This window comes from Ambystoma mexicanum, chromosome 12 (genome assembly GCF_040938575.1).
Source record: "Ambystoma mexicanum isolate Mex_15411 chromosome 12, UKY_AmexF1_1, whole genome shotgun sequence".
NCBI lineage: Eukaryota > Metazoa > Chordata > Amphibia > Caudata > Ambystomatidae > Ambystoma > Ambystoma mexicanum.
The window spans coordinates 564,601,334-565,754,766 of NC_090936.1; positions in this window are offsets into that span (position 1 = coordinate 564,601,334).

A 1,153,433-nucleotide genomic window follows, 5' to 3' on the forward strand; every position below is an offset into this window, starting at 1 on the left:
AGATTGTACCTGACCGGGGACAGAATGGCGGATCTGTTAGCCACGTGTCAGATGTTTGGGCAGTCGGAGAGCATGCCGGCCTGGTGGTTCCAGAGGTTTCTGGGCCTCATGGCCTCTTGCGTGCTGGCTTTTCCTCTTGCTCGTCTCAAGATGAGATGGACCCAGATGGCTCTTCGGAGTTCTTGGCGTCAGGCTGTGGACCCGGATTCCAAGCGAATAATGATTCCGGATTCCATGAGAGTGGACCTGGACTGGTGGTCATCTCTCAATAACCTGTCGGTGAGTGCGGGGTTTCAGGACCCAGCCCCCACAGTGACGATCACGACGGACTCCTCCCTTCTGGGGTGGGGTGCAACGTTAGATCTTCTTCAGGTTTCGGACCTCTGGTCGCCTCAGAAAAAGCTCCTGCACATAAATCATTTGGAGCTTCTGACCATCTTTCTGGCGCTCAAGGTGTTCAGACCGCTCATTGCCAACAAGGTGGTCCGCATACGCACGGACAATGTGTTGTCGATGTATTAAATCAACAAGCAAGGGGGAACGAAGTCTCCCCCCCTCATGGACCTGTCTATCCAGATATGGGAGTGGGCCGTGCTTCATGGTGTCTGACTGCTTGCAGTACACATCCCGGGCCAGCTGAATGTCACAGCGGATGCCCTCAGCCGGCGGACAGTGGTCAGCTATGAGTGGGAGTTGAAGGCGGAGGTCCTCTCATGGATTTTCTCACGTTGGGGCACACCGGAGGTGGACCTCTTCGCTAAGGCGGTAAACAAGAAGCTTCCCCATTATGCCTCCAGAGGGGGCTGGGAGCCTCCTCTCTGGGGGATGCTCTCGAGATTCCATGGCACAACATGAGAGCTTACGCCTTCCCGCCTCTGTCTCTAGTTCACCGGGCAATTTGGAAGTTGAAGAATTCAGTGAACTGTTCCCTTCTACTCATAGCCCCGTGGTGGCCAGCCAGGTTTTGGTTCTCAGAGCTTCAACACCTGTCGGTGTATCCGCCGATGGTTACCAGTAACTCCCGATCTTCTTCACCAAGGGGAACAGCAGATGTGGCACCCCTCGCCTCAATCGCTCAGCGTGGCGGCATGGTGCCTGAGTTCAAGTCTTTAGAGCATCTGAATTTGTCTACGGATAACATGCTTATTATCCAGGCAGCCAGGAAACCCTCGACCAGATCTCAGTGCAAGAGTAAATGGCTCAGGTTCTGTCATTGGTGTTTGGAGAAGAAGTTGGATCCAAGGGTGGCCACGGTTGACACGGTGCTGTCCTTCGTGTCCTCCGTAGCAGAGTCAGGGGTTCATGTTCTGTCATGCAGGACTTATCTCTCAGCGGTTTCCGCTTATCTTTCTACAGACCAGTGTTCTTATTCCCTGACTAACCCAGTGGTGAAGAGGCATTTTGCTGGCTTGACACGCCTCTACCCTCCTGTTCGTAATTCGCACCCGCCGTGGGACCTAAATGTGGTCCTGACGGCACTGTGCCATAAACCCTTTGAACCAATGGCTACTGTGGACCTCAAGTACTTGTCCTGGAAAGTGTCCTTTTTGGTCGCTGTTACGTCGGTAAGGAGAGTGAGTGAGCTCCAGGCATTGTCGGTGGAGCATCCTTTCTTGGTCTTTCACAAGGACAAGGTAGTCCTTCGGACAAACCCGGCCTTTCTGCCGAAGGTTGTGACCGAATTCCATCTGAATCAGTCAATTTCCCTACCGGTCTTTTTTCCGAACCCTGCCTCTGAGGCTGAGAGGGTTCTACACTGTCTTGATGTCCGAAGAGCTCTTAAGTTCTACCTGGACAGGACTTCCGAGCTTAGGAGTTCTTCTCAACTTTTTGTGAACTTCGGTAACCCTCAGGGCAAGCAGGCGTCTAAGACAACTATTTCTCAGTGGATTGCCGCCTGCATCACGGAGTCTTTCACCGTCCAAGGGCTGAAACCTCCTAAGGGTATTCATGCACACCTGGTGCGGGGTAAGGCAGCTGTGGTTGCCTTTCAGAAGTATGTCCCCTGGGAGTCCATCGCTATGGCAGCTACTTGGGCCTCCACATCTGCTTTCTGTAAGCATTATTGTCTCGAGCTCAAGGGCCGACGCTCAGTCTGGTCAGGCTATGCTGAAGAACCTGTTTCAGTGAGGGGTATTTCCATCCACCCATAGTTTCCTGTAAGGAGTGCTTGGGAATCTCCCATAACTATGGAGGAAAGGGGGCGGGACGTAGGAGTATTACCAGGTTATTCACCGTAGAGACCACCTTACTCCTAGTCCATAGTCCCCTTTCCTCCATACGCCCGCCCGCCGTCCCCTCTAATAAGGTTCCTCTGTTATTGCTAATGGGTCTTTGACCTGGCGATAGAAAAGGACTGATGGGCGATGCGCGGGGCGGAGCCAAGATGGGTGAGGTTACGGCCGCGTGCTGGGCCCCGCGCAAGAAAGAGAGGAAGGACACATTTTGGGAAAACATTTGGATGCTTTTTACAAAGTGCTCCGGTCCTGTCCCACAGGACGGAGTGATGTCCCATAAGTATGGAGGAAAGGGGACTATGACTAGGAGAGATGTGCTCATTTCGGTTAGTAACCTGGTAAATTTTGACCTGAGTCACAAATATTCCCTTACTGCATTTACTTGGTACACTATCCCTTTTTTTGCATGCTCCCCAGTCTGAGCATCCGTCTACTCCTTTTCTGTTCCATCTTAGATCAGTTTCATTTTGTCAATGCCCTTGCCTTTTCTTTATGTATTCCACCTGCAAGCCCCTCCTTTCCCTTCCCTCCAACAATTATGAAACTCAAAAGGCTCCAAAAATAGCAGCATAAATAAAATCTTAAATACCAAAAGGTAAGATACTGATCTACCCAAACACTTCTACCATACCCATCAACGATTATTTTTTTAAATGTATTTTTATTCTGTATAGTGCATTTGGTTAAATGATAAACTTTAAGGACATAGGCAATTATACAGACAACAAAAGGCTCAACCAGATAAAAGTACTCATGCGCACATTAATCAAAATTAGAAATACATTTCGTCTTCTCGCCCTGTGATGCCTATAATTACTGAAAACAGTAAGGATGACTTTAGGATGAGTACAAAATTTCTTATAAGCAAGTGGTGCGAATTAGTCACTCTTAAAATTACAGCTTTTTACGTAGTATCTCTCTCTATATGTAATATGCGGCTGCTGCATATATAATAGGTCCTGCACCATATATGCAGCTCCAGAATTAGCCAGTTGTGACGTTATCCAAACTGGAGACAAGGGTAGCATAGCCTTTATAGCATATAGATCGAGAAGCCTGGGATAGCAGGTAAATAAGTGGCGAGGGGTCTCAACTTTTCCCACACAAAATTGACAAAGCTTTTATTCGTGAGGCACACCTGTCCAGCCTCCCATGACCTGTCTCGTGGGCAGAATATTAAACCGCACATATATAATAAATCTCCAAATTTGAATGGTGCATGCTTTAATGAGATAACTATGGGGAGTGTCAGGAATAAAATCCTGTCTTGAAAATTCGATAAGACTTATCTTATTATGTAACCTACTGAGATTATGATTTGCATCCCACACAGCAGTATTTCCCTTCAGTTTCTTAATGTCCACTGTGGAATCAATCAAATCATTAATGTTTACATGAATCTCGTTCGAGAATTTTAGTGTGGTTTCACGGAGATCTTGTAAATAAAAATTGGAGGCCGCCCGAGAATAATGCCCTGCAATGAGGCCTTTCAGGGAATTTGAATCAAGGTTAGGGGAAAGGAGACAGATCACAAATGTACAATGTTGAAGCGTCCAGATAGTTCTCAGGGACCTCAGACCAAGCTTCAATCATGACCGAGATCGGGACTCCCAAGATTGAGCATAAGATCTTTGCTTCCAAGGTCTCTAGCCACCTCACTGTAGGCTCTGTAATAGCCACAGTGTCGTATTAAATCCCAGGCACAATGCTAGTTCTATACACCAAAATCAATCCCTCGAGGTTGCATCCCCCCTTATTACTTACACATTTCTTAAGGGTCATCAATTTTTTTAGTACCTTAAACACAATAAAATATCCATAATAAGCATTAATAGGGTGATCTTTAACAGGGATACCAAGATATGGGTAGCTCTAAACTACTTCAATGGCCACACTAGCCAACTTCCAGGTATAGCAGTTTGCTTTTTTCCTTGCGACTAATACAAAAGGTTACAATTTTGGTTTTACCAATGTTAATGGCAAGGTTATTTTCCTGGGCATACGATGCAAGAGCATTAATAGAACATTGGAGGCCTGTTGGGGTGCGATCCAGCAACAAAGGGTCTTCAGCATATCCAAGTCAAGGCCCTGGATCATACCCGGTGCAGGAGGGAAGTTTCTCACTGCACCAATGGCCAGAGCCATATCAGATGTATATACATTAAAGAACAAGGGTGCAAGAATGCATCTTTGCTTCAGTCCATGATTTGTGCTTATAGATTTGGACACTAATCCACTTAGATTCATTCGCACCACAATGGTAGTATTGGAATAGAGCTCTCTAATAAGATACAACAGTCTAGAATCCATCCCCCAGCCAATCACCTTGGACCACAATCGATCACGTGGCACCGTATCAAATGCCTTGGAGAAATCCACAAAGGATGAGGGTTGCAAAGATGTTTTGGCTAGTGTCTAGCATGGCCAACAGTCGATAATTAAGGGGGTCTGTCTTATCTCCCTTCTTAATGACCGGGACAGACTGTCGCCAACTGTCAGGTATTTCACCTGAATCAATAATACCACGAAAAAGTCGCGATAAGGTATGTACCCAGAAAGATGGGTTTGCTTTGATTATCGCGTTAGCAATTCCATCAGGGCCCGGTACCATGGAGTTCTTCAAGCCCTTAATGATGCACAGAATGTCATCTACATCAAAATGTAGGAATCCTTCCAAAAGTGGACGAGGAATGAATATGATGTTATTATATCGCTCATTGTAGTATAAAGATTTTATGGCAGCAATTCAATGTGACTCAGAGATACAGTTGTTCTGTAAGGAGATAGCACCCGTTGTATGCATTCTAATCATGGACCAACACTTCTTGTTATCATTGGTATGCAACAGGTTAAGGAGACGCATCCAATCGGCACTGCGCAAAGAGGCCTTGTAAGCCTTAATCCAGTTTTTGTAACGGGCATGTATGTTCTTTTTAAGTCTGTCCTTCTCGATAATAGTTAGGACATGATTCTTTTGTATCTGAGCACAGGCCAACCGGCGCTCCCTTTTCCTATTGTGGATCAACACATCAAAAGACAGCCCCCCACGCCCAAAGTTACCTGACTTCCCACCTATACACTAAAACTTGTCCCTCATGGAGTCCAACATGAATTTGAAGTCCCAGTTATTATTAGGTAGCCATTTAGATAAGGCCCGCTCATTATTTTGAACAGTGTTGTTCATGATATCAATATTATTCTCGGTCCAAATGAGACGGTTACCCCGGGAGTTTATATGGCTCTTGAGTTTATATAATGTAAGTCTAGAGGAGAGTCTACTGTCAGTGACCATTTCAGTATAACATGATCACTAAGGCTAGTGTGTTGAACCCGGAGAGCCCACCCTTCTTTTTGTCCCTAGGTCCATAACAACATAGTCCAAATGAGAGTGGGAAACTCCATTTGACCATGTGGGGCCTGCAAGTGAATCAGCTGAAGTTCCTGAGTATAGACATGGGAGGTCATGTGTGTCCATCAGCACCGCCCATTTAAACTTCTAGGTGTGTGTTTGTTGTTTACACCAATTGCCATCGAATTGTGTTCATTTTCATTCACCAGCACCAGACAGTCCATTAGCGTTGGTGAGTTAAAGTCACCAGCAAGGATAACTTTCCCACAGTGGTTGAATTCAGACCATGAAGTTAGTAGCTCATCGACTGCACTCTGCAGATCATGGGTGCCTGAACCCTCTGGTGGATTGTAAACATGAATTATTAAGATCTGCGTACGTAGGCTCTTAGGGTCACTAACCACACCCGAGAGTACATATGAGGAAACACAGCCAATATCATAAGGTATGAGACTAAATTACACCCGTGCACCAATAGTAAGGCCCCCTCCATAGGCCTACCTCTCAACCCACCAGTCGCATGATGGCATAGAATGTGATAGCCTTCAATGTTGAAATCTTCCTTCAACCAGGTTTCCCGCAAAATGAAGATGTGTGAGACACCCAAGGGCTGAACAAGAAAGGAACGGTAGCCACTGCTGTTTCAACACAGCCATGACAGATCCATCCTAGTCTGCGCTGGTCACTTGTTCCTGTTAACACTTAAAGTTTCCGACACCCAATTCACCACTTGTTGCTGCCCCTTGCACCCAATTAGCTTATTACCATGTATCACCGCTCGCTAGCTTGCACTCTCGGACGCAGATTTTCCTGTGAGATAGCATCAATCGATACACAGATGTCGAATTGGTGTCCAGTGATACAGGCCGTTACATACTTTCTACAGACCGTAAGCAAATAACCCAATCTATATAGCTCCGATGTACATGTGCTCAAGAGGGCCACTACAGCTGGGGAAATCAATTCAACAAGCGCCCAGTTTGTACATCTATCAACCATAGGTAACTCTCTATGGGTCATATCTTCAGAACACATATTCATCAGACCAGGTATTCTAGACCACAAATCAAGTATAAAAGTGCCGTTCATAAAGGGACTGTCTATGCCCGGGTTGAGTGCCTCGATTTTGGCCCATTTCCCAAATGGGACCAACTGTTATTGCTTGCTATAGTGTTGATTACTTAGAGACAGGGTTATGGGGGCATTAGAAACTATGTTGTTTGCAACATGTGCAAAGCTAACAACAGTATTAGGGCACGGATTACATCCCCTTCAGGTACCTGGAGCCATAGTTGGTTTGCTAAAACCAACTGGGGTAGTCTGAGGTTCTAGGAAGTGTCCAGTTGCCCACTGAGTCAACCTATGGTTTTCATGTGTCAAATTGGGCACTGTCCAAAGAGGGACCATAACCTCTTGTTGCAAATGGGGATCTTTCCATGCATAGTAATGATGGAATGCAGGAAACTTAAATGTAGGAATGGTCTGAGGGGCTGGCTGGACAGAAATAATAGATCCGAGGTAGGGTGTGGCCACATGCGGGGGGTAGACCTCCTGTGAATGGGGGGCCGGAGCCTTTAGTGTCACACCATCATCACAATAGTGTACCTGTCTCCCGTTAATACCCATGCTCACCTGCGAGTGTCCCTGTGGCTCATCAGAGTGAGCCTCTGCATTCACAGTGAACTGAGTGCTCGGGCGAACCCAAGCATCAAGGTGGCCTTGCATGTGCACCCTTCTAATTGTGCCATCTCCCTGTTCTCTAGTGACATTCCTAGGAACCTCAGTCGTGGGATTGGATATGACTAGTATGCAGTCTTGTTGGTCAGCACCCAGGGTAGTGTTGCTCACAACAGTACATGCCACTTGTTTGGAGGTATTTTTCAATGAACGTTTAGTTTGCCTGTGTCTGGTAGGTCTAGGTGGGCATGTGGAAACCACCAGGGACATTCCTAACCTCACCTCACGGGACAATACCTCTACAAGAACAGGGAGAATCCAGCAAGGGAGAAAGAGGGGGACTATTCAGCTGTGGGCCCTATGGTTCCAAATCCATAGGAGTCAGAACTGGAAGAAGCGGGGGGTCAGGGAATTTCAAGAGGTACAGAGTTAATAGGTAAAACATCACTATCACAATCAACACTGTTCATCAGGATCACATCTACTACTTTTGCCAGAATAAACTGGAGCTCCCGCTGCTCTGCTGCGATGTTAGAACACAGAGACATCAGGGACTGGTTGTAGATGGGATGTGAGTCTCAACATCTTCTATATAGGAGGAAGCCTGGGATGTGATTGTGCTCTCTGGTTCGCTGGTGGAATCAAAGTAAGAGGAGTCTGAAGAAGAGAGCAGTCTTTGAAGGTCCGGCGTGGCAGACAGCTGAGTACCTACCACATTGTCCAGTCTCAAGGCCGTTGAGATTTGTTGCTGGGTGCCTCCCAAAGAATGTCTCTGCAGGCCAATACACATTTTTAGTAGTGAGTTGTCATTATGGATGGGGGGCAAATCAGTCAATGATTTCTCATTAGAAGACAACTGTATTGGAGAATTAGAAGCATGAGTACTTGTTCCCATTACTGGTACAATATTGGTACTATGGTATAAAAAAAAGCCTGGGATCTTGGATTGCCTCCCTGAGCCCTGTTTATCTTTTTTCATAAGGATGGGAAGGGGCCGCTGACTCTTTCATAGTGGGCGGGCTATGTTATGTTATGTTAAAGGTACTTATATAGCGCACTGTCACCAACGGAATTGGTCCCAAGGCGCTCTGGCGGATCTGTAAATGGGAAGGACGAGTAGGGTTAGTTGGGAGTAGGGGAGCAGGAGAGTGGGAGAAGTGATGTGCTGTTGGCAGCTTCAGCTCGGTATACACCGAGTGCTGGGCTTTGGTGCTAGTTTTGCATGCGGCAAGACCTCGAGTGCTGTAGGTGATGATTATGTGTTGTTGATGCGGTGTGGTAAAGTGTGTGCTGATTGCTGGGAGAAAGATGGTTGTGTGGCTTTGTGTGATTTAAGTATGCAGAAGATTGAGGGTTGGGTTAGTAGGGTCTGTATCCTGAATCAGGTTTCTCTGATTCCATTAGAGTTGTGTCCCTGTGGGTTGGGTTGATGCTGGTTCCTTGTGGGCAGACTAGCTTTGTTGGAGCTCCGCTGACCCCGCTGTTTCATGGTGAGTATTGTTTGGATTTGATTTTCTTCGGGTGTGGGACAGGGATGGTAATATCTATTCTCTTGTTATTTAGTGTGACACTGGTCAGTTGAGGTTTTGAGTGGGTAAGGGTCGGAGTGGTGTTTGTGTGGTGTTCTAGTGCTTCCGTTTCGGTGAGCCTGTGTATTCGGTCGTTCGTTTCCTCCTGTCATGACTGTCTTTCCGTTGGTTCTTTGGTTTCTGTGGGGTGAACATCCTTGGGGCTGTTTAGTTGTAGTTTGTGTGATGGGGCGTTGAGTTTCCCGGTGTGTAGTTGTTGGACAGTGTGTAATGATGAAACATTTAGTTTCTCACCCACTGAAATGGGGCTCCTGGTGTGGTGCTTCAATTCCTATCTGTAGTGCTTGGGTCTGTTGGGAATGACTGTAGTTTAAGGTCATGGTCCTCTTGATGATTCGTCCTAGTGTTTCTGCTATGTGTTCTTTTGCCCATCTGTCATGTTGCACTTTGTAGTGCGTCCTTCCGTTGTTGAGTTGTTTTCATAGTTGAAAGGACCAAAGTGCAAGTGACTAAATTGAAAGTTAGAAATAAAAAATGTGTGTAAAAATGTGTAAACAGTCTGTAGAGCTAAGGCCCTAAAGCGGATGGCAGGGGGAATTGGCAAAAAGTATAGGTAAAAAAGACAGAGGTTAAGGGCTATGCTACTGTTGTCAGGACACACACTCCCTATAGCTCGTAGTACGCACCGTACAGAAGAGGAATCAGTTTGTGCGCATCAGATTTGCCAGCTTCAATGTACGGTGGAGTAAACGAAAGAAAAAGAAAAAGGGCTATGCGCCTCTGTCAGGACACACACTCCCAATAACTAGTGGTAAGTCGCATTCGGACACAGAGACAGTTCATGCGCAACAAGCGTGCAGGTTGTAAGACAGTGAACACAGTATGAAGGTGTGGAACGGAGGTAAGGGTCTATGCGCCTGCTATCAGGACACACACTCCCAATAGCTCATAGTTAGTTGCATTCAGAGAGGGTATAAGTTCACACGCCCCCGTAGAGCAAGTATGTGCTACTCACCACCACTCCCAAAAATAAGGCGGCAGTGCTTCCAACCGCTGAACACCGCTCACCAAAACACAGTGCCACGCACCACCATCAAAGATTAAATGTAGTAGCTTACCAATTATGACTCAAAGCCATCCTGCCCCAACCTTCCAACATCTGCCTGCCTTTTCTCCCCCTGATGTTTTATATCTCCAGAAGCAACATTCTATGCCTACCAACTTGACATTCATTGTTTTTTGAGTAAGACATTTATCAATTAAATCAAATAAGAAGTGTATATCATGATTCCCCCTTCTTCCTCCATGTCATTTCATCGCCTGTCATTTCATCCCCTGTCATTTTAACGTGCACATTCCATCGATAATGCTCATCGTTTTTTTTGGGGGGGGATGCCCCCCAAACCCTCCTCCCATACCTATTTTTGGCTATTGCCTACCCGCCCCAAACCCTTAACTGCCCTTTCCCACCCCCCCTAAAAAATTCAATGAGCATTTTTGATGGAATGTGCACGTTAAAATGCCTCAGGATGAAAATGCAGGCGATGAAAGGACGTTGTACCCTTCTTCCTCCCTCCCTTACCATGGGTCCCTCCTTTTCACCCTCCATTTTCTTGCCACCGTTAGAGTAAAGCACAGTACACTTGTGCTGGTAAATTAAGTCATCCCTTCTCCTCCAGGACAAGGGGAGAGTCGGCCAATATTCCACCAGCTCTTTTTTAGGGACACTCCATATGAGGCATGTCGTGATTCCCTCCAAAGGTTGATGCACATATGGGTTTTCATGGAAGGCGGTGCCCAAGTTCAAATGGCAGTGCAGAAGGCCCTGGGAATGGCAGCTCATGCTTGGATATAAGGATGGGTTCCTTCACTGCCAAAGCAGCTAAGTCTCTCACCAGGCCAGCATCACCGTCTGATGCCCTTTTGCGACCTCACAGTCATCCTCTACAAAGGTGTCATTGCCATTGTCGCAGCATGGTCACCCAGTCATCACCAGTAATTTCAGATTCTATGGGCCTCATTCCGAGTAGGGCGCAAAGGGATACTGGGCACCGTTAAGGACATCAGTGCTGGTAATCCCTTTGCGCCCTTCTATGAGTTCCCTTAGCGGGTTCCGTCCTTAACGCCTGGTTTTACCAGGCGTTAAGGACGGAACCCGCTAGGGGAAATCAGAGCCAATAACGGTACCCCAAATTGCGGTACCATTATTAGCTACTTCCTCCTTCCCATTGAGCCCTATGGGGGCTCAAATGGGAATGGGGAATGGTTTGGTGAATGGGGACTTACCGGTCCTGCCAAGGTCGGACTTGACCGGTAAGTCCCCATCTCACCAAATCAGACACGGTACCGGTATGGGAGGTAGTCATGGCGCAAATCTTCATAAATAACTAGATCCCATTCCGCTGTCCACTTTCCATGGCCACAGAACAAAGCCAGTGGCCACTGCAGAAACGAGGTGCCACTTGGGGATGAGTAAGCTAGGCCCACTGGGCAGTAATCACTACAGGCCACTTTGGGGATTGGATGCATGATTGAAGGCAATGTCCCAACCCAAGTAACCACTGGCCAGGTCAGTAGGCCCCAGCAAGGGGGCTTTTTGGGGTGCTTTACCGATTCCGCGCATGGCTGTGGCCATGCTCCGGCCACACTGCCACAACCAATGGCCAATTAGGGGGAACGTGTCAATTATGTGTCATTTTAGGGTGTCCAGAGCAGGGCCAATTGCCCAGCCCCATGCAAAATGCCCACTGAGCATGGCTGCATGGTTCCAAGGGCTGGCTTGGGTGAGGAGGGCGGGGGGTATTTCAGTGGATTGGGCATTCCTGCGTAAGGGCCAACGGCCTGAGTCGCATTTCCATTGGGCATGCTGTAGTTCCTTGCAAGTCAGCCTATCGTGTGGCTCTGGGACTCTCAGGGAGCTCTGGTGGACATTTTCCATAGAGAATAGCCTCAGGTCAGGGTGGGAGACAATATCTAGTGGGTCCATTGTGTGGTCCAGGCAGTGAAGGGGAAGACTAAAGGCCCTGTCCTAGTTAAAGGAGCCACTGAGTAAGGCTTTAGGCATTGCCATGTGTGTCAATTGAATGGATGGTTCATGGGGAAGGACAGAATGCTCTGCCCTGTTCAAAGTAGACACTGGGGTATGGCCACAACCATGCCTATTGGACCCATTAGTCAAATCAGGATGCCCAGAGCGTTTTGGCAGGATTATACTGCATTACATTAATGAACTTTAGAAATTCACTGAAAAACGTTGGTTAAATGTTATGGCTAAGTTTTCCTGCAAATATTTGTAATGGTACGTTATCATTGCAAATCCAACTAAGCCCCACTCCCAAATAAAACACCATTTACTCTTTCTAAAGGCACCATAATTGTGCCACCTCCATCTTAAAGTGACTAACTCGGCCTCCACCATGCACTGCTCATGACACCAAACTGGTTAGGGTTGTTTTAGATGTAATGTTTGGAATAGCACACATAACATATATAAACACATATAAAATGCACCCTGACAACTGTGAATATTAAATTGAAGACCTGATTTCACACCTAGAGACATAATGAGCTGTGCATAGCAATGATGGAGTTATGGTGGCTTTGCTGAGGTCACAAGGGAGTCATTCTGTCCTCCCTAACACTGTGTTGGTCAGCCTCTCTGACCTGTGTAGTCTGTGTCCCTTTTTTTTTTTCGATATTTTTTTTCCGGTCTTTTCACTATAAACCGTTTCTAGTCTAGTATAAGTCCGATCTATGAAAGTCTCGTCAAAACAGGTTCAACCCTGTTCCTCCAATACCATCAAGGACCACATTGACACCCTGGCTCCTGCTCTGGCTGATTTCTGCAACCACTCCTTCTCCACCAGAGTCTTCCCCTCCTAACCCTCTGCCAACCTTTCCTGCCCGGCTAACTATCGCCCAATTTCCATCGCTCCTTTCCTGGGCAAACTCCTGGAAGAGCTGGCTATCTCCCAACTTAATCTTCACACTGATTCTGTTGGTTGTCTCCATGACCATCAGTCTGGCTTCAGAGCTGCCAGAAGCACGGAAACTGCTCTCCTGAACATCCGTGAAGACCTGCTCTCTAACCTCGATTCCAACACCCCCTGTGTCCTCATCTTACTTGATCTCTCCTCTGCCTTAGACACGGTCAACCATGCCATCCTGCTCAACAGCCTCCGTGATAACCTGGGTATCACCGCTCAGGCCCTGGCCTGGCTGACTTCTTTCCTCTCTGACCGACCCTCCCAGGTCCAACTTGGGTCCTTCCTCTCCTCTATCTCTATCACTACCGGTTCCATGTCTTAAAATCGCGGCAAAAACGGCCGTGAATACAAAATATCACGGCAAAAATGCTGTGGTTTCTTTGTGCCACAATCATGTAAAGGATGCGGGGGACACCCCCGCAACCTCCAGACCCATTATACCATTTAAGGGGAGCGGAGGACACCCCTGCAACCCCTGCTCTCCTGAAATAGTATAATTGGATACACCTTTACCGGGCAAAACCGCAGCAATTTTATTTTACTGGTGACTTTTTTGCCGCAATTTTATTACCTGATACCTCTCTACCTGTGTTGTTCCCCAGGGGTCTAACCTCTCGGTCTGGCTGTTCAACCAATACCTGGCACTTCTTGCCCACTGCATTGCTGCTCTCTAACCCAACTTTCAGTGCTATGCGGATGACACTCAACTCATTTTCAGGCTCCCTTCTGCCACCTCTTCTCCTTCTCTCATCTCTGACTGTCTGTCCGACATCCTGGAGTGGGCGCCGCCAATGATCTCTATCTTAATGCCATTAAGACCGAGATTCTCCTCATCGGCACACCTGCTCCCTCCTTTCCTGTCACTCTCTGGCCGGCCTCTCTTGCCCCTCTTCCTGCTCCCACCTGTGAGGCTAAAAACCTTGGGTCATCTTCGACTCCACACTTTCTTCTCTCCTCACATCTCTGACGTCTCCAAGAAGTCACACTACCAGCTGCACCTCCTCAGAGGTATTCTTTCCTTCCTCTCCTTCCCCCAGAAGCTCACTGTCTCCAGAGCTCTGGTTCTCTCTAGAGTGGACTACTGCAACAGCCTCTTTCTAAATTTGCCTGCCTCTACTCTCCGCCCTCTGCAACTTATCCAAAATAGGACTGCAAGACTTGTCCTTGGCCTCAAGCCAACAGATTGTATCTCTCCAGCATTGAAATCTCAAACCCTCTGCATTGTCCACAAGGCCTTCTGGGCCCTGGGACCTCAATAACTTCAACTCTCTCTTCCTAAATATCTTCCTTCTCAGGCTCTTTGCTCATCCGCCTCCAACTCCCTCAGGATTAGTCGCTTCTCCAAGCAGCGATTTGGTGGTAGCTCTTTCTCTTCTGCTGGGGCCTCCCTCTGGAATTTGAGGAGAACCATCTCCGGTTCCGGAAGCACCTCAAGACCTTCCTCTTTGCTTCTGCTTTCTCTCCTCCTCTTCCCTGCTGATCTCCTGGCTGAATCTGAACTTGCACTGGTTACCTGGCTACCCTCTGATCTTGGGCCCAGGTCCCCTCCCCACCAGTTGCACACCTGCAATGCCCCCTGGCATCCCTGGCACTCAGGGACTGTTTCTGTATCCCTACAGCCCCTACTAGCACTTGACACCTCATGTCTGCACTTACCCATGCACTGGCCACCTGCTGGTGGCCCTTTTATTTATTGTTTGATTCATTGTTTAAAGTATTATTGCCTTACTTATTTTACTATTTATCTATGTACTCCACTGCACCCTCCCCTTTCCCCCTTGCACTTGTCCCCTTCGCCCCTCCCCTACATTTGTGTGATCTCAATGTCACCTGGCCTAGTAGGATCATTGTCTCTGTCTTCCCTCTGTTTCCACTCCCTTGCCTTGTCACGCCTTGAAACACTTTGTATAGGCGCGTTATAAATGCCATATCTTATCATATCATTAGAGGTTCAGTCCCTCTCGTGAGCATCTTATACACAATCCCAACTACTGACATAGTGCCGAGCACTGTTTGTAATATAAAAGGGCAAGAATCAGCTTGGTAACCCAGCTAAATTAATTTGTGCGTTTCATTTTCCCATTGGTCTCTCTTTGTCTTTACATTCCTCTGCTTTTCTTTCTAACACAACCTCTTTCTCGCTGCTTCTCTCAGTTTCTGTTTTGCCGCTATTTGAATGCTCCTTCTTCTCTTAGTGTCCCTCACTTTTCTATTCCGCTCTCTCGTATTCTGTCCATTTACCACTAATTCAATCAATCGCTCTCTTTTCTGCGCTAGCTCTCATTTGGCCTTCTCCTTTTCCATGCCTGCGACCCTTTGCCATATCCTAGTACTAGTTACATGTCTTGCACTGCCCTTCTATGGTGGAGAGGCGGGTTTGCAGAAAAGACACCTTTCTACGGCTCCCTGAAAAGGCTTCTGCTTTCAGTTATTAGCGTTTTTGTTCTGCTTAGAATTATAGAGAAAGAAGTACCTTTCCCAAAACATGTTCTCACGCACTCATCAGATTGTATATCATCTTCAGGCTGGGGAGCTGAATGCTAGAGATTGCTTCTGTCACTTTTCGGATTGTGTCAACCCCCAATTCTGATGCACCCATTTGCACTGGCCCTTTACTTCCCCATCCTTTCTACTGAATGAAATAAATTATATCACATACTTTTCTTTTTTAATTTTCTAGGACAACTTCGGTTCAGCCAAGATCTGACCCAGGTGATAGTGGTGGTGAAATTGCAAAGAGCGACCTGAAAGGTAAGTAAAGATTGCTATGGTGCCCAAACCCATTGCCAATGGCCCCCATTGTCTCCACTCACCCCACTCCAAACTTCAAAACTATTTAATTGTCATTTTGGTGATAACATTGCTATTCAGTGTCTGTTTTCCTTATGTGTGACACATTTCTGGAGCATGTAATGCTCAAAACTATATAGGAAGAATCCCCCATAACCTCCCACCACTACAGCACCGCATATCTGGACATTCACAGCCCACCCCACTCCACCTCAACCCTGACCCCGACCACAAAAGTAACAGAATAAGGGACATAAGCTCAAAATTACTATTGTGGCGGCCACTCACCTCTGTAACTTCACCCCTGGCATTCCCTGATTTTGGTGTTGTGGTACAATAATGTCCCCACCCCCCTGGTTCCCCATCTTCCAATGATCTCACTATTCAAGAAAACATTCAAATGGACATTAGACTGAGGGACAATCAGCACAACTACTAACAGCTATGATTTACATTTCTGCTGCTCGGGCTATCTATTTTGAACTCCTTACACAGCTGAAAACAATTCCCTGTTATGCCAGCAGCACTCTTCTGATCATTAACACGGCTTGTCTCAAAATAATCATGCATCTTGGTGGACTTGGTCACCCTCTTCCTCTCAACATCCCTTCTCTCACGTTACATTGACGGGCGATTTTAATAAATGCTATGTTTCTGTAATTGTCTTGGGAGGATAGCTCGGGTGCAACATGTTCGCTTGGAAGCAAGACGGCACAGAGCTCCACGGGTTTGATTCCCGGCTCCGCGCTTAGAAATCTCTGGGTATTAAAGGAATAGTTCACTCAAAAATGTTATTGGCTCACAAGATGGGCCATGATAAAAAATATATATTAAAAATATTTATTAAGAAAGTTCCTATGTAAACTTGTGAGCAAATGAGGCTCAAAGTCACACATTTCAAGCACTAAGAGGCATCCATTTTGTGAAATGGATGAGCCTCCTGTGCTTGTGTTAATCTCTTCCCTTGCGACACTAATGAAGCAAAAACCAGTCAGCTGTAATAAACAAAAGCTACCAGCAGGTGGCTTTTGCTTCATTATTGCCGGAGAGCAGAGATTAACACAAGCTGCTGCTGGTAAGTGCCTTAAATTTAATTCTTTTTTCAAAGCACTGCAAAATAAATGCTGCGGTTTTCTTTCTAACTTAGAAAGAAAACTGCAGCATGTATAACATTGTATTTATGTTTGCCGTGGCTTCAGCTTTAAGTCTCCTGGGCTCCCCCGACCCGGGGGAGCCCAGGAGACTTAAAGCTGAAGCCACGGCAAACATAAATACAACGTTGTTGTATTTATAAATGCTGCAGTTTTCTTTCTACGTTTCCGGGAAACGTAGAAAGAAAACCGCAGCATTTACAAATACAACAACGTTGTATTTATGACTGTGCCGGCTTTCTCTTTGAGTCTCCTGGGCTCCCCTGAACCGGGGGAGCCCAGGAGACTCAAAGCAAAAGCCGCTGCAGTCAGAAATACAACATTGTTGTATTTATGATTTCTGTGGTTTTCTAACCACAGCAATCACAAATACAACAATGTTGTATTTATCATTGCTGCGCCTTGTCTTTTTTTACCTTTTCATTTTTATGCTTTCTGGGCTTGGGGAGCAGCAAAAACATAAAATGAAAGTGAAGGCAGCCTCCTCCATGTACAGCTTTGCTCTAGCTTCAGTAAGAAAAAGCTCCCAGTAGGGGGCTTTTGCAGCTTGTTTAGTGCTGCCAAGGCAAAGCTTAACATGAGCTGAGGAGGCTGCCTGAAATGACAAAATGGATGCTCCCATGTAAACACTTTCAGCCTCGTTTGCTCAAAAGTTTACATAGGAACTTTCTTTAAAAAGTAGTTTAATGTATGTTTTTGATTATTGCCCATCTTTTGGGACAATAATATTTTTGAGCGCACTATTCCGTTAAGCGCATTATAAATAACCTCAACTATATTATATCATATCATTGGACAGGCATGAATGGCTCACTTGAGCAGTTTCTTGCAGTTTGCAACAGCTTCCATTTGTTCATTGAAGCCTCTATTTGTAAAAAAGAATGTACAACTCTCTTGTCCATATTATATCATCAGCGTGTTCAATATATGCCTCAGGCATCTGTATTCAGATTGAAGGTCACCAGTTCATATCCCAGTAAGGCAGATTGGGACTCTGAGGAGGATACACTGATTTTCATTATATTGGTTAAACGAAGAAGCCTGCAAAGTGCTTAGAAGTAGGGAGAGTCAAGTGTGAACCTCTGTGTAAACAGGTGATCATATTATAATTATAATTAATTAATTATTAGACAATAATGCTTCATTCCAAGGACGTAAATGGCCATTGGCCCAAGTTTAACAAGGGCCAAGGGACATTACCACTACGTAATGGACCAAGGTCAGAGGCATTATTGCTATTAGAACATCCCTCACCACAAAACAAGGAAAGACAAATGAGAAACATTGGAATATTGTATCAGAAGCTTCTAACAGTCATTTGTGTCCTCAGCCTCTGTACTGTAAGCTATCAAACTGCCAACATTCTAATGTTCTAATGAGGCATTCCAACCCTTTGAGGAGGCATATAACAGGTGTTTTATGTCTACACCCGAGTTATGGGCTGAGACACAGCAGAAGGTGCATAATGAGGGTAAGGGACGATAGTACGTGTTACAACCCTCTCCCCCAGGGCTATAGTGCAATTATAATTTGACTAAATCACAAACACAAGTTGAAATCATGTTAAAAAAAAAGGGAGAAGATTATCAAAACAATCCAGTGGTGAAAGGTTGCTTTAGGGAGACACTGAGCAAAGAGGTAGAATGTGGGAGTGAATCATTAAGCATTGTAACAATTATTATGTCCCCCGGCAGAGCCATTGTCCACAATGACCAAACAATATACCAATATTATAATTAGTATTATTGAATTTACTTTCAGTCATTCATAAAACATATAAATATACACAATAACATACAAAACTTCCTTTTACTGTGCACACAATTCATTAATTACATAAGAATAACTGTGGTATTTCAATCTGCCTTTCATATTTCTGTAAAAACAGTCAAACATTTCATTTGTTTCATTTGTACAAATCGCAATGCATACAGAAATGGAAGTTGCCCACATTAATTTTATCAGGGCATAGTCAGGGTGTGAAATAGCCTGCTCCCCTTACTAAGGGACAAAGACACAATTCTTGTTCTATCTTCATAAACATACATTAGCGTAAAGGGTGGTTTGAATAATCAACGTTTTTTAACCATAGATTGCATTGCGGGTATTTCTCACTTTGTGCTACAAACCTAAATATGTTATACTGATTTCATACATACCTGATTAAACCTAAATTTCGTAAAACATCTTCTCGAGGTATGTGATAGAAATTCTTCTTCATATTTTTGCAATATATCATGAGGAGAAAAACACAAATGATGTTTGTGGTTTTTGACCCAGGACTTCAACGTCACTCTCCCTCGACCAAGCGTTAATATTCTGCTTCAACGAATGTATTTTTTGCAAATGACGACAGGAACAAATAAATGTGATGTAGGAGCTTTGCAAACATGTGACCTATCATATTCAGAAAAACAGCGGTAAAGCATCACGTTTTTCGGCATATGTGTTGGCTAGTGTATGGATGGGTGTCTTGTCAAGTAAATGATGCACTCTTTTCTGTAGAGAGTACAGAACGCGTGTAGTTAGGCTCCTCCACACCGTGGGCCTGCACAGAATACACATAGGCCCTTGCAAGGATTGCCTGTAAACGAATGGAGGAGTATTATTTTTTTGGACTGTTTTCTTTTGCACATCCCCATGGACAAGGTCAAAGTTTGAGCTTCTATAAGTTATCTTCGTTACAGTGTTAATGACAGGTGATACTATAACCAATCTAAATTGTACTCAATCAACTTCCTCAGGAAGATAAGTGCAAAGCACCTGGTCAGTATTAGGAAACATGAATGCAGGTTGCACAAGGATCAAAGATTGTTGATGAAAATGAGCCCACAGAAGAGCTAGCAACTGGAACAGTTCATTATGTTGCAATGCAATAAGAAACAAACTACTAGCATATGTCCCCATATAAACTTCCAGCAGCAACCTAGACGCACATTCTTTTGTAGAAAATGTATGCAGTGATTAAAAAGAATCTTAAGTCAAATAGGTCATTTCACATTAACTTGTACAGTCCTGGGAACGGTGTCTCTTGCCTGCTTAAGTCACAAATCCTGCAAAGTCCTTCTTCTGTTTCTTAATTAGTCCGTCATCCCTCTCAGATGCACTTGCAGTATCCGAATCTTCCTCGAAGTGTCCTTACATTGGCTGTAGCCTTGAGGGAACTGGTCGCTCTCGTTTCCTGCACAGTTGAGTCTTTAGTTTTCTACTGCCTCACATCCTTCAAGATTCCTCGGTTGTATGGAAGTCTGTTTCACGCGCCTCCTCCCAACGACAAAGCCCTACTGCAATGTCACCAGTTTATTGTGCCCTCAACCTAACATTGCTTGTCCTTATAGCAATGTATTTAGTAACTGTGGTCTCATGAAAATGTGCCAGACACTGTGTAATTAAAGTAGATTCATAATATTGTTTAATTGCAGATTATTTCTGTGTTAAATATTCATGCTGAAAAGAAAGGATGACACATGAAAACAGTTGAATAAAGAAACATAAATAAATGGCATATTATATTCTGAAAGGGAGGAAACACTGAACAAACTAATCAAATTATGCCACCATAATCCCTCCGTTAGCACTTCATGTGCAACCACTTTCTTTATTATAATCACTTTACTGCCCTGTTACAAGAAATAAGGTTTTATCGGAACTGGGTAAAGCGCACTGACCTTCATTAATCCCTACACATATTTGCTAACCACGCCATCAATATGCTACTTAGATACATCATTGTTCTCGTTATTGTTTTTAAGATAATAAATAATGCGATACTCGGGTATCTCAGGTGTTCTGGTCATGTACATACTTACAGATTTCTATTAATATCAATTACAAAAACACATTACCTGTTCAGGCAATGAGAAATACCGTTAAAGCAACTCTCAAGGAGTCCAAAGTGTTTGCCTTTATCATACTTTCACTGGCTACACATAACAAATATAAAGGAGTGTGCAAGGTGGAATATCAGTGTGAGGTTTGAAAAGCGCTTTTCTGACCAGCAAATATGATCTCTTTGAGATGTGTTTGCACACTTATTTTAGAGACTCACTGAACTTGGGGAAGGATTTCTGACAGATTGAGGAAACAATGGGATATGGGAGTTGACCAGGGATATTTTATCTACTGTTAAAATTAAATAAGTCCATCACTTCTCAAAAGAAACCCTAAAACTGGCCCTCCGTTCAAATTTTACTTCCGACCGTAACAATCTGGCCTGCTTCTAACTTTCTGGCACATTGCAGCTGATGTGGTACTGTGGGTCACAATTGCTAGTTTGTTCCCAGACCAATCGAGAACAAATTAGTTCTGTGCAATGGAATTAAGTTAAGGAAAGGATAAAATGCAAGCATAATCAGTGTAAAAACTTTACAGATTTTTGCACCTGGGTGGAATTAGTGGACAAGCTGGCACTGCAGTAACGTCCTGACAAGACAGATCATTTCTGTAAAACTGACGAGAATCCAGAGATGGTAAATCAGAGCTTTCAAATCACCCAGAATGAAATCACTAGCCTGGTGCCTGTAAGTGAAATTCAATCTTTGCAAGATGGCAAGGGCAAGGGCATTTCGGGCACTAGGGATAATTCCTGTCAGACAGTTCTAGATGGGCTGACTATGGCTCAACTTCTGGAGGAAACATTTGCAAAATTGTAAGAAACTATACCAAACCCCCAAGCTATGACTCCAGCTATGCTCTGTGATGTCGGAGAGCGAATAGAGTCATTGACATCTACATTGCCAGTTGTTGCTGGAGAGCTAATTCAAGCATCTTGGCATTTTTCTCAATATGATAACACCAAAACTAAACCAAGGTATCATCAGGAGTTTGTGTATCGGCAAATTACATATGCCTCCGATTACGGATAAGATCTTATGAGGGACCGTTATGGACCAAAGAAATGTTATCGTTACTGATGTAGAGACACCGGCAGGGTACAGACCTAAGGAAGCCCTTAGAAATTAAATATTGGCCTGGCTACGCCATAATAAAGGGTCAGGGGTTGCAAGAACCTCAAACGTTCAGGTCCTTCGAGGATTAAAATTGATCAGTGCTGCACACAGAACAATAGGGATTGTGTTCTTGTGGGATGTTGTGGTTGTAACCTTCCACGCTTCTTATACATCTGTAATGATTTCCCTAAAGCTTTGTCCAATTTGAAACTGATAGTAGACCATGTGTGGGACATATAGTACAGTCTCAAATGTAGAATCCAGAATATTTGTCATGCCCTTGGATGCAAAGTCTGTTTTGTTTTTTTATCCTTGGTTTACAGTTCGAGCTGATCCCTTTGGGTTTTCTGTTCTTTATGTTTTCGTCATATGATTTTGCCTGATGAGTCATTTGTTAATTTTGGTTTGTGTTGTTTGTACCTCTTGTTTGCACTCTAAGGCCATTCATACAAACATTTGCCAAATGCTTCATCTAAACTGAAACCAGTGCTTGATAATATTATGAACTCATGGATGTTATGCTGATGTTGCAATATTGATATCTCTTTCTATTGTGCCTTATCATGCCTTCTGCTTTACTTTCATTTGTTCTTAATATTTCAATAGTTAGATTGTGTTTTATACAATGCTGTATGTTTTGGTATTATTTTATGTGTGTTCCTTTTGTTTAACTTATTTATTGTTTGTAATGTTTTAGTTATTTCTTTTAGCGCCCTGACGCCCATTGGCTAGTTTTCGCGCTATATATAATAAAACATAAACATAAACATAAGTCACTGTGGGGACATCACATGATCGCGGGAGCGTGTTCTCGCGAGATCTCGTGAGACGGGATCTCGCGAGCCCACGCTCCGCGGGAAAACGTTCCCGCTTCAGAGTTGGCGCTCGGCCAGCTGAAGCGGTCACACAGGAGCGCTGCTCCTGATTACAGGATAAAAGGCAGTGAGTGACAGAACTCACACCACAGCTTCTAGGGCGTAACACCACAGCCACAGGAGGCTTCATGGGGGCCCTAGAAGTCTACAGCGTGCCACCGGTGAGCACAACCTTTCCACAGTGAATCAACTGGGAAGGCACAGGACTTGATGGCAATGAACTGTGAGTAAGTGCCCAGAATCACCAGGCCACCTTAGAGCCTTTCTCCCTGTTGTCAGTCAATAAAGACTGTTAGAAACCCTACAGCGTCCTGTCATCTATTTAGGCCACAACATAACTGGCGACAAGGATGGGATAAGCCCCAAGAAGAACCTCATGGAGGCCATTACAGAAGCACCGGCGCCGATGTCCAAAGAGGAACTACGCTCATTCTTGGGCCTAGCCGAGTACTATGCCAAATTCGTCCCCAGGTTCTCTGAGACCACGTCTCCCATGAGGGAGCTCCTGAAGAAGGGGGCAGCGTAATCTTGGGGCCCAGAAAAGGATGAGGCTTTCGGCGAAATCAAGAAAAGGATTCTACACGCACCGTGTCTTAAACCATACAACCCTGAATGGGACACCTACATCACCACTGACGCCAGCGCATACGGCCTAGGGACCACCTTGACCCAGAAGAAGGGCGACACTGAGAACATTGTGGCGTTTGCATCCAAGGCACTATCCTCATCCGAGAAGAATTACTCTACGGTAGAGAAAGAGATGTTGGCATGCGCCTGGGCTGTCGACTATTTCAGATCATACGTATGGGGGACAAGATTCAAGTTGTTCACCGATCACAAACCCCTAATCCACATGTTGAGCCTGGGCGGCACCAAGACGGCCACCCCCAGACTGGCCAGGATCGCCGCAAAGCTCCAAGAGTACACATATGAGATACAACACATTGCGGGCTGGAAAAACGCACAAGCGGACTGCATGTCCAGGCTCCTGAACCAAAGCGCCCCCGGCACCACATTCCTGGAAGACGAATGTGTCGTTGCTTCCATCGGCGACTTGAGGAACGTCGAGTACATGGAAATGAGCGAGCGCCACTGGCAGGAAGAGTTGGATCAGGACTACGCCCTAAGGCACGTAAGCACCTGGGTTCGAAATGGATGGCCCAACGAGAGAGCGATCCCCGAAGGCCTTCGTCCCTACTGGAAGGTGAACGAGGAAATCACTGCCATGAACGGTCTCATTCTCAGAGGTGATCAAGTCATCCCACCCAGCGGAATCCGCAAAGTCATACTGTGCAGAGCACACTCGGGCCATTTAGGGTGCAACATGACCAGACGAAGAATACGCGATGCATACTGGTGGCCCGCATGGACCAGGACGTACGGCAGATGGTCGATAGGTGCCATGAATGCTCAAACAGCGACAAGCGCCTAGCCGTGAGGCAAGCCCCCATGCTGCCCACCGAAGTCCCCAAAGGGGTGTGGCGAAAACTGGGGTTGGATTTCATAGGGCCGCTAGACAACATGCCCCCAGAGCACAGGTACGGGATAGTCATGGTCGACTATTTTTCCAAATGGGTGGAAACTGATTTCACCCCAGACATCACCACAGGAACAGTCATTGAAACACTCACCGCCATATTCCAGCGGGAGGGCCTACCCGAAGAACTCGTCATGGACAACGGAGTCCAGCTAGTCTCCAGAGAAATGGAAACATTTCTCAAGCTCAACAACATCAAACAGCGAAAAGCAAGTCTATACCACCCACAGGCAAATGGCCTAGTCAAGCGGGCAAACCGCTTCATCAAGGGGGCGCTACAACTGGCTCACGCCTCGGGCATGGACCCATACAAGACAGTCAAAGAAGCCGTAGCGGCCCACCGTCTCACCCCCAACGCCGTCACAGGTGTTTCACCTTTCCATCTGCTGATGGGGAGAAGGGCAGCATCCTCACTGGTACCACCATGGCTTCAGCAAGTGAGGGCCGACAAAGACGTTGACATGGATGACATAACGTGCCGCATGCAGCGCAACAAAGAAGCAATGAGAGCACAGGGGGATTTGCGCCGAGCCGCTCGACACACACAAGTCAACAAAGGGGATCTGGTGAAGATACGACTTCCCCACAAGGACACCTCCACTGGGTCCAGATACAGCAGTCCCATAGAAGTCATGGAGAGAGGGGCAAACCACATCTGCACCAGCAATGGCAGGAGATGGAATCTAGAAAGGGTAGCCATGTACCGCAGGAAAGAAGACACTGTACACTCGCAAGGAGACACTGGAGGAGATCAAGTCTGCCAAGAGTCATACGAGAACCATCACCTCCCGAGTAGAGATACCATAGAGCCGCACCATCACAACGACTTCGCAAGCCCCATTTCCCCAACAACACCCAGGGAATCACAGCAAAGAGCTGGACAAAGAGAACCTGAATCACCAGCACCCTCCCAAAGACACTTCATCGATCCAGCTCCGTACCCCGATCCTGGCAGGCCCCAGAGAGAGAGAAGGAAACCCAGGAAATATGCAGACTTCATCATGGAGTGACCACCCATCCTTTTTCCCAGCAAAGGAGGTGTGTGGGGACATCACATGATCGCGGGAGCGTGTTCTCGCGAAATCTCGCGAGACGGGATCTCGCGAGCCCACGCTCCGCGGGAAAACGTTGTGGGATGTTTTTATCCACGCATCCAAGCCCTACCTCAAAACTGTGCAGTACTGACATGGAAAACATCATGATGGCCAGAGCTTCCCAGAAAATGCCCAGGGAAGTGCATGAAGAATAGGCTGCCACCCATTTTGCCGATGTTATGGGCACAGAAGGGCACTGCCTAAAAGCGCCATTGGACTACCCACACAGTAGCCTGAAACCATTGGGAATGGCAATGCTGATTGCCAAAAGCAACCTACAATTGTGGGGAATTCATTTTCTTAAATCCCAAAAATGGTTGCATTACCAGTACTCACCACTATCAGAAAGCCGGCGGTTTAAAACAACACCAGACTTTTTTCTTTTTTTGTGTAAAACTGAATAAATGAACCCAAGGCAGGCCAAAGAAAGACTTACTGAGAGGTGGATACAATCTAAAGTTATATTCTGAAGTGACTTGAAGGTTTATAACAAGACTGGCTGAGCTGTGGATTTCAGCAGTTTAAGTAAATTTGGACTGAAAGACACTAAAAATCTAAATGTTTAAAAGAAATGAGTGACCTACTTTTGAGTGTCACATAGGTTGCAATTGTTTTAATGTCATAGTTTTAAACTTAGAATCAGCATTCTAGCTGCATATGTAAAAATGGTTAATTTTATTTGAATGCAGAAAACTGGGTAACTAAAAGTGACATTAGCTGGGGCCTGGCTTAAGGAACTGAATTCTGCCCAAAAGCTACCCCCGACAGGAGATGAGACTTGCACAACAGCTGTGTTCCCAGGCCTATCTGCCTTTTGCTGCTCCCACCAAAAGAGATATGACACTTCCCTGATTGAATTACCTGGCCTCTGCAGGAAATTGAACAAAGCCCTGTCCTGACTCAGGCAAATGTTTTATTATGGGGGCCGTAAAAAGTGTCTTCCTCCTGGAAGGAAAGGGGAGGAGCACTGCCTGTGAGAGCAAGCTGGCTAGGCAGAACTGGAAAAACCAGAAATTCAACCTTGTGCTGGGGGGAAACCACACCCCTGTAGCCAGAATATGGTTTTAGAAAAAGATGAATAACTCATAGTACGGACTTGTCATAATTATTTAAATGATACCATAATTCTTGTGATTTTTCTGCCCACATTTTAAGAGGTTTTTAGAACCGGTGGCATGATCTGGGGGCAAACTAGCAGTTAAGAGGGTATTACTTAAAATGTATGCATGTTAAAAGTCTGATACTTCATCAATTAATGCCTGCGTGCCTTGCACACATTTGGGTAAATTTGAGTAAGAATCTGATATTGGTAACCTGACCAAAAAGTAAAATATGTTGCCATTTCTGAATGCAAGCTCCCAGGAAGAGCAGATTTGGACAGGGTATACCTCCTGTGATATGTGATGGGTGCATGTAATTTTAAACAAATGTGTACCTGTGCAAATATGTCTTTTGGGTCAAAATATAGATTGTGTGTAATTTGACAGGGGTGGGTTCTCTGTACCATAAACAGACCTCATCATGATGACACTTCATTTCATTCCCCCAATCAAGGGGAAGAGGATGAAGTGGCCAATGACAAGTGGAGAGGGGTAGAGCCTAGTGATGCTGCACACACACCCATTTTCAAAACACATAAAAGCAGACAGTCAGGACAGATAGGGACAGTCAATTCCGTTTGCTGCAACGCGCTTTGCCGGACCATACCACATCCAGAGATCCAGACTTCAAATCCATCAATCTCCAGGGAAAGCTGTGCAGAAAGATCCAGAGAGAGCAGAGCTGACCCAGACCACTGTTAGCAGAACCAGAGGGATGACCCAGATCACTGTGAAGTGCCGAGACCAGACCAGAGTCCAGTCTAAAACCTGACCAGATCCGTGGCGAGGCCCATTTATTTCAAAAATATATTGTGAGTACCTAGCAGACTGTGCAGAACCAATCTCTTAGTTAAAATAATATAATTCAATCTATTTTAATCTAAGTAGAACTGCCTCCTAACTGTCACCTGTCATTTTGCTAGCTGCCACTTGTCATTTCTAGTTGCTAGCTGTCACTTGTCTTTTTGAACTTTAAAATTTCAAATCTGAAAAACGACCTTTACCATATCGCTCATATCTCCGTGACCGTTCGTCTTAGAGACTTGCAGTAACTTTCCTCTGAAAGCTTAGAATCTTAGCTTTCCTACGAACCTAGAACCGCATTCCTACCCCCGTGACTTTTGCCGCAATCGCGAAAAATGCACTCACGAATTTGCCGCGATTTGCAAATTTCTCCACGTGTGAAAACAGCAGTTTCCTTGCTAAAAATTCATTTGCCTCTTAAGAACCATCCCTGAATCATTGCTAGAGTGAGCCGGGACTAATATTAACTAGATACCACTCACCCTGAACCTCTAGAGGGAATTAAAAGCATTTTAGCATATTTTTCACTTCATTGCCAGCACATATAAAAGCATTTTGGGCCTGTGTTTCCAACTTCTGTAGTCTAAGCTTGCTGGGGTGAACTGAATTACATTTGATTGCATTTCTGAGAACTTGCATTTCCTTCCATTTCCTTGCATTGCATAAAGGGGGGAGGGGATTGCCAGAGAAAAGTGATTACATTGTTTTGTTGAAATCATATTGAGTATTTTCTGTATTGCATTTTCATTCAACATTACATCCATCTGAACTTATATAAAGCATTCTCTACCACCTTATTTTTCTGTTCCTATTCACAAGTGTGCTAGTGCCGGACTATCCATCATTGATTACTGCTCAGATTCAGTTTGATATTCAATTATTAATTTATTATAAAGCGTGATATATATATATATTGTTTAAATTATCAAATAAACCTTTAAACTTGCAAAACAGAACTACTTCTTGGCTCAGTGGGGTCAGGGGGATTCCAAGAGAGGGGTGTTATATAGGGGTAGTCATCCAGAACGCATGAACTGGACATAAGGATATATTAATAAGGGTTTCCATTCAGTATCCCAGACTAGGCATTGACTTAGCTGTAGTGTTGAATTGAATCCTCTTACAAATTGGGGGCTCGAGCGGGACGTTTGGGTTAGATCTACCATTTGTGCAGATTAATACAGCGTACCAGCTGACCAGATACACATATCCGGTCGGATCACCACGCTGTGTTACGCTGTAAAGCACTCCTCAAAGGAACGCTCTAAGGAAAAGGTCTGTTTTGCAAAAATAAAATACAAACTTCTGTAAGTCAGGAAGGAACTCAAATTCCAGAATGACGACCTTAGTAGACATGAAAATAGCCAGAGAGCACTTCTTACATAAGTTATTTGTGAGAGGTGAGTGGACTCACCAGGACCGCATGGTCTGGTTGCAGGCCATCACGCAACAGGTCACTGAAACAGGGTCAGATACATGGAGAGATCAGGGTCCCTTACATGTGGCCCTGAGTGAACTATGCATGGCTCCTAAAGCTAAGGATGAACAAGACAAGATGGTTAGGATAGCGGCATACCTGTACCTATATATGGGAGACATGCAGGATAAATGTACTGAAAGCCAAGATCTGGCGAATAAGCGACAGATGGCGTTAGAGAAGGTCCAATCTGACCTGGTCTCTTCTGAGCAGAGGCTGCAGGGGAGCCAGGAGGCAGAGAATGAGAGTAGACAGCACATCATTAAAATAAAGAGGGATATGGACATCCTGCAACAGGAAAAGGCTGACCAGGATACCAGATTTCTGGCCTTGCAGAAGGAGTACCAAGAAGGTTTGGACTCCCTACTGCAGAGCCAGAAAAAGCTGGAGCAACAGTTAGACTTCAATAGGGCATGTGCTGAGCAGGTAGTCACCCTGCAAAGCCACCTAGATAGGGAGAAGGCAGAGAGCAATAAACTGATTTTGAAAGACCTGGATACCCAGGAAGAGTTTGACCAGGAGCGCCAGAAAGCGGGTGCCTTCCAAAGGCAAAGGGACGACCTGGCGGCACAGATGCAGGCTCTTAGTCAGGAAAGGGATACCTTAGGCCAGGAAGTCTGCCACTTAAAAAGGAAAATGGAAGAAAATCACCTGGCCCTCCAGGGACTGGGTGACCTCCAAAAAGAACACCATAACTTGTTAGAGCACACCAGGAAGGTGAAGGATGCTCTGGCAAGAAAGGAGCAGGCCAATAGGGACACAGCTCAGGAGATAACCCTCCTGCAGCAAAGACTGGCCCAGTGCTCCAGGACCAATCAGGAAATGCAGAGAGAGAATGAGGCTCTCTGCCAGCACAATGATAGGCTCCAACAACAGGTAGCGATGCAGGAGAGACTGATAGAGTCTAGTAAGGCCTTAACTGAGGAACTGAAGGCGCAGGCTCTTGCATTGCAACAGGGAGCAGGGGCGGATAGAGATGAGGTTCGCTGGGAAAGAGAAACTCCTGAGCATAACCCCAGGAGCCCTAGTACCAGAGGCCTTTATCTCTCTCAGTCCCTGGACTCTGCCACCCCCATGTCCCCTGGCGCACATGAGCACAGGGCCACAGGGATGGGAGATTACTATCCAGCCAGAAGCATGGGGCTCATAGGCCAGTACCACCCAGGAAGGGAGGGGCGGGCATCCGGGTATGGGCACCCAAGCACAGTGCAATTTGATGGGGAACCCCAGGAGAGTAGGCCCATTAAGGGCATCCTGAAAACCTCTGCCCAGTTAGGTCAGTGGGGGGGGTACCCATCAAATCCTGGCAGCAAGGAGGGATCTGAAGACTCCTCTGAGCGGTACAGGACACAGGAGACCAGGTCCCCACATTCTGCCAGCCATTCCCAGGCTCGCAGAATCCGGGAAAACCTGGAAGAACAGACGGGAACCTCTGGGAGCAGTGCCTCTGAGTCAGAAGATGAATGGACCAGGGTTACCCGGACCAAAAAGGCCAATAAGGCAAAAAAGGGCCTTGATTAAGGACCCTTTGAAACAGATTAAGGCAATCAGGAGTGTCATCATGCCTTATCATAAGAACGCCAAGTATTCTGTTTGGGAGCACTTAGAGTTGTTTGAGCAAATGATGGAGACTTTCCATTTGAAGGACAGCCAAAGCTGTATTCAATATGTAAAGTGGACCTTCTCCCCGGAATACTCCAGTTTCTTTGCAGGGCTGGAGGACCAAAATCATCTAAGATGGTCCACCTATAAGGCGGCCATCTTGAAACATTTTTCTACTCATAGAAATCCTCAAGAGGCTCGCAAGGCAGCCTACAATTTACAATGTGGGGAGGATCAGGCCCCACAAGAATTTGTGCAGGAGTTAAAGCGTGCTTTTGCACAGACCACAAGAAGGGTGCGCACGGATAGCAGAGAATTTATTAATACATTTTTCCATGCCTTGCCCAAATACATAATGACCCAGCTCGTGAGGGATTTTCACGAGAAAAGATCTTTAGACTGGGTCATTGAACAGGCGACCCGGATCTATGAGGTGCAGAAGCCAATAGAAAATAAAAATAATGCGCCCAAAAACCCCAAAGCCAACAACACCCCTGCTGCTGTCAAGGTGGCAGAGGTAAAGGTCACCCCCGTTTTAGAGTTGGAGATGGGGGGGCCTAAAAACCTACCTGCACCTAATAATGCTAGGCCCAGAAGGTCCTCGGGCCAGTCACAAACAGGGAGTCAAGGAGGTAGTCCCACAAATGGGGTCCCTCGCTCTCCTGATTATGTAAGCCCCCGTTACAAGGGAAACAGACCCATCCTGGGTTATGTGTGGACTCCTCCAGCCCAAGGGGGGGTATCCAGCCAAGCACCTAACCCAGAGAACTTCCCTCCTAACTTCCCACCGGAGGGCAGAAATTCTCCATATCCTGGGCAGAACTTCTTCCCCAGGTATCCACCCAACTTCCAGCCCCAAAATCCTCCACCCTTCTTTCCCCAATTCCCTGAGCCCAGACAACCGAATGGGGAGGCCAAGGGTGGAGGGGTACCAAAATCTTCCCAACCAGGGGTACTACCAGAGAAGGGATAGCTACCCTTCCCGGGATCAGCCCAGGGGAGAAAACAGGGCCCCGTATCAGCCTGAGCGGGTTTCCCAGTTAGAGCGCCAGGTCCAAAATATGGCACGGGATCTGGGTCAAATACTGAGGGTGCAGCAGAACCCTCAGATGGGCATGCCGGCGCAGAACGCACCCAACTCTGGACCTGGTGCTCCAGAACAATGACGGGGGCAGCACCCCGATAACTCACCGGTTCCCAGGGAGGAGGCACAAAGGGAAGGGGGGTATAAAGCCTTGGAGGAAGCTTCCTTCCTCACTTGTAAACAGCCCCTGGAAACCCAGGAACCGGAAACAAAATCTCTTGCCCCTGAAAGTCTGCCTCCTAAGGAGCAGAGGGGGGGTAGGAGAAACAAAAGACCCAAACAGACTCAGTTTGAGGAGGAGGTACAGATCTTCCAATTTGAGGGAGAGGGATCCTCAGAAGATCCTGGGAAAAAGAATCTTCTCCTTCAGAGAGGGGGGAACTCCTCCCAAAGAAAAATGGGTCCCTAGGGATGCAAATCCAGAATGGGGAGATGTGGAGACTGAGCTACCGCCGCCCACCATCTCATCCCAGAACCAACAGCAAGAAAATCCCCTGGTTCAAGCCCATCCTGGTGACTGCCTCCAAAAAGGGGGGGGGCCGGAACCGGAGCCAGGGGAACCCACAATGGCTCTGATCTCCAGTTGCCAATTTTTTCTTTCAGATTCCCAAGGCTCTCCACAGAATTCTGCCCAAATCTCTTGGCTAGCGATGTCCAAAACCAGAAAGTTAGCCCACCAGTTGTCCAAAAATGTGCATTATCTGTGCCCCCTTGAGGAGAAGGAGGGAAGATACTATGCCCCGGTACAAGTACAGGGACAGGGTACAATTTTGGCACTGGTGGACACGGGATCTCAAGCTACCCTTCTGTCCAGAAGGGCCTTTGATGAACTGAATGCAGGAAGGGGAGGGAATTACCAAATTCCTCTCACCTCACTTCCTGGACAACTCCAGAACTTTGACGGGAAGGAAATTCCCGTCGAGGGGACGGCAGACTTGGACATTAAAATTGGGCGACACAAGTTGAAACACCCAGTCATAGTTGTGACTCCAGAGGGCACCCCTTGTTTACTGGGGAATGACCTCCTGAGGAGGTTGTCACCCTTAATAGAATGCGTAAACAAGGTCCTCTGGACCCAGACTAGCCGACCAATAAAATTAAAACAGAGTGTCAACCATGTTAGTTTAAACGGCACCTGCCACATGGTTGAACAAAAATCTGACCAAGTAGAATTTCACTTCCAGAATAGCCAAATTCCAGACGTGACAGTAATAGCAGTAGGACAACAGACTGGTGATGGAGGGTCCTCTCTATTTCTGAAAATCAACCTTCCTTCCAGTCTAAAGTGGTACTCCACGCTGGAAGGAAACACTCTGAGATTCTATACTAATCCACAATCAGAAACTCCCACTCCTATAGTCCAGAAAGATGTGAAATCAGCTCAGAGCCTGGCTGATATTCAGCAAATTGGAGAGCAGTTGTTCATCCCTGTCCAGTTAAATGATGGGAAGGACTCTGTTCTCGCCCGAGTGTGTGTGAGCAACGGTAAGAGCTTCATCAGCGAAGCCATGTTCCACCAACTCCCAAAAGATCCAGCCATTCCCACATTCAAACTGATAGACAAATGGGAAATGGACCTGGAAGCACCTAATTCCAAACATCTCCTGCCAAGCAGGTGTATGCTCAAAATCTCCATTGGCAACAAGAGCATAGTCCATAATTGTTGGGTCGTGCGAGACGTTACTGCCGCCTTTTACTTAGGCAGTGACATTCTCAATCGCTTTGCCATTAGTTTGGACCTAATAAACTTCAAAGCTTGGTCCCGATTAGCGGATAACCCCATGGGCTTTGATGATCCAGAAAAAGCATTTAGGTCAGCTCAATTGCTACCTTATGCAGTTGAAATTCAGATCAAAGAGGAAGTCACCATCCCAGAAAGGACCCGACAATTCTCCCTGGAAGTGAAAGTTAAAAGAGGACAATATTTGCAAAACCCTGATGCTTACATACATCTAAACGCTTCTCTCCAACAGCAAGGGTTGGGGGTAAACCCAACTCCATTAGTCAACATAGAACATGACACCATTCTAATAGAGGTGGATAACAGCGACTTGAAGAGTATTACTCTAGCCGCAGGCACCATTATTGGAATGGCGGTTGATGAGCAACATTTTTCCATCGATTTAGGTAATGAACTGTTAGGACCAATCCCCAAGGACTGTTTTGACAGTGACAGTGAGGACAACACAACACCAGACAGGATATTTACCCGGCATGGGGGGAGCTTCCTGGTGTACTCTTTTTGCCCTTATGGTAAGGAAGATGTGACTTGTGACTTCAGAGGGGATGAGGTGATTTTCCAGGTCCATGAGGGCTGCCTTTCCCACCTGAAGCCTCCAGTCCAAATCAGCACTCTGACCAGGGACTTCTCCACCCAGCTGGAGGAGGCCGCTGAAATAGCCAAACCAGAAGTCTTTCCAGGCTTCAGGCAGATGGTAGAGTAGAGAGTCAACCTAGCTGATGCCTGTGTGGCTCTGGAACAAAAGCAAAAGTTGAAACAAGTTTTCTTGGATTTCCAAGATCTCTTTGCGGTAGACTCATATGACTGTGGTCGCACTGACATCCACACAACAACAATCCCCACGGACCCTGGCATGACTCCTGTGTTTGTGAAGCAAGATCGCTTGCCTCTCGCATCAATGGAGTCCCTTACTGAAATAATTAAGAACCTTGAGTCCCGGGGAATAATCCGTCCAGTCCACAGCACCTTCAATAATCCGGTGCTGGGAATATTGAAGCCAAACGGCCAGTGGAGACTCTGTGCCGACCTCAGGGAGCTCAACAAACGGGTCCATACTTCCCGATGGCCTCTGCCCTACATTGACCAAGGGCTGGCCCAGATCCAGGGGTCACAGGTATTCACTGCAATAGACCTGACCAATGGATACTGGACTGTGCCTGTCAGTAGGGAGGACCAATACAAGCTGGCTTTTACCTTTGGGGGCCAGGAATACACATGGACCCGGACTCCCTTCGGATACCTCAACTCCGGCAATGAATTCAACATTTTCCTACATAAGGCCATGCCCGACCTGGGTGCGAGGGGTAACCTGGATTATGTAGATGATGTCCTCATCAAAAGTTCATCTGTGGAGGAACACATAGCGGAGATCCGTTATGTTCTGACGCAGTTGAGGGCCGCCGGAGCAAAACTTTCCTTTCAGAAAGCACAGTGGTGTAGAACCCGTGTTAATTTCTTGGGGCATGAGATTACTCCTCAGGGTCTCTGTCCCCAGGAAAAGAAAGTGGAAGCACTTCAGAAACTGAAAGACCCCACAACTCTGCAGGAACTAAGGAGCCTCCTTGGACTGACTAATTACAGCAGAAAGTTCATTGAGGGCTACGCAGAGATCACCAGACCCCTGATTCATCTCCTGAAGGAGGGGGTCAAGTGGGAATGGGGTACAGAACAAGCTGAGGCAGTAAAACAACTCAAGAGAAGCCTCTCACAAGCGCCTTGCCTAGCTTACCCTGTCAGAAACAAGGAGTTCTTCCTGGAGACAGGGTTCTCTAATACGTGCTTGACAGCAGTATTATACCAAAAGCATGACAAGGTCAATAAAGTAATCTCCTATGCGAGCAAAACTTTATCCTCTGTGGAGGAAAAATTCAACGATTGTGAGAAGGCACTCCTGGCAATGGTGTGGGCATTGAAGAATTACCGCCCGTTTATCCAAGGGGAACACATCATAGTGGATACTCCACACCCACCTCTGCAATATCTCCAAAGTGACAGAATCCGGGCCGGAAATGTGAGTAATTCCCGAATTACTTCCTGGATTCTGTCAATACAAGGCTTTCCTGTGGAGGTCAGATATGGCCAAAACAAGAAGAGTCCCCTCGCGCAAGGTCTGGCTGACTTGCATGATTGTGCCAGAGAAAACTGTCTCGAGGACGAAAGTCTAAAAATAAAGGACAACATGGAGGCATACCTTAATTCTCCACACAAAGTCTTTGAAGAGGACAAGTGTGAGGGAATGCCCACTGTATATGTGGATGGATGCTCTTACCATGTTGACAACGACGGGGTGAAAGAACTGGTAGCCGGCGTAGGGAATGCATGGGTGAAGGAGTTCCCAGAACCCTCCGCTGGATACAAAATTGGTCCCCGAAGTAGTCAGGTGGCAGAATTGATGGCTGTGCATCAGGCCATCCTCACTGCTGTCCAGCATCAACTCCACGAACTGGTCATAATCACAGATTCGGATTATGTACGGAACGGGTTCGTGGAGCACCTGGTTAATTGGAAAACCAGAGGCATGTTATGTGCTAACAACAAACCCTTGAAACATGGGAAGTTGATCCAAAACATTGATGATCTGGTCACCTCGAAGGGAATGACCATCTATTGGAAGAAGATCAAGGGTCATTCCAAAGTAGAGGGACCAGACAAAACTGGAAATGACTTAGCTGATCAGCTGGCCAAAACCGGGGCCATCCAAGGGGATCCAATTGAGATTGAGACCCTGTTGGGGGAAATCCAGGTCACTGCTATCACTAGGTCCCAGACAAATGCTCACAACGACCTTTCAATTGCACAATGGAGTAAGGAGACCCCTGATGCTGATTTGATTACCGCTCAGAAGGGGGATCCAATTATTGGTAAGTTTTACCAACACCTTGAGGACCCTGAGAACTTTCCCCTGACGGATACCGATTACATTGGGAAAGAGGACCTAAGAGTGTTGATGAAATGTCCAAAAATGTTCCGAATCCAAGACGGTTTGCTGGTAAGGAAATCCAAAGCTGGCCACGATCAGTGGGTGGTTCCTACCTCATTCCGAAGCCTGATGTTAAGTCACGCCCATGATGCGGCCACCGCCGGTCATAGGGGGTTTCACACAACACTGGAAATCTTAAGAGAGGTTGCATACTGGCCACACATGGGGCAGGACCTTGACCAATACTTGAAGGGGTGTCTTGTGTGTGCGCAATTTCAGCCGACGTCCCTCACACACCGCGCGCCTCTCCAAAAGCGGGGGATGACACTGCCATGGTCAGATTTACAAATCGACTTTGTAGGCCCTGTGATTCGCTCTGCTAGGGGGAATAAGTACATGTTGACTGTGACATGCTTGTTTACCAAGTGGGTGGAATGTCTCCCAGCCCCAAATTGCAAGGCAGAAACTGCTGCTGCCCTGATGATTAACCACATCTTTTCCCGTTTCGGTCTACCTCAAAGGATTGAGTCAGACAGAGGTAGCCACTTCACCAGTGAAGTGATGACAAAGATGTGGGAGATACTGGGGGTCAAAAGGAAGTTGCATATTGCTTACCGGCCAGCTTCTTCTGGGGCAGTCGAGAGATATAACCGAACCATTGTGAGCATATTAAAAAAGTTTGTGGCAGATTCTGGACCAAGTTGGGATATCCGATTACCTCTGGTCCTAATGGCCATCAGATCTACCCCTTCATCTGCAACCAAAATGTCACCATTTGAGTTGATGACTGGGCGCAAGATGGTGCTTCCTCAGCATTTGCTCTACAGGACCCAAGAGCAGACACTGATAAATGCCTCCACAACTCATGAGTATGTGGAGAATTTAAGGAAACACCTTCAACATGCTTATGCTCAGCGGAATCTAGAAAGATCAGCTGATAGCATGAAGACCCACTATGACCTGAAGACTTCCAGGAAGGAATATCAGGTGGGGGACCGGGTCTATCTATACAATTTCCAAAGGAACCAGGCAAAACAGCGAAAATTTTTGCCTACATGGAAGGGACCCTTTGAGATTATAGACAGAATCTCCCCTGTGGCCTACAAGATCCGCATCCCCAAAGGCGGTTTGGCAGAGGGGGAAGACAAGTGGGTCCACATTAACCAGTTGAAGTGTTGCCATCCCAGGCACACTCTGCAACAACTGGAGGAATCCTCTGGAACCCTAGAGGGTACTGTTTCAGATTAATTCAGTTCTAACTTAAAATATCCTACATATCGCCTATCAAATTCTGAGTTTCTCAATGTGAGTGTTTTTGAATGCAAAAAGAAATGTGCATGTCCATATGTTTTGACTATAAATTTATATGCCACCCCAATATATCAATGGTGGGGGAAAAATGTCCATGAATAGGTATTGCCGCTCTTCCTTTGTCGTCCTAGGAGAAAGAAAACCTGGAGACGGGCCAAGGAGGATGATCCGGAGACCGGGAGCAGAGACGCAAGGGGCCCAGTGTACCGCCCAATACTCCCATCAGGACCGGCGCGGAGAACCGATCGATCCGACCGGATGGAGGAAAAGATGCTGAACTGTGCCATCTATTGGAAGAAGATGAGGAAACATCCCAGGTCTTGCGAGTCCCATCAGTGAAACAGAATGGCCATCGCAAGAGGGGGGCTTGTGGGATGTTTTTATCCACGCATCCAAGCCCTACCTCAAAACTGTTCAGTACTGACATGGAAAACATCATGATGGCCAGAGCTTCCCAGAAAATGCCCAGGGAAGTGCATGAAGAATAGGCTGCCACCCATTTTGCCGATGTTATGGGCACAGAAGGGCACTGCCTAAAACCACCATTGGACTAGCCACACAGTAGCCTGAAACCATTGGGAATGGCAATGCTGATTGCCAAAAGCAACCTAGAATTGTGGGGAATTCATTTTCTTAAATCCCAAAAATGGTTGCATTACCAGTACTCACCACTATCAGAAAGCCGGCGGTTTAAAACAACACCAGACTTTTTTCTTTTTTGTGTAAAACTGAATAAATGAACCCAAGGCATGCTAAAGAAAGACTTACTGAGAGGTGGATACAATCTAAAGTTATATTCTGAAGTGACTTGAAGGTTTATAACAAGACTGGCTGAGCTGTGGATTTCAGCAGTTTAAGTAAATTTGGACTGAAAGACACTAAAAATCTAAATGTTTAAAAGAAATGAGTGACCTACTTTTGAGTGTCACATAGGTTGCAATTGTTTTAATGTCATAGTTTTAAACTTAGAATCAGCATTCTAGCTGCATATGTAAAAATGGTTAATTTTATTTGAATGCAGAAAACTGGGTAACTAAAAGTGACATTAGCTGGGGCCTGGCTTAAGGAACTGAATTCTGCCCACCAGCTACCCCCGACAGGAGATGAGACTTGCACAACAGCTGTGTTCCCAGGCCTATCTGCCTTTTGCTGCTCCCACCAAAAGGGATATGACACTTCCCTGATTGAATTACCTGGGCTCTGCAGGAAATTGAACAAAGCCCTGTCCTGACTCAGGCAAATGTTTTATTATGGGGGCCGTAAAAAGTGGCTTCCTCCTGGAAGGAAAGGGGAGGAGCACTGCCTGTGAGAGCAAGCTGGCTTGGCAGAACTGGAAAAACCAGAAATTCAACCTTGTGCTGGGGGGAAACCACACCCCTGTAGCTAGAATATGGTTTTAGAAAAAGATGAATAACTCATAGTACGGACTTGTCATAATTATTTAAATGATACCATAATTCTTGCGATTTTTCTGCCCACATTTTAAGAGGTTTTTAGAACCGGTGGCATGATCTGGGGGCAAACTAGCAGTTAAGAGGGTATTACTTAAAATGTATGCATGTTAAAAGTCTGATACTTCATCAATTAATGCCTGCATGTCTTGCACACATTTGGGTAAATTTGAGTAAGAATCTGATATTGGTAACCTGACCAAAAAGTGAAATATGTTGCCATTTCTGAATGCAAGCTCCCAGGAAGAGCAGATTTGGACAGGGTATACCTCCTGTGATATGTGATGGGTGCATGTAATTTTAAACAAATGTGTACCTGTGCAAATATGTCTTTTGGGTCAAAATATAGATTGTGTGTAATTTGACAGGGGTGGGTTCTCTGTACCATAAACAGACCTCATCATGATGACACTTCATTTCATTCCCCCAATCAAGGGGAAGAGGATGAAGTGGCCAATGACAAGTGGAGAGGGGTAGAGCCTAGTGATGCTGCACACACACCCATTTTCAAAACACATAAAAGCAGACAGTCAGGACAGATAGGGACAGTCAATTCCGTTTGCTGCAACGCGCTTTGCCGGACCATACCACATCCAGAGATCCAGACTTCAAATCCATCAATCTCCAGGGAAAGCTGTGCAGAAAGATCCAGAGAGAGCAGAGCTGACCCAGACCACTGTTAGCAGAACCAGAGGGATGACCCAGATCACTGTGAAGTGCCGAGACCAGACCAGAGTCCAGTCTAAAACCTGACCAGATCCGTGGCGAGGCCCATTTATTTCAAAAATATATTGTGAGTACCTAGCAGACTGTGCAGAACCAATCTCTTAGTTAAAATAATATAATTCAATCTATTTTAATCTAAGTAGAACTGCCTCCTAACTGTCACCTGTCATTTTGCTAGCTGCCACTTGTCATTTCTAGTTGCTAGCTGTCACTTGTCTTTTTGAACTTTAAAATTTCAAATCTGAAAAACGACCTTTACCATATCGCTCATATCTCCGTGACCGTTCGTCTTAGAGACTTGCAGTAACTTTCCTCTGAAAGCTTAGAATCTTAGCTTTCCTACGAACCTAGAACCGCATTCCTACCCCCGTGACTTTTGCCGCAATCGCGAAAAATGCACTCACGAATTTGCCGCGATTTGCAAATTTCTCCACGTGTGAAAACAGCAGTTTCCTTGCTAAAAATTCATTTGCCTCTTAAGAACCATCCCTGAATCATTGCTAGAGTGAGCCGGGACTAATATTAACTAGATACCACTCACCCTGAACCTCTAGAGGGAATTAAAAGCATTTTAGCATATTTTTCACTTCATTGCCAGCACATATAAAAGCATTTTGGGCCTGTGTTTCCAACTTCTGTAGTCTAAGCTTGCTGGGGTGAACTGAATTACATTTGATTGCATTTCTGAGAACTTGCATTTCCTTCCATTTCCTTGCATTGCATAAAGGGGGGAGGGGATTGCCAGAGAAAAGTGATTACATTGTTTTGTTGAAATCATATTGAGTATTTTCTGTATTGCATTTTCATTCAACATTACATCCATCTGAACTTATATAAAGCATTCTCTACCACCTTATTTTTCTGTTCCTATTCACAAGTGTGCTAGTGCCGGACTATCCATCATTGATTACTGCTCAGATTCAGTTTGATATTCAATTATTAATTTATTATAAAGCGTGATATATATATATATTGTTTAAATTATCAAATAAACCTTTAAACTTGCAAAACAGAACTACTTCTTGGCTCAGTGGGGTCAGGGGGATTCCAAGAGAGGGGTGTTATATAGGGGTAGTCATCCAGAACGCATGAACTGGACATAAGGATATATTAATAAGGGTTTCCATTCAGTATCCCAGACTAGGCATTGACTTAGCTGTAGTGTTGAATTGAATCCTCTTACAAATTGGGGGCTCGAGCGGGACGTTTGGGTTAGATCTACCATTTGTGCAGATTAATACAGCGTACCAGCTGACCAGATACACATATCCGGTCGGATCACCACGCTGTGTTACGCTGTAAAGCACTCCTCAAAGGAACGCTCTAAGGAAAAGGTCTGTTTTGCAAAAATAAAATACAAACTTCTGTAAGTCAGGAAGGAACTCAAATTCCAGAATGACGACCTTAGTAGACATGAAAATAGCCAGAGAGCACTTCTTACATAAGTTATTTGTGAGAGGTGAGTGGACTCACCAGGACCGCATGGTCTGGTTGCAGGCCATCACGCAACAGGTCACTGAAACAGGGTCAGATACATGGAGAGATCAGGGTCCCTTACATGTGGCCCTGAGTGAACTATGCATGGCTCCTAAAGCTAAGGATGAACAAGACAAGATGGTTAGGATAGCGGCATACCTGTACCTATATATGGGAGACATGCAGGATAAATGTACTGAAAGCCAAGATCTGGCGAATAAGCGACAGATGGCGTTAGAGAAGGTCCAATCTGACCTGGTCTCTTCTGAGCAGAGGCTGCAGGGGAGCCAGGAGGCAGAGAATGAGAGTAGACAGCACATCATTAAAATAAAGAGGGATATGGACATCCTGCAACAGGAAAAGGCTGACCAGGATACCAGATTTCTGGCCTTGCAGAAGGAGTACCAAGAAGGTTTGGACTCCCTACTGCAGAGCCAGAAAAAGCTGGAGCAACAGTTAGACTTCAATAGGGCATGTGCTGAGCAGGTAGTCACCCTGCAAAGCCACCTAGATAGGGAGAAGGCAGAGAGCAATAAACTGATTTTGAAAGACCTGGATACCCAGGAAGAGTTTGACCAGGAGCGCCAGAAAGCGGGTGCCTTCCAAAGGCAAAGGGACGACCTGGCGGCACAGATGCAGGCTCTTAGTCAGGAAAGGGATACCTTAGGCCAGGAAGTCTGCCACTTAAAAAGGAAAATGGAAGAAAATCACCTGGCCCTCCAGGGACTGGGTGACCTCCAAAAAGAACACCATAACTTGTTAGAGCACACCAGGAAGGTGAAGGATGCTCTGGCAAGAAAGGAGCAGGCCAATAGGGACACAGCTCAGGAGATAACCCTCCTGCAGCAAAGACTGGCCCAGTGCTCCAGGACCAATCAGGAAATGCAGAGAGAGAATGAGGCTCTCTGCCAGCACAATGATAGGCTCCAACAACAGGTAGCGATGCAGGAGAGACTGATAGAGTCTAGTAAGGCCTTAACTGAGGAACTGAAGGCGCAGGCTCTTGCATTGCAACAGGGAGCAGGGGCGGATAGAGATGAGGTTCGCTGGGAAAGAGAAACTCCTGAGCATAACCCCAGGAGCCCTAGTACCAGAGGCCTTTATCTCTCTCAGTCCCTGGACTCTGCCACCCCCATGTCCCCTGGCGCACATGAGCACAGGGCCACAGGGATGGGAGATTACTATCCAGCCAGAAGCATGGGGCTCATAGGCCAGTACCACCCAGGAAGGGAGGGGCGGGCATCCGGGTATGGGCACCCAAGCACAGTGCAATTTGATGGGGAACCCCAGGAGAGTAGGCCCATTAAGGGCATCCTGAAAACCTCTGCCCAGTTAGGTCAGTGGGGGGGGTACCCATCAAATCCTGGCAGCAAGGAGGGATCTGAAGACTCCTCTGAGCGGTACAGGACACAGGAGACCAGGTCCCCACATTCTGCCAGCCATTCCCAGGCTCGCAGAATCCGGGAAAACCTGGAAGAACAGACGGGAACCTCTGGGAGCAGTGCCTCTGAGTCAGAAGATGAATGGACCAGGGTTACCCGGACCAAAAAGGCCAATAAGGCAAAAAAGGGCCTTGATTAAGGACCCTTTGAAACAGATTAAGGCAATCAGGAGTGTCATCATGCCTTATCATAAGAACGCCAAGTATTCTGTTTGGGAGCACTTAGAGTTGTTTGAGCAAATGATGGAGACTTTCCATTTGAAGGACAGCCAAAGCTGTATTCAATATGTAAAGTGGACCTTCTCCCCGGAATACTCCAGTTTCTTTGCAGGGCTGGAGGACCAAAATCATCTAAGATGGTCCACCTATAAGGCGGCCATCTTGAAACATTTTTCTACTCATAGAAATCCTCAAGAGGCTCGCAAGGCAGCCTACAATTTACAATGTGGGGAGGATCAGGCCCCACAAGAATTTGTGCAGGAGTTAAAGCGTGCTTTTGCACAGACCACAAGAAGGGTGCGCACGGATAGCAGAGAATTTATTAATACATTTTTCCATGCCTTGCCCAAATACATAATGACCCAGCTCGTGAGGGATTTTCACGAGAAAAGATCTTTAGACTGGGTCATTGAACAGGCGACCCGGATCTATGAGGTGCAGAAGCCAATAGAAAATAAAAATAATGCGCCCAAAAACCCCAAAGCCAACAACACCCCTGCTGCTGTCAAGGTGGCAGAGGTAAAGGTCACCCCCGTTTTAGAGTTGGAGATGGGGGGGCCTAAAAACCTACCTGCACCTAATAATGCTAGGCCCAGAAGGTCCTCGGGCCAGTCACAAACAGGGAGTCAAGGAGGTAGTCCCACAAATGGGGTCCCTCGCTCTCCTGATTATGTAAGCCCCCGTTACAAGGGAAACAGACCCATCCTGGGTTATGTGTGGACTCCTCCAGCCCAAGGGGGGGTATCCAGCCAAGCACCTAACCCAGAGAACTTCCCTCCTAACTTCCCACCGGAGGGCAGAAATTCTCCATATCCTGGGCAGAACTTCTTCCCCAGGTATCCACCCAACTTCCAGCCCCAAAATCCTCCACCCTTCTTTCCCCAATTCCCTGAGCCCAGACAACCGAATGGGGAGGCCAAGGGTGGAGGGGTACCAAAATCTTCCCAACCAGGGGTACTACCAGAGAAGGGATAGCTACCCTTCCCGGGATCAGCCCAGGGGAGAAAACAGGGCCCCGTATCAGCCTGAGCGGGTTTCCCAGTTAGAGCGCCAGGTCCAAAATATGGCACGGGATCTGGGTCAAATACTGAGGGTGCAGCAGAACCCTCAGATGGGCATGCCGGCGCAGAACGCACCCAACTCTGGACCTGGTGCTCCAGAACAATGACGGGGGCAGCACCCCGATAACTCACCGGTTCCCAGGGAGGAGGCACAAAGGGAAGGGGGGTATAAAGCCTTGGAGGAAGCTTCCTTCCTCACTTGTAAACAGCCCCTGGAAACCCAGGAACCGGAAACAAAATCTCTTGCCCCTGAAAGTCTGCCTCCTAAGGAGCAGAGGGGGGGTAGGAGAAACAAAAGACCCAAACAGACTCAGTTTGAGGAGGAGGTACAGATCTTCCAATTTGAGGGAGAGGGATCCTCAGAAGATCCTGGGAAAAAGAATCTTCTCCTTCAGAGAGGGGGGAACTCCTCCCAAAGAAAAATGGGTCCCTAGGGATGCAAATCCAGAATGGGGAGATGTGGAGACTGAGCTACCGCCGCCCACCATCTCATCCCAGAACCAACAGCAAGAAAATCCCCTGGTTCAAGCCCATCCTGGTGACTGCCTCCAAAAAGGGGGGGGGCCGGAACCGGAGCCAGGGGAACCCACAATGGCTCTGATCTCCAGTTGCCAATTTTTTCTTTCAGATTCCCAAGGCTCTCCACAGAATTCTGCCCAAATCTCTTGGCTAGCGATGTCCAAAACCAGAAAGTTAGCCCACCAGTTGTCCAAAAATGTGCATTATCTGTGCCCCCTTGAGGAGAAGGAGGGAAGATACTATGCCCCGGTACAAGTACAGGGACAGGGTACAATTTTGGCACTGGTGGACACGGGATCTCAAGCTACCCTTCTGTCCAGAAGGGCCTTTGATGAACTGAATGCAGGAAGGGGAGGGAATTACCAAATTCCTCTCACCTCACTTCCTGGACAACTCCAGAACTTTGACGGGAAGGAAATTCCCGTCGAGGGGACGGCAGACTTGGACATTAAAATTGGGCGACACAAGTTGAAACACCCAGTCATAGTTGTGACTCCAGAGGGCACCCCTTGTTTACTGGGGAATGACCTCCTGAGGAGGTTGTCACCCTTAATAGAATGCGTAAACAAGGTCCTCTGGACCCAGACTAGCCGACCAATAAAATTAAAACAGAGTGTCAACCATGTTAGTTTAAACGGCACCTGCCACATGGTTGAACAAAAATCTGACCAAGTAGAATTTCACTTCCAGAATAGCCAAATTCCAGACGTGACAGTAATAGCAGTAGGACAACAGACTGGTGATGGAGGGTCCTCTCTATTTCTGAAAATCAACCTTCCTTCCAGTCTAAAGTGGTACTCCACGCTGGAAGGAAACACTCTGAGATTCTATACTAATCCACAATCAGAAACTCCCACTCCTATAGTCCAGAAAGATGTGAAATCAGCTCAGAGCCTGGCTGATATTCAGCAAATTGGAGAGCAGTTGTTCATCCCTGTCCAGTTAAATGATGGGAAGGACTCTGTTCTCGCCCGAGTGTGTGTGAGCAACGGTAAGAGCTTCATCAGCGAAGCCATGTTCCACCAACTCCCAAAAGATCCAGCCATTCCCACATTCAAACTGATAGACAAATGGGAAATGGACCTGGAAGCACCTAATTCCAAACATCTCCTGCCAAGCAGGTGTATGCTCAAAATCTCCATTGGCAACAAGAGCATAGTCCATAATTGTTGGGTCGTGCGAGACGTTACTGCCGCCTTTTACTTAGGCAGTGACATTCTCAATCGCTTTGCCATTAGTTTGGACCTAATAAACTTCAAAGCTTGGTCCCGATTAGCGGATAACCCCATGGGCTTTGATGATCCAGAAAAAGCATTTAGGTCAGCTCAATTGCTACCTTATGCAGTTGAAATTCAGATCAAAGAGGAAGTCACCATCCCAGAAAGGACCCGACAATTCTCCCTGGAAGTGAAAGTTAAAAGAGGACAATATTTGCAAAACCCTGATGCTTACATACATCTAAACGCTTCTCTCCAACAGCAAGGGTTGGGGGTAAACCCAACTCCATTAGTCAACATAGAACATGACACCATTCTAATAGAGGTGGATAACAGCGACTTGAAGAGTATTACTCTAGCCGCAGGCACCATTATTGGAATGGCGGTTGATGAGCAACATTTTTCCATCGATTTAGGTAATGAACTGTTAGGACCAATCCCCAAGGACTGTTTTGACAGTGACAGTGAGGACAACACAACACCAGACAGGATATTTACCCGGCATGGGGGGAGCTTCCTGGTGTACTCTTTTTGCCCTTATGGTAAGGAAGATGTGACTTGTGACTTCAGAGGGGATGAGGTGATTTTCCAGGTCCATGAGGGCTGCCTTTCCCACCTGAAGCCTCCAGTCCAAATCAGCACTCTGACCAGGGACTTCTCCACCCAGCTGGAGGAGGCCGCTGAAATAGCCAAACCAGAAGTCTTTCCAGGCTTCAGGCAGATGGTAGAGTAGAGAGTCAACCTAGCTGATGCCTGTGTGGCTCTGGAACAAAAGCAAAAGTTGAAACAAGTTTTCTTGGATTTCCAAGATCTCTTTGCGGTAGACTCATATGACTGTGGTCGCACTGACATCCACACAACAACAATCCCCACGGACCCTGGCATGACTCCTGTGTTTGTGAAGCAAGATCGCTTGCCTCTCGCATCAATGGAGTCCCTTACTGAAATAATTAAGAACCTTGAGTCCCGGGGAATAATCCGTCCAGTCCACAGCACCTTCAATAATCCGGTGCTGGGAATATTGAAGCCAAACGGCCAGTGGAGACTCTGTGCCGACCTCAGGGAGCTCAACAAACGGGTCCATACTTCCCGATGGCCTCTGCCCTACATTGACCAAGGGCTGGCCCAGATCCAGGGGTCACAGGTATTCACTGCAATAGACCTGACCAATGGATACTGGACTGTGCCTGTCAGTAGGGAGGACCAATACAAGCTGGCTTTTACCTTTGGGGGCCAGGAATACACATGGACCCGGACTCCCTTCGGATACCTCAACTCCGGCAATGAATTCAACATTTTCCTACATAAGGCCATGCCCGACCTGGGTGCGAGGGGTAACCTGGATTATGTAGATGATGTCCTCATCAAAAGTTCATCTGTGGAGGAACACATAGCGGAGATCCGTTATGTTCTGACGCAGTTGAGGGCCGCCGGAGCAAAACTTTCCTTTCAGAAAGCACAGTGGTGTAGAACCCGTGTTAATTTCTTGGGGCATGAGATTACTCCTCAGGGTCTCTGTCCCCAGGAAAAGAAAGTGGAAGCACTTCAGAAACTGAAAGACCCCACAACTCTGCAGGAACTAAGGAGCCTCCTTGGACTGACTAATTACAGCAGAAAGTTCATTGAGGGCTACGCAGAGATCACCAGACCCCTGATTCATCTCCTGAAGGAGGGGGTCAAGTGGGAATGGGGTACAGAACAAGCTGAGGCAGTAAAACAACTCAAGAGAAGCCTCTCACAAGCGCCTTGCCTAGCTTACCCTGTCAGAAACAAGGAGTTCTTCCTGGAGACAGGGTTCTCTAATACGTGCTTGACAGCAGTATTATACCAAAAGCATGACAAGGTCAATAAAGTAATCTCCTATGCGAGCAAAACTTTATCCTCTGTGGAGGAAAAATTCAACGATTGTGAGAAGGCACTCCTGGCAATGGTGTGGGCATTGAAGAATTACCGCCCGTTTATCCAAGGGGAACACATCATAGTGGATACTCCACACCCACCTCTGCAATATCTCCAAAGTGACAGAATCCGGGCCGGAAATGTGAGTAATTCCCGAATTACTTCCTGGATTCTGTCAATACAAGGCTTTCCTGTGGAGGTCAGATATGGCCAAAACAAGAAGAGTCCCCTCGCGCAAGGTCTGGCTGACTTGCATGATTGTGCCAGAGAAAACTGTCTCGAGGACGAAAGTCTAAAAATAAAGGACAACATGGAGGCATACCTTAATTCTCCACACAAAGTCTTTGAAGAGGACAAGTGTGAGGGAATGCCCACTGTATATGTGGATGGATGCTCTTACCATGTTGACAACGACGGGGTGAAAGAACTGGTAGCCGGCGTAGGGAATGCATGGGTGAAGGAGTTCCCAGAACCCTCCGCTGGATACAAAATTGGTCCCCGAAGTAGTCAGGTGGCAGAATTGATGGCTGTGCATCAGGCCATCCTCACTGCTGTCCAGCATCAACTCCACGAACTGGTCATAATCACAGATTCGGATTATGTACGGAACGGGTTCGTGGAGCACCTGGTTAATTGGAAAACCAGAGGCATGTTATGTGCTAACAACAAACCCTTGAAACATGGGAAGTTGATCCAAAACATTGATGATCTGGTCACCTCGAAGGGAATGACCATCTATTGGAAGAAGATCAAGGGTCATTCCAAAGTAGAGGGACCAGACAAAACTGGAAATGACTTAGCTGATCAGCTGGCCAAAACCGGGGCCATCCAAGGGGATCCAATTGAGATTGAGACCCTGTTGGGGGAAATCCAGGTCACTGCTATCACTAGGTCCCAGACAAATGCTCACAACGACCTTTCAATTGCACAATGGAGTAAGGAGACCCCTGATGCTGATTTGATTACCGCTCAGAAGGGGGATCCAATTATTGGTAAGTTTTACCAACACCTTGAGGACCCTGAGAACTTTCCCCTGACGGATACCGATTACATTGGGAAAGAGGACCTAAGAGTGTTGATGAAATGTCCAAAAATGTTCCGAATCCAAGACGGTTTGCTGGTAAGGAAATCCAAAGCTGGCCACGATCAGTGGGTGGTTCCTACCTCATTCCGAAGCCTGATGTTAAGTCACGCCCATGATGCGGCCACCGCCGGTCATAGGGGGTTTCACACAACACTGGAAATCTTAAGAGAGGTTGCATACTGGCCACACATGGGGCAGGACCTTGACCAATACTTGAAGGGGTGTCTTGTGTGTGCGCAATTTCAGCCGACGTCCCTCACACACCGCGCGCCTCTCCAAAAGCGGGGGATGACACTGCCATGGTCAGATTTACAAATCGACTTTGTAGGCCCTGTGATTCGCTCTGCTAGGGGGAATAAGTACATGTTGACTGTGACATGCTTGTTTACCAAGTGGGTGGAATGTCTCCCAGCCCCAAATTGCAAGGCAGAAACTGCTGCTGCCCTGATGATTAACCACATCTTTTCCCGTTTCGGTCTACCTCAAAGGATTGAGTCAGACAGAGGTAGCCACTTCACCAGTGAAGTGATGACAAAGATGTGGGAGATACTGGGGGTCAAAAGGAAGTTGCATATTGCTTACCGGCCAGCTTCTTCTGGGGCAGTCGAGAGATATAACCGAACCATTGTGAGCATATTAAAAAAGTTTGTGGCAGATTCTGGACCAAGTTGGGATATCCGATTACCTCTGGTCCTAATGGCCATCAGATCTACCCCTTCATCTGCAACCAAAATGTCACCATTTGAGTTGATGACTGGGCGCAAGATGGTGCTTCCTCAGCATTTGCTCTACAGGACCCAAGAGCAGACACTGATAAATGCCTCCACAACTCATGAGTATGTGGAGAATTTAAGGAAACACCTTCAACATGCTTATGCTCAGCGGAATCTAGAAAGATCAGCTGATAGCATGAAGACCCACTATGACCTGAAGACTTCCAGGAAGGAATATCAGGTGGGGGACCGGGTCTATCTATACAATTTCCAAAGGAACCAGGCAAAACAGCGAAAATTTTTGCCTACATGGAAGGGACCCTTTGAGATTATAGACAGAATCTCCCCTGTGGCCTACAAGATCCGCATCCCCAAAGGCGGTTTGGCAGAGGGGGAAGACAAGTGGGTCCACATTAACCAGTTGAAGTGTTGCCATCCCAGGCACACTCTGCAACAACTGGAGGAATCCTCTGGAATCCTAGAGGGTACTGTTTCAGATTAATTCAGTTCTAACTTAAAATATCCTACATATCGCCTATCAAATTCTGAGTTTCTCAATGTGAGTGTTTTTGAATGCAAAAAGAAATGTGCATGTCCATATGTTTTGACTATAAATTTATATGCCACCCCAATATATCAATGGTGGGGGAAAAATGTCCATGAATAGGTATTGCCGCTCTTCCTTTGTCGTCCTAGGAGAAAGAAAACCTGGAGACGGGCCAAGGAGGATGATCCGGAGACCGGGAGCAGAGACGCAAGGGGCCCAGTGTACCGCCCAATACTCCCATCAGGACCGGCGCGGAGAACCGATCGATCCGACCGGATGGAGGAAAAGATGCTGAACTGTGCCATCTATTGGAAGAAGATGAGGAAACATCCCAGGTCTTGCGAGTCCCATCAGTGAAACAGAATGGCCATCGCAAGAGGGGGGCTTGTGGGATGTTTTTATCCACGCATCCAAGCCCTACCTCAAAACTGTTCAGTACTGACATGGAAAACATCATGATGGCCAGAGCTTCCCAGAAAATGCCCAGGGAAGTGCATGAAGAATAGGCTGCCACCCATTTTGCCGATGTTATGGGCACAGAAGGGCACTGCCTAAAACCACCATTGGACTAGCCACACAGTAGCCTGAAACCATTGGGAATGGCAATGCTGATTGCCAAAAGCAACCTAGAATTGTGGGGAATTCATTTTCTTAAATCCCAAAAATGGTTGCATTACCAGTACTCACCACTATCAGAAAGCCGGCGGTTTAAAACAACACCAGACTTTTTTCTTTTTTGTGTAAAACTGAATAAATGAACCCAAGGCATGCTAAAGAAAGACTTACTGAGAGGTGGATACAATCTAAAGTTATATTCTGAAGTGACTTGAAGGTTTATAACAAGACTGGCTGAGCTGTGGATTTCAGCAGTTTAAGTAAATTTGGACTGAAAGACACTAAAAATCTAAATGTTTAAAAGAAATGAGTGACCTACTTTTGAGTGTCACATAGGTTGCAATTGTTTTAATGTCATAGTTTTAAACTTAGAATCAGCATTCTAGCTGCATATGTAAAAATGGTTAATTTTATTTGAATGCAGAAAACTGGGTAACTAAAAGTGACATTAGCTGGGGCCTGGCTTAAGGAACTGAATTCTGCCCACCAGCTACCCCCGACAGGAGATGAGACTTGCACAACAGCTGTGTTCCCAGGCCTATCTGCCTTTTGCTGCTCCCACCAAAAGGGATATGACACTTCCCTGATTGAATTACCTGGGCTCTGCAGGAAATTGAACAAAGCCCTGTCCTGACTCAGGCAAATGTTTTATTATGGGGGCCGTAAAAAGTGGCTTCCTCCTGGAAGGAAAGGGGAGGAGCACTGCCTGTGAGAGCAAGCTGGCTTGGCAGAACTGGAAAAACCAGAAATTCAACCTTGTGCTGGGGGGAAACCACACCCCTGTAGCTAGAATATGGTTTTAGAAAAAGATGAATAACTCATAGTACGGACTTGTCATAATTATTTAAATGATACCATAATTCTTGCGATTTTTCTGCCCACATTTTAAGAGGTTTTTAGAACCGGTGGCATGATCTGGGGGCAAACTAGCAGTTAAGAGGGTATTACTTAAAATGTATGCATGTTAAAAGTCTGATACTTCATCAATTAATGCCTGCATGTCTTGCACACATTTGGGTAAATTTGAGTAAGAATCTGATATTGGTAACCTGACCAAAAAGTGAAATATGTTGCCATTTCTGAATGCAAGCTCCCAGGAAGAGCAGATTTGGACAGGGTATACCTCCTGTGATATGTGATGGGTGCATGTAATTTTAAACAAATGTGTACCTGTGCAAATATGTCTTTTGGGTCAAAATATAGATTGTGTGTAATTTGACAGGGGTGGGTTCTCTGTACCATAAACAGACCTCATCATGATGACACTTCATTTCATTCCCCCAATCAAGGGGAAGAGGATGAAGTGGCCAATGACAAGTGGAGAGGGGTAGAGCCTAGTGATGCTGCACACACACCCATTTTCAAAACACATAAAAGCAGACAGTCAGGACAGATAGGGACAGTCAATTCCATTTGCTGCAACGCGCTTTGCCGGACCATACCACATCCAGAGATCCAGACTTCAAATCCATCAATTTCCAGGGAAAGCTGTGCAGAAAGATCCAGAGAGAGCAGAGCTGACCCGGACCACTGTTAGCAGAACCAGAGGGCTGACCCAGATCACTGTGAAGTGCCGAGACCAGACCAGAGTCCAGTCTAAAACCTGACCAGATCCGTGGCGAGGCCCATTTATTTCAAAAATATATTGTGAGTACCTAGCAGACTGTGCAGAACCAATCTCTTAGTTAAAATAATATAATTCAATCTATTTTAATCTAAGTAGAACTGCCTCCTAACTGTCACCTGTCATTTTGCTAGCTGTCACTTGTCATTTCTAGTTGCTAGCTGTCACTTGTCTTTTTGAACTTTAAAATTTCAAATCTGAAAAACGACCTTTACCATATCGCTCATATCTCCGTGACCGTTTGTCTTAGAGACTTGCAGTAACTTTCCTCTGAAAGCTTAGAATCTTAGCTTTCCTACGAACCGAGAACCGCATTCCTACCCCCGATACTTTTGCCGCAATCCAGCAGTTTCCTTGCTAAAAATTCGTTTGCCTCTTAAGAACCATCCCTGAATCATTGCTAGAGTGAGCCGGGACTAGTATTAACTAGATACCACTCACCCTGAACCTCTAGAGGGAATTAAAAGCATTTTAGCATATTTTTCACTTCATTGCCAGCACATATAAAAGCATTTTGGGCCTGTGTTTCCAACTTCTGTAGTCTAAGCTTGCTGGGGTGAACTGAATTACATTTGATTGCATTTCTGAGAACTGTGTGCTTTCCTTCCATTTCCTTGCATTGCATAAAGGGGGGAGGGGATTGCCAGAGAAAAGTGATTACATTGTTTTGTTGAAATCATATTGAGTATTTTCTGTATTGCATTTTCATTCAACATTACATCCATCTGAACTTATATAAAGCATTCTCTACCACCTTATTTTTCTGTTCCTATTCACAAGTGTGCTAGTGCCGGACTATCCATTATTGATTACTGCTCAGATTCAGTGTGATATTCAATTATTAATTTATTATAAAGCGTGATATATATATATATATATTGTTTAAATTATCAAATAAACCTTTAAACTTGCAAAACAGAACTACTTCTTGGCTCAGTGGAGTCAGGGGGATTCCAAGAGAGGGGTGTTATATAGGGGTAGTCATCCAGAACGCATGAACTGGACATAAGGATATATTAATAAGGGTTTCCATTCAGTATCCCAGACTAGGCATTGACTTAGCTGTAGTGTTGAATTGAATCCTCTTACAACGTTCCCGCTTCAGAGTTGGTGCTCGGCCAGCTGAAGCCGTCACACAGGAGCGCTGCTCCTGATTACAGGATAAAAGGCAGTGAGTGACAGAACTCACACCACAGCTTCTAGGGCGTAACACCACAGCCACAGGAGGCTTCATGGGGGCCCTAGAAGTCTACAGCGTGCCACCGGTGAGCACAACCTTTCCACAGTGAATCAACTGGGAAGGCACAGGACTTGATGGCAATGAACTGTGAGTAAGCGCCCAGAATCACCAGGCCACCTCAGAGCCTTTCTCCCTGTTGTCAGTCAATAAAGACTGTTAGAAACCCTACAGCGTCCTGTCATCTATTTAGGCCACAACAGTCACGAACCTGCTTTGTTTTTTTCAGTAATGCCTCCTTTGCCAGTATATGAATAGACTTCATAGAGGAAATTACCTTTTTGCAATAATTCAGTAACATGTCATCAGTGGGCAGCATGCTAGAGAAGTCATATTTCAAAACTGGTGTAGAGGGCCACAACCTAGGGAATACCGTTAGGATATTGTGGTCCAGTTCTCCTGCTTACTGTTCTCTGAACACTGAAAAAGGCTAGAGGCAGTAGGCCGGATGCTCAAAAATAAGCGCAAATGAAAAAAGTGCAGAGCATGCCCTTCTTTCATTTGCGATAATTTCTGAAATGTACAAGTCTCTGTATTCTCAAAGGGCACCTGCACCTTTCAGGACGGGTCAGACAATGACTCAAATATGTTCTGTCCAACCCCTTTTGCATGCATTAGTGTCGGAAGCATGCTCCTCACACTAATGAATGACGGGCTCCCAGCAACTACATGGTTGCTGGGAGTGCATTTCACAGAGACAGGTCCTTAAAAGCACTAAAAGACGCGCTCATTCAGATTCCCTTTTGGAATTGTGGTGCTCCTATTTTAGGTGCAAGTGAGGAGGTGCCCATGCTCATCTCCTCAATTGTGCCCATAACGTTTTGAGAATCTGGCCCATAGCATCCAACCACTTCAGACCTGTGTCAGCACACACAATAGTTAATTTCGTCTTAATATTGGATTTCTGTCTCCCCACTGACTGAGGGTGAGTCAGGCAACAAAGGCTCCATTGCATCCGTACAATTTGGCTATAGCCACTGCGATACTTAGCTCCATTACATAAGTATTAAACCCAAATTAATCATTGTTGCAGCATAAACACACAATAACGCAAAATGTTGCCCTTTCTTTTGACTCTCACCCTCCCCAGACACTCTTTCATCCTCAAAATAACCAGAAATGTATTTTTCAAAGCTTTTTTATATTGACATGTCCACGGACTATGAGTGCAGTACGCAAATCCAACATGACGTCCATTTTTTAAAACCTTTGATGCTCCTCACGTTGTTCAATTGACCAATTCTCGTCCACATACGATGCAGAGACGTAATTTCACCAAAATGCCAAGGTTAGCGGAAGTGACATCACACGACCCTTGACCTCTGATGACATCACAGGAAGTGATGTAATTTGGCCCCGCCCCAAGTGACATCCTTGCAAGTGATGGCACACAAGCTTTCACCCCTTGACAAAACGGGAAGTGGCATCACATATCATTTTTCCTCAGTACACTTAGAAAAATATGTGTCATATAATATACGGTTCTTACAGGAATGGATCACAATATGCAGCATTAATATCAGTATGTATAGGCCCATATTACCAAATGACTATGAATGTGCGCAGACGTCCAACACAACAACCTGTTCTATTTATTGTACATCACCGAGCTAAACTGTAAAGAGGCAGAGCATCTCAAAGAGGCCTAAATCCCAAACCACGGACATCCAGTGCCTGCCAAGTGTCTGGCCAGGGACTGGAAAGAGCAAATGACCAACACAAGTCCAACCAGAAAAAACATGGTCTGCAGGGTTGTCCAGAGCTATGCCAGATGTTCTGAATGATTTGAAAACTTCCAGCCATCACCTTTCTATTTTGCTTATTTGGTAATGAACACACAGTGGGCTTCATTATAAGTTTGCTGGTCCAGTACTAACAGCGTGTTAGGGAGAATTCTCCAGAATGGCTAATTTCTGTTACCTACTGAGTCCCTGAACAGCTTTGCTGGATTTCTAGGATTTATTTTTTTCACCTGGTAAGAGTGTGAGCCTTTTTTTCCACTCTTACATGTGTTTTGCTGTGTGTGTTTTACATGTTTGTGTTTTCTTGGACTGTGGAGCCTCACCTACTCCATAGGCATCATCTTTTTTACTGTGTGTTACACAGCACCTTCAGTGCAGTGACACAGGGTTGTCCTTTAGACTTCCCAACTCAGACTCCATTTTCTGGGACTGACTACTGTCTTCCAGAACAGGTAAAGTTGGCATTAACTTTATTTAGTCTCTTTAATCCACAGACCCAGTATACCCCATTTTACATAGAGTTTTGGAAAGGGTTAATACTATCCCTTTTTATCTGTTTCTCTTGGAGCCCTGTTTCGTTCCCTTTTCATCAAGACTTGGCTGGTGGTAGTGGTAACTACCCTATTTTCTGTACCGCGGTTATCTTAAATAACCTTGGTATTGTTTTAGGCTATCTTGGTAGCCTCGAACTTTAACCCGCTAGATCATATATGTTTTTATACGGTCCCGCATGGGTTTTGTCGCCATTTCTTTTTGAAAATGTCTTTCTCGTGTTTTACTCTGCGCGCCAAACCAGGTTTGTTTCATTGTTTGCCGTCCTTTCACAGGCTTCTACACAGAAGCCCTCCTTAGGCTCCTGAAATTCTGGATAGGCAGGATGTGAGGGAGGGGTTTTAGGACCCCTGCCATGGTTTCCCTTGGTAACCAAAGTCGCACTCCTGTTTGGTTGGCTAGGTGACTGTCCCGCCAGGACAGCCACCCTGCTGTGTGATTGACAGGCAGGCTGTGTGAATGGCGGAAAACTGCATAAAAAGCAGGTCTCTGGGATTGTAAACGCTGAGTCGCTACTGGAACGAAATAACCGACGAGGAGCTGACAGAAGGGGAACCCTACAGCGACTGAACCGCCCAGTGAAGCCCTGCTGCAGGTCTGAATCTTCAGACTTCAACGACAGAGAAGATCCTCCAGGAATCTTCTTCCCTTGAGCTGGTGGAACCAACCAGTTCGCCCAAACTGCAAGCCAGGACTCCCTCCTCTGGTCGAATTTGCTGTACAGAGCTACAGTGGGCTGGATAGCCAGAAGGTTGGACCCTGCTTGGGTTTTAAGGAGCGCACCTTTTATTCGTTGCTTTGCTCTGCTTCTGGTTTCTTCCCTGGGCAGTGCAGGACCCTCCAGTCTTCCTACTCCGTGTCAGTCCGACAGTCGCTTCAGGAAACGTGAGCCTGCAGGAACTACCAGGGACGTCCAACTCAGCTACAGCTTCTTCTCCATTTAAAGGTACTGTGCAAATCCGGTTGTGCATTTCGTTCAGCCGCGGTGAAGGTGTGTGCAACCTTTCGCCAATCCGAGGACTTGTCCTTCTCTTCTCTTTAAACAAACTGTACTACTGATCAACTTCGTCCAGAACTCTTGGCAAAGACTTAACCGCGAACTACCCTGAACTGTGTGATCTTGAGCAAACGACTTTTGTCCTATTGACTTTGGCCCTAAGTCTTTTTGATTTGATTTCATCACTGTAGTTCCTCTTTCTAGATTGCCCTGCTTAATTACATGTTGGTGCTGCTCAATTTTAGTCTAACTTTGTTTTACCCTCCCTTTTTCAAATAGCTGGAATGCCATTTTGCTCACATTTCATTTTGAGTTTAAACTTATCCAGAATCTATTGGGAGTGGTGTGGTGTATTGGCAACATGATTTTTCAACTGCTTTACTTTAGTGAAATGTTTTATAATGGATGTGTAAATAAATGTATAGTCTTTTACTCAGAAACCTTGAGTTAGTGTTTGTTTGAATCATAGTTTTTGCTGTCCTTTGTGTAACTATTGATACTGCTCACTTACTCTTGAGATAAGTCTGGATGCTCAGCCATCGCTACCACTTTACTGTGTAGTGCAGGCTTGTACCAAAGGTGAACTTGTACTGTCACTTATAGCCTTAATTGTGTGTGGTGTTCCCAAAGGGTACTGCATATAATTCTGCCTAACACTGGTGTACAGCCGTGAGGATAAAGTATAGTAATTACACTTAGAGTGCTGCTATTACCTTGGATCAACTAACCACAAGGCTAAACATCACTAAAAAGCAATTTATGGAAAACTACAGTCAGGAGACCCTCCTTAGTTACACTGTGGATTATTTAAAAAATCTGTGTAGAGAAAGGAATCTCTCTGTTAAGGGCAACAAGTCTGAATTCATTGAAAGGTTGTTAGAGAAACAAAGTCTGGAGGGTGGGTCTGAAATACATGACCCCTCAGCAAATGTGGAAAATAATGAGGATGATAATGTGTCCATTATTGATGAGTTAGAGGAAGAAGATGTATCTCATAATGTAGGCCTCACCGCTCCCTTACCTGCTCAGCAACCTTAACCTTTGTCCACTGGGACCACACCAGGTCCTACGCTTAATCCTGAATTCATTGCTCTAGAAAAGATGAGGCTTGAACTGGAATTCAAAGGTTTAAATGCTCAAACTGAACAAAAACACCAAGAACTTAAGCTCAGAGAAATGGAGTTCAATCATGAACTAGAAATGAAAAGGTTATCCCTTGAAAATGCTTCTCTCCCAGAGTCTTCTAGGATTTCCAGTCCTAGGAGACCCTGTATGCCTAAAGAAATTGTAGGTATGTATGAGGTTAATTTTGATATTGTGGATTGGTTGGCATAGTTTGAATATAACCATGGTATTCAAGGTCTCACAGGGAATCAGTTGCTTCCATGGCTGTTCTCTAGGCTACCAACGGTTACATCTGATGTTGTGATGGAGTTGGGGGAGGTGGATAGGATGAATTATGAGTGTGTGAAGCTAGCTTTAATTTCTAGATTTGGGAAGACCCCTTCCCAGTACCTTAAGAGGTTTAGGACCCTCAAAAAGCATGATGGCACCCCTTGGGCTACCTGGGTATGTGAATGTTTGAAAAACTTAGATGGTTGGGTCAAGGGTTACAGAGTAAACACTTATGAAGGCATGAGGAATCTTGTTATGTTGGAGTCAATTTGTGATGCCTGCTCTCCTGAGCTCAGACAGCACTTGGCTGATTCTAAGGAGATAGATCCAAAGAAGTTAGCTAAGGCTGCTGACTTGTGGGTTGCCAACAGGGCTACTCACAAGGATTCTGGGGCAACTCGGAAGAAGGATGAGGAAAAGCAGCCAAAGAAAGATAACAAGGAAAATTCTAATATCTCCAATCCAAAAGAGGGCCACAAACAGCAACATAAGGGTAAACCACAGGGAAAACCGAATCAGGTTAGTGCACCATCTGGACCCAAACCAGATGGAGGTCAGAACAAACCCCCATTCATCAAAACATTTGGCAAATGTTATGGTTGTGGGTGAACTGACCATGTGAAAGGGGATCCCAGATGTAAGTGTAAACCTTCTGGGGTCCACACTGTCTCCTTAGCCTTCTCCCCAGAGGAAGAAGTACCTATGACAAGTGGAAACATTCACTAGCATGAGAGTCTCAGCTAGTGTTTCTTTAGTGTCCCTGGGCTTGTGGGAACAACATAATTTAGATGTATATAATTCCATCCCAGATAATACTAAAGAGTATTATTAAGATAGTGTTCTTGTGAATGGACAGGAGGCCCTGCCATCAGAGACACTGGAGCCAGCATAAGTGTGGTGGATGAATCATTTTTCAAGGTGGAAGATGTTGCTAAGGCACCCAAACGCCTCACCAAGTTAGCTGGAGGCCCTGTGCAAATGCTTCTCCAGTTACCAGCTCTCATCAGTATAATGATATGACTGTCAAAATACCTGTTAGTGTGCAGAGTGAAGTGCCTGGGAGAGTCCTGCTGGGTAATGACCTGAACACTCTTGGAGTTGTGTCCAGCACCCCCAGAACTCCCAGTAAGAGGAAACAGGAGCTCACTAGGTCTGCAAGGGAGAGGACCTTAAGAGGCTCTCCAGAGGAGCTGATAGAGGAAACTATCACTCCCACTCCACAGGAGTTGCTCACTGCTATTTCTAGAAAGACAGAGGCAAGGGGAAAACCCAAGACCTCAAGGAAAAAGTCAGACAGTACCCCTGTGCTACCAGCAAGGACATCCTCAAGATTGTCCAAGATCACACCTGTGATCCCTTCACCTGCTGAGGCAGAGTGTGATGTGCAACCTTGTGTGGTTGAGCCAGTTTCTGAAGAATCAGATCTGGAAGAAGACACTGTTTTAGTTGGAGATCTTGACCCTGTTGACCATCCTGAGCTGCAGTCTTTACTGGCAGAAGGTGGACCCAGCAGGGCAGACTTCAGCAGAGGACAAAGAGAGTGTCCTACTCTCGAGAGTCTTCGACAACAGGCTGCTAACCAACTTGATGGGAAAGAAGTTGTAAAGCATAGGTCAAGCTGGGAAGATGGCCTCTTCTACAGTGAACCGACTGAGTCTACCCCTGGGGACTGCAAAAGAATTGTAGTGCCCCTTGCTAACAGACTCCAGTTCCTACAGTTCGCCCATGAGATACCTTTGGCTGGTTATTTGAGTTTCAAAAAGACCAAGGAAAGGCTCTCCTTATACTTCTACTGGCATAAAATGGGTTCAGAAGTTGACAAATTATGTAGGAGCTGTCAAACTTGCCAAACCTCTGGCAAGAGTGGAGCCAAGAATGTGGCACCCCTGGTGCCTCTCCCAGTGGTGGGAGTTCCTTTTGAGAGGGTGGGCATTGACATTGTCTGTCCCCTTGACCCTCCCACATCTTCAGGGAACAGGTTTATCCTGGTTGTAGTAGACCATGCTACAAGATACCCAGAAGCTATACCTATGAGAACTGTTACGGCTCAGGCTCTACTTGGTATTTTTACCAGAGTAGGGTTTCCTAAGGAAGTGATATCCGACAGGGGATCCAATTTTATGTCCCACAACATGCAAGCCATGTGGAAAAACTGTGGTGTCACTTACAAGTTCTCTACCGCCTACCATCCACAGACAAATGGACTGGTAGCGAGGTTTAATCGTACTATGAAGAGCATGATAGGTATTTTAGAAGAACCCCTTAGGAGAAAGTGGGACCTTCTAATGCCATGCATTCTCTTTGCATATAGAGAAGTCCCTCAGGAGGGAGTTGATCACAGTCCCTTTGAGATTCTCTATGGCCATCCAGTCAGAGGTCCATTGGCTCTGATTAAGGAGGGGTTGGAGAGTGCTCCTTCCCGGAAGCCAGTCAGAGTGACTGACTATGTGATAGGTCTCCGGAGGAGAATGTCCCACATGATGGCAGAAGCAAGTGATAACTTAAAAGCAGGTCAGGCTCTGGTCAAACATTGGCATGACCAGAAGGCCAGCATGGTTGAGTTTACTCAAGACCAGGTTGTATTAGTTAATGTGCCAACAAGGCCGAGGGCCTTGCAGGACAAATGGATAGGACCCTTCAAGGTGTGGGCAAACTTGGAGAGGTGAACTATTTGGTGGACTTAGGCAGACCTAAGCAGACTCCCAGAGTCTTTCACACCAACCGTTTGAAGGCATATTTCCCGAGACCAGAAGTGGGAGCTTTGCTTCTAGCTTCAGCTCAAGAGGAGGAGGAGTGTGAACCTCTGCCTGACCTCCTCAGAGGCCAACCTTTGGAGGAGAAAATAGAAGGAGTCAATCTCTCTTCTTAACTGACTTCTGAACAACAGGAGGAGTGCAAAATTCTGTTAACTCAGTTTGTCTCCTTGTTTTCACTTTCACCAGGCCTGACCCCTTGGGGCCTGCATGATATTCTCACTGGTGACTGTTTACCTGTGAAAAGCAGAGGTTACAGAATGTCAGAACATGTGAGATCCCACATCAAAGGAGAGGTCAACAAGATGCTTGATCTCGGGGTTAGAGAGCTCTCTACCAGTCCATGGTCTAGTCCAGTTGTTCTAGTACCAAAGGCAGGATCCAAGGAGTTGAGATTCTGTGTGGACTATAGAGCTCTAAATGCAGTCACCAAGACCGATGGCCATCCTTTGCCAAGGATAGATGAATTGGTGGATAGACTTGGCTCAGCCAAGTACCTCAGTACATTTGATCTGATGTCCGGCTATTGGCAAATAGCCCTGGCAGACCATGCCAATGAGAAAACTGCATTTTCCACCCCAGATGGCCTCTACCAGTTTTAGGTTATGCCTTTTGGATTAAAGAATGCACCTGCTACATTCCAAAGAATGGTCAATCAAGTTCTGAACGGGTTGGAGGACTTCTGCATGGCATACTTGTATGACATTGCAGTGTTCAGCCCTACATGGAAAGGACATATTGATCACCTAGGGTATGTTTTGCAGGCTCTTGAGCAGGCCCATCTGACCATAAAGACAAGCAAGTGTCAAATTGTTCAGAGCAAAGTGGTCTACCTTGGTCATGAGGTAGGAGGAGGTGAAATAAGGCCATTGCCTAGCAAAGTACAAGCTGTACAAAACTGGGCCACCCCTCATACTCAAACCCAAGTCAGAGCTTTCCTAGGTGTCACTGGGTACTACAGGAATTACATAGAGAACTATGGGACCATAGCTTCTCCTTTGAATGTAGTCTCCTCTCCAAAATTCCCTAAAAAGGTTAGATGGAATGAGGAGTGCACTAAAGCCTTTGAAAACCTGAAGAAGGCCCTTTGTCAAGCTCCAGTCCTAAGAGCTCCTGATTATCACCAACCCTTCATTGTGCAGACAGATGCCTCCAATATAGGTATAGGTGCAGTCCATAGTCAACTGGATGAGAAAGGTAGGGAGCACGTCATTGGCTTCATCAGTAGGAAACTGAAGGAACCAGAAACAAGGTGGGCAACCATAGAGCGTGAATGTTTTGCCATTGTGTGGGCTTTGAAGAAGTTTAGACCATACTTGTATGGATCTACTTTTGTGATTCAAACTGACCACCAACCCTTGAGATGGTTAATGCAAATGAAAGGGTAGAACCCAAAACTTCTAAGATGGTCAATCTGCCTGCAAGGGTTTGATTTCACCATTGAGCACAGAGCAGGATGTCACCACCAAAATGCTGATGGTCTCTATAGGATGTTTCTAACTGACTAGAGGTAGACATTCATCCAGGAGTGGATTAAATCCTCCTGTCCCTTAGTCTAGGGGAGGGGGGGGCGAGTGTTAGGGAGAATTCTCCAAAATAGCTAATTTCTCTTACTGTTTATCAAAAAGGCACCTGGTTGATGCCTTGCTCTACCCAGGTGGGTAGTCACGTATTAAAGAGCAAAAATTAGCAAGGTCATGGGATACCTGGCTGATGAACGAAGGGTGAACACACAACTATGGGGGTTATACCTTGGTAAGTGTGTACACGTTACTGTAAATGAATTCTGACAAAAATGTATCAGGACAATTCTGAGTACTGCAGTCAGATTCTTAATAAAACTGCAGTTTACGTGTTAGTAGATACACTTAACTAGGAGTTACACAAGATACAACAGTATTTACACATTTTTTTCAGGTACAGTTACCAGTTTGTAAGTGACAGATTTCAAATATTTGTAGCGGCTTTCCAATGCTTACACATCCACTGAGGGGTCCTTGGGAAGGAGATCAGTGGATTTAGTGAGGTGATTTCATGTAATAATCAGCACATATACATCATATCAATGTAGGGTTGAACAAGGACAATGCAGGCAATATAACAGTCAACACAACAGTGTTTCGGCCAGAAGGTGAGCAAGGATGAGCTCTGATGGTGTGGCAGGACGAGATATTCCAAAGTGGGAAGTATCTTGTGAGATCTGTTGAGATAAACAGACGAGGTGTTATAGGAGTGGGCACATTCGTGGGTATCTAGCACAGGTAGAGGTATCAATACATGAAGGACCGGTGCTTACCGGAACTTGGGGGCGCAGTGGCTCAGGGAGTATCAGTGTCAGGACTACACTGGAGGATTTTCGAGGTCCTATAACTGCCATTCCTGTGGAAGTAGGAAGGACATGGAGGCTGTGTTAAGCCATAAAGAGTGGGGGAGAAACTAAGGGTTAAGAAAAAGGATAAGAGCAAAGCTTACCTTAAGGAGGCCTGTAACTGCACAAATTATGGGTGGAACAGGCTGGCGTGATGAATACGCAAAGTCAAACGCAAGCGTGAGGGGCTGGGGAAAAAAGGACACACGGGGCTCAGATTGCGGGCCTCGGAGTGTAATAAGTGTCATGGTGCACGTGAGGGCTGGTGAGGCGTGCAGGTCACAGATGGCCACGGATGAGGTGTGGCGGATAAAATCACAAGTGGGTAACATAACATGTGTGTCCCACGAGGAAGTGGGTCTGAGCAGGACTTATAAATGGACAGAAGTATGAATCGTTGTGTTCGCGGTGATGCTAAAAAGGGAGTAATTACAACCTTCAAAACCCAGGCGGAGGATTAGCGGGATTGCCAGTACAGGATGTCATTCTGGGGTGAAGAAGGTCTAAAATGGAGGCTTAGCTCCCGTTCTTAAGTGAGACATGCAGCCGAGAATTAGGTGCAAGGGATCACATAGCTGCAGTGGTTGCATGCGCTTGTATTCACCTAGGGTTAAAGGAAGGATGAGTGCTGCAGAGCAAGCTGTCAGCAGTCGGGGTCCCTGGCTGCGCATGGAGTGAGCTGGGGAGCTGACTGTGATTAAATGGGGTGAGCGGCCATGATGAGGTGCGCGAGGCCGGGGTGCCCGTGAGGGTGCCTGACCGGAAATGGCGCTTGGTTCCAAAGGCAAGGTAAAAAACACACTCAGCCAAGGGGGAGCATAATGGTGTGTACGCATACGCATGAAAAGATGCCTGGCTCAGGTAGGTTGTCCATGTGCAGGCAGGCGGGCGGAGGACGCCTCGCTGCCAGGCTAGGATTCTGATTGGTCGGCGTCAAGGGTGTAGTGGTAATGGTGCCCAGAGCTGCTAAAGAGGGGTAAAGAAATGGAATGGATGATGTGAGCATAACAACATGTTTTGGTGACACATATCATGATACATATTTACAGGAAATGCCTCATTTTAGATGGTGGTTATGTTTAGCAGTGACACAGGAAAGGCACATATTAACCAAATAGGGTGGCGTTTACAAAGTCCAGCGGTGCCACATGCTGTCAAATAGGAGTGGATGCATTGTCTCAATTACAGGAAGTGTTTCCACTCTACGCAGATGTTTAAACCTGACCGGACAGAATTTAATTTGTGCACCCATTTCTGTTCTAAACGGGTTAAGATTCTGTCGACATCTCCCCCTCTGATGGTGGCAGTAACTTTCTGTATTACCACCCATTTGAGGTCCATATTGGTGTGATTTTTCTTGACAAAATGATCTACAAGGGGTTTATCAGGTATTTTGTTTTTTATGCACGAGCGGTGCTCGCAATTCCTGGTCTTGACTGGTCTCATGGTTTTGCCCACGTAAATGAGTCCACAAGGGCAAGTTATAACATATATGACCTGTTTCGTATTGCAATTGGTATGGTCCTGCAGAGTCCAATTAATGTCATTATGTTGGAATATTTTGGTAGTCTCCATGATTTGGCAGACAGTACATTTGCCACACTGGTAATGGCCTTGTACGGATAGGAGATTCCATAGAGTGCTGGTAGACTTGGTGGGTTCGATGAAGGTGTGTACCAAGGATTCACTTATGTTCTGGATTTTCTTGAAGGCAAACAGTGGGACTTTTTGTAGTGATCCCACGTTTCAGATGATGGGCCAGTGTAGTTTGATGGTCTTTTTTTTTTTTTTTTTTTTTTTTAAACTTTTGTTTATTCAGCTTGGTAAAACAGGCACAGGTGAGTTACAGTAAAGCATATAAAATCAACAGAAATACAAAGGGGATCGTGTTCATCACAGATCAATGTGGTACAATTAAAGAAATTACATAAGGCAACAAAGGGAACACCGTACACCCATGGGGGACACATGCGAGGACAGAACAAAGACAGTTGGGAAAGAATCAAGAGTCATCTGGAGCTGAGGCAAGAGAAGGATCTGGGGACGCAGGGTCCGAGTCGGTGACGGTGAGAGACATGTATGAGCGGAATTTTTGCCATATGTCTCTAGGTCTGGAGTGGACGGACTGTTGCATCGCCCAGGACTCCTCGGTGTCACAGGCCCACGTGACTGCCCTGAGCCACTGTGCGTGAGTAGGGGTATTCGGCCGAAGCCAGCAAAGTAGGATTGTACGCACAGCTAGTAGCATACAGAGGCTAGCCAGTCTCCTGGAATCATGGTGAAGTTCGGGGATGTCATGAAATAGACACTGCATTGGGGATGGGGAGATGGGGCACTCGAGAATGGATGAGATAGTGGAGCATACTGAGGTCCAAAATTGGGTGAGTCGGGAGCAAGACCAGATCATGTGTATATACCCCGCTTCTTCATCGCCACATCTAGGGCACCTAGGGGAAGAGTCACTCGACATACGGTGTAACCTAGCCGGGGTGTAATGATATCTGTGGAGCACCTTAAATTGAATTCATTTGAATCGGGAGTTAAAGGAGATCAACTGGGTGCGTGCACACATATGGGTCCAACGCTCGTCAGATATTTCGGAGCCGAGATCTGACTCCCAGGCACGCCTCAGTTTGGAGAATGTGGGGGGTGATCTGGTTTGAAGCAGGGTGTATAGCCTGGAGATTTTTCCCCTCATAGGGGAAGGTGAGGATAGTTCGGTAATTGCAGGTTCATCAGGTGGCAATGCCGGAAAACTTATGTACTTGTGTTTGAGTACCCCACGGAGAGATGAGTATTGAAGCCAAACGGAGGGTCTCCGTCTAAGGGAGGCCGGGAGGTCAGGCTATTCTATAAAGTTTCCCTGTTTGAATATGTCGCGTAGTAGTTCGTATCCCGCCTCAGCCCATGTATGGACGACCGAGGGAGGGACATGTGGGACTTCTGGGAGGAAATTCCAAATCGGAAAGTTACCGTGAAAGGGATGAATGGTACCCAGTATTTGCCAAGATTTATGTAAGGCTAGGGATGTGCAAGCGTAGGTTCCAGCGAATCCGACACTACCGGCATGGGCGTGACCACCAGGAATCGGATATCACGGTTACTGACCGATAACCTTTCCAATCTGACATGGGGGGGGGATCCGACACATTAAACCAGTGTGCAGTGTGTTGGAGTTGTGCCGCCAGCCAGTAATTAAGGAAGTCCGGAGCTCCAAATCCTCCAGCCTCCATGGGGGTGGCAAGGGTCTTGAGCTTTAGATGGACCGCACCTGAGTGCCAAAGGAAGGAATTGAGAATACGTGTCAATGTTTGAAAGAATTCAGTTACCGGCCATAGCGGGACATTCGCAAATCTATACAGGAGTTGGGGAAGTACCACCATCTTCAGTACCCCTATCCTGCCCGCCAGTGAAATCGGCAGCTTGGCCCAGCCCTGTATTTTTGTGATGAGGTTTGTGAGGTATATCTGATAATTCTCCTCACGGACCCGTTCGGTGTGACGAGCCACCACTATACCTAGGTAAGTAATTTTCGATTGGGCCCATGCGAACCCCATGTATCAGGGGGGGGGAAGTGTGCTGGGAGTAAGCGGAAAGAGGGTTGATTTAGAGCAGTTTACCGTAATACCAGAGATGCGCCCGAAGAGAGCAACATCCTTCAGTATTGGGGCCAGGTTGGTCTCGGGGGAACGGATGAAAAGAAGAGCATCATCAGCATATAGGGAAACTATGTCCGAGATACCGGCAGTACGTAGACCCCTATGCGCATGGTTTTGGCGAAGCATGTCCGCAAATGGCTCCATTGCTACTGCAAATATTAAGGGAGAGAAGGGGCATCCCTGTCTAGTGCCCCTAGCTATATGGAAAAGAGGGGAGCAACGGTCCTCTGTGCGGACTCTGGCAACAGGGTTGGAATAAAGTAGTCTGACCCAGGAGACAAAGGTGGGACCGAATTTACACCTGTCGAGCACCCGCCAGAGATATCTCCACGACACCGAATCAAATGCCTTTTGCATGTCGAGTGTTGCGGCTACTGCATGTACAGTCGGGCTCACTCTACTTATAATGTTGAATAGACGTCTCAAATTCAAGGATGTGGAGCGGCCTGGGATGAACCCAGCTTGGTCTGGGTGAATAATATGTGGCATGAAGGGGACAAGTCGAAGAGCGAGTATTTTGGCATAGATCTTGGCATCGCAATAGATCAATGAAAGTGAACGGTAAGAGCCGAATTGAGTAGGGGGTTTATTGGGCTTTAGTAGGACTGTTATGGTGGCTACACACAACGAGGGGGGGAATTGGCCTAGTTCCACCGATTCGTCCCACAGCGCAGCTAGACGAGGGAGTAGGAGTGATTTGAAGTGTTTATAGAACTCGACAGGTATACCGTCTGATCCCGGGGATTTGCCTGAAGAGAGGGAGTCTATAGCCTCCGAGAACTCCTCAGGAGTGAATGGATTCTCAAGGGATCCGGCGGTCTCAGGAGAGAGAGCCGAGAGGAGAAGATTATCGAGATAGGTATCGATTTCTGCCGCAGTGGCTTTATCTGATTGTGTATATAGGGATTGATAGAAGGAGAGGAATTCAGAATTGACATCTCCCGGCGAAGTGGCCAGGGAGCCATCAGGTCTCTCAATACCAGGAATGGGTGGGGCACCAAACTCACGGCGGAGAAGTCTAGCCAGGAGGCGGCTTGGGCGTTCACCCTCCCCATATCTCCTCGCATGCCCAGGGTTATCAAGAAACCTCAGCTCACGGTCCGCGAGCGAGCGGAAGGTATCCAGCTCCGAGCCAATTGACGCAAGGATTTCTTGGGTTTGGTCTAACGTGTATTGGGTCTCCAACGCCGATAATTTGGCCTCACTCGCTGCAATCTCCCTCCGAATAGCTTTAAGGATACCATTTTCCTTGGAAAGGGCAATGCCTCTGATGTAGACCTTAAAGGATTCCCAGAGGGTGGCTTGGGAGGAAACGGAGTTGGTGTTAATTTCGAAGAACTCCTCGATGGCCGACTCCAACTCCGAGCTGAAGACCGGGTCGAGGAGAGAGAGTGGTTTCATCCTCCAGTGTCTGGTTCGGCCACCATCCGGGCCCCAGAGTAGGGTAACTGTCACCGGGGAATGATCGGAAAGGGTCCTGGGGAGGATAGTCAACCCAGACACGCTCCTCATCAGCACACCAGACACCAGCCACCTGTCTATTCGAGAGAAGGAGTCGTGAACCGAGGAACAGAAGGAGTAAGATCGGGAGTTAGGGTAAAGAAACCTCCATGCGTCATATAGTGCCAATCGAGGAAGGGAGGACAGTGCAGCATATGCCGCTCTGGAGAGCTGACGGGGTCTGAATCCCGATCTATCGAGGTCCACGTCGAATATCGTATTAAAATCGCCTCCCCAGAGAATCGGTATCAGCGGGAAGCCTTCCAAGAGGGTCACCAGTTGTACATAGAATTCGGGATCATCGATGTTGGGACCGTAAATGTTTAGCAGGAACACCTCCCTATTCTGCAGGACGCCATGGAGTAGAACATATCTGCCCAGGGGATCAATTAACGTAGCAATGGGGTTGAATTTGAGGGTTCTGTGGATCAGGGTCATAACTCCGCGGCTCTGGGTAGAGTAGGTGGTGAAGTACCTTTGAGGGCCCCATGATTTCGCAAACTTTTCACAATACTCAGAACATGCATGTGTCTCCTGAAGAAATAGGATTTTAGTCCCATGTCTCTCGGCCTGAAGCTGTAATAGTCTCATTTTTTTGTGATTACCCAGCCCTCGCACATTCCAACTCATGAATGTCAATGCCTCCTCACCCCGCCCTCCAGAGGTGGCCATAGAGGAATATGGGTGGATGGAAATGTGCTCCCCATGGATGGTGACCAATATGGTCAGGTCCCTGATGCCCCTGGGGCCATAGTGTTCTGAACTCTACCTTTCCTGCAGTCTCCAAGCCTTTTTTAACATTAAACCCCTTTCCCCCCTCCCCCTCCCACATCCCTCCCCCAACCAGAGGGATGAAAACCCTATAACCAAACAACCAGAACCAAAACAGTGGCATCGGCTCCTGGGGGGTCTGCGAGTTGGCCCGGCGGCAATGCTCCGAACCGTGAGGCAATTTTAGGATAAACATGATGCCCGACATTAATGTCGTTTCCCATCCAGGGGAGGTCCCGTGGAGGGGAAGGGAAGAGGCGGGCATGGTCAGCAGATAATGAACCAATGAAACGGGGGCTGCAAAACGTGGATTCCCGATCAACTGGACCGGAGTGGTGTATGCACCCGGCCACTGATACCCTGGGGGTGCCATAGTAACAAGGAGGGGCCGGGACGTGAGCCCAAGAGGGAGCGAGAAGGAAGGGGCAAGATCCAACCACCCAACAGGAGTCTGTCGAGTGTACGTCACAGTCGCCCGAAGGGGCAACAATAGTGTTCAATCGGTTAACGGGGTCTAGCTGTCCAGAAGGATCCCCCAGAGAAAAAGTGATCGCACGCAAGCCCATGACTTGAACAAACCAACAGTGGAGGACAGTTAGCATTCAGGGTAGTGCTGTCCAATACCAACAGGTCGTGGTGGAATCCAGGGGGTTATCCCGGGACTCCCGGGCGACCAAGAAAGCAGAGAATATGTGTGGCGAGTCTCTGGGGTGTAACGGTGGGAGAGCAGACCACAGCACAGCCTGCCCAAAAACCCAACCAATTCCTGCCATATCAGTGCGTCCCCGAACAAAGCAATAATAAAGAACGATAAGGACAACCGCACAATCTGTCATAAGTGTGGCCTGGACGCCTCAAAAAAAGGCCCCCTCAAGTACTGGGAGAATGTCATAGGACACAACGGTATCCATTCAACGATTTGTCAATGCTGTGGCTAGCCAGTGTCACATCACGTGATCCGATGTGCTGGGGGGGGTTGCCCACAGCAGTGCCTGATGAAGGTACAGTTCAGCCGGGAAAATGTTCATCTATGAACCTGGAGGCCTCCTCAGGCAGCGTGAAAAAGTAGACTCGGTTTGCATGTTCAATCCGCAGTTTGGCGGGGTATAGCATGGCATATTTGACCTGATGGTTGTGTAGTCTCCTCTTGACTGCCAGAAAGGTCTTGCGATCTCGTTGTACCGCCACCGAGAAGTCGGATATAGGTGGATCCTAGCTGCGCCCAGGAGAAGGTCCCCTTTGAGCCTTGCCGCGCTGAGGAGGGCATCTCGGTCGCGAAAATTTAAGACCCTTGCTATAATGGGGCGTGGGGGTGCCCCAGGTTTGGGCTTCGCCGTGAGCGCACGGTGGGCCCTTTCAATCGCGAACTGAGGAGAGAGTTTAGGGGAGTCCAGGATTTGGTTCAGTAGGCCCTCCACGTATTCCTCCATAGACTCGTGTATCCCATCCTCCGGTACCCCAATAATGCGGAGATTATTACGCCTCGAGCGAGACTCAAGGTCCTCGTTTTTCTTCTCCACCTCAGTGACACGGGCGGATAGTGTGGAAACCTCCGCCCGGAGGGAGCTCAGGCCGTCCTCAGTGGTGCTCACACGCGTCTCAATCTCAGCCACACGACCATCAGTTCTCTCCATATGCGCCTTAATAGAGGATATCGTGCCATTCATGTCATCCAATTTACAATGAATTGTGGTGAATCCCTCCCGGATGAACTCCATCATTTTCTGAGGGTCAAATGGCTCCAGCGCCAATGGGGCAGAAGGCTCCTGTGTGGATGTCTCCGGTCCATTGCTTCCAGAGGGCTTGGTGAACATATTGATAAAGGATTGTTTCTTGCCAGTGTGTGTCGACATGATGCCGATGGAAGGATGAACTTAAGATCAGAAGATCCAGCAAGGAAGTGGGTGAAGTCAGAAGGGAAGGCACCAGGATCGACTGAGGCTCACAGGTGAAGGTCGAACCGCGTGCCAGGAGGGCACACAACGACTCCGTTCCAAACGGGAGGACCCAGAGAGGGGCGCCGCTGGCCAGGCAATATATGCAGGGTCCAGTGAGCAGCAATCGGACCCAAGAATATCCATTAAGGGGGATCAACCCAGTATGAGGAGTGAAGTGATCAACACTTGATCCGAATGGCGAAGGACGTTGAAGGAGGTGGAGGGGAGCGAAGCCCCGGAGCAAGAACGGCCAAGGATCAGGAATACGGGTGGTCCAGAAGGAGTAGGCAGTTCAGGTAGCCCCCATACTAGTTATCAGGGTATGTAGGGTGGCTGTATCGCCCTCCGCAGTTAGGTCCAGGAAGGAGCTGATCGAAGGGTCTCAGTAGGGTTCCCTGTTGGGCTCAAAATATAGATGGTGGGCGCCACGGCCAAAGAAGAGAGCCCACGGGGGGCGAGCCAGCCCTCCAGCGCCAGCCGTCCCCAATGGAAGGGCAGCAGGATTACCAAGACCAGACAGATCCGTACGCGGCGCCTCTAGCCATCCAGGAGGGCAGAGGGTTAATGTGGAGAGCGGAGCACACCCAGGCTCCACCGTGTGTCCAAGAAGCCAAACGTCTCACAAGGGTGGAGGAGTCCAGCAATTGATGGACAGGGTCCGCCACCGTGGGACGGCCGTGAAGGTGGTCGGGGTCAGGATCACTCACCGCGCGGGAGTCGGGTCCATGTCTCCTTACATGTGGTCAGCACACCGCCCAGGACGGGGCAGCGGAGCTTGGTGCTCTGGGGTCCAGTGCAGGTCCTAGCACTCGTGGCGCAGGAAGAGGGCGGCGCAGAGGAGAACTGAGCTAGGGCCACCCGCCATCCGGGGCCGGGTAAGTATCCACTAGAGAGTGGTCAGCACGCCGCCGAGGACAGGGCAGCGGAGCAGGTCGCTCTGGAGTCCCTCGTAGTGAAAGAAAAGGAGATTGGGGGCCAGGGCCGACCCGCCCTGAAGGTCCGCAGTGTCTGCAAAAATTCTGGTGGAGCCGCCGAGGTGAGGCGGTTCCAGGAAGCTCGCCGCGCGGCGTCGGGTTGGCCTGAACAGCATACCGCCCAGAACGGGGCAGCGGAGCAATCCGCTCTGGGATCCCGAGTTCGCTGTGATGGCCAAGGCGGAGTGAGAAGGAGTAGTGTAGGCAGGCCCTTCGACACAGCGCAGGTGAAGGCCGCCGCGCCAGCTGGGCGGAACGCCCCTCCCCCACAGTGGGCCAAGAGCCGCGGGGCTCAGGCAAGATCGACTGGAATGGGAGCTGGGTCGGGAAGGCACCCGCTCCCGCTTCACACCCAGCGGGGTGTAGCTCGGTCACAGGGGCGGCTCGGAAGGCGGCACTCGGCCCACAGGCGCCCGGTCCCGTCAGCAGTCTGCACAGTCGGTCCGCAGTGTATGATGCCGGAGGCAACCAGAGAATTTAGGAGATAGAATGCCTCACGGGACGGAGCTGGGACTCAGGCGGCCATCTTTCCCAAGCGCAACAGCGCCCCCCCGTTTGATGGTCTTTTTAATGAGGTCACTGAGTGGGCTAAACGTGGTGACGCATACCAGTCTTTCAAGTTCCTTTTTGGTTGTGTGGCATTCATGTATGGTGCTGGTGCATCCGACCTCCCCATTCCCATTGAGCCCTATTGGGCTCAAATGGGAATGGGGAGTAATGAATACCGGCATCCGGCAATGAGGACGGACCGAGTCCGCCGGGGCCAGAAGGCCCCCGTACGTCCACATTGCTGGGTGCCAGTAATTTCACAAGTGTTTTGGTTACATGGTAGCTAGAGGGGAAGGATGTGTTGCAGGTCACAGTAATTGCAGGTCTTTTTAATTTTAAAACGAAAACAGCAGCAGCAGCAGCTCCATGACATTGCCCCTAGAAAAGCCTGCTGGACCAACAGACCTAGGCTACTCTTAACGGATGACGCCCAACAAGACTGAATCATGTCTGGGGATGCTTGTGTGGTCTTGTGCAAAAGAGGTGTGACCTAGCAGTTCGGGCTGGACTGCCTCTTTTGGGCTGGGACTTGCATATGGTCTTACCCCTCCTGTATTGGCTTGGCAGGCTGAAAAACGATTGCCTGTGCAAGTGGTTATGAATGATTTGAAACCTTCCAGCTATCACCTTTCTGTTTTGCTTATATGGTAAGTAACCCAGATTACTCCTACGTCCCGTCCCCTTTCCTCCATACTTATGGGACATCTCTCCGTCCTGTGGGACGGGACCGGAGCACTTTTGTAAAAAGCATCCACATTTTTTCAGAAATGTGTCCCTCCTCTCTTTCCTGCGCGGGGCCTGGCACGCGGCCGTAACCCCGCCTACCTTGGCTCTGCCCCGCGCATCGCCCATCAGTCCTTTTCTCCGCACGATCGGGGCCGGACGCACTTGCATCCTCAGAAGATTTTCTTCCCGTTTTTCCCTCTCTGGCTCTCGCTAGCGTTCGTTTACTAGTCTGTCTATGTCTTTTAAACTAGATTTTCCAGACTGTTCATCGTGTCACAGTCGCTTCGTGAGGGCGGATCCCCATCCTCTTTGTTTAGAGTGTTTGGGTCCGGAACACCGTTGGGACTCCTGTTTTTACTGTGACTCCCTTTTGGTCCGGGCTCTTCAACGTCGGTTGGAGCGGTGGGAGGGGGTGTTCGGACGGACTCCTCCTTCGCATTTTCAGGCGTTCATCGACGAGAAGAAAAAATGGCAGGTAAGTTCTTTGATTTTCAGAGCACCCCGGCCAGGGGATACCTTCCCGGGTTCCTCTCGAGCCGGGAGGGGCGTTGATCGCTCTGTTACCGGGGTTCGCCCTGAGGTGCCTGTCGGGCCTAATAATTCTACCAGAGTTTTCTCCGAGGGTCTCCGTAAGGGGCCTGTGAGCACCGGAGTACACTCCGAGGCCCCTCCTGTGGGGGCTGTGTGTAGCCCCAGTTCTACTGAGTCGTGGGGTACCGGAGCTTGCTCTGAGGCTGTTCGTTCGGTTTCCCTCAAAAACAAAACCGGGGTACGCCCAGAGGTCTTGGCTGGGCTTGAGGTTACCGAACGCATGTTCGAGGCCCGTGCCGATAAGGCTTCTACCGGGCCTAGGTCCGAGGTCCTGCGTACAGAGGCTAAGGCTACCAACAGTTCTGAGGGGCCGGGCAAGGCCCTGTCGGTGACAGCGCACCGTTCCCACTCTTGTGGTGACACCAGATCTGTTGAGGGGGCAAAGAATAAAGTTTCTTCTTTTACCGGCAGTGCCGAAGCTCTTCCTTCGAAGGCTCAGTTGGCCGTTGGTATGTCGCAGAAACATTCCAGGCCTCATAGTACCGGCTCTGCCGAGGTTCCTTACGTTAAGGCTAAAATTAAGACCCCTGATCCATCGACGGGGACCCCTGCCTCACTTCCTCACGTGCCGCAGTTCCCCTCAGATGAGGACTAAATGGCGCCAGTTCCCGCCACGACCACAGCGGCCATTTTAGGTACTACCGCTACAACTACGCCATCGGCCCCTGGTGTAGGATTCGGTCCTTCGGGTGAACCTAAGGTCCCTTGTGCGCATCCTTACCGGACGGTTTATCATTGGAACGCCGGATGCCTCTTCCGCACAATGTTTTGTTGCTCGCGGGGGCGGCTCCCTTGATTTATGTGGATATGTCGGCTGAGGGGCCTGTGTGGCACCCTTCCCCGTTGCGTCCCTGGATTTGTCCACCTCATGAGAGGCCTCCTCAGGTTCCGAAACAATCTCCTGAGGACGCCTTTTTCGGTAAATTTCAAGCGCTTATGCGCACCGACCCCATGAGGGAATATTTCAAGGGGTTTTTCAAGGAGATATGTCCACCCGCGCCTCCGGCTCAACCAGTCCCGTCGGTGGTTCCGCCGGCGCCTCCCTTGCCCGTGGTGCCTCCCCCTGCACTTCCGCCTGTGCCACCATTGTCCTCAGTGGACAAGGCAGTGCCTGACTCAGCTCAGCAGGAGCCGGACCTGTCAGATGACCCTCAAGACGATCAGGACAACGAGGACCTACCCCGCTCTACCAGAGCTTTCTATGACCGGGTACCGGACATGATGAGCTTCGTAGATGTTCCGGTGCCTGAGGCACCTGCTGTGCAGGAGGGCGTGCTGTCTGGGGCGTACACCTTGTCTCCTTTGGAGCGTACCGGCCTGTTCTTGCAGAAGGACGTTCTGGCCGAGGTCCGAAGAGTTTGGGAAAAGCCACACTCGGGACTTTTTGTAAATAAAAAGATTGACGTGAGGTACAGGCTACATTCCTCGAAAGAAGTGGCCTTGTCGTCTTGTCTGCCTCCCTCCTCCACAGTGGTGGTTGCGGCCACATTGCAATCCAGTCCTGCAGCTTCCTCCTCCGCGACGGCGACTCAGGTCTTGGGAAAGGAGGACAAGCTCCTGGACTCCCTAGGGAGGAAAATCTTTGCCAATTCGGCCTTGCAGCTCCGGCAGGCCAATGCAGAATTGATTTTGGTGGGAGCTAACATGCGGATGTGGAGAGGTCTGTCGGAGTCTGAGGAGCACATCCCGGTCGAGAAGCTGGAGGATTTCAGAGGAGGCCTTTCCGATGCCAGGGTCTTGGCCCAGGATCTCCTGGAGGCTGCAGCTCATCACGTAGACACCTCGGCTCGGGGTCTGATGTTAGGGGTTGATACCTCGCGGCAAGCATGGCTGCATGCCACTAAGTTCTCGAAGGAGGTGCAAGACAAGGTTCTGGGCCTTCCATTTGATGGTAAGGAGCTTTTTCACTCTTCTACTGATGTAGAGCTCACCAAAACCAAAGACAGCACTCAGACGGCCAAGGTCGACCTTCCTCTGGTTTTAGGGGCTTCCTTGGCCGCAAAAATCGCAGAGTGGATACTCCTGTGGGGAATAACCGCCATAGACAACAGCGTATGATGTATTTCTCCCGCTCCTCAGCCTCCTCATCAGGTTCAGGTGGCACCGCCACCGATAAACCTGCCAAATGAGGGTTTTCTACGCTCGCACGAGACCCTGGTGGGAAGATGCATTGCGTCTCATTGGGAGGCGTGGCAGACCATCACAGAAGACAGATGGGTCTTGTCAGTCGCTCGAGCGGGCTTACGCTTACCTTTACCCCTTACCCCACCCCTCAACCCTCCTTTTCAGCTGTCGGGCTCACCCTCCCTCAAGGCCGAGGTTCAGAAACTTCTGCTCCTCAGAGCTGTGGAACCCGTTCCCCTTGGAGAGCGAGGGGAGGGCTTTACTCCCGGCTGTTTACGGTACCCAAACCCAACCAGGCTGGCCTGCGCACCATCCTAGACCTTTCCCAGTTCAATCTGTCCCTACCCCAAGAGAAATTCAAGATGATCACGCCTGGCCAGATTCGCTCCTCGTTGCAGGCGGTCGATTGGCTCAGCGTGGTGGATCTTCAGGATGCGTACATGCATATCCTGATTTGGAACCCACACAGGAGATACCTCCGTTTCTCTCTGGGAGAGGAGCACTTCCAGTTTCGGGTGCTTCCTTTTGGCCTCAGTTCGGCGCAGCGTGTCTTCACGAAGATGATGTCAGTGATTGCGGCCCATCTTCGTCTCCAGGGTATCCATGTGTATCCCTATTTGGACGACTGCCTCCTACGCAGCCCTTGCCTGTTGGCAGCAGCGGGCAACCTCCAGTCTCTCCTTCAGCTCCTGTTCCATCTTGGGCTGTCGGTGAACTGGCGGAAATCCTCCATGACGGTCTCACAGGACCTGACTTTCCTGGGTTTTCGTTGGAACACGATAGACTGCCGAGTGTATCTGACCGGGGACGGAATGGCGGATCTGTTGGCCATGTGTCAGATGTTTACGCTGTCGGCCTGGTGGTTCCAGAGGCTTCTGTCCTCATGGCCTCGTGTGTGCTGGCTCTTCCTCTTGCTCGTCTCAAAATGAGACGGACCCAGATGGCTCTTCGGAGTTCCTGGCGTCAGGCTGTGGACCCGGATTCCAAACGGATAATGATTCCGGATTCCATGAGAGTGGACCTGGACTGGTGGTCTTCTCTCAGTAACCTGTCAGTGGGTGTCGGGTTCCAGGACCCAAGCCCCATGGTGACGATCACGACAGACTCCTCCCTTTTCGGTTGGGGTGCGACGTTAGATCTTCTTCAGGTCTCAGACCTCTGGTCACCTCAGGACAAGCTCATGCACATAATTCAATTGGAGCTTCTGGCGATTTTCTGGTGCTCAAGGCGTTCAGACCTCTCATTGTCAACAAGGTGGTCCGCATAAGAACAGACAATGCGGTGTCAATGTACTACATAAACAAGCAAGCGGGAATGAAGTTTCCCCCTCTCGTGGATTTGTCCATCCAGATTTGTGAGTGGGCCGTGCTTCATGGGGTCTGGCTGCTTGCAGTGCACATCCCGGGCCGACTGAATGTCACCGCAGATGCCCTCAGCCGGCGGACAGTGGTCAGCCACGAGTGGGAGTTGAAGGCGGAGATCATATCATGGATTTTCTCACGTTGGGGCACACCGGAGGTGGACCTCTTCGCCACGGCAGTAAACAAGAAGCTTCCTCAGTACACCTCCAGAGGGGGGCTGGGAGCCTCCTCTCTGGGGGACGCACTCGAGATCCCATGGCACAACATGAGAGCTTACGCCTTCCCGCCTCTTTCTCTGGTTCATCGAGCAATTTGAAAGTTGAAGAGTTCTGTCAACTGTTCTCTTCTACTGATCGCTCCGTGGTGGCCGGCCAGGTTTTGGTTCTCAGAACTTCAACACCTGTCGGTGTGTCCGCCGATCAGGTTACCAGTAACTCCCGATCTTCTTCACCAAGGGGAACAGCAGATGTGGCACACCGCGCCACAATCGCTCAACTTGGCGGCATGGTGCCTGAGTTCACGGCTCTAGAGCCTTTGGGTTTGTCTGCGGATAACATGCGCATTATCCAGGCAGCCAGGAAACCCTCGACCAGATCCCAATACAAGAGTAAATGGCTCAGGTTCTGTCATTGGTGTTTGAAGAAAGAATTGGACCCGAGGGTGGCGACGATTGACACGGTGCTGTCCTTTGTCTCCTCCCTAGCAGAGTCAGGGGTTCATGTCTTGTCCTGCAGGACTTATCTATTGGCGATTTCCGCCTACCTCTCTACAGAGCGGTGTTATTATTCGTTATCTAACCTGGTGGTGAAGAGACATTTTGCTGGTTTGACACGCATTTACCCTCCGGTTCGTAGTCTGCACCCGCCCTGGGACTTAAACGTAGTCCTGACGGCGCTGTGCTATAAACCTTTCGAGCCAATGGCTACGGTTTACCTCAAGTACGTGTCCTGGAAAGTGTCCTTTCTGGTCGCCGTTAAGTCAGCGAGGAGAGTGAGCTCCAGGCATTGTCGGTGGAGCATCCTTTCTTGGTCTTTCACAAGGACAAGGTAGTCCTTCGGACGAACCCAGCTTTCCTACCAAACGTAGTGACCGAATTCCATCTGAATCAGTCAATTTCCCTTCCGGTCTTTTTTCCGAACCCTGCCTCGGAGGCAGAAAGGATTCTACACTGCCTGGATGTCCGAAGAGCTCTTAGGTTCTACCTGGACAGGACTGCCGAGCTTCGGAGCTCTTCCCAACTGTTTGTGACCTTCGGTAAACCCCAGGGCAGGCCGGCGTCTAAGGCATCCATTTCCGGATGGATTGCTGCCTATATCACGGAATCTTTCACCATCCAAAAGCTGAAACCTCCTAAGGGTATCCATGCACATCCGGTGCGAGGCAAGGCAGCTGCGGTTGATTTTCAGAAGTATGTTCCCTGGGAGTCCATCGCTAGAGCGGCTACCTGGGCCTCCCCATCTGCTTTCTGTAAGCATTACTGCCTCGATATGAGCTCTAGGGCTGACGCTCAGTTCGGCCAGGCTGTGCTGAAGAACCTGTTTCAGTAAGGGGTATTTCCATCCACCCATAGTTCCTGTAAGGAGTGCTTGGGAATCTCCCATAAGTATGGAGGAAAGGGGACGGGACGTAGGAGTATTACCAGGTTACTCACCGTAGTGACCACCTTACTCCTAGTCCATAGTCCCCTTTCCTCCATACGCTCGCCCGCTGCCCCCTCTAGTAAGGGTCCTCTGTTATTGCTAATGGGTCTTGGACCCTGCGATAGAAAAGAACTGATGGGCGATGCGCGGGGCGGAGCCAAGGTGGGCGGGGTTACGGCCGCCTCCCGGACCCCGCGCAGGAAAGAGAGGAGGGACACATTTTTGAAAAAAATGTGGATGCTTTTTACAAAAGTGCTCCGGTCCCGTCCCACAGGACGGAGAGATGTCCCATAAGTATGGAGGAAAGGGGACTATGGACTAGGAGGAAGGTGGTCACTACGGTGAGTAACCTGGTAATTATTTTTGTTGAATGGGATACAGAGGATCGCAGGGTTTCTTATTTTAAAATGTAAGTAGAAGCTCCACATCACCCCTAGAAAAGCCTGCTGTGCCTAAAGACCTAGGCTACTCTGCACTCATTTATTTATTTTTTTATGCATTTATTTGTTGGACATTTGTATGGCACCTATACTCAGGTGTTTCCGGGCGCCACAAGACAAGAAGGGTGGGGGGAACTTGGGAATCAGAATACAATAACAGAGAACAAAGACAGGGTTATGTTGCCTTTTGACAATCCTACCGTGCAAGTGCATGACAAGGTGATAAGTGCAAGTGGGTGAGGGAGTAGAGGGAGAAGTGCAAGAGTGGGGTACCCCCTACCGTGCAAGTGCATGACAAGGTGATAAGTGCAAGGGGGTGGGGGAGTAGAGGGAGAAGTGCAAGAGTGAGGGACCCCCGTGGGTGGAGGTGAGCAAGTGCTGGTCAGGCCAAGGCGGCAAGTGCCAAGGGAAAGAGGGGGGAAAGGGAAGAAGAGTGCAGTGGACAGGAGGACTGGGTTGGGAAAGTCTGGGAAATGGAGCCCAAGGGCAAGTGCTGGAAAAGAATGCTGGGAGGGACTGGTGGGAGGGTGGCCTGTTCCCTGTATAACTCTCAAGGGACCAGGCCCCAGTCGCAGCGGTAGGTGGAGAGTTTAGCAAGGGAGGGGGAGAGCAAAGGAAGTGGAGAAAAGGAAGTTCTTGAGAAGTTTCCGGAACTTGAGAAGATCTGGCTCAAGTCTGAGAGGGGTAGGGAGACTGTTCCAGAAGAAGGTGCCAGCCGAGGAGAGGGATCTAACTCCCACTCTCTGCTTGGAGAAATGTTTGACCTGCAGAGAGTTGGAGCCAGAAGACCGAAGGATTCTGTCTCAGAGGTATTTCGGGTGAGAAAGCTGGATGCAGGGAGGTCCTAGGCCCCAGACAGCCTTGTGGATGATGCAAAGGGTTTTTGAATTTGATCCTTACACACACGGGAGCCCGTGGAGAAATTTAAGCGCTGGAAAGATGCAGTCCCTGGGCTTGAGGCCAAGGATATGTCTTGCAGTCCTGTTCTGGATAAATTGATGGATCATGACTCCCAATGAGGCTGGAACATGTCTGGGGATGTTTGTTGTCTTGTGCAGAAGGGATGTGACCTAGCAGTTCAAGGCTGGACTGCCCCATTTGTGGTGGGAACAAGCATGATTTGCATATGGTCTTTCCCCTCCTGTAGTGGCTTGGCAGGCTGACACACAATGGTCTAGAGAGTTGCCCAGAGCTGTGCCAGTGGTCATAAATGATTTGAAACTTTCCAGCCATCCCCTTTCTGTTTTGCTTATTTGGTAACTAACCCACAGTTTTTAGGTGGGAGATAGAGGGGAAGAATGCGTTGCAGCTCACAGTAATTGCAGGTCTTTTAAATTTTAAAATGTAAACAGTAGCAGCACCTCTGGCATCACCCCTAGAAAAGGCCCATTGTATTGTTCTTTTTGGTCCTTTATGTCTTGCTTAATGCCAGCCTCCTCCAGATTCTAAGCACTGCATCCTCTTGTTCCCAAAGCAAGTGCATTGCCCTTGAACAATCCTTACAAATGTATATTTTATTGCATGTGGAAGCAACAGATGGTTTATTTAAAATGCAGAGGGCAACTTCATGTAAATTAATGATCTCACCTTGTGTCTATCTACAATGTGACTGTGATGCAGGTCGGGCAGATTTGGGCCAGGTCACACAGTGCTCAGGCAGGATTGGTGGCAGAGCCACTGGGGCATACCCCTCTCATCACAGGCAAAGTGGTTCACTGGATGTGCAAAGCAGACAACGAGAAACACTGAGTAGATTTGCGTTCATGCTGTGCTGTACTACAGGCTGCTCTTCCCCATTCGCAGCTAGCTAGACCTAGCCCCCATATCCTTCCAGTTGCTACAGTACTGGGTATGAGCTGCACAGACAGCCCCACCTCTGAACCCAACCATTCAGGCATTCTTCACTAATGGACTACCAACCTGTTAGTAATGGTGGCTTCATGGTTTTTCGCGCACCCCTGTTATTTTTCCAGCTAACGAGATCTAGATTTCAGGTGAAAAAAGTAGTGGCACGTTCAGCTGCTTTTTCAGGTCCAACACATATATCTGCTCTTGGCACTGCCTCTTAGTCCAGTGTCCCAGGGGTAGCATGGACAGGCCTAGGGGTAGCAGAGGGGGACTCAGGGGTAGCAGTTGCTACCCTTGGCAACTCCCAAATGACATACCTGATACGATATCTGCAAATGTCAAGTGACTCCCTGATTGATCCACAGGTGTCAGTGGACACCGAACCAGGAACTCAGCCCGCGGTCCGGACAGAGAAACCACACTTTTTTTAACCTAATTTTTGGCCATGTTTAAAAAATGTACTGGATGGATTAACACAGAATTTACAAAAGCATGCTTTCGGGCTAGCCCGCTGCTCCAGGCACAAGTTTGTTGCAAATCTGTCCAGTGGTTTAAGCTGTAGCTAGAAAAAGAAAATTCTGTTCATGTTTATCAAGTGATCATGCACTTGTTATACTTTGTGCTTTATTTGTCTGTCACTGCAGTCCGCAACAGGACCCAGAGAGACTAGCAGCCCCACTGCTAGCACCGGAGCCTCGGGACAACAGGAGAAGTGGAGTGCATCCTGCCGCGGGGTGCAGAGAGCGGCTTAACCCTGGCCACCCAATGCCTGAGGACACGGCTAAGGGATGCACAGAACCAAGGGATGCCGGATCAACTCCAACAATGGCATGGCTCCAGCAGACTGTGTCTACTGGAGCCCGCACCCACAATAAAGGCCTCCCGGAAGGCCTCTACCCCACTAAACCACCAGAAATTGTATTATATTGAAAGGCCCCATGGAGGCCTTTCACATCCAATGTCCTTGGACCTCATCAGGGTCCATGTTGGAAAGGGGCTATCCTTACAAGCCCTTTTGAAGCCTCCCAAGCACTGCCCATAACACACATCCTGGAGCCAGGTAATCTATTGGTTAAGATAAGTGGCCAATCCTGGGAGCGGGTGGGATATTTAAGAAGGTGTGTGTGGATGATTCAGTGTGTTTAGTAGGGTGAGGACAGGAGGTGGTGAAGGAGGCGTCCGAGAGACCACAGGAGGCGAGAGTGATTGGAGTGCAGAAGCTATTTGTAACGCTTACCTCTGGTGCCCTGCAGAAATGCCTGGTCCGGACTGTCGATGTGTAGTACTTGACTCTGTGCTGCTTATTCCAAACCGCTCTCTCCCCTCTGTTGCGCAGTAGGATTAGATGCACAGCGGACAGTATGGTCCAGAGTGATTTGGTAGGGTACTTGGAATGCTGAGATGGGTATTGGACCCCTCTGGATGAACCTAAGGATGGATAATAAAATGGCATCAACAACTGTGTAGCTACAGGGGCTTTGTCTAATATAACCTTGGTCTACCACAATGCACAGTGTGGCACATAGGCACGGAGACAAGCCAATACTACACATTAGTACCCGGCAATGGACAATCAGATTGTTACATGCAATCTGATTGGCCCTCGCTGGGACATTACCCGACCAGGAATCCCTCGCCCGGGATTCCTTTCCTTTGTTCCTGGCGGGGGGCGTGGCAGCCCCTCAGCCAATGAGGAGGCTTGAAACAGGGCAATCCCTGCTCCGAGCCTCCACACGGCTGGAGGCTGCCTTCCTCCCGTGCCGGGAATTTAGGTAAGTGTTTTATCACTAACCCACCACCCCACCCTCCAAACTATCCCCTCCCAACCCCACTTAACTTCTTTTTGGTCCTTTTTCAGGAGCGAACGCGCTGGGAACACTTCTGTCCCCAGCGCGTCCACTTCCGATCTGCAACAGGCCGTCATGGAAAGGAAGAAGGGCTACGTGTAGTCCATTCTCCCTGTTCCATGACGGCCATTTTGTTTGTTTACTTTTTTTTTAACTAACTTCAATGGCCACTACTCGTAGTCCCTTCTCCCCTTCCATGGCGGCCATTTTCTTTGTTTAGTATGGCCACCACGGAAATAGAAAACGGACTATGTTTTCTGTCCATTGTGGCCATTTTTTTGTTACATTCTTTTCTTTTTTTTTTCAGCTGCGAAACACAACGTGTCTTGCAGCTGGGAAAAAAAAACATTAGTACCCCGGTCTAACGGGCCGGGGTACTAATGGCAATAAGCTCCTCAACGGCGGGCCAACACTGCCCACGGTAATGCCCCGTGTAACTATGGACCCGGGGGCATTACCTTGGGCGCTATTGGCCCGCCGTCTCTGGGCTTATTGCCTCAACATGATCTGTGGAGCCACAATATTGAGCCACAGTGATTCCCATTAGAGAAAGAGAAGCCCTAGGGAGGAGGGGCCAGCAGTTTGTGAAGGTTTGGAGGGGAAGAAGGTGGTTTGAATAGTTATAAATGTAAAAGGCAAACAAAATGATGCAGAGCAGGAGGAAGTGAGCTGGAGAGGGGCTGGAATGAAACGAGGGAGACAGTAGGTGGAAAATAGAAATGAGACAATTGTGAAAGACAGGAGTAGAGAGTAGGTGAAATGTATTTAAGAGATGGTTGGAGAAGATCTCAGGAGAGAGGTGGTGGATGAGGAGAGAATTATGGTGGCAGTTGGATGAATACCAGGAAGGAGGTTAGATGAGATAAGGAAAAGGAGGAAGTGAGGGGGAATAGCAGATACAAAGTTGGAGAGGAGACGGAACAAGCATTCTGGAAGCTTAAAGAAAAGTGTGTTAAGAAGGGGTGGTGGTACAAGCACATTGTGAGGCATCAATGACATACAAAAAGAAGTGAAGCAGAGGCAGAATGAAGAGGGCAGAAGGAGCAAAAGATGCTGCCTTAAGAGTTAAGAGACCGTTGTGTCTCATCAAGGAGGTAACCCAAGGTGGGACAGGTGAACTGAAGACAGGGCCCTGAGCAGGGGTGGACTGGCCTATAGGGAACTCTGGAGATTTCCCGGTAGGCCTCTGCACCATGGGCCTCTTTTGTGTGGTATTTCCAAATTTTCCCATAGGAAAAGGGTTGTGCTGGCTGAAAATGTGTAATATGGGGCCACTTTGAAAACTAGTTCCAGAGCCTCTTTTGGTTCCCATTCCACCCCTGGCCCTGAGGCAGGGAGGCGGCAAAGATCTGTCAGTCAAGTCTGGTAAGAATGTAAAATTACACAGCTTCTGGTGACTGCTCTGGGGTTCCATCCATTAATGTTTGACCCCAGGAACATATGTAGTCTGTCCTACTATGCAAACACTCATAGGAATCTCGAGAGCTAAGGAATGGGATCACCCAAGATGAGGATGTGCCACAAGGCCCTGAATCTACAGCCGTAGATACATGAAGAAGTGAAAGGGGAGCTTCAAAAACTGTGAGTAACTTAAGAAAATCCTCCACAAAAAGGATTGTTCCAATCAATGCTGCCTTCTCTGCAGACTTCTGTGGGCCAGGAGACCAGAGCATGTGATGCTGCTGCAGGACCTAAGCTAGGCACTGGTTGCTTCAACTACAATCCTCAATGGGCTCCACTGACCACATATTAGACAAACTTGCGGCCAAGATAGACTCATGTCATCACAGACTTCAGCAACTGTGTGGCAGGATTAGGACCACTGAACAGGCCTGAGTGCCAATGTGGACTCTCTTAACATGATGAAGACATGAATGTCAGCCCTGAAAAATGAGGTGGCAGTAGGTAAAGTGAAAAACAATGATCTCGAAAAACTGCTTCAGTCTGAACAATATTCACATTTTCGGCCTCCTGAAGATGACACCCCTACTGTCCCTGGGTACATTCTTGGAACAGATTTCACCCGATTTGTTAGGGAAACCCATACTCTCACCACAATTCCAAATGGAGAGAGAAAGCTATTCAACAGATTCCAGACAAGACATCTACCTTCCTCCTAGCCCAATAATTTCCCAGGTCTATAACTACACAGACTGAAAACACATTCTGAAAGCTGCTAGAGATGATGGTGACTTACAGTTTTCATCATTGAAAAGTTTTTTTTTTTTACTATAGCCATCAGTTCAATCCATCCGCACAGCCTCTGACAACATCAGTAAACATCTCTATCATAAAAGTATACTCTACTTTATGCTGTTGTCTGCCAACTAAAGATAAGACGTATCAGAAACTCCCACCGCATAACTTTCCCTGTTGACGTTTCCACATACATTGAGCCCCCTTCAAGGCCTCAAACCATTATGCTGACATTGCCATTCCTACTACGCATACAATAGTTACCATCGATGTTCATGACTGATGTATCCAAAAAGATTTGTGTCTATTCCCCTTACAATCTTGTGTAGATTATTGAAAAATCTTCTGTTTGGTACACAGGTATTGCAGAGAGCTACCAGATGACCCTAGACAGAGGCACATACTGAACTACCCTCAAACATAGTCAGACACAGGTATCTTTATTAATGTTCACGATTTGATGGATTGGAAGTCATGAGAATCATGCAAGCCCCACGTTGCTCTCTTTATCCCCCAACCCTTAGTGAGTTTTTCAATACTCAACCTTGTTTTGTTCTAATATTGAATTTTGGTTTAGGTTGTTGGGCACCATTCACTGGCAATTTGGGGGCTGCCACTGTGTGAGTGGCAATGGAGTGGAAGAGCTATTTGGTTCTTTTGTTATATTATGAATGGAGACAGTTGTGCAATAGACGTGAATAAGCCCTTGCAATGATCCAATCTCATACTATACTGTGTATTACCATCAGGCCTACCAATCCATCTATTTCTCCTTTCATGTAGTCCTTGTTAAGGTTTCAAAACCGAATAACATTCAAAGTGTGATGTGAAATATGCAAAGACTTATCAACCCAGTCAAAGCCAGCACGGTGCTTCCATATTTAGTTTGGCTTTATGTAAATGCTACTTTCCTACAAGGGACTCATCAATCCAATGCTAGTCATGGTTATGCAGCCACTTGCCAGTTTACTACGGGAACTCCATGATGCAAGAGTATTACCCTTTTACAAACAGCCTGAACTTGTGTCTCTTCATGTTGACCATTTTACTCTATATGCGAAAGTTCAGCCCGGCTCGCATAGTGGCTAAGCTGAGCGGGTCTGATTATTGGAGAAAGAAAGAAAATTCAACTTGGGAATCCTCCCGTTCCCTGCACAGTATCAGGTGTTGGCACAAAGCCAAGTACTGTGAAATTTTTACAAAATTCAAATGTAATGAATGTTTTATATGAAAATAATTACATCACACAAGGAGATTTTAAAGAAGAAACAATGTATTTATTTTGTTTCAAAACAATGAAGACATAGGGCCTCATTATGAGGTGGGCGGTAAGGGATTACCAGCACCGGTAAGGGCACCGATACCGGTAAACCCTTACCGCCCTACTACGAGTTTCCTTTGCGGTTCCTTCCTTAACGCCTGGTTTTTCCAGGCTTTAAGGACGGGACCCGCAAAGGGACTCTGGAGCTAATAACGGTACCGCAATTTGCGGTACCGTTATTAGCGCCTTCCCCATTCCCATTGAGCCCTATAGGAGCTCAAATGGGAATGGGGAAGGGCCCTGGTGAATGGGGAATTACCACCCCCGCCAACCTTGGAATGGGGTGGTAATAGCTCCATTCACCAGGGCGGAGTCACAAAAGGATTTGGAGGCAGCCATAGTTACCTCCAAACTCCTAATGAGGCCCATAATATATGTACATAACATAGAAAATTGTACAGAGAAGAAAACCAAGGTAGGTCAGTTTTTTAGGGCGACGCGTTTCGAGGACTGGTTCCCCTTATTCAAATGGCCTAAACGGACTGTGAAAGAAACAAAGTTCATAGTATTACACTCCAAAAAATGAATGAAAGGTACATATTCAATGTTTAACATAAAATTCAGAATATAAACAGCATTTTTCAAAATTCCTAAAACCTAATATTGAACTAGGTACCACTCTGGGGCCCAGTGGAACTTATTAACTCACACTAGATTGTTCCAGATATTGTAAAGTAGCATGTAGAAACAAGGTTTGCTTATTATTTATAGATTAAACATTTACAATTTAATTTATCTCATAAGGGTATCTAGTACAGAATCTAATATAAGACCAAATATTCTCAAAGGTACTCATGTAACATGAAAATTGGAGTGCGAGGAACAGAGTCTAATTACATTAATTGGAACACACATTAATTCTAGACAGAGTTCTAGCAAAGTGGTTTTATGGATCAAAGAGATGACATACTCTCAACTAGACCATGTGTAGCGTGGAATGGAAGCAACTTCACCCTTAGTGTAGAATAAGGTAGAGATAGAGAAGTCAAGGGGTTAAGTATCCTGTGGGTAAGATAAGATGGTGAAATGCTGAATGTTGTACTATACATACCTGGTAAGGTTCATAGAATAGGAATGCTCAAGATAGAGCCTGACCATAGAAAATATAATCCTTCAAAGCGCTCAAATCCAGAGACGGAGTGCTGTGACAAGTTCTTCTGAGTACTGATAGCATAGCTAGATCTAGAAAAAACATGAAAGATATGAAGGATGGAGGAAGAATGGAAGAAACAATTAAATGACTAAATCATGAGCACATCTCTGTGCAGCTATATAGCTAAAGAAACTTATGAGTTATGGGTCAGTAAAAGACATAGGGATGCATGGCAAACTTGTAAAGGGGAGAAATCTTCGATTGAGGAAAGAGAATAAAAGGAGGGACCTACCCCACTAGAGATGCCAAAGACTTTCAAAGGGTGATGTTTCTTTCCAGTTCAAGTTGCATGTGAATCCCTTCAGGCGGCCGCCTGTACAATGGTAAGTATTGGAAGTTAAGACAACAACCTAAAACAGGAGAATAAAGTAAAGTTAAACAGGATGAACATAGTCTAGTCTAATTAAACATTCAAGGCGCTAATCCGATACTCCAGTGACCAGAAAATAAGGTAACGTACCTCCGTTGAGGTCATGGATTGTTTACTCCCAGTGTAAAGTCAGAATATAATGATGCAGTCGCTATCAGTATAGTATGAGAATGGCTCCCTGTTGCGGTGCCGCTATGTTTCCAAAGCCGCTGCAGAATAATGAGAAGAGAACAAAAATCAAAAAAGGGGAGGTTTAGAGATGGTCCCTAGGACTATAAAGGACGGGTCTGATCATTTTCACCTGCAAAAGCTGACAAACTGCATGATTTAATCAGAGGGAAGAATATATGGAAGCGGTTACAATGTAGATGGCATAAAGAATCAAAGACGGGGAGAAGGAATGTGGTTTTTCAGTTAGAACACCATGCTGATAGAGTTGTGATAGGCTCACCTGAAGAGGTTTCAAGTGGTGAAGAATCCCCACATGCAGCAAGTGCTGTCATTAAGATGACACAAAAGAAGCACAAAAAAGATTCACCTAAAGAGAAAGCGCAAGAAGACATCACGGTTTTTAGGAAGCTGGCCCAATCGAAGGTTAAACAACAAAACAATGTAAATGACTCTGTGATGAGGCTGTGTTGGAGGATCGTAGGGATCCAGGGTCAGGACTGGACCAATATACTGGACTGTGTTTTACACAGTTGTGGAAATTGAACGTAAAAGTACGACAGTGGTCGAAATGTACGAAAAGAAGTAGTGGAACTATATTCCCTGCTGGCCTGTCCCTACTCCCCACAAACCCCATCGCCATGTCCCCTCCCACGCACTATACAAACCCCTAAACGAATGCGCCTGCTGTTTAAGGGAACATTCAGTGAATTGCACTGAAGGGAAAGTTTCAACTTCTTCCTATACTTTTTGTTTTAAAACGAAACCATTACGGAACAGTTTCTTTTTCAAATAAAAGTATCAAATAAAAGTATAGGAACAGTCAAACTTAATTTTTAAAAAAGTAGAGGAGCACCGCTCCCATCGGCTTCAACCACTGATGTACGATTAACACTTAGATTTGCGAGAGCTAAACTGTTCATAACTAAAAAGCCTCTTTCATTGTAGTTAATAACAAGCGGAAAGTTAATCCTATATGTTTTGAACCATACTGTAGCTGAGAGAAATTATGTTATGAGGAATTGGTCAAAGATTTTATCTTTGTTTATGGAAATTTAGATATTACTTGTCTTCAATTCATCAGAAGTCGAGTGGGTGGAATTTGCGGATGGTAATGTGTTGGGATCTGTGGTTGTTCATTTGAAAAATAGGATTATAACATAGTTGATACTCTCTGATCTATTGTTTTGATGTTCTGACAATTACTCTGCCAGAATGAAGGCTGAAGTCTAAGAGGGATTGGGAGAATCTAGATTTCAATAGAAATGACAAAAAGGAAGAGCTAGGAGGACGCACACCGTAGAGGCTATAAATGGTTAAACCATGAAAATAAACACCACAAATGTGTTAGGTCCAAGACTGGAAGTCCTGTTGGTTATAGGGAAGAGTTGTTAATATACTAGCCTTGGCTACTGAGTATATTACCTATGACCTCTGGGTCTTGTCTCTAATGATAATCAGTCTAGCCGGACTGCAGATAATTATCTTTCAATCCTCTAATGTAATTCTGGAGGATTTAAAAGTTTCCTGAAGGTTTTGAGATTATCAACACATTGAAGAGGATTTAAAATTATATGTATTCGAGAGGCATGGTTGAAAGATTACTTATTTGTTGATGGATATGTCAGGTATTTGAACCCAGCTTTACCAGGACCAAAAGGATGATCTTCTGGGGGCTTGGTTATGTTGATCAAATATTTTTGAAGCTCCAAACTAAGTTGTTTCCAGTGAAAATGAAGGGAAACCTAGGGGTTGTGTTGTCTAGGAAGAAGGGAGTTTGCTTATTGTTAGTCTGTATAATCCACCCAAATATGTACAGTCCTCTAGGAAACAATGGAGGCTTTTGAAAATAATAGAGGCACATTTTATGTAATATTTCTAGGTGATTTCAACATTGAATGTCCTGATCTACAGAGTTTTAAAGGGGCTGCTCGTTTTACCATAGTCCCCTGAAGGTGGAGAAGTGTAAGCTGTTTCCCAACCAAGCAATAAGAAAGGTAAAGACTGGGCAGATGTATTCCTAGCATGGGAAATGATAATGTTGAATGGGATATTACATGTTCTTGGATCTGCACAAGAGGTATTATTAAGTGCACATTGGATTACATTTTTGTTTCCTCATTTGTTTGTGGAAATATAGAAGAGCTAAACATTACCAGTTGACTGATCGTAAACAGTTTAGCTAAACAATTTGTTTGGGTTAGGGAAACAGCTAAACTAGGAAGATATAGGGGAATTCTGGAAGTCAATGAAGGAAGAAATTTGCTTAAGTGGCCGACACATAATGTTTCAAAACTTAATTTTCCGATGGATGTTCTAGCACAACAGATACATAGTGAGTTCTTTGGAAACTAACTAACACAAACTATTTTACAAAAATGTTGGCTAAGGAGATAGAAATGTTTAGCTACTCAGATGGGGCTGTTAAATGTTTTCCTGAAAGGGATGTAAATGAAATAAGATATTTTGATAGGCTACTTTGGACTAAGAAAAAGATTATGAGGAAGGAATTATAAGATCTGGCAATGCATGACCACTTTGGACACCCTAAACATAAAAATGATGTAAATGGTTAATTTTGCTATCCTGTAAAAACAGACTGATTGCCCATAAATGTGCAATCATGGATCTCTTGAGGATAATGCAAAAAACAATTCCAAATTAGTCTGGCAAACTGTTTCTGATAGTTTAGGGGGGATAGTATTTGCAAATTATGCCCACTGTGGAGAATTGGTGGGTGGATTATTTCAAAGGGAAGTTTTGGTTAAATGGGAGTACATTGTGAGCAATTGGATATACACAGCCTGACCAGTCTGGAGAAGACATTTATGGAAGAGGACCTAAGTAGTGCAATTGAATATTTTAATAATTTTAGGATGACCGGCCCACATGGGCTTGCCCCTTGGATTGTTAAAGCTAATAGTGAAAGCTGGACCATTGTTCTACATACTCTTTTCTATAACTATATTAGATACATGGTACCAGAGTCTTGGTAGTTGAGTATAATAGTTCCAATCCATACAAAGGGTTCTAGAAAGGAGACACATAATTACAGACCAATTTCATTACTTGTTACTCTGGAGAAATGTTTTGCTTATTGTTTGTTACAATGTTTAAAATAATGACAAACTAAAACATTTAAGATCTTCCAAATGGGGTTTAGGAAGGAAATAGGTACCCATTCTTGTGGATTTATTCTGAACTGCCTGATTGAAGAACATTGTAAATGCAGGAAGAACCCTTTGTTTGTGGCTTTCCTGGAATTCAAGTCTGCTTTTTATTCTGTGTGACTTATTAAAATTACTTATGCTATTTCACAAAGTAAATATAGCCCAAATAAGATTGAATGGGCAAGGGTTTCTCTCAAAAGGCATTCCTCTTGTTAGAAGGGTCAAACAGGAGTCTATTCTGGCACCATTGCTATTTAACGATGATATTTCCATCTCACGGAGAATGTCGATTTATTGGGTAATTCCTCTCTAAGGCTGGGGCCCCTTCGTATTCCGTGATTAGCATATGCTGACAATGTGATTTTATTAAATAAATTCCCTTTTTGGTCAGCAACAAAGCCTGGAATCTGTGAGTAAATATGCACAGGAGAATTCACTTGAATTGAATATTGAAAAAAACAAAGTTATGGTTATGCATAATACGAGATGTAAATTAAAATCCTTTGGGTTGGTAAATGGTAACAAACTGTAAGTTATTGACAAGTTTATTTATCTGGGTTTCCGATAAAACGTGAACCCTAGCAGAAAACATACCTTGAAAAGTGTTAAACAATTTTTTTTTCGGTATTGTCAAAGATCAAACATTTTGAAAACAATCACAGTAAATGTTCATGGCTGCCATTATTGAATCTATATTGTGTAAAAATTCCTATTTTAACCTATGGTTTGGAAACTGAGATCAAGATGGACTGGGATTCGTTGAAGGTTTTGCACTGAGCTATCTGTGGGGGCTCCTCTACGGTACTCCCGTACAAACAATTGGATTGGAACTATCACTATACTCATTGGGCCTCATTACAAGGTTTTAGGTATCCATGGCGCTATTAGCGACATGGCTGCCTCCAAACTCGTTCCGACTCCGCCCTGGTGAATGCAGCAATTACCGGTCCATTCCAAGGTTGGCGGGACCGGTAATTCCCCATTCATCAGGGCCCTTCCCCATTCCCATTTGAGCTCCCATAGGCCTCAACGGGAATGGGGAGGGCGCTAATAACGGTACCGCAAATTGTGGTACCGTTATTAGTTCCAGAGTCCCTTTGCGGGTCCCGTCTTCAACGCCTGGAAAACCCAGGCGTTAAGGGAGGACCCACAAAGGGAACTCGTAGTAGGGCGCAAAGGGATTACCAGCACCGGTGCCCTTACCGGTGCCGGTAATCCCTTAGCGCCCACCTCGTAATGATGCCCATTGTCGGTTTATGTGATGAAAAAGAGATTTTTGGCCCTCATTACGAGTTTGCCGGTTCGGAAACAATGGTGCGCGGTAAGCTTACAGGCACCGTTGTTTCCAGACCGGCAAATTACGGGTCTGTGGGCGGATTGCCTTCCTGGCCTGCCCTGGCAGACGCAACGGCACCCGCCCGCAGACTTTCACTGTAACACCGGCACCATCATTGACGGTGCCAGTGTTTCAGTGGTCCCCATTCCCATAGAATCATATCGGACTCTATGGGAATGGGGAACAACACAGTTACCGGCGCCTGACTTACCGGCAGCCGGGGTTGTAATACCCCGTGTTACCGGCAAGCCAGGCACTAGTAACTGTTTACGGGTCTGGTGGCAACCTGCCGGTTTTACCGGTACGGCTACCGCCAGACTCATAATGAGCCCCTCTTTTCATAGATCAGGTAGCTGTTGTGGATTGGGAGCCTCATTACTATATTTTTTACCATACTGTAATACAGTACTGAAGTGAAAAGAAATGTATGTAACCGGCCGCAATGGAACCAAAAGAAGCTCTTCAAAGCAACTCTGACCAGATCTCCTGTTTGTTCCCAGTAGAGGAAGATTGAGAAATGCTGGGGCTAAGGAATGTGATGTTATGGAGATCATTGAGGATGGGAAGTGTAGCTCTCTCAGGACTGTGGCTGGCCAAAGCCAGATTGGTAGGGGTTGGGAAGGTGTATTGTGGTGATGTGTTGTGTTGTGACAGTCTTCCATGATTTTGGTGATGTATGGCAGGATAGTGATGGGGCAGTAGTTTTCGGGGAGTGTTGAGTTGAGGAATTATTTTTTGATGGGGGATTTATTATAATTGTCATTTTATAACATGCTTAAAACCAACATGTGGTTTCTAAGTACAGGATCAGAATTTGAACCTATGTTGCGCTGTGTTGTCTGTCTTAAAAGACAAACGTGTTGCCCCTGAGCTATCCTTCCTCCCCTTTTATCCAGTTTTGAGTGCAGAAGGAATAGTACCATGTGAGGGACTGAGTTTGATGATGTTGAGCCAGTGAGGAGCCAGGGTGATGATGCAGTTGGATGCGGCTTAAGGTGTGCATGCATCATCCAAGAAAGTGTGCAGATTTAATTTTGGCTGTGAGGGTGTTTCTGTTGGTGGGGTACAAAGTGTCCCATGTGCTGGAACATTTGGTAGTGGGAGTTGGATAGCAGATGGGATAGCTTGTCTGAGGATGTGTATTTTAGAGTTGAAATAGTCAATGAGGGAGCTGCATACTGAAGTGGATGGGGTGTGGAAGGTGTGGGTAGTGATTTGGAGAGTTATTCAACAATGGTGAAACATTTGTATGTATGATTGGTGGCAGATTCGAGTTCCTGGAGGTGTCTGGCATTAGGTATGGCTGTTTTTAATTTGCTGCAGCAGTGCTTGAGGGGTGTCCTGGTGGTGGGGCATGGGTTATTTTGCCATGTATATTCTAGGCATCTGACTTCCTGCTTGATGAATTGAAGGGAAATGTTTAATCATGGTTTACGGTGGTGGTTGCACAGTTTATGTGATTTGACTATGACTATTTTGTCGGGCGCTTAGGTGCTGACGATGTTGTAATTGCTAAGGAGAATGCAGGGATGTGTGTGTGGGGAAGAGGAGGGTTGCATGAGTAGTGCTAAGCTGTCTCTGTAATGTGTTTGATTTGCCTGGCTGGTGGCAGAGGGAATGTGTGGCAGGTGGGGGGATTTTGCATGGCAGAGTGAGCAGGAAAGGGATTACAAAGTGGTCAGACCACAAAACTCAGATTGTATTTTCCACAGAGATGTGATTTTTGCTTGAAATCAGAAGGTCGAGGGTGTTGCAAGCTATGTGAATAGGGTAGCTGATCAGCTGAGTGAGGTCAAAGGGGGTGAGTGGAGTGAGGATACATTTTAGTATAGGTTTTGTTTCTGAATGGGAACTAACAGGGTTGAAATCACCAAAGTAGATTTTGATGCAGGCAGAGATGTCGTGTTTAGTAGTGGAGTCATTCCAGTCAGTATGGAAGTTGGTATATTGTGTTGGGGGTGGTAAATGTGGTGGGCACATTTGGGGTGTGCGTGTGATGGAGGGTAGCATGTAAGAGAGAGAGCTGCAAAGGTAGTATATGTGGCATGTGTGGCTATGTGCTTATTGAGAGTGTTTCTTTGTAAATGATTGCAATGCAACCACCTTGTCTGTATGGGCCGCCTCTGTGGTGGATGAGTGTGGACGGAACATGTCCCGGATGATGGGTGTGTGGTGGTGTTTTAGCCATGTTTCTGTTAGAAAGAGTATACCTGGGAAGTGTGTGCTAATTAACTCATGGATTTCATGTCTGTGTGTCAAAGCAGAGTCACAGTTGGGCTGAAGGCAGGTGCATGTGATTAGTTGTTTCAGTAAAGTGTTCTGTTGCAATTTTATTTGAATGTTGTTCGTGATCTTTCTTTGTGTCATGTGTCAAGTCAGTGGCACAAAGAGGATAACAGGGGACAAGGAATGAAACAGAGAAAGATATTAGCACAAAGCCGTAGCTCTGTCTGTCGTTCATAGGAGCAGCAGGGGACAAAGAATTAAATAGATTGTCTAAATAAGCCAAAGAAAATGAGGAGGGAGGATCTTTACTCAAGAATAGCAGGTACTACTATAATAATGATCTTATATCCTATAATAATGATCTTATAATCGATAAGGAGAACATTATGTATAAAATAAATAGATTGAAATCATCCAGGGCGCTTGGACCTAATGGTCTTGCCAATGTCGTCCTAAAGCAGATCCAGAAATATGGGCTAAAATATTAAGTATACTGTATGATAAAGTTTTGAAAAGGGTCAGATTCCTCACTCATGACAGTCAGCGATATTGATCCCGGTGCATAAGAAAGGTGACATATTAGATCCAGGGAGTTATAGGCTCTTATCAATGTTGAACATCACAGGGTAGATATTTGCATCTTTTCTGTTGCAAAGAATGCAGGGCTGGGTGGCACAAACTGGCATCCTGGATAGATTTCAGGCAGGATTCCGGGCTGGGTGTTCCACGGTGGACAACTTGAGGACGATGGACATGTTAACTGAGAGAGCACGTGTAAAATATAGCCCTGATCTATACGCCTAGAAGGGAGAGAAAGGACTTGTTGGCCACCCAACACACAACCATCCAAGACAAGTGGCTGGACAGAGTGGAGGCTTTGAGGCCCAAAAACCTGACCAAGAAGAACAAAGGGCTGGACGTGAAGGTGTTCAAGGACGTGGTTCACGTTACATTTGTGGAGTTAAAACCAACGGCCAAAAGCCCTTTTTTGAAACGCACATGGCTTTTGGAGCTCCTACACTTGATCCCAGATTTACTGAACATTTCATACAGGGATAGTCTTATATTGGAATTACCATCTGTGGAGAGTGCAAACATTTGGTCCTTGGTAACTTTCCTTTCCCCGGTAGTGGTAGAGCGTATTTGTAAACACGTTGAAGCTCTGCATCACCTGGGATTTGAAATGAGAGCATTCCATCCAGTAAGGTAAAATCTCCAACATAGGTTTGACTCTCAAGGGGATTTCAAACAGATCTCAGGAGGTATACATCTCAGGAGCGGCAGTGGGGGATATTAGACTCAGGGGTGTCACCATGGAGGACTGCCCTGGCAGAGTTTGAGTTATCGTCCTTGGAAACCAAAGAGGGCGGAAAGGAGCACATGTAGTCGAATGGCCACTATGGTAGCCACATCGACTTCATTCTCACAAACCCTAATTTGGCCATCCGAGCCCCCAAATTATTGTTGAAGTCCACGGTGCCCAGTGACCATGTTATGCTCCTTCTGAGCTGTGAGGGCACACCTAGGCTACCAGTAGTCAGACTAATGTGTAACCCCTCTGTAAACATCCAGGGGAACAGGCTGCATTGGTCAGCAAGCAGCATTAAAAAATGTGATGCTGCCCAGGGTTGACCTGGCCATGATGAATGGGAAAGTTTGGTGAAATGTAAGGGAAAGCTGGGGGAGGTAGAGTCCATTTTTTGCCCTGAAGATCTTGCAGATTTCCTTAAGCATAACCAACAGAGCCGGCCAGAGAGTGTTTTTGATTCCGGCATTTGTAAAAGGAAAAAAGTACTTATTGGGGTGGTGAGAAGGATAAAAGGGACAGCCTGTTTTGTGTATATGATGTATTGAGAACACATATAATATGTTCAGCAACATTGTTTCTCCTTAGACTGTGATAGTGTGTTAACAAGGATAAAAAGAAGCCGTTGTCTGACCGGGAGTGAGAAAGCTCAATACATCTCAGCAGCTAGGGCTATTTATAAGAACTGGCTGAAAAGGTGTAGATTTTCATTGAATAACAAAGGTAGGAAATGTATAAACTGCCTCATAAAAACTCACAACTCAAAAAAATTCAGGAACCTCATTCAGAGCTGTGGGGTTGGGGTGGAGGCTAGGGAGTTGGTGGATATTTCAGAGAAAGAATGGGCCCAGCATATAGAAAAGCTCTACCCGCAGGAGAATCCATGGCAGATTCCCTGGTAAGCAGAGATATTAGGAGGGCAGACCTAATGACCAGCATAATGAGGTCCAAGGCCCCGATGGGTTGTGTAACTTGGTCTTAAAGGGGGACCCGCAATGGTAGATGGCACTTCTTTCTATACTATTCAAGCAGGTTTGTGACTCAGGGATTATACCTCCCTCATGGAAACCATCCATTCTCATCCTTGTTCAGAAGAAGGGGCCGCGGAATTCCCCATCCACCTTTAGAGTCCTTGCAATGCTGGACTGCAGCTCCAAGCTTTTTGCCACCCCGTTATTGGAGCTGCTGTCGGTTTGGGTCTGGGAGAAGGGCCTACTGAGTTATCAGCAGACAGGTTTCAGAAAAGGTTGCAGGACTTCTCATTCAATATGGACCTTGTTAACCCTTATATGAGACACACAATGCTATCCGGGAGTGGTGATATACCTATGATTCTGTGACTATTCTGCAGCTTTGAACAGCGTAATTAGATCAAAATTCTGGGGAAAGCTGGAAGCCTGGGGTATAGACCCATCACTCCTGTACTTCATCAAAGCACTGTATAGTGACACCCAGGTTAGGGTGAGACTGTCTCAAGAAGGGGTCTTGTCGGGTTCGCTCAGGACCGTGCAGGGGTTGAAACAGGGATGCCCTTTGGCCCCTTTATTGTATAATCTGTATACATCTGAGCTCCCTACAGTGCTTAGAGCAATTGAGTACCATCCACCATGATATGGAATGGAACCCCTTCCTTGCCTGCTTTATGCAGACAATACGGTAATGTTAGACCGTCTACCGCTCAGTCTGCAGCAGTCACTCAATGCCCTACATACTTTCACACGCAACCACAGCCTCAATCCTAATGCATCCAAAACTAAAGTAATGATCTGTGGGAAAGGAGCATATGGAGCTCCTTCCTTTAGATGGAGGCGATGGGATGTGAAGTTTTAGCAGGTTGTAGAGTATAGGTACCTGGGAGTCCCCATCAGGCCACGTTTATCACCAGTACACTTGTATTTGTATTTGCATTTGTATTTATTTAGTTTATATAGCGCTTTACTCCAAAACGACACTTGCGGTGGGGATCTCTAACAGGGCCTGGTATAAATGGCTGTCTCTAAAAAGAATCATTGATACCCAGGGTTGTCCGTCAATCGAGACTAAAATGATCACCTACAGAGTCTCAATTATCCATGGCATACTTCTTACACTGTAGGTATTCCCTCTAAAAGCAGTGGTGTGGCTTTCTATGCTTGAAGCAAACATTCTGCTGTCCTTACTGGGAGTACCAGGGAGGGTTATTGTGGAGGCAATCAGGTTGTAACTGGACCTTCCTTCTTTATTGACGCTCTGGAAAACGGCAGCCAGCAAGTCCTGGGCCAAGATGCTCTGTGGCTATCCAGGCCCGATGCCCTCCTGGGCAGGGTGGTGGGGCACTCCAAGAGATTTTCGAAGAGTGTTTGGTATTGTGACCTGGAGAGGTCAGTGAAATTCCATATATCTGTAAAAATGTATTTGATTACTATCTATGGGGTTACTACAATAAAACGATTTGTCTTTTTGTCTTTTTGTCCTTTTCACTTTTTCACTTTTTCACTTTCCAAATAAATACAATACATAAACCAATAAATACAATGCATAGAGGTTACATAATGCAACAAGAATATGATCTCATTCTAAAAGAGTAATGGAGGTTCCCCATTTCCCACTTTCATTTCTCTATGAAAAGATGTAGGAGTTATGTAGGACAATCTAAACAGATTATTGGGGATGATAGGATGATCGCCTGCATTTCTCTTTGTTGCCTCCAGGCTGCTTACTTCACAGGAAGGCGTATCTGCCTCTGGCAATCACACATTTCTTTAACTATTTCATTGCTGGATAGAAAGTCACACAATGATACAAGTGTATATTAACTAAAAAGCATGTTACAGAATTTGAAAATGTGCTTTATTTGCTCTACTTGACATGCTTAACTGTGTAACTCTGTAACTAGTACATTTGTTGGGATGCACATACAGCGTCCCATCCAGGCAAAAAGGTTCAGTCTCAGAAAATTTTATTAGCACGTACTATCATGGAAGCAGACTGAGCTTTGCACAGCAGAAGGCGCATGTACGTTTTTCGGTAGGTCTGACACATATTAGATCCCCACATATAGCAATACAGAAGGAGCACCAAATGTACTGATATTGTGGTTGCAGAGGTAGTATTATAGGCTGGATGTTTATTTGTAGTATTCATAGTTATGGTCTGCAGTGAGGTGTGCAGAAAGAGTTGAACTAGGTGGAAGATGGAGTCAGAAGGGTAGTGTGGTAGAAACAAGGTCAGTGAGTTAACATGGCAAGAGTGTCGCCATATTGGATGTTAAGGCTTAGTCCAGTACGAACAAAATGTAATGCAGGCCCTGATGTGGAGATGCGGCTTGGTTTAATTTAGTTTGAAAAACAAATCCCTTTGTCCGTTCCCCGGTGAGAAGCTGGGGTCAGAGGCACCCGCGGTGCAGGATAAACGCTAATTGTATCCAGCTGAAGGGATGAGCATGGTGGAAACAGAATGTTAGTTGTTGGAAAATTGGTATGGATGCATACTTTAAAGGATAAATTCACGGAAACAAGGCATAAGGTTTTGTGATGCCAACGAGCAAAGAGAAGAATCAGCACAATACCGCCCTCACCCCAAACTGGTAATTCCATTTGAATTACAAGCACACTAATAACAGAGGCAAATAAATCCTGAGAATTAAGACTCAAGAGGGGTGTACTAGTCACGTCATTACTGGGAACCAGAGGTTCAAAGAAAATAAGGGGGAAGCGTCTTGTGCGTGCTGCAGTGTCTCGTATAATGAGAAGACCTATTGTCGAGTCAAAGCAGGGTTGACCTTGTCAGTTCACTTTGATCAGGCTTAGACCGGAGGGGTTCCCATTACGTGACAGTTACAAGCTACCAAACTATTGATGGGGGAAAATGACCAATCCCGTACCTGGGCTCCATAGGGACGATGTAGTAGACCACGTGTATAGGGGAATGGGCTTAGATAAGATGTGGCCAATCAGTCCAAGGACTATAAGGGGACATTTTCATGTATATAGGTGGTAGCCAATGAAGGTGGTGGGATCATGCTGTAACTCATAAATATGTTAGTATTGTAAAGGATGGCTTATCAGCCTATAAAAGATGTATCCCATTGAACATCTTTAAGCTCTGTGGAAGACTATGCATAGCAATGTGTTTAAATATTTGGACTTGAAAACTAGGCAAACACATATTACACATGAGGGTTTAAGGACATTGACTGACTGTTATGTTTACCAGAAAATGCATAATGCATTTTTGATGGTTTTCATTGAAACACGAATAATGGTGTTTTTATGTGGAGGATTAGGTGTAAATGCCGTCAATCATCCCATCATCCCAATAATCCTTTTAGAACATCATATTTATATTTATATGGGCATTTAAAGTTTGTCACTTATATTTGGTGCTGTGAAATGTCTTTTACTTTAGCCATAAACTGGCTCATGAAAGTTGCTCTCTGGTCAGCTAGGATTTCTTTAGGGAAACCTATTTGGAACAGGAAGGGAAGCAGGTGTTTTGTTGTGTAATGTTAGATCTCATAGGGAAAGCCTCTGGATATGTAGTGATGTAGTCCAATACAACTAGGATATACATGTTTCCCAGTTTGGAAGGTACCAGAGGACCAACAATTTCCATTCTCATCATTGCAAAGGGTATGTCAATAATGTGAAGTGGCTGAAAGGGAAATGGTGGGGGAGTATGAACACTTGTCTTCTGACAGAGTGGATACGTCAGAACAAATGTTTAACCTCTGCATACACCCCATGCCAGAAAAAGCGGTGTAGTATATGTGCCTGGGTTTTAGCAAGGCCTAGAATTCTGGTGTTGAGATGGGCTTGTGCAATTTCTAACACCATTCTCTTATGGCTACGTCGTACAACAATTTGGGAGCAGGGAGTCCCATCTGGTCTAACATTACCCCTATACAGTAAGCCATATTTAAGAAAAAAAATGGGCCCTCTTTATTTCTTCCCTCTGCCTCGCGAAGGACTTTGATGAAGGCCTCTGCTAACACTGTGTCATTATGCTGTGCAAAGTCCAGGGGGATGATTTTTGTGTCATCTTCACCAGGGGGAACATTTCTCAACTCAGAGGTACTGTCTGGTTCTATATCTGCCTCCCTGAAACTCCTCGATCAGTATCTTCTAGTTCGATCTTTTCTACCACCTTGGGGAATAGGTCTTTCTGCAAAATACCATGAGCTATGTTGCCCCTGGCTTGATGTGATAGGGTTGTTTACCAGTGTTTTGTCATAGTATTTTGACATCACCTCAAAAATCTGGCTCTATCACCCCGTCATTACATATATGCCATACTTCCAAGCCAGACCAGACTTTACATCCAACTTGATGTAAATCCCATAGAGGGGAATCAATACTAGGCCTGTTGGTATTAGTTGTCTTTTGCCGGGTTCTAGGACTGCTTCCCTACTACTGGAGAGATCAACTCCTATTGTCTCCTTAGTGGCGACCGAGGAAGGAAAAGCCCACTCACTAAGCTTGGTATAAGTAAGGTTCCCCAAGTTTCTATCAACCAGGTCTGATCCCACTGCTGACACCATATAAGAGGGTGCAGAATTAAGGCTCGGGCACAATGGTGGCATGTTTTTGGGCAGTAACTTTTATTATATGAAAAAAGGTTTGGAAAATGCCTATCTGTCCCTAAAACTAAGAGGGGCTTCCATGCCTCTAAGAAAACTAAGGACATTGTCAGAAAGGCCTACCTCTGTCCCTAACACTAATAACTTAAACCAACTGTGCAGGGATGATCTCTTCACAGAGTAAAGTGTTCTTTGTAGATCCAACCACAGAAAGGTTCCCAGTCTCTTGGGTAATCAAAACTGATTAAAAAAAAAATGTTCACAAATGTAGGACTCCAAGGTTAGGGTCATAGTCATTTCTCATAGATTCCTTCTTGTAGTATTTCTCTCCTTCTAGGTCCTCTGAGGCCTGTATTTTCTTATACAATGGTCAGTAGGCAGTTCACAAGAATATGCTCCTTGTATTTCTACTGTGTATCCCACTAGCTTGGCACACTCCTTTTACAAAGTGTAGGATTAATTTCATTATATATATTCCATGCCAAGATCCCAGTTCCTCCCCCGCATCTAAAATCATTGAACTAATTTCTACTTTAAAAATCTTGATGTTCTTATCTAATTAATCCCACTAGGTGTGCACATCTGCCTTTGTTCACTATATATATTCCTTACTTATTTTGTTTGTGGGTCCCAGACTCGCAGTATTCAGAATGACTTAGTTTACTCCCCTGCCAAGCAATTTTCCTCTCATAGACTATCGGGGTGTGAGTCCCAGACTCACAATTGTTATAACTGCTTGGTTCACTGTCCTGCCAAGCTGTTATACTGTCATGGTCATTTGGGTTTGAGTCCCAGTTTCACAATATTCAAACCAGCTTGGTATATTCTTTTGCCAAGTCTTCATCATTTCATTGACTGTCCGTCTTTGGGTGTGAGTCCCAGACTCGTAATATTCTAATTGGCTTTGTGTCTGTTTCTCATATGGGTGCGGGTCCCAGTCTCGCAATATTCTGATCGGAATGTGTTTCTCTTTGTCATATGGGTGTGGGTCTCAGAATCACTCTTTGTTCCCACGGTCCCAGACCATCTTGTTCCAGCTTCTGCCTTCACCCACTTGCTCTCCCAGACCTCGAGCACCTCTCGGGTAACCCACACACCTGTTTGGTTCTTCCTGGCAGGTACTGGCATTTCCCAAGCAGCTGCTGCATCTGTTGATGCTCCGGTAGCGTTCAGGGCTCAGTCACAGTCTGCAGCGGCTCTGCGGACATCTGTTTCTCCCTGGCAGTAGGTCCTCTCTCATGGACGCTTCGCCGGTGCTCTGGAGGCCTGTGGGTTCTTCTTATCAGAATGCCCGAGCAGTCCTTCCTTCCTGGACCGCCTTCAGGTTCTTCTCTTCTGCTTGCGGCTTCCCTCCTACTGGCTCTCATCTGCTTTCCTGATGCAAGGCTCTCAGGCCTCCTCCTTGGAGAACAGGTCTCTCTCTGCATCTCAGCTGTGGTATATTTAAACTCCCGCTTTGGAAAATGGAATTGCTTTGGGCCAATCACATTCGTTGAGAATCTAGAGAACTCACTCTGCTTCACCAGAGTGATCCTTGGACTCCTGGTCATCTTCTTCTGAGTAAATAAAATAAAGTCAAATGTAGCATACTTTGCGTTCCCTAATGTTTCAGTCGCTTGAAGTAGATTACGTTTCTCAATACTTGAAATAGAGTTATTTGCAGCATACCTTGATGTTTTGATCCTGTCAAGTATATGAGGTTGGCTAACTTGACAACAGCAGACATTGGCCCTATCAAAAGAAGGGGAAGCAGAATTTAGCATTGGGGAAGGGTTTAGGTGTACTAACGCAGGGAGATACTGTGTTCTCTGAACATGGTCTTCCCTAATCCCATAAGGGAGTTCCTTCCCTGTGTGAGCCTCCCTCGGTGCACCACCTCCAGGGGGACAGGTGTAATGTGGACACACCACAATGGCCCCATGGTAAAGATCTCCCCCTAGGGGGGAAGGGAAGACATCCTCAGATTCATCACAGTATATACAGGTTCCCTCTAGGTATAGTCAGAGGACAGTATTTAAATATTTGATTGAGTAGATCACAGTAGATCGCAGCATTTGATTTATTAGATCACAGCAAATTGTGCCAAACCCTAGCAAATAATTTCCACTTCTCCAAGGAAGCCAGCATGTGGATCAAATCTTTCCTTTCAGACCGCACATCAAGAGTAGCCATACGCGATACAGTAGCTGATCCTATTTCAGTGTCACTGGAGTTTCCCAAGGATCTTGTCTCTCCCCAACACTCTATAATGCATATGCTAAATTACTCTTTGCAGCCTTAGAAGCAATGGGAGTAATCTACACTAACTGTGCCGCCGATACACAAATACTTATCCCTATCTCAGGCAACCTATAACAGGACACCATTTGCGTGAACAAAATATAAGCCATCATCCAGAACTGGATGGCAGCCAACAGTTTATGCCTAAACAGAGAAAAAACAGAGATCCTCATAGTAGGATCTCCCGCCCGATTAGCCAAGCTCCCCCACAATATAAAACCATGGTCATTGACAAAACCCCTATCCTAATCTCAAATCAAGTAAAAACTCTAGGGGTCTATTTAGATTTGAGTCTCTCCATGTGTAAACATGTCAGCGCCCTGGCTTCAAACACAGCCTATACCACCAAACTTATCACGCTAAGTCACCGTTTCCTTACTCAACAAAATTGAATCACAATAGCAAGAGCCCTCATCTTAACCAAACTTGATTACTGTAACGTACTCTTACTAGGTACCTCGAAAATAAATATCAACAAAATGCAGTTACTCCAGAACAAAGCACTAAGATCAGCCTTAGGCATAAGAAAAAGAGACCACATATCGCACCATAGGAGAGAGGCACATTGGTTACCTATCCAAGCAAGGATAATCCACAAAACGCTCTCACTCACACACAAATGTGTTACAGATGATGCCCCCATCTACCTTAACAAATGTTTAAACTGCAAAGTTATAACCAGAACCCTTAGATCCAATGCAAACCTACATCTACGCGTACCGCGTTTCAATAATGTTGGAACAGGTAGCTCCAGCTTCACTGTAGCAGCCTCTAGAATTTGGAACTCACTCCCTGTCAATATTAGCAATGAGCCTTCCCTGTACAATTAAAAGAAACTCCTAAAAACATGGCTCTTCAACAAATACTAAGCACCACTGTCCTCTACTCAATGTAAATATTCTGTACCTCTGTAACCATTGTATATGTAACAATCAAAGCTAAGTATTTGTGTAAATTGTATACGTAACCACTAAGTCTAAGCCTTCCTGTAACTACGCTGTGATACCCTTGGGTTTGGGCGTACAACAAATGCAATAAATACAAATAAATAAATAAACAGTACCAGGTATACTTCGGTTTAAACAGCCCTAACCCCTCTTCATTCAATATGGATGTCAAAATTCCATCCATAAACATCTAGAGTACAGTGCCATGTTTATGTAAAAACCTATAAGCACACAACATATCCCATATGTTATTTGATATATCAATGGTCCAATGAGATAGACGTAGATAACAGTTCACATTTATGTAAGATGTAAGAGCCTTTAAACATCCATAAGCTTCCATAGATTAATGAGGTATATTAATATTCCCACCAGATACATTAAGAGTGAAGTACTAGGTATATGTTAGAAACTTTAAACCCTGATAATACCCACACAGATGAAATAGGTGCCTCTATGTTCCCACCACATTTGTATATCCAGAGTACTCTGTCACTGATGTGTAAGAGACTTTAAACACTCTTACTCCACAATATATTAAAAGGTTTTGTCAATGGTCTCACTAAATACAACTAAAGTACAGTGCCAGGAAGCATTAAATGCTTATATTAATCTAAACAGGATGTTCTAAAAGGAGTATTGGACATGATGCGATGAACACCTGCATTTATGCCTCAACCTTCATACAAAAACATCAGTCTTCATGTTTCAGTGGCAAACATTTGTAATACATTTTCTGGTAGACCTAATAGTCAGTGAACATCCTTCAACCCTCATGTGTAATATGTGTATGCCTAATTCAGATCACCTGCCCCTCAAAGTGACATCATTAGATGCTCACCATAAGCTACACCTATTTTAATGATGTTAGTGGGCAGCATAGCCAAACGTACCCTGTCATCACCAACATCATAACGTTATCTAACGCAGAACTAGGAACATAAACATCCATATCCACAAATAGATGCAAATGTATTGTTTCTTTTTACAAATATGATAAAAAACGGTTTATTTTGAAGAAAACAGCAATAGTCGGGGGCGTAACAAGCTCTTTTAATTTTGACATAACGCATGAAAAGAGGTAATTAAGCCCACGAAATCATGTGTAACTTTTTCAACAGAGGATATAGCTATCGAACATCGCATGGTTCTCATCTTTTGTTTAACTGTGAACGGTGATCTTATAATGCTGATTCCGTTCATCGATCGATTAATCCCAGTATTTGCATTCTTCACAGAAAGCTATTATCTTCCAACACCGATTTCTGATTGATGCACATGGCATTCCATTACAGAGATGAAATGAGTGGTTTAAATTTCAACATCCACATGTTTTCAGAACCTATGGGCTGCCATGTTTTCCTTATCACTACAAAAGGACAGAGTGTTGTCTGACAATTGTCCCAGATAATGGTTATCACAGATGCGTTGTTGAGGATTATTTTCCAATTGCCGTTGAAGAAGCCGTCGACCGGTAAACTGTACACATGACAGGCGCACATCGGTATAACATTGGTATAACATAGCATGTAAAATCGAGAATGCAAACATATATTTCAGCACCCAATTTATAATTGTATATACACAGTACATATTTATGTTAGCAATCAATTTAAGTTAATTAATATATACAATGTCTATTAATCGCTTCAAATTGAACATTCATCCATCACAACGTAAATCATGTAGCATACAGCACATTTGCCATCCTCACTTGCATAAATATTATTTTAAACTTTGCTTACATTTTGTCTTATGTTTGAAAAAACAAATCTCAGTAATAGAAACTTAATATTCATACGTAAGCTTTCAATATAGTGAATCTTATCACTTCTTTGTGGATATTTGACATATTTTGGCCTTCAAATTGTTAGCGTGGAGGATTCAAGGACACATACCAATGTGACCCTTCATCCAGCATTCACAGCGTGTTGGAGGGAGTTTCGTTTTGGGAACACATGCCACAAAATTGAACAATATTAAGTGCAAGCTGTGCAGTGAAAAACAACGAAATATTTAAAGTATCCCACATATCAAAATATGTATTTCCATTTTAACATTTTCAGTGTGCCTGGTCCTGCAAGATGTACATATTCTTTCAAAGATGATCCTAGGCAAGGTACAGACAGGCTCGAATTTCCCTATACTTCAATAGGGCAATGCCTAAAAAAGAAATACTGTGGGGCAGTTTTTTTGGCCAAAGTGGGCCACTTCTTTTCTGAAATAAAGAGAATTCAAATACAAAACGGTGGGCTAATAAATAGAGACGGCACAGACGAACCAGGCGGGGTGTACTGTTGCAGCCATGGCAACATGTGCAATGAGGAACAATAAAAAAATAAATGTACATCACTAAAATTCCAGCATGCCTCGAATGAGTGCAGTTTTGAAAGGCTTACTGGCTTCTGTGTACATTTATTCCTGCAATCATATTGATTTATGCATTGATGCATGCACGCCTGATTTTCATCCACATGTGGGCCTCCACAGTAAGATGTAAATGTGCAAAGGCCATAGGCACATGTTCATAGTGCACATTGGAAAGACGCATTCCTTTGTTCGTTATTTCAATGTTGGCTAAGACTGTGGGACATAAACCTTTGGTCTATTGCTATCTGCAGCCACTTATCATGATTCCTTCTTTCCAGCAAGGTTGGACTTCATTTATTTAATTTATGTATTCGTTATTTGTAAAGCGCCTATGCACAAAATGGTGTTTCAAGGTGCCACAAGACAAAAAAGTGGGGGGCAGGGAAGAAAAAAACAATAACAGTCCTACTAGGTCTTGTGTCATTTGGATCATGCAAGAGCAGTAACATGAATGGCAGGGGGAAGGAATGGGGAGGGGAGAAGGTCTATGTCGGGGAGAAGGGAAAATGCTAGGGTGGGAGGGAGGTGCGGGTCAAGAGGAGGTATACAAGTGCAGGGGGGGAGGAGGAGGAGGGTAAGAAGACAGCTAATAGGGCTAGGCAAGTGTTATGCGGAGGCTAGGTGGGCAAGTGCCAGGAGAAGCAGGGGGTGAGGACCACATGCAAAGCACAATGACAGTCGCTGTCAGGGGAAAGGGGCCCAGAAGGGCAAGTGCAGGTTGTGGTGGGAATTAAGAAATGGTGCTGGGCTATACTGGGCATGGAGGGCCTGGTGCCCTGTGAAGCTCAGAAGGGACCAGGCAGCCAGTCGGTGTGACAGAGGGGGGCATTAGCAGGGGCGGAGTGGGAATGAAGAAGAGAAAAGTTAGGTCTTGAGAATATTCTGGAACTTAAGGAGATCAGCGAGATGCCTGAGAGGGGCAGGGAGGCCATTACAAAGGGATGCTCCTGCCTAGGAAAAAGAACTACCCCAATCTATCTGCTCGGAATAGCGTCTGACCTGCAGATAATTGCAGCTAGATGACCGAAGGTCTCTAAGAGGTAGGTATTTGGGGAAAGTGTCAGATCTAGTGGGGTCCCTGGCCCCAGAAAGCCTTTTGAATGATGCAGAGGGTCTTCAACTTGATCCTTGCAGCCACCGGGAACCAGTGGCAATATATTTGGATTTGAGAGATGCGGTCCGTGGGCTTTATAACAAGGATAAGACTTGCAGTCCTATTCTGGATTAGTTGAAGGGGCGAAGGGATTATTTAGGCAGATTGAGTAAGGGGCTGTTGCAACTGTCCAGCCTTGAGAGGACCAGATCTCTGGAGACATTAACTTTCTGTATGTTGGCTGCTGTTTAGATCTTTCACAAATTCAAAATCCATCTGCTGTAAGATTGGCTTTGCCACCCACTGTTTGCTTCTCTTGGTAAACTCCATGTTGTAACTAGGCATCCTGAAATTTCCTGCAGCTTTTGCTTGTTCCCTTCCGATGTTCTCGTTGTGTGCAAGCACAGCCAGTCTTGTTCTGTCCTCCATACTGGCTATGCCAAAATGCAACCTTTCAGGCCTGTAGTTTAGGCATATATTATGGGACACCTCCAAATTTCCAGTGTGGCAGAACTCGGAGAGTACCCTCATGTTTCTTGAAAGTGTTTTGTCGTACACAATCTTGTCAAGTGCTGTGTGAGAAGGGGAGCCTGGAACTAACCACCTTTTCATACACTCCTGCTCCTTGCTCAATGGCCCATGTGCACATTCATGGACATTTTCATTTTCTGTTCAAGAGGCTATGTTAGAACAATGGTGCATCAATGAACACCATTTTTCAATCAGAATATCTACAGACCCATCACATGTTTTTGAGCTCCACCAAAGATGGTTACTGATAGACTGTGAACAATTTAAAATGTTTTCTGTAGCCTTTTTTTCCAGCAGCTGTAATTTTGTTCAAAAATTATTTTGCGATGTGCCACACATCATATGAATGCTTTATGTCTGGAAAATGCTCTTGCATGTCCTTGGTTATTGAAACGTGCATGTCAGTGGCTACCAGGTCTGTCTGCATCCCTATGTATTGCAGAAGTTGAATGGATATAATGAAACCATATTTTTTCATGGCAACAGATGATGTACATTGAGATACTTGCACGATGACTAAACTCACTGTTTTTGGGTTTCCATGTCTTGGAATTGTTAATTGCAGTATTAAGCAGAAAAACCTGGACTGTCACACTGTCCATCATCAGCAAGCCAGAGCCTTTTATCAGCGAGAGCATTGTCCATTGACATCTGTTCGAGTGTCCATGCCTGGCTAATAGCGGGGATCAAGAAATCTTTCTGATATTTGTAGTACTGTGTTTTTTAAAGGAACTCGAGTTCCACAAAGTTAGGAAAAGTTGAAATTGTACTGTACGTTGATCTGCTAAACAAAAAAGCAAATGAACAAAGTATATTTCCAGCAGGCACTTTTCCAAGTATAGGTTGAGCAGCCCATCAAAATTAGCTATGGTGGTGTACACAGCTACCGTTGATCTTCAGGTTGGTGCCTTTGACTACACGAGTAAACTTCACCAATGGCTCCCCACAAATCCTCCTACGCAATTTATGATCACATTTAATTATTTGCATAATCTCTATCAGGCAGCAGTCGACCACAATCTATTTTGGTTCCTTTAATAGCCAATCACCCAGAACCCAGAAGTACAGTGGTTTGCGATTACATGGTGGTCCTCAACACTAGAAAGAGTGAAGTCCACATCACAAGCACAATCGTCAATCAATAGCAAAGATGCTTATGTTATTTCTGTGTGTGATATTTCCAATTTGTCCACATGTATTGCGGAAAAAGGTAACATTTTCTATTTCTTAGATAGCATTTTCTACGACGTTGTGGGCTGTGTGAGTGGTTCTACAAGCAATTCTGAAACATCTTATGCGTTGTCTGTTTCTTCTGGGTGACGTTGTGTGATGTGACAATGATCCAGGATTACTTTCCATGGGTCACTGCTGACATTCAATTCAAATTCCGGTCACTGGACATCTACATCATGACACTGATTCTTGCGAGGACCATACTGAGCCCCAAAATGTAGCTGCTCCCAAGTGACAATGGTTTGGCAAGTGACATTATTCGTTTGTGTAGTTGTCTGAGTCTTTATGCTCCTCTTCTGCTTAGGCCTCAAATCAAAGAGAATAAAAACATGCTTAATTTATAGCACACATACAGAATATATGAATTACAACATGAACATGTAATATCAATTAAATAACTGATAAACCACTTATTCTTTTAAAAATCCTTTCTGTTACGTACCCTTGTTTTCCGAATTGTCCTTGAAACAGTCAAATTGGATTTGCCTACCAACAGGCCAAGCTGAAAAACAGCATTTTGAAATTATATAAACCTTGAAATTTGGTCTTCCGCTCAAAGAATCATATATACATATATACATATATAACAAAATGTCACTATGGAAACCATTAAACCATATTAAATATTACATCACAGTCAAAGTGGATGATAACTGATATTTTACAATATCTTATGTATACCTCTTATCCACGTGTCCTCAATTTTGACCGCTTCAGTAGTACATTCCTTGTACACAACACATTCAAAGAACATTGATTACTTTGTTAAACAATCTAATGTTAAAATCTTTGATCTCAAAAAGTACATCTTGAGAAAGTTGATTTATTGATTGTCGACCTTACAATATCAGTTAAACTATGTAAAATGATATGGTTAATCATCTGATTAAAATGTTTAAATTAGTATTGACATAAAATCGAACACTGTGTACATGTAGGATTTTAAAAAGACATATTTGAAAACGGTACCTGATAACCTTCAGAGATGTCACAGGGAGTTGGTGAGAGATCATCCCGCAAAACATATTGATTAAATTGTGGCCCCTTTAATGCGTTTTAATGTGATTTTGTTTCACGGATTCCATTTTTTGCTAGGCAGCTAAAAGTTTATAAACAAAAACATGAAGGTTTACTTTCATTGTTGCATTTGTTTCTGCGCTAAATACATCAAGGTTGTTGATCTAATGGTTTCAATTTGCTGATAGTATTCCAAATTATCAAAAAAATCAGTTATCTTACATGTAAAAAGAGATTGTTAATCAATAACTACTAGTATACATCATAAAATGATTACTTATCATACCTCATCCTCCAGAGTGGTTGCAGTAGAACAATAGTAAGTTGTTGAAGTTCCATGCTCCACCTATATAACAGTAATTGAAATAATAAAGATGCAACATCAACAAAATAAAATGACATGTAAAAGATGGTCGATATTGACAAGGATGCCTACAAGCCAGTTTCTATCAAAAGCTAATATTATACGTAACAATAATCCATATGTTTTAAGTTGAACTTGAACAAATACATATTTTGTGTAGTCGTATCTGAAGGAATATTCTAAAAAAATGACTTGAATGGTGAGTGAGGTTGCAGTTGACCCTGGAATAGAGGTTGATGTTGCATCACAGTCCTTTAATGCATGTATATATATATATATGTATTCAGTGAAAAAACTTTGTTAAAGGGACGTTATGGTTAAGTTGCGCTACTAAAAACCTATGAGATTCAGTGAAAAAACGTTGTCAAAGGGATGTTATGATTCCAAGTAAAACCGAAAAACCCTTGAAATTCGCCAGTTATGGTAAACTAAGCAACCATAACTCCGCCACCACCATGCACTGCTAAGACTAACACTCAGGACATCAAAGATGACATCACAAATGTCATTGATGACATCACTATAATGGTCTAAAGTGTTTGATATTGTAGCAGGATCTAGGAGCTCAAATTGACCAGCTTCTTGTGTCCGTTCGAGTGTGCACATTTTCTTAGACCATTATACAATTCATCCATTGCACTCTAATGACACCATAGAAGATGCACTGGAAACATACCAAATGTGTCAAACAAAAGGATCACCAATCAGCATATGGGAAAAAAGTATAGAAGCACATGCTTTTCCTCTACTCTTTCCTAATGGCAAAGGAGGAAGATACGATGATAGACCTATTCAAATATCAGCATCAGAATATCGCTCATTACGAATGTATTCTGAAGATCCCAGATTTTGACAAAATGTGGAATACATATTCCACCTACTCTTTGAAAGTGAACTAGCAACTTTATGTTACAGATTTGCACACATATTAAAATCAGGATCACACTTTCAAAATATGACAGCTACACAATTATTACAAAAAGTTCAACAAAAAGATGAGGTTTTACAAGCAAATCTTACAAATCTATTAGCAAATATGTGTGGTACTAAAGAGTAATGGTTTTGACGTCATGGAGATGTACGTTGTATGATCAGAAACCTTGGCCCACCCACTTGGTTTCTTACATTAAGTTGCGCAGAATATGCATGGGAAGATTTACATGCTTTCCTACGCATATCAAACGAAAACAAAACAAACATAGATATACTAACACCTGGAGAACTTTGTTCACAGGATCCTGTTAATGTTTCATGATATTTTCACCACCGCTTCATTGCTATGCTACATTTTATTTGTAACAAAACTGTTCCTCCCCTTGAAGAAGTGCAACACTTCTTTTGGAGAAAAGAATACCAAGCCAGAGGAGCACCACATATCCACATGCTTTTATGGATTAAAGATGCTCCTAAATTTGGTCAAGACAGTGATGCCACTGTTTTACAGTTTATTGAAAAATATGTCACTTGTGAAATTCCATCAGAATCCACAAATAGTGATCTTCATGCAAAGATTTTACAATTCCAAAGACACAAATGTGGCAAATATTGTTGTCGCAAATACAAAAACAAAGGGAAATACTACACCAAATGCTGATTTGGTTTCCCTAGACCAGTCACAAATACAGGTCAAGTGAAGAACCTCATGTCTTCAGTTAGACATAGTGTTAAAGGTAAGTCACCTAAAAATACATATTGCATAAAAAGAAAAGAAGAAGAAAAATATATCAATGATTACAATGCAATCATTGCCTAATTATGGAATGCAAACATAGACGTGCAGTACATTGCAGACAATTCTACTGCAGTTGCACGATATGTCACAGCATACTTAACCAAATCAGAAAAGACAGAGCTCCAAGACTTCTGGAATGACCTGTCATCGGATAAAACAGTGTCTCAGAAATTATACAGCTTGGGCATAAAAATGCTGTCCCATAGAGAATGTGGATCCTATGAAGCAGCTGATCGATTAACTGGTACTGCATTGTATGGTAAATCTGCAAATATACTATGGCTAAGTCTTGGTCCAGCTAAATCTAGAAAAAGAGTTCTAAAATCATACGAAGATATAGAAACAATAGCCAAACATGATCCCAACAGCCAAGACATTTTAAAAAACAATTTATTGGACACATACTACCCAAACAGGAGTACCACTTTGGAAACCATGAGTCTATACCACATAGCCCAAAACTACACGTACAAAAATAATATAAAACCTGATGAACAAAATCGTAAATACAAAGTGACAAACTGTGAAGGCAGCTTAGTAAAACTCATCAAACCAAATTTAATTAATAATATCAAATTGTCATTAAAGACTCCTCAACATAAAGAAGTATATTACATGTCCCTGCTACAACTCTTTAAACCATGGAGAAAAGAAGAAGAAATACTAAACAACTATGACTCATATGAAGACGCTTTCAAAACAAATGAAAGCAGTATAACTGATGTAAACAGCAACACGAAGAAGAACACCAGGCCCAACTAGATAAGGACACTCCTGACAGTAGTCAACCATCTGTCACAGGAAGCCAAGAACCACTGGGAGACCCACTAATAACAAATGAGGCAGAATTAGCTATGATAGAAGTACAAAACACCATGTGTCAGTATGAAGATAAAGAAGACTTAACTATACTAGAATCAAAGCTAAACAATGAGCAACGTAGCATTTTTCAAGAAGTAACAAAAGAAATTGCACATGGTGTACAACATGAAAACAAAGAATGCACCTGTCAAAATTACAAACCTATACTATCGTATGTCAGTGGTGAAGCTGGTTCTGGCAAAACATTCCTAATCAAAATCATCAGTAAGTTCCTTCAACAATTCACAAGCAACAAACTGTCAGCTATTGTCACTACCCCCACAGGTTTAGCTGCCTAAAACATAGGTGGTCTCACTTTACACCGATGACTACTTCTGCCAGTAGAACACCAAAACAAATTAGATTATTACAAACTTTCTGCAGAATCTGCAATGGAACTACGCAGAGTATTCAAACAAATGAAAATGCTACTAATAGATGAAGTGAGCATGGTGTCCAACCTAATGTTGGCTTTGATTCACCTCAGATTACAGGAAGTACTCAAAACAAACTATGAAGAGCTCTTTGCAGGAAAACACATTATTGTTTTCAGAGATCTTCTTCAATTGACACCTGTAAAAGGTGAGCCTATTTTTAAAACATTAGGACACAAACTCTGTCGTAAAACTGTTGGCAGCATTGGAAATGTCAACCTTTGGCAACATTTCCAATACAGAGAATTAACACAAAACATGCGCCAATCTGCAGATCTCACTTATGCCAACATCTTAAAAAGTATAACAGTTGGTATACTTTCTAGAGAAGCAGAAGCAATATTGAAAACCCGGCATATTCATGCACTTTATGGTGATAATACGTGTGCTACAGATGTTATGGAACAATTAGCCCACAACAATGTCAATTGTATGGCCTTAATGCCAACTCTTGCAAGCTGTTTCAAATTCAATGAAATCATGTTAAGTAAAGAAATGCAACCAATAATGGAAATTAGCGCCACAGACAAACTAGATGTACATGGAATGACACTACCCATGTGTGACCAATCCACAGAAAGACTAAACAGTTTAGAAAAATCAATCTCAAACACAGCAGGCTTGGAAAAAATATTAAAATGATCCTTAAACTGCAGAGTAATGCTGAAACGTAACCTTGACGTAGACCAAGGACTAGTTAATGGAGCACTGGGTACAGTTGTTGGCTTTCAAACATACCCACATGACAACAAAATTCAGTTTGTCAATATTCTCTTTGACAAACTTTCAGAAGTTAAAAGAATAGGGCGCTCAACAGCTCGATTCCTTCTCTTCAAAGACATGTATGTATGCAGAGAACAATTTTCTCTAACTCTTGCATACGCAGTCACCATTCATAAATCACAAGGTCTTACCTTAGACAAAGCAATGATAGACATTGGTAACACAGTCTTTAAAGAAGGCATGAGCTACGTAGCACTATCACGCTTACGTACACTGATGGTCTATTTCTAATCAACTTTGATGCAAGTAAAATAAACGCTGATATTCCTTGCATTTTAGAATACAATAGACTTCATTCACTATACACCCCCCATCTACAAACATATCCTGTTCCACAAAAAGGAAAATGTTTTAAAAGAAAACTAAATCAAACAGAAATGCAACAGTATGTCACTGCAAATCCTCCAAAAAGAGTAAAAGAAACTAAAACCTCATCTAGTACCACAATCAAAAAAGAATCAATTAGGGAAAGTAAACCAGGTACTTCTTCAAAGAAGGAAGACAAACTCCAAAAAAGCAGTCAGATACAGAACTACATGGTCCATTTAAACTCTCAAATATAGTTGGTGTAAGTTGCTACGCAAATGTAGCAATGAATATTCTATTTCAATTACCACCAATTGTTGAGAACATTTACTTACACAGTGCAGACCCAATGTGTTTGCAAATGTTAGTACTTCACAGAAATGCAGCAAACAATCCTGACAACACGTATAGTGTTTATGGAATAAGACAACAATTGGATTACTGTGCTGGAATGGTGAAATTCACTATAAACTCACAGGAAGATCCACAAGAATTTCTAATGTACTTACTACAAGTACTGGAAAACAAAAACATACCTATAAATGAAATCTTCCAGATTTCATACATGTGGAAACATACATGCACTCTCTGCAACAATGTGACACAAGAACAAATCCCCAATGAGCGCTTTGTGTATATATCAATACCTAATTGTGAATCCGTTCCATTTCAGCAACTTGTACAAAATGCAAACCACGGTAGATTATGTTCCATCTGCAATTCAGATAATCGCTCCACGTTAGTAATACAAACAAATAGTAAATACGTAATGCTAATGTGTCTACGTTACAATGCAGATGGTACCAACAACAACTGCAAGCTGACTGGATTCACACATTGTCAAACATCACTTGGTAGGAAAATCTTCACAACAATAGGTATCATCTACCACGCAGGAGCCACAACCAACTCAGGACAGTACACTGCATATATAAAAAAGAAATGTGGATGGTTTGAATGTAATGATAGTACCATTACTCAAAAGCAGAGATTACCAGCAAATTCTTACAAACGCTTATTTGATGTTCTTAAAACCAAAATTTGATAACTAAACTGTACTTAAACCTTAAGTACACTTGTAGTAAAAAAATATAAAATGTCATAATATTCCAAAAACTATCTAACTGCCCAAAGATGCTACAACAACTAAACAGATAAATTAGGACTACTCAAATAAATCAAAAAATAAACAGTTAGAATACGCCAATTGGTATCTAACTGTCCCAAAATTTAGAAATATTCAAACAGATAAATCAATACCACGAAATTGTATCAAAAATAAACAGTTAGAATACGCCTACTGGTATCTAACTGCTCCAAACTGTACAATATCCAAACAAATACCTAATATCTTACTGCTCCCAAAAACTGGAACAATCCAATGTATAAAGCATTAGCCAGAAACAAGTAAACACTGAAAACAAACAAACAAATAAACTGTAGCATAACAGAAAAATGTTTTTTTTAAATCCAACATGGATTTTTTTTCTGCCACAGACCCAAAGATTTTAGCAACAAACACAGAAACTGAGCAAATTGCACAGTACTCTCGTTTGTCATCGACTAAATATGAGGGTCAAAAAAAAAAGAAAAAATGTTGATTGTACAATGTAATAACTCTTTATAAAATACTAATACCAACATGCTATTTTCTTTTATCACAGAAATGAACAAGAAAAACATGGACTCCCGTTACTAAACCAAATAGTAATACAACCATCGCAGCATATCACATCCATACTGGCTTATAACATTGTTCCTTATAAATTTGTTTTTGACCCAAAGTTATAAGCCACTCTGAGTGTGATATGCTGCGGTGCTTCTGGCCAGAGCATACACTATTGGGTGCATGGCATATGACTGTGATATGCTGCAGAGCTTCTGGCCAGGGCATAGACTCTTGGGTGCATGGCATATGACTATGTCACACCCATAAATTCAAGCATTGCAACCATTTAAATGTCCGCGGACACAAGGAAGGTCCTAGAACACATTCAACTTGCCAGAGGACAATACGGACAGCGTCCTCAGGACACCCCCATTTTCTTTGTGTATGAACATTTCAGGACACCGCGACTGTTCTTAGAACACTTTCAGCTTGCCAACGAACAATACAGACAACGTCTCCAGGACACCCCCTGCGAACATTCCAACACCCCACGAGTGTTCTTAGCCACTATGAGTGTGATATGCTGCTATACTTGTGGCCAGGGCATAGACTCTTGGGTGCATGACATATGACTGTGATATGCTACGATACTTCTAGCCAGGGCATAGACTCTTGGGTGAATGGAATATGACTGTGATATGCAGCGGTGATTGTGGCCAGGCCATAGATTGTTGGGTACATGGCCAAATGACCATGCACCCAACATTCTATACCCTGGCCACAACCACCGCAGCATATCACACCCATAGATTCAAGCATTGCAACCATTTTAATGTCCTCGGACACAAGGAAGGTCCTAGAACACATTCAACCTGCCAGAGGACAATACGGACAGCGTCCGCAAGACACCCCCATTTTCTTTGTGTACGTAAACACCACGAGTGTTCTTAGAACACTTTCAGCTTGCCAAATAACAATATACAACGTCTCCAGGACACCCCCTGCTAACATTACAAGACCCCACAAGTGTTCTTAGAACACTTTCAACTTGACACCAAATCCATTCTGTTTATTTACGAACATTCCAAAACAGCCGTGTTGTCCGCAGACAACTCGAACACAACAAAAGCATCTAGCACATAAAAAAATTCAACATTGAACCTATCTCATACTCCCCCACCCTCCCCAAACACTCTTACACACCAACATACGCCACTAAATACAATTTTTAATTCAAGTTTCACCGCGCTGTCCGAGGTCGGCGGCGAATGCAAGATGGGGCCGCGACAGAAAATCTGACGCGCATCACGCACCACAACGCCCAATCAGCGAACACGTCGCATGTCCGCGGACATGACACAAGCCCATGGGCCAATCGGGGTGCTGTCCGCGGAGCGAACAGGGAAGTCTGTCCGAGAAGCGAACACAGATATCACACATTTTTTTGCCTTACATTTTGGTCATTTTATAAAAAACTACTGGACGGATTTACACCAAATTTGCAAAAGCACGCTTTCTGGACCAAGCCGCCACTCCTGCCGCAAATTTGGAGTAAATCCGTCCTGCGGTTCGCGCTATAGCCGTGTGCAAAGTTTTTTCCCATTATGTCTATAGGAAAAAACTAAAGTTTTGGGACCCCCCCTATAACTTTGTCCCCCCTGCACCAAACCTCTCCAAACTTTGCAAAGAAAATTCAGAGTGGGCCATATACTTATTTTGCAAAGTTTGGTGAGGATTCGTCTAGAGGGAGCGAAGTTATAAGCCACCCAAAAAGTGCTCTTCCTATGGAAACACCAACTTAGCCATAACTACATGGACGCTACCGCGTCCATGTAATATATGCATACCATTGTTCAACAGAAAATTGACATTAATATAATAATTTAGACCACAAAAAAAGATTTTAAAAAGTTTGTGTGCAAGTTGCTTGGCCTCACCGATAGGATGTAGTACATGTCTGTGGTTTCCTCTATGGTAACGGTAATGGTCTGTAACTCCATCAGTGCGGTCTATGTAAAGACAGACATGGTAATTTAAAACAAAATATCTATTTTTAAAGGACACAATGTGAGTGTGTGTTTGGAAAGGCTCCCATTGCACAGAACTATTCGAATATATCTAAAGTAGGGATATACAAACTAATCTTAAAGGAATGGTCTAGTAAAATTTTTTATTGTCCCTACGGGTCGGCCATGTTTTTTTAAGCCTAAGTGGCTCCATTTTAGAAAACTTTCCTATGGACCTTACCCGAGTTTTCGTCCATTAAACGCACGTGAAAACAAGCACCAGGGAGCCGCCATTTTCTGATAATCCTATCTTTTCCCCAATCGCCCTGGCTGACCTGCTTTTGCGGCACTAAATCAATTTCCCCGCCCCTGAGCCTGTCATCAGCAGACTTGTACCGGCCATTTCCCAACACCAAAGCACGTCTCGTGTCAACATTCGCTGCGCTTCAGCTAATGACGTGTCGCCATGGAAATGGCAGGACGCCTCTTTCCTCAATAAGTATAAACAGACCGTTTCACAACACACAGCAGCAGATTTTCGATTCCATTCCTCTCTATGTGTTACTTTGAGTATTCTGTGACTCGTTTCAGTGCTCTGGTCAGCTACCTTCGCCGCTTGTAGCCCATGTGAACAGATACCAGTACCACCGCTATAAATTATTTTAGTTTGTTTAACACACAATGGCTACAATAATGCCCTACATGTACGAGCCCGAGTATACCGAGGAGGAACTACTGGAAAGGGAAGCACGCGAAAACGATGGGGATTTGGACGGCAGTTGGCAGGACAAATCAACAGATGAAGAGCCTGGGCCTAGTCGAATGGACGGCGTCTCCACCTGGTGCACATGCAATCGGTGCAAGCTAATGCCAACTGAGGACGAGAACTGCTGCTGCCGAGAAAACTCGGGATGCCTCGCCTACATTTCGGAAGGCGAGCCACGACCGCAATGCATCACCGAGCTGCCAGACTTCAGGGCAGCCTGCCTCACACGGGCCGTGTTGAGAATAATGATGGTGCTTATGCACGAACTTCGAGCAACTGTTCGTCCTCGTAATCCGAGTAATGAGTAAGTATACTCTGCTTGTCATGCCACTCCTATTTCATGTTCTTCTACTATATCCAAAATTACATCTACATATCATTGTAACGCATGTAAGTCGTTCAATAGTGTGCATTGTCTAGATAGCATTTGTCCGTGTAAAATGCCATTAGTTACAAGAATTGTCATTGACAACAAACGTTTATTAAACTTATCTTGGTCATTTAAAAACAGTTTGTTTCATTCCTTTTCACAGGTGGTACAGGCTGGTGGCCTATCGTTCCTTTACATGGTGGCTTCACGGGAGGCTTGGACACCGCGTTCGAAGAGTGATACCCGCCTGTGCCGTTCGTGCCATTAGAGAAACGTTCCCGAGTGACAGCGGTCAGTACAGGGGATTTTCTCTCACTGTGCTGCAACCTGACCTGTATAATCTTTAAAGTCTTGTATTTTTGTGTCATGAAAATAAGATACAAAATAAAACACCACATATATTTTAACAACGGTTGTCTCGATTTTTTAAATGAATCAAGTGTGTCTCCATTCAAGGATGGACGTCAGACATCTGTGCTCCTAATGGGTGAAGGTCTGGTCGCTGTGAAGCAGGGTGGTCACTATCTATCTAAGCTAACATAACATATTCTCGATAATGCATGCACTAAATAACACTTGTTCAAAGTCTTTCAGTAGGTTATGTCTCTATAAAAGTCACACATATATCTATACTAACAATTACCATTGGATTATACAGGCCTTAGGGTCTTGACCACTATAATACACTGGTTGAAGTGTGGGTCTGTGCTCACAAGAATCTCCGGTATGTGGCATTTGTTATTGATAAGCAAGGATATACTATCATTGATATAAAGGCGATATACTGTATATTGATATAAAGGCGGTTCGCGCCGGTGGATGCGCGCTGGCATGGGGGGCTGTCAGGGGCGCGAAAGGCCAAGGTGCCAAACTACATGTACACTTCAAAAGGTGTCACACGCCAAGGGGCCATTGTTCACATGGTCTCCTCAGACCCCGTGTCTCCAGGCAGACCTCCCCTGAGGCAGGCCGCCCCCCTGCAATCCACATAAGTGTGTCTCCATTCAGCAGTCTTCCTGTGCCTTATCTGCACGCCCCAGGCCCATCCATCCCACCCCCCTGTATCAAAGGCGGTTCGCGCCGGTGGATGCGCGCTGGCATGGGGGGCTGTGACGGGCGCAAACGGCCAAGGTGCCAAACTACATGTACACTTCAAAAGGTGTCCCTCACCCAGGGGCCATCGGTCACATGGCCTCCTCAGACCCCGTGTCTCCAGACAGGCCTCCCCTGAGGCAGACCGCCCCCCTGTAATCCACATGAGTGTGTCTCCATTCACCAGTCTTCCTGTGCCTTATCTGCACGCCCCAGGCCCATCCATCCCACCCCCCTGTATCAAAGGCGGTTCGCGCCGGTGGATGCGCGCTGGCATGGGGGGCTGTGACGGGCGCAAACGGCCAAGGTGCCAAACTACATGTACACTTCAAAAGGTGTCCCACGCCCAGGGGCCATCGGTCACATGGCCTCCTCAGACCCCGTGTCTCCAGCCAGGCCTCCCCTTGAAGCAGGCCGTCCCTTAAGACCACGACATACATACGTCATTCATTCACAAACACACCCCTGTTTCTAATACTTTATAAACCACTTGATATGTCTCGTGAGACCATCTTTGTGCTTTGCAAGTCAACTCCTGAACGTGTTACCTGGCAACCACTGAGATCTACGCTAATCTGCTCATCGTCGTGCTATCCGTGAACTTCTGTGACTGCTTAGAGCAAACCCATCAGTGTGCTACCCGTGGCCACCCACCTATTCTCCTGCAACATACTGCTCTACTTGCTGAATCCAACTGTTTGTTGGTCAAGGTAAGGCCATGTATCCTAGTCATATTTCACAGATTTTTAAATTTCTATCTATTTACGATTTGAGTACACAATAGTGCTAGGTTCATTGGTCTCATTGCTATTGACTTGAGTTTCCATTGCTATGCTATCAATAGATCTATTTATTTTCATCTGTGTCTATTGTCATCAAATTGCTCCCTTCAGGGGTCCAGTCTATAATGTAAGCATGTTTCCTTCTCGTGCAATACAGAACATCCAAGGGATGAGTCACATGTTCAGTTTTTAGTCACATCATTTATACATTTCTGCAACTTATGCAAATACTAAGCCGCACATAATGAACTGGTATAGTTCCTGCGACCAAAACAAACCTTGCATTGATCATTGTATGAATCATTAACTTTTGTATCAAATCCTTATTCTTGAAGATTGTATAATAATGTCGATATTTACTTTTCAGATTTATCAACAATGCCTGCCTGTTCGATTAGCGGTTGCCCTTCGAAGACCCATGCGAAATCTGAAGGCACTACAATACATGTATTCCCGAAAACTGTTGATCGAATAAGAGAATGGGTCAGACATTGCGGATATCCACTGGATGAGCTGGAAAGTAGAGTCCAACAAGTCTTACAGGACAAGAGGGGTGATCGATACCGCATCTGCAGCCGGCACTTTTCCTTGGACATGTACGCAACTTCTTGGGTAACAAAGAATAAACGGCGAACGACACGGAAATTGTGCGAAAATGCTATTCCCACTCTTCGTCCACATTCCGCCACCGGTGAGTCAAGTGTCCGGATTTAGCTTTAGGCCTTGCGGTAGTGTGTAGGTAGCCGAATGGATTAATTGATATTGTAGGTGTTCTATCCCTTGTAATAATTTCGATATTGATATGAGTGTATAGTTTTTTGAATAATGACATTTATCAATATATTCTTTTTCGATTTCATAACCCACAAACGCAATGTATATATATATGGGGACAGGGAACTGTGCTGTATTGAGCAATGTTCAAGTATTTTGTCGGTTTACATGGCTATTTTTAATATTGGCATTTCATTATCAATCATTAATTGACCTTTACAACTTCTTGACTATCCCTTCAATCTGAAGCAAGAACATTCTACATACTTGACGTGGTCGCAGTTATCAACCACTTCTAGCGCGTACCAGGTAATCTTACTAGGTTAATCCGCTACATACTTGTTTTCTGCATGTCAAGTAATAGTTTTATTCTATTGTGTAATTACTTTACCGAATGTTTGGTTACTGCTTTCCAATTGATATACACCTTAGTTATCGTCCACTGGTGTTTGTTTTCAGTTCTAATTAGTGTTATCCATACTAATGCAAGTACTGTCTTTCAGGGAGATGCTGAAGCGTCTGCCACATCTACAACATTTCTAGATGTTCTTCAACAGCAGGAGGTATGGATACTGACAGCTCCATCGAGCGTCATCATCAGAGCTGGAATTCTTGTCGTTTGATTGTTCTACACAATGTTTAATTCGTGGTTAGCCATTGATATGTAGCTGTGCTGTCGACCCCAGGTGTGTGTTATGTTTTCACAATTGTAATCCTCACTAATGCAAGTACTATGTTTCAGGCAGTTGATGGAGCGTCAACCCCTGCACTTGATGCAGAGCCTGACATTCAAGTATACGAATCGGCGCAAGAGCTTTCGGAAGTGCACACTACATTTGCAACATCCATAGATATTCTTCAGCAGCACGAGGTATGGATAATGACAGCTCCATCATGCGTGATCATATAACGTGATTCCATTTGCTATACTTTCTTCCCTATTAACGCAAGTGCTGTGTTTCAGGGAGACGACGGAGCTTCCACCACAATCACAACATCTCATTTAGATGATGCAGATGTAAAGGAATCGTTGAAATAAGTCGATGAAATGTGATCATATTTGGATTTTCCTTGATTCTTTTGGACAATGCATCATTTGTGGTTATCTCTTTATATGTACCTGTGCCGTAGACCCCAAGTGTGTGTTGTGTTTCCAATATTGAAAAGCATACTAATGCAGGTACTGTGTTTCAGGGAGATGCGGATGCCTCCTCTCCAATACAACCATTCATGGCAGTCCATGCAGAGCCAGAGGTATCACTGGTCGAATACTTGTCGTTTGATTGTTGCACACAATGTTTAAATCGTGTTTGGCTATTGAAATGTACCTGTGTGTTCGTCCTCACGTGTGTTTTATGCTAACAATATTTTGATACATAGTAATGAAAGTACTATGTTTCAGGGAGACGATGGAGCCTCATTCCGTGCTGTCTATGCGGATACAGCAAATATAGTCGCTGCAGCGCAAGAGGAAGGGAGGACATGCGGAAACGAATTGGAGCTACAGCGTGCAGATGTTGAAGGTCGAGTCAAAAAAGTTGCAAAGAAAAAAAAACAAAAAAAGGTTAGTTACAAACAGTTCATAACTTTAAAAAAATGTTTGTGCTGGGGACTATTTTATGTTTTTTTCCAGTCAATTCTACTACACTCCATCTTGTGTTTAAACTGAACATCCCTTTTCCAATCTCTCCTCCAGTTACCCGTGGGTGTCAGAACTATACACACACAGACAGTGAAGCGAATGAGAGATGTGGCTTGCCAGACCGTGTACACTATAGAGGAACTATTAATTGAGGCGAGGCGTGTTCAGGCTCGAGATGCTCATGTCCAATGGCCAGAACATGAATTAACTGTGTTTGGAGACTACAGCAAAGTTGCATTGGACCATAGCTACAGTGCGACCGCACCACCACAAGAAGATGTTATTTAATGTATTGAAGATAGCTCTGAAGTAGTTGCAGATCAATTCACACAATCTACACCCACCAGAAATTTGCCACCCAAAAACCTGTCGACATTGTTGTGTTCTCCCATCAATGTTGAAGTAATAGATGTCGAAATGACAGAGAATGAACCAGCCGCAGCATCCATAGACGCATCAGAACTTGATATCAGCGATATTACTTTCCAATGTGTTGAAATCTCCACAACATCACAGGCCGAAACAACGTTGACGCAGGATGACAGTCTAATGAAAGAGAGCAAATACATTGTATTCGACAGTTGTTTGATGGAAATTATAAGTTTGCTGAAATGTGTGCATTCCATTAGAGGGAAAGTATGTGGGAAGCCATTGATTAATGTGACTCGTCAAATAAAAGGCAGTAACGTCAAAATAAATGCCGCCTGTAGATTAAATCATAGGTTCTCATGGTCTGCACAACCGATGCTGGGGAAACTGCCAGCAGGCAATCTACTGTGTGCAGCTGCATCACTTTTTAATGGCTCCAGTTTTAGAAAGTTAGAGGCTTTCTTTCAGTTTGTGGGACTCCATTTCATTTCTAAAGCGCTGTACTACATATACCAACGTGATTATCTGTTTCCGGCCATTAGTGATGCTTGGAAAATTGAATAATTGTCTCTAGCAAGTACATTCGAAGGCAAACGATTCAGGCTAGCCGGTGATGGACAGTGTGACAGCCCTGGATTTTCTGCCAAGTACTGCACCTACCACTTTCAGGACATGGATAGTAAGAAAATTGTGAGTTCGGTGGTCGTGCAGGTAACAAAATGTACATCCATGGAGAAACTAGGTTTTATAAAATCAGTGGAATATCTACAATCGAGGGGAATGCACATCGACCTCATAGCCACGGATAGACACGTTTCAATTGCCAATACAATGAGAGAGCAGTTCCCACATATTAAACATCAATTTGACGTATGGTATCTTGCTAAATCAATCAATAAGAAAATCTCGGCTGCAGGGAAAAAAAAAAGGTTTTGAAAGTATTTTGCAGTGGTCACATTCTATCACCAACCATCTTTGGTGGAGCTCAAAAACTTGTGAGGGGTCAGTGGAAATACTACTTGAAAAATGGCGGTCACTGATGCACCACTGTACCAACGTTCACCGCTGGACAGCAAATGAACATTTCCACCAATGTGAACATGGCCCTTTGTCCCCAGAGGAAGCACGGATGAAGAAGTGGTTGATTCCATCTTCACCGACACACAAAGCCATTGAGAAGATTGTTTTCGACAAAACTCTATCAAGAGATTTGAGAGGACTGACAGAATTCTGTCACACAGGAGATTTGGAGGTGTTCCACAACATGTGCCTAAAGTACAGGCCAAAGCGCTTGCATTTTAGCTTTCGGGGCATGAAACATTGCACTCTACTAGCGGTCTTGGCCCATAACAGCAATGTCGGACGTGAACAATCTAGGACTAGGGGTAAAGTAAGGATGCCTCGCTACACTAAGGTGTTTTCAAAACGAAGTAAGCAATGGGTGATCAAACCAGTCTATGATGAAATGCAGTTCGACTTTGTGAAAGGCCTTATTGTTGCTGTGTTAGAGAAGCACAGATATGGAATTTTGGACGTTTCTGTGCAGGGCAGTGATCCATTGCCACCGAACATTGCGGCTTTGCCATGCCCACCCGAAGCACATTGTGAAGTACAAATCCCGGTTTAAATAATTGCAATACGATTGTCTTTTTGTTAATAAATGTTATTGTACAGTGTACCTGTAAACCTAACCTCTACCTTCACCATCATGGGTGGCGAACAAGCTGGGTGTCATCTTTGAATTCTCTCTATTCACCTCACATATGTGTATGTATATATTTTTCTCATGTCTCATCTCATGTAAATGTAAATGCTGCGCACTGTTAACGGAGGGGAAGCTAGCCTATTGCAAATAATAAAACAAACAAACAAACAATAAATCTCACTTTTAACTCAACTTCTGTGGTACTTTATACTTTCCCTGACCTTCTGCCAAAAATTAAATGTCTCAATTTGGGCTGAAAAGCTCGCAGACAACGGGTACAAAATTGGGGCACTTAGAACGTGTCAAGCGGGCCGTGGCATTTGGGAGAGAAGCCAGTTCGCATTTGCACATTGAGGCGCACTACATAGACGGATTCTAAACTTCAAGTTCTCACAGATGCCTATACTACGTGATGTTGCAAATAAAGAATGCGAAGGACAGCGCCCAGATGAGGCCCACAAGTCGCACTGGAAGTATAAGGGTCTATTGTTTTTTGACCTTGAGACAGGGACCATGCCGAAAGAACTACATTTGAAGGGAGTGCGCAATAACGTAAGAGACGATAAGGCAGAAAATTCAGAATCTAGACCGAGTTTCATTTTAGTTCAGTATACGAAAAATCGTTGTCAAGAGCACGGTCCGTTTTACAGACTGCATTACGAAGAGACACAATGGAAATTTCAAATATAATGTAAGTAAATCTTTACACACTTTTATACCGGAATGAAGATTTAATGAATGGATGCATGAATAAATGAATGAATGAAGAGCTAGGAAAAGCAAGTAAAACGTGTTCGTAGTGGGCACATGGGCATGCAGGTCCACTGGTCTCACCGATCTCGGTCCTTGGCCCAGCCACTTTTCCCTGCACTGCCTACATGCACTACGGGACTGTCTCTGTATCCTTCAGCCCCTTCTCCCGGCATTTACCTAGCACTTGCCACCAACTGGCCCTATTATTTAATTTGAATTCAATTAACCATGTACAGCCCTTCCCCATGCGCGATCAGAAAGACACCTGACCTAGTAGGATTGTTGTCTGTCTGCCTTTGTTCCCCACCTGCCTCGTCACGCCTAGAAACACTTGAGTATAGGCGCGTTACAAATGTCATATCATATATCATATCATTCCTCACGCATGTAGACTAACTGTCGTTTATCATTGTGTGTTTGCCTCGATTTATCTTGTTACTTTTCGCATTGATTTTAGAGACGAACATACTCCATTGAACTATCCTTGCAAGCAAATAGTTTCTGATCAGCCGTAATAAATAAAATGAGTAATATTAATGAAGTTCGGCTAGCGAGACTAATTATCATTTTTTTGTTTCCATAACAGGTATTTGATCCCTTTCTGCCACTGCCATCTGTTTGAGACACCGGCGGATGGATTCTTCAGCAGACACCTGCAGCTTCGTGTCAACAACTGGAGCACGATCACCATATTATGGGACGATCGCCAAGGGCCCACATGCCCTTACGCTGTACTAGTGGCTAGAAGCAACATACCCTTACGCTGTACTAGTGGCTAGAAGCAACATATCAACCTTTAGGCTGGACTAGTGCCTAGTTGATGGAACAGCCTTGCGGTTCACCGTGCTTCCAAAGTGATTCTTTTTACGAAAATTAACACCCTGTGTACCATAAAGGAACAGCGTGTGACTCAAGATGAAACGGAACAGTTATTGCGGATACAGATAAAAGAAAATAAATGGCTTCCGGAGTTCATATGGCAATTGCTGAATATTCTCTAAACATTTAATGTCAAATAAATGTACTTTACCAAATGTACCGTGTTGCTGTTTCATTTTAAAGTACAGTTTCATATTCCGAATTGTGGCGCGCTGTGTTGTGAGTTGATCTGTGTTGGTTTCCGGGTTCTGTGTGGAGTCGCGCAGAAGACGACTGGGCGCGTTTGCCTACGCAGCACAGTAACGTCACCGGGAGAGGTGGGGAATATGAATGTTTTGATAATGTCAGGCTCACGGGCGGGGGAATTTATTTAGTGCCGCAAAAGCAGGTCAGCCTGGGCGATCGGGGAAAAGATAGGATGATCAGAAAATGGCGGCTCCCTGGTGCTTGTTTTCGCGTGCGTTTAATGGACGAAAACTCGGGTAAGGTCCATAGGAAAGTTTTCTAAAATCGAGCCACTCAGGCTTAAAAAAACATGGCCGACCCGTAGGGACAATAAACATTTTTACTAGACCATGCCTTTAAGTTTAAAATGAACAAACCACAGTACATCGTGTCACAAAGGAAACATGTGTAGTAAAATATCAATGTTAATATTCCCCAAAAACTGAAAACTGTTCATTATGTTAACTGTTCACAGACTATTTCAATATATTGAGTGGTCATTTATAAGACATATTATACATGCACATTTATAAAATGGTAAAATACTTTAAAAAAATCACTGCCCACTACTTAGCTGTGTCAGCGTGTGCTGAAATTCACTTGGAAATGCATTAGGGAGTACTTTGCGAAGGAGTTTCGGGCGACGCTTTTTATTGTACTGTGATTGTTAGTACATATCTTCTGAGAAGTGCATGCTGCTGATGCAGAATCGATTGCCCCTCACATCAACCAAGAAATCCTTGGCTCTGCTTTCAAGTTTGGACACTGGAAATCTGCAGCTCCAGAGCTATTTTCTTATTAAATTTAAATCCTTTGGAAATACATGCAGGACTCTACTATGACATTTAGCATGGCTGTTATTAATGCAACCCAAACCGATACAAGAAGGCATTGTTGGATTGTCCCTATGATCTGTTAAAGAAATATTACTATTGAAAAAGTATCAAAGAGTAAATCAAACATCATATTGCTTTGATAATAAAAAAATATATACATTATAAAAAATGGCACCTAAAGCGAACATGCATTGAAAACATGCACTAGGAAAGATCACAATTGGAAATAATACTCTGTAATGTTATGTGCTAATTACAGAGATAAAAATGCATAGGACAGTTCATAATGGTGTAGACTTTTTGAATAAAATAAAATGAAAATGGGGTGTACATTGAGTATAAAGCAATAGAAAGTGGACCAGCAGAGAACGTTTACACTACAGAAAACAATAGTAAAAGCTGACTAACCATTCCTTAGAAGAACAGATAAGCCGACTCAGCAAGCAAGGTAAAAAGTGGAGAGCAGGTGGTATCCGTTGTCGATCTCACAGATGTTTTCTTGTTAACCACCACATTGTTTATAAAGGATTACAGAAGTGGGTGTGTATGTGAATGTATGACATGTTCGTTCCCACCCTCAAGGCCTCTAAGACAATGTTTGACCACCTCAATCTCGACAGTTCAGCCCCCTTGCGAGCGCACACCCACAGGTGCAAACTCTCATTGATAGGGGAGGGGGATGGATGTGGATGAGGTGAGCGCAATAGGCCCGAAGCACAGTCAAAGGACACAAACATATGTTGATTGCAGGGACGGGGTCTTCAAAGAGGAGTCTGGAGACAAAGGGTCTCGGGTGGCCATGTTGATATGGGTGCCCATGCAAAAGAACCCTTTGTGATGTACATGGTATTCAGCACCATGAGCGTTCCCATCCTCCCAGCCCCCTTGCGAGTGCACGCTTACTGGTGTGAACTGTCATTGATAGCGCAGTGGGATGAATGTGGATGAGACAAGCGCAATAGGCCCGTAGCACAGTCGAAGGACACAGACATATGTTGATTGCAGGGACAGGGTCTTCAAAGGGGAGTCTTGAGACACCGGGTCTGGGGTGGCCAGGTGGATATCGGTGCACATGAAAAAGAACCCTTTGTGGTCTACATGGTATTCGCCACCTTGAGCGTTCTTACCGTCCCAGCCCCCTTGCGAGCACGCACCCACAGGTGCAAACAGCCACTGATAGTGGAGGGAAGATGGATGTGCATGAGGCAAGCACAATAGGCCCGGAACACAGTCAAAGAACACAGACATATGTTGATTGCAGGGACGGGGTCTTGAAAGGGGAGTCTGGAGATACCGGGTCTGGGGTGGCCATGTGGATAAGGGTGCCCATGTGGAAGAAACCTTTGTGGTGTACATGGTATTCAGCACCTTCAGCGTTCCCATCCCCCCAGCCCCCAGGTGAGCGCATGCCGACAGGTGCAAACTGTCATTGATAGCGGAGGGGGGATGGATGTGGATGAGGGGAGTGTGATAGGCCAGTAAACTTGTTAAAGCTTACCAATCCTTTACGATACTCTTAGATGTTTGGACGTGTTGTGAACAAATAAATGTCTAACACCTGTTCAGATTAACTCATTTTTTATTCTTTTTATTTAGTTTGGTAAAGTGGATGGCAATGACACTACAAATCATACTGCTGTGGGCGAGGTATTGACTGTATAAATCCACGGTATTGTCTGTGGTCACTGGGGAATTAATCACATATGGCGCGAACCACAGAGGCAGGTATAACTCATCAAACTCGAAATCCCAGTCTTCCATGAATCCACCATGTAAAGGCTTGATATGCCACAAGTCTGTACCACCTGTGTAAGAGATACAGAAATAGTTTACTTGAATGAACCCAATAAATGCATTTTTTTGTTTGCACTACCTTGTAAAATGTAACAGATTGTTATGTTTTAAAGGGTACCATTTTGTGCATAGTACTGACAGTACTCGAGATTTCAAGTAGGGATCAATTAGAAATGTGAATGCACATTCCAGCAAAAACTGTTTGAGAGATAGTTCCAAGTGAAAGAAACGTAATTGTTCAGATTATAAATCTAAAAATGAACACTTTTGTTTCAGATTAGAATGAGTAATGTATTTAATTTACAGAAAAATGATTTTGTTAGTGATCCATCTGAGTTATATTGATGTAGGGGAACAACATATAATGTTAACTGTCCCAGTTGTCAAACACACAACATTTATAGAGTGAACTTACTTGTTACTTGGATTACAAGGGCGAACAGTAGCTCGAAGTTCATGCATAAGGGCCATCATCATTCCCAACACGGATCTTGTAAGGCAGGCGGCCCTGAAGTCATGCAGCTCGGTAAGGCAAAGCGGTGGTCTGTCGTCTTTGGCAATGTTGGCCAAGCAGCCATAGTTTTCAATGCAACAGCAGTTCTCCACCAGAGTAGGCATAAGTTCACAATGATGGCACGTACACCAGGTGGAAACGTGTTCTATGCAACTGGATTCAGGCTCCGTTGATTGATATTCATGACTTTCATCGCATTCCACATCGTCTCGAGTTTTTTTTCTTTCAACGATTTCCTCTTCTGAATATTCGGCTTGTACAGATAGGGCTGAATTGTTGCCATTGTTCCTGAATAGTGAAGAAGCACAGAATCAACAGTGAGGTAAATAAAGATGTTTTTGTTTGTATACAGTAAAGAAAAGAAGATTCCCATTGGCACTGAATGTTAAAGAAAAACAAGCAAAGAAACAGCCATGTTACAAAAATACATTGTGAAAAGACAAGATTAATAGGCTCAAGCTTCAAAATCTTGCAAGGACACATGTTTAAATATGGTTTGGTAAAGACATTTGCGCATAATATAAGAAATGATTAAATAAAAAGCGACTGGGTTTTATGCAGTATAAATACTGCTTCTCAGTGTGTCGTACTTGACAGATAGCAGAACAGAGCAGAAACAAGTCAGGAAGCTCGAAATGAAATGCACTGACACGAAGGAAAAAGAAGCTCCAACCTTGTGTGATCAGAAAGGGGTTGTTAACACTTGTCGAGGAACAAGGTGTTTTGCCATTTCCATGGAGACACATCAATAAATTGCGCACAGAGGACGTTGCCTTGAGACCTACATTGGCGTTGTGAAAAGGGGCGTGAGCATCTAGTAATATCAGCTTAAGGGGGGTGATCTGAATTAGTGCCACGAGGGCACATCAAGTTAGGGCGATGGATAAGATTAGCACAAGATGGCAGTACCCGACCCGTCGTTTTCGCATTTGTTAAAGTGAGAAAAACGTGGGTACTTTGCATTGGAATTATTTTTTTATATCGATTAATGTGTGCTCTAAAATACATGCCTGATCGAGTGGGCCATTACAATTTCTGACCGAACTACCCCTTTAAACCTCTGTACTTACAAAAGTGCATTGCATAACCCTGCCACCTTGAGTCAACAAAGAGAAATGCAGGTTATCATCCCATCGTTCCATCATCTCCAATTAGCCTTTTTAGATGGGCTTGTAACATTTCCATATATTCTCATTTGTGTCCACTCCAATCATGTAGGTCACTCAGTCCATTGGTGCAAGCCTGTTAGACCTTCTATTTAATCCTCCACAGTGAGTTTGTGTTTTTCCAAATTCAAAGGAATGTCATTTGGCCCACTCCCAAGGTTTTCTTATCCACCATTTGTTGTACATAGCATTTATTTTATTTGGGAGGTGGTTGTAAAGTATCAGTTCAAAACAAGTCTGTAGTTTCAAACCACAGCACAGAGTTATCTGTTCTATAATCCCATGCCAAAACAATGTCATTTTTGCGATTTACCATCTGATGGGTTAAAAGTACCTCCCCATTTCAACAGGAGTTGTCATTTATCAGCAAAAGCATATTCATTTGGGATGGGAAACAATATCTTAGAAACATATGTGGTGTGGTGGATTTATCTTCATCCAAGCCTCCACCCCTGTCCTCTGGGGTCCACCCATTTTATGACTGAGTGGTGGGCCATTTCTCATTTTGTGCGTGGCCATAGTGCCCTGTCCTTGATAACTCTGCCATCCTATTAAGACACATTGTGGTTTCTCTCTTTTGTTTCTGGTCACTCTGTTTTTCACAGGGGTACAACATGGTGTTGCTGTTGTCACCCCCATTAATTGGGTGTCTTTGGGCCTCTTTTTCAGCGACACGATAGTGGTGCTAGGATCAGTCTTGTTTGCTTCAAGTGGTTGCTGGGTCTTTCCTTGGATGGTTCCTGTTCTCATCTTTCTGACCATTTCTCTGCGTTTCCTAATGAGTAAAGAAAGTTGTGCGTAAATGGATCTGCATAAGTGGGTGTTCTCACCCCCAATTTGCAGGAATCCTGTCACCTTGTTCCATTGGCCAAGGTGGAAAGGACAAACATGGGTCTCTCGTGGCTGCTCAGACGAATTCCACTGCCTGACCACATTGATTGATGGTGTGGTTCCCAAGGGGTCCAGGTGCCACTACAAGTGACTTGACACTGGGCCCGGAGTGGCATAGAGTGGATCCCTTTTCTACTCCCACCATGCCAAACATAGAAAGGGGGCTTGTCACAGTCTAACTTTACATGCTCCTGCCTGTTTAGGGGAATCAAGGGACGGCAGTCACCCAGAGTCGGCAATGCCTGCATGCTTGTCTCCCCTCGAGAGCGCATACATGAACTGCTCCTAAATCCACCAAGAAAAAGAGAGGTACCTGAGCTAGGCCAGGAAAGTCAAGAGGTAGCTAGCCAGTCCTCCCACAATTCCTCCAATCTCATTTTTTTAAGAACAAATAGCCCAAAGGAGTCCACTCCAAGGTCAGGGGCAGATTGTGACAACCAGAGAGAGGGCTTCCCAATGGGATGGACTAACCAGCCCCACATCCCACCTCACAATTGGAAGCCATCCTCAGTGGTGGGATCCACCATTAATTCCCTATATAATTAACCTAAAGAGGAAGAGGGAGTTGGGTATGCCAAGATGACGGACAAGGGTCTTGAAATTGAGGTCAGGCAAACACTAAAGGCCCACCTAGACCCAGAGAACTATGACTCCCAAGGTCCCCATTCCAAGATTGCACACATGGGTTCCTATGCCCCAGGGCAGCTATAGTGTGGCAGGCACAAATTGAACAACCAGAAGGGAGTGACGAGCCAATACCAAAAACCACGACACCGCTGTAAGTGACCCCAGGAGCATAGCCCAACAGCTGATCCCCATCGTAGAGGGGAAAGAGGCTGTGAGGGGGGCACTAACAGACAATAAAATCCCAAGACTCAGTAAGCTGGTGCTGGAGTTAGGCAAAAGAGCTCATTTGGATCCAGCTGCAGAGGTGAACAGTTGGAGCCAGTGAAGGAGCTGACACATGAGCAAAAGCTGGAGATACGAGACTAGAAGGGAGTCTGCAGAAACTGGGAAAAAGGAGGCTGCAACAGAAGTTCAGAAGGGTGGTGTAAGGTGGAGACAAAAGGGGATGCCCAGGAGGAAAGGGAAGTGCAGAACCTGGAGATGGAAAATGTAGACACCAATCGGGCTGGAAGGAGAAAGATCAGAGGGCTGGGGAGAGAAAATCTATGGAATGTTGGGGGATTGACTCAGCAGGCGCGGAGGAGCAAGATTCAAATGGCTGGGGAAAGAGAAATGTCGGGCAAGTTGGGAGGTGTTTGACCGAGATGGCTGAGAGAAGATAAACCCAAAAGGCTGGCAGATGGAAGACCCGTAAGGGTGGCAATAGAAAGACCTAGAGGAGGGATAGGCTGGTTGTATCCAAAGAGCTGAACAATCTGGGAACGATGGCCAAACAATAGAGACCCCTGATTGTTACAGTAGAGGTGAAAAAAGGGGAGAAGAAGGTGCCAAAAGGGAAGAAGAGGGTGCCCAAAGGGGTGAAGGAGATGGGAAGAGATGAGAAGAAGAGAAGACAGCTTGTGCAAGAAATCACTGATGACAGGTGGTTACGAAACATACAGAAGATAAGAGGTCCCTAAAGAGGTGAAGAAGGTGCCCAAATGGGTGAGGAAGGTGGGAGAGTTAGAAGAGAGTGGAAGGAACAAGATTGAGTCAAGACACCAGGGAAGGGAAGAGAGTGAGCTTGTGGGATGTGACTGGAGATCCACAACCCTGGGAGAGAGGAAGATAGGGAGGGGCACAGTGAGAACCCTCTCTAAGCTTTTGATCACCTGCTATCCTGTGGCTCTGATTCTTTCTGGATGGCCTGCCTCTCACGACCCCAATTACAGAGTCCACTCACATGCGTCAAGTCTGCACCTGAAACCTGGGAAAACCTTGCATCTGTGGGAAAAGAGTTCAGGAACCCCTTAGAAATGCACAAAGAAACAGACTAGAAGAAGGGTTGCATAACCACTTAGAAACCTGCAACAGTACTGACTTGGAAGAAGGGTTCAGGAAACCCCTAATGCCCAGAGCAGACTACCCACTTTTTGATATTGATGTTAAGTAACCGGGAGAGATGTGTCCCCATAGTTATTGAAAACAAACCATCTTTGGACACTCTTTACTTCCAAGAGAGACATTTTCTTTAATTAAGCTGTCATGAAACACTATTCACATTCTGGAGATTAGACTTTAGTATTAATTCAGACCCTACTAGTTTGCTATTTTGGTCCACCCTGTTGTAAAAGATGGCTTCAAGAATTCAAGGAATCAGTTATGGCGTAGAGGTATTTTATTTATAGATCTCACATATTTTCTGATGATGGACTGTAGGAAGGTGAGATTAAGGGAAGTTCCTGTACGAGCCCGCAACCTCCTGTGGGTTCCTTCTACCACCTTCCCTCTATCCTATCCCAGGATTCTCTGGCTTCCCTGTTCTACAGCATGTTGCAATGCATGGCTATTGATAAATGAACCCCTACTGTCTGATTTTATTATGGGCTACTGGTGGGAGCCTAAAGGCCATAGCCTTATGTACTGTACTCCCTCTGGGAATTTCTAAATAATCCCTGCCCTGATGATGTCGTACGATATGACATACGATCAGTGGTCGAAGTGGGCGGGAGCGGTTGGGAGCGTTGCTCCTCTACTTAAAAAAAACGTTTTAATGTTCCTATACTTTTATTTTTAAAATAATAAATTGGGTTCTTTTGAAAATAAAAGAATAAGAAGAAGTTGAAACTTGCACTTCAGTGCACTGCACTGACCATTCCCTTAAACATCAGGTGTGTTTGTTCGGGGGTTTGGATTGTGCGTGGGAATGGGCGTGGTGATGGGGTTTGTGGGAAGCGGGGGCAGGCCAGCCAGGAACATAGTTCCACTACTTCTTTTCGTACACTTCGACCCCTGCATACGATATTTGAGAGGATGCCTTCTCCCCTTCATACTCTCTCTCCTCACCCTAATCTTTCCTTTATCTCCTCTCTCTCTCACTCTTTCTCTCTTGCTCTCTCTCTGTCTCCCCATTCTCTGCCTACTTTCTCTCCATCTCAGACCTTGCCCCTCATCTCTCCTCCTACTACTCTCTCCCACTCCTCCTCTCTGTCCCTCTGGCCTTACTCCCCCTTTTCCTTCCCTCTCACCCTACTCTTTCTCCCATCTCTCTCTGCCTCTCTGTCCCTCCGGTCTTCCATGAACTCTGCATACTATCTCTCTCCCTCCCAATCCTCTCTCCTGTACTTCTACTTCCCCCTTTACACATGTTTCTGCTCCCTCACTGCCCCCTTTCAATAACAGTGGTTCTCTCTCTTTCACTCCTATCTGTACCAATATCACCCCCCACTATCTACCTTTACCCTCTACTCTCACTCTCTCCTATTTACCACATCCTCGATTCCTCTACTACCATACTCTCATCATAACTAGTCCACTCGCTCAAGCTTGTTACCACTCTCTCTCACACACACTGCCTTAGGTGCCCTCTCATTTAAAACTTCCAGCAACTCCTTACCACTCTGATCCAACTTCTGTCCTCCATCTGGTCTCTCAGTCCACTAACTCTCCTCCTGCCCCACCTGAACATCCCTCATCCACGCTTTTGACAACAGTTCTTGTATACTCGGGCTTCCCTTGTTCTCTCCCCCTTCTTATTGGCCCCTGGCAATACCTGAATGATCTGGACAATCACTCTCTCAGGGGGCCAGGATACAATAGCACACAGCATTAATTAAAAAAATCTTTGTCCCTGCCCCTTTTTTGCTCATGTCCATTCGTGATGAGTCAGTTGGCTAGCCTGGTTGGCGTCCTTATACGCATCTCCTCCCTTCAGCTTGGGGAACTCAGTGTTCCTGACGGCAATCTGGATGTTGGTTGATGATAGAGACTTGTGACCTGCATCTCTTCTCTTCTGCTACTTATGGTCATTTAAGTCACAAGAAAGAACACTGGCAAGAAGTGAAGTGAGAAGGCATGATGCCATAGACAGTGGTACCAATATTGGGAGCATACAAGGCATAATCAGGGGATTCAGGGACTGGGCCTCTAGCCAAATCACTCATCGTAACCATGGGGTGGGTCAACTTTGGCATATGCCCTGGTAGGCCACCCATGCCAGGGAGGGGCCCTGTTCCCCCATTACAGGGTCAAGCCACTGACCCTGTCACACTATACACATGTGAGTGACCTAAACTCTGATCCAAAAATGCTTTGTCAAGGAAACTTGCCTCAAGGTATGCAAACCTACTTAATCCCAAGATGACCATGCGCAGTGTACAGAGCATACACCTCATACATGATGATTGTTAAGATGGATTTCTGAACTCTGTCCTGGTGGCGCAGAAGTTCAGAAGGCCAACCTAATTACTTGGAACAGGGTAACCTCTGGACGAGCCAGACCAATCAAGGTAGCGATCACGGCGGTCAAGACTAGGTCTCAAGAGGGGTGAGGGTGACTGAAAGCCCGCAATGAGCACACAAAGCAAGAGCGCTTACAAACTACTCCAAACAGTTGTTATATCAAAAATATATACACATTTATTTTAAGGCCTTTAAAATAATGACCGTAGCGAGAAAATCACAATATCACAATATTAAGCCAACACATACCATATCAACACAATATATATACAAATACGACACTCGCAAGCGTTATATGCACGAAATGTGTAGTCCACCTGAAAGGGAAGGAAAACAGGCAGTGCGATAATGCTTTAGACTCAGTTCGCCTTCTGAGGCACCTAACTAGATGGAAGTCCGAGCCCTGCGAAGAGTGGAGCCTTGTGCTCAAAGTACCTGCACACGCTGGTGCCAACGGGCAAAAGGAGAAGCTCTTCGGAGGAAGTCAGGCAGTTCAGGTTAGTGCACAACAGAAGAAGAACAGGTTCCGCGACTCAAGCGCAGCCTCCACAGTGAGCAGAAGCAGAGCGCGAGTACGGACAAAAGGGTGCTGTTTTTACACAGCGGGGAAAAGCAATGGGCTACTGCAGGAGGGCGACCAGATCCTAGCTATACTACTCACCGGTCCCCGATGCAAGCAGACCCAGGCTTCTCCACGTTAGTTTCAGCAGCTGGCAGGTTCAGAAGAGCCGGGAATGCCTCGTCGTCGTGTAGAGAAAAAAGACGTCCCAATCGAAGAAACCTGCACAGTTTTGTCACCACAGCAGGGCAACGGAGCGGCCGTGTGTATCTGAGCCAAATGTACACTACTCACTTCAGACTTGGGAACGCCAAGTGTACGAAGCGTGTGAGAGTGACCAGGACTCGAAATACAACACAACCTGGCGGCAGTTACAGAGCAAGAATCCCTTGTAAGCTGGTCAGTCAACTGGATGGCCCAGAGACGCTTCCGAAGGCTTACTGGCAGGAGATGATGAAGTCGCCGAGAATAGCTGTTCCTGCTATTCCAAAGGTCGAAGCACCAGTACAGGCCTTCTGGTTCGATCAAAGGAGGAAAGGGTTTCACAGGACGACAGCAGTGCAAAGGAGGAGTCCTTCAGCGGGTCACCAGCGATTCCTCGGTCCAGCCTCTTGGTTGCAGGATACTTGGCTCCTGTATTCCTTCGTTCGTGAGAACTCAGGAGATCGACATGGTAGTGGTGTTTCCAGCCCCCTCTTATCCACGGTCCCCTTCACGCCAAAACGGAGGGGAGCCAATGGGAGATCCGCTCATCAACACACACACCATACGTGGACCAATCACGGACCACGGTGGTCCCAGGCATTCACACCACCCTAGACTCTCTGGCACCCAGGATATGTATTGGGACCAGACATCCCAGCCCACACCCTGGAGGCACACAAAAGACATGTAGAAGCCCGCGAAAGCAACCAGGTTTCGCGGGAAAGTACATGCCCAAATAAGGAAGGCCCCGGGTCGCTCGACCTGGGGAAGGTGAAGGGAGCAAGACTGTCAGTGGACAGGACAAAGGAGCCTCGTGGTCTGGCCATTTTGGGAGCCAGGCCACCATTTTGGGTTCAGCGCGAAAAACGCTCTTAGAACGCCAAAAGGAGCTCAAAATACACAAAACGATCGCTGCCACCATTCCAGTCCCTGAATGACTTGCACCGATCAAATACAATCCTAAACGAGTATCTAGGGCCTGTAGAAGGCTAGAGACCCAAGAGAGCTGTAACTTAGCTTACAGTGCCCTCTTGTGTCATGTTGCACTAAAGCCGCAACATGATAAAAGAAACTACGGGAAACAGCGTTCCCCGGTACTGACTGTCTTAAGGGCATGTCAGTTTCCCCATAAGAAAAGGAGCGAAAGCCCAGGCAAAGTCAAGAACAAGGTGAAAAACAACAGCAAAAAGTTTAGGGGTTGCCACATGGAAGGAAAATTCCCTACAATTACGAAATCTTTCCTAACAATGATCACTGTTGAATGACAAGAAGACACCTATTGGTGAAATGGTAGATAGTGCATCAGTTGGGGGCGGGCTGTATCAGCCGCATGTCATGGATATTTTAGGGATAATTTAGTAGAAATGTCTTGATGAAACAATTGTTTTTGCTGAGAGAAAAGAGTGATATGGTCAAAAGTCACTTTGATACGCAGTACCATGATCTGCCTTTGATGCTGTGTAAAATGTTTCCTGTTCCAAGTGGGTTTCTCGGATATCTGTACAGCGTCTGGGGCTATGATACAGCACTACAGGAAATGTCTGACTCTTACCAGTAATGTATGGCAACGTATTTTATTTAATCTGTAACACAGCAGAAATGGTGTATTTCATTCGAACTGAACTGACTATTAAGCGTAATGATGTAGTGCATATAACATACCTGAGATGATGCATCTCTATCTTGCTGGGCTTTGGCCACCTGGCCATCTTTGCAGCAAGTCTCCCTCCCATGTGTATCTTGCTGTTTGCCCCTGTGATAATTCAAAATGTGTTTTTTCACCAGGGCAAAGTTTGCCCTAGTGCTAATACCATTCCATATTACCACTAGGGCAAACTTTGTTCTGTTGCAATAATGTAGCAACAATGCATCTTTTTTGCCCATGGGCTATTTTTGCCCTGGTGCTTATACCTTGCCAAACTGCACTTGCCATGGTCCAATAGTTTTCTAATATGTCCCGGTGTTTTAGAAAATAAGGCAAACGTTGCCCTAGTGCTAATACCGTGCAAGTTTGCACTTGCACCGGTGCAACATTTCTGTAATCTGGCCCTGTTTGTGTTTTTTTCTTTCTCTTTCAAACAAAAAAATAAAATACATCAGCTGAATGTTTTAACTTTGTTAGTCAGTTACAAGTTCCATAATGAAGAGCATGATCACGTTCCAAAAGAGTAACAAGGGCCACACATTTCCCACTTTTATAATTCCAAGATGTAGAAGTTATGTGGATAGGTCCAGGTATCTTTTCCATATATTCTCAAAGGTGTCCACTCTGTCTCTAGTCATGTATGTCATTGCCTCTATTGCAACCCCCCTCAGTTTTGTTGTGCTTTTGTAACATTTAAGGAATATCATGTTGTCCATTCCAAATGCCTTTTGTATCCGCTGCTTGTTGTACAGAGTGATCTATTTATTTGGGAGTAGGTTGAAGAGTTTCATTCCATGATTAGGCTGTAGGTTCAACCACAGCACAGAGCTTGACTTGTGAGCATGACACAGAGAATGATACCATCATGTCTCGGCGCAGTTGTCAGACTGCTCAGTTCACCCACGTCAGGTCGCACAACCACCCCTGTCCCTTGTGCTCTTCACCTATCTGCTTATGCAGCTCTGCTGTAGGCTGGGTTAGGTGGTCTCAGTGCAGTTGTCAGACTGGACGGTCCACCCACTACAGGTCATGCCACCATCTTCCCCTCTCTCCACTTCTGCTGTTCCGGTTTCCCATCGACTAGCAAAAGGCTTCTTGGGCATCCCAGCCTTCGGCTCAGTAACTATGGAGACCTGCCTCGCTGCAATCTCCCAGAGCCCACGTTCAGTTTTACTAGTTTTTGCTCACCGTGTTCTCTTCCCGGATTCGCACTGGCTCTCATCAAACCACAAACGCATGGACTACAGCCGGGCAGGGAACAAAACAACGAGGAACTCCTTCTTCCAATCTCGATCTCTGGCGGCAAAGAACACTGCCCTTCTTTGCTGTTTAGTTTAAATAGCGGGGACGGTCCCAGCATAACCGCAGTCCAATTGACCACAGCTGCTTGAGCGTTCTTCCCTCTTGACTGTAGCATTTTCAGGCTCATCTTCTTCCCGGTACTTGTCGAATCATGGTTGTCAGATATATTACAATAACACCTGGTTTCCGACCTAAGCCTATATACAGAAGACTTGGGCACTGGTATCATCCTTTGGGGTTTGGTGTTAAAGGGGCCTTGTCCCAGACTCACATCCTTATCCCCAGAAGGGTGGTTCCTATCTGTCAGATCCTCCTGCATGTTTCCACCCCTAGGGGGACTATTGGTTAGCGGCTGCATCTCTCTAGCCTCTTGGAAAGGGGCTCCCCGCAGGGGAGAAGTGAAGCAATCTGATGGATCGTCACATGCCCTTCCTCTAAAGCCTTTGGTTTCCCCATCCAATACCATTGGAAACTGAGACAAGAAATGAAGTTTTCCCTGTCCCTTCCCCTTCCTATGTTCTACATGGAAACAGAATGCCTGTACGTCCAACAAATAGCGCCTAATGTGGGGATTTGTGTCTTTATATAGACTAAGCGATGTTAGGGGGAGTGGTCTGTCACCAATCGGAACTTAAGACCAGTAAGGTAATATCACATATGTCCTACGGCCCACTTAATGGCAAGGGTCTCGAACTCTATGGTTCCATAATTTTTTACTGGACTGGCTGTTCAACCTCATAAGAGATTTGTCAAAGAACTACCGCAAGGCACACTTTCGAAGCATCCATCTGAAGAATTAATTCTTTATTAAAATGAGGTAACTTGAGTACCAGTACATTGCAGAGCATGTGCTTAAGTTTATTGAAACTAGCCTAGTCCTGTTTATCCCAACTGATCTTCGGAAGCTCAGCATTCTTTAACTTATCGGTTAGGCAAGATGTTATACTAGAATAATTCGGTATAAACCACATATAATAGCCTGTGAGGCCCAAGAATGCTCTTAAATCCATTTTATTCTTAGACGGAGGTGTTTCACTAACAGCCAGTAACGTTCTCGGCCTGAGGGATCACCAAGCTGTTCCCCACAAAGAAACCCAAATATTTTATGACCGACTGAGCCAAGTGGCACTTCTATGATTTAGCTGTTGGGCTTGTCTGTCTCAGGGTTCTTACAATTTCATATGAATGGCATAGATGTTCCTCCTAGGTTTGACTATGGATTACAATATCATCATGATATACGCCACAAAAGCTGGAATAGGGTTGCAATATCTTATCCATAAATCGCATGAACGTCGCTGGGGCCCCATGGAGTCGGAACAGAAATAATCCCCTAAGAGTGAAGAAGACCGTTTTTTCTTTTAAGAGCACCTGCCAATAGCCAATAGTTTTTTCTTTTAATAGCACTTTCCAATAGCCTTTGGTCAGATCAATAGTGGAAACATAAACCGCTGTTCCCAGTCTGTCAATAAGATCGTCGATCCGAAGCATCAGGTAATTGTCAAACTGGAATATTATGTTATGTTTTTGGAAATCTATACAAAATCTCCATGATTTATCTGGTTTTACGACTAGGACTATTAGCACGGACCACATGGCTTTCTGATGGTTCTATAATTTCTGCTTCCAACATTTTCTCCACTTCCTTGACGATTATCTCCTTCCTAGACTCCGGGATTCTATACTGACGCATGTAAACTACCTTTAGGGGGGGGAGTTTGAATATGATGTTAGAACTTCTTAACTCTCCCTGGTTCCTCATTAAATACTTCAGGAAACTGATTGAACAGGTCTTGGATATCCTGTTGTTTCTCTGACGGTAAGTCAAGAGCTATTAGACTATGCTCAAGGGTACCTTTAGACAAAAATAGCATCCATAACCACTGAGGTTTTTTCAACAGGATTCTCCTACCACTCTTTTAATAGATGTACATGGTAAATCTGAGTTTCCGATCCGGTTGTGACACATGATAGTTATGTACTGCGGGTTGCCTTCAAAACTCACCAATAAAATCACAAAAGTAATCCAAAAAGGAGTGTACTCTAGGCAAGAAGTAATGCAGTTTATTCAGGGCCTCAGGCGCAGCTGGGAAAGCAAGATTCACACAGAACGTGGAACAGAACTGCATGAAAGGTGCTGTCAAAGATACACCCTTTCACTAAAGCTTTTATAACCATGCAAACTAATTAACATAGAAACGCATTGAAACATTTGATCAGTTCCCTGAAAGTGAGTTGTTGGTAAGAACATGTCATTCCCTTATAGTGGGACATACATTATCCTAAAATTATGGGGTCTCAAAAATCTTACCACATCACCCTCAAGCCCTTCTGTGACGTCACAGTCAAACACACAATTCCCACAACATGGTGCCAGAACATTGAGACATTTGAGATGATCAGCAGATCTTTATTCATCTGCTGCCGATCATCTCCATCTGTTTCCCATGCAAACACTACCCATCCTGACACTGACAAAGCCCTGAACTGCTGATGAATTACTGCTCTAATGTTGCATTTTAAGAACACTTCAAACCGTTTCCCAAGATGAGTTGTGCTAAGGGGCCATTTTAAACTGCTCTGGAACACTTTGAAACTGCCAATAGACCAGTTTGATGAATCAATACACCAAATTATAAAATTATGTCGCATTGACTGCCTTTCCCTGGCAGCCGTGAGCTTGGCTTCCTGACCACAAAAGTATCAAAAGCGTTCATTCATTCCTTTCCGTATAATCCTGGGAACATGTACTTTTGCACTGTGCTTTCAGCCCCTGTGGCTGTTAAGAAAATTAAACATGTGAGTTCATTTCTAATAAAATTGCATGCTTTGAGGCCTGTTTATAGCACCCTGATCTAATGTTACACCCCTCTTACATACCTGAAACCTATCTTGATCACCTTTATGTTGTTTGCTTAAAACTCAATTATTTAGGGCAATCTCTAGCCTAGTGCATAGAACTGAGTGGCTATGAATTAGTCCCCCCTCCCTTCTTAACAGGTTACTCTCGCAGCTGGTAAATTCCTGCTTCTTTACCGCGCTGAGCTTGCATTTCCACCACATTATTCCCCCCTTTTATTGATTTATCATTAACTAACTTTCTTCCCACCCCAAATCCTCAGTCTGCTACTGTCCTTTTAGGAATCCCTACCTTTCTTAGTCTAGTCTAGTCTAGTCATGTCACCCCCATCTTCCTCAGAGTCCTCCAAGGATACATGTATATGCCATAACCCTTATCACAGTAGACTCAATATTCCTCGTAATTTTCTATATCTCAAGTCTGTGTTGTAACTGAATCAACTACATTACCCTTGGTTTATTTGTTATTACCTTTCTATTTTTCATTTGTCGCATCAACATTCAGGGGCAACATACATTTCCCTCTTTGTTTGTTAGTATGAAGTCTTAAAATACTTTTACCAATGCAGCGAGCATGAGGACCAACATGGAGACAATCACTCTAAATACTCCTGAGAGCCAACTAGGCACCAAGGTAAAAATGGTGTCCAACCAGGCGCTCGATTGCACTCCATTTGCTTCATTTGTCATCCTTTCATGGAGTGTCTGTATCTCATTAATAGCTGCTCGCAAAGTTCCGTTTGATGCGTCTCCATCGGGCACTATCGTACAGCAACTGCTTCCGATCTTAGCACACACTCCTCCGTCCATGGCACTAAGTAAGTCTAACACATGCCGGTTTTGAAGTGCCAACAAATGCAGTGTCCTCTGTTCTTCTTTTACTGCATTTAGGCCTTTTGCTGTTGATGAGTCACAGCAATTCATACCACGTTACCTACAACCATTTTGCATTGGCTGCAGCTTGCACTCCAGGTAGCAATAAGGAAACAAAGAAAGTGGTTGCTTTTGAAAATAACCGGTATTCTGCTGGAATCGCTGCCAGACTTTCTGCTCTCTTTTCAGACCAATAATTATTAGCTTGTCTTTTTCTACTAAGCACTCCTCAGGTTGCTTTTTCCTTATCATGCAGCACCACTTTTTCCTTCATTTCAATTGGCTCCTCTTTCAATGAAAGCCCCATATACGGTTGTTGCTGCTGCTTTGGGGCACCACTAGGGCAGGGCTGTGCAGTGTGATGATTGCACAAATTCTGATCCAATCAGGAGGAAACTGAACATAGGCCTTTGAACCACAGGACCACCACAGGTCCATGATGACAGCTTTCCCCTGTGTCACTACAGCACTTCTTATCACCCTGGCACAGCCGGTGTTAGTTCACAAATGAATGGACCCACTGGACCTGAAAAACACAGAAGAAATTGGATATGTAAACTGGTTGATGAGTTTCACTTAACCAGGTCAATGCATGTACGTATCTCCCCCAAACTGCTTTGTTGCTGTTATTTACCGTGGACACCACATTTTGCTCAAACTCCACTAAGCCTTTAGCACAACATTGCATTATTCCCCTCCTATTGGCCACCATACCACACTGCCCCTTTCATTTTCATTAATGGTCTTGTGTGACACCAGAGAATGCTATGCCCTTCTTTATTTATAAACTGCATTCGTTTGTGTTCACCAAGCATTTGCTCCCCCCTTTTAGAGCCTTCTGTTATATATTTTAGTATCATCTTTTTTGTATCTCTTTTTTGGGCAATGCGATCCATTTGCACATAGTTGTTAGCATAAACCTCCTCCCCGTCATCCATCCATTGGACTGAGATGCTTGTCCCTTGGAAAAGACCCCTAGTTTTGCAGAAGGATAGGTGCATTAGGCATCCTGCTTCCTTGTATGATACAGTTTGAGGTAGGAAAAGCTTGGGTGCTTCTACTACGTGTGGGATTAGCGAGCAAGCATAGCATGTGCAATTTGCTTTTTTTCTTCCCAGATGTAACATTTCATCATACCAGACATTTCCCGATGCTATCACTTGCCCATTTCCAGTATCATGATGGAATTCTTCTTCATTTAAAATGCTTCTTTTGTTTCCTTTTACTCTACTGTTTGAAAACACATCATTCTTTTCTTTCAGCAAAAAACATAACCGTATTACCCCTATACTAATGCATACTAACATTTTAATACTCCAAAAAGCACAAATCTTTTGTTGTTTGTTTAAAAAAACATTGTCTTGAAAAACACCCTCTCCTTCTCCCCTTGTGGGTCTTCTATAGAACCTTATTGCTGAGAAAAAGGTTAATGAAAGCTGGTGTATACTCCTCATCAAGTTGCGCTTAGCCCCTCTTCTCTACGGGAGTTGGTGCCCTCGTCCTTCCATACATCGTTGATGTGGACTCATCCCCGGCATCCGACGACCTTGACTGCAGTTGGTGTTATATACGTCACTGTGTGGGGTCCAGTAAAATGCTCTTCTTTCCACTTCCTGACATGATTCTTTATACAATCTTGATCTTCTGGGGAGAGAGGTGCTGCTTGTGGAAAGTTTCTTGCCTGTTCAGGTGCTTGCTCAGTTGTTATCCTTGTGCCTGTTTGTTGGGACACATATGCAAGTGATTTTTTAAGTTCTGTGAGGTACATGTGGAACTCCTCCCCCAAAATGTTAGAAGAAGAATTTGCGTCTGAAATTGTACATGCCAGAGATATAGGCCCATGTATTCTCTGACCATTGACAATTTCTTGTGAAGTGAGATTATGATCTCCTCCAGGTGAGTTGCACAAAGCAAAAAATAGTAAGAGGCAAGCAATACAACCAAGACTTGCCAAGCATTGATGTTAGCTTAGCCAAGTGCTCCTTTAGTAAGCCATTAATTCCCTCAGCCATACCGTTGGCTTGCAGGTGATAAATAGTACATCATGTGTACCTTATTCCGAGAAGAACAGTTATTTCCCTAATCAAATCATTAGCAAAGTGTTGACCATTAGCTGAACAAATTTAATCTGGGGTCCCCCATCTTGGAAAACCTTCCCTCAGTAAGAATGTGGTCACTGAGCAGGCGTTATTGCAGACATAAGGACCAACCTCAATCCAATGTGAAAACGGACATACCACAGTAAGCATATTTCATTAATGGGTACATCTGTCTTGCATATTGACATAGTCGATATGCAAGTGCCAGAAGGGCCTCTACGGTCGCGGAAAACTTCCTTTCACCACTTTTGTTATGTGACCACATGAGAAATTTTGACATATCATACAGCTATTTAAACATTCTGACACATATTCAAACAAATTTGGCACAAAACAATCTCCACTTATCCCTGCTGCCACATGCTCTTTCGATATGTGGGCAGGGTAGTGAAGTTGTACCAAAGCCACATTTAATAGTTTTCTTGGCATCACTACCTTGCTGGTGCTGTCTTGCTCCCAAATTAGATCTGTTGGAGAAAGAGAGCACACCCTTTTCCTCCAGAGCTCTTTTTCACCATCTGGTGCCTCTCCTTGTATTTGTAGTATATGTATTAGTTGTGTCACATTAAAGCCTTCTGGCAATACAGTTTGTTCTTTGTTTGTTTTCATTAATGCTATAAGTGGTATATTTTCGTTTTCACCAGGGAACAGCACATGTGACCCTTCTGGCAAATATGCTGCTTCTTTTGCTGCTTTGTCTGCTCTTTCATTACCTTGCAATATAAAATCTTGCTCTTCAGTATGGGCTTTGAACTTTAGTATTGCTAACTCCACTGGAAGTGGCTTCATTTCCAATAATTTGCTTAATGGTTCTGCATGTTGAACCTGTGTGCCATCACTGTCTTGAACCTCCTCCTTTCCCTTCTCGCTAATCCTGAATGTACTGTTGATGTTACGTACGCAGAGTCTGAAAATATATTTACTACTTGTCCTTCTGACATGTTTAGCGCATCAATTAATGCCACCAATTCTGCCATTTGTGCGAAGTAATGTGCTGGCAGCCCTGTTTGTGAAAAAGCTATGAATTCCCATTCCTCATCTATTCTTTGTTTGTGCCCAACTACTGCTGAATCAGAATGTCTATGCCCCAAACTTGGGTCCTTACTGGATGACCCATAAATGAAGATCATATCCCTCCCTCTTCTTCTTTTACCAGGGGGTTCCCTTCATTGCTGTCTATACATGCCACACAATCATTTATATAATCTCCTTCTATTGGCTCCTCTACAATTAATTCTGCTGGGTTAACTGTCCTGCACCTGACAATTTCTATTGGAGGATTTGTCAATATAATTTTGTTTCCTGATTCTCTCTGAGTTGCAAGTGTTTATTTAGACCTTTCAAGCATTGCAAATAATGCTTGCTCCATGTGCAAAACTACTGGGCACCCCATTACTATTGTTGATGCTTTTTTAATTACGAATGCGTCAGCAGCAAGTGCTTGTTCACAAAGAAAGTGTCCTTGCATTACTGCATCCAGTGGCCCACTGTAATATGCCAGTGGTTTGTGACCCTGTCCCTTCTTTTGCATCAGTACAGCAGTAATAACTTGACCGTCTGAGTAAGAAAACAAGTGAAACTTCTCCTTGTAATTAGGTGTCGCTAACACTGGTGCATGTGCCAGCTCATTCTTGAACTCATCAACATTTTCATTCATTTCAGCTGTCCATTTTATATTACTATTGCTTTTTTTAGCTTCCTTGAGTGCCTAGAGGAGTGGCCTGATGTACGTAGAGTAATTGAAAACCCATGCTCTACAGTAATGACATAGACCCACATATTGTTGCATTTATTTTGCTGTCTTTGATTGGGGTGTTTTGTGTATTGCTCCAACTCTCTCTGGTGTTATTTTCCTTCCGTCTGCTGAGACAACCTGCCCCTAAACCACTTCTGATTTACAATACTGCAGTTTTTCTTTGTCCACTTTGTACCCCTTGTCAGCTAATAATGTTAGTAAGGTCGCTGAATCCTTCCTACACTGTTGTGATACACACCAAAAGGTCATCCACATATTGTAGCACTGTGCTTGCTTCTTGTAAATTGCTCAAATCCATTTGTATTACTCTGTTGAATATACTAGGTCCATCCCAGTACCCTGTGGTATTCTTGTGTGTTCAGATCTGGTCCAGCGATATGTAAACGCAGTGAGATATCTGGAGTCTGGATGCAGGGCAATGGAGAAGAAAGCATTCTTCAAATCCACTACTTTAAAGTAGCGTGCTTCTGCTGGGATGCTGCAGAAGATTCTCGTCTCGCTGATTTGAAACAAATGGGAATTCTGCTTCAATCACGAGGTTAAGAGGGCAGAGATCCTGTATAAAAAGCCACACCCCACTCTTTGATTCTTTTAATTGGGTATATGTCTGTATTAGATGGTGTTGTTGATTCATGTATGATACTTTGCTGCCATAAAGCATGCAGTGTTTCGTATATGCCCTCATCTAATTTTCATGAGGGGGGTATCGCTTTACCCACGGCAGCAGTACTCCTTCCTTACCTTTAATGCACACTGCCCCATCCCATTCAATATTCCCTCGTCATAGGGTCTTGTTGTGCATACATCCTTTGGAACTTTTTCTAAATTGTCCTGCATGTATTTTCCCTCTTTTTTCACCAATTGTGTCATCTGGGGTACTGTCCTTTCCCTTATCTCCACTGGACATCGTATGTTCAATTGAAAAATGATCTCCCCTTCCTCCTAATCTTTTGTAGCAAACAGCTCTTTGTCTGTCACCCCTGTCAGTGTAAATGTGGGATCTATACAAAGTATTGATCGGCACTTCATGTCATCGTCATCTGTTGCAACCAGTATAATCATGTCTTTTCTCACCACTACTTCTTCAATGTACAACTGTGTGTGTGTGCCTGGTGTAACTGTTGAAGAGCACTGTGGTCTGAATATGAACTCATTTGATTGTCGAAAAACCTTCCCCTGTATCCCTGGGACCAATCCTAGCAGCACTTGGACCCCATACAGAAATACCTCTGTGTGTATAGGTACCCCTCACACTGTGCTGTGTGCATAGTACGCCTGTATCAGTAGTGCCACCCTAGCTGCATATATTCCAGGTGTGTTGCACATCATCCTTTTTTCTGAAAATGGAATAGTGGTATTCAATTTACTTAGCAAGTCTCTTCCTAATATATTTATAGGTGAATCTTTTGAATACAATAATGGTGCTACAATGTGTTGCGTCCCTATTGTCAATGCTAAATCTTTTGTCAGAGGAACCGGTTCGATGGTCTCTGAGAAGCCTTGTGTGTCCAATTTCTTGTTTGATAGTGGGAATCTCCCTTCTTTTATATAGAATTTAATTGCTTCAGGATCTATGAGAAAGGAAAAGTCCCTCCACCTTATCTGAATTGCTACCTCGGGGTCCTCTTTGGGCTCTACACTTAATGCTAGGACATGACACATTCGTACTTCCCATGGGCACCCCTATTGTGAAAGTGTGTTGATGGAAGATGTTAATGGATTTCCAACTACCACTGTGACCCCTGCAAACTGGGGTACTTCCTACTGCCCCAAGATTGTACCCCTTTCTTGTGCGTGTGTGTGTACTGGTGCCTGCAGAACATTCACTGTTCCCTGTGACCCACCTATCACTCCCCCTTGATCTGGCCCCTGTCCTTGTGTTGGTATGAACTGTGTCTGTGTTGGCTGCATTTGCACCTGTTGCTGTGGCACTATTTGTGCCTGTTGAGGTTGTGTGTACGTCTGTATATATTGCTGCTGTGGCTGCACTCCTCCTTGCTGAATGAGTAGGCATGTTCAGACATAGTGGTCAAACTTTCTGCAGACAAAACACTGTCCTCCAAATCGAGGCCCCATTCCCCTGTTTTCATACCCCCCTATCCTTGGATAATATCCTCTTCCTTTTGAATATTACCCCATGTACACATTCACCCTCCCCCCCCCTCCTTGCACATACCCAGGCTGCTGTGCATTTATAAATCTGGGCTGTTGCCTCTGTTGTATTCCCCATTGTGAGTTATATGGTGTCTGTGTTTATCCCTCTTGCTGTACTACTGCAGTCACTGGAAGCCCCCCTGTTGAGTGGGTGGACCACTAACTGGTCCTGTGACCACTGCCCTTTCCATGATTGTTTTCGCCAATGAATTCTGTGCTAATTTATTTTCTGCCTTTGCTGCATTGTTTAATGCTTCCTTCTCTTTCTCCTGTTCTCTTTTACAATAATGTACAATAGTCACTTGTATTTCAGGCAATCCCTTTGCTTCTATCCCTACTATTTTCTCCAGAGAAGCCTGCACATCTGTAGGTAGCCCTGTAACTAGAATATGATAGAATAGAGGTATTTTATTGTCCCATGATTGTTTATTCTCGTATATCCACATCTCCTGTATTGTTCGTATGTATTCAGCACAGTCCTCGTCTGCCTTCATTTTACGTGCTAATGTTGATCCCATATCTGATGTGTCTGGATACAGTTCTCTCCAGGCCTTCCACATGTGTGCTTGATAATTATTAAAAGGTGCACCATCATGTATGTTAGTGCTTAATTGTACTCCTGTGTACCCTGCTTGGTGCCAAATTTTAGCAGCCTTTCTTTGAAACTAGCACTTTTCACATTATGCACTTTATTAGTGTTATATAGTTGTATGTCATATCTATGTATGAGCTTTAAACCATTTAATAACTTTTTTAATGTTTTTGATTAAATAAATAAACTTAGTATTTTACAACCCTGTTGTGATCTGCAGTGTTGACTGGGGGACTTTTTCTTACATTGCTGATGGGACTGTGCCTTTTTGAGTGAACCAAGTTCTATACCCGCTGGCTTGATCTTTGTTTATTATTGTTAGTTGCTCTCCCTTTTGCCAGGAAGTAGGGGATACCCATCTATTGTATTGCTGGTGCCAAATGTTGTCACTTAGTTCCCCTACAAAACTGCCAATAAACTCTTACAGGTCAATTCATAGAAATCAGCACAGAAGTAGCGTACGCACCTGGCACAGAGAGGGAGCGTGCACCAGGCGCAGCACAAAACAGCATTTTGGCGTACCATGTATTCATGGATTTCCCGAGCCATTTGCAGCTGTGGTGCAGCAAAAATCCAGCAGCGCCAGTAACGCCCCCAAGAACTCCCCTTGCACCAGAAAAAGCCATAGCAATCCCCAATACGGCGCAAAGGGCCGTGCTAACCCTGGACCTGCATACAGCCCCCTACACCGTAATCGTGTGGAAAACTGTGCGTACCCCACTCGCGGCATCCAAAACGGGTGATAATCTACTCACGCACCCCCTTGAATACGCATACCCTGCTCGCGCCAGCTAAAATGCATGAAAATCTCCCCACACACCCCCTTGAATACGGATAACCCGCTCGCACCAGCCAAAATGTGTGAAAATCTCCCCGCGCACCCCCTTGAAAACACGTACCCTGCTCATGCCAGCCAAAACGCCTGAAAATCTCCCTGCGCACCCCCTTGAATACGCTTACCCCGTTTGCACCAGCCAAAACATGTGAAAATCTCCCCACGCACCCTGCGTGGAACGGGCTGCGCGTGTGGTGACAGGTGTTGGGGGGTCCCCCCTGTGGCGTGGGCTGCCTGCGATGCATGGCCAGGGGTGATGGGCTACATGCGGGGCATGGTCAGTGGTGTAGGGGGGTCCACTGTGGTGTGGGCTGCCTACGGGGCATGGTCAGAGGTGTAGGGGGGTCCCCTGTCATGTGGGCTGCTGCGGGGCATGGTCACGGGTGATGGGCTGCCTGCGGGGCATGGTCAGGGGTGATGAACTGCCTGCAGGGCATGGTCAGGGGTGATGGGCTGCCTGCGGGGCATGGCCAGAGGTGTAGGGGGTCCCCTCTGGCAGGGGCTGCCTGCGGGGCATGGTCACGGGTGATGGGCTGCCTGCGAAGCATGGTCAGGGGTGATGGGCTGCCTGCGGGTATGGTCATGGGTTTAGGGGGGTCCCCTGTGGCGTGGGCTGCCTGCAGGGCATGGTCAAGGGTGATGGGCTGCCTGCGGGGCATGGTCACGGTGATGCGCTGCCTACGGGGCATGGTCACGGGTGTAGGGGGTCCCCTGTGTAGTGGGCTGCCTGCGGAGCATTGTCACTGGTGTAGGGGGTTCCCCTGTGGCGTGGGCTGCCTGCGGGCATGGTCAGTGGTCTAGGGGGGGTCCCCTGTGGTGTGGGCTGCCTGCAGGGGGTGCACATGGCTGATTGCAGCACGCAAGGGCCTCACCACGCGGGTGCTTGATTCCACGGGTTATGCAAGTGCGCTAATCACACAATTTTGCTTGTGCGAGCGGGGTACGTGTATTTAGGGGTACGCGAGTGCGCTTATCACGCGATTTGGCTGGCGCGAGCGGGGTACGTGTATTCAGGGGTACGCAAGTGCGCTTATCACGAGATTTGGCTTGTGCGAGCGGGGTCCATGTTTTCAGGGGTACGCGAGTGCGCTTATCAGGCGATTTGGCTGGCGCGAGCGGGGTATGTGTATTCCGGGGTACGCAAGGGCACTTATCACGCGATTTGGCTGGTGCAAGCGGGGTTCGTGTATTCCGGGGTACGCGAGAGCGCTTATCACGCGATTTGGCTGGTGCAAGCGAGGTACGTGTATTCCGGGGTACGCAAGTGCGTTTTACATGCAATTTGGCTGAGGGCTGGCCCCTCAACCCTGACCATGCCCCACAGGCAGCCCACACCACAGGGGACCCCCTACACCCGTGACCATGCCCCACAGGCAGCCCATGCCACAGCGGACCCCCCTACACCCATGACCATGCCCCACAGGCAGCCCATCACCCCTGAACATGCCCTGCAGGCAGCCCCCACCACGGGGGAGCCCCCCTACACCCGTGACCATGCCCCACAAGCAGCCCACGTCACAGGGGACCCCCTTACACCCATGACCATGCCCCGCAGGCAGCCCATCACCCGTGACCATGCCCTGCAGTCAGCCCACGCCACAGGGGCCCACCCAACACCCGTGACTATGCCCGAAGGCAGCCCACGCCACAGGGGAGCCCCCCTACACCCGTGACCATGCCCTGCAGGCAGCCCATCACCCGTGACCATGCTCCGCAGGCAGCCCATCACCCCTGACCATGCCCTGCAGGCAGCCCATCATCCGTGACCATGCCCCGCAGGCATCCCATGCCACAGGGGACCCCCCTGCACCCTGACCATGCCCTGCAGGCAGCCCATCACCCGTGACCAAGCCCCGCAGGCAGCCCACGCCACAGGGGACCCTCCTACAATCTTGAGCATGCCCCGCAGGCAACCCATCACCCGTGACCATGCCCCTCAGGCAGCCCATGCCACAGGGGACCACCCAACACCCGTGACCATGCCCCGCAGGCAGCCCACGCCACAGGCGAGCCTCCCTACACCAGTGACCATGCCCGCAGGCAGCCTATCACCCCTGACCATGCCCCGCAGGCAGCCCATCACCCGTGACCATGCCCCACAGGCAGCCCATGCCACAGCGGACCCCCCTACACCCATGACCATGCCCCACAGGCAGCCCATCACCCCTGAACATGCCCTGCAGGCAGCCCCCACCACGGGGGAGCCCCCCTACACCCGTGACCATGCCCCACAGGCAGCCCACGTCACAGGGGACCCCCTTACACCCATGACCATGCCCCGCAGGCAGCCCATCACCCGTGACCATTCCCCGCAGTCAGCCCACGCCACAGGGGCCCACCCAACACCCCTGGCCATGACCCGCAGGCAGCCCATCACCCCAGACCATGCCCCACAGGCAGCCCATGCCACAGGGGAGCCCCCCTACACCCGTGACCATGCCCTGCAAGCAGACCATGCCACAGGGGACCCCCCTACACCTGTGACTAGGCCCCACAGGCAGCCCACACCACAGGGGACCACCCAACACCCGTGACCATGGTCGCAGGCAGCCTACATGGCACCATACACAGCATTGCAGGCCCCGACTCATGACCCCCACCAGTGATGGCAACCTGCAAGCAGGCCCCGACTCATGACCCCCACCAGTGACAGGCACCTGCAAGCAGGCCCCGAATCATGACCCCCACCGGTGACGGCAACCTGCAAGCAGGCCCCGACTCATGACCCCCACCAGTGACGGCAACCTGCAAGCAGGCCCTGACTCATGACCCCCACCAGTGACGGGCGCCTGCAAGCAGGCCCAGACACATGTCCCACCAACCAACACATTGGGCCTCATTCCGAGTTTGGAGGCAGCCAGGGTGCTATTAGCACCCTGGCTGCCTCCAAACTGGGGTCCGGGATGCCTGAATGGCGACTTACCAGGTCATTCCAACCTTGGAGGACCGGTATTTCCCCATTCAGGGAAGCCATCCCCATTCCCATTCGAGCCCCCATAGGACTCAATGGGAATGGGGAGGGAGCTAATAACGGTCCCGTTAATAACAGGCCTGTTATTAGCTCCCTGGTCCCCTAGCGGGACCCGCTAAGGATGTCTGGTCTGACTTGATGTTCTGAGCGGGTCCCACTAGGGAACCTGATAATAGGGCAGGAAGGGGTTAACGGCACCGGCATCCTTACGGGCGCCGTTAACCCCTTACCGCCAGGGTCGGAATGAGGCCCATTGTTACAACATACATTCATGTAGCAAATGTCCACCCAAATGTCACCCCACACTGCCCCCCACAGTGCAACTCCACACCCATCCATTGTCCCCACTTCCCAGTACAGGCCCCATGGCATGTCATTGACAAAAGCACACATGCATGCACCCAAAGACATGCCCAACATGGCTACACAGCAGTGACACATGACTTAGCCAATGACCCCTGACACATGCACCAAACAAATGAGAGCAGACAACAGAAATATATGACTGCATGGAAATGTATTAATAAAAATGAAAATGACCAAAGGAAAAGCAAAGATGACAATGAAAAATAAATGAATGTAAATTGAAATGAAATGCAAAATCCAAAGGAACTTGAAATCCAAAAAAAGTGCATATCCTTAAACTGGTCCTTTTCCAAAGTCAAATAATCCACATCCAAACGGTAAACCAAAAAAACCCATTCCTCCATGGGTAAAAAAACAAAACACAAAATCCCCAATACTATGTACAAGGAAAGTTTGAAGGGTCCATGATCCCAACACAAAATGAAACTTCCAAAAAAAACCTATAAAAATACAACTATATACAAAAAGTGGAGCAATGTCCATGGACTCCAAAGAAAAAAGAAAAAGAAAGGAAACCTAACCCTAAAGAACTATTTACAATGGCGACGGGCTAGTCCTACGGCTCACCATTCTTACCAAGTGTTTTGGCCAGGGCATCATCGAACTCAGTGTCTATGGCCCGGAGGCGGGACTGTGCTCTATCCTTGAGGGCTTGCAGGGACGCTGCCATGTTCACCACCAACTCCCTGCGAGTCTCTTCGTGGAACCCCGCCCACCTCTCTGCCCGCTGCATGGAGCTCTCCGCCCTGACCATGGTGAGCCGTGCCCTCTCTGCCCGCCGCCGCTCTGCACCTATCTGCCGGCCCATCCGCTGCCACACGGAAGACACACTTTGTCCAGGGTCCTCCTGCCCATTGGCCGATGCCTGCCCCTGTGATGTATTTGGCCCTGAATCCTGACGCCTCCCACGTCGAGCCTGCTGCTGCCTTTTATCTATCTGCCTGTGCCACCATGACTGCCTCCGGGAGGATGGCAACCCCCGGGCCATCGTGCACATGCCCTGCTGGAAAGTGCCTGCAAAACCTCCATTGCCAGTGGTCCTGTTACTGGGGTGACCACCTCTGCCGAACCTCCGACTCCCGACTGTGGCAGGGATGTGATCTCTACCAGCCTGGCCGCGGTAGCTGGGGCAGGTCCACAGGGGGCCCTTCTGGCATCTGGGCCGGAAGACGGCATGGAGGACGACTGGCGCCTAGTGGGTGAAGATGAGGAGGGGGTCGCAAGAGCGCCCATCATATGGAAGAAACCCCCGACAATGAGACGTCCTAGCCAGTTCAGGATGGCACACACCTGTACGTGATGACGTGCGTGGTCCTGCATGGAATCACGCACATCATCATGAATCACACGTGTGCGCATAGCGACACCAACTAGGATGGGCTCACCCCTGTCACGGATTGCTACGTCCGCAGGTAGAGGAATGTCAGATGACGTGGACTGCTCCCCTACCTGTGAACGGGCCTGGGCTGAGGCATGCGTGCCGGTGCACGTTGATGCAGTCTCAGTTTCAGGGACAGGATAAGGCACAGGCCCCTCCGTGGCGACCTGCTCTGCCTCCTGCCCCTGGTCTGCACCACTTGCACCGGTGACATTACCCCCTCTAGGCCCCATGTGTGGGACTGATGCGGTCTGCTCCTCCTCATCCACCCCCGACCTGGATGCCTCCACACCGTCTTCTGCACTTTCCTGTCCATGTGGGGGCTCACCTGCCCCTTCTGCTGCTGAGGAGCCAGCTTCCAACCTCGCCTTCTTGGGCATCCCCTCGACAGCTGCGGCTGTAGTGGTGGACGCGGCACCAGTCCCCTCGCTCCCGGAAGATGACCTGTCCTGGGAGGGTGACTGGGACTTGCGTCTTCGGTTGGTGGAGGCATCCCTGCCGCTCTGCTCCACGGCGCCGTCTCTGGCCTCTTCCTCAATCGCTGCTGTAGATAGGGAGACATTGAACACAGGCAGAGTACTGTACAAGGGTCTGCTAGACACAAAGCAAATGCACATGAGTGGCACTGTGAAACGTCGCAACCAACATCACCGTCCACAACACACAGGTCAGTGCAAGCAACACACATGCAAAAACAAGCATGACACGTGCAACAGACATTTGCATCCATGTCCAAGGCACTGTTGGAACATCAGAAGGGGGGCTGAATGTCACATGCATCATGGGACATGCCGATCACATGCACACACACCACCGGACAGTCATGCATCTGGTCATGTTTACCTCCTGCCACAGAGCACACATTGGTAACTGTGCCGCATCAGTCAATCAGGCGTCAAGGTGGCCATGCGGCATGCATCCATGGCGATTCCCAGTCACACACACACCACTCAGACACAACCACATGTACACTGTGCACTACCATGAAGGTGACATAAGCATCCATGTATCACACCACAAACATGGCCCAGTACACACACATGCATGCAGACATGTGTGCGTCATCACATGCTGGTGCACATCATGCATTGCAACACAGTCACCGTTGATGTGGTAAACGCTTGACTGGACTCACATGCAGCACCGTCACGTCCCTGCAAACAGACAACCATACATGGGGCATGCCAGACATACGGCTGAGGTTCACACTCCTGCCACACCTCAACATGCAGTACGCTGGACAAGAACACATGGACACTTACCACTCAACTCCAGACGGGTCAGCAACTTGAGGACCTGGTGGTGAAGCGCTGGTTTTGTGCGCTCCAGGACCCGCATCTGGATGTTACTGAACCGGTCCCGGCGCCCCACTTCTCCACAAGCTTCAACGAGGCACCGGACCTTGCTGTGGGTCCTGGACCTGAAGTCCTCCCAGCGCTTCAGTACTCGTTGGTAGTCACGGGATGCCACCCCCACCACGTTGATGGCATCCACGATGTCCGACCAGATCCTCCTCTGTCCTTCCTTGTCAAGGCGTGATGACGAGAAGAAGGCATCATAATGCCCCAGGACTTGCTCCACCAAGATGCCAACTTCATTGTCACTGAAGCTGGCAGTCCTCTGCCTCTCTGACTTGGGTTTGCCACTAGCCCCAGATGTTGCTTGGTCCGACATAGCAACCCGAGAGGCAGGTGTGGGTGGGCAACTGGGTCCTGGGGCTGGGCTGTAGAGCGATGGTACAGCAGTAGGGAGTCTTCTGTATCAGCAGAGGTGGTCGCAGCAAGGGGACCTCTGGCAATGTCTTCTGTGCAGGCACCAAATAGCAGGGCAGGTTGGCAGCAGGCTGGCTGGCAGCAGCAGATGGCTCGTAGGAGGCTGCTCAGGGCTTTGGGGGGCAGGTAAATGGCCTTCTGGGCAGGAGCGTGGTCTTCCGTGTGTAGTCGCATGGCCAGCTTGATGCAGAGTGACTCAGCACGTGAAAAAGTAGCGCGTTAGCGTGAAATTCGAGGAAAGGACCTTAGAGCGTAAGCGCATAAGTGATGTGAAATGCGCGGGTGTTGCCTTCGGCAGGGGTTAAAGGTCCATGCCACACAGCAGTTCGCTGTACATGCTTTTCGTGGAGTCCGATGCGTGTGTTTCTAATACTTGTGGATTCACACACGACATCTTCACAGCGCTCAAAGTTCGTACTTCTTGTTTTGGTGGGGGAGTTGCCTACGCGCACACGCGTGTGTGTTTTTCTTTTCCACGCAAGGCAGACGGTTAATCGCGCACGCTTATTTTTCCCACTGTGGTTCCCCATGTGTGTCGCGTACCCCGTTTTCGAGGTCAGAGTAGCCTGCGTGTTCCACGCGTATGCTTTTTTGTGTCCCTGAGTGCCACAGCGTACTGCAGGAGGTTTATTTTCACGCACGTCTGAGCGTTGCGTGATCCGTCTTTATTCACCAGGGGTCACATACAGCCTCGCAAGAGGTGCGTCTAACATCACGTACCCTGCCCCCTTCACCCCAATTGCCCAGGACAATTGTTGTGTGCACCTCCCATTGGCAATAGTCCATCTGTGCCATGGTTGGGAGGCCACCAAAAGGGAAGGGCGGCAAAGCTGGGCGAACTCCCAGGGCTGGGTGTGGTGGGGCACGTGGCCAGGGTGGCCAGGGAGTCCAGCGAGGCCAAGGTGGACATGATGGGGGCGTGGACAGGGTGTTCCGCAGGGGCAGGATGTCCAGCCACATGCTGGGACAGCCATGCCACCCCTCCCAGCGGCTCAGGGAGCTGCTACAGTCAACCCTGGCGCACATCTGACCCCACAGCCAGTGTCATCTGCTGGCACGGGCCACCAGGTAGTGGAAGCTGCAGGTGCAGCTGTGGCAACCATCACCCATGCTCGTGGTCAGCCAGCGCAGGCTGCCTTGGCACAGGATGACTCCCAAGCAGAGTTTCAGGTGAGGAAGGCCAAGCCATGTGTGCCTAAGGTAGCTGTGACCAAGGCAAATGTATCTGGGGTACTGGTAACATCTGCTACCACGAGCAGCCAGGTGGTGGGAGCTGCAGGGGCAGATGCAGCCAACACCAGCCCGGCAGTGAGTCTGCCAGCCAGGACTGTGTTGGTCACAGCCCTTGGCACTGAGGCAGTTGTGCCGCTGGGTCGTGGCAACAGCACCAAGCAGCCAATTACACAATCCAGGCCTTCCGTCCTCATGCCTATTACTACTCCCATTGGCCAGTCCACCATCGCCACTGCCCCTACTGACCAGAGCAGCATTAGCCATTCAGGGTCCACACAACCGGCCACGAGTAGGAAGTGTGCTTCTGCGCACTAGGCTGGGATCGCAGACACGGCTCCGGCCTCCGGCACGACAAGGAAGAAGCCTTTCAATAAACAGGAACTGGACTTCCTTGTGGAATACGTGTCGGCACACGGTCGCGATATGCTGGTGGGCTCAGGTTGCTATACTACGCCTGCCCAGCATCAGGTCCACTGGCAGTTCATTGCCGAAAGTGTCAGTGCCATGGGATATGAGAGGCACACAGCTCAGGATTGATACAAGTGTTGGACTAACCTCTGACGCTGTGCAAAACAAAAGCGGGTCTCTAATTACTCCCTGACTCTGGTGGCTGGCAGTGGGCCACCACCAGAGGAGGATGAACTCACTCTGCACGTGGAAATCGCTGCGGAGGTCATCGATCAGGGACTTATCCAGGGAGTGGGAGAGACCATGCAGGCCCTGTGCTGCAAACGGGGGCAGTCCTCATCAGCACACATGCACCCTACTTACATGCAAGTCACTCGTCGGCCTCTTCTGTCCATGTTCATGCTCACTGACATGTTAGAATATAGCCTGTGGTGTAGTTCCACTCAACACTCGGCCTATGTCGTCACATGACTGACGGCTACGTGAGGTCACCCTGCAAGCTGCTCCTCCTCACGGGCATGCTTCCTTGCCTCTCCATCACCCTGCAGCTCACTGTCTCCATGTTACTGGTGATTTCCGTGTTGGACTACTGCAATGGGCTGTTCCCCATTCCTGTGTACATGCACACTTCCCTCTTCAACCCTGCCAAACTTGTACTGTGTGGTACATCCTTTGTCCTTGATGCAGGGTGTCTCACTTGGACCGTGCAGATGGCACAGGCTCAGCGTGGACATGAGTGTTCATTCATGGACCATTTGCATTCCCTGCAAACCCCTATGGGTCCGTGGCAGGCTACTCATTGTACTACATCTCCGGTATTTTATCCATCTCATGGTATTTGCTCATCCATATCATGCTCACTCAGGGTCACTCCCTCATCACGCACGTGTTTAGAGTGTCCTTGTCTGTGTCTAGCACAGCCCTCCCTCTGTTACAGCCACCCTGCCTCTAGGCAACTGGTGTTGTGGCTTCTGCGTGTACAGATGTACTTGTGATGGTTCCTCATGTGTCCTGCTTAATGCCCCCCTCTCACTTGCTGTAGTCTCAGTTGACTGAGATGATGCAATTGACACCTGCCAACATTGTCTGCAACTTCACAGTACTCTGGTCAGCCATTCAGATACATGCACTGCCTTCCTGCCATTCCCCGGGGGGGCGGAGGGGGTTCCCTGCAACCCTGTGCCAACACTTTGCACATGGTGACTGCATTTGCCCTTACAGTGCCGTCATGTCACGAAATTGACATCACTACGTTTCTGGTTCTGTTGATAGTTGAGGACGTACACATGTGCTGCACTGCACCCACGCACTTCTGAGCCATGTTTCACCCTTCAACATGCCTGTTCACTTGTGCGATGTCAAAGTGACCTGGCATTTATGTATCCATGTGCCTCCTTCACTGTATTTCAATGCACTTGCGTTGTTTCATCTTGTGACACGTGTACTTTTGTGGATATTTATTTTCTTGCAGTTCATTTTGACATGCATTTTACATGTGTCATGGACAGTTCTATTTGACTTACTGCTGTGGCTATTTGGGAATTGTGCCATGGCTATGCTACGTGCCATCTCTTTGTTGACATCTGTCATTTTTACCTAAGATCTATGCCTGCCAGAAGGTTGTGTGTGATGCAGGGGATGTGCAACATGCAGTACATGTGTCGGTTTTGCATTTGACACGCATCCATGTCTGCTTTCAGGGTCCACTTCCATTTCATTGCCACTGCATGCATGCCAGAGTTTGTGTTGTGTGTGACATGGCTGCCTCATGTGTTGGCCCTCAATATTGTGTTGTCTATGTGTGTCGTATGTGCTGCTGACATATGTGCTCATGTATTTTTTTTATTTTGTTACAGGTGATGATGCAACGGAAGCAGAAGAGGAGGAGATGGCAGACAGGGTGGAGTGTTCAGGTCAACAACCATGCACCAGTGGTGGCCGTGGGGCGGTATGCCGCGAACATCCATTGGTTCTCCAGGCCATCCCGTCCAGGCCTTCCTCTGGGTATGGCTCTGAGGAACTCTTTGACTCTGATGTTGAATCGGATGCTCATCAATCCGTGCCGTCGACGGTGGGTGATTCTGCAGTGGACGCTGTTCTGTCCGCCACACCTGCAGTGGATGTTGAGCCCTCAAGGGTCCAGTCAGTGTTGGAATGTCCGCCTGTGGTGGTTACGGGTGCAGGGTCATGCTCCACACCAGTTGCTCCTGTTCCTGGGGCAGCAGATCGACAGAGGAATGCAGTCCTACAGCCACAGGCAGTGCCGGCACAGCAAGGACCACGTCTCCTTGGGCCCAACAGGTGTGGTGTCCAGCAACGCGGTGGCCATGCACCAACTGGGAACTCTGGGTGGGATCAAGCAATGTATGCCATAGCACAGCAACAGGGGGGAGCGATTGAGATAATGGCTCAAGGTATGGAACGTGTGGCCGATTCCATTCTCCTCCCTGATAGGCGGGTGGAGCTCCAGCAGCAGGCAATGCAGTCCACGTGCTGCACACTCAGGCTCGGCAGGGCGGCCTCCAACATGGCCCGCCGGGCTGAACTGGTGGCTCTGCACTCAGCTATTGCTGTTGAGGGACAGGCCCACAAGGGAAGCCCTGAGGGAAGATAACACCTCCCTCAGAAGTACTCTGGCTGCACTCATTATGAAAAACAGAAAGGTGATGGCTGGAAGGTTTTGAATTAATCACAACCACGGGCAAAGCTCTGGGCAACCCTCCAGACCATCGTTTTTCAGCCTGCCAAGCCATTACAGAAGGAAAAAAACCATATGTAAATCAGGCTTGATCCTACCACAAAAGGGGCAGTCCAGCCCAAACTGCTAGGTCACATCCCTTCTGCACGAGACCACAAGCATCCCCAGACATGTTTCAGCCTTGTTGGGCATCATCAGTGAGGTGTAGCTTGGGTCTCTAGGCCCGGCAGACTCGGGACCCACGTCTGGGCATACCCGTCCCACTCGGGGTGACTTTAGCAAAACAGAAAGGTGATGGCTAGAAGGTTTTGAATTAATCATAACCACGGGCAAAGCTCTGGCAACCCTCCAGGCCATCGTTTTTCAGCCTGCCAAGCCATTACAGAAGAGGACAAACAATATGTAAATCAGGCTTGGTCCTACCCCAAAAGGGGCAGTCCAGCTCGAACTGCTAGGTCACATCCCTTCTGCACGAGACCACGAGCATCCCCAAACATGTTTCAGCCTTGTTGGGCGTCATCAGTGAGGAGTAGCTTGGGTCTCTAGGCCCGGCAGACTCGGGACCCACGTCTGGGAATATCCGTCCCACTCGAGGTGACTTTAGCAAAACAGAAAGGTGATGGCTGGAAGCGTTTGAATTAATCATAACCACGGGCAAAGCTCTGGGCAACCCTCCAGACCATCGTTTTTCAGCCTGCCAAGCCATTACAGAAGGGAAAAACCATATGTAAATCAGGCTTGGTCCTACCCCAAAAGGGGCAGTCCAGCCCGAACTGCTAGGTCACATCCCTTCTGCACGAGACCACAAGCCTCCTCAGACATGTTTCAGCCTTGTTGGGCGTCATCAGTGAGGAGTAGCTTGGGTCTCTGCTTTGCTTTGTCACCCCGAGTGGGACGGGCATGCCCAGGCGTGGGTCCCGTGCCTGCTGGGCCTAGAGACCCAAGCCATACAGGCTTGTCTTGTGTTTGTGTTTGTGGCTTGGGGTCCGGACACATATGCCACTCCTGCCTCCCCTTTCCATGGGCTCGCAAGGATGGCACCGAGTGACAGTAACTTACAAAGAGGCATTGGACTTCCGTCATGTCTGTTGCCAGTCTGAAGTCCAACTTGTGTATACATCACTAGTGGGGATTCATGATGGCTTCTCCAGTGCATGGTTGGACTACATTTTGGTTAGTATATTGTTGACTCTGCATGATTTCATTTTGCTTATTCATGTATTGCCTTGACTGTATACATTGTTGTTTTTTTTTTAAAACACATTTTATTACATTTTATGCTATAGTACAACAACTTTCAAACTACAACCATAAGAGTTTGCATACAGGTGGCGGAGCAGTACGAGTAGACATATTTGGATATATTTAGACATAGCTCTCAACCATTTGTGTCGCAAAGGCGGGTGAAATCACCCGATTTTGTTTTTGGCGGGTGAGACGCCCATTGGAATGAATAGGCGTCCAGGAGGCTTGGCGGGTGAGTCAGCCCTTTACAAGGCAGGTGACACCCGCCAAAAGCGTGTGAGTTGAGAGCTATGTATTTAGATATAAGCAACCATAGAGACATACGCGCTGTAAGGTATATTAGTAGTGAAGACAGCGGGTAGTTTGGGATACTGATGTTACTCAATTCGCCCCAAAGACTGATATTGACACATGCAGTTTAGCAGAAATACGTGACAATGCACAATATCCATATAGCAGCAGAATTATAGTGTCTGTTCCAATTTTCCCCAGATCTTATCTGCTTTGCCCGGACATCATCTAGCTTGATAGACTCGGCGTTCCATTAGGATGACAGTATCTACGTCCGATACTCAATGGTCATATTTCGGGGTGTTTTCTGAGCCCCACAACTGCGCAATGTTCCTTTTGGCAATTCCTGTGGCAGTCGAGACAAGTAGTTTTTCAAAGCGCGACAGTTCTACTGTGTCTTCAATGCCCAAAAGGAGGAGTTTGGGGTCTGTCGGGATTGGGCGACATATAACTTTGGAGAGTCTCGCGCTACATTTATGCCAGAAGCGTTGTATACGTGTACACTGCCAGAGGATGTGGTAAAAGGATCCTTCTTCTTGCTTGCAACGTAGGCATTTGGGGTCGGTCGTACAGGGCTATTCGGGGATAATATATCCTATGTAGTATCTTGAGCTGGACAAGTCTAATTCAAGCCGAGATTGCGCAGTCTCTCGGATACATCAGGGTCATAATCCAATCTTCAGGTTCTATAGGACCAATATCACTTTCCCATTTCGTCTTTAGAGACAGTTGCTCCTTCGTGGCAAATGAGGAGATAGCATTGTACATGGTAGACGTGACCTTATTAGTTACACTGTCAATAACTATGTTCCTTTCTGTAGGCGTGCATTCCGGCATGTCCGCCAGTTGGGCCCTATGCACAGTAATTGCGTGCTGTAACTGTCTGTAGTGATAGTGTTCAGACTCAGGGAGGTTGTGTGCTGCAACAAGCTCTGGGAACTGTATCAGTCGATCGTTCACGATTATCTGCTGAATTAGCTGTATCCCAGCTGTAGCCCAGTTTGGCCACTTCGGGAGGTTACTTAGGTTTGGGAAATGAGCATTGTTCCAAATGGGTTGGACTGGGGTAATTTTGTTGTCCCAGCCTAGGTGTTTGTGTGCTTGATTCCATACCAGGGCTGTGTGTGCTGCTATCGTGCATACAGACGGGCGAGTCTGTTTACAATAGAGGCTTTCAATCGGGGACATTCCATGTCTCGTCGCTAGTTCAGCTCTTTTATGAGGAATGGTCGGGTCTCCGTGCAATATGTCGTTAACTGTTGCCATCTGTGTTGCCCAGTAGTAGATCTGGATGTTCGGGAGTCCTATTCCCCCCTCGCAAACTGAGCGGTGGAGGGTTTTGAAGGCAATTCTCGGACGTTTCCCACCCCACAGGAGTGTACGTGTTGTGCCATCTATTCTGTGAAACTCTGCGGTGGGGAACTGTATACATTGTTGATGCACTTAATGCTGTATGCGGTCCCATGCCCCCTTTAGCTGTCGAAGCCACTGTCATGATTGTAGGGGTGGCAATGTCACATTGAGGCACTTGTGCTATGGTGTTTCCTCACTGTCTGACATTGTCACTGTTGGGTCCTGTGTTCATGATATGTTATGCTGGTAAATTGATAGTCCTGTGTTGGTTTTGCTTATGATGTGTCACAGGATCGGCAATATGTTTCCGTTGCAGATGTGTCCAGAATGGAGTGGTGAACATGGGAAATGTATGCAACACTGAAGGTTCATGCATTTCCCATGCTAACATGCATTGGGTAGCCATGCAAACACACCCCCACAACACACCCCCACCCCAACATCCACCCATCCATGCACACACTACTTGTTGTCTGAGACATGCTGTGTCCCTGCTGCACAAGTTCACATTGACTTTCGCGATCGTGAACTGGCGCCTCAGGCTAAATTCTTCGCTTAGTTTTTTTATGCAGCTGCAGGGGTTTACAGGCCGCAAACACCACTCACTGTACTGTGTTGTGAGTGGGGTGTTGTGGGGAACACCCCCGCAGCACCTGCATTTTCTTTTCTTTTTTGGGATTCCCTGGAATGCATGCCAACAAAGGTTCGAGGTTTTGGTGTTCACACCTTTGGTGGAATGCATTTACGTGCTTTTGGTATAGGTTGGATTTTTTTGCTCACTCTTTTCTTCAGAGTCTGTGTCTGAGGGGATGTAGCCTGTTTCCATTTGTGACGGTGCACTTTGTGACAGTTGTGTCATGTGTGTTGATATTTTTATCGTAGTTTTCACATTGCATGCCATGGCATGGTGTGTGGGGTGGGTGACATGGGGTTGAGGGAGGTTTACGTGACATACCAGCCTTTGGATATAATATTTTGCATGGGTGGGTTGAATCTGTAGCTTGTATGTGTGCCTTTTGGTCACACAGGATTGTGTTTGTTTAAGTGGCTAGGGATGCACTCAATGCTGCAATTCCAAGGACATATTCTCAGGGTGTTAAGGTTGTGACAGTTGACTGTCCCTTTGTCATCATCGATTGTCACCTGGAATGTGCCAGGCTGTGTGCACTCCGCAGGGGGGGGAGTTTAGGTGAAAGATTTAGCCACAAGCTGGGTACGGGCTGCCTCGCCACGTGCCCTTTCCCCTCCCATGCGCAGCGGCCGTGCGTGTGGTTGAGGATGTGGGGGCACCACCATATCCACTGGTATGCCCCACCGGGTTGCAACGTTGTGCAGGACACATGCTGCCACAATGATCCTGCACACTGCTGGGGGTGCATATAGTAGTTGCCCACCAGAGTGGTCAAGGGAGCAGAAACGTGACCTGAGCACTCGGAATGTGCGCTCCACTATGCCCGTGTTGCAATATGGGCTGCATTGTATCTTACCTGCGGTGGTGTGGTGGGGTTCCATATTGGCGTCATCATGTAGGTGCTCAGAGGGTAGGCACTGTCCCCTCGGGAGGTGATAATGGTTGTCATTAGTTGGGTTTGTGTATTTGTCTGTGTGTGACATGCATGCATGTGCACAAGCATTTGTACTCACCAATGAGCCATGTGTTGCCATGCCTCCCAGCTTCCAGGTCCCGGTGTAGGGCTGACATTCTGAATATGAAACTGTCATGGGTGGCCCCAGGATAGTTTGCATAGACAGAGGTGATGATTCCCTTGCCATCACATACAACCTGCACGTTGATGGAATGCCAGTGCTTGCGGTTGCGATAGATGTTCTCAGTGGCCCTAGGTGGACGTAGGGCCACATGGGTGCAATCAATGGCACCAAGCACTTTGGAGAAGTGGGCCACCCCTTGAAAGTCCTGGACCACGGCCTGCCTTTCTGCGGTGTTCTGGCCATGTATATGTGCCTGCGGACTGAGGGGCGTGCAGTCATGATTGCCAATACCTGGTGTAGGCAGCATGTCTGCATGGCCTGTGAGACGTCCCCAACTATGCCAGTTGTCCGCTGAAATGACCCAGTGGGCAAAAAAAGCAGGACATTGAGCACCTTTTCCAAAGGGCTCAGTGCTTGGAAGCACAAGGTGGGTGATGTGAGGTCATCCTCCCACTCAGTGACCAGGTCTAGGATGATATGAGGTAGAAACCTATACCTGCCATAGACCTGGTCATCAGGCATCCCAAAAAGGCTGATCCTGTGTAAGAAAATGTGGGGCCTGGCTATCCACCTCTTCCTGCGGTGTCCCACGATCACTGCTGCGAGAAATGGGACATTCATCGTAGCTGTATGTGCTTGTTTGTTGTTTGCGCGCACTTTTATGCTGTGCGGGGGCGCTTCCGCCTGCTTTCGCGTGGCAGACGTGTTTCCGGCTTTGCACGTCTTTTGGGCGTGCGCGGGTTTGCCCAGTTCAATTCCATGAATACGTGTTGTTAGCACACGTGTGGGCATTGCAAGGATTTTGCTGTTGTACTTCCCCTGTTACGCCCACATTTTCACTTGTTGTACCCCATTCTGCGTGTTCCACCCCCTTTTTAGGTGTGTGCACTGGACGTTGTGCGCCTTCACTGGACGACTCGCGCACAGCTTTTCGGATGTCGCAGTGATGTGTGCACCACACGCGGATTCAGCGCAGGTCCCAGGTAAGCCTTTTTTCATGCTTGCCCCACATATTTCGGCACACAATCATTCCATGAATCACCCCATTAATGTCCTCATAGCCAGTGGCATCCGTGCCGTCTCCTTTTCAAATACATATACATACACTTACTGGCCCCTGCCATTAGTGAAGGTAAACTATAGACCAAATTATCCCTGTCCATTGTTTATCAGGGTACATACTGCACTTCCCCTTTTGCCTCCTGTAGAAGGAGCAACTGAGTTTGTGCTCCACGCTTACCCACCCCTCTATGGTTTCCTTGATATTGCCATTCTTGCTTTCCTACTTCAGAGCCTATTTCCCCAGTCGGCAGTCTGTTTTTCTCTGTCTTCCCCTTGTTTTCTCCTCCTTCCTCTGTCCACACGCATTAAATCGCAATAGTCAAATTCATGATCCATACTGTCATTGTCACTACTATCCTCCCAGTCTGATGCTGTATTGTCACCTTCTGTTGTGTCTGGCTCATCTTCCATGTCCTGTCCCTAAATGTCTATTTTAAATTGTATGCGTCCTGCTGTCCACCCTTTCTGATCTTCCCCTTTTCCTTGCTTCTTTCCTTTCTTCTCTATTTCCCTCTCTTATTACCTTTTCCTCTTCTCTAAACATTGTATCCAGCTGCTGTTGTGTGCTTTCCTTAATGTCTGCTAAATATGTTTTACTCCCCTTCTCTTGTTTACTCTTGAATGAGATTCTTGCTTTGCCTCAATACATATTGTCAATTATATCTTTTTGAAAAGTTCCCTCACCGGGCTATTCCTGATAACACTTCAGTTAGTACAAAAATTGCCCTCTCCACAGGCCCACCACCTTAACAATAATGCCCTATGTTAATATGCAGAGAGTTTGGTTGCTCCTCCCTTCATCCAACCGTGCCCCTGCACGTGCTACTCAGCTCCTTCAATGTTTAAATGTTAGTTCGGCTCTGGCCCGTCTGTGATTTCTAGAGCCACAAGAAACAAAGAATCCACAATCTCCTCTTCCCCATGCCAAAATTGCTACTATTCAATCAAGACACTAGTGCATATGCCTCTTCCCCTTCTTGTCACAACTTCAATACCCCATAACCTGAAAAATAAAAATGATGCAACTATACCAGTTGCCTGCACTACGTGCATCTCTTGTCTAGCAAGATTCGCCACTTCCTACGCAACCCTCTGCTCTAATGCAGATGTGCCACCACCCACTTAGTCCAGTGGCGTAACACAACATTTGGGGCAGGGGGTATGGGAGCCCTGTTATGCCAGTGACTTACTCCCTATCAAGTACATGGACCTAAAATCTATGACTACTATGGCCTATCGCCCTCCACCTGTTGAGGGTGCCTCCTATACACCATAAAATAATCCTTCCCCGCAGCGCATTCATGCATGGGTACACTCACGTATCCTTCTTTGGAAATTTTTGAGTCCTCTCGACCCCAGTGTCTTCCTTAAAAGGCCAGTGCCCCCTTCTTAGCACAGGGAAGCGTCTTAGACCAGGCAGACCTTTGCAAACTCAGCATGTGCACAGCCTTCTCGGTGTAGAGCTCTTTGGGACTGGTCTGGGAACAGCGCCCTGCACTGCTGCAGGAGCATGGCTGGAATTCCCACGTTTGGTCATGAAAGCTGGAATCCCCATATTGGCCACCAAATATGTACTGCAGCTTGCCTTCAAAACTCATCAATAAAATAACAAAGTAATCCAAAAAGGAGTGTACACCAGGCAAGAAGTAACACAGTTTATTCTGGGCCCCAGGCGCAGCTGGGAAAGCAAGATTCACACAGAACGCGGAACAGAACTACATGAAAGACGCTGTCAAAGATACGCCCTTTCACTAAAGCTTTTATAACTATGCAAACTGATTAACATAAAAACACATTGAAACATTGGACCGGTCCCCTGAAAGTGAGTCATTGGTAAGAACATGTAATTCCCCTATACTGGGACGTACATTATCCTAAAATGATTGGGCCTCGAAAAATCTTACCATATCGTCCTCAACCCCTTCTGTGTTGTCACAGTCCAACCCACAATTCCCACATCATGGTGCCATAACATTGAGACATTTGAAATGATCAGTGGATATTTATTCATCTGCCGCCGATCATCTCCATCTGTTTCACATGCGTATACTACCATCATGAAACTGACAAAGCCTTGAACTGTTGATGAATTACCGCTATAATTTTGCATCTTAAGAACACTTCAAACAGTTTCCCAGGATGAGTTGTGCCAAGGGGTAATTTGAGACCGCCATGGGACACTTTGAAACTGCCAATAGACCAGTTTCATAAATTAATATGCCGAATTATAAAATGATGTCACATTGACTGCCTTTTCCCGGGACCCGTGAGCTTGGCTTCCTGACCTCGAAAGTATCAAAAGCTGTTCATTTATTCTTTTCCGTATTAACCTGGGAACGTGTACTTTAGCAATGTGCTTTCAGCCCCAGTGGCTGCTAAGCAAATTAAACATGTGAGTTAATTTTTAATAAAACGGCATGCTTTGAGGCCTGTTTAGAGTACCCTGATATAATGTTTCCCTCTGCTTACTTACCTGTAACCTATCTTTATCGCCTATGTGTTGTTTGCTTAAAACTCAATTATTAAGGGCATTCTCCACCCCAGTGCATAGAACTGAGTAGCTATCAATGAGTCCCCCCTACCATCTTAACAGGTTACTCTTGCAGCTGGTAAGTTCACGCCCCTTTACCGCACTGAGCTTGCATTTCCACCACAGTTAAATAGTGCCGTTTGTTCTAAAATATCATACAGGGCGTGCCACCTGGAAGTCATTTTGTTTTCAGAGGTTTGCAACAAAACAAATATCTTTTGGCCTATAGAGAAGGAAATTCTTTACAGCCTTCTGATCATAATATGTCTTCTGGTTTCCTTGTGCCCTTACTAGATGCTTATGTACCACGTCTCGGACCACTGTCATGTGTTCCTTCAATCATTGTGCGTTTTGTGATAATAGAAGGACAACCTCTTCGTACCAAGTTTCTCTGAGCATATCTAGGACATCCCTTGGGTCATAAGCATAAGAATTTGAAAGGGGAAAAACCCCAAAGAAGGATGGGGGGATATGCGAATGGTGAAAAGGGCCTAGGGTACCATTAAGTTCCAATTTCACCCTCTTCCCGCTTCTTAATAATGTTCTTTACAGTTTGATTAAATCGCTCCACTAACAGATCTGTCTATGGATGATATACAGAGGTACATAGTGTGTGTTGTAATGCATGGCCAGCTCCCCTGTCCCCCCAAGCGGTTTAGACTGAGAGCAATACGTTAAGAGTGCATGCACCTAAGGGCTAGCAGTGGCAGGGGGAGGGGGCGGTGTATAGGAGGGATATTAGAGCTTGCAGGAAATGTAGAGGTTGTAGATGTTAGGTCTTCTAAGTGGCAAAGGCATACTGAATCACTGCCATTTTTTGAAGTTAGGACCTGCACGGCCAGAACCTAGTACGAGAGAATAATAAATGTAGGCCTCTATCTATCTATCTATCTATCTATCTATCTATCTATCTATCTATCTATCTATCTATCTATCTATATCTATCTATATTGGTTTTTATATAGCGCAAAATCATCCGAAGGCCCCAGAGTGCTCACAAAGACAGACATTACATGGAACAGATAGCAGGAGACAGGACATGGAACCAGAAAACAGGCAACATGAATTACTCAGTGCCACCATCAAACAACCATGTCTTAAGTTGTTTTTTGAATATACTGATGGATACAGAGTGTTTTAGTGACAAAGGCAGCGAGTTCCAAATCTTTGGAGCCCAAAAGATAAACCTGGTACTACCAGTTCTTTTGAGAGTTTGGCGGTGTTGTAACAACTCAAAGTTACTGTTGGAATGCAATTGTCTCCTGATAGGTGCTTTCTGTATTTTATCCGAGAGGTATTTCAGAGCCATCCCGGACAAGCACTTGAAAACAGTTACAAAACTTTTAAATTTGATTTGTTGTCCGACAGGCAACCAGTGTAGGTTTCTCCTGGCTGCTGGTACCTTGGAGTGTTTACTTAATCCATTGACTGCTCTAACAGCTCAATTTTGGATGGTCTGCAATTTGCTTATATTGGACTTAGAAGTACCCATCATCAGGCTGTTGCAATAGTCGAGTTTAGAGTTAACGATTGCACCAGCTATTACAGCCAAGTTAGGCTTGGATAGGTACGGGCAAATTTGCCAGAGAAGGTTAGAGAAGAATGCACATGTAGATTTATGATAACATGTGTGTCTTTTGTAAGAGAGATGAGAGTATATGTAGACCCCAAGGGTCTTTACATGATCAGAAACCTTGATAATACAATTGTTGATTTTGAAGTTCAGATACTTGCCATCAAGAGGTTTAAGTCTCTGAGGGGTAACAACAATCATTAACTCTGTCTTGGTTTCATTGAGAGCAAATGAGTTAGATGCCATCCAGGTTTGTATCGCTGAAAAGACATCTCTTACTCTGCACGCATCTTGTTCATAGTTTCCAGACAGTGTGAACACCAGCTGGGTGTCATCAGCGTAGTTAGTAAAACTGACACCCATAGAGCGCAGCATGTCACATAGAAGTTTGGAGAAAATATTAAATAGAAGAGGCGACAAACAGGAGCCTTGTGGGACGCCACATAAGAGTGGGATAATTAAGGAGGAGAAGTTCCCCTTGACGACAGATGCTGATATAGGGCCTAAAAAGGATTTGAACCAGTCTGTTGCAGCCTGTGAGCATATACCTACTGAGATAAGTCTTTTGGCCAGGAGGTCATTGGTTGATCAGGTCAAATGCCGAAGAATGATCCAGCAAAAGAAGGAGAGCCAGATTACTATTCTCTAAAATGGACGCAATGTTATTCTGAAGGTCCAAGAGGGCTGTTTCGGTGCCATGATGTGCTCGGAACTCAGACTGTTCCGCTGCAAGAATATTATTGCTTTCTACAAAGGTCTGATATTGTTCATAGGCAATCTTGTCAATGAACTTCAATAGGAACAGTACATTAGTAATGGGTATGAAATTACCCGGGATCGCCGTATCAAGATTCTCTTTTTTTAGTAAGGGAGTAATCCAGGCCTCTTTGATGTTGTTAGGGATGTACGATTCTTCAAAAGACTGATTGACTAAGTGTGTGACCCATGGAGCTATGGTGGCGGCAAAATCTTTGAAGAGATTAGCGGGGAAGGCATTGCCTTTTTTAGCTCCTCTAGGATAGAGAAAATGTCTTTACTATGGGATTTAGCCTGATGAATTCTGTCGTCTCAGCAAGAATATCCACCACCATCCCTGCTCCCATCCAAGGCGATAGCGTAGAAGGTTATTTTATCAATTAAAAACAGAGCCCTTTCTTGTCTCACACTATAGGCCCATGTAATCCAAAAGGAATTTGCACAGCGAAGAGCAGGTAGGGTTGTGCCTAGTTTTGAAGCACGATCTCATGAGAAGCAGGGTAGAGGTCTGAAGCTGACAAAACATGGATCCCAGATTAAGAGGACCCACGTCCCCAAACCCCCAGCCTTTTACTTTGAACTACCAGAACCTCACTATCCAAACTCCTTAATCCCTCAACTGTCTATTGATTAGTCTGTCCGCAACAGGCAATGCAGGGAGGGGGCAGATGCCAAGGGGGAAGCCCAAATAGAATGTCCTGTGATTTGTACTGTGAGGTGCATGGGGTGAGGATAGCAAATTCAGGCCAAAAATGGGGAGGCATGGCAGGGGTGCCAGAGCGCCTGGGATCGAATGAAGCTTCTCGCATTTCTGAGGGCTATCTTGACCTCTAGAGTATACACTGAGCTCATGTCTAAATTACCAGGTGCACATCACATGGTCGAAATGTGGAAAGAAAGGTCTGTTCATCTAATGAACCAATTGTGTTGCTACGGTGTGAACATATCAAGGCCAAGGTCCACATGGAAGAAGATTGACACAAGTGGCTTCAACCAATTATCTGGGGGTCAATAAGGGGCCAGCTGTATGTACATAGGGGCCCCACCAATGATAATGAAGAGATGATAGTGTATACTGTTTTGTCACGAGTGACGTTTTTGTGCCTTTAAAAGCCTTGGCTGCTTTTGAAATGACGGTGCGCTCTGTGGCAGTAGGGTTTAAATTCCCCTGCTGACGTATTTTTCCTTTTGGAAGTAAAACTTTTTTATTCTTGCAAAAGGTGTGCCAAACTTTTTTCCCTATAGTGTTATTTATTCTGTGTCTGGTTCTCAGGAGGCCTGCCACCCATATTTGATGACCCTGAGGTGATCCCAGAATTTTCCACAGAGACAGAGGCTTCCTGGCTGAACATCTGTAGGGGCTGCGCCCACCTGCAGTGACCAGTCCCTTATGCACAAATTGGAGTGGTTTACAGGAGCCGTTTGCCAGAATTCCTGGGGCGCAGCTCCCAGATGTTGCAGGCCATTGATGGGACCCTGTGATGGAGGAACTCGGGAGAACTAACAGATGTAAGTGCACCTTTTTGGGGAGAAAACAACATGGAAGGGGGAGAGAGAAAGAGGGAACATGGACATGTGTGGTTGTGGTCATTGAAGAGAGCGGAAGAGCAATGTGTGTGGTGTATTTGAGTGGGTAAAAAGAACAGTTGGCCATTTGTTTTTTATTATTATTATTACTATGGAATACAAGGGTAAAGTAGATGAGCGTGAAGATATTCTTTCAAGACTTCTTTCTCGTTGGCTGATAGGATATACATGCGGCCGAATGGTAATGGACAATGGGAGGATAAGGAAAGGAGAAAGGGTAGAAGCTCCATATATTTAGAAGGCCTGGGATTTCCACACCCGATATAAAGGGAGTGTTGGAACGATACATAGTAGTTGTTTGTGTTTTATTGATTCTGCTGTTGGTTTGTGTTTTTTTGATGTTATTGTTGGTTTTGATTGGACCAAGGAGGGGTCCATGGTGTTGGTGGTGCAGTGTAAGGTGTGCGGGATGGAGGTGTGAGTGGTGAATGATGTAGATGGCGCCGATTGTATTGATATGAAGAGTGAGAGTGGGGAAAAAAGGAGGGTGGAATGAAGGAGAACAGACAATTGTATTGACAGGGCATGTAGGGCAGCGGGCGACAGGGAGGTACGAGGAAGTTGCTAGGGCAGCTCTCTGACAGACAAATACATTCTTTAAGCATCAAATGAATAAGAGGGGCGGCAACGCAGATGGTGCTGATTACCCCATTAGAATATGTGTATGCTGCTTTGCCTATGTATAAAGACAAGATTTTGAAATACCATAAGCAGTGGGTGACCGAGACACAGGGATGGTTGTTTTAATAATGGCCTGAGCCAGGCATGCATATTAAAGAGATATTAGGACACATGTACATGTTTTTGGCATTTAAATATAATGGTAAAAAGCTTCAGAAGAGGAAGTAGGCGTTAGAATTGTGTAAGATGGTGGAAGACTTATAGGAGGCCACCCGCACCCCCAGTCAGGTGAAATCACTTGAAAGAGTGCCCACGATAGAAAGAAAAACTGTCCCCACAGCACCCCCAGGACCTGTTTGCTGCACCCCATCAAGACCATCTATGGAGAATGAGAAGACAACTACCAAACCTCAGTCTTGGCTAACGTGCTACCCCACCTGTGCTGCCTTAGGATACACCAACCCCATGTATGTTCCCCCTCCTGCCCGACCGTAAAGGGAATGACGGGGCAGGGCTTTCTCTCAGTTACCGGTTCCCTACTTATGGAGTCATCCCCCCTTTCTACTCCCATGGAGAACACCATGATCGCTCTTGAGATATCTTTAGCTTGGGATAACATAAGGCTAGAGAAAGTGCCCGCATTGATAGACAGTGGTGCAGCAGGTAATTTTATTGATGATTCCTGGGCCAGAAATCATGGGCTACCTAGAGAAGCTAAACCTATAGAAATTCCAGTGGAAAGCGTGAATGGTAGCCCATTAATATCTGGTCCCATTAAAGAACAGACTTGCTCCCTTGGTCTAAATATCTCTGCTCATCAGGAGACAGTAGTCCTAGATATAATCCGAACTGCACATTATCCGATCATACTCGGATTACCTTGGTTGAGGAGACACAATCCCTATATCAACTGGTCTGCGAGAGCTCTCTTTTTGGGTGCGAGAACATTGTGTTCACCAATGTCTAGGACATACGAAAGGGCATCCGAATGACAGCATCGCCAGCAGAATACTCAATCAGGTATCTTCGGTGCCTCCAGAATATCAGAAGTATCAGTCAGTCTTCTCCCAGTCAGAATACTCATCACTCCCACCTCATCGAAGAGATGATTGCGCAATAGAATTGGCTCCTGATTGTCCATTACCATTCGGCCGCATGTATATCCTATCAGCCAACGAGAAAGAAGTCTTGAAAGAATATCTTCATGCTCATCTAGAGAAGGGCCTGATTACGGAATCAACCTCACCAGCGGCTGCATCATTGTTCTTTATACCAAAGAAGAACACAACGGAACTTCGTTCGTTTATTGATTATAGGGGACTGAACAAAATCACGGTGCCAGACAAGTATCCCATGCCCCTCATTCCGGACATCTTTGAGGCGATCAGAGGAGCTCAAGTGTACACTAAGCTTGATTTACGGGGATCTTATCATCTGATATGATATGGCATTTGTAGCGCGCCTATACACAAGTGTTTCAAGGCACGAATCTGATTTGTATACGAGCGGGAGATGAATGGAAGACAGCGTTTCGAACGCCCTTTGGACATTTTCAATATCTTGTCATGCCGTTTGGCATAGCAAATGCCCCGACAGTCTTTCAAAGATTTATGGACCATATTTTTTCAGACATTTCCCTTCATTATGTTATTATTTACCTCGACGATATACTGTTTTTTTCTCAATCACTACCTGAACACATTCAACATGTGCTTGAAGTCCTACATAGACTGCAACAAAACCGGTTATTGTGCAAATTGGAGAAATGCGAGTTTCATAAAACAACAGTCGCATACCTGGGATATATACTATCTCCACAGGGTATTGCTATGTACCCGGGCAAAGGTGTCGGCTATCACTGAATGGCCCTCACCAAGATCGGTTAAAGACATTCAGAGATTTTTAGGGTTCGCTAATTTTTATAGGCACTTTATACCCCGTTTTTCTAGGCTTACTATGCCTTTGACTCACCTATTAAAAAAGGGAGTTACCTTCAATTAGACACTGAAGACACAGAAATCTTTCGAAGACCTAAAAGGGCTATTTATAGAAGCTCCCATCTTGTCGGTTCCTGACCAAAGGAGGCGTTTCATAGTGGAATTGAATGCATCACATCACGCCATAGGCGCCATTCTTTTACAACCAGACCATAGAAACAATGAGAAACCCATCGCCTATCTATCCAAAACTCTGACCACGGCACAAATTAACTACACGGTCCTCGAAAAAAGGAGCTTTTGGCAATCAAACGTGCCTTTGAGGAATGGCGTCATCTCCTCTTAGGAGAACAACATCCCGTAGAGGTGAGAACGGACCATCAAAACCTCCGTACTCTACAATACGCCCAAACATGCAACAGCAGACAAACACGATGGGCACATTTCTTTTCTCCATTTCGCATCATTTTCACCTTCATTCATAATAATAAATAATAATAAACATTCCAGGAAGGACTAATTTGAAGGCGGACGCACTGTCCTGAAGGGATCCCTGGGAAAAGACGGCGTTTCAACAGGAGCCTTTGTTTCCCAAAGCACTGTACATTCCATTCGTACATAATTTCCTGCAAAAAATGGAAAACAGAAGCAGAATTTGGGCCCTTTCTAATCCAGATGTTATCACGCAACATAATTTCACCCTTAGTAGAGGGTTGCTGTTTAAGGAGGAAAGAATGTTTCTTCCTGGAGAAACACTGCAAAGAGAAGTATTACAACTGTGCATGACTCCCAAGCTGCTGGACACAGAGGACGTGCAAATACAATGGAATTGATCCAAAGACATTTCTGGTGGCCATCTCTTCAAAAGGATGTCCAACTATACATCAGTTCCTGCCAAGTCTGTATACCAACCAAATCATCACGCAAACCCCCCCATTGGGGAATTGACTCAAATGGCACTTTGTACTAAACCGTGGCAGACAATCTCTACTGATTTTATAGTGGATCTTCCCCTATCAGAAGGTTGTACCACGATTATGGTCACAGTAGACTCCCTAACCAAAATGGCACATTTTATTCCACTGCCATCTGTACCTTCAGCAAGCGCGATGGCTCGAATTTTCTTGGATGGATCTTCTCACTACACGGGTTACCTGAAACTATCATCTCGGACCGTGGTCCACAATACACCTCCAGTTACTTGCGCCATCTTTGTAGCACTTTAGGGATCTCTCGAGCTCTTAGTTCGGGCTACCACCCACAAAGGAATGGGCAGACGGAACGTCTTAACCAGACCCTAGAGGGATATCTCAGATGTTATGTATCTTCAGCCCAGGACAACTGGAAAGATTTGTTACAGTTAGCTGAATTCGCGTATAATAACGCAAATCATTCAGCTACTCGCTCCAGTCCATTCTTTTGTACATATGGATTTCATCCATCAGTTTTTTTTTGCTTCCATGCCTCAAACCTCACCTTTCCCCAATTTGGAGAGACTTGTTGATGGGATCCAACAGGGACACCATAAGGCAATTGAAGCACTACAGGCTGCCCAAGAGGCGAGCAAGAGGCAGGCGGACAAACACCGGACCCCCGATCCGCTCATACAAATCAGGGATAGGGTCTGGTTGGCAAGCATATTCTTACCCAGAAGACTAGTCCCTTCCAAGTTATCTCCGAAATTCTATGGGCCATTCACCGTAATGGAAAAAAAAGGTTCTGTGGCTTATAGATTACAGCTTCCGCAGTCCTGGAGTTGCAGTCACCCTACTTTTCATGTATCTCAAATGAAACTGGATGTGAGAAGTCGTTTTCATCCGAAACACTCTGGAACGCCTCCCCCTATTTTGACGGATTCTGGCCCAGAATACGAGGTTTTAGGTATTTGTGACGCTCGCTACCAACGGGGGTTCCTTCAGTTCTTGGTTGACTGGAAGGGTTATTCGACTGCAGATCGCTCGTGGGAACCCGCTTCTGCAGTGTACGCCCCACGCCTGGTTTGCTCGTTTTACCGGTGTCATCCGGGTAAACCGGGTACGCCTCCCTTGGAAGGGGGCATACTGTTATGAATAGCCGGCGGACCTGGCCGATTTGGCATCGCTGGCATCACATTTCATCAGTATATCGGAGTACACCCAAGATGGCGTATCATACTCCCAAGATGGCACATCATACCGAGGGTTTCACTCCAGACCTGCAGGACGGAATATGGGAGGCACCTCCCTCATACCCGGAAACAGTATATCTGAACCAGAAGCCAGGACAGCAGTGCGTTGCTACTGCTTATTGTAGTTACGCTATGTGAGTAATCGAAGAATAGTTTATGAATATTCTACTGAATCCTTACCCTTCTTGCTGACCTCTTTCGTTCCTCACGTCCTTTCCTATTGTATTTCCAGCCAAATCCCTTCTATGCGCCTGCCGAGCGCGGACGCAAACCTTGCCGTTCCTAAGAGAACGCGGACCCCCTTTCAGAACGTAGGTTCCGTTCCTTATCAGGTATCTAAGTTGTGTCTTGCTGGTATCCCGCATTCAGTAGTTTCTTCACTCTTGTGTTAGCTTCCTTTGCTTCAACCGAAGACTCGTGGATACAAGACTACAGTACCCATAATTCTTTCCGCTCACGCTGCAGACATTATCATTAGCGCTTTTGGTAAGCGGAAGTTCTTAACAGATTAGTTATCGTGTCAAGCTCTCTACCTGCTTTCAAAACCTATCCTTTCCCTTTTCCTGTTCTTAAAGGAATCAAGCGTGTTTATCAACAGCAAGACTTCCTGCAATTCTACACTCTTTTTCATCAGATCCGTATCCTGGAAAGGTACTTTCGTTTCTCTTTCCCTTCTGACCGTCCCATACTGGAAACACCCCATTAACTCTCATTTTCTTATTCAAGTTACATCCATGAGAAGTAGAAAGTACCTAATCCAACATACTTACAATCCAAGGGGGAAATCAACGGTCACTAGCGACGATCCCTAGTTCCTCCAGACCAGCGCACTCAAACCACACAGGGTTTTTTCCCTTTCGAGGGTTTCCCTGCCGTGGTCTCTGGGTGCTTTATTTGTGAGCATGAGGAGAGTGTGGCAGGTGAACCTCTCATCTCTTCTAGCAGTTCTGAAGACAAGGTAAGCTACACTTTGATTTGTACCATCTATCTGCCAACACTGAGAGTGAGGAGTAATTTGACAGTAGAAGTTGAAATTGGATAGTATAACACACGGTCCCAAAGTGGCCCAGTACAGAGCACAACAACTTCCTGCCCAAGCAGCCTCGCCCGTTTTTCCCACAGCTGCATGCTCCCGGCACTAACAGTCAAGCGGCATATGGGGCACACCCTGCCCCTCTGCAGGTACCCCAGATACCAAACAGTAATGTGGTCCCCAATTGTATGGTTACACATAACCAGAGAGCGAGAGTGCTAGGGGGCAACCCTTTTGATTTTCCAAGAACGAACACCTATCCAGATTAGGAAAGCCCACAGAGTGTTCATACATGCCCAGTCCTGTCCGTCACAGCCGACCCAGAAGAGGATCCCTTGGTGGGCATGGAGATAGGCGACACACCCTTTATTTTCATAGTGGATGGACACCGGTGCCACCAAATTATTCATCAAGGAAGGACGCTTACCTTTACCCGGCAAAATCATGGGCACGCAGTGCTTCTGTGGGGCAGTGAAATTGGTTCTTTTTAAGGAAGAATTGGCTATCAAGGTGGGGGCAAAACAGTGCTAGCTCCTCTGTTGGTTTCGGAAACCTCCCCTGTCAAGCTATTGGGACAAGATGTGCTCAGTAAATTCAATATGATGATCTTATTTACCGAAAGAGGGATAGTGTGTTCCAGACTAGGGATGTGTCCCATAAGAGCTATGGTAATTATTCATGCATTAGGAAGTGAGCTGGCAGCCCAGGGAGTACCGACACACCCAGACCTGTCCATCTGCATTGTGACAGTGTTGTTGCACAAAATCCCAAGTACAGGGAATGGGAATGGGTGGTGGAGAATACCTTCCGACTTTACCCTTAGACCTGCAGTACCACAATAGCACTTTGTAGGGATGATCATCATGTTAGATCAGTGGTCTTCAAACTCTTTTGGCCTGGAACTCCCTGTGCAAAATGTGGGCAGGCCGGGCCCTCCAAAAAGGCCAAATGGACAGTAAGTCCATATGGCTATGAACTATCAAGGGTAAAAAGCCAAACAGTGTGCATGGCCAGACACGGAGTTCCGAGGAGGGCACTGGGTGAAGAGAAGAGCAGGTGTGGAGCTCGTTGAGGCCACAGCGGCAGACTAGTCCATACTCTGGTACAAGTGTGGGAGAAAGGAGAGTGAGCTGTGCCTACTCGGGGACACAGAGCATGTTGCTGAGTGGCCTCTGAATGCTAACAGTACCACCCTCCCTTCACCACTGTATACTTGTACACCTTAATTTACTTGTATGGCACCTGTTTGATGAAATCATTAGCCACCTTGAAAAAACACCCACACTAATGCCAGTTGCTCCCGGTTCTATATGCCCCAACAGTTAGGCACAACAACTTGTCTTTTCCATTTCCTACCCTAAACAATCCCACACTTTCCCCTTTCAGATCAAAGTGTGTACCTGAAGACATTGCACATTGATAAATCACACACATACATGTAAAGTGGGATTCAAGACAGTTGACATGTATGTGTGTGAATTATCCTCTGGCTGCTGTATCATACAGGAGAGGTCTTTATCTACCGTTTGTCACATTTGATAGTCAAAAGACCCCCTCAACATTCACAATCTATGAGTAATTTTACTAGCGTGCTGCCCAGACTCACTCTAATACACCCCACCTCTGATCGCTATTACCAAAGGATCAGATTTCTGGTAGTATTGTTCTCGTTCCCTTTGCAGACACTGGAGTGCTCTGTGATTCTAGCACTCACACTGACAATTACACCTCATTACAGACACAAGGAATTGCTGCCCCCTCACACTTCAAACCCTTCATTCCAATGGGCACTACCAATGGTCCTCTATTTTGCCTGTAGAACCTCTTACATTTCACCTTTTCTGGGGTCTGGAGGTGGAGAATAGACACCAGGGCCCCCTTTCATGGTATATTGTAAACTTCCATGCATAATGCACTGCTGACAGGTCTTTCTAGTGAGCGTTGCAGGGACAGAAATTGTACCAAGTTACACATGTTAATTAATCTTTTATTACGCACTTATCCATCAAAGAAATGAAGGACTCAAATAATATATATATATATCTTTTTTACATTTAATTTGCAGAGTGGGTGTGAGAACCCCTGGACAGGAGGCCGCAGCACCCAGGGGGTTGCGACCCACAGTTTGAATAACGCTGTGTTAGATATTGAGTGTTAGTGTCAAATACTAAAATTGTTTAGATCCTGGTAGACCCAGACAGCACCCAATGGTGTACAGTGGTATGCATTGATCCAACAAAGCCATTGAAGGAAATGACTGATACTGAGCTATTTGAAGACGTTGGGTGGGGGGGTGAAGGAGTGATTGTTATGGCAGTATGCATCTCCTGTGAGATTATGGTTTAATATCGCCTGGTTCCATGGCCCATTCTGGTAGCAGTAAGTGTTCCTTCATTTGGTCAGAGAGATCTGGCCCACGTTCTGTGGACAACTAACCCCCATTATGTAGGCCTTCTTTGAAATGTTGCCCTGATACATATCACCCTCAAACCCGGGTTAAGCAATATCCACTGTCAAAGAAGGCGGAGGAAAGGATAAATGACACCATACCTGCACTCTTACACCAAGGGATCATTGTACCTTCCAATTCGCCCTGGAACATGGCCATTTAACCTATTAAAATATCAAAAGTCTCCAGTTGGAGGATGATCCCTGATTTGCGCCTTCTGAATAACATAGTACAGGCAGAATTTCCAGTTTTCCCGAACCCTGCCAGGATAGTGTGTAACATACCTACAGCAGCTACCCACGTCACTGTTATCAATCTAAAAAATGCAATTTTCTTTGTGCTATTGCACCCAGATTCTCAATATCTTACTGTGTTTACTCATGGCGGAAGGAGATTCCAACATACAAGGCTTCCCCAGGGGTAATGTGAGTCACCCAGCATTTTCAAAAGTGTGCTGCATGCAGAACTGGGCAACATGCATGTTTCCAGTACCATTATACAGTACGTGGACGATTTGTTAGTGTGCAGTACAAGTGAGCAGCAGTGCAGAGCAGATTCTACTACCCTATTCCAATTACTAGCTGACAAGAGTTACGAGGTGGACAGGGCAGAATTGCACTATTGTCAGGAAGAGGTTTTATACCTAGGTAAATCATTTCTGTCCACGGAAAATGAATAACACCTGACTGCGCCACAGCTGTGCGTAATACACTGCAGCCAAATGCAGTAAAAGAGTTGCAGACCTTTCTGGGATTATGTAACTATTGCAGGGCCTGGATTTTTGATTGCACCACATATATCCAACCATTGTTGCAGGCGCACAAGAATGCCCAGACGACAAAAACGATTATCTAATGGATAAATTAGATGCTTTCTAGCTTCTATGAGCTGAAGGAAGTGATTGCCACAGAACAATTGTTAGCAACCCCTGATTACACACAAGCCTCTTACCTTTTTTCACACTCTGATGGTCAAATGATGACATCTGTGTTAACACAGAAGAGCAAAATTGGCCACAAACCCATGCATATTACCGCAGTATACTCAACTCTGTCATGCAGGATTAGTTCCTATGTGAGGAAGTTCTTTCTGCCGCTGCCTTTGTTATAGAGAAGTCTGCAATGATTACCATGGGGTGTTCAGAACTTTGTGCATGTAACACATACTATTTGCTTTCTTGGAAAGGTCTAAAACCACACTCATTACACAGCGAGCCTCCGCCTATGAGATTATGTTGCCAAACCTCATCATCCACATAGTATGACGAACAAAACCGTGAATCCCACAACCTTTTTGACTGACCCTATCACTGATGATGATGAAGATCATGACTGTGCCACCTATGAAGGGCCAGACAACGACATTCCCAAAGCATTATGCCCTGGATGAAGGAGAGGTGTTTTTTGTTGACGGGTCAGCCACCATTGGTCAATAGACAGGCCAAAGACACACTAGCGTGGCTGTGGTCCACTTAGTAGATGGAGATTATAAACCTTAGTATAGAAAAGGTTACCCATGCATTATTTGGCAAAGGCAGGGGAACTGATAGTGCTGATAGAAGCACTCAAAGCATCTCAGGGGTGTAGGGGTGCAGGGGTTTAGAGTGACCATATAATCAGATTCAGCGTATGTCACCAGCACAGTGCATTCTGGTTTAGTGCGATGGAAAAGGAGGGGATTTCAAAGAGCAGATGGGTCCCCCTTGCTGCATGCCGCCCTACTGAACAGATCAATATACACCCTGTCCTTACCTACGTTAGTAGCGGTGGTGAAGTGCTCTGCCCATACTAACAATATGGACAAAACTTCTCCCGTAAATGCCACAGTGGACACAGTGGCCAAACATGCAGCATATCTTCCAATACCTGAGATAGCTGAGTATCCACAGGTTGCAAGTATGCAAGTACAATTGTCACCACCGCATACGTCCTTACCAACCATTGAGATAGGAGGAGAAATTGGTGTGGCAAAAGAGAGGGTGTGAGGAATCCCAAACTGACTTAATGTGGAGGCAAAGTATTACAGAAAAGGTGGTTATGCTACATAAATTGATGGTTGTTGCATTTAAGCATTTATCCTTCTCATGTGTCAAAACAACATATTGCTGCAGACATTCAGGAGGACTGGTTTGTCCCCAAACTACAAGAAATGCTGAATGTGTTTATTGTTAACTGCACTGTGTGCCAAACCTATAATACTGGGCAAACACTCCAGACAATACGAGGCACTCTGCCCTGCCCTACTGGGCCATTTCGGGAGCTCCATATCAACTACGCTGACATGGGGGAACAGTGCAACACACATCGGTATCTTATCATAGTGGTTTGCCCCTTCTCCTAATGGGTCGAGGCTGGTCCTTGTACACATCCAGATACTAAATCGGCCACCAAGTTCTTGGTGAGGGAAGTATTTTGCCGATGGGGTGTTAATGAGACTTTAAGATCAGATAGTGGTTTGCACTTCTTTAATGAGCTGTTTAAGGAAATAACAGCACTATTGGGCATAAAGCATAAGATGTGTTCAATCTACCACCCTCAAGCCAATAGCATGGTGGAATGGATAAATGGCCTTGTGAAGGCCAAACTTTCCAAATGGTATGTTACCCTCAGGAAAACGGGGTCCATTGTTTGCCCTAGGCCCTGTTTGGCATGCAAACGCAGCCCTGTAAGGATCCCCACCTATTGTCCCACAAAATAGTAATTGGCTGGTGTATGCATACGCCTGTATCACCAATCAATCAGAAGTGCCTCTGATGCTCACAGGACTGCATCAAATCTGGGAAATGAGCTAAAACAGTATCGATCAGTTTTTATGTGCTCATTCAAACTTATCTCTCAACACATAGCACATTGACGGGCAAAATAAGAAACCAGAGGTTGACATTGGGACCTGCAAAACCGATGTCTTTTGGAACTAAGGCCCCTTGACATACAGACCATGCAGGAGACACCAGAGATGGTAGAACCATACTTAGGATTACCAGTGTTCAATCTTTCAGGGCATGAACTCTCAAAAGAAGAGATGCTAGTCCTAGGAAAAGGTCTTTCTTTTGTGCCTCCAAACGTAACGAGTTGGTATTTGACAGATTTTTTCAGAATTATAAGACTAAAAGTGTATTTTAAAAATCAGGAAGAGAACGTAAATCTAGAATACACAGGCCTATGCAAAAAATCGACCTTCACACCAACCGAAAAGCAAATGCCAGAGGACAATCTCACTAACTTGCAGCAAAATGCTTTAAAAGAGTAAGCGCCAATATGGATCTAACAATTAAAGCAGTAGATAAGGGAGGGGGAATTGTGGCACAAACAAATGAGCAATATTTGTCAATGTGATGGAACCCCTCAGACATCAGGGAAATTCGAAACTTCTAGATAGGGACCCAACACCCAACAGCAAACAAGAAATATTTAAAAGACAGAATTCAGCCTAATGAGAAATTGGATCTCAGAACAAGAATTCAACTTCCCTAACCGTCCGGAAAGGCAGAAAACCCCCCTGTTCTATACAATACCAAAAATTCATAGAAATTCTGAAAACCCACCAGGACGATCAATAGTCTCAGGTTGCGGCTCGATATTAGAACCCATCAACTCATATATTGATTACTTTCTAAAACCAATCAGTATGTTAGCAACATCGTATCTACGTGATATGACAACTACCATCACTTGTTTTGAAGGGGTGTGCTTGAATCCCACAGAGGAAATACTGGTTACTATGGACATCACTGCACTATATACAAGTATCCCATAAGAACGGGCTTTAGAGTATGCACAAGTGCAACGAACAACTTATGACTTACAACAAAGAGTCCCTAACAAGTTCATTATTGACATGCTTCACACAGCACTCACTAAAGACTTTTTTTAAGTGTGAAAATAGATTTGACCAATAAGTGAATTCCACAACGATGGGGTGACTTTTGCCCCATGCTTGGCCATTATTTACATGGCAAGCTTTGAGGAAAATGACATCTACTTGGAAGAGAATACCTTCAAACAGAAGATTTATAAGTGGAGATTCATTAACAATATAATTTTATATGGAAAGGCAATGAGAGCGAGCTAAACAACTTGTGGCTATGTGTAAATGAAAGAGACCCCCACATCAAATTCACCATGAATCACAGCAGAGAAGAAATGTACTTCCTTGATTTAAACATTTTATAGGAAGGTTACCGACAGAAATACCTTGCTAGAATATAATATTCAACGCCTCTCAAACAAAATCTTTCCAATGGACATTATTTAAGAAGACATTGGAACTATACAACTGTCAATGATTGTCAATATTGCAAGCTAAATTACTAACCAAAAGATTGAAAGCCAAGGGGTATCCACTAAAACTATTAAACCACTCTGAGAAAAGAGCAAGATTCACTCCACGAGAAACCCTGCTGATCCCTAAATACAGGCTGCAGATAGAAGAACACTCCATAATGACATGTGTCACCACATATGATCACAACACACCAAAACCAAGAAGTCTTGGTGAAATTAGCATTACCAATGGCACCCCTGCCAAGAATGACCTCAAGAGACGGAAAATCTCAAGGAATAGTTGACACATGCGCAATTCCATTAAAAATCGACAAAAGCTACCCTGTGGAACCTAAGGCAAATCAGAGGCCATCATCCAGGTGGGAACTGCACTGTGTGCAGATTCACACGGAAAATGATGTCCTTCACAGTACAAGGTTTACCATGGGAAATAAAGCAATTCACGACTTGCAAAATATCTGGTGCAATTTATTGCATGGAATGTCCCTGTGTGAAAAAATGTGTGGGACAGACAAGCAGACCGGTACATAAAAGGATTGGGGAGTACCGGTCCCGCATAAGGTGTAAGACCCACACTGCGTCATTGGTGGAACATTTGATTTCTCAGCAACACTCACCATATCACTTAATATGGTGGGTACTAGAGACGGTCAAACATTCTGCCAATAATGAAAGTGAACTTCTAATAAAAGAATCATGGTGGATACACACATTGAGTACCCGTATTATGGGCCTCAATAAGGAACTACTGTTCCCATAAAGCATTGCAAGATATGGCCACGCCTTTCAGCACTTGTGTCCCCAGCAGTAGGTCTCAAAATAACAACATATGGGACCTAGCACTTCATAGCGTAGGAGAGTACAGCATGACATAGGGGCCCATAGTTGCTGCGAAGCTAGCCGTAGGTATCTACTGCCAGCAATGGGAATGAAATCGAAGTAATCCAACCACTTTACTAGTGGGGATTCTTCTAAACGCGTGTGAAGGAGAAGACAAAGGAGAGACAGAACCTGCACTGCAAAATCTTCAGTATCAACTACACCTTAAAACACATATGATTGTTTCATACAGTGTTCTGCAACAATTTGCACACACAAGAGTGTACTCTGGCACTTTTTGCAGTGTATTCTGTGAACTAGATGGAATTATAAGTAAAACATCTCAGGCCAAATAAACGGACAAACTCAAGGAAGATAGTAAAATACTGCTTTAATCTCAATTAAACAAAGCAGGGAGCTGCAACAGCTATCAAAACCGATGTCTGTCTAGTCACACATATTATTAGCACAAAGCTTATATACTGTTACATACGTCATTTATGACATCATCCTATGTGGCATTTTGCAAAACCTATGGTTGTAAGGGATTGGATTAGGGGAACATGTCTTCTTCTAGAACATATACGTTTTTAACAACTTATTGGCGGTCCCTTGTCTGTAGGACACGCCCTGAGCTACTTCTACACACGTCATATGCTGATTATAGCAGAGAACATGTCAGCAAACTACTAAATGCTACATTGTATAAAAAAGTGTGTGGCAGGGTTTTTAGATTGGTTAGCAACCCCTCCAACCTTCAGAATGACGCCTGGACGTAAGTGGCATTCCACAGCACTGAGAGCTGAGGGAGAAACCGAAGCTGAAAGGCCAGGCGCTGCACAAAAGAAAAAAGAAGGTAAGCAGCCAAGCTTGGACACGCTCAGATTGACTAGGGCATACAACATTCAGGGTCACAAAATAAATAATATAGACCCATCGTTGCAGAAAGCATACGTAGAAAGCACTGTGCCAGCTGCATGCAGCAGTGACAATGCACCTGCTACGCATGAATCTTCGGAAACGAGAGAGAAACGCTATTCGAGCCCTATTAGAACAACTTTGCCAGGCGACAACAAAGACACGGAGCATCAGACAACTAAATGACCGATATAAAATAGAGAAATAGAGAAACAAAGAGCCTTGAGGAGATATTCACCTACACATAGGGGAAGAAAAGAGGAAATAGATTGCAATTCATTAACAGATAATACAGGTCCCCACTACGTGGCGGGGCACAGCACCCCGGGATATGGGGACCTACAGTCATCGACATAGTAATGAGCCAGAGGGGTCACAAGACAACCACAGTGCTATGTATATAGGCGCCACTAACACTATTCTATATGCAATAAACTCGGTTCTTCACTGTGCATTCTGACCACATTAAGGGCTTCCCACAGCCAGCCCAGGTTGCAGGGGCAGGTTCACTCCAGGAAATACAAGTCCAAACACAGGAAGCACGTGCCTGAAAATAGCAATAATGCAGCGAACCATCGTAAGCATTAGGCAGACGTAGGTTCCCACAAATGAATGCAATCTCCACACAGAGATTGCAGATGCAGTTGCAGATTCAGAAGCATTAGATTAATTTGAATGATACCTGTAGAAGGAAAGGAGAGAGCAAAATAATAAAATATATAAATATACAAGGTTAGTCATTTTTACATATCCACTACACATAAAGAACTCAAGACTTTTTGAGCCTAATCAGCTTTAAAACAGTTTTAAATGTTAATTATAGTCCTGAGGAAGGTGGTCAAATACATATTGTACCGAAACCTCCAGTTAAAAAACAGGGGACACAGTATCCTCCCCGCTTCCAGAAATAACTCATGGATGCAACAGCAATTCATTAACTGGGAGACCTAGACCCCGATCAAAAAGGAATTGTGAATTTATACACACGTGGGTGTTAAGTGGAAATCACATCACGTGGTGCAAAGAAGAAATGGTTTGTTTTTTAATATATGTAAAAATGATGTTGTGTTGGAGTTGAGATGTTTTAATCATCGGAAACATTAGAAAGTTAAAAATAGTATGCAATAATTGATTTATTAAGCAAGACAAATAAAAATGACAGGGAAAAAGAAAAAATAACATTAAGAAATAGTTGTGCTTGTCTCACAAGAAATACATATATTGGTCTTAAGCAAGAGAAAAGGAGAAGAGAAAATATTGGAAAATAATCCAACTAACAAGGAATACTGGAGGGAAAGTGAGAAAGCTTATAAGAACAGCATCAGAGAAGCAAAGAAAAACCACTTTAATGAGCAGGTTTCCACCACTGCAAATGTGTCTAGCAAATTGTTTGACATACTGAAATCTATTGAGAAGGTGGGCTCACTGGCGCCGCCATGTGTGCCCTCCCAAATTCAGTGTAATAACACCCAAACAGCATTCACAAATAAGATTGTGAAAGCTAGGGAATTAATAAGGAACACGTTAACTAAAAGGATAGTTACAACCCACCCATTGAGACTAATGTCAACAGTGGAGTACCCTTTAATTTTAAAGATATATCTACAGAGGACATGGTGAAAGTGTTACCGTCAATAAAGCCCACCTCATGCACTCAGAATATCTTGCCTCCTAAGATAATTCTGGATCATATTGACATCTTTGCGCCCATGCTAACGAAGATAATAAACTCACCCTTTTGTGACCAAGTTGTTCCCAGTAGTATAAAAAAGTTAACCATTACACCTCTGGTCAAAACGCCCAACCTTGATCAAAGAGAGCCCAACAACTTAAGGCCCATAACAAACTGCAATTTTATATTGAAAGTTATGGACAAAGTAGCCACATTGCAACTACAGGCACACGTCAAAGCCTCTGAGTCATTACACGAGCAACAATCAGGCTTTCGCACAGCTCACAGTACAGAGACCGCTATGCTCGATCTCCAGGCTAAAATGCAGAGCATAATGGACAAGGGGAACACAGGTCTCCCCATTCTTCTAGATACGATCTTCTAAAAAAGGCCTTGGAGACAACAGCCAACTGTGCTGAGGAGGCAATTGGCTGGATAACCTCCTTTCTATCTAACAGGAAATCAAGAGTGCATTGGGGTGACACATTTTCCTTTGAAAAAGACATTGTCTGTGGAGTCCCTCAAGGAGCTAGCATGTCACTGTTACTCTTCAATCTTTATTTAAGGTTCCTCTGCCTAGTCCTTGATCCCATTAACATCTTTTTCACCAACTATGCTGACGACACTCAGCTAGTGGTGGAATTAAGCGGGGACGATAAGAAGGACAGTGAAACCGTAACAATCGTATACAACACAGTAGAATCCTGGATGGACCATAACTGGATGTGTTTAAATAGCAAGAAAACCGAGCTGATGGTATTCGGATCAAATCAAGTCAGGGCTAAACTTAACTCGAATTATGAGTCCTTCCTGATCAATGATACTCACATCCAGGCACCGGGCAAGGTTAAAACCCTTGGATGATACTGGAAGCCTCTATGAGCACTGATGCTCAAGCGCATTACCTTAGCAAAAATGGTTCCTACTACCTCCGATTGTTGAAAGCTATGAAACCCTACTTGAGTGAAGATAACTGTGCCACAATAGCAAGAGCAACTATCTTGTCACGTCTAGATTACGGCAAGGCACTTTTGTTGGGAGCCAACAAACAATGCGTTGATAGATACCAACATATTCAGAAAAATGCAGTTAGGATAATCAAACAAATATCCAAAACAGAGCACATCAGCAGCGCCAGAAGAGAACTACACTGGTTGAGAGTAGAGGATAGAGTACAGTTCAAGGCTCTCACGTTACTGTATCTACGGGAAAGAGCCAGCTTACCTCAAATCCAAGATCAATCTTTATGTACCAAGCTGAGCATTAAGTTCAGCCACTTTGGGCTCGGTAGCCATCAAACCTCATAAACGCTGAAATGGTCTAGGGAAAGCCTTCCCCACAGTTGCAGCTGGCAAATGGAATAGACTGCCAGTAAATCTGAGACTGGAATGAAGATACTTAATATTTTGCAAAAAACTGAAAACTCACTTGTTTACGTGAGTATAACACTCTTTTTCAGTCAGACATTCATCCGCCCCTGGGTGGTATCACCACTAGTCTTGTGTGTCTTTTGTACATTCCTTTTGTTGTAACGTGTTCATGTAAATGCACCCGATGCTTGCAAGCTTACGGCGCTATACAAATAAATAAAAAATAAATGTACAGTTCCGAAGAATGTTTTGCATTAAGTGCTTGCAGAAATTTAACAGAATAGATATTGAAAGAAAATTGTTGAGCACACACTGTGAAAGACAAAGAAAACAGTGGTGCATCAGACCACGCAAGCTCGCTGTGCCTTTGGCTGTCACCTGGAGATTCCATATATGTTAGTAACTTGTTTCACAGGTGGCGCAAGCCCAGATGTAGCGGTCCCTTCACGGTCATGTATGCAACTCCATTTGCATTCAAGTAAAAGGAGCTGTGCTATTTGGTGCACCTATCAGACGTCTGACGTGCCCCCTGTAAGAAACTCATGATGGCAACAGTTAAGACAGACACAAGTGATTATGATTCATGGGTGTTTATTTAAACAGTATGCAGGTTGGAGAAATGCCTAATCTAACCTAGATCTAAGATGGGCGTAAGCTTCAAACATCAAATGAAAAATAAGGCAGTCCTTGTGGCGTCTGGTCAAAGTAAAAGGGCCTATACTAAAAAAAAACTATTGCCAGTCCTAAAAACTAATATAGAAAGAGTGTGGGATAAGATGTACAATAAAGGAAAGAAGGGTTCACAAAAAATAAGTCAGGATGTGCTAGCGAGGGGTCCTCCTGCCCCACATTTTGAGCACGGGACAAGGTGGCACTTCTGAGCACAGCACACGCTTGAGCTTTCCCAGCACAAGTTGACAGTTCTGCTTTCAATTATCAGGCTCTTCAACGGTTAAGTGTCTTTGCACAAAAAAGTCTGTTTCCTTCGAAGGCCTGATGTATCACTCAACAATTTAAAGATCCTTTGATACAGTAATTAGGGTGATAGTGGTCCCCCTGGTGCCCCTCTAATGGGCGCATACCCCTCTTGATTCTCAGCCTCCCTCAGTCGGGTTCACTATGGCTCTTGTTCAAACGTTTTCTCCTTTAATATTTACCAGTCTTTGGGTGACAACTTTTCACCTTAGGACCCCCCTCTGCCGGGCTCAGACCCTTCTTGGCTGATCGCCTCCCTTGTCGGGTTCACCACGGCATCTCACAACCACACTTGGTCCTGTTGTATTCACAGGTCTCAATGTCTTTTTAAACAACTTCCTGTGGACAATTCTCAGCCTCCCTCAGTCGGATTCACTACGGCTAATCACACAGAGTCCTTTATACATTGCCACTACTTTGCTGGGCAAAGACTTTCGACTGTACAGAGGATTTTATAAGACCTGTGTATGGCGACATTGACCTTTTCGGTGAATGCCCTTGTTAGGCAGAATTCTGTGCAGTGCCCTTAGGGACCACTACACACAATTAAGACTACAGGTGGCAATACAAGTTTTACCTTTGGTACAAGCCTGTACTACTATGTTAAAGTGGTAGTAGTAGCGGCACAGCCAGACTCAAGAGTATATGAGCAGTAGAAGAGATTACACAAAGGGACCACAATTACTGTGACTCAAGCAAACACTGACTCAAGGTTTCAGGTAGAAAAATATAAGTACATTTATTTTTAAACCATTCGTTATCAACACAACACTTCTATTAAATTTAAAACCACACGTTAAATACACTACAACTGACCAATTCACTTTGTACGGTAGGAATCAGGGCAAGTACCCTGTGTTTGAGAGAACCGGTATTATGGAACAATACACGTTACCGTGAATACGATTGCGATCACTTTTTGACAGTTCAGTCTACTAAATAAACGCGTATCCGTGGCAAGAAATGCTACCGGGGCAAAAACACACTTAGCACCTGAGATACCCAGAGGGAGTTGGGGGCAAAAATCATAGGCAATATGTTAGTTAGGCAAACAGAATCGAAGAACACTCATGGACAGAAATGCAAGAGTCAAGAGGCCGGAGCCAGTGTCAAGCGTAATCGGGTTCCTGTGTCGAGGATCACACGTCGGATAGTTCGCGATTCAAAGTTGCCAAGAGTACTTTAGATATTGTCAAATGTTCGGAAGCAAAAGTTATAAGAAGGAGGGAAAAAATAAGGGCAAGCCTTATAAGCGAGAAATAGGGATTTCACCCAAGATTCCTCAAGCAGGACACAGTACCTTTTCAAAGAAGAAGCTGGTGCCATGGCAGTTGTTCCTGGTAGTTTCCTGTAGACCCACGATTCCTGGCTTTGGCACGAAGAAGGACGATGAAGGGGGTCTACACCACACAGGGATGAGGCCAGCAGCAGCGACGATGAATAAAAGGTGCGCTCCTTAAAAACAGGAGGGGCTCTTCAGGTGGCTATCCAGACCACTACAGCAGTGTGCAGGGATTTCAACCACGAAGGGGACCTCTGGCTGAAGAAGATGAGCTGGTTATCCCTACCACGCTCAAGGGAAGAAGACTCCGGGCTGGATCTTCTCTTAGTCGTTGAAGGATAGATAGCTCAAGGCTGCAGCAGGGCTTCACCGGGACGGGATAGTTGCAGCAGTCGACCTCTCCTCCGGTTCTCTTCAGTTCCTTGTAGTTCCAGTGGCGACTCTCTGACGTCCAGCCCAAGAGACCTGCCTTTTATGCGCAAATCCCCCATTCACACAGCCTGGCTGTTAATCCCCCAGCAGGGGGGTTGTCCAACCTGGACAACCATCTCTGCCAATCATGAACAAGTGCGACCTGGGTTTCCTAGGATACCCTGTACAGTGGGTGACTACACCCCTCCCTCACATTCAGCCCACCTAGACACCCAGGCGCCTTGAGGAGGGCTTCTTGGCAGAAGCCTGCCAAAAGACAGTGAAAAAAGAAGGCAAACCAGGTTTGCTGCGCAAAGTAAAACACAAGAAGGAGTTTAACAAAAAGAAATGGTGAATAAACTGCACCGGAGCCAAAAGAAAAAGCATTTTATCGAGCGGGTTTAAGTTAGAGGCTAACACCATAGCCTACAATATTACCACAGTTATATAAGATAACCGCGGTAGAAAATTAGGGTAGATACCACTGCCACCAGCCATGTCTAAATGTTAAAAGAGCGAAACAATGCTCTAGGAGGTACAGATTAAAAAGGACTAAGGAGTAACCCTTTCCAGCACTCCATGGAAGATGGGGTGTACTGGATCTGTGGTTAATTTGACTAAGTAAAGTTAATGGTAACTTTACCCTTTTCTGGGGGACAGTAGTCAGCCTCAGAAATGGAGTCGGTGGGAAGTCTGAATGACAACCCTGTGTCACTGCACGGAAGGTGCTGTGTGACACACGAAGGAAGGGGGCTACTGCAGTGGTGTACTCCAGAGTCCACAATCACCAGAAAAAGGTAAAAACACATAGCAAAACACAAGTAAGAGGGGGGGAAAAGCTCAACTCTTACCAAGTGGAAAGAAATAACTCCAGAGATCCAGCAAAGCTGCTGAGGGACTCACTAGGTAAGGGAAATTAGCCATGAAATGAGAATTCTCCCTAACAGCCCTCCCAAGGCCTTCTGGTATCAGTAGTTCCAAAATGCGGGATTCACCAGAGTGGTTTTGAGTGTGCACCCATGTGGTGCCGACCCCTCTGCAGCTGGCTTTCCCTTAACATAAACAGTTCTTTGAACTTCCCTTCATTTTCTACTTTGCAACTTTCATTCAACACAGTTCGGTGGCTTATCGGCTCTCCCCTCGACTCACCAACTGTGATACACTGTGGTTTTGCCTGTATCTGGAGTCAAGGATGGTACCACGGTAGCAGGTGTCTCTCTCTGTCCTGCTTATCAGCGTAGGCATGCTGCGTGTACCATTGACATCTGCCGCTACACACGTTAACTATTGTTAGTCCGCAATCACCAAAAACAGGTAAAAACACATAGCAAAACACATGTAAGAGTGGAGGAAAAGCTCACACTCTTACCAAGTGGAAAGAAATAACTCCAGAGATCCAGCAAAGCAGTTGAGAGACTCACTAGGTAAAGGCCCAAAATTAGCCGAACAAATATGCACACAGCCCGGAGTCGCGAAAAGGGCAGAGGCAAAGTCTGTTGGGAGTCTGTGGAGCTGTGACCCCTGTGCCATTCCTGTGCTTTACCTGCGTGTGCTCGTGGTGCAGGTTGAGGGACTGGAAGTGAGGCGAGCTGCATCTACGCTGCATCTACGTTTTTAGGATTGGACTAGGGCTCTGTCCCTTTAAACCATCGTATCCTGAGCCTTTCAGCTGCGTATCCCTTTGCAGCTGATCTTGTTTTGAAAGACCAGCGGGACACGTGACTGATCACGTGATCTGACCAGCTGGATAAGAAGCTGGCCGCGGCACCCTTGCAGCGATAAGCCCGGAGTCGCGAAAAGGGCGGAGGCAAAGTCTGTTGGGAGTCTGTGGAGCTGTGACCCCTGTGCCATTCCTGTGCTTTACCTGCGTGTGCTCGTGGTGCAGGTTGAGGGACTGGAAGTGAGGCGAGCTGCATCTACCCTGCATCTACGTTTTAAGGATTGGACTAGGGCTCTGTCCCTTTAAACCATCGTATCCTGAGCCTTTCAGCTGCGTATCCTTTTACAGCTGATCTTGTTTTGGAAAGACCAGCAGGACACGTGACTGATCACGTGATCTGACCAGCTGGATAAGAAGCTGGCCGCGGCACCCTAGCGGCGATAAGCCCGGAGTCGCGAAAAGGGCGGAGGAAAAGTCTGTTGGGAGTCTGTGGAGCTGTGACCCCTGTGCCATTCCTGTGCTTTACCTGCGTGTGCTCGTGGTGCAGGTTGAGGGACTGGAAGTGAGGCGAGCTGCATCTACGCTGCATCTACGTTTTAAGGATTGGACTAGGGCTCTGTCCCTTTAAACCATCGTATCCTGAGCCTTTCAGCTGCGTATCCCTTTGCAGCTGATCTTCTTTTGGAAAGACCAGCGGGACACGTGACTGATCACGTGATCTGACCAGCTGGATAAGAAGCTGGCCGCGGCACCCTTGCGGCGATAAGCCCGGAGTCGCGAAAAGGGCAGAGGCAAAGTCTGTTGGGAGTCTGTTTGGAGTTGTGGGGCTGCTTGTGGCAACCCTGTGTCACTGCACGGAAGGTGCTGTGTGACACACGAAGGAAGGGGGCTACTGCAGTGGTGTACTCCAGAGTCCACAATCACCAGAAAAAGGTAAAAACACATAGCAAAACACAAGTAAGAGGGGGGGAAAAGCTCAACTCTTACCAAGTGGAAAGAAATAACTCCAGAGATCCAGCAAAGCTGCTGAGGGACTCACTAGGTAAGGGAAATTAGCCATGAAATGAGAATTCTCCCTAACAGCCCTCCCAAGGCCTTCTGGTATCAGTAGTTCCAAAATGCGGGATTCACCAGAGTGGTTTTGAGTGTGCACCCATGTGGTGCCGACCCCTCTGCAGCTGGCTTTCCCTTAACATAAACAGTTCTTTGAACTTCCCTTCATTTTCTACTTTGCAACTTTCATTCAACACAGTTCGGTGGCTTATCGGCTCTCCCCTCGACTCACCAACTGTGATGCACTGTGGTTTTGCCTGTATCTGGAGTCAAGGATGGTACCACGGTAGCAGGCGTCTCTCTCTGTCCTGCTTATCAGCGTAGGCATGCTGCGTGTACCATTGACATCTGCCGCTACACACGTTAACTATTGTTAGTCCGCAATCACCAAAAACAGGTAAAAACACATAGCAAAACACATGTAAGAGTGGAGGAAAAGCTCACACTCTTACCAAGTGGAAAGAAATAACTCCAGAGATCCAGCAAAGCAGTTGAGAGACTCACTAGGTAAAGGCCCAAAATTAGCCGAACAAATATGCACACAGCCCGGAGTCGCGAAAAGGGCAGAGGCAAAGTCTGTTGGGAGTCTGTGGAGCTGTGACCCCTGTGCCATTCCTGTGCTTTACCTGCGTGTGCTCGTGGTGCAGGTTGAGGGACTGGAAGTGAGGCGAGCTGCATCTACGCTGCATCTACGTTTTTAGGATTGGACTAGGGCTCTGTCCCTTTAAACCATCGTATCCTGAGCCTTTCAGCTGCGTATCCCTTTGCAGCTGATCTTGTTTTGAAAGACCAGCGGGACACGTGACTGATCACGTGATCTGACCAGCTGGATAAGAAGCTGGCCGCGGCACCCTTGCAGCGATAAGCCCGGAGTCGCGAAAAGGGCGGAGGCAAAGTCTGTTGGGAGTCTGTGGAGCTGTGACCCCTGTGCCATTCCTGTGCTTTACCTGCATGTGCTCGTGGTGCAGGTTGAGGGACTGGAAGTGAGGCGAGCTGCATCTACCCTGCATCTACGTTTTAAGGATTGGACTAGGGCTCTGTCCCTTTAAACCATCGTATCCTGAGCCTTTCAGCTGCGTATCCTTTTGCAGCTGATCTTGTTTTGGAAAGACCAGCAGGACACGTGACTGATCACGTGATCTGACCAGCTGGATAAGAAGCTGGCCGCGGCACCCTTGCGGCGATAAGCCCGGAGTCGCGAAAAGGGCGGAGGCAAAGTCTGTTGGGAGTCTGTGGAGCTGTGACCCCTGTGCCATTCCTGTGCTTTACCTGCGTGTGCTCGTGGTGCAGGTTGAGGGACTGGAAGTGAGGCGAGCTGCATCTACGCTGCATCTACGTTTTAAGGATTGGACTAGGGCTCTGTCCCTTTAAACCATCGTATCCTGAGCCTTTCAGCTGCGTATCCCTTTGCAGCTGATCTTGTTTTGGAAAGACCAGCGGGACACGTGACTGATCACGTGATCTGACCAGCTGGATAAGAAGCTGGCCGCGGCACCCTTGCGGCGATAAGCCCGGAGTCGCGAAAAGGGCAGAGGCAAAGTCTGTTGGGAGTCTGTTTGGAGTTGTGGGGCTGCTTGTGGCTCAAGGCAGCAGGAGGTAAGGATGGGCCCCGCTTCACCAAAGGAGACGGTGAACCCACTACATATCCCAAGATGCAAATCAGGAGCTGACCGAGAGGTGGGCGCGCTCTCGGAAATGGACACGCTCAAACGTTTGGAAGGTAAGAAATTAAAGGAGAAGGAGGTTCCGGGAGGGGCTGAAGACGGGGTCCCCGAAAAGGAAGAAGTAGGGATCCTTATTCCCTCTGAATTAATACCCTGCGAGAACATGGAGGAAGGTAGGGTTTCTCTGCTGCCTCTACACCCTCCATCCCCCATCCCCTATGATGCCGTTTCCACACATTTGCCAGTTGACATGTCTCTGCTACAGGTGACTGTACAGTGTCCAAGTGGGGGGAGCGGAGACATGCTGGAGGGGAAATCGAAAAGGGTGATGAGACACTCGAAGGCCCTGACGAGGGACTTGACACAGTCCAAAATAAAATGGACTACTGCGAAGAGAGGGGAGACCTCGTGGCCCGCGAGGAAAGTAGAATCCATACTGGGGCAGCTGGAAAAAGAAGGGGGGAGAGTGGGAAATCAGGGGCCCTTACTCAGGAGCGCCCTGAAGGGCACCTCCGGAATAGGACCAACGGAATTCAGGGATAAGGAGAAGGCCATCCACGGGGGAGTTCCTTCTGGTGACGCCCATATAGGGGTCAAGCATGTGGAACACCTAGTCAATGAAGGGTCAATCCCACGCATGGCGAGAGATGCTGAAAAGGCAAGAGCTATCCTAAATACTGACTTAGCAACTGAGGCGGAACCAATCTTTTCAATAGAGGAAATAACAATGGAAGCAAGAGCAGAGAGGATTGAAGAGCCTCAGATGACACAGGATGTGGAGACTATGTGCAAAGGCCTGATTGAAATAAGGCAAAAAATACAGCTTGAGGAGGTGGAGGGAGAGGACAATGTGGCTGAAGTATACATAGAAAACCCAGCTAAATTGCAAATACCAGATGAGGAAACCTTGGAAAAAGGTAACATATTGATCTCGCCTGTAAAAGACGACAACCCTTCAGAGCAAATCCAGATACCAAATCAAAATGTGGAAATCATAGTGGAATTGCACTCAACTCCTAGGCAAATCCCAATCGGCAAGATACAAATTCCAAGTAAAACAACGGCAATCACGGATGAGTCATTAGAAGAAATAACATCGATATATGACGCTTTTAACATTGATGACATCGCTGCAACTCCAAATGCGGCCTTATATGATCGTCTGTATCAACTTCTGAACAGCAAGATGGATGAATCGTTAGATACAAATACAATAACTGACAAAACGTCTGGAGAGAAAAATTTAAGTGGAGGAGCCGAAACGATGCATGAAATAGAGACAGGATCAGATAAGGAGGATAATTCCAAGAAATGTGAGTCGGCAGATCAAGTAAGAACGAAGTCCACATCAGTGGAAAGCGGAAAAGGTGGTAGATTGAAGCAGGGAAAGAAATCTCAAAAACAACAGTATTGCAAATTACTGATTAATCCACCTAAATTTAAAGGCCCAAAAAAAAAGTCTGCCTATAAAACGACTTTGCTAAATCTGACAAAGGCAGATTGTATAAAAAGCTACTTTGGCCTTAGAGAACTTAAGGAAAAGCATACAGAAGAAGAAATATCTTACGCAGATTTACTAAATAGTGTATTACAGACGGACTACTGTGATACCACGTCAGTTACAGAGAGAGAGGATATTAAAGGGGAAAAAGCGAAGGAAGTTAATAACGCCCCGGTTAGATGGCATTTCAAGAAACCGGCCATTAGACACAGACTACCCAGTGGAAAACCGATCTTATCTACCATGCCTTTATTGCAAACGCAGGCGATCGAGACCCTTAGGCCCGAAACATCAGCTACTAGCACCCAGACCACCCTGCTTTTAACAGAACCAATGGCAACAAAAAAAGTGTCAGTTACAACGCAGACAACAGTTTTAATACGTGAAGCAAATTCTTTGGAAAAAGTGACAGCCGGGATACAAAATGAATTAAACCTTAGTAAAAATGATGAAAAGGACGGACCGGCAATAAAATTAAACAGAAACATAAGATCTCCACAAACTAAAACGCCTGTACAAAACAAAACAATAATTACAAGCAGAAGAGGTAGTGAAGAACCTTCAACTTCAAGTATCGTCTCAACACAAAAAATAGACTTAATGTCTATAATGTCGACTTTAACCATAGCTTTAGCACCCTTCACAAAGCTATATGAGGCTTTAAATGATACAGCAAGGGACCAGACTTCTTTGATCGCCCTCATGAACACGAAATTAAGATATATGGAAGGATATGTAGTAGCAAAAGACAGGTTATTGAAAATACAAGAAGGCGGGCGGATAGAGAAAGAGAACGGAGGAATTTTACCGACGAACTCAGATCTGGAGAAGAAGAATGTGATAGAGGGTGGGAAAAGAGTGTCTTCAAAAGAACCAAATGGAAACATTAAAATTGTAGGAAAGGAGACCCAAGAGGGGTTGGAAATAAAGAATAAGCAGACAAAACATCAGAAAGAAAAAGTGGTTATAACCCAGAAGGGGAAAGAGAAAGAGACAGGAACCAAAACAAATTTCACATTTGGAATATTCACCAACCAAAAATCAATTGTGAGCAATCCTCAATCGTTAATAAGTACAGCAAACTATAATGGCCAGTCTAAACACATAAGAAAAAAAATGTGCACGGAAAAAAATGCCAATAAGACAACAAATAAAATTATCACTAACTGTAGCCAACCAGCTGATGAGACAATAGACTCAGGAACTGACATAAGTGAATGGAGTGTATATACAGTGGACGAATACGAAACAGAAAATAATGCATCTCCAAGATTTAAAAGAAAAGCAGTCAAATTGGACCTCTCTAATATGGAAATGGAACCTAAGAAGAAGGTTCGTATAATAGGAGGGAAAGAAAAATCTGGAGAGGCTGAAAAGGTTGTAAACAATCAAAAAGAAAATCAAGACGAGAGGTTGTTTACAATAGGGAAAGGAAATTTAACCTTAGAGGAAGGCAAGCGGACACAGAAATGCACAGCAGGCCGGAAAGAAGTTCAAAGAAAGAAATACGAGCAGAAGAAGGAAATAGAGGTTACTCCACCTAGAAATATATCCAGGAACATCATGGATAGAAATTCTTCCCCGGCAAGCCGGAAACGAAGGTGGAGTAACGAGCAGAGGCAAAATACACCAAAAAAAGGCCAAACTGAAAAATCATACCCGTCTAGAATACAAAGCTCTTGTATATTTCGCTTGGAACGGAAAAAAAGGTCTAAAGACAATTTGATTCTAAACAGAAATACAATTATCAACCTATTCAAACAGATTCCAAGATTACGATGCGTCCAAAATCAAGATTTATGGATGGTAGAACCTTGTGAAACTGGGAGAAAAGACTGTTCATATTTACATATTAAGTCAGAAGTTATCAAAACGATGCTTCAGAATGAAACAGCAAACTTTGATATCCTGGGATATGATCTAAGTAAATCATGGACTAAAACGTCAAGACAAGAGGACGAGATAAATGAAATTCCTCATAAAAATTCAGGAAAAACTCAGTGGGGAAACCTAAAAGCAAGGGAAAGGATGGGTGGAGTCGAACAAAATCAAAAACACACAGCAAATGAGAAAAAGGAAAAGGAAAACCAACATGGATTAAGAGGAAGTAAAGATTCGGCCCATGAGAGTAACCATGGGTCGGAACAGCAAAGAATATACCAAGATCGTTCTAAGGACAAAACGGGTATAAGGTTAAAAGAAAAGCGAGGAGATGGATCTTCTCCACCTAGGGACAACTATAACAGGGATTTGGATGACAAACTATCACATAAAGAAAGAAAGGAGGCTAAATCAGAAAAGGGAAAAGACAATGCTTGCAATCGCACAGCGGAAATTGTGAGGAGATCACCGCCAAACTGGTCATGGAAATCGACGGACATACATATAAAGAAACACAACTAGCAACCAGAAAACTCGATCGGGATCCTCCAGGTTGACCAACTGGCAAAAGCATGTTCCTTAGTGACACAGGGACTTTTTTTTATAGATATGGCCTCTTGGAACACACGAGGGTTCAGTCACCTTACTGCAAAGAGTGACGTGAATCTGGGGTAATGGGATATACTATGTCTACAGGAGACATGGTTAACACAGAAAGCAGAAATGGATGGATATTCAACATTCGCCATACCCGCAAAACAGGGCTTAAAGGGTCGTCCCACAGCCGGTTTATTTACAGCAATAAGATCAGGTAGTGGGTTGGAGGCGATAGAACAAAAAGACTCTTGCGATCAATTTCAAGTTCTAACAATATCCTGGAAATATATAGACAGCAGTAGTAGAGAAAAGGAAGAGCGCATACTACTAATTAACACATACTGGAACCCAGAGTCAAGTAGCGACGAGCTATATCTGGAAAACCTCATAAGCATTCTAGATGATGATGCGGAAAACCAAGCGTGTAACCATACAATAATCACAGGGGATTTCAATGCTATATGCAAGAATATTGGAAACCAACGACCACATTTACCAAAATCTGCGCCAATCTTGAAAAGAGGTGAGCACCTCGAAAGAATATTGAGATCAAGAGACCTGCATAACCTGCATTGGGTACTATCAGATAAAAATCTGGAGATCCCTTCTTGGCAAAGAATGGAACAATCAGGGACATTAGACCATACATTTTTGTCCAAGTAGCTGCTGGGAATGACGGTCAGTTTTGCGATGGTAAGGACTTTAAACAGTGATCATAATTTACAGCATATAAGATGGGCGAACCTACAGAAACCCCAACAGCTCTTTAACCAAGATATAGATGTGAACATCAAGGGATCCAGGTTAAAACTGACGGAGAATGCAATTAAGCAGATTTCTGAAAAATACTCCATGATAATGGATGGGGAAGTTAATACAAAAAAAAGTCAGAGAAGATGATGGATTATACACTTCTGTTAAAAAAATACATGAAGACGACAAATAAAATCAAAGAGACCCCAATGAACCATCTTCATGCCTATAACCAGGAATTAGTACCAAGAAGAAGAAATCTACGAAAACTAAAACGGATGGCGATCAGATCCGGTACACAAGTGGCGCATGAAAGTTGGAAGAGCGCCAATAGGAACTACAAATCCTGGATAATACAAAAAAGGCATTCCTTTTACCAGGCAGACTCGGAGCTAATGTTAAAAACATTATGCGGGAAAAAATCAAGAGACTTTTGGACCCTTATAAAGGGCACTATGATGTCTTGTACCACCGCATTACAAAATACCGTGGGAGAAGGGAGGTGGATCTCCCACTTTACCAACCTATATGCACCACTGCCCGCCATGGAGAGCGCCTGCTTGCGAAAAAGGAAAAAGGGGACTGAGTCCCCGTGGGAGACCACAACAAAGGAAGAAGATATCCTGGCAAAAATCAAAAAACTTAACAACTCAAGGGCCCCGGGGCCTGATGGGATCACAAATAGTGACCTAAAACAACATCAAGAAATATGGGCTCCCTTGATTAGTAACATCTTTAAAACCTGCAACCAGGAGCAAAATATACCAGCTTCATGGAGAAAAGCGATAGTGGTCCCAATCTTTAAACGAGGAAATCGAGAAGATCCATGCCACTATCGCCCAATATCCTTGTTGGATGTCATTGGGAAAATATACGGCGGGCTCGCCTTGGAAGCATTTCAAGCCTGGCTCAAAGCTGAAAACGGGGGAGATCCATTCCAGACAGGATTTGTAAAAAACGCAGGAACATCGATCAATATATTGATGTTAACAACAATCAAGGCCAAGGCTATGCAGACCGGTCAACCCGTATATATGGCATTTGTTGACCTGGTACAGGCGTTTGACCAGGTCAACAGGGACACACTATGGGAAAAGCTGGACGCTATGAAATGCCCTCCAGCTATTATGGGCCCGATTCAAACATTGTACCAGGATACATCTATTAAAGTAAGGCTTGGGCAAGATGGACTACTGTCGAGGGAAATTCCGACCTTCCGGGGGGTGAAACAAGGCTGCCCCCTGGCCCCTGCATTATATAACGCATATATCGCTGATTATGCTGAGTATGAGAAGGAAATAAGATGCTTCCCTCCAGCTATTGGTGGTGAAAAAATATCGCGCTTGTAATATGCAGATGATATTATCCTGTTGGATAACACGCCAATAGGTCTGCAAAGACAGTTGACGAACCTGATCACATATTTGAAGCAGAATAACCTAAAGCGGAATCCAGAAAAAAACAAAATAATGGCTTGGGAAGGCAAGAAAAAGAAGAAACAAAGCAAACAGAACTGGTTCGCGGAGGGGCTAAAATTGGAAAAAGTAAAAGACTTCAAGTATCTGGGAGTCACAATGTCAATCAATGAGTCCGAAATAACAATGCAAAATCTGCTATGGACAAAGATAAAAACGTTAACAATACAAGCAAGGATGATTGACAAAAAATACGGGAAATTTTCATTATTGGCAGTAATCAACTTTTATAAAGCAAAGGTGGTCCCTGCAATCCTTTATGGAGCGGAGGCAATGTTCCTAATACCTGAAGTACTGTGGATCAAATTAGAGAGCTATTTCTGGAAGAAAGTGCTTAATTTGGCACAATCTACACCGATGCCACTGTTAAGGAGAGAGCTATGTCTCGTGTCACTAAAAGCGATCCAGGAGAGAAACATGCTAATGCTATATCGAAAACTCCAACTGGAGAATAAACCAAAACCTTTGGAGCTGGTGAAGAACGAGATGACAATGGACAAGATCCATGCACTAAAAGATTGGAAGCTGAGAAATATGATGTTATTGAAAGATCTAGATGTCTCGGAAGAGACACTTGAAACAAACCCAGCCAAAATATCAACAAAAACTATTTGAAGCAGATTGGATCAGGACAGAGGACATAGCGCAATCATATAAGCTGATGAAAGACTTCCCAACGGTCCCGAAAAAACTATACGACACAAGAGGTTATCTGAAAAAGTTCCCGGACAAAAGGCTGGCCAGAACATACTTGAGATTTCGATTAAACCAACTACAAACTAACGAAATCCAATTCATAAGGAAATTGTCATCAGATAATAAATGTAGATACTGCAAATCAGAGGAGACAGTAGAAACTAGTCGACATCTTTTACTCGAATGTGAAGGTATCAGTACATCGAGAGCAGCCTATCTAGGGAAAACCAAGGTAAGATCTTCTTCTAGATCTCATTCCTCAGTACCTAGTTTGACCATACAGGGTTGAACCTCACACTCAGCCTCAGCTGGTGTTGGAGTCACAGATGTGACTTTGGACAGTCTTGGAGATGTCCTTCTGGGCACAGGAGTGCTTGCTGATTTCTTGCTGGCAGATTTGGGTTTCCCCTTGGTCTCTTTCTGACCTGCAATAGCAGTAAGTAAGTCCTGTGGACTTCGGGTGATAGTTTCCTATATCATGTCCCCAGGAGAGCCTCTCAAGCTTCTCTCCCTTGCAGACCTTGTGAGCTCCTGTTTCCTTCTGCTGGGGGGGGGCTAGGGGTACTAGTCACACCTCCAAGAGTTCTAAGGTCATTACCCAGTAGTACCCTCCCAGGTACGTTATTTTGTACACTTACAGGTATTCTGACAGTCATGTCATTACACTGGATGAGAGCTGGCAACTGGGGAACCATTTGCACAGGGCCTCCAGCTAACTTGGTTAAGTGTTTTGGTGCCTTAGCAACAGCCTCCACGTAGAAAAAACATTCATCAACCACAGTTATGCTGGCTCCAGTGTCTCTGATGGCAGGGGATTCCTGACCATTCACAAGAACACTATCTTTGTAATACTCTTCAGTATTATCTGGGATTGAGTTAGAGACATCTAAGTTCTGTTGTTCCCAAAGACCCAAGGACACTAAAGAAACACTAGCTGAGACCCTCATGGGCTCATCAGCTAGTAACTGAAAGTTTGCACTGGTCATAGATACTTCATCCACCTGGGAGAAGGCTAAGGGGACAGTGTTGACCCCTGAAGGTTTACCCTTACATCTGGGATCTCCTTTCACATGGTCAGGTAGCCCACAAACAAAGCATTTTCCAAATGCTCTCTGGAATGGGGGTTTACTCTGACCTCCATCTGGTTTGGGACCAGATGGTACACTAGCCTGATTCGGTTTTCCTGGTGGTTTACCCTGGTTATGTTTGGGGCCCTCTTTTGGATGGGAATTATTGGAATTCTCTTTGTTGTCTTTCTTTGGCTGCTTTCCCTCATCCTTCTTCTGAGTTGCCCCAGAATCCTTGTCAGTGGCCCTGTTGGCAACCCACAAGTCAGCAGCCTTAGCTAGTTTCTTAGGATCTATCTCCTTTGAATCAACCAAGTGTTGTCTAAGCTCAGGGGAGCAGACATCAAACATAGACTCAAACATTACAAGATTCCTCAAACCTTCATAAGTGTTTACTTTGTAACCCTTAAGCCAACCATCTACATTTTTCAAACATTCACAAACCCAGGTAGCCCAAGGGGTACCATCATGCTTTTTGAGGGTTCTAAACCTCTTAAGATACTGGGAAGGGGTCTTCCCAAATTTAGCTATTAATGCTAGTTTCACACACTCATAATCCTTCTTATCGTCCTCCCCCAACTCCATTACAGCATCACTTGCAACAGGGGGAAGCCTAGAGAAAAGCCAGGGAATCAGCTGATTCCCTGAGATACCTTGAATCCCATGATTGTACTCAAACATTGCTAACCAATCCAAAACATCAAGTTTAGTCTCATACATACCAATCAATTCCGTTGGCATAAGGGGTCTCTTAGGGCTGGCAGACCTAGAAGACTCTGGGAGAGAAGCAGTTTCTACAGACAATTTCTTCATCTCTAGTTCATGATTCAGCTCCATTTCTCTGAGCCTTAACTCTTGATGTTTCATGGCAGTTTGTGCATCAATACGTTTTACTTCCAATTCAAGTCTCATTTTCTCAAGTGCAATAAATTCAGGAGTAAGTGTAGGACCTGCGGGGGTCCCAGTGGACAGAGGTTGTGCTTTCTGAGCAGGCAAAGGAGTTGTAGGGTTACCTAACAAGGACTCATCTACTTCTTCCAAATCAACACTTCCAGAATCAGAAACATCAGTATCCACATTTGCTGGAGGGGCAGGCCCTTCTGACCCACTCTCCAGACTTTGTTTTCCTATTAACTTTGCCATCAATTCAGATTTCTTTCTTTTACCAGAGAGACTCCTCTCTCTACACATGGTTCTCAAACCCTCAGCAGTGTAGTTCAAGAGACTCTCTTCAGTGTAGCTTTCCATATTTGACATGATTTCTCAGTACAATAGAATTAGTGGTGTTAGCCTTGTGGTTAGTTGAACCCAAGCAACAGCAGCACTAAGTGTAATCACTCTACTTCCAAATCCCACTCTGCCACCAGTGTTAGGCAGAATTCTGTGCAGTGCCTTTAGGGACCACTACACACAATTAAGACTACAGGTGGCAATACAAGTTTTACTTTTGGTACAAGCCTGTACTACTATGTTAAAGTGGTAGCAGTAGCGGAGCAGCCAGGCCTATCTCAAGAGTATATATCATATCATATCATTCATTCATATGAGCAGTAGAAGAGATTACACAAAGGGACCACAATTACCGTGACTCAAGCAAACACTGACTCAAGGTTTCAGGTAGAAAAATATAAGTACATTTATATTTAAAACATTCGTTATCAACACAACACTTCTATTAAATTTAAAACCACACGTTAAATACACTACAACTGACCAATTCACTTTGTACGGTAGGAATCAGGGTAAGTACCCTGTGTTTGAGAGAACCGGTATTATGGAACAATACATGTTACCGTGAATACGATTGCGATCACTTTTTGACAGTTCGCTCTACTAAATAAATGCATATCCGCGGCAAGAAATGGTACCGGGGCAAAAACACACTTAGCACCTGAGATATCCAGAGAGAGTTGAGGCAAAAATCATAGGAAATATGTTAGTTAGGCAAACAGAATCGAAGAACACTCATGGACAGAAATGCAAGAGTCAAGAGGCCGGAGCCAGTGTCAAGTGGAACCGGGTTCTTGTGTAGAGGATCACACGTCGGATAGTTCGCGATTCAAAGTTGCCAAGAGTACTTTAGATATTGTCAAATGTTTGGAAGCAAAAGTTATAAGAAGGAGGGAAAAAATAAGGGCAAGCCTTATAAGCGAGAAATAGGGATTTCACCCAAGATTCCTCAAGCAGGGCACAGTACCTTTTCAAAGAAGAAGCTGGTGCCACGGCAGTTGTTCCTGGTAGTTTCCTGTAGACCCACGATTCCTGGCTTCGGCATGAAGAAGGACGATGAAGGGGGTCTACACCGCACAGGGATGAGGCCGGCAGCAGTGACGATTAATAAAAGGTGCGCTCCTTAAAAACAGGAGAGGCTCTTCATGTGGCTATCCTGACCACTACAGCAGTGTGCAGCTATTTCGACCACGAAGGGGACCTCTGGCTGAAGAAGATGAGCTGGTTATCCCCACCAGGCTCAAGGGAAGAAGACTCCAGACTGGATCTTCTTTTAGTCGTTGAAGGGTAGATAGCTCAGGACTGCAGCAGGGCTTCACCGGGAGGGGATAGTTGCAGAAGTCGACCTCTCCTCTGCTTCTCTTTGGTTCCTTGTAGTTCCAGTGGCGACTCTCTGACTTCCAGCCCAAGAGACCTGCCTTTTATGCGAAAATCCCCCATTCACACAGCCTGGCTGTCAATCCCCCAGCAGGGTGGTATAACTCCCATTACAACTGTTATAGGATTACAGATAATTTAAAGAGAAATTGACACCAGAATAAAATATGACAAATGCAGAGGCCTTGATTTAGATATGTTATGTTATGTTACGTTATTTGGCATTTATATAGTGCTCTATATATCATTGGTAGGACCTCAAAGCGCATGTGGATTGAACGCCCGCAGGGACGTAGTCCAGGCCAGTAGAGAGAGTAGTGTATTATAGGGTGCTTGGGTGCACTCAATATGTGAGCAGCTGATGCGATTGCCTGATCTATCTATATTGGTTTTTGTATAGCGCTAAATCGCCCAAGGGCCTCAGAGCGCTCACAAGGACAGGGACAGACAAAAAACATGAAGGGCAGACAGCTGGAGCATCGGAGGACCAGAGCATGAGACTAGAAGGCAAGAGAAGGAAAAGTTTACTGATGGTAGCTGCATCCTAACATTAGGTTTTGTGGTATTGAGAGATCAGTTGAATGTGTGCAGTCTGGTGATCTGACTCCGAGATTGCATTCTGGCGGCCTTAGGCCTGTGTAGGACACTTATGTGAGCAGCTAGGCCGATTTATCCGTGGAGCATAGCTGCGTTATAGCAGGGTGTTGAGGTGTTCATTGAGTGCTGTTCGTATATGAGCAGCTAGGCTGAAATTGATTGAGGGGTGTAGCTGCGCTCTATTGTGTGTTGTGTTGAGCAGAGAGTGAGCATAGTGATAGGAGAGGTGAGAGGAGTGGATGTTATATTCTTACCAGCCCATTGTTCCGGGATACATTCATGCATTTCGCGATAGCTGCACTGAGAGGGAGATGGCACAGGAGGCTGCTAGGTATGTGTAGTAGACTGACATTGACATTGAAGTCTTGATCCATGGTGTGGGGTTTCAGCGGCCCTTGATGGTCTTTATCAGGATGGGATGGAAAAAACACTTTGAAATGGGGAATTGACACGTGTAAACTTGTGAATTTTGCAAATTTGCGGAAAACCTGTACTATGCGATATTGTACTATGTACTATGGGATATTGAAGACAAACGGGTCAAATACACTATTCTATCTTTTAAACTGAAGGAGTTATAGAGGTTTTAGTAAGAGGCGTTTTTGCAAAATAGGCGCGAAAATGAAAACAGAAATACGCTTGTGAAATAACAGATGGGTTTGATTACACTATATTATGACTATGAAAAAGAGAATGCCACATATGGATCTTACAGTCACATGATCAGCGTAACCCCTCCCGTTGAGGATACTCTACTTCTTCCTGGGATTTACTTTAGCTATTCAGAATCACTAGGGAGTCATGGTTTTGGAACACAGGTGAGGCAATCAGCGCAAGAAGGATTCTAACAATACTGGACTTCTGAATTACAGATGGGATGGGTTAGAGATTGGGTTCATACAATGCAGATATATTATGGGTCACTGTTCTTCCTATTAATACTTACAGAATAAATTATTAAATTGGACCATCAGCTCTGGTTAATGAATTGGATCTGGTCTACCGGCAGCAGTGCACCTCTAGCGGGATTGGATCAGCAAGGCAGTTCTGGTCAATTTGAACCGCACCTCAGACTGAATTTGGATGGGCCCCTTCTGGTTACTGGACACGGTAGATAGCAGGATGCAAGTTTTCAGCGGGCAAGCCTTAATGGTAGCAAGCGAAGCTGAATCAGAATTAAATCCCTTCAAATTTGGGAGTTTGCTATTGGGTCAGGCTAGCAATAATTTTGCAATGCTAGAGTCTGGGTTCTGCAAAGAAATCTGGATCTTGCAAAGAATTCTGGAGTCAGCTACAAGATGAAGAGTTCTGGGATATAGTGCTGCGCGGACATCTGGATCGGTTCTGGAAGCAGTGTGTTCTGGAAGCAGTGTGTTCTGGAAGCAGTGTGTGTATGTGTAGTGAAACTCCCATATTTATCCATTACAACGTTTATGGCATGGGCAGAACTTCAAAACACACTCCAATGGTTGTGAGTGGCTACAGGCATGTGCTTGGTTTGGTTGTCAGCCTGAACAGAGCTGTCATTTTATGACAGGATTTAGGAACTCCCACCTGGATTTTTAACCAAAACATACTTTTGCACAAATGTAGATTTCTACCATTATGTATCCTCATCAAATTGGACACATATACTTTATATTTGATTGTCTACATTTACATTCACTCCCCATCTTTGTGAGAGCTGTATTGGTCATTCTATGGATTTTTTATCAATTTTACCCATAACACTTTGGATTAATCGTTTCTAATTTGATACATTTCTGGGCGCTTATCAGTGGATCGTGTACATACAATTGTACGTTTGCAACATTAATAGTTTTGCCACAATCAGACATTTTTCATAACTTTGGTTCCTTAAATGGTATGAATGTCCTCAATGTCTTCAAATCACCAGGCTGAAATTAGTTTAATGTCTACCAAGTTTCAGATGTATCCCTTTTTAGGTTGCTCTATTAAAGAGTTTTAAACTTTAATCAAAAATAAGGATTTCACACCAAAGTCCTCTTGTGTAACCTCCCCTTTTCAGGCAGCAGCTGTCCAGTCATTTGAAGTTCACTGAGAAACCTCCTCCACATCCTGCCCCTCCTTGCAGAGGTCATTGCTCAGCCAGTACTTTGTTCTTTGGTCAGCCAGCAGACTAATGTCTAATGCGGCCCCATTGTGGCTCGTTGGCATTATGCGGGAACCATTACCAGCCATTGGCCTTCCTGTTCTCAAGGGAGTGTCAAGCGGAGATGTCAGTTTTCCCGGGCCAGGCTGTCAGATCACAATTACATAGTGGATTGGCCCCAGACTGGGCTCTTTTCATTTCAAATAATAAGCACAGTTTATAATGGATTTAAACATTTTAAACAAATTAGCCCTTCACAACATGCTTGAAATTGTGGATTTTGCAGTTTTTCAGGAAAAAGACAATATATTTAAACTGGGTTTGACAGCCAATTTCCTTAGGCAGCTGTCAGGCAGTGATGCCTGGATTCCATGGTTTCAGAACACTTTCCTTTCCATAATTCTCTGGAAAAGTGCCAGAATTCTTAAGGGCATTTTCGGATTAGGCTCTTCTGTGGTCTTGTTTCCGATGACAGATGACTGCAGTGATTCCTGCTTTTACACCACTTTGCCTGTGTGTGTGGCAGGGTGTGCAGCTCTTTTGTGGGTTGTGAACCATGCGCAATCTTTCAGATTTAGTGCGCACAGGGGTTATTGCCTCCATGTTTGGCAGTTTTCTTTCCTCATTGGCAAAGGGGTGCAGTGTGGGGCATTGGCGTGGATAAAAATACTCCACAGGTTGTTGGGTAAACAGGATCTGGCAGGGTAGGTGAGGGGCATGGGATGAGGGTAGAGAGTTTGCTGTTAAGGGCTGCCGTCCTGTCGAGTGCAGTGTTGTAGAAATATAGCGAGAGGGAATCGCAGAGAGTTTGTGTTGAAGTGGTTTGGGCAAAGGTGCAAGTAGGTTTCCACAAATTCAGAGATGATCTTGTGGAGTTCTTTGCTGCTGCTGCCACAGTTCAGAATTAGTTTATTGTAGTGGGCATTTTTGGCCTTTCGGATCTCGGATTGTCAAAATAGTCGCAACAACCTCATCTTTACGTATAATGCATTTTCTCAAGATGTTAAGTGCACTAGGCCAACTGTGTTAATTGTAAATCAGAGCTCAGATGACAGACTTGTGATAGACTTTTTGCTTTGGGGTGAAGGGACACATATAGGACAAGTTTCTCTTGATGCCAACAAGGCATTACCAGTATCTATTCGATATATACCCGAAACAAGCATTGTTTGGTATTTGGTAAAATGTTAGGGCTAATATTTAAAGAAAATGTTAGGGGGGGAGGGGACAAGAGTGCTATACTAGCCCAATCAAAATAACTAGTGGCATGTGGTCAAAATGCCCCTCACCACTTGATTTAGGCTTTGGCCCTTAAACCTAGCCACAAACTATTAGGAAAACATTCAGTGAGAAGATTGCTCAGGTACCTCCCATAAACTAGCACTATGTCTATGACATGATCCTCTTTTTTGAGGAATGCCAGCATATCGCTCCTGTAGGTAGTGTCAGTCCTTGACCATATTTTACAAGGTCTCTGGGAATACAATTAACTATACCAAACCTGTGAGTAACCGTTAATCTACAGGAGTTCTACCCATTCAAATCGTCTACAGATTGGCTAGTATACTCAGGGCTTAATTTAACATTTTCAAAAGATCTCCTTTACATGGAAAATATTCCTGACCTCCCAAAAGAAACTGGAGCAATGAGATATACAGGAGATTTTGTAGTTTGGCAGCGTAAAGCAGACTCCCCTTCCAAGACTTATGTATGCATTTCCATCCAACGTTTGAAATTGAGGGGCGTTAGGAGCCATTTAGCGCCTGCTTATACCCTAGAAGAGCCTGGTTAGCCAACAGTTACCACAAGCTTCCTTTGGCTCACCAGGCCAACTGATGCTGAACAAACACACCAGTTTAACTCTGTGTTTGGAACAATCTATAAATAAACGTTAGGACACATCTAGAAGACCTTTAAAGAATAATGGGTCAAATGATGTACATAATTATAATTATATTTTTGCAATATATTTGGAAGTTAAATTTGTGTAACGTTATGTACTAGTTCCCTGCCGTGGTAGTTCCTGGCCATTAGATCATGCTGAATACCAAGGAGCTTCTTCTAGCTCCTGCTTATCCAATCTTAATTTCGATCCCTTCACTCTCTTGTGACCCCGTCACTCCTTCCCCCAGCCTTGGTACTTCTGCACCTGAAAGGGTAACATTTCATTTAGGCTAACAAGATTTCCAGCGTTCAATGCAGGATCCTACTCCGACCAGCACTTCTATGGGTTTAGGTGCATCGGGAGATGCCTTACTGCCTTCCAAACTGGACCCATATTGGACTGGTCACTTGTCACTGGGTTTGAGCTGGCAAGATGTGGAGCAATGTGAACCTTGGTTGCTGGTATCCAATTTGCCCTTTTGCTCCATTGATGCTAAAAGAGAGTTGGGTGCTTTATTAGCCCCACTAAAAGGGAAGCATCATATAGGGATCAAGATACCAGCTATGTGGGATCACTCTGGTTTTCATCGTAAACAACCCAGATTTTACTCCAGGTATGCATATAGGAAAGTTTAAAGCCAGGGAAGCACAACGTTACCTCACATTGGGCAACAATATGACAGAGGCATCCCCCACTCACCTTTAAGGAATGTAAAGCGAGGTTCACCATCGGAAGCAGAGCATGTCAGTTATATGAGTCTACGACACTGGAACTCTCTCAAAGAAGTTTCCTCAGCTGGATCCAGGAAACCGAGGAATCTGGAGCTTTCAGAGGAGGGCATGTAACATGGCCATATTTTCCAGTATTACAGGCTCTAAAATGGCTCATCCCAATCAGATAAAGTACCTTATAAAGCCAGCTTGGAAGTGGAGCTTGGGGTTTCAATTTCAGATGACACATGGTATAGTACAGAACAATGAATCACAAATTACAATGCGAACATCAACATAGCTCTAGCCAAAAACACTACAACTAACCCATTCTAAGCAGGAGGACATCAGTAGCGTCAGATCAAAGACAACAAAAAGCACTGATAGGAAAAGGAAACAAAAATCACTCAAAAAAAGGGCTCCTGACAAAGAAAATTGCTGCCCGAAAAAAATTGCCATCCAGGAGAAGTGGCGTGGCCTGTCAGGAGATCACAGCAGAGTTGATCTCCTTTACTCCAGGAACCATTTGCAGATGTTTAGCACTTTGTGTACCCCACTGCAGAACACATATCCGGGGATAGCCCGGTTGCCACCAAAGACCTCCAGGACTAAACGAGAAGTTTAGTTTAGTTTAGTTTAGTTAGTTTATTTATAGAGCGTGACCGAACCCTCGGGTAGCTGGGCGCATAATCGTATGGTCAACATAGTTACATATCGTTGCGCACAGCGAGAAAAGTACAAATACAAATACAAGAAGGTACATTCAATGGTACAGACAGAAGGTGAAGTAAAAAATAAGCAAAAAATACAAAAGATAATAGCGGACCGGGTTACATAGTGATCCATTTCAGGTATAGTTAAGACTTAGCGTGCACGAGTAGGTAGCATGGTGTTAGGCAGAGAGCCTGGATTTCACCATGGCTCTGAATGGCCAAAATGAAGCTTCTGATCTAATTGCAAGGGGGAGGGTGTTCCAACATTGAGCTGCAAGAACCAGGAAGCTGGAACCTCCTGCTGTTTTTAGATTGAATTTAGGGACCTTGAGTTGGTGCAAGTAGGGAGTTCTGGTGGGCCTAGAAGTGCTGCGTCTAGCGAATTTGTCAGATAGGTATCGCGGGGCAGTCAATGACAGGCACTTGGTTGTAATGACAAGAGTTCTTAGCTTGATTCTGTCTCGAATTGGGAGCCAGTGGACATCTTTGCTAGCCATGGAGATGTGTGCCTTGCGCGGGAGGTTGAGAGCGCATCTTAAGGCATTGTTTTGGAGGATCTGGAGTCTGTCTAGATTTTTGGTGTTGGTGCTTAGGAAGAGTGTGTTACAATAGTCTAATTTAGACAAAATCAGTGCTCTGGATAAGGTGAGGCAGCTGGAGGATGATAGAAACGGTCTACAGGCATTGATACGTTTGTTTGTTTATGTGGTTGATGAGATGGTGGCATTTGTTTGCTTTTTTAACGATAGAGTAGAGTCGAGGTATACACCTAGTGTTTTGACCTCTTTGGAGACTTTTATGATGTTGCCATCAATGGTGAAGGATTTGTACCTAGAATCTAATTTATTGAGGTGGGCCTGGGAGCCTACGATAAGCAGTTCTGTCTTATCGTCATTAAGGCAGAGACTGTGTGTGGCCATCCAGGCTTGGATTTCTAGGTAGATTTCATTAAGCTTTGCAACATCTTCTTCGTAGCAGCCGGTGAGTGTGATGAGGACCTGGGTGTCGTCTGCATAATTAGTGTAGCTGACACCCAGTTCGTCAGGATGGTCGAAGAGAAGCTTCGTGAAGATGTTGTAGAGTGTGGGAGAGATGCAGGAACCTTGGGGAACTCCGCATGGATTGGGATGGGGTCAGCAGCCGCTGTGGGGGCGAAGACCCTAGTCGATCTATCAGTCAGAAACGATTGAATCCACTTAGTGGCATTCTGTGAGAATGCAGCAGCCGAGGAAAGGTGTTGTGTAAGGATCTGGTGGTCAACCAGGTCAAAGGCCGCAGAGAGATCCAACAGGAGCAGGATGGCCAAGTTGCCCTTGTCTTTGGCTTCATCCATTTGGATTTTTAGATCCAGGAGGGCGGTTTCAGTCCCGTGCCTGGGTCTAAAGCCGGATTGTCGCAGGCCTAGGAGGTTATTGTCTTCCAAATGTTGCTGTATTTGGAGGTAGGCGACTCTGTCTAGTATTTTGAGGAGGAAAGGGACCGTGGTGATGGGTCTGTAATTCGTAGGGGTGTTAAGAGCTGAATAATTATCTTAGGCAGAAACCTGGTGTGAACGGCGATAAGAGGAGGGATCTGCTGGACAGAGCAACATGCAAGGTCTTATATAGTGCCCTTCTGCCAATGTTTAGTTGCACGTGGCTCAGTAAAAAAAGCAGATGGGGATGTTTGTGGGATATAAGGAAAGGCAGGTATGAAAACCTATGGTGTTGAGTGCAGAGCAGTAACACCTATTACTGTTGGGAAGGTTAACCATAAGGGTGAGTGAGGGTTGAGAAAGCAGAAATGAGTGCGTAGTTAGAAAATGAACAGGTTAGGAGTCAGTTTAGTATGCTAGAGCTGGTGTGTAGTCTGATGAGGAATGGGTGTGTTGAAATGTCGAGGGATATTAGTATTGAGGAGTTAGCGAAGGTGGAGCAAAGTGGGAAGGAGGCCTAGGGTCAGGGCTCAAAGTTTAGTGGAAGAGTCCTACCTGGGTTGCAGAGATTCTAATAGAGGTTAGAGCGCCTATACTTGTTAATATTTTGATTTGTCGGTTATAGCGCCTATTCATCCAAACGCTGATGGGAAAAGGTGAAATTCTTGTTTCTTGGTTACACAGGATTGTGGTTCCCTAAGCAGGTGGTACAGCTGATCATCCTACTTTACAATGTGTTTTTTGTTTGGCAGTCTTGGTGCTTGGTTCCTATACGAGGGGAGGTGCAAGGATTGTGTAATTAGGGTTCCATGTCATTTCATTGCGGGATTTTTTTTGCTTGTTTTTTTTACCGCGATCGAAAAAACCCATCAAATTTTTTGGGGGGCGGGGGGTTTACCCCCCTCCCCAAGCCCCCCATTTTCTAAAAAATTCAAAGGTTTTTTTCGAAAAAAAATTTGCAGTAAAAAACCCCACTAAAAAGCATCCCACGACGAAAGGACGTTGTACCGTAATTTCTTGCTGCAATAGTCTTGGTTATTTGCCATTTATCATTTCGCTTAGTTGAAGAGTCATTTATTGAGCAGCTTTCTGAACATGAGGTGGTTATCTTCAATGCAGACGTGCTTCAGTAGGGAGTTGAAGTTGGTTATCAAGTAGGGAGAATGTGGTCCCTTCTTGCCTTTTGCTGTTGAAGTTGAGAACTAAGACTAGTATGTCGTTATTGGACCTTTGTGTCCTGGACAGTGTATAATGATGGACTTTCCTTGAAAAGGAATCTGGACCCTTTACATGGGGGGGGGGGTGCAGAGTTTTAAAATTTTATATTTTTATGACAGGAGTCAGTGGAGGCGCAGTGCAAAGCACAAGTTCAATTTTGGTAGGACTGAGCTTTTGTCACTTTGCAGTCATTCATGTTTCCACTTGTGCAAGGCATGTTTTTAGGTCTGGTGAGTTTGTTGAAACTTCTTTCTTCTAGTTTTAGGTTGTGTGTGGTCTGCATAGTTATATGCAGGTGAAACCAGAAAGACTGTTTATTTCCAGTAGGGGTGGCTGATACTTTTTTGGAATAGCTTACTGGTGGATCTCTGCAAAATTCCTGACTATCTGGTGTTTTTCTAAACACTGAAAGCATGGTTAAGGAATTCTGTATTTTGAATGGAACTGGAACTTTATATTTTAAAAGGTTTTCAACTTGTTTTAAATAGTTTTACCTGTTTTCAGAATGTTATTTGTAATATTGTGTATGTGATGTTATTATGATTGTAAACATTAATATATGTGTATTTGTGAAGCGCTCTGATTCCTGGTTCGTACTATAGAACATTTTTTAAATGAACTTTAAAAGCAATGGCATGGATAAAAAAGAGTTGTGTCCGTTCCAGATGTTTTGTGATGGTTTAGTGTAAATTAGGGTGCCACAGATCTTCCAGATATCTGGCTGGGATGCAGGAGTCTATTGAAGTAAGTAGTACCTGTGCAGAAAAGAGGTGGAATGAGGTTGGAGAAGGGTGGTTGACACCGCAGGTGATGGACCATTGGTATAGTAGGAATGTGCTGGTCCTTCACTATCCAGGTATTCTTGGTTTTGAAAGATCTTTTGCTCAAGTGGGCAGCAATCAGGACACAAAGTATTTGAGTAGGAGATGGGCTTGTGTTACAAGCTGCCTGGTCATTGACGATCTTAAGGAGCTGTTTGGCCAATTCGAATTATAGGAAGTAGTGCGCTTTCTTGGCTTTGGTGACTAATACCCTGTAGAAACATAGCTGTTTATCCGAAGCAAATTTGTCTGCTATCTAGTTGTTTTAATTCCAGATTTTCTTTAGTTATGTGATTTAATTTGGGAGTGGACCGATTTAGCAAGTTTCTTCCTCAGAAATGTTACATTTATTTTCATGGTGCAATGCTATCTAAGGCAGAGTTAGACCTTTATAGGTGGTGGAGTCATCCAGAGTACTTTCTGGATCAACTGTAATGATACCTATATGGTATTTAGACCTGTTTCTTTCCAGAGTCCGATTATGGTCTTGGGTCCTCAGCATGATCCTACGAGTGGTGGTGCCTCTGAAGATTGTGACTGGAATGGATAGGTTGTGTCCCCCGGAAGAGTGAACTGGAAAAAAGAAAACCTGTTTTCATTACAAACAATGCCGTTAATAAATCAGAGTGTTGAGAGACTGTACAATTGAGGACAGAGGGAAAAGGTGGAAAGAGATGGACAGAGCAGTGGTGGGGGCGGACCTAGACAAGGTCCTATGGCTCTCCCAGGAAGACAGGACCCACAATATGTAGTGCAGTGAGATCGAGGCCTTGGTGGGTCATACATGGGATGATCTGGTAAAACACTCTAAGATAACCACTTTCTCCTCACCGCTAACCCCGATCTTTAGAAACCCTCAAATCACACCAGGGTGGCAGAGGAAGGGCTTTGTCAAGTGGCAGGAAGGGGGCTGTAGGAAGCTAAAGGATTTGTTCGCAGATGAAGAGATAAAATCCTTCCCCCAATGGTAAAAGCGACTTCGGGCTAGACAAAGGGGAGAGATTTCATTACACCCAGCTGAGACATTGGGCCCTAAACCCTAAGATAAGGAAAGCTGCGTCACGAGAACTAACCACATTGGAAAAGTATGTGACCTCCAACTCAGGAGATAAACACTTGGTGGGGATCTCTATAGGCTGATCAAAGAGGGGGAAATCCCCGGGGAGAGATGGTTTATGACCAACTGGGGGAAGGAAGTAGAACAGGGGATAGAGCAGGAACAATGGGAAAGCTTATGGGCTAATATTCCCAAGCTGGCGCATTCACTACAAATCCAAGAAATCTGGATTAAAATGATGCACATTTGGCCCCTTACTCCCACTAGGCTGTCGAAAATACATCGATCAACACCCAATTTGTGTTGGAGGGCATGGGGGGAAGAAGGAACCTCGGGGCACATCTGATGGCAATGCCCAGTAATTGAACAGTTTTGGGAAATGAAACAGGGGGAAATAAGGAGCATATTGGGGACAGAAAAGTCACAGAGCATGGGACTATTTATTTTGGGGCTAGATGGAGAGCTGGAAAAATTGAACACTAAGGCCCAGCCTAAAATATACATGATTTTGGTGATGGCAGGGGCCCTCCTGGTAGCCAGCAAGTGGAAAGCTAAAGAGGCGCCCACTGAGCACGAATGGGTGGGCAAAATAGGGAGCCTGGTTGCCATGGAAAAAGTAACATATGCGATCAGGGGGCAACATCAAAAGTTCCTAATGGACTGGGACATAGTTCTGCGATTTCTCAAGTGTGACGCATGGAAAGTAGGATGCAGCTCTTGGGCCTGGTCTGAGGGTCATCCCATTCAGGACTCAGGGAGACGCATCCATGAGCAACTCTGAGGAACAATGGGAAAGGAGGCTTGGCTCGATATGCAGGAAAGGGGTATGGACTACCGAAGACCTGGTGAGAAGAGGGAGCAGGAATTTGGGGGGCAAAGGGGGTGAAGTTCAAGTTCATGTTTGAATATAAATGCCGATAAAAATGAATATGGAAAAAAATGCCATCCATCGTGTGAACAGCTATGTGTGTGGGAGCTTTACGTTTTGAGATGTAAAGCAGTAAAATCAGCTGTGGGGAATCTCACAGCGGGATTTTTTTCTCTCTCAAGCCAGATGTTTAAGTATTTGATTATTGTCAGATATTTACGATCCACAGACAGGTTGGCAGCTGCATCTTCAAGTTTGTTGGCGAAGTTTGTTTGAGCTGTAGTATGGTGGTCTGTATATGAAGAGGAAACTTTGTGTTGAGGTATGAGAGCTGGTGCAGATAAGAGCAAGCGATTCATAGTCAGGGATGTTGTCTATGACAGGTGTTTAGACTAGGTCTCTGTGGACCAGCGCTATCATTCCACCTCTCCAATAGGCAGGATTTTCACATTTGATCTTGTTGCCTGCCTGATACTTTCATGGATAACTGATGATTGGTCACAGTTATGACAGCCACGTGGTAGTCGGCATGCCTTTATCTTCTTCACTGGATGTTGGAGTCCAAAGGAGCCCCTTGTCGATTTACACTACGGGTGTTGTGCAAAGGTGCCTGAATGAGGAACAATAACAGCAGAGGGCAGGCTGGCTGGAGGAGAAACCTCTGTGTTCCAGAGCTGTAGAGAAGCAGGCGCAAAGGCCTATGTTATTGCTTTGTTACGTGGTGGCCTGGCCACGTTTGAGTGGTCGGAACAAGCAGCTGGACTGGTGGCAATCTCCTCCCTGGGCACAGTGTTGTAGATGCTTTATCAAGAAAGTCAACCTAGGTACGTTTGAAGGCATAGCTCTCCTTCAACTCCCACTGTAGCTGAAACCCTGGGGTGGACTTCGATCCTGGCAGGCTTCCATATGGGTTTTTTTTTAATTCACAATTCATAAAAATTCAAACAATACATAGAAATCATTTACAAACAGCAATAATTCTAACCCCCCCCCACAAAAAATATACATCCTCAAGTCCCCCACCACGTGCCCCACTGAAAATATCTAGAGCTGAACATTCTTTTGAAATTTCACGTGTTAATCTCCTGCTCCATTCTTCCAATAGTAATCTGTTATCCTTTGACCTGGACACGATCAGCTTATAACATCTACTCGCATCTACTTGCCAGCCTACCACCACCCACTTTGTTACTAGTGTTTAAAGCTACAAAATCAGTACTGTTCTTAGATTCAATTTCTCAAATAGCCTTTTTAAGTCTCTTGTAATCACATTGAGTGCAATTTGGTACTTCCCACATATCTTTAACTTCATTTAGGGTCAGCCATCTGCCATCATGTCTCAGATCCTCAATCCATTGTATTCCACCCAAGAACCAATCTGGCCAAAAAATAGTTTTTCAGTTTTCCTTTATTTTTGGATTGAACCATATCGATGAGTCAAGACTCTTAAATGCATTTTCGCCTAGTAGATTCACAAGCTCCAAGAGCTCCTCAGAAATTGTGTTGTGGGTTCCACTTCACTTCCCGTTCTAGATGTAGTAGACAAGATAGCCCTCGGCATAGGAGGTCCTAATAGACAAGCTTCTGCTTTGGGCCACTTATTTGGTTCTTTCTCCAAGTACGGGGTGTAGAATCGTGCCATGAATGCCAGATGATATGCGTAAAAATTCGGCACTCCTAAACCATCCTCCTCCAGAGGTAATTGCAATTTCCGTAATTTCATCCTCTGCGGTTTGTTGTCCCATAGAAAGTTCGGTATAAGAACATCACATTCCTTCCAATATCTTCTCCCATTGAAAGGTAACATGCTTAAAACATATGTTTTGAGTTCATTTTTAGTGCATTGACCTTACCCCACAAAGATAAATTCAGTAATGTTCACCTTTCAAAATCCTGTTTCAATCCATCGCTCAATACCTTCATATTCTCATGAACCATTTCTTCTAATTTTTGGTCACCTAGACACCCAAGTATCTGGTAGACGTCTTTCAGGACACTTTCATATTCATGGGCTTTGAACAGGTGAGTTGGGGAGTCATAGGCTCTGTGAAATGAATGGAGACCGGTTCAACTGAACAACGTCTATTGTTGCAAACAATTCTCCTAATCTTTCTGGATTAGTGCACACCAAATCAATTACTCTCCTTTTGAAACTAGCTTGCAGCCATGTCCCAGCATCACCGCTCACAGTTTTCTCTGTCTGGAGCTATATTTGCATATGTTTTAAAAGGCTCTATAGGAACTCACATACACTGTGTATGATATATGCCATGCCTTTAAGCATTATAATGAATAATCTGGCATATGACAGCCCCAGCACCACAGAACAATGCTTCACACTTAAAAACTGTAGCGGCCACCACAGTCTGTAGTGCTGGCTGGGGGCTCAATACTACTACCTATAGTGCTCCATGATTGGAGCATTGGCAGAGGTACCGCCCTAGATGCATACCCCCTTGTGATAACAAAGCAGTGGAAAACGTGGTTCCTTGAGCCCCCTTGCGAGGTGTTCATTTGTTAAGACATTCCCAAGCCACCTGTTGCAGAGGGGCCCCCAGACATACCATCAGCCCCTGGCAGGGGCTACAATCCAGAAATGCCAATTGATAAATCAGAAAAGCCAATATCCATTGCCGGACTGTCCCGTTCGTTCACCCGTGTTGAAGCACTGTTAGTAAGGGAGACTTTTAATTTCTGTGCCAATTCCCTTTAACCTTAGAGACCCACAGCTCTTTTGCTGGACTCAGGGCTTTTTAATGTTTAATCCTGAGTGAGTGGGACCTTTTTCACACTCACTCATGTGTTTTCCTGACTCTGATTTTCTTTGTTCCTTGATGTTTTATGGAGTCTGGTAAACTCGTTAGACATCTCTGGGTACCATTTAAATCCAAGAGAAGTAATCCACAGTTTATCATAATTCATTGTTAACAGCAAAGCTTCCGACTTTGCCCGGTTGATCGTATAGCCTGAGCATCTATTAAAATCTTTAATAATCTCCATTAGAGTCGGTAACGAATTTCCTAGGTCTCAGCATCAGTAACAGGTCACCAGCATATAGCCATAATTTCTGTCCTTCTCCCCCATAGCCTATTCCTTGTATTTTCTCTTCTTGTCTGATGGCAGCCGCCAGCAGTTCAATTGGGATTCCAATAAAAACTGGGAAAAGGACACCCAGCCTAGTCCCCCGCTGTAGTTTAAAATGTGCAGATCGCAGGCCATTGGATCCTATATTTGAAGTCGGGCTGGAGTATAATAGTTTAGCCCAATTTAGAAAGCCTTCTCCAAAACCCAGTCTTTCCAGCACATCGTACAAGTAACTCCAATTCGGCCGATCGAAAGCTTTCTCAGCATCCAGAGAGAAGATTGCTGTATCGTCACATTTATCCGCTGTTTGGGTAATGGTTTGCAAGAGCCTTCTCATATTACTAGTTGTGTGTCTACCTTTCATAAATCCAGATTGGTTTTCATGTATCAATTTTGTCAACAACACTTCCAATCTTCGAGGCAAGGTCTTTGACAACATTTTGTTGTCTGTATTCAATAGGCTTATTGGGCAATAGGTTGCTGGCAAAGCCTGGTCCCTATCCTTTTTAATTAATGAAATTGTAGCATGGCGCGTTGATTGGGGTAACATTGCCTCAGTTAGAGAAGACACAAACATGGCCCTTAATAGATTAAGAACAGATTCTGGCATCATTTTATAAAATTCAGCAGGTAGACCATCAGGTCCTGGTGATTTCCCAGAATTCAATGATGTAATAGAATTCAGATAAGCCCTGGCGATATTGCAGGCTCACACCTGCAATTTTCTGTGAGCCCGGAGAGAGCCGTGTCCATTTCTCCCATCGCCAGATGAAAATCGGAAAAAGAGGAATAATATCAATTAACACAGAGGCACCGTGTCTTGGATTCATATTTACTGCAATTTACACTTCCTCCATTGCCAGACACAAGGAGGAGCAGAGGAAAAAATGGCTGCCATGGTTTTTGCCTGGCCTTCAGCACCCACGGGTACCTAGGTGCCTGGACTGCATGCGGATTGGATACTACAGCCACTATAGCCTATCCCACCTTGTCGGCAGGCGAGCGCCGGCCCACACCCCAAGGCTCTGCCTGTCCCGAGCCTGTCAGAGCCAGCAGGGTTGGAGGGCTGCCCTATGGCATCCCCGCGCTACCCCTCTCTCGCCATCCAGCCACTCCTGAACGGACCATATCCACTGTACCATCCGTGTGACTCATACATGTGGTAAGGCATTGTCTATCCCCCGAGCAATCCCCTATACCACGTTGCTAATTAACATTTACCTGATTTACGACCATTGCACTTAAATTGTTCATTTACTGATTGCACCTCCATGTCATTGCCTGTTGATTCCATGAAATGCGTACTGTTGTACCATCTCTGCATAGTAACGTTTAATATCTAGCATAGCTTTTATCCCAAACCACCCTGTAGCAGCATGCAGAATAAGTTCTTCTAGCGTAACGCCACAGCTGCTCTCTAACCACCACTGTCACCAGTGCTACCACTGAATCCACACAGAACTTGCCTACATCAGCATGCGTTGCATCGTGTTATTAATTTGTCATTGTATACATGCACAATCTGCACAATGTCTTATATGAGCACGCCGCCCACCGTGCAGAGTTGATTCCCAACCCCGATCTAAACTGCCAAATTGTACTTAATTACTAATCAAAATCTGCGTGTAAACACTAGCATGACGTCCCCACATATGCTATCTCAATTGTCATTTTGCTTGATAAAGTCAATGTTCTGTAAACATCGGTTTATTAGCCAACTGCTACCATTCCAAATGTATGACTTAGATTATCTGTGCCACGCATTCGCTAACCAATGATGCCATAGTGTGTGATAGCAAAACGACAATCTGCTCACTTGTGCTGCCTCCTTTGCATTACTGCCTATGATTATCTATCCACAGAATGCAATTTGTCCCATTCTATATAGCATTTGATCTTCAAGAACAGCTTTGGCCAAAATGTATCCTAGCGTATAATGTGATCTCCAGGACTATAATAGGCATCCTCCTAATGACACCCACCAGATAGCACAACCCACAGCACCGAAAGTCCCAAATAGTATATTGTTCCAAGTGCATGCCTTGCATCACCTCTTGGGGCATGCTACTAGGCACCAGTATTGCACTGCATATTGTGCCCACACTGCACGTCCCGCTATAAGAGCTAGCCAAAACCACTACTCACCCTTCATCCGCTAATACCGGCCTAATGCATACTAGGTTTTGTAACCAAACAGGCGCAACGTTAGGCACATTGGCGACTTTGCTAATACTAATGATGCCTGTCCATCAACAACCCTATCAGTATCTCCGCCCACTCACCCTCCCCAACACAATGGTCCATAATACCACTGACATCACCCTATGGTCCAGAAGCTCATACATCCAACTAGGCATAGGACCAGCGCGATTACACTGCCCTAGAGACCACCCCCTTCCTTGCCCTACCCCATTCTTGTCAAACATACCAGCCTTCGCTACCGTGACCCCCATGGCACCCCCCACCACGCCTATCCTAGGCACATCAGGCCACGGTCAGACTTTCATCCAGAACACACAGCTCCCTTGTACTCACTAAACCCATACTAGGTACTATGAGAAAAGCAAGACTCTCTTCCAGAACATCCAAGATCCTCTCCCGCCCAAACGCCTCCAACAACTCAGACAGACACCAAGCCATCAGCAATCACAAAACCACTAGCACTTGTACGCTGACATCGCCGAAACTGAATTTCAAACAATACAAAACCCATAGCAGCACTGCACCCTCTCCACCAACACCTATAGTTAAAAAACCTCTACCCGCCATACACATTGCACCCTTAAAAGGAGCCCTGCACAATGTAAGATCGCTACGAGCACATACCATCGATATACACAACCTTATCCTAGAACACAAATTGGATTTCCTAGTCCTAACGGAAACTTGGCTCCACACAGCATCAGGCCCATTAATCACCATTACCATACCTCTAGAATACACACTATTAAGAGCAGATTGCCATGATACTACAGGTGGAGGAGTAGCTATCATCTCCAAAACCTCTCGTCAATTCAGAGAATGCAAAACGGAAACAATACCGGGGTATGAACTCCTACCTCTCAAACTAGCCACAGATCCCAAAACCACTATTAACTTCCTAATAGTATATAAATCCCCTAGCTCAACCAGACACTGAACTACCACTCCTCATTACTCCCCACTTAAAGCCCAACACCAAATTCACACTCCTAGGAGACATCAACTTAGGGTACAACGATATCTCTGACCATAAAGCCACCGCTTTCCACAATGCTTTCTCAGAAATGTAATTCTCACAAATTGTCAACTCCCCCACCCATTCTAAAGGGCGAATCCTAGATTGGATTCTTACACTAAATACCACAGTCCATTTAGAAGAGATCCTAGAGATGTCCTGGACAGATCACTTCCTCATTAAATTCAACATCATTCTAACCAAGGTCCCCAGTCCACTCACTACCCCACCCGTACCCATCCTAGTGAGAAATGCACGAAAACTCACACCAGAAAATCTTTTCCCTGCACTAAATAAGTTACTTAATGTGCACCCCCCAGTGGACACCAACCCAGACAGCATTGCTCTACACTACCACACCTGTCTTGAATCAGCTATAGAGGAATTAGCTCCTCTCAGACCCAAACTCTCCAAGCTCAAACGCAGCAATTCCTGGTTCAATGATGACCTCATCAAACTTAGAAGGAAAAAAGGGCACTAGAACACCTCTTCAGGAAAAACCCTACCAGCGAGTCCAAAAAAGAACTTCAGCAAATTTCCATAGCCTACAAATTGGAAGTATCTACCCAGAAAGCCAGCTCACTGAACTCACACATCACTAATGCTACCTCAAACAGCAAAGAGTTATTCTCCATCATCAGATAATTAGCAAACACCCATCCCCCCTCCTATCCTAGCTAATGTGAGCAAGGAATGGTGTACCACCATCCAGGATGCACTAGCCTCTAAGATAAACACACTCCAAAATAAAATAGCGACGCATAGAAAACTTTTAACACCCACTACTGAGCCAAACACTTTAGACTCGACTCATACCACAACTAACATCCCTGAATTCCACTTGTTGCCAATGAACACAGACCTGGTGCTCAAAACTATAGCCTCTCTCAAACCCTCAAACTGCAAGGGAGACAGTTTCCCCGCCAAACTAGTCAAGGACTGCGCCCCCATACTTGCACCCAGTATCACCAACTTCGTCAATGACTCATTTAACTCTACCACCATACCAGCCAACATCAAAGAAGCCTGGGTCAAGCCACTCCTCAAAAAATCTTCATTAGACCCCACTACTCCCACCAATTATGGGCCCATCACCACAGTCCCCTTTTTACTCAAAACAATAGATAAAATTGCATATACACAAGTCCAATCCCATTTCGAAAACAACCAGTTGCTAGGGGAAAGACAATCAGGCTTCCGACCGAGACATAGTACAGAGACAGCACTACTGGATCTAAAAAAACAAATGGACGCTATCAGGGACTCAGGGAAACTTTGTATCCTACTTTTACTTGACTTATCTGCAGCCTTCCACTTAGTAGACCACAATAAACTCTGTCTGATGTTAGCGAATAACTTCCAATTCTCAAAGGACACTACCGCCTGGATCAAGTAATTTCTTGCAGACCGCACATTCAGATTAGCGATAGGCGATGTAGCAGCAGACCCAATAACAGTCCTACTGGGAGTCTCCCAAGGATCCTGCCTTTCCCTGACACTCTACAACGCGTACACAAAACTACTATTTGCAGCATTAGATGCTATGGGAGTAATATACACCAACTTCGCCGATGATACACAAATACTCATTCCCATCACAGGCAACCTCGAGCAGGATACCATTGCTGTCAATAAAATGTACTCCAGGGGAGCAGAGCTCAGCGGCAACGTGCTCGCTTTGGAAGCAAGATGACACGGAGAACACAGGTTCGATCCCCATGTTCACGCTTCGAAACCTCTAGGTATTAAACGCGTTATAAATAACCTATCATGCCATATCATATCCATCATCCAGAACTGGATGGCGACCAATAGTCTCTGCCTCAACGGAGAAAAAACGGAGATTCTGATAGTAGGATCCCCAGATCGACTAAGCAAGCTTCACCCACAATATTCTGCCATAGTCATTGACGGCACCCCAATCAACATCTCCAACCAAGTCAAAACACTAGGGGTTTACTTGGATTCCAGCCTTTCCATGTGCAAACACATTAGCGCAATCTCCTCATCTACAGCATACACGGCTAAACTCATAGCCCTAAGTAGACCCTTCCTCACACCCCAAAACTGCATCACAATTGCCAGAGCCCTCATCCTGGCTAAGATCGACTACTGCAACATTCTCCTTCTAGGGACCTAAAAAAAAACATAAATAAAATGCAACTACTCAAGAACAAAGCACTCAGACCAGCGTTAGGCATAAAAAAGAGAGAGCATATTTCACAATATAAGAAAGAGGCCCATTGGCTTCCCATTCAAGCTAGGATACTACATAAAACCCTCACCATAGCACATAAATGTGTATCGGGCACTGCACTCAGTTACCTCAATCAATGCATAACATGCAAAATCACAACCAGAACATTCAGATCTAACTCAGACACCCACCTATGCATCCCCCGCTTCAAGAATGTGAGAACAGGTAACACCAGCTTCCCAGTAGCAGCCCCTAGAATTTGGAACTCTCTACCAGCTAATATCTGTAATGAGCTTTCCCTCCAAAAATGTAAGAAAATCCTCAAAACCTGGCTCTTTAATACATTCTAAATAACCACAAGACCGCCATTATAACAATCAACTGTGACTGTAAATATTTGACTGTAAAATTGTAAAGTTGTATTACTATGTAACCATTGACTGTAATTTCTAGACTTGCAAGTTGTAATCCTGCATCACCATGTAACCGCACATAACTCTGTATGTATGCTAAACTGATAATATGTAAAGACTAAGTATCCAAGTAATCTTGTAACCTACGCTGTGATACCTCAGAGTCTGGGCGTATAACCAAATGCAATAAATAAATTAATGAATAAATAAATTCCTTATTTCGTCAACCGATAATTCATTTTCTAGATGGATTCTATCTTCCATAGATAATGTTGGCAACTCTAGACCTGCCGAGAAATTTCTTAAGTCTCCAGTTATAGTATTTTCATTAGAGTATAGATGTTCATTTCTTTATTTATTTATTTATTTATTTATTTATTAGTCTTTGCATACCCCATTCCTCTCTGTAGGATTAAATCTAATTGACCCGTCCGGTCTAGCAGTTGATGGTATCGCCCTATCTGCCTCCTCGTTCCTTAGACGGTGAGCTAACTAGCGGTCACATTTCTCTGCTTTTTCAAAATATGTGCATTTAATACGAAACAATATTCATTCTGCCCATTCAGACACTTTTTTGTTAAATTCATTCTTTAAAATCCGTAATACCTTAACTTTTCCGGCAGTAGGATCACGTAACACTTCTTCTGTCAGGACTTTGATCCGCTTGTCCAGAGCCAAGACATCTATGTCTTGCTTTTTTTTTCGACCACTCCATAAACTTATCAATAGGCCCCTCATGGTGCATTTAAATGCTTTCTAGACTATTCTTGCATCCAGCTTCCCAATATGGTTTTCTTCAATTAAATGGTTTGCCTCATTGACAATCTTCTCAGCAAATTTCTCTTCATTCAGTAGTAAAGTTTTCTACTTCCAATAATTTGTCCTTTTTATTTCAGCGCATAGGCCCAGACACAGTTCCAAAGGTGCATGATCAGACAAATGTACATTCCCGATCATCCCTTTCCTGTAGTTCTCTGCATCTCTTCCTGACACTAGTATCATGTCCAATCTAGAGTATGTGTTATGATGACTATAATCTCTGGTCGATAGGTGTTCTAATCTCCATGCGTCTACCAGATTGTGTTCATCATTTAAGGCATGTAATGACATAGAATGGTTATTCCTTGTTCGTTCACTACACAATTGCTTTTATCCATCAAGGGGTCAAGTACCTCCTCCTAGCAATTTATTCGAAGTATTCACATCATGTAATGTCTGGGCATTATATCTGTAGAATGATCCATCATCTACTGTGGGCACATATATGTTACACATCGCTATTAATAATTCCCCCTGGATATTCACTAGCAGAGCAATCCTTTTCCTCTCTTTATCAAAGTATTCTTTCAGAATTTGAATTGGAGGGGTTTTACGTAAAAATATTGCCACTCCCTGTGATCTTGACTCATATGAGGAGCCAAATACACTCCTTACCCATCCTTTTTTAGTCTGTTCAATTCTTCTTTTAATAAATGTGTTTCTTGTAGTAAACATATATCTGATTTTTAAATCATTAAAATGGTTAAAAAGTTTTCTTGTTTAACTGATTATTAATGCCACTCACATTCCATGAAACTAAAAACGATTTGTCTCCAGCCTTAGTCACCATTCCTTCCTTGGATATGTCATTCAACCTGGACTGCACTAGCCCCAACAATAAAATATAAAAAGTAACAAATAAAACCCACCCTCTTAAGGTAATACTAGTTAGAAAATACAAGTGCTTCCTTCTACAAAAAATCATTAAAAAAATCCCATACCCCGATCCCCCATCCCCAAACTGAACACCTTAATTTTCATAATATGAAAGCGAAACGCTCAGTGCAGTATAATGCCTACTCTCTCTCTCACCCTCTGGTGCACATTCAATATCTTAACTAAAATTATTCAAAATACCTCCATCTTGATTTAGCAACCTGTCAAGAAAGTAATTATTAACACAATATTTGTAATTGAAATTCCAGCAAAGTAAGCACAGTTTGTGTATTCCCCTTAGATATATTGCGCAAAATGTTTGTAATTCGCAGGCATCACTCCATCCAGCACAACCCCTCATTCATCTAGAATAACAAAGTTACTCACGGTAGTGACTATCTTACTCCAAGTCCATAGTCCCCTTTCCTACATACTTGCGGGACACCCCGTCCCACAGGACGGGCCCGGAGCCCCCCTGTCAAAAAGCATCAAAAATGCAATTCCTGTCCTCCCTCCATCTCCACGCAGGGCCACAGCATGTGGCTGCAACCCTGCCCTCCCGAGCTCCGCCCACATACCGCCCCTCAGTCCTCCTCTATCGCCAAGTCTGAGACCATTTTAGCAACATTAGAGGATACTTTTTAGAGGGGACGGCGAGCGGGTGGCATATGGAGGAAAGGGGACTATGAACTAGGAGTAAGATAGTCACTACGGTGAGTAAGTTTGTTATACTCCTACGTCCCGTCCCCTTTCCTCCATACTTGTGGGAGATTCCCAAGCACAACGAGAGGTAGTACAGGTGGATGGAAAATCCCTTCAATGAAAGGTTCTTAGGGACAGCCTGGCCAAATTGGGCATCAGCCCTGGAGCTCAGGTCTAAGCAGTAATACTTGCAGAAAGCCGATGGGGAGGCCCACGTAGCTGCCTTGGCGATGGACTCCCAAGGAGCATACTTTTGGAAGGCAACAGCAGCCGCTTTGCCACGGACTATATGAACAAGTTACTTACCCATGGTAACGTTCTTTTGACTGGATGTTTCTCCACGTATTCCCCACCCTCGACACCTCCAATACCCAGCCTGCCGCTGCCTTGGAACTCCTCCCTCAGCATGATGGAGGATGTGCACCATCAAGCATTTAGTAATATGTGGTACAACAACATGCGCTCAGTGAGGAAAGAGAGGGCAAATGGGCGCTGCTATGTGTGCTCCCTGATCCCCCAGGCATCAGGGGCACCCAAAGTGTTAGTACCCCAAGAAATGTCATCATTGGATGTGCAGTGCTTAGTGCATCTTGCATTATGCAGAGTGCAATGTTTGTTCCAGGCGCATAAAATACAACTCGTGTTGGTGGATAAAGACAATGAAAATTGTGCAGAGAACAGTAAAAACCTGCAGTGTATGCCATGTCCGCTCATAAAGATTTATGGTGTACTGTTTGTATCTAGCAGATGGGAAGGAGCAGTGGTTAGCTGCACAGCTGGATGCCTGGTGGGGTTTGAGAAAGAGGCCATATGGAAAGTAAACAACTTGTGTCAAGAGATATGGATAGCAAACAATTCCAAGCTAACCTGGATCAAAGTGAAAGAAGCTCCATGGAAGGTGCAGGCACAAGAAGAATACCAAGTGTGCTTTTTAAGGAGTTAGAACTGTTGCTGTAGGGAATAATAACAAGTGTAGCAAGACTTTGTATATTCCAGATCTCATAAAGTGTACCACAGCACTCATGGACATGTAATACGTGTATGGCCAGCAGTGAATTTGCACCTCCCACCATCATGGAGGGACACATGTTCGTTGGCCACCCTGCATTCAGCGATCCTTGTGGTTCCTGAGGCACATCTTGGGACATTGCCAAACAATGGAGCAAAGCAACGAGGGTACCCCACAGACCAGTCCCCACAACCAAGAAGAAATAAGCAATCACTCATATGGCAGAAGAGGCGTTCGAACTACGTGTCTGTGGACTTGATAAGTATCGGCTATACAAAAAAGCTTAACTATTCTTCGTGTCAATACTGCTACCAGGAGTGAAGGTAGCCACAAACACAAAAAGACTGCAAATATTGAGGTGGGAAGTGATTCAGTTGGCCAACAATACAGAGCAAGATCTAAATGTGATCAAGAGTGAAATGAGAGCGATTAGGTTGATGACATTCCAGAACCGCTACATCTTCGACCTGCTCACTGCCATGGAAAGGGGAGGGGGTTTGTAGGACAATTGGACTATCTTGCTGTACCTACATACCCCCAAATGATGCAGAAAAAGGGTCCTGGCACATATTATAGGGGCCCTAAACAAGCTAAAGAAAAATATGCAAACAGTAGGTGAGATTGATGCAGACGATTGGTTCAATAACATGTTCTCATGGGCACCATCCTGGATGGGAGCACTGATGAAGATATTGGTCCCTATAATAGTGCTCCTGTTGGTGATGTTCTGCATGTGCCAGATGATGCTTCGATGCTGCATAAAGACACTCCCGAATAGTGCCATGATGATGGTTACAACTGGGGTAAATAGCGCTCCTTATGGTACAAAAGATAGGCAGCCCCAAACAGATGAAACAGCCAAACAAGTGTTTGTGAGGATTGAGAGGCCCATAGATCTCCCAGGAACTGTGACCACACCCACACCAGATCCTGAGAACTACACTGAACACTTGGTACACCTATCTGGGGATGGAGGATGTATCTATCTAACGTGTACTCCTGAACAATATGCCCAGGCTGGGGAAAGTTTGAAAGATGTGTGCAGGGTTTGGGTACGAAAGGAAGGACATGGAGGTATTAGGAAGCACAGAAAATGACAGCAGAGTTAGTTAATGTAGAATTAACTAACGAGGGTAATGTTGGGATGCATGCACATCTCTCCTGACCCCCAAGCAGTTTAGACTGAGAGAAATACGTTAACAGTACATGCACCTAAGGGCTAGCATTGAAAAGGGGCACGGGGGGAGTATAGGAGGTATATTAGAGCCTGACGGAAATGTCAAGGTTGTAGATGTTAGGTCTTGCAGCCAGAACACAATACTTGGGAATAATAACTGTAGTCATCAGCAAGAATATCCACCCCCATTCCTGCTCCCATCCCAGGTTAACGTAAAAGGTTATTCAAGCAATTAAGAACAGAGCCCTTTCTCGTCTCACACTGTAGGCCCATGTAATCCGAAAGGAATGTGCACAGCGATGCACGGATATGTTTGTGCCTGGTTTTGAAGGACGATCTCACGAGAAACAGGACAGAGTTCTGGAGCTGCCAAAATATTGATCCCAGATTTAGAGCACCCACATACCCAAACCCCCAGCCTCTCTGCTTGAACTACGAGAGGCTCACTATCCAAACCGCTAGATGCCGTGGGGGGGAGCCCAAATAGAATGTCCTGTGATTTATGCTCCAAGGTGGGCAGGGTGAGTATAAAAAATGTAGGCCAACAGTGGGGAGGCATGGCAGGGGCGCCAGAGCGTCTGGGATAGAACAAACCTTCCTGCATTTCTGAGGGCTGTCTTGACCTCGAGAGTATCCACTGAGCTCATGTCTAAATTACCAGGTGCACATCATGTGGTTGAAATGTGGAAAGAAAGGTCTATTCATCAAATTAACTAGTTGTGCTGCTAAGGTGTGAACTTATCGAGGCCAAGGTCCATGTGGAAGAAGATTGACACAAGCAGCGGCAGCCAATCATCTGGGGGTCAATAAGGGGCTGACTGTATTTAGAAAGGGGCCCCACCAATGATAATGAAGAGATGATACGATATACTGTTTTCATCATGAGTGACATTGTTATACCTTAAAATGCCTTGTCTGCTTTTGAACGAACCAGTGTGCTCCATGGCAGTAGGTTTTGAATGCCCCTGCTGACATGTATTTTTCTTTTTGGAAGTAAAACTTTGTAATCCTTGCAAAAGGTGTGCCGAGCTTTTTTTCCCTAGAGGGTTGCCTTTGTTCTATGCCTGGTTGTCAGGAGGTCTGCCACGCATGTGGTAATGTGGAGGATTTCTTTCACTTGAGCCATGTGCTTTGACATGAACGTACTCCCTTGGTTGTTTAGTATTTCTTTGGGAAAACCAACTCTTGATTTATTTTTAACATTATTTTTATTATTTCAAACAACAATAAACTAGACAGCTTCCAGACATCACCAGAACAAAGACAATGCAGCAGCATAATGTTACAGCACATTACATGTTACTAAAAGCTTCATATTCAGAGTCCAATAACTCAGATGCGGGCCTTTGCCATGTCATCAAGTACTGCTTATATGGGCTCCAAATATCACCGGGTCTGGTATTTCATGCATGATGAGCCTATAGTCGGCTTACATATCAAAGCAATTAGCTATGTCTTTCAAACACTGATCCCTTGTGGGACCGGCCTTCCTTCCCTATACAATGGATACTCGTCTTTTTGCCAGGGCCAGCATTAGACAAGCAATCCCAGAATGCACCTCGAAAGCTGTCATGCCGTGGATCACTGGCAGAGAGCTTTTGGCACCTTTTCATTAATTTCCAAAGAGTGTTTATTTATTTTGGACATACTTGCAGATACTTATTTTATAAACGCTATCAGCGTGTCTTGGCCATGACCGCTCCTGTCAAAACTCTTAAAATCACCCAGGTGCGCGCATCTGCGCGCGAGCATCACGGAGTGTACCTCGAGTGCTGTTACGCTGTGGATCACTGGCAGAGAGCTTTTGGCACCTTTTCATTCATTCCCAAATGTACGGTGGATGGATCCAACTCGTGACGGATATTGACACAACTATATTCTCTGACTCAAATCTTACCAATTTTTCATTGTTTGTTGCAGAGTGTTTATTTATTTTGGACATACTTGGACATGGTTATTTAGTAAACGCTATTATTGTGTCTTGACCACACCCACTTCCACCAAAACGTTTAAAATCACCCAGCCATGATTCCGCACACGCACATCCCAGAGTGCACCTCTAGTGCTGTTATACTTTTAAGCGTTTGAGGGTTGGAGGCCCATTCAGAATGTTCATTGTTTTTTTTATTTTTGCTATTCCTTTACATTCCTGACCAAATCCTGCAGATTTAAAGTCTTTCTTGGTAGACACACATAATTGTTAGGTTGCTTCAACAGGGTTTTACCTTGTTTAGATCATTATCTCGGATTTAAGCGAGGTAACTCAATTCTTGATATTGGAACTTGAATGGCATAAGGCTAACAATGTCGTATGCATATGCACTAACATCGGACATGCCAAAAAAACGAATCCAGAGCAGCAGGTTATACTTCCATCTAACCCTCTAACTAGACTGAGGGAAATGTAAGATACTCAATTTCCAATTGGTTCAAGTCTGATGGCAGCCAGACAGCGATCCAAAGCAATACCCTTGTATATTAGAGGTCATCTTATTAAAAACAATCAAAGGTCGCAACAACAAATAAGCCCAAACCAGTTACGGGATGCATTGAAACTTCCAGTGGATTTACCGGGGGGTAATCCCCCTATCTGTTGATGTACTTTGATGACATTCCAGATTCTGCCATAATGACGGAAATCCTGTATATTGACCAAAGGGGTGGATGTTGGGAGGAGAACAAGGGGCCTATTGTAATTACAGGAACTAATGATAATGACTCAGCACAAAGGGTCTTAACAGGACATGAATTGGGAGAACCTGTTGTTCCTGTTCCCTCGACGATAATAAAAGCCCAGATTCATAAACATGAAAGTTTGGGTACGACTCCCTTTCATGTACTTGGGTGGAAGGATCTAACCTTAAAAAAGGAAATGTCCCCATGGAAGCTGTAAAGCTGTCCTCTTTGGCCTGTGCCTCCCTTCCTAGGGCCAATCCACCAATGGTATTGTGTGCCTGGTACTCCCCTGGGTAACGGTACCATCAGTGGATGATTGTGTTTTCGTGCAAGAAATCCAGACATTAACTGTACCCCATCCTAACCCATTGAATTCATCATGCTCTCAAATACTCTACCCAGACTCCCTATATTCATCCTCCAGGTCCTCATTATCATTTTCTAATCCCACCCCAAGAAGGTAATTTGGAACAAAAACATTGCCCGCTCCCATAATGGAGGTCACCCTCTCTGCCATGAATACAGACCTGATGGCATCAGCCAAATTATATTAGTCATTAGATGGCAAAGCGGTTGACCAAGCCTTGTTGTTGAAATCCATCCTAAATAAAGTCTCAATCATTGATGACTATATTTTGCGATGGGGGGATGAACGTGACTTGTCAAATGAAAATGGCATTGATGTGCCCACCCACCATAGAACTTAGCAACAGGTGGAGCAGACACCGTTTTGGGAGGCTCTGAATAATGAGCTTATGTTAGCTGAAAAACTGGAGAATCTCACTATCAACAAAGTGAAAGTTCAATGAATCATGAACAGATTTACAAAATTATACAAATAATAGAAGGTTCGACTCCTCCAATATCTAAAATCTTTTCTTTTTTTTAAAAAGGTGGACAAAAATTATCACAGGGGGGAGAAAAACAAAAAATCAAAGATCTCTCAAGATCCACTTTATATAGATCCCGAAATTTCCTGTGGACTTTATCCACCCCCTTACCTCCTGCGGGAAACCCAACATCAAAGATCATTGAGTAACGATAATAAGCCTAGAAAAAGGAAAAAGCAAAAAAGAGTTATGCTCCCTAATGAAACCACAATGGTTAATACAAGTCGGATTCAACATCCGGAAAAAGATTAAAGAGAGATCTCACCTGCATATATAGAACCCAGGGATCAAACTATGCACACAGAGATTGGAACCCTCATGTATAGGGCAGGTAAAAACCTTATCTCAAGCTACACAGAAAAAGATTTGACATCAAAGGAGTTCTACCAGGGCACCTAAAACAGTTTGATATAATAATCCCTCCTCTCCCAAGATATTTTTTAGATTGGAACAGACAAGAAACGTTTTGATAAAAGACCAGGAACAGTCAAATCATGGTATAAGGGAAGGAACTAACCCTAGGCACGAGGGAGGACCTTGAAGGGTGTTCTATCGTGCCAGGGGGGAGGACTCTGAATACCAAGATGATGTGGGGGACATGGGGTGAAAATAAAGAAGATGGAACAATCAGAATGGGGGAAGGTCTACAAGCATCAGGAGGGAAATAATGGTAGGGGATGAACAGAAAGAGGGGGTTATGAGCAATCTTATTCCAGAACTCCTCATTTTACCAACCGACACACAAATAAAAGAGGGCATGTAATCTATGCTTTATTCCTAGAAGCTAGAGATGGTTTTGAGGAGGAGCCCGTTTTGAATAGATGAAACATATTGGCTTTGCATACTGAAATTCAGGGATTGGACGGGATTCAGTCATCGGACATCGGTCAAGTGGAGTTCTTGACTGTCTCTGACTTAGATAGTGTCAGACTCTTAATACATCTCAGTTAGAAATGCATTAATAGGAGAAAGAAATCAATTTTTTACTTCCAATTCTTTTTCACTGCAAAGGCAAAAATCACACAGCTATGGAGAACCTGGGGAACCATCGAATAATAAAAGGGATGCTGATTGGTCTTGGTTACCAGGTGTTTTAGCAGTTAACAAGTAAACCAGCTCAAATGAACTGCCTGGTAACACTGAACCAGATATCTGGAAAATGGCAGTGTGGAATACAAGAGGGTTTAAGCATTTACTTGCAAAAAACGATAACCCCTTGGGTGGCCTGGATGTTATGCTGCAAGAGACATGGTTTTTGGTACCTCCAGTACGGGATGGTTATGTTGTTTCTTTGGTCCATGCTGTGAAGGATTCCAAGGGTCATTCTTCCTCAGGACAACTAACAGCCTGTAAGGTGAGACCCCGGAATATCCCTGGAACGGTGTACATCTTCGAATCATTTTACACAATTAACACATTTGGGCTGCTCCAGGGGTCTGTTTGCTCTTTTGAATGTATATTGGAATGCAATCGCAATTTCAGACAATGAGTTTCTTGATGGTGTATCAAATATGTTGGATTTAGCATCCTCAGAATCAAATATAACTACAATAATAGTGGGGGATCTAAATGTACAGTGTTTGCACATAGAACCTGCTCCTCTCACTAAGAGAACAAAGACAAAGAAATGGTTAGCAATGATGGACACTAGGGATTTTGTCATGATCAATGGCTCTCTCAAGGGTGATGCCCCCTTAATCCAACCTGGAGACGGGTGGATCAATTAGCCATTCTAGATCATGTTTTTGTGGAGATTATGGATTTTATGAACATTCAAGACTTTCAAGTAGTATCATAACAGCAAAGTGACCATGAGCTATTAGTGGTCACTTGGCATCACATTAACATTCCCAAGCAACTGTTTTATTATTATTCTAAAGTGGAAGTTAGGGGAGGGAGAAACAGGCTAACCTGGTCAAATGACCTGTCTAAATTGAATGCTTGTATAAGAAATGAGGGTCAAAACCTAGATGCAGATAAGCTAGAGCAGAGGGACATTTTGTAGCAGTGCTTTTATTATTTAGGGAATGGGAGTTGACAGGTTTTAGGCCAAAATGTAGGCACATACATAATTTTGATATTGACGTAAAAACTAAAAACACAGAGTTAAGAAAAAATCTAAGTGCTCTGGGGCAATTGGATCCAGCCTCTAGATTACTAACGATTCAAAAGTTAAAGCTGAGCTATACAAATTGGCTCAAATGTCAATGTGCATTAATGTTTCAAAAGGATGGGGAAAATATGATGAGGATGATAGCTACGAGAAATGGTGTGCAAATTTGGGCCTTATTAAGAATGGGTAACGGTGAACCGCAACTTCCCTTACAGACAAATCCAATTCAGGAGCAAGTCTGGATTCAATATTTCCTAAATGCATATGCCCTGATAACCCCAGGGGCTGATAATGGGATTTATGATGTGAATTTTGATGATACTATTGAATTGAATTGGATGATATTATAACTCTAATAAAAAAGCTTAGTTCATCCAGCGCGCCGGGCCCTGACGGGCTAACACATTTTATTTTAAAAACACATCCTGGGGCATGGGCAAGGGTACTTTATGCTATTTTTACTTAAGTAATTCAGTCAAAAATAATTCCTCGAACTTGGAGAAGGTCGGTAATTATACCTGTATTTAAAAAGGGAGATAGAGAACTACCACACAATTATAGACCCTTAGCCCTTTGGGCGCCCCGGGTAAGATTTTTGCACATCTATTATTATGAGACATGAAGTGATGGATGGATCGAGCAGCTTTGACTGATAGGCATCAATCAGGTTTTGTGTTGGCGCTGGGTACTTCAATAAATCTGTTGGCCCTGACCTTGGTCAAAAAAATATTTATTCATTCTGGACAACCAGTTTATCTTGCTTGTATTGATTTTAAAATGACATTTGACTTGCTGCCCAGAGAATTGCTATTCTGGAAAATGAAAAGAGTAAATTGTCCAGCATACATTCATTCATTTGTCTCTCAGTAATATACCGACACTTAGATCCAGATTAGCCTAAACTAGCAGGGACTCTCATCTCAACAAATACCTACTTATAGAGCCCCTTAAGCAGGAGTGTTTCTTGGCCCCATCCCAATTAAATCTATTTTTAGCCGATTTTGGAAACCATTTGGGAATAGTCTAGTGTCTGACCCACTGAAATTGGGTAAAATAGCTCTTCCTTATTTGTTGTAAGCAGACAATCTGGTGCTTTTAGCTAAAATAGTGATGGGCCTACAGCGATCCTTACAGGCCCAAGCAAACTATGCACATTGCAATCAATTAATTGTTAATGTGGAGAAATCTAACATTATTAGGATTACACCAAAAAGGTGGAGTAATAAGAAGCAACATTTTAACTTTTTTAACTGGAAGTTGTGTAAAAGTCCTTTGGCTGTAGTTCATGATTATCAGTATCTCAACATGAACACAAATAATAGTGCGGAAGAGGCACCAGGAATAGCAGAAATCAAACGAAAGACAGCGGTAAGTCAGGGGAGAATTATCCATAGGAGATATGGGCAGTTCTCTTGTCACCCACTTATTACCTTTTATGAAGAAAAAGTAGTACAGATTTTAATTTAATTCCCCCAAGTTTGGTTATACATTTAATTCACTATGGGTTGGGGCAACTATAATTGAATATTATGTATAAGTGGTGAATGTTGACTATGCTGAGAAAATGCTTTTTACATTGAGAAAATGTAACATCAATAATTCTGTCAATATTCAATTTTTTGGAACCCCATTCAGATACCTCCATACAGTCATGCAGAAAAGCTTGTTTTGACATAATGTTCGAAGCTGACATCACCCTAGATCTCCTGTTAACAAACCCAGATGGAGCAAAAAGTAAATTATGGCATTACGACTGGAGAATTACTTGGAAAACCTGTTTGAGATGTAAGGTTTTTAAGGTGGGCCATTTTGAAATAAAACCGCTTTATCAGATCCCATTGTATCTGTGCAAATTTCCCAGCCCGAAGTATAGAACTCTCTTTTTAATACGTTGGTTCAACTTATGGCTGACGAGAGATGTAATGGGATCAAGGTCAAAGTGGCCAAAGGATCAGCAAGGAGGTTGGTTTTGTAACAATGAAAAGGAGTTAGAAACTTTAAAACACATAGTGGTTGCATGTCCTGATTTGATAACGAAAAGAAAATTATTTTTAGAACATCGTGTTAAGGATAATAGATCTCTCACTGCCCATAATTTGTGGGAAATGATTTTTTTTTTTTAAAGGGCGTTATGTTTCTACACTTTTAGCTGTCATAAATGTTTGATTATCCTTGGACATATTATTGCTGGATATAGAAAAATGATATTTCCGAATAGGTTAATTTAAATTGATGGGATATTTAATATATCTGTTTTTAACATTTCTTGAAGCTGGTCCGGGATTTATTGTATATAAAGTATTTTCTTTCATTTTCAATAATCGTTTAATAATTGTGTTTTTGAAAGGAACTGTTCTTTCAACCATAACAATAAAAATAAAAAATAAAAATAAAGATAAATTAGACAAGCAAGACACCTTGCTTGTCCAGGGGCACTTGTATATCCCAACAGTGCCACAACAGGCCTGGGTTCCATCTGATCCCCTACAACATCTCCAAGAATTTGGAATAGCTCAATGCCAAACTTCCTCAGATATCGGTTCATCTAGTGTTTCCTCCCACTTCAGATTTGCTGTTTCTGAGCACTTCACCTTTTTTTTAATAACTCTGGCATAAATATCAGATACTACCCTCCCTGTCGCAGCAGCTTCTATGGCAAAGTGAATTAGGGTGTCTCTGAGACGGATGTACTCAAAAATGTCTAGAGGGGTGGTGCCCCCTAGTTCCTTGAATCCCTCCAGTGTAATACAATACCCCTATTAAAATAGATCTTGAAATTTACACAGCCCGTTTTTTCTTACAATCCATATATAATCGCTCACTGGTGAAGGAAATCTCAGGCATGTGCCTTATGGGTAGCCGCTGAGAATTAAAAAAAAACTCCCTCATTTTCTGCCCAAGTCTCGAAAATGCAGTGCATGAACACTGCACTACATTAGCTGTCCCTTCTGTGCTGAAATCTTGTAATGTTGGAGTCTATGTTTGATGTCTGTCTCTCTAACGCAAGTCGCACTCCTGTTTGATTGGCTGGGTTACTGTCCTTGCCAGGACAGCCACCCTGCTGTGTGATTGACAGCCAGGCTGGGTGAATGGGGGAAAACTGCATAAAAAGCAGATCTCTGGGACTGAAAAGGCAGAGTCGAAACTGGAATGAAAGAACCATCGAGGAGCTGATGGAAGAGGATCCCTACCATGACTGAACCGCCCGGTGAAGCCCTGTTGCAGCTCTGAATCTTCAGAATCCGACGACAGAGAAGATCCTCCAGGAAACTTCTTCCCTTGAGCTGGTGGGACCAACCAGTTCGCCCAAACTGCAAGCCAGGACCCCTCCTCTCGTCGAATTCGCTGTACAGAGCTACAGTAAGCCGGATAGCCAGGAAGGTCGGACCCTGCTTGGGTTTTAAGGAGCGCACCTTTTATTTGTTGCTTTGCTCTGCTGCTGGTTTATTCCCTGGGTAGCGCAGGACCCTCCAGTCTTCCTACTTCTTGTCAGTCCGACAGTCGCTTCAGGAACCGTGAGCCTGCAGGAACTACCAGGAACGTCCGCCTCAGCTACAGCTTCTTCTCCGTTTTAAGGTACTGTGCAAATCCGGATGTTCCTTCCATTCAACCGTGGTGAAAGCGTCCAAACTCTTTCTCCAATGCGAGGGCTTGTCCTTCTGTTCTCTTTGTACTAATTTTTCTGCCAACCAACCTCGTCCGGAATCCGAGGCACAAACTTTACCGTGAACTCCCCTGAACTGTGTGATCTTGAGCAAAAGACTTTTGACCAAGTGACTTTGGCCCTAAGCCTTTTTAACCTGATTCTATCATTGAAGTTCCTCTTGTTCAATTGCCCTGAGTACTTACCTGTTGGTTTGGTTCCTTTTCTATTACCTTTGTCTTTCCCTCCCTTTTAAAAGTTGCTGGAGTGCCATTTTGCTCCCACTTCATATTGTGAGCTTAACTTGTCTGGAACTTATTGGGAGTGGTGTAGTGTATTAAGATTGTGATTTTTGAACTGCTATAATAGTGAAATGTTATATAACTGAAGAGTAAAATAAATGTATATTCTTTTATCTGAAAACCTTGAGTCAGTGTTTGCTTGAATCATAGGAATTGCTGTCCTTTGTGTAACTATCTGATACTGCTCACTTGCTCTTGAGATAAGTGTTAGGCAGAAACCTGTGCAGTTCCCTTGGGGAACACTGCAAAATATTTAAGACTACAGGTATAGCAGTAAACCCACTTGGTAGCAGTCTGCACCACCCAGATTTACCTGGTAGCTGTGGCTGAGCAGTCAGACTTCCCTCAAGAAGAGTTAGGCAGTATGCAAAGTATACACAATATGTACTCAGGCACAATAGCACAAGCAAACACTGACCAGAGCTTGGTTTCAAAAGTATATAGTTATTTATTTTTAAGAACACACAAATTGAAAACACTCTAGCAAAATATAATAAAACACTCCAAACACAGTTATATGGAAGGCAGTCCCAATCCTTATTCCTATCTAGACAACTCTAGGTTAACACCACATAATTAAAACAGAGGTGAGCGCTTAACGTTAGATGACACTCTAGTAGGTTAAAGAAGGGAGGGAAAAAGAGCAGAATTAGGATAAACACACCACTCTAAGGTCAAGAACACTTTTGGTAAGCTCAAAGAAGCACAAAGTCACAGGTGAGCAAAAGTCACTAAGCAGGGCCCACTCTTAGAGCAGACAGAGCGAAAACGTGCCCAAGATCACACAGTTGGTAGGGATTCAGAGTCTTGCAAAAGAGTTCGGAAAAGAGTTAGAGAGGCTCAGAAAGTTTAGCCAAAGTGTCCCAGGCAATCCCAGGATCGAAAGCCGAGGGCTAAAACTACCTCGTACAGTCGGTGGCAAGGGAAGCCAGGCGGAACACGGTACCTTAACGGAAAGGATCCTCCAGCGGGGGCAGTTGTTCCAGGCAGTGGCAGCAAGGCTCGACGTCGGTCAGGGGAGAAGAAGATCTCGCTGAAGAGCAGAAGAAGAAGGTCGTTGCACTGCCCGGGAAGAAACCAGCCGCGGAGTCCTCCGGTTAAAGGGTTGTACCGACTTTCGCGGTTGGGGTAAAAGTGGTGGGGTTCCGGTTGCCGGGGTGCTTGGCACTGGCAAGGCGGCCACGGGATACCTTGAAGCACGGAAAGAAGGTGAAAACTGGTTGTCCCCACCAGTCAAGGGAAGGAGCCACTCCGTTAAGAGTTCTCCTCGGTCGTCGGGAAAAGTGGTGAGATGGTTCAGCAGGGCTCCACCGGCGGTGTCGTCGTAGCAGATCAGCTCAGCTCGTCCCTCGTTGGATTCTTAGGTCCTGTGGCGACTTCTGAAGTTCCAGTCCCCAAAGCCCTGCTTTTATGCAGCAAACCCCCATTCACCCAGCCTAGCTGTCACTCAACCATGCTAAGTGGTGAGCCGGCCGGCTCACCACTTGGGCCAATCAGGACGGAGTGCGACTTGAGTTACTTAGGTAACTCAGTCCAGGGTGCCTAAATCCCCCTCCACCCCTCCTAAGTACCCCAGACAGAGTGGCACCACTTTGGAGGGCTTCTGTGGAGAAGCCCGCCAAAAGTGGGACAAAGGGCTCCACTTTGGGTCAGAGTTACAGAGGCCAACGCCAACGCCATTTTAGTATCAAGTTTTGGCAAAAAATCCCAACCGGAGTTATAATAATAAATATATAAACCGGCGGTATGTTTAAGGCTACCGTAAATAAATAATTAAATGTGTTAGCCTAAAACAATGGGAAATCCCATAGGAAAATATTCGCGGTCGAATATAAAAAGTAGTTTCCACTGCCACCAGCCAAAACTCGATCAGGGGGGACGGAGACGTGCCCCCTCGACTAACAGACCCTGGGGCAATCGAATTGCCCCAGCCAGTACGTCCACAATACGATGGTTTGTACTGGTTCTGTTCAGGATTTAAGACTAGTAAAGTCTTTGGTGACTTTACATGCCCTGGGAGACAGTAGTCAGTCCCAGGGTATGGAGTCTATGTTGGGGAGTCCCTAGGACACCCCTGGGTTACGGCACAGAGGGTGCTGTGTAACCCACATCCAAAAAATACATGAGGCCCTATGGAGTAAAAGACCCCATAGCCCATTCAACACAAGGTTTAACCAAGAAAACACACTTCAACATGCCCAAGAGTGAGGGTAAAAGAGTCTCACTCTTGGCAGGAGAAAAAAATAAACCCCAGAAATCCAGCAAAGCTGCTGGGGGACTCACTAGGTAGGGAAATTCAGCCTAAACAGAGAATTCTCCCTAACACTCGCCCCCCCCAGACTAAGGGACAGGAGGATTTAATCCACTCCTGGATGAACCTCATACCTCTAGTCGATGATATACATCCTAGAGAGTCCATCAGCATTTTGATGGTGACACCCTGACCTGTGCTCAATGGTGAAATCAAACCCTTGCAGGCAGATTGACCATCTCAATAGTTTTGGATTTTCCCCTTTCATTTGCATTAACCATCTCAAGGGTTGGTGGTCAGTCTGAATAACAAAAGTAGAACCATACAAGTATGGCCTAAACTTCTTCAGTGCCCACACAATAGCAAAGCATTCTCTTTCGATAGTTGCCCACCTTGTCTCAGGATCCTTCAGTTTCCTACTGATGAAGCAAATGGGGTGCTCCCTACCCTTCTCATCCAGTTGGCTTAGAACTGCACCTATACCTACATTGGAAGCATCAGTTTGTACAATGAAAGTTTGGTGGTAGTCAGGAGCTCTTAACACTGGAGCTTGGCAAAGAGCTCTCTTCAGTTTTTCAAAGGCCTGATTGCACTCCTCATTCCATTTTACCTTTTTAGGGAATTTGGGAGAGGAGATTACATTCAGTGGAAAAGCTATGGTCCCATAGTTCTCAATGAAATTCCTGTAATACCCAGTGAGGCCTAGGAAAGCTCTCACTTGGGTTTGAGTAGTTGGTGTTGTCCAATTTTGCACAGCTTCAATCTTGCTGAGCAAAGGCCTTATTTCTCCACCTCCTACCTCATGTCCAAGGTAGACCACCTTACTTTGACCAATCTGGCACTTACTGGCTTTGATTGTCAAATGGGCCTGTTCAAGGGCCTGCAACACATGTCCTAGGTGGTTCACATGCTCCTCCCAGGAGTGGCTGAAGACTGCAATGTCATCCAAGTATGCCATGCAGAAATCTTCCATCCCAGCTAGAACTTGGTTCACCATCCTTTGGAATGTGGCAGGTGCATTTTTTAGTCCAAAAGGCATGACCTTAAACTGGTACAAGCCAACTGGGGTTGAAAATGCAGTTTTCTCCTTGGCATGGTCTGTCAGGGCTATTTGCCAATAGCCTGACGTCAGGTCAAATGTGCTGAGGTACTTGGCGGCACCAAGTTTATCCACCAACTCATCTGTCCTGGGCAAAGGGTGGTCATCAGTCTTGGTGACTGCATTTAGAGCTCTATAGTCCACACAGAATCTCAAGTCTTTGGATCCTGCCTTTGGTACTAACACAACTGGGCTAGACCATGGACTAGTAGAGGGCTCTATTACCCCGAGATCAAGCATCTTCTTGACCTCTCCTTTGATGTGGGTTCTGATATGTTCTGACATTCTGTATCCTCTGCTTTTGACTGGCAGACAGTCACCAGTGAGTATCTCATGCTGGCCCCAAGGGGTCAAGCCTGGTGACAGTGAGAACAGGGAGGCAAACTGATTTAACATAGATTTGCACTCCTCTTGTTGCTCAGGTGTCAGGTCTGAAGAGAGATTGACTCCTTCAACTTTTTCATCTAAAGGCACACCTCTGAGGAGATCAGGGAGAGATTCACTCTCTTCTTCCTCTGCAGCTGAAGCTAGAAGCAAGGCTCCTACATCAGGTCTGGAGATGTATGCTTTTAGTCGGTTGGTGTGGAAGACTCTAGGAGCTTCCCTGGGTCTGCCCAGATCCACCAGATAGTTGACCTCTCCAAGTTTTCCCACAATCTTGAAGGGTCCCATCCATTTGTCTTGCAAGGCCCTCTGCCTTGTTGGGAGCATAACTAGAACTAGCTGGTCTTGAGTAAACTCAACCATGTTAGCCTTCTGGTCATGCCAATGTTTGACCAGAGCTTGACTAGCTTTCAAGTTGTCACTTGCTTCTGCCATCATGTGTGACATTCTCCTCCGGAGACCTATCACATAGTCAGTCACTCTGACTGGCTTGAGGGGAGGAGCACCTTCCAATCCCTCCTTAATCAGGGCCAATGGACCTCTGACTGGATGGCCATAGAGAAGCTCAAAGGGAGAATAACCTACTCCCTCCTGAGGGACTTCTCTATAAGCAAAGAGAAGGCATGGCAGTAGAAGGTCCCACTTTTTCTTAAGGGGTTCTTCTAAAGCACCTATCATGCTCTTCATGGTTCTGTTAAACCTTTCAACCAACCCGTTTGTCTGAGGGTGGTATGCGGTTGAGAACTTGTAGGTAACTCCACAGGTTTTCCACATGGCTTTCATGTAGTGGGACATAAAGTTTGACCCCCTGTCAGAGATTACCTCCTTAGGAAACCCAACCCTGGTAAAAATACCAAGGAGGGCCTTAGCCACAGCCGGAGCTGTAACAGTCCTCATAGGAATTGCCTCAGGGTACCTAGTAGCATGGTCTACTACAACAAGGATAAACCTGTTGCCTGAGGAGGTTGGGGGATCAAGGGGACCAACAATGTCAATCCCTACCCTCTCAAATGGGACTCCCACAACTGGGAGAGGCACTAAAGGTGCCACATTCTTGGAACCAACCTTACCAGGAGTCTGGCAGGTGTGGCAGCTCTTACAATATCTGTCTACTTCAGCCCCCATCTTTGGCCAATAAAAGTAGAGAGAGAGCCTTTCCTTGGTCTTCTTGAAACTCAAGTGACCAGCCAAAGGTATCTCATGGGCTAGTTGTATGAACTGTTGTCTGTTCTCTTGTGGGACTACAAGGCGTTTGTAGTCTCCAGGTTCAGACTCAGTTGGTTCACTGTAGAAGAGGCCATCTTCCCAGTGTAACCTATACTTCCCAGGCTCTTGCCCATCAGCCTGAGAAGCTGCCTGGTGGCGGAGACCGTCCAGAGTTGGACATTCTCTTTGCCCCTTACGAAAAGCTGCCCTGCTAGGCCCACCTTCTGCCAGTAAAGACTGCAGCTCAGGATGGTCCTCAGGGTCCAAATCTCCAATAAGGTTTGGGCCTCCTTCTAGCTCTTCCTCAGAGTCTAGCTCAACCACACAGGGTTGTACCTCCCTCTCAGCCTCAGCTGGAGGTGGAGTTACAGGTGTAACTTTGGACAACCTAGGGGAAGTCCTTGTTGGAAGCACTGGAGTGCTTGCTGCTGGCTTTTTCCTAGGAGTCTTGGGTTGCCCCTTTGCTCCTGATCTGGTAGTTACTGCAGTAAGTTGCTCCAGTGGGAGAAGAGTGATTTCTGTCATCATCTCCTGAGATAACCCTCGCAGGGTTTTCTCTCTTGCAGGTTTTGTGAGCTCCTGTAACCTTTTGCTAGGTGGTCTGGGGGTATGTGACACAACTCCAAGAGCCTTGAGGTCATTACCCAACAGAACCCTACCTGGCACTTCACATTGTACACTGACAGGTATTTTTACAGCCATATCATTACATTGGATGAGAAATGGTAACTGGGGACACATCTGCACAGGCCCACCAGCTAACTTGGTGAGGCATTTGGGTGCCTTAGCAACATCCTCTGCCTTGAAAAATGATTCATCCACCACAGTTATGCTGGCTCCAGTGTCCCTAATGGCAGGAGTCTCCTGACCATTCACCTGGACACTGTCCTTATAATACTCTTTAGTATTATCTGGGATGGAGTTATAGACATCTAAATTCTGTTGTTCCCACAACCCCAGAGAGACTAAAGAAACACTAGCTGAGACTCCAGTGGGTTCATCAGCTAGTAATAGAAAGTTTCCACTTGCCATATGTACTTCCTCTTCTGGAGCGAAGGCTAAGGAGGCAAGCTGGACCCCTGAAGGTTTACCCTTACATCTGGGATCTCCTTTCACATGGTCAGTAGCCTTACAAACAAAGCATGAGCCAAAGGCTCGCTGGAATGGAGGCTTGTTCTGACCTCCTTCTGGTCTGGGACCAGAAGGTACACTAGCCTGATTCGGTTTCCCTGGTGGCTTACCCTTATAGTTTTGTTTGGGGCCCTCTTTGGAATTTGTAGTATTAGAATTCTCTTTGGAGTCCTTTTTAGGCTGTTTCTCCCCATCCCTCTTCTGAGTTACCCCAGAGTCCTTGTGAGTGGCCCTGTTGGCAACCCACAAGTCAGCAGCCTTAGCTAGCTTCCGGGAATCTAATTCCTTGGAATCAGCCAAGTGTTGTCTGAGCTCAGGAGAGCAGGCATCATAAATAGTCTCCAACATAAACAAATTCTTCATACCTTCATAAGTGTTCACCTTGTAACCCTTAATCCATCCCTCTAAGTTTTTCAACCCTTCACTCACCCAGGTAGCCCAAGGGGTACCATCATGCTTTTTAAGGCTCCTAAACCTCTTAAGATACTGGGAAGGGGTCTTCCCAAATCTAGCTATCAAAGCTGCTTCACACATTCATAGTCCTTCTTATCCTCCTCCCCCATCTCCATTACCACATCAGTTGCAACAGGGGGAAGCCTAGAGAACAACCAGGTGAGTAAGTCATTTCCTGTGATGTTCTGGAGCCCATGATTATATTCAAACAGAGACAACCAATCCAACACATCCAACTTAGGCTCATACATACCAACCAATTCTTTAGGCATCCGGGGTCTTTTAGGACTGGAACTTCTAGATGAGCCAGAGAGAGAAGCATTTTCAACAGATAATTTCTTCATTTCTAAGTCATACTTGAGCTCCATTTCCCTTAGCCTTAGTTCTTTGTCAGTTTGAGCATTAAGTTTCTTATACTCCAATTCTAGTTTCATTTTCTCCAGTTCAAAGTACTGAGGGCTAAATGTGGGACCTGGTAAAGGTCCAGTAGGTACAGCAGGTAGAGCAGGCAGAGGCCTAGGGGGGACAGTCACAACAGCCTCACCCTCCTCTTCTGACTCTTCCTCAGAATCATCAACATTTTGCTCCATGTTAATTTCAATACTGTCATCTACAGTTGCTGGAGTGGTAGGTTCCTCCGAACCATCACCCAGACTTTGGTTAGCTAACAATCTTTCAATCAGCTCCATTTTCTTGCCCTTAGTCAGGAGATCCTTATGTTTACAGAGCACTCTTAAACAATCAGCAGTTTTGGCTGCAAGGGACTCTTGACTATAGCTTTCTATAACTGACATGTTAGAGGATTACTTTTACAGTGCTAAGCTTTGTGGTTAGTTGCACTAAGGTATCTAGAGCACAATAAAATGTATACTCAATACAAATCCCACCGCTGTACACCAGTGTTAGGCAGAAACCTGTGCAGTTCCCTTGGGGAACACTGCAAAATATTTAAGACCACAGGTATAGCAGTAAACCCACTTGGTAGCAGTCTGCACCACCCAGATTTACCTGGTAGCTGTGGCTGAGCAGTCAGACTTCCCTCAAGAAGAGTTAGGCAGTATGCAAAGTATACACAATATGTACTCAGGCACAATAGCACAAGCAAACACTGACCAGAGCTTGGTTTCAAAAGTATATAGTTATTTATTTTTAAGAACACACAAATTGAAAACACTCTAGCAAAATATAATAAAACACTCCAAACACAGTTATATGGAAGGCAGTCCCAATCCTTATTCCTATCTAGACAACTCTAGGTTAACACCACATAATTAAAACAGAGGTGAGCGCTTAACGTTAGATGACACTCTAGTAGGTTAAAGAAGGGAGGGAAAAAGAGCAGAATTAGGATAAACACACCACTCTAAGGTCAAGAACACTTTTGGTAAGCTCAAAGAAGCACAAAGTCACAGGTGAGCAAAAGTCACTAAGCAGGGCCCACTCTTAGAGCAGACAGAGCGAAAACATGCCCAAGATCACACAGTTGGTAGGGATTCAGAGTCTTGCAAAAGAGTTCGGAAAAGAGTTAGAGAGGCTCAGAAAGTTTAGCCAAAGTGTCCCAGGCAATCCCAGGATCGAAAGCCGAGGGCTAAAACTACCTCGTACAGTCGGTGGCAAGGGAAGCCAGGCGGAACACGGTACCTTAACGGAAAGGATCCTCCAGCGGGGGCAGTTGTTCCAGGCAGTGGCAGCAAGGCTCGACGTCGGTCAGGGGAGAAGAAGATCTCGCTGAAGAGCAGAAGAAGAAGGCCGTTGCACTGCCCGGGAAGAAACCAGCCGCGGAGTCCTCCGGTTAAAGGGTTGTACCGACTTTCGCGGTTGGGGTAAAAGTGGTGGGGTTCTGGTTGCCGGGGTGCTTGGCACTGGCAAGGCGGCCACGGGATACCTTGAAGCACGGAAAGAAGGTGAAAACTGGTTGTCCCCACCAGTCAAGGGAAGGAGCCACTCCGTTAAGAGTTCTCCTCGGTCGTCGGGAAAAGTGGTGAGATGGTTCAGCAGGGCTCCACCGGCGGTGTCGTCGTAGCAGATCAGCTCAGCTCGTCCCTCGTTGGATTCTTAGGTCCTGTGGCGACTTCTGAAGTTCCAGTCCCCAAAGCCCTGCTTTTATGCAGCAAACCCCCATTCACCCAGCCTAGCTGTCACTCAACCATGCTAAGTGGTGAGCCGGCCGGCTCACCACTTGGGCCAATCAGGACGGAGTGCGACTTGAGTTACCTAGGTAACTCAGTCCAGGGTGCCTAAATCCCCCTCCACCCCTCCTAAGTACCCCAGACAGAGTGGCACCACTTTGGAGGGCTTCTGTGGAGAAGCCCGCCAAAAGTGGGACAAAGGGCTCCACTTTGGGTCAGAGTTACAGAGGCGAACGCCAACGCCATTTTAGTATCAAGTTTTGGCAAAAAATCCCAACCGGAGTTATAATAATAAATATATAAACCGGCGGTATGTTTAAGGCTACCGTAAATAAATAATTAAATGTGTTAGCCTAAAACAATGGGAAATCCAATAGGAAAATATTCGCGGTCGAATATAAAAAGTAGTTTCCACTGCCACCAGCCAAAACTCGATCAGGGGGGACGGAGACGTACCCCCTCGACTAACAGACCCTGGGGCAATCGAATTGCCCCAGCCAGTACGTCCACAATACGATGGTTTGTACTGGTTCTGTTCAGGATTTAAGACTAGTAAAGTCTTTGGTGACTTTACATGCCCTGGGAGACAGTAGTCAGTCCCAGGGTATGGAGTCTATGTTGGGGAGTCCCTAGGACACCCCTGGGTTACGGCACAGAGGGTGCTGTGTAACCCACATCCAAAAAATACATGAGGCCCTATGGAGTAAAAGACCCCATAGCCCATTCAACACAAGGTTTAACCAAGAAAACACTCTTCAACATGCCCAAGAGTGAGGGTAAAAGAGTCTCACTCTTGGCAGGAGAAAAAAATAAACCCCAGAAATCCAGCAAAGCTGCTGGGGGACTCACTAGGTAGGGAAATTCAGCCTAAACAGAGAATTCTCCCTAACAATAAGTCTGGCTGCTCAGCCACTGCTACCACTTTAACTGTGTGGTACAGGCTTGTACCAAAGGTCAATTTGTACTGTCATTTGTAGTCTTAATTGTGTGTGGTGTTCCCAAAGGGTTCTGCATATAATTCTGCCTAACAACCACCAAGATTGGTATCACGGGTTTGCATAGGGGAGGTTTTAAAGAGTTGTCCATCTCTCTTTCTCTTTGGATCTTTCTTTCCCTTTCTTGGGGGTCCTTTAATTCCTCCTCTATCCTTTCTGGGCAGATTTCCCTGCGAAGGCATGTTTGCAACTGTGAGGTCCCCCCTTATTCTGGGTGCTGACCATTTACATAGCGTATTTCAAAATATATCACAGTTCCTTTATCAATCAACTTTGGGTATAGCTTCACCCCTAGATCTCCCTCAGTCAGGCTCGGACCCCTCTTGCCTTTAGCGGGATTCAGTTCCCTTTGTTTCTCAGTGTTTACTCTCACTGTGGGATTCACTTCCCCTTCTCTCACACTGCTTTTAGATCAAAGTCTTTCGATTTTACAGGGATTTTGCTTGACCCTCTGTATGACCACTTTGACCTATTTTACCTGTCTTCCTGCGGCATTCTGGTTTCTGTAGTCTCTCTCATATGGGGCTCGACCAGAGTCTCATGAGTTAGCATCCATGTGGTGCCGGTTTCCCTCTGCAGCTGGTCTCCCCTTCCCCTGTCCTAGGATATCACAGTTCTAAAACCAATTCACTCCCCTCTTCGTTACCAAAACATAATCTCTATGGGATGCTGAACCATGAATCGCTGATCTAAACGTGAATTCCAATTCCCCTTTGTGTCGAACCTTTCAGATATCTATTCATTTGTTTAATGTGTTAAGCTGCAGAATTTCTTTCGTGGTTCTGAGATCCACCCTTTGCACCCCACTCATCCTATCTGCGTCTTGTTCCAGCACTGCATTAAAATCTACCGCCCACACTATTAGTTTATCAGTATACTTCAAAAGCTGGTGTTCTATCCACTCTAGCATATCAGTGGAGTCCAAATTAGGGCCATAATAATTTACCAGTGTCATCGTACAGTTCTGAATAACCCCTGTTACAATTAGAGCCCTGCCTGTTGACTCTCTCACCACTTACAGGAAGCGAAATCCCAGGGTGTTGTGAATCATTGTACACACACCCCTAGAGAAGACTGAATATGAATCGAAGCAACTGTGGCACCCCCATGTCTTTGCAAATTTGGACTCGTTAATTGGGACCACGTGGGTTTCCTGCAGGAATACGATCCCCAAGGGCTATCTGGCCATGTACATTAAGACTTGCCTCGCTTTTGATGGACAATTGAGGCCCCTGATATTCCAGGACATAAAGCGTATCCCTCTATCCATGAGTAAGCCTCTTCACCTGCAACCCTGTAACTAATCTCCTCTTCTGAAGCCTGCCTCGCAGCCTCAGTACATTCAACCTCATGTGTCAGTGCATAACATCCTGACCATGTTCTGCCTACCTCTGGTGCTGTCTCATGCCAATATGAAACATTAAAAAAAAAAACTCAAGCACGATCGCAACTCCCCCCACCAACCTCCCTTATCCACCAGCAACCGCTACATGCCATTAATTACCCCAGACGCAAACCGCTGAAATTCCACAAAGGTATTCACCTTGGGGGCTGTACAGTTCTCAGCCGACCCACTTAAGAGCATGTCTTGTTATTAGACGCAAGACTGCCTTTTATTGTGCTTCATAGTGAAGAGACTGACAAAATCATTCAACCCTTGCCCTGGGTGTTCGGAATGGTGGGTCTTCCTTCCCCCTCTCCGGAGGATGACCCGTGTTGCAACAAGTCTAGAAATTCCTTCACTTCCTCGCCGAAGTGAAAAACTGAGCTCTCCCTTTATGTTCCACCCAGAGCTTTGCAGAGAACAGAATGGCATATTTCATCCCTTTGTCTCTCAAGCGATGATTTTCCTCCAAGTAGGATCTTCTGGAAGCTTGAACTTTATTAGAGAAGTCCAGAAATATCCTGATCTGATCATCTTTGTAGAATCGTTGACCTCTTGTCTTAGTGTGAAATCCGTATCTCTATAGTTCGACAGACGAGCAATTATTGGCCTTGCTTTCTCTCCAGGGATAGATCTCTTTCCAGGAATTCGGTGTTTGTGATCCACAATATAGGCTGAGGAAAAGCCATCCGGCCCCAGTGCCTCTCACAAGATAGACTCCACTAGTGTTTCCATTGGACCCCCCTCCTTCGACCCAGGAATACCAATTATTTGCAGCTTATTCTGTCTTAACCTTGACTCCAGATCCTCCTGCATTTCTGCTAATTCTCTCAGTTCCTTTTTCACCTGAACCATGCCACTGGACACCTTCATGGTCTCATCCTCCACACCCAAAATCCTAGTTTCAGCATCATCTAGATGATTGCCATGCTTGTCTAGACTTACTTTCATGTGATCCACCTTGCATGCCAACGTGTCCAGCTTATTATCCAGTGATTGTGTGCTTGCTTGCAATTGTATGAACATGTCTTTAATTTCATTCACTCCCATTGAAGGGACCTCTTATGTTCCTGTCCGTTGTTCAAGGGATAGTGCTTCCATTGAGCTCCCCTTTTTGCTAGTGACGGGCTTCTCAAAGGGAAGGGAAGCCTGGTTTTGTGCTTAGCTGTCTTCCCCATGGTTCTCCAGGAGCACAGTTTTACCACGGGCCACCAGCAGGGCACACCCAAAGATATACATTCATCTCCTCTGGAATCAGGTCATGGTGCCCCCTTTGCTACCTGCAGCAAGCTACGCACCTCACTCCTCCATTCAGCCATGCACACTCTGGGTGAATTTGACGGCTCAATTGCACCAGTCTCCACTCTTAGGTTAGGCCGCTGTTGCTTATTTCATGGGCTTCCCCTCACTCTCACAAGGTTTTCACCAAGGGTGTTCCCTTGTTCAGTGGTAAACACATCCTGATTTCTAATGGAAGGAAAGACCCCCATAAAAGCGCACACCAGAACAATGAGTGACCCCTCTCCATGGCAGGTAGTGGCAGCCATCTCCTCATCGTGCCTCTCCAGGCCTCTTGTTCCCTCCTGCCTTTCCATCTCAGGGTTGATTCCTGCAGCCAGGGCCCTCCTGCTTCAGGGGTATGTTGCTCCTCCATTTCATCTGTTTAAGGCACTATCTGTCCTTGCTCGGCACCTCTCTGGGAGAGCTAGCCTCGGGTTACCGCCGGCCCCTTCACAGCTTTATTCACAAATTCTCTTTTTTTCGTTTGGGCTGCTCCACGGCAAGTATCAAGGTAGCCGTCCCCATAACGTCCTTACTTGGATCCAGTTTGTGCAAGCCGTCAATTGCATGGGCCTCTCCAGAGATCGTGTCGCCTATCCCTGAGCCGGGCCTATCAACATGGGGGTAGATCTCTGCCTTCGGCTGTGGCCTCCCTCTGGAACAGCCTCCATGCCACTCTAAAACTTGAGGAGAACCATCTCTGGTTCCGGAAGCACCTCAAGACATGCCTCTTTTCTTCTGCCTTCGCTCGCCCTCTCCCCTGCTGATCTGTTCTCTCTTGGCACCGTGCACCTGGCCACCCTCTGTCCTCCGGGCCCAGGTACCTGCTCACCATGCCACCCTCCCGCACTGCCTCTGGGCCACCCCTTGCACTGGGGTCTGTATCTGTACCCATACAGCCCCCCCTTTTTCTTCCTGCACTCATCAGACCTACCCTGTCTGTGCATTAAACCTAGCACTTGCAAATTGCTGGCTGCTTTACCAATGTCTGTTGCCTATATTATTTATTTATGTATTATTATGTATCTGTTTCTCCTTTGCTTCGCACTTTCCACTTCTCCCCCCTTCCATGTACTTTTCCCCTCTCCCTCTCCCATGCACTTGCGCGTTCTCAATGTCACTGGGCCTAGTAAGATCGCTGTGTTGTTCTCCCCTGTTCCCCTCCCTTGCATTGTCGCACTCTGAAACACTTGTGTACGAGCGCGGTAGAAATAAAATATCAATATCAATATCAATAACCCTTGCCACGATCTGGTCTTCACCGTCTGCTGCGGAGGGTCCAGCCCAATGCTCGCAGTGTGCAGCAGATCTGGCGCACCTCGCGTCTTTAGGCTTCAATGCTTCGCATGCTGCCTCTAGCGCCTGAATGGGTCCCTGCTCCCCGCACTTTTGCTTGACGGGTTGCAACATCTGATCTCTGCTGCACGGATCTGTTTCTGCTCTCCGAATGCAGCACCAAGATCGCCAGTCCCTTCTGGGGATTTTGGCCATGCGACAGTCACACTAATTTATCATACTGTGTCCTATAAACAAATAAATGCTAAGAAAGGTACCAAGTATTTCAGTATTTGTTTTACTCTACATGGGAAACGCTTCTGGGTAATGGGTTGCATAATAAATAATTACTAGAATATAGTTGTTTCCTAATCAAGATTGTTCCAAAGGGCTGACAATAGCCCTCCCTATTCTCAAGAATTGAACTTCTATAATTGGAAGGGTTTGTAGCGGGGCGGTGGTATATTGCCATGGGCAGTTTTCTGGCACAGGCTGCATGTGGAAGCAAAGTTTTTAATATTCCCATGTACACCCGGCCAGTAAAAACTTCGTAGTTCTTGGGTCTTGGTCTTGGTAGTGTGGGCATCTGCCCTCTCCAAAACAATGCAGAGATGATTTTTAGGAACCCCCAACAGAGTTTTTGAGAACCCCTATGATGTTATATCTCCTCTATAAAGAGGACCTTTTATTATAAACAAAAAAGTGGCCTCAGTTTTCTCTACCTTCTGTGAGAAACCTGAGGGTGTCCTCACCTCTTTTCCCCCTGCATCCACTGCTCAGGTGGCCAGGGAAAGGACATAGCTTTTCTTTGTTTTTTTTTCTTTTATTGTTGTTTTGGCTATAGAAAAATACATTTTTCCAACCTTTCAACATTACATTTTCATTTTTGTGCTATTATACATTTGAAAAGGAGGTTTAACAAGGAACTTAAAAAGGATAATAACAATCCTGAGCTTAAAAAGGAGTTATGTTAAAATAAACAAAACAAAACAATTCACTTTCAAAAAAAGTCAAAGGAGGAAAAGGAACAAAAGATTGCCCTAGCAAACAGTCTTCAATGTTACCTTAGGTCCAGCAATTAAGAACTCCAGCAATCAAGAGCAGATTGGGTACATGTAACCTAGAGGAGACATTCTAGAGTTTAACAGTTTTCAAGAAGTTGATTATTGCATATTGTATTGACTTCTTGCTCTTGTGAAACAGTGTATACCATAGTTGTTCGTGCGTCACATTGATGTGACCTTCAAAAAAAGGTTTAAACAATTTACCTCTTAAGTCTGACAAGTGCTCACAGTCAACCAATAAGTAGCGCAAAGTCTCCGGCAGATGTTGGCAAAACCTACATTTGTTTTCATCCTTAGATAGTATATTACGTTTACAGAGAAGGTCTGCCGTGGGGCACAGTAGAAGTCTAAAGCGCAAAAAAGCCTGACGATGCTGAGGATTAGGGGATACCCGCAAATATCGGGCAGTTTGACCATACTTTTTTAATACAAATGCATTGGGCCTCATTACGCGGTAGGCGGTAAGGGTTTACCGGTACCGGTAAGGGCACCGGTACCGGTAAACCCTTACCGCCTTACTACGAGGTCCCTTTGCGGGTCCTCCCTTAACGCCTGGTTTTTCCAGGCGTTAAGGACGGGACCCGCAAAGGGACCTCGGAGCTAATTACGGTACCGCAATTTGCGGTACCGTAATTAGCACCTTCCCCATTCCCATTATGCCCTATGGGGGCAAAAATGGGAATGGGGAAGGGCCTTGGTGAATGGGGAATTACCGTCCCCGCTCACCTTGGAGTAGGGCGGTAATTCCGCCATCCACCAAGGCGGACTCGGTACGGTACCGGCGGCAACCATGGTGCTAATAGCGCCATGGTTACCGCCTACCGTGTAATGAGGCCCATTCTCTTGGAATTTCTTATATCGTGCACATTGCGTGTTTGTAAGGATCCAATCATGTTGCCACATCTTCTCTTTGGCTTTGCAAGGATTATTAATTAACAGATGTGTAGATATATCAGCATCATCAAGCAGCTTTAGCGCTCTGAACCTCCATGTTCTCATGAAGTCATCATGGGTTTCTTCTGCAGCATAGCTTGCCATGAATCGAGCTAAGCCATTTTGCAGATTGCCCATTATGAATTTGCGGTACAGAGAACACCACAGCCAATTGTATCTGCCATGCAAGGATATTAATCCCAACTCATATCGAATTAACGGCAGAGGTTCGGAGTTGGGTAGCTACTTGGGTAGGTATTTTCCTCCAATATGCTCCTTCCATTCTGGCCCAATAAGTATACGGCCACCATTGTTTGGTTTCCGTTCCATATAGCAATACAGGTGACATCCTCTGTTTGTAATATACTATGAGGGGGCATATCGAAAATTTACAAAATTTCTTCCTGATGATTCTGGCTTGTGATATGGCATTGTGGAGTTTAGCCTTTTTAACTTCCTCATAGGGTAAATCAGATGGATGATTAGTTATTAGAATGCCCAAATAAGAGTATGTTGTGACAACGCTTAAGGTGCTATTTTGCAGTATCCATGAATAAGTTCTGCATCTCTGCCTGGAATTCTCAAATTGTATAATTTGGGTTTTAGTGGCATTGATTGTTATGCAGTTGGATTGAGCATAGTCATCAAGTGCCTTCAACATGCTTTTGAGTCCCTGAGGTGTCTTAGACATGAGCACCATGTCATAAGCGTAAAGAAGCCAATTTATGGGTACGCCCCTGAGTCGTGGTGCATCAGTCTTCAGATCCTTGAAGACGTGACCTATGTCCGAGATAAAGAAATTAAAAACTGCGGATGCTAGGAGGCACCCCTGCTTTAAGCCCCGCTCTGTTTTGATGTCATTGGATAACAGACCATCGCTGCTGAGGCGAACTTGGATAGTTGTATCAGAGTGTAGCTGAATTATCCATCGCAAGACAGACCAGGGGCAGCCCTTATTCAGAAGCTTCTTGAATAATAGCTCACGGGGTACACCGTCAAACGCAGTTCGGAAATCAATAAAGGCCACAAAAATGGGCTGTTTCCGTTGTTTGTGTGCATCTATTAAGGAGTTTGGGGTGATCAGATTTATAGAGGTGCCAAGCCCAGCTACGAAACCTGTTTGGAAGTCGTCCCTGAGATGATTTGTAGTTAGCCATGTATTAAATGCGGCTAACAATAGGCGCGCAAAGATTTTACCAGGGCAATCCAAAAGTGCGATCGGTCGATATGACCTTGGATCACGCCTCTGGCCTTTTTTATTTATGGAAACTATTATGGACTTCTTCCAAGAATTGGGAACTTTGCCGGTCTGCAGTGAGTGTTGAAAGATGTTATATAATATTCCTGCCCATCTTGTTCGATTCTGTCTTATTGTCAGATTATTGATGCCATCTGGCCCAGCTGCACGAGACCTGCTTAATTTGGAGAGGCAATGCAGGATATCATCCATATCGAAATGAAAATGAGAATTCATTCTTAGAAGTGTCCAGTCTACTTTAGTTTGTGCAAAAGGGGAACGATAGAGGCCAGTATAGTAGTCAGTCCATATTGATTCTGAAATTGGGTTAGTTTGCAGGGCACTTTGCGGCGCACATACAGCCTTGTTAAGCAGAGACCATATGCCACCAGTTGATTTAGTGATGATCTGTGACAGCATTCTTTCTCCATCTTTTTGGTATTGCATGGCTCACCGCGACCTGCACCAATTCTTGTAAAGTTGTTTTAGAGTCTTTATCAGATTGATATTCTTTGGTGTCAGATCAAGTGATAAATGCCGTACATCTTTACGTAGTTGGGCTTTCCTTATTTTAAGCTCTGGGTCAAAAGCATGTAAGTGTCTGACATCATGCTGGCGTCCACTGGGCCCGCTTGTGCTAAACATTTGCATGGAATGAATATAGCATCCTACTTCCTTGTTATGTGATATCCCCAGCTCGGATTCCAGGGCCTTGCTCAACAGCATGAGCTTGTGGTCTGACCATTTAATCCGATTCCTTGCTTGATTAATCTCAATGGACCGCAGTTCTTGTTGTACATTTAATTTGGAGAGATGAGACCATTGCGACCACTTCCATGTTAAATATAATTGGTTATGATCGCTTGCGTCATTCTCACACACTGTCAAGGAGATTGAGGCATCCATTAGGACGATATTCGCATAAATGTAATCCAAATGTGCTATAGACAATTCCCTATTCCATGTTGCCTTTGCCGGTATATCCCCATTTGCGGAGCCATTTAGCATCATAAAGTTTCTGTCCTTCATAAGTTGTGTCCATTGCGACTCATGAGACAGATTTTTGGGCTTGAATGGAAGAAGGTGTAGATTTAGGTCACCCAGAAGAATTGTGTATTTTATAGTGGGATCCATGATTAGGAAGTCAAGTACATTGGAGACATGTGCAAGGAATAACTCAGCTGATAGTTGTTTTTTGCCACAATATATATTAACTATTGCAGTTGTAACATTCAGCCTTGATAGTTTGACTACCTGAATGTAGGGTGACAGAGATTTGCAGGGAGTAATGCACAAGTTCAAGGATTTCTTTATGGCAATGCCTATGGCCACGTGTGTTCCAGGTGATTAATATAATATGTTTATCTGACCTGCACTGTTATGAATTGTGTTGATGAAAGTCCGAACCCCTAGGTACGTTGGCATAGTTGGATTGCAAGGAATTCAGAGTATTGGGATAGTTCCTTAGGACTGGCATGACTGTAGAAGCTGACATCTCTTGAGCTAAATCTTGTGTGATGAGAAATCCCAGAGTGTAAATTTCAGCTCTAGCTTGCCAGAGGGCGTTCAAAGTGATTCCTGAACGCATGAATAATCTGACCCTGGATAAGTAATTATGATTAATGAATTCCACCAGGTCAATGTCCGTGCTCGACAGATCTTGAAGAGTGGATATTTCAGCACAGATATCCAGAATGCTCATGCAATTTAAGTCGTACTTGACAAATGGATGAGGACGACAAGACAATATCAGCCGATGGCAATGGGAATAGGCTCCCTGAGCCAGTGTTTGTTTGCCAAGGCCCATTGCTTCTGGGTTTGCATGATCAAAGGCTTGTCTGCTAGGTCCTATGAGTTCTAAGCCAACAGATGTTTTTAATGTTTGAGAATTTGATGTTATTGGTGCCATTTCATTTTGTTTGATCATTGGGCCTTTTAAGAGACGGGATATGTCCGGCACTGCTGCCAGCGGCTGCTGCGGCGTTACCAGAGAACCCAAGGGGTCTGTAGATTGGTAGATGTATTGAGCTATTGCAGCTCTAATTTCTTTGCGCAAGTCCTGGCGATTGGAAGTTTCCCTCGTCGTGTTCTCTTGTGCTTTTTTATCCATAAATTGGATAGCTGTATCTTTTTCTTAAGAGACAAGGGGCCCTGCCAACGCTGCCAAGTGCTGTGAAAATGCCTCTTTAACTCCCTGTCAAACCTCTTCTGAGGAGGGGTAAGTCATGGAGTTGACTTGGGTCTGAATAGGCTGGGGCAGGTGAACATTGGCACTTGATTTTGAGCTATTCATTGCTTCCTTAGCTTCCTGAGGAATTGAGGCAGGAGGTGTAGGGGCTTGAGCAAAATGAAGAGCTATCGTCTTTGTAATTTCTTGCTGTATTTCTTCCAATGAGGGGCTGGGGTGAGAGTTGTCACCTTGGTGAACCTTTTGAGACACCATGGTGATGTCTTGTACAATAGGGTCAGGTAATAAGGCCACCAACCTATTCAAAGGCTCATGCTCTTGGGGACAGATCATCTTTGTGTTTTGGGCGACATTAGGCTGACTCACTTGCATTATAGTTGGGGGCGATGGTTCAATTACCTCACGAACAATTGGTTTGATACAAGCCCTCTTCATTGGAGGGGGCGTCAGGGATTTGCATTTATTGGGCATCCCTGGTTTTTTCCTTTTTCCTTGAGGGATCATCGCTGTCTTCCCCATCAAGGAAAAAGGATTGGTCAACTTGAGGGGGAGATGTTGTTCTGCAGGTAGAGTTTTTTTGAGAAGGGACTGTTCCGTAGTGATAAGTGAACCCACCTCACCCGTCTCTCTCACTGAAGGGGACGCTGAGAGAAAGACAAACAGCTGGAAGATGCTCTGAAGTGTACTTTGGAACACTATTTATTTTGCTGCTGACATCCCACCTTAGCATAGGGCAAGTTTGGCCTTACTCCATCCTGACATTTAAAGTAAATAAAGTATTCTTAGAAAGTTGAATCTGTTTACTGTTTCTTACTTCATGATGTCTTTGCAGATGTTGTCAGAAATGGGATGCGGCTCAACCGATACAAGTTGGGGAACCCTAACATTTGAAAAGTTAAGTCTTCAGACCCCTCAGTAGCCACCAAGAGCTATATTGGGTTTGATATTTGTAGCAGTGGGGCTGTAACAATTCCCCGAGGCGGAAGAAGATTGACACCCACTGATTTGATTCTAATTCCACCACCTGATACTTACATTATATTGGCACCCAAATCCGTATTAGCACAGAGATTCAGAATTGATGTGTTACCTGCAGTCATAGATCCAGACTTTAGATGTGACATCACAGTATTATTACAGCATCATGGAAAGGATCCGTTCTAAATCCATCGAGAGGATAAAATTGTACAAAGGGTGGTCAAGAGAGCAGAGTTCCCTAGGGTCAAGGAAGAGGCCGGGGAGGAGAGGACAGAGTGGCGTACTCGAGGCTTCAGGGAGGCAGATGATATACCCGATGCCCCTAAAGAGCCTGAACCCAGAAGGGTCAGAGAAGAAGAAACTGAAATGCCCCCCAACCTAGTCTTTGTCCAAATGAATGACCCATTGTAGGCTGAAGATTTTTTGTAGTTTACATCTGAACAAAAGGGTCGTGAGAAAGGAGGGCCTTTTTTCTTTTTGAGGCATGGGTTTATGTACCAGGGAGACATCACCTCAGAAGGCTTAGTAAAGACCCAACTAATTGTTCCTAAAAGCCATGAACAAGTGGTCCTAGAGATAGCTCATCCCCATCTGATAGGAGGCCATTTAGGACAGATTGCGACTCCAGCCCAAAGTATCAATACATTTTATTGGCCAGGAATTCATACTGACATTAAAAACTTTGTCCAGTCCTGTTAAATCTTCCAAAAGACTAGTAGTAATATACCACCACTTGTTCCCTTGAATCCAATACCAGTCATTGAAATTCCATTCTCAAGAATTGGTATGGATGTTGTGGGACCACTGGACACATCAAAGTTAGGGAACAAGTATATTTTGGTAATTGTGGATTATGCTACGCAATATCTAGAGGCCTTTCCCCTGAGAGTAAATAACACCCTGCAAATATTGAAGCACTTGCTCCCTTTCTTTTTAGGAGTGGGGTTTCCAAAGGAAATACTGACTGATCAAGTCTCTGCATTTATGAGAAAGCTCATGGGAGAAGTCAAACAATTATTGCATACTAGCAGTACTTTCCCGGCGTTGTCAGGGTCCGTAGCTGACAAGCACGTGGGGGACTGCTATAGCCTTGTGTATGGTATATTGTGTCCTAACCTCCTATATTTGAAAAATCGCAAAATCATCAATCTCCCAAAATCACCTATACTGATAGCACACGGCCGTACCGCACTGCACCTGTGTTCAGGGCGCATGGGTGGGGTTGGTCAAATTTCACTATCGCCAGTATACCCCAGACTGGTATGCTGAACTTGTGTCTTGAATTTCTATTCTTGAAAAAGTTACAAAATCAGCAATCTCCCGAAATCGCTTATACTGATAGCACAGGGCCGGGCTCCGCACTATGCAGGGCAAATGGGTGGGGTTGGACTGATTTCACTATCGCCAGTACACCCCAGACTGGTATGCCAACCTCAGGCCAACACATCAGCCCACCAAATATTATGGGGCTGGAGCCAACAATTGCAACATCGGCATTCTCCCGGAATCGCCCATACTGATAGCACAGGGCCAGACCCTGCCCTGTACAGGTCAATGGGTGGGGTTGGTAAAAATTCACTATTGTCAGTACACCCCAGACTGGTATGCCGACATTGGGCCAAAATTCCAGCCCACCAATTAATATGGGGATGAAGCCAACCCCAAACATACAAACACACTTTCACAAATATATATGTAGATTACCACTTTAATGACGTCTGTATATCACCCACAGACAGATGACCTTGTTGAAATAATTAATAAGACATTGAAGACCATACTATGGAAGTTGATTGAACAGGATTGCAGAAATTGGGATCAGAGGATTCCATGGGCACTATATGCGGTTAGGAAGACCTCTCAGGCTTCTCCAGGATTCTTCCTGTTTGAATTACTTTATGGATGGGAGCACTGAGATATCCTAGATATGTTGAAAGAAACCTGGGACGAAAGAGAAGATACCCCAATACCACTCTCCCAAACTGCACACCGTCTTAAAGAACACATGGCGGTAGTTAGGTCTTTGTTGCAAACCCATATGGCTAAGGCAAAAAAACAAAAGAAACCTGCATGTGACAAAAAAGTTTCTTTATGATCTTTTTCAATAGACCAAAATATATTAGTATTGTTACGCACTTCTGAGAACAAACTATTATCTAAGTGCCATGGGCCATATAAGGTGTTAGAACAGATGGGACCTTGTAACTATACAATTTCCCAACCTGATTGCATGCTCAAAACAAAAGTCTACCACATTAACCTTTTATAGGAGTGGAAGGAAAATCCTTCAGAGTCTAGTGCCACTATTTTGTCTTGCATGTTACCAGAGGATTTGGATAACATAGCCCTAGTTTCACCCGAACTTAGTAACAACCAAAAACAAGATTTGTATGATCTCGTAAGGCAATTCATTGATATTTAGAGAGGAGCCAGGATCTTTCATCACATCCGCACTCCAGAAGGTAAAGTTGTACATCTAAAACCATACCGATTACCTGAGTACTGAAAAAACACCATTATTCAGGAAGTCAAGCTGATGCTTGAGGCAAAGATAGTTTAACCATCTGCTAGTCCCTGGTCCTCCCTCATCGTGTTGGTGGCAAAACATGATGGGAGTTGGAGGTTTTTTTATGGACTTTAGAAAGGTAAATGCCATATTTGCCTTCAACGCTTATCCAATCTCACATATTGACGCCCTTATTGACCAGCTGGGTAATGCTGTCTATCTCTCTACTATAGACCTCATGAAGGGCTATTGGCAGGTCCTGTTTAACAGACCTGACAAAGAGAAAACTACCTTTTCCACTCCTGTAGGTCTCTTTCAATTTAAAGTATTACCATTCGTCTTACATGGGGCTCCTGCAACATTTCAGAGATTAATGGACACAATTCAAGAACCCTACTCTGACTTCTGCAGGGCCTAAATAGACGATATTGTGATACACAGTAAAACTTGGGAAGATCATTTATATCACCTTTACATATTCATGCGAGTGTTGAGAAAAGCAGGTTTAACCGCTAATCCAAGAAAATGTAAGTTTGCTCAATCCGCAGTCAAATACCTGGGTTTTTTGTGGGTAATGGCACTGTCCAACCACAATAGGACAAAGGTACACCTGTGCCTGATACCCCCACACCAAAAACAAAACAAAATCTTAGAGCCATGTTGGGGCTGTTAGGGGAGTTTTCCTAAAGTCCTACAGGCAGTAAGACTTTAGTAAGCTATCCTAGTGCTATGTAGATCCCCAACTCTTAGTATCAGTATGTACTATCTCAGGACCTTGGTAGTGTGGCAGAACAGTCAGGCTTATCTTAAGAGGAAGATGTGAGCTGCAGATAAGTACTCTGAATCTTAGCTAGACAGGCACAACAAAGAAGCACTTACACTTATATTTTTATAAAAGATATATATTTATTGTATTTACACCAGAATCACTTTAAATACTTCTGACGTGTACAGTAGAACACTCAGGAATACTAGATAATACACTTAAAAGGGCACGTTTGTGTTTGTTCGCGGTTACATTTGTAGAAACGTTAGACACGGAAAAGACAAGGTTATCATATTATCGTTAATTGCACACTCATGTGCTTTTCAACAGGTCATACAGTAATGCATTTAATCTGCAAATCCATATAGGAAAGTCACTTAAAGGGAGGAAAATAAGTGGTTGTTGCAAAATGAGCCTAGTTCAAGGTTCAAGATACGGTTTCTTCACCTAGCAAGTCTTTTAAGTCCAAAAACGCAACCCTAGCTAAAGGCAGTTCGGAGAGGGCTTGAAATCTTGAGAAACAGCGAATAATGAAGAGTTCCTGCAGATTTCTTCCAGTGTCTAAAGTTATTGAAGCAGCAAGTTAGCAACTAACAAAGGAGACCGGAAAACGGACTCGAGAAAGGGACACAAAAGCAGCTTAGGTCAGAGGTAAGAGGGGGTTGCCCTGGATACCTCTACATACCCTCCAATGCTCTGGAGTGACCTCTTGGAATCAGGTAAGCAATACCTGTTTCCCCACAGTACCTTTGGTTTGAAGAAAGTGTTTGTGTTGGCTCCTCCGCGATGTGGCAGCTCTGGACCCGACCTCCGGATTCCTTGGTCTGGTGACGAAAGGCAAGACAACAGACAGTCTCTCAGCAGCAGTCTCGAGGTAGGACCTGTGGCATGACTGTTAGCAACTGCTTGGTTCATTCTGCGGTTTTGGCGCCTTGTCAGCAGCACCAACAAAGGACACAGATCGCCCAGTCATTCTTCTTTGCTTCCTTCAATCCCACAGGCTGGTGAGTGGTATGAGCAAGATGGATCGGATCTCTGTAATGTCCTTACGGTTTCAGCAAAGATTTGGACGGATTCCGCGTTTCTATGAAAATGCACTCGAAATGGGCAGCAGGTCTCCTGGTATTGGGGTTCTGCAGCTCTGGCAGCTCCTAGGATGTCGGGAGATGGCTTGTTTCAAAGTTTGTCTTGGGACTGGTTGTTCCCATCAGTGAAAAGGAAGGAGTCATCCTCTTTGGAGCTCCTCTGTCACATAGAAAACAGGGGCAGGACAGCAGAGGTCGCTTCACGCTCTTGCAAAGGATCTGCAGGCGTCTCTGGTTGTCTTCTTCTTCGGTTAATTCTGTTTCCTGTGGTCGACTTGCTTTACACTGCAGAAGCCTCACCTTTTATACAGTTCCAGCACACACTCCTCTGCAATCTCTATCAACATTTTTCTGAAAGGGGCGTTTGGCTGTCCAATCAGGACAGCCAGACCCCCGTGGGAGCTGGACCTTTTCAGGCACTCTGGCAGACAAAGGACAGGGGTGTGGAAGACTCCTACCCCACTTCCTGCCTGCCCAGACACACTGGAGCCTAGGCGGGGATACCTACTGGTTTCCGCCAAAGGCAAAACACACAAACAGACCTCCCCTCCAAGAATGGTAGAAGAAGGGCTAACAAAGAACAATCACACTAGTGATGGCAAAAAAAGAAGGGAGGCCACAAGTTGGTATTTGGGTGCCCCTATTGTGCACTACTGAGGCTATGGACGTAGCCTGCGGTATAAAAAATACACAATAGTTGGTAGAAAACATCCACTGCCACCAGCCATAACCAGGTGATTGTCTATGTGACTAAAAAGTCACAGGAGCAGAGAGAAGGGGTATACTAAGTATCCCTTTAGCACTCCACTGTCGGTGGTGTTTGCCAATCTCTCAGACTATAGAGTTTTGGGAGAGATACTAAGTATCTCTCTATCCTTAAGAACTTTATTTACTTGAGGATATAGAAAAAGAATCTTAAAGGAGGAACCTAAGGGTCCCCAGCAACACTGCCCCTAAGAAGCTGTGTGCTGCAGTTGTAAAACACAGATGCCTTTAAGAGCTATAGAGCAGACAGACTCCATAGTACAGGTAGGATACTAAGACTAGAGTTCCAAAAGAGAGAGCCCACAAGAATGAATGAGTGGAAAAAGGCTCCACTCATACAGAATTGAAAGAAAAAGGCCCAGAAGTCCAGCAAAAGGTGCTGGGGGTCTCACTAGGAGAGTTGATGAAGCGCAATAATGATAAATCTCCATAATAAGGGCTAATCGGCTACTAACTCTGATTTATCCCAGACTTTTCAAGTAAAACCACACGGCTCACAGACAAGTTGAAAAATGCTGAGCCCCATAAAATCAGATGGGATTGATTGATTGATTGATTGATGTTTATTTGTATAGTGCCTATAGACAATGTGTTTCAAAGCGCTTCAAGGAGGGAGGGAACGGGAGAATACAGTTACATTTGTATAGGTCCTTGAAACAAATTCAAATGTATAAAATAGAACTATCATAATCATCCACGCAAAAGTTCTGATAGTGCAAGTGTAAGAACAGTTACGGAGAGAAAGGGAAGGGAAGGAGACAAACGAGAAGTAACATTACTATGCCTGACGATAATTGTTGTAGTGCATGAGTTACAGGAGAAGGGGGAGGGAGGGAGGAGGGGGAGTGGAGAGAGTGAAAAGTAGAGGAAACAGACACAAGACTATCACAGAAGGTCAGACGACGATTCAGAGTAGTCTAGGGGGGGGGGGCGGAGAGGACCAGGAGGGAGAAGGGGGACAGACGAGCTGCTATCAGAGGTCATGAGACAACTGATAGGTGTAAGAGCTATAAAAGGGAAAAAAGGTGGCTGCAAGACAGGAGGAGGGGGTGAAGGAGAGGGAAGGGGAGAAGGGGGGAAGTGGCTGTAAAGACGGGCTGCTATGATTACTATGCCTGACGGCAATTGGGGTAATGCCACACTTTGACAGGAGATGGGAAAAGGGGGGCAGAGGAGGGGAAAAGGTGGGGGGTCTGTAATAGGCAGGCAGCTACGATTACTATGCCTGACGGCAATTGGGGTATTGCCAGACTTAGACAGGAGGAGGGGAAACGATCAGGGGACTAAGGGGCAACCAAAACAATGACAGGGGGTGGGGGAGTAGGGCAGGGGCAGAGAGACCATTTGGGGTGAAGGGGGGTGGGAGGGGGAACTTATTACACAGGGGGCAAGGAGGTAGGCATGGGGCACTTTCAGATACGAGGATGGAGGAGGGGGGCACATTAACACACAAGGGGGGGCAGGGGGTGGGTGGGGGTCACCACTTTGAAACACACAGTAGGCAAGGGGGTTCAAGGGGACACTTACAAACACACAGGGGGCAAGGTGGGGATGAAGAGGATGAGATTTGTTACACCAAAGTTAAACCGACCCTGTATCAGAGCCCCCTTCTGAAGGTAGCTGATTTCTCCAAGGAATTTATTTTACAAACTGTTGCTTCCTTAATGGGACTAGAAGCAGTCCACTCCCAAAACCACGATGGATTGGAACACCCTATTTTATACATCACTAGGAAGCGGTTTCCCAGGGAGAAGAATTTCTCAGTTATCGAGCTTGAGGCTTTAGCCATCACAGAGGTTCACCGTTGTTACTGTTGTCAAAATATTGAAGGTAGCAACTGGAAGGATTGATAGAGAACTTGAGATACAGAAGAGCCTCCTTGACCCTTGGGAAAAATAGTTTAAAAAAGGGGAGTCTAGAGGGCTTCCCCACCCACTCAGTGTCTCCATTAGGTTCGTAATCTTAGGTCTATGAGTTTCCCACACCCTGTAAGGACAATATTGGTTGCCCTCATTCCTTGAGATTCAAATTCAGGCTGTAGGATTGCCCACACCCTGTGACTAATTCCTCTATTTTCCATTCTCTCTGTAATTCTCAAACTTCGGCTTAATGGTTTTCCTGCAATGCCCTTCTATCCATCTCTTAAACTTTAGCTTTTGTTTTTTGTGCACGTGGAATGATTTTGTGATTTTCTCTCAAATTTGGGCTTAAATAATTCCTTGGGTAATCTTTTGATCATCTCTCAGATTCGGGTTTATGGGTTTCGTGAACCTCTCTGTCTCCTGAGCAAATATCCGACTCAGGCTTAAGGGGTTTCCTCACATCTCGCAAAGATGTATTCCAAGTGGGGTATTGTGCAAGTTTCCCTGTCACTCAGGGTCCAGGCTTCTACATTTAGCCCTTCCACCTTGCTATTTCTGCTATTTTCATATTACTTCTCTTGGCCACCCTAAATGCTCATTTCTCCTCCCACTGTGGGCTCAGGACCTTCAGATCAGGGCTCCTCTACTACTCAATGCCTAGGGAAAGCATGCACAAACTTACTTTCCTGGCCTTTCCAGCAAATTTATTTGGTGTCCCTTCCTGATGTTCACTGATATCCTCCTGTTGTTTCCTTCCATTTTGCCTCTCAATCCCCTCCAACCTCAGTGTGCTGGTGTTTCTCCTCCCATTGTAGTCTCCTCCAATTGCCTTCTCCTCCTCACATTGATCTGCAACCCCCTTCTGTTGTTATTCCTCCTCCACTTCTTCTTAGTCCTCGGAACACCACCTTCAGGTTTTATATCTACCCTACATCAGCCTCCTGATTTTAATTGCTCCCAAATCCCATTAATGTCTATCGCCAGCCACCTCCAATCTCTGTCCTTCTCCAATTAGCCTCAAACTCTGTCCTCCTCCAACCAGTTCCAAGTGCTGTCCCCCTTCAAACAGCGCCAATCTCCATCTTCCTGCAACCAGCACCAAACCATGTCTTTCACTCACTCCAACACCTACTTAAAACTCCAACACCAGTTGAATGAGAACCTGTGCCTATATAGCCATGTATTTTAACCCCAAACCCCCTCTGTTGGACTCCCTATAAGGGCGTTCCACCATTTTGTATTTTGTATTTAAAAATGATTCTACTGGCACCCACAGGATATGACGTTCCCTGCTTGAATCCTGTAGGTCCTTTTTTTTGGTTGTGAGTGTTCATCTTAATGGTAAGTGTGGAGAGAATCCTTTGTAAGCACAGATAATGCTAACATGAACCACCCGAATGACCAACCTCTCTCTTTTGCTGGCCTCTAGGGAAGGTGAGAAGGAATGTGGGGATAGATAAGATGCTCAAGTGAGACAATAATAGAATGTCAGTAAGGCCAACAGCACCCCAATCCGTACACACTAGTGTACATCATATACCTGATACAAAATGCACATTCTGGTCTATACGTCTATATTGAAATTGGCAGTTTTTCATGGACAGCGATAACTGGACCACATTTCCTACTCTTTGTCTTCTGTTAGTTTGTAAAATATCTGATCAAGATGCAAATTGTTCTAATGACAATCATCATCATCATTAAATATTACTTTATTTTGGATTGTAGCAAATCATGAAAGCACAAATAAATCTAACACACACACAAAGCGTACAACTTGTTGAATGTACTAACATACAAGTATATAAACAATACTTCACACAATTACATTATTGTAATGAATTTCTCTTCTCCTTCATGCAGAGGGTAAATATGCTCCAACTGCAGGACAAGTAAATTGACCAGCCATTGCTAACACGAAATAATGAAAGTCTTTATTAATTTGAGACTTCTTCTCCCCTGGCACTGCTGTTTTGCTCTTACGCAGGAAGTGCAAAAGAGATTCACATTTGTGTCTACAAAGACATAGATTTTCCTGTATTCCACTCACATCACTGTGACCCCCAATTAAGTACTTGAATCCTTAAAGGCAGCAGTCCCAACCTGAACGGTGTGAGAGCAGATCTGTGGTAATTTGAAGTTACCAAGGCATTCTCTTTTCAAACGAGCATTAACATACATCATTGAACAACTCCTTCATGAGCATGGATGGCATCAAGTTGATGCCATATGTTTTGGCCAAAACAAAAATGGCTGCATGCAAATCAGATCACTTACAAATTCCTTTACCAGTTCTGTGTACACATTGAATGTGGCCTAAGGGATTGAGTGGTAACCGTCTGAAAATTAGTTAAGTACTGTTCATTTCCCTAAGTATTCTGATCCCATCAAAAGAGATCACTCACAAATCACGTTTTTTTTATTATTGTTTTTTATAACTTGGTCCCTGAAGACGGTCATTTGGACCGAAATGCATTGGACAACCCAGGCAAGCCTATGTCTCTTTAAACAAATAGATTTTGTGTATTATACTACTATGTTTCTGGAAAAATATTCATTTGGTTAGTAGAAAGAAAATGAATTTTGGAATATGTATGTAATGAATATGCCAACAAAATATAGGTATACAAAAATGAACCTTTGGTGAAAAGTTCACACAGGTTCTACCAGATGTTTGGGACATCTCAACCCAAACAACATTCCTGTATACACATTGACTGTCGTCACATTAGATGGAAGACCCAGAATGGTACACAAGAATGTATTATATTTGCACTTTCCCCACCTCTGCGCATTTTCAAATTACTCCACCATATAACCCTATCTATACAATCTTCGACTTATAAATCTTCAAAATTGGATCAATGAGCCTATGGTTAAAGTTTTTTTTGAAAACATAGAATTGCTGACCGCGTCTTCATGGGGAGCTCCACTACTGTTATTTTGTGCCAGCCCAATTTACGATAAATCCATGAAGATCGATTTGATTTGGTGCCTATGTTTCTTGAAAAAGTAACGTATCGTAATCACTTAAGAATTTGAATAGCTTGCTGTCCTCTATCTTCTGCACTAACCTACCGATATTCCATAATAGTATTTTAATCACACTGTTTATGCTCTGAATAACTCTCAGAATGGCATTATTCTTTTTTGAAACTTATGTATCATGCCAGAACCAATAATCTGTGAGTTTTGATTAACATATGTTGGTATCTTTTGTTTAACGGCCATTAACTGCACACTGAGCCTCATTACGAGTTAGGGGGCAATTCTGTGATAAATCCACCGAAAACAAATTACCATTACCGCCCCTGGTCAGGCAGAAAATGCGGTGGCGGTGTAAATCCCCATTTATTTTGAGTCCATTGGACCAAATGTGGCTTTTTAGTGGAATTACTGCCCTGGAATTACTGCCGTGGTAATTCCACCAAATCTGCTGATTTTTGGACGTTGAGTGGGATGATTTACCTCCATGGTTTTGCCGGAGGTAAATCCTCCACTGAAAACCAAAAGTCATAATTGGGCGTAGTGATAAAAATGGCGGTAAAAGAGTTACCACCAATTTGACCACTTACTGCCATATTTGTTATGAGGCCCAATATTATCTTCAGTGTCTCAATCCATTTCCTCTAGATCTGGCTGTGCTGAATATCTATTATACACATGGATACATCTGGGGTCTGCCCTTTGCATCATTCAATCTTCCCCATTTGGACTCTTTGTTACTTTATACATTATGTATCCTTGTTCCCTCAGCAACCTTCATCCATATTTATTTATTTATTTATTTATTCACATTTGTTGAGCGCACAGCAGACCAAAGACATCGTAGCGCTAGTTACAGTGTTGCTTATACTTAGTTACATACAGTTCATGTCCGTACGGTTACATTGGACGAAATATACTTTTTTTACAGATATGCAAGAGCAGCAGGAGCACCTGAGAACGGGGTTAGTTGAATATGGCAGTTTTGAGTTTTTTTCGGAAGGAGAAGGGAGATACATTAGCTCTGAGGTCAGTAGGTAGGGAATTCCAGAGTTTAGGTGGGAGGAAGGGGAAGCCTATGCCTCCTGCTTTAGTTCTGTTAATGCAAGGTATTGCTAGTTGATTTGTGTATTGTGCTCTTCTCGGTTTCGTGGATTGATATCTACCTATCGTGTCAGATAAATAAGAGGGAGCTGTGAGGTTGATGCATTTATGGATGGTTGTGAGAATTTTGAAGGAGATACAGTCTTTGACTGGGAGCCAATGAGCTGCCTTTCTGGCTTGTGTGATGTGTTCTCTTTTTGGTATGCTGAGGGCTGCTCTGAGAGCGTTGTTTTGGGTTGTTTGGAGCATAGATACGTTTTTTTTGGAGGTGCCGGCTAGGAATGCATTACAATAGTCTAGTTTGGCTCCTATAGTTGCTTGGGTGATGGAGAGGCAGTTATCCTTGGTTAGGAATGGTTTTATTGCGTTATTGAGTTTAGTACTCAGTGCTGAGGCCGAGACTATGGCGTTGACTTGTTTGTCCATGGATAGCGTGGCGTCTATGTGAACTCCAGTGTTTTGACTGAGGATCGGACTGGGATGATACAATTGTCTATGTTGAAATTGATGTACAGTGGGTTGAGGTTGGAGAGGGTAGATTTCTGTCCTAGAATGAGGATTTCGGTCTTGTCCCCGTTCAAGCAGGGGCGGTTAGTAGCCATCCAAGCTTGTATGTTAGAGTAGATTTGCTGTAGGGTAGAGGCGTCTTGGTAATAATTCCCTGTCAGGGGGTGGAGAACCTGCGTGTCGTCGGTGTAATTTGTGTAGGTGATCCCCAGCGCGTCTAGTTTATCAAATAGTGGGTTGGTAAAAAAGATTATAGAGCGTGGGCGCAGTACAGGAACCTTGTGGCACACCACAGTGGATGATGGAGGGTGCTGCATGTGCTGTGTTAGAGAACACTTTCATAGCTCTACCCTCTAAGAATGATGTTACCCAGGATGCTGTGTCATTTGAGAAGTGTGCAGCGTGTGTCAGGTGACTGGTAAGTGCAGTGTGGTCTACCAGATCAAACGCAGCTGAAAGGTCAAGGAGAAGGAGAGAGCAGGCTTGCCTTTGTCTAGGATGTTGGTAATTTCGTTTTTTAAGTCTAGAAGGACGGTTTCAGTTCTGTGTCCCTTGCGGAACCCAGATTGTCTTTTTCCTAGGATTGCGTTCGATACAAGGTATAGTTGAATCTTTTTGTGGGCGGCCTTGTCAAGTAGTTTCAGGAGGAATGGGACTGTGGTTATGGGTCGGTAGTTGTTAGGGTTAGCAGGGTCTAGCGTCGGTTTTTTTAAGAGAGGGCGTACCCAGGCCTCTTTAAGGCTGTCTGGGACTATGCCCGTTTTGAAGGATGCATTGATGAAGGCTATGAGAAGAGGGGCGAGTGGTTCTGCGCAATCTTTGATGATTTTAGGGGGGCATACATCACCCTTGCATTGTGAGAGTTTGAGAGTTTGAGGTGTCTGAGGATGTCAGTGACCTGCGCTTTGGAGATTTCAGTAAATGCAAATTTGGGCATGTTTCTTACTTTTACATTAGGTTTTATCTGTGCATGTGCACTTTGCTTTGGTAAGGTATTGAAGTGGTGGGATATTTTGTTCTGGAGGAGGTTTATTATTGTAAGCATGGCTGATTGAATGCCTGTACACCATGCCTCATCTTTGTCGATCTCATCCATCTTTGACGATCACATCAGGTCATGTAGGTGGTACGGTTAGTTCTTTGAATATATTGAAAAGTTCTTTAGAGTGGGAGTTGGCATTGGAGATGCGGTGGTTGTAAGCTTCAGATTTAGCAAGGAAGATTGCATCTTTGTATTTTTTTGCTATGGATTTGAAGTTAGCTTTTGTGGTATTGCAGGGGTTAAACTGTCAATTTTTGAGCGCTAAGCGTTTGTCTTTGCGCAAAGTCTGGAGTTCCTCTGTGAACCAGAATTGGAGTGGAAGGATTTTTTTTCTTTTTTGTTTTTTTGTTTTCCAATGGGGCAACGGTGTTGACAGCCATTGTGATGGTGTCTTTGAATATTTCTGCGAGGATGTTGGGGTCAGCAGACAGGGGCGCTAGGCATGGCAGATTGAGGAGTGCACTGATATTGCCAGCGGTGAGTTTTTTGGCACTTCTGGCTAAGGTCGCCAGTGCTTTGGTAGGCACTTTAGCACTTAGTGAGACAGGGATGTCAAATAGGAGAAGGTTGTGGTCTGTCCATGGGAGGCTAGTATTGGAGGTGATGGCTGTGTTACAGTTGTGGTCTATAATCCAATCTAGGATGCGTCCTTTAGCATGAGTAGGCAAAGTGATCTTTTGAGAGAAACCTAGGTCTTGGAGGTCTTTGGCTAGAGAGATAGCAGTTTTGTCCTTAGAGTCGTTGAATCCTAGGTTAAGGTCACCTATAAGTAGTGATTTTGTGGATTTTTTAAGGTTGTTTCCTAGGAGGTGATTGACTTGACCTATGAAATTGGTGGTTGGGCCGGGTGGACTGTATACGGTATGAATATTTATTGTGCTATTTGGAGAGAGTGCTAATTTGACTGATAGGATGTCAATATTTTCTTCCTCTTGGTGGGGTAAGGTTCTGATAGAGAGTGTTTCTTTGTGAATAATGGCTACCCCCCTCCTGTTCTGGCAATCCTATCTCGTCTAAGGATGGCATATCCTTGTGGTAGGGCTAGTGAGATGGCTGGGCCGGAAGCTTCGTTGAGCCAGGTCTCTGTGATCGCGAGTTAGTCTAGATTTTGGGTAGTTATTAGGTCATTTACTTCTAATGCGTGGGCATTGAGTGATCGTACATTGATTAAGGCACATTTGTATAGCGTTGGGCATGAGTTTTTTGTGGGTATGGTGTGGGTGTTTGCTTTAGGTACAGCGGTACATTGAGAGTAGGAGTTACCGCTAGGTGTAGTAAGCGTGGGTTTGAATTTGTGGCCTATAGAGGTATTATAACGGTGGTGTGTGCACTTTACAGGTGCGTCGGCTAAGTCTGCAATTTCTGTGTGGTATGTGTGTAGGGGTGGCATGGTGGTGGAGGGTGCGGGCTCTGAGTCTGAGTCTGTCTAATCTGAGGCTGAGGTTAGGTATCAGTGCTGTGTTATTTGGAGTGTGTAAGGGCTTGGGCAGGAGGTCCATCATGTGTCCTCGATGACACGAGGTGATTTGATAGTGGTGGAGGTGCTTTAATGTAAAAGGGTGAGGTGTGGTCATAAAGGTGAGTAGCGTGCTAACTTTGCAGGTTATGACGGGCAGAGAGTACATATTGTGTGTGGGTTTGTTTTGCTCATATGCTCAGGGCATGTATTACTGTTGAGAGCGAGGTAAAGATTACACAATATTGGCCTAGAGGGCAGAATGCACAATACACTATATTGGCCTGAAGGCTGGGCTGTGGCCAACAAATGGCTAGATTCGAATGGCAGAGTAACACAGCAAAATGGCTAGATTCGAATAGCAGAGTAACACAACAAAATGGCTAGATTGGAATGGCAGAGTAACACACCAAAATGGCTACATTCTAATGGCAGAGTAACACAACAAAATGGCTAGATTCGAATGGCAGAGTAACACAACAAAATGGCTAGATTCTAATGGCAGAGTAACACAACAAAATGGCTAGATTCGAATGGCAGAGTAACACAACAAAATGGCTAGATTCTAATGGCAGAGTAACACAACAAAATGGCTAGATTTGAATGGCAGAGTATCACAACAAATGGCTAGATTCAAATTTATATGGTCACACTATGGAATGAAGGCTGATTTTTATTTTTTTGAGATGGGGTAGGCATACAATTCTTTTAGTGGCATAGACTGGGCAGAGCAAGGAGTGGCTAGCAAAGGTACATATGCATTAGGTGCGTGGCTAATAGTATGACTATGGCACTTTGGGCGGCACATATGAAAATAACATGCATGTCTGGGGATAGTACAAGGGTTAGATATAGCCCGCAGGCTTACCTTAAAGGACAAAGGTCAAAGGACAAGGGAGTCTCTGTGCTGCTCCTGCAGTGCGGATTGCTGTGGGGGAGCTCCTGCTCTGACCCCGGTGCGTAACGGTCTGGTGTAGCAGTGCGGAGCATTAAGGGTGGGAGTAGTCAGTGTCCGATCAAATAGTTGTGGCTGGTAGAAGCTGGTAGATCATATGTGCCCGCAGCTCCGTAGCGTCCCGGGGCGATCAGGGGTGGAACAGGGCCTTTTTCTTTGGGCCTTTTTCAGAGTGCCGGCGGTGAGGATTGGTTAAAGATAAAGATAGTTGCTTAGCAACTAATGGCAGCCTTGTTTCCGTGCCGCATCGCGACTGCCATTTTGGGGTCAGGCCGGAAATCAGGACAAGACGGTGGTGCTTGGGTGGCAACGTGTGCAAATGCACTACCAAAGCGCGTGGGGCCACAAAAAATCAAATTGAAGGTATTGCAGGCGTCGAGGGGGCTAGATGGTAAGTGAATGGCCTCACAATATATATTATTTATGCTCAATGCTGGATGTGTGCAGGTCAGGCATCACGGATTGCTCTGCTGCAGGGGATCGATCTCGTCGGTCGTGGTCGTAGAAGACAGGGAAGGGCTCCAGCCCTCTCACCCTTCTGGGGGTGCCATTACATCATGGCTGGCTAAAAACATACTCTTGTCTATGATTATTCTGCAGCTTGGAAGTCTGGATAAGTTCTTGCCGCACTCAGGCACTGAAGAAAAAGTTGACCTTGGCTTCATAAAGGAGAGGCCCTTGGAAACACAATACACGCTCACCTTCGTCCTGAAGGTTCCCACACAGCAACCCAGGCTATGGACGTGGTCGTTTCCAAAGGTCCTGCTTCTCGATCAGCCCACGTGCGATTCCCTTAAAATGGAGGCGCTGTTCTGCCTATTCAGCATTTGCAACTTGTAACGCGCTACTCAATACTGTAGAAGGCAGCATTCCTGCCCCAGAAAAGCCTGCAGGACTTTAAACCGCTCGGGTCTGTGTACTATATACTTCACTAATATGTGATACCAAACCCTGAATCCTTTACAGGTCTATAAAAATAGCCTAAATCTAGGACCTTAATTGGTGAATTATGCCCTGTGCTATCTGCTCTATTATGGATCAAGGAGGCTATTAAAACATTCATTAATGTTAAGACAACACAGTCACCTTTCAAAACTTTCTTTCCTTTTACCACCCACTCACATCGACTAGCCATCTAAAGATCACTACCTAACTACACATTACTGAAACATCTACCATTTATCCATTTAAGTGCTTCCTGCATTAAGACCGATTAACTCTCCTCTTGGTAACTTCTCAAGGCCTACATTTCCCAATATTACTAACAACGGGGCCTCTCGGTAGAGCAGAGGCTGACTTTAGTCAATTTAACCTCTCCCTCTTTTGAGTTACACTATAAAGTTCACTTTGGTTTGGTCAATTGTGTTAGGTTTTCCCAGTTAACTGCAATTGCCCTACATCTGCTACTATTAGTCCCGCTGTGCCTTACGTCTGCTACGATTAGTCCTGCTGTGTCACCTCCTGTTGCTGCTGGTACTGGTGTTCGACATATTACTACCACAGCTCCATTGAAGACTCCTTTTCCCCATTCCCACTAAGCTGAGGGTTCTGAATGCTCTGTCCTTCTCCTCCAGACACAGATATCTTATCACAGGGAGCACCCTTATGTATTCCCCTGCTCTCCTATTGGGAGATATTTGTTGATGTATTCCCTTCTGAGGTAGGAGCTGAAGGGGAAGGTTCTGTCAGTAGGTCTACCTTCTCCTGTAAAATATCAATCTTTTCATTTTCCTTATCGAGAGAAACCCTTAAAAAAATCAATAATGGCCTTTACAATTATCAACTGATAGGCCCATAATTCCCAGCCTTCTAGACACCTGTTATGTCCCGAGGACATAAGCTTACATGAAATCTCCTGTTGCTCCCTGCTAGACATTGGCCCATGCATTAGATTTGAGATAACTGGCCATGCCAATACCTGTGATATTGCCTCATCTTTGTTAACTGCTGCTGTATTTGTCACAGAATGATTGTTGTATGGGCCCTTAGCTTTAAGAGAACTGGCACTAAAATCAACAGGGAGGAATGAGGCAACAGAACACTTTGGGAAGCTGGATGGTATATCCTCCGGTATAGCCTCTTGGAGCTCATTAAGTTCTGAATTTAGACCTTCATTGGCCACTACTGACACAAGTGTGTTATCCTCACCTTCCTGTTGGGCCCCCCATGGAATTTCAAGGACCGTATCTGGAAATGCATCAGCCTTCCTGTTGAGGCCCTCCCAACACTCTTCTGGAGGGAACTGAGTCGAGCAATTTGTTTGAAACGAGGTGAAGTCTCAAGCACCACCTTACCAATCCAAACAGTACTTATCCCAGTTATTGCCTCTTCTACATTTATTGACAGCCTTACATCACAATTTCGAGCATTTATATAAACATCAGTAGCATCACTGAGATGCTCTGCCAGATGATACTGTTCACCATCTCCTCATAAGAGGGTTCTCCTGCTGCCAATCTCCAAGTCCTTTTTCCTCTAGATAGTAAGGAACTCTCTGCTTTTTTTTCTTTCCTTCCCGTTCCAATGGTAACCGCATACTAGCTTTTCCTTTCACCATTGCTCATCCAGGAAGTGCCCCCAACACCTGACCACCACTCACTGTTGCAGCCACTTTTCCCCTCACTTAGGCTCACTTGTACACCTTTAACAAGAGTGTGTGAGTCCCTCTAATGATAATGAACATGGTTCAAAAAACCTGTTCTATGAAATTTCTTCCACTCCTGATGGTCAACAACCATGTTTTAGCTCATCGACCCTTCACAGAGGAGGAATATCCATTTGCATATCAGTCTCATCCCACCCACAAGGGCTGTCCAGCACCGAAATGCTAGACAATTCTCCTCTGAACAATAGTACCATCAGCAACCCATGCACGTATTTCAGCATTGTTGTTTCACTCGTACACTGCATCCCTTCATGGAGGTCTGATTAAAATATAATAAAATCATTATTATAATAGTCAAATTGTAAAAAGAACTAGCTGAACAAACCCAGCGTAGGCCCATATCATTGCGAACACAGCCAATACAGATATTCCATTCATGCAGCGTAATCCACACTGTGCCTTAGAGAGGCTCAGCTTCACCTCACTGAGAAGGCTCAACAAGGCTGAAACATTTAAAGTTAGGTTTAAAAACAATACAAAGAGTATACATGTAATTTTATCTGTAAGATTTTAATCGCTTACCATCTATGACATTGTGAATTGGTTGCAGGTTACATGCAACAATAATATGATGCCTTTAATGCTCACTTTGGACTCTTTTAAAAGGGCACGTGTTTCTCCCCTTCTGAACAAAACACTTCATGGTATTTGGATATTGCCTTTAATTTTCACCCTATTTCTCTTCTCTTTTCCCTTTTAAACTCCTGGATAGTGTTGTTGCAATTAAATCATTGTGCTGCTGAGGGCCAACACATTCTCCAACATTTTCAGAGTGTGTTTTATTCTGGGCTTGGAACACAGCCATCCTTTTTAACTTCCCTTGGTGACATGTCGGCCGATTTGGGACTAGTAGTTTGTCTTGTGATGTTAGGCCCATCTGCTGCATTTGATACAGTAGACCAGGGCATCTTCAAGAGCAAGATCCATTCTAAGAGTTTCAGTGGCACTGTGTTTTCCTGGCTATGCTCCTTTAAAATCCCTATGCCTCCCGTCGCCATCTCCTTTTGCCCTCTGAACTGTAATGTTTCTCAAGGTTCTCTGCACTTTTCTATTTCGTTCAATCTTTATGTTTAACCTGCCTAGCTAAAAGCTTTCCTTGACTTTTTCCTTCCGTATCTATGCTGATGGTAACGAGACCATATATCCCTGGACAGGGATCTGGGTAGCACTTCTCTTCAGTCTCAGACTTCAATATCTGACATAGCATCTTAGATAAATGCAAACTCTCTTAGGCTTAACTATGGTAAAAAAGAGGTCATAGTCGTTAGTTGCTAACTTGTGGCGCTCTCATTCTGGCCTTCATTCTTTTCATTCTTGCGGAACTGCCCTACATTTGTTTCAACTGTAAACAATGTTAGTCTCAAATTGAATGATTCTTCTTTAACATTTACCTTCGTGCCCTTATGAATATCTTGGAGTAGTACCATCTCAGATTTAATTTGTATGCTGATGACACACAGCTATACATTAGGCTTGATGATGTGGAGGAGGCCCTTGCCATGGTTAGCAGGTGCTTAGAAGGAATTGGAACCTGGATAGAACAAAACTGGTTACAGCTCAACCCTAAAAAAACAGAGGGGATTCTGTTTGAGCCAAAACATCTCCTTGAAGGAAACAATTGCCCCCCTCCACCTCAGTTATTGGGGACTAGTCTTAAGTACACCTCCAAAGTAAAGAACCTTGGCTGTATGTGGCAGAGCAACCTGGGATGTAATGCCCAGGTCTCAGCCAAAGTGCAATTGGTCTTCTATAACATCTGGCTTCTGCGTCAAGTACTACCCTATGTTCCTATTATCGATCGTGCTGTGGTGGTCAGGGCCCTAGTGAACTCCAATTTAGACTATTGTAATGGACTTTTGGCCAGAGCTCCGGGCAATCAGATCCACCACCTTCAAAAGGCGCAAAATGCAGGTGTCAGATTGGTCTTTGGTGTAGCCAAGAATACCCATATTTCTGGTCTTCGTCCGTCACCACATTGGTTAGCGGTCAAAGACCGGATCAAATTTAAAACTGGATGCTTGGTCTACAAATGCCTGACTGGGCTGGTGCCAGTCTACTTAATAAATAAACTGAAGCGCTATCAACCAACTCGAGCCCTCAGATCTGAAAACCAACTGCTCCTTGTTATCCCTAGGACAAACTGTAGATCGAGAGGAGATCGTTGCTTCTCAGTGGCTGGACCTAGACTATGGAACAGTCTTCCACTGTGCCTAAAACAGGCAACTTCGCTGTCGAGATTTAGAACAGGCTTAAAGACTTACCTATTTAAGTAAATCTGTTCATGGTTTCTTGCTGAACCCTTAGGTCATTTGGTTCTTCCAGGTTTACGTTTTCTGTTCATATTTGGTTCCATCTGCGCCAGTATACGATTTGGTTCATTGTGTGCGCCTTACAAATTCCTCAAACCTCCTTCTTTTCGTCCCTGGCTCAAAAAGTATCATGCTCTTGCTGTTTCCAACTTCGTCTTCTGTAAATGAGCTGTTCCTCCATGCTTGGAGATCTGCTTATTCAGCTCTTATTAAGTCCTATCTCACCTACTGAAATTATCTATATCGTAATTTTCCTATCACTCAAATTACATGGCTTCAAATTCTGCAAAACTCAGCTCTTTGTCTTGGTTTTGTTTTTCAATGCTCTTCTGAGATACTCTACTCTATTATCAATATGCATTGGTTACTGATAAAGCATCAGATTCTTTTTCATTGTTGTGTTTTGTCTTTTGTTGCCTCTCTGGTCTTGTTCTTCCCTTTCTAAAATAATTTCTCCTTATTTTTCCATGAGAAATCTCTGTTTTTCTCAATTAAGGATGCTTTTCATCCCTCCCAGTCCATGCCTCCCAGAAGAATGGTTGTGCTTTTTATTGTGCTGACTCAGTCTCTTTAGAATTTGGTCCCCCATGACCTTTGCCTGTACACTACCTTCACCTTGCTCCATCAAACGCTCACATCTTGACTTCTCTCTAAAGCATTTGGCTCCAAGCTTCACTATATGTTTCTTTGTGCAAATATTCCCTTTGTCCTGATGATGTTTTCTTCTCCCTTGGTGATACATTTTATCGTGTTGCTCTTTATTCTTCCTTCTTGGGGACCACCTGGGCACAAATAGAAAACGCAAGTGAGAAACAGAAGTCCTACATTCCCCACTTTCTTATGTAAAGATGTAAGGATTATGTATATAGTCCAAGTATCTTTCCGTATATATTCTCAAAAGTGTCCACTCTGTCTCTATTCACGTACCCCCCCCTCTCCATATAAGCATGCCCGCTCAGATCTTCTATCCAATCCTCCACAGTTGTTTTGTGCTTATCCAATGCCTTAGGGTTATTGGATTGCTGTTTCCCAATGCCATTTTTATACACCACTTGTCACATAGTACAATAATTTGGGGAGGTGTTTGAAGGGTATGAATTCAGAATTAGGCTGTATCTTCAATTTACAGCACAAATTGATCTGTTCCATAATCTCATCCCAAAACGGTGTTACCTTTCCACAGTTCACCCTCAAATCAGATAACTATACCTCACGTTTTTGCATTTGCAGCCAGTGTTGTCATTTATCAGCAATAGCATATTCCCTTTGGATGGCAACCAATACAGTCAATGAAGAGGTGTTTGTTGGATAAATCTGCAGTTCTAATTATTGTTATTTAGTAGTATTTCAGAAATCTGATTCAATGTGTCTCTGCTAATTAGCATTCACAACTGCTACTCCCACTTTGTTGTACATTTTTCAAATGTACTTAATCGAGTTGTCAATCAAAGTTAAACAACTTTATTTCAAATACATATTTTATTATTCATAAAAATGCACTTTCAAAACACACGTGCACATACAATTTAGAGAATTGTGAAATACAAATTACCATGGATATAATCTGTTCTCATACCTCTTTAAAATGTGTTATCAAGATGCACACAAGAATACTATTTAGATACATGTAAATGCAAGTATTAAAGTACAGTGTGCAAAATTAAAAAGAAGAAACTCTCTCAATTTCATTTGATTTTGCATTTATAAGGCGCCGAAGCCCGCAGGCATCAGGGCACCAAAAGAACCCAGCAAGGGCGGGAAGAGGCAAATAAATAAACAGACAAGCCTAACACCAACCAGTAGGCTTATTCACACAGATGGGTCTTCAGCCCCTTCCTGAATTTCAGTAGATCCGTTTCTGAACGTAATTCCTTAGGCAACTGATTCTAAAGCGTGGCAGCACGGACAGTGAATGATCTACCCATGCCCCTAGCTCTTCTACTTTTAGGAATAGAGAGACAAACTGACTTACTTGCTGACATAGATCTACAGTGATACTGAATTTTAACACATTCTCTCAAGTAGTCAGGAACCTTACCATACAGGCATTTGTGAACGATGGTCATAGCTTTGAAGCGAATTTGCGCTTCCACCGAAAACCAATGTATCTTCTTCCGGTGAGAAGAAATAGGCTGGTGTCTAGGGATCCTTTTAACTATGCACACTGCAACATTCTACAAGACTTGGAGACGCCTAACACAGTTTGTGCTATCCCCAATCATCAACATGTTGCAGTATTGGATCCTCAGCATTATCAAGGCATGCACAAGGATCATACAGTTTGCCTCTGTAACATACGGTTTAACTCGCCTAAGTTAATAATCAACCTTTGCTTATATTCAGAGATTTGCCCATATACAAGTATGATGCAGTGTTTTTGTTTCCATTACACACAGTATGTAAACATGCAATTTAAGCATGCAAAATCACCAATGCTTTAAACAGGGTGTTAACAACTCCTTTCTTGAGTTGATTTACATTGAGCAAAACAAGTAAAAATGCTTTCACTCTTCCCTGGATAAATATTCATAGAACCATTAATCTCCTGATGTGCTGAAGTTCAACCATTTACTTGTGGTGTCAGTAGAAGGTAGTGAGTTTGTCTTATTTTAAATAACAGTGTTTTCTGCATTGGTTTTGTAATCCAGGATACATTACCCAAGTTAAGTTTTGCTAAAACATCTAACTTCTTTTTCGTGGACCATCCAAAATTACAGAAGATTTTTAAAAAATTTATCACTTTTGCTTATTGTTCTGAGATGGATTCAATTAGTGGACAAGATTCCTATCAATAACAGTAATATGTTGAGTGAATGTTCATTTAAATGTGTTTAACGCAGGCTAACTAATAATGCCTTCATCTGGTTTAACCATTATAGTCTTGGGCAGGGTCTAATTTCTTCAGCTCATCTCATTGATAGTATTTTGAGTAATGCTGGATATATGTTTTTCCAGGTACATTGCCACAATAACATACTGAAGTACTCTGGGTAAGTGGTAGAATAGTATGGGGGTGTGACCAGAGAGGAGGATTGGCCGGTCAAATCCTGAGAGCACCCCATATCCCTGCTTCGTGGACAGCTTGTAAAACAACCTCCTGCCCTTCAGATATTAGCTGAACAGCCAGTGAAGACCCAAGGATTAGGATGGAGAGCCCTGAAGAACCATGCATTAAAGCGTAAAGTGAAACTGATCAAGGCAGAATTTGCAGTGACACATTGAAATGCGAGCTGCAAGTTACACGGTGCAAACATGTGACCTGCTCCTCAGTAAAACGTGAAACAAGTCTGGATAATCTCTGCAGATTTCCGGGTAGGAAGCAAGGACATACTTGCCCATCTTGCCTTCAAGGTTCAGGATCATTGAGCCTTCTCTCTGGGCTCGGAGCTCTGGAGAGTCCTGTGATGAAGAGCTCCCGCCATCATTTGAAACACTGAAGAATGCAGTGGGAAAGCAGACCTCAGAAAAACAGTTGGGTGTGCTTGGCGTGGTGTGAGGAAACGTGAGCATAAGGCTGTTAAAAGAGGGATTTGAGTTTAATGATATTGTACAATGATTGTGAACATTATTTTGCCAAATTTGGATGATGAGGCACCTCAGGGCATTGTTAGATAGAGTGCATATAATGGGCCCACAAAGGCAAGAGAAAAAATACACTCCTTGTAACTTTGTGGTCAAGCTTTATGCTTTCTTCACGCTAACCTGTGGACCCCTGTTAGAGAGTTCCCAGGATTGGTCCACTTATTGAGTGGTAGCTCAATTACTCTTTGACAGTGGTATGGATGAAACTGTCAGTGGAGGTGTGGCATAACTGACATAATGGGGACAATGGTATGTAATGGAGAGATTTGCAACTTGGGTAAGAGATATAACTGATGCAGGGCAAGCAGCAAGAGAAGCATTTAAATTATGAATTAAGGATTTTACACAAGAAAACCAGGGCAGGGACGATTCTGTATGTAAGATGTTTGAGATGGTGGCCAAAAGGTATTTAATGAGGTATTGGACTAGGAACATAATACTTCTCAAAGGTTTCCTTTCCTTATTTGTTGCATTAATAGTAGCTATGAAATCTGGTCTGTGAACTTGAGTTTTAAATAAATAAAAAAAACAAATCAAGGTATTTAGATCAAAATTGCAGATGAGGTGAATGTGGTAACACTTCAGGAGACATCTGCTAGCTGCGGATCAGTACAGACTAAGGTACACAAGATATGCTTTACAATTCCACTCATCTAAGGCAAGTAAAAGAGCTGGAGGGACTTTGTTTTTCAACAGAAAATTCCCTTTTAAGGTTGAGGGTCAGATAAGATATGGGTATGGAGTATATCTTATTGTTGGAGGTTCTGGAAAAAAATATATATATATCCTTGTGTCTTGTTATGCCCCTAACACTAATCAAGACATATTTATGTTGTTGTGTGATTGCATAGGGCATGGATACCTCCCTAGATCATTCATCACACCCTAGGAACCCAAGACTGGGCGAGGCTTCACCTACGTTTAAAAAGAAACACAGAACACACTATCTGGTTGATGCCTGGAAACATAAGATTTAGACTTTGCTCACTTTTCAATGAATACATACCAGACTCCAGAATCAATAACAATTTTTAACTGTGGCCCTGCAGAAACCCCTAGTAGGCTCTAATATTATCCCTTGTACAAGGTTCATAGTGTGGTAGATGTCTCCCTGGAAGCAGGATGCATGCCATGCTCAGCTGTGCGATGGAAGTAAGAGTCATCGGCTCTGCAGGATTTGGTTTGTTTGGAGATAATTGAAGAGGGTATTAGGGACTACCTCCGAATCAGTTCTATTGAAGATACCTCCCCATGCATATACTGTTGTGCCCTGAAAAATACTGTTGTGGGTCACTGATATCACTCACTAAGTCATTACATACACATATGAATAAGGGAATTGACAGTCTTATTTGAGAATTCTGTCAAGCAGATAAGAATCCCAAACAACAGCCCTCCAGACAATCATTATAATATATCAGAGGAACACATTTGATAACAATTGAGGGATAAAGTAACTCATCGATAAAGCGCAGAGTCCCCTCATCCACAAAGTCTAACTGATACTTGATGCAGAAAAAACAGTTTGCACAGTGAACTGGGGATTCTTAGAATCAATTCTGCACAAATACAACTTTGGACCAAATACACTGAGAATAATAATTGTTAGTCATACAACTCCAAGAACCAGCATAATGGTTAATTGGAAGCCAACAGAAGCATTTAATAATACCAGCGGCTGAACTCAGGGGTGCTGTTTGTCACCCATATTGTTTTAAGTTGATGATGGAATCCCTAGTGGAAAAAATTAGAAGAACTCCTAACATTAAGGGTATTTGAATTGGTAAAACACAGCAGAAGATCAGTTTATTTGCTGATTATGTGATATTAATAGTGGACAAAACACTGTTTATTTGCAACCATGGGAGAATATGGGATTTTAGCAGAATTCAGGGCTTTAAATTTAATGAGGCAAAATCTGAACATTTAAATTTGAATATGAGCAATGAGGACTTAAGGCACCTCAAGGACATAATCCCATTCCAGTAGGCAGCATCATCTATTAAATACCTCAGGGTTAACAGGACACCATGGCCATCTGGACTTTATAAATCGGTTGTCAAAATGAATATATCACTAAGGTTTTTATATTTGTTCCAGTCAATTCCTTACAGAACAGGCATGGAGAATTTATGAAGTGGGTGTCATTACTACTACAGTATATATGGACAGAAACAAAAGCAAGAGTTCAAAGGAAAGGTTTATTTGCTCCCAGAATCCAGGGAGAAATAGGTTGTCCTGATATTCATAAATATAATTTGTCCTCTCAGAACCTAATAAAAGCAAAATGGATGCACTTGTAAGAGGATTCAATTCAGCACTACAGCCAAGTCAACGCCTAGTCTAGAATACTGAATGAAAACCCTTATTGATATATCTTTATGTCCAGTTCATGTGTTCTGGATGACTACCCCTATATAACACCCCTCCCTTGGAATCCCCCTGACCCCACTGAGCCAAGAAGTAGTTCTGTTTTGCAAGTTTAAAGGTTTATTTGATAACTTAAACAATATATATTATATCACGCTTTATAATAAATTAATAATTGGATATCACACTTAATCTGGTATGATAAAGATTAACAACGGAGAATCTGGCACTAGCACACTTCTTGATAATCACTAAGGAGTTGACATGAAATGGATAAGATAGCAACAATACTTTTATGGTTTCAAATGGATGCAATGTGGAATGAAATGCAGTAAAGAAAATAACTTGATAGGATTTCAGCAAAGACAATGTAATCACTTTCTTGTACAATTCACCCCCCCTTTATGCAATGCAAGGAAATGGAAGGAAGGCACACAGTTCTCAGAAATGCAATCAAATGTAATTCAGTTCACCCCAGCAACTTAGACTACAGAAGTTGAAAACACAGGCCCAAATGCTTTTAAATGTGCTGGCAATGAAGAAAAAAAATATGCTAAAATGCTTTTAATTCCCTCTAGAGGTTTAGGGTGAGTGGTATATGCTTTGAATAAGTTCAGGATCACTTTAGCAATGCTCTATAATGGTTGTCAGGTTGCAAACGAATTTTTGGCAACTGAAGGCAAGCAGCAGCAGATTTTTACACGTGGAGAAATTTGCAAATCGCGGCAAAATTCGCGAGTGCGTTTTTCACGATTGCGGCAAAACTATAGGAATGCGGTTCTGGGTTCGTTTAAAAGCTACGATTCTAAGCTTTCTGGGGAAAGTTACTGCAAGTCTCTAGCACAAACGGTCACGGAGATATGAGCGATTAAATAAAGGTCGTTTTTCAGATTTGAAATTTTAAAGTTCAAAGAGACAAGTGCAGCTTGCAACTAGAAAATGACAAGTGACAGCTTTACAAATGACAGGTGACAGTTAGGAGGCAGTTCTACTTAGATTAAATAGATTGAATTATATTATTTTAACTAAGAGATTGGTTATGCACAGTTTTGCTATGTACTCACACTATATTCTTGAATTAAATGGGCCTCGCCATGGATCTGGTCAGGTTTTAGACTGGACTCTGGTCTCTGCACTTCACAATGATCTGGGTCAGCTCTGCTCTGCCTCTGGTCTGGCCTGATGGATTTGAAGTCTGGATCTTTCTGCACAGCTTTCTCTAGAGATTGATGGAGGTAAAGTATGGATTTTCCAGCAGAGCGTCCCGCAGCAAATGGATTTGAAGGTCCCTATCTGTCCTGTCTGTCTGCTTTTATGTGTTTTTAAAATGGGTGTGTGTGCAGCATCACTAGACCCTACCCCTCTCCACTTATCATTGGCCAAGCTTTCATTTCTCCCCTGATTGGGGGAGCTAAGTTGTGTCAGAGTGATGTCATTTTACAGCCTGCAGAAAGTCCACTCCTCCTGTCAACTTGCACACAATCTATATTTGATAAAAAAAAACATATTTGCAGAGGTACATATTGTTTTAAAATTACACGCACCCCTCACATATCACAGGAGGTATCCCCTGTTCAAACTCTGCTCTTCCTGGGGGCTTGCATTCAGAAATGGCAATATTTTGCACTTTTTAACTGGTTTGCAATACCGGACATTACCCCAAATTTACACACATGTGCGCAAGGAGTATGGACATTAGTTGATGAAGTGTCAGATTTTTCACATGCACACATTTTGAGTAATATCCTCTTTTCCGCTAAAACCCCCCTGAACATGCCACTGGTTCTAAAAACCTCTTAAAATGTGGGCAGAAAAATCACAAGAATTATGGTATCATTTATAAAATTTTCACATGTCCGCTCTATGAGTTATTCATCTTTTTAGAGTTATGTTCTGGCCCCAAAGGGGTGTGGTTTCCCCCCAGCACAAGGTTGAATTTCTGGTTTTTCCAGTTCTGCCAAGCCAGCTTGCTCTCACAGGCAGTGCCCCTCCCCTGTCCTTCCAGGAGGGAGCTCCATTTACGACTTCTGCAATAAAACATTTGCCTGAGTCAGGACAGGGCTTTGTTCAGAGCTCCTGTATTCTGTGGGGGCTCCCCTTAATTCAATTATCAGAGAGATGGCATATCCTTAGTGTGGCGAGCAAAAGGCAGATAGGCCTGGGAACACAGCTGTGACTCAAGTTTCACTCCTGATGGGGGGTAGTTGCCAGGCAAAATTGGAATCTCTTTAAGCCAGTTTTTAGCTACATGTCATTTCTGTTCCCCAGTTTTCTGCATTCAAATAAAACTAAACATTTTTACATATGCAGCTAGAATGCTGATTCTAAGTTTAAAACTATGACATTTAAACAATTGAAACCTATGTGACACTCAAAAGTAGGTCACTCAGTCAATTTAAACATTTAGATTTTTAGTATCTTTCAGTCCAAATTTACTTAAACTGCTGAAATCCCCAGCTCAGCCAGTCTTGTTATAAACCTTCAAGTCACTTCAGAATATAACTTTACATTGGATCCACCTCTCGGTAAGTCTTTCTTTGGCCTGCTTTGGGTTCATTTATTCAGTTTTATACAAAAAGTAAAATCTGGTGTTGTTTTAAAACGCCGGCTTTTGGATAGTGGTGAGTACTGGTACTGCACCCCTTTTTGGGATTTAAGAAAATGAATTCCCAACAGTTATGGGTTTGCTTTTGGCAATCAGCATTGCCATTCCCAATGGTTTCAGACTACTGTGCGGGTAGTCCAATGGTGGTTTTAGGCAGTGTCCTTCTGTGCCCATAACATCGGCAAAAATGAGTGGCAGCCTATTCTTCATGCATTTCCCTGTGCATTTTCTGGGAAGCTCTGGCCATCATGATGTTTTCCATGTCAGTACTGCACAGTTTTGAGGTAGGGCTTGGATGCGTGGATAAAAACATCCCACAAGCCCCCCTCTTGCGATGGCCATTCTGTTTCACTGATGGGACTCGCAAGACCTGGGATGTTTCCTCATCTTCTTCCAATAGATGGCACAGTTCAGCATCTTTTTCTCCATCCGGTCGGATCGATCGGTTCTCCTCGCCGGTCCTGATGGGAAGATTGGGCGGTACCCCGGGCCCATTGCGTCTCTGCTCCCGGTCTCCGGATCGTCCTCCTTGGCCGGTCTCCAGGTTTTCTTTCTCCTAGGACGACAAAGGAAGAGCGGCAATACCTATTCATAGACATTTTTCCACCACTGTTGAGATAGTGGGGCAGCATATGCATTTCATCATAACGAAACATTACATTCTTATTTTGAAAAAAAACAGTATAACTAAGAGACAGTTTCATGCAAATCACAATATTTTAGAGACTAGATGTGGTATGTTTTATGGTTGGAACTGAATTAGTCTGAGACAGTACCCGCTAGGATTCCAGAGGATTCCTCCAGTTGTTGCAGAGTGTGCCTGGGATGGCAACATTTCAACTGGTTTATGTGGACCCACTTGTCTTCCCCCGCTGCCAAAGGACCTTTGGGGATGTGGATTTTGTAGGCCACAGGGGAGATCTTGTCGAGGATCTCAAAGGGTCCCTTCCATGTAGGCAAGAATTTCCGCTGTTTTGCCTGGTTTCTTTGGAAGTTGTATAGATAGACCTGGTCCCCCACCTGATATTCCTTCCTGGAAGTTTTCAGGTCATAGTGGGTATTCATGCTATCAGCTGATCTTTCTAGATTCCGCTGAGCATAAGCAAAAGCATGTTGAAGGTGTTTCCTTAAATTCTCCACATACTCATGAGTTGTGGAGGCATTTATCAGTGTCTGCTCTTGGGTCCTGTAGAGCAAATGCTGAGGAAGTACCATCTTGCGCCCAGTCATCAACTCAAATGGTGACATTTTGGTTGCAGATGAAGGGGTAGATCTGATGGCCATTAGGACCAGGGGTAATCGGATATCCCAACTTGGCCCAGAATCTGCCACAAACTTTTTTAAGTTGCTCACAATGGTTCGGTTATATCTCTCTACTGCCCCAGAAGAAGCTTTCTCTTGACCCCCAGTATCTCCCACATCTTTGTCATTACTTCACTGGTGAAGTGGCTACCTCTGTCTGACTCAATCCTTTGAGGTAGACCAAAACGGGAAAAGATGTGGTTAATCATCAGGGCAGCTGCGGTTTCTGCCTTGCAATTTGGGGCTGGGAGACATTCCACCCACTTGGTAAACAAGCATGTCACAGTCAACATGTACTTATTCCCCCTAGCAGAGCGAATCACAGGGCCTACAAAGTCGATTTGTAAATCTGACCATGGCAGTGTCATCCCCCTCTTTTGGAGAGGCGCACGGTGCGTGAGGGAGGATGGCTGAAATTGTGCACACACAAGACACCCCTTCAAGTATTGGTCGAGGTCCTGCCCCATGTGTGGCCAGTATGCAACCTCTCTTAAGATTTCCAATGTTGTGTGAAACCCCCTATGACCGGCGGTGGCCGCATCATGGGCGTGACTTAACATCAGGCTTCGGAATGAGGTAGGGACCACCCACTGATCGTGGCCAGCTTTGGATTTCCTTACCAGCAAACCGTCTTGGATTCAGAACATTTTTGGACATTTCATCAACACTCTTAGGTCCTCTTTCCCAATATAATCGGTATCCGTCAAGGGAAAGTTCTCAGGGTCCTCAAGGTGTTGGTAAAACTTACCAATTATTGGATCCCCCTTCTGAGCGGTAATCAAATCAGCATCAGGGGTCTCCTTACTCCATTGTGCAATTGAAAGGTCGTTGTGAGCATTTGTCTGGGACCTAGTGATAGCAGTGACCTGGATTTCCCCCAACAGGGACTCAATCTCAATTAGAGAGACTGGCCCCGGTTTTGGCCAACTGATCAGCTAAGTCATTTCCAGTTTTGTCTGGTCCCTCTACTTTGGAATGACCCTTGATCTTCTTCCAATAGATGGTCATCTCATTCGAGGTGACCAGATCATCAATGTTTTGGATCAACTTCCCATGTTTCAAGGGTTTGTTGTTAGCACATAACATGCCTCTGGTTTTCCAATTAACCAGGTGCTCCACGAACCCGTTCCGTACATAATCCGAATCTGTGATTATGACCAGTTCGCGGAGTTGATGCTGGACAGCAGTGAGGATGGCCTGATGCACAGCCATCAATTCTGCCACCTGACTACTTCGGGGACCAATTTTGTATCCAGCGGAGGGTTCTGGGGACTCCTTCACCCATGCATTCCCTACGCCAGCCACCAGTTCTTTCTCCCCGTCGTTGTCAACATGGTAAGAGCATCCATCCACATAGACAGTGGGCATTCCCTCACACTTGTCCTCTTCAAAGACTTTGTGTGGGGAATTAAGGTATGCCTCCGTGTTGTCCTTGATTTTTAGACTTTCGTCCTCGAGACAGTTTTCTCTGGCACAATCATGCAAGTCAGCCAGACCTTGCGCGAGGGGACTCTTCTTGTTTTGGCCATATCTGACCTCCACGGGAAAGCCTTGCATTGACAGAATCCAGAAAGTAATTCTGGAATTACTCACATTTCCGGCCCGGATTCTATCACTTTGGAGATATTGCAGAGGCTGGTGTGGAGTCTCCACTATGATGTGTTCCCCCTGGATAAACGGGCGGTAATTCTTCAATGCCCACACCGTTGCCAGGAGTGCCTTCTCACAATCGTTGAATTTTTCCTCCACAGAGGATAAAGTTTTGCTCGCATAGGAGATTACTTTATTAACCTTGTCATGCTTTTGGTATAATACGGCCGTCAAGCACGTATTAGAGAACCCTGTCTCCAGGAAGAACTCCTTGTTTCTGACAGGGTAAGCTAGGCAAGGCGCTTGTGAGAGGCTTCTTTTGAGTTGTTTTACTGCCTCGGCTTGTTCTGGACCCCATTCCCACTTGACCCCCCCCTTCAGGAGATGAATCAGGGGTCTGGTGATCTCTGCGTAGCCCTCAATGAACTTTCTGCTGTAATTAGTCAGTCCAAGGAGGCTCCTTAGTTCCCGCAGAGTTGTGGGGTCTTTCAGTTTCTGAAGTGCTTCCACTTTCTTTTCCTGGGGACAGAGACCCTGAGGAGTAATCTCATGCCCCAAGAAATTAACACGGGTTCTACACCACTGTGCTTTCTGAAAGGAAAGTTTTGCTCCGGCGGCCCTCAACTGCGTCAGAACATAACGGATCTCCGCTAGGTGTTCCTCCACAGATGAACATTTGATGAGGACATCATCTACATAAGCCAGGTTACCCCTCGCACCCAGGTCGGGCATGGCCTTATGTAGGAAAATATTGAACTCATTACCGGAATTGAGGTATCCGAAGGGAGTCCGGGTCCATGTGTATTGCTGGTCCCCAAAGGTAAAAGCCAGTTTGTATTGGTCCTCCCTGCTGACCGGCACGGTCCAGTATCCATTGGTCAGGTCTATTGCAGTGAATACCTGTGACCCCTGAATCTGGGCCAGCCCTTGGTCAATGTAGGGAAGAGGCCATCGGGAAGTATGGACCCGTTTGTTGAGCTCCCTAAGGTCAGCGCAGAGTCTCCACTGGCCGTTTGGCTTCAATATTCCCAGCACCGGATTATTGAAGGTGCTGTGGACTGGACGGATTATTCCCCTGGACTGAAGGTTCTTAATTATTTCAGTAAGGGACTCCAGGGATGCGAGAGGCAAGCGATATTGCTTCACAAACACTGGAGTCATGCCAGGGTCCGTGGGGATTGTTGTTGTGTGGATGTCAGTGCGACCACAGTCATATGAGTCTACCGCAAAGAGATCTTGGAAATCCAAGAAAACTTGTTTCAACTTTTGCTGTTGTTCCAGAGTCACACAGGCATCAGCTAGGTTGACTCTCTCTTCCACCATCTGCCTGAAGCCTGGAAAGACTTCTGGTTTGGCTATCTCCGTGGCCTCCTCCAGCTGGGTGGAGAAGTCCCTGGTCAGAGTGCTGATTTGGACCGGAGGCTTCAGGTGGGAAAGGCAGCCCTCATGGACCTGGAAAATCACCTCATCCCTCCTGAAGTCACAAGTCACATCTTCCTTACCATAAGGGCAAGAAGTGTACACCAGGAAGTTCCCCCCATGCCGGGTAAAAATCCTGTCTGGTGTTGTATTGTCATCGCTGTCACTGTCAAAACAGTCCTTGGGGATTGGCCCTAACAGTTCATTACCTAAATCTATGGAAAAATGTCGGTCATCAACCGCCATTCCAATAATGGTGCCTGCGGCTAGAGTAATACTCTTTAAGTCGCTGTTATCCACCTCTATTGGAATGGTGTCATGTTCTATGTTGACTAATGGCGTTGGGTTTACCCCCAACCCTTGCTGTTGGAGAGAAGCATTTAGATGTATGTAAGCATCAGGGTTTTTCAACTCTTGTCCCCTTTTAACTTTCACTTCCAGGGAGAATTGTCGGGTCCTTTCTGGGATGGTGACTTCCTCTTTAACCTGAATTTTAACTGCATAAGGTAGCAATTGAGCTGACCTAAATGCTTTTTCTGGATCATCAAAGCCCATGGGATTATCCGCTAATCGGGACCAAGCTTTGAAGTTTATTAGGTCCAAACTAATGGCAAAGCGATTGAGAATGTCACTGCCTAAGTAAAAGGCGGCAGGGACGTCTCGCACGACCCAACAATTGTGGACTATGCTCTTGTTGCCAATGGAGATTTTGAGCATACACCTGCTTGGCAGGAGATGTTTGGAATTAGGTGCTTCCAGGTCCATTTCCCATTTGTCTATCAGTTTGAAGGTGGGAATGGCTGGATCTTTTGGGAGTTGGCGGAACATGGCTTCGCTGATGAAGCTCTTACCGTTGTTCACACACACTCGAGCGAGAACAGAGTCCTTCCCATCATTTACTTGAACAGGGATGAACAACTGCTCTCCAATTTGCTGAATATCAGCCAGGCTCTGAGCTGATTTCACATCTTTCTGGACTATAGGAGTGGGAGTTTCTGATTGTGGATTAGTAAAGAATTTCAGGGTGTTTCCTTCCAGTGTGGAATACCACCTTAAACTGGAAGGAAGGTTGATTTTCAGAAATAGAGAGGACCCTCCATCACCAGTCTGTTGTCCTACTGCTATTACTGTCACGTCTGGAATTTGTCTATTCTGGAAGTGAAATTCTACTTGGTCAGGTTTTTGTTCAACCATGTGGCAGGTGCCGTTTAAACTAACATGGTTGACACTCTGTTTTAATTTTATTGGTCGGCTAGTCTGGGTCCAGAGGACCTTGTTTACGCAATCTATTAGGGGTGACAACCTTCTCAGGAGGTCATTCCCTAGTAAACAAGGGGTGCCCTCTGGAGTCACAACTATGACTGGGTGTTTCAACTTGTGTCGCCCAATTTTAATGTCCAAGTCTGCCGTCCCCTCGACGGGAATTTCCTTCCCGTCAAAGTTCTGGAGTTGTCCAGGAAGAGAGGTGAGAGGAATTTGGTAATTCCCTCCCCTTCCTGCATTCAGTTCATCAAAGGCCCTTCTGGACAGAAGGGTAGCTTGAGATCCCGTGTCCACCAGCGCTGAAATTGTACCCTGCCCCTGTACTTGTACCGGGGCATAGTATCTTCCCTCCTTCTCCTCAAGGGGGCACAGATAATGCACATTTTTGGACAACTGGTGGGCTAACTTTCTGGTTTTGGACATCGCTAGCGAAGAGATTTGGGCAGAATTCTGTGGAGAGCCTTGGGAATCTGAAAGAAAAAGTTGGCAACTGGAGATCAGAGCCATTGTGGGTTCCCCTGGCTCCGGTTCTGGGCCGCCCCCCCCTTTTTGGAGGCAGTCACCAGGATGGGTTTGAACCAGGGGATTTTCTTGCTGTTGGTTCTGGGATGAGATGGTGGGCGGCGGTAGCTCAGTCTCCACATCTCCCCAGTCTGGATTTGCATCCCTAGGGACCCATTTTTCTTTGGGAGGAGTTCCCCCCTCTCTGAAGGAGAAGATCCTTTTCCCAGGATCCTCTGAGGATCCCTCTCCCTCAAATTGGAAGATCTGTACCTCCTCCTCAAACTGAGTCTGTTTGGGTCTTTTGTTTCTCCTACCTCCCCTCTGCTCCTTAGGAGGCAGACTTTCAGGGGCAAGAGATTTTGTTTCCGGTTCCTGGGTTTCCAGGGGCTGTTTACAAGTGAGGAAGGAAGCTTCCTCCAAGGCTTTACACCCCCCTTCCCTTTGTGCCTCCTCCCTGGGAACCGGTGAGTTATCGGGGTGCTGCCCCCGTCATTGTTCTGGAGCACCAGGTCCAGAGTCGGGTGCGTTCTGCGCCGGCATGCCGATCTGAGGGTTCTGCTGAGCCCTCAGTATGTGACCCAGATCCCGCGCCATGTTTTGAACCTGGCGCTCTAACTGGGAAACCCGCTCAGGCTGATACGGGGCCCTGTTTACTCCCCTGGGCTGATCCCGGGAAGGGTAGCTATCCCTTCTTTGGTAGTACCCCTGGTTGGGAAGATTTGGGTACCCCTCCACCCTTGGCCTCCCCTCTCCCGGATTCAGTGGTCTGGGCTCAGGGAATTGGGGAAAGAAGGATGGATGGTTTTGGGGCTGAAAATTGGGTGGATACCTGGGGAAAAAGTTCTGCCCAGGGTTTGGAGAATTTCTGCCCTCCTGTGGGAAGTTAGGAGGGAAGTTCCCTGGGTTAGGTGCTTGGCTGGATCCCTCCCCTTGGGCTGGAGGAGTCCACACATAACCCAGGATGGGTCGATTTCCCTTGTAACGGGGACTTACATAATCAGGAGAGCGAGAGACCCCATTTGTGGGGCTGCCTCCTTGGCTCCCTGTCTGTGACTGGCCCGAGGACCTTCTGGGCGTAGCATTATTAGGTGCAGGTAGGTTTTTAGGCCCCCCCATCTCCAAATCCAAAACGGGGGTGACCTTTACCTCTGCCACCTTGGCAGCAGCAGGGGTGCTGTTGGCTTTGGGGTTTTTCTGGGCATTACTTTTGCTATCTACCGGTTTCTGCACCTCATAGATCCGGGTAGCCTGTTCAATGACCCAGTCTAAAGATCTTTTCTCGTGAAAATCCCTCACGAGCTGGGTCATTATGTATTTGGGCAAGGCATGGAAAAATGTATTAATAAATTCTCTGCTATCCGTGCGCACCCTTCTTGTGGTCTGTGCAAAAGCACGCTTTAACTCCTGCACAAATTCTTGTGGGGCCTGATCCTCCCCACATTGTAAATTGTAGGCTGCTTTGCGAACCTCTTGAGGATTCCTGTGATCAGAAAAATGTTTCAAGATGGCCGCCTTATAGGTGGACCATCTTAAATGATTTTGGTCCTCCAGCCCCGCAAAGAAACTGGAGTATTCCGGGGAGAAGGTCCACTTTACATATTAAATACAGCTTTGGCTGTCCTTCAAATGGAAAGTCTCCATCATTTGCTCAAACAACCCTAAGGGCTCCCAAACAGAATACTTAGCGTTCTTATGGTAAGGCGTGATGACGCACCTGATCGCCTTAATCTGCTTTAAGGGGTCCTTAAGCAAGGCCCTTTTTGCCTTATTGGCCTTTTCGGTTCGGGTAACCCTTGTCCATTCATCCTCTGACTCAGAGGCACTGCTCCCAGAGGTTCCTGTCTGCTCTTCCAGGTTTTCCCAGATTCTGTGAGCCTGGGAATGGCTGGCAGAATGTGGGGACCTGGTCTCCTGTGTCCTGCGCAGTTCAGAGGAGTCTTCAGATTCCTCCTTGCTGCCAGGATTTGATGGGTACCCCCCCCCACTGACCTAACTGGGCAGAGGTTTTCAGGATGCCCTTAATGGGCCTACTCTCCTGGGGTTCCCCATTAAATTGCACTGTGCTGGGGTGCCCATACCCGGATGCCCGCCCCTCCATTCCTGGGTGGTACTGGCCTATGAGCCCCATGCTTCTGGCTGGATAGTAATCTGCCATCCCTGTGGCCCTGTGCTCATGTGCGCCAGGGGACATGGGGGTGGCAGAGTCCAGGGACCGAGAGAGATAAAGGCCTCTGGTACTAGGGCTCCTGGGGTTATGCTCAGGAGTTTCTCTTTCCCAGCGAACCTCATCTCTATCCGCCCCTGCTCCCTGTTGCAATGCACGAGCCTGCGCCTTCAGTTCCTCAGTTAAGGCCTTACTAGACTCTATCAGTCTCTCCTGCATCGCTACCTGTTGCTGGAGCCTCTCATTATGCTGGCAGAGAGCCTCATTTTCCCTCTGTGCTTCCTGGTTGGTCCTGGAGAACTGGGCCAGTCTTTGCTGCAGGAGGTTTACCTCCTGAGCTGTGTCCCTATTGGCCTGCTCCTTTCTTGCTAGAGCATCCTCCACCCTCCTGGTGTGCTCTAACAAGTTCTGGTGTTCTTTTTGGAGATCACCCAGTCCCTGGTGGGCCAGGTGATTTTCTTCCATTTTCCTTTTTAAGTGGCAGACTTCCTGGCCTAAGGTATCCCTTTCCTGACTAAGAGCCTGCATCTGTGCCGCCAGGTCGTCCCTTTGCCTTTGGAAGGCACCGGCTTTCTGGCGCTCCTGATCAAACTCTGCCTGGGTATCCAGGTCTTTCAGGATCAGTTTATTGCTCTCCTCTTTCTCTCTGTCTAGTTGGATTTGCAGGGTGGCTACCTGCTCTGTGCATGCCCTGTTGAAATTGATCTGTTGCTCCAGCTTTTTCTGGCTCTGCAGTAGGGAGTCCAAACTGTCTTGGCGTTCCTGCTGCAAAGCCAGAATTCTGGTATCCCGGTCTGTCTTTTCCTGTTGCAGTATATCCATGTCCTCTTTTATTTTAATGATATACTGCCTACTATCATTTTCTGACTCCTGGCTCCCCTGCAGCCTCTGCTCAGAAGAGACCAGGTCAGATTGGACCTTCTCTAACGCCATCTGTCGCTTATTCGCCAGATCTTGGCTTTCAGTACATTTATCCTGCATGTCTCCCATATATAGGTACAGGTATGCCGCTATCCTAACCATCTTGTCTTGTTCATCCTTTGCTTTAGGAGCCATGTATAGTTCACTCAGGGCGACATGTAAGGGACCCTGATCTCTCCATATATCTGCCCCTGTTTCCGTGACCTGTTGCGTGATGGCCTGCAACCAGACCATGCGGTCCTGGTGAGTCCACTCACCTCTCACAAATAACTTATGTAAGAAGTGCTCTCTGGCTATTTTCATGTCTACTAAGGTCGTCATTCTAGAGATTGGTCTCTGTCCTGACTTACAGAAGTTTGTATTTTATTTTTGAAAAACAGAACTTTTCCTAAGAGCGTTCCTTTGAGGAGTGCTTTACAGCATAACACAGCGTGGTGATCCGACCGGATATGTGTATCTGGTCAGCTGGCACGCTGTATTAATCTGCACAAATGGTAAATCTAACCCAGACGTCCGGCCCGAGCCCCCAATTTGTAAGAGGATTCAATTCAGCACTACAGCCAAGTCAACGCCTAGTCTAGAATACTGAATGAAAACCCTTATTGATATATCTTTATGTCCAGTTCATGCGTTCTGGATGACTACCCCTATATAACACCCCTCCCTTGGAATCCCCCTGACCCCACTGAGCCAAGAAGTAGTTCTGTTTTGCAAGTTTAAAGGTTTATTTGATAACTTAAACAATATATATTATATCACGCTTTATAATAAATTAATAATTGGATATCACACTTAATCTGGTATGATAAAGATTAACAACGGAGAATCTGGCACTAGCACACTTCTTGATAATCACTAAGGAGTTGACATGAAATGGATAAGATAGCAACAATACTTTTATGGTTTCAAATGGATGCAATGTGGAATGAAATGCAGTAAAGAAAATAACTTGATAGGATTTCAGCAAAGACAATGTAATCACTTTCTTGTACAATTCACCCCCGCTTTATGCAATGCAAGGAAATGGAAGGAAGGCACACAGTTCTCAGAAATGCAATCAAATGTAATTCAGTTCACCCCAGCAACTTAGACTACAGAAGTTGAAAACACAGCCCAAATGCTTTTAAATGTGCTGGCAATGAAGAAACAAAATATGCTAAAATGCTTTTAATTCCCTCTAGAGGTTTAGGGTGAGTGGTATATGCTTTGAATGAGTTCAGGATCACTTTAGCAATGCTCTATAATGGTTGTCAGGTTGCAAACGAATTTTTGGCAACTGAAGGCAAGCAGCAGCAGATTTTTACACGTGGAGAAATTTGCAAATCGCGGCAAAATTCGCGAGTGCGTTTTTCACGATTGCGGCAAAACTATAGGGAATACGAATGCGGTTCTGGGTTCGTTTAAAAGCTACGATTCTAAGCTTTCTGGGGAAAGTTACTGCAAGTCTCTAGCACAAACGGTCACAGAGATATGAGCGATTAAATAAAGGTCGTTTTTCAGATTTGAAATTTTAAAGTTCAAAAAGACAAGTGCAGCTTGCAACTAGAAAATGACAAGTGACAGCTTTACAAATGACAGGTGACAGTTAGGAGGCAGTTCTACTTAGATTAAATAGATTGAATTATATTATTTTAACTAAGAGATTGGTTATGCACAGTTTTGCTATGTACTCACACTATATTCTTGAATTAAATGGGCCTCGCCACGGATCTGGTCAGGTTTTAGACTGGACTCTGGTCTCTGCACTTCACAATGATCTGGGTCAGCTCTGCTCTGCCTCTGGTCTGGCCTGATGGATTTGAAGTCGGGATCTTTCTGCACAGCTTTCTCTAGAGATTGATGGAGGTAAAGTATGGATTTTCCAGCAGAGCGTCCCGCAGCAAATGGATTTGAAGGTCCCTATCTGTCCTGTCTGTCTGCTTTTATGTGTTTTTAAAATGGGTGTGTGTGCAGCATCACTAGACCCTACCCCTCTCCACTTATCATTGGCCAAGCTTTCATTTCTCCCCTGATTGGGGGAGCTAAGTTGTGTCAGAGTGATGTCATTTTACAGCCTGCAGAAAGTCCACTCCTCCTGTCAACTTGCACACAATCTATATTTGATAAAAAAAAACATATTTGCAGAGGTACATATTGTTTTAAAATTACACGCACCCCTCACATATCACAGGAGGTATCCCCTGTTCAAACTCTGCTCTTCCTGGGGGCTTGCATTCAGAAATGGCAATATTTTGCACTTTTTAACTGGTTTGCAATACCGGACATTACCCCAAATTTACACACATGTGCGCAAGGAGTATGGACATTAGTTGATGAAGTGTCAGATTTTTCACATGCACACATTTTGAGTAATATCCTCTTTTCCGCTAAAACCCCCCTGAACATGCCACTGGTTCTAAAAACCTCTTAAAATGTGGGCAGAAAAATCACAAGAATTATGGTATCATTTATAAAATTTTCACATGTCCGCTCTATGAGTTATTCATCTTTTTAGAGTTATGTTCTGGCCCCAAAGGGGTGTGGTTTCCCCCCAGCACAAGGTTGAATTTCTGGTTTTTCCAGTTCTGCCAAGCCAGCTTGCTCTCACAGGCAGTGCCCCTCCCCTGTCCTTCCAGGAGGAAGCTCCATTTACGACTTCTGCAATAAAACATTTGCCTGAGTCAGGACAGGGCTTTGTTCAGAGCTCCTGTATTCTGTGGGGGCTCCCCTTAATTCAATTATCAGAGAGATGGCATATCCTTAGTGTGGCCAGCAAAAGGCAGATAGGCCTGGGAACACAGCTGTGACTCAAGTTTCACTCCTGATGGGGGGTAGTTGCCAGGCAAAATTGGAATCTCTTTAAGCCAGTTTTTAGCTACATGTCATTTCTGTTCCCCAGTTTTCTGCATTCAAATAAAACTAAACATTTTTACATATGCAGCTAGAATGCTGATTCTAAGTTTAAAACTATGACATTTAAACAATTGAAACCTATGTGACACTCAAAAGTAGGTCACTCAGTCAATTTAAACATTTAGATTTTTAGTATCTTTCAGTCCAAATTTACTTAAACTGCTGAAATCCCCAGCTCAGCCAGTCTTGTTATAAACCTTCAAGTCACTTCAGAATATAACTTTACATTGGATCCACCTCTCGGTAAGTCTTTCTTTGGCCTGCTTTGGGTTCATTTATTCAGTTTTATACAAAAAGTAAAATCTGGTGTTGTTTTAAAACGCCGGCTTTTGGATAGTGGTGAGTACTGGTACTGCACCCCTTTTTGGGATTTAAGAAAATGAATTCCCAACAGTTATGGGTTTGCTTTTGGCAATCAGCATTGCCATTCCCAATGGTTTCAGACTACTGTGCGGGTAGTCCAATGGTGGTTTTAGGCAGTGTCCTTCTGTGCCCATAACATCGGCAAAAATGAGTGGCAGCCTATTCTTCATGCATTTCCCTGTGCATTTTCTGGGAAGCTCTGGCCATCATGATGTTTTCCATGTCAGTACTGCACAGTTTTGAGGTAGGGCTTGGATGCGTGGATAAAAACATCCCACACACTCCTTCTCTAAGAAGATGTGGTTGTTTCTGGAGCGAAATATAGTGGTAACTATATTTGCACCCAACCTTGGCACCTGCAAATAAAATTGCTGTTAACAGGAGGTGGGAAATGCCCTGAGTCTTACCTTACCTCGGTTTACTCCTACATGAGACACAGACACTAAGGTGGATTTCTTAGGGATTCCAAAGGGGACCCCTCTTTACAAACTTTATCATTATACGTTCCTACCACTAATATGACATGATATGATGAGTCCTTTATAACGCACCTGTACACAAGTGTTTCTAGTAGGGCAGGCCACCGCATCACTCAGCTACCTCATGCCAAAGTGCAGACAATCCCTTCTTTCCTACCTTACACTATTCTATTATACTTAACTCTTAACATTACCATACAAACCATAACTACCTATGACTATAAATATACACATGCACTTAAATATTCACATACGGCCATGACCACTGTATATTTCACAACAGTATCAGGACACTAGCCATGGCCAAAGGCAATGGTCAGTGGCCACAGCCTTCGGGCCGTTTCATCTGTATATGTTCCCCCAATAGCTTCCTTTTGACCATGGCCAGAGGCCGCAGCACCCCCTCGCTTTTGGGCCCACGAGCCAGGGCCTTCAGCCCTGGTTAGTGGGCATGGCTACAATACTACCAGGCCATTAGCCATGGTCTTCGGCTGTGTCCACTATACATGTGTTTTATACCCACTAGCTGGGGACTTCGGCCCTGGCTAGTGAGCATTGCAGAAGGCCATGCCCGCTCTTTTTCTAGAACACTACTGGGCCACTAGCCATGGCCTTCACTGCACATGTTGAATCTCTCTTTTGGGCCCACTAGCCAGGGCTTTCGGGTCTGGCCATTGGGCACAGCTTAAGGCCGTGCACACTGTATATTTTACAACCCTACCAGGCCACTCGCCATGGCCTTTGACATTTAACACTTTCCACCTCCTACCTCAAAATCCTTTTCTTTTCTCTCTTTTATTTTTGTAACTTTTTCCCCATAACCACAGTTTTAATAGGATTGTACTACAGATAGATGCGGTTATCTGTTGTTATCAGATACCTGTGGTTATTGGGAAAAACAAAACAAATCATTCTTCCCTGCCCTGCCAGGCACTCACCACATGCCCCCCTCATCTGGGCATGCTCCCCCCACTTCCCTCAAGTCCTACTCACCTCCCCAGCTATCTCCCACCCCCGCCCCCCACCGACTGTGTCCACTATATATGTGTTTTGGACCCACTAGCTAGGGACTTCAGCCCTGGCTAATGAGCATGGCCACTCTATATTTTGAAACTCTACATTGACACTAGCCATGGCCTTCACTGCACATGTTCCTCCTCTCTTTTGGGCCCACTAGAGGGGGTCTTAGGGCCTGGTCAGTGGGCATGACCTTTCGCCATGCCGACTGTATATTTTATAACTCTACTAGAACACTAGCTGTGACTTTTGGCTGTCTCCACACACTACCCCACTCTAGCTGCAAAAATCGTTTTTTTATTTTCTCTTTTAATTTTGTAACTTTTACCCATAAATGCAGTTATAATAGTATTGTACTACAGATAGCTGTGGTTATCTGTAGTTATCCGATACCCGCATTTATTGGGAAAAATAAAAAATATTATTCTTCCCTGCACTCCCCAAGTGGCACCTCATCTGGGCATGCTCCCTCCACCCCCCCTCATATCCTCATCACCTCACTGCCCTCTACCATTCCCCCAACACTTGTTGTTTCCTGTGATGCACTTTCATTCCTGATCTTGTTTTCTTTGATAGCCGTGGTTATCTAGCCGAATAACCGTGGCTATTAGAAAACGTTTGTGCTTCATGCTATTAACTTGGTCCCTAGATCCCAAATTGTACATTGTGTCCTCTTCCTCCCCACCCCCCATTTCTAGCTTGATGGCATTTCATTGTTTTTTTCATCTCCAAATAGCATTGTTCTGCCTTTTCATTTTCGGGTATCTGTGGGTATACCCACGATCATCTCGCACATCGAACCAAAAAAATTGTGGATTTTCAGTCCTGAAAAGCCTTTATGCTGCAATGCACCATGGGAGATATAGTTACAATTTTGGGAGAAGGGGCACCCCCTTCTCTGTCAAATATTAGAAACTACTGGGCGCAACAGTCCGAGACCCCCACACCCAGAAATTCAAGTCATCACTTCATGCCCAAGTTATTTCCTACCTATCCAATTCCATCCTGCGGTTTTCGGTGTGCGCTCGAGCAAAAGTTTGTCCTTTGTTTGTATGGGAAACTGAATGGGGAATAGGCGGAAACTGCATTTTTTTGTTTTCTTAACAAATGTTTTATTTTTTCATAGCTCTTTCCCAAACTTTCCATTCAGGTGGTAGGGGTTGGTTGGGGGGGCAGGGGGACAGAGGGCCTGTCAGTACAATTTTGTCTGCAAAATTTCAGTTAAATCTGTCAAACGTTATTAGCAATTAATTCTTTTGATTTCCTATAGATATCAATACTCAACTTAACTATAGTTTGGAAACTCTGCACTATAATATATACATGAATATGCCATAGGAAATCTGAAAATTATATTGCTAATATCTTTTTATTTGGTGGATGGATTTTGCTGACATTTTCCAAGCAGCAGGTTTTTCATGACCCCCGCCCAGTCAGGAACTTTGTTATTAAGAAAGTAAAATAATGTTGTTTTCAGCCTACTCCCATTCATTTTCCACATAGAGAAAAGGTCCAATTTTGGGAAAACCGAAGTACATAAGTCACTACGTGGATTTGGACCAATAAGAAACAACTTGGGGATGAAGCATTGCATTGATTTCTGGGACTGGTCTGGGGTAAATCCATCCAGCAGTTTCAAAAATATTCAAAAGTATAGTGGGTGGCCTCTACTCCAAAAAAGATAGCTATATCTCCCATGGTGCTTTGCAGCAGAGAGGCTGAGAGGTTTTTCGGAAATGAAAAGCTGCCATTTCAACAAAAATTCTATTGCTAATAACTTTTTACTTGCAGGATGGATTTGTATGACATTTTCCAAAGAAAACGTTGTCAAGGCCCCCCAACCCCAAACTGGACAGTTTGGGAACAATATGTTAAAAATTGAAAAAGTTATTAAGAAATCAAAAAAGGTTTTTTGTTTTCAGCCTACTCCCATTCATTTTCCCATAGAAAAAAGGTGCAGTTTTTTAACAGCAGCAGCGTGAAAACTGCTGGGCAGATTTGGACCAATTAAGAAACAACTTATGCACAGAGCAATTTTTCTGTTTGGTGTAAAACCATCCAGGAGTGTTTAAAGTATTTGACAGAGAAGGGGGGTGTCCCCTGCTCCCTTAATCCTTTATGTTGGCCTTGGTGCTATAGACTAAAGAGGCTGAGAGAGGCTAATAACGTTTGAGTTGCTGGATAGATTTGGATAAAACGTTGCAATTTGAATGTTTGTCAAGGGCCTCCCCAAACTGGCAATTTTGAGAATAATACATAAAAAAAGGAAAAAGCTATTAAGAAAACCAAAAAACGCATTTTGTTTTCAGCCTAATTCCATTTGTTTTCCCATGAAGAAAGTGAAGATTTTGTACAGCTCTAACATGTAAACGGCTGGACAGATTTGGACCAAATGACAAACAATATTGACTTAATTTCGTTGACTGGTTTGGGGTAAATCTATCCAGCAGTTTTTAAAACATTAAACAGAGAAGGAGTGGCCACCTGCTCCTTAAACCTTTATTTCGGCCTTGGAGCTTTGCAGTAGATAAATTGAGAGAGGCTAATAACTTCAGACTTGGTGGATGGATGTGGATGACATTTTCCAAAGTTTGTCCAGGTCTGCCCAAACTGGGCATTTTGGGACCAATTTGCTTCTATTAATATCGAGCTTCCACTGGGATACTACACAATATCCTCGCGGGATTAAGAACTAAAGGAACTCAGCATCTACAATCTGGTGTCACGCTCACCTGGTCTCCACAGGAGCGTAGCATTTAGTCGTATGATCGATGTCTGCACTGGCGTAGCTCTGGTGGTATGATGATGTCCTCTCCCCTGTTATCTCCCCAGGAGGCGTTAGCCTTTCAGTTTGGTGAGGTTGGCTCTCCGTCCTGCTTGACTTTCAGCAGGGGTGCAGTAGGCTCAGTCTTTCCCCGGGCACAGTTACTTCACTGTTCCTGAGTGGCAGTTGCTGTGTTTTGGGAATATTTGGATTAAGCAGGTAAGTCTCTATCCCAATGACTGCTTGGTATAGGTGCTCAATGTCTTTGTTTTCCCAAGGTTTAAACGTGTTTTGTCTTTCTTGCAGGCGCGGTTTCGTACGGAAGTTTGGACGAAGAATCGACTCTCCTAGGATGCTGAGCAGGTTACCTCCAGGTGAGTGTTAGTGCGGATGAGTGGCGCTGGATGGCTGAACAATTGTTCGTTTTGTATTGTGCGCGACTAACCTGCTATTTTCTGGTCCCTTTTTGCAGGCGCGGCGCGGCCCCAGGATGAAGAATGAAAGAACTGCTCCGAAGTATCCGGAGGAATGCAGATCCCCGGGTGAGTATTGGATGACTGCGCGGAAGTCCTCTTCCCAACAGGGACGGCGATCAGAAGACCAGCTGAAGACGAGACCGATGGACGAGAATTGCAGGTAAGGCCTTTGTCGCTGTAATAACACCTGTTCTTCTCACTTTCTTCTTTCAGGCACCAATAGATGGAAATCTCAGAACGGGCGTGGCTGTAGAAACTCGAGGACAGAGCAGACACGGTGAGCATTACGCTGCAGGAGTGCACAATAACGTGAATCGTGTTCTGCCTGCAGGGTGTGGCTTAAATAGCCTTGCAAGTAGTTCCAGGTTAAGTAGTCCCTTTACCACACCCTGTCTCTCAGGTAAAGTAGTCCCTCTGCCACACCCTGGGTATACAGAAAGGCTCAGCCTCACTAGGCAGATTAAGTAGTCCCATACAGTTTAACCCATTTCATGAGCCTGGCGCCAACGGCGCCAGGACTGAGTCCATGAGGCTCTGGGGCACTCCCTCGGGGCCTGACAAGTCCTTCTGGGTGACAGGGACTGGGGTGGGCCCAACAGTTCCAGGGGTTTTGGAGCACGCACCATGACAGCACTCCCCCCAGACCCCCCTAATGGTGGGTTCTCCCTTTGGTCCTGGTTTGCTCGGTTGATTATGATGAAACCTTTTGAACAACTGTGGTGCATGAATGTGTTCACTAGGTTCCCACGATCTTTCATGTGGTCCATATCCTTTCCAGTCTATTAGATAAAACAGTTTTGATTTGACGATTTTCAAGTCCAGGATATCCTTGACTTCAAATTCGGGTTCCCCGTCGACCATGATCGGTTTTGGTGGTTTCAGTACTCGGGTTCCTGGTTGCACTGGTTTCAAAAGTGAGACATGAAACACGGGATGAATTTTCATGTGTGAAGGTAAATTCAGCTTCACAGCTACCGGATTGATGATGGCCTTAATGGTGTATGGACCTATGTATCTGGGATTGAAGGTGCGGGTTCCTTTCATTGGTATGTGCTTAGACGCCAGCTAGACTTCATCTCCAACTTGATACTTTGGAACTTCACTTCTATGTATGTCTGCCGACTTCTTGTATCTTTCTTTGGCTTGTTTCAGCTGATCTGTTGCTTTTTTGAAAGCTTGAGTAATAGTAGTGTGCAAAATTCTTACTGCTGGCATTTCCAGAAGCTGAGGCGAGTCAAGATTAGAGGTTTGTGGATGCAACCCGTAAATGGTGTAGAAGGGAGTCTGTCCAATGCTGGAGTGCAGGGAATTGTTGTAGGCGTACTCGGTTATCCATAAAATGTCCTTCCAACTGCTTTCTGTTTGGTGTAACATACATCTGAGGTATTGTTCTAGAGTCTGGTTGGTCCTCTCAGTCTGACCATCAGTCTGGGAATGGTGGCTAGTGGAAAGTCTTACATCGATTTGCGATAACTCGTAACACTTTTTCCAAAATCGACTGCCACAATCTGATATTAGGATGGAGGGGAATCCATGTATTCGGACTATCTGTTCTAGGAATTCTTTAGCCAAGATTGAAGCTGAGGGTAAGACCTTCAGTGGAATGAAATAAGCCATCTTCGAAAACAAGTCCACCACCACCAATATTATGTTGAACCCGTTACAAGGAGGAAGGTCAGTTATAAAATCAAGAGACAACGTATGCCAAGGCGTAGGTGGAATATCCAGTGGTTGCAGTTGACCTGGTGATCTCTTCTTCAGGGCCTTGTTTTGTGCGCAAATTCCACAGGATAATACAAATTGCTTGATGTCCTTACGCCATGTTGACCACCAATAGTATCGCTTGATCTTGGCTTCGGTCTTAGCTATCCCAGGATGACCTTCAACCAGTGATTCATGGTAATTCGAGATGACCCTTTCCTGAAGTTCATTGCTGGGTAGGTAGACACGTCCCTGAAAATATGGTAAGTGGTTTGAGACAGAATGATGAACACTTTTGGTAGGCCAATCTCTCAGAGTGTCTGTATCCATGAGATGTGTGATTTCTTCATGGATGTCATCTAAGGTTAGAGACGTTGTTACTCCTAAAATCTTTTCTCCGGGAATGATGGGCACTGGGTCTGGGTTGGTGGATTCCTCTTCTATCCCAATGCGAGACAGAGCGTCTGCCTTGCCTTACCGACAACCAGGTCGGTAAGTAATCACAAAGTCGAATTCAGCAAAAAAGAATGCCCATCGGAGTTGGCGGATGATTGGGCCTTTGCCAGCTTCAAGTACTGTAGATTGCGGTGGTCAGTGATTACTGTAATTGTATGTCTTGCTCCTAGAAGGTAATGCCGCCAAGCCTTGAAGGCCGCCTTGATGGCCAGAAGTTCCTTGTCCGTAATGGCATAATTCAATTCTGGTGCCGTTAATTTCCGTGACCAGAAGGCTACTGGATGGAGTTGACCCGTTTCAGGATATTTTTGCGAGAGGACCGCTCCCATTGCCGAACTGGAAGCGCGGTCTCAACCACGTACGGTAGGTCTGGACGTGGGTGTTTCATGTCGGGGCTGAGATTAATTTTTGCTTTAAGAACTGAAAGGCTTTCTTGTCCTCCTCTGACCATAGAAAACGTTTGTTCGTTGGCAGTAGAGAGGTGATGGGATGTACTAGCTGCGAGAAGCTCGGAATGAAGCGGCGATAGAAGTTCGCAAATCCGAGCATACTCTGAACTCCTTTAATCGAGGTTGGAGAAGGCCAGTTGAGAATGGCGTCAACCTTCCGCGAATCTATGCGCACACCATGTGGGGTTAGGACAAACCCAAGGAATTCGACCTCTGTAACATGGAAGAAGCATTTTTCCAGTTTTGCGAACAATCTGTGTTGTCGAAGTTTGTCCAGAACTGCACAGACGTGTTTCACATGTTCCTGTTCAGACGATGAATATACCAGAATGTTGTCTATGTATACTACGACACACACATCAATCAATTTACGCAGGACGTCATTCATGAAATACTGGAACGCCGCTGGGGCATTACAAAGGCCAAAGGGCATCACTTGGTATTCGAATAATCCGTATTTGGTCTTCCATTCGTCCCCTTTTTTAATTCGTACCAGGTGATATGCCCCTCGAAGATCTAGCTTGGTATAAATTCGGGCATCTTTAACTTGGTCCAATAGTTCAGGAATTAGTGGCAAGGAGTAACGGTTTTTAACTGTGACTTGGTTCAATGCGCGGTAATCGATGCAAGTCCTAAGGTCTCCTTCCTTTTTAGGCACAAAGAACAAGGGCGAGGCTGCCGGGGACTTGGATGGGCGGATAAAGCCGTTAGCCAGGTACTGGTCCAGATACCTTTTTAAATGCTGATTTTCAGGTTCCGTAAGTGCATAGATCTGCCCACAAGGAATCTGTGCACCAGGTATAAGGTCGATCTGACAATCGTACGATCTATGGGGAGGAAGAGTATTAGCTTGATCCTTCTGGAAAACATCCTGATAGTCTTTGTATTCTGGAGGTAGCGGATTAGTCAGACTCATGATTGTTGCCACTTCCTTAACCAAAGGTTCCCCTGTTTGATAACAGGTACGAGCACATTCGACCGAGAAGGTCAGCCTCTTAGCACGCCAGTCGATGCAAGGATTGTGTGATTCGAGCCATGGCATTCCCAGAATTATTTGAAATTGTGGAGCCTTGATTAGATCGAACACAATGTCTTCCCGATGTCCGTCTTGGCACAAAAGTGTCATTTCTGTTGTCGAGTGCGCTACTAGACCCGAAGCGATCTCAGTTCCATCGACAGTGGTGACTAAATCTGTTGTTACCTTTTCGCACAGAGGAAGATTCATCCTTGTAGCCAAGTCGTGATCCATATAATTTCCAATGGCTCCGCTATCGATATATGCTCTGACTGCATGCATTCGGGACGGCTGTTGGTGATTTATGAGGATCATTGGCAAGATGAGGTGCGAGGTCTGAGAGTCCTTCTTTTCGCTCGACAAGCGGACCTCTATGCTTGTCGGGTGAGGAAGTTTTCCGACTCGGCTCCGTTTCCACTTTGCCGGCAACCCCGACTGCCTTCTTGGGTGGTTATACAAGGCAGTCTCGAAGGAAATGGCCGGCTGAGCCACAATACAAACATAGCTGTTGTCTTCTTCTATCTCTTTCAGCCTTGGATAACGGCCCACGCACTCTTCCAATCTCCATAGGTTCGGCCAAGTCAGAGGTCTTGGATGCATTCTCCTTTGGGCGCACAAAAACCCGAGTGTCCATTCTAGCTCGATCTGCCTTTTGGTTCTGTAGTCTATGATCAAGCTGAACCACCAAATCTATGTATTCCGCACAATCACTGGGAGGGTTGACCACTCCAGCTAAAACATCCATTAACTCCCCTCTTAAACCACGGTAAAACAGAGTTGTTCTTTTGTCATCTGGCCAATAAGTTTCCACTATCAGTCTATTAAAGGTTGCGTTGTACGTCAACAGATCTTGATTGCCTTGGCGCAGGGACAAGAGTTCATTATCCAATGCCTGACCCTGAGAGTGCCAGGCAAACAACTTCTCCATGTTCATTTGGAACCTCTGGAAGTCTCGCAAGATGGGATCGTCCCGATTGACTAGAGGTACCGACCAGTCAGCAGCACTGCCACTGAGATAAGACAATACAATGGCTACCCTTGATTGGTTGTTTGGAAAGGCCTCTGGCCTACATAGGAAATGTAGTTGGCACTGGTTCATGAAGACCGCATACCTTTTTGGGTCTTCTGCAAAGCGTTCTGGAGGTTCCAAAGGTACGGCTCCTGGAAGGACCACTTGAACTGGATTGCTGGGTGTAGTCGGAACCGTTGACCCCAATCCTGGACACGGTGTTTGCCCCGCCTGGGATTGAAGCAATTGTTTAGCAAGCTCATCGGTACAATCTTTAGCCACAATCAATTCCCTCCTTAAAGCATTGGTCTCCTGTCGGGCCGAATGTACCTCTGCCCTGAGTTCCCCCAAAAGCTGGGCTAGTTGGTCTGTCTCTGAGGTTTCCAGGACCCCCAGGTAGAGAATTTGTAGAAGTCTTCGCGTTCTGTCACGCTCACCTTGTCCCCACAGGGGCGTAGCATGTAGTCGTATGATGGATGTCTGCACTGGCGTAGCTCTGGTGGTATGATGATGTCCTCTCCCCTGTTATCTCCCCAGGAGGCATTAGCCTTTGAGTTTGCTGAGGTTGGCTCTCTGTCCTGCTTCACTTTCAGCAGGGGCGCAGTAGGCTCAGTCTTTCTCCAGGCACAGTTACTTCACTATTCCTGAGTGGCTGTTGCTGTGTTTTGGGAATATTTGGATTAAGCAGGTAAGTCTCTATCCCAATGACTGCATGGTATAGGTGCTCAATGTCTTTGTTTTCCCATGGTTTAAACATGTTTTGTCTTTCTTGCAGGCGCGGCTTCGTACAGATGTTTGGACGAAGAATCGACTCTCCTAGGATGCTGAGCAAGTTACCTCCAGGTGAGTGTTAGCGCGGATGAGTGGCGCTGGATGGCTGAACAATTGTTAGTTTTTGCATTGTGCGTGACTAACCTGCTGTTTTCTGATCCCTTTTTGCAGGCGCAGCGCGGCCCCAGGATGAAGAATGGAAGAACTGCTCCGACGTATCCCGGAGGAATGCAAATCCCCGGGTGAGTATTGGATGCCTGCGCAGAAGTCCTCTTCCCAACAGGGACGGCGATCAGAAGACCATCTGAAGACGATACCGATGGACGAGAATTGCAGGTAAGGCCCTTGTTGCTGTAATAACACCTGTTCTTCTCGCTTTCTTCTTTCAGGCACCGATGGATGGAAATCTCAGAACGGGCGTGGCTGTAGAAACTCTAGGACAGAGCAGACACGGTGAGCTTTACGCTGCAGGAGTACAGAATAACGCGAAGCGTGTTCTGCCTGCAGGGTGTGGCTTAAATAGACTTGCAAGTAGTTCCAGGTTAAGTAGTCCCTTTACCACACACTGTCTCTCAGGTAAAGTAGTCCCTCTGCCACACCCTGGGTATACAGAAAGGCTCAGCCTCACTAGGCAGATTACGTAGTCCCATACAGTTCAACTCATTTCATGAGCCTTGCGCCAACGGCGCCAGGACTGAGTCCATGAGGCTCTGGGGCACTCCCTCGGGGCCTGACAAGTCCTTCTGGGTGACAGGGACTGGGGTGGGCCCAACAGTTCCAGGGGTTTTGGAGCACGTACCATGACATCTGGTACGACCCCCCTATAGATTTATTAATCGGATACACTGTGGTATTACACAATGATTCTGATGGCACCAGAATCCCCTAATTCATCAGTGCCGAAATAGTCTGAAATATACCTTCATCAGCTTCTCGAGACATGGGGTACTGTTTTGCTCTAGGTAAAATCGCTCCTGGCTTAAGCTTTATTTTAACTTCTCCTATCCCCTTCAATAAACCTACGTCATAAGGGCCTGTGGTCCATAAGGTACTTGGCACCTTTTCAAGATCCTCTGGAAAAAATGCTGGTTGTTGCCGCATTATCGGCATTCGCTGTGGGAATTCTCTATTCTCTTTCGTTATCCAGTATGTAATGCTCTTAAAGAACACCACTTCGTCATCTGTTCGGTCCTCTCTGAAAAGATCATCATCAGTTATGTCAGTCAATCGATACCCTTCCTCAGGAGATATCACTGTTCTCCATGGTCTACCCTCATTGTCTATTCCTTCGAGCATTGCCATTTCCCTTCATACTTTGGCTGTTTCCAACTCTGTATGAATAGTCTGTCCGCCTTCCTCATTCATAGGTATTTGCGGTCTAAACAGAAACTCATCAGATATTTTCACAATCTTACCCACCAGGCCAGGTAGCCATGTCAGTAAAATGCTTACTCGATATAGAAACATCTCTGGAGATTCTGTTACCTTACAGGACCCAGGAACCTTACTGTATTGGGCCTGTTAGCTATCTTTCAATTATCTGTAGCCTTATTCTAGCCCAAAGAACTTACACCTGCTTCTTGTCGGCTAAACATACCCCTCTTCCCTTTCCAAGTATCTACCTACCCTTTGTACCCATTCTTGCTCTGGCTTCCACTCATAGGTGTCCTTCCACCCATTAACTATCCATTCACAGTAGAGTTTCTGTTACCTTACAGGACCCAGTTGCCTTACTGTATTGGGCCTGTTAGCTATCTTTCGGTTACCTTTAGCCCTATTCTAGCCCAAAGAACTTACATATGCTTCTTCTCAGCTAACCATACCCCTCTTCCCTTTCCAATTATCTACCTACCCTTTGTACCCATTCTTGCTCTGGCTTCCACTTATAGGGGTCCTTCCACCCATTAACTATCCAGTGACAGTAGATATTCTGTTACCTTACAGGACCCAGGGGCCTTACTGCATTGGGCCTGTTAGCTATCTTTCAGTTACCTGTAGCCCTATTCTAGCCCAAAGAACTTACATATGCTCGGCTAACCATACCCCTCTTCCCTTTCCAATTATCTACCTACCCTTCTCTTGAGCTGCAAATGTTCACTTGCCCATTTTGTCTACCCTCTAGTTTGCACCTTGAGATTGTTCCATTCCTTGGTGTACTCACTCTTCTCCATCCCTTTTAGCATAGGCTTCAGCCTCAACACTGTCTACATTCTGCCTCACTCTACCCCTCCCAATTTCCTTCCTTCCCCCTCCACCAGCACACCTCAACCATAGTGCACCACTTGCCCCAATATATCCAACCTTATTCATTCCCCTTGCCTACTGCACATCACCTGCTCCTCTCCCCTACCTCCCATCACCCTTTCACTTGGCCTCTGGGATACAAATTCACTCTGCACCAAGTCTTCCTAATTCACTGATCACTTCAACTCGTAATGCCCTCAACTTTCCATTCTTGCTATCATGAAAAACTGGATCGCTCCTCATGACACGTTTTCACTAGCAGTTTGCCACACAAACTCTGTTAGCTTCTCCACCACCGCCTGACCTGTTGGGAAAGGTGGTTGTGTGGGGTTCCTTATCAATAAGGCTCTCCACTCTGCCCTCCTACCCCTATCTTCCTTCACCTCTTTCTCCTTTCAATATGCCACTACTTAACTCCTTTCTCCTTCTCCTCACACTGTTCTGGATCTCTACTGTCCCCATTGTACCCTCAACTCCTCATCCTTTCCAAAACCACATGCTCTCCAGTACCCCTTCCAAGTCTTCTGCTCTCTTCTTCTATCTGCTCCTTTGCTTCCTCCCATAAGCTCCCTCACTATGTTGGCCTTCCATTGGTTACTCACTTCAGCTTCTACCAAATTCCCCAACTCCATAAGGAAAACAATTGCCAAAGCATGACAAATAAAAACACTATACTGCAGAACCGTGAACAAGAGCCTGAGCAATGAATCCCAATTAATCATCCCCTAAGAACAAACACAAGTTGTGTACTGTGAAGAATCAAGGGATTCAGTCTCTTCTCCCCAAGGGGGAGCCTTTTATTGTGAGGCTAGGGAGATGAGCCCTCTGTGCGATTATCCCCCTAGGGGTGGAGGCAAACGGGAATTCACAGGGAGAGACTCCCCCCATGGGAAGAAGTTCTCCCGTTCTGATAAGGATCTCCCTTTCTACCCCTACCTCACTCAGATGGCCACTCAAACCAAGGCTGTTGACAGAAACCTGAGGAATCCTCCTACATCTGCTATTGGGATATTTTAGCAGAACTTGTACTTCAAAGCGCTTTACTGTTCCAATCAGATTTAGAAGTCCACAGTTGCATTTCCCTATCCGGCTCTGGCAATACAATGCTTCACATGGAGCTTGTGACACAGTAATTTTACCAGCCCTTTCATGTGGAATATTTGTGCTCAAGAAAACAAATCAAGTCCAAGTATATAGAAACAGGTTGCAAACATAGCTGTGATGCATAATGTGCCAGCATCCTTCTTCCCTGTCCACATCACAATGACCTTAACTGACCTATAACCTATGGCTGAACTACACTGCTGCATATTTGTTACTATTATGTCAGTGGCACATTAACTTGAAAAAACAAGGGTTACCCCTAATTTTTGTTGCCGCAGGAGATTGGAGGGGGGCTTATACTCATAAGTGGGGGATAATCAAATAGAAAACAAATAAAGAGTATAGAGCTATATTCCACATCTGCACATACATTAGAGGTGACACAAGGTATGTACACAAGAGAGGGGGTAGCTCCATACACTTCCTTTGTTTTCTAGTGGCGCATAGACTCAAGGCAGCACGAGTAGGAAAAGAGTGGTGAGGTCATTGCAGCAGGGCTCCACCAGTGGTGTCATCGTTGCAGATGGCCCAGCTTCTCCCCTCTTCGGATTTCTTGGGTCCTGTGGTGACTTCTGAAGTTCCAGTCCAAAAGCCCTGCTTTTATGCAGAAAACCCCTCATTCAACAGCCTAGCTGTCACTCAAACATGCTAAGTGGTGAGCCGGGTGGCTCACCACTGGGCCAATCAGAACAGAGTGTGACTTGAGTTGCTAAGGCAACTCAGTCCAGGGTGCCCATTCCCCCACCCACACATCCTGTGGAACCCAGACAGAGTGGCACCATTTGGAGGCCTTCTGTGGAGAAGCCCGCCAAAAAGTGGAACAAAGGGCCCGACCTTGGTTGGATTTACAGAGACGGACACGAACGCCATTTTAGAAAAGAGTTCTGGCAAAAAGACCCAACCGGTGATTTAATATGAAATAAATAAACCGGCAGTATCTTTAACATTGCACCAAAAAAGTGGTGCGTTTAAAATCAATGGGAAAATCCCATAGGAAATATTCTGGTGGAATATTTTGCGTGTTAACCACTTCCACCAGCCAGAAACTCGACAAGGGGGGACTGGACAGAGCCCCCTTGATAACAGACCCAGGGGCAATCTAATTAACCCCTTCCAGTACTTCCACAATATGATGGTTTGTACTGGTTCTGTTCACAATTTTGGACTAGTAAAGCCAATGGTGACTTTACATGCCCTGGGAGACAGTAGTCAGTCCCAGGGTATGGAGTCTATGTTTGGGGGTCACTATGACACCCCTGTGTTACTGCACTGAGAGTGCTGTGTAACACATACACTAAAAACAGATGATACCCTATGGAGTAGAAGACCCCACAGCCTATAAGCACACAAAAAGCCAAAGACATACCTCAAATCATGCCTAAGAGTGGGAGGAAAAGAGTCTCACTCTTAGCAGGAGTTAAAAAAAACAAACCCCAAAAATCCAGCAAAGCTGCTGGGGGACTCACTAGGTTTGGGAAATTAGCTTTATAAGAGAATTCTCCCTAACACGGACGGCACATTCTGGCTACTGTCTGTATTAAAATGCTAGATTATTTTATAGAATGCGAAAACAGGATGTGTTTTGCCCTCTTTCTTTTGACAGTTTATAGACTAAGGCCCCATTTGATCAGGATACAAATTGTTCTGAAGACCGTCATTACAAGTTCAGATGAGACCACAAACAATCCTTCTAGTATGCAGGAGGCAAAACCTTCAGAAAAGTGCTTTAGTGAAGAAGAATACTGCCTCTTTGTATGTTACATATAGGGAAGTTAGTGTAAAGGACACACACTTGATGCCATCTTCAGCTCCCACCACCTGATACATCTACCCCCCCCCACCCCTATCATCTGGTCCGATCACTTCATTGTTTCTTTCGCGATTCGCTCACCCAACCCTCTCCCCTTGCCCGAACCTGAACCTCTGAATCTACGCAAATGCTGGAAGAAACGTATAATCTTTCCTGACCCAGCCGACGCACTCCTTCAGCCTCCACCCCCTACCTCCGTACTCAATGAACAACTAACCCCTGTTGCCTTTGACTCATGGCTCAACACCTTACTAATGCGGCTCACACCTTCTTGCAAACCATCAGCCCGCCGTGACCTTTTCCCTAGATGGTTCACACCTGAACTGAAGACTAAACAACTACATAGATCCATAGAACGTAAATGGCGGAAAGACAAAACCCCCCTCAGCAGATTAACCTTGGCCCGGCACCTTCACCAGTACAAGGCTGAAATCCTGAAAGCAAAAAAAGCCCATTACAATTCCCAAATCCTAAACTGTAAAAACCCCAGCAAAGAACTTCACAAAATCATCACTGAATTCAACAAACCATCATGCATCACCACCCTCTCGACCCCCTCACAATCACTGTGCGACTCACTCTCTCGCCACTTTTACACTACAGCTCTCGAAAGAACAAATACTCTAACCAACAAACTAGCTCTCATAAACCCACCAGGCAATCCACCCCCCATACCAGCCAACCCACTGCCTGAGACCACTTCCCAACCAACGTTCGACTCCTTCAGTCCAATATCACCTGACCAATTTCTCAAACTTCTCTCTGCCTGCAAACAATCCGGCTCTCCTCTGGACCCTTGCCCAGCCACAACCCTCAAAGAAATTTTCGCATCTACCTGCGCATGAAAACATGCAAGAACCATCATAAACGACTCCCTTTCCTGAGGAATTTTTCCCGACACATTCAAAACGGTTCATGTCAAACCTCTTATAAAAAAAGCATCCCTCGACCCTCTCGAGCCCAAAAACTACCGCTCCATCTCAAACACCAGATTCCTAGCCAAACTCATTGACCGAACTGCCTACTCCCAACTAAATACCTTTGTCGAAGCCAACAATCTCCTAGACCCCGCTCAATCAGGTTTCAGAGCCCGACGTGGAACCGAAACCACCCTAACCTCAATCTGGGATGACCTTAAAAACACGGCAGATTCTGCGGGATGCGCTGCATTAATCCTTCTTGACCTATCCGCCGCCTTCGACACAACTCACTAGAAATTCGTTGAACTGCCCTCAAATGGATAGCATCCTTCCTCAACAATAGGAACCAAATAACCCTATTCTCCACCTACCGCTCCCAAGCCCGACCAGTCGACACCAGAGTTCCACAAGGAGCATACCTATCAGCCCTCCTGTTTAACCTCTAAATGGACACCCTCCCAAGAATAATTCGCTTACACAACATCCTGTGCTACAACTACGCTGATGACACTCAACTAATTCTAAAACTCCTAAACTCAAATCCCAACTTCCGACCAGACCTCGCTTCCTGTCTCCTCAACATCGATCTCTGGATGACCACAAACCACCTCTTGCTAAATCCCTCCAAAACCAAAATCATGGTATATGGCAACACCAAACTTCTTCCACGCCCACTATCCTGGCCATCTACCATGGGCAACTCACTGACACCCTCTAATTCAGTGAAAAACCTTGGATGCACCCTAGACTCTGACCTAACCCTCTTGCACCATGTCAACAACATCTCAAAGTCCTGCCACTACCACCGTAAAACTCTAAAGCGCATTTTTCCACACCTCTCCTTTCCCAACAGACTCTCCGCTGTCCAATCAATTGTTATATCAAGACTGGACTATGCTAACCCCCTCTACCTCGGAGTGCACGCATACCAATTGAATAAACTACAAAGAGCACAAAATGCAGCAGCCAAACTGCTACTAGCGCTTGGCCCAAGAGACCACATCTCTCCAGCACTCAAAACTCTGCACTGGCTTCCGGTTGCCCGAAGGGTAACCTTCAAAACCTTATGCATTTCTCACCGAGCACTGCATAAAACCGGACCTCAGTATCTTCAAGACAAACTAAAACCCTATCACCAGGCTCGTACCCTAAGATCAAGCTCAGCCGGCCTCCTAGTCATACCAAAATCAAACTCAGTCAGGTTAGATGGATCATCGTTCTCAGCCTTGGCCCCCACGCTGTGGAACGCACTCCCACCCCACATCCGTCTCACCGAGGATCTCATATCTTTCCGGAAACTACTGAAAACATGGCTCTTCCCCTAAAACCGACCAGTGACTCAAACTGGATAACAGCAACTCAATGACATTAGCCAAAAATGCTAGATCTTAAATAACAATCCAGCATCATGATCCGAGCAATGAAATTGAAAGATAATAACCGCTATGGTAAATTAAAAAGGACAAACAAAATAGAATGAGTAAAAACGATCATAGCAGTGAAGTGGATAGAAAGAATTAGTTGTACAAGTGATTGAAATTAATGAAATGGATGAAATAAATATAAAGGACAAGAAGATCAAAGTGGACGAGAGGAATAAAGTAGATAACAGCAATTCAACTAGCCCAAACTTCTAGATCATAAATCACAATAACATAAATAACATTCCAACATCAAGATTCCAAGGGAGAAATTGAAAACTAATAACCTCTAATGTAAACTAAAAAGGACAAACAAAATAGAATGATTAAGTGGAACAAATGAGTGAAGAGGATAAAAAGTGTAAGTTGTATGAAAGGAGTAAAGTGGCTGAAATTAATGAAATTGATCAAATGAATGTAATGGACGAGAGGAACAAAATGGACAAGAAGAATAAAGTGGAGAGGATGGAAAGACGAATACATGATACGGATGAGTGCGCAGAGTGCACTGAACTGGTAGAGTGCATAAAACTGATAAATGGCATGGAAGGCAAAAGTGCATGGTACAAATGGAACAAATAGACTAGACGATTCAAGTGCATGTATCCAGTGTAGTGCATGGGACAGATGGAGAACATGGGACGGATCGAGTGCGTGCGACAAGTGACATGTGTTGAACCGGTAATGCATGGTGAATAGATGAAGTGAGTTGAGCAGATGAAGTCAGTAGAGCAGATGAATGTTGGTGGAGAGGATGAAGTGCGTATAGCAGATGTGAGCGGATAGCGGATGAGAGCATATAGCGGATGAGAGCGTAAAGCGGATGAGAGCACAGAATGCATGAGAGCGTGGAGCAGATGAGAGTGTGGAGCTGATGAGAGCATGGAGCGGAGGTAGGCTATGGAGTAGATGATAGCATGGAGCGAACGTAGGGTGTTGCACAGATGTTCGGTGTTGAGCAGATGTAAGATGTGGGGGGTTTTGAGCAAATGTAGGGTGTTGAATGGAAGTGGAAGTAAGGTGTGGAGCAAATGTAGTGTCTGGAGCGGCTGTAGAGTGTGGAGCAGATGTGGAGCGAGTGTAGAGTGTGTAATGGGTCTAGAGCGTGTAGTGGATATAGAGTGTGGAGTGGACGTAGAGTGTGGAGCGGGTGTAGAGTGTAGAGTGGGTGTAGAGTGTGGAGCGGGTGTAGAGTGTGGAGAGGGTGTAGAGTGTGGAGCAGGCCTAGAGTGTGGAGTGGGCCTAGAGTGTAGAGCGGGCGTAGAGTGTGGAGCGGATGAACTGGGTGGAGCGGATCATCTGGGTGGAGCGGATGAACTGGGTGGAACGCAAGAACTGGGTGGAGTGGATGAACTAGGTGGAGCGGATGAACTGGGTGGAGCGGATGTACTGGATGGAGCGGATGAAGTATGTGGAACGGTTGTAGTATGTGGAACGAGTGAAGTATGTGGAACGGGTGAGGTACGCGGAATGGGTGAAGTATGTGGAGGATTGGGCAAAATGGGTGGGTAGAATTGGCGGAAGTGGGTGAATGGCATACCGAAGTATGTGGAAGGAACGGCTGAAGTAGGTTGAGTGAACAAGTGAAAGTTTGTGTACGGAACGGGTGAAGTGTATGGATGGAACGGGTGAAGTGTGTGGATGGAACGTGTGAAGTATGTAGATGGATGGAATGAATGAAGTATGTGGAAGGAACGGGTGAAATATGTGGAAGGAACAGAGAAAATGGGATGATGGAAAGGGTGAAGTATGTGGATGGAACTGGTCAAATATGCGGATGGAACGGGTCAAGTATGTGGATTGAACGGGTCAAGTATGTGAATGGAACAGGTCAAGTATGTGAATGGGAATAGGTGAAGTTGATGGATGGAACCGATGAAACTGATGGATGGAGAGGTTGAAGTATGTGGAAGGACGGGTGAAATATGTGGATGAATCAAGGGAAATGGATGGACGAAACAGGTGAAGTATGTGGATAGAACAGGTGAAGTACGTTCATGGAACGGTTGAAGTATGTGGATGGAACGGGTGAAGTATGTAGTTGGAACGGGTGAAGTATTTGGATGGAACAGGTGAAGTTTGTGGATGGAACAGGTGAAGTATGTGGCTGGAACGGGTGTAGTATGTGGATAGAATGGGTGAAGTATGTGGATGGAACCAGTGAAGTGGATGGATGGAACTGTCATGATCACTGCTTCCAAGGAGCCAGGACCAGCCCAACGTCCTTGGAAGCAGGCCCCTAACCCTAATCCTAGGCACCAGCCGGTCCCCACAGGGACCTTTTGGACCTTGTCCTGGCGCCGGTGGCACCAGGCTCATCATTATCATCGGTCCCGGCACTGGAAGCGCCGGGCTCATCATTGGTGTGAAAGTGCTTGGGTGGACTTACCTGCGGCAGACCATGCTGCTTACTTACCAGCCTCTTAGAAGCCCTCTGTGAACAGGGACTACTTTCTTACCTGGGTGGGGCAGCTCCACTCCCTGGATACAGCACTGGAACTCTTCTGGAAGCAGGAACTCTTTTCTTACCTAGGCGGGGCCGTGGAAGAAGACGCCTCATCACTCCAAGGCTATTTAAACCACACCCGATTGATGAAACGTGCTTCGCGTTATTCTGCATCTGCAGCAGAACGCTCACCGAGTGTGTTCCAGCCTTTCTCCTTTTGATCCTGAACCTGCAAGAATTATACTTACCATTCCTGTACCCGACCAACATCAGCACCTGCAAAAGACCAGAAAACAACAGGTTAGCAAGACGAACTTTACATGCAGTGCTTACTCACCTGATCCGTCGGCAGCGGCCGTGTCTCACGCTGCACCTTCGCCTGCAAAGACCAACAGCATTATTACACTTACCGGCACGCTGTGCATTCCGGATTCTTCACGCTGCATCTTCACCTGCAAAGACCAACAGCATTATTATACTTACCGACACGCTGTGCATTCCGGATTCTTCACGCTGCATCTTCACCTGCAAAGACACAGCATTGTTACACTTACCGGCACGCGGCGAATTCCGGATTTCTTCATTCTGCATCGTCGCCTGTAAAGACAAAGAAAAAGACATTAAGCAGGTACTTACTCACGCCCATCACGCTCGTCGCAATCAAACGCCTGCGAATACTCCGGCATCTCTTAAACACAAACTAATCTGCAAGGGAAGAGACAGTTGGAGCGCTTGCCATACTTACGAATCTCCAGGCGCTTCACTGCCACGCATTAAAAGACTATAAAGACAAAAGTTGTCCAGAAACTTACCGGTCGTGCAGACAACGACGGTAACCATCCTCTGAAGTCAAGAGGCCGATGTTTCACCAGTGAAGGAACTGGCAACGGCACCCTGCACTAGACGCAGATGGAGAGCCCAGCATTCACCTATCTAAGGTGAGCACGTTGACCTGGGAGGGGGGCTCTACAGACAAGCTGGGAAGAGAGAGATAGGGACATTCAACAACCCAGACCTTTAATCCCCATATTCTTTCACCTGCAGAAACCTCACCCTTCGAGTTCGACACACAGTGCGAAGAGGTTCGACCCCAGAAGCCAGTCGAGTCCTGCACATCACTTTTCGAGTCACAGACACCTTCCTGCCAAGACCCGCGCCTCCGTGGGAATCAGGTGAGCGTTACAGGAACTGATAAAATGGATGGATGGAACGGATGAAGTATGTGGAAGGACGGGGGAAATATGTGAATAAATCGAGGGAAATGTATGGACGAAACGGGTAAAGTATGTGGATGTAACAGGTGAAGTATGTGGAAGGAAAGGGTGAAGTATGTGGATGGAAAGGGTGAAGTGGATGGATGGAACTGATGAAACTGATGGATGGAACGAGTGTTGTATGTGAAAGGACGGGTGAATTATTTGGATGAATCAAGGGAAATGGATAGACGAAACAAGTGAAGTATATGGATGGAACAGATGAAGTATGTGGATGGAACAGGTGAAGTATGTGGATGGAACGGGTGAAGCATGTGGATGGAAGGGGTGAAGTATGTGGATGAACGGGTGAAGTATGTGGAGGAACGGGTGAAGTATGTGGATGGAACGGGTGAAGTATGTAGTTGGAACGGGTGAAGTATGTGGATGGAACGGGTGTAGTATGTGGATGGAACAGGGAAGTATGTGGGTGAATGGGTGGAGTGGGTGAAACGGGTGGAACGGATGGAACGGGTGAAGTGGATGAAATGAAAGAAGTGTATGGACGAAACGGGTGAAGTGAGTACAATGGATGAAGAAGGTGGAAGAATGGCTGAAGTATGTAGATGGAAGGGTGAAATGGGTGGAACCGGTGAAGTGGGTGGAACTGGAAAAGTGGATGGTACCAGTGAAGAGGGCGAAGTGGGTGGAACCGTTGAACTGGGTGGCACCAGTGAGGTGGATGGAACCGGTGAAGTGGGTGAAACAGGTGAAGTACGTGAAACGGAAGAAGTGTATAGGTGAACGGATGGCGTATGTGGATGAACAGACGAAACTGGGTTCATGAAGTAACACAAAATAGCCTGATGACATCACATGAAGTTACATCTCAAATGAAAAATAATACAAATAAGAGTGATGAAATAACAAACATCTACGAAAGCAGGCTTTTGTTACAAGCCATATTTGAAACAGAGGGCTACCATGATATGTTGTTGGTGGGATCTTGGTATGCCAGTTGTGCACAAAGTAGAAGCAGCTCAAGCGTGCTGCACTTCCTTCAGATGCCAGCACCGCCAAAAATGATCTATTACTCCCATCTTATGTCAGTTATAGACTCACACATCATGTGTAGTCATCATATGCTAAATAGAGCACCACATTTCCAGGTGCTGCCGTACTTTGCTGAGTGTATCCTCTTACATGCGGACACTGCTGGCTAATGACAGTTATATCATCACATACCAGTTGAAGACTTAATTTGCCTCACACTTTCCAGTAATACCATAAGATTCCAAGTTTAGTCTTACATTTTAAATGGCCTACAGCTTCCATTTTATGTCAGCCTATGCCTCATTTGCTTGGCACAATTAGCTGCATCGGCAAGCTAGATTATCTCATGTACAGATGCAATCATCGTAGATGAAGTAAAACATCATATGTTGAAGCAATCTCATTTTATGAAAGATAAACTCTCCTGTGTTAGTAATAGACATGTTATGCAAGTCAAAGCAACTCATGTCCAAGTGATTCATCACAGTTTACTGGAGCTCGGCTAGCCCACCTAACTCCCTATTTGGCCAAATGCACACACAATCCAATAAAAGCACAAATGAAAAATAAAAACTGATAAAGGAAAACATAAGTACATCAGAATATGAAAATCACCCTAAAACAAAATATATATCGAAATATACAAAATACAATTAAAAAAGTCTATATCTGGGAAACGTAACCATTGTAGTAAAGCATCAAAGTGCTTAAACAATACTAACATTCTAAACTTGAACAAATCAAATTAAGGGAATAAAGGTCAATTAATTGTTCAGTTAATCGAGCCAAAATATCCATGGATTCTTATTAAACAAAGCTTTTCATTGTAGCAAAATACTTTTGATGCTTCCCCCAGGTTAGCAACTGTGTAGATCTTGAGGAATTTGCAATTTCATCTGTTGGATCCTATGCCTTTAACGGATGAGAAAAAGCTAAATTCTTAATACAAATATTTGCGCAATGTTCATTTGATCTATTCTTGACTCTGTGAGATTTTTGCTCAGTTTAGTAAAAGCCATATGGGTATTGGCTGGCATAAACAACATTTGCAGAACCACAAATGGCACAGGATTACACTTAAAAGTGCTTTCCAGTGTATGAATAACAGACCTAATCTCCCTTGTTGATATTATTACTATTCGAGCACTGCAAACATAGCAAAGTTGCATATTGTGGTGCACCCAAAAATCCTTGGAGTTATTCTCTGGGGCTCATCTTCATGAGAGCCGTAACGTGAATGGAAAGTGTAAAAGACTTGCGTAAATGCATTCCAATTCACACCACAACTTATTTTCAATCATTTGTATGGCACAGAGGAGCGGTACAACGCAACTTGCTTTTCCGCCACCTCCCTTTCTCTCTGCCATGCAAATGCTCCAGGATCTGTGCTGATAGGGATTTTGATGCCAGCACGAAAACTGGAGATCCTTATGTGGTCCGCCACTTTCAGCTTTATGCACTAGCATTAAGCAGCCAGACCCCATAGGAATCTATTGTACACTCTCCCTTCCATGCGAGCATAGCAGGGAATGTGTACAATTACAATTAAACTCTCTCCAGCATGCTTGCATGTCGGGGAGGGTTTAATTGTATTTGTGAACACTGGTTACCATGTGAGCATAGCAAGCGGCACTCACAATGAAGATGAAATGCTGCCTGACATGTCAGCATGCCAGGCAGCGTTCACTCCATTTGCACTGTGGAGTGCAAATGTGAAGGGCAAAAGATGGCGTACACAGAGCTGCCTTTTACCCTTTTCCTTTTTCACCTCGCAGTACAAATGATGAATATTTGGTGACGGACACCGATTTACGTTGCATTGTAAATGTAACAGTGGCTGCAGGCAAATTACGATTTTATGGAGCATGAGCTCCTCTGTAATCTCTGATGTATCAAGAAAACTGTGTGTAATTGTCATTCATATACCTAACATGTACCTCTTGAGTACTGGTCTCTGAATTAATGGGAAGATTAGAGTTATAAAGGCACTCAATTTAGGGAAATAATCTGATATTGTAGAATTTGAAGTTAAACACTGATATGGCGTTGAAGGAGACAATATATCAAGACAGCATGTGAGGGTATTTTGAAAATCTATGCAAAGATTATAAATGTGATATTGTCTGTAAAATTTCCGTTGATTGCTATATATGAGGTGTTAGCAATAGAACCTCTGTTGGTTTAATATGAAATGTAAAATAAAGTGCATAAACACAATTATACCCGGATGTGCCTGACATTCAGCTGGAACCGGATTGACCTCAGGCTCACACAATCATACCATTCTGAAAAAAGGAGTATTGTTTTTGCATTTGTATTCTCTTTTATGTATAGAGCGCTTTATGCCAAAGCCATGTATCATGATAAGTGCAGTACAATATAAATGAAAAACAAAATTGATCAGTGCGACTACATTAGGCAGCAGAGGATATAACAGGAATTACTTTAGTCAAGTACGAAACAGATGAAGTGAAGTGTAAGACTGAATAGAAAGAGGAAATGTTTAGTAGCAAGTAGAGCAAACGAACAAAAGCAGAACTGGGCTCCGGGGAGCTTTGGAACAGAGACTTGGAAGTGTGATTAGGAGTGTAGAAGATGGGGGAAAAGTAAAGGGAAATATGTGAGGAACGATAAGGAGTAACAAGGACATGGAACAAAAGTAAAATAGAAAGTGGCATTCCAAAAAGAGTCAGAGTAGTAAAACAGGGATGCCGAAATAGAAGATTGAGGAGGAAGACAGAAGAGCATATGACATGTGAAGTTGTAGATAGAATGAAGAGGTGCTAGTTGATAGTTAGGTAGCCCCATCATCAAGGAATATCTGTAGAATTGGACAGAAGAGAAAAGCAGAGATAAATGTTTTGGTTACATTGAAGGAAAGTAGACGGCAGATTTTACGAATGTTAAAGAATTGAAGACCGCCGATATGAGAGATGTTGGAGATATGCAAGGAGAAGGTATGAGATGAATCAAAGAATACCCAAAGACTGCGAGCAGTGAGACAAAAGAGAAGAAGAATCGGTGGGAAGGAGAGTGGGGCTGGCACTGGAATTGGAAGACAGAAGTAGAGAGGAAAAATAGATGTTCAGTTCTATCTTAGAGGGATTTAGATGAAGGTAGGGAGAGTACACCTATGTTTGAATTTCAAGGAGACAGGTTGATGGAGAAGAGTGAAGACTATAAGAGAAGTCAGAGAAGGAGACAAAGATTGCAGAGTCATCAGCGTAGCAATGGAAAGAAAAACAAAGTTCTGCAATGATAGTGGAAAGGGAGAGAGGTGTAGGTAGGGGCCAATGACATAGCCTTGAGGAACTCTGAATTGGCAGGGATATGAAGAATAGCAGGTGCCAGTCCAAGAGATGGAGAAGGTGCAGTCAGGTATAGAAGAGGAGAACCATTGGTGAAGAAAAGTTATTAAAGCCCAGGGAGTACAGTGTATTAGGAATAGTGGGGTGGTCAACAGTATCAAAGGCAGCAGAGAGATAAAGTAGAATTGGAGATTAAGGGAGTTTGTCACGGTCGGCTGATAGGAGACAATTGGTGACATAGAGCAAGGCGGTGTCAGTTGAGTGCACAGGGTGGACACCAGATTGGTGCAGAGGAAGGAGAGAGTGTTGATCAAGATATGTGGACACCTGAAAATAGACCACACCCTCCAGAGGTGTTGATCGAAAGAGGAAGAAAGAGATAGGTTAAAAATTAAAGTGAAGGCTTTCCAGATGAGGAAGAGTGGTAGCATGTTTAAAGTGTGAAGGGAAGCTAGAAGAAAGGGAGGAGCTGAAGAAGGCTTTCCGCAAGGGGTTTAAAAGAGGAAAGACTTTGGGAGCGAGAGACAAAGGTAATGGCTCAGCCCAGTAGCTACTAGGATAGGCAGTAGTTAGAAAATACCCATTATCAGAATCGGATCGGGGTGAGAAGGAAGATTGAAACTGGGAAGGCGGGGGACGATAGTATCAGGTGGTGCAGAGATGAGGACAGGAGGGAGAGAGGAGGGTAGTTGGAGAACTTTACTTGAGAAATAGTTGTCAGGTAAGCAGATGAAAGAGGGAGGACAAAGGAAAGGGAGTCTACAAATTGAACAAGACGATGGGGATGGGGCACGACTGAATAAGATCAGAGAAGTAGTGCTTTTTAACAGCAAGGTCAAAAGAGAAAAGGGAAAAAGAAAAATAAGGTAAATACATTAAATTAATCGATTGCTATCATAGACAGAAATATGAGGTCCCAAAGTTTTTGTATGTGATCTTATTGCTAGCTTACCTTTTTATAAAGGAAGGCATACGCTCCTCATTGTTACATCCACATGTAAGCGGGCATCTAATGGATGCTTGTGCAGTGTCACAAGATGAAAAATGTGCACTCTTTTCTCCAGTGGGTGCGCTATTTGTAACGTCATCATGTACAAGTAAGTGTGTGTTGGAAAGTAATTTTGGATGTAGTCATTTACTGTTTTCTATCAAAGTACAATTGTCATGGCCATATTGGAATGGTATTTGTTAAAATTAGGGAATGTTTCCGAAAAAGAGACCTTACAGCTTTTCCTCCTGTTGTGCTGGGAGTATACTAAGGTATGTACATGGTTGCTTATAAAGTTTAAAAATGATAATGCTGGAATGGACAATTAAATAAAAGCTCAACCGATATTGTGTCTTCACGAGTACCACCTTGGCTAATCAGATTTGTTTTTTAAAGCATTCATAACAGTTGTCGACAAAATATTTTTTTATCAACTCCACCACTAGCAATGCAAAATAGCATTCATATATAACTTCTATTGTATCTTCACGAGTATCATTAATAGAGAACAGAAGTGTTGGTTTTCAAAAAAACATTCACAATGATTGTTGACAACATTCCTCTTTATCAACTCCTTCAACAGCAATGCAACACAGCATTAATATATAATATCTATTTGGGTAAAAAGTCCATGTATGTGTTGCACAAGCTAAGAAGTTAATTCTGTGTCATTAGGCTCTTAATACAGTAGCATGTCCTATTGGATAGGTGATGTATTGGTTTATTTTAAAAACACATTCAACTCAGTATTAAGTCCTTTACCAATGTTATCAGTATACAAAAATAGTTTGTTCCTTTTCACAAAGATGTTGTTCCTGTTTTCCTCCTCTGTCATTGGGACTCAACTTTTCTAGTCCCTTGAAACAAAGCTCTTCCAGCGTGACAGGATGTGTTGTATGCCAATGTTCTGGGAGAGGTTGTCCCATGTCACCATTCTTTCTCCTTTATGCGTTCCATAATTCATATTAATTGACTTTAAGTGTTGCCTGTAACACACATATAATGGCATATTTACTCTTGCATTTGATGAATTGTTTTACCTTCAATATAAAGTCATTGATTTTGTTCTTCTTAGTATTATCCTTGGTATATCAACATGTTGTACATGTTCCACGTTTGTGAAATCCCCCAAACTCGAGGTCTAGTAATTAAAATGGCATTTTTGTATCTTTTACAGGAAATTGCGTTTGCTTTTAAGTATTTCTCATAGCATTGCATATTTTGAAATATTCTATAAAGAGATTGGGGCATACTTTGCTCCCATCATCACTCCCTTATTTTGGTTGTATAGTTGATTGTTGAAGAGAAAGTCCTTTTTATTCATTGTAAATTCTAATAGTTCTAGAACCATGCTCCATTTTTCCATGTAGATCACAGGTTTGATAGGCTTTCTCACGTTCTATGAAGTATAGAGCACATTAACATCTAGAGTAACCAGAAAAACAATTTATTACCAAATCATTGTTGCTAATTTCAACAGAATGTGTGCATAATCTGTTGTGTATGAAACCAATTCAGTAACCATAGGTTTAAAAAAGAGATCAATATATTTGCACATTGGCTCTGTAAGCCATCCAATGCCACTAACAGTTGGCCTTACTTGTGGCAGTTTTTCAAATAGCTTTTGATAAAAAAAAAAAAATGTTTTAGCATGTTTTACTTCAAGAAAGCTTTTCACTTATGTGTCTATAATTTTTATACCACTTATCAACCAATTTGAATTAAGACATGTTTTTAGTTTTAAGTCCACAGACATATTTTCAAACGATCCCAGTATTTTCAAATGTTATTCTGCTAATCATATATGATCTCTTTTGTTCAGAATGACTGTTTCCTCCTTTGTGCACTGTTTTGATGATGACAACATCTGGTGTTTGTTCAATGCAATGTTTTCAAGATTATTGAAATTGGGTTTTCTTTTGCCATGTACCTGTTGTTTGTTCCTTATAGTTTTTCCTTCGTCCCAAAGAACCTTTTCAAATACAATATATACATGATTTTCTGAAGCATGGTGATGTGAAAATGTGTAACTTGGTATAACATTTGTGTTAGATGGTTTGTTTATTTATTTATAATGTGCACCAGACCCAAAGGTATCAGGGCGCCGGAATAAGGAAATTTTCTGCTTACAAAGTTACAAAATGCAATACAAGATACGATGTGAAGTACAGTTAGAAAGTAATGACAAGCAGAGCAGTATAAGTGCACAGTGCATATGTTACAGGATATAAGTTACCAAATGCATGGTCAAAGGTGACAGTATATTACAGTAGTGAAGTAGCTATGTACAGTACATCTATACACAATAGAGTAGGTGAGGGGGTAAACTACATATGTACAAAAGGGCAGAAAGGGCTATATTAGTGTTAGTTGACATTTTCTTTGAGCAAGTTGATAATGTTCAGTCTGAAGTTATCTATTGATAGGTCAAATTTGTGTTCCATTTCTATTAAACTAATCACCTTGCCAGTCTCTATTTTTATTATTAAAGTGGTCGTTTTTTACAGCTTGACTGGTGTAATTGGTGAAATTAACTTTATGTGCTGGTGTGGATTTAACAGAATCCATACCATGCCATTTTGTTTCAGTTTGAGTTTCCTCGCAAATATATACATATCTACATACCTCTGCATATGATCTGTTTTGGCACTAAAGGCAAAGCTCATGCCTTTAAGTACATTTATATCTGTATTGGTTAATGTCATATCCGATAGTTACTGACTAAATCTGAATGTATTTTTCTATGATGGTCTGTTTCTGATGTAGTTTTGAACTTATTGTGATCTATTTTTTCTCTTCTGTTTTATTGTACCCTTTGCTCTTCTGCCACTGACACTGAATTTGTTGTGATGTTGTGTTTTCTGTTGTCTTTGAATGTAACTTTCTTTGTAACTTTGTTCCTGTTACTTCTTCTTTAGCATTGTATTTCAGCTCGAAAACCTTTTTTAGTGATTGGAATTGCAGTAGTTCCCTGATGTGCATTGTGATTTCTATCTCTACTATTTCCACTTTCGATACCTTAGTATTTACAATAAAGATGTCCCTCATTTATGATGATTCCAAGATAACCACCATGGATTTCCGTTAAGACAGGGTACTTTCAAAACGCCACCTCCCCCTTTTACACTGGCTGCTATATGCATATACATACATCAGACCATCTCATTCACTTTGGTGTTCTAGGAAATAAATTGTTACCATTGTTTTTTCCCTGAACCCAATGACATTGTGGTTGCCAATCGTCTATCCAATGGATGTTTCTTGTCTGCTTTCAGTAGTGGGGGGGAGGGGATGACCAAAGCAGAGGGAAGCTTTGGTTAGAAAAACAAATAGGGACTACAGTTGTTTTTGTGAGTGGGTGCTCTGGCTTTATTGCCATGTACAATACAACATAACAGTTAATGATAACATAATGTGTAGTTATTGTTAGCACTGTCCCTCAGGCAGACAGTGCTCGCTGCTTCAAAAGAAGTAGTTGGGGCAATTGGCGGACTTTGAACTGCTGTATGGGTGAGCATGCACCCCCTCAGGGATAGCAAGCTGTAGAATAAGCACACTGTGAACACATACTTGAAACCATGTAAACATAACCTAAATGTCGGAGCTTTTCTCTCATTTATGAGTGATGCAGCTGTAGACATGCCTTTTTACAGTAGCTTCACTCTGTGCTTAAGTGCATCAGGTGTATTTTTCTCATGACCAAGATGAATAACAGTCCATGATGTACTGGATCAAACTTAGATATGTGTATTTCACTCACGAGAAAACATTAGTAACAACACATAGCGTTTAGTTATTATACATTACTACCCGGCAGGGGCAGCCTCTCAGCCAATGCTCGGAATGGGGGAATTACCAGACGGTAAACCCCTCACTCCGATCCTCCTCACGGCTGGAGACCACCATCTTCCCCCACCGGGGAACCAGGTAAGTGGTCCTCCTCTCACCTGCCCCTCCCCCATACACAGAATGTCCTCCTCGCCCCCACTTACCTTTTTTTCTGTCCATTTCGGGATCAGATGCGCTGGGAACACTTCGATCAGGTCTGCAACTATGGGCCCCCGGGGCATTGCCTGAAGTGATAATTGAATGCATGACCTGCTCTGGGCTTATTGCTTAAGTAGTACACTAATAGGCGATGTGGTACTATTCCACAAACATGTAATTTGCCCAACTGAACCAATGAGACATTTTGATTTGATGCTAAATATTCACAATAGCATAGGTTTCAGTGACTGCCAATTCAGCAGCAATCTATCCATCCAAGATGGCCCCCGAGAAGATGTGGAACATAATGTTACCATTCTATTGATTTTATAAGATCAAGACGTATCATTTTGAGAGCTCTGATTCATTGCACTAAAATTACAGGTTAGATAATATATATAGCAAAACCATGTGACCAAGCTACTAGGTGTAGAGAAATGCGTCATTTGTTTGCTTCTGCCTCCCATTATAACTCGTTTGGAGCGAAAAGGAAGAAACTTTTATATTGTTTTGTGAAAACAAAAAGGTGATTTTAACCTAATACTTTGGACGCTGAAGTTCTTATGGGATGAAAACTGCTAACCCACTGATTTCCTCTGGCTGTGAGTGTGACTCACTTATGCCTGTGTCTGTACTCCAGTCAGTTGTTGACTAACCACGGTAGTGGCTGTGTAGTTATGGTTAAGTTGCTAATCCCATAGGAAGAGCACTTTTTGGGTGGCTTATAACTTCGCTCCTTCTGAACGAATCCTCACGAAACTTTGCAGAAAAAGTATAGGGCCACTCTGAATTGGTTTGGTCTGGGGGGCAAAGTTATAGGGGGGCCCCAAAACGTCTTTTTTTCCCATAGACTGAATGGGGAAAAAACTTTGCTCACGCCTACAGCCCAAACCACTGGATGGATTTTCACCAAATTTGCAGCAGGAGAAGCGGCTTGCTACCGAAAGCGTGCTTTTGTAAATTTTAAAACGATCAAAAAGTAGGTCACAAAAAAATTGTGATATCTATGTCCGCTGTGCGGACACATTTCCCTTTTCGCTTCGCGGACAGGGCACTGATTGGCTAATTGGCTTGCCTCATGTCCGTGGACATGCAACGTGTTCACTGATTGGCTGGAATGATGCATGAGGTGCACCGTATTGTTTTGATTCGTCCGCCATCTTGGATCTGTGGACATCCGCGGACAGCGCGGTGACAAATGGGGAGAAATACAACTTTGGCAAGTGTGTTGTGTGTAAGAGTGTTTGGAGAGGGTGGGGGAGTAAGAGATGGGTCAAATGCTGTATTTATTTAGGTGGCAGGCACCCCCATTGTGTTTGTTTTGTCTGCAGACAGTCATGCTGTCTGGGATGTCCGTAATTACTCAAAATGGGGGTGTCCTAAGGACACCATACCTGTCCGTGCTGTTCTTAGAACACATTCTGTGTCCGGGATGTACGTAATGAACCACAATGGAGGTGTCCTAAGGACACTATTCCTGTCCGCACTGTCCGCAGGCAATTTGAAACTGTTCTAAGAACACGCGCGGTGTCCGGTATGTCCGTAATTAGTCAAAATGGGGTTGTCCTAAGGACACTATACCTGTCTCTGCTGTTCTTAGAACACATTCTGTGTCCGGGATGTCCGTAATTAACCAAAATGGAGGTGTCCTTAGGACACTATCCCTGTTTGTTTTGTCCACAGGCAAGTTGAAACTGTTCTAAGAACACGCGCGGTGTCCGCGATGTCTGTAATTATCCAAAATAGGGGTGTCCTAAGGACACTATACCTGTCTATACTGTCCGCAGGCAAGTTGAAACTGTTCTAAGAACACGCGCGGTGTCCGGGATGTCAGTAATTATCCAAAACGGCGGTGTTCTAAGGACACTATTCCTGTCCATACTGTCCGCAGGCAAGTTGAAACTGTTCTAAGTACACGCACAGTGTCCGGGATGTCCGTAATTAAAGAAAATGGAGGTATCCCAAGGACACAATACCTGTCCGTGCTGTACGCAAGCAAAATAAAACTGTTTTTAGAACATGTGCGGTGTCCGCGGACATAAAAAAATGCCCATATGGCATAGTTAAAATGTTTGATTCTATGGGTGTGATCTATGGGTGTGATAAGCTGCAGTGGTTATGGCCAGGGCCTAGAGTCTTGGGTGTATGGCCGAAGGCCGTAGACCGTAGGCCATGCACCCAAGACTCTAGGCCCTGGCCACAACCACCGCAGCATATCACACCCATAGGTCACATCCATAGACTGGAATATCTATGAAATATTTGCAAATTTACAGTTTATGTACTGTTTGATTTGTATAGTTTGTATGTGACGTTGCAGTATAACATATACATGGAAGTAAACATTTTGTATTGTGGTGCACGGTTCCATGTTTGCTTCAATGATTGTGCTATGGAGCAGTATTTATGAGTTGTATTTATTATAATATACTTACTGTTCGGTTTGGTAACTGGAGTACATATATTCTTTGTCAATTTCTGTGAGAAAAGAAAAGATCATGTTAGTGTTGGTCGTTTATAAAGACTTATAATATTGAATAATATACATTTCTGATTCATTTCGACCCTCATATTTAGTAGATTACAAACCAGTGTACTGTGCAATTTGCTCAGTTTCTGTGTTTGTTGCTTAAATCATTGGGTCTGTGGGAAAGAAAAATCCATGTTGGATTAAAAAATCCCTTTTTTTTGTTTTGGTACAGTAAATTTATTTCTGTGTTTTCAGTGTTTACTTGTTGTTTCTAGCTAATGTTCTATATGTTAGTTTGTTGCAGATTGTTAGATACTTGTTGAATTGTAACTGGTTATAGTTTTTTATTTATGTTCTCACATTGCTAATCTATCTGTTGGGTTGTTGCAGATTATTGGGGCAGTTAGATACATGTTGATGTATTGTAACTGTTTATTTCTTGTTATTTTTCAGTGGTATTGATTTATCTGTTTGATTGTTGCAAAATCTTGGGGCAGTTAGATACCTGTTGGCGTATTCTAACTGTTTATTTCTTGTTATTTTTCAGTGGTATTGATTTATCTGTTTGGTTGTTGCAGAATCCGGGGGCAGTTAGATGCAGTTTGGTGTGTTTTAACTGTTTATAGTTTTTGAAATTGAAGTTTTATTAATGTTTATGCACAGATTAGTTATACAATTTTGGTTTTAAGAATATTAAATAAGCATGTATAAGATTTGCTGGTAATCTTTGCTTTAAAGTAATGGTACTATCATTACATTCAAACCATCCACAATTCTTTTTTATATATGCAGTGTAGTGACTTGGATTGGTTGTGGTTCCTGCATGGTAGATTATCGCTATGGTTGTGAAGGTTTTCTTACCAACTGTTACTTGACCATGTGTGAATCCAGTCAGCTTGCAGTTGTTTTTAGTACCATTTTCATTGTAATGTAGAAGCATTAGTATTACGTATTTACTATGTGTTTGTATTAGTAAGGGGGAGCGATTATCTGAATTGCAGGTAGTACATAATCTGCCATGGTTTGCATTTTGTACAAGTTGCTGAAATGAAATGGATTCACAGTTAGGTATGGATACATACACAAAACGTTGATTAGGGATTTCTTTGTGTTTCATATTGTTGCAGAGAGTGCATGTATGTTTCCACATGTATGAAATCTGGAAGATTTATAGGTATGTTTTTGTTTTCCAGTACTTGTAGTAAGTACATTAGACATTCTTGTGGATCTTCTTGTGAGTTTATAGTGAATTTCACCATTCCAGCACAGTAGTCCAATTGTTGTCTTATTCCATAAGCACTATACGTGTTGTCAGGCTTGTTTGCTGCATTTCTGTGAAGTACTAACATTTGCATACACAATGGGTCTGTACTGTGTAAGTAAATGTTGTCAACAATTGGTGGTAATTGAAATAGAATATTGATTGCTACATTTGCGTAGCAATTTACACTGGTTATATTTGAAAATTTGAATGGACCAGGTAGTTCTGTGCCCAAGTAATTTTTTCCGAGTGTGTGTCGCTTAAAGTACCTGAGTTACTTTGAGTAATAGATTCTTCTTTGGTTGGAGTAATTGATTAAGTATTAGCTCCTTTTACTCTTTGACGGATTTGCAGTGAGATCCTGTTGCATTTCTGTTTGAAGAAGTTTTCTTTTACAACATTTTCCTTTTTGTGGAACATGATATGTTTTTAGAAGGGGGTGTATAGTGAACGTAGTCTATTGTATTCTAATGCAAGGAATATCAGCGTTTACTTTACTTGCATCAAAGTTGATTAGAAATAGACCGTCAAGTGTACCTCATGCCTTCTTTAAAGACTGTGTTCCCAATATCTATCAATGCTTTATCTAGGGTAAGACCTTGTGATTTGTGAATGGTGACTGCGTATGCTAGAGTTAGAGAAAATTGTTCTCTGCATACATACTTGTCTTTGAAAAGAACGACTTGAGTTGTTGAGTGTCCTATCCTTTTTACTTCTTAAAGTTTGTCAAAGAGAATATTGACTAACTGAATGTTGTTGCCAAGTGAGTATGTTTGAAAGCCAACAACTTTACCCAGTGCTCCATTAACTAGTCCTTGCTCCACGTCAAGGTAACGTTTAAGCATTACTCTACAGTTTAAAGATAATTTTAATATTTTCTCCAAACCAGCTGTGTTGGAGATATAATTGTCTAAGGTATTTAGTCTTGTTTTGGCTTGTTGACACATGGGTAGTGTCATACCATGTACGTCCAGGTTGTCTGCAGAGCTAATTTCAATTATTGGTTGCATTTCTTTTTTCAACATTGTTTCATTGAATTTTGAACAGCTTGTAAGAGTTAGCCTTAAGGACATACAATTGACATTTCTGTGTGCTAATTGTTCCATGACATCAGTTGCACATGAGTTATGGCCATAAAGTTCATGGATGTGCCGGGTTTTTAATATTGCTCGTGCTTCTTGAGATAGTACACCAACTCTAATACTTTTTAAAATGTTGGAGTAAGTGAGGTCTGTGGATTGGTGCATGTTTTCTGTTAATTCTCTGTATTGGAAATGTTGCCGAAGGTTGACATTTACTACGCTGCCAACAGTTTTACGGAAGAGTTTGTGTCCTAAGGTTTTAAAAATATGTTCACCTTTCACTGGTGTCAATTGAAGAAGATCTCCGAAAACAATAATGTGTTTTCCTCCAAAGAGCTCTTCGTAGTTTGTTTTAAGTACTTCTTGTAATCGGAGGTGACTCAAAGCCAACATTAGGTTGGAGACCATGCTCACTTCATCTATTAGTAGCATTTTCATTTGTTTTAACACTCTGCGTAGTTCCATTGCAGATTCTGTAGAAACTTTGTAATATTCTAATTTGTTTTGGTGTTCTACCGGAAGGAGTAGTAATCGGTGTAAAGTGACACCGCCTATGTTGTAGGCAGCTAAACCTGTGGGGACAGTTACAACAGCTGACAGTTTGTTGTTTGTCAATTGTTGAAGGAACTTGCTGATGATTTTGATTAAGAATATTTTGCCTGAACCAGCTTCACCACTGACGTATAGTAGTATAGGTTTGTAATTTTCGCAGGTACATTCTTTATTTTCATGCTGTACACCATGTGCCATTTCTTTTGTTACTTCTTGAAAAATGCTACGCTGCTTTTTTTTCAATTTTGATTGTAGTACAGTTAAGTCTTCTGTATCTTTTTCATAGTGACACATGGTGTTCTCTACTTCTGTCATAGCTAATTCTGCATGATTTGCTATTAGTGGCTTTCCCAGTGGTTCTTGGCTTCCTGTTACAGAAGGTTGACTACTGTTGGGAGTGTCCGCATCTAGTTGGGCCTGGAGTTCTTCTTCATGTTGCTGTTCATTATGCAACATTGTTTTGTACTGTGTAAAGTTTACATTGGTTATAGTGCTTTCATTTGCTTTGAAAGCATCTTCATAGGAGTGATAGTTATCTAGTATCTCTTCTTCTTTTCTCCGTGGTTTAAAAAGTTGTAGCAGGTACATGTAATAAAGTTCTTTATGTTGAGGAGTTTTTAATGACAATTTGATATGATTTATTAAGCTTGGTTTGGTAAGTTTCACTAAGCTGCCTTCACAATTTGTCTCTCTGTATCAACCTTTTTTTCATTGGGTTTTATATTATTTTTGTATGTGAAGTTTTGGGCTATGTGGTATAGTTTTGGGCTATGTGGTATAGACACATGGTTTCACTTCACCTGTTTCTGTAACTGGTCTAGGGAAACCAAAGCAGCATTTGGTGTAGTATTTCCCTTTGTTTTTGTATTTGCGACAACAATATTTGCCACATTTGTGTCTTTGAAATTGTACAAATTGTGCATGAAGATCACTATTTGTTGCTTCTGATGGAATTTCACAAGTGACATATTTTTTGATAAACTGTAAAACAGTGGCATCACTGTCTTGATCAAATTTAGGAGCATCTTTAATCCATAAAAACATGTGGATATATGGTGCTCCTCTGGCTTGATATTCTTTTCTCCAAAAGAAGTGTTGCACTTCTCTGAGGGGAGGAACAGTTTTATTACAAATAAGGTGTAGCATAGCAATGAAATGATGATGAAAATATCTTGAAACATTTACAGGATCTAGAGAGCAAAGTTCTCCAGGTGTTAGTATATCTATGTTTGTTTTGTTTTTGTTTGATATGCGTAGGAAATCATGTAAATCTTCCCATGCATATTCTGCACAACTTAATGTAACAAACCAAATGGATGGGCCAAGGTTTCTTATCATACAAGGTACATCACCATGACGTCAGAACCAGTACTATTTAGTACCACGCATGTTTGCTAACAGATTTGTAATGCTTAATTGTAAAACCTCATCTTTTTCTTGCACTTTTTGTAGTAATTTCATAGCCTACATATTTTGAAAATGGGTTCCTGATTTCAATGTGTGTGCAACTCCGTAACATGGAGTTGCTAGTTCACTTTCAAAGATAGGTGGAATATGTATTCCACATTTTGTCTAAATCTGGGATCTTCAGAATACATTTGTAATGAGCAGTATTCCGATGCTGTTATCTGAATAGGTCTATCATCATACCCTCCTCCTTTGCCAGTAGGAAACAGTACAGGAAAAGCACGTGCTTCTATACTTTTTCCCATTTGCTGATTGGTGATCCTTTGGTTTGTCGCATTTGGTACGTTTCTAGTGCTTCATCTATGGTGTCATTAAAGTGTAATGGATGAATTGTATAATGCTCTAAAATATTGGATACTGTAGCAGGTTCTAGAAGTTCAAATTGACCAGTTTCTGGTGACTCTTGAATAATTTCTGTTGTTTCCCTTAAATTTTCTTCAATATGTATTTCTTTGTAGTATTCATTATTGTCTTTTAGATATTGCAAGGCTTGTCTAACTTTATGTAAGTCTTCGAGTTGTTGCCAATTTCTTTTGTCTTTTGCAGGCACACCATTTACTAAGACAATTTAAGATTGCTCTATTGGACGGTTCACTCCCAGAGTGTGCACATTTTCTTTTAGATCTAATGGTAAATAAACTACTTTACCACAAATGCATTTCACCAATTCAGAGAGAGGTAATTTTGCTGTTTTTGTTTGAAGGCGTATTATTGCTTGAAATGGGTGCACTGTTTGAATTATGATGCTCTCATATAAATTCAGTTGTTGCAGGGGTTTTGGTAGTGGGAATAATTCCAAATTATTTGTGATAGCACGTGAAGGAGTTTGATTGTTGTCAAGTTTTGTAGTGCAGTAACTGCAAAGTATTAAGGGGTCAGTTATTTCGTATTTGTTTTCTGCTATAAGGTAGAGAGCTAATTCAAACCATTTGGAATCTTCATTTTTTTCTATTTTGTATGTTACATCTACAGTTTTTGTGTTATTTTTATAAAATGTTCTGCGGCAACACACACACACACACACACACATGGTTTGGTACTTCAGCGGATGTATTTTTAAATTTTAGTATTTCTTTTTTATGTGTATAGTAGAAGGTTGCCATCTGTACAATTGCTGCTAGTCTGTTGTAAAGCTGCTGCATTTTGTAAGTGGCTTTCACTTCTGGATATGCTCTATTTCTTCGAGTAGGTCTTTGGCTGTACCATGTAGAAGATAGTTATTTAAATTGGCTAGTGCTAAAGCAGGACTTTTAGCATAATACAGTTTATAGACTAGATTACTTATAGTTGAATGATGTGTTGATATCATTTTGACAATATGGAAGGTGCTTTTTGCAAATAGGTGCTGAAATGCAGGCTAATGAATGTCCTTGTATTCTTGTGTATATGCGCACTGGATAGGTATCCCTATTTTGCAGCAGTTTCATTTTGATTTTGTCTTTGCCTTTCACATAATGATTGAGGAACTGGCATAAAGATTTGAAAGATTTTTTGACAATGTTACACATTGACATGCATGGCCATTTGTATACTAGACGTTCTGGCTCAGTCGAATGGAGAGGTAATACTGAATTTTCTGGGGATATTTTTGTAAGCAGTATTTCTTGTTGCATTATGGTATTATTATGTTTCTCATGACCCCATCTACTGCTATGTATGGCAATTGTGTTTGTTTGCTTTTGTTTGTATGCTTTTTCATTAAAATATGGTTCAGTGCTTGTGGTGTGAATCCATTCACCTCCACAGATATTTAAGAAGTTATTTTTGTTGACATTCCGTTTATTGAGAAGTCTTTTTTGTAATTTAGTAGTTAGTTTTGTTAGTGGTTTCAGTCTGTTTAACACTAAAATAAATAACTTTCTTTTGAGAAGGATTGCACTGTCTAGCAAAGCTTCTAAGATTAATTTTCTACAGTAGGTTTTAAGGGTTGTGCATGATTCGTCTCCTGTTTTTGTAAGATTCTGAAGGACTCTGTGGTGGAACATTTTTGCTAAAATACTTTTTTTGGTATGGTTACTTGCCACTATATCAAGATTTATAGGAGCAGTTTAAGCAGTAGTGGTAGCGGAATTCTTGTGAATCATTTTCTGTTTTGTTTTACATTTTGATAGAGGAGGCAAAGTTTATGTGCTGGAAGCTTGTTTTGTTTAGCTAAATGACTGTATTAGCTGTTTTGTTTGAACTTTTTGTACAAACTCTACTAGAGATGGATGCTTATTTTGGACACTTTTATTTTGATTTCTCTATTTCTGCGTTGCTTTCTACGGACTTACTTTTTGGTAGGCATTCTCTGGGGTCTGTTGAAAAAAAAGAAGGTATGGGTTGGGCTGTTCTGCAATGTATGTGTGCTGTGTGCATGAGTGTCTGAGTGTGATGGTAAAGATGTATGTGGTGGTGTGTGATTGTGCATTGGGCAGCTACAGTTAGTTGGGAAGGCTATTCTTCTATTTGTGTGTTACTATACTGCGGTTCAGATGACAGTAGAAAGTGAGCTAGTGTTGAGGAGAAGCACTAATAGTAAATCTCATGGTATACAATTAAAACAGTTATTTGTTTTATAATACTAACATTGTAGGGTTTGAGATATGTTATTTGTGTTCCAAAAAATGGGGATTTGCGTACCATTCTGCCTGATAATCCCTGTTTAATAAATGGGGGTTTGTGGGCAGAATGGTTCAGAAATCTCTGTTTTTTTGATGCAGAAATTACATGAAAGAACCTCACAGTGTGTTTAAGTAACAGTAAGAATAACCTACTCTTTTCTTGTGTACTGAGCAGGTTTCTTCGGAGATGTTGCTTGTAGTTCAGATCCTGCTGATTTTCAGGAGAGTGGTGTTCACTGCAATTGTAAAAGAAAGAAGTTAGTATTGTTGTGTGTTTATAGTATTGATGTTAATTTAGATGTTGATTTTTATGTTTTTGTACTAGTATTCTTGTTTGCTATCTGAACATAGTGTATGCATGCATTTCATTTGACTATGTGCAGCCTTTATATTTTATTTACAATATGTTAGTTCAACATTCCTTCAAATTAGTAGAATATTAAGTGTATGAAATTCACTTGGTTTTTTAAAGCTGTGTTATAGAATGTTAGGAGAAAAAAGAAATAATAATATATTTATTTTGTAATTTGTATAAGGTGAATGGCAGAAACTGTATAGAAAAACGTGGAATGTATGCATTTGTGAAGGTGTGGGTTATAAAGCAGAAGAATGTGATTTACAGGCAGTGGTGTTATTGCAGCTGGGAGCTTTTCAATGATGGTGTCTATGTTTGTGAGTGTATGAAGATGCATGACTTTTTCCTGGATGTGTGTAATTTTATAATACACTACTAAGTGTTTTTCTACAATTATACTGTTAATTCTATTATCTTCTAATATTATAATTTTTTAGATAGGTGTGTGTGTAAAAATAATTGTAGATAGCAGACAGGTTTGGAAGTGATAGTTGATTTTAGCAGATGGGAAAAATTGCAATAAGTTCATTTTATAGGTTATACAGGTTTAGTGGCATTACTCTGTTTATATGCATTCATACATGTACATGTACTCTGAATAAAATATGTATACCTGTATTTTGTATTCATGCATGTGGATATGCATGCAGCTGTAAGTAGAAATCTTGGGGACTTGTACAGTAGTTTTTGTAGTAGGTGCTTTCCAATGATATGAGACTCAGAGTGATCAACAGTACATTTGAAGTACTGACCTCCGATGATGGAGTTAGATGTAGAGGTCTTGGATGTGATTGATGGATGGTTGTGTGACTGCCTAGCTATATCCAATGAGGGAATGACAGAGAGAGTGGAATGGAAAGGTTAGATGGGCTGTCTAAGAGTTACGCGGTCGGCGAACACCGCGGCTGTTGTCGGAGAGGGCGTGCCACATCCGGGGCTTTTCCAGCAAATGCAGCATGGAAAGGGGACTGTAGGGATCAGCCAACCAGATGTTGAGGTTGTGGATTTGTGTTGAAAGAGGGTGTAGAGAAGATGGCAGAGGTGGAGAAAGTCAGGGTGTTGGTGCTTGGAGATATGTTTGTGCATGGTTTACAGCAGTATGCTCAATGCAGGCATGTGGCAAACAATTTTGATGTTAAAGGAGTGGAGATGGTGTGGAGCACTATGCCTTATTGCAATATCCAGGGAATTGTAGAAGTTTGTGAAGCTATGGGCAGGATGAACAGTCCCCATGTGGTAGTTTTGCATTATGGTGCTTTCCATTTGGGCTATGTCAGTGTCCCTACTTTGTTAGCAGATTTAGAACACTTGGTTCAAGCAGTAATGAATATCCTTCCAAATGCCAAAGTAATTTTTTCTGGACTAGTACCTAGGGCAATATGGGACAATAGTTCTGTGTTTTATGTCCTCAGCAAACATTGCTAAGTGTGCAATCAACCGAGGCATGTGTGCTTTCATGCTTAGAGCTGGTATGTTTTTCTGTAATAATGAGAATATTGATTCCAGTAATGCTGTTTATTTTAAAGAAAATGGCATTTCTTTATCTTTTTTGGGAAATGCCATGCTGTTTTGGAATGTAAGGATTGCTTTGGAGAAGGTTATGTGAAGATTATAGTAGTAAAGTAAGAAAAAAAAATACAAAATAACAGGTGTTTGTCAAGCATCTGCAAAAAAACAAAAAAAAAAGGCTCTTTTCAGAGCCAACCTCAAAGGGGAAATGGGGTACACTATTTAAATTTAATTTCACCACGCTCCAATTTTTGATATGTCCGCGGACATGGTGGTAGTCCACGGACATTGCGTTTTACATACAGGGATTTTGCAGTGTAGAGGCATGCAAATTAGAATGAGCAGAGCAAGGGATTGGTCAGTAACGTTTATTGGGTGTGTTGTGTAAGGAGAGAGTTTGTCAGAAAGTGTTTTTCCTGAGAGAAGAACAGTAAGGTATGGCTGTGTGTTTCAGAAAACATATTATGTGGATTTTGGGAGGTTCATGGATACATTGGTTGGAGGTGCATGCAGAATGCTGTGGAGTAGCTGCAGATCTTGGATTCCCTCATGTGGAAGTACACTGGCATGGCGTGCGTGGAATGAAGTGGCTGTCCTTGGTACCTCTCTGTGCTAGTTTGGAGACAGAGCATCATCCAGGCATAATTATAATTCATTATGGAGGGAACAGTTTAGGACATGTGTCTGGAATTATTTCTTTGCAATTTACAATGAAAGAAGGGCTCGGGAAGGTCATGAACATGTTTCCAAATTCCCAAGTCTTTTTTTTCTCGTATTGCGCAGAGACAAATGTGGCTGCGTTCTTCTTCATTTGGTCCACAAATGGAGAAAGCGAGGCACAATGTCAATAAGGTTGTGTGTGCCTTTCTAAGAGATGTTGGCATGTCCTCTTTTCACAATGAAAATATTATGTTTCATAGCACATACATTTTTCCAGAGATGGAGTCCATCTTACTTATGCTGGTAATCAGATTTTTCTGAGAAATGTACAAAATGCATTGTGATCTTTTTTGGAATAACAGCCATCCATTTTGCAGTAGGTGTTGACTATTTCAAGTTTTTCAAACAAAAAAAAACACTACCCAAAGGCTCTTTTCAGAGCCACCACATCCTCCCAGAGAAAAGTGCAATGATTTTGATAAGGCAGCACCCCAAAATTTTAGATGTCGGCGAACTGTCCGGGGACTTCTCAACAATGCACAGGGTCCTGCTCAATTTATTTACCACTTCTATTTTTAGACTGTGAAAGGTGGCTCTGAAAAGAGCCTTTTTTGGATTTTTGTTGTTTTATTATTTTCGTTTTTTTACACAAGACACACTAGGATAGCAGGTGTAAGGAGAGTAAGTAAGGGACACCAATCACAGGGATAAGAAAGGGCAGGTGGAGAGAGGAAGATGTAGGGTGGTCCTTATTCAGGTAGTGGGCAGACCTTCTGATCCTCCTTGACCGTAGTCTCGAAAGCACTCTAAAGACTCTCCCTAGTGCAGAGTACTGCGTCACAGTACATATATAATATTGTGACCCTTGAAAGGTAATGGTCAACAGCATTGTGCATGGCTTGTGAGGCAGCCGGAGGGATGCGCTGTCCCACAGGAGTGTCTCTTGTGGTGACAGGAGTGGAAACGGAGGATGTGGTAGAGGAACTCAACCTACTACGTTGATCACAAGTTACAACCCTGCGAACGGCCCCATAGATGTCGTACCAAAGCTGTATGAACCAGGCCTCCCACAACTCAGCACCATGTGGCACTGATTGCAGGTGACCTTGTTCACACGCGCTTTTGCCACTCCACCCTGAATGGTAAACAACTGCCACAGCCAAGTCTCACAGCAAGTGCTGGTAATAGGGACTTCCACTACCATATCCTCGTCATCCTCCTCCTCTACATCCTCACGCCTGTTCCCCTCTTCAGGCCCTTGGGGAGGTGGTGGTGGTGGAGGGGCTGGGGGTGGTGCTAAGACAGATGTAGCACCAGCAGGAACAGCAAGCATTGATGCCATCAGGTCTGATGGAAAGCAGCAAAAGCAGCAAACTCCCCAAGATTAGCAGCCACCAAAGTAGACAATGCTTTGTCAGATAGCCAGAAGCACAATGAGGATGAGCTCTGGGGTGTGGCCTTTTATAGGGGGTGCGGGTGTGCGCTCCGCAGACAACCACGCTGTCCGCAGACAGATCAAACACACAAAAAAGGCTCAAAAAAGTTCCAAAAAGTATGTAGAATGTCAGGGTCATTGTGTGGGACATGTGCTATGGTGAATTTCTACTATAACATACATTGGATTGCCTGAAAAAGTACTTTTAAAATGTTTGCGGTTCAGAACAGTGTCCGCAATTCAGGACACACACTCAGCGTGGCTGCTGTCACATGATAACGTCGCGGACACGTCCTCGAAGGGGACGGGTGTCCACAGGACATCAACTGGACAGGAACGGCTGTGCACGTGTGCGCGGGTGTTCTACGGACAGTGTTCGGGTCCAGTGTGACACAAGTGAGACGGACGGTTACGGACAGGCGCAATGTTCGTAGGACTTATGGGTGTGGTGCGCATGTGCGTAGATGTTCTAGAGTTAGTACGGACAGGTCTAGTGTCCTTAGGACACCTTCATTTTGGATAATTACAGACATCTCGGACACCGTGCGTGTTCTACGAACAGTTTCACCTTGCCTGCGGACATTAGAGACAGGTGTAGTGTCCTTCGGACACCTCCATTTTGGTTAATTACGGACATTCAGGACACCGCGTGTGTTCTTAGAACAGTTTCATCTTGCCTGCGGACAGTACAGACAGGTTTAGTGTCCTCAGGACAACTCCATTGTGGTTAATTATGGACATTCCGGACACCCGCGTTGTCCGTGGACATATTAACTTCCTTTTAAAAAAATAAGACACAAAGGACTGAATTAAAACACACATAATATTTTTTTTATTATATACAGATGTAAAATTTATGAAAGAGAGGGGGCAGCAGAAACTGACACAAACACAGGGGAATTTGGGGTTTCGAGAGGATGGATAGGAGGAGATGAAGGGATGGAAGTCTCATCATAATGTTTTTCTTGGTGGGGAGGGTTTGGGGATAGTTGACTGGGATATGGAGAGGGGGAACAGGTACATGTGGGACAATGATATTTATTTTTTTCTTTTATGTGGTCCTCCACAAAATGTTTCAAAAGATTGAAATTTTCCATGAGCATGTCCATTTTTTGTTCCATGCGCAGCAGAGTATTTTCTAATGTCTCTTTTGATGTATTATTTTCAATGTTTGTATGGTCTGTTAATAAGAAATATATATGTTAAGTGCACATAAAGTAATGATTATTAATTTGCTTATATAGAGAAGTGTCTACCATTAGTATCACTATCTTCAGACATTTCTTCACGTGGGAAATTTTCCTCAAGCCATTCTAAAGTACTGGACATTTCTGTATAAAAAAAATATATTACTTTTAGTGTACCTAATACAGAAAGTTTAGAAATATATAAGAAAAATGAAGTTTACTTACTAGCTTCTGGTAAATTGTGTTCTTACTGTTCTGTAGGTCTGCTGTTGCTCCTAATTGTGCAGTTACTGTGAGGTATTATGTTGGAAGCATATCTTTTCTGTTTTGGTATATACCATTTGAGTGCATATGGTATTTAAATGGATGGTTGATGTGTTAGATATATAGGTTCCACTTCTTATATTCCATGGCCACGGTAGTGCCCATGTAGTTATGGTTAAGTTGCTGTTTCCATAGGAAGAGCACTTTTTGGGCGGCTTATAACTTCGCGCTCCCTGGACGGATCCTCACCAAACTTTGCAAAAAAAGTAGTTGGGTCACTCTGATTTTTTTTTGCAAAGTTTGGTGAGGATTCGTCCAGGGGGGGCAAAGTTATAGGGGGGGTCCCAAAACTTTTTTTTCCCATAGACATAATGGGAAAAAACTTTGCGCACGGCTACAGCCCGAACCGCTGGACGGATTTACACCAAATTTGCGGCAAGAGCGGCGGCCTGGTCCCAAAAGCGTGCTTTTGTAGATTTGGTGTAAATCCGTCCAGTAGTTTTTTTTTAAATGACCAAAATGTAAGGCAAAAAAATTAGTGATATCTGCGTTCGCTTCGCGGACGGACTTCCCTGTTCGCTCCGCGGACAGCACCCCGATTGGCCAGTGGGCTTGCGTCATGTCCGCGGACATGCGATGTGTTCGCTGATTGGACGGCGAGGGGCGTGGAGCGCGTCAGATGTTCTGTGGCGCCCGCCATCTTGTATTCGCAGTCGACCGCGTACAGCGCAGTGAAACGTGGATACAAAATTGTATTTAGTGCCGTGTGTTGGTGTGTAAGAGTGTTTGGGAAGGGTGGGGGAGTATGAGATAGGTTCAATGCTCTGTTTTTTTATATGCTAGACCTTTTTGTTGCGTTCGATTTGTCCGCGGAGAACATGGCTGTTCTGACATTTTGTAAATAAACTAAATGGTGGGGTGTTTAGAGGACGGAGTATGTGTCATTTTTGTTCGCAAGGAAGGTAAAAATGAGCTATGATCACATCATATATGAAACATGTACGTAGCGGAAGATACAGGCTTAAAAGAGATGAATCCTTTCTGTGCACGAAGATAATCATTATGGTATCAGCACTTTGTCATAGTTTTAGTTTTTATTACTCTACCTTTTTGCTCGCGTCTTAGGCCAAACCGCTGGACGGATTTCCACCAAATTTGGATCAGGATCAGCGGCTTGGTCCCGAAAACGTGCTTTTTAGTGAAAATTCGTCCAGTAGTTTTTTTTTTTAAATGACCAAAAAGTAGGTTAAAAAAAATTAGTGATATCTGTGTTCGGTTTGCGGATACACTTCCCTGTTCGCTCCGCGGAAAGTGTCCTGATTGGCCAATCGTGTTGCGCGATGTTCGCGGACATGCAAAGTGTTCGCTGATTGGACGGCGTGGAGCGTGAAGCGCGGTGAAACTTTGTTCAAAATGTCTATTTTGTAGAGTGTGTTGGTGTGTAGGAGTGTTTGGGGAGGGTCGGAGTGTGTGAGATAGGATGAAAGTTGTGTTTTTTATGTTTTTGACGTTCTTTTTGTGTTCGATTTGTTTGCGGACATCACGGGTGTTGTGAAATTTTCTTAATAAACTGACTAGGGAGTGTTCTAAGGAGTCAAAATGTGTTCGTTTTGTTCGCAAGCAAAGTGAAACTGTTCTAAGAACACTCGCGGTGTCCGGGGAGTGTTCGTAGGTGGTATACTGAGGACGCTGTCCGTATTGTTCTCTGTCAAGTTGAATGTGTTCTAAGAACACGCGTGGTGTCCTGAAATGTTCGCAAATAAACAAGATGGGGGTGTTCTAAAGACGTTTTTTGAGAACACTCCCGGTGTCCTGGAATGTTCGTAGGGGGTGTCCTGAGGACGCTGTCAGTATTGTTCTCTGTCTAGTTGAATGTGTCCTAAGAACACTCGCGGTGTCCTGGAATGTTCGTAGGGGGTGTCCTTAGGACGCTGTCCGTATTGTTCGTTGTTAAGTTGAAAGTGTTCTAAGAACTATCGCGTTGTTCTGAAATGTTCGTAGGGGGTGTCCTGAAAACGGTGTCCGTATTGTTCGCTGGCAAGCTCAAAGTGTTCTAAGAACACTCACATTGTTCGCGGACATTAAAAGTTTCCCATAGATCATAGTTGAAATGTTTGACTCTATGGATGTGATATGCTGCGGTGGTTGTTGCCAAGGCATAGAGTCTTGGGTGCATGGCCATTTGGGCCACCCAAGACTCTATGCCCTGGCAACAACCACCGCAGCATATCACATTCATATTTGCTTATGACTTTGGGTGAAAAACAAATGTATAAGGAACAAAGGTATTAGATACTATGGATGTGATGTGCTGATATGGTTGTCCTTATTATTGTATACTTACTGTTTGGTTTAGTAATGGGTGTCCATGTTTTTTTTCTTCATTTCTGTGATAAAAGAAAATAGCATGTTAGTATTAGTATTTTGTAACGACTTATTACATTGTATAAGCAATATACTTTTAGTTTTTTTCGACCCTCATATATAGTAGAGTACAAATAAGAGTACTGTGCAATTTGCTCAGTTTCTGTATTTGTTGCTAAAATCATTGGGTCTGTGGGAGAAAAAAAAATCCATGTTGGATTTTAAAAAAACCCTTTTTCTGTTATGCTACAGTTTATTTGTTTGTTTGTTTTCAGTGTTCACTTGTTGTTTCTGGCTAATGCTTTGTACTTTGCTTTGTTGTATTTTTTTTGGAGCAGTAACAGATTCTTCTTTTGTTTTGATTGGTAAAATTTTGGAGCAGTTAGATACCAATTGGCATATTCTAACTGTCTATTTTTTTAATATATTTTAGTGGTTTTGATTTACCTATTTGGATATTGTTAAATTTTGGGACAGTTAGATACCAATTGGTGTATTCTAACTGTGTATTTTTTGGCCTAATTTAGTGGTATTCATTTATCTGATTAGTTGTTGTAGAATCTTTGAGCTGTTAGATAGCTTTTGGAGTATTCTAACAGTTTATATTATTTTAACACAAATTTATAATTTTGGGACAGTTAGATACCAATTGGCGTATTGTACCTGTGTATTTTTTGGCCTAATTTAGTGGTATTCATTTATCTGATTAGTTGTTGTAGAATCTTTGAGCTGTTAGATAGCTTTTGGAGTATTCTAACAGTTTATATTATTTTAACACAAATTTATAATTTTGGGACAGTTAGATACCAATTGGCGTATTCTAACTGTGTATTTTTTGGTCTAATTTAGTGGTATTCATTTATCTGATTAGTTGTTGTAGAATCTTTGAGCAGTTAGATAGATTTCGGAGTATTGTAACAGTTTATATTTTTGTAACGCAAATTTACTTAAAGGTTTAAATACAGTTTATTTATCAAATTTTGGTTTTAAGAACATCAAATAAGCGTTTGTAAGATTTGCTGGTAATCTCTGCTTTAGAGTAATGGTACTATCATTACATTCAAACCATCCACATTTCTTTTTTATGTATGCAGTGTAGTGCCCTGAATTGGTTGTGGCTCCTGCGTGGTAGATTATACCTATTGTTGTGAAGGTTTTCTTACCAAGTGATATCTGACCATGTGTGAATCCAGTCAGCTTGCAGTTGTTTTTACTACCATCTGCATTGTAACGTAGAAGCATTAGTATTACGTATTTACTATGTGTTTGTATTACTAACGTGGAGCGATTATCTGAATTGCAGGTAGAGCATAATCTACAATGTACAAGTTGCTGAAATGGAATGGATTCACAATTTGGTATTGATATATATATGAAGCGTTCATTGGGGATTTCTTCTTGTGTTACATTGTTGCAGAGAGTGCATGTATGTTTCCACATGTATGAAATCTGAAAGATTTCATTTATAGGTATGTTTTTGTTTTCCAGTACTTGTAGTACATTAGAAATTCTTGTGGATCTTCCTGTGAGTTCATAGTGAATTTAACCATTCCAGCACAGTAGTCCAATTGTCGTCTTATTCCAAAAACACTATATGTGTTGTCAGGATTGTTTGCTGCATTTCTGTGAAGTACTAACATTTGCAAACACAATGGGTTTGTACTGTGTAAGTAAATGTTGTCAACAATTGGTGGTAATTGAAATAGAATATTCATTGCTACCTTTGCATAGCAACTTACACCAACTATATTTGAGAATTTAAATGGTCCAGGTAGTTCTGTATCTAACTGCTTTTTTTGGAGTTTGTCTTCCTTCTTTAAAGAAGTACCTGGTTTACTTTCTCTAATTGATTCTTTTTTGTTTGTGGTACTTGATGGAGTATTAGTTTCTTTTACTCTCTTTGGAGGATTTCCAGTGACGTCCTGTTGCATTTCAGTTTGATTTAGTTTTCTTTTACAACGTTTTAGTTTTTGTGGAACAGAATATGTGTTTAGATGGGGAGTGTATAGTGAGCGAAGTCTATTATATTCTAAAATGCAAGGAATATCAGCGTTTACTTTACTTGCATCAAAGTTGATTAGAAATAGACCGTCAAGTGTACGTAAGCGTGATAGTGCTACGTAGCTCATGCCTTCTTTCAAGACTGTGTTACCAATATCTATCATTGCTTTGTCTAGGGTAAGACCTTGTTATTTATGAATTGTGACTGCGTATGCAAGAGTTAGAGAAAATTGTTCTCTGCGTACATACATATCTTTGAAGAGAACTAATCTAGCTGTTGAGCGTCCTATCCGTTTTACTTCTGAAAGTTTGTCAAAGAGTATATTGACAAACTGAATTTTGTTGTCACATGGGTATGTTTGAAAGCCAACAACTGTACCCAGTGCTTCATTAACTAGTCCTTGGTCCACGTCAAGGTTACGTTTAAGCATTACTCTGCAATTTAAGGATAATTTTAATATCTTTTCTAAGCCTGCTGTGTTTGAGATTGATTTTTCTAAATTATTTAGTCTTGTTGTGGCTTGGTCACACATGGGTAGTGTCATACCATGTACATCTAGTTTGTCTGTGGCGCTAATTTCCATTATTGGTTGCATTTCTTTACTTAGCATGATTTCATTGAATTTGAAACAGCTTGCAAGAGTTGGCATTAAGGCCATACAATTGACATTTTTGTGGGCTAATTGTTGCAGAACATCTGTAGCACATGCATTATCGCCATAAAGTGCATTAATGTGCCAGGTTTTCAATGTTGTTTCTGCTTCTTTAGAAAGTATACCAACTCTCAAAGTTTTTAAAATGTTGGCATAAGTGAGATCTGTAGATTGGCGCATGTTTTCTGTTAATTCTCTGTATTGGAAATGTTGCCAAAGGTTGACATTTCCAATGCTGCCAACAGTTTTACGGCAGAGTTTGTGCCCTAATGTTTTAAAAATAGGTTCACCTTTTACTGGTGTTAATTGAAGGAGATCTCCAAAAACAATAATGTGTTTTCCTGCAAAGAGCTCTTCATAGTTTGTTTTGAGTACTTCTTGTAATCAGAGGTGAATCAAAGCTAACATCAGGTTGGAGACCATGCTCACTTCATCTATTAGTAACATTTTCATTTGTTTCAATACTCTGCGTAATTCCATTGCAGCTTCTGCAGAAAGTTTGTAATAGTCTAATTTGTTCTGGTGTTCTACTGGTAATAGTAGTAATCGGTGTAATGTAACACCACCTATGTTGTAGGCAGCTAAACCTGTGGGGGCAGTGACAACAGCTGACAGTTTGTTGTTTGTCAGTTGTTGAAGGAACTTACTAATGATTTTGATTAGGAATGTTTTGCCAGAACCAGCTTCACCACTGACGTACAGTAGTATAGGTTTATAATTATGGCAGGAACATTCTTTATTTTCATGTTTTACACCATGTGCAATTTGTTTTGTTACTTCTTGAAAAATGCTACTTTGTTCATTGTTTAGTTTTGATTGTAGTATAGTTAAGTCTTCCTTATCTTCATAGTTACACATGGTGTTTTCTACTTCTATCATAGCTAATTCTGCCTCATTTGTTATTAGTGGTTCTCCCAGTGGTTCTTGGCTTCCTGTTAACGAAGGTTGACTACTGTCAGGAGTATCCTTATCTAGTTGGGCTTGGAGTTCTTCTTCGTGTTGCTGTTCATTGTGCAACATTGTTTTGTACTGTGTAAAGTTTACATCAGTTATAGTGCTTTCATTTGCTTTGAAAGCATCCTCATATGAGTCATAGTTATCTAGTAATTGTTCTTCTTTTCTCCATGGTTTGAAGAGTTGTAGCAGGAACATGCAATATACTTCTTTATGTTGAGGGGTCTTCAATGACAATTTGATATGATTAATTAAATTTGGTTTAGTGAGTTTAACTAAGCTGCCTTCACAGTTTGTCACTCTATATTTACCTTTTTTTTCATCGGGTTTTATATTATTTTTGTATGTGTAATTTTGGGCTATTTGGTATAGACACATGTTTTCTAAAGTATTACTTCTGTTTGGGTAGCATGTGTCCAATAAATTGTTTTTTAAAATGTCTTGGCTGTTGGGATCATGTTTGGCTATTGTTTCTATATCTTCATATGATTTTAGAACTCTTTTTCTAGATTTAGCTGGACCAAGACTTAGCCATGCTATATTTGCAGATTTACCATACAATGAAGTACCAGTTAAACGATCAGCTGCTTCATAAGATCCACATTCTCTATGGGTGAGCATTTTTATGCCCAAGCTGTATAATTTCTGAGATATTGTTTTATCTGATGACAGGTCATTCCAGAGGTCTTGGAGCTCTGTTTTTTCTGCTTTAGTTAAGTATGCTGTGACATATCGTGCAACTGCAGTAGAATTGTCTGCAATGTACTGCACATCTATGTTTGCATTCCATAAGTGGGCAATGATTGCATTATAATCATTGATATATTTTTCTTCTTCTTTTCTTTTTATGTAATATGTATTTTTAGGTGACTTTCCTTTAACAGTATGTCTAACTGAAGACATGAGGTTGTTTACTTGACCTGTATTTGTAACTGGTCTAGGGAAACCAAATCGGCATTTGGTGTAGTATTTGCCTTTGTTTTTGTATTTGCGACGACAATATTTTCCACATTTGTGTCTTTGAAATTGTAAAATTTGTGCACAAAGATCACTATTTGTGGCTTCTGATGGAATTTGACAAGTGACATATTTTTCAATAAACTGTAAAACAGTGGCATCACTGTCTTGACCAAATTTAGGAGCATCTTTAATCCATAAAAGCATGTGGATATGTGGTGCTCCTCTGGCTTGGTATTCTTTTCTCCAAAAGAAGTGTTGCACTTCTCCAAGGGGAGGAACAGTTTTATTACAAATAAAATGTAGCATAGCAATGAAGCGATGGTGAAAATATCTTGAAACATTAACAGGATCCAAAGAACAAAGTTCTCCAGGTGTTAGAATATCTATGTTTGTTTTGTTTTTATTTGATATGCGTAGGAAATCATGTAAATGTCCCCACGCATATTCTGCACAACTTAATGTAACAAACCAAGTGGGTGGGCCAAGGTTTCTGATCATACAACGTACATCTCCATGACGTCGAAACCAGTACTCTTTAGTACCATGCATATTTGCTAATAGATTAGTAATATTTGATTGTAAAACCTCATCCTTTTGTTGCACTTTCTCTAATAATTGTGTAGCTGTCATATTTTGAAAGTGTGATCCTGATTTTAATATGTGTGCAACTCCGTAACATAAAGTTGCTAGTTCACTTTCAAAGAGTAGGTGGAATATGTATTCCACATTTTGTCTAAATCTGAGATCTTCAGAATACATCCGTAATGGGCGGTATTCTGAAGCTGATATTTGAATAGGTCTATCATCATACCTTCCTCCTTTGCCAGTAGGAAAGAGTAGAGGAAAAGCACGTGCTTCTATACTTTTTTCCCATATACTGATTGGCGATCCTTTTGTTTGACGCATTTGGTAAGTTTCCAGTACATCTTGTACGGTGTCATTACAGTGCAAAGGATGAATTGTATACTGGTCTAAAGTATTTGATATTGTAGCAGGATCTAGTAGCTCAAATTGACCAGCTTCTTGTGTTTCTTGAATTATTTCAGTTGTATCTTTCAAGTTTTCTTCAATATTAATTTCTTTGTAATATTCATTATTCTCTTTGAGATATTGGAAGGCTTGTCTAACTTTATATAAATCTACCAGCTGTTGCCATATTTTTTTGTCTTTTGTAGGTACTCCATTTAATAATATAATTAAAGATTGGTGCATTGGACGTTGCACTTCTAGAGTATGCACATTTTCTTTTAGATTTAATGGTAAATAAACTAATTTTCCACGAATGCCTTTTACCAATTCAGAGGGAGGTAATTTTGCTGTTTTTGGTTGAAGGCGTATTATTGCTTGAAATGGGTGTACTGTTTGAATTATGATGCTCTCATATAAATTAAGTTGTTGTAGAGGTTTTGGTACTGGGTATAATCCCAAATTATTTGTGATAGAACGTGAAGGAGTTTGGTTGTTGTCAAGTTTTGTAGTGCAATAACTGCAAAGTATTAAGGGCTCAGTTATTTCATATTTGTTTTCTGCTAAAAGGTAGAGAGCTAATTCAAACCATTTAGAATCTTCATTGTCTTCTATTTTGTATGATAGGTCCACAGTTTTTGTGTTACTTTTATAAAAAATTCTACGGCAACATACACATACATGGTTTGGTACTTCAGCTGATGTACTTTAAAATTTTAGTATTTCTTTTTTGTATGTGTTTAGCAAAAGGTTGCCATGTGTAGAATTGTTGCTTAATTGGTTTAAAGCTATTTCATTCTGTAAATGGCTTTCACTTCCAAAATATTTTTTCTGGATATAGTGAATTTCTTCAAGTAGGTCCTTTGCTGTACCATGTAGAAGGATGTTATTTAACTTTGCTAGTGCTAAAGCAGGACTTTTAGCATAGTACAGTTTATAGACTAGATTTCTTATAGTTGAATGATGTGTTGATATCCTTTTGATATCATGGAAAGTGGTTTTACAAGTAGGTCCTGTAATGCAGGCCAATGAATGTCCTTGTAGTCCTGTGTACTTGCGCACTGGACAGGTATCTATATTTTGCAGTAATTTAATTTTGATTTTGTCTTTGCTTTTTACATATTTATTGAGGAATTGGTGTAAAGATTTGAAACATTGTTTGGGAATGTTACACATTGACGTGCATGGCCATTTGTACACTAGACGTTCTGATTCAGTTGAATGGAGGGGTAATTCTAAGTTTTCAGGGCATATTTTTGTAAGGAGTACTTCTTGTTCCATTATGGTATTATTCACTTTTTCATAACCTCGACCACTGCTATTTATGGCAATTGTATTACTTTGCTTTTGTTTATACGCTTCTTCATTAAAATATGGTTCTGTGCTCGTAGTGTGATTCCATTCACCTCCGCAGATACTTAAGAAGTTCTTTCTGTTGACATGTCGCTTATTGAGATGTTTTTTTGTAATTTAGTTATTAGTTTTGTTAGTGGTTTCATTTTGTTTAACAGTAAAATAAATAAATTTCTTTTGAGAAGAATTGCACTGTCCATCAATGCTTCTAAGATTAATTTCCTACGATAGGTTTTAAGCTTTGAACCTGATTTCTCTCCTGTTTTTATAAGATTTTGAAGGACTTTGTGACGGTATATTTTGGCTAAAATACTTTTCTTGGTATGCTTACTTTGCACTATATTAAAATTTGAAGTAGTTTTATCTGTACTGATAGCTGATTTTCTGTTAATTGTTTTTTGGTTTGTTTTACATTTTGATAGAGGAAGCGAAGTTGTTGTACTTGAAACTTCTTGTGTTTCATTAAATGATTGTATTAGCTGTTTTGTTTGAACTTTTTTTACAAATTCTGCTAGAGATGGATGCTTATGTTGGACTCCTTTATTTTCATTTGCTCTAATTTTGCGTTGCTTTCTACGGAGTTGTCTTTTGGTAGACATTCTTTAGGGTCTGTTGAAAAAAATAAAGAAGATATGGGTTGGGGTGTCTTAATGTAACAAACCAAGTGGGTGGGCCAAGGTTTCTGATCATACAACGTACATCTCCATGACGTCGAAACCAGTACTCTTTAGTACCACGCATATTTGCTAATAGATTAGTAATATTTGATTGTAAAACCTCATCCTTTTGTTGCACTTTCTCTAATAATTGTGTAGCTGTCATATTTTGAAAGTGTGATCCTGATTTTAATATGTGTGCAACTCCGTAACATAAAGTTGCTAGTTCACTTTCAAAGAGTAGGTGGAATATGTATTCCACATTTTGTCTAAATCTGAGATCTTCAGAATACATCCGTAATGAGCGGTATTCTGAAGCTGATATTTGAATAGGTCTATCATCATACCTTCCTCCTTTGCCAGTAGGAAAGAGTAGAGGAAAAGCACGTGCTTCTATACTTTTTTCCCATATACTGATTGGCGATCCTTTTGTTTGACGCATTTGGTAAGTTTCCAGTACATCTTGTACGGTGTCATTACAGTGCAAAGGATGAATTGTATACTGGTCTAAAGTATTTGATATTGTAGCAGGATCTAGTAGCTCAAATTGACCAGCTTCTTGTGTTTCTTGAATTATTTCAGTTGTATCTTTCAAGTTTTCTTCAATATTAATTTCTTTGTAATATTCATTATTCTCTTTGAGATATTGGAAGGCTTGTCTAACTTTATATAAATCTACCAGCTGTTGCCATATTTTTTTGTCTTTTGTAGGTACTCCATTTAATAATATAATTAAAGATTGGTGCATTGGACGTTGCACTTCTAGAGTATGCACATTTTCTTTTAGATTTAATGGTAAATAAACTAATTTTCCACGAATGCCTTTTACCAATTCAGAGGGAGGTAATTTTGCTGTTTTTGGTTGAAGGCGTATTATTGCTTGAAATGGGTGTACTGTTTGAATTATGATGCTCTCATATAAATTAAGTTGTTGTAGAGGTTTTGGTACTGGGTATAATCCCAAATTATTTGTGATAGAACGTGAAGGAGTTTGGTTGTTGTCAAGTTTTGTAGTGCAATAACTGCAAAGTATTAAGGGCTCAGTTATTTCATATTTGTTTTCTGCTAAAAGGTAGAGAGCTAATTCAAACCATTTAGAATCTTCATTGTCTTCTATTTTGTATGATAGGTCCACAGTTTTTGTGTTACTTTTATAAAAAATTCTACGGCAACATACACATACATGGTTTGGTACTTCAGCTGATGTACTTTAAAATTTTAGTATTTCTTTTTTGTATGTGTTTAGCAAAAGGTTGCCATGTGTAGAATTGTTGCTTAATTGGTTTAAAGCTATTTCATTCTGTAAATGGCTTTCACTTCCAAAATATTTTTTCTGGATATAGTGAATTTCTTCAAGTAGGTCCTTTGCTGTACCATGTAGAAGGATGTTATTTAACTTTGCTAGTGCTAAAGCAGGACTTTTAGCATAGTACAGTTTATAGACTAGATTTCTTATAGTTGAATGATGTGTTGATATCCTTTTGATATCATGGAAAGTGGTTTTACAAGTAGGTCCTGTAATGCAGGCCAATGAATGTCCTTGTAGTCCTGTGTACTTGCGCACTGGACAGGTATCTATATTTTGCAGTAATTTAATTTTGATTTTGTCTTTGCTTTTTACATATTTATTGAGGAATTGGTGTAAAGATTTGAAACATTGTTTGGGAATGTTACACATTGACGTGCATGGCCATTTGTACACTAGACGTTCTGATTCAGTTGAATGGAGGGGTAATTCTAAGTTTTCATGGCATATTTTTGTAAGGAGTACTTCTTGTTCCATTATGGTATTATTCACTTTTTCATAACCTCGACCACTGCTATTTATGGCAATTGTATTACTTTGCTTTTGTTTATACGCTTCTTCATTAAAATATGGTTCTGTGCTCGTAGTGTGATTCCATTCACCTCCGCAGATACTTAAGAAGTTCTTTCTGTTGACATTTCGCTTATTGAGAAGTTTTTTTTGTAATTTAGTTATTAGTTTTGTTAGTGGTTTCATTTTGTTTAACAGTAAAATAAATAAATTTCTTTTGAGAAGAATTGCACTGTCCATCAATGCTTCTAAGATTAATTTCCTACGATAGGTTTTAAGCTTTGAACCTGATTTCTCTCCTGTTTTTATAAGATTTTGAAGGACTTTGTGACGGTATATTTTGGCTAAAATACTTTTCTTGGTATGCTTACTTTGCACTATATTAAAATTTGAAGTAGTTTTATCTGTACTGATAGCTGATTTTCTGTTAATTGTTTTTTGGTTTGTTTTACATTTTGATAGAGGAAGCGAAGTTGTTGTACTTGAAACTTCTTGTGTTTCATTAAATGATTGTATTAGCTGTTTTGTTTGAACTTTTTTAACAAATTCTGCTAGAGATGGATGCTTATGTTGGACTCCTTTATTTTCATTTGCTCTAATTTTGCGTTGCTTTCTACGGAGTTGTCTTTTGGTAGACATTCTTTAGGGTCTGTTGAAAGAAATAAAGAAGATATGGGTTGGGGTGTCCTGGAATGTATGTGTGCTGTGTGCATGAGTGTTTGAGTAAGATGATAAAGATGTATGTAATGGTGTGTGATTGTGTATTGGGAACTAAAACTAGTAGGGATAGGTATTCTTGAATGTATGTGTCACTAAACTGGGGTTCAGATGACAAAAAAAAAGTAAGGTAGTGGTGTGGAAAAGTACAAATAGTAAATCTAATGTATACTATTAAAACAGTTGTTTGTTCTATAATATGAAAATTGTAGTGGTTCAGTTGGCTAATTTGTGTGTCCAAAAATAGAAATTTGTGGGCCATTCTGGTTGTAAATCGCTGTTTACGACATGGAAATCTTTGGACAAAATGGTACTAAATCTCTATTTTAAGAAACCAAAATAGCTGGTATTAATGTTATAGTATATTCGATTAATAATATAAATATTATGGTGATATTTTACTTACTTTTTTTTTTTAAATTAACAGGTAACTTCTTAGTTTTTTTTTCTTCTTCGAAATCGGCTGCTTCTTTTCAGGAAACTGGTCTTCACTGCAACTGTAAAAGCTTCGAATTAGTAACTTTGTTTGTATATAGCACTGTTTTAAATTCAGATATTAATTTTTTTAATTGAAATCCTCAGTGCCTTCTGTAAAACCATTAAACTAATTTATTGACATAAGATACATTGCATTAGTTCAGTGTGTATGATATGTACTTAATGAAGAAATTGTATTGAATGAGTAACTGTAGCAAACATAAAATATCTTTACTATGGTCTTGTGAAATTTATAATATATTAGTGAATACCACTATTTCTGTAAGTAAACTGTTCTAGGTAATAGCTCCTCAATGTCATGTCTAATTTAAAGTAATTAAGTCAATAAATAAATAAAAACAAAAAATATGAAGTATTTTTATAAAGGTTTAATCATAGATTGTGTTTGCATGCAATTTTGTTTGAATATATGTAGTGTATATATTTCATTTAAAAAATGTTAGTTTAACATGATTTGAGTGTGTGCGTTTAAAGAAAGTTAAAAGTATAAAGGTGTATAAGTGGTAGTTGATTTTAGGAAATTGAAAAAAGTACAGTAAATTCATTTAACAGATTTTACAAGGTAAAAGTCTGTTTGAAAATGTGTTCATCTTACATAGCTCTCAAGTGACACGCTTTTGGCGGGTGTCACATGCCTTGTAAAGGGCAGACTCACCCGCCAAGCCTCCTGGACGCCCATTCATTCCAATGGGCGTCTCACCCGCTAAAAACAAAATCGGGTGATTTCACCCGATTGTAAAACAAAATGGTTGAGAGCTATGTCATGTACCATACAGAAAATATGCATACCTGAAGTTTGTGTTCATGCATATGGATATGCGTGGAGCTGCAAGTAGAAATCTTGAAGACTTGTACAGTATTTGTGGTAGATGCTGCTTGCCAATGATATGACACTTGTACTCGGAGAGATTCAGAGTACAATTGCAGTGCTGATCTATGATGATGCAGTTAGATGTAGAGGTCTTGAATGTGATTGGTGCATGGTCATGTGATTTTTGAGGTACATCCAATGAGGGAATGGCAGAGAGAGTGTAGTGGAAATGGTAAAAGGGCTGTTCATGTTACGATATGTCCACGGACATGGCGGTAGTTCCAGGACATCGGGAGTTACATCCGGGGATTTTTGGGTTCAGAAGTCATGCAAATGAGAATAAGCACTGAAAGGGATTGGTCAGGAAAGTTTGGTGGGTGTGTTGTGCCAGGAGAGATTTTTTGAGATACTCTTTTTGCTGAGAGAACAAAAGATAGCTATGGCTGTGTGTTTCAGAAAACAGATTGTTTGGATTTTAGGAGATTCGTGGATACATTGGTTGAAGGTGCATGCAGAAAGCTGTGGAGTAGCTGTAGATCTTGGATTCCCACATGTGGAAGTACACTGGCATGGAGTATGTGGAATGAAGTGGTTGGACTTGCTACCTCTCTGTGCTACTTTGGAGACAGAGCAACATCCAGACATAATTGTAATTCATTGTGGAGGGAACAGTTTAGGGCATGTGACTGGAATTTTTTTGCAATTTGCTATGAAAGAAGGACTGAGGAAGGTTATGGACATGTTTCCTAATTCTCAAGTGATATTTTCACGGATTGCGCAGAGACAAATGTGGCTTCGTTCTTCTTCATTTGGTCCACAAATGGAAAAAGCAAGGCGCAATGTTAATAAGGCAGTTTGTGGCTTTCTAAGAGATTTTGGCATGTCTTCTTTTCACAATGAAAATATTATGTTTTGTAGTACATACATTTTTCGCAGAGATGGAGTCCATCTTACTTATGCTGGCAATCAGATTTTTCTGAGAAATGTACAAAATGCATTGTGACCTTTTTTGGAATTACAACAACGATTTTGAAGTAGATGTTAAGCATTTACAATTTTTGACTTACAAACACCACCCAAAGGCTCTTTTCAGAGCCACCACTTCTTTCCTGAGAAAATTACAATGTTTGTGATGGAGTAGTAACCCAATTTTTTTAATGTTCGCGAACTGTCCGCGAACTTTTAAAAAATACAAAGAGCCGTGCTTCATTTATTTTCACTTCTATTTTTTAACTGGGAAAGGCGGCTCTGAAAAGAGCCTTATTTTTTTTTGATTTTTGTAATTTTGTATTTTTTTTGGTTTTTCAGACACAACACACTAGGAGAGGAGGGTAAAGGAGGGTAAAGGGGGGGACACCAACCACAGGGATAAGAAAGGGCGAGCTGAGAGAGGAAGATGTAGAGTGGGTTTTATTTGGGTAGTGAGCAGGTATTCTCGTGCTCTGAGACGATAGTCTCAAAAGCACTCCGAAGTCGCTCCCCCCTGCAGAGTACTGTGTCACAGTACATACATACAACTGTGACCCTCGAAAGGAAGGGTCATCAGAATTCTGTATGGCCTGCGAGGCAGGTTGAGAAAGACGCTGTCCCACAGAGGTGGTCCTTGTGGTGACAGGATCAGAAACACAGGATGAAGTAGAGGAAATCAACTTGCTACGTTCTTCGCAAGGTACAACCCTGCGAATAGCCCCAGAGTGAAATGACCTCAGGTGTCGCTTCATAGTAGTGGTCCCAAAGCTGTAGTTACCGTGTTTCCCGCGACTGAGTATCATTTTGCACTCATTGCAGGTGACATGGTTCGCACGTGCCTTAGGACCATTCCCATGAATGGTAAATAACCGGCACACCCAAGACTCACGCCTAGTGCGGGTAGTAGGAATTTCCTATACCTCATTCTCATCATCCTCTCCTTCCTCGTCCGCATCCTCACTCCTGTTCCCCTCTTCAGGCCCTTGGGGAGGTGGTGGTGGTGGAGGGGGTGGTGGTGGTGCTGAAGCTGGTGCAGCACCAAGTGGCAGTTGAGCAGCCAAGGATGCCATGTCGATGATGGTGTAGTCTGCAGGTGGAAGCAAAAATCACTGTGTTCTGAAGAATAGCCAGAAACACAATGGGAATAAGCTCTTGGGCGTGGTCTTTTATAGGGGTGCTTGTGCGCAGTTTGCGGACATGCGCACTGTGCGCGGACAGATCGAACCCAAAAAAAGGATCGGAAAGTTTCAAAACGTATATAGAAAGTCAAGATTGCTATGTGGGACTTGTGGCATGGTGAGATTTTATTGAAAAATATTATGGATTAACTGAAAATGTACTTTTAAATTGTTCGGGGACACGAACAGTGTCCGCATTTCAGGACACACGATGAGCGTGGGCGCGGTCATATGATCTCTTTGCGAACTAGTCTGCGAAGGAACCGCCTGTCCGCAGGACACCAAGTGCACGGAGATTGGTTAGCGCATGCGCATTGATGTCCTACGGACACTGTTCGGGTTCTGAAGTAATTAAAAGTGCGTCACACGTGAAACGAATATTTCAGGACACCGCGTGTGTTCTTAGAACAGTTTAAACTTGGTAGCGAACAGTAAGGACAGATATAGTGTTCTTCAGGACACATGTAATTTAGTTTATGTACGAACATTTCAGGACACCAATTGTGTTGTTAGAACACTTTAAATTGGGTAGCGAACACTACGAACAGTTGTACTGTTGTTCATGACACATCATTTTCGTGTATTTAGGAACATTTCAGGACAGCAATTGTGTTCTTAGGACAGTTTTAAGTTGATAGCGAACATTAAGGAGAGATATCGTGTTCTTTAGAACACTTTAATTTTTTTTTTTTGTTTATGAACATTTCAGGACACCACGTGTGTTCTTAGAACAGTTTCAACTTGCTAGCGAACAGTACGAACAGGTGTGGTGTTCTTTAGGAGACCTCCATTTTCGTTTATGTACGAACATTTGAGAACACTCGCACTGTCCGCGGACACTTTTATTGTTTTTAAAAAAAAAACGGAAACTGTTCACAATACAATATAAAAATTAAACTTTATTTAACATATATTAATAATTTATGACAGAGAAGGTGAGGCAGAAACAGAAACAAAAACAGGAGAATTTGGGGTTTCAACATGATTGGTATTAGGTGAGGAAGGGATGGAAATCTCATCAAAATGTTTTGGATTATGGAGAGGGTTTGGGGATAATTGACTGGGATATGGTGAGGAGGGACAAGTACATGTGGGGCAATGGTATGATGTTTTTGTTTTAAAATGATCTTCAACAAAAGTTTTTAAATTATTAAAATTGGTCAACAGTAAATCAATTTTTTCTTTTATGTTGTCAAGCGTGTTTTCCATAACAGCTTCTTCGGAGGTAGTTTCTATTTTGTTATGCTCTGTATAAAAAAAATATATATATGTTAAATGTATACAAAATAATAATATTTAAATGGTTTATATTATAAAGTGTTTACCATTAGTTTCACTATCATGTGACATTTCTTCATGTGGGAAATTGTTCTCTAGCCATTCCAGAGTACTGGACATTTCTGTGAGAAAAAAAAGAAAAGATAATATAGTTTTTAATCTAATACAGAAAGTTTATAAATATATGAGTAACATGAAGTACACTTACTATTTCTGGTAAGATAAGTCCTATGCATTCAGTGGGTCTGGTCTTGTTCTCAGTTCTGTTGTGTCTGTGAGGTAATTATGTTGGAAGCCAATTTATGTTCTTGTGGTATATTCCATTTCAGAAAATTTTGCATTTAAAAGAATGGTTAGTGTGTTACATATATGGGTTAGATTTCTTATGTATTACTAATTATAATGTGTTTGTGTGCTGCTTTATGAATTTGTTAAATGTTCTTATATTATGATATAACAATCAAACATACCCCTCCCACTCCCCCCCAAAGTTTTTAGGTAGTGGTACTGTTCTCCGAACATGTCCGCGAACATTAGATAATTTCGCGGACACCAAGTTCATAAGAAGAGATCTAGTCAGTTCCATATGACATGTATATAAAGTCAAAGTCATTATTGTTAAGTTTTGCTACTAAAAACCTATGAAATTCCGTGAAAAAAACTTTGTTGAAGAGACGTTATGGTTAAGTGATGCTACTAAAAACCTATGAAATTCAGTGAAAAAAACTTTGTTAAAGGGACGTTATGGTTAAGTTGTGCTACTAAAAACCTATGAAATTCAGTGAAAAAACTTTGTTAAAGGGACGTTATGGTTCCAAGTAAAACTGAAAAACCCTTGAAATTCGGCAGTTATGGTGAGCTAAGCAGCCATAACTCGCGCCACCACCGTGCACTGCTAAGACTAACGCCCAGGACATCAAAGATGACATCACAAATGTCATTGATGACATCACTGATGACATCACATGTGTATGTACTTCTCATGAAATATGTGTAGAAGGGATTCTTATTATGTTGCGAAAAAAGTGTCAAGAATCATTGCAAGAAATATACCCTAATAAGTACATTGAACGATGCATTGATATAAATAGCATACTATGATGGGGTTCTATCTAGTATACTAAGCTACTCATACAGAAACATAACATTGTGTGCAGCGTACAAGATGAAGGTATGATATTCGTAATGTTAATATGTTGAATAATGAAATGATAATTGTTTTCTTAATAGATTTTTGTGTACTGTGAAATATGTAATAAGTAGCTAATAAAACCCATGTATTACATAATTGCATTACTATAGACAAAACACAAAGACACAAGAACACATACCAATATGGGTATATACAGGGAAAGTGAAGTTAGCAAAAAAGCACAATTAGTAGCAGAAACAATTCATAACTTAACTTATTAGTTTCATGCAAATAAATGATTGCTCTGTTTGACAGCTGCTATTTACCCTATGTATATGTATCACTTGATGTGGTTGGACACTAAGGAAATTAGTGTGAGTACAATGTATACAAATATGACCATATACAGGGAAAGTACAGCCATAAAAAAACAACAGAACTGTCAGAAAGTGCTCATAAGTCTAGTGATTATCTTTATGCACAAAAAGGATTGCTGACTTTCAAGCTTGTGTTTTCCCATATGTATATGTTTCATATGATGTGACTGTACTCTAAGAGAATTACTGTAAGAACCTATTAGAAGGATACGTCTACAAATAAAATATAATTCTTAGTTTCTGACTGTTACTAAAGAAAACCATGTGGCCTAGATATGTCAGCAAAAGAAAAAATAGTCAGGCAGACATGTGATGTCATCAGTGATGTCATCAATGACATTTGTGATGTCATCTTTGATGTCCTGGGTGTTAGTCTTAGCAGTGCACGGTGGTGGCGCGAGTTATGGCTGCTTAGCTTACCATAACTGCCGAATTTCAAGGGTTTTTCGGTTTTACTTGGAACCATAACGTCCCTTTAACAAAGTGTTTTCACTGAATTTCATAGGTTTTTAGTAGCACAACTTAAACATAACGTCCCTTTAACAAAGTTTTTTTCACTGAATATTATTATATATAATGTGTTTGTGTGCTGCTTTTTGAACTTCTGCAGTGTTCATATAGCATGATAGAACAATTTAAGATACCTCCTGAGTTTTTGGGTAGTGTTGATGTCTGCATCCGTCCGTGGACATACGCACAGTCCGCGGACATCGAATTCACTAGCTGGGGGTGCAATATGTTCTATGTTATATGTATACACTATGGATATGTGCATTCAGTAAAAACAACTTTGTTAAAGGGACGTTATGGTTAGGTTGTGCTACTAAAAACCTATGAAATTCAGTAAAAAACCATGACCCAGACAATCTGGCTACTGCCCACAGCCCACTGCCCACAGCCACAGGCTATACCTCAGTCACCAAAGGTATATGACTATTTTTGTTCCTACATTATTATACTTGACAAAATCCATTCAGTCTTTACACAGACATTGAAGGTTGGGTCTATAATCTTTCTCAAAACTTTTTTCCACATTCGTCAAATAGCAACGTTATAAGCCATCTAAAAATGTGACTCTAATTTCACCCCCTCTTGAGAAAATCCCAACAAAATTTAGAAAACTATTTATATCTAGATCCAAAGTTGTTTTGCCAAATGGTGTGCAGATTCGTCAAATGACACCACATTTTTATGCCTTTACAATATTTTGGGACCCCCGTCTAATTTTGCCCCTCTTGACAGAATCCCACAAAACTTTGCAAAACCATTCAGGATTAGTTCTAGAATAAAATTGAAAAATTACATGCATGTTCATTGGATGGTGCAAAAGTTATAAGCCACCCAAAAACTGCTTTTCCCCAACCCTGTAATGCAGAAATAGGTACAGATGTCCGAGGACATCTGAAGTGTCCGCAAACACCACAGCACTGCCCCAGGACATCTGGAGTGTTTGCTGACTTTTGGCGGGTGAAACAACCGATTTTTTGGCTTCTTATGGCCATATCCAATCCAATCCTCACCCGCCCCACATCTCCAGTGATTGTTTGTTGAGTTTGACAAGTGAAATGTTGTCACTGTGCTGTCCGCGGACCCCGAAAACGTCAGCAAATCCAAGATGGCAGACACTTCGGCAAAACCGACGTATTTCACGTTTTCTCACCAGCCAATCGGCAGCCGCGTCCCGATGTCTGCGGACCATGCAAAAGTAATCGGAGGCCAGTCTGTGGACAGTACAGCCAATCAAAGGCCAGTCTGTGGACCGAATAGAGAAGTGAGTCCGCGGAGTGTACATAGATATCACTACATTTTTTGTCTCATATTTTGGTCATTTAAAAAAAAAAACTACTGGATGGATTTTCACCAAATTAATAAAAGCACACTTTTGGGACCAAGCCGCTCCTCCTGTCGCAAAGTTGGTGAAATACCATCCAGCGGTTTTGGGTTGTAGGCGTGAGCAAAGTTTTTTCCCATTATGTCTATGGGAAAAAAGAAATTTTGGGACCATCCCTATAACTTTGCCCCCCCTTGACCAAACCTCACCAAACTTTGCAAAATAATTCAGAGTGGGCCATATACATTTTTTGCAAAGGTTGGTGAGGATTCGTCGAGGGAGAGCCAAGTTATAAACCACCCAAAAAGTGCTCTTCCTATGGGATTAGAAACGTAACCATAACTACACGGCCACTACCGTGGGCCGTGTAATACATATTTATAGATATATTACATGGCCTGCGGTAGCGCCCAAGTAGTTATGGTCAAGTTTCTAAACCCATAGGAAGAGCACTTCCTTTTGCTCAAGGGGGGACAAAGTTATAGGAGGCGTCCCAAAATTTCTTTTTTTCCCACAGACATAATGGGAAAGAATTTATGTCGTGCCTACAGCCCAAACCGCTGGACGGATTTTCACCAAATTTGCAGCAAGAGCGGTGGCTTGGTCCAATAGTTTTTATTTAAACGACCAAAACATAAGGCAAAACAATTAGCGATATCTATGTCCGCTCCGCGGACACACTTCCTTGTTCGCTCCGCGGACAAGGTACCAATTGGATGATTGGCTTGCGTCATGTCCACGGACATGCAACGTGTTCTCTGATTGGCTAGGATGAGGCATGAGGTGCCTCAAATTGTTTCGATGCACCCGCCATATTGGATGCACGGACATGCGCATGAAGTTAGCAGAAATCCAATTTTGGGGAGTGTGTTGGTGTGTATGAGTGCTTGTAGAGGGTGGGGGAGTAAGAGATGGGTCAAATGCTATATTTGTTTAGGTGGGAGAAGGCTGTGATGTGCTTGCGGTGTTCGCAATCACTGCGGTTGTCCGCGGACATACTAAACAGTGGGCTAACTACTAGTTATTTTAGTTTAATATGATGCTGGTTTTGGGTTGTTAGAAGAGCATTGGGTGAAAAGGGTATGGGCCTCATTACGACCTTCGCGGAACGGGTTAACGGGCTCCGCTAATGGAGGTGGACCCGTTAAACCCGTTCCACGAAATTACAAGGTCCACTCACGGGACCCGGTAAGGATGCCTGGTAAACCAGGCGTCCTTACTGGGTCCCACGAGGGGAAGAGGGAGCTAACAACGGGCCAGTCGTAATCGGCCCGTTGTTAGCTCCCTCTCCCATTCCCATCTGAGCCCCCATAGGGAAGGTCCGGGCCCGGGTTCCCAGAGGGAGGAATTACCGGGCCCTCCAAACTCAGAATGGCCCGGTAATTCCCCATTCTGGGAACCCAGGAAAGGAGCCCGGTTTGGCGGCAGCCATGGAGCTAATAGCTCCATGGCTGCCGCCAAACTCGTAATGTGGCCCTATGTATTGAAGAGTTTGTATATTGGTTGTAATTATTTTTACTATGGTAATTGAAGTGCATAGTTTTGAGGTGGATGTATTATGTTTTTAGGTTCTGGTCATTTAGTAGGTGTTTGTTTCTATGGGTGTGTCATGCTGCAGTGGTTGTGGTCAGGGCCTAGAGTCTTGGGTGCATGGCCAAAGCATGTGGGCTGCTTAGGGGATATGTTTTCAAAAATGTGAGTACTGATTGGTAGTAGTGTAATAGTGTTTATAGGTTAGTGAGATGATGTGTGTTTGTTTGCTGGATTGTGTTCAGATTGTTGATATTGAAGACTCTAGGCATTTTGGGTTGTATTTATTGGTGAGATGTTCATTTGCATGGCTGTGTTATGTTGCAGTGTTTGTAAGTTTAATTATTATATACTTACTGTTTCCTTTGTTGAGGCTGTATGAAGAGTTTTGGCCAGGCCATGCAGCTAAGATTGTAGGGTTTGGCAACAAGCACTGCAGCATAAGATACCAATGGAAGCAAACATTTTGGATTGTGGTTTATGGTCAGGTGTTTGCTTGAATGGGTGTGTTATGCTGTGGTGTTTTTTAGTCCAATCGTTATATATTTACTATTTAACCTTTTGTGGTTGAATGCAGTTTTTTCATGACACGGGTAGTTGGAGCATACATTTTTTTCAATCACTGTGATAAAAGTTTATAAAGAGTATTGCATTGCATAGTAGACATTTCTGTTATTTGTGGACCCCCATAGTTAGTACTTTACAAGTACTATAGTTCAAACCAGTGTATTGTGGAATTTGCTCAGCTCCTGTGTTTGTTGATTAAATCATTGGGTCTGTGGGAAAAAAATCCATGCTGGATTAAAAAAAACCTTTCTACATTTTGGTACAATATATTTCTTTTATTGATTTCAATAGGAGTAATTGAATAGGTGTATGGCTTTTCATTTGGAAGTGGTGGTAGTACTGTTGCAATTAGATAGCAGTTGGTGTATTTTGTTTGTTTATTTCTTTTTCCATTTTAGTAGTATTCATCTATCTGTTGGCTTGTTGCAGATTTTTGGCATCGTTAGATACCTGTTGGCATGTTATAACTGTTTATTTCTTGTTTAATTGTAGTGGTATTCATTTATCTGTTTCTTTGTTGCAGATTCTTGCGGCAGTTAGATACCTGTTGGCATATTCTAACTGGTCATACTTTTGAAGTTCAAGTTTTGTTTATGGTCATACACACACAGATTAGTTATTACATTTTGGTTTTAAGAATATTAAGTAAGCGTTTACAAGATTTGCTGGTAATCTCTGCTTAAAGTAATGGTACTATCATTAAATTCGAACCATCCACAATTCTTTTTTATATATGCAGTGTAGTGACCTGCATTGGTTGTGGCTCCTGTGTGGTAGATTATACCTAATGTTGTGAAGGTTTTTTTACCAAGTGATACTTGACCATGTGTGAATCCAGTCAGCTTGCAGTTGTTTTTGGCACTATAACGTAAAAGCATTACTATTACGTATTTACTATGTGTCTGTATTTGTAAGGTGGAACGATTATCGGAATTGCAGGAAGTACATAATCTGCCATGGTTTGCATTTTGTACAAGTTGCTGAAATGGAATGGATTCACTGTTAACTATGGATATATACACAAAGTGTTCATTAGGAACTTCTTCTTGTACTACATGCCTGCAAAGAGTGCATGGATGTTTCCACATGTATGAAATCTGGAAGATTTCATTTATAGGTATGTTTTTGTTTGCCAGTACTTCTGGCAAGTACATGAGGAATTCTTGTGGATCTTCTTGTGAGTTTATAGTGAATTTGACCATTCCAGCACATCAGTCCAATTCCTGCCTTATTCCAGAAACACTGTAACTGTTGTCAGGATTGTTGGTTTCATTTCTGTGAAATACTAGCATTTTCAAACACAATTGGTCTGTACCGTGTAAATAAATGTTGTCAATAATTGGTGGCAATTGGAATAGAATATTTATTGCTACATTTGCGTAGCAATTTATACCAGTTGTATTTGAAAATTTGAATGGACCTGACAGTTCTGTGTCCAAGTCATTTGTTGGGAGTGTGAGCTGCTTCTTTGAAGAGGTTGTTGAATAACTTTGAGCAGTAGATTCTTCTTTGGTTGTGGTCCTTGATTAAGTATTAGCTTCTTTTATTTTCTTTGGACGAATTGCTGTGAGATCCTGTATAGATTGAGTCTGGAGTAGTTTTCTTTTACAATGTTTTGCTTTTTGCGGAACATGATAGGTTTTTAGAGGAAAGTGTAGAGTGAACGCAGTCTATTGTATTCCAGAATGCAAGAAATATCAGCATTTACTTTATTTGCATCAAAGTTGATTAGAAATACTCTGTCAAGTGTACGTAAGTGTGATAGTTTTACATAGCTCATTCCTTCTTTAAAGACTCTGCTACCAATATCTATCAATGCTTTATCTAGGGTAAGACCTTGTGATTTGTGAATGGTGGCTGCGTATGCTAGAGTTAGAGAAAATTGTTCTCTGCGTACATACATGTCTTTGAAAAGAAGGAAGCGGGCTGTTGAGCGTCCTCTCCTTTTAACTTCGGATAGTTTGTAAAAGAGAATATTGACAAACTGAATGTTGTTGTCACGTGGATATGTTTGAAAGCCAACAACTGTACCAAGTGCTCCATTAACTAGTCCTTGTTCCACGTCAATGTTACGTTTGAGCATCACTCTACATTTTAAAGATAATTTTCATATTTTCTCAAAATCAGCTCTGTTAGAGATAGAGTTTTCCAAGGTTTTTAGCCTTGTTGTGGCTTGTTGACACATGGGTAGTGTCATACCATGTACGTCCAGTTTGTCTGTGGAGGCAATTTGAACTATTGGTTGCATTTCTTTTCTAACATGGTTTCATTACATTTTGAACAGCTTGCAAGAGATGGCATCAAGGACATACAATTGCAATTTGTGTGTGCTATTGTTCCATGACATCAGTAGCACATGAGTTATGGCCATAGAGTGCATGGATGTGCCTGGTTTTTTAATATAGTTTGTGCTTCTTGAGATAGTACACCAACTCTAATACTTTTTAAAATGTTGGCGTATGTCAGGTCTGCAGACTGCCACATATTTTCAGTTAATTCTCTGTATTGGAAATGTTGCCAAATGTTGACATTTCCTATGCTGCCAAGAGTTTTACGGCACAGTTTGTGCCCTAAGGTTTTAAAAATAGGTTCAGCTTTCACTCGTGTTATTTGAAGAAGATCTCTGAAAACAATAATGTGTTTTCCTCCAAAGAGCTTTCTGTAGTATGTTTTGAGGACCTCCTGTGGTCTGAGTTGAATTAAAGCCAACATTAGGTTGAGGACCATGCTCACCTCATCTATTAGCAGCATTTTCTTTTGTTTGAAAACTCTGCGTAGTTCCATTGCAGCTTCTGTAGAAAGTTTTGTAATAGTCTAATTTGTTTTGGTGTTCTACTGGAAGGAGTAGTAATCGGAATAAAGTGACACCGCCTATGTTGTAGGCAGCTAAACCTGTGGGGTGTCAGGGTTCCATTGAATGCCTCATTGGATAAACAGAGACGGAACTCGCGCAATAACAACCTACCTAGTAAACCCAGGGGAGCAAACGTTTTTGGTTTAGGTGGTCTGCTAAGCCTCAGAACCGTGCTGCTTCGTTTCTGGTGCGTCCTTTTAGAGAACGCTATGGGTTGCCATGGAAATGCTGGCAGCCATGGTATTCGCGTAGGTACTCAGGCCTTACGATGCCATCCTGTGCATACGGTCAGGTGACCAGTACTTAAGCCGAGCCCCCGCGCAGGGCGGCGCTTCTGAATTTGTCTATTTTCAAAGCTACGTACCTTGTACTTTGTCTTCTTGGCTCCTTGAATCCCCGACCCGCCTTGTGACCATCCTTGCTTCCTTCTTATCATTGCTCTCAAGTCTTACCTGCTCAAACCCGGCCCGGAGCGTCCACGCACTGCTCTTGTCTAATCCCTCACATTTTAACTGCTCATATCAGACCCGGAACGTCCACGGACTGCATTCGTCTAATCCCTCAAGTCTTACCTGCTCATACCAGACCTGGAACGTTAACGGACTGCAATCGGCTAATCCCTCAAGTCTTACCTGCTCATACCAGACCCGGAATGTCCACAAACTGCAGTTATCTCATTTCACAAGTCGTACCTGCTCGCCGTTACAATCGGAAAACCCACAGACTGCATACATCTCATCTCGTGAGCCTCGCCTGTGTCATATCTTCTTTCGGGAACTGTCAAAGACACTTTTGGAACATTCAGGACTGTCGCGCATCGGTGCAAGGACCAAAGGACATTGGCTCATCAGCGCAAGGATCAAAGGACACCAGCGCAACAGCGCACAGATCAATTAACTCTTTAGGCGTCCTCGTGCCAGCGGGTATAGGAAAACAAAACATTGTGTTTCCCGGACTGTCACTCCATTTCCAACTCTCCTGCAACACCTATCCAGGGCACTCATTTGGTAAGCACAACACTATTTGTTTCTTACTTTCTTGTTATTTCTGTATTCTTGGTAACAGTGATTTTCCTCATTTTCAAGGTACTCACCAGTCTAACTTGGAACTATTCAGTCCCAGTCTGATTTTCTTGTTTGTGAGTATCAGTTCAGTATCTTGCTTCGGAGAGTACATTGCCTTAACCCACATGTTAATATCTGGTTAATTTTTCTTGCAGCCAGCTGTTGGAGTACCAGGGTGTACCATATTTTCGGGCAATACTCACCTCAATCTGTCCTTTTGTACTCTTGAACTGTATAGTGTCAGAAAGCCTAAATTGCATTACGATGTGTCAAGCCACCACTACTATACTGAGCTTTTGTGTCATAACAGTGGGGGCAGTTACAACAGCTGACAGTTTGTTGTTTGTCATTTGTTGGAGGCACTTGCTGATGATTCTGATTAAGAATGTTTTGCCTGAACCAGTTTGACCACTCACGTATAGCAGTATAGGTTTGTAATCTTGACAGGTGCAGTTTTTATTTTCATGTTGTACACCATGTTCAATTTGTTTTGTTACTTCTTGGAAAATGCTATGCTGCTCATTGTTTAGTTGTGATTTCAGTAAAGCAAAGTCTTCTGTAGATTGCTCATACTGACACATGGTGTTTTCTACTTCTGTCATGGCTAATTCTGCCTCATTTGCTATTAGTGGATATCCAAGTGGTTGTTGGCTTCCTGTTACAGAAGGTTGACTACTGTCAGGAGTGTCCACATCTAGTTGTGCCTGGAGTTCGTATTTGTGTTGCTGTTCATTGTGCAACATTGTTTGGTACTGTGTAAAGTTTACGTCTGTTATAGGGCTTTCATTGGCTTTGTAAGCGTCTTCATAAGAGTCATACGCATCCAGCAACTCTTCTTCTTTTCTCCACGGTTTAAAAAAATGTAGCAGGGACATGTAATACAGTTCTTTATGTTGAAGAGTTTTTAATGACAATTTGATATGATTAATTAAGCTGTGTTTGGTAAGTTTCACTAAACTGTCTTCACAATTTGCTACTCTGTATCTACCTTTCTTTTCATCTAGTTTAATATTATTTTTGTATGTGGAGTTTTGGGCTACGTGGTAGAGACACATGGTTTCCAAAGTGGTACTCCTGTTTGGGTAGTATGTGTCTAGTAAATTGTTTTTCAAAATGTCCTGACTGTTGGGATAATGCGTGGCTATTGTTTCTATGTCCTCATATGATTTGAGAACTCTTTTACTAGATTTAGCCGGACCAAGACTTAGCCACACTATATTGTCAGATTTGCCATACAAGGCAGTACCGGTTAAACGGTCTGTTGCTTCATAGCAGCCACATTCTCTATGAGGGAGCATTTTTATGCCTAAACTGTACAATTTCTGTGATAGTGTTTTGTCAGATGATATGTCATCCCAAAGGTCCTGAAGCTCTGTTTTCTCTGCCTTGGTTAAGTAGGCTGTGACATATCGTGCAACTGCAGTGGAATTGTCTGCAATGTACTGCACACCTATGTTTGCATTCCATAGGAGGGCAATGATTGCATTGTAATCATTGATGTATTTTGATTCTTCTGTTCTTTTTATGTAATATGTGTTCTTGGGTGATTTACCTTTAACGCTATGTCTAACTGAAGACATGAAATTGTTTACTTGACCTTTTGTTGAGACTGGTCTAGGGAAACCAAAGCAGCATTTGGTGTAGTATCTCCCTTTGTTTTTATATTTGCAATGACAATATTTCCCACATTTGTGTCTTTGAAATTGTAAAATGTGTGCATGAAGGTCACTATGTGCTGTTTGTGAAGGGATTTCACAAGTGACATATTTTTGGATAAACTGCAAAATGGTGGCACACTGTCCTGGCCAAATTTAGGAGCGTCTTTTATACACAAAAGCATGTGCATTTGTGGTGCTCCTCTGGCTTGGTATTCTTTTCTCCAAAATAAGTGTTCCACTTCTCTGAGGAACACTTATAAAGTGTAGCGTAGCAATGAATGTATCTTGATAATTCACAGGATCTAGAGAGGAGAGTTCTTCTGGTGTTTTTATATCTATGTTTATTTTGTTTATTTTGTTTTTATTTGCTATGCGTAGGAAATCATATAAATCTTCTCATATATATTCTGCACAACTTAATGTCACAAACCAAGGTTTCTTATCATACAACGTACATCTCTCTGACATTGGAACCAGTATTCTTTTGTACCATGCATGTTTGCTAAAAGATTTGTAATGCTTCACTGTAAAATCTGATCTTTTTCTTGCCCTTTTTGTGGTAATTCTGTAGCTGACATATTTTGAAAATGGGTAACTGATTTCAATATGTGTGCAACTCCATAGCATAGATTTGCTAGTTCACTTTCAAATAGAAGGTGGAATATGTATTCCACGTTTTGTTGGAATATGGGGTCTTCAGAATACATTAGTAAAGAGCGGTATTCTGATGCTGTTATTTGTGTGGGTCTATCATCGTACCTTCCTCCTTTGCCAGTAGGAAAGAGTAGAGGAAAAGCATGTGCTTCTATACATTTTTCCCATATGCTGATTGGATATCCTTTGGCTTGTCGCATTTGGTACATTTCCAGTGCATCATCTATGGCGTCTTTAGAATATAATGGGTGAATTGCATAATGGTCTAAAATATTGGATTCTGTAGCAGGATCTAGAAGTTCAAATTGGCCAGTTTCTGATGACTCTTGAATTATTTCAGTGGGTTCCCTCAGGTTTTCTTCAATATTATTGTCTCTGTAGTATTCATTGTTGTCTTTTAGATATTGCAGGGCTTGTCTAACGTTATGTAAGTCCACAAGCTGTTGCCAAATATTTTTACTTTTGTAGGAACACCATTTACTAAGATAATTAAAGATTGATCTATTGGATGTTGCACTCCCAGAGTGTGTACATTTTCTTTGAGATCTAATGGCAAATAAACTACTTTGCCACAAATGCCCTTCACTAATTCAGAGGGAGGGCGTTTTGCTGTTTTTGGTTGAAGGCGTATTATTGCTTGAAATGATGATGCACTCATATAAGGTGAGTTGTTGCATGGGTTTTGGCAATGGGAATAATTCCAAGTTATTTGTGATAGCACGTAAAGGTGTTTGGTTGTTGTCAAGTTTTGCAGTGCAGTAACTGCAAAGTATTAAGGGATCAGTAATTTTGTATTTGTTTTCTGCTAAGATAAGATAGAGAGCTAATTGGAACCATTTGGAATCTTCACTGTTTTCTATTTTGTATGTTATGTCTACAGTTTTTGTGCTATTTTTATTTTAAAAAAATTCCTTCAGCAACATACACACTAATGCTTGGGTGCTTCAGCAGATGTACTTTTAAACTTTAGTATTTCGTTTTTGTATGTGTGTAATAGAAGGTTGCCATCTGTACAGTTGTTGATAGTCTGTCGTAAATCTATTGCAATTTGTAAGTGGCTTTCAATTCCAAAATATTTTCTCTGGATATGCTCTTTTTCTTCGAGTAGTTGTTTGACTGTACCATGTAGAAGATTGTTATTTAAGTTGGCTAGTGCTAAAGCAGGACATTTGGCATAGTACAGTTTATGGACCAGATTTCTTATAGTTGTATGATGTGTTGATATGATTTTGATATGGTGGAAGGTGCTTTTGAAAATAGGTCCAGAAATGCAGGCTAATGAATGTCCTTGTAGTCCTGTGTACTTGCGCACTGGACAGGGGTCCATATTTTGTAGTAGTTTAATTTTGAATTTGTCTTTGCCTTTCACATACTGATTGAGGAACTGGCGTAAAGATTTGAAAGATTTTTTGGCATTGTTACACATGGATGCACACGGCCATTTGTAGACTGGACATATTGATTTAGTGGAATGGACAGGGGATACTGAGTTTTCTGGGGACAATTGTGTGAGCAGCATTTCTTGTTCCATAATGGTATTATTAAGTTTTTCGTACCCTTTTTTTTTCTATTGTTTCTATGCTTCTTCATTGAAATATGATTCTCTGCTCGTGGTGTGACTCCATTCACCTCCACAGATGTTTGTGAAGTTATCTTTGTTGATATTCCATTTATTGAGAAATCTTTTTTGTAGTTTAGTACTTAGTTTTGTTAGTGGTTCATTCTGTTTAAAACTACAATAAATAATTTCCTTTTGAGAAGGATTGCACTGTCTATGAGAGCTTCCAGGATTAATTTTCTATGGTAGGTTTTAAGGGTTGTGCATGATTTATCTCCTGTTTTTATGAGATTCTGAAGGACTCTGTGGCAGAACATTTTTTGTAAAAGAATTCTTTTGGTATGGTTACTTGCCGGTAGATCACGATTTATAGGTGCAGTGTTAGGAGTAGTGGTAGCTGCTGTCTTGTTAATCACTTTCTGTTTCATTTTATATGTTGAAAGAGGAGGCAAAGTTTCTATACTGGAAGCTAGTTTTGTTTCGCTTAATGACTGTACTAGCTGTTTTGTTTGAACTTTTAGTACAAATTCTGCTAGAGGCGGATGCTTATTTTGGAGAGTTTTAGTTTGATTTTGTTTACTTTTACTTTGCTTTCTACAAAGTTGTTTTTTGGTAGGCATTCTTTGGGGTATGTTGGAGAAAAAAAGAAAGTGTGGGCCGGCATCTTGTGCAGAGTATGTGTGCTTTGTTCATGAGTGTCTGAGTATCATGGTAAGGATGTATGTAGAGGTGTGTGATTGTGCAATGGGCTGCTACATCAGGTTGCAAAGGCTATTCTTGTATTTGTGTGTTAGTATACTGATGTTCAGGTTGCAATAGAAAGTATGGAGCTGGTGAGGGGAAGCACTAATATTGAATCTAATGTTGCAGGGTTAATACAATTGTTTGTTGTAGAATATTAGAATTCTACAGTGTTCGAGTGACACTTAGAACATTATGGCAGTATTGCACTTACTTTTTTTGATGGAAAGAATAGGTTTCTTCTGAGTTCTTGTTCATACTTCAAACGCTGCTGCTTTTCAGGAGAGTTGTCTTCACTGCAATTGTAAAATAAATAAGTTAGTAAATATGTGTGTTAACAGCACTGTTGTTAATGTAGACATAGATTTCTTTATTTTTGTAGTAGTAGTGCTTTCTGATAACTGTGCATAGCATGTACATGCACTTTCTTTGCCTATGTGCATTCTGTATATTTTATTTAGAATCTGTCAGTTGAATGTGCTTTAGAAATGAGTAAAATAGTAAGCGCATAGAGAACACTTGGCTTTGTAAGGTGGCCTTATTGGATATTAGGAGATAGAACAAATAATCGTATGCTTTGTTTGCTATTTTTACAGGGGAAATGGCAGGAACTGTATTGAAAAGTGTGCAATGTATGTATTTGGGAAGGTGTGGGAAATAAATCAGAAGGATTTGATGGGGTCAGCAGCTTATTACTTAGTAGGTGATTACTAAGTACTGGTCGATTCTGTCGTGCTTGGAGATGGGCGAGTATGAAATAAAGTAAGGGTTGTAAGGGAGGACCTGGTGCTTGTGTTGCAGACTGAAGGGAAGGGGGGAGATGTTGTATGTCTTGCTTTACAACACTGTATATAGTTGTAGATGATGTGATAGATATGACTGCACCTGTGCATAGTTGAATGCTGTTGTGAAATCTAGAATGGAATGGGCAACCAGCTGGAATGAGAGAGCTGTCTAGATTGGAAGAACAGTTGTAGAGGCGGTGGTGTTGTTTCAGTTGGGATCCTTTTAAATGAAATCTGTGTGCATAAATAAAGATGCATGTACTCATCCTGGCTGTGTGTAATTTCATAACACACTAGAAAGCCTTTTTCCATAATTATACTGTTATTTCTTCCATCTTTTAACATGAAATGACACTTTGTTAGATAGCTGTGTGTGTTGTGTCTGATTACTAATATAGTCATTTGTAAAGGAAGTAGAAATGATTGAATGTATGTGAAATGTGCAGAATGTATAGAAAGGAAATTGCATGCACATCTTATGCACTATAATACATTAAATGCTATCATGGTTAAAATGTGGTTAAATACGTGGCAGTGGTTATAGAAATGATAGAATGAATGAAGAAAATAACAGTTTGCACATTGAAGTTAATAATATGGGTAAATAAAAATGTGGAGAGCAGACAACTTTGTAAGTGACATTTCATCATAGCAGATGGGAGAAATTACAGTAAGCTTCTTTTACAAGTTACTCAGCGTAAGTGGGAGTTACTCTGTTTATATGCATTTATACAAGAGATGTACATGTACCATACATGCCAATCCTCCCGGTTTCGGCAGGAGACTCACGATTATTCAGTGAAAAATAGTGTTATTTTTCACATTCTCCCCCCGAAAATACACCTTTGCCCAATGCATTCTTATGAAACAAATGATTTTTTGGAGGAAATGTCCCTACCAGGTGGGTCGGAATGTTGGCATGTATGATGTACTGTGCAAAAAATATCCATACCTGTAGTTTGTGTTCATGCATGTGGATGTTCATGAATCTGCAAGTAGAAATGTTAACTAGTAGTCGCTGTAGGTGCTTTGCAGTCACAGCGCAATTGTACTCGGAGTGATCAGCAGTACGTCTAAAGTGCTGAATTGTGATGATGGAGTTAGATGTAGAGGACTTTGAAGTGGGAGAATGGAAGACCAGGCTCCCGTCCTTCACCTCTCGCGCTTGGCCTAGAGGGTCACGGCCCAGACACCCGCCGCGAGAAGAGTTTGTCCAGTTACCAGACGACCAGGTACCATGGTACAGGAACATACGGATGTGTCCACCTGTTTGCCCAGCAGCCCGCACTGGCCATGCCGACACCTGCGGCTCGGATCAGCTAGACTAAAAACCACACGTCGTTAGAAATGCCATGAAGACCTAGACAACTGGAAGCACATCTGTACAAATATACACACCTAACATTCCCACAACAATCTACACGAAGAACATACTCAGTGCTCTGACGTAGGCGACAGGCATATTCACGGACGTGCATCTTTATTATTTTTACATAGGCTTTCAGAATGCAGAAACGCAAGATGCATCATGAACTCATCTATAACGCCGCTTGCTCACGCTTCTCTTGAAACCCGTTACCACCATGAGAGGTATAATAGAAACACGATACTGGTCATGGAAATATACGCCACTATAACCTAAAGCACCCATGCCCGAAATGGATCACTTATACACCAGGCCCAAGTAGGCCTCAGGCAAGAGTTCCCGTGGACATTAACAAAGCAAAAGTCAGGTTGCTGATCCCGCAGAATGAGCCTGGTGGAGCAACCAGCCAAGGTCGCAATGTTGCAAACCCACATCCAAGAACAAATCATCAAAGGCATGATGTTGCAACCTTGCACTCCGCGTACCAACGTTAAAGTCATATCTACAAATTAAACCAGACACACAGTGGAAAAGCAATATTAATTGTGCAGAATTCTGCCTCAAACACGGTCCCGCCTCACGTGACCAAGCCGAACCTGACGAGATGCCAAAGCCCAGGAGAAAGAAAGGCGTCTGGGTCCCTCGCTACGAGACATAGGCCGATACACTTGAAAGGCTCAATGGACATCTGCTACAGTGGGAGCGGTCAGCCTTCCACCTATGAATAAATCCTCACAGTGTCTGCACGTACCCATATTGAAACATTGTTGCAAACACAGGTACACCGAGAGCTGGGAACAACGGTGGTCCCAGGCTGGGGAGCTCACGGATGCACCAATCAGAACATGGGGCTCTTATCTCAGACGTCAGTAACATTAGCCAATCCTCAGGAGTCTTCATGTAACAATTCTTATGTATCTAATTATAGGGACAACCCAGATATACCACCTGACTACACCTTGACCACTAATATCATTCTCTATATGTGTACTATACTAACCCTACCACTCGAGCAACCAATTAAGAGTGGCGATAGGTTTTTTGTTAACTTTTTGAAGTGACGCAAGTAGCGCGTCATATTACAGTAAAAAGGGCCTGCGAGCCGCACGATTGTGTGTGTGTCAGGACGAACGCGTACGCTCCTTGACCCATCCCTGCCGTTTGCATAATAAACAGCAGAAGTTGCCTTGCTCCTTGTGTGTGCCTCATACTCTGTCTCGATCCGAGATATACACGGGAGGAGTTGGGGCCTCCCTGCCCGGAGGTCTGCGGACGGCCCGGCCGACCCCGGCAGAATTTCCCCCCGACAAGTTGGAGGCACTGCTGAGATCTGTTTAAGATCGACTTTTATTTTTAATTTTTCCAGGCACTCCCGTTGCGAGGAGGCCCGGCGGCGCGGCCCCCTCTGCCGTTGCCCCCTTCTGAGGACTACAGGACCATCGCGGAGCTGCGAGAGGACCGGACAGCGCAATCCGGATATTGGCCCTCGGGAGCCGGTTGAGAAGTATCCCGCCCGCGGTCGGCGAGTGTCCAGACGTGGTCCAGACGAGGGGAGGTGGCGAGCCGCTTGGAGGGGTGCACGCAGTCGAGCGGCCCTGCATCGAGAGAACTTGGTGAGCATGACACGCATAACAAGCAATGCGAAATTGTGAGGGAGGGGGAGGAAGTAAATAAGGGAGGAGGGAGGTATTGTAAAGCGGCGAGGGTTTAATTGAGTGTTGCTAATGGAATGAATGGTAGCGAAACGAGTGCGAGAGCAGGCGGCTAACGTTACGCGAAAGAGGGGGGCGGGGCACGAAAACATCACGTGCAGCCGCTCGTAACAGTGAGCTAACGTTACGCGAAAGAGGGGGGCGGGGCACGAAAACATCACGTGCAGCCGCTCGTAAGACACTGATTGGCCTAAATCGCGACTACGTGTGAGGGTGGGTGTGTGGTTTCCTACGATTTGATATTTATTATTGAATGAGTAGATGAGGTTCCCTATTGTTCGAGCAAGAAACTCGATAGGTAGATGACGTTTCCCTGTGGGCGGTGGCTAGTTACGTAGTTGCCCAAAACGGAAGATAATTGGCTGGTTAAGCCCTCCTGTTGAGGGGCGTATCACACGCGAGGCGACGCAGCGTGCGCAGTCCGGTTATAGTATTGATGAGATTACCTTGTTCCAGGAGAGACAGGAAGACAGCTGTAGGGTTAGCGGGGTAGATTACAAGTGTATTTTGAATTTAAAGAACATAACACGAATATACCAGTAGCTCGAAGAAATCGGTGACGTCACCAGTAGGGATTTAATAGGATATCGCGAGCACAAGGAACATTGGGTTTGAGAGTGGTGGGGAGGAGAAGCATGATAAAGGAGCTGATACGGAGATAAACTATAAACCAGTGGATCGAAAGAAGAAGGGGAAAGGGGCGTGGCTGCGCACGGAGAACGCCGGCCACGGCAAGTGTAAAATGGGGAGGAGAACGGAGAAACAGGACAACTGTATAAGATCGTCGTAAGGGGTACGCAGCCGCAGGGGGCTGCGTGCGCTTCGGCCGCAGGGGGCCGTAGGGGAAGGAATATAATATAACATCACATTTATTACTATTGCATAATTTGTCAAAGGATTGTCGTAAGTCCCCACACTTGCGGGGCGAGGTAAGCAATACAAGGTTGTATATTGTAAATTGGTAGTAAGGGGAAGGGTAACAAGGGGAGTACAACCATGTCATACGGGAGAGGGTCGGGAGGGTGGGGGAACACCCTCACTACCCCACTACAGCACATATGCACCACACTGCCACCACACAGGGAGAAGTTAATTAAGTACAGCATAGAGTGGACCCAGGGGACAGACAACAAAATGTTAACACCATGGCCGCCTAATGGTAGTTTCGATCGATATGCCCAACACTCACTACTGAACCATCTGCACAATACATACAAGGGGAAGAAGTTGGCAAACCACGTGGAGGTGTTTAACTTATGGAGGATGTTCCAGGGGTCTCGACCAGGACCAAATGGAATGTTCACTATGGGGGAAACACCGGAAGAAAAGGAGATTAAGAAAGAAGGAACGGGTGGGGAAAAGGAGTGCGAAAGCACAAAAAATACGGGGAACGAAAGACAGGGAGGAGAAAAGGTTGATAAATCAGACGACATAAAAAAGGAACCGAGCAATGAGATACCCATAACACCGGGAGTGAAAACAGAGGGAGGAGGGTTGTACCCTTTAAGAGAATTAGGAGAAATAGAAGGACAGTTAAGGGCGGCTGAAGGATACTCAAACCCGGCATACAGCCCTCCACCATATGTGGCTCATGGGAAGATACCAATGGGGGAAGGGAGGATTAGAGAAGAGCAGACTGTAGAGATAGGAGACGATGAGTGGGTAGCTGCACAGATATTGTTGAAATTACGAGGCTCACTAACTGGAGAAGAAAGGGAGGCGGTAAGGAGAACAAACGAGGATAGTGCCAGAGAGAGTGAAATGAGGGGAGAGGAGCTACTACGGCAGAAGGAAGAGATTTTGGAGGAAAGATTAGCAAAACTAAGGGATGAGCAGAATGAACTGATCAAACAACTTGAGAGGGAGGAAAGAGAGAGAGTGAGGAAAAGGAAAGAAGGTAAGGACGAATTGGAAAGATTAAGGGAACGAAGCGAGGAACAAAAGAGAGAAGCTGAAAGGGTAAAAGCAGCAGCAGATAGGGTATCAAGAGTAGTGCTGAGAGAGAAGAAGAAGGAAGAAGAAGAAAAGGAAAAAGAAATGGAAATATGGAGGAGGAGGATAATATCTGAGACAGCTAAAAAATATGAAGAGGGGAAGGTAATAGAGAGTATAGTAGAAAGAGAAAGGGTGAAATGGGAAAGGAAGAGGGAGGATGAAAGGATATTGGAACAGATGAGCAACGAAGTAATGGAGGAATTAAAAAGGAAAAGAGAGGAAAATAGTAGGGAAATGGAGGAGAGAAGTGAAGAAGGAAGAGAAGGGAGGGGTAGGGAGAGTGAAAGATGGGGAGATGTATATAAAAGTAGGGAGGTAGCAACGACATCAGCACTAGGGGGGACAGTTGGCAACAACGAAAGGGGAGAAAGAGACCTAATAGATTTAAAAACAGTAACAATAAAAGGAAAAAAGGCAGAGTGGGGGGTGCCATTTATAAATGATTTTTGCAGTGAGGAGGAAGAAGGAGTGGAGAAGGATGGAAGAGAGAGTGAAAGGGAAAGCTTAGATAAACTGTACCTCACTAGAACAAACATAGATTCGCCCTGGATAAGTAGAAGAGGGGAGGAGCTGGAGAGAAGTAAGGAGGAAACGAAAAGAATAGGGGAAACACAAACCAATGAAACCACGCCACCCACATCTCCATCACGCCGCCCTCCCACGTCACTACCTACATGTTCAACCACCGCACGCTCTCTGCACAGAATAAAGCTCGCGCCCTTCATGAACGAACTTACACCGTATGCATGTCGGCTTAGGGACCTCCCTAGTCGCAGGCAAGACAGACAAATAAACATACCCATATTGAACACAGGAAATGATGAAAGAAGGGGAAAGGAAGAAGAGGGAGGTAGGGGCAGAGGTAGTAAGGAAGAATTTGAAGTAGTAAAAGAAATGGGGGAAGAGGAGGGGTGTGAAGACTCAATATCATGGAGGGTAAAGGGTGACACAAGACAGAATTTAATGCCACTGCTGGAGAGAGGAGGGGTTAGACCACAGTATGTACCTTGGAAACATACGGATAAGGAAAATATAAAATGTAGGCTCCCATCACTAAGTGGAGGTGCGGGTAAGTGGATATATGAAATGGAAAAACACACCGCAGGACAGAAACTAGCAGTAGGAGATGTGAAGGGCCTGTTAATATCAATATTAGGGGATAGAGCGGATGACATTTGGAAAAGAGCGGGATTCCATGGGGTAACAATAACAAACACATCGCATGATGGGGCACCATTTGCAAACTGCAGACATGCGCTATGGCAGGCACTGAGAGTGCAGTACCCAGACACCTCAGACATAGGAGCCATTACTTCCCGTAAGATGGGTGAAAATGAGGATCCTGTTGATTATATCCAGGACATTCAAGAGAAGTGGCGCATGGAAACTAGAGAACAATGGGACAAAACACCAGCCATATTTTATCATATACTAGTACAAGGGCTCCCAGAAGGAGTTCAGAAACAGCTAAAGAAAGTAGTAGGAATGGAAGCAAAACCATGGCCAGAAATACAACTGACTATAGTACATCACTGCAGGACATGGCAAGGAAAGATGAAACAAAAGGAGGAGGACAGGAAAACAGAAGAGGCCAAATTAGTACAGAAAAAACTTACTAAATATACAATGGAAGGGGCACTAATAACTACGCCCACACCAATGGCCCAAAGCCCAACGCAAGTAGTGGCTGCACAAGATCCAGCTCAAATAGCGCCCCCACAAGGTGTAATACAGCAAGTGCCGCCTCTGCAATTACACACACCGAACATGGGAGGAGGGTACCCAATGCAAGGAACTGGGTATTATAGTTATAACAGAGGAAGAGGAGGGGTTATGAGGGGGAGAGGATATGGATATAATACCCAGCAACAGGGGGGGGGACTCAGAAATTACTACCCCACAGGGCAACCCGTATACCAGGACAACACAGGGAGCTTCCCATGGCAAAACAGGGAACCACCCGTGTGTTGGAGCTGCGGACTATTAGGACACATGTCACGTACATGTAGGGTCAGGCCAGGAACACCAGCATGGAATGAACAAGCACAACCTAGGACCTCACAAGAACAGCAGGGCATGCAACAACAGCAGATGTCACAACAAGGGAGTGACCAACCACAACAAACACGACAGCAACAAACCTATTCACTGCCACAACAACAAATAACACAGCAACTGACGCCGCCACAACAACAAGTGGCGTTAATACAACCACCACCCCAAACTGAACGAACACAATTGGGTGGGGTGTCGGTGTTGGGACACAACCCTTACACAGGGAATGGCCAATCATTGTACCCCCAATAGGCCAGCCCACAGACGGCCTTGGTGTGTCCCATCCTGTCAGTAACACCTAATAGTGCGGAGGAGCCACGCATAGAGGTAACGATAGGTGACAAAAAATTATCATTTCTTGTTGACACCGGGGCAACCCGGTCTTGCATAAGGGAAGGTAAATTTAAGATGTCAGGCGAAGCCATGAACACCCAAGGATTTTCTGGGGCTAAAGGGTTGGTTCCATTTACTGATAACGTTCCCTTATCTATTGGAGATTATGATCTGTCAGTCCCACTTTTGTATTATAGTGCCTCGCCAGTAAACATACTGGGGAGAGACATAATGAACAGGTTGAATATGACGATCTCCTTTACAGAGGATGGCATAATTTGCTCTACTCCAGGGATTAACATGCTCGCAGCACGACAGATTTTGCAAGCATACTGTGGACAGACAGCGATTAGGGCGGAGCCACTGGATGGCGAGATATTCCAATATGGCACAGACATGGCATTTGCATGGATGCCAGGGATAGAAGGGAAAATATGGAGGAGGCCAGCAGCCTATCTATTCCGACCAGAAACACCAGCTAATGAACTGGAAGGGAAGGTGTTTGCAGTGGACATTGAGAGCATTATTGCAACAGCTGATTATGTTGCTGTGCACGCCCAAGATAAAGAAGGGAGAGCCTGGAGGGCGGTGATAGCACTAGCAGAAGGGTGTAGGCTGACCCAGGTGTCAGATGAAGAGCTGTTTTCAGAAGAAAAGGAAGAAAATGAAATGGTGTTCATGATGAGTGTAGAAATATGGCTAAGAGTGGCTCACAAACAAGTAGCACAGAAAATTGCAATGGCACTTGAGGCACCCGCAGGCACCCCAGTCCCATTTTTTAAGGAGGATATGTCAAAGGTGCCCAAATCATTATGGACTATTAGCCCTTATGACGTGGGATGCATAAAAAGCATAGGGGGTGTAAGGATAAAATTGAAAAAAGGTGCCATATTACCAAGAGTGAAACAGTACCCATTGTCAAAAGAGGCAGATGAGGGCATATATGAAACCATAACGGCCCTTATAAACAATGGCATATTGGTCCCCTCAGAATCACCATGTAACACAGCTGTGTACCCGGTGCGCAAGGCTAAAGGGGGGTCTTGGCGCTTCATACAGGACCTCAGACCCTTGAACAACATAGTAGAAGCAGAGTATCCAGTAACAGCAAACCCGGCCACAATATTGTGTGGCTTTCCAGCAGAAGCATCACGATTTACAGTGATTGACCTTAAAAATGCTTTTTTCTCAATACCATTACACCCAGACTCACAAGATTTGACAAGCTTTACTTACCGAAATACAAAGTGGAAACATACCAGATTACCACAGGGGTATTGTGAATCACCCTCAATTTTCAATAGAGTAATACAGATGGATTTGGGTAACGTTGAGGTGGAAAGCACAGTGTTACAGTATGTGGATGACTTAATAATTTGCAGTACAAACGAAAGCAAATGTAGAGAGGACTCCTTAAAAATGTTGACAATATTGGCTGAAAAGGGGTATAAGGTAGACATGGAAAAGATACAATACTGTCAGGAACAGGTACTTTACATTGGCCAACTGATATCTCAACATGGAAGAAGGATTGCACCACAAAGAGCACAGGCCATCTCAAGCACTCCCGTGCCACAGACTGTGAGAGAACTGCAGCAATTTCTGGGGCTGTGCAACTACTGTAGAGCATGGGTATTTGATTACAGCTCATACATAGGACCCCTGCTTGAGGGTTTGAAGGAAGCAAATAAAGGGGAGAAAAAGTTGGGATGGACTATGGAAATGAGGGAGGCATTTGACGAATTAAAGGACGCGATATCAACTGCTCCAGTACTGGCATCCCCAGACTATGAGCGGCGCTTCTTTATATTTTCACATTGCGACTCAGCAGTGATGAAAGCAGTGTTGGCCCAAAAAACTAGCATGGGCTATAAACCAGTAGCATTTTACAGCGGTCACTTAGACCCTATAATGTTAGGCCACTTCTCTTGTGAACAAGGTCTCGCTGCAGCTGCTTTTGCAGTAGAAAAAGCATCAGCAATAACTATGGGGTGTCCAACTACACTATTTGTGGAACATGCATTATTTGCGATATTGAATAAACCTAAGTCCACACTAACAACACAGAGGGCATCAGGTTATGAGATTATTTTGTCTAAAGCTGAACTAGCAATTGTTAGATGTAGCACGGTTAACCCTGCAAGGTTCCTAGCAGAAGTTATTGAAGAGGGAGATTACGCCCACAACTGCACCCAAGTAACTGAAATGTACTCATGTACTAGGAAAGTTGAAGAAAACGCACTAGAGGGAGGTGAGCTTTTGTTTATTGATGGGTCATCAACTATTGATCAAGGAGATGGGATACGAAGGACTGGGGCAGCAGTAGTAAAAATGATGGAGGCGCCGGTGTGTGTGGCTATGAAGTGTGTACAATTACCACAGCATTACTCTGCTCAAGCCGCGGAACTCGTTGCACTAATATTGGCATTAAAGGAAAGTTTTAATAAAAGAGTAACTATATATTCTGACAGTGCATATGTTACATCAACTGTCCACTCAGGGCTATCAAAATGGAGAAGAAGAGGGTTTAGGAGAGCTGATGGCACTCCAGTACAACATGCCCTCTTGTTGGCTGAACTAATTGAAGTAATAAACGACCCCCAAGAACTAGCCCTGGTAAAATGCACCGCACACACAAATGGAGAAGACTACGTATCAAAAGGTAATGCAGCAGCAGACGCACATGCGAAATATGCTGCATATTTTGGTGAGATATGGAACCCCACAGACTCACAGAGAGGGAGAGGGAGGGGAATAGCTAGGGAGATGTTAATAAGAGAAGGGTACACCCATCTCCCAGCCACACAGATTATGGAACTACAAGCGGCTGCACCAATGGCCGAAAAAGAAGTATGGGTGAAAAGAGGATGCACAATGTCACCAACTGACGCACTATGGCGCCAGGGTGGCACTGGGAAAGTTGTAATACCGTTGGCACTGTTAAATACCGCCCTGAGCCAATTACATCACCCTGCCCATACAGGCAAGGAAATAATTGCAGCACGAATTAGAGAAGATTGGTTTTGCCCCGAGTTAACCTCGCATGTGTCAAATTTTATCAGCAATTGCCTCACATGTCAACAGTTTACGGCCGGTCATACTTTAAAAGTGATAAGAGGTATCATACCCCGGCCAGAAGGACCTTTTCGGCACCTTCACATTGACTATGTTGATATGATCAACATATGTCAAGGTAATAGGTATATGATTGTAGTAGTATGCCCATTTTCTAGGTGGATTGAAGCAGGGCCCTGTTCACACCCTGATGCGTTTAGAGCAGCCAAATTCATAGTAAGGGAGGTCTTCCCCAGGTGGGGAATGTGCGAGGTGTTAAGATCAGACAACGGGCCCCATTTCGCAAACGAAATGTTCCAGCATATCACATCCCTGCTGAACATTAAACACAAATTTGCATGTGCATACCACCCACAGGCTAATGGTGTATGTGAACGCCTGAATGGCTTATTGAAGGAGGCAATTGCTAAAATACAACAAACAACAAAGAAAAGTTGGTTGTATTGCCTTCCGTTAGCATTGTTTGAACTTAGAAACAGGCCAGGGTCCGACCACCACCTCACCCCACACGAAGTGGTTACTGGACGCCAAATGCGCCTTCCCCTAACACCAACGTCAAGGGCATTCACCGACCACGAAAGTTCAGCGAATGTGTTAGGTGATGAAATGTATCAATATGTGTCTTCTTTGATTACTAGTGTCGTGTTTGTGTCTCAACAGCTCGAGCGCACACGGGGCGGGTCTACCAGCAACCAAGAAAAAGACGAAAATACAGAATTGGGAAAGGAGAACTTGTGCAAACTTGCCAAAGGTGACCACGTACTACTTCGCAATTTCAATAGGAAGTGGAACTAGAAGAGGTTCACTGGCCCCCATCTGGTAGAGGACGTATCAACAAGAGCAGTAAAACTAAAGGATAAGCGTGCCTGGAACCACCTACATGACGTAAAGATCTACAAACTGCAGACCCGCCCCAGCGCCAACGACAGATCCATTGGAAGAACAGTAACCACATCCCCTACAGCGGAAGAAAGTTCCACCACAGACAACGACCCAATTGTTCCCTCGGAGACAATAACTGACGAAGAAGGGAGTGATCCCCATACTGCCCACCCCATGATCACTCGCTCAAAGAGTAAAAATACTTCCGCCATTTGAGCACAAACCCCCCATTGACTACTAAGTACAGTTGTAACTAAAACTGAAGGACATGCTTGCACTAATACACATGTAAACACGTGAATGTTCTCTTTTTTCTCTCGCACATACAGGAACTGCGTAATATTGTATTGTTAAGACAGCTAATTAACAAATTCAGTGTGCAGGTGTAGATGGTGCTGCCAGACGATAACTACCCAGAAGAATTGTCACACCAGTTCGTATACGAAATAAAGAGGCCAACATACTTAAAAAGGAGAAGGGTACGTGTCTACTACACAGCCTTCCTCCTGGCCATAGAATATCACATGCCCCACCTCCACCCATACTTGCCGGTCTTAAGAGACCCATCACTTAGAGTAGCGTGGGAGCAGCTCTTCGCCTGGGCACTGAATGACTACTTGATAGGGAGAGCTTAAAACTAACATTTAATAACAAGCACTTTTGAGAATTTTTAGGCGGGCAACTGTAACGTCGCAAGAATAAGCTGCCAGGACTGCAGCAAGGTAAGAGCAAAATGCCGGTGAAATTAGCATATGTAATAAAAATAATAGGGATTTTTATGATCACCGGGTTCTTGGCTGCCTCTGTCTGGCAGTACAGCTATGCTATCGATTTTATTGCTGCGCACAAACTTAATATACCCCCGCCCTCTGCTGCAACAGGTGTTACGTCAGGTGGTAATAGTAACATTGCACCCAAGCAAAATAGAGTTAAACGCAGCACATACTCAGACAATAAAGGTATTGATAATTATGTACAAGATTCAGCACACGTCACAAACAACATATGGTACCAGCACATGACCCGCATTGGTAAGCAGACAACTGAGGATAGCTGTTACGTTTGCTCATTAATACCATACGCCATGAGCGCCTCACGAACATTTGTTGCCACAGAAATAGATGAAAAAACAGCACAGTGCATAATATATTTGGCCCTGTTCCAAACGAAAGGAAGATTTCAAGGAACAGTAGTGCACATGACATGGAAAACGCGAGACTCATACCCATATGAAAACAACTTCCTCAAGACCTATCTGAGTTATCACAAGACCAGTTTACATGCCGAAGCATTCAGGTACATAACAAGTGGCCCTGCAAAAGGAGAAACAAAGAAGGTAACACTGCAGTATCTACCATGTGATTGGTACGCCACTGAAGTTCCGGGTAAACAAGGATGCTGGGAAAGGCCGCTACTGACGATAACAGGAAAGGTGTATCTGGACAACAGCTGGGAGATAGGAGTAATTGGCAGCAACATGGTAACAAAAGAAACTATCTCAACCATCGAGACACACAATCATCGATGTTGGACGACGTGGATCAAGTACGTACCAATGCTCACGTGGGTAGAAGAAGATGAAGACCCAATAACAATATTACCATTGACTGCGCCCAAAGTATGCTACCAGCATAAAGGAGAGGTGGATGTAGGATATAACACCAATTGTGCAAGTGTGATGGAGTTACCTGAGGGGGGTGCGGGAACAGCAGTAATAATGGACCATTATTGGGCCTGCGGAGAAAAGGCATATCATACACTGCCTCCCCTGTGGAATGGTGTGTGCACAATGGTACACGTCAATGTACCATCACTAGTGGTACCTAAGAAGCATGTCAATGTGGCGAAATTTCCTAAAATGGATGAAGGGGATAAGAGACGAAAGAGATCTGCACCACTCCAGAAGGAGCAAGAGAACAAGACCAACAGCGAGGATACTGTCCTAAATAGGAGAAGACGACAAGGAGAGCCACTGACAGGAAATTACCTGTGGGGAAGGTCGGAAACGGAACTAACGTCAATACCGCCAGAACACAGACTATTCAGCAGAGCAGCAATGTTTTTCTCCTCAATAATACATCCGGGACTGCAGGCATACGCAAACGCAAAATGGCTCCAAATAACAAGATGGGAACTAATGATGACCATCAATTCAACAGTAAATGGGTTCAACGCAATTAAAGAGGAGCTGCGAGCTGTAAGGATGGTAGCACTACAGAACAGATATGTACTGGACCTTCTCACAGCAATGGAAGGAGGAGTTTGTGCAAAGATAGGACAATCTTGCTGCACGTTCATACCTGCCAACGATGCCGACAATGGTACACTGACAGAAGCAGTTTCACAATTGGCCCAGATGCACTCTAAAATGATGGACGAGAGTAACGGTGTAAACAAGGATAAGAGCTGGTTTTCACTATTATGGTCATGGATGCCATCTTGGCTGTCGGATGGACTGAAAATAATAGTGGGGTGTACTATTTTGGCTGGAGCTACTCTGATCATAATTAGATTTTGGAAAGCCCGAAAGGCACGCACGGCTGACGAGTTGCTGGAAATGGTGGGAATGCACCCCTTGATGCCAGCAGATGATGGTCAGCATACAGGGGTGATAATACAAGAGAGGGAGAAGCTGCGCACACAAATCATCACCAACCATCTAGATCCACCATCAGTGAAGATCGAGAACCCAAGGAACCCCAGGAGCTACATAGGAAGATGGGTATACTGTACTCCTGGAGGAACATGTGAATACATGTATTGGTCGTTTGAAGATCATGTAAACCATTATGGACATCTCGGAGGGATAACTAAGATATGGAGGGTAAGAGGAGATAACGAGAAGGATATGTTTGTGGTCGACAAGTCGACCAGAGGGGGGACTGAAGTGGGAGAATGGAAGACCAGGCTCCCGTCCTTCACCTCTCGCGCTTGGCCTAGAGGGTCACGGCCCAGACACCCGCCGCGAGAAGAGTTTGTCCAGTTACCAGACGACCAGGTACCATGGTACAGGAACATACGGATGTGTCCACCTGTTTGCCCAGCAGCCCGCACTGGCCATGCCGACACCTGCGGCTCGGATCAGCTAGACTAAAAACCACACGTCGTTAGAAATGCCATGAAGACCTAGACAACTGGAAGCACATCTGTACAAATATACACACCTAACATTCCCACAACAATCTACACGAAGAACATACTCAGTGCTCTGACGTAGGCGACAGGCATATTCACGGACGTGCATCTTTATTATTTTTACATAGGCTTTCAGAATGCAGAAACGCAAGATGCATCATGAACTCATCTATAACGCCGCTTGCTCACGCTTCTCTTGAAACCCGTTACCACCATGAGAGGTATAATAGAAACACGATACTGGTCATGGAAATATACGCCACTATAACCTAAAGCACCCATGCCCGAAATGGATCACTTATACACCAGGCCCAAGTAGGCCTCAGGCAAGAGTTCCCGTGGACATTAACAAAGCAAAAGTCAGGTTGCTGATCCCGCAGAATGAGCCTGGTGGAGCAACCAGCCAAGGTCGCAATGTTGCAAACCCACATCCAAGAACAAATCATCAAAGGCATGATGTTGCAACCTTGCACTCCGCGTACCAACGTTAAAGTCATATCTACAAATTAAACCAGACACACAGTGGAAAAGCAATATTAATTGTGCAGAATTCTGCCTCAAACACGGTCCCGCCTCACGTGACCAAGCCGAACCTGACGAGATGCCAAAGCCCAGGAGAAAGAAAGGCGTCTGGGTCCCTCGCTACGAGACATAGGCCGATACACTTGAAAGGCTCAATGGACATCTGCTACAGTGGGAGCGGTCAGCCTTCCACCTATGAATAAATCCTCACAGTGTCTGCACGTACCCATATTGAAACATTGTTGCAAACACAGGTACACCGAGAGCTGGGAACAACGGTGGTCCCAGGCTGGGGAGCTCACGGATGCACCAATCAGAACATGGGGCTCTTATCTCAGACGTCAGTAACATTAGCCAATCCTCAGGAGTCTTCATGTAACAATTCTTATGTATCTAATTATAGGGACAACCCAGATATACCACCTGACTACACCTTGACCACTAATATCATTCTCTATATGTGTACTATACTAACCCTACCACTCGAGCAACCAATTAAGAGTGGCGATAGGTTTTTTGTTAACTTTTTGAAGTGACGCAAGTAGCGCGTCATATTACAGTAAAAAGGGCCTGCGAGCCGCACGATTGTGTGTGTGTCAGGACGAACGCGTACGCTCCTTGACCCATCCCTGCCGTTTGCATAATAAACAGCAGAAGTTGCCTTGCTCCTTGTGTGTGCCTCATACTCTGTCTCGATCCGAGATATACACGGGAGGAGTTGGGGCCTCCCTGCCCGGAGGTCTGCGGACGGCCCGGCCGACCCCGGCAGAATTTCCCCCCGACAACTTGCATGTGATTGGTGGATGGTTGTGTGACTGCTTAACAGTATCCAATGAGGGAATGGTGCAGAGAGTCAAGTGGAAAGGGTAGAAGGGCTGCCCCAGTGTTACTTACACGCTCCGTGGACAACGCGGCTGTTCGCAGACAGGACATGCCACATCCGGGGCTTCCGAGCATGAAATGGAAGTGTATTTTGAGGATTACCCAATCAGGTGTTGAGGTTCTGCTTCGGTTTGAGAGAGGCTGTGTGTAGTGAAGATGGCAGAGGTGGAGAAAGTCAGGGTGGTGATGCTTGGAGATATGTTTGTGAATGTGTTGGAGCAGTATGCTAAATCTAGGAATGTGGCTAACCATTTTGACGCTAAAGGAGTGGAGGTGGTGTGGTGCACTGTGCCTGGTTTTAATTTGCAAGCAATGCTAGAGGTTTGTCAGGATATGGCTTGGTATAATAGTCCTCATGTGGTTGTTCTGCACTGTGGTGCTTTGCATTTGGGCTATGTCAGTGCCCCTATTTTGTTGCAAGATCTGCAAAGCTTGGTTCAGGCAGTAATGAAACAACTTCCAAATGCCAAGATTATTTTTTCTGGTTTGATACCTAGGCGAATATGGGACAATAGTTCTATTTTTTGTCCTCCGCAAAATGTTGGTAGGTGCTTAATCAACCAAGGCATGTTTGCTTTTATGACTAGATGTCATAGTCATGAATTCAGGGGCACAGGCATGCAGGAGTCGCATGCACAGGAGACCTGGGTGGACATTGTCCTGGCGCCTTTGGCACCAGGGTCCTGAACAAAAGTTAAACAAGAACATCCATTTAACACCAAAAAGCTTTTATTATGGACATAGCATTTCAGATGCATTAACCTTGAACATTCCATCCATTAAGCAGAATGCATTAACCTTGCACATTCCATCCATTAAGCAGCCCGAAGTGTATTCTTGGGTGTGGCTGCTAATGTATTGCCTTTGCACATGCTCACTCTCTAGGAGTGGCAGGGTGTGGCCGGTAAGCCGGCCCTAATGGGCGTGCCCATGATCTCAGCTATGTAAGCTGCCCTGATCCACAAGACAGACTCTTTGCGTTATTCTGCACTTGCAAGCAGCGTAATGCTCACTGTCGCCTGAGGTCAAACTTAGCTTTGAAGATCCCGCTTCCTGGACATCCTGCTTCCTGCCAGCATACTTACCAACTGGGGGAAGCTGTTCTTACCTGTACATCTCTTCTGCGAACCAAGTATTAATCTTTAAACTTTCCGGAATTCCGAAATCTTCATCTTGGCACCTCAGCACGACACGCTCCATCGTCGACAGCAGCGATTGCAAGGAAAAACAGAAGACAAGGTTAGACATCGAAAAAACAGTCAATTTAATGTTGCGCTTTGCCATACTTCACGCTTTTCCTTAAACCATCACTTACCTGCTGTCAAACAGTGTGGTAGCATCCATCTTCCATCTGGCCGCGTCTCGGGTCTCACAGCTGCATTGAGGCCGAATTTCCATCTAAGGAAAGAAAACAGAAGAGAGACATTATTGCAGGCATAAATAGGAGCAACATATAAAGACATTAAACAGAACGAACAGCATTACAAGAGCTCAAGAAAGACTTACCAATCATAAGGAGAAGCATAGTCAAAGCTGGACTGGACTAATCCTTATCAGAGATCAGTGAAGGAACTAGATCCCATTTAACGCGCCCCGGCCAGAAGAAGCAGGACTGAGAGATTATCTTCCATAATTCACAGGTGAGTGTTTTTTGGGACGGCGTATGCTCACAGAAACCATACTTTGGAGTGAAGGGGTTTGAGAGGTACAACAATCACAGATTGGCGCACTCACACACTCTTATCTCCACGCAGGAGCAGTATCACCACGTACCACCGCTCACAGCATTTCTACTGAGGGAGAGGCCTGAAGGAGGTGATTCAAGGTCGGGGAGGGGTGCAACCATGCCCCAACGCCTCCGCAGAGACCAGGTGAGTGTAACACTAGAGATGGCATGTTCTTTTGCAACAATGACAACATTGACTCTGGTAATGTTGATTACTTTAAGGAAGATGGCACGTCGTTATCTCTTTGGGGAAATGCCATGCTGTTTTCGAACCTAAGGGTTGCTTTGGAGAAGCAAATGTGAAGCAATGCATTAATCCAAATAGCATACTATTGTGAAGTTTTTCCAATATACTAAGATACATATGTAGAAACATAGGTATAGTGTGCAGCAGACGTGATGGAGGTGCAATATTAATAATCTTGCCATGTTAAATACTAAAATTATAAATGCTTTTTTATTACAGTTCTACATACTGTAAACATATAATAAGTACCTAATAAAACCCATTTACTACATAAGTGTAACACAAACAGACAACAACACATACACATATGAGCATATACAGGGAAAATGAAGTAAACAAAAAGAAAGTATTACCAGACAATCTTCATAACCTAACTGATTATCTTCATGCACAGAAATGATTGCTTTGCTTCAAAGCTACTACTTCCCTATGTATAACTATCACATAATGTGACTGGACCCTAAATAAAGTAGTGTGAGTACAATGTATAAAAATATGAGCATATCCAGGGAAAGTACAGTAATAAAAAAACAGCAGAACTATAAGAAAGTGTTGATAACCTTACTGATCATCTTCATACATAGAATGCATTGCTGTCTTCCAAGACAGTGTTTTCCCCTATGTGTATGTTTCATATGTTGTGAGTGAACCCCAAGTGAATTACTGTAAAACATATTTGAAGTATAAGTCTACAAATATAGTCCTTTTTGATTTTTTATTTCCTGACTGTTACTGGCCTAGATATGTCATTAAAGGAAAAAAGAGGGAGCCAGACATGTGATGTCATCAGTGATGTCATCAATGACATTTGTGATGCCATCTCTGATGTACTGGGTGTTAGTCTTAGCAGTGCACAGTGGTGGCGCGAGTTATGGTTGCTTAGCTTACCATAACTGGTGAATTTCAGGGGGTTTTCGGTTTTACTTCGAACCATAATTCTGCTTTCAAACCCTGGACACTCTTCAGTTTGTCAAGAAGAAGAAGTGTTCTCTCTGCCCTCAGCTCGGGGCAAAATAGAGTCAGGTGTTGCAAAGACTCTTCCTGTAGACTGCAGAACCGACACTTGTTGTTCTTTACCAAACCGTACTTAAACAAAACTTCCTTCATTCTTAGGACATTCAGACAAAATCACAAGATCAAGTCTCTGTGTCTTGGGCTAGGCGATTTTTTTTAGATACTCCGGAGTAATATTCGGTAGCCCTACAAGAGTTTTGGACAAAGTGTGAGGCCTTGATGTAGAGCGCCTTGCTGCAGTTTCAGTCCAATCAGCCAACAGTAAGGCCATCTTTACCTTCTATGGATTACTGCACAAGGTTTCCACTGAGATGTTAAGTTTTGACAAAATGTCCACACATTTGTCTCTCCATTGGTTCAGTGGCAAAAAAGTCATGCCCGCTTCCATGATTTTAATAATCTGATATTGTGGGGGCAGGTAAGCACAATCAGCTTACGAAGGTCGCCAAAGGTCTCCATATAATTTGTGCGTGTAACGAATTCAGGCCCAATTCATGTCTAATTACAGCCATTGGCAGGGCAGTCTGTAGTCTTAAGATCCTCTTCCAAAATGTACTTTCAAGCTTCTCCCATGTTTCCCAGGGTAGACCCAAGCCTGCTTCCCCTGCGTAAGTCAAGGCTGGAACCACCTTCTGGTTGTAAAAATTAATGGTAGGTTGAAGAGAGAATTTTCAAAATGTTCTCCCGATTACCAAACCTTGTGCTGTCAGTTGTTTAGGTTTTGTAAGGAGACTTGCTATCCATGGCTTCTCTCCACCATTAGAACTAATCGTTATACCTAGGTGCTTAGTTGAAGTTGTCAATCTTATTCTGTAATTTCTCATGGTCCAATAACACAATCTTTTTGTTTTTGTTCTTGGATTTTTTATCTCCATGATCTCAGATTTTCCTATGCTAATTGTTTGCCTATTCTGGTCTGCGTTGGCCAGTAGGGCATCCAATTTTCTTTGGAGGCCCACTGGGGTGCCGTCCAACAGAACCAGATTGCCCGTATATAGCTTAAATTGCTGATAAAACTTCCTTTAGACAGCAGTTTTGTCCATAGGCTGTCTCATACAACACGATCAAAGGCTGCCTCCATATCGATGAAAGCCATGTACAGTTTGTCGTTCTCTTTTAAGATCTTCATTTTTAACAAACTAATCAATAGGAGGTACAGTCCACAATCGACATTTTTTTACAAATCCGGATTGTCTGGGATCGAAATTTCCTGTTTCCACTATCCACTCTTTAAGCCTCTTAAGAAGTATCCCGGCATACATTTCCACCAGGACGACCAGGAGGGAAATTGGTCGGTAGTTTCCGGGGTTTGCTCTATCCCCTCTGTAAATTGGCATCACTACCGCCTTTTTCCGTGATGCTGGTATTCTCCCCAGTAGGTTCATTCTCCTGAATAATACCATACACAAGTCAGTCCATATCTTTGGTGCTCCTTTAAGCATGGTATTTGTCATGCCATCAGGTCCCGTGGCTTTTGACGAACTTGCTTTGGAAATTATGTTTTTTAATTTCCTCTATGTTGATGTTAATAGAGCAGGACTCATTCTGAACTTGGGTCATACGGTTATTCAAAGTGCTCCAGCCAGCTAGCTTCCTGGATAGGGTTTAACTGGCGAGAACCAGAGTCACACTCTTTACCATTTACGAGGGTCCTGAAGAATTTTGTGTTCTTTGAGTTCAGAGCCATCACCATTTCTTCAGTATCTTTTTGATAAAGAGTGGCTCTGTGTGACTTAACTCAGTTCCTGTACTGCTGTTTCATTTCCCTCCTTTTCTCCAGCCTGGCAATAAGTGGAGCATCCACGCTGGTGATCGCAAATCCTTTAAAAACTGATGCTTTTTACTGACAATCCCTTCGTCGTAGGCATGTTTTCTCAGTAGACCGCCTTTACCACTTCTCCCATATGGGTCTATAAACAGGAGAAGGCACGATTCATAGCCCAAACCCTGTTCCGAGGAGGATTGCCATTGTCTCAAGGTTGATGTTAGTGCTGGGAGTGAACTGGGATCAATCCTTAACCTGTTGCAGCCATTCTCCAGAATTATCTTACATCCCCAAATGTGTGTCTTCCCTGTTATTAAAATCCTGTTGGAGGACTATGTTCACTATATTTAGCTTGAAGCATCTTCAAAGATCTCACCCTTTGAAAAGTTGCCCCGTCGACAAAAAAGTAGTCTAGCGTTGCGCTAGATCGGGTGTGAGGACTATGTTTTGGCACCTGTCAGGTCCTCCTTCACTTGGCCGTTACAATATGTATGTCCCTGATCTTAGTTGCCTCCAACCATTTCAGACTTCTTGATATTTTTTCAGACTTTGAGCTAACCTTCTCATGACCAGTTGTAGGCCCCAGCCCATCGATGTTCAAATCCCTGCATGCTATTATCCATGCATCTTCCCACTCTGATCTTAAATTGTCGATCCAGGTCATGACCAGTTCGATAAAAGACATCTTTAGCTTTAGGGATCCAGTATAGGTTAAAAATAACCAACACACCCTCCTTAGGGTTTGGCCTCTCCTGTAGTTTTATTATTACAATCTGTATCAGCAGGTTCGGTTGTAATACTCTCATCATTTTTCCAGATGGTTTATTATTTACAAGTGTGAACAGTCCCGATGTAAGCCTACCTCTTATTATTCCCTTTGAGGCTTTATTCAGGTAGCCCATGAAGTCATCTAAAAGGGGAGTTTCTCTAAGCCATGATTTTTGAAAACACAACGGGCCTCATCACGAGTTGGGCAGTAACGCCAGCGCTATTAGCGCGGGCGTTATTAGCCCTACCACCAAACCGACCGGTGCTATTAGCGCCGGATCACAGGTTTGGCGGAATGGGAAATCCCCATTCCCCATTGAGCCCATTCGGGAATGCCCCATTCCCCATTGGGCTCAATGGGGAAATTTTGCACTCCTACCGGTGGCAGATTTCTGTGATTTGGCGGACCCTTAAATGCGGCAGTAATAGCACTACCGCCACATTTAAGGGTTACCGCCAAACTCGTGATGAGGCCCAATACGTCCAAGTTGGTTAGCCTAGGGACAATATTCTGAAACAAATGAACAAAACCTCTGGTGTTACAGGAGTATATCTTCATCCAAGTTCGGTCTTCCTGATAGTCATTCTATTTTCTTGCCGGTGAAGCTAAGGTCCTGGCTAACTAATCCCAGGACTCCTCTTTGCTGGTTCGTGTTTCCAGAGCTTCTTTCTTTGAGATGGTTGGTTGTGCCCTAACAAGGGCCCTGCCTTTAGTAATTATCCTCAAAGCATAAGGTCCTTGTAGGGTCGTTGGGGAATATCTGGTAGGTTTAGAGGACTTGTCCTCAACCAAATGGCAGGTTCGATAAAGTCCTAGCCCCTTTTTCCTGGGGGCACTCGTATCTAGCCCTGAGAAGTCTTGTGGGACCCAGGCACACTCCTTCAGGCCGAATCACAGGGCCCTGAAGTCATCAATAGCATTTATCATCAATGTTGTTACCGCCTGAATTGTCATATGGAGGCAAACCTGGTAATTTTCATGTTCACTGGGAAAGTCCACTATCTCTGGGTTCAATTACTCTAAATTGGGGGACGTTATACAAAAAGGCCATTATGTTTCAACAATTCAATATCATGCCATCGTCAGCTTTCAAAACTCTTTCTAGAAGCACTTTATGATTTGTGCTCCGGGCCTCAAAGTTTGATCTGGGCCTCCTCCCCTGCTGACAGGGTGCTGAAGACGTCCGCACCCTGGACTTATTCACGGCAACCTTGGGCCTTGATTGGGTGAATCTCTCTTGTCTTGACCACTCTACCAATGATTCCATCATTTTGGGTTGTAGTTGCTTGGCTGTCGACTTGAAATCAACTCTGAGCCGTTTCTATTCTAATGTTTTAAAGCTGAAATTTTCTTTATGGCAAACAGCCAATGTTCCTTCTTCGGCACCTACATCAGTAGGTAGTGCTGAGGAAAACAGAACCCTCTGAGAGATCTGTTGACATCTGTAGCAATGTGTCGTTTCCCCCTTCTTGATCAATTGGTCACCCTCTGGTTGTGACATACCAGAGCTGTTATTACACTCGTTAGACTCCGTTTTTTCCTTTGACTTGTTCCTCAACCCCGACAGAAAGCCCTAGGGGAGACCTCACTTTGGGGCACCTCTAGCACTGATCTAAGATTCCTAATAAAATTTCTGGAACCACCCCCCGTTACTGGTTTACATCTCTGGAATTGTTTGGACTTTTTTGGGAGAGCAACAGTTTTACATCTTGCTCCTTTTCCTGCTGTTTTAGGCGCTCTTTGTAAGTCAATGTCAAAGATTGGAAAAATATCCAAAGGCAAAGGACTGGGCCCCCTAGCTACAACTTGGGCTATCATTTCACTCCTAGCTTCGGGCGTCTTTGCATTCTCTATTCTTTCCTTGGGACTAACAGGAAGTGAGTGCACCTCAGTATGGGACTGGCCCTGGGTCTGAAAGCTGTCTCCCGAGACCCGGTTATAACCCATCGCTCCACCCTTACTTTTTCGGCCTGCCATGAGCGCCACCTGGGGATTGACCAGCTCCAACAGTGACTCTGTGTTGGTAAAAACAGAGCTGCTTTTTTTCTTTTCATTGTTATCTTAAGGTTTCATTAATTTGATTGTATCTCTAAATCAAGCCAGGAAAGATGTTTTATCTGCCCTTGCTTCTTCAATTCGGTCAATCAATGTTTTGAAAATGACACCTTTGACTCTTTCTCTCTTGATCTCTTTTCCCTAGCAGCCTCAAAGTAGGATTCAATAAATATCAATTTGGACTGCATTATGCCAAAATTGTTGACTTATCCCTTTAGTTTTCATTTAGGGTTTCATATAGTTTGAGAAAGGGGGACAGAGTAATGGAGACAATCAATTCCAGGGCCGCCTGTAATTTGGCACATTGGTCCTCTAAATTATAGCTGTTGTTATCCCTTGTCTGCTCCGGTACATTAGGACCACCCCTGTGACACCAGGCTCCCTTGCCCTCCATTTTCCTTTGGTTAGTTGCTCAATGTCTAGTTCCTCTGTATGTGAATCTTCTGAGTCCTCAGAGCAGCTGTCACAGGGCGCTCCATGCATACATTGACTCAGTGTCTGCTTCTTTTCCTTGACACTCAATTGACATGGCTCCTGCAAGGGTTGGACCCTTCAGTCACCTCCCCAACTGAGCGCACCACCAAGTTTCGTCTTTTTCCCGGGAGCCAAAAGTTAGAGAAACTGATCTTCGTCCACCTCCCCTATCAGTCTTTACTCTCCTCTGGAGTTCAGCTTGTCACTCAGTTGCAACGTCAGCGTTGTGATATATTTTACCAGCCTGGCAGCCAAAACCGAATCCGGTGCAGCTGGATCTCTGGCCCCATCACAGACTCCACTGGGCTGAAGGGTTTCCTCCAACTGCACATCACTCACCTATGGGTTTACCCGGTTTAAGGGGACACATAGAGTGGTCGTCACGGTTTCTTTTGCGGTCAGTTGCCCATCCTCCATGCCCATGCCACCAGTCCCCCTGGAGGTGAGCACTACGCCAGATGTCAATGTATTATTTTTTTCTCACAAAGCAAGTCTAGTGGGGGGCAGGTGTTGCATTGCTTCCCAGGCAGGGCCCCTTTAGTCAGAACCGGTCAGCAGGTCGGCATCAGAGATATCAAGCCAGACTTTCTCTTGGGGGATCGAAGCGATGTTTGGGGCTGGAGCTCTTATTGGGTCTATTTACCCTGTACAGAGGGCAAGGGGTCTCTTGCTCTGAAGTGCCACTTTATAGTCTTCCCTTCCGCCAATGATTTACTCCTACAATCTTCCATTTTGTTCACCATTTTTTTTCACTGACGGGCTGGCACTGATATAATTGGTTTATCATAGTACTTCCCAATTTGAATCGATTCATGTAAGCAAGGCCGTCCAATACTACAGCCTGAAATGAAGGGATACTAGAGGGCTGTTCCTTTTCCGGCTCTATACAACCCCTCAAACTCTTATATTGTGTTTGAGGGGCCATGGGTCTTGTTAAGTCCTCCGAAAGATAAAAACCAGAGACCCTCTGCATCAAGTTCTCCCCATTAGATCTTGAAAATAAATCCTGAGAGCCGGCCGGGCACTCATTGCCATAAAATATGGGGGACACTCCACAGTCAGTAACTACACTTTGTGCCTCGCAGGCCGTTGCAACTGCCGAGTCCACTGGTTCCCTTTCTTCCCAAATAGCCAGTTCCAGAAAGGAAAATGCTGCAGTATCAACTTGCAGCCCCTCCCAACTGATAGAAGGTGGGGAAGAAAAACTGAAGACGAGGGGAAAACAATAACTTCAGCCAGGGCTTGAGGGTTCGCCGAAGCAGATCCTCAGTGGAAAGAAGAGGCCTCGTCTTCGTCCCCTACACCTTCCTGCAGCGCCAAGCGAGCTTGACTTCGAGTCCTGAGCAAAAGCCTGGGGTCAGCTAGAGTAAGGTGCTCCATAGCACCCTCCACTAACACTCTGCCAACACTCCGCGACACTCGCGTCAGGAGTAGAATGTATGAAGGTAAAGCCCCTCCTCTAAGCAAGGCCAATGGAAGACATGCTGCTTCTCAGAAACACTGCTGCACGGCAAGGCAGTTCCAGGAAACCAGCAGACAACAACCTTATCAGACAACACTCTGCCAACACTCCACGGGGGATTGACTCCCTTGCATGATTTGCAAGTTTCAACACAGTCTTTACCCAATGTTCTCTCGAGGAGAATGGCTCCCTTCTCCTGGTGTGATTCTGGACAAGTTCCAATAGAACCAAGCGGAATGACTCTCTTCCCAATATTTGGGCCTCATTACGATTATGCCATTCCATTAACAACGGTGCTGGTAAGTCTACCGGCACCGTTGTTACAGGACCGGCACACACTGAGTCTGCGGCAGCTGCCGTCACACCCACCAGGTCTGACCTGGCAGGCAGGACAGCAACTGCCCGCAGACTTACCGGGAAGCACCGAGACCGTTATTAACAGTGTCGGTGCTTCTGTCATCCCCATTCCCATTGAGTCCTAAGGGACTGAAATGGCAATGGGGATTAACTTTGTTCCGGCGCCTGACTTCCAGGAACACCAGGGTCGTAATTCCCTGATGTTTCCTTGGAGCCAGGTGCCGGGAAAATGCACATGTCCGGTGGCAGCCTGCCGCTTTTACCGGCAGGGTTACCGCCAGACTCTTAATGAGGCCCAATGTCTTGATACAATGGATAACAAGGCCAGGGGGAAGGACTCTCTTCCCCTGGTGTCAACAACATTACTTCTATTTAAGGACCAGGAGAATAATTCCCTTCTCTTGTTCTGCTCTTGACACGCAAAGCCTGGCGTGTCTCTCTACTTCTTCTTTGTTACCAGGAGAATGACTCCATATCCTGGTATTTGTATTTGTATTTCATTTATTTATAAAGCGCATCTGGCCCAAGGGCACATAACTTGGGATACAGGCATAGTAGGCAAATACAGTTACTGTACAAGGAGGTATTTACACAATTATATACAGACATAGGGGGTCATTACGACCTGGGCAGTAAGGGATACCAGGCACCGGTAAGGAGACCGGTGCCGGTAATCCCTTACCGCCCTATTCCAAGGTCCCTTGCGGGGACCGTAAGGTACGTGTGGTCTGACCACATGTCCCTTACGGGTCCCGCTAAGGGACCAGGGCGCTAGTAACAGGCTTGCAAGTCGCGAGCCCGTTATTAGCACCCTCCCCATTCCCATTGAGCCCTATGGGGGCTCAAATGGGAATGGGGAATGGTTTGTTCAATGGGGACTTACCAATCCCGCCAGGGTCGTACTACACTGGTAAGTCCCCATTGAAGAACACCGGACACAGGTACGGTATGGGAGGTAGCCATGGAGCTAATAGCTCCATGGCTACCGCCCAGGTCGTAATGACCCCCATAGTAAGCGAGTACAGCTAATATACAAGGAAGCATTTACAAATTATAAACAGAAGAGCGGGTAAATTGACCAGAAAGCAACAGTTACGATTAAATACACATCAGAATTTACAAGTGTACAGCAGGCCAAAGATGGTTACTCTAGGCAAGTAGGTGGAGTGATCAGTCTAAATCAATACTGGTTGGGGATAGACAACCATGCTTTAGCTTTCTTTTGAACGCTGGGAAGGATGGGTCAGCTCTGAGGGGGTTCGGTAGTGAGTTCCATAGTTTTGCTGCCAAGACAGGGAAGCTGATCCCCCCTGATCGCTGCAGATTGAAATGGGGTATAGATAGGCAATTGGACTAGGCACTTCTGAGGGGTCTGTTAGAGGTATGGATAGTAAATCTCTTGGCGAGGTAGCAAGGTGCTTGGTTAGCAATGCATTTGTGCGTAAGAGCAAGGGTTTTTAGGGATACTCATTGTGTGACTGATAACCAGTGCAGCTCTGATAGCATTGTTCTGAATAATCTGTAACTTATTGAGGTTCCCTTGGTGGGTGCCGAGATAGAGGGCGTTGCAATATCACTTGATATTTAGAGCTTTCAGACTGATACTCACTTTGCCTTTGTAACTTGCTTTCAACAATGTTCTGAATCTTCTTAGGATCACAGACCCTTCTCATGTGACTAATGGACATGTTTCTGCCTCTATGATGAGGAGGATATCCTCTCTTCTTTAATATATCGTTGTTAGGGTCCTTCTTGTGGTTTCCTCTTCCCCACTGTTTGAAATGCATAGGGTCCCAGGCCCTTCACTGGTGGCAGTGGGCTCTTCCTACCCACTGTGATTGTAGACAGGATCCCAGACCCTTCTCTAGTGGCCAGTGAGCTCCTCTTCCCACTGCAATTGTGCACAGGGTCCCATACCCTTCTCTGGTGGCCAGTTGACTTATCTCTTCCACAATCCTGAGGGTGACTCCCTCTGATACTTGCTTGATTTTGCTTTGGGGGCCAGACCCTTATCTTGCTTGGGTTCTAATCCCTTTCTTTCCTCCCTTTTCGCTAGGCCCACTAGGTTCACTCTCCTGCCAAATACTGCCATGAGGAAGATGACTTGTATCATCAAGTTCAGTTAACTTGTACTGAGTATTTCCAATTAACTTGTATTTACTCTTAAGCTTCATTCCCTTACCGGTTACCGCATTTCACCTGCTACCTTTGCCTGCTTTGGGATGCTCTACCAGTTTTCCCTGGGGTCTTGCTTTGTTGGGGAGTGCTGTGTGGGCCTTCCTTGTTCCTTGTCTCTGCCGCTCCTGCTCCAGGTTCTTCGTTCCCAATTGTTGGGCCAGTGGTGTAGGGGCTGTTCAAGGACCGTAAGGTCCACCTTTTCAAGGTCACAGTACCGCTTCTGAGCCTGCAGCCACGTTCCCAACCAGATCCACACCACCGGGCAAAGGATTCTTGCCGCCTGCTTCTTGTCTCATGTGGATGACTGCTTACGGCTTCCCCAGCGTTCTCCCCTCCACCTTTTATTCTCCTGGGCTGAACTGTCTGGTGTGCTGCTTTCCTTCTCAGTTGGTCTGCATCCAGGACGGTTCCCTCCATCACTAAGTCCTTTATCTGTTCTTATGTTGTTTTGGTGACTACTCCTCCATGGACCACTAGAATGTTTTTTCTCGTTCCGTTCCACAATTCACTATTCATAGCTCCGTAGGGGCTCCTCTTCTCAGTACTTGCATTGGGGTTGACGTTTGCTTTTCGGACGATCTTCTTCGTCTCAGCTGATGAAGCAGACATGATGTTACACTTTACATCTTGGATGATCTTCGTCTCAGTTGGTGAAACTGACGTGATATTACAATAGCACATGGTTATGTCAGTCAGAGGGGCTGTGTGAAAGGGTGATAGACGTTTCAGGTAGGTTTGGGTTTGGGTGTTGTGCTGTGTATCACCCAAGTGGTCGTCTTTATCCCCAGTAGGGGATTTTCTCCCGATGAGGACCTTCCTAGCCTAATGAGAAGGGGATCCCCCCCCGGGGAGTAGTGACAACACCTAGTGAATTGTTACAGGCCCCTCAGACAAAAAGGGACATGTATCACGAAAAAAGATGCTTTGCATGAACAGAACAGTGAAATCAGGAAAAAAGGTAACCTGAACCTTTTTCAGTTAATAATTACAATAAACCAGTTGCTTTAAGATAAAAAAGAAGTCATTAACAATCATTCAAGACTGAATATAAGGAATCACATGCGGGTAAGAACCATAATCATCTTCCTGCAGTCAGTACGATGTTTATCTGACAATTATCCATGGGGGCATATAACAACACACTAAACAATGCTGTTTATTGCTGTTAGATTGGTGTGATGAATATTCAATGTATTGAGGATACGAATATGTTTCAATGGTGTTCCCAGTAATGGTTTTTAGAAACAAATACTGTGCTATGTAGGCTGCCTTAATGATGGGAGCTTTCATGGAATAACCTCCTTCAAGACTGAAACACATTGGGCCTCATTACACGGATGGCGATAAGGGTTTACCGGTACCAGTATTTTACCGGTACCGGTAAATCCTTACCGCCTTACTACGAGGTCCCTTTGCAGGTTGGGGAATTTAATGCCTGCTTTTTGCAGGCGTTAAAAACCAACCCTCAAAGGGACCCAGGGAGCTAATTACGGTACCGCAATTTGCGGTACCGTAATTAGCGCCTTCCCCATTCCCATTATGCCCTATGGGGCAAATATGGGAATGGGGAAGGGCAATGGTGGAAGGGGGAATTACCACCCCGTGACCTTGGAATGGGGCGGTAATTCCCCTTTCCACCAAGGCGGTGCCGGTATTTTACCGGCATGAACCATGGCGCTAATAGCACCATGGTTCTCCTCCATCCGTGTAATGAGGCCCATTGGGCCTCATTATGAGGTTGGAGGTAGCCTTGCTGGTTTTACCAGCAAGGCTACCTCTAAACTCGCATCCGGGTCTGGCACCCACAAATGGGCAATTACCGGACTATTCCAGCCCAGCTGGACCCAGTAATTGCCCTTTCGCGGGTGCCGGGCCCGGTACATCCCCATTCCCTATAGGGCTCAATGGGAATGGGGAGGGTAGTAGCACCGGTACCATTGATAACGGTACCAGTGCTACCATCATGTTCTGCTCGCGGGTGCCGGTACGGCCACCAGGTCAGACTTGGTAGCTGCAAGGGCACCCGTGAGCAGAACTCCTAGTATGTCGGTACGGTAGCAACGGTGCCGGTAGCGATACCGGTGCCGTTGTTGCCTTACTGCCATACTTGTAATGAGGCCCGTTGTGTCAACGTTCCTATATTGAATTGTCAGCAATGATTTCTTTCAACAACCAATCAAATGTAGTACTTTTTATTTGTTTTATTTTTGACACACCGGGACAAAGCCTTGAGGCATAGAGGCGTGAGGACAGACGATGACAGGAAAACAAAGAAGCAGTCAGGCAAGGAGGACAGATTGGTCATCAGGATCAATGACGCTAAATTACTCAAACAAAATCATTTTCAGTCTACGCTTGAAGATAGCCATAGAAGAGCAGGCCCTATGGTCCAGAGGAAGGGCATTCCACAAAAGAGGTGCCACCAAAGATAAACATCCTTCTGAGACCAATGACAGTTTGACCTTAGGGGTAGATAGCAGACAAGAGTTGTTTAATCTCAGGGCCCGCCTATTTGGGAGCCATGAAAGCTGGTTTGACAGGTAGACACGGCTTTTCCCATACAGGCAGGCGTTGGTGAGACACTGAGACCTAAAAGTGATCCGCTTGCCAAGGGGTAGCCAATGTAGGGAGCGCTGAGCTGCTGACACGTGATCAGATTTTCACAAAACCTTTACCAACCGAACAGCATTGTTTTGCAGCACCTGGAGACGATTACGTTCCCCTTTTCCTATGCCCAATAGCACGATAGAACAATAATGAGATGAGAGCCAAAAATGGTGTGGCCCAGGGTAGCACAATTAGGGGAAACAAAGAATGGTCTAATTTGGGCCAGGAGTTTGATGTAGCAGGAAGTACTTGAGACCAAGCTGCTAATGTGGGCTTTCATGGTAAGCTCTTCGTCGACCACAACTCGCAAGGTATTAACTTTGGCAAGCGTTGTCAGAGTGCAATCTGTGATTTGAAAGGAGCGGTACGCAGCGTCCAGATTTCATATTTTAGGTGCAGTGCAGACCATCATAATTTCAGTTTTGGTGTTATTGAGAGCCAATCCATGACATACCATCCAAGAGTGTATGAGTTTATAGATGGTATTAATGGTCACTGAATGCTAGGAGTGATTGCCTGAAAGCGGAATAAGGTACGGCGTGTCATCTGCATAGTTGGCGTATATTATGCCTTCTGAATCCAAAAGCTCGAATAAGGGCACGGTGAAGATGAATGAGGCGTGGTCTCGCAGTCTGGCCACCAAAATAGAATGATCTATCAGGTTGAAAGCTGCAGTAAGGTCCAGAAGCATCAGTAATGCAGTATTTACTCTGTCACAGAGATAAAAGATGTTGGATTTCACGTCCAGCAAAGTGGATTCAGTACCGTGAAAGCTTCGTAAACCTGATTGCTTGGGGCCTAAGATGTTATGCAGGCCAAGGAATTCTTGAATTTGACCATGGGCAGTTTTGTCCAAGATTTTCAGAAGAAAAGTTGGATTTGTGATTGGGCGATAGTTTCCTGCTAACCCGCGATGCAACACAGGTTTTTTCAAAAGGGGAGAGATCCAGGTCTGCTTTCTTTCGAGTGGCACATAGTTCTCATGAAAGGATGCATTAACAAATTTGGTAATGAGAGGAGCTTGTAGTGTGTAGCAAGATTTAACAATAGCGGCTGGGCAAACATCTCCTTTACAGTTAGTTGGTTTTATCTTCTCTAAGATAACCATCATGTTCATTTTCATGACAGACCTGAACTTGAACTGAGGAAGGGAATCTACCAGCCTGCCATAGCAGTTCACCGGGGCACTGCCACTTAGGCATTCTAAACCTACTGTAATATCACCCTTTATTTTTGTCAATTTCAATTCGCACAGCAAAACGAATCGAGGTGTACCAATTTGTGTCCTTTACAATTGAGTGCACCAAAGGGTTAAGGTCTTCCAGCTCTTTCCGAATTTTAAACAATTCCTTTGAGTTGGAGGATGCTTCCTTAATTCTAGATTCATACGATCATTTCTTAGTGTTGCAGATGGCTGTTTTATGGGTCTTAGCAGCAAACTCATATCCTGTGTTGTCCTTTTGTGCCCTAGACTTATTCTAGATCCATAGAGTTTTGTTTTTCTGGAATTTTGGCTTCTGTATTTCAGTGCTCAACCACACTTTAAACTGTTTGGATTTCAAAGATCTAAGTTTTAACGGGCTAATTTGCTAGAGAGAACATGTCATGATAAACAGCCGCCAGCTCTGTCGTTGAGTTGTAATTAGCAAGATTCTCCAGGAAGCGGACCAGGGGGGGCATCATAGAGGATGGGGTAAGTTTCCGTAGATTACGGCACCTCACTTTCCGCAATGGATTGCTAATTATCCTAGGAGAGGCAATCCATGGAAGGTGAAATTGAATAAGGTGATGCTCTACCTCCATCTTCTCAACCGTTACCTTATGCGACACTACCCAGTCTAGCGTTCTGCCCCCTTCATGCGTAGGCTGTGTGGCATGCTGTGTAAAATCAAAATCTCCCAGGGTGTCCTGCACAGTTCTCACAGCAGGGTCCAGAGGATCCTCCAGGCCCAGATTGAAATCTTCCATAATAATTGCCCTAGATTGTGGTTTAAGAGAGGAGCTAATACAATCACAGACGTTTGATAAAAAATCTGGCATGGTATATGGAGGATGATATAGTATGAAGATTTTAAGTGTAGTGTTATTGTTGACAGCCAGCTTTACTTGTAGGACTTCAGAGTCTGGTAAGCTGACATCCTTAAAGTGATGTAGATTGATAGAGGAGTGGAAGATTAAGGCAACACCCCCTCCCTTTCCATGAGAGCGATCAGTTCTTACGATGTTATACACCTGGAGGACCGATAGGGTAAGGGTGGGACCGGCTCCAGCATTTGGCCAAGATTCTGTGATAGCACAGAGATCGATCTTGTGATCTGTAATAAAGTCAGCTACCTCTGTTGAGTGTTTATTCAGTGATCTTGAGTTTAGTAGCATGCATCTTAGTGTTCTTCTGGGGTTAGCTAAGTCGGAGGTGTCTGACATGTCAGCATACAGCAAAGTATGGGGGAAGTTAGTCATTTGCACAGTCGTTAAGGGCTCATTTTTCTGCAGCTCTTGGTCTCGGAAACAGGGAGTGACTCATAGGGCCAAGTCTGTTTTGTTGGTAGCATCTGCAAGACTAGCATGATTAAACTGGACACTGGCGCCAGTACGATGGCTAGGAGAATCAGTGGCGAAGGGACTCATATTCCTAGTGGGAACACAATTGAGCGAGGTTACATCACTAGATGTCATATTGAGCAAATTAGGCACTAGTGCAAATGCTGTGGCAGTGTTAGGGTTGGGTATTTTATCCAACTTTTCTACTGACATGGGATGTGACGCCCCAAGCACAGAACTCCTAAGTACATAGTAGGGAGAAGGGTTATGGTTTACTCGTGGTTTTTGCATACTGTTTATGGCAATTCTAACCACCCCTTTTAACTTTGTAAGATTTTCGGAAGTAAAGCCCATTCTTGGGTACTTTTCAATGATTGAAGTGGTCCTTTTGCAAAACATACCAGTGGAAGAGATAGGTGTCTGCTGCAGCTGAATCCTGGGCATATATGTGCACGATGAGGTGACAGCCCAAGACAGATGCTGAGAACAGGAGTTCCGGAGCCCGGCAATACCCAGACAGTAACCGGCGAAAATCGGCCTCTGTAACAAATATCTTTGAAATATACTGCTCCAATTACGAGTAGTCAAAGACAAATGAGTTTGCGGTGTTTCAGAGTATACAAATGATGTAATTTGTTTGTTGGGTTAATTTTATGTACATTATCCCCATGAGGACAAGGTTTTTATGAGAAAATGACATTTTAAGAATAAAGTTTGTTTTTAGGCCAATATATATATGTATATATATATATATATATTCAGTAAAAAAAACTTTGTTAAAGGGATGTTATGGGTCCAAGTAAAACCGAAAACCCCCTGAAATTTGCCAGTTCTAGTAAGCTAAGCAACCATAACTCGCGCCACCACCGTGCACTGCTAAGACTAACACCCAGGACATCAAAGATCATCACTGATAACATCACATGTGCATTTACTTTTCATGAAAAATCTGTACAAGGGATTCTTATTATAATGTTGACAGAAAAAGTGTCAAGGATAATTGGAATAGATATCTTGAGCTATGTAGTGCATTAGGCAATGCATTGATATAAATAGCATTCTATTACAAAGTTCTTTACAGTATTCTAAGCTACTCAAGTATAAATATAAGAATTGTGTGCAGCATACATGATGGAGGTGTAATATTCATAATCTTACCATGTTGAATAGTGAAATGATAAATGCTTTCTTATTAGAGTTTTGTGTACTGTGCAACATGTAATAAGTAGCTAATAAAACCACTTACTATATAATTTCATTATTGCATACAAAACACAAAGACACAACAACACATACATATATGAGTATATATATAGAGAGAGAAAGTGAAGTATGCAAAAAAGCAGCAGTAGAAGCAGAAAGTGTTCAGTACCTAACTGATTATCGTTATGCACATAAAGGGTTGCTCTGCTTCAAACCAACTACTTCCCTATGTACAAATATCACATTATTTGACTGCACCCTAAAGAAACTAATGCAAATACAAATATGAGCACATTCAGAGAAAGTACAGTAATAACAATAAGAAAGTGTTGATAACATTACTGATTGTGTATTTTTCCTCTGAATATGTTTTATATGCTGTGAGTGGGCCCTAGGTGAATTATTGTAAAAACATATTTAAAGTATAAGTCTATAAATATACTACCTTTTGATTTTTTTGTTCCTAACTATTACTGTCTAAGATATATCATTAAAGGAAAAAACAATGAGTCAGACATGTGATGTTATTAGTGATGTCATCAATGACATTTCTGATGTCATCTTTGATGTCCTGGGTGTTAGTCTTAGCAGTGCACGGTGGTGGCGCGAGTTAGGGCTGCTTAGCTTACCATAACTGGTGAATTTCAGGGGTGTTTCGGTTTTACTTGGAACCATAACGTCTCTTTTACAAAGTTTTTTTACTAAATTTCATAGGTTTTTAGTAGCGCAACGTAACCATAACGTCCCTTTAACAAAGATTTTTTACTGAATTTCATAGGTTTTTAGTAGCACAACTTAACCATACCGTCCCTTTAACAAAGTTTTTTTACTGAATATACATTTTCATAGTGTGAATTTGACAGATGTTCACTAGGATTCCCTTCCTTTATGTACATGTAACAAAGAACATACTGAACCCCCTGCCAATGATTTTGATGTCCGTGGACTGTGCGTATGTCCACGAATGGACGCGGACAACATCAACACTACCCAAACACTCAGGGGGTATCTTAAATTGCTCTAGCATGCCATATAAACACTGCACAAGTTCAAAAACAGCACATGAACACATTATATGTAATAATAAATAAGAAGTGGAAACCTATATATCTAACACATCAACCATCCATTTAAATACCACATGTACTAAAATGGAATATACAAAAACAAAAAAGATATGCTTCCAACATAATTAACTCACAGAAACTGCACAGCTAGGGGCAACAGCAGACCTACACAACAGTAAGAACACAACTTACCAGAAACTAGTAAGTAAACTTTATTTTTTCTTATATATTTCTAAACTTTTTGTATTAGGTATACTAAAATTAATATATTTTTGCTTTTTACACAGAAATGTACAGTACTTTGGAATGGCTTGAGGAAAGTTTCCCGCGTGAGGAAATGTCTGAAGACAGTAATACTAATGGTAGACACTTCTCTTTATAAGCTAATTAATAATCATTACTTTCTGTGCACCTAACATATATATTTTTTTTAACAGAGCGTACAAACATGGAAAATAATACACCAAAAGATACATTGGAATATACTCTGGAGCGCATGGAACAAAAAATGGACATGTTCATGGAAAATGTCAATCTTTTGAAACATTGTGTGGAGGACCACATAAAAGAAATAATTAAATGCCATTGTCCCACATGCACCTGTTCCCCCTCTCCATGTCACAGTTAAATCCCTTCATCTCCTCCCATCCATCCTCTCCAAGCACCTAATTCCCCTATATTTGTATCATTTTCTGCTTCCCCCTCCCTTTCATAAATTGTGTATCTGTATATAATACAAAAAATATTATGTGTCTTTTAATTCAATCCTTTGTGTCTTATTTTTTTTTAAAAGTCAGTTTGGGTGCCCGCGGACAGCTCGCCTGTCCGGAATGTTCGTAATCAGCCAAAATGGGGGTGTCCTAAGGACACTATTCATGTCCGTACTGTTCGCAAGCAAGATGGAACTGTCCTTAGAACACACTTGGTGTCCGGGATGTCCGTAAGTGAATAAAATGGAGATGTCCTAAGGACACTATACCTGTCCGTACCATCCGCAGGTAAGTTGAAACTGTCCCAAGAACACACGCAGTGTCCGAGATGTCCATAATTAAACAAAAAATGGAGGTGTCCTAAGGGGACACTATACCTGTCCGTACAGTCTGTAGAACATCTACGCACATGCACACTACACCCATAAGTCTTGCGAACATCGCGCCTGTCCGTAACTGTCCATCTCACTTGTGTCACACTTTTAATTTGTTGAGGACCCGAACACTGTCTGTAGAACACCCGCGCACATGCGCATGACCATTCCCGTGCATTTGGTGTCCTGCGGACACCCGTTCCCTTCGCGGACATGTTCCAGACGTCATCATGTGACCGCACCCACGCTGAGCATGTGTCCTGATTTGCGGACACTGTCCGGTTTTCCAACATTTTAAAATAACTTTTTCAGACAATCCAAATTATTTTACAGTAAAAATTCACCATTGCACATGTCCCAGACAAATACCCTGGCTTTCCACATACTTTTTGGAACTTTTTGAAACTTTTTGGGTGTCTCGAACTGTCCGCGAATCACACCCCTCCACCCCCATAAAAGGCCACATCCCAAAGCTGATCTTCATTGTGCTTCTGGCTATTGTAGATTGACTTTTTCTGCCTTTGCTGTTCTTGCCGAGATTATCTCATCAACCCTGATGGCATACATGGCTGCTGTTGCTACATCTGCCTCAGCACCAACCCCAAACCCTCCACCACCATCACCTCCCCAAGGACCTGCAGAGGGGAACAGGCGTGAGGATGTAGAGGATGAGGATGAAGACGATGAAGAGGATGAGGTAAAGGAACGCCCTACTACCAGCATTTGCCGGGAGTCTTGGGTGTAGCGGTTGTTTACCATTCATGGTAACGTACCAAAAGCACATGCGAACAAGGTCACCTGCAACCAGTGCAAAATGCTGCTGAGTCGTGGGAGACGTGGTTCGTACAGCTTTGGTATGACATCCATGAAGCGACACATTAAGTAGTTCCACGGAGGGGCCGTTCGCAATGTTGCACCTTGTGATGAACGTAGTAGGTTGAGTTTCTCTACCACATGCTCCGTTTCCGCTCGTCTCACCACAAGAGACACTCCTGTGGGAGAGCGCATCCCTGCAGCTGCCTCACAGGCCATTCACAATGCTGTTGACCCTTACCTTTCGAGGGTCACAATATTGTATATGTACTGAGATGCAGTACTCTGCAGGGGGGAGAGTCTTCGAAGTGCTTTTGAGACTGCAGTCATGGAGCACCAGAAGACCTGCTACCTACCCAAGTAAGGCCCACCCTGCATCTTCCTCTCTCCACCTGCCCTTTCCTATCCCCATGGTTGGTGTCCCTTCATTACTCTCCTTTCCCCTCCTCTCCTAGTGTGTTGTGTGTAAAAAACCCAAAAAAATATAAAAGACCAAAAATAGAAAAAAGGCTCTTTTCAGAGCCACCTTTCACAGTTTAAAAATAGAAGTGGCAAATAAACAGTGCAGGGCCCTGTGCATTATTAGAAGTCCGCAGACAGTTGTAGGACATATAAAGGTTTAGGGTGCTGCCCTAGCAAAACCAATGCACTTTTCTCTGGGAGGAAGTGGTGGATCTGAAAAGAGCCTTTTGGTGGTGTTTTTGTGTGTTTGAAAAACTTGAAATTGTCAACATCCACTGCAAAATAGATGACTGTAATTCCCAAAAAGTTGCAATGCATTTTGTACATTTCTCAAACAAATCTGATTGCCAGCATAAGTAAGATGGACTCCATCTCTGCGAAAAATGTATGTGCTATGAAACATAATATTTTCATTGTGAAAAGAGGACAATGCAACATCTCTTAGAAAGGCACAAACAGCCTTATTGACATTGCGCCTCGCTTTCTCCATTTGTGGACCAAATGAAGAAGAACGCAGCCATATTTGTCTTTGCGCAATACGAGAAAAAATTACTTGGGAATTTGGAAACATGTCCATGACCTTCCCAAGTCCTTCTTTCATTGCAAATTGAAAAGAAATTCCAGACACATGTCCTAAACTGTTCCATCCACAATGAATTATAATTATGTCTGGATGATGCTCTGTCTCTAAAGTAGCACAGAGAGGTACCAAGTCCAGCCACTTCATTACATGCACTCCATGCCAGTGCACTTCCACATGAGGGAATCCAAGATCTGCAGCTACTCTACAGCGTTCTGCATGCACCTCCAACCAATGTATCCATGAGTCTCCCAAAATCCAGATAATCTGTTTTCGGAAACACACAGCCATAGCTATCTGTTCTTCTCTCAGGAAAAAGACTGTCCCCTTACACAACACACCCAGTAAACTTTACTGACCAATCCCTAGCTCATATCAAAAACCTGAGCTTGGTAAATGTAAAATTAAATAGTGTTCCCCATTTCCCCTTTGAGGTTGGCTCTGAAAAGAGTTTTTTTTTGCAGATGCTTGACAGACACCTGCTATTTTGTATTTTGTTGGGGGTTTTTTCTTCTTACTTTACTACTAAAATCTTCACATAACCTTCTCCAAAGCAACCCTTATATTCCAAAACAGCATAGCATTTCCCAAAAAAGATAAGGAAATGCCATCTTCTTTAAAATAAACAGCATTACTGGAATCAATATTCTCATTATTACAGAAAAACATACTAGCTCTAAGCATGAAAGCACACATGCCTCGGTTGATTGCACACCTAGCAATGTTTTGCTGAGGACAAAAAACAGAACTATTGTCCCATATTGCCCTAGGTAGTAATCCAGAAAACATTACTTTGGCATTTGGAAGGATGTTCATTACTGCTTGAACCAAGTGTTCCAGATCTGCCGACAAAGTAGGGACACTGACGTAGCCCAAATGGAAAGCACCATAGTGCAAAACTTCAAGATGCGGACTGTTCATCCTGCCCATATCTTCACAAACTTGTACAATTCCATTTACATTGCAATCAGGCACAGTGCACCACACCACCTCCTATCCTTTAACATCAAAATTGTTTGCCACAGCCCTGCATTGCGCATACTGCTGTAAAGCATGCACAAAATTATATCCAAGCACCAACACCCTGACTTTCTCCACCTCTGCCATCTTTCAACACAAATCCACAACCTCAACATCTGATTGGCTGATCCCTACAGTCCCCTTTCCATGCTGGATTTGCTGAAAAACACTGGATGTGGCACGCCCTGCCCGTGGACAGCCGCGGTGTCCGCGGAGAGCCTAACTCTTAGCCAGTCCTTCTACCCTTTCCACATCACTCTCGGTGCCATTCCCCCATTGGATACAGCTAAGCAGTCACACAACCATCCACCAATCACATCCAAGACCTCTACATCTAACTCCATCATCAGAGTTCCGCATTCCAAATGTACTGTTAATCACACTGAGTACAAGTCTCATATCATTGGAAAGCACCTACTACAAAAACTACTCTACAAATCTCCAAGATTTCTACTTACAGCTGCATGCATATCCATATGCATGAATACAAACTACAGGTATGGACATTTTATTCACAGTACATGTACAATTCGTATGTATGCATATAAACAGAGTAATGCCACTAAACCTGCATAACCTATAAAATGAACTTATATCAATTTTTCCCATCTACTATAATCAACTGTCACTTCCAAACCTGTCTGTTATCTACAACACAGCTTTAGAAAACCAAGTGAATTTCATACACTTGAAATTCTACTAATTTGCAAACCATATTGAACTAACATATTGTAAATAAAATATAAAGGCTGCACATAGTCAAATGAAATACATGCATACTCTATGTTCAGATATCAAACAAGAATAATACTACAAAAACATAAAAATCAATGTCTAAATTAACATCAGTGCTATAAACACACAAAATTACTAATTTCTTCTACTATTACTAACAAAAAACATATCCGAAGAAACCTGCTCATTCCACAAAAAAGGATAAGTACAATACTACCTTAATATTCTTACTGTTACTCAAACACTGTGTAGGTCATTCATGTAATTTGCGCACCAAAAAAACAGAGATTTCTGAACCATTCTGCCCACGAATCCCCATTTATTAAACAGGGATTAACAATCAGAATGGCACACAAATCCCTGTTTTTTGGAACACAAATATCATAACTCAACCCATAGAATGTTAGTATTACAAAATAAAGAACTGTTTTAATGTTATACCATTAGATTTACTATTAGTGCTTCTCCTCACCACTAGCTCAGTTTCTACTTTCATCTGAACCACAGTATAGTAACACACAAATAGAAGAATAGCCTTCCCAACTAATTGTAGCTGACCAATGCACAATCACACACCACCACATACATCCTTACCATCATACTCAGACACTCATGCACACAGCACACATACATTGCAGAACGGACAAGCCCATACCTTCTTTTTTTTTCAACAGACCCCAAAGAATGGCTACCAAAAAGCAAGTCCGTAGAAAGGAACGCAGAAATAGAGCAAATGAAAATAAAAGTGTCCAAAATAAGCATCCATCTCTAGCAGAGTTTGTACAAAAAATTCAAACGAAACAGCTAATACCGTCATTTAGCGAAACAAAACAAGCTTCCAGTACAGAAACTTTGCCTCCTCTATCAAAATGTAAAACAATACAGAAAATGATTAACAAGAATTCAGCTACCACTACTGCTAAAACTGCTCCTATAAATCTTGATATACTAGCAAGTAACATACCAAAAAAAGTATTTTAGCAAAAATGTTCCTCCACAGAGTCCTTCAGAATCTCATAAAAACAGGAGACAAATCATGCACAACCCTTAAAACCTACTGTAGAAAATTAATCTTAGAAGCTTTGATAGACAGTGCAATCCTTCTCAAAAGAAAGTTATTTATTTTAGTGTTAACAGAATGAAACCACTAACAAAACCAACTACTAAATTACAAAAAAGACTTCTCAATAAACGGAATGTCAACAAAAATAACTGTGGAGGTGAATGGAGTCACACCATGAGCACAGAACCATATTTTAATGAAGAAGCATATAAACAAAACCAAACAAACACAATTGCCATACATAGCAGTGGACGAGGTTATGAAAAACTTAGTAATACCATAATGCAACAAGAAATACTGCTTACAAAAATATCCCTAGAAAACTCAGAATTACCTCTCCATTTGACTGAACCAGAACGTCCAGTATACAAATGGCCATGCATGTCAATGTGTAACATTCCCAAAAAATATTTCAAATCTTTATGCCAGTTCCTCAATCAGTATGTGAAAGGTAAAGACAAAATCAAAATGAAACTGCTGCAAAATATGGATACCTGTCCAGTGCGCAAGTACACAGGACAACAAGGACATTCTTAGCCTGCATTTCAGGACCTATTTGCAAAAGCACCTTCCATCATATCAAAATGATATGAACACATCATTCAACTATAAGAAATCTAGTCTATAAACTGTACTATGCTAAAAGTCCTGCTTTAGCACTAGCCAATTTAAATAACAATCTTCTACATGGTACAGCCAAAGACCTACTCGAAGAAATCAACCATATCCAGAAAAAATATTTTGGAAGTGAAAGCCACTTACAAAATGCAATAGCTTTACAACAAACTAGCAACAATTCTACACATGGCAACCTTCTACTACACACATACAAAAAAGAAATACTAAAATGTAAAAGTACATCCGCTGAAGTACCAAACCATGTGTGTCTGTTGCCGCAGAACTTTTTATAAATGTAACATAAAAACTATAGACGTAACATACAAAACAGAAGACAATAAAGATTGCAAATGGTTTGGATTAGCTCTCTACATTATAGCAGAAATCAAATATGAAATAACTGACCCCTTAATAATTTGCAGTTACTGCACTACAAAACTTAACAACCAAACTCCTTCAGGTGCTATCACAAATAACTTGGAATTATTCCCACTACCAAAACCCCTCCAACAACTCAATTTATATTAGAGCATCATAATTCAAACAGTGCAGACATTTCAAACAATAATATGCCTTCAACCAAAAACAGCAAAATTGCCTCCCTCTTTATTGGTGAAGGCATTCATGGCAAAGTAGTTTATTTACCATTAGATCTAAAAGAAAATGTGCACACTCTGGGAGTGCAACGTCCAATAGAGCAATCTTTAATTGTCTTAGTAAATGGTGTACCTACAAAAGACAAAACAATTTGGCAACAACTCGTAGACTTACATAAAGTTAGACAAGCCTTGCAATATCTGAAAGACAATAATGAATACTAAAAACAAATAAATATTGAAGAAAATTTAAGGGAAACAACTGAAATAATTCAAGAGTCACCAGAAACTGGTCAATTTATACTTCTAGATCCTGCTACAGTATCTAATATTTTAGACCATTATACAATTCATCCATTACACTCTAATGACACTATAGATGATGCACTAGAAACGTACCAAATTCGACAAATCAAAGGATCACCAATCAGCATATGGGAAAAAAGTATAGAAGCATGTGCTTTTCCTCTACTCTTTCCTACTGGCAAAGGAGGAAGGTACGATGATATACCTATTCAGATAACAGCATCAGAATACCACTCGTTACGAATGTATTCTGAAGATCCCAGATTTAGACAAAATGTGGAATACATATTCCACCTACTCTTTGAAAGTGAACTAGCAACTCTATGTTACGAAGTTGCACACACATTGAGGAACCCACTTTCGAAATATGTCAGCTATGCAGTTAATACAAAAAGTGCAAGAAAAAGATGAGTTTTACAATCAAGAATTAACAAATCTGTTACCAAACATGCGTGGTACGAAAGAGTACTGGTTCCAACGTCATGGAGATGTACGTTGTATGATAAGAAGCTTTGGCCCACCCACTTGGTTTGTTACATTAAGTTGTGCAGAATATGCATGGGAAGATTTACATGATTTCATACGCATATCAAACAAAAACAAAACAAACATAGATATACTAACACCTAGAGAACTTTGCTCTCTAGATCCTGTTAATGTTTCAAGATTTTTCCATCATCATTTCATTGCTATGCTACACTTTATTTGTAATAAAACTGTTCATCCCATTGGAGAAGTGCAACACTTCTTTTGGAGAAAAGAATACCAAGCCTGAAGATCACCACATATCCACATGCTTTTATGGATTAAAAATGCTCCTAAATTTGGTCAAGACAATGATGTCACTGTTTTACAGTTTATCAAAAAATATGTCACTTGTGAAATTCCATCGGAAGCAACAAATAGTGATCTTCATTCACAAATTGTACAATTTCAAAGACACAAATGTGGCAAATATTGTCATCACAAATTCAAAAACAAAGGGAAATACTACACCAAATGCCGCTTTGGTTTCCCTAGACCAGTTACAGAAACAGGTGAAGTGAACAACCTCATGTCTTCAGTTAGACATAGGGCCTCATTACAAATCACCCGGTATGGAAACAACGGTGGTGGTAAGCCCGCCGCCACTGTTGTTTCCATGCCGGGCGATCACAACTCCTGCAGGCGGGAGGTGATGTTCCCGCCAGGTCTGACTTGGCGGGTTTAACACCGCCCCCCTGCAGGCAGATGAGGAAACACCGGCAGCATTACGAGATGCTGCCGGTGTTTCCATGATCCCCATTCCCATTGAGTCCTATAGGACTCAATGGGCATGGGGATTAACACCATTCCGCCTCCGTGATTCCCGGGAAGCCGGGGTTGTAATGCCCCGGTAATTCCGGGAATCACGGAGGCGGAATGGTAATACGAGTCCGGTAGTAACCAGGCAGTTTTACCGCTGCAGTTACCGCCGGACTCGTAATGAGGCCCATAGTGTTAAAGGTAAATCACCTAAGAACACATATTACATACAAAGAACAGAAGAAGCAAAATATATCTATGATTACAATGCAATCATTGCCCTCTTATGGAATGCAAACATAGATGTGCAGTACATTGCAGACAATTCCACTGCAGTTGCACGATATGTTACAGCCTATTTAACAAAAGCAGAAAAAACAGAGCTGCAAGACCTCTGGAATGACCTGTCAGCGGACAAAACACTATCTCGGAAATTGTACAGCATAGGCATAAAAATGCTCTCTCATAGAGAATGTCGCTCATATGAAGCTGCAGATCGTTTAACCGGTACTGCTTTGTATGGAAAATTTGAAAATATAGTATGGCTAAGTCTTGGTCCTGCTAAATCTAGAAAAAGAGTTCTCAAATCATACAACGACATAGACACAATAGCCAAAAATGATCCCAACAGCCAAGACATTTTGAAAAACAATTTACTAGACACATACTACCCAAACAGGAGTACCACATAGGAAACCATGTGTCTATACCACATAGCCCAAAACTTCACATACAAAAATAATATAAAACCCGATGAAAAAAAAGGTAGATATAGAGTGACAAATTGTGAAGGCAGCTTAGTGAAACTTACCAAACGAAGCTTAATTAATCATATCAAATTGTCATTAAAAACTCCTCAACATAAAGAACTATATTACATGTCCCTACTACAACTTTTTAAACCATGGAGAAAAGAAGAAGAGATACTAGAAAACTATGACTCCTATGAAGACGCGTTCAAAGCAAATGAAAGCACTATCACTGATGTAAACTTTACTCAGTACAAAACAATGTTGCACAATGAACAGCAAAACGAAGAAGAAATCCAGGCCCACTAGATAAGGACACTCCCGACAGTAGTCGACCTTCTGTAACAGGAAGCCAAGAACAACTGGGACAGCCACTAATAGCAAATAAGGCAGAATTAGCTATGACAGAAGTAGAGAACACCATGTGTCACTATGAAGAACATACAGAAGACTTAACTGTACTACAATCAAAATTGAACAAAGAGCAGCGTGTCATTTTTCAAGAAGTAACAAAACAAATTGCACATGGTGTACAACATGAAAATAAAGAATGTACTTGCCAAAATTACAAACCTATACAACTATACGTCAGTGGTGAAGCTGGTTCAGGCAAAATATTCTTAATCAAAATCCTCAGCAAGTTCCTTCAACAATTGACAAACAAAAAACTGTCAGCTGTTTTAACTGCCCCTACAGGTTTAGCTGCCTACAACATAGGCACTGTCAATTTACACCGATTACTACTCCTTCCAGTAGAACACCAAAACAAATTACAATATTACAAACTGTCTACAGAAGCTGCAATGGAACTACGCAGTGTTAAAACAAATGGAAATGCTACTAATAGATAAAGCGAGCAAGGTCACCAACCTAATGTTGGCTTTGATTCACCTCAGATTACAAGAAGTACTAAAAACAAACTACGAAGAGCTCTTTGGAGGAAAACACATTATTGTTTTCGGAGATCTTCAATTGACACCAGTGAAAGGTGAACCTATTTTTAAAACCTTAGGACACAAACTCTGCCGTAAAACTGTTGGCAGCATAGGAAATGTCAACCTTTGGCAACATTTCCAATACAAAAAATTAACAGAAAACATGCTCCAATCTGCAGAACTCACTTACGCCAACATTTTAAAAAGTATTAGAGTTGGTGTACTATCTCAAGAAGCTCAAGCAATATTAAAAACCCGGCACATCCATGCACTTATAATAACTCATGTGGTACTGATGTCATGGAACAATTAGCACACAAAAATGTCAATTGTATGTCCTTTATGTCAACTCTTGCAAGCTGTTGCAAATTCAAGGAAATAATGTTGAAAAAAGAAATGCAACCAATAATTGAAATTTGCTGCACAGACAAACTGGACGTACATGGTATGACACTACCCCATGTGTCAACAAGCCACAACAAGACTAAATACCTTAGAAAATTCTATCTCCAACACAGCTGATTTGGAGAAAATATTAAAATTATCCTTAAACTGTAGAGTAATGCTTAAACGTAACCTGGACGTGGAGCAAGGACTAGTTAATGGAGCACTGGGTACAGATGCTGGCTTTCAAACATACCCACGTGACAACAAAATTCAGTTTGTCAATATTCTCTTTGACAAACTTTCAGAAGTAAAAAGGATAGGGCGCTCAACAGCTCGATTCCTTCTTTTCAAAGACATGTATGTACGCAGAGAACAATTTTCTCTAACTCTAGAATACGCAGTCACCATTCACAAATCACAAGGTCTTACCCTAGATAAAGCATTGATAGATATTGGGAACACAGTCTTTAAAGAAGGCATGAGCTATGTAGCACTATCACGCTTACGTACACTTGACGGTCTATTCTAATCAACTTTGGTGCAAGTAAAGTAAACGCTGATATTCCTTGCATTTTAGAATACAATAGACTACGTTCACTATACACCCCCATCTAAAAACATATCCTTTTCCACAAAAAGGAAAACATTGTAAAAGAAAACTAATTCAAACAGAAATGCAACAGGACCTCACTGCAAATCATCCAAAGAAAGTAAAAGAAGCTAATACTTCATCAATTACCGCAACCAAAGAAGAATCTATTACTCAAAGTAACTCAGGTACTTCTTCAAAGAAGCAAAACACATTCCGAAAAAATGACTTGGACACAGAACTATCTGGTGCATTCAAATTTTCAAATAAAACTGGTGTAAATTGCTACGCAAATGTAGCAATCAATATTCTATTTCAATTGCCACTACAATTGCCTACTACAAGTACTGGAAAACAAAAACATACCTATAAATGAAATCTTCCAGATTTTATACATGTGGAAACATACATGAACTCTCTGCAACAATGTGGCAGAGGGACAAATCCCTAATGAGTGCTTTGTGTATGTATCCATACCTAATTGTGAATCCGTTCCATTTCAACAACTTGTACAACATGCAAACCATGGTAGATTATGTACTACCTGCAATTCAGATAATTGCTCCACCTGACTAATACAAACACATAATAAATACGCAATACTAATGCAATACGTTACATCAAAAACAACTGTAAGCTGACTGGATTCACACATGGTCAAGTATCACTTGGTAAGAAAAACTTCACAACAATAGGTATCATCTACAATGCAGGAGCCACAACCAATGCAGGTCACTACACTGCATATATTAAAAAGACATGTGGATGGTTTGAATGTAATGTAGTACCATTACTCTAAAGGAGAGTTTACCAGCAAAGCTTACAAACGCTTATTTAATCTTCTTAAAATGAAATTTAATAACTAATGTGTACTTAAACATTAACAAAACTTCAATTAGAAAACTACAAACAGTTACAATACGCCAACAGGTATCTAACTGCTCCAAGATTTTTCAACAACCAACCAAATAAATCAATACCACTTATAACTAATTTGTGCATAAACATTAATAAAACTTCAATTAAAAAACTATAAACAGTTAGAATATGCAACAGGTATCTAACTGCCACAAGATTCTATAACAACCAAACAGATAAATCAATAGCACTAAATTATAACAAGAAAGAAACAGTAAGAATACGCCAACAGGTATCTAAATGCCCCAAGATTTTGCAACAACCAAATAGATAAATCAAGTCCACTGAAAAATAACAAGAAATAAACAGTTAGAATACGCCAACAGATATCTAACTGCCCCAAGACTTTGCGACAACCAAACAAACAAATCAATACCACCAATAACTAATCTGTGCATAAACATTAATAAAACTTCAATTAGAAAACTAGAAACAGCTACAATACGCCAACAGGTATCTAACGGCCCCAAAATTCTGCAACAACCAAACAAATAAATCAATACCACTAAATTATAAAAATAAATAAACAGTTAGAATATGCCAACATGTATCTAACTGCCCCAAGAATCTGCAACAACCCAACAGATAGATTAGCAACTTGAGAATATAAATACAAAACTATAACCAGTTAGAATTCGACAACAGGTATCTAACAATCTGCAACAAATCAACAGATAGAACATGTCACGAACCTCACCCAAAACCCCCTCTGGCAAACCCATTGTCCAGTTGGAGTCAGGACTCGGGCTTCTAGAGCCGGGCATCCTCTTCCAAAACCCTCTTGCGGCCACTCCTGGCGCCTATGGCGCCAGGCTCATACACCATGAAAAACATGTGCTTGGGAACTACTTAATGTGTTGTCATCAGCCAACATGGAGGCTTTCACATAGCTTGGTTCCAAGGAACCAAGGTATGTGGTCTAGTGTTTTGGGTGTGCTAGCCTAGGGACTACTTTACCTGGACTATTTTGTTGGGGCTATTTAAACTACACCCGAGCAAGACAACATGCTTCGCGTTACTTTGCAGCTTGCAACGTGACGCTCACCGTGTCCAGCTATTCCCTCGAACCTCGGAGAAGCAGAACCTGCAAGGAGACAAAGGAACATCATTAGCAGCAGCATCTTACCTGCAGTCTTCATCTTTAGCCACTCGCAGCTACTGAGAACAGCTTCCTCGAATCTGCACGCCGGACAGAACAACCTGAAAGAAGAAGATAGAGGCAACATTAAAGAAAGCAGTAGAGACTTTTGCAAGTTACAAACTGCTCAAAAGGCTTACCTGGCTGGTCGCCTCTCGGCTGGCACTACTCCGGACTTCCACTCGCGCTGAAGAACACTGCAACCTACAGGGAAGGAAAACACAGGTTAGCAAAGGCAAGACTTTGCAGCGCTGCGCATAGAGCTTACTTGCCGCATCATAGCGCTCTTAATACGCCATCATTTACCAGCGGGGCTCAACAAAGCCAGTTCGTCGCGTTGAAGCTCTGCATACCTAAGGGAGAAAAAAGAGACATTGTAAACAAAGAAAGGCATGCAGGATAGCACCAAAACTAAAGAACAGCAATAAGAACTACCTGAACAATATCAAGCAGGCCGGCGTCAGTGAAGTAACTGGACCGCACACGCCCATGAAAGACAACGCGCCCCTGCAAAGAAGGCAGGACAGAGAGCACGCCTAACTCTATCACAAGGTGAGGAGAGGGCCCCAGAGGGGCTGAAATCATACGGGGGTGGAGGATGGATACTTACCCCGGTCGGTCAGCCTTGAACACAGTCCTCCTGTATTTTCAGGCAGAACCTTCCCCGCAGACCACATCTGGTCAAAGCTGAGATGCATACCAGCTAGTAACCTGGCTGGGTGGCATCCCTGTGGATACCAGGTGGGCGTAACAGAACATTAGCCAGAAACAACTAGTGAACACTGAAAACAAACAAACAAATACACTGGCCCTCATTACGACCCTGGCGGAAATCGAAAAACGATGGCGGAAATGCAATACCGCCATCGAATAGCGCTCGGTGCGATTATGACCCGTCACTGTAAAGTACGATGCCATTAGCGATACCGTAGTGAACGCCAACGCTAACTGCACCAAGTACGCGCACGCGCGCCATGCCAAACCGTAATTACCACCATGGCGCAACGGTACGCGAATTCTGACCCTAGCGGACATTTACCTAACGCCATCAAGCATGGCGGAAAGTACCATTCCGCCATGGTGAGAAGTACGGCATCGCGAACCAACCGTAAAAGGCCCTACTGAGTGCCTGTACACCACTCCCTGGCCACATTGCACAACTCCTCGTAGGTGCAATGAAGTCACACAATGCAACCAGTGAAATGTACAAGTCACCCATGCATGCCAACGAACAAATGAATCTAGGGGCTCCAAGTGCCTTGTGAGTGGCCATCCATATTTGCCATGGCACCATTGCCGTACTGATGCAGCACAGGCATGTGAAGGTTCAAGTACAGCAACATGAACTGAAATATGAGACAAACAAAAACAGGCCCCCCATCGCCTGACACCAGTGTAAGGCAACATTCAAAGCAGTATCCTGAGTGAGACTGCACCAGCCCTGTACTCCTGCCAGTAAACAAACCAACCATCAGCATAAGCATGTACCACACAAGTTGGCAGAGTGACTGAGCAGCCAAGCTCATCTCAAGAGGGGCCAATGGGAGTTTCAGGCCACAGATGGCACGAATACAGAAGCTATTCCAATGGACATGACCTCAGTCTCCCTCCAAGAAACGCACGCAAACACAGGCACCTGTGACCAGCCATATTCTGATAATCACATCATTCCACCAATCCACCTGGCTGACCGGCATCTGTTACACAAAAGCTAATCCCCCGCCCCTGAGCATGACATCATTAAAACAGTCATAATGGTAGCCCCTATCCCTGACCTCACTGGGCTTCGTAGGCAAACGCGCCCAGTACAGTACCACGCAACTATACTCAGAAGCCGGAACCCAATGCAGATCTTCTCACAATACATCGCTCCACAAATAGGAATATGCTACATTACTTGCAAAGAATAACGCTACACGGTCAATATCATAAACAAAATTTAATGCACAACAAAATCACCAAGCCCATACAGCTATTAGGTCATGAACTCCAAAATATATTTCATCATTGTGGGCTGCATCTGCAATAAATGACCAGCTTCTTCTTGTGTGACGCCCTGTTCCTTCATGGTACACAGGGGCTACATTCACGTTCAAAAAGGCAACATGGAAACGCCTAGAACCGCAGGGCCGTCCCATTAGGTAGGCACTAGTCCAGCTGAAAGGTCGATATGTTGCTCCTAGCCACTAGTACTGCGTAAGGGCATGTGGCCCATTGGCGATCGTCCCATAAGATCGTAATGGTGCTCCACTGATTAACACGAAGAAGCAGGTGTCGGGAGTAAAATCCATCTGCAGGTGTGGCATACAGATGGCAGTGGCAAAAGGGGAGGAGATACCTGTCACCCAAATGAAATGAAAAAGAATAGTATGGCCATCAGAACTTCATTTGAATTACTCACTTCAATGATCACACTAAATCCACAGCCATATGCATGCTAGCCCACTCAAAAGGATTATTCCCACCCAAAAATCACTTGCGAATCATAACTATATAAATCGAGGTGAAAACACTATTACAAACGAGTGTTTGTGTGCATGCGTCTGTTAAAACAGAATACATTAGATGGGATTAGTAACGTGCATAGACACAAGTGTTTGAAGGCGCGTCGAGACAGGGAGGGTTCAACAAGGGCAGATAGACGATGGTCCCACTATGGCAGCCCTGCATCACATAGCGCAGGGGAAGTGGATAGATTCCAAAAAGCCATGTACATGGCAAACTCACTATTAAATCATCTGTCCATGCATCCATACATCATTCCCTCATCCCGGTATGAAAACGCCTGATTATTTACTCACATAACATGTGAAATTTCCATTGAGTCTGTGCGTAATGCAGTCTGCAAAATCCACTGTGCTCCAGCCCGGAATTCCAGTGTTGTGAAGTAACATGTATTTGGGAACGTCCGGCCTTATCGTCCACTACGCTATTGCGCATCCCATACTATTCATATCAATCATTGCATTCTCGCCATGGCCCCTGTCCGAAGGACATTAAACAATAGAACTTTATATCTGCAGTCAGACCTGTGGGCGTCTCCTCGCCGCTAGCTGAAAACCGAAAGCGCTGTCCTTCGAATTCCTCATTTGCAACATCACGTCGAAAAGGCATCTGTGACCGCTTGAAATCACAAATCCATCCGTGTAGTGCGGCAGTGTGTGAAAATGGCAACTGGCTTCACTCACAAATGGGACGCCCCGCCCGTCGGTGAACCTCGGTACAGTGCTGCATGAGGGTCCACCGTTAATCGAGTACTACATTCCACTGACCCTTCACAAGTTTGTTCGCGACTGCAAAGATAGTATGTGAAACAATGGGACCATAGCAGAATGAACATATGAACCAATATTTCACTGCCATCGGGATTAAATACATGATTGTAATAGCAAGATGCCATGCGTCGAATTGTAGCGTTGTGTGCGGGACGTGCTCGCCCAAAGGGGATAGCAGCTTGCACAGGTGGAATGAATCACCACAGGTGGAGGCTATACAGCCTGAAAACACATAAATTGCACACCCAACCCCCTCCCACAACCACACCCACTCCAAAATGCTACCGGCAGGACTAGCGATGTTGGCCCTGGGGGACCTGATAGCACTGCAAGTACTCCAACTTCAAGAAAAAGACGAACACCAACTACTACAACAACCGACCGCACAGAGGAGACGCAGGAGGAGGAGGAGGGCAAGGCAGGGCCAGCAAGGCCCACCAGCACAGCCACTACCACCACGCAGGCAGCCCGCAATCCCACGCCTCTGAGCACATCCGTTCAACCTCACTGATGAGCAGATCCACACCCTCTACCGTTTGGACCGGGACACCATAACCGCCATTGTGGACATGACACACGCTGACCTTGTCAGCATGATAGATAGCCCAACCGCCATCCCACCCCTACTGAAGGTGGTGTCTGTACTCCACTTCCTGGCCACAGGCACCTACCAGCACACAGTCGGACAGTTGCATGGCATTTCACAGCCACTGTTGTCACGGACACTATTGCAAGTGCTCGATGCCCTCCTGAAGCACGCAGACGACTACATCTCTCTACCACGCTCGGAGCAGGAAATTACGAACACAAAAGTGGGATTCCATGCACTTGCCGGCATACCGGGTTGCATTGGTGCCATCGACTGCACCCATGTGGAATTGGTTGTCCCACATGCCATGGAGGCCCAGTACCGCAACCGAAAACAATATCATTCTCTTAATGTACAAATGGTGTGTGACTCCAACAGGATCATTACACATTGTTGTGCCCGATTTCCTGGATCAACCCATGATTCTATGGTCTTGAGGAACTCTACAATACCACGCTACATGGAGCGACACGCAGGGAACAGATCCTGGCTACTCGGTGAGTCTCATTTCATGCATGATAATGTGGGGTATGTGATGCGGCAATAACCTGGCAGGAAGGGGGGGGGATGCGTACGTAGCAATGTCATTCCACAAACATCCTTTATTGTCCACATACAGGTGATGCCGGGTATCAACTGAAGAGATGGCTCCTTACACCACTCCGGAACCCACAGAACCAGCATGAGGAGGACTACAACCATGCCCACTCACGTACCCGTGTAGTCATAGAACAGGCATTCGGCCTACTGAAGACTCGTTTCCGCTGCCTCAGCAGGTCTGGCGGGGCACTCCTGTACCGCCATGAGAAGGTTGCAAAAATGGTCATGGCATGTGTCATGCTACACAACATGTGCGTACGTAGAAATGTGCCCATGCCCCCTGACGCAGAACTGCAAGCACCTGAAGATGGTCATGATGAGGGTGGGGATGTGGCAGCACCTCAAGGAGTCCGCGAGGCACAGGAGGGCCGTGAAATTCGTCAGATTATCATAGATTCATGCTTCTAGCACTCACGCCTGGTGGCTGATACATGGACACGGGACTTGTGGCACTGTGTGTGTCTGGAACATGCACAATATGGACTGTACGCCTATAAAGGCCTCGTACACAAAGATCAATGTCCACACATCTCATTGGATGATTGTGAAATGTTTATAGCATATGTGAAATTATGTTACACACCCCATCGACCCGCCACCCAAGTAAGCCCAACACACCCCCTCCACCCTCCTACCTCCCCCCCGAACACCAGTGTCCAAAGATGCTCATTGTCAGTGGGCAGACGCTATTGCAAGCCCCCTCTCCGGGTATCAGGGGCACCCCTGCCTGTGGAGCGCAGGTTCCTCCCAGATCGACGTTGGGGGCTGCCCTGGACGGAACTTGCAACGGATGATGTCTCTGCCTGCTCACGTCCATGCATGTCCCTAAGGGTTTGTGAGAGCTCAGTGAGCACACGGCGCACAGCGGCAAGTTCAGCACATACGTCTTTGGACGTCGCATGCAGTTCCCCCCTCAGGCTCTCGGTGCTTCTCTCCATTTGTACCCTCAGGCTCTCGGTGCTTCTCTCCATTTGTGCCCTTAGTGTCTCTGTACTTCTCTCCATTTCTGCCCTAAGTGTCTCAGTAGATGTTTCTATGGCTGCCTTAGTACCCCCACATTCATCAGCATGGTCCTTGAGGAGCATGGCCAGTTGCTGCTGTTGCACGATCACCTGGTCGAGGGACTGTTGCCTCTGCTGGGCCATGGCCATTTGCGGTGGTGTCACAGAGGGGCTGATCACCTCATGTTGCCTTGACACAGGGCTTGTGGGGGATGGCCAGTCGTCGTCTTGTGGGTGCCCCTGCGTGGTATCCTCATGGTGTACGGGATGAAACAAACAGGGGGATTGAGACAGGTCATGGATGGATCCTAGATCGACATCACCGTTTTCTGTGTCGGAGCATCCTGCCATTAATGCAGTGTCACCTATGGTGCTGCTGCCACCAGAGGCAGTGCCTTCTGTGGCATCCATTGGGGGGACCTGTGGTGGTGCTGTTGTGGGCATGCTGGCTGCTGGGGTGCCTGTTGAAGTTCCCTCCTGTGTGCTGCCACTTGATTTGTGCTGCTGCCGTGTCTTGATCCGTGCAGCTGAGGTGGAGGGTCTTTGGCCGTTGGTCTTGGCCCTCTTTGCAGGTGTGCTGGTAGGGGTGTCCTGGAGCTCGTCGTTTGAATCGGACCCTGTGGTGGAGTAAAGGAGGGCGAGCGTTATTAATGGGTCTGTGGAAATTGGAATGGCAATGTATCACATGCATTGGGGTGGTACCTGAGGGTGATTTGGGTCAGGGCCTTGGAGGTGGTTTTATTTTTGTGTGGATTGAGGATGCAGTTGTTTTGCAGCCTGCAGTTAGGGTGTGCCTGCTGCACGTGTAGAGGGTGTTTTTAGGATTTTTAATTATTTATGTATTTAATGTGACTTTTAAAGTGCGCTATCAGGCCAATGTATGTGGACGTTCTCCTGGACATGTGTTTCTGTTGCACTATGTGGACACATGGTGCTTCACATGATTGGACATTGTGGATTTAGCATTGTTTTATTTGGCCCACCTACCTGATTCTTCGGATGTCTGCATTCCTTTCTCCATCCCTCCGACTCCCTCTATACTCTCCATTCCAATGGTGGAGGCACAGATTTCTTCCCAGGGGGTCAACTTGATGGGTGATTCCGATCCTCCCCCGGTAGCTGTGGCAATGTTACGGTTGGCGGATAGTATGCTCCGTACGCGTATCCGCAAGTCGTCCCATCGCTTTCTGCATTGCTGTGGGTTGCGGGGTGCGGTCCCCACCGCACTTACCCGCTGTGCCACCAGGGCCCATATGGCCTTCTTGTTCGCAAGTGCCGTCCTGGTCATTTGCGTCGAGAAGACGACGGCAGCATTCTCCTGGAGGGTCTCTGTGAGCACGGTGAGTTCCTCAGGGGAGAAGTGGACCTGCCGCTTGTGGTCGCACGCTTTTTTCGCTACTTTTCCCATTTTTATTGTTTTCACTAGGGTGGCTAACGGGTTGGGATGTGTCTCAGGGTAGTATTTTTAATGGTTGTGTGGGAATTCTGATTTTATAGGTGTACGGCGTGCTGTTTCCCGTTCCGGGACCATGTTTTTACTTCCGTTTCCGTATATTTACGGTCACCGTATTTTCCGATTGCCGCTCATTACGGTGACCGCTATGATGGGTGGCGGAATTGCACCTAGGGCGCCGTACGCCGGCGGTGAGGGGCGTTTTGGGGACATTTCCGCCATCGCGGACTTTGCACTTCCGCCATGGCGTAGTGCTCGTGCCCGATGGGTCCGAATTAGCCGCACTTTACTCCGTCGTGCAATGTCGGAAACGCTATTTACGCAATGGCGGTCCGGTCGGTTACTTTCCGCCAGGGTCGTAATGAGGGCCACTGTATCATAACAAAAAACGGGTTTTTTTAATCCAACATGGATTTTTTTTCCTACAGACCCAATGATTTACAAAAACAAACACAGAAACTGAGCAAATTGCACAGTACACTGGTTTGTAAACTACTAAATATAAGGGTAAAAAAAAAGCTGAAATGTCTATTTTGCAATGTAATATGTCTTTATAAAATACCTACACTAACATGATCTTTTCTTTTATCACAGAAATTGAAAAAGAATATCTGCTCCAGTTACCCAACTCATGAAAAAAAATATCCAATCACAAAAAAACCCCAAAAAAACAGTAAGTATATTCTAATAGAACACATAAATATATGGACCTGCATAACAAAACCACTGAAGCAAAGGTCTAACCATTCACCACAATACAAATGTTTACTTCCATGGATATGTTATACTGCAGTGCTTGTTACCAAACTCTACAATCTTAATGACATGACGTAGCCAAAACTTCACATACAAACTATACAAATCAAACAGTACACAAACTGTAGATTTGCAAATATTTGACAGATATTCGATTCTATGGGTGTGTACGGCCATAGGCCATGCACCCAAGACTCTAGGCCAGGGCCACAACCACCGCAGCATATCACACCCATAGAATCAAACATTTTAACTATGCCATATGGGCATTTTTATATCCGCGAACACTGCACGTGTCCTTAGAACAGTTTCAACTTGCCTGCGGACAGCATGGACGGGAATAGTGTCCTTAGGACACCGCTCATTTTGACTAATTACGGACATCCTGGACATCCTGGACAGCGCGGGCATGGCAAACACATCAGGGGCACCTGCCACCTAAACAAATACAGTATTTGACCCACCTCTTACTCCCCAAACCTCCCCAAGCACTCTTGCACACCAAAACACTCCCCAAAATTGCATTTTGCCTCTGTTCACCGCTGCGCAGTCGTCGGATCCAAGATGGCGAGTGCATCGGAACAATGCGACGCTCTTCAACATCCAATCAGCGAACACGTCACATGTCCACGGACATGACGCAAGCCGATCAGCCAATCAGTTTCCTTTCGGAAGAGCAAACAGGGAAGTGTGTCCACGCAGCGGACATTGATATCACTAATTTTTTTAGACATACTTTTTTATTGTTTTAAAAAAATATACTGGATGGATTTTCACCAGCACACTTTCGGGATCAAGCCGCTACTCCTGCTGCAAATTTGGTGAAAATCCGTCTGGCGATTTGGGCTGTAGGCTTGCGCAAAGATTTTTCCCCATTCAGTCTATGGGAAAAAAATACATTTTGGGACCACCCTATAACTTTGCCCCCCCCCGCCCCCCAGACCAAACCTCACCAAACTTTGCAATAAAAAAAATTCAGAGTGGGAAATATTCTTTTTTCACAAAGTTTGGTGAGGATACGACCAGGGAGAGCGAAGTTATAAGCCACCCAAAAAGTGTTCTTCCTATGGGATTAGCAACTTAACCATAACTACACGGCCACTAACGTGGCTGTGTAATATATATGCTCTCATTGATCTTTGGCACAATGAATTATCCATTTCCTGGACTTTTGGTATAGGAATTTCTTAACCCCATATAAATATTCCAGCCTTTGACATTTTGTGTTTTTATTTGTCTAACGTTTCTGGAAAGTGAAGACCTCTCATTGATAAATCATTGTTTTTTTATAATATACTGGGTATCTCTTTAATACCGTGCATTATACTTTAAGTACCTGTTTGACCTGATATATGTATATGTGTGACTTCATATAGTATATATATTTTCAGTTTGTCAGTGTGGTGTATTTTCTAGAGCTATGTGAGTGGACTAATTGTACCTTTGTGTCCTCCTGCTATCCCTCGCTGAGAGGTAAGCCCTGACGATCTGTTTGTTACTTACCATTAAGGAAGGTTTGTCTTCACTTTCTTGCCAGGTGTGTTAGCCTTCGTTAAGGTCAATGTTTATAATTTCCTCAGCAGAAGGAGTTACAATAACTGCCTTAACATAATGGTGACAACAGTGAAATGCATGGTACCTAGGACACAGTGAAATATACGCAAGAATCTACAGAACCTATCTACCTATGCACATTAGTTTCTGGCTAAAAACTACCAACCCTGTGTAAATTCATTGTGGGAGCACAACGGCATACTTACCTGTGTGCACTAACCTTTGCCTGTAATTGTTGACAAAATTGGCATTTATCTACAAGTAGGTTCTGATGTGTTGCAAGAACAAATGTACAAGAGTGTTTTTTCAAATTTCTTTTTATTGAACATTTTCGTAATACAACAACATTAGTTCAATAGTGTCTCAACATAATTATGAAGGGTTCAAGCTGATCACACCATGTGAAAATCCAAACTAAAATCTTGGACCTGTCGGGTAGTTCACATCTTACAACAAAACAACTGAAGTGAAATTTACCCCATATCAGTTTCATCATTTATTGTTACAAATATTTTCCTTTCTTTGATCAATATTTTCCTTATACCCCCCTTCAGCACTGTCAACCGTGATACCCAATGTCGAACCAGGTGTTGTATCGTATTTCTCTCAGGGCTACGAGTGTATCCTTTCTTTCCGTGGCCTTACTTTTAAATATAGATATTACACCTCTCCCCATCACCCATCTGGTGTGTGCTACTATATGTCTCCAGAAAGGCAGACCACTCATATTACGCACTTCTTGGTTTAACTACAACAGAGCAGTGAGGCTCTCCATATTGTATATGTCTTTTGCTTTCCTTGCCAATTCCTGTTGCGTGGGCAGGTATGACCATTTCCAGTGTATCACAAGACATGCACTGGCTGCCAGGACCAAATTGCGTAGAATAGTGGCAAAGTTCTGAAGCAGTCCTCCTCCTCTGTTAACCTGAATAGGATTAGAATATGACAGAGCACTCTCGTCCTCCCGTCTAGGTCCCTAATCCATGCCAACACTTCTATCCAGTATGTCTGAACGTGCAGACATTCCCACCATATGTGCCAGTTCGATCCAATGGATCTGCAACCCCTCCAGCAGTGGGGTTTGACCCAATGTACATGTTTGATAGTTTATGCTGGAATATTGCCATCTATTTATCAATTTTAAGTTGTGCATTTTATATTTCATGGAACTTGATGATCTCCAGACCCTCCTGACAGAGTTGTGACCATTGTTCTATTGTTGAGTCTCTTGCTAAATCTGTGCCAAAGTGTCACTTAACTGTGATCTCATTTAACATGTGGGTCTCCATTAGAGCAAGATGCAATTTCGTAATGAGGCTTTTGGTGCACACTGTCTAGCACTTTCTCAAATGGGCATAGTTCCATTCTCTGTTTATTGCTTCACTTGGGATCCACAAGTACTCTTGCCAGTTGGAGAAACATAAATGGTGACATTGATGGGATGCTCTGTGCTTCCTACATCTTGTCTACACTCACAAACAAGCCCTCAAGCCGTAGCTGTCCCGCCCTCCCGGTCCCTGCCTCATACCATGTTTGAAATCTCAGGGGCTCATTAATCTGATCTCTAATAGGACATAATTTGCAGCTAAGGGGCGATGGCCAAGTGGACACCCGAATCATGTGTCTACCTTCATTCCATAGGTCCAATAACACTTTCAGCACAGGATGGTCAAGAATATTTTTGGGATCTTACTCATAGGGAGCCACAACCATTCCCTGATAGTGACTGAGGCCATGACCTTGTTCTCAAGGACCACCCATTAGTTTTCTAGTATGATTGTGTTTCAAATGGTTCATTATGAACATCAAACGGGCTGCTTTAAAATATTTTCCTCGGTGTGGGAATCTGGCCCCTTACGCCTCCTTTGCTCAGGTCAGTGTGTTGTACATGATCCTGCATTTCCTCCCATTTTATGGGCAGGCCAATAGAGCCTTCTTCATCTCTAGGGAGTACCTTCATTTTGATGGAGCTTAGCCTTCCTGCTCAAGATAACACAAATTTTGTCCAGTGGGTCATCTCTTCCTTAATGTTATTCCATAGAGGGTGATAGGTGACCGCAAAGAGGCCTTCTATCTTACTGTTCACCTCTACACCCTGGTGTTGAATACAGGAATGATTAACTTCGATCGTGTAAGTGCTGAATTTCTTCAGTGCCTTCAGATAGGGATAGGGTTACAAATGTGTTTAGGTTCATCTTGAAGCCTGGCAGGGTACGAACTTCATGAGAAGACTGAGTAAATTGGTTATAGATGTCATGGGGTCTTCAATGCACACCCGAATATTGTCAGCAAATAGGGCTAATTAAAAAAAAAAAAAATCCCACCTGGAATCCCTTAATCATACTATCTTCTCTGATGACAATGTCCAGGGGCTCAATAATAAGAGCAAACAGGAGCGGGAACAGAGGCATTCCTGCCTGGTGCAACTTTCCAATTGAAACATCTTTGGCGACACTTCATTGACTGTGACCAAGGTTCTTTCTGTGCGGTATAGGGCCTCAACTCTTGCAGACCATTTGGGCCAAATGCACCCCTTCTGAAGGATCATAAACAAGAATTTCCACCATACCCTGTCAAATTATTTTTTTACATCCAGGGACAGCACTAGGCTGTCTGCTTCTTATCCTTTCCGGGGCACTATCAGATCAAGAGTCGTGCAGATGTTGTCCACAGCCTGTCTCCTGCGGATAAGCCCACCTCATCTGGGTGGATCAATCTAGGAAGAATTTAACCAAGGTTTCCTGCCAGAATACTTGCAAATATTTTCACATTGTTGTTTAGCAATGAAACGGCCTGTAAGAACTACAATTCATCACTTCTTCCTTCTTTAAGAATCACCACTATTGTCACTTTGAGGAAGGAATCAGGGACATTGCCACACTCTAGGATAGAATTAAATAGATTTTGTAGGAAGTGGGCCAACTCGTATACAAACCTCTTGTTGAAGTAGGACATGACTCCTTCACAGCCCAGTGAAGTTTCAAGCTTTAGTATCACTATTGCATTCTGAATTTCTGCTCATGTGATTTGACTATCTTTGGGTATTTTCCAGTCTTTTGAATAAGCCGTTCAGGTCGCAGGCAGGGAGCTGAATACTCCGACAACCTTGATGCCTGCACAGCCAAGTGGTTTCCATAGTGTTGGATTTTATTCTGAAATGCAAGCACTGTTTTAATTATTTAAATGTAAATTGTTCTGTGCAGAGTAACTTACCTCACTGTCCTGTGGGTCACTGACAACAACACATGTGTGCTCTTACCTGTTGGTAGGTGTGATTCTGGAAATGCATTGGAGGGACAGGGCCTCCATGTCCTTATCCTGTACTCGTTTTTCATGTGTGTTCTGTGTTGTTTTCTGCACAGGAGTCCATGTGGAACTCCTTGCAGTGCAGCTCTTCCTCTTTTCGATTGTGGTGAACAGACCCTTGGGATGCCCTTTGGGCACCTATGGGTGGTGGCAGCTCCATGCTGAATTTGGCAGCTCCATGCTGAATTTGACAGGTGCTCTGAGTATCCTCCATTTTTGGATACCCAGGCCCTGCCATTGGAATCAGTTGATTCCTGATAGGACACAAGATGGCCCCTGTGGCCTCTTGGTTTCTATTACCTGTTAACTTGTTTTCCCGAAGACCTTGGAAGCCCTGACTCTCTCCCTTCCCCTACTGCCTGCTGGGTGGAAGTTCCACATATGGTATTGTGGGGAAGTCCAGGCCAGATTGGCTGGAGCCCTCCCAATGACTGTATGTTGTGGGTACACCTTTGGGGGTGGGACCTGGGTGAAGGGAGTGTGTGACCAATATACATTTCATGTTATGGGTGTCTGGTTTCTAGTGTGCGACAGAATGAATGAGACAGCCCTGCCCAAAACTGGTATGAATGCAGTGTGGTGTACAGAAAGGCTGGGTGCTTGGCCCAATCCACATTCGTTGTTGTGAGTGTCTGGATGGAGAAGAATGGCCTGAATGCACTGTGAGCCTGATTGGCTGCCTGCCTGCCTGAATGCCTTTCTGAATGATTGGCTGCCTGAGCTTGGCTCAGCAGTGAGAATGAGAGACAGAACAGTTTATCTGGGGGCCTCTCACTGACTAGAATCATTCAGAAGCTGAAGTTGAAACTTGGTGCTTACCTTTAAGCCAAACTAGAAGAAGAAGGTTTTGCTGCTACTTTCCTTCGACACAATCCGAAAGCTGTTTTGTCTCCAAGAACTGATCCAAGAGAGGACCTGGCTAGGAGACCTCTTCCCGAGCTATGAGGAACCATCGTGTACCAGCTAATCTTCACCAAGACACCCTGGAAGTCAGTCCTCGAAAGGCTGCCGACCGGAGACGGTGACCGCCTTGGAATCCTGAAGTAAAACGGCCAGGATGTCGAGGCTGTCGACGACCATCACCGTCGACCGAGGTTCGGATGACCGCTGTAACCTCTTTGACCGGAGCTGCAACGCTCCATTGCCTAAGACACTTTGAAATCAAGGACCCCCCTGCTCATCACCGTCGACCGCTTTGTCCCGCGGGAGAAAGTCAAGGTGGCTGACGAACCGAGGAGAATCCGCCGGTGGGTTTCCCGCCACCCGAAGTCCTCAAAGATGCTGATGAAGATCCAAAACCCAGCCGTGGTCGAGTCCTGATCGCTGACGGCAATGCCTATGCCCCGACGCCCTTGCTGGGCCTGCGTTCTCCATTCACTCTGCTTTGCAGCAACAAACTATCGTCATTGAGGTGCACCACACGCCTCATGTTCGCAGGACATCCACAACCGATCGTTGACGAGCACCGCCAAGGCCGAAGCTCCCCCCTCAATGCCATTGTTCACCATTTTTTTTAGGAATCTGGAGGACCAGTGGCTCCTGCCTTAAAGGGAGTTCACTCAAGAGGGATCCATTGATGGCCCATCGAAGAACTCTACTAAACCAGGTATGTTAGGGAAAATTCTCAGAAATGTGCTAATTCCATCTTCCTTAGAGACCCCCAGCAACTTTGCTGTATTTTGAGTACTTGATTTTTTTAACTCATAGAGAGTGAGACCCTTTTTTCCACTCTCTCATGTGTTGTTATCTGATTTTGTACACTGTGTTTCTTTTGGTTGTGGAGTCTGACAAACTCCATAGGCATCATCTTTTACATTGTGTCACACAGCACCTTCAGTGCAGTGACACAGGGAAGTCTTTCAGATTTCCCAAAGGTTTAAATACCTTCTCTGGGATAAACTATTGTTTCCAAGAGCAGTAAAGTGAAAGTGACTTTACTTACATTTGTAACTTTCTAGACCCAGCACACACTATCTTACAATAGGGTGCTGGATGGGTTACTTAGTATCCCCTTTGTCTAGTTTCTCATGTAACATTTTTATGTTACCCTTTCCTCACTATGGCTGGTGGCAGTGGTTTACTTTTTTACTACCATTATGGGATTTTACAGCAGGTTGCGTTCGCAGCCACGATAAAGGACCCCGTGGGTGCCATTTTTGCAAAATGGTCCCGGTCTTCTTTTTTCGCCATTTCTTTGTCGAAAGGTCTTTCTTGAGATTTACTCTGTGTGCCAAACTAGGTCTGGTCCCTTTGTTCATTTTGCCTTTGGCGGGATTTACGAGTGAAGCCTGCTTCCGGCTCCAGGGTGTCTGCCGGGGGCAGGAAGCAAGGGAGGTGCCCGCAACTCCCTGTGCTTAGTCTCCTAGGAGACATGAATGCATTCTTAGGTGATTGGCTGGGGGGCTGACAGCTGGGCTGGAATGAATGGGAGCAAGCTGCATAAAAGGCGAGGCTTTTTGGCTTGGAAGGCAGAGTTGACCACTGGCAGAAGAACTTGAAGAGGATGCCTGCTGTAACTCCTGGACCATTGGTTTGCCCGGTGAAGCCCTGCTGCTGTGCTGAAACTCCAAATTCCTATTGACAGAGAACTTCCTGCAAGGGCGAATTCTCCCTTTGAGTTGGTGGGACCAAACAACTCCAAAGTAAGCCGCCTGGACATCCTCTCAAAGCTGGTTGAGTATCCACTGCAGTCGCTGCTGGAACCGGATAGCCAGGGAGAGGAACACCAGTTTGTGTGCATTGCTTTTAAGCTGGCCAAGAGCTCTGGGCTCCCAGGAAGCAGGACTAACCGAGCCTGAGCCCCCTCAACAGAGTGCAGGACCCCAGACGCAAGTAAAGCCCAACTTCGAGAGCCAGGAATCGCAGTGTTGCTATTTGCGGTAGACGCGAGGAGCTGAAACAACGAACAGCTACTAGTTTGCCGATTGCGAGAAGTGACCGTCCCATTGCAGTACAAGAGTCCCCAGAAGTCCTCCCTCTTGTCCCCACGACAGAGGCCCAGGAACAGCGAGATCTGCAGAGTTGCACAGGAACAGCAGTCATCTGATGAACGTTTTTTTCACCTAGAGGTTGTAAAGTCTAAGAGAACTTATTTCTTGTTGTGTAGTCACTTGTCCTCATTGGAGACTTGCTTGGTTACATGTGTAGAGTTGCTAACAGCTTCTTTACTTCACAAGCCTAATCAGCTTGTGGCACTACTTTGTTTTTTTTTAATTCTACCAAGACTTTTTAAACATTGGAAAAGACTTTCTACTTACTTGCAAAACGAGCTTCAGTTCACCTTGACTTTTGCTAACTTCTCTTCTCACTTCTGCTTATGTGTTTTGCCTTCCTTCCAGGAAAGGGTTAACTATCTTTGCATTGGGTGTTGTACTTACCTACTTAAGAATAACTGTATGAATACTTGTTTTATTCTGAACTCTCTTCTCTTTAACACTACTCCCAAGAATATCCTAAATGCAACAGTGATATATTAATGCCAACAGCACCCTAGCTATTGAAGTCTCTTGAGGGTGCAGGTAGTGCCTGTGTGGAATCCCAAATGGGTATTTGCTGATTTAGATAACTAAGAGTGTGTATTTTTGAAGTATATGTGTGTGTTGTTTTCTATTGCTCCCTTCTGAAGAAGGCTTGCTATAACCGACTGGTAAATAAATTAATAATTGTTTACTCAAGAAACCTTGTGTGTAAGAGTTTATTTGAATACTTGTCACTGTGAATCTCTGTGTAACTCCCCTACAGCTCACATTGACCCCTCTTGAGATAAGCCTGGCTGCTCAACACTCTACCAACCTGTTTAGTAAAGACCTATACCAAAGGTTGGGTTCCTATTGCCAGGAGGTCAGGGTTGTTGTAGTGCATCCAAAGGGTACTGCATCCAATCTTGCCTAACAAGGTACATTGGGGTAGTAGAACCCTTTTAGAAGGAACCAAGACTATCTTAAACAATACATGGACTGGACTTCTGATACTGTTTATTTACAGGTTACCCAGGTGGGGGAATCCTCACACAGAACTGTTTCTAGTTTTAACGGGACAAAGTATTCTGCCATTTGTTTAACCCTACTTTTCGTCCTCCATTTGTCTATTCATATTGTTGATTCACTATTTTGATTTGTATGCCATTGAGACTGTCAGCAGTTGGTGCATGTTAATGGAATCAAGAGTTAACTGTGGTAACACATAGATATTGTACATTTATCATTTGAGTAGTGCCAAAGCACAAAGTGTGTTATTGTTTGGGTATATATTTTGAACCTTATTTATATAAAGAACTGTGTTATCACTTACATAGTGTGTGGACATTCCTTTGTTGGGGGCTTGGGGACTACACTGTACTTAAGAACCAGCCTGCATCACCTTCTGAGAGCTTAAGCCTTGTTTGCTCGTCCACTGCTACCAAATAGAGAATCCTGGCCGGGGTGCTCTGTGCTTCTACTCTGCCGTATAGAGGGCTGGAGTACATCTAACCCCCCTCCAGTCTTTACACTGGTGGCAGCGGTGGGATGCTAATGGTTTTAGGAATCAGTGTGTAACCTCCCCACCTACAAAATATCTACACTTTGTTAAATTGAGGTTTAGTTGTGTACTAGATAACTATATTATAAGCAATGGAATCTATTGTCAATAGTAAATTGACTAGGGCGAGCTTAGAGGCTCTCCAGAGTGCTTGTGAAGCCAGGGAGTTAGACTTTGAAGATAAGTCTAGGACTTAGCTGATAGCTGCCCTGGTGGACTTCCAGACTGATGGTGAAACTCTTGATGAAGAGGGGATGCAACCATTGAGGCCCCTTCCCCTGGGGTTGTTATTGAATCTGTTTCGGGGAGCGCCACCACTCCTCCTGCCTGTATTCCAAAACCCAGCTATGTTTCTTCAGGGGATTCCTTGGAACTTTAATTATTGAGGATGAAATTGGCCTTTGAATATAAAACTTTGGAAACTGAAGGTGAACTTAAGAAGGAGGAGTTGGCACAGCAAGTGATACTCAACGATAGGGATCTTGACATTAAAAATAAGAACACTGAATGTCAGAGAATCCAGCTAGAGAAAGCTAGAGTGGAGACTTCAGCCAAACCAGTTGAGAGTGTCAGGTCCCCAGCCACCAGGTTTACGAATGATTTGGTTGGCGAGTATGTGGAGTGTTCTGATATCCCCCAATGGATTGAAGCGTTTGAAAGGGCTTGTGGAATCAATGATGTTAATAAAAGAGATTGGGCTAAGTGTTTCTTAGGAAGAGTACCTCAGACTGGTTATGACTGTATTCTGAAACTGAGTGTGGAAGAAAGGGGTCAGTATGAGTGCATTAAATCTGCTTTGATTGCCAAAGTTGGCAAGACACCTACCCAATACCTTAAAAGGTTCAGTGAATATAAGAAAAGAGAGAATGTGTCTTGGATTCACTGGGTGATTGCTGCACATATGAACATGATGGGATGGATTGATGGCTACAAGGTGAAAACCTTTGTTCAGTTGTCCTACTTATTGCTTTTTGAGCATTTTTCTGAAGCCTGTTCACCAGAGTTGTGTCCTTATGTTGCTGACCAGAACATTTTGGATTTCTTTAGGCTGTCCAGGCTGGCTGACCAGTGAGTCTCCCACCGGGTGTCCCCTAAGGAACCCAGTGGGAAGGACAAGGACAAAGAAAAGGGGGCCGCTCAGAAGTCTGAAAAATCCCTAAAGCAATCACAGTCGGCTAAACCAAAACCTTCCTCTCGTAAGACCCAAACATCTAGTGGAGATAAGTCCTAGTAAGTAAGAGTAGTGGTCCTCCTGCTGTAAACCCAGTACAGTACCTCACATTCCTGGCCCTTGTTGGGACTGTGGGCCTCTGGACCACAAGAAGGGTGACCCAAGTGTAAAGGTAAGGCACTTTGAGTCCAGGCTGTCAGCCTGATAGGTCAGGCTGACAGCCTTGACTCCAAGTGCCTGGGACTTCATGACTGAGGTGGAAGCCACTGTCTTACCCTACTCTACAGGAATCACATTTGGTGCTCCTGCAGAGATTTCCCTAGTGTCCCTTGGGGCCTGGGACCAGTATGCAGAAATACTGGCTACAATCCCACAAAACACTCGCAGATTTTTGAGAAGTGTCCTCTTGAATGGCCAGCCTTCTACTGGTTTGAGAGACACTGGGGCAAGCATGACAATGTAGACAGGACCCTGCTCATGCCAGAGGACTTTGTAGGTGCTTCTCTGAGAACTACCAGGTTAGATGGTGGGTCTCCCAAATTATCTCCTGTTGCCCTAGTCACAATCACGATTTCAGACAAGACAGCAAAGCTTCCTGTCCTGGTTCAGGACAATGTACCTGCTAACATTTTGCTCAGGAATGATCTAGTGGAGTTGGGGTTGATCTCTGATGGTCTACCCCTGACTGCTGCTACAGTCACTAGGTCACAGGTGCACTGGGTCTGACTGCGAGTCAGGTACCCAAGCCAAAGGGGAGACCCAAGGCGAGACAGAAGAGTAAGAAGGCCACCTCTGCAAAGGGGCTTCCTTCTCTTCCTGCTGCTTCAGCAGCAACCACTGGGATTCAGGCTCCAGATGGGCTAGTTCCAGTGGTACCCTGAGACTCAACTCCTGAGGGAGAAGAGCCAGAAGACCCTTCAGCGGGAGAGGATCACCCTGACCTTCAATGCCTGCTGGCTGAGAGGGGAACCTCAAGGGGAGGCTTCTGGAAGGGTCAGAGAGAGTGCCACCCTCTCGAGGGTCTGAGAAAACAGGCCCAGGCACAAGGTGAAGTGCTTATGTCATTTAAGATTTATTGGGAGGGTGAGCTCCTTTGTAGTGAGCCCACTAAACCTGAACCTGGTGCCCTCAAGAGGCTGGTGGTACCCCAGGTTTACAGGCCCTTCCTGTTGCAGTTAGTGCATGAGGTGGCCTTAGCTGGTCATCTTGGCACCAAGAAAATTAAGCAAAGGCTCTTGTCACATTTCTACTGGCCCTGAATGGGAGTAGGAGTGGAGTCCCACTGCCAGACCTGCCTTACTTGTCAGTTGTCTGGCAAAACTGGAGACAGTGTCATTGCCCCACTGCAGCCTTTGCGAGTGGTGGGCACACCATTTGAGAGGGTTGGCATCGACATTGTTGGTCCCCCTGACCCTTCCACTTCAGGCGGACATCAGTTCATCCTGGTTCCTGGTAGATCATGCCACCAGGTACCCTGAGGCTATACACCTTCGGGCAGTTACAGCCAATATGGTTGCCAGGGCTCTCCTGGGCATTTTTACCTGAGTTGGATTCCCTAAAGAGGTGGTCTCTGACCGAGGATCCAACTTCATGTCGAGTTACATGCAAGCGATGTGGAAAGAGTGCGGAGTAACCTACACATTTTCCACCTCCTACCATCCCCAGACCAATGGTCTGGTTGAGAGATTTAACAAAATTCTCAAGGGCATGCTGGGTGCTTTGGAAGAGCCCCTAAGGAGGAAATGGGAACTCCTCCTGCCACACATGCTGTTCACTTACAGAGAGGTACCTCATGAGGTTGTTGATTTCAGCCCCTTTGAACTCTTCGTTGAACATCCTGTAAGGGGGGCACTTGTCTTAATCAGAGAAGGTTTGGAAGCCACCCCTCCAGGTCCTGCCAAGCAAGTGGGGGGCTATGTGTTAGGCCTCAGACAGAGGATGACACAGATAATGGGCCAGGCGACAGCATATCTTAAGGCTAGCCAGGAATTGAACAATTACTGGCATGACCTTAAACCATCACAAGTGGATTGGACTCCAGGACAGGAGATCCTTGTGATGGAGCCTACCAAGCCTAGAGCTTTGGCAGACAAGTTGATTGGACCCTTCAGGATAATCTCCAAGATGAGCAAAGTCAACTCTCTGGTTGACATGGGAGTCCCTGGAGTAGCCCCTCAGGTATTCCATGTCAACAGGCTCAAGCCTTTCCACAGGCAAGCAAAAGTCTCATGTCTCTTACTAGCTTCAGAGCAAGAAAAGGATGAGAGTGAGCCCCTTCCTGATTTTCTGCATAGCAACCCTCAGGATGGCTCAGTGGAGGGAGTGCATCTCTCTCCAGATCTGGCACTAGAGGAGCATAGGGCATGTAGGGCTTTGCTCCGGCAGTATGCCCCTCTGTTCTCACTGACACCAGGCCTCACCCCGTGGTGCAGGCACGACATTGACACTGGTGACAGTGTGCCTGTCAAAAGCCGGTGCTACCGAATGTCAGACACAGTTAAGAACCACATCCAGGCTGAGATCGCCAAGATGTTGGATATGGGTGTTATTGAACCCTCAACCAGTCCCTGGTCCAGTCCAGTGGTCCTTGTCCCCAAGGCAAGTTCCCCGGCAGGTACCAAAGATTGGCGGTTCTGTGTGGACTACAGATGGGTCAATGCGCGCACCCATTGCCCAGGGCTGATGAGCTCGTGGACAGTCGTGGACACTATAGGTGCTGCCAAATTTGTAAGCACCTTTGACCATACCTCAGGCTATTAGCAAATAGCTCTGACAGACTATGCCAAGGAAAAGACTGTGTTCTCAACACCTGAGGGACTCTATCAGTTTAAAGTCATGCCTTTTGGTTTGAAGAACGCACTCGCCACTTTCCAAAGATTAGTCGACCATGCCCTCAGTGGACTTGAGGCCTTTTGTGTGGCGTACTTAGACAACATTGCTGTCTACAGTTCCACCAGGGAAGAGCATTTGACTCATTTGGATAAGGTGTTGCAGGCCTTGAAAAGGGCTAACCTCACTATCAAGTCCACCAAGTGCCAGATAGCTCAGGGGAAAGTCACATATCTTGGTCCTGAGGTAGGAAGGGGTCAAATCCAACCTCTCCCCTCTAAGGTACATGATGTACATGACTGGGAGACTCCCAGTGCTCAAACCCAGGTGAGAACATTTTTGGGCCTCACTGGGTATTACCGTAACTTCATGGCGGACTATGGAACCATAGTTGCCCCTCTGACAGCTCTGACTTCGGCCAAACAACTGAGGAAGGTTAATTGGATTGAAGACAGTCAGAGGGCCTTTGATTGCTTGAAGGAAAGTCTGTGTAGGGTACCTGTGTTGTGTGCGCCTGATTACAGCAAACCCTTTATTGTTCAGACTGATGCCTATGACACCCGAATTGGAGTTGTCTTGTCCCAGTTAGATGACAAAGGGAGGGAACATCCTATCATATTCATCAGTAGGCAACTCAAAGGTAAAGAACTTAGGTGGGCTACTGTTGAAAAGGAATGTTTCAGTATAGTTTGGAGCCTTAGGTGTTTTAGGCCCTACTTTATGGCGTCTACCTTCAAAGTCCAAACAGACCATAAGCCCTTAAAATGGCTTATACAGATGAAGGGTGAAGACCCGAAACTGCTCAGGTGTTCCATTAGCCTGCAAGGGCTAGACTTCACCATTGAACATAGTCCAGGGAAGGGTCATGATAATGCAGATGGCCTTTCCAGAAGGTATGTTGACCGTCTGGAGGAGGGTGTCAATCTCATGAGAGATTAGAGCACCCTAACCTCAGTCTGGGCAGAGGGGGTCGACCGTGATGCTGGAAATGAATTGTAAGGACAGGGCATGCATGTCCTTGTCCTGTACTCCTTTTTAATGTATGTTATGTGTTGTTTTCTGCATAGGAGTTCATGTGGGACTCCTGGCAGTGCAGCTCTTCCTCTTTTTGGTTGTGGTGAACAGACCCTTGGGATAACCTTAGGGCACCCATGGGTGGGCGTACAACCCTGTACCCCTAGTGTATGTTTTTGGGCACCTGTGTGTGGCCGACAGAGCATGGTATGGGCTGGTGGCAGCTCCATGCTGAATTTGACACGTGCTCTAAGTATCCTCTATTTTGGGATACCCAGGCCCTGGCATTGGAATCAGTTGATTCCTGATAGGACACAAGATGGCCCCTGTGGCCTCTTGGTTTCTATTACCTGTTAACTTGTTTTCCCAAAGAACTGAGAAGCCCTGACTCTGTCCCTTCCCCTGACTGGCTGTTGGGTTGAAGTTTCATATACGGTATTGTGGGGAAGTCCAGGTCAGACTGGCTGGAGCCTTCCCAATGACTGTATGTTGTGGGTACACCCTTGGGGTGGGACCTGGGTGAATGGAGTGTGTGGCCAATATACATTTCATGTTATGGGTGTCTGGTTTCTAGTGTGTGACACGATGAATGAGACAGCCCTGCCCGAAACTGGTATGAATGCAGCGTGGTGTGCTGAAAGGCTGGGTGCTTGCCCCAATCCACATTCGTTGTTGTGAGTGTCTGGATGGAGAAGAATGGCCTGAATGCACTGTGATCCTGATTGGCTTCCTGCCTGCATGCCCTTCTGAATGATTGGCTGTCTGAGCTTGGCTCAGCAGTGTGAATGATAGACAGCACTGTATATCTGGGGGCCTCTCACTGACTAGAATCGTTCAGAAGCTGAAATGGAAACGTGATGCTTACCTTGAAGCGCAGCTAGAAGAAGAAGATTTTGCTGCCATCATGCACCAGCTAATCTTCACCAAGGCTCCCTGGAAGTCAGTCCTCGAAAGGCTGCCAACCGGAGATGGGGACCGCCGAGGAATCCTGAAGTAAAGCGCCAGGACGTTGACACGGTCAGCGACAAGAACTGTCGACTGAGGTTCGGAGGACCACTGTAAACTCTTCGTCCGGAGCCACAATGCTCCATTGCCTAAGACGCTTTGTCCCGCCGGAGAAAGTCAAGGTCGCCGACAAACCTGAGGAAAATCTGCCAGTGGGTTTCCCACCACCCGAAGTCCTCAAAGACTCCGGCGAAGATCCGAAAGCCAGCCGTGGTCGAGTCCCGATCGCTGAATCCAACGCTGACAAATTGACTCCCTTGCTGGGCCTACTTTCTTCATTAACTCTGCTTTGCGGCAATAAACTATCGTCATCGAGTTGCACCGTATGCCTCGTTTTTGCAGCACGTCCACAACAGATCGTTGACGAGCACCGCCAAGGCTGAAACTGCATCCTCGACGCTGTTGTTCACCGTTTCTTTGAGGAATCTCAATGACCCATGGCTCCTGCCTTAAAGGGAGTTCACTCAAGAGGGATTTGTCGACGGCACCTCAATGAACTCTGCTAAACTAGGTACAATGGGGTAGTAGAACCTTTTTAGAAGAAACCAAGACTATCTTAAACAATATATTGACTGGACTTGTGATACCCTTTATTTGCAGGTTGCCCAAGTGGCATAATCCTCATACAGAACTGTGTCTAGTGGTAACAGGGCAAAGTATTCTGTCATTTGTTTAACCCAACTTGTCTTCCTCCATATGCCTATTGTTGATTCACTAACTATTTTTATTTGTATGCCATTGAGACGGTGCATTTTAATGGAATCAAGAGTTAACTGTGGTACCACATAGATATGGTATATTTAGTATTGCCAATGCACAAAGTGTGTCATTGTTTGGGTATATATTCTGAACCTTATTTATATAAAGAGCTGTGTTATCACTAACATAGTGTGTTGACATTCCTTTGTTGGGGGCTTGGGGACTACACTGTAACCAAGAACCAGCCTGCATCACCTCCTGAAAGCTTAAGCCTTGATTGCTTGTCCATTGCCACCAAATAGAGAATCTTGGCTGGGGTGCTCTGTGCTTCAACTCTGCATATAGAGGGCAGGAGTACAAATAGCCCCTCCAGTCTTTACAGTAGATTATTTCTGTTTTGTGAATGGGAACTTCCCTTGGGTTCTTTTGAAGAGATTCTGGGTTTAATATTCCATGTGAAGATGACTAGCAAACTTACAGGTTAAATAACATTCCAGTCAGTTAACTGTCCCTTTAGGCAAAGCTTGTTTTCTGCTTACCTGTTGGTAGCTGGGTTTCTCTATAGGATACTGACAGTTTTCAGACCTTAGAACGAAATTCCATAGGAGTGAGACTCTGCACATGATGAATGTTGAGAAATTAACACCTGGTTGAGATTTCTGCTGCAGAGAAAGAAATGGTCCATCCTCCTCCTCTGTACTCTATATGTCCCTACTGAGGAATCCTCTTTTTCTTTAGAAAAGGAGAAACTCAGAGTTAGAACCCTGGAGTTGGAGCTGAAAATGTCCCAACAGGATACGGAGTACAACATTCTGGAAGTGACCCTAAACAGGTATGAGGAAGAACTAGCTGCTAAGGAGAAAGAGGCAAAACACTACGAGCAGGAGACAATTAAAGTTCACGAGCTTGAATTATAGAGATTAGGGTTAGATAATCCTCCATCCCCAAACTCCAGTTCAGGGCCTCTCCCACAGCCGAAGCTACCTAAGAATTTAGTCAGTATGTATGAGGAAGGTATGGATGTTTTGAAGTGGTTGAATAGTTTGGAGCTTGCTTGTGGAATGCACCATATGCCTGAATAAAGGAAGATTGCATCTTTGTATTTCTCATCTGCCCCATAGTACTTGAGAACAGATCCCCTCTCCCAAGAGAAAGACAATTTCTAAGGGTAGTTGTAGGACATATAGTCTGCAAAGACTATCCCACAACCAAGATAGTTAGGGAACCCCAAAGGTTATTCTGCCTTTACTGGGAGTTTACCAGGATAATAACCAAGTGACTTAACTTACAAGGCATTAGTTACCTGGTGTTATAGTTTACAGTTTGTGTGTGTGTTAAGGCAGAATTCCTTTGTTGGGTGCTCCTACGGCCACTTTCGAATACTCCTCAACTTTTTGATTTTTTCCCTTTGTTTTTTTGAATCACTGGCTTCTTTTTATTGTCCATAGTGACTTGTCCTGCAGTCCCCCTGCAATTGCAACCCTTTTTTCCTTACTTAAGGTACAAAGTATTGGGTCAACCCTAAAGTGCACAGTCACATTGGGTGCCTCTCAGGCACTTTATTTTTGCTTTAGGGTGATTATACCATACCCTACATTTGTTTTAGGGAGTAGTTTCATATTGATATTGATATTTTATTTTTATTGCACTTGTACACAAGTGTTTCAGAGTGTGACAAGGCAAGGGAGGGGAACAGGGGAGAACAAAACAACAATCTTACTAGGCCCAGTGACATTGAGAACGTGCAAGTGTATGGAAGAGGTCGAGGGGTAAAGTGCATGGAAGGGGGAGAAGTGGAAAGTGCGGAGCAAAGGAGAAACAGATAAATAATAATAAATAAATAATAAAGACAACAAACAGTGGTAGTGCAGGCAGCAATTGGCAAGTGTTGGGTTTAAGGCAGCAGACAGGGTAGGTCTGATAAGTACACGAAGAAAAAGGGGGGAATGTATGGGTACAGATGCAGACCCCAGTGCAAGGGGTGGCCCGGAGGCATTGAGGGAGGGTAGCAGTGTGAGCAGCTACCTGGTCCCGGAAGAATGCCCGGCTCCCTCCCGAATGTAGCCTTGAAGCAGAGCCGCAGGGCATTTAATCATTTCACAGCTGCCAGCCAGTCTCGTTATATGGTAGAATATGTTATAATAAAGCAGCTAAAGGCTTGAATTATGCTCTTTTACAGCCCCCCTTTTCCGAGCCCTGTAGAACGTGTTGGCTCCCAGGACACGAATAGCACCTCATAGATAGCAAGGTCTGAAATGTGACTCTTCCCCCGTATGTAGCTCGCTTACAAGAACAGAAGCACTGTTTTCTGTTCAACAAAGAAAAGATGCCTCTGCACTTGCAAGGTTGCATATTGTTACTAGAATAGATATTTGAAGGTGTCATATTCGTCGGAAGTATCCATCATCAAACCGAGTTCAAAGAAACCCAATAAAGGGGGGTGTTAAACATGTCACAGCTGAATGTATGATATGCATTTTGTATATATGTAACTGATGTACGTAATTCGCTCTCTTGCATCCCTCGAGGTCTAGAGATACACGTCGCGGGGCGTGAGACCGAGTTGGCAAACTGAGACTATTTGCTTTGCAATAAACCGTAGCTTTGGGTATACAACCTCGTTTCTGGCGTATCTATCGTGTGTGGTGACTTGCCTTGACTTGCCTTGTTTCCATAACGCGAGGGACCCCTAGGGGCCCCTTTCAGGGAAGGATCCTGAGGCAAAGGAGTGGTTGCAAAAATCAGCAAGGGCCAGAGTGAGGGTGTCTATGTGGTCCTTGATGGTTTTAGAGGAGGTGGACACAGTGGTCAGGCTGTCCTTGGTTTTTGAGATAAAGTGAGAGGCAAGGGCATTGCAAAGAGCCTGGGAGGCAACTGGAGGGTAGAGACTGCTGCAGAGTAGGCCAGCTCCTTGCAGTTTTTAAAGAGTTTGACCGAGTTGTTAGATACCGCAGATTCACAAGCTTGAATGTGTACTCTCTTCTTGGTGAAGACAGAGTCGGTATTGCCTTTGGAGCAGGCGACAGGCCAGTTTGCCAGAGGATGAACAAGAAGCCCTCCATTTCCTCTCAGGTTGGTGGTGGGTGTACATTAGTTTTGTCTTCACCAGGATTACCAGCCATTGTATAACATTGGCAGCTCAAAGTACCTATTTGGCAGCCCTTGGGGTACCAATGTGCAATTTTAATTTCTACTCTTAGATATTTTATTTTCTAAGTCTCCCTTTGTTCAGTGCAACCAAGAGGTGGCCTTCAAATGGCAGCTCTCTACATGTGTGCTCTTTGTGAGCGCACATTGGAAACCTTCATATTGTTTTAGACTGGTTATTTGCCAGTGGATGTCTCTGAGCGCTACCTCACACTTCTTGTGGGGGTGGGTTTCGCTAAGTAGCAGTCTTACTGGAAAACCAGAAAGGTTTGACCTTAGACCAATGCATTGCCCCAGCCTTCTACAGTAGCTGTTGGGCTGGCGGACCCCTTTTTGCAGTGAGCCTTCCTCACTGGAGCCATTTATGGGTGGTTTACTGCTGTAACCCATTGATAGCACCTTCAATTTGTCTGTGTCGCTGCCGTCGCCTAGACAGAGTTAACACCCAACCAGATATTAACCCTGGGGAATCCAGGGTCTCTTCATGCTGGGATTGTTTTCTGTTGTTGTGCTTTCATCCTTTTTCCACTGAGCCACAGAGACATCTTCTCCGGTTCTGATGTCTTCCCTGAATCTTCTTTGCTGAGTTTTTCACCTTTTGCTCCTTTCCTTTGTTGTCTGTATCATTGCTGACTCAAAGTGCAATCCTGTGAGCACTGAATACTGCAAATTGGAAAAAACTGGAAAAAGAAGTCGTGTACTTTCCGGGTTTAATTGTGTTACTGGAGTTGGTTTCACCAAAAGAGTATTTACCTCTGGGTCCTTGGGAGAATGATTACTCCGAATACTCATCAAGGGTCTGTCTGGGCTGGGGTCGAGAGTCTCTGCAGGCAAGTCTCAACCGCATTTCCCATAAACATCAATTAGAGGGTCCTCCTGCTCTGCTGGAGCTTCCTTCTGGGCTTCTGTGTTGACCTCCAACCTCTGGATCTCTTCATTCGGGTCTACTTTGGTGCTCTTTGGATTTGTTTGGCGTGGAACTGGGGTACCTCAAAAAAGCAGATGGCCCTTTCACTGTAATCCCACTGATTCCTATCAAACATTCGACTTGCCCTGAAACTCTCCTAAATTGACTGTGGGGATATTCACCTGCCCCTGGCCATTTTTTCTGTACCCATAAGAGGTTCGGCGGACTGTGGACAAAGAACTACAATTTTGGTACTTACCTGTTATTTCATAAGCCTTTTTAAAGTCACGCTCTTCATTTCTCTAATGATGGTCCTGATTTCCTATACAATATGGTCATTCGTGCTCAATCAGACATGTGGGCACCGCTTTTATTCAATCTCTTTCAAAATATCTTGTGGGATCTTATGAGCCCCCCCTCTCGAAAAAACAAATCATTACTGGTGCCTGCATTCAAGAAAGGTGACCGGGGGAATCCAGCAAATGATAGGCTTTTCGCCATGCTGCATTCCCCTGTTTAGATTTTTTTTTCACTTTTATTGAGAGAGTACATGATTGGGCCTACCAGAAAGAGATTTTGTCAGTGAGGCAATCAGGATTCAGGAAGGGGATGGGAACGGACCAGCATATTTGGACTCTTAAATATTTAGTACAGAGAACTATACTAAAGAAAACGTCCCTATATATTGCCTTTATTGATTTCACAAAGGCCTTTGACACCATTGATGGAAACAGGTCATGGGGTAAGCTTTCCTTTTGGGATTTAAATTCAAAGGTAATTTTCCTGTTAAAGCAGTTCCATCAAGGGACTTATGTTGCATTAAGGCTGAAACAATCTGGCCTTACGACTACATTTTTTCCCTCCGAGAAATGTTTGAAGCAAGGGTGAATTCTCTCACACATGCTTATTAAACCATATCTCGCTGATTTACCTAAAAAAATCTCAAACTGTTGAAACTCACCTTCTAGGATTGGTTCCCATCTGGTTGCCTGGCTGATGTATGCCGAGGATACAGTCCTTTTGGACAGTACTCCAATCGGGTTACGTTCATTGACTGCCTTGTATGAATATTCTTGGGCCAATGGCCCTGAATTGGACAAGCAAAAAACAAAAATCATGACTGTGGGGAAAGAAAGAAGATATGCAAATGTTAATTGGAAAATGAGAAGATTGAGGTGGTTCCCTCTTATGTATATCTGGGTGCCTTGTTGAGCTCGGGGTGTTCCGTAGATCTGATTAAACAGTATGCTCAAACCAAGGATGTACGTAAATTGGGCCTGATAAAGAGCTTTGCATGCACATCAGGGGGATACTCACTGGAGGGAATGCAGAAAGCATATAGTGTTGGTACAGTTCCCAGTATTTTGTATAGCCTTGAAATGTGAAAGGGTGGCAGCCCAAAAAAGCGTAGAATAAAAACAATCCAAACAACCAAAATAATCAATGAACCTCTTTGCAAGGGAAAACAAGGTTTATTACATTCAAAAAGGGTCTCAGACAGTTCTGTAGAACCCAACTGACACAGAGCTCATCTTATCTCAAGACGTTACACCTTATATAGTGCGAAAACCGCAAATTAACAATACTATGCATAATAATGAGTACAACATAACCCCACCACCCTCATTGATTACCACCTGTAGAACATTGATAAGCCCCTATAGTTCCTTGACCGATTTGCCACATCTGCACTACCTCTGTCTCCTAGACATGTGGTCCCCCACATCATCACGGTCAAACGCAGAAGTATGATTGGTGTGTTCTTATCAATTGGTTCTTAAATTTGGGACCAATCACGTGATTTGCACCCTCCTGTTCCAGACGCAATCAAAGAACCGTGGCAAGACCAACCCTGCTTTTGATGAGACAATAGGCTTCCTCATTAACCCAGATGCCATGGTGCACATGAACTGCACCCCAACCTTGTACTAAATGTATTGGCAACACCTCTGCTCCTCCTGTCTCGAATCGAATCACAAGACATTCCAGACACGGCTCCCCCTTTTCTCCTCCGAACCTCAGGTGCCCAGGAATGACGTAATGAGGGCACAACTCTTGAGTCTGAATTTTGAGGATTTCTTTGTTTAAATTATGTGCCTAAGTGTAATTCATATGGGAGGACCGCCCTGCAGTGAGGGCAGTAGTGTTCTAAATCTTGGCCTAGCTCATTGGCATCACTGAGTCTCATGCCCTATTCTCATGAAGTTGTCATTAAAAGGGCCCATACCTTCCAGCTCTTTTATGAACTTACATTCAGTTCCCTTCACGTCCAGGCCAAGCATCTAGATACCAATAGTGTTTATCTGTGCCCCATGGTTACCCCTGACCTCGGCTTCTCTGCTGGGGAACGGGAAAAGGGATATTTGGGAGCTCAACTAACAGAGACAGAGCTTCACACCAAGGCTTGTATTCTTATCTGTTCATCATGTGCAAGCCATAACATCCAAAATGGTGTTACTTCTATCACTTTTGCCACACTGACCTTGCTTATGACACACTACCTTACTGACTCCATCTTTCACCTATGTCTGCTCTTCCCCCATATCGCACATCAATACAAACTAATAATACAACTAAACACCAGGCCTATAATGCATCCCTATCTATATTCTTTACAACCACAGCATTAATATATTTGTTGCTCCTTCTATGTTGCTAATTGTGGGTAGCTAAATGTATCAGACCTAACTAAGACAATGTATATACACTGTCTATCGCACAACCTTCACTCTGCTCCCACAAGGTTGCTCTCTAATAGGTTTTCCTCAACTTGAACCTTTTTGCCTGGCTGGGACGCTGTACATGCACCCCAACATTCTACCCTTTAGTTAATACTACATAAACCAACCCTTCAGAATCTTCTCTAGGTATCCATACCCTACACACATGATGTAAACGTATTCATCTGGGGTGCCAATCATGAAACAGCACCATCCGTCGCCAGATAGTTCGACCCAACACTCAATACAATTCTCTGGGTCTGGTTGGGGTTTGTTCATTGTCCCCGGGGGTTCCAAAGGCTGCTCTATCTTTACCATTCGTGGCCTAACAACCCCATCCCACCTATCAGTCTGGGTGTACTTATGTTTTGCGAGAGGAGGAGCTTTTAGCCACCCTTATCAACATCATCATCATGGCACTCTTCGGCAAAGTCTTTGTGCAGCATCTCAGGATCATCTGACACAAGCAAAAAAGTACTAATAAATATACTACAATAGGACCCAACATTTTTACAGCTATCTCTAACCACAATGGGTCCCAGGAAACATGGCACTCCAGCTTCTTTCTCCATAGCAATCATTTAGTTGTAGAGGGTCCCTATGTCATGGGACAACAATCCGTTGTCAGCATCCTTTGGGGGTTGTATGTACAGCAAGACAGTCCAATTATTTTTACAGACGCCTCCTTCCATGGCTGTAAGTAAATACAGAACATATCGGTTCCGGAGGGTCATAAGCCTAAGGGCTCTCAACTCAATCCTTATTGATTTAAGGCCCTGTTCTGTCTGGTTCGCCATTTGAATCATTTCCCATCTAGTGATCTGCAGCCCTTTTGCATTGGCTGCAATCTGGATACCGGGCACCAGAATGGATGTAAAAAGGTTTCTGTCTTGGTGAACAACCAGTATTCATCCAGGATTGCCTTTAGTTTCTCAGCAGAGACATTGGACAGGTAGTTGCATCTCTTCTGACGATGACCTCCTAGTGAGCGAAGAACACGCTTAACAATTGTGGGGGCTTAGTTGGTTTTGGGCCCAGCGCATTTATAACTGATTCATGAGAGTCAGGAGCTACTAGAACTGCAGAATTCAGGGTGGTCAGTAAGCATAACCCCCTCCATGATGATGCAAGGTGTAAGTATGCATATTGTCAACATACCCACTACACGTCCATCAATGCTGCTGTGCCCTCAGTTAGATCGGGATGAATAAAGTATTATTGCAAAGGATGTTTGTTCCTATGGGTACAGTGCAATTTCCTTGTTAACAAAAAGAGTACTCTGTATTTCAGCTGGTCTTTCACTTAGTTCAATCCATGTCGGTTTTGGCACATATTTTACCAATATTTTAACCCAGTTTTCAATCACGTGTTTCACTACGTCTTCAGGAAACCCCAGTAAACCCCCTGTTGTACAGCTCACTACTCCTGCCACCCACCTATTGCTCAAAAACAATGTTCTTTCCAATGTCAGCAATGGTCACACCTTGCACCACACCTGTGCTTTCTTCTTGGCACATTCTTCATCATCCCTGTCCATGATTACCACCTGGACAGTGTACCCTTGGAAAATACACTGTACTCTGAACAGGGTTAAATGTACTAGGCACTGGGCAGCATTTCTTGAGGTATAAACAACTTGGGTGTGCCCTTTGCATGAGATATCAAAGAGCATGCATAGCAGCTCTCGTTTGACCTCTCCCTACCCATATCGTGCATTTGATTATACCACAAGTTATCTGATTCAAGGTGGTGCACACTGGCCACAGTGTCAAATATAACACTCTTATACTGATTGCATTCTATCTCATCCTCAGTTTCCCTCCTAATTTGTGCTATCCCCAAGTGCGTTTTGTTCTCAAAAACATTCCATAATCCCTTATCCCCATTTTAAATGCCCCACCATATAAAATAATCACATAAGAACAATATACAACCTGCAAAGAAAAAACAACATATACATCATAACATATATATTATATATAGTACACAACGTTTGTAGTGTTGCACCTGCAGAAGGAGAGAAAAAGCAAACATCCATGCAAACAATAGCAAACCCACTATTATAGAAAAAACCTACTGCATTGAACTTCAATATCTAAAAAGGAACTGTCAATGAGTCACTATGTTAAAAAGGGAACATGGTGTTCAATAGTAAATCAATAGGGCACGTTATGCACAATACAACTCATGGTGGGTCAATAACTGGGCCAGTTCAATTTTAATAGGACAAAAGCACCATTCTGTAATGTGCAGCATTATTCTGTGTCAATACTTTGGGTCGACCCCATTAGTAGGTTGAGCGGTATTGCATGCCTTCCGAACATCGGATAGGTGGACCAAGTAACACAACTCCTTCACCTAACAACAAAAGGTTCAGCAAATACAACAGTAAAGGGCCCATGGAAACTCTGCTGGTTCCAGCCACGAACGAAATTGCAGATAAAAATCCTATCTCCCTTGTACAGGTTTAACAGGGGCAAGTTCAGTTCATCAGTCAGTGTTGTGGCTACTGCATCTTCTCTTCAGGAGCAATATGTCGAGAAAGCACTTTAATGCACTTGGTTAATTCATGCAAATATCTCCTACCCCAAAACTCCTGCTGCCCTGTGAGCATCTGATTTTGTGTGTGTAGGAGTAAGAGGTGCCTGCATCCTTCTCCCTGTCACTATCTAGTGCGGGAACAAGTGGTGGTCTTTGCTGGGCTGCGTTCTCAGGCTAAACAAAGCCACAGAGAGGCATTGCGCTCAGTTACTCCTTAATGTTACACATAACTTAGATAGTTTACTTTTGAAGAGCCCTTCTATCTTTCCAACAATCCTGTTGGCCTGTTGGTGGTATATGGCGCACATCTTATGTCTTATCCCCAACAGAGAGGCTATCTCTTTAAATAAATCATTGAAAAAGAGAGTTCCATTGTCAGGTTTTAGGCCCTGACACATCCCCTGAATGAGAAAATACCTTGCAAACAAGACATTTTGCCATACATTTTGCATCTGGGTGTGTACAGGGACCAGCATAAATCCAACGGGAGAACGGGCATAACACAACAATAAGGTAACAGTAATTACTACACCTGTTAGACATATCTGCATAGTCAATGTGAAGCTCCCGCAGCAGCCCAGTGGGACGGGGAAATGTGCCACACTGTGTCCTGAGTGTCTGGCCAGTATTGTAGAAGTGGCATATTGTGCAATGTGCCACAAACCTGTTGAGTAATTCTTGCAAATTGGGGACAAACCAGTCCTCTGAAATGTCTGCAGTTATGTGCTGTTTCAAAATATGTGCTGGGTAGTGCAACTACTCAAAAGCAACCATTAGCAACTCTTGTGGCATAACTACCTAATATTTTGTCTCCATATTAGGTCCACCGGGGACTCCGTGTAAACCCTCTTTACCCATAAATATTTCTCCTCTTTGGGTGCCTGTCCCTGCAACTTAATTATTTGTGTAATCAGTACTGCAGTATATGGAATTGTTAACTGTAATTGGTGATTTGCCAACTCAGGATATGCAGCGAAAATATGGGTCTCTTAGATGCACAGCTTCTTTGGCGGCCCTGTCTGCAGCATCATTGCAGAGTGAAATTGGGTGTTTATTTTGAGTGTAGGCAGAGCATTTAACTACCGCTGCCACGGAGGGGCGGGGCAGTGCATACATTTATCTTTCCAATAAGGCTGCAAATTCCACAAGAGTACCATAAGACCTGCAAAACTCCCTCCTTTTCTAACCCTGAATGTACAGCGATGTTGCCATACACCGAATCAAAGTAAACAGTCACCAAACACCCCTGAGATGCTTCTAATGCTTAAATTAATGCAGTCAGTTCCACTGTCTGAGCAGAAAAATGTGTTTATAATTGTTTCTGAAGAATAATCTCATATTCCCCATCTACAAGATGCACCACCACTGCTCCTGTGTGTCTCTGGCCAGTTTTCTGATCATTATCGATGAACCATCAACTAAAAGGACCTCCCCCTCCTCCACTGCGTTCTCCCATGCCCGAATTAAATCATCTTCTGGTCCTTCATATGTCACACAATCATGCACCTCCTTCCATTCCTCCATAGTTTTAGCAATAAACGTGGCCAGGTTCACTGTGCGGCATTTTACGGTATGAATGGATGGGCTGGATAAAATTACTTCATAGGCGGAGGCCCTGTGTGGTTAATGTGAATTTAGATTGTTCCCGTATGGCGATAACAGCATGTTTTACATACAATGTAACTGAGCACCCTATAGTGATGGTTTTACTTTTATCGATAGCAAAGGCTGCTTTATCCAGTGCCTGTTCACAAGGGGATTGACCCTGCATTACTGAATCTAAATTACCACTGTAATATGCTAGGGGCTTATGCCCCAAGGCTGATTGCTCAGCCAATACAGCAGTCATCACATGTCCGTTTGAATGTGAGAATAGGTGAAATTCCTTCTTGCAATCAGGGGTTGCCAATACTGGGGCATTACTTATAGCATTTTTCAATTCTGCAAAACATGTCACCATTTCCCCTGTCCATGTGTCATGCATCACTCACGCAGGTTTCCCTGGCGTCTATGGTACAATTGGCGACTACGCCGCCATTAGAATGTTCCACTTTTTCCTGACACTTCCTGTGTATCCGCTCTAGTCTTTCTGTCTTCTGTTTCTTCTAGTTCCGTATTTAACCACGCCCATTTGTTTTGGTTGGCGCGTCACAACCTTTTGCATTTTGCTCCGGTTACTCGCGCTGTGTTTTTTCTGGCATTTTTGCTGATTTGCTGTGACCGGCTTTATTCCGGTCCATTCTTCCTTCTTACCTGCTTTCCCTCTCGTCTGTAGCGTTCCACTTATCCTCCCTTCTTCCCTGCTTTTCCTCTCTCCTCTCGTGTTCCACTGTTCTTTTCTAGTTATAATCCTATCGGCTCTGGCTGTTTTCCTTCGTTTCATCATATCACTGCTCCTCCCTCTTTATTGCGTTGCTATTCTGTTCTCTGCCTTTCCTTGGTCTACTGACCCGGATTCCGGACCATCAACTTCACTACTATACCTGGATATCCTTTAACCACCAAACTTTTCACTCAAGATACAATATCAAAGAGAGGTGTTTTTAGCATTTGCTTTTTTCCTCTCTCATTGGTTTCTTCAGGAGGAGGTCCTTTGCTTTCCTATGTTACCAGGTTGGCAGGGTGGCTTCCACCCGCGGAAGACCATTTCTCTACACAAAAAAGAAATCATCAAGGAGAAAGGGGCGAAGACACAAATCCTCTTCGGAAGATACAGGTGAGGAGGAGGGGGTGCTAGATGTAAATTCTGACTCTGAGAAGCCCAGTCCTGAGTTTGACAGTTTGAAACGCCAAAGAAAACCTACATGGGTACTGCTGAGCAGGTCCGGGAACTTCTCACTGCAGTACATAACCTTTCGTAAGAACTTCAGGCTGTGAAGGCTGAAAACTCTGTTCTTAAGCAGCGGATAGACAGCCAAGACAGAGCAGACACTGAACTTCCTCCCATGTCTCTGGCCTCCGGTAAATATGATGGCTACCCTCACAAGTTCAAGGAGTTCATGGAGGCATGCATCATACACTTCACCTTCCTACCCCAAACATATGCCTCTGACCGGGCCCGTATAGGATTCCTGATATCAAATCTAACCGGAAACACCTTAGCTTGGGCTACCCCATTGGTAACTAGCGCCAGTCCACTGCTACAGGACTACAGCGTTTTTTACAGTCCATTTCAAAGAGGCGTTTGAGAGACAAGAGACTGCTCTAGTTGCCAGCGAACAGTTATTGGATATCCGTCAGGGTAGCACTGACATGTTGTCCTACATCTCTCGCTTCAAACGAGTCGCTGCAGAGGCTGGTTGGCAAGAGACAGCTCAGTATACCATTTTTCAGCATGGTCTCAGAGAAGAATTGAAGGATGAACTGGCACGGGTACCCAGACCCGCAACTCTGGCAGAACTATGGTCTACAGTTCTACAGCTAGATTTCCGTCTTTCCAAGAGACGGTCCGCACGGCGAAAAGGCCAGAATCTTCTGGAATCCTCTGAACCCTGCATGCCCACCTCCTCCTCAACTCACAGGACCAAAGAAGAACCCAGGCAGATCGGTACCACACGAGGTCCTCTTACCCCCGATGAATGCAAAAGAAGGAGAGACAATAACCTATGCATGTACTGTGGTTCAAACCAACATCTTCTAAGAGACTGTCCTGAAGTCCCACCACGGCGGTCGGATAACGCCCCTCCTCGGATCTAGCAGGGACGAGTTACCGAGGGGGATTTTCTGGTCCCTACGTTTCAATGTCAGTGATGTCCGTCACCTCTACCGAAGACAATCACCTCATGGTAGTGGCCATCCAACTGTGTCTTTGCTGAGAAACCTTTGACGTTCTGGTTCTTCTGGATTTCGGTGCTGCCGGGTGCTTCATGGATATTATGTGGGCCAATAAGACCGGAATCGAACGCCTAGAAAAAGAAGAAGACCAGAAGGTCGAAGGAGTAGACGGCCAACCCTTAAGTTCAGGTCTTATAACTCACACCACACCCCCAATGACTATGAAGTTTCTGCAACATACCGAAACTATTCAATTTGATCTCATCAGGGTGGCCCATTTCCCAGTGATACTAGGGGTGTCCTGGTTACGCAAACACAACCCTACAATAAACTGGAAGAGTAACCAGATGTCCTTCTCATCCGACTACTGTCTCAAGGCATGTTTACCAGAAACTAATTACACCATGATTCAAGCAATTTCTGAACCTACTCAAGTTACTAGTACTTTGGGAATATATACTATTCCCACTGACCTTTGTCAGTACAGTGAAGTGTTCCAGGATAAAGAACCTCAGGAGTTGCCTCCCCATAGACCCGAAGACTGTGCCATTGACCTTATTCCAGAGGTAATGGTTCCCTTTGGGCACATGTCTTCACTCTCGCTAAAGGAAAAGGATGCACTTAGGAAGTACCTTGATTCCAACCTGCACAATGGTTTAATCCAACCATCTTGTTCCCCAGCTTGGGCATCATTGTTCTCTGTCCCTAAGAAAGATACCAGTGAGTTAAGACCTTGCATTGACTATCGGGGGCCTAAACCGAGTTACCTTCAGAGACAGATACCAAATGCGTTTAATCAAAGATGAGTTAGAAGCGGTACAAGGGGCCATGATGTTCTCCAAAATTGACCTATGAAGAATTTATCATCTACTACGTATTCGATCTGGAGATGAATGGAAAACCACATTCAGGACGCCTTTTGAGAACTTTGAGTACCGGGTGATACCTTTTGGCCTGGTGAACGCCACATCCATTTTTCAATGTTCCATGGACCGTATATTCTCGGATCTTTTGTTTCAGTGCACCACTGTCTACCTTGACGATAGATTGATATTTTCAACAAACCTCACAACTATACTGAAAACACCTTCATCAGGTGCTACAAAGGCTGAAGGAGAATCATTTGAAAGCCAACCCGGACAAATGGGTTTTTCAGGCTTCCACGATCCCATACCTTGGGTTTATTCTGTCAGCCGAAGGTATCCAGATGGATCCCCGAAAAGTAGAAGCCATCCTACATTGGCCAGTCCCTGTTTCCGTAAAGGAAATTCAGAGGTTCCTAGGACTAGCCAATTTCTATCGCGAGTTCATATCCAAGTTCTCCAATAAAGTTCTACCTATCACCAGACTGTTGCAGAAATCATCCTCCCCTTTTTATTGGTCCAACGAGGCTAATAAGGCATTCCAACAGTTGAAAGAGGCTTTCTGTTCCGCTCCGGTCCTACACCAGCCAGATCAAGGTCGACCATTCGTTGTGGAAGCTGATGCCTCTGCTGCGGCTTTGGGCGAAGCATTGTTACAGGAACATAATGGCATCGAATACCCTGTGGCATACGTATCTAAAACCTTGACTACTAGCCAAACTCACTACTCGGTGATAGATAAAGAATTGCTAGCTATGAAAGTCGCATGCGAAGAATGGCGACATCTTCTCCAGGGGGCTTTACACCCTTTTGAATTGAGAACAGACCATAAAAACCTCAAGGTAATTCAATGCATGGAGTGCTTCAACTCACGTCAGGCCCGGGGGGCACATTTCTTTTCCCAGTATGATTTCATGTTGACTTATCTACCTGGCACAAAAACCTGCTCGCAGACGCTCTCTCCAGAAGCCCATACTTGGACAATCCCGGAAAATCGACTGAATCTGATGTTGCCTCAAAAGAGGATTATTTGTTCTGTGAATTCTTTCCTTGAAGAGGTACACAGAGCCACAAGTGACCTAGGCTTACCACCCATGAATAGGTCTTCAAAGACCCTTCATAAGCAAGATGGTTTGTATTTTTTCAAGCATTGTTTGTTTCTGCTGGATTCTAGATCCAGGCGGTGTGCCCTGAGGTGGTGCCATGACAATCCAGTGGCAGGTCATAGGGGAGTAAAGAACACCTTCGATCTGCTCAGACGACAGTTTTGGTGGCCTGTTATGGCAAAAGAAGTCACTGATTACGTGCTGTCGTGTCCAATTTGTTGTAGATCTAAATACAGCACTCAGAAACCTGTAGGATATCTTCAACAGGAACCTCCACCAAAAAGACCTTGGAGCATAATATCTACTGACTTTATTGTCGATTTACCACCATCTGAGGGCTGTTCATGCATCATGGTGACAGTGGATAGCATTTCACTCCTTTAGCTAGTCTGCCTACGGACGCTGAAATGGCTTCCGTCTTCCCCAAAGAGATTTTGCGCTTGCATGGAATACCGGATAAGATCATATCAGACAGGGGATCCCAGTATGCCTCACGCTTCTGGAAAGAACTTTGTGTGAGGTTGGGAATAGAAAGAGCTATGTCTTCAGGGTTCCACCCGCAAACCAGTGGACAGACAGAACGGATCAATGCCTCCCTGGAACAGTACCTACGATGTTTTGTCAACTACCAACAGGAACCTCCAACTTCACCCCCTTGCTTTTTTTCACAATTTATATCACCGTTTTACACAGGGACTCTGGGGGTACTATCATGCACTGCCGCCAAAGTGCAAACATTGTCTCAAATATTCCCTCTTCTGCTTCTCTTGACAATGGATTCCGTCAACCTCTGGCCAACACTGCTCATGGCTTTAGCTTAATGTGTACTGCTCCTATGCTCTTCAAGAGCCCTACGTCACGTGGGTTATCCATCCATAAAGTACTTGGGACCTGTAACAGGTGCTTTTGTAAATGTGCAGGCATGCTCTTGGCAATAAGTACAGGACATCGTACATTACTATGCTGAATCATTATTTGTCAAGGAACATGCGCCTCCAGTATCATTTCACTGCCATTATCGGCATCTTCCAACAACTGCCCACCCAGTACCCCACTCAATGTCTGAACAGGGTCAATAAATTAATGCTTTTGGCAAAAGTCACAAAGAGTCCACTGCGCTTGCTGGTTGACACTACAAAAAGAGAAAGACGAAAGCTGCAGGTGACTGATGAAGATTGGGTACTTTGCCTGAGTACACCACAGGGGTAAATTGTTTAGATAACACAATCAGTGTCAGGCTGGACATATTGGACTTTAATGAATAAATTCACAATTTTGGAAGCTCACGCTAATTCAATTGACTTTGGCACTGTGAGACTGTGTTATCTGAACAAGGTCAATACACAGAACTGTTCACCATTCACCTCCCTCTTCATCTGTCCCTATAAGCACTATTTTGTAATCTGCGATGAGCACTCCCTCCAAATCTAGCATGATAATCGTACCTGGGACATGGTCTTGGAGCACAACTGGTCTGAACAAAAATTCTCATGGCACATTCCATGGCTTGTTTTGAACGTCTGGCACTCAACATAACAACACTGTTACTCCATACATAAACACATCTGTGTGCAGGGGTACTCCCCTAATAGCACCATCACTGAACAACACTCTTGTTATCGCCAAGACCTTGGCATAATAGATAATAGATTCCATTTGAGGATGAAATAGTCATGTTCAATTTGTTTAACAGATCCCTTCTCAACAAGTTCACTGGTGTCACCTCGAGAACAACAGTGGCACTAATACCTCTTGGTTACCTACCTGTACGGGTAAATCATCCAAATTTATTACAAAAACAAAAAAGAAACACCGGGTCGCAACAGTTTAGAAAATAACATGCGGTCCTAACCCCTTCCTGGTCACTAAAACAATTTGACAGAACAATGGGGTAGGAAAAAGAAGGCAACTTCTACTGTGGCAAATACAATTGATTAACAAGGTGAAAAACAAACTAACCACAATTCACAAAATATAATAGAAAACAGAATACCAAATATTTAATTTCATGAATATTAAAACCAAATACATACAAGAATCCAAATCTACAAAGATACAGATATTAAAAGCACAGAGACTCAACAAATACAGTAACAATGCAGTGTAAATAATCAAATACCATGTGCAAAATAGCAAAAAAGTGACTTGTGGACGCACAAGGTAGGAATGGGCTGTACTCTATAACGTCTACACACTGTTGATAAGGTCTATCATTTATGATCTTGAAGAGTTATTATGACTCAATGTAACAGAATTTGTACATAAGGCCTTTGCCATTCAGTATCAGCCACCACTCAACATGTTTCTATTCATAATCCCAAATGTGATGAACATTCTTCAGGAACAGTAAAATTGGGTCACTTTAAATGCAGGGAATGTAAAATAATGACTGCCTTTAGTCACTCTTTATTAAACTCAGAGCTAATGTCTCATGCAGATACTTTTTTGTTTGTTTATTTGTAGTGTGCGCCAGACCCAAGGGTATCAGGGCGCAGAGGATACAAGAAGGCATTTAGCTTGGTTACATGTGGTATAAGTACAGATCATAGTATACAGACATAGTGAGAGGAATTACAGGCATAGTATAAAAGACAAACATTTAGCATGTTACTTGTGGTATAAGTGCACATCATTATACACAGACATCAGAAGAGGGTATACAGACATAAGAACATATATACATATATAATAGTGCATCAATGTACAGGGAGAAGTGTAATATCCAAGACAGTTACGTTTATTTACATGTGGTGTATGGCTGGAACAATTTACTTGTGGAGAGATTGAAATGTGGTACAAGGAGACAATTAGTGTTGGCTATTCTAGTGGGTCTACTTGATGATTTTCTGATGATTCTTTCTGTCAAGTAATATGGTGCCTTATTATTTAGGCATTATACTTGACTTCTTCCACACTACTGGTTGCCAGGAAAAAGAAACAAAAATAGCCATTTGTGCTAATATTGGTGAGGAATAGTTAATAACCCCTCGACTATACCTGAGTAAAGGGGAATATTCCCCAAAATATACCTCATCTGAACAGTGGGGTAGTAGAGTAACATAGGAAGGACCTCCTATCTTAAGCCATAGCCGTGAGCAATCTGTGGGAACACACAAATGTATTACAATCTACCAGCCACCCTAACATGTTCATTCTCAAAACCTCAGGCACAGTTCATTATGGTGCCATACATAAATTAATATCACATCAATACACCAGGTTGACTAAATCTTGTGGGGACTCCAATTGGATATATGCCAGGAAGCTACTTCTCAATTCAAAAATATGAGAATCTGCAACAGAAATCCAAAAACCCAGATTAACATTCTGGGAAAATAAAGACACGCTATGTTCTAAAAGCGTCTCCCAATGTGCACAGTCTCCACTCACCTAGGTTAGTAGAGATCGGTACTCAGCAGTAATATAGAGTCGGCAGTCCCAGAAAACTAAAAAGGCAGCCACGTGTAAAGCATTCACACACGCCTCTGGTCTCTTAAGGATGAGCGCCCTGCTGGGAAAGAGAAAGACCTCTGTCTCAGTAAATTGTGGATAAATCTAAAGTTAATAAAAGCAATAGGGCTTTGGGACCGTAGAAACTAGATGTATGATCTCTTAGTAACAACATGGTGGTATGAGCCAACAAATAGTGCCGTACATGGTTGCTAAGCAACCATCGCGGGACACGGAGCAGTATGCAACATCTTTCTAAAGACAGGGGTCCTCATAGCCCTTCAGGGAATAAAAATTCCTACAAAAGGTAAACATGGAGGATGAGAGCTTACCATAAAGGGAGGAGTTTGCTAAGTGTAGGGTGCACTGTCTTGCGTGCCGGGTCCCATAAGTGAATACTAGGGTCACCATTGAAACACTCTAGCTGCCTAAATAGAAGTATCTGAATCACAACCAAGTGGCCATCTTGGGAAAGGGTGAAAACCTAATAAGTAGAAGTAAAAGGACAGATATTTACCAAGGCTCACACCCTACTCACTCCACATGCTTGGCCTATGAAATGTATCTAATGGCCCACACATGAGCCATACCAAAATATATAAAGAAAGGTATAATATATATAATGCACTGAAAAGGAACTTGTGGGTATCGCCCAATTACTTGATTTCATGCTACTTCACAGCCCCATTGAGTCCCTTAGTGTCACTTTTAGTCGGGAAAATCAGCTCTTGTTCACATTAAACAGTTTATCTTCTCTCGCTTGTGGATTGTGTCCCTTGATCATTTGTAGCACTGTCCACTCAAAGGGGATCATTACGAGGTAGGTGGTAACCATGCCTCTCTTAGCAGCATATAATAAACAGAGATAATCGGGATGGGGAGATCCAAAACCAGAGACAAGTAGGTGCTAAACGTGTGTGTTTATTGTATAATCACACAGAAAGTGGTACGTGACTGCACAATTTATTTTACATTACTTCCGATAAGCACGAAAGGTGTTTTAGAGAGGACGGACAGAGTGGGTCACGCAGTGGTGACACAGGTGGGTGCAAACCTCTGGAATATCGAGGTCAGCATTACATTGAAAATACAAGTTTCCTCGCATATCGAGGAACAAAAACACAAGGTGCACACAACAATCTTGAAAGTGAACAGGTACAGGTAGTGATGCAGTTGTGATGAATGGTTCGACACAGGGGGTGACACAGGGTGTGTTTCGGCCAAAAAAGTGGCTGGGAAGTCGCCGTCTTTGTGCTGGCCTTCGTCAGGAAAGAGGCACCAGTAGTGGTGCTGTCCGTGGTGTCTGTGGGTAGAACAGAGCTATTAGGATCTCGGGTGGTGATTCAATAAGTACTTAGAGTATTTAATACGGGCCGAATAAATGCCCAAGTGATACACCATATGGAGTATCTTAAAAAACAGCTTACCTGCCGCCGGAGGGGAGCAGGTGGGTGCTGTCGGGGAAGCCGCGAGGAGTGCGGGTTGACCGGTGCGGTGTATGGCACAAGGTGGAGGGCTATGATTGCCTTCGAGCCAACGTGGTCAAGAGTCTCACGAAGCAGGAGTGGGGCGTAAATATACCCAAGTCTAGAAGGAAAATTAAAAAGGTTTTAGTAACCTGTGTGAGTCGAGTGTTTCGGGAAACATGGGCTAGCCCGCGTTTGGGTGGGGGGACTTACTGTGGTCTGGGTGGTACGCTGCCGTGCTGGACGTAGACTGGTGGGAGCCGGATGAGTCGGACACCGAGGGTGCCGTGGAGGACAGTATAAATAGCAGCCTGTGGCTAAAGGCAGACGAATGGGATCCCGCGGTCCCGGGGCGGCAGTCTGCTTGGGCCAATCCAACGGCTGTGCGCCGTGTTCCAATGGAAAGGCGGTACTACGTGTGTGATGTTGGGTAATGTAGTCCAGTGGGGGCAGGAAGGACATCGGCAATAGGAAGTTCGCACAGTAAGACGGGCATGCCACATGGAGGCTGAGACGGTCATGTGATGGCATAGTTACCGCAAAACACTGTGGATGGTACAACACAATGACTCTGGTGTGCAATAATCATCACAAGGAGAAACCATTATATCTCGAAGATGCACAGAGGGATGGTAACAGTGCACAAGCAATTCTCAAGGTAGAAAAAACATAGGTGTAAAATGTACACATTTAGATCAATCTAGTGTAATGGACACTAGTCCGTTGCCAGAGAGGGGACGTCGGTGACTGATGGCTAATGGCAGTTCTAAAAATGTTTCCATTCAACGGTTATATTGAGGCCGTCTTGGACGGAGTTCAATCTGTGGACCCACTTTTGCTCGAGTCTAGTGAGGGCAATGTTGATGTCGCCTCCTCGTCTTTGAGGCTGAAGTTGTTGGATCACGGTCCACGTGAATTCTTCATGGATATGTTTCTTCTGGCTAAAGTGTTCGACCAGAGGTTTGTCCTCAACTTTGTTTTTGATGCAGGATCTGTGTTCGTTGATCCTTTGTTTGACTGGTCTGATGGTTTTGCCGATGTAAATCAGGTCGCAGGGACACTTGATAGCGTAGATCACGTGCTTACTTTCGCAGTTGGTGTGACTGTTCTGTTTCCATACTAGGTTCTTATGGATGAACGTTTTGCTGTTCGTGGTAAAACGACAGGCGACGCAATGTCCACAGCTGAAGTGACCCACCACTGGTGGAAGATTCCACAGCGTGGTGACTGGTTTGGTGGGTTCTAGGAAGGTGTGGACTAATGAGTCTCTAAGATTTCTGTTTTTCTTGAAGGCGAACAGTGGTTTCTTCGCCAGGGTACCTTCATTTTTTACCAGATGCCAGTGTTTGTTGATGGTATTTTTGATGAGGTTACTGACTGGGTTGTACGTGGTGACGCAGACAGTTCTATCGTTAGGGAGTCTTTCTTTAGTGGTTAAGCAGAGGGAGCGGTCGGTGTTGGCCGCTCTTTTCTTGGCTGTCTTGATGGACTTCCTGGGGTATCCTCTCTCTCCAAGACGTGTTTGCAGTTGTTGTGCATGGTAGTTGAATCTTTCTTTGTCAGAGCAGTTTCTCCGGATGCGCAGAAACTGACCGTAGGGGAGATTGTATTTTAAACCTTGTGGATGGTAACTGGTGAAGTGGAGAAGGGTGTTCCTGTCGGTAGGTTTTCTGAAGAGTTCCGTCTTCAGCGCATCTCCGGACCGGTAAATGTGTAGGTCGAGGAAATTGATCTCTTGGTAGTCCCATTCAATGGTGAACTTGATGTAATCGTTCCGTGCATTGAGCCATTGGTGGAAAGCTAGTAGTTCTTCAGAGCTTCCTTCCCAAATGAGTAAAATGTCATCGATGTATCGACGCCAGACCTTGATGTTTGGTCTGTGAGGATTGTTGTCAGAGTAGATGTGATCTTCTTCGTATTGTGCCATATACAGATTGGCGACGTCCGGGGCAAAAGTGGCGCCCATGCTCACTCCTTTAATTTGTTGGTACATTTGATGGCCGAATAGAAAGAAATTCTCACCCATGGCGATCCGAATGCACTCCACCAAAAAGTTAGTAGGTATGGTAGAAGTGTTGGCTCGTTTTTCAAGGCAAGTCGCCAAGGCTTGTAGGCCCTCTGTTTGTGGGATGGAGGTATACAGTGCCTCAACGTCCATGGTGACCAAAATGGACTGGGCAGTCAGATGTATGGAGTCCAAAATCTTGATGGTTTCGGTACTGTCTTTGAGGTAAGATGCCATTTTACCTACGAACGGCTTCATAAAAAAATCTGTATATAGAGAGAGGGGTTCCAACAGTGAATCACAGGCGGAGACAATGGGTCTGCCCGGTGGTTTGGTGGGGTGCTTGTGGATTTTGGGTAGAATGTAGAAGGCCGGAGTCTCCTCACAGACCAAACATCAAGGTCTGGCGTCGATACATCGATGACATTTTACTCATTTGGGAAGGAAGCTCTGAAGAACTACTAGCTTTCCACCAATGGCTCAATGCACGGAACGATTACATCAAGTTCACCATTGAATGGGACTACCAAGAGATCAATTTCCTCGACCTACACATTTACCGGTCCGGAGATGCGCTGAAGACGGAACTCTTCAGAAAACCTACCGACAGGAACACCCTTCTCCACTTCACCAGTTACCATCCACAAGGTTTAAAATACAATCTCCCCTACGGTCAGTTTCTGCGCATCCGGAGAAACTGCTCTGACAAAGAAAGATTCAACTACCATGCACAACAACTGCAAACACGTCTTGGAGAGAGAGGATACCCCAGGAAGTCCATCAAGACAGCCAAGAAAAGAGCGGCCAACACCGACCGCTCCCTCTGCTTAACCACTAAAGAAAGACTCCCTAACGATAGAACTGTCTGCGTCACCACGTACAACCCAGTCAGTAACCTCATCAAAAATACCATCAACAAACACTGGCATCTGGTAAAAAATGAAGGTACCCTGGCGAAGAAACCACTGTTCGCCTTCAAGAAAAACAGAAATCTTAGAGACTCATTAGTCCACACCTTCCTAGAACCCACCAAACCAGTCACCACGCTGTGGAATCTTCCACCAGTGGTGGGTCACTTCAGCTGTGGACATTGCGTCGCCTGTCGTTTTACCACGAACAGCAAAACGTTCATCCATAAGAACCTAGTATGGAAACAGAACAGTCACACCAACTGCGAAAGTAAGCACGTGATCTACGCTATCAAGTGTCCCTGCGACCTGATTTACATCGGCAAAACCATCAGACCAGTCAAACAAAGGATCAACGAACACAGATCCTGCATCAAAAACAAAGTTGAGGACAAACCTCTGGTCGAACACTTTAGCCAGAAGAAACATACCCATGAAGAATTCACGTGGACCGTGATCCAACAACTTCAGCCTCAAAGACGAGGAGGCGACATCAACATTGCCCTCACTAGACTCGAGCAAAAGTGGGTCCACAGATTGAACTCCGTCCAAGACGGCCTCAATATAACCGTTGAATGGAAACATTTTTAGAACTGCCATTAGCCATCAGTCACCGACGTCCCCTCTCTGGCAACGGACTAGTGTCCATTACACTAGATTGATCTAAATGTGTACATTTTACACCTATGTTTTTTCTACCTTGAGAATTGCTTGTGCACTGTTACCATCCCTCTGTGCATCTTCGAGATATAATGGTTTCTCCTTGTGATGATTATTGCACACCAGAGTCATTGTGTTGTACCATCCACAGTGTTTTGCGGTAACTATGCCATCACATGACCGTCTCAGCCTCCATGTGGCATGCCCGTCTTACTGTGCGAACTTCCTATTGCCGATGTCCTTCCTGCCCCCACTGGACTACATTACCCAACATCACACACGTAGTACCGCCTTTCCATTGGAACACGGCGCACAGCCGTTGGATTGGCCCAAGCAGACTGCCGCCCCGGGACCGCGGGATCCCATTCGTCTGCCTTTAGCCACAGGCTGCTATTTATACTGTCCTCCACGGCACCCTCGGTGTCCGACTCATCCGGCTCCCACCAGTCTACGTCCAGCACGGCAGCGTACCACCCAGACCACAGTAAGTCCCCCCACCCAAACGCGGGCTAGCCCATGTTTCCCGAAACACTCGACTCACACAGGTTACTAAAACCTTTTTAATTTTCCTTCTAGACTTGGGTATATTTACGCCCCACTCCTGCTTCGTGAGACTCTTGACCACGTTGGCTCGAAGGCAATCATAGCCCTCCACCTTGTGCCATACACCGCACCGGTCAACCCGCACTCCTCGCGGCTTCCCCGACAGCACCCACCTGCTCCCCTCCGGCGGCAGGTAAGCTGTTTTTTAAGATACTCCATATGGTGTATCACTTGGGCATTTATTCGGCCCGTATTAAATACTCTAAGTACTTATTGAATCACCACCCGAGATCCTAATAGCTCTGTTCTACCCACAGACACCACGGACAGCACCACTACTGGTGCCTCTTTCCTGACGAAGGCCAGCACAAAGACGGCGACTTCCCAGCCACTTTTTTGGCCGAAACACACCCTGTGTCACCCCCTGTGTCGAACCATTCATCACAACTGCATCACTACCTGTACCTGTTCACTTTCAAGATTGTTGTGTGCACCTTGTGTTTTTGTTCCTCGATATGCGAGGAAACTTGTATTTTCAATGTAATGCTGACCTCGATATTCCAGAGGTTTGCACCCACCTGTGTCACCACTGCGTGACCCACTCTGTCCGTCCTCTCTAAAACACCTTTCGTGCTTATCGGAAGTAATGTAAAATAAATTGTGCAGTCACGTACCACTTTCTGTGTGATTATACAATAAACACACACGTTTAGCACCTACTTGTCTCTGGTTTTGGATCTCCCCATCCCGATTATCTCTGTTTATTATACGTATACCCACCTGGGTAAATCGGGACCTAGCCAGGTGCCCTAAAGATTTAAATATCTCTTAGCAGCATGGCTACCTCCTTACCGGGTCCGGGTTCCTTGAATGAAGAATTACCGGGCCATTCCGAGCTTGGAGGGCCCGGTAATTCCTCATTCAAGGAACCCATCACCATTCCCATTCGAGCCCCATAGGGCTCAATGGGGATGGGGAGGATGCTAACAACAGGCACATTAATAACGGGCCCGTTGTTAGCATCCTGGTCTGCTTGCGGGACCGTTAAGGACGCCTGGTAAAAACAAGCGTCCTTAGCGGGTCCTGCAAGCAGAACTTGTAATGAGGCGGTAAGAGGTTCCATGCTCCGGAACCTTTAGCGGCGCCGTTAACCCCTTACCGCCAAGGTCGTAATCACCTCCAAAATCTTCCCAGTCTGATTTTTGTTCAGAAAATGTTTTACCATAAGTGCTTGTTCAATCTTACTTTTCAAGCACCTCCTATGTTCTATGATCCTAGTTTTGAAGGCCATTCTGTTTCCAAGGTCTGCTGGTCCCAATATTACCCTCCTTGGATTTTTGGTGAAGTTACATACTACTCACCTGCCACAGGGTTAGTGTCCCACAATAGAATCCAGATACCAGTTGGAAGTAAAGGTCGGAGTATTAGAGGTCTTGTTGTGAAGTTTGCTTCTACTAACACAGTTGCCAATAGAAGGGCTCTTTTTGTAGGCAACAATGGGTTGCTCCAAGCAATGCTTTGATGCAGCAAACACCTACCAGTGCATATTGATATTTATTTTGGTCAAGCTGGTCAAGTTGAAACACACACCAACCAATTCTCTGATGTGTTGGATACTTTGGTCTCTAGTAAGGCTTCTCTATTGTTGTTTTACGCCTTCTTCACAGCTTTCCTCACCAGTTTCTTCAGATAGCCATGTTTCCGCAATTTCGTGGAAAAATGGTTGGTCTCATTCTCAAAGCCTTCTTATTACTGCTATTTCTTTTTAATCAAAGGAATTGTCCAAAGGGAAAATTGTCCCTGAGATGTTTAATATGGTGGCTTGTATAGTACAGAAGTGAATTTCGATCCATAGGTTTATGATATGGTTTTACCAGTAAATGACCATCTTTGTGGAAGATGGTAATGTCCCACAAATATGGAGACCTCATTGCTTATACTCTTAGAGAATTTAAGGTGGCGGTACTGGACGTTAAGCCAGTCAAAAAATCCTTCAGCCATCTCTATTGATCCTTCCCAGATAATCAAAATATCAGTTTTCATATCAGTCTGATGTGGTTGTGAAAAGGATTAAAGGATTAAAGTGGCCCCTATAGCTGTACCCTCGAGTTGTTGATGGAAATTTCCCAAAAATTAAAAATAGCTTTTGGTGAGAGCCATATCCACACATCATATAATAAATGAGTTAGGGACAGGATCATCATCTGTTCTACTAAATGGTACTTCCTATATAGCCTCAACTGTGGTTTTTTGTAGAATATTGGTATAGAAGGAAACTATGTCCAATCCAATCAATAAGTTACGTTCTGGGTCAAACTCCATGTTATCACATTTTTGAATGACATCAGTGGTGTCTTTAAGATAAGATGTCATGTTACAAACAAAAACCTTAAGGTAATGCTCAGCAAACTTAGAGAGAGGTTTGAGGACCAAATTGATCCCTGCCACTATCGGTCGTCCTGGGTTATTCTGAAGGGTTTTGTGTATTTTGGGAAAACAGTCAAACCTGAGCACTGTAGACTTATTAACTAGAAAAACTGCTTCCTGTTAGCTTATTCACCGTCTTTCTTCTGCTTTTGTCACTTTGAGAACAATACTTTTTATCAGCGTCTATGTCGGGTCATCAGTTAAGATTTTATAACACTCTTCATTGTGGATTTGACGTTGAATCTCACTGATACAATCCTATGGTATGGCACATGTATTATTCCCCTTTCCTCAGGCATCGATGAGGCATTTATTACCCAACCAATGATTAGCAATAATGGCTATTTTTGTTTCTTTTTCCTGGCAACATGTAGTGTGTAAGACGTCAAGTGTCTGCATGAGACATTAGCTCCAAGTGTAATCCAGAGCAACTATTGGAGGTGATCATTTTAGATTCCCTGCCTTTAAAGCGACCCAATTTTACTGCACCTGAAGAATGTTCATCACATTGGGATTATGAACAGAAACGTGTTTAGTGTTGGCTGATGCTTAATGTCAAATTTGTTACATCGAGTCATAATAACTCTTCAAGTTCGTAAATTATAGAGCTTATAAACAGTGTGTAGGCTTTATAGAGTACAGCCCATACCTACCACGTGAGTCCACGAATCACTTTTTTGCACATTCTTTTTGATTATTTACACTGTATTGTTACTGTGTTTGTTGAGTCTCTGTGTTTTTAATATCTGTATGTTTGTAGATTTGGATTCTTGTATGCGTTTGGTTTTAATATTTATGAAATTATAGATTTTTTCATTCTGTTTTCTATTATATTTTGTGAATTGTGGTAAGTTTGTTTTTCACCTTGATAATCAATTGTACTTGTCACAGTACAGGTTGCTTCTTTTTCCTACCCTGTTGTTCTATCGATTTGCCAAATGTAATGCCCCAGAGAATCCCTGCATGTCCATATAAACCCCAAAGATGGGTACGTATTTTTCACACTGACAGGACTGGGCACATCGGGGCTCTCTGTGGGCAGTCCTAATCGGGATATGTGTTTAACCGTGGGTATACGATATGGTTACTGCCCACCACACTTGCCCATGTATATGTTGTCACTGTGCCTTGCGGCAAAGCATTTTTGTCCCACATTTGTGGGGCTGGCTGTTGTGTCTGTTGCTGTGCATACACTGGTGCATCATTAGATGCTGAGGGTGGCAACTCCTGGGGTGCTGGTGCTTGATATTGATACTGGGGCTTTTGTATCTGCTGGGGTGCTTGCGAAGGCTAAAAGCAATAAGGAACCCTTGGGTTTATCGTTCCATACTGATTTGATATATGACTGAGGCTGCCGGTCCACTAGGATACGCTCTGCGATTATACATAAGCTTACCTGCTATTAAATTCTCATGCAAAATGACCCATCTTCCCTCATGACGAACACAGTCCTGACCCACCAAATCTCTGTCCCATTTTGCCAAATGCTCCTCCTCTACCTCCACTGCCCCTTGAAACTCTCCCCTTCCCCACGGATAGTCTCCTGTGTAACCTCCCTGATAACTAGCCTGGTACCTTCCCTGGTACCCTTAGTTGTCCGGATACCCTTTGTACCCCCTTTGGTCTATTCCAGTGCCACTCTGTCTTCTACCAGAGCCATCCTCTGTTCCACCTGCTGTACGGATGACCCCGTAATCACAGCTCCTTCCATGCTCAACTTTGCCAATTTCGTTTGCACTAACTTCGCCTCTGCCTTGTGTGCGTTTTCCTCTACTTCCTTTTCAATCTGCTGCCGCTGTTTACAATGATTCACTATGATCATCTGTATCTCTGCCCATCCTTTTGCTTCAATCCCCACTGCCTTATCTAAATCCCTCTGCACTTCCTTTGGAAGTCGTTTCTTTAACATGGGGTAAAATATGGCTAGTGTCTTGTCCCATAATTCCCCTATCTCTGCCCTCCACATCTCCTCAATCTGTAATATATACTGTGCTGGAGCTTCATCCTCCTTCATAGTGTGCACCATTATTGAATGTATGTCTGTTGTGTCGGGATATGCTGTTCTCAATGCAGCTCACACTCTAGCCTGGCAATCGTTAAAGTGTGCCCCATCATGAGTGCCATCCCCTATTTGTACCCCTGTATATCCTGCCTTCTTCCAAATATCATCTGCTTGATCGTCCAATACTTCAGCAAACAAGCTTTTCATATCTCCTACTGCCAATGTAATACATGCAGTCTGTTTCTCAAGCGCATAAATCCACCTGCCCATTCCTGTGGCGAGTGAGGGCAATGCCTTAATCAAATTGTTTCTAGGTATGTGTGGTCAGGGCACATACTGTGCTGTGCCGGGGGCCTTTGTGTAGCAATGGAAACTGTGTTGCCACCTGCTTTGCCAGTAACTTTCTACCCCCATTGCTTCCTTTTTACCACTGCCATATGAACAGGTTGTGCTCTTAACTTGGACCCCCCACTCTTCCGCTACTCTGGCATTAACATCTGATTGGAAAGATGTGCCATCTAAAATGTCTGCTTATGCTCGCCCTCCCATATACCCTTCATCATTGCAACCCTCATCCCTTGTTTCAACATGCACATCTCAAATTGCCGTACTGTCAATTCTAAATAAAATATCTGCTGCTAGGGGCTGTAGGACATTTTCATAAATTGCAGGGGCTTGCTATTGCAGAGTTGCATGAGGCACGTACTTAGGGTTAGTATGTTCTCAGCTGCTTGCATGGGGAAACACCCCTGTGGGGGTGGCGGGGCTGTGAGGGTTGCAGGTGTAGCTTGCGGCTGGGCTGTGGGGTTTGTGGGTGCTACAATCATTGCAGGTTGCTCATAGGGCACCATCATGGCACTAGGAGTGGTTGGGGGGATGCAAGGTGCTGGTGTAACTACCTCGCTCCATTTGGGATCATCTGGGACATCTTTCAAATCCTCTACCATACTTCAAAGCCCAAGAATGCCCTTTCTATTCTTCAACTTCTTCCACTTATATTTCGCCGCCAAATATGTGTAAATGTGACTCAAGACTTCGCTATTATTTGTTCCTTGTTTGGGCCAGGGCTTATATAGCCGCCTCTCGTATCAGCGACCAACTCGTTCCGGTACAGTGGAAGTGCTGTACACATATTTGAGTGGCGTCAGGGATCTCATGTTGTATCTGCGTCTAACCTCATAATGCTATTTCACCTTCTAAACACTGATCCAGAGGAATCAATCCTCCCCCTCCCACTATTGTCCACCCTTCCCATGACCCCTCCCTTCCCACGTCACCCTCTCACACCACACCCAAAACACCCAACGAAATTCTCCACACAATTCAACAACCACTAATTCACACCAAAATAAATCAATAACACCTTACACCACAAATAAATACAAATACAAGTATATACACAATGCTATAGAGCCTTCCTCAGTCTCCATAATAAAAGGAAAACTGTGGGGAGTAACAAGCTGGGGTGCGCTTAGTCTTTGTTCATTATTCAATGGTCAAGTGCAGCAGCAGCAACATACGAGGTCCTCCGGGCATCCCTACATCAATATCAAAGGAGAAGATTGTATGTTGCCAAACAGGGCAAAAGACCCTGAGGTCAACAATTCATCAATAAAAAAAAGAATTTCGATTCTATTGACAGTCCACATAGCATCCGAACAATTAGATGTAGTTTATTGGTGCTACAGCCACAGCCGACATGTGTTTCGACCAAACGGTCGTCCTCAAGGCTGTTGTTGTCATCGAAGCTTACATCATTACAGAGAAAACAATTTATCAAACAATATACATTACCATATATTAACAGGCGGGGTGGGCAGGAGCAGAGGGATGAGATGATAACAAATTATGATCAGTTCATTCCAGGAGAACTCTTCCCTAAACTTACCACCCGGTGTGTTCAGGGTGCGCCATCTGGGGTTAATGTGTGCCAAATAAAAGAGGGTGGTAATGAAACAAAGTGCCATGTGTCCTAGAAACTCTACTTGTCAACAATAATTAGCATGCATGATTGCTGCCCAATTTATACACGTCATGTATGAAGTGCCAGTTTCAGCCCCAAGCGGTTTCATAAACCCTTGTTAATAGTACAACCTTACAGCACTTAGTAATAGTCATTAATGGATCACCTCAAATTGGTGAAGGTTATTAGCATGTGAGAGCTTTAAATGAGCATAGGTTGGGATATCGTGATGAAGGTCGTCATGCAAATGCCCTGATGGCAGTGTTTGACAGAAGAATATATTGTAACGCTCACCTAATTCTCGCAGAGGCGCCGGTCTTGACTGGCCGACTACCGTATCTTCAAAGGTGATGTGCAGCACCCGGTTGGCTCTTTGGGCTGGACCTCTGTGCCCTGTATGCCTGACGTGCAGAGTAAGATGTCTGCAGATAGAAAATACGGGGTTAATGAACTGGGGTTATTGGGGTGTCCCTATCTCTTTCCTCTTCTCCTCTCCTGTAGACCCCCACAGGTTAACGCTCTCACCTTAGGTAAGTGAATGCCGAGCTCTCCATCTGCCTCGGGGCAGGGTGCTGTAACCAGTTTCTTCACTGGATAGGTAGCGCAGGCCTCTTGACTTCAGAGGACTGCTGTCCGTCGTTTACTGCACGAACGGTAAGTTTCGAGTAACTCAAATGTCTTTAAAGTCTTTAATAATGATGTCTCTTGTTTTGCAGGGTTCCGGCGATGGCGGATGACGGGCTGAAGTGAGTTGAAGATGGAGCCCGTGTGATGAATAGAAGCGCCTGGAAGCACGTAAGTAAGCGCTTGTTGCCAGCTTCACGATGCGCTCTAACTGTCTTTTTATTTTGCAGGTACAAGTTCGGAGCGGCTGCAGGGTGCCGGGATACCCACTGGGTTAGATGTGGAAAGGAGTAATGGCACGTGAGTATTAAAGTTCCCCAATGTCTTTAAACGCACCTTGTTTTGTCTTTCAGATGCGGGATGCAGCGCCGACGGCCTCCGGAGCGTGCGAAGAGTTGGTAAGCTTTTGTCTTTCAGATGCCGGAATGCAGTGTGAAGACCTCCGGAGCGCACGAAGAGTAGGTAAGCCTTTGCCTTTCAGATGCCGGAATGCTAACCTGTTCTTTCTTGTCTTTATAGGTGTTGCTGAAGACTGGATTCAGGATGGTAAGCCTTTTTCCTTAGGCCCAGGACCGGATGCAGAAGACACGATGAGCGTTCTGCTGCAGAGGGTGCAGAATAACGCAAAGAAAGATTCATCCACCGGGTGTGGTTTAAATAGCCTCCTGTAGTGCTTAGGTGTCTCCTTCCACAGCCACGCCTAAGTAAGAAAAGAGTTCCTGTTAAGAAAAGAGTTCCTGCCTTCCAGAAGAGTTCCAGTGTTCTGAATCTAGGGAGTGGCTCCAGCCCCACCCAACAGGAAAAGTAGTTCCAAACAGAAGAGGATCAGAGGCTCAACTGGCAGGCAAGTAAGCAGCATGGTCTGCTGCAGGTTGCACGGGTTTTAATAGAGAGACGTGGAAGACCGGATGTATCTTCATGTGCGGGGGCAAGTCCAACTTGACCGCTACTGGGTTTACTATGGTAGTGATGGAATAGGGACCAAGGTATCTTGGGTTGAATGTGCGTGGCCCTTTTAGAGATAGATATTTGGTGGATAACCAGACTTGATCCCCTACTTGATAGTGAGGGGCTTCCTTCCGATGTTGATCTGCTCCTTTCTTGTATTGTTCTTTAGCCCTTTGAAGGTGAGAAACAGCTTTCTTAAAGGCTTGGGTGATTGTAGAATGCAGGTAGTCTACTGCTGGTGTTTCAAGATCTTGGAGGGGATCCAACTCCGAGGTTCGAGGGTGACTGTCGTACAAAAGAAAAAACGGGGTTTTCCCAGTTCCCGAATGGACAGAGTTATTGTAGGCATACTCGGCTATCCAAAGGATATCTTTCCAAGTTTTTTCAGTTTGTTGCAGCATGCAGCGTAAATACTGTTCCAGAGTTTGATTGGTCCTCTCGGTTTGTCCGTCGGTCTGAGGGTGGTGACTGGTCGATAGTCTCACATCAATTTGAGCCGACCGACAGCAACTTCGCCAAAAATGAGAAATAAATTGACTACCTCGATCCGAAATTAGAACCGAAGGAAAACCGTGCAGTCGGACGATGTTTTCGAGAAATTCTCGGGCCAGAGTTGCTGCTGTTGGCAAGCCTTTGAGCGGAATGAAATGCGCCATCTTGGAGAATAAGTCCACGATTACTAGAATCGTATTGTATCCGGAGCATGGAGGTAGATCGGTGATGAAGTCCATAGAAAGCGTATGCCAAGGGCGAGGTGGGATGTCAATAGAGCGTAAGAGGCCTGCTGGTCTTTCCTTTTGACTCTTGTTTTGGGCGCATACTCCACAGGACATTATAAAGTCTCTGATATCTTTTTTCCAAGACGGCCACCAGAAGTAGCGCTTGATCTTTTCTGAGGTCTTGGCTATACCGGGATGACCTTCCATTAAAGAGTCGTGATAACAAGAGATTACTTTTTTCTGTAAATCTGTGCTGGGTAGGTATAATCGTTCTTGGAAATACAATAAGTTGTCCTTTACTGCAAAGTCCTTTCCCTGTTGATGCCAATTCTGTATGTCTGCTGGAGTTACAAGTTGCCTGGCTTTATCCTTAACTTCCTCTATGGATTCTGTGGAGATTACACCCAGAATTCTTTGTTCGGGAATGATTGGTACAGGTTTAGGGTTGATCAAGTGTTCTTCCACTCCCATCCGAGAAAGGGCATCGGCTTTACCGTTCTTTGTACCAGGTCGATAGGTAATTATGAAGTCAAACTCGGCAAAGAATAATGCCCAACGGAGTTGTCTAGAGGATTGGGCTTTTGCGGTTTTCAAATATTGCAGGTTTCGGTGATCCGTAATCACAGTAACGGTGTGTCGGGCCCCCAGCAGATAATGCCGCCAAGCCTTAAAGGCAGACTTGATAGCCAGAAGTTCCTTGTCAGTCATCGTGTAATTGACTTCAGGAGGCGAGAATTTGCGGGACCAAAATGCCACGGGATGCAACTGATTGGTTACCGGGTCCTTTTGTGATAGAACTGCCCCCATGGCAAGGCTTGAAGCATCAGTTTCCACGATGTAGGGGAGTTCGGGGCGAGGGTGTTTTAAGATTGGTCCAGAGATAAATTTAGTCTTCAAATCCTGGAAAGCTTGTTCCGCCTCGGTAGACCATTCAAAACGTTTGTTTTTCTTTAACAAGGCAGTGATGGGCTGGACTATTCGAGAGAACTCGGGGATAAACCTGCGGTAAAAGTTAGCGAAGCCTAACATGCTTTGCACACCTTTTACGGAGGATGGTGATGGCCATTTGAGAACTGCATCGACCTTCTTTGAATCCATACGCACTCCGCCAGGTGATAATATGAATCCCAAGAATTCAACTTCAGTCACGTTGAAAACACATTTTTCCAACTTAGCGAAAAGTTTGTGTTGACGCAATCTTTCGAGGACCATTTTCACGTGTTTCCGATGTTCAGATTCCGATGAAGAATAAACGAGAATGTCGTCGATGTAAACAACAACACACACATCTATGAGCTCTCTGAGGACATCGTTCATAAAATATTGAAAGGCGGCCGGGGCATTGCAAAGTCCGAAGGGCATGACCTGATATTCAAATAGCCCATACTTGGTGCGGAAGGCCGTCTTCCATTCATCGCCCTCTTTTACTCGTACCAAGTGGTAAGCTCCTCTAAGATCCAGCTTTGTATATATGCATGCTTTTCTGACTTGGTCCAGGAGTTCAGGGATCAAAGGTAACGGATATCTATTCTTAACGGTGATCTGGTTCAGGGAGCGATAATCGATACAAGTTCTAAGGTCTCCTTCCTTTTTTGGAACGAAGAACAAAGCTGAAGAGGCAGGGGACTTGGAAGGACGAATAAACCCATTTGCCAGGTATTGATCCAGGTATTGTCGAAGGTGAAGGTTCTCAGGTTCGGTGAGGGCATAAATTCTACTACATGGAGGAGTAGATCCAGGTATCAGGTCTATCTGGCAGTCATAAGACCTATGAGGAGGTAGAGAGTTAGCCTGCTCCTTCCGGAAAACATCTTGGTATTCTAGGTATTCGGGAGGTAACTGGGGAGTCTCTGAAGAAATTGCTGCCAGTGCAACACCAGGTGGAGGGTGACAAGTAGAGACACATTCTGGAAACTGGACCGTTCTTGCTCGCCAATCGATCAGAGGATTGTGTTTCTCTAACCAAGGTATTCCTAGAATAATCTGGAACTGAGGGGCCTTGATCACATCGAACACGATCTTCTCATGGTGTCCATCTTGACTTACTAGCGTCACCTCTTGAGTGGTATGCGTTACTGGCCCGGAGGCTATCTCCGTACCATCCACCGTAGTAATGACGTCCTTTACAGCCTTGGGACAAAGAGTTAGATTCATCCTCAAAACCATTTCATGATCCACATAATTGCCGATGGCACCGCTGTCGACGTAAGCTTCAATTGCATGTAATCGATCCGGATTATCATGGCTAATGAGGACCATAGGTATCACGAAATGCGAGGTCACGGAACTGGTTTTCACGCTCGGCAAGAGGACCTCTATTCTTGTCGGGCGAGGTCGTTTCCCTGCTCAGAGTTTGTAACTGTGGTAACTGCAGCTCCTACTGCCTTCTTGGCAGGTTTCACCGGACAGTCTCGAAGAAAGTGCCCTGAGTTTCCGCAATATAGGCATAATTGCAACTGTTTTCTCCTTTCCCGCTCCCTTTGTGTTAGAGGACCTTTCAGACCCCCTATTTGCATGGGTTCCCCGGAGTCTACTCCTTTGGAAGGAGTTGGCGGTTTGGAAAATACTCGAGCATCAAACTTGGAACGATCGGCCTTCCTGTTCTGCAGTCTGTGATCTATTTGAACGACCAAGTCTATATAATCCGAACAGTCTTGTGGGGGATTCACTACTTGGGCTAAAACGTCTTTGAGCTCTCCACGTAGACCTCTATAAAACAGCGTAATCCTTTTGTCCTCAGGCCATTGAGTTTCCACTATTAGTCTATTGAAAGATGCAATATAAGCCAAAAGGTCTTGATTACCCTGTCGCAACGAAAGAAGCTCATTGTCCAAGGCCTGCCCCTGTGCATGTCTTGCGAACAGTTTTTCCATACTAAGCTGAAAAGCTTGAAAATCATGGAGAACCGGATCATCTTGATTAACTAGAGGGATCGACCAGTCTGCCCCATTGCCACTAAGGTACGAAAGTACAAAAGCTACTTTAGCTTGATCAGTTGAAAAGGCTGCTGGCCGGCATAAGAAGTGCAACCGGCACTGATTGATAAATACTGCAAACCTCTTTGGGTCACCAGAAAATCGTTCGGGCGGAGCCAGAGGTACATTCCCAGGTAGGTTGATCTGCACTGGATTCATAGAGGATGTTGAAGGAAGATTTGCCCCTGATGCGGGTAGCGGGGTCTGTCCGGCTTGTGACTGTAGCAATTGTCTAGCAAGATCATCTGTTCTCTCCTTGGAAATAATTAGTTCCCTTCTTAGAGCGTTCGTTTCCTGACGAGCTGCATGCACTTCTGCCCTTAGTTCCCCAAGTAACCGGGCTAGGTGGTCAGTATCCGAGGTTTCCATAGCGCCTGGGCGAGAGTTTTGCGGTAGGCTTTGCGTTCTGTAACGCTCACCTGATTCTCGCAGAGGCGCCGGTCTTGACTGGGCAACTACCGTATCTTCAAAGGTGATGTGCAGCACCCGGTTGGCTCTTTGGGCTGGACCTCTGTGCCCTGTATGCCTGACGTGCAGAGTAAGATGTCTGCAGATAGAAAATACGGGGTTAATGAACTGGGGTTATTGGGGTGTCCCTATCTCTTTCCTCTTCTCCTCTCCTGTAGACCCCCACAGGTTAACGCTCTCACCTTAGGTAAGTGAATGCCGAGCTCTCCATCTGCCTCGGGGCAGGGTGCTGTAACCAGTTTCTTCACTGGATAGGTAGCGCAGGCCTCTTGACTTCAGATGACTGCTGTCCGTCGTTTACTGCACGAACTGTAAGTTTCGAGTAACTCAAATGTCTTTAAAGTCTTTAATAATGATGTCTCTTGTTTTGCAGGGTTCCGGCGATGGCGGATGACGGGCTGAAGTGAGTTGAAGATGGAGCCCGTGTGACGAATAGAAGCGCCTGGAAGCACGTAAGTAAGCGCTTGTTGCCAGCTTCACGATGCGCTCTAACTGTCTTTTTATTTTGCAGGTACAAGTTCGGAGCGGCTGCAGGGTGCCGGGATACCCACTGGGTTAGATGTGGAAAGGAGTAATGGCACGTGAGTATTAAAGTTCCCCAATGCCTTTAAACGCACCTTGTTTTGTCTTTCAGATGCGGGATGCAGCGCAGACGGCCTCCGGAGCGTGCGAAGAGTTGGTAAGCTTTTGTCTTTCAGATGCCGGAATGCAGTGTGAAGACCTCCGGAGCGCACGAAGAGTAGGTAAGCCTTTGCCTTTCAGATGCCGGAATGCTAACCTGTTCTTTCTTGTCTTTATAGGTGTTGCTGAAGACTGGATTCAGGATGGTAAGCCTTTTTCCTTAGGCCCAGGACCGGATGCAGAAGACACGATGAGCGTTCTGCTGCAGAGGGTGCAGAATAACGCAAAGCAAGATTCATCCACCGGGTGTGGTTTAAATAGCCTCCTGTAGTGCTTAGGTGTCTCCTTCCACAGCCACGCCTAAGTAAGAAAAGAGTTCCTGGTAAGAAAAGAGTTCCTGCCTTCCAGAAGAGTTCCAGTGTTCTGAATCTAGGGAGTGGCTCCAGCCCCACCCAACAGGAAAAGTAGTTCCAAACAGAAGAGGATCAGAGGCTCAACTGGCAGGCAAGTAAGCAGCATGGTCTGCTGCAGGTAAGTCCACCCAAGCATTATGAGCCCGGCGCTTCCAGCGCTGGGACTGGGCATATTTATGAGCCTGGTGCCACTGGCGCCAGGACTGGGTCCAAAAGGTCCCAATTGGGACTGGTTGGCACTCGGAACCTGGGTTATGGATCTGCTTCCAAGGGAGTTGGGAAAACCCTGACCTTTTGGAAGCAGAGATCATGAAATATATATAGAGATTTGACTCACCAAATTGACCATGAGTATATTTCTAGTAAGAGGAAACAGAAATGGGGAATGAACCCATTAACATCTTAGAATTGTGCCTGAAAATTAGACTAGTTACAAAATACAACATAGGAGTGGATTGGTGTAAGACACCCTCTTATCCTAATGTTGCTTGTGTGCATCACATTTTCTTAATGCGCTAAGAGGTGATCTGACATGGTGCAGTCCCATCCTCTATAATTTGTCAGGTGACAAGGATCCATCAACTAATCCCTAGATAGTCAAAGCCAAAAAGCCATATGAGTGACATCTATTACATGTAGTACTGGGAAGTACTGAATATGTGTTCTGAACTGCATTGCAAACAGAAGTCCCCATCTTACCTTGAAGTAATAACCATTTTTCAAAATTTCTAGCTAAATCTTGTGTGATGGCACTAGTTGAAAGTTCTGCTCAAAATGTCCAATAGCAAAGTTCTGCTCAAAATGTCCAAAATCAATGGTATCAATACCTGAAATGCATGCAAAGGAATAGGTAACCAACATGAATCTTCATCTGGCTCAAAAGGATAAAAGGAAAATTAGGTTTGCCACGTACCAGAAGGTGTAATACTGAGGGGCTAGATCCCGCGTTGCATTACAATGGCGCGCACTCAGCACCATTTTGGAGCTCTATTTGAATTGTAAACAGAGAGCGTGTGACGTCACGCGCATTTGCGCTACATAATAATTTTCATCATCACTGGAGAATGCCTGTCCTCTGGAAGCCAGGTATTTTATACCCACTATTGTCCAAACAAAAACAAAAAAACCTTTTTGGTTTTGTGCAATTAAGCATGTTAGCATCCTACTGTATCTGGAAACCAAAAAAGCAAATCTAAATTGCTAATTACCCCGTATGTGTAAGCCTAATGTGGGTACTAAATGCAGCCATATAGCATTTTAGGTCAGATCAGTGTAGTCTAGAATAAGCAGACCTGATTGATGGAATTAAGTAGTGACGACTCAATAAATGGTAAATAATTAGGCCCACTAGGGAGCAGTAACTGAAAATGGCATTCTATTCATATGTAGCGTATGACAGTGAGATCACTAGAAATGACACTTACAAAGATTGTAATGAGACACTTTACAAAAAGACGTTCATCTCGTGCTCGGAATTCAGACCTTGTTGAATTCACCGTAAATTGCAGATGAACTTGGCCTCAATTCGTCTGAGCTTAAGCTGTAGGTCGCCTCCCATCTTGCCTAAATGCGCCTTTCTTAGACCAATACATTTAAAATAATTCACATCATCCATTTCATGAAATTCTTGCCAATGGAGGGCTAACGGCAACCTGTAGTCCTGTTTTTGATGACTTGAAATGTGTTCTCTAATCCGGTTGCATAGCTGCCTAATGGTGCTTCCTACATACACCTTTAGGCAGACGCACAGAATTGGATAGACAACAAATTTGGTGCGGCAGTTAATAAAATCGTTGATCTTAATTCTTATGTCCTGTTTGTTGGTGAACTCTCGACAATCCGGATGTGCAAACCTGCACATAGTGCAGGTTCCGCACTTAAAGAACCCTTTAGTGGTTGAAATCAATCTGTACCTTTCGGATTAGAATCTGTTAGAAATGAGGGACAAAGTTTATTTATATCACTGGAGTATTGGGTGATGATATATACACACTTTCTTGGTGGTTTGGTTGTCATATTTGCATCTTTTGGTCTTAGAATATCTGTTCTTGATTTCTCAAACTGTACCAAGGATAGGTTTTTTAGAAGCGCAACTCCCACAAATGAGCCACATAATGCGTTTTTTAGACTGTTCAAGTATTTATGAATATTCTGCTTTGTTAAATCACAAATTTCAGTGAGTTAATAGATTGGTGACTTATCATACTGACATATTAGTCTAATGTGCCACCAATTCTTATGGCCAAAAGTTGTCGCCCATTGGGCTATTTCAAGGCAGTGGAACAGTTAAAGGAATCAGTGGTTATATACAGTATTGAGCATACAAACATACAAGTATATAAATCAAACAAAATACATTGTTTTGTTAAAAATGTTTTGAAATGAAATCGAAGGGGTTCCGAGTTTGGTCAGTTTAAATCAACACATGGTATAGAAAAATAATGAAAAAGGCAGACAACTGGTTCGACTTAGGGCAAGGCCAGCAGGTCTACATAACTTAACAGGTGGAGGGTGAACTGTGTCACTACGCCCAACCTCAGTTCCTTTTTTCTGTGCGCTAACACGCTGCTTTAGGAACACAGAGCATTCGACTCTTCAATGTTTTTGTCAGAAAACTTATTTTTTTTCTAAAATCCTCAACGCAAGATGACGGTTGCACGATTGTAGCACCAATATATTCCTTACTGACCCACACGAGTTGTGTCTCTGGTGCCTCAGCACAGGTCATGGGACTGACTGTTGTCTGTCGTGCACCAAGATGCAGCCGAAATCACTTCACGACCGAGCTGCGAAACTCGCTCTGGGTCGATCACCCTCAAAATCTCTGGCGAGGTCGATGGCTCGGTCTTCAGAAGCCAAAACCGAGGGGCATACCCCCGGAAAACACCAGCAGAAGAAGAAAAGGTCTCACTCGAGGATTCACTCTTTCTCGTCTTCGTCCCAAAAAAAGAAAAGGTGCCAATGCCATCATCAGGACTCTCAGTCATCGACAGAAGAAGGTAAACCATCGGCTGGACCTATCACCCGCCACGAATGGGAGGATTTGAAATCCTCAATGCTTGAAATGTTCAAGCAGCATGCTGCAGCAGACATGGCTCCCACCCCCCTTTGTTCTTATAGACACAATATAAAAGTCTTTGACAAACCATACAATGAAGCCAGAAGCCCTGACTTTTACGGATCTATACTTATACTTATGTCAGTATACCTTCCCATCAACAATTAAGTCACGTTACATATAATCGTCAGGAAATCTATAACTCTGATCTTTAAGGAAATGTCAGAACCATGAAGTATTTCATACCATATCTGTTCTCTTATCACATACGATGTGTCATAAACAAATTCAGAAAAATATGCAACCTTCTTATTAATCAATATTGGGCACACTAGCAGCAGGTGTAGAAGCGTTTCGGTAGACCCCACAGTAGCACAGAATCTACATATATTCTGGTTTGCAAGGATTAATTTCCGAATAAAGCGAATCTCAGTAGTATTCATTACATTAAACCTGAACCGCATTACATTATTGCAAAATTGACGTGAGGGGTACTTTACAAGATATATTTCTGACTCAGGAAGCCATTTCCAAACAGATACAACTTGAGAGTAAAGCTTAGAATTTATAATAATGGCATTGTTAGCTACCCAGTCGAACGCTTAAATCAACAGTTTAACCTTCGCTGGTCTATCTATGAGACATTTGATTGTAACTCCAATATTTAACAGAATTTTTTCGACCTCAATTTTCAAGTTAATCATATATTCCCCTGCAACATCATCATTCAATAATTTATACAATGAATTTTTTTCAGCTAAAACACACTTTCTGTATAACAATGTTTTTTTTACATTCCATAATAATAAATCCAAATACAGGGCTCTGGTAGAGAAGGTTATTGACACCCTGGAATTACACTCAACAGTAGCACCCCCACAAGGTTATGACCTTACCGACATCCTAGAGAAAGTTCCCTCTACTGAATGTCACATGCCTTTGAACCCAGCCATTGCCAATCCTTTTTCAACTTTATGGAAAACCCCATGTTCCATTCCTCCCGTCAGCTCCACCATTTCAGGGAAGTACAGGCCGGCTAGAAAAGACCCCTCATACCTCTCCTCCCACCCTTCCCCAGAGGGTCTGGTTATGCAAGCGGCTACAGTCTCTTCTAGACATGCATCATCTACATCCACTCTGCCCCCAGACAGAGAGGCAAACAAAATACATGCAATGCCAAAAAAGGCATTCGCTTCAGCTAGCATGGACCTCAAAGCTACCAATGTGGCAATATGTTTTGCCAAATACTCCTTCGGTCTATGTCCCCTATCGAAAAACTGTCCGAAGCAACGAAGCTGGAGGGAATATCTATCAGATGAGGAATCTGCGGGAGAAGAATCCATAGAAAGAACATTACGGTAAGGTAATTTCTCCTTTAGCACTGTAGATATTTTTGGTGACACTGTTAAATATGTTTCCCTGAAATGTATTGATGAGGTATGTGATGAATCCTGGGATGTCGTCCCTTTTTCTGTAGGGGGAGCCCCTTCTCATGGGACCATCGACAACAATCCCAGGAGAACGCAGAGTTATACCCCACTATCCCGCACACACTCCTACTCTATCCACTTCTCCTCATACCAGACTCTTCTATGTACGTTTGTAGGATTTAGAACTTAGTCGCCTGGGACGAGGAAGAATAAGAACCACCTAGATATAGCCTCATTACCCAATACTGAGATGAAGAAGAACTCCATTGATTCTCAGGAGAACATCCAGATATAAATACTGGGATGAGGTGGAGTTGCAGAACCATTAAGAGTACTCAGAAGTACCATAATGAGCAGTCTAGTTCTTGCCGGCTGCTCATTGGTCAATGTAGAGTAGAAAAGGAAGAGACACTCGGGAAGCAGCTGTCTAGTCCTCCCTGAAGGAGCTGGAGGAGCCAGCACGGTGCAGGAAGGTGGAAGGAAGCAGACCAGGATGCCAAGAGTGGAGATTAAATGACCAGAGAAATGCCAGCAGGTTAAGATTAATTCTAAACCTTCCAGCCATCAACTCTTTTGTTTTACTGTAGTCACCCCGAGTGGGATGGGTATACCAGATGTGGGTCTCATACTTTCTGGGACTAGAGACCAAAGCTACTCCTCACTGATGAGGCCCAACAAGGACAAAACATGTTTGGGGATGCTTGTGGTCTCGTGCAGAAGGGATGTGACCTATCAGTTCGGACGTGACTGCCCCTTAAGGGGTGGGACCAAGCCTGATTTGCATATGGTCTTTCCCATTTTGTAATGGCTTGGTAGGCAAAGAACAATGGTCTGGAGGGTTGCCCAAAGCATTGCCAGAGGTTAAGATTAATTCTATACTTTCAGCCATCACCTCTTTTGTTTTTCACGGCAAGCGCAAGTCCAGAGTGGAAGGACCAAAAGGTGAGCTGGTGGAGAGAAGCTACCAGCTTTCCTGAAGCCTGAGGAAGCGTGTGAAGGAAAAGCCACACTGCCTGGAGGAAGATTGAAACTGCGATGTTCCCGGGTGGCCTAAGGCCCACAGCAAGGCTCGCTAGAGGTAGGGGGAGCACTCGGACTGGCTGGTGGGAAACTAAGAAGGTGCAGTCAGCATCTTCATAGTCACAGTACCTGGCAGGATAGTGAACCAGGTCTGTCTTGCAACAAGAGAAGCTCAGGGGTCTGGGACCCACCAAATAAAAGCAACACAGGCCATCTTCCTCGTGGCAGTTCTCAGCGGGAAAGGGACCCAAGTACCTGAACGCAAGGAAGAAGGGTCTGGGACCCATCGCACGAGAGTAGCACAAATCATCTTCCTTGTGACGATACCTGGGAGGAAAGAGCCCCAAGCACCCAAACGCAAAAAAGAGGGGTCTGGGACCCACCACTATGTGAGAGTAACATGAGTCATCTACCCCGTGGCAGTACTTTGGAGGAAAGGGCCCCAAGTACATGCACGCAAAGAAGAGGGGTCTGTGTCCTCACAGAATCCCAGCCTAAAGTTCCATCCCAGGTGGCCATGGGAAGGCAGCCGCTACCTGATCCTACCCCCAGGGGTGGTATTAGCCAGGTGGATCACCTGAGAGGAGAAGGCCAACAAAGGAATATAATGACTCTGTTAGGAGAGATGCAGTTTTCATACTCTTCTGAGGATGACATTTCTCAAATGCCTGAATACCTAATGGTGTGTTGTCATCCCAAAACTACCCAAAATATCAGTTTTGAAAACCCTTATGAAAAACAAGGGAATTATATATGTAGGGGTCTGGGAGTTAATTCAGCTATTTCTGATAGTTATAATTCTACATTTTTTTGTAATTATCAAACCAAAAATCAACCATTAATTCATTTGAAAGACTCCCCCAAATAAACATTCTAGGAATCAGTAAACCAGAGTGAACTAACTGATGTTAAAATGAATAAGAACATTAGGGACTTCAATTCCCATACTGCTCTTAGTACAGAGACGAGGAAGAGGGGCTCAGAGTTGCAGAACTGTAGTCTGCAGTCTAGTAGTTTTAATGACCCACACCTGAGTGGGACCTTTAAACATGTAAAGGCCCTTCAGGTTTGGGCCATTGAAGAGAAGCAGTGGAAGCAGCAGAAGCAGGAAGGAGAGGGTGCTGCCGAAGCCGCCACTGTGTTGCAAGCGAGACACCACATTGTGAGAGTGGCAGAAGTCAGGAATCCTGAATGCAGAGGACACACAGCGGGAAGTGGCCTTTAAGAATAACTGTCCCATGAGAGAGAAAAGCGTTCCTGTTCCTGCATCCTACTCAGGTGATTGGTGTTGACTGAAGTACAAGCGGAGCAGAAAAAGCTCTGTTCAGGAGGCGTGAGCAGCGGGGTGGTTCCTGGAGCTGTCAAGCACCCAGACCATACCGACTAACGAAGAAACCGAAGCAGCAGGTTCAACAAAGACGCAAAGAAAGACCAGTGGTTAGGTCTTCGAAAGGTAACCATGGTGCAATGCAAAATAGACTGCTAAATCAAAGTAAAGCTGGTGAATACCGAACTGTTGAATTAAAGCAGTTTGAATGCCGCTCTGTTTAAGAGGGACCGAGTGGAAGAATATTGTGATAACCATTTTCAAAATAACATGCACTGGCAATGCCAATAGTTTCGGCGTTTACTGTTCTTTGCATTTTGCATTTATAGGCACTAGGATGCAAGGAGGAGAGCGCAAAGTTTTCAAGGAGGATGTGATAAGAGGTGCAGGGGTGCAATGGAATGATAAGGGGAATAGAGCAACGGAAGAAGCCATTGCTAGAGGGTATCAATGATGAGCAAGAGGAAATATGAGCGAGAAAGGGTGCGAGGGGAGTAAGAGAAAAAGTTAGTGTCAGAGGAAGGATGAGAGAAAAAGTAAGGGCTGAGAGCAAAGGTGAGACTTGGAGAAGATGGAATAAGGGAACATGTCCAAGAGTGCCAAAGAGAGAGTGAATGCATGTGCGGCAAAAGAGCGAGAGTGACAGAGCATGCAGGGACAGAGAGAGAGAGAGAGAGAAAGAGAGAGAGAGGGCAAAAGTATGCACAGGGAGAGAGAGTTACAGCATACACATAAAGAAAGCAACAGCACTCACAGAGAGAATGAAAGCGCATGTGGGGAGAGAGAGAGAGACAGCGCATGATGAGGGCCACAACATGCAGAGAGAGCAACAGCATGCAGAGAGAGAGTGACAGCGTGTGGAGAGAGAGAGAGCATTAGTGTACGGAGAGAGAGAGCAACAGCGTGCAGAGAGAGACAGCGACAGTGTGCGTAGAGAGAGAGAGAAACAACATGTAGAGATAGCGTGGCAATGTGCAGAGACAGCACCATTGTTGGAAAATTAGATGATGTAGCAGCAATAGACGCCCTTTGGGGCAGCAACATCTAGAAGAGTGCCCCTCATTTTGACACTGAACATAAACATTGGATGATTTTAATATGCATTTTTGTTTATAATATTGTTGTGTACATCACATAGATAAAAAAACACAGGTGCGCATTTACATACACGTATGTTCTTGCTTGGTAATCCGTTATTGCAATGCATATACACAGGAAGGGGTGCTGAGAACATGAGACATATATCAGCTTATCGATGATTTGTTTATGGGAGGAGAGCCCTACTCCTTTCAGAGTTGTGATTTAGATTTTCAACTGGGAGAACAGGTGAGGCTAACGTATTGTCAGCTGTGACACTGGATCATGCAACCCCATATTAGGCCAGCGGCTAGTAGAGGCCTCAGTGTTTTGAAAAAAGTTACACATAACCACATGTATCAAACCCCTCCTCTCAGTGCTACAGAAATGCTGCAATTGGCTGAGATGTAAGAACTAGGGCTACATAGGAGCTGAGGAGCTTCTTGCAGGAGATCCTGTCCTGCATGTGGGAGATCATGGGTTTTCCTATGCTTGAGGATCCAGCACTGCTGATTTTTGGGCTTAGAGGGAATGATGACTACTGACTGGAGACAACTAACTAACCACGCTGGCCCTCATGGGAACACTATTGGAGTTGTCTCTTGGTGGAGGCATACTATACACAACATGGATACAAATGTTATTGGTTCGAATGGCTGTGTAATCTTTGATGTGCTCTGAGCTCCATCCGCGCGGAAACCGGCCATTGCACAAAAGTAGCCATCACAAAAATAACATTAACATATAGCACATCAGCCGCACAGGCAACAAATGGCCGGTGAAAACCCGGTGCGTTAATATTGGCACCGGTCTCAGCCAGGTGGGAAAGAAGGACAAAGCATATGAAGGTGCTGGCTAGCGGGGAACCACCTCGCCATGCGAAATGCTCCAGTGGCAGAACACAGTGAAGCTCACTTTCAAGCCGAGCCCCCATGCCATGCCTGTGTGCAGCCATAATAAACACGCACCTGAACAATGATGCAGTGCAGAATCCAAGGCCCCAAACATCACAAACAATTTCAAAAGGAGCCATCTTCAGGAACTCATTAAAGCATGGTCGAAAATGGCAAAAGCACAACCCTCCTTGAAAAACAAGGCCCAGCTGGTACTTGGGCCTTTTCATCACCAAGCATCAGCAAGATGCCATGCCAATGCCATAGACTGTTTCCGAACTCCCCTTTCTCTTTTCTCTTTTACAATTTACACTACCAATGTTTTGGCCATTAGATGGCGCTAGCACCACCAAATGTGCCAAAACCAAAAACGGACCCCAGTTAGTAAAGAAAGCCCTGGAATAACCTGAGCGGTCTGGATAAATGCCATTATATATTTGCAGTTGAAAAGCAGTGGAAGTGTATAAAGGGTGGATCCTGTTTGCAAAGTCGTGATTAGTTATGCATGTAACATTTACATGTTAATGCTTTGTTATATTTGATGAACTCTCAGGTTTCTCCTGCCATGTGTGAGAAGGCTATCTGGTCATTTTTTTTCGTACAATTGTGCGACTTGTAGTTTTGGTATATTAAAAATGGGAATGAAAAAACTTCAAATCCCAGAATTGAAAGGAAATAGTAGGTCATGGCGGCCTTCACACACATGGCAATGGGAAATGTGATGTGAGTCTACTGAGCCTTTGACGTAGAGCTATATGTTTATACATATCTGCTTGGAATCAGGGGTAAAGTTTAGGGCATCAATTAAAATCCTGCCTTGGTCGAATGCTGCGTACAGTTCTACCAAGCCATGTGCTCTTTGGATAAAACTAATACTTTCCCATTATGAAAGTACAAAAAATCTCTGAGTTCTGTGACGAATCCTATGGATCCCTCACTAAACCCCTGCCTAAGGTCTCTTCTCAGGTGGCCAGGGAAAGGCAGACGCTGCATGATCCTGACCTTGAGGGTGGGGGGGTGTACTGCAGGAGGATATGATATGATATATGAAATTATTTAGTTTTTATAACGCGCCTCTACACAAGTGTTTCTAGGCGCCTGGGAGAAGACAAGACCCAGGGGGGTGAGGAGATCCGTGGGATGAGACGCAGTATGTGTCCTTTAAAAGAGAAAACCTTTTAAAATTGCTGCAACAGTTAATGGCTTATTGTCACTATAATGTATCAGAACCACATATAAGATCTGTGACTTTGGGCACAAATGCCATAAGACCTGAACACACCTTAATAACAGAAAGAACATTTAAGCTACTTCAGAATAAAAACCCTCCTTACTCCCAAAGGTATAATTGAAAGGAATTTAGAAATATTGCCTTAAATAAACTGTCTTCCTCTATAACAACGATTTCTAATGATTCATCCTTAAATATCTCTAAGTGAAATAAAACTACCCTTAAAACCCAGAAGTTACTGAAAAGAACTAACTTTGTTGTTGAGGACTACAAGTCCCATAATCCCATGAGTACTGGGATGAGAAAGAGGGCTGAAGAATCATGCTGTAGTAGTAGTCAGGCAATTAAGCTTAAAAGCACACACCTGAGGGAAGCTGAGAGGTTTAAAAGTATCCCTCAGGTGCAAGCAGTGGAAAGGAGCTGGAATTGTGGCTGGAGTGTATGCAGTAATAGCAGAAGCAGGAAGAAGAAGGGACAGTGTTGGCAATACAGACAGAAGTGGGAGAACCACAGGGACGCTGGGATTCTGATGCCTGCAGATTTCCTGTGAGAGTCCTAATCTCCCAAACTTTGGTGTGCAGAGGCAGTGGAAGGTGTGCAGGAAGGCTGCCTTTCCCCATGTGAGCCTAACTGCAGTGATTGCGCAGCAAGAAGCATGTTGGAAACCGAGGCAAGCAACTGTCGTGTATCAGTGGGTCTCAGGAGCGAAAGGGGCTCCTTTATTGAATAGCCAAACTGGAGACGCCTTCAGCAAGGAAAGGTGTGGGTCCCAAGTGAAACCAGAAGTCATAGAAGTTGTGCAACACATGGAGAAATGAATACAGAAGCCAGTGAGTTAAACGTGGCGTTCTGATTCCTTGCGCCAGCAACAGTATCCAGCTTAATAATCACTTGCGTAAGAGTAGAAGTGACATGAAGTTGTTTATTAAGTCTTTAACAAAGGGAACAATTGAAAAGTAGCACTTGCGTGTGATCGGGTAAGTTCTATTTCACTCGCATGATGAGCAGACGCTACCAAAGCACATTGTAAGGGGCATGCAGAGCTAAAGTGCACAGCTTGGAGCAGAGGAAGAGCTCCAGGGACACGGGTATACAAATTGTCTTGTAGTACACATGCACTTAAGGACAGTGGTGTCTCCCTGAATCAAATTTAGGGGTTGCACAGAGGTGGCCGTAGACAAAATTAGGGGGGCTGCCTAAAAAAGGGCAATGCGTATGCTTTTCCCAAATTGACGTGGGCAAAGTAGTCCAACGTGGCCCGGAGAGGTAAGAATTGTGCATTCATACAGCAGGCAATTTTGTTGGAAGCATATCAGAATTGTCATACTTCTGATGCCAGGGCATCAACTGTTAGCAGAATGCCATGAGTCATAGGTCAGTAGAAATGACACTAGTTTTAATGTTGGCCCAGGAGAACATGCAGCCCACATCATTGGGTTTGGATGTGCCAGAATATAAAAACATATCTGGTAATTCACCATATAAAAGGTGTAGCCTTGTAGAAGATACATCATATCCAACGTAGAGTCTGAAATGCCCTACAATAGTGCCTTCATAGACCTGCTAAGTACCCAATGTGTAAGCTTTAGGAGAAAGTACTTCTCCTGAGGACATACAAACGCAGAACTGGCCTGATTTACAAGACTAGATTTGATTGTACAAAACAATTTATTGTCAACTGTTTTTCCTACCTCAATTGCAACATGTAACTTAACTTATAAGCCAAAAATCTTAAAGGTAGGACTGAAACTGAGCATGCGTGTTTGTGGTCTCAAATTACAGAAAACTGTTTACATTAATAAAGATTCAAACGTGAATTTCTGTGGATCGATGCATACCTGTCAATTACAATGTCCATGCTTATTTGGGCAGCAGGTCTGGACTAAATTGCAAGTGTGGCAAGATCGGATAGCCTTTCCTCAGTCATTGTGCGCAGATATGACTTTATTAACTTTAGCGCCGAAAAGCTTCTTTCACATGAAGCGCTACTCACCGACAAAACACAAGCAATTTTACACAGTTGAAAAATGGAACAGAATAAGGCTACAGAAATGTTTTTGAACTCCAGAATCAGGGATTCAGTGCCTGTATCCCTTCCATGATCAGAAAAGAATCCTTTGAAAAGTGTGATTTTAGTTCTGAGATTATTCGGTCAAGAACTACATACACAAAATGTTTAGTGAACTCATCTTTTGTGCGCAGTCTTAGTCACTGTACCACAGTCTCCATTATGGCACTACCTGTTAAGTCGAAAGGCAGTCGACAATTGTGCTTTTTGCTAGGCGGTTCCGCCTCATCATTTCTAGGTGCTGCTATACCACACTTCGCACACCCAGCTGGACTACTTCGTCCCAGACATTTTGTATAGTTGCATCCATGTCTTGATTGTGCACTTCCTCAAGTTATTCTATCACTGTGTGTACAAGGACGACAGCTAAGGCCAAGTCAATATTTGCTTGCTGTAACATATTTGATAGTGTCTCAGTCCTTTTTAATATGTTTTAAAAAAGCACAAGTGCTAGAATGAAGGTGAAGCCAATGAACTGCCATATGCCATTTGCCTCTAGTGCTCTCTCTGTATGTCTCGCTTCTGCCACTACATTGAGGGTTTCCAGAAGAGGCTCAATGGTTTGGGGGGCAGCTTTACAGGCATAATATTGGCATGTCCACCTTGTATCACTTAAGTGTTTTAACTGTATGACCTGTTTTGATGTTTCTGTTTGAACACGTACAAACACAGCGTGAAGGACAGATGTACTGCAAAACACATGAAGCTTCTCCAATTTCACAAAAAACTCAGTTGCTGCATGTACATTTTTAACCATGTCAACAATGACTAAATTAAGCCAGTGATTCATACAATGAACATAAAGTGCAGAGGGCACCTCTTTCTGAACCTGTGCTTGCACACCATTAAGCCAACCACTCATCACTAAAAATATGTAGAAAGCGTGGTTAGTTTGATAAGTTACTTCAGCATGCAGATAATAGATTTGATCAGTGTTTCTGAATATATGTTCTTTAAAATGTAGAATTTGCATCGCATTTTATCAGCCCCCCCCCCCCGCCCTCCCTGGGTACTACTCAAACAGTCTGTCACAAAAGGAATGAATTGCCATTTTTAACGTTAGGTCACTTTTGAATTGGTGCCCAAGACAATTTTATGCCCCAGTCCAACTTAGGCTGGGGGAAGGAGGACTGGGTACACCAAGATACCATGCATATGGCAGAGGATGCCCTATATAAAGCCAACAAAGAACACAAGATATCCACTGATTTGTGAAACTGCACCAATGTGTTATAACTTCTATGTTCCTGGCATTTTCTACCAAGTTCAGCGCTCTTGGGCTCTGATACTTCCTCACGGCGCTACGATTTATTAATTCACTTGAATGTCAACAATTATGTGCTGTGCTCCGCAGATTGTATTAGTAACATTACACTAATTCCGTTATTTCTCCCCCTCAGAATCAGATGTGAGCTAGGACCTCAAAAATATAATATAACAGATGTATTCACTCTTGATACTCTACTGTCCTACTGCTTCAAAATAATATTCCTCATTCATATACTATTTATGTATTTTGCTTTTTTTATCAGTTTTATCTGTTTTTAAGGCCACTCTTCTTTTCAAGGATTTATTTGCTTTTATGTTGATCTAACAGTGTTATAATTGCAAAAGCAATGAAATAAATACCCAATAAATCAATGCTCCTAGAAATATAGTGCCTTCTTGCTTGACTAATTTATTGAATGGTACTTCTAGCCGCTTCAATTTATAACTTCAAGTTTATTCAATGAATCAGATATCTCCATTAACAAAAGAAAAACAACAAAATACAAAACAAAATTACAATTGCAATATTTAATGAAACACAGGTGCGACTACATCGCCATGAAAGCGCTTCTTTAACAAATGTATATATACTATAAATAGAACTAAGTCAATACAATTCAATATAAAATGCATTGCTTATGCACAGGTGCTAATATTATTTATCAAGAATAGTGGACTTAATTTATTGCACAACACAACAAAACTTTACCAAATTAATTTGACCAAATAAATGATGCAATTTCATGAAAACATTTCTTGCTACCTCCTACCCACTTCCTCCGGCCATTAAGCAGTATTTAGTCTGAACATCATCCACTCTCAGTGCTGATGCCCACGTTAGCCAGCTGACCCGCACCTGTAACTACTATCTGCGCCTGCTTAGGACTTTGCGCCTGTTTATCTTAGAGAAAAACTGTGCAACGGTTGCCAGGGCAACTGGTTTGTCCAGATTGGACTTTTGCAACTCCTTGTTGATCGGAGCATCTTCAAGCAACCTGACTAAATGTCAGATACTGCAGAATGATGCTGTGCGTATCACAAAAAAGATCTCAATGTGCCGTCCCGGATTCTATGATCAGCACAAGTGCAGCATAAAGCGAACGGTGAAAAGGACGCTGTTGCTTTAAACAACTCGAGGATTCCCTGCAGTGACGTGCAAGTCACATGACCATCGTTGGGCTATATCTGCAGAATTAATCCGCCTTTGCGGCGTAAGCCTGTGGCAGAAGGGCTGTGCTACACCTGTTTAGCTGTTTGGTGGCTTTGGCGTGTGGCGGATACCATACCCGGCGCAAGAAGCAGAGGCTGCTGGACCCGCGAAACGTTCAGGCATCCGGAGGAGCCCAGTAGCAGAGTTTCGCCCGTCTTCTGTCTTTTGACTTTTTTTTATTACCTGAGGAGCTGCACGACGAGACACTGCTCGCCCCCTTCCTCAATAAATCATTCTCGAGCATACTTGCGGCGTTCGGAGTACGACATCCGATTCTAGTTGATCCCAAATCGCCCCCAAGTGTCCTTGTATCTGCGCTGTGGTCCATCTGCAGTAAGATTCGTGGATGACGCTGACTGCTGAACCCACAGGCCCCCAGACACGGAAAAAAACTCTCCAACATCGGCGCACGCTTAATCCGTGGACGGCGATGAAAGCCTCAGCCTCTAAAAAGATAAGCAAAACTGCAAGCCGTATCTTACTTGCTTCACCCATCCTCTCTGCAGTTTTCTCAAATGGCACATAGGTCTGTTCTTTAGGACTACAAACAACAAACTCTATAAAAGATGTACAAAACACCTTAAGCTCAACTGAAAAACTACTTCCCTGCATTGAAAGATGTACATCCCAACTAACAACTGACAATTTATCTGACACGGCAGTTTGGGATCTTGTACACCAGATCCATCAAGGGAAACATATGAATTCTCCCATAACGCCAACTCACGCTCAACAAGAAGCAAACAAAGGTGATGGACTTGAAAAAGAGCTTGTAAATTCCGTGCCCATAATACTCTCTCATAGTCACCCCACCATCTTGATGTCAGCACCTCCGGCCAGCGTTTCGGATGAAGACGCGGCTCCCCAACTTGGAAAGCTTCCATTACCTTCAATTGCCACTCACTCAAATTCCAACTTGCGTACTACAACACAACTGAGTACAGACGTGTCCCGTGTCTCGCAACAACGAGCACATTTAGTAGACCACGACATAGTTCAGGTCGAAAATGCAACGACTTTATTTCCCTGCGAACTAATGGACTCTAACAATCATGTAATGTTGCCTTTTGCGGTGAGTGATGACGAACTACTAAACATCTCAAACGCGATGCCTCCTCACCTTCTTCCGGCAAATGTTAACTCTGCAAACCCAACATCTTCACTTTTACAGACAAAGTCTTCCAGGGCTGTAACTTCGGCAAACTTAGGCTCTTGCACTTCTACTTCTGTTCCTAGCAGCCAGTTCAACCCGCCTCAGTCGAATTTTTTTTCAACAGACGCCGAGTCCTCAAATCACCATGAACGGCCGATAGTGCCAAAGGAATCTTCCTCTGACCTAACCCACAAGACCTCCTATCCTCTGGCCCGATCGACTGTAACGTCCAAGATGATTTATCCGGGAACGAATCACAAACCTGAGGCCCCTGTACTAGGCAATAATAGTGGGTATGCATGTCAGGCGCCAGAGGTTTTAGGTGCGTCTCCGAGCGGTCCACACCGGCACCCCTCTGACTTGACCCCCCAAACAGCAACAGCAAAAACATCTGACCTGGATCCAAGCTCTCTTGCAAGAGCGCGTCGCCTAAAAAGAATTGCAGAGTTAAAATCCAAAATGCACTTTCCGCAAAAACCCGACGACCAGCATGCTAGTCACGCAAGTACACCTCACCGGCCGACTGAGTCTGTCTATGGCGATACTCATCTGCCAAATCTAACAAAAACTCTTTCACCAATTAAGGCAAAGTTCAACCTGAATTGCTCTTATGCGTCTTCGATCGAGGAACTACCTTTAGCAGGCAAAGTTAAATCTGTGACTATATCAATGGAAGCTTTATCACAAATTCACAATAATGTTTTAGCAGCATCAGCAGTAGCCTTAGCCCCGTTCACTAAATTATATGAAGCTCTACATGGACAATTAAGTGATCAAGGTGCGATTATTCAAAACTTGACGCAAAAAATAGAAAAAATTGATCACTTTACGAATTTCCTTCAAACAGAAATGGAAAAAAATGCTGATATTTCCACAAGATGGCAAGAGCGGTTAGGTGATCTGGCAGCTAGACACCATTGTCAAAATGGCTCTCTATCAGAAGGTCTTCTAGAAGCACTGAAATGGATGAGAAAAAATGCAACCCAATATCCCCAAACGCTAGTCCCTCTAGTCCCGGCTTCAAGTTCTCCGGCAACTCAAAATGTGGACGTAGGATTACCAAACGCAACAACTTCGGACTCTAATGCTGTTGCATTAAATTCGAACGAGGTCCAGCCCCCTTCACCTCACACCCACTTCTTGCAACCTGCAGCTGAGCACCTTAGCTCAGCTGAACGTATTAGTGGTCGTGATGAACAATTAAAAAATGCTCTTCGTCATACAAAAGACACAACTGAGAACCAAGAAGTATCCTCTGGTCCAGTGATCTTTAAACCCACTTCATTTAACATCTTTACTGGCCCTGCCAAAACTCTAGATTTAACCAAAACTCATAAGAAAGGCTCAAAACCCGATGGGAAACCTTTAATTAAATCGGGTCCAAAAGAAGCATTACAAAAAAACAAACGAACAAATGTCAAAAAATTCATAAGAACTTTGACGACCCCGAAAAAAACTAGTCTATTTGTACGTGACAATGTAAAACCTCACGATGATCTAACATAATCTCATGAGCTAGTACATGCAACTGACCAAAAAAAAATCATGACCAAATTACCAACCAAACGCCGTCGCCTGAATACAGACTCTGATATCTCAAATATGTCCGGCGAAAACGGCTCTGTCGACTTATGCGATTTGTCTACGTATTCCATTAGAAGCGAAACTAATATTGACTCTTCTCCTGTAGTTTCGGCACCAATCGACAAAGGAAACCAGGCAAGGAAGAAATCCCTCTTGAAAGAAAACGCGTCTAGATGTCACGTTAGAGATTCTATCAGGACGGTTCGGTCCACTTCCTTAAAGATCCAGTCTTCACCTGTTAGCTCAAAACTAGACCCGAAACAAACAATAAACCAAAGAATAAACGGTTCACACTCACACTCGCGAGTATCCGATAGACTAAGTGCCAAACCTGTAACAAGTTCATGGAAGCTTCGTCTCCAGAATATCGACTCTGACGGAAAATAAGTAAACCTGAACAGAGCGAACGTCCTAAAACTATTCGCCTGTGTTCCCCAACTCAGATCAATAACTACAGACGACATCAAGATCGTAGAATATGCAACGGAAAAAACAACTGATCAAGTACTATTACACATCAAATCGTCTGCAGTAAAAAACATCCTACTGCAAGCAGTCGAAGAACTTCTAGTATATGGATTCGATATAACCCTAGAACCCGACTTGAAAACTCAAAAAGAAGTTTCAACTAATTTACCAAATCAGGAAACTTTGAAAGAGCAATCTGTCGCACATCCCTGCGGAAGTCACTATCCCTCTCGCACAGATTACAAAATGATATGGATTACAAACCCACCATCAGAGGATTCAGACAGAAGACTCAGTCTATTCACAACAATCCTCTATAACCATGAACGACACGGACGAAGTTAAGGTTACTCTCCTGGAATACTCGCGGATTCTCTCATCTGTTTGATAATTTTACAGAACCGCTTGACGAGGTCTTCGCAATTTGCCTTCAAGAAACATGGCTGCGCGACGCTCCGAATCGTGACGGATTTACCACTCATCCGAATCCAGCCAAAAGAAATACTAAGGGTCGTCCATATTCAGGCTTAATCACCTTACTGAAAATTCAAAACTGGATGACTCCCCAGGATGCGGTTAACCCAAACCCATTTGTTCAGGGTACGATCATTCGAATTGGGAAAGAAAACTGAGGAATTTCAAACTATCTCCTTATAATCAATTGCTACTGGAACCCGGCAATGATTACCACCACAGAATTTATCGACTCAATAACAACTCTCATCGATGATGCTTTTCTTAAATACTGCAATCTATCGCTGTTAATATGTGGTGACTTGAACTGCAGCTGGTATCGATTTAACCATCACACGTTGGAAAACAATGCTATTCCTAAAGACGAAGTTACATTACGAGGTAAACTATGGACACAAGCACTTTCGTCACGAAACTGCAAGATGGTTAATGGCAACGCCAAAGGAGACCAACCCTCCAAGACAACCTGGAAGCGACTTCTACTTAGAAACACTCTTGACTACATTTGGGTCTCTTGTAACCTATTTGAAAGAATTGTTTCACTAGAAGTAGTTCAAGAAGATGCAAGTGACCACGATTTGCTTCGTTTATGTATGGACTTCGATACTTTTGCTCATCCGAAGACCTACAAACTCCCACTGACAATAACTGCGGCCGGAAATCGGCTAAAAACCACTGGCTTGTCAATAGAAAAATTAACCCTCCATCTCGCAGCCTCAAATAACGTGGACTATGTTCCTTTGCTGTTTGCATGTTCACAACAACACGCCAACTCAAACACACACGGTCCTACATCGAAAAATCTATATAGCTCAGAAATAGCAGCGGCCAAAAAACTGTTGAGGAAGGACCTTCGAATGTTAAGGAAAACACATGCTGATCCAAATGACATACAAAGAAGCGCAAAGGCACGACGCCAGGAATATAGAAATTGGCTTAAATCCCATTCTGTCATAACAGAGCAAAACAGAGCTGAAATTATGTTAAAAATAACTATTACAAAGAACTCACGAGAAATTTGGACCATCCTAAATAAAGGAAACACAAGAACCAATCCATTCATCTCGAATGCAATCTCAAGCTCTTCATGGGTGGATTACTTTACCAAAATTTACGAACGACCTTATCAAATCCCCCAAGTTCACCGTCTTCCTTCCACTAAAGTATGGGATATAACTCCATCATCTGCGGACCTTGAATCAGCAATTCAAAAATTAAAAAACTCAAGAGCAGCAGGACCCGACCAAATAACTAACATCATGCTAAAAAAACACAAGCACCATTGGGCCAAACTTATGGAATCTTTGTTTCGACAAATTTCAACCTCGAGAAAAACACCTGAGTCTTGGGCTAAGGCAATTGTAGTACCAATTTACAAGAAGGGTAACAGAGATGACCCATCGAACTATCGTCCAACTGCCCTGCTTGATACCATGGGCAAAATATTTGGCTCCGAATGAAGTTGACTGCTTGGGCATCAAAGGCGAATCAAGTAGATTGTCGACAAACAGGTTTCACGAAAAACATAGGCGTTGATGCCAATTTAACTATATTAACCATCCTAAAACTTGAAGCCCTGAAAGCTAAAACAAAAATCTTTTTTGCTTTTGTCGACTTAAAACAAGCCTTCGACGCAGTTCATCGCGAAAAACTGTGGGCCAAACTAAGCGAGTGGAACTGTCCATCCCAAATTCTTGATCCTCTAATAGCGCTTCACTCCAACACTTCTGTTCAAGTAAGAGTAAATTCCCATGGCGATTTGACCGATCCAATTCCAACGTATAAAGGGGTCAAGCAAGGATGCCCACTGGCGGCTGATTTGTTTAAAATATTTATCTCTGACCTACCGAAATGGATGGAAGCCATACACTGTTTTCCCCCAAAGATCAACGCCAAACCTGTTAACTGCCTTGTGTATGCTGACGACATTGTGCTGATTGACCGCACTCAGATAGGTTTGCAAAACCTGTTGTTGAAGTTGAATGAATATCTAAAAATAAACGAACTGCAACTGAACACAGGGAAAACTAAGATCATGTGTATTGGGAACATTGTCTCACGGAAGGACAAACATTTTCGATGGGCAATTGAGAACACTCCGCTTACTATTGCGTCATCCATACGATACTTAGGCATAATGGTTAACACCTCTATTTGCGAATCAGCCTGGACGAACGACCTTATGGCAAGAGCCAATACACTTGGTATTCAAGGTGCCAAAATTAATAAAGACTATGGCAAATTCTCAATTGAACAACTAATAACATTCTATCTGCAGAAGTTCATCCCACTATATCATTTGGTGGAGAGTCAGGATGGAACCTCGATCATCGGTTATGGCAAAAACTCGAAGGAAGGTTTTGGAAACGGGCATTGGGGCTTTCAAAGGACATCTCAATGGTGGCTCTGAGATACGAATTGGCTCTGACCTCACTTCAGACGACAATTATCTGGAAATCCTTATCCACTCTGAGGAAAATGAAGCTTGGTCAACAAATTCCAGCATATGAAATCTTTGTCAATGACACTGCTGGTATACACTCGGGCCTACTTCAATCATGGCTTTCCGCTCTGACAAATATCATGGAAGCCGCTAATATCAGCATTGAAGAATTAATTGATCGCCCACAACATGCGAAAAAAAAACTCGAGCTATGGGACTGGATTCTCACCTACGAACATCGCACATCTCTCAAATCCACTCTACCAGGTCCCAAGAGCATGATCAAATTACACTCCCCTCCCAAATACTTATTTTCTTGCCCCTCTCGCCACCATCGGACTCAATTCCTGAAATTCAGACTGAACGCCCTTACAACAAGAGAAACACTCTGGCGACGACGAGATACTACAATCAACTCCGATAAATGCAGGTTCTGCAAGACAGGAGAAACTGAGTCATTAAAACATCTTATAACGGAATGTACTCAGCTCAAGACCGCTCGCGAACTACACCTTGGTGCTTATAAACCGTTCTTTTATGATGCTGATGACTGGTGGGACACTGTCTCGATCGGGAGAAATACCATGCTCACATGTAGCTTAATCAACTTTTTAGACATGATCTTGCCCACTGACCGAAAATCTGTCTGTAACCAAAGTACTTAATCTGAGGTGTAAGGAATCTTTTGTTCTTCCTCTTCTTTTTGAACACCTCAAAGAACTCTATTGCCATATTATAGGTGTGACTCAAACATGCACTCTTAATGGGAACCTAACAGTTGAATCTCAGGATACTGTAATGTAACAAAAGTTTGATCTTGTATTAAACTGAAGTTTTACAATAAAAAAAAATAAATAAAAAGATCTCAAGAAAACACAGCTTCACTGAGCACAGAAGGGCCTTGCACTGGCTCCCATTGAATGAGCGTATCATTTTTAAAGCCTTACCATCGCTCACCGGTGCATCTTTGGCACTACTTCGAAATACTTAAAAGCCCGGGTGTCCTTGTACACCCCAAGCAGAATGCTGCGCTCCTCCAAGAGGCATAGGAAGATCTTTACCAGCCAGAGTAGCTACATCTTGGAACACTCTGTCCCATGATCTCCGGCAAGAAGCAAACCTTTGACCGTTCAGGAAATCCCTGAAAACGCTTCTCTTTAGCTAAGCCTCTGAACTGCCTGACCCCTGAATGACTGCGATCAATTGTCCTGTCTTTTATGGTTGTCTCTTGCTTGTTTTTGTTGGTGCCTCGATGCCCGCGGGCTTCAGGAGCGGTATACATAAATAAAAATAAAATAAATAAAAAAATCATAATCCACTTCCTGTAGTCAGAGAATTTTATTTTTAAAAATCCACTCCATTCCTGTACTACCTGCGCTTGCAAACAGGGATGAATATGCAATGATGGGAAGCGGAATACTTTTTGCCTGTCCACCTGCCTCTCGAACTGAAGGACTCTTTGCTTCAGTACCACTTTGAGATGACCAAAAGATTCAAAGTGAAGTGCACCTAAAGCCTCAAAGCACGATTGTGTTAACAATTTGCAACGCTCATACTACCATACAAATTAGTCTTTGGCAGGAGAAACTTTTCCTACCACATAATGTTTATTAGGATTCTCATTACAGCCAAGAAGAGCCTTCAGAAAATGTGAAGCAACCAAAAGCCAACATTTTAGTTTTTAACATATTTAATTTTAAGCTATGTCTACTAAAATACTGATCAGCACAGATGAGTGTTTGCTGGAGCCATACTAGGTTCCAATCCAACAGAATAATGCACAATAGAGAGTACCATTTAAAACAGGAGTTAACTCTACGCCTAGATATGATAGGGTTGAAATCTGAAAGAAACAAAATAAACAATAAGAGCTAGAGAGCAGCCCTGCTTAACCCTTTTATTGGTCATAAAGTCCAGAATATAACTTCAGGGCCCTGAATATGAAACTGCGGCATAGCTATCTTCATAACATAATTGGACAAGATGTAATTGACCCCTAAGAACTGTGAGGGCATCTAGCTTCCACCACAGTATATTCCTATTTATAGAATTGAAAGCGGTCTCTAAATTTATGGACACAATGTAGCGAATCCCTCCACAGCCCTGACAGATTTCTCAATGATAGTATTTAGCACATAGGAGTGACCCCTCTCCTAAAGCCAGCTTTGAAGGATTGCACATTGTTTGACTTGAAGGGTAATTCCTCAAATGTGCACATCAAACATTTAGTAAAATGTCCAGAAGAAAAATCGTCCGATAGCAATAAGGGTCTAAAGTTGGCCATTTTAAAACAAAGGGATAATCAGGCTATATTGACATGATGCTGGCATGAGCGCTGTTTAGCTACTTAAATTACAATTCTGTTCCAAAATAAGTGACCGCCACGAGGGAAATCATTAAAAAATATATGGCGTGAGCCCATCAAGGGCAGCAGCTTTCCTACATTCGAAGGACTTGATACACAAAACAATTTCTCCTAAGTGAAAGTTATATCGCTTCCAAAATTCCCACTGGGATCATTATTCTTTGCCCTGGCTGGGTCAACGATGATTCCTTGAAAATGGGTTTGCCAGCTAGCCGGGGAGATTAAGTTATTCACCTCTGATCTTCTGGCTTCATAACCCTTCGAGACCAATTTCCCCAAAATGTTACTATCATTCCTACACACAGCCTTATCCAAAAGCTCCCACTGTTTAATAATATAGGCCCACATTATGAGATAGGCAGTAATTCGGTGGTAAATCAAATAATAATATAGGCCCACATTATGAGATAGGCAGTAATTCGGTGGTAAATCAAACTCGGTCATCTGGATTTACCACAAAATTCAGCTGTCTATCCTTTTAAATACCGTGTTAGTTGTATTTGTATTGGTGCCTTAGTTAGACAAGTGATCCTGTTACAATTTCTGCTCTGTGCAAGTTAAAACAGAGTATCTGACTCTGCACGCACACACCTGCACTGCTCTGAACTACATTTCCCATAGCTTCTTGTAGTTTCAGACACGCATTTAACCTCAAACCCGGCGTGAACGCGCCGGCGTGAAGGAGCCCAGCTGGTCTGTGCTACGCAGGGCCAGAAGGGAGGAAGCGTATCCCCTTTGTCATGGGCAGTGGTGAGGTGCTTGCTGCTATTACGGTAGCAAGAGGAATCTCTGACGCTAGTAGATCGATAACTCCTCCTGCGTTGCCCGAGGGCATTGTAGCAGGTACTGTTCTCAGTAATGAATTGCAGGATAATGTAACCCCTTTAAGAGCACGCAATGTTGGGCGCTCGGCTGAGGCGATAGTCTCTGTCATACCGGTGTGCCATTTAGAGCCAACCGTTCGTGAAGTAGAGGCTCCCTTGGGTGACGCTTTCAGGAATTATGTTACAGCCAGTTGCTATGAATATGGTTATAGCTGCTTCACCTGTGACGGTAACCCTGGCAGTATCTGACCTTGCCCCTCATATGGAATCAGTGGCAGCTACCATTGGCCGGAGAATTTTGACCATGCCCACTACAAAAATAATCATTGGTGAAGCATGCCATAGAGGTGGCAACATATATTGAGGTAAATAGCATTGATGTCTGTACTTTTACAGAACCTTGGGCTCACAGTGCTACGGCACCCTCTTTAAATCTTGCAATTCCCATTGGTTACGGAATGTTCAGATGTGATAGGAATGAGGGTGGGGGGGTCGCTTTAATATACAGACTATCACTTACCACCTGGGAATCTAATGGTTACATTATGCATGGGGTAGAATCCATTTGCATTAAAATTGGTTTGAATGCAGAAGCTACTATTAATGTTTTGGTGATATACAGGCCCCCTACTATGTCCGAGGACTTTTCAGCTGGCCTCTCTAGCTTTCTTCTCCCTTTATTGAAACACAATTTGAGTTTTCTCATCATGGGGGATAGTAACCTATGGTTGGAGCACAAGGATGATATAGCAGCGTTAGAACTTCAATCAGCCTTTACAGAGTTTGGCTTTGACAATCTGAATTCATGTGCCTACTCACTGCTCAGGACATATCCTAGATTGTGTCGCCTGCCATAAGGTTAGGACGAATGATGTGTCTGTTTCGGATTTCCCTAGAATAGTGAAAGACAGAAATAGGACAGGGGTACTGATAAGATATCAAAAGAACATCTCAGTTTATAACACTGAACCTCTGCTTACCTCATTTGTTAATCTTCCGGATTCGGCCTCACCCCGAGGTGATGTCAGGATTGATCCTCTCTAATCTGGAGTTAGTTGCAAATACTCTAGCACCTTTAAAGAGAAAAATGCTCAAACAAGTTACTAAATGTAACTTATGGTTCTCACCGGAACTGGAGATCTTAAAAACCATAACCCTTAAACTTGGGCTGAAACTGCACTGGTCACCTGGCCTCCCTCTGATCTCAGGCCCAGGTCCCCTCCCCTGCCAGTTGCACACCTGCACTGCCTCCCTGGAAACCCCCGCACTTGGGGACTGTTTCTGTATCCCTTCAGTCCCCTACCAGCACTTGAAACCTGATGTCTGCACTTACCCTTGCACTTGCCACCAGCTGGCCGCACTTTTATTTATTGCTGTTATATATTCTATTTATTTTTTGATTGTCGATCCCATGCACTGCACTGTCCCCTCCCACTTTCCCCTGCAACTTTCCCCTTCCCCCTTCCCCCTTCCCCTGCACTTGAACAATGTCAATGACACCTGGGCTAGTAAGATCGCTGTCTCTGTCTTCCCTCTGTTCCCCCTCCCTTGCCTCGTCACGCCTTGAAGCACTTGTGTATAGGCGCATCATAAATGCCATATCATATCATCATTTTATTGAATTTAAGGTTGACAAAGTGTAACAGTGTTAATGTGAGAAAGAGAATCCCAAATAAACCTGAAACCTGCTACGACTGGGTCACAAATACCCTGGGAAGAGGGACAGGATTCGCCAAGAGACTACTCGAGAATATCCGACTAAAAAGACATTGTGAAGAGAAGAAGAAACATTGCAATAATACAATCAGGAGAAATGAGACATTCTCCTGATCCTATTTAAGTTGATTAAAATAGTGGTAAGGTCAGTTAGAACTAACTTTTGGACAGCGGACTGATTCAGTTGAGAATTTTTGACAACTGATGAGCACCTTAGTTATTTACATGGTTAGGGAATACTCGCATAGCAATAGGGAAAGATAGGAATTATACGTATTATTGAATAAATAACCAGTAGAAATGTCTTCACAGTGCCCGAGTCTTTTTCTGACCGACAATAGTATGCCCATATTACCATGAGTATGGTGGAGATTACCTACTGGGTTTAATTTTTCTGCAGCTGGTGTAATACCACCTTGGATTAACCCCAATTTGGGGTTAATTATGTCAAACCACAGAGATGGCATTGTTTTGCTTTAATATCCTGAAATATGCCAATTCCCTTGTTTTGAGAGTCTCCCTGTGCTGTATTAAACAGAAGCTAAAATGGAGATTACTAAAAATCAAAATGCACATTAAAGACATCAGAAAAAAATAAAGTCAGATAAAGTACCTATTGAAGTAAAACTCTTAAAAGTGATATCAGTGAAACCTACAATCTTTGGCAATGTGAAAAGCAAGGAGCATTTAGAGGAGTTATTATTTACATGTTTCCAGTGTTATGACCCACAGAACACGCCCCTTTTGGACATCATGGTCCTTGTCACAACGGGGCTTGTACTCCTTGATACTTCCAACATGGCCGTATAACACGGAACACCTTCCCTTGGCTTACATCAGACGTAGCGTATTTTACAAATAGGCCGCGCCTCCGCGGGCCCTCGCGTCTCAATGCTACTGCAAGTAGCGACTAGAAGTGTGCTCCGTAGTTCGCTACTCTATTATCCTTGTTCCTGGACCTCCTAATTCCATTCCCATTACCCTCTTCCTTCTTCCTTGTTTCCCGGGCTTGTACAAGACCTGATTATCGTGGATTAAATCAATGCACCCTCAAGGACCGCTACCCTTTACCCTTTACCCTTGATCATGTCCATGCGTAAGAAGACACCGCCCAAGAAATCCTGCAAGAATCGCTCCCAGGTGAGAAAGGGGGAAGTTTGTGACATCCAGCCTTTAAAAGCCCATACCAAATTTCATTTCCACCATTTTTCCAATGGGTTCATAGCTAAAGAGTTCATCACAGGACAATCCTCTGCAACTTTGAGACCATTTATGTCATCAATAAGACTCCCTAGTTGACATGGCAGCCTCCCCAGCCGAAGTGTTGGACATGGAAGTTTTTACAATACTCCCTTTTTGGTCTCTTTTTTCTTCCCTATTTTAGGTTTATCAGCACATATATCCCCCTATGGTACAGCTGATATTGGGGTTTTGAGCAGATCTGACAACCAGGCAGTACCAAGGACTTCTAGCACTCATGAAACAACCAGTGACCCCTAATGGCTGGGTACTGGTATGACATGAGCGCAGTGCAGCTGGGGTACCAAGCTGCTCTTTTTCGCTACCTACGAGTTCCCTCCCTTATTAGCAGTGGCAGATAGGTCAAACGTGGAAGCCACTGAGGAAGACTTTACCCCTAACTGCATCTTAATGGATTCAGATGTGCCCTTTATTCAGACCTTGGTGCAGTCACCCTGAATGTCTCATTGAAAGCTCTTACACGTCTCTAAATCTCTTTTGTCTGCTCATCACACAACGCGTTCTTCTATTCTCATTCTTCTTGATATTTCTGCAGCATTCAATTCTGTTGACCCTTCTCTTCCTGTATCTTCTCTTTCTACCTTGGGTATTTCTGGGTCTGTTCTTGAATGGTTCCGGTCTTATCTTTCTTAACGGTCTTACTCTGTAACTTGGGCCAGACACTCCTCTTCCTCATTTCCTCTTCCATTTGGTGTTCCCCAAGGTTTTGTACTGCGTCCTCTCCTTTTCCTGTCTTCATACTGCTCCTCTTTCTTATTTTCTAATTCCAACTTTTCTTTCATCTGTACGCAGATGATTCTCAAATCTTTTTCTCCTTTTCTTTCTTTGATGCTTGCTTCAACTATCCCCCTACTTTTCCTCCAATTTCTCTTTCTTTTCCGCCTTCTTCTCTGACTTTCTCCTCATCTGTGCGTAATTTGGGAGTTGTTTTTGACCCTTCACTTTTTGCCTCACTCCACATCTCTTCCATTGCCCGTTCTTGTCACTATGCAGTTTTCAATATCCATCGTGCTTGCCCCTATCTTTCCTTCCATGCTACTAAACTTCTTCTCTTTTCCCGGGTCATTTCTCGCATTGATAACTGCTCATCTCTCCTGCTTGGTCTCCCTGCCTCACATCCTCTTCCTCTTCATTCTGTATATAACTCTTCGATTTGTCTTCTTTTCTCTCTACCTTCTCCCTTTATATTGCATCCTCCGTACTCTCTATTATGTTGCTTCCCTTTGAATCACATCTCCTTTAACATTTTCTTTCAATCGCCTTTAAATGTACCCATGATCTGGCTACCCCTTTCTGTCCTCGATATTCTCGTTCTTTGTCCCATCTCACTCTCTTAGATCATACAATCTATTCCTTCTCACTGTCCCCAAACCTCCCCATTCCTCTTCTTTTTTCTGTTCATTTGCTCTTGTAGCTCCTAAATACTGGAACTCTCTTACTCTTTCTCTTTGCTCTGCTACATCTCTTTGTATTTTCCAATCAAATCTGAAAACTCATCTTCTAGCTTCTCTTTCTACTTAATTCTGTGTTGCTTTCGTTTTTTTACACATGTTGCATTATCATGTGATTGTACTGCTCTTTTAATAATCTTTTGTTCAGCGCTTTTGGAGAAACACACTTTATAAATTTAATAAAATGAAAATTAAATGAAATAATCAGCCCCTTTTGGATGGATAATGTGCTAGTATTATTTGAAGACCATGCAACAGCACACAGCAGAGGTCGAAGCAGTCCCATGATTGCGGTTTTTATATTGGAATGATTGTAGTGGATTGAGGTACAGTCAGTGCTAGTGTCAGAATGGGACATACAATATGTGTCAAAACAGATAAAAGGAAACATCATTCTATACAACATGTCCAGGTAGAACTGACCATCAATAAATGTATCACGTACACAGTAAAGCTAACAGGCTGTTAATTAGATTAGGGAGGTAAGCGGAAGAGCTCCTATTACCTTACTTATAGGTAATATTTAGATGGTGGAGTTAATCTATGTAGGTGTTATTATTGGACACAGAAGAGGGATCAGTGAAGTGTAGAGTCCACTGGGATCTAGGTAGGTGGGCTAGGGTGGGAGGGGAGCTGTGTAGGTAACAGACAATTGGAGTTGCCAAGTTCAGGACTTTGCTAAGTGTGGGTGAAGTATTACAGAGAAAGATCCAGGAGTAAGCTTCAACAGTGGTCAAATCATTAGAGGACAAGAGTAGCAACAAGAGTATTCGCAGAGTGGTTACTGGGGTGGGAAAAATCTTCCTAATGTTATTGCATTCAGTCTTGAAGTAGCTGTGGTGGAGGTAATGAAGTAGTGAAGTTAGAATTTACTGTCAAAGGGGACCGCAGGGATACTCCTTCCCTTTCCATGGCATACTAACATTAGGTACCCCGTTTCTGTTTCCATTTTGCCAATGGCACACGGTTTCAAGGAACTAGGAAAGGGATTTCTTGGTTTGCACCAACATCCCTGCTAGCAGTAGTATGGTGTAAGATATGTTCTGATTCTTTAGCATGCCCAAAATCATCGCAATCATTAATCCCCACTAGCAAACAATAAATATATAAGCCATGCAAACGGATGGAAAACTTAGTGACCATTTCCAGAATCTTTGAGATATTCCAGAAATGTGGGTTGGACATTTGCAGCCCCATATTGCTCCATAACTACTTGTGAGGTTGGATGTGCCTACTACAAGTGGGGCTATGTGGGTTATCTGTGTAGCGTGTGTGGCTATGATACAACTCAGCAGGAAATGAATGGCTGTTTCCAGTGATATATTGCTAAGCATTTTAATCCATATGTAACACTGCAATAATCGTATATTTCATTAGAAATGAACTGATTACATTAATTGTCATCATGCAGTGCAGATAATATATCTGTGAAATGGTGCGCTCTGTCTGGCTGGGTTCTGGCCAGCTCCTCCCCAGTGCAGCAAACTACCCATGTTTAAGTTGGACTTTGCCTCAGTGAGACTTGCAAATGTGCTCGTAGATGATAGAAGCATATCCTTTGAAACTCAAAGTCGACCCTGCAGTGCTGAAGAACACATGTCTGCACGGGGGAACTTGCACCCTTCCTAAAATATGTGATCACATGCCTTCCATAGGCTGTCTCTTTGTCTCTCTCACCTCTTTCCCATCCCTCTGATCACTGATATTCCATCCACCTCCTTTTCCGTCATTCTCTCTCTCTTTCCATCACACTCAAACCATATATTTCCCCTGTCTCCTCCTCTTCCTTCCTCTTCACACGTTAGTTCTTCCTTCTGCAAGGATGGAGTTGCTTCTAACTTGTGTTTTCTTTTTGTTTCCTTTTTCTCAGCGGTGTGCTCACCAAGATGCATCAATGGCTATTGCTCCTCATATGGCACGTGCATATGCCACACAGGATACACAGGATCCACCTGTAGCCGAGGTGAGAAGCAATCTTTGGCTGTAGCGGCTGCTCAATGGGCACAATGAATGGTTTCAGGTCAGGCCAGGTGCAAAACATTCACCTGATACAGAAGGCAGGTTCTGAACACCATGTCTGTAATGCAATTGTCACATTTTCCGAAGAGTGGGATAACAAGAAAGCGTTTCCTACCCTCTATGTTCTGATATTTAAGAGAATAAGAATATTTCATCGAATGAAAATGGTTCTTAAGAGTGGTATTCAAAGATCAGACCATTACACAAACACCTCCATTCTCAGTAGTGGGTAAATAGCAAAACCTCATCAAAGAGTCCTTGCCAATAAAACTATAATGTTTTAAATGTTGAAATATAATATTTTAAATGTAGGTAGACTCGTGCCTGGAGAGTTACTGCATGCATTTTTAGTCTATGAACCTAAAGACCATATTATTTGATGCCAGCTACGCTTCAAACTCAAAGGAGCTCTTTTTGCTCCAAAACACAATTTGAGGGTGGGGACCTGGTACATTTTAGCAAGGTTCCCCACTGCCAAATGTTCATCATTTGCATGCCAGAGTGCAAATGTGCCGGGCAAAAGGCGGCGTACACGCATGTATAGCATCATTTGACCTGCACATTTGCACTCCACAGTTCAAATGAGTAAACGCTGCCCGACATGCTGGCATGTCGTGCAGCATTTAATATGACTTGTGAACGGTGCATTCCATATTCGCATGGCAAGCAGCGGTCACAATTACAATAAAATGGTGCCGGACATGCAAGCATGTTGGGCAGCATTTAGTTGTAATTGTACAGGCTGCCTGCCATGTAAACATGGATCCCTATGGGGAATGCCTGCTTTATGCTGGTGCATAAAGCCAGCAGACCCCATAGGGATCTCTAGCATTTGCTCTGGCATGCAAACCCATGCCAGCGCAAATGCTGGAGCATTTGTATGGTGGAAAGGAAGGAAGGTGGCGGAAACCCAAGTTATGTTCTGCCCCTATTCTCCACCGTACAAGTGATTGCTTATGGGGCATGATGTGAATGGAAGGCATTAAATCCTTACTCAAGGCTTTTACGCCTCCCATTAATGTTACACCCTCAAAGAACATGAACTCCTTAGGAGCCTGGACTTTGTCTACCACACAATTAGGCAAACAGTTTTTTATCTCAGAAGGCTATTTTTTGAGCTAACTGTCCAAAGCTCTGTTAGGATGTTAATAACATTTATAAAGGGGATGTATGGCTCAACTGGAGTAAGTTCTGCAGTAAGTTGAAGCACTCTTAGCATTCCACAGCGCTATAATTCAGGAGATTAAGAGAGTGTTAAGCGCAAGAATACTCAGAGTATGTGTTACCCCAGCTACATTGTGAGGAATCTTGAACATTGGTCATGTTCTTTCACTTGATCGTATAATTCTCATCAAAATGAGCCTCTTCCACTGCTGATAGCTTTGAAGTGCTTTGCCTTTTTGCACCAGGGTGTCTGTCGACATATGAAAGAAGCTTGGTTCAAAACATTTTCCAAGCTTTCTTGACTACCCTGGAGAACCACGAACACCAGGGACTAAAGGTGAAATCATGAATTCAAAACCAATTTGCATAGTGTGAATTAGTAGCTGTCTGAAATGCAAAAAGCATGAAGGTGTTTCATTTAGAAAGTGTTGGTCCACCAGATGTTTGCTTTTTTTCAATTTGCCCCTCACTTGACAGTCAGAATCCTCATAACTCCTAAGCTCTTTGCCGATCAGTGCTACCAGAGAAGTTATTGCAGCGCAGATGCAGGAATATGCTGAAAGGAGCCCTTTTTCAAATAAATGCCAGTGATTCAACCTCTATACTGGAGATACGAGGAAAATGTACACCAGTTTCTCGAACTGTCCTGCCAGTAGGAGACCACTGAAAAATCAGATCCCAGGACTGTAACTTTTTTATTAATCCAAATGTATTTTTATTTTTTATGTTTATTTTTTATTTTTCTCTCATTGCTCACAATTTCAAAACACATATAGTAAACACATTATGGTCAAATAATGTATGTAACCATAAATTGCCTACTTTATATCAATTATTGTGTTGGTTCAAAAATAGTTTCTGTAAAGACTGGAGGGTAGTATCAGTACGTCTGCCCTCTATATGGCAGAGCGGAGGCACAGAGCACTCCAGCCAAGGTTCTGTACATGGTAGCTATGGACAAGCAACCAAGGCGTAAGCTCTCAGGAGGTGATGCAGGCTGGTTCTTACAGTGAGTCCCTATGCCCTCACAAAGGAAGGTCCACACGCTATGCCATGTGCTGGCACAGTTCTTTATTTAAAAATAAGGTTCAGAAATATCTTCACAATTTCAATAACACACTCTGTACTCTGGTAATTCTATCATGGTAAATCTCTACAGTTCTATGTGGTACCACACTAAGACTTTAGATTCCTTTAAAATGCATCAACTGCTGGCAGGTATAATAGAGCATACCAATCTTTCAGTAATGTGTATCAACATAGAGAATAAGGAAGGAAGGCAGGTTAAGGTTAAGCAATGGCAGAATGCTTTCTTTGGATATAGAAGCACAATTCTGAATGAAGGATCCCCCTACCTGGGCAACCTGTAAGAAAAGAAGTAACAAGCCAGGGCCATAAATGCTCAATAAGCCTTGCTTCTTGGTTAAAAAGTTCAACCATCCCAATGTACCTGAAGTGGGAGAGTTACTTTGATGGTTCATCGACGGGATACTTTGACAGGGTTACTCCCTTTCAAGCAGGAGCCCCTGGGCATTGAAAACCTTGAGAAAAAGGGGAACACTTGCAGCAAAACAGCCCTAGCTGGGTCAAAGATGATACCTTGAAAATGGGTTTGCCAGCTAGCCGAGGAGATTAAATTGTTCACCTATGATCTTCTGGCTCCATAACCCTTTGAGACCAATTTCCCCAAAAGTTTACTATCATTCCTACACACAGGCTTATCAAAAAGCTCCCAATGTTTAATAATATAGGGCCACATTATGAGATAGGCAGTAATTTGGTGGTAAATCAAACTCGGTCCTCTGGATTTACCACAAAAATACAGCCGTCTAGCCTTTTAAATACCGTGTTAGTTGTATTTGTATTGGTGCCTTAGTGAGACAAGTGATCCTGTCACAATTTCTGCTCTGTGCGATTTAAAACAGAGTATCTAACTCTGCATGCATACACCGGCACTGCTCTGAACTACATTTCCCATAGCTTCTTGTAGTTTCACACACGCATGTAACTTTAAACCCAGCGCAAACGCGCCAGCGCGAAGGAGCTCAGCCGGTCTGTGCCGCACAGGGCCGGAAGCGTATCCCCTTTTGTCATGGGCATTGCTGAGGTGCTTGCTGCTTTTACGGCAGCAAGAGGAATCTCTGACGTTAGTAGACCGATGACTCCTCCTGCATTGCCCGAGGGCCTTATAGCAGGTACTGTGCTCAGTAATGAATTGCAGGATAATGTAACCCCTTTAAGAGCACGCAATGTTGGGCGCTCGGCTGAAGAGATAGGCTCTGTCATACCCATGTGCCATTTAGAGCCAACCGTTCATGAAGTAGAGGCTCCCTTGGCTAACGCTTGCAGGAATTATATTACAGCCAGTAGCTATGAATATGGTTATAGCTGTTTCCCCTGTGAAGGTAACCCTGGGAGTATCTTACTTTGCCCCTCATATGGAATCAGTGGCAGCTACCATTGACTGGAGAATTGTGACCTCCTTAGCTCCGCCCCGCGCATCGCCTTTCAGTCCTTTTCTCCATGCGGTCGGGGCTGGATGCACTTGCATTACCGGGAAGACCTTTTTTCCTTCCCGTTGTCCTTCTCACCTGCTCCGGTTCTGCAGTCGCGTAGTCCTCCATCTATGCTGGATCGTTTGGGATTTGCTACTTGTTCCTCTTGCGAACATCGTTTCGCTAGGGCGGATCCCTGTTCTCTCTGCTTCGAGTGTCTGGGACCAAATCACGGTTGGGACTCGTGTTTCCTCTGTGACTCCCAAAAGGTTCCTCCATCGCATTTCCAACTCTTCATCGATGGAAAGAAGAACGCCCGGTAAGTTCCTTACTTATCAGGGCACCCCGGCCAGGGGACTCCTTCCCGGGGTCCTCCAGGTCCAGGGGGGGCTTCAAAAGCTCTGCTACCAGGGTTTTCCCTGAGGTGCCTTGCAGGCCTAATAGGAATACCAGGGTTTTCTCCAAGAGTTTCCGTGAGGGGCCTGCCTATACCGGATCACGATCAGAGGTTCACCGATCAGGTGCTAATAGCCAGCATAGTCGTGCTGAGGCGTTGGGTACCGGAGTTCGCTCCGAGGTCTCCTTGTCTGGCGCTTTCCACACAGGCACCGGGGTGCATCCTGAGGCCTCTGTTGTGGCTTTCTGTACTGAACCATGGTTTGAGGCCCCTCTCGAGGGAGCTATTAAGACCAGACTCTGTTCCGAAGTTCCTCTTAACGAGGCTAAGGTGTGTACCAACAGAACAGAGAGGCCTGTAGAGGTCTTGTCTGTGAGGTGGTTTTCGCAACTTTCCCAAGCTCGCGGAGGTACCAGTTCTGTTGAGGGGGCACGAGGAAAGGTCGTCGACTGTAACGCCTCTGTTGCCGGCGTTGCAGAGGTTCCTCCTTTGGAGGCTAATTCAAGGGACAGAATGTCCAGTAAACATCCAAGGGTCCATAGTACCGGCTCTGCCGAGGATCCTTGTGTGAAGGCTAAAATTTCAGTCAGGTCCCCTGACCAATCTGTGGAGTCAACTGCCTCATCTACACATGTGACGCAGTTCTCCTCAGATGTTCACAAAATGGCAAGCGTTCCTGCGTGGACTACGGCAGCCATTTTGGATTCTTGCCTCACAAGCACGCTATCAACGGCGGGTGCTGGGAGTCTTCTTTTTGGTGGACAACCTTTTCCACGCAACAGTGTGCATACGGTCTCACTTCCTGGCAGCCTCTTCGTCAGAGGATGCCTTTTTTGGGATATTTCAGAGACTTATGCACACTGACCCCATGAGGGAGTACTTTAAGAGCTTTTCTTGTAACTCTGTCACCAGGGTTTTCCCCTGAGGTGTCCCAAGGGCCTAACAGGCATACCAGAGATTCCTCAAGGGTTCTGACGGACCTGCCAGTACCGGACATTGTTCTGAGGTTCACCATCACAATGCTAAAGTTAAGCACAGTTCAACTGGGTTCTGGGATACCAGTGTTCACCCTGAGGTCTCTGTTTCTGGAGCTTTCCCCGCTGTAGCCAGGTTGAAACCGTAGGTTCCTCTTGTGGAAGTTAAAATCTGTACCGAGTCCCGACTCGAGGCCCCTTTTAAGGGAGCTTTACGCACCAATTTGAAATCTGAGGTTCCTCTTGTAGAGGCTTAGGTATATATCGACAGATCTGAGAGGCCTTCTCTGAGGGTCTTGTCAGTGAAGTATTGTCCTCAACCGTCCCACGCTCAGGGTCGTGGTGGTACCGGTTCTGTAGAGGGGGCAAAGAGGGGGGTCACGGACCACATTCCCTCTGGTACCAGCTTGTCTGAGGTTTGATACTGGTTCAAAGATGTCGATTAAACATCCGAGACTACCCAGTACCGGCTCCGGCAAGGTTCCTTGTAAGGCTAAAGTGTTACTTAAGCCCCCTGACTCTCCAGAGGAGGCAATTGCCTCAGCTACGCATGTGACGCAGTTCTCTTCAGGTGGTGACGAAATGGCAGCCCAACCTGGGTGGCCTACGGCGGCCATTTTGGATACCTTCCTTTGACCTACGTTCGCAACGTCTGGTGCTGGGAGCATTCCTTTCGGCAATAGTAACCCGTTGTGCCCTTCTTTGACCGGAGTGCGTGGGCTCCTCTGCCTCATACTGTCTCGCTCCCTCCTGCCTTGCTCCTCTGATCAATGTGGACCCGGCCGGGGGTGGACCCTCCTGGCAACCATCTTCCTAAACCCTCGGCTGAGCATGAGTTTTTTGGGAAGTTTCAAATGCTCATGCACTCTGTCCCTATGAGGACGTATTACAAGCGTCTTTTAACTCCTGTTCCAAACTGTCCCCGGCGGCTCCGATTCGGTTTTCTGTTAAAACCGGAGGTGGTAGGCATGGTGGTCCAGTCTTCTGTTTCGGCCTCGTTAAGATTAGCCTTAAGCGGATGAGGACAGCGATGAGTAGCCCCGTTCAGTGAGAGTATTCCATGACCGGGAGGGGCTTGTGTAGCTCAGTTACCAGGCATTCCCCTGAGGTGCCTCAAGGGCCTAATAGGCGCACTAGAGTGTTCTCTGAGGGTCCATCAGAGGACCTGCAAAACCGTACGTGGTTCCGAGGGTCACCATATACCGGGGTACGCCCTGAGGTCTCCGTTTCTGGTGCCTGTCACACCGAGCCACAGCTCGAGGCCCCTCTTGAGGGAGCTATATGTCCCGGGTTAAAACCCGGGGTTCCTCTAAATACAGTACCAATGGAGTCAAGGGATCCTCTAAGGGTCCTGTCGGTAGGATACATTCCTCAACCGTCCCACGCTCGAGGTGTGGTCTTACTGATTCTGTTGAGGGGGTAAAGAGGGTGATCAGCAACAGGCCTTCCAGTACCAGCTCGGCCGAGGTTCTTCCATTGGAGGTTAATTCTGGGCCAGTTCCTAGGATGTCCGCTAAACATCCTAGATCTGCCAGCACCGGCTCGGCCGAGGATCCTTGTTTCAAGGCTAGGTGTTTCTTAAGTCCCCTGACTCCCATGAGGGGAAAGTTGCCTCATTTCTCCTATGACCCAGGCCTCTTCAGGTGTTGACTAAATAGCGTCCTAGCCTCCTTGGTCAACGGCAGCCATTTTGGATACATCCCTTACACCAACTTTCATGTCGACCGGTGCTGGGAGCTTTTCCTTTGGGGCCGAGCAGTTTTTTCCACGCTATGTGGACAACAGGAACCCATTCGTTGCTGCTGGCGACAGCTTCAGATAAGTTCCTGGTACACAGAGGTTAGGGTCTCAGAGTCGGTCCTTCTCTGGGATCAGGGTGTCTCAGAGTCGCCATGCACACCGATTTGAAACTCCTGTTGGTAGCCACGCCTTAAGCGGCAGCGGCAAGATGGTTGGTTTTTCTCTCGGCCATCAGCCTCCTCTACAGTGACAGATAATCTCCCTGCCAACAAATCACCAAATGATCTTTTTTTGTCAGTCACACTACACTTCGGTGGGAGTAGAATCTCGTCTCATCTGGAGGCGTGGCAAACCATCACTGAAGACTGGTGGGATTTTATCCATCGTTTAGGCGGGTTTTCGCTTGCCCTTTCCTCCTATCCCACCCTTCAAACCTCTCTTCTGACATACTGTTCCCCTCATGGCGCAAAGGAGGGGCTAGTACTGCTGTCCTTTCACAGTGCTCAACCAGGCTGCCCTGCGCACTAACTTCCATCTGTCCAAGAGAAATTCAAGTTGATCACGCCCTTGCCAAAGTCCTCTCTTTGGAAGGGTGATTGATTCAGTGTGGTGGTCTTCCAGGATGCGTAATGCGTAATGTACATTCTGACTTGGAGCTCGCATATGAAATATCTGCGTTTCTCCGTGGGAGCACAACACTTAGTTTCGGGTACTCTTTTTGGTCTCGGCTCAGCAAGACGCACCAGAAACTACTCTGAGGGGCTCTGCAGCAGCATCCCAATACTAGATCTTCTTCCAAGGTACCCCATTTGGGGCTAAGGCTGACCCCAGTTCTGCTGTGGTTTTGGATACCAGGGTTCGCCCTGAGGCTTCCCCATCTGGAGCTAGCTGTACCAAGTCTTGGCTCGAGGCCTCTCTCGAGGTGGCTATAACACCAGGGTTAAACCTGAGGTTCCCTTGCTTGGGGCTAAGTAGGTCACCAACAGAATTAAGAGTCCCTCATGGAGGGTCCTGGCTGTAAGGAATATCCCTAAGCCTTTCCATCACTGAAGACTGGTGGGATTTGTCCATCGTTTAGGCAGGTTTTCGTTGGCCCTTTCCTCCTATCCCACCCTTCAAACCTCTCTTCCGACAGACTGTTCCCCTCATCACCATGGTTATACAAGTTCTGTTGAGGGGGCGAAGGAAGGCGGTCACGTACCACGGACCTTCCAGTACCGGCTCTGCATAGGATCGTCCACTAGAGGCTAACTCTGGGGAAGCCCCTGACGTGTCTAGTAAACACCCTAGATCTGCCAGTACTGGCTCTGCCGAGGTTCCTTGTTCAAGGCTATGATGGCACACAAGGCCCCTGACTCCCCTGGGGAGACTATTGCTTCACTTGCTCCTGTGACGCAATTCGCCCCTGGTGTGTGATAATGGTGGCCCAACCTCTGCGGGCCACAGCTGCCTTTTTGAATACCTCCCTTAAAGTGAGGTTTTACATCAACAAGCGGGGCCCAAAAGTATGGAGGAAAGGGAACTATGGACTAGGAGTAAGGTAGTCACTACGGTGAGTAACTTTGTTAATCACTTACCATCTGGGAATCTAATGGTTACATTATGGATCGGGTAGAATCCCTTTTCATGAAAATTGGTTTGAATGCAGAAGCTACTATTAATGTTTTGGTGATATACAGGCCTCCTACTATGTCTAAGGACTTTTCAGCTGGCCTTTCTCGCTTATTTCTCCCTTTATTGAAACCCAATTTGAGTTTTCTCATCATGGGGGATATTAACCTATGGTTGCAGCACAATGATGATATAGCAGCTTTAGAACTTCAATCAGCCTTGACAGAGTTTGGCTTTGACCATCTGATTCACGTGCCTACTCACTGCTCAGGACATATCCTAGATTGGGTCGCCTGCCATAAGGTTAGGACGAATGATGTGTCTGTTTCGGATTTCCCTAGTAAAGTGAAAATCAGAAATAGGACAGGAGTACTGATAAGATATCACACGAACATCTCAGTTGATAAGATTGAACCTCTGCTTACCTCATTGGTTAATCTTCTGGATTCGGCCTCCCCCGAGGTGATGTCAGGATCGATCCTCTCTAATATGGAGTTAGTTGCTAATACTCTAGCACCTTTAAAAACAAAAATGCTCAAACAAGTTACTAAATGTAACTTATGGTTCTCACCGGAACTGGACATCTTAAAAACCATAACCCTTCAACTGGGGCTGAAACTGAAACTGCACTGGTTACCTAGCCTCCCTCTGATCTCGGGCCCAGGGCCCCTCCCCTGCCAGTTGCACACCTGCACTGCCTCCCTGGCAACCCCCGCACTTGGGGACTGTTTCTTTATCCCTTCAGTCCCCTACCAGCACTTGAAACCTGATGTCTGCACTTACCCTTGCCACCAGCTGGCTGCACTTTTATTTATTGCTGTTATATATTCTATTTATTTTTGATTGTCGATCACATGCACTGCACTGTCCCCTCCACCTTCCCCCTGCACTTTTCCCCTTCCCCTGCACTTGAACGATGTCAATGACACCTCGCCTAGTAAGATTGCTGTCTCTGTCTTCCCTCCATTCCCCCTCCCTTGCCTCGTCGCGCCTTGAAGCACTTTTGTATAGGCGCATTATAAATGCCATATCATATCATCATATCATTGAATTTAAGGTTGACAAAATGTAACAGTGTTAATGTGAGAAAGAGAATCCCAAATAAACCTGAAAGATAGTTTTGCTACGACTGGGTCGCAAATACCCTCGGAAGAGGGGCAAAACCCCCATAAGTAAGTGAAGTAGTGCAAAATCGAGAATATCAGAGAGAGAACTCTATGAAATCAAAGAGAAGCAAAGGGAACCATTTAAAAGTGAGACTTCTATGACCGGGGCACAAATACCCTGGGAAAAGGGTCAATTTCCGATAAGTCAAAAAGTAAAGAGAGGAGAATATCAAGGGTTAAAACCTGGGGTTCCTCTAAATACAGTACCAACGGAGTCGAGAGAACCTCTAAGGGTCCTGTCGGTAGGATACATTCCTCAACCGTCCCAAGCTCGGGGTGTGGTGATACCGATTCTGTTGAAGGGGTAAAGAGGGTGATCAGCAACAGGCCTTCCAGTACCGGCTCTGCCAAGGTTCTTCCATTGGAGGTTAATTCTGGGCCAGTTCCTAGGATGTCCGCTAAACATCCTAGATCTGCCAGCACCGGCTTGGCCGAGGATCCTTGTTTCAAGGCTAGGTGTTTCTTAAGTCCCCCGACTCCCCTGAGGGGACAGTTGCCTCATTTCTCCTATGACCCAGTTCTCTTCATGTGTTGAATAAATGTCGGCCTAGCCTCCTTGGTCCACGGCAGCCATTTTGGATACCTCCCTTACACCAACTTTCATGTCAACTGGTGCTGGGAGCTTTTCCTTTGGGGCTGAGCAGTTTTTTCCATGCTATGTGGACAACAGGAACCCATCCGTTGGTGCTGGCAGCAGCTTCAGATAAGGCCCTGGTACACAGAGGTTAGGGGGTCAGACTCTGTTCCTTCTATGGGATCAGGGGGTCTCAGCGACGCCGTGCGCACTGATCTGAAACTCCAGTTGGTAGCCACGCCTTAAGCGGCAGCGGCAAGGTGGTTGGTTTTTCTCTCGTCCATCAGCCTCCTCTACAGGGACAGATAATCTCCCTGCAACAAATCACCAAATGATCTTTTTTTGTCGGTCACACTACACTTCGGTGGGAGTAGAATCTCGTCTCATCTGGAGGCGTGGCAAACCATCACCGAAGACTGGTGGGATTTGTCCATCGTTTAGGCGGGTTTTCGCTTGCCCTTTCCTCCTACCCCACCCTTCAAACCTCTCTTCCAACAGACTGTTCCCCTCATGGCGCAAAGGAGGGGCTAGTACTGCTGTCCTTTCACAGTGCTCAACCAGGCTGCCCTGTGCACTACCTTCGATCTTTCCAAGAGAAATTCAAGTTGATCACGCCCTTGCCAAAGTCCTCTCTTTGGAAGGGCGATTGACTCAGTGCAGTGGTCTTCCAGGATGCGTAATGCGTAATGCACATTCTGACTTTGTAAGTGACTTCAATTCAGCACTCCAACTAAGTCAATGCCTAGTCTAGGATGCCCAATGGAAGCCCTTAATTATATATATATATATTTTTTTTATGTCAAAGTTCTTAAATCTGGATGATGAACCCTTATATAAAGCCCCTCTCTTTGAATCCCCCCTGACCTCACTGAGCCAAGAAGTAGGTTTGTTTTGCAAATTAAAAGGTTTATTTGAATAATTAAACAATGTATATATATCACACTTTTATGAACAAAATAATATCTGATTAGCACACTTATGAATATGGACCGTAATCAACAATAGGTAATATTACAAAAAAACAATCTCTTTAATCACTTAGGAGTATGAATATGAAGGATACTGTAGCAGAGAATACTTATGGGATTCAAGAAAATGCAATAATGGGAAAGAATGCAACACAGAAATAGATTTGATATGAATTCAATCAGAAGATAATATAATCACTTTTTCCCCCTGTGACTACTCACTCCCCCACTATGCAGTATGAAGAGATGGGAAGGAGGATACACAGGATCCAAGAATACAATCAATAATGCAGTTCAATTCCATTTCCCCTAGCAAGCTTAGAGAGAACAGGTATGATTTTAAAACAGGCAAAATACTTTTGAATGTAATTGCAATGGATGGGAAAATATACTAAAAATGCTTTTAATTCACTAAGGGATATTCAGGATAAGTGAGAGTTCCTCTGGATTAGTTCAGGTCAACACTAGCAATGATTCATGAGTGATTACCAGGTTGAAAACAAATCTAAGCAGTTGAAAGCAAGAAGCTGCTATTTTAACATGTGGTGAAATGGAGCTAAACTGCAATTCGCGGCACTGTTTCCTTGTGTGTAAATCGCGATTACGGAAAAACTATAAGATACAGACGTTTTTGTGAAGGTAGATTTTCAGAATAAAGTCAAGATTTCAGAATGACAGAAGGCGCTTTTACAGATTTGAAATCACAGGATGGACACAAAATTCTAAATGCAGTTCTGGACAGGTTGAAATGAATGGAAGAGGATTACTTTAAAATAAGAGATTGGTTCTGTACAGTTCTAGACTAGATACTCACTCCTAGTTTTGGAATGGAATGGAAATGGGCCTCGTCACCGATCTGGTCAGGTTTGGACTTCACTCGCCACCGTACGGTCTTAGGCACTGGTTCTGCTCACAGCACGGCCTCTGGTCAGGGTCTGACGGGTTCTGGATACAGCGCTGCTTTCTGGGTCTGGACCTCGGTCCTAGCACAGGGGTCCTGGCTAGAATAGAACAGCTCAGCCCGGCTGTTGAATGTGAGAATCAGGTTGCTAAAGTTATGAGGCCTGCTGAGAAGGATTCAGCTTGTGAATTTGGCCTTTGCTTTAAAGTTCTGGATTCTGGAGTTTGGTCCTAGAGTTATGGTCTCTGGATGTATCTGGAGTCTGGAGTCTGGATATTGTCTGGATTTGGTCCGGCAGAGTGCTTCGCAGGAATCAGTTGAAGTGGGAAAATGAGTGTGTCCTTGCCTGTCAAAAGTAGTCTCTTTTTATGTGTTTTCAAAGTGGGTGGGAAGGCTGATTCTACATGCCCCACCCCCTATGGATTTGATAGGTCAGAGAATTCCCTGTGACCTGACTGGAGAAAGGATTAGCGTGTCAGATCGAGTCAGAGTGATGCTCTGTTTTACAATCTAGTGAAGAAACTCCTCTTTGCTTTTACTTAGAAAATCAATTTTTCCCAAAAACTTATTTCCCAGATACACAAGTTGTTGAGAATACATGTACACCTCACAGATAAATTAAGGCAGGTCTCTGTTCAAGCCCCGTGTTCCTACGAGCTTGGGTTCAGAAATGATGACTTATTTCCGTTTTTGGTGAATTTGCCAAGATTGGTTTTGCACCCAATTTTACACAGACATACAGACCCTCTCTGAGCATATTACTGTACGTTTGTTACGTTTCTAGCATAAACACTGCAGCTACAATATTAATAATTACGGGTTTTGGTCTCAGAAGTTCACACAGTGTCCAGCTTAGTCTTGAACTGTGAGTTAATTTGTCAATTTACGAATCTCCAAGTTTGACATTTCTGTCAGCTTGGTAAACTTTGTAAATTGCAATTTTATAAAACATATATTTGCTCTCAGTTGAATTCACATCTCAGTCTGGTCCGCCCCCCAGAACCTGGCTCTGACTCAGAGGTCACATGGCCTGTTTCCTGCCAGGAGTTGTTGACAAGTCACACCCAAATCAGCATATTCTATTCAGCTGAAAGAATCCATTGTCTCTTTTTCCTGCCAGCAGGGCCCCAGTCCAGGGTGCCACTCCCCAGTTCCTTTTCACACCAACTTGTCAATCTCTTGGCTTGGGGCAGAAGGAAGCTTCTTTTGTTCAGGGGGGAGGTGTGGAATCTGTCTGATCCCAGTGTGGGAACACTTTTTAACTCTGCCACCAATGTTACAATTTGTCTTTTCTTACAATATAACCCACATTTTTAATACATACATTAAACAATTGCTTCCTTCAAGTCATTTCAGAATATAGTTTCACATTGTCTCTACCCCTTAGGCTTCTGATAGCCAGTATTTCTTTGGCATAGTTTGGGTTCAGTTGTTCAGTATTTCAAAGTATTGTTTTAAAACGCCAGCTTCTGGTATTGGTGAGTACCGGTATTGCACCCATTTTTGACAGCTGTCTTTACATCAATATCTTTCAAAAAGGGGATTTTACTTGATAGCATATGATTCTTGCTGACATTATATTGATGTGGATTCTTGCGGTAGAGTCATGTGGAACACCCAACAAGAAGGTTGGATCTTTTTGGTGATTTGTGAGCCATGATTTTAGCACATCTTGACAATCAAGAAAATGAATTCCGAAACAGCTCTGGGTTGCTTTTGGCACTCAGTATTGCTATTTCCAAGTGGTTTCAGGCTACTGTGCATGTAGCCCAATGGTGGTTTTAGGCAGTGACTTCCTGTGCTCACTAATATACGCAAAAGTGGGTGGCAGCCTATTTTTCCGTTTTTTACTGTGCATTTTTGGATGGTTTTGAGCGAGCAGCATGCTCTCCAGTGGCCATTCTGATATTTCTGCTGCCAGCAATGCACAGTACTGTTGCAGGGCTTGGATGAGTGGGTTAATGCATCCCACAAGCCCCCCTCTTGCGATGGCGTTGATTTTCCATCAATGGAACTCGCAAGACTGGGATGTTAGCCTCATCTTCTTCTGATTCCAAAATGGTAATGTTCAGTATCTTTTCCTCCATCAGGGGCGGATCGATCGGTTCTCCTCACCAGTCCTGATGCGAGTATTGAGCGATACCCCGGACCCTCGGATCTTTGGTCCCGGGTCATCCTCCTTGGTCAGTCTCCATGGTTTATCTCTCCTAGGATGACAAAGCAAAGCGGCAGAAACATATTCGTAGACATTTCCCCACCACTTATAACATAGTGGGGTGGGCATATACATTTCATAAATCAGGAGACATTTGCATTCTTATTATTGTACTATGTGTGGAATATTTTAGGCCCGGAATTTTATTGATCTGGAGCGGCCTCCTCTGGGATTCCAGAGGACTCCTCCAGTTTCTGTAGAGTGTGCCTGGGATGGCAACACTTTAGCTGATTAATATGGACCCACTTGTCTTCCCCCTCTGCCAAACTGCCTTTGGGGATGCAGATCTTGTAGGCGACTGGTGATATCTTGTCTACAATTTCAAAAGGTCCCTTCCAAGTAGGCAGAAATTTCCGCTGTTTGGCCTGGTTCCTTTGGAAATTGTATAGATAGACCCGGTCTCCTACTTTGTATTCTTTCCTAGTAGTCTTCAAGTCATAGTCAGTCTTCATGCTATCGGCTGATCTTTCTAGATTTCGCTGAGCATAGGCAAAAGCATGTTGAAGGTGTTTTCTTAAATGTTCAATATACTCATGAGTTGTGGAGGCATTGATCAATGTCTGCTCTTAGGTCCTGTAAAGCAGATGCTGGGGAAGCACCATCCTGCGTCCAGTCATCAGCTCAAATGGTGACATTTTAGTTGCAGATGAAGGGGTAGATCTGATGGCCATTAGGACAAGAGGTAATAGGATATCCCAACTTGGCCCAGAATCTGCCACATGCTCACAATGGTTTTGTTGTAACGTTCTACTGCTCCACTAGAGGCTGGCCAGTAAGCAATATGTAGCTTCCTTTTAACCCCCAGTATCTCCCACATCTTTGTCATTACTTCGCTGGTGAAATGGTTACCTCTGTCTGACTCAATCCTTTGGGGTAGTCCAAAACGCGAAAAGATGTGATTGATCATCAGGGCAGCTGCTGTTTCTGCCTTGCAGTTTGGGGCCGGGAGACATTCCACCCACTGAGTAAATAAGTATGTCACAGTCAACATGTACTTATTCCCCCTCGAGGAGTGAATCACAGGCCCTATATAGTCGACTCTCAAATCTGACCATGGCAATGTCATCCCCCTCTTTTGGAGAGGCGCACGGTGTGTGAGGGATGTTGGCTGAAATTGTGCACATACAAGACACCCCTTTAAGTATTGGTCGAGGTCCTGCCCCATGTGTGGCCAGTATGCAACCTCTCTTGAGATTTCAAGTTTTGTATGAAACCCCCTATGACCGGCTGTGGCCGCATCATGGGCGTGACTTAACATCAGGCTTCGGAATGAGGTAGGAACCACCCACTGATCATGGCCAGCTTGGGATTTCCTTACCAACAAACCGTCCTGGATTCAGAACATTTTTGGACATTTCATCAACACTCTGAGTTCCTCTTTCCCAAGGTAATCGGTGTCCGTCAGGGGGAAGTTCTCAGGGTCCTCAATGTGTTGGTAAAACTTACCAATTATTGGATCCCCTTTTGGAGCCGTAATCAAATCAGCATCTGGGGTCTCCTTACTCCATTGTGCAGTTGAAAGATCATTGTGAGCATTTGTCTGGGACCTAGTGATAACAGTGACCTGGATTTCCCCCAACAGGGACTCGATCTCTATTAGATCCCCTTGGATCACCCCGGTTTTGGCCAGCTGATCAGCTAAGTCATTTCCAGTTTTGTCTGGTCCCTCTACTTTGGAATGACCCTTGATCTTCTTCCAGTAGATGGTCATCCCATTCACGTTGACCAGATCATCAATGTTTTGAATTAACTTCCCATGTTTCAAGGGTTTGTTATTAGTACATAGCATGCCTCTGGTTTTCCAATTAACCAGGTGCTCCACAAACGCTTTCCGTACATAATCGGAATCTGTGATTATGAGCAGTTCATGGAGTTGATGTTGGACATTAGTGAGGATGGCTTGATGCACAGCCATCAACTCTGCCACTTGACTACTTCGGGGACCAATCTTGTACCCAGCGGAGGGTTCTGGGGACTCATTCACCCATGCATTCCCTACGCCGGCCACAAGTTATTTTCCCCATTGTTGTCAACATGGTAGGAGCATCTATCCACATAAGCAGTGGGCATTCCCTCACACTTGTCTTCTTCAAAGAATTTGTGGGGGGAATTGAGGTATGCCTCCATGTTGTCCTTGATTTTTAGACCTTCGTCCTCGAGACAGTTTTCTCTGGCACAATCATGCAAGTCAGCCAGACCTTGCGCGAGGGGACTCTTCTTGTTTTGGCAATCTCTGACCTCCACAGGAAAGCCTTGCATTGACAGAATCCAGGAAGTAATTCGGGAATTACTCACATTTCCGGCCCGGATTCTGTTACTTTGGAGATATTGCAGAGGCTGGTGTGGGGTCTCCACTATGATTTGTTCCCCCTGGATAAACAGGCAGTAATTCTTCAATGGCCACACCGTTGCCAGGAGAGCCTTCTCACAATCATTGAATTTTTCCTCCACAGAGGATAAAGTTTTACTCGCATAAGAGATTACTTTGTTGACCTTGTCATGCTTTTGATATAATACTGCAGTCAAGCATGCATTAGAGAACCCTGTCTCCAAGAAATCTCTTGTTTCTGACAGGGTAAGCTAGGCAGGGCGCTTGTGAGAGGCTTCTTTTGAGTTGTCTTACTGCCTCGGATTGTTCTGGACCCCATTCCCACTTGATCCCCCCCTTCAAGAGATGAATCAGGGGTCTAGTGATCTCTGCGTAGCCCTCAATGAACTTTCTGCTGTAATTAGTCAGTCCAAGGAGGCTCCTTAGTTCCCGCAGAGTTGTGGGGCCTTTCAGTTTCTGAAGTGCTTCCACTTTTTTTTCCTGGGGACAGAGACCCTGTGGAGTAATCTCATGCCCCAAGAAATTAACACGGGTTCTACACCACTGTGCTTTCTGAAAGGAAAGTTTTGCTCCAGCGGCCCTCAACTGGGTCAGAACATAATGGATCTCCGCTATATGTTCCTCCACAGTTCAGCTTTTGATGAGGACATCATCTACATAAGCCAGGTTACCCCTCTCACCCAGGTCGGGCATGGCCTTATGTAGGAAAATGTTGAACTCATTCCCAGAGTTGAGGTATCCGAAGGGAGTCCGGGTCCATGTGTACTGCTGGCCCCCAAAGGTAAAAGCCAGCTTGTATTGGTCCTCCCTACTGACAGGCACAGTCCAGTATCCATTGGTCAGGTCTATTGCAGTGAATACCTGTGACCCCTGGATCTGGGCCAGCCCTTGGTCAATGTAGGGAAGAGGCCATCGGGAGGTATGGACCCGTTTGTTGAGCTACCTAAGATCAGTGCTGAGTCTCCACTGGCCGTTTGGCTTCAGTATCCCCAGCACCGGATTATTGAAGGTGCTGTGGACTGGACGGATTATCCCGCGGGACTTAAGGTCCTTAATTATTTCAGTAAGGGACTCCATTGATGCGAGAGGCAAGCGATATTGCTTCACAAACACTGCAGTCATGCCAGGGTCCGTGGGAATTGTTGTTGTGTGGATATCGGTGTGACCACAGTCATATGAGTCCACCGCAAAGAGATCTTGAAAATCCAAGAAAGCTTGTTTCAAATTTTGCTTCTGCCCCAGAGTCACCCAGGCATCAGCTAGATTGACTCTCTCTTCAACCATCTGCCTGAAGCCTGGAAAGACTTCTGGTTTCGCTATCTCAGCGGCCTCCTCCAGCTGGGTGAAGAAGTCCCTGGTCAGAGTGCTGATTTGGACTGTTGGCTTCAGGTGGGAAAGGCAGCCCTCATGGACCTGGAAAATCACCTCATCGCTCCTGAAGTCACAAGTCACATCTTCCTTACCATAAGGGCAGGAAGTATACACCAGGAAGTTCCCCCATGCCGGGTAAAGATCCTGTCTGGTGTTGTGTTGGCATCACTGTCGCTGTCAAAACAGTCCTTGGGGATTAGTCCTAACAGTTCATTTCCTAAATCAATGGAAAAATGTCGGTCATCAACCGCCATTCCAATAATGGTGCATGCGGCTATAGTGATACTCTTTAAGTCGCTGTTATCCACCTCTATTGGAATGGTGTCATGTTCTATATTGACTAATGGTGTTGGGTTTACCCCCAACCCTTGCTGTTGGAGAGAAGCATTTAGATGAATATAAGCATCAGGGTTTTTCAATTTTGTCCTCTTTTAACTTTCGCTTCCAGGGAGAATTGTCAGGTCCTTTCCGGGATGGTGACTTCCTCTCCAATCTGAATTTCTTTTTTTTTAAAACTTTTATTTTTGTTGGCAGAGGCAAGTGACATACACACACAGCAGAGCAGTTATGAAATGACAATCTGAGTAATCCACAGCATACAGTGGCACTTATGAACAGTGAGAAACAAAGACATGGAGAATGCAGCACTACAGAGCATCTGGTGTCAAAGCACATGACCATAGTAGTTACGGAGAGTTGTCCACCGAGGAGTGGGCGTCGAGGCCATGAAGATAACTGTTAAAGGCAGTCCAAATGTTTTTAGGCCAGGATCGGGCCGGTAGGGTACTAATGTATTCCTCCTCACAGTTCCGAGACCAAGTCAATAAGTTCAGCCACTTCCGGAAGGTAGGAGGAGCAGAGCACTTCCAGTTCTGTAAAACACACTTTTTGGCAATTATACAGCACACATTTAAGAGTTTAGCCGCCCCTCTGGCCCCTTCATCCCCCCACGCCCCAAACAGTACGCCCAACGGGTCAGGTTCAATAACAGTATTGCAGATTTCTGACAAAGTTTTCAGGATCTCATCCCTGAATGGGGCTAGCCGCGGGAAGTTCCAGAACATGTGGAGATGGCCCACATCCTCCGCACCAGAGCGATGGCAGAGCCGTAGGTCAGAGCGGGCGAACCTGGAGACCCTGCGCGGGGTGAAGTATAGCCTATTCAGTAGTTTATACTGTATAGTGTGGTATCGAAAGTTCAGGGAGACCCTGCTAGTGTGGGAGCACAATTTCACCCATAGTTGGTCCTTCAGTTCAACCTCCAGTTTGGAAGCCCAATCGTCCCGCCCCCTAGAGAGCTGCGGTGTGGCAGTTGTGAGGAGAAGTTTGTATAATGATGATACCACCCTACGGGCCCCACCAGAGTTGGCAATATAGGAAATCTCAGGGGAGTCGGGGGGTTCGTAGGGAAACTCAGGCCAAGCGTCACGGAATGCAGCGCGGAGTCTGTAGTATTGCAGCAGCTCCATCGGTGATCCCAAATGACCCGGCTTCCAAGTCTGTGGTGTTATGAATAGCCCATCCGGGTAGAAGTCAGTTAGGGCTAGGTATCTCAGGGTCCGCCAGTGACGTGCCAGGGCTATATCGTTCGTGGGTTCCAACCCGGGGAACTGCCAGGCGGGGAGCCACTTGTAGTACGGGCGTTCCTCAATGCCTGCAGCAAATATCCACCTCCAGGCCAATATGGTGGTTCGGACAGGGTCGATCGGTGAGTCTGGCTCGTAACGTCGGTGTAAAATTAGAGTCATTATATTGGTGCCAGAGGCAGCAAAGGATTCTAGCTCGATATGCGGGCGAGGGGGGGGGGGGCCCAGGGTACCAATAGGTGGCAAACTGTGCCTGCGCTGTGATCCAGTACCGCATCAGGTCAGGAGCAGTGAACCCGCCCTTCTTGTAGGGAAGATTCATCGCAATCCATTTTTTGCACACTGCTCCAGAATGCCACAGGAACTATGCGCAAAACTTGTGTAAGTCTGCGAAATACTTCTTGCCGGGCCATATGGGGACATTTGTGAATGTGTACAACAATTTGGGGAGCAATATCATTTTGACCAGTGATAACCTCCCCGCCAGTGACAACGAGAGAGAGCGCCGGCGCGCTATCTTGGTCTCTGCCAGTTCTACCGCGGCCAGGTAATTATTAGGCTAAGAGAGCTTCTTTGGTCAGAGACGCCTTAATTCCCAGATATTTAATCCTGTCAGGGGACCAACGGAGCGGGTACTCCGTGGCAGCTTGGAGCGTGGAGCCCGTGAGGGGGAAGAGTTCGGATTTGGTATAATTGATGGTGAAACCAGAGTGTGTACCAATACGGGTGATGTCACGCAGAATAGGGTCAAGGTGGAGGTCTGGGTCTCTGACTAAGAGCAGCACGTCGTCTGCATAGAGTGAGATGATTTCAGGGGTGCCCTGTAGTCATATCCTTTTGCGTGAGGGGCGCTCCCTGACAAAGTCCACCATAGGCTCAATGGCCAGTGCGAACAGGATCTGGGAGAATGGGCATCCCTGGCGGGTGCCTCTGAGGAGAGGGAACAAGGCGGACGTTTGGGAATTGACGCAGACCCTGGCAACCGGTGAGGTGTACAGCAATCTGATGTATGCAATAATCCCAGGTCCAATGCCCATGGTCTCCAGGACCAACCACATGTACTTCCAGGACAACATATCAAAGGCCTTCTGGGCATCAAGGGTGACCCCGACTGCACTCACATCTTGATTGATACGTGCCATAACGTTAAGAAGCCTCCTAATATTGTGTGACGTATATCTCCCGGGCACGAAACCTGACTGGTTGTCGTGCACCATGTATGGCATAACAGGTAGGAAGCAGTTAGCAATCACCTTGGCAAAGATTTTTGTATCCAAGTTCATAAGTGAAAGGGGCCGGTATGATCCACATTCATCGCCAGGCTTGCCCGGCTTGAGCAGGACTGTAATAACGGCCTCTCGTAGTGACGGGGAAGGGATCCCAACCAGAGAGACTCATTCCACACCCCGAGCAATTCAGGGGCCAGTATAGCCACATGCTCCTGATAAAATTCCACTGTTAGCCCGTCGGGGCCCGGTGCCTTTCCTTTTGGGAGACTAGAGATAGCCTCTACTATTTCATCTAATGTAACGGGGGAGTCCAATTGGTCTCTCATTGCTGGGGAGACAATAGTGGTGGGAATCTGTTCTAGGAGTTCCCGCATCTGGGAGTCACTGTGTTCGGGGGGCTGAGAGTATAGTTCAGAGTAGAAACCCTTAAGACCTTGAGGATATGCTGATCGGACCACTGTATCGTCCCCTGACTGTCCTTAACACAGGTAATTTGGGATTGGCCCCACTCCCCCCCACCAAAGCGGTCAGGGTTTTGCCGGCTCTGTCACCCTCGCCGTATTTCCGTGCAGCTTGTGGCAGACTGAAGTACTGTACTTCCCTATTGGCCTGCTCATTGAAGGTCTTGAGCTCCTCACTAATCTGGGAGAGGACAGCAGGGTCAACAGAGGCCGGATGGGCTAGCTCCAGGTCTCGTAGTTTAGTTTCAGAGCGGGACAGGGTGGCTCTTATAGTTTTGAGGACTCCCGACTCCCTAGAGATGGACGTCCCCCTGATGAAGGCTTTGAATGCATCCCAGCGGACCCCCAGGGTGGTGGCCTGTGGCAAATTGTGCTCAAAGTAGGACTGAATGTCAGCAAGGATGTCCGCCCTGAAGACAATGTCCTGCAGGGCAGCTGATTTGAAGTGCCATGTTTTGATGGTGGGGGCCGGAATTCCCAGATCCAGGGATATCAAAATTGGCGAATGGTCAGACAGTGTGCGTGCAAGTATACGTGTTTCCACAACCCTGCCCAGCATAGGGCCGGATAATAGGAACAGATTGATCCTGGAGGAACTGTCATGCACTGATGAGTAGTAAGTAAATTCCCGCGTTTGCGTATGTAATGCCCTCCATGTATCATGAACGTCGAGTGTCGCGCAGTGGGTCAGGAGTTTGGCCTAGAGGCCGCACCAGTCCTATCCATCATGGTATCAAGAATAAAGTTCATATCCCCACCCCAGATGATCTGCACTCCCACGTACCCTAGCAGTATGGATACGACCTGGTCAATAAATTCGGGGGAATCAACATTAGGGCCATAGGTATTTACCAGCAAATAGTCCCTGTTGGCAATGGAGCAGTGCAACACAGTGTATCTCCCCCAGGGTCTATGTAACTCTTGTGTAGGACAAACTTAAGTGACTTATGGATCAATGTCAACACTCCTCTGGCACGTATGGAATATGAGGAGAAAAATCTGTGGGGCCCTCAGGTTGGCGCTATACTCCTAGCCAGTGGGTCCATGGAGTGTGTCTCCTGCAGGAGCAGTATTTTGCAGCTGTGCAGGCTGGCATATGACATAATCTTGCGACCCTTGGTGTAATTGCTTAGGCCCCGCACATTCCAGGACATAATAGTTATCAGCATTTTAATGATCTAAATAACATACATTTAAACCAAGATCCCATGGAGTGCATTTCTTGCATAGGTGATACTTGCGCCCATGACTACTAACGTGTGCCATAACCTCTGGAGCCCTGGCATTGTTACTCAATCCCCGCATGCTCCCAGACATCACAGTTATAGGCATCTCAGAAGTCTAATGCACATCCCACCACTGTTGTCGTAGTTCAGATGTGAGACTGAGCCACCTCGAATGCGGATGCCCCAGTGTGACGCGGTCTGCCAATCCGCCGCTGCCTTTTACTATAACCTTTCTCCAGTCCCCAACAGTACCACCCCCCACCCTCCCTGCCCACCCCAACTTGAAGTGTAGATCCCCCACCCCCCAATGCAGGCGTCACCAATTACCCAGCAGATCCTTGAGTAAGGTTTCCAAGGCATCCTCCATGCGCCCCCAAGAGCATTCTCCAGGACCCCTATAATTCGTAGGTTATTTCTGCGAGAGCGCGATTCAAAGTCGTCACATTTTGCTCTCACACTCCTCATATCGCGCGATAGAGAGGCAACAGTGTTCATGTATTTCGTCCTCATTTGCAGATATCTGATTCTCAGCGTCGGTAATTCTGGTCCCCGCCTGATCCACCTGCGTTTTCAAAGAGGCGACATTGCTGTTGATGTCATCTAATTTCTTGTGAAAAGACGCAAAGTTTTTGGCCATAGATTCCATGAGTGTAGTCAGATCGGGGGACGTGGCAGTAGAATGACGGTCAACCTCCTGCTCCTCCTGTATGGATGAGTCTTGACTCACCTCCCCCCTCGGGACAGCCCTGGCAAATCTATCCATGGCTCCCCCCTTGAAGGTTCCCCTGGACTTGTTTGGCATTGTTGATTCAGCCCCAGGAGTGGCTCAGTCCAGGGGTGTAGACACTGAGGGAAAGAGGGTGGCCCATGGGCCGAGGGCCAAAGGACAGATGTTGCTATTCCACTAACAGCAAGGGGGGCAGGCTCCAGTAGAGGTGAGGACAGGATGGTCACAGCTGGTGTACTAGCGTGGGGCTGCCCCTGGGTCCAGAAGAGGGGGGGCGCGGCCCCTGGGAGCCAACAGTTGCAGAAGTTGTGTTGTGGGGGGGCACACCCCAGCGCAGGAGAGCTTCTCACGGACCGCTCTCCAGGGCATACAGGTCAGGCTCCACGGCTCAGATCTGGAGTGTGTATTGGGCCCGCGGCCCCCGGCGAGCAGGAGGGCAGCGGGGGAAGCAGAAGCAGAGTGGCGCCACAGCCGTCCAGAGCGGGACCCCTCCCCCGAACCTCACCTGACCGGCGCGGTCCTCCGCGCCCGCTCGGGACCCGCCGAATCACCCCTGCAGCCCAGCCACGGCCCAGTCACCCCACGTGGGTTGGCGGTGGAGGTTCCACACCGGATGAAGGATGTGGGCCGGGGCGCGCTCCCGCGACGGCCCCGGCAAGGAACTGTTCGTAATGTAGTTTGCCCAGGGGGGGGGCAGCCGCAACCGGCGGCACAGGCACAATGCCCCGATCGGGCCGCGGACAGCCCAGCGGGCGGGCGGAGCACACAGAAGCCACGCCTCACCTCTCGCTGCTGTACAGTGCGTCGGGCCACAGAGAGGAGGGGACAGGGGCCGGGCCGGCGCCGCGGCTTCAATGAGGCTATAGGCCGCTGTAGCAGGGGGCCCGTTCACGGGCTTCCATAGTCCAAATCAAGCCGGAATTTCGCAGGCTGCAGCCCAACACCAAGGGGCAGCAGCCCAGCTACAGTATGAACGTACAATATGCTGGTGAACGCAGATGCAGGCAGATGTCAGCCAGGCCCACAAGGAGCTCAAGGGCTAAGCAGCCATCTTGGGCTGCTCCACAGCGCCACCTCCCAATCTGAATTTCAACTGCATAAGGTAGCAATTGAGCTGACCTAAATGCTTTCTCTTGGTCATCAAAGCCCATGGGATTATCACATAATCGGGACCAAGCCTTAAAGTTTATTGTGTCCAAACTAATGGCAAAGCGATTGAGAATGTCACCGCCTAAGTAAAAGGTGGCAGTGATGTCTCACACGACCCAACAATTATGGACTATGCTCTTGTTGCCAATGGAGATTTTGAGCATACACCTGCTTGGCAGGAGATGTTTGGAATTGGGTGCTTCCAAATCCATTTCCCATTTGTCTATCAGTTTGAATGTGGGAATGGCTGGATCTTTTGGGAGTTGGCGGAACATGGCTTCGCTGATGAAGCTCTTACTGTTGTTCACACACACTCGGGCGAGAACAGAGTCCTTCCCATCATTTAACTGAACAGGGATGAACAACTGCTCTCCAATTTGCTGAATACCAGCCAGGCTCTGAGCTGATTTCACATCTTTCTGGACTATAGGAGTGGGAATGTCTGATTGTGGATTGGTAAAGAATTTCAGAGTGTTTCCTTCCAGTGTGGAATACCACCTTAAACTGGAAGGAAGGTTGATTTTCAGAAATAGAGAGGATCCCCCATCACCAGTCTGTTGTCCTACTTCTATTACTGTCACACGGAATTTGGTTGTTCTGGAAGTGAAATTCTACTTGGTCAGATTTTTGTTCAACCACGTAGCAGGTGCCGTTTAAACTAACATGGTTGACACTCTGTTTTAATTTTATTGGTCGGCTAGTCTGGGTCCAGAGTACCTTGTTTACACAGTCTATTAGGGGTGACAACCTTCTCAGGAGGTCATTCCCTAGTAAACAAGGGGTGCCCTCTGGAGTCACTACTATGACCGGGTATTTCACCTTGTGTTGCCCAATTTTAATGTCCAAATCCGCAGTCCCCTCGACGGGAATTTCCTTCCCGTCAAAGTTCTGAAGTTGTCCAGGAAGAGAGGTGAGAGGAATTTGGTAATTCTCCCCGCTTCCTGAATTTAGTTCATCAAAGGCCTTTTTGGACAGAAGGGTAGCTTGGGATCCAGTGTCCACCAGTGCCAAAATTGTACCCTGCCCTGCACTTGAACCGGGGCATAGTATCTTCCCTCCTTCTCCGCAAGGGGGCACAGATAATGCACATTTTTGGACAACTGGTGGGCTAATTTTCTGGTTTTGGATATGGAGAGAGAAGAGATTTGGGCAGAATTCTGTGGAGAGTCTTGGGAATCTAAAAGTAAAAGTTGTCAACTAGTAATAGGAGAAGTTTTGGGTTCCCCTGGTTCTGTTTCTGGGCCGCACCCCCCTTTTTGGAGGTAGTCACCAGGATGGGTTTGAACCAGGGGATTTTCTTGCTGTTGGTTCTGGGATGGGATGATGGGTGGCGCTAGCTCAGTCCCCACATCTGCCCAGTCTGGATGTGAATCTCTTGGGACCCATTTTTCTTTGGGAGGAGTTCCCCCATCTCTGAAGGAGAAGATCCTTTTCCCAGGATCCTCTGAGGATCCCTCTCCCTCAAATTGGAAGATCTGTATCTCCTCTACAAAATGGGTCTGTTTGGGTCCTTTGTTTCTCCTACCCCCCCCTCTGCTCCTTGGGTGGCAGACTTTCAGGGGTAGGAGATTTTGTTTCTGGTTCCTGGGTTTCCAGGGGCTGTTTACAAGTGGGGAAGGAAGCTTCCTCCAAGGCTTTACACCCCCCTTCCCCTTGTGCCTCCTCCCTGGGAACCAGTGGGTTGTCGGGGTGCTGTCCCTGTCATTGTTCTGGAGCACCAGGTCCAGAGTTTGGGGCATTCTGTGCCGGCATGCTCATCTGAGGGTTCTGCTGAGCCCTCAGTATGCGACCCAGATCCTGTGCCATGTTTTGGACCTGGCGCTCGAGCTGTGAAACCCGCTCAGGCTGATAAGGGGTTCTGTTTTCTCCCCTGGGCTCATCCCGGGAAGGGTAGCTATCCCTTCTCTGGTAGTACCCCGGGTTGGGAAGATTTGGGTACCCCTCCACCCTTGGCCTCCCCTCTCCCGGATTAGGTTGTCTGGGCTCAGGAAAGTGGGGAAAGAAGGATGGATGATTTTGGGGTTGGAAGTTGGGTGGATACCTGGGGTAAAAGTTCTGCCCAGGGTTTGGTGAATTTCTGCCCTCCTGGGGGAAGTTAGGAGGGAAGTTCCCTGGGTTAGGTGCTTGGCTGGATCCCCCCTTGGGGTGGAGGAGTCCACACATAACCTAGGATGGGTCGGTTTCCCTTGTAGCGGGGACTTACATAGTCAGGGGAGTGAGGGACCCCATTTGTGGGACTACCGCCTTGGCTTTCCTTTTGGGAGACTAGAGATAGCCTCTACTATTTCATCAAATGTAACAGGGGAGTCCATTTGGTCTCTCGTTGCTGGGGAGACAATAGTGGTGGGAATCTGTTCTAGGAGTTCCCGCATCTGGGAGTCACTGTGTTCGGGGGGGCTGAGAGTATCGTTCAGAGTAGAAACCCTTAAGACCTTGAGGATATGCTGATCGGACCACTGTATCGTCCCCTGACTGTCTTTAACACAGGTAATTTGGGATTGGCCCCACTCCCCCCCACCAAAGCGGTCAGGGTTTTGCCGGCTCTGTCACCCTCGTCGTATTTCCTTGTGGCAGACTGAAGTACTGTACTTCCCTATTGGCCTGCTCATTGAAGGTCTTGAGCTCCTCACTAATCTGGGAGAGGACAGCAGGGTCAACAGAGGCCGGATGGGCTAGCTCCAGGTCTCGTAGTTTAGTTTCAGAGCGGGACAGGGTGGCTCTTATAGTTTTGAGGACTCCCGACTGCCTAGAGATGGACGTCCCCCTGATGAAGGCTTTGAATGCATCCCAGCGGACCCCCAGGGTGGTGGCCTGTGGCAAATTGTGCTCAAAGTAGGACTGAATGTCAGCAAGGATGTCCGCCCTGAAGACAATGTCCTGCAGGGCAGCTGATTTGAAGTGCCATGTATTGATGGTGGGGGCCGGTATTCCCAGATACAGGGATATCAAAATCGGCGAATGGTCAGACAGTGTGTGTGCAAGTATACGTGTTTCCACAACCCTGCCCAGCATAGGGCCGGATAATAGGAACAGATTGATCCTGGAGGAACTGTCATGCACTGATGAGTAGTAAGTAAATTCCCGCGTTTGCGTATGTAATGCCCTCCATGTATCATGAACGTCGAGTGTCGCGCAGTGGGTCAGGAGTTTGGCCTAGAGGCCGCACCAGTCCTATCCATCATGGTATCAAGAATAAAGTTCATATCCCCACCCCAGATGATCTGCACTCCCACGTACCCTAGCAGTATGGATACGACCTGGTCAATAAATTTGGGGGAATCAACATTAGGGCCATAGGTATTTACCAGCAAATAGTCCCTGTTGGCAATGGAGCAGTGCAACACAGTGTATCTCCCCCAGGGTCTATGTAACTCTTGTGTAGGACAAACTTAAGTGACTTATGGATCAATGTCAACACTCCTCTGGCACGTATGGAATATGAGGTGAAATATCTGTGGGGCCCTCAGGTTGGCGCTATACTCCTAGCCAGTGGGCCCATAAAGTGTGTCTCCTGCAGGAGCAGTATTTTGCAGCTGTGCCGGCTGGCATATGACATAATCTTGCGACCCTTGGTGTAATTGCTTAGGCCCCGCACATTCCAGGACATAATAGTTATCAGCATTTTAATGATCTAAATAACATACATTTAAACCAAGAGCCCATGGAGTGCATTTCTTGCATAGGTGATACTTGCGCCCATGACTACTAACGTGTGCCATAACCTCTGGAGCCCTGGCACTGTTACTCAATCCCCGCATGCTCCCAGACATCACAGTTATAGGCATCTCAGAAGTCTAATGCACCTCCCACCACTGTTGTCGTAGTTCAGATGTGAGACTGAGCCATCTCGAATGCGGATGCTCCAGTGTGACGCGGTCTGCCAATCCGCCTCTGCCTTTTACTATAACCTTTCTCCAGTCCCCAACAGTACCACCCCCCGCTCTCCCTGCCCACCCCAACTTGAAGTGTAGATCCCCCACCCCCCAATGCAGGCGTCACCAATTACCCAGCAGATCCTTGAGTAAGGTTTCCAAGGCATCCTCCATGCGCCCCTAAGAGCATTCTCCAGGACCCCTATAATTCGTAGGTTATTTCTGCGAGAGCGCGATTCAAAGTCGTCACATTTTGCTCTCACACTCCTCATATCGCGCGACAGAGAGGTAACAGTGTTCATGTATTTCGTCCTCATTTGCAGATATCTGATTCTCAGTGTCGGTAATTCTGGTCCCCGCCTGATCCACCTGCGTTTTCAAAGAGGCGACATTGGCGTTGATGTCGTCTAATTTCTCGTGAAAAGACGCAAAGTTTTTGGCCATAGATTCCATGAGTGTAGTCAGATCGGGGGACGTGGCAGTAGAATGACGGTCAACCTCCTGCTCCTCCTGTATGGATGAGTCATGACTCACCTCCCCCCTCGGGACAGCCCTGGCAAATCTATCCATGGCTCCCCCCTTGAAGGTTCCCCTGGACTTGTTTGGCATTGTTGATTCAGCCCCAGGAGTGGCTCAGTCCAGGGGTGTAGACACTGAGGGAAAGAGGGTGGCCCATGGGCCGAGGGCCAAAGGACAGATGTTGCTATTCCACTAACAGCAAGGGGGGCAGGCTCCAGTAGAGGTGAGGGCAGGATGGTCACAGCTGGTGTACTAGCGTGGGGCTGCCCCTGGGTCCAGAAGAGGGGGGGCGTGGCCCCTGGGGGCCAACAGTTGCAGAAGTTGTGTTGTGGGGGGGCACACCCCAGCGCAGGAGAGCTTCTCGCGGACCGCTCTCCAGGGCACACAGGTCAGGCTCCACGGCTCAGATCTGGAGTGTGTATTGGGCCCGCGGCCCCCGGCGAGCAGCAGGGCAGCGGGGGAAGCAGAAGCAGGGTGGCGCCACAGCCGTCCAGAGCGGGACCCCTCCCCCAAACCTCACCTGACCGGCGCAGTCCTCCGCGCCCGCTCGGGACCCGCCGAATCACCCCTGCAGCCCAGCCACGGCCCAGTCATCCCACGTGGGTTGGCGGTGGAGGTTCCACACCGGATGAAGGATGTGGGCCGGGGCGCGCTCCCGCGACGGCCCCGGCAAGGAACTGTTCGTAATGTAGTTTGCCCGGGGGGGGCAGCCGCAACCTGTGGCACAGGCACAATGCCCCTTTCGGGCCGCGGACAGCCCAGCGGGCGGGCGGAGCACACAGAAGCCACGCCTCACCTCTCGCTGCTGTACAGTGCGTCGGGCCACAGAGAGGAGGGGACAGGGGCCGGGCCGGCGCCGCTGCTTCAATGAGGCTATAGGCCGCTGTAGCAGGGGGCCCGTTCACGGGCTTCCGCAGTCCAAATGAAGCCGGAATTTTGCAGGCTGCAGCCCAACACCAAGGGGCAGCAGCCCAGCTACAGTATGAACGTACAATATGCTGGTGAACGCAGATGCAGGCAGATGTCAGCCAGGCCCACAAGGAGCTCGAGGGCTAAGCAGCCATCTTGGGCTGCTCCACAGCGCCACCTCCAAATCTGAATTTCATCTGCATAAGGTAGCAATTGAGCTGACCTAAATGCTTTCTCTTGGTCATCAAAGCCCATGGGATTATCACATAATCGGGACCAAGCCTTGAAGTTTATTGTGTCCAAACTAATGGCAAAGCGATTGAGAATGTCGCTGCCTAAGTAAAAGGTGGCAGTGATGTCTCACACGACCCAACAATTATGGACTATGCTCTTGTTGCCAATGGAGATTTTGAGCATACACCTGCTTGGCAGGAGATGTTTGGAATTGGGTGCTTCCAAATCCATTTCCCATTTGTCTATCAGTTTGAATGTGGGAATCGCTGGATCTTTTGGGAGTTGGCGGAACATGGCTTCGCTGATGAAGCTCTTACTGTTGTTCACACACACTCGGGCGAGAACAGAGTCCTTCCCATCATTTAACTGAACAGGGATGAACAACTGCTCTCCAATTTGCTGAATATCAGCCAGGCTCTGAGCTGATTTCACATCTTTCTGGACTATAGGAGTGGGAATGTCTGATTGTGGATTGGTAAAGAATTTCAAAGTGTTTCCTTCCAGTGTGGAATACCACCTTAAACTGGAAGGAAGGTTGATTTTCAGAAATAGAGAGGATCCCCCATCACCAGTCTGTTGTCCTACTTCTATTACTGTCACGTGGAATTTGGTTGTTCTGGAAGTGAAATTCTACTTGGTCAGATTTTTGTTCAACCACGTAGCAGGTGCCGTTTAAACTAACATGGTTGACACTCTGTTTTAATTTTATTGGTCGGCTAGTCTGGGTCCAGAGTACCTTGTTTACACAGTCTATTAGGGGTGACAACCTTCTCAGGAGGTCATTCCCTAGTAAACAAGGGGTGCCCTCTGGAGTCACTACTATGACCGGGTATTTCCCCTTGTGTTGCCCAATTTTAATGTCCAAATACGCAGTCCCCTCGACGGGAATTTCCTTCCCGTCAAAGTTCTGAAGTTGTCCAGGAAGAGAGGTGAGAGGAATTTGGTAATTCTCCCCGCTTCCTGAATTTAGTTCATCAAAGGCCTTTTTGGACAGAAGGGTAGCTTGGGATCCAGTGTCCACCAGTGCCAAAATTGTACCCTGCCCTGCACTTGAACCGGGGCATAGTACCTTCCCTCCTTCTCCGCAAGGGGGCACAGATAATGCACATTTCTGGACAACTGGTGGGCTAATTTTCTGGTTTTGGATATGGAGAGAGAAGAGATTTGGGCAGAATTCTGTGGAGAGTCTTGGGAATCTAAAAGAAAAAGTTGTCAACTAGTAATAGGAGAAGTTTTGGGTTCCCCTGGTTCCGTTTCTGGGCCGCACCCCCCTTCTTGGAGGTAGTCACCAGGATGGGTTTGAACCAGGGGATTTTCTTGCTGTTGGTTCTGGGATGGGATGATGGGTGGCGCTAGCTCAGTCCCCACATCTGCCCAGTCTGGATGTGAATCTCTTGGGACCCATTTTTCTTTGGGAGGAGTTCCCCCATCTCTGAAGGAGAAGATCCTTTTCCCAGGATCCTCTGAGGATCCCTCTCCCTCAAATTGGAAGATCTGTATCTCCTCTACAAAATGGGTCTGTTTGGGTCCTTTGTTTCTCCTACCCCCCCCCCTCTGCTCCTTGGGTGGCAGACTTTCAGGGGTAGGAGATTTTGTTTCTGGTTCCTGGGTTTCCAGGGGCTGTTTACAAGTGGGGAAGGAAGCTTCCTCCAAGGCTTTACACCCCCCTTCCCCTTGTGCCTCCTCCCTGGGAACCAGTGGGTTGTCGGGGTGCTGTCCCCGTCATTGTTCTGGAGCTCCAGGTCCAGAGTTTGGGGCATTCTGTGCCAGCATGCTCATCTGAGGGTTCTGCTGAGCCCTCAGTATGCGACCCAGATCCTGTGCCATGTTTTGGACCTGGCGCTCGAGCTGTGAAACCCGCTCAGGCTGATAAGGGGTTCTGTTTTCTCCCCTGGGCTCATCCCGGGAAGGGTAGCTATCCCTTCTCTGGTAGTACACCGGGTTGGGAAGATTTGGGTACCCCTCCACCCTTGGCCTCCCCTCTCCCGGATTAGGTTGTCTGGGCTCAGGAAAGTGGGGAAAGAAGGATGGATGATTTTGGGGTTGGAAGTTGGGTGGATACCTGGGGTAAAAGTTCTGCCCAGGGTTTGGTGAATTTCTGCCCTCCTGGGGGAAGTTAGGAGGGAAGTTCCCTGGGTTAGGTGCTTGGCTGGATCCCCCCTTGGGGTGGAGGAGTCCACACATAACCTAGGATGGGTCGGTTTCCCTTGTAGCGGGGACTTACATAGTCAGGGGAGTGAGGGACCCCATTTGTGGGACTACCGCCTTGGCTCCCTGTCTGTGACTGGCTCGAGGGCCTTCTGGACTTGGAATTATTCTGTGCAGGTAAGTTTTTAGGCCCCCCCATCTCCAAATCCAAAACAGGGGCAGACTTTACCTCTGCCACCTTAGCAGCAGCAGGGGTGCTGGTTGGTTTGGGGCTTTTCTGGGCATTATTTTTATTTTCTATGGGCTTCTGCACCTCATAGATTCGGGTGGCCTGTTCAATGACCCAGTCTATTGACCTTTTCTCATGATAATCTCTCACTAGCTGGGTCATGATGTATTTGGGCATGGAAAAACGTATTTACAAATTCTTTGCCATCAGTGCGCACCCTTTTGGTAGTCTGCGCAAAGGCACGCTTCAACTCCTGCACAAATTCTTGTGGGGCCTGATCCTCCCCACGTTGAAAATTGTAGGCTGCCTTGCGAGCCTCTTGGGGATTTCGGTGAACAGAAAAGTGTTTCAAGATGGCCGCCCTATATGTGGACCATCTTGAATGATTTTGGTCCTCCAGCCCCGCAAAGAAACTGGAGTATTCTGAGGAGAATGTCCATTTTACATACTGAATGCAGCTACTGTGCAGCTACTGCTGTCTTTCAAATGGAAAGTCTCCATCATTTGCTCAAAGAGCTCCAAGTGTTCCCAAACAGAATACTTGGCGGTCTTATGATAAGGCGTGATGACACTCCTTATCGCCTTAATCTGTTTTAAGGGGTCCTTAAGCAAGACCCTTTTTGCCTTATTGGCCTTCTTGGTTCGGGTAACCCTGGTCCATTCGTCCTCTGACTCAGAGGCACTGCTCCCAGAGGTGCCCGTCTGATCTTCCAGGTTTTCCCGGATTCTGCGAGCCTGGGAATAGCTGGCAGAATGTGGGTACCTTGTCTCTTGTGTCCTGGGACGCTCAGAGGAGTCTTCAGATTCCTCCTTGCTGCCCGGATTTGATGGGTACCCCCCCCACTGACCTAACTGGGCAGAGGTTTTCAGAATGCCCTTAGAGGGCCTACTCTCCTGGGGTTCCCCACTAAATTGCACTGTACTTGGGTGCCCATACCCGGATGCCCGCCCATCCATTCCTGGGAGGTACTGGCCTATGAGCCCCATACTTCTGGCTGGATAGTAATCTGCCATCCCGTGGCCCTGGGCTCATGTGCGCCAGAGGACATGGGGGTGGCAGAGTCCAGGGACTGGGAGAGGTGAAGGCCTCTGGTACTAGGGCTCCTGAGGTTATGCTCAGGTGTTTCCCTTTCCCAGCGAACCTCATCTCTCTCAGCCCCTGCTCCCTGTTGCCTTGCAAGAGCCTGTGCTTTCAGTTCCTCAATCAAGGCCTTACTAGACTCTATCAGTCTCTCCTGCATGGCTATCTGTTGCTGGAGCCTATCATTGTGCTGACAGAGAGCCTCATTCTCTCTCTGTGCTTCCTGGGTGGTCCTGGAGTACTGGGACAGTCTTTGCTGCAGGAGGTTTACCTCCTGAGTCCTATCCCTACTGGCCTGCCCCTTTCTTTCCAGAGCATCTTCCACCCTCCTGGTGTGCTCCAACAAGTTTTGATGCTCTTTTTGAGGTCACCCAGTCCCTGGAGGGCCAGGTGATTTTCTTCCATTTTCTTTTTTAAGTGGCAGACTTCCTGGCCTAAGGTATCCCTTTCCTGAGTAAGAACCTACATCTGTGCCGCCAGGTCGTCCCTCTGCCTTTGAAGGGCACCAGCTCTCTGGTGCTCCTCATCAAACTCTGCCTGGGTCTCCATGTCTTTCAAAATCAGTTTATTGCTCTCTGCCTTCATTTTATCTAGGTGGCTTTGCAGGGTGACTACCTGCTCAGCACATACCCTATTGAAGTCCAGTTGTTGCTCCAGCTTTTTCTGGCTCTGCAGTAGGGAGTCCACACCTTCTTGATACTCCTTCTGCAAGGCCAGAATTTTGGTATCCTGGTCTGCCCTTTCCTGTTGCAGGATACCCATATACTCTTTTATTTTAATTATATACTGCCTACTATCATTTTCTGACTCCTGGCTCCTCACAGCCTCTGCTCAGAAGAGTTCAGATCAGATTGGGCTTTCTCGAATGCCATCAGTTGCATACTTGCCAGATCTTGGCCTTCAGCACATTTGTCCTGTATGGCTCCCATATATAAATATAAATATGCCGCTATCCTGACAATCTTGTCGTGCTCATCTTTGGCCTTAGGGGCCATGTATAGTTCACTCAGGGCCACATGTAAGGGACCCTGATCTCTCTGGTTATCTAACCCAGTTGCAGTGACCTGTTGTGTGATTGCCTGTAACCATGCATTCTGGTCCTGCTCAGTCCACTCACCTCTCACAAATAGCTTATGTAAGAGGTGTTCTCTCGCTATCTTGATATCTACCAATGTCGCCATTCCGGAAATTGATTTCCTTCCTGACTTACAGAAGTTTATTATTTTATTTTGCAAAACAGACCGTTTCCTGAGAGCGTTCCTTTTTGAGGGGTGATTTTACAGCGTAACACAGCGTAGTAGCCTAACAGAATTTATGTATCCTGTCAGTTAGCACACTGTATTAAGCTGCACAAGTGGTAGATCTGATCCAGAAGTCCTGCAACGAGCCCCCAATCTGTAAGTGACTTCAATTCAGCACTCCAACTAAGTCAATGCCTAGTTTGGGATGCCCAATAGAAGCCCTTATTTATATATTTTTTTATGTCAAAGTTCTTAAATCTGGATGATGAACCCTTATATAACTCCCCTCTCTTTGAATCCCCCTGACCTCACTGAGCCAAGAAGTAGGTTTGTTTTGCAAATTAAAAGGTTTATTTGAATAATTAAACAATATATATATATATCACTTTTATGATCAAAATAATATCTGAATAGCACACTTATGAATATGGACGGTAATCAATACTAGGTAATATTGCATAATTGCAATCTCTTTAATCAATTAGGAGTATGAATATGAAGGATACTGTAGCAGAGAATACTTATGGGATTCAAGGAAATGCAATAATGGGAAAGAATGCAACACAGAAATAGACTCGATATGAATTCAATCAGAAGATAATATAATCACTTTTTCTCCTGTGACTACTCACTCCCCCACTATGCAGTATGAAGAGATGGGAAGGAGAGTACACAGGTTTCAAGAATACAATCAATAATGCAGTTCAATTCCAGTTCCCCCAGTAAGCTTAGAGAGAACAGGTATGATTTTAAAACAGGCAAAATACTTTTGAATGTAAGTGCAATGGATGGGAAAATATACTAAAAATGCTTTTAATTCACTAAGGGATATTCAGGATAAGTGAGAGTTACTCTGGATTAGTTCAGGTCAACAATAGCAATGATTCATCAGTGATTACCAGGTTGAAAACAAATCTAAGCAGTTGAAAGCAAGAGGCCGCTATTTTAACATGTGGTGAAATGGAGCTAAATTGCAATTCACAGCACTTTTTCCAAGTGTGTAAATCGCGATTACGGAAAAACTATAAAATACAGACGCTTTTGTGCAAGTAGATTTTCAGAATAAAGTCAAGATTTCAGAATGACAGAAGGCGCTTTTACAGATTTGAAATCACAGGATGGACACAAAATTCTAAATGCAGTTCTGGACAGGTTGAAATGAATGGAAGAGGATTACTTTAAAATAAGAGATTGGTTCTGTACAGTTCTAGACTAGATACTCACTCCTAGTTTTGGAATGGAATGGAAATGGGCCTCGTCACCGATCTGGTCAGGTTTGGACTTCACTCGCCACCGGACGGTTTTAGGCACTGGTTCTGCTCACAGCACGGCCTCTGGTCAGGGTCTGACGGGTTCTGGATAAAGCGCTGCTTTCTGGGTCTGGACCTCGGTCCTAGCACAGGGGTCTTGGCTAGAATAGAACAGCTCAGCCCGGCTGTTGAATGTGAGAATCAGGTTGCTAAAGTTATGAGGCCTGCTGAGAAGGATTCAGCTTGTGAATCAGGCATTTGCTTCAAAGTTCTGGATTCTGGAGTTTGGTCCTAGAGTTCTGGTCTCTGGATCTATCTGGAGTCTGGAGTCTGGATATTGTCTGGATCTGGTCCGGCAGAGTGCTTCGCAGGAATCAGTTGAAGTGGAAAAATGAGTGTGTCCTTGCCTGTCAAAAGCAGTCTCTTTTTATGTGTTTTCAAAGTGGGTGGGAAGGCTGATTCTACATGCCTCACCCCCTATGGATTTGATAGGTCAGAGAATTCCCTGTGACCTGACTGGAGAAAGGATTAGTGTGTCAGAACGAGTCAGAGTGATGCTCTGTTTTACAATCTAGTGAAGAAACTCCCCTTTGCTTTTACTTAGAAAATCAATTTTTCCCAAAAACGTATTTCCCAGATAGACAAGTTGTTGAGAATACATGTACACCTCACAGATGAATTAAGGCAGGTCTCTGTTCAAGCCCCGTGTTCCTACTAGCTTGGGTTCAGAAATGACGACTTATGTCCGTTTTTGGTGAATTTGCTTCTCCACCCAATTTTACACAGACATACACACCCTCTCTGAGCATATTACTGTAAGTTTTTTACGTTACATTTCTGTCATCTTGGGAAACTTTGTAAATTGCAATTTTATAAAACATATATTTGCTCTCAATTGAATTCACATCTCAGTCTGGTCCGCCCCCCAGAACCTGGCTCTGACTCAGAGGTCACATGGCCTGTTTCCTGCCAGGAGTTGTTGACAAGTCACACCCAAATCAGCATATTCTATTCAGCTGAAAGAATCCATTGTCTCTTTTTCCTGCCAGCAGGGCCCCAGTCCAGGGTGCCACCCCCCAGTTCCTTTTCACACCAACTTGTCAATCTCTTGGCTTGGGGCAGAAGGAAGCTTCTTTTGTTCAGGGGGGAGGTGTGGAATCTGTCTGATCCCAGTGTGGGAACACTTTTTAACTTTGCTACCAATGTACCATTTGTCTTTTCTTACAATATAACCCACATATTCAATACATACATTAAACAATTGCTTCCTTCAAGTCATTTCAGAATATAGTTTTACATTGTCTCTACCCCCAAGGCTTCTGATAGCCAGTATTTCTTTGGCATAGTTTGGTTTCAGTTGTTCCGTTTTTCAAAGTATTGTTTAAAAACGCCGGCTTCTGGTAGTGGTGAGTACCGGTATTGCACCTGACAGCTGTCTTTACATCAATATCTTTCAAAAAGGGGATTTTACTTGATAGCATATGATTCTTGCTGACATTGTAATGGTGTGGCTTCTTGCGGTAGAGTCATGTGGAACACCCAACAAGAAGGTTGGATCTTTTTGGTGATTTGTGAGCCATGATTTTAGCACATTTTGACAATCAAGAAAATGAATTCCCAAACAGCTCTGGGTTGCTTTTGGCAATCAGTATTGCTATTTCCAAGTGGTTTCAGGCTACTGTGTGTGTAGCCCAATGGTGGTTTCAGGCAGTGACCTCCTGTGCTCACTAATATAGGCAAAATTGGGTGGCAGCCTATTTTTCCTTTTTTTACTGCACATTTTTGGATGGTTTTGAGCGAGCAGCATGCTTTCTAGTGGCCATTCTGATGTTTCTGCTGCCAGCAATGCACAGTACTGTTGCAGGGCTTGGATGAGTGGGTTAATGCATCCCACAACTTGGAGCCGGCATATGAAATACATGCGGTTCTCTGGAGCCCGCATATGAAATATCTGCGGTTCTCCAGGGGAGCACAACAGACAGTTTCGGGTACTCCTTTTAGTCTCGGCTCAGCGAGACGCACCAGAAACTACTCTGAGGGGCTCTGCAGCAGTCTCCCAATACTAGATCTTCTTCCAAGGTACCCCATTTGGAGCTAAGGCTGACCCCAGTTCTGCTGTGGTTTTGGATACCAGGGTTCGCCATGAGGCTTCCCCATCTGGAGCTAACTGTACCGAGTCTTGACTCGAGGCCCCTCTTGAGGTGGCTATAAGACCAGGGTTAAACCTGAGGTTCCCTTGCTTGGGGCTAAATACCAACATAATTGAGAGTCTCTCATCGAGGGTCCTGGCTGTCAGGGATATCCATATGCCTTTCGGCATGCGCGGCCGTGGTGATACAAGTTCTGTTGAGGGGGCGAAGGAAGGCGGTCACGTACCACGGACCTTCCAGTACCGGCTCTGCCGAGGATCGTCCACTAGAGGCCAATTCTGGGGAAGCCTCTGACGTGTCTAGTAAACACCCTAGATCTGCCAGTACCGGCGCTGCCGAGGTTCCTTATTCAAGGCTATGATGGCACGCAAGGCCCCCGACTCCTCTGGGGAGACTATTGCTTCACTTGCTCCTGTGATGCAATTTGCCCCTCGTGTGTGATAATGGCGGCCCAGCCTCTGCGGGCCACAGCTGCCTTTTTGAATACCTCCCTTAAAGTGAGGTTTTACATCAACAAGCAGGGCCCAAAAGTATGGTGGAAACGGGACTATGGACTAGGAGTAAGGTAGTCACTACAGTGAGTAACTTTGTTAATCACTTACCATCTGGGAATCTTATGGTTACATTATGGATCGGGTAGAATCCCTTTGCTTTAAAATTGGTTTGAATGCCGAAGCTACTTTTAATGTTTTGGTGATATACAGGCCTCCTACTATGTCTGAGGACTTTTCAGCTGGCCTCTCTAGCTTATTTCTCCCTTTATTGAAACCCAATTTGAGTTTTCTCATAATGGGGGATATTAACCTATGATTGCAGCACAATGATGAAATAGCAACGTTAGAATTTCAATCAGCCTTGAAAGAGATTGGCTTTGACCATCTGATTCACATGCCTGCTCACTGCTCAGCAAAAATAGAAGGGGTACCTGTTTTAACATCCCTAGTTCTACATGTCAATCAATCAGAAAATACAAAAGAACTCGAACTAGTAGACAAAGGTAAGGATGACGGAATGCACAGGTGATTTTTAACTTGGTTTCAATTCCCAAGATTTTATTATTTTATTCAAACAAAAAATGCTATGTCTAAAAGCATATTAAACATTTCCTACAACATTATGGCCCATTCAGTTTTCATTCGTTCACATACATACTATTCTCATCAATCTCTCATTCCACAATTCATTCTTTGAAAAAATGGTCTGTATATAAAAAACAGTTAAACATCTATTATATCTCCATATGATTACAATTCATTATAAAGCATCCCCACAAATTTGGGGTATGACAACAGTCTGTGTTCTCTTATTCCCACAGATTCACGTCGACACGTGTTTCAGTTGCTCTCTGCGAGCATCACCATTAATACTCTCTCTGTACGGCAACCTTCTTCAGGACAAAACAACCCATTTTTCAGGCACATATATTGGCATGGGCCACACCATCTATAAAAATATATAAAACACTACATAAGTATTGGGCACACCCGTCAATCCTTTTCAAAGTATTTAATTGCATATTAATATGGTATGCTTTAAAAATGTGTAAAGCATCATCCGACTCACCTCCTATCCGATGGAATCAGGAGGGGCAGGATGTAGTATTAAATTTCAGCACATCTCAATTGGAATCTCGAGGATGATTGTCCTCTGATCTAAGGGGTTAAGGCATATACCTATTACCATCTGTTATACCCAATTCATTTGATCACAAAAGCCAACATTATTTATATGTTTTTAGTAAATCACAATCAGTATCCATAAATGGAAGTACAGGGCTCTGTCACTTACTCAAAAGTGGAAACAGCCACGATCTACGATGTTAATTCGTTTTGGGCGCTTTATTGGATGGAAAAAGTGGCTTCTAATTTCAAGGCTTCCCTTCTTTCCACACCTTGTGTATGGTTCATCTAGTGGTTAGATTTTCTCAGGTACGTGAGTTTGTAAAATTATATACAGAGAACTTAGTTATTTACTCCGTGTGATTGATGTTATTGAGTATAGAAATATCTAACTTCATGTTTAAACATTTTCCCTTTTATTGTTTAAAATAGCACTAGTGCTCCCAATTGTCAAGGTGGGGGTGCGCAAGCCTCTAGTAATTGATTCAAAGGCAAACCAGAACCTTATTGTTTTGTGGAACGCATCAATCTCTGATATTTAGGTAAGCAACAGTCAGTGTTGTTTCTCGGGCGGCATCATTCTTCAATTATCAACATTAATGCCCGTATTGACTAGTTAGAGGATCAGTGCCTCCCGTTCTTAAAATTGACTAGGGCGACCCCCTCCCATATCAAAAGTGTGCGGTTTCTACTTCTGCACTATTCAAGCAATCATGTCCAGTGGCTGACATGTGTGTTCCAACTTACCTGATTCTCGCCGTCTGTGAATTCTCCTTTCCGCGTACACCGCAGCATTCACAATGCAGCTGGCGGGGTCGCGAGTTACCATTGATACGGCTCCTCATGTTCATACGCATAAAAAGAGGACTAGAAAAGTACTTGTGTGCGTGAGGGAGAACCTCCTCACTTCGCAGGCTCTACATCAACTCGTTATTTTTCGTTTTTTTGTTTTATTTATAGACCATCTCGCTATGGTGTTTCAGCTCCTGTTGTAATTATTAATATTCGCCAAACAACTGGAAGATCGAGATAACAATACCTCTATGTTGGCCATAGAGATAGAAAAAGGACTATTCGGATGTCTATTGCCGGATAATTTCAATCAATTATTACATTCAGCCTTCATGCTATAGACACAGGCCTTCCACTTGTAATATGCATTTTATTTAGATCTGTATTCAAACAAATGTATATATACATTTCAACTACAAATATATAAAGTATATAAAATACACTGAAATGCAGCATGTTTTACTCAGCATCTGCTATAGGCGTATTTTAGTAAGCGAGCACTCGGTGTTGCACCAACATAGGGAATGCTAGACAGAGCCCCTCGCTCTTTTATTTTCTGTCTGGTGCAGCAAAAGAGATATTTTACATATTTGCAATCAGATGGTTCCATTCCATGGATAAATTCAGACCTCGTTTCACTGTGTCTAGAGTGTATATCCAGCGTTGTTCCTTCTGACGTAGGAGAGTGCCCATGTCACCACCTCTCTTTGAGGGCTTTATTACTTGTAACACTAACCATGTAAGGTCTGTTTCTTTATGCCCACATCTCCCAAAATGTTCCACAATAGGCTTGTCCGCCACTTTATTCTTTATACATGATCTGTGTTCCGAGATACGCTGTCGTACTTCCCTGGTAGTCTTACCTATATATAATAGGTCACAAGGACATCTAATTACGTAGATGGCGTTCTTGGTTTTACAGTTGGTATGTGTTCTGAGTTGCCATTTCACTTGCCTGTATTCAAAGTCAGTTCTTACTTCTACCATAGGGCAAACTACACATCCTCCGCATTTGTGGTGACCATTCACCGGGGGCAACCCCCATTGGTTTAGTATTGTCTGGTTATTTTTTGGCTCCACACATGTATGTACTAGTTTTTGCCCAAGATTTTGGTTCCTTTTAAAGGCAAACATCGGTCTCCGATATAGGGACCCCTCTTGTTTCACAAGATCCCAGTTTTGATTGACTATCTTCTTAATCTGGTTACTTATTGGATTATAAGTAGTCACACAGACCAATCGCTCTTCTTTTTCTTTTGGACAGTGTGTTAAACATACATCTCTATTAGTATTTTTGGCCCTCTTCAGATTATTTTTGACCAGTCTTGTTGGATAGCCCCTCTCCACCAGTCTATCTTGTAACTGTTTTGAGTGTTCCATGAATTCTTGTTTGGTGCTACAGTTGCGGCGTATTCTTAAAAACTGCCCATACGGTAAGTTATATCGTAGGCCTGCAGGGTGAAAGCTGGTATAATGCAACAAAGTGTTGCGGTCTGTTGGCTTTCTATAGAGTGTTGTCTCCAATTTGGCTCCTACTTTTCTGATAATTAAATCTAGAAAGCTCACCTCGACCATGCTGAATTCCATGGTGAACCTAATGTGGGTATCCTGTCTATTTAGCCATTGATGGAATGTTTTCAAGGATTCTACATTGCCTGTCCATGTTATGAAAATGTCGTCAATATAACTATGCCAACCCATCAGGTGTTGGCATAGGTCTGGGATGGCTTGGAGTGCATTCAGATGTCCTGATACAAACTTGTCCTCGAAATCTGCCATATACAGGTTCGCCACATCAGGGGCAAAAGTTGCCCCCATGCTAACCCCTCTGCACTGCTTGTACAACTGTTGTTTGTGTAGGAAAAAGTTTTCAGTCATCGCCAACCGAGCACATTCCAGTATAAATGATGTTGGTGGTTGGTGAGGATTATTTCGGGTATACAGAAAGCTGCCCAAAACATCTAAGCATTCGAGCTGTGGTATGGCTGTATACAGCGATTCAACGTCCATTGTTGCCAGGATCAATCCCGGAGGGCACTCAATTTCTTGTGTAATTTTAATCATGCTTGTTGAATCCTTGACGTAACTTGGCATCCTCTCGACAAAAGGTTTCAAGAAGAATTCTACATACACTGACAGTGGCTCGAGTAAGGAGTTTATGGCGGAGACAATAGGCCTTCCAGGAGGATTTGTTTTGTCTTTGTGAATTTTCGGCAGTATATAAAATGCTGCCGTTTTTGGATAAGTTTTATTCAGAAATCGTCTTTCTCCCTCACTGATCCATTCTTCTCTCATGGCGTGGTCAGTAAGGCTATTTATTTCCTCTTTCAATCTTAGAGTTGGGTCTTGTCCAAGGATTTTGTAGGAGTTTGTATCTCCCAGTAGTCTTAGGCATTCTTTTTCATAGTTACTAGTTTTCATAATAACTATCCCGCCCCCCTTGTCCGCGGGTTTGATGGTAATGCCATCTGTATCACACAGTTTTTTTAGGCTGTCACTTTCAGCTCTGGTTAGATTGTCTGGTTGGAAATGTTTCTTCTTGATGGCTTCCTTCACTTCTTTTGTAACCTTATTTTCAAAAGCCAAGATCTCAGGCGGGCAAGCGTATGGAGGGGGGTTAAAGGCCGATTTGTTCTTAAGACCGGTTCTATTAGGTATATCTTGGTTGTCTCCAGATGTTCCTTGTTGAGTCCTATCTAGATTTGGTAGAAAAATCTCGAAGTAGTGTTTCAATCGTATGTTTCGATGGTGGTGGCGCGAGTTATGGTTGCTTAGCTTACCATAACTGGCGAATTTCAAGGGTTTTTCGGTTTTATTGGAACCATAATGTCCCTTTGACAAAGTTTTTTCACTGAACTTCATAGGTTTTTATCAGCTCAACTTAACCATAACGTCCATTTAACAAAGTTTTTTCACTGAATTTGAAAGGTTTTTAGCAGCGCAACTTAACCATAAAGTCCCTTTAACAAAGTTTTTTCACTGAATTTCATTGGTTTTTAGCAGCGCAACTTAACCATAACGTCCCTTTAACAAAGTTTTTTCACTGAATTTCATAGGTTTTTAACAGCACAACTTAACCATAACGTCCCTTTAACAAAGTTTTTTCACTGAATTTCTTAGGTTTTTAGTAGTGCAACTTAACCATAACGTCCATTTCACAAAGTTTTTTCACTGAATTTCATAGGTTTTTAGTAGTGCAACTTAACAATAATGACTTTGACTTTATATACATGTCATATGGAACTGACTGAATCGCTTCTACTGTACTTGATGTCCGCGAACTCATTTAATGTTCGCGGACATGTTCGAAGAACAGTACCACTACCTAAAAACTCTGGGGGTTATGTTTGATTGTTATATCATAACATAGGAACATTTAACAAATTCAAAAAGGAGCACACACACACATTATATGTACTAATACATAAGAAATATAACCCATATATACAACACACTAACCATTCATTTAAATGCACTATGTTCTAAAACGGAATATACCACAAGAAGATAAATTGGCTTCCAACATAATTACCTCACAAACACGACAGAACTGAGAACAAGAGCAGACCCACTGAGTACATAGGACATATCTTACCTGAAATAGTAAGTGTACTTCATTTTATTCATATATTTATAAACGTTCTGTATTAGATAAAAAATACATTATCTTTTTTTTTTCTCTCACAGAAATTTCTAGTACTCTGGAATGGCTAGAGGAGCATTACCCACATGAAGAAATGTCAGAAGATAGTGAAACTAATGGTAAACACTTTATAATATAAACCATTTAAATATTATTATTTTGTATACATTTAACATATATATATATTATTTTGTACAGTGCATACCAAAATAGAAAATACTTCAGAAAAACCTGTTATGGATAACACTTTTCACAGTATAGAAGAAAAAATGGATTTATTGTTGACTAATTTTAATAATTTGAAAACTTTTTTGGAAGATCATTTTAAACCAAAAACCTCGTACCATTGCCCCACATGTACTTGTCCCTCCTCACCATATCCCAGTCAATTATCCTCAAAACCTCTCCATAACCCAAAACGTTTTGATGAGACTTCATCCCTCCTTCACCTAATAACAATCATGTTGAAACCCCTAATTCTCCTGTTTTTGTTTCTGTTTCTGCCTCACCTTCTCTGTCATAAATTATTAATATATGTTAAATAAAGTTTAATTTTTATATTGTGTTGTAAATAGTTTTTTTTTTTTAAATCAATGTAGGTGTCCGCGGACAGTGCAGGTGTTCTGAAATGTTCGTAAATAAACGAAAAAGGAGGTGTCCTGAAGAACACTATACCTGTTCGTACTGTTCGCTAGCAAGATGAAACTATTCTAAGAACACACGCGGTGTCCTGAAATGTTCGTAAAAAAAAAAAAATTAAAGTATCCTAAAGAACACTATATCTGTCCGTAGTGTTCGCTATCAAGTTTAAACTGTTCTAAGAACACAATTGGTGTCCTGAAATATTCGTACGTAAACGAAAATGGAGGTGTCCTGAAGAACACTATACCTATTCGTAGTGTTCGCTAGTAAGTTCAAACTGTTCTAAGAACACACGCGGTGTCCTGAATTGTTCGTAACTAAACAAAAATGGAGGTGTCCTGAAGAACACTATACCTGTCCATACTGTTCGCTAGCAATTTGAAAACTGTTCTAAGAACACAATTGGTGTCCTGAAATGTTCGTACATAAACGAAATTGGACGTGTCCTGAAGAACACTATATCTGTCCTTACTGTTCGCTAGCAAGTTTAAACTGTTCTAAGAACACACGCAGTGTCCTGAAATGTTCGTTTCACGTGCAACGCATTTTTAATTAGTTCGGGACCCGAACAGTGTCCGTAGAACATCAACGCGCATGCGCTAGCCAATCTCCGTGCATTTGGTGTCCTGCGGACATGCACTTCCTTTGCGGACTTGTTCGCGAACGGATCATATAACCGTGCCCACGCTGATCGCGTGTTCTGAATGCGAACACTGTTCGTGTCCCCGAACAAATTAAAAGTACATTTTCAATTAATCCATAATATTTTTCAATAAAATCTCACTATGGCATAAGTCCCACATAGTAATCCTGAGTTTCTACGGACCGCGCACAAGCACCCCTATAAAAGACCACGCCCTAGAGCTTATTCTCATTGTGTTTCTGGCTATTCTTCAGAACACAGCGATTTTTGCTGACACCTGCAGATTACACCATCATCGAGATGGCATCCCTGGCTGCTGAACTGCCACCTGGTGCTGCACCTGCTTCAGCACCACCCCCTCCACCACCACCACATCCCCAAGGGCCTGAAGAGGGGAACAGGAGTGAGGATGCAGAGGTGGAAGAAGAGTATGATGAGAATGAGGTAGAGGAAATCCCTACTACCCTCCCTAGGCGTGAAGTTTGGGTGTGGCGGTTATTTACCATTCATGGGAATGTTCCTAAGGCTCGTGCGAACCGTGTTACCTGCAATGAGTGCAAAATGATGCTCAGTTGCGGGAAGCACGGTAAGTACAGCTTTGGGACCACTACTATGAAGCGACACCTGAGGTCATTTCACTCTGGGGTTATTCGCAGGGTTGTACCTTGCGAAGAACGTAGCAGGTTGATTTCCTCTTCTTCATCCTCTGTTTCTGATCTTGTCACCACAAGGACCACCTCTGTGGGACAGCGTCTTCCTCAAGCTGCCGCACAGGCCATACAGAATGCTGATGACCCTGACCTTTCGAGGGTCACAGTTGTATGTATGTACTGTGACACAGTCCTCTGCAGGGGGGAGCGACTTCATAGTGCTTTTGACACTATCGTCTCAGAGCACGAGAAGATCAGCTCACTACCCAAATAAAACCCACTGTACATCTTCCTCTCTCAGCTCGCCCTTTCTTATCCCTGTGGTTGGTGTCCCCCCTTTACCTTCCTTGCCCCTCCTCTCCTAGTGTCTTGTGTATAAAAAACCAAAAACAAAAAAAATTACAAAATATCAAAAATCCAAAAAAAAATAAGGCTCTTTTCAGAGCCGCCTTTCACAGTTAAAAAATAGAAGTGAAAATAAATGAAGCAGGGCCCTTTGTATTTTTTAGAAGTCTGCGGACAGTTCGCGAACATTTAAAAAATTGGGTTGCTACCCTATCACTAACATTGCAATTTTCTCTGGGAGGAAGTGGTGGCTCTGAAAAGAGCCTTTGGAGGTGTTTGTAAGTCAAAAATTATAAATGCTTAACACCTACTTCAAAATGGATGTTGTAATTCCAAAAAAGGTCACAATGCATTTTGTACATTTCTCAGAAGAATCTGATTGCCACCATAAGTAAGATGGACTCCATCTTTGCGAAAAATGCTTGTACTACGAAACAGAATATTTTCATTGTGAAAAGAACACATGCCAAAATCTTTTAGAAAGGCACAAACAGCTTTATTAACATTGCGCCTTGCTTTTTCCATTTGTGGACCAAATGAAGAAGAACGAAGCCACATTTGTCTCGCAATCCGTGAAAATATCCTTGAGAATTAGGAAACATGTCCATAACCTTCCCAAGTCCTTCTTTCATAGCAAATTGCAAAGAAATTCCAGTCACATGTCCTAAACTGTTCCCTCCACAATGAATTACAATTATGTATGGATGTTGCTCTGTCTCCAAAGTAGCACAGAGAGGTAGCAAGTCCAACCACTTTATTCCACGTACTCCATGCCAGTGTACTTCCACATGTGGGAATCCAAGATCTACAGCTACTCCACAGCTTTTGTTAGGGAGAATTATCTGTTTAGGCTGAATTTCCTAACCTAGTGAGTCCCCCAGCAGCTTTGCTGGATTTCTGGAGTTTGTTTTTTTCATCCTGCCAAGAGTGAGACTCTTTTTTCTCCCACTCTTGGACATGATTTGTGGTATTTCTTTGAATGTTAATGTGTTCTATGGGCTATGGAGTCTTTTACTCCGTAGGGTCTCATGTGTTTTGCTATGTGTGTTACACAGCACCCTCCATGCCGTAACACTGGGGTTTTCTAGGTGACCCCCACCATAGACTCCATACCCTGGGACTGACTACTGTCTCCCAGGGCATGTAAAGTCACCATTGGCTTTACTAGACCTAAATTTACTAACAGAACCAGTACAAACCATCCTATTGTGGACGTACTGGTAGGGGCAATTCGATTACCCCTGGGTCTGTTGTTCGAGGGGGCACTGTCCCGTCCCCCCTCGTCGAGTTTTGGCTGGTGGCAGTGGATACTACTTTTTATATTCGACCGCAAATATATTCCTATGGGATTTTCCCATTGTTCGAGGATAATACTTTTTCTATGTAGCCTCGGTCATACCGCCGGTTTATTAATTTAAACAAATTCACCGGTTGGTATTTTCTGCCAGAACTCGGTTTTTAAATGGCGTATGTGTTCGCCTCTGTAACTTCAAACCAAAGGTTGAGCCCTTTGTTCCACTTTTGGCGGGCTTCTGCACAGAAGCCCTCCAGAGTGGTGCCATTCTGTGTGGGTACCACAGGGGGTATGGTAGGGGCTTTAGGCACCCAGGACTGAGTTGCCTTGCCAACTCAAGTCGCACTCTGGTGTGATTGGCCCAAGTGGTGAGACGCCCCGCTCACCACTTAGCATGTTTGATTGACAGCTAGGCTGAATAAATGGGGGTTTTCTGCATAAAAGCAGGGCTTTGGGGACTGGGACTTCAGAAGTCGCCACAGGACCTAAGAATCCGACGAGGGAGAAGCTGAGCTGACCTGCAACGATGACACCACCGGTGTAGCCCTGCTGAACTGACTCACCACTTCCCAACGACAGAGGAGATCTCCCTGCTGGAGAGTCTTCTTCCCTTTTACTGGTGGGAACAACCAGTCCCTTGCTTTTTCTTCGCTTCCAGGACGTCTAGTGGTCGAATTGCCCGTGCTGAGCACCCCGGCAACCGGATAGCCACTAACCACTGTACCGCGACCAAAAGGTGGTGCCTTGTGACTGAGCACTCCGTGGCTGGCCTCTTCCCTGGTGGTGCAACGATCTTCAACTTTCCTCTACGAGATCATCTCTTCTTCTGGCAAAGCCCCGACTTGCATCCACCACCAGGAACAACTGCCCCCGCCGGAACTGTCTCTCCACTTTCAAGGTACTGTGTCCGCCTGGCTTCCCTTGTGACGGTTAGCGAGAGCTGTCTTAAATCCTTACCTTTCCACTGGGTTGCCTCCAGACCTTCTTAACTTTTGTTCTAAAACTGGTCCAACCTTTCTGTGACATTTTGCTACAAAGACTTGAAGTGCATTTCCACTGTGATATTTTTGGGACATACTGCCTTGCCTCTCTCCGAGTGGGCCTGGCCTCTGAACTTTGTGATCTACAGTAGACCCTGCCTTGCTTGCCTTGCATTTGCTTCGTAAAAGTGTTGGTACTGAGTTGGTTTCATACCCTGCCTTTTTCTCTCCCTTTCTAACGAATACTAGAGTGCCATCTAGGTTAAGCACTCACCTCTGTCTGCAAATAAGTGGTGTCTTTGAACCTAGACTTGTCGAAATATTGTTATGGGATTGATATATACTTATAGTAACTGTGATTGAAGTTGTTTGCCATGTTAGTGCCAGTGTGTTTTTCATAGATGTGTTTTTAAATAAATAATTATATATCTTTACACCCAAGCTCTGATCCGTGTCTGCTTGTTCTACTGTGTAAATTGCCCTATCTTGTATACTCTATATACTTCCTAACTCGTCTTGAGAGAAGTCTGACTGCTCAGCCACAGCTACCAGGTAAATCTGGGTGGTGCAGACTGCTACCAATTGGGTTTACTGCTAACTCCTGTAGTCTTAAACTTTTTGCAGTGGTCCCAGAGGGAACTGCACAGGTTTCTGCCTAACAGCTTTCTGCATGCACCTTCAACCAATATATCCATGAATCTCCCAAAATCCATTCATCTTTTTCCTAAAACACACAGACATAGCTATCTCTTGTTCCCTCAGCAAAAACAGTATATGAGAAACTCTCTTCTGGCACAACACACCCACTAAACTTTCCTGACCAATCCCTTTCAGTACTCACTCATTTGCATGACTTCTGAACCCAAAAATCCCCGGATGTAACTCCCGATGTCCACGAACTACCGCCATGTCCGCGGACATATCGTAACATGAACAGCCCTTCTACCATTTCCACATCACTCTCTCTGCCATTCCCTCATTGGATGTAGCTAAGAAGTCACATGACCATGCACCAATCACATTCAAGACCTGTACATCTAACTGCATCATCATTGATCAGCACTGCAAATGTACTGTGAATCTCTCTGAGTACAAGTGTCATATAATTGGCAAGCACCATCTACCAAAAATACTGTACAAGTGTCAGGAATGGCACTCTTGTCAAGAGTGGCACAGGGTACCCAAGTAGGGTTTGGGTGGCTGTGCTGAGGTAAGGTAGCAGATAAGCACACACAGCAGGAAGTTCAACAAGAAAGAAGAGTAGGAAACAGTAGCTGTGAGCCAAAAGGGGCAAAAGATACAAAGGTACAAACAAACGGGATTCCCTCTTGGGGTGTATGCTGAAATGGGAAAGAGTGTTCCACGAACCTTAGGAAACTCCAGCCTTCTGCACAGATTGCTATAACAGAGGCCCACGCTGTATGCTGATGGCTGGGAACAACAGCAGTGGGTGTCTGTAACACTGAAAACGCGACAAAGGAAGGGGCAGAGGTTTCCTGCCGGAAACCAACAGGCAAGCTCTGTACAAAGGGATTACATAAGACACATGAGAAGACAAGAACAGAAATATCCAGCGAAAAGGAAGTCAATGAGCAATCTAGCAGAAGGAAATGAAGGAAAGGCAGTTAGACTGAAATAGATAACCTAAGGTGGAGTACAGAGGTCTCAAGGAAGAGAACAAGGAGCATCAGTCATAAAAACAGAAGGCTGCAAAGTAGGAAGCAGGTCTGCAGTCAAGAGTGGCACTAGGTGCAGGCAAACTGTATTGGACTGCGGAGGACTGTAGTAGGCTGAAAGGCAGGGAGTCCAGAAGAACAGGATAGAGAGAGATTAGTAGTAGGCGACAGACAGAGAGCCGCTGACTGTAGAGGGCTGCAGAGGACTGTAATAGGCTGCAAGGCAGGAAGCCCAGAGAACAAGGGCTGTAGGTAGAAGGCAGCAGAGCGTGATCGGCTGCAAGGCAGGGAGCCCGGAAAGGGCACTGGAACAAAACAGGATAATGCAGCAACAGGAACAGCATACAAAGTAAAGGGTCAAGGCAAACAGGAGCTGGGAAAACTCAAGATGCAAGACACTGTGCTCCTGCAGGCAGCTGCTTATATACAGCCCTGCCCTGTTCTGAGGCAGGCTAATTGACAGCACCTGTAGCAGCACACCTGAAGACAATCTGCCTCCTCCCTCTCTGGTCCTGAGCAGGTGGAAGCAGCACTGGCCGCTTGGGCTTCTGGGGATTGTGGTCCCAATAACGATGAATGAGAATAGCCAGGAATTGAGGACTGCAGCCAGGTGCATTATGGTAAGTAGTAATTAATTGAATAAAATAAGAAAGAAAGAACCAAAGTTGAGCAAATGGAAATAAAAGACCCAGGCGTGAAAAGGAGTTGTTCAAGGAGTATTAGGAGGATAAATGAGTACCAAGTAGTCCATGATGGTTGCCAATGCGTGCGCCAGCGGCGCGGGCATTACAACAAGTCTCCAAGATTTCTACTTGCAGCTCCATGCATATCCATATGCATGAACACAAACTTCAGGTATGCATATTTTCTGTACAGTATATGAACACATTTTCAAACAGACTTTTAGCTTGTGTAATCTGTAAAATGAATTTACTGTATTTTTTTCAATTTCCTAAAATCAACTATCACTTATAAACCTTTATACTATTTACTTTCTTTATACACACACACACTCAAATCATGTTAAACTAACATTTTTTAAATGAAATATATAGACTACAAATATTCAAATAGAATTGCATGCAAGCACAATCTATGTTTAAATCTTTAATAAAATACTTATACAATTTCATATTTTTTTTTGTTTTTATCTATTTATTACTTAATTACTTTAATTTAGACATGACATTGAGGCGCTATTACCTAGAACAGCTTAGTTACAGAAATAGTGGTATTCACTGGTATATTATAAATTTCACAAGACATAGTAAAGATATTTTTTTTGCTACAGTTAGTCATTCAATACAATTTGTTCATTAAGAACATATCATATGTACTGAATTGATGCAATGTATCTTATGTAAATAAATTAGTTTAATGGTTTTAAAGAAGGCACTGAGGATTTCAATTAAAAAAATCAATATCTAAATTAAAAACAGCGCTATATACAAAAAAGTTACTAATTTGAAGCTTTTACAATTGCAGTGAAGACCAGTCTCCTGAAAAGAAGCAGCCGAATTCGAAGAACAAAGAAGAACTAAGAAGTTACCTGTTAATTTAAGAAAAAAAGTAAGTAGAATATCACCATAATATTTGTATTATTACTCAAACATACTGTAAAGTTAATACAAGCTATTTCTGTGCCTAAAAATAGAGATTGTGTACCATTTTGTCCAAAAATCTCCATGTCTTAAACAGTGATGTACAGCCAGAATGGCCCACAAATTCCTATTTTTGGACACACAAATTACCCAACTGAACCGCTACAATTTTCATATTATAGAACAAACAACTGTTTTAATTGTATTCATTCGATTTACTATTGGTACTTTTCCACACCATTAGCTTACTTTTTTTTGTCATCTGAACCCCAGTTTAGTAACACATAAATTAAAGAATACCTATCCCTACTAGTTGTAGTTCCCAATGCACAATCACACACCATTACATACATCTTTATCATCTTACTCAAACACTCATGCACACAGCACACATACATTGCAGAACACCCCAACCCATACCTTCTTTATTTTTTTCAACAGACGCTAAAGAATGCCTACCAAAAGTCAAGTCCATAGAAAGCAACGCAAAAGTAGAGCAAATGAAAATAAAAGTGTCCAACATAAGCATCCATCTCTTGCAGAATTTGTAAAAAAAGTTGAAACAAAACAGCTAATACAGTCATTTAGTGAAACACAAGAAGTTTCAAGTACAAAAACTTTGCCTCCTCTATCAAAATGTAAAAAAACCAAAAAACAATTAACAGAAAATCAGCTATCACTACAGATCAAACTACTACTTTAAATTTTAATATAGTGCAAAGTAAGCATACCAAGAAAAGTATTTAAGCCAAAATGTACCGTCACAAAGTCCTTCAAAATCTTATAAAAACAGGAGAGAAATCACGTTCAATGCTTAAAACCTATCGTAGGAAATTAATCTTAGAAGCGTTGATGGACAGTGCAATTCTTCTCAAAAGAAAGTTATTTATTTTACTGTTAAACAAAATGAAACCACTAACAAAACTAATAACTAAATTACAAAAAAGACTTCTCAATAAGCAAAATGTCAACAGAAAGAACTTCTTAAGTATCTGCAGAGGTGAATGGAATGACACTACGAGCACAGAACCATATTTTAATGAAGAAGCGTACAAACAAAAGCAAACAAATACAATTGCCATACATAGCAGTGGTCGAGGTTATGAAAAAGTGAATAATACCATAATGTAACAAGAAGTACTCCTTACAAAAATATGCCCTGAAAACTTGCACGTCAATGTGTAACATTCCCAAACAATGTTTCAAATCTTTACGCCAGTTCCTCAATAAATATGTAAAAAGCAAAGACAAAATCAAAATTAAATTACTGCAAAATATGGATACCTGTCCAGTGCGCACGTACACAGGACTACAAGGACATTCATTGGCCTGCATTACAGGACCTACTTGTAAAACCACTTTCCATGATATCAAAAGGATATCAACACATCATTCAACTATAAGAACTCTAGTCTATAAACTGTACTATGCTAAAAGTCCTGCTTTAGCACTAGCAAAGTTAAATAACATCCTTCTACATGGTATAGCGAAAGACCTACTTGAAGAAATTCACTATATCCAGAAAAAATATTTTGGAAGTGAAAGCCATTTACAGAATGAAATAGCTTTAAACCAATTAAGCAACAATTCTACACATGGCAACCTTTTGCTAAACACATACAAAAAAGAAATACTAAAATGTACAAGTACATCAGCTGAAGTACCAAACCATATATGTGTAAGTTGCTGTAGAACTTTTTATAAAAGTAACACAAAAAATGTAGACCTATCATACAAAATAGAAGACAATGAAGTTTCTAAATGGTTTGAATTAGCTCTCTACCTTGCAGCAGAAAACAAATACGAAATAACTGAGCCCTTAATACTTTGCAGTTACTGCACTACAAAACCTGACAACAACCAAACTCCTTCACGTGCTATCACAAATCATTTGGAATTATACCCAGTACCAAAACCCCTACAGCAACTTAATTTATATGAGAGCATCATAATTCAAACAGTACACCCATTTCAAGCAATAATAAGCCTTCAACCAAAAACAGCAAAATTACCTCCCTCTGAATTGGTAAAAGGCATTTGTGGAAAAGTAGTTTATTTACCTTTAGATCTAAAAGAAAATGTGCATACTCTAGGAGTGCAACGTCCAATGCAGCAATCTTTAATGATCTTAGTAAATGGAGTACCTACAAAAGACAAAAAAATATAGCAACAGCTGGTAGATTTACATAAAGTTAGACAAGCCTTCCAATATCTTAAAGAGAATAATGAATATTACAAAGAAATTAATATTGAAGAAAACTTGAAAGATACAACTGAAATAATTCAAGAAACACAAGAAGCTGGTCAATTTGAGCTACTAGATCCTGCTACAATATCAAATACTTTAGACCATTATAAAATTCATCCTTTGCACTCTAATGACACCATAGAGGATGTACTGGAAACGTACCAAATGCGTCAAACAAAAGGATCGGCAATCAGCATATGGGAAAAAAGTATAGAAGCACGTGCTTTTCCTCTACTCTTTCCTACTGGCAAAGGAGGAAGGTATGATGATAGACCTATTCAAATATCAGCTTCAGAATACCGCTCATTACATATGTATTCTGAAGATCCCAGATTTAGACAAAATGCGGAATACATATTCCACCTTCTCTTTGAAAGTGAACTAGCAACTTTATGTTACAGAGTTGCACACATATTAAAATCAGGATCACACTTTCAAAATATGACAGCTACACAATTATTAGAAAAAGTGCAACAAAAGGATGAGGTTTGACAATCAAATATTACAAATCTATTAGCAAATATGCGTGGTACTAAAGAGTACTGGTTTCAACGTCATGGAGATGTACGTTGTATGATCAGAAACCTTGGCCCACCCACTTGGGTTGTTACATTAAGTTGTGCAGAATATGCATGGGAAGATTTACATGATTTCCTACGCATATTAAACAAAAACAAAACAAACATAGATATACTAACACCTGGAGAACTTTGTTCTCTGGATCCTGTTAATGTTTCAAGATATTTTCACCATCGCTTCATTGCTATGCTACATTTTATTTGTAATAAAACTGTTCCTCCCCTTGGAGAAGTGCAACACTTCTTTTGGAGAAAAGAATACCAAGGCAGAGGAGCACCACATATCCACATGCTTTTATGGATTAAAGATGCTCCTAAATTTGGTCAAGACAGTGATGCCACTGTTTTACAGTTTATTGAAAAATATGTCACTTGTGAAATTCCATCAGAAGCCACAAATAATGATCTTCGTGCACAAATCATACAATTTCAAAGACACAAATGTGGAAAATATTGTCGTCGCAAATACAAAAACAAAGGGAAATACTACACCAAATGCTGATTTGGTTTCCCTAGACCAGTTACAAATACAGGTAAAGTGAAGAACCTCATGTCTTCAGTTAGACATAGTGTTAAAGGTAAGTCACCTAAAAATACATATTACATAAAAAGAAAAGAAGAAGAAAAATATATCAATGATTATAATGCAATCATTGCCCACTTATGGAATGCAAACAGATGTGCAGTACATTGCAGACAATTCTACTGCAGTTGCACAGTATGTCGCAGCATACTTAACTAAAGCAGAAAAGACAGAGCTCCAAGGCCTCTAGAATGACCTGTCATCAGATAAAACAGTGTCTCAGAAATTATAAAGCTTGGGCATAAAAATGCTCACCCATAGAGAATGTGGTTCATATGAAGCAGCTGATCGTTTAACTGGTACTGCATTGTATGGTAAATCTGAAAATATAGTATGGCTAAGTCTTGGTCCTGCTAAATCTAGAAAAAGAGTTCTAAAATCATACGAAGATATAGAAACAATAGCCAAACGTGATCCCAACAGCCAAGACATTTTAAAAAACAATTTATTGGACACATACTACCCAAACAGAAGTAATACTTTGGAAAACATGTGTCTATACCACATAGCCCAAAACTACACATACAAAAATAATATAAAACCTGATTAACAAAACCGTAAACACAAAGTGACAAACTGTAAATGCAGCTTAGTAAAACTCACTAAACTAAAATTTAATTAATCATATCAAACTGTCATTAAAGACTCCTCAACATAAAGAAGTATATCACATGTCCCTGCTACAACTCTTCAAACCATGGAGAAAAGAAGAACAAATACTAGATAACTATGACTCATATGAGGATGCTTGCAAAGCAAATGAAAGCACTATAACTGATGTAAACTTTACACAGTACAAAACAATGTTCCACAATGAACAGCAACACGAAGAAGAACTCCAAGCCCAACTAGATAAGGACACTCCTGATAGTAATCAACCTTCTGTAACAGGAAGCCAAGAACCACTGGGAGAACCACTAATAATAAATGAGGCAGAATTAGCTATGATAGAAGTAGAAAACACCATGTGTCAGTATGAAGATAAAGAAGACTTAACTATACAACAATCAAAACAAAACAATGAGCAACGTAGCATTTTTCAAGAAGTAACAAAACAAAGTGCACATGGTGTAAAACATGAAAATAAAGAATGTTCCTGCCATAATTATAAACCTATACTACTGTACATCAGTGGTGAAGCTGGTTCTGGCAAAACATTCCTAATCAAAATCATTAGTAAGTTCCTTCAACAATTGACAAACAACAAACTGTCAGCTGTTGTCACTGCCCCCACATGTTTAGCTGCCTACAACATAGGTGGTGTTACATTACACCAATTACTACTATTACCAGTAGAACACCAGAACAAATTAGTCTATTACAAACTTTCTGCAGAAGCTGCAATGGAATTACGCAGAGTATTGAAACAAATGAAAATGCTACTAATAGATGAAGTGAGCATGGTCTCCAACCTGATGTTAGCTTTGATTCACCTCAGATTACAAGAAGTACTCAAAACAGACTATGAAGAGCTCTTTGCAGGAAAACACATTATTGTTTTTGGAGATCTGCTTCAATTAACACCAGTAAAAGGTGAGCCTATTTTTAAAACATTAGGACACAAACTCTGCCGTAGAACTGTTGGCAGCATTGGAAATGTCAACCTTTGGCAGCATTTCCAATACAGATAATTAACAGAAAACATGCGGCAATCTGCAGATCTCACTTATGCCAACATTTTAAAAAGTATCAGAGTTGGTATACTTTCTAAAGAAGCAGAAGCAATATTGAAAACCCGGCACATTAATGCACTTTATGGCGATAATGCATGTGCTACAGATGTTATGGAACAATCAGCCAACAAAAATGTCAATTGTATGGCCTTAATGCCAACTCTTGCAAGCTGTTTCAAATTCAATGAAATCATGCTAAGTAAAGAAATGCAACCAATCATGGAAATTAGCGCCACAGACAAACAAGATGTACATGGTATGACACTACCCATGTGTGACCAAGCCACAACAAGACAAAATAGTTTAGAAAAATCAACCTCAAACACAGCAGGCTTAGAAAAGATATTAAAATTATCCTTAAATTGCAGAGTAATGCTTAAATGTAACCTTGATGTGGACCAAGGACTAGTTAATGGAGCACTGGGTACAGTTGTTGGCTTTCAAACATACCCACGCGACAACAAAATTTAGTTTGTCAATATACTCTTTGACAAACTTTCCGAAGTAAAAAGGATAGGACGCTCAACAGCTAGATTCCTTCCCTTCAAAGATATGAATGTACGCAGAGAACAATTTTCTCTAACTCTTGCATACGCAGTCACGATTCATAAATCACAAGGTCTTACCCTAGACAAAGCAATGATAGATATTGGTAACACAGTCTTTAAAGAAGGCATGAGCTACGTAGCACTATCACGCTTACGTACACTTGACGGTCTATTTCTAATCAACTTTGATGCAAGAAAAACAAACGCTGATATTCCTTGCATTTTAGAATACAATAGACATTGCTCAATATACACCCCCCACCTAAACACATATTCTGTTCCACAAAAAGTAAAACATTATAAAAGAAAAATAAATCAAACAGAAATGCAACAGGATGTCACTGCAAATCCTCCAAAGAGAGTAAAAGAAACTAATACTTCATCAAGTACCACAAGCAAAAAAGAATCAATTAGGAAAAGTAAACCAGGTACTTCTTTAAAGAAGGAAAACAAACTCGAAAAAAAGCAGTTAGATACAGATTTACCTGGACCATTTAAATTCTCAAATATAGTTGGTGTAAGTTGCTACGCAAATGTAGCAATGAATATTCTATTTCAATTACCACCAATTGTTGACAACATTTACTTACACAGTACAGACCCATTGTGTTTGCAAATGTTAGTACTTCACAGAAATGCAGCAAACAATCCTGACAACACGTATAGTGTTTATGGAATAAGACAACAATTCCACTACTGTGCTGGAATGGTGAAATTCACTATAAACTCACAGGAAGATCCACAAGAATTTCTAATATACTTACTACAAGTACTGGAAAACAAAAACATACCTATAAATGAAATCTTTCAGAATTCATACATGTGGAAACATACATGCACTCTCTGCAACAATGTGACACAAGAAGAAATCCCCAATGAACGCTTCATATATATATATATATCAATACCAAATTGGGAATCCATTCCATTTCAGCGACTTGTAAAACATGCAAACCATGGTAGATTATGCTCTACCTGCAATTCAGATAATCGCTCCACGTTAGTAATACAAACATATAGTAAATACATAATACTAATGCTTCTACGTTACAATGCAGATGGTACCAAAAACAACTGCAGCTGACTGGATTCACAAATGGTCAAATATCACTTGGTAAGAAAACCTTCACAACAATAGGTATAATCTACCATGCAGGAGCCACAACCAATTCAGGGCACTACACTGCATATATAAAAAAGAAATGTGGATGGTTTGAATGTAATGATAGTACCATTACTCTAAAGCAGAGATTACCAGCAAATCTTACAAACGCTCATTGGATGTTCTTAAAACCAAAATTTGATAACTAAACTGTATTTAAACCCTAAGTAAACTTGTGTTAAAAAAATATAAACTGTTAGAATACTGCAAAAGCTATCTAACTGCTCAACGATTCTACAACAACTGATCAGATAAATGAATACCACTAAACTAGACCAAAAAATACACAGTTAGAATACGCCAATTGGTATCTAACTGCTCCAAAATTTTATAATATCCAAACAATAAATAATATGTTACTGCTCCAAAAAAATGCAACAAGCCAAAGTATAAAGCATTAGCCAGAAACAACAAGTGAACACAGAAAACAAACAAATAAACCGTAGCATAACAGAAAAAGGTTTTTTTTTAATCCAACATGGATTTTTTTTCTCCCACAGACCCAATGATTTTAGCAACAAATACAGAAACTGAGCAAATTGCACAGTACTCTGATTTGTAATCTACTAAATATGAGGGTAAAAAAAAAGTATGTTGATTATACAATGTAATAAGTCATTACAAAATACTAATACTAACATGCTATTTTCATTTATCACAGAAATTAACAAGAAATACATGTACTCCAGTTACTAGACCAAACAGTAAGTATACAATAATAAGGAGAACCATAGCAGCATATCACATCCATAGAATCTAATACCTTTGTTTCTTATACATTTGTTTATCACCCAAAGTTATAAGCAAATATGAATGTGATATGCTGTGGTGGTTGTTGCCAGGGCATAGAGTCTTGGGTGCATGGCCAAATGGCCATGCACCCAAGACTCTATGCCCTGGCAACAACCACCGCAGCGTATCACATCCATAGAGTCAAACATTTCAACTATGGTCTATGGAAACGTTTAATGTCCGTGGACATTATGAGTGTTCTTAGAACACTTTCAACTTGCCAGCGAACAATACGGACAGCGTTTTCAGGACACCCCCTACGAACATTTCAGAACAACGCGATAGTTCTTAGAACACTTTCAACTTGACAACGAACAATACGGACAGTGTCCTCAGAACACCCCCATTTCGTTTATTTGCAAACATTTCAGGACACCATGAGTGTTCTAAGAACACATTCAACTTGCCATCGAACAATATGAACAGCATCTTCAGGAATCCCCCTACGAACATTTCAGAACAACGCGAGAGTTCTTAGAACACATTCAACTTGACAGAGAATAATACGGACAGCATCCTCAGGACACCCCCATTGTGTTTATTTGCGAACATTTCAGGACACCGCGAGTGTTCTTAGAATACATTCAAATTGCCAGCGAACAATATGAACAGCATCTTCAGGAATCCCCCTACGAACATTTCAGAACAACGCGAGAGTTCTTAGAACACATTCAACTTGACTGAGAATAATACGGACAGCATCCTCAGGACACCCCCATTTTGTTTATTTGCGAACATTTCAGGACACCGCGAGTGTTCTTAGAATACATTCAACTTGCCAGCGAACAATATGGACTACGCCTTCAGGACACCCCCTATGAAAATTCCAGGACACCGCGAGTGTTCTTAGAAACATCTTCAGAACACCCCATTTTGTTTATTTGCGAAATTTTGGGACCTCCCCTATAACTTTGCCCCCCCTGGACCAAACCACACCAAACTTTGCAAACAAATTCAGAGTGACCCATATACTTTTTATGCAAAGTTTGGTGAGAATTCATCCAGGGAGAGCAAAGTTATAAGCCTAACAAAAAGTGCTCTTCCTATGGAAACACCAACTTAACCATAACTACATGGCCACTACCGTGGTCATGTAATATAATATTACATGGTTAAGTTGCTGTTTCCATAGGAAGAACACTTTTTGGTCGGCTTATAACTTCGCTCCCCTGGACGAAAGTTTGGTGAGGTTTGGTCCGGGGGGGCAAAGTTATAGGGGGGGTCCCAAAATTTCTTTTTTTCCCTTTGACTGAATGGGGAAAAAACTTTGCTCATGCCTACAGCCCAAACCGCTGGACGGATTGTCACCAAATTTGGACCAGGAGCAGCGGCTTGGTCCCGAAAGCGTGCTTTTGCAAATTTGGTGAAAATCCGTCCAGTATTTTTTTTAAAAATGACCAAAAAGTAGGTCACAAAAAATGTGTGATATTTGTGTTCGGTCCGCGGACACACTTCCCTGTTCGCTCCGCGGACAGTGTTCTGATTGGCCAACCGTCCTGCGTCATGTCCGTGGACATGCAACGTGTTCGCTGATTGGACGGAGAAGAGCTTGGAGTGCGTCAGATTTTCGGTAGCTCCCGCCATCTTGAATTCGCGGACGTCCGCGGACAGCACTGTGAAACTTGGTTGAAAAATTGTATTTAATGGAGTGTTTTGGTGTCTAAGAGTGTTTGGGGAGGGTGGGGGAGTATGAGATGGGTTAAAGGTTTATTTATTTAGGTGGTAGACCCTCTTGTTGTGTTCGATTTGTCTGCGGACAACACAGATGTTCTGAAATGTTCCAAATAAACTAAATGGGGGATGTTCTAAGGACGCAATATGTGTCCGTGTTGTTCGCAAGCAAGCTGAAACTGATCTAAGAACAATCGCAGTGTCCTGAAATGTCCGTAAATAAACAAAATGGGGGTGTCCTGAGGTTGCTGTCCATATTGTTCGCTGGCAAGTTGAAAGTGTTCTTAGAACACTTGCGGTGTCCTGAAATGTTCATAAATAAATAAAATGGGGGTGTCCTGAGGACGGTATGCCTGTCCGTTTTGTTTGCAGACTAGTAGAAAGTGTTCTAAGAATATATTATGTGTTCTGGGATGTTTGTCAATAAACAAAATGGGGGTGTCCTGAGGACGCAACATGTGTCCGTGTTGTTCGCAAGCAAGCTGAAACTGTTCTAAGAACACTCGCGGTGTCCTGAAATGTCTGTAAATAAACAAAATGGGTGTGTCCTGAGGACGCTGTCCGTATTGTTCGCTGGCAAGTTGAAAGTGTTCTTAGAACACTCGCGGTGTCCTGAAATGTTCGTAAATAAATAAAATGGGGATGTCCTGAGAACGTGGTGTTCTGAAATGTTCGTAAATAAATAAAATTGGGGTGTCCTGAGAATGGTATGCCTGTCCGTTTTGTTCGCAGGCAAGTTGAAACTGTTCTAAGAATATATCATGTGTTCTGGTATGTTCATCAATAAACAAAATGGGGTTGTCCTGAGGATGATGGATGTTCGTTAATAAATAAAATGAGGGTGCCCTGAGGACGGTATGCCTGTCCGTACTGTTCGCAAGCAAGCTGAAACTGTTCTAAGAACACTCACGGTGTCCTGAAATGTCCATAAATAAACTAAAAGGGTGTGTCCTGAGGACGCTGTCCGTGTTGTTCGCAAGCAAGCTGAAACTGTTCTAAGAACAATCGCGGTGTCCTGAAATGTTCATAAATAAACAAAATGGAGATGTCCGGAGGACGCTGTTCGCAAGCAAGCTGAAACTGTTCTAAGAACACTTGCGGTGTCCTGAAATGTCCATAAATAAACTAAAAGGGTGTGTCCTGAGGACGCTGTCCGTGTTGTTCGCTGGCAAGTTGAAAGTGTTCTAAGAACACTCATCATGTCCGCGGACATTAAAAGTTCCCATAAGGCATAGTTTAAATGTTTGACTCTACGGGTGTGATATGCTGCGGTGGTTGTGACCAGGCCATAGAGTCTTGGGTGCATGGCCATATGGCCATGCACCCAAGACTCCATGCCCTGGCCACAACCACCGCAGCATACCACACTCATAGTGGCTTATACGTTTGGGATCCATAAACCAATTTATAAGGAACAAAGTTATAAGCCACTATGGGTGTGATATGCTGCGATGGTTGTTCTTATTATAATATACTTACTGTTCTGTTTAGTAACTGGAGTACATGTATTTCTTGTTCATTTCTGTGATAAAAGAAAAGATCATGTTAGTATTGGTATTTTGTAACGACTTATAACATTGAATAATCAACATTTTTTTTTTTTACCCTCATATTTAGTAGATTACAAACCAGTGTACTGTGCAATTTGCTCAGTTTCTGTGTTTGTTGCTAAAATCATTGGGTCTGGGGGAGAAAGAAAAATCCATATTCGATTAAAAAAAAAGCTTTTTTTGTTATGCTACAGTCTATTTGTTTGTTTGTTTTCAGTGTTCACTTGTTGTTTCTGGCTAATGCTCTATATATTGGCTTGTTGCAGATTTTTGGAACAGTTAGATATCATTTATCTGTTTGGATATTGTAAAATTATGGAGCAGTTAGATACCAGTTGGCGTAGTCTAACTGTCTAATTTTTGATATCATTTAGTGGTATAAATTTATCTGTTTGGATATTGTCAAATTTTGGAGCAGTTAGATACCAGTTGGCGTATTCTAACTGTCTACTTTTTTATATAATTTAGTGGTATTGATTTATCTGTTTGGATATTGTACAATTTTGAGGCGGTTAGATACCAATTGGCGTATTCTAACTGTCTATTTTTTATATGATTTAGTGGTATTGATTTATCAGATTGGATATTGTAAAATTTTGGGTTAGTTAGATACCAGTTGGTGTATTCTAACTGTCTATTTTTTGCTCTAATTTAGTGGTATTCATTTATCTGATTAGTTGTTATAGAATCTTCGGGCAGTTAGATACCTGTTGGAATATTCTTAACAGTTTACATTTTTTTACTACAAGTTTAATTAAGGTTTAAGTACAGTTTAGTTAATACATTTTGGTTTTAAGAAAATTAAATAAGCGTTTGAAAGATTTGGTGGTAATCTCTGCTTTAGAGTATTTGTACTATCATTACATTCAAACCATCCACATTTATTTTTTATATATGCAGTGTAGTGACCTGAACTGGTTGTGGCTCCTGCATGGTAGATTATACCTATTGTTGTGAAGGTTTTCTTACCAAGTGATCTTACCAAGTGATACTTGACCATGTGTGAATTCAGTCAGCTTGCAGTTGTTTTTGGTACCATCTGCATTGTAACGTAGAAGCATTAGTATTACGTATTTACTATGTGTTTGTATTTGTAAGGTGGAGCGATTATCCGAATTGCAGGTAGTACATAATCTACCATGGTTTGCATTTTTTACAAGTTGCTGAAATGGAATTGATTCACAATTAGGTATTGATATATATATGAAGCGTTCATTGGGGATTTCTTCTAGTGTCACATTGTTGCAGAGAGTGCATGTATGTTTCCACATGTATGAAATCTGGAAGATTTCATTTATAGGTATGTTTTTATTTTCCAGTACTTGTAGTAAGTACATTAGAAATTCTTGTGGATCTTCCTGTGAGTTTATAGTGAATTTCACCATTCCTGCACAGTAGTCCCATTGTTGTCTTATTCCATAAACACTATACGTGTTATCAGGATTGTTTGTTGCATTTCTGTGAAGTACTAACATTTGCAAACACAATTGGTCTGTACTGTGTAAGAAAATGTTGTCAACAATTGGTGGTAATTGAAATAGAATATTCATTGCTACATTTGCGTAGCAACTTACTCCAACTATATTTGAGAGTTTAAATGGACCAGGTAATTCTGTATCTGAGTGATTTTTTTTTAGTTTGTCTTCCTTCTTTGACAAAGTACCTGGTTTACTTTCCCTAATTGGTTCTTTTATGCTTGTGGTACTTGATGAAGTTTTAGTTTCTTTTACTCTCTTTGGAGGATTTGCAGTGACATCCTGTTGCATTTCTGTTTGATTTAGTTTTCTTTTACAACGTTTTACTTTTTGTGGAACAGAATATGTGTTTAGATGGGGGGTGTATAGTGAGCAATGTCTATTGTATTCTAAAATGCAAAGAATATCAGTGTTTACTTTACTTGCATCAAAGTTGATTAGAAATAGACCATCAAGTGTACGTAAGCATGATAGTGCTACGTAGCTCATGCCTTCTTTAAAGACTGTGTTACCAATGTCCATCATTGCTTTGTCTAGGGTAAGACCTTGTGATTTATGAATGATTACAGCGTATGCAAGAGTTAGAGAAAATTGTTCTCTGTGTATATACATGTCTTTGAAGAGAAGGAATCGAGCTGTTGAGCGTCCTATCCTTTTTACTTCTGAAAGTTTGTCAAAGGGACTATTGACAAACTGAATTTTGTTGTCACGTGGGTATGTTTGAAAGCCAACAACTGTACCCAGTGCTCCATTAACTAGTCCTTGGTCCACGTCAAGGTTACGTTTAAGCATTACTCTGCAATTTAAGGATAATTTTAATATCTTTTCCAACCCAGCTGTGTTGGAGATTGAATTTTCAAACTATTTAGTCTTGTTTGGGCTTGCTCACACATGGGTAGTGTCATACCATGTACATCTAGTTTGTCGGTGGCGCTAATTTTCATTATTGGTTGCATTTCTTTATTTAACATTATTTCATTGAATTTGAAACAGCTTGCAAGAGTTGGCATTAAGGCAATACAATTGACATTTTTGTGGGCTAATTGTTCCATAACATCTGTAGCACATGCATTATCACCATAAAGTGCATGAATGTGCCGGGCTTTCAATATTGCTTGTGCTTCTTTAGATAGTATACCAACTCTAATACTTTTTAAGATGTTGGCATAAGTGAGATCTGCAGATTGCGGCATGTTTTCTGTTAATTCTCTGTATTGGAAATGTTGCCAAAGGTTGACATTTCCAATGCTGCCAACAGTTTTAGGGCAGAGTTTGTGTCGTAATGTTTTAAAAATAGGTTCACCTTTTACTGGTGTCAATTGAAGAAGATCTCCGAAAACAATAATGTGTTTTCCTGCAAAGAGCTCTCCGTAGTTTGTTTTGAGTACTTCTTGTAATCTGAGGTGAATCAAAGCCAACATTAGGTTGGACACCATGCTCACTTCATCTATTAGTAGCATTTTCATTTGTTTTAATACTCTGCATAGTTCCATTGCAGCTTCTGTAGAAAGTTTGTAATGGTCTAATTTGTTTTGGTGTTCTACTGGCAGGAGTAGTAATCGGTGTAATGTGACACCGCCTATGTTGTAGGCAGCTAAACCTGTGCGGACAGTGACAACAGCTGACAGTTTGTTGTTTGTCAATTGGTGAAGGAACTTACTGAGGATTTTGATTAGGAATGTTTTGCCAGGACCAGCTTCACCACTGACGTACAGTAGTATAGGTTTGTAATTTTGTCAGGTGCATTCTTTGTTTTCATGTTGTACACCATGTGCAATTTCTTTTGTTACTTCTTGAAAAATGCTACGTTGCTCATTGTTTAGTTTTTATTTTAGTATAGTTAAGTCTTCTTTATCTTCATACTGACGCATGGTATTTTCTACTTCTGCTAATTCTGCCTCATTTGTTATTAGTGGTTCTCACAGTGGTTCTTGGCTTCCTGTTACAGAAGGTTGACTACTGTCAGAAGTGTCCTTATCTAGTTGGGCCTGGAGTTCTTCTTCGTGTTGTTGTTCATTGTGCAACATTGTTTTGTACTGTGTAAAGTTTATATCAGTTATAGTGCTTTCATTTACTTTGAAAGCGTCTTCATATGAGTCATAGTTATCGAGTATTTCTTCTTCTTTACTCCATGGTTTAAAGAGTTGTAGCAGGGACATGTAATATAGTTCTTTATGTTGAGGAGTCTTTAATGACAATTTGATATGATTAATTAAATTTGGTTTGGTGAGTTTTATTAAGCTGCCTTCACAGTTTGTCACTCTGTATTTACCTTCTTTCATCACGTTTTATATTATTTTTGTATGTGAAGTTTTGGGCTATGTGGTATAGACACATGGTTTCCAAAGTATTACTTCTGTTTGGGTAGTATGTGTCCAATAAATTGTTTTTTTAAAATGTCTTGGCTGTTGGGATTATGTTTGGCTATTGTTTCTATATCTTCGTATGATTTTAGAACTCCTTTTCTAGATTTAGCAGGACCAAGACTTAGCCATACTATATTTTCAGATTTACCATACAATGCAGTACCAGTTAAACGATCAGCTGCTTCATATGAACCACATTCTCTATGGGTGAGCATTTTTATGCCCAAGCTGTATAATTTCTGAGACACTGTTTTGTCTGATGACAGGTCATTCCAGAGGTCTTGGAGCTCTGTTTTTTCTGCTTTGGTTAAGTATGCTGTAACATATCGTTCAACTGCAGTGGAATTGTCTGCAATGTACTGCACATCTATGTTTGCATTCCATAAGTGGGCAATGATTGCATTGTAATCATTGATGCATTTTTCTTCTTCTGTTCTTTTTATGTAATATGTATTTTTAGGTGACTTACCTTTAACACTATGGGGGTCATTCCGAGTAGGGCGGTAAGGGTTAACGGTCACCGGTAACGAGTCCGGTGCCGTTAAACCCTTACCGCCCTATTCCGAGTTTCCTTTGCGGGTTGGTACTTAACGACTGCTTTTTGCAGGCGTTAAAAAACCAACCCGCAAAGGGACCTAGGAGCTAATTACAGCACCGTAATGTACGGTGCCGTAATTAGCGCCTTCCCCATTTCCATTGAGCCCTATGGGGCAAAAATGGGAATGGGGAAGGGCCCATGGTGAATGGGGAATTACCGACCCCGCCAACCTTGGAATGGGGCGGTAATTCCGCCATTCACCATGGCGGAGTCGGAAAAATAACGGCGTCAACCAAGGCGCTAATAGCGCCTTGGTTAACGCCAGGGTCGGAATGTGGCCCTATGTCTAACTGAAGACATGAGGTTGTTCACTTGACCTGTATTTGTAACCGGTCTAGGGAAACCAAAGCGGCATTTGGTGTAGTATTTCCCATTGTTTTTGTATTTGCGACGACAATATTTGCCACATTTGTGTCTTTGAAATTGTAAAAATTGTGCATGAAGATCACCATTTGTGGCTTCTGATGGAATTTCACAAGTGACATATTTTTCAATAAACTGTAAAACAGTGGCATCACTGTCTTGACCAAATTTAGGATAATCTTTAATCCATAAAAGCATGTGGATATGTGGTGCTCCTCTGGCTTGGTATTCTTTTCTCCAAAAGGAGTGTTGCACTTCTCCAAGGAACAGGAACAGTTTTATTACAAATAAAGTGTAGCATAGCAATGAAGCGATGGTGAAAATATCTTGAAACATTAACAGGATCCAGAGAACAAAGTTTTCCAGGTGTTAGTATATCTATGTTTGTTTTGTTTTTGTTTGATATGCGTAGGAAGTCATGTAAATCTTCCCGTGCATATTCTGCACAACTTAATGTAACAAACCAAGTGGGTGGGCCAAGGTTTCTGATCATACAACGTACATCTCCATGACGTCGAAACCAGTACTCTTTAGTACCACGCATATTTGCTAATAGATTTGTAATATTTGATTGTAAAACCTCATCTTTTTGTTGCACTTTTTGTAATAATTGTGTAGCCAACATATTTTGAAAGTGAGATCCTGATTTTAATGTGTGTGCAACTCTGTAACATAAAGTTGCTAGTTCACTTTCAAAGAGTAGGTGGAATATGTATTCCACATTTTGTCTAAATCTGGGATCTTCAGAATACATCCGTAATGAGCGGCATTCTGATGCTGATATTTGAATAGGTCTATCATCGTGCCTTCCTCCTTTGCCAGTAGGAAAGAGTAGAGGAAACGCATGTGCTTCTATACTTTTTTCCCATATGCTGATTGGTGATCCTTTTTTTTTGACGCATTTGGTCCATTTATAGTGCATCTTCTATGGTGTCATTAGAGTGCAATGGATGAATTGTATAATGGTCTAAAGTATTTGATATTGTAGCAGGATCTAGGAGCTCAAATTGATAAGCTTCTTGTGTCGCTTGAATTATTTCAGTTGTATCCTTCAAGTTTTCTTCAATATTAATTTCTTTGTAGTATTCATTATTCTCTTTAAGATATTGCAAGGTTTGTCTAACTTTATGTAAATCTACCAGCTGTTGCCATATTTTTAGTCTTTTGTAGGTACTCCATTTACTAAGATAATTAAAGATTGCTCCATTGGACGTTGCACTCCTAGAGTGTGCACATTTTCTTTTATATCTAATGGTAAATACACTACTTTTCCACAAATACCTTTCACTAATTCAGAGGGAGGTAATTTTGCTGTTTTTGGTTGGAGGCGTATTATTGCTTGAAATGGGTGCACGGTTTGAATTATGATGCTCTCATATAAATTAAGTTGTTGTAGGGGTTTTGGTAGTGGATAAAATTCCAAATTATTAGTGATAGCACGTGAATGAGTTTGGTTGTTGTCAAGTTTTGTAGTGCAGTAACTGCAAAGTATTAAGGGGTCAGTTATTTCGTATTTGTTTTCTGCTATAAGGTAGAGAGCTAATTCAAACCATTTAGAATCTTCATTTTCTCTTCATTGTCTTCTATTTTGTATGATAGGTCTACAGTTTTTGTGTTACTTTTATGAAAAGTTCTGCGGCAACATACACACACGGTTTGGTACTTCAGCTGATGTACTTTTAAATTTTAGAATTTCTTTTTCGTATGTGTGTAGTAAAAGTTTGCCATGCATAGAATTGTTGCTAATTTGCTTTAAAGCTATTTCATTCTGTAAGTGGCTTTCACATCCAAAATATTTTTTCTGGATATAGTCAATTTCTTCAAGTAGGTCTTTTGCTGTACCATGTAGAAGAATGTTATTTAAATTGGCTAGTGCTAAAGCAGGACTTTTAGCATAGTACAGTTTATAGACTAGATTGTAATTTAGTCATTAGTTTTGCTAGTGGTTTCATTTTGTTTAACACTAATATAAACAACTTTCTTTTGAGAAGAATTGCACTGTCTATCAATGCTACTAAGATTCATTTCCTACGATAGGTTTTAAGGGTTGAACCTGGTTTCTCTCCTGTTTTTATAAGATTTTGAAGGACTCTGTGACGGAACATTTTGGCTAAAATACTTTTTTTGGTATGCTTACTTTGCACTATATCAAGATTTATAGAAGCTGTTTTATCTGTGGCATGATAGCTGTTTTTTTGTTAATTGTTTTCTGTTTTGTTTTACATTTTGATAGAGGAGGCAAAGTTTCTGTACTTGAAACTTCTTTTGTTTCAATAAATGACTATTAGCTGTTTTGTTTCAACTTTTTTTTTTACAAATTCTGCTAGAGATGGATGCTTATGTTGGACACTTATTTTCATTTGCTCTACTTCTGCATTGCTTTCTACAGACTTGATTTTTGGTAGGCGTTCTTTAGGGTCTGTTGAAAAAATAAAGAAGGTATGGGTTGGTGTGTTCTGCAATGTATGTGTGCTGTGTGCATGAGTGTGTGAGTAAGATGATAAAGATGTATGTAATGGTGTATGATTGTGCATTGGGCAACTACAACTAGTAGGGATGGGTATTCTTGAATTAATGTGCTACTAAACTGGGGTTCAGATGACAGAAAAACGTAAGCTAGTGGTGTGGAGAAGTACAAATAGTAAATCTAATGCTATACAATTAAAATAGTTGTTTGTTCTATAATATCAAAATTCTAATGGCTGAGCTGGGTCAATTGTGTTTCGCAAAAATAGGAATTTGTGGGCTATTCTGGCTGTAAATCGCTGTTTAAGAAATGGGGATTTGTGGACAAAATGGTGCACAATCTCTATTTTTAGGCCTAGAAATAGCATGAATTAACCTTATAGTGTGTTTGAGTAACAATACAAATATTATGGTGGTATTCAACTTACTTTTTTTTTAAATGTGCAGGTTTCTTCTTAGTTGTTCTTTGTACTTCAAATTCGGCTGCTTGTTTTCAGGAGAATGGTCTTCACTGCAATTGTAAAAGAAACAAATTAGTAATTTTGTTTGTATATAGCACTGTTTTTAAATTAGACATTGATTTTTTTAATTGACATCTTCAGCGCTTTCCTCAGAACCATGAAAACTATCTTATTCACATAAGATACGTCGCACCAGTTGAATACATATCATATGTTCTTAATGAATAAACTGTATTGCAATGACTAACTGTAGCAAACAAAATATCTTTACTATGCCTTGTGAAATTCACAATGTACCACTGAATACCACTATTCCTGTAACTAAGCTCTTGCAAGTAATAGTGCCTCAATGCAATGGCCTGCTTGCGCTATATAAATATAAGTAAGTAAATAAATAAATAAATAAATGTTTATGTTATTGTACAAGTATTGTTGTTTGAGATTTGAACATAGGGTGTGCATGCAATTTTGTTTGACTATATGCACTCTATATATTTTATTTAAAATATGTTAGTTCAACATGCTTTGAATATGTGGGTGTAAAAAGAAATTAAATAGTATAAAGGTTTGTAAGTGACAGTTGATTTTAGGAGATGGAAAAAAAGACAGTACATTCATTTTACAGATTATACAAGCTAAAAGTCAGTTAATCTGTTTATGTGAAACTAGAAGAATTGTACATGTACTTTCCAGAAAATATGCATACCTGTAGTTTGTGTTCATGCATATGGATATGCACGGAGCTGCAAGTAGAAATCTTGGAGACTTGCACAGTATTTCTTGTAGAAGGTGCTTTCCAATAACAGTACATTAGCAGTGCTGATCTATGATGATGCAGTTAGATGTAGAGGTCTTCTATGTTATTGGTGGATGGTCATGTGACTTCTTAGCTACATCCAATGAGGGAATGGCACAGAGAGTGAAGTGGAAATGGTAGAAGGGCTGCCCATGTTACGATATGTCCGCGGACATGGCGGTAGTTCGCGGACATCAGGTGTTACATTCGGGGATTTTTGGGTTGGGAAGCCATGCAAATGAGAATGAGCATAGAAAGGGATTGGTCAGGAAAGTTTAGTGGGTCTGTTGTGCCAGGAGAGAGTTTCTCAGATACTCTTTTTTCTGAGAGAAGAACAGATAGCTATGGCTGTGTGTTTCAGAAAACAGATTGTTTGGATTTTGGAAGACTCGTGGATACATTGGTTGAAGGTGCATGCAGAAAGCTGTGGAGTAGCTGTAGATCTTGGATTCCCACATGTGGAAGTACATTGGCATGGAGTACGTGGAATGAAGTGGTTGGACTTGCTACCTCTCTGTGCTACTTTGGAGACAGAGCAACATCCAGATATAATTATAATTCTTTGTGGAGGGAACAGTTTAGGACATGTGTCTGGAATTTGTTTGCAATTTGCAATGAAAGAAGGACTTGGGAAGGTCAGGGACATGTTTCCGAATTCTCAAGTAACTTTTTCACGGATTGCGCAGAGACAAATGAGGCTTCGTTCTTCATCATTTGGTCCACAAATGGAGAAAGCTAGGCACAATGTCAATAAGGCTGTTTGTGCCTTTTCTTAGAGATTTTGGCATGTCCTCTTTTCACAATGAAAATATTATGTTTCGTAGTACATACATTTTTCGGAGAGATGGAGTCCATCTTACTTATGCTGGCAATCAGATTTTTCTGAGAAATGTACAAAATGCATTGCAACCTTTTTTTAGAATTACAGCATCCATTTTGTAGTAGGTGTTGAGTATTTCTAATTTTTCAAACACAAACACCACCAAAAGGCTCTTTTCAGAGCCACCACTTCCTCCCAGAGAAAATTGCAATGGTTATGATAGGGCAGCACCCCAAAATTTTAGATGTACGTGGAATGTCCGCGGACTTCTAAAAAATACACAGGGCCCTGCTTCATTTATTTTCACTTCTATTTTTTAACTGTGAAAGGCAGCTCTCAAAAGAGCCTTATTTTTTTTTTTGATTTTTGTTGTTTTATATTTTTTTTGGTTTTTTATACAGGACACACTAGGAAAGGAGGGGAAAGAAGGGTAAGGGGGGACACCAACCACGGGGATAAGAAAGGGCGAGCAGAGAGAGGAAGATGTAGAGTGGGTTTTATTTGGGTAGTGAGCAGATCCTCTCGTGCTCTGAGACGATAGTCTCAAAAGCACTTAGAAGTCGCTCCCCCCTGCAGAGTACTGCGTCGCAGGACATACACACAACTGTGACCCTCGAAAGGTAAGCATCATCAGCATTCCGTATGGTCTGTGAGGCAGCTTGAGGAATACGCTGTCCCACAGGAGTGTTCCTTGTGGTGACAGGATCAGAAATGGAGGATGAAGTAGAGGAAGTCAACCTGCTACGCTCCTCGCAAGGTACAACCTTGCGAATGGCCCCAGTGTGGAATTACTTTAGGTGTCGCTTCATGGTAGTGGTCCCAAAGCTGTACGAACCAAGCCTCCCGCAACTGAGTACCATTTTGCACTCGTTGCAGGTGACTTGGTTCGCACAAGCCTTAGGACCATTCCCACGAATGGTAAATAACCGCCACACCCAAGATTCACGCCAAGTGAGGGTAGTAGGCAGTTCAACTACCTCATCCTCGTCATCCTCTTCATCCTCCTCTGCATCCTCACTCCTGTTCCACTCTTCAGGCCCTTGGGGAGGTGGTGGAGGGGGTGGGGGTGGTGCTGAGGCAGATGCAGCACCAGGTGGCAGCAGTGGAGCCATGGATGCCATCAGGTTCACGATGGAATTCTGCAGTTGGCAGTAAAATTTGCTGTGCTCTGTAGGATAGCCAGAAACACAATGAGAATAAGCTCTAGGCCATGGTCTTTTATAGGGGTGCTTGTACGCGGTTCGTGGACATGCGCGATGTCCGCAGACAGATCGGACACAAAAAAAGGTTCAAAAAGTTTCAAAAAGTATGTAGAAACTCAGGATTAGTATGTGGGACTTGTGCTATGGTGAGTTTTTATTGAAAAATATTGTGGATCACTTGAAAATGTACTTTTAAATTGTTCGGGGACATGAACAGTGTCCGCATTCAGAACATGCGATCAGCGTGGCCGCGGTCACATGATAGCTTCGCGAACATGTCCACGAAGGGAGCAGCTGTCTGCAGGACACCAAATGCACCGACAGTGGTTTGCGCATGCACGTTGATGTTCTACAGACACTTTTCGAGTCCTGAAGTAATTAAAAGTGCGTCACACATCAAACGAACAGTTACGGACAGGCGTTTGTTCTTAGAACAGTTTCAATTTGCTTGCGAACAATACGGACAGGCATAGCATCCTCAGGACACCGCAATTTTGTTTATTTACGAACATTTCAGGACACTGCATGTTTTCTTAGAACAGTTTCAACTTGCATGCAAACATTACAGAGAGGTATAGTGTTCTAAGGACACCCCTATTTTGTTTATTTACGAACATTATATGACATATGATGTGTTCTTAGAACAGTTTCAACTTGCATACGAACAAAACGGACAGGCATACCGTTCTCAGGACAACCCTATTTCGTTTATTTACGAACATTTCAGGACACCTCCTGTGTTCTTAGAACAGCTTGAACTTGCTTGCGAACAATACGGACAGTGTCATCAGGACACCCCAATTTCGTCCATTGACGAACATTTCAGGAGACAGCTTGTGTTCTTAGAACAGTTTCTACTTGCCTGTGAACAATACGGACAGACATAGCGTCCTCAGGACACCCCCATTTTGTTTATTTACGAACATTTCAACAGCAAGTTGAAACTGTTCTTAGAACAGTTTCAACTTGCTAGCAAACAATACAGACAGGTATAGTGTTCTTCAGGACACCTCCATTTTCGTTTCTTTACGGATATTCCAGACACCCGCGCTGTCCACGGAAACCTGAATTGCTTTTTTTTAAAAAACGTGAAATGAATTAGAACACAATAATTAGAACACAATATAAAAATGTAACTTTATTTAACATGTATGATTAATTTATGACAGAGAAGGTGAGGCAGAAACTGAAACAAAAACAAGATTATTAAAATTTGCCAACAGTAGATCCATTTTTCTTTCATGCTGTGAACAGTCTTATCCATAACAGCTTTTTCTGTAGTACTTTATATTTTGGTATGCTCTGTACAAAATAAAATATATATGTTAAATGTATATAAAATAATAATAAATAAATGGTTTATATTGTAAAGTGTCTACCATTAGATCGACTATCTTCTGACATTTCCTCATGTGTGAAATGCTCCTCTATCCACTCCAGAGTACTAGACATTTCTGTGAGAACCAAGAACATCAGTGATGTCATCAATGACATTTGTGATGTCATCTTTGATGTCCTGGGTGTTAGTCTTAGCAGTGCACAGTGGTGGCGCGAGTTATGGTTGCTTATCTTACCATAACTGCGAATTTCAGGTTTTTTTTCAGTTTTACTTGGAACCATAACGTCCCTTTAACAAATTTTTTTCACTGAATTTCATAGGTCTTTAGTAGCGCAACTTAACCCTAACGTCCCTTTAACAAAGTTTTTTCACTGAATATATATATATATATATATATATATATATATATATATATATATATTACAGCATTATTAAACTGTTTTGAAAAAGACAATATTTATATAGATTATTTACAGCTAACATAAGGAAGGGCAATCACTGTGGGTAACAAAAATAAGAGGCTGGGGTAGCAATACTTGTTCATTATTAGGGGAAAGAGGTACACAAATGTCATCAAATACTGTATCATAATGTCCTCTGTACTTGATTGAGGCCATTGTTGGTGGCAATGGTCACATGTACACGTGTCTGTGTCACAATGATATTCAATTCTTCTTTTAAAATAGTTCATATATGTATATAATTGCAGTAGTTGAATTTTCATTTTTTGTGATTCTTCGGATATTGATTCAGAGAGTGTTCAATGATTTGTAATCTTTCTTCAAAATGTCCAGATTCTGTATTCTCATGATTATTCTGCGGTCCTGACTCTTGATTCTGTTGTTGTTTTTCTAAATTGTGAAGTATAAAATATATGTAATACATTAAAATATATTGTTTATTTGTAAATAGAAAGTGTATGTTATTTCATGCTAAAATGAAGAATAATTCACCATTTCCAGTTTCTTTTTCTTCACTAAAATAATCTTTTGGGAGGCATAATTCCTGTCATTCCACTGCACTTGTATAATGTATTATAGAAAACAGTTTAGGACTATGTTCCTTTAAATACCTTTAAAATGTATATTCATATATAACTTTATTTCTAAATTACATCAGTATTTTATAAAACATTTATTCATATGTATATTATATATTATAATTAAGCAATATTCCCTGAGTGGGCGGGGGCATTACCGACTCAGATAACGCCCCAGGGCCCATGATTAATGAAGGTCCCGGGCATTACCAGAGTCAGTAATGTCACCACTCGAGGGGCATATAGCTATTAGTACCCCGGCCCGCAAGATCTGCGTGACCAGGGCACTATAAGCAGTTTTTTTGTCCCGAAATGCTGCAGCTTTTCTGGACAGAAAAAAAAGAAAAGAAACGACCAAGAAAATAGCCGCAGGGAAAGGGAAAACGGAGTCCGGTTTCCCTTTCCATGGCGGCGCGGCCATCGGGAGCGGACACGCTGGGAACAGAAGCGTTCCCAGCATTTCTGCTCCCAAAAAGAACCATTCTGATTGGCCCTCGCCGAGACATTACCCGGCCGGGAACCCACCATTGTTCCTGGCGGGGGGCGTGGCAGCCCACAGCCAATAAGGAGGCTCGAAGCGTGGCCATCCCCGCTCCGAGCCTCACCACGTCTGAGAAGCTGCCTTTGCTGCCTGCCAGGGACTCAGGTATGTTTATTTTTATTTTTTGTGTGTCAAAATGTATATACACAAAATAGTGATATAACATTGTTGCCTGAGGCATGCAGGCCATGGCCAGTGGCAAGGGTATTGGCCATACCCTGGACAATCTGGCCATGGCCACCAGTGACGAGCTAAAGGGTTAAAGTGGACACTGGACCTGGCCTGTGGTAAGGATAATGTCTACTTTAAGATGCTTAGTGGGGCCTGCAACATGTCTGAAGCCCATGCCGTAGAGATTGTGGCCACAGGCCATGGCCAATAGGTGGGTACAGTGGCCCACGGCCCCATCATGGTAAAGTGGGCACTTTACTAGGCCAATGGCTATTACCAGTGACTATTGTGGGTGGCTTGGTGAGGTCTGGGACCAACCTCATGCCCCAGGCTATCCAGCCATAATTTTTTATCCCCAGCATGCATTGCTCAAAGTAACACACATCAATGTGTGCTGCAAAAAATATGTTAAAGGAAATTTATAGTTGTTTCCTATATTTTAAAGACATATTTTTAATAACTTACATACAAGGCTGGAACAGAATGAAACATCTTCCTTACACAAAAAGCATTGAAATTCACTGACAAAATGCGTTGAAGGTGTGTTATGGTTTAGTTGCCCTGCACAATTTCTTCTTTAGACTGGTTTAAGGGGCTTGCAATATGGCTGAAGCCCATGCCCCAGGGATTGCAGCCACTAGCCAGGGCAGCATGTCATTGATGATGCAATTTGTGATATATTCTTTGTTGTTCTGGGTGTTAGTCTGAGCAGTGCATGGTGAGGGCGTGAGTTATGGTTGCATTGATTAACATACCTGGCAAATGTCTCTGGTTTTTCGATATTGAGCTGCAACCATAGCGTCTCTTGAACAAAGATTTTTCTCTGAATTGCTAAGGTTTTTATCAGAGCAACGTAACCATAATGTCCCTTTAAAAATGTTTTTTCACTAACTTTCAAAGGTTTTATTGGAGCAACTTTACCATAAAAATAAAATAAAATAGTCAACCTGGCACATTATATAGGGGATAGACATATGAATGGACAGCAGGTTGGACTATCAATGTGTGTGTCATATCTGCTTGGCAACATACCCAGTAGTGGAACCAGAATGTACAACTGCTTACACCGCCATGCTAAGAAATCAGCCAGACTCACGCAATAACCACTGATGTTTCACAGCATTGGTCACATCAATCACCACAAGTGCTGGGGCAGGCATATCCACCAAGCAGACGATCTTGTGTGCCACCTGATTTTGTCCCAGCCCAGAAAGACTACCAAAAGCCATGGAAGGTAGCAGATACATTGACACTATACAGCACTGTTCAAGCAATCATGTCCTGGTGTGGAAAATGTGAGCATGTTCATGTTCCCCTCAAATACACACCCTTCGTCTGCATCCTGATAAATGCATGCATCACACCTATGCCACAGGCACTGGTGTGGAGAATGAGCGCTGTCAGTTTTCATGAGCACAGCCATGGCAGCATGCCACTTGACATTGTGAGAACTAAGGATTGTTGATCTCACACTCTGAATTACAAGCAAGAGAGACCATTACAAACACAATGCTTACTTCCCAAGTGATGCTGGACATCCCGTATTCCCTTAGCCCATGATATCACTGTGGAATCAAGTGACTCCATGTAGCACTGCTACAGCATTGCCCATGCCCACACCCTCAACCCCATTGAACAGGCACTTTAGGTACTGAAATACAGATGTAATCGTCTGCACAGAATTTGTGGGGCATTCATGAGCCAAAAAAGGTCTGCCGCACTGTGGCAATTTGCTGCATGAAGCAGAACTTAGCCATCCAGCGCCAAAAGCCCATTCCTGAGGAGCCAAAAGAAGATTCAGACTCCACTGGTGCATTGATGGCCTTGACAGGCAGACCCATGCACAGCAACATCATAGGGGCAATGTGGATGTGCTTATGAAGAAGTATTCAACCATTTCTTCAGATAGAGGTTAAGTGCATCAACAACAGATGAGCAGAAATCCCTCCTCCCTCACTCCCTGCATATGTATCAAAAGAATATAGCAGACATATTCACTCATCAACCACAGCTTTGATAAACTGGGAAGGACTGGAGGCACACTGCTGCCCATGTAGGCGTAATTTGTAAAGTCAAAATCAACAGAAGTCCAGATAATGTCTGTGAAAGAAATGCAAACTATTTAGGATGCTATGAAAGAAATCCAAGGATGAACTTGGGAAGACAATGACCACATATGAAGAAATCAAAATACAAACACGAGAAGAATAGAATCAGCGCAAAAAAGATATCCACACAAGAGAGGTAGCCATATCTCGCCTGCCTTGCCCCATCTGGTTGGTTTCTGTGGCTGGGCAGGCTGCCGATGGCAGGAGCAGCAGGATGGAGTACTGTGTGGACAGGAGACTCCTCTACAGATGTAGTATCCTGAGGACTTTGGGGTAAATCAAAAGGGGTGGATCCCTCTCAACATTCTGCTGCATAAGAAAAGGGAGTGATATTGGCGCAACAGCAACTCAGTCAAGTCTACCTGTAACTAGGTATGCTGCCAACTGGTCACTACCATCTGGCAGCAGAGGGAAACATTGCTCCTGCCCAAGTGGTGCACAGGAAAAGCAGTGGGCAGAACTGCAAGCTGCCAGCCTGTGTTTGGAAGCTTGCTCTTTGGCAGGGCAGCATCATCCCTGATCCCAGGCTAGATCTCTGCAGCTGCAGCAGGAGGGGTCTTCTCTTGAGCCAACCATGCATTGTCTCTGACCCAGTGGAGGCCTCCCCAGCATCAACTGCAGCTACTGCTGCAGCAATTGCGGTCTGCTCCCGGGCCTTTTGTGCATTCTCTCTGACCCCAGCGTAGGTCTCTGCAGCAGCTGAGGCTGGCTTCCTACCCAACAGAGCAACCTCCCTGGCCGAACTGCAGCTGCAGAGGTCTGTTCTCATGCCAGATGAGTATCCTCCCTCCCCTGTTGCCTTGCTGCCTGTGTCTCCTGTATTAGTTCTTTCCTCAACCTTTGGTAGACATCCTGCAGGGACTAATGTATTTCATCCATGTGTAGCCCCACAGAGGAATAGGCATCCACCAGTACCCTGCCATGCTCCTCGACCGATGCCTGACCTGCCTCTTGGGTTGTCAGTCTCCCCACAAGGTCTGCGAGATGAGTGCCATTCAAGGGTGGAAGGGTAGTGGGTACAGAAGCTGTGTGAGTGTGTGTGACAGTGTGATGAGTGTAGATAGATGAGATAGTGTAAGGTGTGAACATGAAGTGTGTGTGACTGAGTGGAAGGCTGGTGCCTGAGGAGGCAGTGGGGGAAGTTGCAGTAGTAGAGTTGATGTGGGAGTAGCAGAGCAGAGGAGGGAGTATTAGTAAAGAGGAGGGAGGATTAACATCAAAGGGTGGAGGCGAATCCTAGTAAGTACTAGTGACATTGGAGGGACAGAAGAGAAGAGGGAGGAGAGTAGAGGTGGGCGGGCTGGGAAAAGGAGTGTAGAGAGAGGTGAAGAGGAAGAGAGAAGTAAATGAGCATGTCAGAAGAAAGACCGAATCAGACGAGAGAGGGATGGCCACAGGGCCCTGTAAAAACTCAAACCCTTGAAGTGTGTCTGTGGCTTGGAGGAATTTTTGTGCCATCTGTGACAGTCCCCCCAGTGATGTGTCAGCAACCGGTATGTTAAGTTGGCTTTGGGCATAGATTTGGGGGTGTTCTCTAGATTTGTCTAGAAAGATGATGAATTGACGACACTGGAGACATGATGCCTGTTCCATACACATCATGGACACAGAATGCAAGGAGGGGACATACTGCTCAGGGAGCCATGGCAAACATATTTGGAAACCTGGATATAGTACTTCTCTAATGAAATGCAATTGTGCATGCACACACATCAATGCTTTGTTGTAGATTTAGGAGTTCGACTCAGTGCATGACCCATCTAGAGTAAATACATGGGGGGCACTTCACAACATGCTCAGAGTGTTTATGCATGTGTTTTAACTTGTGCAGGGTTTACATGTATGGCCACGCACATGCTACCTATGCCCGGTAACATCAAACTATTGGCTAGTTAGATGGGACAGACAGTGAACAGCATTCACATTGTGGACACAAGCTTCGGCCCTGTCTGAACTTGAGGGATGCATGTAGGCCTGCATGCTATTTTCATTGTTCCCATTGACCCAGGCACCTTTGGACCGTTGTATTGTGGTAGTGCATACTGTGGCAATGCTTGGTAAGAGCCGCCCCACAAGTGCCCATTGTGTGATACACTGACACCTGTTCAGGCATAAACATTTTTATTATTGAGTGAATATAGATTCTGCACTGTCTCACATCCATATTGACTCCTCATGCTGCTCACTAGTTCCTTCCACATGGGGTACTAATGTGTATGTAAGGTTAATATTTCACAGGTGTCTCCATGCAGTGGGTACGTTTTGAGCAGGTACATTCCATGGGTTCTTTTATGTGTCTATATTCCACCTCCTACATGGTCCTGTGTGGCAATACACTACACTGTTGCACTCACACAGTCATCCGGCTTGGTGCTGCACCGTACTGTCGGAAGGCATTGCATCATGTCATTGTGTGTAGAGAGCAGTAATGAAGATGCAACATGAGGGGCTTGGAAGCAATATAGAGGAATGGGTAGGTGGTTGAGTAGATGTGGCCAATCCTTTGGTGGTAGGGTAGCATGGAGAGGTATTTGCCGGATACATGGACTTGAAACAGACATGAATTGCCTACACACAGTTAGACCGATACCCTTACAGGATATTGCATGTGTACTTTCAGTGCCAGCCAGAGAGACCCTCACAGTTGGGATATTTGCTGCTAGGTGATGGTCTGCCCCAGAATGTGAGCGGCTTGTTCCATGATCAGTTATTTATTATATCTCATTATTCAGGAGGAGTGATGATCTGTTTAGGATGTCTGTGAGGACAGTGAACCGGAGGAGAAGCCCAGGAATGAGGTGACTATCCAGGAGTGGACACAAGGGCGTCTGAGACAGAGTGGTTTATGATGGAGTATGGATGTCGGATACAATGGGGAGCATAAAGGTGACTGCAGTATAGAGGGGTGTTTCCATGAGTACAATGTGTGCATGAATGTGTATATGAATGGTAAGAATATAAGGAAGGGAATTGTGCATGGGGAAGCATCCATTGATAGATTTCTATATGACTGTTGGTGATATGTTCCAAGAGGTCTGCATCGTAGTATAGGAGGTGCAGAGGATCTAGGTGTAATCAGCAAGGAGGTGATAGTGGTAGCAAAAGGAAGAGACACCTTCACCCAGGGTGGGGGGTTAGAGGGTGGATAGGAGTGGGAATGTTGCTGGACCATGAATGTCTCATTCATTACAGGCAGGGGTGTCTGGGAGGGGTAATTTGAATTTCATTTGCTTGAGAAGGTGCAGTTGGAGAGGTGAGATGCCACCACGTAGAGTACAGCGTCCTTGAAAGCACTGGAGGATACAAGAACAAGGAGAGTGGGATGTTCTACAATGTTCAAGGCTGGGGAATGTTTAAGTGGAGGAGTATTAGCAATAACCACTGATTAGCAATAACCACTGATGTTTCACAGCATTGGTCACATCAATCACCACAAGTGCTGGGGCAGGCATATCCACCAAGCAGACGATCTTGTGTGCCACCTGATTTTGTCCCAGCCCAGAAAGACTACCAAAAGCCATGGAAGGTAGCAGATACATTGACACTATACAGCACTGTTCAAGCAATCATGTCCTGGTGTGGAAAATGTGAGCATGTTCATGTTCCCCTCAAATACACACCCTTCGTCTGCATCCTGATAAATGCATGCATCACACCTATGCCACAGGCACTGGTGTGGAGAATGAGCGCTGTCAGTTTTCATGAGCACAGCCATGGCAGCATGCCACTTGACATTGTGAGAACTAAGGATTGTTGATCTCACACTCTGAATTACAAGCAAGAGAGACCATTACAAACACAATGCTTACTTCCCAAGTGATGCTGGACATCCCGTATTCCCTTAGCCCATGATATCACTGTGGAATCAAGTGACTCCATGTAGCACTGCTACAGCATTGCCCATGCCCACACCCTCAACCCCATTGAACAGGCACTTTAGGTACTGAAATACAGATGTAATCGTCTGCACAGAATTTGTGGGGCATTCATGAGCCAAAAAAGGTCTGCCGCACTGTGGCAATTTGCTGCATGAAGCAGAACTTAGCCATCCAGCGCCAAAAGCCCATTCCTGAGGAGCCAAAAGAAGATTCAGACTCCACTGGTGCATTGATGGCCTTGACAGGCAGACACATGCACAGCAACATCATAGGGGCAATGTGGATGTGCTTATGAAGAAGTATTCAACCATTTCTTCAGATAGAGGTTAAGTGCATCAACAACAGATGAGCAGAAATCCCTCCTGCCTCACTCCCTGCATATGTATCAAAAGAATATAGCAGACATATTCACTCATCAACCACAGCTTTGATAAACTGGGAAGGACTGGAGGCACACTGCTGCCCATGTAGGCGTAATTTGTAAAGTCAAAATCAACAGAAGTCCAGATAATGTCTGTGAAAGAAATGCAACTATTTAGGATGCTATGAAAGAAATCCAAGGATGAACTTGGGAAGACAATGACCAAATATGAAGAAATCAAAATACAAACACGAGAAGAATAGAATCAGCGCAAAAAAGATATCCACACAAGAGAGGTAGCCATATCTCGCCTGCCTTGCCCCATCTGGTTGGTTTCTGTGGCTGGGCAGGCTGCCGATGGCAGGAGCAGCAGGATGGAGTACTGTGTGGACAGGAGACTCCTCTACAGATGTAGTATCCTGAGGACTTTGGGGTAAATCAAAAGGGGTGGATCCCTCTCAACATTCTGCTGCATAAGAAAAGGGAGTGATATTGGCGCAACAGCAACTCAGTCAAGTCTACCTGTAACTAGGTATGCTGCCAACTGGTCACTACCATCTGGCAGCAGAGGGAAACATTGCTCCTGCCCAAGTGGTGCACAGGAAAAGCAGTGGGCAGAACTGCAAGCTGCCAGCCTGTGTTTGGAAGCTTGCTCTTTGGCAGGGCAGCATCATCCCTGATCCCAGGCTAGATCTCTGCAGCTGCAGCAGGAGGGGTCTTCTCTTGAGCCAACCATGCATTGTCTCTGACCCAGTGGAGGCCTCCCCAGCATCAACTGCAGCTACTGCTGCAGCAATTGCGGTCTGCTCCCGGGCCTTTTGTGCATTCTCTCTGACCCCAGCGTAGGTCTCTGCAGCAGCTGAGGCTGGCTTCCTACCCAACAGAGCAACCTCCCTGGCCGAACTGCAGCTGCAGAGGTCTGTTCTCATGCCAGATGAGTATCCTCCCTCCCCTGTTGCCTTGCTGCCTGTGTCTCCTGTATTAGTTCTTTCCTCAACCTTTGGTAGACATCCTGCAGGGACTAATGTATTTCATCCATGTGTAGCCCCACAGAGGAATAGGCATCCACCAGTACCCTGCCATGCTCCTCGACCCATGCCTGACCTGCCTCTTGGGTTGTCAGTCTCCCCACAAGGTCTGCGAGATGAGTGCCATTCAAGGGTGGAAGGGTAGTGGGTACAGAAGCTGTGTGAGTGTGTGTGACAGTGTGATGAGTGTAGATAGATGAGATAGTGTAAGGTGTGAACATGAAGTGTGTGTGACTGAGTGGAAGGCTGGTGCCTGAGGAGGCAGTGGGGGAAGTTGCAGTAGTAGAGTTGATGTGGGAGTAGCAGAGCAGAGGAGGGAGTATTAGTAAAGAGGAGGGAGGATTAACATCAAAGGGTGGAGGCGAATCCTAGTAAGTACTAGTGACATTGGAGGGACAGAAGAGAAGAGGGAGGAGAGTAGAGGTGGGCGGGCTGGGAAAAGGAGTGTAGAGAGAGGTGAAGAGGAAGAGAGAAGTAAATGAGCATGTCAGAAGAAAGACCGAATCAGACGAGAGAGGGATGGCCACAGGGCCCTGTAAAAACTCAAACCCTTGAAGTGTGTCTGTGGCTTGGAGGAATTTTTGTGCCATCTGTGACAGTCCCCCCAGTGATGTGTCAGCAACCGGTATGTTAAGTTGGCTTTGGGCATAGATTTGGGGGTGTTCTCTAGATTTGTCTAGAAAGATGATGAATTGACGACACTGGAGACATGATGCCTGTTCCATACACATCATGGACACAGAATGCAAGGAGGGGACATACTGCTCAGGGAGCCATGGCAAACATATTTGGAAACCTGGATATAGTACTTCTCTAATGAAATGCAATTGTGCATGCACACACATCAATGCTTTGTTGTAGATTTAGGAGTTCGACTCAGTGCATGACCCATCTAGAGTAAATACATGGGGGGCACTTCACAACATGCTCAGAGTGTTTATGCATGTGTTTTAACTTGTGCAGGGTTTACATGTATGGCCACGCACATGCTACCTATGCCCGGTAACATCAAACTATTGGCTAGTTAGATGGGACAGTGAACAGCATTCACATTGTGGACACAAGCTTCGGCCCTGTCTGAACTTGAGGGATGCATGTAGGCCTGCATGCTATTTTCATTGTTCCCATTGACCCAGGCACCTTTGGACCGTTGTATTGTGGTAGTGCATACTGTGGCAATGCTTGGTAAGAGCCGCCCCACAAGTGCCCATTGTGTGATACACTGACACCTGTTCAGGCATAAACATTTTTATTATTGAGTGAATATAGATTCTGCACTGTCTCACATCCATATTGACTCCTCATGCTGCTCACTAGTTCCTTCCACATGGGGTACTAATGTGTATGTAAGGTTAATATTTCACAGGTGTCTCCATGCAGTGGGTACGTTTTGAGCAGGTACATTCCATGGGTTCTTTTATGTGTCTATATTCCACCTCCTACACGGTCCTGTGTGGCAATACACTACACTGTTGCACTCACACAGTCATCCGGCTTGGTGCTGCACCGTACTGTCGGAAGGCATTGCATCATGTCATTGTGTGTAGAGAGCAGTAATGAAGATGCAACATGAGGGGCTTGGAAGCAATATAGAGGAATGGGTAGGTGGTTGAGTAGATGTGGCCAATCCTTTGGTGGTAGGGTAGCATGGAGAGGTATTTGCCGGATACATGGACTTGAAACAGACATGAATTGCCTACACACAGTTAGACCGATACCCTTACAGGATATTGCATGTGTACTTTCAGTGCCAGCCAGAGAGACCCTCACAGTTGGGATATTTGCTGCTAGGTGATGGTCTGCCCCAGAATGTGAGCGGCTTGTTCCATGATCAGTTATTTATTATATCTCATTATTCAGGAGGAGTGATGATCTGTTTAGGATGTCTGTGAGGACAGTGAACCGGAGGAGAAGCCCAGGAATGAGGTGACTATCCAGGAGTGGACACAAGGGCGTCTGAGACAGAGTGGTTTATGATGGAGTATGGATGTCGGATACAATGGGGAGCATAAAGGTGACTGCAGTATAGAGGGGTGTTTCCATGAGTACAATGTGTGCATGAATGTGTATATGAATGGTAAGAATATAAGGAAGGGAATTGTGCATGGGGAAGCATCCATTGATAGATTTCTATATGACTGTTGGTGATATGTTCCAAGAGGTCTGCATCGTAGTATAGGAGGTGCAGAGGATCTAGGTGTAATCAGCAAGGAGGTGATAGTGGTAGCAAAAGGAAGAGACACCTTCACCCAGGGTGGGGGGTTAGAGGGTGGATAGGAGTGGGAATGTTGCTGGACCATGAATGTCTCATTCATTACAGGCAGGGGTGTCTGGGAGGGGTAATTTGAATTTCATTTGCTTGAGAAGGTGCAGTTGGAGAGGTGAGATGCCACCACGTAGAGTACAGCGTCCTTGAAAGCACTGGAGGATACAAGAACAAGGAGAGTGGGATGTTCTACAATGTTCAAGGCTGGGGAATGTTTAAGTGGAGGAGTATTAGGGACTGGCAAAGCTGCTTAGTAAATCGGTGTCAAGAGTGGGAATGGTTTAAGTGGAGTGATGTTCCTGAAGCACGCTTGCGGTGGGACAAGATTGGCCTTCATGATAGGAAACAATGAAGTGAGGGAAACATTTATGAGGATTTAGGATTGATGGTTCAACAGGGAGACAGATGGGTAGAGATAGGGGTTCCAGTGATGTGCACAGAGTATCTTCCTTGTCTGTTTGATAATGGGTACATCGTGTCCACTGGGGCAGATTCAAGTTGAGAGTGTGGTCAGAGGAGAGAGGGCAGGTAGAAGCATGGGGCCTCATTACACGGACGGCGGTAAGGGTTAACGGTCACCGTTAATGGCAACGGTGACCGTTAACCCTTACCGCCGTACTACGAGGTCCCTTTGCGGGTTGGAGGAATTAACGCCTGCTTCTTGCAGGCGTTAAAAACCAACCCGCTAAGGGACCTCGGAGCTAATTACGGCACCGCAAAATTGCGGTGCCGTAATTAGCGCCTTCCCCATTCCCATAGAGCCCTATGGGGCAGAAATGGGAATGGGGAAGGGCAATGGTGGAAGGGGGATTTACCGCCCCTCCAACCTTGGAATGGGGCGGTAAATCCCCTTTTCGCCAAGGCGGTGCCGGTAATTTACCGGCATGGTCCAGGGTGCTAATAGCACCCTGGATTACCGCCTTCCATGTAATGAGGCCCATGATGGTCTTTTATACAATGTAGGGCTAAATGTTAAATGGGAGCACAGTGTGGATTACCTGGCCATGTAATGGATAGGGCAGGGGAAAGGGTGGAGGAGGAAAGGAGTAGGGGCAGTAGGAGGTGTTTAAAAGAAGGAGTGGAAGGACCAGTAAAAGTGAGGAAAGTGAGTCACCTGTTTTTGTAGTCTTGGGGAGAAGTATGGTGCAAGAACAACAGCTGAGTGAAAAGGGGTGTGGTTGGTTATGTGAGGTGGACATTGTATATCAGGTTGGCATGGGTGATTTGTAAGGACCAGTAGTAACCAGGGATCTGTTTGTAGGGAGTGAGGAGGATGGGCACAGAGTAATGGGGGGATGGATCATGGTTCAGGGGCTTGATAGAAAGGGAAGGAGTGGATAGTGGAAGTAGTAGGGTGCATGGGCCCATTATGAGGAGAGGAGAATGGGAGTTGCAAGGTCTGGCGATGTATGGATGCAATAGTGGGGAACTGCTTGGATCTGAGAGCCACGCAAGAGTAGGATCTGAGAGGCAGGCAAGAGTAATCGAAAGGTCCATAACTTCTAAAGGAACAGCTTTGAGTGTGTGATTCCATATCCCTACTGGTACGTATCCAGGGCGGATGAATTTATGACAATCATGTTTATACTTGTCTTCAGGACTTTAAAAATTTTCGTGCCAGGTGTAGGTACACACACACACACACACACTTTAGGGAACAGCCCATTGAGTATATCCATGTATGCATGCAGGGTACTCACTTTCAGCCCCATTCTCCTCTCTTCCAATTATCCCTCGAATGCTGAAATCAGTGCCTTTTCCTCATATGGTCAAATCTCTAGAGGTAGCAATGTGGAGCCACATCCTGAGGCCATGCACGCTTGCTTTCTCTTGATACCATCTTCTAGACATTCTTCGGTAGGTCGTGCCAGCACTTCTGTATCAGGGACACCCCGTGAGGTGTTGTTGCCATCATGATGATGTTCTACATTATGGCCTGCCAGTTTGTATTGCACTGCCAGAATGGTACTTTGTGTCTCAGTGGACCTAAGAGACATGTTGATTCCTTCACGACATCCTCCACCAAGACTCTGGGCTCATCATCCAAGAACTCTGTGCTACTGGACTGTGGCATGGCACGGGTGGGTGCCCATTGGTGTGCAGTTTAAAAGGATGGATGCTGGCCTGGCAGGGAGTGGTGCTGTGGATTAGACTAAAGGAGAAGGGATTAATCAGGTTAACTGGGGATCACAGAGGGATGATTTATGATGGGAAAGAGTACACTGCGACAAGCGATAAAGGTTGAAGTTGCCAGAGGGAAGTGCCGCGTGCAAAAGGAGTGGTGGAGAATTGGAAGAATGTGCATGGGTGAGGGGTAGAGGGCTGCAACAAAAGTGGGTGGCAGCAGTTAAGGGGGGGCATAAAGGCAAAAAGTGGGAGAAACAGCAGTCAGGAGTTGGAAAGGCACAAAAGGAGGCTAACCAGTCAGAGTGTCAGCATGACACTTGGGGGGCAACAGCAGTCAGGGCGGAAGACAGGTGCAAAGGGGACTGCAGCAGTTAGGGGTAAGAAAGACACAAAGTGGGGTAACAACAGTCAGGGGGATAGAAAATCATCAGCAGCAGCAGTAGTTAGGGGGCATAAATGCACAAAGGGAGACAAAAGCACTCAGGGGTGCAGAAAAGCACAAAATAGTGGCAGCAGCAGTCAGGGCAGAAAGACACACAGAGGGGATAACTTGTCAGGTAGTCAGCAGGTCAGTAGAGAGGCAGCTGCAGTGGTGGGGCTACAGGACACGACAAGGCAGCAGGGCAATAAGAGGTCAGCAGGGTACAAGAGGCAGCCACAGGGGGGAGGGCACCAGAAATGAAATGTTCAGGCACAGCATCGGTCAAGGGGAGGGTAGACTGTGTGGAAGAGGGTGTAACTTTTCTATCATGTGTGCTTTAAGGTAGTTTGCGAGCAAAGAGGGAGTTGGCGGTGCTCGCCAACAAGGCGCAAAGGTCTTCATTGTTTCTGCATTGGTACACCTCGGACTATTGTGTGCGGACATGGCGTCTGGCGTCCTGGAATCTTGTTCATGCCAGGCGTATATTCCTCTCTTTAACGTCAGATGCGGATTTGAGAAGCGAACCTTGTGGTCTGCTTCAGGAATGTATGTCAACCTTTGTTTTATGAAAATGAGGCGTATATACCTCCCGTGAATACTGTCGAACATGGTGCATTCTCCAGAGTGCAATTTACATGCTCTGTAACATGGCCACCACATGCAATTTAAAGCAGCAGCATGCAACATTTTCGGGAAGGGTTGTGCACTTTCCTGCAATTGCTAGAAAGCATTTAAAAGCAAACAATTCCTCCAAAAATGGAAGGTAAGTATTACAAATCAGAACAGTGTCCCTAAAAAAATCAAAAGCTCCATCGAAACAGGTATTCAGTATTCAGTCATTTCTCAAGTATGTAACATTATTAAGTGGCTATTGCTAATTTAGATAGTCTTAAATGTTGGTATGCTTTAACTGGACAAAACAGTTGACAACCCATGATTATACTGAATCGGAGGCATGCATTGTTAATAACGAGAAATTGTTAATGAATTGCATCTTTTTTAAATACTTTCACAAAGGTCGGTACAGATCACTTACTCGATCACGTGTTTACCATCAACAGCGTAGTAAACGTGCACTTGACACCTTCCATTCTTCCATTAAATCTGCACAGTGAGCATACATTCAAATGATCGGTAGGCAGGAAAGCAGCTGGAATGTTTTCTAGGTGCTATAATGTCAAACTCATTCAGAGGGCACTTCCAGTGGCAGTTACAGAGGGCACAGGAGAATGTAATGCCTAGCCTTCCATCATTTTCCGAATCGGAGAGGGAGAACAAAATGGCACCATGCACAATGGCTGAGGTGTCTAAAGGATATTGAAATGCAGACTTGTGCAGACGTGGGCCTTGTGAAGAGCGACATGAGGGGCATGCAGGTGAAGAGGCAAAGAAGGAAAGGAGGGATCAACAGACTTCATGAAATAAGCCAGGGAGACAAGGTGGGATGATAAACGCTCGGCTTGGGAATGGGTCATTGATAAGATGGATTTTTAAAATCTAGCCTAGTAGACCTGATTCTACTGAGACAGGTACCCACAATATAAAAATGAAACAAGCAGGTAATCTTACCACGCAACACTAAATATATACAGTCACAGTTGTTTAATACAATGCATTAATTTCACCAATACACTTGAAGGGGACGGTAACTAATCAGGCCATTGTATAACCAGTCCACTGGAATAGAAGCCCTAACTTTATGACTCCAACCCTAAGTTGAATGGGGCTTTGCGCCCAAAAGTTCCCAAATGGACCTTTAGAAGAAGGCACAACGTTAGGAAATGTTCCTGTGGGTTGTTCCAGAAGTCTTTCAAAGGGAATTATAGTTAAAGGCATGGTCTAGTAAAAAATGTTATTTAAAAAATAGATAGGCAACATAAAAAAAAAAATACTAGCATTCTCTTTTTTAAAACTTCCTATGTATAATTTTGAGCTATTCAAGCTCAAAATTCGCAAAAGCAAGCACATGGGCGCATCCATTTTGTGAAATGGATGCCCTCCTGTGCTGGCTTTTGCTTTTGCGGAGGAGCCTGAGAAACTCGGAAAGAAAAACCGCAGCATATTCCAACACAACCGCGTTGTGTTTCTGCCTGCTGTGGCTATCACTTTGGGTCTCCGGTGCCGGAGACCCAAAGTGAAAGCCACAGCAGGCAGAAACACAACGCGGTTGTGTTTACATGCTGCGTAATGTTTCTGCCTACAGCTGATTTCCCATTTGGGGCTCTCGGGCTCCCCGCGGGGAGCCCGAGAGCCCCAAATGGGAAATGCTAAATGCTGCGTTGTTTCTGCCTAAATCTGCTTTCCCATTTGGGGCTCTCGGGCTCCCCGTGGGCAGCCCGAGAGCCCCAAATGGGAAAGCAGATTCAGGCAGAAACACAACACGGTTGTGTTGGAAAACGCTGCGGTTTTTCTTTCCGAGTTCTCAGGCTCCTCCGAGCCGGAGGAGCCTGAGAAACTTGGAAAGAAAAACCGCAGCTTTTTCCAACACAATAACGTTGTATTTATGTTTGCGGTCGCTTCAAAAGCGACCGCAAACATAAATACAACGTTTTTAAAGCTGCGGTTTTATTTCTAAGTTTTCCGGGCTCCTCCAGCCCGGAAAACTTAGAAAAAAAACCGCAGCTAGTGCTTATTTTTTTTTTTTTAAATAAATAGCACTTACCGAGATTCAGCTGCAGCTTTCCTGCTCTGGTCTCCGGTCCCCGTCCTCCGCGTACAGCACTAATGAAGGGAAAGCCACCCAGCAGTATCTTTTGTTTACTACAGCTGGCTGGCTTTTCCTTCATTAGTGCCGCAAAAGCAAAAGCCAGCACAGGAGGGCATCCATTTCACAAAACGGATGCGCCCATGTGCTTGCTTTTGCGAATTTTGAGCTTGAATAGCTCAAAATTTTACATAGGAAGTTTTAAAAAAGAGAATGCTAGTATTTTTTTTTATGTTGCCTAACTATTTTTTAAATACAATTTTTTACTAGACCATGCCTTTAAGTAAAACACTTTTACCAGATTCTAGATAAGCTTTTTCAACAAATATTTAAAAAGCAATGGAATGCAATATAAATCACAGTTCTTCACAAACGTTATAATGGAGGTGATAGGAGTATCAGTAGATTTTGCAATTATTCACTGCCTTTATTCTGATTTTCCCAAAGGATTTGACAGGTCGAATGGGGGTCGCTGGAGGTAGATTTCTCCACCGTTGGATCCAGTAGGAGATGTCCAGGAGCTGCAGGTGAAAGAAAGTATCCAGTCAGGTCCAGGAGCTGAGTACAACTGTTTCCAGTGAAGAAAGGCCTGCAGGCACCGATGCAGGACACTCAACCAGATGGGGGAAGGCTGGTTCCATTGACAGTCACCGCACATGACAGTCACCACACTTGGGCGACAGCAGGCGTCTCACCAGTCATGAACAAACAAAGCCTTCCAGAACAGGACCTGTCCATGCTGGGATGCTAAATCTTGTCAGGAAGGAGACTTGAAGGACTAGCTGGAGACCCCGGGAGTTCTGGGCAATAACACAGAAAGGCAATGCGTCTGACAGGGCAGTCAAAAACTGAGCTGGTCAGTCCACTGGGTGATTCAGGGACACTTCCAAAGGCTCCAGGCTGCAGGATTGTGGGAATGCATCGAAACTTGTTGGTCCACCAGTCCAAAGGGGCGAAGCACCAGTGAAGTTATTCTGCGATCAGGTAGTCCAGCAAGGCTTTACCGGGTCAGCAGCAAGAATGGTCCTCGGGCCTCTTCAGAATTTGTCCTCTGGTCTTCTTGAAAGGGGCCCTTAGGCGTCCCTTACGTCTATGGAAACAAGGCAAGTCACCACACACGATAGATATGCCAGACATGAGGTTGTATTCCCAAAGCTAGGGTTTATTGCAAAGCAAAAGTCTGAGTTGGCCAACTCGGGCTCACGCCCCGCGACCGCGACCTGTATCTCTAGACCTCGAGTGCAAGAGAGTGAATTACGTACATCAGTTACATATATACAAAATGCATATCAAACAATCAGCTATGACATGATGATGATGGACACTTTCGACAACTATGACACCTTCAAATATCTATTCTAGTAACAATTTGCAGTTTATGAGTGCGGAGGCATCTTTCAGTCGTTGAACAGAACACAGCGCTTCTGTTCTTGGAAGCGAGCTACATACGGGGGAAGAGTTGCATTCCAGACCTTGCTATCTATGAGGTGCTATTCGTGTCCTGGGAGCCGACACGCTCTAACGGGGCTCAGCAAAGGGGGGCCGTAAGAAGAGCATCATTCAAACCTTTAGCTGCTTTATTCTAACATATTCTACCATATAACGAGACTGGCTGGCAGTTGCGAAATGATTAAATGCCCTGCAGCTCTGTTTCAAGGCTACATTCAGGAGGGAGCCGGGCATTCTTCCTGGCGCTGCCTACGTTGTGTTTCAACGAACTTTTGTTATCCTCACGGCCCTGCGGCCTTGTCCTTTCACGTGCAGACAACAATGTTTTACAGTAGAGCCGTGTAAGAAGAAAATGTACTGCGAAGCAATAAGAACAGAAAGCAATGAGCAATGGTTAGAAAACAAAATGGCGATTCTTGTTACATCAAAATGGCCGTTCATTGGCAAACTCAGAAACCTATATTCTGTCATATCGTGCATGAGACGGTTGGCCCACGGCCATCAGAATACGTTCGCGGTCACATATGAGAGGTGTCCATTTTTCTAGATTGACAAACCCTCCTTTGGCCGTATGCCAAAATGTCTCATCTATTTATTGTAAGCTCCTCTAATGATGATAAGTCTGAAGTACTTATGTCTGAATTTTTCATGCTATCGTAAACATCATCATCTTCATCAATATCTATAGCCATCAATTCTTTTACTATTTCCATCTCATTGGTGTCTTGGTCAGCCCGACCATGAGTTTGTTTTCTTTTTGTCATCATATGCATACATCCCTTAGTACATCCCTCAGTTACCTCAGCGCAAACTATTGGTAGGCAGTGTATGCAACAACAGCACGAATGAATATTCCAAATACCACTACTAATATCGAAATCAACTTCCATCCCCAAGAACGCAGTATTCCCCAAAATCAAGACCCTATTCCCCAGCTTCCTTCTCCAGTAGGGAGTTCGGAACTTAGGACATGCATTTTCTTTATTGCTTCAAAGATTGTAGGGGAATAGTCATCTACATATACACAACACGCTGATCTCACTATTTTGCAAATTCCCCCATGATCAACCAGGATCACATCGAGAGCCATTCTATTTTGCAGCGCCATTAACCTGATTCCTCTTTCTTCCAACGTCATATTAAATAGTATATCTGTCGTTGTGTTTATGGTATTTTTTAATATTCTGGACAGCTGCCTTATATTATAGGAGTTTACTATCTGCCCCAAAAATGGAATGAATGATTTTGCTACGTCAGTCGCTATCAAAACACCCTCGCTAGTCCTTTTGACTCTAGCTCTGGATAGTCTGGCCATGTCTGCTGTTTCTAAAAGGAATACTCCTGGGAACAGTAGACCTAGGTAACATGTACCTCCCCAGTTTCTGGGCAACCAAGGATATGCTTTCTCTCCACATATAAAATAAACTGGATCTCCCACATATACTGGTTCTATTTCCCATTTCAATACCACTGTATTCATGCATCCAGTATATGTTCCGACTGAAAAGGAGCCTTTCTTTTTTAGACAAAAAGGGACAGTTCTTGGGCTATAATTCACCGTGTAAGAAGGGGGGATTGCATCTTTGTCCCCGTCTGTTCTTACACGAAACGTCATCACAGATGTTTTTTTCTGGTGGGGACAATCTGTCTTGTCTATTTTGTCGTGTTATCTTTCGCGTACTTTTCCTCGTGGGCTCTGGGGCCATTACTTGTGCTTTATGGAATATGGAACAACCCACAGGCTTCCTTATTATTTCCTCAAACTCATTCATGTTGGTTCTGTCTAATTGACCCGTGCTACTCTTATTCCATTTCCCATAGAACATTGCACTTAAAGATGCACTACATGCAGAACTTAATGGTATTGGCTGTACATACCAACCTATTCCTTTCCCAGCATGCTGTGTTAAATGGGCACATACCCAGCAATTTGTTTTCTTCAGAATTGCATGTGTCATATTCATAATTAATAACAAAGTGTTATTCCCAAACCCTTCCCTGTGTCTTTCTTCCATTGGCGGAAGGGTATAAGTAATCACCTGAACCGGGCTTTCAGTAGTGGATATATTAACTATTGGTAAAAACACTTCTAATGGGTGTATTGATTCCACATACCATAATACTATGGCTGTCGTTATTGGTGCTACCACGCTCATAAAGCACATAATTATTGTCAGTGCCAGCATACAATTCTTTTTACCATGCGTTTTTCTTAAGCTTACAGTCTTTATAATTGACTCATTCTCAGCAGTGGTGCAGGAGGAGGCTGGAACCAGTCCCGACATGTTTCTCATCGTCCTTCTTCTTCCTTATTACAGTTCGTCATGGATATCTCTCTTCGTTGCGCTTGCTCTGATGTCAATAAGTTAAACGGAATTGTCACAGTTCAGTTCTGCCAGTCCTTTATAGCCTGAATTTGCTTATTTATTTTTAGGCAAGTTCACTTGTCCTTTCTCATTCTGCTCAGAGGACTTTTGATCAGTTATCTTATTGCCTTAGTACCATGTGCGCCCAGCTTGTCCGCTCTGGTTCCAGACACATGTACTTTTTATGATCGCACCGAGGAGCCGCAAGTCTTGAATTGTCCGACTTGCACAATTCTCACGCTTCTCTCCTCTACACCTCTAGTTCCTTCTCCGTCCATGAGCAGAACCAGAGGTTGATATAAACGCCAAAGAACTGTGGATCACTTTGTCTTTCTCGGCCGCAAATTGTATCGCCTCACTCCTGGTATCGTGTGATCCGTGAACAGTGCCGGTGCACTTCCAGATTCAGGCTCAAAGTCAGCCTGTGGCGCTACTGCAGGTGCTGGTGTACGCCGCGCCAGTGATGCAGATTCGGTCATTGGCGTGCTGGCAAGTGCTGGTGGGCGCCAAAGGGGTACACGTTTAGTTTCTGCTGGTATTTGCAAGGCAGATTTCGTGTCGGCCAACAGTGATGTCGACTCTGCTTGGCAACGTTGGGGCACTCTTTGCCCTTCCCCTTTTTTGGCAGTCGTCTCAGGCTTTGTTTCGAGTTTCACTTCTCTTTCGGGCAGATTTGGTGGCTGCTTCCTGGCAACAGTTTCTTCTGTTTCTGGGACCGCTGCCTCTTCCCGGTCGTCTGGGTCAGGCAAGTCTTTCAGTGACGTTGGAACCTTTTTGGCATGGGTGGCATGGATCCACGACTTCCGTCCATCCACCCGTATCGCTGTCTGCGTTGCCAAGAGTACTTGATAGGGGCCGCGCCACCTGGGTGCTAGCAATGACTTTCATTCAAAATATTTAAGCAGCACCCAGTCTCCTGGCTCCAGCGCGTGCCCCAGACCGATGTATTTCACTGGTAATGACTCCTGCACCTGCTGATGAATCAAATGCAATTTCTGCATTAAAAGGCCACAATAAGTACTAAGCACAGGATGTTCATACTCTCTAAATCGTTTCGGCTGAGGTGCGCACCAAACATGTGCCAGCCTCCCCATTACGATTTCATACGGGGAGAGCCCAGTTTTAGCCTGCACAGACGTACGCATGCATAATAGCGCTATTGGTAATGCATCCACCCAACTCAACTTGCTTCCCGCACATATTTTACTGATTTCTGACTTGAGAATCCCATTGTGCCTCTCCCCAAGACCGGCCGAACTCGGATGCCTTGAACTATGGAATCTCTTATCGATTTGAAGACCCGCACATATCTGTAACACTACTGCATCCACAAAATGTGGGCCATTATCTGACCATAAGACACGGGGCAAGCCAAAATGGGAAAAATATTCATTAAGCATTACTTTTGCCGTGCTCATTGCTGTGCAGTCCTTTAAGGGATATGCCCACTTACTGAATGCACAAATCACCACTAGGACATATTTCAAATTTTGGCCTCTCTCCATCTCTATGAAATCAAAATGGATCACCTCAAAAGGCATAGAGGGCGGGCCAAAACTGCCTATTGGAGTCACTGTTCCCTTTCCTACATTGTGTTGTAAACACGTGATACAGTTCTGCACCAACCTCTCTGCATTCTTCTTTATGTTTACATTCTCCCACACTGTGGATAGGTGCTGTATTATCTTTTTCGCACAGATGTGGGTAGGGCTGTGGGCCATTGTGACCATTGCAGTCACATATGAATTTGGCAACATCCAGTTTCTAGTTCCCTTGTCCACCCAACAACCTTCCAAATCTAACTCAGCAGAGCCCTCTGCCCACCCTTGTGTATTTCATCGGCCGTAGCTTCTGCCTGCATTTCTTTGACAGTGGCAACTCCATTTTCTATCATACAGGGTACTTCCTCAATCTGAACCATCATCATTTTGGTATTTAAGTCAGTGGCAGTTTGTTTCGCAATTCTGTCTACAAACGCGTTTCCCTCTCCTACTTTGCATGTTACCTTTTTGTGTGCCTCGCATTTCACTATTGCTAGGCATTTTGGAAGCGTGAATGCAGACAGCAATCGTACAATCAAATGGCCATGTTGAATTCTGGCACCATGTGATGTCAAAAAACCCTCTATCAGCCCAGAGTCGACCAAAGTTATGAACCACCCCAAAAGCATACTGACTATCAGTATATATATTCACATTCAAATTTTCAGACATTTCGCAGGCTCTGGTTAATGCTATTATCTCTGCGGCGTGTGCCGAGTTGTAGGGTATTCTTTTGCTTTCTACAACGCTCTCTAGGGTAGTGATGGCGTACGCGGCAGTTGTCGTGCCGTCAGGTAATTTAAAACATGAGCCATCACAAAATAACTCTCCATCTGGCTCTTTCTGTGGGGTATCACTTAAATCAACTCTCCCCTTGGTTTCTTCCTCAGTGACCATTAAGCAATCATGTGGGGGGTGATTTATTCTCCCCAATTTCTTTTATGGGTAGTGGCATTAATTCTGCAGGATTTAAAGTGCTACACCTCATAATTTGGATATGGGGTGCGAACAGGATAATCTCATTTCTTGTCAATCTAGCAGAGGTGAGGTGTTGCGTCTGTGTCCTATTTAATAGAACGTCTATGGCATGTGGCACCATCAGAATTAAAGTATGCCCCAATACCATCCCTTCCGTTTGTTTCACTGATGCTGCAGCCGCCGCGACAGATCTCAAACATCGTGGTAGTGCGCGCGCTACAGGGTCCAGCGCACAAGAAAAATAGCCGCATGGCCTATTTCTTCCACCTTGTTCCTGTGTCAAAACCGCCAATGCACATCCTTCACTTTCACACACAAACAGTCTAAAAACCTTCTCATAATTCTGCGTGCCCAAAACTGGAGCCGAACATAATTTTCAATTTATCAAATGCTTTCTGACATTCCTCATCCCACTGTAAAGGCATAGCCGCATCCTTTCTAGTCAAATTCACCATCGGTTTCACAATTAACGCAAAATTACCAATCCATTGTCGGCAATATGAAGCCATGCCTATTATGGCTCTGACTCCTTTCTGTGTCTTTGGAATAGGCATACAAGAAATACTTTCTATGCGTTCTGGCGTTAGCCTTCTCCCTTCTTTCGAAAATAGGTAGCCCAAATAGGCCACCTCCTTTCGATTATTTTGAAATTTCTTCAAACTAGCTTTATGGCCATGTGCCGCTAGTTGTGACAGCAGTAATACAGTGCTTTCTTTACAAATCTCCTCTATGTCAGCAGCTAATAGTAGATCGTCTATGTATTGCAAGAGTGCGCAACCCACTGGTAAGTCTAGCATGTCTAGCTGCTCTTTCAATGCTCTACTGTAAATACTCGGACTTTCCGTGTAACCTTGCGGAATCCGCGTGAATGTAAATGATTGTCCTCCTAATATGAACGCGAACAAATATCTGCTGTCCTTGTCCACTGGAATGCTGAAGAACGCATTTTTTAGATCAACGACACTAAAATATTCTGCTGAAACAGGTATCATTGTCAATATTGTAGTGACATCTGGCATTAAAGGAAATTGTGGATCTACTACTTTGTTTAGCGCGCACAAATCAATTATAAAATGGTATGGTACTTCATTGCCTCCTTTTTTATAAACTGGAAGAATCGGGCTGTTGCATGTACTGCCTGTAATTTCTTCAATCACCCCTAATTTCACCAAATCTGTAACAATACTCTTCAATCCTTTCTCACCTTCAGCCGAAATTCTGTATTGGGGAATTCGCGGTAGGGTAACGCCTTCTTTCAAAATTATTTTTACTGGCTCTATTTTCAAGCATCCTACATCGTTGTCATGCATTGCCCATATACAGGTTGGCACTTTACTTAGTTCTCCTGGTAAAGTTTCAGACATGAATTCTGACACAGGGGCATCTTGTGGCCAAATCGTTAGGAACATCCCGTCTGCCATGCAATGTATAACGGAACCTAATTTTTTCAACAAATTTAATCCCAACAAGTTCTCCCCGCAATGTTCTGTTAAAAGGAAAGGACAATGTTCAGTGAATGGTCCAATAGTAACTGGGACTGGTTGGGACACTGGGTTTATGACTGGTGTACCTGCGAACCCTACGGAAACATTCTTTTGCCCTGACAGTGGTAAATCCGGAACCAAGTGGTGGTCTATTGAACACTTTTGGGCTCCTGTATCTACAAGAAAGTGGTGCTCCTCATTCCCGACTTTCATTTCTACGTAGGGTCCTCTCTCATTCACGGGAATAAACACTGGTTCCGACCCCTGTCCTGGGCTGTCATATTGGGGAAATAACACATTGTCCGATGTGTAATCATTGCTGTTACTGTAATACGTGTTTGGTTGTGTATCGAAAACGTTCCCACTCTTCCCTCTATTTCCCCCACTCTGGTTTCCATACTGTTGGTTTTGCTGTCCCTGACTCTGGTTAGGGGCACTTTGGTTTTGGGCTCGGTTTTGATTACCTCTATTATTGTGGTGCTGCTGCATACTATTCCTATTTGGTCCATTCGCTCCTTGGTGTCCTATATGCTGTCTCCTCTGACCTGACCCATTTCTGTTCTGCAGATGTGGACATTGTGCACGCCAGTGTCCTTCCTCCTTACAATACGCACACTGATTTGGTCCCACTGTTCCCCCATGCATATTCGAATTACTCCTTCCTTGTGCGTTCCAACTCCCTCTATTATGTCCTACTACTTGCTGCAGTAGTACCTGCGTTTTCAATAGGCATGCTTTCAAGTCTGCCCCATCTGTTTTAACAACGATAATTCAACCACCATTTCCTTCTGCCCCGGTGATGGTAATTGCTGCCGTTCATTATGTGACCCCTCCATTCCCTTCCGATGTCTCCCGATATCCTTACCCCTGTACCCAGGTGTAGTAAACATTTCGGCATAATCATTATCTAATTCATCTTTAAGTTCAAAAAGTCCATATACATGTTCTCTCACTTCTTCATCCCTCTCCCTACAGCGTGCTAATGCATCCAAATCTAACAATCGCTGCGTTGGTAATTTCCCAATGAACTGTTTCCATTTCTCCACCAAATATTCACCCATGCATTCCAGCACTACCTGTCTTTCGTTGCTTCTTCGGAAGTCATATATCGAAGCCAATGTTGTTGTCCCATCATTCCCATCTATATACATCTCTGCCTGTTGCTGCAATTCCACCTTCCTTTCTGATCGCACTGCGAGTTACCCTCGTGCATCCCCGTTGTTCAGTCCCGCCTCTCGCCCCTGTGGTTTCAACCTCAACCCCGGGAGGAACGGACGGTACCGAGTCTGTGTCTAAGGCGGGAGGTGCGGATGGGACAATGGGAACAGGGAGTGTCTGTTGTGGGCCTGGTTGGCTAATAGAAAGTGTTATGTGCGCGGTCTGTGGCTGTGGGAGGACTTGAGCTACCGGAGGGAGAGCTTGGGCTATGGGCGGGGTTTGGGCTCTAGTTACTGACGTGTCCGGCCTCCCTTCTGATCTTGGGCCTTGTTTTGTATGGGTCAATATGTTTTCTATCAATTCATCTGCTATATGTAATTCTCGTTGTGCGTATATTTTTTCTATATTCAACTGGTCACGCCTACCTACCCTCCTTAGACTCTCAGTCCACTCCTCCTCTTCTTTCTCTTCCGCTACTTCACCTTTCGATTTATTCCTGCGCGCATGCTTCTCTCTACTTCTAAATCGGAGCATTGCTTCCCTTCTCCAGTCCTTAACGATATCAAATTCTGCAGGACGCGCTTTCTTTCTTATTAACACCCTTTCCAAGTTATCTATTCTCGCTATCTCAAAACTACCATTAAGCGGCCACTGATGGTCTTGTTGCTTTCTGGTTTGCCTATGCCAAGTCTCGCAGAATATTATCGCACCCACTCCATACTTCACATACATCTCATACGCCGGCGTTCCCCCAGGTGGTACAATTTGGCCATCTTCCAAAGATTGTCTACCACAGTGGAAAAACCCTGCTAGGGTGGACAATACCCCAGGCATGTTTCATCCTTCCCCCTGGTTAATCAACCTTACCTAGGGCGTTTGATTTTACAAAGTCAACTCTCAACCAATATCAGGATTACTTTGAATCGGGGAATGACTCACCTGATAAATCAATTTGTCCTTTCGGACACAAGTCGTCTGTATACTGACGCACCCAATGACGTCGTGTCTGCATTTCTTGGCTTCCGCCTCGTTTCGGGACCCTCGCCTCCTTGTTCTCTAGCCAGGCACGTCGATCAGGGATCAGATGTGTGCAGATCTGCAAAGGAGTCTCTCATCACTTCTACAGGGCGCCCGAACACCTCTTGATCCCGGCTCGATCGTCCCGTCCTCGCCATTCTCCGCCTTACTCAATTACAATGTATGTGATGGAACAAGTGGGGGAGGGTGCCTGTTCGGGCGCCATCTTGAAAGGGGCCCCTAGGGGTCCCTTACGTCTATGGAAACAAGGCAAGTCACCACACACGATAGATACACCAGACACGAGGTTGTATTCCCAAAGCTAGGGTTTATTGCAAAGCAAAAGTCTCAGTTGGCCAACTCGGTCTCACGCCCCGCGACGTGTATCTCTAGACCTCGAGGGACGCGAGAGTGAATTACGTACATCAGTTACATATATACAAAATGCATATCAAACAATCAGCTATGACATGTTTAACACCCCCCTTTACTGGGTTTCCTTGAACTCGGTGTGATGATGGACACTTTCGACAACTATGACACCTTCAAATATCTATTCTAGTAACAATTTTCAGTTTATGAGTGCGGAGGCATCTTTCAGTTGTTGAACAGAACACAGCGCTTCTGTTCTTGGAAGCGAGCTACATACGGGGGAAGAGTTGCATTCCAGAATTTGCTATCTATGAGGTTCTATTCGTGTCCTGGGAGCCGACACGCTCTAACGGGGCTCAGCAAAGGGGGGCCATAAGAATAGCATAATTCAAGCCTTTAGCTGCTTTATTCTAACATATTCTACCATATAACGAGACTGGCTGGCAGCTGTGAAATGATTAAATGCCCTGCAGCTCTGCTTCAAGGCTACATTCGGGAGGGAGCCGGGCATTCTTCCTGGCGCTGCCTACGTTGTGTTTCAACTAACTTTTGTTATCCTTGCGGCCCTGCGGCCTTGTCCTTTCACGTGCAGACAACAATGTTTTACAGTTGAGCAGTGTAAGAACAAAATATACTGCAAAGCAATAAGAACAGAAAGCAATGAGCAATGGTTAGAAAACAAAATGGCGATTCTTGTTACATCAAAATGGCCGTTCATTGGCAAACTCGGAAACCTATATTCTGTCATATCGTGCATGAGACGGTTGGCCCACAGCCATTAGAATACATTTGCGGTCACATATGAGAGGTGTCCATTTTTCTAGACTGACATTCTGTCATCTGCAGAGCTACACTGTATATTTGGATCCTCTTCTGATCTGCTGGAATGGCTGCAGGATGCCGTCTTAACCTAAATTAAGGTTAGTGAGCAAACGTAGCCCTCCAATAGAAAGAATCAGCACCACACATGCACACCAGCAGTGGACCAATCAGGGACCACTGTGGGGCTGTCTCATGCATGGACACTAGACACACTGGCACCAGTATGTGGATTGGGACCAGACAGTGGCAGCCCACTTCCTGGGTCCAAACACACATGGCATGCACTAGCCCACAAAAAACTACTGCTTTCCAGGGCAAACACATTACCATAAAAGGTCATTCCTGACCTGAGAAGGCAGGAAGAAGGCCAAAGAACAAAATGGCCAAAGAACAAGTGAAGAATCTTGTGGCATGGCCATCTTGGAGCACTAGCCAAAGTTAGTAGACAGACACGGTAAACGCGAATATGCTAACTAAAAATATAGCACAAATCGTAAAAATGTATCTGCTGCCACCAGATTGTCTTTAGGCACATATAAAAATAACCACAAAACCCCTGTGGTGTAAGTGTAGGGTGATACAAAAGTATCCGTATTGCACTGCATTGCAAGATGCTGTGTGCAATATGAAAAAGTAACCTAAACAGATACAAAAGGGAAACATAGTTTCCCAGTACAGACAGTCAGAAGCACTAGTCAGTTTCCCCATAACAAATGAGCAAAAGACCAGGGAAGTGAAGCTGAATACTTCACTTGTCTGTAAAAATTCAGGACACGGTGTAAGACAAAAATAAAATGTTTGGGGTCCATAGAATATGTTGTATAAGTTGCCCAAAAGAGAAACTTTCCTAACAGTCATCAAGGGGCATATCAGGGTCAATCCCTGTAAATGCTGCATAGTGAATACAGAAACAGAGCAAAACGGCAGGGAAGAAGCACTAGGGCAGCATTTAGGAGAGGCAAGTGCAACACAAAACAGTCAGAAAGATGTGTAGGATAGAGGGTGCAATATGTTGTAGGTGCAAAGTCTATATGACATTTCAAGAAAAAGCAGGTTGGGAAAGCTCTAGTTGATTCTACTGGCCACACCCAAAAAGGTAAGTGTTACCAACATTACAGGTGAGCTGCAGAAGAGGCAACCTTCGTTTTGGAAAGGATGGAGGACAACACCAGAGTAGTTCCAGCCCCAGGGAAGATGGATTGCAGACATGACGCCAAGCCATTGCAGTATAACTACACCCATTTCTTCTACTCCAGGAGTATCTATTGCAGGGTCCGACCACCATTTAACACTGCACGGGGTTGTGAGGGGACGCAGGATGCATCTCCCATTAGCACCCCCTACAAGAGCCTGAAAGATTGCAATAGTACTGCAAACATTCTGGGACAAGAGATGTATGATTATGTGACTACTCTTGCTTCTAGCATTTCTTTATCTCTCTTCAACTACAGCAGACAAAGAAGAAACAAGAAGACGGCACGCGAGACAGCACCCATAATACAGACACAGAAAGAACCAACGAGCCAAGTGGGAGATAGAGTGCTATTGAGGAATTTTGTTGGTCGTTGGAATACCCCCCCGTTCACTGGCCCCCACACCATAGAGGCTATCACAGACCGGACCGTGAAGCCCAAAGGGAAATTAGCATGGAGTCACCTCCACGACATCAAACTCTATAAACCATAAATAGCACCCCAATGTGAGGCTGTAGAAGCTGGCAATACTAATGTTGAATCAGAAAACCCAAATGCCCAAGTCTCTAATGACACACACCCAACTCTGCATTCTATGCTCAGACGTTCCCAAGTGACTGAACCCCCTACAGCTGTACCGGTGCAAATTGATAAATGATAAACACTGCCAGATCCTAAGACATTTCAACAGCACCAGTCCCGTCCCTCCTCCTCTCACACTGTCCTCTTGCAACATCTCCAAGTGTGTGTAATATATGAAATGATAGATTAGCATTATGTTTTAACTTGTCATACTGCATGCACAGTTAGTCTACGCCTTTGATTGAGCATCCCAAAGCACTGTCCCATTAATTTGTCCATGCTATTAGTAGACCCATGCATTTCAGACCCTGACCACCATGAATATATGATTATGCATTTCTTGAATATCTAGCGCAAACGTACCCACAACCTGAACAGGGTGCATACCACATTTTACACACACTCTGACACTGTTCTATACAAAAAATATGGAAAGAGATGATTGCATGGCACTCAATTATTATTTAGTACGCAGAGCTTGAATTTTACTTACAAATACTAACAATAATACGTGATTTTCAGCTGGGCCACTTTATCATCTCATCCGCTACAGCTAAGTTTTAAGTATAAGGATCAAACATGACTGTAATAAAAACAGCATTGATTATTGTGCCATTATCATTCTCTATTGGACTATTGGTAACTGCCCTTTGGCAGTTCTTTTCTGCTTTGCATGTCTCCGCTGTACCCTCTACTAATTCCCCAACCCAAGCTGCACAGCCCACGGTGTCAGGTGGTACAGTGATACTCCTGGAAAGGTAAGGAGAGGTAAGCACAGTGTTGCTACTGACACAAAAGGTTTAGAGACATAACTGACTGACAACGCACACATAACCAATAACATCTGGTACAAACATACGTCTAAAACAGGGAAAGACACAACTGATGAGAGCTGTTATGTATGCCAGTCGATCCCCTATGCCATGAACACCTCCAGGACCTTCGAAGCAACAGAAATACCTGCGGCAACAGCACAATGCCTTATGTACCTAGCCATGTTCCAAACTAGGGGAAGATTTCAAGGGAAAACAGACACCATAAAATGGATGTCCAAAGCAACCATTTCATATGAAGACAGTTATATCAAGACATTGCCCATGATGAATAATTACTGGCAACTAGCTGAAAGTCTGCAATACATTACAGAAGGACCAGAGAAAGGAGAGATGAAAACTATAACGCTGAACATGGAGAGCAAGAGAGATAGGAGTGGAACTAGGGTGCTGGGAAAGACCACACATGTTAGTTTATGGACAAGTATACACCACTGAAGGATGAGTAACATTTGCAAAGGCAGCAGTGAATAAGGTACAGGAGGGAAATGACAAGTGCCTCAAAGAATGGGACAGAAGCGCCAAATTAGTAACATGGGTAGACAGCGAAGCAGGACCTATGTCAATAATTCTGTTGACAACACCAGCTCTCTGCTTCCAGAATAATGGCGAAGATGAAGTAGGGGAAAACATTGGATGCAAATCGATACAGATAATACCAGAAATGCAGATAGGGATGACTGTCTTAATGGACCATTATTGGGCCTGCGGGACAAAGGCATATGAAGTTGTCCCCAAACTGGGGAGGGATATGCTCACTGGCACACGTTAACATGCCCTCCCTAATAGTGCCACGAAAAGATCTGCAACTAGGAGAGTTCCTGAAAATGCAACACAGTACAAGGAAAAAGAGATCAATAGCACCCAACTTTGACAGCTCAGAAGACAATGACAATGCTAAAATGCTCAATAGGGTGAAAAGAGAAGGAAACTACTTGTGGGGATGGTCTGAAGAAGCATTGGACGAAGTACCAGCCTCCCCTAGACTATTCAGCAGAGCACAGATGTTCTTTGCAGCATTCATTCCTGAAGTACAGGCGTATGCCAATGCACAATGGTTGCAGATCACCAGGTGGGAACTCATGGTCACTACCAACTAAACAGTGAAGAGATTCAATGCAATACAAGAAGAGCTCTGAGCAATAAGGTTAGTGGCACTACAGAACAAATATGACTTGGATCTCCTGAAGCTATGGAAGGAGGGGTTCCTGCAAAAATAGGAAGTTCCTGTTGCACGTTCATTCCCGTCAACGATGAAGATAACGGAACATTATTTGACGCAGTGGCCCAATTGACCCACTTGCATGCAAAGATGGAAGCAGAAGTACAAGGAACAGGGAAAGACAAACATTGGTTTGCATATCTCTGGTCCTGGATGCCCGCCTGGCTGGCACATGGTATGAAGGTACTGGCTGGAGCATTCATACTAGGAGTGGCATCACTGTTAGGGATAAAGATGTGCAGTGCAAGATGCAAGAACACGGCAGCAGAAGTAGTTGGGATACAACTACTGATGGAACTAGAAAACGGAGAACAAACGGACAACATCATCAGGCAAAGAGAGAGGCTGAGGAAGCAGATTGCAGCGTCAGATATCTTTCTGCCTGGAATGAAAGTGGAAAACCCCCGGAATCCGAAGAAGTACGCCAGGACATGGGTATACTGTAAGCCTGAAGGGGGATACGTCTACATGTCCTGGTCGTTTGAAGATCATGTCAACTACTATCGACATCTGGCTGGAATAACGAAAGTATGGCGCATGGTGGATGAGGGAGAAGATAATGGTGATGTGGTCGACAAGTCAACCAGAGTGGCGACTGAAGAGGGGAAAGCAGAAGGTGCCCCCAGTCTCAGAAGACCCTTCCTCAAGAAGAAACCCCTGCGACAATATGGCCGCTGGTCAAATTAACTTACTCCCATCCCTTCTGTGCCCACAATGGAAAACTACCACGAAACATACTCACCCAGCAGACCCTATAACCCTGCAGTGGTACGGACCCTACCCAGAATGAATGAAGAGACTCAAGACAGAACTGGAGACGACTACATGGACCGAATTGACTAAACGCTGAGAAGCCATGTCACTTGTCATTAGAGACCTCACAATGACTTAGCCACGTTAGACATGAAGCATACGTGCCATCGCACATCACAGACATGCACACACACCCAAGTACACAAAGAATACGGATATGCAGCTCTATAGTTAGAGGACTGTTGCATATACATACCGTCTGCATGTTTATTATTTTGCCATTAGGCCTGCTACAGCACAGCAGTAACACAAGAAGCAATAACAGTTTGTGTATAAGCTTGCTGATGCTCATTTTCAAATAACTCCATGGTATGACAGGAGCACTCAAGGGACCTGACATCCATAACACACTAACTTATAGACAAATTAGAACATGTGTACAGCAGATGCCATACTATGGCTCACTAATTCAAGTAGGCCACGGTCGGCCTAGACACGGGACCCAAAGCCTCACGGGACCATGAACAAGCAGGACTGCCGTGACAGCAGCGAAGCCACTGCCAAGGTCGTAATGTTGCAATTGGCATTCCTTCTTCTGAACTGAAGTAACACTGGCCGCAGGAGAGGTGAGCTCTCTGACAAAATACAGAATACATTGAATATCCTAGCTCACAAATACGGTCTCCGGCACGTGATCAGACCATGGTGAGGAGCTGCCAAGAGTACGGCCTCAGAAGAGCCACCTGTTCCACCGTCCAGACAATAACTGCACCAATATAGTTACAGCTACGGCGTAACACTGAATTGAGAACCGGGGCGCGCTCAGCACGGCTATGGGCTACACACTGTATGATGCCAACACATAGCTGCAACTCACTGATGCACAAGTATACCAATTATTGTTCACAGGTATTCGCGGCCTGAGAACAGAGTTAGTCCCAGGCTCTGGGCTTACCCAATCAGGGCAAAGAACCTTCGGGGTGGATGGTGAGGGTCGCCAACCAATCATAGGGTCCAGATACTGTAACTAATTTGAAGTAACAATTTTAGGGTAACTGCTAGGCATACCACCTGACACTGTCCAGGCCAATAACCCAATTCTATCATATATCTCTATAGGGGACCTTCTACTCGACAGCCTATCCCAAGTTAGGATAGATTTTTGAGACGGTTGCCAGCGATGACGCCAGTCACAACATCACATTGTCACAAAACTGGCCTGCGAGCCAGGTTCCATTGAGAGCTTTGTGAATGCACTTCCGTTTATGTGATCCCTGTGGCATGTTTTGTACAATGAACCGCAGTAATCCTAGTCTCTTGTGTGGACCTAGAGTTCTTGATTAGCAATGAGGGAAGGAGTTAGGCCTTCCACGGACTTGCTTCAGCGGGCCCCCAAAGTGGCTCAGCCGGACCTGGGGGTCCACCCTTAACACCATTGTTGGATAAGTTGTTTAGCGGGTGGACCGATGAGGAACAATTTGGTCTTAGAGGGGTTACGTTTGAGGAAGGCAGTCGACATCCAGGACTGGATGATGGTTAGATAATCAAGTTGACTGATGTTCTGTGGGCTTCTTACTCTCATGTCCAACTGGGTAATTTCTATGTATTAGTGGATGGCTGTATCAGGATGTTACCGGATTTTCTTCATAAAATGATGACCCTTTAGGCTGCTTGCTCCCAGATTACTTTCCCTTTCACTATATACTCAATTTGCCAACTTAAGATAATTTTTAGCATTGCCTTTCTGTTTTTATTTCATTGACTGTTTAGGTATTTAATTATGGGCCTATATTGTTTGCTATATATTTATTGTTTGATGTCTTTCATTTTAGCCGGTCAGATAGCACAGTGAGTAGAGGTGCTCACTTTGACATCTGACGCAGGTTCAAATCCCAGCCGGGCCAAAATCTGCCTTTCATCCTTCTGAGGTCGATAAATGCGCACCACACACCGTAGGTAATAATAAGCAGCGCTCTGATGCCTGAGGGTTCGTAGGGCTATATAAATGCTAAATTATTATTATTATTATTGTATGTACTAGCTTCTCAGTGGTTAGATACATTTGGGTTGTAGTTCGAAAGATCGAAAAACATAATAAAACATAAATAGGTGAAAGTCATGGTCATATAGGTCTTGGAAAAGGGTTGCAGGTGAACCCCCAAGAGCTTTAGAAATGGACTGGAAATATGAGGCCCCCAAGGATGTTGCCCAGGTTGCTAGAAGAAGTCGAATAGTGTCTGGAGTCAAATGATTTTGACTGCAGTGCCGTCTCTGCAAGTGAATTCCCTGGGGAATCCACAAGAAAAATGTCTGTAGTGTTGTGTGACCATTTTCAGGTGACTTACACATTGAAGGGCAATACAGCAGCAGAAGCACCCAGATCTGATCGCATGCAGCTCTGGTGAGGAGAAAGGGATGCAGGATAGGATGCAGATGTGGCCCATGAGAAGGAGGAGCTGCAAAGGCTCAGGTTAGAATGTCCCCTGGAGGAGCAGTTATTTTTTAACAGCAGCAGCAATAGCACTGGAGTTTCACCAGGCAGCAAGGGCACACGCTTCATGTCCAGCCAGGATCATGGGTCCTGAATGTTTCTGGGGTCCTCCTTGGGCTGCAGGGCTGGAGGTTCCAGACATCCCTGCTGATTTAAGAAGAGGAAAAGCATGAGTCATGTTTCCCTTGGACAGAAGAGAGAACAAGCTTTTTCCATGAAGGCTTAGGCGTGAACACACATCCACGGCAAAGAGCCTCCAACAAAGTTTTCAGCCCTCTAACTACACTTCAAGTAGGTTCCAGGTATATTTCCTCTAATGGCTCAGGATCTCCTCTAAAGAGAGAGAGAGAGAGAGAGAGAGAGAGAGAGAGAGAGAGAGAGAGAGAGAGAGAGAGAGAGAGAGAGAGAGAGAGAGAGAGAGAGAGAGAGAGACTTGCCTCAACTTCTCGCTGATGACCGTCTGCAGGTGGAGGCAGCTGTGGTGTGAGCATGCACGGTGCGGCTGGTTGACAGGGCCTCACATAACTGGGCCGGTCCCTAGGGGGGGCCTGCACATCCAGGTGAGTGGAGGGTCACTATGGAGTCCCATTAGAGCCCCGCTAGTTTCCTCACTTGTGGGCAGCAGTGGCTGACTTTCTGCTTTTGTGCCTCCTCTTGCAGCTCAGCAACCCACATGGAGGGAGATGAGACGACAGTCAGAGGTGGAGGCAGAAGGCAGAAAACTTGTCCAAAGGCATCTACATGTTCAGGCAGGTGGCATGCTGAACCCCCGATGCACCTCCAATTCTCCAGTTTAGTTAAATCTGCACATTTTGAATGAGAATGTAACATAATGTGCTGTGTGTAGAGTGTAGTGCGGCCTCCCTGATTTTGCCTTTTACTGGAACCTCGAAACCTTGGAACCTTGGTAGATCCTAAACAGCAACTTGAACATACTGAATATTACCACATTATTTCCAAAAGAAAAAAAATGCCTATCACGAGGTCCTCAGGATTCATCAATCAATGTTGATATCTGCATATACAAATGTCTGTGTGAAACAGGGGGACAACTCATGTAACTCAATTGATATTTAAGTTAAATCTGCCATGTAATCTTCCTTGCAGCCCAAGATTACCAACCTATTTGGACATGATAGTTATTCTCAGGCGTCTGGGACAGCTGTAAAACCTTTGCCAGTCAGTTCTTCTCATCTGAAGCAAAGAATTTTCATGCCAAAGGATGTCTGCCCAAGGAAACATCATAGGTCACCAATTGTGAGCAGCAAAAATATGGAATTAATCTGAGACAAGAGGAATATCATCATCACTAATGTAGAGAAGCCAATGAGGAGTGAACCAAGAGAGGCTAATAGCGCCGGGGGGTTTGGCGGTAGGGCTAATACTGCCAGCGGTAATACAGCCGGCATTACCGCCCAACTCGTGATGAGGCCCTTAGACCGGTTAGGCACGGCCTCATTAGAATGCTTGACTTGACTTGCAATAAAGATGGTGCTTTTGCCTAAAGTCCTTTATATAATTCAATCGCTCCCACTTAGATTTACTAAGAAGGCCCTCAAGCACATTGACAGAATCTTTAAAGATTTTATATGGGGTGACGGCAAGAGACCTGGGATCCTACAATATATTTTAATGCGCGCTGTGCGAGAGGGAGGGTTTGGGTACCCCAATCTGGAACATTATTACAGGGGATTTTTTGAAAAAAAAATCTGCACCCTACTTCAATGAGGGGGGATGACTGTTTGCCATTATGGATGGTTTTAGAAAAAATAAATTCCCACCATACTCCTTGCGCAATGTTTATTCTATGGGGAGAATGCCCAATTTACAAGTAAAGCTGAGGCAACTAGAGATGCGCTAGTGTCATTGATGATTAATGGTGGTAAAAATGTGTGGTTCCATTATGGGGCTTCTTTGTGGTATAACCCGGGACTTCAAATTGGGAACAAGACCTTATGCTAGCAGAGCTGGATAAAGAAAGGGATTCTAATGGTGTGTGATGTATGGAATGATGGACAAATGGATTTTTTTGACACCTTGAGGAGAAAATTTGGCTTAGGGAGAAGGGAACAAAGGCATCATGTAGAGTTAGAATGCCTGCTCACACAGAGACAGGGGATGTTACATAGCCAAATGGGAGAGAGGCCAATGATTTGCAACATTTTTTATTCCCCTCCGCGTATGGTTTCAACTTTTATGAGACTGATGCCTACGGAGGACTTGTGTATTGCTTTGTGGGAGAAATTACAGCAAATGCAGATTAAATAACTGAGTAGAGACATTACTGCAAAAGAGTGGGATAGTTTGGCAAGAGTGGGTACAAATTCAAAGATGGACTTTAGCCTGCAGCTTTTTCCTCAGAGGATTGTGTGCCGCTTTTATTGGACCCTGGTATGGATGGTTGATATGGATATGACAACTGAGGAGTCTTGCTGGGGTTGTGGTCGGATGGGGGTTACCTTATTAGACATGTTGTGGAATTGTCCAAGGGTGGTGAACTTCTGGGGGGGAATTCTTGGACAGGCTGCACATAATTGTGGGAGTAGTGTTTCCAAAAACTTCTTACTCTGTAATTCTACTCTCAAAAACAGGGAGATGTCAGATAGCTTGTGATCATGGTAACTGGATAAATAGAGTATTGGTGGTGGCTACCAAACAAATTATGAGGGTCTGGAAGACAAGGAAAACACCTAAAGTGCAGGGATGGCTGTCTGATCTGCAGACTTCTTCCAAATATGAGATGTTAATGCTACAAAAACAGAAACGAGATAGTCAGTATTTGGAAATATGGGGACCTTTTGATGAAATGTATAATTGAGGCTAGGTTAATAGTATGGAAGTTGGATGGATTGGATGGATTGGGGAGAAAGCGTGATTTAGAGGGACGTGAACTCATAGGAAGATAAATGTGATTTGGTGGTGTTGTATTGTCTATTTATGTTGTGTGTGTATTGTCTGGTTTGTTTTTGTTCTTTATGTACACATAGTAATTTGGTTATAGGTTATTTATAGTCGATAATTTGTCAAATTCCTCAGTGGTCCTGTTGTAAATTTGTTTATATTCTTGTGAATAAGAAATTAACTGATTGATTGAATTTTAACCCATATTTGTCTCTTCTTTACTAATCTAAGTTTGTAAACTTGAAATGACAAATAAAGAGTTAAAAAAAGGATGCTTGACTTGAAAGTGCTTTATAGGACGCAGGTCAATGAATGGTGTCTCTAGTAACAGAGACTGTACTGTTGTAGGTTGTGGTAAAAGCAATCTTTCCTCAAATGTTTCATCTCATTCCAAATCAAAACCGTGGTGTACTAACCGTAGTTGTACAAACCCTGCTAAATCTAAGGTAATCTCATGTATCCCGCGTCATCATTTATTGGGCCAAGGCAATCTCTAATTCTAACTCCCGCAGTCTAACAAACACAACCAATTGCCTTCTCTAGATCATATGTAACCAACATGCCTACTGTAACAAGTGCTATGATGCCCTAGGGCCGTCCGGCACTATACAAAACCAAATAAATAAATAAATAAAAATAGTCAATCGAGCATATATTACATGTTCTGTATACCTTCCCTTAAATGCTCGTTGCCCCAATAGAGTCATAGTACTGGTCATCAGCAATGATAAGTGTGAAAACAATGGAAGAGACCATTGTAATTTCTGCATGTATACACATGTTGCATCTGCTTCATTTTTTGTCTGTTTATGAAGTTTGTAACTCTGATGCACCAAAGGCCTCTGGTCAAAACGTGTTCAATAAACACTCTAAACTCTAAAAGTTATCAACTCGGTCAGGAAGCAGCAGAGGAAGCAAACTTCAGGCTATAGTAAATAAGGATATAAATAAGGTAGCAGGCGCCCCTCTCTAGAAAGAATATGGCATGATAACCTGTTCAGTGGTTTTTACCCACTTTGAGAGTCCACAGACATTGCTTTTTCCTCACTGTACTTTTCACAAAGGAGGAATATTCATTTGCATGTCAGTCTTTGTCACGCCCACAAGGGCAGTCCAACACCGACATGCCAGGCAAACCTCCTATGAACAAGAGTACCAAAAGCAACCCAAGACACGTGTTTCAGCCTTGTTAGGCCTCATCCGTGAGGTGGAGATGTGCCTCTCTGAGCCCAGTGAGCAAGGTTCACGTGTCTGGGGTTGCTGTTGGTAGTCTTGTTCAAAGGAGGTTTGGCTGGCATTAATCTGTGTTGGACTGCCCTTATGGGAGGGATAAAGACTGACATGCAAATGGATATTCCTCCTTTGTGAAAGGTACAGTGAGCAAAAAGCGAAGGCTGCGGACTCTCAAAGTGGGAAAAAACCACAGGACAGGTTATCATGACATGTTGTTTCTAGAGAGTCGTGCCTGCTACCTTTTGTGTACAGTAAATAAGTAATACTCACCTCTGAATGAAGATCTGTGAATGACTAAGTCCATGAAGGAAGAATAGTGCAGAGTTGTGGAGGCAGACTAAGATAGAGACCATAGACATAAATGACGAGGATCATTGATGGAGTTGGAGTAGGAGGACCCTGAGATGTGATCATGGCTATTTGAGAGAGCTGCAGAAGTCCAGACGATGATGATGCAGCGAACAGTCCCAGCACAGTAGCAGCATTGGCTGTGGTAACAGTTGCAGGCTACAGGGTCTGTAGGTAAAGAAAGCCCACACTAATGAAGTAACGGGCCAAGGTTACAGATGAGGTTAATGGACACTTAAGAGACAAGCCTCAATGCAGTAGATGTAGCATTAGCAGGAAAAATAAGTTTGCAGACTGCTAACCCCTGGTTAAAGGAAGCAGCTGCTGTGGTCTGGATTCAATGCTGCAGGCAGGTATAGTCAAAATTCTCTTTATGAAAGGGCAGCAGCAGAATATGACCTGAGGAGTACAGGAGAGCAAGTACATTTCAACAGCAGAAGCAAACCTTTTGGGTCTCAAGCAATGGAATGATTCTCCAACTTCTGGCATGGTAATACCCATGGCTACGTGTTTTAGGGGAGCACAACAATTTGTCTGATTGATATAGGAGAAGGATTGCGGCAGTCAGTTGCTTCTGATTGTGGAACAGCTCAGCTTTGCCTTGATGGGGGATAAGGAGTCCAGCAACAGAGCTTCCAGTAGGATCCTCAATGCAGTCTTCATTTCCATCTGAGCATTTCGAGGCAGTAAACTAGCCAATGGTGCAGGGTCTCAACAGGCATGAATCCCCACAGACACGTGCACAAACACACAGAGATACACATGTCTCTGGGTGACCGTAGCCCACTAATCAAATCCCAGCATCCATTCGAACAGCCAGCAGCCTCCCAATCAGTGAAGGTCTGCCTGACTCCTGTTCTTGGAGCGTGTAGATTGTAATATTTTAGTAGATTACTCACAATTCCGTATGAGAAGAATGATAGGTACTAAACTGGCACCATTTTCCATTTTGAATTACCTTAAAATCTGATGGACGCCAACATCACCTTGGCACTTGTACTTAACATCTCATTGCTTTTCGACACAGTTAAACACAGCACTTTAATTAGAAAGCTTGAGGAAATCAGGCTCGATGGCACAACTCTACAATTGATGAGATTCTACCTAATGGATAGAACAGAAATCAACTGGATACCCCCTTTCAGTTCAAGCACACAACCTATTACCTGTTGAGCTCCCTAGAGATCAAGCCTCTTGTCACTCCTCTTCAACATCTATATGACCCTTTTAATGAAGGTCAAAATATATTATGGTTTTACTTGTTACAACTATGCAGATGACAAACAAATCATAAACAAAAGGACTGACCATGAAAACTCCAGTACTACTCTCTGCAATTGCCTTATGCAAATAAGAGAATGTTCGATGGCCACCTACCCAGACAAAGCAGAAATAATGAAAGTCTCACTTCACACCTTACCTGAAACACCTCTACTATGGCCTTTGGAAATGAACAACTGCCCTGAAGCATGTAAAGTGATCAAGAACATAGGCATATTAATGGACAATGGCCTCACTTTGGAACCTCAAGACAATGCAATATTGAAAAAGTGCTTCTACCATCTCCTCAGTACATGAGGTATTATGCCTTACTTCTCCCTCACACACCATTAGCTGGTCGTCATCTCCTTGATTCTTTCAAATATCGACAATGCACACAGCATTCACCTAGGTATTCTTGACTACTTTGCAAAAAAACGTCAACGGATCTAAAACACAGCTACTAGACTACTACTCAGACTCAACAGGGAAGAAACACATAACACCAGCGCTTAGACCAGCCCACTGGCTACCAATCAAACAAGCATTGGCAAAGCCAACAGTTTTGGCTTGCGTATAAGTGTAATGCATTTGCCAGGAACTGCTATTAGATGCTCAGGAACTCGCACCATGTTGCACCTCCTACCATCAATAGTCATCTAAAACACAGCTACTAGACTACTAATCAGACTCAACATGGAAGAAACACATAACACCGGCGCTTAGAGCCTGGCAAGTGTCTTTCCCATGCCTACATAAAAGCCCAAACTGTTGGCACTGCCAATGCCTGGGATGACCAAAAGATCCTAAATTGAGGCAAATCACCATTTTAGAAACCAATTTAAGTTGAATATGGACAGATTCCCATATAATACAGAAGCACATCCTTTGCTTTTAATATCCTTGCAATACTGCATTCAGAGTTTGGGGGGAGGGGGAGAAATACAGGGTCAAATGGCCCCTCAGTCTGGTGAAGAGGAAGCAAAGAAAATACATGGCTTGCCATTAAGAAGACAAGGCAATGCAGCAGCCTGTATTATTCGCCAAAGTAATGTATGTTTAGTTAAAAAAGGGCATGCATCACTTAGAGTATATTGGCCTAAGCCTACACAGGGCCTCCTTGCTTTTATAAACAACATGTTATTTTTGCTCGAATAGCGGTGGCTGTTACTCAGATGGATAGACTTGCACGCAATAGTTACGTTTTTTTTTTTTTTTTTTATTAATTTGTTTGGCTGATATTCAACCTTTCAAATATTTGATATAAAGCAAGCACAGTAAAACACAGGTTAAAGGTTAGTTATTTCGACTCTAACAACATGTAACAACTTAAAATTCAATACATTTCATCTTTGACATACAAGGCAACATGAGATTGTCTAATATCTCCTTATATTTGCAACAGTTTCATCTAATGGAGGATAGTAGTTATAAATTTAACTAAAGCGATTAAAATCGCTGGGCGTTCACTATTGATTAGTAGGCCCCAAATTTCATCCTCAGAACGAGAGCAATAGAGCTGTAAGGAAGTTTTAAAATATATTTGCCGTAGTGTTTCCAATGTAGAGCAGGATACTACTAAATGTTTAAGGGTTTCAATACAGTTGTTATCTTTGCAATACCGACACCATTGGTTTTGCGTTTGGTTCTTATCACGTCTAGATAGAATTTCGTGTGTGGGTAAAAGATTAAAGCGTATTCTCATCATCTGAGCTCGTACAAAGTGTGAGGGACTCTGTTGTAAATATTTTTCCATTATACCCACTTTTTTGGGGTAAAAGGTGGTCCAAGAGAAATCAACTAAATTTACGCAAAGATCTTGGGTCACAATCCAATCATGTAGGAGCAAAGTTTTTTTCGCTTTGGTTGGATTTGCGATTAACATCTGCAAAGAGATATTAGCTTCAGTAAGCGTGTTAATTACATTTTGAAGCCAAGCTTTTGGAAATCTGTCAACAGATGTTAACAAATAGTGCGCTAGAGTGTTTAACACATTTTTTTCAGAAACACCAATTAGACATTTTCTAAAAAAGCAACACATTTTCCATAAGACATAACAATGGATCGAATTTAAGCCCAATTCAAGTCTCAACAATGCCGTTGGTGTACAATTAGGTAATCTGAATACCAATTTCCAAAACGTGCCTTCAAGCTTATCCCAGTATTTTCTAGATTGCACTTGTTGGGAATCAGCTCCGTAAGATATGATGGGAATTACTTTTTGTTTATAAAAAAGCAGCACATGTTTAATTGTGAATTTCCCATATTTATGCAAAATGATAGAGGCTTGAGAGGCTAAAGACTGAATTTTTGCTTTTAGAATAGATAGTTGTAACTGGGGGGCTATGCTTCCAGTAAAGTGTATGCCTAAGTATTTGTAGGTGTTAACTATACAGAGATTTCCATTATTTAGTCTCCATTTGCATCGTTTGAGTTTTGCCTTGACTTTATTGTTTTTTTGACAAATCAACACCTGCGTTTTTTCTGTGTTGATTATCAGATTATTCGTTTTGCAATATTTTTCAAGACATTGGATCAGATTTTGAAGGCCTCTGGGTGTTTGGGATATCAATACTAGGTCGTCAGCATAAAGTAACCATTGAATTCTTTGTGATCCTAATTTTGGCGCATCACTTACTGTTTCCTCAAAATCTGATCCGAGATCTAAAAGGAAAAGATTGAAGAGCGTTGAAGCTAAAATGCATCCTTGTTTTACCCCTCTTTCCGATTTTACACTTCTGGATAATGATCCTTCAGTGGATAACCTGATCTGAATCGTTGTGTCTGAGTGAAGTTCCTCAATAATGCGGAGTAGTGAGTATGGACAACCAAACCTTCTTAGTTTGGAAAATAACAAATTTCTGTCAACGGAGTCAAAGGCACCGCGAAAGTCGACAAATGCCATAAAGAGATTTTGGTTGCAATTGATGTATTTAGTTTTTAGTAGATTAAGAACAAACATGTTTGGCGTCGTGCCAAGACCTGAGACGAAACCAGTTTGGAAAGGATCACGCATATTAGCTAGATTCATCCAAATGTTCAGTTCTTTAAGGACAATCCTGGTATAAATTTTACCAGGTGCATCGAGCAACGCAATGGGTCTGTAACTTTCAGGTCTTTCACGATTACCCTTTTTGTACAATGGGACTATGATGGAATGTTTCCATGATTTGGGTAGAGTTTGGGAATAATTGATTTGTTGAAACAAGGAGAATAAAATGTTGGACCACAATTCTGGGTTTAGTTTAAAGATGTAATTAGACAGCCCATCTGGTCCTGGAGCTCTTGAGGGACTTATAGTTACGTTTAGTCGAGTATAGGCGATGTATGTAAAGCAGATTTTATCCGACCATGATATTAATTTGATAGGATCCCTGATCTGTAAACCGGTGGTTAAATCGGTCTCTCCTCATAAGAAAAAAAGTGCCAAGGATTTCCAGTTGATGAGCACATTTGGGCTGAAACTTTCACACGCCACAAATTGCAGATGGGAGGCAATGATCTCAAACATGCAGACACACTTTCCAGTTAGAAAAATAATATTTGTCTCTGAACACACACTCCCTGCTGCAACCGATGCTGAAAACGATGCCTGCGAGAGATGTTCCTTGCAGACCAGGGTCTTAAATATATCTTAGGCTGCTTTTAAAACATTCATGCGGAAAGCCACGCCTAATGCAGCTGATGGCCTCTTTGAGCCCACTGAAAATACCGGGCTCTGACAGAAAGCGAGGCGGGTGGTGCCCGTCACCCCGAGGGCAAACAAAATAAACACATCTATAAGAGCACATACCGCTGTTTACACAACGTACACATTCAGCCACGGCAGAGCAAGCACCTGCTGCCGCAGCCCAGCCAGCTCTTCCTCACGGTGCTCCAGCACGCACAAAGGTGAGGACGTGAAGTGGGCGTGTCCTTGTTTATAAAAAATAAACGATGTAGCGGGGGTGTTGTGGGGAGTAAAGGTGGGCAAAAAAGTCAAGTGAGATATGTTGGTGATCTCTGCTGCAGTGTTGTCATTTTGCAGTGTAGTAAATGACGCATTGCTATTTAATGGTACTTGACCTCGGGAGGATTAAAGGTGCATTGGACACGGCGGGGATTCAAACCTGTGCCAAATAACACACGTGACCCCTTAGGAAGAAGAATTTCGTGGTAGGATGGTGCAAGACATTATGCAGAGGCCATACCTCCTATGAGAAAGGAAGGCGGAGCTTGAGAAGGCAGTCTGCCAGGCACTTCAAATATGACTTTTGTAATATTGTGCTGTGTAAAATGGAGCAAACGGGGCACAGAAAACCGCCATGCCAAACAACAATAAGGAGCCATGCTTACTGAATGCAATCCAAAACAAAATGGCTTACTTGGAGAAACAAACAGAAAATGCACAGCCAATCACATCCTAATGACCTGACTAAACAGGTGCGGCTTACATCAAAAACCCTACTGCAACAGTACACAAATCAATAGATGTACATTTTCAGTGCCATTTTAAACCAAAACATATTATTACACTATCTTGTTTATTTGTAATAAAAAATGTCAAATGTGTAACATAGCTTCAGAGCCGCAGTAAATATGTTTTAAAGTATCAATCAAGTCAAATAACATTTACATGGCAGCCGCCATGTTGGAAGTAAACGTGACTGACAATTTCACCCCACATCAGCAAATCAGTCAAAGAGTGCAAAAAGAGGTGTGTTTTTCCCACAGATGGGTGACATGGGAGGAAAATCCTATTGATTTAACTTAGAGATGGGAGTAAATGGGTGGGACACATAAGCCAAACACCACATATCCATCCTCATATGCCAACCTGCATTGAAAGGCATTACAACAAACCTGCATCCAAAGCCCCTGTTTCAAGCTCTTATGTTAAAGCTCTTATTTTAATGACAGTAGTTTCGACTTTATAGGTAGCGCTTTCAGCGCCAACTTATAGCCGAAACTAAAAAAGATCCAGTTCAAGGCTCTCTCCATCACCCTCAGAGAACTTAAAGTCAAGGAACAGACTTCCTCCAAAACAAAATCTCACTCTACCAAGCAACCGGAGACCAAAAATTGAGAAATGGCATACTACTGTAAACCAGAAGATTTTTCAGTTAAAGACACAGTGACTTTGCCTTCTACACTATCATGCTCAAGCACTGGAATATTATACCAATGGAATCTGCACCCTGCAGGACCTCCAGAAATTCGGGAAAGGTGTAAAGTGCTGGCTCTTCTATGCTTTAAAGACTGAAAGTTTATCCTACACCCATCAAGCAGCGGAAACAACACTTCTCAATAGTTCGACTTTCATGTGGAGACACAGGCCCTCATTACGACCCTGGCGGAAATGGGAAAACGATGGCGGAAATGCAATACCGCCATCGAATAGCGCTCGGTGCGACTATGACCCGTCACCGCAAAGTACGAAGCCATTAGCGACACCGTAGTGAACGCCAACGCTAACTGCACTAAGCACGCGCGCGCGCGCCATGCCAAACCGCAAACACCACCATGGTGCAACGGTACGCCAATTCCGACCCTAGCGGACATGTACCTAACGCCATCAGGCCTGGCGGAATGGACCATTCCGCCATGGCGAGAAGTACGGCATCGCGAATCAACCGTAAACGGCCCCACTGAGTGCCTGTACACCGCTCCCTGCCCACAAAGTACAACTCCCTGTAGGTGCAAAGAAGTCACAATGCAACCATTGAAAAGTACAAAGCACCCATGCATGCCAACGAACAAAAGCAACACAAGAGGTGCCAATGGGAGCTGCAGGGCACAGATGGCACGAATACAGAAGCCATCCCAATGGACATGACCACAGTCCCCCACCAAGAAACGCACGCAAACACAGGCACCTGTGCCCAGCAACAATCCGAAAACACATCATTCCACCAGTCCACCTGGCTGACCGGCATCTGTTACACAAAACCCAATCCCCCGCCCCTGAGCATGACAACATTCAAACTGTCACATTGGCAGCCCCCATCCCTGACCTCACGGGCTCAGTAGGCAAACGCGCCCAGTACAGTACCACGCAACTAAACCCCGAAGCAGGAACCCAATGCAGATCTCCTCACAATACATCGCCCCACAAATAGGCACATGCCACATCACTTGCAAAGAAAAACGCTACACGGGCCAAATCAGATCAGAAATTTAATGCACAACTAAATCACCAAGCCCATACAGCCATCAGGCCACGAACTCAAAAACACATTTCACCATTGAGGGCTGCATCCGCAAGAAATGACCAGCCACCACTTGTGTGACGCCCTGTTCCAGCATGGTACACAGAGCCACATTCACGTACTAAAAGGCTACATGGAAGCGCACACAACCGCAGGGCCGTCCCAATGTGGAGGCACTAGTCCAGCTGAAATGCCGAAATGTTGCTCCGAGCCACCAATACGGCGTAAGGGCATGTGGGCCACTGGCGATCGTCCCATAAGATCGTAATGCTGCTCCACCGATTAACACGAAGCAGCAGGTGTCGGGAGTAAAATCCATCTGCAGGAGTGGCATACAGATGGCAGTGGCAAAAGGGGAGGAGATACCTGTCAACCAAAAGAAAAGAACAAGAACAGAATGGCCATCAGAACCACATACGAACAACTCACTTCAATGAGCACACGAAATCCACAGCCATATGCATGCTAGCCCACTCCAAAGGATCATCACCACCCCAAAACCACTTGCGACTTATAACTATCTATATCGAGGTGTAAACACCATCACAAACGAGTGTACCTGTGCATGCGTCTGCCATAACAGAATCCATCAGAGGGGAATGTTAACGTGCATGGACACAAGTGGCTGAGCGCGCGTCGAGACAGGGAGGGCTCAACAAGGCCAGATAGACGATGGGCCCACTATGGCAGCCCTGCATCACATAGCGTAGGGGAGGCGGATAGACCCCAAGAAGCCCTGTACAAGGGAAACTCTGCATCAAATCACCTGCCCATGCATCCATTCATCATACCCTCATCCAGGAATCAAAACGCCTGAATAATTACTCACATGACATTAGAAACATCCATTGAGTCTGTGCGTAATGCAGCCTGCTAAATCCACAGTGCCCCAGCCCGTAAATCCAGTGTTGTGAAGTAACATGTATTTGGGAATGCCCGGCCTCATCGCCCACGTAGCTATTGCGCATCCCAAACTATTCATATCAATCATTGCTCCCTCGCCATGGGCCCTGTCTCAAGGACATAGAACAATAGAACGTTATATTTGCAGACAGACCTGTGGGCATCTCCTCGCCGCTAGCCGGAAACCGAAAGCGCCGCCCTTCGAATTCCTCATTTGCAACATCACGTCGAGAAGGCATCTGTGGCCGTTTGAAATCACTAATTATTCCATCGAGTGCGGCTGTGCGTGAAAATGGCAACTGCCTTCACCCACGAATGGGAAGCCACGCCCGTCGTTGCAACTCAGTACAGTGATGCATGAGGGCCCACCGTTACTCGAGTACTACGTTCCACTGACCCTTCACAAGTCTGTCCGCGACTGCACAGACAGTATGGGAAACAATGGGACCACAGCAGAATGAACATATCAACCAATCTTACACGGCCATCGGGTACAAATACATGAATGCAATAGCAAGATACAAATACCCGATTTGCAGCGTCGTGCGCGGGACATGCTCGGCCAAAGGGGAGAGCAGTTTGCACAGGTGGAATCAATCACCACAGGTGGAGGCCATACAGCCTGGAAACACATAAATTGCACAGCCAGTCTCCTGCCACAACCACAGCGAAATGCTACCGGCAGGACTCGCGATGTTGGCCCTGGGGGACCTGATAGCACTGCAAGTGCTCCGACTCCAAGAGGAAGACGAACAACAACTACAACCAGCCGCACGGAGGAGACGCAGGAGGAGGAGGAGGCCAAGGCAGGGCCAGCAAGGCCCAGCAGCACAGCCACTACCACCACGCAGGCAGCCCGCAATCCCACGCCTCCGAGCACATCCGTTCAACCTCACTGATGAGCAGATCCACACCCTCTACCGTCTGGACCGGGACACCATAGCCGCCATTGTGGACATGACACAGGCTGACCTAGTCAGCATGATAGATAGCCCAACCGCCATCCCACCCCTACTGAAGGTGGTGTCTGTACTACACTTCCTGGCCACTGGCACCTACCAGCACACAGTCGGACAGTTGCATGGCATTTCTCAGCCACTGTTCTCACGGACACTATTCCAAGTGCTCGATGCCCTCCTGCAGCACGCAGACGACTACATCTCTCTACCACGCTCGGAGCAGGAAATAACCAACACAAAAGTTGGATTCCATGCAATTGCCGGCATACCGGGTTGCATTGGTGCCATCGACTGCACCCATGTTGAATTGGTCGTCCCACATGCCATGGAGGCCCAGTACCGCAACCGAAAACAATTTCATTCCCTGAATGTACAAATGGTGTGTGACTCCAACAGGATCATTACGCATTGTTGTGCCCGATTCCCTGGATCAACCCATGATTCCATGGTCTTGAGGAACTCTACCATACCACGCTACATGGAGCGACACGCAGGGAACAGATCCTGGCTACTCGGTGAGTCTCATTGCATGCATGATGATGTGGGGTATGTGATTTGGCAATGTACTGGCAGGAAGGGGGGGGGTGTGCGTACGTATCAATGGCATTCCACATCCTACGTTTCTCGTCCACATACAGGTGATGCTGGATATCCACTGAAGAGATGGCTCCTCACACCAGTCCGGAACCCACGGGACCAGCATGAGGAGGACTACAACCATGCCCACTCACGTACCCGTGTAGTCATAGAACAGGCATTCGGCCTACTGAAGACTCGTTTCCGCTGCCTGAGCAGGTCTGGCGGGGCACTCCTGTACCGCCATGAGAAGGTTGCAAAGATGGTGATGGCATGTGTCATGCTCCACAACATGTGCGTACGTAGAAATGTGCCCATGCCCCCTGACGCAGAACTGCAAGCACCTGATGATGGTCATGATGAGGGTGGGGATGCGGCAGCACCTCATGGAGTCTGCGAGGCACCGGAGGCCCGTGACATCCGTCAGCATCTCATTGATGTATGCTTCTAGCACTCACGCCTGGTGGCTGATACATGGACACGGGACTCGTGGCACTGCGTGTGTCTGGGACATGCACAATATGGACTATACGCCTATGATGGCCTAGTACACAAAGATCAATGTCCACACATCTCATTGGTTGATCGTGCACTTTTTATGGCATATGTGATATCATGTTGAACACCCTATCGACCCGCCACCCAAGTGAGCCCAACACACCCCCTCCACCCTCCTACCTCCCCCCCGAATACCAGTGTCCAAAGATGCTCATTGTCAGTGGCCTGTCGCTATTGCAAGCCCCCTCTGCGGGTATCAGGGGCACCCCTGCCTGTGGAGCGCAGGTTCCTCCCTGATCTACGTTGGGGGCTGCCCTGGACGGAACTTGCAACGGATGATGTGTCTGCCTGCTCACGTCCATGCATGTCCCTAAGGGTTTGCGAGAGCTCAGTGAGCACACGGCGCACTGCGGCAAGTTCGGCACATACGTCTTTGGACGTCGCATGCAGTTCCCCCCTCAGGCTCTCGGTGCTTCTCTCCATTTGGACTCTCAGGCTCTCGGTGCTACTCTCCGTTTGGACTCTCAGGCTCTCGGTGCTACTCTCAATTTGTGCCCTTAGCGTCTCTGTACCTCTCTCCATTTCTGCCCTAAGTGTCTCTGTTGATGTTTCTATGTCTGCCTTGGTGCCCCCACATTCATCGGCATGGCCCTTGAGGAGTGTGGCCATTTGCTGCTGTTGGACGATTAACTTGTCGAGGGACTGTTGCCTCTGCTGGGCCATGGCCATTTGCGGTGGTGTCACAGAGGGGCTGTTGTCCTCATGTTGCCTTGCCACAGGGCTTGGGGGGGATGGCCAGTCGTCGTCTTGTGGCTGCACCTGCGTGGTATCCTCATGTTGTACGGGATGGGACAGACAGGGGGATTGGGACAGGTCATGGATGGATCTGACCTCGACATCCCCGTCTTCTGTGTCCGAGCATGCTGCCATCAATGGGGTGTCACCTATGGTGCTGCTGCCACCAGAGGCAGTGCCTTCTGTGGCATCCATTGGGGGGACCTGTGGTGGTGGTGTTGTGGCCATGCTGGCTGCTGGGGTGCCTGTTGATGTTCCCTCCTCTGTGCTGCTGCCGTGTCTTGATGCGTGCAGCTGAGGTGGAGGGTCTCTGGCCGTTGGTCTTGGCCCTCTTTGCAGGTGTGCTGGTAGGGGTGTCCTGTAGCTCGTCGTTTGGATCGGACCCTGTGGTGGAGTAAAGGAGGGCGAGGGTTATTGATGGGTCTGTGGGAATTGGAATGGCATTGTATCACATGCTTTGGGGTGGTACCTGAGGGTGATTTGGGTCGGGGACTTGGAGGTGCTTTGATTTGTGTGTGGAGTGAGGGTGCAGTTGTTTGGCAGCCTGCAGTTTGGGTGTGCCTGCTGCACGTGTAGTGCGTGTATTAGGGGTTTTTAATTATTTATGTATTTATTGTGGATTTTAACGTGCGCTATCAGGCCGATGTGTGTGGACGTTCTCCTGGACATGTGTTTCTGTTGCACTATGTGGACGCATGGTACTTCACATGGATGGACTGTGTGGATTGTTATATCTGGGCCACCTACCTTATTCTTCGGATGTCTGCACTCCTTTCTCCATCCCTCCGACTCCCTCAATGCTCTCCATTCCGATGGTGGAGGCACAGATTTCTTCCCAGGGGGTCAACTTGATGGGTGATTCAGGACCTCCCCCGGTGGCTGTGGCAATGTTGCGGTTGGCAGAGAGTATGCTGCGGACGCGTATCCGCAGGTCGTCCCATCGCTTGCGGCATTGCTGTGGGGTGCGGGGTGCGGTCCCCACCGCACTTACACGCTGTGCCACCAGAGCCCATATGGCCTTCTTGTTTGCAAGTGCCGTCCTGGTCATTTGCGTGCTGAAGACGACGGCAGCATTCTCCTGGAGGGTCTCTGTTAGCACGGTGAGTTCCTCGCGGGAGAAGTGGACCTGCCGCTTGCGATCGCACGCTTTCTTCGCTACTTTTCCCATTTTTCTTGGTTTCGCTAGGGTGGTTGACGGGGTGGGGTGTGTCTCAGGGTAGTGTTTTTAGTGGTTGTGTGGTTTTAGTGTATTTATAGGTGTACGCCGGGATGTTTCCCGTTCCGGCCCCGTGTTTTGACTTCCGTTTCCGTATATTTCCGGCCACCGTACTTTCCGGTAGGCGCACACTGCGGTGACCGCTAAGAGGGGTGGCGGTATTGCACCTGGGGCGCCGTACGGCGGCGGTGTGGGCCGTTTTGGGGTCATTTCCGCCATCGCGGACTTTGCACTTCCGCCATGCCGTGGTGCTCGTGCTCGATGGGTCGGAATGGGCCGCAGTTTGCTCCTTCGTGCTATGGCGGAAATGCTATTTACGCTGTGGCGGTCCGGTCAGTCGCTTTCCGCAAGGGTCGTAATGAGGGCCACAGTCTGTCTAGAACATGACACACAGCACTCAAGAAACTCAAATGAATCGAAACATCACATCCAAGCACCGAAAAAACCCTTAGAGAATGCCTTCCTTTTCTCACATAATATCCAAACCTCAACACAGGAGATCTTCATGCATCAACCACCTCTCACCATAACGAGACCCCCAGCAAACTAGTAATTTGAAAACACTTCGGAAACCCAAAGAACACTCCCTTCCTTTTTGACTAGCCTCCAACTTCCCTCCACCTTGCCCAACTCACACAAATTCAAATCAGCTACTCTCGCAGGATTTAAACAAAATCATTTCCCCAGACTTCCAATGTCACACACTTCTAACTATAATTAATATACTCATGCCCTGGCCAACAAACGCCCCCAATATATAATCAATAGGAAGGCCCTTTGGACACAAAGCCCTCAATGCCGCCTACATTTCACACCTCGAAAGTTCACAAGCACGCAAAGCTCATGGTATTTTCGATCTGCAACCTCAACACTAACACTGCAATCTTGCCTTTCCCTCTCCTCCCAACTAATTAATCCACCCACTCTCTTCCAGATATGCCAGAGCGCCTTGTCACCATGCGAATGGCAGGGATGCACAGTGCAAATCCTAATAACATAACATAGCATGAACATGGTCACAAAAAGGGATGCCGACTGAGGTGTGTGGCAGAATCTCAAACAAGCAGGAACCAGTCCAATCCAGCAAGGACGCTTTTGTGAACGCTGGCTCACCTTAACAAACACACTGCGAGTGCAACAAAGCCAGTTGCATATGTATGGGACTTAAAAACCAAACGGCCGCCACTGTGGTCCTACTTGGGGGGAAAATGGCTGCCATTGTGGTAAAAAGGCTACATGATGCATCCTAATTAAAAGTGAACAGCTGCCACCAGCCTGTAAACAAGACCTCACAGTGTTAATGCGAAAACACACCTCAGGACACAATGGGGCATGTTTGTGTCACCCTTGCCCTGGTGCTACCAAGACAGCACATAATAAATAGAGTTGCAGTCTACAGAGAGGTTTAGGATTAAGTATCACTCTGGAGAAATAGACATCAGAACACTTAAATAGCCAGAAAAAATGTTAGGTGGAGGACCAAGAGTCATTAAAAAGAACCTTCTTACCTACGAGTAAGAAATACATCCTACTGTGCGGATTGCAGTTATTCTCTGCTTGTTCGATGGTAAATGGTTTATTGCGATAAACAGTGAGTTTTATGTCTTCAAGATCCTGATTTAATACAGACTGTTGTGGATGTAATGTAGTGTAAGTGGTGTTGTATATCTCCCCCCTTCCACCCTTGGTGACATCGGTCGATAGAAGTTGAATTCTTGAACCCTTCTCTGGGTTTGCCTGAATATTGTTGCACCCCCAATTACACAGTGGTACAGGGTAGCCCTAACAAACACAACGCCCCTGTTAAAGGCTTAAAACGTCGAGTTACATTAATATTATGCAAGCAGTGTATGAGGTCAGATTAAAAATTACATTTATTTTTTAACGTACTATGATAGCTAGAGTAATGATTATTTGAAACGTATACATGACTGAATTAAAGAAACATACATTATGTATTAATGAAATGTGCAACATTTTTACTATATGAAAGCACTCATTGTATAGGTCAATTAAATATTCACGAAAATACATTACACTTTCATACAGATTGAAGATTATCGCATATACATCTGCGTGCCTACATATGCAAGAAATGTATTTACCACGATGCTAGCCCGGGGTGCAAGAGAGGGGTGCGGTACTGGCTACAGCATAGGTGGAGGGTACAGTATAAGAGGGAAGGGGTGGTCGGGCGAGTGAGTGGGGCCCATGATCACCAGCTCACGAGATGGCCCCTGGTCGAGGGGCAGAGCATGTAGAACGTTTCCTCCCAGGAGTATCCAGTGATCAATAAATAATGGGTTATACGAAATCTAGACCGTGTTTTCATTAGCAGCGCATTATCGCTTTATAGATTTGCTAAACTCAATTTTCAATAAAAAAAATCCTTGTGCCTTTCGTTCCTAAATTAATTATTTATGTTGTTCTTTTTTTCCTTTTTAGCCTGGACCACTACGGGGTCCCTGTCGGCGTGGGGGATAGCTCTTGCTGTAATTCTCCCAATTGTGTTTGGTGTTGTGCTCTTCTTGTGCGTGTTTTGCTGCATCTCTAAAGGTGAGCTCCTGCATGTCTTTAATTGACGATGAACTCTGTAGAATGAGGTGCACGTCACTGCGATTCCCACTGAGGTTACAGCATTGCATCCCACAGGTCCAGCACAGCAGGCAGAACTCCTGCAGGGCGCCTGTCAGTAAAGGCGCTGCTTTGCCATTTCACCACAGCAATGCCATGTGCCTCTGTTTCATAATTTAAGTTTAATTATGTCAATTTCATCACTAATCTAAGTTGAACAAGTAAACTACAATGCCATTACTTGTTTGTTTTTTTTAATACGCAATTTCTATTCTCAATTTTTATGACACGTTCTTCAATGATGTGCACGTCACTGCGATTTGTGGAGGGGGGTTTGTTGGAGCCCTCCTGCGTTTATAAATAAACGTTTTCAATCTGGAATGTATCGTCATTCAACTAATATTTTAGGTGCGGGGGGAAAGTGGACGTGGCATAAGCCCACTAACATATCGATGCAAACAAAAGAAAAGGATCCAGAGTTGGAACCCTCCCTTCCCCTGCACACTCTAGTTATCCCGTCAATAGACTGTTATCAATATTTTAAGTAATACAAAAGCTTAATTTGTATTTCAGATTTCACCACTTGTCAATGTCAATATAACACTGAATCTTTGTATCAAAAAAAGTGAAGATTTAATGTAAACAGAATTTGTTATTCTTATAAAGTGCAGATTCAACGTCCCAAACAAACAGCTTGTGTTAACAGTTCCAACTTTGTCTGTATTAAGTTCAATTTAGACGGCTGACGCGTTTCGAGTTAACCAACTCTTCTTGAGCCACAGTCGAATTTTCTTGCTGAGTTTTCAAATCCTGCCCCGCAACCTCTGCACTTGGATGGCATGGAATTTCGGTGTGTGTTGTAGCCTGGATTCGAATATGCCTGCGTCGGGCCTCCAGGGTGCGGACGTGGTGCGATTTCTTCTGTATGTCTTTCCAGGCAAAGCCAATTACAGCAGGCAGCCCTGCTCCAGAGCTGTGGTGGCCCGGCTCCGGTCACCGGGGCGGGCCACAGATGCAATCGGGATCACCCAACACGGCAAATTCGCTGGGAGCCACCAGCGGATCGAAGTTAGGGGAACACCCTATGTGAGGGATCACCCCAAGCTACCAGCAGCTGCGGCTCCTAGGGCACTCGGGCCATGCTGCAAGTAAGGCCACGATCACGTGGCACCCACACAGCACACACAAACACAGACACGAGTTGCTGCTTCCTGGGGCTCTGCTGCACTGCCCTCCGCGTGCCAGCAGAGCCCCTTTTATTAGAGGAGCGTCATGACACAGTCATGACGCTCACGCACAGTTGAACGCTAGACCAACAAACAACATCCCTCCTTTATTATAAACAAACAAAACCATACCCCACTGCAAACGGGAACTCTGCACTGGGTTACACGTGGTGCATTCTAGTCCGCGCACCGACCGTGCCCCTACATCATCACAGCAAACATCAGGTGCATTCCAGTCCGAGCACCTCTTAATGGCTACTGCAACTTCACTGTTTAGCCCTGCAAACAAACAGGTGTGTTCTAGTCCGCACACCACGGTGCCCGACGACGGGCTCCGCAGACTCCGAAGATCCCGGGATCAAACTGGCCACCAGTGCCGCTGCAGGACAAGAAGAATATATTCTCTTCATATTCCACCTCCCTCAAATCATATAGTACTTCTCGGGGATCCCCCGCCACCTGGACCACTGCCACCTTGGGGGTCTTTCTCCCCTTTGACTTGTTCCCCCCCGATGCCCCCACCATGCTGGCTGGGGCTGGGGCGAGGCATACCCGTGCAAAGTGATCTCCTTTCCCGCACCTTCCACAGATTTGTCCTATCGCCGGGCAGTCCTGCGGGTGTGGAAGATCCCACCCACACTGATGACATATTGTGGTATTGGGGTCTCTCCTCGGCCAGTCTCTCCTCCTCATCATTCTTCCTCCTGGCCACTTGCCGACAGCGGCCACCTTCTCAATCTTCACTCGCTGCATGGGGGCCTCCATCTTGAGGTGATGTCTAGAGGAGTCCATGACTGAGGCCCGCACCTCTGCCAGTTCCTGGGCCCGGCCAAGCTCTAGTATTCAATCGAGGGTGAGCGTTGGGTCCCTCAGGACCTGTTTGCGTAGCTTCGAGGAGCTGCAACCATAAATGATCTGTGCTCTGATCTCACCCCCCTCGAAGTTCCCCAGGATGCAGGACAGTGCAATGTCACGCAGCCTCCCATGGAATGCATCAAGGCTTTCCCCTTCTTCCTGGTTTTCACACCTCATCCGCAATCGTTCGTAGTCCCTGTTGACCATGGGATGAAAATACTCATTCAGGGCTGCAACGGCTGCGTCGTACGACTGATTTCGGGGCCTCAAATTCTTAAATAGCCTCTGAACCGCCAGCTCGGTGGAGTACAGGAGTGTTGGGCGTTTTGCTGCATCTTTGATCTCCATCGCCTCGAAGTATAGTTCTAGGTTTTCAACCCAGGCTGTCCACCGGGGTCCCAAACTGGCGGGCGAGCCCATCACATCGAAGTGGGGCAGTGGTGCAAGCTGTCCTCGACATATGCCCTCATTATCTTCCTCCGTCATGGTGCCTTCTGGGCCGGATGACTGTTATGGTGAGGGCGGCTGGCTGTTGCGGATCATTCAGTCACTGCGCCGCTGGTGTCCTGACCCCTTGTGTGGATGTTGACGGTGGCAGGGGTGTCCAGATGGGGGCAGCCCGTCAGGGTAACACACTGGGCGAACCCCCCCCCTGTTGTTTGCCGCTGTAGGCCCCTCCCTCAGCGCTCACTGATCATGGGCCTCCGTGATGCCACCCAGCAGGTCTTTCCCAGCGGGCGCACAAGCACTCCGAATGGAGCCGCTACCCCTGAGGTGGAAGGCAGGCACAGGCAACAGGGCGGATTAACATGGAATGGCTTTTGTTGTCACTGCTGCCCTGTCTGCCGCTCACCAGTTGTTCTGGAGCACGAGATGGGGCCCTGCCCCTTTTCTTTGTGTAGGGCTGCAGCTCCCCCTACCCATGTGGCTCCAGCCACGTGGATTCCGCTAAACTCGATCGAGGCCGCCTGGGTATGCTTGCGGCTCCGTTTCATGCTCTCTCCTCAGCAGGCACCAGGTAACCCGTGCGCAGTTGTCAGTGCACGGCCCCTGGATCACCTTCAGCGCGGCGCCCCTCCTTCTTGCACCGTGAGGAAAAGAAAAAAAACCTGTTTGTGGCTTTTTTTTGTTGAAATACCAACGTTTTCACCCGTCGGCAGCCTGGCGCTCAGCGGGTGTGCTCCCCACTCTGGTGGACCACGGCGCTGTGGGCCAGAGCTCCAGGCCACGCCCCCTTCCTTTGTTCTTGGGCAGGGCGCCGCCCCGTCCTGCTGTCACACGGCTGCTGGCTGCCGGCTGTGGCCGTGTCCGCGGGTCCTTTCGCCCTGCATGCCGCGAACACCAGCAGGCGGGCGCAACTTCCTCGTCGCCAATGTGGTGGCCCAACTCCGGTCACCGGGGTGGGCCACAGATGCAGTCGGGATCACCCGACACGGCAGATGCGCTGGGAGCCCCAGTTACCAACAGCCGCTGCTCCGAGGGCACTCGGGCCGCACTGCAGGCAAGGCCACGATCACGTGGCACCCACACAGCACACACAAACACAGACACGAGTTGCCGCTTCCTGGGGTTCTGCTGCACTGCCCTCCGCGTGCCAGCAGAGCCCCTTTTATTAGAGGAGCGTCATGACACAGTCATGACGCTCACGCACAGTGAATGCTAGACCAACACACAACAGCCGCCTCCTAACAGTCTCGCTCGCACACCCAGAAGCGGAGACCACTGAGGTTACAGCATTGCATCCCACAGGTCCAGCACCAGCCTGAACTCCTGCAGGGCGCCTGTCATTAAAGGCGGTGCTTTGAAACATTTCACCACAACAATGCCATATGCCTCTGTTTCATAATTTAAGTTTAACTAGGCCAATTTAATCTTTAACCAATGTTGATCAAGTAAGCTATAACACCATTACTTGCAAAAATGTATTGTTTTTTTTTTTAATCCGCAATTTCTATTTTAAATTTTACATGACGAATTCTTCAATTCATTCATTTAAAAACAGAAGAAAATGGATTCTGAAAACATTTGGAGGTTTATCCTGCAGTTTCCAAAGTCGTTTTTTCCCCATCTAATGTTAATGTACAATGTGTAGCCCAGGTCACGTGCGTACCGTCATTCACAATTTCGCTTACCAAAGGTGAGAGTGTAAATTCTAGCCCTTTTCGAGAGAGCCATATCGCAGGTTACAACATTCAGAAAAAGTTCTACTAAAATACACAATATTCGTTTTTTTAATATATTTATTTGTCTTATGAAGAAAAGTGCTTCGAATAGAGAAAATAGCAGTAAGCAATCAAGGATGTCATTTCACCAAAATGCCTGGGGTAGCGGAGGTGACATCACACAACCCTTGACCCCGGATGACATCACAAGAAGTGATGTTATTTGACCCCACCCGAAGTGATATCGCGGGAAGCGATGGAACACAACCTTTCACCCGTTGATAAAACGGAAGTGGCATCATATAGCATTGTACACTACAAAAAATATGGTAACGATATCACTATAATGTGATGTACATTTCATACAAGAATGGATCGCCATATGTATAGTTAAGATCAGTGTGTATAGGCCAATATTACCAAATTACTGTGAATGCAAGCAGACATCCATGACCAAATGCTAATGATGTATTATTATATAGCACTACGCTTAAGCGCTTTATAACGAAAAAATATACACCCAATATCACCCAACCTGTGTTGGTACTTATTTATTAACCTCAGATGGATGAAAGGCTGAGTTGAGACGTTTAAGAACAGACTAAATCAGTGACTCACCCCCTGAAGTGTGCCTGAAATAAACCTTTAATGAGTCTAGCAATTATTGTATAGAATTCCAGAAAGAAACATTATTTGGTATTCCTATCCTTTCTTATTTAGGGTCAGTGCTCAAAGTGTTAGACTTGTGGCACTCTTGTTCTTATTTTTCTTCTTTTTTTAAGGGGCCTGAACAAGAAAGCCAGCCACTCCAGAAGTAAAGAGCCACATGGTGCTGGCCAAAACCCAGGAGCTTGCATTACAAAACAAATGTTTACCACAGAGGTCGCAAAGGAGACCTCAGAGGTTGCAGAGGTCGCAGTTGTGACCTCTGGCGACCCCTAAATGACGTCCCTGTAAGCGAATCAATCAGGTTCTTAATAATTGCAGCCCAGTGGCATCTGAATGAGCATCCACGTGTTGAAGATGAAGCAGGGAAGTAGAAAGGGGCAGATTAGCAATAATCACTTTACTGCGCGTACCCTAGGGACCTATGCTTTGTATTATATACAGTGGGATCCAATCATGTACTTATGTATTATATGTAGGAGGAACAATGCTTTTCTGATCACATAAAATGTACAATAGATAAGAAATCAGATTTGACAGGAAGAAGTGAGCTTCTCACAATGGGTTGAGTTTGAGGGACATTCTGACCAGGTTGTGCGGGGGAGTAAGTGGAACACTCACTGGTGACAATACATAAGTGGAGGTTAGTGGTACATCCAGCTTTGTTTGTTTGTTTGTTTGTTTGTTTTATTTATTTGTATAGCGCTCCAAACCCAGAGATAGAAGGGCGCTTAAGAAGACGGTTACATAATTGTGAAGTATCTTTGTGTTACATACTTCATACATACATACTTATAATACATGCATATATTATATAAAGCACTACAATTTACAGTTATATGTTAAAATAATATACAGTTAGCAAAATACAATTTCAGTATACAGTTATATACAGTAAATGTAGCAGTTTACCGAACAGGGGATGTAAGGTCAGGTGTCAGTGGAGCTGCTCTTTGTTCAGGAGCCAGCTGATAACCTGCTTCCTGAAGATCTGGAAGGATTCGATAGTTTTGAAGTTGAGAGGTAGGGTGTTCCAGAGTTGGGAGGCAAGTACTGTAAAGCTGGTCTCTCCAGCTCTTTTTAAGTGGAATCTGGGTACTGTCAAGCATAGAGTGTTGGAGGATCTGGTGGTTCTGGTGGCATGATTCATGGTGAATTTGTTAGCGAGATATGATGGTGCTAGGTGATTAAGGGACTTGTACGTGAGGCAGATGGTTTTAAAGTCCATTTTCTGGTGTATGGAGAGCCGTTTGCAGGCTTTCCTAGCAGTGGAGATATGCTCTCGTCTGGGAATGTTGAGGACTGCGCGCAGAGCGGTATTTTGTAGTACCTGTAGTTTGTTAATTACGGATTGGTTAGCACCTAGGTACAGGCTGTTGCAGTAGTCCAATTTGGATTGTATGGGGGCTCTGGCGAGAGTGAGACAGCTATTGGATGATAGGAAGGTCTGCTGGCCCTAATGAGCTTGCCGGTATAGGCAGAGGCTGAGGCGATCATATTGGTGTGTTCGGAGAGGTTGGTGTTGGCATCCAGATAGAAACCAAGGGTTTTCACGCTTTTGGCAATAGGGCTGTGCTCGGTATGCAAACATAATGGGTGAAGTGCTAAAGTTGAGGCAGAGGAAGTGAGAGACAGAGGCAGGTTAGAGGCGAGGGAACAATGTTAGCTAGCAGGTGGATGAGAGGTAGGTGAAGAGGGTAACTAAGAGGCGAGTAGGTAGGCTTTTGGTATGGTTTTCATCATTCGCAGATTGGGACTGGGAGGGTGGTACCAGGGTTGGGCGATTCCTCTGTATGCACCAAGATTTCATTACACAGATATGAAATGTTTTTTATGCAATCTTAATGCCCTAAATAGTTATAATGTTCTTATTTGTGTGGCAGGAGAGAGTATTCCAATGGTAGGCATCCACGAGGGAGGTCTGGCAGTGGGTGGCTGTGAAGGGTGGGCAGGGATCAGAGAGGCTCAGGAGGGCTTGTGATCGCAGTGTCTGGGTACGGGTGATGAAGCACATCGAGTTTATAATCCTTCCTGAAATGCAGATGGACTACCCATTATGATCCATCATACATCCAGATGTTGGAATCATACTGTAACAAAATTCTGTTCTGGCAGGACAAGTAAAAGGAGTGACCAAGCCCCTCTGAGCTGTATAAAATGTGTACCACGTCTTGCCTTTTTTAAGCAGAAAGGTACACATACAAAAGTAGACAGTACACCTGCTTCACCTTTGTTAACGTAGGTTGAGGGCAGGCTATACTCTCCAGAGAGATAGGTTAGCAAAGGAAGCAGCCAATTGATCACAACAAAGTAAGTACTCAAATAAAAGCAATGGTTAAGTCTCTCTGCGAAAATGTCAGTCTTTTTCTAAAAACACATAGGGCCTCATCACGAGTTTGGCGGTAACCCTTAAATCTGGCGGTAGTGCTATTACCGCCTGATTTACGGGTCCGCCAAATCAGCGCTTTGGCGGATTTCTCCCCAGCTCTGAGCTAGGGGGAAATCCGCCCAAAATTTGCGCTCATACCGCCGGCGGGAAATCCGGCAGCGGTATCAGCGCGAAATTTCCCCATTGAGCCCAATGGGGAATGGGGCATTCCCGAATGGGCTCAATGGGGAATGGGGACTTCCAAATCAGCCAAACCCGTGATCCGGCGCTAATAGCACCGGTGGGTTTGGCCGTAGGGCAGATAGCGCCAGCACTATTAGCGCCGGTGTTACCGCCCAACTCGTGATGAGGCCCATAGTATTTTAAAAAACAATAACCACACACCCCCTTTAGAGAAGCACGGAATAAATGGGCTCAATAGCTATAATAGGTTGACAGATAAATGGGAATGTATTTGTTGGAGGGAAATGAAAAATATGCAGTATTTATTGTAAAAGAAAACACAAAGATAGTATTTTCTGAGTTCTTTGGACAAAACTAGTAAAAGGCAAACTAAGCTGTCTCTAGGTCCCAAGCTAAGCCCTAGCAGTAAGTGTATTTAGTTTGCCTGAAACTGGCGTGTTTTCTATATTAGTGTATGGCGCGTTGCTGAGCTAGTTGGTGTGGAGTTGGATCACAGTCACTGCAGTACCCTTTTGTTTGAGATTGCATCCACTTGTCTGGCCTGTGCTAACCCTGCCTGGGTTGGTGCTCGACTATTCTGCCTGCAGCTACTAAAGGGGCAATACCGCACAAGTTGTTGAGCTAGTTGGTGTGGATTTGGATCACAGTCACGGCAGTCCCCGCGAGAAACTTGGGTGAGGTCTTAACAAACATTTTTTTCTGATTGATGTTAAGGTGCCCGGCAGCCCATTGCACTGGTGGTGGAGAGCCTTTACATGCAGGCCCAGTGCCTGTTGTGCAGCGCTGGCGCTGCGCTAAATAACACCCTGCAGGCAGGAGTCATGGTGGAAACTGACTGCCTTGCGCGCGCTTGTTCTTCTTCTTGCTGATAGATTTTTATCCATCAGCTGTGATTTTTGGATACCGAGGCTTGAGCTTCATTACTCCATCTTCTCAGGTTGAGTATGTAGTCATGGGTTTGTATTATTCTTGGTCTGTGTGGTCTTGTCACAGTAGGGCTGGTTTCACAGGGTCTTAGCAGCAATGGGGTGACTGCCTAGCGGTAACACGCTCAGCTCTTTATAGGCAGGCTGACACTGCTGCCACGTGTCACATAACACATGACTTCTGCATGAGCCCAGGAGGGCCGTTAGTCACGACATCTGATTAAACAGCTTTTTCGTAATATGGTCATCACAGCAAGCATGAAGGGAAAGAAAAAACTCAGAAGCCACTGTTGCCTTGCTCTTTTGCAGGGTAGGGAGGCCCATTGCTACTTTGAGATCCGACAAAACTTTAATTCGGGCATCCACAAAAATACCTAGAGCACCCCCTATGACTGTTCTCAGTTTATCACCGAGTACACAGGTGGCATCCTCTACTAAACTCGCCGATTTGCAAAGGAAAAAGATGCACTGCTAAAAAATAAAGGGTTTCTGTGCGATTAGACCTAAAATAACCCACTCCCGCTGCAAACTGAACAATGGCCGCCGTCTCTCTCCATCTACATCCATGACCATAGATAGCAACAATTCTCTTCTTAATCTTTGTTTAAATTTGCAGCAGGAAATGCTCATAACACCTATAACATCAGACGCCTTAGGTGTAAATGCGATTGCCAGTACAAACTTGTCTGTCATGCCTGATTTGAACATACTCGTTTCCTTTTTGTCGGAGGACCCTGATTCTTGTGAAACCAGCTGAGAAACAAGAAAGCCTTGCTGTAACTATGCATTAATAAATACACCCATTAAACCAAGTCTGGATGCTCAAGGAGATACGATTGGTGCGATTTTCGACATATGCTCTCATTTGGCGGAAGAGAGACTAAAAATATTCTGGCTAGAGTTGTAGATCTCATTCTAACACAAAGCGCGAGTCACCACACTGCATCCAATAGAAACATTGGCGTAACAAATCTCTCCTGTTTCTCTTAGCCCAGATGACATTGGGGGGCTTTGAATATGAAGAGGTGGATGTTTTGCAATTTATGTCCCCCGAGCAACATAAGCTACCGGTTACAAACAAATCCATTCCACACAAATCCAAACAAAAGGCGAATGGCAAGAAGAAACGCTATAGCAGGTGCAAGAAAAACATTATAATGCACAAGCATGTGGTCCCTACGCGAAGAAAAAATGAACAAGCTCTGGCTATGTCCAATCGAGAAGTCATTGTCTGCTTGTCTGCTTGGAAGGTGACGATTGTAACATCCTAAAACATCATACCGAGTTAAGTCAGACAAATAAGTCTATTATAGTAGCACAACCTGTATCCACTCTGGACAATTGGCTGGAAGGTCAGAACCTGGACCCTACTACTCAGCTGACCCAAAACAGCTCTTTGTATCCACTGGAAAGATCAATGTTAGTGATCTACTTGTTCCTCAAACTGTTCTTTCGGAGTCTGCACCTCTGGTTTCGTTTCCTGGCAGGGCCTATTCACCAAATAGCAATGCTTCTTTGGAAGGCTTGAATGTTGAAAGTCAATCTCTGTACACAGGCATCCTAGTGGGCGATCGCACAGAGGGTTGGAATTTGAAGCACAGTGGCCAAATCATACATTGTTCCAGCTTATTGCCAACCCGCCAAGTTGCTATTGACTATATTAGACTTTGTGCGATAGCCCTTTCATTAATCGCACACACCTGCGATTAATGCTTTTCACCTTGTTCTGGAGCTTAAAATGATCACCTCACAAGATCTACTAAGCATGAATGGAATAGTAGCAGTTACTGGGCTTTGGCTACATTTGTTTTCCCTGTTGTAGTGAATCTCATTTGTGCTTATGGAAGCCATATAAACAACCTGGGCTTTGAAATCCAACATAAGTTCTCGACCCAACAAATGAGATCTGCCCTTGAACCTTCATACACCCTGATGGGATCAAACAGCAATCCATCATGGGATATCCAAAATATGCATGCCACGGAGCAGCCTCATATCCAAACTATCAACCCAATGAAATCACAGTCGAACGGTCCTCCAACAGATGGCAGAGTTTGGGCAACAAATACTACACAGGGTTGGCAACATTGATCTTCTCGGTCAGCGCATTCAATTAAATTATTGCCCTGGAACACCAGAGGACTTCACTCATTTCTCACTGAACAATAGGGCAAACTAATAATATCTGACGCTTACTTACTTTTCCTACAGGAGACATGGATAACCGGAAAACTTGATATAGACAGAAATACTCTATATACCCATCAAGCCATCAAAGGAAAAGGAGGAAGACCCAGGGGTGGGCTTTGTCTTTGAGCTAGAACCCATTTACACATGAACAAGTATAAACAAGCTTATTTGGACATAGCTATTTATGTGCAATAATTACTGACTTTCCAAGATCTAACTGCAAGGCCCCGGCTATCGTACTATATGAGCTTCTGGATGGTCTAAAAAAAATACTTTAGAATCCTGGCAAGAAACAGTGCCGGCGGCCCTATTCTCATGGCAGGAGATTGTAATGCCCACTGCATTACAGCTGAAGATACCTCCATTGAAGTGAACCTTGGAGATATTCCCAGTGGTAAAGGAGAACCCTGCAGCAACAATCAGATGAGGAAGCTGAATAAGGGCAAAATATGGACAAATCTGTTTTTGAAGTATGACCTGCAACCATTGGACCCTTCTGACAGTAATTTACTGTTGAATCTCAAAACCTGGCGTTGTTTGTTTGTTTGTTTGTTTATTCATTTGTTAAGCGCACCAGACTCGTGAGTAAAAGGGCGCAGTCTTATAGAGATGCAAGACTTACATAGTTTCGTATACACAGGTTACAATATTTACATAATAGCAAGATATACAGTTTTTTACATGATTACAGGATATATACAATGTACAAAATAGGACGAAGAAGAGAGTAGCCAGTGAAGTTAAATAAATGAGCAATAGGCACTGTACAGAGGATGAATGTGCCACGTGGGGCCCTTTGTAGGATACTAGGCTCTCGAGTGGATCACAATGCATAGGTTTTCAGAAATGAATGCAAAAGTCAGAATTAATACAGTAGTCCGCTGTTTCTGCAGGATGACCAAGTCACTATGGGAGTAGGCAAGACCTCTAAGGGTAGTGGAGACTAAGGATCCGTAGCAGTGATATGTTTTATTAAATTTTTCCTGAAATGGAAGTAGAGCTGGTCTGCTCTCAGCTCCTGAGGCAGTGAGTTCCAGCTTTTGGCTGCCTTAACAGTAAAACTATTACCCCCAATGGTAGTGAGCTTATATTTGGGAATAGTCAGACAATTAGTATTCCCAGTTCTAGTGGGTCTGAGAGAAGTTCTTCTCTGGATTTTGTCTATGAGATAACTAGGTGCTGAGTTGTTAAGAGCTTTATGTGTCAAAGAGAGCGTTTTTAGTAGTATTTTGTTAGATGTAGATAACCATTTATGTTGGCATCTCAAGGAGGAGATGTGAGTTTTCTTAATTATGCCTAGAGCTGCTCTTAGGGCATTATTCTGTAGTATTTGGAGCTTTTGAATGGTAGATTTACTGGCACCACTGTAGAGGGCATTACAGTAGTCAATTTTGGAAAGTATTAGAGCTCTAGCCAAGATCAGACAACTATTGTCAGAAAGGAACGGTTTACCAGCTCTGAGTAATTTGCATGTGTAAGCCGTGGCAAAAGTGAGGGATTTAACCTGTTTATCAAAGGACAGTGTGGAGTCCAAATAGAATCCAAGGGTTTTTACTTCCTTGGAAACTTTAATGGTGTTACCGTCAATATTGAATGGAGAGAATTCTTGGCCTAGTTTTTTGATATTAGCCTGCGAACCCAGAATTATAAGTTCCGTCTTATCATCGTTCAAGCACAGGCCAGGAGTGGCCATCCATGCTTGGATGATAAGGTAAACATTGTTCACTAAGCCCATGTCCGTATCGTAATCCCCAGAAAGTGGGAGGAGAATCTGAGTATCATCTGCATAGTTAGTGTAGGTGATACCCAGCTGGTCCAGATCGTCGAACAGTGGCTTAGTGAAGATGTTGTAAAGGATAGGCGAGACGCAGGACCCTTGGGGAACACTGCATAGGATGGGTGTAGGGTCGGCAGCTGCTAAAGGGGAGAAGACTCTCATGGTTCTCTCGCTCAGGAAGGACTCAATCCATTTTATGGCACCCGTGGAGAAATGGGCTGCAGAGTCAAGGTGGCGGCATAAGACCTTGTGGTTGACCAGATCAAATGCGGCAGAGAGGTCAAGTAGGAGCAAGAGTACTGTCCTTCCTTTGTCTCTCAGCTCGTCTATTTGGGACTTTAGGTCGATAAGGGCTGTCTCAGTTCCGTGTAGTGGGCGGAAACCAGATTGTCTGGTGCCTAGAAGTTTATGCAGTTCCAAGTGTTTTTGAATTTGAATGTAGGCGGCTTTATCCAATATTTTTAGTAGAAATGGGACCATGGTAATGGGCCGGTAGTTAGTGGGAATAAGAGGATCTAGTCTCTGTTTCTTAAGGAGGGGTAGCACCCAAGATTGTTTGAGGTTAGCAGGTATGGTGCCTGTAGCAAATGAGGCATTTATCAGTTTAGTTATGAATGGGGAGAGTTCTCTGGCAGCATCTTTTATTAGCTGTGCTGGGCAAATATCGCCTTTACAGTTTGAGGGCTTCAAAGATAGGATGTGAGGATAGCATGTCGTGTCTAGACACTATCTTCGCCACTCAACACATTTTCTCACACATATTGTCATATAAAGGGAATTTTAATGCAATGAGCGACCAAGCGACCACACGGCTATATCAGCCACGTTCTCCTCACACAAGAAGGTGGCCACAGTCGGGGTGGCGATGGCACTGGCCACCTGCAATATACAGGGACACCGATATAAGGTGGACCACCACAGCTGTAATTAAAGCTAACACTGTATTGAGCCAGGTTGTCAACAAGGAGGTTACTATACCGCATGGCAGTGTACCTACAATGAACAAGGTAGTAAAGAAAATCATAGACTCTGTCGCTCAAGGTAAATATATAAGAGAGAGGGAAACTATCCAGCGGTATTTGACATCGAAATACACAAGGCACCATTAAGGCTTCATTACATATGAGTTTTGAAGGGAAAGAAAAACATTCTAAGTAAACAGAGAACCTGCTTTACTCAATGGATGAGATCATACAAAATGAACAAAAACTCGGCAAACTGGAAACTGGCTTATAGACTGATAAAAGCCCATGAAGCTAAGAGGTTCTGGCACATTTGCCTATTACATATAATGGGGTATACACCTAGAGAGATTAACCCAATCTCAATGGAGAGCTTGTGTGAATATATTGGCAGCCTTTTTTGGGATATGTGTGAAGTAAACTATGGCATAGACTCGGATGTGGAACAGTGGCCTCACTCAATGCATCCAGAGCGCCCGGCCCAGACAATTTACCTAACATTGTATACATCCACAAGTATGGGCAGAGATTTTGTTCCACTGCTTCAGCCACATCATCGTCACTGGGCGTATACCAGCCAGCTGGTGTCATTCCATCCTGATACTAGTCCATAAAAGAGGTGTACTAACAGAGCTCGACATCTTCACACTCTTGGCAATGCCGGACTCCAGCAGCAAAATATTTGCAACAATATTACTAAAACATCGCAGTAAATGGGCAGAGGAGAAGTTGCTTGGGCCCTTGCAGACTGGGTTCAGAGCAGGATGTAGTACCGTGCACAGTATTTGGGCACTACAATTGCTTGTGGCAGAAGCAAGTCATATGGACAACAACTGCCTATATAAGTATTTCATAGATTATTCCTGTGCATTCGACTGCGTCATTCGGGTCTGTCTGTGGGGAAACCTGAGAAGTGGGGAATTGATCTGTCTTTGCTACACTTCATATAGGCTCTTTACACTAATACCAGTGTGTCTGTCAGAGCTTTACAGGATGGCCTCCAAATTGAATACATATGTACCAATGTCGGCCTAAAACAGGGTTGTGTTCTCGCACCCGCCCTTTATAATCTATATGTGTCAGACTTGAGTATTGCTCTAGAAAAATGTGGGAACTTACCTCCCAACCTAGCGGGAGCACCCGTGGGGTGGATTTGCTATGCAGATGACAGTCTTCCAATGAAGACCGGTGGGGCTTGAGAGATCAATTGTGTGTCTTAATGCATAGGCGAAAGAGAATGGGCTGAGAGTCAACCGAAATAAGACCAAGGTTATGACCCTTGTGAAACTAAACATCGGACCCTTCCTTTCTGCGTCTTTATTGATGGGGAAAGTTTAGAGGTTGTCAATTTTTATGTCTACTTAGGACGACACATTGGCACCTATCCTGTAACATCATATAACAAAGATTCAACACATGCAAATGCGTTGGCAGGTCATAAAAAACATCAACAATCAGAAATGTGGGGGCTTTGTTGAAGCTATTTGTGAGGATTAAATCAAGAGTATGGTTCGGCTCGGGGCACTGGAGGGGAAATTGATTTGCTCTATTTTGGAATTACCAAGCTCAGTCCGGGTGGAAGCAGTCTGCCTGGAAGTGGGGCTGACATCTCGCTGTACGCTTTGGCAGATTGCACGTTGCAAGTTTTATGTTTATCTTTAGAACCTGGAAGAGCGCAGCGGTAGCCTAATGACCATCATGGCTGCCTATGTAAATGCACTGGTAACAAAAGTCAATGGAATGCAAATAAATACAGTGAACTTGCGTTGACTGTTCACCAATACTTAGATGAATTGGGTCCTGTTATGTTATGTTATGTTACTTTACATTTATATAGCGCCTTATATACCATTGGTATGGTCTGAAGGCGCTGGTAGGTTGAACGCCCTTGGGAACCAGAGTTCAAGTCAGTAGAGAAAGAAGAAAGAGTCAAAGGTGCGTGTGAGCATCGGCTATGTGTGCAGCTGGTGCAGAATTCGTGTAATAGCTGCTTCTTAGCGGTAGGTGTGGTCTAGATCACCAACATCTCCATACATTTAATGAGGAACTTAGGACCAGGAAAGCCCTGCAAAGAAAAGCCTCAAGACGTGCGCAAAAACACCCATCTAAGGAAAATATAGCTCTTGCATTAGAACAAACAAAAGGCTATAAATCATGGCTGAAAAATCATCGTAGGATGTTATACCAACATGATGCAGAGACTATGCTAAGAGCAGTCTGCAGAAGATCTTCCAAAGTCTTTTGGTCTCTGGTCAAAAAGTCAACAGCGACAATGGACATGACTATCTTAAACAGTGTCAGCGAGGAAAAATGGGTGCAACATTTTAACAACCTATCTGAAATCACTGGAGAAGATGAAGAGACAAACAACGCCGAGAGTGACTTGTCAATCACTTATAACAAAGCAATAATTGTGAAAAAGATAAAAATATTAAAAAAACTCAAGAGCTCCGGGCCCGGGTGGAATTTCAAATGCCCAGCTAAAACAGGACCCTGAATCCTGGGCAGTTTTGATCTTGGAGATATTCAATTGATGTCTTGAAACAAGATCTATCCCGGAAACCTGGAAAACGGCTAACATCGTTCCAATTTTTAAAAAGGGTTTAAAGAGTGAATCACAGAATTACAGGCTGATAGCTTTATTGGATGTCATAGGGAAGCTATTTGGATCACTAATTCTGGATATATCTGCAAGAATGGCAAAAAGAAGCCAAAACGGCAGACCCGTTCCAATCTGGATTTGAAAAGAACCTGGGAACATCCATCAATATCATGATGATTAGTATCTTGAAGGCAAGAGCTTGGGAAGGCAAGTTAACAACATTCATAGCTTTCATAGACTTAGTGCAAGCTTTTGATTGGGTAAATAGAAAAAGACTGTGGAAGAAACTAGAAAGATCAAAATGCCCCCCTTCCATATTAGCACTGATCAGAGCCCTACATAGTGAAACTTCGGTGAGAGTGAGGCTAAATGGGGCCGGCCAGCTGTCAAAAGCAATAACGACAACAAGAGGGGTCAAGCAGGGCTGCCCTTTGGCCCCAGCATTGTACAAAGCCTATATGTCCGACATTGTGGATTCAGAAAACAACACTCGTTCTTTCCCTCCTACAATAGGTGAATCCAAGGTTACAAGGCTCCTCTACGCCAACGACATAATCTTGTTGGACCAAACTGCCATCGGTCTACAACGCCAATTAGACAGCCTCTCAGCCTACCTAAAAAAAAAATGGTTTGGATATCAACACAAACAAAACGAAGATTATGATCATCGAAAAGCCAAAAACATCAACAACAAAAAATCATTGGTTCGTAAATTCAGAGAAATTGTAAACAGTAGAAAGCTTTACATATCTGGGAGTCAAAATCTGCTGAGCAAAATTGAAATTTCTCTGCAGGAACACCTTTTTGCAAGGACAAAGTCTCTTGCAGCCCAAGCCCTGACTCTGGACAGAAAATACGGCAAATTTTCACTTATTCCGGTGATAAACTTTTTCTAAACAAAAGCCACGCCAGCGATAACATAAGGTGCCGAAGCGATGCCACAACTTCCTGCCACACTGTGGGATAGACTCGAGGGCCTATTTTGGCATAAAGTATTGAAGCTGCCTAATTCGACACCAATAGCAGTAATCAGACGAGAGCTAAGTCTGTCATCAAAGAAATATGTGATCGAAAGAAACAGTCTTTTATTCTTGGGAAAAATACTGAGAACTCCTCGTCCGCAAATTTTAGACATCATCTACAGAGAAATGGTAAGCGAAAAGACCCAGATGTTGACCGCCTGGAACAAAAAACAACTCGTCCTGGCAGAAAAAAAATAACGATAATTTAAAAAAAAATCAGGTGTTCGGAATGGGACATCGAAAGGATCCCTGGAAAAATCAAAGACAGACTGAAAACTCAAGATTGGATCGAAACACTTGATGAAGCAAGTGAATACATATCCTTGTCACATCTGACATTCAAAACATAGACAAGGTGAGAACTTACTTAAAGAAATCCCAGATTAAACACTTGCGATCAATCTTTTTAAGAGCACCCCTGAATGTCCTAAAGACGAACAAAGTCTTATATTTCTGAAAACAAGCCGAAAACAAGATATGTCGTTATTGCTCAGTCACACAAAACACTGAGACAGTGCGACACCTACTTCTTCTCCGTCCAGGAACAGACAAATTAAGAACAATGTACCTTCCACCACCTTTCCAGTATGTCCCACTTAGTGCATCCGGATCAATCTGGTTTAATCCCCACGAGATCGGCTCCACTGAACCTTTGAAAATTGTATGGGGTGATGGCTCAGGTAAGTCCAGATGTGAGAGTGGTGGAAGTGGCCCTGGAGGGCGAGAAGGCATTTGACTCCATCTTGGAAATATCTGTTCATGGTGCTGAGCTTTTTTGTTATTGGCCCTTACTTCCTTAGTTGTGTCTGACTCCTATATTCTAACCCAGGGGCTGGAGTCCTCTCAAACCGAACAGTGAGATGTTCCTCCTTGGTAGATGCACCAGGCAGGGTTGCCCCTTCTCCCCAATACTTTTCTCCCTCACCATTGAGCCCATGGCCGCCTTTATTACGCAGGTTCATGGAGACAGGGGATTCGAATCAGCAGGTCTACACAAATAATATCCTTGTACGCCGACAATACCCTCCTATATGTCTGCAGACCAGAACACACTCTTGAAACTATAATGAAGGATATTCATGAATTTATCCGCTACTCTGGTTACAAAATAAATGATTAAAAGTTATTACCTATCATACCCAATACCACATACCCATCCAGCATAGGGGGGTTTAAATGGGCATCCATGCGCTTTTGTTATTTAGGTATAACTGTCATGTGAGCGACAGAGCGTTATGCAGACAATTACGAGACCTACTTGAAACTATCTACGAAGCTGCAGTTTGGGCAAGACTCCCAAACTCCCTATATGGGCATGTAGCAATTTTGAAAATGGTGGTCCTCTCAAAACGTCTGTACTTCTTTTGCAGTATCCCCTTGTGGCCAGGAAGAGCCTTCTTCACCAAGCTTAAGTCCTTAGTCACTATATACGTCTGAGGACCTGGGGTGGCAAGGATGAACTGGAATATATGAGCAGAACCATACACAAGTGGCGGCCTAGCAGCACCTGATTTTGAACTGTTCTACTTAGCTTCACAAGCCCAATTTGCATGACATTGCTGTAACCCTGAGGATACAGCCACACACGTACCGTTAGAAAAGTATGCAGCTTCCCCCACTGACTTAAGAGCAGTGATATTTTGTACACATCACAGACTCCTGTTCTTTGACCCAGTCAGTACCACTGTTGGTGCATGGGTGAAGATCTTTGTTAAAATCAATGTGGAGACGCCCTAGGACAGAGGAGCACCACTATGGTGCTTCCCTGGCGTTAGGGAGAATTCTCAAAAATGTGCTAATTCCCTCCACCTTAGAGACCAACAGCAACTTTACTGGATTATGAGGACTGGAGAGAGTGAGACCCTTTTTCCCCCCATGCTCATGTATTTTAATGTGATTTTATACACTGTTCTTTTTTTGTTATGGAGTCTTACAAACTCCATAGGTATTCTCTTTTACAATGGTGTCACACAGCATCTTCAGTGCAGTGGCACAGGGAAGTCTTTTAGATTTCCCAAGGATTAAATACCTTCTCTGGGATAAACTACCATTACCTAGAGCAATAAGGTAAAATTTACTTTACTTAGCATTGTACTCGCTAGACCCAGCACACCCTATCCTACAATAGAGTGCTGGAGGGGTTACTTAGTATCCCGTGTCTAAATGCTCATGTAAAAAATGTGATGTTACCCTTTCCTCAATTGACTGGCTGTTGGCAGTGGTTTTCTGCTTTGAACTACCAAGGTTTGCTTTTACCGCGACTGTTCGCGGATCCAGTAACGTTAACCGGAGGAGCCATTTTTTTCAAAATGGCATCCAGCCATCCTTGTTAAAATGGTGCCCAGTCTTTTTTCACCATGTCTTTGTGGAAAGGTCCTTCTAGAGTGTCTCTGCATGCCAAACCAGGTTTGGTCTCTTTGTTCATTCCCCTTTGGCGGGCTTCTGGAATGAAAACCGCCTCTGGCTACAGAGTGTCTGGGGTAGGCAGGAAGTGTGGGAGGTGCCCGAAACTCCATGTGCTTAGTCTCCTAGGAGACAAAAATCCACTCTGATGAATGGCTGGCTGACTATCCGGCAAGGACAACCAACCTGCTGGGTGAGTGGCAGATAGGCTGGAATGAAAAGGAGAGAACTGAATAAAAGGCAAGTCTCTTGGCTTGGAAGGCAGAGTCGACCACTGGTCGAAGGAACCGAAGAAGAGCTTGAAGAGGACAGCGGCTGCAACTCCTGGACCCTTGGTTTGCCCGGTGAAGCCCTGCTGCAAGGTCCGAATCATCAAGTTCGCATCAAGAGAAGCCCTGCAAAGGACAACTTCTCACTTTGAGCTGGTAGGACCAATCGACTCCCAAGTAAGCCACCTGGAAACCCATTTGGATCTGGTTGCATTTCCTCAGAGTGCTACAGGAAACCGTTGAGCCAGGGAGAGGGACACCAGATTGTGTGCGTTACTTGTAAACTGGCCGAAAGCGTTTGGAAGATCCTCCGGACTCCGACACAGGACTGACCAAGCCTGTTTCCCCCATCACCCCGTCAGTTGAGTGTGGGACCTCAGATGTGAGGAAAGTCCACCTTGACAGCCAGGAACTGCGCTTATTGCTATCTGCTGAACCGCAAGGAGCTGAAACGTGAAACAGCCACTGAAAGTAAAGTTTGACGGTTGCCAGCTTTGACTGTGCAGGAGTACCCCGACGTCCTCCCTCTTGTCCCCACGACTGAGCCCCAAAAACAGTGAGATCTGCAGAGCTGTACAGGAACAGAAGTCATGAGCTGCATCTTTTTCTTCTTTACTAAGGCACCGTAAAACTAGTCTAAGAGAACTTGCTCTTACTGTGGAAGTGCTTGTAACTTCTGCAACTCAAGTCTAATCAGCTTGTGGCTCTACATTTGATTCTTCTTTTTAGCAAAGACGCCCAGGTACTTGTGCAAAGACTTTTCTGTTTACTTACCTGAAGTTCTGCATCCTATACAAAGACTTTGGCCTATTGACTTTGGCTTAGCCTATTGAATTGCATGACTCTTTTCTGAGCTCTCTGAAAGTATTTGCGCTGCTTATGACTATTTATATTTCTTGTGTTCTAATAACTTCCTTTTACTTACTTTCTAAAGAGTATTATGTATGCCAACAGTAAGATATTAATGTCCCCAGCACCATTGTTACTGAAGTCACCTGTGGGTGTAGGTTGTGTCTGTGGGCCATCCCAAAAGGGCCTTGTCTGATCCAGAAACTCAGTACAGTATTGAAGTATATTTGTGTGTTACTCTTCTATTTCTCCCTTCTGAAGAAGGCTTTATAGACTTGTACATTATTAATTGTTTATGCAAGAAACCTTGAGTGTAAGAGTCTATTTGAATACCTGTAACTGAATCTTTGTAACTAGACTACAGCTCACCTTTTCCTTCTTGAGAAAATCCTGGCTGCTCAACACGCTACCAAAATTGTGTAGAACAAGCTTATACCAAAGGTTGGGTTGCCTATACCTTTAGTCATAGTTGTTTGTAGTGCTCCCAGAGGGTACTGCATTCAAACTTTGCCTAACATCCCTTAACTGCTGAGGGTTTTCCCACCCAGTGCTGAGCCCTTTTTTGGCGATTTCAGTATGGCGCCATTCAATCCCTTGTAACATTGTTACATGCGATCTCTGCCAAATTTGGCCCCCTTTCTTCCCACATACTGCCACCAAGGAATCCTAGTTTGCTGTATGGGGGTGTGAGAAAATAAGAGCAACTTATGTGTTTTTTCAGAAAATGACAATAATATGATGTCCAAAGAACTCTGTGGTTTTTTCCTTGTAAGAGATGGGAACAAATGGTTTGCTGTTCTGAATTCACCATTTTCCAGGCTTTCAAAAAAAAGGTTAAGTGGAAACAACAAAAACAGAATCGGAAACACAGCCAGGCCAGAGCTCCAGGATGGCCAGGGGTGATGTCCGTGTCCTTGGGGGCCTCTCTCTGATGTGGTTCGACGATCCCCGAGTCCAGCGGCAGTCCGAGCTCTAGGATGGCTGGGAGTAATGTCCCCCGGCATTGTGTGCCTGTATCCTAAGTGGACCGACCTTCCTCAAACCCAGCAACGGTCCCAGGGAGTCCCGGCACTGTCCCCATCCCTCCCTGGAGGGAAAACTTGTATGACAGCCAAGCCAGAGCTCCAGGATTGCCAAATTAAATCTGGAGTCTAGACACTTATACAGTTTTGGGACATTCACAGGCTATCCTCTACCCTCGGATATAAGACCGGGATCCCCAGAAAGAACCTTAGTGGGGCACACATGCCAGGTATGGTCAGCTCCAGCCTAATTCAATTTATTGACAAATCTGTAAATGTACCAGTTTTAGGCATGTAATCTAAGAGATTATTATTTGTTTTAGAATCTGCAGATTTCAGAACTTTGGATCAAAGATGGTTATGAATAGATCTTCAAATTACTACTCCTGATGAAGGAAATTCTATTTTCCGAAATGGGTTGAGTTTTTAATAATACCTACCCCTGAATACATGTTATCAATATGAAATTAATATTGTAACGTTGTAGCTTCAGTTGGAATAAATCGTTTTTGCTCTACCTTGGTGAATTACATTAAAAAGAATGTTCTAATTGCTAATTTATGTCCGATTGAATTAAACTCTAATAGGTTCTTTGGCATAAAAGCCACACCATAATTTACTACTCAATTTACTCATAACTACTATTTCTGTTTATGTAAAGAATTGTCTTAGAACTATTTAGTTACTAACAGCTAGTTAATTTGTTAGTTGAAAATATGCATGTATGAATGTTATTTACCTATTGTTTGTCATTGACAATCTCCCGAGTGTGCAGGGGACACAAGTGTTCCACAGACCGTGGACACTTTCTTTCCTCTTGTACGTGTTCGGTCCTTGCCCTTGGGCACCTGTCTCCCATGTTGGTCGACCGTCCCAAAGTCCAGCGGTGGTCCCATGGAGCCTCTACAGGTTCCCCATCCCTCCGCGCAGGGAAAAGCTCCAATGTAGTCCAGCCAGAGCCTAGGTGCTGCCCCCGGCCTTGGGTGTCTGCCTTGCACGTGGGTCATTTCTCCCCCACATCCCACCCCCACAGGGTCTTCTACACGTCCCCGGAGGGAAAAGCTCCAACTTGGCCCTGCCAGAGATCCAGGACAGCCGGGTGTAGTGCAATGGGCGAAACAGCCCCACCAACCCCAAAATCTTTTCCCTGGTGACTTAGGGCTCCTTACTGCATCCCAGGGAGTGGAAATTAGCTGGGTGTAGTCTGGAGAAAGCTTAAACCTAATCATTTGATTGGGACAGAGTGCAAAATATAGACACATTAACAAGGAAAAAGGGATAGCTAGAGCACAACTGGCATGGTCTTTTCACTGGTGCCCCTAGAAGCTATTTGACTAATCTCTGCTGCCCTAGATCGTGCCCCTTTATCACCCACCTACCCCTAAACATCTTGCCTATATTTGAATACACCAGGCGTGGTGTGGCATTGAGCATGGAAAGCGCGTCTGCCGAAAACGAACTCTTGAACTAGAAATGACAAGACATATCCTGACAGGATGTTGCTACAAAGATTTTTGTAGCTCAGAAAGCACCATTTAAACTGATCAGTTTTGGTTTACAATATACACAGCTGATTTGATTGCCATGACTGCCAGGGCCCATCATATTTGGATAATTACCCAAAAAAGAATAACAATTGTTGTTAAATAGTAGAGAGAGAGGAAAACAATATACAGTTTTTGTTTAAATTGTGCATGCAACGATCTATCTTTAGAATTTGCACAGTTTATGTAAAAGCTATTTCATGCAAATGCACTGGACTCGCACTAGCATTGTTCACTGAATGACATTTTAAATTTTTGCAATTGTAAAATGGAATTTTATATATCTATGAAGATATTGTTATTTTTATGTTATTTTAAATTCGTACTCGTTTTTCAAGATGCAAAAAGCTTTTTAGCTATACAGACGTATTCGTCTTTTCATGGCTCAACAGCTTTGAGCCAGTCCTCTTGGAGCTTGCCGAGTTCAAGCTCTGATTCAACGTCTTTGGTTTGTCTTGACAGTACTCTGTTATTGCGGTAGTGTCTTCTAGCAGGTAGCTTGAGACACTGCAGTAATGTCTTTGAGTAATGAACTTTGACATTCTCAATCAGTGGCTGGTTGTTGCGAAGCTGTGATTTGGTCTAGTTGCCTTGAGGTCTGCAATGTGGGTTGATAGGGCTTTGTCACAGCAATGATGACTTCAAAGTGGTTTACTAAGCAAATGCTGGGCAATTCTCCTCTGAACAAGAGTGCCATGAACAACCCAGACATGTGTTCAGCCTTGTTGAGACTCCTCAGTGAGGTGAAGCTAGGCCCGTCGAAGGCACAGTGAGCAAGGGATCCACGTTTGGGGTTGCTGATGGTACTCTTCTTCAGAGGCGAATTGCCTAGCAAATCAGTGCTGGACTGTCTTTGTGGGTGTGGCCAGACTGATATGCTAATGGATATGTCTCCTATGTGAAAGGTGCAGTGAGCTAAAACGTGGCTGTAGACCCTCATGAGTGGAAAAAATTCCATACAACAGGATATTTGAACCATGTTTGTTCTCGGCACAGGCACTCCCACACTCTTGTGTAACATACAGATGGCCCTTATCTTTTAGTCAAAAGTGAAAAAGCAAACCTATCTCAAGAGATTTGGGTGTAATAACTTAAAACGTCACAAGTTCCCACCAAGCTCTCTCTGTGAGATCAGGACATCTATTCTGCCCTCCTGCAAAAGTCTGTTATATGTGCGCGTCCTATGAGAGGTCCCGAAGTCCCATTTCAGTCTCTTCACTTATATTGTTTGCCTGGGCCCAGACATGACCAGTTTATCTGGTAAGACTCTGCAGTACAGGAGATAGTCCTGTTCCGTGAAGTGAGGGTGGAATCCCTAATTTTTCTCGATGACCGGTCTGTGTTGAGAGTCTCCTGTGCTGTCCCTTTTCTCAGCCCCAACAGCATCATCCATATGGCAGCAAGACAACTCCTTAAGCAACTCATATGTATGTGGGTGGAGGTCTCCAACTCCTCAGGCCAAGAGGTTGGGTTTGGTGTTCCCCGACCTAAATTTTCCATTTGTCCTATTCTATCTTTGGGCCAAGACTACCAACCTTGCCACCACAGCATGAGCTTCTTTCTCCACCCACCTTGGGTTGCTCCACTTTGTATTAGATTCCTGCTTGTAGCCGAGGACCACCCTTCCTTAGTTCCTGCCTTCTTGGCTCCACAGACTTCTCATGTTCCCCCTCTTTTCCTTTACCAACTCCTGTTTTTACCTAAACATCACATTATTTCCTGTGCTAGCTGACCTCCTTATCATGCTCCAGTACTTCCTCCTGCTATGGTATAACCTCTTCCTTCTTAGCTCCACCCACATCCTTGACTGAACCTCCTTTCTTCACTTAATATTCATCAACTACTTCCTCCTTGAATTTGCCTATCTACTTCATCTTTTCCCAGCCCCCTCCAATAATTCTCTGACATCTTCAGTCTGCTCTTTGCCAAAGTCCTCCAACAACTCTCCAACCTCTTCCCCTAATTTTTAAGCCTTCTCTTGCTGCTCTTTTCTAACCTCCTAAAACAACTCTTTGACCTTACCTTTTTCATTTTTCTTATATTCCTCCAGCAAGTCTTCCTGCCTCCAACTATTCTTAATTCTCCCCCTTCTGATTCTTTTGTAACCTTTCCCAACAGCTCTTCCACCTCCTTCTGCTGATCTCCCTTAAACTTCTTCAACAATTCACTCCCTCACTCGAGCCAATCTCCAACACCCTTCTTCCAATTTTGAACTTCCTTATGCTGATCCCTCCCATGCTTCTCCAACAGCTTTTACTCCTCTTGGTTCTCACCCTTTGTCCTCTACTGCTCCTTCAGTCTCATCCTCTGGTCTGTGCACCCCTTCCTTCACCAATGCTGTACTTACTCTGCTTCAGCAACCCACAGACTGACTGCTATGGGTATTTGTATAGTGTTCTGGCTTCTTCATGATCACTCTCTGGTTGGTTGTTTGATTAGTTGCACCTGTAGCTTGTGGGGAGGGCCAAGCTGTAGTTGGTTAACATCTGTTGACTCCACCTGGGATGGGTCTAGCAAGGCAGAGACTGTAAGAGGTGGGGCAGCCATCTGGAATTGTACTTAGCTGCCCTGTACCTCTCTGTCTGCATGTTGTGTATAATCCTCAGTTTTGGAGGGAAGGGCTGAATCAGGACTGGGTTTAGCATGCCTATTCTTTGAATTCTGGCATTTACAGGCTCCACAAATGCGGTAACAGGTCCACAAATCCTGTGATATTTGAAATGTAATGTTCTCCCACTCCAGAGGCCCACTGACTAGGTAACAGGTTTGCAGAACATGCAGACCTAAATATCATCCGTAGATGTTTTCTTTAGGATTTCTTTGTCAATGTAGTGATTTTAGGTGAATAGCATAGTGAGGCTGTCTTAAGGGGACCTGCACCAGTTCTTAAGGCGGGAGGTTGTATTCAAGTTGTAACCTGGATCTCTTTATTGGATCCACAATGGGAACCTCCCCTGATTAAAACATTAGCTGGCCTTATGTGATCCTCCTACTCTGGTCCTGTCAACAAAGCGATCTGGAGCTTGTCGTTCCCATGGGACTGTCTCCTGCTATGCAGGGGTGCTGTAGAATGTTGATTCAGTCTTCCTCCAGGGCCATCCTGGAGCACAGGTGGTGCCCCAGCCACTAGATCCACTGCACTGGTAGCATCCAGCCTCAAGAAGGGGACTATGCTACAGTGCCAAAGTACTTTGAGAGGCCCAGCAAGGGCTAACCCCTCTCTCAGGGGTCTTCTCAGCAGGTCTGTTCCATGGCAAGAAACGGTGGTTGTTCTTTAGCACTGGGGAATCACTTCCTGAAATGGCAGAGAGGGAACCTAGAGCACTCTATGAGGAGGAATCCCAATGTCACTGTCTATGGACTGGGCTCTTACCTTACCTTCTGATGCAGGAAAATTTGGCGGAGAGACCTGAGGCAACCACGCTAGAGACAAACAAATACACCTAACTAGGCTTACATGTTTAACTCTTCCGCACATCAGGACACTCCCCTGCTCTGGATAACTCTAACCACTTTTCAGAAGAGATGAGGCTACTCGTGTACCTAATCTACCAGGCATTTGCTCTGGGGAATTACTTAATTTGCTGATCAGAAACAGGAACCCATGCGGAAACACTGGCTATCATTAACTAAGAGAGGAATCCTGACACTGCTTTCTTTTTTAACTTTATTTAACAAGACGTAGACAGACTGATTACATGACACTGATGCAGAATAGTATATGCAATAAATGACATAACAGAGAAGGACCAAATCTGAGTCCACGGGTCGATAACCTTCAATGTTCAAAGTCCGCCCCTGTATTGTAGGGGCCTCATAGCCATCCACTATGTCCACTGTTACTGGGTGGTGTTTGAATGTCTAGTTCGAGCCAAATACAGGCGCAGGGGGGCTCAGATAATCTTGGGCCTACAGGTTGTAGATATTGTGGAAAGAAAAGTCTCCTCCCACTCATTGGTATATATTAAGTCCCACAGCCACTCTCCATGTGTCGGAGCCAGTTTAGATTTCCAGTGGCGAAGGATAACTTTTTTGGCAACCATATAGACCAAATTAAAAAACCTTCTGGTGACTGTTGACACTTTACCAATATCACCTAACAGGTATTGCAGGGGGACATAGTAGAGGGAACATTCATAATAGCATCTAACATCTCAGCAATTGCCTGCCAATATCGGGCAATAGGGGAACATTGCCAAAACATGTGAAGGGTATTAGCCGGTGTAGCCCTACCTTTCTAGCAGACATTCTCATACCCCGGAGAAAATTTGGCAATCTTGGCAGGGGTGTAGTGCAGGTGATTGAGTACTTTAAACTGAATTAACCGATAACCAGTATTCATCGAAACTGCCTTAGTAAAAAGAAAGCACCTTCTCCACTGCTCATCAGCAAGTTCCCAATTCGAATCACGCTTCCACTTCATACGCGCCCTGTTTTTAGTATGTTGATAAGTTTGAACTACACCACACAATTTCGACAACATCCGCCCACCATCTGCCCTATCTACTATTGTGGTGATGCACTCATGTGTTTCAGGCTCTAGTGGATAGGAGGGCCATAACCGTTGGGCGGCGCTCTGATGTGTTAATACTGTAGAGTCTTCATGAAATTCCTCCCAATTTTATCCTTGACCTCCTCTAGAGATACAAGCATAGCATTGGGATATAAATCCCCCAGCACCAGCTGCACTTCGCTACCCCATGCCCTATTATTTTCGGTGTCATATGTGGGAGGGAGATCAGGAAAATTCCATTGGCGAATTGCTCTGTTGTAAGGTGCGGCTGTTAGGCAGAATCATATGCAGTACCCTTTGGGAACACCACACATGATTAAGACTACAAGTCCGTACTACACAGTATTTGGTAGCGATGACTGAGCAGCCAGACCTATCTCAAGAGTAAAGTGAGCAGTACAAGAGATTACACAAAGGACAACAATTACTCTGGTTCAAACAAACACTGATTCAAGGTTTCTGAGTGAAAGAATATACATTTATTTACACCACCATTTATAAAACAGTTCACTATCATAAAGCAGCAGAAAATCACAGTCTTAATATACTACAACAACACCCAATCAATTCTGGACAAGTGAAGCTCAAAATGAAATGTGAGCAAAATGGCAATCCAGCAAATTAAAAGGGAGGAAAGACAAGGTTATCCAAAATCAATAACACCAACAAGTTATAGGCAGGGCAATCTAGAAAAGGCTACTACAAATAGGATTCAAGTCAATAGTTCTGGGCCAATGTTAATGGTTCAGAGTCTTTGCAGAGGATCACACAGTTCAAAGTAGTTTGCTGGTAAGTCTTTGCCAAGAGTTCAAAACGAAGTTGGTTGGAGGAAAAGTTCCTTAAAGGAGAAGAGAAGAACAAGCTTTCGGAGAGGTGAAAGATTTCCTGCGCTTTCACCGCGGGTGGACGGAACAAACGACCGAATTTGCACAGTACCTTTAAAAAAGAAGGATGCTGTAGCTGTGGCAGTTGTTCCTGGCAGTTCCTGCAGGCTTGCGGTTCCTGAAGCTTGCGTCATGGTGACAAGAATGAGGATGGCTGGAGGGTCCTTCACTGCCCAGGAAAGAAGCAGGCAGCGGAGCAAAACCACGAATAAAAGGTGCGCTCCTTAAAACCCAAACTGGTTCTCTTCTCACTGGCTATCTGGTCTACTGCAGCGATGCACAGTAAATTCAACCAGGATGAGGACCGGTGTTTGGTGTTTGGCGAGCTGGTTGTTCCCACCAAGCTCAAGGGAATAAGATTCCTTGCAGATCTCCTCTGTCGTGGAAGTTTCAAGTGATTCCGCCTGCATCAGGGATTCACCAGGTGTCCAGTAGTTGCAGCAGTCATCTTCCTTCAGCTTCTCTTTGGTTCTCTCGTTCCAGTGGCGACTCCGCCTTCCAGTCCCAGAGACAGGCTTTTTATGCACCAAATCCCCCATTCACACAGCCTGGCTGTCAATCACAGCAGGATGGCTGTCCTGCCAGGGCAGCCACCTAGCCAATCAAACAAATGTGTGACTTGGGTCTCCAAGGAGACCCTGTGCACGAGACCTCAAACCCCTCCCTCACATCCTGTCCACCCAGACACTTCGGCGCCTAAGGAGGGCTACTGTGCAGAAGCCCGCCAAAGGACGGCAAACAAAGGAACCAAACCTGGTTTTGCGCGCAGAGGAAAACACTAGAAAGACCTTTACAAAAAGATATAGCAAAAGAAATCGACCAGAACCAAGTTAAAATAAAAGTGGATTACCGGGTTTGAGTTTGGGGCTACCACCATAGCCTCAAATGGTACCAAAGGCTATTTTCATAGTCTGCGGTAAAATACAAATGGTAGATACCACTGCCACCAGCCAAATCTTAGAGAAAGGGGAACATACTAATGTTCCATGAGAATCAGACAAAGGGGATAACTATTAACCCCTCCAGTACTCTATTGGAAGATAGGGTGTACTGGGTCTGTACATTTAAAAAGACTAGTAAAGTCATTGGTAACTTTACATGTTCTGGGAGACAGTAGTCAGTCCCAGAAAATGAAGTTTAAAGTGGGAAGTCTGAAAAGACAACCCTGTGTCACTGCACTAAAGGTGCTGGGTGACACACATTAAAAGGATGATGCCTATGAGGTGGGTGAGACTCCATAGTCCATGAGCAAAAGTAAAACACATTGAAAATTAAAAGTTCAAAGCCCAAAAATATAGCAAAAGAGTTGGAGGGCTCTAAGGTAGAGGGAATTCAGCACTTGTGTGAGAAATCTCCCTAACAGCGGCAAAAGCCAGTTTGCGGAAAATCCTTGCCCACGCATTAATTGTGGTGCGGACGGGATCGAAGAAGCAAGAATCAACATATTTTTTACTGAACCGGACAGATTTAATGTCCGTGAGGGCTGCCCCGTATTTCTCTATAGCTCTATGTACCACCTTAGCCTCCCATGAATACCAATACCCGGCAAAGTGTTCTTGTGCTGCCAAAATGTAAAGCTCCAAGTCTGGCGCTGCCAGTCACACCGCTTGTATGGTTCTGTAAGTTGTTCCCAACTGATTGTAGCAGCCCCAGTTCCCCATAAAAAGCCCACCGCCAGTGACCTCAATCTCAAAAAAACTCAATTTCCTGGCCAGATGGGGACATTGCAGAAATAGTACAATAGTTTGGGGAGCACGATCATTTTTAATAATGAAAGCCACCCATAGACTCAGATAGGAAGACCGGCCCACAACTGCCGTTTAGCACTGAGCTGTTGCAACTAGCCCGCATGGCTGTTGGTATACAATGATTTCGGCGATCTAGAGACCATGATACCCAAGTACCTAAAATACAAGGGGACCCACCTGAAGCCCATCATCTCAGCCGACTGAACGGTGGTACCAGTAAGCAGGAATAGTTCAGACTTAGACCGAATCACTCTATACCAAGAGTATCGGGAGAACTCATACAATGAATCCATTATTGCCCCTAAATGAGTTTCTAGGTCTGAAGTGCATCATCTGCGTACAATGAAATCACCTGCGGTGGACCCAGTAAACAAATGCCCTATTTGTATGTATCTCCCTGATCTGTGCAGCCAGCTGCTCTATAGTCAGTGAAAAAAGCAGCGGCGAGAGCGGGCACCCTTGCCGCGTCCCTCAGCCCAGCCTCAATACCTGCGATACCTGAAGATTGGTGCAGACCCTGGCTGTGGGATGGGAGTACAGCAGCCGCACACAATTAATGAAGTATTGTCCAAACTGAAGCCGTCTCAAAACTTTAAACAAGTACAGCCATAACACTTAATCAAAGGCTTTCTCAGCATCCAATGAGGCAGCAACTGCATTAGCCTGTGGGCTGAGTTTAGAAATAATGCAGAACAATCTCCAGAGATTTACTGCTGTGGATCTGCTCAGTATAAATTCCGATTGGTCTGGATGCACAAGTTCGGCCATATATGGCAGCAGCCGAGTAGCCAACACCTTGGCATCCACATTTATTAAAGACAAAGGCCTATATGAGGAGACCTACACAGCGGGTTTATTGGGCTTTAACAATACTGTGATAATTGCCTCTCTGAGGGAGGCTGGCAGGACCCATAATTCCAATGACTCCTCCCACACCTGCAGCAGTCTTGGGGCCAACGTTGCCCTAAATTCCTTGTATAATTCAACCCCAAGGCCATCCAACCCAGACGCCTTACCAGATGCCAAGGCCACACACCTCTTCAACCGATACCAGAAGATCAAGAGCGTGTCTGGCCTCCTTGGGTAGTGTAGGAAGGACAATGTCCACCAGGTATGCCGCTAAGATCGCCTCTGAACATAAGTCGGCATTAGAATATAATCAGCATAGTAATCATGAAACACTGCATTAATGCCTTTGTTAGTTACAGCCACCTCACGCGAGGGTACCAGGATACTAGTGATGGTCTGTGCGTGACTCTCCGATCTGGCCAACCTAGCCAACCATCTACCTGGCCTATCTGCCTCCCTATATCTCTGAGCTTGTATCGGCTTAACCATGTACATCACCTCCCTATCTGCAAGTTCCTTGAACTTTAACAGGTTCCCTTTGATCACCCCCAGCAAAGGCTGTGTCCTTCGTCCTGCCATGTTCATTTTCCAACCCATGTATCTGCACTTCCACCTCACTCAATACATCCCTAATAGATTTAAGGACACCCACCAACGTCGATAGGAGCACCCCTCTTATCCATACCTTAAACGCCTCCCATGTAGTGGAATGCGAGGTCATAGACCCATCATTCATTGTGAACAAGTAATCTATTTCATCCTGAAGGGTATTGACCAGCTCATGGTCCAGTTACATGGACAGTGCCATCCTCCACAAGGGTTGGGGTCATGGCTGTCAGTCTAGCACAATGGACAATGATACAGTAGAATGATCGGACAGTGTGCATGGTAATATCTCACAGCGCCGAACATCTGCTACCATCTCAGAGGAGAGGAGCCAGTAACCTATTCTATCTAGACATCGAGTCGTGCACTGTTGAATAATATGTGCATTCCCCTCCCGCTGGATGCAGACACCTCCCAATGTCCAATAACTTTGAGTGATGCATGATCAGAATAAGTGTTTTGTGCTGTGGCAGCTAGCCCACGAGAGGTTATGGCGGAATGGTCCACAACCTCATGGAGTACTGTGTTAAAGTCCCCTCCCCAAATGATGGGTGTGGCCGTTGCATGTGCCAGTATGTCCATGACTGAATTGTCAAATGCAGGGTCGTCGATTTTTGGTCCATAGGTATTAACCAGCACAATCTCCCTGCCTTTCAGCTCCCCCCCATACTATCACATACCAACCCCCATGATCAATGCAACTGTTCGTCACCTGAAATGGGATGGAGCTATGCACCAGATTGAGCACCCCATGGACTGTGAGGAGTAATTAGTGTAGTATGGTTAATGCCCCATTTGGCGGCAAACAATGCATGTCTAGAGCCTAGAGCATGTGTTTCCTGTAGCATCAGGGTTTTAGGATTATGCCTGGTCAAGAATGATAACAGCTTCCTCGCTTTGACCAGGTGATTAACCCCCCGCACATTCCAAGTGAAACAGGTAACAGGCTCACCTCCATCAGTGTTGTCGTGTCCCAGCATGACCAATAGCACCCCCAAATATTTCTACCTGCATAATTAACCCCCATCCCCTCCCCCTCCCCGACCCTCAGTCATCCCCAACCAGACTGTGCAAACCCCCCCTACCCCATTTAAACTTTCAAGGAAAACAGTGCGAACAGCAACTAACTAATAACATGAGAACTATCCAGCATAGATCCAAGTTGCTGTCTTAGGCCATAAAGTAGCATAACAACAAAGGACTCCATCATCTCTTTACTTTACTTTTACTTTATTACATTTATATTGTGCAACCATAAACCCATAGGTGTGAGGGCGCAGATAAGACAAATAAAGACCTGGAGAGGCCGAGAGCATCAGGATCAGAGATGAGGGACTGGGAGTCGTAAACTATTATTTGAAAAGGAAGGTTTTTAAGTCCTTCTTGAAGTTGTTCAGAGCTGCAGAGTTTCTCAGCTGAACTGGTAAAGTGTTCCAGATAGCCGGTGCTGCAAAGGGGAAGGCACCACATTGTGCTTTTTTGGTTTTGAATTTGGGCTGGAGAAGCAGATTCTGATTGTTAAAGCGAAGATTTCTGAGGTTAGGTTTTATTCCTATGTACCTTTGTAGGTAAATGGGCATGGAGCCCTCAAGGCATTTAAAGGTAATAACTATGAGTCTGAAGGTCTCAACTGGCTGGTGAACCTCTCACAGGATACATGGCGTAGAAGGATCCAGTAGACTGTCACTTATTGTCTGAGGCTTGCCGTAACGGGAGAGGGGGTAATGCTTCAATATATTGTATTGCCTCCTCTGGACACTCGAAGGAATGCACCCTACCTCCATGCTGAATGCGAAACTTGGATGGGAATAGGATTGCACACTGTGTTTACCGCTCACGTAAGAATCGATTTACCGGGTCAAAGGATTTTCCTCACTGCCTGCACCCCCGCAGAAAAATGTGGTAAATGTGAATGGTACTGGAGTGATCCCCGTTCCCTGGATAGTCGTAGAATGATGTCTCTGTGCCAAAATCTTGTGCTGTGGTTCGCTGGGCCTGGGAGCAGGATCTAGTGTGCAGTGGGCACACTCCACTAAGAACTGTGCCGAAAATTGAGCATCCCCAAATAAAGACTTCAGAAGGTCCTCCACAAATCTGTCCATGGGCCACTTCAGCACATTTTCAGGAACCCTGACGATCCGGACATTATTTCGCCGAGATCTCGATTTCAAATCCTCGCATTTTGCCCGACTGCAGTGAGCTCCTTCTTGATTCCTTTAAGTAGCTGGTCGTGAGACTTAACCCTTTCGTCTAGATCTCCGATCCTGGTCTCTACCTCAGTAATGCGCCTACTTTCTTTGGCCAAATGGGACTGAAGAGAATCAATGGTGGCAACTATATCATCCAATTTGGTATTAACTGACACAAACCCGGATTGTATGGATGCTAGCAGGGGCTCCATGCCCACATGGACATCCTGGTCGCCAGCAGGAGCAGTATCCCTGGCATGTTATGCATGCACCTCCCTAATGGGGGTGCTAGTGAAGGAATCTATTGGCCCACTTTTCTTTCCAGATGCCCTCGTCATTTCAGCAGGGCAGTCCCGGGGAGGCAGGATGCAAGCGCATGCCCCAGAAGAGCAGCTCTGCTGAAGAGGACCATGGGAGCACCCACTGGGCCTGGCCTCGCGCAGCCCCATCCCCCAATGACTCCACACCACTGAGCGTAGGCCATGCCCCCACTTCGCTTCTAAGGAGTATGGGTGATGGGGTTAGCTGTTTACTCGCTTGGAGATCTTCAGCAGCCTCCACAGATGCGAAGTTCCCCTGGGCGAAAGTCTGCCCAATTTAGCTTTGATATAGAGCCTCCAAATGCTATTGATGGGACCCCGTTCAGTGGCCCCAACAGTTGCTGATCACCTGTTAGACCAGGCTGGCAACAATGTCCTCAAGTCCACCTCCGCAGGGGGCGCACATGTTTCAGCTTATGTTAAGTGTCAGAGGAGTGGCACCCAACATGTGACCTTCACAAGCAGCAGGCAGGATGTAGTTCTGGCAGCCCCCAACCCACCAGCAGGGCCAGTGAACTCTCAATGTGACCACCTTCCTCTAGTCCCGTGTACCCGCAGTCAGGGGTCATAGTCTCCCTCTGGGCTCCACACACGATAGAACAGGGTCCTTCACGCCCTCCAGGAACCCGGGCAGGAACCCGGGCAGGGAAGCTGGGGCCTTATACCCTCCCTGGGCTCTCCTCCGCACGGCTGCCCCACAGACAACTGCCAACAGCGGGCCAATGCCTCGTTTGCAACCGCTCCAGAGGACGCCTCCTCTGCCGTTAGATTGAGTCTGCCTCTAGTGCATGATACAGCTGTCGTGTGCAGCGGCAGTCTCACGCACACCGCGCTGCGGGCTCACCTGCCACCTGCTCTTCACTATGGTCTGCCCGCACACCGGCAGCCCAACAGCAGCAACACTGCTGTACCTGGAGTCAGCCATGATGGTCCTGAATGAGTTTAGTAGCAAAAAAGACATGATGGTCACGTTTAGGATATCGCCGGAAGGTGGCTAATAATATTAGTACCCCAGAGAGGGTGGACATGTCCACAAATAATTGTTTGAAAACATGTGCAAAATATTTAACACAATGATAACAGTCTCTCTCTCTCTCTCTCTCTCTCTCTCTCTCTCTCTCTCTCTCTCTCTCTCTCTCTCTCTCTCTCTCTCCCTCTCTCTCTCTCTCTCTCTCTCTCTTGTATTAGGATACCCATTTCTCCCTATAGGACCAGTACAAGAGCAAGCAACACCCTCCACACTCCTGTGCTGGGTGTTACTCTCCTGTAAGGATAGATTAATTAACTACAGTCCCAATACGTCATGTCGGATGGAGTATAATAGTCTTGTTGTCATTTTAAGTCATGAAAGTATAAGCATTCCTTTTTTATAAATAGGCACATTTACTTTGATGCCATGAGCACATTTCCATTCACCTTTTTATTGAATTCTGATCGTTCCTGTGGAAATGCACATTATTGTGTTATTGTTATTATTTTTGTTATGATACTACATATCATACCACATGTCCCATTCGGTTTCCACAACGTTTATGTTGACCACTCTAGTACCCTAAGGATAAAGGAAACCACATAGTTTGGTCACACACTGCCCGACCACCTTCTCTGCTTGGCAGATCTTCATTAGTCTAAAGTGAAGCACTGCATTGTTGCATTTGCTTGAAAGACCGAGACGTTCATTCACCCAAAGACCACTTCTATTGAGGCATTTCTGGTGAGCTTAAATCATCGGGTTGACAGGCCACTATCCCAAAAAGTTAAACAGTTTCAACACTTTTTAAAAAAAATACTTTTTATTAACATTTTTAAAACATAAACATCTCTAACAGTCCCTCCTACTCTCCCTTATCCCCCTCCCCCCACAAGAAAACAGAACAAGCCACTTCCCAGTGTTCCTTGATTCCCCAGAATGCTGTCAGTCTCCCCCTCTGCTCACTGTCGGTCCAATAGTCTGAGACGCTGCGGGCGCCAACCAATCCTAAAATCGTCTCTGAGAAAAGCCAACACTTCACCCCATTCACTTGTGAAGTTCTGTATTGCATTGTTCATAGCATACGTCGCCCATTCCACCGCGATTATTTCACAGACTTTCCGGAGCCAATCCTGGAAGGCTGGCACTGTCGGGCTTTTCCAGTTCTGGGCAATCAATGTAATTCCTGTGATAATAAACATCACCTGTGCCCTTACCCTAGCTCGAGATCCACATTCCACATCTTCGTGCTGGATGCCCGACAAGGTCAATTCCGGCATCTGTTTCCCCCTGGGCCAAAAGCCTGTTGTTGGGCTTTCCCAATTTCCTCCCAGAAGGGCACTATTTTAGGGCATGCCCACCAAATGTGTTCAGCAGTCCCCACCGCCCCACGCCCTCTCCAACAATCACTAGATTTCCCAGGGTATAGTCTGTGCAGGCGGTCTGGTGTGTAATGCCAACCATATATGAGTTTATATCAAGCTTCCTGGGTCTGAGATCCTCTTGACAGTTTCGGGATTTTCCTCCATAGCCTCTCCCATTCTTTTTCCTCTATTCCTCTTCCCAGCACCCTTTCCCATTTGCCCATGAAAGGCCAGCCGCGCTTTGGTTTAGTCTCATCTAAAATTCAATACTGTTGCGAGATTAGCCCTTTTGAACCGTCATTAGACATTAGGAATTTTTTGAATTTAGTAGGGTCTCTGGTGGCCGCCTTTTTGTTCTCTGGGTGCATCAGCCAGTGACGTAACTGGTAGTACCACAATCTTTCCTCCTCCCCCAAAGTGAAATCACTTTTACATTCGGGAAAAGAACTGATTTCCTTCCCAGTGAACATATCCCGCATTCTCCTACACCCCCCCCCCCCTCCTGCCATCTTTTCAAAGCTCCCCTCTCCAGTCCTGGTATGAAGTCCCCATTTTCAAATATTGGGGTAAACAGGGATGGAAAGGTAGTAACGCCTCTTTGTCTGGCCAACCTATCCCAATTATCCGCCATTAGTTTAGTGATGGAGCTCATGTACATGTGTTTTGGCCGGTGGTACTTTGGGAGCCATAACACCACGTCCAAGTCATGTTTAGCTACCGCCCTATCCATTTTCACCAATGCTTCTCTCCCCCCTGTTGAAGCCACTCCCTAATGACTTTCAACTGCGCGGCCTCATAGTACTGCTGAAAATCAGGGAGGGCCTGTCCCCCCTCTTTTCTTGGGGCTGCGAGTAGCTGTCTACTGACCCTAGCTTTCTTGCCCTCCCAGATGAATTAGTTCGTTACAGTTCGAAGCTCCTTAAATAGGCGCTCAGGGACCGCTTGGTGGACAGCCTGAAACATATATAAAAGACGCGGCAGTATGACCATCTTTATAGCCGCTATTGACCCCAGCCAGGAAACACGGAGATTCCGCCACCTGTGCAGGTCTTTTTTTATGTGTTTTGCTAGCAGAGGGTAATTAGCTGCGAACCACCCGGGCAGCGTCGGAGTTATCTTCACCCCTAAATACACAATTCCCCCAGGACGCCATGTGAACGGAGAGGATCTTTTAAGCTCTTCCTGCTCCTCTTTCCCCAAGCTCAGGCCCATTAATTCGGATTTGCCCCTGTTGCTACGCAGCACTGACACCTCCCCAAAGCTTTCAAGCAGTAATCTACTGGCCCTACAAGATTGGGATGAATCAGTAAGGGTGAGCAGCATATCGTCAGCAAAAGCTGCAACTTTATGCTGGGTTCCCCCAAACGGAATGCCCCAGATGTCTCCCGATTCCCAAATAGCTTGAAGTAGTGGCTCCAGATAAATGGCAAACAGTAAGGGGGACAGGGGGCAGCCCTGCTTCGTACCCCTTTGTAACTGGAACAGTCTAGATGTCACTCCATTAACCATCACTCTTGCCTGTGGTCCGGTATAGTTAGCTTTGACCATTTGCAAATAAGTTGCGCCCAGTCCCATGCATTCCATAACTTTGAAAAGGAACAACCACTCCACCCGGTCGAACGCTTTTTCAGCGTCAAGCGATAAAAGAGCTGCTGGAGTGCTAGTTTTTTCCACCTTTTCTAACAAGTGTGCTACCCTCCTGATATTGTCTGCCCTTTGTCTGCCCTTAATAAAGTCTGATTGGTCCTGCTGAATTAAGTCAGGAAGAAGCCCCTCGAGTCTATTCGCCAATATCATAGTGAAAATGTTTGTGTCAACATTAATGAGGGCTATCGGTCTATAGGAGGACCTTTCCAGTGGGTTTTTCTCCGGTTTCCTAATTTGAGATTTTGGCCTCCTTCATGGAAGGGACTATCCCTCCAGTTGATCTGAAATTGTTAAAGAGGTATGTTAGGTGTGGCACCAGTAGCCCAGCAAACTGTTTGTAGAAGGCGGCCGAGAAGCCGTCTGGGCCGGGAGCTTTTCTCTGGGGAAGTTTCCCTATCACCTCCCTCACCTCATCCTCTGTGATATCTTGATTCAGAATTTCTTGAGCCTCGTGTCCTACTACTGGCAACCAAACCTTTTCTAAAAACGCCTCCTGATGTTGTCCCTGGGGGTTTTGCGACCTATATAGAGATTCAAAGTACTCAGTCATGGTTTCCTGGAGGTCCTCAAGTCGGGTAACTCTATTCCCCTCCCCCGTGAATAGAGCTGTAATAGTATTTCTCGTCCCCGCCCCCCTGAGAAGTCGCGCCAACAAGGTGCCAGTCTTATTGGCCTTGGCATAGAATTTCTGCCTAACCGATAAGAGGGCTCCTTCCGCTTTTTTAGTTCTTAGTAAGTTCAGTTGGCCCACCGCCCTTCTATAATCCCTATGATTGCGTCTGTTGGGGGTCTCTACTGCCTTTTCCCTTGCTTCCTCCACCTCCGCTTCCAGCTGGGTTTCCAGGGCTAACATCTGCTTACGTTTCTGTGCTTTGGCTGCTATAATTTTGCCTCGTATTGTAGCCTTGAATGCATCCCACCGGATATCTTCCCCTGTTTCTTCCCTTCTATTGCTTTTAAAGTATTCTTTTATCTTGCTTTCTATGTCATCCATAATGGTAGGGTCCCTTAATAGATATTCAGGGTATTTCCAGCCCCATAGCTTCTTCCTCAAGTAGCCCACCTCGAGCTGCATTATAAGTATCTTATGATCTGCTATGCCCATAGGGCCTACTTCCACCTCCCTGACCTTCCTCACCAAGTACGCTGAGACCCAAAATTAATCTATTCTCAGCTGAGTCCCATGAACCTCTGAGAAAAAGGTGAACCCCTCCTCGTCCCCTTTCACTTCCCTCCAAACGTCCCGTAAGCCTGCCTCTGACATTCTGTCCGTAAAGCAGGTGAAGCTACCACTCCCCCTCCCCTGAGTTTGCCACCTGGCCTGTCCCTTGTTCTGTCCCAAGCGATGTTCAGATCTCCCATTAAAATATTTGGACCCTTTGAGTGATCTCCAATCTTCCACAAAAGTTGCCAAAGAAAGGTTTCTTGTCCTGAATTAGGGGCGTAGACCACCACTATTGTGTAGAATCCATCTTCAGTGGATCCTATTACCATTAGGTATCTGCCTTCTTTGTCTCTAATCGCCTGGTCTATCTTGAAGTTGGTCATGTTACCTATCGCCAGGGCCACCCCTCCGGTCTTTGTCTCCCCTGAGGCATGTACTATTTGGTCAAAGCCCCTTAATCTGAGTCTATGCTGGTCCCCTCATAACAGATGGGTTTCTTTCAAGCCCAGAAAATCTGGGCGGAACCGTTTCGTGTAAAGCTCAAGCTTTTTTCTCTTTAATGGGGAATTAAGTCCCCTGACGTTATGCGTTATCCACTTGAATGTTAAGGGTTGATGGCTTCCCCCCCCATGCACCCCCGCAATACCTCACCTCCCGCCTAGAACTCGAGGTTACGCCCCAGGTATCTCTGGCCTCTGGAAGAGTGAACACTATGTGGCTGAACCTTAACTATCCCTCCCCTGATCCCTCACCCTCCCCCCCTGCACCTCCCCTTCAGGACCTGCCCGCCCTCCCCCCTCCCTCCCCAGGGCTTGCCCATCTGGCCAACTTTCCCGAACTCCTCTCATTAGCTTCTCTGCCTGTAAGGTCTCCTTGCCCCAACTCCTTTGTCCCCCCACCTCCCCTCCCACCCTCCCTCCTCATCTCCTCCCCCCTTGGAAGGGTGATCCCTTCCCGCTGACTCTCCACTCCCAACACGGGCATTCCCGCCCTTTCCGGTCCCAAAATGGTTGCCCCCTCTGCAACCCCAAAGCTTCACTCCCCCTTTTCCAGGCCCACCATCCCCATTACCACTGTTGTACATTAGTGGTCTGCCTGTGTCCCATTCACCTCCTCTCTGGTCTTCTCCTTTCGTAGCAATCCGCCCTCCTTTGTTCCTCTTCTTCTTTTTTCACCGACCGTCATCTATTCCCAGGCTCTCAGCCTGGACCGACCGTTCATTCCCTGTGTGCCAAAGCATGTGGGAGGCTCCGCCAGGTCTATTTGAAGCAAATCTGACCCTTCCTGCACATCGGTAATGAGCTTCTGGTTTCCCTCCCACTCAAAGAGCAGGCCAAACGGAAAAGTCCATTTGTATCGGATGGCTTTCTCGTTTAATACCTTTAATACCGGACTCATTTGTCTCCTTTTTGGGAGTGTGCTGCTTGCCAAATCTTGGTATAGCGCAATCTGCTGCCCTTTGAACATAATGGGTTCCCGTTTTCTTGCAGCTCGGAGGACTGCTTCCTTCTGGGAGTATCTGGTGAAGGCAGCCAAAACATCTCTTGGCCTTGCTGTCTGTCCTTTGGCCAGCCGTCCTGTTCTATGCACACGGTCTAACTCAATCGTCTGCGGGCTCCCTTCGTTCAGGATATCAGCAAAAATTCCTTCAATCACTGCCTTGAGGTCTTTATCCTGCACTGATTCTGGTAACAATTTCACCCTTATATTGATCCTTCGGGACCTATTTTCAATATCTTCCAACTAAATCTCAAGATTCCGAGTGGCTATATCCAGTCTCTCAATAGCTTCACTGTTCGCCATAGTGTCTTTATCTACTTCTTGGAGGCCTCTTTCCAGGATGTCAGTCATCTTCCCCAATTTCCGCATCTCTTGTCTGATCTCTCCTAAGGCTTCATTTAAGTCAGGGCGCATAAGTTGAAATTTCTCTTGGAAAGTCTTTGCCAAATTAGTTTGCAAAGCATGGAGTTCGGCCAGGAATTCTTGTTTTGACATTGAGGTCGGGTCCTCTGAACCCTCTTGGACACTGCCTTCTCAGGCCTCTTCACGGCTGATCCTTGCCCCGTCCTTCGTGCTTTGCGCCAGCCACATTGTGTGGAGGGTGCCCGAGGTGTCCCCTGGGGCTTGTGCCATTTTACCCTCTTTTCCTTTAGTTTTTGTAGTCATGTTTCTCGGGCCTCCCCTCCTGGGTGCAGCTCTGTCTCCCCACCGGGAGTATCCGAGGCCGATTCGCTACTCCCTGGGCTGCCTGTATGTTTCAGGGTATGGGGCTATGCCGTCCCCCTTTGCCTGGCAACACGCACTGATCCTCTCGCACGCTTTTCTTTAACGTGCTGAGTGCTTTGCCCACCAGGGTGTTCCTACTTTCAGCACCTCCTATGTATTGAGCATGGCCTTGGTGGGAAAAAGATGTAGGTGCCGAGAACGCTGTTCATTAAATGGGGGTCAGACTCGCTCCTGCAGGTAATGACTCCGGCAAACTATAAGTGTGGTCGCATAGGTTTAGGCCTCTATGCCCTTCTGCCGCCCCCCCTGATTATATAGGCCCGGGTGACGTACTGCCCCCCTATGATTATGAGGGGGGGTCCTCCGATTGAACTGAAGATGGGGCACGACTCTCTCTGATTTTGTAGTGAGCTGCTGTCTCTTGCCTCGTGGATGGCGCCTTACCTTTGGCGTGGTGGGGGTCGGCGCGAGTCCCGCAGGGGCCCCTCCCACCGTGACGTTTGTTCCTTGTGGCCCGGTCCCCACCGCCGGGAACCCCCTGCATCCACATTCACCACCGGCCTCTCTTCTTTTGGTATGCACGGCGGGTCGGAGTTTACCCCGCCCACCGCTGTATCTCGGCTTCGGTGGTTCACCCGGCCCTTTTCCTACCACTGCGACTCCTCCAGCTGAGGCCTCCTCCTCCCACCGGGGCCCGCCAGAGATCACGGGCCCTGCTGCCGCGTGGCTCACTGCTGCAGCTCGCAGCCCTGCAGGCACGGTCTGCGCTGGTCTCCCCTTCCCGCTTGCACCTGTCATCGGCCACGGCTCCGGCTCCCTGAGTCTTGCGGTACTCCGCTGATGGAGCTCTCCAGCCCAGGGGGTCATGTCCGACGCTGGCGCCACCCCCGCACCCTGCAGCTGGGCAGCTCGCTGGATCACCCCTTCGCACTGAGTGTCAACTCTTTTTGGGGAGCCCCCGGAGCTCTTGATAGGACGTAGGTTCGCTGAGTCCTCTGCCCATCTTCACCGGGAGCTCCTCTCCCTCGCCTGGGACCGGCACTTCCCATCTGGTGGTGGCAATGATCTCCGCCTTCTCCTTTCTGCTCACCCAACTGCCCAGGATCTCGGGGGTCCTTTAGCCCCTATTGGGGACCTGCTAGTGGGGTGTTGGGCACCTCGTGCTGGCCTGGGTCAGGAGAGTGCCGTCAGCACGTCTACACTGTGCTGGCGGCCATCTTGGAATCCCAACAGTTTCAACACTTAATAGAGTACCAACTTCAGTTGGGTGATGTTGTATGTACATATGTTCTCTGTAAAGCACTTTGGTGAAAGCGCTATATAAATAACGCATCATTAATAGATACTGGAGAAGGTAATCTCCAGCACAGTGTTTCTTGATCCAAGGGAGCACCAGCAGTGGATGCATCGGGGTCATACTTTTTCCATTCTCCTTATTTGGTTTTACTGGACCCCTGCAATGGTGCACCTAACATGAACACAGTATTATAAAAACCCAAAGAAACTTATTTAGAAGACATAGTCATTTTAGATTCCTCATGGGAAACAATGGATGGGAACTCCTCTTGCACCTGCAGTAGCATGAGTTTGTTAAGAGCAATTTCCTTGCGAGTGTAACCAGGGCCCAGGCACATCAACCTCACTTAATTCATAGGGTTTCCTTTTGAGTAGATCAGTCTTGCTAATGCATGGGGTGACATAAAATTAGGCCCACAGCTCAGTGGGGGAGCAAGGTTGTTACAAAGTACATCAAACGCTTTGATAAATACACAATAGCAGATTGTCCACACAATATAGTCTTAGAAATATAATTCTTATGTAGATAAGGCAAAAGAGAAACATCACTAGAGTTACCAGTAAGTAAAACATTGTCTGGTCAATGTGTCTATCAACCAGCGATGGTTTAAAGTCTCTAAATGTTCTTGGCAGTTCTGAACAATATTTGTCAATGGATAGTGATTACCTTTAAAAGGTAAGTAAAGCTTTTTCTACTTTTTTTAGTAAAGGAAAAGGCAGTTCAAAGGAATTCAATGGGACAAAGGTTTGCAGAAAAGCTTTGTTCTTTGTGGGAAATGCCTCGCCTTTGCAAAAAGTACCAACAGTTAGTCCCAATGTTCCAGTCAGATATGAAGGATAGCAGACCCCTGGGTCCGAGGAGGGGACTCTCAAATGATGATCAAGAAGAAGAAATGTCAGCAATGGTAGGGGAAAGAAAGCTGAGTCCAAGAGTCCAGGAGCCAGCCCCAGTGCAGGTGCAGTGCATGATTCCAGAGGCGGTCTAGAAGTAAGGTTCCAGAGACTGAGGAATGCTTCAATGATGTAGCACTGACTGGTGTAAAGGGTCCCAGTAACCCTTGGAATGATTGATTATTTAAGATTCTCTTTCAGCCAAAGGTCTAAGTCTGGCATCCAGAAAGAAGTTGTCGGGTGTTTGAAGTTGCTGATGGTGCTATCTAGAGATGCTCAGTTCCTATGATATCCAATGGAGCATGATCAGAATTCCAATGATGAGGTCAGCCAGTGGAGAATACTTATTGATGATCCATCCTTGGGACTGTACCGGTGTGAAACTAGCAGCCTCAGTGTCTTCCGGTTGCAGGCTCGGCAATGCGGTAGCGTAAACAACAGGCAGCACAAGCTCTTGGAGATGGCCAGGTGGGGGAGGTGGATTCAGGTCGATTGCCACTTGTCCTCAAATGAGGGAGGTAAATTGGGTCCTGCAATCAAAGAGGTTTCTGAGTCATTTGGGACAGAGGGTTTCCGCTTCTGGCACAGGCAATGATTGCATGGCCAGGAGCTACAGGGAGATGGGTATTTAGACAGATTAGATGATCCAGCTGTCCTGATTGATCAGAGGAAAGGAGTGCCATTGCTGGTTGCTCATGGGAAACTGGAGAGGCAGAGCTTGAATGTCAGTTTCTTTCAAGTGCTCGAGATTCTAGTGCAGAGTTTCAATCACCTTCCTAGAGCAGCAGGCCTTCCAGGTTTTCACATTCTGTGTTCCAGCAGCAAGATAAGGCAAGTAGCTATGGGTTCTTCTTTTATCCTCAAAAAGAAGCCTTGTGGTGACCCTGTCTCCTACCAAGCACCAAACTACAGTAAAATACTTTCCCCCTGGCAGGCATCTGCTTATGCGAGTCAGAACTGGTTCAGTCTGCATAGCTTAGAGTGACAGGCATCCTGCGCCTGTGTATGGCCACTTCCTCCCACACACACACACACACACACACACACACAGACACACACACACACACATGCACGCACGCGCGCGCGCACACACACACACACACACACACACATAAACACACACACACACACAGACAAGGTATAGTCATGTGGCCCCAGAGGACTTTGAGGTGATAAAGACAATCTCCATTTTAGTTTACTTTAGGAGTGGGTCATAAAAGACCCCAGCTAGACAAAATGATTCAATATGGTGAAGGCCATTTTCCACAAAGGAGAGCTGCTACCTAACTAGCCACATGAGTAACAGGGAGGATAAATCACCCTCTGACACTATGGGGTACTGTTGGGGTATCCCTGCCTTAGAGCACAGGAAATACAGAGACACTTTGGATTAAGACTGGCTGGTGGAAAAAGCGATCCAGAAACCAACAAACCCAGCAAAAACAGGAGAGACTAGTTAGGGAGAATTCTCCAGAATGGCTAATTTCCCTTACCTATTGAGTCACTCAGCAGCTTTGCTGGATTTCTGGGATTTATTATATTCACCTGGTAAGAGTGTGAGCCTATTTTCCCAATCTTACATGTGTTTAGCTGTGTGTTTTACATTTTTGTGTTCATAGACTGTGGAGTCTCACCTACTCCATAGGCATCATCTTTTTACAGTGCGTCACAAAGCACCTTTAGTGCAGTGACACAGGGTTGTCTTTTAGACTTCCCACTTTAAACTCCATTTTCTGGGACTGACTACTGTCTTCCAGAACATGCAGAGGTGCCGTTGACTTTACTAGTCTTTTTAAATTTACAGACCCAGTACAAACTATCTTCCATAGAGTACTGGAAGGGTTACTAGTTATCCCTTTTTGTCTGTTTCTCATGGAACATTATTTCGTTCCGCTTTCTCTAAGAGTTGGCTGGTGGCAACGTTATCTACCATTTTTTTCCTACCGCAGACTATGAAAATAGCCTTGGTACTGTTAGAGGCTATGGTGGTAGCCTAGACCTTTCATTCGCTAGACCCCTTTTAATTTATTTGGTTCCGGTTGGGTTTATTCACCATTTCTTTTTGTAAAGGTCTTTCTCGTGTTTTACTCTGTCCGCCAATCCAGGTTTGGTTCCTTTGTTCGCGTCCATTGGCGGGCTTCTGCACAGAAGCCCTCCTTAGGTGCCTGAGTGTTTGAATGGACAGGATGTGAGGGAGGGGTTTGAGGCCCCCTGAACAGGGTCTCCTTGGAGATCCAAGTCGCATTCTAGTTTGATTGGCTACGTGGCTGTTCTGCCAGGACACCCACCCTGCTGTGTGATTGACAGCCAGGCTGTGTGAATGGGGGAAAACTGCTTAAAAACAGGTCTCTGGGACTTGGAAGTCAGAGTCGCCATTGGATCAAGAGAACCGAAGAGAAGCTGAAGGAAGAGGACTACTGCAACTACTGAACCTCCCGGCTAAGCCCTGCTGCCGGTCCGAATTGCCTGAAACTTCCACCACAGGGAAGATCTGCAAGGAATCTTCTCCCCTTGGGCTGGTCAGACCAAACAGTTCGCCAAACGCCAAGCAAGGCCTCCCTCTCCTGGTCGAATTTGCTGTGCATCACTGCAGTGACCGTATAGCCAGGAGGACCGGACCCTGTTTGGGTTTTAAGGAGCGCACCTTGTATTTGTCACTTTGCTCTGCTGCTGGTTTCTTCCCTGGGCAGTGCAGGACCCTCCAGTCTTCCTCCTTCTTGTCAGTCCGACAGTCGCTTCAGGAACCGTGAGCCTGCAGGACCTGCCAGGAACTTCTGCCTCAGCTACAGCATTCTTCTTCTACTAAGGTACTGTTCAAATCCAGTTGTTTGTTCCGTCCGGCCGCTGTGAAAGTGTTTTAAATCTTTTGCTAATCCGAGGGCTTGTCCTTCTCTACTCTTTTAAATAACTTTTCTTCCTACCAACTTCATTTCAAACTCTTGGCAAAGACTTAACAGCGAACTACTCTGAACTGTGTGATCCTCTGCAAAGACACTGAACCATTAACATTGGCCCAGGCCTATTGATGTGAATCCTCATTGTAGTAAGCCTTTTCTAGATTGCCCTGCCTATTACTTGTTGGTGCTGCTTGATTTTGAATAACCGTATCTTTCCCTCCCTTTTAAAATTGCGGGAGTGCCATTTTGCTCACACGTTTTTTGAGCTTAACTTGTCCAGAATTGATTGGGTGGTGTGTAGTGTATTAAGATTATGATTTTATTTGGTGTAAAGCGCTATATAAATAATAAAATACAAAATACAAATACAAATACACATTTTCTGCTGCTTTATATTAGTGAACTGTTTTATAACTGATGGTGCAAATAAATGTATATTCTTTTACTCAGAAACCTTGAATCAGTGTTTGTTTGAACCATAGCAATTGTAGTCCTTTGTGTAACTTCTGATACTGCTCACTTTACTCTTGAGATAAGTCTGGCTGCTCATCCATCGCTACCACTTTACTGTCTAGTACAGGCTTGTATCCAAAGGTGAATTTGTACTGTCACTTGTAGTCTTAATTGTGTGTGGTGTTCCCAAAGGGTACTGCATATGATTCTGCCTAACAGGACCCAGGCGGGCAGGCAAAGAAAACCCAAAAATGTAATTCTGCCCTAACAATACTCTCCCCTGGGGAAAGTACAGGTATGGGGCAAAAAGATGATCGCATAAGGCTAGAGGATGAATTGGACCTGGCCTCTGTTACCAGGATAGTCAGTAAATGTCAGTAGTCGATGTTCCTCCTTCATGAATTATTTGTGGACAGGACCAATGGGGAACCCATTAGTCTAGGGAGCCATCAGGCATGGTCTAGGCTACAATTCAATCACTAGCATGTACATTTTGTTTTAAATACAAATAAATAAAATACAATATACAAATACAACCAGTTACATAGATTTGACTGAGAATGCACACTGTACTCAATCAGCGATCATGGATGGCAGTTTTCAGAGTTGCTGTCCCGCTTTGCCACAAGGCCCAGCCCCCCACCAATTACCCTGAAGTACTACCAGCTAACGCTGTAAGTCACAAGTGGTGAGGGGGCTGCCCTGGATGTGCACGCATCCACACATGTAGTTACAAGAAGCAAGAATGTCCTACTGCTCCCTGCTTAGACTCGCCCAGGGCACTGGCCACAACCAGGTTGGGTGCAGCATGGTATCTCAACACAGTGGGCCTCATTACGAGTATGGAGGTAGCCATGCCACTTTTAGCGGCATGGCTACCCCCATACCGGGTACTAGGTCCGGGTTCCTGAAATGGGGAAATACCGGGCCATTCCGACCTTGAAGGGCCCGGTATTTCCCCATTCCAGGAACCTGGACCCGGTACATCCCCATTCCCATTTGAGCCCCCATTGGGCTCAATGGGAATGGGGCGGATGCTAATAACGGGCCGTTAATGATGGGCCCGTTGTTAGCATCCTGGTCTGCTAGCGGGTCCAGCTAAGGACGCCTGGTTTTACCTGGCGTCCTTAGCGGGACCCGCGGGCAGACCTCGTAATGAGGTGGTAGAGGGTTAACAGGGCCGGCAGCTCTACCAGCGCCGTTAACCCTCTACTGCCTTCCTCGTAATGAGGCCCAGTGACTTTCAAAAATACAATATCTGCATGCCCTTGAACATTAAAATTCCCTTTCATTTTGCTTTATGTTAGTTTTAGAACCATTTGACAGATCACAAATTACCTTCTTCAGAAGATGATGTAAGAATTACATTGCAGGTACAATCTCTGCTGTCAATAATGCATGGAATTGAAGTAAAACACATAGGGTAACTTCTAAGTCAGAATTTAGAGTGTTTTCACATGGAAACAAACCTCCCTTTTCCTGGGACAAAATCTCCCTCGTAAGCATTCTCAAAGGTTTGACATTATGGGTACAATTCAGTTCAGCAGCTCATTTTCTTTCTGTCTTTTATTTATTTTCTGCAGTAGATACAATGTGCTGTATGTGAGGCAGTGTATTTAAAAACAGGGCATCGAATCAAGGTACATTGTGTATCCCCTGTAATTACAAATGTTCAGATGGACTAGGGCAGGGATTTTAGTATGAGGGGGTAAAAGAAACTTTCATTTGTGTGCAGTGTACAGCACGGTAAGGGTGTTTTTTAATATATATTTTAGACTCGTATCTATTATTCATTATGTGAACAATAAGCGGGTGGTGCACGCAGAGTGGACTGGGCCAAGACCGATGAGGCCATGCTCTTCACCTACAAAACATCCATTCAACTTGAACATTTCGATGGGATCCATTTCAGAAGAGAGGACATCAGTGTCACAGCTGAAACAGCCACAATCCATATGTGTGGGTGGGGGCATCATAGAGCATAGCCCAGAACCCATGAACACCTTTGAAGGTGTAATGGACACGGCTTTCTACAATAAGAAAGTTGTCTGTAAGACGCTGGTGCTGCAAGTACCTTACTGAGGATTCCCAAAAATGGTGGAGAATTATGGACAATGACCGAAAAGATCTTTTTGGAGAACTAGGCGACATTGAGTCAGGAGACCAAATGAGCAACTGGACCTAATTCAAATGAAAATTGGGCATTGATCAAGCATTATTTTAGCATGTTCACTAAGCCATGTACAAAGCTGAGGTGCTGAATGGCATCACAAGGGTTAGAGGTAATTTCCAGTGACATTTCCTGCAGGGCAATTGGCCATGTGTAATTGGTTAATGAATGGTCTGTGGTTGTGACAAACATGTGAGCCAGGATGTACAAGAATGTACTATTGTGCTCTAACTGCCCACCTCTTGCAATCGTATTACATGTTCTGTCAAAATAAATAAGAGATAATAAAACATCATATTGTGTCTTTAGTCAATGGTAAAGCACCATGCAGCGATTCTAGTTGTCATTGAACATGACTTCCTCGTTTCCCCTTCCGCACAGAAGAAATGGCCACATTCCACCTACTGGTCAGGTAGGAATGATCTCCTATCACAATAATACAAGTGCCAACATGCCTCCTCACATTACACTCTGAAGAAACATATAATGTAGGGTTTTATGAATCCAGGACAAGAAGTCTAGAGTGCAAAGGCTACAAAGGTCAGGCAAACTCATCGCCTCACCGCCTAAAATGTGCCATCATGGTGATAGGAGATTCTCACGCCTTGCACACAAATGCATAGTTTACACCTACTGTAAATCAAGCCCTTTTAGCTCTTTGACGATGCAAGGCATTCATCTAGATGGCTTTGAATTGTGTGATCTCGGGCAGATATTTGGAGCCAAAATTGTGTCATGATGTGTCAGAAAAAAGAACAATATGTCTGAATCTCACTCCCAAATACAGGATGCAGTTGTCTCCAGATGAACTGCCTTTAGTATGGGTGAGAGTAAGCATGCGTGGTGGTTAGTCACAGTTAGGTCACACCTAATCCAGGACATAGGTAATCCCTCTCTGATGAAGATTGCGTCCTGACCTTGTCACAAGGGGTAAGGAAGAATCTAGAGACCAGGAATGCCAGCTTGCCAAAACCTTTTGGCCAGTGCTATGAGCTAATTTAGGGAGGAATACCCCAGAGCCCCCCCCATTCAAGACACGGACCTCCTGCTACATGTTAGCCCTTTCACCTGACCAGCTATACAACTGCTTTATGGATATGCTCACCTTTGTCCCTAACATCTAAACAGAATGGAAAACCAAAGTTGGAAGCAAATATGGGCCACTGATATAGAGGGACCATTCACTGCCACTGACCCTTTCATGGGACAACATTGCTAACACTCATACAATGGACCAGCACCTGAACAACACTAACTGCATGGACCTTTCACTCATTTGAAGAGGGAAGGTCAGAATACGCCTTTCTGTCCCGAAAGACTCCAACGGGAAGAAGCACCAACAACAACATGGCCGCAGATCGTACGAGCTCACATCGATACCCACTGCCCCATAATGGATACCACGAGAGATACCCCCTGAACAGACCCTTTAATACAGATGCATTACAAACACTACCCAGAATGGACAAAGATGCCCAAGAAGGAGCTGGAGACACCTACATGGACAGAATCGACTAAAGCCCTGAGAAGCCATGTCTCAAGTCGTTAGAGACACCATGACGACCTAGCAGTATTGGAAACCAAGTGCACGTGCTATCCGCACATCCGGGACACTCACACACCCAACTACACGAAGAACATATGTGTACTGTTCTGTGAGCTAGAGGACAGTGACCTGCACATACTGTCCGCACGTTTATTATTTTTGCTATTAGCTTGCCGCAGCCACACAGTATTGCAAGAAGCAAGTGATTACATGCGAATAACCCTATGGAATGGCAGGAGCACTCGAGGGACCTGACAGCTATAATGTACTAATCTATAGACACTATGGAAGTCGCATACAGTAGAAGCCAGAACATGGTTTAGGAAATCATAGTAGACCATAGCTGTCTTAGGAAAACCTGAGCCACAGAGAATGCTGTGCAAGCTGAACCACCACAGCGGGGACAAAGCCACTGCCAAGGTCACAATGTTACAAATGACATTCCGCACTCTGAACCGAAGTAACACCGGCTGCAGAAGAGGTTATTCCCTAGTAAAATACAGAATAAATCAGAGCTCCTGTGCTCACAAACGTGGTCTCCAAGCACGTGATTCGGCCGAGCTGATGAGAAGCCAAGATTTGGTGGCTGGGAAGAGCCAACTGTCTCACGGATCAGACAATGGTCACAACAAATCTGTTACACTCAAGCTCCAGTTCTGCGCTGGGGATGGAGCATGCTCACGCAATGATGGTCCATACACGGTTATGATGCTGACACATAGTTACACCTCACGGACATATTGCTGCACATGCATCGTGAACAGGTGTCTAGCGGGCTGGGAACAGAGTTTGATCCAGGCTTGGGGTCCCGTGGCTCAATCAATGAAAATTAATGACCCTAGCGGTGGATAGCTGGGATCACTGACAAATCTTGGGGTCAGCATACTGTAACAAATAGTTAGTATTAGTTTTCTGGGATGGTCCAAGCCTAACACCTGACACAGCCTTGTCCAATAAGATTATATCTATATGGGCTCCTATAGGGGGACTACCACTCAACAACCTATCCAGAGGGGAGTTAGGTTTCTGGAGAAGGGCCCAGAGTGTGATGCACTTACGACGTTACATGCCATCAAACCTGGCCTGCAAGCCAGAATGCTGCGAGATATGCCTGGACTTCCCTCTGTGCATGTAATCCCTGTGGTTTCTTGGCTGTAATATACCTTTGATAAACACTGTGAGTGATTCGGCCTGGATAAATCACTTTGAAACCCTGTATAGTTCTTGTAACAGATACGAAAGCTTGATTGTAGATCTATCATCTACCACATGGGACATTTTAGCTGATCAGGAGACAATCCTAATGAAAATAAGAAAGCTTAAAAACTCGCGGGCTGCTGGCCCAGATGGAATTACCAACCATGAAATAAAGCAACATATTGTTCCTTGGAGCCTCTTCATATTGGAAGTCTTCAAAAAATGTGAGGAAACAATATCTATCCCCCCATCATGGAAGCAAGCAATCGTGGTTCCAATTTTCAAAAAAGGGCCCAGGGACAACCCGAACAACTACCGGCCTATTGCCCTTCTTGGTTCCATAGGGAAATTATTCGGATCCCTTTTACTGTACAAGTTTCCACACTGGGATAAATCGGTGAAAACGGCGGACCCACTTCAAGCGGGCTTCGTAAAGAACCTGGGCACGACAGTGAACATCTTGGCCTTGAGCATATTCAAAGCAAAGGTGCTTGAAGGTCGGCCAAAAATCTACATCGGCTTTATCGATCTGGTTCAAGCCTTTGACCAGATTGATCGATCGGTTCTTTGGGAAAAACTTGAACATCAGTCCTGTCCGCCTCAAATTTTGAATCCCATCAAGGCTCTATACACAGGCACCTCCATGTGTGTGCGGCTAAATCAAGCTGGCCTGCTCTCCCCATGGATTCCAACAGGCCGTGGTGTTAAACAAGGCTTCCCATTGGCCCCGGCACTGTATAATGCCTATATTGCAGACTATGAGGGATGTGAGAACAGAGTGAAGTCCTTCCCCCCAACTTTAGGGGAAGAAAAAATATCACGTCTACTTTATGCAGACGACATTATACTTTTGGACTACACGCCGATAGGTCTCCAGAGGCAAATCTCCAAATTGGTCGTTTAGCTGAAAGACAACTCACTATAGATGAACAGAGAAAAAACTAAAATCATGGTATTGGACAAACATAAAACCACAAAGAAAATCTTCACATGGTCAATCGCCAACCAACCATTGGAGGTCATGGAATCATTCAAATATCTCGGAGTGACTTGAATAAAAGTGCCACTGAAGCGCTGATTCAGGACTGTCTATGGGCAAAGACTCGCCTCCTTACAACTCAATCTGTAGCTATTAACATAAAACACGGCCGTTTTACAATATCCCCTCTTCTGATGTTTTACAGGTCGAAAGTTGTCCCTAGCCACACATATGGAATGGAGGCAATGCTCTACCTTCCAGGAATACTATGGCAAAAGCTGGAGGGTCAATATTGGAGGAAAGTCCTGAATCTTCCACCTTCCCTCCCAATCTCCTTGATCAGGAGGGAGCTAACTCTTCCATCTTTAAGTTCCATAGTAGCAAGGAATGAGCTGATGCTATATAGAAAAACCTTGTTACCAACGCTGCCCTTATCTTAAAGATGATCAATAAGGAAATCAAAACTGAGCACTGCAAAAGGTTAGAAATCTGGACCAGTAAGAACAAACTCCTGCTGGCCAGAATCGGCAGCACAAAAGCTGAACTCATTCAGAATCCTGAAAAGGTAAAGAAAAAGTTTCTGGAAAATGACTGGACTCGAACACTGGACACAACAGGTCAGCTCAAGTCCTCACTGGAGCTTCCTCTGGACGTAAGAAAGGTTAATGAAACCCACAGCTACTTGATAAGATGTCTGGATAGGAAACTCCGAGAAAGCTTTATGAGAATCTGTTTAAACATCATGCACACCAACGAAACATTAGCAAGATGGAAATTGACCGATTCAGCAATGTGTCGTTTCTGCATACAAAAGGAAACAACAGAAACTATTAGACATCTCCTCATGAACTGTCAGGGGCTGGTCACTGTTCCTTCTCGTCACCTCTGTCCACTATCCAAACACTTAAAGTGCTTCGATGAAGATGAATGGTGGCATCGGCTGATGAGTGGGGAAAAAACCTCTTGGGTGATCGCTGTAGTCGGCTTTTTCCAAGAATCAGGTCTTCTCACCAGAGTTAAAATCGAGAAGACTGTGGTTTAAAACGACAAATAATTACACATCCTTGGTGGAATAAAGTGGAGACTCAACTTCCAGAAGAACTAGTAGTGGGGACCCTGGAATCTATAGGGATTTACAAAGTACTGGAAGGATATAGTTTGACAAATCCTTGTAAAAATTGTTTATAATTCAATTGAATCAAGAATAAAATAAAATAAAATAAAATAAAAATAAATAAATAAACCTCGGTTGTACCTTGCTACTTGTGTGGACCCTGCAATCTTTTGGGCAAGGGAAGGAGTTAGGCCTTCCATGAGTTTGACATCCGCGGACTCCTAGCACAGCTCTGCCTGGGGGTTCACCCTAACAAGTTGGAGACAATGCTGAGATCGTTTGTGACGTCTGCCAGGCCAGAAGCTGCATCCTTAGCCATCCGACCTGGAAGGCTGCAGAACCCTTGCAGGGATTGCGAGATAACCTGACAGCACACCGGAGATAGGGCGTTGGGAGCCGTCTTGAGAATATATCCTGCCCGCGGTCGGTGAGGTGCCCAAGCAGACAGAAGGGTGAGACAAGATGATAATGGGGAGCCAGCGGCCGAGCATCATTGACGAACGCAGAACGTAAATAGTGGTCCACCTAAATAGCAACGTGTTGTGTGGGTGCTCAAATCCCACAGGGTTTGTAGAGATCAACGTCTCATGCCCTGTGACCAATTACTTTTCAATTTCAAGTCTATTGCTTGTCGCGTATGTGTGAAGAACACGGAGGACCAATTCCCCAACTCCGATGTATGCATAGAAAAGTTAACTCTCACACAAGAACTGCGCCACAGATTGAATCCAATATTGAAATGATTCTTTTAATCATATATCTCAACTCCAGTAGGAGAGCCCTTGTGATAACACGTGTTTCGGCACGTCGCATGCCTTTTTCAAATCTGGGCATTTGTTTTTTCAAAAACATGCATTACTTCATTACAAAATCATACATGTTCATTTGAATCATGACAGTGATGAGGGAGTGGTGAAGGGGAGGAAAGTTAAGGTCAAATAAAATAACACACCAGATGAAAACTAAGAGAAAACACAAAAGAAAAAGAAATAAGCCTTATGATTATTAATTTTCAAATACATTTTGCATCATATGTCTTTTTGAAACATATTACCCCTTACTTCAACCTTATTTTTTAAAATTTTAAACCTCCTCCATTTTTTCCCTTTACAGTTATTTCACACTGTGTGGGTGGTTTTCATGTATGCGGTAGGAGGGAGGTGTTGATTGTAGTGTATGGTTGTGGATAGTGATAAATGAGTGTCGATAGCATGTGTATGACAGTAGGGACCTGAGCAGAGGTAGTAGTCCCTTTTCTACGTTCAGGGAACATTCGATCTGCAAGGTAAAATCTTCCTGTGATAAAACAGGGACTATTGACTTGATAGTCTTGGACTATAGACATATGTATATTAGATATTCCTATGAATTAGGCGTTTTGGTTAAGTCTCCTGGAGAGTGGCATTTCCCACGTTAGGCAAAGCGACGGGTGCAGTTAATCACAATGGATAAAAAGTATATTCCACCCACGGGGAGGTGGGAAGACAGCTGAGGGTTTTGTGGGTTTATGGGTTTTCTGTGCTGGATTGAAGCAATGAGTCAATGTTATGTGTACGTACAAATTGCCTGTTCATTTGGTCAAACTTTAGCTTGGTGACATCACCCATAGGTCAGTGCATAGGACGGTGTGTTGTGACAGTGAGGAGATAGCATTGCAGAATTGGGATTGGTAGAGAGGTGAACCAATGGCGGTGCGCGGACGGTGCTTGCATTTGATTGAGGAGGCGTGCCGTAAAACGGCAGCGCTGGTGAAGGTGGGCTGTACGAAGAGTACGCCGGGTAAGGTGCAGAGCCACTGAGGCTCATAATAAGCAAGTGATACATTATTGCATTATAACATTTCTCCCTTAACAGCGGATTATCGAAACCCTTGACTAGAGGTCAGATAAAAAACAAAATTTAAGATGCATTCTACGTACAGGGTTATGTACAGCGGGGCAGCAACACCCATACAGCACATGTGCAAGATTCCGCCCCTGTATAAAGATAAAATAGTTAAGTATAGTATACAGTGGTCAAAAGCCACAGAAGGCAAAATAGCAAGACCATGGCCACCTAACAGCAGTTTTTCCAAAGACGTGCTGCATTCACTGCTGACCCACCTACAGGGCACCTACAAAGGAAAGAAATTAGCTAACCGCATGCAGATATTTTAACTGTGGCGTATGTTCCAGGAGGACAGACCATGGATGATGAGCCAGCAGGAGGTAAAGAAGGAGGGAGCAGACCCTTCTGCTCCACCTTCGGACCCACCTAGTGTATCATCCGACGATGCAGATGAGGTACAGGACATATACCTATTGAGAGAACTAAAAGCAGCTGAGGGGTATTCAATCCCTACTTATAAACCACCCTCATATGCCAAATACGAACACCAGAGAGGCATAGGTCAGGCGGCCTGCAGCTCCGACCTCAACGAGGAGGGGATGTGGCGTGCGAAACCAGAGTTCATGGGAATGAGGCCAGAGGAATGGATAGCAGCATAGATACTTCTGAAATTAAAGGGGGCGACAACAGGGGCGGCAGAAGGTGCAACAAAGGCAATAGAAAGCCTGGAATTGGGGAATGTGTGTCGCGGAAGGGTAATGCAGGTGGAGGAGGAGGAGCAACATCAAGGGGACGAGGAAGCAGGACTAGAACATGAGGACAGGGAACGGAAACGAGAACTAACAAAGGAACTGGACCTGTAGGAGCAGGGGCGTAGAGAGCACCTGGCAATGTTACAGAGGGAACAAAGGGACATACTGGAGCAGGACACAAAGGAGGAAAGAAAACGGAAGGAGCGGGAGAAAAAGAGGCAGGAAATAGAGAAGCTGGGAGAGGAGGAAAAGGAGATGGAAATGACGTTATGGAGGATGAAAATATTATTGCATAGAAACATATAAGTATGAGGAGAAATGGCTGAAGCAGTTGCGGTTGGAAAGATTGACAAGGAAACGATATAGAGAGGATGAGGACGTGCATGCATTGAAATCTTTAAGTGACCAAATCAAGGTAGAATTGGAAAGAAAAAGGACAGATGAGGAGAAACAGCAGAAACAAGGCCGTGGATATTTACCTAAGGAAGGCCCAGCAGGGAGTGGCACTGCATGCCTAGGAGAACAAGAAAGGAAGAACACATGTAAATTAACAGACATCGATCTTAATGCATAACACAACTCCATCCTAATCACATGGAAGTTACATTTTTAAAGTGGAATCTGTAGCCACATGGACGAAGAGTCTGACCATGACGACACCCATAGTGACGAAGAGAAGGGGGGACATAGCAAACTCTACCGCACAAGGACAGGTGAAGGAACATCATGGGAGTGCAGAATAGAGGAACCAGAGGGGGGAGAGCACAACACAAATGAACCAACACAAGACAGCAAATGGGGTGACTCCACAGAACACATACATTAACTGACCGTGGAACCTCCCAGGGCATAGGAGGGACGAGGTGATGATTGCACAATCCCAGGGTCACTCCTGTTCCAGGGGATGACTGGCAGGGGCTCAAGACACACTACTACAAGCACATGCAGTATAACCAATAGACATATGTACAGACATTGAGGATGAAAGAGGGCCCATCCAGGTCAGACAATACAGACAGACACCAGAGGAAAGAGCAGCATATTCACAGATGCCCCTACTAGAGCGGGGAGAGGCAATGCCACAATACGTGCCCTGGAAGCACACAGGCAAGGACAATGTCAAACACTGGTTACCTTCATTAAGTGCCGGGCTAGGGAAATGGATCTATGAAATGAAGAAGCTGACTGCAGGACACAGATTGGCAGTAGGTAACGTAAAAGGACTGCTGGTCCCCATACTGGGTGATGCAGCTGATGACATTTGGAGGCGGGCGGGGTCCCCAGGGGGTGACTACACAAAATACAGCCCATCATGGGTCACCATTTGCCAATTGTAGAGCCGCAATATGGCAAGCGTTAAGGACACAGTATCCTGTCATGTCAGACATAGGTGCTATTACGTCATGCAAAATGCATGATGATGAGGACCCTGTTTTTATTTTTTATTTTCAAATTTCTTTATTGGCATTTATTTAAGAGACAGTTGCATCGTAACATTGTGCGATCACATTGGTATAAGTCAGGATTAATCAAGATAGGCCAAATAGAAATTAACAATTAAACAGAAACAACAAAACGTAAACAACATTAACAAGTCTCCGTATGGTCAGTGGCGTAAGCAACGTAGGAAGATCAGGCAACAAATAAGTTCAAGTTATGGACTGCGCAAATGTTCTGTGTCAGATAGCATGTTTCGATAGTGGCAAGTTACTCAAGGGGGTTTATCGTCATTGGGGGGGTTAAGTAAGGCCCAGGTGAGAGTTTTCCAGGCAGAAAGTGCCAAGCTCGTGTCTTCGGGGGATGTGGTGACCCCATCCTCCCAAGCAGAGGTTTCTGCCCCTATCCAGCGCTCCAGTTCGTTACGCCATACCTGGTATCGTGGGCCTCCAGGTCGCTTCCAGGCCATAGCAATGGTCCTTTTGACCAGAATGCATACTAGGTCCATGAGCTTAACTGAGTGTTTGAACTTGGCCAGTCTGGGATACGTTCCGAGAAGGCACTCCTTTGGGGTCCACTCATATCTGGTCATGCCTGCCTCGCTACAGAGGAGTTCCACCTTCGCCCAGAGTTGCCGGACCTGAACACATCCCCAGAACATGTGTAAAAGATTTGCTTCATCTCTGCCGCACCAAGGGCAGTTATGTTGGGGTAGCCCATATATTTTGGCTATTCTAAGTGGTGTCAGGTACGAGCGATATAACATATTAAGCTGAATCAATTTAAATCTAGAGTTTCTAGATACCACGTTGGGAAACGCTAGTGCTCTACCCCATTCTGCTTCAGACAATTCATGCCCCAAGTCTCCCTCCCATTTGAGTTTGAGATCCTGACTGCGGGGATTGGGCCTATCGATTAGGTGGCTGTATATACGGGACACAGGCCTCCATCCATCTCCCAAACTATATAGGAGTGTTATGAAGGGGTCAGTTTCAGGTTCTTCTGGCCACGCGTCCCATTTGGTCCGAGCAAATTTACGGATCTTTAAGTACCAAAGGAATTGGCCAGCCGGGACGCCATCTACTGACTGCAAGGAGGAGAAATCCCGGAAGGAGCCCTCGTTATATAGATCCCCCCAAGTGTACACTCCCAGCCTTTCCCAGTATCTAATGGAAGCAAGGTCTACAGAGTTCTGACACAGGTCGGCCAGGAGCGGTGTGTCCGGAGTATATCTATGTTTCAAGTGGAGAAGAATTTTAACCCTTTGCCATATCTGACGACCCAGGGTAGCTAAATATGGGATCCCATCCACAAGACATTGAGGGGCCCAGATGAGTTCGTTTAGCCGGATCGGAGCAATTGAGCGTTGTAAAAGCGCTGTTTCGGGGGTGTCATCATCAGCTAGCCATTTAGCCACGAAGCTTAGTTGGGCAGCCAGGTAGTATCGCTCCAGATCAGGGAGCCGAATGCCTCCCTGCTCATAGGGTAGGGTCAGCGTGGATAATGCAAATTTGTGCCTACTAATTCCCCACAGGAAGTCTTTAAGTATCTTCCCCAAAAGGCGAAAGAAGGGTGTCCTAATATAATAAAAAATGTTTTGGAAACCATAAAGAAATCTGGGGAGAACAATCATCTTGATGATGGAAGCCCTGCCCATCATGGATAGGGGGAGGCGAGCCCAAAACTTAATCGACCTGCGCAAGGGAGGCAGCGCCGCTGCCGTGTTGTTGACGTGCATAAGTTCAGGCGTGTGATAAATATTAATGCCCAGATAGCGGAACGTGATGGGGCGCCAACTTATACCCAGCAAGGGGAGGTCATCGACGTGTGTGTTTTGGAGGGCGCCTAACGGAAACAGACAAGACTTATGTCTGCTGAAGTGTATGCCTGATACCTTGGCAAAGTTGCCGAGGACCTCCAGCATGGTCGGGACATTCAACTGCGGGTCCCTCACACAAAGGAGGACATCATCTGCATACAGGGAAATTATGTGGTCCACCCCGTCTAGCCTTATACCAGCATCGAAGAACTGTTTCCTAAAAAAGATGGCGATGGGTTCGAGCCCAAGTATATATAACATAGGGGAGAGCGGGCAGCCCTGCCTCGTGCCCCTTTGTATGTCCCATGCCGTGGAGATGAGCCGGCCTGATTTTACTCGTGCTCGTGGTTTAGTGTAGAGAACTGTGATCCATCTAACGAATCGTTCTCCAAAGCCGAACTCCCGGAGCACCGCAATTAGCCATTCCCAGAAAATAGAATCGAACGCCTTGATGGCGTCCAAAGAGAGCAAGGCATAAGATTCCCCCACATGAGTGGAATGTGATAATACATGTTGTAGCCTACGAAGGTTGGCAGTGGTGTTGCGGCCCGGCACAAAGCCGCTCTGGTCGGGGTGCACCACTCCTCCGATCACCCTGGACAGCCGCTTAGCCAGAATGGTTGTAAGAATTTTGACATCATAATTGAGCATCGCGAGAGGGCGATAGGAGTCACAGTCATCTGCAGGTTTACCTGGCTTGAGGAGCGGAACCACCAAAGTCTCACGCATGCTCCCAGGCAGGATACCCGTCTCGTAGGCCTCTAGGAACACCTCGTGCAGCAGCGGAGTCAATTCCGGCTCGTAGGTTTTGTAAAATTCGGCAGGTAGCCCATCACTGCCCGGGGCCTTACAAGTGGCCAGAGACTTGATGGCATCGGTTATGTCATCTATGGTGATATCAGCATCCAAAGCCTCCTTATGTGACGGCGGGAGTAGGGGCAGGCCAATTTCATCCAAGGTGTTTGAAATTTCCTCAGGGGGCACCACGTCATTATGGGAGTATAGTTGGGCATAAAACTGCCCGAAAGTGTCGTTAATCCCATGTTGGGTCCGATGTAATGTGCCATCAGCATCTCTTAAGGCTGTAGTCGGATGTTTAGGGTGTTCTTTCCTACACAGCCAGGCGAGCAGTCTACCAGGTTTATCAGCGTGGGCGTGTGCTTTATTGGTTCTGGTGATATAATCAAATTTGGCCAGTCTGTCCCAGGCTTCCTTGCAGGTGGCCCTTGTACTGGCAAGCCTGTCTTCCTGCGGTTGGGGGTCCAGGGTGTTGGATTCTAGCTGTTCTATTTCAGTCTCTAGTAATTCAAGTTCAGATCTTAGGCGTTTTCTCATTCCTCCAGCCTTTGCTATGACCTCTCCCCTTACAACCACTTTGAGAGCATCCCAGACTGTGCTTAGGTGGTCAACGCTGTCTTTATTCTCACGAATGTAGTCCTCTAGGGATTCCCTGAGATCTTCCCTGAACTCCGAATCTTTAAGTGCCTCGGTGGGCATCCTCCATGTAGGTATAGGAGGTCTGGGGCCCGTAATGTTCCATTCAATTACCAGGGGGGAGTGATCAGAGATGGTACGGCCCAAATAATTGGAAGAAGCAATCTGGGGAAAGCTTTCTCTGCCAGTAAAGAGGTAGTCAATTCTGGTGTGAAGATTATGTGGCGAGGAGTAGAAGGAATAGCCTCGATCCCCTGGGTGTTGCTCCCGCCAGATGTCTACCAGGTCTAGGCGGTTCAGCATGACATTCATGGCGGTGGTAGCGGTCGACGGGCCCCCCAAGGGAGGAGCAGATCTGTCAAGCACTGAGTCACTGACGCAATTAAAATCGCCTCCCCAGATAAAGAATGTGTCTCTATACAGTGTAATCTTTGTGTACAACATAGCAAGGTGCGCGGGGATATTGTTGTTGGGGAGGTATGAATTGACAATGCATACCTCAGTTTGTTCGATGTGGCCCCAGAGTATCACGTACCTTCCTTCCGGGTCCTGTTCGGCTTTTTTGAGCTGGAAGGGGATGTGAGGGCTGATCCAAGTGAACACCCCTCTTGCGAATTTAGAATAGGCGGACCCGAACCCCTGTCCACCCCAGTATGATTGGAGCGTCGCGGTGGATTCCTTGGTTAAGTGGGTTTCTTGTAATAGGGCCAGCCCTATCTTCTTCCTGTGTAGAAAGGATTTAACTCTGTTGCGGCGTAAGTAGGTACCCAAACCTCTCACATTCCAAGTGGCGATCTTAAGGCGTGTAGACATGATGGTGGCAGAGGAGTTGGAGCGCTGAACTCATGGTGGTCTCAACCGTCTTCAAGCCAGCTTCGTGTGCTGAACAAATGCCCCCTGGGTCGGCCGTCAGCAATGCGCATTGTAATCTTCCTGTTGCCCATGATTGTTGTGTTGATATATTAAACGGAGACTTATGAACAAATTTAACTTCCACTCGAACAGGTGGATCGAATATGAAAGATAACTGTGTGTTGCCCCCAGCAGTCGTTCTGGGAGGACAACGCTCGGGGGCTTCCGCTACCCATAGGCCGATCCGGGCCGTGAGGTGCGGATGTGGTGTTGGCCATAGGCCAGCCATGCTTGGGGTGGGGTGGGTTGTGACAATGTCCATGGGTAGTCCTTATAGCTCCCGTCCTTGAAAGAACCAATTGATCATTACAGCAAAGAGATCTGTTCGTGATCAGCCGTTGGGCGTCAGGGCGTGATCCTCTCCCTCAGCCAAATTATTGTGCTCCATCCACATAGTGGCTGCTGCCGGAGTCTCCATGAAGACAGCTTTGCCTTTGTATAGTATCTTAAGGCGCGAGGGGTACAGGAGCATGTATTTGAGATCCAGCTTCCGCAGTTGGGCTTTGACAGGTATAAATGAGTTCCTGGCACGCTGCACTTGTGGGGTATAATCTGGGTAGATAACGATCTTGGAGTCATTGCGTCTGATCTCGCCTCCGTCCCTCGAGAATTTGAGGATCGTCTCTCTATCGCGAAAGTTTAAAATCTTGGCTATCATCGGGCGTGGGTGTGATCCCGGTGGGGGTCGTTTTTGTAGGGAGCGGTGGGCTCTCTCGACGGAGAATCCCTGTGTAAGCTTGCCAGCTCCCACCTCTTGTATTAATAGGGATTCAATGAATTCCGTGGGGTCGGTACCTTCCATCCCTTCCGGAACGCCAAGGACTCGGATGTTACTGCGGCGGGCCCTTCCCTCTGCTTCCTCAGACCTCGCCTCGAGCTGAGCCACTTGTTTCTCAAGTGCGATAACTTTGTGCTTTAAGTCCTTGGCAGTGTCTGTGGTGTCCTGCAGTTTTATTTCCACCGTGTTTATTCTTTCCGCTAGGTTGCGGGCATCTTGGCGGATGAGCTGCATGTCTACCTTAAGTTCATCTATCCTGGTCTCCATGCACGTTTGGAGTGTAGCAATGGCCTGCAGCACTTGGGCGTTGCTGGGGTCGTCAACTGTTGCAGGGGGTTCCGTCTGTGTGGGGATCTCATATTGGCTGGACTGTTTAGGTTTAGCCCCTGAGAACGAGTCCATGATTGTTGCACCCCTGTTTTTGTTTCGTGAGGTAGACATTAGTCCCTCTTAATGTTGTGGAGGCAGATACGAGCCCTTAGACGGTGAGTAACAAGGCGAGCGTTATGCAGTGATGCACAGTGTTAGTCCGTGATGGCACCGGAGAACACAGGGGGGGTGCAATTAAGTATACGCTCCTGCGCAGGGTATTCTCCCGGTTGGGCAATGGAGTGCTCTGCCGCTGTCCTGTAACCCTGCTAGGCCCTGCTGTCTGCGGCACGGGCGAGTTCCTGCTCCCCGGTGTTGGGTTAGGGTCTGCAAGTCTTCCGGTTCATCTGAGCGTGGACCGTTCCCTCTTCAACCGCGCGGTTGCCTGTTCAGGGAGGGAGGAGGGCCCCGTGCAGTACGCTGTAACGACAGCGGCAAGGGTTCGTTTACTCTGCTGCCTCTCTGGCCCACGGAGCCCCACCGCACTCGCGGCTGGCAGTTCACCGACGGGTCTCCCTCGAAATGGCAGCGGTCCGCTTACCCCCTGTGTCTCCTCTGCAGCGGTCCCAGGGCCTCGGATGTAGTTCCGTTCGCTCCCCTGGGTAATGCGGAGGCTCTCCTGTGCGCTCAGGGGCTTCTGGGGGGGAGGGAGATCTAAGGGCGGCCGGTCCTGCGCCTGGTTTCCACTGGGGTCTTTCCGCTCTACTCACAGGGACTCCTTCGACGCGACCTTCTCCCTGCTGCCTCGCTGCCGGCTTAAACTGCTCTTCCGTCAGGCCTCGGCGCCGTCCGCCATCTTGTTTCTCCCGGGGGTATCAGTTCGGATGCTGCGTTTTCAGGGACGCCGGCTCCGTTTCTCTTCGTTCCTGCGCCGGGCAGGGCCAGAATCGCTTCCCCCACCGGAGTATGGGCTTGGAACTTGTTCAGGTCAAAATTTTCGATCGAATTAAGGATCTAGGCCAGGATCGAGACGGGAGCTCCTCACAGACACGTCTTTACACCATCGGCGCTGGCCACGCCCCCCGAGGACCCTGTTAATTACATTCAAGAGATACAAGAGTTTTGGTGCCTTGAAACTCGAGAGCTGTGTGACAAACCAATAGCTATCTTTTTATCTCATCTTGATATAAGGATTACCGGAACCAGTGCAGAAAAGTTTGAAAAAACTGGTGGGGATGGAGGCAAAATGCGTGGCCAGAAATACAACTCACCATAGTGCACCATTACAGGATATGGCAAGAGAAAGCAAAACAAAAGGCAGGGGAGAGGAAAGCAGATGAAGCAAAGTTGGTCCAAACGGAGTTATCCAAATATGCCCTAGAAAGAGCATTAATACCAAGCCCTAACCCGCAGACACCAGCACTGCCAACACAACCCCAGCCTCAGTAACAACAACAAATATCATACAACCCCATGCAACAATACGCACCGCACATGGGAGGAGGGTATGGGTAGGGGTGGATACACACAGAATTTCCGAGGAAGGCGAGGCTTCCAAAGGGGGTGGGGTTTTGGACTACAATCACACGAACCCACGGGGGGGTTAGGGGATATACACAACAAATGTCAAAAGGACCAGGAGAGGGAGGAGGATTCCCATGGCAAGCGAGAGAACCACCCCAGTGCTGACCTGTGGGCAGCTAGGACACATTTCCTGTGCATGTAGAAGCAGGGGGGGTGCCACAGGGGTGGTGAGAGCAGGGGCAGCAGGGCTACCAAGGAGAACAGGATGGCTATTTCCCCCAAGACATGCAGCAACAAGGAAAGTTGCAGAACACACATCCACTACCGACACAGCGTCGGGCTGCACCAACAACGCCACCCATGGCAGTACCCCAACAAACAGCGACCACAAATAACAGCACCACTACCCCGATACTTGCAAACAGCGCAACAGTTAACCCAACTGCAGAACAATAACTCCCCAGAACCCATGGACAAGATTTCAACGGTATCAGTCAGATGGATGTAAGGGGTCACCATAGTTGGGAACAACCCTTACACGGGGAATGGATTGTCATTATACCCACAATAGGACAGCCCACAGACAAACTTGTTGTGTGCCATCCTGTCGGTCACACCCAATCCTGTGGCAGAACCTTGCATAAGGGTGTCAATAGGGGACACAGCTTTTTCCTTTCTTGTTGACACTGTATCCGGGAAGGGACCTTTGCATTGTAAGGCGATGCCATGAACACTCAAGGATTCTCTGGGGCCCAAGAAGTGGTTCCCTTTACTGATAAAATGTCCTTTTCTATAGAAGATCACAACTTATCCTTACCCTTACTTTACTCTAAACAAGCACCTGTAAACATATTGGGACGTGATATAATGAGCAGACTGAAGATGACCATCTCATTTACAAACAAGAGTGTAGTATGCTCCACACCAGGAATACACATGCTAACTGTAAGACAAATTGTTCAAGCATATTGTCGGAACTCAGTACAGAGGGGGGAGCAATCAGACCCGAGATGTTCCAGTACGGACAGACATGGCCCTTGCATGGATGCCAGGGATAGCAGGGAAAGAGTGGAGGAGACCAGGTGAGTACCTATTCAGACCGGAGACACCATTGGATGAGAAAGAGAAACTATTGTGTCTATAGACATAGAGGGAGTTGTGGCAAGAGAGGATTGGGTTGCAGTGCATGCAGTTGATGACCAGGGGAAGGCATGGAGGACAATAATTGCAGTGGCAGAGAAATGCAGGCTGACACAGCTAACAGATGGGGAGCTGTTTTCAGACAACAGAGGAGAGGCAGAGATAATGTTGGAGATGAGTGTGCGGTTCTTGTTATATATGACATACAGAGAGGTTGGACCGAAAATGGCAATGGCACTGGAGGCGCCACCACCGTTCTGGGAGGAGGATCTGGCCAAGGTACACAACAACTTATGGACCACAAGTCCCTATGATGTGGGGTGCATAAAGAGCATAGGAGGAGTGAAGGTAAAATGAGGCCCAGAGTGTAGTGAGAAAAGATCGCTAAAGGTCAAGGACTGACAATGAACAGACACAGAGTTGTGCATCAAGGGAGGGGCTTATACTTGATTTCAAAATGGCAGTGGGTCTATTTGAAGTCTTGAATGTGTGAGCGGAAACTTTAGCTGAGGAAGACCACTTGATTAAACATGTAATCCAATCAAAAAGACTAAGAGGTTCCCAATGGGGAGTAGCCCATACCAAGCCATGTTGGAGGAACCATAGCAACTGGAGGCACATACATTGCTAAAGGAAATAATTTGGAGTGAGAGCGTTGCAGGAGTTCTAACAGCAATATCAGTTGTGAAGTGCTGGCAGTGCGAGTGGAGCAGCCTAGGATTGCTGGCTCAAACAAGACTGCTTAACAGCCCAAGAATGCTCAGTAATGCAGGAGAGATAGAAGGACTAAGAGTGCTGTGTAACTCTGGAAAACAAATAGACCCCAAACAGAAAAATATGTATTTGAGAACAAACTGTATAACCCTCTAAATTGGTATCTTCAGCAGGGAATTGGGATCCTTTATTTAAAAAAATAAAATAAATAATTCTGATACAGAACGATAAAGTTACACACAAACCATGTGTATTGTTTATTAAGTGAATTTCAATGTAAAGAAATCTCTATCACAACATAAAAATGTTGTCAAATACGTTAACAACTCTATAATATAGCATCATCTAACATACAGCCAGTAGTGATAATTGCACATAGAATACTGATGATTGTTAATGAATATGAAGAGAGACAATTGCTTTAAAAAATAAGCTTCTGTTCCCTTATTTATATGACATTTAGATACGGACCTAGAGGGGACTGGATATTTCAATTAATGTAATAATTAACATGTTGCACCCATCAGTGTGAACAAAATGTGAATTAAATAGTTGTTAGATGCATTAGTCAGTTCTCACCTGAAGGAACAAATGTTTAATAAATCCTCAGGATAACTACTGAAACAAACGTCATAAACTGTTTAAGAAATGATGATGGTGTTGTCTATGAAGACATCACTCCAAATTAAAAAAGGGGCGACAAATGTAGCACATACAGAATAATAAGTTGATTCCTTAGTGACTTACGTATACAAGTGACCAGAGCCATGGTTCAACTGTGGCTCTTATTTGCATGCTGCCACAGTCACCGCATGCCCGCTCAACTTCCATGTAAAGGTCTTAGAAAAAACAAGACCATTACAGGCGTTTCTGTAAAAAAGGCAGAACGCGCAACCATGCTGGAGGGCAAAGTAAATAATGATTATTTTATAGGCCATATAACTATAGAGCAGTTGACACACCTATAAAGTGGACAACCTTGAATGCTTTTTTTAGTAATTTTGTCCCACAACATCAACACATGCAACATTTCTAGAAACAGAGAAACCATATCTTTGTTGAACCATAAGATAGAAAATGAAACAATAATTTTATTAATTCACCGATGTGGAAAATAAATGGACTCTGATAAACACGAAAATTATAACATCTTAGATCACAACCATTGTAAGTCTTCATTGTATCCAGTGAGATGGGATTTGGTTTTACAAATGAGTCATTGTTGAAAAATCAATAATTTGTGTTCTACCTCTGCTCCCCTTGCCATTCAAAATATCACTGACCACATAAAATCAGTCTTTGTGTCCTTTCACCAAGAAGTGAGCCACCCGAGGAGGCGACACATTCTTATTCTTGATACAACTTCAATGCTCGCCAGTCTGAATCTTGATTTTCCTCATTGTCATGCCTAAGTTTCACTACCCACATGTCTGGCATTGCAATTAGTCAATGGATATTGCTTCCATGGAACAGATAACCCCAAATCAAGTGCAGTGCTACACGGATAATGTTCCTGTGGTGTGGTAAACCCCATAGCTTGCCAAAATACAAACTTTTGTGACAATTGTTTTTTTGTTGTCAGTATGTACAGGTCAATCCTTAAGATTTTGTCTGTTTGTAGGCAAAAAAAAGTTGGTATTAATTGAGATGGATGATTTTTTCAAGATGTTCTAGTGTTTGAGAATTATCCTTTTGGTATTATTGGACATATTGTCTAATCAAAGGAGGGAATTCGAGTTTTTCCACCAAAAATAAATGCATTTGAGGTACCTTGGATCCTATATGCCGATGACATTGTGTTCTTGGACCAAACTCATATTGGCCTACAGCAAAGACTGAAAGCATGTATTACCTATTTAAAAATAAATGGAATGAAAATAAATGTGAGAAAATCAAAAGTGATGGCCATGTCATCGGCGCGTAGGAAACAAATAGACCCCTTTAAATGGAGGGTTGAGGATCAGACATTGGAGGTGGTAGAATTGATCATCTACCTAGGTATAGTGATAAATAAAAATATTAATGAAAAGGGTCAGTACATAGCACTTAGGGATAAAGTGAAAAAGCTTACTACAAAGGGCGCTGCAATCCACAAGAGATATATGGTAGCTTATCAATGCGCCCACTTACCACCTTATACAAACAGAAGGTGGTACATTTATTAACATATGGCACTGAATCCCTATTAAGCCTGCCATGGAAAGTGTGGGAGATATTGGAAGGATTCTTATGGCGGAGGATTTTAAGGCTCCCTGATTCTCTGCCTATGGTAGCCATATGATATGAGCTTTGGCTCCAATCTATTGCATTGATAGAGCTATGGAAAACAATATCACTCTTTAGAAAATGTGTTATGGTGGATGGGGTGATGCCCTTTGTGATTCTGAGGCCGTTGGAGATCAAGCAAGACAGGGCCTTTAGGCATTGGAAATCAAAAATAGAGTAGCTCTTATTAAAGTATAACATCGAAAAGGATGTCCTCATATGCAATCCTTGTAAAGTGAAAATGAAACTTGAGAAACTAGATTGGATTGAAACAGTGGACGGCAGGGGAAAAGATGAACGGTGCTATTTATTGAGGAAGGAGAACAAAGGTTTAAATCAGCCTCCCAAGTATCTCCAAAAATTCCCCTTAGCATATTATAGAAATCTCTGGTTGATAAGTTGGTTGAACATCATGGCCACGAGAGAAGTTCAGTTGGCTAGACGGCAAATAACTGTGGAAAATTCACGCTGTAGATACTGAGATGAACATGGAAAGGTGGAAACCCTTTGCCATTTAGTAACCAGTTGTAAAGCGTTGAATGACCTGAGAGTGTACTCTATAGGGGCTCAGGTAACACAAATACGATCATTGACAGCTGACGACTGGTGGGAGTGGGTCCTATTGGGGGAAAATACCAGTCTAGTTCTGGCCGTGATGAAATGTATAGACTTGATTCTAAGAGGAAAAGAGTAATTTAGGGGCGGGATGATAAGTTTAGGAAGTCTGTTGCTGTAAATTGTAAATGATGTATTGTAAAGATATAATGTTGAGATGTCAAAAGGATGAAATGTGATGTGATGCTATGAAGACTTAATTGAAGTCAAATGGAATGTTAAAGGTTTTTCTTTTAATGTATGTTTGTGAGAAACCAATAAAATATATTTTTTACAAATGCGGTGTGTACACAGGCTAAACGTTCCATGTCAGTATTTCTGCATAGTTGTTGAAGCAAGGCCTCATAGTTGGTATTCAAGGCCCCTTTTCGACATCTACAGATCCATTTTTGTAGATAATTCCTTTTAAGCTGTATTTTTGATAAGGTGCAAGAATGCTCCTCAAATGTCTGTAACTCCAGTAGAGCCTGAAACATTCTCCATAGGGATGGCTGTCGCTTAGGCACCATGGATGAAAACTATGGTAACTGAATAATGAGCTTCTTGCCATCGGTTTAGCGCAACTAGCTATTTATTTATTTATTTATTTTTTATTATCATCATATTATACAGTTACTACAAATCAACTTTTAATACACCTCTAAATCATCGGAAAATATAAAAACAAACAACAATATGCATAAAAACCTTTTCGCCTACAACCAATTAAAAAGGTAACAATAATGTCATGCCATCCTCCTGGCTTGCACTGCGACTAGCAGCATTAAAAAACAACAGTTCACTTAAAACAACGCCTTACGGGCAGCACTGAACATACCAAGAAGAGAACATATCGCTGAAATCAGACACAAAGTGCGCTGGCTATCGGTTTAGGACCGGATCAAATTCAAAACAATGGCAATCACCCACAAATGCCTCACCCACATAGCTCCTAAATATCTTACCAACCTGCTAACTCCAATCCAAACCACCAGGCCTACACGCTCCACTTCAGCCTTCCTTCTCTCTGTTCTGAAATTCAAAAGAACAAAAGTTGGGAGACACAGCTTCCCAGTTGTGGTAGCCAAAGGCTGGAACGCCCTACCTCTAGACATTAGATCAGACCCTTCCCACACTTCATTCCGAAGAAAACTTAAAGCCTGGTTATTCATCTCCAATGTGTTGCCTTCTGTGCCTCAATGCTTACAGCATCATCATACTCTTACGTCCCGTCCCCTTTCCTCCATACTGCATGGGCGTCCCTCGTGAGGGACGGGAGACAGAACCTTTTTCACCAGAAAAAACCTTCTTCTCCTTTAAATTTAGAGGTGCATGGAGGCGCGGCTCTGGGAGCATGCGCTGCCCTACCTATGCCCTCCGGCGCCACACCTCAGCCCCCTTTTCCACGTCGATGGTAACGGGCCAAATTCACCAGCGCTCCTGGGTTTGACTTCGGCCATGTAATTCCACATGCGTATACTTCTTCTATCTTTTTGTCTTTTTTTATTACAGATATCGGTCCTCAAGCGTCACGCTCCTCCCTGGCGCATGTCGACTTCGTCAGGGTTCAGCAGGTGTCCAGCCTATAACCGGCTCTTTCCAACTTCAGTCCCCCACGCTCTGTGCCTACGTTGCCTTGGCCTAGACCACGTTTGGCAAGCTTGTACAGCGTACGACTCACTGTCCTCAAAGTCTCTGAAGAACAGACTAGCTAGGTGGAGGGAGGTCTTCCAGAAATCGCCTCCGGAGGACCTGAGAGACTTCATCTACCATCGATCCAGGCCCAAGGTAGGGCCTCTATTCTCTGTACCACCCCACAAGGGAGACTCCTTTCCAGGGACTCGCCCGCACAGGAGGGACCGTTCAGGTTCTTCTACCAGCACGTGCACCGAGGCTACCTCAGCTACCGGCCTGCAAGCTGAGGGATCCACAGATTCTCCCGGTGACAGTGTTGAGGGACTGGAAAGGTCTTGTATCGGGCGCTCACCCGAGGAGCCACACCCTATTGCCGCCTTTATGTCCGAGGGGGCGCCTGAACGCAGCTCTACTGACCCACAGGCTGAGGGCGTATTACCTACCGGGCCTCGGCCCGAGGAGCAGGTTAGGCCTCATGATCCACACTCAAGAGTCCTGGATGAGGCTGGTCCCAGTGAGCCGAGCAACACGACGCAGGCACGACGCAGGCCTATCTGTTGTTGCCGCAGCGTTGATTCCCTGTGCGTCCATACGGGCAGGGTATGCTGTGGCTGCAGCAGCCTCCCGCTCCTCCCTCAATATCGCCTACCACCTCTTCAGCCTATGAGGACAGCTTCTTCCAGAAGTTCCTTGGGTTTATGACATCTCATCAGATGGGGGGACTCCTCAGGGACGCCGTCAGGGAAGGCCTCCCCACGATGCTAGCAGTACCACAAAGACCTTCACCGACACCCCTGGCTCCGGCGCAGCCTTTGTCACCTGCTCCGGCCCCTCAGCCCATGGCACAGATGGCTCCGAGCCAGCCTCCTCTTCAGCCTCCGTCTTCGGTCTCCGTACCCCAGCCTCTGGCTCCCAACACTCCTCCTACGGACCCGCATGTCGACACTGATGAGGGGGAGTACACCGACACGCCCTCATCAGCCAAGGCTTTCCACAGACGTCTTGCTGGACTGGCGGAGTACCTGGGATGCCTCAGCCCCAGGTCGAGCAGCCAGCAGAGGGCGTCCTCGCTGAAGTCCTCACACAACACCCCTCTGCTAAAACGGGAATCCCAAACCAGACTGATGTAGTCGCATTAGCCAAAAAGGGTTGGCTCAAGCCCCACTCTTTCCAGCCGGTCAACCGACGCCTGGATGCCAAGTACAGGCAGATAGAGGGGGATACATTCTTGCTATCGGCCCATCCTCAGCCACACTCCTCGGTGATCGCAGCTGCGTCACTGTACTCCAAGCCGCAGTCGTCCTCAGCTTTGTCCTCCGCAGAGCCGCTAGGCAAGGAGAAGATCTTCGAGGCGTATGGGAAGAAGCTTTATTCCAACACATCCTTACATCTTCATCAAGCAAATGCTGGTGCCATGCTGGCTGTCGCCAACCAGAGGCTTTGGTGCGACAACTGACTTCCTCCCAGAACTTCCGGAGCAGAGCCAATCACGTTTTAAGGCGGGACTGGCAGATGCTAAAATGGTGGCACAAGACATTGTGGAATCCGCCATGGCCCACATTGATATCTCTGGCCGGGCCTCAACAAAGCCACGGACATGAGAAGAAGAGCCTGGCTCCGGGCTACTAAATTCAACCTGGATGTATACTCGATCTACTGTTCCAGGGAGGGGACCTCTTCCATACCACCACTGACGAAGAGCTGGACAAGAAGAAAAACAGCTCACAGACGGCCAAGTCCTTATCCTTCCTGACAAAGACCACGCCCAAATTGTACGCCCAGTCACAGCAGCGCTCTGACAAAGGACGTACATATGTAAGGGCTCCTTGGCTTCCAAGAACCGAGGTCTAGGCAGCCTGACTGCTCACCGACTCAGCATTGGTGCAAGCAACAAAAAGGGGTGGGGGGTAAGGGCTTAACAGGCCAGGTTCACGTGTCTCCAGTGGGGTGCAGGCTTGCTCTTCACGCACATTTCTGGCACCAGAATTTTGAGGACCCCTGGATCCTCTCAGTAGAATCCACGGGGTACCGGCCACCCATCCCAGCTTCTCCTCCCTCCTACCCTCCACTCCCTCAAGTTGGGACAGCAACTCTTCTGGTGGAGGTCCGCTCGCTCGTAGAGAGCCAGGCAGTGGAGGAAGTCCCAGCCTCCCAGCAAGGCTTGAGCTTTGACTCCAGGATTTTCGCCATTCAGAAAAAGAACCAGGCAGGCGTGAGAGTTAAGCTGGACCTTTTCACCCTCAACGTCTCCTTACCTCTACAAAAATTCAAGATGGTTACACCAACCTTTATAGCAGACACATTGTTCATGGGAGACTGGATGTGCTCCCTGGATCTGAAGGACACGTACCTACACGTCCCGATTTGGCAGCTCCATCGTTCTTTCCTCTGGTTCAGGATCATGTTGTTCCATTTCCAATACAAGGTCCTTCCTTTTGGCCTCAACTCGGCCCCCAGGGTCTTTACCAGACTGATGAATACGGTAGCTGCCCTCCTCACAGCGCAGGGCCTCCACACCTACCCATACCTCGACTACTAGCTCGTCAGAGCTACATCTCCGGAAGTGGTTCACCACTCTTCCCATGCTCTTATGAACACACTGCACGATCTGGGCTTCTCGCTCAATCTCAAGAAGTCGCAGATGCAGCCCATGCAGATTCTGACATTCTTGGGCCTCATTTGGGACACATGCTCCAAGAAAGTGTTCCCCTCGGTGGACAAGATCTCGGCCATCAAGAAGGCTACCACACACTTCCTCAGCATAGAAGTGACCTCAGCCTGGTGCTACCAACATCTCCTGGGTCTCCTGGCAGCAGTCCTATTAGCCGTTCCACACACGAGACTGGGGATGAGGAGGATTCAGCTGCACTTCCCAGCCTCATGGAACCAGGAGCGGGGCTCTCAATCCGAGATGATCAACGTTCCTCCATCTCTCCACCCGGACCTCTTATGGTGGTCTAGGGACTGCAACCTACGGACGGGCAAGCCCTTCTGGCCTCCCACCCCACAGGTCACCATCACCACGGACTCCTCGCTCAAGGGCTAGGGAGCCACCCTGGACGATCTCTCGGTCCACGGCACCTGGACTCGACAGGAGCAGGAGTACCACATCAATTGGTTGGAGCTGAACGCCATCTGGCTTGTGCTCAGAGTATTCCTCCTACTTCTCAAGGGGAAGGTTGTGCTCATCCAGACAGACAGCTCGACCAGCATGTACTATGGCAACAAGCAGGGAGGCACCAGATCCCCTCCACTGTGCAGACTGGCTATCAGCATGTGGGAATGAGCCCTGGAACAAGACATCTACCTCTCGGCAGTCAATCTTCCGGGGGAATCCAACCTGGAGGCGGACAGGCTGAGCAGGTTGGTAGCGGACAATTACGAGTGGTAGCTAAACAACCTTGTTGTTCAGGAGATCTTCAACAGATGGGGTCTCCCCCAGGTGGATCTCTCTTTTCCACCTGGTGCAACAAGAAGTGCCCTCAGTTCGCCTCCTGGCAGGGACAAGGCCCCGGCTCCCTGGGCAATGTCTTTCGGATTCAATGGAACAGTATGACAGAATACGCCTTCCTGCCCACTCCCCTGATTCACAGAGTGATTTGCAAGATCAAGGAATCTTGCCAGCTCAACATCATCCTGATAGCTCCATGGTGACCGGCCAGGCCATGGTTCTCAGAGCTGCTCAGCCTCTCAGAGATGCCTCCGATTCATCTTCTGACGGGCCCAGCAGATCTTCTGGCCCAGCAGGGAGGCTGGATCCTCCACCTCGCGCCACAGAAACTAGCCCTCACAGTGTGATTCCTGAGCAGATAACACTAGAGCATCTCAGCCTCTCTCAGGCTAATCTGGAAATCATATAGGGCGCAAGGAGCAAGGCTATCGGGGCCCAGTATAAGAGTAAATGGACCAGATTCTGCCACTTTGCGGATTCCAAGGATATCGACCCATTGGCTTGTACTCTGGAAGACGTGCTCTCCTTCTCGGTGCATCTCGCCCACTCAGGCATGCAGGTGGAATCCTGCCTCACTTACCCCGCTGCCATTTGGGCCTACAGGAATTCGGAGGAAGGGGTCTTCTCCTCATCCAATCCGATTGTCAAGCGGCATTTGACAGGCCTCTCGAAGCTCTACCCGCCCATCAAGAAGCCACACCCTGTGTGGGAACTGAACATAGTTTTAGGCCCCCTGGCACACAAACTGTTTGAGCCAATGACGTCAGTGGACAACAGGCTGGTCATCATTAAGACGGCCTTACTAGTTGGCCTCACCTCGGCTTGCAGAGCCAGCGAAATCCAGGCGCTGGTCGCCTCAGAACCATATACTACCTTTCACAAGGACAAGGTAGTCCTACGGACACACACAGCATTTCTGCTTAAGGTGCCATCTGCTTTCCATTTGAACAAGGAAATGGTCCTCCCTACTTTCTTTCCCAACCCTAAGGATGAGGCACAGAGAGTTGTGCACTGTCTGGATGTCAGGCGTGCCCTGAAATTCTACCTTGACAGGACCAAGGGCTTCTGCAAATCAGATGCTCTATTTGTCACTTTCGGTGGTGCAAGACCAGGCTATCAGGCCTCCAAGGCCTCCATATCTCACTGGATGGTCTCGGCCATCAAAGAAGCATACGAGGGCCAGCACAAGCTGCTTCCAGCTAACATGCATGCCCACGCAGTCAGGGTCAAGGCAACGGCCATCGCATTCGAGTGCCATGTCCCTTGGCAAGTAATAAACAGGGCGGCCACCTGGACCACTCTCTCGGCTTTCTGCAAGCATTGCTGTTTGGATGCCGGTTCTAGATCTGATGCAGCATTCGGAGAGGCGGTTCTCTGGAACCTATTTGCTTAAGGAGGGTCTCCTCTCCACCCTGGGGCTACATTCAGTTGTAATCACCCATGCAGTATGTAGGAAAGAGGACAGGATGTAAGAGTAATTATAAGTTACTCACCGTATGTGACTAACGTACTCTTAGTCCATAGTCCCCTTTGCTCCATACGTCCCACCATCCTCCCGCCTAATAATACTGGTGTCATTAGGCAATGTTAAAACTATTGTCGACACGTCAAAGGGGACTGAGGTGTGGCGCCACAGGGTGGACTCAGGGCAATGCATGCTCCCAGGGCCGCACCTCCGCTCGCCTCTAAATTTAAAGGGGACAAAGGTTTTTTCTGGTGAAAAAGGTTCCATCTCCCGTCCATCGCGAGGGACGCCCATGCAGTATGGAGGAAAGGGGAATATGGACTAAGAGTATGTTAGTCACTAGGGTGAGAAACTTATAATTTATACAAAATGCTTCTGTAAATACACCTGCTCTGCTTCATTTGCAAATTACCTATGTGAATAAGATTGCACATGTAAATATTACTGATTATGTACCGATGGGAACAATATCTGTAAATATCTTACGTCTGTAAATATGCTTAATATGATTTATGCCAAACCTATGTTTTCTATTGCTGCCTGTGCTAACCCCTGTAATGTTTATTACCTACTCTCGAGCGTCCATATACCTACGGTTTTGTCACATGCTACAAATGTTAGATAGATAAACAAAAAGAAAATAAACAGGTCCAAAATCGTCAAATCTTTCGCCAGAAGTTAGGGTAATATATGATGCGTGTCTTCTACCTCCCATTCATAAATGTGAGCCAGAGTTCTTCCCTCGGAGAAGTATCTTCAATTCCCGTGGCCCTTAAGGCAGTCCGCCTAAGGTTCACAAATGAGGAACGTTCAGTCAACAGATGTTTGATAGTTTCCAATTGGTCATCACCAAAGAGACGATATAATCTGTTTTCTCTGGCTATATTCAACCATGCTCCTGTCATCTCAAGGGATTCTACAACATTAAACTTTATTTAACTGTTCTCTGAGGGCATGCTCGAGAAGAGCTATGATGAATTTTTGCTGATGTCCAAGGCCGAGAACTGTCTTGCACATTAGGGGCGTTCTGGTTGCTCTCACTGTTTTTATCATCGTCTTGTCTGAGACGAACAGCAGTGTCGGTAACTGCCAAACATTCGTCTATCGCATCTAGGCAAATAGGCGAAAACGAGACTATTTGAACCTGGAGCTCCATTTCTCCCGTGCTCCCAGCCTCTCTTCTTTTAGCAGCTTGTGCTGCCGTAGCTCCGGTTGCCTGTTGCCTCAGCGTGTTTGCGACAAAATTGAGAATTTTTTGGGAAAGGAAAGGACTTCCTACCATTGATAGGCACAGACAGAACACACAAAGTCTGACAGGCAGATTCATGGAATAATTAGCGCGGCGCAAGTGGCCAAAAACGTGCGAATCGCAGTGGAATAGCGAAAATCGCAGTGCAAGTGCGAAAATCGCACGAAAAGCAGCGCACATCGATTCATGGAAGGCCGTGCGCGAGAAAACCATCGGATGTGCGATAATAAAGTGCGCGGCGCACGTTAGCGCACAGGCCATCTAACTGCGTGCGCCAGGTCACAGCGAAAATCGCACAGGCCACAGCGAAAATCGCACATAGCGCGGCGCACGCAACAAAAGTAGGCGGAACACGGGGCGTAACACTCGGAATGGGGAACAACTTGCCAAAATGTGGGCGTCACGGGGGAAGTACAGGGTACTTGTGCGCAGAACGCCGACACGCTCGCCTACAACACGTATTCATTGAATAGAATAGGGCAAAAAAGCACACGCTCAAACCAGCGCACAGGCACAAAAACGACCGCCACAAGAAAGCAGGCGGTAGCGTCTCTGCGCCTGTAAGAAATGTGCGCCAAAAGGTGCGGCAAAAAATAGCACCTATATACTGCCATGATTAATGTCCCATACTGTGGCCCTCCAGGACAAATGACGTGCAAAGGGGTAACCACAAACACAGACACCCGCTGACAAAAAATACGTGTGCGTGTATACCGGGGTGCGCGGGAAGTCTCACACGCAAATTGGCAGGGCATGTGAATTCCAGGGGTTTGCGGGAAGTTCCACACGCGATTTGTCAGGGTACGTGGATTACAGGGGTGCGCGGGAAGTTCCACATGCGATTTGGCCGTGTACGTGGATTCCAGGGGTGCGCGGGAAGTTTCACACGCGATTTGGCCGGGTATGTGGATTTCAGGGGTGCGCGGGAAGTTCCACACGCGATTTGTCAGGGTACGTGGATTTCAGTGGTGCGCGGGAAGTTCCACACGCGATTTGACCGTGTACGTGTATTTCAGGGGTGCGCGGGAAGTCCCACACGCGATTTGGCCGGGGACGTGGATTTCAGGGGTGCGCGGGAAGTTCCACACGCGATTTGTCAGGGTACGTGGATTTCAGTTGTGCGCGGGAAATTCTACATGCGATTTGGCTGTGTGCTCCCAGGTATTCCCTGTACACCCTCCACGGCCCCTGCAGGCAGCACACACCACAGGGGACTACCCTGCACACCTGCTCATGTCACCCAGCACCCCCACCCCCCAGCATCCAGGGGCACCCTCCACCAGGCCCCCACTCATGTCTCCCACCACCCCCACCCCCCAGCCACCATGGGCAGCCCCCACCAGGCCCCCACTCATGTCTCCCACCCACCCCCACCCCCCAGCCACCATGGGCAGCCCCCACCAGGCCCCCACTCATGTCTCCCACCCACCCCCACCCCCCAGCCACCATGGGCAGCCCCCACCAGGCGCCCACTCATTTCCCCTATCACCCGCCCCCCCGGCCACCATGGGCAGCCCCCACCAGGCCCCCACTCATGTCTCCCACCACCCCCACCCCCCAGCAGTGCAGGGGCACCCTCCACCAGGCCCCCACTCATGTCCCCCTGCACCCCCACCCCCCAGCATCCAGGGGCACCCTCCACCAGGCCCCCACTCATGGCCCCTATCACCCCCACCCACCCGCCACCAGGGGCAGCCTCCACCAGGCCCCCACTCATGTCTCCCACCACCCCCACCCCCCAGCAGTGCAGGGGCACCCTCCACCAGGCCCCCACTCATGTCTCCCACCACCCCCACCCCCCAGCATCCAGGGGCACCCTCCACCAGGCCCCCACTCATGGCCCCTATCACCCCCACCCCACAGCCACCAGGGGCACCCTCCACCAGGCCCCCACTCATGTCTACCACCACCCCCACCACCCAGCCACCAGGGGCAGCCCCCACCAGGCCCCCACTCATGTCTAACACCCACCCCCACCCCCAGCCACCATGGGCAGCCCCCACCAGGCCCCCACCCATGTCTCCCACCACCCCCACCCCCCAGCCACCATGGGCAGCCCCCACCAGGCCCCCACTCATGCCTCCCACCCACCCCCACCCCCCAGCCACCATGGGCAGCCCCCACCAGGCCCCCACTCATGTCTCCCACCCACCCCCACCCCCCAGCCACCATGGGCAGCCCCCACCAGGCCCCCACTCATGGCCCCTATCACCCCCACCCCCCAGCATCCAGGGGCAGCCTCCACCAGGCCCCCACTCATGTCTCCCACCACCCCCACCCCCTAGCAGTGCAGGGGCAGCCTCCACCAGGCCCCCACTCATGTCTCCCACCACCCCCACCCCCCAGCAGTGCAGGGGCACCCTCCAACAGGCCCCCACTCATGTCTACCACCACCCCCACCCCCCAGCCACCAGGGGCAGCCCCCACCAGGCCCCCACTCATGGCCCCTATCACCCCCACCCCCCAGCATCCAGGGGCACCCTCCACCAGGCCCCCACTCATGGCCCCTATCACCCCCACCCCCCTGCCACCAGGGGCAGCCTCCACCAGGCCCCCACTCATGTCTCCCACCACCCCCACCCCCCAGCAGTGCAGGGGCAGCCTCCACCAGGCCCCCACTCATGTCTCCCACCACCCAGCAGTGCAGGGGCACCCTCCACCAGGCCCCCACTCATGTCTACCACCACCCCCACCCCCCAGCCACCAGGGGCAGTCCCCACCAGGCCCCCACTCATGGCCCCTATCACCCCCACCCCCCAGCCACCAGGGGCAGCCCCCACCAGGCCCCCACTCATGTCCCCCTGCACCCAGGTCCTCACAATCACCAACCATGTGCGTAATGGTCAGCCTCCAAAGCCAAAAGGCCCTACCAAGTAACCCATTCACCCACATGGAAATGAAAATTACATGTTACACCCCCAACGTACATAAAGCAAATGAACCCATGTCTGTCACACACAATGGTTGCAAATGAATTTGAAAACACCCAACATGACATGCATGAAAGCAATGAGATGATACCACATAGTGAAGTATGAAAACAAAAATGTATTAAAAAAAATATGAATGCAAATGAAATGAAACAAACTACAATGCCAATGAAAAAAAGAAAAGGTGCATGTCCGTCCCAAAAAATGAAAAACACCAAATACAAAAAAAATGTACTTCAAAGTCACATTAAAAATGAAATCAATCCGACAGAAAAAAAATAAAATCCAAACACCATTGCTCCATGGAGAAGAAAAAATAAAATTAAAAAATAAAACAATCCAATGAAGAACTATGTACAAAATATCCAAGGGTCCATGAGCCCAACTGAACAAAGGAAACCTACAAAAAACCCTAACAAAAATGCAACTATATACAAAAAGTGGAGCTGTGTCCGTCGACTCCAAATCATAAGAATAAACAAATGAAACCTAAAACTAAAGAACTATATACAAAGGCGACGGGCAAGTCCAGCGGCTCACTCCGTAGTGTTCCGGGCCAGGGCATCATCAAACTCCTCGTCTATGTCCCGGAGGCGGTCCTGTTTCATGGCCCCGAGGGTCCGCAGGGACGACGCCATCTGCTCCTCCAACCCCCTGCGGATTGCCTCGAGGCACTCGGCCCGCCTCAGGGCCCTCCGCATGGAGTTCTCCGCCCTGACCATCGTGAGCCGCTCCTCTTCTGCCCGCCGCCGCTCCGCACCTATCTGCTGGCCCAACCGCAGCCACACGGAAGACACTTCCTGTCCTGGGTCCTCCTGCCCTCCGGCCGATGCCTGCCCCTCCGATGTTGATGGCCCCGAGCCATGATGCCTCCCACGTTGACTCTGCTGCTGCCTCCGACGCAACTGCCTCTGCCAGCACGACGGCATCCAGGCTGATGGAATCCACCGACGCCGTCGTGCACGTGCCCTGCCTGATGATGCCGGCACAACCTCCATCTGCTGGGGTACAGTTGCTGTGGTGTCCACCCCTGCTTGACCTCCGACTCCCGACTGTGGCAGGGATGGGATCCCCACCGAGATGGCTGCATAGGTCAGGGCAGGTCCACAGGGGGCCCTGGTGGCATCTGGGCCGGAAGACGGCAAGGAGAACGACTGGCATATAGCCTCCACAGAGGAGGAGAGGGCCGCCAGATTGGCCGACACATGCAGGAAACCCCCGAACATGGAAGATCCCAATTGGGCCACGTCGGCACGGTGCTCTTCGTGATGATGTGCGTGCTCCTCCCGGGAAGCACGCACGTCATCACGAATTGCACCCGCGCGCATCGCAACCCCAATCAGGACCTTCTCCATACGGACACGGGTCCCCTCGTCCGCAGGTGGAGGGGAGTCAGGTGACATGGACATCCCCTCTACCTGCGGACGGGCCTGGGATGGGGCAACCCTGCTGGTGCATGGTGGTGCACTCACAGGGTCAGGGACAGCGACATGCACAGGCCCCTCCACGGTGACCTGTGCTGCCTCCTGCCCCTGGCCCTGGACTGCACCACTTGCACCAGCAGGGATGCCCCCACCAGGCCCCATGTGTGCCCCTGTGGCGGCCTCCTCCTCCTCTGTGGAAACCACCAACCTGGATGGCTCCTCACCGTCTTCCACCGTAGCAGGCCCCTGTGGGGGCTCACACACCCCTTCCGCTGCAGCCGTGGGGGCATTCCCGCCGCCTTGCTCCACAGCGCCGTCTCCGCCCTCTTCTTCACTAGCCGCTGCGTAGAGGGAGACAAAGAACACAAGCATCAGGGTACTGTACAATGGTCCCCTAGACAGGAAGCAATAGCAGATGAGTACCACTGTCAAAGTACACTTCCATCATGTCCCTCCACAACACATGGGTCAGTCCAGGCAAAACACACAGAGTAACAGGCATGGTGCATGCTATGGACATTTCCATACATGTCCAATGGACTCTTGAAACATACAATGATATGGAACTCACATGCATCATGGGTCATGCCTATCACATGCACACACTTCACCTCAGTCACATCCATCTGGCCCCATACACCCCAAACACAGCGGATACAAGGGTAACTAGGCTGCATCAGTGAATCTGTGCATTGTCACACACATGTGTCATGCATCCATGGCATGCACAAGTCACAGACACGCAGGTCAGGCACACAGACATGGCTACCATATATGTACCTACCATCAGCACCCATCCCTCACCCCCACCCATGTCCAGGAACAGAGACTGGCATGCTCTCATGTCTAAAATCTGCATAGGGCTCCCCAGGTGGCATTTAAACACATGCAACAACCATGTGGTTCACACATCACTGGTCGCACATGCATTACCATGATGTCCCTGCACACATACATGCATACATGGCCTATGTCACACATACAGGCAAGTATCAGAGAACCAGCACACCGCAACATGCCCTGTCTCACACAGCAATGCTTGGACACTTACCGCTCAACTCCAGACGGGTGTCCCTCTGAAGGATCTGGGCGTGGAGCGCTGGGCGTACGCGTTCCAGGACCCTCATCTGGATGGAACTCATGCGGCCCCAGCCCCCCTCCACGAGGCGCTGGGCCTTCACGAGGGTCCTGGACCTCAAGTCCTCCCAGCGCTTCTTGATCTTCTGGACGTTGCGGGTTGCCACCCCCTCCGCGTTGATGGCAACCACACAGTCGGCCCAGATCCTCTCCTGTCCTTCCTTGCTGGCGCGGGACGATCCAAAGAGGGCATCATACTGCCCCAGGACATGCTCCACCAGGACACCAACTTCGGTGGCAGTGAAGCTGGCGCCCCTCTGCCCCTCTGGCCTGGGGTTGCCACTGGTGCCAGACATGGCAACCCCAGAGGCAGGTGTGGGTGGGGAACTGGGTCCTGGGGCTGGGCTGTGGAGCGATGTAATCCCAGTCGGGAGTCTTCAGTTCCAGCAGGGGTGGACACAGCTACTGGACCCCTGCAGATGGCTGATGTGCAGGCATCAAATGGCAGGGCACGGTGGCAGCAGGCAGGCAGGCAGGCAGCAGCAGATGGCACGTGGGAGGCTGCTCGGGGCACTGGGGGGCAGTAATTCGGCCTTCTGGGCAGGAGCGTGGTCTTCCATGTGTTTTCGCGTGGCCAGCTTGATACGGAGTGATTTGGCACGTGAAAATCCTGCACGTCAGCGTGAAATTCGAGGAAAGGCCCTTAGCGCGTAAGCATGTCAGCACGCATACGCGATTCTATTGGACCAAAGGCCCTCAGCACGTAAGCGCGTCTGTGACGTGACCCGCAGGGGTGTTACCCACACAGCACGTGATGACAGAGCACACGTGGAAAGACTGCACGTCAGAGTGTCATCGCGTGTAATTGGACAGCACGTCAGAGTGTCATCGCGTGTAATTGGACAAAAGTGCGCGTACATGCGATTGGCCTATGTACGTGTATATCAGGGGTGCGCGGGCACTTACACACGCAAGTACGTCAGCGCACCTATATCCCGGGGTGCGTGGGAATTTCCACTGGGACTGGGTACTGGATTTCAGGGGTGCGCGGGTCACACGCTCGCCTACAACACGCGCAACGCATAAATTTGCGCGCTAACAAAATAACAAGCTCAGACCCAGGATGAACATACCGTTCCTAGCAGCAGTGGGCGTGGGCTACCAAAGGAGGAGGATAGTCAGGGCCAGAATATTCACACCCAGAACCAGCCTTTTCGGGATGCCTGATGACCAGGTGTATGGGAGGTACAGGTTTCCACCACACATAATACTGGACCTGGTGAGGGAGTGGGAGGATGACCTCACATCACCCACCCTGTGCTCCCAAGCACTCAGCCCCCTGGAGAAGATCCTCAATGTACTGCACTTCTTAGCCACTGGATCATTTCAGCGGACAAGTGCCATAGTGGGTGGGGTATCACAGGCCACCCAGTCACGCTGCCTACACCAGGTCTTGAACATCATCACTGCACGCCCATCAGTCCGCAGGCACATGTACCTGCCCAGAACACCTGCAGAAAGGCATGCTGCCGCCCTGGATTTTTACGGTATGGCACGATTCCCCAAAGTGCTAGGTGCCATCGACTGCACCCATGTGGCTCTACGTCCCCCCAGGGCATCAGAGCACATCTATAGGAACCGCAAGCACTGGCATTCCATCAACGTGCAGGTAGTATGTAATGCCAAGGGAATAATCACCTCAGTATATGCCAACTATCCCGGGTCCACCCACGACAGCTTCATTTACCGAATGTCCACCCTAAGCCGGGACCTAGAAGCTGGGCGGCATGGCGATACATGGCTACTTGGTGAGTATGAATGCCACTGCACATGCATGCATGTCAGATACTGAGCAAGGTCACAACCCCACCAATGATACCAATCACCACCTCCACAGGGGACAGTGCCTACCCTCTCACCCCCCACATGATGACGCCAATTCGGAACCCCACCACGCCATACCAGGTAAGATATAACACAGCCCACATTACAACCCGTTGCATAGTGGAGCGCACATTCGGAGTGCTAAAGTCACGCTTTCGCTCCCTTGACCGTTCTGGCGGGCAGCTGTTGTACGCTCCCCCAGTAGTGTGCAGGATCATAGTGGCAGCATGTGTCCTGCACAACGTTGCAACACGCCGGGGCCTGGCCGTGGACATGGTGGTGGCCCCACATCCCCAACCACATGCACAGCCACTGCGCATGGGAGGGGAAAGGGCACGGGGGGAGGCAGCCCGTACACAGCTAGTGGCTAATTACTTCACATAGAAATCACACCCCTGTGGAGTGCACACTGCCCTTGCACATTCCATATGACAATCAATGATGACTCAACCTGACACTGATCCTGAATGTCTGGAGAATCAACTGTGAAAACCATATCAGCCTGAGATTGTTCACCTGGAAGTGTTACAATGTGTGCATCCCTACCCACACAGACACCACCAATGCAATTTTGTGAAGAAACACATTCAAGCAGCTAAAATGAATACCCACTTGCAAAATGCAACAAGAGGACAGTGCCATGTCAGCCAACCCATCCCCAGCACCGCCACACGACACACCGTGCCATGTCATGCTATTTGCAGGTAAACAAAGTAATCCCCACAACATGACACTAGTGTCACAATGTACAGTGTCCCTAATTGAAACTTGCAACACCTGAAATGCTCACAGTAATGCAGGAACAACAACAAACTTGAGCAGGTACTACCATTAACATGACATCACAAATGTAATAAATTAGTAGTCTCACCACCTGGAAATGCCTGCACTCCCACCACTACCAACTGTGCAGTGTTGGCGCCATGTAGAGTTGTAGGTGCACTGCTGCCAACATGGACCCCATCTCCAAACTAGAGGGCCTTGTGTAGACATGAGGAAGGGACCTGCAAATTGGGAGGTACACACAGATGATGAGTTACACATCAATGCAACATGCAGTGTACAACACAACAGCAATATGCACTAGGAATGTATACACAGTATTGACTAGACTACCCACACATGTAGTGGGAGTCCAATGTCACCATGTACGTCAATGTCACTTGGGCACACCCTTTGCAAGCCCATGGAAACGGGAAGCAGGAGGGGTGTGTGTGACTCAAACCCAAGCATCTGAACCAAATACATGACAAGCCTGCATGTGCCCAGCCACAATGCAGCGTATGCCCACAGGAACCACGGAAGGCAACAAATTGTCCCAAAAAAATTGGGAAAAAAGTAATTCAAAATAAAAATAAAAATAAAAATAAAAATAAAAAAAAATAAAAAATGGCCATTGATGGGCCCGGGGGGTTGGAGAGGCCACCCAGGAGGTCCGAGGACAGGGTGCACACCAAAACCCACCTGTGTGGATCCTGGGAAAAAAAAACACCTCCATGGGCTCGTGGCCCACACGGCTACCCTATTGTGGGAGTATCACTGCTGTCGCTATTATCACCCTGTGCAGCTGCATCCGGAGGTGGTTGCACTATGGGAGGCAGCCCACGCAAGGCCCTAGTACGCTCCTCCATGGCTCCAAGCATGCGGGTGTGGTAGGTCTCGTTCTGGAGGATGAGTGTGCGGAGGTCCCCATGCAACAACTCACGGGATGCCCGGACCTCCGCCCTCGTTGCCTGCATCTCAGCTGAGAGTGTACGGGTGAGATGCTCCAGCTGCTATTCTGTCCTTTGGTGTGTTGAAGCCTCAAGCTCAACAAGAGTCGTCCTGAGGTGAAGGAGCTCCTGCCTCAGGGCTTCCCTGTGGCCCTGGGACTCTATGGAGATGGCCTCCTGCAGAGTCGCCAGTGCCGCCCGCCTGTCCCTGTTGGACGCCAACAAGTCCTCCCTGTGTGACTGGCAGATGGAGTCGGTTGCCTGCTGTAGTCGCTCCATCAGTCTTTCAGGGGGGACAATGGAAGTGGCCACCCTATCCATGGCCTGAGCCATCATCTCGGATGATGCTGCCTGTTGGGTTGCCATACCGTAAATGGATTGCTCCCATGTGGTATTGCCAGGTGGCGTACGGCCACCACGTCGGCGGGCACCACACCTGTCTGGGGCAAGGCGAACTGCGCCTTGCTGTGCCAGCACTGCCTGAGGCTGCAGGACTGCATTCCCCCTCTGATCTGCTGGCCCAGGAACAGGATCAGATGTCGCGGAGTGTGACCCTGCATCCGTAACCACCAAAGGCGTAGCTGCCAACACTGACATCCCCATTGAGGGTTCTGACCCTGTGCAGGTGGGTGGGACAGAACAGAATCCCTCCCTGGAACACTCACCTGCGATGGCACGTAGGTCTCATCATCCGAATCAACACCTGAGTACAGCTCGGGGGAGGTGCAGCCAGAGACACCCCTTGAGAGCACGACCTGCAGCACTTGTGGGTTCTCACCCATCACCACACCACGTCCCTCACTGGTGGTTGGTCGGCCCTCGGACCCCTCCTGGGTCTGCACCATCTCCACAACCCCAGCAGTATCAGGTGTGTCTTCCCCTGCAAAGACATAAAAACAAAGAAATGGAAACAGGCATTAGCACCATGGCACACAATGAGGGCTGAGAAGCAAGAGAACCAGTACTTGATTGACGCATGTCCCACATGACTAAAACCCTCCCATGCATGCACCCTCACTGCGTATGAAGGGGAGGCAAATGGCACACATTGATGACACCAAGATGGAAGATGAACACATTTTCTGCATGCTGCCTGGCAGTGGCATCACACATTGGCCTGTGATTGCCAGGTGAAACACACATGCCATCACACAGATGGCATGTACCATTGCTATTGAGTGAAGATGGAGAGGAGGGCAGCACCTATTCATTCAGTCCAGTTACCGCATGTAATAGCTTTTCTAATTCAAACAGGTCAGATTTTTCACCTGGAGCTGCCAGTCCAAAATGGTCCAATTGCACAGGGACATGTGTGAACAAATGATATCCAGGTAACAAAGTCACTCCACTTTACCATAGCCATGTCAGACATGTGACTAGAGGACTGCGAAATGCCTAGTAAAAGTGGTGGAATGCAAACAATCTGACTGAATGAACAGTGAAAAATAAGCAACAATGTTGTGGCAAGGTGACACTTCAAGGGCAACTGGCGTGCAGTTGGGCTAGATGTCTACTGTTGGCAGAAGGGATACTGCTATGGCCAAATGCAGCTGCGCAGGATGTATTGCATGAAGCACATGGCTGACCTATACGACTCAGGCGCACACACTCTCACCTGGCACACAAACAGAAGCCCTCACACACACACCATGCACATGGATGACACGCACATGCATGTGCACTCACCGGACAATGCCTCGTAATCAGGCAGATCTCCCACGCCTTGGATCTGTTCCTCCGTGACGTAGGTCTCAGCGACTGACTCATGTGGAGTGAGTTCCATGTCTACTACTGGAGACCCACCTCCAGTCACTAGAGTTGCGGCATGACTTGAGGCCAGCTTACTCTTTGCCCTGCGCTTTAGGTCATTCCAGCGCTTATAGCAATCATTGGCTGTGCGCCTCACGATTCCAAGGGCACTTACGATGTCCGCAACGGTCTGCCAGTGTGCCTGGCGCTGTGCAGGTGTGGTCTTGGATCCTGCAACAATGACCATCTCGTTATCATGTGCGGACACATACTCGACAAGTGCATTCAGTTCGTCATCCGTGAAGCTGGGCTTCCTCGACGGGCCGGACTGTGTAGCCGTGTCTGGGGCATCAGCCTGTGCCGGACGAGCACTCTTCCTCTTCCGCTTGGAAGGTGGTGGTGATCCTGAGTGTCCTGCGCCGCTCTGGAAACTAGGGGAAGGAGCCCTGGTGGGATTGCACACTCAGCATGGGAGTTGGTGCAGGCATTGGCTCAAGTGTAATGTTGTCAGGGGGAATGTCAGCAGGATGGACTAGGACCGACACTGTCCTGGCTGGGTGTGTGAGAGCTGCAGCCTCTCCGCCCTGCCTAATTGGGGCAGCAGATGACCTTGCTGCTCCAGATGCACGTGGCATGATGACATCAACGTGCACCAGCGCACGTGTCATAGGCCTGCTGACCTGGAAGTCAGCCATGGAGTCAGCCAGGTCTGGTGCCACAATGGGCTGGTCCAACAAGGGCTGAGCATGGATGGTGTCAGCCACATCAGCCTCAACGGGAGGGGGTGGGGGGGGATTATGGGTGCCCTTGACTGGTCCTCCACACATGGGGGGACAGGCTCACCCTGCAAGTAATGACCAGGTCCCCTACCGGATCCACCACGGCCACCACTTGTGGCTCTTCCACCTTTGCCACCCTTACGGAATCCTCGCCTCCCAGCCATGGCACTGATGTTAATGTGCGTATGGGAGTGGCTGTAAACTATTGTCCTGGGCAATTGGGGGTCAAAGAGGTTGGGTACCAGATGGTAATTGTACACTAGTGCTCTAGCAAGGCTGAATGTAACCCCTGGGGAAAGATGACGGGTCACGCTACGCACAGGAGCCCCAAAAAAAGGGAGATGACGTGCACGCAACCCCTCCTAGACCACGTGTGCAGAAAGAAAAACCTGCACTACGCTGTGGCACCCAGTAACACAAGAATGAACGTATGCGTGTCACACGCAGCCTAGAATGACCTCTGAAGGGGTAGGCTACACACGGGGCAAGCACAGATGTTAGATACGTGCGTGACTCACCGTCTGCCAGGTAAGAGAGCGTGAAAAAGGAGCGCGTTTGGTTGGCAACACCCCCGCCAAAAGAAGATTTGTACGCTGTCTGAGGAGACAGGACAACAGTAGAAGGGAACACTGTTTGAGGGAACAGGCCCAGGTAAACCAGTAAAAGAGAAAAAACAGAAAAAGCTGTCAGAGGTAACAGGGAATACGAACTTGAAACGCCGTGAAGTAAATCACGTGTGAAATGACAAGAAGTACAGAATTCACCCACTCGCTCTCCACGAAAAGCACGTACAAGGAAATGGTGTTCTACACGTACCTTTTATACAGGCCCACACATCCAGCGTCACTTACGCGGCGTGTACGCGCTAGGGCCATTTCCACCAATTACCCGCTTTGTCACTTCTGCGTGTAGGCCCATTCCCACCAATTACACGCTTTGACACTCGGACGTGTCTTTCATTTTTTTAACACACAACATTTTCAAACGTTTGCCCAATTCAACGTGCACGTGACTTCATAGACGCGCATACGCTGGCGATGCGTTTACGCGCTAAGGGCCTTTGGTCCAATGACATCGCATATGCGTGCTGCCGTGCATACGCGCATGGCCCTTTCCTCATATTACACGCGGACGTGCAGTTTTTCACGCGCGCTGAAATGCGCATGCACGTCTGTACGCGTCACGTCACAGGGGCGCTTGCGCTTGAGGGGCCTTCTGTCCAATGAAAATGCGTATGCGTGCAGATGCGCTTACGCGCTAAGGGCCTTTCCTCGAATTACACGCTGACGTGCAGATTTTTCACGTGCCAAATCACTCCGTATCAAGCTGGCCATGCGTATGCACACGGAAGACCACGCTCCTGCCCAGAAGGCCGAACTACTGCCCCCCAGAGCCCCGAGCACGCTCCCACCTGCCATCTGCTGCTGCCTGACTGCCTGCTGCCCACGTGCACTGCCATTTGCTGCCTGCACATCAGCCAGGGGTGCTGTTACTGTGACCACCCCTGCTGGAACCGAAGACTCCCGACTGGGATTCCATCGCTCCACAGCCCAGCCCCAGGATCCAGTTGCCCACCCACTCCTGCCTCTGGGGTTGTCATGTCGGGGCAAACACCATCTGTGACCACTGACAACCCCCGGCCAGAGAGGCAGAGGGGCACCAGCTTCAGTGCCACCGAAGTTGGTGTCCTGGTGGAGCAAGTCCTGGGGCTGTATGATGCCCTCTTTGGAAGTTCCCATGCCGACAAGGAAGGACGGACTCGGATCTGGACTGACATCGTGACTGCCATCAACGTGGAGGGGGTGGCAGTCCGCGACTTACAACATGTCAGGAAGCGCTGGGAGGACTTCAGGTCCAGGACCCTGAACAAGGCCCGGCGCCTCTTGAAGGCAGCGGATGCCAAGGGGCGCCGGGGCCACTTGTCGGAAGAACAGATGAGGGTCCTGGAACGCATATCCCCAGCACTCCACGTCCAGGTCCTAGAGAAGCAGACCCGTCTGGAGTCGAGCGGTGAGTGTACATGTATCCTGATTGTGAGCAGTGCGTGTGGTGATTATTCGGTAGTGTGCAGGTTGCACATCTGTTTGTATGGGGTCGAGTATGGGTGGGGGTGTACAGTGCCGTGGGGCTGACACATGCGAGGGCTGTAATGTGTGAGACATGGATGGTGCTTGTGTGTGTAGGCTTGCATGCCAAATGCAGTTGTGTGGGCACACATTTTTGGATGAATGTGTATGTAAGTAGACATGTCCGTGATGTCACGCATGTATGTTGTTTTCGGCTGCATGTATCAGCACTGTGTACATGTGCATGTGTGTGTATTTGACAAGGGTGCAACAGTGATGCAACATGGATGCATGTGACAGCGGTATGTGGAAGCCTGATTGGCAGATGTGACATGGATGCCCGTCTGAACAGTGCGACACTTGGCAGAGGTGTACACATGCATGCAAGTGTGGTGGTGTGTGTACATGTGTGGTGCACTTCCTGTGTTGCATGTGATGTTGGGCTCACCTTTGGCTGCTCATGCTGTTGTATGTGTAGGGATGGTGGTGGCAGTTGTGATATGGCTGTGGTATGGCTCATGTGTGCGAGTTGTAATGACATGTGTGTTGGGGATTGTGATGACATGTCTGAGGTTTGCCAATGCCACTCATGTGAACTGTCATGTGTGTATGTGTCCATTGTACAGTGCCCTGATGCCTGTGTTTTGTTTCTCCCTGTATGCAGCGTCAACTGATGAAGAGGGCGGAGAAGGTGCTGTGGAGCACAGCGGCGGGGATCCCACCGCCAGCCGGAGACGCAAGGCCCGGCTCCCCTCCCGTGTTGTCATCTCGTCGGAGAGTGAGGAGTCTGGTGCCGCGTCCCAGGCCGCAGCTGCCGGGGGGAGGTCCAAGAGGCGGAGGTTGGAGTTGGACTCCTCGGCAGCAGAAGGGGCAGCTGGGACCCCACAGGGCCCAACAGGGGAAGATGGCACGGAGTCATCCAGGTTGGTGGGGGGTTTGGTGGAGGAGGAGGCCGTGCAAGCACAGGAGACGGGGTCTGGAGGTGGGGATCCCACTGTTGCTAGTGGTGCAGTGCAGGACCAGGGACAGGAGGCAGCACAGGCCGCCGTGGAGGTGCCTGTGTGCAATCCTGTCCCCGATCCTGTCCCTGCATCATCTTGCACCAGCAGGGATGCCTACGTCCAGACCCGTTTTCAGGCAGGGGATGAGCTGACGTCAACTGGCCTTCCTCTGCCTGCGGACGTGGCTATCCATGTCCGGGTTGAGCCTGTCCTGGCTGGTGTGGCGTTGCGTCAACGGGCCATGCGAGGTGACCTGCAGTCTTTTCATGGAGAGACTGCACGCCATCTCGAATGGCTCGTTGACCACGTCAGCCTGCTGGGACAGGTCACCCAGGCCGGATTCCTCCATCTGATGGGGCTTGCTCCGACCCCCTCCTCAACTGGACCCCCTACGCGCCAATCGTCCTCTGTGCCATCTTCCCACCCATCAGTCACCTGGGTGCCCTGTGGAGCTGCCTCTGACGGTGCGGCCAGGTTGGTGGAGGAGGCATCCCTGCCACAGTCGGGAGTCGGACGTCCAGCAGGGGTGGCCACATCTACGACTGCACCCCAGCCGGCGGAGGATGTGCAGGCAGCAGGAGGCAGTGCACGGGCAGAGGCAGAGCAGCAGCAGCAACATGGTGGGAGCCATGAAGGCTCAGGGCCTTCGACATCGGAGGGACAGGCATCGGCCGGAGGGCAGGAGGACCCAGGACAGAGAGTGTCTTCCGTGTGGCAGCGGTTGGGCCACGCCATAGATGTGGAGCGGCGGCGGGCGGAAGAGGCGTGGCTCACAATGGTCAGGGTGGAGAACTCCATGCGGAGGGCCCGGAGGCGGGCCGAATGCCTCGAGGCAATCCGCAGGGGGTTGGAGGAGGACACAGCATCGTCCCTGCGGACCCTCGGGGCCATGGAACAGGACCGCCTCCGGGACATCGAACAGGGGTTTGATGATGCCCTGGCCCGGAACACCAAGGAGTGAGCCGCTGGACTTGCCCGCCGCCTTTGTATATAGTTCTTTAGTTTTAGGTTTCCTTTGTTTGTTCTTATGATTTGGAGTCGACGGACACTGCTCCACTTTTTGTATATAGTTGCATTTTAGTTAGGGTTTTTTGTAGGTTTCCTTTGTTCAGTTGGGCTCATGGACCCTTGGAAGTTTTGTACATAGTTCTTCATTGGATTGATTTTATTTTTGATTTGACTTTGGACAACATTTTTTTGGATTAGGATTTGGTGTTTTTATTTTTTTAAACGGACATGCAGCTTATCTTTTTTCATTGCCATTGTAGTTTGTTTCATTTCTTTTGCATTCTTTTTTTTTTTAATACAATTTTGTTTTCATACTTCACTGTGTGGTATCATCTCATTGGTTTCATGCATGTCATGTTGGGTGTTTTCCCATTCAATTGCAACCATTGTGTGTGACGGACATGGGTTCATTAGCTTTATGAACATTGGGGGTGTAACATGTAATTTCCATTTCCATGTGGGTGAATGGGTTACTTGGTAGGGTTTTTTGGCTGTGGAGGCTGACCATAACGCACATGATTGGGGATTGTGAGGACCTGGTGGAGGCTGCCCATGGTGGCTGGGGGGTGGGGGTGCAGGGGGACATGAGTGGGGGCCTGGTGGGGGCTGCCCATGGTGGCTGGGGGGTGGGGGTGGGTGGGAGACATGAGTGGGGGCCTGGTGGAGGGTGCCCCTGGATGCTGGGGGGTGGGGGTGGTGGGAGACATGAGTGGGGGCCTGGTGTAGGGTGCCCCTGGATGCTGGGGGGTGGGGGTGCAGGGGGACATGAGTGGGGGCCTGGTGGGGGCTGCCCATGGTGGTTGGGGGGTGGGGGTGGTGGGAGACATGAGTGTGGGCATGGTGGAGGGTGCCCCTGGTGGCTGGGGGGTGGGGGTGGTGGGAGACATGAGTGGGGGCCTGGTGGAGGGTGCCCCTGCACTCCTGGGGGGTGGGGGTGGTGGGAGACATGAGTGGGGGCCTGGTGGAGGGTGCCCCTGCACTGCTGGGGGGTGGGGCTGGTGGGAGACATGAGTGGGGGCCTGGTGGAGGGTGCCCCTGGTGGCTGGGGGGTGGGGGTGGTGGGAGACATGAGTGTGGGCCTGGTGGAGGGTGCTCCTGGTGGCTGGGTGGTGGGGGTGGTGGGAGACATGAGTGTGGGCCTGGTGGAGGGTACCCCTGGATGCTGGGGGGTGGGGGTGGTGGGAGACATGAGTGGGGGCCTGGTGGAGGGTGCCCCTGCACTGCTGTGGAGTGGGGGTGGTGGGAGACATGAGTGGGGGCCTGGTGGAGGGTGCCCTTGGATGCTGGGGGGTGGGGGTGGTGGGAGACATGAGTGGGGGCCTGGTGGAGGGTGCCCCTGGATGCTGGGGGGTGGGGGTGCAGGGGGACATGAGTGGGGGCCTGGTGGGGGCTGCCCATGGTGGCTGGGGGTGGGTGGGAGACATGAGTGGGGGCCTGGTGGAAGGTGCCCCTGCACTGCTGGGGGGTGGGGTGGTGGGAGACATGATTGGGGGCCTGGTGGAGGGTGCCCCTGCACTGCTGGGGGGTGGGGGGGTGGGAGACATGAGTGGGGGCCCGGTGGAGGGTGCCCCTGGATGCTGGGGGGTGGGGGTGGTGGGAGACATGAGTGGGGGCCTGGTGTAGGGTGCCCCTGGATGCTGGGGGGTGGGGGTACAGGGGGACATGAGTGAGGGCCTGGTAGGGGCTGCCCATGGTGGCTGGGGAGTGGGGGTGGGTGGGAGACATGAGTGGGGGCCTGGTGGAGGGTGCCCCTGCACTGCTGGGGGGTGGGGGTGGTGGGAGACATGAGTGGGGTCCTGGTGGAGGGTGCCCCTGCACTGCTGGGGGGTGGGGGTGGTGGGAGACATGAGTGTGGGCCTGGTGGAGGGTGCCCCTGGTGACTGGGGGGTGGGGGTGGTGGGAGACATGAGTGGGGGCCTGGTGGAGGGTGCCCCTGGTGGCTGGGTGGTAGGGGTGGTGGGAGACATGAGTTTGGGCCTGGTGGAGGGTGCCCCTGGATGCTGGGGGGTGGGGGTGGTGGTAGACATGAGTGGGGGCCTGGTGGAGGGTGCCCCTGCACTGCTGGGGGGTGGTGGGAGACATGAGTGGGGGCCTGGTGGAGGGTGCCCTGCACTGCTGGGGGGTGGGGGTGGTGGGAGACATGAGTGGGGGCCTGGTGGAGGGTGCCCCTGGATGCTGGGGGGTGGGGGTGGTGGGAGACATGAATGGGGGCCTGGTGGAGGGTGCCCCTGGATGCTGGGGGGTGGGGGTGGTGGGAGACATGAGTGGGGGCCTGGTGGAGGGTGCTCCTGGATGCTGGGGGGTGGGGGTGCAGGGGGACATGAGTGGGGGCCTGGTGGGGGCTGCCCATGGTCGCTGGGGGGTGGGGGTGGCTGGGAGACATGAGTGGGGGCCTGGTGGAGGGTGCCCCTGGATGCTGGGGGGTGGGGGTGGTGGGAGACATGAGTGGGGGCCTGGTGGAGGGTGCCCCTGAATGCTGGGGGGTGGGGGTGCAGGGGGACATGAGTGGGGGCCTGGTGGGGGCTGCCCATGGTGGCTGGGGGGTGGGGGTGATAGGGTCATGAGTGGGGATCTGGTGGAGGGTGCCCCTGGATGCTGGGGGGTGGGGGTGATAGGGGCCATGAGTGGGGGCCTGGTGGAGGGTGCCCCTGGTGGCTGGGGGGTGGGGGTGGTGGGAGACATGAGTGTGGGCCTGGTGGAGGGTGCCCCTGGTGGCTGGGGGGTGGGGGTGGTGGGAGACATGAGTGGGGGCCTGGTGCAGGGTGCCCCTGCACTGCTGGGGCGTGGGGGTGGTGGGAGACATGAGTGGGGGCCTGGTGGAGGGTGCCCCTGCACTGCTGGGGGGTGGGGGTGGTGGGAGACATGAGTGTGGGCCTGGTGGAGGGTGCCCCTGGTGGCTGGGGGGTGGGGGTGGTGGGAGACATGAGTGGGGGCCTGGTGGAGGGTGCCCCTGGTGGCTGGGTGGTAGGGGTGGTGGGAGACATGAGTGTGGGCCTGGTGGAGGGTGCCCCTGGATGCTGGGGGTGGGGGTGGTGGTAGACATGAGTGGGGGCCTGGTGGAGGGTGCCCCTGCACTGCTGGGGGGTGGTGGGAGACATGAGTGGGGGCCTGGTGGAGGGTGCCCTGCACTGCTGGGGGGTGGGGGTGGTGGGAGACATGAGCGGGGGCCTGGTGGAGGGTGCCCCTGGATGCTGGGGGGTGGGGGTGGTGGGAGACATGAGTGGGGGCCTGGTGGAGGGTGCCCCTGGATGCTGGGGGGTGGGGGTGGTGGGAGACACGAGTGGGGGCCTGGTGGAGGGTGCTCCTGGATGCTGGGGGGTGGGGGTGCAGGGGGACATGAATGGGGGCCTGGTGGGGGCTGCCCATGGTGGCTGGGGGGTGGGGGTGGCTGGGAGACATGAGTGGGGGCCTGGTGGAGGGTGCCCCTGGATGCTGGGGGGTGGGGGCGGTGGGAGACATGAGTGGGGGCCTGGTGGAGGGTGCCCCTGGATGCTGGGGGGTGGGGGTGCAGGGGGACATGAGTGGGGGCCTGGTGGGGGCTGCCCATGGTGGCTGGGGGGTGGGGGTGATAGGGGCCATGAGTGGGGATCTGGTGGAGGGTGCCCCTGGATGCTGGGGGGTGGGGGTGATAGGGGCCATGAGTGGGGGCCTGGTGGAGGGTGCCCCTGGTGGCTGGGGGGTGGGGGTGGTGGGAGACATGAGTGTGGGCCTGGTGGAGGGTGCCCCTGGTGGCTGGGGGGTGGGGGTGGTGGGAGACATGAGTGGGGGCCTGGTGGAGGGTGCCCCTGCACTGCTGGGGCGTGGGGGTGGTGGGAGACATGAGTGGGGGCCTGGTGGAGGGTGCCCCTGCACTGCTGGGGGGTGGGGGTGATAGGGGACATGGGTGGGGGCCTGGTGGAGGGTGCCCCTGGTGGCTGGGGGGTGGGGGTGGTGGGAGACATGAGTGGGGGCCTGGTGGAGGCTGCCCCTGCACTGCTGGGGGGTGGGGGTGGTGGGAGCCATGCATTGTTGATCAGTAGTGCAAGGTGACATGTGGGTTGGCTGGGGGGCATGCCCATGGTGGATGGGCTGCCTGCGGGACCTGAGCAGGGCTGGAGGGTAGTCCCCCGTGGTGTGGGCTGCCTGCAGGGGCCGTGGAGGTTGTGGAGCGTACACCTGGGAGGACCCACACGGCCAATTCACGTGTAGTACTCCCCAGAACCCCTGAAATACACATACCCTGCTGAAATCGCGTGTGGAACTTCCCGCGCACCCCTGAAATACACGTACCCTGCTGAAATCGCGTGTGGAACTTCCCGCGCACCCCTGGAATACACGTACCCTGCTGAAATCGCGTGTGGAACTTCCCGCGCACCCATGGAATACACGTACCCTGCTCGCACTGGGCCAATCGCGTGTGGAACTTCCCGTGCACCCCTGGAATACACGTACCCTGCTGAAATCGCGTGTGGAACTTCCCGCACACCCATGGAATACACGTACCCTGCTCGCACTGGGCCAATCGCGTGTGGAACTTCCCGCGCACCCCTGAAATACACGTACCCTGCTGAAATCGCTTGTGGAACTCCCCGTGCACCCCTGAAATACACGTACCCTGCTGGAATCGCGTGTGGAACTTCCCGCGCACCCCTGGAATACACGTACCCTGCTGAAATCGCGTGTGGAACTTCCCGCGCACCCATGGAATGCACGTACCCTGCTCGCACTGGGCCAATCGCGTGTGGAACTTCCCGCGCACCCCTGAAATACACGTACCCTGCTGGAATCGCGTGTGGAACTTCCCGCGCACCCCTGGAATACACCTACCCTGCTGAAATCGCGTGTGGTACTTCCCGCGCACCCTGGAATACACGTACCCTGCTCGCACTGGCCCAATCGCGTGTGGAACTTCCCGCGCACCCCTGAAATACACGTACCCTGCTGAAATCGCGTGTGGAACTTCCCGCGCACCCCTGGAATACACGTACCATGCTGAAATCGCGTGTGGAACTTCCCGCGCACCCATGGAATACACGTACCCTGCTTGCACGGGGCCAATTGCGTGTGGAACTTCCCGCGCACCCCTGATATACACGTTCCCCGCTTGGCGTTTGCTGTTTGCCAGCCCGGTGAACTGGTCCAGGGTTAGCGCAGCCCTTTGCGATGATTTAGCGATTTTGATGGCTTTTCCTTGCGCGAGGGCGTTCTTGGGGGCGTTACTGGCGCTGCTGCAGGGTCGCTGCGATTCTCTGTGCCACAACTGGTTTGGGAGCCTAAAATCCATGAATATGCTGTGCGCGGAAATCGGTTTTAGCGCACGTGCCTGGCGCAGACAATCGCATGCGGACACTCTGCGCCAGCCGCTTGCGACACTTTTCTGCGAAATTCTATGAATTACCCTCTTATTCTTTTCTTATTATTCTGTCATCCTTCCCTAGGTCTAAGTTTTGATCTGAGTTTTTTCAAATTCAAATTCCACAGTAACAGTTCAAATGTGTGCTACTCTAAGCGGAAAGTTTTAACACTTATGATAAGCACACAAAATAATGCTGCTTCCAGAGCTGTCCCACCATCAGTGTCCTCTGAAAAAGGTTTAAGGAGAAGGGGGGCAAAAGGGGAAAAAACGCGAAGTGTTTCCTCCTGGGGTGTTTTTGGGCACTGCACAGCCTGTGCATAGAGCGTATCTAGTTAGTATAAAGGGGGGCAGGGAAGGTTCAGGAACAAGCAACATTTGGGACAAGCGTTTGTCTTAGGTCGCTGCTCCCCAGGCTGCCCTGCGTGTGGGCCTTATCTTTAGCAGCATTCGAGGTAGGGAGTAGGGACAGCGGTTCTGTGTAAACTTGATTAGTGGGGGGTAGATAGACAGTTAACTTTTAATAAACTGTATTTTCATGCATAGCCGGGGGTACTGTAAATAAAGTACCCCCTCCTTACCATGTCTGGAGCCGCTTCCTGGGTCCTACACACACTGTGCACTCGCTAAGAGGGTGTAGTGGCATCCGGGTCGTTTCAGGGATTCCGGCGACAGCAGGCCCAGTTTGGACAGTGTGGTCTGCGAGTGACGGTTGGGTTAGGCGGAGGGAGGTGTTCCCCGCATGCCGGTTGTCTAGTGGAGGGGGGTTCTAATAGGAACGTGCGGGTGCATTTAGGCTGGGGAGCTCCGATAGCCTTCTACATCAGGTTGCTCCTCTCCGACGGGGCACATCATTGCGGTCCTCACGCCACCAGGGGGCAGTGCAAAGCCTTTAAAGGGCAACAAATGCTGTTACCTTTGCTTTTCAGATAAGGTTGAGCAGATCAGGTACAGCCAAGCAGCAAGGGATAACTAGCTAGGTGTGCGGTTTTTAGGTTTTAAAAAAATAATAATAAGGAAATCATTTTATTTCCATTTAGTGGCATTAGGGTGGGGTTTGTTTTTACAGATTTCCGTTAAGAAGCCTGCTATCCTGCTAACACAAATATTGGGGCAGGCCACGTAAGGGAAACATTTCTTTGGCTCGGGGGCTAGCTTAGTTTTTGGGAAGGCAGCAAAGGGCAGCGGCATTCAGTTAACTATTCAGGTGCAACAGGATGGCAGGGCAAGGATCTGGGAAGAAAGGCTTGGTGGATGCCCAGGTATTGAGGGAGGCTCTGGATATTATTAGTACAGCAACCAAAGCCCAGCTGGAAGAGGCAGTAGGGGAAGTTATGGGGAAAAGAGGGCCGTAGAGGGTATGCTTCAGCGCAGAGCAGCAGCGGATGGGGCCCTCGCCGCAGTGGTGGCTTGTAGCCCTTCAGTAAGTAGGGGGGAGTATGAAACAAAGGGGCCTGAAGGAGCAGGAGGGAGGTACCTAGGAGAGCGTCCAGGAGTGGGGGGAGGTAGGTGAAGGGTCAGGCAGTGGGTTGGGGGCCAAAGATCCGGTGGAGAAAATGGTTAGAGGAGTTTGCTGATGTTTTTTTGTTCCTGCAGCAGGAGCCCAGTGAGAAAAGAGATGAGTGTTGCAGTGGAGGCCAGGATTCCGTGGCTAGGTGACAGCAGGGCAGAAAGAGGTGAGCAGGAATGGGAGTGGTTAGAGGAAAATAGGGTACGGGGATAGGTGGGGCCCACGGGGGCCTTGGAGAGGGGGAAGAGTGTATCCTCGGTGGAAGTACAAACTGACAAGGTGGAGGAGCTCATGGCTCCAGAGGCATTACAGGTTCCCAAAGAGAAGGTTGTGAAACTTACAGGAAAGGACAAAAAGATGCCTTATATGGGTATTACTAAGCCACAGGGCGCGCATTTGATGGGAACAACAAAAGAAAATATATGGGCAGGGGAGTTTGTGGATGTTCTTTCAGCTCCTGCACAGGGAGTTGAGAGCGAAAGAAGGGTCTAAGAAAGAGGAGAGGGAGTTGGCCACAAGGCCAAAAGTACCGGTCACGGTTGACAATTGGATGTCAGCTTTTATTACATATGCCAGTGTTTACTGCGAGAAGTTTCCTGAGAGGTGTGCGTTATTGAAGTACGTAATAAGGAAGGCGTGTACGAGTTTTGGGGGTTTCGCATGGGTGAGATATGACGCAGAGTTTAGGGTAAGGATGGCACAGGATAGTCAGGAAGTGTGGGGAGAGATTGACATGGGTCGCTGGCTGCAATGGATGGCGCATACGTGGCCAGCACGAACGCTGCATACAGTGAGCGGCATACCTGTGCCTTACCCGCCCTTTCATGGTCCCCCCGCCTCGGAGGGGGAGCATGGAGGATGCAGGGGTCAGCCCTCAGCAGCATGTTGGGCTTTCAATAAAGAAGGTTGCACGAGGACAGTGTGCAAATTTAAGCACGAGTGCAACAGATGCGCGGGACACGCAATGTTTCCAATCAGGGGGCAGAGGGAGAGGGCAAGGTGCAGGACGGGAATTTGTGGGGAAAGGCCTATACTCCAGTTAAGGTTGAGGTTTTGGAGAAATGGCTCAGTTTCTATCCGGACAGAGAGGGGACCAAGATTTTGGTGGAAGGTATTCGGGAGGTTTTTAGGTTGGGTTACCAGGGTCCAAGGTTGGGACGGTGGGTGGAGACTTTGAAGTCGGCACGGCAAAATGTTGAAGTGGTAATGGTGAAACTGCACAAGGAGGTGATAGCGGGGAGAGTGGTAGGGCCATTTACAGATTTCATGGGAGATTTGGTGGTGTCCCCATTGTGGGTCATGCCTAAGTAGGCTGCCGGGGAATTTAGACTAATACACCATTTATTTATTTATTTATTTATTTATTTATTTATTATTACATTTGTAAAGTGCACCTAACCCTCAGGCATCTCGGTGCATTGATTACGAAAGTGGTTACAGTTTGTATAACTTACGAATTTGGTTACAGGTTGTAAATCTTAAAGTACATTTTAGGAAATTCGTTACAGGTTGTAAATCTTAAAGTACATCTTAAGAAATTCGTTACAGGTTGTAAATCTTAAAGTACATCTTAAGAAATTGGTTACAGGTTGTAAATCTTAAGAGATTGGTTGCACATTGTGCCATTTTAAGCATGAGGTTACAGGCAGAACAGGCTTGTGGTTGCAGGCCAAATAGACTTATGAGTATGGTTACAGATCCAGCTGGCCTAGGAGTATGGTTACAGGTCAAAAAGGCTTAGAGGGGTGGTGGCAGGTAGTACTTTAGCTCTACTGAACAGTTTAGAGCATTATGCTGTGTAGTGTGCTTTTTCGTGCCGCAGAGGATAACGCCTAATAGGCAGGTGACTAAGTACTGTACAGTGTAGATCAGGTTCGACCGCTGGGCAGGTAAAGTTACTTATGTGCGCTTAGGGTATGAGTTAATATCCTGAGTAAAGAGCCAAGTTTTTAGTTTTTTGAGAAAGGAAATAAGGAGGGATCCATCCTGAGTACCATGGGCAAGGCATTCCAGTAACTGGCAGACATGGTGGAGAAGCTAGCAACACCTGCTCTTTGTCTTTTATATCTGGGCTTGGCGAGTTGCCCCCGATATATTGCTGAGCAGTTAGGTCTGGTTGATTGTATTTTGTTTATCCGGCTGGACAGGTAGCAAGGAGCAGTATTGGATAGACATTTGTGGGTGAGTGTGAGGACCTTGAATTTGATTCGGTCTCTCACTGGTAGCCAATGGATGTTTCTTCTGAAGGTAGTGATGTGTGCTGGCTTGGGGATGTTGAGTACTGCTCTGATGGCATTATTCTGTACAATTTGAAGTTTCTTTATGTTTTTAACTGAAGAGCCTGCAAAGATGGCATTGCAATAGTCAATCCTTGACAAGATTAATGCTCTTGCTAGAGTGATCCGATTCACTTCTGTGAGGTATGGGCTACAGGCCGTGATGAGTTTAGCTGTGTAAGCTGATGCCGAAGTGATGGCATTAACTTGTTGCGAAAGGTTTTCCATCCGCTTCCTTCTCGTGACTGCTTTCCTGTCTCTTGCTGCTTCCACTTGGCTTATCTGCTTCAGTCCCGACTTCGGTGAGTGAATCGCTGCTTTCTGGCACCTGCAAACACCCAGGAGTCTCATCAGCTCCTGCCACAGCATGTCCTCCTTGTGCACCAGCTTCTTCCTCTTTGGTTCGCAAGCTGCCTGGCTCCATCACACCAGTCTGAGCCTTTCAGTTTCTCGACCCTCACAGAGAGGCGCAGCTCTCTTCCGCCAGCAGCAGGCCTCCACTCTCTGCTTCTGCTCTTTAAATTTCCTGGTCACAGGTGTATGCGAGCAACAACAAGAACGCTTGCTGAGCTCGTGGCCTCCTTTGTTCGATCCTTCTTCCTCATCCGAGTATTTTGGTAGTTCTGGGAAAGGAAGTCCATTCTTGATTATTGGCACGAAAAACTTGGATAAACATGTTTTTTGGTTTTAAATGGTAAGTCAGTCTTGGATGATAGGTGGAACTGGAGAAGGCAGTTTCATGAGTTTCACAAGGCAGACCAGAGTTGGAAGTTTTGCCTATAGGTCTTCAAAGGAGGATGAGTAGATGTATGTCAATTGGTCATGAGGGTATTAGGTATGGGAGGGTTATCTTCAAGGGAAAATGGGGGTTACCATGTCTCTCCTGATGAAACCATAATATCTTCCCAGAGATTGTCTCCCCCCCATGTGATCCTCCCTCATACAGATGCCCACATGGTCAGGATCAGGTAGAGGCTGCCATCCCCTGGCCACATGGAAGGAGGTCACCGCCAGGGAAACAGTGATGACTCCATCAGATTCATCAGAAGTTACTTCCACCTTGGATTTTAACTGAGATGGACTATTGCGTAGCAATCTTGTGGTGACGAGTGTTATACTGTCTGCCAACAAACATTACTGTTGTGGTGATAAGACAAAAATTGGGTTTATGATCTCCCCGCATTCAGATACTATGGAAGCATTAATTCTATTTTGCACATTTTTTATGTCACCGCCAACTATACTGTATGCAGATATGGGCTTTTTAGACCTGGCTAGCCCCGGATCCCTGCTGAATTCTTTTAGAGAACACTGTTTGGACCTTTTATTGGAACTGACCACTACTGTAGAGACTCTTATTGAAGACCCGATAAAAGTGACAACTATGACCCAACCGTCTGATTGGATAAATCCCCTGGAAATCATTAGGACATTTTCATTGTGTAGTCATTTAGGTAAGGGACACAAAAGTATAGGAGTTGTGGGACCATATCTGAAGTCCATCCCAGATAAGCAATGGAGGGATGATTTTATGAGATTGTATGTTTGCGACCAGGCATTCCTCGAGATTTAGCAGACTATAGATATTGTGATGATTTATATTTAAAGGAAAATGTCCTACTCAGTTGCAATTACGGATTCAGTATGTTGCTAGATTCATACGAAGTCTAGCATGGGTTCAAACTGACCTCTTATGGGAGAATATGTTTAGAGGTAATTCAATTGCACTCTCTTGGCTGTACTGAGATTTTTAAAAGGTTTGCAATTCTTTAAAAAAAAACTGCTAAAATTGGATCATATTTATTGCTACAGGGAGTAGTATTAATATTTGTTTTTACTAGGAAGAATTGATATTAATTAGTATGAATTGAATTTTTAGGGGACTTTGATGTTGACATATTTGTGGTATTGGATTGATGAATTCTCTTATGTGTAATTTGATATTCACATTTTAGGGATTAATATATGTTATTTTAGCTGTATTTATGGGGATGAAATGTTTTATAATATGTGAAAATTGCAAAGGTTTGTTTTAAACCATACGCAATAAAATAAATACATTAAAAACCCTACATTACAAACAATGCGTTGGACATTTGCATAAAAACACACTGGAGTTGAACTACTATGCCGTTCTTGTATGTTAATGCATGTGTCACACCACTGCTTGTTACCAGCCATTTTGTAGCAGGATTCATTCACAGGCTAACAGTTTCTCCTGTTAGGCCCCAGGGGAAGAAAATTTGGGTAGGAACTCACCACGCCTGGGCTGGTTGCTAAAGGGCTTGATACATGGTGAACAGTCAGTCAACACCACAGGACAACCACCCATTATTTACGAAGCAAGGGACGGTGTGAGCACAGAGGTGGGCAGCGTGGGCAATGCAGGTGATGCTCGAGAAACGGGGAGCAGAATGCAGACCTAAGGAGGCTTTGCAGGCATTCCAGGTATTTCAGAATAGAGAGGAAACGGAGAGAAGCAAGTTAAGACCACAGAAACTGGGAACAATCGGAACCCCAGTGGAACAAGCTGGAGAGAAGAGTTGAGTGGGCAAAAATAGCATAGGAGCAATCCAGGGAAAGAGCTAGGCAGTACACAAAAAGAGGGAACAGTGGCACGGTCTCCAGGGAACAGGAGATATAGCAATGTGGTAACAAAGGGAGCCGGGACTCTCTTCAGGTTCAGGCAATAAAATAAGACCACAACTGACCTGTGGATGGATGTCATGGCCCCAGAATGTAAGGTCCAGAGAATTCTGTTATACCCCCAAGCACCAACCTGGTTAAACCCACCACCAAGAAACAACTGTGACACACTACCATCCCCCATGACCTGATGGGGCTCCTGGTTTCCATGGCAGCATGGAAAAAACTGCTGTAGAACCTGTGGCACATGCACATCAAAGGCAGGTTCACAGAAATGGTCCCAAGCAGCATACCCTTTCCAATCAACAAGGAAATACAGTCAACCCGAAGAATGCGGGAATCACTGAGGGCCTTGACGTCATATTCCTTTCCACCCATGTCAGGTGTGTGGACCCTCTGAGGGTAGAAGTGAAAAATGGGATCCTCATGATAGGGCTTTGGTTCGAAGGTGGGAAACACTGGATGTATTTGCACGGAAGCTGTAAGGACCACTGAAATGTGGTGCAAACCTCTGTGGCATGTTGTGCACAGGTAGGTTTTTTTGAGAATAACCAAACCAGATCTCTGGGATCCGAAAAGGGCTTCATTAACCAAATGATGAATGTCTTCAAGGGAGAGTAAACCTGCATCATCACCAGCAAGCTCAAATGTGGATTCAGAACCAGATGGAGAGGTAACAGCAACAGGAAGCATTAACACGAATACTAACGTATCAGCGATACCTCCAGCAAAAAGGTTTTTTTTACACTCAAGCGCAAGATACAAAAGAGGAAATCGAGGTACCCCGTCCAAGCATGTCAGATTTCAAGTTCCCCTTGTTACAAATACTACAATTCTGTGGAGAGGAGGAGGGGCAGTATGGGTGGCAAGAGGATGAAACAACCAAAACATGCAAGGAGACCCAGAGTGACCAGGACAAGCACCACAGATCTAACACAGAGCACCAGATAAAGGGCCTTGTGATTGATCTATCAATTAGAACCATCACTGCAGCAAAAACTGCACTCTTGAACAAAGCGTTGTCATTTGCGCCATCAATCTCCAGTGATCTTATTGATCTACAAATGTATTTATTCAAATTTACATGCAAATTAAAACTCAAGAAATTCTTTTCAAACAAATCCAGACAAATTGAACCAAGGAAAGAGCCAATATAAATAAGTGATATAGAAAATACACATTTACTCATCAATGGCTATGATAATTTGAGAAGATCTGAGCATTCTGCATTTCAAGATCTGAAGAAGGATGAGAATATTATCATCAAAGAGGCGGATAAGGGGGGTAATATTATGATTATGAACTGTGAAGACTACATACAAATGGTGAATCTACATCTACAAACCTGTTAGAGATCTTTTGGGATATATTTACTATCTTAGGGTATTTTCTGGTATTTTGGTATGGTGATATTTTCTTAGCTCTTGGTGATATATTGTGGTAAACTTATTGGAGTATTTTTAAAGTGGTGAGACTAATTTCAGAACACTGCCTAATAATTATATTGCCTAATAATTATATTAATTATTAATTAAATTAACAAGGTCACTAACAGTAAACACGTACTGAATTTAGTACACTCTGAATAATTAACTCATGCCCTCCAGTGGTATTTTATCTACAATACCACTCTTTTATGTTTATGTTTATGTTTAACAATTTATGAAACGCACCTGGCACCCGAGGGCTTATGGGCGCTGACTCACACACACAGAAAAGACACGAGAAAGACAGGCCTAGCAAATATTGTAAAACTGAGGGATCTGATGATTAGCTTTGACGATGATCTAAGAGCTCTTTAGTTTGTTTTGAGTACTTCTTGTAATCTGAGGTGAATCAAAGCCAACATTAGGTTGGAGACCATGCTCACTTCATCTGTTAGTAGCATTTTCATTTGTTTCAATACTCTGCGTAGTTCCATTGCAGCTTCCGCAGAAAGTTTGTAATTTGTTCTGGTGTTCTACTGGCAATAGTAGTAATCAGTGTAAAGTGACACCACCTATGTTGTAGGCAGCTAAACCTGTGGGGGCAGTGACAACAGCTGACAGTTTGTTGTATTTCAATTGTTGAAGGAACTTACTGATGATTTTGATTAGGAATGTTTTGCCAGAACCAGCTTCACCACTGACGTACAGTAGTATAGGTTTATAATAATAGCAGGAACATTCTTTATTTTCATGTTGTACACCATGTGCAATTTGTTTTGTTGCTTCTTGAAAAATGCTACGTTGCTCATTGTTTAGTTTTTATTGTAGTATAGTTAAGTCTTCTTTATCTTCATACTGACACATGGTGTTTTCTACTTCTATCATATCTAATTCTGCCTCATTTATTATTAGTGGTTCTCCCAGTATTCTTGGCTTCCTGTTACAGAAGGTTGACTACTTTCAGGAGTGTCCTTATCTAGTTGGGGCTGGAGTTATTTGTGTTGCTGTTCATTGTGCAACATTGTTTTGTATTGTGTAAAGTTTACATCAGTTATAGTGCTTTCATTTGCTTTGAAAGCATCTTCATATGAGTCATAGTTATCTAGTATTTCCTCTTCTTTTCTCCATGGTTTAAAGAGTTGTAGCAGGGATATGTAATATACTTCTTTATGTTGAGGAGTCTTTAATGACAATTTGATATGATTAATTAAATTTGGTTTAGTGAGTTTAACTAAGCTGCCTTCACAGTTTGTCACTCTGTATTTACCTTCTTTTTCATCAGGTTTTATATTATTTTTGTATGTGTAGTTTTGGGCTATGTGGTATAGACACATGGTTTCCAAAGTATTACTTCTGTTTGGGTAGTATGTGTCCAATAAATTGTTGTTTAAAATGTCTTGGCTGTTGGAATCACGTTTGGCTCTTTTTCTAGATTTAGCTGGATCAAGACTTAGCCATACCATGGGCCTCATTACACGGATGGCGGTAAGGGTTTGCCGGTACTTTTTGCTTTTTGCAAGCGTTAAAAACCAACCCACAAAGGGACCAGGGAGCTAATTACGGTACCAAAATTTGCGGTACCGTAATTAGCGCCATCCCCATTCCTATAGAGCCTTATGGGGCAAAATTGAGAATGGGGAAGGGCAATGGTGGAAGGGGGAATTACCGCCCCGCCAACCTTGGAATAGGGCAGTAATTCCCCTTTCCACCAAGGTGGTGCCGGTATTTTACCAGCATGAACCATGGCGCTAATAGCGCCATGGTTCACCGCCATCCATGTAATGAGGCCCTATATTTTTAGATTTACCATACAATGCAGTACCAGTTAAACGATCAGCTGCTTCATATGATCCACATTCTCTATGGGAGAGCATTTTTTTGCCCAAGCTGTATAATTTCTGAGACACTGTTTTATCTGATGACAGGTCATTCCAGAGGTCTTGGAGCTCTGTCTTTTCTGCTTTGGTTAAGCATGCTGTAACATATCGTGCAACTGCAGTAAAATTGTCTGCAATGTACTGCACATCTATGTTTCCATTCCATAAGTGGGCAATGATTGTATTATAATCATTGATATATTTTTCTTCTTCTTTTCTTTTTATGTAATATGTATTTTTAGGTGACTTACCTTTAACACTATGTTTAACTGAAGACATGGGGTTGTTCACTTGACCAGTATTTGTAACTGGTCTAGGGAAACCAAATCGGCATTTGGTGTAGTATTTCCCTTTGTTTTTGTATTTGCAACAACAATATTTTCCACATTTGTGTCTTTGAAATTGTAAAATTTGTACATGAAGATCACTATTTGTGGCTTCTGATGGAATTTCACAAGTGACATACTTTTCAATAAACTTTAAAACAGTGGCATCACTGTCTTGACCAAATTTAGGAGCATCTTAAATCCATAAAAGCATGTGGATATGTGGTGCTCCTCTGGCTTGGTATTTTTTTCTCCAAAAGAAGTGTTGCACTTCCCAAGGGGAGGAACAGTTTTATTACAAATAAAATGTAGCATAGCAATGAAGTGATGGTGAAAATATCTTGAAACTTTAACAGGATCCAAAGAACAAAGTTCTCCAGGTGTTAGTATATCTATGTTTGTTTTGTTTTTGTTTGATATGCGTAGGAAATCATGTAAATCTTCCCATGCATATTCTGCACAACTTAATGTAACAAACCAAGTGGGTGGGCCAAGGTTTCTGATCATACAACGTACATCTCCATGACGTCGAAACCAGTACTCTTTAGTACCATGCATATTTGCTAATATATTTGTAATATTTGATTGTAAAACCTCATCCTTTTGTTGCAATTTTTGTAATAATTGTGTAGCTGTCATATTTTGAAAGTGTGATCCTGATTTTAGAATGTGTCCAACTCCGTAACATAAAGTTGCTAGTTCACTTTCGAAGAGTAGGTGGAATATGTATTCCACATTTTGTCTAAATCTGGGATCTTCAGAATACATCCGTAATGAGCGGTATTCTGATGCTGATATTTGTATAGGTCTATCATTGTACCTTCCTCCTTTGCCAGTAGGAAAGAGTAGAGGATGAGGGAATGGCACAGAAAGTGAAGTGGAAATGGTAGAAGGGCTGTTCATGTTATGATATGTCCGCGGACATGGGTGTTACATCCGGGGATTTTTGGGTTCAGAAGTCATGCAAATGAGAATGAGCACTGAAAGGGACTGGTCAGGAAAGTTTAGTGGGTGTGTTGTGCCAGGAGAGAGTTTCTCAGATACTCTTTTTGCTGAGAGAACAACAGATAGCTATGGCTCTGTGTTTCAGAAAACAGAGTGTTTGGATTTTGGGAGATTCATGGATACATTGGTTGAAGGTGCATGCAGATAGCTGTGGAGTAGCTGTAGATCTTGGATTTCCACATGTGGAAGTACACTGGCATGGAGTACGTGGAATGAAGTGGTTGGACTTGCTACCTCTTTGTGCTAGTTTGGAGACAGAGCAACATCCAGACATAATTGTAATTCATTGTGGAGGGAACAGTTTAGGACATGTGTCTGGAATTTCTTTGCAATTTTCTATGAAAGAAGGACTTGGGAAGGTCATGGACATGTTCCCTAATTCTCAAGTAATATTTTCACGGATTGCACAGAGACAAATGTGGCTTTGTTCTTCTTCATTTTGTCCACAAATGGAAAAAGCAAGGCGCAATGTTAATAAGACTGTTTGTGCCTTTCTAAGAGATTTTGGCATGTCCTCTTTTCACAATGAAAATATTATGTTTCGTAGTACATATATTTTTTCGCAGAGATGGAGTCCATCTTACTTATGCTGGCAATCAGATTTTTTTGAGAAATATACAAAATGCATTACGACCTTTTTTAGAATTACAGCATCCATTTTGAAGTAGGTGTTAAGTATTTATAATTTTTGACATACAAACACCTCCCAAAGGCTGTTTTCAGAGCCACCACTTCCTACCAGAGAAAATTGCAATGGTTATGATAGGGTAGCAACCCAATTTATTAGATGTCCGCGGACTGTCCGTGAACTTCTAAGAAATACAAAGGGCCCTGCTTCATTTATTTTCACTTCTATTTTTTAACTGTGAAAGACGGCTCTGAAAAGAGCCTTATTTTTTTGATTTTTTTAATTTTGTATTTTTTTTTGGTTTTTTATACACAACACACTGGGAGATGAGGGGAAAGGAGGATAAAGGGGGGACACCAACCACCGGGACAAGAAAGGGCGAGCTGAGAGAGGAAGATGTAGAGTGGGTTTTATTTGGGTAGTGAGCAGGTCTTCTCATGCTCTGAGACGATAGTCTCAAAAGCACTGCAAAGTCGCTCCCCCATGCAGAGCACTGTTTCACAGTACATACATACAACTGTGACCCTGAAAGGTAAGGGTCATCAGAATTCTGTATGGCCTGTGAGGCAGCTTGAGGAAGATGCTGTCTCACAGAGGTGGTCCTTGTGGTGACAGGATCAGAAACAGAGGAGGAAGTAGAGGAAATCAACCTACTACATTCTTCGCAAGGTACAACCTTGCAAATAGCCCCAGAGTGAAATGACCTCAGGTGTCGCTTCATGGTAGTGGTCCCAAAGCTGTACGAACCATGCCTCCCGTGACTGAGTATCATTTTGCACTCATTGCAGGTGACACGGTTCGCACGAGCCTTAGGACCATTCCCATGAATGGTAAACAACGTCCACACCCAAGACTCACGCCTAGTGTGGGTAGTAGGGATTTCCTCTAACTCATTCTCCTCATCCTCTTCTTCCTCCTCTGCATCCTCACTCCTGTTCCCCTCTTCAGGCCCTTGGGGAGGTGGTGGTGGTGGAGGGGGTGGGGGTGGTGCTGAGGCAGACACAGCACCAGGTGGCAGCAGTGGAGTCACAGAAGCCATCAGGTTGAAGATGGAAATCTGCAGGTTGCAGCAAAAATCTCTGTGCTCTGTAGAATAGCCAGAAACACAATGAGAATAAGCTCTAGGGCGTGATCTTTTATAGGGGTGCTTGTGCGCAGTCTGCGGACATGCGCGCTGTCTGCGGACAGATCGAACACAAAAAAAGGTTGAAAAGGTTTCAAAAAGTATGTATAAACTATAATTAGTATGTGGGACTTGTGCTATGGTGAGTTTTTATTGGAAAATATGGTGGATTACTTGAAAATGTACTTTTAAATTGTTCAGGGACATGAACAGTTTCCGCTTTTAGAACACGCGATCAGCATGGGCGCGGTCACATGATCGCTTCGCGAACATGTTTGCGAAGGAAGCGGCTGTCCGCAGGACACCAAATGCACGGGCATTGGTTTGCGCATGTGCGTTGATGTTCTACGGACACTGTTCGGGTCCTGAAGTAATTAAAAGTGCGTCAGACGTCAAGCGAACAGTTACGGACAGGCGTTTGTTCTTAGAACAGTGTCAACTTGCTTGCGAACAATACGGACAGAAAATCGTCCTCGGAACACCTCCATTTTCATTTCTTTACGAACATTTCGGGACACCGTGTGTGTTCTTAGAACAGTTTCAACTTGCTAACGAACAGTACGGACAGGTATAGTGTTCTTCAGGACACCTCCATTTTCGTTTATTTACGAACATTTCAGAACACCAATTGTGTTCTTAGAACAGTTTCACTTGCTAACGAACAGTACGGACATGTATAGTGTTCTTCAGGAAAACTCCATTTTCGTTTATTTACGAACATTTCAGAACACCAATTGTGTTCTTAGAACAGTTTCAACTTGCTAACGAACAGTACGGACAGGTATAGTGTTCTTCAGGACACCTCCGCTTTCGTTTATTCACGAACATTTCTGGACACCGCGTGTGTTCTTACAACAGTTTCAACTTGCTAGAGAACAGTACGGACAGGTATAGTGTTCTTCAGGACAGCTCCATTTTCGTTTATTTACGACATTTAAGAACACCCGCGCTGTCCGCGGACACCTACATTGTTTTTTTAAAAAAAAAACAGAAACTAATTACAACTCAATATAGACATTTAACTTTATTTAACATATATTAATAATTTATGACAGAGAAGGTGGGGAAGAAACGGAAACAAAAACAGGAGAATTAGGGGTTTCAACATGATTGGTATGAGGTGAAGAAGGGATGGAAACGTTTTGGGTTATGGAGAGGGTTTGGGGATAATTGACTTGGATATGGTGAGGGGGACAAGTACATGTGGGGCAATGGTATGACGTTTTTGTTTTAAAATGATCTTCAACAAAAGTTTTCAAATTATTAAAATTGGTCAAAAATAAATCCATTTTTTCTTTTATGCTGTCAAGCGTGTTTTCCATAACAGCTTCTTCAGAGGTATTTTCTATTTTGGTATGCTCTGTACAAAAAAATATATATATATGTTAAATGTATATAAAATGATAATAATTAAATGGTTTATATTGTAAAGTGTTTACCATTAGTTTCACTATCTTGTGAAATTTCCTCATGTGGGAAATGCTGCTCTAGCCATTCCAGAGTACTAGACATTTCTGTGAGAAAAAAAAAACATATTATATTTTTTTTTATCTAATACAGAAAGTTTATAAATATATGAGTAAAATGAAGTACACTTACTATTTAAGGTAATATATGTTCTAAGTACTGTGTAGGTCTGGTGTTCTTGGTTCTGTAGTGTCTGTGAGGTAATTATGTTGGAAGCCAGTTTATCTTCTGCTGGTATATTCATTTTAGAACATATTGTATTTAAATGAATGGTTAGTGTGTTAAATATATGGGTTATATTTCTTATGTATTACTACATACACTACATACACAGGGTAATTCATAGAATTTCGCAGAAAAGTGTCGCAAGCGGCTGGCGCAGAGTGTCCGCGTGCGATTGTGTGCGCCAGGCACGTGCGCTAAAACCGATTTCCGCGCACAGCGTATTCATGGATTTCATGCTCCCAAACCAGCCGTGGCGCAGAGTATCGCAGCGAGCCTGCAGCAGCGCCAGTAACGCCCCCAAGAACGCCCTCGCGCAAGGAAAAGCCATCAACATCGCTAAATCATCGCAAAGGGCTGCGCTAACCCTGGACCAGTTTACAGGGCTGCCAAACAAGGAACGCAAAGCGGGCAACCTTCATATCAGGAGTACGCGGGAAGTTTTACACGCGATTAGCCAGGGTACGTGTATTACAGGGGTACGCGGGAAGTTCAACACGCGATTGTCCAGGGAACGTGTATTACAGGGGTACGCGTGAAGTCTTACATGCGATTAGCCAGGGCACGTGTAATACAGGGGTACGCGGGAATTATCACACGCGATTTGGCAGGGTACGTGAATTACAGGGGTGCGTGGGAATTATCACACGCCATTTTGCTGGGTACGTGTATTACAGGGGTGCGTGGGAATTATCACACGCGATTAGGCTGGGTGGGTCCTCACAGGTGTTCCCTGTACACCCTCCACGGCCCCTGCAGGCATCCCACAAAACATGGGACTACCCTGCACACCTGCTCATGTCCCCCTGCACCCCCACCCCCTAGCCACCAGGGGCACCCACCACCAGGCCGCCACCCATGTCTCCTACCACCCCCACCCCCCAGCAGTGCAGGGGCAGCCTCCACCAGGCCCCCACCCATGTCTCCCACCACTCCCACCACCCCCACCCCCCAGCCACCAGGGGCACCCTCCACCAGGCCCCCACCCATGTCACCCACCACCCCCACCCCCCAGCCACCAGGGGCAGCCTCCACCAGGCCCCCACTCATGCCCAACTCATGTCTCCCACCACCCCCACCCCCCAGCCACCAGGGGCAGCCTCAACCAGGCCCCCACCCATATCTCCCACCACCCCCACCCCCCAGCAGTGCAGGGGCAGCCTCCACCAGGCCCCCACCATGTCTCCCACCACCCCCACCCCCCAGCCACCAGGGGCAGCCTCCACCAGGCCCCCACCCATGTCTCCCACCACCCCCACCCACCAGCAGTGCAGGGGCAGCCTCCACCAGGCCCCCACCCATGTCTCCCACCACCCCCACCCCCCAGCCACCAGGGGCACCCACCACCAGGCCCCCACCCATGTCTCCTACCACCCCCACCCCCCAGCGCTGTGGGGCACCTGCCAGCAGGCCCCCACCCATGTCCAACCCATGTCTCCCACCACCCCCACCCCCCAGCCACCAGGGGCACCCTCCACCAGGCCCCCACTCATGCCCAACTCATGTCTCCCACCACCCCCACCCCCCAGCCACCAGGAGCACCCTCCACCAGGCCCCCACTCATGCCCAACTCATGTCTCCCACCACCCCCACCCACCAGCCACCAGGGGCACCCACCACCAGGCCCCCACCCATGTCTCCTACCACCACCACCCCCCCAGCGCTGTGGGGCACCTGCCAGCAGGCCCCCACCCATGTCCAACCCATGTCTCCCACCACCCCCACCCACCAGCCACCAGGGGCACCCACCAGCAGGCCCCCACCCATGTCTCCCACCACCCCCACCCCCCAGCCACCAGGGGCACCGTCCACCAGGCCCCCGCCCATGTCTCCTACCACCACCACCCCCCAGCGCTGTGGGGCACCTGCCAGCAGGCCCCCACCCATGTCCAACCCATGTCTCCCACCACCCCCACCCCCCAGCAGTGCAGGGGCAGCCTCCACCAGGCCCCCACCCATGTCTCCCACCACCCCCACCCCCCAGCCACCAGGGGCACCCTCCACCAGGCCCCCACCCATGTCTCCCACCACCCCCACCCCCCAGCCACCAGGGGCACCCTCCACCAGGCCCCCACCCATGTCACCCACCACCCCCACCCCCCAGCACTGTGGGGCACCTGCCAGCAGGCCTCCACCCATGTCCAACCCATGTCTCCCACCACCCCCACCCCCCAGCCACCAGGGGCACCCTCCACCAGGCCCCCACTCATGCCCAACTCATGTCTCCCACCACCCCCACCCCCAGCCACCAGGGGCACCATCCACCAGGCCCCCACTCATGCCCAACTCATGTCTCCCACCACTCCCACCCACCAGCCACCAGGGGCACCCACCACCAGGCCCCCACCCATGTCTCCTACCACCCCCACCCCCCAGCGCTGTGGGGCACCTGCCAGCAGGCCCCCACCCATGTCCAACCCATGTCTCCCACCACCCCCACCCCCCAGCCACCAGGGGCACCCTCCACCAGGCCCCCACTCATGCCCAACTCATGTCTCCCACCACCCCCACCCCCCAGCCACCAGGGGCACCCTCCACCAAGCCCCCACCCATGACTCCCACCACCACCACCCCCCAGCCACCAGGGGCGTCCTCCACCAGGCCCCCACTCATGCCCAACTCATGTCTCCCACCACCCCCACCCCCCAGTAGTGCAGGGGCAGCCTCCACCATGCCCCCACTCATGTCTCCCACCACCCCCACCCCCCAGCCACCAGGGGCACCCTCCACCAGGCCCCCACTCATGCCCGACTCATGTCTCCCACCACCCCCACCCCCCAGCCACCAGGGGCATCCTCCACCAGGCCCCCACCCATGTCTCCTACCACCCCCACCCCCCAGCACTGTGGGGCACCTGCCAGCAGGCCCCCACCCATGTCCAACCCATGTCTCCCACCACCCCCACCCCCCAGCAGTGCAGGGGCATCCTCCACCAGGCCCCCACCCATGTCTCCCACCACCCCCACCCCCCAGCCACCAGGGGCACCCTCCACCAGGCCCCCACCCATGTCACCCACCACCCCCACCCCCCAGCACTGTGCGGCACCTGCCAGCAGGCCCCCACCCATGTCCAACCTATGTCTCCCACCACCCCCACCCCCCAGCACTGTGGGGCACCCTCCACCAGGCCCCCACCCATGTCACCCACCACCCCCACCCCCCAGCCACCAGGGGCACACACCACCAGGCCCCCACCCATGTCTCCTACCACCCCCACCCCCCAGCGCTGTGGGGCGCCTGCCAGCAGGCCCCCACCCATGTCCAACCCATGTCTCCCACCACCCCCACCCACCAGCCACCAGGGGCACCCACCACCAGGCCCCCACCCATGTCTCCCACCACCCCCAACCCCCAGCCACCAGGGGCACCCTCCACCAGGCCCCCACCCATGTCTCCTACCTCCACCACCCCCCCCAGCGCTGTGGGGCACCTGCCAGCAGGCCCCCACCCATGTCCAACCCATGTCTCCCACCACCCCACCCCCCAGCAGTGCAGGGGCACCCTCCACCAGGCCCCCACCCATGTCTCCCACCACCCCCACCCCCCAGCCACCAGGGGCACCCTCCACCAGGCCCCCACCCATGTCACCCACCACCCCCACCCCCCAGCCACCAGGGGCAGCCTCCACCAGGCCCCCACTCATGCCCAACTCATGTTTCCCACCACCCCCACCCCCCAGCCACCAGGGGCAGCCTCCACCAGGCCCCCACCCATGTCTCCCACCACCCCACCCCCCAGCAGTGCAGGGGCAGCCTCCACCAGGCCCCCACCCATGTCTCCCACCACCCCCACCCCCCAGCCACCAGGGGCAGCCTCCACCAGGCCCCCACCCATGTCTCCCACCACCCCCACCCACCAGCAGTGCAGGAGCAGCCTCCACCAGGCCCCCACCCATGTCTCCCACCACCCCCACCCCCCAGCCACCAGGGGCACCCACCACCAGGCCCCCACCCATGTCTCCTACCACCCCCACCCCCCAGCGCTGTGGGGCACCTGCCAGCAGGCCCCCACCCATGTCCAACCCATGTCTCCCACCACCCCCACCCCCCAGCGCTGTGGGGCACCTGCCACCAGGCCCCCACTCATGCCCAACTCATGTCTCCCACCACCCCCACCCCCCAGCCACCAGGGGCACCCTCCACCAGGCCCCCACTCATGCCCAACTCATGTCTCCCACCACCCCCACCCACCAGCCACCAGGGGCACCCACCACCAGGCCCCCACCCATGTCTCCTACCACCCCCACCCCCCAGCGCTGTGGGGCACCTGCCAGCAGGCCCCCTCCCATGTCCAACCCATGTCTCCCACCACCCCCACCCCCCAGCCACCAGGGGCACCCTCCACCAGGCCCCCACTCATGCTCAACTCATGTCTCCCACCACCCCCACCCCCCAGCCACCAGGGGCACCCTCCACCAGGCCCCCAACCATGTCTCCCACCACCCCACCCCCCAGCCACCAGGGGCAGCCTCCACCAGGCCCCCACTCATGCCCAACTCATGTCTCCCACCACCCCCACCCTCCAGCAGTGCAGGGGCAGCCTCCACCAGGCCCCCACTCATGTCTCCCACCACCCCCACCCCCAGCCACCAGGGGCACCCTCCACCAGGCCCCCACTCATGCCCGACTCATGTCTCCCACCACCCCCACCCCCCAGCCACCAGGGGCATCCTCCACCAGGCCCCCACCCATGTCTCCTACCACCCCCACCCCCCAGCACTGTGGGGCACCTGCCAGCAGGCCCCCACCCATGTCCAACCCATGTCTCCCACCACCCCCACCCCCCAGCAGTGCAGGGGCATCCTCCACCAGGCCCCCACCCATGTCTCCCACCACCCCCACCCCCCAGCCACCAGGGGCACCCTCCACCAGGCCCCCACCCATGTCACCCACCACCCCCACCCCCAGCACTGTGGGGCACCTGCCAGCAGGCCCCCACCCATGTCCAACCCATGTCTCCCACCACCCCCACCCCCCAGCACTGTGGGGCACCCTCCACCAGGCCCCCACCCATGTCACCCACCACCCCCACCCCCCAGCCACCAGGGGCACCCACCACTAGGCCCCCACCCATGTCTCCTACCACCCCCACCCCCCAGCGCTGTGGGCACCTGCCAGCAGGCCCCTACCCATGTCCAACCCATGTCTCCCACCACCCCCACCCACCAGCCACCAGGGGCACCCACCACCAGGCCCCCACCCATGTCTCCCACCACCCCCACCCCCCAGCCACCAGGGGCACCCTCCACCAGGCCCCCACCCATGTCTCCTACCACCACCACCCCCCCCAGCGCTGTGGGGCACCTGCCAGCAGGCCCCCACCCATGTCCAACCCATGTCTCCCACCACCCCCACCCCCCAGCCACCTGGGGCACCCACCACCAGGCCCCCACCCATGTCTCCCACCACCCCCACCCCCCAGCCACCAGGGGCACCCTCCACCAGGCCCCCACCCATGTCAACTACCACCACCACCCCCCCCCAGCGCTGTGGGGCACCTGCCAGCAGGCCCCCACCCATGTCCAACCCATGTCTCCCACCACCCCCACCCCCCAGCAGTGCAGGGGCAGCCTCCACCAGGCCCCCACCCATGTCTCCTACCACCACCACCCCCCCCAGCGCTGTGGGGCACCTGCCAGCAGGCCCCCACCCATGTCCAACCCATGTCTCCAACCACCCCCAGCCACCAGGGGCACCCTCCACCAGGCCCCCACCCATGTCTCCCACCACCCCCACCCCCCAGCCACCAGGGGCACCCTCCACCAGGCCCCCACCCATGTCACCTACCACCCCCACCCCCCAGCACTGTGGGGCACCTGCCAGCAGGCCCCCACCCATGTCCAACCCATGTCTCCCACCACCCCCACCCCCCAGCCACCTGGGGCACCCTCCACCAGGCCCCCACTCATGCCCAACTCATGTCTCCCACCACCCCCACCCCCCAGCCACCAGGGGCACCCTCCACCAGGCCCCCACTCATGCCCAACTCATGTCTCCCACCACCCCCACCCACCAGCCACCAGGGGCACCCACCACCAGGCCCCCACCCATGTCTCCTACCACCCCCACCCCCAGCGCTGTGGGGCACCTGCCAGCAGGCCCCCACCCATGTCCAACCCATGTCTCCCACCACCCCCACCCCCAGCACTGTGGGGCACCTGCCAGCAGGCCCCCACCCATGTCCAACCCATGTCTCCCACCACCCCCACCCCCCAGCAGTGCAGGGGCAGCCTCCACCAGGCCCCCACCCATGTCTCCAACCACCCCCACCCCCCAGCCACCAGGGGCATCCTCCACCAGGCCCCCACCCATGTCTCCCACCACCCCACCCCCCAGCCACCAGGGGAACCCTCCACCAGGCCCCCACCCATGTCACCCACCACCCCCACCCCCCAGCACTGTGGGGCACCTGCCAGCAGGCCCCCACCCATGTCCAACCCATGTCTCCCACCACCCCCACCCCCCAGCACTGTGGGGCACCCTCCACCAGGCCCCCACCCATGTCACCCACCACCCCCACCCCCCAGCCACCAGGGGCACCCACCACCAGGCCCCCACCCATGTCTCCTACCGCCCCCACCCCCCAGCGCTGTGGGGCACCTGCCAGCAGGCCCCCACCCATGTCCAACCCATGTCTCCCACCAGCCCCACCCACCAGCCACCAGGAGCACCCACCACCAGGCCCCCACCCATGTCTCCCACCACCCCCACTCCCCAGCCACCAGGGGCACCCTCCACCAGGCCCCCACCCATGTCTCCTACCACCACCACCCCCCCCCAGCGCTGTGGGGCACCTGCCAGCAGGACCCCACCCATGTCCAACCCATGTCTCCCACCACCCCCACCCCCCAGCAGTGCAGGGGCAGCCTCCACCAGGCCCCCACCCATGTCTCCAACCACCCCCACCCCCCAGCCACCAGGGGCACCCTCCACCAGGCCCCCACCCATGTCTCCCACCACCCCCACCCCCCAGCCACCAGGAGCACCCTCCACCAGGCCCCCACCCATGTCACCCACCACCCCCACCCCCCAGCACTGTGGGGCACCTGCCAGCAGGCCCCCACCCATGCCCAACCCATGTCTCCCACCCCCCACCCCCCAGCCACCTGGGGCACCCTCCACCAGGTCCCCACTCATGCCCAACTCATGCCTCCCACCACCCCCACCCCCCAGCCACCAGGGGCACCCTCCACCAGGCCCCCACTCATGCCCAACTCATGTCTCCCACCACCCCCACCCACCAGCCACCAGGGGCACCCACCACCAGGCCCCCACCCATGTCTCCTACCACCCCCACCCCCCAGCGCTGTGGGGCACCTGCCAGCAGGCCCCCACCCATGTCCAACCCATGTCTCCCACCACCCCCACCCCCCAGCCACCAGGGGCACCCTCCACCAGGCCCCCACTCATGCCCAACTCATGTCTCCCGCCACCCCCACCCCCCAGCCACCAGGGGCACCCTCCACCAGGCCTCCACTCATGCCCAACTCATGTCCCCCACCACCCCCACCCCTCAGCCACCAGGGGCACCCTCCACCAGGCCCCCACCCATGTCTCCCACCACCCCCACCCCCCAGCCACCAGGGGCAGCCTCCACCAGGCCCCCACTCATGCCCAACTCATATCTCCCACCACCCCCACCCCCCAGCAGTGCAGGGGCAGCCTCCACCAGGCCCCCACTCATGTCTCCCACCACCCCCACCCCCCAGCCACCAGGGGCACCCTCCACCAGGCCCCCACTCATGCCCGACTCATGTCTCCCACCACCCCCACCCCCCAGCCACCAGGGGCATCCTCCACCAGGCCCCCACCCATGTCTCCTACCACCCCCACCCCCCAGCGCTGTGGGGCACCTGCCAGCAGGCCCCCACCCATGTCCAACCCATGTCTCCCACCACCCCCACCCCCCAGCCACCAGGGGCACCCACCACCAGGCCCCCACCCATGTCTCCTACCACCCCACCCCCCAGCGCTGTGGGGCACCTGCCAGCAGGCCCCCACCCATGTCCTACTCATGTCTCCCACCACCCCCACCCCCCAGCACTGTGGGGCACCTGCCAGCAGGCCCCCACCCATGTCCAACTCATGTCTCCCACCACCCCCACCCCCCAGCCACCCGGGGCACCCTCCACCATGCCCCCACCCATGTCACCCACCACCCCCACCCCCCAGCCACCAGGGGCACCCTCCACCAGGCCCCCACCCATGTCACCCACCACCCCCACCCCCCAGCCACCAGGGGCACCCACCACCAGGCCCCCACCCATGTCTCCTACCACCCCCACCCCCCAGCGCTGTGGGGCACCTGCCAGCAGGCCCCCACCCATGTCCAACCCATGTCTCCCACCACCCCCACCCACCAGCCACCAGGGGCACCCACCACCAGGCCCCCACCTATGTCTCCCACCACCCCCACCCCCCAGCCACCAGGGGCACCCTCCACCAGGCCCCCACCCATGTCTCCTACCACCACCACCCCCCCAGCGCTGTGGGGCACCTGCCAGCAGGCCCCCACCCATGTCCAACCCATGTCTCCCACCACCCCCACCCCCAGCAGTGCAGTGGCAGCCTCCACCAGGCCCCCACCCATGTCTCCCACCACCCCCACCCCCCAGCCACCAGGGGCACCCTCCACCAGGCCCCCACCCATGTCTCCCACCACCCCCACCCCCCAGCCACCAGGGGCACCCTCCACCAGGCCCCCACCCATGTCACCCACCACCCCCACCCCCCAGCACTGTGGGGCACCTGCCAGCAGGCCCCCACCCATGTCCAACCCATGTCTCCCACCACCCCCACCCCCCAGCCACCAGGGGCACCCTCCACCAGGCCCCCACTCATGCCCAACTCATGTCTCCCGCCACCCCCACCCCCCAGCCACCAGGGGCACCCTCCACCAGGCCCCCACTCATGCCCAACTCATGTCTCCCACCACCCCCACCCCTCAGCCACCAGGGGCACCCTCCACCAGGCCCCCACCCATGTCTCCCACCACCCCCACCCCCCAGCCACCAGGGGCAGCCTCCACCAGGCCCCAACTCATGCCCAACTCATATCTCCCACCACCCCCACCCCCCAGCAGTGCAGGGGCAGCCTCCACCAGGCCCCCACTCATGTCTCCCACCACCCCCACCCCCCAGCCACCAGGGGCACCCTCCACCAGGCCCCCACTCATGCCCGACTCATGTCTCCCACCACCCCCACCCCCCAGCCACCAGGGGCATCCTCCACCAGGCCCCCACCCATGTCTCCTACCACCCCCACCCCCCCAGTGCTGTGGGGCACCTGCCAGCAGGCCCCCACCCATGTCCAACCCATGTCTCCCACCGCCCCCACCCCCCAGCCACCAGGGGCACCCACCACCAGGCCCCCACCCATGTCTCCTACCACCCCACCCCCCAGCGCTGTGGGGCACCTGCCAGCAGGCCCCCACCCATGTCCAACTCATGTCTCCCACCACCCCCACCCCCCAGCACTGTGGGGCACCTGCCAGCAGGCCCCCACCCATGTCCAACTCATGTCTCCCACCACCCCCACCCCCCAGCCACCCGGGGCACCCTCCACCAGGCCCCCACCCATGTCACCCACCACCCCCACACCCCAGCCACCAGGGGCACCCTCCACCAGGCCCCCACCCATGTCACCCACCACCCCCACCCCCCAGCCACCAGGGGCACCCACCACCAGGCCCCCACCCATGTCTCCTACCACCCCCACCCCCCAGCGCTGTGGGGCACCTGCCAGCAGGCCCCCACCCATGTCCAACCCATGTCTCCCACCACCCCCACCCACCAGCCACCAGGGGCACCCACCACCAGGCCCCCACCTATGTCTCCCACCACCCCCACCCCCCAGCCACCAGGGGCACCCTCCACCAGGCCCCCACCCATGTCTCCTACCACCACCACCCCCCCCAGCGCTGTGGGGCACCTGCCAGCAGGCCCCCACCCATGTCCAACCCATGTCTCCCACCACCCCACCCCCAGCAGTGCAGTGGCAGCCTTCACCAGGCCCCCACCCATGTCTCCCACCACCCCCACCCCCCAGCCACCAGGGGCACCCTCCACCAGGCCCCCACCCATGTCTCCCACCACCCCCACCCCCCAGCCACCAGGGGCACCCTCCACCAGGCCCCCACCCATGTCACCCACCACCCCCACCCCCCAGCACTGTGGGGCACCTGCCAGCAGGCCCCCACCCATGTCCAACCCATGTCTCCCACCACCCCCACCCCCCAGCCACCAGGGGCACCCTCCACCGGGCCCCCACTCATGCCCAACTCATGTCTCCCACCACCCCCACCCCCCAGCCACCAGGGGCACACTCCACCAGGCCCCCACTCATGCCCAACTCATGTCTCCCACCACCCCCACCCACCAGCCACCAGGGGCACCCACCACCAGGCCCCCACCCATGTCTCCTATCACCCCCACCCCCCAGCGCTGTGGGGCACCTGCCAGCAGGCCCCCACCCATGTCCAACCCATGTCTCCCACCACCCCCACCCCCCAGCCACCAGGGGCACCCTCCACCAGGCCCCCACTCATGCCCAACTCATGTCTCCCACCCCCCAGCCACCAGGGGCACCCTCCACCAGGCCCCCACTCATGCCCAACTCATGTCTCCCACCACCCCCACCCCCCAGCCACCAGGGGCACCCTCCACCAGGCCCCCACCCATGTCTCCCACCACCCCCACCCCCCAGCCACCAGGGGCAGCCTCCACCAGGCCCCCACTCATGCCCAACTCATGTCTCCCACCACCCCCACCCCCCAGCAGTGCAGGGGCAGCCTCCACCAGGCCCCCACTCATGTCTCCCACCACCCCCACCCCCCAGCCACCAGGGGCACCCTCCACCGGGCCCCCACTCATGCCCAACTCATGTCTCCCACCACCCCCACCCCCCAGCCACCAGGGGCACACTCCACCAGGCCCCCACTCATGCCCAACTCATGTCTCCCACCACCCCCACCCACCAGCCACCAGGGGCACCCACCACCAGGCCCCCACCCATGTCTCCTATCACCCCCACCCCCCAGCGCTGTGGGGCACCTGCCAGCAGGCCCCCACCCATGTCCAACCCATGTCTCCCACCACCCCCACCCCCCAGCCACCAGGGGCACCCTCCACCAGGCCCCCACTCATGCCCAACTCATGTCTCCCACCCCCCAGCCACCAGGGGCACCCTCCACCAGGCCCCCACTCATGCCCAACTCATGTCTCCCACCACCCCCACCCCCCAGCCACCAGGGGCACCCTCCACCAGGCCCCCACCCATGTCTCCCACCACCCCCACCCCCCAGCCACCAGGGGCAGCCTCCACCAGGCCCCCACTCATGCCCAACTCATGTCTCCCACCACCCCCACCCCCCAGCAGTGCAGGGGCAGCCTCCACCAGGCCCCCACTCATGTCTCCCAGCACCCCCACCCCCCAGCCACCAGGGGCACCCTCCACCAGGCCCCCACTCATGCCCGACTCATGTCTCCCACCACCCCCACCCCCCAGCCACCAGGGGCATCCTCCACCAGGCCCCCACCCATGTCTCCTACCACCCCCACCCCCCAGTGCTGTGGGGCACCTGCCAGCAGGCCCCCACCCATGTCCAACCCATGTCTCCCACCACCCCCACCCCCCAGCCACCAGGGGCACCCACCACCAGGCCCCCACCCATGTCTCCTACCACCCCCACCCCCCAGCGCTGTGGGGCACCTGCCAGCAGGCCCCCACTCATGTCCAACTCATGTCTCCCACCACCCCCACCCCCCAGCACTGTGGGGCACCTGCCAGCAGGCCCCCACCCATGTCCAACTCATGTCGACCACCACCCCCACCCCCCAGCCACCAGGGGCACCCTCCACCAGGCCCCCACCCATGTCACCCACCACCCCCACCCCCCAGCCACCAGGGGCACCCTCCACCAGGCCCCCACCCATGTCACCCACCACCCCCCAGCAGTGCAGGGGCATCCTCCACCAGGACACCAACTTCCCTGGCACTGAAGCTGGTGCCCCTCTGCCTCCTTGGCCGGGGGTTGCCGCTGGTGCCAGATGTTGTAGTGCCCGACATGGCAACCCCAGAGGCAGGAGTGGGTGGGCAACTGGGTCCTGGGGCTGGGCTGTGGGGCGACGGAAAAGCAGTCGGGAGCCTTTGGTTCCAGCAGGGGTGGTCACAGCAACAGCACCCCTGGCTGATGTGCAGGCAGCAAATGGCAGGGCACGTGGGCAGCAGGCAGTCAGGCAGCAGCAGATGGCAGGTGGGAGCGTGCTCAGGGCTCTGGGGGGCAGTAATTTGGTCTCCTGGGCAGGAGCGTGGTCTTTCGTGTGTGAACGCGTGGACAGCTTGATACGGAGTGATTTTGCACGTGAAAATCCCACACGTCTGCGTGTAAATCGATGAAAGGCCCTTAGCGCGTAAACACGTCACTAGCGTATGCGCGTCTATGAAGTCACGTGCATGCGTAGGAAAAAGTTGCGTCACACGTCCGAGTGTCAAAGCGTGTTATTGGTGGAAATAGCCCTACACGCAGAAGTGTCAAAGCGTGTAATTGGTGCAAATGGACCTACACGCAGAAGTGTCAAAGCGTGTAATTGGTGCAAATGGACCTACACGCAGAAGTGACAAAGCGTGTAATTGGTGCAAATGGACCTACACGCAGAAGTGACAAAGCGTGTAATTGGTGGGAATGGGCCTAGCACGTACACGCCGCGTAAGTGACGCTGTACGTGTGGGCCTGCATATAAGGTACATGTAGAACACCAATTCCTTGTACGTGCTTTTCGTGGAGAGCGAGTGGGTGAATTCTGTACTTCTTGTCGTTTCACACGCGATTTACTTCACGGCGTTTCAAGTTCGTACTCCCTGTTACCTCTGACAGCTTTTTCTATTTTTTCTCTTGTACTGGTTTACCTGGGCCTGTTCCCTCAAACAGTGTTCCCTTCTACTGTTGTCCTGTCTCCTCAGACAGCGTACATATCTTCTTTTGGCGGGGGTGTTGCCAACCAAACGCGCTCATTTTTCACGCTCTTTTACCTGGCAGACGGTGAGTCACGCACGTATCTAACATCTGTGCTTGCCCCGTGTGTAGCCTACCCCTTCAGAGGTCATTCTAGGCTGCGTGTGACACGCATCTGTTCATTCTTGTGTTACTGGGTGCCACAGCGTAGTGCAGGTTTTTCTTTCTGCACATGTGGTCTAGGAGGGGTTGCGTGCACGTCATCTCCCTTTTTTGGGCCTCCTGTGCGTTGCGTGACCCGTCATCTTTCCCCAGGGGTTACATTCAGCCTTGCTAGAGCACTAGGGTACAATTACCATCTGGTACCCAACCCCTTTGACCCCCAATTGCCCAGGACAATAGTCTACATCCACTCCCATACGCACATTAACATCAGTGCCATGGCTGGGAGGCGAGGATTCCGTAAGGGTGGCAAAGGTGGAAGAGCCACAAGTGGTGGCCGTGGTGGATCCGGTAGGGGACGTGGTCGTAACTTGCAGGGTGAGCCTGTCCCCCCATGTGTGGAGGACCAGTCAAGGGCACCCATAATCCCCCCCCCCATTCCCCTCCCGTTGAGGCTGATGTGGCTGACACCATCCATGCTCAGCCCTTGTTGGACCAGCCCATTGTGGCACCAGACCTGGCTGACTCCATGGCTGACTTCCAGGTCAGCAGGGCTATGACACGTGCGCTGGTGCACGTTGATGCCATCATGCCACGTGGATCTGGGGCAGCAAGGTCATCTGCTGCCCCAAGTAGGCAGGGCGGAGAGGCTGCAGGGGCAGCTGCGGCTCCATCCACCCCAGCTCTCACACACCCAGCCAGGACAGTGTCGGTCCTAGTCCATCCTGCTGACATTCCCCCTGACACCATTACACTTGAGCCAATGCCTGCACCAACTCCCATGCTGAGTGTGCAGTCCCACACACCTGATACAGAGCCCACCAGGGCTCCTGCCCCTAGTGTCCAGAGCGGCGCAGGACACTCAGGATCACCACCACCTTCCAAGCGGAAGAGGAAGAGTGCTCGTCCGGCACAGGCTGATGCCCCAGACACGGCTACACAGTCCGGCCCGTCGAGGAAGCCCAGCTTCACGGATGACGAACTGAATGCACTTGTCGAGTATGTGTCCGGACATGATAACGAGATGGTCATTGTTGCAGGATCCAAGACCACACCTGCACAACGCCAGGCACACTGGCAGACCGTTGCGGACATCGTAAGTGCCCTTGGAATCGTGAGGCGCACAGCCAATTATTGCTATAAGCGCTGGAATGACCTAAAGCGCAGGGCAAAGAAGAAGCTGGCCTCAAGTCATGCCGCAACTCTAGTGACTGGAGGTGAGTCTCCAGTAGTAGACATGGAACTCACTCCACATGAGTCAGTCGCTGGGACCTACGTCACGGAGGAACAGATCCAAGGCGTGGGAGATCTGCCTGATTACGAGGCATTGTCCGGTGAGTGCACATGCATGTGTGTGTCATCCATGTGCATGGTGTGTGTGTGAGGGCTTCTGTTTGTGTGCCAGGTGAGAGTGTGTGCGCCTGAGTCGTATGGGTCAGCCATGTGCTTCATGCAATACATCCTGCGCAGCTGCATTTGGCCATTGCAGTATCCCTTCTGCCAACAGTAGACATCTAGCCCAACAGCACGCCAGTTGCCCTTGAAGTGTCACCTTGCCACAACATTGTTGCTTATTTTTCTCTGTTCATTCAGACAGATTGTTTGCATTCCACCACTTATACTAGGCATTTCTCAGTCCTCTAGTCACATGTCTGGCATGGCTATGGTAAAGTGGAGTGACTTTGTTACCTGGATATCATATGTTCACACATGTCCCTGTGCAATTGGACCATTTGGGACTGCCAGCTCCAGGTGAAAATCAGACCTGTTTGATTTAGAAAAGCTATTACATGCGGGAACTGGACTGAATGAATAAGTGCTGCCCTCCTCTCCATCTTGCCTCAATAGCAATGGTACATGCCATCTGTGTGATGGCATGTGTGTGTCACCTGGCAATCACAGGCCAATGTGTGATGCCACTGCCAGGCAGCATGCAGGAAATGTGTTCATCTTCCATCTTTGTGTCATCAGTGTGTGCCATTTGCCTGCCCTTCATACGCAGTGAGGGTGCATGCATGGGAGGGTCTTAGTCATTTGGGACATGTGTCAATCAAGTACTGGTTCTCTTGCTTCTCAGCCGTCATTGTGTGCCATGGTGCTAATGCCTGTTTCCATTTCTTTGTTATTATGTCTTTGCAGGGGAAGACACACCTGATACTGCTGGGGTTGTGGAGATGGTGCAGAGCCAGGAGGGGTCCGAGGGCCAACCAAGCACCAGTGAGGGACGTGGTGTGCTGGTGGGTGAGATCCCACAAGTGCTGCAGGTCGTGCTCTCAAGGGGTGTCTCTGGCTGCACCTCCCCCGAGCTGTACTCAGCTGTTGATTCGGATGATGAGACCTACGTGCCGTCGCAGGTGAGTGTTCCAGGGAGGGATTCTGTTCTGTCCCACCCACCTGCACCAGGGTCAGAACCCTCAATGGGGATGTCAGTGTTGGCAGCTAGGCCTTTGGTGGTTACGGATGCAGGGTCACACTCCGCGACATCTGATCCTGTTCCTGGGCCAGCAGATCAGAGGGGGAATGCAGTCCTGCAGCCTCAGGCAGTGCCGGCACAGCAAGGCGCAGTCCGCCTTGCCCAGACAGGTGTGGTGCCCGCCGACGTGGTGGCCGTACGCCACCTGGCAATACCGCATGGGAGCAATCCATTTACGGTATGGCTACCCAACAGGCAGCATCATCCGAGATGATGGCTCAGGCCATGGATAGGGTGGCCACTTCCATTGTCCCCCCTGAAAGGCTGATGGAGCGACTAGAGCAGGCAACCGACTCCATCTGCCAGTCCCCAGGGAGGACATGTTGGCGTCCAACAGGGACAGGCGGGCGGCACTGGCGACTCTGCAGGAGGCCATCTCCATAGAGTCCCAGGGCCACAGGGAAGCCCTGAGGCAGGAGCTCCATCAACTCAGGACGACTCTTGTTGAGCTTGAGGCTTCAACACACCAAAGGACAGAACAGCAGCTGGAGCGTCTCACCCGTACGCTCTCAGCTGAGATGCAAGCAACAAGGGCTGAGGTCCGGGCATCCCGTGAGTTGTTGCATGGGGACCTCCGCACCCTCATCCTCCAGAACGGGACCTACCACACCCGCATGCTTGCAGCCATGGAGGAACAGAGTAGGGCCTTGCGTGGGCTGCCTCCCATAGTGCAACCACCTCCGGATGCAGCTGCGCAGGGTGATAATAGCGACAGCAGTGATACTCCCACAACAGGGTAGCCGTGTGGGCCATGAGCCCATGGAGGTGTTTTTTTTTCCCAGGATCCACACAGGTGGGTTTTGGTGTGCACCCTGTCCTCGGACCTCCTGGGTGGCCTCCCCAACCCCCCTGGGCCCATTAATGGCCATTTTTGATTTTTTTTTATTTTTATTTTTATTTTTATTTTTATTTTTATATTTTTCCCAATTTTTTTGGGACAATTTGTTGGCTTCCGTGGTTCCTGTGGGCATACGCTGCATTGTGGCTGGGCACATGCAGGCTTGTCATGTATTTGGTTCAGATGCCTGGGTTTGAGTCACACACACCCCTCCTGCTTCCCGTTTCCATGGGCTTGCAAAGGGTGTGCCCAAGTGACATTGAAGTACATGGTGACATTGGACTCCCACTACATGTGTGGGTAGTCTAGTCAATACTGTGTATACATTCCTAGTGCATATTGCTGTTCTGTTGTACACTGCATGTTGCATTGATGTGTAACTCATCATCTGTGTCTGCCTCCCAATTTGCAGGTCCCTTCCTCATGTCTACACAAGGCCCTCTAGTCTGGAGATGGGGTCCTTGTTGGCAGCAGTGCACCTACAACTCTACATGGCGCCAACACTGTACAGTTGGAAGTGGTGGGAGTGCAGGTATTTCCAGGTGGTGAGACTACTGATTTATTACATTAGTGAAGTCATGTTAATGGTAGTACCTGCTCAAGTTTGTTGTTGGTCCTGCATTACATTGAGCATTTCAGGTGTAGCAAGTTTCAATTGGGGACACTGTACATAGTTACACTTGTCATGTTGTGGGGATTACTTTGTTTACCTGCACATAGCATGACATGGCACGGTGTGTTGTGTGGCGGTGCTGGGGATGGGTTGGGTGACATGGCACTGTCCTCTTGTTGCATTTAGCAAGTGGGTATTCATTTTAGCTGCTTGAATGTGTTTCTTCACAAAACTGCATTGGTGGTGTGTGTGGGTAGGGATGCACACATTGTAACACTTCCAGGTGAACAATCTCAGGCTGATATGCTTTTCACGGTTGAATCTCCAGACATTCAGGATCAGTGTCAGGTTGAGTCATCATTGATTGTCAGATGGAATGTGCCAGGCCAGTGTGCACTCCACAGGGGTGTGATCACTATGTGAAGTAATTAGCCACTAGCTGTGTACGGGCTGCCTCCCCCCGTGCCCTTTCCCCTCCCATGCGCAGCGGCTGTGCATGTGGTTGGGGATGTGGGGCCACCACCATGTCCACGGCCAGGCCCCGGCGTGTTGCAACGTTGTGCAGGACACATGCTGCCACTATGATCCTGCACACTACTGGGGGAGAGTATAACAGCTGCCCGCCAGAACGGCCAAGGGAGCGAAAGCGTGACTTTAGCACTCCGAATGTGCGCTCCACTATGCCCCGGGTCGTAATGTGGGCTGTGTTATATCTTACCTCGGGTGGCGTGGTGGGGTTCCGAATTGGCGTCATCATGTGGGGGCTGAGAGGGTAGGCACTGTCCCCTGTGGAGGTGGTGATTGGTATCATTGGTGGGGTTGTGACCTTGCTCAGTATCCAACATGCATGCATGTGCAGTGGCATACATACTCACCAAGCAGCCATGTATCGCCATTTCGCCCAGCTTCTAGGTCCCGGCTTAGGGTGGACATTCGGTAAATGAAGCTGTCGTGGGTGGACCCGGGATAGTTGGCATATACTGAGGTGATGATTCCCTTGGCATTACATGCTACCTGCACGTTGATGGAATGCCAGTGCTTGCGGTTCCTATAGATGTGCTCAGATGCCCTGGGGGGACATAGAGCCACATGGGTGCAGTCGATGGCACCTAGCACTTTGGGGAATCGTGCCACACCGTAAAAATCCAGGGCGGCAGCATGCCTTTCTGCAGGTGTTCTGGGCAGGTATATGTGCCTGCGGACTGATGGGCGTGCAGTGATGATGTTCAAGACCTGGTGTAGGCAGCGTGACTGGGTGGCCTGTGACACCCCACCCACTATGGCACTTGTCCGCTGAAATGATCCAGTGGCTAAGAAGTGCAATACATTGAGGACCTTCTCCAGGGGGCTGAGTGCTTGGGAGCACAGGGTGGGTGATGTGAGGTCATCCTCCCACTCACTCACCAGGTCCAGTATTATGTGTGGTGGAAACCTGTACCTCCCATACACCTGGTCATCAGGCATCCCGAAAAGGCTAGTTCTGGGTGTGAATATTCTGGCCCTGACTATCCTCCTCCTCCTCCTTTGGTAGCCCACTGCCACTGCTGCTAGGAACGGTATGTTCATCCTGGCGTCTGAGCTTGTTATTGTTAAAGTGCGCAAATTTATGCTTTGCGCGTGTTCTAGGCGAGCGTGTGACCCGCGCACCCCTGGAATCCAGTTCCCAGTCCAATAGCGTGTGGAAATTCCCACGCACCACGGGATACAGGTGCGCTGACGTACTTGCGTGTGAAAGTGCCCGCGCACCCCTGAAATACACGTACATAGGCCAATCGCGTGTACGCGCACTTTTGTCCAATTACACGCGATGACACTCTGACGTGCAGTATTTCCACGTGTGCTCCGTCATCACGTGCTGAGTGGGGAACACCCGTGCGGGTCACGTCACAGACGCGCTTACGCGCTGAGGGACTCTGGTCCAATAGAATTGCGTATGCGTGCTGACGCGCTTACGCGCTAAGGGCCTTTCCTCGGATTTCACGCTGACGTGCAGGATTTTCACGTGCCAAATCACTCCGTATCAAGCTGGCCACGCGAAAACACACGGAAGACCACGCGCCTGCCCAGAAGGCCGAGTTACTGCCCCCCAGTGCCCCGAGCAGCCTCCCACGTGCCATCTGCTGCTGCCTGCCTGCCTGCCTGCCTGCCTGCCTGCCTGCCTGCTGCCACCGTGCCCTGCCATTTGGTGCCTGCACATCAGCCATCTGCAGGGGTCCAGTTGCTGTGTCCACCCCTGCTGGAACTGAAGACTCCCGACTGGGATTACATCGCTCCACATCCCAGCCCCAGGACCCAGTTGCCCACCCACACCTGCCTCTGGGGTTGCCATGTCGGGCACTTCCACATCTGGCACCAGTGGCAACCCCAGGCCAGAGGGGCAGAGGGGCACCAGCTTCACTGCCACCGAAGTTGGTGTCCTGGTGGAGCATGTCCTGGGGCAGTATGATGCCCTCTCTGGATCGCCGCGCGCCGGATCTGGGCCGACTGTGTGGTTGCCATCAACGCAGAGGGGGTGGCAACCCGCAACGTCCAGAAGATTAAGAAGCGCTGGGAGGACTTGAGGTCCAGGACCCTTGTGAAGGCCCGGCGCTTCGTGGAGGGGGGCCGGGGCCGCATGAGTTCCATCCAGATGAGGGTCCTGGAAGGCGTACGCCCAGTGCTCCACGCCCAGATCCTTGAGAGGGAGGCACGTCTGGAGTTGAGCGGTAAGTGTCCAAGCATTACTGTGTGAGACAGGGCATGTTGCGGTGGGCTGGTTCTATGATACTTGCCTGTATGTGTGCCATAGGCCATGTGTGCATGTATGTGTGCAGGGACATCATAGTAATGCATGTGCGACCAGTGATGTGTGACCCACATGGTTGTTGCATGTGTTCAAATGCCGCATGGGGAGCCCTATGCAGATTTTGAACATGAGAGCATGCCAGTCTCTGTACCTGGACATGGGTGGGGGTGAGGGATGGGTGCTGATGCCAGGTACATATATGGTAGCCATGTCTGTGTGCCTGACCTGCGTGTCTGTGACTTGTGCATGCCATGGATGCATGACACATGTGTGTGACAATGCACAGATTCAGTGAAGCAGCCAAATTACCCTTGTATCCGCTGTGTTTGGTGTGTTTGGGGCCAGATGGATGTGACTGAGGTGAAGTGTGTGCATGTGATAGGCATGAGCCATGATGCATGTGAGTTACATATCATTGAATGTTTCAAGAGTCCATTGGACATGCATGGAAATGTCCATGGCATGCACCATGCCTGTTACTGTGTGTGTTTTGCCTGGACTGACCCATGTGTTGTGGAGGGACATGATGGAAGTGTACTTTGACAGTGGTGCTCATCTGCTATTGCTTCCTGTCTAGGGGACCATTGTACAGTACCCTGATGCTTGTGTTCTTTGTCTCCCTCTACGCAGCGGCTAGTGAAGAAGAGGGCGGAGACGGCGCTATGGAGCAAGGCGGCGGGGATGCCCCCACGGCTGCAGCGGAAGGGGTGGGTGAGCCCCCACAGGGGCCTGCTATGGTGGGAGACGGTGAGGAGCCATCCAGGTTGGTGGTTTGCACAGAGGAGGAGGAGGCCGCCACTGGGGCACACATGGGGCCTGGTGGGGGCATCCCTGCTGGTGCAAGTGGTGCAGTCCATGGGCAGGAGGCAGCACAGGTCACCGTGGAGGGGCCTGTGCATGTCGCTGTCCCTGACCCTGTGAGTGCACCGCCATGCACCAGCAGGGATGCCCCGTCCCAGGCCCGTCCGCAGGTAGAGGGGATGTCCATGTCACCTGACTCCCCTCCACCTGCGGACGTGGGAACCCCTGGCCGTGTGGAGAAGGTCCTGATTGGGGTCGCGATGCGCACGGCTGTGATTCGTGATGCCGTGCATGCTTCCCGGGAGGAGCATGCACGTCATCACGAAGTGCACCGTGCCGACGTGGCCCAATTGGGATCGGCCATGTTCGGGGGTTTGCTGCATGTGTTAGCCAATCTGGCGGCCCTCTCCTCCTCTGTGCAGGCTATACACCAGTCGTTCTCCTTGCCGTCTTCCGGCCCAGATGCCACCAGGGCCCCCTGTGGACCTGCCCCGACCAATGCAGCCAGCTCGGTGGGGATCCCATCCCTGCCACAGTTGGGAGTCGGAGGTCCAGCAGGGGTGGACAACACAGCAACTGGACCCCAGCAGATGGAAGATGTGACAGCATCATCGGGCAGGGCACGTGCACGACGGCGTCGGTGGTTTCCATCAGCCTGGATGCCGTCGTGCTGGCAGAGGCAGTGGCGTCGGAGGCAGCAGCAGGCTCGACGTGGGAGGCATCATGGCTCGGGGCCATCAAGATCAGAGGGGCAGGCATCGGCCGGAGGGCAGGGCAACCCTGGGATGGTGGTGTCTTCCGTGTGGGAGCAGTTGGTCCAGCGGATAGGTGCGGAGCGGCAGCGGGCGGAAGAGGAGCGGCTCACCATGGTCAGGGCGGAGTTCTCCATGCGTCGGGCGTTGAGGCGGGCTTAGTGCCTCGAGGAAGCTCGCAGGGAGTTTGAGCTGAACATGGGGTTATCCCTGCGAGACCTCGGGGCCAGGACAGAGTCCCGCCTCCAGGACATCGACATGGAGTTCGATGATGCCCTGGCCAGCAACATCACCGAGTGAGCCGCAGGACTTGCCCGCTGCCTTTGTATATAGTTATTTAGTTAGTTAGTGTTAGGTTTCCTTTATTCATTTTTATTTTTTGGACCGCTCGGACAATGGCCACTTTTTTGTATATATTTTTTTCATTAGGTAGTAGTAGGTTTCATTTATGGTGTTGGGCTCATGGACCCTGGAATATTCGTGTATATAGTTTGCTTTTTGAAGAAACATTTTTTTTTATTAATTATTGTGTTCACCATGAGGAAATGGTTTTTCATTATTTTCCTTCCACATGATATTGCTTTGGACAACATTTGTTTTTGGATTACTTTTTTTTTTTTATTTTTACATTTGTTCTCGGACATGGACCATTTATTTTGTTATCCCCATTGTTGTATGTTTGATTTGTTTACTTATTTTTCATCTTTAATACATGTTTTTTTAACTTTCACTTGTGGTTTTTTTCTCATTGGTTTCATACATGTCATGATATGGGTTTTGACATTCACTTGCACCCATTGTGTATGTGTGTGTGACGGACATGTGTTCATTTACATACTTGCCATTGGGGTTGTATCATGTAATTGCATTCACTATGTGGGTGGATGCAATCCTTGCCTGGGTGTTTGTGCTGGGTATGCTGCCCATTACTGCCATGATTGAGTATCGTCAGGACCTGGGGGTAGGGGGACATGTGTGGGTGCCTATTGGAGGCTGCCCATGCACTGCTGGGGGGTGGGGGTGGTGGGAGACATGGGTGGGGGCCTGGTGGAGGGTGCCCCTGGTGGCTGGGGCGTGGGGGTGGTGGGAGACATGGGTGGGGGCCTGGTGGAGGGTGCCCCTGGTGGCTGGGGGGTGGGGGTGGTGGGAGACATGGGTGGAGGCCTGGTGGAGGCTGCCCCTGCACTGCTGTGGGGTGGGGGTGGTGGGAGACATGGGTCGGACATGGGTGGGGGCCTGCTGGCAGGTGCCCCACAGCGCTGGGGGGTGGTGGTGGTAGGAGACATGGGTGGGGGCCTGGTGGAGGGTGCCCCTGGTGGCTGGGGGGTGGGGGTGGTGGGAGACATGGGTGGGGGCCTGGTGGAGGGTGCCCCTGGTGGCTGGGGGGTGGGGGTGGTGGGAGACATGAGTGGGGGCATGGTGGAGGCTGCCCCTGCACTGCTGGGGGGTGGGGGTGGTGGGAGACATGAGTTGGGCATGAGTGGGGGCCTGGTGGAGGCTGCCCCTGGTGGCTGGGGGGTGGTGGTGGTGGGAGACATGGGTGGGGGCCTGGTGGTGGGTGCCCCTGGTGGGTGGGGGTGGTGGGAGACATGGGTTGGACATGGGTGGGGGCCTGCTGGCAGGTGCCCCACAGCGCTGGGGGGTGGGGGTGGTAGGAGACATGGGTGGGGGCCTGGTGGTGGGTGCCCCTGGTGGCTGGGGGGTGGGGGTGGTGGGTGACATGGGTGGGGGCCTGGTGGAGGGTGCCCCACAGTGCTGGGGAGTGGGGGTGGTGGGAGACATGGGTTGGACATGAGTGGGGGCCTGGTGGAGGGTGCCCCACAGCGCTGGGGGGTGGGGGTGGTGGGTGACATGGGTGGGGGCCTGGTGGAGGGTGCCCCTGGTGGCTGGGGGGTGGGGGTGGTGGGAGACATGGGTGGGGGCCTGGTGGAGGATGCCCCTGCACTGCTGGGGGGTGGGGGTGGTGGGAGACATGGTTTGGACATGGGTGGGGGCCTGCTGACTGGTGCCCCACAGTGCTGGGGGGTGGGGGTGGTAGGAGACATGGGTGGGGGCCTGGTGGGGGATGCCCCTGGTGGCTGGGGGGTGGGGGTGGTGGGAGACATGAGTCGGGCATGAGTGGGGGCCTGGTGGAGGGTGCCCCTGGTGGCTGGGGGGTGGGGGTGGTGGGAGACATGAGTGGGGGCCTGGTGGAGGCTGCCCCTGCACTGCTGGGGTGGTGGGGGTGGTGGGAGACATGAGTTGGGCATGAGTGGGGGCCTGGTGGAGGCTGCCCCTGGTGGCTGGGGGGTGGGGGTGGTGGGAGACATGGGTGGGGGCCTGGTGGAGGGTGCCCCTGGTGGCTGGGGGGTGGGGGTGGTGGGAGACATGGGTGGGGGCCTGGTGGAGGGTGCCCTGGTGGCTGGGGGGTGGGGGTGGTGGGAGACATGGGTGGGGGCCTGGTGGAGGATGCCCCTGCACTGCTGGGGGGTGGGGGTGGTGGGAGACATGGGTGGGGGCCTGGTGGAGGATGCCCCTGCACTGCTGGGGGGTGGGGGTGGTGGGTGACATGGGTGGGGGCCTGGTGGAGGGTGCCCCTGGTGGCTGGGGGGTGGGGGTGGTGGGTGACATGGGTGGGGGCCTGGTGGAGGGTGCCCCTGGTGGCTGGGGGGTGGGGGTGGTGGAAGACATGGGTGGGGGCCTGGTGGAGGATGCCCCTGCACTGCTGGGGGGTGGGGGTGGTGGGTGACATGGGTGGGGGCCTGGTGGAGGGTGCCCCTGGTGGCTGGGGGGTGGGGGTGGTGGGAAACATGGGTGGGGGCCTGGTGGAGGGTGCCCCTGGTGGCTGGGGGGTGGGGGTGGTGGGAGACATGGGTGGGGGCCTGGTGGAGGATGCCCCTGCACTGCTGAGGGGTGGGGGTGGTGGGAGACATGGGTTGGACATGGGTTGGGGCCTGCTGGCAGGTGCCCCACAGTGCTGGGGGGTGGGGGTGGTGGGATACATGGGTGGGGGCCTGGTGGAGGGTGCCCCTGCACTGCTGGGGGGTGGGGGTGGTGGGTGACATGGGTGGGGGCCTGGTGGAGGGTGCCCCTGGTGGCTGGGGGGTGGGGGTGGTGGGTGACATGGGTGGGGGCCTCGTGGAGGGTGCCCCTGGTGGCTGGGGGGTGGGGGTGGTGGGAGACATGGGTGGGGGCCTGCTGGCAGGTGCCCCACAGTGCTGGGGGGTGGGGGTGGTGGGAGACATGGGTTGGACATGGGTGGGGGCCTGCTGGCAGGTGCCCCACAGTGCTGGGGGGTGGGGGCGGTGGGAGACATGGGTGGGGGCCTGGTGGAGGATGCCCCTGCACTGCTGGGGGGTGGGGGTGGTGGGTGACATGGGTGGGGGCCTGGTGGAGGGTGCCTCTGGTGGCTGGGGGGTGGGGGTGGTGGGAGACATGGGTGGGGGCCTGGTGGAGGATGCCCCTGCACTGCTGGGGGGTGGGGGTGGTGGGTGACATGGGTGGGGGCCTGGTGGAGGGTGCCCCTGGTGGCTGGGGGGTGGGGGTGGTGGGAGACATGGGTGGGGGCCTGGTGGAGGGTGCCCCTGGTGGCTGGGGTGTGGGGGTGGTGGGAGACCTGGGTGGGGGCCTGGTGGAGGATGCCCCTGCACTGCTGGGGGTGGGGGTGGTGGGAGACATGGGTTGGACATGGGTGGGGGCCTGCTGGCAGGTGCCCCACAGTGCTGGGGGGTGGGGGTGGTGGAAGACATGGGTGGGGCCTGGTGGAGGGTGCCCCTGCACTGCTGGGGGGTGTGGGTGGTGGGTGACATGGGTGGGGGCCTGGTGGAGGGTGCCCCTGGTGGCTGGGGGGTGGGGGTGGTGGGTGACATGGGTGGGGGCCTGGTGGAGGGTGCCCCTGGTGGCTGGGGGGTGGGGGTGGTAGGAGACATGGGTGGGGGCCTGCTGGCAGGTGCCCCACAGTGCTGGGGGGTGGAGGTGGTGGGAGACATGGGTTGGACATGGGTGGGGGCCTGCTGGCAGGTGCCCCATAGTGCTGGGGAGTGGGGGTGGTGGGAGACATGGGTGGGGGCCTGGTGGAGGATGCCCCTGCACTGCTGGGGGGTGGGGGTGGTGGGTGACATGGGTGGGGGCCTGGTGGAGGGTGCCCCTGGTGGCTGGGGGGTGGGGGTGGTGGGAGACATGGGTTGGACATGGGTGGGGGCCTGCTGGCAGGTGCCCCACAGTGCTGGGGGGGTGGGGGTGGTGGGAGACATGGGTGGGGGCCTGGTGGAGGATGCCCCTGCACTGCTGGGGGGTGGGGGTGGTGGGTGACATGGCTGGGGGCCTGGTGGAGGGTGCCCCTGGTGGCTGGGGGGTGGGGGTGGTGGGTGACATGAGCAGGTGTGCAGGGTAGTCCCCTGTGGTGTGTGCTGCCTGCAGGGGACGTGGAGGGTGTACAGGTAATACCTGGGAGCACACAGCCAAATCGCGTGTGGAACTTCCCGCGCACCCCTGAAATCCACGTACCCGGCCAAATCGCGTGTGTAACTTCCCGCGCACCCCTGAAATCCACGTACCCTGAAAAATCGCGTGTGATACTTCCCGCGCACCCCTGAAATCCACGTACACGGCCAAATCGCGTGTGGAACTTCCAGCGCACCCCTGCAATCCACGTACACTGACTAATCGCGTGTGGAACTTCCCGCGCACCCCTGAAATCCACGTACCCGGCCAAATCGCGTGTGGAATTTCCCGCGCACCCCTGAAATCCACGTACCCGGCCAAATCGCGTGTGTAACTTCCCGCGCACCCCTGAAATCCACGTACCCTGACAATTCGCGTGTGGTACTTCCCGCGCACCCCTGAAATCCACGTACACGGCCAAATCGCGTGTGGAACTTCCCGCGCACCCCTGCAATCCACGTACCCTGACTAATCGCGTGTGGAACTTCCCGCGCACCCCTGAAATCCACGTACCCGGCCAAATCGCGTGTGGAACTTCCCGCACACCCCTGAAATCCACGTACCCGGCCAAATCGCGTCTGTAACTTCCCGCGCACCCCTGAAATCCACGTACACGGCAAAATCGCGTGTGGAACTTCCCGCGCACCCCTGCAATCCACGTACCCTGACTAATCGCGTGTGGAACTTCCCGCGCACCCCTGAAATCCACGTACCCTGACAAATCGCGTGTGGTACTTCCCGCGCACCCCTGAAATCCACGTACACGGCCAAATCGCGTGTGGAACTTCCCGCGCACCCCTGCAATCCACGTACACTGACTAATCGCGTGTGTGACTTCCCGCGCACCGCTGAAATCCACGTACCCGGCCAAATCGCGTGTGGAAATTCCCGCGCACCCCTGAAATCCACGTACCCTGCCTAATCGCGTGTGGGACTTCCCGCGCACCCCTGAAATCCACGTACCCGGCCATATCGCGTGTGGAACTTCCCGCGCACCGCTGAAATCCACGTACCCTGACAAATCGCGTGTGGTACTTCCCGCGCACCCCTGTAATCCACGTACCCGGCCAATTCACGTGTGAGACTTCCCGCGCACCCCGGTATACACGCACATGTTTTTTTTCTGTCAGCGCGTGTCTTTGTTTGTGGGTACCCCTTTGCACGTCATTTGTCCTGGAGGGCCACAGTATTGGGCATTCATCATGGCTGTATATAGGTGCTATTTGTTGGCGCACCTTTTGGCGCACATTTCTTACAGGCGCAGAGACGCTACCGCCTGCTTTCTTGTGGCGGTCGTGTTTGTGCCTGTGCGCTGGTTTGAGCGTGCGCTTTTTTGCCCTATTCTATTCCATGAATACGTGTTGTAGGCGAGCGTGTGGGCGTTCCACGCACTTGTACCCTGTGCTTCCCTCGTGACGCCCACATTTTGGCAAGTTGTTCCCCATTCCGAGTGTTACGCCCCGTGTTCCGCCTACTTTTGTTGCGTGCGCCGCGCTATGTGCGATTTTCGCTGTGGCCTGTGCGATTTTCGCTGTAACCTGGCGCACGCCGTTAGATGGCCTGTGCGCCAACATGCGCCGCGCACTTTTTTATCGCACATCCGATGGTTTTCTCGCGCACGGCCTTCCATGAATCGATGTGCGCTGCTTTTTGTGCGATTTTCGCACTTGCACTGCGATTTTCGCTATTCCACTGCGATTCGCACGTTTTTGGCCACTTGCGCCGCGCTAATAATTCCATGAATCGGCTTGACAATGTGTATGTGTGTTACTTTTTGAATTTGTTCAATCTTCCTATATTATGATATAACAATCAAACCCCCCCCCCCCACAGAGTATTTAGGTAGTGGTACTGTTCTCCAAACATGTCCGCGGACATTAAAAGAGTTCGCGGACATCAAGTTCAGTAGAAGCGGTTCAGTATGTTCCATATTACATGTACATAAAGTCAAAGTTATTATTGTTAAGTTGTGCTACTAAAAACCTATGAAATTCAGTAAAAAAACTTTCTTAAAGGGACATTATAGTTAAGTTGCGCTACTAAAAACCTATGAAATTCAGTGAAAAAACTTTGTTAAAGGGACATTATGGTTAAGTTGCGCTACTAAAAACCTATGAAATTCAGTCAAAAAACTTTGTTAAAGGGACGTTATGCTTAAGTTGCGCTACTAAAAACCTATGAAATTCAGTGAAAAAACTTTGTTAAAGGGATGTTATGGTTAAGTTGCGCTACTAAAAACCTATGAAATTCAGTGAAAAAACTTTGTTAAAGGGACATTATGATTAAGTTGCGCTACTAAAAACCTATGAAATTCAGTGAAAAAAGCTTATGAATATTGTACTTCCATCATGTATGCTGCACACAATACCTATGTTTCTACATAAGCACCTTAGCATACTGGTTGGACTAATTAGCCCTTGATATTTATTCCAATGATCATTGACACTTTTGTTAATTAACATTACAATAAGAAACCCTTGTACGGACTTTTCATGAAAGGTAAATGCACATGTGATGGCATCAATGACATTTCTGATGTCATCTTTGATGTCCTGGGTGTTACGGTGGTGGCGCGATTTATGATTGCTTAGTTTACCATAACTGGCAAATTTCAAGGGTGTTTCGGTTTTACTTGGAACCATAATGTCCCTTTAACAAAGTTTTTTTCACTGAATTTCATAGGCTTTTAGTAGCGCAACTTAATCATAACGATATATATATATAAGCAGTAGTTTGTTTGTGCATACACCTCTTTGCGCCAAATTTCTGATGTAAATGAATAAAAGTACGTAGTCAAGTTTCTTCAAGTATATTTTCTTAATTTATTTGATATATGTTCTGCCCATATGGATGACACGTGTTTCGGCGTTTCATTGGCGCCTTTTTCAAATCCGGGCTGAATGCAAGCGTAACATGTAATAAAACAAAACACAAAATATAACATTTGAAATAGCATTTTAGCATATTTTGTAACACATTTAGTAGTTAGAATAGTGACTTAGGCTGTGTAGTATATCATTTTAGCATTCTCAAATTGCATGAACACCTAAAAGTGCAGCACCTCTTAGTTACCTCAAATGGTTAAAAATAAATCCATTACAGTGACTATGTTAGTTTTTTTAAATTAAATTTGTGCAATCCGAAAAAGAAGTAAGTATGGGATGGCATGGACCTAACAATTTTTGTCTGTCAGAAAGGCATGTAAATTTGTTTTCTTACCCTTATTGAATGTAGTGCGAATCTCCCTTTCCTTATTTCCGGGAATTAGTTTTTAGTTGAAGTGTATCACGGTAGTTCCAGGGTTAAATCCCACCTAGAACAAATTTGGTTGCTCTATTATGCTAACATTAACCTTTTAACCTTATATCGGATTGATTCTTTATGCATGATTCCCTGGCATATATTTAGACACATTTTAAACTCTAGTAAGCATGACTAGTAACATCTTTCTCATTGCATTTATGTAAAAAGTGCTATTCATATTTGCAATCCTCCAATCGCATTACATATCCTTGGTCTCATGCATTCTGTTACTCTAGCGGTCACTAGGAATTACTTTTTCAGTTACAATGACTGGTAACCGATTTTCCCCCCATTTGTGTTTACCAAAAAACCCTTTCGCGTGAGTTTGAAATCCCAACCAAAATATATTTTGTTTATGCCACTCGGCATCAAGCGTGCTGAATTCTACATTGAGCATGCTTGTAGCGGTGGTCTTTCCACCCCTTAAAAGCGCTTACCTACAAAATTCTCTTGCTCATGCCTCAAGCATCGGGGGTCCTGTTTTGGTTCTGGCAGATCCTTGTTCATAAAAAGTTACAGATTGCTAGTCCCTCTTTCCTTTTGTTCATTTACAAAATTCGGCGGCCATACTTTGGGCTGAGTTTTAGTACGTAAGTCATTTTTTCCTTTTTGATGTTTAAAATGATCTGTTGCATTTGTGTTTAGTGTAACATTGATTTGAATTTGAACTTCCGTATTTATCTTGCGCGGCTGATCTGTTACTTATTATTATGTCCAAATTTACAAAAATTAAAGTTAAAGGAGTAACTAATTTTTCACTAAGTTTATTAGTATTTTTTTCTTCTCCCCCCCGCAATCTCTTTATATTATGTATACCTAAGACAGTTTCCTGTTGGGAATGGTGCATTATGGTAACTTTAGTTTTCTTCATTGACCATTATTTTCTCACTATATTTTATTAGCATTCTTTTCACAATTTCAGAATGGTGCATTGTGGTACCTGTGGTTTGATGTAAATTTCGCCTCTCTCATCTGTTTAACTTTCATCTGATTAGCGGTTTCGCCCATATAGGATCTCCCCATGTGTATATCTAAAACATATGATTTAACAGTGCACATTCTTTTCACAATTTCAGAATGGTGCATTGTGGTACCTGTGGTTTGATGTTAATTTCGCCTCTCTCATCTGTTTAACTTTCATCTGATTAGCGGTTTCGCCCATATATAGGATCTCCCCATGTGTATATCTGAAGCATGTGTTTTAACATTGCAGTATTCAATAATATTTTTCTATGCAACAAATTATAATTGAACAAAATAGAAAACAGGAAAAAAACATGTTTGTAATTAATGAAAACATTTGCAATATTCATAACAAGAGTCCTGTATATTATAATTTTTTTGGTTTTGTTTCTGCTATTTCTTTGCTACTTCTCCAGCATCACAAAAAGTGAATCATTTCATTGTCTGAATTTAATCCATGTTCCAATGTTTGAAAATGACAGATTAATCTGGCTTCTTCTTGCCTTAAGCAAAGTTCTTGATTTCCTCCTCGTTTGCCCAGTTTGATTCTTTTCAGTCCAATAAATCTAATGTCTTTTTTATTATGCATTTGGTGTTGGTTTTGCCAATGAACAGATAACGGGAGGTTTTTGTCTTGACTTCCTATGGCTGAAATATGTTCTCTAATTCCAGTTCTTAACTCCCGAATGGTGCTCCCAGTGTAGAGCAGATTACAGGCACATATCACTGCGTAGACCACATGTTTGGATCTACAATTAATTTGTTCCCTAATCTTTGTTTTGACACCTTCTTGGTTCGTAAAAGTAACTGTTTCTTGTAGTGCATAGTGGCACATCGAACAGAAGCCACATTTCCTGAAACCTGACTGTGTTTGTCGTAACCATGTTTGTGATCTTGTTTCTTCTTCTTCCTCTTCGGACATCATAGAAGGACTCAACATGTTTTTCAGAGTTCTGGCTTTCCTATAAATTATTGTTGGATAATCTTGTATGTGTTTCTCGATATGTGGGTCTAGTTTTAATAGATACCAGTTCTTTTTCAGGACGTTTTAAATTTCTTTGTTGTTTGCACAATATGCCGTAATAAAATGAATAGTATCATCTGGTTGTGTACTTTTGCTGCTTTGAGATAATGTTGATTGTCTGGTCATGTTTTTGGCTTTCATTTTTGCAGTTTTAATTGATTTTTGTGAGTATCCTCTGGCCTTAAATCTGTCTGATAACAGTTGACATTCACTCTCAAAATCTGATAATTCTGTGCAATTACGTAGTGCTCTAATGAACTCTCCTTTCGGAATGTTGTAGATAACCGGTTTATGGTGGCAGCTAGTCGCATACAATGTTGAATTGACTTCCGTCTCTTTTCTAAATGTTTTTGTGTGTAATTGTCCTGTGGATACAAAGATGGTTAGATCCAAAAAGTTAATTTCCGTTTTGCTGCTTTGCCCAATAAATTCTAGGCCAAATTCATTGTTATTTGCTTGGTTTAGTAAAGACTCCAGTTCTTCCGGTGTACCGTTCCAAATAATTAGTACATCATCGATGTACCTTAGCCATTTGATTATTTTGTTCTTGAACTCAGGTATTTGGTATATGTGTAGGTCTTCGAACATTCCCATTACAATGTTGGCAAGGGCTGGGGCATATTTAACGCCCATTGCGACTCCACGTATTTGTCGAAAAAACTGATTATTGAAAATGAAAACATTATTCTCTAAAGTTGTCATGAGCATTTCTTTAAGCATGCATGCAGAGTTGAAAAATGACGCAGATCTATTTTTGAAAGTATAGTCCATTGCCTCCAGGGCCAATTCGTATTTAATAGATGTATATAGAGCCTTGACATCCCATGTTGCTAATAAGTATGTATCTTGCCACTGAATTTCTTCTACAATTTTAATGGCATCTGTTGTGTCTTTCAGATATGCCTGTATTTTAGGTACTTCAGGTCTTATTATATTGTCAATATATTCCGCTATATGTTCTGTCGCCCAACCTATGCCACTTACAATAGGCCTTCCTTCTGGGATAGTGTCATATTTCTTGTGAACTTTCGGAAGAAAGTATATGGTTGGAATTGTAGGTTTATTTACCCGTAGGTGTGTCTGCTCTTCATCAGTTATTAGTCCTTGCTGGTGCCAGGCATTAATAAGGCTTGTCAAATCTTGTGTTATTTTCGGTATTGGATTTCCTATTAATTTCTCATAACATTCTGGATTTTCCAAGTGGTTCATAGCCATCTTTATGTAATCCACTCTATTCATTATTATAATGTTGCCACCTTTGTCCGCTTCCTTGATAACCAATTGATGATTTGATGGCAAGAATTTCATTTGCTGTGAGATTTTTGAGATTAATATATATATATATATTCAGGGAAAAAACTTTGTTAAAGGGACGTTATGGTTAAGTTGCGCTACTAAAAACCTATGAAATTCAGTGAAAAAAACGTTGTTAAAGGGACGTTATGGTTAAGTTGCGCTACTAAAAACCTATGAAATTCAGTGAAAAAACTTTGTTAAAGGGACGTTATGGTTCCAAGTAAAACCGAAAAACCCTTGAAATTTGCCAGTTATGGTAAGCTAAGCAACCATAACTCGCGCCACCACCGTGCACTGCTAAGACTAACACCCAGGACATCAAAGATGACATCACAAATGGCATAAAAACACAACTTTCATCCTATCTCATACACTCCCACCCTCCCCAAACACTCCTACACACAACACACTCTACTAAATACACATTTTGAACAAAGTTTCACTGTGCTGTCCGCGGACATCCGCGAATCCAAGAAGGCGGGCGCTACCAAAAAATCTGACGCGCTTCACGCTCCACGCCGTCCAATCAGCTAACATGTTGCATGTCCGCGAACATCACGCAAGACGATTGGCCAATCAGGACACTGTCCGCGGAGCGAACATGGAAGTGTGTCCGCGAACCGAACACAGATATCACAAATTTTTTTTGACCTACTTTTTGGTCATTTTAAAAAAAAAAACTACTGGATGGATTTTCACCAAATTTGCAAAAGCACGCTTTCAGAGTGACCCAAATACTTTTTTTGCAAAGTTTGGTGAGGATCCGTCCAGGGAGAGCGAAGTTATAAGCCACCCAAAAAGTGCTCTTCCTATGGAAACAGCAACTTAACCATAACTACACGGCCACTACCGTGGCCATGTAATGTATATATATATATATATATATATATATTGCAAGCACATACTTTGACATATTATTCATTGAAGAAAGAAGGAGAGAGAAGAAAGGAGGGAAGCAGTCAGTTAGTATTGCGTGTTGATAGCTGGCATAATGGAAAACCGGTCTACTGTTATTGGGGTCTGGTCTTACCTAGTGTTTCAATTAATGGCCACATACGCCCTGGCCAGTTCTGTCCTGTATAGGTGGTAGAAGGTGAACTCCTGTAGCAGCCCTGTGTGGGCTATTAACAAATCCAGATAGGCTTGGCGATGAAATGGGTCAGACTAAGATCATGGAGCTGTCCTTATAACCCATCAGCTTGTTTTTAATTTATAAAATAGGCATATTGCCCAGGTGTGGTCAGCCACAGTTGTGTGTATAGTGACTATTGCTGTGTCTGCACGCTGTGATATACCTATACGGTGGTGGTGACTACTCGCTTGAGCGTATGTGACTGTGCCTATGCTATTTATCAGAGGGGAGTGGTGGAGGGGCTTCAAGCTTTCTCGTGATTGCCGTGATGCCGTGCACATGCCTTTGGGTGTTGGCCTGAGCATAAATTGTGAGTGATTGAATTGGTGTACATTACTAATGTGTGCTGGTTTGCACGTGGTATAGTTAAACCGGATCTGTTGCATCTTGTCTGCAAGACAGTGTTTTAATGAGTGATCAGGATCCCGTTAATTCGATTATGTGCATGGCCGTGATATTCCCAGGCCAATTGCTGCACGGTTCAACATGCATGATGCTAAGTTACGTAGTTTCGTTTGTAATATTGTGGCGCTACCATGTCTGGTGGTGCCCTCTCCCTCCTCGGTAGTTAACTGGGGCATAATTAATTGTGCGAGATGCTGGATGGCATGCGGATTCAGTCCTCTTACCCGATTCCTCTATGTTAGTCTGCGTATGCTGCTCGGATAGTCGACCTGCAATGCTAGTCATTGCTTGACTATATGGGCATGCGTGGAGTGTTTGGATTGTGTATGTGCATGCTCATTGCGCGTATACCCTAATCTATGACCACTACTTACTCGCATATGCACATTCGGCAAAGTCAGGCATTGGCCTGACAGATCATCAGTGCGCATGCGTCCGGTGTCATTGATATTTTCTATTGTGTGAGCTAATATTATCAGTACCTATGTCATGCATTAATTGTGCTAAGTTCCAAGGTCGGCCGCACAGTGAGTGATTCTCCTGTTTGCTATTGCTAAGTTACTGGGTGTCAACTCCCAATCTCTCATGGTTATACCTGTAGCCACTGTAGTGTGTGTCGCCCCATCCCATTGATTCAGGCCCATTAGGTGACCGTGGAGCTTTGGGAACCATATTTTATATATGGCCTTGATAATTGTCATTGAAGGTAGTGTGCTAGAATTGAATAGTATGTTGCCCCCTTGGCTTGTGGGGTATAAGGTTGGGTCCAACGGTGGCCAAATCTTAAAGGCAGCCTAGGGATATCGTTGTGCATGGTTGGTCCTTGGATGAAGGTCATTGTCCTGCAGTCTGTGGTGGTCAGCCTGTTGTACTTTGGGTAGTTGTAGTTTGTTTGGTATTTTGTTGGCATTTTAGTGCATAGTACATTGGGCCTCATTACGACCCAGGCGGTAAGTTACCGCCTGGGTCGTACCTTTACCACCATGGTGTAAACTACGTTTACGCCATGGTGGTTGGCGGACTTACCGCCCCATTCCGAGGTTGGCGGGGCGGTAAGTCCCCAATCCCCATTTACCCTTCCCCATTCCCATTTTTGCCCCATAGGGCATAATGGGAGTGGGGAAGGCGTTAATTACGCCACCGTAAATTACGGTGGCGTAATTAACATCAAGGTCCCTTAGCGCCATGGATTTTAACACCTGCTAAAAGCAGGTGTTAAAACCTCCATGGCGCTAAGGGACCTCGGAATCAGGCGGTAAGGGTCGGCGCTGTTTACGCCGCCGTAAACCCCTTACCGCCTGAGTCGTAATGAGGCCCATTGTCCCCTTGTTTTTGACATGGAGGGTATATAGTTGGGTGCAAAGAAGTTCAATCTAAGGGCATGTCATGATGCCTGCCCCCGGACATCAGGATCAAGTCCATCTGCCCAGGAAACAGGCATCCAAGCACCCACTGGGATTCCCACAATCCCAGTTAGGAGCTATGTGGGTGCGATCCTGGCGCCAGGCTCATATTGTTAAACTTACCTCATGCAGACCATGCTGCAAGGAACTTAAGCATAGGCCATCGTGAGGCCTGGAAGGGATTACTTTTCTTTAGGGACTATTTTTTGCTTGGGTGTGGTTTTGGGACTTCTTACCTGGGACTACTTTGAAGGCTATTTAAACCACGTCCGATGAACAGCACACGCTTCGCGTTATTCTGCCTTCTGCAGCATAACGCTCACCGTGCCTGCAAGCCGAGCATCCTGTCTTCAGCCACGCCCGCCTTGACTCCGGACCAGATCCTAGAAAGAAGGGAAAGAAGAAGGAAAAGTTAGAACAAGGACATTGGGCCTCATTCCGAGTATGGCGGTAAGGGATAGCGGCCACCGCTAACGAGAGCGGTGGCGGTAATCCCTTACCGCCATACTCCGAGTTCCCTTTGCGCCATGGAGGTTTTAACACCTGCTTTTAGCAGGTGTTAAAAACCATGGTGCTAAGGGACCTTGATGTTAATTACGCCACCGTAATTTACGGTGGCGTAATTAACGCCTTCCCCACTCCCATTATGCCCTATGGGGCAAAAATGGGAATGGGGAAGGGTAAATGGGGATTGGGGAATTACCGCCCCGCCACCCTTGGAATGGGGCGGTAATTCCGCCATCCACCAAGGCGCTGCCGGTCCGGGTACGGCGTCAACCAAGGCGTTAATAGCGCCATTGGTTAGCGCCGTACTCGGAATGAGGCCCATTACCTTTCAATCATCAGCAGTTCACAGAGCTGCAGCACCATCAAATAGAGAAAAAGACTTAAAATTCAAACGCGTCGCATCACCAGCTGCAGCGCCGCGCCATACTCACCAGTCTTCACAGCATCTCCACGACCCGGCGCAGCCTCCATCGCCTCGTCGCCTAAATCCTGGCATCTGAAAAGACAAAACAAATAACAAGGTGAGCCAATTGCCAGCAAGGACATTCTTCTTTCACCGCAAGATACTTACTTGAGTTCATCGCCCGAGGCATTCTTCTTCTGCACACCATTTCTTCTTACGCTGCACCTGTAGGGAGACAGAAGGTAGTCAGTTAAATACATTTGGACCATTATTTTTCGCCGGACAGTTTGGGAAATAGAGACTCTTATCTAAGCGCTTCTGCTTCCAACGAGGTGATCATCCCTCGGCTCAAGCTGCAAGAAAAAAGGGAGAAAAGAGGGGCAAGAGTGAATAACAGACATTTTGAACTCTAAAGAACTATATGCTACTTACCTCGGAGTCATCAGTTGTCTGGAACTCGCCCAACTCCCACAGACCAGTGAAGTAACTGGTTTTCTACGCGCCCCTGCCTTACACACAGGATGGAGAGCTCATCTTTTCAAACTATAAGGTGAGACTTGTGAAAGGGAATGCAGGAGGTGTTCAGTGGGGAACAATTGAGTGCGTGTATCCTCTTGCCCACGGGTGGCTAATTCCCTTTTTCCTGCTTTTAGGAGATTATTCTTACGGGTCAAGCAAACGAAACTAGGAGAGCCAGTCCAGTCAGCCATCACCGCACTACGAGTCACGCTGGTGAAGTCTGTAGCAGTCCAATTCTGTTCGACGCCCCTGTGGGGTCCAGGTGAGCATAACAGGGCAACCTAGAGATATATATTCAATGGTCATTGTTATGGTGATGTGCTCCTGCCGTCTGCGATCAATTTTGGTTAAGGCGACTACTGGTCCTAATGGGACCACGTATGGGGCGGCCTTGATCAGCTAGGGAGTGTTCACCTAGTTGTTAGTGGGACCTGCTGACTGGGTTTGGTCCATCCTTATGGTCGGGGAATGTTGTGAATAACATGGCATACATTGTAATCATGGTTGGTGTTTAGTCTGTATTTGACGCACCTGAATCTGCATATCATTCTTGGTTCTTGCTGTCTCATTTTCCATTCCCTGTTTCCACCCCTAGCTCCACACTTCACTGTTTGTAGTCCAACGAAGCAAATTCTCCTCTTGTCTTCAAGTTGGTGGTTTGCTTGCCAGTGGTTTGCCAGGGGGAGCTTCGGATCGTGTGACTGTATACTGTTGAGGTGTTCTCGGATCCTAATACGAAGTTCCCTGATGGTACTGCCTATATAAATCTCATTAAATACACAGACAATTGCATACATTACAAATTTGGTCCTGCAGTTAATCTGCTATTTGATGGTAAATTTTTTGCAGTTAGGGAATTGTGCTACTGTTGTTCAACATGTACCACATTCGGTAAATCCTATAGTGGTGTTTTTGCTGAGCCAATCTGTTGCAGTGATCTTTTTCTGTGCCATAAATGATGGGCTTGGAATATTTTATAACTTTGGTGCTTTGCTAAAAGAAAGACTTGGTTATGGTGTGAGTTTCGTACTGATATATTTGTCCATTAGAAGTAGAGACCAGTGTTTTTTCAAGATATCCTGTAGCTCGTAACTGTCGACGTTGTCTAATGGCTTGTTTTTGCTCATAAGCATGCATACATCAATTTGCCAGTGCTGGGGCATAGCTATCTCCCATTGCTATACCTTTTGTTTGCCTATAGAAATCCCCATTGAAGAGAAATATATTGTTGCTGAGTGAGAAATGTAGGAATTCCATTGTAATGTTCAGTTGGCCATGGTATGATGCAGGCAAGTCAAGCTAAAAAAAGACTTACATCTGACATGGGGCTGTATGAGAGCTGTAAAGTAATGTGATTTAATTTGACTATTATAAGAGGTAGATTCCCTCACTTAAAATGTGCTGTTCCAGACATGTTTTCTGGGTGCAAGAACATGTTCTGATTTGTGATTGCCTATGAGCAGCTTTAAACTTGTGGTGCGTATTGCACACCATCATTATATTTTATTGAGTGAATGTATTCTTTACAGGTAACCATTTCTTAAGTGGCCAGTGGCCATCCATTTCTTTCTCAACAAATAAGCTGTATCCAATGAAATATCAAAATGTCTTTCACGCATGACCTTCAATGTGTTTAAAAAAAGCCACGGTATTGATTTTCGAAAGAGAATTATTCATTATTAACCTGGGGTTGTTACTGTGCTAGCTGGGTGGCTTGCAAAAGTGAAATTATTGGTCCTTGGTTACTAGTTTACTGATAATGTTGTTTCTGCGTAGTGCGTGCAGTCTCATTCTACGCCTATGCATTATAACTTTATCTGTGGATGCTTTCTGAGGGGCTACATGCCACATCTTTGCATTTCCTATAATCTTTTCTGAAATATTTACAGTGACTCCTTTGATTTTCAGTTAGCCCCGTTTGAAGACTGAAGTGAGAGGCTGAAGGGGAAAAGTGGCTTTCCATACAGAGCCAAATCTAAAGGCGTTCTTGAAGTACCTTTGAGCTCACAGATACAATTGTAGTTCGAGCTAAAATGTGTAACTCCTAAGGTGGCAGGGGGGCAGGAATCACAGAGCTCTGATGTTTGCCATGGTCATGCATGATCCATTCTGTTTTTGCTTGGACTACATTTCAAATGGGAAAGAAATGTCCCAAGATCCAAAGGAAAAAACAGGACTGGATGGCCTTCGCATGAATGGCTACTTTATGTATTTACATTTTATTTTATTGCATCTTTTTAAGGCGCCTATACACAATGTCCTTCCAGGCACCATAAAACAAAGACAGGGGTGGGGGGAGCACAAGCGGATTAAAAACAATAACAGTCCTACTAGGCCTTGTGACATTCGGATTGTGCAAGTGTAGCAGCAAGAAGTGCAGGAGGGAGTTGAGAGTGGGGGACGGGGGAGGGGGGGCCCAGGGTTAGGCAAGAGCTGTGGGAAGCTCAAAAGGGCAAGTGCCAGGGGAGGACGGGAAGCACCAACTAGTTTGGGGAATGGGGAGTGGACCCGATCGGGAGGAGGTGCCAACCCTCCAGGTTGGTCAGGGAGGGGGCACGTAAGGGCAGTGCTGGGTTTGGTGCTTGCTGAATCTGACTGGACGAGGGGGGCCGATTGTCCTGTAAGGCTCATAAGGGACCAGACTGGCAGTCATAGCAGACAGACAGAGGGATTAGCACGGGGAGAGAGGGAAAAGAGAGGGAAGGAAGAAGAGAACAGTAGGGTCTTGAGCCGCTTACAGAACTTAAGGAGATCCGGCTCAATTGTTTGTATAGCACCAAAATACAAGTCCAGAGGCATCAGAGCGCTCACAATTCAAGACACAAACACACACACAAAAATGAACAGGGCAACGCACACAGTCATAGCCAAAAAAGCATGCAGGAGAGCAGAACAAAAAAGAAAAAGAAAAATAGTCAATTAAAATGATGCGTCTTCAGGGCTCCTTGGCGACAAACCGGCCACTCGGGTTGCATAGTATTCCAGAGTTTAAGAGTGGCATAGTCAATGGTGCACTGTCTACCTGACACCAGATTCATTCCCGGCACGACCAAGAGATTGACAGAGTTAGATGTCAATGTTCTCCGAGCAGGTAGCCCGGAAATTCTTCTTGATAAATAGATGTGGCTAACACCAAATAAACATTTATGAGTAAGGGTATGAAGACGGAAAGTTATCTGAGCTTCCACAAGCAGTCAATGAAGTGCACACCTGGTCTGAGAGACATTCTCTCTTCTTCCAAATCTTCAACAATTTGCACAGCACTTTTTTTATTACCTGCAATTATGCAATTTAGCAGTATTGCCCTTTCTTGTTCCATACAGCAGACTACCTCAGTAATTCACTTTTATTTGGATGATGGTCCTTGCTATGATAACACAGCTCTCCTTGGAGAGAAATGGTCTAATTTGGCTAAAATATTTAAGATGGTAAACTCAGGTCGAAAAAATGTTATTAATATGGATCTTCATGGACATTTCGGAGTCTAAATAGAGACCTAAAGTTTTAACTTTGAGGTAGCTATAGTACATTGCACAATAATAATGTTTCTAACGGGACCTAGTTTCTTGAGTCTCACAGAAGTACCTGTTAGCATTGACTCTGTCTTGGAGTCATTTAATGCTAATCCATTGTGAGCCAACCAGTGCTGGATGAGGGAGTACACCTCATTTAAGACCTCAGTGTCTTTCTTATAGTCAGAGATGGGGATAAGGCCGAGAGTGTAATCAGCCCAATTAGTGTAGTTAATACCCTTTGCATCAGTAATTCAAACAGGGGTTTTGTAAAGATGTCATATAGAGTCGGAGATTAACATGAACTCTCTGGCACCCCGCAAGGCAAGTTGACGGCATCAGCGGCTTCGGCTTTGAAACTTGAGAGCTTGGGAATGAAAGTTTAAAAAGTAGCACAATAATGAGATAAAGGATTTAGGGTATGATTCTCCAAATGTCTTGAGGGTAATAACATGTTATTTCTAAGCAGTCTCTGTAAGGTAATGGGGTATCTGCAACATAATCCAACTCCTGGTGTGGTGTAATAAAAATGTCTCAACTAAGTAACAACGATTGGCAACACCAATAGATTTGGCTCCTAGTAGGCATTATATAGGCTTTTGTCAGGCACTGTCATAATATACTGAGGTTTTATGGGCAGATAGCATCATTATGACAGTGCATAGAAAAGGCCTTTCCCATGCCCACATACAATCCAAAACTGCTGGCTTTGTCCAATGCTTGTTTATTTTGTATTATTTCATTTTCCCCCTCTGACTCTACTGTCCGTGTACAGTGGACTTCGCCATGTGGGGGAACTAACCAACCCAAATCCCACATCAAAGCTGCAAGCCATCCCCAGTGGTGAGGCCCACCTCCATTCCAAATGCTTGGGGGGCAACATGCCTCTGTTCCCTTTGGTCACAGAGGGTCTGAAAGGCACAGTCGAGGTCCTGTTAAAAAAAGGGCATGTGGAAGAAGGTTGGGTAAGGAGCTCATTCAGCTATGGCTGGAGAGTCAAGTAGAAGGAACTGGTGCAGGAGACAGGGGTCCAGAGGAGAGATCCAGAAGTCTGAGAAGAGGAAAACACAGGAGGCTGGGGTAAGTAAGAGAGTAGAGGTTGGGGGGTGACCTTGAGTACTTCGAGAGAAAGACCCAGGAAGGTTAATGGGACACCGAGAGTACTGAAGGGATAAAGACCCAGTGGCTGGTAGTTAGAGGCCCAAGAGGCTGTAGTGTGATAAAGAGAAAGAAAGAGAGAGGTGCAGGTTACTCTGGGGGGGGGAAGGAGGCTGAAAAGAAATTGACCCAGGCAGTTGGAAATAAGAGACTGCAAATTAAGCTTTGGTTACAAAGGTGTCTAAAGAGGAGATGGTGAGGGAAGCTACGGAGGAAGTGGTTAGAAGAAACATGGAGGAGGGGGTGAATAGTCCAGCCCTTAATATGGAGATACCCGAGGAGGAGTTAAATAAAGAGAAGGTGGTGAGCAGCGTGGAGACTATTAGAGAGAAAAGCAACAAGAGGGGAGAATTGAAACAGAGAGTCACCAGGAGTAAGAGAGAGGAGGAAGACATTATGTTCAGGGGAAATGGAAGAACAGAAGAAGGGGGAGACCAGAACATGATGCAAGAGGAAGCCTGAGACAGGTGTTGAAGAGGGCAGGAGAAGAACAAGGAAAGAGAAAGACAGTAAATATATGGAAAGGTCCTCCGGTAGTACAAGCACCTCATGGTGGAATGTCATGGAGTAAAGATAGTTTAGGTTGGGAGGCTATAGAGCCTAGACCCTGGAGAGGGATGTGGTAGGAGGCCTATAGAGAACCCCATAAAGGTCTTAGATTGGCAGGTGGCACTAATCCTTAGTTTAAGGCCAGTTCCAGCATGGCACCAACTACAGAACCAACTATCTGACTCCCAGGCCTCCCCACCATTCCCTAGCTTTACAAGAGCATGTCCTACTTCATTGCAAACAACAGAGACACTGCTATGGACTGGAACTACAAGATCTTGATAGACATTCATCTTGGAATTCTTATGCTTGATTTGAGACTCTGAGCACCTACCCACACATCTGGTTTTCTGTGTTACAGATGCTGGGACGGAACAGGCCCCAGGCCGGCATTGGAGCTTTCTTGAACCTTTCCGAGACACATGGATGCCTATTTTGGGCACAACTATGATTACTACAGTTGAGCTTCTTTGAGGCACATTCATGGCCCATAGAGAATTTCTTTCTGTTTGGCCTTCTAAAGACCCTAATAGAGAACCTTTTGGAAACATATTCCACATCTGACTTGTGTCTTATCCATGAGCGTTGCATGAACGTACACAGTTGCACTAAATTCTACAACTAGGCTAAAACTATAACAGATCTTTCATTATGATGGTCTCTTTCCACATCATGACCTGTTGATTGATACCAAGATCTCTGACAGAGTAGTAAATCTCTCTCGCGAACCAGACCTAAACTGGGATTTTGTTGTATATATTTTTGCATTTCGGTGAAAAAAACACACACAAAATTACTGGAATTTTTAGTTTCAGTTTTTCTTTTAGAAATACTGTTGCCATTTCCATTCATTTTTTTGCTCTGACATCCGTTAAAAGTAGGTGTGGATCGAATAGTAGATTTAAGTATCTGGCTGAACACAAAATAGTTGGACAAGTATTCGTCCATAACCAAATATTTAGATGAATATTTGACTTTTTAATAAATAGTTACGTAGACAAGTAAAACCCTTTTAATATTAAAAACACACTTTAAAATATGTATGTCCATTCTTTATTGAATTTCTTTTCATTGATGTCTATGGAAGATGATTGTGTAAACTATAAAAGGTATACATTATCAGACAATAAACTGTTTAATAACAGAACAGTTTGTATTTTTGTGAATTCATAAGAGGCGCTTATTGGGCAGGCCCAAAAGTATAGTATGCATGTATGCAATCACTGTGAGGGGAGACTGGGATGTGACTACTTGTACTTTCAAATGTTCCTTTGGGCCTGCCCTTTTTAGCCTACTGGCTCCTACAAGGCACTGAAACACAAAGTGTGTGAATACATCAATTAGAACCCTGCTGATTGCTGAAGTGCTACTGATTACAAACCTGTGGAATGCCTGAACAATGCTATGGCACTGAGTGGGGATGAGGCATTTGAAAAATGTCTTTTAATTAATAGATAGTCTTTTTTTTTCTTTTTCGGGTGGAGTATGTTTGTTAGTATGGTAAAATACACCTGATGAAATATGTAGGGAATTCTGAGTCCTCTATGGTTCTCGGTTGACTGTGTAGGGAAGGGACAGAGCTGATTTTTTGATCTTTAATTGTCATGCGCATGTTTATTTTATTTATTTGTTTAACTTGTGCATCCATTGGTCCATTTGCTCCAATGTTTGGTCCAATGTTTCTAAATTGAAAACTTGTATCTCCTTCTTTTAATAAACAAATATCCCTCTTTTTTAACTCTCTAATGTTACAAGGAATATTTCTGCTGCCAGAGACTGGGACATTATAGTAAAAATAAATATAGCCACATTCTTTACTAACATCTCTCACTTTTACTCTACTAAAAGCGACTCATTTTGGTAACATGAGAAAATTGGAGCGCAGGAATTGTAACCTTTGATTTGCTGTTACAAAAACATCTGTGCCACAAGCACTTTTCCCTCTGAGCCATCTTATTTGCTTTATAACCTTGGCCTGCAGACTGACTACAGTTAATTTCTGCAGGCACACTACCTCATGGGTTAGTTTACTCAGGGTTTGGAACTTACTGGGATCCCTAAAGCCACTATTTCAATCCACTTAATTATATTATTTGGATTGGGAATAGGTGGAATTGGAACCTGCAGCTTTCAGATATCTCACACAGGTCATCAGCAAATCAGTAAGTGCCTAACTATAACACAATTTTCCAAAAGTGACTTCATATACTATTGTCCAAGCTCAATAGTTTTCAACTGCAAAATACAGGAAAGTTCAGAGCTACATTCAACATATTGGGAGTTTTGGTTTAGCTCACCCATCCCCAGCAAACCACCAGATAAAAGTCTATCCAGCACATGAATGTCAGAGACTTCCAGAATGCTGCTCTGCCTGCACTCAATCACAAAAAGTGACAGCAGCATTTGTTTATTGATCTGTTTAAAGGATAAACATGACATGCCTGAATGATTCTAGGCAGCAGTCAAAGCAGTACTTAATGTATTTTGTAGGGGAAACTATTCAGCTTTGGGTGATAATTAAGTAATCAGCCAAAGCCGAATACCTTATTTTCAAAATGAATTCGGCCAAATGCTTACTTGAAGCTGAATTTCATTACACCCCTAGTCAAAAGTCTAATTTAAACCAGCAAGTAACATTGTTTCATAACTCACAACCTTAAGTCGTTAAAATCCTTTTCCATTGGTGTTGATAGTGCAGGTCCCAAAATTAGAGAGTGTAGACCCAGGCACAGGGTTTGCTTGTGTTCCCATAAAAGTAGGCATTGTAGTAGTAGTGACCTACTTGTAATGGGGATAGAGTCAAAACTGTTTTCCCGTAGTTGTTGCCGTTTGCAGAGGCATTTGTCTTCTAGTGGTGATGTCTGGGAAATCTGTCTAATCTGCTTGCTGACTGAAGGAGGAGTCAGTGTATAAAAACCTACCTCTTTTGGATGCGGAGCGTCCACAGAGCAGTTTACAGAGGCATTGTCTTCTACCGGTGCTGTGTTGAAGACGGTCTAATCTGATTGCTGACAGAAGGAGGTGTCGTTCTTTAAAAACCTCATTTGGATGTGGAGCATCCGCAGAGCCATTTGCAGAGGTGTTTTGTCTTCTACTTGTGCTGTGTTGAGGTCTGTCTACTCTGCTTGCTGACTGAAGGAGGAGCCATTCTTTAAAAGCCTAATTTGGAAGCGAGCGTCCACTGAGCCATTTGCATAGGCGTTTGTCTTCTTCTGGTGCTGTGTTGAAGTCTGTCTACTGTTGCTTGCTGACTGAAGGAGGAATAATTCTTTAAAAACCTAATTTGGATGCGGAGCATCCGCGGAGCCGTTTGCAGGTGCATTTGTCTTCCACTGTCTTCTACTGTCTTCAACTGCGACAGCTAGACGGACTCAAGCAGCCTGCATGCCCCTCTTCACAGTGTAACACGGTACAACTTTGAGTCCTTCCATTCGTTATAGCAATTCCTTCTCTTGGGCCAATCACATTTATATTGTTTTATTGCTTCAATATTTCTCGGTGACTGCAGGGATACTTTCCCTTTGAACCAAGCACATTTATTATCATTACAAAAGCAGGGGTTATACATCGGGTTGTTCTCATCAGCTCTTTGAATTCAGCACCTTTACATTGGGTGACCTCAGAGTTGTGCTTGTCAGATCTTTGAACCCAACACCCCCAAAACATAGCCCTTAGGACTGATCTTAGAAGCCTAATCCATGGCACAGACACAATTCATTCCTTGGATACTCCAACAGTTCTACCAACTGAGGAGGATGGTCTTGCCCACCCAACAGCCTATATTGAGGACACTGAAGAGCATTGTAATGAAGCAGACATTGTTGCTGCTTTAAGGCATAATTTAGGGGTTGATAATATAAATGCACCACTGAAAACAAGCCCTTCGGATGCCCCTGCAGAGTTCCAGCCTAAAGGAGTCAAAAAGTGGATGGGACAAACCCTGCCACTAAGAAAGCAGGCACACTGATCCTGATGTCTCCTATAGCGGGTCTGTACATCATGGACTACTTTCCCAAACTCTCCTAGACAAGCACTGATGTTAAATATTCTCAGCGTATTAGGAAGACTGCTACCCTAGATAGTACAAAGATGAATGTTGTAATGGACTTAAGCATAATAGAGTATGCCGACTCTGGCTTTCTTCCGAACGCCTGTGAGATCTCAGTGAGAGTTATCCAACAGACTTGTGACGCTTCAAGAGTCGGGTCAACTACGGAATTAACTGACTACTTATCACAAGTGAACTGTAATGAGCAGTCGATCTCCTCACCAGACTACTCTGCTCAACATAGTGAGGGCATTATTCATAATACTCTCAGAGAGGCTGATGACTTTGTAAAGCTATCCTCCTCCAGCCTCTCGGCACTTAATGTGGTATTAAGCTCATTTGTTAAACTATACGATAATATCTGGGAAGGGTTGAAGGTCCAAACTACAATGCTAAGTGCTACAAATATTAAGGTTGAAGATTTAGAAGCTTGTGTGGGGCATATAGCATCCCGAAGTTTAGTACCAATTGTGGGAGAGTCATGTTATAGCAACTTGAGATCTGCAGTTAATGACCCTATAATAATAGATGATTCTGATGTTGAAGTTACCTTTATGTCTAATTCTGTCCGACCACTGGAGACAATTATTCCGGGGACTGGCATCGCCTCCCAAAAAGCTGCTCAAAAAGATCACATAATACAAACAGTAGCCATGGTTCACTCATAGGGCATAGAAGCCCTCTGCAATGTAATGCAGAGGGAAAAAAACAAAAAACGAGAAATTGATCAAATGACGAAACACCTCTTCCCGTAAATGGTTACGTAATCTCCCGATTGTTGACTCATTAAAAAAATACAAAAGCAGATTTAAGGGTGACAAAGTCAGCTGACCCGAGTTATAGAAGAAGACAGTATGGAGCTCCAATTTGCTTTGCCAGCTGGGCACGTAATCCCCTGCATGCCCCAATCCTTGTCTGTGACAAACCCCCCCCCTCCCACTAAATATTTTGGCATGCCCCTAAACAGTCTTAAAAACTGTATTGGCTTAAAAAGTAGTTTGGGAATATCAGCTCAGGTAAATCCTGATTCTTCGGCACTTTTAAAGTGGATGCTAGTATACAAACCATGCCCAAAATGGTAACCTTCAATGATGCCGTTACCCCGCAGGGAAGTTTGTAACATTTCCTGTTATGAAACCTACACCACTCCCTGAGAAAGCATCTCACTTATTTACCATTGCCACGAAGAGTCAATATAAGTGTGATAATGGGCGGACGAATGCTGCATCAAATGTGATCTCAAATTGTGAGGCTGTTGTACAAACTGATGGGGTTTGGGATCCCGAGTGTGTGGGGCAAATGTTTTTAGCATCTTTGGTCAGCACCCCTTGCAGCCAAGATTGAGAAACACACCTCCAAATCCACCTTCAAACCTTGTGTTCGCACTGCCTGAAGGAAGTCAAAACTTGAATTTGGGGGGATTTTTGGATAAATTGTATGTTCCAAGAGGGTGGCGCTCTGATCTTTCTCCTGCCATAAAGACTCCGACAGAGCTCTGTTTGGCTCCCCCTGAAATTATCAATAATACTTATGCTCTTCTGGCAGACCACACCTACATGACTAACTTGAAAACTGTCATGAAAGGCAGTCATACTTTGTATAGTTCCCTTGATCAAGGGAAATGTTCCTCTCACTGCACAGATTTAAGTGACTCTAATTTCTCTACCCTGTTACCAAGAATGTCTAGATCTTTACCGAAAGCAAACTCTCATGGAAATTAGATTTCACATGATGGTGGGAACATACTGGTGATCTCTAGTCTACTTGGAGATAGCTTTCCTATCTGTTTAAATAGTACCAATGTTTTGATGATATTCTCAGAAATTCCTATCTTGACTGCTCTATCTTTAAAAAATAATTACATTTAAAGTGCAAATTGGTTAATTAAAACCTTATACACAAAAATCAAATTATTATAATTATTACAATATTTCAATTTCACAATTCAATTCAAATCAAGTCACATCAAGTTACAGTTACCTAGTGGTTACATTTATTTTACCCTTACTACATAAAATCATGCATATAGCCCTTTGTGACATGTTAAATGATTTGTCCATAACTCTCTTCTGAATATAAAATGCTGCTCCAAGAAACACCAATGGGTCTACCATATAAATATGTGACCAGAATTGGTGAGACATAATCATATTTAAGTCACACACGAGGTCCTTATAGCCTTTGTAATAGTACTTTTGTAGATCTTGATGTCTCGACCTCCTTGCGACAGTCTGCACAATCTTTCATCTATTGGTATACCTAACCATGCGTCAATATATTCATGACAAGGTAGTATGTTAAACCTTAGCAGAGTGATAAATCTTTCAAATTCTCTATTTCTGATCTTCAATAAGTAATTTTGAGGAATAGAATGATCTAGTCCTTGTACTGAGTACATCCTATATCTTTGATTTTTATTCAAATTAGACACATTGCTACTGACGTCCCGGACAAGGGCTCTTTTTAAGTTCCTTATACATAGGCCACATTTCTCATACCTCAGTAGGGAGCTTCACATTTACAGTGTTTAGGAACCTTAAAGTAGTGGTCTTCAAATCTTGAGCAAAGTTGTTTCCCTTTTCCTTCTTATTTATATTTTCCCATATTAAACTCATCAAACTCTCTTCTTTACTGTTTGAGACCACCATTTTGACATATAGGGCCCCAGGTATAATACAACTTTTATATATTTCAAGGAGGCCTTTCACCAAATATGCCCCTTTCCCATTCATATATCCTTGTAAGAGGTTCAATTTTTTTATCACCTTTGATTTTACCATGTCAAAATAAGTCACGGGGGGGGTTTATTTATAATGGGTATACCTAAATACGGATAGCTATAGACCACCTCAATTATTTTGGAATCAATTTTCCATGTATATGAAGATTTGTGTACACTTCTTTTTGTTCCTCCAAACACCATAATCTTGGTTTTGCCAACATTAATACTTACATAATTTTCTGTTGAGTATGTTTGTATCCTGTTCAACATCCGTTGCAATCCCACCGATGTCCAGTCCAATAGGACGGTGTCATCCGCGTACATTAACCAACTAATAAACTTCGTCCCTATTTTCGGGGGGAAATTGTTAATATTTATTAATCTTTCCCACATGTCGGCAACATAAAGATTGTAGAGCACTGGAGAAGTAACACATCCTTGTTTTAGTCCCATATTTGTTCTAATGGGCGGAGAATATTTGGCCCCTTTATCTAGGCAGATTACCACTGTAGTTTCTCTGTACATCTCCTTTAAAAAATGTAACATGACCAGACATATATGCAACTTGGCTAGTTCATCCCACAGCTTATACCTGTCGACAACATCAAAGGCTTTAGTGTAGTCAATAAAACACAGATACAAATTGGTTCCTTTCCTATCCATAGTGTCAGATTTAAGATAATTTAACATAACCAAGTTATCCAGGGTACTATTATCTTGCCTAAAGCCAGTTTGTTGCATTGACAGCAGCTGATTCTCTTTGCTCCACTTATTGATGGTTTTAATAAGAGTTAGCAAAAGATTTTACAGCTACTGTCTGCAATAGCCAAAATGTTGTAATTATCCGGTAACATTCTGTCCCCTTTTTTATGTATCAGGAGAAAAATAGCTTTTCGCCAGTGATCCGGAATTTTACTGCTTTTCCAAATGGCGGAGAAAAGATGAAACAGTAACCATGCCCATTTTTCTGGGTTGCGTTTGATAACTATATTAGCAATCCCATCCGGCCCGGGTGCTCGAAGTTTTCATTCTTTTTATTACTTGTAATATGTCTTGCTGGCCATATGGGAAAGTGGGTCATGTTCTCTTCCAGTTCAGATCATAAGTGATTTCCTTACTATTTTTAATAAAAAATAGCCGAGAAATATATTCCATCCACATTTCCTGGCCAACACCATTTATATCAGTACCTCTCTCCTCTAGTAAATATTGGCGACACAATTACCAGAATTTCTTTGAGTCATGGGTCCTGCAAAGTACACATATAATACGCCATTTTGCATTGTTAGTATTTTGTTTATATGCTTTCAACCAATTTTGTATTTGGTCTTGAGTGATGTAATTTCCTCATCATCTTTTTCTCCTCCATTTACACCATCTTCTTAATCTTCCTTATCTTGTCTTTCAAGACCTTTTTCCAATCGTTAATCTGGCTATCGAAGACATTGTGCCTCATTACGGCCATGGCGCTCCCGTAATGAAGGGTGCCGGTACGGGACCGGCACTCTTCATTACGGGATGCCCTATTACGAGGTTTCCTTGCGGGACCCGGTAAGGACGCCTGGTAAAACCAGGCATCCTTAGCGCATCCCGCGAGGGGACCAGGGAGCTAATAACGGGTCCCTTATTAACAGGCCCGTTATTAGCTCATTTTCCAATGAGGACTTACTGGGTCCTCCATGGTTGGAATAGCCCGGTAAATCCTCTTTGGAGGAACCCGGTATGGAGGCAGTCATGCCCTTATTAAGGTCATGGCTACCTCCATACTCGTAATGAGGCCCACTGTCGTGTTTTTTCCTGCACTTTGTGTCACTTTCCAACTGCTATTATTTTTTTGTATCATGCCCAACAGCTAAGTTATCACCTTAAGGCCATTTAAGGCGATCTCTTGTCCATCAATGGGCATAATATTAAACATGTTGTCAAATTTCTCCAGATTCCGTTCTGTCCAGATGAGTCTATTTCCATCTAGCGAACTTTGCATATTTAAGACAGTTCCCTCTTGCCAACTAAAATATGGCTTACAATATAGTTTACATTTAAGTGCTTTATGGTCGCTCAAAGAAGTGTCTGTGTTAAAAAAGGGCTATACATTTTAAAAGTCCTCTACTCAAACATACAATCTAGTCGATAGTTTACCTTTCCATTAGAGCAAGTAATTTCTCTTTGCCTACTCTCCTCTGGCTCTAGGTATGCCATTCCATAGTTATGAACTAATTTTAGTCAGGAGATACCATCATCCACCTGTTTTGGTGTCTTATATTGTTTTCCCCCTATTTTCTTCCCAATTGCTATCACAGAGTCAAATTCTCCCTCCAGTACTTTTCATTTCTCCATTTCTCCCTTGGCTAAATCACAATAAGCATTGAAAACTCCAACCACCATTACCTCTGCTTTTGGACTCTCCTGCATCCAGCCTTCTATTGTATAAGCAATCATTTCAGCTATTGCTAATATATTTGACCCCCCGGTTTTGAATACATATTAATAAGTAATAATTCTGCTGGCAGTCCTAGGTTACCTCTAATGGCACTCAAGACAAATGGTGAGCTACACCAGTTATAAAATTCTCTCAAAGTAATATGGTCCTTTGCACTTATATAGAGTCCTCTCACTGGTCTCCCTTTTCCCCCCTGCAATGCACATTTATATAGAATGCTTTACCCATCAACTGATAGATCTCCGCTTATCCAGGTTTCCTGCAGTGCAAATACATCACAGTTTTCCAGGAAATCAGTGCCCCCTTTATGTAGAATGGAGTGAAAACCTCTAATATTCCAGGAGATAACCTCTGCTTTCACCCCTTCCTTCTCTTTCAATTTTCTTCTAGATAATCCCCATCCGGTGCTCATTTTTCAAACTTGTCCTTTTCCTTGTGTCCTTGCATTTTAGGAATTTTTTGGGATTGTGGGTTGCTTCCTTTTAGGCCTCCATTGTCTATGTTATTACATACCACTATTTAATATTCTTTACCCCATATGGCCTTTGCATGTTCCCTTATAAAGTCTACAATCACATCTGTTTTAAATTGTACTATTACCCAATTTTCCCACTAGATATTGAAAGAGTGGTTTTCCCAAACAAGCAGAATATGACGCAATCACTGCTCTATTTTCGATCCAGACAGGTGATTGATCTGATCCTCTCAGAAAGGGTACTCCTAAATAATATGGGTTTTCTTAATTGCTCGATGGTTGGAATGTGAGCAAATTCCTCACATCCCATGGTCTAGGGACAATTCATACTCACCTAATCCGAGCAGCGTTCAATATAATACTGATGGGGCTTGTAACCAAGTAAGAACAACTACTTTTAGAGCTCAAGGTCGGTAGAGGCATAATCCTCTTAGATTTAAGTCGAGATGCTGATGTATCTAGACCCCTAGCCCACCTAATCGGTGACAAGAAATTGAAGTTACTCTCCTGGAATACCAGAGGCAATCTGCATTTGCTCACAAATCTTGAAACGGTTGCCCTATTATGAAGTAACAACTGGTTAATGCTCCAGGAAACTTGGATAGCAACCATTACTTCTTTACATGGTTTTAAGGTATTTTTTCAGCCTGCAAAACCAAGCTACGGAGGTAGACCGACAGGTGGCCTCATTACTGCTCTTCGATGTGATCTTTGCTTAGTTGGTCAACAGTTGGAAAACTTCCCTTATGGAATGCTAGCTGTAGAGGTTTCCCACATACAGATAACTTCCATGCATTATTAATTAATGTTTACTGGCATAAGGGAGTGGGGGTGTTAGAGGACTTCCTACTTACTATCACCAATTTTGTCTCTCCATTGAAATCCACAGCTGGTTGTAGACACATTCTCTTGGCTAATGATTTGAATGCCAATTGCACACCATCAAGCCTCAGAGGTAAGCATTGGGACTGTTATCCTGACTCTTCAGTCCCTGACTCAAAATCAAAAACAGGTTGGCAATGGAGCTATACCATGACCTCCCTCAGTCTCCAAATGATTAATGGGCAGAACGGGGTGGGCACTGATGTTCAACATACTTGGTCTAGAGGTCTTGGCAAATCTACTCTGGATAACATCTTTGCTGACCAACAGATGTCCAAGCTTTTTTCTGATTTCATTATAAAAGAAAACACATATAGCGATTATTGTATTCTAAGAGCTAAATTCACTCTCCCCTTTAAAATTAAAGAGCAGGCAACAATCGGATTCATTCATTTCAAAGTGACCCTGACTAGAAAAACTGTTTGCTGGACTAACGAATTTAATCAGGTGATGTTTCAAACTACTTTAGAGTGGAAACTCAAAGTTTTCAATGTGGACAATTTTGACTTAACTATTGAAGAACTAATGATGGCTGCCATAAATAATCCTAAACTGAAAAAGCAGAAAATAAATAAGAAACATAATCATGTATTTGATGACCAGTTAGCGTTTAAGAAGGCAGATATGAGACAGGCTCTCAAACTAATAATGAGCTCTAGTATGTCTCTTACAATAAAGTTATCTAGCTGTAAAGTTGAGAAAAAAAAGATAGAAACGTTTGTAAGTTCAGACGATCTACATTCCTACAATGTGATGCAGAAGTGATGCAGAAGTGATGCTTCAGGTATTAACTAGACAAGATTTAGGTGTGTTTTGGTCTATGATTAAAGGGTAGGAGATTTAAGTAATCACCTCACAGCCAAATGCTGTTGAAGAATCTGCTTGGGTAGAGTTTTTCTCCCAGGCCATAGTTTACAGCTATCCAGTCCGATGCTGACATGTCTTCAGAAACAAACAATTTGGTTGACGTGAACCAAGTATTTGAATTGATAACTCTATGTAAATCATTCAGAGCCGCTGGTCCAAATGGCCTTAGTAATAGCACCCTAAAGAAAGACCCAACCAATTACGCAATCGCTCGCGCCTTTCTTTTCAATAGTGTTATTGTTTCCAAAACCTTTCCTAAATCATGGCAGACTGCCAATGTTGTCCCTGTTTTTAAAAAGGGTGCAAGATCGGATTTGTAAAATTACAGACCGATCTCACTGTTAGACAGACAGTTAGTTGACAGTAAGATCTTTGCGTCTGTACTACTTCAACATTTCGAAACGTGGGCCACTTGCCCTAATAGGATATCTAAATTCGAGTCAGGCTTTCGCAAGGCACACTCCATGAATCTCAACAGCGTTATTTTAAGGGCCTTTCAAGAATATGCCTTGTCCAGTTCTGCCAGCTTCACATATGTTCCATCTATTGACCTGTCCTCTGCTTTTGACCGTGTTGATCGGTCCAGATTGTGGGGAAAGTAAGCAGACTGGGGTATTCCACATGGCCTGTTAAAATGTATCACTGGGCTTCATGAGAACTCGAGTATTCAGGTCAGACTGAATAGAGAGGGGGTTATGTCCAGTCGTATTCCTCTGGTTTAAGGCAGGGCTGTATCATTGCGGCCTGCTTATACAACCTTTATGTTTTTCAGATGTAAATGATTACCTGAGTCCGGCTACGCTCGTGTCTTCTAAGGTGGGCACTGTGAAGGTGCAGTGGTTAGATAATGCAGATGACTTCTTACTGTTTGACAACTCTCGCATTGGTCTAAAAAGACTACTTTCGTCATTTTCATCTTTTGCAGGTGACAACGGTCTTTCAATCAATCCAAAAAAAAAGAAAATACCTACCCTTACAAGATGTAAGAAACAAAGGGCTCATATGTGGTCCTTGGCGACAACAGCAATTAAACCAGTGCCTAATATGACATATTTAGGTTTTCCTATATCGCCCCTACCCCTCCCCCCCAGGCTATTGTAATGTAAGACAATGCCTCCTCCAGAAATCTACTCTTCTGCTTAACTAATTGATAACATTAAATCGAACATTTGGACTTTACTCTATTATTCCTGCACTAAAATGTTATGAAGGGAAAATGATTCCAAAACTTAGATATGGGCTGGAACTTTATTTCCATGTTGTCCTTAAATGGTTGGATCTGGCAGAGGCTAAGATTTGGTGGAGGATATTGGGGGTCCCTAACGCTGTTCCTCGTACGACCATAAGTTTTGAGCTAGGCCTTATCTCAATCAGAGCACGGGTAGAGTGGAAGATATATTCTTTATATAAAAAATTGCTTGTACCTGTTTCTGCTTCCTTGTATGTAGACTTGAATATATGTATGAACCAAAATCCCAGAGGGAAGTCCAGTAATTATATTGTGCAGATTTGTGTGTCCAGTGAAAATATTTTGCAAAGCCTAAAGGTAAAAAAATGCCTATATGACAAAGATTGGATTGCCACAGTAGAGAAATGTCATAGCTATCCGTCAATGAGTCACCTTCGCAATGATCACAAGAAAAGAGGAACATTGCTGTCTTATTTGGTAAGATTTCCCGATAATCTGCATAGATCAATTTTCCTTAAATTTTGTTGGAATATTCTACCCATCAACAAAATCCGCCTGAGGAGAGGATTGATTAGAGCAGCAGAGTCTGGGTGTAGGTTCTGTAAGAATAATGATACAGAGGAAACCTCTCAACATCTGATTCTGCATTGTCCAGCAATCAACTGTATGTGCTATATAGGAAAACGGTTTCTCTCTAGCCATTGGTGTACTGAGGAATATCTTTGGCAGAGATGTTTGTATGGTGACAATGCTCACGACATGTTAGCGGTAGCAGCCTTTTTTAAATCTATTGAACTGAAATTAACAAATTGTTAACCCCTTTATCCTTTTATATGTTCGGGAGATATGAATTTGCGACAAAATAGATATTTTTAAAGATAAGATGATGAAAAAATGTTGTGACAATTTAATACTTGTTTTAGATTTTCTGTCTTGTCCTGCATTATCCCTAGTTTTGATTTTTGATTTTAATGTTTTTAAATATATATATAACAATCTTGTTAATAATGTTGATTTTATATTGATGACATATGTAATGTGATGAAATGCATAAACGTTTATCTTTTGTGTTGTAAAGGCTTTATAAACCATAAAAAATAAAAAAAATAAAAAAAGTTGTTCCGTGCCCACCTGGTGTAATGTTAGATGAGCTAAAACAATGGATGCAAGGGACGCAGCCCAGAAAGATTGGTCCAAAGCTCTCCCCCCTTTGCTTCTTAATGCTTTAAAGCCTAGGATGTGCAAGGATAGCTTATCAGTATGTTAATGTGTCAAACAAAGAAAGCAAACATTGGCAAAGTCAACAGTTTTTGCAATTCTATAGGCAGAAATATTCCCTCCGTCAGAGTTATTTAACATTACAACTGTGATTTATTGCGATCAAATTGTGACAATTTAGCACAGTAAAAATGAATAACATGATAGTACTGATCATTACAATTTATTTCCAAACAAAAAAGTATTAGCATGTCATTACTATGCATTATATTTTCTATACAAAAACAAAAGAAGACCAGCTCAGTACTTTAATTCACCGCTGTGTGCTGGGTAGCCTTAAAAATCCTAATTCCTTACGGCGTACTTGGTTAGAAACTTTCAGACAGATATGTTTCCTGCCATTTTGGCATTTTTAAATCACTTAAATGCGATTTGAATATATATATATATATATATATATATATATATATATATATATATATATCTTTTAAATTGCTGCAGTTCTGGCAACAGTTTTTACATATAGAAATGAGTGAAATAGCGTGCCCAGCCAACATAATAAGGTATGGCGACGACAGAACGTGCTTAGAAGCTCCCCAGTCACTACAAATCAATATAATGTGACAAGTGTTTGACATAACATTTGCAGGATAATCCGTATTAAAGCATTGTATCCCTCCTCAAATGCCGTCAAAGACTGCCACCCTATCGCACAGCATTCGATACCATTCGTTTTAGGTAAAGCAACACCTGTGAGACAAAAGTAAAAATAATTAGCCCATCTTCTTTTCATGAGACTTTGTTTGTGTTGTCCAATTGAATGCCCCCCTCTCCGCCCCTGACAGTTGTTCTTTGCCACTCTCCTTATCAACGTCACTCTAAAACTTGCGGTTTCTGATTGGATGAGTAGTTTTCCGAGTCATTGTGACATGTTTAATGAAAAGTTGTTTAACTCTGGCGCAGGCTGGAACAAAAAAAAAAGGCAGATAAGTGTACATTAAGCAAATGCACATAGCTGTATTTACTAATGGTTTTCCAACTTGCATTTTCCAGGCTGCTTTTGGAAGTGGAAATGTTTTCGTAAAGGTGAGACACACTTATTTCAGTTTGTTAAATTGTGTTGGCTTGAACGCTTATAACTTGCACGGGTATTATTAGCCACTTTGCTGCAGAATGTGTCACTGCACCGCTGCGATTGCAAATATAACTGATGTGGCAAGGATATGCTCCGGGTACATTAAGGAGGACTTCCTCTTAACTCAGCTCATGAAGATGTCAGTTAACCTGTAACGTGCTTCCATTGCCAGTGTTAGAGATGCTTAATGATATGAGTGCTGTCCTATAATAATTGCAGGGTTTTGACACGGGTGTCTTCCTTTCCTGAATCGAAAAGGACAGCCCTTCGCTGGCATCACGGAGTACCGACTAGTTATCACAGTGTAAGTAAGGAGAGTAGCTAACGGTGCCGGTGCTTCTGTGGAAACCATGCCTGCAGGGGCGGGTGCTCCAGGCAGGTCAGACCTGCTGGGAGCACCGGCTGCTGCAGGCATTCTCGTAGTCTGGCGGTCCGGACAGTGTGCTGGTACGTTGCTACCGGCACCCTTATTTCTAGACCGCCAGACTTGTAATGAGGCTCATAACAAGGTGACCGAACTAAGAGCCCACATAATCTGTTAGCTCCCATGGAGCGGTCCTGCACAAACGATGCACACCAACATTCTGACCATTCTCTCAAACAACCTCATTTTCTCTAGCCAACTCCCTCCCTTTCTCTACACCTTCATTCTCTTCTCGCTCATCATCCGAACCATATGTACCACTGGCAACGACCTCAATATCAACCACTTATCCCGAACCTTTACCTCCAAGATTATTCCGTCACTTCCCATCGATGCATGTGTATCTTGCACAGAGATGTGCCTTTTACTCTATATTGCCCTATCATCTAATCTGACTTCCCCAGTGTGCATTCTGACCAATTCATCGGGTGATAAGTACACTGGTAGACCCTTTCCTACAAACACGGGGGTCTGTATTCTAACAAAATCACTCACTGAGCATCCTTGGCTTCCCGACTTGCATCTATTTTATTGACACACTCCCGTTTCTGTCTAGCTGGTTCCACCATGGCCTTTAGGTTAATACAAGATTGGGATCTGCCACCTAGCGAAACCGGCCCCAACTTGGAATCAGCTTTCCTGCCCCACATCATCTCATATGACATACACCCTGTAAGGGCAGATGGAGTGTGCCTGTGAGCCTTGATCTCCTCAGCTAAAACACTCCACCACTCTAACCTGGTAGCCAAAGTCAATTGAATGATACCTTTGATAAGTCTCTTAGAAGTCTCCACTATCTCGTTAGCACTGGGATTATGCACAGTGGTTCTTTGCTGTTCTATAAACCACACCTTTAAGAATGTTGTCATTTGATGAAAAAAAAAAACTGTACACTGGTGTCTGTAACAAGACTATCTGACATCCCTTATCGGTCAAAAACCTTCTGCAGGAATCCAATAAGCTTTATCTGTAGTAACTGACTGTAAAGGTGATACCCCCATCCACTTTGAAGAGTAATCAGCTAAAACTAGTACAAATCGTGCTCTTTTCCCCTCAACACATCAATTGGACCCATGATGCTCATTGCCTCCTTACTCCAGATCTCATCTGAGATCAACACCCTATAATAAAGGTTGTGCCTGTACCACCTGCCTTTTGTCATTAATGACACATGGCGTGCAGTCTCTAACTGCCTGCTCTATTTCACTATCCTTGACCAGCCACCCATAGGACTTCTGCAACCATATTTTGGCAATAGTAGTGCCCAAATGCTGCTCATCTGTTAACTCCACCAAGCACCAACTCAAGGAAATAGGCATAATCAATCTGTCACCCCTGGTTATGGCCCAGGGACACTCAGCCAGTTCATCCAAAGCTGGGGCATATAGTCTACCCTTGCGTGACTTCTCTACATTTGTCCACCCTTCACCCAGACCTTTATGAGTCAATTCAGGATCTTTATCAGCTTCCTTCAGCCATTCACCGATATCCTCAGCAAGTAGTATGCATGGAATCTGTGTGCAATTCCCTTCTTGCAAAATGTGCCCAGTGTGGGCAACCTTGCTTAACATTCCACCATGGCATTTCTTTGCCCTGGTACATACTTTAACATGAAATTAGAATCCTGTAAATAATCATCCACCTATCTATGCGATGAGAAACGGAGCCTAAACCCTTCATGGTTCATGGTCAAAACAATTGTGAAGGGATTATGATCAGTTCTAACTATGTATGGTATACCCAAAACAAAGTGCAAAAATTATTTCATGCCCACCACACCGCTAATACCTCTTGTTCAATGATTGCAAATCTTTTCTCTGGATCTTACAAAATACCTTGATGAACATGCAATGGGACAATACTCCCCTACAACACTCATCCCTGAATCACTGACATCCACTGAAAGCCCTGGCTTACACTTGACATCAAAGGTGTTGTTTGTCAGGACAGGGACACCTGCAAGGGCTGGGGCTAGTCAAGAAAGGGGTTAGGTACACAATTGTGGGCCATGCAATTCACCAGAAGCCATAAAACATAAAGGGTCCTGGACACAAGCATTTCAAGTAAGGAGGAGCAGAAACTACAACTCCTTAAAGGACTGTAGTTCTTTTGTTAGTCACATGAAAATTCAAGATTACGTGAGATTTCCAAATCCTTGTGGCAATTTTAGGCTGCAGGATATGTAGGCCACGCCAGTTGAACACGTGCTTAGTGTTCATTCCAGCTCGAAGTAACACCGTCAGCAGTGCTTCAAGGAACCAACGGGGAAAAGAAAACCACAGTCGATGGAAAGGAAAAAAAGAACACTTTAGACTTATCTGCAAGAAAGAACAACATCTGTGTCATTTGAGGAATTCATGGTGTCCGGCTTCAGAACTCCAAGACTCCAACCAGCAAAGAACAAGAAAAGAAGTTAAGTGCCTATTTGTGCATACATGTTTTAGAGCGCTGTGCAGGTCTTACAGGGAGAGAACAATAGTGACATTATTGCCAAAACAAGCCAGGAAGACAAATTCGCAAAACACATTTAGAGAAATTGCAGTGATGTTATTTATCATCAAAACAAGTGCAAGTAGCGCAAGGAAGAAAGTGGAGCATAATACTCTTAAAGACATTGCACTGTCATTATTTAATTGCTAAAACAAAGTAGTGGCAAGTAGACAGACATTAGAGGTAAAGAAGTCAGTGACATTGCGACTGTCCCGTCTGAGTGTCCACAGAGTGAAGGAACTCAAGTACTCTAAGCCAGGAGAATTGCTTCGAAACCAAGGGCGAACTGAGTGGGAGTTAAGGTAGTAAATGGAATCCTCAGGGAGAGGTTAGAAAGGGAATTTGGGTAGGAATAAAACCACTTGTGTTTTCTCACTATGTGAAGATTTGCCAAGAAGAGCAAAAGAAGAGCCCAGCAGACTTGAGGTCATTGTTCAGGAAAGGCACTCAGCAAATCCCACTCCTTTGAGAGCGTTAATTAGGACACGCTGAGATATCCTTTCCTAGATGTCTGGGTGTGTACTTCATCCCAGGACAGAGAGTTACTTTCTTCGCTCTGTCCACTGGAGAAGCAAAGTGGTCAAAAAAGGCAAGGTGTTCCAACTGGATAGCGATGGGCCCAATCTGAATCATGTTTTTCTGCCTCAAAAAGCTTCCTGATTCTGCTGTGACCATGAAAAGACATATGTTTCTTAAGTAGTTTATTCATAGAGCCTGTCTCCCTCCCCCGACTCCCCCTGCCCCCCGGATATTAAGGTATAAACTTAACTCAGTACTCGTCCATGCTGAAATATGGCCTAAATTGCTCTTTGGATGACCGAGCAAGTGTCTGCAACATGACCTTGACTAGACCCTCTCTTGGCTTACTCCCATTTCTATCAACAATGTAGTTGAAACATATGATGTTTTGCACCCTGGTTTGGCACTTAGTTAATTTGACTAGTAACACATTGATATTGCGAAATGGGTGCCTATCCACCCAAATTTTGGCATTCAAGTGATGCAAATCCTTACACATTTGCAATCCCCCATCATATTTATGAGCAAGCACTTCAGGAGACAGCCACAAGGAAGACTTGATTTCCTCAATTAGCCCGCTAATTTGAGCTTGTCTGCTCGATCTCGATACACTTCCCTTGCCAATGATAGTACATTCCTCACCTGATGTACTTCGGGTGCTGGCCCCCTCTCCAATACAAATGTGTGTGCACGTCCATTAAGCACTTCCAGCCTATCACTAAAAACTGCTGGGTATGCTCCTTTTTGATGCTTCACAAGACACCATTCCTCCCTCACTTCTACATAAGATTAGCACCCCCTTGACAGGACATATTTGAATGTCAAATACTGCCTGCTCCTCTGCTCCCAATACACTAGCACCCTAATACTCTCCATACAGTTTACCCATGGCTGCCCATCTCTTGTATCCAGTGTGAGCCCATTCACAGCCCAAGAATGTTATAGGAACTTGCTCATACACACTGGGGTTGATGTCTGCCAGTACAGGAGCAGAGACTGGTTTGCTATAGCTACTTTCATTTAGCTCAGGAAAAATCATAGCATACAGAGAGACTGAATCCACCAGCATTTCAGAGTCTACTCCATTGGGGGTTATGACATCCCACTTCGTTTTGGCCCCTGAACTTGTGAAAGAGCCCCTTCCTGCCCTTTAGCACACTCTACATTCACAGCAGGGCATTCCTTGGCCCCTGTGCCATGACTGTACCATCCGCAATTGCTACATGGTACTAACCCCACTTTTGTGCACGTGGCACAATTGTTCTCCTCTCTACCCCTAGCTTCTTCCGACTTACATAAGTGACTTGAAATTCCTCCCCAACCACATGGTTCTCGTTAGTGGTGACTTCTAGTACACTTTTGGCAGATTTTTCAATGGCCCAGCCATTTCAAGAGCCTTATCAAGCGTGGGCTCCTTGACTATCCACAGCTGTTCTCTCACTTTTTCGTTACACGTTTTTATCATCATATCAATAGACACATCTGGCTTTGGTGCCCATGAAAAGAAATAGTATTGTTCCAACACTGCATTTGGTTTCTTACCAAAATGTTTTACAATTTAGATAGTGCTGTCTCGTAAGCACTAAGCACCACCTCCAGTGACTGCCTGTGACTTGTACTATTACATTGGCACCTGGCAAATGCCTGAAAATGTGTAATACTTCCATTTCGAAACAGTTCAGTACAGCAGCTTCCTTCTGGTCCTCCCAGTAATTAGTACCACTTGCAGTTGAGGTACATTTTAAATGTGTCAGTTCATAACTTCCAATTTACTAAGTGTTCTCCTGGACTCGTTTCAAAACAGTGTGGGGGAATTTGCATTGTTAGATTGCAGGCTTATTTATGCCCATAGAGTATCAACAAATAGTACCTGCACCCCACACTTGCCTGTTTTCTCCATGGATGATGTCCCGTGCTGACTGTTTTATTAATGAACTGCTGCACTACATTCGCCCATGAGGTGGTGCTATTTGGACTATTCATTGCAGCCTTTTCCCCTGCATTCCAAACCCAAACATACTGTAGTATCTCCTCGTTCCTTGCTATTTATCAGAACAACGCAGCAATGTGCTTTCCTCTTCAGTTCGCCACTGGACTTGTGCGTAGCAGACCTGCCTGCATTGCCTTCGCTATTGGGCGAGGGGTGCTTGTGATGCCGGGTCACTGACACACTAGTGGCTCACGCGTGACAAGCTATATGCCCTCCTTCGTCTTGCTTCACCCCTTTTCTGTGGTGATGGGGTAACCGCTAGTGCACTCCTCTATACTGAGCCCTAGTGTCTACAGGCCGATGAAGCGCATCCTCAGCAGGAGTTTTGGTTTTGTGCAGGATATTGGTCAACTTTCATCACTACTTTTCAAATTCCCCTGCAGTGTAGGTCTGGCATTGTGGGGTGTCCCTGATCCCCAAAATGTAAAGATGACTTTCCAGGCATCCAGTGCATTCAATAAAAGTGTAATGCATGACACCCCATGGTACACCACCGCCTTTCTTTCTTCAACTGTCCTCCTTAGTGTAGGAAACCAGTTGTAGAAGGGTATGATGTCATATAGAATACAGGAAAGGGTAACATAGCAGCTGTCTCATATACAATAACTCAATAGTAACACTGTAACTTTACCTTAACATGCAGATAAATGTATCGGAGAAATATTTCACATTACAACACATTGCTTACTAACACCATGTTTAGATGGGATGTAAGAGCCCGCCTATATAGTAATATAATCTTGGAACCTGCAATTCCTTAATCGCTATCAATTGGCACCAAACCTGAGATGGAGCCCACAGCGTCCAATCATGGTGAACAATTATGCATTTGTGCAGCACCCATGTCTGCAAAGCTGACCTGATAGACCACATTGACTCCCTGACACAAATAACATTGCACCGGATGCCTCAAAATGCCACACTTGCCCCAAAGACACTGGGTGCCTCCCAGAAAGCCAGGGAGATGTGCCTAGCACAAAACTCTGACAATGCGATGGAGATAAGAGAAGCTCACTGGCAGATGGTGGAGATGACAAAGCAGGTCTACAGTATCTGATGCCCCATCGTAATGTTTAGGGGATGGTAACTCAGGAACCATGTCAGAGCTGCTATTCTGACATAATAGAGAGGAACTGTGTATATACACCCAAGCAAATGACTAAAAACCTGGTTCTTTGACCAAGATTCCTAGAAGCTCTATGCACCTGCATCCAGCTAATCATGAACTCAACACACCTGCACTTAGATATTAGCCTTATCTATGCTGTAATCAATGCAACCATGGTCGATTACTTATGCCACTGTGACCCATGTAAACATTGGCCCTCATTACGACCTCGGCGGTAGCCATGCCGCTATTAGCGGCATGACTGCCACCGAAATCGTGTCCGGGTCCGTGTCCACAGAATGAGGAATTACCGGGTCATTCCGAGTTCGGAAGGCCCAGTAATTCCTCCCTCCAAAGACCCGGACCCGGTCCTTCCCCATTCCCATTTCAGCCCCCATAGGGCTGCATGGGAATGGGAGAGGGAGCAAACAACGGGCCATTACGAGTTGGCCCGTTGTTTGCTCCCTCTTCCCCTCCCGGGACCCGGTAAGCACACCTGGTTTGACCAGGCGTTGCTTCCTGGGTCCCGCGAGGGGACCTCGTAATGAGGCGGTACGGGGTAAACGGCGCCGGCACCTTTTACGGCGCCGTTTACCCCGTACTGCCAGGGTCGTAATGAGGCCCATTGTCTGTAACCTATTGCTAGCATCTAATGTGACCTCTGTAACCGTTCAACAGTATTAGCAACTACTCTCCTAAGAAAAAGCACCTAGATGCCTGTGAGCTTTGTGTGCTATACAAATGCTAAATAAATAAAATAAATAAACCACTGAATAAACAATGATTGTAGTTTGGGGAGCAACGGTTGGTGTTTTCTGCAAGTTGTCCCAGCACTAAGGGTGGACAGATGAAAATCACGTCTACAAAACAATTATGCAGGTAGCACTTAGAGCTCAGTTGCTCAGATATTAATTGATCCACCATAAGAGAGTTGTGTTGCTATTGAAGTGAATATCCTGCCATCTTCTGCTTCTTTTTGGGACCTGTTTCACTGAAATCTGTGTCACTGAGAAGAGCTGATGAGACTTGCTTGTTCACCGAAGTATTGCAAATAAAAATGTTCTTCAGAAAAAGGGCACCTATTATGTTATACATTCTCTGTGAACAATAAAAGTACTTCAGTGCCAGCAATATGGGATCTAGGCATTAGAGATGGAGTACTAGCCGCGTTGGAGCCTGTTATGCCAATGCAGCTGTTAAGATATGTATTGCGGAAGACCGAGATAAATCTCTAGCGTAGTCAAGGCAGGTCATCACTGACGCAATTATGGCGCGAACCTTGTGAGAAAGGAAAGTGTCGTTTTCAGTACTTTCCCACTGGGATGTTTGTCCCCTGAGGGAAACAGAGAAATAAAGACACAGACACCACTGTATACGGAAAATATTGTATTTAATGTGTAGGTGGGTTATTTACAGGTGGACTTGTCTGGACTGACCCATCCAACCCAACGTGGGGGCTGAATGAAATGTGGAAAAATAAAGAAAAAAGCAAAGGACAGAGCTCCCCCTCCCAAGAGTGGGCTGAGCTGGAGAGCGTGAACATTCCAAAAAAGGACCGTTGGAGAAAGAAAACGATGGGCTATACAGTGAAGAGAAGGTAAAACAAAGCAGCAGCTTTCTGGGGGATGTGGCCTCGAACAGCCATATCTTCTCGGCGGGCATTGAAGATAAGTCCTCCTGGGATGCAGGTGTGACCTTGGAGGTGAAGAGACAGAGGAGGCAGGAGTTCAAATCCGCCCACCATGTCCAGTGGGGCAGTGAAGATCAAGTCCTAGGTCCCCACGTCCTAGCCTCCTGGATGAAAAAGGGAGCTCTGCCATGCCAGCTGGCGCTCCAAGAGAATAGACGGGCCTGTCGCTTGTGTTCCACAGGCCCATTGTAGTGAGGGGGTGGGCCCTGTTGGGTGAGGGTCAGCAGGCATTCAGTAACAGCAGCATCCACATAGCAACGAGGACACCACCTGAAGAAGCAATTCCGATGCGTGATGCAGTGGTGGGCATCGCCCCAGGGCAAGGGGGTTGCCGAAGACTATCAAGTACACCTCGCTGGGCTGCTGAAGACTATCAAGTGCATCATGGAGTGCTGTGTGAGTACGCCCCCCAGGACATGGCGCCACTGTGAAGAGTGGAGATTGCACTGTGGGTGTGGCAGTGGCATGGCAGACCCCAGCAGGGTATGGGGGATACCAGAGAAGATCTTGATGGCCGTGGGCGGGCCCAAGTGGCGAATGGGGCAAGCTGAAAAGACAAATATTTGGGCACGGGCCATGCACATGGTTACATGGTAAACTATCTGGTGGAGGGGCCACTACCAACAAGAGACAAAAGACTGGGGTGAAACAGACCCATTTTTCAGCCAGCGGGCAGATGACACTACCAAAGACAGCACCACCACAGACACTAAGAAGGGGTGCCGGACTGCAGCAGCCACCCTATTGTAATCTAATAATAATGTTGGGTAATTGTTGCTTGAAATGTCTTTGTATTTATGCATATTATAATGTGTAGGCATGTTGGGGTTTATGTTAGTAATTAGGTAAGGGATGTACATAGATTTGGGTTGGTAAGGTTTGAAGATTGATGAAAGGGTGGGTGTGTATCCTGGCGTGGGGCAGGTAATGGAAGTAGCAGACTGTCAGAGGACGCCTAGGGAGTGGGTCCACCCACTGGGGCCATCTCCTGGCCCTCCTCTACAGTGGGTTGTGCCAGGTAGGAAGAAGGGGTGCGTTCCATCAGTGTCACCCTAAGAGTCTACCTGGCAGGGCAGATTCCTGATATGGAACTCATATCACGTTACAGAGGAGAGGGTTTTATTTAAAGGGGAAATACTAGGCAGGTGGGGGCAGTTGGATCCTGTGGTATCGGTTCCTGGCCTGGGGTAAGTGAGGTGTACACTATTGCCCCAGACCAGGGCCAGAAAGCAGTGGCTGCAGGCATGTTCTAGACACCAGGCAGTGTTGGAGGCACTTAGTACTTAAAACAGAGATTAACCCCACTACCTTGTTTGTTAAACTTTCCAGACTGCTCTCTGGCTTTGGTCACATTGGTACCACTCACTGGGACTTCAGGGACCTGCCCACTATGCCCAACCTCTTCTGCTACCTCACTACTTCTCTCGATAGTGTCTCTTCGCAGCATGTGGTACACGTCTTGTAGCTAAGATTCATCTCATGTCTCCTTTATTCAACCACCATTTTGGTCCACCAGTCCTCGGAACTCTTCTACATTCTCCACATTGTATGCTTGTTAGAGACAGAGGACCTTTGGGAGAAAGGAATGGGGTACTGGTCTCTCCCCTTATCACCTGAAAAGCATCTAAAAACCACTGTGCGCACCCCAACGGAATATGCACTGAAGGGTAAAGGTCCCATCAGGCCAAACAGAAATTGATCATGTTAGAAAGCAGTTTGAGATGGCTCCCAGCCTACCAACCAACATACTGAGGATGGTGAACTGGGTGCCTGGGGTCCTCATATCTCAAGCAGCCCTTTCTCTGAATCAAAGTTTCCTACCTCCCACAACCCTTAGCAAATAGAGTATGGTAATGAGTGGAGTTTCAAAACTGCCACATCTCACATCTGCCAATTCTAAGATGCTTGCTTGTTGCACTTGGGGTACAATCCATGTATATGTGTGTGTGTTTGTGTGTGAGTGTGTGAGTGCTGTGACTCTGTGAGACTGTATGTACGCTCGTGTTTGTGCATTTAAAATGAAATGGGAACTGTTAGCAACAACCCGCTGGCAAGACATTGTGGATGACACTTGATTGTATTATGTTGTAAGGTCATTTTCATGCGTCACTGTGACTTCTAATGCTTTGTGAAGACTTAAACACCTTTTTATTGCCTTGCTATGCCATGGTTGGATTTACTATATGTGGTTTCAGGATTGTCTGTGCTGGTCCAAATCATTTTCCAAGATGGCACACAACACTTCTTTCCATCACCACTTGTAGTCCTAGTTTGGCTACTACCCTCTTCTTCTGGTTTAACTGACTCACAGATAACATTTTATACAACCTTACATCACACAGAAAGCCCCCACACACATCCATCTACCTACTGCAGGCCTAGCTGTTACCACAGGAACATTAATTGAGCTATACCTAAGCTCTGCACTCTTGTCCTCTTACACTCCCCCACATCAGCAGTTACCTAGACCCAAAGCGCTGTAGTCTGTCAGACCTTGGTATATCCCCTTCAGATAACACATTTCAAAACACATTTGCCAAGCAGAACGACAATCAAGTCTTGGGTACTTCCAGCCTGCACCAATGAACACCAAAGGATTTGCATCAGCCTCACCCATTAAATCACTCCCTGCCATCCCCTTCTTAAAGAGTCACACACAACGAGTCCAACAAACATGGCAGAAGGGTGCTATTTAAGACCACTTTACATTACATTACCATACCAACGCGACTGTCTTGCATCTTAAGAGAAGGATTGAGCACTTGATTAAGCCCCGTGGTGTATTTGTACGTGTAGCTTTGCTTCCTGGGGAGGCCTGTCAACTTTTACTTTGCTGCTTTCTCGATCCTGAAGTCAGAGTTCTTGACCACGTTTCTATTGTCAGGCATATCCTCATCTGCCTGTCTTTGCTCAATGTTTCCTCACAAAACATCAATATAGATTCTGACTGGACTGACATTGTCTACCTTCCTTGCTAACCACCTGAGCCTGTTATTGCCCCTGGCCTTGCATCCCCTTTTGACATGAAAAGCAGACTTTCTTTCTGAATGCACTGTACATCTGTACCATTTTCTTGACCTCTACATCCACAGTACAATGGTTTGCAAGCACTCTTTGTAAGCTTTCAGCAAGACCATGTTGTAACGCTCCAACAGTCCACTGCCTGCTGGTTGGTATCAGGTTACAGGTAAAATAGCTTTTACCAATCCCTTCAAAAAATCGGTCACCTCGCCAGAAAACAATTCAGTACTCTTGTGCTGGCTATTTTTACTTTGGGAGGCTCCTGTCTATAGAAAATATCCTCCAGGAATTCTGTCACCATCTGCATGGTGACCTGACTGACCAACACGACTGCATGCAACATAGGTGTCTGCAGGGGCATCGGGGAGCCTTTAAAGTGTAGAACACCTTGCCACTGTTGTTGCACCATGCATACCCATGTCACAATTTAATGATCTACTCTGGACCACTAGGATTCCTTCTTGACTGCACATTTGGTAGCTGAGATTCCTGGTTGATTCACATGAGCATCAGTAACCAATGCATCCCCAATTTCCTTTGGGGGACCACTTTCTAAATCTTCATTAATAGTGAATGCACTAGCATGAGTTAATTTAGTTTGCAATATTCAGAATAGTGCATGCAGATTGCCTTCACCCAGCACAAATCCCTTCATCTTACCAGGAACCATGTCCTCTTCATCCCAGTTCAACCAGAGATACTGCACTATTTTATCCCCTACTAAACAAACAGATTCTGGACTAGGAAGATGTCGTTTTCTTTTCCCATTCATCATCATCTGCCACTGTACCTGGCTGGGGCAGTCTGGAGAGGCAATCACTTACTTCATTAAGCATCTCTGGCCTGAAAGTGATGATTCATGTGTACTATTGCAGTTTAGAAGAGAAGCGGTTCAGTCCGAGGGAAATTACTAATCACATTTCCTGTGGTGGTGTCATGGTGTCAGAGCACTGCTCTCAGTCCCGTATTGCTTACATCAACAGAAACGATAAATGGCCAGTCCATGTGAAACTGATGGATGTCGCGTGCTTTGGTGATTGGCAACTTAGTTGCCTCAAACACCCCTATGCTTGTTAGACCGGATGTATTTGGCGTCCTTCTTCTGCAGATTCCTCCTGGGCTACACCAGTGATGCAACAACTCTGAAATACCTGGTGTTGAATTCACAGAAACCTAGGAATGACAGGAGTTAATATGTGGTGGTTGTAGCCAGAGTGCATGGAAATCCTTTGTCCAGGTTCTCTTTTGGCTCATATACACAACAAAAAGGGTACTGGTAACGCAGGAAAGGGCCCATGAAAACTGTCAGAAAGTTAAGTCCCATATGGGTCCTATTCCTAAAATAACCTCATTGGTTATGTAAAGCACTACACCCACTTGTATATTTCAAAGTCATAACCTCGCATTACAATTGGATTTTTTGTAAATAAAAACATATTTAATACAAAATATGTGTACATACAATTAAGTCAAACATATAATACACATACATAACAATAAGTGAAATCATTGAAACCATATATTAACTGGTTGGAGCCAAATCAACACTTTTAACCAAAAAAGGCAAAAGAGCAAAAAAACAAAAAGGAAAGAGCCGGACCAAAGCCGGACATAAACAGGAGTTCCTAAATTGTTTTTAGGCTTTCAATATTACTTAACAAAAACAAGAATTCCTACTCATTTATAGGCATTCAATTTTTCTAGAATACATTTTCCTTTGAAAGTGAAATCCCAGGTTGAAAATATTAGGAAGCTGGGATTGGGTCTGCCAACGCATCAGAGGGGAATTTTTAGAACCCAAAATAATGAATGCCAATACTGCGTGCCCTTAGCAAATGAAGCACAAAGGGCAGGGTTCGAAACCCAAAGTGGGTGAGGCGTGTTAGTGAAGAACCTCCAATATCCTCTGATCAAGAAAGTGTGTTTCGGCGGTGGTAACTGTGCAGAGAAAGTGGAATCTTCACAGTTGAAAGACTTTTCCGCCTTCATCAGGGCAATAAGTAGCAAGACCCTGTTGTAGTGAGAGGAAGGAAAAATAGAAAGCAAGTGCATGAGGGTATGGAAGAAAAAAACAGAATTGCTGTCAATAGAAATCTAATGTAAGAGGTTATGAAACAATCGTATACAAACTTGAGTTTGAGGTGTAGGGAAAATACGCTAACGTCTGTGTGCAAATGTAAGACCGTGGTCCTGTATGCACTAAACTGCTAGGTGCCATGTGAGGCTAAACCTCTGATCCAGGGGGTACTCTGACAAATTGCAGATGAATCCCTGTCGAGTAAAATACGAATAATGGCACTTTGTCCCTCCCAGGGGATCCTAGGATACCCAGAGCCCCGGCCCGCCACATGCGTCCCCTAGCCTGCCCCATGGTATGAGGACACGGAGGGAGGCGGGAGAGGGGGAATATCAAATCAAATGGGGAACCAAATGAAGGGGTATAGCTTACCTAAAGTGGTACCAGGAGAAACCGCTGTAGATAAGTCAGTCCTCATGTAGTCAGGTGAGAAGATGGGATGTAGGTTGGAGCCAACTGGCGAGCTAAAAATAGCCGTGTAGAGAGAGCGAGTCCTAATTGCGGGAAAATATGAGGGCCTGGACCCTGGGAAACCGACAAAAAATTATTATGTCGTGAGATGTAAACAGTCCTATGCCCGAGGGGCAGAAAGCACATAAGAGGTACCCCGATGAGCAAAAAATGGAGGTTACCTTAATGTGATCCAGAAATGGATCCTCTGCGGAAAGTGTTAGTGCGGGAGCACGCTCAGCGAAGAGGGAGCAGAGAGGTCCGTGTCTTTCGTAAGCTGAGCCAGTCGCCGTCATGGCCCGTGGAGGACCTGCAGTGATAAGATATGTGTGAGAGAGGGTGAAATACCTGGGAGCGGGTTAGGAAGTAGCTCCAAGTCGTCTCGAGGGAACTGGAGCGGCTGTGCATGCCGTTGTGTCCCGTGTGCTGTGTTCGTGAAAATGCAGCGTCAGGTTGCACTAAAGAAATGCGAGCGGGCGGCGTCCGTTGCTATGGCAGCGACGTCGCGTTCGCGAGGGCTCGAAACCAGGGCCCGTGTTGATTGGTTGGGAAGGCGTCCAATCCAAGGGCCCAAAACTATGGGGTTGCCAGGTCCGGAGGTGTGTTCCGGATGACCAGTCAGAGTACGGCACGTCCGAGTGCCGGAAGAATGGCTTCAGTGGTGCCCTGTAAAAAGAGCGAGAGAAGCCATGAAGTCAGAATGAACCAAGAAACAACAGACTTGGTTAGTCGTGAGTACCACATTGCAAAATATTAAAAGGATGTGTATGTTATATGAACACAGACCTGTATACACGTGAGAGGGCCTGTGGGAAATACGGTCGTCCTCTACATCGGACGGTGTTCCTGCACTCGTACGTCGGGGACGAGTCCCGCATATAACACCATGGCCTATGATGGTGTGGCCAAGGTAGTTGATTGTTTTAAGAAGAACTGATCCTTCAATTCTTTGTGGATCATCCATCTTTCTCAAAGTATAGGCCTAGACTAGAAGTCCATGTTTGAGCTTTGCCTAATGTTGTTATGTATCCCTTGTAAATATCAGCAGATCGACTTGGAAGTACAAGCTTTCTGAAGTGGTGGTTTATTGTTCTCTGGAAAACTGGCAACTCTGATGCTAGAACAATGGATTCAGATGTACTGCAATTTCTATAGGGGCGGTGAAGGCTATCAGAGCATTCGAGTCATTTGATAGCTCAATCTGGTGATATTCAGAATTAAAGTCCAGTTTGGTGAACACGCTGAACCCTCCTATAAGTGGACGGTTTACATGTCACAATAGTTAGTGCCCAGGATGAAGGGCAATATCCATTGTGACAATTCAATTTCTTCAATATCCCCTTAAAGTGTAGGTGTCTCAGTAGATTGGATAACTACCGAACTACCTGTGTTGGGGAAGCAGCAATTTGCACACTGTTTCTTGAGCAAGAAGTTATGTTGACATTCTGTCAGTTTCCCCAGATGAATGAAGAAATCCTTGCGAATTTATTTCACAATGTGTCGGCTCCCAACAAGTCTCATATACATATCTTTTTCCACTACCAGCACTTTCTCCAGTGCTCTGTGATTTGGTTTCATTCCCACTCTACCATGTACCCACCCTAGGATGAACACTCAGTTTTTTGCAACATGTGCCATAGCTCGTTTGTCCTGCTCTCTTTGATTAATTCTGCCAGACCCATAGATGATAGCAGTGGGGTGCCACACATTTTCCCTGGGGCTTCATTACTTTGGCTATAGTTTGGACACCTTTTGTCTCAACTTGCTGTCAAATGTATTCTTAGGGATGGTCTTGTGGAGTGATTCTGAATCTGCTATGAATACGAGGTACCACCTAGAACGGTTACGCAACATATTGATCTTGGAAGGCTAGTGGCAGCTTTGTCAGGCACCATATGTCAATTTTCTCTTGTGACCAACTTCACCTCTATGGAATATTCAGGGCCAGGTAAGGGGATATTTGCCTAAGTGATGTTTGTTACACGTTTCGTGCTTTCACACCTTCAAGAAGTGACTGTGTTTCTGCCTGGGCACCATTTCTTGACAGCGTGGTAAAACCTATGCCCTGACCCATGATGGTCACTATAAAAGTGATAGCACCTGGCATATTGTCTGCGATCATCTTTAATGTTGCCTTTGAAGGACTGAGGCTTGTCTAATGGTGAGCAGTTCATCTTGAATATGATGTCTTTTAGAGAGCATGCTTTGGAATCCACATTGTACAATTGGGCAGGGTACATTTACTAGACCTGGTTCATGGTGCTGCATGATGCCCTGCGTTGTTTTACCATCTAGCCGAAGACAATATCTTTGTTCAGTGCATAGTGGTCCAACAGTGACGATAACTTCTCACTTATATGAGCTATGATCTTGTGGACCACCCGTTAAGTCCTTGGGAGCTTGTTGAGGAAATCCACAAAATTGTAGAATGCAGCAATGGTACAAAGAGTTGTGATGTATTTCTAAGATCGAGTCACTGTGCTATAACCTTTGGTGTTCCTCTGTGCATTATATGGCTTGCGAAGGTTGTGGAAGAGCGAGACCAAGATGCTATGAGTACTAAGAAGGCTTCTGATGCACCTGCTGAATGTGGTTGGCTTCTTAATGATTATAGTCGGGGAAACAGTGGTATAGGAGCGGATGCATCAGTACTGGGATGGTTAAGTGAACCCAGAACATCTGGATAGCTTATCATGAAGTAATTGCAGGAATGTGGTGTTCAACCATAGAAAGCAGAGCAGTTCAGCTAAAAATATCTAGTACCAGTGCGGCAGTTGGCGTTCCAGAATTTTGCATATATTGAATGACACTTGGTGTGCTGCAATGTTACCTCTAATATTTTTCTCTGTGTCTGGCAGTGCAATGTTTCTGTGCACACTGTTCTTGATTGTGTGCACACTATGTGGCGTGGTAAACCGCCATTCAAGCTTAGCGAGCTACCATCTTGGTGGGAGTTCCTAGTACCCCTTTCAAAGAAATTCTGTGGAACCACATTAAGTGGGGAGGGATCACTCACGTTAGTCCACCAATATGGACTGAAGGAGACTTAAGAGTAACCGCAGGCGTTTCCCTAAGTATATTGGCTTTGAGGTTTTAGAGACGGTGCTGAAAGGCACCTTATTGAACAATCCTCTACTTCCACGCCTGTCACTGGATCTACCTGCATTATACGTAACAAGAAGAAATATGAAGAACATATCCCACTGAAGGATTTTTTCTCAGTATAAAGAACGGGTATAATGTATTTTGTTCCTCTGCTCAGCATAATATATCACTAAAAAACACAGCAAAATACTCGTCGCCAATTTGAAAAAATTGTGCTACAGCACACATATTGCCCATCATGTAAAACAGCCTATGATAGGAGATGACAATTTCTCCAAAATAACTGTGGCATAAAATATATCCGTAAATGACAGGCATCTGATTGCAACCTGCAGTCACAGATTCAAGCCTGCCAAATTGGATAATAATTACTTATCATATCATATCACGGGTAGTATAGCTCAGTGGTAACGTGCTAGTCTTGCGCAGAAACCTCTTCGGTATTAAGAGTGTTATAAAAAACTAATTATATCATATCACACATTATTACAGTGCTAGGATCAGAATGCATAGTCCAAGAAAACAACTCCTTATGCATTACTCCATTAAGAAATATGTCTATCGGAATTCTTCCTACACTGAAATTCCCATACGAGTTGTTGCAGACAGAATTGTGAATCAAATTGCTGAGAATTTGGCCTTACTAGTCGGTCTTCACTCGGCTCGCAGAGTCGGCGAGATTCAGGCGCTGGTCGCTTCTGAACCTTACACCACCAGGGATAAGGTAGTTATGCGGATGCACCTGGCATTTCTGCCCAACGTTCCATCTGCATTTCAATTGAACGAGGAAATTGTCCTTCCCACGTTCTTTCCCAATCCCAAGGATGATGCACAGAGGGTGCTGCACTGCCTGGATGCCAGGCGTGCCCTGAAATTCTACTTGGACAGGACCGAGGGCTTCCGCAAGTCGGACGCCCTGTTTTTCACTTTCTGCGGCTCTAGGCCTGGCTATCAGGCCTCTAAGGCTTCCATATCCAGCTGGATGGTCTCTGCCATCAAAAAATCTTATGAGGGCCAGCACAAGCCGCTTCCCGCCAACATGCATGCCCACGCTGTCAGGGCCAAGGCAACGGCCATCACATTCCAGCGCCATGTCCCTTGGCAAGTCATAAGCAGGGCGGCCACTTGGGCCTCTCGCTCGGCTTTCTGCAGGCATTACTGTTTGGATGCCAGCTCTAGATCTGATGTGTATTTCGGACAGGCGGGTCTCAGGAACCTTTTTGCTTAAGGAGGGTCTCCTCTCCACCCTGGGGCTACAATCAGTTGTAATCGCCCATACAGTATGGAGGAAAGGGGGCGGGATGTAAGAGTAATTATAAATTACTCACTGTAGTGACTAACTTACTTAGTCCATAGTCCCCTTTCCTCTATACATCCCACCAACCTCCCCCCTAATAATACTGTTGTCATTAGGCAATGTTAAATCTATTGTTGAAGTGTCAATGGGTACTGAGGTGTGGCGTCGGAGGTCGGAGTCAGGGCAGCGCGCCTCTAGATTTGGAGGGAAAGAAGGTGTTTTCTGCTGGGAGGGATTGTCTCCCGTCCCTTGGAGGGGATGCCCATACAGTATGGAGGGAAGGGGACTATGGGCTAAGAGTATGTTAGTCACTACGGTGAGTAATTTATAATTTCTCTGCAGGTGTCTCTTTAAGTGCATGGTAACCGGCCATACACGCTGCGGTAAGTATAAAAAGTGAACTCCTTCGCCCTTGCGGCGATAAGCCCACAGCAGCAAAAGGGGCGCTGCAATGCTGTATGGCTGGGCGTGGAGAAATCATTTGACTCGGGATTGGCGCAGGAACTGTTCATACCACCGTACGTCTTAAACAGAAACGGCTTCTTCCTATAACATGTAAAAAAATTTAAAAAACAGGAGAACCTATCTTGCAGTGAGTTGGTTGTCTATTTACTTCATCCTGCGGAGCTAGTGGACGGCACCCGGGGGGAAGGGGGAGTCAGACTTGGGCAGCTCCTTAAGCTGTCGGGCGTGCCCTGTGCGGTCTTTGTGGCCGTGAAGGAAGTGAGCTCATTGGGGCACCTATTCTTAGAGGCTGGTATGTCGAAAGTGAGCCTTGTTTGAATTACCACGATTAACTGGGACTCTCTGACTTGCCAGTGCGATAAAGACCTGCTGGCTGGGCTGAAAACCTAACGTAATATCTTATGCACCATGCGAACACATGTAGCAGGATTATTATAATATTACTGAAAATATAATAAGAGTGGACGGCACTTGGACTTTTAAAATTGGTTGTTAGTCAACAGTACATTTTGCATTTATATTTTGGGACTTTTTATTGCATTTTAAACTGTCTATACCATTGATGGTTCAGACAGCATTTGGTATTTTAAATTGAGAAATAGCATAGTTTGCACATTATACTGTTTAGAGCATTCATTATTTTTAATGCACCCTGCACTTTAAATTGAGAACTGATTTGTTTACACCTGTCACTGCTCATACCATCTCATTCTGCATTTGCAAATCTAGTAGGGGTTTTATATTCAAATTGCACTGTAAGATATCTAGATTGCATTGATAGGCCTCTCTCCCACTATACAGGTCTCTCAAATTTAACAGGGGTTTCTGTCAAAATTGGATTGTGTGATATCTAGATTACATTGATAGGTCTCTCTCCCGCTATACAGGTCTCTCAAGCTTAGAAGGGGTTCCAGTTCTAGATTGCATAGCACGATATTCAGATCTCATTGACAGGTCTCCCAAACTCGTTGATATCCTCCTTAAACCCTCACTGCAGTGAACCACGTATAAGGATACGGACACTAAAGAGAGCCACTGAGAACACCTAACGATATAACCCCTAATCCACCTCCCTTAGCCCACCTACAGACAGAGACCTAACTGTTAGCGGACAGCCCTCCATGCACATTACGACACCACAAGACAACAGACCTAAGCAGAACCAACTGCACATCAGCAAACAAAGACTAAACAACCTCTTACAATGCCGCGCAAACTACCCATCCCGAGAGAAAGAAAAATGGAAGAAGCAACAAACACTCCGGAACAGCAACAAAGAACCGCAACTACAGAACACCCCCCCCCCAAATCCCTCTACTTAACTCCTTATCTCTCTGACCACGGGTCACCAGAGCAAACCAACCCAACGCTAGAAGCCGCAACATCAAACTACCACACACAATAACGCAGAAGGATGAATAACACAAGAAACAACAAACGTACCGCCGATGCAATAACACCTTTCATCACCAAAGCAAGAAGAACTTCCAATCGAAAACCACAACTCATGGAAGACGAACCCGGTGAAAACAAAAACCAAAGACAGAACCTAGAAGAACTTTTCGAAGACGCTGACACCCCAAAACCCAACCTCAGCAAGAGTTCGACCAGGAAGGAAACCCCAACACCGATCAGAAGACTAACTCAACAAGAAAGTCCAATCCAAACGACACCCCCAAACTCCACTGCAATCTTATAAACGCAGGATCCATGTCAAAACACTCAACAGAGATCTTCAACCTACTCAATGACAAAAAGGAGGAGGCAAAGCAATAGCATTCAAAGGACACCTGAAAATAAACAGATGAACCGCACAACATACCAAACTGTGAAACCAAGTTAATACACCGAACAGCAAGCCCAAACACCAACATCCCATTCATCCTGGTGTACAGACCACCGACATATGATGCAACCTTCGACAACTTCATAGAAGCCACCACCAACATAGCCATCAACCACGAACACCTAATCATCCTGGGGTACTTCAACATCTGGTTTGAAGACAGTCACGCCAACTCCCTAAACTCACTGACTGAACTCACTACCATGAAACTACGACAACTAGTCAAAGGGGCAACACTCGGCAGGACACACCCTCGACGCAATCTTCGCGGAGGAAAAACTCATCACCACGGCACCGCTGATACAAAGACCATTTCATCATCCCATTCGTGATCACTCTGCCTACTCAAGTCTGCATCCAACCCCCTAAACTCACAACCACCTCAAAAAGAAACTGGAAACACGTCAAAGAAAGCAACCTATTCGAACAACTGGAATTAACCAAACCGTTAACTACAGAACTACAGCTAACTGACCTAGACAGGAAAGCAGAGCTACTACACAAATGGATCGCAGACGCAATTGACAAGATCGCCCCAGAAAAACCATTCACCCCATCAAAAAAAAGAGCAATGGCAAAATGGTTCACCCCACTATTAAGCACCATGAAAAAGGAAAACAAAAAGATGGAACTGGAATGGAGAAAAGAATACAACCCAGACAAAAAACTGTTCCAGAGACAAATCCACGCATACAAGAAGGAAATTCAAAAAGTTAAGAAAAGGCATTATTATGATAGAATCACCAATGCCGCCAACACACAAAAAGAAATGTTTAACATCATTAAAGAGATGAGAAACCCACCAGGCTGCAACAACACCCCAACACCCTCAGAGAAACTATGCAACGACCTGGCAGACCACTCCAAAAAAAATCAACGACATACGACAATCCATACAAAACATACCAACCGACCACAACATACTGCAAAGTTAACCCATCACAGAACCTCAGCACAAACTCAAACTTTCCTGAAATATCAGCAGAGGCATTTGCATTGCTGGTAAAAAACAGAAAGAAAGCTGGATCACCCATGGATCCCTGTCCCCCGGACATCTACAAATCAATCTTCGCACAAGGAACACCAGCAGAATACTACAGAAACTGTATGGACCTTTCTCTAGCAACAGGAACTGTACCAAAGATCTTCAAATCAGCATATATCACTGAAAAACACAAGTGGCGACACAGAAGACCTCCAACTACAGGCCAATTTCAAACATTTCCTACCTGGAAATCTATGTATTTAAACAAACCCAAGAAGACGTAGAAAAACACCACCTGCTGGACCAAGCTCAAGTCGGTTTCAGACCCGCAAGAGGAACGGAAACAGCACTAGTGTCCATCTGGGACAACCTAAAAACCAACGCAGACTCCAACACAACCTTAGCCCTCATTCTACTCGACCTCTCTGCAGCCTTCGACAGTTAGTCATGACACCCTAACCAAAAGACTAGAAGACATAGGCCTAACAGACACAGCACTACTCTGGACTCTGTCATTCCTAGCAGACAGAACAGAAACCGTATGGATTAAACCCTTCAAATCCGCTCCAAAAGTTAACGACTGTGGAGTGCCACAAGGATCCTCACTATCACCACTGTACTTCAACATCTACCAAACTCCGGTTATCCGAGTCTTCAAAAAGTACATCATCACATGCTACAACTACTCAGATGATACCCAAATCATCTACAAAATAAATGACACCCAAGCTGATCATTCAACTCTAACCAAGTGTCTAAAAGAAGTCGTCAACTGGATGGCTGCCAACAACCTGAAAATCAAGCCAGGAAAGATAGAAATCATGTTCATATCCAAAGACCAAGAGAACGAAATCACCATCCTGTGGGCAACGGAAATGGGAACCGCACCATCACCATCTAAGGTAGTAAAAAATCTGGGAGTCCTGATGGACAACACCCTAACCTTAGAACCACAATTAAACGCAAAAGTCAAATGTTTCTTGCTCCTCTCCTTCACGCACAAAACACTCAGTATCGTCGACCTCATCATGTCAAGTATCGACTATGCACATGGCCACTACCTCGGAATTCCAGAATACCTCCTGAAGAAACTACAACAGATCCAAAATGCAGCAGCCAGACTACTCCTCAAACTATCAAGAGAACACCTCACCCCTGCCCTAAAAACACTACACTGGCTCCCAGTAAAGCATCGCATCACCTTCAAAACAATGTGCATAACACACAGGGCAATCAGTGGACAGGGAGCAGAATTCCTACAAAAGAAAATGACAATCTACAAACCAACAGGACCCCTCGGATCAAGCAAAAAAATCTGCCTGAAACCTAAACCACACCTCAAGAAGAAACTGGGAGGCACCTCCTTCTACCACTTAGCCGCAAAAACCTGGAACATCCCAAAAGACATAAACACCAAAAATCGCCTAAAACTTAAGAAATTACTAAAAACCTGGCTCTTCAACATCACAGACTCGAACTGAAAACTGAATCGGAAAGGGATGAATGAACTGGACTCGCACAACCCCCAGTACAGACGGTGGACATCTCCCGATGTGAAGAAGCTCCCACAGCACCTGAACGAAGAACGCTGGTTGGAGGGAACACAGGCGACACCCAAACTGAGACGGAATCAACTTCCCACCAAACAACTGCACTCGTCCGTAAGTTGGCACCGGGTACCACAGTATAGTGGAATTATCGGGATATTGGAAATCACCACAATATATGAGCTGTGGACATGGGCAGGTGCGCTAGCCGTATGAATGGGAAGGGAAGACTGGGGGAGGAGGGGGCCAGATGTGAAAGGGACCTCGCGGGCCAGATGGACCAATATCTAGACAGAGGCAGAGGGGTGCTCCCGAAACCCACCTGGGGAAATTACAGAAGCCCAGTGCCTCAATTCAGGATACAGATGCCAACTAACCAATTGCACTAACAATTTTCCCCTCTGCATACACCTCTCAAACTCCAAGCCAAACACAACCACAAACCTACAGCACAAACAACCGCAACAACAAAACAAAAACACACATAGACTTGCACAACAGTACACAACTACCGGCCGCAAAACACCCCAGGGCCAGCCAACGGACCCACCACACGGAGGTCGCCAACAGCATCACTGCTCTCTTGCACTTTTCCAGCTACTTCCCACTAACCACCTTTCATTTCCTCTTTCAGAGCCGCCAGAGCACCAGGGGACAACTCTGGTGGTGATAGTGCGCGGTTTAACATTTGCACTTTTTGAGACTGACATTACTTGAACTCTGTATTGATCACATTATAGATGGTTTATAGTGCAATTTAGCTCTTAATATTGAGAAGAGCATCATGGACACTTTAGATTCATAAACTGAAGGCTCATATTCCGTACTGGTATTTTTCTAATGAGTACTGTTTTGCCTCCATCTTATACTGTTTACACTCATGAAGACTTACATCGCATATTTTGCACCTTCTATTGAGAAGTATGTTTTTGGCACTACAAATTTCCAAATTGAAGGGACACATTCTGTATTTGCACACGCATATTGGGAACTATACTGTTTGCACTTTATACTGTTTTACACCATTAATGGTTTATATTGCACTCTGAACTTCATAGTGAGAACCTGGTTGGAAATGTATAAAGATATAGATCAGACTGGGAACAGAGCATGTTATTTCTAATAAAAGCTATATAGCTAAAGCTTATCTGGATTTTGTGGCTGAGAAACTGATACAAATTGTAAATAGTAAGTTAGTAGTAACCTCCCTCTAGGAATTGAATGGCTCCTAACTTAAGATCACAGAGAGGGAGAAGAAATAGTTATCAAAACTACTCCCAATAGGGTTATGGTAAAACTAACTACTAGGTCAATTGCAAAAGTAATGGGGGAAAATGACTTGGACAAATTTGGAACAAACTAAAATTTCGGATTACCTAACTAAAAAGAAGGAAGGGAAGGAAGACTTTAACGAAGAGTTAGCCCAACACTCAGGGAACAGTACAGTAATAGATAATAATTCCCTTCTGAATCTCTAAGGATTTTCAGCGCCATTCAATGGGTCAGCCTTCAGGCCACCCAAGTACGAATATCGTAGACTCTATGGGGCTGGTCAGTAATCAGGAAAGAATACATCATGAGAGGAGTTTAGAGACTTTGGCTGATATGAATATGTAATTGGAACTAATGTATCTATCACTCCAGATTTAGAGAAATTGGTGAGCGATAACGTTAGATGAAGATAATGAATCTTGGTGTGGTTCGGATTTAGAGGTAGATAGTACGCTCAGTTTAAATGGAAACATTGATTTTTTAACTACTGTAGACATTCTTTTAAACGTTTGTACCAAGATGAATGAGCAGCTGATGTTGAAGGAATTGGTGCTGAAGGAAAATCAGCAAACATTATCCAAACAATTAAATGTAAACTCACATGAACAAAAGGAAGATTAATTGAGTGAACTATGCCTATTGATAAATGAAGATCAGGCTAATAATATAGTGGAAAACACTGATGTACCAAGCAACAGATTTTGACCTCTCATTTGGAAAATAGCAGAGTGGTTGAGAGTTTATTTATTTATTCGTATTTGTAAAGTGCACAACAGCCCGTGGGCATCGTGGCGCTGTTGAATATAAAACATTAGGCTGGTTACAAAGGAAGGCTGATAATTACAAGGCAGTTTTCTTTACAGACGCATAATTAGTTAAATAAGCTGGCAGTACAGACATCAAAACGTTGAGGTACAGTTAATGTCAGTGGGGGGAGGGCGAGGATACGGGAGCATACAGGTTATGTGAAAAGTGTGGTTTTGAGGGATTTACGAAAGGAGTACAGAGACGGTTCAGCTCTGAGAGAGGTGGGGAGGTCATTCCAGAGCTTGGGTGCTATGTGTGGGAAGCCAATGCCGCCAGCTTTGGCTCTTCTTATGGTGGGAACTTGGCGTCGATTGGCATGGTGGCTTCTTTTAGGACGGAGGGAAGATTTCCTGGTTATGGTTTCTGATAAACCTTGGATGCACGCTTGACTCTGACCTAACACTCTCGCGCCACATCAACGTCTCAAAGTCATGCCACTACCACCTTAAAAGCCTTAGGCACATCTTTCCATATCTCTCCTTTCCTAACAGACTCTCTGCGGTCCAATCAATTGTTATATCAAGACTCTACTACGCAAACCCCCTCTACCTCGGACTCCACACATACCACCTGAATAAACTTCAAAGGGCACAAAATGCTGCAGCCAAACTGCTACTTGCGCTCGGCCCTAGAGACCACATCTCCCCGGCCCTTAAGACTCTGCACTGGCTTCCAGTCGCCCGAATGGTGACCTTCAAAACCTTATGCATCTCCCATCGAGCAGTGCATAAAACCGGACCTCAATATCTTCAAAACAAGCTAAAACCCTATCACCCTCAACGCACTCTAAGATCAAGCTCTGCCGGCCTCTTAGTCATCCCTAAGACAAACTCAGTCAGGTTAGGCGGATCATCATTCTCAGCCTTGGCTCCCACTCTGTGGAACGCACTCCCACACCACATCCGGCTTACTGAGGATCTAATATCTTTCCGCAAACCGCTGAAAACCTGGCTCTTCCCCTAGAACCGACCGGTACGCGAAATGACTCAAACAGAATAAAAGCACCTCAACAACACCAACCCAACAAACTACCAGATGTGAGAAATCGACATCTAATAACCACTGATATAAACTGAAAAGACAAACAGAATAGAACGAGTAAAGTAGAGCAAAGCAGTGAAGTGAACAATAAGAATAAATCGTTCAAAAACAGATTTAGATCAATTAAATGGATATATTGCATGATGAATGAATGGAGTGAATGGGCTGGATGAAATCGTTAGAACCGACGAAACATGTGAAACGGATGAATGCGCTGAGCGGATGAATGCACTGAGCAGATGAGTGTGTAGATCGGATTAGTGTGTAGATATGAGGAGTGTATAGAACGGATGAATATGTTGAACGGATGAGTGCGTAGAGCGGCTGGATGTGCAGAATGGATGAATGCGTAGAGCAGATAAGTAAGTAAGTACAGATTTGTGCGTAGAATGCAGAAGTTCGTAGAGCAGATGAGTGTGCAGACTGAGTGACTGCGAAAGAATGTGTAGAATGCTGAGAAGAGGAGTGTGTAGAGCGGATGAGTGTGTAGAGCGGATGAGTGTGTACAGCGGATGAGTGTGTAGAATGGATGAGTGTATAGAGCGGATGAGTGTATAGAGTGGATGAGTGTAGAGATGAATATGTAGAACGGGATATTGCTGTTAAATGCCTGGAAAGTGATGAGTACATAAAGCGGATGAGCACGGAGAGCAGAAGAGCACGGGGCGGGGATGAGCACGGGGCGCGGACAAGCACGGGCGCGGATGAGTTTGGGGCGTGGATGAGCACGGGGAGCAGATGAGCACGGGGAACGGATGCATAGAGCTGATGAGTGCGGGGAGCGGGTGAGTGCGGGGAGCAGGTGAGTGCGGAGAGCGGGTGGGTGCCGAGAGCGGATGGGTGTGGAGAGCGGATGGATGCGGAGAGCCGATGGGTGCAGAGAGGGGATGGGTGCGTAGAGCATGTAAGAGCATAAGGCGATGGAGGGCCTGGAGCGAACGAGCGCCTGGAGTGAAGGAGTGCAGTACCACGAGCAAAGGAGTGCCTGGAACAAACCGACGTGCCACGTAGAGCAGACGAGTTGCGTAGAACGGATGATGACATTGGGCTTGCGTGGTCCAGACTTGTGAGCACGGGGCAGTCTGGAGCGCGCGGGACAGACTAGATCGCGCAGAGCGAAATGGAATGCATAAGTGCGTGGAGCGGACCGGAATGTTGGGAACAGACTGGGTGCATGGAGTGGATTGGGTGCATGGAACGGATGTTGTGAAGTACAAAGGATAGTTGGAATTCTGAAAACGTTCGAATGATCACATAAACCACCAATATACGCTTACTCTGTCCTTTACACCACCACTCAACTAGAACACAGAGATACTATGACACCATTCGGTATAGCTGTTCTAATACCTACAACCGCCACATACTCCACATCACTCTATGTAAACACTGCTGGTTTCACACCCCCAGCCAAGCGTACTCCTCAGGCCTAATGCAGCCACATCCGGTCTGGATAAATCCTGCCAGAACGAACACATATTCCTGACCCCTCAATCACCACACCTATCGCTAAGAAGCAGCTATTACACGCTCAAGCTGCACACATACCTGGTGCTCACACTCACCTTTGACTCTCCCTACTCCCTCTATTGATCAGCGCCTTCAGACCATACCAATGGTATATAAGGCGCTATATAAATGCAAAATAACATAACATAACAGAATACTACAGAAGAAGGTCTGATTCATTAAGTATGGCTGTTTCTGTGCGCCATATTCTGGCCCATGCCTCACTGCCCCTCTCAGAGTTTTAGTCACTGCCTCTGTCTGTGCTCCTAATTATCAAATTCCATGTCCCTTGCTTCTATAAACTCTTGCCTCTCTGTGCCTCTCCATTACTAGATGTATTTGCGTCAATGCGTCTTTTTGCCCCAGCCTCACTGTCTGCCTTGGCCTCTCTCTCGCGGCCTCGTTTTGTTCCATTGCGCTCTCTCTCTCTCTCTCTCTCTCTCTCTCTCTCTCTCTCTCTCTTCCCTCTCTTCCCCCCTCCCTCGCCTCAGTTCACTGTCTCGATGTGTGCCTCTCTCTCTCTCTCTCTCTCTCTCTCTCTCTCTCTCTTCCCATGCTTTGGTGTGTCGCTGCCTCCTTTCTCTTTTTGTCTCTCTGTCTCACTTCCTCTGTCTCCCTCCTTCTTTCCCTCTTTCTACCGCCTCTCTCTTGGTCTCCCTCTCCCTCTTTCTCGCTCCAACTTTCTCTGCTTCACATCCTGTCCCTGTGCCTCAGTCTTTCGGTTTTCCCTTTTATGCTTTATCAACTGCCACTCTGCAACCCGTTTTAGCCCCCAGCTTTGGACACCTTTTCGGTGCAATTTGTGTGTCTCTTTGCTATCTGTCTTTGTCCGTGTCATCTCTATGCGCATGCGTTTTCTTTCTTGCTCACTGTGGCAATGTCTCTAGGTCTTTTTGCGCATTCTAGTGGGGTCCTAAATAAAAAAAGGTGATGGAGGATATATTAAACAATTTTGTGAATCATTTGAGCACTAGCAATCTAACTGTTGAGAGTCATATTTTCTGTAGTCAAGTGATTGTGAATTATAAAAGCATATTTCTAAAACCAGAAATATTGACAATCCTTCCAGTGAGACCTTTTCTTAACAGTCTGAATGTGGTAGGTCTGTACAGAATACTAAGCAACTTTATTTTTCTGTGTAGTGTAACTCCTTGATTGTGAGCGTCAGGAGACTTGGAGGTGAATCCTTTGGAGAAGTCGCTGGCAAACAATGTAACTGGGCTCAGACGCTGGCGAATATGTAGAGAAAGACCTCTGCATTGGTTTAAGTTTAAACAATAGAAATAGATTCCTGAATTGTTTCTCTTTTGAGAAGTCTGGCGTTCGTTGATCTGAGGGAGGTTAGACACAAGAGTCTTGTAGAGCCAGGCCCGCGAAACTCGGAAGCGCAGAGTTCTCGCAAGACGCTGGGAGGCAGAAAGAGAGGAGGGAAGTGCGAACAAGGTTCACCACGGGCACAGGGGAGAGCAGCAATCTCCCGGCGCTCCTCCATCTGCAGGGGAGAACTTTAATCCTCAGGCAGCCCAAGGCCAGCTACCACCCAAAAGACACCAAAGACTGAACAGCAGTGATCGAACTGCTAAATGTATAGAGTTACTGTAAAGTAGTTGAATAAAAGGAGCAGTTACAGAACTCTGAGTGAATCTATATTTTACAACATGAATGGCGACAACGAGGTAGAAAAGAACTCACGATTGACATGATGCAAGGCGCGACACTACACCCACCGTTCCTGCAGTGGGAGCCCTTGTTTGTCACATACGTGGATGCGGTGGGCTGTGTGGCCTTCAGCGCTGCAAGGAAAAGAGCAATGTTCCTCAACAGATTGGGTGTGGAAGGCCAAAGGGCATTCAGCAGTTTAACGCCTGAGATAAATGAGGACAACAACAACAACAATGTGTACAATGAAGCCATGAGGAGGATTGTCAAGAGACTTTCTAGCAAGAAGAACACAGTATTACACAGGATCAGGTTCTACGGCTGGAAACAGGAGCCTACTGAACCAGTGGATGACTATGTGACAAAAATGATGCGTGAATTGGCAGCGCTATGTAATTTTGGAAGCAATGCAGAGAATATGATCTGTGACATGCTCATCGTACACATGAACAGCAGGAAAGTTTAGGACAAGTTCATCCTTGGTAAAGAACGGCAGCTGGACAAGGCCATCGATATAGCGATAGCTGTAGAAGAAACTATGGGTAGCCGCAAGGAGTTTGCCGGATGTTCGATGGGCACGGACATGCAGGCTGTGGTGTTTAGGGGAAGGAAAGAGAAACCGCCACCTTAGTTCATAGAGGAGAAGTGGGGAAAGAGGGAACCCCCTTAAGTGTTATAGATGTGCCAATGGACACCAATTGGCGAATGACAGGGAATGCCCAGCAAGAAACAAGGAATGTTCCAACTGCAAGAGGTTTGGCCACATTGCAGTCGCTTGTAAATGGTGCAGCAAGAAAGTGACATCTATGCAGATGGAGGAGGGAGCTGGCGGAAACAGTTTGTCTGAAGAAGAAGAAAGACCAACCATAATAATGATTAATAGATTGAGAGCGAGGAGAGAAAAGCCACATTGTTGCATCAAGGTGGACGGTAATGAGACGAGAGTGATTGCCGTCTCAGGGTCAGATTTGACAATATTGCCCATACACACATACAAAGACATGGTGGGAAGAGACAATGTGGAAGTGTTAAGCACAAAACATAAGGCCACTGTTTGTGGAGATGCCTCAGTCAGTTTGTTGGGGTACATCAACAGCGTCATCAAATTCAAAGGGAGAGAAACCCGGACCATAGTGTATTTTGCAAAAGAAGGCCCCGCAGTTGTAGGGTGGGAGACTACCAAACAAAACCTAAAATCAAGCTAGACCCCAGCACGGAGGACCAGGTAATGTTGGTATTCTCAGGAAGAGTGCTGGTGTCAAAAGAAGAATTCCCTAAGTTGTTCTTCGATGAGCCCGCTAAAATCAAGAATTACCTACACAAGATCATGGTCAAGCCCAACGCACTTCTGGTGAACCACAAAGTGTGTCCGGTGCCAGCGATTGTAAGGCACGTGTTGAAACTGCAGTTGCAGAAGAGGGTGAAGGAGGGCAACATTGAAGAGGTGGAGTCCTCCGAGTGGTTGAGCCCGCAGTATTGATAAAAAAACAGAACTCTAACAATCTAAAGGTATGCATAGATCTTCACAGCCTAAATTTAGAAGTCATCACACACAGTTAACCCCTTGCCAAATAAACAAGCTGATACTGATGATGAAGCAGGCCAAGGTGTTTTCCAAACTGGACATGAGGGACGCATACCACCACATGTAATTGCATACAGAATTGAGGGCGCTGATGATGTTTATCACCCCATTCGGCATGTGTCAGTGTACGAGGATGCTGTTCAGGTTCTTCTCCGCAGCCTCTGTGTTTTAGCGGACAATGGACTTGTTTTTATGCAAAGTGGGCAATGCCCTTATTATTCTTAAAGCCTTCCTGTATAGAACAGAGAAGCCATCTAGGGCAAAATCATTGAGTAAATATGCTTCTTGAAGTAAGAATATATCAGCCTCCAGAAGAATTGCAGTCCCTATATCCTTAGACACAAATGAATGATAAACTCTAGGATTCCATGATATTATACTCAATTTATCACCAATCACCTTGTCTTGTCAATCTACTTCATCACAGTTCTAAAACTGTGCTTCCATACCCTCATAATATGGAGTAACCATGTTTAAAGCTGCTACAATTTTCTTTATCAAACTGTCAATATCAATCACCTGTTCTTTTCCCTTATCCATGTGTCTATTTTTCATCTTGCTCACTCCGGTCTTAATTTGTTTTTCTTCTACTCTTATAAGTATATATCCCATCTCTCCAATTATATTGGCATACGAAATTATAAGTTCCAGCATAATTGGAGAGACAAGATGAATTACAGACCAATCTGCTTCCCTTGATGTAAAAAACATCTCAACCAATTTTATCTCCTTCGTTGTGATCACCTTCAAATCAGGGGCTTGATGTAATAATTCTAATACATGTTTCCTATTGAAAAAGGGGCTATGATTTGTCGCATATTTATCAACAATTTTCTACTCATGGCTGAACTTGGTATTTCACTTAATCCAGGTACCTTAGGAAGGAAACTTTTACTAATCGGAGCCAGAAGTTCTCCATTGTCCTCTTCAGATGTAGCATCTACCTCTTCAAAAGATAGGTTATCAATATCAAACACATCCACCTCAATTGGGTCAAGGTCAATTTTATTTAATACCTCCTTATTACCAGTCTTGCCATTTAGCCACTTTTTAATTGACCCTTAATTACACTCTTCAAAATTGTTTATTCTCCTTGCTCTTGATTTCCTATTCTTTTGCTGCATTTCTTCTCCTATACCAAAATGATTGTCAGTCTCCACACAGGATAAAGTAGCCGGGGCCACATCAGCCAGTGACAATGCACTTCTGGAATTTTTCTTTTTCTTATTAATCTTCTTTTTCTGCTTGGTTTGCTTGGGATTCTTCCCACTCCATATCGATGGAATGTTCCTATTAGAATTACTAATGGTAGGGTCTTGCGTAACCAATACAACACTATTTTGTACATCCTGAACCGTTATTATAGTGTCAACCCTATTTTGGTCCTTCACTTGAGGCTCAACTGTGGTTATGGCTCCTGCAGTCGATCCATCTCTACTTTCAGTACTTGTGTATATATATATATATATATATATATATATATATATATATATATATATATATATATATATATATATATATATATATAACCATATCCACCAGCTTTCCTATACCCTCTTTTAAAGATGACTGTTCTCTATGTAAAGTATTACAGAGGGTAAGTAATGCCTTTAAGAATTTTATATACTCAGGCTCCGAGGTATCCTCTTCATCTGATACATCAGTGGAAGAGTAGGAATCATCATCAATAGGCGATGACGCATAAGCCTTTGAAGCAATATTTGCTAAATCGGTGATATCTCTAAGTTAGTTAACGGGTTAGATTTCTCTAGATTAGTTAACAGGTTTTGTGGTAATGGTGTGTTCATTACCCGATTATTCACAGCATTCTCACCATTGACATTCCCATTTTTCTCAGTCGTCACACTTTTAAGTTTAAGACACAATTTGAGTAAAGAGTTGTTATCAATAGGGTCCCTTGGACAGAACAGAGGCTTCATTACCTTCAGTATGAATCAAGGCCACACTAATAATCTGTTCATTAATTTTAGGAGTTAGGGCTTTCACTGTCTTAAAATAAGTTATTTTATCCTGAGCCAGTTGAGGTTCGCCTTTTTTCTCCCAAACTGCCTCTATCACACCGGTCGCTGCCCCGATTATTTGCAGATTATTGTCCATTATTCTACCCTGATTTTTATTTTTAGTAATTACCTTAGTTCCAGCAGTTTTATTTATAGAGCGTTTGCAAGCATTTTTCATTGAGCTACGAAGTTGGTATTTATTGCTCACTGCAGGCATTTCAGGAAATGAAAAAAAAACAACAATGTCCCACTGCTCCAATACAGAGGAAGGCCAATTCAATTATGTGGGACCGTTGCCGTAGAGGAAATGCTCACTGAAAGAACTACAAACCATAGATATGTATATTGATGCCAAACTTTGATCACAACCACAAACTCTCGAGTGCCCCACAGCCTAACATCACTCGATGGTGCACTCAACTGGTGCACTCAGCTGGTGCGTGCGCACAGTTCTTTCTAAAGAAATTTGTCAGTCCGGGGGCGTGGCCACAATATTAAAATGCAATGGCAACACATAAGTAACAATTTGAGTATCCACAGGTCGGCGTCCTTTCTGTCAGAGTCCCACAGCCTAACAGCACTGGATGGCGCACTCAGCTGGTGCCTGGTTTCTGAAAGGCTGAGGTACAAGGATTGGGATCTTACAGAAGATGTTATGGAGGTGCTGCCAGAAGGCCAGCAATAAAGGTTCTATACAGCTGCCATTGGAATAGGTTTTGCAACTGGTTTAGGGCAAAGGATATTGATTGTTTTTCAATTAACACAGCGATAGTCCTTTCTCTTTTGCTTCACCTAGCTTAGGAGGGTTTACAGGTGACTCTCGTTAAAGGGGTACTTGGCTGCACTTTCGTTCTTCAATCGCAAGCCGGGTCAAGGCTGCTACTTTAAAATTCCTATTGTGATTCAGTTTCTGAAAGGGTTAACAAACACCTTTGCATCAGTTCCCTCTGTGGTACCAATCTGGGATTTAAATCTAGTTCTTCCATTTTTAATGGGAGCTCCCTTTGAGCTGCTGCATTCCTGCCCTCTGAGAGTTTTAACATGGAAGACCATATTCCTGGTGGCTATCACTTCTGCACGAAGGGTTAGGGAACTGCAAGCCCTATCTTGCAAGCCACCATTTACAATCTTCACTAAGGAGAAGGTAGTTCTTAGGGTTGATATGCTGTTTCATAGCCCTATAGTTGCTGTGCGGCCCCTGTATCTCTAGCCGCTTTGCTGTTTCACGTTACCTATTTACCAGGTGCGGCTTCAACACATGCTGCTGCTGTGCCCTTTCCGTAACCAATTACACACCAGGCTTCTTCATGCATCTTTTGCTTCTATGCTGTTTCATAACCTGTTGATCATGTGCTAGTTTAAACACTAATAGCTGCTCTTCAAATAATCTTCAGCAGCTATGTTATTTCCTGCATCCATAGTTGATGGTATTCATATACTATTTATAGTCCCCTGATGTCTTAAACATCTAGAATAGCTGTTCGGTTTCATACACATATAGAGCTGTTGGGCTCTTTACATGCCTATATTTGTTGTGCTGTTCGTACAGCACAGCTACTGTACCTGCTTTTCTGTTTCAAAAACGGATACTGCTGCTTTAGTCATTCACTCGCAATTTCTGGGCAATTGGTCTATTGCTTATAGTTGGTTGCCTATGGCTGTGCTGTTAATTCGGTATCCACTGTCAAGAATATCATGGCTCCAAGCTGGAGCCTCAAATATCATGCTTCTTCATGAGGCATGAGAGGTATCCTTGAAGTTATAGACTCTTTGCAGTTGCTCCTACTCTTACGTGCTCTCTCTCATCAACCTCTCACTCTCTCCACCATAACCCACTAACTCTCCATCATCTCCATCATCTCCTGCTCTTTCCCTTATTACTGCTCTGCCCCATCACTTTCCCTCACTCTCATCTATCTCTCTCCCTTCACACACACACACACTCTCTTTCTCTCTCTCCCCTGCTAACTAGTCTCTCCATACACACTCTTCACACAACCTCTCACTCCTCAACCCCATTCTCAACCTCATATGTACATGGGCTTTACATGCAGATTGGCTACTTGCCTCCCCCAAATTCTACCTAACACCCTTCTCGGCCTGCCCCAGATTCCTTCGAACACTCTAGAGAGCCCCTACATTATATTTTGTTGTGGGAAGGAGTCAGGGTGCAATTAATGGTACAGGTACACCCATGGGAAATAAATCTGGCCTACTGGGTAATAGACGATAACACGTGTCTGACTATGTCCTGATCCTCAGAGCTACTCACCAACCTGTACAGTCTGACATGTGTCTGACTTCCTGCTCCAGTTCTATCAGCGTCTCAGAGGAAGTGGTAGGTGGCCATTGTGACAAATTGATTTTTACTCTGCAGGAGTACATGGATGAGTAGAGGCTAAAGCGCCCACTTAGCCCTCACATGTCTAAAAAGCAAGAGCCAAAACAATCATAAAGATAAAATGGGTACAGTCAAGAGATTTACCTCCTTCCCCTTTTGTGGTAACATAAGCCGAGGGAAGGCTATTCTCTTTGAAGTATTACAGTACAATATAAAGGAATGTCCAACCAAAGTTCTATACAATAAATACACTGTAATTAACCAATCTCTGTACAATAATAACTAACTAGAAAACACTGCACAAAACCCACCCCTGAGGAAAGAACACAGAATAAGGAAAGATAGTAGATGCACCACTCTGGGTAATGAATCAGGGGTGAAAGGCAAGCAACAATGTTCTTGAAAAAGGATATGTACTTGTGAGCAAAAAGGGTTCAAAGTGACCTAACAGGTCTCTAGGGCCCAGCAATGAACCAAGCGGGCAGTTACCAGTCCATAGTACATTCTTGCTGGTTCTGCAGTACCGAACCAGACTTCTTGGCACTGTGTGAAGATCAGAAGAGAGCAAAAGGCATCCACTGAGGGTCCTGCTGGTTCAAATGTGTTCAACAGTTCTTGACACATGCTCCAAGCAGTTCAACAGCAAAAAACACTTGCATTCCTGCTGTTTTGAGTCTCAGGGTGCTGTGAGTCCCAATCCAGGGGCACTGGGACAAGATGAGTCCTTTTCTCATGCTCCCTAACACTGTGGGAGGCAGGCACACAACTGCAGGGACCCTTCAACATGATGAGGTCCTGGGTACTGTGGTGGGGCAGAGAGGCGGTCTTGCACCAGCAGCAGGTCCCTTCTTAGATTTCTGCGAGTCCCACACCAGAGACAAGCTGGGTCCTTGTCATTCGGCTCCAAAACACGGGGGAGGCTGGCACACAACTACAGAGTTCCTCCAACACAGTGAAGTCCTGGATACTGCTGTGGCTGGCAGAGAGACAGGTCATGTTCAAGCAGCAAATCACCCCCAAAGGTCGCTGTGGATGGTTAGAGGGACAGAGCTCTCCTCTGCCTTGGAACACCTGCCTTCGCCTCACAACTGGAAGACTCTGGAAAGGACTGCTCTCCCAGTAGGGTCCAACAAAATCTTCTCAAGTGATCTTTCCAAAGATGCTTCAAGATAATACAAATAAGTGGTGGGAGACCCCTTCATTTATAGGCAAAAGTCTCCATGTGATTGGACTAAAGCTGGCCTGCTTTAGGGATACAATCTCAGCTCTTGGAATGTGTGGACTCTCTCTAATGACAAAGACCTTTAGAAATGCAGCAGCACACTGGTGTGAGGTCTGGCTATCTGTGAATGGGTGCACCACTTGGTTTCTGTTCCCAGGCCAGCTTCCTGTGGATTGGCTATCCCTGGGCAAAGGGTGGTACCTGCTCTTACAAAGGAACACAGAGAAACAATCCCCAAAGGCTACAGTCCCGTCAGTGGACAGGGGTGGGCCTTGTCTGGGAGGAATACGCATGCTCCTTCTACATCTGAACTGGGCCCAGAGGAATGACACATGTGCGATATCAATTTAATTTGGCTGGGATGAATCTTGAGATATGTAGGCCACCATACCCTAACTCAGGTATGGCTTCTTTTGTACAGTTTAGTGTGTCACCAGGGCATGATCTTCAGAGTTATGCAGTTTTCTGTAACAGAGTTGCATATTTTAAATGCAGCTCCTGCACTGCAGAGACTTGGATATCACTGCAGCTGTCAAGAGGGCACCTGAGACCTCTGAACCTGATCTGTGCCACTAGTAGACCAGGTGCTGCGAATTAGGATACTGATGCAGTAGGGCACAAGTACAGACTATGCTTTTGGCATAGCGTTTATGAAAGGGGAATCTGTTTAGCAGATTTCCCTTTCAGAAATGGAATTACCTGCATCATTTTATTATTTAATAAATATCAAAAAGGTCAGGGCGTTTACACCCTTGCCAGATGGCAATTAATCAAAGACATGTCACACAATGTTTATTGTCTCCAAATTGTCAATGTGAAGTTTTAAAACCTACAGGAGATTTTTAGGCTATAACATTATTTTGCATTCGGAGAGTGCAGTTAGTGTTTGGAGTTGGGAGATTACACTTACTACAGTAGCTACTCTCCTCTTCCTTGTTGGAGCATAGCGACTCTCAGAAGTTGTGAAGTATTTCCTCACTGTGTATTACCACACTGTATCAAAACGGTTGGGTTTAAGCGGAGCGTGGCGGAGAGTGCAGTGAGTGTTTGGAGATTACACTTGCTAGAGTAGCTACTCTTATCTTCCTTGTTGGAGCATAGCGACTCCCAGAAGTTGTGAAGTCTTTCCTCACTGTCTATTACCACGCTCTATCAAAAAGGCTGGGCTTACTCACCTTGTCGTCAGTAATTGGAGTATTGAGGACTTCCTGTGATCCCTGTATCCGAATTTCCTGGAACTGCTGTTTGGAATCTAGTACCTACCCTGCCAGTAAGTGCAAGTAAGTGTTACTGGGTTTGCAAGTAAAAGCACTAGTTTGATTCCTGAAGTGTGTTGGAATAATTTTTGCAGCCATTTCTAAACTATTTCTATGATTACTACTGGGCAGGGGGCACTGGGAGTGGCTGTCTTGTTTGTGCTTGACTTTGCCTGATTGTTGATTTGCAGGTGAGCAGTCTGTGAACCCTTAACCCTCGACTATCGATTTTGCTATAGCACGCCATAGAGATGCCATTGTTGTGTGTTCTGGAATAAGGTCGCAGATAAGGTCCCTTCTAGACAGGGTGTACCTTGGTACTGATTGCCTTGGTGGCAGTTTGACATTTTCCTTAACTTTACATTTTTGAAACAATTGGTCGAGTAACTGCGGGCAAATAGCCTGTGAGCTCAACACGGAAAGACAGTGAGAAGTTGAAAGGCTGCAGCCTTCCCTGTGTGGATGTGACTATATAATTTGTTTCAAATATTGTTTTATTTCACAGTTTTACTCCGTGTGAGTGACTGTGGGGAAATAGTCTTTGACACAGTAAGACGGTGAGTAGTTGAAAGGCTGCTGCTTCCCCTCGCTCTTGTGACCACTAATTGACTCATTTACTGATATATTTCACTTTTTTAAATTGTGCGAGAAACTGTGGGCTAATAGCCTTTGAGCTTGGCACAGAGTGATAGAAGACATTTTGAAGTTTTGTCTAATATGCTTAATTGGCCCACGAATTAAGTTCTGGTAATTCTGTTGTAGCACCCAGCCTGTTTGAACCCTGCTCGAATGACTGTGGGCATTCAGCCTTTGAGTTCGAAGTGGGAGATATACATTTGTTTTCACTGATTTTGCTTACTATTGAAATTGTGCTTGTGCCCTGGTAAATAGGGCCATAGGGATACAAGTATGCCACCTATAACCAGGAAACAACAACCAATTTCTTCGGAGGAAATACAAAGACCTCCTTTTGCCTATAAGAATACGAGAGGCCGTACGTTGAATAGAGAAGCAGAGGCCCAAATATGTACCTTTGAGAGTGATGCTAAAACGCAATTGAGTATGCGTGCATGGTTAACAGAGGATGACTTGTTTAACTCGATTTCTTGCAGACAAGGAATGAATGATCAAGTTTTGAGCTCTGCCAATATAGGACAGGGGTTAGGTATTGATGTAATCAGTAATTTACTACCTGATAAGTCTTCGGGAGAAGTGAGGGGGAAATACATTTCCCCAAATGTAAAATCCCAAGGGCAGCTAGATTTAACAGCTGCGGCTGACCCTAAAAGTAAAGATTTCCACAGACAAATAGGCCGTAGCACTGAGAATAAGAGTTCAAGAATTCTGGATCGTGGGGTAATGATGTTTCCAGGTGAAATTACCAACATCAATATATTGGAGGGGATAAAAATGTCGGCTGGTGACCTGGTGAGCACTACAGGAGAGATAGAAATTTAACCACTGTTGTTTGACTATGGAGAGGTTCACTGTTCTAATCCCAGTGCTTCAATGGAAGAAATCATACAGGAGAATAGTGATCTGCGAGCAGAAACCCCCTCACAACTCCTGGATGCAATGAGCCATAGTGATATTGTGGTAGAAAGTGAAAAGACAGGTCCAAGGACTTTACATCATATATTGAGGGACGGCGACGAGCAAACTAAGCTACCCTCACCATCAATATCAGCCCTGAATATAGTTTCTTAGTGCTTCAGTAGAAATGTATGAAAACATAAAAGACAAAGTCAAAGCACATACATCATTCTTATGTGAGCTAAATGTTAAAATTGATATGTTGGACGACCTAGTGTTAAACCTTGCAAAAAAGGATCAGAGACCCATGAAAGACAAACAAACAGCTACTGAAGAGTTAGAAGGACAACAGGATGCATTGGTTTTGTCTGAATAGAAACGGCAACAGGTCCCTATGGACAATCAATCTTTAAAATAAAAGGACAAAGGTTAATTGCAGGAGATATCTCTAGAAGGTAGCACTACTGTTAAAAAACTCTCTAAAAAGGCACATAAGAAATCAAGAAATGAGAAGAGGAAGCAATTACGTCTAGATTCCATGAAATGTCTCAGAGATGTGTTAAAAGAGAATGGTGCACATATAGATCCTTGGATCCAGGAATTAGGGGAACAGGAAAGGATGATAAATGATATCCAATTGGTAAAAGAAAGCCATGCTTTCATTCATTTAACTAAAATTACTGAGCGGGTGAGTGTCCCTGTAGAAAGGTTGGATAAGCCACCCATATGCAGCATGTCTTGTCAAACATTGCAGAGAAAAGAAGTTATTATACTCAGTAATACGACCTGTACAATTAAGCCTGTGAGGGTTAATAAGTCCAATTCTCGACCTCGGGGTGATGAAGAAGCTGTGCATCAGTCAGAAGTAGAAATTAGAGATCAGAGTATCCTGTCAGGGGAGAAAAGAAGAGAGGAACCAGAGCATTGGGCAGCCATTTTAAAAGAAACCTTTGATAGTGAATACATCGAATATACCCAAAGAGAGTAACCACCAAACTTCTAGTAAAATTATTAAACAGAAGGATAGAACTGGGGAGTCTCTGGGATGGCTCAATAAGAGGGGAGTCCAAGCTGGTCCTGCTGAGGGTCCATTAGCTAACAAAGGCACAGTAAAAGGAGACTGAGATCATTTGATGGCCTTGCTTGACATACAGGATTTGGTCACATTAACATGCATGCAGAGTCCTCCAAGGAAAAGTAACTCTAAGTCTGAGTGGGTTGACAAGAAAAATAGAGTGATGAAGGAAGTAGACCCTAAGACACTTGAGTTATATTAGACCGAACATAAATATAAATTTAAATCTGAATCATTCTAATATTTTAAAAATGCTAAACGTGTTACCAGCCTGTAAGATTTCCTTATGAAACAAGGACAGATTTGGCAGAGATACATCTAAAATCTTCATTTTTGTTGAAATCTATATTGGAAAAAAGAGACAAACTACTAAATCTTGGGTGCATGGTGTAACAGGAAAGAAAAGAAATCCAAGAGTTTCTTAAGAATACTGAGCAATAGAGGGATTTCCAGGGACACAATGTGCAGTCTAACTTGCAAAAAGAAAGAGCTGGCGTATCACAGGTTCAAACCCTTAAGGAAAGACTTAGTAATGTGTCTATGCGGGAGAAGCAGGGTAAGTGGGCTTTGGTGTTAGATTACCTTAAAAGTGAGCTAGCAAAGGAAATGTTTGGGGAAGCATAGCTCTGACATGGGAAAACCTAAGGCTAGTAGTGTGTAATACAGGTTTGTACGTTTTTACCGCGAAGATTTGCATGTACAAAAAACCTGAAAAATGCTACCACCAAAGGTTCGAACACCAAAAGTTCAAACCATTGGTGGTAGCATTGTAGGTAAGTATATATAAAAAAAGACTGCGGGGGCTGCAGGGGTGTCCCCCGCAACACCCCGCTCACTATACTTTAAGGTATAGTGAGCTGGATGTTGTGGGGGAGACCCCGCAACACCCCCAAAACTCCCCCCCATAAAACAGGGGCTGCGGGGGTGTCCCCCACAACACCCTGCTCACTATACCTTAGAGTATAGTGAGCGGGGGTTGCGGGGGAAACTCCTGCAGCTCCTGAAAAAAATAAAAATGAAAAGGACCCTGCGTCGCCGGTTTCCCGATCACGGAAGTGAAAGGGAACTGACGCTGCAGGGACTCAGCGTGAAGAAAAAGGTAAGTAGAGTTTGTTTATGTTGGGGGTGTGGGTTGGGGTGGGGAGTGTGTTGTGGGTGTGTTGTGGGTGGGGGTGTGAGTATGTAGGGGTTTTTAACGTGTGTTCGCATGGGAAATGTGCAAACCTTTTGTGGTTCGCACATTTCTCATCCAAACTTTCTAGTCGCGCGAAAATCAGCCGCAGTCCGATCACGTAGATCCGTGGAAAACTAGAGGTTTCAACAGCTTCATGAAGCATGAAAACCAGAACAAGATATTTTCTACGGGTGATATTGTGATGTTACAAGAGACCTGGCTGTTTAATCCGATATGGCTAGATGGTTTCCAAATAATTCAACAACTGGCCCAAAAACATGAAATGGGTTGTCCGGCGGGGCAGATTGTTATTTATTTAGAAATTCTAAATTTCAGTCGATAAAGATTATCTTCAATAATATGCCAGGAGTCTGGCAATTAGAGTGAAATACAAATCGGCGGATAGATTGATGAATATCCTGATTATAAATTTATACTGGAATGAAAGCGTTGTGGAGATTGCTGAATTTGTCAGTCATATTGATGAGTGTTTGGCCAGTTGGAGATCGAGAGGGGAGATGCATGTGATAATGGTTGGTGATTTTAATTTGAACAGTTTTATGGAGTCTAGTGATGGAAGAAGCTCCAAGCGTAGGAGTAATAGGAGATGGATGGATTTGCTGGAAGAGTGGTATTTGTTGGTCGCCAATGGGAATGTGGGAGGTGATTTAGTAAGACCCACAAGCAAAAGAGGACACCAGACATCTTATTTTGATTATCTAATATTATCCTGTTTAATGTTTAAGCAGTGTAATAGATTTGAGATTATAACAACCCATCTGAGTGATCACAATATGCTTATGGCTTCATTGGAACTATTCACTAAACATGATATCTCAGACCATTATCAGAATCTTGCTGTTAGTAGTCGGGGAAACAAAATCAAAAGGTTTAGAAGAAAGGGGGCTAATCTTACAAGAAATGTAGAGGCTTATATAAATCAGGGCTCGAAAGATGACATCCTGGCATAATGTACTAGTAAAGGCTTTCAACGCTTAATTCGGGAAAGAGAGATGCCAAAAGACTGTAGGAGAGAACAACTACCCATGTTCATTCCTTTAATCAATTGGTATGGTAATTTAATTTAATTTTTATTTGTTTATTTATACCGCGCTGATAGCCCGGGGGTATCAGGGCACACATTTACACAGGGAACAGCCATCAAAAATAGGACAAGTGAAAAAAACTATCCAGAGGATAGAGCACTGATATGAAACTTACTTGAACAGGAAGGTTTTCAGAGATTTCCTAAACAGACCCAGGTTTGCTTCAAGTCGAAGGGCAAGAGACAGGGAGTTCCAAGATCTTGCCGCTCTAACCGGGAATGATCTACCTCTGCCGCTTGAATGCTTGAAAGTTGGACAATGAAGCAAAGAGTGGGATGAGGAGCGCACAATTCTACTTGGGATGTACAATACCACCCAGGCTATTCCGAAGGTACACTGGTGAGCAATGATAAGGCTCTTAAAGATGATCCGTTCATTCACTGGAAGTCTGTGCAGAGCCCTTCTGTGTTCGGTAATGTTGCATTGTCTTGGGATCTTTTTTATGATGCAAACAGCATCATTCTGTAATGTGTTTTTCAAATTGCCTGAAAAGGCTCCCATCAACAAGGAATTACAATATTCCAGTCTGGACAGTAACGTTGCTCGGGCAACCATGGCACAATTCTTCTCTGAGATAAAAGGGTGTACGGTCCTAAGTGGATGCAGGTGGTACTTACAGGTGCGAGACAGCTGGCTGACATAAGCATCGGCACTAAGGGAGGATTCAGTTTGAACCCCTAGAGTTTTTACCTGGTTCTGCACCATGATGGAGTTTTTATCCTAGCTCGAAGGTTTTGTAGCTGAGCTCCTTTTGGAGAGAACCTGCTGGGAGCCCACCAGCAGGAGCTCCGTCTTATTTCCATCCAGACAGGGTCAATTTGCGACCATCCAGGATTCAATTTGATTGTATACTTTTGACAGAATATTCTGATCCTGACTGTAGACCCCTGTTAGCTTAATGACCACCTGGGTGTCATCAGCGTAGTTTGTAAACACCATACCCAGGCGTTCCAGGAGGGTGCAGAGAGATCTGATGTATAGGTTAAATAAAAGGGGCGAGAGACAAGCCCGCTGTGGTACTCCACATATTATGGGTGCCAGGGGGGAGCAAGACTGGCCCCACGTTAACCCTGATTCTCTACCACCGGAGCCTGGCTGCTGGATGCACATGCTGTTTGGTCCTGCTGGATCCACATGTAGGCTGAAGGTATAAGGGCGCAATTGTGCATGTGTTCTACCAACATCTGATGTACATTCTGCAATTTTAGAAGAAAAAAAAAGAATCGAAGATCTTTGTTCTGGACATTTCTCCTTTTCAAGACGTAAGTCCCTCGTTCCATCTGTACAACATTGGTGTAAGAATTGCCTTGCTTGGGTAATTCTTTTTGGCTGATTTACAATTTGGAAGTCCTGTTTGCCGTTTTTTGCTGCATTTACAAACATGGCCGCCGCCATATTTTCAATACAGAGGCTGCCTCTCTGGGCGTCTCCACCTTCATCTGCCTGCTGATTGGCCAGCAGGCCCAACCTAATGGCCAACCGGGGACCTGCAGGCTTTTGCCAGGCCCCTTCTTCAAGGCCCTTTACACTTCGTTCCTCGCCGTCGTCCCTCTTCTCCTTCTTCAGCGTTACAATCAGCTGTTGCTCCCTACCATCGGAGCCTGGCTGCTGGCCGCAGGTGCTGTTTGGCCCTTGTGGATCTACATGTAGGTTGAAGGTATGAGGGCGCAATTGGGGATGGTTTCTACCAAAATCTGATGTACAATCAGCAATTTTAGAAAAAAAAAGAATCAAAGATCTTTGTTCTGGGAATTTCTCATTTTCAAGATGTGAGTGCCTTGTTTCATCTGTACAACATTGGTGTAAGAATTGCCTTGCTTGGGTAATGCATTTGGCTAATTTACAACTTGGTAGCCCTGTTTGCCTTTGTTTGCCGTTTCTTGCAGCATATTCAAACATGGCAGCTGCCGAGATTTTCAATGCAGAGGCTGCCTCTCTGGGCCTCTCCACCTTCATCTGCCTGCTGATTGGCCAGCAGGCCCAACTTACTGGCCAACCGGGGACTGGCAGGCTATAGCCAGCCCCCTTCTTCCAAGGCCCACTTCCCATGGCCCCTATCTGCTCCCTGTCTGCTGCCAGAACGCTGCTTGGGATTTTCTTGGACCCCTGCACATGAGCATCCACGATGCTGCTACCTCTCTCCTCAAAGAAAACTGGACTACCATGACATTCACTCCTTAACTATGGGTTAGTTCCCTCCTTCTGGACACACTCCTACCCTCTCTTGACTTTCTCTTCCTTCCCTGCTTGTCTCCCATTCTTACGCTCCTGTTTGCATTGCATTTTACACCCACTGCTAGCATCTGATTCTAACTGTAATCTCAATTATAGCTGTGTTATTGCATTTTGCTTAAAATTCAAATCTAGCTGTGTTTCTGCATTTTGGTTAAAAGTCAAATCTAGGTGTGTTTCTGCATTTTGGTTAAAAGTCAAATCTAGCTGTGTTTTTGCATTTTAGTTAAAAGTCAAATCTAGGTGTGTTTTTGCATTTTGCCTAAAAGTCAGATCTAGCTTTATTTTTGCATTTTGGTTAAAAGTTAGATCTAGCTGTGTTTTCGCATTTTGGTAAAGAGTCAAATCTAATTGTGTTTCTGCATTTTGGGTTAAAGTCAAATCTAGCTATGTTTTTGCATTGTGCTTAAAAGTCAAATCTAGCTGTGTTTTTGCATTTTGGTTAAAAGTCAAAACTGGCTGTGTTTTTGCATTTTGGTTAAAAATTAAATCTAGCTATGTTTTTGCATCTTCGTTAAAAGTCAAATCTAGCTCTGTTTTTACATTATGGTTAAAAGTCAAATCTAGCTGTGTGTTTGCATTTTGGTTAAAAGTCAAATCTAGCTGTGTTTTTGCATTTTGGTAAAGAGTCAAATCTAATTGTGTTTCTGCATTTTGGGTTAAAGTTAAATCTAGCTGTGTTTCTGCATTTTGGTTAAAAGTCAAATCTAGCTATGTTTTTGCATTGTGCTTAAAAGTCAAATCTAACTGTGTTTTTGCATTTTGGTTAAAAGTCAAAACTGGCTGTGTTTTTGCATTTTGGTTAAAAATTAAATCTAGCTGTGTTTTTGCATCTTCGTTAAAAGTCAAATCTAGCTCTGTTTTTACATTATGGTTAAAAGTCAAATCCAGCGGTGTTTTTGCATTTTGGGTAAAAGTCAAATCTACCTGTGTTTTTGCAAACTTGCTTTGCACTTTGCTTGTACTGTGGGCTTTTTCTGTAATCTGCTGGCCCAGTGACTGTACTGTTCTACTTGTTCTACTATTACCCATTGTCCCTCCCCTCCTGCTTCTCCCCCACCCTTCTCTTGCTACCACACTCATGGCACTTTCGGTTTCTCCTATCTTCTCCAACTGCTTTTCCATTGACTAGCCTTCCCTTCTTACTACATCTGGTAGGAAGAAGTTCAAAAAGGATATCTTGGCCTCCAGCCCTGGTCTCCCTATCAGTGACACCTATTCCAGTCCTTCCTCTAGACACACACTCACCGACATCCTCTTTGTCGTTCCTTCGCCTGGACTCTTCATATGATCTCTCTGCTCTGTCCTTACTGCTTCTCTCCCATTAATGGTTGCACCCGTTAGGAAGCCCTCATGGCCCATTCAACTCCTCCAAGGTCATCATTAATGTCTACCTAAATGGCACCATCATGGACCAAGGCCCTCAGGCCAATCTCCTCCTCTTTGATAGGTGCTTCCCTCACTTCATCAATTTCCTTTCATCTGCTGCTGTCCTTTCCGCCCCGCCGGCTACCTTGCCCTCTCTTCTCTCCTCCTCTACCCCCACCTCGGGCTCCTTCTTCACCTCCGCAGGGTGTACCTCTGATTTGTACCCCTCCGTGGAAGGCCTTTAAGGCTGGCAACCTTCTTCATCTTACCACTATCAACTCTCGCACTGCTGTCAAACACTCCTCTGACATCTGCCACCTCCTTGAAGAACTTGACCTCGATGTCCTCGGTCTCACCGAGACATGGTTCATGGCCAGCTTTGTCACAAGCTTTGACACTCTACTCCCTGATGGCTACAAGATCCTCTCTGCACCCAGATCTGCCTGGTCTGGAGTGGGTGTAGCCCTGATATTCCCTGAGTAGATTCCTGCCTCTATCATTACCACACAGACATACTCCTCTTTTGAATGCCTTCCCTGCAGGCATTCTCTCTCTCCTGGCCACTCTCTTACCATGGCTACTATCTATCGGCCTCCTGGCCAGATCACCTCATTTCTCTCTGAGTGGGCGGACCTCTCCTCCTCCCCCCTCCTGACCTCAACCACTCAACTCCTCTTGGTGACCTCAATATCCATCTAGACTCTCCCTGTTCCTCCTCTGTACTCTTCCGTGACCTCTACGATTCCCTCTCCCTTTCTATCCTCCACTCTGGCCCGCCTCACTCTACATGGCAGACGCTTGATGTTTTGATCTCCTCTGACCTCCCCCTCTCCATCCCTCTGACCACTCCTCTCTCCTGGAGTGATCACTCCCTCCTCTCCTCTCATCTCTCCCTCTCTACCCCGCAGGCTAAGCCAACTCTAAAACTGCCACCTACCTTCTCGGATATCCGGCCCATGAAGCGTGTGTCAGTTGAGACTTTGCCACCACCTTCTCCCCCCACCCCCTCCACTTCCGGCTGACTCACATCCTGACACAGCCCTTTCCATGCTCTACTCTTCTATCTCTGATACTCTTGATGTTCTAGCCCCTGTCACGAGGATCCGTTTGAAGCACAAAGCAAGTGCAATTCTTGGTATGACTCTGACTTAGCTACCCTTAAATGTAAGTGCAGGGTGGCTGAGAGGAAATGGAGGGATTCTTGTTCATCCTCTGACAAACTGCCCTGTTGCCTGCTCCAAAGGCAATACCGACGCTCTGTCCATTCTAAGAAGAGAGCCCATATCCAAGCCCGTTTCTCTGCGGCATCTAACAACTTGGCCGAACTCTTGAAAATCTGCAAGGAGCTGGCCAACCCTGCTGCAGTCTCTACCTCTCCTGTCGCCTCCCAGGCCCTTTGCACGGCCCTTGCCTCTCACTTCATCTAAAAAACCCAGGACATCCTGTCCACCCTCTTGTCTCCTCCCCCTCCTCTCCCTTCTCCTTCTGTGAGCTCTGGCCCTCCTGCAGTTGCCCCCCCCACCCTCTTTCTCATCCTTTCCTCTTTTTTCCCAATGAGGTCTCCAGAAAAGTCTGATCTATGAAAGTGTTACCGAAAAAAAATGTGATCGTGCATCAAAAACATCATTTACATGTCTTCAATATTGAAATGTTTCGTTTAAAGAAGAATAAGAATTATAAGATTCGACAACTTGCGAAATTGGTACTTGAACCGCACGATTATTATTATTTAAAAAATAATATTCTTTATAAATATAAAACTGCGGTGAAAAATTTAAAAATAAAATTATATCTAGAAGACAACCGGAATATGATGCATAATCTGCTCAAGAGTGACACACGGAAAATATGGTCAATATTGAGGACATTGAATGCCTGCAATGATGGCCCATTGGAAAATGGTATATCAGCAGATGCATGGATTTATTTCATTCGAACTAAATATGATATGCCAAATCAATTCTTACCCTATTCCACACTGGACATGGTTAAGGATATACCCACAACTTCACCATGGAGACACGATGACATATCCAGGGCTATCATGAAACTAAATCCCTCACGGGCTACTGGCCCTGATGGCATTCCTGCATGTCTTTATAGATCTGATAATGACCTATGGGCAACAATATTAAAGTATAGATTCGATGCCATTTTCCTCTTACAAAAAATCCCAAAATCATGGTGTTCGGCCATTATCATTCCTATTCATAAAAAAGGTCCTATTGATGACCCTCTTAATTTCAGACCTATTGCCTTAACGGATTCTTCTTCTAAGGTCTTCTGTTTGCTAATTCTTGAAGAACTTCAGGAATTCATGTTTAAGAACTCCATATTGTCAAAATATCAAACCGGGTTTAGATGTCGTATGGGTTGTTCACTAAATGCCACACTATTATCCCATATTCAATTGAACTCAAAACACCAACATTCAGGAGCTGTTTATATTGCAGCGTTAGATTTAAGCTCTGCATTTGACACAGTATTGCGTGATATACTATGGGTTAAGATGCTAGCGATGGGTTTTCCACGTCATTTGGTAGCGCTCATTATCTTACTACATTCACATACCAGTTACAGAGTACGATTAAATAAGGAAGGTGCTCTTACTGAACCTATCCCATCTAAAATTGGGTTGAAACAGGGCTGCACATTGGCGGCTGTCTTATTTAACCTATATATATGTGATGTAGAGGATTGTTGGGCTAATGAAATTATCTACCCGATTAAGCTAGGATGTCTTAAAATCAATTATATTGGCTTTGCGGATGATATCTTAATTTTGGATAAAACCCCCTTTGGTCTACAAAATAAGATTAATGCGTTTAATAACTTTGCTGTCTCTCATAATTTAAGAATAAATCATTCTAAATCATCGATTATTGTATTATGTGATGGGAGAAAAAAACAGTGCTCTTATAATTGGTCGATTGATGGAAAACATATCGAAATAGCATCTGAGATCAAGTATCTGGGTTATCCTTTGACAGATGACTTTTCCAAATCCTGGTGGCGGGAAAAAATATACACTAGAACCAAACCATTGATATCTCAAATGCGTATAATTATGGCAAAATATTGTGAATTTTCACTCTTGCCTATTATACAGTTTTATCTCCTAAAAATTGAACCAATAATTATTTACCTAACTGACATATGTCTATATGAGGTCGATGATATATTGGATACAGTTCAAGGGACATTATGGAAAAAGGTACTTGGCCTGCCTCTTGCTGTACCGAATGACATTGTCCGACATGAATTAGGCCTCTTACCACTATCTGCCAAAAGAAACCTACGATTGTTGAACAATTATGCTAAAATACTTGACCCGCCAAGTAATTCTCTTTATGAAGATCTAAAAAATCTGCTGGAAATAGGGAATGTGAGATCAATAAATGATTATGTGGAAAAAATGAATGATTTAATGTCAATACTGGGAATTCTAAAAGAAGATTTAATATTGGGTCTACCAAGTTGTAAACGAAAATTGCACTTGTTTTATTGGTGCTGTCAAGCAGACAGAATAGGGTGTTATAGTTCTTATTATGAATATGCCCAGTATAGAAGAAAGTGGGGGGAGAGGTTGAAATATATTGCACAGTTTCCATCCTCTGTTGCTCGAAGGTTCTATCTTCGTTTCAAACTTAACTTGTATCATACTAATGAAAAGTTATATCAATGGGGGAAATGTGATGTAAAGTTCATGTCTGGCTCATGTCGATTCTGTAATAATTCAAAGGTTTTGGAGACTCTAAAACATCTAGTAATATATTGTACATTTTTTGAAGATTTACGTCAAGACAGGTTTGCTAATTTTTTGAATTCTGGTATAATTTTATCTCGTGAAGTACTATGGCAAAAATGTATGAATGGCAATAGTGATAAACTTATTATTAGACTAACACAGATCTTAACAAATATTGATATTAAATTAAATGAACTAAATTGTGATATGTAAAAAGAGAAGGGGAGCAGAATGCATATAAGCTTTAAAGGATATCAATTGTTTTAAATTATTGTTATATATGTATAACAGTAATTGCATGAAACTTGCTGATTACTGTTTAATGTGTGACTCTTTTCAAACTGTTTTTACTATATGATAAATTATGTACCAAATTTGTAAAGGTTTTTTTACCATATACAAATAAAAAAAAAAAAAAAAAAAAAAGTGTTGTCAAAACAGGTTTTTCCCTGTTCCTCCAAAACCATCAAGGACGACATTGACACCCTTGCTCCTGCCCTGGCCAACTTCTGCAACCTCTCCTTTGCCTCTGGAGCCTTCCCATCCCTTCTGAAGCACTCTCTTGTGCACTGTCTTCTCAAGAAACCTACAGCTGACCCTTCTTGCCTGGCAAACTATCACCCGATCTCCATCACTCCTTTCCTGGGCAAACTCATGGAAAAGCTGGCCATCTCGTAGCTTAACCTTCACTCTGATTCTGTTGGTTGTCTCGACAACCGTCAGTCTGGCTTTAGAGCTGCCAGAAGCACGGAAACTGCTCTCCAGAACATCCATGAAGATCTGCTCCCTAACATCCCCTCTGTCCTCATCCTACTCGATCTCTCTCTATTTTGCCTTTGACACAGTCAACCATACCATCCTGATCAACCGTCTCCGTGACAACCTGGGTATCACTGATCAGGCTCTGGCCTGGCTAACTTCTTTCCTCTCTGATCGACCCACCCAGGTCCAACTTGGGTCTTTCCTTTCCTCTATCTCCCTCTCTACCTGTGGTGTGCCACATGAGTCTAACCTCTCACCCTGGCTTTTCAACCAATACCTGACAACTCTCGCCCATCGCATTGCCGTTTTCTGCTCCAACTTTCAATGCTATGCTGATGACACTCAACTCATTTTCAGGCTTCCCTCAGCCACCTCTTCTCCATCCCTCATCTCTGATTGCTTGTCTGCTATCCAGGCTTGGTGAGCCATCAACTATCTCTGCCTGAATGCCATCAAGACGGAGATCCTCTTCATCGGCACACCTTCACCGTCCTTTCCTGTCACTCTCTGGCCGGCCTCCCTTGGCCCTTCGCCTAACCCCACTTGTGAGGCTAAGAACCTTGGGGTCACCTTCAACTCCACGCTTCCCTTTTCTGCCCACATCTCTGGTGTCTCTAAAAAGTCTAGCTTCCAACTGCACCTCCTCAGACGTATTCTGCCTTTCCTCTCCTTCCCACGAAGCTCACTGTCTCTCGAGCCAAGGTTCTCTCTAGGTTGGATTATTGCAACAGCCTCTTTCTAAATCTACCTGCTTCTACTCTCTGCCCTTTACAACTCATCCAGAACAAGACTGCAAGACTTTTCCTTGGCCTCAAACCTTGGGATCGTATTTTAGCTGCCCTGAATTCTCTTCATTGGCTCCAAGGATTAAATTCAAGACCCTTTGCATTGTCCACAAGGCTTTCTGGGGCCTGGGTCCAAAATACCTTAAACTGGCCCTCCGTAACTACCTTCCCTCTCGAGCTCTTCACTCCTCCACCTCCAACTTCCTCAGAGTCAGTTGTTTCTCAAAGAAATGTGCTGGGGGTAGATCTCTGGCTTCGGCTGGGGACTCCCTCTGGAACAGCCTCCCTGCCACTCTGAAACTTGAGGAGAACCATCTCTGGTTCCGGAAGCACCTCAAGTCCTTCCTCTTTGCTTCTGCCTTCATTCCTCCTCTCCCCTGCTGATCTGTTCTGCTTTGGCATCGTGCACCTGGTTACCCTTCTGATTTACGTGGTGAGGTACTTGATCACCCAGCCACGGACCTGCACTGCCTCCTGGCAACCCTTGCACTTGGGTCTGTATCTGTAACCCTACAGCCCCCCCCTTTTTTCCTGCACTTATCGGACACCCCTTGTCAGTGCCTTAATCCTAGCACTGTTGCTTTTGTTTACTCCTTTGCTCAGCACTTTCCAGGTCTTCCCCTCCCCCCCTGCACTTTCTCCCTTCCCTCTCCCCTGCACTTGCACATTCTCAATGTCACTGGGCCTAGTAAGATCGTTGTTTTATTTGTTCTCTCTTGTTCCCCTCCCTTGCCTCATTGCGCTCTGAAACACTTGTGTGTGAGCGCGATACAAATAAAATATCATCCAATGGCTTCCTCTGTACATTGGCCCAAATCACGAAGAGTGCTTAGGAGGAGATTGTGGTCCACCAAGTCGAATGCTGCCGACCGGTCTAGCAGCATCAGCAGACCTGGTCTTCCTTCATCGATAATTTGCAGCAAATGTGTCTGCAAGTTCACCAGAGCAGTCTCAGTGCTAAAGGATGCCCGGAAAGCTGATTGTCTGTCATGTAAAATAAAATGGGATTAATATAATTGTCTGAAAATCAGGAGAAAATTACAATTTGTAATTGGCCTGAGGTTATTGGGTTCCTTGGGGTGCAGACTGGGTTTTTTCAGAAGGGGGGTGACCGTCACTCACAGTTTTTATGGAGGTCAAAACCTGGCTGTCCCTGAAAGACGAGTTTACAAACCTGGTTAAGAAGGGGGCAAAGTAGTCTTTATCTTCTAAAGAAATCTTAGGTGGGAGAAGGTTTTCGGCACAAGAGGTGGGGCGCATGCAAGAGAGCATTTTTATCATTTCTATGGTGGAAATGGGGGATAACATGAACTTTATGTCTTCACTGGTCCCCCGAAAGGGTACTTCCACCAAATCACATTTGATTGTCTTAGCGTGCATGTTTTTTATTTTGTGTCTGGCGGTGTTAGCTTTAGCTTCAAAAGCTCCTGAACTCTCTGGCAATCATGGTTTGTAGGCTGAAATGAAACTTGGCTGCTGTAGGTTTTTCCAGTGCTCTAAGGATCTCAAAGAGTTTGCCCATATGGTTGGCGGAGTGATCAACCTGGGAGTTAAAAAAGTGTCGTTTTGTATCTTCAATTAAGAGTCCATACATTTTATCAGCCTTCTTCCAGGCGATTTTGTTTTCCTCCGTAGTGGGATTCCAGATTATGTTTTTGCTTTTTCAGCAATGTGAGTTGTGGGGCGAACCATTTTTGGTGACCCGGGTTCTCTCTTACCAAATTTGATTTCATGTGGGCAGATTTGTCCAGCATACCGACCGGGGTACTGGAGGAGGTGTTGGTCATGATAGAGTCCAGACACACTTGATAATCCTGTAATGATACCTTTTTGAAATTACGACTGTAAACAGTCTTGATCGGATTTTTAGATTTCATACGTGGTTTAATTGGGCAGATGCGGAAGTTGGTTATGAAATGATCTGACCATATGGAAGGCTTGGTCTGTTCAATGTTTACCTCAACATTCATGGTTGCAATCCAGTCCAGGATGTTTTAATTTCCTGTCGTTGGGTCTTTATGTTGAACATAGTAGTCAATATTATTCAAGACAGTCTCAAGAGCCATGGCTTCAGGGTCCAAATTGTTACCCCACCAGCGGTTGAAATCTCCTAGAAGAAGAGTCATGTGGTTTGGACCATCAAGGGTATTCAGGATTTGAATAATTTAATCTTTGAAGTCAGACATATTGTTATGTGGCCGATAAACAAGTACGAAGTTAATACAGAAGTGATTAGAGAGACAATCCCGCAACCCTAACATCAGCAATTATTGATAGCCTCCCCCCACCATGTCCTGACTCTCTATTTCTGCAAAGGAATGTAAGAAAGTGTAAAAGGCAGAGCTTAAACAATAGCGCCGGATGTCGCATGATCAGGAAACATACCTTGAAAAAAAGGTTACTCCAAGAGGCCTTAAAAATTGAATGCAAAATCATAAATCTCAAATATTCCAGCAAGACAGCGAAAGGATGCTGCAAGTGCTTTGCCCAAGTAATACTCTAAATTTCTGGTCCATTGTAAATAATGATGGAACTGGCCAAACGGAGCTACAAAGCACTGGAGTAGGCGAATCAGAGCGGCGGGCACATTGGGTGGAAATGTGTGACAGTGGGACAGAAAATGATACAACCATGTGTTTTACCACACCTTGGGATGTACAATGTGTACAAGAAGATATTAGACATCTCATCATGAAATCATCTATCTCTAATGCTACATGTCCTAATGATCTCACAATTGTGCACTTTAAACTGACCCCGGAAATGTGGTCTCTGGTGTTGACACTTCTCTTTTCTGATATATTAAGATCTTATACTATGCTCAGTTCATGAAAAGAATGTATAATTGTTCCAGTGTTTAAGAAGGGCAATCGGTCTGATACTAATAACTATCGACCGATTGCCCTTCTGGACTGCAACAGCAACATCTTCGCAGTACTAATTTTGGAAGAATTAGAGTCCTGGATAAAGGTATATAAGGTAAAGATATCAACGTGGGTTCAGAAAAGGACTATAAATGACACTTAATGGGCTGATTTTGTCGGTCATAAAAGATGGTTCGGGGAACTCTGTGAAGGGCATTCCAGATCAGGTCTATGTTTGTCTAATAGACTTCTATGAGGCCTTCGATCTTGTTAATCGTCAGCTGCTCTGGGCTAAATTGAGAAAGTAGCGTCTCCCAGCACCTTTGTTGGCCATTCTAGAATACATACATGATGATACATCAGTGAGGGTTAGGCTGGATGCGGGGGGTGGGGCAGACTCCTTTCTGACATCCAAAGGGTTGAGTTGATGTTGTGTACTCGCCCCATGTTTATACAATCTGTATCTGTCAGATTTGAATGAAACGGAGAAGGCTGCATTGATTATTCCAAAAGTTGGGGTCCAAGGGATCAGCGGGCTATCCTATGCTGATGATATGGCACTCTTGGATGGCACACCAATAGGTCTCTAGAGACTGCTCACAGCGCTTAGTATTTACGCAAATAAAATGGCCTGATTATAAATCAGAAAAAATATCATATTATTACATTCTGTAAGCAGAGTGAAATGGCCTATTGACAACATTAGGATTGAGATTAGGAAGGAAGTTGTGTACCTGGGGTTTAATATCTGCAGGCTCTCGAATAAACTATATGCAATCCATAATCTCGAGAAGAAAATCACCCAACTGTCCTTCGAGATGAGACAAATCCTGGCAAAATTGTGTAAATTCTCTATCAAACCTCTGCTACATTTTAATATGGGAAAAATCATTCCAAAGATCATGCATGGTATCGAATTGGATGGCGCAATGTATGGCATCCAGTTCGATAGGTTAGAGGGTAGACTATGGAAGAAGGTGCTATGTCTTCCCCCCTCTCTCCCCATAGCACCAATGCGCTTTGAACTGGGTTTGCTGTCTCTCCGCTATTGGTTTAACTTCCATTGTTGCAGAAATTGTGTTTCCTTTACCAAATACATTGTTTGTAAATTTGCAAGATTGTTTGATATGAAAAATCTCTCCTTTTTAATACAATGCTAGCATTGTCTGATGGTTTGCTGAATCAAATGGGTAAAGATCGTTCTTAATTAGTAGGCAATCCTCTGAGCATAACAAAGGCATTAAAGGAGTTGGACTGGATTGCGACAATTGATAAAACAAGAGGATACAAATTGCATTCAACTTTTCAGTTAACTGAAAAGCCACTTGGAGACTTGCCTAAATATATATGTCAATATCCTTGCCCAGTGACAAGACAGCAGTTCTTGACATTCCGTCTGAATATTCTGCCCACAGGTAAAATCCGTAATGCTGGATCTGAGCTAAAAGAGGGCAGAAACTCTCTGACATGCCCTAATCTGGCTGTTATTAGAACAAGACATTTAGGTCGTTTTTTTTGTAACCAAAATTATTTTGGACTCCTTGGTGATTTATGGAACCGTATGTCTGCTGGATCTGAGCTATTTTGAATATATGCCGTAGTTCAAATGCTCCAGGATTTAAATGTATGTAGTTAGTCTGTATAACTTGATGATTTATGAAACCGTATGGTTGTAGTTTTTGAGCCTCTTGTTAACATGTTTCTGTTTAAATGTTTAATGATCTAAAAATCTGTGTAGTCAGTGACTCTTCATTTCTACTTTTGTGATACAGGTTTATGAGATGTATTTATTTTATTATCTTATATTCTGTGTGCATTAATGTAATCTTTTGTACTGAGTTCCTTTTTACATTTGTATATAAGATCCAATTTTTGATCAAATTCACAAAAAGAAAAAAGAATACTTTGCATTCTGGCACTTATAGACTTCTATTCAGGATTAGGGAAAACAAAGCAACATCCCTACTCTTATTATTTGCTTGACCAGTTTAATGCAACTAATTGTTTGAGTCTTCAAAGTACAGTTACAAAAACTCAGAGTAGGTTATTTTAGGTAGACATAAAAAACACATTTTGTCAAAGGCAACAGTAATAGAAATAGTAAACAAGTCATACAATGCCATGAAAGGAACTTTATTATTTTGCTATGGCTATTACTAATGTTCAGTGTCTTCAAACACTAATTTGCAGACACTTGTGGAACTTTCAAGGTGTAGGGCACAAGCATTTACTGTGGTAATGCCTATAAAAGTAAAATGCAATAGCGAGTGTGCAGTGAGGGATCTCAGGAAAATGAGAACATGCTGCTGCCATCCTCTGTTATTTGTTTTGTGAGGTACTCTATGCCAACCATCCTGTTATAATGCTGTCTACACTGTGCTAGGTCATATCTCATCAAATCTCTTCATTCTCCTTGGTGCTGGGAGACATTCCCGCCCATATCTAATCTACCACTCGCTTCTTTAATGGTAGAATATGCAGGCACACCTCTTGGACATACCTTATTTTCCACACACCTGGATGTCTTCCTGGGTATGTCCTCAGAGGTCTTAAACACCTCAGTGTTTTGGGACTCTCCCAATGCATGACTATTTATTTACAACCCATTTCCATTACTAAAAGACATTCCAAGGAGGCCCTTGAAATACTGCTCTCTCCATATCTTGGTAATTATGCCATCATGTTGCATCACTCCAATCGCTCTCTACGATACCCTTCTATCACCTTACACAAATTGCTAAAAAAAGGGACATTCAATCACAAAATGGTTTCCCGAAACTCGGCAATGGGCAGAAAAAATCAGGTGAAAATCTCCTAATTATGCCTGGTGCTGTCAATTCCCTCAAACTGTGAGCTCATTCATGCCTTTGTACTTCAAATAAACTTATTTGATTATTATTCAATTTTTCAATTTCCTTGATTTCTCATAGAGCCATACTCTTTTCAATGTGTCACAAATCTTCAGTTAATCATAAAGAATGGTAGAAATCCTTAGTAAAAGGACTCAAGTAGTGTTTAATTCACACAGTTCCTGAGGCAATAAGACTATCTGGTTTACATATAACACATTTCAGCAAATGCATTTTGGTGTCTTGCACCATCGTCAGGACTATAAAGTAACAAGTATACACATATATTTTCGATTCACCAAAACAAATCACATTTTCAATATGCACAGGAATATTAAGGTAAGCCGTGCCGAGAGGAGAGGGCAGGAGCCTTCCCTCTCCATTCCATTTCATCCCGGAGGACTGACGAGCCATCGATGCTCCTACATGCTAAGTGAGCAAGGTGGGCATCCGAATTTGGCGGTGCAGATTACCCCGCTACAATTCCCCAAATATTGCCAGCATCACCCTAAAATAGGGCTAATGCAAATACAACACCTGTTATCCTGCTTAGCCATCCTTTGCTCATACAGCCGCCATTGGAAGCAACGTGCTTGATGGCCGCTCTTCCTGGAAAACCTCCGAGCTGCTTCTTGCTGCCGTGCTGCAGTCCTGGCCTCGGATTGGCCGTCTCCTACTACACCCGCCCCCCGGCCTCACCGATAGGCGGAAGCCGAAGGGCGAGCTAAAGGGCCTGCCTGCGCCTGTACGTGCGGGCCGCGCTGCCGTGCCCTATCACTGGCGCTATAACCCTGCCACCATTCAGCGTGTTTGCTGCCCTACGTGCTTACTAGTCAGCCCTTGCCCATCTAGGACTTTAGCCCACCCTGAACATACAGCGCTAAAGCTCTGGACTCTGCCCTCTCAGTATACCAGACTCTAAAGGGGTTCCTACCAGGACATTTCAAACGCTGTACTCCACATCTCAATGGGAAAGTTAAATGTGAGTACCTCCTGACTGCAACTGTACTACCACTTGCTCACCATTTGTAGCGCCATCTGATAACTGCTTCCGTGTTTATGTATGTTACCATATTTTATCCATACTTGCCCCCTGCTGCATTGCCTTTTGTCAGTTTTACTTACTGTACCGCCTTGACAGCTGCATATGCATTATACTGCCATCTGATAGCGTACACTTAGTCTACTAGTGTAAGGCCTTTGACTGCTACATCTAGCCTATTAGTACTCTGCTATTTGTTAGCTGTACTGCTATTTGATAGTTGCATTTAGCCTACTAGCTTATTGCCATCTGATAGCTGCATTTAGCCTGCTACTACATTACCACTTGACAATTGAATTGTCATTTGAAAAACTGCATTTAGACTATGAGTGCATCACCATTTGAAAGTTGCACCTCAACCTGCTAGTGCACTGCCTTCTGAACTGCCACACATGCCCTCAATGATGTATGCAATATGAGCCTTGCTGTCTAGCCTTGTCCCTTTATCTGCCAAACTAGCGTGGCACCTAACCTTATTTGCTATTCTCCTGAGACCACTGTTTACTATAGATTACTGCAATGTACAGTATATTTCATAACTGCGAGTGTGTACTCCCGTAACGCTCCACTTGTGGCATGATGTATTGCAATCTGAGCACTGTGAGTGTTGTGATTATTGATTTGTTCGCCATCTAATCTCATTGTCTAGCCTAAGGTTGCACTCAACCTTACTTGAAAATCGCCTGTGACCACTGTCTACTACAGATTATTGCCCCATTATGAATGTTTGCAATCCCTATAGATTATAGTCTGATTACAAATATGTGCAATCATGCTGTGCATGTCACTGTGGTTAGTATAACGACCTGCACATGTCCAGAACTTTGCATGTGATCACCTAATGCCCTCATCAGACAGGAACTAGTAGACAAAGTATTATCAGTTAACTTCACCACCTACCCACACAGCCTAACTCACCAGTTAGGTCACCTCACCCTACCATAAGAAGCATCTACCCTGCACGACTCCTACCTACCCAACTAAGTGACAGCTCTGCATAATGTTGAGCCTATTCAGTATCTACTGTATCATGGCCACTGCTACACTCCTTGTCACCAGTAATCAGGTCGGCCACACAGGGGTCCCCACATGTGGACTAGTACCCTTCTCACTCATATCAACAGACATAGTTACTAACACTCCTGTCTACACTGATTTAAAACACCAAGCTCTGCCAGGACCATTAGCCTATGCCTCCCAGCCTAGCTCTACTTATGATAGAAACAACAAACTACGCGCTAGACTTAACAAACTTCACGAGATACCTAGACGACTCCTCCCTCTTACAAAACGTGAGACGAAACGCCAAAATGATAAGGAATGTAATGCTTCCAATATCACCCTAGCCTCAATGAACCCACAAACATCCAAATCCAAGACAAAATCTAGTGCTAAAAGTACTCCAAATCTTACACAACCTAAAGAGGAAACCAAGGATAACTCCTACAAAGGAGCCCTTCTCAATGCTAGGTCATTAGTTGCCCATGCCCTTAATATAGCTGCTTTAATCACTGAGGCAAATTTGGACTTTATTGCAATAACTCAGACCTGGCTACACAAGGCAGCAGGCCCATCACTTATGCTGGCCATCCCTGACGGCTACACTATATGTAGGCAAGACCGAGAGGGCACCCGGGGAGGTGGAATTGCCATTTTTTCCAAATCGAATCTATCGCTAAGGCTAGCCCCCACCCAAATCTTACAATCTTGTGAAGCCCTCACTGCCAAACTCCTTATAAACAATACTCAATCCTTAACCATTCACCTAATTTATAGACCTCCTGGCCCGCTTGGGACTTTGAAGAGGATCTGAACAAGCTACTAACCAACAATGCTAAAACCACTTCACAACTGCTGATACTAGGGGACTTTAACCTAGGATTTAATGACCAAGCGGACGCGTACGCCTTGACCATTGCCAACGCTATTAATTCCCTAGGATTCTCCCAAAAAGTTAACAATCCCACCCACACGAAGGGCAGAATATTAGACTGGGTCGCTGACTCAAACTGCACAGCAGCTATCTCGTCTATCTCGCCATTACCATGGACTGACCACTCATTATTGTCCTTCAACCTCCTAACCTCCCGACCTTCCTCTACAGTTGTTCCCACAGCACCATCATGCCTAACGAGAAACAAGAAGAATATGACAATAGCCAATGTCATACCTGCCATCCTTCCTACATTAAATGCACTGCCCGACAACTTAGACCCTAGTGTACTAGTTCATGAGTATAATAAAATTATGACTAATACCATGGACAAAATTGCCCCACTTAAAATGCGTACAAGTAAACCTAAAGCCCATTTAAATAAATGGTTTACACCTGAACTTAAGGCCGTACGCCACAATAAGAGAAAATGTGAATCTAATTGGAAACTATGCCCATCTGCTGAGAATAAGGCCAACCTAACATCTATCTCCCGCCACTACAAAAATGAAGTTTGCCTGGCAAAGAGGAATTCATACAATGATCGTATTGCCAATTCTAATTCAAGTATGAAGGAACTCTTCTCCATACTGAAGGAACTTGAATCACCCATTGCCATACCAGACACCTGCACTAAGGACCGGACCTGATGCACAGATATCCAACATGCTCTAGCTAATAAAATAAACACCCTCCAAAATAAAATTCAACTGAAAAAAGACTCGCTTAACCTTTCTAATCTGCCTAAGCCACCACCTAATGCCACCCACAATCCCCAGTCTAGTAAATTCTCCTTCACCAAAACCACTACACTAGAGGTAGAGAAAATCATCCTCACCCTCAAACCATCTAATTGCAAAGGTGGCATCTGCCCAGCACAGTTAATAAAAGACGCTGCCAGAGATTTACACCTTTATCTCCAAACTTGTTAACGCATCCTTCTCCACAGGCATCATCCCTGCTAATTTAAAACAATCTTGGGTGCTCCCGTTGCTCAAAAAGCAGACACTAGACCCTCTTATCCCCATTAATTACCGTCCAATTACCACAGTTCCATTTCTTTTGAAGATCCGGGACAAAGTGGCCTATACACATTTTCAAAAACACCTTGAATTGCATAAGTTACTAGGTGCTAGAAAATCTGGCTTCCGCCCACTACACGGAACGGAAACAGCCCTTATCGATTTAAAGGCCCAAATAGACGAACTGAGAGATCAAGGCAAGACAGCTCTCTTCCTCTTACTAGATCTTTCAGCTGCCTTCGACCTTGTGGACCACAAGGTCCTCTGCAGACATTTGGATTCTGTTGCTCACTTCTCCACCCAAGCCATCAGATGGATAGAATCCTTTCTGAGTGAGAGAACTATGAGAGTTTTTTCCCCATCGGCAGCAGCAGACCCTACACCTATCACATGTGGAGTCCCTCAGGGATCCTGTGTCTCCCCTACTCTATACAATATTTTCACCAAACCTCTGTTTGATGATCTGGACAATCTAGGTATCACCTACACTAACTATGCAGATGATACACAGATTCTCCTCCCGCTTTCTGGGGATCATAGCGAGGACAGGGAGTTGGTGAACAGAGTGCATCTTATCATTCAGGCATGGATGGCAACTCATGCTCTCTGCCTGAATGATGATAAAACAGAGTTGATTATTCTGGGCACACAAGCCAACATCAACAGATTGGGCCCGGACTACTCAGCTTTCAGCATAGATGGAAATGTTATCAAAGTCTCGAGGGAAGTAAAAACACTTGGTTTTTACCTTGATTCTACCATGTCTTTCACCAAAAAGGTCAACTCCTTAGCTTCCACCACAGCCTACACCTGTAAATTGATAAGAGCAGGCAAGCCCTTCCTATCCAATACTAGTTGTCTGATCCTGGCGAGAGCCTTAATACTTTCCCAACTTAACTATTGTAATGCCCTCTACAGTGGTGCCAAGCAAGCCATTACCCAAAGAATCCAAACTTTACAAAATAATGCTCTTAGAGCTGCACGTGGCATAAAGAAAAGGGAGCACATCTCGTCTATTAGGCGGCAACACAAATGGCTCTCTACTGACAACAAAATCCATCTAAAAATGATCTCCTTGACCCAGAAGGCTCTTAATAATGCTGCTCCTAGTTACCTGACGGACAAAATAAAAAGAAAAACATCCAATAGACCTATGAGACTTGCCAACTCTAACTGCCTGGTAGTACCCAGATTTAGACTTGCCAAAATCGGTGGCACTAGCTTCCCTGTAAGAGCAGCCAACTTGTGGAATGCTCTGCCACCCAACCTAAGAGTAGACCAACCTTTCTCACACTTCAGAAGGAACTTCATTAAACACATTAATGCTAACATTGCCTAGACACCTGTAAATGACTCCTCCGCACGTTTAGCCCCACTCAATTGTACATAATTATTATTAGCTACCTTCCATTATGTTTATAACTGCTAATATTGCATGTATACTCCTGCACATTACTTAGTTTCTCCTGGTAATCTCTCTAAATATATTGCAAGTATGCAATTGTACATTCATGTAATATTGTAATATTGTAAATTTATTCATGTAACATTATAAGTCTTGCATATACTTTCTGCTGCGCCCGGTAACCTTTGGGTCTGGAGCGCATTATAAATAAATAAACAAACAAACAAACAAACAAGATACAAATAAAAATACATACCATATGTGTTTTCAAGTGTATCCCATGTATCAAAGAATAACATTCAATGTAGGAATAAAAAGGGAAGAAACCAACATTCTGACTGCAACTCGTTAAGGCTATCATTGTAATGGTCTAAAGAAAGCGATCTTGTGTGTACCTTTGTGTTAGAGTCTTCAGTTTAGGGTTCTACTTGCGCAGTTTTGCCATGATTGGTATCTCGTCAGTGATGCAGTTACCTGAAATGCATATTGTATTAAGTATTCTGTCTATTTCCTAAACTAAATTCTGTGGATACCTTTCCAAAAACCTGCACCTGACCAGAGCTATGACTGTCTCCTGTAAAGCCCTCTGAGGACACCCGTGTGAACGCGCTGCCCTCAGAGGCTTTATAGGTTGCCATGGTGACCAGCACAGCACCACCCGTCAGCTGCAATTCTGCGCCTCGCATCCCAGCTTTCCATGGCAACGGAAAGGTGGGACCAAATTAAACTTTAATGCCTTTGTACCATATCACCAAAGATATAAATAAGTTTGCTAAACCTGTAACTAGCTGGCATATGAGGAGCCATATTAATCTTTGTGTTCCCTAAAATGAATAGTTTACTATGTTGCAGCATTGATATTGCGAGTATTAGAGATCTGTGAATGTTCTTTGTCGAACCTCTGTATTAAAAAGAAGGAACACCAATCTGTACATTACGCGTAGATTGTGCGTATTCTATCAGAGTAGACTACATTATATAAAGAGAGGTAGTGTCTAAATGAACCACGTGTTTGTGAGGAGAGGACTCTCACTATTAATAACAAAATGCTCTCATGTGTAGTTGGGTTAATACTGCAACATTTACCTGCATTTCTCTCTTTTGTGATATATATTGCAACAATGGCCTACAGCGATATATCATAAATACGGTGTACAGCATTATAGCTTATTTAAGTATATATTCCTATTTACAGTCCCTTATCTTATGTGTGCTGACGTAAAGATGCATGGAACAACGAGATTGATCAACATTAGCGATCATTCTCATGCATTGAAGACAGCTTACTACTGTTTATCATAAATAATATGCCATTACCGCAGTGTCAAACATCAAGATGAATCAAACCCTTGCATCAACTGTGGATACATATTGAAAGGCAATACAATTAACCATCCACACACGGGAACAGATTAAACTATGCAACATTGCCACATGTGATACACAGAGCATTATATGCATGATCAAATGCCCTTGCGGCTTATATTATGTGGGTCAATCCAAAGGAACAACAAAAAACGAGATGGAATGAACACAGGTCCTGTATTCGCACTCACAGTGTTAATTCTGCAATTGCCCGGCATTGGGATGAAAAAAAATGCAATCTGGCACAGATACAATTTCTGATTCTAGAAGTGGTAGGTAACGAGATGGGAACCTCATGAAAACACGCAGAAAAGGCTGGACCAGAGAGCATCCTCTGGATTGATAAACTCGGAACTCTGACACCAAGAAGCCTTAATGAGGAAATTAACTTTGCGTGTTTTCTTTGATATTGGATTACAGAAAGAATACATGTAGAGTTTGACAAGGGAGATTATATCCATGACCATTGGTATCTTGAAAGAATGAATAGTACAGACAGATGATGCATTAGAGTGTTCCCAAGTGTATGATTCATCTTGATGTTTGACACTGCGGTAATGGCATATTATTTATGATAAATAGTAGTAAACTGTCTTCAATGCATGAGAATAATCGCTAATGATGATCAATCACATTGTTCCATGCTTCTTTACATCAGCACATGTAAGATAAGGGACTGTAAAAAGGAATATATACTTAAATAAGCTTTAATGCTGTACACCGTATTTAGGATATATTGCTGTAGGCCATTGTTGCAATATATATAACAAAAGAGAGTAATGCAGGTAAATGTTGCAGTGTTAACACAACTACACATGAGTAATTTTGTTATTAATAGTGACAGTCATCTCACAAACATGTGGTTCATTTAGACACTACCTCTCTTTATATAATGTAGTCTACTTTGATAGAATAGGCACAATCTACGAGTAATGTACAGATTGGTGTTACTTCTTTTTAATATGGAGTTTCGGCAAAGAAGGTTCACAGATCTCTAATACTCGCAATATCAATGCTGCAACATAGTAAACTATTCATTTTAGGGAACACAGAGATTAATGTGGCTCCTCATATGCCAGCTAGTTACAGGTTTAGCAAACTCATTTATATCTTTGGTAATATTGTACGAAGGCGTTAAAGTTTCATTGAACTTTACGTAGGATTGCCATGGTGACCTTTGGTCCCGCCTTTCCGTTGCCATGGAACGGTGGGACGCGAGGCGCGGACTGGAAAGCTGCTTGCAGCTGACAGGCGGCGCCGTGCTGGTCACCATGACAACCTATAAAGCCTCTGAGGGCAGCGCGTTCACGCGGGTGTCCTCAAACCGTTTTACAGGAGACGGTCTCAGCTCTGGTAAGGTGCAGATTTTGGGAAAGGTATACACAGAATTAAGTATAGGAAATAGACAGAATACTTAATACAATATGCATTTCAGGTAACTGCATCACTGACGAGATACCGATCACAGGAAAACTACGCGAGTAGATCCTAAACTGAAGACTCTAACACAAAGGTACACAAAAGATCGCTTTCTTTAGACCGTTACACTGATAGCCTTAATGATTTGCAGTCAGAATGTTGATTTGTTTCTTCCATTTTTATTTCTACATTGCATATTATTCTTTGATACAGGGGATACACTTGAAAACTCCTCTTGTATGTATTTTTATTTTTACCTTAATATTCTTGTGAATATTGTAAATATGAATCATTTTGGTGAATCGAATATATGTGTATACATGTTACTTTATAGCACTGACGATGGTGCAAGACACCGAAATGCATTGGCTAAAATGTGTTATATGAAAACCAGATTGTCTTATTGCCTCAAGAACCTTGTGAATTAAACACTACTTGAGACCTTTTACTAAGGATTTCCATCATTCTTTATGATTAACTGAAGATTTGTGACACACTGAAAAGAGTATGGCTCTATGAGAAAATAAGGAAATTGAGAAATGGAATGATAACCGAATACGTTTATTTGAAGTACAAAGGAATGAATAAGCTCACAATTTGAGCGAATTGAGAGCACCAGGCATAATTAGGTGATTTTCACCTGATTTTTTCTGTCCATTGTCTGCTATGTTCCTTGTGTCATGGGACCAAATTTGCCTGATAGCTCCTAGTTCTGCCACAGAGAAATAAAAAGCTTGAAACACAACATAATTGAATTACTCAAAATACGAAGAAGTAGTGCCCACCTCTACCCCCCTTCCTGAAACTCTGCGCCACTCTTACTCTGTGATTGGCTGAGTCGTGTTCAGCATGTTTTAGAAAAAGCACCTTTCATCTGAAAATACTAGAGTTAAATATAGCAAAATATCTGCTTGTTAATGTAATGTGCGCATACGTTTAATGCTCTTTTTTAATCTTGTAATTTCTAGGGTGCTGTTGTCGTTACAAATCTTCAAGGCGAGGTAGGTGAATGGTTTGTTTTTATTTCTACTGGCCTCAATGTTCTGGAAATCTTTACTTAGTTGACAGTAATCACTCAATGACTCTTTCCACCCTCCAATAATCAGCAGTTCTACCTCACTGATTATGTTTGGTTGATGGGCAGCAAACATTTTTGGTTCCTTGTAATTTCATCGTGGGATTTTTTTTGCAGGGTTTTTTACTGCAAATGTTTTCATGAAAAAACTCATCAAATTTATTTTATTTTTATTTATGGAGGGTTCGCCCTTAATCCCCCATCCCCTTTAATTTTTTATATATTCCCGAACACCCACACCCAATATATATATTTTTCTAACCCCCCAAAAAATTTGATGAGTTTTTAAAAAAAAAAACAGTGGTAAAAAAACCCACAGAAAAACATCCCATGATGAAAGGACATTGTACCACATTTTTCACCTTCCCATCGCTATTCTGCTGTGGTTTTTCTGGTGTATACGTCTCTGAACTTTATTGGCCAGTCCCCATTTAAGTTATATTATGTTATGTTAATCTGCTTTTATACTGTGCCAGATCACCACCGTAGAAGTTTCAGATCACATGGGCATGTCAGTGGAGTGCAGTAATCTGCCTGTACTGGGGGTATCTAGACCTTAATCTGCTGGTGGAAAGAAAATGAGCTAGTGGAAGATAAAAGGATCTGAAAGCAAGTTATATGCTGCAAACACAGGGAGAGAGGGGTGAAGCGGGGAAAGAATGTCTTTTGATTACATGGGTGCATGTCAGTCCTGTTTGGCGGACCATAGTTCTGCAAAAGGGAAGAGTCAGATATGTCCTAAAGTGCTGTGATAATTGGTTTGCATTTCCATCAGACATTTGGAGAATTAGAAAGTAGTACGCAATGTAATGTTGGATGCATGAGGGCCTTGAGAGTGTGCTCGGGAAATCCTGTATGTTTGGTTGCTTGTTTGCAGGGGCACCTCTACATGTATACCCCATTTCAAACAACAGAATGGAAATTATTTGACTTCCAAGCTTGAGCCAAGAGTAGCATACTGGAGAAATGACTAGGTACAGAGGTAAATGTTGTTGGTAACAGAAGGTAAGGTAATGGAGTGATCAATCTAGTACAGTTCATTGAAAAAGCCTTGCAGCTTGATATCAAAAAGTTAAGAATTTGTTCCCTGTCATGCCATACTAGACTTGAGTTTAGTTCAAGGTGAGTAAGGGAGGTGACTTGCTTAGAAGTAGGCTATCAGAGTGTAATAATACAAAGCCAACTATAGTGAGTACCCTATGAGCACCCTATGCAGGCTGTGTTCATTAGACTGTGTAAAATGTGGAGGTAGATGTGCGACAAACAGGGTAGGGAGGGATGGACCAGATGTCTGTACGTCTCTATGCAGTGACAACCTCACACACTTTTGTTATGTTATGATATGTTAATATAAGCCTATGACACACTTGTTGCTTGCAAAGTGCTTTATACTACAGTAATTCCACCTCAAAGGACTGAGGGGCGTGGACTGAATCTTTCTGGTTGCAAGCCATCCGCATGAAAACAATAGTCCAAAGATCAGAACTGAGGGGGCCCCTCAGCTAACCAGCCAGCCAGTTAGCCAAAGTGGAGAGAAAGGGCGTGAAATAGAAGTGAATTTGCTCCAAGATGCACTCACGGTTTAAGAGAACTACCATGCAACACTTTATTTTCGAGTATAGAGTATAGTAATACGTACCCATCTATATTGATAACATATACCCTGAGCTCCTTATGCAGACTGTGTGAAAAGTGGATGTGGGTGTTTGACAAACACGGCAAGTAGCTCTCTCTCCTCTTCAAAGGTAGGAGTTAGCTGAAACTCTTCATTTCCAATTTTTGTCATGTCTGAGCCAGGAAGATTCCTCTATGGGATCTGTAAACCCAGTGGAAGATTTTTGTGAAGGGCAGGCACAATGATTGATTGTACTGCATGCCTTCTAACTACATTTCAATGGACTGTGAGGTCTGCTCAGAATCTCTGCTAAAATGGGCATCAATGGTTTGTTGCCTGGCTCAATGAACACTGTTGTCTTTCATCGGAAGCTGGTTCTTCAAAAACACATTAGCCACACTGAATAATAAGAGAAATGAGCATTCCCCCTTATCATGGGGACTGACATCAATGGACACTCCTGCCACTGAGATGTGCAGACAACCAATCCGAGATACATGGGAATCCATCTGTATACATGTCCGCCATTGACATGGTTACCATCAACTAGCCTATCACCATCAAAGAAAGCTACATCATTCATGATTGCATCATTGATGTTTCCTTGATACACAAGGCTGCAGTTGACAGAGAAACACAAGAGACCACCTTTGACGGGGACTCAATGACAATCTTGGGAAGCAGCACTCTCAAAGTGTGATTAATCAAACATCAACATTGTTTGATCTTGACTTGCTATGCTCTGCACTTTGTTTGGCTGTTTTGTTGAAAATGACTGCTATGGGAAACTTTTAGATATCTCCTGCTGCTTGTTTCTTTTAACACTATTAATAATACTTCAGGGACTACATGTCCCAGTATGCCCATGCCTCTCTTCCTAATCTTTTCCTAATCAAGCACGTGAGCGCCGGCGTGTGCAAGCCGGCATGTGCTGGTTCAGGTCCGGCTATGCTGATGGGCCGGCGTTTCAGTGTGAACCTTATTACTCTCTTGGTTGTCAGCAGTACAAACAGAGGCGTAGCCAGATTTGCTTAGCAAGTGGGGTCTGAATCTAATGTAGTTGGGCCCACTGCAGTGACATTAACATCTGTAAATGCCCACAGAGCAATGCTGGGTGGGCAGGTACAGATTTTGGGTGGGCCGTACCCTGTCTACGCCTCTGAGTACAAAGGTATCGTTTTACCTTCTGTGTGTCTAATAATTAAATCATGATGGATAAGATGATTGCTGACTGACCCTAGTTTAGCGATCTGTAGTCATACTTCAGATTTGTATACTTATTTTGTTTCGCGGACCTCTTATCCCATTTTCCACCTGGCATTTCTTGCTGTGGAATCCTTGAGGGAAGTTCATCTCCTTGCTTTAATTGGCGATATGCTTGCTAATTTGAAATTATCTACTCTGCTGGAGATAGTCTTACTGCATAGTAGGCGCCAAATCTGTACTGAAATAGTGGCTCGCTATAGGTCTATGGGCGGGGTCACAATTGTTGTCAGTTACTGCAGCTTTTAAGTAGGGCTATGACGTGCCGATTGTTAAGCAGGACGGCCACTCTATAAGTGTGCTGTTTGGCTCTAGTGCTGCTCCTGTCACTAATTCTCCCGACTTCGCTTTGCCTCCCCTGTCCTTCTCCTATGCTGCTGTTAAGGCTGGCTCCCGGAACATCAATGCAAATCCTGCTGGAAATAATGCTGCAGCTAGAACGGCCCCTGATGGCGTTTGCTCTGCACCATTGTTGGCTCTTAAATTAAATTCTTTAGCAATGTTAGACATGACCGTCAAGGGGAAGTCTGATGTGGGTGGTGTACATTTAGATGTGTTACCTGCACATGCTTGCCATCGCTCTATCGCGGATCCTTTTAACTCTGTGTTAACTCCTGCTGTTTCTAGTGGTGATCAGATATCGGACACTGTTTCTTCTGCTACGGATAGTCTCCATACTCATAATTCTCTATTTTTAGAGTCTGGCATTAGCCCTGCACTGAATTTACATGAGGACTTGCTAATATCAAGTCCAGGTTCTTGCGGTGTTGTACCTAATTTAAATGTATCCCTTACTAATACATGATCCCATGTTCAGCATGCAATGGAACGAGCTGACTATATAAATGATGAAGGGGTTGATGTACTGGTTGCTACTGAAACATGGTTACAAATTGCTGCTTCACACGCTGCCACCCTTGCAATACCAGAGCGATATAAAATGGTCATGGCAGCCGGTACCTGATATGATATGATATGATAGGTTATTTATAATGCGCTTAATACCCAGAGGTTTATAAGCGCGGACCTGGGGATCGAACCTGTGTTGTGCTTGCGTCCAAGGCGACCAGTTGCCCATGAGCTATCCTCCCGAGACTTCTAGAGGGGCTTGGGTGGCTCTCATTTATAGAAACACATTCAATATGCATGTTGCTAGAATTAGTCTGCACTGGAAGTGTTGGAGGAATAGCCGGGGTTAAAGGCGTTGGCGCATCAATTTTGTGCCGTGTTACTCAATAACCGTTAGTGTAGTGGGTGTCATACTCAGATGTCCAAAACAGCTAGCACACAGGATCACAAATAAGACCCCTTGTAAAACAAAAAAAAATTGTAGCACTACCTACGTGTGGATCAAAGAGCTTATGCCCCACAGTCTCCACACGCCACAACCTAACAAAAGGTAAGGAGGAGTTAGCTGACCCGAGATTCCTCGGTTCCTTGTGGATATATCACGGGATGCAATGATGCACTGCAAAATCAAAGTGAACTTTAAATTACTGGTGCCCAGCAAGATTGTGTAGGTTCTATATGAGTGTAAGTCCAGCACACAGTAATGACTTCCGACAACAGCACACAGTGACAAGAATTTGCAGTTTATTCAAAGTGTCAAACCGTGCTCACCTGTGGTCTGTGGACTGCAGACTGCTTTCCACTTGTCAGACCACTTCTGGGCCGCTTCGCGGTCCCACAAGGTTTTGTAGTTAGAACGGGGGGTGGAGCACACGTCGCTTGACACAGCGTTCCCTTTAGGTTTAAAGGCACAGTGCCTTGCTGCAAGCCAGATGATTTCCACAGGTATTTTCAGTGAAGCAAATAACAAAGTAACATGTTTCGCCTTCCTCAAAGATTCTCTGGCAAGTGAGCAGTGGACTGCAGACTGCTTTCCACTTGTCAGACAACTTTGTCTTTTCCCTCTTATGATAGTGCCAAAGGTGCTGGGGCTGCTTCCAGTAGCAGTCATGATGTGTCTGTTGCTGCCATCATAGAGAGAGAGGATGAGGCTGATGATGTCCAATCCCATGTGTCCTCTATTTCCTCTGAGGCTGAGGTTGTGTTAGATCTCAAGAGACTGAAGCTTAGGCTGAGAGAAAAATAACTTGAATTTACCATAGCTAAGCTTGAGATGGAAAAGTTGGAAAAACAAAAAGATAGGGAGCATCAGTTAGAGCTTGCCAAGCTTCAAGCTGCCAACAGTTCCTCAAGGGGACTCGGAAATGGCTCTGGTTCCTCCTCACATCCTAGATTTCCTAAAGATCTGCTCTGTGTGAATGATGAGTGAAATGACATAATGGACTGGCTGATTGCTTTTGGGTATGCTTGTGAGGTGGAAGAAGTAGAAGATGCTGATAAGATTGCATGCTTACTCAGTAGACTGCCCCACTCTGGCTGCAGTGCCATTGTGTAAATGTCAAAGACTGAGAGAAAAGACTTTGCAAAATTGAAGCAAACCCTGATCTTAAAGTTTGGGAAGACTCCTGCCCAATACTTGAAAAGATTCAGGGAGTACAAGAAAAGAGAAGGTAGTACTTGCGTCACCTATGTAACCGGATCTTAAAATAACTTGACTTTGTGGGTGGAAGGTTATAAAGTTACCACTTTTGAAGGCATGATTAATTTGGTCATGCTGGAACATATTTTTGCCTCATGTTCCCCTGAGCATAAGCAGCATCTGCTGACTCTAAGGAGATAGATCCTAAGAGGTTAGTCATTGCAGCAGATTTATGGGTATCCCACAGGGTGTCCCATAAGGACAAGCCTACTTCTGGGAAGCAGGAAGAAGGGAAGACGCAGAAGGATAAGAAGGGTAGTTCCACTGAAGAATCTTCATCCCAACAGGTACATAACATGTGTGTAAAGGGTAAGTCACATGACCATGTACAGGGTAGTGGGACTAATAATCCCAAGCACAACTCTGGTTATAACAAGCCTCTCTATGTCCCAAGACCCAGTGGATCTTGTGTGGCTTGTGGAGCAAATTACCATGTGAAGGGCAACCCCAGATATAAGGTCAACACCTTGGGGTCCACTCTGTGAATCTGGATTTCCACCATGAGGAGGAAGAAATACTCACAGGGACATCCTTCTCTTCTGACTCCTTCCCCAGTGGGATAGGTTCAGAAGTCGTTTTAGTTTCCCTTGTATCCTGGGAACCTAGAATGTCTGAGGCGTATGCCTCCATCCCTGATAATACTAAGCACTACTTTAAGGATAGTGTCCTGGTAGATGGTGTAGAAACGTCTTCCATTAGGGAGAATGGGGCCAGCAGAACTATAGTGGATTCCACTTTGGTTAATTCTGAGGAGCTGGCCAGATCCCCTCTGATGCCCACTAAGTTAGCTAATGGTCCCCCTCCCATGTTTCCAGTTATGCCTGTAACTCTAGCTGTGAATGGTTCAGAAGTCAGGATACATGTAAGTGTTCAGAGGCAAGTCCCTGGAAGAGTCCTGCCGTGAAATGATCTCTGAGACTTAGGTCTTGTGGGAGATACAGCAGAGGGACCCTGCACTAGGTCTCAGGCTGCCAAGGCCAATTCCAAGGCCGAGCCCAAGCCAAAGGGGGAAACTCAAGGCTAAAAACACAAGAGAGGGAAAGAAAATATTCCCCCCAACTCACCTATCACTGAGGTGGAGGGAGTTGGCCAAGCTCGTGAACCTGATTAGGAAGAGGAGCTGCCTGAATTATTTGACCCCAATGCCCTTCCTGAGTTGCAGAGTTTGGTTTCAGAAGGTGGTCCTGGTAAGGGCCAACGTGAGTGCCCATCTTGGGAAGGCCTTAGGAGACAGACCTGTTCCCAGCTTGGGGGTGAACCTCCTGGAAAACACAGAATGTATTGGGAAGGTGGGCTACTATATAGTGAGCCAACAGTCCACTGAAGGATACCATAGGAGGTTGGGGTCCCCCTTCAAGGGAAACCCTTCCTCCTTCAGCTGGCACATGAGGTCCTCCTTGCAGGTCATCTTGGTATCAATAAGACAAAGGAGAGATTATCCATGCACTTCTACTGGCCCAAGATGGGGGTCCAGGTAGAAGGTCACTGCAGGAGTTGTCATTCTTGCCAAATCTCTGTGGCAGAACAATTCAGGCTCCATTGGTACCATCCCCAGTAGTGGATATACCATTTGACAAGATAGGGACATTGTTAGTTCCCTTGACCCTCCAAAATCCTCTAGCAGCAGGTTCATCCTGGTGGTAGTTGCCATGTCACCAGCTATCCTGAAGCCATCCCACTGAAGACAGTAATGACAAATCAGTTGCTAAAGATTTACTTGGCATGTTCACTAGGGTTGGCTTCCCTAAAGAATCTGTGTGTGACAGAGGCAGCAACTTTATGTCCAAAAATATGCAGGTAATGTAGAAGGAGTGTGGGGTCTCCTATACGTTTTCATCAGCTTATCATCCACAAACAAATGGCTTAGTTGAGAGGTTTAATAGGACCTTCAAAAGTATGATAGGAGCTCTGGAGGAGCCTCAAAGAAGAAAGTGGGATCATCTTTTACCATGCTTAGTATTTCCCCACTGAGAGGTCCCTCAGAAAGGCGTTGATTTTAATGCCTTTCAACTGCTCTTTGGTCACCCTAGCAGGGGACCCCTAGCTATAGTTAAGGAAGGATGGGAGTTTTCCACTCACCTTGTCACTACACATGTGTGGACTATGTGCTTGGGTTAAGGAGTCAGGCCTTAGTAAAACATTGGTATGACTAGAAGGCTTCACTTCTACATTTCCCCACGGTCAAGAAGTCCTGATCATGAATCCCATAAGGCCTAAGGCCCTACAGGATATGTAGTTAGGCCCTTACAAATTTGTGGAGCAACTTGGTGAGGTAAACTATTTAGTGGACTTTGGAAGGCCTGGTGAAGCCACAAAAGTGTTCCATGTAAATACGCTGAAGACATTCACCCCAAGGCTGGAAATGGCTAATCTGCTCTTGTCATCAGACAGAGAGGAAGATGGATCTGAACCCCTCCCTGACATGTTCAAAGGCAGTCCCTCAGAAGGCCCCATTGAGAGTGGCAAATTGGCCCCTTAGCTGTCTCCTATGCAACAGGGTGAGGTGAGAATTCTCCTCCTTTTTCTCACTCACTCCAGGTTAGACACCTTGGTGCAAACATGACATTAACACTAGAGATAGTGTGCCTACCAACATTAGGAGCTATAGGATGTCAGACAAAGTTAGGTCCCACATGAATTCTGAGGTCAACAAGATGTTGGATCTTGGGGTGATTGAACCCTCTGGTAGTCCATAGTCCAGTCCTGTGGTTCTGGGCCCAATGGCAGGTACCTCTGATTTGAGGTTCTGTGGGGATTACAGGGCTCTGAGTACTAACACCAAGACAGATGCTCACTCCCTACCAAGAACAGATGAATTGGTAGACAAGCTAGGTGATGCAAAGTACCTGAGCACCTTTGATCTCAGTGCAGGGTATTGGCAAATATCCCTGACAGAAAGTGCCAAGGAGAAGACATCATTTTCAACTCCCTAAGGGCTTTACCAGTTCAGGGTAATGCCATTTGGAGGTTGGTTGATCATGTTTTGAATGGGTTGGATGAATTCTGTATTTCATATCTGGATGATATAGCAGTCTTCAACCCCACTTGGGAACATCTAAAACACCTTGGGATTGTGTTACAGGCTCTTCAGAAGGCCCACCTGACCATAAAGGCCAGTAAGTGCCAAATTGGTCAGGGTTCAGTGGTCTACCTTGGCCATGAGGCTGGTGGAGGTAGAATACAGCATCTTCCCAGCAAAGTACAAGCAGTATACGACTGGCCTACCACCACAACCCAAACCCAAATGAGAGCTTCCCTGGCACACACTGAGTACTACAGGAACTTCATTGCAGACTATGGTACCATAGCTGCCCTCCTGACTGCCCTCACTTCTCCAAAGAAACCCAAGATGGTCTCTTGGGCTGAAGAGTGTGAGAAGGCCCTTCAAGGCTTAAAGCACTCCTTGTACCAGGCCCCTGTTCTTTGGGCCCCTGACTAGTCATTTCACAGCCAGATGAGAAAGGCAGGGAACACCCTATTGGGTTTGACAGTCACCAGCTAAAGGACAGAGAGCTCAGGTGGTCTACTTTAGAATAATAATGTCTTTCTGTTGTGTGGACCTTAAGGAGGCTGAGGCCCTACCTCTATGGGACCCACTTCACTGTGTGGACTGACCATAAGCTGATGAACATGAAGGGAGAGAATCCTAAGTTGCTCAGGTGGTCCATTAGCCTCCAAGACTCTGACTTCACTATTGAGCATAGGCCAGGTGTCCAACATAGCAATGCTGATGGGTTGTCCATAATGTTTAACTGGCCTGAACATGAGACTCATCCAGGGCTGGATTAAGTCCCCCTGTCCTTAGTCTTGAGGGGGCAAGTGTTACGTAACATTACACGTACTACTGTTTTACCTCTATATTTGCGTATCCCTCAACGTTTTGCTTTTGTTTCAGCCTCCTGTCCTGACATTTTACCAATGGAGCACAGCCTTCGGCTGCACTCCACTGGGGTTTAGCTCATCGTTCTGGGGAAACTGACTTGTCCTTCTGACAGTCAGCATTGAGAAACATTGTTTCCCTGAGACTTATGACTTTGTTGCCACTTTTAGCAACTGTATTTCACTGTGCAAAGTGCATTACAGTACAATGCAATGGGGTCCTTGCGTCTTCGGGCCATAGACATCCGTTAAGGTTTTTTTGGTAACTGGACAACGTGCCAAAGAGAAGTCTGGTGGCAGTAGATGCTTTTTTTGTGTATTTTTACATTTCTTTACAGAGCCATAACGCACTTACCGCATTTGGCTCATGACTGTGACTAGTGTCCGTCATGGCCATGCCATGAGGTCTTTTGTCTTCTACTTTGGCCATTTTGTCCGTTGACCTTCCCCTTGCTCTTTGCAAACCCAGGAGTCCTTATTTGGGTTTGCAGTCTCCCACGAAAGCCGGTGCTTTTCATGGGCTAATGCATGTCACATGTGTGTGTACCCAGAAAGTGGGCTGGGACTGTCTGGTCCCAATCCACACGACTGGTGCCAGGATGTCTGTTGTGCACGAGAACATGAGAGCCACAGTGGTCCCTGCTAAGACCACTGCTGGCGTGCCCGAGTAGGGCAGATCTCCTGATTAGCCAGCTGGGGCGCGAGCACTCACTGGACTTTGGGATATGAGCAGGGGCTCTGAGTGCACATCTGCAGATCATCCTGAGGTTGAATCAATCTCTACAAGGAGCCAAGTATCCTAAGAAGCTAAGAAGATCCAAGAACAGTCCGGATCCACAAAGAGAAGGTTTGGCACCCTGAGACCGCTGTCGTCCCAGATGAGCCCTGCTTTGCACTCAATCTCTGAAGACCCTTTTGAGTGGTGGAACCAATCACTCTCAATGTCTCCTTGGTGCCCTGCAAACGAGCCTTCACGGAAGTGTCCCTGGGCCCTCCAGTGTACTGACCAGCTTGTACCCTGGTACCCATGCTGGATCGTTGCTCCATCGAGTTTCATCTCGAGCTTTGGGAGAACCCTAGTTCGCACTGCTAGGCAACTTCTTGCCAAATCTCGTCATCCCTACTGCTTTGGGAGAGAAGCATGCGTCAGTCCGTGAGACTTGGGGGGCACCTGTGTCACTGTGTGACAGTGGTGGTTGAAGCTGGCTACTTTCCCGCCTTTCTTCATGTCTCCAGAGACCAGCTGCATCAGTGTTTTCTTTGTCCTGCATTTGAGACAAGAGATACAGCTCCTTATGTAAATCAGACCGGCATCCGCACCCGCAGCGTCTGTGCCCTTTGAAGAGTAACCAAGGAGGGGATTTTGTAGTCCAGGCGACCTTCTTCAAACCTGTTAAGTTTAAACCCGGAGTGAGCTAAGGGTGGTGAGTAATCATACCACTTACCAGTGGCCCCTAGTTCATCCATCTCTTTTTACGCACTAAGGATCCCTTGCGGTTCTTGTCTTGACTTTGGTTTGCTCTGGCTTCTTATAGTTGTCCAGAAGTTGGGGACAGCTTTGTTCTCCATAGCAGACCCACCTCTGACTCTTGGAACCGAATTCCTCACACTCTCGTGTCCTCTTCTAACTTTTCATTCCCATGAAGTTTGCCCCTTGTGAGCTTTACGCATCGACGAGCGCTTTTACGCACGAACATACCAAGGCTTCCAATCTTCATAGGGCTGGACTTCTAAAGTTAGGGATACCCCTAGTGTGTGTTTAAGTAGTAGTATTACTGTGTTCTGCATATTCACTTGTGTTTGTTAAAGGCCTAATAAATTGTATATGTTTGATATAGTACTGTCTAACTGTCTAAGAGTAATTCTTGTGTCCTTCTGTGTGTGCTCATCCACTACTCTGGAGACTTAGCATTGACTGCTCTCCAAGCTACTTTGAATTGTCCTGGCCAACTTCTCAGAAATGTTCCCTGTTTCACTAAACAAGGGTGGCCTCCTGAAGCAGAGTTGAGAATTCCATTCTAACAACGCACGAGCTCCGTGTGTCTGGAATGGCTTGCCATCCTAAATATAAGCCATCCCGTTTGCCTGATTTTAAGAGAGCTGTTAAAACGTATTTGTTCAACAAGATATATTCATTGTTGTCTCCTTTCTTGACCAATGTTCTCTCACAACGACTTTCCGCCGTGCTGTGTATTCCTTTGGCTCTCCATAATTGTTTCTGTGTTGTAAGAATTAAATAATAATAATAATGTTGTTAACGGAGGGAGAACCGTTAACAGAGAAAAAGTCATATGACCAAGAAATGTTTTTGTGACCAACAGTGTTGCTACATGAAGTTGTTCCAGTGAAGGAATTCCCTCATATAGATTTGCAGCATTACATTGATACTGACTTTATTGACCAATCCGTTAACGTTTGGGGGAAGACCAAGGGTATAGTAGAGGAGATACCTTTTAGCCCATCTCAGGCGCATGTTTCAAAGTTAGCAGCCTGTTTCTGGCAGTAAAGTGTGAGGTGGCCTTGAGAGCTCAGGGTCACCGTCCACTATGTAATGTTGGTGTACGGGGCAGTGCGTGGAGGATTTCCTGGATAACCCCACCATGCAAAATGTTTGTTGGGGGGCCCTTATCATATTGCGCAGTAACCTTCCCATGTCCATTTAAGAGGGGCTCTTACCTGTGTGACACATTTAAACCTCAAACACCCTTGTGATACACAGTTCCAAAAGTTAACTAAAGTAAGCAGAAGCCCCATCTTCTGTGTGGTATTTTTGTATAATGGTTACACACTCTGTCAGGAGATGACTGGGTGGAAGGTTTTGTTGAGTCAGGCACTTAAAGGTAAGGCAGCATATACTGCTTTTCACATGCAAACACTTTGAACAGGCAACCATGCACCAATGGACCTTTGCTGCATTGATTCAAATATGTGGCTGAACAATACTGTATGTAAACTTGGGAAGCAGAGTTCCTCTAGAGAATCCCCATTCCTGACATTCGCAAAGTGCAATACAATTCCAAGATGGAGGCTGGCCTTTCTCAAGGCCTGGTCTGCATCCCTGTGCAGGAAAGGGTGGGGCCACAGAGGCAGCGGAGAAGTAACAGACAGTTGTAACTAAGCAAATCCATTTCCGAGTCTGAAGAGAAAAGACACCTTAACATGATTACGTGAGAGCAGTCCCGGAACACAGGGCCAGTCCTCTCTATAAGCCACATACTTGCAGATACTAGTGTAGTTGTTTGAAGGTAGAAGATGAGCTTTAGAGAGTTGGAAGTGGGAATAGGAGGAAATTGAGGTGGAGCCGTTGGAAGGAAGTAGGAAATAGTTAACCGGAGGGCAGGTGATGAGGAGGGAGGTGGTGAAGGGGAAGGGGGTGAAGAGGTGGTGGTGAGGAGTGAGGAGGTGGAGAGTTGGAACATTTTAATGAGACAAGTGGTTGGAGGGAGAGCTAAAGGAGGAGGGAAAGGGGAAAGTAATATGCAAGAAGTTGGAGGTGATATCAAGAGAGGTGAGGAAGAGTGTATTTAGGAGGAGGTTGCAGAAAATATTAAGAGAGTGAAGGAGGGGTGTCTTCAGGAGTAGTTTGGATTAGGCATCAAGAGAGGAGAAGAGGAGAGTTTTGTGACGAATCGAGGGAATTTGCCCCTTCTCCCCTGGGGGAGCACCCCTCCCTGTGAGGCTAGGGAGGTGAGCCCACTCAGCAACACCCTCCCTAGGGAATTGAGACAAGTGGGAACTTACCGGGAGAGACTCCCCCATTGGGGACAAGGAGTCCCATTCCTGTGAGGAACTCCCTAAATCATTGAACATGATGGCATACATAGGACTATCTCATATATCAAATGGTTTCAAGTCCCAAGCCTTGACCGAAGAGAAAAATAACATACCATTATACAGAAGAAAAGGAACTCACCCCTTTAAATAAATACCTCCAAATAACTGGGACGAGTACGTAAGAAAAAGTTTAAATGCCGAATGAAGGTGATATGATAAGATTATTTATATAGGGCCTATACACAACGTGTTTCAAAGCGCTTCAAGGCAAGGGAGGGAACAAGGGAAAATACAGTGACATTCTTACAGGCCATGAACAGTAAGGATGTGAAATTAACTATCGTACTCAGCCTGACGACATTTCAGATAGTGCAAGAGCTAAGACATAGATAAGAAAGTGAGGGGAAGAGTAGGAAGGAAATGGAAACAGACAGGCGACTACCGTACTAGGCCTGACAACATTTCTGATACAGCATGAGAAAAACAAAAGGTGAGGGAGAAGGGTGCAGAAAGGGAGGGGAGGAACAAAACAAGCGACTATCGTACTAGGTCTAACAACATTTCAGATAGTGCTGGAGGGGGGGACAAGTATGGGGAGGATGAGACAGATGAGGTTGCTATCATACTAGGTCCTGGGACAATTCTGATAGAGTAAGTGTATAGAAGAAAGTAAGGGGAGGAGGAGATAGGAAAAGGGAGAAAGGGAGAGGAGGAGAGAACAGAGTAAGCAGTCAAAAAGAGTGGAGAAGCAAGAGGGAGAGCGAATACAATTGCAGAAGTCAGCAGTAACACATAGGGCCTCATTACGAGAATCCCGCTAAAAACAGAGTCATTACCGGCATGGAGGTAATAGCGTGTCCGTGCACCCTTGACGCCGCTAATAGCGGCTGATTACGAGTGCGCACAAACCCCCATGCCGGTAATGGCTGCACCGCCATGCCGCTAAAGGCCCTCCAACTCCGCGATAGCGCCATCACGGGACCCGCCGATAACACCTCCATCATGGAGCAACCCCTTAATAACCACCCGGTAATATCATGCTAATACTGGGCTCATAATACCGGATCCGGAAGTAACGTCATTGTGTCGAAACTGGAAATTCGCCGGCGGCCATCTTTAAAAACACAATCCATTGCAATCCTCACAATCCAGCAGTGCTACAGAGTAGAGACCAGGGCCATACCATTCAGCATGCCCAAGGCTACCCGCAAGACTACCCCCCGCCTGTGCAAGAAGAGCTTCTCTGATGAGGAGCTGAACATGCTGGCTGATACTCTTGCAGCCCATGCAGGTTTTCCACACGGTCCCAGTACTTAGCGCAGTACTGACACATAACCATCAATGTCCCTGTGGTTCAGAAGTAATCGTCAATCAGTGATTGGCGTACAGCACGGCCATCTTGTGCATCACGTATGACAGCATGACACAGACAATGGTGATCTTTGCCACCTTCTCAGGGCCATAAAGGAGTGCTCCACCAGACCTGCTTAGGCAGCGGAACCGTGCCTCCAACAGGCCAAAGGTCTGCTCAATCATAACACGGTACGGGTATGAACCCGATTGTACTCCTCTTCATGCCTGTTATGCGGCTTTCATACAGGGGTAAGTTGCCACGGCTTCAAGGGATAGCCTCCATCACCTGCATGGGAGCACAAAGTGGTATGTGTGAGGCAATCTGAGCTGACGCATTTAGGATTAATGGCCATGGCTGCAGTTGTTTGGTGTTGACATGCACATGTCCCTGGATGTATGCAAACAGGTTCATTTGATGCATTGTGTACTGCACAATGGTCTACTATTGTGGATTGCGTTGTACAGATGATGCAGGGTGTTCACTTGCATGCTGATGCGGATGTACTGTGGATGCGGAACAATGTCTTGCCACCCATTACTGCAGTGTATGCTACTCTGTACCTAATCATACTAGCGGCATTGCCACAGTTGTAATCATGTTTAGTCATGCATCGCTTCACATTCCCATGATGGCCTGCTTGTGCGTCTGGCATGTTGTCATTGATGTGCGTCATTGTGCTTATGTATGGCATTGATGTGTCATGTTGAGGTTGGGATGTTCAGGAAACAGTGTTTAGCTCTGAGTGCATTGTCCACTCACCGCCCAATCCCACCCAGGTGGAGTATGCACCCCCCCAATCCCACCCAGGTGGAGTATGCTTCCCCCCCACCTCACAACCCCAATGCACTGCCATGTCCCAGTCAGACAATTTACCGAGCAGCCAGCCATGTCGTCCAGCATGCCGCTCCATGTAGCGGGGTATTGTGGAGTTACACAGCAGCATGGCATCATGTGTAGATCTGAGATATCGGGTGCAGCAATGTGTGATGATCTTGCTGGAGTCACATACCATCTGCACATTGATGGAGTGGTATTGCTTGCGATTGCGGTACACCAACTCATTGGCATGAGGGGCCACCAATTCTACATGGGTGCAGTCGAGGGCACCAACGCAATTGGGCATGCCTGCCAGTGCACGGAAGCCTACTTTGGTGTCAGCGAGCTCCTGGCCAGTCCGTGGTAGGGAAATGTGGATGCTTGCATGCTTCAGGAGGGCATCAAGCACTTTGATCAGCATGCGAGACAAGTGTGGTTGTGATATGCCATGCAGCTGCCCCACTGTGAGCTGATAGATGCTTGCGGCCAGGAAATGGAGCACAGACACCACCTTTAGTAGAGGGGGATGGCAGTGCAGATTTCTATCAGGCTGACGATGTTGTCATGTATCATGTCCACTATGGTGGTGATGATGTCCCAGTCCAACCGGTACAGGGTGTGGATCTGCTCAGGGGTTATATTGAATGGACTGGGTCTAATGCGAGGGATTGGTGACTGCCTACGTGGTACCACTGGCTCCACTGGTGGAACTAGCTGGGCCTGTCTCACCCTCCTTCTCCTCCTGCGTCTCCTCTGTGCTGCCTGTTGTTGTTGTTGTTGTAGTTGTTGTTGTTGTAGCAGCAGTACAGGCATGTCCTCCAGCCCCATGATTGCAACAGCTAGTGGGATCATTTTGGTGTAGGGAGGGGTGTGGTGTGTGGGTGTACTCCTTTTGTACTGGGACAGGTTCCATTGACTCCACCTGTGGTGATTGTGTGCACCTGTGGCAATTGCCTGCCCTGCAGGTTGCTATTTACGGGTGATCCGCGATGCCTGTATTGCCGCCGCCGTCATGCAGGCCCTAATTACCGCCTTCGGGATGCCGGTAAGTGCATGCCCGCGTAACTTGTGATGTCCTCCTATAAGCGGCATCCCGGTATTGGCGCCGCGAAGGGGTGCGTGTCCCCGCGCATGCCGGTAAGAAGGGGCACGGTGTGGGAGGTGGCGGTATTGGCGGGTTGTCAGCTCGTAATGGCCAGGACCCGTTAACGATGCCGGTAATTCCATTCCGTCTTCCTTTTTTCATTACCGCCATACTCGTAATGAGGCCCATAATGTTGCAAGCCAGGATACAAGATGAAGATGGGAACAGCAATGTTCAGGGCCACCATGAGTACAAGATGCAAAGGAAGTCCAGCATGAGAGTTGAGAAAGGGTGACGTACTGTGAATCAATGAAATCCATAAAAGTCAAATCCATCATTGGCCACAAGACGGCGATGGTGAAACCAGAATGTATCCGCATAGACTCCTGCAGTAGTAGGCTGGAAGAGGAGGGAGGGGGCAGGGTAGAAGAATCAAGCAAAACAGGCAACACCTGTGTGCGAGAAGGGGGGGCACAAGGGAATGTCACGGGGGGACCAGAGGGGGTGGTAATGGCCTGTAGGGAGAGAGGGAGTAAACACATGTTGTTGGTGCATGCTTATCTGCTGTCTGAGCAGGGTGTCGGGCCCTGGTTCCTCCTTGCCCGAACAGGTCCAAACAGGAATTGTCCTTTTCTTTGTCTGCCGTTCACTTCGGACCCCCAGGCGAGAGACGCCATTGATCTAAGAGTTAAGAGCAGGAAGGAAGAGGCAGGGCTAAGAAGGTGGATGGTGCTTTGGCCAGGTGACCTAGATCCACTTGCACCTGCTACGCATCTGCAAAGGAAAAGAGGCTGGAGGGCTCCTTAAGAGGGAAAAAGGGCGGCAACCTGGAAGGCATCAGGTGGGCAGGGCTTAGGCCAGGTGACCTAAATCCACTTGTACCTGCTCCGCATCTGCAAAGGAAAAGAGTCTGGAGGGCTTGTTAAGTAGGGAAAAAGAGCAGCAACCAGGAAGGCACCAGGTGGGCAGGGCTTACTAAGTGGGGAAAGAGAGCAGCAACCAGGAAGGCACCAAGTGTGCGGGGCTTAGGCCAGGTGACCTAGAGCCACTTACACCTGCTCCCCATCTGCAAAGGAAAAAAGGCTGCAGAGCTCCTTAAGTAGGGAAAAAGAGCACCAAACAGGAAGGCACCAGGTGGGCGGGGCTTGCTAAGTGGGGAAAAAGAGAAGCAACCAGGAAGGCACAAGGTGGGCGGGGCTTAGGCCAGGTGACCTAGAGCCACTTGCACCTGCTCCCCATCTGCAAAGGAAAAGAGGCTGAAGGGCTCCTTAAAAGGGAAAAAGAGCGGCAACCAGGAAGGCACCAGGTGGGCGGGGCTTGCTAAGTGGGGAAAAAGAGCGGCAACAAGAAGGCACCAGGTGGGCGGGGCTTAGGCCAGATGACCTAGATCCACTTGCACCTGCTCCCCATCTGCAAAGGAAAACAGCCTGGAGGGAAAGTAGGGAAAAAAGAGCAGCAACCAGGAAGACTCGGGTGAGGGAGAGGAATGCGTATGCAAGTAGGGGAGGCCACCTGGATACGTAACACCTGACAGAGGCAGAGTGAAAGAGCGCTGCATAGCCCACAATGAGCAGGCGAGCTCTGTATGGCAGATGGAGATGCTGGAAGCCCAGGGGTGCGAGAAGGGAGAAATAGGGGCAACGGAAGCCCAAACCTCAGTGGTGGCGTGACTTACGAGGAGTTTGTGGTGGGTAGTTTACCCATCCAACTACACCGAAACCACCAAGCAAGAACCGCAGCAAATCGTCCAGTTACCCATGGAGGTACCGAGACGCCGTGGAGGAGGAAGAGGACCACAGGGAGAGGATGTTAGCAAAAACAGACCGACGGTGCAGGGAATGAAAGAACAGGTCCCAGGCCAGTTCAGGCCCTGGAGACTTTCCCCCAGAGAAGTGAAGGTAACAGGGAGATTGGGAAGACCACAAGGCCAAAAGGGACTTGTTATGTAATCATAGCTATTCGTCCCAGTATAAGTGATGAAAATCTGAAACACAAGCTAATTAATTTGAACTGTATTAATGTACAAGAGAAAGACCCAGAAGACCCTGACAGGGAAAGCAATAGTGCTTGGAAATCAAAATCCTGGGAAGAGTGAAAACTATCCCATTATACAGAAAGGAAAGAGGAGGATATAAGCGAGAAAGATACAGAGGACCCTGACAGGGAAACCAATACTGCTTGGTAACCATTACAGTGAGAAGAGGGGAAACTATTCCATTATTCATCAAGGAAAGGGTGGTATATAACAGAGAGAGAACAATATGAGCAGAAGGTCAGAGAAACCCCAAAGATGAACAATATAGAAAAGAGACTATGCTGGAAAGAGCAGAACTATAATTGTACAGAAAGCAAGACACACACAGGAAAATATACTTTCCAAAGTTGCTTGAAGCCCATTAAGCCAGATCCAAAGATTTGACAAAGGTTAAAGAAAGACAGCACTGAAGAGGAGAGAAAAGACAACAAGATCCTGACAGAACTATGTGAATTGATAAAGAAAGTAAGGAGACACTATTTAAAGGCATATTAACAAGAGATTGAAAGAAAGCACCTGAATGAGCTGTCACCAGGAGAAAGGAGTTATTCTCCTGACCTTAGTTTGATAGAATAGTGGTAGGGTCAGATTAGGGCTAATTTTGGATGGCAGACTTATTCCTTTTGGACATTCACTGATGACTAACCAGCACCTTAGTTATTGAGAGTAGGGAATAGCCCACAGTTATAGGAAAAGGTAGGCCTTTCTTAATAAATACATATTTGAAATGTCCTCTGAGTGTCCACGTTCTTCTTCTGATCCACCACAGTATTCAAGATAAAGTTGGAGAAGATGCTCAGAGAGTAGAGGAGTGTATCCAGAAGGAGGATGGAGTTGAAATCGGGAGATGAGAGGTGGAGTGCTATATGGACGTGGTCATTAGGAAAGTAGCAGTTGGGAGCAGCAATGAGCGGGGTTGGGAGAAAAGAGACATCTGGAGAAAAGAGTTGGGGTGTATGGAGACAGTATCTAGAAGAGACACAGAGAGGAAGGGGGTGACAAGAATGAAGGAGGAGTTGTAGAAAATGAAGATAGGGAGGAAGAGGGGGGGATGGCAAAGAGGAAGCAGAATGAGTTGAGAAGGATCACGCATGCTAAAAGCCTGGAAGGAGATACTTGAGGAGGTACAGAGGCAGGAGCCTGTAGCATAGTATCAAGGAGGAACTAGAGGTGGTGAACAGGGAGTACAGTAGTGAGAAGAGGGCAGGATCAGGAGAGGTCCACTTAGGTATGGAAATTTTGCGACTTGTCTAGGAGGTAGATAAGAATGAGGTGGGAGGAACAGTGACAGGGCTCTAAGAGAGGGAGGTAATGAGTATCACTCCTTAAGGTCTTTAAAGAGCAAAACGTTGCCTGCCTCTTTGTGCTAGCTATGGAGGAGCCGTTATTATTGTTGAACATGGGGGCTATTTTTCCTTGCCTAGGGTGAATGCACACATAGAGCCCTAGTATTCCCAGCAGAGGGGTCTCCTAGGAAAAGAGGACAAGAAGCAGAGGAAGTGAATCTACAAAATGAAAAGCCAAGGAGGCAGTGTGGGGTCAGGCCCATCCCCAAGACTATGAGTAAGGATCTATTCTGGAGAGGAATCTCCAGATTGAAGAGTATGACTTGCAGACACTTTGTTGCTTCACCTCCAAGATCAAGGTAACTTGTTGTTGAGTTATATTTTCCTCAGTGAGAAGTGATGAGACCTCCTGAGGATGCATCCCTTAATTGAGGTTTCGACATCAGAGACTTGCTCCCCAAACATAAGGATAAGCCATCCCGATTCTTGGTTAAGGAAGTCTAATGTGCAAGAGAGACAATTCCCTTTAATACCCTGGTTAGTTGCTTAATGAACGCTCCTGAGGATCTGGAAGTGGTTGTGAGGCACTTTAATTATGTTGGACCACTGTTAAAAGTGTACTTAACAAATCTTTACTTGGTGTGTCTTCATTTGTCTGGTGTTGATCCCATTCAGCTTCTTGACATTCTGAAATCTCAAGCTATAAACCGCAAATGGAAGATTGATGGAAATCAACATCTGGAGAAAAGGGCTGTACCAGACCAACTGCTTCAGGTTCCTGTGACAGTTGCAATGCTCATCACTTCAATTGTTATTATCCTTGAAGAGGCTGGTGTTAGAACTAAATGTGACAATACCAGATGGGGCTCAGCCTCAACTTCCTCCTCTGAGGGAAATATTGCTACCCCAGTATGTGGTAGAGGAAATGTTGTACAAAGAAGGCCAGTAGTCACACTGCAACCAACACAGATGATGATTGCTATGGGAGAATTCAGATACAACCTTAATGCATTCATTTGATCACAATGAATGGGAGAAATTATTGGGCCCCAAGAATCCTCTAATCAGACGCCTATATCATGGAACATGCCGTCAAGTCATCAAAGTCTGTTATGGACAAAGTCCATGGACAAGTCGACGCCGAAAACATCGACACCATTGGCATCCAAGATACCGACTTCATCAACACCAAAATCAAGATTGGTGACGACTCCATCGGCCATCAACGCTTTTACCAGACATTCAAAAATCCTTTAAACCATTGCCAAAAAAGGATTTTTTTAAATCTCTCACCTCGATTTTATGAAGACTCTGAGCCTACAGACGACAATAATCGGGTTAGAATATGGCACACCTAATGTTCCCGATAGTTTTATATCCAAGGAGCCTAGGATGCAGGACCTGTGTGATCATTTACAATCAGCCAGTGTGGTGGACACCTCTCCAGAAATGGATTTTGGCAAGCCAGACCCTGTGAAAGATCAACGAAATATCGAGGCTTAATACCACATAATAGAAATAAGCTAGTCACGAGCTCAAAGGTACATGTACAGTTTATTTAACAGGCAGCTGTCTGGCTCTCAACACCCCACAATGTGCGCAAGCAGACACTGTGAAATGAGAGAGTGCTGGACATTTCAAAGACACAGGTATTTATGCAGTTTTCCACAAACCGGACACATCGTCCAGCCCCTCTTCGTATTATACATTTACCTAGGGTTTACAGCCAATCCACATAACTAATACATGTTTAAACATCTTTGCATAGTTCGATAAATAGAAGGGGCGAGAGACAAGCCCACTGTGGTACTCCACATATTATGGGTGCCAGGGGGGAGCAAGCCTGGCCCCACGTTAACCCTGATTCTCTACCACTGGAGCCTGGCTGCTGGATGCACATGCTGTTTGGTCCTGCTGGATCTACATGCAGGCCGAAAGTATAAGGGTGCAATTGGGCATGTGTTCTATCAACATCTAATGTCCATTCTGCAATTTTAGTAGAAGAAAAAAAGAATCAGAGATCTTTGTTCTGGACATTTCTCCTTTTCAAGACGTGAGTCCCTCGTTCCGTCTGTACAACATTGGTGTAAGAATTGCCTTGCTTGGGTAATTCTTTTTGGCTGATTTACAATTTGGAAGTCCTGTTTGCCGTTTTTTGCTGCATTTTCAAACATGGCCGCTGCCATATTTTCAATACAGAGGCTGCCTCTCTGGGCCTCTCCACCTTGATCTGCCTGCTGATTGGCCAGCAGGCCCAACTAATGGCCAACCGGGGACTGGCAGGCTTTAGCCAGGCCCCTTCTTCAAGGCCCTTTCCACTTCGTTCCTCGCTGTCGTCCCTCTTCTCCTTCTTCAGCGTTACAATCAGCTGTTGCTCCCTACCATCGGAGCCTGGCTGCTGGCCGCAGGTGCTGTTTGGCCCTTCTGGATCTACATGTAGGCTAAAGGTATGAGGGCACAATTGGGGATGGTTTCTACCAACATCTGATGTACAATCTGCAATTTTAGAGAAAAAAAAAGAATCAAAGATCTTTGTTCTGGGAATTTCTCATTTTCAAGACGTGAGTGCCTTGTTTCGTCTGTACAACATTGGTGTAAGAATTGCCTTGCTTGGGTAATGCGTTTGGCTAATTTGCAACTTGGTAGCCCTTTTTGCCTTTGTTTGCCGTTTCTCGCAGCGTATTCAAACATGGCAGCTGCCATATTTTCAATGCAGAGGCTGCCTCTCTGGGCCTCTCCACCTTCATCTGCCTGCTGATTGGCCAGCAGGCCCAACTTACTGGCCAACCGGGGACTGGCAGGCTTTAGCCGGCCCCCTTCTTCCAAGGCCCACTTCCCAAGGCCCCTGTCTGCTCCCTGTCCGCTGCCAGTACGCTGCTTGGGATTTTCCTGCACCCCTGCACGTGAGCATCCACGATGCTGCTACCTCTCTCCTCAAAGAAAACTGAACTACCATTTTTGCATTTTGCTTAAAAGTCAGATCTAGCTGCATTTTGGTTAAAAGTTAGATCTAGCTGTGTTTTTGCATTTTGGTAAAGAGTGAAATCTAATCGTGTTTCTGCATTTGGGGTTAAAGTCAAATCTAGCGGTGTTTCTGCATGTTGGTTAAAAGTCAAATCTAGCTGTGTTTTTGCATTGTGCTTAAAAGTCAAATCTAGCTGTGTTTTTGCATTTTGGTTAAAAGCCATATCTAGCTGTGTTTTTGCATTTTGCTTAAAAGTCAAAACTAGCTGTGTTTTTGCATTTTGGTTAAAAGTCAAATCTAGCTGTGTTTTTGCATCTTCGTTAAAAGTCAAATCTAGCTGTGTTTATACATCATGGTTAAAAGTCAAATCTAGCTGTGTTTTTGCATTTTGGTTAAAAGTCAAATCTAGCTGTGTTTTTGCAAACTTGCTTTGCACTTTGCTTGTACTATGGGCTTTTTGTGTAACCTGCTGGCCCAGTGACTGTACTGTTCTACTTGTTCTACTATTACCCATTGTCCCTCCCCTCCTGCTTCTCCCCCACCCTTCTCTTGCTACCACACTCATGGCACTTTCTGTTTCTCCTATCTTCTCTAACTGCTTCTCCTTTGACTAGCCTTCCCTTCTCACTAAATCTGGTAGGAAGAAGTTCAAAAAGGATATCTTGGCCTCCAACCCTGGTCTCCCTATCGGTGACACCTATTCCAGCCCTTCCTCTAGACACACCCTCACCGACATCCTCTTTGTCGTTCCTTCGCCAGATCTATGGACTCTTCATACGATCTCTCTGCTCTGTCCTTACTCCTCCTCTCCATTAATGGTTGCACCCGTTAGGAAGCCCTCATGGCCCCATTCAACTCCTCCAAGGTCCTCATTAATGTCTACCTAAATGGAACCGTCATGGACTAAGGCCCTCAGGCCAATCTCCTCCTCTTTGATAGGTGCTTCCCTCGCCTCATCAATTTCCTTTCATCTCCTGCTGTCCCTGCCGCCCCCCCTCCCCCCGGCTACCTTGCCCTCTCTTCTCTCCTCTTCCGCCCCCCCCTCAGGCTCCTTCTTCACCTCCGCAGGGTGTACCTCTGATTTGTACCCCTCCACGGAAGGCCTTTAAGGCTGGCAACCTTCTTCATTTTACCACTCTCAACTCTCGCACTGCTGTCAAACACTCCTCTGACATCTGCCACCTCCTTGAAGAACTTGACCTCGATGTCCTCGGTCTCACCAAGACATGGTTCATGGCCAGCTTTGTCACGAGCTTTGACACTCTACTCCCTGATGGCTACAAGATCCTCTCTGCACCCAGATCTGCCCGGTCTGGAGTGGGTGTAGCCCTGATATTCCCTGAGTGGATTCCTGCCTCTATCATTACCACACAGACATACTCCTCTTTTGAATGCCTTCCCTGCAGGCTTTCTCTCTCTCCTGGCCACTCTCTTACCAGGGCCATTCTATCAGCCTCCTGGCCAGATCACCTCATTTCTCTCTGAGTGGGCGGACCTCTCCTCCTCCCCCCTCCTGGCCTCAACCACTCAACTCCTCTTCGTGACCTCAATATCCATCTAGACTCTCCACGTTCCTCCTCTGTACTCTTCTGTGACCTCTGCGATTCCCTCTCCCTTTCTATCCTCCCCTCTGGCCCGCCTGATTCTACATGGCAGACTCTTGATGTTTTGATCTCCTCAGACCTCCCCCTCTCCATCCCTCTGACCACTCCTCTCTCCTGGAGTGATCACTCCCTCCTCTCCTCTCATCTCTCCTCTCATCTCTCCCTCTCTACCCGCAGGCTAAGCCAACTCTAAAACTGCCACCTACCTTCTCGGATATCCGGCCCATGAAGCGTGTGTCAGTTGAGACTTTGCCACCACCTTCTCCCCCCCGCCCCCTCCACCTCCGGCTGACTCACATCCTGACACAGCCCTTTCCATGCTCTACTCTTCTATCTCTGATACTCTTGATGTTCTAGCCCCTGTCACGAGGATCCGTTTGAAGCACAAAGCAAGTGCAATTCTTGGTATGACTCTGATTTAGCTACCCTTAAATGTAAGTGCAGGGTGGGTGAGAGGAAATGGAGGACTTCTTGTTCATCCTCTGACAAACTGGCCTGCTGCCTGCTCCAAAGGCAATACCGACTCTCTGTCCATTCTAAGAAGAGAGTCCACATCCAAGCCCATGTCTCTGCCGCATCTAACAACTTGGCCGAACTCTTCAAAATCTGCAAGGAGCTGGCCAACCCTGCTGCAGTCTCTATCTCTCCTGTCGCCTCCCAGGCCCTTTGCATGGCCCTTGCCTCTCACTTCATCTAAAAAACCCAGGACATCCTGTCCACCCTCTTGTCTCCTCCCCCTCCTCTCCCTTCTCCTTCTGTGAGCTCTGGCCCTCCTGCAGTTGCCCCCCCACCCTCTTTCTCATCCTTTCCTCTTTTTTCCCAATGAGGTCTCCAGAAAAGTCTGATCTATGAAAGTGTTGTCAAAACAGGTTTTTCCCTGTTCCTCCAAAACCATCAAGGACCACATTGACACCCTTGCTCCTGCCCTGGCCAACTTCTGCAACCTCTCCTTTGCCTCCGGAGCCTTCCCCTCCCTTCTGAAGCACTCTCTTGTGCACCCTCTTCTCAAGAAACCTACAGCTGACCCTTCTTGCCTGGCAAACTGTCACCCGATCTCCATCACTCCTTTCCTGGGCAAACTCATGGAAAAGCTGGCCATCTCGCAGCTTAACCTTCACTCTGATTCTGTTGGTTGTCTCCACCACCATCAGTCTGGCTTTAGAGCTGCCAGAAGCACGGAAACTGCTCTCCAGAACATCCGTGAAGATCTGCTCTCTAACATCCCCTCTGTCCTCATCCTACACGATCTCTCTCTCTTTTGCCTTTGACACAGTCAACCATACCATCCTGATCAACCGTCTCCGTGACAACCTGGGTATCACTGATCAGACTCTGGTCTGGCTGACTTCTTTCCTCTCTGATCGACCCTCCCAGGTCCAACTTGGGTCTTTCCTTTCCTCTATCTCCCTCTCTACCTGTGGTGTGCCCCAGGAGTCTAACCTCTCACCCTGGCTTTTCAACCAATACCTGGCAAATCTCACCCATCGCATTGCCGTTTTCTGATCCAACTTTCAATGCTATGCTGATGACACTCAACTCATTTTCAGGCTCCCCTCAGCCACCTCTTCTCCATCCCTCATCTCTGATTGATTATTGAATTGGGTATTCAGGATTTGAATAATTTAATCTTTGAAGTCAGACATATTGTTATGTGGCCGATAAACAAGAACAAAGTTAATACAGAAGTGATTAGAGAGACAATCTCGCAACCCTAACATGAGCAATTATTGATAGCCCCCCCACCCTGTCCTGACTCTCTATTTCTGCAAAGGAATGTAAGAAAGTGTACAAGGCAGAGCTTAAACAATAGCGCTGGATGTCGCATGATCAGGAAACATATCTTGAAAAAAAAGTTACTCTAAGAGGCCTTAAAAATTGGATGCAAAATCATAAATCTCAAATATTCCAGCAAGACAGCGAAAGGATGCTGCAAGCGCTTTGCCAAAGTAATACTCTAAATTTCTGGTCCATTGTAAATAATGATGAAACTGGCCAAACTGAGCTACAAAGCACTGGAGTAGGCGAATCAGAGCGGCGGGTACATTGGGAGGAAATGTGTGACAGTGGGACAAAAAATGATACAACCGTGTGTTTTACCACCCCTTGGGATGTAGAATGTGTACAAGAAGATATTAGACATCTCATCATGAAATCATCTATCTCAAATGCTACATGTCCTAATGATCTCACAAATGTGCAATTTAGACTGAACCCGGAAATGTGGTCTCAGGTGTTGACGCTTCTCTTTTCTGATATATTTAGATCTTATACTATGCCCAGTTCATGAAAAGAATCTATAATTGTTCCAGTGTTTAAGAAGGGCAATCGGTCTGATACTAATAACTATCGACCGATTGCCCTTCTGGACTGCAACAGCAACATCTTTGCAGCACTAATTTTGGAAGAATTAGAGCCCTGGATAAAGGTAAATAACATCTTACCTAGATATCAACGTGGATTCAGAAAAGGACTATCAATGACACTTAATGGGCTGATTTTGTCGGTCATAAAAGATGGTTCGGGGAACTCTGTGAAGGGCATTCCAGATCAGGTCTATGTTTGTCTAATAGACTTCTATGAGGCCTTTGATCTCGTCAGCTGCTGTGGGCTAAATTGAGAAAGTACCGTCTCCCAGCACCTTTGTTGGCCATTCTAGAATACATACATGATGATACATCAGTGAGGGTTAGGCTGGATGCGGGGAGTGGGGCAGACTCTTTTCTGACATCCAAAGTGTTGAGTCGATGTTGTATACTCGCCCCATGTTCATACAATCTGAATCTGTCAGATTTGAATGAAACGGAGAAGGCTGCATTGATTATTCCGAAGGTTGGGGTCGAAGGGATCAGCAGGCTATCCTATGCTGATGATATGACACTCTTGGATGGCACACCATTGGGTCTCTAGAGACTGCTCACAGCGAGCGCTTATTATTTACGTAAATAAAATGGCCTGATTATAAATCAGAAAAAATGTCATATTATTACATTCTGTAAGCAGAGTGAAATGGCCCATTGACAAAATTAGGATTGATATTAGGAAGGAAGTTGTGTACCTGTGGTTTAATATCTGCAGGCTCTCGAGTAAACTATATACAATCCATAATCTCGAGAAGAAAATCAACCAACTGTCCTTCCAGATGAGACAAATCCTGGCAAAATTGTGTAAATTCTCTATCAAACCTCTGCTACATTTTAATATGGGAAGAATCATTCCAAAGATCATGTATGGGATCGAATTGGATGGCGCAATGTATGACATCCAGTTGGATAGGTTAGAGGGTAGACTATGGAAGAAGGTGCTACGTCTTCCCCCCTCTGTCCTCATAGCACCAATGCGCTTTGAACTGGGTTTGCTGTCTCTCCGCTATTGGTTTAACTGGAGGGTAATATCCATTGTTGCAGAAATTGTGTCTCCTTTACCAAATACTTTGTTTGTAAATTTGCAAGATTGTTTGATGTGAAACATTGCTCCTTTTTTAATACAATGCTAGCATTGTCTGATGGTTTGCTGAATCAAATGGGTAAAGATCGTTCTTAATTAGTAGGCAATCCTCTGAGTATAAAAAAGGCATTAAAGGAGTAGGACTGGATTGCGACAATTGATAAAACAAGAGGATACAAATTGCATTCAACTTTTCAGGTTATTGATAAGCCACTTGGTGACTTGCCTAAATATCTATGTCAATATCCTTGCCCAGTGACAAGACTGCAGTTCTTGACATTCCGTCTGAATATTCTGCCCACCGGTGAAATCCGTTATGCTGGATCTGAGCTAAAAGAGGGCAGAAACTCTCTGGCATGCCCTAATCTGGCTATTAGAACAAGACATTTAGGTCGTTTATTTTGTAACCAAAATTAATTTGGACTCCTTGGTGATTTATGGAACCGTATGTGTGCTGGATCTGAGCTATTTTGAATATATGCCGTAGTTCAAATGCTCCAGGATTTAAATGTATGTAGTTAGTCTGTATAACTTGATGATTTATGAAACCATATGGTTGTCGGTTTTGAGCCTCTTGTTAACATGTTTCTGTTTAAATGTTTAATGATCTAAAAATCTGTGTAGTCAGTGACTCTTCATTTCTAATTTTGTGATTCAGGTTTATGAGATGTATTTATTTTATTATCTTATAGTATGTGTGCATTAATGTAATCTTCTGCACTGAGTTCATTTTTACATTTGTATGTAAGATCCAATTTTTGATCAAATTCACAAAAAGAAAAAAGAATACTTTGCATTCTGGCACTTATAGACTTCTATCCAGGATTAGGGAAAACAACAAAGCAACATCCCTACTCTTATTATTTGCTTGACCAGTTTAGTGCAACTAATTGTTTGATGTCCAGGAGTCTTCAAAGTACAGTTACAAAAACTCAGAGTAGGTTATTTTAGGTAGACATAAAAAGCAAACTTTGTCAAAGGCAACAGTAATAGAAATAGTAAACAAGTCATACAATGCTATGAAAGGAAGTCTATTATTTTGCTATGGCTATTACTAATGTTCAGTGTCTTCAAACACTAATTTGCAGACACTTGTGGAACTTTCAAGGTGTAGGGCACAAGCATTTACTGTGGTAATGCCTATAAAAGTAAAATGCAATAGCGAGTGTGCAGTAAGGGATCTCAGGAAAATGACAACATGCTGCTGCCGTCCTCTGTTATTTGTGTTGTGAGGTACTCTATGCCAACCATCCTGTCATAATGCTGTCTACACTGTGCTAGGTCACATCTCATCAAATCTCTTCATTCTCCTTGGTGCTGGGAGACATTCCCGCCCATATCTAATCTACCACTCGCTTCTTTAATGGTAGAATATGCAGGCACACCTCTTGGACATACCTTATTTTCCACACACCTGGATGTCTTCCTGGGTATGTCCTCAGAAGTCTTAAACACCTCAGTGTTTTGGGACTCTCCCAATGCATGACTATTTATTTAGAACCCATTTCCATTACTAAAAGACATTCCAAGGATGCCCTTGAAATTCTGCTCTCTCCATTTCTTGGTAATTATGCCATCATGTTGCATCACTCCAATCCCTCTCTACGTAGTTCTACGATACCCTTCTATCATCTTACACAAATTGCTGAAAAAAGGGACATTCAATCCCAAAATGGTTTCCCGAAACTCGGCAATGGACAGAAATAATCAGGTGAAAATCTCCTAATTATGCCTGGTGCTCTCAATTCCCTCAAACTGTGAGCTCATTCATACCTTTGTACTTTAAATAAACTTATTTGATTATTATTAAATTTTTCAATTTCCTTGATTTCTCATAGAGCCATACTCTTTTCAATGTGTCACAAATCTTCAGTTAATCATAAAGAATGGTGGAAATCCTTAGTAAAAGGGCTCAAGTAGTGTTTAATTCAAACAGTTCTTGAGGCAATAAGACTATCTGGTTTACATATAACACATTTCAGCCAATGCATTTTGGTGTCTTGCACCATCGTCAGGACTATAAAGTAACAAGTATACACATATATTTTCGATTCACCAAAACGAATCACATTTTCCATATGCACAAGAATATTAAGGTAAGCCGTGCCGAGAGAAGAGGGCAGGAGCCTTCCCTCTCCATTCCATTTCATCCGGAGGACTGACAAGCCATCCAATGCTCCTACATGCTAAGTGATCAAGGTGGGCATCCGAATTTGGCGGTGCAGATTACCCCGCTACAATTCCCCAAATATTGCCAGAATCACCCTAAAATAGGGCTAATGCAAATACAACGCCTGTTATCCTGCTTAGCCATCCTTTGTTCATACAGCCGCCATTGGAAGCGACGTGCTTGATGGCCGCTCTTCCTGGAAAACTTTCCGAGCTGCTTCTTGCTGCCGTGCTGCAGTCCTGGCCTCGGATTGGCCGTCTCCTGCTACACCTGCGCCCCGGCCTCACCGATAGGCGGAAGCCGAAGGGCGAGCTAAAGGGCCTGTCTGCGCCTGTACGCGCGGGCCGCGCAGCTGTGCCCTATCACTGGCGCTATACTCCTGCCACCATTCAATGTGTTTGGTGCCCTATGTGCTTACTAGTCAGCCCTTGCCCACCTAGGACCTGAGCCCACCCTGAACATACAGCGCTAAAGCTCTGGACTCTGCCCTCTCAGTATACCAGACTCTAAAGAGGTTCCTACCAGGACTTTTCAAACGCTGTACTCCACATCTCAATGGGAACGTTAAATGTGAGTACCTCCTGACTGCAACTGTACTACCACTTGCTCACCATTTGTAGCGCCATCTGATAACTGCTTCAGTGTTTATGTATGTTACCATATTTTATCCATACTTGCCCCCTGCTGCATTGCCTTTTGTCAGTTTTACTTACTGTACCGCCTCAACAGCTGCATATGCATTATACTGCCATCTGATAGCTACACTTAGTCTACTAGTGTAAGGCCTTTGACTGCTACATCTAGCCTATTAGTATTCTGCTATTTGTTAGCTGAACTGCTATTTGATAGTTGCATTTAGCCTACTAGCTTATTGCCATCTGATAGCTGCATATAGCCTTTTACTACATTACCACTTGACAATTGAATTGTCATTTGAAAACTGCATTTAGACTATGAGTGCATCACCATTTGATAGTTGCACCTCAACCTGCTAGTGCACTGCCTTCTGAACTGCCACACATGCCCTCAATGATGTATGCAATATGAGCCTCGCTGTCTAGCCTTGTCCCTTTATCTGCCAAACTAGCGTGGCACCTAACCTTATTTGCTATTCTCCTGAGACCACTGTTTACTATAGATTACTGCAATGTACAGTATATTTCATAACTGCGAGTGTGTACTCCCGTAACGCTCCACTTGTCGCATGATGTATTGCAATCTGAGCACTGTGAGTGTTGTAATTATTGATTTGTTCGCCATCTAGTCTCGTTGTCTAGCCTAAGGTTGCACTCAACCTTACTTGAAAATCGCCTGTGACCACCGTCTACTACAGATTATCGCCCGATTATGAATGTTTGCAATCCCTATAGATTATAGTCTGATTACGAATATGTGCAATCACGCTGTGTATGTCACTGTGGTTAGTATAACGACCTGCACATGTCCAGAACTTGTCATGTGATCACCCAATGCCCTCATCAGACAGGAACTAGTAGACAAAGTATTATCTGTTAACTTCACCACCTACCCACACAGCCTAACTCACCAGTTAGGTTACCTCACCCTACCATAGGAAGCATCTACCCTGCACGACTCCTATCTACCCAACTAAGTGACAGCTCTGCATAATGTTAAGCCTATTCAGTATCTACTGTATCATGGCCACTGCTACACTCCGTGTCACCAGTAATCAGGTCGGCCACACAGGGGTCCCCACATGTGGACTAGTACCCTTCTCACTCATATCAACAGACATAGTTACTAACACTCCTGTCTACACTGATTTAAAACACCAAGCTCTGCCAGGACCATTAGCCTATGCCTCCCAGCATAGCTCTACTTACGATAGAAACGACAAACTACGCGCTAGACTTAACAAACTTCACGAGATACCTAGACGACTCCTCCCTCTTACAAAACGTGAGACGAAACGCCAAAATGATAAGGAATGTAATGCTTCCAATACCACTCTAGCCTCAATGAACCCACAAACATCCAAATCCAAGACAAAATCTAGTGCTAAAAGTACTCCAAATCTTACACAACCTAAAGAGGAAACCAAGGATCACTCCTACAAAGGAGCGCTTCTCAATGCTAGTTCATTAGTTGCCCATGCTCTTGATATAGCTGCTTTAATCACTGAGGCAAATTTGGACTTTATTGCAATAACTGAGACCTGGCTACACAAGGCAGCAGGCCCATCACTTATGCTGCCCATCCCTGACGGCTACACTATATGTAGGCAAGACCGAGAGGGCACCTGCGGATGTGGAATTGCCAACATTTCCAAATCGAATCTATCGCTAAGGCTAGCCCCCACCCAAACCTTACAATCTTGTGAAGCCCTCACTGCCAAACTCCTTATAAACAATACTCAATCCTTAACCATTCACCTAATTTATAGACCTCCTGGCCCGCTTGGGACTTTAAAGAGGATCTGCACAAGCTACTAACCAACAATGCTAAAACCACTTCACAACTGCTGATACTAGGGGACTTTAACCTAGGATTTAATGACCAAGCGGACGCGTACGCCTTGACCATTGCCAACGCTATTAATTCCCTAGGATTCTCCCAAAAAAGTTAACAATCTCACCAACACGAAGGGCAGAATATTAGACTGGGTCAATGACTCAAACTGCACAGCAGCTATCTCGTCTATCTCGCCATTACCATGGACTGACCACTCATTAGTGTCCTTCAACCTCCTAACCTCCCGACCTTCCTCTACAGTTGTTCCCACAGCACCATCATGCCTAACGAGAAACAAGAAGAATATGACAATAGACAATGTCATACCTGCCATCCTTCCTACATTAAATGCACTGCCCGACAACTTAGACCCTAGTGTACTAGTTCATGAGTATAATAAAATTATGACTAATACCATGGACAAAATTGCCCCACTTAAAATGTGTACAAGTAAACCTAAAGCCCATTTAAATAAATGGTTTACACCTGAATTTAAGGCCCTATGCCACAATAAGAGAAAATGTGAATCTAATTGGAAACTATGCCCAACTGCTGAGAATAAGGCCAACCTAACATCTATCTCCCGCCACTACAAAAATGAAGTTTGCCTGGCAAAGAGGAATTCATACAATGATTGTATTGCCAATTCTAATTCAAGTATGAAGGAACTCTTCTGCATACTGAAGGAACTTGAATCACCCATTGCCATACCAGACACCTGCACTAAGGACCAGACCTGGTGCACAGATATCCAACACGCTCTAGCTAATAAAATAAACACCCTCCAAAATAAAATTCAACTGAAAAAAGACTTGCTTAACCTTTCTAATCTGCCTAAGCCACCACCTAATGCCACCCACAATCCCCAGTCTAGTAAATTCTCTTTCACCAAAACCACTACACTAGAGGTAGAGAAAATCATCCTCACCCTCAAACCATCTAATTGCAAAGGTGACATCTGCCCAGCACAGTTAATAAAAGACGCTTTCAGAGATTTATCACCTTTATCTCCAAACTTGTTAATGCATCCTTCGCCACAGGCATCATCCCTGCTAACTTAAAACAATCTTGGGTGCTCCCGTTGCTCAAAAAGCAGACACTAGACCCTCTTATCCCCATTAATTACCGTCCAATTACCACAGTTCCATTTCTTTTGAAGATCCTGGACAAAGTGGCCTATACACAGATTCAAAAACACCTTGAATTGCATAAGTTACTAGGTGCTAGACAATCTGGCTTCCGCCCACTACACGGAACGGAAACAGCCCTTATCTATTTAAAGACCCAAATAGACAAACTGAGAGATCAAGGCAAGACAGCTCTCTTCCTCTTACTAGATCTTTCAGCTGCCTTCGACCTTGTGGACCACAAGGTCCTCTGCAGACATTTGGATTCTGCCGCTCACTTCTCCACCCAAGCCATCAGATGGATAGAATCCTTTCTGAGTGAGAGAACTATGAGAGTTTTTTCCCCATCGGCAGCAGCAGACCCTACACCTATCACATCTGGAGTCCCTCAGGGATCCTGCGTCTCCCCTACTCTATACAATATTTTCACCAAACCTCTGTTTGATGATCTGGACAATCTAGGTATCACCTACACTAACTATGCAGATGATACACAGATTCTCCTCCCGCTTTCTGGGGATCATAGCGAGGACAGGGAGTTGGTGAACAGAGTGCATCTTATCATTCAGGCATGGATGGCAACTCATGCTCTCTGCCTGAATGATGATAAAACAGAGTTGATTATTCTGGGCACACAAGCCAACATCAACAGATTGGGCCCGGACTACTCAGCTTTCAGCATAGATGGAAATGTTATCAAAGTCTCGAGGGAAGTAAAAACACTTGGTTTTTACCTTGATTCTACCATGTCTTTCACCAAACAGGTCAACTCCCTAGCTTCCACCACAGCCTACACCTGTAAATTGATAAGAGCAGGCAAGCCCTTCCTATCCAATACTAGTTGTCTGATCCTGGCGAGAGCCTTAATACTTTCCCAACTTAACTATTGTAATGCCCTCTACAGTGGTGCCAAGCAAGCCATTACCCAAAGAATCCAAACTTTACAAAATAATGCTCTTAGAGCTGCACGTGGTATAAAGAAAAGGGAGCACATCTCGTCTATTAGGCGGCAACACAAATGGCTCTCTACTGACAACAAAATCCATCTAAAAATGATCTCCTTGACCCAGAAGGCTCTTAATAATGCTGCTCCTAGTTACCTGATGGACAAAATAAAAAGAAAAACATCCAATAGACCTATGAGACTTGCCAACTCTAACTGCCTGGTAGTACCCAGATTTAGACTTGCCAAAATCGGTGGCACTAGCTTCCCTGTAAGAGCAGCCAACTTGTGGAATGCTCTGCCACCCAACCTAAGAGTAGACCAACCTTTCTCACACTTCAGAAGGAACTTCATTAAACACATTAATGCTAACATTGCCTAGACACCTGTAAATGACTCCTCCGCACGTTTAGCCCCACTCAATTGTACATAATTATTATTAGCTACCTTCCATTATGTTTATAACTGCTAATATTGCATGTATACTCCTGCACATTACTTAGTTTCTCCTGGTAATCTCTCTAAATATATTGCAAGTATGCAATTGTACATTCATGTAATATTGTAATATTGTAAATTTATTCATGTAACATTATAAGTCTTGCATATACTTTCTGCTGCGCCCGGTAACCTTTGGGTCTGGAGCGCATTATAAATAAATAAACAATCAAACAAACAAACAAACAAGATACAAACAAAAATACATACCATATGTGTTTTCAAGTGTATCCCATGTATCAAAGAAAAACATTCAATGTAGGAATAAAAAGGGAAGAAACAAACCAACATTCTGACTGCAACTCGTTAAGGCTATCATTGTAATGGTCTAAAGAAAGCGTTCTTGTGTGTACCTTTGTGTTAGAGTCTTCAGTTTAGGGTTCTACTTGCACAGTTTTGCCATGATTGGTATCTCGTCAGTGATGCAGTTACCTGAAATGCATATTGTATTAAGTATTCTGTCTATTTCCTAAACTAAATTCTGTGGATACCTTTCCAAAAACCTGCACCTGACCAGAGCTATGACTGTCTCCTGTAAAGCCCTCTGAGGACACCCGTGTGAACGCGCTGCCCTCAGAGGCTTTATAGGTTGCCATGGTGACCAGCACAGCACCACCCGTCAGCTGCAAGCAGCTTTCAAGTCTGCGCCTCGCATCCCAGCTTTCCATGGCAACGGAAAGGTGGCACCAAAGGTCACCATGGCAATCCTACATAAAGTTCAATTAAACTTTAATGCCTTTGTACCATATTACCAAAGATATAAATAAGTTTGCTAAACCTGTAACTAGCTGGCATATGAGGAGCCATATTAATCTTTGTGTTCCCTACAATGAATAGTTTACTATGTTGCAGCGTTGATATTGCGAGTATTAGAGATCTGTGAATGTTCTTTGTCAAACCTCTGTATTAAAAAGAAGGAACACCAATCTGTACATTACGCGTAGATTGTGCGTATTCTATCAGAGTAGACTACATTATATAAAGAGAGGTAGTGTCTAAATGAACCACGTGTTTGTGAGGAGATGACTCTCACTATTAATAACAAAATGCTCTCATGTGTAGTTGGGTTAATACTGCAACATTTACCTGCATTTCTCTCTTTTGTGATATATATTGCAACAATGGCCTACAGCGATATATCATAAATACGGTGTACAGCATTATAGCTTATTTAAGTATATATTCCTATTTACAGTCCCTTATCTTATGTGTGCTGACGTAAAGATGCATGGAACAACGAGATTGATCAACATTAGCGATCATTCTCATGCATTGACAGCTTACTACTGTTTATCATAAATAATATGCCATTACCGCAGTGTCAAACATCAAGATGAATCAAACCCTAGTGAACACTCTTATGTATCATCTGTCTGTTATATTCCCATATCTTTCAAGATACCAATGGTCATGAATATAGTCTCCCTTGTCACACTCTACATGTATTCTTTCTGTAATCCAACATCACAGAAAACATGCAAAGTTCATTTCCTCATTAAGGCCTCTTGGTGTCAAAGTTCTGAGTTTATCAATCCAGAAGGATTCTCTCTGGTCCAGCCTTTTCTGCGTGTTTTCATGAGGGTCCCGTCTCGTTACCACTTCTGGAATCAGAAATCGTATCTTTGCCAGATTGTGTTTTTTTTCATCCCAATGTTGGGCAACTGCAGAATTAAAATTGTGAGTGCGAATACAGGACCTGTGTTCATTCCAATACGTTTTTGCTGTTCTTTTGGATTGACCCACATAATATAAGCCGCAAAGGCATTTGATCGCGTAGATAATGCTCTGTGTATCACATGTGGCAAAGTTGCGTAGTTTAATCTGTTCCCGTGATTATTTGTATTGCCTTTCAATATGTATCCACAGTTGCTGCAGTTTAAACAGGGATATTTCCCAGTGCGTCTGTGTTCCTCCTTACTGATATATGTCTAGTCTTTATCAGTTTGTCCCTAAGGGTTTGACTTCCTTGTTAGGCAAAGGTGGGGGGCTCCTTGAACAGATGTTCAACTCGTTCGTCACGTATTATTGTCCTCCAGTTTTTCTTTATAATATTCTTGATTCAATAACTTTGTTTAGAATATCTCGAGACGAAGACCAATGGGGGCTCTGAGTCTGTTTTCTCTTTCATCTTTAGTAGATCTTCTCTTTTGTGGGGCGCCAATCGTGTCACGGCCGTGTTTAAACTGCATCAACTGTGGATACATATTGAAAGGCAATACAATTAACCATCCACACACAGGGGAACAGATTAAACTATGCAACATTGCCACATGTGATACACAGAGCATTATATGCATGATCAAATGCCCTTGCGGCTTATATTATCTGGGTCAATCCAAAGGAACAACAAAAAACGAGATGGAATGAACACAGGTCCTGTATTCGCACTCACAGTGTTAATTCTGCAATTGCCCGGCATTGGGATGAAAAAAAATGCAATCTGGCACAGATACAATTTCTGATTCTAGAAGTGGTAGGTAACGAGATGGGAACCTCATGAAAACACGCAGAAAAGGCTGGACCAGAGAGCATCCTCTGGATTGATAAACTCGGAACTCTGACACCAAGAAGCCTTAATGAGGAAATTAACTTTGCGTGTTTTCTTTGATATTGGATTACAGAAAGAATACATGTAGAGTTTGACAAGGGAGATTATATCCATGACCATTGGTATCTTGAAAGAATGAATAGTACAGACAGATGATGCATTAGAGTGTTCCCAAGTGTATGATTCATCTTGATGTTTGACACTGCGGTAATGGCATATTATTTATGATAAATAGTAGTAAACTGTCTTCAATGCATGAGAATGATCGCTAATGATGATCAATCACATTGTTCCATGCTTCTTTACATCAGCACATGTAAGATAAGGGACTGTAAAAAGGAATATATACTTAAATAAGCTTTAATGCTGTACACCGTATTTAGGATATATCGCTGTAGGCCATTGTTGCAATATATATAACAAAAGAGAGTATTGCAGGTAAATGTTGCAGTATTAACACAACTACACATGAGTAATTTTGTTATTAATAGTGACAGTCATCTCACAAACATGTAGTTCATTTAGACACTACCTCTCTTTATATAATGTAGTCTACTTTGATAGAATAGGCACAATCTACGAGTAATGTACAGATTGGTGTTACTTCTTTTTAATATGGAGTTTCGGCAAAGAAGGTTCACAGATCTCTAATACTCGCAATATCAATGCTGCAACATAGTAAACTATTCATTTTAGGGAACACAGAGGTTAATGTGGCTCCTCATATGCCAGCTAGTTACAGGTTTATCAAACTCATTTATATCTTTGGTAATATTGTACGAAGGCGTTAAAGTTTCATTGAACTTTACGCAGGATTGCCATGGTGACCTTTGGTCCCGCCTTTCCGTTGCCATGGAACGGTGGGACGCGAGGCGCGGACTGGAAAGCTGCTTGCAGCTGACAGGCGGCGCCGTGCTGGTCACCATGACAACCTATAAAGCCTCTGAGGGCAGCGCGTTCACGCGGGTGTCCTCAAACCGCTTTACAGGAGACGGTCTCAGCTCTGGTAAGGTGCAGATTTTGGGAAAGGTATCCACAGAATTAAGTATAGGAAATAGACAGAATACTTAATACAATATGCATTTCAGGTAACTGCATCACTTGCGAGATACCGATCACAGGAAAACTACGCGAGTAGATCCTAAACTGAAGACTCTAACACAAAGGTACACAAAAGATCGCTTTCTTTAGACCGTTACACTGATAGCCTTAATGATTTGCAGTCAGAATGTTGATTTGTTTCTTCCATTTTTATTTCTACATTGCATATTATTCTTTGATACATGGGATACACTTGAAAACTCCTCTTGTATGTATTTTTATTTTTACCTTAATATTCTTGTGAATATTGTAAATGTGAATCATTTTGGTGAATCGAATATATGTGTATACATGTTACTTTATAGCACTGACGATGGTGCAAGACACCGAAAAGCATTGGCTAAAATGTGTTATATGAAAACCAGATTGTCTTATTGCCTCAAGAACCTTGTGAATTAAACACTACTTGAGACCTTTTACTAAGGATTTCCATCATTCTTTATGATTAACTGAAGATTTGTGACACACTGAAAAGAGTATGGCTCTATGAGAAAATAAGGAAATTGAGAAATGGAATGATAACCGAATACGTTTATTTGAAGTACAAAGGAATGAATAAGCTCACAATTTGAGCGAATTGAGAGCACCAGGCATAATTAGGTGATTTTCATCTGATTTTTTCTGTCCATTGTCTGCTATGTTCCTTGTGTCATGGGACCAAATTTGCCTGATAGCTCCTAGTTCTGCCACATAAAAAGCTTGAAACACAACATAATTGAATTACTCAAAATACGAAGAAGTAGTGCCCACCTCTAACCCCCCCTTCCTGAAACTCTGCGCCACTCTTACTCTGTGATTGGCTGAGTCGTGTTCAGCATGTTTTAGAAAAAGCACCTTTCATCTGAAAATACTAGAGTTAAATATAGCAAAATATCTGCTTGTTAATGTAATGTGCGCATACGTTTAATGCTCTTTTTTAATCTTGTAATTTCTAGGGTGCTGTTGTCGTTACAAATCTTCAAGGCGAGGTAGGTGAATGGTTTGTTTTTATTTCTACTGGCCTCAATGTTCTGGAAATCTTTACTTAGTTGACAGTAATCACTCAATGACTCTTTCCACCCTCCAATAATCAGCAGTTCTACCTCACTGATTATGTTTGGTTGATGGGCAGCAAACATTTTTGGTTCCTTGTAATTTCATCGTGGGATTTTTTTTGCAGGGTTTTTTACTGCAAATGTTTTCATGAAAAAACTCATCAAATTTATTTTATTTTTATTTATGGAGGGTTCGCCCTTAATCCCCCATCCCCTTTAATTTTTTATATATTCCCGAACACCCACACCCAATATATATATTTTTCTAACCCCCCAAAAAATTTGATGAGTTTTTAAAAAAAAAAAACAGTGGTAAAAAAACCCACAGAAAAACATCCCATGATGAAAGGACATTGTACCACATTTTTCACCTTCCCATCGCTATTCTGTTGTGGTTTTCCTGGTGTATACGTCTCTGAACTTTATTGGCCAGTCTCCATATAAGTTATATTATGTTATGTTAATCTGCTTTTATACTGTGCCAGATCACCACCGTAGAAGTTTCAGATCACATGGGCATGTCAGTGGAGTGCAGTAATCTGCCTGTACTGGGGGTATCTAGACCTTAATCTGCTGGTGGAAAGAAAATGAGCAAGTGGAAGATAAAAGGATCTGAAAGCAAGTTATATGCTGCAAACACAGGGAGAGAGGGGTGAAGCGGGGAAAGAATGTCTTTTGATTACATGGGTGCATGTCAGTCCTGTTTGGCGGACCATAGTTCTGCAAAAGGGAAGAGTCAGATATGTCCTAAAGTGCTGTGATAATTGGTTTGCATTTCCATCAGACATTTGGAGAATTAGAAAGTAGTACGCAATGTAATGTTGGATGCATGAGGGCCTTGAGAGTGTGCTCGGGAAATCCTGTATGTTTGGTTGCTTGTTTGCAGGGGCACCTCTACATGTATACCCCATGTCAAACAACAGAATGGAAATTATTTGACTTCCAAGCTTGAGCCAAGAGTAGCATACTCGAGAAATGACTAGGTACAGAGGTAAATGTTGTTGGTAACAGAAGGTAAGGTAATGGAGTGATCAATCTAGTACAGTAACATTGAAAAAGCCTTGCAGCTTGATATCAAAAAGTTAAGAATTTGTTCCCTGTCATGCCATACTAGACTTTAGTTTAGTTCAAGGTGAGTAAGGGAGGTGACTTGCTTAGAAGTAGGCTATCAGAGTGTAATAATACAAAGCCAACTATAGTGAGTACCCTATGAGCACCCTATGCAGGCTATGTTCATTAGACTGTGTAAAATGTGGAGGTAGATGTGCGACAAACAGGGTAGGGAGGGATGGACCAGATGTCTGTACGTCTCTATGCAGTGACAACCTGGCACACTTTTGTTATGTTATGATATGTTAATATAAGCCTAAGACACACTTGTTGCTTGCAAAGTGCTTTATACTACAGTAATTCCACCTCAAAGGACTGAGGGGCGTGGACTGAATCTTTCTGGTTGCAAGCCAATCGCATGAAAACAATAGTCCAAAGATCAGAACTGAGGGGGCCCCTCAGCTAACCAGCCAGCCAGTTAGCCAAAGTGGAGAGAACGGGCGTGAAATAGAAGTGAATTTGCTCCAAGATGCAGTCACGGTTAAGAGAAATACCATGCTACACTTTATTTTCGAGTATAGAGTATAGTAATACGTACCCATCTATATTGATAACATATACCCTGAGCTCCTTATGCAGACTGTGTGAAAAGTGGATGTGGGTGTTTGACAAACACGGCAAGTAGCTCTCTCTCCTCTTCAAAGGTAGGAGTTAGCTGAAACTCTTAATTTCCAATTTTTGTCATGTCTGAGCCAGGAAGATTCCTCTATGGGATCTGTAAACCCAGTGGAAGATTTTTGTGAAGGGCAGGCACAATGATTGATTGTACTGCATGCCTTCTAACGACAGTTTAAAGGACTGTGAGGTCTGCTCAGAATCTCTGCTAAAATGGGCATTGATGCTTTGTTGCCTGGCTCAATGAACACTGTTGTCTTTCATCGGAAGCTGGTTCTTCAAAAACACATTAGCCACACTGAATAATAAGAGAAATGAGCATTCCCCCTTATCATGGGGACTGACATCAATGGACACTCCTGCCACTGAGATGTGCAGACAACCAATCCGAGATACACGGGAATCCATCTGTATACATGTCCGGCATTGACATGGTTACCATCAACTAGCCTATCACCATCAAAGAAAGCTACATCATCCATGATTGCATCATTGATGTTTCCTTGATACACAAGGCTGCAGTTGACCGAGAAACACAAGAGACCACCTTTGACGGGGACTCAATGACAATCTTGGGAAGCAGCACTCTCAAAGTGCGATTCATCAAACATCAACATTGTTCGATCTTGAATTGCTATGCTCTGCACTTGGTTTGGCTGTTTTGTTGATAATGACTGCTATGGGAAACTTTTAGATATCTCCTGCTGCTCGTTGCTTTTAACACTATTAATAATACTTCAGGGACTACATCTTCCAGTATGACCATGCCTCTCTTCCTAATCCTTTCATAATCAAGCACGTGAGCGCCGGCGTGTGCAAGCCGACATGTGCTGGTTCATGTCCGGCTATGCTCATGGGCCGGCGTTTCAGTGTGAACCTTATTACTCTGTTGGTTGTCAGCAGTACAAACAGAGGCGTAGCCAGGTTTGCTTAGCAAGTGGGGTTTGAATCTAATGTAGTTGGGCCCACTGCAGTGACATTAACATCTGTAAATGCCCACAGAGCAATGCTGGGTGGGCAGGTACAGATTTTGGGTGGGCCCTGGGCCCTACCCTGTCTACGCCTCTGAGTACAAAGGTATCGTTTTACCTTCTGTGTGTCTAATAATTAAATCATGATGGATAAGATGATTGCTGACTGACCCTAGTTTAGCGATCTGTAGTCATACTTCAGATTTGTATACTTATTTTGTTTCGCGGACCTCTTATCCCATTTTCCACCTGGCATTTCTTGCTGTGGAATCCTTGAGGGAAGTTCATCTCCTTGCTTTAATTGGCGATATGCTTGCTAATTTGAAATTATCTACTCTGCTGGAGATAGTCTTACTGCATAGTAGGCGCCAAACCTGCACTGAAATAGTGGCTCGCTATAGGTCTATGGGCGGGGTCACAATTGTTGCCAGTTACTGCAGCTTTTAAGTAGGGCTATGACGTGCCGATTGTTAAGCAGGACGGCCACTCTATAAGTGTGCTGTCTGGCTCTAGTGCTGCTCCTGTCACTGATTCTCCCGACTTCGCTTTGCCTCACCGTCCTTCTCCTATGCTGCTGTTAAGGCTGGCTCCCGGAACATCAGTGCAATAATGCTGCAGCTAGAACGGCCCCTGATGGCGTTTGCTCTCCACCATTGTTGGCTCTGAAATTAAATTCTTTAGCAATGTTAGACATGACCGTCAAGGGGGAAGTCTGATGTGGGTGGTGTACATTTAGATGTGTTACCTGCACATGCTTGCCATCGCTCTATCGCGGATCCTTTTAACTCTGTGTTAACTCCTGCTGTTTCTAGTGCTGATCAGATATCGGACACTGTTTCTTCTGCTACGGATAGTCTCCATACTCATAATTCTCTATTTTTAGAGTCTGGCATTAGCCCTGCACTGAATTTACATGAGGACTTGCTAATATCAAGTCCAGGTTCTTGCGGTGTTGTACCTAATTTAAATGTATCCCTTACTAATACATGATCCCATGTTCAGCATGCAATGGAACGAGCTGACTATATAAATGATGAAGGGGTTGATGTACTGGTTGCTACTGAAACATGGTTACAAATTGCTGCTTCACACGCTGCCACCCTTGCAATACCAGAGCGATATAAAATGGTCATGGCAGCCGGTACCTGATATGATATGATATGATAGGTTATTTATAATGCGCTTAATACCCAGAGGTTTCTAAGCGCGGACCTGGGGATCGAACCTGTGTTGTGCTTGCGTCCAAGGCGACCAGTTGCCCATGAGCTATCCTCCCGAGACTTCTAGAGGGGCTTGGGTGGCTCTCATTTATAGAAACACATTCAATATGCATGTTGCTAGAATTAGTCTGCACTGGAAGTGTTGGAGGAATAGCCGGGGTTAAAGGCGTTGGCGCATCCATTTTGTGCCGTGTTACTCAATAACCGTTAGTGTAGTGGGTGTCATACTCAGATGTCCAAAACAGCTAGCACACAGGATCACCAATAAGACCCCTTGTAAAACAAAAAAAAATTGTAGCACTCCCTACGTGTGGATCAAAGAGCTTATGCCCCACAGTCTCCACACGCCACAACCTAACAAAAGGTAAGGAGGAGTTAGCTGACCCGAGATTCCTCGGTTCCTTGTGGATATATCACGGGATGCAATGATGCACTGCAAAATCAAAGTGAACTTTAAATTACTGGTGCCCAGCAAGATTGTGTAGGTTCTATATGAGTGTAAGTCCAGCACACAGTAATGACTTCCGACAACAGCACACAGTGGCAAGAATTTGCAGTTTATTCAAAGTGTCAAACCGTGCTCACCTGTGGTCTGTGGACTGCAGACTGCTTTCCACTTGTCAGACCACTTCTGGGCCGCTTCACGGTCCCACAAGGTTTTGTAGTTAGAACGGGGGGTGGAGCACACGTCGCTCGACACAGCGTTCCCTTTAGGTTTAAAGGCACAGTGCCTTGCTGCAAGCCAGATGATTTCCACAGGTATTTTCAGTGAAACAAATAACAAAGTAACATGTTTCGCCTTCCTCAAAGATTCTCTGGCAAGCGAGCAGTGGACTGCAGACTGCTTTCCACTTGTCAGACAACTTTGTCTTTTCCCTCTTATGATAGTGCCAAAGGTGCTGGGGCTGCTTCCAGTAGCAGTCATGATGTGTCTGTTGCTGCCATCATAGAGAGAGAGGATGAGGCTGATGATGTCCAATCCCATGTATCCTCTATTTCCTCTGAGGCTGAGGCTGAGGTTGTGTTAGATCTCAAGAGACTGAAGCTTAGGCTGAGAGAAAAATAACTTGAATTTACCATAGCTAAGCTTGAGATGGAAAAGTTGGAAAAACAAAAAGATAGGGAGCATCAGTTAGAGCTTGCCAAGCTTCAAGCTGCCAACAGTTCCTCAAGGGGACTCGGGAATGGCTCTGGTTCCTCCTCACATCCTAGATTTCCTAAAGATCTGCTCTGTGTGTATGATGAGTGAAATGACATAATGGACTGGCTGATTGCTTTTGGGTATGCTTGTGAGGTGGAAGAAGTAGTAGATGCTGATAAGATTGCTTGGTTACTCAGTAGACTGCCCCACTCCGGCTGCAGTGCCATTGTGTAAATGTCAAAGACTGAGAGAAAAGACTTTGCAAAATTGAAGCAAACCCTGATCTTAAAGTTTGGGAAGACTCCTGCCCATAACTTGAAAAGATTCAAGGAGTACAAGAAAAGAGAAGGTAGTACTTGCGTCACCTATGTAACCGGATCTTAAAATAACTTGACTTTGTGGGTGGAAGGTTATAAAGTTACCACTTTTGAAGGCATGATTAATTTGGTCATGCTGGAACATATTTTTGCCTCATGTTCCCCTGAGCATAAGCAGCATCTGCTGACTCTAAGGAGATAGATCCTAAGAGGTTAGTCACTGCAGCAGATTTATGGGTATCCCACAGGGTGTCCCATAAGGACAAGCCTACTTCTGGGAAGCAGGAAGAAAGGAAGACGCAGAAGGATAAGAAGGGTAGTTCCACTGAAGAATCTTCATCCCAACAGGTACATAACATGTGTGTAAAGGGTAAGTCACATGACCATGTACAGGGTAGTGGGACTAATAATCCCAAGCACAACTCTGGTTATAACAAGCCTCCCTATGTCCCAAGACCCAGTGGATCTTGTGTGGCTTGTGGAGCAAATTACCATGTGAAGGGCAACCCCAGATATAAGGTCAACACCTTGGGGTCCACTCTGTGAATCTGGATTTCCACCATGAGGAGGAAGAAATACTCACAGGGACATCCTTCTCTTCTGACTCCTTCCCCAGTGGGATAGGTTCAGAAGTCGTTTTAGTTTCCCTTGTATCCTGGGAACCTAGAATGTCTGAGGCGTATGCCTCCATCCCTGATAATACTAAGCACTACTTTAAGGATAGTGTCCTGGTAGATGGTGTAGAAACGTCTTCCATTAGGGAGAATGGGGCCAGCAGAACTATAGTGGATTCCACTTTGGTTAATTCTGAGGAGCTGGCCAGATCCCCTCTGATGCCCACTAAGTTAGCTAATGGTCCCCCTCCCATGTTTCCAGTTATGCCTGTAACTCTAGCTGTGAATGGTTCAGAAGTCAGGATACATGTAAGTGTTCAGAGGCAAGTCCCTGGAAGAGTCCTGCTGTGAAATGATCTCTGAGACTTAGGTCTTGTGGGAGATACAGCAGAGGGACCCTGCACTAGGTCTCAAACAAAGGCTGCCAAGGCCAATTCCAAGGCCGAGCCCAAGCCAAAGGGGGAAACTCAAGGCTAAAAACACAAGAGAGGGAAAGAAAATATTCCCCCCAACTCACCTATCACTGAGGTGGAGGGAGTTGGCCAAGTTCGTGAACCTGATTAGGAAGAGGAGCTGCCTGAATTATTTGACCCCAATGCCCTTCCTGAGTTGCAGAGTTTGCTTTCAGAAGGTGGTCCTGGTAGGGAAGAATTCAGTAAGGGCCAACGTGAGTGCCCATCTTGGGAAGGCCTTAGGAGACAGACCTGTTCCCAGCTTGGGGGTGAACCTCCTGGAAAACACAGAATGTATTGGGAAGGTGGGCTACTATATAGTGAGCCAACAGTCCACTGAAGGATACCATAGGAGGTTGGTGGTCCCCCTTCAAGGGAAACCCTTCCTCCTTCAGCTGGCACATGAGGTCCTCCTTGCAGGTCATCTTGGTATCAATTAGACAAAGGAGAGATTATCCATGCACTTCTACTGGCCCAAGATGGGGGTCCAGGTAGAAGGTCACTGCAGGAGTTGTCATTCTTGCCAAATCTCTGTGGCAGAACAATTCAGGCTCCATTGGTACCATCCCCAGTAGTGGATATACCATTTGACAAGATAGGGACATTGTTAGTTCCCTTGACCCTCCAAAATCCTCTAGCAGCAGGTTCATCCTGGTGGTAGTTGCCATGTCACCAGCTATCCTGAAGCCATCCCACTGAAGACAGTAAATGACAAATCAGTTGCTAAAGATTTACTTGGCATGTTCACTAGGGTTGGCTTCCCTAAAGAATCTGTGTGTGACAGAGGCAGCAACTTTATGTCCAAAAATATTCAGGTAATGTAGAAGGAGTGTGGGGCTCCTATACGTTTTCATCAGCTTATCATCCACAAACAAATGGCTTAGTTGAGAGGTTTAATAGGACCTTCAAAAGTATGATAGGAGCTCTGGAGGAGCCTCAAAGAAGAAAGTGGGATCATCTTTTACCATGCTTATTATTTCCCCACTGAGAGGTCCCTCAGAAAGGCGTTGATTTTAATGCCTTTCAACTGCTCTTTGGTCACCCTAGCAGGGGACCCCTAGCTATAGTTAAGGAAGGATGGGAGTTTTCCACTCACCTTGTCACTACACATGTGTGGACTATGTGCTTGGGTTAAGGAGTCAGGTCTTAGTAAAACATTGGTATGACTAGAAGGCTTCACTTCTACATTTCCCCACGGTCAAGAAGTCCTGATCATGAATCCCATAAGGCCTAAGGCCCTACAGGATATGTAGTTAGGCCCTTACAAATTTGTGGAGCAACTTGGTGAGGTAAACTATTTAGTGGACTTTGGAAGGCCTGGTGAAGCCACAAAAGTGTTCCATGTAAATACGCTGAAGACATTCACCCCAAGGGTGGAAATGGCTAATCTGCTCTTGTCATCAGACAGAGAGGAAGATGGATCTGAACCCCTCCCTGACATGTTCAAAGGCAGTCCCTCAGAAGGCCCCATTGAGGGTGGCAAATTGGCCCCTTAGCTCTCTCCTATGCAACAGGGTGAGGTGAGAAGTCTGCTGAGGCAATTCTCCTCCTTTTTCTCACTCACTCCAGGTTAGACACCTTGGTGCAAACATGACATTAACACTGGAGATAGTGTGCCTACCAAAATTAGGAGCTATAGGATGTCAGACAAAGTTAGGTCCCACATGAAGTCTGAGGTCAACAAGATGTTGGATCTTGGGGTGATTGAACCCTCTAGTAGTCCATGGTCCAGTCCTGTGGTTCTGGTACCAATGGCAGGTACCTCTGATTTGAGGTTCTGTGGGGATTACAGGGCTATGAGTACTGTCACCAAGACAGATGCTCACTCCCTACCAAGAACAGATGAATTGGTAGACAAGCTAGGTGATGCAAAGTACCTGAGCACCTTTGATCTCAGTGCAGGGTATTGGCAAATATCCCTGACAGAAAGTGCCAAGGAGAAGACATCATTTTCAACTCCCTAAGGGCTTTACCAGTTCAGGGTAATGCCATTTGGAGGTTGGTTGATCATGTTTTGAATGGGTTGGATGAATTCTGTATTTCATATCTGGATGATATAGCAGTCTTCAACCCCACTTGGGAACATCTAAAACACCTTGGGATTGTGTTACAGGCTCTTCAGAAGGCCCACCTGACCATAAAGGCCAGCAAGTGCCAAATTGGTCAGGGTTCAGTGGTCTACCTTGGCCATGAGGCTGGTGGAGGTAAAATACAGCATCTTCCCAGCAAAGTACAAGCAGTATACGACTGGCCTACCACCACAACCCAAACCCAAGTGAGAGCTTCCCTGGCACACACTGAGTACTACAGGAACTTCATTGCAGACTATGGTACCATAGCTGCCCTCCTGACTGCCCTCACTTCTCCAAAGAAACCCAAGATGGTCTCTTGGGCTGAAGAGTGTGAGAAGGCCCTTCAAGGCTTAAAGCACTCCTTGTACCAGGCCCCTGTTCTTTGGGCCCCTGACTAGTCATTTCACAGCCAGATGAGAAAGGCAGGGAACACCCTATTGGGTTTGACAGTCACCAGCTAAAAGACAGAGAGCTCAGGTGGTCTACTTTAGAAAAATAATGTTTTTCTGTTGTGTGGACCTTAAGGAGGCTGAGGCCCTACCTCTATGGGACCCACTTCACTGTGCGGACTGACCATAAGCTGATGAACATGAAGGGAGAGAATCCTAAGTTGCTCAGGTGGTCCATTAGCCTCCAAGACTCTGACTTCACTATTGAGCATAGGCCAGGTGTCCAACATAGCAATGCTGATGGGTTGTCCATAATGTTTAACTGGCCTGAACATGAGACTCATCCAGGGCTGGATTAAGTCCCCCTGTCCTTAGTCTTGAGGGGGCAAGTGTTACGTAACATTACACGTACTACTGTTTTACCTCTATATTTGCGTATCCCTCAACGTTTTGCTTTTGTTTCAGCCTCCTGTCCTGACATTTTACCAATGGAGCACAGCCTTCGGCTGCACTCCACTGGGGTTTAGCTCATCGTTCTGGGGAAACTGACTTGTCCTTCTGACAGTCAGCATTGAGAAACATTGTTTCCCTGAGACTTATGACTTTGTTGCCACTTTTAGCAACTGTATTTCACTGTGCAAAGTGCATTACAGTACAATGCAATGGGGTCCTTGCGTCTTCGGGCCATAGACATCCGTTAAGGTTTTTTTGGTAACTGGACAACGTGCCAAAGAGAAGTCTGGTGGCAGCAGATGCTTTTTTTGTGTATTTTTACATTTCTTTACAGAGCCATACCGCACTTACCGCATTTGGCTCATGACTGTGACTAGTGTCCGTCATGGCCATGCCATGAGGTCTTTTGTCTTCTCCTTTGGCCATTTTGTCCGTTGGCCTTCCCCTTGCTCTTTGCAAACCGAGGAGTCCTTATTTGGGTGTGCAGTCTCCCACGAAAGCCGGTGCTTTTCATGGGCTAATGCATGTCACATGTGTGTGTACCCAGGAAGTGGGCTGGGACTGTCTGGTCCCAATCCACACGACTGGTGCCAGGATGTCTGTTGTGCACGAGAACATGAGAGCCACAGTGGTCCCTGCTAAGACCACTGCTGGCGTGCCCGAGTAGGGCAGATCTCCTGATTAGCCAGCTGGGGCGCGAGCACTCACTGGACTTTGGGATATGAGCAGGGGCTCTGAGTGCACATCTGCAGATCATCCTGAGGTTGAATCAATCTCTACAAAGAGCCAAGTATCCTAAGAAGCTAAGAAGATCCAAGAACAGTCCGGATCCACAAAGAGAAGGTTTGGCACCCTGAGACCGCTGTCGTCCCAGATGAGCCCTGCTTCGCACTCAATCTCTGAAGACCCTTTTGAGTGGTGGAACCAATCACTCTCAAGGTCTCCTTGGTGCCCTGCAAACGAGCCTTCACGGAAGTGTCCCTGGGCCCTCCAGTGTACTGACCAGCTTGTACCTTGGTACCCATGCTGGATCGTTGCTCCATCGAGTTTCATCTCGAGCTTTGGGAGAACCCTAGTTCGCACTGCTAGGCAACTTCTTGCCAAATCTCGTCATCCCTACTGCTTTGGGAGAGAAGCATGCGTCAGTCCGTGAGACTTGGGGGGCACCTGTGTCACTGTGTGACAGTGGTGGTTGAAGCTGGCTACTTTCCCGCCTTTCTTCATGTCTCCAGAGACAGCTGCATCAGTGTTTTCTTTGTCCTGCATTTGAGACAAGAGATACAGCTCCTTATGTAAATCAGACCGGCATCCGCACCCGCAGCGTCTGTGCCCTTTGAAGAGTAACCAAGGAGGGGATTTTGTAGTCCAGGCGACCTTCTTCAAACCTGTTAAGTTTAAACCCGGAGTGAGCTAAGGGTGGTGAGTAATCATACCACTTACCAGTGGCCCCTAGTTCATCCATCTCTTTTTACGCACTAAGGATCCCTTGCGGTTCTTGTCTTGACTTTGGTTTGCTCTGGCTTCTTATAGTTGTCCAGAAGTTGGGGACAGCTTTGTTCTCCATAGCAGACCCACCTCTGACTCTTGGAACCGAATTCCTCACACTCTAGTGTCCTCTTCTAACTTTTCATTCCCATGAAGTTTGCCCCTTGTGAGCTTTACGCATCGACGAGCGCTTTTACGCACGAACATACCAAGGCTTCCAATCTTCATAGGGCTGGACTTCTAAAGTTAGGGATACCCCTAGTGTGTGTTTAAGTAGTAGTATTACTGTGTTCTGCATATTCACTTGTGTTTGTTAAAGGCCTAATAAATTGTATATGTTTGATATAGTACTGTCTAACTGTCTAAGAGTAATTCTTGTGTCCTTCTGTGTGTGCTCATCCACTACTCTGGAGATTTAGCATTGACTGCTCTCCAAGCTACTTTGAATTGTCCTGGCCAACTTCTCAGAAATGTTCCCTGTTTCACTAAACAAGGGTGGTCTCCTGAAGCAGAGTTGAGAATTCCATTCTAACAATGCACGAGCTCCGTGTGTCTGGAATGGCTTGCCATCCTAAATATAAGCCATCCCGTTTGCCTGATTTTAAGAGAGCTGTTAAAACGTATTTGTTCAACAAGATATATTCATTGTTGTCTCCTTTCTTGACCAATGTTCTCTCACAACGACTTCCCGCGTGCTGTGTATTCCTTTGGCTCTCCATAAGTGTTTCTGTGTTGTAAGAATTAAATAATAATAATAATGTTGTCAACGGAGGGAGAACCGTTAACAGAGAAAAAGTCATATGACCAAGAAATGTTTTTGTGACCAACAGTGTTGCTACATGAAGTTGTTCCAGTGAAGGAATTCCCTCATATAGATTTGCAGCATTACATTGATACTGACTTTATTGACCAATCCGTTAATGTTTGGGGGAAGACCAAGGGTATAGTAGAGGAGATACCTTTTAGCCCATCTCAGGCGCATGTTTCAAAGTTAGCAGCCTGTTTCTGGCAGTAAAGTGTGAGGTGGCCTTGAGAGCTCAGGGTCACCGTCCACTATGTAATGTTGGTGTACGGGGCAGTGCGTGGAGGATTTCCTGGATAACCCCACCATGCAAAATGTTTGTTGGGGGGCCCTTATCATATTGCGCAGTAACCTTCCCATGTCCATTTAAGAGGGGCTCTTACCTGTGTGACACATTTAAACCTCAAACACCCTTGTGATACACAGTTCCAAAAGTTAACTAAAGTAAGCAGAAGCCCCATCTTCTGTGTGGTATTTTTGTATAATGGTTACACACTCTGTCAGTAGACGACTGGGGTGGAAGGTTTTGCTGAGTCAGGCACTTAAAGTTAAGGCAGCATATACTGCTTTTCACATGCAAACACTTTGAACAGGCAACCATGCACCAATGGACCTTTGCTGCATTGATTCAAATATGTGGCTGAACAATACTTTATGTAAACTTGGGAAGCAGAGTTCCTCTAGAGAATCCCCATTCCTGACATTCGCAAAGTGCAATACAATTCCAAGATGGAGGCTGGCCTTTCTCAAGGCCTGGTCTGCATCCCTGTGCAGGAAAGGGTGGGAGCACAGAGGCAGCGGAGAAGTAACAGACAGTTGTAACTAAGCAAATCCATTTCCGAGTCTGAAGAGAAAAGACACCTTAACATGATTACGTGAGAGCAGTCCCGGAACACAGGGCCAGTCCTCTCTATAAGCCACATACTTGCAGATACTAGTGTAGTTGTTTGAAGGTAGAAGATGAGCTTTAGGGAGTTGGAAGCGGGAATAGGAGGAAATTGAGGTGGAGCCGTTGGAAGGAAGTAGGAAATAGTTAACCGGAGGGCAGGTGATGAGGAGGGAGGTGGTGAAGGGGAAGGGGGTGAAGAGGTGGTGGTGAGGAGTGAGGAGGTGGAGAGTTGGAACATTTTAATGAGACAAGTGGTTGGAGGGAGAGCTAAAGGAGGAGGGAAAGGGGAAAGTAATATGCAAGAAGTTGGAGGTGATATCAAGAGAGGTGAGGAAGAGTGTATTTAGGAGGAGGTTGCAGAAAATATTAAGAGAGTGAAGGAGGGGTGTCTTCAGGAGTAGTTTGGATTAGGCATCAAGAGAGGAGAAGAGGAGAGTTTTGTGACGAATCGAGGGAATTTGCCCCTTCTCCCCTGGGGGAGCACCCCTCCCTGTGAGGCTAGGGAGGTGAGCCCACTCAGCAACACCCTCCCTAGGGAATTGAGACAAGTGGGAACTTAACGGGAGAGACTCCCCCATTGGGGACAAGGAGTCCCATTCCTGTGAGGAACTCCCTAAATCATTGAACATGATGGCATACATAGGACTATCTCATATATCAAATGGTTTCAAGTCCCAAGCCTTGACCGAAGAGAAAAATAACATACCATTATACAGAAGAAAAGGAACTCACCCCTTTAAATAAATACCTCCAAATAACTGGGACGAGTACGTAAGAAAAAGTTTACATGCCGAATGAAGGTGATATGATAAGATTATTTATATAGGGCCTATACACAACATGTTTCAAAGCGCTTCAAGGCAAGGGAGGGAACAAGGGAAAATACAGTGACATTCTTACAGGCCATGAACAGTAAGGATGTGAAATTAACTATCGTACTCAGCCTGACAACATTTCAGATAGTGCAAGAGCTAAGACATAGATAAGAAAGGGAGGGGAAGAGTAGGAAGGAAATGGAAACAGACAGGCGACTACCGTATTAGGCCTGACAACATTTCTGATACAGCATGAGAAAAACAAAAGGTGAGGGAGAAGGGTGCAGAAAGGGAGGGGAGGAACAAAACAAGCGACTATCGTACTAGGTCTAACAACATTTCAGATAGTGCTGGAGGGGGGGGGACAAGTATGGGGAGGATGAGACAGATGAGGTTGCTATCATACTAGGTCCTGGGACAATTCTGATAGAGTAAGTGTATAGAAGAAAGTAAGGGGAGGAGGAGATAGGAAAAGGGAGAGGAGGAGAGAACAGAGTAAGCAGTCAAAAAGAGTGGAGAAGCAAGAGGGAGAGCGAATACAATTGCAGAAGTCAGCAGTAACACATAGGGCCTCATTACGAGAATCCCGCTAAAAACAGAGTCATTACCGGCATGGAGGTAATAGCGTGTCCGTGCACCCTTGACGCCGCTAATAGCGGCTGATTACGAGTGCGCACAAACCCCCATGCCGGTAATGGCTGCACCGCCATGCCGCTAAAGGCCCTCCAACCCCGCGATAGCACCATCACGGGACCCGCCGATAACACCTCCATCATGGAGCAACCCCTTAATAACCACCCGGTAATATCATGCTAATACCGGGCTCATAATACCGGATCCGGAAGTAACGTCATCGTGTCGGAACTGGAAATTCGCCGGCGGCCATCTTTAAAAACACAATCCATTGCAATCCTCACAATCCAGCAGTGCTACAGAGTAGAGACCAGGGCCATACCATTCAGCATGCCCAAGGCTACCCGCAAGACTACCCCCCGCCTGTGCAAGAAGAGCTTCTCTGATGAGGAGCTGAACATGCTGGCTGATACTCTTGCAGCCCATGCAGGTTTTCCACACGGTCCCAGTGCTTAGCGCAGTACTGACACATAACCATCAATGTCCCTGTGGTTCAGAAGTAATCGTCAATCAGTGATTGGCGTACAGCACGGCCATCTTGTGCATCATGTATGACAGCATGACACAGACAATGGTGATCTTTGCCACCTTCTCAGAGCCATAAAGGAGTGCTCCACCAGACCTGCTTAGGCAGCGGAACCGTGCCTCCAACAGGCCAAAGGTCTGCTCAATCATAACACGGTACGGGTATGAACCCGATTGTACTCCTCTTCATGCCTGTTATGCGGCTTTCATACAGGGGTAAGTTGCCACGGCTTCAAGGGATAGCCTCCATCACCTGCATGGGAGCACAAAGAGGTATGTGTGAGGCAATCTGAGCTGACGCCTTTAGGATTAATGGCCATGGCTGCAGTTGTTTGGTGTTGACATGCACATGTCCCTGGATGTATGCAAACAGGTTCATTTGATGCATTGTGTACTGCACAATGGTCTACTATTGTGGATTGCGTTGTACAGATGATGCAGGGTGTTCACTTGCATGCTGATGCGGATGTACTATGTCTTGCCACCCATTATTGCAGTGTATGCTACTCTGTACCTAATCATACTAGCGGCATTGCCACAGTTGTAATCATGTTTAGTCATGCATCGCTTGACATTCCCATGATGGCCTGCTTGTGCGTCTGGCATGTTGTCATTGATGTGCGTCATTGTGCTTATGTATGGCATTGATGTGTCATGTTGAGGTTGGGATGTTCAGGAAACAGTTTTTAGCTCTGAGTGCATTGTCCACTCATCGCCCAATCCCACCCAGGTGGAGTATGCACCCCCCCAATCCCACCCAGGTGGAGTATGCATCCCCCCCACCTCACAACCCCAATGCACTGCCATGTCCCAGTCAGACAATTTACCGAGCAGCCAGCCATGTCGTCCAGCATGCCGCTCCATGTAGCGGGGTATTGTGGAGTTACACAGCAGCATGGCATCATGTGTAGATCTGAGATATCGGGTGCAGCAATGTGTGATGATCTTGCTGGAGTCACATACCATCTGCACATTGATGGAGTGGTATTGCTTGCGATTGCGGTACACCAACTCATTGGCATGAGGGGCCACCAATTCTACATGGGTGCAGTCGAGGGCACCAACGCAATTGGGCATGCCTGCCAGTGCACGGAAGCCTACTTTGGTGTCAGCGAGCTCCTGGCCAGTCCGTGGTAGGGAAATGTGGATGCTTGCATGCTTCAGGAGGGCATCAAGCACTTTGGTCAGCATGCGAGACAAGTGTGGTTGTGATATGCCATGCAGCTGCCCCACTGTGAGCTGATAGATGCTTGTGGCCAGGAAATGGAGCACAGACACCACCTTTAGTAGAGGGATCCCCCTCTATGGCAGTGCAGATTTCTATCAGGCTGACGATGTTGTCATGTATCATGTCCACTATGGTGGTGATGATGTCCCAGTCCAACCGGTACAGGGTGTGGATCTGCTCAGGGGTTATATTGAATGGACTGGGTCTAATGCGAGGGATTGGTGACTGCCTACGTGGTACCACTGGCTGCACTGGTGGAACTAGCTGGGCCTGTCTCACCAGCCTTCTCCTCCTGCGTCTCCTCTGTGCTACCTGTTGTTGTTGTTGTTGTAGTTGTTGTTGCTGTTGTTGTAGCAGCAGTACAGGCATGTCCTCCAGCCCCATGATTGCAACAGCTAGTGGGATCATTTTGGTGAAGGGAGGGGTGTGGTGTGTGGGTGTACTCCTTTTGTACTGGGACAGGTTCCATTGACTCCACCTGTGGTGATTGTGTGCACCTGTGGCAATTGCCTGCCCTGCAGGTTGCTATTTACGGGTGATCCGCGATGCCTGTATTGCTGCCGCCGTCGTGCAGGCCCTAATTACCACCTTCGGGATGCCGGTAAGTGCATGCCCGCGTAACTTGTGATGTCCTCCTATAAGCGGCATCCCGGTATTGGCGCCGCGAAGGGGTGCGTGTCCCCGCGCATGCCGGTAAGAAGGGGCACGGTGTGGGAGGTGGCGGTATTGGCGGGTTGTCAGCTCGTAATGGCCCGGACCCGTTAACGATGCCGGTAATTCCATTCCGTCTTCCTTTTTTCATTACCTCCATACTCGTAATGAGGCCCATAATGTTGCAAGCCAGGATACAAGATGAAGATGGGAACAGCAATGTTCAGGGCCACCATGAGTACAAGATGCAAAGGAAGTCCAGCATGAGAGTTGAGAAAGGGTGACGTACTGTGAATCAATGAAATCCATAAAAGTCAAATCCATCATTGGCCACAAGACGGCGATGGTGAAACCAGAATGTATCCGCATAGACTCCTGCAGTAGGCTGGAAGAGGAGGGAGGGGGCAGGGTAGAAGAATCAAGCAAAACAGGCAACACCTGTGTGCGAGAAGGGGGGGCACAAGGGAATGTCACGGGGGGACCAGAGGGGGTGGTAATGGCCTGTAGGGAGAGAGGGAGTAAACACATGTTGTTGGTGCATGCTTATCTGCTGTCTGAGCAGGGTGTCGGGCCCTGGTTCCTCCTTGCCTGAACAGGTCCAAACAGGAATTGTCCTTTTCTTTGTCTGCCGTTCACTTCGGACCCCCAGGCGAGAGACGCCATTGATCTAAGAGTTAAGAGCAGGAAGGAAGAGGCAGGGCTAAGAAGGTGGGTGGTGCTTTGGCCAGGTGACCTAGATCCACTTGCACCTGCTACCCATCTGCAAAGGAAAAGAGGCTGGAGGGCTCCTTAAGAGGGAAAAAGAGCGGCAACCTGGAAGGCATCAGGTGGGCAGGGCTTAGGCCAGGTGACCTAAATCCACTTGTACCTGCTCCGCATCTGCAAAGGAAAAGAGTCTGGAGGGCTTGTTAAGTAGGGAAAAAGAGCAGCAACCAGGAAGGCACCAGGTGGGCAGGGCTTACTAAGTGGGGAAAGAGAGCGGCAACCAGGAAGGCACCAAGTGTGCGGGGCTTAGGCCAGGTGACCTAGAGCCACTTACACCTGCTCCCCATCTGCAAAGGAAAAAAGGCTGCAGAGCTCCTTAAGTAGGGAAAAAGAGCACCAACCAGGAAGGCACCAGGTGGGCGGGGCTTGCTAAGTGGGGAAAAAGAGAAGCAACCAGGAAGGCACAAGGTGGGCGGGGCTTAGGCCAGGTGACCTAGAGCCACTTGCACCTGCTCCCCATCTGCAAAGGAAAAGAGGCTGAAGGGCTCCTTAAGAGGGAAAAAGAGCGGCAACCAGGAAGGCACCAGGTGGGCGGGGCTTGCTAAGTGGGGAAAAAGAGCGGCAACAAGAAGGCACCAGGTGGGCGGGGCTTAGGCCAGATGACCTAGATCCACTTGCACCTGCTCCCCATCTGCAAAGGAAAACAGCCTGGAGGGAAAGTAGGGAAAAAAGAGCAGCAACCAGGAAGACTCGGTGAGGGAGAGGAATGCGTATGCAAGTAGGGGAGGCCACCTGGATACGTAACACCTGACAGAGGCAGAGTGAAAGAGTGCTGCATAGCCCACAATGAGCAGGCGAGCTCTGTATGGCAGATGGAGATGCTGGAAGCCCAGGGGTGCGAGAAGGGAGAAATAGGGGCAACGGAAGCCCAAACCTCAGTGGTGGCGTGACTTACGAGGAGTTTGTGGTGGGTAGTTTACCCATCCAACTACACCGAAACCACCAAGCAAGAACCGCAGCAAATCGTCCAGTTACCCATGGAGGTACCGAGACGCCGTGGAGGAGGAAGAGAACCACAGGGAGTGGATGTTAGCAAAAACAGACCGACGGTGCAGGGAATGAAAGAACAGGTCCCAGGCCAGTTCAGGCCCCGGAGACTTTCCCCCAGAGCAGTGAAGGTAACAGGGAGATTGGGAAGACCACAAGGCCAAAAGGGACTTGTTATGTAATCAGAGCTATTCGTCCCAGTATAAGTGATGAAAATCTGAAACACAAGCTAATTAATTTGAACTGTATTAATGTACAAGAGAAAGACCCAGAAGACCCTGACAGGGAAAGCAATAGTGCTTGGAAATCAAAATCCTGGGAAGAGTGAAAACTATCCCTTTATACAGAAAGGAAAGAGGAGAATATAAGCGAGAAAGATACAGAGGACCCTGACAGGGAAACCAATACTGCTTGGTAACCATTACAGTGAGAAGAGGGGAAACTATTCCATTATTCATCAAGGAAAGGGTGGTATATAACAGAGAGAGAACAATATGAGCAGAAGGTCAGAGAAACCCCAAAGATGAACAATATAGAAAAGAGACTATGCTGGAAAGAGCAGAACTATAATTGTACAGAAAGCAAGACACACACAGGAAAATATAATTTCCAAAGTTGCTTGAAGCCCATTAAGCCAGATCCAAAGATTTGACAAAGGTTAAAGAAAGACAGCACTGAAGAGGAGAGAAAAGACAACAAGATCCTGACAGAACTATATGAATTGATAAAGAAAGTAAGGAGACACTATTTAAAGGCATATTAACAAGAGATTGAAAGAAAGCACCTGAATGAGCTGTCACCAGGAGAAAGGAGTTATTCTCCTGACCTTAGTTTGATAGAATAGTGGTAGGGTCAGATTAGGGCTAATTTTGGATAGCAGACTTATTCCTTTTGGACATTCACTGATGACTAACCAGCACCTTAGTTATTGAGATAGGTAGGGAATAGCCCACAGTTATAGGAAAAGGTAGGCCTTTCTTAATAAATACATATTTGAAATGTCCTCTGAGTGTCCACGTTCTTCTTCTGATCCACCACAGTATTCAAGATAAAGTTGGAGAAGATGCTCAGAGAGTAGAGGAGTGTATCCAGAAGGAGGATGGAGTTGAAATCGGGAGATGAGAGGTGGAGTGCTATATGGATGTGGTCATTAGGAAAGTAGCAGTTGGGAGCAGCAATGAGCGGGGTTGGGAGAAAAGAGACATCTGGAGAAAAGAGTTGGGGTGTATGGAGGCAGTATCTAGAAGAGACACAGAGAGGAAAGGGGTGACAAGAACGAAGGAGGAGTTGTAGAAAATGAAGATAGGGAGGAAGAGGGGGGGATGGCAAAGAGGAAGCAGAATGAGTTGAGAAGGATCACGCATGCTAAAAGCCTGGAAGGAGATACTTGAGGAGGTACAGAGGCAGGAGCCTGTAGCATAGTATCAAGGAGGAACAGTAGTGAGAAGAGGGCAGGATCAGGAGAGGTCCACTTAGGTATGGGAATTTTGCGACTTGTCTAGGAGGTAGATAAGAATGAGGTGGGAGGAACAGTGACAGGGCCCTAGGGAGGTAATGAGTATCACTCCTTAAGGTCTTTAAAGAGCAAAACGTTGCCTGCCTCTTTGTGCTAGCTATGGAGGAGCCGTTATTATTGTTGAACATGGGGGCTATTTTTCCTTGCCTAGGTTGAATGCACACATAGAGCCCTAGTATTCCCAGCAGAGGGGTCTCCTAGGAAAAGAGGACAAGAAGCAGAGGAAGTGAATCTACAAAATGAAAAGCCAAGGAGGCAGTGTGGGGTCAGGCCCATCCCCAAGACTATGAGTAAGGATCTATTCTGGAGAGGAATCTCCAGATTGAAGAGTATGACTTGCAGACACTTTGTTGCTTCACCTCCAAGATCAAGGTAACTTGTTGTTGAGTTATTTTTTCCTCAGTGAGAAGTGATGAGACCTCCTGAGGATGCATCCCTTAATTGAGGTTTCGACATCAGAGACTTGCTCCCCAAACATAAGGATAAGCCATCCCGATTCTTGGTTAAGGAAGTCTAATGTGCAAGAGAGACAATTCCCTTTAATACCCTGGTTAGTTGCTTAATGAAAGCTCCTGAGGATCTGGAAGTGGTTCTGAGGCACTTTAATTATGTTGGACCACTGTTAAAAGTGTACTTAACAAATCTTTACTTGGTGTGTCTTCATTTGTCTGGTGTTGATCCCATTCAGCTTCTTGACATTCTGAAATCTCAAGCTAAAAACCGCAAATGGAAGATTGATGGAAATCAACATCTGGAGAAAAGGGCAGTACCAGACCAACTGCTTCAGGTTCCTGTGACAGTTGCAATGCTCATCACTTCAATTGTTATTATCCTTGAAGAGGCTGGTGTTAGAACTAAATGTGACAATACCAGATGGGGCTCAGCCTCAACTTCCTCCTCTGAGGGAAATATTGCTACCACAGTATGTGGTAGAGGAAATGTTGTACAAAGGCCAGTAGTCACACTGCAACCAACACAGATGATGATTGCTATGGGAGAATTCAGATACAACCTTAATGCATTCATTTGATCACAATGAATGGGAGAAATTATTGGGCCCCAAGAATCCTCTAATCAGACGCCTATATCATGGAACATGCCGTCAAGTCATCAAAGTCTGTTATGGACAAAGTCCATGGACAAGTCGACGCCGAAAACATCGACACCATTGGCCTCCAAGATACCGACTTCATCAACACCAAAATCAAGATTGGCGACGACTCCATCGGCCATCAACGCTTTTACCAGACATTCAAAAATCCTTTAAACCATTGCCAAAAAAGGATTTTTTTAAATCTCTCACCTCGATTTTATGAAGACTCTGAACCTACAGACGACAATAATCGGGTTAGAATATGGCACACCTAATGTTCCTGATAGTTTTATATCCAAGGAGCCTAGGATGCAGGACCTGTGTGATCATTTACAATCAGCCAGTGTGGTGGACACCTCTCCAGAAATGGATTTTGGCAAGCCAGACCCTGTGAAAGATCAAAGAAATATCGAGGCTTAATACCACATATTAGAAATAAGCTAGTCACGAGCTCAAAGGTACATGTACAGTTTATTTAACAGGCAGCTGTCTGGCTCTCAACACCCCACAATGTGCGCAAGCAGACACTGTGAAATGAGAGAGTGCTGGACATTTCAAAGAGACAGGTATTTATGCAGTTTTCCACAATCCGGACACATCGTCCAGCCCCTCTTCGTGTTATACATTTACCTAGGGTTTACAGCCAATCCACATAACTAATACATGTTTAAACATCTTTGCATAGTTCGATGTTTTCCCCAAACACTTCACATGTTTTTTCCACACATAAGACACAAAGGTAACATTCTTCATTTTACTTGCATGTATTTGTCTACCGCTTGTTTTTTAGCTTAAAGTCAGTTCAGTTTCAAGTAGAGAACACAAAGATTTCAGGTTCATTCAATGCGATTTACAGTATGCTGCGAATGTGCTTAGGCCAACATTCATTATCAGGCGGTATTATGCAAAATATACTTTTACACTGGCAGATCACACAGATGCCTCTTACAGACAATTAATGACCAAGGTCATTGATTTTCTTGGATGGAGCAGCCCTGCCCTCCCATTCGAATAGGATGACCTCACGGATATCCTGCACAAGGGTCCGCAAAGGGATCCAATCATGACATTTCATGTTGCTCTTCAAAAAAGAGTAAGTGCAAACTGGAAAGCACCAGAACCTAACCTGGCGGCCAAGACAAATTTGACTGAAAAATGTAAACCATCAAGTAGTGACCCCAGCTATTTGTCTAAGTACCCTACCACAGAAAGCCTGGTGGTGCAAGCAGTAACCTCTACATCCAAACAAGCTGCCTATCTGACCATTCCACCAGGTCGGGATGATAAGCGTATAGACGCCTGGTCAAAGAAAGTATTTTCTGCCAGGAGCATGGCTCTCAAGTCTGTCAACTCTACATGTGGCCTTGCAAAATGTACCTTCACCCTATCGGATTGTGTATCTATGGTGGCTGAACATATCCCCGAAGGGGAAGAAAGAGACGGCTTCCTGGCCATTGTAAATGATGGGAAAGAGGCCATGTGTGAGTCTCTACAGTTAGGTTTGGATTCTGCTGACAGTATCAGCAGTGCCATGGTGGCAAGTACCATGATACGCAGGTTTGCGTAGTTAAGGAAGTCTGGATTTGCACCGGACGTGCAGTCTAGACACCTTAATATGTCTTTTGACGGGTTTCATCTGTTTGTCAGCAAGGCTGACGAAAGCCTTGAGAAGCTGCAGACCTTGAAGGTGGCAGCCAAGTTTCTAGGTGCTGCCATAAGGCAGCCTTAGCCTTTTCACAACAGTGGACTATATTGGAGGGGTAGATCCTTTCACTTCTACTCCTCAGTTGGAAGAGTGAGAGGAGTACTGGCAAAAGAGGCCAAAGAAGAATCCCTCGTGGTGGACGAGGGAGAGGTGCAAAGCCTCCCCAAGCAGCTGCATCTTTACCATTAGCCGCCGCTTCAGCTGCCTCAAAACCTTTCTGAGGTCTTGACTAATGACACCCCGGTGGAAGGCAGACTGCTTGGGTATTAGAAACCATAGCCTAGGGTTACTGCCTCCCCTTCACTCAGAGACCTCAGAATCATCCACCGGGAAACCATTCATTAAAGGTTCCAGATCGATTCCTTTTGCAGGATATGTTGAGCCTGCTAGAGAAAGGTGATATAGAGCCAGTACCTGTAATGGAGAGGAACAAAGGACGGTATTCTTCATATGTCCTAATACACAAGAAAGGCAATGGACTGAGGCCCACCTTGGACTTGAGATACTTGAACAAGTTCCTCAGGAAGGACAATTTAAGGATGCTCACACTTTCTCAGATCCTTCAGGCCCTCCAGCTCCAGGATTGGATGGTGTCATCGGAACCTTCAGGATGCTTATTTTCATGTGCCAATCCACCTTAAGCAGAGAAAGTACCTGAGGTTTGCTGTTGGCGGTTTTCATTATCAGTTTTGAGTTCTGCCATCGGGCTGTCCTCTGCCCCAAAGGTATTCACCAAAATGGTGGCAGTGGTGGCAGTGAGTCTCAGGAGACGGGGGACTCACGTTTACCCCTACATGGGCGATTGGCTGATCAGGGTGAGTTCACCTGAACAAACCCTGGAACATCTCAGCGTAACCTGCCATCTCTCCACAAGCTGGTCTTCTCCCTCAATTACAAGAAATCCCACATAATGCCATCTCAAAAGCTTCAGTTCATTGGAGCAGTACTGGATGCATCCTTGGGAAAAACCTTGCCACCTGAAGTGAGGGCTCAACACATTCTGCAGATGGTAACCACATTTTGGAGTGCCCAGCATCTCCCGGCCTTTGACTTCATGAGGTTGCTCGCTCTCATGGCATCCTGCATTTTCTTGGTGCCAGAAGCTTGCCTGAGAATGAGATCCCTTCAATGGGCTCTCGGGACACAATGGTCTCAATTCTCGGGCAACATGTCAGACCTACTTCAGGTTCCAAACAGGGTTACACAGGCCTGCGAAGACAACATTCTGAAGGGAGAACCTTTTTTGCAACCATGGCCGGAGATAACGGTAGTTACGGATGCCTCACTCAATGGGTGGGGAGCCCATGCCAATGATCTGACAATCAGCAGTCGTTGGTCTCCATCAGAGTCCTAATTACATATCAACCTTTTGGAGCTGAGAGGAATCAGACTTGCGCTGAAGGCTTTTCTGCCCTCTGTACGGGGAAAGAATGTCCTGATAATGACGGACAACACAGTGGCCATGTACTACCTCAACAAAAGAGGAGGCGTAGGATCACTACCACCGTACAGAGAGGCAATGCAGCTCTGGTTCTGGGCAATACAAAAAGGAGTCTCCTTATCAGCAGTTCACCTAGCCGGAGTGGAGAATGCAGCACCAGATGCTCTGGGCAGGCAGAGCACAGTCGCCCACGAGTGGGAACTAACTCAGGAAGTCCTTAAACAGATCTTCACCCTTTGGGGAACCCCTCAAGTGGATCTGTTTGCGACCAATGTCAACCGGAAGTGCAAACTGTTCTGCTCCAGGGAATTTCCCCCAAGAGGAGCTCTGGGGGATGCGTTTGTAGTGGACTGGGAGTTTCCACTTCAGTACGCGTTTCCTCCAGCCCCCGTCATTCCTCACATGATCAGGAGGTTGAGAAAGTTTGGGAAGTCCGTGATCCTAATTGCTCCAGATTGGGCCAGGAGGACGTGGTACCCGGACCTTCTGGACATGTCCATCTGCCCTCCAAAACGTCTTCCACAAAGAGAGGACCTTCTCTCGTGAGAGGAGGGTCGGGTTCTCCATCCAGAGGTCAAGACACTTAACCTTCATGCATGGTTTCTGAGAGGTTGAGATATAAGTATTGGGACCTCCCGGATGACGTAATGGAGAATTTCCTTTTGGCCAGAAGACCAGCAACAAAATCCTTGTACTGCTACCATTGGAACACATTCTGAAGCTGGTTCAGGGATAAGAATGTGGATACTTTTCTATGCAAAACACCAGAGGTGTTATCTTTTCTGCTGCATTTGGCCAATCTGGGGCTCCAGGTTGGAACCAATAAAGGTTATTTGGCGGCGCTTTCCATCTTCAAGCACTCATCTGAGGAAATGTCATATTTCAAAATACCTTTTGGTAGTACAATTTCTAAAGGGGCTCACTAACGTGTTCCCCATCTCCTTTTCAAGTTCCTATTTGGGGCCTTAATTAATTTGAACATTTTTCGTGTGTGCACCATTTGAACCACTCAATTCATGCCCTTTAAGAGTACTAACATTCAAAGCCATCTTGTTAGTACCTTTAACATCAGCCCATAGGGTGAGTGAGTTGCAGGCACTATCTTCTAATTTACCTTTTATGTTTTTTTTATAAAGACAAGGTCATCCTTAAGGTCAAACCTTTATTTCTATCTAATATTATATCAGATTTTCATCTAGGACAAAGGTTAGTATTGCCTACCTTTTACCCACCACCTCATCCTGGCAAAGAAGAGGAAAGGTTACACAGACTTAGAAGGGCTCTAAGTTTCTACATTTCAAGAATGTCAAAAAAATGTCTAGATGACCAACTGTTTATAGGATATACTGGTCATAGACTGGGACATGCTGTAACTAAACAAACCTTGTCCAGATGGATTATATTAGCTATTACTGAATGCTATAGAGTGACCGGGAAAGATCCCCCAGAAGGCTTGAGAGCCCATTTCACTAGGGGCATGGCTACTTCTTCTGCTCTGCAAAGAGGGGTTCCCATAAAGGATATTTGTGAGGCAACCACTTGGTCTACTATTCACACTTTTACAAAACATTACTGCCTTGATTCCACCTTCAGCCAGGATGGAAGCTTGGAAAAAGCAGTCCTTCATTCAGTTCATAACAACCCTTGATTACAAAATCTGTACTCCTTCCGCCAAAACTAATATTGCTTTGGGAGTCTATCATAAGATGAGGAATATGTGGGGGGACACAATCCATTCGAAGAACAAGTTACTTATCCCTGGTAACATTCTTTCCACTGGATATTCCTCCCACATATTCCTCATTGCCTCTCCGAGCCTACCCCGCAGTAGAATTTCCGTGAATCACACTTTTACGCTCCTTCAGAGTCTGGTATGGTCTAAACCACATTAATGCTGGTATTTCTACTTTAAGAAAAAAACACAAAAAAACAGAACTGAAGCCAACAGTCGCTGCGCGTTCCATATATACATTCGATGACATCATCCTCGAGACGGAGGCCCTTGATGGACATTGAGTAAATCGCATCGAAGCACAGCTCCCTCTGCTGAAAACCTTTTTCCGAAGCAGCTGAAGCTGGATATAGGAGATATGATAAGAAGAGGAATACTTGGGAGGAACATCCAGTCTGTTGAGTTAGAGGGAACTCCCAGGTAGGTGTGGGCTACTAGGAGTTCATTGATCCAGAACTCATGGAAGGCTCATCTCCTTCCCTTTCCCCAAAACTAACGCAATCTTCTCATTGGTTCTGACAATGGCTACCCAACCCGAGGGTCCTGAACTGTGATTGGCTAGAGCTGTTGCCCCCAGGCTTGCAACAGAATCGGTTCTCAGCTCGGAGTGTACCAGGTAATAATCTGTCTGCATTCTAACATGTGTAAACCACCAGACACTATGAGTGCGCCCGTTCTCATCATAGGACTCTCAGCTTCTTCTGTAACAACTTTGTTGCAAGCCATTGTCTGGATCGTGAGACTGCTCTTGTTTCCCAGCTGCCAGTTTCAGTTGGCTCTAAGCCTTGCTGGATCACACATTCAGAGACTGTGTTTCTGAGCTCTGCAGCTCTGAATTAGTCTGATTTTCGCACCTTGAAACACTTGTGTATAGGCGCATTATAAATGCCATATAATATCATATCATTTTATGGTGAATTACTCATATTCTCAGTGTTAGTGTTACTGCAGTTCAGGGAACGGAATGTCACTGGTAACAAGGTGGCCTTGGCAGTAAGCCCTATCTCACACGATTGCTCCTATGTTCATGTTGAATTCAGCTCCTTTCAGCTTTTACTGAGACAATGGTGGCCTGCTGTAATTTTCCTAAAATCGAGGCAAGGCCTCTACTTAGTGTGTTACTCCATAATATCCTTAGGTTAAGGGTTTATGGCCGACAGATCCCTCAGGTGCTCCTGCCGCTCCATAGGGTTAGTTGCATATAAACAACTGCAAGCGTTTACACAGGATCTCTTGATTCTTGTGCGGTCTGCATTGCTGCGGTAAAGCTAATGGCAAAAATAATAAAGCAATGGCAGTATGTACATGTATCTGTCCTCTAACTCATAGAACTGACGCATATGTTCTTTGTGTATTTTGATACGTGTTTCCGTGTCCTGATGTTCGGATGGCACGTGTACTTCATGTCAAACATTGCAATGTCACGGTGTCTCTAATGACATTGGCATGTCTTCTTGGCGCTTCAGTTGAGGCTGTCAATTGAGGTGTCCCTGATAGCATCCAGGGGCTCTTCTTTTACCCTGGGCAAGGCCGGCACTGCTCCTGGGTTATAATGCTGACGGAGTGGGTACCTTTCGACATACTTGTCACTCACTGGGGCACTTGGAACCGGTGCAATTTGGTAAGTACGATCGCGGTTCTTACGGTTCTTCTTCCTGTTCGTATGTCGTACGGAGGGGGAGAGAGGGGTAGATTTCGCCCATCCCTCTTCAGTCCCCCCTCTGGTCGACTTGTTGACCACATCACGAAAGAACCACTCGTCTCCTTTTGGGCGCCATATCTTTGTTACTCCTCCGAGGTGTCCATAATAGTTTACATGATCATTGAAGGGTCAGTACATGTAAGCGCATGCTCCTTCAGGGTTACACCAAACCCACTTTCTTCATACTTCCTTGAGTCACTGGAGTTGTACACCTTTGTTCCTTCAGGGAAGAGGTCACACATTGCTATTCTCTCCCTTACTGTGTCTCTTTCCTTCACAATGTCATCCATCGTTCCTATATTCTCATCAATCAGAATTTGCATTCCTATTGCTGCCTCTGCTGTCTTCTTGCATTGTGCAATGCATGTCTTTATTCCACATAGGAAGCCGGTCCCTAGGACCAGGGCTCCCATTATTACCTTCAGTCCTTCTGCCAGCCATGATGGCATACACGATCATAGATACGTCAGACAGCTCTTGTCCTTCCCTGTTCCACGTGCTTTGTCCTCCATCTTCGCATGCATTTGCGCTAATTGTGCAACCGCATCTGAGAGTATCCGTTATCTTCATCGTTAGCAGGTATGAACATGCAACATGAACTCCCGGTCTTTGCGCAAACTCCTCCTTCCATAGCTGTGAGGAGATACAGAATGTATCTGTTCCGTAGTGCCACCAATCTTATTATTCAGAGCTCCTCTTTTATGGCATTGAACCCATTTACTGTCGAATTTATGGTTACCATCAACTACCAATGGGTTATTTGTATGGGTTATTTGTAACCATTTGGCGTTTGTATATTCTTGTACTCTGGGTATTAGTGCCCCCACCTCTTTATTCTCCTCAGTCCAATCTGTTTCTCTTCTTTCTTTGTTTGGGCTGTTCATGCTATCTTCAGTGATCTCTTCTTTCTTCTGTTGTTTTCCATCTTGGGGAAGTCGTCAAGCTTCGCGTCTTTCTTGGGTACCACCAACGAGGGTATGTTGATGTGTACCAGGGAACAGACCCCTCCCCAGTTAGGAGGCAGCTTCTCGTGTGCTCTGGACCCACACGCCCAGTAGTGACCCATGAGTACTGCTGTTCCTGCTCCCATTACCGGGATAATTTCAACCATCTTGCATCGTACATTCTCGCCAACTTCTTCATCGCCGTTGTGCTGGTAACACAGGGCTGGTGTCATCAGGGGAATTATTGGCATCGGTCCAGCTTCATTCTCTACCCATGTCACCAACTTTGCACTCCTGTCCCATTCCTTCAAACACTTGTCATTTTCTTCCTGCACTTTGCTCACTGGTGTTTTGGCTAGGGTCAGTACCTTGCTTCCCACTACTCCATCTCGCCAGCCATCATTAGTGTGTAAGCATCCATAGATCAGTATCTGTGATCTTTCCCAACACCCAGGTTCTCCTCGTATCTCCTTTACTCTTGTCCATGGACATGGTAATTCCTTCAGTGTGATAGACTTTGTCTCCCCTTTTTCTGGGCCCTCGTTTATGTACTGCAGCCCTTCATTGAGATGCCAGTAGTTGTTCATCATGGGTAATGTCTTGAAGTAATTGTCCTCATAGGGAAATGTTCCTTTGCACATCGATCTTAACGTTGCTGTTTTCTCTTGGAATCTTCCTTGCATTTGGAACATTGCGAGGTACATCAGGCATTGTGCCTTCGCTGCAGGAATTTCTGTGGCAATGAATGTTCTTGTTGCACTCATAGCGCAGGGGATTAAGGAGCAGACATAACAGCTCTCCCTGGTAGTGTCCCTACCCACTTTTGACATGTGTTTGTAGCACATGTTGTTGGATACTCATGCTGCATCTGTGAGATGCATGTTTACTCCCTTCATGTCTGCATCAACGCTGCGCTTACCTCTCCTTACCTTGTCAGCAGTGTCTCCTCTTCCATCTGACATGGTAGTTCCTCCTGCTTGGGTTGGGGTAATGTTAGTAGAGGGTACAGCGGCACTGCTCACCATTCCAGACAATTGCCACAGGACAGGATAACCCCCATTATACCACTAGTAATCAATAGACACACCAACATAATAAACATTTTTATTATTTCAGCCATGACCACTTACGCTGCTCGATCCTGGTAGCTGATGAGATGATAAAGTTTCCCAAGGCTTGGGCTAAGTACTCAATGAAAACGAGGAAGTATACTTCAGGGGATAGTGCTCTAAAGTGTCTGGGTCTTCTGACAGAGTGGATGAACTGGTTGGAAAATGCTTCTGTGTGGTCAATGGGAGGTAGCATTAGGATAACCCTCTAAACAGTTCTAACAACAGTCGCATCAACCTGCATGTGTGAGAAAGAGAGAGAGAGAACAAACAGTGTTACAGCTGTCGGGTGTACAAAATTTCAATTGCTGCTTCACAACCTGCATGTGCGGAAAAAGGTTAAGTCACGTAAAATTTGTTTCAGCTGTTTATGCACACGAGTATGCCTGTTGCTACTTCTGCTGCTTGGGAGCATCGGACCATAGGATGGCCATGTGTCCTTAACTCTGTTGAATTTGCATGCACTTGTGGTTGATCGAGATATGTTGCATTGGCCCTGTCAATCTCCGTCGCTGCACTGCTAGGCGAGGTCACCGCTTTGTAGGGCTTGATGTCCTGGACGTGATTCCAAACTCCTTTCCCTTCAAGTCGAACTGCTCGCTCTGTAATGGCCTCTACTCTGTGAGGTCCGTAAACCGAGGTGCATTCCAGCACCTAGTACATTTTTTAAGGAGACTAAGTCTCCTACTTGTACTGAGTGTTTAGTTGCAGTCTCTAATTCTGTAGTGTCAAAGTTCAGTTGTTCGTTGTCTTCAGGCCTGCCCTGTGTCCTCTGTATCTGGTGAGAGATAAAAGAAGCACTAGAAACCAGTGAAGTGACATAGTCATACATCTCTTGACCAAGTACCTCTGTACTACTCTCACAATCCTTCAATGCCCTAGTGGGAGGATCCAGGGGTAGATACAAGAGCCGTCCTGTCACCACCTATTGGGGCATTATATGGTGGTCGAATCCTGGTTTGTTGCGCAATTCAAACAGTGCCAATGGCAAGCAGTGCAGCCAGTTCTTTTTGGTGCTCTGTTGAGTTTTTGCAATGCACTCCTTCAGGAGGCCAGTGAGGCATTGACACACCCCATTGGCTTGCGGGTGGTACGCACAGGTGAATTTGTGTTTAATTCCTCACAGGGTTGTGATATGTTGGAACAACTCATTGGTGAAGTGAGGGCCGTTGTCAGACTGCAGGACTTCACACATGCCCCATTGTGGGAAAGATTCCCGGACCAGGAATTTGGCAGCCCTGACGGCATCAGCATGTGAGCAGGGTCCCGCCTCTATCGACCTTGAGAATGGGCAGACAACCACTATCATGTAGCGGTATCCCTGACATACATGGATCATGTCCACGTAGTCTACATGGAGGTGCAGAAATGGGCATTCGGGTCTTGGTATGGCTTCCCTCAAAACTCTAAGTGTGTCCAGCTGTGAACTGCTGACAGGTCAGGCACTTACTAGTAAAATCGGCCACCTGTTCATTCAAATTTGGACAAAACCATGTTTCTTCAACTCATGCAACAATGACCTCTTTCCCTGTACGTGTTGGGTAATGCAATTGTGTCAGTGCGGTTTTCAGTAGTGCTAAGGGCATGACCACTTTCCCAGTGTTATTCTGTCTCCATGGAAACATAGAGCCCCCTCTTTTCACCCATAGTTCCCTCTCTTCTGGTGGTGCAGTTCCCTGCAGTTCCGTAATCTGAGTTTCTCGCAGGCAGTTGTAACCCTCCCTCATTACCATGTTCCTTACTCCTCCCGGAATGTTGGGTCTTTCCTTCAGTTCCCATAGGTCTCCAAAATATGCAGTGCACGTTGCCTCATGGTCTGCTGCTTTTTTCCCCTTCAGATAGCGTATTCTCCTTTGGTGTGTGCCTGGCACTTCACTACGGCCTACTCCTGTGGGTATGCAATCACCTCGATCAACTTGCCTAACAATAGCACATGCTATCCTGGGGTCCCATCTGCTCTCCTGTACCCCCTCCTGAGCAACTGTGCCAATCCTGAATGTACTATAGATGTGATGTACGCACAATCGGAGTATATTGTCACTCTCTTGTCCACACTGTGCTCTAGTGCCAGCATGGGAGCCACTAGTTCTGCTGCTTGTGCTGAGCAATGAGATGGTAACCGTGTACTCACAACCACCTCAATTGTCCAGTCCTCCTTCAGTCTCACTACATCGGCCCCTGTCCTTCTGACTCCGTCAGTCTGGTCAAAAGTTGATGAACCGCCAATGTACAGAACCTCTCCCGCTTCAAGTGCGTCTTCCCCCACTTTGCGTGTCTCACTGAAATGTTCTTTGTGCAGTAGTGTGCATAGTCTCCCGGTTGGTAGACATCTGCCAAGAATAATGCTGGGTTTACAGTCTTGCATCTCACTATTCTCAGTCCTACTCTGGATAGTATGACCTCATACCCTGAGGCTCTCTGGGTAGTCAATGTGCTATTTGGCATGTGCCGTATCGCAAACAGGGCGTGCTCCACGTAAGGAGTGGTGGTGCACCCCATTGTCATTGCTGCTGACCGTTCCACAGCGAAGGCTGCCGCTGCCAAGGATTGGTCGCACGGATAATGTCCTCTTATCACTGGGTCAAGTTGTCCACTGTAGTAAGCAATTGACTTATGGCCCATGCTTGTTTTCTGAGTCAGTACTGCCTTCATCACTACCCCATCGGTGTGTGAAAACAGGAAAAATTCCTTCTTATAGTCTCGGGTCCCTAATCTGGAGCGCTGCATTTGGCCAATTTCAGTTCCTGAAAGGGGTCAGTCATCTCTGCGGTCCATGTTAGTTTCTTTGTCCCTCTCTGGGCCTCTTTAAATACTGTCAAGAGTGGCCTGGTGTATGTGCTGTAGTCAAAGACCCATGCCCTGCAATAGCTGCACAAGCCCGGAAACGTCTGGATTCCCTCACTGTCGTGGGCTGTGGTGTGTCAAAGATTGTCTGTGCTCTCTTTGGGGTGATGAGTCTCCCGTCTTTAGATATTATCTGTCCAATGTATAACACTTCCCTTTGACAGTATTGGAGTTTGACTTTGTCCACCTTGTACCCTTTGTCTGATAACACTGTCAGCATGTGCACTAAGTCTGTCCTGCACTGATCCTCTGTCTCACTGCAAATCAGAATGGAATCTATGTACTGTAGCCCTGTGCTCTCCGTCTCAATGTTGCCTAGTTCCATCTCGATCACTCTGGTAAAAAAAGATGGTGGCTCACCCTTGTGGCAAACGAGTATGTTTTCACTTCTGGTTGCGGTACATAAAGCTGGTTACATCATGTGAGTCTGGGTCGAGTGGTACTGAGAAGAATGCATTCTTTAGATCAATTATTACGAAACAGGTGGCTTCTGCTGCGATGCCACACAAGATCGTCGCAGGGTTTGCTGCTACTGCATACTCTGCTTCTACAATGTGGTTAACAGGGCGTAAATCCTGAATAAAACGCCATGACCCCCTGTTGGCCTTGTGCACGGGGTACACTGTGGTATTGCATAGAGACTCTGATGGTACCAGGATGCCTCTCTCAATGAGGGCAGTGATTATCTCATAGATACCCTCATCTGCCTCTTTGGTCAGGGGATACTGCTTTACTCATGGTAAAATTGCTCCTGGTTTCAATTTGATCTTCACTCCCCACATCATAGGGACTGGTGGTCCATAAGCTGTTGGGTAACTTAGCCATGTATTTCTCCCAGAATGAGGGTGGCGCCTCCAGCGCCATCGCCATTCTCTGCGGGACCTGTCTGCAGTGGATCGGTAACCAAAAGGTCATGCTCATTTCAAACACCATTTCCATTTTCAGCTTCTCCTCCATGAAGAGTTCCTCGTCTGTTACTGTTGTCAACCTGCAACCTTCTGCAACTGCAATAACTGATCTCCATGCCCTCCATGTCATCTGTTGCATGTACTGCGATCCAATCTTCTCTTGCTAGCACTGCCTCAATCTCAATGGACACAATGGTCCCTTCTGGCTCATCTAATGGTGTCTCTGGCCTGAATAGATATTCACTGGGCAACCACCACACCTTCCCAACTATGCCTGGCATCCATGCAATGTCAATGTCTGTCCCATATTGGAACATCTCTCGGTTCATTGGCACCCCCCTCTGTACTGTGCTCCCACAACATGCTTGAACAATTTGTCTCAAGTTCAACATGCGTATGCCTGGTGTTGAATAGATTATGCCTTTGTCTGTGAAAGAGATATTTCTGTTCAGCCTGCTCATGATGTCATGCCCCAAGATGTTTACAGGTGTCTGTCAAGAGTAAAGTTGAGGTAGTAGATAGATAAGGAGATATTGGGCCTCATTACAACCCTGGCGTTGGACCATGGTGCTATTAGCACCATGGTCCATGCCGGATTACGCAATGGTGGATGGTGGATTTACCGCCCCATTCCAAGGTTGGCAGGGCGGTAAATCCCCATTCACCATGGCCCCTTCCCCATTCCCATTTTTGGCCCAAGGGAATGGGGAAGGCGCTAATTACGGCACCGTAAATTACGGTGCCGTAATTAGCACCAAGGTCCCTTAGCGGGTTGGACTTTAACACCTGCAAAAAGCAGGCGTTAAAGTGTGAATCAGGCGTTAAGGGTTTAACGGCGCCACAGCCTTTTACGGCACCGTTAACCCCTTAACGCCAGGGTTGTAATGAGGCACATTATCAGTAAAAGGAGCCACTTCCCGAGCCCCAGAGAATCCTTGAGTGTTCATGGCATCATCTGACAATGTAAATATCCCTTCTCTAATGCATGACCTAGTTGCCCCAGTGTCAACAAGAAAGGAAAACGTTTTGTCACCTATCTCTCCCCCTATGCAAGTTTCCTCGCAGGATGGGGTGTGATCGACAGGATGGGACACATCAAGTTTGTCTGTGGGCTGTCCTATTGTGGATACAGGGGTAATCCGTTCCCTGTGAAAGGGTTGTTTTTACGTGCACCCTTTGATTTGAGCTACTTGTATGTACTGTGGTAGTGGCGCTGTCATTTTTGGTGCTTGCATCTATACCTGTGGCGGTGGCGGTGCTTCTGTTTGTGCTTGTGGAGACTGCTTGTGTGAGCTCTGTATCTGCCCCTGCGGCTGCTGGCTCTGAGCATAGTAGTCTCCCTGTCCTCCTGTGTATGCTGTTGTCCCTAATCGTGCCAATTCTGTTGAATTCCCCCAAATCGACACGTTCTTGAGATGTGTCCTAGCTGCCTGCAGGTCCAACACTGTGGTAGTTCCCGTCCCTGTCCTTGGAAACCCCCTGAAAAATCTCCTGCGGTCTGTGGTCCCTGTTGTCCATATCCCTGAAACCCTACCTTGTTGTGATGCATTAGTGGTCCGAAGCTGCGCCCCCTGTGGAATCCTCCCCTTCCTCGAAATCCATGCTGGAACCAGCCCCACCCCATGTATCCACCCCCCATGGGTGGTGCGTATTGTGGTGGTTACTGATATTGCTGCGGCAGTGTTGGCGCCTGTGGTGTGGGGCTGGTTATTACCACCCTCTACATTGCATACTTTGATAATATATTTTGTACTAACTTGGCCTCATCCGCCTTTCTCTCCTCTTCCTTTTGCTTCATCTTCTCCTACCACAGCCTACAATGATGCACTATTGTGAGTTGTATTTCTGGCCACCCCTTTCCTTCCATCCCCACCAATTTATTGTAACACTTCTGTACCGGTTTTGGGAGCCCCTGCACTAAGATATGATAAAGATTGCTATTTTTTATCCCCGACTCTCGAGTTTCAAGGCACCAAAGCTCTTGAATCTCTTAAATATATTGAACAGGATCCTCAATGTCACGCATGTTGCATGACGTAATTGCCCCGATGTCTGACGTATCTGGGAACTTTGTCCGTAGGGCTTGCCATACTGCTGCCCTACAATTTGCAAATGCCACCCTGTCATGTGCTGTGTTCTTATCATCACCCCTGGGAATCCTGACCTCTTACATTTGTCATCAGCTGCGTCACCCAATATAGAAACTAATAATCCTTTTACATCACCCACTTCCAACCTGTGCCGTGCTGTCAGCTTCTCCATCTCATAAATCTATTTCCCTGCCCCTGTGCTCAACGAGGGTAATCTGCTCTTAACATTTCCCTTTTCTGTGTGCTTCCAGGACACATACTGAGGCCTTGTCCCTCCCCTCTCTAATAGGGGCATCTGTGAGTATGCTGCTCTTTCTTCGGGCGTCCTTCGATATTGGCCCTCATTACGACCCTGGCGGTAAATTAAAAATGATGCCGGTAAAGGATTACCGGCATCGCTTACCGCTAGGTCCGATTATGACCCGAGTAACACGCGACCCCCCATGCCGGAAATAGCAGCATGGCGCAAATTGGGGAATATGACGAGTCGAGCGGACATGCTCTTAACGCCCTTGCGAAGGCCGTAAAGTACCTTACCGCCATGGTGCTAATGCTGCCATCGTGGACCAACCGTAAATGGCCATGTGCAGTGTTCCCAGCTGTCACAGGTGCACACAATCAGCACAGGTGGAGGCAATACAGACTGGCCAAGTACAAAAAGAGCACACCCCACCCCTTCCCACACCCAGTCACACTCCACAATGATTCCAATACGACTAGCAATGTTGGGGCTGGAGGACCTGATTGCAATGGAAGCGCTACAGCAACAACAACTACTACAACAACAGGCAGCACTGATGAGATGCAGGAGGAGAAGGAGGGCAAGGCAGGGCCAGCAAGCCTCACCAGCACAGCCAGTGCTACCACGCAGGCAACCCCCAATCCAACGCATCAGAGCCAGTCCATTCAACCTCACCGCTGAGCAGATCCACACCCTGTACCGTTTGGACCGGGACACCATCACCACCATCGTGGACATGATACACGACGACATTGTCAGCATGATAGAAACACCCACCGCCATCCCCCCCTACTGAAGGTAGTGTCCGTGCTCCACTTCCTGGCCACAGGCACCTACCAGCAACCAGTGGGGCACTTGCATGGCATTTCACAACCATTATTCTCACGTACGCTGACCCAAGTGCTCAATGCCCTCCTCAAGCACACAGACGACTACATTTCGCTATCACGGTCTGCCCTGGAGATCACAAACACCAAAGTGGCTTTCCATGCACTGGCTGGCATACCTGGTTGCATTGGTGCCATCGACTGCACCCATGTGGAATTGGTGGTCCCACATGCCATGGAGGCAGCGTATTGCAACCGTAAGCAATACCACTCAATCAACGTACAAATGGTATGTGACTCAACCAGGATCATCACACATAGTTGTGCCCGATACCCCAGATCAACCCATGATTCAATGGTCCTGCGGAACTCCACAACACCACGCTACATGGAGCGACATGCAGGGCAGAGATCCTGGCTACTTGGTGAGTCTCATGTCATGGCCATGGAATTGTGAAGTGGATAGGTGATTGACGTACCAATGCATACTTTACCTGGCTGACAGGGGGGAAGGATGCATACTTCATCTGGCTGACAGGGGGGGGTGCATACTTCATCTGGCTGACAGGGGGGGGAGGATGCATACTTCATCTGGCTGACAGGGGGGGGAAGGATGCATACTTCATCTGGCTGCAAGTAGCAGAGGTAATGGAGCCAGCTCATACCCTAAAGCAGTACAGACTTTAGCTGACACCTGACCACATAATGCCAGATGTAGGCAGCCCATGTGAATGAAGATGTGTCCCAACCATGACCCAACCAAAAGCATGTGCAATGTACAAAATCAGACCGCATCCAGCTCAAAGAAATGCACCTACATGCAATGACTTCAGCCAATACACGGCACCAAACACCATCAACTGAAAGGCCAGTCCACCATAACTGTGCACAAAGGAGCCACATGACGGACATGAACATAGAAACACCAATACATGGACATAGAGGCCCAAAGGAATTGCATGACAACATTTTTAGTGCTCAATGAGGTCATCATGATGCTGACAGCAATGGTACCATGATGAGAGCATTGATAACACATGGACATCGGCCAGATCACCAAAACAACTGCTATGTACTAACGCAGTGAATGGGCACTCATAAGGTACTGGACCCCCCTGGATACAGTGGTTGAAGGCATGCAAAACAGTCCATAAGAGGAATACACATATAGCAGTCACATCGTGTGACTGCATTCGTGCATGGAAATGGGGTTCAAAGGAAGAGATGAATGCATGCCATGGTGTTACGTCATGATTTGAAATCTGATGTCATGATTGACACACACATTGTTGCCCACATACAGGTGATGCAGGCTATCCCTTGAAGAGGTGGCTACTTACCCCAGTCCGGAACCCACAGAACCGGCACAAGGAGGACTTTAATCGTGCACATACCCGTACCCGTGTGGTGATTGAGCAGACATTTGGCCTCTTGAAGGCACAGTTTCGCTGCCTCAGCAGGTCTGGTGGGGCACTCCTGTACCGCCATGAGAAGGTGGCAAAGATCGTCATGGCATGTGTAATGCTACATAATATGTGCATCAGACGGAATGTGGCCCTGCCCCCTGACGCTGAACTGCAACCACCTGACGATGAGGATGTTGGGGATGGGGCAGCACCTCAGGGCGGAAGAAATGCACAGGAAGGACGTGCCATGCGTCAGACTCTAATTAACCAATGCTTCTAGCACACATGGACGGTGGGTGTCACATGGAGATGGCACTTGGGGCACTGATGTGTCTGGGACATGCACACTGTGGACCGTTCACAAATAAAGCACACGTACACAATGATCAATGTCCACACATGTGATTTGTGCATAACCATAAACTGTATTGATTAGGTGATTTGACTGAACACACCCCCTGCCCCCTCCCCCCTCAACTTCCCAACACACCCCATCCCCCCTCCACCCTCAACTCCCCAACACACCCCATCCCCCCTCCCCCCTCAACTTCCCTACACACCCCATCCCCCCTCCCCCCTCAACTTCCCACAAAAGTGTGTGGATGCCTGTGGTTTAGTGCATCATGTGGGATTGTCCCACTGGGCAGACTCTATTGCCCCCCCTCTCCCTGCACCCGGGGCAACCCTGCCTGTACTCCTCAGGTTCCTGGCCAATACGCGGACAGGGCTGGATCGGGCCGAACTGGCAGCCGAGGAGGTACTTGGTCCCTCACAAGGACGATGTCCCTCAAAACCTGAACAAGATCTGCGAGCACGTGCCGCACCGTGGCTAATTCAGTACATATGTCCTTGGATGTGGATACTATTGCTGCCTTCACTGTCTCTTCACATTGTTGCATTTCTGCCCTTGCACTCCCACATTTCGGCCACATGCTGGTTCATTAGTGAGGACAGTTGTTGTTGGCGCTGGATTATTTGTTCCATTGACTCCTGGTTTGTGGGGGCTGACGATGATGCCAGTGGCGTGTTGAATGTGCTGCTCCCCTCCTGCACATTTTCAACTGGGGATGGAGTGGCTGGCCAAGAGTTATCAGGGTACTGCCCCTGTATGCCTTCAACATGCTGGCCGCATGGGGACAGGTAGGGGGAAAGAAGGTGGCCAATGGGGGAACCTACAACTACATCTGGATTCCCTGCATCATCGTCCGAGCAACCAGCGGTGGCAGCAGTCTCGCCTATTGGGCTGCTACCGGCAGACCCAGTGCTTTCGGTGGGCAACACTTGCTGGGTGTGTGATGCTGGTGCTACCATGGTGCTTGCCCTGGTGCACATCTGTGCCCTGGCCTGTGTTGTGGTCGTTGATTTTGGCTGCCGAGGGATTTTGGTTTTTCCAGCAGCGGTGGAGTGTTGTTGTGTGGGGACATCGTGCCTGGCCTTCTTTGCAGGTGTGGTGGCAGTGTCTTCCTCGTCACTGTCCGAATGAAAGCCTGTGGTGGAGCAAAGGGGGGAAAGGGTTAGTGATGCCTCTGTGGACATTGAGCAGGCATTGTGATGGCTGCATTCATTTTGATTGGTACATGTTGCACATTGGAGGCAGTGACATACTTTTAGGTGGTAGAAGCATGGAGGCATGTGGGTGGCTACAGAAAGGGTGTGCATACTGTATGTGTACAAGGTGGAGGTCAGAACTGCCTGTAGGCAGTATTATGCAGATGTGTTGTGTTAACCCTGCATCATTGCAATTCCCATCAATCTGGACTTCAGTGACTTTGGCATGGCTGGATTAGAGGCACCTACCTGTGTCACAAGAAGTCGGGGCTCCTCTCTCCATGTCTCTGACCCCCTCGATGCTTTCGGTGCCAATGAGTGCGGCACATGTCTCCTCACACGGCTGCAATTTTATTGGTGACTGTGCTCCTCCACCAGTTTCCATGGCCAGGTTTCTGTTGGCAGAAATAATATTCCTTACACAGAGCCGTAGGTCATCCCACCTCTTCCTGCACTGTTGTGCATTGCGGGGTGTAGTGCCAACTGCACTGAGCCTCTGTGCGACCAGGGCCCATATGGCCTTCTTACGGGCTATTGCCGGTCTTGTCATCTCGTTCGAAAACACCACATCGGCATGTTCCTGTAGTGTGTCTGTCAACATGTTGAGCTCCTCCTTAGAGAAGCGCTCCTGCCGCAGCCGGTCTCCAGTTTTTTTCACAACTTTTGGCATTGTGAGGATGGATTGATGTAGATGAAGCTTTGCCGAGGTTGTGGGGGTCAGGTGTCCACTGGTTGAGGCGGATGGCAATGGATTGTGTTTTTGAAGATGGCCGCCGTGCTCTTTCCCGTTCCTGTGCGTTGACGCAACTTCCGGTTCCACTTATTTGCGGTCACCGCTAATAGCGGTTCCCACTATTTGCGGCCACCGCTAATGGCAGTGATTGTTAATATCGATGTCTGAGGTGGCGGACGCGCTATTTGCACGGCATACGATGCCGGTAAGTGGCGTTTTTGGTACTTTTGCGCCATGGCGGTTGTTACATTACTGGCATGGCGCAAAGCTCATGCCCGAGAGGTCATTATGTGCCGCTTTTAGCGGTATCTGGCCAGCACGGACACGTTAATTGCGCCATGCCGGTAATGTCCACAAATTACCGCCAGGGTCGTAATGAGGCCCATTGTCTTATTTGAATAGGCCCTCTCTTGTCCTCAATGTCTGTGTGCATGTCCACTGGTTCTAGTGTGGGTACTCGTTTGTTCTTGTCGTGGGCTCTGGACAATCGTCGTCTAGAATGGGCCAGTGTTGTCTCATCTCTCCTGGGTTCTGGGAGATCCATGAGCCTGTTGAGGTATATGTTAGTGCACCTGTCGGTTGCTTGCTGTGCTTGTTCCTCCAGGTCGGCCCCTCCTTCCGATCTGTGGGGCCTACACTCCCATGTTGCTCCCTCCCCTGTCCTTGTGAGGTGGAGCCTGTTCTGTTCCCCGTTCTCGTCACTGCTATGTCTGTCGTCATCATCAGACCCCATGTTGCTACAGAAGTTGTTAGAGAAATTAAGTTTTCTCGATGTCGAGTCAGCTTTAGCGTTTACAGTAAGGTCAATGTCCACCAAGTTATACTTGCTGCCTCCTGCCCATACCCCTAGATGCGCTTCGCCGCTTTCTACTGAGCCCCTCCTCTGTATGTCCGTACTGTCTGGCTCTGCTCATTTCTCCTCCCAGCCCTTACTTTCCCATTCCAATGCTAGTTGCTCACTGACTGCCCTTATTGCTTGCTCGTCCTCCTCCTTTTGTGCCCTTTCTCTCGCCAGCCTGTCCAACTGCAACTTCCTCTGTGCCCTTTCTGCTAACTTGCGTTTCTCTTTCTCTGCTGCCTCTCTCCTCCTCTCTGCCTCTTTAGTTCCCTTTCCCCTTTCTCTCTCATCTCCCTCTCTACCCTCTTTCTCTCCTTCTATTCTCTCTCTATCCTTTCCTCTCATTCCCTTTCCATACATTCCTTTTCCTCCTTCCATCTCCGCTCCCTGTCCTCCCGTTCCAGTTCCTCCGTTTTCCTCCTATCCCTCTCCTTGCGTTGCAACCTCATTTCCCATCCTTCTCCCTTCTTTCCTCCTCCTCCATTTGTTCAGCCCAGTCAAGTCTTTCTCAGTCTCCTTCCAAACTCTTGATCACCTGAGGCACTCCCTCTGCCTCCCCTGTTGTCTTCTCTTTAAGTTTCAAGAGCACCTGTGCTGCTATCCACTCCTTGGTAGCTATGCCCTCTAATTCTGCCTTTGCGTGCTGCAGCCCCTCCTCACTTGCTCCTGTGCTGCTAGTGGGTTGCACTCTACCCTTCTGTTTGTCCTCCTTAATATATTGTGGTGGCTTATATGTCAGATTCGAATACCCCTCTGCTGCCCTAATTTCTCTTATTGGGTACAACGACCCTTGTTCATCATCTGTGTTGTCTGATACTACACTTGGAAGAGCGGGGGAAAATGCCGAGGGGGTGGCCCCTGCCTCCCTCACCTCGTTTTGGTTCAGCATCCACATATGCCTCACCATTTCCCCGTCTCCTTCCAGGAACATGCACCACAATTCAAATATTGCCATGCACTTGGTCAACCTCTCCCCTTTGTAGTTTCTCTGTATGTGTGTCTGTAGCGATTGTTGCACATCCCTGGAGAAACTACCGCTCAGTGGCCATGGTTTTGTTAACTTGCCTTCCTTATTTTTGGACCACTCTACACTGTACTTAACTATTTTCTCCTTGTAAGGAGGCAATGTCTTACACAAGTGCCGAAGGGGGGTTATTCCCCTGCTAGTTTCTGGGTACATTTTGTGGGCCCCCTCTTAACTGACCTCAATTCGAGGCTTTCGATAATCCGCTTGTTAGGGAGATAAAAGTTAGAATGCAATAATAACACCTTTCATTTTCCACGAGCCTTCTTGGCTCTGCACCCTGGCCAGTGTGCTCCGTGCACATTCCCTTCTTCACAATCGCCACCTTTTGCGGCACTCCACCACAATGTTGCGCATGCGCCTCCTGCACACCACCACTGGTTCACCTCGTCTACCAATCCCAAGTTCTCAATACTAGCTCCTTACCGTCACAACACTGCGTCCTATGCACCAACCTAAGGGTGACGTCACCAAACTAAAATCATGATACAGGTAGATAAACAATTGTGCGCCCACAAAACAATGACCAGTTGCTCCCAATCCCCACACAAACCCCCACAGCTGTCTTCCTGCCTCTCTGGGGAAGGGTATACCTCTATTTTCTAATGACCGAACTACACCTGTTGCATCGCCTAACGTGTGAAACAAATCTCTCCAAGAGGCTTAACCAGCTAGTTCACTTTCTGCAATCTAGGATAGCTCCATCTAACCCTCATGGGCATACCATCATCTATGACCCGAGCTAAAATGCTCAATTCACAGGAATACCTTTATTCATAAACTCTCATCATCCAAGCCCTCTAAGACTGAGGGCCTCATTACGAGATGGGTGGTAGCCATGGAGCTACTAGCTCCATGGCTGCCTCCCATACCGTGCCCGGTGTTGTTCAATGGTGACTTACCGGTGTAGTCCGACCCTGGTGGGACCAGTAAATCCCCATTGAAGAAACCATTCCCCATTCCCATTTGAGCCCCCATAGGGCTCAATGGGAATGGGGAGGGCACTAATAATGGGCTCGCGACTTGCAAGCCCGTTATTAGCGCCCTGGTCCCTTAGCGGGACCCGTAAGGGATGTGTGGCCAGGCTGGCGAACGCAGCTGCCCGCATTCTCCACCAACTTGTTGAGTTAGAGGAAACTCCCAGGTAGGTGTGGGCTACTAGGAGTTAATTGATCGAGAACTCATGGAAGGCTTAACTCCTTCCCTTTCCCCAAAAGGAAGGCAGGCCAGACAGACAGCAAGTTCAACTGTGGGTTATTACAGTCAAAACCAACAGGGATCAGTACATGGAGGGGGATTCCAGGCACTTCTCAGAGAAGGGCTCGCAGGCCAGTTTTATGTCACAGTTACATCATATTGACATCACCTTTGCCTGTCCCCAGAAAACCTATCACAACCCGTGATTGGTCGTTGAGTAGTAGTCCACCTATAGTGGACCCTACAGCAGTGAGATGATTCGATCCTCCATGTCAGATTGCCGGCCTGGCTTTTCCCCAATTATCTAATATCTACAATGCTGCAGTATGAGGTTTTTCTCATTGGTTCTGGCCGATGGCTACCCACCCCTAGGAACCTGAACTGTGATTGGCTAGAGCTGTTGCCCCCATACCTGGGACGGAATCGTTTCTCAGCTCGGAGTGTACCTTTTCAAGGTAATAAGAACAACTATGTGTCTGCATTGTAACGTGTAAACCACCAGACACCATTAGTGCGCCTGTTTTCATCATAGGACTCTTGGCTTCTTCTGTAACAACTCTGTTGCAAGCCATTGTCTGGATTGTGAGACTGCTCCTCTTTTCCAGCTGCGAGTTTCGGTCAGCTCTCAGCCTTGCTGGATCACATGTTCAGAGACCGTGTTTCCGAGCTCTGCAGCTCTGAATTAGTCTGATTTTATGGTGAACTACTTGTATTCTTGGTGTTAGTGTTACTGCAGTTCAGGGAATGGAATGTCACTTGTAACAAGGTGGCCTTGGCAGCAAGTCCTATCTCACACGGTTACTCCACTGTTCGCCCTGAATTCAGCTCCTTTCAGCTTTTACTGAGACAATGGTGGCCTGCTGTAATTTTCCTAAAATCGAGGCAAGGCCTCTACTTAGTGTGTTACTCCACAATATCCATAGGTTAAGGGCTTATAGCTGTCAGGTCCCTCAGGTGCTCCTGTCGCTCCATAAGGTTAGTTGCATATAAGCATCTGCAAGCGTTTACACAGGATCTCTTGCTTCTTGCGATTCTGCCTTGTTGCGGTCAAGCTAATGGCAAAAATAATAAAGCAATGGCAGTATGTACATGTATCTGTCCTCTAATTCATAGAACTGACACATATGTTCGTTGTGTATTTGGGTACCTGTTTCCGTATCCCGCCGTGCGGATGGCACATGTACTTCTATGTGATGGTGTCTCTAATGCCACTGGCATGTCTTCTTGGCGCTTTAGTCGAGGCTGTCAATTGAGGCGTCACTGATAGCATCCAGGGGCTCTTCTTTACCCTCGGCAGGGTCGGCACTGCTCTTGGGTTATAGGGCTGACGGAGCGGGTACCTTTCGACATACTTGTCACTCACCGGGGCATTGGGAACCGGTGCAATTTGGGAAGTGTGATTGCGGTTCTTACGGTTCTTCTTTGTTTGTTTGTTTATTTCTATCACGCCATAGTCCGCAGGCATCAGGGCACTCAACAGACAACATAAAAATAACACGACATGGGTATGGCTAATCTACTCGAACAGAATTGTTTTCAGATTTTTTCGGAAAGTACTGTAACTTTCCTCTGAACACATGAATGTGGGAAGTTTGTGCCAAGTACTTGCTGCTCTAAGAGGGAAAGAGCGGCCCTTTCCTCAAGCTCGTTTGGCTTATGGTATGACAAAAAGATGCACAGCACTTGAGCGCAGGGTCCTGTATGGGGAATATTTTCTCAAAGATTGCTTTAAATAGTCTGGTGCCTCTCCATGTAGACATTTGATCCAGGGCTAGTGTCTCAAACTGGATCCGTTTATCCATAGGCAGCCAGTGGAGCTCCTTTCTGTGGTCTGAAATGTGTTCTCTTCTATGTCTTGCGGAGGGTGAGCGAGGGGTAGATTTTGCTAATCTCTCTTCAAGTCGAAAGAACGTTAGCAGGGGTAAATCATTTGTTTTTTGCCTCTTTAAGGTTGCAAAGGCTGATATCAGGCTATAACATTCAAGAGAGGTGTACACCAGCAAGGAAGCTTCCAAAACAACAATAGTACTGTGGCTCCAACATAAACGAAATGTCCACTCATAGTTCTATAAAAATAAAGAGCCTTAAATTAAACTAAAAATAAAAACACACTATTAAAAATACTAACAACCCACCCCTGTAAAGGAATACACAGAATATGCAGACGTTTGAATCAAAGGGGCACTCCAGTGTCAATACAGGGGACTGCAGGCAATTGTCTTTGCAGCAATGAGGCAATGGGATAAGTAACACTCTGGTTTGGACAGAATTCTGAAATGGCTTCCAAAGAGAGGAAAGGGATAACATAAGGGTGATCGACAACTCAGAAATCTATAGGTTTGACTTTCAACTGCTATTTTATATGTATTTTATATGTACTGAGAATTCCCACTCTATATAATGAGCAATAGAACAGAAGGGGACAGAGGGCCTCATTACACGTGCGGTAAAAATCCACAATTACCGGGTTGGTGCTCTTAACGTGTCCGCCCTCGCAGGAGGGCGCCAATAGCGCACCATTACGAGTACACGGACACGAGCATAGTGCTATGCCGGTAATGACCCAACCGCCATGCCGCTAAAGACCCCAAAAAGTCACTTAACGCCCTCGATGAAAGTGCAGATAGCACCTCCGGCCTCACGCTGCATGCAAATAGCGGTCACCGCTGTTAGCGGTGACTGTTAAATTACGGAACCGGAAATAGCATCATCGCACAGGAACGGGAAAGAGCACGGCGGCCATCTTTATAAACACAATCCATTGCCATCCTCTGCCCCCTGGACCTGTTTGTGGTACTTTGCTGTCTGAGATTCACTGGAATACCCTTACCATGCCCAAGGCACTGAAAAAAACAACTGACCGCCAGCGGAAAGAAAAGTTTTCTAATGAGGAGTTACTCATGCTGAGCCAAACCTTAGCAGACAATGCTGCGGTGGTCTTCGCTAACGACATGCGGCGGGAGACCCTCCTTAAGAAAAAGGCTATCTGGGCCGAAGTGGCAATGAAAGTAAGTGCCGTGGGCACCTGCACCCGCAATGTACGTGAGTGCAGGAAAAGATGGGATGACCTGAGACTCCTGGTCAGAATGATCCTGGCAGAGAATCATAACACTGCCACCGCTGGTGGATCTGGGTCGCCAATAAAGCTAAAGGAATGGGAGGAGACATGCGCCAACCTGATCGGAGTCGAATGTATCGAGGGAGTCGGGAGGATGGAGCATGGCGTGGCAGACACGTCAGGGGAGGTAAGTGTACTGATGAAAGCATGCAATGTGTATCTACAGGTCCCCACAAATGTCAGTCCAGGCTCACCTCATGGATGGCCATACATCCACACATACATCCCACCCTGCCCATGTCAGTGCCAGACCCAAACACACACACATGCACACATCGACAGAGCCAAGTGCCACACACAACACTGCATGGATGAGCCACTGAACTGGCACATCACCTGCATCCTTCACAATGAATTGCAAATGCCCACAACTGCATTGATGATGTATCCTGCATTAAGTACATCGAACCCTAACCAATGCCATCCCCCTTCTTGTCCCCGACAGGGTCACATACTGACAGTGAGGATGCATCCCAGGCACCCCCTGCGCAGAAGAAGAAAAGGCCACAGCCCACCGAGGACACCCCCACGACATCAAGGGGAAAAGGCGCAAGGCTCCATTTGCAGAGTTCCAAACATCGTTCGAGCGCCACTGCCAAGGCCACACCAAACCCAACAGCCCCACCTCAGGAGGTTCACTCACCACCACCACTCACAGCCACCGAGGGACCACCCTCAGCTACTGCTAGAGGCGGCAGCCACAGCACCATTAACTGATGTGGAGGACCCAACTGAATTTGAGCTGGACATGCACACCCCAAGCCCACCTGGAACCCCCGAGCCATCACCCCATCACACACCTGGCTCCAACATCACTGGTGACGAGACCATGGGATCTTTCAGTAGCCCCCCGGTGCCTCCATCTGTACACCTGCCAGCATCACAATGCACAGCAGCCACACCACCAGACGCCGACACTGCCCTTGACCTGGCCAGCATCATCCAGCGGCAACAGGGTCTCACTGTGCTGGTTGGTCAGCATGAGGCGGAGGCTGCCCGTCTCAGGGCGGAGATTGGGGAGACATCCAGGCACTCCAGGGAGAGTATGGAGACCTGCACAGACAGGCTGTGTGGGGAGCTCATCAGAGTTCTTGAGGTACTCACACGCATTGCGGATGCAATGGACCGTCAGTTTCCACCAGCACCAGGACAGTCTGTCACTTCTTCGTCCGCCGGTTCGCGGCAGACAAGCCCACTCCGACGCTCCTCACGCACCACCAGGCGTTCCTCCCGGCAGCCTCAAAATGCTGGATCAGGCAATGACCAATAGGGAGTGAATATCCATGCTTCCGCGTGCATGCCTGGATGCCAAAATTGTGGAAGACACATGAGGGACAGTTGTGGGGGGTGGGGGGTAGGGTGTGATGGGACAGTTGTGGGGGGTGGGGGGTAGGGTGTGATGGGACAGTTGTGGGGAGGCGGGGGTAGGGTGTGATGGGACAGTTGTAGGGGGTGGGGGGTAGGGTGGTGGGATGTTTGGGTACATGCACATTTTCCTGTTTGAGTTCATAAATACACTGGTGTTAGAGCAAAACACAGGCCTGGACTTCTTCATTGTGTATGTTTGATTTATTGACGCCAGGCTCCATTATGAGCTAACAAACAGACACCAGTGCACCACTAGCCATATCCAGGTGACAGTATGAGAACTTGTTACTGAGAATATTTGGTTGATCAGATGCTGCCTCACAACATGTCCCTCCTGGCCATCCCCTCTTGCATGACCTGCATCCCCTTCACCTCCATCCTCATCACCGTCATCATCCTCATCAGGTGATTCTATTTCAACGTCAGGGGGCAGTGGCACATTCCGTCTGATACACATATTGTGCAGCATGACACATGCCATGGTGATCTTGGCCACCTTCTCATGGCCATACAGGAGAGCGCCACCAGACCTGCTAATGCACCTAAACCTTGACTTCAATAGGCCAAAAGTCTGCTCGATCACGATGCGGGTACGGGTATGTGCACGATTGTATTCCTCTTCGTGCCTGTTCTGTGGGTTCCGTAGAGGTGTGAGGAGCCACCTCTTCAGGAGATAGCTGGCGTCACCTATATGGGGGAAGGAATGGGGTCCTGTTACTGTTCACCTCAAGTGTGGCCAGTTCATTTCATTGGCTTACATCTGTATGTGCATTTGGACGATGGACTACAGGCTACACCCAGTTGGAGTATCTATCTCTCCCCCCACGCACACCCAGTTGGAGTATCTATCTCCCCCCCACACACACCCAGTTGGAGTATCTATATCTCCCCCCCCCACGCACACTGCCATGCTTGGCCTGCTACTCACCAATTAGCCACGAACGCTGTCCCGTTTGTCGCTCCATGTAGCGTGGGATAGTTGAGTTCCGCAGGACCATGGAATCATGGGTAGATCCGGGAAATCGGGCACAGCAATGTGTGATTATCTTGTTGGCGTCACATACCATTTGGACATTGATGGAGTGGAATTGCTTCCTGTTTCGGTACACTACTTCATTGTGATGTGGGACGACCAATTCCACATGTGTACAGTCGATGGCCCCGATGCAACTTGGGATGCCTGCCAGTGAATAGAAACCGACTTTGGTGTTTACAATCTCCTGGGCAGTCTGTGGCATGTATATCTGTTCGGGTGCATGCTTCAGGAGGGCATCGAGTACCTGGTTCAGTGTGCGTGAGAATACTGGTTGGGAGATGCCATGCATCTGCCCCACTGTATGCTGGTAGGTGCCTGTGGCCAGGAAGTGGAGCACAGTCACCACCTTCAGTAGAGGGGGGATGGCAGTTCTGATGTCTATGAGGCTCACAATGTCGTGGTGTATCATGTCCACGATGCTGGTGATGGTATCCTGGTCCAGACGGTACAGGGTGTGTATCTGCTCAGGTGTTAGGTTAAATGGACTGGCTCTGATCCTGGGAATTGGTGGGTGCCTCTGTGGTATGATTAGGTGCTGTAGTGGTGCTTGCTGTGCCTGTCTTGCCCTCCTCCTCCTCCTGCGTCTCCTCTGTGCTGCCTGTTGTTGTTGCAGCTGCGCTGCTATCAGGTCCTCCAGGCCATGTAATGCTGCTAGTATTGGAACCGTCTTGGTGTGGGAAGGGATGTGGGAAGGGGTGTGGTGTGCTCCTTTTGAGCAGCCACAGTCTCCATTGCCTCCACCTGTGCTGATTGTGGCCACCTGTGGCAGGTGGTAACACTGCAGTTATTTTAATGGGTGGTTCGCCATGGCGGTATTAGCGGCATGCCGGTAAGGGGTTTTGGGGGCTTTACCATGCCGCTATTGGCAGGTCCGCTCGCCTTGTGATGGTGTGCTATTAGCAGCATGGCGTTATTTACGGGATTAAGGGTCGGGCGCCCACGGACTGGCCGCTATTAGTGGCACCGTACTTAGCGGTGCCGCTAATAGCGGTGAGCCGGGTCGTAATTAGCATGGGGATTTAACGTTACCGGTATTCCATTACCGGTAACGTTAAATCCCTACCGCCTACCGTGTAATGAGGCCCATAGTGTCTCCCTTTTCCAAAAATGACTAGCACAATTCGCTTTCTTCCAAAAATGTCACATCCACCAATTTGTTACATCTTTTTATGGAATCTGATTTAAATGCACTTTTAATTATAATTATCAATTTTGAAGGTACAAAATAGCTTTTAAAATTCCATTTTAGGGAATCATGAAGTGTAATCATGAGGTAAGTTAAAACAAATGTTTGTGACTAAAATATTCACATCAGATTGGCACCTTGTGAATATTAAAACATACTTTATCACTTCCTATAAACTTTGCCAGCCGATTAATTGATGTAGAGCTTCAGCATTGCTACATTATTCCGGAGCGTTGTAATCAAAGATCATACCTAGAAATCTGTCACCAAAGCCACATTGTTAATTTGTTGCTCTTAGTTCTAATGTCTAATTGCCCGCCGTTTTTGCCCCTTGTAATCTTTTATTCTGGAGTCAAAAAGATGCGGGTATGCGCCTCTCTACAGGGCTGCAGATTGATTTGATAACTTCTCAATGCACTCCATAATTTGTGTATCCAATGGTTTACCGCCTAGACAGTGGGAGGCCCCACCCATATCCAACACCTCCCCCATCATATTAGCCTGAAGAAGAACATTTTCCTTTTTTTTTTTTTACAATATACCCTCCCAGTGACAAGTTGAACCCTTCCTGTCAGATAAAACCGGTACCAACAGATGGAAAACCTCATGGTTACATGTGACACCCTTCATTGTGAAATTTATCAACAGTGGTCACTAAACCAAGGGCCTTCAAAAAACACTTTGCTACACGTCGTTTTTTACCAGGGGTGACACAAAGAAGTGGTCAATCCAGGATACAGAGGTCCCCCTTTGCCATGAATAGTATGGCGTACCACTGCTATGGGGGACTTCTAAAAGTTGCAGATCCCGAGTTGTCATAAAAGTGTCCCAAGCCAACCCCCTAGTGCGATTTTTAGAAGATAATCGAGGGGTACAAAACAAACGGTTGAATTCCTGACTCTCTGCACAGTAGGCATTCAAATCTCCCCCCACAATCATAGCGTGCTGGTGTCCCTCATTCAGCCAAGAAAAGACATTTCTTACTCAGCAATGACTGGAGAGCATAGATCTCATTGTATAATGGAGCTTGGTATCATTTGTGATGGCCATAACACCACTGGGTCTTGATGCCCGCCCACCCCCTGTTGCCGGACATGAGAAGGTGGAGTATCCCTCCAAGGCAAAATCCTTCAGACACATAGTTTCCTGAATAAACAAAACATTAAAATCATGTAGTTTAGGGGAATCATGCCACATGTGCCATAAGTTTGTCATACCACATACGTTCCATGATGAAATCCTGATATTACAAAGGTTAGGGCTTCTTTGAAACTGCCGTCAAAGACACAATGGCTTTTATAGCGGACTGAATCCATGACCAATCTTGAGCCTCAGCCACCCTGGTGCTAGCAAGTACCTCAGGTGGTATCGTAGTTAAAGCACAAGTAGTCTTACCCTCAGGTTTTGCTGAGGTTTTCAACTCGGTGCTGGGTGGGGACAAAAACAATTTGGCCGCTTCACTGGACTTAAGTTCAAACAGTTCGTATCCCAAAGAATGAAATATATCCCTCTGTGCCCATACCAGGTTAGATACAATGTCCGTAAAGAAACAGGACAACTTGCGGTTATTGGTATCCACCAAGAGGGAAATAAAATCAATATCCCCAGAGTGTAAGGATCTAAGTGGGGGGATTTGGGCAAATAATACAGCACTTTTGTCCTATTCAGCCATTTGATTCCATGCCTCTGCATATGGGCCTCCCACCCAATAATCTTGGATGAGCAAATGGGATCGACATTAGAGCCTGAGTCCTCATAGAAACCATCGAGTTGGCTAGCGTGGGAACAACTGGAGGGTTTAATTCTAGGTTGAGCAGTGAGTAAACTATGCCAGTCTGGGGGGTAGTGGGCAGGGCCCAATTAGCAAAGTTTACTTCAAACTTAGTAGATCAAAATACACAAGCAGGAGTTTATAATCCCCAATAGACAAGACAAACTCCGCAGACTTTAACTGGTTCAGCAAGAAACCACTTGCAGTGCAACAAAAACATTGTATGGCAGGACGCACCCAGTGACGCCAAAGCATATTATAAGGAAGCAAAACATCAATAGTGATGTTCCTTAGTTGATCTTTTGAGTACTGTCTTCAGAGTCAAGTGGACTTCACAAATAATACAACATTGAGGTATTGTTTAACTGGGTTTATTACGGATTGTACAAGGCCTCTTGGTTAAAGAAAAGTTATAACTGAAACAAACATTTCAAACTAGCTTCTGTGATTGCACAAATGGCCTTCAAACAAGGTTTCTTACTCACAAAAAGTATGTTCTGCGTTGTGCAAACCTTACTCACAATCTCTGGGTTTTAAGGTTCTTTCTGTGATGGGTTTTGTGTACCTGGGGTATGTCATTCTCCTCCCTAATGATTCATTACATACTAGTTCCTATGGGTATCTCTCCCTTCCTATCTCTCTTCCAACTTGTCTTTCACCTCCTCAACACCCCACCACATGTTTGCTCCTCCACCCCTCCAAGGTTCACACAGGAAGGATTTGGGGTTCACTTTCTTTGCCAACTCTTCTCCTGCCTCTTTGGGGGCCAGCCACACCACATTCCACTGCAGCACAAAGAGATAATGTGGTTGCCCAGTGAGTGCTATGTAAATGGTCCTACTCATTCACCCACACACTCACGTTCCAACAACCCCCCCTCTTATTCTCAGTTTTATCATCTTCAGACCTTGGTTCCTTCCCTCTGACCTTCATTCGCTGTTGTTCACCCCCTTTGCACCTTTAATTATCTTCTACCTCCTCTTGATGCTTAGTATCTTTTATTCATCGTGACTCATTTCCTCCTACTTCACATTACTTCCTTTCACCACCTCCTACTTAACTACTTTCATCACCTCCTCCTCTTTACCTCTGCTCACTCACCAACTCCTCCTTAATTCCTTTCTCCCATCATCGTTTAGCTCTGCTCTCCACTTCTGTCCTCCACACCTCTGCCAAATCTCGCCTTTTCAGTCTCCCCTCTCCAACCACCTCCAAACATCTGCCATCTCCAAACTCTCACACCAACCGTCTCACTTCTGTGGCTTATATTCCTTTGTTCCCTCCCTTTGGGATGGGCCTATCGTGATTGTGTGCAGCTGGTTTCTATAATTGTTTGTGGTTGATTATTGAGTGATTGAGGGCAACGTTTTTATTTGTTTCATTAAAACAGTGGAACCATGGGGCTGCAATGTCATGTGGATGGAGGCTACAAAAGGATTGTATGCTATCTTGAATATTAGTCGCGATACGCACATGCTTAGGAACTGATGGCCCTCGTGGTGTGTCTCTATTGTGGCTGCCCGCAAACCTCACCTCACAGAGCCTTCCTTTTTTTGTCCGGAAAGAGCAGTGACTTTGCAGGCATAGTGGGAATGTCACAAATAGAATGTTTCTGCTTAACAAATAGTATAAACTAATGGGCACCTCTGTCTATTTTGTATGTAGGCACCATTTCTCTTGGCCCTAATTCTACTGTACCTTAAAGCGACAGGTTCCTCTGGTAGTCACATCTGGTGGTGCCGAATATCCCTAACTGGCATGTCGGGAGCAACCAGGGAATCCTCCCCATGCTGCACGCAGGCCCAGCATCATGCAGCTGGTGGTGGCACCTGGACCCTTTGCTGCCCCATGATCCACAAAGTTTAGATGCCAATATCGCCACAGTACATAGATTAAGGAGCTTCTATTTGCCAGGGTGGAAACAGATAAGTATTCTGATAGGTCAGCTTGATCTGGGTCTTCAAAGGTCATACAGTTATGTTTTAAATATTGGTCTTTTTTACTGCACAGTATAGGACAATCTCTCTCTCTCTCTCTCTCTCTCTCTCTCTCTCTCTCTCTCTCTCTCTCTCTTTCTTTTTCTTTCTCTCTTTCTCTCTCTGCCACTCTCCCTCTTTAGCTCTCTCTTTCTCCCTAACACACACACACATACCCCCATACTTCATTTATTGCCCTGTTCAAACTGGCAAAGGGCGCCTGAGCACACAACCCAATATAGTACAGCAGATAGGTGAAATAATTGGAAGAATTGTGCTATTGATGAAAGAAGCATGAAACATGGGGCACATATACTGCATAGGGAAAGGTTTGATTTTGGTTATGATGGCCAGCCCAGATTGCCCTCCTAACAGTAATGGCGGACATTCAAAATGGCAGCCTCAGAAAATGGTTAATCTGTTGGTTTGTGTGTTGTTTGATGCTGTTACTTTCATATAAAATGTGATTTTCCATGACTGTGTTATAAATATATGTGCAAAACATCCAATAGTACATAATAATACTTACACAAACAAGGGTGCGAAAAAAGAGTAGTGTAATATTATTATAATTTGTTTGTTTACAGATGAAGGAGTGTGTATGAAAATTTGAGAAGAAATAAAAGATACAAATATGGAGAAAGTACATAAGCTGATGAATCTGTTCAAGCATGATACTTCTAGACCAATCACAGAAACAGAGTGGAACAAGTGTTTCATCTGCCAAGTAGACAATTCAGAGGTTCTTCGCTGTCCAGCAGAGACTAAATGTGATACAAAGGGAGCTGGTTATAAGACAATAATGGGCCTCATTACGTGTACAGTGGTGTGGAAAGAACCAGTGTTAATGCACTGGTAACAGAGTTACCACTGCATTACCGGCACATTACCACACCGCCGAACTACAGGTTTGGAGGTAAGGCAGAGGAAACACCTCCGGCAGAATGCTGCAGGTAATTCCTCTGCCTTACTGCCCCCAAAAGGCCAAATTCGGCAGTATTACCATCAGTGGTAATACTGTCAATCCCCATAGAGTCCTATGGACTCCAATTAATGGAGACTGACACCACCTATCACCACTTATAATTGGCTAGTAATACTGCAGGTAGTAATACCGCAGGACCAAGTGGTGGCAATGGTAACACCGTTTGGTGGTTTCACTGTGGTACTACCTCTGAGATACCACCAAACTCGTAATGAGGCTGAATATACGATTTACTTGTAGGCATTTGTAGTGATGGGTATTTTCCAAGGACAATGAATATGTCGCATCTGGATGAACATGGAGGTATTAAGGTAACATTGGTACAAGATAAAGCTTGGTTTCACAAATCATGTAGATTGCAGTTCAATAAAACAAAACTGTAAAGAGCAGAGGAAAGGAAGATATCACCAGATAATGTTAATAGTTCTATGAAGTTCACCCATCAGAGTGTTCAACAAAAAAGTTCTTTGAATACAAAACCAATATGCTTTTTTTGTTACATGACTGCCCCAGCTAGAAGATCATTGTGTACAGCATCTACATTCGGCCTTGATGCTAGCATTAGTCATTGGGCCTCATTACACGTTGTGCGGTAGGGATTTAACGTTACCGGTAAGGGAATACCGGTATCTTTAAATCCCCATGCCAATTACTACCCGGCTCACCGCTATTAGCGGCACCGCCAAGTACGGTGCCACTAATAGCGGCTAGTACGCGTGCGCGCGACCCTCCATCCCGTAAATAACGCCATGCCGCTAATAGCACACCATCACAAGCCAAGCGGACATGCTAATAGCGGCATGGTAAAGCCCCCAAAACCCCTTACCGCCATGGCGCTAATACCGGCATCGCGAACCACCCGTTAATAGAACTGAGCAGTGTTCCCACCTGCCACAGGTGGACACAATCAGAACAGGTGGAGGCAATGGACACTGTGGCAGCACAAAAAGAGCACACCACACCCCTTCACACACCCCTTCCCACACCAAGATGGTTCCAATACTAGCAGCATTACATGGGCTGGAGGACATGATTGCAGTGCAACACCAACAACAACAGGCAGCACAGAGGATAGGCAGGAGGATAGGCAGGAGGAGGAGGAGGAGGAGGGCAAGACAGGCGCAGCAAGCACCACCAGGGCACCTAGTCATACCACAGAGGCAGCCACCAATCCCCAGGATCAGAGCCAGTCCATTTAACCTAACCCCTGAGCAGATACACACCCTGTACCGTCTGGACCGGGATAACATCACCAGCATTGTGGACATGATACATGACGACATTGTCAGCCTCATAGACATCCAAACTGCCATCCCCCCTCTACTCAAAGTGGTGACTGTGTTCCACTTCCTGACCACAGGCACCTACTAGCATACAGTGGGGCAGATGCATGGCATCTCACAACCAGTATTCTCACGCACTCTGAACCAGGTACTCGATGCCGTCCTGAAGCATGCACCTGAACACATATTCATGCCTCGGACTGCCCAGGAGATCGCAAACACCAAAGTTGGCTTCTATTCACTGGCAGGCATCCCAAGTTGCATTGGGGTCATCGACTGTACCCATGTGGAATTGGTGGTCCCACATCACAATGAAGTAGTCTACCGAAACAGGAAGCAATTCCACTCCATCAATGTCCAAATGGTATGTGACGCTAACAAGATAATCACTCATTGTTGTGCCCGATTTTCCGGATCAACCCATGATTCCATGGTCCTGCGGAACTCAACCCTACCACGCTACATGGAGCGACAAGCCGGACTACGTTCGTGGCTACTTCGTAAGTAGCAGGGCAAGCACATGGCAGTGTGATTGTGGGGGGAGAGATACATACTCCAACTTGGTGTGATTGGGGGGGGGGAGAGATACATACTCCAACTGGGTGTAGCCTGTCGTCCGTAGGACAAATGGACATACAGATGTACGCCAATGTCCATCAGGGAAGGCCGCAATGTACTTGAGAAGAACCTGCATGCAATTATAAGCTACACAACATAGAGAACAATCCAGGTCTACGAATATTACACATCCATCCACATCCACATTGCACATTATGCCACACCACATAATACACGATTCAGCAACATGGCGTCAAGATGGTAATACAGTATCAACGCAGCACAACATCAATACAGAAATGTGCCCTTGAATGCAAGCAAAGGGATCACCCCTAGCCATAGCATTGAACCACACACCTATAGCACCAGTGAAGTGATGCTACACAGCATGGCAACATCAATGTTGGAATGGCAGTACACTAGCAGTGTGGTACCAAATATGCCTGGGCTCAGGGACACCTAAGACCTGGCCTCACCCAGGACATGTCAATTGCTATTGGAGGCATGATTCGGGCATGTCCACTTGCAGGGTCAAGTACACCTTTGCACATTGCAGTCACACAGATTGTCTGCATGCATGCTGGTAGTCGTGGATCACAATCAGTATGCATAGTTGATTTGAGTGACATGTACATGCCACTCCAGAGTTGAACAGTATCAGGTCCCCATTCTTCCCCCCATACAGGTGATGCCGGCTATCCCCTGAAGAGGTGGTTCCTTACCCCTGTACGGAACCCACAGAACCGGCACGAAGAGGACTACAATCGTGCACATACCCGTACCCGTGTCGTGATTGAGCAGACATTTGGCCTTTTGAAGACACGGTTTAGGTGCATAAGCAGGTCGGGTGGCGCTCTCCTGTACGGCCATGAGAAGGTGGCCAAGATCACCATGGCATGTGTCATGCTGCACAATATGTGTATCAGACGGAATGTGCCACTGCCCCCTGACGTTCAAATGCAACCACCTGATGAGGATGATGATGGGGATGAGGACGGAGGTGAAGGGGATGCAGGTCATGCAAGGGGTGATGGCCAAGAGGGACGTGATGTGAGACAGCATCTGATCAACCAAAGTTTCTGAGTAGCATGGTTTCACTCTGTACGATGGATATGGGTAGAAATGCACTGGTGTCTGTGTTGAAGGGCACAATGGACTCTGTCAACAATAAAGTACACATACACAATGAAGAAGTCCAAGCCTGTGTTTTGATTAATCACCAGTGTATTAAGGAATTTAAAGATGTATAAGTGCATGTTCCCAACCATCCCACCACCCTTCCCCCCTCTCCCCACAACAGTCCCGAAACACCCTTCCCGCCTACCCCCACAACAGTCCCGAAACACCCTTTCCCCCTCCCCCCACAACAGTCCCGAAACACCCTTCCCCCCTTCCCCCACAACAGTCCCTTATGTGTCTGGCACAATGTAGTTGTCCAGATGCACGCGTGGAAGGTTCACCCTGCAGTCCCTGTTCCCCATTGCCACCACTAGCATTAGGAGGCTGGGTTGACATGCGCCTGGTGGGGCGCGTGGAGCGGCGGAGGGGGCTTGTCTGCCTCGAACTAGCGGATGATGATGTGGCTGTCTGTCCGGGTGGTGGTGGTGGTGGGAACTGGCGGTCCATCGCGTCCGCTATCCGCGTGAGGACCTGCCTGAGTTGGCCAATCTCCCCACACAGCTTGTTGGTACATGCCTCAATCGCCTCTCTTGAGTGCCTGGCAGTCTCTGTTATCTCCCCCCTGAGACGGGCAGCCTCCTCCACATGCTGCCCAACCAGCACAGTTATGTCCTCTTGGCGCTGCCTGATGCTGGCCAGGTCAAGGGCACTGTGGCGTTCTGGTGGTGTGGCTGCTGCGCCTTCCTCTGCTACCAGGACATCTGGTAAAGCCACTGGTGGGCTACTGAACCCTCCCATGTTGTCCTCGCCAGACTGGCCATGGACACTGGACCCAGGTGTTTCCTGTGGAGTTGCCTCTGGGCTTCCTGGGGGGATTGGGGTGTGAATTTCCATGGGGAACTCCATTGGGTCCTCCACATCTGAGAGCGGCGCTGTGGCTGCCGCCTCTCCTGTGGAACTTGTTGCAGCAGAGGGTGGGCCCTCCGTGGCTGGAATCTGCGGTGGGGGGTTCACTTCAGAAGGTGGGGCAGTTGTTGCTGGTGTGGACAGTTGTATGTTAGCAGTGGCACTCCGCCGATGTTTGGCACTCTGCATGGGGACTCTTCTCCCTTTGCCCATTGATGTCTGGGGGTGTCACCTGTGTCCTGTGGCCTTGGTTTTTTCTTGGCAGGGGGTGCCTGAGTTGCAGTGCCAGGATCGTCACTGTCTGTATGTGAGCTTGTCGGGGACAAAGAGGGGGGTGGCATTGGTAACGGTTCTATGTACTTCATGCAGAATACGTCAATCATGCTGTTCTGAGCATTTGGACTTCATTGGTAGGGATACAGGTGATGTGTCGGTTAACTGGCTCATCCATGCATGGTTGTGTGTGGCACTTGTCTCTGGTGATGTGTGCATGTGTGTGTGTTTGGGTTTGACACTGACATGGCCAGGGATGTATGCATGTATGGATGTTTGCGCATCCATGAGGTGATTCTGGGCTCACATTTGGGGGGACCTGAACATTCACAGTGCATACTTTCATGTGTACACTCACCTCCATCTGATGTAGTTGCCACACCATGCTCCATGGTCGCGACTCCCTCAATCGATTCAACTCCAATCATGTTGGCGCAGGTCTCTTCCCACTCCTTTAATTTTATCGGTGAATCAGATCCACCTGCTGTGGCAATGTTGTGGTTCGCAGACAGGATGCTTCTGACCCGGAGGCGGAGATTATCCCATCGATTTTTGCACTCCCGGACAGTGCGGGTGGTGGTGCCCACTGCACTCACTTTCAGGGCAACCTCTGCCCAGATTGCCTTCTTGCAGATAAGGGTCTCCCGACGCATGTCGCTCGCAAATACCACGTCGGCATTCACTGCAAGGGTCTCTATGAGCATTGTTAGCTCCTCGGTGGTAAACTTCTCCTTGCGCTGGCGGTCAGTTGTTTTTTTAATAGCCTTAGGCATGGCGAGGGTGTCCTTGTGGCTTTCCAATAGCGAAGTACTCAAAACAGGTCCAGGGGGCAGAGGATGGCAATGGATTGTGTTTTTAAAGATGGCCGCCGTGCTCCTTCCCGTTCCTGTGCGATGACGCTATTTCCGGTTCCGCTAGTGAACGCTAATTGCGATGGCCGTTATTAGCGGTGACCGTTATTTGCATGTTGCGGGAGGTCGGAAGTGCTATCAGCGCTTTCATCGGTGCCGCTAAGGGTCTTTTGGGGGTCTTTAGTGGCATGGCGGTAGGGTCATTACCGGCATGGCGCTATGCTCGTGTCCGCGTACTCATAATGGTACGCTATTAGCAGCCTCTTGCCAAGGCGGACACGTTAATAGCGCCATGCCGGTAAATTGCGATTTTTACCGCACAACGTGTAATGAGGCCCATTATGTCCTTAAACTAGAAGACAACCCCCTGTGTGCTAAACTGAGTGCAGCAGATCTTATTGCACCAGATGTCAGGTACCATATTCATAGCCTTGAATTATTATATAATAGAGCAACAGACAAAAAATAACACGAGAAACTGAGATGGACCAAATAAACCATGGTATTGCATTTGAAGAACTTATATCATACATTGAAGATGCTCAAACAGACAAAGAACTTGCACCCATATTTAAACTTGTTGACCTATGCAATCTATACAGCATGAGGATGAAACAACTTGGCAATGATCTTTCAAGACGCATACATTCCTTGAAACTAAAAAAAGGATACTTGCTTACTTTCCTGACATGGAAGCACATGTCATGTCCTGTTTTCGGAACCATCGGAGGAGCTGCTGAACCCCACAGACCCACAAAGGTGTAATGCTCTCAACTAATTAATTTTCCAGCTGAGTTCGGTATACCTCAGAGGGAAAGGGGAATTGGATAAAATAATAAACTCAGACACTGGATCTTCAAACTCGTCCTGTTATCTGCATGGATGAGAAAATAGCATTCAATGTAAGTTCACACTTCTTCTACCCTTCCCTTTCTATTTCCCAACCTTGAGACAGCAAATACCTGAAAACATCTCTGCAACACTCTTCTTTTGAATCTGTAACCCCACCTCTATAGAAATGATTCACTATCCCCAGCTGAACACTGCTGAAGAATTCGTATTTCTAATGAAATGATTTCTTCCTAAATGAACCTCTTTCCCTAAAGCTAACTTAAGGTTTCCAAGTCTTTCCAGAATATTCTTAAAACTAAGAGATAACTATCTAAACTCTTTATTTTCCTATTTTATTCTAACTGCAACCCCTGATCCAACTTAATAGATTTCAGATTATAAGTGCTTTGCCTTGTCCGTAGGACTTCCCAGTAACCTACCAAGCTTCCTGTTATCATTTTAAGAAACGCATGTAACACCTTCCTTTAGTAGCTGTTTACAGTTCATGCCCAATAGTTCGCCATTGTGACAAGTCTCAACAGTTCAGGTTCTGTTGTTTTTCTCCATTCTTTAAATGTGTTACGCTTCCTTAAAATGTTAAAGCAGTTCTTGATGACAAGGTCGCAGTTGCCCTCATGTCACTGCACTCTCCGTGACTTTATTTAAAAGAATTCAGTCATTGGAGTACACTCGCCACCCCATGTCACTGCGATCTCCGAGCATTAATGAAAAAGAATGTAGTCATTGAAATACACTCACTGCACCGAACAAGGAAATGCGCGCCGCTCATCTTCAACATAAAGAATGTAGGGATCCCTGAATGTCACTGCAGTTTTCTCACCTGTAGTGTCACGCTGCCATAATGTAGCACTGCCTGGTCTCATCACCTACAATCTCACTCCGTATACCGCAACGCAGCATCATACCTCTGCCGGTATCACTACGCAATAAACGCTGAATGCGGCCTGAGTGAACGTAATGAAAGGTCGCTTTACTGCACAGCATGAAATCTGATCCTTTCAGCTCAAAACACACTTGCGCGCACGGCAATGCCAACCCAGCACTTTCTTATTAATTTCCTAACTAAACAACAGGACCAACACACCCTTTACTATGAACTCTAAACAGCTTGTTCAAAGGGTACTTTCACATTTAAGCTGCAGAAATAAACGTATCTTTTTATGAAGGTTCAAATCTGTATTTTCTTCTTTTCTGAAATTATGATGTTCTCTTTTTCTTCTTAACTCCTTCCTGATAAAGTAAGTTGCTTCATGGGAAAACCTAAGGCCTGAAACTCAGGAACTAAATAAAACATGACCTACTCATATGAAAACTTTAATGAAAGGCAGTGTAGAATGTTCTATTTGCCCTTTGTCCTTCCATCCTCCAATCATTAATTCTGTTCCTTCCCTCCATGTTAGTTAGGTAACCCACCAACTCTCTGAAATACACAAGTCAAGGCCCAATCCAAACTCAAAGGAAACTTACAGAAGAATGTATATGAATGAATGGAGACTGTAAAGAATAAGAGACCTATTGCATGTAATGTACTGTAAAGAGGAAATTACCTATTGTGCATGTACTCTTTCTGGGAACCTGACAGCACATAAGCAAGGCCGTCATGTGATGCTTCTATTTAATAATAATATTGTATCTGCACTGAGCAAAGCATGTGAATATGATGCATATAGTGATACTGTTCATCTTGCTAAAGCAGCAAATATAATGAGAAGAGACATCTTTAAAATGAAAAATCACTTCAACTGATCATTTAGAAACACGTGTCAGGAAGACTGTGCACCAGCACCTCTGTTAGCGCTGGTTGCTATGGTTGCGAACGGCCCAAACATTAAAGCACAGTCAAGTTCTTCAACAATGCCACAACCAATCCTCACTGTTGGACAGCTACTAATGTACAACAGTTTGGTGAGAGGTAGGGAGTATGATTCTGAAAGCGCCTTCAGGCAGAACCGACAACGGAAAACTCCTTTGCCTATCTACTTGGGTATTGTAATCCATACAAGAACTCACAAGTGTGAACTTGTTGAAGTCCTGCTCAAACCTAGATTAAGCATATCATATGACCGTGTTCTGCACATCTCATCTGAACTTGGCAATGAAGTATATCATCACTATCACACAGAATGAGTTAAAAGGGGGCTCTTCACGACTAGTGCAGTCGACAATATAGACCACAATCCAAGCTCTACCACAGCTCATCACTCATTCGATGGTACAGGAATATAATTATTTCAACATCCAGGTGATCATTTTACGGGAACTGATTGGACTATGACTAAAAATCCTTGTGCCTAGAAAGTGCTAAACATCTTCCTGCATGCTACACCAGCGTGCCCTCTGTTCATCCTATGAGAATTGATTGTCCTCTGCCAAGAGTAGAACAGAATTTAGTTGATTACCAAGTTATGCTGCAAGCAATGGTGAAAGAATACACTTGGCTGAAGCATGTATCACAGGTTCCGCCTAGTGACAACATATAAGGGGATGAAATGATCATCTGGGCAGCATACCACGCATGTCAACAAGAAGAAACTCCAAATGATTGTGATTTAACACTTTCATCCCTACTTTCTCTATTTCCAGACCATGCTATGTCAGTGGCCATGATTCGCCATTCAATGGATATTGTGAGGACAGTAGGCCTTAAACCTGGGCAGATTCCAATCACTACTTTTGACCAGCCACTCTACGCATTCATTGACAAAACAAATCCAGTGGCCAACAACTCATGGCAAAGATCAATTCATTGTAACATTTGGTGGGTTGCATATTGAGATGGCAGTTTGCAAAGTTTCTTTAAATTTCTTGGATGAAGTGGGTGGAATGGGGTTTTGGCTGATATGAACACAGCTGTAAAAGCAAATTAATTTATAAAAGGTTCCTATGTGACTCTGTACCTGCAGAGCTTACCAAATCACAGCTAGTATTCTCCATTTACTCCTGCAACAGGCCTACAATGACTACAGCCAAGACATGGAGGATAGCAGTCAAGTTAATTCACTTGAAGGCTGGTGTAAAGAAAGAAGTCATGTGTGTACCCAATTTAGATTCTAGTACATCATTCTAAAACTAGAACTCCTTTTGATGACTTTTGTAAGAGCGATACAAGAAGGAGATTTCAATGGATTGCTTTTCTCCCGCAGATCCCTCATCTGATAGATATCCTCATCCAGCTCTGCTGCTTGGAAACATTTCGACAGGGGGAAAAGTGGACCTTGACTTGGCTGTTGATCCATCTTGCTCAGTGCTCGATCGTCAGCTCGGGACGTAACATCAGGCGTCATATGAAATACCACGTCACTACGCCCCATACTTTAGTCCCTTTAATCCGCGCGTTTGCACGCTGAGTCGGGAACACGACTTTGAGTCTTTGACATAAAAACGAGTAATTTTCTTGAGAATACCTCAACCGCGATGTCTACTCACTGGGTTTCAGGCTTCAAGAGATGCACTGATTGCCAGTGCAAAATGTCAGTAACCAAACCCCACGACATTTGTCTGTGGTGTTTGGGAGCGAGTTACGATACAGAGGCCTATGCCTCGTGTTCGAAAACGTGGCCGACATCCCTTCGTGAGAGAGCTGTAAAACCTGCTTTGGGACGACTGACATCTAAATCACTGCCGCAGTCACTCGTCCAGTCATCAGAGGCTGAGACAGAGGAGCCCACCCCCGAAAAGGGGAAGGATAGGCAGAGCCGAAAAAATAAGAAGCAATCACACTCAAGAAGCCATTATTCTTCGTCTTCCTTGCAAAAGAAGAAGCAGCATCACCGTCATCAACACAAGTCCAGCTTGTCATCAGAAAGAGGTAGGCCCTCGGCTGGGCCGACCATTCGGAAAGAGTGTGAGAGTTTCAAGTCCCAAATGCTTGAAATGTTTAAGAATCAAGCTGCTATAGGTGCTGTTCCCCTCCCCGACCAGCAAGCTACGGCAGCAAAAGTGGCGCTCTGTGCTCCCGACCAAACGCTAGCCATTCCATCGATGCCACTGGCGCCGATGATGCCTTCGGGCTCGACGCCAACAGAGGCGTGTAAAACGGCATTGTCTGTCCATCTTAAGGCTCGTCCTCACGACGTATCAAATCCTTCCTTGGTCGTGTAAAATCCTTCAATCGACACCAAAAGCCGTCCTATCAGCACCGACAGCCGTCCCATCGGAATCCGTGGGGAATCCCTCACGCCAACTGTTGGGTTGGTTCCTTTTTACCACAGTCAAGGGTGGGATTCTTCAACTCCATGCAGTCGATCTTGGGTGTTGATGAGCCCAAAGACCAAGAGGGTGTTGATCCTATCTATTCTGGTACTGGCGGTGACGATTTCTTTGACGGCCAAGCCGATTTGTTAGCCCTAGCCCAAATGTTTCAAGATTCCAGTGGTGTTGATACGTCTCCAGACCCTGAGCTCCAGCAGGTTCAGCCCTACACACATACCCATGCAAAATCCAGATCCTTGATTGAAAGGGTGGTAGACACCCTTGGTTTAAAATCTTCAGCTACACCCATTTAAGGGCATGAACTCACAGATGTTCTGGACGAAGGTCCTGCAGTTGAGCATAATATGCCATTTAACTCAGCTTAGCCTCCTTATAGCAACACCCTTGCATGATTCCCCCCGTAAACTCCAAATTCACGGTGCAGTATAGGCCGGCAAGAGGAGACTATTCTTTCCTCGTTACACACCCTTCACCAGAAGTGCTTGTCATGCAAGCTGCAACAATTACCTCCAGACCTGCAGCATCCACATCCAATCTGCCCCCGGATAGAGAAGGAAAAAGGTTGGACGCAATGGCCAAGAAAGCTTTTACTTCGAAGGGATTGTGTCCTCCGACGTATCCCTTATCTTTGATAAATCCACATCCAGCTCGCTGGCCTCAGAAAAAATGTTCACAGTAGAGGGCGCTGCGCGTCAACATCCCTCAAGTCAGTGTCCCTCGAAAGCCTCCATATAGGCACTGACGTCACCATGGGTAAAAATGGTCTTGCGCAGCGTCTGTTGTTCAGTTCAGTTTTTCCGTGCTTCGTGGGCCTCGGAGACGCAACGCTCGGTTCCATTCTTCGATAAATCTTCATAATTTATCAAAAATCTAAATTTCTAACAATGGCATCTTCATCCGAACCAAAGACTCCACGATCCGGTTTTAAAAAATGTCGAGATTGCGGAAAGAAGATGTCTCTAACAGATCCTCACAGGATCTGTTTGTGGTGCCTGGGATCAAAGCATCAGTGTTCAGAGTGTGAGGACTGCATGTGCATGAGGGTGAAAGTGTAAGGGGAAGTTAGAAAGGCTGTTAAAACTTCTACCCCTTCAAATGTTTCCTAGGCTGAGTCGAGACATTCGTCTCCTCGCCGTCAAAAGAAACATTCCTGATCGAGATCGCGAAGCGGTTCCCATCAGTCTTCGAGATCGAGACACTCTAAGAAGAGGCGCCATAGATCTCCCTCTTCCTCTTCCTCAACTTCCCCGGAAAGGGTCACCTGCCCCACAAAACACAGCTCTCTGGCTAAGTGGGAGAAATTCGTAAACAAATGGTTAGGGTCTTCAAGAAAGCGGCCTCAACCTCCTCGGAGATGCCTAGAGGTGATACCCTGGGTGAAAGACCCGAAAAACAAAAACGCTTTGAGTCGTTGAACCCGGCAAGCAAAAATACTCGAGAGCGTCATGAACCCTCGAGTAAAGGCAAAACATAATCGGATAAAACTGGGTCATCAACGCCATTGTCGAAGTTACCTTCGACGCACAAATCTGTATCATCAACGCCGTCTTCCACGCTGTCGTCGACTCCGATTAAAGATAAGCCTAAGACCTCTACTACGCCATGGGCACCAGAGGTGTCGAAAGCCCCGACCATGACGTCGAGAGTGGCGTCGACAATTTCGACGATGCCGAGTAGGATTCTGATCCTCTTGAGTTCATCGAGGCCTTTTTAGACGCTTTTTACGGTTTTGTCGAAACCTACAACATCTACGTCAACAACCACAACGTTTTCACAGGCAGTAACCACAAATTTGGCTCCTTCCTCTCTGGAAATGGGTTTTACTCCCTATTCAAGATCTGATTACTTCCGAACTTTATCCTCTATATATGAGGAAGGGCAGGACTCTGACAATGAGAAAACTTTTGGACTACAAAGAACTACAGTACCCATTCCAGAGGAATTAATTTCTGAAGAAAACAGATTGAAAGATCTACAAGAGTCTTTACAGGAGGCCAGTGGTATAGATGCCTCTCCAGAGGCAGAATTTGCTAGACCAGAACCTGGAGAACATGCAGAGATACCCTACAGGGCCCTTATGGCCAGAAAAATGAAATTTATGGGGTGGACTACACCTGCACCCTCTTCTCAGCAAGATGACCTTACTGATATATTAGATAAAGGACCCCAAGAGGATCCCATTGTCCCTTTTCATGCTGCACTGCAAAGGAAAATATCTGCAAATTGGGAGACTCCTGAAGTTATCCCTGCAGTAAATAAAACATTCTCTGCTAAATACAGAGTGTCAGCTACAGATCCTGAATATCTAAGCAAGCATCCAACTCCAGAGAGTCTAGTTGTGCAGGCAGCGACATCATCAAACAGTAAGTCGGCATACCCACTATACCACAAGACAGGGATGACAAAAGATTTGACGCCATGTCAAAAAAAGTCTTTTCGGCATGCAGTATGGCGCTTAAAACAATCAACGCCACTTGCACGCTAGCAAGATTTAGCCACACCCTTTGGGAGTGTGCTTCATCTGCAGCTGACTGTCTTCCAGAAGGGCAAGAACGAAAAGCATTCTTGATCATCATTAAGGATGGGAAGGATGCAATGTGTGAGTCCCTCCAAACAGGCATTGACTCTGCTGACAGCATCAGCAGAGCCATGGCGGCGAGTACCACAATCCGCAGATTTGCGTGGTTGCGGAAGTCTGGTTTTGCTCCTGATGTACAAGCCAGACTTCTAAATAGGCCCTTTGACGGCACTTCTCTATTTGGAAAAAAGGCTGATGACAGCCTGGAGAAATTGCAGGCATCCAAAGCAGCAGCAAAATAACTTGGGGCTGCTATCTGGCAAACTCCAAATCGCCCCACAGGTACACCCTGGAGGGGTAAGTCCATTTGTTTTTACTCCGTATTCGGAAACGGCAGAGGACAGCCAGCTCAAAGGGGCCAAAGACGATATACCCATGTTGGACGGGTCAAAGGTACCAAATCTGCACCAGCATGTGCTAATTTATCCTCAGCATCTGTGTCAGCCCCTTCTAAACCCCTCTGAGGTCTCCCCTCACAAGACACCAGTAGGAGGCAGGTTAACTCAACATCTGGCAGAATGGCAGGCTATTACGTCAGATGCTTGGGCATTGGAGACAGTTGCCCAAGGTTACTGCCTGCCTTTCCTACAAACTCCTCAGAGCCATCCACCAGGGAACAACTCTTTGAAGTTTCCAGACCCGCTCTTTATGCAGGAGATTTTAGACCTGCTAGAGAAAGGTGCCATCGAACTGGTACCTGTAGCGGAGAGGAACAAGGGTTGGTATTCCCCCTAATTTCGAGTACCAAAGAAGGACGGAGGATTGAGACCCATCTTGGACTTGCGAGAAATGAACAAATTCCTCAGGAAAGACAAGGTCAAGATGGTAACCCTTTCTCAGATCCATAAGGCCCTCCAGCTTCAGGACTGGTTGGTATCTTTAGACCTTCAGAATGCTTATTTCCATGTGCCAATCCATCCCAAACACAGGAAATACCTGAGGTTCGCAATTGGCAACTCTCATTATCAATTTTGAGTTCTGCCATTTGGCCTGACCTCCGCCCCAAGGGTCTTTACCAAGCTAATGGTGGTTGTAGCTGCAAGTCTAAGGAGGGAAGGGATTCACGTCTACCCCTACCTGGACGACTGGTTTATCAGAGCAGTATCCTCGGAACAAGCTCAGAACCATCTAGATTATGTTTGCCACTTCCTCCACAAGCTGGGCTTCTCCATCAACTTAAAGAAGTCACAGTTGATACCATCAAAGAGACTCCAGTTCAATGGAGCAGTCCTGGACACATCCCTGGGAAAAGCCTCGCCACCAGAGGTGAGGGTGGAAGATATTCTACAGATGGTAACCAGATTTCAACATGCCCAACGTCTACCAGCCTTCGACTTTTTGAGGTTGCTCGGCCTCATGGCAACCTGCATCTTCCTAGTGCCAGAGGCTCGCCTGAGAATGAGATCTCTCCAGTGGGCACTAAGTTCCCCGTGGTTACAATTCTCGGGGAGGATGTCAGATCTCCTACTAATTCCAGACAAAGTGGCTCAAGACCTTCATTGGTGGGCCTGTCGGGAGAACATCTTGAAAGGTGAACAGTTTTGGCACCATGGCCGGAGATAACAGTAGTCATGGATGCCTCACTCACGGGGTGGGGATCCCATGCCAACGACTTGACCATCAGCGGTCGTTGGTCTCCATCGGAGTCCAGACTACACATAAACCTATTAGAGCTGAGAGCGATCAGACTAGCGCTGACAGCTTTCCTGCCTTCAGTACAGGGAAAGAATGTCCTGATAATGATGGACAACACAGTGGCCATGCACTACCTCAACAAAAGAGGATGCGTAGGGTCACTGCCACTGTGCAGAGAGTCAATGCAGCTCTGGTTCTGGGCAATTCGAGAAGGAATCTCTCTATCGGCAGTTCATCTAGCCAGAGAGAAGAACTTGATGGCGGACGCTCTGAGCAGGCAGAACACGGTTTCCCACGAGTGGGAACTAGCTCAGGAAGTCCATCAACAGATCTTCGCCCTTTGGGAATCCCTCAAGTGGATCTGTTTGCCACCAGTATCAACCGGAGGTGCGATCAGTATTGCTCAAGGAAATTTCCCCCGAGAGGAGCTCTAGGAGACGCATTAATAGTGGACTGGGAGTTTCCACTTCTATACGCGTTTCCTCCAGTCCCCATCATTCCTCAAATGATCAGGAGGTTGAGAAGATTCCGGAAACCCATGATCCTAATTGCCCCGGATTGGGCCAAAAGAACGTGGTACCCGGCTCTTCTAGAAATGTCCATCTGCCCTCCGATTTGTCTTCCGCAAAGAGAGGATCTTCTCTCGCAGAAGGGAGGTCAGGTTCTCCATCCGAATATCAAAACCCTCAACCTTCATGCTTGGTTTCTGAAAGGCTGAGATACAAGGATTGGGATCTCCCGGATGACCTAATGGTGGTGTTGCTTTCAGCCAGAAGGCCAGCAACAAAAACTTTATACCGCTGCCGTTGCAGCTGATGTAGAGAAAAGAATATTGAACCCTTTTCATGTAATACACCAATGGTGTTATCTTTTTTGCTTTAGCAAATTCAGGTCTTCAAGTTGGTACAAACAAGGGCTACCTTGCAGCGCTGTCTATCTTCAAGCACACTGCAGAGGAGCTTTCATGCTTCAAATTTCCCTTAGTGATTCAATTCCTGAAAGGGTTAACTAATGTTTTTCCCCCATCTCCTTTTCAAATTCCAATGTGGGACCTAACCCTAGTCTTAAAATGGCTAATGGGTACTCCTTTCGAACCCTTTCATTCCTGTTCATTAAGATTTCTTACTCTTAAAACTGTTTTTCTAGTGACTTTAACTTCTGCCAGAAGAATGAGCGAATTACAAGCCTTGTCTTACAAACCTCCACATACAATCTTTCACAAAGATAAGGTTGTTCTACAAGTGAAGCCGAATTTTCTCCCAAAGGTGGTCTCAGAATTCCACATCACACAAAAGATAACCTTACCCTCGTTCTATCCTCCTCCCCATCCAGGGAAAGAGGAAGAGAGATTGCACAGGCTGGATCCAAGGCATGCCTTAAGCTTTTATACTAGCAGACTTGCAAGGATCAGGCAAGCAGACGGAAACCAGATTGTCTAGCTCCCAATAAATTATATAATTCGAGGTGTCTTTGAATTTGTGTGTAGGCAACCTTGCTAGTATTTTCAGTAAGAAAGGTACCGTAGTAATGGGCCGATAGTTGGTGGGAATGAGGGGGTCTAGAGTCTGCTTCTTGAGAAGCGGGAGCACCCAAGATTGTTTTTGATTAGCCGGGATGTTACCTGTGGCGAAGGAGGCGTTTATCAATTTGGAAATGAACGGTGAGCGGCCTCTGGCAGCGTCTTTTATTAGTTGCGCTGGGCAGATGTCACCTTTGCAATTCGAGGGTTTGAGGGAGAGGATAATTTTCTCTACCTCTAAGGTGGTAGTTTTAGTGAAGGAGATTTTTTGGTAGGGTCGTTGGTGTCGTTGGGTAGCGGCTTATTTTGGAGGTTTAAGGATTCTTTTTTTAGTTGGATTTTGTTTTGCAGCGTGGTAATTTTGTTTGCTAGGGCAGTTTGGATATCTTTACACCAAGTCTGGTCCTTAGTACAGGTATCTGGTATGGCAATGGGAGACTCAAGTTCTTTCAAGAGGAGAAGAGTTCCTTCATGCTTGAGTTAGAGCTAGCAATGCGATCATTATAGAAATTATCTTTGCTAGGCAAATTTCATTTTTGTAGTGCCGAGAGATGTTGGTTAAATTAACTTTGTTCTCCTTGGTTGGACAGAGATTCCAGTCTAATTCACATTTTCTTTTGGTCAGGCGCAAGGCTTTAAGTTCTGGCGTGAACCGACTTGCTCATAATTGAGAATAGCCATAGTGCTTAATTATGGCAATTGTTCATTTTAAATGTAAATTGAATAAATGAAACAGACTTCGCGATGTGAAGCGTTAGCACTTGAAGCTATATGCAGGGTGCACCCCTTTTCTATTTTGATGCAGCCACTCAATGTCGAATTGTGCATCTTTGATTTCCATGACTATTTGACTATATGTAAATGGACGCTAAATGCACCGGTCAGGAAAGAGCTACAGCATATGACGTCTGGTTGTTGAAAAGGTATGTTTTTATGCAACGCCCAAGGCTGCATATAAGCAGTTTTGGAGCTACAAACCACTTATGGCTCGAACTAAAACAGAGTTTTTGTCTCTTAAGACAGAGCCAGGACGTAGAACGTATGTTGTTTTCAAGGAAGGAATTGTTTAAGCATTTGAATGCGCAGCGGAGAAGCCACTGCGCACGTTAAGATTTAACACATACCATATCCGAAAGGAAACCAGAAACGGTCCAGTATGTCTAAGGTATGTTTAAATGTCTTGGCGTATATGGGGCAAATGCAATGTAGCAAAATACATTGCTTATTGTATCTAGTTAACCAAGTCAATTTAATGTATTATTATTATTAATCTTACCTAGAATCTGTTTCAAATTTTTCAGTCAAGATACAAACGTATGTCTGTTTACTACGAGGAGGGAGTATTTTAAATCGGGTCCACTACAGCTGGGATTTTTTTGATGTGGCGGAGATGTATTATAATACTACACCGTAAAGACAACAGTCCACGTCTAAGAGGTGTCCGCTTTAATTACATTATATTAAGGTAAAGAATGTATTCTGCTTATGATATAATGCATTAGATCTAAAAAGAAAGTCATTCGCACCTCATATCTAATGTAATTGAATTCAGCTTATCAATATTATGAATGAGGAGAACCATAGCAGCCAATTTGACTGCTGCTTTCTATTCCCCATTTTCAGATAAAAGATAAGGGGTTTGTTACACCATACCATGCAGTAAATTGAAAATGAAACAGTATGCTTTGAAAACAGCAGCGGGAGATATGAAATTTTGAGCTGTGCCATGCAATTATTAAGGTAAACACAGCTAACAAACTAAGCCTACACAGAATTGAATAGATGATGGGCTGGGAAGTTAGACATAGATGTACCACTGGGATTTGCCATCCTAACGTCTGGGTGTAAGGAGGGTGAATGGGTGAATATTTGGGGTCAATTGATTTTACTCTTTACCAGTTTATTAAAGACCAATTGGAATTGCAATTTGGTCCAGGTAGAATATTTTGTTTTATAGACATGCATTAGACCTTTTAGAATTGCTACCTATTGGACAATTTGGTTTATGAGCATCTAACTGAGACTTACTCCCCACATTAAAACAATTAAAGAATATTGGATGAGAGCTATTAGATGTAAATTTGCTCCACCGTAGTAAAAGAATTAGACTATACAAAGAAACATAGGACCAAGAGACTTGAACGGGAACCTTTTAAATTAACATTTAACATAGATTTGTTCTTGCCTGTTTGTTTTTAGAAATTGAAATGGTAGAAACAGGCTTACTCTGTTCACATATCCTGAAGAAGACACAGACAAATTTCTGGAGGAAATTTACCAGATGCTTTCAAGTCGAAACTATGGTATATCGGAAGTCCAATGCAAAAATATTGCTTGTAAAAACCTTTTGGGACACTTATAGTCGAATGTTTGTTGTGTGAACTACTAGTAACAGTAGCTACACCACTATTAGTAATACAACTTAAAAAGCTCATCTCTTGAACTAATGGCAATAATGGTTATGCCATGACTTTGAGCTATAAAATACAAAGTGGAAATAGAATTGTATGTATAGGTACCGAGATGGCTTCTACTGATGAATTGTCTGGGAATGATAGAAGTGTTTTGGTATGAATTATGTATGAATGTATGAAAGAAAAAGAAAAATGTAATGATGTTTTAGCACATATGTTTTGTAATGTTTTTTAGAAAATAATAATAAAATGAAATAATGTTTGACTAGAATTGCAGTTGCAGTTTCTTTCCCTATTGGTTTCTTGGTTTCCATTGGCACAACTTCTGTTTAAGTACTGGAGGAATCCTGACCATTTGTTATTTTATCGACTTCCCCTTTCCCCGGTCTGGTCCACTCAGTAGTTGTTTCAATTGACCGCTGGGTGAACTAGTTTGGGGGATCTGGTGGGCTATTCGTCTGCTGCTGCAGAATTTTGGCGCTGGGACCTGATAGTCAATGGTGATGGAGAGTCTATAGGCCTGACAAAACCCCCAAAGCTCTGCATCATTGGATGGTCTCTGGTCCTGAGATGGCCCGCTTAGTTGAAGAATTTAATTCTACAAAGACAAAGAGATGGGAAACAATTAGGATCACCACGAGGCCAACAAGCATTCACAGATGGATTTTGCAAAAGATATCAAGTATCTTACTCATGAAATACAAGACATGGGAAACCCATTTAGTGGAACCAGCTGTGATCTAATGGTACTAATATAGTACATCCAGCAGTTGCAGACACATTGCTAAACATTGACCCATATGAGTTATATGTCAGTAACAGGCTATTAATCAAACTAAACGTATCGCAGATTCTATTAAGTGGAATAACCTCCACCTCTTCAGCTATCCTCCAGTTGGTGAAAAGTCAAGTAAACAGTTACAACTGACATCGCTGAGGAATGACTGCTTACTATTTTCTAGACTCTACATTGCATCACTTATACGTAATATATATATATCTGGATGATTTCTTTAGATACAAAAACCAAGCCTATCTTCCGGCACTGTTGAGTTAGAGAGCCTAAGAACCGGAACAAAGTCTGATTTATTGATTTGCCTTACCGATGTTTCACGCAATAACTCGGTGCGACAATGTCCTTTTTTTGGAGGAAGAGGCAAGAGGACTGCATGGGACATCTTGAATGCATACAGAGATGTCACTCTAACATTTTGTGCATTGGCTGCCAGGCATAGTCAGCAGGCAGTAGAAGAAATGTGGAAGCCATTGGAGAGATTTGTAGTTTTGCTATATGACTGTACTAGCAGCGACAAACATGTTAACGAGGCAAGAAAACACCTATTCACTCATAAAAGCAGAGCAATTGAAAATCGACCTCCCACGCATAGAGCGCTCATTCAGCTTACAAAAAGAGCTGTCTACCAGGCTGGTCGCAACACCACGGCTTCCATCACCAAGTGATTGGGGTGGAAGAAGGATGAAGGTGGGTGGGAAATATCCTGGACAACCCTACCAGAGGCTCCACAAGCTTGCAGAACTCTTATGATGTGGCTGTAAGAAAGGCTGCACACTACAGTGCAAGTGTAGGAAGGCTGCCCTACAGTGTACTGCTTTTTGTTCTAATGGCGCTCTTTGTACTGACTGAAATAAGGGTTGGGATTATTACCAATAATCTGTTTTAGGAATAGTGTGAATATTCATTCAATAATGAACAATAACATACAAATCAGTAATATATGATACTGTATTTCCATTACATAAACAACAATCAATACATGTTAATGATTTTGATTTTCTTCCCTTAACTATAACAATGAATGTATATATTCTTCTATGAATTATGAAAAAAAAAACATTATTATTTACTATTAGGCTTCATTTATACTTCTGTATGGTGTACAATAGGAATCGGATGACCACAAGTAAATGATTAAACAATGAATATCTACAAAAAGTAAGCTACCTAAATGACAACTAGTCGCCATTTTTTAACAAGGGCTGCCAACTTTGTTACAGGAAAAATCTGAGATGACCTCATAGCCAAACATGTTCATTAGGGTGTGATCCACAAGTGTGCCAACATTCATGGTTCTATCATCAAAGGCAAAGGTGTTTCACCTATCTGCAGTGTATGCAGTACTAATATAAGGCACCTCTGTAGAGTAGGAGAACACTTGGCTGTGTTCATCATTTCCCTCTGCTATGAATTGCTACCTGCAAGCTAGCCACAGCCTCATTCGGTTGTCCATGTTAATCAAGGAACGCCAGACATCATGCAAGGAGACAGTTTAAGCCATGATCACATTTCCTCACTGGTCCTGAAGGGGAGCTGGCAATTTGTAGGCCAAATCGGGTAAGCAAATACCTGGGCACTGTTTCTAGGTAGCAGAGACATAATAGAACAAGTGTGGATGTATAATTGAAGTTTGTATCCAGAGGCCTCATTTGTGCTACACATCCCATTTGTAGATAAAGTTGGTTTTTATCATTGTGAGATGTGTTACTTGTAACATTCAACAGCAGACATATACGTCTTTTCTGCTTTGTCTCACATGGCATTTCAAAGAGACTACAAATAACATAAATCATATGCACTTGTTTTCCACAGGGCAAAGCCAGACCCTTTAATGCATTTATTTTTTGTAGTTTCTTGGGGCCAACCATACATTAATGCCAGGAGCAGGCTTTCAACACTAATGTAGGCAAGGGGGCCGGCCCAGGCCTTCTATTCTCTGGTGCTGAGTCCCCAGCAATGCAAAGGGCATCTTTATAATAAGGTGACCTGCGCAATTCTAAAAATCAGGTATCTCAAAAAGTGCATCCTCTGTGCTATTTTGGATGCCATTTTGTTGTGGACCGCCCCTTTACTTGCTCTCTGGTAGGATAATTGAGATGCTTATTGTTATTTGATAGAGTACATGGAAGTCTATTACACATTGTGGGAATGTGCAGGTGAGTGTGGACAGGTTTGAGGCCTATCATATTAACAATGCTACCCAATGCACACAGCCCATTCTGATGTGCCTTGTCCCCACCCCACTGTGCAGTTCTATTGTCATAGGTGCATTCCTCCTACCTCCACTAGGGGTTGTGCGCACATGTAAACCTCTATTTAATGTTCCATAGGCCGTATGACCCCTTCTGTATATTTACTGTATGCATTAGCCACTAGCCAGACAAGAGTGTTTGCGTTCGGGGCTTTTTTGTCTTTATATAATCACATTTGAATGGTGAAACGGCAGGTAACCTAATTTACAGAGCTCCCTCTGAAAATGAGATTTACAGGCAAATTTTAAATGAGGTGGAGTATAAAATGAAGACGTTAAAGTGACACGTAATGCTTTAATGCCTCCATTTTACACCCTATTTAATTTTCCAGCACTGACAAGAAGGAGGCCAGACATGGAACAGAGATAATGGAGCTCCTTACAAGTTGGGTAGTGTGGGGAAAATACAGATGTATTACCATGTACTGGCGCATTACCGCACCGCCCAACTATAGCTTTGGCAGAAAGTTGGAGTGTTCACCTCCAGCTATGAGCTGGAGACAAATCCGCCAGCTTTCCGCCAAATGTCAGTGGAACTACTGCAGGAGAATTACTGCTGCGGTAATTCTGCTGAAAAATGCTTCTTTGAGCCCTATGGACTCAAAATAAATGGAGATTTCCACTCTGGCGGTAATAACAGATACCACCAAACTCGTAATGAGGCCCAATATCTCGGTCGTGCATTCGTCCACTCTCTAACGAGTGAGCTTCATTGTACACCAGAATAAAATTTTCATGCAGGTGTACCACAAATGGATTCCTATGGACTCTGCCTTGTTTTTGCATCTGGCCGGACCAGCTGGATCTCCCAGGAATCTGTTGAAAAATCCTTCAGTAAGGAGTCTATGCAGGCTGCGTTTACATTTCCAAAAAACAGAGTGGAAAATTGAGAGTATAAGCGTGTTCGCCTAGCTTTTACTCTTGAATTATCTACAACTCTTCGTGGACATGTAAAATTGCATACAGTGGACCCGAATGCGAGTGTTAACGTTGTTGGTCCCCTGCATGTAATTAACAATTTTAAGAAAATACAGTTGTTTGGGCCTCATCACGAGTTGGGGGTAGCCCTTAAATGCAGCAATAATGATATTACCTCTGCATTTAATGGATGTCCCTATTATGAGCTGGGTGGAAAGTTTGGAGTTTTACCTCCAGCTTTTCGTTGGAGGTAAAAATCCTGCTTTCTGCCCGTTTTCAGCGCAATTACCATCAGTGCAATTACCACCGAAAATCCTCAGAGTCCTATGGACTCTTAAAAAAATGGGGATTTACAGCCTTACCACTACTCTTGATCCAGGGATAATAGCCCCGGACCAAGTAGCGGTATCGCTAATAGCACTGGCTGTATCCTAGTGGTATTACTGCCGGGATACCACCAGACTCGTGATGAGCCCCTTAGTGTTTCGTTTTTAGTTTGCGCTATTAGGTGTAACCACCAACAATAAGCCAAAACTATTGCATTAGAGTACAGAGAGGAAGAATTGGCATATGAGGAGGGACACAAAACTTGAAGGTGTTGTTTGGTTATTTGCCCGCTCATTGACTGCCCATGGCCATGCTAATCCCTCTGGCCATTCCCACCAGTCCCTGCCACTCCCTGACCAAAACAACTCCATGGGAGGTCTTTGAACATGCTTTACTGAAGCCTTACCATCAAACTTTGCACTAAAAGTGCCTAACAGTTTGTTATCAAAGCAGACTTCTGAGAGTTACACTCACAGTTTGCAGAGTGCATACCCGGAAGCCCAGGTCAAAAAAAGTTGCACACAAAAGTGCACTGTGCTGTGACCGAGCTTCTGGGTACATGCTCTGCTGCGTGCCGAAGGAACTGGGTCACTGGAGCCCAGAGCTTTGAGGAGGTAAGTGGGGGAGGGGGATGGAAGGTGCCGTGTAGTGGCTGGGGTTTTGGGGGAACCCCGACAAGGAAGGGGAGAGGGCTGCGCACAAAAGGTTGCACCCGCAAGATTGTGACATTTGGTGCTGCAACCTTTTGCGCGTGACCTATAGACATAGAACCGAGAGGGCCTCATTATAAGTATGGTAGTCTGAAATGAACATGCCAGTAATTCCGTTTACCGGCACGTTTCTGGACCGCCATACTACAAGTTTGGTGGTGGGGGTGGCCGAATTTACCTTCAGTTCTGAGCTGCCGGTAATTCTGTCACCCCACCACCAAAAAATAACAGTAATTCCCACCATCGAGTCCTATAGGACTTCTTGGAAATGGGAATTACCAACATTGCTGGCACTTGGAATATGCCAGTAATTCCGGCATTCCAAGTGGCGGTAACGATAATTCAGTTTGGTGGTATCCTGCCCAATTTACTGGCGGGATGCCACTACACACGGAATGAGGCCCAATGATTTAATTGGAGCTGTAAACATGCTACTGGTGTAATAAAAATGTCTTAACCAGGCCTGTCTTCAGCCACTCGATTTATAAGCACTGTGTGTGTCCTTCACTGATATCTTGTTAAAAACAAGCATTGGCAAAGCCACCAATTTTGGCTTGAGTATAAGTGTTAGGCATTGCTATTTGATGCTCTGCACTTTCACCATGTTGCACCTGCTTCCGTCGATGCCCAGTTTAACACCACTACGGCAGTGTCTGCATTTTTTTTTTAATACCCACGCTGTGTGGTGCTCATTTATGGACCTCAGAAGGATGAAAGGCTGAGTTTGGCCCTGTCGGGATGCGTCGGCAGGCTCTGCACGGATGTGAAAGCAAGCGGTCTACTGGCTGTGCTATCTGACCAGCTTGGAAAACTGCCTGTTTCTAATACACTGGCATCCATCAGATGCTGACTTTTCACAATAAGCCACATTTTAAATAGAACAGAGTGATAAATCAGGGTCTAAAAGCATGGTGTAATGCTTTCAGTCCTCAATTTACCTCTCACAGCCACTTTGTTGCAGTGACAAGGCAGAGGAGTGTTGCAGAGCGGAAATAAGATCTCCGCGCGTGGCCCTCCTCCCTCTTGTCAGTGCATTTAATTTCATCCCTGCTGGACATTGTCATGCAGGAATGAACCAAACGGATTCCTTTGAAATCCAAAAACCTGGTGGATTCCACAAGAATCCATTTGTAAACACTGCATGCAAAATATATTTGCTGGCAGCGTTTACTTTTTTATGAGAATGAAGGGAAACTAAAAGATACAACATTACTTTGCCTCACCTTTACTCTGCTCTTCACCGCCTTGCTAATGTTTAAAAATACATGCAGGGGCCCCAACAGCACACACGTTCGTTTGTCATTTCATTTAAAATGTCCTTGTAAAAGTCTTCTTTACTCTTCGTGGCTCATTTTGTTAAAAAATATTAATTGCATGCCGTGGACCTCCAGCATTAGCACTTATATGCTGTTGGGTCCAGTGAATGCAATGATCCACTTTTACAAAGCAAAGGGCAACACGAAACAGTGAATACAGGCTGAAATAACCTTTACAACTTCATTTTACTCTCTGTTTTGCAAAAAAATATAAATGCCATCTGCAAATTATGCTTTGCTGATAGCATTTACAGTGGACATTCATGGAATGTGCCTGCTTTTAGCCAGTGCTAAATGGAGGTGGATTCCCTATGAATCCATTAATTTTACAACTACTTGAAAATCTAATGCAGGTGTAAAACCGAGAGGTATTTGAAGGAGGAAGAGGAATGCACGGCAGAAATGCTGAATCCGTTACCTGCCCCTTCTCTTTCGAATTCATTGAAAATACCCTGGTGTGTTAAGGTAAGCCGTAACATGCTTACTCCTTGCTTTTATGCTTTGCCTTTGCACTCCACTTAGAAAATGTCCCCCTACCTGGTAATGGGCATATTGAACCTGCTCTCAGGGACTTTGGTCAATTGCATGCAGGGGACCACCAACATTAGCACTTATGTGCTGTGAGGTCCCCTGCCTGCATGCAATGTTTAACCTTCATGAGGCAGAGGGTAAAGGAAACAGGAAAAGTGAGGGAAACTGCTATTGAGCATCTACAGAAATCCATTAGTAAATGCTTCCTGTAAAGAATAGTTTGCAGGTGGCGTTTCCTTGTTCATGTGAGGGAGAGCCCGATGAAAAAGTGAACGCAAGTGCTCCACGCTTTTACTCTTCCCTTTTTCCCCTCCGCCTCGTGAAGGATGAACATTGCATGCAGGGCACCCCACAGCACCAGCACGTAGTGTTAATGTTGGTGGTTCCATGCATGCAATTAACATTTATTGTATACTTAGGATGTTTGTGTCTTCTTTGGGCATAATTTACCAACGATTGCCCAGTGACCCAATTAAGGCTTCATGCCAATGTGGTATATAGACCAATGATCACCGGATGGAGTAAGGGGAAGGAAAACTGCAATTAAGGCTCAGATGCTTAAGGGCTAATGAAGGTAGAAAGGATGCAAGGGTGTTAACATCAAATCTGCACTTGTCGCCCAGGGCAGATCACAGACAGGTATAGTGGTAGATAACTTCACAATTCTTCAGAAAATAGAAGCTCACTTAAATTGTTCATGCCTGCATAGTAGGTTTTGGAGATGGCTGGTGGAGGTTGGTTCATATTAAAGCCCAGATTGAAGAATCAAAGAGTATTTATATGAGGTGTGTGGAATTGAGCAGAATGAGTATTTTCTAAACTCCATCACAAAATGTGGTCTTTTTCGGTTTCAGATCGAAAGATGATTCCAGCCATAATCGAGGAAAATGTGGTGAGTATAACAAAACTATTTTGAAATTGACTATTTCTGAGAAGAATCCCATATTCTAACAAGCTGATGTTTTATTGGTAGACACAGTTCTTGTAGGCTGAGAAATGTCTGTTGGAAAAGTAATATTCCATTCCTGGCTTTTTACTCAGTCTAATGAAAATGAGAATCCATTGATCATAATGACTGGTTTCAAATTATAGCATTTGGGAACCTCTTCCTTACAACAGATAGACTGGGAGATTTAGCTTTGAGGACTGATATCTTTGGACATTTTAGGCTCCTCAATTTGACTCTGTTCAGGAATTAAACATTCAATTCATGTTTTTTAGATGGTTTACAGCTCTAAACTGTTCATGGATTAAACATGTTTACGCATTTGTTTGTAATACTCCTTTGACTACTGGGGATTTTTGTTTTTGTTTGTCTGGGGACCTATGTACACTGTGGCGTGGTGAGTAAGGAGTCAGACAAAGTGGTGACATGTTTCAACACGTTTTATTTAAAAGTAAAGAAAAAGTCCTACCTCTACCTATCTCTAAAAGGGTCATCCCTGCCTAAACAAATATAACTCGGGTGTTCATCAACAGGATGTTTGTCTAAATGAAAAGTGGCCATCCTTTGTCCAAAAACCTACTCTAGGGTGTGAAAAGGGGAGTTTGGGGGGTTGGGTGCCCCCCAAATAATAACATCATCAAACTAAATCAGTTTTTTTCAATGTTTTGTCGACTCCGTTATGTACCACTCTGTTTTTGTGGTCGGTAAGATCACATATAACATTATCTCCAGATAGCTCTTGTCCGCTAGGATCCTCTAGGATCCTGTTTAATCCTACTTGCATCATCACTGTGAGAAAGGAGATTCCTCGCAAAACACTCTTGTTTGTCAGACCTTTGGATATTACTACTGTGACAAGGAAGATTACTCCTGAGGCTTTCTTGAGTCTTGATTCTCTGGGTATCACTACTGTGCCGAGGGAGGTTACCCCTAAGGCTTTCTTGATTCTTGGTTCTCTGGGTATCACTATGGTGATGAGGGAGATTACTCCCAAGGCTATCTTGACTCTTAGTTCTCTGGGTATCACTACTGTGACGAGGGAGATTACTCCTGAGGCTTTAGGGAGATTACTCCTGAAGTAACTTCCACTCTTTGGCCCTCATTACGACCTTGGCGGAGGACCATGGTGCTATTAGCACCATGGTCCATGGCGCTAAGGTTGCAATTCCGCCATGGTGGTTGGCGGACTTACCGCCCCATTCCGACCTTGGCGGGGCGGTAAATCCCCAATCCCCATTTACCCTTCCCCATTCCCATTTTTGCCCCATAGGGCATAATGGGAGTGGGGAAGGCGTTAATTACGCCACCGTAAATTACGGTGGCGTAATTAACTCCATGGTCCCTTAGCGCCATGGATTTTAACACCTGCTAAAAGCAGGTGTTAAATCCGCATGGCGCTAAGGGACCTCGTACTCAGGCGGTAAGGGTCGGCGCTGTTAACGCTGGCGTAAACCCCTTACCGCCTGGGTCGTAATGAGGCCCTTTGTGTCTCTTTGGTAATTACTGTCACAATTGGAATTAGTTCTGATGCAGCTTCCAGTCTCTGTTCTCCGTGGCCCCCACCCGGGTTTCCCACAGTTCCTGTCACCTTGTTTGTTTGGGAACACATGTCCGGTTCTTCCCAGGGTCGCGGGCGGTTTGCTGTTCACTCGTTGCTTCCTTCTGGTTCACCTGTGTGGCTCCAAGAAGGCCTGGAGCTGGCAGTCTCAGTGTTGTTGTGGGGCCAAACAGTCCACCTCCCAGAGGTCACGCCACTACCCCGACTTCTCCGACACTGGCGTGAGTCGGCTCGCTGCCGGCTCATGGAATACTTCTGGTGCTTTCACTGTTCCGCGTCCTTTCTTTCCGAGGACCAGCTTCTCTGCACAGCTGACAGGTTCCTGGGTTTAAACTCCCAGGGCTTTGCTGGCTCTTTGCCGGCATCTCTCCTCTTCCTTCAGTTCTTTCTCAGTTTGTTTCTCTCATAGCTGCGCCCACCCCAGCGAATCCATCATAGTATTTTGGGTTGTTTCCATGACGTACTCTTCATGCCTCCTCGTGGCCACCTCTTCCCAGTACTCTTATAAAAAGGTGTTCCATCATTTGTGTTCTTCTTTGTCTCAGTGGTGTCAGGTCTCAAGGAAGGAAGGCAAGGAATGTTACAGTAACACACAGTAGTGCGTTCAGTTGTACTCTCTGCAGACTTCAGTGTTTTTATAGGTATAAGGGCAAGAGGGTTAGGGAGTTCCTGCACAGAACATGAGTCCTTATCCCCATGAGGGGAGTCTCGACCTTTGATGTCCCGCTTTCCACCACCCCTTGGGGGACTATGGGGTAGTGGCCTCACCTCCTCAACATCCCTGGGAAGGGCTCCTCCCTGGGGAAAAGTGCTGAGATCCTGTGAATCGTTGCATAACATAATTTCTTGATTCATAGAAATGGGGAGTCTTGACAGATTGTTCAGACCATTCATTTCCTGGGACATGACTTAATAATTCTAAGGAATAAATGATCAAGAAGATGGATCTGTCATCCCTAGTGGTTCTGTATGACATATTAGTTAATTTAATCCAACTTTAGTAGACCCTACCATATTAGAAGTTGAATCCACCTCTATTTGAGGCTTCTCTATTATCAGATTAATTAACGTTTAGTAAAAATTAGCTAGCTATTGAGGGATGAACCATCTTCTCTAAAGGCGATACTTATAGGGGGTAATTTCACCTCTTGTCTCGTCTATTTTACTGGGAGATTAATTGACACCCAACAGAGGTTGTTCTATTCCAGGATTACTCTTGTTTTAAAGCTTTAATATTGTGTGAGATTAACTAATAATCATGTTATCATTATTAAATACAATCACAAATGAATCTACACATTTAATTTATTTAGAGATGATTAACGTATCACTCAATGGAATTTAAAACATGATATAGGACATGAACCCTCCATTTACAGCTTATGTTGGGATTTTACATTTGTTGGGATGTTAATTGAGTAGCGGGGGAAATGCTACCCAGGGTTTTAAGAGATGATGTAAGTATGCATAATGACAATTTAAACACCTTCAATGTTATAGAAGTATTTATTTGCAGGAGGTTTTTACTTAATTTAGTTAGTTTAATGATAAACACATGTTGTTTTCCAAATATTCAGCTCCATGTTGTTTTAGTGGATGTGTCCTCATCATAACTTACTCATTGTAGGTCTTAAATATCTGACACCAAGTGTATGTGAAGTCTATTGGGCCATTTAGCACTATCGAAGTTTGTGTTTCTTGCCTCTAACACATAAGACCAGAAAGAGGACGCTGAGTTTTCTGACTATTTACAGGTGCTGCTACAGGTCAACTACCAGGGTTTCCTCAAAATATATCACACGTACATCCCTTTTGGAGTTTCCTTCATGAGCAAATATTCCATTACTATAATTGGTGCATATTGCTTTGAGCAGGGGTAGCAGTACAGTGTACGGAAGCCACAGTGACTTCTTGCGACTTCCACCGTTGTCTCCTGTTTTTATTTCACCTGGCCCCAGAGGTTTTCAGACGATGAGTGAAAAATTGGAGTTTTGAAGTGACTTGAAATAGAAGCTCATGCCAAAAGCTTTCAAAAGTGTGCACAAATATGGATTTTATTCCTGTACTGCCATGTCAGAAGGAGCCCGCAAGAGTATGGCATTAATAGAAGTGGTTGTACAATGTTTGCAGTAAACCCAACTCGTGTGTTTTCATGGTGTAGCATAAGCAGCTCAGTTGGATGTTTTACAGCATTCTAAAACCTTTTTATGGACTTTTTGTAGATGTTCAGCTATTTGTAGTATACCTAAACAGTACTGACAACACCTCTGACAATGCTACTCCTGACAGTGATAACCGCTTGTGAAATAGTTTGGCTATTTTCAGGACAGAGGTTATGAACCAAGAAGATTATTAACATCAACAATTATACCAAATCGAAGGGTGGACAAATGAAAATGGGCTTGTACCAAGCTACTCCAAGGAAGAGGATGCCATGGTTGAGACATGAGTAAGAGATGCATTGAATTTATAAAGGCAAGAAGAATGGCTCAGTTGTGTTTCCACCATATGGAATCTTGGGTTGTCATTCACCGTGAATCAAGTAGTTCATCTCCATCCTCATCTCCATATGACATGAATGAATTGCACATCCTATAATTTTGGGGTTCCCATACAAACAGCAATATCATCTTGGAATCAGTTAAAATCCAGAAATAGTAACAGTGTCAGGTTCGGAACCCACCATTTACATACAGATTCTATACCTGGAAAGCATATAGGGTTGGACTGATGGCCTTAAGCAGAACGTCTCCAGGGGAGGTGAATGCTGGATGGCATAAAATACCTTGGGAAGATCTGGCGCACATAAAGTCCAGAAGTAAAGAGTAAAAGGATTCTTCAAAAGAGCCAGACCATCACAAAGAAGGCAGTTCATCTGCAGCGCATTTCTTCTTTTCTCTCTCTGATTGCCTAACTAGAAAGCACAGGGGTAATGGTCCAAAATGTCACCCTCATATTTGCGACGGCTGAAATGTCTGACTTTTTTTTTAACACTCCCTTTACAACACTTATGTATGTCGTGGGGGTATGGGATATTATAGTAATACGGGGGGGAGATGCAGGGGGTCTCCCCCCGCATATCTATGTCAGCATTTTCAGCCATCACAATTATAGGGGTCGCAGTGATCACATAGATCCAGCACAGGCCAATGATAAAATAGGGCAATGTGCAACTATGCTCATACAGATACCTGGGGAGAAGTAATGACAATGTAATTCTGCAATCCTGAATTGGGAAGAAAAACATTGCACACATATTTTGAGGGAAACGTTTTCCTAAACTGGTAATGTGCAACTTAGAATATTGCTAAAGGCCTGCAGCACTTTACTTTACACTTATAACACACACCACTGACCCAGAGGCTCAAGGGCACAGACAAACAAGCATACAACATATGATTTCAGAAAGAAGCCCCTATTTAAGGCAGAAGAAGAAAACAAGGGAAATAAGTTTACCTAAACAGCAGAGTTTTCTAACCTTCTAAACTTAGTAGTGGATTTAAGCTCCCTAAGATCAGGCAGGATAGTGTTCCAGGCCTTCGGAGCAGCCACCGAAAAAGACCACTTCTTTACCTGAATCAATTTAAAAGCAGAGCTTTGGAGTTAGCTAGTATTGTTTGATCTAAGAGTGCCAGTACTAGATTTGGTTACCAGTGCCTCGCTCATACATATTCGGCCAGACCCCATCAGGCATTTATGCACAATAAGCAGAAGCCGGAAATCAATTCTTGCCCCGTTAGGGGGCCAGTGCAAACCGCGCCTGGCCTCGGACACGTGATCTCCTGTTGAGGCCAGCAATCACTCTTACCACGCTATTCTGTATAGTCTGTAGCCTGTTACACTCAGACTTAGCTACGCCCACCAGTGGACTGCCACAATCGTCTATTTTGGAGCCAATTATTGCTCATGCCACAGTCTCACAGCTAGCTCTAGAAATATAAGGACGTAACAGTATGAGTAACTCGATGTAGTTTGCCGTAGAAGACACTAAACTACTCATGTGAGCCCGCATATTTAGGTTTTGATCGCAGTATACTCCAAGTGTATTAACCTTATCTTTTGTTTTAACATTGCATCGTGCAATATTTAAAAGGGCATAGGGCCTCATTAGGACCCAGGCGGTAAGGGGTTTACGCCGGCGTAAACCATGGCGCCCCTTACCGCCTGAGTACGAGTTCCCTTAGCGCCATGGTGATTTTAACGCCTGCTTTTAGCAGGCGTTAAAATCCATGGCGTTAAGGGACCTTGTTGTTAATTACGCCACCGTAATTTACGGTGGCGTAATTAACGGCTTCCCCACTCCCATTATGCCCTATGGGGCCAGAAATTGGAATGGGGAAGGGTAAATGGGGATTGGGGACTTACCGCCCCGCCAACCTCGGAATGGGGCGGTAAGTCCGCCAACCCCCATGCCGGAGTTGGCAGCTTAGCGCCATGGACCATGGTGCTAATAGCGCCATGTTCCTCCGCCAAGGTCCTAATGAGGGCCATAGTCTTTTCCCAATTTGTGAACGTGGGCCCAATAACCATTAACTCTGTTTCATCTGAATTAGGAGCCAGCTCATTGTTGGCCATCCATGATTGAATCAGCTCATATATTCTATTGATGGTTTTAACATCCTCTTGATAGTGGCCAGTCAGAGGGATGACACATTGTGTGTCATCCCCATAGTTAGTGAAGTTCACTATATTATCTTCCAGTAGGTTGAGGAAGGGCACAGTAAAGATATTGTACAGGGAGGGTGATACTCATGCTCCCTGAGGCACACCCCGAGTCAATAAGACCGATTTGGCTTCTGCAATCTTACTGCTGACTCTGCACCAGCGGTTGCTCAGTAAAGACTCAAACCAACAGGCAGCGATGTCTCAAAACCCAGCCACCTCCTTCAGCTTCGAGACCAAACAAGAGTGGTCTACCAGGTCAAAGGCAGCAGAAAGGTCCAACAGCTTCAGCAGACAATATTCTAGACTTCAGATTCAAAGAGCTGTTTCAGTGCCATGATTTTCCCTAAAGCCTGATTGCCATTTGTTAAGAATACCATTAGACTTCAGGTGTGACATCACTTGCGTATATGCTACCCGATCCAGGATCTTAAGTAAAAACGGGGTGTTGGTGAGAGGTGTCAGTGGACATAAGCCAGGTTTCTTAAGAAGGGGAGTAAACCAGGCATTCCTAATACACATGGACACATGATTTTCGCTAAAAGAAGCATTTACAAATGTGCACAGTGTGCCTATCAATAGAGTAGAGCATAATTGAATCGCTATGGCAGGGCAGACATCCCCCTTGCAAAGTGTGGGTTTAAGATTCTTTATGATTAGTGCCAGTTCAGGTTCCAGAATAGGTTTAAAGTAAAACTGTTGCTGCACCGGTATATCTGTTGCTATCAAAGAACTCTTATTGGTGGGAACAATGGCCTTCTTAGCATATTCAATATTGGGTTTAATTCTATTGAGTTTACCAAACATTGCCTCTGTATAGATTGGCACCTGGCAGCATCTTTAGTACCAACATTGGGTCTGTTCTGATGTGGATGTTCTAGTTCTCGTACAATTTTAAAAAGTTATTTGTATTCTGACTTTACTGTATCAATCCTATATCCAAAATTCCTTTTTTTCCTAATATAACAGCATCTTTAAAATGTTTAGCTGCCTTCTTATAGGCCTCCTTATCCTGCTCATTCTGCGAAGACTTCCATTTATGAAGGCGCTTAATTTTGGAACTTTTAAGGATTTGTTGCTTTGAGGTGAACCAAGTATTCAACTGTCTTTCCACCACTCATTTTATTCTCAAAGGTGCAATTGAATCGATAGCCTTTTGCATGGTTTGCTGGAAGGCTTCAACAATATTGTCGGCCTGTACCAGATCTTTGACTTTTTTATCCAATGGTGTAAGCGAAGGTAACAGTGCCTCTGGACTAAGTGTACTAATATTCCTTGATTTAATGACAGTTTTTTTCACTTCTATTTTCTTTGGAGCCTTGTCACATCTAATGGAAAAATGTATAAAAAAGTGATCCAACCAAAGACAGGGTGAAACTGACAAATCAGTGATTTCAATATAGTGAAGTAACACCCAATCCAGGATATTTCCCTCGGCATGCGTTGGAGATCTAACAATTTGTGTAAAACCAAAATCCCCCAATGCCTCCTCTAGCTGCTTTGCCTGTGGATCATTCGCATTACCCCACCAAAAATTAAAATCTCCCATGACCAGAGCTTTTGTAGTAGGTTTAAGAGTAGGCAGTATAGAGTTACAGGGTTTAGTAGAGAAGCCAGGCATAGACGATGGTGGTCTATAAACCAAGACCAAATTAAACGTAGTTTAAGTGTTAGTTCTTATTTTAATATGTAACTGTTCACAGCCCTCGATATGCAGGCACCACGAGTTCCATATGTCAAAAGTGGTCTAAAAATAAAGGCTACTCCGCCACCCTTTCCTTTTTCTCTATCATGACAGAAGATACCGTAGCCAGGAGGGATAGCAAGTGCCAATGTGGGGCCTGCAGCGGTGTGACACCATGTTTCTGTAAGACCACAGACATCAATATCATGAAGAGCTGCATAAGTAGCCACATCTAGCAGATGCTTCATTAAGGACCTCGAGGTAAGTAGTAATAATTTTAGAACCCTACTACAACTTTTTTGATATGAGTCGCTGCTCTTATTAGCCAATACTATAGGGCTATATATATATATATATAATACTATAGGCCCACTAATATCAGCTGGATATGGTAGGCCTGATGCAGCTTCATCCGGATATTGCTTGATTATAACAGAGGACCGTACACTAAGTATACTTTGTTCCCCCATTGGGCCTTGGGCAGTTATTGTATCTTCTACAGCTGTAATCGGAGCTAATGCATGCATGGTGGGTACTGTAAGACCTCCAGCAAATATGAAATAACAAAAATACTCACACTAATACCACTGAGCACCATGGACCGCCACAGACCGGCGTTTCCCTCTTTCTCCTGTTATGCAAATAAATGCACACCAAGAACTACAATCCTAAAGGGAATTGTAGTTCAAACGGCAGTGCAAAGAGATCTGAATGCGGTTCTACACAGTTGAGGGTCGGCGTGCGAGCACGGCTCCCCGATAACACCACTCTGTCACCAGTATCCCTCAATATGAAAACGGGAATGCTTAACTCCACATGGACCTGATGCCTTCAGAATGGGAGCTGATTCCCAGAAATGTAAGACTGGCTCCAAACACACTGGACAATCGTCACCCTGACGGTATGATCCTTCCCTGATGGCCAAGATTATGAGGAAACTAGCGCAAATAACAGATTTCTAGAGAGAAGTGAACTGGGGAACAGGTTTCCATGATCTGTCAAAAGCTTGGCAACCCCTAATGAACGAGATATAGTAAACAACCATGAGAACATCAAGAATCACAAATCCAAGACAGGTCAAATTTCGGGTGGCCATCTACCAGAGTTACGTTCTTACAAAAGGGTTAAGGTGCTAAAGGTTTTACTTGGGAGATACGAAAGATAGAATCAATTTGTCCGTTTGTGGGCAGCAAAGGCACTGAATCGCCAGATTGTTACTGAGCCTAACCAAAAATAAAAAGGTCATGGCCCTCACTTTACTGGTAAAGAACAAGGTATGGAAAGAGCTGGATGAAGCCAGGAAGACAAACATAACCTGCCATACACTGAATGGTCAGGAGCCATTCTTCACACCTTAGCAGCTCTCCTTTCAGTAACCTCTTGGAAATTCGATCCTGCAAATCTAAAGCAGGAACTTTACTCTGCAATGGTGATCTCTCCAATAAAACCTTTGGATGTCTCGCCTTTAAGCACAAACAAGCACTGGCAATGCCAATAGTTCTGCCTTTATTTAATACCACTTGCATTCTCATATGCCTGGCTACAGCTTCATAGGCCCTGGGGCAGAATTTCAATTAATTGCTGCAATGATATTCTAGGTACAGTCACACGTGGTGAGGTACTGTCATGGCATGAGAAGCACAGCCTCAGTTGTCATTGTGCACTCAAATTCACACATCTGCAGTTAGCCTATGACCATGTCTAGTCTTGTGTGCAAGTTATCACCATCATATACACAGGTGCAGTGTATATACCAATTAAAGCCCTGCATGTTAGGTGCAGGCTCAAAGCCCAAATCCTGTCAGAACATGCCAGGTTCTGCCATCATATGTGTAGATACCCCAAATACATGCCAGAATGTTTGCTCCTTCACAAACTACATAAACAACACAGGACAATATTTCCCAGTATACACTGTGACTAATCGAGGGAATTCATCCCTTTTCCCCAAGGGTGAGCCTTCCCATTTGAGGCTTGGGAAGTGAGCCCGCCCTGCAAGACCTTCCCTAGAGGTCTGGGCATGTAGGATCTCACTGGGAGAGACTACCCCAAAGGGGATAATGACTGCTATTCCTGTGAGGAATGCCCTGAGCCACACACCATTGTAGCATATATGAGACTATTTGCTACAAAGAATAATGCATATTTGTCTGAAAGCAATGCTAAAATAAGCCAGTCTGAAAAAGAAATAGAAGATGTCTCTTTAAAAAGAGATGTGTACTTAACTGAGACGAGTGGAGTGCCAAAGAGGAGGGGAGAGTATTGTACACATTTGCCGCCCTTTGACATCATCATGACTTGGGACCGCCAACCTCAGATGAACCTGCGACTTTCGAGGAGGCACAGAACGCCAGTCTGATACACCGAAGGCCCGGCGCATCCAAAAATGGAGAATCCATTGAGAAGCAGGAGAGCGGAATCCTGTACCAGGTGGTGGCAGGACCACGTCCATATGATGGTGGGCTGGATGACCAATGAACCATGCCGAGACCATCAGAGAAGGGAGCACAGCTTCCTAATGCAAGTGCCTGCATATGGCAGCAGCCAGTATAGAAGCCGAGAATGGGAGACCGGCAAAACGAAGGAATGAGAAGGTCAACGGGAGCCCAAGCAGCTTCTTAATGTCAAGACCCGTATATGACAGAAGGGAAGTGAAGAACAGGAAACCAGCGAAACCAAGGAGCAAGAAAGCAAATACTAAAGAGGAATATCGGAGCAAATGCCAGGCCCTGCAACGTTTCCCCGCATACAGGTAACAGGGAGAATGGGACAAGAGGGAGGCTGCCGGGCAACATTATATGAAGACAGAAATTCAGCCCAATAATAACGATGAGTCACTAAATATAAAACTGTTTAACTGGAAGTGTGCAAATCAGACAAAGAGTATATTGTATAACTCTTTGTGGAGAGTAAATAAAGACTGGGAACACTTACCAGTGAAAGAAGTGGAATTACCCTATGAGTTCAACAGGAGGAGTGAAGAAAGCATGACCTAAAATCCTGGAGAGGAGATAAGACTATCAAGTGAACAGGATAGTAACAGAGAGAGAACTCAAGAGAGGGCAGATACCAAATTTGATCAAACCACTTCTAAGCTGAGAAAGCTTGGAGTAACCAACTGTGAAAGGTCTACAAGTTCAAACAAGAGTGTGAGAAAGTTGCACAAGGAAAGTTGTCACAGACCTATCACTAAAGAAAGTGCAAGACCCAAGAATATTGTAGAAGAGTTCCAAGAGTGTGAGCAAGTATCACAAGTAAAGTTGAAAGTATCATAAGGAAAGTTGTTACAGACATATCACTAAAGAGATTTTAGGACAGAAGAATATTGTGGAAGAGCTACAAGAATTACTCAGGGAGCTATCCAGAGCCTATTCTGGAAGATTGTGTTCAGAAACCAACACAAGAAAGGGAGTTATTGATATAAAGAGACTATCAGAAGATAACAGAATACCAGGGGAATTAAGTAATGCTCCTGGCCTTGTTCAAGTTAGTTATATTAGTAGTAAGGTCAAGTAGAATTAGATTTGGATCGAGGACAGTTGTTTTCTTTGAGACTTCCTGATGACAGACAAACACCTTTAGTTCCTTTAGATAGGAAGTAAAACCCCTCTAGCAGTGGGGAAAGATAGGCCTTTTTCTTATAAGTTCATTAAAAGCAAGTTATAATGTCCTTAATGTTTACGACTTATACTTCTGACCTGCCACAACACAATGCTCATTCAGTACAGAAGTTCAAAATTATTATACAATACACTCTTGCACACTCTGTCAACATTCCTGAAAGTAATAACATTGCCGCACTGCACTCTGATTAGAATAATGCAGAGGCCACAGATGATTACATGTTCTAGAATGCATAATACCACTATTGGGCTCATTATTGGAGTGTTGTAGATAAGATATTGGGTTGCAAAAGCTACATGTTCCACAGTGTACCTGATAGGGATTTGGAAAACCTGGATATTTCTATAAAATATCTTGCAAACTACAATCCCCAGAATTCCAAAGAGGCCACCTTCCTTTTAATTTCCTAGGTTCATTGAGGGAGGAGGAAGATTTCCGTCATGTGTACAGTTCCGTGCAGATCCAGTTACCCAGAGTGTTTCTGTATTTAACCAACTGACACCAGAAACTAATTGTTTCCTGATGCTCATACTTTTGCCCTTCAGACTTGTCCTGTGGGTAATTGGCCCATGGCATGGTCTGCAGCCATGCACTTGGTCCCATTACCTCTATTAGCACTTTCTTCTGCCGACACAGCCTTACAAGTTGTACATTCAAGACATACCATTGCCTGCATAACCTAGTTGACTTGAGGACATGTCTAATAAACACTGTGCATGGGGAATGGCCTTCAAATATGCCCTGTGCACAGCAGAAACACCAACTGTGTCAAATGGGCATGGCCTGTGGCCCTTCCCATTGCACACTGTGCAGAGGCCAATGCCCGTAAGACAATTGTAGGCTGTTTGAGGCATGTACAGAGTTGGGTGAATGCTAACTGGCTCTACCTCAAGGTAAACAAATAAGACATTCTTTTCCTGGGCGGGCACAAGGATGGATCCTTACCTTTTGTTTGGCCCAAGGAACAGGGCGTGGCTTCGGCCTCTGTTAACTCAGTCTGTGAGGTGAACTTTGATACAGAGCTGTTTTTTGAGCTGCAGATTCATGCAAGTAGCTGACTTCCACCCTTTCAATCTATTTAAAATGTGTCCTTTGTGAAGTGTGGACAATACCGCAGGAAAATACTTTACCAAGCTATTGTGCTATCTCTATTACGCTATTGTGTCACAGTGCATCTTAAATTATGACAGTAACTGTGATCGAGGCTCCAGGCAGTTCAGAATAGGGTTATTTATATTATATTCGGGCTACGAAAATATTATCATGTTTGAGAACTAAGGAACATTCTTGCGTAACTGCCTGTAAATTGCCTTATTCAGTTTAAATTGCTTACTCTTGTTTGAGAATTGGTTCATGGTTCTGCCTCGATTTATATGACTAGTTTTGTGAGGTACTTTCGACCCCTAGAAATCTACACTCATAGACTAATGTTCCTAAATTGAAAGGGGCCAAAATGAGAAATCCTTGCAGGTTGCTGTTGTAATGCAATTTTTTTATAGAGTGAATTGATTGACTGAATTTCACATTTATCTTTTGGCATTGATCTGAATGTGTAATGATTATTTGTTTGTATCGTGTGTACGTCATTGTAGCTGTAATGTTATTTATTTCAGTGCATTGAAGCTCTTAAATATGGCATTGATGTGCGTTCTAATACGGAAACATGACTTGAGAGCTGCCTACTGGGCACTTTGCATTGGGCATGGAAAGCACAGCAAACACACTCAGCGGTATCATGCTTTTAATCAGCCTCAGGTCATCTGGGAAGGCAGGCTCCTCCTTCGGTTCAACTCATTAGGGATATCTGTCTACTTCTTGGTCTTAACCCATCAGGCATGTCAGGGTTCTAAGCGGCTTCAGCTCTTCAGAACTATAGTAACTGGCATAATCTTTTTTCAGTGGCATTGCCCTAAACTCTGTGTCAGCCTGAGCTTTTCCTTCCACAGCCTTGACCATCAGGTCTTCCTTAGATCTGAACAACAATGACTCTGGTCTGTTCTTTTTCCTCTGCCTGAGTTGCATGTGGTGACTGGCATTCGTTGCCGGATATGTTTTCGTCCAAGAGGACATTGGTGGGTGGGTGCATGGTTCCTCAACGCCTCACTCTGCAATCCAGGAACAGATACATGGGGAGGGTTGCCACCCTGGTTTTCTGGTATTTATTTGCTTGCTTCCGTTCACCTTTTGATGGTTTCACCAGCAACCTTGTGTTAAGTCAAAAACTGGTCAGCATCCTCTTGGCACATTTTTCATATTGCACTCATGATTAATGGTGAGTGCACAATGCCAGCCCATTATCGTAGATGATCTTGCAGCATCTACTGAGTATTATGGTAGCTTCCGAGACAGTCCACAACACAACTGTGTTAAGACCATCTTCATCCCAGTAATTCTTACAGGATCATTATGGTTACAAAGAAAAATATACAACACAATAAATCACCACTTATGATTCCTAGAGCAACACAACTTGGCCACTGCCATGTTCTGCTCATGGAGGTCTATCATTGTACTGATGTCCGTGGGAAGCCGGATCTTTAAATTAATATAGAAAATATATTTGCATTTATTTCTGTTGGCCCTCACAGTAAATTCAAACTGGCACTAGACAGTTTAGGGTCCTTTCTATCATGACCTGTTTTTCCTGAAGTCGGATTGAAAGGTTGATCAAACTTTACATTCTCAACGTTTTTCTTTAGTCATCTGCAAAGCTCTCATTTCAATGCAAAACAAGGACAGACACATGATCTCATTTTCATGCTTCTGACTGTACCTCTTAGATGTGACCTCCTGATCCCCCCACTGTGGTGTGATTCTTGTGGGCACTCTTTTTTCATCCAACTATCATGTGTATTGGCCTGTGTGGTGTCGTGAGCAGGGCATGGCAGTGGTAGAGTTCTAGCTGTTTCATTTTATGTCTGAGGCATTTACTCTCAGATGTGGTTTGTGTGTCAGTTATTATGATGTTGTCATGCCCTTTTCACCCATGATTTGTTATCACACTTAATATTTTCAACTTGTGTCTTTCTTAGTCACCCTGAAGATCTCTCATTTCAATGCAAAATAATGACAAATGCAAGATTCCCTTTTGATGCCTCTGAGTGTACCACTTAGATGAATCCATCTGATGCCGCCAGTGCTGTTTCCATCACGTATACGCTGTCATGTGTTCATTCCCTTTTCATGTCCCTTCTATTTTCTTTGATTTCACTTTGTTTGCGTGTAGTCTTGTCCTAGTTCTTCGCACGTACATCAACTCTGCAACTGGCACTATTGCCCTCATTACAACTCAGGCGTTAAGGGTTAACGCCACCGTTAATCCTTTACGCCTGATTCTGATTTTAACGCCTGCTTTTAGCAGGCGTTAAAATCCATGGCGCTAACCCGCCATGGTGCTAATTACGCCGCCGTAAATTACTGCGGCGTAATTAGCACCTTCCCCACTCCCATTATGCCCTATGGGGCAAAAATGTGAATGGGGAAGGGAAAATGGGAAATGGGGATTTACCGCCCCACTCACCTTGGAATGGGGCGGTAAATCCGCCATCCACCATGGTGTAAACCGAGTTTACACCATGGTGGTAAAGTTGGTGCACTTAGCACCAAGGTTGTAATGACCTCCTATGTGTGTATGTAGACCTTGTAAGAAGAGAGGCTGAGCCAAGGAAGACAGCGTGTCTCTGTATATTCACCCATGCACACAGCAAAGTTGTACTTAGCACATGTGTGCCTCTCCCTTCTAGTACATGCCAAGCCTAGTCTCCTTCCCCAACAGTGCAGAAATAAACCATTGCCAGCAGGACAGTGACTGCCCACCCCCTGCTCCGAAGTAGGTGAAAGGGGATCCTTCAATAGGAATGTTGTTGGGAAGGGAGAAAACATTAGACTCTGGAAAACACAGTTTCATGTGTGTAAGGGGTTGAATCAACAAATCCCAATAGAGAAAACAAAGACTGAAAGCACCAAAAACCATAAAAGAAACAACAAAAAGGATCAAGGGTTTTTCTCAGAAATCTCACTCGAGCCTAAGACAAATCTAAAAAATGGAAACAAATCCCAATGACTAACAAAACATAGCCCTGCAAGCGAAAAAAGTAAACCAACATGAAGCAGTTAGAGACGAAGATAAGAACAATACCATCCCGGCTTTTCAGGGACCTGAATGATCACTAGAAGATCATGACGGCAATATTGAATCTTTAATGGATTTATCAACGTACTCAGTGGAAGGGCATGAAGATAATGATAAAGATAAATCACAATCACAAGACCAAGAAGATCAACCGATAAACGTTTCATCAATGATAATATTGGATCACTGTGAAGAACTTGAAGACCAACAATATGATCCGATTTCAGGTATTGAGCTAAGCTTGTATAATAATGCCTGAACTCGGGCGAGACAAGATGAAACTGACCATGTGGTGAGCCAACATATGAGCAAATCAAATAAAAACAAAACTCAAAACCAAGACGCACCTCCAAAGCTACCAATATTTATAGATCCACATAAAAAGAACAAGAGAAACAGACTGAAACTAGAAAGGAAAATAAACTGCGATGGAAAATTGACGCTAAACAGAACAAACACCTTGCGTCTGCTACAAGCCATACCCAAAATGAAAAATGTGTCAACTAAAGATTTAGACTTAATTGGGGGTCATCACGAGGTAGGCGGTAAGGGAAAAACGATGCCGGTAAAGGATTACCGCCATCGCTTACCGCTCCGGTCCATTATGACCCGCTAACCCGCTATCAGCGGCACCGCTATTTACGGTGCCTCTAATAGCGGCATTGGCGCGGGCACGCAACCCTACATGCCGGCAATAGCGGCATGGCGTAAACAGGAGCTGAACACAAGTCAGGCGGACATGCAAATAACAGCCTACTGAAGGCTGAAATGTACCTTACTGGCATGGAGGAAATACCGGCAACCCGAACCACCCGTAAACGGCCATGTGCAGTGTTCCCAACTGCCACAGGTGCACACAATCATCACAGGTGGAGGCAATATAGACTGGACCAGCACAAAAGGAGCACACACCACCCCTACCCACACCCAGTCACACACCAAAATGATTCCAATACTAGTAGCAATACTGGGGCTGGAGGACATGATTGCAGTGGAACTCCAGCAACAACAACAACAGGCAGCTCAAAGGAGACGTAGGAGGAGAAGGAGGGTGAGGCAGGCCCAGCATGCACCACCATTGCAGGCAGTTGTACCACACAGGCAGCCACCAATCCCTCGAATCAGAGCCAGTCCATTCAGCCTAACCCCTGAGCAGATCCACACCCTGTACCGTCTGGACCAGGACACCATCACCACCATTGTGGACATGATACATGACAACATTGTCAGCCTCATAGACATCCGTACCGCCATCCCCCCTCTACTGAAGGTGGTGTCTGTGCTCCACTTCCTGGCCACAGGCACCTACCAGCACACAGTAGGGCAGATGCATGGCATATCACAACCATTATTCTCATGGACGCTGAACCAAGTGTTCGATGCCCTCCTGAAGCATACAGGCGACCACATATTCCTACCACGGACTGCCCAGGAGATCTCCAACACCAAAGTTGGTTTTCATTCACGGGCAGGCTTCCCAGGTTACATCGGTGCCATCGACTGCACCCATGTTGAATTGGTGGTCCCACATGCCATGGAGGTAGTGTACCGCAACCATAAGTTATACTATTCCATCAACGTGCAAATGGTATGTGACTCAAACAAGATCATCACACATTGTTGTGCCTGATTTCCTGGATCAACCCATGACTCAATGGTCATGCGGAACTCCACGATACCACGCTACATGGAGTGACACGCAGGGCAACGATCCTGGCTACTCAGTGAGTTGCATGTCAAGCTCATGGCAGTGTGATGTTGGGAGATGATTGGGGGGAGAGATGCATACTTCACCTGGCTGAGATAGGGGGGGAGATGCATACTTCACCTGGCTGACATTAGCTGAGAGGATGGACCATGCTTCTACCCCTAAGCAGGCCAGAATGGACCTGACACCTAAATGCAAGACATAAGCTGCACTACTATGAAAATGAGGCAGTGCTGCAACCATTCCATAGCCATCAACATGTACACTGCACATAATCAGACCGTAGCCCCTGCAACACACTGCAGCGACATGCAGTTAGTATGGCCATTGCAAATGACCAAATAACACCACCACAATGGACATGTGTCCAATTAGTGCGTACAAAGGAGTCACATGAGGCCAAAATACAGAATCTCACTCCTACACCACCACAGAGGTCCAGCATACCAGCATGGCTACATCAGGCATGGAAAGTCAGATCATCAAGAGTCTGGCTTCAATGGTGACAGGATAAAAGCATACAATCAACTACACATCACCTAGATTATGGGAACAACCGGCGTGGGCAACCACAGTGCATGAGCACTCATAAGGAATAGGACACCCCTGCGCCCATGTCAGGAACGTTGTCTTGCGCGGAGGTAGCACGTACACCTGCCTCCCCGTTGGGTCTTGGCGCCTGGGATATTCAGCACTCAGGCATCCGCGACCCGCCGGGGAAAGAGGGTTAGGGTCCGCTGGTTTGGATGGGTAGGGGGAATTTGGTAAACCGGGTTGAGGGAAAGGGAGAGGTTTTGGATAGGGATGGGGTAGTTCAGGGAAATAAATGTTCAGCCCTCCTGGGCATTCCGTGGACTCTCAGATACTGCCAGACTCATGCACTTTGCACTTTCTCGTGCTTACCAATTCCAACACCCAGATTACTTCTCTAGGCTTGGATGCATTAGGCAATACCATATCACATTCATAGATTCATAGATTTTACCGTAGCACATTACTCAGAGAGCTCCCATGGATTCAGATACACAGGTAAATGCCCCCAAAACATTAACACAAGAGCATTTCAACCACACAAAAGGTTAAGGCACTTAGCTTCAGAAGTACGGGATTCTGTCATGGATCGATCACTCCAATGTTCTTTAACGAGGCCGCGTAGTCAGCGCTCTGCCACTACAAAAAATAAAACACCTATGAGCTTGGTGCTTAACAGCTTTAGACATTTATGAACTCAACTAGCTCGAGTGTTGCGAGAGTCAGCATGCGGCGTGCAACTCTAAGAATCAAGGGTTAATGGTGCCGGTTCACTACAACATAGAATCCAGCATGCAGCTCTGCCAAGCAAGGGTTAACGATGCCGGGTGCCCCGGTTCACTACAATATTGGAGTCCGGCATGCAAGTCTGCCAACCAAGGGTTAATGGTGCCAGTGCCGGAGCCCAATCCGCGGTGTTTCAAGGCCCCGAGTCGGAGCGGGTTAGTAGCACAAAAACTCCCCACACGCCCTCGTTCCCAACCAATGAGTGAAAGCACTTATCTCAAGCAAGCAGCGGGGCCTGCAGTGTTCGCAGGTGGGGAATGGCCCCGCTGACAGCAGCCTGCAGGAGCCCGCGGAGACACGTCTTCTCTGGCGGAGAGTCCGTAGCGCAAGCGGGGATCCGCGTGTGTTCTGCGTGCATGCGCGATTGGACGGGCGTGGTCCCAAAGCTTCCCAGAGGCTTGTGGTCGCGCGGGGCCTCTGGGAAATGTAGTCTTCTGTTCGTTTTCAGGTGTTTGAGGACTTCTATGCCAGAAGGGCTGGTCCCAAGTCATTTGCCTGCACTTTGGACACAGGGGGGCCCTGAAATAAAGGCATTTGTTTCTGTTAGGCAGTTTGGCAACAGTGTATGCCCCAGCTACTCGCACAGGAGTAGGATTCTTGACAGCCCACTAGATGATGCCACGCACACCTGTCGATCATATGAATTCACACATTGCAGTTACTTTGAGTAGCTCTATTCGTGCATGGATATGTGGATGCAAACAGGAAATAAATGCATGCTATTGTGTCATTGATACAGGTCACATTTGGTGTAATCACTTACACATAACCATTGTTGCACACATGCAGGTGATGCTGGCTATCCCTTGAAGAGGTGGCTACTTACCCCTGTCCGGAACAGGCACGAAGAGGACTACATTCATGCACATACAAGTACCCGTGTGGTGATCGAGCAGACATTTGGGATTTTGAAGGCACGGTTTTGCTGCCTCAGCAGGTCTGGTGGGGCACTTCTGTACGGGCATGAAAAGGTTGGCAAGGTCATCATGGCATGTGTCATACTACACAATACGTGTATCAGACGGAATGTGCCTCTGCCCCCTGACGTTGAACTGCAACCACCTGACGAGGGGGATGAGGATGGAGGAGATGGGGCTGCACATCAGGGAGGTTGCGATGCACAGGAGGGACGTGCCGTGCGCCAGACTTTGATTAACCAATGTTTCTAACACACATGGATGCGTAATGTGCCATGGAGGTGGGTCTCAGGGCATTGGTAGTGTCGGAGACATGGACCCTGTACACTGTTCACCAATAAAGCACACGTACACAATAAGCAATGTCCGATCATGTGAATTCTTATATCACAACAGGTGTATTGAACAAATAGAATATTGATTGTGCATAAGCCCTCCACCCCACACACCCTCTCCCCCTCCCCCCTCAACTTCCCCACACACCCTCTCCCCCTCCGCCTCCCCCCTCAACTTCCCCACACACCCTCTCCCCCCTCAACTTCCCCACACACCCTCTCCCCCCTACCACTCCCCCCTCAACTTCCCCACACATGGTGTGCACTTGCATGCACCATTAGTCTGCAATAGTTCGGAATGGCAGACTGCACCTACAACCCTTGTCCACTGCCAGAATCGTGTGGACCCCTGTCCGACCTGCGCAAGTTCTGCACAGACCTACGCAGGGGTCTGGTCTGTGTGGAGCTGGCCTTCGAGGAGGTGCCTGGTTGTTCGATCACCTGTGCGGGCCGCATGGCCTCCAAGGCTTCCACCATGCGGGTAAGGACCTGCCTCACAGCCGCCAATTTGTTGCATATGTTTGTGGAAGTAGAATCAATGGCAGCTTTGAGGGACGCTGCACATTCCCTGAATTCCTCCCTTGCCTGGCCACATTCAATGATGTGCTGGGTCACCAGCCCTGTCAGGTCCTCCTGGCACTGTTGGATTACCGTGATTCCCTCTTGCCTGTCCCGACAACAGTGGATGTCGAAGCTGCATGCAACATGGTTGCTGCATCATGGATGCTCCCTGTGGGGCTGAAGCTCCTTGGCCATGACTCCACAGCAGACAGCTCATAGCTGCTGGCATTGTGTATGCTGGGTGGGGAGAGGTGGGGTGACTGCAGGGGGCCTGTTGCGGTAGGTGTTCTGGGTGTCGGACTATGTGCATCATCATCCGACACGGTTGCCGTGGCTGCTGTCTCTCCGATAGTACTGCTGGCAGTGGAAACAGAGCCTTCAGCCACTGGCTCCTGTGTGGTGGAGGCTCGTGTGGGTGCTGTGGTGGTGGCCCTTTTGCACATTGGTGCTGTAGCTTTGTTGGTTTTGTTGGGCTTGTGAGGTAGTCCTGGTTTGACTCTTCCACTTGATGTTGAGGGCCTGTTTGCTCCCTCCGTACCCCTGAACTTCTTTGCTGGTTTTGCGGGCTGCTCCGTGGGGTCCTGATCATCACTGTCAGATTGTGTGCCTGTGGGGGACCAAGAGAGGGACAGCATCAGTTATGGGTCTACGTGCATCAGGCATGCATTGGGGTAGCTGCAGTTCTATGGAATGGCAGGTATTTGCCGTTGGAGTAGTGACATACAGGGTGCTTGCCTTATGGGTGGATCATGCAGGGATGTGTCTGGGCTGACACATGTATGGGGTGCATCATGCATGTGGACGAGATAGTGCTGTGCACTGCCTGTAGGCAGGGTTGTGTATATGTGTCTGGTGGCCCCTGCATTGCATCATTTCACTGTCAGTTCGGGGGGACATCTTCATGGTTTGCGTTACAGTGGTTTATTTGGGACACTTACTTGCATCAGCCGATGACGGGGCTCCACGCTCCATATCCCCCACTCCCTCAATTGCCTCCATTCCGAAGGTGCTCGCACAAGTCTCCTCCCAGCGAGTCATCTTAATGGGTGAGGCACTTCCGCCACCTGTTGCCATTCCCTGGCTACGGTTTGCTGCCATGCTGTTCCAGATGCGTAGGCGCAGGTCATCCCAGCGCTTCCGGACATCTTTTACCATGCGTGGGGTGGTGCCAACCGCACTCACTTTACGCGCCACCTCCGCCCAGATCTCTTTCTTGTGCAACAGTGCAGGTCGACGCATATCATTGGAAAAAACAACCTCCACATTTTCGACCAAGGTGTCTGCAAGCATGTTGAGCTCTTCTTCTGAGAAGCGCTCCTTGCGCAGGCACGCAGCTCCTTTTTTCAGTGCCTTGGGCATTCTAATATGCTGTTGGTTGATTTTGAGACAGGTGTGGTGGTGATGTGGATCCTGGGTGCAGAGGATGGCAATGGATTGTGTTTTTAAAGATGGCCACCTTGCTCTTTCCCATTCCTGTTTGATGACGCTATGTCCGGTTCCGCCTATTTATGGTCACCGCTGTTAGCGGTGACCTCTAATGCCGGGACCATGGATGGCGGTGGTGCTATCTGCGCATCCCTCGATGCCGCTAAGGGTGATTTTTGGGCCTTTAGCGGCATGGCGGTAAGGTCGTTACCGGCATGGCGCAAAGCTTGTGCCCGCGAACTCATAATAGCCCTCTAATAGCGGGTTCTTTGCTACACGGACACAGTATTTGTCCATGCCGGTAAGGACAGTTACTTACCTCCAACCTCATAATGACCCCCATTGAGTTCATTGATACAGAGAACTTGGACAAAGTGTGGATCGACTGCAATACTTACGAAACATTAAGTCTGATCGAATCATGTTCGAAAGAGATGCGTCTATTTGGCTTTGAACTAACTACTGAAGATGTAGACAATAAAAATGAGATGGCAATACACAACCAGACAATTCAAAGCAACTACACCATGTATTCAGAGATCAGTAGCTGTGAAAGCATTAGAACCGGCAATCTCCAAAAAGAGTATCGACACACGAATTCAGAAAGCTACAGAAGATACCATCGGGAAACATCCTACCAATCCAATATCATAAGACCTCCATTTTGGCAAGACACTAGATCTGAAACACGTAGAGGCGAACACAGAGCTCCCGAATATCAATAACCACGAAATGACAACATCACTCAATCAGCGACGATATGTACATGGAACACCCGAGGACATACCCATTTATTCCAGCAAGAAAGATCAGACCTGAATAAAGCACATATTCTGTGTCTCCAAGAGACCTGGATATCAGCGGCTCCCATTTGCGAAGGATACACGACTTACATGAACCCTGCAATTATCAAAACTAAAGGTCCTCCTTCAGCAGGATTATTAACGCTGATTAAACATGACTCCCCATTTGAAGTGATAGATTCTTACAGTATAGATCATTGGGCATTACACACAATCCTGATTCACCATCAGACAACCAGGAAAAATTACGACAAAATCTGCCCACAGGATACCAAGCTCTATATTAGCGTTTTGACTATATACTGGAATCCAAGAAAGATCGAAGATGAAAGAGTTATCGATTCTTTGTTATCCGCTATTGATAAAACCGCAATGAAATATGAAAATTTGCAATTTATCATATGTGGAGATTTAAATTTCCACCTTTTTGCTCAGGCCGGGAATCTTATTGAAGAGCACGGGCTCGAACATCGTGCACAGAGATGGTCGTCAGAGATGATTGACAGGAAACTTGAACAATTGGATTCACTGGATGCCAATACAAACACCCCAATACCAACATGGTCAAGGGGAATGAATGAATACATAATTGACTACATCTATTGCTCAATGGGCATAACTGAAAACTCCATTGATTCCAGTAACACCCATTCACAGCATAGGGACCACTACATAGTGATGCGTACATGGCAGCTAAAGGGAATTAACCCACAGAGAATAATTATTCCCCGCTGGGCCTGACTGCTGGCATGAATCGTCTCAGAATATCACAGAAGGATGTAGTCGCTCTGCCGGAATTATTCAAAAACACAATAACGGAAGACTCTAGTAAAATGAACTATGGATGGTTTCTGGACCGATTCAAGTTAACCAATACCTCCAAATGACATGCAAAAAATCTGACCACCTATGTCTACAATAAAGCGATAGCCGACAAAAAGCGAGAAATTAAAAAACTTTGAAGCAAACCAAATTGGATCCCATCGAAATAAAAAAGACCAAGATAAGAGCTGCCAAACAAAAATATAAAAATTGGCTAACCACAGCAAAAATGATGCAAGACCAAGAAAACGCTGAAATTAAGCTCGGTGCCTTAAAAACCTATAATACCAGGAAGCTATGGGAATTACTAAAACCAGACCCCAAGCGAAAAGACCAAATGATAGTCGATGTACTAGAACAGACCTGGGTCACATATTTCGAAGCTTTATACAAAGAAAGACACACAACTAAGGAAGCGGCCGTTCCTCCAAACCTAAAGAGATGGACCGTAGCATTGGAACCGACAGAGATCCTGCACATCATTCGAAAACTCAATGGGCCTCATTACACTTTTTGCGGTAAGGCAACAACAGCGCCGGTAGTGCTACCAGTGCCGTTGTTACCTCACCGGAACATTCCATGTATGCTTGCGGGTGCCACTCTGGAACGCCTGGTCAGACCAGGCGTGCAGAGCGGCACCTGTGAGCAGTACCTGATGGCAGCAACAGCCCCGTTATAAACGGTGCTGTTGTTACCATCCTCCCCATTCCCATTGAGCCCTCTGGGGGCTCAAATGGGAATGGGGATGTACTGGTCCAGCGAAAGCAAATTACTGGACCCTCCAGGGTCAGAATGGCCCGGTAAGTCCCCTTTTGCGGGACCCAGACCCGGACCCGAGTTTGGGGGTAGCCATGCCCTTATTAAGGTCATGGCTACCTCCAAACCCGTAATGAGGCCCAATGTTTCTAGAGCTCCTGGACTTGATGGCCTATCAAATGCTATCATAAAAAAGAACCCAGAAGCCTGGGCTGATTTTTGTACAGAGGTATTTAAACTAATAAATCGTACCAACACTATCCCGGAATCATGGCAACTCGCAACCTTAGTCCCAAACTTCAAACAGGGCTCAACAAGAGAACCCTCAAATTATCGTCCCCTTGCCATGCTTGATTCCTTGGGGAACATTTTTGCAAATGTGATGCAAAAAAAACAAAATGGCTGGTCAAAACAAGCAAAACATCAAGCGGTGAGGCAAACTGGCTTTATACAAAATTTTGGGACCAACGCAAATGTTATAATTATGAATATACTAAAGCATGAAATTGCTAAGTCCAAAACCCAGATATATGCGGCCTATGTTGACTTACACCTTGCATTTGACATGATCAATCAGAGGCTGTTATGGGAGAAACTAGAGCAATGGGGCTGCCCATACGATATCCTTGAACCTATAAAATATCCTATTTTCCAACACAAGGATACAAGTGAAAATGACTTCTGATGGGCTGGTCACCAAGCCTATACTGACATGGAACGTTCTAAAGCAAGGATGCCCTTTGGCTGCGGCACTATATAATCTTTATACCTCTGACTTCGAAGCAAGTATTTACACTCCCCTTATGAAGCCTCCCAAACTCAATGCCACCACCATCTCGTCACTAATGTATGCTGACGATATAATTATCCTGGCGAAAACACCATACGGATTACAAACTGCATCGAACAGAATGCAAGGGTACATGGATAGAAATGAATTGGCTATCAATGTGACTAAAACCAAAATCATGACACTAACGCCACAGCGACAAAGAAAGAAAGAAACTGTCTTTTATAAAAAAAGATGAAAAACTGGAGCAAGTCTGCATGTACAAATATTTGGGTATATGGATTAATCAATCAGAAACTGAGCAAAGCTGGTCGACCCACTTAAAATCTAAGGCCAAATCCCTGGCAAGGCAAGCCATGATCATACATAAAAAATATGGCAAATTCTCAGTCAAACCTGCTATCACCTTTAACAGACAAAGGGTAACAGCAATTTTAGCATATGGCGGGGGAAACATTAATAAACATAGACCGAGCCATATGAGAGTTATTAGAGGCAATATACTGGAGGAAAGTACTAGCGCTACCGCAATCAACACCTATGCCCAGGATACGTTACAAACTAGGACTACAGTCGCTGCGCTCAATAGTCTTGTGGAAAACCTTGGCTCTCTTCCGCAAACTCAATAACGGAGAATCTATACCAGCGCTTGATATCCTGAGAACAACAGACTTACATACCAACGACCCTGTCCTGATCAGATGGAAAGAAGCCACTATGAAGATATGCATCGAAAAAGAGATAACAATGGATATGCTGATAAATAGGCCCCAGAACACGAAAAAACTACTTGCAAGAATCAATTGGATTGAAACCTAAAATAGGAAAAACCTTTACAAATTAACTTTAAGGTGTGATGGCGAAGCACGATCACTGAATGAACTTCCACATTATCTCAGCCTATTCCCTGACCGTCAAATCAGGGACACGTTCCTAAGATTTAGACTGAACCTGCTACAAACTCGAGAGATCATCAGGAAAAGGCACCTCAACAAAGAAACTCCTAAATAGTGCAGATTCTGCAAAAAAGAAGAGATAATAGAAACCATCAAGCACATAGTAATGGAATCTGAAGCACTAAACCATGAACGTGTTGAATTCAGTCGAAAATACTCCAGTGCTCCGACAGAACTAGAAAAATCTGAACGTTGGTCCGAGATACTGATTGTAAACAATAGACGAATGGTCACCATCATAGTTCATTTCTGGACTCTATCTGCAGATTGCTATTCTGTGGAAGCATGATCACCTTTGAAGTTCTTTTTTTATTTTTTATTTTATTTCTTCTTTCTTTCTTTTTATTTTTTAACATACCAATGATTGTAAATGATTGGTAATGATGGAATAACCGGATTTTTATGTGAGTACCCAAATGTAAGGTTTAAGATACCAACCATAAACATTTAATACATTTTTTTTAAATAAAGTAAGGGGTTTGTTGGAATGGCAACTTTATACAACTCACATCTTCCTCTCAAGTTGTTCAAATGCCACCAGTCTCAAAACACAAACAATGTGTCAATGCCAGTATGAGCTTTGAAGTGGGAAAATGGGAAAATACCCTCCCCCCAGTCTCATCCAGACCATGGCCCAGGAGAGCAAGACCCAAGCACCCCCCGTGAGAGGAGTTCGTCCAATTCACCTCCTCACCAGATGCCCAGATTCCCTGCGTTCATGGCCCACACACCCAGGGAGCATGCCCCCTACCATGTCCTGGTCAAGCCGACGTCAGCCGCATGGATCAACTCGATCAGACAACAGCCAAAAACACCATCATCGTTAGAGATGCCATGATGACATAGCCAACAGACAAAAACACATGTGCCACCATGCACACTGGTCACTCACACACCAACCCACACGAAGAACATACTCAGTGCTCTGACACAGCGGACTGACACACCCACAGACACGCATCGTTGTTATTTTTCACATAGGCCTCCTAAAGCACCGCAGAAACGCAAGACGCCTGAAAAGCTTGTGTATACATGCTTGCAGAGGCTTTCTCGCTACCTAGCCCTATGAAGACGCCACCCTATGTATTTACTGATGCTTGTGACACTCTGTCGCCCTCACAACCCCATATTATGGATTGTGTACCGCCACCCAGAAGCCAGGCCCAAAGTAGGCTGCGATGCAAGTGTCCCCAAGCCGGGGCCTCTCAGATGAAAATCCTCCCAGAACGAAAAAGCAAAGCGCTGACAATGCAGAACGAACCCCAATGAGAGCCCACAGCCAAGGCCGCGATGTTGCAATCCACATGCCGCGCTTCCAGCGCCAAGGTTACACCTGCCACCGCCAAGTGCTCCTCAGAGCCGAAATACAAATCAAATGCTCATAATTCTGCTCCAGCCACGGTCTCTCCACACGTGACCAAGCCGAACTGACAAGATGACAAACTTATGAGATAGAAAGTCGCCAGAGTCCCACGTCTGGGACACAGGCTGCAACAACAAGGCAACAAGTTGGACATCTACAGCAATGGGAAAGACATGCACATTAGCCACTAGCCAGACCTGTCCATTGTCCACCTCTACACATAGTTGCACATTGTTGCCAGCACCAGACACATCGCGAGCTGGGAACGGCGATGGTCCCAGGCTTGGGGGCTTGTGAGGGAACCAATCAGAATACGAGGGGCTCATCACTGACGCCATTTTTAGTTAGCCAATCACCAAGTGTCCCCTTGTAACAATTTCTGTGTAGCAACCTTTAGGTACAACCCAAGTGTACCACCTGACCTGTCCTTATCCAATTATCCTTTCTCCTATAGGTAACCATACGAACCCTACCACTCGGGGATCCAACCCGAAGTGGCGTTAGGTTTTGTGACAATTTTCCCAGGTGATGCAAGTAGCGCGTCATAATACGGTAAAAAGGGCCTGCGAGCCCCACTAACACTGAGAGTCTCACCGGATGCATACGAGCTCAGAACTATCCCTGCCGTTACTATAATAAACAGCAGTAATTACCTTGCTATTGTGTGTGCCTCATACTCCTTTTGGGACGCGGGAGGAGTTGGGGCCTCCCCAGCTCTGGAGGTCAGCGGACGGCTCTGCCGGACCCCGAGAAATCACCCCGACAGCTTTTTGAAGTCAAACAAAACGGGTGTCACGTTAATTTGGTAGTTCAATAAATAAACGTAGTCTCGTGGTACACTTCATTTCTGCAAGGACACTGTGTGAAATCCTAGCAAACATGTGCTCAAATGATTTCAAACATAGGAAGGCAGTGCAGTGCTGGGCTCACGTTTTCAAACATAAAGAAGACTGCACGTTAAGGAATGCAGCTTGTCCCTGCACATTTCCAATGCGAACAGCAAACGCATACATTACACAAGAGTGGCACATATGTCCTCCTCCTCTCCAGCACAGCCCAGCCGAGCTCCTTTGCGCAGTAGTGCAGTCCTAACCAGTGCTGGCAAGACAGAGACTGCCCAGCCACCTACTCTAAAGATTGTCCAGCCACCTACTCTAAAGACTGCCCAGCCACCTACTCTACCGTCAATGAAAAATCTTCTTCCCCATTTTTAGCCAAAAAGATATTCCATAGGTCAGGGATTTGCTGTTTGTCGAGATGCTATTGGTTGCACAAAGCCATCACGTTCAGTTCAGCTGAAAAGTTCCTGCCTGGGCGGCATCAGAAGTGGAGGAGCTCAAGCCATGCAGCCGGTGGCGCTGCCCACTTATGAATTGGGGGACCTCACACTGGTGCAGCCCCAGGAGGGGAAACAACTCGATTGCTGTGGAAATTCCACGACTAAACCATACCAGCAGCAACATCCTAGCAGCGATTGTAAAATGTTAAAACAAAGTCAATTTCTTATCTGACCTGTTATTCACTCATTATAAGTTGTTTTCCATCTTGCCTTCGATACCTTAGATTCCCAAGAGTGCTGCTTGCGCTTGACTGAAGCGCTTGGTGATGGGTCAGGCTTGGCGGCCCTTCTGTGATACCATAAGAACGGGTCAATCAGTGCAGTCTGTAGAGGGCTTTGTGGGGCAACCCTAACACCTTCTGACTGGTCCAGTCTGTGCTTTATTACAGTTATAGGTATGAATTATGGGTTCGACTTCAAGTTAGGGAAATGCATATTTTACTACTGCAGGCTCAAATGAATCATTTGAAAGATGTCCCTGCAGCTGTGAATAGGATCTCGCCTTCTTATGCGCTGCAAGCCTTTCACTTCAGGAGTCTCTTCTCCTATCAGAGGGTCCACTGTTTATTACTGAAGAGCCTGCCCACTGCATATGGCTCTGCAAGTGTAGAGGCTATTTGGCTGTAGCCCCTGCTGCTTTATTCTCCTGGTCTGACTGACTGCTGGAATCATTTCCATCACTTCGCGTTGTTGGCAAGAAGAAGCATTTTTCACTCGAAACGTGCTTTCCAGAACCACAACAAGTAAATAACTCTGCTTTGAACGTATTATTACGACTCGTTCACAAGAGTCATTGATAGCGTTCTTTGCTTTGTTGCTTTGAACGTATATATCTGTTACTCATTGACTAGACTCAGTGATAGCGTTCTTTGTTTAGCTGCCGGCCACCTTGCAGCTTCTTTCATCATTTGCTTTTCTTCTTTTCAGCCATAATCCTCAGTGCTGCCTGCAGCTCCTCCCCCCCTCATTCTGGGATTGGTGTTTGGCGTTTCAAAAATAGCCGTGCACGCGCACCGCGTGCACACCGCAAGTGCCTGCAAATGTAGAGGCTGTTTCGCTGTTCGGCCGTGCGGGCGTGTGGGTGTGTGAATTAGGAATTTAATGTTCTTTTGCTTTCAATGTTACCCTCGCCTACGCTAGCCAACTCTACATGCTGTGCTACCTCATCAGTTCTAAGGTATAAAGAGTCTGTTCATGTTTTTTGTGTTTATGAAATAACGTTAGTAGTCTAATGTTATTTTATTCTCCTTTTTTTCATATTCAACAATACTGCAAATTGCATATTGTTAAGTTTTAGGTCCTTTATTTTTCTCTACTCACATTTAATTTTTATTTTTAAAATTTCTTTATTGGCATTTATGATAAGTACAACAGCAGTGTGGCAAAAACGCGCCCATTGCATCACAAAATATATTGTCCGAGTATGCCGGTGTTTCAATAAACAAAGGAAAAAAACACAATTACAACATAAACCTTCAACAAAAACAACAAATGTCTCCAATTGTTCTGCAATGTACTTCACTGAGAGGGTAGAGACGGGGAGGTAAGGAGGTAGGTGGAAAAGAAAGGAGGGTGTCCATAAAGAGGAAGAGGGGGGGGGGGCCTAGCGCCCCAAGGTGATAGTATATATAAAAGTTCAGCAATGGATAGGTTGGCAAACCCGAGGGGGGATTTGTTCAAGGAGGTTTGTCGTCATTGGAACGGTGGAGTAGTTCCCACGTGAGTGCCTTCCAAGCTTTAAGGGCCAAGCTCGCATCCTCGGGAGAATTGGCAATGCCTTCTTCGCAGGCCGAGGTTTCTGCCCCCACCCAGCGTTCCAGCTCGTTACGCCATACAAGGAAACGTGGTCCATCAGGTTGCTTCCAAGCCATTGCAATAGTTCTTTTGGTGAGGATGCAGGCCAAATCCATAAGCTTCACAGTGTGCTTTAATTTAGCCAATCTGGGATAAGTTCCCAAAAGGCACTCACCGGGAGTCCAGTCGTATCTGGTCGTGCCAGCCCTCCTGCAGGTCTGCTCGACCGCGGCCCAGAGTTGTCGGGCCTTAGTGCACTCCCAAAACATGTGCATGAGATCAGCATTATCTCTGTTGCACCAAGGGCAGTTATGTTGGGGCTGCTCATAGATCTTTGCTATTCTATGCAGTGTTAGGTACGAGCGGTACAGTACATTGAGCTGAATCAATCTGCATCTGGAGTTCCTGGAAACCTTCTTGGGGAACGCCAGTGCCCTTTCCCACTTTCCATCTGACATCGCTTGGCCCAGATCACCGTCCCATTTGAGTCTTAGGTCAGGACTTCTCGGGTTAGGTTTATCTGCAAGGTGTCGATATATTTGAGACACTAGTTGCTGCTCCCCACCCAAGTTATATAGAAGTGTCACAAAGGGGTTAGCTTCTGGCTCCTCAGGGCACATGTCCCACTTGGCACGCGCTAGTTTCCGGATTTTCAGATACCAAAGGAATTGGCCAGCGGGGACACCATCATCCAATTGCAAGGAGGAAAAGTCACGGAAGCAGCCCTCGTTATACAAGTCCCCCCAGGTGTATACTCCTAGCCGCACCCAATATCTAAATGTTGCCAGATCAACCGCGTCTTGACACAAGTCGGAGATGAGTGGGATATCTGGGGTATATGCGTTCTGCAGGTGGAGGAGAGACTTTGCTCTGTGCCATATCCGCCTTCCCAAGGTAGCTAAAAAGGGGTCTTACCTACAAGATGCCAGTGAGTCCAAATGAGTTTGTTCAGTCGGATTGGGGTGATTGAGTGTTGCAGCAGGACCATTTCAGGAGTAACATTGTCGGCCAACCACCTACCTACGAAGCTAAGCTGAGCTGCCAAATAGTACCTCTCAATGTCGGGGAACTGGATGCCGCCCTGGCAGGATGGGAGGACTAACATGGATAATGCTAGTTTGTGTCTGCCTTTCACCCATAAAAAGTCCTTGAGCAGCCTCTCGAGTAGTCAGAAAAAGGAAGCCTTAATATAATATAACACATTTTGAAACCCATATAGAAATCTGGGGAGCACAATCATTTTGATGATGGAAGCCCTTCCCATCATGGAAAGGGGAAGTCGTGACCAAAACTCTATTGACTTGCGTAGATGAGGTAATGCCGCTGCTGTGTTGTTCTCATGCATGAGTTCCGGCGTGTGATAAATGTTGACTCCTAAGTAGCGAAATGTGGTGGGGTGCCAGGTCAAGTTCAGTGATGGTAGGTCATCTAAGTGTTTGTTCCTGAGGCCACCTAGGGGGAAGAGGCAGGGTTTACTTCTGCTAAATTGTATGCCTGATACTTTAGCAAAATTGTTAAGGACGTCCATCATGGTCGGGACATTCAGGTGGGGGTCCCTAATGTAGAGAAGGACATCGTCCGCATATAAAGATATTATCTGGTCAGTTCCATCCAGTCGAACTCTACTCACATTTAAAGGATGGCTAATGGGCTAAGAAGTGGCAAATGTTCAGGTATGGCGCAATCAGCTGGAATTGGGAACATGATTAAGTCTGAGAAAGGCTCCATACCCTCTCTAGACTGTGATGTTGATACTGGTAACATTAATCCTGTTTTACAGGAGCCAATATCCAACACACTAACCATTGAGTCTCCAGGCTCGACCAAAGAAGGCAATTCGCTTAATTCACTTAATAGCGATTTTGATATTAGAGCATTGGCCGACCTGGACTCTCGCATTAGATTATCCATTGTTCTGTTGACTCCACTTGTTTCAAGAAATCACGAACTACAAGATAATGCATCTGGAAATGAGGCACACCCGCCACCTAACATTACTCTGCCATTATCTGGGGCAAATATTAGTAATGGTGGTGGGGCTTCTTATCCTAATATTCCATCAAGCCCCGATCCTGTCATCTCATACTCCCAGAACAATGGTAGTGTCTCTAGCATGCCTCTTACCCCTAAAGATCAAGAACCTTTTACTTTTCCAGTAATAATAAGAATTCTTGACCTATTAGATAAGGGGCATGACGTCACCCATTTAGAACTGAGACATATTAAACATACTATGAATGAGATTGACTCTAAGATAAATAGGATGGATGGTTTTATTCTTGCCCTGGATGGCCTATATTCAAAGACAATGACACCCGCAGGTGCTAAGACTAAGATTACTCATGAACAAGGTACTCAGACAAAATAATCTCCTAGCGATGACACAGCAAGCCATGGGCCGGAATCATCAAATTAAACTGTGTTAATACGAGGCGGATTAGCAACTATCAACTCCGGCTTATTTGATTTTAGGAATATGCTTAATCCACCTGTTCCTGCCTCCCAATTAGAAAAAATTGTGAATTCCGCTGACAGTCCATCAGTCCTACTTAAATGTATTGATGAACAGAAACTCTCCACTGGCTCCATGGAATGTGAATCTGAATATATGGGTTATGCATCCAGAAGTTTCCGCAAAAATCAAAAACGTTGTGTCAAACGTGCGAGAAAAAAAATGTAGATCAGCATATGAAAAAACAAAAAAATCACTAAAAGAAATAAAAATACTGTGAGTCCTGAAAGTGGCAGTGAAGATGCGATTGACGTGGCACAACTTTCAGTGGAATGCCAATCACATCTGGGTGCAGATCACAGAAATGAAACCAAACTAAAGGAAGACAAACCAACATCAATTCCTGGCGTCATTCACGATACAATCACAGTCGATGTACATAAAGAACCTCCAGCCACCGTGCCCCAACAAGATCTAAAACATGATTTAGACAATAAGAGCGAGACTGAAGGGTCTGTACTAAAAAAATACTTTCCTACTATTTTCATAGTGCAGGAAGGAAAAAAACATCGACCAGCTGTATATCCTCATTTAATCTTACCAATAACCAAAATGTAGTACCCAACCAGTCTAATGGTGGAATGGTTAAAAAGGATTGTCAGCTTTATTCGGAAACCTTACAAAGAAATCTAGTGAATGGGCAGGTATTGATTCCTAAAAATGCACCAATTATTCTAAATGGAAGAGGTAAGCTTACCAATTTATCTAATGACATAACTATTGGTAAGCCTTCCGTACTGAATGAGTCCACAATGGGTGCTTCTGCCTATGCCATACATGAAAAAAAGAAACATCCATCACATTGTAGCAGGCTAACTGTTTCCAACATACAAGAGTCTATGCGCATAACATTAACAGCTGGTATTCCCCCAATTGAAATAATCAACCAGCTTCTAACTACACAATCTCGTGGAAATGAACCTAATGCGCCTAGTGACTCAACTGCCATTCAATTTGAATCTGTGGGACTAGATGGTGGTCCCATTAGCAAAAATGTAAACGATCTAAAAAGCATGCTCAATCTCAAAGATCTTACATGTGATCATAAGGACAAGCCCAATGATACCCATATAGGAAGTATCATGCTTGCAAATGATAACATTGATGATGCCAGACCCCCATGTTCCAATGTGAACAACAAGAATCACACCAACATGATTGGGCTCGAGGGTAAGCAGGAAATTTTACGTGGTGCATGAATTAATAGAAAATATCATTTAGATCTTCTCTATGTAATTCCATCACAAAGAATTATATCTTCCAATGATATTGACCACATCGCATTAGCTCCTACCAACAACTTTCGTATGACATGTCATTTGTTCTCTGAACGCGTACTCAAGCTTATTTGGTCCTTTAGAAGGGAACTTTCAGAAAAGGGATTTTCACTGTTTACCTTTAATGACGAAAAACTGGCAAATGAAATGTTATATGCTAATCAAAGCTGCAACTCAAATGAGCAGAAAATGAAGGGTGATCATTCAATCAGTACCAAAATGATACATTTTGTATATCTCAACTTTTAACAATTAGTCGTACCAACAATGAAATGCCATGGTTAGAACCATTGCTAAAAACGATTTATACGGCTAATCAAGAACTGTTTACTTCATAAGATAAGGTTAAGTCTGTTCTTACTGTCCTGTCTTGGAACTCATGTGGGTATAATAATATTTCTATATGGCTTTCCACGCTTGTAAAATTACCAACCATTTTTTTGTTCGAAGAAACAATGAAAATGGATCCATTGATCATTCCTGATTACCATTCATACTGCTCTCCTGCCTGCAAAGGTGCAGTGGCAGGCCCTTTGGGCGTCTAGCCATCGCAATCAAAAATGCTGTTGAATGTAGGGTAACCTTGGTCTATTGTTCTGTTCATGTCTTAGCTGTAATTTTGTGCCTCGACAAGCGTGAATCAAATGTCGTTCTAATAATCGTGTATTGCAATACTCTGAAATATTCTATCTTAGATATCTTTGATGATCTAGATTGCTGTTTCGACCAAACCGCAATGATACACTCAATACATGAGACTATTGTAGGTGGGGATTTTAATTTGTATTGTAATGGACAGCCTACAAATGATCCTGTGTGTAAACAATCAAATTCAAACAGCTGTAAAAGAGGAGCAAAGTTTAGCAAATACTTTGAGAATTGGGGTATGTCATTTGTCACATTCAGTGAGTCCCTGAATGTACATACCTGGAAAAGAGGCACACATGGTTCTGTGATTGATTTTTTTGTTTCTCCGATTTGCTGCTATCTAGAATTGACCCGGTCAAAATTGGAGACATTATTTATAGTGATCATGCCCCCATTTTTCTTACATCTTCACTTGATACCAATCAATGGCACTCGAACATCCTATTACTTCCTATTGAAAACAAAAGGGATAATATTTCCCTAAAATGGAATCCAACCTTATGTAGGAAGTTAGCAGATCGGGTACATGACCATCTTAATAGCCTGTTGAACTGGGATTTTATTGACTCATATTCCATCAATTATGTAAACACAATAATCAATGATTGTATTGAAGATGCCCTTAATCAGTACAGAACTAAAATTCCTCTCAATGACCCCACTCACAAACATAGTTTCAACTATAACATCAAAATTTTGAAAATATATAAAAATTGTGATATTAGATGATTAGAAAAGGGGAACTTTCCTGTTTTGCAATACATGTTAAAAAAGAAGCGCATCATTCTTGAATACAAATTCAAAATGAAAGGTGCACATTTGCAGCAATACAATGAACAAAATTGCAAAATGATCAAAGCAATTTGTTGTCGTAATTCACGAGACATTTGGACTGCGTTGACAAAGGGAAATGTGTTAGATAGATCAGACAAGTGTGAAATAAAAGAAGAAACATGGATATCCCATGTAAAGGAAAAATATATGATATCTGCCCGTTTTGCAAATATAAGGGATGACACAGTTTCTGTTTCTCTTGTCAACTACTTTGCTTGGTCCACTTATGACATCATGTGGGCCATTAAAAAACTGTCTAATTCCCGTGCTCCGGGCCCAGATGGGATACCTAGTTGTGTATACCGATCAGATCCAATTTTTTGGAGTAAGATCCTAAAGATCAAATTTGATTCACTCACCCATCATTATACTAGGAGATATTAACCTATGGGCCGATCATCGGATGGCTCGTCTACCTCCCTAATTGACTCTTTATCTTCACTATCTTTCACTCAGCATGTCAAGGTTCCCACCCATATAGGTGGTAATACACTGGAATGGGTACTAGCAAAAAATGTTCTCATTAACAATATTAATGTAGATCAATGTATTTGGCGAGATCACTTTCGGTTAGTTTTCAGACAGACCACAATTATATTATGGCCATAAATAATCAGCCAACCTCGTCTGTCATGGCAAGGAATTTACGTAAAATCACACAAGATGCCTTTCGTGCTACGGTCATACCCTTATTACCATCGCTGGAGAAGTCCATGCCACTTGGAGTTTTTGTAGCTATTATAAGATCTGCACTTGATGCTGCATTGGAAATATTGGCTCCACTTAAACCCTCTAATAAAAAAGGGAAAAAATATTCCCTATACTCCATTCTCAGCTGAAATAACTGAGGGTCGCTCTAAAAAACACCAATTGGAACGACAATGGCATAAAAAACCATCTGAGTTTGGCCTCACCTCCTATAAGCAGGCTCTCCAACATTATAAGTCACTTATTCGTGCTACTAAAGACCAGCACCTCAATTCTAGGATTTCTAAAGTTAAATCTAGCTCTAAGGAGCTTTTTGTTATCCTCCAGGAGCTTAAGGTTTGCACAACTACATCACTGCATCCGGCGGACAGTGCTTGGTGTCAAAATATCCATAACAGCTTCGTAAATAAAACTTTAATCCATCAAAATAACATTAGTACTGAGGTCAAACTATTGCCTAATACAATCCCCACTATAGATAACATGGATCTCACTGAAGGTTCTCCTGTTTTTACTTTTAAATCTGTTTCTATAGAAGAAGTCATTGACACTGTTTCTAAACTCAAACCTACCTCCTGTAAAGGAGATGTTTTTCCAGCCTCTCTTCTTAAAGATCATATTCTCACTCTTGCTCCATGGATTACCACCTTTGTCAATAGATCTTTTTAGGAATCCCATGTTCCTGAGAACATAAAGGAAGCTTGGGTTACACCTCTGCTTAAGAAGGAAAATCTGGATCCTGCTGAGGCGGGAAACTTTCGTCCGATTACCAATGTTCCCTTTTTGTTGAAAATCCTAGATAAAATTGCGTATTTTCAATACCAAACTTTTATCGAGGAACATGACATACTAGCTTCTCAACAATCAGGGTTTTGTCCCAATCATGGGACTGAGACTGCGCTGTTAGATTTCAAATCTTACATTGCCGGCCTTGTTGACAAAGGTCATAAAGCCCTGTTGCTATTATTAGATCTATCCGCCGCGTTCGATTTAGTCGATCACCAACTTTTGGCGGATAGACTAATCACAATTGGTAAATGTTCTCCTGAAGCATCAGCCTGGTTTAAATCATTTCTGGGCCCACGGAACATGAGGGTAACCAAGGATAATGCTTATTCCATGGCATCTCTACTACTATGTGGCGTTCCACAGGGATCATGTCTTTCGTCTTTACTCTTTAATATCTACTGATGTCACCTCTGCGCTCTTTTGTCAGCTGTGGGCATTTATTTCGCCAATTATGCTGACGATACGCAGATTGTCATTAAACTTACTGGTGAGTATCTAAAAGATGCAGAGCATATCAACTTCATCTTTGCTGAAATTCAGAAGTGGATAGCGTTAAATTCTTTAGCCCTCAATAATGCCAAAACTGAGCTGTTGATCTTAGGTACCCAGCAAAGATTAAAGAAACTCGACACAAAATATGACAACTTCTTAATTGGTCAACATGTTATCTCTGTGTCTAAATCTGTAAAAACTCTTGGGGTCTATTTTGACCCTCAGTTACCTTTTACCCGTCAGGCGAATTATCTTAAATCTTCCTGCCACTATTATATCCAGCTCTTATGGCAGATTCGTCCGTATCTGTCCAAAGAAAATCTTGCTCTGATTGCAGCTGTAATTGTAAACTGTAAGCTGGATTATTGTAATAGTCTGATGATTGGTACCTCGCAGGCCAATCTTAAAATCTTGCAGGTCATACAGAATAGTGCAGTACGTGCCGTAATGGGCCTGAAGCGCAATATGCATGTATCCGATGCTAGGCGTAGCCTACATTGGCAGCTAGTGGAACAACGAATACAACATAAAGGTCTAACTATTGTATTCAAATGCCTTTATGGTCAAGCTCCATCTTATCTCACTACTAGGCTAACAAAGAAACTGGTCACCCGCTCTCTGCGCTCAAGCAATAATACTGTTCTGGTTCAACCTCCATATATCCTGAAAAGATTTGGAGGTGCAAGCTTTGACTCATGGGCTACAGTTCTATGGAATTTACTTCCCAAACATCTTGCTAATAGTGACTCCTTGCTTATCTTTAAGAAGCAACTAAAGACCTTCCTGTTTGACGAAGGTTAGGACTCACCTGCTCTCTTGAATAGCACTTTGGTAATGAATCTTATATCACGCTACATTTTACCATCGTTCTGGCCTTTATGAGTATTGGATGCTCATGTCTCTCTGTTCCTTGTTTTCCGTCTGTTCACTGTTGTCTGTTGTATGCCTCCTTTCTTCTTCTGTGTGCGCCCTGAGGCCTTCGGGTTAGTGGCGCAATACAAGAATGTAAGATAGATAGATAGATAGCATTCTTCAAAAGGGCCTCATTCCGAATTCCTGGGTGACGTCTATTATTATCCCTCTTTACAAAAAGGGTGATTCCAGATTACCTGACAATTACCGTCCCATATCTCTGACTGATGGCAGCAGCGAAGGTTTTCTCTATTTTAATCATCCATGACTTAGAAAAATACTTATCTACTCACAAAATGTATTCAAAATGTCAGGTTGGATTTAGGCGCCAGATGGGCACAACTTTAAATGCTACAATCATGGCCCATTTGATTCCTGCTATTAAAAGAAAAGAACTTGGCAATGTTTGGAATCCCAGAACTCTTTATACATTGGATTTCCAAATTCCATACAAATGCATCTTGTAGAATTTGCTTAACCCGGGGAGGTTCTCTAACTGAGTCGGTTCCCCTTTATCTTGGTTTGAAGCAAGGATGCAATTTTGCATCCATGCTCTACAATCTGTATCTTGCAGACATAGATGACCTTTGGGAATCTATCATCACACATCCAGCAAGGCTTTGTTCTCTTCGACTACACTGGTTAGCCTTTGCCAATGACCTGATTTTTTTTATCTAACTCCATCTGGCCTCCAAGCCAAATTGGACATATTATCAACATTCGCCTACAATCATAACCTTATTCCTAATCCAAGCACGACCCATGTTATGATTTTCCAATCTTGCAAAAAGCTTAATAAATTTAGATGGCGTATTGGTGATACCCCCATACTTGAATTAAAATAGACCATTTACTTGGGATATCGTCTGAGTAATGTGACTACTTATAACTCATGGGTATACTATCTCAAGCAAAAATCCAGACCCTTACTGAGTCAAATGAAGTTCATCTTTTCTACTCTCTGTACATTTTCAATTATTCTGCTCCTGGATTTCATCACACTGAAAGTGGAAACAGTTCTTTTATATGCATTGGACATTTGTCCTTGTAGCATGCTGAAAGAATTGGATTTATTACCGGGTAGTATGATAAATAAAGCTCTGCGTCTGTCTTTATCCATTCCTAACTGCATTATAAGACACGAGATGGGTCTTATCTCTTTATCTACCAGGTTTACATGCCGTGCTCTGTCAAACTACTCTAAAATTCTGAATTGCCCTGATAATTCAATTTATCAAGATTTCTTGGATTTTAAAAAGGGCTGCTCTTCTAGATCTATTAACAACTACGATGTGACCATGGAAACTACTGTAACAAATTTGAGTGTTAATAGTGATGATTTGTTCAGGCGTCCAAATTATGTGAAACAAAAGTTATTCCAGTATGATTGGTGTAATACCATTGATCAATTTGCCACTCTGTGTACATATAAGGAATATGCGCAAATTCCCCACAAAAGAGATGGTTGCAGTGATTATCTCACTATGTTTCCATGTAACAGAACAAGAAGATACTACATGTGTTTTAGGTTAAACCAATATCATACTCTTGAAAGAACAAAGTATTAGGTGACAGGTAAAAATAATGTGGGTATTTTGAATTGGCGGTTCCCGGAATGTACAGAACGGAATGAAACATTAAAACATCTCATTTTAGAATGTCCCTTTTTTATGGACCAAAGGACAAAGTCCTTTTTAAGATTTATCAATGTGAACTATGAAGATTGCTTGACTTCACTCTGGAATAGACGTATGAAAGGCAATGAAAAGGCTTTAATTTTTGCTTTGGTAGTTTTCCTGAAGGTCATTGATAAAGAGATTTTGTTACTTCATTGTTAAATTGTTTTAACTTGAGTTTAACTTTATCTGGCATTTTTTTTTATATAATGAAATATAATGAAATGTGTTGTCAAATTGTTAAATGGCTGTAACTGTGTACATTTTGTAAAGGTTCATGGAACTACATACAAATAAAAAAATATATATGGCTCTGGATCCTGGAGATGCTTGTTTCTTTGGAGATATATTCGTTTTCTGAAGTGCTGTCTACTCTACTTACAATGGGCCACTTGTCTGACTATTTAACTTCTTTTGTTACAGTATGAAGACATTGCAGTAATTTCCAGTGGAAGATATTAGGGTAGGTATATGGAAAGAGTGGGTTGAAGCTGCACACTACACATACTCTGATGTTCCTGTAGTAACTCAGTACCAACAGAAAACATGTCTGAATGAGTTGCACCCAGATTTTCAACAGGATGCTGTACAAGATCTTGTGGTAGAAGGACCTTTGATGTCACCCTAATAGGCACTGCACCTACTAAATCTGCCCTGGATTTTCCAGCAGGGACCTTATAAAATGGAGGATCATACAGCCAGGCACCTTACACAGGGCCTCATTACATGTTTGGTGGTATTTTGGTGGAAAATCCTTAGAAATACCACCAAACGGATTTACTGTTACGCCACCTGGTCGGCGTATTTACAGCCAGATTACAAGTGGTGGTAGGCAGTGTTTGTACCCATTTATTGGAGTCCATAGGACTCTATGGGGATTTCATTGGAATTACCACCCATGGTAATTCTGCCAATTTTTAAGATTTTCAGCGGGAAGGCAGCAGATTTACCTTCAGCTTTTTGCAGGAGGTAAATCCTCCACTTCACTACCAAAATTGTAGTATGGCAGTGAGGTAATGTGGCGGAAACGGAATTGCTACTCCATTACCATGTTTTTCACAACACCGGCATGCTGGTAATGAGGCCCATATTGTTCTTGGCTAGATAGGCTGTCAGTTTATGTTTTGCTATCACGAGTTTCATTACAGAAGCCCCCAGATTGCACCCGACTGATGAAGCTGACACCACAGGCAGTTCTCCTGCTGGGAAAGATTAAGATTAATCTAAAACCTTCCAGCCGTCACCTCATTTGTTTTGCTTATGTCAACCCGAGTGGAAGGGGTATGCTCAGACATGGGTCCTGAGCCTGTTGGCACTAGAGACCATAGCAGGTCCTCAGTGATGATGCCCAAGGAGACCTGAACCTATCTGGGGCTGCTTGTGGACTTGTGAAGAAGGGATGTGATCCAGCAGTTCACACAGTCCCGCCTCTTTTGGGGTGGGGTTAATCCTGATTTGAATATGGTGTTTCCCCTTTTTGTAATGTCTTGGCAGGCGAAGAACAATGGTCTGGAGGGTTGCAGAGAGCAATTGCCAGATGTTCTGATTAATTTTAAACCTTACAGACATCACCTATTTTGTTTGGCAAAGGCTCTTGTGGCAGAAGCTGTGAATTCCATCAGACACAACACTCAAAGTCAAACAATGAATTCATTTTTCCTTTACATTTTACATAAAGTTACTCTATCATAATAATGTAATTATAGAAATCACACAGAGCAATGTATACAAGGAAAGAGACTGTGATGGAAACTTTCACACAGTCAGCATTCCTGCCCCAACTACTGCATCACATCCCCCTGGTAAATAGTTCAGTAATGCAATATGCTTTGAACACACAACACACACATCAACCCGTAAAAAAGCCTGCTAATGGTGCACGATTTTACAGCACACAGTGTGGGCACATAGAGTGTCCCTCCATGTCCCGTACCAGCCCATCTCCTGGTCCAAACTTTAAGTTCGGATGTGAGGTTGTGAGGACCCCTCATTCTATTACGCATTATTCCCTACAGATGCTGCTCGTGGTGCAGGAGTTACTTCTGGGCCATTCCCCCCCACACTTCCCTGGGGTCTCAGCAAAGCTCTGGAACACTTTGCAAATACACAGTTGCTCTCAGTAGAACTGTTTCACAATCAGCCAATGTCAGAAAGTCTTAGTAATCCCCAAAGGTAGGTTGTTGTTATCACAAGACAGTTGATCAGCCTGCAGCATGAAGCCATCATGGTATGAGTGAGTGGGTTTGCGAGTGAGTGAGCTAATGAGTCACCAAGACCATTTATATAGCACAAACAGCGAGTTTAGCTGTCCTTTGATCCTAAGCATGTGTGTGAGGTGTACACATTCTGAAGCCAGATGTATGTTTATCCGATGCCATCCTGCCTGCTTCGCCTGTTATCACCACTAGAGGTTGCTGTTGCCTTATGCATACAACAATAAGACTTCAAGTTCATATTCCAGGTGCAGAATATATACATTGTTTTTAAAAAAGACCTATAAAGAGAAAGTCTTTTGATTAAGCACCTTTTCTCTAACAAAATAAATTACTTTTTTTAATGTACTTATGTAATATGTAATTATTCATTGTAATATTTATTGGTATGTTTTATTATAACAAAAATATTCTTCATGTACATTTTAAACTTTATTTGACTTAAATGTACTTTATTTTATGATCTCAAGTCTACTTCAAATCATGCTGCAAGTGAATTGTATTACTCTGACATCCCTCAGCATTATATATTCGAGTCCAAAACCCACAAGTGGAATCCAAGACAATGAGGGGCAGATAGAGCAACTGGCTGTATGTACTATGCTGAACTTTCAACAGATTCTGTGAGATTTTGTTTGTGGTTACTACTCCTCCACGTAAAAGGAGCAAAATCCTTTACAAAAAAATGTAGTTTCTATTAACATAAATTTTGTTAAAATACACCACATAATATATTTATACTCTGAAAATGTCTTGTACACAGGCTTTCCCACTAGTTCTGAATACAAGCTTTAACAATAATTCAAATGTAATGGACCTGATAAAAACAGACAATCCTGTTCTTTACTAGAAACTTTTAAAGACTGATCTCTCAGTAGAACTGTTTCACAATCAGCCAATGTCAGAAAGTCTTAGTAATCCCCAAAGGTAGGTTGTTGTTATCACAAGACAGTTGATCAGCCTGCAGCATGAAGCCATCATGGTATGAGTGAGTGGGTGTGCGAGTGAGTGAGCTAGTGAGTCACCAAGACCATTTATATAGCACAAACAGCGAGTTTAGCTGTCCTTTGATCCTAAGCATGTGTGTGAGCTGTACACATTCTGAAGCCAGATGTATGTTTATCCGATGCCATCCTGCCTGCTTCGCCTGTTATCACCACTAGAGGTTGCTGTTGCCTTATGCATACAACAATAAGACTTCAAGTTCATATTCCAGGTGCAGAATATATACATTGTTTTAAAAAAAAACCTATAAAGAGAAAGTCTTTTGATTAAGCACCTTTTCTCTAACAAAATAAATTACTTTTTTTTAATGTACTTATGTAATATGTAATTATTCATTGTAATATTTATTGGTATGTTTTATTATAACAAAAATATTCTTCATGTACATTTTAAACTTTATTTGACTTAAATTTACTTTATTTTATGATCTCAAGTCTACTTCAAATCATGCTGCAAGTGAATTGTATTACTCTGACATCCCTCAGCATTATATATTCGAGTCCAAAACCCACAAGTGGAATCCAAGACAATGAGGGGCAGATAGAGCAACTGGCTGTATGTACTATGCTGAACTTTCAACAGATTCTGTGAGATTTTGTTTGTGGTTACTACTCCTCCACGTAAAAGGAGCAAAATCCTTTACAAAAAAATGTAGTTTCTATTAACATAAATTTTGTTAAAATACACCACATAATATATTTATACTCTGAAAATGTCTTGTACACAGGCTTTCCCACTAGTTCTGAATACAAGCTTTAACAATAATTCAAATGTAATGGACCTGATAAAAACAGACAATCCTGTTCTTTACTAGAAACTTTTAAAGACTGATCTCTTTCCAACATAATGTGGGCTCAAGCTGCTTCACTAGTAACACGATTCTGACACCAGGGTGAATGTGCAAAACAATCAAATAATGCAACCTGCAGCTGAAAATATAGTGAATATCAAAGCTGTGGACTCGAATAAATCCATCGCAAATCACCAAAGTGCCTCTACCTTGTCAATCAGCCATTCCGTTTTTTTGTACATAAAATCCACTAGAAACAATATTTAAAATATACAGTACAATAAAACAAGTTGACCATTTGCAACTCGATCATTTTACATAATTATTGAAGAGGAAATAAACATACAACAAGGTGCAAATATAAAAAATCTTAACGAAGAATAATCTAATGGCAAAAGGTGAGAAAATAGCAGAATGCAGATTTTTAAACTAATAAATCTGCAGAAGCAGTCCTGCTATTTGATTCAGTGGCACTGCTGCACTAAAGGTATTTCCCGTGCCTCCACACCTTGGAAAAAGACCAAACAAGATCATCTTGGAGCCAGGTAACATTCACTTCCACCAAGAGGGTGCTGGTCATGTGCTCTGCCAAAGGTAACACACAGAAAGAAAAAAATAGCCACCGATTCGTGGTCCAAACCAAATGAGCACGGACACTCATTTGGGTCGAGCCTGGCCATCTTGCCAAGTGGCAAATTTAGAGGGATACTTCCAAGACGGAACTAAACTAAAAAATGACTTCATGTTTCGAAGAGCCAAATATCACCGTAAGGTGCTTCCTTTACTTCGCCACACTCTATATCAAATTATAGACTTAACCTAGACTTGGACCACCTAAGCTAAAATGTGGCTTTTGGACCTTAATAGTTTTCAATTCTAATGATGAAAGTGGGAGATTCCTTTAAGAGGCCAAGACACAGAAGACCCCATACGCTTCTTATGTGCTTAAACTAAGGCAAGGTTGTGGCAACTTCAGGGCTACTATCTCCTGCAAATGAACCTTTCAAACTGTTTCCCCCTTCACCACCCAAATGTTGTCCCAAGGAAAAACAAGTCTAGATTATAATTACTTGGAACCCTGCTTCAGACCTAGGAGCAGAAGGCAATTTTCATACAATGATTTAATGAAGGCATGTTCTGCTGTTTGGTGGCCATCCACATTTGTGTGCCCTACAGTTCACTGGCATAGAGGGCAATTACAATAGTGATTGCCTTGTAGACCGTTGTTGAGGTCAATACAGAATAGTCCCCAAATCTTTGATTAAAGCACAGAATATCTCTTCCTACCCATTTCAGCATGAGCTCACTCTTCTCTAACTGGAGTTTCCAAGAACCAAAGGAGGAGAATCATAACCCAAGATGGTACCACTGGACTATCTCTAGCGGTATAGATTCCCACTGCTATCTTATTTCTCAGAGCATGTTTCACTCCCCATACCATCACTTTTGTCTTAGAATCTCTTATCGAAGCCCGTCAGCTGTGCAGCACAATTGAAAGCTTCTCACCAGTTTAGTTATGCCATTTTCTGTCTTTGGTATGAATGCAACATCATCAGATAAAAGAAAGGACAGGAACCTCAACAGCCCTATCCTTGGGGCACTAGTGCCAGCCACCTGCAGCCATAAATCTAGATTCTTAATTTAGGTATTAAAAAGGGTGTGGCCAAAACACCCCCTGTCTGGTGCCTTTCCCAACAGGGAACTACTTTCTGGCTACTCTAATATGTCTGAAACTTACCCACAATTTTGTGTTCCCATGCAGAGCCCAACTGATACATCACTGGACAGGGTTGCCAATAAAAGATCTGGTTCACTGAATCCAAGTCCAAACAAAGTGAGCTGTTATAAAAGACCCCTAGAAGCATACATCAAAAGGTGTGTTCTTTGATGCCATGTCCCTTTCAGAACTGCCCATGCACTGGAGGGAAGTCAAAAACATCTCCCACCCACCTCAAGGTCCTAAGAACAATCATGTTGCCTCTTACTTGTATGGAGCTTACATTTAGGAGATGGCTGTCATTTACTGATTCCTCCCTAGATCACCTTCCCAGTATAGACTGACTGCACAGGCTGTGAACATGATAGAGAGTATGAGCCTGCACCATTCCTGACCTCATCTTCTGCTGCTGACGTTGGCTGTACAAACTCTGAGAGCAGAAGGCTTTGGCTCCATTTCATACACAACCTCCTCATGCTAAAGGATTTTACTTTATAAACTCAAAGCATAGTACACTATGCTCTGCCTTCCCTGGTGCAGACCTTGACTGCAGAAGCAGTGAACGAAGAGCGATATCCCTTCACCATCCTCTTCAGCAGGTCTGCTGAGAGCCTCTTTGATTTTCAGTGCCCTTAGCTCTTTCGCAGTGAGAATTCGTACACCACTATTTGCAACATCTCTGACCAAGAGCAACTGCAAATGTCGGAGCTGTCAGCTCCCGCACACCTCTCTGCTATGCATCAATCTCTGAGTACTGTCTCTTGATATGTCGCCTCACCTGCTCCTTTGTGAGAACTTCCATTTTGTCTTTTAGGGATCCAGCAGCAGCAGTAAGTGAGAAAGCATGAACACCCCACATCTACGATCTGCTGCAATCCTGCCCAGGGAATGAAGGAGAGTTGGATGCCCCGTTGTGTCCTATGCATCATGTCCCTCATTGGAAGTTAAAACTCATTCATGTCACTCAAAGACTCAGATCTTTAAGGCTTAGACTATAATGCTTTGTGATTCTCGAAAACGTGTTCCCTTTTCAAAACAAGAAAAGAATACATTGCTTCACAGATAACCTATATAGAAATTCCCTCCGGAGATATCGGGTTCTCATCAAAATGGTCACCCTTAGCTCCCATACATGTTAGCTGCATATATAATTTGAAAATGCTTCAATTGTCATTAAAGATCATTTTGTAAATTCAAACTTGAGGCCTGGGACGATTTGAAGGAATTATCCTAGGTATTGATATACTTTGGATATTAAGATATTGTTAATTTGACATGATATTTGAACCTGAGAGAAGAAAGACGCAGCAAGGTTTGATATCCTGCTAACCTATAAACACCAATACATCACCACGTAATGACTACTTGGTAAGTGATATGAGTGTGCAGTCCTTTTATCAGATTGCTCTCGTTCTTCCCTGTTTTTTTTCTTTTTTGCTTCTTTATCACACTTCTTTTGCCTATGGCTGACCACTGTCACACATTCCTGCTGCAACCCACGCAAACTGGATACCTGCACAGATTGTGTTTGCAAGTACAAGACTTTGCTTCAAGATAAGATTGTACTCACAATATTTCGTATAAGTAACATTTGTGTAAATCAAAGGCATCAGAAACAGAATAATGCAGGAGCAACACGGGAACAGCAATGCTCTCTATGAGCTTGCTCAACACTGCAAATATGATGTCGCCATCCAAGAAAATTCAAGAAGAAATGGTCATGCAATCCATGCATCAATCTTTAATCAGCAGTCAGGAGGACCCTCCACAGACTAGAGTGTGCCTGGATCTACAGGAATCACAATGACGATTCAATTGAAAATTCACACAAGGTGCTATACATGTTGTGAGCCAGTACAGAAGTTAACGCCTTGTCGCATACAATGAATCGCCAGGAGGTAGAAAAACAGTGCAAGCTCTTGTCTGAGGCGCAAGTTCATGAATGTGCAATGACATTTGGTGCAATAGAGAGGCAACAAATATTGAAGATACAAATGAATGATGGGATTGTAAATCTGTGGTCACATTACACAGCCACTCAATACTTTGCTCTATGCAACCAAGCAGACATTTCTGGCAAGCTCTTCTTCTATTTCTTTCTATCAATTTGCCGTTGTCTTCCTGATCTCTTATTTTGAGATGTTATCTTCTCTTTTGTTCCATTTCATATTTACTGGCACTTTGTTGTTTTACAATTAGAAGAAATAGTTATTGTGTTGATTACCCTTGCTAACATTGACTGTAACTGGAAACCCCAATAAATGCACCCTAGCCATTTGTGGCAGGTGGGAGAGTGACACCATGAATAGGAATTTGATGAAGAATCTGAAACTTTGGTCGATTGGACCATACTCTGTTATCCTTCCTCATCACAACATTAATCACTGTAATAATCTTCACTTTTCTCAAATGCATTCAAGATCAATTTTATTTCTGTTGTATTTAATAAATCGTATCAGCAAACCATGTTTGAGTGATTTCTTCCTTGTTGTGAGCTTGCTAAAGGGATGAATTGTTTTCAGCTAGAATTTCCTAGTTTGTCAGAGAAGCACAGAAAGAGCATAATACATATTGGAACACAGTAATGAATGAATGATTGGTTTGCTGCTCACGATTGAGGCTTCTGTTTATTTTCCTTTATTCAAGGTGGTTTCACCGAAGAGCTCTGTAGGAAAGACTAACGGTCTCCCGTTGTTTCCAATTACTTCGAAAATACTTTGAAAAATACATGTAGTTGTGGGTTAAAATGATAAAAAGGGGTAGGGGGTTAAGGTAGGCGTAGTATTGATGGGGGGCATGAGGGATCCCTCAAATCAATAATCAAATTTGGGGTAGGGGTAATTTCGAAGTGATTACTGATGTGGAAATTACATGGAACCAGACGGACATGTGGAGCTTCTGATTGGATGGGATTTGGGCGTGGGACTAGTGATGGCCAGAGTTTAGGGTGGTCTTGGATGCAACAATGGTGACATCTAGTGGTATAGTTTTAGTTGTTGTTTAAGTCCAATTACTTAGTATTTGTGTTCTCTATTGAGAGGAAATTGCTTTGCCTCCTCACCAGACCTTTCTGGCAGTAGTGCCATGTATAATGTCTGCCCATCAAGTTTGAATATGATATTGGTGAATTGAGGTTGCAAGGTAGGGAGTAGTGCTAGGGAATTTCTGAAATCTTATCAAGAATACACTTCTGATTCTGTGAAGAATAGCTCAAATAAGGCCTTTTTCAACAAACCGTTGTAGATTGTAAAAATATGTTTTAATAACATGTACATTTCACAGACAAATGTGACCCCTGCTCCTTCCTTACATAGCTGCCTCATATCTGGCCTTTTCTTGCCACTATTTACCTAAGATAGTTGTTAGACATCAGATACATACAAGAACAGATCTCGCAGCAATAGCCAGCATTGACTAATTGCACTCATGAGCGAGAATGAGGTCGCCCTGGACAGGAAACACCAGGTTACTACTTTTGAGTTTGATCCTACATTAGGCAGCCGCCATTCACCTCACCAGACCCCAGGAGTGGAGAATCCACTCAGCGTAAGGCGGCTATGGAGGTGCCAGGATGCTGGATAAATTCCATTCCAATACTAGAGAGCCTCGGAATCTTAGGGTCCGATTCATGGAATTATTTGTGTGGGAAATAGGGAACTTGCTGCAACTCTAGACACTGAAAAGCCTCAAAAATTCTTATGCTACCCATCACTGAATGTGGGGTAAAACCTCTGACCTCATTCAGAGCCACACATCCTGACATGCTAGCGTGCAATCACATTTAGCAGCAACCTAAAGGTCCAAGTTGTTATACGGGACAACTCTAAAAACCTAAAATGCTTCAAAGATATTACATCTAAATATAGGCGCATAATAAAAATACATTACTCACTCTCCCGATCCATACTCCCACTACACACTCCCACCAGACGCCAGGAAAAGGTAAAAGGAAACAACTGTAAATTCATCAAGTACGATGATCCAATCAAGACAACGACACAGATGCCGTAACTCCAACCCTGCCGAGATGCCACCCGTAACACGTTCCAGAAAAGAATAAATAAACAGTGTGCTTCTTATCTCTCAACTGTGTGCTGGAGACATGCCCGGCGCAAAACAGCAACCATCCATTTTTGCATAGCGTCCAATAAAAAACAGTTAAGTCAAAAATAAAGATGCGTCAGAACAGAATTTAGATTGACACATGCTGCGCAACTCACTTGATGAAAAGGCTGACAGCCTTACTGATATAGCTCTTCACATGATGGTGCCGCCACAAACCCATAGATACCTGCACTTCTTTACCCTGTCCGAACAAGAAGTAACTCCTCATTGCTCCATAGCAGAACCCGGTGTGGGATCCCCATCTCAAGTGACACACAGTTGGTTCCGCTTTGCTTCGTTTGATTGGAGCTTCCTGTTAACGTCACTCCATAGTCACGATCATTAGGACCTTTCCTATAAGATCATGCCGGCAGCCTCTTAACACCGCGTATGATCGAATCCATGGCAAGCAACCAGGTCAAGGTTCCAGACGCAAATGCAGCTAAGACTGAATTCTAAACTGCTCGCCATCACCCACGACTACAGTGCTGACATCATCTATTACCTTCTGGCCTTTGCCAATGTAGGAACTCTCCAGGCCAACCGTCAGCCACTGGCTGCGTGAAGCGTACCCTGTCTATACAAACAATGCGAACACTCGCATCCAGTGCCCCGAAACCTTCTCCAAGCATAATCCTCCAACACCAAGTGTCTTGGGCAATGACAGCACCTCTCCCCTTAAATCCCGAGGAGTCCTTAGTCCCGGCATGTCGGACAACTAACAGGCAGCTCACCCTCTCAAAAGAGACACAGTACTTCTCAGGCAGCTCACCCTCTCAAAAGAGACACAGTACTTCTCAGGCAGCTCACCCTCTCAAAAGAGACACAGTACTTCTTCCTGGACAGACCCTTCTGTCCGGATGGGAACTGGCACATTCATTCAAACCTAGGGGACTGTCACTGGCAGCCCTGGGTGCTGGGTGGCTTGCCAAAACAGTCATGGGTGGCTGCTTCCAACAGTCGTGGGCACTTCACTTCTGCTGACCATTGGGCAGCCTCAAATGACCTGGGCTGGGCTCCAGCTGACTCTTGGGCAGCCTCTAATGCCACGGCCTGGGCTCCAGCAGGTCGCTCTCCCCAGGGGTCTCCTTGAACAGGCTGCCCCTTCCAGTCCTGGGTGGTGGGCGCTAACCAGTCCATGGGGGGCAGTGGGCTCTCCCTCACTCCTTGCATTCAATTGCCCTCTTGCCTGCACCCCCCGCAGCAGAGTATCTCCTACTCTCTTGTATGACTTCACACAGGTACCTGCTTCCCTCTTTTGCTTCACTTGGCTTCACTCCAAGGTCCTCCTTCACCATACCTTGGACCATCCTCATCGCCAATTGTTATGACCAGCCCTTGGTCATAGGGTTCACTCATCAATGACACTCGGGATACTCAGGCCAGGTACTCTTAGTAGTCACTTTATTAGCTTGTTAGTTACAGGATCAGATGTCATCATGTCAGTGAGAGATCAAGAGGGATAAAGGATAGGAGCCCACTGGCTCCCACGACCCAGGCTCACATATTGTAACTGCCTGGGTTAGAACCAATTCAACTCCAAACATTCTAACCTCACACTCACAGCCTACATCCTGATGATGACATCAATACTGGCACAGCACCTATGCAAGCATGAAAGCCAATCCTAACACTTGCGTGTCAAACTGCATGCAAAATCCAGTTTGTTGATTCATGGAATCGAATGTGCAGGGCTTTACCAGGGCTTGCAAGGAGATTGTGCAGGCTCTGCACGCCACTGCGAGCTGTCGAGTGCCGTGTGCGAGAGACCACGCAGAGCCTGAGCTGGCAAGGGCAAAAACATGCAAAAAAGTGGACGTTCCGAGGGACAGCCCGCAGGCCATCTGTTAAGCAGAATTATATGCAGTACCCTTTGGGAACACCACACACAATTAAGACTACAAGTGACAGTACAAATTCACCTTTGCTACAAGCCTGTACTACACAGAAAAGTGGTAGCGATGGCTGAGCAGCCAGACTTATCTCAACAGTAAAGTGAGCAGTATCAAAAGTTACACAAAAAACAGCAATTACTAGGATTCAAACACACTGATTCAAGGTTTCTGAATAAAAGAATATACATTTATTTACACATCAGTTATTAAACATTTCACTATTATTACGCAGTTGAAAAATCACTTTACTAATACACTACACTGCACCCAATAGGTTCTGGACAAGTGAGGCTCAAAATTAAGTGTGAGTAAAATGGCACTCCAGCAATTTAAAGGGAGGGAAAGACAAAGATTAGGTAGAAATTGAGCAGCACCAACAAGTTATTTAAGCAGGGCAATCTAGAAAAAGGAACTACAGTGAGGAAGTCAAATTCAAGGGACCTGGCCCAAAGTCAATGGAACAGAGTCTTTGCTCAATACCACATAGTTCAGGGTAGTTCGCGGTTAAGTCTTTGCAAAGAGTTCAGAACAAAGTTGGTCAGACGAAAAGTTACTTTAAAGAGTGGAGAAGGACATTCCCTCGGATTGACGAAAGGTTTCACAAGCTTTCAGCGTGGCTGGACGAAATGAACAACTGGATTTGAACAGTACCTTAAATGGAGAAGAAGGCTGAATCTGAGGCCGGCGTTCCTGGCAGATCCTGCAGGCTCACTGTTCCTGAAGCGACTGTTGGACTGACACAAAGTAGGAAGACTGGAGGCTCCTGCACTGCTCAGGGAAGAAACCAGCAACAGAGCAAAGCAACGAATAAAAGGTGCGCTCCTTAAAACACAAGCAGGGTCCGTTCCTCATAGCTATCCTGTTCACTGTAGCTCTGTACAGCAAATTCGACCAGAGGAGGGAGGCCTGGCGAGCAGTTTGGCGAACTGGTTGTTCCCAACAGCTCAAAGGGAGAAGATTCCTTGCAGATCTTCCCTGTCGTTGGAGTATGAAGATTCGGACCTGCAACAGGGCTTCACTGGGCGGTTCAGTGGTGGTAGGGGTCCTCTTCTGTCAGCTCCTCTTTGGTTCTCTCGTTCCAGTGGCGACTCTGACTTCCAATCCCAAGAGACCTGCTTTTTATGCAGCTTTCCCCATTCACACAGCCTGGCTGTCAATCACACAGTAGGGTGACTGTCCCGCCGGGATAGTCACCTCAGCCAATCATGCTAGAGTGCAACATGGGTCTCCAAGGAGTCCCTGTGCAGGGAGTCTCAAACCCCTTCCTTACATACTGTCCCCCACAGACATTCAGGTGCCTAAGCAGGGCTTCTGTGCAGAAGCCCACGAAAGGACGGCGAACAAAGGAATCAACCCCGGTTTGACGCACAGAGAAGAACATGAGAAAGACTTTTACAAAAAGAAATGGCGAATAAACCCAGCCGGAACCGTATAAAAATCTACATGGGCCAGCGGGTTTAAGTTCTAGGCTACTAAGATAGCCTAAAACACTACCAAGGTTATTTAAGATAACCGTGGTAGTAAAAATAGGGTAGTTACCACTTCCACCAGCCAAGTCTTAATGAAAAGGGAACGAAACAGTGTTTCATGAGAAACAGACAAAAAGGGATAATAATTAACCCTTTTCAGAACTCTATGTAAGATAGTTTGTACTGGGTCTGTGATTTTAAAAAAGACTAATAAAGTCAATGGCAACTTTACATGTTTCTGGGAGACAGTAGTCAGTCCCGGAAAAATGGAGTTGGAGTTGGGAAGTCAAACAAAGACAACCCTGTGTCACTGCACTGAAGGTGCTGTGTAACACATAGTAAAAAGATGATGCCTATGGAGTAGGTGAAGCTCCACAGTCCAAGAACACATGAAAATGAAAAACACACACCGCAAACACATGTAAGAGTGGGAAATAGGCTCACACTCAGGTGAAAAAAATAAATCCTAGAAATCCAGCTGAGCTGCTGAGGGACTCAGTAGGTAAGGGAAATTAGCCAATCTGGAGAATTCTCCCTAACACTTGCCCCCCCCCAGACTAAGGGACAGGAGGATTTAATCCACTCCTGGATGAATCTCTACCTCTAGTCCGTTAAAAACATCCTAGAGAGACCATCAGCATTTTGGTGGTGACATCCTGCTCTGTGCTCAATGGTGAAATCAAACCCTTGCAGGCAGATTGACCATCTTAGAAGTTTTGGGTTCTCCCCTTTCATTTGCATTAACCATCTCAAGGGTTGGTGGTCAGTTTGAATCACAAATGTAGATCCATACAAGTATGGTCTAAACTTCTCCAAAGACCACAAAATGGCAAAACATTCACGCTCTATAGTTGCCCACTTTGTTTCTGGTTCCTTCGGTTTCCTACTGATGAAGGAAATGGGGTGCTCCCTACCTTTCTCATCCAGTTGACTAAGGACTGCACCTATACCTGTACTGGATGCATATCTCTGCACCATGAAAGGTTGGTGATAATCAGGAGCTCTTAGGACTGGAGCTTGACAAAGGGCTTTCTTCAGGTTTTCAAAGGCTTTAGTGTACTCCTCACTCCACCTAACCTTTTTAGGGAATTTTGGAGAGATCACATTCAAGGGAGAAGCTACGGTCCCATAGTTCTCTATGAAATTCCTGTAGTACCCAGCGAGACCTGGGAAGGCTCTCACTTGGGTTTGATTAGTAGGTGTGGCCCAGTTTTGTACAGCTTGTACTTTGCTAGGCAATGGCCTTATTTCACCTCCTCCTACCTCATGACAAAGGTAGACCGCTTTGCTCTAACCAATTTGACATTTGCTTGCCTTTATGGTCAGATGGGCCTGCTCAAGAGCCTGCAAAACATATCCTAAGTGAACAATATGTTCTTTCCATGTAGGACTGAACACTGCAATGTCATCCAGGTATGCCATGCAGAAGTCCTCCATCCCATTCACAACTTGATTGACCATCCTTTGGAATGTAGCAGGTGCATTATTTAGTCCAAAAGGCATAACCTTAGACTGATCAATGCCCTTCTGGGGTGGAAATGCAGTTTTCTCCTTGGCATGGTCTGTCAGGGCTATTTGCCAATAGCCTGACGTCAGATCAAATGTACTGAGGTACTTGGCTGAACCAGGTCTATCCACCAGTTCTTCTGTTCTTGGCAAAGGATGGGAATCAGTCTTAGTGACTGCATTTAGAGCTCTATAGTCTACACAGAATTGCAACTCCTTGGATCCTGCCTTTGGTACTAGAATAACTGGACTAGACCATGGACTTGTAGCTGTCTCTATAACCCTGAGATCAATCATCTTGTTGACCTCTCCTTTGATGTGGGATCTTACATGTTCTGACATTCTGTAACCTCTGCTTTTCACAGGTAGACAGTCACCAGTGAGAATAGTATGCTGGCCCCAAGGGGTCAAGCCTGGTGAAAGTGAAAACAGGGAGGCAAACTGATTTAACAGAACCTTGCACTCCTCCTGTTGTTCAGATGTCAGTTGAGAAGAGATATTGACTCCTTCTATTTTCTCATCCAATGGTTGGCCTCTGAGGAGGTCAGGTAGAGGCTCACTCTCCTCCTCCTCTTGAGCTGAAGCTAGAAGCAAAGCTCCCACTTCTGGGCTCGAGACATATGCCTTCAAACGGTTGGTCTGAATGACTCTGGGAGCCTCCTTAGGTCTGCCTAAGTCCAACAAATAGTTCACCTCTCCAAGTTTACCCACAACCTTGAAGGGTCCTATCCATTTGTCCTGCAAGGCCCTCTGCCTTGATGGCACCATAACTAATACAAGCTGGTCTTGAGTAAACTCAGCCATGATGGCCTTCTGGTCATGCCAATGTTTGACCAGAGCCTGACCTGCTTTCAGGTTATCACTAGCTTCTGCCATCATGTGTGACATTCTCCTCCGGAGACCTATCACATAGTCAGTCACTCTGACTGGCTTGGGGGAAGGAGCACTCTCCAACCCCTCCTTAATCAGGGCCAATGGACCTCTGACTGGATGGCCATAAAGAAGTTCAAAGGGACTGTAACCAACTCCCTCCTGAGGGACTTCTCTATAAGCAAGCAGAAGGAATGGCAGTAGAAGGTCCCACTTTCTTTTAAGGGGTTCCTCTAAAGCACCTATCATGCTCTTCATAGTACGATTACACCTCTCTACCAGTCCATTTGTCTGGGGATTCTAGGCTGTAGAGAACTTGTAAATGACACCACAGTTTTTCCACATGGTTTGCATGTTGTGGGTCATACAATTGGATCCCCTGTCATATATCACTTCCTTAAGAAACCCTTTTCTGGTAAAAATACCAAGTAGAGCCTTAGCCACAGCCTGAGCCGTAACAGTCTTCATAGGCATTGCTTCTGGGTATCTTCTAGCATGGTCTACTACAACCAGGATAAGCCTGTTCCCTGAAGATGTGGGAGGGCCAAGGGGACCAACAATGTCGATGCCCACCCTCTCAAAAGGAACTCCCACCACTGGGAGAGGCACCAGGGGTGCCACATTCTTGGCTCCACTCTTGCCAGAGGTTTGGCAAGTGTGACAGCTCCTACATAATTTGTCAACTTCTGAACCCATTTTAGGTCAGTAGAAGTATAAGGAGAGCCTTTCCTTGTTTTTTTTTAAACTCAAATGACCAGCCAAAGGAATCTCATGGGCCAACTGTAAGAACTGGAGTCTGTTGGCAAGGGGCACTACAATTATTTTGCAGTCCCCAGGGATAGACTCAGTCGGTTCACTGTAGAAGAGACCATTTTCCCAGCTTAACCTATGCTTTTCCAACTTCTTGCCCATCAAGTTGAGAAGCAGCCTGTTGTCGAAGACCTTCGAGAGTAGGACACTCTCTTTGTCCTCTGCTGAAGTCTGCCCTGTTGGGTCCACCTTCTGCCAGTAAAGACTGCAGCTCAGGATGGTCAACAGGGTCAAGATCTCCAACCAAAACAGTGCACTTCTTCCAAATCTGACTCTTCAGAAACTGGATCAACCACACAAGGTTGTGCCTCACACTCTGCCTCAACAGGAGGTGGAAGAGTCACAGGTGTGACTTTGGACAATCTTGGGGATGTCCTTGTTGGTAGCACAGGGGTGCCATCTGTCTTTTTCCTTGAGGTCTTTGGTTTCCCCTTTGCCTCTTTCTTTCCAGAAATATCAGTGAGCAACTCCTGTGGAGTGAGAGCTTCCTCTATCAACTCCTCTGGAGGGCCTCTCAAGGTCCTCTCCCTTGCAGTCCTAGTGAGCTCCTGTTTCCTTTTACTGGGAGGCCCGGGGGTGCTAGACACAACTCCAAGTGTTTTCAGGTCATTTCCCAACAGGACTCTCCCAGGCACTTCACTCTGCACACTAACAGGTATCTTGACAGTCATATCATTCCACTGGATGAGAGCTGGTAACTGGGGTAGCATTTTCACAGGGCCTCCAGCTAACCTGGTGAGGCGTTTGGGTGCCTTAGCAACATCCTCCACCTTGAAAAATGATTCATTGACCACAGTTATGCTAGCTCCAGTGTCTCTGATGGCAGGGGTCTCCTGGCCATTCACAAGAACACTATCTTTATAATTCTCTTTAGTATTATCTGGGATGGATTGATAGACATCTAATTTCTGTTGTTCCCACAAGCCCAGGGACACTAAAGAAACACTGGCTGAGACTCTCATGGGTTCATCAGCCAGTAGGTAAAAGTTTCCACTTGCCATAGGTACTTCTTCCTCTGAGGGGAAGGCTAAGGAGACAGTGTGGACCCCTGAAGGTTTACCCTTACATCTGGGATCCCCTTTCACATGGTCAGTTTACCCACAAACATAACATTTCCCAAATGTCTTGATGAATGGGAGTTTGTTCTGACCTCCATCTGGTTTGGCACCATATGGTGCACTAGCCTGATTCGGGTTTCCCTGTGGCCCTCTTTTGGAGTGGAGGTATTAGAATTCTGCTTGGTATCTTTCTTTGACTGCTTTCCCTCATCCTTCTTCTGAGTAGCTCCAGAATCCTTGTGAGTAGCCCTGTTGGCAACCCACAAGTCAGCAGTCTTAGCTAACTTCTTTGGATCTATCTCCTCAGAATCAGCCAAGTGCTGTCTGACCTCAGGAGAGCAGGCATCATAAAGTGACTCCAACATAACAAGGTTTTTCAGACCTTCATAAGTGTTCACTCTGTAACCCTTAATCCAACCATTTAAGTTTTCCAAACATTCACATACCCAGGTAGCCCAAGGGGTACCATCATGATTTTTTAGGCTCCTAAACCTCTTAAGGTACTGGGAAGGGGTCTTCCCTAATCTAGCAATTAAAGCTTCACACACTCATAATCCATCCTATCCACCTCCCCCAACTCAATCACATCAGATGCAACAGTGGGTAGCCTAGAGAAAAGCCAAGGAAGCAACTGATTCCATGTGATGTCTTGAATCCCATCGTTATATTCAAACATTGCCAACCAATCCAAAATATCAAGCTTAACCTCATACATACCCACAATTTCTTTAGGCATACAGGGTCTCTTAGGACTGGAAGACCTAGAAGACTCTGGGAGAGAAGCATTTTCAAGAGACAACTTTCATTTCTAGTGCATGGTTCATCTCCATTTCTCTGATCTTAAGTTCTTGATGCTTTTGTTCAGTTGGAGCATTTAAACGTTTACATTCCAAATCAAGCCTCATCTTTTCTAGAGCAATGAATTCAGGACTGAGTGTAGGACCTGTAGGGGGTCCCAGTGGACAAAGGTTGAGGTTGCTGAGCAGGTAAGGGAGCAGTGAGGCCTACATTATGAGACGCCTATGCCTCTTCTAACTCATCAATAATAGACACATTATCATCCTCATTATTTTCCACATTTGCTGAGGGGTCATGTATTTCAGACCCACCGTCCAGACTTTGTTTCTCTAACAACCTTTCAATCAATTCAGACTGTTTGCCTTTAACAGAGAGATTCCTTTCTCTACACAGATTTTTCAGATAATCCACAGTGCAACTAAGGAGGGTCTCCTGACTGTAGCTTTCCATATCAGACATGCTTAATAATGCTTTTTAGTGATGTTTAGCCTTGTGGTGAGTTGATTCAAGGTAATAGCAGCAATCTAAGTGTAATCACCATACTTGACCTTCACCGCTGTACACCAGTGTTAGGCAGAATTATATTCAGTACCCTTTGGGAACGCCACACACAATTAAGACTCCAAGTGACAGTACAAATTCACCTTTGGTACAAGCCTGTACTACACAGTAAAGTGGTAGCGATGGCTGAGCAGCCAGACTTATCTCAAGAGTAAAGTGAGCAGTATCAATAGTTACACAAAGGACAGCAATTAATATGATTCAAACAAACACTGACTCAAGGTTTCTGAGTAAAAAAATATACATTTATTTACACATCAGTTATTAAACATTTCACTATTATTAAGCAGTTGAAAAATCACGTTACTAATACACTAGCCCACACCCAATAGGTTCGGGACAAGTTAGGCTCAAAATGAAGTGTGAGCAAAATGGCACTCCAGCAATTTAAAAGGGAGGGAAAGACAAAGATTAGGTAGAAATTGAGCAGCACCAACAAGTTATTAAAGCAGGGTAATCTAGAAAAAGGAACTACAGTGAGGAAATCAAATTCAAGGGACCTTGCTCAAAGTCAATGGAACAGAGTCTTTGCTCAAGATCACACAGTTCAGGGTAGTTTTTGGTTAAGTCTTTGATAAGAGTTCAGAAGGAAGTTGGTCAGACGAAAAGTTACTTTAAAGAGTGGAGAAGGGCCAGCCCTCGGATTGGCGAAAGGTTTCACAAGGTTTCACAGCGGCTGGACGAAATGAACAACGGATTTGATCAGTACCTTAAATGGAGAAGAAGTCTGTAGCTGAGGCAGACGTTCCTGGCAGATCCTGCAGGCTCACTGCTCCTGAAGCGACTGTTGGACTGACATGAAGTAGGAAGTGCTGGAGGGTCCTGCGCTGCTCAGGGAAGAAATCAGCAGCAGAGCAAAGCAACAAATAAAAGGTGCGCTACTTAAAACGCAAGCAGGATCCGTTCCTCCTGGCTATCCGGTTCACTGTATCTCTATACAGAAAATTCGACCAGAGGAGCGAGGCCTGGCGGGCATTTTGGCGAACTGGTTGTTCCCACCAGCTCAAGGTGAGAGGATTCCTTGCAGATCTTCGCTGTCGTTGGAGTATGAAGATTCGGGCCTGCAGCAGGGCTTCACCGGGTGGTTCAGTCGTGGTAGGGGTCCTCTTCTGTCAGCTCCTCTTCGGTTCTCTCATTCCAGTGGTGACTCTGACTTCCAATCCCAAGAGACCTGCTTTTTATGCAGCTTTCCCCCATTTACACAGCCTGGCTGTCAATCACACAGCAGGGTGACTGTCCCGCCACCTCAGCCAATCATGCTAGAGTGCGACATGGGTCCCCAAGGAGACCCTGCACAGGGAGTCTCAAACCCCCCCTCCCTCACATCCTGTCCTCCTCAGACATTCGGGCGCCTAGGGAGGGCTTCTGTGCAGAAGCCTGTGAAAGGACAGCGAACAAAGGAATCAACCCCGGTTTGACGCGCAGAGAAGAACACGAGAAAGACTTTTACAAAAAGAAATGGCGAATAAACCCAGCCGGAACTGTATAAAAATCTACATGGGCCAGCGGGTTTAAGTTCGAGGCTACTAAGATAGCCTAAAACTCTACCAGGGTTATTTAAGATAACCGCGGTAGGAAAAATAGGGTACTTACCACTGCCACCAGCCAAGTCTTAATGAAAAGGGAATGAAACAGTGTTCCATGAGAAACAGACAAAAAGGAAGAATAATTAACCCTTTTCAGAACTCTATGTAAGATAGTTTGTACTGGGTCTGTGACATTAAAAAGACTAATAAAGTCAATGGCAACTTTACATGTTTCTGGGAGACAGTAGTCAGTCCCAGAAAAATTTAGTCGGATTGGGAAGACAAAAAAAGACAACCCTGTGTCGCTGCACTGAAGGTGCTGTGTAACACATAGTAAAAAGATTATGCTTATGGAGTAGGTGAAGCTCCACAGTCCAATAACACATAAAAATGAAATAAAAACACAGCAAAACACATGTAACAGTGGGAAAAAAGGCTCACACTCTTACCAGGTGAAGAAAATAAATCCTAGAAATCCAGCAAAGCTGCTGAGGGACTCAGTGGGTAAGGGAAATTAGCCATTCTGGAGAATTCTCCCTAACACCATCCCTTGCATTCCCACAATTGTGCCAAAAGACTTGTATTCATGGAACCACCCGCGCAGCCTCTCAGCATAGAAATGGGCACGCAAATCCCTCGATCTCTACCCCAGCCGAAGGCAGGTGTAAAGTCACTTGCGCATAGGAATCGCACTGCGGAGGTGGGTTTGCGTGTCGCATTTAGGTGTGCATGTATGCGACTTGCAAATACGGATACTTTGCGCAGTAAATTCCATCAATATGTGGGGTGCACATTTTTTATTCTGCGTGCAGGCTCACGCAGAGTCATTCTCAGCGTGCAACAATTGCGGGAGTAATGCACACTTTTCTACGAATCGAGCCTTTAGTGTACCTCGGAGTCTGGGAATGTATTGAGGGGCGCATTACACATTGGTAGTTGTTACACTGGAAGCGGGAGCAATAGTTTGCAAGTCTGTAGATTTGGTACATTGTAGGGACCGTTCTTTTAAATACAATCGTGCTGTGCGTTTGTTTAACCCCTTATGCCTGCGCTATCCCTGTCCCGTTGTATTTTTTTCCAATGGGGAAAGATATCGAGAGAGGTTCCCTTTCACTTTCTAAGAGTTTTGATGGATGAGACTTTAGGCCATTACGGTGTATATTCTCCATAGTACAATAGCAACTGCAAAAAAGGGAAATTTAAATATTTATGTTAAAATCTTTACCTGCACATACAAAGTATTGACATTCTGAAAACAGATCAGAATGTGGTCTGAGTGGTAGGGCAAGGGTGGTCTATTACTGACCTTTGGTAAAATACTTTTTTTTTATCATCCAGAAAGTGCTTCAGATGCACTTGTGCACAGGTAATGTACACTGCAATTCCAAGCACAGGGCACAGTTATACATGCAGCAAGCGTATTGTACAGTACACATGCTAGACCTTAAAATAAAGGTATCTACAGTTTTAATTCTGAGCTAATCAAAAAGAACTTCAGGACCTGATGACCTGATGTTGATGGGGCCATACTTTGCAGGCACGGAACAGTAGTGCTTGCTTCTGCTTGTGCCGACATTCCGTGTAGCAGTTCGTTGCCAGCATAAGTGCATGCTTATGGTGGCAGACAGCGGACATTATGGGGAACAAACGAGCACTGTCCAGCTCTGCACTTGTTCTTCCAGCATTGTAGGTGTTTTTTCCCTCCTCCGTTTCACTACAGCAGTGGAGGTGCTGGTTTGATGCAAGTAGAAAGAGCTGTTGCTGCATAAATTGCTGCAAAGCGGACAAACTCACCACCACACTTCCCACCCGTATAAATATCCCCTGCCTATAGCAATGGAGCGATGCATTCCCTGCTTGAAACTCCAATTCTCAGAGCTGTACATCATTTATACATGCACCACCTCACCGCCAGAATGTTTGCCACCACATGTGACCCCAAACTAATATGTGCTTAGTCATGAATAGTGATATTAGGAACTTTTATTGTAGATTCGGTGTGACTTATAATAAAGAGACTAGCCTCACCAACACCAACCTCGGGTCTGTTTAATGCTTACTTACATTTCAGTCACTTTACACTTGTAGATAGATGAACTGTGTGCAGTTTTCCTAGATATTTACCCACTCACAGCCTCATGCACCGAGTGTGCAGCAGCGTGTCTGGGTCTTCTGAATACATGCACACTCTGGCTCTCTTTGCTTTCTCACAGAAGGTTTTTCATTGGGATTGCATCATTATGAAACGCTTCTGTGAACAAGGCCCAAATAGTGCTGATGACTGTGTGTTAAGGGCATTGCTGTATTGTATAGTGTCAATGGCAAGAAAGAAAAAGCATCTTGTCCTGTACCTTTTGCTGTCCTGGGTGTTTATGTGTGCCCTGATGCCTGTGGGCTCCGGCACGGTATACATACATACATACATACATACATACATACATACATACATAAATAAATAAAAATCTTATGCAGAATGTTTGGCCAAGTGCTCACCCGAAGACACAGACCAAGTGTGGTATCTTGGTTGTATGTAAATTCATAGACACACCCAACATAGCCCTATAAATGTGCTGGCTGCGTACACCTCGACCATTTCCTAATGTGCCTATCCCAGCCCAAAGCACTCAGGCTCATTTGCATAATCATTTGCATATGGCTTGTTCCTATAATTGCAATGAATGTTACTAATTAATACTGCAAACAGAGCCATTCAGTAAGTACTGTACTTTAAAGTGTTTCTGTAACAAAATGAACCCACATGATATTGGGAGGGGCAGGAAGGTATGTACTTTGAGGGCATGAGATAAAACACAACTGCTACATTATAGAGTAGACAAGACAAGTGTGAGAGAGTAAGTGCTGTGGTGGGTTTTACAACAGAGAAAATGAGCTTTGTAAAACAAAATTTATGTGCATAAGTACATACATAAAGACTGTCATACGTATTTACACGCACACTCAAGGACATGTGGAGCTCCTGCGCAATGTCCACGGATATTTCACAGAGGTGACTGCCTATATTTGCACATAAGTGCGCACATGTCCCCTCTGTGCAATTTTTTCTCATTTGCATCACAAATGACAAAAGGGAGGTGAAAAAAGCATGGAAAATCGCCTGCAAGCCTCCCTTTTCATTTTATGGCGCAAATTGATTAAAAACTGCTTCCAATTACGCATGGCAGCAAGCAATTACAATGATTCCTATGAAATCTGCCTGCGTTTTGCTGGTGTAAAATACAAGCGGATTCTATAGGCAGTTACAGCATTCACAGCCAGCATGACAATGTCACCTTCTCTTAAATGCAGTCACATTTGTATTGTGGGGAGAATGGGGGAGGATGAAATGGGTATTCTGTTATCTGCCCCCCTCTCCACCATACAAATGAGTGAAAATGTGGTGTGGCAGAAAATTAATGCTTGACATGTTTGCGCAAGGCTCAACATTAGCCCCTGTGTGTTTCTGTTTGTGTGTTTGTGCGTGGCATTGTATGCGAATATGTGTGTGTGAAAGAGACAAACACTGCACACAAAACACAGTGATGGATGCACACGCACATACATTAAATTAATTTAATTTAATGTGACGCCATTTCTTGTTATAAAAGCAGCTGAAGTTCATGTGACGTGCTGAAATACATTGGCGTATTGTATAAATAATGCATTGTGTTTACAAGTTCTTTGCTTTGAAGTGAGAGCAGAACGTTGGAGTTTTTCTATGTCTGTATAATAGAATTTTCCTGGGCTTTATACTGTCTTTATGATCAAACTATGGCGTAGTTTTCCAAATGAATAACCTACCTCACCACATTTGTTTTACTTGAATGCAAAAGTTTTCTTTATAATAGTGATATTGAGGGAGAAATATGTGAATTTAAAAGCTCCTCTAACGAGAGTCAAAGATAAGGTGAAAGTGTGGTTTCTAGATATACAGATAGACACACCCGCACACAAAGACACACACTCACATTATTAAATTGTAAAACACAGGATAGCTTTTGGTTGTGTAAGGGAAGAAAGGTCTTTTTCGCACATACCCATTTCTCACGGACGTCCAGCCACAAATTGTTGCCAAGATACAGTATTCTTTCTCTTCCTATGAGCTCACTGCCCTGCGTGTGACCGGAGCAAACCCTGGCCTGAACGCCCATCAGTCTCCACAAACCTGTCTGTGGCCCCTCGACCCCACCCTTAAAGCTACAGTTTATAGAGTTCCTGCCCCTCGACCTCTTTGATGCAGATGCACATCTAACCCCTTATTGACGACGAAGCTGGGCACCCAACACAGTCATGCTTCCCCCACACTATATATCCTCTGTAGATAAAACACATGTCGATTTAGATCATGAGGCACCAGGCAGATCAAAAACACCAAAGTGGGTACCTGGGCCCACAACCCAGGGTTTATTGGCCCCTAGGGTGTAAAGAGTAAAATTACCATATACTTGTCAAACTGAACTCTACAGCACCCCAGTAAATGACAGCTTTTTATGATGGTTATTTGTCTCATGCCTTCAGTTCCTGTTTTGTAAGACAAGATTAGTTAGTGTTGTTTAATTTTGTGAGTCTGACCTTCACCTCTTGGAGATGAGCCCAGCCGACCCACGTGCTGCGGGAGTGACATCCAAGCAACAGCCGATCCTACATGGTCAGCGCCTACACATCCATACTGTAGTGACGACTCAACCCAATTGTATTAATGAACTGTGTACTTGTAACGTGATCTCATCAATGACAATTTTGTTTCTTATAATGTGCTGCCCTTGTAATGTTGGCAGAGCACTCTCCGGGCAACAGAGTTCTCTGCGTGCACAATTTTACCTTTTCTAAACTTTGTTCAACTTGCAATCCATCTCCTGGTCTCATTCCTTAGTGGGGTGTGTCCTTTATTTAGTTTGTTTCGGTATTGTGTTGGGACCAGGTGCCTTCAAAGTGGTGACCAGTCTGACATGATAGTTCCTTGACTCCCTCGTACTGCGGCGAGATCCGGCGCTACCCATGGAGGGCCATCGCCACATATGGCTGACCAGAATTCTACAAAAAGCGTACGCTCCTGAGCAGGTTCTGTGGGTCCAGGTTTTGAGAATACCGAACTGCACGCCGGAGCCGGGCAGGGCCCCCTTCTGTATTGACTGCGAACGGAGGCTCTCGGAATTCCACGGACATGTGAGTATTGATTGCAAGAAGAATTGAAGGTGGGAGATTGGGAAGGCATGGAGCAGATTAAGTATTAGGGGAACACGCAAATGGTTGGATAGGGTGTGAATGAGTAGAGTGGTTGTTGGAAATAAAGCACTTTTTCTTTTATGGCCATTAGGTGTTTTTTTATAAATTAGGTGATAAAATAAGAGGAGATATGAGAAGCTAGCTCCGAAAGGGGGAGAAAGGCGGCGCTGCATAGCAATGTCCCGACCAGTGCTGGAATTTAAGTGAAGATAAAGAAAAAGTAGGAGCCTAATATATTTAGTAGTCTCGGGAAATAGTAGAAACTTTCTCATTTAGCATCTATAATTCTTTGGAGGTAGGCCCAGGAGGGGCAGAGGTGATATGAATGGTGAATGTAAACAGGGGAAGACATAATTCGTAGCAAGGCCTTGTGATATAGGTAACGATTTTGGTGTTTTATGTTTCCTGTTCTATGTTATCAGTACATTTGTTGATCTGTCATGTTTATGCCACTAAGCTGTGAGTAATCTTATGCGATGCGCCCGACTACCTGTGGGTTTGGTGCGCAATACAAGTAATAAACTAAACTAAACTAAACTAAACTATGCGTTAAATGGTTGGTTTCATTGTTTTATGTGCCTATTATTGCAATGTGTAAACAATTAGTTTGAAGTGTAGAATTAGAAGCTGTGATTTAAACATAGAAGTTCAAGAGGTAACAATGTCCATAAACACGCACACACACGCACAGAGCAGCGATAACATGGGGATGGAAACGCCACTGTCACACATTTGTAAGCACCTCCCTCTCTACAGTGATAAAATAAAGACATATCATGGCCAATGGTTGGCAGATATTAAGGGGGAGGGGCCACCACAGGTCTGGTCAGAAGAAGGGCTTTTTGACAAAGTAGTATTAGACCATGTAGAGACATACTTAATGGCTAAATATAAAGGGAAGCAGCTCCAAAAGAGATGTGAAGTGCTAGATTTGTGGAGGATGTTTGAAGAAACACCCCTTACAAATAAGAAAGAGAAATCATCAGAAGCCCCAGTAGTGCCGAATGGCGAAGCAGGAGAAAAGCATAAGGAGGGGACAGAACCAAATAAACTATACCCACTGCTTACAAGACCCTTACCCGCCGAGGGTTACTGTGATTCACTATATTTACCACAGCCTAGTGCACCAGTCACCCTAGTAACTGCACCACCTCCTCCATACATTCCAGTAAATATCAATGGCGCCCCTATAGGTTCATATGCTTCAACAAATACAGTTCCTGCCCCCGCAGGACCGACCACACAGGATTTAGAAAGACAAATGGCGAACACACAAGCAGAGATATCCCGACTACGGACACTGTGCAAGACAACCTTGCCACTACATGGGGGAGGGCAGCCCCAGTTGTTGCCTCCACTAAAAAGTTCCTCTGTATTACCTGAAGATGAATGGGTATCTGGGGATTTCCTATTTAGAATATACAGTGCACCGATCAAAGCTGTACGGGTAGAGCGAGAGCGAGAAATGGTAATTGTGGGATATGACACAGTGGCTTCAGAAAGGGAAAAGGAATGTTGGAGTGACTTTGACGAATTAGATGACGGGGCAGTGGAAGGAATACAGCAAATTCATTGGGCAACTCCACAAGCAACAGAAGTAGAAGAGGAAGGTTGTGAAGGAAGACTCCGGAACAGATTGGGGAGAATGGCAGTGACATATAAGAAAGGAGTGAAGGTAAGTAGAGGGAAGGTTAGGTCAAAATTACAAATGCCTCTAATTCACAAAGGAGCAGGCCATCCTCATTATGTCCCTTGGGCATTAATGGAGAAAACAATCTATTAAAAGCTCTCCCACCACTATCAGGGTGAGTGGGAAAATGGATATATGCATTTTAGAAAAATACAGCGGGGGGTACTCTTGGCCCTAGGAGATATTAAAAGCCTCCTGGTTTCAGAAGTAGGTGACCAGGCAGACGGAGTATGAGTGAAGGCGGGGTACCCTGCAGTAACGATGGGCAATGACCGACATGACGGGGCGTCTTTTAACAATGTAAGAGCAAATGTATGGGATACACTGCGGAGAACCTTCCCTGATACCCCAGATTTACACTCTGTTATGCAATGCATTATGGGGGATGAGGAAGAGGCCCCGCGGTTAATTCTTCGGATGCAAGATATGTGGTGGGCAGAGACGAGTACAGTGTGGGACCAATCCACCTCCCTATTCTATTTCATTATCGAAAAAAGCCTCCCAAAGGAGGTACAGAAGGCCCTTGATAAAATTGCTGGGATAGAAGTCAAGGGATGGCCAGAAATACAGAGCATCATAGTGCACGACTGCAGAAGGATCAAGAAATAGCACAAAGGAGATTAGCAGACAAAGCAAAACCGGTACAGAGTAGGTTAGTGAAGGTCGCAGCGCTAACCGCAGGACCACCCCCAAAAAGGCAGGGACAAAAAGGGGAGGGAGTAGTAGAACTACAGACTAGAATGGCAGCTGCATGGACAGACAATGGGCAGGAGCAATGGGGTGGAGAGGAGCAATATGCAGGACCACAGTGGCAAGGAAGGCCTGCAAGAGAAAGAGGTGGGTACAGAGGGCAGCAGGGAAGAGAATATGAAGGACCGGGACCCAGGGGAGGAGGACAGGGTGCATGTTGGTCATTTGAAGGTGGGGTCACTTTGCAAGGGAATGTCGTACCCGTCCTATGGCTAATTACCAAAATCCTCAAAGATATAACAATGAATACCAATAGGCACACCCACACACAGGCAGCCCATATGGACTGCCTATGGGAAGGTATGCTTAGGACGAGCAAAATAGTGGCGGGCACACTGCAGGAGCCAATTCACGAAGGCATATGCCGCAAAACATACAGACATGTCTCACACGTCAAAATCAAATGACACACACGCATGTCAACCTCTTTGTCACCACTGCGAATGGTGCACCAGCACCTTTTCTAGGAGTATGCGTACTTGGCAAGAACATTTTCACATGCCCCTGAACAGACACTCACCCAGACTAGCACAGCCCACAGAGAGCCCTTGTGTGTCCAGTCCTATCAACCACCCTACGCCCAGACGAGGAACCATTAGTGGGGGCAGAGATGGGAAATAAGCAGTTCATTTATATGGTGGACTCGGGCGGAAAAATCATGTCTATGTGAAGGCAATTTTCCGCTCTCTGGCAAAAATCTTGAGACGCAGTGATTCTCTGGGGCTGTGGTCATGGTTCCTTAAACTAAAGATTTGGATGTAAAAATAGGGGGGAAAACGCTAAGAGCACTCCTACTATACCATCAAGACTCACCCGTAAACTTGCTGCGGAGGGACCTCCTCAGTAAGCTTAACATGACCATTGCATTCAAAGAAAGAGGAATAGTATGCTCTACACTTGGTATGTGTTCTCTACGAGCGATGCTAATAATACATACTATAGCAAATGAAGCAACAGTGCGAGGAATTCCCACCAATGCCGATATGTTTGTGTATGGCATACAGGTATTGGGAAGAGTAGTGCCTGAAATAACACAAACAAACTGGAGAGTACCTTCTGATTTTGTTTTCTGCCCAGTGGCAACCCCCGAATTATTACCTGGTACAGTACTCTCATTAGATCTGCAAGGAGTACAGGTGTCAGCAGAACGTATTGTGGCGATTGGACTGGACACGCACAGGTGCGAATGACAAACAGTATTATGCATAAACCCAAACAAAGCTTTGCACGAATTTACAGATGAGGAATTGTTCACTGACAATGACAATGATGGAGAAATAATACTGGAAATATGCATACCTTGTGACATAATGGTACAAAACCCCTCATGGCAAACCCCCTCATGGCCATTGTCAGTGCACCACCATCATTTTGTGATACAGCTCTACAACAGGTACCTTTGAATGTGTGGACAATTGGTCCCTATGATGCAGGGTTATTGAAAGAATGACCCCCGTAAGAATAAAACTCAAGACCGGGGCAGTATTACCCAGAGTAAGACAATACCCTCTCTCAAGGGAAGCTGAAGAAGGAATAAAAGAAACCATACATGCATTACTCCAACAAGGTATCATTGTGCCCTCTAACTCCCCATGCAACACCACAATATATCCGATCAAAAAAGCAAAAGTGGGGTCATAGAGGATGGTGCAGGACCTGCAACCACTTAATGATATTGTCCAAAAGGAGTTCCCTCTCGTCCCAAACCCGGCATCCATTTTATGCAGCATCCCAAAAAAGGCAACTCACTTTACTGTAATGGATTTAAAAAATGCCTTTTTCTCAGTGCCCCTTCATCCAGAATCACAATACTTGACAGCATTTACCCTGGGGGGGGGGGGGGGGGGGGGGGGGAGATACGAGCACTGCAGATTGCCACAAGAGTACTGTAAAAGCCCAAGCATTTTCGACAGAATATTGGACAAAGACCTCTGCAATATTGCTGTGTAAAGCACAACTATTCAGTATGTTGATGACCTGTTAATATGTAGTGAGGGGGAAGAAATATGCTGAAAAGATTCTATCGAATTGCTCACCTTGTTGGCTCACAAAGGGTACAAGGTAGACAAAAACAAAATCCAATATTGTCTTGCAGAAGCACTATATTTGGGTCAGTTGATTTCCAAAGATGGGAAAAGAATAATACCCGATAGAGCTGCAACAGTAAGAGTGGCAGCCATGCCCCACACAGTGAAAGATATGCAGAAATTTGTTGGCATATATAATTACTGCAGAGCATGGATATTAGATTATGCTGCATACACACAGCCATTATTGCAAGGACTAAAGGAAACACAGAAAGAGAACAGAGTAATAATATAGACACCTGAAATACATACTGCCTTCACCACGTTAAAAGAAATTATTTGCACAGCCCCTGTCCTTGTCACACCAGATAATGAGTGGGAATTGTTTCTCTTCTCCCACTCTGATGGCACACTAATGACAGCAGTGCTCCCACAGAAAACATAATTGGGCAATAAGCCACTGGCGTACTATAGCAGCACTCTTGATTCAGTAATGCAGGGCCACTTCGCTTGCGAAGAGGCTCTTGCAGCGGCCACCTTCGCCATTGAAAAAAGCTCTGCAATTGTAATGGGATGTTCGGTCACACTGTTTGTGAAACATTCCCTGTTCGCAATACTTGAACAATCTAAATCCACCCTCACTACACAGAGAGCAACAGCAATATACTCAGATTCGGCATATGTAACCACTACAGTACATGCCGGATTATCCAGGTGGTGAAGAAAGGGGTTCAGGAGGGTGGGCGGGTCCCCAGTACAGCATGCTGAACTTTTGAATTAATTGATAAAGGCACTCGCAGAGCCCTCAGCGATAGCATTGGTAAAATGTCAGGCCCACACAAACAATAGTGACGAAATCTCACAAAGGGAATGCAGCGGCGGATGCCGCAGCAAAGAGAGCAGCATATTTTTCAAAACAACTGCCTGCAGAATGCGTGCAGAAAAGCAAACATGAGGAGGAGAGGGAGGACGGATATAATGCTTTGCCTATAGCACATATTCTTGAACTTCAACACAAATCACCACCCGCAGAGAAAGAGTTGTTGTCAAAAAGGGGTTGCACACAATCACTCACCGATCTCATATGGAGGCAGGAAAAAACAGGAAAGGTAGTAATGCCTGTAGAACTGTTACAAATTGCATTCCAGCAATTATATTTTCCTGCCCACACCACAAAACAGCATATAGCTGAAGATATTGAGGAGCACTGGTTTGTTCCAAACCTCCAGGAGTATCTCACTAAAATGTCCATTGAATGTGTCACGTGCCAAACATGCAATTCAAGAATGATGTGCAGAACATTACGAGGAACACTACCCCGCCCCATTGGATCTTTCTGTGAACTGCATATTGATTACGTGGACATGGGAGAAAGATGCAATGGAGCGAGGTACTTAATAGTGATGGTCTGCCCCTTTTTACGATGGGTGGAAGCAGGAACTTGTGCACACCCAGATGCAAAATGTGCGGTGGGGAATATGCGACGTCATACACTCTGACAACGGAACACATTTCGTTAATGACCTATTCAAAGAAGTAACAACCCTGTTAGGTATAAAGCATAAAATGTGTCCGATTTATCACCCACAAGCGAAGTGGATTGTCGAGAAGATCAATGGCCCCTTAAAATCAGATTATCTAAATTGTGTCATACACTCCAATTAAATTGGGTTTACTGCCTGCCTCTGGCCCTTATCCATTTACGCACAGAACCCAGCAAGGACCACGACCCGTCACCCCACGAGATACTAATGGGGAGACGCATGCAAACACTGCTGTCGCCATTGAGAAGGGTGTCTGACGCCCACAGAACGGCAACGATATTAGGTGAAGAATATCTAACACAACTCACACGAGCAGTAAGAAGCATTGCCATACAAATTGCCCTTCCCTTTACTAAGCATAACGAAACAGATACAACAATGGCTGCTTTTGACAGGCAGGCAAAGCAACTACTACCAGGAGAACTGGTCTACGTACGCAGCTTTGGTGGAATTCTCCAAGATTTCATGGCCCCTATGAAGTGATATATTGCACTTCCTCAGCAGTAAAAGTGAAGGGCCTGAAATACTGGATCCATCTATCAGATGTAAGGAAAGCACATGACAGTACAGTGCCAGAGTCAGTAGTACAAGAAGAGAATGAAGTAACAGTTCCTTTAAAGAAAAACAGAGAAAAATAGTAGCCACTGCCAGGGTACTTCAAAGAACAGTGTAGTGATTGAGATAGCTTCGTATATATATATATATATATATATTACATGGCCACAGTAGTGGCCATGTAGTTATGGTTAAGTTGCTGTTTCCATTGGAAGAGCACTTTTTGGGCGGCTTATAACTTCGCTCCCCCTGGACGAATCCTCACCAAACTTTCCAAAAAAAAGTATATGGCCCACTCTGAATTTTGCAAAGTTTGGTGAGGTTTGGTCCAGGGGGGGCAAAGTTATAGGGGGGTCCCAAAACTTTTTTTTCCCCATAGACATAATGGGAAAAGACTTTGCTCACGCCTACAGCCCAAACCGCTGGACGGATTTACACCAAATTTGCAGCAGGGGTGGCGGCTTGGTCCCGAAAGCATTTTTGTTTTTTTTATTTGGTGTAAATCCATCCAGTAGTTTTTTAAAAATAGACAAAAATGTAAGTGAAAAAAATTAGTGATATCTGTGTCCGCTTCGCGGACACAATTCCCTGTTCGCTCCGCGGACAGAACGGGGATTGGGCAAGCAACTTGAGTGATGTCCGCGGATATCTGACGTGCTCTCCCATTGGCTGCAGTAAAGCGTGCAGTGCGTCTTATTTTCAGAGACTCCCGCCATCTTAGTTTATTGTTGATATATTGGCCTCTGTGGCAAGCTCTGCAGTGACTTCAGACTTCAAAAGTGATTATCACAACGTAACAAGCGAAAATTCCGATGCAATAAGATCAGAGGACAGCGGGGCCTCCAATGGGGCTGTGTGAGGTTCATGTGGATTACACTTCCTGAACATCAAAGTCCGCTGCAGACTTGCAGGAGACACGCCATCGGTGCACAGTGGCCTGCGGAGGACCGAGGAGCGGATAGCCCGTTTTTCCCCCACCCCCGCTCATTACCCCGTTCCGCTCACCCCCGCTCATTACCCGTGTCTCTCTCTTGTTTCCCCCCACCCCCCGCTTATGCCCCATGTCTCCCCTGTTCCCCCCACCCCCCGTTCATGCCCCGTGTCGCCCCTGTTCCCCCCACTCCCGTTCATGCCCCGTGTCTCCTTCTTGTTCCCCCGGCCCCGCTCATGCCCTGTGTCTCCCTCCTGTTGTCCCCCAGCCCCCGCTCATGCCCCGTGTCTCTCTCCTGTTACCACCCTCCCCCGCTCATGCCCTGTGTCTCCCTCGTGTTCCCCACACCCACCACTCATGCCCCGTGTCTCCCTCTTGTGGCCCCCCACCCCCTGGTCATGCCCCGTGTCTCCCTGCTGTTGCCCTCCACCCCCGGTCATGCCCCGTGTCTCCCTGCTGTTGCCTCCCACCCCCCGCTCATGCCCCGTGTCTCCCTGCTGTTGCCACCCACCCCCCGCTCATGCCCCGTGTCTCTCTCCTGTTGCCCCCCACCCCCTGGTCATGCCCCGTGTCTCCCTGCTGTTGCCCTCCACCCCGGTCATGCCCCGTGTCTCCCTGCTGTTGCCTCCCACCCCCTGCTCATGCCATGTGTCTCTCTTCTGCTACCCCCACCCCCCTCTCATGCCCCGTGTCTCCCTCGTGTTCCCCCACCCCCCACTCATGCCCCGTGTCTCTCTCCTGTTCCCCCCATCACCCGCTCATGCCCCGTGTCTCCCTGCTGTTGCCCCTCACCCCCCTCTCATGCCCCGTGTCTCTCTCCTGTTACCCCCCACCCCCCTCTCATGCCCTGTGTCTCTCTCCTGTTGCCCCCACCCCCCGCTCATGCACCGTATCTTTCTGCTGTTGCCCCCACCCCCCACTTATGCCCTGTGTCTCCCTCCTGTTGCCCTCCACCACCGCTCATGCCCTGTGTCTCCCTGCTGTTGCCCCTCACCCCCTCTCATGCCCTGTGTCTCTCTCCTGTTACCCCCCACCCCCCTCGCATGCCTTGTGTCTCTCTCCTGTTGCCCCCCACCCCCGCTAATGCCCTGTGTCTCCCTGCCGTTGCCCCCCACCCCCGCTCATGCCCCGTGTCTCCCTCCTGTTGCCCCCGCTCATGCCCGTGTCTCTCTCCTGTTACCCCCCACCCCTGCTCATGCCCCTTGTCTCCCTCGTGTTCCCCCACCCCCTGCACATGCCCTGTGTCTCCCTGCTGTTGCCCCCCACTCCCCGCTCATACCCTGTGTCTCCCTCATGTTCCCCCAACCCCTGCTCATGCCCCGTGTCTGCCTCCTGTTGCCCCCCACCCCCCACTCATGCCCCGTGTCTCTCTCCTGTTACCCCCACCACCCACTCATGCCCCGTGTCTCCCTCTTGTTGCCCCCACCCCCGATCATGCCCCGTGTCTACCCCCGCTCATGCCCAATGTCTCCCTCTTGTTCCCCCCACACCCCGCTCATGCCCCGTGTCTCCCTGCTGTTGCCCCCCACCCCCGTGCATGCCCCGTGTATCTCTCCTGTTACCCCCACCCCCCACTCATGCCCCGTGTCTCTCTCCTGTTACACCCCAACCCCTCTCTCATGTCCCGTGTCTCCCTCCTGTTGCCCCTCACCCCCCGCTCATGCCCCGTGTCTCTCTGCTGTTACCCCCCAACCCCTCTCATGCCCCGCGTCTCTCTCCTGTTACCCCCCACCCTCCTCTCATGCCCCGTGTCTCTCTCCTGTTGCCCCCCACCCCCTGGTCATGCCCCGTGTCTCCCTTCTGTTGCCCCCCACCCCCGGTCATGCCTGTGTCTCCCTGCTGTTGCCCCCGCTCATGCCCTGTGTCTCTCTCCTGTTACCCCCCAGCCCCCTCTCATGCCCTGTGTCTCCCTCATGTTCCCCCCACCCCACGCTCATGCCCCGTGTCTCCGTGCTGTTGCCCCCAACCCCCGCACATGCCCCGTGTCTCCCTCGTGTTCCCCCCACCCCGCTCATGCCCCGTGTCTCCCTGCTGTTAACCTCCACCCCCTTCTCATGCCCTGTGTCTCCCTGCTGTTGCCCCCACCCCCCTGCTCATGCCCCGTGTCTCCCTCGTGTTACCCCCACCCCCCGCTCATGCCCCGTGTTTCCCTGCTGTTGCCCCCCACCCCTCGCTCATGCCCCGTGTCTCCCTGCTGTTGCCCCACCCCCTGCCCATGCCCCGTGTCTCTCTCCTGTTGCCCCCACCCCCTGGTCATGCCCCGTGTCTCCCTGCTGTTGCCCCCCACCCCCCGCTCATGCCCCGTGTCTCCCTGCTGTTGCCCTCCACCCACCGTTCATGCCCCGTGTCTATCTCCTGTTTCCCCCCACCCCCCGCTCATGCCCTGTGTCCCCCTGCTGTTGCCCCTGCTCATGCCCGTGTCTCTCTCCTGTTACCCCCACCCCCCACTCATTCCCCGTGTCTCCCTCGTGTTCCCCCACCCACCACTCATGCCCCATGTCTCCCTGCTGTTGCCCCCCACCCTCCGCTCATGCCCTGTGTCTCTCTCCTGTTGCCCCCCACCCCCTCTCATTCCCCGTGTCACCCTCGTGTACCCCCACCCCCCGCTCATGCCCCGTGTCTCGCTGCTGTTACCCCCCACGCCCCTCTCATGCCCCGTGACTCTCTCCTTTTGCCCCCACCCCCCGGTCATGCCCGTCTCTCTCTCCTGTTGCCCCCCACCCCCGGTCATGCCCTGTGTCTCCCTGCTGTTGCCTCCCACCCCCACTCATGCCGTGTCCCTCTCCTGTTATCCCCACCCACCCCGCTCATGCCCCGTGTCTCTCTCCTGTTACCCCCACCCCACGCTCATGCCCTATGTTTCTCTCCAGTTGCCCCCCGCTAATGCCCCGTGTCTCCCTGCTGTTGCCCCTCACCCCCCGCTCATGCCCCGTGTCTCCCTGCTGATGCCCCCCACCCCCGCTCATGCCCCATGTCTCTCTCCTGTAACCCCCATCCCTCGCTCATGCCCCTTGTCTCCCTCCTGTTGACCGCACCCCCTGGTCATGCCCCGTGTCTCTCTCCTGTTGCCCCCCAGCACCCGCTCATGCCCTGTGTCTCTCTCCTGTTACCACCCACCCCCCGCTCATGCCCCGTGTCTCCCTCTTGTTTCCCCCCAACCACCGCTCATGCCCCATGTCTCCCTCGTGTTCCCCCCACCCCCGCTCATGCCCGTGTCTCCCTCTTGTTGTCCCCCCTGCTCATGCCCCGTGTCTCCCTCATGTTCCCCCCACCCCCCGCTCATGCCCCGTGTCTCCCTGCTGTTGCACCCTTCCCCCGCTCATGCCCCGTGTCTCTCTCCTGTCGCCCCCCACCCCCGGTCATGCCTGTGTCTCCCTGCTTTTGCCCTCCACCCCCGGTCATGCCCCGTGTCTCCCTGCTGTTGCCCCCACCCCCTGCCCCATGTCTCTCTTCTGTTACCCCCCACCCCCCTCTCATGCCCCTTGTCTCCCTCGTGTTCCCCCCACCCTCCGCTCATGCCCCGTGTCTCTCTCCTGTTCCCCCACCACCGGCTCATGCCCCGTGTGTCTCTCCTGTTGCCCCCACCCCCTGCTAATGCCCCGTGTTTCCCTGCTGTTGCCCCCGCTCATGCCCTGTGTCTCTCTCCTGTTACCCCCCACCACCCGCTCATGCCCCTTGTCTCCCTCGTGTTCCCCCACCCCCCGCTCATGCCCCGTGTCTCCCTCCTGTTGCCCTCCACCCCCCGCTCATGCTCTGTGTCTCCCTCTTGTTGCCCCCCACCCCCTGCTCATGCCCCATGTCTCCCTCGTGTTCCCCCCACCCCCCGCTCATGCCCGTGCCTCCCTCTTGTTGCCCCCCCTGCTCATGCCCCGTGTCTCCCTCATGTTCCCCCACCCCCGCTCATGCCCCGTGTCTCCCTGCTGTTGCACCCTTCCCCGCTCATGCCCCGTGTCTCTCTCCTGTTGCCCCCCACCCCCCAGTCATGCCCCGTGTCCCCCTGCTTTTGCCCTCCACCCCCGGTCATGCCCCGTGTCTCCCTGCTGTTGCCCCACACCCCCTGCTCATGCCCCATGTCTCTCTTCTGTTACCCCCCACCCTCCTCTCATGCCCCATGTCTCCCTTGTGTTCCCCCCACCCCCGCTCATGCCCCGTGTCTCTCTCCTGTTCCCCCACCACCGGCTCATGCCCCGTATCTCCCTGCCGTTGCCCCTCACCCCCCTCTCATGCCCCGAGTCTCTCTCCTGTTCCCCCCACCCCCCTCTCATGCCCTGTCTCTCTCTCCTGTTGCCCCCCACCCCCCACTCATGCCCCGTGTCTCCCTGCTGTTGCCCCCACCCCCCGCTCATGCCCTGTGTCTCCCTCCTGTTGCCCTCCACCCCGCTCATGCCCTGTGTCTTCCTGCTGTTGCCCCTCACCCCCCTCTCATGCCCCCTGTCTCTCTCCTGTTACCCCCACCTCCCTCTCATGCCCCGTGTGTCCCTGCTGTTGCCCCCACCCCCCGCTCATGCCCTGTGTCTCCCTCCTGTTGCCCTCCACCCCGCTCATGCCCCGTGTCTTCCTGCTGTTGCCCCTCACCCCCCTCTCATGCCCCCTGTCTCTCTCCTGTTACCCCCACCTCCCTCTCATGCCCCGTGTGTCTCTCCTGTTGCCCCCCACCCCCTGCTAATGCCCCGTGTCTCCAAGCTGTTGCCCCCAGCCCCCGCTCATGCCCCGTGTCTCCCTCCTGTTGCCCCCGCTCATGCCCCGTGTCTCTCTCCTGTTACCCCCCACCCCCCACTCATGCTTCGTGTCTCCCTCATGTTCCCCCAACCCCCGCTCATGCCCCGTGTCTCCCTGCTGCTGCCCCCCACCCCCTGCTCATGCCCCATGTCTCCCTCGTGTTCCCCCCACCCCCCGCTCATGCCCCGTGTCTCCCTCCTGTTGCCCCCCACCCCACACTCATGCCCTGTGTCTCTCTCCTGTTACCCCCACCACCCGCTCATGCCCCGTGTCTCCCTCTTGTTGCCCCCCACCCCCGCTCATGCCCTGTGTCTCCCTCGTGTTCCCCCTATCCCCCGCTCATGCCCCGTGTCAACCTGCTGTTGCCCCCCAACCCCCACGCATAGCCCGTGTACCTCTTCTTTTACCCTACCCCCCGCTCATACCCCGTGTCTCTCTCCTGTTACCCCCCACCCCCCTCTCATGCCCCGTATCTCTCTCCTGTTGCACCACAACCCCAGGTCATGCCCTGTGTCTCCCTGCTGTTGCCCCCCACCCCCCTCTCATGCCCTGTGTCTCTCTCCTGTTACCCCCCACCCCCCGCTCATGCCCCGTGTCTCTCTGCTGTTACCCCCTACCCCCTCTCATGCCCCGTGTCTACCTCCTGTTGCCCCTCACTGCCCGCTCATGCCCCTTGTCTCTCTCCTGTTCCCCCCACCCCCCTCTCATGCCCCATGTATCTCTCCTGTTACCCCCACCCCCTGGTCATGCCCCGTGTCTCCCTTCTATTGCCCCCCACCCCCGGTCATGCCCCGTGTCTCCCTGTTGTTGCCCCCGCTCATGCCCTGTGTCTCTGTCCTGTTACCCTCCAGCCCCCTCTCATGCCCTGTGTCTCCCTCGTGTTCCCCCCACCCCACGCTCATGCCCCGTGTCTCCCTGCTGTTTCCCCCCACCCCCGGGTCATGCCCCGTGTCTCCCTACTGTTGCCCCAACCCCCCGCACATGCCCCGTGTCTCCCTCATGTTCCCCCCAACCCCCGCTCATGCCCCGTATCGCCCTGCTGTTGCACCCTTCCCCCCGCTCATGCCCCGTGTCTTTCTCCTGTTGCACCCCACCCCCCGGTCATGCCCCGTGTCTCCCTGCTGTTGCCCTCCACCCCCGGTCATGCCCCGTGTCTCCCTGCTGTTGCCCCACCCCCTGATCATGCCCCGTGTCTCTCTTCTGTTACCCCCCACCCCCTCTCATGCCCCGTGTCTCCCTCGTGTTACCCCCACCCCCAGCTCATGCCCCGTGTCTCTCTCCTGCTTCCCCCACCACCGCTCATGCCCCGTGTCTCCCTGCTGTTGCCCCTCACCCCCCTCTCATGCCCCGTGTCTCTCTCCTGTTCCCCCCCACCCCCCTCTCACGCCCCATGTTTCTCTGCTGTTGCCCCCCACCCCCTGCTCATGCCCCGTGTCTCCGTGCTGTTGCCCCCCACCCCCCGCTCATGCCCTGTGTCTCCCTCCTGTTGCCCTCCACCCCCGCTCATGCCCCGTGTCTCCCTGCTGTTGCCCCTCACCCCCCTCTCATGCCCTGTGTCTCTCTCCTGTTGCCCCCCACCCCCGTTAATGCCCTGTGTCTCCCTGCTGTTGCCTTGCCTCTCTCCGAGTGGGCCTGGCCTATGAACTTTGCGATCTACTGTAGACCCTGCCTTACTTGCCTTGCATTTGTTCGTAAAAGTGTTGGTATCGAGATAATTTCATAACCTGCCTTTTCTCTCCAGTCCTAACGAATACTAGAGTGCCATCTAGGTTAAAGCATTCACCTCTGTCTGCAAATAAGTGGTGCCGTTGAACCTAGACTTGTCGAACTATTGTTAGGGGGATTGATTTACTTATAGTAATTGTGATTGAAGTTGTTTGCGTATTAGTACCAGTGTGTTTTTCATAGATGTGTATTTATAAATAAATAACTATATATCTTTACACCGAAGCTCTGTTCCGTGTTTGCTTGTTCTACTGTGTAAATTGCCCGATTTTGTATACTCCACATACTGCCTAACTCTTCTTGAGGGAAGTCTGACTGCTCAGCCACAGCTACCAAGTGAATCTGTGTGGTACAGACTGCTACCAAGTGGGTTTACTGCCAAACACCTGTAGTCCTAAATCTTTTGCAGTGGTCCCAGAGGGAACTGCACAGGTTTCCGCCTAACACCCGTGTCTCCCTGCTGTTGCCCCCAACCCCCCGCACATGCCCTGTGTCTCCCCCGTGTTCCCCCCACCCCCCGCTCATGCCCCGTGTCTCCCTGCTGTTGCCCACCACACCCGCTCATGCCCCGTGTCTCTCTCCTGTAACCCCCCATCCCCTGCTCATGCCCCGTGTCTCCCTCCTGTTGCCCCCCAGGCCCTGCTCATGCCCCGTGTCTCTCTCCTGTTACCACCCACCCTGCGCTCATGCCCCGTGTCTCCCTCTTGTTGCCCCCCACCCCCTGCTCATGCCCCGTGTCTCCCTCTTGTTGCCCCCGACCCCCCGCTCACGCCCCGTGTCTCCCTCGTGTTCCCCCACACTCCTTCATGCCCCGTGTCTCCCTGATGTTGCACCCTTCCCCCCGCTCATGCCCCGTGTCTCTGTGTCTCTCTCCTGTTGCCCCCACCCCCTAGTCATGCCTCGTGTCTCCCTGCTGTTGCCCTCCACCCCCGGTCATGCCCCGTGTCTCCCTGCTGTTGCCCCCCACCCCCTGCTCATGCCCCGTGTCTCTCTTCTGTTACCCCCCACCCCCCTCTCATGCCCCGTGTCTCCCTCGTGTTCCCCCACTCCCCGCTCATGCCCTGTGTCTCTCTCCTGTTCCCCACACCACCGGCTCATGCCCCGTGTCTCCCTGCTGTTGCCCCTGACCCCCCTCTCATGCCCCGTGTCTCTCTCCTGTTCCCCCCACACCCCTCTCATGCCCCGTGTGTATCTCCTGTTGCCCCCCACCCCCCGCTCATGCCCCGTGTCTCTCCTGTTGCCCTCCACCCCCGCTCATGCCCCGTGTCTCCCTGCTGTTGCCCCTCACCCCCCTCTCATGCCCCGTGTCTCTCTCATGTTACCCCCCACCCCCTTCTCATGCCCCGTGTCTCTTTCCTGTTGCCCCCGACCCACTGCTAATGCCCCGTGTCTCCCTGCTGTTGCCCCCCACCCCCCGCTCATGCCCCGTGTCTCCCTCCTGTTGCCCCCGCTCATGCCCCATGTTTCTTTTCTGTTACCCCCCACCCCCCGCTCATGCCCCGTGTCTCCCTCGTGTTCCCCCACCCCCGCTCATGCCCTGTGTCTCCCTGCTGTTGCCCCCCACCCCCTGCTCATGCCCCGTGTCTCCCTCGTGTTCCCCCCACGCCCCGCTCATGCCCCGTGTCTCCCTCCTGTTGCCCCCCACACCACGCTCATGCCCCGTGTCTCTCTCCTGTTACCCCCACCACCCGCTCATGCCCCGTGTATCCCTCTTGTTGCCCCCACCCCTGCTCATGCCCCGTGTCTCCCTCGTTTTCCCCCTATCCCCCGCTCATGCCCTGTGTCTCCCTCTTGTTCCCCCCTCCCCCCGCTCATGCCTGTGTCTCCCTGCTGTTGCACCCCACCCCCGCGCTTGCCCCGTGTACCTCTCCTGTTACCCTACCCCCCGCTCATGCCCTGTGTCTCTCTCCTGTTACCCCCACCCCCTCTCATGCCCCGTGTCTCTCTCCTGTTGCCCCCCACCCCCAGGTCATTCCCTGTGTCTCCCTGCTGTTGCCACCCACCCCCCTCTCATGCCCCGTGTATCTCTCCTGTTACCCCCCACCTCCCACTCAGGCCCCGTGTCTCTCTCCTGTTACCCCCTACCCCCCTCTCATGCCCCGTGTCTCCCTCCTGTTACCCCTCACCCCCGCTCATGCCCCGTGTCTCTCTCCTGTTACCCCCTCCCCCCGCTCATGCCCTGTGTCAATCTCCTGTTGCCCCACCGCTCATACCCCATGTCTCCCTGCTGTTGCCCCTCAACCCCCGCTCATGCCCTGTGTCTCTCTGCTGTTGCCCATCACCCCCGCTCATGCCCTGTGTTTCCCTGCTGTTGCCCCCCACCCCCGCTCATGCCCCGTGTCTCTCTCCTGTTACCCCCTCCCCCCGCTCATGCCCCATGTCTCTCTCCTGTTGCCCCACCGCTCATACCCCATGTCTCCCTGCTGTTGCCCCTCAACCCCCGCTCATGCCCTGTGTCTCTCTGCTGTTGCCCCCCAAAGCCCGCTCATGCCCCGTGTCTCTCTCCTGTTACCCCCACCCCCGGCTCATGCCCCGTGTCTCTCTTCTGTTGCCCCCCACCCCCGATCATGCCTGTGTCTCTCTCCTGTTACCCCCCACCCCCCGCTCATGCCCTGTGTCTCTCTCCTGTTGCCCCAGCCCCCGCTCATGCTTCGTGTTTCTCATCTGTTACCCACCCACCACCCTCTCATGCCCCGTGTCTCTCTCCTGTGACCCCCCAACCCCCTCTCATGCCCTGTGTCTCTCCCCTGTTACCCTCCACCCTCCTCTCATGCCCCGTGTCTCTCTCCTGTTACCCCCCACCCCCGCTCATGCCCCGTGTCTCCCTGCTGTTGCCCCCCCAACCCCTGGTCATGCCCCGTGACTCCCTGCTGTTGCCCCCCGCTCATGCCCCGTGTCTCCCTGCTGTTGCCCCCACCCCCTGCTCATGCACCGTGTCTCTCTCCTGTTACCCCCCACCCTCCTCTCATGCCCCGTGTCTCCCTGCTGTTGCCCCCACCCCCTGCTCATGCCCTGTGTCTCCCTGCTGTTGCCCCTCCACCCCCCTCTCTTGCCCCGTGTCTCTCTCCTGTTACCCCCCACCCACCTCTCATGCCCTGTGTCTCTCTCCTGTTGCCCCCCAGCCCCCGGTCATGCCCCATGTCTCCCTGCTGTTGCCCCCCAACCCCTGCTCATGCCCTGTGTTTCTCTCCTGTTACCCCCCACCCCCGGTCATGCCCGTGTCTCCCTGCTGTTGCCCCCCACCCCCCGCTCATGCCCCATGTCTCTCTCCTGTTACCCCCAACCCCCCTCTCATGCCCCGTGTCTCTCTCCTGTTGGTCCCCCACTCCGCATTCATGCCCTATGTCTCTCTCCTGTTGCCCCCCACACCCCAGTCATGCCCCGTGTCTACCTGCTGTTGCCCCCCACCCCCTGCTCATGACCCGTTTCTCTGTCCTGTTGCCCTCCACCCCCGGTCATGCCCTGTGTCTCCCTGCTGTTGCCCCCCACCCCCTGCTCATGCCCCGTGTCTCTTTCGTTACCCCCCACCCCCCTCTCATGCCCCGTGTCTCCCTCGTGTTCCCCCCAACCCCCGCTCATGCCCCGTGTCTCTCTCCTGTTCCCCCCACCACCGGCTCATGCCCCATGTCTCCCTGCTGTTGCCCCTCACCCCCCTCTCATGCCCCGTGTCTCTCTCCTGTTCCCCCCACCCCCCTCTCATGCCCCGTGTCTCTCTACTGTTGCCCCCCACTCCCCGCTCATGCCCCGTGTCTCCCTCCTGTTGCCCTCCACCCCCGCTCATGCCCCGTGTCTCCCTGCTGTTGCCCCTCACCCCCCTCTCATGCCCCGTGTCTCTCTCCTGTTACCCCCCACCCCTTCTCATGCCCCGTGTCTCATTCCTGTTGCCCCCCACCCACTGCAAATGCCCCGTGTCTCCCTGCTGTTGCCCCCATCCCCCGCTCATGCCCCGTGTCTCCCTCCTGTTGCCCCCGCTCATGCCCCGTGTCTCTCTTCTGTTACCCCCCACCCCCCGCTCATGCCCCATGTCTCCCTTGTGTTCCCCCACCCCCGCTCATGCCCTGTGTCTCCCTGCTGTTGCCCCCCACCCCCTGCTCATGCCCCGTGTCTCCCTCGTGTTCCCCCCACGCCCCGCTCATGCCCCTTGTCTCCCTCCTGTTGCCCCCCACCCCACGCTCATGCCCCGTGTCTCTCTCCTGTTACCCCCACCACCCGCTCATGCCCCGTGTCTCCCTCTTGTTGCCCCCTACCCCCTGCTCATGCCCCGTGTCTCTCTCGTGTTCCCCCTATCCCCCGCTCATGCCCTGTGTCTCCCTCTTGTTCCCCCTCCCCCCGCTCATGCCCGTGTCTCCCTGCTGTTGCCCCCCACCCCCCGTGCATGCCCCGTGTCTCTCTCCTGTTACCCCCCCACCCCCTCTCATGCCCCGTGTCTCTCTCCTGTTGCTCCCCACCCCCAGGTCATTCCCTGTGTCTCCCTGCTGTTGCCACCCACCCCCCTCTCATGCCCCGTGTATCTCTCCTGTTACCCCCCACCTCCCACTCAGGCCCCGTGTCTCTCTCCTGTTACCCCCTACCCCCCTCTCATGCCCCGTGTCTCCCTCCTGTTACCCCTCACCCTCCGCTCATGCCCGTGTCTCTCTCCTGTTACCCCCAACCCCCCTCTCATGCCCCGTGTCTCTCTCCTGTTGGTCCCCCACTCCCCATTCATGCCCTATGTCTCTCTCCTGTTGCCCCCCACACCCCAGTCATGCCCCGTGTCTCCCTGCTGTTGCCCCCCACCCCCTGCTCATGCCCCGTGTCTCTTTCGTTACCCCCATCCCCCTCTCATGCCCCGTGTCTCCCTCGTGTTCCCCCCACCCCCCGCTCATGCCCCGTGTCTCTCTCCTGTTCCCCCCACCACCGGCTCATGCCCCGTGTCTCCCTGCTGTTGCCCCTCACCCCATCTCATGCCCCGTGTCTCTCTCCTGTTCCCCCCACCCCCCTCTCATGCCCCGTGTCTCTCTACTGTTGCCCCCCACCCCCCGCTCATGCCCCGTGTCTCCCTCCTGTTGCCCTCCACCCCTGCTCATGCCCCATGACTCCCTGCTGTTGCCCCTCACCCCCCTCTCATGCCCTGTGTCTCTCTCCTGTTACCCCCATCCCCTTCTCATGCCCCGTGTCTCTTTCCTGTTGCCCCCCACCCACTGCTAATGCCCCATGTCTCCCTGCTGTTGCCCCCCAACCCCTGCTCATGCCCTGTGTTTCTCTCCTGTTACCCCCCCACCCCCGGTCATGCCCCGTGTCTCCCTGCTGTTGCCCCCCACCCCCCACTCATGCCCCATGTCTCTCTCCTGTTACCCCCAACCCCTCTCTCATGCCCCGAGTCTCTCTCCTGTTGGTCCCCCACTCCCCATTTATGCCCTATGTCTCTCTCCTGTTGCCCCCCACACCCCAGTCATGCCCCGTGTCTCCCTGCTGTTGCCCCCCACCCCCTGCTCATGACCCGTTTCTCTGTCCTGTTGCCCTCCACCCCTGGTCATGCCCCGTGTCTCCCTGCTGTTGCCCCCCACCCCCTGATCATGCCCGTGTCTCTTTCGTTACCCCCCACCCCCCTCTCATGCCCCGTGTCTCCCTCGTGTTCCCCCCACCCCCCGCTCATGCCCCGTGTCTCTCTCCTGTTCCCCCCACCACCGGCTCATGCCCCGTGTCTCCCTGCTGTTGCCCCTCACCCCCCTCTCATGCCCCGTGTCTCTCTCCTGTTCCCCCCACCCCCCTCTCATGCCCCGTGCCTCTCTACTGTTGCCCCCCACCCCCCGCTCATGCCCCGTGTCTCCCTCCTGTTTCCCTCCACCCCCGCTCATGCCCCGTGTCTCCCTGCTGTTGCCCCTCACCCCCCTCTCATGCCCCGTGTCTCTCTCCTGTTACCCCCACCCCCTTCTCATGCCCCGTGTCTCTTTCCTGTTGCCCCCCACCCACTGCTAATGCCCCGTGTCTCCCTGATGTTGCCCCCCACCCCCCGCTCATGCCCCGTGTCTCCCTCCTGTTGCCCCCGCTCATGCTCCGTGTCTCTCTTCTGTTACCCCCCACCCCCCGCTCATGCCCCATGTCTCCCTTGTGTTCCCCCACCCCCGCTCATGCCCTGTGTCTCCCTGCTGTTGCCCCCCACCCCCTGCTCATGCCCCGTGTCTCCCTCGTGTTCCCCCCACGCCCCGCTCATGCCCCTTGTCTCCCTCCTGTTGCCCCCCACCCCACGCTCATGCCCCGTGTCTCTCTCCTGTTACCCCCACCACCCGCTCATGCCCCGTGTCTCCCTCTTGTTGCCCCCCACCCCCTGCTCATGCCATGTGTCTCCCTTGTGTTCCCCCTATCCCCCGCTCATGCCCTGTCTCCCTCTTGTTCCCCCGTCCCCCCGCTCATGCCCGTGTCTCCCTGCTGTTGCCCCCCACCCCCCGCTCATGCCCCGTGTCTCCCTTGTGTTCCCCCACCCCTGCTCATGCCCTGTGTCTCCCTGCTATTGCCCCCCACCCCCGCTCATGCCCTGTGTCTCCCTGCTGTTGCCCCCCACCCCCTGCTCATGCCCCGTGTCTCCCTCGTGTTCCCCCCACGCCCCGCTCATGCCCCTTGTCTCCCTCCTGTTGCCCCCCACCCCACGCTCATGCCCTGTGTCTCTCTCCTGTTACCCCCACCACCCGCTCTTGCCCCGTGTCTCCCTCTTGTTGCCCCCCACCCCCTGCTCATGCCCCGTGTCTCCCTCGTGTTCCCCCTATCCCCCGCTCATGCCCTGTGTCTCCCTCTTGTTCCCCCCTCCCCCCGCTCATGCCCGTGTCTCCCTGCTGTTGCCCCCCACCCCCCGCGCATGCCCCGTGTCTCTCTCCTGTTACCCCCACCCCCTCTCATGCCCCGTGTCTCTCTCCTGTTGCCCCCCACCCCCAGGTCATTCCCTGTGTCTCCCTGCTGTTGCCACCCACCCCCCTCTCATGCCCCGTGTATCTCTCCTGTTACCCCCCACCTCCCACTCAGGCCCCGTGTCTCTCTCCTGTTACCCCCTACCCCCCTCTCATGCCCCGTGTCTCCCTCCTGTTACCCCCCACCCCCCTCTCATGCCCCGTGTCAATCTCCTGTTACCCCCCACCCCTCGCTCATGCCCTGTGTTTCCCTGCTGTTGCCCTCCACCCCCCGCTCATGCCCCGTGTCTCCCTGCTGTTGCCCCCCACCCCCTGCCCATGCCCCGTGTCTCTCTCCTGTTGCCCCCCACCCCCTGGTCATGCCCCGTGTCTCCCTACTGTTGCCCCCACCCCCCACCCCCCACTCATGCCCCGGGTCTCTCTCCTGTCCTGTTACCCCCACCCCCCACTCATGCCCCGTGTCTCCCTTGTGTTCCCCCACCCCCCGCTCATGCCCCATGTCTCCCTGCTGTTGCCCCCAACCCTCCGCTCATGCCCCGTGTCTCTCTCCTGTTACCCCCACCCCCCTCTCATGCCCTGTGTCTCTCTCCTGTTGCCTCCCACCCCCTAGTCATGCCCCGTGTCTGCCTGCTGTTGCCCCCCACCCCCCGCTCATGCCCTGTGTCTCTCTCCTGTTACCCCCCACCCCCCTGCTCATGCCCCGTGTGCTCTCCTGTTACCCCCCACCCCCCGCTCATGCCCAGTGTCTCTTTCCTGTTGCCACCCAGCGCATGCCCCGTGTCTCCCTGCTGTTGCCCCTCACCCCCCGCTCATGCCTTGTGTCTCTCTCCTGTTACCCCCCCACCCCCTTCTCATGCCCCGTGTCTCTCTCCTGTTACCCCCCACCCCCCTCTCATGCCCCGTGTCTCTCTCCTGTTACCCCCCACCCCCCTCTCATGCCCCGTGTCTCTCTCCTGGTACCCCCCACCCCCGGTCATGCCCCGTGTCTCCCTGCTGTTGTCCCCCACCCCCGATCATGCCGTGTCTCTCTCCTGTTACCCCCCACCCCCGCTCATGCCCTGTGTCTCCCTGCTGTTGCCCCCCGACCCCGGTCATACCCCGTGTCTCCCTGCTGTTGCCCCCCACCCACGCTCATGCCCCGTGTCTCCCTGCTGTTGCCCCCACCCCCCGCTCATGCACCGTGTCTCTCTCCTGTTACCCCCACCCACCACTCATTCCCTGTTTCTCCCCCGTGTTCCCCCCACCCCCGGTCATGTCCTGTGTCTCCCTGCTGTTGCACCCCAACCCCTGCTCATGTCCCGTGTCTCTCTCCTGTTACCCCCCACCCCCGGTCATGCCCCGTGTCTCCCTACTGTTGCCCCCCACCCCGGCTCATGCCCCGTGTCTCTCTCCTGTTACCCCCCACCCCCCTCACATGCCCTGTGTCTCTCTCCTGTTGCCCCCCACCCTCGGTCATGCCCCGTGTCTCCCTGCTGTTGACCCCCACCCCCGCTCATGCCCCCTGTCTCCCTCCTGTTACCCCCCACCTCCCTCTCATGCCCCGTGTCTCTCCCCTGTTGCCCCCCACCCCCAGCTCATGCGCCGTGTCTCCCTGCTGTTGCCCCCCACACCCCACTCATGCCCGTGTCTCCCTGCTGTTGTTGCCCCCCTCCCTGCTCATGCCCCGTGTGCCCCTGCTGTTGCCCCCCACCCCCCGCTCATGCTCCGTGTCTCCCTCGTGTTCCCTCATCCCCCGCTCATGCCCCGTGTTTCAATGCTGTTGCCCCCCACCCCCTGCTCATGCCCGTGTCACCCTGCTGTTGCCCCCCACCCCCCGCTCATGCCCCGTGTCTCTCCCCTGTTGCCCTCCCCAACCCCCCGGTCATGCCCCGTGTCTCCCTGCTGTTGCCCCCCACCCCCCGCTCATGCACCGTGTCTCTCTCCTGTTACCCCCACCCACCACTCATTCCCTGTTTCTCCCCTGTATTCCCCCCACCCCCGGTCATATCCTGTGTCTCCCTGCTGTTGCACCCCAACCCCCGCTCATGTCACGTGTCTCTCTCCTGTTACCCCCCACCCCCGGTCATGCCCCGTGTCTCCCTACTGTTGCCCCCCACCCCGGCTCATGCCCCGTGTCTCTCTCCTGTTACCCCCCACCCCCCTCACATGCCCTGTGTCTCTCTCCTGTTGCCCCCCACCCTCGGTCATGCCCCATGTCTCCCTGCTGTTGCCCCCCACCCCCACTCATGCCCCCTGTCTCCCTCCTGTTACCCCCCACCCCCCTCTCATGCCCCGTGTCTCTCCCCTGTTGCCCCCCACCCTCAGCTCATGCGCTGTCTCCCTGCTGTTGCCCCCCACACCCCATTCATGCCCGTGTCTCCCTGCTGTTGTTGCCCCCCTCCCTGCTCATGCCCCGTGTGCCCCTGCTGTTGCCCCCCACCCCCCGCTCATGCCCCGTGTCTCCCTCGTGTTCCCCCATCCCCCGCTCATGCCCGGTGTTTCAATGCTGTTGCCCCCCACCCCCTGCTCATGCCCCGTGTCTCCCTGCTGTTGCCCCCCACCCTCCGCTCATGCCCTGTGTCTCTCCCCTGTTGCCCTCCCCAACCCCCCGGTCATGCCCCGTGTCTCCCTGCTGTTGCCCCCCACCCCCCACTCATGCCCCGTGTCTACCTCCTGGTGCCCCCCCGCTCATACCCCGTGTCTCCCTGCTGTTGCCCCCACCCCTGCTCATGCCCTGTGTCTCTCTCCTGTTACCCCCACCTCCTGCTCATGCCCCGTGTCTGCATGGTGTTCCCCCCACCCTCCGCTTATGCCCCGTGTCTCCCTGCTGTTGCCCCCCACCCTCCGCTCATGCCCCGTGTCTCCCTGCTGTTGCCCCCACACCCCGCTCATGCCCCGTGTCTCTCTACTGTTACCCCCCACCCTCCTCTCTTGCCCCGTCTCTCTCTCCTGTTACCCCCTCTCATGCCCTGTGTCTCTCTCCTATTGCCCACCACCCCCCGGTCATGCACCGTGTCTCCCTGCTGTTGCCCCCCACCCCCGCTCATGCCCCGTGTCTCACTCCTGTTACCCCCACCCCCGCTCATGCCCCATTTCTCTCTCCTGTTGCCCCACCGCTCATACCCCATGTCTCCCTGCTGTTGCCCCTCAACCCCCGCACATGCCCTGTGTCTCTCTGCTGTTGCCCCCCATCCCCTCTCATGTCCCGTGTCTCTCTCCTGTTACCCCCCACCCCCTTCTCATGCCCCGTGTCTCTTTCCTGTTGCCCCCCACCCACTGCTAATGCCCCGTGTCTCCCTGCTGTTGCCCCCCACACCCCGCTCATGCCCCGTGTCTCCCTCCTGTTGCCCCCGCTCATGCCCCGTGTCTCTCTTCTGTTACCCCCACCCCCCGCTCATGCCCCGTGTCTCCCTTGTGTTCCCCCACCCCCGCTCATGCCCTGTGTCTCCCTGCTATTGCCCCCCACCCCCTGCTCATGCCCCGTGTCTCCCTCGTGTTCCCCCCACGCCCCGCTCATGCCCCGTGTCTCCCTCATGTTGCCCCCCACCCCACACTCCTGCCCCGTGTCACTCTCCTGTTACCCCCACCACCCGCTCATGCCCCTTGTCTCCCTCTTGTTGCCCCCCACCCCCTGCTCATGCCCCGTGTCTCCCTCGTGTTCCCCCTATCCGCCGCTCATGCCCTGTGTCTCCCTCTTGTTCCCCCCTCCCCCCGCTCATGCCCGTGTCTCCCTGCTGTTGCCCCCCACCCCCCGCGCATGCCCCGTGTCTCTCTCCTGTTACCCGGCACCCCCTCTCATGCCCCGTGTTTCTCTCCTGTTGCCCCCCACCCCCAGGTCATTCCCTGTGTCTCCCTGCTGTTGCCACCCACCCCCCTCTCATGCCCCGTGTCTCTCTCCTGTTACCCCCTACCCCCCTCTCATGCCCCATGTCTCCCTCCTGTTACCCCTCACCCTCCGCTCATGCCCCGTGTCTCTCTCCTGTTACCCCCCACACCCCTCTCATGCCCCGTGTCAATCTCCTGTTACCCCCCACCCCCCGCTCATGCCCTGTGTTTCCCTGCTGTTCCCCCACCCCCCGCTCATGCCCAGTGTCTCCCTGCTGTTGCCCCCCACCCCCCGCTCATGCCCCATGTCTCTCTCCTGTTGCCCCCCACCCCCTGGTCATGCCCCGTGTCTCCCTACTGTTGCCCCCACCCCCTACTCATCCCCCGGGTCTCTTTCCTGTTACCCCCACCCCCCACTCATGCCCCGTGTCTCCCTTGTGTTCCCCCACCCCCGCTCATGCTCCATGTCTCCCTGCTGTTGCCCCCCACCCTCCGCTCATGCCCCGTGTCTCTCTCCTGTTACCCCCCACCCCCCTCTCATGCCCCGTGTCTCTCTCCTGTTGCCCCCCACCCCCGGTCATGCCCCGTGTCTCTTTCCTGTTACCCCCCCACCCCCCTCTCATGTCCTGTGTCTCTCTCCTGTTGCCTCCCACCCCCTAGTCATGCACCGTGTCTGTCTGCTGTTGCCCCCCACCCCCCGCTCATGCCCTGTGTCTCTCTCCTGTTACCCCCCGCCCCCCCGCTCATGCCCAGTGTCTCTCTCCTGTTGCCACCCAGCTCATGCCCCGTGTCTCCGTGCTGTTGCCCCTCACACCCGCTCATGCCCCGTGTCTCGCTTCTGTTGCCCCCCACCCTCCACTCATGCCCCGTGTCTCCCTGCTGTTGCCCTCCACCCCCGCTCATGCCTTGTGTCTCTCTCCTGTTACCCCCCCACCCCCTTCTCATGCCCCGTGTCTCTCTCCTGTTACCCCCCACCCCCCTCTCATGCCCCATGTCTATCTCCTGTTACCCCCCACCCCTCTCTCATGCCCCGTGTCTCTCTCCTGGTACCCCCCACCCCCGGTCATGCCCCGTGTCTCCCTGCTGTTGTCCCCCAACCCCCGATCATGCTGTGTCTCTCTCCTGTTGCCCCCCCACCCCCGGTCATGTCCTGTGTCTCCCTGCTGTTGCCCCCCCAACCCCCGCTCATGTCCTGTGTCTCTCTCCTGTTACCCCCCAACCCCGGTCATGCCCCGTGTCTCCCTACTGTTGCCCCCCACCCTGGCTCATGCCCCGTGTCTTTCTCCTGTTACCCCCCACCCCCCTCACATGCCCTGTGTCTCTCTCCTGGTGCCCCCCACCCCTTGTCATGCCCCGTGTCTCCCTGCTGTTGCTCCCCACCCCCGCTCATGCCCCGTGTCTCCCTCCTGTTACCCCCCACCCCCCTCTCATGCCCTGTGTCTCTCCCCTGTTGCCCCCCACTCCCAGCTCATGCGCCGTGTCTCCCTGCGGTTGCCCCCCACACCCCACTCATGCCCGTGTCTCCCTGCTGTTGTTGCCCCCCTCCCTTCTCATGCCCCGTGTGTCCCTGCTGTTGCCCCCCACCCCCTGCTCATGCCCCGTGTCTCCCGCGTGTTGCCCCATCCCCCGCTCATGCCCCGTGTTTCAATGCTGTTGCCCCCCACCCCCTGCTCATGCCCCGTGTCTCCCTGCTGTTGCCCCCACCCCCGCTCATGCCCAGTGTCTCTCCCCTGTTGCCCCCCAAACCCCCAGTCATGCCCCGTGTCTCCCTGCTGTTGCCCCCCACCCTCCGCTCATGCCCTGTGTCTCTCTCCTATTGCCCACCACCCCCCGGTCATGCCCCGTGTCTCTCTGCTGTTGCCCCCCACCCCCGCTCATGCCCCGTGTCTCTCTCCTGTTACCCCCACCCCCGCTCATGCCCCATGTCTCGCTCCTGTTGCCCCACCGCTCATACCCCATGTCTCCCTGCTGTTGCCCCTCAACCCCCGCTCATGCCCTGTGTCTCTCTGCTGTTGCCCCCCACTCCCCCGCTCATGCCCCATGTCTCTCTCCTGTTACCCCCACCCCCGCTCATGCCCCGTGTCTCTCTTCTGTTGCCCCCCACCCCCGATCATGCCTGTGTCTCTCTTCTGTTACCCCCCACCCCCCGCTCATGCCCAGTGTCTCTCTCCTGTTGCCCCACCCCCCGCTCATGCTTCGTGTTTCTCATCTGTTACCCACCCACCACCCTCTCATGCCCTGTGTCTCTCTCCTGTTACCCCCAACCCCCCTCTCATGCCCCGTGTCTCTCTCCTGTTACCCCCCACCCCCCTCTCATGCCCCGTGTCTCACTCCTGGTACCCCCCACCCCCAGTCATGCTCCGTGTCTCCCTGCTGTTGTCCCCCAACCCCCGATCATGCCGTGTCTCTCTCCTGTTACCCCCCACCCCCCGCTCATGCCCTGTGTCTCCCTGCTGTTGCCCCCCACCCCGGTCATGCCCCGTGTCTCCCTGCTGTTGCCCCCCACCCACGCTCATGCCCCGTGTCTCCCTGCTGTTGCCCCCCACCCCCGCTCATGCACCGTGTCTCTCTCCTGTTACCCCCACCCACCTCTCATTCCCTGTGTCTCACCCGTGTTCCCCCCACCCCCCGCTCATGCCCCGTGTCTCCCTGCTGTTGCCCCCCAGACCCCCTCATGCCCCGTGTCTCTCTCCTTTTACCCCCCACCCCCCTCTCATGCCCCTTTTCTCTCTCCTGTTGCCCCCCACCCCCGGTCATGTCCTGTGTCTCCCTGCTGTTGCCCCCCAACCCCCGCTCATGTCCCGTGTCTCTCTCCTGTTACCCCCCACCCCCGGTCATGCCCCGTGTCTCCCTACTGTTGCCCCCCACCCCGGCTCATGCCCCGTGTCTCTCTCCTGTTACCCCCCACCCCCCTCACATGCCCTGTGTCTCTCTCATGTTGCCCCCCACCCCCGGTCATGCCCCGTGTCTCCCTGCTGTTGCCCCCCACCCCCGCTCATGCCCCGTGTCTCCCTCCTGTTACCCCCCACTCCCCTCTCATGCCCCGTGTCTCTCCCCTGTTGCCCCCCACCCCCAGCTCATGCGCCGTGTCTCCCTGCTGTTGCCCCCCACACCCCACTCATGCCCGTGTCTCCCTGCTGTTGTTGCCCCCCTCCCTGCTCATGCCCCGTGTGTCCCTGCTGTTGCCCCCCACCCCCCGCACATGCCCCGTGTCTCCCGCGTGTTCCCCCATCCCCTGCTCATGCCCCGTGTTTCAATGCTGTTGCCCCCCACCCCCTGCTCATGCCCCGTGTCTCCCTGCTGTTGCCCCCCACCCCCCGCTCATGCCCCGTGTCTCTCCCCTGTTGCCCCCCCAACCCCCCGGTCATGCCCCGTGTCTCCCTGCTGTTGCCCCCCACCCCCCGCTCATGCCCCGTGTCTCTCTCCTGGTGCCCCCCACTCATACCCCGTGTCTCCCTGCTGTTGCCCCCACCACTGCTCATGCCCCGTGTCTCTCTCCTGTTACCCCCACCTCCTGCTCATGCCCCGTGTCTGCATCGTGTTCCCCCCACCTCCGCTCATTCCCCGTGTCTCCCTGCTGTTGCCCCACACCCTCCGCTCATGCCCCGTGTCTCCCTGCTGTTGCCCCCACACCCCGCTCATGCCCCGTGTCTCTCTACTGTTACCGCTCACCCACCTCTCTTGCCCCGTCTCTCTCTCCTGTTACCCCCTCTCATGCCCTGTGTCTCTCTCCTATTGCCCACCACCCCCGGTCATGCCCCGTGTCTCCCTGCTGTTGCCCCCCACCCCCGCTCATGCCCCGTGTCTCTCTCCTGTTACCCCCACCCCCGCTCATGCCCCATGTCTCTCTACTGTTGCCCCACCGCTCATACCCCACGTCTCCCTGCTGTTGCCCCTCAACCCCGCTCATGCCCTGTGTCTCTCTGCTGTTGCCCCCACTCCCCCGCTCATGCCCCGTGTCTCTCTCCTGTTACCCCCACCCCCCGCTCATGCCCCGTGTCTCTCTTCTGTTGCCCCCCACCCCCCAATCATGCCTGTGTCTCTCTTCTGTTACCCCCCACCCCCCGCTCATGCCCTGTGTCTCTCTCCTGTTGCCCCACCCCCCGCTCATGCTTCGTGTTTCTCATCTGTTACCCACCCACCACCCTCTCATGCTCCGTGTCTCTCTCCTGTGATGCCCCAACCCCCTCTCATGCCCCGTGTCTCTCTCCTGTTACCCTCCACCCTCCTCCCATGCCCCGTGTCTCTCTCCTGTTGCCCCCCACCCCCGTCATGCCCCGTGTCTCCCTGCTGTTGCCCCCACCCCCTGCTCTTGCCCGAGTCTCTCTCCTGTTACCCCCCTCTCCCAGCTCATGCCCCGTGTCTCCCTGCTGTTGCCCCCCAACCCCCGGTCATGCCCCATGTCTCCCTGCTGTTGCCCCCCACCCCCCGCTCATGCCCCGTGTCTCCCTGCTGTTGCCCCCCACCCCCTGCTCATGCACAGTGTCTCTCTCCTGTTACCCCCCACCCTCCTCTCATGCCCCGTGTCTCCCTGCTGTTGCCCCCCACCCCCTGCTCATGCCCTGTGTCTCCCTGCTGTTGCCCCTCCACCCCCCTCTCTTGCCCCGTGTCTCTCTCCTGTTACTCCCACCCACCACTCATGCCCTGTGTCTCTCTCCTGTTGCCCCCCAGCCCCCGGTCATGCCCCGTGTCTCCCTGCTGTTGCCCCCCAACCCCCGCTCATGCCCTGTGTTTCTCTCCTGTTACCCCCCACCCCGGTCATGCCCCGTGTCTCCCTGCTGTTGCCCCCCACCCCCGCTCATGCCCCATGTCTCTCTCCTGTTACCCCCCACCCCCCTCTCATGCCCTGTGTATCTCTCCTGTTGCCTCCCACCCCCCAGTCATGCCCCGTGTCTGCCTGCTGTTGCCCCCCACCCCCCGCTCATGCCCTGTGTCTCTCTCCTGTTACCCCCCCTACCCCCCGCTCATGCCCCGTGTCTCTCTCCTGTTACCCCCCACCCCCCGCTCATGCCCAGTGTCTCTCTCCTGTTGCCCCCCAGCGCAAGCCCCGTGTCTCCCTGCTATTGCCCCTCACCCCCCGCTCATGCCCCGTGTCTCGCTGCTGTTGCCCCCCACCCTCCGCTCATGCCCCGTGTCTCCCTGCTGTTGCCCTCCCCCCCTGCTCATGCCTTGTGTCTCTCTCCTGTTACCCCCCCACCCCCTTCTCATGCCCGGTGTCTCTCTCCTGTTACCCCCCACCCCCCTCTCATGCCCCGTGTCTCGCTGCTGTTGCCCCCCACCCTCCGCTCATGCCCCGTGTCTCCCTGCTGTTGCCCTCCCCCCTGCTCATGCCTTGTGTCTCTCTCCTGTTACCCCCCCACCCCCTTCTCATGCCCCGTGTCTCCCTGCTGTTGTCCCCCAAACCCCGATCATGCTGTGTCTCTCTCCTGTTACCCCCCAGCCCCCGCTCATGTCCTGTGTCTCCCTGCTGTTGCCCCCCACCCCGGTCATGCCCCGTGTCTCCCTGCTGTTGCCCCCCACCCCCGCTCATGCCCGTGTCTCCCTGCTGTTGCCCCCCAAACCCCATCATGCCCTGTGTCTCTCTCCTGTTACCCCTCACCCCCCTCTCATGTCCCTTTTCTCTCTCCTGTTGCCCCCCACCCCCGGTCATGTCCTGTGTCTCCCTGCTGTTGCCCCGCAACCCCCGCTCATGTCCCGTGTCTCTCTCCTGTTACCCCCCACCCCCGGTCTTGCCCCGTGTCTCCATACTGTTGCCCCCCACCCCGGCTCATGCCCCGTGTCTCTCTCCTGTTACCCCCCACACCCCTCACATGCCCTCTGTCTCTCTCCTGTTGCCCCCCACCCCCGGTCATGCCCCGTGTCTCCCTGCTGTTGCCCCCCCACCCCCTACTCATGCCCCGTGTCTCTCTCCTGTTACCCCCCACCCCCCTCTCATGCCCCGTGTCTCTCCCCTGTTGCCCCCCACCTCCAGCTCATGCGCTGTGTCTCCCTGCTGTTGCCCCCACACCCCACTCATGCCCATGTCTCCCTGCTGTTGTTGCCCCCCCTCCCTGCTCATGCCCCGTGTGTCCCTGCTGTTGCCCCCCACCGCCGCTCATTCCCCTTGTCTCCCTCGTGTTACCCCATCCCCCGCTCATGCCCCGTGTTTCAATGCTGTTGCCCCCCACCCCCTGCTCATGCCCCGTGTCTCTCTGCTGTTGCCCCCCACCCCCCGCTCATGCCCCGTGTCTCTCCCCTGTTGCCCCCCCACCCCCCGGTCATGCCCCGTGTCTTCCTGCTGTTGCCCCCCACCCCCCGCTCATGCCCCGTGTCTCTCTCCTGGTGCCCACCGCTCATACCCTGTGTCTCCCTGCTGTTGCCCCCACCCCTGCTCATGCCCTGTGTCTCTCTCCTGTTACCCCCCACCTCCTACTCATGCCCCCGTTTCTGCATCGTGTTCCCCCCACCTCCGCTCATGCCCCGTGTCTCCCTGCTGTTGCCCCCACCCTCCGCTCATGCCCCGTGTCTCCCTGCTGTTGCCCCCACACCCCGCTCATGCCCCGTGTCTCTCTCCTGTTACCCCCACCCTCCTCTCTTGCCCCGTCTCTCTCTCCTGTTACCCCCTCTCATGCCCTGTGTCTCTCTCCTGTTGCCCACCACCCCCCGGTCATGCCCCGTGTCTCACTGCTGTTGCCCCCACCCCCGCTCATGCCCTGTGTCTCTCTCCTGTTACCCCCACCCCCGCTCATGCCCCATGTCTCTCTCCTGTTGCCCCACCGCTCATACCCCATGTCTCCCTGCTGTTGCCCCTCAACTCCCGCTCATGCCCTGTGTCTCTCTGCTGTTGGCTCCCACCCCCCGCTCATGCCCCGTGTCTCTCTCCTGTTACCCCCCGCTCATGCCCCGTGTCTCTCTTCTGTTGCCCCCCACCCCCCTCTCATGCCCCGTGTCTCTCCCCTGTTGCCCCCCACCCCCAGCTCATGCGCCGTGTCTCCCTGCTGTTGCCCCCCACACCCCACTCATGCCCGTGTCTCCCTGCTGTTGTTGCCCCCCTCCCTGCTCATGCCCCGTGTGTCCCTGCTGTTGCCCCCCACCCCCGCTCATGCCCCGTGTCTCCCGCGTGTTCCCCCATCCCCCGCTCATGCCCCGTGTTTCAATGCTGTTGCCCCCTGCTCATGCCCTGTGTCTCCCTGCTGTTGCCCCCCACCCCCGCTCATGCCCTGTGTCTCTCCCCTGTTGCCCCCCAACCCCCCGGTCATGCCCCGTGTCTCCCTGCTGTTGCCCCCCACCCCCCGCTCATGCCCCGTGTCTCTCTCCTGGTGCCCCCCGCTCATACCCCATGTCTCCCTGCTGTTGCCCCCACCCCTGCTCATGCCCTGCGTCTCTCTCCTGTTACCCCCACCTCCTGCTCATGCCCCGTGTCTGCATCATGTTCCCCCCACCTCCGCTCATGCCCCGTGTCTCCCTGCTGTTGCCCCCCACACTCCGCTCATGCCCCGTGTCTCCCTGCTGTTGCCCCCACACCCCGCTCATGCCCCGTGTCTCTCTACTGTTACCCCCACGCCCCTCTCTTGCCCCGTCTCTCTCTCCTGTTACCCCTTCTCATGCCCTGTGTCTCTCTCCTATTGCCCACCACCCCCGGTCATGCCCCGTGTCTCCCTGCTGTTGCCCCCCATCCCGCTCATGCCCCGTGTCTCTCTCCTGTTACCCCCACCCCCGCTCATGCCCCATGTCTCGCTCCTGTTGCCCCACCGCTCATACCCTATGTCTCCCTGCTGTTGCCCCTCAACCCCCGCTCATGCCCTGTGTCTCTCTGCTGTTGCCCCCCACTGCCCCGCTCATGCCCCATGTCTCTCTCCTGTTACCCCCACACCCCCGCTCATGCCCCGTGTCTCTCTTCTGTTGCCCCCCACCCCCGATCATGCCTGTGTCTCTCTTCTGTTACCCCCCACCCCCCGCTCATGCCCTGTGTCTCTCTCCTGTTGCCCCACCCCCCGCTCATGCTTCGTGTTTCTCATCTGTTACCCACCCACCACCCTCTCATGCCCCGTGTCTCTCTCCTGTTACCCCCCACCCCCCTCTCATGCCCCGTGTCTCTCTCCTGTTACCCCCCACCCCCCTCTCATGCCCCGTGTCTCTCTCCTGGTACCCCCCACCCCAGTCATGCCCCGTGTCTCCCTGCTGTTGTCCCCCAACCCCCGATCATGCCGTGTCTCTCTCCTGTTACCCCCCACCCCCCGCTCATGCCCTGTGTCTCCCTGCTGTTGCCCCCCACCCCGGTCATGCCCCGTGTCTCTCTGCTGTTGCCCCCCACCCACGCTCATGCCCCGTGTCTCCCTGCTGTTGCCCCCCACCCCCTGCTCATGCACCGTGTCTCTCTCCTGTTACTCCCACCCACCTCTCATTCCCTGTGTCTCCCCCGTGTTCCTCCCACCCCCGCTCATGCCCCGTGTCTCCCTGCTGTTGCCCCCCAGACCCCCTCATGCCCCGTGTCTCTCTCCTTTTACCCCCCACCCCCCTCTCATGCCCCTTTTCTCTCTCCTGTTGCCCCCCACCCCCGGTCATGTCCTGTGTCTCCCTGCTGTTGCCCCCCAACCCCCGCTCATGTCCCGTGTCTCTCTCCTGTTACCCCCCACCCCCGGTCATGCCCCGTGTCTCCCTACTGTTGCCCCCCACCCCGGCTCATGCCCCGTGTCTCTCTCCTGTTACCCCCCACCCCCCTCACATGCCCTGTGTCTCTCTCATGTTGCCCCCCACCCCCGGTCATGCCCCGTGTCTCCCTGCTGTTGCCCCCCACCCCCGCTCATGCCCCGTGTCTCCCTCCTGTTACCCCCCACTCCCCTCTCATGCCCCGTGTCTCTCCCCTGTTGCCCCCCACCCCCAGCTCATGCGCCGTGTCTCCCTGCTGTTGCCCCCCACACCCCACTCATGCCCGTGTCTCCCTGCTGTTGTTGCCCCCCTCCCTGCTCATGCCCCGTGTGTCCCTGCTGTTGCCCCCCACCCCCCGCACATGCCCCGTGTCTCCCGCGTGTTCCCCCATCCCCTGCTCATGCCCCGTGTTTCAATGCTGTTGCCCCCCACCCCCTGCTCATGCCCCGTGTCTCCCTGCTGTTGCCCCCCACCCCCCGCTCATGCCCCGTGTCTCTCCCCTGTTGCCCCCCCAACCCCCCGGTCATGCCCCGTGTCTCCCTGCTGTTGCCCCCCACCCCCCGCTCATGCCCCGTGTCTCTCTCCTGGTGCCCCCCACTCATACCCCGTGTCTCCCTGCTGTTGCCCCCACCACTGCTCATGCCCCGTGTCTCTCTCCTGTTACCCCCACCTCCTGCTCATGCCCCGTGTCTGCATCGTGTTCCCCCCACCTCCGCTCATTCCCCGTGTCTCCCTGCTGTTGCCCCACACCCTCCGCTCATGCCCCGTGTCTCCCTGCTGTTGCCCCCACACCCCGCTCATGCCCCGTGTCTCTCTACTGTTACCGCCCACCCACCTCTCTTGCCCCGTCTCTCTCTCCTGTTACCCCCTCTCATGCCCTGTGTCTCTCTCCTATTGCCCACCACCCCCGGTCATGCCCCGTGTCTCCCTGCTCTTGCCCCCCACCCCCGCTCATGCCCCGTGTCTCTCTCCTGTTACCCCCACCCCCGCTCATGCCCCATGTCTCTCTACTGTTGCCCCACCGCTCATACCCCATGTCTCCCTGCTGTTGCCCCTCAACCCCGCTCATGCCCTGTGTCTCTCTGCTGTTGCCCCCACTCCCCCGCTCATGCCCCGTGTCTCTCTCCTGTTACCCCCACCCCCCGCTCATGCCCCGTGTCTCTCTTCTGTTGCCCCCCACCCCCCAATCATGCCTGTGTCTCTCTTCTGTTACCCCCCACCCCCCGCTCATGCCCTGTGTCTCTCTCCTGTTGCCCCACCCCCCGCTCATGCTTCGTGTTTCTCATCTGTTACCCACCCACCACCCTCTCATGCTCCGTGTCTCTCTCCTGTGACGCCCCAACCCCCTCTCATGCCCCGTTTCTCTCTCCTGTTACCCTCCACCCTCCTCCCATGCCCCGTGTCTCTCTCCTGTTGCCCCCCACCCCCGTCATGCCCCGTGTCTCCCTGCTGTTGCCCCCACCCCCTGCTCTTGCCCGTGTCTCTCTCCTGTTACCCCCCTCCCCCAGCTCATGCCCCGTGTCTCCCTGCTGTTGCCCCCCAACCCCCGGTCATGCCCCATGTCTCCCTGCTGTTGCCCCCCACCCCCCGCTCATGCCCCGTGTCTCCCTGCTGTTGCCCCCCACCCCCTGCTCATGCACAGTGTCTCTCTCCTGTTACCCCCCACCCTCCTCTCATGCCCCGTGTCTCCCTGCTGTTGCCCCCCACCCCCTGCTCATGCCCTGTGTCTCCCTGCTGTTGCCCCTCCACCCCCCTCTCTTGCCCCGTGTCTCTCTCCTGTTACTCCCACCCACCACTCATGCCCTGTGTCTCTCTCCTGTTGCCCCCCAGCCCCGGTCATGCCCTGTGTCTCCCTGCTGTTGCCCCCCAACCCCCGCTCATGCCCTGTGTTTCTCTCCTGTTACCCCCCACCCCGGTCATGCCCCGTGTCTCCCTGCTGTTGCCCCCCACCCCCGCTCATGCCCCATGTCTCTCTCCTGTTACCCCCCACCCCCCTCTCATGCCCTGTGTATCTCTCCTGTTGCCTCCCACCCCCCAGTCATGCCCCGTGTCTGCCTGCTGTTGCCCCCCACCCCCCGCTCATGCCCTGCGTCTCTCTCCTGTTACCCCCCCTACCCCCCGCTCATGCCCCGTGTCTCTCTCCTGTTACCCCCCACCCCCCGCTCATGCCCAGTGTCTCTCTCCTGTTGCCCCCCAGCGCATGCCCCGTGTCTCCCTGCTATTGCCCCTCACCCCCCGCTCATGCCCCGTGTCTCGCTGCTGTTGCCCCCCACCCTCCGCTCATGCCCCGTGTCTCCCTGCTGTTGCCCTCCCCCCCTGCTCATGCCTTGTGTCTCTCTCCTGTTACCCCCCCACCCCCTTCTCATGCCCGGTGTCTCTCTCCTGTTACCCCCCACCCCCCTCTCATGCCCCGTGTCTCGTTGCTGTTGCCCCCCACCCTCCGCTCATGCCCCGTGTCTCCCTGCTGTTGCCCTCCCCCCCTGCTCATGCCTTGTGTCTCTCTCCTGTTACCCCCCCACCCCCTTCTCATGCCCCGTGTCTCCCTGCTGTTGTCCCCCAACCCCCGATCATGCTGTGTCTCTCTCCTGTTACCCCCCAGCCCCCGCTCATGTCCTGTGTCTCCCTGCTGTTGCCCCCCACCCCGGTCATGCCCCGTGTCTCCCTGCTGTTGCCCCCCACCCCCGCTCATGCCCGTGTCTCCCTGCTGTTGCCCCCCAAACCCCATCATGCCCTGTGTCTCTCTCCTGTTACCCCTCACCCACCTCTCATGTCCCTTTTCTCTCTCCTGTTGCCCCCCACCCCCGGTCATGTCCTGTGTCTCCCTGTTGTTGCCCCGCAACCCCCGCTCATGTCCCGTGTCTCTCTCCTGTTACCCCCCACCCCCGGTCTTGCCCCGTGTCTCCCTACTGTTGCCCCCCACCCCGGCTCATGCCCCGTGTCTCTCTCCTGTTACCCCCCACCCCCCTCACATGCCCTGTGTCTCTCTCCTGTTGCCCCCCACCCCCGGTCATGCCCCGTGTCTCCCTGTTGTTGCCCCCCCACCCCCCGCTCATGCCCCGTGTCTCTCTCCTGTTACCCCCCACCCCCCTCTCATGCCCCGTGTCTCTCCCCTGTTGCCCCCCACCTCCAGCTCATGCGCTGTGTCTCCCTGCTGTTGCCCCCACACCCCACTCATGCCCATGTCTCCCTGCTGTTGTTGCCCCCCTCCCTGCTCATGCCCCGTGTGTCCCTGCTGTTGCCCCCCACCCCCGCTCATGCCCCTTGTCTCCCTCGTGTTACCCCATCCCCCGCTCATGCCCCGTGTTTCAATGCTGTTGCCCCCCACCCCCTGCTCATGCCCCGTGTCTCTCTGCTGTTGCCCCCCACCCCCCGCTCATGCCCCGTGTCTCTCCCCTGTTGCCCCCCCACCCCCCGGTCATGCCCCGTGTCTTCCTGCTGTTGCCCCCCACCCCCCGCTCATGCCCCGTGTCTCTCTCCTGGTGCCCACCGCTCATACCCTGTGTCTCCCTGCTGTTGCCCCCACCCCTGCTCATGCCCTGTGTCTCTCTCCTGTTACCCCCCACCTCCTACTCATGCCCCCGTTTCTGCATCGTGTTCCCCCCACCTCCGCTCATGCCCCGTGTCTCCCTGCTGTTGCCCCCCACCCTCCGCTCATGCCCCGTGTCTCCCTGCTGTTGCCCCCACACCCCGCTCATGCCCCGTGTCTCTCTCCTGTTACCCCCACCCTCCTCTCTTGCCCCGTCTCTCTCTCCTGTTACCCCCTCTCATGCCCTGTGTCTCTCTCCTGTTGCCCACCACCCCCCGGTCATGCCCCGTGTCTCACTGCTGTTGCCCCCACCCCCGCTCATGCCCTGTGTCTCTCTCCTGTTACCCCCACCCCCGCTCATGCCCCATGTCTCTCTCCTGTTGCCCCACCGCTCATACCCTATGTCTCCCTGCTGTTGCCCCCCAACTCCCGCTCATGCCCTGTGTCTCTCTGCTGTTGGCCCCCACCCCCCGCTCATGCCCCGTGTCTCTCTCCTGTTACCCCCCGCTCATGCCCCGTGTCTCTCTTCTGTTGCCCCCCACCCCCCTCTCATGCCCCGTGTCTCTCCCCTGTTGCCCCCCACCCCCAGCTCATGCGCCGTGTCTCCCTGCTGTTGCCCCCCACACCTCACTCATGCCCGTGCCTCCCTGCTGTTGTTGCCCCCCTCACTGCTCATGCCCCGTGTGTCCCTGCTGTTGCCCCCCACCCCCGCTCATGCCCCGTGTCTCCCGCGTGTTCCCCCATCCCCCGCTCATGCCCCGTGTTTCAATGCTGTTGCCCCCTGCTCATGCCCTGTGTCTCCCTGCTGTTGCCCCCCACCCCCGCTCATGCCCCGTGTCTCTCCCCTGTTGCCCCCCAAGCCCCCGGTCATGCCCCCTGTCTCCCTGCTGTTGCCCCCCACCCCCCGCTCATGCCCCGTGTCTCTCTCCTGGTGCCCCCCGCTCATACCCCATGTCTCCCTGCTGTTGCCCCCACCCCTGCTCATGCCCTGCGTCTCTCTCCTGTTACCCCCACCTCCTGCTCATGCCCCGTGTCTGCATCATGTTCCCCCCACCTCCGCTCATGCCCCGTGTCTCCCTGCTGTTGCCCCCCACCCTCCGCTCATGCCCCGTGTCTCCCTGCTGTTGCCCCCACACCCCGCTCATGCCCCGTGTCTCTCTACTGTTACCCCCACGCCCCTCTCTTGCCCCGTCTCTCTCTCCTGTTACCCCTTCTCATGCCCTGTGTCTCTCTCCTATTGCCCACCACCCCCGGTCATGCCCCGTGTCTCCCTGCTGTTGCCCCCCACCCCGGTCATGCCCCGTGTCTCTCTCCTGTTACCCCCACCCCCGCTCATGCCCCATGTCTCGCTCCTGTTGCCCCACCGCTCATACCCTATGTCTCCCTGCTGTTGCCCCTCAACCCCCGCTCATGCCCTGTGTCTCTCTGCTGTTGCCCCCCACTGCCCCGCTCATGCCCCATGTCTCTCTCCTGTTACCCCCACACCCCTGCTCATGCCCCGTGTCTCTCTTCTGTTGCCCCCCACCCCCGATCATGCCTGTGTCTCTCTTCTGTTACCCCCCACCCCCCGCTCATGCCCTGTGTCTCTCTCCTGTTGCCCCACCCCCCGCTCATGCTTCGTGTTTCTCATCTGTTACCCACCCACCACCCTCTCATGCCCCGTGTCTCTCTCCTGTTACCCCCCACCCCCCTCTCATGCCCCGTGTCTCTCTCCTGTTACCCCCCACCCCCCTCTCATGCCCCGTGTCTCTCTCCTGGTACCCCCCACCCCAGTCATGCCCCGTGTCTCCCTGCTGTTGTCCCCCAACCCCCGATCATGCCGTGTCTCTCTCCTGTTACCCCCCACCCCCCGCTCATGCCCTGTGTCTCCCTGCTGTTACCCCCCACCCCGGTCATGCCCCGTGTCTCCCTGCTGTTGCCCCCCACCCACGCTCATGCCCCGTGTCTCCCTGCTGTTGCCCCCCACCCCCTGCTCATGCACCGTGTCTCTCTCCTGTTACCCCCACCCACCTCTCATTCCCTGTGTCTCCCCCGTGTTCCCCCCACCCCCCGCTCATGCCCCGTGTCTCTCTCCTGTTACCCCCCACCCCCCTCTCATGCCCCTTTTCTCTCTCCTGTTGCCCCCCACCCCCGGTCATGTCCTGTGTCTCCCTGCTGTTGCCCCCCAACCCCCGCTCATGTCCCGTGTCTCTCTCCTGTTACCCCCCACCCCCGGTCATGCCCCGTGTCTCCCTACTGTTGCCCCCCACCCCGGCTCATGCCCCGTGTCTCTCTCCTGTTACCCCCCACCCCCCTCACATGCCCTGTGTCTCTCTCCTGTTGCCCCCCACCCCCGGTCATGCCCCGTGTCTCCCTGCTGTTGCCCCCCACCCCCGCTCATGCCCCGTGTCTCCCTCCTGTTACCCCCTGCCCCCCTCTCATGCCCCGTGTCTCTCCCCTGTTGCCCCCCACCCCCAGCTCATGCGCCGTGTCTCCCTGCTGTTGCCCCCCACACCCCACTCATGCCCATGTCTCCCTGCTGTTGTTGCCCCCCTCCCTGCTCATGCCCCGTGTGTCCCTGCTGTTGCCCCCCACCCCCCGCTCATGCCCCGTGTCTCCCGCGTGTTCCCCCATTCCCTGCTCATGCCCAGTGTATCAATGCTGTTGCCCCCCACCCCCTGCTCATGCCCCGTGTCTCCCTGCTGTTGCCCCCCACCCCCGCACATGTCCCGTGTCTCTCCCCTGTTGCCCCCCCAACCCCTGGGTCATGCCCCGTGTCTCCCTGCTGTTGCCCCCCACCCCCCGCTCATGCCCCGTGTCTCTCTCCTGGTGCCCCCTGTTCATACCCCGTGTCTCTCTGCTGTTGCCCCCACCCCTGCTCATGCCCTGTGTCTCTCTCCTATTACCCCCACCTCCTGCTCATGCCCCGTGTCTGCATCGTGTTCCCCCCACCTCCGCTCATGCCCCGTGTCTCCCTGCTGTTGCCCCCCACCCTCCGCTCATGCCCCGTGTCTCCCTGCTGTTGCCCCCACACCCCGCTCATGTCCCGTGTCTCTCTACTGTTACCCCCCACCCCCCTCTCTTGCCCCGTCTCTCTCTCCTGTTACCCCCTCTCATGCCCTGTGTCTCTCTCCTATTGCCCACCACCCCCGGTCATGCCCCGTGTCTCCCTGCTGTTGCCCCCCACCCCCGCTCAGCCCCGTGTCTCTCTCCTGTTACCCCCACCCCCGCTCATGCCCCATGTCTCTCTCCTGTTGCCCCACCACTCATACCCCATGTCTCCCTGCTGTTACCCCTCAACCCCCGCTCATGCCCTGTGTCTCTCTGCTGTTGCCCCCCACTCCCCCGCTCATGCCCCGTGTCTCTCTCCTGTTACCCCCACCCCCCGCTCATGCCCCGTGTCTCTCTTCTGTTGCCCCCCACCCCCCAATCATGCCTGTGTCTCTCTTCTGTTAGCCCCCACCCCCCGCTCATGCCCTGTGTCTCTCTCCTGTTGCCCCACCCCCGCTCATGCTTCGTGTTTCTCATCTGTTACCCACCCACCACCCTCTCATGCCCCGTGTCTCTCTCCTGTGACGCCCCAACCCCCTCTCATGCCCCGTGTCTCTCTCCTGTTACCCTCCACCCTCCTCCGATGCCCCGTGTCTCTCTCCTGTTGCCCCCCACCCCCGTCATGCCCTGTGTCTCCCTGCTGTTGCCCCCACCCCCTGCTCTTGCCCGTGTCTCTCTCCTGTTACCCCCCACCCGCTCTCATGCCCGTGTCTACCTGCTGTTGCCCCCCAACCCCCAGTCATGCCCCATGTCTCCCTGCTGTTGCCCCCCACCCCCGCTCATGCCCCATGTCTCCCTGCTGTTGCCCCCCACCCCCTGCTCATGCACGGTGTCTCTCTCCTGTTACCCCCCACCCTCCTCTCATGCCCCGTGTCTCCCTGCTGTTGCCCCCACCCCCTGCTCATGCCCTGTGTCTCCCTGCTGTTGCCCCTCCACCCCCCTCTCTTGCCCCGTGTCTCTCTCCTGTTACCCCCACCCACCTCTCATGCCCTGTGTCTCTCTCCTGTTTCCCCCAGCCCCCAGTCATGCCCCGTGTCTCCCTGCTGTTGCCCCCCAACCCCCGCTCATGCCCTGTGTTTCTCTCCTGTTACCCCCCACCCCGGTCATGCCCCGTGTCTCCCTGCTGTTGCCCCCCACCCCCCGCTCATGCCCCATGTCTCTCTCCTGTTACCTCCCACCCCCCTCTCATGCCCTGTGTCTCTCTCCTGTTGCCTCCCACCCCCCAGTCATGCCCCGTGTCTGCCTGCTGTTGCCCCCCACCCTCCGCTCATGCCCTGCGTCTCCCTCCTGTTACCCCCCTACCCCCCGCTCATGCCCCGTGTCTCCCTGCTGTTGCCCCTCACCCCCCGCTCATGCCCCGTGTCTCGCTGCTGTTGCCCCCCACCCTCCGCTCATGCCCCGTGTCTCCCTGCTGTTGCCCTCCACCCCTGCTCATGCCTTGTGTCTCTCTCCTGTTACCCCCCCACCCCCTTCTCATGCCCCGTGTCTCTCTCCTGTTACCCCCCACCCCCCTCTCATGCCCCGTGTCTCTCTCCTGGTACCCCCCACCCCCGGTCATGCCCCTTGTCTCCCTGCTGTTGTCCCCCAACCCCCGATCATGCCGTGTCTCTCTCCTGTTACCCCCCACCCCCCGCTCATGCCCTGTGTCTCCCTGCTGTTGCCCCCCACCCCGGTCATGCCCCGTGTCTCCCTGCTGTTGCCCCCCACCCCCGCACATGCCCCGTGTCTCCCTGCTGCTGCCCCCCACCCCCGCTCATGCACCGTGTCTCTCTCCTGTTACCCCCACCCACCTCTCATGCCCTGTGTCTCCCCCGTGTTCCCCCCACCCCGCTCATGCCCCGTGTCTCCCTGCTGTTGCCCAACAAACCCCATCATGCCCCGTGTCTCTCTCCTGTTACCCCTCACCCCCCTCTCATGCCCCTTTTCTCTCTCCTGTTGCCCCCCACCCCCAGTCATGTCCTGTGTCTCCCTGCTGTTGCCCCGCAACACCCGCTCATGTCCCGTGTCTCTCTCCTGTTACCCCCCACTCCCGGTCATGCCCCATGTCTCCCTGCTGTTGCCCCCCACCCCGGCTCATGCCCCGTGTCTCTCTCCTGTTACCCCCCACCCCCCTCACATGCCTGTTGTCTCTCTCCTGTTGCCCCCCACCCCCGGTCATGCCCTGTGTCTCCCTGCTGTTGCCCCCCACCCCCCGCTCATGCCCCGTGTCTTTCTCCTGTTACCCCCCACCCCCCTCTCATGCCCTGTGTCTCTCCCCTGTTGCCCCCCACCCCCAGCTCATGCGCTGTGTCTCCCTGCTGTTGCCCCCACACACCACTCATGCCCGTGTCTCCCTGCTGTTGTTGCCCCCCTCCCTGCTCATGCCCCGTGTGTCCCTGCTGATGCCCCACACCCCCGCTCATGCCCCGTGTCTCCCTCGTGTTCCCCCATCCCCCGCTCATGCCCCGTGTTTCAATGCTGTTGCCCCCAACCCCCTGCTCATACCCCGTGTCTCCCTGCTGTTGCCCCCCACCCCCCGCTCATGCCCTGTGTCTCTCCCCTGTTGCCCCCCCACCCCCCAGTCATGCCCCGTGTCTTCCTGCTGTTGCCCCCCACCCCCTGCTCATGCCCCGTGTCTCTCTCCTGGTGCCCCCCGCTCATACCCTGTGTCTCCCTGCTGTTGCCCCCACCCCTGCTCATGCCCTGTGTCTCTCTCCTGTTACCCCCCACCTCCTGCTCATGCCCCCGTGTCTGCATCGTGTTCCCTGCACCTCCGCTCATGCCCCGTGTCTCCCTGCTGTTGCCCCCCACCCTCCGCTCATGCCCCGTGTCTCCCTGCTGTTGCCCCCACACCCCGCTCATGCCCCGTGTCTCTCTCCTGTTACCCCCCACCCTCCTCTCTTGCCCCGTCTCTCTCTCCTGTTACCACCTCTCATGCCCTGTGTCTCTCTCCTGTTGCCCACCACCCCCCGGTCATGCCCCGTGTCTCACTGCTGTTGCCCCCACCCCCGCTCATGCCCTGTCCTGTGTCTCTCTCCTGTTACCCCCACCCCCCGCTCATGCCCCATGTCTCTCTCCTGTTGCCCCACCGCTCATACCCCATGTCTCCCTGCTGTTGCCCCTCAACCCCCGCTCATGCCCTGTGTCTCTCTGCTGTTGCCCCCCGCTCATGCCCCGTGTCTCTCTCTTGTTACCCCCGCTCATGCCCCGTGTCTCTCTTCTGTTACCGCCACCCCCAGATCATGCCTGTCTCTCTCCTGTTACCCCCCACCCCCCGCTCATGCCCTGTGTCTCTCTCCTGTTGCCCCACCCCGGCTCATGCTTCGTGTTTCTCATCTGTTACCCACCCACCACCCTCTCATGCCCCGTGTCTCTCTCCTGTGACACCCCAACCCCCTCTCATGCCCCGTGTCTCTCTCCTGTTACCCTCCACCCTCCTCTCATGCCCCGTGTCTCTCTCCTGTTGACCCCCACCACCCCGTCATGCCCCGTGTCTCCCTGCTGTTGCCCCCAATTCCCTGCTTTTGCCCGTGTCTCTCTCCTGTTACCACCCATCCCCAGCTCATGCCCCGTGTCCCCCTGCTGTTGCCCCCAACCCCCGGTCATGCCCTGTGTCTCCCTGCTGTTGCCCCCCACCCCCCGGTCATGCCCCGTGTCTCCCTGCTGTTGCCCCCCACCCCCTGCTCATGCACCGTGTCTCTCTCCTGTTACCCCCCACCCTCCTCTCATGCCCCGTGTCTCCCTCATGTTCCGCCACCCCGCGCTCATGCCCTGTGTCTCCCTGCTGTTGCCCATCCACCCCCCTCTCATGCCCCTTGTCTCTCTCAATGTTACCCCCCACCCACCTCTCATGCCCCGTGTCTCTCTCCTGTTGCCCCCCACCCCCCATTCTTGCCCGATGTCTCTCTCCTGTTGCCCCCCACAACCCGGTCATGCCCCGTGTCTCCCTGCTGTTGCCCCCACCCCCTGCTCATGACCCGTTTCTCTGTCCTGTTACCCCCCGCCCCCGGTCATGCCCCGTGTCTCCCTGCTGTTGCCCCCACCCCCCACTCATGCCTCGTGTCTCCCCTGTTTCCCCCACCCCCACTCATGCCCCGTGTCTCCCTTCTGTTGCCCCCCACCCCCCGGTCATGCCCCGTGTCTCCCTGCTGTTGCCCCCACCCCCTGCTCATGCCCGTTTCTCTCTCCTGTTACCCCCCACCCCCCGCTCATGCCCCGTGTCTCCCTGCTGTTGCCCCCAACCCCCGGTCATGCCCTGTGTCTCCCTGCTGTTGCCCCCCACCCCCCGGTCATGCCCCGTGTCTCCCTGCTGTTGCCCCCCACCCCCTGCTCATGCACCGTGTCTCTCTCCTGTTACCCCCCACCCTCCTCTCATGCCCCGTGTCTCCCTCATGTTCCGCCACCCCGCGCTCATGCCCTGTGTCTCCCTGCTGTTGCCCATCCACCCCCCTCTCATGCCCCTTGTCTCTCTCAATGTTACCCCCCACCCACCTCTCATGCCCCGTGTCTCTCTCCTGTTGCCCCCCACCCCCGGTCATGCCCCGTGTCTCCCTGCTGTTGCCCCCCAATCTCCGCTCATGCCCCATGTCTCTCTCCTGTTACCCCCCACCCCCCTCTCATGCCCCGTGTCTCTCTCCTGTTGCTCCCCCACTCCCCATTCATGCCCTATGTCTCTCTCCTGTTGCCCCCTACACCCCGGTCATGCCCCTTGTCTCCCTGCTGTTGCCCCCCACCCCCTGCTCATGCCCTGTTTTTCTGTCCTGTTACCCCCCACAACCCGGTCATGCCCCGTGTCTCCCTGCTGTTGCCCCCACCCCCCACTCATGCCTCGTGTCTCCCCTGTTCCCCACACCCCCTCTCATGCCCCGTGTCTCCCTTCTGTTGCCCCCCACCCCCCCGGTCATGCCCTGTGTCTCCCTGCTGTTGCCCCCACCCCCTGCTCATGCCCGTGTCTCTCTCCTGTTACCCCCCACCCCCTGCTCATGCCCGGTGTCTCCCTGCTGTTGCCCCCCAACCCCCGGTCATGCCCCGTGTCTCTCTGCTGTTGCCCCCGCCCCCCGGTCATGCCCCGTGTCTCCCTGCTGTTGCCCCCCACCCCCACTCCCTGCTCATGCACCGTGTCTCTCTCCTGTTACCCCCCCTCCTCTCATGCCCCGTGTCTCCCTCATGTTCCCCCCGCTCATGCCCTGTGTCTCCCTGCTGTTGCCCCTCCACCCCCCTCTCATGCCCCGTGTCTCTCTCCTGTTACCCCCCCACCCACCTCTCATGCCCTGTGTCTCTCTCTTGTTGCCCCCCGCCCCCCAGTCATGCCCCGTGTCTCCCTGCTGTTGCCCCCCACCCCCCGCACATGCCCCGTGTCTCTCCCCTGTTGCCCCCCCAACCCCCGGGTCATGCCCCGTGTCTCCCTGCTGTTGCCCCCCACCCCCCGCTCATGCCCCGTGTCTCTCTCCTGGTGCCCCCCGCTCATACCCCGTGTCTCTCTGCTGTTGCCCCCACCCCTGCTCATGCCCTGTGTCTCTCTCCTTTTACCCCCACCTCCTGCTCATGCCCCGTGTCTGCATCGTGTTCCCCCCATCTCCGCTCATGCCCCGTGTCTCCCTGCTGTTGCCCCCCACCCTCCGCTCATGCCCCGTGTCTCCCTGCTGTTGCCCCCACACCCCGCTCATGCCCCGTGTCTCTCTACTGTTACCCCCACCCCCCTCTCTTGCCCCGTCTCTCTCTCCTGTTACCCCCTCTCATGCCCTGTGTCTCTCTCCTATTGCCCACCACCCCGGTCATGCCCCGTGTCTCACTGCTGTTGCCCCCCACCCCCGCTCAGCCCCGTGTCTCTCTCCTGTTATCCCCACCCCCGCTCATGCCCCATGTCTCTCTCCTGTTGCCCCACCACTCATACCCCATGTCTCCCTGCTGTTACCCCTCAACCCCCGCTCATGCCCTGTGTCTCTCTGCTGTTGCCCCCCACTCCCCCGCTCATGCCCCGTGTCTCTCTCCTGTTACCCCCACCCCCCGCTCATGCCCCGTGTCTCTCTTCTGTTGCCCCCCACCCCCCAATCATGCCTGTGTCTCTCTTCTGTTAGCCCCCACCCCCCGCTCATGCCCTGTGTCTCTCTCCTGTTGCCCCACCCCCGCTCATGCTTCGTGTTTCTCATCTGTTACCCACCCACCACCCTCTCATGCCCCGTGTCTCTCTCCTGTGACGCCCCAACCCCCTCTCATGCCCCGTGTCTCTCTCCTGTTACCCTCCACCCTCCTCCGATGCCCCGTGTCTCTCTCCTGTTGCCCCCCACCCCCGTCATGCCCTGTGTCTCCCTGCTGTTGCCCCCACCCCCTGCTCTTGCCCGTGTCTCTCTCCTGTTACCCCCCACCCCGCTCTCATGCCCCGTGTCTACCTGCTGTTGCCCCCCAACCCCCGGTCATGCCCCATGTCTCCCTGCTGTTGCCCCCCACCCCCGCTCATGCCCCATGTCTCCCTGCTGTTGCCCCCCACCCCCTGCTCATGCACCGTGTCTCTCTCCTGTTACCCCCCACCCTCCTCTCATGCCCCGTGTCTCCCTGCTGTTGCCCCCACCCCCTGCTCATGCCCTGTGTCTCCCTGCTGTTGCCCCTCCACCCCCCTCTCTTGCCCCGTGTCTCTCTCCTGTTACCCCCACCCACCTCTCATGCCCTGTGTCTCTCTCCTGTTTCCCCCAGCCCCCGGTCATGCCCCGTGTCTCCCTGCTGTTGCCCCCCAACCCCCGCTCATGCCCTGTGTTTCTCTCCTGTTACCCCCCACCCCGGTCATGCCCCGTGTCTCCCTGCTGTTGCCCCCCACCCCCCGCTCATGCCCCATGTCTCTCTCCTGTTACCTCCCACCCCCCTCTCATGCCCTGTGTCTCTCTCCTGTTGCCTCCCACCCCCCAGTCATGCCCCGTGTCTGCCTGCTGTTGCCCCCCACCCTCCGCCTTGTGTCTCTCTCCTGTTACCCCCCCACCCCCTTCTCATGCCCCGTGTCTCTCTCCTGTTACCCCCCACCCCCCTCTCATGCCCCGTGTCTCTCTCCTGGTACCCCCCACCCCCGGTCATGCCCCTTGTCTCCCTGCTGTTGTCCCCCAACCCCCGATCATGCCGTGTCTCTCTCCTGTTACCCCCCACCCCCCGCTCATGCCCTGTGTCTCCCTGCTGTTGCCCCCCACCCCGGTCATGCCCCGTGTCTCCCTGCTGTTGCCCCCCACCCCCGCACATGCCCCGTGTCTCCCTGCTGCTGCCCCCCACCCCCCGCTCATGCACCGTGTCTCTCTCCTGTTACCCCCACCCACCTCTCATGTCCTGTGTCTCCCCCGTGTTCCCCCCACCCCGCTCATGCCCCGTGTCTCCCTGCTGTTGCCCAACAAACCCCATCATGCCCCGTGTCTCTCTCCTGTTACCCCTCACCCCCCTCTCATGCCCCTTTTCTCTCTCCTGTTGCCCCCCACCCCCAGTCATGTCCTGTGTCTCCCTGCTGTTGCCCCGCAACCCCCGCTCATGTCCCGTGTCTCTCTCCTGTTACCCCCCACTCCCGGTCATGCCCCATGTCTCCCTGCTGTTGCCCCCCACCCCGGCTCATGCCCTGTGTCTCCCTGCTGTTGCCCCCCACCCCCCGCTCATGCCCCGTGTCTTTCTCCTGTTACCCCCCACCCCCTCGCATGCCCTGTGTCTCTCCCCTGTTGCCCCCCACCCCCAGCTCATGCGCTGTGTCTCCCTGCTGTTGCCCCCACACCCCACTCATGCCCGTGTCTCCCTGCTGTTGTTGCCCCCCTCCCTGCTCATGCCCCGTGTGTCCCTGCTGTTGCCCCACACCCCCGCTCATGCCCCGTGTCTCCCTCGTGTTCCCCATCCCCCGCTCATGCCCCGTGTTTCAATGCTGTTGCCCCCAACCCCCTGCTCATACCCCGTGTCTCCCTGCTGTTGCCCCCCACCCCCCGCTCATGCCCTGTGTCTCTCCCCTGTTGCCCCCCCACCCCCCGGTCATGCCCCGTGTCTTCCTGCTGTTGCCCCCCACCCCCTGCTCATGCCCCGTGTCTCTCTCCTGGTGCCCCCCGCTCATACCCTGTGTCTCCCTGCTGTTGCCCCCACCCCTGCTCATGCCCTGTGTCTCTCTCCTGTTACCCCCCACCTCCTGCTCATGCCCCCGTGTCTGCATCGTGTTCCCTGCACCTCCGCTCATGCCCCGTGTCTCCCTGCTGTTGCCCCCCACCCTCCGCTCATGCCCCGTGTCTCCCTGCTGTTGCCCCCACACCCCGCTCATGCCCTGTGTCTCTCTCCTGTTACCCCCCACCCTCCTCTCTTGCCCCGTCTCTCTCTCCTGTTACCCCCTCTCATGCCCTGTGTCTCTCTCCTGTTGCCCACCACCCCCCGGTCATGCCCCGTGTCTCACTGCTGTTGCCCCCACCCCCGCTCATGCCCTGTCCTGTGTCTCTCTCCTGTTACCCCCACCCCCCGCTCATGCCCCATGTCTCTCTCCTGTTGCCCCACCGCTCATACCCCATGTCTCCCTGCTGTTGCCCCTCAACCCCCGCTCATGCCCTGTGTCTCTCTGCTGTTGCCCCCCGCTCATGCCCCGTGTCTCTCTCTTGTTACCCCCGCTCATGCCCCGTGTCTCTCTTCTGTTACCGCCACCCCCATATCATGCCTGTCTCTCTCCTGTTACCCCCCACCCCCCGCTCATGCCCTGTGTCTCTCTCCTGTTGCCCCACCCCGGCTCATGCTTCGTGTTTCTCATCTGTTACCCACCCACCACCCTCTCATGCCCCGTGTCTCTCTCCTGTGACACCCCAACCCCCTCTCATGCCCCGTGTCTCTCTCCTGTTACCCTCCACCCTCCTCTCATGCCCCGTGTCTCTCTCCTGTTGACCCCCACCACCCCGTCATGCCCCGTGTCTCCCTGCTGTTGCCCCCCATTCCCTGCTTTTGCCCGTGTCTCTCTCCTGTTACCACCCATCCCCAGCTCATGCCCCGTGTCCCCCTGCTGTTGCCCCCAACCCCCAGTCATGCTCCGTGTCTCCCTGCTGTTGCCCCCCACCCCTCGCTCATGCCCCGTGTCTCCCTGCTGTTGCCCCCCACCCCCTGCTCATGCACCGTGTCTCTCTCCTGTTACCCCCAACCTCCTCTCATGCCCCGTGTCTCCCTGCTGTTGCCCCCACCCCCTTCTCATGCCCTGTGTCTCCCTGTTGTTGCCCCTCCACCCCCCTCTCTTGCCCCGTGTCTCTCTCCTGTTACCCCCCAGCCCCCGGTCATGCCCTGTGTCTCCCTGCTGTTGCCCCCCAACCCCCGCTCATGCCCTGTGTTTCTCTCCTGTTACCCCCCACCCCCGGTCATGCCCCATGTCTCCGTGCATTTGCCCCCCACCTCCCGCTCATGCCCCATGTCTCTCTCCTGTTACCCCCCACCCCCCTCTCATGCCCCATGTCTCTCTCCTGTTGCTCCCCCACTCCCCATGTCTCTCTCCTGTTGCCCCCCACAACCCGGTCATGCCCCGTGTCTCCCTGCTGTTGCCCCCACCCCCTGCTCATGACCCGTTTCTCTGTCCTGTTACCCCCCGCCCCCCGGTCATGCCCCGTGTCTCCCTGCTGTTGCCCCCACCCCCCACTCATGCCTCGTGTCTCCCCTGTTTCCCCCACCCCCACTCATGCCCCGTGTCTCCCTTCTGTTGCCCCCCACCCCCCGGTCATGCCCCGTGTCTCCCTGCTGTTGCCCCCACCCCCTGCTCATGCCCGTTTCTCTCTCCTGTTACCCCCACCCCCCGCTCATGCCCCGTGTCTCCCTGCTGTTGCCCCCAACCCCCGGTCATGCCCTGTGTCTCCCTGCTGTTGCCCCCCACCCCCCGGTCATGCCCCGTGTCTCCCTGCTGTTGCCCCCCACCCCCTGCTCATGCACCGTGTCTCTCTCCTGTTACCCCCCACCCTCCTCTCATGCCCCGTGTCTCCCTCATGTTCCGCCACCCCGCGCTCATGCCCTGTGTCTCCCTGCTGTTGCCCATCCACCCCCCTCTCATGCCCCTTGTCTCTCTCAATGTTACCCCCCACCCACCTCTCATGCCCCGTGTCTCTCTCCTGTTGCCCCCCACCCCCGGTCATGCCCCGTGTCTCCCTGCTGTTGCCCCCCAATCTCCGCTCATGCCCCATGTCTCTCTCCTGTTACCCCCCACCCCCCTCTCATGCCCCGTGTCTCTCTCCTGTTGCTCCCCCACTCCCCATTCATGCCCTATGTCTCTCTCCTGTTGCCCCCTACACCCCGGTCATGCCCCTTGTCTCCCTGCTGTTGCCCCCCACCCCCTGCTCATGCCCTGTTTTTCTGTCCTGTTACCCCCCACAACCCGGTCTTGCCCCGTGTCTCCCTGCTGTTGCCCCCACCCCCCACTCATGCCTCGTGTCTCCCCTGTTCCCCACACCCCCTCTCATGCCCCGTGTCTCCCTTCTGTTGCCCCCCACCCCCCCGGTCATGCCCTGTGTCTCCCTGCTGTTGCCCCCACCCCCTGCTCATGCCCGTGTCTCTCTCCTGTTACCCCCCACCCCCTGCTCATGCCCGGTGTCTCCCTGCTGTTGCCCCCCAACCCCCGGTCATGCCCCGTGTCTCTCTGCTGTTGCCCCCGCCCCCCGGTCATGCCCCGTGTCTCCCTGCTGTTGCCCCCCACCCCCACTCCCTGCTCATGCACCGTGTCTCTCTCCTGTTACCCCCCCTCCTCTCATGCCCCGTGTCTCCCTCATGTTCCCCCCGCTCATGCCCTGTGTCTCCCTGCTGTTGCCCCTCCACCCCCCTCTCATGCCCCGTGTCTCTCTCCTGTTACCCCCCCACCCACCTCTCATGCCCTGTGTCTCTCTCTTGTTGCCCCCCGCCCCCCAGTCATGCCCCGTGTCTCCCTGCTGTTGCCCCCCACCCCCCGCACATGCCCCGTGTCTCTCCCCTGTTGCCCCCCCAACCCCCGGGTCATGCCCCGTGTCTCCCTGCTGTTGCCCCCCACCCCCCGCTCATGCCCCGTGTCTCTCTCCTGGTGCCCCCTGCTCATACCCCGTGTCTCTCTGCTGTTGCCCCCACCCCTGCTCATGCCCTGTGTCTCTCTCCTTTTACCCCCACCTCCTGCTCATGCCCCGTGTCTGCATCGTGTTCCCCCCACCTCCGCTCATGCCCCGTGTCTCCCTGCTGTTGCCCCCCACCCTCCGCTCATGCCCCGTGTCTCCCTGCTGTTGCCCCCACACCCCGCTCATGCCCCGTGTCTCTCTACTGTTACCCCCCACCCCCCTCTCTTGCCCCGTCTCTCTCTCCTGTTACCCCCTCTCATGCCCTGTGTCTCTCTCCTATTGCCCACCACCCCGGTCATGCCCCGTGTCTCACTGCTGTTGCCCCCCACCCCCGCTCAGCCCCGTGTCTCTCTCCTGTTACCCCCACCCCCGCTCATGCCCCATGTCTCTCTCCTGTTGCCCCACCACTCATACCCCATGTCTCCCTGCTGTTACCCCTCAACCCCCGCTCATGCCCTGTGTCTCTCTGCTGTTGCCCCCCACTCCCCCGCTCATGCCCCGTGTCTCTATCCTGTTACCCCCACCCCCCGCTCATGCCCCGTGTCTCTCTTCTGTTGCCCCCCACCCCCCAATCATGCCTGTGTCTCTCTTCTGTTAGCCCCCACCCCCCGCTCATGCCCTGTGTCTCTCTCCTGTTGCCCCACCGCCCCCTCATGCTTCGTGTTTCTCATCTGTTACCCACCTACCACCCTCTCATGCCCCGTGTCTCTCTCCTGTGACGCCCCAACCACGTCTCATGCCCCGTGCCTCTCTCCTGTTACCCTCCACCCTCCTCCCATGCCCCGTGTCTCTCTCCTGTTGCCCCCCACCCCCGTCATGCCCTGTGTCTCCCTGCTGTTGCCCCCACCCCCTGCTCTTGCCCGTGTCTCTCTCCTGTTACCCCCCACCCCGCTCTCATGCCCCGTGTCTACCTGCTGTTGCCCCCCAACCCCCGGTCATGCCATATGTCTCCCTGCTGTTGCCCCCCACCCCCGCTCATGCCCCATGTCTCCCTGCTGTTGCCCCCCACCCCCTGCTCATGCACCGTGTCTCTCTCCTGTTACCCCCCACCCTCCTCTCATGCCCCGTGTCTCCCTACTGTTGCCCCCACCCCCTGCTCATGCCCTGTGTCTCCCTGCTGTTGCCCCTCCACCCCCCTCTCTTGCCCCGTGTCTCTCTCCTGTTACTCCCACCCACCTCTCATGCCCTGTGTCTCTCTCCTGTTTCCCCCCAGCCCCCGGTCATGCCCCGTGTCTCCCTGCTGTTGCCCCCCAACCCCCGCTCATGCCCTGTGTTTCTCTCCTGTTACCCCCCACCCCGGTCATGCCCCGTGTCTCCCTGCTGTTGCCCCCCACCCCCCGCTCATGCCCCATGTCTCTCTCCTGTTACCTCCCACCCCCCTCTCATGCCCTGTGTCTCTCTCCTGTTGCCTCCCACCCCTCAGTCATGCCCCGTGTCTGCCTGATGTTGCCCCCCACCCTCCGCTCATGCCCTGCGTCTCTCTCCTGTTACCCCCTTACCCCCCGCTCATGCCCCGTGTCTCCCTGATGTTGCCCCTCACCCCCCGATCATGCCCCGTGTCTCGCTGCTGTTGCCCCCCACCCTCCGCTCATGCCCCGTGTCTCCCTGCTGTTGCCCCCAACCCCCGGTCATGCCCTGTGTCTCCCTGCTGTTGCCCCCCACCCCCCGGTCATGCCCCGTGTCTCCCTGCTGTTGCTCCCCACCCCCTGCTCATGCACCGTGTCTCTCTCCTGTTACCCCCCACCCTCCTCTCATGCCTTGTGTCTCCCTCATGTTCCGCCACCCCGCGCTCATGCCCTGTGTCTCCCTGCTGTTGCCCATCCACCCCCCTCTCATGCCCCTTGTCTCTCTCAATGTTACCCCCCACCCACCTCTCATGCCCCGTGTCTCTCTCCTGTTGCCCCCCACCCCCGGTCATGCCCCGTGTCTCCCTGCTGTTGCCCCCCAATCTCCGCTCATGCCCCATGTCTCTCTCCTGTTACCCCCCACCCCCCTCTCATGCCCCGTGTCTCTCTCCTGTTGCTCCCCCACTCCCCATTCATGCCCTATGTCTCTCTCCTGTTGCCCCCTACACCCCGGTCATGCCCCTTGTCTCCCTGCTGTTGCCCCCCACCCCCTGCTCATGCCCTGTTTTTCTGTCCTGTTACCCCCCACAACCCGGTCATGCCCCGTGTCTCCCTGCTGTTGCCCCCACCCCCCACTCATGCCTCGTGTCTCCCCTGTTCCCCACACCCCCTCTCATGCCCAGTGTCTCCCTTCTGTTGCCCCCCACCCCCCCGGTCATGCCCTGTGTCTCCCTGCTGTTGCCCCCACCCCCTGCTCATGCCCGTGTCTCTCTCCTGTTACCCCCCACCCCCTGCTCATGCCCGGTGTCTCCCTGCTGTTGCCCCCCAACCCCCGGTCATGCCCCGTGTCTCTCTGCTGTTGCCCCCGCCCCCCGGTCATGCCCCGTGTCTCCCTGCTGTTGCCCCCCACCCCCACTCCCTGCTCATGCACCGTGTCTCTCTCCTGTTACCCCCCTCCTCTCATGCCCCGTGTCTCCCTCATGTTCCCCCCGCTCATGCCCTGTGTCTCCCTGCTGTTGCCCCTCCACCCCCCTCTCATGCCCCGTGTCTCTCTCCTGTTACCCCCCCACCCACCTCAAATGCCCTGTGTCTCTCTCTTGTTGCCCCCCGCCCCCCAGTCATGCCCCGTGTCTCCCTGCTGTTGCCCCCCACCCCCCGCACATGCCCCGTGTCTCTCCCCTGTTGCCCCCCCAACCCCCGGGTCATGCCCCGTGTCTCCCTGCTGTTGCCCCCCACCCCCCGCTCATGCCCCGTGTCTCTCTCCTGGTGCCCCCCGCTCATACCCCGTGTCTCTCTGCTGTTGCCCCCACCCCTGCTCATGCCCTGTGTCTCTCTCCTTTTACCCCCACCTCCTGCTCATGCCCCGTGTCTGCATCGTGTTCCCCCCACCCCCTGCTCATGCCCCGTGTCTCTCTCCCTCCTGGTGCCCCCCGCTCATACCCTGTGTCTCCCTGCTGTTGCCCCCCACCCCCCTCTCTTGCCCCGTCTCTCTCTCCTGTTACCCCCTCTCATGCCCTGTGTCTCTCTCCTATTGCCCACCACCCCCGGTCATGCCCCGTGTCTCACTGCTGTTGCCCCCCACCCCCGCTCAGCCCCGTGTCTCTCTCCTTCTACCCCCACCCCCGCTCATGCCCCATGTCTCTCTCCTGTTGCCCCACCACTCATACCCCATGTCTCCCTGCTGTTACCCCTCAACCCCCGCACATGCCCTGTGTCTCTCTGCTGTTGCCCCCCACTCCCCCGCTCATGCCCCGTGTCTCTATCCTGTTACCCCCACCCCCCGCTCATGCCCCGTGTCTCTCTTCTGTTGCCCCCCACCCCCCAATCATGCCTGTGTCCCTCTTCTGTTAGCCCCCACCCCCCGCTCATGCCCTGTGTCTCTCTCCTGTTGCCCCACCGCCCGCTCATGCTTCGTGTTTCTCATCTGTTACCCACCCACCACCCTCTCATGCCCCGTGTCTCTCTCCTGTGACGCCCCAACCCCCTCTCATGCCCCGTGCCTCTCTCCTGTTACCCTCCACCCTCCTCCCATGCCCCGTGTCTCTCTCCTGTTGCCCCCCACCCCCGTCATGCCCTGTGTCTCCCTGCTGTTGCTCCCACCCCCTGCTCTTGCCCGTGTCTCTCTCCTGTTACCCCCCACCCCGCTCTCATGCCCCGTGTCTACCTGCTGTTGCCCCCCAACCCCCGGTCATGCCATATGTCTCCCTGCTGTTGCCCCCCACCCCCGCTCATGCCCCATGTCTCCCTGCTGTTGCCCCCCACCCCCTGCTCATGCACCGTGTCTCTCTCCTGTTACCCCCCACCCTCCTCTCATGCCCCGTGTCTCCCTACTGTTGCCCCCCACCCCCTGCTCATGCCCTGTGTCTCCCTGCTGTTGCCCCTCCACCCCCCTCTCTTGCCCCGTGTCTCTCTCCTGTTACCCCCACCCACCTCTCATGCCCTGTGTCTCTCTCCTGTTTCCCCCCAGCCCCCGGTCATGCCCCGTGTCTCCCTGCTGTTGCCCCCCAACCCCCGCTCATGCCCTGTGTTTCTCTCCTGTTACCCCCCACCCCGGTCATGCCCCTTGTCTCCCTGCTGTTGCCCCCCACCCCCCGCTCATGCCCCATGTCTCTCTCCTGTTACCTCCCACCCCCCTCTCATGCCCTGTGTCTCTCTCCTGTGGCCTCCCACCCCCCAGTCATGCCCCGTGTCTGCCTGCTGTTGCCCCCCACCCTCCGCTCATGCCCTGCGTCTCTCTCCTGTTACCCCCTTACCCCCGCTCATGCCCCGTGTCTCGCTGCTGTTGCCCCCCACCCTCCGCTCATGCCCCGTGTCTCCCTGCTGTTGCCCTCCACCCCTGCTCATGCCTTGTGTCTCTCTCCTGTTACCCCCCCACCCCCTTCTCATGCCCCGTGTCTCTCTCCTGTTACCCCCCACCCCCGTCATGCCCTGTGTCTCCCTGCTGTTGCCCCCACCCCCTGCTCTTGCCCGTGTCTCTCTCCTGTTACCCCCCACCCCGCTCTCATGCCCCGTGTCTACCTGCTGTTGCCCCCCAACCCCCGGTCATGCCCCATGTCTCCCTGCTGTTGCCCCCCACCCCCCGCTCATGCCCCATGTCTCCCTGCTGTTGCCCCCACCCCCTGCTCATGCACCGTGTCTCTCTCCTGTTACCCCCCACCCTCCTCTCATGCCCCGTGTCTCCCTAATGTTGCCCCCACCCCCTGCTCATGCCCTGTGTCTCCCTGCTGTTGCCCCTCCACCCCCCTCTCTTGCCCCGTGTCTCTCTCCTGTTACCCCCACCCACCTCTCATGCCCTGTGTCTCTCTCCTGTTTCCCCCCAGCCCCCGGTCATGCCCCGTGTCTCCCTGCTGTTGCCCCCCAACCCCCGCTCATGCCCTGTGTTTCTCTCCTGTTACCCCCCACCCCGGTCATGCCCCGTGTCTCCCTGATGTTGCTCCCCACCCCCCGCTCATGCCCCATGTCTCTCTCCTGTTACCTCCCACCCCCCTCTCATGCCCTGTGTCTCTCTCCTGTTGCCTCCCACCCCCCAGTCATGCCCCGTGTCTGCCTGCGGTTGCCCCCCACCCTCCGCTCATGCCCTGCGTCTCTCTCCTGTTACCCCCTTACCCCCCGCTCATGCCCCGTGTCTCCCTGCTGTTGCCCCTCACCCCCCGCTCATGCCCCGTGTCTCGCTGCTGTTGCCCCCCACCCTCCGCTCATGCCCCGTGTCTCCCTGCTGTTGCCCTCCACCCCTGCTCATGCCTTGTGTCTCTCTCCTGTTACCCCCCCACCCCTTCTCATGCCCCGTGTCTCTCTCCTGTTACCCCCCACCCCCCTCTCATGCCCCGTGTCTCTCTCCTGGTACCCCCACCCCCGGTCATGCCCCGTGTCTCCCTGCTGTTGTCCCCCAACCCCCGATCATGCCGTGTCTCTCTCCTGTTACCCCCCACCCCCCGCTCATGCCCTGTGTCTCCCTGCTGTTGCCCCCCACCCCGGTCATGCCCCGTGTCTCCCTGCTGTTGCCCCCCACCCCCGCACATGCCCCGTGTCTCCCTGCTGCTGCCCCCCACCCCCCGCTCATGCACCGTGTCTCTCTCCTGTTACCCCCACCCACCTCTCATGCCCTGTGTCTCCCGTGTTCCCCCCACCCCGCTCATGCCCCGTGTCTCCCTGCTGTTGCCCCCCAATCCCCATCATGCCCCGTGTCTCTCTCCTGTTACCCCTCACCCCCCTCTCATGCCCCTTTTCTCTCTCCTGTTGCCCCCCACCCCCAGTCATGTCCTGTGTCTCCCTGCTGTTGCCCCGCAACCCCCGCTCATGTCCCGTGTCTCTCTCCTGTTACCCCCCACTCCCGGTCATGCCCCATGTCTCCCTGCTGTTGCCCCCCACCCCGGCTCATGCCCCGTGTCTCTCTCCTGTTACCCCCCACCCCCCTCACATGCCCGTTGTCTCTCTCCTGTTGCCCCCCACCCCCGGTCATGCCCTGTGTCTCCCTGCTGTTGCCCCCCACCCCCCGCTCATGCCCCGTGTCTTTCTCCTGTTACCCCCCACCCCCTCTCATGCCCCATGTCTCTCCCCTGTTGCCCCCCACCCCCAGCTCATGCGCTGTGTCTCCCTGCTGTTGCCCCCACACCCCACTCATGCCCGTGTCTCCCTGCTGTTGTTGCCCCCCCCTGCTCATGCCCCGTGTGTCCCTGCTGTTGCCCCACATCCCCGCTCATGCCCCGTGTCTCCCTCGTGTTCCCCCATCCCCCGCTCATGCCCCGTGTTTCAATGCTGTTGCCCCCACCCCCTGCTCATGCCCCGTGTCTCCCTGCTGTTGCCCCCCACCCCCCGCTCATGCCCTGTGTCTCTCCCCTGTTGCCCCCCCACCCCCCGGTCAAGCCCCGTGTCTTCCTGCTGTTGCCCCCCACCCCCTGCTCATGCCCCGTGTCTCTCTCCTGGTGCCCCCCGCTCATACCCTGTGTCTCCCTGCTGTTGCCCCAACCCTGCTCATGCCCTGTGTCTCTCTCCTGTTACCCCCCACCTCCTGCTCATGCCCCCGTGTCTGCATCGTGTTCCCTGCACCTCCGCTCATGCCCCGTGTCTCCCTGCTGTTGCCCCCCACCCTCCGCTCATGCCCCGTGTCTCCCTGCTGTTGCCCCCACACCCCGCTCATGCCCCGTGTCTCCCTCCTGTTACCCCCCACCCTCCTCTCTTGCCCCGTCTCTCTCTCCTGTTACCCCCTCTCATGCCCTGTGTCTCTCTCCTGTTGCCCACCACCCCCCGGTCATGCCCCATGTCTCACTGCTGTTGCCCCCACCCCCGCTCATGCCCTGTCCTGTGTCTCTCTCCTGTTACCCCCACCCCCCGCTCATGGCCCATGTCTCTCTCCTGTTGCCCCACCGCTCATACCCCATGTCTCCCTGCTGTTGCCTCTCAACCCCCGCTCATGCCCTGTGTCTCTCTGCTGTTGCCCCCCGCTCATGCCGCGTGTCTCTCTCTTGTTACCCCCCGCTCATGCCCCGTGTCTCTCTTCTGTTGCCCCCCACCCCCAGATCATGCCTGTCTCTCTCCTGTTACCCCCACCCCCCGCTCATGCCCTGTGTCTCTCTCCTGTTGCCCCACCCCGGCTCATGCTTCGTGTTTCTCATCTGTTACCCACCCACCACCCTCTCATGCCCCATGTCTCTCTCCTGTGACACCCCAACCCCCTCTCATGCCCCGTGTCTCTCTCCTGTTACCCTCCACCCTCCTCTCATGCCCCGTGTCTCTCTCCTGTTGACCCCCACCACCCCGTCATGCCCCGTGTCTCCCTGCTGTTGCCCCCCATTCCCTGCTCTTGCCCGTGTCTCTCTCCTGTTACCACCCACCCCAGCTCATGCCCCGTGTCCCCCTGCTGTTGCCCCCAACCCCCAGTCATGCTCCGTGTCTCCCTGCTGTTGCCCCCCACCCCTCGCTCATGCCCCGTGTCTCCCTGCTGTTGCCCCCCACCCCCTGCTCATGCACCGTGTCTCTCTCCTGTTACCCCCAACCTCCTCTCATGCCCTGTGTCTCCCTGCTGTTGCCCCCACCCCCTTCTCATGCCCTGTGTCTCCCTGTTGTTGCCCCTCCACCCCCCTCTCTTGCCCCGTGTCTCTCTCCTGTTACCCCCCAGCCCCTGGTCATGCCCCGTGTCTCCCTGCTGTTGCCCCCCAACCCCCGCTCATGCCCTGTGTTTCTCTCCTGTTACCCCCCACCCCCGGTCATGCCCCGTGTCTCCCTGCTGTTGCCCCCCACCTCCCGCTCATGCCCCATGTCTCTCTCCTGTTACCCCCCACCCCCCTCTCATGCCCCGTGTCTCTCTCCTGTTGCTCCCCACTCCCCATTCATGCCCGATGTCTCTCTCCTGTTGCCCCCCACAACCCGGTCATGCCCCGTGTCTCCCTGCTGTTGCCCCACCCCCTGCTCATGACCCGTTTCTCTGTCCTGTTACCCCCCGCCCCCTGGTCATGCCCCGTGTCTCCCTGCTGTTGTCCCCACCCCCCACTCATGCCTCGTGTCTCCCCTGTTTCCCCCACCCCCACTCATGCCCCGTGTCTCCCTTCTGTTGCCCCCCACCCCCCGGTCATGCCCCGTGTCTCCCTGCTGTTGCCCCCACCCCCTGCTCATGCCCGTTTCTCTCTCCTGTTACCCCCCACCCCCCGCTCATGCCCCGTGTCTCCCTGCTGTTGCCCCCAACCCCCGGTCATGCCCTGTGTCTCCCTGCTGTTGCCCCCCACCCCCCGGTCATGCCCCGTGTCTCCCTGCTGTTGCTCCCCACGCCCTGCTCATGCACCGTGTCTCTCTCCTGTTACCCCCCACCCTCCTCTCATGCCCCGTGTCTCCCTCATGTTCCGCCACCCCGCGCTCATGCCCTGTGTCTCCCTGCTGTTGCCCATCCACCCCCCTCTCATGCCCCTTGTCTCTCTCCTGTTACCCCCCACCCACCTCTCATGCCCCGTGTCTCTCTCCTGTTACCCCCCACCCCCCTCTCATGCCCCGTGTCTCTCTCCTGTTGCTCCCCCTCTCCCCATTCATGCCCTATGTCTCTCTCCTGTTGCCCCCTACACCCCGGTCATGCCCCTTGTCTCCCTGCTGTTGCCCCGCACCCCTGCTCATGCCCTGTTTTTCTGTCCTGTTACCCCCCACAACCCGGTCATGCCCCGTGTCTCCCTGCTGTTGCCCCCACCCCCCACTCATGCCTCGTGTCTCCCCTGTTCCCCACACCCCCTCTCATGCCCCGTGTCTCCCTTCTGTTGCCCCCCCACCCCCCCGGTCATGCCCTGTGTCTCCCTGCTGTTGCCCCCACCCCCTGCTCATGCCCGTGTCTCTCTCCTGTTACCCCCCACCCCCTGCTCATGCCCGGTGTCTCCCTGCTGTTGCCCCCCAACCCCCGGTCATGCCCCGTGTCTCCCTGCTGTTGCCCCCCGCCCCCCGGTCATGCCCCGTGTCTCCCTGCTGTTGCCCCCCACCCCCACTCCCTGCTCATGCACCGTGTCTCTCTCCTGTTACCCCCCACCCTCCTCTCATGCCCCGTGTCTCCCTCATGTTCCCCCCGCTCATGCCCTGTGTCTCCCTGCTGTTGCCCCTCCACCCCCCTCTCATGCCCCGTGTCTCTCTCCTGTTACCCCCCCACCCACCTCTCATGCCCTGTGTCTCTCTCTTGTTGCCCCCCGCCCCCCAGTCATGCCCCGTGTCTCCCTGCTGTTGCCCCCCACCCACCGCTCATGCCCCATGTCTCTCTCCTGTTACCCCCACCCCCTCTCATGTCCCGTGTCTCTCTCCTGTTGCCCCCCCCACTCCCCGTTCATGCCCTATGTCTCTCTCCTGTTGCCCTCCACACCCTGGTTATGCCCCGTGTCTCCCTGCTGTTGCCCCCCATCCCCTGCTCATGCCCCGTGTCTCTCTCTGGTTCCCCCCACGCCCCGCTCATGCCCTGTGTCTCCCTGCTGTTGCCCCTCCACCCCCCTCTCATGCCCCGTGTCTCTCTCCTGTTACCCCCCCACCCACCTCTCATGCCCTGTGTCTCTCTCTTGTTGCCCCCCGCCCCCCAGTCATGCCCCGTGTCTCCCTGCTGTTGCCCCCCACCCACCGCTCATGCCCCATGTCCCTCTCCTGTTACCCCCACCCCTCTCATGTCCCGTGTATCTCTCCTGTTGCCCCCCCACTCCCCGTTCATGCCCTATGTCTCTCTCCTGTTGCCCTCCACACCCTGGTTATGCCCCGTGTCTCCCTGCTGTTGCCCCCCATCCCCTGCTCATGCCCCGTGTCTCTCTCTGGTTCCCCCCACGCCCCGGTCATGCCCCGTGTCACCCTGCCGTTGCACCCCAGACCCCGCTCATGCCCCGTGTCTCCCTGTTGTTGCCCCCCGCTCATGCCCCGTGTCTCTCCCCTGTTACCACCCACCCCCGCTCAAGCCCCATATCTCTCTCCTGTTACCCCCCACCCCCGCTCTTGCCCCGTGTCTCTGTCCTGTTGCCCCCACCCCCCGCTCATGCCCCGTGTCTCTCTCCTGTTACCCCCCACCCCCCTCTCATGCCCAGTGTCTACCTGCTGTTGACCCCACGCTCCGCTCATGCCCCGTGTCTCCCTGCAGTTGCCCCCCGCTCATGTCTTGTGTCTCTCTCCTGTTATCCCCCCACCCCCCTCTCATGCCCCGTGTCTCTCTCCTGTCACCCCCCCACCCCCCTCTCATGCCCCGTGTCTCTCTCCTGTTGCCCCCTACACCCCTCTCATGCCCCGTGTCTCTCACCTGTTGCTCCCCACCCCCCGGTCATGCCCCGTGTCTCCCTGCTGTTGCCCCCCACCCCCTGCTCATTCCCCGTGTCTCCTGCTGTTGCCCCCCACCCCGCTCATGCCTCGTGTCTCCCCTGTTCCCCCCACCCCCACTCATGCCGTGTGTCTCCCTGCTGTTGCCCCCCACCCCCGGTCATGCCCCGTGACTCCCTGCTGTTGCCCCCCAACCCCCGCTCATGCCCTGTGTCTCTCTCCTGTTACCCCCCACCCCTGGTCATGCCCCGTGTCTCCCTGCTGTTGCCCCCCACCCCCGGTCATGCCCCGTGACTCCCTGCTGTTGCCCCCCAACCCCCGCTCATGCCCTGTGTCTCTCTCCTGTTACCCCCCACCCCTGGTCATGCCCCGTGTCTCCCTGCTGTTGCCCCCCACCCCGCTCATGCCTCGTGTCTCCCCTGTTCCCCCCACCCCCACTCATGCCCCGTGTCTCCCTGCTGTTGCCCCCCACCCCCCGTTCATGCCCCGTGTCTCCTTGCTGTTGCCCCCCACCCCCGCTCATGCCCTGTGTCTCTCTCCTGTTACCGCCCACCCCCCCTCATGCCCCATGTTTCTCCCCTATTGCCCCCCACGCCCGCTCATGCCCCGTGTCTCTCTCCTGTTGCCCCCCATCCCTGGTCATGCCCCGTGTCTCTCTGCTGTTGCCCCCCATACCCCGCTCATGCCCCGTGTCTCTCTCTGGTTCCCCCCACCCCCCGCTCATGCCCCGTGTCTCTCTCCTGTTGCCCCCCATCCCTGGTCATGCCCCGTGTCTACCTGCTGTTGCCCCCCAACCCCCGCTCATGCCCTGTGTCTCTCTCCTGTTACCCCCCACCCCTGGTCATGCCCCGTGTCTCCCTGCTGTTGCCCCCCACCCCCGGTCATGCCCCGTGACTCCCTGCTGTTGCCCCCCAACCCCCGCTCATGCCCTGTGTCTCTCTCCTGTTACCCCCCACCCCTGGTCATGCCCCGTGTCTCCCTGCTGTTGCCCCCCACCCCGCTCATGCCTCGTGTCTCCCCTGTTCCCCCCACCCCCACTCATGCCCCGTGTCTCCCTGCTGTTGCCCCCCACCCCCGTTCATGCCCCGTGTCTCCTTGCTGTTGCCCCCCACCCCCGCTCATGCTCCGTGTCACCCTGCTGTTGCACCCCAGCCCCCGCTCATGCCCCGTGTCTCCCTGCTGTTGCCCCCCACTCCCCGCTCATGCCCCGTGTCTCTCTCCTGTTACCACCCACCCCCCGCTCAAGCCCTGTGTCTCTCTCCTGTTACCCCCAACCCCCGCTATTGCCCTGTGTCTCTCTCCTGTTGCCCCCACCCCCCGCTCATGCCCCGTGTCGCTCTCCTGTTACCCCCCACCCCCTCTCATGCCCAGTGTCTACCTGCTGTTGACCCCACGCTCCGCTCATGCCCCGTGTCTCCCTGCTGTTGCCCCCCACCCCCCGCTCATGCCCTGTGTCTCTCTCCTGTTATCCCCCCACCCCCCTCTCATGCCCCATGTCTCTCTCGTGTTACCCCCCCGCCCCCCTCTCATGCCCCGTGTCTCTCTCCTGTTGCCCCCCACCCCTCTCTCATGCTCCGTGTCTCTCACCTGTTGCTCCCCACCCCCCGGTCATGCCCCGTGTTTCCCTTCTGTTGCCCCCCACCCCCGCTAATTCCCTGTGTCTCTCTCCTGTTACCCCCCACACCCCGGTCATGCCCCGTGTCTCCCTGCTGTTGCCCCCCACCCCCGCTTATGCCCCGTGTCTCTCTCCTGTTAACCCCATCCCCGGATCATGCCCCATGTCTCCCTGCTGTTGCCCCCCACCCCCTGCTCATGCTCCGTGTCTCTCTCCTGTTCCCCCAGCCACCGCTCATGCATCGTGCCTCCCCTGTTCTCCCCCACCCCCGCTCATGCCCGTGTCTCCCTGCTTTTGCCCCCATCCCCCGCTCATGCCCCATGTCTCTCTCCTGTTAGCCCACACCCCCCTCTCATGCCCCGTGTCTCCCTCCTGTTGCCCCCCACCCCCCGCTCATGCCCCATGTCTCCCCTGTTCCCCCACCCTCCGCTCATGCCCCGTGTCTCCCTGCTGTTGACCCCCACCCCCTGCTCATGCCCCGTGTCTCCCTGCTGTTGCCCCTCCCCCCCGCTCATGCCCGTGTCTCCCTGCTGTTGACCCCCACCCCATCGCTCATGCTCCGTGTCTCTCTCCTGTTGCCCCCCCGCTTATGCCTCGTGTCTCTCCTGTTACCCCCCACCCCCGCTCATGCCCCGTGTCTTTCTCCGGTTGCCCCCCTGCTCATGCCCCGTGTCTCCCTGCTGTTGCCCCTAACCCCCCGATCATTCCCATGTCTCTCTCCTGTTACCCCCACCCCCTCTCATGCCCCGTGTCTCACTCGTGTTCCCCCACCCCTCGCTCATGCCCTGTGTCTCCCTGCTGTTGCCCCACCCCTGTTCATGCTCCGTTTATCCCCGCTGTTGCCCCCCACCCCCGCTCATGCCCAGTGTCTCTCTCCTGTTACCCCCACCCCCCTCTCATGCCCTGTGTCTCTCTCCTGTTTCCCCCCACCCCCCGATCATGCCCCGTGTCTCCCTGCTGGTTCCCCCCACCCCCCGGTCATGCCCCGTGTCTCTCTCCTGTTACCCCCACCCCCCTCTCATGCCCTTAGTCTCTCTCCTGTTACCCCCACCCCCCTCTCATGCCCTGTGCCTCTCTCCTGTTGCCCCCACCCCCCGGTCATGCCCCATGTTTCCCTTCTGTTGCCCCCCACTCTCGGTCATGCCCCGTGTCTCCCTGCTGTTGCCTCCCACCCCCAGCTCATGCCCTGTGTCTCTCTCCTGATACCCCCCACACCCCTCTCATGCCCCGTGTCTCCCTCGTGATCCCCCCACCCCCCCACTCATGCCGCGTGTCTCTCTCCTGTTACCCTCCAACCCCCCGGTCATGCCCTGTGTCTCCCTGCTGTTGCACCCCACCCCCATTTATGCCCCGTGTCTCTCCCCTGTTCCCCCCACCCCCCGCTCATGCCCAGTGTCTCCCTGCTGTTTCCCCCCACCCCCCGCTCATGCCCCGTGTCTCTCTCCTGTTACCCCCCACCTCCCTCTCATGCCCCGTGTCTCCCTGCTGTTGCCCCCCACCCCCCGCACATGCTCCGTGTCTCTCTCCTATTGCCCGCCACCCCCGCTTATGCCTCGTGTCTCTCTGCTGTTGCCCCCACACCCCGCTCATGCTCCATGTCTCTCTCCTGTTACCCCACACTCCCCTCTCATGCCCCGTGTCTCCGTCGTGTTCCCCCCGCTCATGTCCCGTGTCTCCCTGCTGTTTCCCCCACCCCCCGCTCATGCCCCGTGTCTCTCTCCTGTTACCCCCCACCCCCCTCCCATGCCCCGTGTCTCTCTGCTGTTGCCCCCACCCCTGCTCATGCCCTGTGTCTCTCTCCTATTACCCCCACCTCCTGCTCATGCCCCGTGTCTGCATCGTGTTCCCCCCACCTCCGCTCATGCCCCGTGTCTCCCTGCTGTTGCCCTCCACCCTCCGCTCATGCCCCGTGTCTCCCTGCTGTTGCCCCCACACCCCGCTCATGCCCCGTGTCTCTCTACTGTTACCCCCCACCCCCCTCTCTTGCCCCGTCTCTCTCTCCTGTTACCCCCTCTCATGCCCTGTGTCTCTCTCCTATTGCCCACCACCCCCGGTCATGCCCCGTGTCTCCCTGCTGTTGCCCCCACCCTCGCTCAGCCCCGTGTCTCTCTCCTGTTACCCCCACCCCCGCTCATGCCCCATGTCTCTCTCCTGTTGCCCCACCACTCATACCCCATGTCTCCCTGCTGTTGCCCCTCAACCCCCGCTCATGCCCTGTGTCTCTCTGCTGTTGCCCCCCACTCCCCCGCTCATGCCCCGTGTCTCTCTCCTGTTACCCCCACCCCCCGCTCATGCCCCGTGTCTCTCTTCTGTTGCCCCCCACCCCCAATCATGCCTGTGTCTCTCTTCTGTTACCCCCCACCCCCGCTCATGCCCTGTGTCTCTCTCCTGTTGCCCCACCCCCCTCTCATGCTTCGTGTTTCTCATCTGTTACCCACCCACCACCCTCTCATGCCCCGTGTCTCTCTCCTGTGACGCCCCAACCCCCTCTCATGCCCCGTGTCTCTCTCCTGTTACCCTCCACCCTCCTCCCATGCCCCGTGTCTCTCTCCTGTTGCCCCCCACCCCGTCATGCCCTGTGTCTCCCTGCTGTTGCCCCCACCCCCTGCTCTTGCCCGTGTCTCTCTCCTGTTACCCCCCACCCCGCTCTCATGCCCCGTGTCTACCTGCTGTTGCCCCCCAACCCCCGGTCATGCCCCATGTCTCCCTGCTGTTGCCCCCCACCCCCGCTCATGCCCCATGTCTCCCTGCTGTTGCCCCCCACCCCCTGCTCATGCACCGTGTCTCTCTCCTGTTACCCCCCACCCTCCTCTCATGCCCCGTGTCTCCCTGCTGTTGCCCCCCACCCCCTGCTCATGCCCTGTGTCTCCCTGCTGTTGCCCCTCCACCCCCCTCTCTTGCCCCGTGTCTCTCTCCTGTTACCCCCACCCACCTCTCATGCCCTGTGTCTCTCTCCTGTTGCCCCCCAGCCCCCGGTCATGCCCCGTGTCTCCCTGCTGTTGCCCCCCAACCCCCGCTCATGCCCTGTGTTTCTCTCCTGTTACCCCCCACCCCGGTAATGCCCCGTGTCTCCCTGCTGTTGCCCCCCACCCCCCGCTCATGCCCCATGTCTCTCTCCTGTTACCTCCCAACCCCCTCTCATGCCCTGTGTCTCTCTCCTGTTGCCTCCCACCCCCCAGTCATGCCCCGTGTCTGCCTGCTGTTGCCCCCCACCCTCCGCTCATGCCCTGCGTCTCTCTCCTGTTACCCCCCTACCCCCCGCTCATGCCCAGTGTCTCTCTCCTGTTACCCCCCACCCCCCGCTCATGCCCAGTGTCTCTCTCCTGTTGCCCCCAGCGCATGCCCCGTGTCTCCCTGCTGTTGCCCCTCACCCCCCGCTCATGCCCTGTGTCTCGCTGCTGTTGCCCCCCACCCTCCGCTCATGCCCCGTGTCTCCCTGCTGTTGCCCTCCACCCCTGCTCATGCCTTGTGTCTCTCTCCTGTTACCCCCCCACCCCCTTCTCATGCCCCGTGTCTCTCTCCTGTCACCCCCCACCCCCCTCTCATGCCTGTGTCTCTCTTCTGTTACCCCCCACCCCCCGCTCATGCCCTGTGTCTCTCTCCTGTTGCCCCACCCCCCTCTCATGCTTCGTGTTTCTCATCTGTTACCCACCCACCACCCTCTCATGCCCCGTGTCTCTCTCCTGTGACGCCCCAACCCCCTCTCATGCCCCGTGTCTCTCTCCTGTTACCCTCCACCCTCCTCCCATGCCCCGTGTCTCTCTCCTGTTGCCCCCCACCCCCGCTCATGCCCTGTGTCTCTCTGCTGTTGCCCCCCACTCCCCCGCTCATGCCCCGTGTCTCTCTCCTGTTACCCCCACCCCCCGCTCATGCCCCGTGTCTCTCTTCTGTTGCCCCCCACCCCCCAATCATGCCTGTGTCTCTCTTCTGTTACCCCCCACCCCCCCGCTCATGCCCTGTGTCTCTCTCCTGTTGCCCCACCCCCCTCTCATGCTTCGTGTTTCTCATCTGTTACCCACCCACCACCCTCTCATGCCCCGTGTCTCTCTCTTGTGACGCCCCAACCCCCTCTCATGCCCCGTGTCTCTCTCCTGTTACCCTCCACCCTCCTCCCATGCCCCGTGTCTCTCTCCTGTTGCCCCCAGCCCCCGTCATGCCCTGTGTCTCCCTGCTGTTGCCCCCACCCCCTGCTCTTGCCCGTGTCTCTCTCCTGTTACCCCCCACCCCGCTCTCATGCCCCGTGTCTACCTGCTGTTGCCCCCAACCCCCGGTCATGCCCCATGTCTCCCTGCTGTTGCCCCCCACCCCCGCTCATGTCCCATGTCTCCCTGCTGTTGCCCCCCACCCCCTGCTCATGCACCGTGTCTCTCTCCTGTTACCCCCCACCCTCCTCTCATGCCCCGTGTCTCCCTGCTGTTGCCCCCCACCCCCTGCTCATGCCCTGTGTCTCCCTGCTGTTGCCCCTCCACCCCCCTCTCTTGCCCCGTGTCTCTCTCCTGTTACCCCCACCCACCTCTCATGCCCTGTGTCTCTCTCCTGTTGCCTCCCACCCCCCAGTCATGCCCCGTGTCTGCCTGCTGTTGCCCCCCACCCTCCGCTCATGCCCTGCGACTCTCTCCTGTTACCCCCCTACCCCCCGCTCATGCCCCGTGTCTCTCTCCTGTTACCCCCCACCCCCTGCTCATGCCCAGTGTCTCTCTCCTGTTGCCCCCCAGCGCATGCCCCGTGTCTCCCTGCTGTTGCCCCTCACCCCCCGCTCATGCCCTGTGTCTCGCTGCTGTTGCCCCCCACCCTCCGCTCATGCCCCGTGTCCCCCTGCTGTTGCCCTCCACCCCTGCTCATGCCTTGTGTCTCTCTCCTGTTACCCCCCCACCCCCTTCTCATGCCCCGTGTCTCTCTCCTGTTACCCCCCACCCCCCTCTCATGCCCCGTGTCTCTCTCCTGGTACCCCCCGCCCCCGGTCATGCCCCGTGTCTCCCTGCTGTTGTCCCCCAACCCCCGATCATGCCGTGTCTCTCTCCTGTTACCCCCCACCCCCGCTCATGCCCTGTGTCTCCCTGCTGTTGCCCCCCACCCCGGTCATGCCCCGTGTCTCCCTGCTGTTGCCCCCCACCCCCGCACATGCCCCGTGTCTCCCTGCTGCTGCCCCCCACCCCCCGCTCATGCACCGTGTCTCTCTCCTGTTACCCCCACCCACCTCTCATGCCCTGTGTCTCCCCCGTGTTCCCCCACCCCGCTCATGCCCCGTGTCTCCCTGCTGTTGCCCCCCAAACCCCATCATGCCCCGTGTCTCTCTCCTGTTACCCCTCACCCCCCTCTCATGCCCCTTTTCTCTCTCCTGTTGCCCCCCACCCCCAGTCATGTCCTGTGTCTCCCTGCTGTTGCCCCGCAGCCCCCGCTCATGTCCCGTGTCTCTCTCCTGTCACCCCCACCCCCGGTCATGCCCCGTGTCTCCCTACTGTTGCCCCCCATCCCGGCTCATGCCCCGTGTCTCTCTCCTGTTACCCCCCACCCCCTCACATGCCCGTTGTCTCTCTCCTGTTGCCCCCCACCCCCGGTCATGCCCTGTGTCTCCCTGCTGTTGCCCCCCACCCCCCGCTCATGCCCCGTGTCTCTCTCCTGTTACCCCCCACCCCCCTCTCATGCCCCGTGTCTCTCCCCTGTTGCCCCCCACCCCCAGCTCATGCGCTGTGTCTCCCTGCTGTTGCCCCCACACCCCACTCATGCCCATGTCTCCCTGCTGTTGTTGCCCCCCCTCCCTGCTCATGCCCCGTGTGTCCCTGCTGTTGCCCCACACCCCCGCTCATGCCCCGTGTCTCCCTCGTGTTCCCCCATCCCCCGCTCATGCCCCGTGTTTCAATGCTGTTGCCCCCACCCCCTGCTCATGCCCCGTGTCTCCCTGCTGTTGCCCCCCGCTCATGCCCCGTGTCTCTCCCCTGTTGCCCCCCCACCCCCCGGTCATGCCCCGTGTCTTCCTGCTGTTGCCCCCCACCCCCTGCTCATGCCCCGTGTCTCTCTCCTGGTGCCCCCCGCTCATACCCTGTGTCTCCCTGCTGTTGCCCCCACCCCTGCTCATGCCCTGTGTCTCTCTCCTGTTACCCCCCACCTCCTGCTCATGCCCCCGTGTCTGCATCGTGTTTCCTGCACCTCCGCTCATGCCCCGTGTCTCCCTGCTGTTGCCCCCCACCCTCCGCTCATGCCCCGTGTCTCCCTGCTGTTGCCCCCACACCCCGCTCATGTCCCGTGTCTCTCTCCTGTTACCCCCCACCCCCGGTCATGCCCCGTGTCTCCCTACTGTTGCCCCCATCCCGGCTCATGCCCCGTGTCTCTCTCCTGTTACCCCCCACCCCCTCACATGCCCGTTGTCTCTCTCCTGTTGCCCCCCACCCCCGGTCATGCCCTGTGTCTCCCTGCTGTTGCCCCCCAACCCCCGCTCATGCCCCGTGTCTCTCTCCTGTTACCCCCCACCCCCCTCTCATGCCCCGTGTCTCTCCCCTGTTGCCCCCCACCCCCAGCTCATGCGCTGTGTCTCCCTGCTTTTGCCCCCACACCCCACTCATGCCGTGTCTCCCTGCTGTTGTTGCCCCCCCTCCCTGCTCATGCCCCGTGTGTCCCTGCTCCTGCTGTTGCCCCACACCCCCGCTCATGCCCCGTGTCTCCCTCGTGTTCCCCCATCCCCCGCTCATGCCCCGTGTTTCAATGCTGTTGCCCCCACCCCCTGCTCATGTCCCGTGTCTCCCTGCTGTTGCCCCTTGCTCATGCCCCGTGTCTCTCCCCTGTTGCCCCCCCACCCCCCGGTCATGCCCCGTGTCTTCCTGCTGTTGCCCCCCACCCCCTGCTCATGCCCCGTGTCTCTCTCCTGGTGCCCCCCGCTCATACCCTGTGTCTCCCTGCTGTTGCCCCCACCCCTGCTCATGCCCTGTGTCTCTCTCCTGTTACCCCCACCTCCTGCTCATGCCCCCGTGTCTGCATCGTGTTTCCTGCACCTCCGCTCATGCCCCGTGTCTCCCTGCTGTTGCCCCCCACCCTCCGCTCATGCCCCGTGTCTCCCTGCTGTTGCCCCCACACCCCGATCATGCCCCGTGTCTCTCTCCTGTTACCCCCCACCCTCCTCTCTTGCCCCGTCTCTCTCTCCTGTTACCCCCTCTCATGCCCTGTGTCTCTCTCCTGTTGCCCACCACCCCCCGGTCATGCCCCGTGTCTCACTGCTGTTGCCCCCACTCCCGCTCATGCCCTGTGTCTCTCTCCTGTTACCCCCACCCCCCGCTCATGCCCCATGTCTCTCTCCTGTTGCCCCACCGCTCATACCCCATGTCTCCCTGCTGTTGCCCCTCAACCCCCGCTCATGCCCTGTGTCTCTCTGCTGTTGCCCCCCGCTCATGCCCCGTGTCTCTCTCTTGTTACCCCCCGCTCATGCCCCGTGTCTCTCTTCTGTTGCCCCCCACCCCCAGATCATGCCTGTCTCTCTCCTGTTACCCCCCACCCCCTGCTCATGCCCTGTGTCTCTCTCCTGTTGCCCCACCCCCGGCTCATGCTTCGTGTTTCTCATCTGTTACCCACCCACCACCCTCTCATGCCCCGTGTCTCTCTCCTGTGACACCCCAACCCCCTCTCATGCCCCGTGTCTCTCTCCTGTTACCCTCCACCCTCCTCTCATGCCCCGTGTCGCTCTCCTGTTGACCCCCACCACCCCGTCATGCCCCGTGTCTCCCTGCTGTTGCCCCCCATTCCCTGCTCTTGCCCGTGTCTCTCTCCTGTTACCACCCACCCCCAGCTCATGCCCCGTGTCCCCCTGCTGTTGCCCCCCAACCCCCAGTCATGCTCCGTGTCTCCCTGCTGTTGCCCCCCACCCCTCGCTCATGCCCCGTGTCTCCCTGCTGTTGCCCCCCACCTCCTGCTCATGCACCGTGTCTCTCTCCTGTTACCCCCAACCTCCTCTCATGCCCCGTGTCTCCCTGCTGTTGCCCCCACCCCCTGCTCATGCCCTGTGTCTCCCTGCTGTTGCCCCACCACCCCCCTCTCTTTCCCCGTGTCTCTCTCCTGTTACCCCCCAGCCCCCGGTCATGCCCCATGTCTCCCTGCTGTTGCCCCCCACCCCCCGCTCATGCCCTGTGTCTCTCTCCTGTTATCCCCACACCCCCCTCTCATGCCCCATGTCTCTCTTGTGTTACTCCCCCGCCCCCCTCTCATGCCCCGTGTCTCTCTCCTGTTGCCCCCCACCCCCCTCTCATGCTCCGTGTCTCTCACCTGTTGCTCCCCACCCCCCGGTCATGCCCCGTGTTTCCCTTCTGTTGCCCCCCACCCCCCGCTCATTCCCCATGTCTCTCTCCTGTTACCCCCCACACCCTGGTCAAGCCCCGTGTCTCCCTGCTGTTGCCCCCCACCCCCCGCTTATGCCCCGTGTCTCTCCCCTGTTCCCCCCACCCCCCGCTCATGCCCAGTGTCTCCCTGCTGTTGCCCCTCCCCCCCGCTCATGCCCCGTGTCTCCCTGCTGTTGACCCCCACCCCATCGCTCATGCTCCGTGTCTCTCTCCTGTTGCCCCCCGCTTATGCCTCGTGTCTCTCCTGTTACCCCCCACCCCCGCTCATGCCCCGTGTCTTTCTCCGGTTGCCCCCCTGCTCATGCCCCGTGTCTCCCTGCTGTTGCCCCTCACCCCCCGCTCATTCCCATGTCTCTCTCCTGTTACCCCCACCCCCTCTCATGCCCCGTGTCTCACTCGTGTTCCCCCCACCCCTTGCTCATGCCCCGTGTCTCCCTGCTCTTACCCCACCCCTGTTCATGCTCCGTTTCTCCCCGCTGTTGCCCCCCACCCCCTCTCATGCCCTGTGTCTCTCCCCTGTTGCCCCCCACCCCCAGCTCATGCGCTGTGTCTCCCTGCTGTTGCCCCCACACCCCACTCATGCCCGTGTCTCCCCTGCTGTTGTTGCCCCCCCTCCCTGCTCATGCCCCGTGTGTCCCTGCTGTTGCCCCACACCCCCGCTCATGCCCCGTGTCTCCCTCGTGTTCCCCCATCCCCCGCTCATGCCCCGTGTTTCAATGCTGTTGCCCCCACCCCCTGCTCATGCCCCGTGTCTCCCTGCTGTTGCCCCCCGCTCATGCCCTGTGTCTCTCCCCTGTTGCCCCCCCACCCCCCGGTCATGCCCCGTGTCTTCCTGCTGTTGCCCCCCACCCCCTGCTCATGCCCCGTGTCTCTCTCCTGGTGCCCCCCACTCATGCCCGTGTCTCCCTGCTGTTGCCCCCACCCCTGCTCATGCCCTGTGTCTCTCTCCTGTTACCCCCCACCTCCTGCTCATGCCCCCGTGTCTGCATCGTGTTTCCTGCACCTCCGCTCATGCCCCGTGTCTCCCTGCTGTTGCCCCCCACCCTCCGCTCATGCCCCATGTCTCCCTGCTGTTGCCCCCACACCCCGATCATGCCCCGTGTCTCTCTCCTGATACCCCCCACCCTCCTCTCTTGCCCCGTCTCTCTCTCCTGTTACCCCCTCTCATGCCCTGTGTCTCTCTCCTGTTGCCCCGCAACCCCCGCTCATGTCCCGTGTCTCTCTCCTGTTACCCCCCACCCCCGGTCATGCCCCGTGTCTCCCTACTGTTGCCCCCCATCCCGGCTTATGCCCCGTGTCTCTCTCCTGTTACCCCCCACCCCCTCACATGCCCTTTGTCTCTCTCCTGTTGCCCCCCACCCCCGGTCATGCCCTGTGTCTCCCTGCTGTTGCCCCCCACCCCCCGCTCATGCCCCGTGTCTCTCTCCTGTTACCCCCCACCCCCTCTCATGCCCCGTGTCTCTCCCCTGTTGCCCCCCACCCCCAGCTCATGCGCTGTGTCTCCCTGCTGTTGCCCCCACACCCCACTCATGCCCGTGTCTCCCTGCTGTTGTTGCCCCCCCTCCCTGCTCATGCCCCGTGTGTCCCTGCTGTTACCCCACACCCCCGCTCATGCCCCGTGTCTCCCTCGTGTTCCCCCATCCCCCGCTCATGCCCCGTGTTACAATGCTGTTGCCCCCACCCCCTGCTCATGCCCCGTGTCTCCCTGCTGTTGCCCCCCGCTCATGCCCCGTGTCTCTCCCCTGTTGCCCCCCCACCCCCCGTGCCCCGTGTCTTCCTGCTGTTGCCACCCACCCCCTGCTCATGCCCCGTGTCTCTCTCCTGGTGCCCCCCGCTCATACCCTGTGTCTCCCTGCTGTTGCCCCCACCCCTGCTCATGCCCTGTGTCTCTCTCCTGTTACCCCCCACCTCCTGCTCATGCCCCCGTGTCTGCATCGTGTTTCCTGCACCTCCGCTCATGCCCCGTGTCTCCCTGCTGTTGCCCCCCACCCTCCGCTCATGCCCCGTGTCTCCCTGCTGTTGCCCCCACACCCCGCTCATGTCCCGTGTCTCTCTCCTGTTACCCCCCACCCCCCGTCATGCCCCGTGTCTCCCTACTGTTGCCCCCCATCCCGGCTCATGCCCCGTGTCTCTCTCCTGTTACCCCCCACCACCTCACATGCCTGTTGTCTCTCTCCTGTTGCCCCCCACCCCCGGTCATGCCCTGTGTCTCCCTGCTGTTGCCCCCCACCCCCCGCTCATGCCCCGTGTCTCTCTCCTGTTACCCCCCACCCCCCTCTCATGCCCCGTGTCTCTCCCCTGTTGCCCCCCACCCCCAGCTCATGCGCTGTGTCTCCCTGCTGTTGCCCCCACCCCTGCTCATGCCCTGTGTCTCTCTCCTGTTACCCCCCACCTCCTGCTCATGCCCCCGTGTCTGCATCGTGTTTCCTGCACCTCCGCTCATGCCCCGTGTCTCCCTGCTGTTGCCCCCCACCCTCCGCTCATGCCCTGTGTCTCCCTGCTGTTGCCCCCACACCCCGATCATGCCCCGTGTCTCTCTCCTGTTACCCCCCACCCTCCTCTCTTGCCCCGTCTCTCTCTCCTGTTACCCCCTCTCATGCCCTGTGTCTCTCTCCTGTTGCCCACCACCCCCCGGTCATGCCCCGTGTCTCACTGCTGTTGCCCCCACTCCCGCTCATGCCCTGTGTCTCTCTCCTGTTGCCCCACCGCTCATGCCCTGTGTCTCTCTGCTGTTGCCCCCCGCTCATGCCCCGTGTCTCTCTCTTGTTACCCCCCGCTCATGCCCCTTGTCTCTCTTCTGTTGCCCCCCACCCCCAGATCATGCCTGTCTCTCTCCTGTTACCCCCCACCCCCTGCTCATGCCCTGTGTCTCCTGTTGCCTCACCCCCGGCTCATGCTTCGTGTTTCTCATCTTTTACCCACCCACCACCCTCTCATGCCCCGTGTCTCTCTCCTGTGACACCCCAACCCCATCTCATGCCCCGTGTCTCTCTCCTGTTACCCTCCACCCTCCTCTCATGCCCCGTGTCGCTCTCCTGTTGACCCCCACCACCCCGTCATGCCCCGTGTCTCCCTGCTGTTGCCCCCCATTCCCTGCTCTTGCCCGTGTCTCTCTCCTGTTACCACCCACCCCCAGCTCATGCCCCGTGTCCCCCTGCTGTTGCCCCCCAACCCCCAGTCATGCCCCGTGTCTCCCTGCTGTTGCCCCCCACCTCCTGCTCATGCACCGTGTCTCTCTCCTGTTACCCCCAACCTCCTCTCATGCCCCGTGTCTCCCTGCTGTTGCCCCCACCCCCTGCTCATGCCCTGTGTCTCCCTGCTGTTATCCCCCCACCCCCCTCTCATGCCCCATGTCTCTCTCGTGTTACTCCCCCGCCCCCCTCTCATGCCCCGTGTCTCTCTCCTGTTGCCCCCACCCCCCTCTCATGCTCCGTGTCTCTCTCCTGTTACCCCCCAGCCCCCGGTCATGCCCCGTGTCTCCCTGCTGTTGCCCCCCACCCCCCGCTCATGCCCTGTGTCTCTCTCCTGTTATCCCCCCACCCCCCTCTCATGCCCCATGTCTCTCTCGTGTTACTCCCCCGCCCCCCTCTCATGCCCCATGTCTCTCTCCTGTTGCCCCCACCCCCCTCTCATGCTCCGTGTCTCTCACCTGTTGCTCCCCACCCCCCGGTCATGCCCCGTGTTTCCCTTCTGTTGCCCCCCACCCCCCGCTCATTCCCCGTGTCTCTCTCCTGTTACCCCCCACACCCCGGTCATGCCCCGTGTCGCCCTGCTGTTGCCCCCCACCCCCCGCTTATGCCCCGTCTCTCCCCTGTTCCCCCCACCCCCCGCTCATGCCCTGTGTCTCCCTGCTGTTGCCCCTCCCCCCCGCTCATGCCCCGTGTCTCCCTGCTGTTGACCCCCACCCCATCGCTCATGCTCCGTGTCTCTCTCCTGTTGCCCCCCGCTTATGCCTCGTGTCTCTCCTGTTACCCCCACCCCCGCTCATGCCCCGTGTCTTTCTCCGGTTGCCCCCCTGCTCATGCCCCGTGTCTCCCTGCTGTTGCCCCTCACCCCCCGCTCATTCCCATGTCTCTCTCAAGTTACCCCCACCCCCTCTCATGCCCTGTGTCTCACTCGTGTTCCCCCCACCCCTCGCTCATGCCCCGTGTCTCCCTGCTGTTGCCCCACCCCTGTTCATGCTCCGTTTCTCCCCGCTGTTGCCCCCCACCCCTGCTCATGCCCAGTGTCTCTCTCCTGTTACCCCCCACCCCCCTCTCATGCCCCTTGTCTCTCTCCTGTTACCCCCCACCCCCCTCTCATGCCCTGTGTCTCTCTCCTGTTGCCCCCACCCCCCGATCATGCCCCGTGTCTCCCTGCTGGTTCCCCCCACCCCCCGCTCATGCCCCGTGTCTCTCTCCTGTTACCCCCACCCCCCTCTCATGCCCTGTGTCTCTCTCCTGTTACCCCCACCCCCTCTCATGCCCTGTGCCTCTCTCCTGTTGCCCCCACCCCCGATCATGCCCCATGTTTCCCTTCTGTTGCCCCCCACTCTCGGTCATGCCCCGTGTCTCCCTGCTGTTGCCTCCCACCCCCAGCTAATGCCCTGTGTCTCTCTCCTGATACCCCCCACACCCCTCTCATGCCCCGTGTCTCCCTCGTGATCCCCCCACCCCCCACTCATGCCGCGTGTCTCTCTCCTGTTACCCTCCAACCCCCCGGTCATGCCCTGTGTCTCCCTGCTGTTGCACCTCACCCCCATTTATGCCCCGTGTCTCTCCCCTGTTCCCCCCACCCCCCGCTCATGCCCAGTGTCTCCCTGCTGTTTCCCCCCACCCCCCGCTCATGCCCCGTGTCTCTCTCCTGTTACCCCCCACCTCCCTTTCATGCCCCGTGTCTCCCTCCTGTTGCCCCCCACCCCCCGCTCATGCCTGTGTCTCTCTCCTGTTACCCCCCATCCCCCGGTCAAGCTCTGTGTTTCCCTGCAGTTGCCCCCCACCCCCGCTCATGCCCCATGTCCCCCTGCTGTTGCCCCCCACCCCCGCTCATGCTCCGTGTCTCTCTCCTGTTGCCCCCCACCCCCGCTTATGCCTCGTGTCTCTCCTGTTACCCAGCACTCATGCCCCATGTCTTTCTCCTGTTGCCCCCCCGCTCATGCCCCGTGTCTCCCTGCTGTTGCCCCTCACCCCCCGCTCATGCTCCATGTCTCTCTCCTGTTACCCCCCACTCTCCTCTCATGCCCCGTGTCTCCGTCGTGTTCCCCCCGCTCATGTCCCGTGTCTCCCTGCTGTTTCCCCCACCCCCCGCTCATGCCCCGTGTCTCTCTCCTGTTACCCCCCACCCCCCTCTCATGCCCCGTGTCTCTCTCCTGTTACCCCTCACCCCCCTCTCATGCCCTGTGTCTCTCTCCTGGTGCCCCCCACCCCCCGGTCATGCACCGTGTCCCCCTTCTGTTGCCCCCCACCTCCCGTTCATGCCCTGTGTCTCCCTGCTGTTGCCCCCCACCCCCGCTCATGCCCTGTGTCTCTCTCCTGTTACCCCCCACCCCCCTCTCATGCCCTGTGTCTCCCTCGTGTTCCACCCACCCCCCTCTCATGCCCCGTGTCTCCCTGCTGTTGCCCCCAACCACCCGCTCATGTCTGTGTCTCTCTCATGTTGCCCCCCACCCCCTGTTCATGCCCCGTGTCTCTCTCCTGTTGCCCCCCACCCCCCTCTCATGCCCCGTGTCTCTCTGCTGTTGCCCCCCCACACCCCGGTCATGCCCCGTGTCTCCCTCCTGTTGCCCCCCTCCTCCGCTCATGCCCTGTTTCTCTCTTCTGTTACCCCCCACCCCCCTCTCATGCCCCGTGTCTCCCTCCTGTTCCCCCCACCCTCTGCTCATGCCCCGTGTCTCCCTGCTGTTGCCCCCCAACCCCCGCTCATGCCCTGTTCTCTCTCCTGTTGCCCCCCACCCCTGCTCATGCCCCGTGTCTCTCTCCTGTTACCCCCACCCCCCTCTCATGCCCCGTGTCTCTCTCCTGTTACCCCCACCCCCCTCTCATGCCCCGTGTCTCTCTCCTGTTGCCCTCCACCCCCTGGTCATGCCCCATGTCTGCCTCCTGTTGCCCCCCACCCCCCCCAGTCATGCCCGGTGTCTACCTGCTGTTGCCCCCCACCCCCCGCTCATGCCCCGTGTCTCTCTCCTGTTACCCCCCACCCCCCTCTCATGCCCCTTGTCTCTCTCGTGTTCCCCCAACCCCACTCATGCCCCGTGTCTACCTGCTGTTGCCCCCCACCCCCCGCTAATGCCCCGTGTCTCCCTCCTGATGCCCCCCACCCCCCCAGTCATGCCCCGTGTCTCCCTGCTGTTGGCCCCCACTCCCCGCTCATGCCCCGTGTCTCTCTCCTGTTACCCCCGCCCCCTCTAATGCCCCTTGTCTCCCTCGTGTTCCCCCACCCCCGCTCATGCCCCGTGTCTCCCTGCTGTTTCCCCCCACCCCCCGCTCATGCCCCGTTTCTCTAATGGTGCCCCCACCCCCTGCTCATGCCCCGTGTCTCTCTCCTGTTACCCCCCAGCCCCCTCTCATGCCCCGTGTCTCTCTCCTGTTGCCCCCCACCCCCCGGTCATGTCCCGAGTCTCCCTCCTGTTGCCCCCGACCCCCACGGTTATGCCCCGTGTCTCCCTTCTGTTGCCCCCCACCCCCGGTCATGCCCCGTGTCTCCCCCGTGATCCCCCCACACCCGCTCATGCCCCGTGTCTCTCTCCTGTTACCCCCACCCCATGCTCATGCCCCGTGTCTCTCTCCTCTTACCCCCCACCCCCCTCTCATGCCAAGTGTCTCCCTTGTGATCCCCCCACACCCGCTCATGCCCTGTGTATCTCTCCTGTTACCCCCCACCCCCCGGTCATGCTCCGTGTCTCCCTGCTGTTGACCCACACTGATGCCCCAGGTCTCTCTCCTGTTCCCCCCACCCCCCGCTCATGTCTTGTGTCTCCCCTGTTCCCCCCACCCCCGGCTCATGTTCTGTGTCTCCCTGCTGTTGCCCGCAACCCCGCTCATGCCCTGTGTCTCTCTCCTTTTGCCCCCCACCCTCCGCTTATGCATCGTGTCTCTCCTGTTATCCCCCACTCATGCCCCGTGGCTTTCTCCTGTTGCCCCCCGCTCATGCCCCGTGTCTCCCTGCTGTTGTCCTTCACCCCCTGCTCATGCTCTGTGTCTCTCTCCTGTTACCCCCCACCCCCTCTCACGCCCCGTGTCTCCCTCGTGTTCCCCCCACCCCCCGCTCATGCCCTGTGTCTCCCTGCTGTTGCCCCCCACCCCCTGCTCATGCCCTGTGTCTCCCTGCTATTGCCCCCCACCCCCCACTCATGCCCCGTGTCTCTCTCCTGTTACCCCCCACCTCCCTCTCATGCCCCGTGTCGCTCTCCTGTTGCCCCCCACCCCCGATCATGCCCTGTGTCTCCCTGCTGTTTCCCCCCACCCCCCGCTCATGCCCTGTGTCTCTCTCCTGTTACCCCCCACCAACCTCTCATGCCCCGTGTCTCTCTCCTGTTACCCCCACCCCCTCTCATGCCCCGTGTCTCTCTCCTGTTGCCC